Here is a 988,465-nt window from a genome sequence, read left to right on the forward strand (position 1 = left end):
AGGTTCTAACTAGTTAGCATCCCACCAGCAGGTGCAGGTCTGTGTTGTCTGTATTCTTGTCAGCATTGTTGTTGTCTTGATTGATAACTGCAGGGACTTCTTTTGAGAAACAGTCTATTCTGTTCATTGGTCCATTCATTGATGCCTGGGATAATTTTTGAAGTGTTTTGTGTATTCTAGATATTAATACCTATGTGTTGTATAGTTGAGGAAGATACTTTTTGATCCTGTACTCTGTTAACATAAGATATTGTTTAGTTAACTGTATGATACAAATGTTAATTTTATGTAATTTGTCACTTTGGGGAATAATTTCTATGTCATTATAGTTCTTTAGAGAAAAACTTTGCCTATGTATATCCTTAAATTTTATTTATTATTGAGGGTGCATGCCATAGCATATGAATGGGGTCAGAGGACAACTTTCAGTGTGGTTGAGGATAACTTTGAACTTTTGAGCCTCTTGTTCCACTCCTGCTGCCGAGGTGCAGACGTGCATCCCTGTGTCCAATGGGCATAGTGCTGGGGCTCAGATCCAGAGCTCCATGCACATCAGCAAGCACTCTCCAGTGAACTCCATCCCCAGCCCATGGAAACTGATTTTTAAATTCATGTGCATCAAGATCAGTCATCTATTCAGACTTCTACAGCCTTTGAGGTTCATATGTTGAGATAATCCTAAAGTCATCACTCTGCTAAGTGGGGTGGTCAGCTCTTATTTCTTACCTTACTGGACCCGTTAGCACTTCCTCCACCTGGTCTCCAGTGACCGACCACAGGCCTGGTCCTTCTCTTATGACACTGGTCCCTCGGCAGGTGCTCAGGCAATGAACTAATAGGTGAAGTGCTCTGGATTCAGGCATTAGCTCTCCCCCAGGCGCCTTTGTCTTTTAAAAAATCCTGTCCTAAAAAATCTGGTCACAGCCAGGCTCATTCTACTCATGCTGTCTGTGCACAGATGGCTTCTAGTTCTCTCCCTCAGTTCAATTAACTGTCAAGGCTCCGAGGATGCAGATCCAGTGCCTCGATTGTCTTTGTAGGTAGAAGCATGAACTATTTTTCCTCCAACCCACTAGAAGCAATGGCAACTGCCTTGACTCTGAGCAAACCCTGCAGTCGTCTTGACCAGCGCCTTCTCTGATATGTCACGTCCAGTCTGTCAGAAACTTTTCAGTCTGGTTTTTAAAAGATTATTATGTGTATGAATGTTTTGCCTACACATATGTGTGTGTACATGTATGCCTGGTGCCAGTGGAGACAAGAAGAAGGTATTAGATCCCCTGAGATTAGAGTTATAGATGAACCAGCACCTGGGTGCTGGCAACTGAACCTGGGTACTTTGGAAGAGCAGCCAATGCTTTTACCCAACAAGCCATCTCTCCACCTCCTCCATCCTTTTGTTCACTCCCCAACTCCCCCAGCCCCGCAGGATAAGGCCTTACTTTATGGCTTTGGCTAGCCTCAAATCCTTAATAATCCTGTCTCAGCTCCTACACTGTAAGGTTGTAGATGTGTGATGTCACATGCAGTTGACAGAAAACCTTAATGGCTTTTCAACATAAATGCAGGTTCTATCTTGATACCATATCAGGACCTGTTAAATTTATCTTCCAAATCCTCCAGTTACCAGATTGCTACAGGAGCCTCTGAAGTGATTTCTCTACTCATGCTCTAGCAAAAGACAGCTGTGAGGACTGACTTCCACTAATTTGTAAAATTTCTGACCATAATGTTACTGCCTTCTTTGTGGCTCTGACCTCAGCCACAAGGAATCCAAGTGGGTAGCCATCCACAAGGACTTCCATGGTTTGCACTGTGGCACTCCCCTGACCTCATCTCTTGTTGGTCTGTCCTTGCTCCTGATCCTGAATGTGCTGACCTTTGACCTTGTTTGTGATCACATCATCTGGTGCTTTAGCTTGTGTTTGTCCACTCTCAAGTCCTGCCCTTGCAGTCCCAGCCTCACAATGCTTTTCCCCACCCTCCACTCTGTTGGTTTATTTGGGTTCATCTGCATTTGGTTTTGAGACAGCCTTGCTCTGTCCAGGTTTCCTATGAGTTCTCATTCCTCCTGTCAATGCCCAGTGGAATTTCAGGTGTCTAGCACCATGTGTGACCAGCATTTTAATATACCATATACTTACAGTTTTTATTTATTGTTACTGCCTGTTTCTTTGTAGAATTCTATAATATTATGGAATTTTCTCTTTATTTTGTTGATTGTGCCAGAGCCCTAGAATGTTGCATTTTATGCAGTAAATACTAAACACATATTTGTTAAATGGATACATTTTGCACAAGGGGTACATGTGAAATATGTGCATGATGTATGCATAGTAAGTGTGCACACACGTGTATGTTTTCATGTCTGTGTAATCACATGAGAGACTAGAGGAGGATGTCGGATGTTCTGCTGTACACTCCCAGCTCTGTTCCACTGAGACAGGGTCTCTCCCTGAATCTGGAGCTAGTGGACTGATGACCATCCAACCCGGGTGCTCCTCTGGAGTTATAGACGCCCTTGTGCCGTGCCTGACTCTTTACATGGGTGTTGGAGCTCTCACCTCAGGTCCTTATGCCTGTGCAGTGAGAACTCTTACCTGGTGAGCCATACTCCCAGCCTGTTGACTTGGGATTTTATAGTTGTGTGGTCTAGCCCTGGCTAAGTTTAATTAAGACTCTGTCTTGCTATGCAACCTTGCCTGGAACCCAGTATGTAGACCAGCCAGGCTGCCTCTGTCTCTTAAGTGCTAGAAGTAAAGTTATGTGCTACCAAGCCTGTCCAAGTTTATAATTCTTATAATAGAAATGTAAGAAAAATATATTAAGCATAAATTCCAGATTGCAGCCTTTGTTTATTTCAAGACTCAGATATGCTTTCTATTTCTGAATTTTCAGCATCAGTTGTGGAGGGTCAAAAGGGTATCATTCCTCGAGCTATCCAAGAAATATTTCAGAGCATCTCTGAAAACCCTGGCACTGACTTTAAAATCAAAGTGTCGTATATAGAAGTGTATAAGGAAGACCTTCGAGATCTTCTCGAGTTGGAGACATCCATGAAGGACCTTCACATCCGAGAAGATGAGAAGGGGAACACAGGTGAAGTAGCCCAGTGGATCTAGAGAGCGCCTGCGTAAGGTCAGGGGCTGTCGGGACGCCGAGGATAAAGAGCCTGCGTCATGAATTTGGTTCTCCTGTGGGTCCATGTTCTTGTTCTGCCATGCTGGAATGCACTCAGGGCTAGAAAGTGCTGCACCACCAAATTCAGTATGCAGCTTCCTTTTTTGTTTGTAATATTAAAAGCTGTTGGGGCAGAGTCTCATTCTAAACTGCCTATACTGGCCTTTATCTCACTTCCCTAGGCTGGCTTTGAACTTTTGATCCTTCTGCCTCAGCCTGCTGAGTAGATTGGATCACAGGCTTGTGCCACTACCATGGCTCCTGTTTTCATAGAATAATTACAAATCAAAATACGGAAACAAAGTGTTCTCTCTGTTCTGTCTTGTTTTTCTTGATTGTGGAGCGTGAGCCAGGACCTCATAAGCTCTTTGCACACATCCTCCCTCTGAGCTGTGCAACTCCAGCCCCAGAGGTTTTGAATGTCATTCAGTCTAAAGAATTCATTATGATGTTTGACCAAAAGCAAGAATTGGATCTAAACAAATAAAATACATCTTTTAGTGTTAAATTTGAGCCCTTTTTTGTTTTTGTTTTTTTTGTTTTGTTTTTTTTTTTGTTGTTGTTGAGACAGGGTTTCTCTGTGTAGCCCTGGCTGTCCTGGAACTCACTCTGTAGACCAGGCTGTCCTGGAACTCAGAAATCTACCTGCCTCTGCCTCCCAAGTGCTGGGATTAAAGGCGTGCACCACTGCTGCCCAGCTTGAGCCCTATTTTTAAAAATAATTTCTGTTAGAGTTTTTCTGAAATTATTTAATGATATTCACTGTTATTACTGTTATTTGAAACATTACTGCTTTTTAAAAAGTTATCTTTTGGGGTTGCTTAGCAAAGGGTAACTTGTGTGATTCATTTAATTGTACTGGATTTTTATGAAAATTAGTTTTAAAACTTTGTGTTTTAAGTGATTGTTGGGGCCAAGGAATGCCAAGTAGAGAGCGTGGAGGACGTGATGAGTCTCCTGCAGGTAGGGAACGCGGCCAGGCACACGGGGACCACCCAGATGAATGAGCATTCCAGCAGATCACACGCCATCTTCACAATAACTGTGTGCCAAGTTGAGAAAAGTGCAGAGGCAGCTGAAGACGGAGAGTGGTACCCACGTCGGCATATTGTCTCCAAATTCCACTTTGTGGATTTGGCCGGATCAGAAAGAGTGACCAAGACTGGGAATACTGGTGAACGATTCAAAGAGTCCATTCAAATCAACAGTGGGCTACTTGCTCTAGGAAATGTAATAAGTGCCCTTGGGGACCCACGCAGGAAGAGCTCTCATATTCCATATAGGGATGCTAAGATTACCCGGCTTCTGAAAGACTCCCTGGGCGGCAGTGCCAAGACTGTCATGATCACGTGTGTCAGCCCATCTTCCTCGGATTTTGATGAGTCCTTAAATTCTCTCAAATACGCCAACAGAGCTCGGAACATTAGAAACAAACCTACTTTAAACTTCAGCCCCCAGGCAGACAGAATGGATGAAATGGAATTTGAGATTAAGTTGCTCCGAGAAGCTTTGCAGAGCCATCAGGCCAGTATCAGCCAAACTAGCCAGGCCTCTTCAGAGAATGTTCCTGACCAGAATCGAATCCATTCCCTGGAGGAACAGGTAGCTCAGCTCCAGGAAGAATGTCTGGGGTACCAGGACTGCATAGAGCAAGCATTCGCCTTCCTGGTGGACTTAAAAGATGCTGTCAGGCTAAATCAAAAACAGCAGCACAAGCTACAGGAGTGGCTTAGCAGGACTCAGGAAGTCAGGAAGGCTGTCCTCACCCCGTCGCCAGGAAACCAGGGCATTGGGAACCTGGAAGAAGGACCCCAGCATGTGACAGTTCTGCAGCTGAAGAGAGAACTTAAGAAATACCAGGTACTTAGACATTACTAATTAATTACTGCATTTTTAAGACTGTCTTGCTATGTAACTAGGCTAGAGCTCAGTGTGTAGACCAGCCAGGCTGGCCTGGACTCTTTGTTTCCTGTGTGCTGGGATTATAGGAGGGTATGCTCCAACCTGACCAAAAACCCCCATCCCACTCTGTTGACAATGGGATTAAGCACATAGCCTTCATATACTAGGAAATTACTCTGCTTTCTGAGATGTCCCCAATTTATTTTGTCTTCTTTGAAATAAGATTTTATTATATTGTTTAGGCTGGTCTGGAACTCATTATGTCCCCAGGCTGGCTTTGAACTCGGGAATTCTCTTGCCTCTATTTTCTAAGTGTTGAAGTTATGGGTGTGAGCTCTCATACCTGGCTTATAGATAGGACTTGTTTAAGGACTACGTTCATTTGGACAAGTACATTCTAAAAGTTATTTGAAAATTTCCAAAAATCTAAATTAAAAAAATGTTTATTTCCATCTGTATGGGTGGAGTGTGAGTGGCATATGAAATACAGGCATATCTGTGGAACTCAGAGGGCAGCTTTCGAGGCAGCTTTCTCTTTTAAGAATTATAGAAAAATTAGGTGGTGTGTTGGTACATTTCTTTAATTCCACCACTAGGGAGGCAGAAGCTGACTAGATCTCTATGAGATCTAGGCCATCCTGGTCTATACAGTGAGATCTAGGCCTGTCTTTAAAAAAACAGAAAAGGAAATAAGTATATGAAAATCTCACCTGCTTTTCTTCTTAGCACCTCTGTGTCTCATTTCCTATTTGTTCTCAGATTTCTTCTTTGTTTATTTCGTTTCTTCTTTGATGTGATCAAAGGACATTTTAAGATATATTTATTAAATAGAACCTTGTGAACTTTCATAGCAACTTAGAGGATCAAAGGAACATTTTTTTATGAACAAAATTAAGTTATATTGCACCAAGGTTTCTCCTTTTGCATGTGTGTGATTGCGAGCTGAAACCCAGGGCCTTGAGCATGCTGGGCACTCAGGCGTCACTGGATCCCTGAGTTATGCTATGCCCTCGTCTTTTTGTTGTTGTTCGTTCGTGTTCTCTCCCTATCCTTCTCCTTCCCCCTCCCTCTCCCTGCCTCCTTCCCTCCTTCCTTTCCTTTCTTCCTTCCTTTTTCCCTCCTTTCCTCCCTCCCTTCCCTCCTCCTTCCTCCTTTTCTCCTGCTTCCGTCTCTGTCCTTCTCTTTCTTCCTTACAGTCTCATAGTGTAGACTTGCTAGAACTTCGTCAACATTTTAGTTGTTTCTAGAACCTTGAATGGTCTTCTGCCTCAGTCTCCCAAGAGCTGGGATCACAGGTACAAGCCACTATGTCTGGCTTATGGGTCTGTGGTTGTTTTTGGTTTTGAAACAGGATTTTTTTTATTAAGATTTATTTATTTATTATATGTAAGTACACGGTAGCTGTCTTCAGACACCCCAGAAGAGGGAGTCAGATCTCGTTGCGGATGGTTGTGAGCCACCATGTGGTTGCTGGGATCTGAACTCAGGACCTTCGGAAGAACAGTCGGTGCTGTTAACCGCAGAGCCATCTCTCCAGCCCCAAGACAGGATTTCTTATAGCCCAGGTTGGTGTCTAACCTGTTATAAAGCTAAGGATGGCCTTCATCTTCTCATCTTTCTTTTTCTACCTCTCAGTGCTGAGATGATATGAGTACATCAACCACACCTGTCACCCCAGCACTCAGGAGGCTGAGGCAGGAGGATCTCAGGCTGCTAATGGAGCCCTCCAAAAATGAGCAAACAAGTGAGAGCTCTTCTTTTTAAATTCAGAGTGTGTTTTCACGTTTAAAGTTTGAAATTTCCCAGTTTCCTCCTTTCAAAACATGGACTGTGCTCCTCTGTTCACCTGTGGTGCTGCACGTGATGAAGCATTTCCTAGGCAGTTGTTTTCAGAAGGGAACCCCTTCAGCAATCCTAGTGTCAGCTCTCTTCTTGCCATTCCCAAAAGATGGAGGCTTTCTTAGGTAGAGTCGTGCCATCAAAGCACTTTGCTCTTGCCCCAGTGCCGAGCACTGTTGTCACCCATGGAGCTAATGTCCTTAACAGTTATAGCTGCCTTTCCTGCCAAGCAGTACAGTTTTCCAACAAGTGCATGCTCTGCTGGTAGCTTTCTCTCTCACTGCAGATCTAGATGAGAGTAAGGGGTAACTGTGCCATAGCCTGGATGCTATGCTGCTCTGAAGTTTTCTCCACTAAACATCTTAGTCCTTTGCTTTGCATCGTTGTCAACTTGTAACAGTTCCCGTTAGAGCCCCTGTCTCCCGTCAAAGCCTCGTAAGTGGGGTCTCCACTTGTCTGGGTTCACATTCCTTTGGCATTCTGGTCTACCAAACTGCTGCTGGGATGGCCCATTCCAGCTCTAAGTACAGCATTCTAGGGCTTTCTACATTAGATTTCCAAACTTTTCCGTAGCCCTCTGACAAACTAGGTCATGGGATGAGGTTCATTACAGCAATTGGTATTAAGATGTGTATCCTACTTCTTAGTACCAGTTACCTGTTAGGTAGTCTTCCTGTTGATGGGACAAAATGCCTGCAAAAGTAGCCCAAAGAGAAGAGGATTCATTTTGGTTTGAGGGTACATGGTGGCAGAGATGAGGCTATTGGTCAAAGGAAGAAGGCAGGTGAATGCCGCTGTTCTAGGCACTTCCTCGTTTCTGTTCTGATGGAATGGTACTATTTGCACTTGGAATTAATTCTCATGGAATCACAGTGATAGGCACCTCTCTTTCTGCCTGTCTCAAAAAGAATCTGGAAAAGGCCAAGTAAAAAGGATAAGAGAACCTTAAAACAGTGTTGTCAAGCTATCACTGGATTTTACACCGTTCTGTAATACCCCTGAATATCTGCTGAACTCTACCTTCTTTCCTTCCCAGTGCGCTCTGGCCGCTGATCAAGTGGTATTCACGCAGAAGGATCTGGAGCTGGAGGAGCTAAGGAGTCAAGTGCAGCTGATGGTGCAGGAGAACAAAGGGCATGCCGTGTCCTTGAAAGAAGCACAGAAAGTGAATAGATTGCAGGTAAGGCTGCGTGCACGCAGCTCTGTCCGTGTAGCCCGCTGAGCAGGCTGGCACTCAGACCAGGAACTGGGGCTTTACAATGGTGCACTGCAGACGGATGACTGTGGACATTGGCAGCTCAATTACTTGGCGGTTGGTTTGTATTTTCTCTGTCTGTGAAACAGAAGCCAAGCAAACAACAAAGATGGTTTCCCCTTAAGGTTTAGGTTTTTTTGTTTTGGGTTTTTTTTAAAAAAACAATATCTAGAAACTTAGTTTACAAATCGTGCATTAGTTGTCTTTCTCCAGACTTTTCCATGCATCTTTGCCAAGTGGTGTAGTGTTAGGCCTAGAGGCAGGGCTGGCACTGCAGGACAGGGATCAACGCCTCACTGGTATACACAAGGCCAGGGCTTCAGTCCCCAGTGACAGACCCCAAAAAAACTGGAAGGTAGCCAGGCAGTAGTGGCGCACGCTTTTAATCCCAGCGCTTGGGAGGTAGAGGCAGGCGGATTTCTGAGTTCAAGGCCAGCCTGGTCTAGAGAGTGAGTTCCAGGACAGCCAGGGCTAAACAGAGAAACCCTGTCTCAAAAAAAAAAAAAAAAAAAAAAAGAAAAAGAAAAAGAAAAAAAAGAAAAAAGAAAGGAAGAAAGAAAGGAAGGAAGAAAGAAAGAAAATTAGAAGGTACTCGCTGTTGTTCCTGGATTTCAGCACCAAATGTTGGGTTCATAAAAAGAGAGAGGTTTAGAGAATGGTATAAGTCACCGTGGGGAAGGGGGTGCCTAGGCCGGCCCATGCCCAGGCACCCCTTCCCCTTGAGGGACAAGACATGCACAAACATGGTATAGAATAGAGTTTATTCAGGGCAGAGGATGGGAGTTAATGGGGTAGTATAGGCAGAGAGAGAGAGAGAGAGAGAGAGAAGTGGAGGCCGGCCATGACCACATGGAGAGAGGGGGAGGGGAGGAGAGTCCAAGAGGGGCAGAGAGGAGCGAGTGCCAAGAGGCATGAGTGATAAGAGAGAGAGAGAGGAGGGGCTGAGCAGCTGTAGAGGCCAGCTCACACATCTTAATCGTGGGTTCTCTGGAAGGAGAGATGGGTAAGGAACAGGCTGCAAGAGAAATTACATGGAGAGACACAAAAACACATGGCTTCTGGTTTAAGTCTCCATCTTTAATGATGCCTCTCTCCCCAGAAACAAAGGCAGACCAAGCCCCTCCCCTGAAGGCTGGAAACCGGTTCTTCTTGTTCTTCAGGAGGTGGGTGGTCAGGCTGCTGGCTGCTATTCTTGAGAGCAGTGGGCAGGGGGAAGTCACAAGCAGCCCCTTTTATAGTGGACCAGGTCTACTTGACTTTTGCTGGCAACTATGGGGAGGAGCATACCTGGCTATTGCCAGGAAATTGTGGGATGGAGCTTAGACAGAATACTAACACTCACAGAATTTAAACTTCTTTTTTCTATTATTTAAGATAGGGTTTCTCTGTGTAACCCTAGCTGGTCTGGAACTGGATGTGCAGTCCAGCCTAGCCTTGAACTCACAGAGATCTGCAGGCCCCTGCCTACTGAGAGCTGGGATTAAAGGTGTGTACTACCCACCTCCTACCCCCTCTGGAAACATTTAAACTTTTATAATTTATTATTGATTATCCTCTTATACTATGTGAGTGATTTGCTCTTTGATTTTAGTTAAGTCTTTCAAATTTTCTGTTAGAATTCCTATGAGTAACATAGTTATATCTGCATTTAAAAATATTTTTGCCTAAGGCCAAGTATGGTGGTGCACACCTTCAATCCCAGCACTCAGGAGTCAAGAGACTGGTGATCCTTGTGAAATAGAGGCGAGCCTGGTCTACACAGGAAGTTCCAGGACAGCCTGGTCTACATAGGGAGTTCTGACCAGCCAGGGCTACACAGTAAGACTGTCTAAAAAATGAAACAAAATAATGTGTTCAGACAAGTGTCCTAATATTCTCCCCTGTTTTATTTTAAGTTGATTTTTATATAGAAAAGACAGAGGTCCAATTTCTTTCTTCTCTGTGTGAATATCCAGTTTATTGAAAATACTGTTCTTTCTCCAGTGTGTGTTTTTACTGTCTGTCTTAGTTAGAGTTTCTATTGCTGCAACAAAACATCACGACCAAGAAGCAAACTGAGGAAGAAAGGGATGATTTGACGTAACACTACCAGATTGCCATTCAGTATGGAGGTCAGGACAGGAACTCAAGCACAGCAGGACCCTGGAGGCAGAAGCCAATGCACAGGCCATGGAGGGCGCTGCTTACTGGCTTGCTCCCCATGGCTGCTCAGCCTGCTTTCCTATAACCCAGGACCACCGGCCCAGGGATGACACCGCCCACAGTGGGCTGGACCCTCCCCCAGCAATCCTAATTAGAAAATGCCCTATATGCTTGGCTCAGCCTGTCTCTTATGGAGGCATTTTCTTAGTTGAGGTTCCCTCCTCTCAGATGACTCTAGCTTGTGTCCAGTTGACATAGAGTAGGCAGCACACTGACTGTAAGTACTCTGTTCCATTGTCCTGGGTAACTTACCCTGCAGTTTAAGTAAACGTATTTTGTGTCTTCATACATTATAGCATGATGGTGATTTGAAATTGGGGTTTTTAAATGTCTATATCTTTGTTCCTGTGCTCAGAATTACTTTAGTTATTCAGTCTTTATAGTCACATACAGATTTTAGAAGTGTTTCTTCTGCCTTGTAAAGAATATCACTGCTGTTGGGACAGGAACTACATTGAATCTGTAGACTACTTTTGGCACTGTGGCATATTAACTATTTTCTTTCAGTGCAGGAAAATGGGAGGCCATTTCATTGTGGTTTTCCCCTCCAGGGTCTTTCATTTGGTTCATTTGGTTCTTATCATTTTCATTGTAGAGATTATTTATTCACTGTTTGGTGACATTTACATTTTTTGTAGTTACTGTGTATAAGATTATTTTCTTGATCTTTTTCAGGAATTTTGTTCTCATAAGTTGATTTTGACGAGTTTTTGGTTTTGGTTTTGGTGGAGTGTTTATCTGTTTGTTTAAAAAAAAAAAAAAAAAAGCCCACAGGGCTGGAGCAATGGCTCATCAGCTAAGAGTACTTCCTATTCTTGCAGAAGGCCTGGTTTGCTTCCCAGCACCCGAGTCAGGCAGCTCACAACTGCCTGTAACTCTAGTTCCAGGCAGGGGAGCTGATGCCTTTGAGTCTCCACAGGCACTGCCAGACCTAACTCACGCAGGCAAACATAGATGCCCATACATCTTTAAAAGCTAAACAGGGGGGCTGGAGAGATGGCTCAGCGGTTAAGAGCACTGACTGCTCTTCCAAAGGTCCTGAGTTCAAATCCCAGCAACCACATGGTGGCTCACAACCATCTGTAATGAGATCTGACTCCCTCTTCTGGTGTGTCTGAAGACAGCTACAGTGTACTTAGATATAATAATAAATAAATCTTTAAAAAAAAAAAGCTAAGCAGGAAGAATGTGATCTCCACCTTTACTTCTTCAAATTTTTATTTCTTTTATACCATTTATATAGGCTGTATCATGATCATATTCAATGGCCATGACTTCCTGACACCTGTTCTCTCAGCTAGCCTCCTTCCTATTCCCCAGACCCGTGTGTGTGTGTGTGTGTGTGTGTGTGTGTACACGTGTGAGCGTACACACACGCTGTTCTATGCTGGGGTTCCATGTGACACAGGATCCAGAATACATATGTCACAGAGCTGTTCTCCATTCTCTGGCTCTTAGTATCTTTCCAGCCTCTTGAGTGGTGTTCCCCAGGCCTAGTGGCTGTCACTTTAGGGCTGAAAACTCAGCAGTTACTATCTCTCAGCACGCTGACAGTTGTGAATCTCTGTACTGATCCTCATCCTCTGCAGAGAGAAGCTAATGTCTACAAGGTTGTTTGTCCATTTACAAAGCATCTGTAGTACACTCTCCTGAAGCCTCCGCCTCCTCAGCCATGGCTGTCGATCAAATTTACTAAGAACTAGTTCCTTCCTGTGAAGGAGGCCTCAAATCCAATTGTAAAGCAAATAGTTACCCCAAAACATAGTTGCCTGGAAGGTCAGTTTGTAGCACAGAGGGCTCAGAGCCAGGAAGGACACTGATGACTTTTCCTCCGTAGCAGCACACACAGAGCTTTGCATATACAGAGAGCACGGTGGGGGCTAGGCGCAGGGTGACGCATCCACTTCACATCTAGCTGGATTTCTCTCTGTTCTGCAAAGTGTGGTGCCTTCAGCATTAGGTTCCCATCTCATTTTTGGTGAATAGCCAAGAGCAGTAGCAATGAGTCCTATCTGGGCAATCACACACGGGGAATCTAGTATGTGCACAGTGATATTTGCTTACAAATCTGTGCTTGCTGGAGGCGGCATCATCAACTCTACCGCTTACTCCTCCATTCATGCTTTTTTTTAAAATTGGTTATTTTGTTTATTTACATTTTAAATGTTATTCCCCTTCCAGGTTTCCTCTCCTCAAACCCCCTATCCCATCCCCCCTGCTTCTATGAGGTTGCTCCCCCACCCACCCACTCCTGCCTCCCCACCCTAGCATTCCCCTACACTGGGGCATTGAGCCTCCCACAGGACCAATGGCCTTCCCTCCCTTTGATAAGGCATTATATGTTCCATATGCAGCTGGAGCCATGGGTCCCTCCATGTGTGCTCTGTGGTTAGTGGTTTAGTCCCTGGGAGCTCTGGGGGATCTGGTTGGTCAGCATTGTTGTTCTTTCTGTGGGGTTTCAAATTCCTTCAACAACTTCAGCCCTTTACCTAACTCCTCCATTTGGGTCCCCATACTTAGTCCAGTGGTTAGCTATGAGCATCCTCATCTGTATTGGTCAAGTTCTGGCAGAGCCTCTCAGGGGACAGCCATACCAGGCTCCTGTCAGCCAGTGTTCCTTGCCATCAGCAATAGTGTCTGGGTTTGGTGGCTACAAATGGGATGGATCCCCAGGTGAGGCAGTCTCTAGGTGGCCTTTCCTTCAGCCTCTGCTCCACTCTTTGTCCCTGCATTTCCTTTAGACAGGAGAAATTCAGGGTTAGTATTTTTGATATGGGTGGGTGCCCATCCCTCAACTGAGGGCCATGCCTATCCACTGGATATGGTCTCTATAGGTTCTCTCTCCCCTTTGTTGGTATTTCAGCTAATGTCATCCCTGTTAGGTCCTAGGAGCCTCTGGCTTTCCTGGCATCTGGGACTTTCTAGTGCCCCCCCCAGCTCCCCATCCCCTGCTGCTACACACCACCATTCAATTTCTCCATACTCCCCCTCGCCTCCTCCTATACCTGATCCTGCCCTCCTTTTTCCCCCTCCTCTCTCCCTCCTCTCTCCCTCTTCTCTCCCTCCCAGGTCCTTTCCTCCCTCTACCTCCTCTGATTATTTTATTCCTCCTTCTAAGTAGGACTGAAGCATCCATACTTTGGTCTTCCTTCGTAAGTTTCATATGGTTTGTTTGTTGTATCTTGGGTATTCTGAGCTTTTTGCCTAATACCCACTTATCAGGGAGTGAATACCATACGTGTTCTTTTGTGACTAGGTTACCACACTCAGGATGATATTTTCTAGTTCCATCCATTTGCCTGTGAATTTCATGAAGTCATGTTTTTAATAGCTGAGTAGTACTCCATTTGTAAATGTACCATATTTTCTGTATCTATTCCTCTGCTGAGGGACATCTGGGTTATTTCCAGCTTCTGGTTATTATGAATAAAGCTGGTATGAACATAGTGGAGCATGTGTCCTTGTTATATGTTGGAGCATCTTTTGGGTATATGCCCAGGAGTGGTATAGCTGGGTCCTCAGATAGAACTATTTCCAATTTTCTGAGGAGCTGCCAGACTGATTTCCAGAGTGGTTGCACCAACTTTACCAGCAGTGGAGGAGCGTTCCTCTTTCTCCACATCCTCGCCAGCATCTGCTGTCCCCTGAGTTTTTGATCTTAGGTATTCTGACTGGTATGAGGTAGAATCTCAGAGTTGTTTTGATTTGCATTTCCCTTATGACTAAGGATATTGAACATTTCTTTAGGTGTTTCTTGGCCATTTGAGATTTCTCAATTGAGAATTCTTTGTTTAGTTCTGCACTCCATTTTTAAAGAGGATTATTTGGTTCTCTGGAGTATGACTTCTTGAGTTATTTGTATATATTGGATATTAGCCCTCTATCAGATATAGGGTTGGTAAAGATCTTTTCCAAATCTGTAGGTTGCCATTTTGTACCATAGACAAGTGTTCTTTGCAATTTTATGAGGTCCCATTTGTCAATTGTTGATCTTAGAGCATGAGCCATTAATGTTCTATTCAAGAAAATTCCCCCTGTGCCGATGTGTTTGAGGCTCTTTCCCACTTTCTCCTCCTCTTCCTCCTCCTCTTATTTTTTTAAAAATGATTTATTTATTTATTTTATGTATATGAATACACTGTTGCTGTCTTAAGATGTTCCAGAAGAGAGCATCGAATCCCATTACAGATGGTTGTGAGCCACCATGTAGTTGCTGGGAATTGAACTCGGGACCTTTGGAAGAGCAGTCAGTGCTCTTAACTACTGAGCAATCTCTTCAGCTTCCCCACTTTTTCTTCTATTAGTTTCAGCATATCTGGTTTTGTGTGGAGGTCTTTGATTTGCTTGGACTTGAGCTTTATACAAGGAGATAAGAATGGATCGATTTGCATTCTTCTACATGCCGATTTCCAGTTGAACCAGCACCATTTGTCGAATATGCTGTCTGTCTTTTTTTCACTGGATGGTTTTGACTTCTTTGTCAAAGATGAAGTGACCATAGGTGTGTGAGTGTAATTCCGGGTCTTCAATTCTATTCCCTTGATCTACCTGTCTGTCTCTGTATCAATACCATGCAGTTTTTATCACTATTGCTCTGTTGTACAACATGGATTGGCAGGACCTTGACTTTCTGTCTCCACCTCCCAAGTGTTGGGATTGTAGGCATGAGCTACTCTACCCAGTTTATGTGATGCTGAGGACTGAATCCAGAGCTTTGTACGTGCTAGGAAAGTTCTGTCAACTGAGCCAAAGCTCCAGCCGTGGCTGATAGGTTTTGCTTACAAGCTTTTTGTGGTTTTGATGTTGTTTTTAAGGCAGGGTCTCACTGTGTAGCTCTGGATGACTTGGAATTTGCTATGTAGACCAGGCTAGCCTCAAACTCAGAGAGATCCAGCTACTTCTGCCTCCTGGGCGTGGTGACTAACACAGTGCCACACTGGTGCACCTTCTGTGCTTGTGAGACACATACTGAAGTTAGAGCTTTCTGAACTGGCGATACTTCTAACTCAGGCCAGCCATAGACCAGACACATCCTGTAAACAGCTCATCTGCTCCCAGGTTCCAAACCCATTTCCTAGCTCGGCCATTCACTGCCTCCTGTCTCTGGGCTCCAGTCTGTGCTTTGGGCTTCCTGTGTCACTTAAAGTTTCACTTTGCTAATTTACCACTTGCTGTCTCCTTTGCTCTGATCTCCTCAGTGTAATACTTGTGCTTTTTCAGCTTTGTCTGGGACATCTTTTATCTCAGCGAGAAAATTCAGACTTGTATAAAAACAGCTAACTAAGTAGATAAATTACAGTGTCAATTATCCAATCACAGTTAATGGGCCATTACTACTACTACTACTACTACTACTACTTACTATTCAGTAAGTTTCTGTGGGTTGGAGGTATAGCTCAGTGGTACAATCCTTGTTGAGTGTGCACTAGGCCCTGGGTCTCATGCTGGCACTGAAGAAGAATGTTCTTAGCTCCTAGAGCAGTACTAGTTACTTTTGGGCACCAAAGGGAAGAGATGAGGTTCTATTAGACAGTTGTGATTTTGGACAACTTAACTTGGATCTTTTTCATGACTGCATGTATGTGGAGGTTCTCTGCTTCTCAAACACCTCTCTTCTCCCCAGAATGAAAAGATAATAGAACAGCAACTCCTTGTGGACCAGCTGAGTGAGGAACTAGCAAAACGCAGCTCATCAGTGCCTACCTCAACTAAGGAAAGCTGTGGGGATGGGCCCGATGCCAGGGCCTCGGAAAAGAGACCTCACACAGCTCCGTTTGAGAGTCACTGGGGACATTATGTTTACATCCCATCACGACAGGACCTCAGGAAGGTGAGTTGAGCACTGGCTGCGTGCCATGAGATCTGAAAGCTGTTTGCAACACCAGAGTGCTTGCACGCCTTGGAGCAGAGCACTATCAGAGCACTCCACTCTGCACTGCCCAGCGCATGTGCGCACACTCACTATCGACGCCCCCCCCCCCCACGGTGTTCTGCATTCCCAAAAGAAAGGTACACATAAACAGCCTTATATTTTAAATACCTTAAACAACTCAATAGCTGGGCCACTCCCTAACTCCACATCGCTAGCACACACTCCGCTCTGATTCCTGAGTTAATACTTACTAAATCTATATAGATGTATCCTTGCTGCCCTGGACCCTGCTGGGCAGCCCTCCTGGGATCGCTCCCCCCCACCCCCGCCCCTGCCCCTACATTTCAGCTGTCTCTTCCTCCTGACCTTTCTGACATGACTAAGTTCAATGGCATCATGAGTTTGTCCTGTAACTTCTCAGAGTGAAGTGAGGCCAGGCAGGGAGGTTGCTTATCTAATTTGTCTTTGTTTTCAGGGTGAACCCTTGTGTGGTTTGGCATTCTGAGTGATAGTCAAGACAGATGGCATAAACATCACATGAAATGTAGAGATAGCTTTTTTCTGTGAATGTGCAGGGAGCAAATCCATGTCCATGCAGGTTTATCTTAGAGTGTTTATCTTGTGTGTGTGGATGCTTTGCCTGTGTGTGTCTGTGTGCATCGTGTGCTTGCCTAGTACCCTGTGGCTGGAGAGGGCATCAGATCCCCTAGACCTGGAGTTCAGTTGGTAGCTGCTGTGCAGGTGTTGGAACTAAACCCAGGTCCTCTGCAAGAGCAGCTGGTGCTCTTGACCACTGTACGTCTCTCCAGCACCAATGTAGGGTTTAGTGGAATAAAGCAAAAAAATATATTATAAAAAAGACCTCATATCAGATTGAATTTTGGTTTCTACTTACTAATGTTATAAACGGAAATAGTTTGAGATCTTTAGTAAGTTAGTCAGGATGAGAAGTGGGCAGGCAGCAGGTGTAGGGAGAGGTAGGCTCTGTCAGGCAGGTGTACATGTGACTGAACCCAAGCAAGTGCAGGCTTCTCAGAGCAAGTCTGGGGACCCCAGTGGGATGCAGAGTTCACAAGAGTGCTGAGTCCAACAGCACTGCCCACCGCATGCATGCTCAGCGTAAATCCACAGTACCTGCTATGTCCCGGGCTCAGGTGACAGTGCCCAGCATAGCACCACCCCGCAGTGTCCTCACCACACATCCACGGCTCCCCTATTATGTCCCAGGCTTGGGTTCTGCAAGGTCAGTGGGACAAATGCTATTGTTACTGGTATCTTTTCAGGTTTAAGTGTTTAAATGTTCATTAAATGTTTTAAACCATTGTAATCATTAATTTCAGTTTTGCTTTAGGAAGCTACTGACATTTTCTTTCTGGTTGAATACATAGTTAATTTCCATTGACTGTTAGGCCTTTGCATCACTGTGACCAAAAACTAAGAAAAACAAGTTAAAGGAGGAAAGCTTTATTTGGCTTGTGGGTTCCAGGGGTTTGGTCCTTGATCACTTGGCTCCTTGTTTCCAGCCCTTTGTGAGGCAGAATATCTTGGCCACGGGAGCATGTGGCAGGAAAGTTTTATTGCCTCAGTCCTGTGAGACAGAGAAGGGAAATACACAGAAAGGCCAGAGGCCTCTCCCTTGTACCTCAGTCCTCAGCACTAGGAGGCCACTTAGAAACCTTTACTCCCTGTCTACCTCATTGTTACCGGTCACTAGGTGACCAACCATAGGAACATCAAAATCAGATGTAAGGGGATTGATACCATGCACACACCTTTGGAATGAGAATGTGAGGGCTCAGTGGGCCGCTAATTGAATTTGTAAGTTTTCAGTTTTCTTTGAAATTTTCACACATGAGTATAATAATGTCCATCCCTTTCTCTCCCTCTCCAACTCCCCTCATCACCTTCCCAAGTACATGCCCTATAATTATTTACTTACTTAACCCACTAAGTCTGGTTAGTGCTGCCCATATGTGCATGGGCAGGAGGTCACCCACTAAGGCATATGGAACCTACCAGTCAGCTCACATCTGAAGAAAGGAATAGCATCTCCCTCTCTCAACATTCACAGCCTGCCAATGGCTCTTCAGTGAGGGGAAACTACTGTGATACCTGCGCCCTGCTATACTGACAGTTCTAGTAGCTTATGCAGTGAATGTCTTCTGAAGATTTCATTATTTACTTTGATTTTGAGAAGTCATCCTGTTATTTCCTTATTGAGAGGTGAGGGACAAGGAAATATTTGGAAATAGAATCTAGAACAAAAGTATAAAAGCAGTTTCTACCCCACTATTTCCAGAGTCATTTTGAGTACTTAAAATACATTTTTAGTAGAAACATTATATTATTAATATTCCTAGGTATCCCATACAATTTACTTATTGTATAATATATATTAAAGTATTATTTGGAACATTAATTTAGTAATGTCTGTCCTCCAAATGTATTAAGGATGAGTGAATGTCTCTGTCTTCCGGAGCTGGAATGTTGTCATAACGGAGAACAACGCAGATGTGAGATTTCCCATGTTGGGATTTGGGTAGAGGGGCTTCATACTGCAGTAGCCCTGTACTTCCTCACCGCTTTGATCTGGGACAGTTGAGTCATGCTGGGGACCACAAGCCATTCCAGAGAGTAGGGGTGTCTTCATACTTGTCCAGAGCTTTGTCTTGAATGCTGTCCTCCATAAAACTTCCACTGAAAATAGAAGACAAGGCGCTGCATGGTACCTAGAAGAAATGTGTGTCTGTGAAGAACAGTATTGTGGAATTAACTTTGGTATTTTACAGGGAACATATTTTCAGTGATAGAATACATCAGAGTATTTACCTATATCTCCCCTAAAACATTGTGCATCCTAAGATAAGAGCTGACATTAAAGAATCACCTCTATTGTTGGGTGGTCTGCTTGCAAGGTCTGCTCAAGTCCTCCCATATACTCTCTGGATCAAGTATTCGCTGGGTTCCGAACTCGCAGTCAGATGCTGATGGGTCACTTAGAGGACCAGGACGAAGTTCTCCACTGCCAGTTCTCTGACAACAGTGATGACGAGGACTCAGAGGGCCAGGAGAAGCCCAGAGTCAGGTATGTCTCAGGGCTCTCAGTAAGCATCGTCCTTATAATGGGTGGTTTCTCTGTTTCCATTTAATACACAGTGGGTAGTTTCTGCTAAATCTTCTGTCATCTTCACGTATTAAGAAAATAGTGTTTGAACAGAAGTCTTTTTTTTTTAACTTTTAAAAATTTATTAACTTGGGGGCTGGACAGATGGCTCAGCAGTTAAGAGCACTGACTGCTCTTCCAGAGGTCCTGAGTTCAATTCCCAACAACTGCATGGTGGCTCACAATCATCTGTAATGGGATCCGATGCCCTCTGCTGGTGAGTCTGAAGAGAGCTACAGTGTACCTATATACATAAAATGAATAAATAAATCTTTTTAAAATTTTTATTTACTTTATTGTATTTGAATGTGTGTTTCCTCCATGTGTATGTCTTCGTATTGCCTGCCTGCCTGGGGCCTGAGGAGCCAGAAGAGGGCTTCAGACTCTGGGCCTGGAGTTACAGTTGGTTGCTCGTGGCCATGCAGATGCTGGGAACTGAACCTGGCTTCTCTCTGAAAGAGCAGCGAGTGTGCTTAACCACTGAGCCACTAGACTGAAGCATTAGGAGAGGATATTTTGTTTGTTTGTTTTGCTTTGTTGTTTGATTTTTGTATTCTGCCACAAAACTACAAACATTGGATCCGAGTTGGAGGTAATCCCTTTATTTTAAAGAATATTAGTAAAAAATGCTTGTTCCATACAATTACCTTTTAAAATCATTCTGTTACCTTTTAGAGGATCTAATTTGAGAGCCTGGGAAATACTAATGAAGAAGTTGCCTTTAATCCTAATGTTCTAAAACTGTTCTTTTTTAGATCTAGAAGTCACTCATGGGCCAAAAAGCCAGGCTCTGTTTGCTCTCTGGTTGAACTGGGTGGCACTCAGGCTGAGCCTCAGAGGTCCTATCTGGGGAACGGAGGTAGGTGTCCTCGGATGGCCACAAGTGGGCCACAGAGCCTGCTGTGCTACTGAAGCACACCTCACAGCCTCACTTGGGCCTCCATTTTTCCAACTTATCCATTCCTTAGTAATCTTTTTGGTTTGGTTTGGTTTCTAAAACCTGCGTGTACTTCTTACCTGCAGTCTCAGCACTCAGGCACCCAAGGCAGTGAGAATTCAAAGTAACCCTAATTACTAATGAGCTCTTGCCTCAAAAGCAAAAGCAAAAAGATTTCCACCAGTCAGCTGTGTGGAGACAAACTTCAGGGACAGAAGTTTAGATGCAGCCTTGCTCTGATTTGCGCTGTATTGCTGATTACTGTGCATGCCTGCTAGGAGTCTGTCTCCTCAGGTCAGTGCTCCACCTTACTTGAAGCCTAATTAGTGTCCTATATGCTAGCAATGTTTTATTAAAAACATTATGTAATCAGTAGTAATAAAAAAAGAAGGAGCCATGAATCTGAGAGGCAGTGGCAGGGAGCGTGGAAGGAGCTGATGTGGAAAAGAAGGGAGGGCAGAGGGGAGGACGGCGGAGGCGGGCCATATCACTCTAATTACAGCTTTAAAAATGAAAAGATGAAATATTCTATAAGTATCAGTTAAATCCAATGAATTCATGAAATTCTTAGACAAATGGATGGAGCTGGTGAACATCATACTAAGTGAGGTAACCCAGTCTCAAAAGATCAGTCATGGTATGCACTCACTAATAAGTGGATATTAGCCTAGAAACTTGGAATACCCAAGACATAATCCACACATCAAATGATGTCCAAGAAGAAGGAAGGAGTGGCCCCTGGTTCTGGAAAGGCTCAGTGCAGCAGTGTAGGGGAATACCAGAACAGGGAAGTGGGAAGGGGTGGATGGGGGAACAGGGGGAGGGAAGAGGACTTATGGGACTTTCGGGGAGTAGGGAGCCAGAAAAGGGGAAATCATTTGAAATGTAAATAAAAAAATATATCGAATTTAAAAAAGGAAAAAAATGCAGATTCAGAGGCCCAACACCACCAAATTAAAATCAGTCTGGGAACTGACAAAAAAAAAAAAATGAAAAGAGCCGGGCAGTGGTGGCACACACCTTTAATCCCAGCACTTGGGAGGCAGAGGCAAGTGGATTTCTGAGTTTGAGGCTAGCCTGGTCTACAGAGTGAGTTCCAGGACAGCCAGGGCTACACAGGAAACCCTGTCTTGGAAAAACCAATAAATAAATAAATAAATAAATAAATAAATAAATAAATAAATAAATAGAAAAGTTTTTAAACTCATGTGTGTCTGTGTGGGGGATTGTACACATATGCACAAATACCTGCGGAGGCCAGGAGTGTTGATGTTACAGTTGTGAGCCAGTGGTGTACCAATGTGGGTACTGGGAATCTAACTCAGGTCCTCTGCAAGGGCAGCATGTGCTCTTAACTTCTGAGCCACTTTTCCACCAAACCTAATAAGATATTTTAACTTACACAGTTTGACCTGTAAGTGGGTTAATGCACAAAAGTAAGGTTATACAGAATTTACTGTCAAAAGTGTCAAATTATGAAAATAACATGCTTATAATATCTACCAAAATTAGACTAAAAGTAAAACTAATGGTAACTTTAGAATGCAGAATTAGTAAACTTAAGTGATAGTGAAGTGTCCTGAGTCATTTGTTACCAGTCTCCAGTCACAAAAGAAACTCAGGCCAGAACGCATGTGAGTGCCACACTAGTGCCTTCTGTGCAAGCCCGGGTAGGAAAGTAGAGTGAGCAGCCACAGCGGCAGGCTGTGCATACTTGGACCCTGACACCCTCTGCTGTAGCAGTCTTGAGGGGCAAGGAGGCTGCCTCCATATCTACCTCAGATAAGCACCTAAACGGAACTAAAGCTATTCTTTCAGCCAGATGAGGTATGATAAAACACATGCATAATATGTATAAAGATTATATTTTAAATTAAAAAACTTAAACTAAAAACTTCCGTAAGCTGAACGCTTAGGTGTCAATAACTGCACATACTTCCTGTTTTGATTCCACTCCTGTTCTTCTGCTACCCCCGTGTGTTGGTTAGACGAGAGCAGCCCCAGAGGCTTGTTCTAGTACCTGGTCTCCAGTTGGTAGACTGTGTGCGAAGGCTTAGGAGGGGGGGATCTTGTTGACGGAAGTGTGTCACTGGGGACAGGGGGACCGTGTTGACGGAAGTGTGTCACTGGGGACGGGGGACCGTGTTGACGGAAGTGTGTCACTGGGGACAGGGGGACCGTGTTGATGGAAGTGTGTCACTGGGGACAGGGGGACCGTGTTGACGGAAGTGTGTCACTGGGGACAGGGGGACCGTGTTGACGGAAGTGTGTCACTGGGGACAGGGGGACCGTGTTGACGGAAGTGTGTCACTGGGGACAGGGGGACTGTGTTGACGGAAGTGTGTCACTGGGGACAGGGGGACCGTGTTGATGGAAGTGTGTCACTGGGGACAGGGGGACCGTGTTGATGGAAGTGTGTCACTGGGGACAGGGGGACCGTGTTGACGGAAGTGTGTCACTGGGGACGGGGGACCGTGTTGACGGAAGTGTGTCACTGGGGACAGGGGGGACCGTGTTGATGGAAGTGTGTCACTGGGGACAGGGGGACCGTGTTGATGGAAGTGTGTCACTGGGGACAGGGGGACTGTGTTGATGGAAGTGTGTCACTGGGGACAGGGGGACTGTGTTGACGGAAGTGTGTCACTGGGGACAGGGGGACTGTGTTGATGGAAGTGTGTCACTGGGGACAGGGGGACTGTGTTGATGGAAGTGTGTCACTGGGGACAGGGGGACTGTGTTGACGGAAGTGTGTCACTGGGGACAGGGGGACTGTGTTGATGGAAGTGTGTCACTGGGGACAGGGGGACCGTGTTGACGGAAGTGTGTCACTGGGGACAGGGGGACTGTGTTGACGGAAGTGTGTCACTGGGGACAGGGGGACCGTGTTGATGGAAGTGTGTCACTGGGGACAGGGGGACTGTGTTGACGGAAGTGTGTCACTGGGGACAGGGGGACTGTGTTGATGGAAGTGTGTCACTGGGGACAGGGGGACCATGTTGACGGAAGTGTGTCACTGGGGACAGGGGGACTGTGTTGACGGAAGTGTGTCACTGGGGACAGGGGGACTGTGTTGATGGAAGTGTGTCACTGGGGACAGGGGGACTGTGTTGATGGAAGTGTGTCACTGGGGACAGGGGGACTGTGTTGACGGAAGTGTGTCACTGGGGACAGGGGGACTGTGTTGATGGAAGTGTGTCACTGGGGACAGGGGGACCATGTTGACGGAAGTGTGTCACTGGGGACAGGGGGACCGTGTTGACGGAAGTGTGTCACTGGGGACAGGGGGACTGTGTTGATGGAAGTGTGTCACTGGGGACAGGGGGACTGTGTTGACGGAAGTGTGTCACTGGGGACAGGGGGACTGTGTTGATGGAAGTGTGTCACTGGGGACAGGGGGACTGTGTTGATGGAAGTGTGTCACTGGGGACAGGGGGACTGTGTTGACGGAAGTGTGTCACTGGGGACAGGGGGACTGTGTTGATGGAAGTGTGTCACTGGGGACAGGGGGACCGTGTTGACGGAAGTGTGTCACTGGGGACAGGGGGACCGTGTTGACGGAAGTGTGTCACTGGGGACAGGGGGACTGTGTTGACGGAAGTGTGTCACTGGGGACAGGGGGACCGTGTTGACGGAAGTGTGTCACTGGGGACAGGTGGACTGTGTTGACGGAAGTGTGTCACTGGGGACAGGTTTAAAAACTCACACCATTCCCGCTGTGCTCTCTGCCCCATGGTTCTGGGTCAAGGTGCAAGCTCTCCGTGGTCCCTGCTGCCACGTCTTGACTCTGCCGCCAGCCCTCTCACTCTTTGAAGCTATGAGCCAAATCCAGTGGTGTGTTCTTTAAATTGCACAGCCATGATGGAATCTGCACGATTCCCACAGCAATAAAGAAGTGACTAAGACACTCTAGGCTGACTTTGTTCTGTTTTTAAACGTTTCAAAACTCTGCTTCAGTTGAATATTTTATACACTGAGACCTTTGTTTTTGATGTTAAAGATTCGAAGATGGAATCTCTCCAGGAGAGTCAAGAGATAAATTTACAAAAATTAAGGACTTCAGAACTCATACTTAACAAAGCTAAACAAAAAATGAGAGAACTTACAATTAACATCAGGATGAAAGAAGATCTGATCAAAGAGTTAATAAAAACAGGTAACAGTATCTTTCCTTGTGTGAGAAGGCAGAGCATCAGACTGCCTGTGATGTGGTGACATGCACCCCAGCTCCCAGCTGCTCTCTGCGCTCTCTCGGGTCAGGAGTCTGGGAAGCTGGGACCCACCATTGAACTGTTGTAGCTGCTGTGAGCTTTGTGCTGGACAAAGCTTCACGACCCTTTACGTGTGCACCTTAACGGAAGGCTTTGCTCCTTTCTCCTGTAGAGCAGGATTAAACCCAGGACCTTAGCTGAGCCTCCCCTCTATAATCCCAACACTTTAGAGCTTGAAAATGAGGATTTCTGTAAGTTCAAGGTCAGTTTGAGCCAGTAGTGAATTCCGGGATAGTCTGAGCTACAGAGTGACTTTCCCTCTGTAATATGACAGCAGTGATAGCAACACCAAGGCAGAGCAGCTCAGATGTGTGAAGTGCTGGTGACTGGGTGCAGCCAAGTAGGCCAGGGCTTAAGGACAACTCCTAATTGTGAGCCAGCGTTGGCTTAGTTCAGTTTTAATTAATTATCTTTTCCCTTTGGGGATTAAACCCAGAGTTTTGAGCACTCTACACAAGAACTCTACCAATGAGCTATATTCTCAGCCTGACAGTTTATTGATAATATTAAATATTGTATTTTGGTTGTAGATAATTTTTATTTCTCTGAAAATATAAAGTTTTGTCCTTAGGAGTTATTTTCTGTGGTGAAGCAAGCTTTTGTCAGGCTGGGAGTGGACACAGGCTCATTGATCTTTTTCCTTCCCAGTAGTCTCAGTTGTATATTGTTGTTACATAGGTAGAGAGTTTTAGAATAAGAAGGTAGTTTACTGTGTATTTAGGTTAAGAACTCCATTTAAAAGATTTTAATGTCTGTTGCATGCATAGGTTCTGCTAATTTAACCAACAGCTGGGATTTACTGAGAGAACAAGAAAGTAGTTCATGGAGCTGGGAAGGGCTGAAACACAGCTTAGGAGGCTCAGAAATTGAGTATCTTCATGGCCTGAGTTCAGATCCCAGGATCTACCTTATAGAAAGAAGAACTGACTCTTGAAAGTTATCCTCAGGCCTCTACTTGATACATTTGGGACATGGACACACACACACACACACACACACACACACACACACACACATAAGCAAATAAATTTAAAAAAATAACTACTTCAACTAAATGAAAAAAAAAGAATAGTTAGCTCTTTAAATATTTTAAATTGTATTTATTTGTTGTGTGTCTGTACATGCATGCCATGGTAGTGCTGGAGCATGTGTATACACCCCATGGAACTAGAGTTGGGAATGGTTATGAGCCCCATGTAGGTACTGGGAAGTGTGCTCAGGTTTTCTGAAGAGCAGCCAGTGCCCTTGACTGATGAGCCATCTCTCCAGCCTCCTCATATCTTAGCTGAAGTTTGATGCCTGCAAACCTCAGCTGCAATGTGAGAGGATATAAAGAACTCACTGGGCTGGAGAGATGGGTTTGGTTCTCAGCTCTCACACTGGGTGACTTAGAATCATTTGTAACTCTAAGCTCAGAGGACCAGACAGCCTCTTCTGGCCCCAGTGGGCACCACATACATGTGCATTGACATACACAGATATGCACATATACATACATAAAAATAGACCTTAACTATAACTTTAAGCACAAAAGACAAAGCAGTGAAGAGATAGCTGGAACCAGATGGAAACAGTCATTAAGAGGGCTGGTAGCAGGCAGGGTTTGACCTCCAGAGCCTGGAGGTCAAGCTGCCTGTGTAAAGATACCTCAGTTGTAACCACCACTAGTTTAGAGTACAGGGTTGGAGTTGGAGTTTGTAATTCTTCTTCCTGCTGTGTTTCGGTGAAGGTAACAATGCCAAGTCTGTGAGCAGACAGTATTCTTTGAAGGTAACAAAACTGGAACATGAAGCTGAGCAGGCAAAAGTGGAACTCACTGAAACCCGAAAGCAGCTGCAGGAACTGGAAAGCAAAGACCTTTCTGATGTTGCTTTGAAGGTAAAATTACAGAAAGAGTTCCGTAAAAAGATGGACGCTGCGAAGCTGAGAGTTCAGGTAACTTACAAAATACAACCCAGTAACCTCACAAGCCACCTTGCTCGCATTTGTTGTGTGTCGCGTTTTTGAGACAGTATTTCATTGTGTGTAGTAGCCCTGGCTGTCCTGTCCAGGCTGGCTGTGAACTCGCAGAGTTCAAGTTTGCAGAGTTCTGGCATTAAAGATGTGCTCCATCATTCCGGGCCAAGTCATCCTTTCTTAGTTCTCAATCCTGCTGGGCTAGGATGAAGCCAGTGGTACAGGACTTACCGTGTGTGTGTGTGTGTGTGTGTGTGTGTGTGACTGACCCTGGTTTTGATCCCTGGTACCACAAAAGGAAAACAAGTCTCCCAATTCTTGGATTGAGAGAAATGGAATTCAGTTTACTCATTGGAACTGTATGATATGAAATTTCCTTTTACCTAGAGTGCTTACTTAATGTATTTTACAGTCTGGGTAGTGTATTTATTTATTCAATAAGCATTTAATCTTGGCATAAAATCATGTATATAAGACATAAAGAGCAAAAATTGTGTCCTTTTCTGAAAGATAATAAACAGTTAATCAGTGCATATACAGCATCAGGAAACAGGTGACACTTTGTAGACACTCTGCTGCAGATGTGAATTGTTTTAGTTTTTGAAACCGTAATTGGTTGGTTTAAAAGGTTAGTCACTTTAAGTCACTTTAAGTACTACAACCCAGACTTTCCATATGCTTTGGGTTTAGCAGTAACTTCAGAAAGAGTTACAACTACTTCTTCTTCTTCTTCTTCTTCTTCTTCTTCTTCTTCTTCTTCTTCTTCTTCTTCTTCTTCTTCTTCTTCTTCTTCTTCTTCTTCTTCTTTTTTTGATTTTTTGGATTTGTTTTTTTGAGACAGGGTTTCTCTGTATAGCCCTGGCTGTCCTGGAACTTACTCTGTAGACCAGGCTAGCCTCGAACTCAGAAATTTGCCTGCCTCTGCCTCCCAGAGTGCTGGGATTACAGGTGTGCACCACCACCGCCTGGCTACAACTTCTTTTCTAGGGTTGAGCATGATGTTTAATGAGCGTGTGTAAGGCCCTAGGTTCAGGTCTGGAGGAAAACACACACATGCATATCCTATTCAGTAAGAATATTCTGTATAGGGCTGGAGAGACAGCTCAGTGGTTAAGAGCACTGACTGCTCTCCCAGAGGTCCTGAGTTCAATTCCCAGCAACCACATGGTGGCTCACAACCATCTGTAGTAGGATCCAATGCCTCTTCTGGTGTGTCTGAAGACAGCTATAGAGTATATATATATATATATATATATATATATATATATATATATATATATAAATCTTGGGAAAAGAATATTCTATACAAAAAGATTTTTGTGCAAGGAAGTCATTTCCAGGTATTTTGAAGACTCTAGAATGTGCTTGCAATTGTTTCTTTTGTTTTGTACTTTTTTAAAAGATTTATTTAGTTATTTTATGTATATGAGTACACTGTAGCTGTACCAATGGTTGTGAGCCTTCATGTGGTTGCTGGGAATTGAACTCAGGACCTCTGCTTGCTCCAGCCCCACTCGCTCCAGCCCTGCTCACTCAGGCTCCTTGTTTTGTATTTTTTGAGGCAGAATCTTAATATGTAGCCAAGCCTGTCTTCCTCACTGTCCTCTCTACTTCAGCCTCTTGAGAGCTCGGACTAAAGGGGATGCTGCCCTACCTGCCCCCATCCTATCTGCTGTTCCCTGCTGTCCCCATTGTATGTAGGGCTGAGCTATAACCACCTCTTCAGAACTTTATTGCTGCTTGGTTGTGTTCGGTGCTGTTTATGGCAGTCTTGGAAACATCATAGGGAGGGGCTCTATTGGCATGGGAGACCTCCATGTCTCCCAGCAGTGGGAGGTCCTGGCACACCAGAGAAGTAACAACAGATGTTCATCTTGTTACAAATAAAAACAATGATGCAGTTCCACTCAAACTAAAAAAGTAATAAAGCTCTGAAGAGGTAAGCAGTTCTGGCTTTTCCTGTTTCCTGCTATATGTGCTTTTTTGCTGATGGGGCAACAAAGAAAAGAAAACAAAGACACGAACTGAATGTCAGAGAAAACATCTAATTGAGCAGAGGGCTGAAATAAAGTGCACCCTTTCAGAAGTTCTCCTGTGGTGATGTGCGTCTGCACACCTGGTGTGCACTGAAAGTGGCACAGTAGTCTTCCCTAGGGAAGAGCCCCCAATCGGATATCCAATACCAGGCAGTCCACTCTGAAGTCACATGTGTACAAGTAACATTGGACAGACCAAGCAGGTTGTAGTTATATGTTTAGGAATGTGTGTGTGTGTGTGTGTGTGTGTGTGTGTGTGTGTGTAATATGTGCATATTTATGTAACGGCAATTACAGACCATTAGAGATCAAGTGGGAGTGCAAAGGAAGAATTGGAGGAGGAAAGGGAAGGGAGGAAATGTCATTATTTTAATTTTATGTATGTGTGTGTGTGTGTGTATGTGTGTGTGTGTATAATATTATATATATTATATATAATTATATATATAATATATATATATAATTAAAGAGCTGGTATGGTGGTATATTCTTATAGTTCCAGCATCCAAGACAGTTGAGGATTATGAGTTCAAGCCCAACCTGGATTATTCTCTGAAATTAACAAGATGTTTTGCATGGAAATAATACTACCTCAGTCTAATTGATGCTTTCAGTGCAGGCAATAGTGTGATTAATGCCAGTCCAAGATTTACTTTAAATAGAACTGCTGTAACCTTCAATATTTGCATGGATATTTAAATTATACAAATATATGTTTATCTTAGTAATCTATTTCCAAAATTAAGATGATTACTTATGACCTGCATAATGTGTTAAGAACTTCTTTAATTCTTTTTGCTTATTTATCAGAGAGAGTCTTGTTATGTAACCTTAGGTATCCTAGAACTTGTTACGTAAACCTGGCTGAACTTGAACTTGTGGTCATCTTCCTGGCTGTGCCTTCTAAAGCTAGGATAATCACCACACCCTATCCCTTACTTTCTCATGGTGCCACGATACAAGTCTGGGATGTGTCATTCATTTACCTGGGAGTAATTTGTTACACGCTGGTGTTTAATACTACTATAAACACTTGGAAAATGTGAGTGTGCTTTTAGTGCTACTAACAGATCATTTTGAATGTAATGGACTTTCAAGGAAAATGACCAGTTCTACTCAACTTCTTCAGAGGTTCACTGACTCAGGCTACAGTTGAAACAGAAAAATAGGACCCCCAAACAAGAGTGGAATTTTGTGTAGTTACCTCCAGGATCCATAGAAAATAAAAGGGAGTGGATTCTTTTATATGAACATGTCTTATAACTGATGAACATTTCATGAATAATTGTGTCATGGAACAGGAGATGTAGATTTAGAGTCTGGGATAACATAATTTTATATATAAACTCAGTTTTATGTTCTAGGTTTTATCATATACACCCGTATATTTTTCACCATATGTATAAATCATGCATGTGCATGTTTGAGACAGTGTCTCACTCTCAAGCCCAGGAACTCTCTGGCCTGTAACTTGTGATTATCCTGCCTCAACCTTTTCAGTGTGGAGATTGTAGGTGTGAGTCACTGTGTGTGTGTGTGCATGTGTGCGTGTGTGCGTGTGTGTGTGTGTGCGTGTGTGTGTGTGTGTGTGTGTGTGTGTGTGTGTGTGTGTGTGTTACAGAAGACACTGCAAGTGGACTGCAGATTAGACACTAACTAGAATACTTCATGCCACATATATTTTAAGTTAAAATCTTCATAAAAAAGCAAAAGTGGTTAAGTTTCCTGATTATTAACATAAGTTTCATCATTTTTGTTTATATATCTAGTGAACATGCAATGTTTTCAATTACAAAATTAGAAGCAAGAGATCCTATCTTAACGTTTAAAAAAAAAACTATAGAAAAGTAAGCATGTGTTAGTGAACCTGTCAAAAATAAATGTAAATGTGAGAAAATGGCTGCCCTTACTGCTGATTGAAAATATTGCACCATTAGGAAATGAGAAAACTATTCCTCCTTATTCTGGAGTATTCTGTGTGATCTCAGGTCTTACAAAAGAAGCAGCAAGATAGTAAGAAATTGGCATCGCTGTCCATCCAGAATGAGAAGCGGGCCAGTGAGCTGGAGCAGAACGTGGAGCACCTGAAATACCAGAAAGTGCAGCTGCAGAGCAGGCTCCGAGAAGAGAGCGAGAAGAAGAAGCAGCTGGACGCAGAAGTTAAGAGAGATCAGCAAAAAATCAAAGTAATCTTGTCCATAGTTCCTGCTAAGCATTGTGTGAAACCCTCGGGCCTCCGCTCGGCCGGCGTGTGCGGTGTCTCTTGCCTTGCCTGTTTCTCAGTACTGTCCTTACTCAAGGAAAGCTTGGCTTAGCACATAGTAAAAGCTGTTTACTCAATTCTGAGTACTGTCTTGAAGGTTTGACATCACAAATAAGTTACAATGATTAAAAACTCAGATCTTTAGTTAGGAGTATCAAAACTTAAGTTTATAAAGGAAGCGTGTAAACAATGTTGTTGGTAAAGGCCTGCTCATTTTCAGAGTGCTTTGGGACTCATTGCTCCTACCGCTGGATGGGAGGTTCGATGTAGGCACGGCCCTCTTCTGCATGCACACCCATGCATGCAGGTGGATAAAGGGAGGGAACCATGCGTCAGCCTGGGTCTGGAACAAGGCTGGCATTGTGTCCACCCCGACATTTCTATGCACACACGTATGCGGTGTGTGAGGAGAGCTGCTAGCCTCTCTGTGTCTCTCTGTTCCTGTCTAACTGGGCCTTCACCACACTTTGTTCCCAGGACTCTTTGGAAAAGGATGATCCTAAAAACACTTACTACTCTGTGCGCCAGGCTTTGATCTTTTCAAACAGCAAACAGCCCAAAGCTGCATAACTAGAAACTCCCTGGGACTTTTTAACTTAAGACTTCTTTCTAGAGTAGTTGGTTCTAGAGTCTTGGGAAAGAGGAAGATGTCATCTGTTCCTGCGACACAGCTCCCCCACTGTCAGCACCCTAGGGTAGATGGAGGCTTCCATTTGCTTTCCAGCTGCTTAAAGCACAGCACAGAACCCAGTTATGGGGCTTGAAAAGCATTTTTTCTTATTATAAAGATTTTATTGGGATATAGTTTCCTTACCATACAATAGGTTTAATATCATTAAATTTTATTTTTTTATAATTTTTAAATTTTCGCCTTTGCATTTATTTTTCTCTGTGTGAAAATGTGGGTGTGCATGGACCACAGAATGCATGTGTGGGGGTCAGAGGACTGGGTGCAGGGGTCTGCCTTTCCTTCCACTTTCCTCTCAGGCGTCTGCATCAGGCTTGGTGACAAGCATTGCATTTACTGAGACAGCTTGTATAACACCTCTGACCCTTTCCCTGCTTAATTCTGTGGTAATAATTATATTCACAGTGAGGTACAGCAGTCATACTTGTTTATAAAACTTTTCAGGACTTCAAAAGAAAACTGCAACTATTCTTATAATTTACTTATTTGTATTTTATGTACACTGGTGTTTTGCCTGCATGTTTATCTGTGTGAGGGTGTCAAATTCCATGGAACTGGCATCATAGACAGTTATGAGCTGCCATGTGGGTGCCGGGAATGGAGCCCAGGTCCCCTGGAAGAACAGCTGGTACTCTTAACCACTGAGCCATCTCTCTAGCCCCATGAAACTATAAGTACTAACAACTCTCTGTCAGCACCTTCCTCAAGCTTGTCTCTGTGGATTTCCATGTTCTCCGTGTGTCTTGTAAGTGGGAGAATGCATCATTGGGCGTCTGGGTCTTTTATTCACCTGTAGTGTTTCCAGGTCTCTCTGTGTTTAGGATTTGTCAGTCTTGAGCTCCTCACTGTAAAACTTGGTGCAGTAACATCTGTACTCCTAGCTCCTGAAGCTGAGAAAGGGCATTTCTTGCACCCAACAGTTTGGGTTGCAAGCCATCCTGGGCAGCATAGCAAGGCTATCTTCAAAACAAACAAACAAATGGCTCCTTTTTTATTTTTGAGACAAGGTTTCCCTGGCTGTCCTGGAACTCAGTGTAAACCAGGCTGGCCTCAAACTCTGAGATCTCCTGTCTCTACCTCCTGAGTGCTGGGACTTAAAGTGTGTACCCCATGCCAGGCTCTATTCATTTTAAAGATTTTACCCATGAGCATCAGTGGGTGCTCAGGTTGTAGTTTGTAGCGTTGAACATTGACATGGTCTTCACTGCCTTTTTAAGTTCTCTCGGCTGTCTGAGGAGCTGGCACAGGCTGGTTTCCATAGCAACAGCAGCAGCAGCATTTTGTATTCCTGCCAGTAATACAGGGCAGATTATGGCATTTTATTTACTTATCTTTATTCTCCCATGCATTACATCCCTCCCTCCACTCTTCCCAGTTCCCCTCCCCCACAGATCCACTCCTCCTCCATTTGCCTTCAGAAAAGAGCAGGGATATCAATGGGGCAGGAAATAATAACTTACAGTAAGACTAGGCACATGTCTCACTCAAATAAAGGGTGGACACCCCTCCTCTCCCACTCTGAGGAATCCCACAAGAAACCGAGCTACACAGTCATAGGTATGAGCAGAGGACCCCACTCAGCCACACCAGGACTGTGCGTGCCACTATGTCTCTGTGAGCCTCTAGGAGCCCTGCTTAGTTGATCTGGTGGTCTTGTGGTGTCCTCGACACCTCTGGCTCCTACAGTCCTTTCTTCTCCTCTTCCACAGGGTTTCCTGAGCTCTCCCTAATGTTGGTCGATGGCTCCCATCAGATGCTAGCGGAAGCCTCTCTGAGGATGACTGGGCTGGGCACTGATCTATGAGTACAGCACAGCACCATTAGGAGGCATTTCATTGGATTTTGCTTTTGTTTTTGTTTGTGCCAGTCCTGCCTGTTTGGTGCCAGGCATGGGCTCCCTTTTGTGGCATGGGTTGCTCAAGTTGAAATTTGAAATTAGTTGGCCACTCTGACAATTTCAAGCCTGCCCAGTTTATGTGGTGCTAGGGATTGAACCTGGGTCTTCCTGCATGCTGGGCAGGGCCTCTACCGATTGACACACATCCTCATTACATCCCTGTAATGTTTTTAATGCACGAAATCTTTCAATGTTGAAGTCTACTTTATCTGTTGCTTGTGATTTTGATGTCAAGCCTAAGGCTGTAAAACACTTAGCCTGTTTTTGTTCATGGAAGTTGTGTGGCTGTCGCTTATGTAGTCAGGCCTACTTGGTGTCCATTTTCTTTTTCTTTTTTTCTTTTTTGTTTTGTTTTCTTTTTTCTTTCTCCCGCCACTCCACTCCCCACCCCCAGACAGGGTTTCTCTGTGTAGCCCTGGCTGTCCTAGAACTCACTCTGTAGACCTGGCTGGCCTCGAACTCAGAGATCCGCCTGCTTCTGCCTCCCAAGTGCTGGGATTAAAGGTGTGCGCCACCACTGCCCAACCTCTGTGTCCAGTTTCATTTGTGATATGACCTATAGACCTGGCTTCACTGTTTTGCATGTTACACTGTCTGTTGAGGACACAACTCTTTCCTTCTAATGGAACGGACGAGGGTGTTGTCAAAACTGAGTTTGGGTTGGGAAATGCGGAAATGTTGTCCAAGGTGTGTGAAGCTGGATGAGTAAGTTGAGATAGCTAATGGACAGGCCACTGACAACAGTGGAAGGATATCCCAGTTAGCCTTCTGATAGCGCATGCTTGTAACTCCCGAATTCAAGGGGCTGAGGCAGAAGCATGGCAGGGTCAAGGCCAAAAACAGGCTCGTTGTTAAGATCCTGCCTCAAAAAGCTTGTCTCTTCAACTCCAGTAATTGGGAGGCATAAAGGAACAAGGGCCGCACTGAGGCACTGGGTCTTCTGGGGCTGGGGTGGCAGCAAAACTTCCTGTTAGTGTTAGGACCACAGCATAGAGGTGGAAATGACGAAAGGAGGGACAGGAGACAGCAGCAGCTAAAGGTGGGAAGGCCGAAGAGTCAGAACAGCCTGGCACGGGGTTTAGTGACGAGGGAGGCTGAGTGTGAAGGAGAGAAGTGTGCTGGGCCGCATCTGGGTGTGTTCCTTGCTGTTCACAAGTACTGGCCTGACTGTTTGATTCATGTGCGCATGGTTGCTGGGCCTCCCTCTGTGTGGTCCCTAGTGCGGCCTAGCATGCGTGCTATTCCTGAATCTGTGGGCTCACTGGGATCCCTATCTTACGTCAGATCCCCATCTCATGGAATACTGTGTGGTTCTCTTTAGTTACAGGTATTCTCCAGGTCAAATCTCGGAATACAGACCTGTGACATTTGCTTTGGGTTTTCAGAGTGAGGCATCCCAAGAAGGACCTTTACCTCTCAATGCTGCCAGCTCAGTGGGAGTCTTTAAAATGGCTGCTTGCCAGTGCCCTGAGTGTGGAGACCCTCGCGTCCCTGTCACTGTGGCGACTGCAAGAGCCTTTCTTTGGTGTTCACACCTGAGTTTGTCCTCCCTCCTTCCCTCTCTTCTCCCTCCTTTCCTTTGCTCCTCCTCCCTTCCCACCCTCTCTTTAGAACTATCTGTATACAGTTTCTGGGGCTTTCCCTTTGTCCTGCCTGCACTGCCCTGAGCTGCTGTTGTCTTAACCAGGAAGTGAGTGTGCCCAGTCAGGCAGGAGTCCTCCAGGACATGCTCTGTAGACTTTCTCCTTTGTTCTGTTCCACAGACTTCCCTTCTTGGTACTGATACTAGCCATTGCCCACCTTGTAAGGCAGCTGCTCCCAGCTGTCTAGAATGCAGACGCCAGTGGGTGTCATCCGCCGCCGGCTTCAGGAATGCCTGCTGCCGATTTGTAGTGTAGTGTTTCTTGTTCTGTCTCTGTTGCAAGCACCGCATGGTCTTGTCTACACTCGTCCATCAGTATAAGGATCAGACCTACCTGTTAGACTGTGGATTGGGGGTTTTGTGTGACACAGGCCATGACTTAGCTCAGATATGGTAGTCTTCCTCTGTGCTTGGAGCAAAGAAACCTCATTCAAAGGCTGTATAACCTGCTGACATGCAATCTACCTTTAATTTAGACTACACGCGATTGTTTAGTGTAAATATTCCAGAACAAGAAACAGATTGCTCCAAATGTAGTAACATTTTATGTATGATAACAAAACATAAGCTCAGTCTCAAAGGATACCTTGGCATGTTTGGAGATAGCTTTTAGACTGTGGCACGTCTACTTTACAGCTGTCTAAACCGTGTCCAGAGTGCAGAGTAGCTTGTTCCTGGGCTCTCCTTTCCGGTTGTGACTTGGCCACACTAGAGCTCAGATCTAGGGTCTTCCATGTGTGCAGTGTTCCCCGTGTGCCTGAGCCTCAACCCAGGCGCTAGCATTCCACTTGTGTCGTTAGGCTCTGAGAGTTTCTCTGTCACCCAGGCTGGCCTGGAGCATACACTCCTGCCTCGGTCTCCAGAGGGCTTTGATGACAGTCATATGCCATCCTCCCAGTGAGTCTCTAAAAGGATGGGTTGGGTCAGGATACTGGGCGTTTGACTTTGGAGTACCTGTTTCTTTACAACGTCACATTCTGTCACTTCAGCAATAAATGGTGCAGTTAGGTTCATGTGTTCATGTCTGGCACTGGCACCAACTTCACCTCTGTTTTTTGTTGTAACAGGAATTACACTATAAGGTAAAGGCAGTCGTCTCTGCAAGCACACCTAGGGGAAAGGGAGAGGCTCTGTAGACGTTCACTCCCAAGGTCAGGCATCCTGAAATTGCTGGGGTACAGCAGGATAAATCAGGACTGAACTAGAGTCGAAGGGGAGGTTCACTGATACAATGCAGCACGGCATAGAAAATGGACTGATTCTACAGATGGGTCTCTGTGAATTCAGCCTGGAACCACCATCCACACCACACTAGTGCTGCGAACAAGGGAGGGACTTAGAGTCACCTGTCCATTCAGAGCTTATGCGGAGACACAAACATTTCATTTATGTAATTTTTTTTTCTTTTTTGGTGTTTTGGATTTGGTTTTTTCGAGACAGGGTTTCTCTGTATAGCCCTGGCTGTCCTGGAACTCACTCTGTAGACCAGGCTGGCCTCAAACTTAGAAATCCCTGCCTCTGTCGCCCAGAGTGCTGGGATTATAGGGCATGCGCCACCACCTCCCGGCTCTTTTATATAATTCTTAATTCTCTTGGATGAGAATGAAGTTCATTAGACTTTCCCTACATTTCCCGCCCTAAGGTGGCATTTCTATATGTGGTCACTGAGTGTGTGGATTTCTTTTGCTACCTCCGGAGTGGAGGATGATGCTGGCTAGACTCTACTCACCTAACCTGTTTGACCCTTGACCCCTGGCGATGGAGCACTTGCTGGAATACCTTCCCTACTGGTTTCTCGTTCTGAGCATGGCAGTGCTTTTATTTCACCCCCCTACCCCAACTCTCACCCCCCATTCCCCATACCCCCCCCCGCCCCGTAGCATTATAAGCTTGTATTGACACCACAAGGAGGCCTTTTGTCTGGTTTGTTAGCCCAGTGGCCTGCCTGGCCTGCCATCTCATATCCTTGCCAGCCCCGATGATGGCTTGCCAGCATGCTCTTCTGCTCAGAATCCAGGCCACAGGAGACTTGAGAAGTTTGCCAGCATCTCTCCCCCAGTGCCTGGGTGCTACTTCCCAGAGCTGAGCGCCCCACGTGGATGGTGCTGTCATTCTGGCTTAGAGTTCCCTCTGCCCCCCCCCCCCCCCCCCCGTCCCGTCCCGCTCCTGCCCTGTCTGTGTCAGAGCTCAGGAGGACAGTCACATACAGCACAGATGTTTGCTACTTCCGTTTGATCATTTGGTTCCCAGAACTGGAAATGTTGATCTTTCCTTTGACTTCTGTCCTAAGAGCACTTCTGAAATGATCTCTGAGAAGCAGTCTTACTTCCTTCTACATTGGCACTGCTCAATGCTTTGGTAAAACATTAACTAACAGAAAAATGAAGTAAAATTATACTAATAAAACCCCCAAAACATACACACTTTCCATCTCTTTCTCAACTTGTTTTTATGACAGGAACTCACTGTGGAGTCCAGACTGGCCTCAAATTCATGATGGTCAGGGGGCAGGGTGTGCTGCCCCCTGCCTAGTGTTGTTCTTAGATAATCTCTCTCTCTCTCTCTCTCTCTCTCTCTCTCTCTCTCTCTCTCTCTCTCTCTCTCTCTCTCTTCTTCATTTCTACCTCATAACTGTAATTTTGCTGCTGTTATGAGTCATAGTGTAATATTTTTGTGGATAGAGGTTTGACAAAGGGGCCATGACCCATAAGTTGAGAACCACTGTTTTAACAGATCAAAATCTGTAGATACAAAATTATCAGATGGGATTGCTATCAAAGTATCTAAACACTTTCAACTTCTATATTTATCCATCATAGATCAGCAACAAATAAACCCATGTTTAACTAAATATCTATCCAGACCTTACTCTGAGAACTTAAATAATCCTTAGGTCTCTTGAATAAGAAGGTCAGGTCCCTTGGTCTCTTCCTCCCTGTATTTCTTTCCCCAAGTTACCATCTATGTGACCCATCTTATGCACGGACTCCTGTGCCCCATGCTCTCCTTCCTAATCCCAGGGTTAGTGGTGCGGACACCGTGAGCATCAGTGTAGTCCTTATGATGCAGAGGGGAGCCGATGGATCTGGAGACTGCTCAGGGAGCTGATGGAGCAGGAGACCGTTCTTGTCAAGGCCTTGCTGTCTGGTCCTGTAAGGCTCTGCAGGCTTCCATTTAAAAACAATATTTTTTTAATTTTGTATATGTGGGCGCGTGTCTTTGTGTGTGCATATGAGCACAAGTCCCCCAGTGTTCAGAACATCTGATCCCTGGAGCTGGAGTGACAGGTACTGTGACCTGACTGACTTGGCTTCTGGAACCAAACTCAGATCTGGAAGATCAGTACACATTCTTAACCACCAGGCCAATGGTTGAGCTAGAGTTATTCTGCACTGGGGACGTGCATTTCTACTAGAATAAGCTCAGACACACCCATGGCAGGTGGACAGCATGGGTGACTGTGAGAGTCACAATCTCAGAACATGGTCGTTCGTAACACAACATGGCAGGTGGACAGCATGGGTGACTGTGAGAGTCACAATCTCAGAACATGGTCGTTCGTAACACAAAGAATGAAAAAGGGCTCAGTTGAGTCAGCAAACCCTGATCATTGCCTCCAATGTGAGGTAACTCACTCTTGTAACAAGGCATGCGAAGAATGCCAAGAAAACCACTCCAGGCCTGTGGGTGTAAATTCAACAGAAGCACACTTGGCATGCCTGTGGCTCTGGGGTCTGATCCAGCACGGATAAGGAAAGGGAATGTGGGAGAGGGAAGAGGGGAAAACAGAGAAAGATGATTTATCTGCATATGTAGGGAGAGACCGGTAGCCAAGTGAATAAAGCACCTCATCTCTCTGTATCCAGGAGCTGCAGCTAAAAGCAGGACAGGGAGAAGGTCTGACCCCCAAGGCTGAGGACATGGACGGATTTAACTTGAACAGAAGAAAAGGTCCTTTTAGAAGTGTGGACCAATTCCAGGTCAGTCAGCTCAGTTCAGTGTTTCTAATTCTCTTCAGTACTGATGAGTGTCTATACATACATTAAAAATAGCAGATTCTGAGTAAACTCTTCAAACATTAGATTTTTTGCCTGTTATTTATCAAATGTCCTAGATTTCTTTCAAGACATTTTATTAAATTATTTCTCATCCAAAAATGTGTTATCTTTCTGTGTTGGCAAGCATGAGTTATTTAAATATTGTATAAAATCCATGTTCACTAGATTATATTTTTCCCATAGAGACAGGTGTATTTCTACAATCCAGAGCTCTACATCCAAGCAGAACCAAATTGTGTATGTGCTATAACATATTAAAGAGTATTTTCCTGTCATGTTTTAAAAAAGAAAACTATAACTCATAAACTAATTTCAAAGGTCAAAGAAATTGAAAATATTTGAGAAAAAGTATACTTAAAATTATAATTATATTCAGAATACACATCTATTTAACTTTTGAAAAATATTAAATTTTACATATTTTATTTGTGATAGTTAGATATGGGTATATTCCCACACACCATTTGCACTAAGAAATATTTTCAGTGATTGTAATTATCTTTTTTTCTACTGGGAACCCCACTCACAGTTGAGAAATGCTGTAAATATTAATTTAATTGTGAACTTTGTAAGGCTTCTTACGGGGTCTAAGGCTAAACTCAAGTATCTGAGCATTAACCATCCCAGTCCTGATAGCTGCAGAGTGCTGCCACTGTAGACTTCAGAGTGGCTTGGGTTGCTAGTCCTGACAGGATCACCATCACAAGGTCTGACGGGCTTTGCATCTCAAGCATAATTGCTAACCTTGCCTTTTTGTTGTTTTGTGATGGGGTCTCAGGTAAGCTCAGGATACTCTGAAATGTCTTGAACTTCTGGACATGTCTGGAGTGCTAGGACTGCAGGCTGGGATTCCATGTCTGCTTTCTCGTTGTCTTTTTTGTTTGTTTGTTTGTTTTTTGGTTTTTATTTTTTTATTTTTTATTTTTCAAGATAGGGTTTCTCTGTATATCCCTGGCTATCCTGGAGCTCACTCTGTAGGCCAGGCTGGCCCCGAACTCAGAAATCTGCCTGCTTCTGCCTCCCAGAGTGCTGGGATTACAGGCATGCATCACCACCGCCTGGCTTCTCGTTGTCTTAATAGACATTTCTAGGATTCTTTCATGGGGCCAATGGAGGACTGGAAATTAGTCCTAAGCTGACTTTATCTGAAAATTCAGTGGCTTTAATGACATTTCAGTGTACTTGTGACCAAATGCATGATAGTCGGGTTTTTATACTTGAACATACTTGTGGCATTTAAGTAACAGAATTCTAACATACATCCTTCCATCCTTGTACTTTACAGTATTTGAAATTGACAAGCTACAAGGTGGATTTGATTTTGCATGGCATATTTATTCCAGTGTTGATAGACTAGGGTATTTATTTACTTACTCATATGACCTTGTATAGATACTATCTGCGAGCTAGGCAGTAGATCAGAGATTAGTCACAGGGAGCTGAACAGTACTGCTCTTACAGGCTAGAGAGTGCCTCCAGTGGGATCCGGGGAAGCATGCCACCTCCACAAGTAGGGACACCAACCTGATTTAACAGACAGAGAGAAAGTGCTTTGTCGAAGTGTAACACAGTGGGGTCACATGCTTTAACCCCCTATGAAATAACGCAGCATGCTAAGCAGAATCACCAGTCGGATGGAAACATGAATGCTCTGATAGTTTTACTGTTTTAAAGATTTTAGCCACTTAAAATATGATTTTTATGGTAAGAGAAGAAATAAGTCCTAATATTTCTTTAAACATAGAAATTGGATGAGCAGAGGAAATGGTTAGATGAAGAGGTAGAGAAAGTCCTGAGCCAGCGCCAGGAACTAGAGATGCTGGAGGAAGATCTGAAGAAACGCGAGGCCATCGTCTCCAAGAAGGAAGCCCTGCTTCAGGAGAAGAGGCACCTGGAGACCAAGAAGCTGCGCTCTAGCCAGGTACCTTGTCTGCCACTTCATCCTCTCTCACAGGTCCACCTGGAGCTGGATAGATGGCTAAGTGACTCCAGCACACGCCTTCTTACAACCATTCCTCTACAACCCCTGTCCTCTCTGGCCTGGGCACCAAGCCTGCACATGGAACACAGGCATGCATCAGACAATACCTCTAAACATAGAAAACATAGGAAAATTAAAAGGCAAATTATAAACTTAGTAATATGCTTTCTATCTAAGGTGAGGGCCAGAGTTTGTATCTCAAGAACCCACATAAAAGTGGGATGCAGAAGCATATACTTATAATCTCTATACTAAGAAGACGGGTTGCTGGCTAGCTGGTCTAACCAAGGCTAGCTGGTCTAGCCAGATCACCGACTTCCAGATTTAGTGAGAGGCCCTGTCACAAAAAATATGTGAAAAAGCCATTGACTAAGACACCTGATATTGACTCCTGGCTTGAAACACATGGGCTCATGTACACACACACACACACACTCACACACACACACACACTCACACTCACATACACACACACACACACTCACACACTCACATACACACACACTTACACACACACACTCACACACACACACTCACACACTCACACACACACACACACACACTCACACTCACACACACATAGGTTGGAGGGCGGAGAATTGTAGATAGAAGCCAAAGGAAAATTGTTCTTACTGTGTACTGCTCCTTTATCAAATGACTGTCATCAGAGTGTTGCTGGGCTAAAGTAACATTTTCAGTCTTCTTTCAAATGTGACTTTTCACTAACTTTATATTGTGGTAAAATATATAGAACATAAAGTTTACCTTTTCTGTTTTGTTCTTTCCAAGTGTCTTTAGATAGCCTGGTCTGGCCATGGGCCTGAACCTCGGTGTCTGGTGCTAGGATTATAGGGATGTGCCTATGGTCATGGTCAGCTTTAACTTTACTTTTAAAACCATTCTTTTTTGAGTTTACAATTCAGTGGCATTAATACAGTGTTGTATGACTGCCACAACTATACATTTCCAAAACTCTATTTCACAGAGAGAAAGTCTATAACCTTACACAGTAACTCCACCTCCTACGTCAGCCTCTATTAGTACCTTTCATGAGATTTCAGATACGTTGTACTATGTGATATCTTCTAGTGGGCTTTGAACTGGAAAATGTTATCTATATGTCACCCCAAATCAAGGGGTTACAAGATTCATGTAAAAGAGAAAGGATTTTGTAAAATGAAGTTTTTTTAATTATAAAGACTGGAAAAGCATCATAAATATTTTTCTGCAGGACTTAGATCTTACAAGCCAGTTGATGAAGTAGTTTTGTGAACAGGTTTGTCTCCGTCTCAGTTTTTAAAAAAGGAATGATTGTAGAAGCAAAAGTAGCAGGAACTGTTTATTGACTTATGCATGTATTTTCACTAATTGCATCTAAAATTGAAGCTGACTTGCTCAGACTTTCCCTTAGAAACAGCATTGGGTCCAGGGTGAGGCACACCTGGGTCAGAGAACAAAAGCCCTGTGCCCATGTTAGCAGGCATCAGCCCTGAGGCTCTCAGTGGTGTGCTGTGCTCTTACCACTGTGCACTAGCAGCCGTACTTGACTCTGCTGTGCCACCCCCTTTCTCAACCCAGCAACTCCCTGAACTGGGTTTGGGTGGTCCCTCTGGCCTTGTGATCCCTGATGGCATATCCAGGTGACCTGCTTAAACTGTCAGGGTCCAGTTGTCAAAACTGTCCCAAAAAACACGGAGAATGTCAGCAAAAGATTATCAAATTTGAAGTGAATAATAGAAGAAGCAACCCAGCCCTTTAAAGTGCATTCCACATCACCAGAGGAAGAGGAAGATGAGCAGGTGTGCAGAGAAGCATCCTTATTTAGTTGATGAGCTGGGAAAGAGAAGGAAAGCATTAGAGCTGCCTGCTGACTTTAGATGGTTGAAGTTTTTAAAGATTGTTTTTGTTTGTTTTTTAAATCAGGTATATACATTTGTATGTCTGTGTGAGGGGTATGTGCAAGGGGTGTCCAGAAAAAGAGATGTTAGGTCCCCTGGAGCTAGAGGCCAGCCCCTGGATGTGGGTGCTCAGAACATGAGTGGTTTTAAGCACTGAGCATCTTTCCATCCTTGGGCAATATAATTTTAAGAAGCAAAAACACACTGAGATAGGTAGGAAGTATAAATGAATGAAAATCACTGTAACTCTCTGAGAATTTTAACAAAGTGCAGACTTTATCCCATTTGATTCTTTTTAGAAAATAGGGCATTAAAAGATTCCATTTTTTTCTAGTGTTTGAGGACTATTCATGAGACTTTGATTGTATACATTCAAACAAGGACCACCCCAGGTTGAATACCTCTCTAAAATGACAGAAAAGAAAAATACATGTGTACAGCTAACTGAAGCCAAGCCTGGTGTCCGTACTTGCAAACCCGAGATAAGGCAAGATGGGGAGCTCTGGGCCAACCTGCACGAGAGACTCTCCACAAAATAAAATAAAATAAGATAAAAATATATAAAGTCAATTAAAGTATATCTCAGACCTGCAAGTAAGAGCCTGGCTGCAACCATTTTATAGTGTAATTTTTAAAGATTTACTTTATGTGTGTGTGCTGCATATATACATGTATGTGCTGCATATATACATGTATGTGCTGCATATATACATGTATGTGCTGCATATATACATGTATGTGCTGCATATATACATGTATGTGCCCAGAGGCCAGAGGAGAGTGTTGACTCCCTTGGAGCTGGAGTTACAGATGCTTGAGAGCCACCTGATGTGGGTGCTGGGAACCAAACCTGGGCCTCCGTCCAGCAGGAACTGCTCGTAACTGCTGACTCCTCTCTCTGGCCCACTTTTAAGTCATGATCTCTTGACTATTATACCTAAAACACAGCAGAAAAAAGGGAAAGACAAATAAATAGGCATTGATAGTAAAGATATTAGAGATTTAGAAGACACAATCAGGAAAGTAAAAAAATATCTTATGAGGCGGAGGAGACTATGTGAAAACTATCTCACAAGAGACTGAGACTCTAGAGAGTTAACGTGTTACAACAAAAGGATAGCCACCTACTTCCCTAGCACTCAGAAGGTTAAAACAGAAAGATTCTATAGCACAGTTCTGTTTAAAAGAAAAACAAAATAATAGGGCCTAATTAAAGAGCAAAGGATCATCTGGGCAGTGGTGGCGTACTCTGGAGACTGAGGCAGCCAGATCTCTGAGTTGGAGACTAGCCAGCCTGGTCTACAGAACAAGTACCAGGACAGCCAGGGCTACACAGAGAGACCTTGTCTTGAAAAACAAAAACAAAAAAGTCATAAAGAGCAAATGATCTGAAAAGACTTTTCTCCAAAGAAGATATAAAAGTGACCAGTGACCATATAAGAAGACAATAAGTTAGCTATCAAGGTAATTAACACAAAGCAAAACCTTAGATGAACTCCTGCTCATTGCGATGGCTATAATTAGAAAGCCAGGTTAGCAGTGTTGCTGGGGGATGGGAATGGCGATTACCTTGGATGACCATCTTGGCATTCCTCTAGAGGGTAAATGTTCAGATGCATTGTTAGCCAGCTGTTCTTTAGGCATATATTCAAGAGAACTCAAAGTATATGCCCATATACACCACAAGTGTTCATCAGCTGATAAATCTGTGACATATTGAGAATTGGTATTAGAAAGCAATGGGACATTGCTATCTGCCACAATATGGGGAGGCTTGAAAATACATGCTAAGTGAAATAAGCTAGTCACAATACGCATTGTGTGCCACCATTCCGGAATAGGCAGTTCCAAAGGAGGCAGAAGAGCAGTTACCTAGGCTTGGGAAGGGGGTGAGGTTGAGAAAAGAGTGACTTACTAGGTTTTCAACGGGTAATAAAAAGATTCTAAAATTGATTATGGCAATGGTTACATAATTCTGAATATACTAAAACCCCTCACCATATTTTAAATAGGTGAATTATATCACAAATGAATTGTATCTTATTTAGAATAATTGTAAAGCCAAAACATGACACACAGAGGCTAAATGAGACCCAAAAATGCCTGAGCTGGAACCAAGCAGGTGAGTGGTGCTGACCGTTAAGGACACGCCTTTACAGGAAGGACAGCTGCGGTGACCTGCACGTCACTTAGAACCTCACAAGGCAATCGGAAAGCAGGCATGAGACACAGGATGAAAGCAGGACACGGTGGGCAAAGTCTTTTCTCACGGGATGCTTTATTTTCATGAGATAGAGGGATTAGTCAGAACACCACACATAAGGAATGCATGGAGCTCCACACGCACCTTCTGAGGCCTCTGTCTCCTCAGCCTGGCCTCACATATATCAACATGCTGTCAGCTGGCATGGTCCTTACAACAGACCAGCAACAACAGTGACAACACTTACATATAGGGTCCCACATGACTCCTGTCATCACATCTTACCAGCTTTTGTTTGGGCTTGGTTGCTTGTTTAGAGGACATGTTTTTTACAATGGAGCCCAGGCTGCCGTAGAACTTGGGATCCTCCTGCCTCACCCTCCCGGATCCTGAAGTGCTGGGATTCCTGCCATCATTCCCAGCAGCCGCATCATCTGTTAAATGCCTGACTCACTCCAGTGGGTTCAGGAGGGTGTGGAGGTGGCGCCATGGTATGCATCTGCAGGTCAGAGGGTGTGGAGGTGGCGCCATGGTATGCATCTGCAGGTCAGAGGCCCCAACCTCGGGGGTCAGTTTTTGCCTCCCAGCTTGTTTGAGTCACTGTGGGGACGATGAAGCTAGCCGACCTGCAAGCTTCTGGCAATTTCCATCTCCAGCTCCCACCTCCTGTGGGGTACACTAACATTAGAGCCTCTACATCCATCCTTTATAGGGTTCTGAGAATATACACTCTGGGCATCAGGCTTGTATGGCAACCGCTTTTCCCCCCAGCCATCTCTCTAGTCTAGCGCATGACTCTTAAATGCTGCCACCATTGCCTGGTGTGCTGCTTCACGCCTTTTACCCCAGCACCGGGGAAGCAGAGGCAGGCAGAGTTCTGTGAGTTTAAAGCCAGCTTGGTCTACATAATGAGTTCCAGGCCAGCATGGCTACAGAGTGAGACCCTTTCATAAAAATAAAGACAAAACAAAACAAAACAAAACAAAAAACCCACCAATGTTTAAGACAAAGACTTCAACTGAAGGAAAAGGGACTGGGAGATATGAGGACTAGAACAAGACACTGAAAAAAAATTCAATAAAGACTTATATCCTCAGTGTGGTTTAAAAAAAGTACTGTAGCCATAACACAGGAAGTACAGGTCATTAAAGACATGAAAGAACTATTAGGAATTGAAAGGGTAAGCAGAAAAAGTTTTAATATTTGAGAGTAAGTTTAAAGAAAAAGTACTAGAAAATAGAGAGAGAAATATCTCAAATAAATCTGAAAGCACTGTACACGAGTAATAAGAAATCCAGGAGGAGAAAGCGGAGAGAGCAAGCACACAGTGTAAGCCGTTCCGCGCCTGGGCAGACGCTCAGTGGTTGGCCCCTGATGCTCTTGCAGAGGACACAGGTTCCATTCCCAGCAGCCACGTGCTGCCTCACAGCCATCTGGAACTTAAGTCCCAGGGGATCTTCTGCCCTTATCTGACCTCCTCAGAGCATGAATTTCACACCTGTATATACACAGGCAAAATACTAATTCACATAAAATAAAATCTATCTTAAAAAGAGAAGCTTCTCAACAAGACAGAAGAATCTAGACTGAAAAATGCCATCAAGGGCACAGCCCAGTGAGAGTCCCAGGCAGAGCACTGGGAAGGTTTAGATGGAAAACCAGATCTTCAATACCTCCAGAGAGAAGGAACTAGTCATTTGTCAATCTAGGAGCCAGAGCAGCCCTAGGCTTATATGCTTTCTTCATTGAAAGTTAAAAGATCCAAAGCAGTCTTCAAATTTATGAGGCAAATCCTCCTCTTAGCCCAAATTCCTAGTTAGTGTGAAAGCAGAGCACTTCCTGTGGAACCTGCCTCAGGAGATTGCTGGAGCATGTGCTTCAGGGACGTGAGCACTATGCCTGAAGCCGTGACAGCACGGCATCTCTATGAACCCCCGGAGGAAGTTAGCTTAAGCAGGATCTGCAGCATGTCAGCTCTGGATAAAATGTTTCAAGAAAAGAGGATACTGAAAGGGCTCAGTGGGTGAGGGTGCTTGTCACCAAACTCAGTCTGCCCCTCCCCAGCTCACGTGGTGGAAGTAGAGAAGGGATTCCATTAGTTCTGACCTTCATACTTATGCTGAGGCGTGCACACTGATGCATGCACACACACTAAATAATGCAAAAATAAAAACATTATTGAAAACATTTATTGCTGACTTTGATTAAATGAACAAAGTATGAGATTTTACAGTTTTATTGGAGAAGAATTAGCTACCAGGTATAAAAAAGCAAGTAGAAGTATGATCATTTTTATAGATACCTCAGCAGTGAGATTAATGGTTACACATTCACAATGAGCTTAGCTCACAGTGGGAAGACAGGAGGGGAGGGGCTCCTGCAATCACAGTGTCTGAGATTGATCGCCTAGATACATGGCAGAACACTAGAAGGACCAACTAAAGCGGTTAGAGAGGCTTAGTTCTATTATACAATAAACTTTATGATAGTTTATATGTGTGTTAGAAACCATAGGGAAGTATATAACAATAGTTTAAGTTATAATGAACATCTCCATAAATCTGACCAGAATCTTGTATTTTCTGACCTTAATAAGAATAACAAACTTTACCGCAAAACTCCAAATCTTAACCTCTTAAGAAATTATAACAGCTTTACCATGTAATGAGTGAAGGAACAAAATAAGAGAAAAAAGAAAATTACCTCAAGGTTTTGGAAGAGTCTGAGTGTTTTACCTGCACCATGTGTGTGGTGCCCAAGATGACCAGAGCCTCTGGAACTGGACTTACAGACGATTGTGAGCTGCCATGTGAATGCTGGGGACTGAACCCGACCTCTGGGGAGTAGCTAGTGCTCTCAGCCACGAGCCACCTCTCTAGCCCCCATAACTCCAAAATAACTTTTAAGATTCTAGTTAGTGAACTTCTTTAGAAAGTTTTATAAAAGATAAAAATAGAAAAAGGGACTTTTTAGAGACCTTAAAACAGCAATAACAGCAATAAAATGCTAACTAGTTGTATTTTTTAGAAGCTTGAATTTCTTGTAACCATTTTCTATTTGGTGGGTTTTATCTTTCTAGGCCTTAAGCACAGACAGTCTCAAAATATCAGCTCGCCTTAACTTGCTGGACCAAGAGTTATCTGAGAAGAGCTCACAGCTTGAGAGCAGCCCGACTGAGGAGAAGATGAAGATCTCAGAACAAGTGCAAGCGCTTCAGAAAGAAAGGGATCAGCTGCAGAGACAGAGGAGCAGTGTGGATGAGAGGCTTAAGCTCGGGCGAGTGCTGTCCCCCAAAGTAAGTCAGTATTCCCTGGAGCTGGAGCTGCTGTACGAGGACGAATGAGGGTGAGGGCGGGCTCCATGGACGGGGCACACGCCCAAACCTGATAAACCTCATCATCCTCACGACCTGGTCAGCAAATGAGTTCCTCTGGCATCTGCCTGGTCCTATAAGCCTTGGTTGATTACCCAGATGTCTTCCCACAGTGCACCTGCAATGCACCCTTCCTGACAGTGCCAGGCAATCCAGGAACTAACACATCCCCTAAGTGTGGCCTCCTCGGCTGCCTCTCACCTAAAGTCACAGATCCCAGAAAGTAATCTGAAAGTTTCTCACAGCTTTCAAGGAGAGCACTTAACCTGTGCCTTCACATTTTGAGAGGGACACACACATGCGTGCACGCACGACCTCCCTTTCACCATTTTACCGTGTGGTACAGGGTCAGGTCTGTCCCTTCCCTGCTGAGCCAGCTCATCTGTCACCTTTGTATCTTTGGTAATGGGGCCAGGTGCATGCAACTTGCCTATCTTGTGAAAGAGCTGCTGTTTTCGGCAGAAATTCTCCACCATCCAAACAGAAATACAAATTCCAGTAAAATCCTTTTAGTTACAGTTTTCACTGAGAGGGAATCCAGCGCTTCTCAGCTGTCAGAGATGGCTCTGCCATTGGCTTTGCAGACTTGGTTTCTTGAAACCTGTTTACCTCAGTGCCAGATGATCCCAATGCCCTGTCCCATACAAGGTTCTGAGCCTGAGGTTTTTCTCCAGTATTTCTTACCAAAGAAAGAGAAGGAAGGGGAGCAGCTGCAGCCTTGGGCCTCGCCGAATCTTGTGTTTTATATTGGGCAAGAGGGAGGACATTAGAGGGGCCTGTGGAGAAACAGCAGAAAGATGCCACGTATGTCTCTTGTTGAACCAACTGATGAAGGGGACTGTCGGCTGAAGGGACATATCTGCTTCCCCAATTCATGGCTTAATTTGGGTAGCTGTGCAGAGGCTCCTAATGTGTTAATTTAGACCCCTGACCTTTTAGACCTGAAGGGATATGCACCTAATACACAGCACACTTAAGCAATAGGAATTCTCTCCACCCAGGACCGTTACTAGGTCAGGTAGGAAACAAACAAGCAAATAAAACTAAGTACTATGTTCCCCTTGAGAATTACAGGCAATGTAGTAAAGCTGTATTTATTACATTATTTACGCAAAGTAGTGCAAAGTCATCTGGGGAACGCTGTGGAAATGCTAGCACATGTACTGCAAGTGTAAGTTAGATGTGAAGGCATGGTAAAGCATGTGGATAGGGCATTATTAGATGAGCAGACGGATGCCCACGTGTATCTTAAGTCCTGAGGTGGGCAGATTGCTGCAAGTTCCAGGTAGGTTCTACGCCAGCCAGACCTCCATGGTGAGACCCTGTTGTAGAATACAGCTTGCATTTTATGTATTTTATGTGGAGTTCTGTGGCAGAGAACATTGACTATGACTTGTGAACAGCACCATGCATAGTACCTCCCTGGACAATACTGGATACAGGTGTCTTCTATTTAGTCCTGTGAGTGTCTCTTTGGCTTTCTTTCTGCTCCTACCAAGAATAAGAGTCTCAAACAGATCTGCCAGTAGCAAATTAATGGAAGTGCTTAAAATTATTTTTTACAGTAGTTTCTAATTATTTTTAAGAAGTGGGAGGCTTTAGATCATTTTAGTAGCAGATTGCCCAACAATCTACTGAAGACGGAACACTTCCACAATTAAAGATTACATATTTGAATTCTGATATTTGTAAATTTATTTATATTCAGATCTATTCCTGGAGTACAGTAATACAATTCAGCCTGTGTATATAGTATACAGTCTGTGTATACAACATACAGTCTGTGTATACAGTCTGTGTATACAACATACAGTCCATGTTTATAGTATGCAGTCTATACAGTATACTGTGAGCAAACCAGGGTAATCAGCATGTCTGTCTCTTCACATACTACTTCCATACAGTAGAAACACTAGGAGTTTTCTAGTTATTTTGAAATGGATAGTAAATTACTACATGCTAGCTTCCCTTCTGTTGCTGGGATAAAACACTGTTTAAAAGCAACTCAGAGGAGGAGAAAGTTTATTTCACCTCCCAGATCACAGGCAGGAACGCAAACAGAAAGTATGGTGCTGGCTCACCTTGGTTGGCTCTGACTCACTATCTTTCTCATACAGTTCAGGGTGCCCTGCCCACAGCATGACGCCCCTCACAGTGAGCTGGGCCCTTCTGCATCAGGTGACAATTGCCCACAGATACGCCTACAGGATCTAGACAGTGCCTAACTGAGACTCCCTTCTCAGGACGAGGCTGTATCACATTGACAATCAAAGCAAAACTCCAGCAGGCCATCCCTTAGCAGCTTGACACACAAACACACTACTTTTAATCTATGTCCCTTCATCCTCTGTCTCTAGAATATCATGTTAATATAAAACACACTCCAACTTTTAAAAGTCCAGTCTAAAAAATTCCAGTGCTTTAAAAGTACAAGGTCTCTTTTGAAGTTAAGCCTCATACGTAGGCTGGAGAGATGACTCAGTGGTTAGAGCACTTGTTGCCTTTTAGAGGGCTGGAGTTAGGTTCCCAACACCCACTTCAGGTGGCTCACAACCACTTTTGAGTCCAGGAGGACCAGAGTCATCTTCTGGCCTCTGTGAGCACTGTACATATGTGGCATACTTACACATAGACATACACATACCTATTAAAATTAAAATACAGCCGGGCAGTGGTGGCACACACCTGTAATCCCAGCACTTGGGAGGCAGAGGCAGGTGGATTTCTGAGTTCGAGGCCAGCCTGGTCTACAGAGTGAGTTCCAGGACAGCCAGGGCTACACAGAAAAACCCTGTCTCGAAAAACCAAAAAAAAAAAAAAAAATCCAGCATCTCTTAACTGTGGGCTCCTACAGAATAAAAGTTACACACTTTCTTACCCCAAAAAGGAGATCACAGGGCATATAAACAGTCAGCAATGTAAGTCCAGACCCTGTAGCTCAGCATTTGGCCCCTGGGACTCACTGAAAAAGGAGTTTTCCAGCTCCAGATAGCTGCAGTGGGCCCATTTCTTCATCTCTGCCATCCATGGTTCATGGCACCACTCTGCTCTCACCTGTGTCAGGCCTTGAGAACCACCCCACAGCCCTGACATCCTGGCGTTCTCCACTACCGCGGAGGATGCGCTTCGCCAGTGGTCTCTCGTGGTCTTTCTCCAGGCACTTAGTGTCCCTGCCACATAGCACCAGGCCTCACCCACTCTCCAAGGTTCCCACAGTCTTGCATCTTTTGTGCTTTCAAAACCAGCACTGTTGGTAACTTTGACAAATTGCCAAGTTTGGCTGCCAGCCCCGCTTTGGACCACAGCTTCTATGTGCTGACCCTGTGCAAATATGTCCTTATTGCCTCAGTAGAACACATTTCATTCAGTGGTATTGATCTCTCATTAATCATAACTGATTCTCAGCCCCAGTTGATCAGCATATTCTTATTCCATAATATCTCACAATGGCCCCATTCCAAGTCTTCACAGAATCTTGGCTTCCTGTGATCCTCACATCCCAGGCCTCTGCTGTCTGCATTTTGCTTGGCGTGCATGCCTTCCATGCTCCTACTCAGAGCACTCAACAGCCTTTCCAGGCCCCAGTGCCAAAGCCTTTACATTCTTCTCCAGACCCCACAGTGAGGCTCGGCACAGCTGAGCTTCCTGGTGCAGTGCCTGTCCTCGTCTCCTCTGCTGCTGTGATAACAATGATAGATCCTGAGGGAGAAATACACTTCAGCTTCCGGTCACAGTCCACACATCACTGAGGGAAGTCAGGACAGGAACTCCGCAAGAACAGACATCATGGAGGAACACTGTTGGAGTGTTTGCTGCCTCATACTTTGCTTGCTACTGTATCTATCCCAGAAAAACAGTTAGCCGGCCGATATCGGTGAACAGTCGAGACAGTACCACACAGATCTGTCCACAGGTCAGTCTCATCTGGGACCCCTGCCAGGGAGACACCCTCCTCAGGTGACTCTAGCTGTATCAGGTTGACACTTAAATCTAAATGGGTTGAGAACTGGATCCACCTGCCTAACTGTATTGGGTGCCTGCTAACCTCTCACTTGCCTGCTTCCTCTGACTGCTAGTCCACTCCTGCGTTAGATTGGCTTTTTGTTGTCGGCATCAGCATCAGCATTGTCATAGGCGTTGCTGCTGCTGCTGCTGCTGCTCAAGAGGATTGAAACGCTTCACATCCATTTTTCCGTGCTACACTCATTGCACTAACGTGATGTTCTCTCTCTCTCTACCCATGCTGCTGCAGACGATAGGATAAGCATCTTGTTTGCTAATAACTCAGAGTTGTTTATAGTAAGTGGTGTACAGGAAAAATTTAAGAACCTCTATTCTATCTTTTATATTTTACTTCCATCTTCTATATTTAAACATTTGTTTATCCAAAATGTACATATAATGCAATACTTGCTTGAAAGCTTTTGTTAGTCTTCTGTTTCACTTCATTATTGAAAGGAATGTGTGGATTCCTAAAACATCTAGGAACCACTGCCTTGCACCCCATTCTCTAGGAAGCCTATATATAGAAAAGCTGGTGCTCAGGACCTACCCATACCTGCCATCTCAGGGTTAAAAGTAATGGTAATATGCCGGAATCATGGCCACAGCCACGCATCCTGAATAAGAGGGACCCACAACCATGTGTAATGCTTCATTTTATTTTGAATTTTCACTCTTTTAAAATGTCATTGTGTGGAGTGTGTATATGTACCCGAGTACATTTGCATATGTATGCATGCACATGCACATATGCCACAGCACATGTATGGAGGTCAGTGTACAGCTTGGGGGTGTGTCTTCTTAGCTAGGGCTTCCACTGCTGTGAAGAGACAATCTCTTCACCAAGGCAACTCTTATAAAGGAGAACATTTAATTGGGGCAAACTTAGTTTCAGAGGTTCAGTCCATTGTCATCATGGCCAGAAAAATGACAGCATGCAAGCAGACATGTGCTGGAGAGGAAGCTGAGAGTTCTACCTCTGCATAGACAGGCAGCAGCAAGAGAGAGTGACACTGGGCTCCACTTGAACTTCTGAGACCTCAAGGCCCACCCCAGTGACACAGTTCCTCCAGCAGGGCCACACCTCCTAATAGGACCACTCCCTATGGGCCTGTGGGGACCATTTTCTTTTTCTTTTTCTTTTTTTTGTTTTTGTTTTTCGAGACAGGGTTTCTCTGTTTAGCCCTGGCTGTCCTGGAACTCACTCTGTAGACCAGGCTGGCCTTGAACTCAGAAATCCGCCTGCCTCTGCCTCTGCCTCCCAAGTGCTGGGACTGCAGGCCACCACATTCCACTCCTAGGCCCCCACAGGCTTATAGCAAGATCATAAGGCAGAAAGCATTCAGTCCAACTTCAACAGTCCCCATAGTCAATTAGTGCCAACACTTTTTAAAAGTCCCAAATTCAAAATCTATTCTGAGACTCACGGCAATCTCTTAACTGTAACCACCTGTAAAATCAAAATGAAAGGGCAGATCACATACTTGCAACATATAACAACACAGGATATAATCACCATTGGAGAGGGGAGTGAGGAAACACTGGACCAAAGCGAGATGGAAAACCAGCTGGGTAAACTCCAAACTCTGCATCTCCATGTCTGATGTCAACTCACTCCAGTTCTGCAGCTCCTCTCTGCTTTGTTGCCTGTAACACACTTCTCTCTCTCTCTAGGGCTGGTTTTGCTCCCTGTTAGCAGCTCTCCTCTGCAGGTGTCCCACGGCTCTGGCATCTCCAAGGTCTTGGGGTCTCTAAGGCAACCCAGGCGTCCTTGTCACAACCTCACACAGTGTCTGGCATCTCTGAGTCTCCATGCAGGGACCCCTGACACCCCTGGCCTCAGCAACTTTCCTTTGTCACAGAGGGAGATTCCATAACCCCTTTCCTGTATCCTTGACTTTAAATTCAGAACCATGTGTCCAAAGTTGCCAAGTTCTCCTGATGTGGGCCATGGCCCCCCAATCAAATGCAGTTTCACCAGCTTTCTGTTTTTTGATGGTCTACTTCACTGTCTCAGCTTGGCTGTCCTGGAACTCTATCTGTAGATCAGGCTGGCTTTGAACTCAGAGATTCACCACCCTTTGCCTTCAGAGTGCTGAGATGAAAGGCGTGCGCCACCATGCCTGGCCCTAAGCGTTTCTTTCATTCCTTTTCACTGATTGGAAGCGTAGCTGGCTGGGCCTTGCTGAGGTCACTGCTCCCTTTCTCCATCTGTTTACCCTTCCTGGTGCCCCTTTCCCCTCGGAGTGGACATTACAGATCTGCATAAGATGGCCACTGAGAGCCACAGTTTGTAGACAAATGCAGAAAGCAGCCAAAGGGCAAAATATCGAAAGAACAATATTTAGGCCATATATTTATATTCTTATCCTCTGAAACTTCTTGAGCCAGGAGACCCCATAGTTCAAATCACCCTCAGCACCACACTTCCATGCTCATACTAGAACAGCCCATTAAGGCCATTTACAGCACTCACTGCTTCTCTAGTCCAGAGTCCACATTCTCCTGAATAAAAGCACGGTCAGACTAATTACAGCACTACCTCAGTCCCAAGTATCAACTTGTGTCTTAGTTAGGGCTTCTATTGTTGTAAAGAGACTCTGTGACCATGGCAACTTCTGAAAGGAAAGCATTTAATGGGCTGGCTCACAGTTCAGAGGTTCAGTCCATTACAGTCACGGCAGCAAACATGGCAGCACACAGGCAAACATGGTGTCACACAGGCAGACATGGTGTCACACAGGCAAACATGGCAGCACACAGGCAGACATGGTGCTGGAGAGGTAGCTGAGAGTTCTGAATCTGCAGGAGCAGGCAGCTGGAAGAGAGAGTGACTCTGGGCCCAGCCTGAGCTTCTGACACACTTCCTTCAACAAGGCCACACCCACTTCAGCAAGGTCACACCTCATAATAGTGCCACTCCCTATGCTCAGGGTTCTATAATAATAATGCTTTCTATTTTCTCAGCTGTTTCTTAACTTACATTTGAAACTGCAGGAACTAAAATTATATTGAATTGTTCTCAACCGTGTTCTAAACTAGTCTCAGGAAACCTTTTATATTTATTTTTGATAAAATATAAGTGTATGAATTGAAAAGTCAGATGTAGTCTATTTAGATAACTCACTTCTATGTCTTAATTTCTTTTATTCACTCATGTAATTACCTTTCAAAAGTATTTAAAGTGGCTTTTTTCTCCTCCTCTTAAAAATATTATTAGTGCTGAAAAGATGGCGTTAATGGCTAGGGACCTGAGTTCACTTTCCAGCACCCATGTTGGCCACTCAGAAGCACCTGTAACTCCAGCTCCATGACAGTTAATATCCTTTTCTGGATTCTGCAAGGCACCTGTACTCACACACATAAATAATACACAATAATTTAAAATTATAAAACAATCTTTCAAAATATGATTGTTGGGTTTCTATTGGGACAATTATCATACAATCCAAGGATGGTTAGTTACTACACAGAGAAGTGGCTATTGAATGCTTTCACCACACTGTTCTTCCAGTAGATTTAATAAGATAGCTTTCTAAAATAATTATGTGACTTCCTGCTAGATGAAGTTATTACCTGTTTCTTGAAGAAAAGGAGGTCTGGAAGTCCTAACATCTCCTAGAAGTGGTGGGAAAATAACAGACATATGAAAATAGTTTTTGAATTTTTCATTAACTCATTCAACAAATAAGTTTAAATTATGCAGTAAAGCCCATGCTAAGCAGTAAGGAGTGCAGGCAAGGGTGTCCTCCTGCAGAAGCCTGCTCTGCACAGGCGCAGAGCACAGGCCAGCTCTCAGCCAGCCTTCTCCTGTCTTCACTAGTATAACCCTGGGCAGCTCAAAGAACTAGTTGGTTTTCTGACACAAACAGCATATTAGCTGATGTTATATTGCTACCATTTAAAATAACATTTCATAGAAATCTCCTTTTTTGAAGGAAGTTAAAAACAGGGTTTCAATATGGAACTTGAACTGATGATTCTCCTGCCTGAGACTTTTTTTTGGTTTTTTGTTTTTGTTTTTGTTTTTGTTTTTGTTTTTTGGATTTTGGTTTTTTTGAGACAGGGTTTCTCTGTATATCCCTGACTGTCCTGGAGCTCACACTCTGTAGACCAGGCTGGCCTCGAACTCAGAAATCCACCTGCCTCTTCCTCCCAGAGTGCTGGGATTACAGGCAGGAGCCACCACTGCCTGGCTTGCCTAAGACTTTCAAATACTGGAATTTTGGGCACATGCATCTTTGTCTGGCTCATTTCATAGAACTCTTAAGAAATGTTACAGCTCCCTAAGCCCTGGCTGCTTCTGTCCCCTCTGCTGCATTGTCCCACAGACTCTGTCCTTGTCACTAGTTCTTAGCTCTAAGCATCCCTTCCTTCTGTCCCATCCTGTGTTGTTTGGCTAGGTCCTTGGGGGTACAGCAGTTCTACAGGCTGCACCAGGACAGACTCTCCACAGTCTAGGACTACTGAGGGAGACAGCGGCTCTGCAGTCTATGAGCTGAGGCCTTGTTCACGTGTCTCCCTTAGATTAGGTCATCAGGGTTTGCTGCATAGCCTAGGAACATCATGGATCTCACCTAGCTTTTGCACCGTCTATTTTGATATGTAATATTACTGTGAAGACTTGATGATAGTGTATCAAGTGTAACACTTGATACATCGGCCACATCTCAAATACTGTGTCCTCTACATTTAGTGAGAATTTAAGGGTATTATCCCTTAAACTCAGTCGCATGGTGAGATCTGAGGTAAGCATATGACAGCATGCAGGTCATACCTTCTCTTTAAGATGAATGTTCTCCCTGATCTCTAGGAAGAACATCTTCTTTTCCAACTCGAAGAAGGAATAGAAGCTCTGGAAGCTGCAATTGAATTCAAGAATGAAAGCATCCAGAGTCGCCAGAACTCACTCAAGGCATCCTTCCAGAACCTCTCTCAAAGTGAAGCAAATGTTCTAGAAAAACTAGTTTGCCTGAATATTGCTGAGATTCGAGCTATTCTTTTCAAATATTTCAACAAGGTATGTTTCTAAGGAACACTACTTTTCTTAGAAAGGGTCAGGATGCCTTATTTATATTGAACTTTTAAAGGAAGTGACATTCTCAAAGATTTGGTGGCCAATTAAATGCAAGCACAGCTTCCCTTTATGGACCGAGTGTTACCAGAAAGTTTGTGAATCACCCAAATAAGCCTTACCTTTGAGGTGCTGAAAACTGAAGGTCCCCTTAGAGGAGGTCTAGACAGTTTGACTGATGCCCTTCCTTTTATTTCTTGATTCTAAATGTAAATGCTGTTTATGGAAAGTGGGGTCTACAGCCTTGGCTTTCCTTCCTCCATGCCTGTGAAGAGGAGGAGAGCGCGCCTCCCCATCCTCCCTCACCATGCTGAGTGGAGACAGCATGGCAGGCACATTGGTAGCAATGATAGTATGAGGTTTTATTAATTGAATGTGCTTAAATCAATCAAATTTTATTTTAAAATGGCAATTTACTGATATTTTGTAACATTGAGAACTACATTAATGTTTTTATGATATTTTTCCACTTCAAATTTATATTATGACGAATAGCTTTTCCCTAAAAATATATTGAGTTGAAGACAGTATCTGGCAATTGATACAAACTAAAACAAAGACGCTTTCAAAGTCAAACTGTGTGAAATACGTGGTGAATGGAAAGCTTAGCACAGTGCACACACCTTGAATCCCAACACCAGGGACAGAGTGGCAGGAGGGTCTCTGGGAGTTTGAGGACAGCCATATCTACATAGTGAGTTGCAAGACAACCAGAGTCTCAAAAAAAAGTGAATGAAAATAATAAGCAGTCTCCTGAGGCTTGAGTAATCCATCACTAGTCAGCAGCTATTACTGATAGACCGTATGTAGTGGGCGTGTGCCTGGGCTTGGAGACAGGCGGAGTCTCTGATGGTATCCTGAGGGTTCTTAGCCAAGGGATGTAGCTAAGGCCACATGCTGTTATTCTAATGGGAGTCCTGTCAGGTTCTACAGCACAGACTCTGACGACAGGGCTCTGCCTTCCTACCAACACAGCAGACCTCAACACACAAAACGCGATGGCCTGAAACAGAACTTTGGCATTTAAGGTTAAAATATTCTTTCACTTAAGACAGAGTATATGTAGATGTTGCAAGAATATAAACATTCCTCTATAGCTGTGTGGACTGGAGAAACAGTTATAGAACTATAACCAGCCATGGTGGCACATGTCTTCAGACCCCATGCACTTAGGAGGAAAGTCCAAAGCCAGCCAGGGATATAATAAGGAAAACCATGTCTCCAAAAGAAAAGGAACCAAGAAAGAGAACCATATAATCTTAACTACAGAAATCATATCTAAGAAGCTTTGGAGGGGTGACTATTAGTTCAATATTGTATTGAAAATGAAAGTATTACTGATTCAGAATTTTGACAAATTCAAAAGGTTGTTGGCTACTTTGTAGTTATATTTTAAAGCATTTGCCTGGTCATCTAACACTTGTTAAAAGGCACTTAAGATATTATTGAAGTTAAATAACTTCACCTTCATGTAATGCAAGAAAACTGGGTTACTCCATTGTATTAGGTACATAAGATACACTTAAAAGACAAAAATAAATGTCTTTGATAGGTAATCAATTTGCGAGAGACTGAACGTAAACAACAGTTGCAGAATAAAGAGATGAAAATGAAGGTTCTGGAACGGGACAATATGGTCCATGAGTTAGAATCTGCATTGGAGCATCTGAGACTGCAGTGTGACCGAAGACTGACCCTCCAGCAGAAGGAACATGAACAGAAGATGCAGTTGTTGTTACATCATTTCAAAGGTAGCCCTTCCCTCTGCTGTCAGTTACTGAAGGGGTGGGTAAGGGAAATGCTGAGGAAGAGAGCCAGACCACAGTATGCTCAGCCGTGTGCACACAGTCACAACTGAGCTATGTGCACAGTCACTACTGAGCCGTGTGCACAAGGTCACTACTCAGCCGTGTGCACACAGTCGCAACTGAGCTGTGTGCACAGTCACTACTGAGCCGTGTGCACAAAGTCACCACTCAGCTGTGTGCACACAGTCACAACTGAGCCGTGTGCACAGTCACTACTCAGCTGTGTGCACACAGTCACAACTGAGCCGTGTGCACAGTCACTACTGAGGTGTGTGCACACGGTCACTACTCAGCCGTGTGCACAGTCACTACTGAGGTGTGTGCACACGGTCACTCCTTAGCCGTGTGCACAGTCACTACTCAGCCGTGTGCACAGTCACTACTCAGCGGTGTGTACTCAGTCACTACTCATGTTTGAAGTGCCATTCCTTTGCCTGCTCCCAGACACCCAAGAACTCCTAAAATCCTCTTGGTTTGTTGTTGGTCTGGCTTTTATGTGGAAATGTAAGACAACTTCTGAGGTTTTCACATACAGATGAAGTGACAGGCTCTGTTGTAATTTTTTAGTTGACTATAAAATCTTATGCATTATAGGTCAAAATCGGTAGATATGTAGCATCATTAATGATCATCAGAAGCCCAACAATAGGTTCTAGTGTAGAAAGAAAGCTGCTGTCGGTCTCCTCACATTACCTGAGAACATGGCTGGCACCCAGACAGACAGCTCATCCCTGCTGGCGGAGGGCTTCAGCTTCAGGGTAGCCGCTCAGCCTCCACCTCAGGAGCACAGAGCTGCCGTGTGTCAGCTAAGCAGCTTAAAAGAAGCAACCTGAAGAAGCAAAACATTTGAAAATATGATTTTGGGTGTAGAGGAAATGACAATAAGTTACTTCTACAAAGTTAATTAGCAACTGCTTTGCCTCATGAGCAGAGTTTCCCTTGGTAGGTTTCCACACACCCCTGCATTCTGACAGGTCCTCTTCTTTCTGTGCTTGTGCTCAAAGGCTGAGAGTCGGACAGAGCTGTTGTGAGCTTTGAGGTGATATAACAGGAGGATCACATAACAGGAGCTCTCACGATGAGCTCAGCCAGCTAGCAGACTGCTCACAGCCTGTGTGCAGCCTGGGTCTGTTCTAGCATGCTCAACACCCATGATACTGTGTCTCAAAAAAGTCAATAAAAATTAAATTGTTTCTATAGCTATACATGAAGATAATACACACTAGTTAAAATTATTAACAATTTGTGAGTTTTATAATTTCAAGTGCTTTGGTATGGAAAATAAAGCTGTGTGCTGTGGTTGGTGGCCGCTTTGCTGTGCTTCCATTGGCCATTTTGGTTTGGGTGCTGAAAATCACACCCTGGGGCCTTGCACCAATAGTCGTGCACTCCTTTTCTGAAACGCGGCTGGTCCTAAATGGCATTTAAAGCAATAGGATGGGTTAAATAAGATAGAAGAAGAGCAACAGAGTGAAATCAATAGAGTCATTCTGTGTGGTCATACGAAGGTCTAAAAGTACCTGAGACCTGATCACTACAGAGCAAAGGTGCACACTCCTAAGTATTAACTACAAGTCCTGCATTACCTGGAGCAACAATCAGAGCACCCAACCCCACTCCATAGTGTTTTTTCTTTGTGATTTAATCTTTCTAGACTCATTATTAACAGCTTTTCACTTTGTGGGGTTTTGACTGTATATTTCTTGGGTCTCTAAACTCAGAGTTAAGCCTTTCCATATATTCACAGTCCTAACCCAATCTTAAGCTAATATATTAGCATGATGACTGGCAGAGGTCCACACAGATGAGTTGTTAGTTGAGAGGAAATGCCCATTTACGTAAGTCTCGTCAGTACTAAGGCAAACCCTTCCCTGAGTTGGGAAGAGGAAGTGTCTGTCAGAGAGTGGGCAGAGAAGTGGGAGGGGGGGCAATCCTATTAAAGGAATTTATAGGCCAAAGAATCCATACTGTGGCTGAAAAGATCCCTTCAGGTAACAGATGTGTAATATACTTGTGACCCTCTAAGGTGAGTCTGGAGCTATGATAAAGTGTAATTTTCAATAATTCATTTAGCCGGGCAGTGGTGGCACATGCCTGTAATCCCAGTACTCGGGAGGCAGAGGCAGGCGGATTTCTGAGTTCGAGGCCAGCCTGGTCTACAGAGTGAGTTCCAGGACAGCCAGGGCTACACAGAGAAACCCTGTCTTGAAAAAACAAAAAACAAAAAACAAAATCATTTATAGTCAAAGCTAATGTAAATGTTTGCTTTATAGACCAAGATGGAGACAGCATTATAGAAACCTTGAAAAAATATGAAGATAAAATCCAGCAGCTGGAAAAGGATCTCTACTTCTATAAGAAAACAAGCAGAGATCTCAAGAAGAGACTGAAAGACCCCGCACAAGGAACAGCGCAGTGGCCGCGCACACTGACCGAGCGTAAGGCTGCTGTGTCCCTAACGTTTGCCAAGACCCTCCCTGACTCTAGTGCAGCGCTTCCCAAGAGACAAGGTTGTGAGGGTGAGGTAGACAAACAATAGTTATGTAAGACAGCCCCCATGGGAAGTGACCGTGTGTGTGTGTGTGTGTGTGTGTGTGTGTGTGTGTGTGTGTAGAGTGCTCATGGCTTTCTGTTTTTCTTCTCTCTCTCTCTCTCTCTCTCTCTCTCTCTCTCTCTCTCTCTCTCTCTCTCTCTCTCTCTTTTGGGTGAAGGGGTGGGGTTCTGAGACAGGGTTTCCTCTGTGTAGCCCTAGCTGTCCTAGAACCTGCTCTATAGACCAGGCTGGCCTTAAACTCAGAGCCTGCCTCTGTGTCCTGAGTGCTAGGACTAAAAATATGCACCTCCACATGATCATTTTCTTTTCTCCTGGGGAAAGCTTTACTTATTATGGAAAATATTAAGACCAAATTTGAAAATGAAAGTATAAGATGGCTAAAGTATTGTTTCAAAAGAATCTATTAAAACCAAATAAAGAATCTTTGGGGGGGGGGTTGTTTGTTTCATTTTGGTTTTTGTTTTTTGGGTTTTTTTTTTTTTTTTTGGTTTTGGTTTTTTTGAGACAGGGTTTCTCTGTGTAACACTGGCTATCCTGGAACTCACTCTGAAGACCAGGCTGGCCTCAAATTCAGAAATCCACCTGCCTCTGCCTCCCAAGTGCTGGGATTAAAGGCATGTGCCACCACTGCCTTCCATAAAAATTGTTTCAAATAATATCTTGGGGTAGTATAAATGCCAGGCTTAATTCTGTGCAGTGAATTAAAAAACTGAACCTCTTGTGTCTCTTAGGAATTGGGCCTTACACCTTACACACACCGGCAGCTCTATGCTGTTGAGGTTTCCTCAGCTCAGACTTGTGAATCTGCCCTGAGTTTATCAATAGGAACCATAGCTATGGAACTGCTCATTACTTGTTAACCTTCTCTTATTAACAGTTCAGGAATATACTTGACTCAAATATTAAAAATATGTAAAATTTAAATATATAAGCTAAATTAAAGTAATTCATAAAACTATAGAAATTTATTATTTTTATTAATTGTCTATGTGCCAGTGGCTTTTGCTGTCTGTGACTCTCTTAACCTTTAAAGCCCTGTATATTATTTTTCTATATTATAGGAATTAAGCCTTTTTATTACCAAAGGCAATTTTATACAGGAGGTGCCTCAGTGGTTAGAAGCACTGGGACCCACATGACACTCACCTATAACTCACTCCAGACAGTCTTACACTCTATGGCCTCATACAGACACACACACATACACATACACATACACATACACATACACATACACATACACATACACATACACATACTACAGAAATAAATCTTTATTCAACAAGTTTTTAAAAAGCTGTATAAAGGAGAATAATACAATGAAAGTAAAAGTATGCATTTCTGAAATCAGTGCTAAGGCATGACCTCAAGAATTTAAAACACGTTATCAAATTCAGTAATTAACTGTGCATATATGAAATTAGTCCCTTAATAAGTGGAAAGATCGCCTTGACAAAATACTCTGCAAAAGTCAAAAGTTCCTGGAAGGTAATATATTATTATATTTTTATAAGACATTAAAATAGGGCAACAATCAATATTTCTAAAAATAACTTGACCCCAAATTTGAAAGTTAGAAAGATATATAAAAGAAATGCTTATTTCTAGCTGTTTTTAAAAATAATTTCTGGGGCTGGAGAGATGGCTCAGTGGTTATGAGCACTAGCAGTTCTTCCAGAGGACATGAGTTCAATTCCCAGCAACCACATGGTGGCTCATAACCATCTGTAATGGGGATCTAGTGCCCTCTTCTGGCCTACAGGCATATGCGCAGGTAGAGCATGAATAAATCTTTAAAATTTTTCTATAACTAGAGAAATTAACTTATAGACAAGCATATTCTAGTTTATAACCCAGGGCTTAAAGCAACTGAGTTTAATCCCTGGTACTGGGGAAACAAAGATGAAGTTATTGAAATCCCTCCAAACCAGAAAACCTGAACTAGCCGTGAATACAGATCTTCACCTGGAATTAGAACAGACACAAAGTTACCCATAGGTAGTGACTCCTAAAGGTTGCTGTGTGTTCTAGTCACTGGGAAGCTCAGCTTCTGAGCTCTCCTTGGTGCCTGGTGAAGGCAACCAGACCTCTCACTCTCAGCAACCATGTCAGAGACAGACGCACAGCCAAGGCTTGATAACCCCACTGGGCTTGCCCATTGTTACTTATTGTGTGCATTTATGTGTGGATGGGTGGTTCTCTCCTCCAGTGGTGTAGGTCACTTCAAAGCCAAGCTCCAGCTTAGAGTCTGGCTTCACAGGGCTCAGCGTATACTAAGTGCTTGGCGACTCGGGCGAAAGTTGGCAATTATTGTATCACTACTGACTCAGGTGGGTTTCCCTTAGGCAAGTTTTTGATATTAGATCCGTCCTGGTGGAAGACCTCTGAGGTTGGACCTTGATGAGCTCTAATCACTCATGGCAGGGGCTGTCTACCTGACAGCTGGGCTGTGGCGGCCACTCTGAGCATGGAAGTGTCACAGAATACAGATGGGCAGCAGAATACTGCTGTCACACTAGGAGGCAGCCAAGACTTTCATACGTGTGTGTGTGTGTGTGTGTGTGTGTGTGTGTGTGTGTGTGTGTGTGTGTGTAGGACAGAGCTGGTGTGGTCCAGAGCTGCCTTTACTCGGCCAGGAGTTGAAATTAACCAGTAACAAGCCAAGCAGAGGACAGAGGGTCTGGGAGGCAGCTCACGGGTAAGAGGTCCCACCCCTCCTGCAGAGATCCCAGGGTCAGATGCGTGTCAAGCACTTCAGAGCTGCCTGTGCGTCCAGCTGGAGGGAATCTGATGCCCCCTCCTCGCCCCTCAGACACTGCTCACACATGACACCCATCCAGAAAGTAAATGATTCTTCAGGCTAGAGAGGTGGCTTGGCAGCTAAAAGCAGTGCCCACTCTTTCAGAGAACCTAGGTTTGCTTCCCAGCACCAATGTGGCAGCTCCCAGCCACTTGTAGCTCTAGTCCCAAAGGATAGGACACGTTTGCCCTCCAGGCATCACGCATAGACAGTAGCTACACAGACATACATGCAGGCACACACCCATGCATAAAGTAAAATATTGAATTACATTAAACTTAAAAAGTAATGATTATTTCTTTAAAAAGAGTTCAGAGGCAGTGGTGGTGCACGCCTTTAATCTGAGCACTTAGGAGGCAGAGGCAGGCAGATTTCTGAGTTTAAGGCCAGCCTGGTGTACAGAGTGAGTTCCAGGACAGCTAGGGCTACACAGAGAAACCCTGTCTTGGAAAAAAAAAACAAAAAACAAAAAAGATTTCAGAGACACACAAGTGTTCATAGGTTAATAGAGTACCAAAATTACTAGATGATTTTTCAACTTTAATGGGTTAAAAAAAATCTGATATTCACATTGCAAGATGTTTATAAGTGAATCAAGACTGTCCCCGAGGTACACGTCTGTCTGTCTGAGGAAATCATTAAGCAGAAGTTTGCAAGTACTACATCTTTAGTGATAATGATATAGTTTGTAGGATGCTGTGGCAAAAATACCTGGTTTTCAGAAGATGGAGTTTGCTTGTTTTGCTTTGTGTTGTGTTCGCTTTAGATCATGATGCTGGAGATGGAGTTCTGAATCCAGAAGAGACTGCTGTGCTGTCTGAAGAACTAAAATGGGCATCTAGAACTGAAAATACAAAATTGAACGACAGAGAAAGAGAAGTAGACAATTCTTCAAGCGGCTTAAAGACTCAGCCCCTGACCCAGCAGATGTTAGAAGACGGCCCAGACTCACTTCCAGGCAGCGGCTCGTTACCGCCCTCCAGTGGCCAACTGCAGTGCGATGCCGATAAGACAGAGGCCCATCCCTTCATACAATCTCAGAGTCCACCACCATCCCAGTTTCAGCCCGTGAGAAGTATAGGACAGCTTCAGGGGGTCAAGCCTGTCAAACTGTGTCGCAGAGAATTACGCCAAATCTCTGCCGTGGAGCTATCGTTGCGGCGATCCAGTCTTGGAGCTGGGGTCCGGTCAGTGACTGCTGATTCCCTTGAAGAACCAGAGGAAAGCTAGTGACTTCACACAGGCCCTGACCAATAAAACTACTAATTTAGTAAATATGTGGAAAGATCCCTTTTCTGACTTACAGAATTAAAGCTCAGGGTAGCCAGCTCTGTCCTGGGACACAGGAAAGGGGTTGATGCCACTCCGTGCACTACGGTGCTTTGGGGGCTTTAGCATTTCATAAATGCATCCCTGAGTGCTTGCCACATGGAGTATGTGTAAGTTCCTCTCCGAACGTATTGGCTTTATTTTCATGTCCATTTAAAGAACAAAATTAAGACTAAAGCACCCTTCGGATGTATATTATTCTATAATATAAAGACATATATATAATAGAAGTATATTATAACCCATAGTATTTGAATGTTAAAATGCAAGTGTGTTGGTATTTTTAAGCTCCAGATAAGCCCCAACTGTGCCAGAGTTACCTACCTAATGAAAATGTTTGCCACAATTAAGCCTGTGGGCTGAGGTGCATTACAGGTGTTAGAACTTTGTGTGTCAGCCTTAACTCTTAACATGGTATCTTTCGTTTTTTATAGTTATTTTTATAGAATGCAGATTTTCACCTTTATCCTGCCATATGCATTCTGCATTACCTCTGGCAGACAATGCCAGAACTAAGAGAAATGTCTGCAGCTTCCTGGACAAGGAAGCTGATCAGAAAGAAACACAGCCATTCATCACTCCAAGGAAAGAAGCTGTTTGTGAGCAGTGTGACCATGTGGAGTGTGTGGATGTCACATCATCTGATCTCACACACACACACACACACACACACACAACAGGTCTCATGGCAAAACAGCAAGCAGTGCCTTCAGCAAAACTTGACAACTTCAGGTTTCCAGCCTTGCAGGCTCAAGGGCGTCAGGGTTTAAGTGTGTACATGAAGTCTTGCTAAAATTCCTCTTTAAGCTTTTCTGGTTCAATTAAATGAGAAATTAGTTCTTTCCTACCATATTTGTCTATGACAGGCATCTCATTATAATGCCCTGAAGTATTGTTTTGTTTCTTTTCCATACTTTGACGTGTACAGCAAAGCTGGTTCTTAGACCAGCTAGAGCCGGTGGCAAAACCACTGTCCAGATGCATGCTCAGCTCCCAGACGCCTTTCAATACCCACTTCCTCACTGAATCCATTGTTTAAAGTGTGCCTGTGTCTATACATGTATACACATACACATATCATGTGTGTGTCTCATGACAAAATGCCGGTGCCCTCAACAAAACCTAACAGACAATAGGTGAGTGTGGTGTCCCACGCCTTCAGTCTCAGCAGTCTGGAGGCAGAGGCAGATGGGTCTCTGTTCTCCTGGTCTACATAGCAAGGACAACCAGGACTATATATATAGAGAGAGAGACCCTGTCGCAAAAACAAAAAAAAGAAAGAAAGAAAAAGAAAACTATTATAAGTAAATATCTTTTTATTAATGAAGGTCCTAATATAAATTTAAGATTAAATAACATGCTATGCCTTAATAAGTAATTTATACAAGAATGTGTTTTGGTACTAGAATCCTTACCCGAGAAATTAAAACATTTATTTGTGGAAATAAACATGTTTTCACTAACAAAGCAATAGAAGTTCATAAAACTACAGCGATTTCATCAGATGATACAAATGTGAACTGACTGCCAAGTAACAAGGGTGTACTTTCCCCATTTTATTAAACATTTCATTTGTATCTTGTATATGCTTTGATAAATTCCATTCACATATTCAAAGATACATAAATAATGTCCCAAACAATATAATCTAGATGTAAACAAACAATTCATTCTAGTTAGGTCAGTATGCTTATAATCGAAATATAAGGTACCTCCTCCCCACTGCAACAACAGTTAGATTTTGTCATTCCTGTTTCCCATGGGGTCAAGTATGTGCTTGCTCGTGCATATTCATGATAGATGTGCATATTCATGATGCATGTGCCTATGCAAGTCAGAGTGAAACTGGGTGCCTTCTTTTCCCACATAAATTCTTAGAAAGGGTTTCCCACTGAACCTAGTCAATACTTAGACTAGGCTGGCCAGCTAGCAAGATCTAGATTCTCCCGACTCTGTGCCCCCACCCCCTTGCTGGGGTTATAGGCAGACACCACCAGCCCTGGCTGTTTTGTGGGCGCCAAAGGATCTGTCTGAACTCATATGCCCAGGCTTAAGCAGCAAGTCCTTTACCCCTGGGCCAGCTTAAAGCCTGACTTTCTGAATAAAATGGGGCAGGTTTTTGGTTTTTTTCAAGACAGGGATTCTCAGTGTAGCCCTGGCTGTCCTGGAGCTCTCTCTGTGGACCAGACTGTACCTGAATTCACTAGATGCCTGCCTCTGCCTTCCAAGGGCTGGGATTAAAGGCATGTGCCACCACTGCATGGTTTATATAACATGATTTTTCTGTTGTTCGTTATGTTTTCCACATGCAACAGAGTATTTGAAGGGAAAATGGTCTGCCTCTTTAAAGTGTTCTTTCCTTCCCTGACTCTGAGGGGTTACTTGGGAACCATGGGTATCAGGATCTTTTGCACCCTGACCCCTGGTGCTGGGGTTGGCTCAGGGCTGTGGGCATGCTCCGTAGCTCCTATGTGCCCTGCCTCTGCGTCGCACTCGTGCACTTTATGCTGCTTGAGTTTGATTTCTCTTCTAATGTCATGCTTTGAGTGCTTCAATGTTCTGTATCCTGTGAACTCAGAGTGCAGTCTGCAGAAAGAATTATGATTGTAATGCCTTGGGCCTTACTCTCGTTCACTATTGCCTTGTTTATACTAACCTACAGCAATAAACATATGCTTATTTAAGAACAAGTACCTTATGTGACTGGTTATAATGGAATCGAATTACCAGCAAGGGCAGTCCTGTGCTCCCCATGGGCTACACATTAGATGTGAATCAGAGGCAGAGCATCACAGCTGAGACCCAAGCGGAGGGACAGAGGGAGGGAGGGAGGGCTGCTCATATCAACAACTTGCTCAGCCTCTTTGGAATTGTAAAAATATTTATTATGTATATTTTACATTTAAAACTGTGACAAGCTGTAGACTGTCTTCATTTTCATAACATTTTCAAAACTCACAACATGTGAGAAAGACTGAGGTCTGCTGCAGTAACTGTCTCCAGCACACAGAGACTAGAATATGGGTGGGAGTTTACCAGGATGGTGGGCACTTCTACCCTTTATCACTGCAGCTGCTGCTGCTGCTACTGCTGCTGCTGCTGCTGCTGCTGACTGACTGACTTCTCACAGGACTGTTTGGAAGTTCTCTACAGAGATGCACAGCTTACCTGAACAGGGCCACTGCTCATTTCTGTCTCAGGATGAGCTGCCCACAGGCACCAAACCCCAGAAGTGGTGTTCAATGGTTATGATGTCCTTTGACTTGAATCCAGCTGGGGAGGAATCAGAACAAGAGACCTTATGTAAAGGAACCTCAGAAAACTCTGATGTTACAGTGTCTGTTTTACACGTTTACAGGAGTACTCATTTGCACCCCTACCCCACCCCTGACAGCTTTATTAGTTTAAAAGGAATGCCCAGGGCAGGCAAACCGTATGTTTCTTTTAATATATTTTAATATTTTTTATAGGAGGGTCCATGTGACAGGGCCCTGGAACCTCAGCATGATCACAGCATACCGAAATGCCAGTCAGGCTGTAAAAACTCAGCACATAGACAGCACCACCTACCAAAAAATAAATAAAAATGAAAACAAAGGTGAAACCCATCAAAGCCCACAGTTCCGGAAAGGTCTCTGAGTGTCCTAACCAGGCTTTTTGACCTCTGTGGCTCTGCTTCTGCCTAACTCTTCTGTTAACTGAAGTATGCCAACTCAGGATACAGTTTCTGTGTTCAAGAGCTCACTCTGAGAAAGACTCAGTGCACATTGGGATCCCAAACACCAGCATGGTCACTGACCAGCTTAATAAAGACTTCTCTTGGCTTAAACCCATGTCTGAGCAATCTGTAGTAGATACCCCAGTCATTAGGCACAGAATTGCCTTTATCTGGAGTGGTAGCAATGCAATCTTTTTTTTTTTTTTTTTTTTTTTTTTTTTTTTTTTTTTGAGACAGGGTTTCCTGGCTATTCTGGAACTCACTCTGTAGACCAGGCTGGCCTCGAACTCAGAAATCCGCCTGCCTCTGCCTCCCAGAGTGCTGGAATTACAGGCGTGCGCCACCACTGCCCGGCTTTGCAATGCAATCTTTGAACCCAAAGATATTAAATTAGACTTAAGTGTTCCACTGGCTAATTCTAACAGGGATCTCTCCTGAATTATGGCTCTATTGCTTTAAGAGACACAGCAGTTTTATAGTCTTCATTTCAATGTGTAAGATCCTTTATGCTCAAGGAATAAAGCCATTCAGAAAAAGTAAAAAGTTTAAAACCTTTTTTAAAATGCCTGTCATTAAAGTAAAAAAATGGAAATTAAAATTATTCATGTTTTATTACTATAGTATATACAAAACAAAGTAGGATTTTTCATACCTGATAGGTAAATATTGTTCATTTGATTTTATTTAAGCCGTCTATTTTTTACAGTGCTGGGGATCAAACCCAAGGCCTTATGTGTCACCTGACCCCATGTCCCAAATTCTCAGAAGCAAATTAGAGGCACATGATGTTTTGCCCATCTTTCTCCACTGGGACCCAGGTGACAGCTGAGATGTGTTACTAGGGGCAGGAGTAGAGGGGATAGCACAGGAAGGTTTACTAGAAAGTATTTAATAAACCAGCCCATTCTTTTACATATTTGGAGATTGATTTTATTTCTCTGACAAAAGGACTGAACCTTAACATCAACATCCGGGCATCTCAAGTCCTCCATTAGACTCCATGGAAGACAGACACGGAAACCCCGCCTACAGAAGACTCAGAGTGAGCACTAAACTAGCTATTCAAGAATACACAGCCCTTCAATCCTGGCACTCGGGAGGCAGAGGGAGGCAGATCTCAGAATTTGAGGCCAGCCTGGTCTACAGAGCCAGTTAGAGGTCAACCAGAGAAACCCTGTCTCAAAAAAGAACAAAAGAAAAAAGAAGAGAACACAGTCCAGTTTTTATACCAGTTCTTTTCCTGTGTTTACCATTTAATCAGGATTATGTAAAAGCCACCCCCATACCCCCACCCCCATAAGACAGCTGTGAGCAAAACTGGAATCCGACAGTGCTAGAAACAGTAATGTCAAAAGGGGTTAAGACGCAAGTGATTCTGCAGTGAGAACCAGAAGGGTCCATAAAGCAAATGATTGTAGACAAATTGATGATTCATTTCTACTAAACTGTATAATCTCAATTATTTTGCTTAATTTTCCTCCATGTGGAGAAAAGATTTTCATTTGTGATTACAAACCAGTAGCCATTGTCTGCCTTGAGAGGTAGAGTTTGTCCTGACTGAGGACTTAGCAGAATTGTTACTTTTTAGCATGCCTGTGGTCTCTGGTCAGAAAGAATGGGAAATTAGATCACTGTCATACCTGGGCCAGTCCCCTGAGGTGAGGTCCACCATCCCAAGGCTGGCAGCATCTCAACTAGCTCTAGGCCTTGGCCTAAGAGCATCTCCTCTCACTGGGCACATTCTTAGGCAGGTATAGGTATCAGCAGTTATAACAACCCCAGTTTTTCTAAACTACCAGTAAGCCTTGTTCAACATAAAAAAGCTTTTTATCTTTTTATTCTTAAAAAATGAAATATTTCAAATGTAACATTTTAATCATTTTCATGAGAAGGAAATAGCCATTTTATATATGGCAGTCTGACCCTTACCTAGAGAAAAGACAAACACACATTCAGAAGCAGTGCACTGTGTGTTTAGGATAGGATTTAGGTTCCCAAAGTTGCCTGTTTAAGTGAAATAACTTCCAGCACACATGTGATAGAGCAGTTTCTAAATGGGTTACTCTCCAGTTCAGTCATATGTCTTAACAGCAGAGGCTACCATATTCTCTGCATTTTCATGTGACTTCTGTCAGGAAAATATTTAAAATGTGCTAAATCCACCTCAACAGGCATAAGCCATACTTTATTACTATCCTTGATTTATGAGTGAAAAACGACATTTTTACTGGGATTTGGACCAGTATTGCGGGCTACTTGTTATTTCTTCCTCGGGCAATGGTTACTTCAGAACAACTGAACCATAGCTGGAATAATGACATTTCCTGAAGCTCAAGAGGCCTGCTATACTTGGTGGCTCATTTCACAGACAGGCAATCAGGCTGCCAGCACTCAGCCTTCATTTGGCATGTCCTGATCTACACTCAGATACAGAAGTAATCAGATCAAATTTGATGTTACCATGGTAGCTGTCCGCTGTGGGGTTTCAGAGGGGGCTCCTTCCCATTAGTTTGTGTCTCTATGATGTTAATACTCCACTTCCATAGCAGAGTACCCATGACCCGAGCAGGCAAACCATCAGGAGGCGACCTGGGGGTAGTAGAACCTACAGTCTGAAGAGTTCTGTGGGATTGTGAACCAATAAGGAAGGAGGAAGACTTCCATATACTTCCTGAGTGAGGGCTCAGTGTCAGAGTGATTGCCTAAGGTAAATTCCCAATTCTTTAAAGTAGAAAATGTGGTAGCTTCCATGAGCAAGGAACCTAGATAGTAAAGATCTGACCAATTTGGGTTGGCCAAGTTATGCCAAACCTGGACCCCTCAAGACCAAAGACCTTGACCTGTTTTAAGTTTTGGGTTTTGTTGCTACTGTTTGAAAGACACAAGTGTCACTATTTAGCCCTGGCTATCCTGGAACTCACTATGTAGACTGTGTTGGCTTTGAAACCCAGATATTGGCCTGCCTCTGCCTCCTGACTGTTGGTATTAAAGATGTGAGCCACCATGCCCAGCCTCTGCTTAAGTTCTTTTTGTTTCATTTTAAGTTTCTTTTTAAACATTTTACCTATTGCCCCCTTCCCAATACACACACCCAAGTGGGCAGTTGGGTGAGCTGTCACAACATACAGAATATGCCTGCCACTCAGGTTGAGTCTGCCTCAGCAGCTCTTCTAACTCTCCTCCCCCTGCAGCTGCTCCCTCTCGTCCTAGAGTATTCTGGAAGGGGGCAGTTGTCTCTATTGAGGTTTCCGCTTTTCCTTTTAAATGGATTATATTTTAAGAAGAGCATTCAGTTCGTAACAAAAAATGCAGCAGACAGTAGAGGTGTCACATAGCTGCCCAATTGCACACACACAGTTATCTCTAAAATATCAAGCCTATGGGCTGCCAAGCTCCCAATATGTAGCCCAGGCTAGCCTTGAATGTGCAGTCGTCAGCCTCCTGAATGCTGAGGTTGCAGGTGTGAGCCGCCATGTTCAGCTCATAGAGCTCTTTATTTCCCAGTGTTCACAGTTTGCATGAGGGTTTACTATCAGTGTTGTACACTCTACAGGTCTATACAACTGTAAACCACAGCGTTGTGGATAACAGTCTCGCTGCACTAAATAAAAACCCTGTGCTCTGCCTACTCTACCCTCTGGGCTAACTCCCATCAGTCCCCTGTTTTACGACTGTTCCCATAGTAGTTGGTCATCTCCTGCCCCCAAATATCACGCAGTCATGCTATGTAACAGGTAGTGTGTATATCCTCATGAGGCTGTCTTTTTCCATTATGTATGTTATATGAACATTTCCTATAGTGCTTCACACATCAGAAGTCGACTGCACCGCCCTGACAACCACAGAATCCCTCCCCAACTCCACTGTGTAACAGATTAGTTCTGCACAGTAAAGGATTCCTTCAGTTGTACCTCGTGCTCCGCAGTGGGGGCAGCAACAGTTCTGCTCTCTGCACTCCACAATCCCTTCCACCTCAGCTTCACTGGCTGACAGATGAAACTGGTACCCAACCACAGGGGATTTGCTAGGCACATGTTTTCCTTGGCATTCACAAACCCTTTCTTTCTTTCTTTCTTTCTTTCTTTCTTTCTTTCTTTCTTTCTTTCTTTCTTTCTTTTTCTTTCTTTCTTTCTTTCTTTTTCTTTCTTTCCTTTTTCTTTCTTCCTTTCTTTTCTTTCTTTCCTTTTTCTTCTTTCTTTCTTTCTTTTTAGGTTTATTTATTATATGTAAGTACATTCTAGCTGTCTTCAGACACTCCAGAAGAGGGCATCAGATCTTGTTATGTGGTTGCTGGGATTTGAACTCAGGACCTTTGGAAGAGCAGTCAGTGCTCTTAGCTGCTGAGACATCTCTCCAGTGCCCCCACAAACCCTTTCATAGTTTGCCTGGCTTTCTCTATACCTATCACCATGTCATCTGTGTGTCCCACTAGAGTTGGAATTTTTTTTGTTTTTTTGTTTGGTTTTTTTTTGTTTGTTTGTTTGTTTTGTTTTGTTTTGTTTTTTGGATTTTTGGTTTTTTTTCGAGACAGGGTTTCTCTGTATAGCCCTGGCTGTCCTGGAACTCACTCTGTAGACCAGGCTGGACTCGAACTCAGAAATCCGCCTGCCTCTGCCTCCCAGAATGCTGGGATTACAGGTGTGCGCCACCACCACCTGGCGAGTTAGGACGTTTTATTCCTGTGGCTCAAACACATCATTGCTACCACACGCTGGTGCATCAGGATGGACCAGTTGGTCTATAGTCCTGGCACAGTCTTCTTCCTGGAGCCCCTCCCCCCAGACAAAGGAGCTTCATTTCCTTCTCTTTAGCTTCCATTTACCCTGCCCTCGTGTGTTTTTGTTTCTTGATTTGTGCCCTTATTTGCATGGGGTACTTCTCTCTGAAAATTTCCTGGATAAAGCAGAAGGGAATCATAATATTTAAGATTTTGGCTGGAAAGATGGCTCAGCTGCTAAAAGAACTTACTTATACTGGTTAGTTTATGTCAGCCTGACTCGAGCTGTAGTCATGCTTCCAGTAAGATCAGCCTGTAGGGCATTTTCTTAGTGATTGATGGGAGAGGGCCCACCCCATTGTGGGTGCCGCCATCCCTGGGCTGGTGGTCCTGGGTTCTGTAAGAAAGCAAACTGAGCAATCTATGGGAAGCAAGCCAGTAAGCAGCACCCCTCCATGGCCACTGTGATAGCCTCTGCCTCCAGGTTCCTGTCCTGCTTGAGCTCCTGTTCTGAATTCCTTTGATGGTGAATAGTGACATGGAAGCATGAGCCGCCTTTCCTCTCCACGGTGCTCCTGGTCACGGTGTTTAATTACAGCAATAGTAACCCTAAGTAGGACACAGCTCTTCCAGAAGACGAGGGTTCAAGTCCTGGTACCCACATGGAAGCTCACAACCATCTCTAACTCCAGTTCTGGGAATCCGATACGCTCTTCTGGACTCTGAGGGTATTGCATGTGTAGATGTATCCAAACACCCATCCACATAAAATGATAAAAGTTAATTTAAGTTTTTTTTTAAAAAAATTAACATCTTGGTGCCAAAGAGATGGCTCAGTGGTCCTCTGGCTGCTCAGAGGTCCTGAGTTCAATTCCCAGCACCCATGGCAGTTACAACTGTCTGTGACTCCAGTTCCAGGGGATCTGATGCCCTCACACATACAGGCAGAACGCTCATGCATTTCAAATTTAAAAAAATAATAAAAACACCTGACATCTTGTTATGCCTATGTACTGGCTCTATATCCTATCTTATTCTCTTAACTTTCCTTGTTTGTCCATGTAGGCTGGTCTTCCAAGGCAAGGCAAGGCAAGGCAAGGGCCTTCTTCAGATAACATGCATATCCTCAAGAATTTATCTAGAGAGTGTACTAGCTGGTTTTGTGTCAACTTGACACAGGCTGGAGTTATCACAGAGAAAGGAGTCTCCCTTGAGGAAGTGCCCCCATGTGATCCAACTGTGGGGCATTTTCTCAACTAGTGATCAAGGGGGGGGGACCCCTTGTGGGTGGTGCCATCCCTGGGCTGGTGGCCCTGGGTTCTATAAGAAAGCAAGCTGAGCAAGCCAGTAAGGAACATCCTTCCATGGCCTCTGCATCAGCTCCTGCTTCCTGACCTGCTTGAGTTCCAGTCCTGACTTCCTTTAGTGATGAACAGCAATGTGGAAGTGTAAGCTCCATAAACCCTTTCCTCCCCAACTTGCATCCTGGTCGTGATATTTGTGCAGGAATAGAACCCTAAGAAAATGAGTGTCAGAAATCTAATGAAATCTCTGATAGTGTGGAAGCTTTGCTGTGAGAGACTGAAAGAAAAGTCACTCTCTCACTACCGGGAAACAAACGTCGTATTTAGAGGTCTCATCTTTTGGGGTAGCTGGTTCCCACTCTATGTTAATCAGCTTTGTGTTACAGTGAGAAGTGCCTAACTCAGACACTTTACAGGGAGTAAATACTAATTTTGGCCCAGTTCTGGAGGTCCCTGACTGACTGACTGACTGACTGGCCCCGTTGCACTTGGACAGGAGCATTTACCAAGTAAACCTTGCTTCACTGCCCAGGCTTAAGTAAGGGAAGGGAAGGGGTTCCATCACCCTCTTCAGGAGTTGCCACCATTGACCTAAGGACCTTCCAGCAGGCCCCATCTCTTTAAGTCACCTGCCGACAGCACCACCTTAACAACAGAACCTTTAACATGGAGGCTTTAGGGGACAAAGAGAAACTCACATAGACGCACGCTTGTGAGAATCTGACATTTCAAAGTGACCAGGATCTGTTCTGAAAGCCACATGGTGGGCAGAAATTGTCACTGTACAGCTCAGAGGCCACTAGCACAGACCAAGGCAGCTAGATGTCAATTAGACAACATTTCCTTGGTTGGCTGCTGTTTGGTTGGATTCTATTTCTCCTGAGACAGAGTCCTGATTGCCTCAGATTCTCTTTGTAGCTTAAACTGGCGGACAACTCATGATCCTACCGACGCTCATCCTCCTTCCCCATTCTACTCCTGACCAACTCCCCAGCCCGATCAGGGCCCAGGCTGTGTACTCAGCGCCAGCGCTTGGACTGGGAAAGAGTGCAGCCTGACCTGCAAGTCTGTCAGTTCCTGACCCTCCACTGAACGTTTCCTTGTGTTTGTCGGAAAGCCTGGTCCGCTCTCTCTTCACCACTCAGGCATGCCTTGTTCTCTCCTTACGACTTTTAGTTGGTACCATGTTAACTGGTGGAAGCCAAATGGCTGCAACCAATGGACCCCAGAGCCTTAAGACACTAAGCCAAGGCCAATCCACGTAGTTCACATAATCGAGGGTTCTGGGCCCAGAGGGGGATGCTCTTCCTCCAGGCACTTCCTTGTGGTTCTGCCAATTCCAGCTGCTCGAAGTAACCCAGATAACCAAAGCAGAATATGTCCGGGATCCGGGATCCGGGGTCCGGGATCCCGCTGGCAGAATGAAGAGACACCTGGAGGAGGTAAAGGTCCTACCCAGCGTCAGCGGCAGTGGCAGGCCTAGCTCCTGTTCATCTTCTGTGGGAAACAATGCATAGGAGCGCTAACCCAAAGAAGCTGAGAAAAGGAGTCTGTGTGACAGGCGATTAGTTGACCTTGCTTTAGGAACACTCTGTTCTTGATCAATCTGCCCACTTGCTTCAACATGCCCCAAGTGTGTGCAGGGCTAGGACTGTGTCTCTAGGCAACCCTGAGCCCAACAGGAAGAGTCTAAAGCCCTCAACGAAAACACGGCTGTTGTGTTGATCCTGGAAGCCAGTCACAACCCACACACATGGTTTCCCCTCACACTGTGATCTCCCACAGTGTGTGGTTCTGACCCACACTTCCCAGCCCAGCTTTGATGAGATTGCAGTCCCCTGTTTTGGTGTCTTGCCCAAGTCTTACCCTCTCTTCCTCCCAGCCTGCCCCCCACTCCTCTGTTGACTTTCCTCACCTAGAACTGAGCTTCCCAAAATCTGATGGGGTCACCTCCTGGAATTTCTTTGAGGTTGCAGATTCGAATGGACAAGTCTGTGTTGGGCCTGAGATCCACATGTTTCTAACAAACTTGCTGGTGACACACATGCAGCCATACTTGGGGTAACAAGACTCTAATGACCATGTATTTGGAGACCAGGTCTGCCCCCATCTCTCATAGCAACACACAGCTAGGCTGAGGAGTTTCCAATCTATAGTCTTTTATGGTATGTGTGCGTGTGTTGTTGTTGTTCATGCAGGGGGGGGTGTGGTTATCATTCCTCGATTGCTATCTTTTTGTAGGGAGTAGGAGGGTAGCTAACAAGACTGAAGGATCCACCTGTTTCTGCCTGCTAATCTTTGGGATAAGAGCTTGCTACCACTCTGGTAGTTTTTACATTTATTCTGGGGCTAGAACTCAAGCTATCGACTGAACTATTTATTCCCCAGCCCCAGGTGCACTGTCCACGTGCAGTTCTTTCAGCTGTTTTAGAACTGCTTTAACTTCTTATGGCCACATCTCTCTGGCTGCCTTCAACCCCTTCATGTCTAAATTGATCTTTTCTCAAAAAGTAGCAGTCTTCTCCTCTTACAAGCGTACAGTCTCAAGGCCTTATTTTCTCTCTTCCCGGTCAGATGTTCAAATCCTGTAGAATGCACCTCCATGTCACTTCTCAATCATTTAACATTCTTCCTGCCTTCTTTTATCTCAAGTCTCGCCCCATCCTCTTTCTGTGGAACCAGTGGCGTTGGACTCACTTTCTGATCCCAAGTGTTGGGGGCTCATAGACTCTTCGATAGCTCATCTGTTATTACTGTCTGCCTGGTCTCCGCAGGGCTGCCAGTTTCCCATCTCTAATATCTGCAGTAGTTACAAAGCAAAAGCCTTCATTTCTTCCTCCAAACTTCTAACCCACACCCCCCAAAAAATACTGCCTTAAACACCCATCCTCACACTTGGAACTTGTCCCTCCTATTTTCAGTCGTCTCTGCCACTTGTCAACACCACCAATCTCATTGTGGAACGCAGCGTCCAATGGCCTCCATCCAAGGCCCCGAGGTCTCCCCGCAAAACCCCACCTCTTCCCAGGCCAAGTCCAAACGCCTCCTCCCTCACGCTGCCCCACAGATGCTCGCAGTCCGCGGAACCGGCGTAGCGTTCTCTCTCTCCACAGGGCCCTAGGGTGGTCTGGCGTTTGCTGTGATTCTTTTGCTTCGCTCCTACTGTGTCCCTCCAACCCCCGCGTCCCGCCCGCGGAGGTGACTTGCGCGGGACAGCTACGGGCAGCCCGTACGGCTGGGCTCCAGCGGACGGGCTTGCCGGTAAGCCGCTTAACTTTGCAAAACTAAAGCGGCCCCGTAGGTGCTCCGGGCGGCAGGACCGGCCCGTCCCGTGCTCCCCGGGGAACCCGAGGAGGCCGTCCGGCTGTTTGCATCTCTGCGGCACCGCCCTCCCTCGCTGACTGGAGGTCCGCCTCCGCCCCCCGGGCCTCCCTACAGCCCGGCGATCCCGCCGCGCGGCGTCCGCGGCGGCCTAAGCCTCCTCCCGGAAGGCCTCCCACCTCCCCGGCTCCGCGACCCCGAGGACCGCGGAGCCGCCGCCTACGCGAGCCGTTTGGACCCTGCGCGGCCCCCGTAGCGCGGCTCCTCCAGCAGGTGGTTCTGGTCCTCCGCGGTCCGTCACCCGCGGACCTCTCCTCGGCGTCCGCGTCCGCCGCGCCGCGACCCTCAGGAAAGAAGTCCCGCGCGCCGGTCGGCCGCGGCGGGCGCCAGGCCTGCGGGTCCGCGCCGCCCCGCCCTCCGCGCGCCGCCGCCCTCCCTCCGCGGGCCCGTTACTGCGGACGCCCCGCGGCCCGCGCCCAACGCCCGGGGGCAGCGCGGGAGCGGCGGGGAGACGGGAGCGGCCGCGCCGCGGCGAGGCCCGGTGAGTCCGCGGAGCCCCGCAGCTCGCGGCTGAGGCGACGCGGCCGAGTGCGGCCTGAGGCGGGGAGCGGAGCGGGCCGGGCGGCGGGAGGGCCGCGGAGGCTGCGGGGGAGTGCGGGCCGCAGGCCTGGTCCGACGCGGCCGCGGGAGTGACAGGTGCGGCCGCCGGCTCGGGAACCCCCGGGGCGCCCACCCGACGCCGGTGTCGCTTGCAGGCTTGGACGCCGCGTCTCGGCAGCAGCTGGGGCTCGCCCACCCCGCACTCTTTCTCCGGGTACTTCGCGAACAAGTTTTGGAGCACCCGGAACGGCTGGTGCGTGAGATTTTGGCTTCGGTTCCCAAAGGAGGAGTGAGGGACCGCACGCCGCCCTCCCTCCCGGCAGCCCGAGGTAGTAGACGCGCAGGCTCTCGCTCAAGCCTCGGCTGTCGAGGCTTCTAACAGCTACGCGCGGTGGCGGCGGCGGTGGGGTGCCAGTGCGGCGGTGGGGTGTTCGTAGACGCGGAGCAGTCGGGGCAGAAGTTTATTCCATTGTCTGCCCCGCTCCCCCGCTTTGCCACATCTCCCAGTTGATGTCGGTGGAGAATTGTAGCAAGAGACCGAGACGCTTAAAAACACGCATTGTTCTGCAGACCCTCAGCCTCCGTCTGTTTCTACAAAGGCGCTTGCGCCTGTGACCAGCATGAAGTTAAGCTGTAGCTCCAAAAAAAATATTTGAGAAACTACTACAAGATCGTAATACTATATTGAGAATCTTCCTAGAAAGCCTGGGGTTTCCCTACACTAGTTTATGCTACTAAAATTGGTGAGTCTAAGCCTCTCCAATGAGAATTTCATTAAAGGTCGAAATACACTTGTATAATAGGGGCTTCTAGCAACCACTATAGAACAAGAACCTACCCGTGGAGCAGAGGGACGTTGTGTACAAGTGAAAATCACCTTTGCACTTGATGGCTTAATTCCTTAGAACATGTCTGCAGCTTGCTTTTTTTTTTTTTTAAGAGTTCCCAACCCACAGAAGTTGTAAGCTGCAGATTAGAGAAGGAAGACTGTACTTAGCCAGTGTGTGTGTTGCAGGGGGGTGGGCTTGGAACTTGGGTATACCTTTAAGTTCATGTCATTTGCAATCAGTGTATTAGAAGAAAGTTTCAGAATGCCGTTGGTCCTTGATCCCCATAACCTTAAGTTCTAAGAAGTCAAAATGACAGTCACAGAGATTAGGGAGACCTAGCCGTTTAATTTTATCCTCATTTTGTAATTTGTGGGGACAGTGCTTGGGAACCCAAAGCCTTTGGAGTCTTACGTCATCAGTCCATTGTATTTAATCTGCTAGGTCCCACCAAGGCCTCTCTAGATGGATGAAGTGATGTTTACCCATATTCCCAAGACTCTGGAGCCTTAGACAGGAGGGTTTGATCTCAGTGCAAGCTACATGGTGAGAGAGATCATCTCTCAAAGCATATGGCCATATTAACTGATGACATTTTCATTGCATAGTTTCTTTTTGGATCAAGCTAGGTGTTTGATAGTATTGATCAACAGTAACTACTAATCATTTTTAAAAGGGCTAAAATTGCTACTGAGTAAAAATTATGTACTTGAGTTGCCCTGGACTGAGTTCTTTCCCAAGATCTAGTGATCTCTTAGAAGAAGGAGCTCATGGTGACTGTGGCCCTTCATAGAGACCAAGGCCTCACAAGGACAGATGAATCTTGCTGGGTGTAGCTTAGCCTCTTCCTTACTAGCAACAGTTTATCTCACACCCTCACCTTTTAAAAATCAGCAGTTTGGCACAAAATCCAAAGCTTCCTATGAAAACAAGATTCCTCGAAAACAAAAATGAGTTGTGGGAACTCTTGGTTGTGACAGCACTGTTAGTGAGATGATTTTGAGCTGATTGTGTGCACTCTGCATCCTCAGTGTTCTACTTCAGAGCACAGATTCCAGTGCACACTTAGGTGTAGCGCTGTGTGCTTAGAGAGTGTAATTAGGCCCTAACCAGGAAGTTTGAGATTATTATTAACTTATTTAATGTTATTTCTTCATTTTTTGCTGAGTCAGTTTTCTACTGTGTAGCCTAGGCTAGCCTTGAATCTATGACCTTCCTGCCTTAGCCTTTCCAGTACTGAGACTGCAGATGTGCCCATTACAACTGGCTGATAAATTTATCTGTGCCAAGTCCTTGATTTTTTTGAACACAAAGAGACCTGTGTTGTTTAGCATTTTTTAAATGAGGACAGTAGGGAGCTAGATGCAGTGACAGCTGCTGAGAGGAGTTCACTGAAGAACAGAAGTAAACATAAATGCAGGGATAGTAAAGAGAGCCAGTGAGTGGTTAGCAGAAGGCAGATCAGAGTTGTCGTGCCGTGGGGCTAAATTTGAAGAATGGAGAAGTTTTAAGTGGAGGAGACAGACGTTCCAGACTCCAGGAACAGCATAGATCAAGCCAGGAACAAGTTAACACTCCGAGCGGTCTGTTTTCTCAAAAAACAGGGAAAGCGTGAGGAATCACTGTAGAATGCAAATGAATTATTCTTTAATATAAATGTAGCAGTGAATTAATCCAGCAGCTGTATATCTTTGCTTTATGCAGTCCCCAGTAATCACACAGAGTAACAATATTTATCTAAAGCTGTACCTCAATAGCTGAGCAGTCAAATGATCAACCTTTACTTCTTAAGCAGACCTGGCTCCCTCCCGGCCCTATCCCATGATGCTTGCATAGTATTATAGATCTGGCTCTTTGGGCTTCAGGTGTGTTTCCACGCTCTCTCCAGATCCCTTCCTTATGACTTCAGATCCTTCATCCTCCTTGAGCTAATCTGAATCTTTTTCTACCCTCTCTCCTTCCTCTGGTTGGCAGACTTCCTGCCCTGTTGTCTATTCTGCCCAGCCATTGGGTGATCAGCCTTTACTGACAATGGTAAAAGCTGATTACATAAACTTGAGACAGGAATTCTTGGTATAAGCATTACAATGTTGAGTCTGGATTGAAAGAAGACATGAGGGCAGAGACAGGGTTTCTCTGTGTAGCCCTGGCTGTCCTGCAACTCACTCTGTAGGCCCAGTGGGCCTAAAACTCAGAAAGATTCACCTGCCTCTGCCTCCAAGGACTAAGATTAAAGACATTCACTGCCACCACCACCGCCACCACTGCCACCACCACCGCCACCACTACCACCGCCACCACTACCACCACCACCACCACCACCACCACTACCACTACCGCCACTACCACCTGGCATGAATCCTGGTCTTAAAAAAGAACAGGGACCACATGAACCCAGTTATTTTAGCTTTGGAATACTGAGTAGAATAATGTTTTGTCTTTGATATATTTGCTATATTAAATATTTGACACACTGACTGTAATTTATTATATTGTACTATCCTGGCCTATTTTTTGCACACATGGGCATGTGCATACGCGTGCACAAACACACACACACACACACACTCTCTCTCTCTCTCTCTCACCCTGAGAAAAGAAGGAGTCATCGTTGCTCATGAATACCCCCTTGTGCTCTACTTTGAAACATGTTTAGCATTTGAACATTTGGGCTGCTGAGGTGATAGAACCTTCTTAGCCAGTGTGCTTTGTCTTATGAATGGTTATTGTGTTCTTTTCTCAGTTGAGAGATTTATCCTGTTTCCTTATGGTCTGCCTTTTCTAAGTTCACTCATTGTGGAAAACTTCTGTGTGTCCGGTGTGTCAGTCAGTCCCTGCTGCTGTTGCGGGTCTTGGGGAAACCCAGGTCTCTGCTGCAGTCCACTAGTGTGCTTGGCAGGCCTCTGGGAGGGGCTTTGCTGACTCTGCTACTACTTCCTGCCTACAAGCCTTTTCTTTCATTTCTAAGGTTAAAGCCTTAGTTTCTAGATGGGGAAAATGTTGGTTTGAATTTCAGAACATGTGTTACAGTGGAGCCATTGTGCTTAGTCACATTTTAAATAGTTGTGCCACATCCTAAGTCCTCTTCAAGAGTTGTTTTAGAATAATATTTGTAAACATTTGATTCACACAAGGCATTACAGGCAAAATAATACAGTAACTGCTGACATTTAAGAGCACACGCTGCTGCCATACACAGTGTAACACACTGACTACTGAGAGGCTGGCCAAGGCTGAGAGCAGCGCTGATCAGGTGGTTGGCATGCCTGTTCAATAACACACCAGTAGTCCGTACCTGCAGGGGCCAGGGACCTGTCAGCCATAGGCTTTCAACAACCTTGATAGTAACGGGCATGGAATCCATGGTTGAGGGAATTTAAGTCCTTTTTTTAAAAGTTAGTTATAAGCCTCAGTCTTTCTAATTCAATTGAACATTTCGATATAAGAGTGTTCTTTTCTGTTCTTGTCTTGTTTTCTTGAAGTTGAGGTGAGTGTGCTGCAGCTACAGGACGGTCTTTGTGTGTGCTGGTGGTGCTGCTGCTCCATTCCTGGCCGAGTATTGCGATGGAGCGTGTCCATGAGTGTGTAGACACCACAGAGGTGTTTAAAGAACAGTTAAGGATTTTTAAAACCAGGTGTCGACATGAGTATCATGTATTGTTACATGTGAAATAAATAAAACCCATATATTCTTTTGAATAACTTTATGTTATTTTCTTTAGTTAAAAAATATGTTAATGCCATGGGATTGTGGGTATAAATCCAAAAACTACCAAATCTGATGTCAGGAAAAATGTATTTTACATGTATGGCTGTAAATTTCTTCCTTGTGTTTTCTCCTCCTCCTCCTCCTCTTCTCCCTCCTCCCCTCCCTGCCCACAGGAGTCACTGTAGACTAGGCATTCGTGCTCCCCAGTCCTGAGCCATGGCCTCGGCAGTCCTGAGCTCTGTGCTCACAACTGCCTCTCGCTTTGCCCTGCTACAAGTGGACAGCGGCAGTGGCTCTGATTCTGAGCCTGGGAAAGGCAAAGGTCGGAGCAACAACGGGAAGTCTCAAACTTTGGGAAACAAATCAACCTCAAATGAGAAAAAACGGGAGAAGAGAAGAAAGAAGAAGGAGCAGCAGCAGAGTGAAGCAAACGAGGTAGCCTTGGCCGTTCCGTGTCCGGGGGCCGAGGGCACACTCACCAGCCGCACTGCAGGCACTGTGCCCGGCACAGGACACAGCTTCCTGATGAACATACACCCATCTGAGCCCACGTCAACCAACACTCAGATAGCTTTCGTGACTGGAGCAGCTTGTGTACGCATGCTGTAAAATTAAGACAGAGAAGTCTTTACAGGGTGGGGGGCAGCCCATACCTGTAGCCCCAGCTTCTCAGGAGACTAAGCAACGGGTTGCTTGAACAAGCCTGGGCAGGATAGTGAGACCTTGTGTGGTAAACAAGTTAATAAATTTAAAAGTAAAGATGAATAAACTCCACAAGTAATTTTCAGTTATGTAAGTTAATATAAGGAGTATTTAGACTAGAAATATTTTAAAATCAAAATCACTAGGATTGATGTGCTGAATTTAGTATATTTTGTGCTTATTTCTTAGCTCAGGAATCTTGCTTTCAAGAAAATTCCCCAGAAATCCTCCCATTCCGTTTGCAATGTTCAACATGAGCTTTCATTGCCAAACCCAGCACAGAAGGAATCACGGGAAGAAAACTGGCAAGAATGGAGACAGAGAGATGAGCAGGTAAAGCTGAGTACATACATCTATCTCCCCAGCTGTTTCTCCACTGGATGGGACGTTAAGATGGCAGCACGGCCCTGTGCTGCAGATGCTAGACTGCTCAGTGCAAAGCAGTTGATGGCTCTCTGTTTGTGGGTTCTGGGAATCAAACCTAGGGCCTTCGGCTCGCCAGGCATGCGCTCTTAGTCTTCACCACAACCCTAGCCCAGTTCATCTACTGTTTGTAAATGAAAGAATGTTAGGAATTTAGAGAATTATTATACTTATTTCAACTTTCCAAGAGCTGGAGAGAGTGGTTAAAAAATACTTGTTCAAATTTTTTAAAACTCAAATTTATAGGGCTACAAATCTCCTGTTAAAAATATCTAGTAACAGTTGTGATAAAACAGACTTTGGGGTAAAACTCCCTTTGTGACTGTGGAACTGCTGGTGGCATGCTGCTTCTGTCGGCCTATTTGTATGGAATCTTACTCTGCGTCTCTTAGATGGTCATTAAGAGCACACACGAGGGAAGGGAGGAGGCACAGGATGTGTGTGAGAATGTGAGTATGCACGTGTGTGCACAGACATTCATGGAAAGGAACACTGTTTATGTGTATGTTTATTAAACTGTGATTTGGTCCATTTAGTGGATCTTCCTATCATTCTGTGTTACCATTGTAAAGGAAGTAGACAGGTGTGCTGTGCACATGTGCCATCCAAACATCCAACCACTCAGAAAACTGAGGCCGGAAGCTCCTGAGTTCCAGCCCTGCCTGTGAAACAGAGCAAGATCCCATCTCTAAACCAAAGGAAACTCAGAAGCAGACGGCACCTGAGCACACTTCATATAAACTGTGTTCCATATATTCTCTTTAGGCTCTCACACTGGCCCAGAGCCAGTATTGTGGTGCCAGTTATTACTCAGGAGCCACACATCAATGCCGTTGACATTTCCTGATAGTGACGTGCTGTTAGGCAGTGACAGGAGTCACCATTGTCTTCACCAGATATCCAAAGGGAAACTGATGTCGGAAAACGACTCAGATTTATACCAAAAGCAGTGTGTGAACTTGAGCACAGCCTCTGGTGGTCTTTCTTTTTCCATGTTTGCTGTCACAGTGATCAGGTGGTTCTGAAAAGAAAACAGATCACATAGTTCAGGACCTTGAGGAATGTGTACTGTGTGTGTTGTTGAATCATGCAGAAAGACTCGGAACCTTAGAAGTTGTGCTTAGAAGGAAACAGTGAAGTCTTGCACTGTGTACCGGGATGGTCTTTAGTATTCTGTGAGTTGGAGCACTTTGTGACATTGTATGTCAGCCATTCCAGAATTCTATTCCTTTTTCTATATCCTCTAAATAGCAACTTAAAATTTATTTACAGAGAATACTCAGTATATTCCCAATTAAGGTTCTTTTTTGATTTAAAATTTTAAGTTTCCCTCATTTTTGTTTACTTGTATACTAGTTTATGTTAATAAAAAAGCAAACTTAAGGGCTAGGTCAGAGCTTTGCATGATGCTATCGCATACTTTATCTCTGCTTGCTTATTATTTAGGCCACTTGTCAGCACCACAATACAGGCAGGCAGGGAAGGCCGCCAGACTTTAGCCTGTTACAGTTAAAGGCAGATGCTGGGGAAAGCCATGGGGGCTTGGGGGCTTGGTTGGTTTTTGTTTTTTTCTACTTCAAACTTCATTTCTAGGCCAAGTGGATCTATGAATTTGCAACTCATATAGTCTATGTAGTGAGTTCCAGGACAGCTAAGGATATATAGTGAGACCTTCTCTCTTAAAAAACAAAACAAAATGCACACATACACTTTATTTTTTATTGTTTTATCAGAATGATTTGCCTTAACAATTTAATTCTGTGAGTTACTGGAAAATTTTCCTAATCTGTCCTGCTGTCTGACTCGCTTAGCCTCAGCCTGAGCCTGAATGTATGAATGCTACATGAGAAGTAATCACAAACTTTCTTCCCATAATTAAATGTTACAAATAGGATTATAATGGCAAATTAACCAGCTTTGTTTGAATAAATTTAGATTTATTACTTTTTTTTAAAGATCATCATCATATTTTAACTTATGAGCAAATATTTGGTTTAGATATAGAAATTGATTTATACTTTCTTTTTAATGTGGCAAATATACATAAATTTTTAGTTTATTATTTTTATTATCTATTTAGTATCTATATATTTTATTATCTATTTATTATAATGATTTGGGAGGTTAAAATATTTATGGCGATTTTACCTGCATGTACATAAGTATATCATATGTGTACCTAGTACTTACAGAAGCCAGAAGAGAGTATTGGATCCTCAGGAACTGGAATGAGCCACCATGTGGGTACTGGGAATGGGTCCTCTGCAAGAGCAGCCAGTGCTCATAACTACTGAGCCACCTCTCTAGGCTCCTAGGATTCAGTTGTAAAGTGGGGCTTTCCTGCTAATAGTTGGAATTGTGTTACTCCTCAGTCCCCTAAGGTTACTGTATAGATTGTAATATATTATGGGCTTACTTAGAGTCTTGCATGCAGTTTCCTTTACCAGTTTAATTCTCATTGAATTCAGTTAGTGTTTTTCTGTGTAAAGCTAACTTGTTTTACTGTTTTTGTCTTGGCAAAGGATTAAATGAGATGCTTTTTGTTTGGTTTTTGTTTAGTTTTGTTTTGGGTTTTTTGTTGGTTTGTTTGTTTGTTTGAGACAGGGTTTCTCTGTATAGCCCTGGCTGTCCTAGAACTCACTTTGTAGACCAGGCTGGCCTCGAACCCAGAAATTTGCCTTCCTCTACCTCCCAGAGTGCTGGGATTACAGGCGTGCACCTCCCCCCACCCCTGGCTTTAATGAGCTGCTATTTTAATGGGTGACTTTGCTTAGAAAGTTTAATTTGTAGAGTTTAATGTTAACAATTTTCTAATTTTTAAGATAGGCTTTACCCATTCCTTTTGACATTGGTTTCTATCTTAGTCTTTTTCTTAGTATATTTTTAAACATTAAACAGCTGGGTGGTGGTGGTGGTGCACGCCTGTAATCCCAGCACTCTGGGAGGCAGAGACAGGCAGATTTCTGAGTTTGAGGCTAGCCTGGTCTACAGAGTGAGTTCCAGGACAGCCAGGGCTACACAGAGAAACCCTGTCCCAAAAACCAAATCCAAAAAACAAAACAAACCCAAAAAACAAAAAAAAAAAAAATTAAACAACATAATTCTTGGGCAAAAAAATTATCGAGGAGTGATTAAAACCTAAAAACTTAGGCCGTAGGAAAGATGGAAACTAGCAAGTCCTGGGACACTCCAAGGCAAGAGTTAACAGCGTGTAGGGGTGACTGTTAGGCGGGTCTCCTTCCTTGCCATAGCTGTAGACGGTGCCTGGAAGACCGCAAAAGACCTGGCTCACGGTCCCTGTCTGGCGGTCCCATGCCTGTGCATGTGGCATTGGGTTACAGTGGTTGGGATGCTCAGCTCTCCTGTTGAATCATGGATATCGGGATATTTTATTCACAGTAATAAGGGATTTTGGATAGAAAAATATGAGATGTCTATAGCATATGTAGACCTGAATATGTACTCAAATTAACAACAAATGAGGAAATAGAAATTTCAAAAACAGGGTTTATGCTTTTATACAGTACATGGCTCCTAGATAGCATGGTTAAATAACTTTGGAAAAGTGATAAATGTTCATTTAAAGTACATTCATTTTCTTTTGCTGTCTGTATTATCATGTATCATGGTTATTTTGAGACTAAGCTATAAATGTATGTTTATTGTGAAACGTTGTTTCAGCTGACCTCTGAGATGTTTGAAGCTGATCTTGAGAAGGCCTTGCTGCTGAGTAAGCTGGAATATGAAGAGCACAAGCAGGTACTGGCGGGATGGATGGTCACTACTGCACGCTAGCGGTCAGTCGCAGGACTCATGTTTACAATAGGTGCTTGGTCAGAGCTCGCTCGGGGCAGGCCTGCCTGCACTCACAGAAAGTGTCTTCTTTAGGGCTGGGGCATAACATAGTGTTAGGCCCTGGATTTATCCCCTAAAACTACAAAAAAAAAGTTGCCCCCGCCCCCCAAATCCATGACAGGATCCGAGACAAGGTCCATAGCAGGATCCTCCTCACTCCTCAGATTTGAGGAGCAGAGACAAGGGAGCCGCGCTTTGTCTGATGACTTAGAAGGTTGAGTTTCTCAACCAAGATGAAGCAGACAAACACATGAGAACGACCGCCACGTACGTACCTTCATTCTAAATGGACAGCGCATGAGGACATTTAGGGGCTTTGAGTGGAGGTCAGTGGTCAGGTGTGGGCTTAGCATGTAGAAGACCTGGCTTAGCCGGTAGCTCTGCTCCCTCCCCAAAAGTGGATTCAAAAATGTGAGTCAGTGTCAGTGCTGCTGCAGCACTCCCTGCTGGGGAGGCCCAGCAGCCAGGACACAGAGCTCACCCCAGACTGCGTTCCTAAGCTCAGCATATGTTATGAGCACTAATTTTAGACATCCTGCAGCTCTGACTGAGGGATATTAAGTGAAAAGTGGTGTTGTTTTCCAGTTCTTGTATCTAAATTGTGTGAAATTTGACTTAATGCAACATGATACTTTAACATTTACTAGGATTTTGTTCCCTAGATTCATTCATGTTGATCAAAAATATCCCCCTCATGATTGAGGCCTTGTGGCCGCGCTACAGTCCACTAGTGTCTCTCTCCCAGGAGAAAGAAAGAGAGGAATTAAAGCACACAGCAAGTGATTTTGCTACCAAAAAACTCTTGCCAGTCAGGTGGTCTGTTGTATCCTGTCCAGTCAGGAGGTCTGTTATATCCCATTTGCTTTATTTTCCATGTCCTTATTCACTAAACGACTGAAATGATTGTGACCAAAATCAAAGCTGGCCAGATGGCTCAGTGCTTAAGAGCACTGGCTGCTCTTCCAGATGACCTGGGTCACTTTGCAGCATCTGTATGGCAACTTACAACCACCTGCACCTCCAGGCCTTCTTCTGGTCTCTAGAGGCACTACATGCACATAGTGTGCAGGCACACTTGTAGCCAGAACACCCATATGCAGAACAAGATGTAATTTCTTTTTAAAAAGAAGGGGGAAAAAAGAATGATTGTAACCTAAATGGTTAGGTGTCCACTGAGATAAAAATCAAGCTATTATAAAAGTGAATATAATGCTTTATCGTGATTTAACCGTTTAAGTGGACTTAGAGATTGTCCCTGAATTAGTGCATATGATTCTAGTTTTAATGATTAGCTGTTGTTGATGTCTGTCATTGTTCTGAACCTGAAGCAGTTAGGTGTTTTAGGAGTGGAGCAACTGGTGTGATAAAATGTCATGTTCTCAGCCAGTTTTCTTGCTAAAGTCATAGGCCTAGTGCTCTAGACCATTGATTTTTGTCAGACAGTAATGACTCTAAGAGAATGGAAGTGCTGCTTTTGTATGTGAAGACTAGCTTTATACAATTATGTTAATGTACTCATGGAGATTGCACGTCAGTATTTGAATCAGATAACTATAATAGTTTATGTTAGAGTGTGCACACCCATATACAAGTGTGCAGGAAGGCCAGAATCAGCATCTGTCTCTCTCCATCTTCTTGAGATGGAATCTCTGATAAAGCTGAGGCTAGCAGACTCAGACTGGCTGGCCAGCAAGCCCCAGGGGTCCTCCTTTCTACCTCCCCAGCTCTGGGATCACCAGCACTCACCACTACACCAGTTTTTATTTTTACATGAGACTAAGGATTGAACTCTGGTCTTCATGCTTGAAAAAACAATTACCATACCAACTGGTCCATCTCTCTTCTTCCCTCCCATGATTATTCTAGCCTGTGAATTTATATAACAAATAATGAAAGTTTGGGCCATCCACTGGCTGACACCTATAATCCCAGCACTGCTAAGGCAAAGGCAGGAAGACTGGGCTCATACACAGTGTGTCCTAGGCCACCTTGGGCTATAGAGTGAACCCTGTCTCAAAAACAGAAAAGAAAAGGGAAAAATCAGGAATGTTGTTTTCTCTCTTCTATTACTCACTGGCCAGGTGCTGGCATAGGATGTGAAGTTAAAGACTATCTCAGCCCTTGAGCTTAATGAAGAACACAGGCAAATGGTGCCCTGGACAGTTCCCTGTTCTTAGCACTGTGAAGACTCACAATAGACAGCTTCTTAGTGCCTTTGGTGGGGATGGGATTTTTCAAAAACAATTGTCTTAAAGTCTTACTAGACTTATTAGCTGTTCACAAAGCAGACCAGAAGGAAGCAGGCACTCTCAGGGAAGGTGTGTCGACTTGACAATAGCTAATGTGTGAAATACCACATAGGAAACACAAGAACTGAGTGAACCTAGAAAGCTTCAGTAGGCTAAAGACAGCGTTGAACACATGTGGTGGGTTTGCCTTCTCTTAGAAGATAGTGGATGTTTTTACCTTTTAGATTGATTTCAGGTTTTTATTTTAGAAACTCATTTCTATACTATAAGTATAGAAAGTGAATTGAGGGAGTAAATCAGAGATTTACTCTGTCAGTGTCCAAGCAAGAGAAGAGACCTAGTGACTAACAGAATGGTTCATTGGCATATAAGATGTGTAGGGAGAGTAGACAGGAAAAAATGAGACTCATAATTGACAGCTGTGAGGAGGTGGGGCCGTGGCTGAAAGGGAATACAATGTGGCCGAGTGTGCTGAGCCCTGCAGCTGATGTCTGTGCACGGACAGATCACAGATCGTGAGTGTGAAGAGCATAGAAGACCACGGGGAGGGGTTGGGAAAAGACAGACTCCAGCAGTGGAGACTTAGGAGTGTTAGAGCCATGGGAAGAAAACCATACGCCAGTGTTATGGAGTGGGGCTGCTCTCAGAGGCCAGTGTGTGTTCCCAGTGCTCACAGGCAGCTCACACCCACTCGTAAGTCTAGTGCCAGTGTAGGTCCGGTGTCATCTTCTGACCCACTTGGGTCAGACATACATTCAAGCAAAACAGCTATACACAGAAAATAAAACATTTAAAAAAAAAGAGTTTACTTTTTAAAATGTATAGTTTTAAGAGAAAACTGATCTTAATTTTAATGGTAGAAAAAAACAGAATCCCCATTTCAGGGGTATGAGATTGGAAATTATAGATTATTCTCATAAATTTGCTCCTGAAGTAAAGAATAAGAAGTTAGTTGACAGTGGTGGGATTTATAAACCAATCTATACTTTGGCTTTAATGTTTTCAGTTGAGAGGATGAGCAGTAGCTAAGCAGGCGTTCTCGGGCACTTTGGCTGGCCTACGCTTTTTTTGTTTGCCTTTACTCTTTCAGAAACATTGAAGAGCTGATATGCTTTATAAACCAGACTTAATTGCTGTTGGTAATTCTTTTTAGGATTATGAAAATGCTGAAAATGCTTCAACTCAGACAAAAGTTATAAATAAAAAAGATAAAAGAAAGAACCATCAGGGAAAGGACAAACCTCTCACGGTGTCACTCAAAGACTTCCAGTGCGAAGGTAATGTATGTGCACCCCTGCCACGCCAAAGCCACTTCTGCCTGTCGGCTTTGTCTTTTCCTTAAATATGGGCTCTTGTAACTCAGGCTGACTTCAAACCCAATGTGTAGCCGAGGGTCTTCCTGCCTCGGGTCACAGGCATATCTCATGTCTAACTTACGTGCTGCTGGGATCAGTCCCAGGAGCTTGCTCATGCTGGCCCAGAATCCACCACCTGAGTTACACACACACCCCGCTTTGAGTCTTTTTATAGCTGTATATATCCAGTACTTCTCTAATTTTGTTTTTGTCGTGTAGCATTTAGAGTATAAAGATGCAACCCTGTGCTTTAGCTCACTGTACAGCTGTGGTAGTGTAACTAATGGCAGGTCATTGCCAGCGAACAGCACACTGGTTCATAGTTCTGGAGGCGAGGAAGTTGAGTGTCAAGGTGCCAGTCTGTCAGGGTGATGCTTGCTGTGCAAAAGAGCAAGAGAGACAAAAGGTTCTGTGCAACTTCCTGGGGAGATGAGGACAAGTTTATTTACTCAGGAGAGGGCCCCAAGAGCAGACCAGAAAAAACGCTGCCTCCAAGTCTAGCCTGCTGAGTCGATCGATCAATCGACCGACTGGGTTTGCCAACAGAAGTGGGGAAGGGCCACCTGGAGGACAGCTGAATCCCCCCAGTTTGGGTAACAGCTCGCCCTGGACCTCTGCCCAAGCTGCAGCAGCTCTGCTGCTCATGTATCTTCTGGTAGGCTGTGTGGGGCTTGGAGAACTGTAGGAATCTCCTCCTCCCTAGAGAGGGAGTTTTATCTCTAGGTTAACAATCATTTCATTCTCCTTGTAACTTTCCTGACTAGCTCTTGAATTCATTTAATAATTTTCTTGTATAGGTCTTAAAGTTCTTATCCATTTGTTTGGATTTTTGGTGGTGGTTGACTTTTAAAAGTGTGGTTGTGAGGTATTTTTGGCAATTCGGGAACCTAGTCATCCTTGTTCTCCGTAGTGAGACGCCGTCAGCATGTGGCAGTTTCCAAGAGGAATCTTGAGTGTCTCTGTTGTGTCTGTGCCCCTTCTGGAGTGTATATGGCCCTGCGCGTTGTTTACATGTATTTTATGTGAGTCTTGTCATGGCTTATGGTGGGGAAGGTGAATGTGTGATGTCCTGACCTCCTCCTTGTGCTCCCTCTGTGCATGCGGCTGCTGCAGAGCTGCACCCCTTTGCTGGTGGACTACGGCGGGCTGAGCTCCAGTGCCCTAGTCTCTGGCTCTTGATCAGATCACCTGCCGCTCTGGGCACTGCAGGGAAGGTGAATTGTGCACTGTGGCCATTCCTCAGTCTTGGATCCCTGTCCCCAGGCTAGCACTGTGTGAAGTCTCCTGTGCTGTCATTTCTTCCTAGGCAGTTGGGCTCAGTCTCCTTTTGGGTTCTTGCAATGTACACATTCCTTTTGAAGCAGGGTTTCTCTGTATAGCCCTGCCTGTCCTGGAGCTCACTCTGTAGACCAGGCTGGTCTCAAACTCAGAAATCCACCTGCCTCTGCCTCCCAAGTGCTGGCATTAAATGCGTGTGTCATCACTGCCAGGCCAATAATTTTCTTTTTAAGATTTTTTTATTTATTACATGTGAGTACACTATAATTGTCTTCAGACACCACAAGAGGGTGTCAGATCTCTTATCAGATGGTTGTGAGCCACCATGTGGGTGCTAGGATTTGAACTCATGATTTTGGGAAGAGCAGTCAGTGCTCTTACCCACTTTGCCATCTCTCCAGCCCCAAAGAATAATTTTTCCCCCTTTCCCTTTCTTCCTCTTGCTCTGGCCCCACTTACTCTGGTGAGCACATGTTACCACATGTTTGCCTGGTCCCTGTGGAAGTTAGAACAGGGCATCAGATACCCTAGAACAGGAGATAAAGGAATCAGCTGCAAGCCACTCTTGGTGCTGGAAGTCAAACACAACATTCTCTGTAAGCACAACCAGTTCTCTCATTCACTAAGCCATCTCCTCAGCCCTAACTTTTTTAAAAAGGAAGAAACTTCTTTAAAATGTAGGCAGAGGCATGAAAGAATTCTTACTAGGGGCTGGAGTACAGGGCTCTTGTGGTGGGCTTGCCTACCATGTGGGATGCTCTGAATGTGAGTCCTGACAGCACAGGCCCCTGGCTTCATGGTATGTGCATGTGTTAGCATTGCAGAGATGGAGGCAGGCAGGTGGTGGTGGTTCACGCCTTTAATCCCTCTGGGAGGCAGAGGCAGGCGGATTTCTGAGTTTGAGGCCAGCCTGGTCTACAGAGTGAGTTCCAGGACAGCCAGGGCTACACAGAGAAACCCTGTCTCGGGGGGTGGGGGGTGGGGGAGTGGGGGGATGGAGGGGTGGGGGAATGGGAGAGTGGGGGGGGTGGGGAGATAAAAAAAAAAAAAAAGAGATGGAGGCAGGAGCATCAGAAGCTCGGCTTCATCCTCAAAAGTCAGCCCGGAACAATGAGGCAAAACACACGACAAAAAGACCTTTTAAACTCCTAGTTGTGAGCAGACTTCGTAGCTACATTGAGAGCATAGCAAAGGGAAGCTGCCTACTATTTACAGTTTGTGTTGTGACTTTGCATTGTGATCTTTTCCTTGGGTTATGGCATCATATTTTTATGTAGAACATACCAGAAAAATCAGTTTTTAACATTGACTATGTTTTGAACTGTTCTAATGAACAAATGATGTAGAAAATGAGGCAATCTTTCTAATTGTTGGTCATCAGAAAGGTATTCTGTCAGGTTCTTCTTTGAGAGGTAAGAATTGCTTGTACGTAAGAACATTGTTGAGTAGCTATCCCAATCACCTAACTTAAATGCAAGTATATATTATCCTGATCACCCTCACATTACAGGATTTGGCTGTGCCTTATGTTTTAGGTTGAGCTGTCCCTCCCTCCCACTCTGTTGTTCCTGCCTAGAAGAGCTTTGTAGTTTCTGCATGCATGGTTCACTTCATGTGTAATTGTTACTGTTCTGTTGTTGAATTCTATAAATACACATCTGTAAATATGTTGAGGGATTTTATTGCAGTACAATCAGACCACTTTGTGCATCTTAACACAGCTAACAGCTTTTAAGGCCATAAATTACTATAATATTTTTCATTTCATTCAACAGAGATAGTAATCTGAACGTTTTCAGTTAATAGCCCTCTGATTTTAGACATAGATGTAGCTCCTTCATTTTCTGTCCTCTGAAAAATACATGTAGCCGGGTGACTGAGCTATGTATAAACTCACATGCTTAAAATGTCACACTGTCCCTTGGTGCAGTGGCATCTACTAGGTTATAAAATATAGTCCCTAAACTGAATACAGCTAGCAAGTCTGTGCTAGGCTTTAACATCCTAAGCCTAAAACTCAGATGTGAATCTTAGAAAACTCTGTGTGTAACACTTTATAATTATAGCATTCTTTCAGCTACTTTTTTAACATGTTGAAATATTTGTATTTGTTAATTCTTTCCTGTAAAACTTTACTTTTCTTTTTTTCATTTACAGATCATATTAGTAAAAAGACAGAGGTAAGTTTTACTGTGATTGTCCTGTAGTCTAGAAAACACTGAAAAGCAGTACTTTAATGAATAGCAGTAAGTCTTTTTCTAGAGACATGACCACTTAAAGGTTTGTCTTCACTGAACTCATTATCCTTCTGGTATTATAAGGATATAAATACAGTAGAATGAAAGTGATTACTTGCATAAACTACAGTTTCATCTGACATTACTCTCCTAATCTTTATGAATATACAATCTTAAAAGTCAAAGCACTGACTTAATCTCCAAATCTGTATTTCAATTTTTGTATTTATATGTGTGTTTATTCTTTTGTATTGAGGAAAGCATGTGTGTTCACAAGTGTATGTGCAAAGCTGTTCATGTGTGTTTGTGAATGGCTGTGTGTGGAGGTTGGGGAGCACATGGTGATATCATTCTTAAGTGTTCTCCACTTTTGTGGACCCACGCAGAACAAGGAGGGAAGTGACCCTTACAGGGTGTCCTCCGACCCCTACATGTGTCGTGGCACACACGCCGCCACCCTACCTGTGGTTTATAGACTTGGTGACACATAGTTACAAATTTCACACCTGGGAGTCTGTAGTTTAAGGCTAGCCTGAGCTACATAGCAAGTCCCTGTAACAAAAAACTAAAATAACAAAAAATCCAGAATAAAAAAACAAAAACAACCCCTAAAAAGGCTAGCAATATGGCTCTGCACATAAAGGCGCTTACTGCTGAGCCTGACAGCCTGAGTTGGGTCCTTGAGACCTAGTTGGTGGAAGGAGAGAACTGACTAATATCACTGTTACAGATACTTGAATGGGGGAAGGGGGCTGGAGAGATGGCTCAGTGGTTAAGAGCATTGATTGCTTTTCCAGAGGTCCTGAGTTCAAATCCCAGCAACCACATGGTGGCTCACAACCATCTATAACAAGATCTGGCGCCCTCTTCTGGAGTGTCTGAAGACAGCTACAGTGTACTTACATATAATAAATAAATAAATCTTAAAAAACAAAAGTGGGTAAGGGAAAGCATGTGTAGATGGACTGTAGTGAAGATTGGGTATGTGACATGTTAAGAGGTCACATGTAGATGGACTGTAGTGAAGATTGGGTATGTGATGTGTTAAGAGGTCACGTGTAGATGGTCTGTAGTGAAGATTATGTATGTGATGTGTTAAGAGATCTTTACATTGTAGAGCTGGATGTCTGTCCAGAAAGAGGTTATATGATGGCACCCTTAGAATTGGGGGTAGCATGAGAAAATGTTAGGCTGGAGAGATGGCTCAGCAGAGCAGAGTGCGGCAGTGCATGAAGGCCAAAGTCAGATGTAAAGGAGAGTCCTGCATATGCCTGCAGTCCCAGCTCTGAGATGGCAGGAACAGGAGAACTGCTAGGCTGTGGCTTACAGCCCAGATGAGCTGGTACAAGTGTAGGTTCAGAGAGAGGTGAGGGAATAGGTGGAAAGTGGAATTTAAAAAAAAAAAAAAAAAAAAAAAAAAGACTGAGGTCCAATTCTGGCCTCTGCACACATGTGCAGAAACACATGCGAAATTGGCCGTAGGCTGCCACTGATCCACTGCTCTAGAGAAACATATGTATGTGACCACCTAGGAACATGCACACAGATGTTGGTATTTGTGTGTGTGATGACCAGGCCTACCCTTTACATCTTACCCAAGAGACGACTTGGAAAAAATCCAGATGTGTATCTTTAGTAGAGGTTTGTGAAGTAGTGAAGATACTTAAGGATAGCAAAACTTGCAAAGTATGCTCAAAACCAGTGCTTAACCTAAACCTAAGTCAACCCTCAAGAGGGGTGTCTGTGCTGCACGAGGCTCAGGGCTCAGTCCTATAAGTGACAGGATTCAGAGAAGAAGCAGTTGTGCAGCTGGATGTGTTGCTGATGGTGGAGCATTTGCCTTCTGTGCATAGGCCTGGGGCTGACTTCTGTGCATAGGCCTGGGGCTGATTCCCAGAACATCTAGGGAATACAAGTTGTCTGACAGCTCATCTGGTCTCTCCAACAAGAACATGTGAGGAGAAAAAGTGGATTGTGAAAGGCGGTGTGTTCTAGATTAGAAGAGACTGGAAAGCTTACCAGCCGTGATGCGCAGGAGGCCTTATTCAGATTATGCCATGGTGTCCCTATTGCAAAATCCCTAAGCCAAGCAAGTGAAAGCACACAAAATGAAAGTTATGTTTTAGTGCTGTTTGCATAATAAAAAAATGGAGGTGATAAACGGTAAACTTGGGGCCATGATCACTTTGTGGAGGCAAGATGTGTGGGAGAGTACAGAGTGCGCAGCACAAGTCGCCATGGTGCGGTCTGCCAGAGAAACGAGGTGTGGGTGGCTTTTTGCAAGCCGCTTTATATGCTAGTTATGTGCTCAGCAGGAAAATACTTGCTGCCAAGCCTGGTGACCCAAGTTTAAGTCCCTGGGACCCACATGACAGAAGAGTGTTCCCTTGCAGAGAACAAGTTCTTCTCTGGCCTCTATCCCCTTCAGTAAACAAAATACAATTTAAAATAGCAGTTTTATTGAATTGTATAATTTGCAATAAATTTACCATTGCATGTTAAGGCATGAAGACAGATAATCCAATCTACTGTCTTAGATATATTAAACAATTGCTCTGCCACTGAGCTAGACTCGCAGCCTCATTTATAGTACACTGAAGGAGTTGTATCATAGTCTAGATGTGGAATTGTCTACAATCCCCCAGGGTTCCCTTGTACTCCCCTCTTGAGTCTCCGGCAGTGACTATTCTGGTTTTGTTTTCTACAGATTTGTACTTTATGGGAACCTCTGAACACCCAGTGTAATCTTTTATGATTGATTATTTTCATTTGGCATAGTGTTGTTAGGTTGATCCATGTCGAATTATGTGTCAGTAGTTCATTCAGCTAGACATAGTTGCACACTGTATCCTAGCACAGAGGAGGTAAGGCCATCCTGGTCTACATAGTTCTGGGCCAGCCTGCACTACTGAGTGAGACCCTGTCTCAAACAAGCAAATAATAGTTCATTCAGCTTTATTGCTGAATTTATTCCATTGTGATAATGTTTTATGTTCAGTTAGTTTGTTCTAACTGAATAAAACAGAATGCAGTTCTGTTTTTATTTCTCTCAGGTGGCTATTTTGGATTAAGATTGCTAGATTGTATAGTGATCTTGACTTCCTTTTTTCAGAGGTAGGGTTGAAATTGTTTACCTGTTTGTACTGTTGTAGAGATGGAGCCCAGGGCCATAAGTATTTACTACTGAGTTACATCCAAAGACCTTTTAATTCTTTCAGACATGATCTCACTAAGTTATCTAGGTCGGCTTTGAACTCTGTATCTAGGCAGGCCTTGAACTGGTGATCATCCTGTCTCAGCCTCCCAACTAGCTGTGATTATAGCCCTATAACAGGAGACCTGGTTAAAATGTCTGTTTAAGAGCCTGTCAGATTGTTTTAGGAAGCAGACATGCCAGAAGCCTGTGACTGTTCATTCCTGGGCTCGCTGCCAGAAGAACACCTTTGCCTAACAGAGGGGCAGGCATGTGGGCATAGGGAAGAGGAAGGGTACCGCCAACGCTCGGATGCCCAAGAAGGTGACCTGAATGAGAAGGATGGGGATCCTGCGCTGGCTTCTCAGGAGATAGCGGGAATCTAAGCAGATTGACCACCATGTGTATCACAGCCTGTACCTGAAGGTCAGAGGGAAAATATTCAAAAACAAGCAATTCTCATGGAGTACATCCACAAGCTGAAGGCAGACAAGGCCCGCAAGACACTGATGGCTGACCAGGCTGGGGCTCACAGGTCTAAGACCAAGGAAGCACAGAAGCCGGGAGGAGCACCTCTAGGCCAAGAAGGAAGAGATTATCAAGACTCTGTCCAGAGAGGAAGAGACCAAGAAATAAAGCTTCCCCTGTCTGTACATAGTGGCCTGGCTGTGGCCTCATATGGACCAGTCATTGAAACAAGCCTTTGTCCATGAAAGAAAGAAAGGAAGGAAGGAAGGAAGGAAGAGACAGACAGATAGACAGAGAGAGAAAGGAAAAGAAAGAAAAGAATAAAAGAAAGCGGATGTGGTATTTACTAGTCTTACCAGTGGTGTATAAGAAGTAGTTTCTATACACCCTTGCCAGCCCCTAGCGGAGATGTAGTGGGCCTCTCTGAATTTCAAATGTATTTTCCTGATAACTGATAAGTATGTTTTCATGGGCTTGTCAAAAATCTTCTCAACAGTCTTCTCAAATCTTTTGCCAAATTTGAGTGTGTTTTATGTGTATGTCATTCAGAAGTACTAAGTGGCCAGGATTTTGGGGGGGATAGGAATACTGGTAAGAGGAGTAGAAATCAAAAGATGGTCGGCACGGTGGGCATGCTCTTGATCCCAGCACAGAGGTGTGGGTCTCTGTGCACTCAGGGCCAGTCAACATGAATAGTGAAGAGTGAGATCTGTCTCAAAAACTCAGCCGAGCAAACAAGGCCACTGAATCGTGTACATCCAGAAGCTGTTAGTATCACCAGCACACCGCTCCTGTCATGGAAGCTCAGCCTGTCTTAGCTTTAAAGTAAGATCTTGACAGAATATGGTAGTTTTACAAAGCAGTACTTGGAGTTACGTTTGTGCCATTTGGCCCGTGGCTCCTGGACATCACAAGCCTTGATTGCTTAGTGGGATACATGCTCTGTCCTGGTGCTTCTGAGACTCAAGCAAAACAGTGTCTGCATGCATGTAGAACATGAAGTTGTCTACAGGTCTCTAACTCTCTTGTATTGATATACAAATAAATTTCCATTCAGACATTTCCCTTTCTTGGGTGATGTGCATGTGGAAACACTGAGCAGCCATGGATTGAACTGTGTGTGACTGTTTACAGAGACAATGGACTTGATAAAACTCAGTACTGTAGCCAGAAGACCAGTGGGGACAGGAAGAGCATTTCATTTAGTCTCTGCTTGATAACAAGAAGAGGAGAAATCCTACTTGATTAGAGAATGTGTAAAATCACATCTCTTTAATACTGCCATAATACACACAGTTTATGTCAAAATTACTTGTAAATGCAGCACAAAACACTGCAAATATAAAGCTGTAGTAGACGAGTCCATTTGATACTGAGAATTGACAGTATTGAGAGAGGACATAGAGCTTGATAGAATTAAGAGTCCAGAAATAAAATTTGATATTTGTGTTTGCTTGATTTTTGACTTTGTATGCCAGGACAATTCCATATGGGAAAATAGTCTTCTCCATGAATAAATGTTGGATATCTCTGTGCAGAGGAATACATTTGGATGCCTTCTGCATATATAGAAAAACTAACTCAGTGTGAGTCACAGGAGCATATGTGAACCTAAAATGAAGCCAGCACCCAGCCACCAATACCAGTGAGGTCATGCCTATGTTTGAGCCCCACATGACAAGGGCAGGTCTATGTTGCAGTTTGCTAATGTAGGAGCTAGAACTCAGGAGAGAGCAGAAGTAAAGTGGTAAAGTGCTCGCCCAGCACACATATGATCCTGAGTTCAACCCTTCATTTAAAGAAAATGAAAATGAGTTGTATAGAGGACAACATGAAAAATTTGCTAAGGCAACCCTTATAATGAGAAAATATTTATAAATAATAGTTAATCTAGTTAATAATAGTTAATATGTGTGCATGTTCGTGCGTGTGCACATGTATGTATTTGTGGAGGCCAAAAGTCAATATCCAGTGTCTTCCTTAATTGTTCCTCATCTTCTTACTATATTGGGGGGGGGGGGGTGATGGCAAACCATTTTATTCACAGACGGGGAAGGGCATGAGAGACCCACAGAACCTGTCTTTGCAGGGCAGGTTTTTCTGGCCTCTCTCTCAGTCACTAACTGGATTATAGGCAACTGTTACTATGCTCAGCTTTTTACAATACATGCATTATTTTCTTTTATATCTATATTTCATATAAATATACATATATGCCTGGGGGGACAGGTAGGCATACATGAGGCCAGGAGATGCTGTCAGATGCCCCAGAGCTAGAGTTACAGGCTGTTGTGAGCCACCCAAAGTGGATGCTAGAATCTGAACTCGGGGCCTCTGCAAGAGCAGCACACACCTTAACCATGGGGCCATCTCTAGCCAAAAGTAAGTAGGCAAGTAACTCAGTTTAAAAATGAGCAAAGGTTCTAATCTCAAAAAAGATTGTACAGTATCCAGTAAACTCAGAAATCATAAAACTGTTCCACTAGCCATAGGGAAACACAGTTCAAAGCCCTGATGAAATAGGTGTTCATGTTCATGAGGGTGTCAGCAACAGCCACATAACAGCATAGTGCTGAGAATACAGACTTTAGAGCTGCCCAGTGTTGCTGACGGGCGGGGTTGTAAAATGGTGAGCTGCTTGGAGCTCCAGCTGGAACATCTCAGAAGGTTAAATGTAGACTGTGACACCACCCATTATGCTTACGCCCAGGCCTATGCCCAACAGAACTGAAAACAGCCATAAACATCTTGTGTGTGAGTGTTCATAGCAGTAGCATTCACAACAGACAAGAGCTGTCCATCTACCGGTGTCAAGAAAAAGCCAATGTAAAATGGGATACTACATGGCAGAAAATGAAGTACTAACCCATGCTGTCCCATGGACAAGGCTTGCAAACATATAGGTAGATCAAAGAAGTTTGGAGCAGAAAACAATATTCTGTTTATGTGAAATACGCAGAATAGATACATTTATAAAGACAAAATTAGTGCTGCCCAGGTCCAAGAAGAATATTTGAGAAAGAGTGACGGCTGGTGAGTCGGTCGGTGAGGAGAGTATAACGCTATCGTGGTGGCAGCTGTACGTCTCTAATACAGCGAACTATGTGCTGTCCAGCAGTAGCAGTGCCTGGGTGTGGTGTCCCAGAGCCATAGTTCAGTATGTGAGACGCTCAGCAGGAGAATCACAAATTCCAGACCAATCTGAGCTCTGCTATAAGACCCTGCCTCTAAAAGATGTCAGTCATAGGAAATGCCAAAATAGGAAGAAGTATGAAAGAGGCACTTGCCAAGCGTGCCACTCCTACTGGTCTTCTGGATGCAGGGTCAAGTGATGCCTTGTCTCCTAGCAACCTTTCTTATCCTTATCCTCCTGGTGACTCATAAGGTTTAGTGAATGTGTGTGTATATGCTTGTGTTGAGTGATAGTAACTCAGGATTTATTTTGACAGGAATCGAATTCTTCTCAGACTTTATCACACGATGGGGGATTCTTCAATAGACTGGAAGATGATGTTCATAAGATTCTTATTAGAGAAAAAAGGAGAGAGCAACTTACAGAACACAACGGAACAGATAACTGTCCTGCTGCAGAGCAGAACCAGGCATGTAACTTAACATTCTCTTAAAGTCACAGGGAAGCTGCAGACTTCAGTTCTCATTGTCTAAAGTAACAGTTTTAGGATAGTATGTTAGCCTTTATTCTGTAAAGAATTGTGTGGGTATGCAGTTAATTCACGAACTAATATGGAGCACATGCTGCCCTCCATGTACGGTTGGGAGCTGGTCCTGGAGAGAAGGAAGCGCTGTCTCAGGCACAGGGCAGGAAACACTCAGGTGCCCACTCTCTCAGTAGAACTGAGTTGAGTGTGTAAGTGTAATTATTAGATGATTACGTGGCATTAATGCTGTATAAGGTTGGACGGCAGCAAGATATAATAGAGAATAGATGTTGAAATCAAATATAATAAAAATATTAGCATTGCAACTCATCTGCAGTCTTGCACTGGGAACATAATTGTTTCCCTTTATGCATGATTTTTAGGAGAGTTAGAAATTGTAATTTAAAGTGCTTAGCACAGTATATTGTACACAGTATACATTTAATCGTTTTATAGATAGAGTTATGAATACAAAACTCAGCACATTAGTGTGATAGGAGTGGAACATCAAGATGGGCTTCTGCAGAGAAACTAGGAGAGCAGGACAGAGGTCTGAGCACAAGGAAGAAAACTACAGATACGTCGAACCAAAAAGACACGGTTTAATTCAAAACTGCTTGTTCAGATGGTGGGGTAGATTGGGAAGGCTTGTACAATACTTAAGGCCTAACTTATGTTTTAGTCTGTAGCCGGGAAAGAATTTTTGGGAAATTTTGAGCATAATAAACTTGGATTTAGTAATAGTAATTTTATTGCTGAGTCCAGGAAACATTGAAGAAAGATGAAGAGTGCGCATTGGGCTAGATAACAATGACCTGTGAGGACAGTGGATGGCACAGCGTACTCAGCAGAATGCAGGTTGCCATAGCCGACTGAGAGCAGGGCAGGGCCGGACTGCAGTGGCACACACCTTAAAGCCCAGCACTCGGAAGCAGAGGCACATGGATCTCTGTGAGTTCAAGGCCAGCCTGATCTAAATGAGAGTTCCAGGATATCTAGGGCTACACAGAAGAAATGCTGTCTTGAAAAACCAGAGAGAAGCCAGGTGGTAGTGGCACACACCTGTAATCCTAGCACTCTGGGAGTCAGGCAGGCAGATTTCTGAGTTTGAGGACAGCCTGGTCTACAGAGTGAGTTCGAGGACAGCCAGGGCTACACAGAGAAACCCTATCTTGAAAAAAAAAAAACAAATCAAAAAAAGAAGAAAAAAGAAAAAGAAAAACCAGAGAGAGCTGGGCGGTGGTGTCGCACGCCTTTAATCCCAGCATTTGGGAGGCAGAGGCAGGTGGATATCTGAGTTCGAAGCCAGCCTGGTCTACAGAGTGAGTTCCAGGACAGAGGGGGGGGGGGGGATACACAGAGAAATCATGTTTCAAAAAAACAAAAACAAAAAACCAGAGAGATGGATATGACTTGCGCCATAGTAATTCTACATGTGGTTGTTGCTGTTGTTGATTTGTATGTGGGGGGGGGGGGACACTGTTTGTTTGCTTTGGGTTTTTCAAGACACTTTCTCTGTATAGCTTCTGCTGTTCTGGAACTTACTCAATAGACCAAGCTAGCCTTGAACTCACAGAGGTCTTCCTGCTTCTGCTTCCTGAGTGCAGGCCCAGACAGAGAAATGAAAAGTGCCCTCTGTCTTGTTTGGGTTTAACTTGTGGTTTTAGCCTTGTAGGCATTGGGGCCACAGCATAGGTCACCAAACCCAGCTCAAAGCCGTCTTGTGCCATCTCCCCTCCCTGCAGCCAGCCTTGATGGCAGCCTCCTCTTCACCACACTGCCCAGCAGTTTGTCTCATGTTAAACCTTGGTTTATATGCGCTTGTTGATGTGAAGTCCCCATACTGCACTAGACATGATTCATATGACAAAAATGTTGCAGTCCTTTCCCCTGGCCCCTCGCGACGGCTCGTTGAGGGTCTGTACACATTACCCTTTAGGGAAATGGAACCGGTTTACACTCATCAAAACCCAGCCAGGCCTGATGGCATGCCTTTCATCCCAGCATTTGGGAGCCAGACACAGGAGGGTCTCTCAAATTCAAGGTCAGCCTGGTTTGTATCGTGAGTCCCAGGGCAGTGAGTTCTCAGACAACCAAGGCCACACAGAGAAACCTGTCTCAGAAAACAAAAAAAGTCACTTGCTTTCACTGTATGTAACTAGGAGCGTGTAATTGAGTGACGGTAGAGATGTAGTAATTTAAAGTTGCCAAAAAAAATTAAGTCTGTATTTTTCCTCTTAATCATTTTACAAAGGCTGTTGTAAACTATGCTGGGTACAACAATTTGGTCAAAAGCAGTGTTGTTGTTGGTTTTTTTTTTTTTCAGGAAGTGGGTCTAAAAGATGGAAGAATTGAAAGACTAAAGTTAGAACTTGAAAGGAAAGATGCAGAAATTCAGAAACTTAAAGCTGTGATCACTCAGTGGGAGGTGCGTATCCACTTATTCTGTAAAAGAAAAGAATTATGGATTTATGTTTTCTGGGGGTTTTTATATATGCTTATTATTTAGTTACCAGAAAGTCTATCAGGTTTTCTAGCAGATTACCCACAAAATCTGAATGATGGCATAAGTTTTGTTATAAGATATATATCATAGAATATATAATTTATTACATGTATTTAGATATATAAATCATTTTAAGCATGTGGTTCAGTAGCAGTGCTTATTTAATTAGTTTTTCTTTGTTTTGAGTCAGGATCTCTCTGTGTAGACCAGGTTGGCCTCAAATTCATAGAGGTCAGCCTGCTTCTGCCTCCCAGTGCTGGGATTAAAGGGTCAGTGATGTTCAGTACTTTCCCATTTCTGTGTGACCATTACTACTGTTTCCATGCAGAAACGGTAGTAATTAAACCACCCACAATTCCTCCCCCTTTCCCCTAACAACAATTCACCTCTGTGAATTGCCTTGTCTTGATCTTTCATTTTGGTAGAGTCACACATTTTTTGTACTTTTCTCCCTGTTTTTTATTTTTAAGATTTATTTATTTATTTATTATTTATATGAATACACTGTAGCTGTCTTCAGACACACCAGAAGAGGGCATCAGATCCCATAACAGATGGTTGTGAGCCACCATGTGGTTGCTGGGAATTGAACTCAGGACCTTTGGAAGAGCAATCAGTGCTCTTAACCACTGAACCATCTCTCCAGCCCAATTTATTTCTTTTAACAAAATGTTTTTAAGGTTCCTCCCTGTTACAGGATTGATCAGAATTTGCTCCATTGTCCTTTGTTCTCTTACATGTACAGACTACATTCTGTGTATGGGTGCACAGGTATCTGTGGTCCTGCTTTTGGGTCTTTGAGTATTTGGAATAACTTAAGAGTAGAATTGCTGATTATAATTGTTTTGGCTTTTTCTGTGGCTTCCAGGCTTTTCTAAAGCAGCTGTTATTTTACCAGAAATGCATAAGGATTCTAATTTCTCCATATCCTTGCTAATCCTTTATATACAATTGTGTTCTTTTAAAGATTGATTTAAAATTCTTATTTGTGTATATATATGCTTGTATGTATGCACATGTGTGTCCAGTTGCCATGGAATTCAGAAGAGGCTGTCAGATCCCCTGGAGCTGGAGTCACAAGTTGTTGTAAACCACCTGATGTGGGTGCTGGGAACCAAACCAGGGTCCTCTGAAAGAGTAGAAAGTGTTGTTGACGTGAGCTAGCTCTCAGCCCTACAGTTGTCTTTAACCTCAATTTACAGAGCATTCTCCTGCTACTCCCCTCTAGACTTTGACAAAGACATTCCTCCTCCTCAGGTATCATTTGTCTCCTAACACTGATGAAGTACACTGATTATTTACTGTGCTGGGTCAGGGTTCTGGGACTGGTGTGTGTGGCAGCTCTGTATCATCTGTTTCTTAAGTATTACTCAGTAAAAATTATCAGCAGTTTAATTGGATAGAATACTGTTTAGTAAAAGTCAGTTTCATAGAATTTAAAACATATTTAAAGCCAGGTGCATGCCTTTGATCCTAACACGTTGAGGGCAGAAACAAGGAGTTCTCTCTGAGTTCAAGGCTGGCCTGGTCTACAAAGCATTTCTAGGAGAGCAGGCACTACACAGGGAAACCTTGTCTCAAAATATAATAACAACAACAATAATATAGTAGTAGTAATAATAGTAGTAGATATTTGAATGCACTGGGTTCTGGCATCATTCAGTGGCATCTGCTTCCCTTTTTGTATTTGGTAAGACTCTAAGCAGTCGGGCGGTGGTGGCTCATGCCTTAGGCAGGCGAATTTCTGAGTCTGAGGCCACCCTGGTCTACAGAGTGAGTTCCAGGACAGCCAGGGCTACACAGAGAAACCCTGTCTCCAAAAAAAAAAAAAAAGAAAAAAAGAAAAAAAGAAAGAAAAAAAAAACCAAATTCAAAAAACTAAAAACAAACAAAAAAGACTCTAGGTTGGACCCCAGCACTGTGGAAATAAAGATGAAACTGGGAAATTTTGCACATGCCTAAAGAACAAGTTTTCACATTAATATTCTTAGGCTTTTATCTTTTTATAATTTAATATATTGTTTTCACTATTTATTACTTATTAGTATTTGAAAGTTTTTCAGACTACTAAAGGAAATGTTCAGTGAAGACTGGGAAGATAATTATCAAACACTCATGATCGTATAGGAGCACAGTTCCTGAATGTATGATATATCATTGGTGAGGATCGGAAGGAGGCAGCTGTGTGGAGAGGAGCAGAGGAGTCAGGCCCGCAGCCAAGAGCTCTGGGCCTGACAGTGGCAGCTGGAGAACAGCGCGGGCGGGGTTCTGATCAGACCGCAGCCAGCACTACCACAGCGGGCCGTTGTCTTTTTACTTTTATTGAAATTAGTTGGAATTATTTAAAGTTTTTAGTTTGGGAAGAACGAGAAAACCTTCAGGAAATCTTAATATTTTCCTGACTTTACTTTTAGCCTCTCTACTTTGAAATCTTTTACATTTAAATTTGTCCTTGTACCTTTGTGTTCCAGGGATCAAACTCGTGTCCTCAGGCCGTACACTCTAAGTCATCTTGCTTTAAGTTTTTAGAGGCTTAATTCAGTGTCTCTTTACATCCTACATTCTGTTTACTTCATAACTGATTTATGTTTTTAAGTAAGCATAGAATGCACAGGGCAATAAATATAAACCATGATGTATCATTTACTTTAAAAATTAAAATTTGGGGCTGGAGAGATGGCTCAGCGGTTAAGAGCACTGACTGCTCTTCTGAAGGTCCTGAGTTCAAATCCCAGCAACCGCATGGTGGTTCACAACCATCTGTAATGAGATCTGACTCCCTCTTCTGGTGTGTTTGAAGACAGCTACAGTGAACTTACATATAATAAATAAATAAATCTTTAAAAAATTAAAATTTATTTCCTTTGACTATTAGGCAAAATATAAAGAAGTAAAAGCAAGAAATGGACAATTACTGAAAATGCTTCAGGAGGGAGAGAGTAAGTGACACTCGTGACACATGTGTACATATATATATATAAAATGTGTGTGTGTAGTATATGTATATATGTGTGTATGCATACATAATACGTGTGTATATGTGTATACGTATATAATGCATATATGTATTGTGTAGATATATAAACGCATATGTACTTTGAACATGCCTGCTGCCAAAGACACCAGAAGAGGGCCGGATCTCCTTGAACTGGAACTGCAGCAGTAGTCAGCCACCATGTGGCTGGAGGCTGAGCCCAGGGTCTTAGTGAGAGCAGCCAGTGCTCTCAACTGCAGAGCCACCTCTCAAGCTCCCTTGATTTATTTCTTTGAGTTGGGGTCTCACTATGTAGCTCTGGCTGGCCTGAAACCTGCAGTGCAGATCATCTGCCTCTCCAGGGGTTCGTGAGAGGCGCGCACCACCATACTCAGCCTTTGTGTATTTTTTTTAGAATGAAAGCTAATCTTAATATCTGAAGACAAATCATAAAGTTAAAATTTTTATCAACACAACAAAATAAAAAGTTCCCCAGTGTGATATGTGTTGGATAGTTTGATATAATATTATCATTATAAGGCCTCTAAAAGACCCTGTCATTAAGCACTGTTGCCACTATTGACATAGAGGATTGAGGGCCAAGTTCTTACACTTTACTGCACCCAGCTGGGCCATGGAGACACACTCTTCAATCCAGCACTCTGGAGGCAGAGGTTGCTGGATCTCTTAGTTTTAGATCAGCCAAGGCTGCATAGTGAGACCACCATCTTAAAAAAAAAAGGAAAGCAAAATCTTGGTTTTAAGATTAGACAAGAAGCCAAGTGTAATGGTTTGTTTCTGCAATCCTAGCACTTTGGAGACTGAGGTAAGAGGATCAGATGTCCAAGGGCCAACCTGGGCTACAAAGTAGAAAGACAGCTGAGCAGGGGAAGCTAAGCTGTTCTATCAAACATGGTAAACTTGGTAAACTTGAGTTTGATTCTTGGAATACACATGATGGGTTGAAAGAACTGACTTTCAAGGTTATCCTGACACATGTGGACGGACTGTGGCATGTAAGACACACACACACACACACACACACACACAGAGTAAATAAGTATAACAAAAATACAAGAAGTAACATGACCTAATAAATAGATACTCAAGATATTTAATTTTTCCTATGTAATTTTTTCAATTTTCTTATATATCTGTCCCTAGTTACGGCATATTGAAAAATTAATCATCATATCTATGCAATTAATATTTCAATGGCACAAAAAAATTTAAATTACTTTTTAAAAACTGCCGCTGACCAGAAGTTGATGGTGAGCGGTAAAAGCAGTCAGGCTCCAGGAAGAAGCCATTGTCCTGCCGCCGGTGCTGTTCTGTCTGTCAGCCCTGCTGGGCTGAGGCCGTTACCAACAGTAACTAACGCTGCCCTTCTCCTGTGTCTCAGTGAAGGACAAGGCCGAGATCCTCCTGCAGGTCGACGAGTCCCAGAGCATCAAGAACGAGCTGACCGTCCAGGTGAGGCTGCGGGTTCTGCTGCCGAGCGCTCGTCTGGGGTCCTGATGGTTATGCCCGACTACACAGGCTGCAAAGGTTGATTAGTATTAGGCACTAGCAAGGTTTCTGCGTCATTTATTAAACATAGCAGGTGTGTCCTAAGAAGTGGGAAGAGGTAAGGGTGTGATTGGTGGACAGACATGAGGATAAACAGCTTCCCCTGTTCTTGGATGTGGTACCCCTTCACAGCAAGCGTGTCCTGGTCTAGCGCACACCTGCACAGTGTCTCCTGGGAATCATGGCAAGAGCATCTCTGATACTGCCAGTTGTCAGGTTTTATCACAGAGATAATTCAGAATTAATGTACTTTCCAAAAAAGGCAGAAAGATTGTTCTTACTGTTTATTTGCTTGTAGGTGTCTTCACTTCACGCCGCACTGGAACAAGAAAGATCTAAAGTGAAAGTATTACAGGCAGAATTAGCCAAATACCAGGTATGTTTTTATAATTTTGACATTTTCTTTATAGCCACATTTAGAGTAGATACAATAAAAGAATGAATGTGCTATTTTATTTTTAGGCCATAAACTATTCAATAGATAATATTGATGATTTTTGTAATAAAAAGAGGGGGAGAAAAAATTAGATGTGTGTGTGTGTGTGTGTGTGTGTGTGTGTTGGGGAGGGGCTGTGCCAGAGAGTATGTTTGATCTCCTGAAGCTAGGGTTGGAAACACTTGTGAACATCACAGCCTGGGCTGGGAACTGAACTCAGGGCCCTGTGGATCAACAAGTGTTCTTAACCAGTGAACGGCTCTCTAGTTCTTTGTCATTGCTTTTGTTATTGGCCAGATAATGAACATTTTTGAAAATATAAAGGTAATTCTAGATATTGGTATATACAACAATAGCTGAAGTGATTCAGGAAATACATTAGAGCTCTGTAGACCATGTGTGCCTCTAATCATATAGCAGGAAGGCAAAGGGACAGCACATACGCCTGCACTTGCTCACGGGTTAACCCTGCTGGTTATCCCCACTGTAGATGCCCACCCTTTTAACTGACAGGTAACATACAGTGGAGACTTGAGAGTGGGTGACCTTTCACCCATCGATGTTATCTGCATTTACTATTATTTCAATGATATTTTAGATTCTGCTAGGCTTAAGAGCTTATTTCAGCTCTTCTTTTCCTGTATGAAACAACTGAAAGCAGTTATCACTGTTTTCCATTAATAAATGTGTCATGTGTTTTTGCATACTTATACATTATATATATATATATATATATATATATATATATATATATATAAATCATCAATGTGAAATCTTGGACAAAAAGGCTTAAAAGCTACTGGTAGCATAGAGAATATAAAAAATCATTTAACCCAGCCTAGCATGGTGGCACATGTTGCTCTTGGGGGCAGTTTTCTGTGAGTTCAAGGACAACCTGATTATTATGAGATGCTGAAAGCAGTCCTTGTTTGTCTCTTAGTTGAATTGGTTTGGGGTGTTTGGTTCGATTCGGTTCAGTTTGGTTTTGGTTCCTTGAGACAGGGTTTATCTGTGTAACAGCTCTAGCCGTCTTGGAACTCACTCTGTAGACAAGACTGGCCTTGATCCCACAGAAGGTTTACCTGCCTTTGCCCAACCATGCTGGAAGTAAAGGCATCCCAGCTTGTTTTGTTTTTTAGTCTCATTGAATTTTTCACATAGGCAGTGTCATAATCAATGTTGTTTATCCCAGGTGTGTTATTGGTGATTCTTATCATTGAGAAGCATGATAAGAATTTTAGGATATACACTGGTAGTCCTCAGTAAGACATGCACTAGTAATCCTCAGCATAAGGTATTCAAGGACTGTTTTCTAATCTTTTTTTCCTACTAACAAGAAATAAATTCCTTTTGTTGTTGTTGTTTTGTTTTTTAGAGACAGGATTTCTCTGTATAGCCCTGGCTATCCTGGAACTCACTCTATAGACCAGGCTGGCCTCGAACTCAGAAATCCACCTGCCTCTGCCTCCCAGAGTGCTGGGATTACAGGCGTGTGCCACCACCACCCGGTGAATAAATTCCTTTTTAAAATGTTATTTTCACATTTAATTTCCCACAAAATCAGTACATTTTTTTCCCTAAATGAATAAATCTTCTTGGCCCTCTGCACCCTCAGGAGTGAATAACAGCATTTATGCATTTAAAAGAGGTTTTGGTTTTGCTTTAACTTAGAGGACTGGTGTATTTGACTCTGAAAGGGAAGCTGTAGGGTGGAAAGGGTGAAAGAAGATAAGGTAGCTCCTATGGATTCAAATGAGCCTGGGCCCGCCATGCCCCTAATGTGACTTAGAAGTATATTTAGTGTAGTCTTACCCTGTAAAGTACTCATTTTCATTTTATGTGTGTGAGTATTTTGCCCTTACTCCCAGCCTAAAAATCAAAGTTCTGTTGCTACAGCTCAAGAGATGACTCAGCAGTTAAGAGCACTGAGTATTCTTCCAGAGGACCTGGGTTCAATTCCCAGCACCCACATGGCAGCTCACACCTTTCTGTAACTTTAGCTCCAGAAGATCTGACAATCTCCTCTGGCATCCTTGGAAGCCAGGCATGAAAGTGGTATACAGACAAAACACCTATGCGTAGAAAATAAAATTATTGTTTTCAAAATTCTAATACTGTTTTAATTAAAAACAAAACTAGGGGCTAGAGAGATGGTTCAGTGGTTAAGAGCACTGACTGCTCTTCCAGAGGTCCCCAGTTCCATTCCCAGCAACCACATGGTGGCTCACAACCATCTGTAATAGGATCATCTGATGCCCTCTTCTGGTATGTCTGAAGACAGCTACAGTGTACTCACATACATAAAATAAATAAATCTTTAGAAGAATAAAACTATACAGAACGTGACATAAATTATCGCTGGGGCAGTGAGTTTCAGGACAGCCAAGGCTATACAGAGAAACCCTGTCTCCAAAACACCAAAAAATAAATAAAAAAATAAAAAAATAAAAATAAATAAATAAATAAAAAAGAATTATAAATTATCAAAAAGTTAAACAACTGAATGAAATTTGCTGATTATATGAAAAAAATAAATTATCTTGTTTGTTTTGTACTTTTTAAGGTCTTTAGGATAAAATGGGCTCTGAAGAAATGAGATATTTGTGATCTTATTGATTCATATTAAACAGATCTGTATAGAAATACTGTTACTTTCTGTTTCGTTTGTTAAAGTGACTCAGAGCTGCCAAGTGGAAGTAGCTATGCTTTGATTTTGTGTGCTCATGAACTGACACCCAGGGGGCACCTTCAGTCACATGCTGTTTCTTCTTACAGGGCGGCAGGAAGGGGAAAAGGAACTGCGAGCCTGACCAGTGTAGGTGATCGTGGCCTCGAAGGCCGGCACAGAATACTTTCACACTTTTGCAGAAATGTGTATATTTAATGCTGTGCAACTGCTAAACTGCAGTTTTTTGTTGAAGGAACTAAAAGCAACTAGTTCACTCATAGTCTACAGTTTTATGTTCTTTTGGCTTAAAGTTAAAAGAAAATACAGAATACCAGCAGAACTTGATTATTGTTTTCTGTCCAAACTTCTTATGACTTTAGTTTTTCATCAGTCAATAAAATTAATTTACTCTTCCATGAATCTGTGTGATCTCTAACACCTCCTGAACAGTGTGGTCCCTCTGTGTGCCAACCCCTATAGGACAGCAGCAGCAGCATGAGTGGAGAGAATGTAGCTAGTGCCCTCACCTCGGGTGGGCAAAGTAAGTGCAAACACTGGTTACACGTGTCCCCAAGAGTAACCACAGGGTTCCTCAGCGTAAAGTGGGAGAACTTAGGTGATGTTTAGAAGAAGTTTTCCTGTATGTTTGTTGAAAAGCATTCCCAGCAGAAGGAATACAATCTGGGTTAGAAGATTTGCTTAAACAGCAGGCTGGCCCTAGCACAGTGAGAAATAGGCCCAACAACCGTGAGGAGTCTCAGAGAGAGGAGCGCAATCAACAGTTAGCTGCTCAGGGCACTTCGTTTGCTTTAGTCTCTTCAGTTGTACACAACTATAATTCAGTAAAGTGTTGTCTTTGACCTTTGAGAAGATCGCTGAGTGGCAGGGGTACTGTGTGATAGCAGAAGTAAGTTGTGTGTGTGTGTGTGTGTGTGTGTGTGTGTGTGTACATGCGTGAGGTGTGTGTGTGTGTGTCTCTGTATGTGTGTGTATGCCTGGTGCCCATGGAGGCCAGAAGAGGGCATCAGATCCCCTGAAAGTGGAGTTAGGATGGTCGTGAGCCCCCATGTGGCTTCTGGGAACACAGCCCAGGCAGATCCTCTGCAAGAACAAGTGCTCTTTCCCACTGTGCCATCTCTCCAGCCCCAAGATTCCTGTTTTTGACAGGCTTTCCTGTTTCTTTTTGTTTTAATTTTCTGGGGTGGTGTATATCACAGCATGTGTAGAGGTCAGAGAGCCCTGAGCTGCCCTTCTCTCCTTCCACCATTTGGGCACTGCGTATCAGACTGGGGGGCGGGGATGATGGTAAGTGCCCTTACCCACTGAACCGTCTCACTTCACTTAACAGTTTTTGAGAAATAAAACATTCATAGAAATGTGCTGAATTGTCATTATTGCTTATCTCTTTCTGCCTTCTCCCATTAGGTTACATGAGCCTTGCAAGGAGCTGGGATTTATCATTTCCTGGATTCCCAGTGCTGGTCTGTCATACAGCATAGAGCAGATGCAACAATAGTTAATAAAGAGGGCATTCAGGGGAAAGGAAAATAAAAATGAAAATAAAAGAAGAAATGATAAGGAAAGTATTGTGAAAGAGTAGAAGCCTTGGAAGGCATTTTATGCCAGAAGTCTAACCTTGGCCTCACACACACGCACGCGCGCGCACACACACACACACACAGCAGTGAGCAGGAAGCACTCTGCTGAATCACACATGCAGCCCACATGACCTTCATTTTTACTAAGGCTTGGATGTTTTCACAGGATAACAATTAGAAAGGCAGTGTGCAGATAGTTGACAGTCCATCTAGAACTTCAAATTACAAAGTCAACATAATTTGATAAGTGAAAGAAAACCATGAGAAGCTACGTGGGAGCTGCTGTGATCAGGGTCCTTAAAGGAAATGGAGGGAGGCCAGGTGTGCAGAGGCACGGCTTTAATCTCAGCAGGCGAGAGACAGAGTCAGGTGATCTCAGTTTAAGGCCAGCCTGGTCTGCATATCGGTGGTGGGGGTAGGGGGATAGTGAGAAACTTAAAAAATTTCACAGATTTAAAACAAGATTTCAAACCCAAGTGCCTTTAATAAGTATTTAGAAGCAGAGTGGAAGAAAGCAGCTGTGGGCCAGTGAGGTGGTTCAGCAAGTAAAGATGCTTACTGTCAGATCTGCTGGGCTGAGTTCCATCCCCAGAACGCACACAGGGGAAAAAGCACAGAAAACTAACATACAGAAATCAGTAGCTTCCTATGTGCCGGTAACAACCACACAGTGAAAGAAATCAAGGAACGGGGTCTGTCTCTACACAATCGAGAAAGCAGACACCTTGGAATAAACCTAACCAAGAACAGGAGAGACTTGAAGGACTTCCTGTGTTCAAGAATTCAAATGGGAGTCTTCTGAAAAGGCAAAACTGCCACAGACAAACCTGCAGATCCAGTGTGAGCCCATTAAAACTGTAGCACCATTCTTCACCAAAGCAAAAGAGCCATCTCAAAATTCATAGGAAGCCCAGAAGACCCTGGGGTAGCTAACGCAGGCCTGACTCTGCAGGCCTTCAGCATCTTACCTTAGAACTCCAGGATCAAATTGCAAAACAGCCCAATGAGTGCAGAGAGGACCCAGACGCCAGCCCACAAGCAACAGCACCTGATTCTAAAACACTAGACAAAGGACAGCCTCTTTTCAGGACATGGCTGAGAAAGCTGGATAGCCACAGTGCCGCAAAACTAGGTCCCTCCCTCTCCCCCTGCCTAAAAAAGTCAACTTCAAATGCTTCAGAAAGAATGTAAGTGCTGAAGCTGAAATTGTTACAGGAAAAAAATGAACACTTCAAGACGGGATCATAGGCAAGAACCTTCTGAACAGCACGTCAGTTTGGGGAGCAAGATCAGCCACTGGTGTCTGCCTCGTGCAGTGAAACCTTCACAGAAAGGGAAACGGCCTTTCAGCCTGCTGAACATGTCCGGCTGTGTGACGGGATTGCTATCTAGAACTGAGACAGGGTAGGTGACTATGACAAGCTTCAGACCAGCAGTTCAGGAGACTAAATCTCTGTTTCTAAGAACTGGGCAAGTCCAGGCAAGCCCAGGCATTTCAATTACTGGAGAAAAAACAAAACAAAACAACAACAACCAGGCTTCAGGCAGCTAATCAGAAACTGCCTTGCCCTCAGAAGCTGCCCCACACCTGGTCTGAGGCAAGGGCAATGGGTCAGCAACAGTTCCCAGACTTCCCCAGCAACAGTTTCCAGCCCCCCACCCCATGCACCAGTAAGGATTCCGGAATGTCCTTAGAGGTAGAGTCAACAGATTAAGATAAAGGCCACGCACCCTGGCATTCCCCTAACATGCTTTAAATCAGGCCTTCGAGCTCACTTGGGCATCTCCGTCTTAGAAGATGGTAGACCCCAGCATGCTGGATGTGTGCAGAATAAAACACTCACTGCTTTTGCATACTATGATGCAAGTTTAATGAGTTCAAGGTATCATTCTTTGGTGGATCATGGACCCTTACAGAATATTCACAGAACTCAAAGGTCAATTGGCATAGTATAGAATAGAGGTTATTTAGGGCATGGGAAGGGGAGTTGAGAAGGGAGTAGAGACAGACAGAAGGGGTGAGTGAAGGAGGAGGGGGGTGAAGGGAGAGAAGAGAGTCAGAAGGGGCAGAGAGAGCAAGGAAGGGCCAAACAGTCTTATAGCAAGCCAGGCCTACCTAGTAACTGTTCGTCAGAGCCTAGAAGGAATGCCAACACACATAATTAAAACTAATTTTAAAATGTGAAGAAAAAATACTTTAAAGCAAACTAACCTACGTAGAATTTTCATTTCACCCCAGCCATTACAGCAGTATTTAAGAAATCAAAACCAAGAGGGGAGAACTCAGAAGGAGAAGGTATCATGTAAATGTCATGCTTCTGTGTGAGATTTTCAAACAGGAAAAACTCAATTAAAAAAATGCTGGTGTGCCGGGCAGTGGTGGCACACCTGTAATCCCAGCACTTTGGGAGGCAGAGGCAGGTGGATTTCTGAGTTCGAGGCCAGCCTGGTCTACAGAGTGAGTTCCAAGACAGCCAGGGCTACACAGAGAAACCCTGTCTCAAAAAAAAAAACCAAATTCAAAAAAAAAAAAAAAATGCTGGTGTGCTGGTGAGGATGTGGACAAAGGGAACCTTACACGCTGTGGCTGAGAACATGAACTAGTGCAGACACCACGGAAGTGATGGGTGGGGGGACCCTCAGAAACCTGAAGAGAGCCTGCATCTGACCCAGCTGATAGCTCCCCTGTGCCCCAAGTTGCTGTCTCAGAGAGTTACCTGAGGATCAATGTTTATCATAGTGCCAGTCACAGAGTCCAATTATGGAACCAACCTAGGTGCCCAACAGCAGAGGATGAGAGGTAGACGTGTGTGCTCAGCCACAAAGAAGGATGAAGTTACACTGTCTTCAGCAATGAATGCAAGCAGAAATATATCAATTAAGCCAGCCTCAGAATGGCAGATATTGTATGTTTCCCTTGTTTGTTGTTCCTAGACTTTAGATAGATGTATAAAACCATGTATGTGTGACCTGAACGGAGAGTGAAGAATGGGACAAAAGGGACTCAGAGGAGGACAGAGGAGAAACAGGAAGGTAAAGAGCTAGAGTGCGGACTGCTCAAAGCACATTGTGTCATTGTATGAAAATGTTCTTACTTAATACCATGTATACAATGAAAAAATTAAAGAAGAAAAACGGAAAAATGGGATTATTGTTCTCATGTGCATTGTGGTGCACTCAACATGCCCATAATAGTGTTAAAGTGGAATAGTATACTACTGTTAGAAGGGAATCTAGCGGCTCTCTGATTAGATTTGAGACCATGAGAGAGTCTATGCCTCAGTATTCTAAACCTACCCCAAAACCCATGGTGGAAGAAATTTTAGGCCCTAGGAGGGAACTGGATACCAGAGCTTGGCAAATCCACAAAGCATCACACTGTCTGTTTATTTATGTTTATGTTTGTTTATGTTTATTTGTGTTTGTTTGTGTCTGTTTATGCTTGTTTATGTTTGTTTATGTTTATGTCCATGGACAAATGCTACTCTCAACCTTTTTCCGAGACAGGGTTTCTCTGTGTAGCCCTGGCTGTCCCGGAACTCACTCTGCAGACCAGGCTGGCCTCAAACTCAGAAATCCGCCTGTCCCTGCCTCCTAAGTGCTGGGATTACAGGCATGCGCCACCACGCCCGGCCATTACTCTCAGCCTTAATTAGAAAGCTTTTTCTGGGGTTGGAAAGATAGCTCCATGGTTAAAAACACAGGCTGTTCTTCTAGAGGACCCAAGTTCAATTCCCAGCACCCACATGGCAGCTCACAACGTCTGAAATTCCAGTTTCAGGAGTGTCTGACATCTTCACACATACATACACATAGGAAATTGTCAAAGAATACTTTTTTAAGAAAATTCTACTTCCCATTTCAGAAGCCCTGAGTTACTAAACAACAATCCCAGCCCCGATTATGAGATATGTCTCCAGGAGTTGTTGGCCATTGCCCTTGCTTGCCCACCAGAACTGGGTGGTAAGACATCCCTTTTGTTGATGACAATCACACGCCTTGTTTGCAGAGCATGGAGAAGCCATGTTGGAACCAAGCAGGTGGCTTCCTCGATCCTGGCAGGCCTTTATAGTGCCAGAAGTTGCTGTGTAGGCAATTCAGAGGAGGATAGGGAAAGTCAGAAATGGTATGTCCCAGCTTTGGACTTTGCAAACTACAATATCAAGTTGTTAAGCAAAGCATGCTTACTGAAATAACAGTGGCACAGCTGTTATACGGGTTACCAATTGGTTTCTGATAGACTCTGAGGCCCATTCCACAGGAGGAAATTCATGCCTTCTTGTAGTGACAATTATGGAGTTTTGGTTTCTTTGAAGAAAACACAGATAATACGGGAATGTGTTTTTGTTTTAATCCCAGGTGTAGGAAAGTGGGGCCCCTTCAGACTGTCCACAGCAGCTGACTGTGATTTGCCTCATGCTCTAGCAGAGGTGTGGTTTTGCCAGCTGCAAATGGTTTCTATGGTTGTGTGACTTTTGGAATTCTGGGAACTTTTCAGAGGAAATATAAATGCTAGGATTGAGGTGGGTGGGTTGTTGGTTGTCATAGTTTATTAAGTAGTCAAGTGCAAAGAAAAAACAAGAAGGGGAAATTAGATATCCTGATCCCAAAGATTCCAACTTACTTCAAGGAACTCAATGCCCCTAATCAGCAGGAAGTAGGCCAATGATAATGTCTCTGCTTTCTTTTTTTTTTTTTTAAAGATTTATTTATTTATTATATGTAAGTACACTGTAGCTGTCTTCAAATATCCCAGAAGAAGGCATCGGATCTTGTTACGGATGGTTGTGAGCCACCATGTGGTTGCTGGGATTTGAACTAAGGACCTTCGGAAGAGCAGTCAGTGCTCTTAGCTGCTGAGCCATCTCTCCAGCACCATGTCTCTGCTTTCTGACCCCTGACTTTATTCAGGGATCTCTTCTCTCCCCTCTCCCATCATTTTTTTCACTCCTAACTGGTGTTGGGGGTGTGTGAAAAAAGTGGAAGTAAAAAGAACCCACAAAGTAGCAAAAGACAGCTATATCAGTACTGTGGACCTTGACACAGACCCATGGCTGGGATGCTCATAAGCACTTTTACTTTCTGAATGACTTGGTGCAGTACTCAGTTTTGATCAAGAAAGCTTTTTGTAGCAAATATAGTTAATGAAGACTCATGGTGACTGCTGCGCGTGCTCAACCTTAAGTGAGATTATTCACACCATACAAACCACATCAGGGCTCAAGGAACAGTGAAGGAGCAAGGTCAGAAGGAAGGTGAGAGCCAGATGACATGTCTGTGGCACACAGTAACTCAAAAGACTTGCAGTTGTCTTGAATGGAGCTTGTACAAGACTCTGCCTCTAAACATTCCATCCTAGGAGAGGGACTCCTGGTGTCCCATCCAGGGGACCTAATGGTGTCCTATCCAGGGGACATAATGGCAATCATGGGTTGCTGGGGGGAGGAGTTCATTGTCTTCAGTGATGTGAGCTTTGGTAAGTTATCCATGTTCCAGTGGATAGCCTTAAACCATGCCCATGGGAGTAACGCCCGTTAAACTGCTAAGTCACAAAGCAAAAACAAAGACACAAAAGTGGAATGGGAGCTTGAAGCAGGAAGTGCAGCTGAATGGGGAGGGGGGGTGTCAGCAGGGAGGAGTGTGAGATCAGCAGGGAGGAGTGTGAAGGAGTTGTATTATATACATGCACGAAGTGCAGCTGAATGGAGGATAACGGAGGGGGGAGGAGTATGATTGGGTTATATTGCACACACACACACACACACACACACACACACACACACACGAAGTTGTCACAGACTTAATTAAGTGACGTCTGCCATTGATAAAATTTCTTTCTTTCCAATCCTTTTGGCTTTCTCCCTAAAGCAAAGTCACTTGACAGTCTCTGTGTCCCTGGGCCTCACTTGGGGCTGGGCTGGGGTGGGGGGTTGGGGGTCAGCTTAGCTGAAGCCTTATGAAAATGCTGAGCTGCTGAGGCACTTTGGTCTCAGTGCTGACACATAATAAAAAAACACTCATTGTTGCACTTAGAACAGGACTGAAGGCTTACCTGTTACCTCTAACCAATCGTGCTAGCCAGTTTTCTGTCAGTGTGATACAGCTAGAATCGGTCATTTTGGAAAAGGGAACCTCAATTGAGAAAATGTCTCCACCAGGTTGGCCTGTGGTGCATTTTGTGGATTGAAGATTGATGTGGGAGGAGCCAGCTCACTGTGGGCGGTGCCACCCCTGGGCTGGTGGTCTTCGCTTTTTTTTTTTTTTTTTTTTAATTTTCAAAACAGGATTTCTCTGTGTAGCCCTGGCTGTCCTGGATAGACCAGGCTGGCCTCAGCCTCATAAATCTGCCTACCTCTGCCTCCCAAGTGCTGGAATTAAAGGCATGCACCACCACTGCCCGGCTCCTGGCCGCTTTCTAACCCCTGACTTTATTTAGGGATCTCTTCTCTCGAAGGCCGTGAAGAGCAAGTCAGTGAGCAATGCTCTTCCATGGCCTCTGCTTCTGTTCCTGCCTCCAGGTTCCTGCTATGCTTGAGTTTGTGCCAAGATTTCCTTAAGCAATGAATTATAATGTGGGGCTGTAAGCTGAAATAAAACTTTTCCTCTACAAGATGCTTTTGGTCACTGTAAGGCTTTGTCTAAGGCTTCAGTTCGGTATCTGTTCTCGCTCTTGGACTGTCACTGGACTGCACTCCGCGTACTAAGGACTGGTAGGCTGAAAACAGTTTTGTGACTGTGACTCATGAAAATGAATGATAGCTGCTGCCTCGGTTTCAAGACGTTTACGTTAAGAGCCAGTTCTCAGGTGGATCTGGACCGTGCGTGTGTCAAGCTGCCAATGCACTGCCAACAGACAAAACAGCTGCCTGTGTGTGTTATTGGACTTGGCACAATACCGTCCATCATCACAGACTGACCACAGAGCGATCACTCAGTGGATCTGCTGCAGCGGTTGTCACAGGCACCCCTCAGCTCCCAATGAAACTCACAGTCTACCTCAGTGAGTGGGACCATGTTCTTAGAATACCGAGCACCTCGGTCAGTGGCAGCCCCTCTAGGATACAGGTGCTTTCTTTTGTGACTGAGCTTTTTTTCAGCCTATGGTATTTCTAGTCCAATCAGTTGATTTTAGCCACATGTCACATGGTTGTGGTTCTTAAAGCCAATGTCTTTTTTTTCTTTTTCATTCTTTCTTTTCTTTTTTTTTCTTTTTTTTCTTTTTCCATTAAACTTTGTGAGATTTGTACAGTCTTGCAGTTGGAGTACCTTTCGTTGCAAAGGTCATTCTCCAGTGTGTCAACAGTCAGGGTACTTAGTGATCTTCTGGACTCCCTGTCAGGCATGTGATATTGTTGAGTACTGAAATACATGTGTCAGGATCACCACAGAACAACCTCGCACTGTGCCCTTCATTTTTACTCCAGCTGGAGTAATTTTGGTATTATTTTATTCACTAAATGTGGCTGCCCAGAAAAACAATAACCTCTTCTTGGCCACTTTCTAGGTGATGACAAGGACAGCAGAGGCAGCATGGAAGGTTGTAGATTTACTTTGAAAGTCCAGAACTGCCAGGGAAGTCCTGGGAACCTATGTTCCTTTCTTCTAATGGCAACCTCAGGCAGCTCACTCAAAGAAGGTGCAAGGAATTTGAATTTTATTCTGGCCTATCAGGCTCTTGCTGGATTGATATGGTCTCAGATCATAAATTAATAACCCCTTAGTTAGGAGCCTTGCTTCCTAAGTGTTTCGATAGCAGTCAGTGAAGGCCAAAATGAGGACATTATGGGTCTCCTTAAGTATTAGAAACGTGTAGGTTAAACTTTCCGGTGCTACAGGAATGGCACTTCTTGGGCCTTGGAACTCTCAGAAAAAGGAGCCTCTGATTTTTAGAGCTACTTTAGTATTTTAATTTTGGTGAGGCTTTCTGCTCTGGAACTGGCTCAGTCTGCCTTATGCCATCTGACAGCTCTGGTCACAGGTGATAGTCAGACCTCTCAGATTGTTCTTAAGAGTGAGACAAACTATAGCAAGTTTCATGAAAATGACTATCACCTAGAGATATATGACAGGCCTTGAGTCCAGCCCTTTAAGTTAACAGGGAAGCCTGGCGTTGGTGGTGCACGCCTGTAATCCCAGCACGCTGGGAGGCAGAGGCAGGTCTACAGAGTGAGTTCCAGGACAGCCAGAGCAATACAGAGAAACCCTGTCTCGAAAAAACCAAATCCAAAAACCAAAAAAAAAAAAAAAAAAAAAAAAAAGGAAAAAAGAAAAAAAAGAAAAAAAAGATACTAGGGAATGGGCTAACTGTCCCTCTTATGCAGAACATTTGCTGCCAGGCCATGACAAAGGAAGTGAAAACTCGGATACATCCAGTACCTGGACTAATGCTTTGGGAAAAGGCAATACAGATACAATAATTAGGAAGTAGTTTCTGATGGTTTGTGGTATTTGTTCAGAGACCCTGGGCTTGGGGCACTAAAGAATATGGTGGCTAATTCTGTAGGCTGTTCTTGCCCTACTAAGAGCCTGTAGACAGGACAGAAGCAGCCTTATTAATGCAGAGTAAAACTGGATTTGTTCCAGAGTCTGGAGTTCAAATTGTCAAGGACCAGAAGACTGTCACATTCATGGAAAGTGTACCTTTAGTCAAGACTGAAGCCACAGTGTGTGGTGGATGTTTTAAATACAATTTTTATGGGGTCCTCCTGCTTGCATGTTGCTGTGTGTTCAAAACCTTTCCTGGGAAGGCAACACAACACACACACACACACACACACACACACCTACTCCCCCCCAGATAGAGATCCCAGGACAGAACAAGTAGGGATTCCATTAAAGTACATTTTGGTGAACCAATGAGTTTTATTGGGGTTATTTGCAGGAATGTGGATGAGGAGTTACTTACAGGAGCAGAAATGACTCTAAAACAGTTGTATCACCAAAGCTCACCCTAGCAGGGTGACATCTGACAATGCTGGGAACATGGAGCACACCTTACAGACTGCACACAAACCAGCAGGTTAAAGAGTATCCTTTCCAGGCACATCAGTTGGTCTAAACGTCTTTCAGGCAGCTGGTCTGGTGTCAGTCTTCTTTGGAAACTTGACTTGTCTGAGAATTTTCTTTGCAACTTTGTTCCTATTGATTATTCTGGAAGGGAGGGAGACCTAAGGAATTCGGTAAGATTCAGAGATGTCCAGAAGCTCTTTGAATTGTTTACCTTCCTAATTAAAGCAGGATACAATGTTTCAATCTCAGAAGAAACTGTTTCACAGCAGCTGTCCAAGTCTAGTCTACAAAATCCTTGGCTACCGGGTTGCAGCAAAGGCCATCTACTTAACTGGGTGGCCAAACCTGCATAAAACGAAAGAAGGCAAGCTGGGAGCCCAAAGTGTCAGCAGGCTGGAAATGAAAAGACTTAACCACAGCCACAGAATGTGACTGTCCTCTAGAAACCAGGAAAGGCAAAAGATGGATTCCCCCTGAAGCGTGCCAGAGGGAAAAAGCCTTTCATCATCCACCTGATCAGTCCTGAAGACCTCAGAAGCTTTTATTATCCTAGATTTGCTTCATAAAAGAGTTTGAAATGTTCTTACTACAGAGCAGCTACCATTTCCATTCTGCTCACCTGCTTATGGCTTCTACAATAGAGTCTTTACATAGAGAAGTTCAGGAAACTTTTTAAATCCACTTGTTTGAAATAAATCTATCATCTGCAAAAAAAAAAAAAAAAGTTATTAGGCTTGCAATATTGAGAACCAATAGAATAGGTGTCAGAGCCTCCCTCCCAGGGTAGTTAGTTACATTGTGTTCCTGGCCTCCAGGAGAACCAGTCTTGCCACTTCAGTGAGATGAGCCTTGGGAGGTTATGTTCCCATAATCAGCAGCACTGGGCTTGGAGAAAATGCCACGGGAAGATACACTTGGGATATTTTTAGGCCTGTTCCCAAATCCCAAGTAAATCCCAGTTAGATAAAAAGCAAGAGTGTGAAATACTACTGAAATTAAATGTAAGTTTATAATGGAATCTTGGCAACACTACAGACTGGGGAAAACACACCAAGATTTATCTGGAGTATTACACAGACTTGGAACTAAACTTTCAATAAAATGTGGGTTTTATTTTTTGTTTTGTTTTTGCGGTAGGCCTCAAACTCTGTAGATGAGGATGACCTGGAACTTCTAATCCTCCTGCGTCTACTGAAGCTCAGACTTTTATACAGATTGTAGAGTAGGAAGTGTCCTAGTTAAGGTTTATTATTGTTGTGATGAAACATCATGACCATAAGCAACTCGGAGATGCATATGGTTTATTTTGCTTACACTTTGACATCACTGTTCACCATTGAAGGGTGTCAGGACAGGGATTCAAACAGGGCAGGGCCCCGGAAACAGGAACTGAAGCAGAGGCCATGGGGGTGCTGCTTACACTTGCTCCTCATGGTTTGCTTAGCCTGCTTCCTTCTAGAGTCCAGGACCACCAGCCTAGGGATCGCACCACTACAATGGGCTGGGCCCCCTCCCTCATCAATTACTAATTAAGAAAATGTCCACAGCTCAATCTTACAGAGGCATTCTTTCAATAGAGGCTCCCTCTTCTCTGGTAACTCTAGTCAGTCAAGCTGACATAAAACTATCCAGGACAGGGAATAACATGTAAGAGTTCATGTTTCTTTTATCATCTATTTGACATGTGTATGCCATTGTATTTCTTATATCAATTCTTACATACAGGCTTAGAATAAACTTGCTAAATGGTGCCCAGTGAATTCTTGTTAACTTATTCTGTCAAGGAATACTACCTGCACCCCTGCCACTCCATCCCATACACACAAGATTTCTCTGAATAAATGCCCCTCTCCAGCTGTCCTAGAACCCAGACTTGTTCTGTAGACCAGACTGCTCTTGAGATCAGAGATCTGCCGTTTCTACCTCCAAAGTGCAGGGACTAAAGTCCTGATCTGCTATCTATTTGGAGCTGGCTCAGACTAGCTTATGAGAGCTGAATGGTCAAATTTCAGGTTTTATGACCCAAGTAACCTCAAGTAGTTTAAATTGGACATTTGCAAGGAAATTGACAAATGCTACTCATCGATCTTGGATTCAGTATTTGGGAGTTGCATTCAACTAAATGTAGAACAATTGAAATATGTTTTTTTAATTTTTTATTTTTTGGTTTTTTTAAGACAGGGTTTCTCTGTATACCCCTGACTGTCCTGGAACTCACTCTGTAGACCAGGCTGGCCTCAAACTCAGAAATCCACCTGCCTCTGCCTCCCAAGTGCTGGAATTAAAGGCATGTGCCACCACTACATGGCTTGAAATGTTCTTATAATTGCCTCCAGAACAACCATTTAATAACCTCCCATTCCCACTGCCAAAGATTCAAATAAACATCCAGACCAAAGATCAGCAAATCTATGCCCGCTGAATATTTTGGACTGGGACCATATGGCCCACTGGACCCTTATCTTTGGAGAAAGTTAGAGATCCTTTATCTAGAAAATCCCTGTCCACATTGCCAAGGGTCCTTTATAATTTGATTCTGACAGGTTAACTTCATGGAGGTTAATTAATGGCACCCTACCTTCCTGTCGGCGATGGTTAATTTTGATTGTCAACCTGACTAAATGCGCCTAAGGCTCATCTTTGACTATACCTCCCTGTGAGATTTTTCCAGAGAGAAATGGTGGGAGGAATAGCTATCAGGAACGTAGGCAGCACTGTCCTAGTGGTCTGGGCTCCTGGGTTGAATACAAAGGCAAAGAAGAGAACATTAAGCGTTACTTCTTGGTTCACAGTCCTGCGACCACAGCAGCAAGCTGAACCATGCCAAGCTTCCCATACTATGATGGATTTTATGTCCTCAAACCCTGAGCCCAAATGACCCTTACTGGACTGCCTTACAGAGCATAGGTGAAGGGTACCTTACAGGGATGCGGGTACTTACTCCTGGATAGTTTTTATGCAGTGTCTATGTGGGAAAGGTCAAGTCTTCTTTGGCCTATTTACTCTAGGCCTTCCTTGGGGCTACTTGCAATTAAGGCAGCATTGTAAACAACAGGTGGTAGAGAAAGGCAGGATACTCCCATGAGGGTCTTGTGACCCTCCCTACAACTCCAAGAAGGGGTGTGGTAGTCAGTAAGGTCAGGTGGGAGAAGCCTACTCCAAGAAAGTGCAGCTAAACTACCCCAGAGGGCAATTGCTTCTTAGCTGGGAGAATTCTCATACACAACATGCCATATACGTTAGAGATTTTTAGAAAATAAATTTAGATTTTTAGAAATGAAATATAGACAATTACAAGGGTATTCTATACATACACCAGTAGATGTTATCTACAGCCAATTTATTAGAGCAGAACAGATCGGGTTTCTAAAGCACAACGGAGTGAAGACTTTCTGGGGAATATGATGTGAAAACTGGTAAAGTTAGACAGGGAAGGTGTGTGTGGGTGTGTGTATGTTGGGGGCTGGGGGGGGGGGAAGTCATCATGGAAGGCAACCTAGGGAAGTGCACAGGGAGAATACAGCATGGAGAAAAACCAGACAACAGGGGAACTAATAAAGTTGGAAAGGTTTTATATATGTAAATATACAAGGGAAAATTCCAAAATGCTTGCCTTGCCCAACGGTGGAACTTTCTACCCCAAGAAGTAACAATTTTCCCACACCTAGACATAAAGCTTATGACTTCTTTCTTTGATTGAACAATGCTGGCAGAAATTTAAGTGATATCAAGTGATACTTGTATCGCCATTTTATACTTCGAAACTCTGACCCAGATTTCAAAGGGCTCTGCTAAGAAGTGTTTATGCAACCGTAGTTAATCATAGAACTGGGTTCGATGGCCCAAGAGCAGAACTATGGAATGTCTTTGCATATTTAGGTCAAGTACGCTATCAAGAGTCCACATTTGTGCAATGCTGGCTAAAATGCCGGACTGTATCACACGTTATCTTTACAAATAAATGACGTGGAATTCACACGTGAAATAACTTATTTATGCCTTCCTTATGCTGAAAATACTTTTTCAACCATTATCCCTGATGTCACTTCAAGCCCGAGCTGCACAGTAACTTAATTAGACAGAATACAAAAGGCACACATCAGCTAGGCTAACTCCTACCCGTTGGGTAGACAGTCCCAGGCATTCTGTTTCTGTCCCCCACGCAGCTTTGAAGACAAACAATCTGGGTGGCCCTATCTTCTGACCAAACCGGTTTGACTCAGGGAGGGAAGCTCTGGCCTCACTGAAACAGTGAGTGCCTGCGGTTGCGTTGGTTGCTCACTGCCGTCTGTTCCTGTGTTCCTTTAAAGACCTTTCTCCATTGGCTTAGGTTCCAAGCCCTGAGCACAAGACAAGGCACTAGCAACTCCTTCCACCCGCGCACCAACACTATGCTTATTAAAAGAATGTAACTCGCCGCTATTTTATAAGCCGACGCCCATGGGGACCAGGTGGGGAGGATACCGGGACCGTGAGCTATGGGCCAGACGTTTCTAGCAAGTTCGCTGGCCGTGACGTCATCTTAGTGCACCATCATGGTGCCTTGCAGAAACCCCATTTAAATTTCTTTCAACGAAGAACGGGAGACGCGAAATGGGTTAAGTTCTCCCGCCGTGCCCAGCGCTCCTTCGATCTGGAGGAACCCCGCGCTTCGTCGGCCGGCTAAAGAAGAAACGAGCGCTGCCGTGCATGAGTCGGCTCCTTCGCCAACGCGCTCACTACCCGGCGTGCCTCGCGCACCCGGCCGCCAGGAGTCAGCGCGGCGGCCAGCGCGTTACCCAGCGTGCCCTGCGCGGCGCCGGCGACGAGCGTGGGGGAGGTGCGGGAGGAGGAAGCGGCGGCGACGCGGAGAGTCCCCGCGTCCACACGGCTGCCGATCGCCCACCGGGGCCTGCACCCGCAGCCCGCGTTTACGCACCCTCGGTGGCCCCCGCAACCTGTCGCGCCTTGCGGACCCGGCCGCAGCCTCCAGTGTCGCGCTCGCCTGAGTCACCGCCATGGCCGAGAGCGCAGAGAGCGGCGGCCCACCGGGTGCGCAGGACAGTGCGGCCGACGGAGGCCCCGCAGAGCCCAAGATCATGAAGGTCACGGTGAAGACGCCTAAAGAGAAGGAGGAGTTCGCTGTACCCGAGAACAGCTCGGTCCAGCAGGTGAGGGCGCGGGCCGGGCGGCCCCCGTGTCGCCGACGGGGCGGGAAGACCGGCGGAGGGGCGGCCTGGCCGGGCGGCGGCCCAGGCGAACTCCGGTCCGGGGTCGGGCCCCGCCGGGTTCCGCTGCGTGAGCTGTGCGGGGCTGGGCCGGGCGAGCCGCGCGGCCTGTGCTGCGCCGCGCCGCGGCCGCCTAGCTCCGGGCCTCGGGCTCCCACTTGTCACAAAGGAGCGGGGCGCTGCGGGGAGGCTGGGCGCGGGCGGCGCTCGGCCTTTGGCCGGGCTGGGTGGGGGTCATTGTTATACCTGCCTGCTAATTGGAGAGATTTGGGGGTGAGAAGCACGTGGAAGGTTGGTTCTCGGTTTTGAATGCTGAACTCTTTCCCACCTTTCAGCCTTTTATATAAAAACTATGACGTGGAACTTGTTTTCAGTCACATTGTAATAGCTCACGCCTGAGAGAAGTAAATGACTTTGATTCATAGGCGACTTGCTGTTTCTGTTACAATACTTTCGTCATCGTTGCCAGCCATTGGGTAGGTTATTATTTGATTTTTAGGGAGCCAAGACAGACACCTGGCTGGGTATTAGAGGTTGAAACGGACCGCAAGAAAACCCAATCGGTGATAAGGGGAATTCTTATCAAATAATTGCTTTAAAGTCTATTCAGGAAAACAAGTCTTGCAGTTAATTAAGAGCCTTGGTAGAACTTATCAAATGTATGTTTCAACACATTCTAGAGCACTTGAATTGTTGACAGTATCAAACATTGTAAACAGTTTTATGCGAGGAAGCAAGTACCCACCACAGGAGCGTACCTTTAAGTTCTCTCAAGGTCTATCTAGTTCCAAAGGTGAGATCGGTTTTTTTCTGAAGCAAGAGGCTGTGTGGCACCATTGAGAGAAACTCTTGTTGACTCTTGTTTGTTAACGTTGCTATAAGAACGTTTACCATCTTTATATTTTCCAGCAGGTGTGTACGTCACCCACAATTGACATTTTCCTGCGTTTTCTGTATGCATCTCCTATTTCTAAAATACACTTTAAAATTGTAAATATCAATATTACCCTTATAAGGAAGACAAGCTGCATGCATGTTAATGGCTTGAGAACAACTTTTTTGAAAATGGTATTCCATATAAATTTGAGGCGCAGTGATGGGACGTGGTTGCTTTTGCCAGTTCTTGAAGATCCTCTGCACCTGTGTCAGCCAAGTCCTCGATAGGTGAAATCTGTTATAGTTGACTGCACTCTTTTCGTCTTTTGTTCTCTCTTCACTCGCTCTTTTTGTCACCCCTGTGAGGATTTTTTTTTCCCCAAAAGAGTTTGAGTTCACATAAGCAGTCTTTAATGTCTTTTGGATAAGGCTTTTTTCTTTTCCTCACTCAGCGTATTTTTTGAGATTCATCCTTTGAGAAGGTCTGTACTCCTACCTCAGAGATTTGCATACTCTGGCTCCATTCTCCCACTGAACCATGTCCTCAGCTCTGTGCTTAACTGCTGAGTTGTTTTCCATACCATGAATGTGTCGTAATCTACTGCCCAGGGTCATCTTTTTTCCTCCGGTTGTAATTCTTGTGAACAGCCTCGTAGAAATCCTTTTGAGATGATATGCTTTTTATCTGTATTAGAATAGCTCTGTTTATGTTTTTAGTTTTAGGTTTTTCATTTTTTAAAAGACAGGTTTTCACCCTGTAACTTGGGCTGTCCTGGAATTCACAGTGTGTAGACAGGCTGGCTTCAAACTCATCAGGTGTGTGCTGTTCCTCTGTCTTCTTGTTAGTATTTGGTATGAACAGGGTTTTTGTTGTTGTTGTTTTGTTTTTAATTTTAATTGTAACAGTTTAGTGAATGTGAGGACATATTGTGAAGCTCTTGGGTCGTCCTCAGAGTCCCAGTTTAGATTTCTATCTTCCTGGCAGCTTCCACATTTTATTTCCAGACATTAGAAATAATGCTTTATAAATAGAAAAATTATTTAGGTGAGCATCTATAGGTTTCTGGGTTTTTTGTTTTTGTAAGATTAATTCTGTGGAAGCTTGTCTTTTACTATGCTGTAACTAAATATGACTTTAATGGATGAAAGTAAGGTTTCCCTAGGTAACTTATTCTAATGTTGGTTAATGTTTAAAATCTTACCTGTTTTCTTTGGGAGCAGAACATGTGATGAGTTGAAAGCATAGCCTGCACCACAAACTGACAGCACATGAAGCTGCTGGCGGTCGGGAGGACAAGCAGAAACGTGCACAGGTGCAGGACAACGCAGGCTTCAGGTGCCCGAGGCACAGTCCTGTTCTCAGCACGAGAAAGGGGCTGCCATTCTATAAGCTAGACTTTCCTTATAGAACTTACTAGGTTCGGTGTTTGCTGTAAAGTTTGTCACAGAGTAATATTTGAAGGCAGTAAGGTTTCCTTTTAAATGGTTAATTGTAATTGTGATTGGGGCTGAGTCATAGTTGAGCGTTGGATCCAGCATGTAGTTCAGAAGACCTTGGGTTGAATCCTCAGTGAGCCCACATCCTTTCAATGGTAGGCTGATGATGGCAAATATGTGATTCTGAAAATTCTTAATCTGGGAGGGGGAAAGGAGGAAAAAGATTGTATTGAAGACTTTATGCTGTTTGGCAAATCACATTTTAAAGTGTTCTTTAAGCTAGCACACAGAGTAATGGCTTCATTGTGGCAGGAAATCCTCTCTTTTTGAGAGAGAGAGAGAAAGAGAGGGAGGGAGGAGGGGGAGGGAAAGGGAGGGAGAAAGAGGAGAGAAGAGAGAGAGAGAGAGAGAGAGAGAGAGAGAGAGAGAGAGAGAGAGAGAGAGAGAGAGAGAGAGGAGAGACACCCCACCCCACCCCACCCCCACCCCCACCCCATGCAAGCACTTTAGTTACAGCCTGGCCTTTACATGGTCTGGGGCTTTGCGGTTAGGTGTTCCTTACATTTGTATGGCACTGAGCCATCTCCACAGGTTCAACCCCCTGGTTGATTTTCTAGTTAAAATCTCAGTGTGCCTGCATAGTGCAGGCTATTTAGCAATGGTATTAATGTGAGTATGTTATTAACTAGGTGAGATTATCTTAAACTTCCTTGGTAAGTTGTAAGTTAAGTTGGTGATATTTATTTTTATTTAATTTTGGGAAAGGGTTTCACTATGTAGAGCAGACTGGTCTGGAACTCAAGAGATCTGCCTGCTTCTGCCCTTGGGTGCTAGGATTAAAGGTGTGTGCCACCAGGCCCAGCTTAATTCTTGATTTCTTTTTGTAACCAACAAGTAGAACTAAGGTATTTTTTTACAGTTTATGTATAATGAGTATTACTTGTTTGATATATATTAATGAAGCCTGAAATTTTGCCCAAATTAGAGCAAAATGTTTTTCATAGAGTAACTAGAATGAACTGTATAATGTTTAATTTGCTATTTATGAGTAACTGGAACAGTTTGTATCGCACAGTGTTTTATTAATATGGGACTTTATAGCATAGTTTCAAAAAAGGCAAATGTGTAGTGGCTTTGCCTATGAGACTTTTTCTGCTCCCTGTTATGAACAGTTGCCGGCAGCTTGGAGAATCCAGAATTCTCTGTCAAAAGATCAGGTAGAGCAATGTGTGTATGAGTTGGTGTAGAGAGTGGAGGGGAGCTTGTGTGTAACTTTTGAATGTTTTGATGAGAGAAATTACAGTGTTTGAGGTCATCACAAATAACATTGACATTAAGCCATGCAGGATGAGTATAGACCACCCCCCGACCCCCCACCCCCCCAACCCTGTGCCCATCTTAACGCTAAGAGCCCTATGTAAGTGTTAGGTTTGTAAAAGTATCATTTCATGGAACTAAGATGTAGCTATAAAATATCAACCAGATTATAGAGATAGTATATGTTAAGATAAATTTCCTACACACTGCATTACATAATGTGTGAATGTGGATTGACTTCTCTCTTGCTGGAGATTGAATCCAGGGACTCTTGTGCTGTTCAGTCTCTCCTTTTCCACTATGTCTATTTGGGTAATTTCTGTGGCTTCTGTTGTATTTTTCTGGATAGCATCTTACCAAGAAGGCTGGGTTAAAGCAGTAATATAGGATATACTAAGGAAGAAATATGTCCCTGAGATTAGTGTTTTGCAAACTCTAAGGAATTGCCGAAGAACTGATTTAGTGATTTTAATTAGCAGATATTGCTTAACTTTTCTTTAAGACTTAAGAGACCATACAGTTGACTTCTTTAAGCCATAAATGATGTCATTTAGAAAGAACATTCCTAGGCTTATGTAACCATCACCCCCGAAAGAAACTCTGTTCTTCATTGTCTCAGTATTTGAAACAAGTTCTCCCTGTAGAGCCCGGGCCGGCCTTCAGGTTGCTGTCTCTGCCTCAGCCTTCCCAGAGTGGGTTTATGGTTTTGTCTTCTGTCCACCTTACAATGTTTTCATAGATTATCTGAATTGTAGTCTACAAGGACTTAAAACAAAACATTTATTTATTGCTCATATGTGTGTATTTGGTGTGGAGCTGTCAGAAGATAATTATGGGTCCTAAGGATTGAACTCACGGTGCCTGGTGTGACATCAAATGCCTTTACCCACTGACCCCCAAGTAGTTCCTATGTTGTGCCTAGTGATATGCCTCTATATGGATGTGTACCACCTTTTATTTCTTCCCCCACCTGCTGGACATACATGTAAGTGTATTTTTGTTATGACTAATATCTCCTTGAGCACTCGTGATTCATGTGCTTTTTTGTGGGCATATAGTTTCATTTTTCTTGGGTGTAGACCTAGAGTAGCATTGGTAGGTCACATGGTAACTGTATGTTTAATTCTGGAGAGAATTGCCAAAGTGTTTTTGTTGTTGTTGTTGTTGTTGTTGTTGTTTTCTCCGAGACAGGGTTTCTCTGTATAGCCCTGGCTGTCCTGGAACTCACTCTGTAGACCAGGCTGGCCTCAAACTCAGAAATTTGCCTGCCTCTGCCTCCCAGAGTGCTGGCACTACAGGCGTGCGCCACCACCGCCTGACTTGCCAGAGTATTTTCTAAATAGACTGTTCCAATACTTTCTCATTGACACTTGCTATTGACAGTCTTTGATTATAATTGTCCTAGTGACTGTTGAGTGTCACTAAGATACTGTTAAGTATTACCAATAGCCTTTTAAGACAGACATGTCAGTAATTCTGAGATAATGTGGTTTTGCTTTAAATGTCACAAATTATTTTTGGCAGAGATTTTGAGATATTTGCAACACATAGGAAAACTCAGCTGTCATCTATTAAAGTGATTTTGCAAACTGGGCTAGCTAGTTGGCTCAGTGGGTAAAGGGACTTGTTAGTCCTGACACCTGAGTTTTGAGTCCCAGCTACTCATGGTGGAAGAAAAGAACTGACTTTCAGAGGTTGTCCTTTGATCGCCACTGTGAATCATCACTCATGTGTCCTCCTCCTACCCACAACAATGGCAAGTATGAAAACAATTTAAAACAGTGCGATACTTTTTAAAAGCTTTTAAAAAATTATGTATATGAGTGTTTTGGCCTGCATGTATCTCTATGTACCGCATGTGCCTAGTATCTGTGGAGGCCCAAAAAAGTGTGTTAGATCCCTTGAGACTGGAGTTAGATAACTGTGAGCCACTAACTATGTGGATACTTAGGACCTGGGTCCCTTGGAAAAACAGCCAGTGCTCTTAACATTTAGCCATCTCTCTAATCCCTGGTACAACTTATCTTACTAAAAAATTAACAGCTGTCTTTCTGAAGACTAGGAATGTGGAAAGAGAATTTTTGAATTAACTTTTTGGGTTTTTTTGAGACAGGGTTTCTCTGTATAGCCCTGGCTGTCCTGGAACTCACTCTGTAGACCAGTCTGGCCTCGAACTCAGAAATCCACCTGCCTCTGCCTCCCAAGTGCTGGGATTAAAGGCGTGCGCCACCACCGCCCGGCTCAACATTTAAAATTTTTAAGGGTGGTTTTCTTAGTTTTGTTTTGGTTTTTTTGTTTTGTTTTGTTTTGGTTTTTTGTTTGTTTGTTTGTTTGTTTTTCTAGACAGGGTTTCTCTGTGTAGTCCTGGCTGTCCTGGAACTCACTCTGTAGACAGAAATCCGCCTGTCTCTGCCTCCCAAGTGCCATTTTTAAGTTTTAATTTCTAATATCAGGAGTTGAGATTTACATAATGGCTCTTCTTTGAAATGGTGTCGTAAGATACAGATTGCTGTAGTGATGTAATTAAGAGAAAGGTAGTTGCTGAAAAATGTTTGAGGATTGACCTCACCAAGTTGCTATTATTGCTTCTTGCCTGGAAATGACATTCTAGCTTACTGGTAGTCTCTGACTTCTGTATTTCTCCCCTCCCATTTATTCCTAGAGTAGTATTTGAAAATTGTTAATGAGATGATGGACACTAAAGGTCCATCTGAGCTAGTGTCAGGGCCCTCTGATGGCTTCTGCCTGCTGCTCCTTTGATGGCGTCCCTCTCCTTGGCCTCATCGGTTAGCCTCACTGTCTGCAATCCCGTGACCTGTTACTACGTTGACCTCTGCCTTAGGGCTTGTGTACAGCTTGTTCTGGCCTGCCTCCTACTCTCTGTTGGCTTCTACCAATCCTTTACATTGTAGAACAGAGGTCAGTTTCTCAAAGAAGTATGCCTGACTGCCCAGGCTTCCCTGGGGTCACCTGTTGCATTTTCTCACAACGCCATTAGTTGGTACATGTATGTGTGTGTCATTTATTATAGTTCAAAATTACATAGTTAGGATTATTTGATGCTTCTCTGCTAGGAAGGAGTGGTGATGTTATTTATCTAGGTTCCTAGAACCTAGTGGATAGTGTAGACTCCCTAAACAGTGTGTTTGTGAGTGAATTTTGAACATTTTGTGCAATATGTATTTAATATTAAAAACCCATTGTGGAACCTTACTGAGTGAAGCATATACAAATGGGTACAGTCCTCTGGAGACCTCATCTTAACCTTCTCTCCCTTCAGTCTCCTAGCTTAGAACTCTTTCTTTGAGACAGGGTCTCTATGGCTGTCCTGTAACTTTCTATATAGACTAGGCTGGCCTCAAACTCAAAGAGATCCTCCTGTCTCTGCTTCCCAAGGTCTGGGATTACAAATATGCACCAGCATACCCAGCCCAACTCAACTTTTTAAAAGATGTTTAACTCTGTGTGTGTGTGTGTGTGTGTGTGTGTGTGTGTGAGAGAGAGAGAGAGAGAGAGAGAGAGAGAGAGAGAGTTGGTTCTTCAGCTGTGGAACCAGGGTTGTCAGGCTTGGGTATCAAGTGCTTTTCACCAACCCTTTCTCAATGTCCTCAGGTTTTAAGCTGGAGAGTTCCTCTGACTCATAGAAAATGATTTAGTATTAGCCATTTTGTATCAAAGATGGCTTGTAACTGATAACAGTTATTTTATTCCACTTGTCTCTGGTATGTGTAGGTGTGTATGCCAGGGTACAGGTGTGGACTTCCTATGGGAATTGTTCTCTCCTTCTACCACATCAGGCCTGTTGAGCAAACTCAGTTCTTCAGGCCTGGCTGCAAGCACTTGTTGAGCCATTTCACTGACCCCTGACAAATTTTCAGATGTGCAGAGAAATCAGTTTTTTGAGGAGTCCATGTTAAACTAGTCAGTGATTGCCAATCAGTTCTCCAGGAAAAACAGCACTTATCTGTAGTGTTTACTTGTTTGTGTGTAGTAAATATTCTCACAGTGGTAGATTCAAGTAACCAGTATTAAACTGCTTCAAAAATTACTAAATATTAAGAAGCTATTACTTAATGTGGGTTTCTTAGACAGAGGGCAACTATGGCTGGGCAATTCCTGTCTGCCTTTCAGAGCCAATGAGACTGGCCTCTAGAAACAAGGTAGACTTTATGTATCCCTTTACTGAAACTGCAAGCTTCTGCAGCTTGTTGCAATGCTTACTAGAAATCTACTATGTAACAGTGTTTCCTGGTAGAATGGTGTGAGGGGGCTGAAAGACAGACTAAGCCATTAAAAGGGCTGTGGGTTGCTTTGCAGAGGACCTGGATTAGATTGTAAGCACCTACATGCTTTCTCACAGCCTTCCAGAACTAGTCTCAAAGGATCCAACACCCTTTTCTGACCTATGGGCAGCAGGCACACATGTTTTATGCAGACTTACATGCAGGCAAAACACCATGCACATAAAATAAAAATAAAATTTCTTTTTAAAAAACAACAACAAAACCAGCATCACTGGGGCTGGAGAGATGGCTCTGTGGTTAAGAACACTGACTGTTCTTCCCGAGGTCCTGAGTTAATTCCCAGCAATCACATGGTGGCTCACAACCATCTATAATGGAATCTAATGCCCTCTTCTAGTGTGTCTGAACACAGCTACAGTGTACTTATATAAATAAAGCAATTTTAAAAAAATCATAAACAATTTTTAGATTGAAGGGGTGGCTCAGAGGTTAAGAGCACTGACTGTCTTCCAGAGGTTCTTACTTCAAATTCCAGCAACCACACTGTGGCTCACAACCATCTGTAATAAGATCAGATGCCCTCTTCTGGTGTGTCTAAAGACAGTGACAGTGTACTCATAAATTAAGTAAATCTTAAAAAGAAAAAAACAAAACAAAACATAATTTTCTTGGCAAACAATAAAGCTGAATTTAACTTTAAATTTGTTACAGTAAATTAAATTTGTGTGTGTGTGTGTGTGTATACCATGGTGACACCAAAGTTTTGGGCTAGGTCTTTCCACCTTAATTAGCCAGTCTAAAAACACCTTCAGACTTGTGCACAGGTTTGTCTCCTAGTCTGTTTGTTGTTATCCTATCAGGGTGACAGTATTGACCACTATGTGACCCTTTCTAAGAATGAAGGCACAGGTGATCGAAAATATTTCAGGTTTGTATGTTTTGTTTTGTTTTTCTGTCAGAGGAGTAGCGTGCTTGTTCTCTCTGTCTCTCTCTCTCTCTCTCTCTCACACACACACACACACACACACACACACACACACATTCCAGGGTACACGTTTGGAGAATAATTAAGAGACTACTTTGGAGACTTGTTTCTCTCCTTATCCTGTGATTTCAGGAACTGAGCCCTGCACCAGCCCCAGGAATAGTTTTAATGCCTCTGTTAATTGGTATTGGTTGTTTGGCTTTCCCTTTACTCTCTTCAGTTCAGTATCTGGACTGAAACCAAGTTCACAGATAGATGTGTGTGTGTGTGCGCGCACACACACCATGCATGCAACAGGGCTTCTCTATATAGCTCTGGTTATCTTGAAACTTGCTCTATAGAGCAGGCTGGCCTTGGAACTCAGAAATCCACCTGGCTCTGCCTCCCAGGTGTTGTAATTAAAGGCATTCTCCACTACCACCCAGCTATGAGATTTTTCTTAAAGATGTATTATGCGTGTGTGTGTGTGTGTGTGTGTGTGTGTGTGTGTGTGTGTGTGTGTGAGAGAGAGAGAGAGAGAGAGAGAGAGAGAGAGAGAGAGAACATGGGGGAGTGCCCCCAGAAGCCCCAAGATGTCTGATGTTCCTGCAGCTGGAGCTGCTTGATGAGGGTGCTGAGGACTGCATTTGGCTCCTGCAAGAGCAGTAAGCTCTTAACCGCTGTGCGGTCGGTCTCTTCAGCCCCACATCTAAGTTCTTTCTGAGTGCTAAGTCATGAGTCAGCCAAGGCAGCTTCCCTTTGAGGAGGATGCAAGCATGTGCTCTTAGCAGCTGCACCCATCACTGCTTTCTGTCAGTATGAAGGAAGAGCCATGAACTCACATCTCAAACCTGAGATGAGGTTGGAGTCTGTTGTCTGTGACAGTAATTGTTAGCAGCCCTTTGCTTTATTATAGAGAAGGGGACTTCACGTGTGTCTAGCAAAACTCTGCTTGTGTTTTTGTGTTGGGTTTTAGAAATTTTCTAATAAACATCAAATGGGGTGATGTAGTACCAGAAAATTATATACTTGTACAATAAAAAGATAATTAACAAAGAATTGTGTGTTTGTGCAGGCCATTCACATGTGTGTACATGCATGTAGAAGCTGAGGTTGACTCTCTCCTTTGTTGCCTTCTGTGTTATTGTTTAGAGTACCAGGTCTCTTACCAAATCAGAAGTTCATGGTTTGTTGAGACTATCTAGCCTTGAACTCTGGGTAGCCAAGGATGACCCTAACTTTTAGTCCTCCTGTTTGATCTCCTGAGTACTGGGATTACAAGTAATGTGCCCAGTTTATGCAGTGTTAAGATTCAGTGTAGGGCATACAGATACGAGGCAAACACTCTACTGAACCACAGTCCCCAGTCCCACACTTCTCTTTAGAAAACAGATACTGAGCTGGGCGGTGGTGGCGCACGCCTGTAATCCCAGCACTCTGAGAGGCAGAGGCAGGTGGATTTCTGAGTTTGAGGCCAGCTTGGTCTACAGAGTGAGTTCCAGGACAGCCATGGCTGTACAGAGAAACCCTGTCTCGAAAAAAACCAAATCCAGAAAAACCCAAAAAAAGAAAAAGAAAACAGATACTGCCCTTCTGCCCCTTCTTCAATTTGATATATAATAAACCAGAGGTTCTCTTCACTTGTAAATGGTTTTCTTTGCTTTGAGTTATCTACAGTCACTTGTGGCTATTGTTTATTTGTTCTTGAGTGCTGGATTTGACTAAATAAATGTACCATTGAGGCACGTTTTAGTTGTTTTGTTTGGTTAAACCACAAATGTGTCCAGCCTATTAGACAAATAGTGGAACTGTAAGGTCTTGGTAATCAAATCCAGTGTCTACCTTGAAATGTGCTTTTAAAACTGACTAGCTTACACTTCAGGCTGCAGTCTATGTGGCAGCCAGTTACTGCAACTGCAACCCTGCAAACCCAGAGCCATCCAGAGAGGCTCTGTTGTAATTTATAGTCTCTGACATGGAAAAGGAAGAGCACCTTTATTGAAGTAAAGATCCTTCATCTGCATTGTGTTTCTTGCTAATTTGTAGGAAATCTTTGTGCTGTTTGTGCTGTTGTTTTTTTTTTTTAAAGATGTATTTATTATTTTGTGTACGTGTGTACACCAAGCGCATGCTCACGCAGATAGAAGCCAGGGCAGAGTGCTGAATCCTCTAGAACCAGAGTTAAGAGATGGCTGTGGGCCACCATATTGGTTATGAGGAGGAACCAGACTCATCCTCTACAAGAGCTTCTTTGTGCTCTCTCCAGCCCTCTACTGGTTATCTGTGTGCCGGCTGTTTTGTCTCTGGCTTCTTCACTCTTTATGGGGTGTGGGGCGGGGGCGGTGGGGGTGGGGGTGTGTGGGGGGTGTTAGTTAAATAGTTTTTGTTCACTTAGGAAGTAGTGTCTTGCTGGGCAGTGGTAGCACCTTTAATCCCAGCACTTGGGAGGCAGAGGCAGGTGGATTTGTGAGTTACAGGACAGCCAGGGCTACACAGAGAAACCCTGTCTTGAGCCCCCCTGCCCCCCCCAAAAGGAAGTGGTATATTTCTTGTGTTTGATCAGATGTCACTGGAGTACTATAAGATTCCAATTTTTGAAGTGTGTCAATGAATTTTGACCAAGTGTCAGCCTGTTTTGTTAAATGTGCTTCAAAAGATGCTTATGGTGGAAGTGGGTCAGCCACTTTGTTTTATTTTGAATTTTGTTTTTGTTTTTGTTTTTTTATAATTGTGTGTGCTTGTGCAGGCACATGTACATGTGTAGACCAGGCTTACTGTGTAGACCTCCATCCACCTGCCTCTACCTCCCAAGTGCTGAGCTCAAAGAGGATCACCACATCTGCCTAAGATGTCATATTATTACTCCCTCCCCTCCGAACCCCTGCTGGGGATCCTGAGGATTTAGCCCAGCATTACCTGAGGGGTAGGCAGGCACTTAACCAGGGATGAGCCACAGCCTTGTCCTAAGTTCCTCTCTTTGGCAGTTCGAAGAAGTCCTGCTTTAAATCCAGCACTGTGACCCTGGGGACACTGGTCTCTGTGTCCTGCTTGTGGTGTACACTTTCTCTCCGTTTGCTTTCAGATCAAGTTGTTTGCCTTACTCCAGTTGCCGCCTTTATTAGGTTGATAGGTATATACTATTTTTATGTCCTTTGGAGATTTCTCCATGAATTTTATAAATCGTCCCTGTCGGGAAGTACTTGCTACTTGTAGAATACTGCATAGATCCTAGAGCTCTTAACTCTGCATGCCCTGGATTCCACACCTTTCTCTTTTTTGGTCCCTGTCAAATGACACAAGATATATAAGAGCTTCGTAAAGTTGGCATTTTTGAAGAATTTTCTGTACAGTTTTTCATTTTTATTTCTTCATCTGGGATCATTTTCTTGTCCCTAAGGGACCCTAATACATTTCCTAAACTGTCTGCCTGCTAGGTGTCACCTTCTCTGTTTATGTGAGTAAGAAAAAGATCCTGTGAGCCGCTCTGTTTGTCTTTACATTTCAGTTTAATTCTGAGGGATTTTTACTGGATATAAAACTCTAGGTCACTATTTCTCCCTTTGGAAAAAAAAAGTTTATAATTAAGTACAAACAGGTTGAACCTGGGAAATGATGCTACTCAGTGGTAGAGAACTTGCCCAGCCAGCAGAAGATCCTGCCTTGGTCAGTGAGTTGGAGTCACATAGTAGGTCCTTTTCAGTTTGTCAGCTTTTGCTTAGTAATATACATTTAAAGTTCCTCCATATCCTTTCATGACCTTAGAGTACACTTCTTTTCAGTGCTTATTCGAATGCACCACAGATTATCTACTGAGGAATGTCTCAACTTCAAATTTTTGGCAATTATGAGTGAAACCTTTGTAGATCTACATGAAGGTTTTAAAGTGAATAGTTTGTAAATATAAAGGAGTGGTTGCTGAATTTCATTCTGAGATTGTGTATGGTTTCCTAAGAAACAGCCATTGACATATAATTTGTAGTCACACTTGTGTTTACAGATGTAGGTGCTTTTTTTTCCCTTACTTTGCTGACTTTTGCCGTGGAGGGATGCTGTGAACATGGCTGTCTGGCATTGCCTGTGGCCGTTCCCTGCCAGTTAACCCAGGTGACAATCGACTATACCCACGTGCTGAGTCAGCCTCCCATTTACAGATGAAGCCCCATCTGTCACTCAGACTTTCTAAAAGTCATCATTTGTGTTCTTTGAAAATGTGTGTGTGTTTCTATCTGTGATTAGATGTGGCCATCAGCCATTGCCTCCCCACTCCCCTAGTGCCCACATGGACAGCTGAGTAGAGCTGATGTTGTTAGTCTGTCGAGGAGCAATGCTGGGTCTCTTCACTACCTTTACTAGGTTTTGTCTCTGAGGGCCATGAGACAGGTGAGAAACAGCACTGTAAGAGATTGGGTGGGTTGCTCGTTTTCATCTTTCAAGAAAATGGGGATTCTTGGTCAAAGCTTGTTTGCAAGCATGAGGACCTGAGTTCAGCTCCCACGTGGACAGTGAGGACGTGGAAAGGTGCAAGCGCTATTGTGCTATCGGGAGGGGACAGATAAAAGCAGCACACCAACCATGATGACTGTGGGAGGTCTGATAGTTACAGCTGTTGGTGAGCCTGTGGGGAGCCTCTTTCCCTCCCATAGAGCTGAGGAGAGTAGGCTGGACTCTAGCAGTCACCAGGGATGAGGGGACTGTAGAGCTACAGACCTGTGCTACAGAGAGAAACGTTGATGCAAAGCACAGACCAAATATGAGTTGACTATGGCCCAGGAACATGTGCTGGTATCATGAAAGGCAAGTTCTGCTTTGTAGGTAGTTACAAGATGTTTCAGTATAAAATATTTTTGCCAGTTGTATTGGTGGAGATCAGAGATAGGTGGGTACTTCAAAGAGAGGAAATCGCTGTTTCAGATGGTTTCTTAGATATAATGGTTTCTTTTTTGATTTGTTTTTTTCTTTTTTGGCTTTTCAAGACACGGTTTTTCTGTGTGGTCCTGGAACTCCCTCTGTAGATTGTGCTGGCCTCAAACTCCCAAGATCCTCCTGCCAAAGCTTTCCAAGTGCTGGGATTAAAGACAGACACCACCACCACCCAGCAGCTTCTTAAGTTTTTTGGGTTTCAGGAGGATAGTAACCTACTAATAAATTTTAAAATTTTTTGATTCAGTGATATTAGATTAGACACAGAAGTGAGCAGTGAGTGAATGGCATTCAAAGAAACTGAGACTTTAAGACAATTTGTCTCTGGCTGCAATGGTCTTAGTGTCCATAATCATTAAGTACAGGTATGCTGTTTGTTTTTGTTTTTGTTGTTCTGGGAACTAGAGTGTGCAGTATCTTGAAGATACACTATCAAGTCAGTACCAAGGACCATGTCCTAGACGACTGAGTAAGTTAAGGATATGAATAAATGATAGCAAATAGGCAAACTTATAGGTATAAAATATAAGTTAGTGGGGCTTTTTGGGAATGGTGAAGGAATTAATGAGTGCATAGGAAAGTAATAGCAGGAAGGGTACAGATTTCTTTTGGAATGAATGAGTATGTTCTGAAGTTGATTCTTATTAATGCAGCTTATTTCTAAATATACTAAAGACTTTTGAATTATACACTAAATATTTTCTTAAGATTTATTTATTATTGTATGTAAGTACACTGTAACTGTCTTTAGACACACCAGAAGAGGGCTTCAGATCTCATCATGGAGGTTGTAGACCACCTGGTAGTTGCCAGGATTTGAAATCAAGACCTTGCGAAGAGCAGTCAGTGTTCTTAACCACTGAACCATCTCTCCAGCCCCGAATTATATGCTTTAAGTGGCCAAATTATATGGCATGTGAACTATATATATTTGGAGACACAGAGTTTGCTGTGTAGCTTTGGTTGTTGTGGAATTTCCTGGGTAGACCAGGATGGCCTCAAACTCACAGAGAGCTTCATACCTCTGCTTCCCTTATGGTGGGATTAAAGGTTTTTGTCACCATGCCTGGTGAGTGATAATTCAGCAAAGCTTAAAAACATCTTTAAGCCTGGTGCTGGTGGCACACACCTGTAATCCCAGCACTTGGGAGGCAGAGGCAGGTGGATTTCTGAGTTTGAGGACAGCCAGGGATATACAGAGAAACCCTGTCTCAAAAACAAACAAACAAAGAAACAAAAACATTCTTTTATATTAGTTAGAATTTGGAGGCAAAAGTAGGAGCATGCCTCAGATCTAGCATCTTACCTTCAAATCTTCAAACACTATAAAATGCTGTATAACTGTGTGTGTGTGTGTGTGTGTGTGTGTGTGTGTGTGTGTGTGTGTGTGTGTGTACCACAATACACATGTGGACGTCAAAGGCTATTTCTCTTCTACTACCATGAAGTTTCCAGGGATAGATCTCAATAGACCTCTGGTGTTGGGCTTGGCCACAAGCACGTTTGTGCACTGAGCCATCTGATGGCCCAGTGGTTATAGCTAGTTACTTACTTCAGAATGTGAGGGAGATCAGGGCCTTTCTGAGTTTGAGATTAAAACATTTGATCTAGATCAACTTTCTCATTTTATGTATTAAATGCATTTTATTATCAAACCTATAATAAAGGTTACACATTTAATTAATTCATTTTGAATTATTTTGCATATGAGGTGTATTGGTTTGGCCTTGAAATCAGATCTATTCTGGAAACCCAGCGCAGCAATTTATTATTAACACCATTTAGGGCCAAGTCTTAATCCCTTTTTTCTGTGTTTGAAAACAGATTCATCCTAATAACAGAGTTCCTGTGGATTAAGAGAGCAGCAAGAGTGGCCATCCACTGTGCTCGATGCTTGTACTCTGTGCATTATAATTTAAGCTTTAGAAAAATATTTTCTTATAACTACTGAAGGGAGGAGGTACCTAAGAGATGATTAAGTTGTGCTCTTTCCATGTAGAATACCATAGAATATAAATGGTGTTTGTGAAGTTTTTTTTAAGTCACTTGGAAATACCTAGGGAAAAAGATAATATATCACATAGGCATGTCTGTTGGCACACTCATCTAATTACCTACAGAAGCTGATGGATTTCTATGAGATCAAGGCCAGCCTAGTCTACATAATGAGTTCCAGGATAGCCAGGGCAATGTAGAGAGACTTTGTCTCAAAAAATCACCACCAACAAAAAGATTATATATCATATAGTTTCAAATAGAGGGGGAAAGCTCAGATGAGAAGGTTCCAGAGTGCTGACTGTGGTCAACTGTATATATATAATCTGCTTCTTACCCTTTCAGAAATTTGCTTGTGTGTATGAGTTGAGAAGGCAGATTAAAAAATCCACATTGTTTGGTGAGGTCTCAAGCCTGTGATGCCAGGACTGCGGAGGCACCACTGGGAGTTTGAGGTCACCTTCTGCAACAGAGTGACATCCTGTCTCAGAACCAAGCCAACCAAACAGAATGATAGGTTTATATGAAGTGTTGAGACTTACCTTGAGAGTTTTGTTCATAGATCCGTGTACAGAATGCTATACCATGCGGCTGTGCTTTCTGACTTCCTTTCCCGGATGCTGGGAGATTTGTAAGCCTTAGATATGCACCTGATGAGCTTTCCTCCCCAGTGTGGTCTCTGAGACCTGAGACCTTTGCGTGACAACAGGACACTGGAAAGGTCAGATTATCTTGGCATGTTTTTTTAGATTTGGGATTTTTTTAATTGGGTTGCTTACTGTTGTTAAAAACAATTTAGTGGCTTCCAGAAGAATTTCAGACCTGGGACACCGAGCCCTTCTCATTGGATTCATGTCTGTGTAACAGGTTTTGTTGTGGCAGTGCTGGCTTCCGTGTTGAAACTCACCTCTGTAATGTGGGTAGACTTGTGATGGAGAGATCCTTTAGGTTTCAACTGTGGTGCTCTGGTATAGTCTGTTACTGTGGGTTCCCAGGCCACTGAGGTTTTCTAATTTGAATAAAGCCTGTATAGTTTGGATGTTTTAGTAGAGACTTAAGAAATGGTGATCTTTTAAGTAAGCATTTGTCTGCAGTGTCTTGTTCTTTCTTTGCATTTGCAGGCTGTTCTGTTCTCCAGCAAGCAATTCTCCAGGTTTTCCTGATTTCTTCCTAATTTTTCTGCTTTTGGTTTTCAGTTCTGGAAAGCCTTCTTTAACTAACTCTCTTTGTGCTTTTTCTGTTTATAGTTTGAGTCTCTGGAAAAGATTTCCCTATTTACTATTTGCTTTTCAGTGGTACTGCTTGGTAATATACATTGAATGAAAGAAGTGATAAGGATAGTAAAAATAGCTGCAAATATGAGCTTGCCTGTCTGTGTATTGGAATTCAAAAGAAAGGGGGCTAATGATGGAGATTGGGGACACAGTTTCAATAAGCTTAGCAAAGCCCCTTGTGAGCCCAACTACATTTGGTCCTGTTGCAAAAGAAGGAAACAAATACCGTGTCATCTCCTCCATGTGCAGCAGCCCCATCCTTGACATCTGGAGTGAGTCCTTCCTGTTAGAGATGGGATGGTTGCACACTGAGGAGGAGATGCAGCGGTTGTAGTAGGGTCTTTGGAGGAACTTCTACAAACCAGTCTAGGTGGTACTGTACAAACTTCTGTGTTACTAAAATACATACGTCATTTATTTTTTTATCTTATTTAGTTCAAAGAAGAAATCTCTAAACGTTTCAAATCTCATATTGACCAACTTGTGTTGATATTTGCTGGAAAAATTTTAAAAGATCAAGATACTTTGAGTCAGCATGGGATTCATGATGGACTTACGGTTCACCTTGTCATCAAAACACAGAACAGGTATGTCTGTTTAAATAACCAGTTCAGGCTCCAAGGAGCTTTCCTTGTTAGTGTTTAAACAGCTAAAGTACCTTTCTTTGTTTCTCTTGAATGTTTGATGAAAAACAACATTGTGACTCCATGCCTTACTAGTATCTGCTTGTCTGTGGAGTGAATATTTCTGCAGGGAGGGCTGGGGTGCAGATACAGGGCAGGCCCCCACTTAATACTTTAGAAAATTCAACTGGTTATTAGGTAGAAATTTTTATCGGGGTTTTTTGGTTTTTTGGATTTAGTTTTTTGGAGACAGGGTTTCTCTATATAGCCCTGGCTGTCCTGAGCTCACTCTGTAGACCAGGCTGGCCTCGGACTCAGAAATCCGCCTGCCTCTGCCTCCCAGAGTGCTGGGATTACAGGTGTGCGCCACCACCGCCCGGCAGGTAGAAAATTTTTGAGTTAGGTGACAACTTAGTTTTTTAGCTGTTCTCTTTAGGGAAAGTTTTAGACATGATTTAGGTAACATGTTAGCAGAGTACAAGTCATTATTAATGTGTGATAAGTTTTTGAAAGAAATTTTATCATTATTGTTCTAGATATCATCTAGAACAATTTTTGTTTCATTAGTAAAAAAGCTTCATCGGACTTACTTGAATTTGGGATTTTCTTATCTCATTCCACTCTACAAATAATTTAAGATGATGTAATGGAGTGAATGATTGGGGCCTCCTAAAACTTACTGTTTTATTAGTATTAACTTTGTGGTTAGCCTTGATTTGCTGTGCAGCATGGCAACGGTTAGCCTGAGTTTCACTGTGTTGCCACACTAGGTATCTTTTAGAGACTGGCGGTCAGTCTAGTCCAGGCCAATGATAATTTGTTACTCCTGCCTCAGCCTCCTGAGTGCTGGATTACAGGCGCACCTCCCTGTGCGCAGCCAGTCTTAGGATTCTTCCCACTCTTCCTTTGCTGCAGTCTGCAGTTGAGAGCATGGCGTGGTGCATATTTTACAGGACTTGCTGTAGCATTTGCTCTAGGAGCAGCTTCTCAGGCATGCACACCCTGGCAGGCTTTTGTGCTGTCCCCGAGAACTTCCTGTGCTCTGTACTTGACAGCTTCTTGCATGACAGTGATGTAACACAGAGCACACGTACACGTACACGGTGATCCATGCTGGGCCGTCGTGAAGAACAGACCATGTAATCAGTAAATGATGCAGTAAGGTCCATGATCAGATTGATGTCAGATGAGAGAGAGTTCTAATAAAGTCTGCTGGTCTAAAGAACTCTAAAGATGGCACCCAGAGCTTAGTGTCAGAACCCCAGCCCTGGCCACCTGAGCAAGCTGGCTCCATTCCTTGTCCTCATTGAAACAGACAACTAATGGTGATGATGAGAGGGGACATCCATTGAATGTCATACTGAGAAGAACAAGATAGACCAGTGACAGCCTCCCCACCCCTATCTTCTGAGTCGTAACGTAAGACTAGGCTTAAATATATAGGATAAGAGGTGTACATAGCTAAGTAGTCCTGGTAAAAGTGAGGCCCTGCCTATTGACCTATCTTTGTCTTGACTTCAGCTTCTCCTATAAGGTGGTCTACCCAATTGTCAAAGGACTGTGATGAAATCCCTTTCCAACTGATAGGCTCTCCCTCTAGTTGGCACCAGGTCTCCAGCCTTTCTTGCTCCCAGCATAGAGTTGCAGACAAGTTCCAGCTCCTTGGATCATTATGTCAGTAGCCTGGCAGTCAAAGGGGGGAGATACATGGGACTCTTGTCTAGTTAGAGTGATGTCAGAACCAGCCCACTCAGCAGCTCTCCCTGTCACACCCAGTGCCTTGACAATCCCATCAGCTTTTAGGCCTACACTGTGTGTGTGTGTGTGTGTGTACACACAAGTGCCTTTGGAGGCATCTGACTCTCCTGGAGCTGTAGCAGTTACAAGTGGTTATGAGCCTCCTGGAGTGCGTGCTGGGACTGGGCACTCTGGAGGAGCAGCGGTGCTCTAAACGACTGAGCCATCTCTCCAGCCCCGTCATTGTATTACGTTTTTACCTTTAACAGTTTCAAGGATGTAAGTTAGACTACTCGTAGCTCTGTGAATAGTGGTGGCAACAACCATCTTGTATAAGGTGGTAACTAGTTGGCTCTCCTATGTAATCACTGTGCTTGAAAGCAGTGAGGCATTTCATGTGTTTGAGTTCAGAGAAGACAGACAGTAGTCACTTCTTAAAGTTCTATTTCCAATATTTGTTTGTGATGCTCAGTAATTTTAGGCAAAGTATTGATGACATTCTGTTGACAAGAGCTTACCCTTGGTTGTTCTGGCTATTCGAATTTAAATTCTTTTAAAAAATAATGAGTTCTGCGTCTTACATTGTGATTTAATTATTTACACTAGGCAGCAAGATAATTCAGCTCAGCAAACAAATACCACTGGAAGTAACGTGACCAGTTCTCCAACTCCTGATAATAATCCCACTTCTGGTTCTGCTGCTAACAACTCCTTTGGCCTAGGTAAGTTGTGTGTGCATGCATGTATGCATACATGTGTGCACAGAGTAAAATGTTCTGTTTCTCTAAGGACAGTTTAAACTTTGTGGTTTACTTCTGTAATCATGTTTTAAAAGTAGTTTGGGATACAAGTATGTTTGTTTAGCTTACATTTATATTTAGTAAGTGACAATCCTCTACTTTATAATAAAAGTTATGTAGCCTATGTATATGTAGTAATCTGACTAGCACATAATCGCATCTGAGGATATAGTTAATTGAGGCTGACTTGTGATGAATTCAGTAATAGTTTTTTAGTTATACAAGAAAGGAACCTAGTGACTATCCTAGTTGTTTTTGTTTTCTCTTGTGTTTTGTTTGAAAAAAAATAAATCTTGCAAATGTAGCCTGAGCTACCCTTGAACTTCCTACACTGACTTTCCTGGTGGAGATTGTAGGTATGCGGCATGACTCTGTCCTGGGGGGCTCATTGGTTAAGAGATGGTTCCGTGTTTGTTCTTGCAGAGGACCTGGTTCAGTTCCCAGCACTCATTCTGTGGCTTGTAACCATCTATAACTCAAGTTTCAAGGGATCTGGCACTGTCTTCTGGTCCTGGGAACACTGGGCATGCATGTGGTACCCACAACAAGCATGCACACAAAACACTCATACATAAAATAAAAAATAATTAAATCTAGTACTTAAAAAAAAAAAATCTCTTGGACCAGAGAGATGGCTCAGTGGTTAAGAGCACTGACTGCTCTTCCAGAGGTCCTGAGATTAATTCCCAGCCACCACATGGTGGCTCACAACCATCTGCAATGGGGTCTGATGCCCTTTCTGGTGTGTCTAAAGAGAGCAATGGTATACTTATATACATTAGATAGATAGATAGATAGATAGATAGATAGATAGATAGATAGATAGATCATTTAAAAAAGTTTCAAAGGCGTCCTAACCACATGAAAGCACTGTCTCCTGAGTACCGGGAGTGAAGCATCTTTTCTCTCAGACCAGACAGCTTTCCTCTCCTCCCCTGCATGCAGTGCAAGCACTTCACAGGAGCCTCTTCCACTACACTGCTATTCTTTATACAATTGCAAATGTTGAGATTTTGCAATTGTATAATTGAGGAAATCCTTCCAGATTGAGGAAAAATGTTGAGAAGGTGACAAAGGTTGGGCTGAAGATGAGCTTAAATGTCTTTACCAGCCCTTAAAGCTGGTAGTTTTCCTTAGATTTCACTTTCACATATTAGGAACCACACCTTTTGTCCTTTCCCTGAAAACTTTTGGGTGACTCAATTATAGTATGCTAATAGACAGTGCATGCATTTGAGAGCACGGCCTGGCCTTCTGTGCTGCACACAGCACTAACTTCACACAGAGATGAGCCTCTGGCTGCTGCTCTCCTCTCCTTCACGGCTGGTGGGTGGGGCTGAAAGTTCACCTCTATCCACTAGGCCATTTGATGACTGACTCTGTCATCTTCCTGTCCTTCCCAGGGCGTTTTTAGTCTTAGTCCTCATCAGGGTCTTGATCTGTGGGTCTGCTGTGTATAGCAGAAGACTCTCAAAGTTGAGAATTTGGCTGATTTTGATTATAGGGTGTGTTTGGGGCTGGGAGGCTTTCCCCTGTGACAAACACTGGGTAGAAGCAGTCGGAAGTGAGGCAGTTTGTTCTGGCATACAGTTCTCAGCTGGTGAACTGCTGCTGGATAAAGGCCTGTGTGTGGCAAGGAGGGTGTCTTCATTGTGCAGCCACTGTCTCACTTCTGCCTGGCACCCCAAAGGCAAATGAGAAGAGGCAGATTGAGCTAGAAATTGTGCTTTATTTCAGAGCTGGTAATCTGGGGCCACATCTAATCTTCTGCCAGCAAATTGTGTGGGGTTGGGGAGAACAGAAACAAGGTGGTTGATCCTTTCAGAGCTCAGGCTTGCCTCTGCTCAGATAGTCAGCAGTTGAGAGTGGACCAAGTATCTATGCCTCTCGTGTTATCCCTTTCAGTTGTCCCCTATTCTGTGGGTGTCTGGGTTCAAAAAAGTTCTTGAAACACAGAATAGTGTCTGCTCGTATCGGGGTTATGCCTCTGGTCTTCTGTGATTGAGGTTAACTCTGAACATTAGCAGTGTGTGTTGTAGGCTATTAGTAGGGTGTACATGCAGATTTCTTTGTCTAGTATGGGAGTACAAGTATGTCTTCCTAATACACATATAGAAATCCTCTATCTGTAGCAGCAAGAAATCCCTTCAGATGTACTCCATGGAATAGCCATTGAGCTACTAATGAGCTCTTAGCACCCTGGCCACCTACCTGCTTGTGTGTCAGCATGAGGAGGCAGGCTTTGGGGTGCATGCCATATGTAAGACGCAGCATGGGAATTAAAGCTGCATGGTGTCATAGTAAGTGTAACGTTACACAAATGAGTGATAGGAATTGTTTTAAATGGTTTTTAAAATAGAATTAGTGATTTCTTCATATTTTAGCACAAACTTCTGATTTTCATTTTAGTTTTTTCTTCTTTTAAGGTGGACTTGGAGGACTTGCAGGTCTTAGTAGCTTGGGTTTAAATACCACCAACTTCTCTGAACTACAGAGCCAAATGCAACGGCAGCTTCTGTCTAACCCTGAGATGATGGTCCAGATCATGGAGAACCCCTTCGTCCAGAGCATGCTCTCAAATCCTGACCTGATGCGGCAGCTGATTATGGCCAATCCACAGATGCAGCAACTGATACAGAGAAATCCAGAGATTAGTCATATGCTTAATAACCCAGATATAATGAGACAAGTATGTAAAAAAGTAGTTCTTTTCACTTCACTCAAGTGTGTGTGTGTGTGTGTGTGTGTGTGTGTGTGTGTGTGTGTGTGTGTGTAACATTAAAGAGAATCCCAATCATTGTTTAAGGAAAGTCAGCAAAACAGTATTAATTTGGTTTGTTTCAACTTTGGGTTTTCTGCCATGCTTAAATTCTTAGATGAGAGACTTTTCCTGCCAGTTTCTCCTCGGTGTGGGGGCCGGTGGGTGCAGGAGAGAGAAAGGTCCCAGAGTGCAGGGGAGAGAGGTGACATCAGTGCTCTGCTCCTCAGACATTTAAAACAAAACAGAAAACAGTTCTGAGGAGGGGAGAACCCATCAAAATATATTGTATGAAAAATGTTTTCAGTGAAAACATTTAAATTAGATAATTGTGGCGCACAGCTTTAAATCTCAGTACTTGGGAGGCAGATGCAGGAGGATCTCTTGAGTTTGATTAAGGTCAGCCTGGCCTAGTGAGTTCTAGAACAGCAGGGACTATGTAGAGAAATTCTGTTTCAAAAATTGGGAGTGGGGAGGAGGTGTCTAGGTCTAAGTGTGTTTTTGGAGATGGCCTGTTTACTTAAACTACTTTGTGATGGCCTATGAATATATGTTGCATTTAAAGATGAAATCCACCAGGAATTTTAAGTACTTTACTAATTTAAATATAGCAAAATTGGTTTAAAACTCTTAATTGGCCGTTTTGATTCTAGAATTGGACAATACTTCATCCTTTAAAATAGAATCAGTGTTTCCATGATCTGAGACAATGAGGTCAGGCTTTAACAGGTAGACAGCCGTGGAGGGTGCCAAGACAGGCAGTGCTGGGCAGTTGCCATCCTGATAGAGTGTGGTTGGTGCTGACTTTTTAAACATTCACTGTGGCTGCCTGGCCCTTAGCACAGGTGCCTCCCTTCAGTTTCCTGGGGCCCAGTGCAGAGCTTAGTCTAAGCCAGTAGCTTCCCACAAGCATTAACTGAACACAGAAGAAATTCCTTGAATATTTCAGTGCTTTTTTTTTTAACTGGAGATTTCCTTTTTAGACACTGGAACTTGCCAGAAATCCAGCAATGATGCAGGAAATGATGAGAAACCAGGACCGAGCCTTGAGCAACCTAGAAAGTATTCCTGGGGGCTATAATGCCTTACGGCGCATGTATACAGATATCCAGGAGCCTATGCTGAATGCCGCCCAAGAGCAGGTGATCACTCATTCCAAGACTCAGGCCTAAGAGTTCTTGTATAACATCGACTGTCATTGAGGGTATTGCTTTATGGAGAATGTGGCTTCACTGAAAAATAATTCCATAATTATTGTTTTTTTTTTATTACAGTTTGGTGGTAATCCATTTGCTTCTCTAGTGAGCAGTTCATCCTCAGCAGAAGGGACTCAGCCCTCTAGAACAGAAAATAGGGACCCACTCCCCAACCCATGGGCTCCACAGACTTCCCAAAGCTCACCAGCCTCGGGTAGCACTGGCAGCACCACTAACACCGTGAGCACCTCTGCTGGCACCGCCACCAGTACCCCCACTGGACAGAGCACCTCAGGGCCAGGCTTGGCACCTGGTACAGGAGGTATGTGTGCCTCGCTCGCATTGGTAATGAGACTGGTGTTGATACTATTCATGTATCTGTATATCCCTTTTATGGATACTCTTTGTTGTAAGCTTTTAGGATTGTTTAAGGGGTAGAATTAATATTTATTTAACATGTGTGTGTGTGTGTGCACACGCGCGCGCGCATGCATGCCATATGTGTACAGGAGCCCCCTAGAAATCCAAAAGGGGTGTCAGATACCTTAGAACTGAAGTTGTACATGATTATGAGCCATCACTTGGGTGCTGGGGTTGAACCAGGTTCTCTACAAGAGCAGTAAGCTCTCTTGACTGCTGCACTGTCTCTACCCCTACATGTCTTGATCTGTGTATTCATTGTGACATGGTCAAACGTAGTTACCGTGCTGTACAGAAGATTTCCAGAGCTCATTCCTGGGAAAATTTAAAAAGAGGAAAAACATATTTTAAGATGACAGTGAATGAAATTACCCTGGTTGCTAGTCAAAGAACATTTACTGGGAATTTTAGTTTGGACTGAAATATCCCTCCCAGATTTATGTGCCTCAGCTGTTGTCACTGTTAAGGAAGCTTTTGAAAACATAGGCGATGGGTGGGTCACCTGGGGAGGGCCCTTGCTGTGTCTCCACCCTTGCTCCTTTCTTGGTTGCTGTAGCGTGACCTGTCATTCTTTGCTTAAGATGTCCCTGCTGTTGTGGACTGGTGTCGCTGAAATCATGAGCCATAATAAATTCCTCTTTTAAGAAAAGAAGCAGAAGTAGAAGAATCTCATGGGTTCAAGGCCAGCCTGGTCTACAGAGTGAGTTCAAGAACAACCAAAGCTATACAGAAAAACCCAGTCTTAAAAAACCTACACAGCTGGGTGGTGGTGGTGCATGCCTATAATCCCAGCACTCTGTCTGGGAGGCAGAGGCAGGTAGATTTCTGAGTTCAAGGCCAGCCTGGTATACAGAGTGAGTTCCAGGACAGCCAGGGCTACACAGAGAAACCCTGTCTCGGAAAAAAATAAAACAAAACAAAACAAACAAACAAAAAAACCTACACAATAAAAAGGGCTGGAGAGATGGCTCAGTGGTTAAGAGCACTGACTGTTCTTCCAGAGGTCCTGAGTTCAAATCTCAGCAACCACATGATGGCTCACAACCATCTGTAATGGGATCCGATCCCCTCTTCTGGTGTATCTGAGGACAGGTACAGTGTACTCATACATGAAATAAATAATTCTTTAAAAAAGAAAAGAAAAATTATATCTACTATTTTGTCATAGTTACATAAATGTAACTAGTATATTGGGGGGGAGGGTCAAATTAATGAAAGGAACTTGATTCTGGAATCCTTTGAGTAACCCAGGATGCATGAGATGATGGTCGAGTGACCTAAAGATAGGAAGGTAAGCCACAGTCCACTCATTGATGAAGAAGTCAATGTGGTCTTCATTAGGACCATGAGTGTATTGTTAGATACATGCAGGATATATAACATGAAGAAATTCAGATTTAGTTGTCTAACATCTGAGTTGTTGCCATACTAATGCATCTCTTGAGTCATTCATTCTTTCTCTCAATCAATAAACGTTTTTTAGCTCTAGACATAGAGCTAGACATAGAAATAGATTACGTGGTGTATAGTTCTTTTGTGTCTGCACTGGTTTTGAAATCAGTTTTGTCTTTATCTCTAATTTGCTGAAAAGTGTTTCCTTCTAGGGGTATGCAGTGACTTCACCACCATATCATTACCACAAGTGCGGCTTTTTTTTTTTTAATCTGTACTTTGTAGAAATGTATAGGCACAGGAATTAAGCATGAAGCTTGGATAACAAAAATGAGTTTTGTTTTTTTTTTTTTCAAAATAAGGTGAAAGCACTATGTGTTGGATTTTAGCTGAGGCCAGAATGGACTTGGAAATTGTGATGACTGCTGAGATGGAAGGGGGTGCTAGTGATGTGTGTGAGTGGAGGCTCCTCTAGTGTTGGCATAGTCAGAGATAAGGGTATGTCGATATCTTTCTGGAAGGATTGGTCTTGATGTCACCCTTTGGTGATTGCTGTTGGTGGGATCCTGGTTGTTGCTGAATATGATTTGTTTTGCTTGCTTGCTTTTGCTCTGGCTTTTTGAACCAAATCTCAGTACTGTTTATGGATTTGGTCTATATGCTGGTGAGGGCGCACAAGGTAAGGCCAGAGCCTGTGATTGGGCAATGGATAAAGAAGGCGGGCTAAGAGTTTTAGAGACCAGACAGATAGGGACACACAGCGGGAAGGAAGGAAGCTGCAGGAAGAGAAAGACAAACCTGATCCATATGGTTTTAAATAGTCACAGGTAGCCGTGAATATCATAGAGGGGATGGACTAGTACAGGACTGTTTGTACAGTCTAGGTGGGCAGCGTGTATCAGCATCAGTTGGCTCTGAGTTCATGGTGCGGGTGTATTGTAGGTTGAGAAGTTACTGATATAAATCTGAGTTATAAATTACAAGCCTCTAGAGTTTTGATTTTACCGGATTACGGGATTTGTGACTGCTGACCACAGGGGGCAGATGGCCGGGGATGTGAGCAGGATCTGTAGCAGGAGAACCACCCAGGAGTTCAGTGCCTAGTGGGGACCTTGGGGGCAGGAGACCGAGGTACTAGAGTATAGCCCACGCTAGCCAGGGTTCCTTTTTAATAATCCATGCAACAGCTGTTGGTATGTGTGGTCATTTTTACACTGGCCAATAATTTTGTGAAGGCTGGAATCTGTGTATTGAGGTGCTCAGCTCTCCAGTTGCTTTTCAGTTAACAGTTGTGTTGTTTTGTTTTGTTTTCGGTGTTTGGGATTTTTTTTTTTTTTTTGGAGACAGGGTTTCTCTGTCCTGGAACTCACTCTGTAGACCAGGCTGGCCTTGAACTCAGAAATCCTCCTGCTTCTGCCTCCCAGACAGAGTACTGGGATTACAGGCCTGAGCCACCACTGTTGCCCGACAACAATTGTTTTTTAAAAAGTATATAGATATTTTATTTTAAGATTTATATGAGTACATTGTAGCTGTCTTCAGACACACCAGAAGAGGGCATCAGATCCCATTATAGATGGTTGTGAGCCATCATGTGGTTGCTGGGATTTGAACTCAGGACGTCTGGAAGAGCAGTCAGTTCTCTTAATCACTGAGCCATCTCTCCGGCCAAACAGTTTTGCTTGTGACTCTTCTAGTTAGATACTTCTTTCCTAGGTTCATTCCTGTTGTTACAGGAAAGATTTGTTTTTCTGAAAGAATTTTTACTTACATTGATGGTTAAGTATGTACAATATCAGTAAGAGTGTTTACTGAAGGTTTAAAAAGCAGTTTTGTGTTCACAAGTCCTAATAAGATAGTGAGTGTCAAGAGAAATGGTTTTCATTTCCTGAGTCGTAGTTGGTCCATTTGTATCTATGGATTCTCAAAGATCAGTTCTAAGGCCAGGGCCGGAGGGCTGAATCAGCCGCCGGCAGAAGGCTGGCTAGCCAGGCAGGCTGGGGACCGTCATGCAGCTACTAGGGGACTGCCTAACTCTGTGACTTCAAGACCATTGTAGGTAACAGTGACTGACTCCCATGCCCCAAAAAGCCAGGTTTCTTTCTCTTAATGTTAGACCTCATGAACTAAAATCTTTCATGGTGAGGTGTAGGATCCGTTGGGGAGGGGAGCTAATTTTTTTTTTTTTATTGAATATCATCTTCATTTACATTGCCATGGTAAAACCTTTCCCAATTTCCCCCCTCCCCAAAGACCCCCAACCTCCCCTGCCTCCACCTCCCCCCTCGATTTCCCTTTGTTGGGCCTCTGTTGAGCTTTAACCTGACTAAGGACCACTCCTCCCACTGATGCCCAACAAGGCCTTCCTCTGCCACATTTTTGGCAGGAACCACATGTTTCCCTTGGTTGATGGATCAGTCCCTGGGAGTCTTTGGGAGTCTGGGTGACGGAAATCATTGTTCTTCCCATGGGGCTGTAATTTATTATTTTTAATTATCATAAAAATCATTGGGTTTCACAGCAACATCTCTGTGTGTGAATCATTTTACATTTTCTTCCTTTCCTTCTGTCCTTCCTCATGTCATATCTTGCCAAACTGTTTTTTTTTTTTTTTTTTTTTGCTTCTCCCAGTTAATCCCAGTTTCTGCTTTTTTTTTATTGCATATATTCAGCTTTTCCTAACCCCATTAAGATCTCTTCTTCCCCTCTCTTGATCCCCTTTCTAGTTCCTTAGTTTAAACACTCTTAGATAGAACTAGACACACACAACTTTATATCTGATTCCACATGTGAGAGAAAGCCTTTAAGTCTGGCTCATTTCACTTAGCGAAAGGACTTCTTGTTACTTCCATACACATCCTACACATGTCATGGTCACAGTTTTCTTACAGCCTTTCTACTTGCACTGCACATAGACTGCATATGCTCTGTTTCAGCGAGTCTACCGGGGTGTGGAGCCTGGTCGTAGTTGAGCATTGAAGCACAGCAGCGTTGCTTACCCAGGAGTAGTGCAGCTGAGTCATACGACCGTTCTCTATTCGGTTCTTTAGGGTGCTCCATACAGGTTTCCATAGTAGCTGCACAAGTCTGTGCCCCCTTGTGTAATGACTAAGTGCGCTCCTGGCCCACATCCTCGCCAGTGTTTCTCTCAAGCATTCTAGCTGGAGTGAGCTGCAATCTCAAGCAGTCTTAATTTGCATTTCTCTGATACATAAGGATGCTGAACTTTTTCAAGTACTTGTATGTCTTTTGAGAATTGTCTACCCAGTTTATTATTGGATAGACTTACTGAGTGGGTGATTTGAGGTTTGTTGTTTAATTTTGCATATCTTGATGTAGTTTCAGTGTTAATCCTATACAGTATGTAGTTAGCAAAGACCCCCCACTCCACTCCCACCCTGTGATGTTTCGTTTGCTGAGCAAAAGTGTCTTAATCGCAGGTCGTCTCCTTGTCACCGCTTGTGATTATTCCCTGTGCTGCTGGAGTCCTGAGAATTCATGCCTGTGCCTATGTCTTAAAGTAGTTTTCTTAGCAACTTAAAAGGTTTCAGGTTAAACAAAGGTCTTGGTCATTTTGAATTAATTGTTGTTCAGGTTGCAGACACCAAATTCTGCAGGTTCATGTTTGGCTTTTGGGGATAGTGATGTAATTAATCATTTGGGTTCCTTGCCCCTGCCAGCTGTGCTACCTGCAGCATACATAACTCTCAGATCAGCCCTGCTCTGCCTTTGCAGCCTGCCCTGGTGGGCATCCTGGGACCTGAGTCTCCTCACCTATTTAGGCTTCACTGTGACTCCTCATGGTCTCTCAGAGCCTCCTTTCAGCCTTAGTTGTGTTCTCTCTAGAACCGTGATCAGATGCATGACCCTCTAACAAGTACCACGTGAGGGAAAGACCAGATTCTGATGACATTTACTGGTTTTCTTGGACGTGGCAGCAGTGACCTTCATTTGAGGGTCAGTGATGTTAGCATTCTGTTTTCAAATACATTTGGATTTTGATGTGGTGACCTTTAGGTGAGTGGGGTCTTGCCCTTGGACCTACCCCCACAATACAAAGCCCTAACTGTCCTGATTTCTTTAACAACGGCAGTTGCTTCTTTGTAACTGTAAACTCATTCTTTTTTGTGGCCAAGGCTGAATGTTGTCCTGTCTCAAGATTTCAGTTCACTCAATTCTCCAGAACAGGGCAGAGTACAACCAGCTCCTTTGCCATGAAGGAAAGACCTGTAGCCTGGTTTCCCTTGTGTCCTTGTTCTCCTGAAACCTTGTGAGCTGACTCCCACTGTGCACATTTCTTGGAGCGTTCTTGACCTCAGAACCCAGATGCCCTTGCCCTGTGGTGAGCATTGGCTCACAGCGCCTGGGCTTCTCCAACTGTAGCTCTGACCCCCACTCTCTTCCTCTGCCCGACAAGTGAGCGCTCACCCCTCTGTGGGTTTCCAATGCTTCCCCTTATCATTCTTTGGCATAAAATCTAGCATTTCTTTTCTAACACATGCTTCAGTGGTTCATGCAGAGCCTGATAGCATGTAGTATGCCGTGCTCTCTCCTCTCTCTCTCTCTCTCTCTCTCTCTCTCTCTCTCTCTCTCTCTCTCTCTCCCCCTCTCTCTCTCCTCTCTCTCTCTCTCTCTCTCTCTCTCTCTCTCTCTCTCTCTCTCTCTCTCTCTCTCTCTCTCTCTCTCTCAAGTCTCAATGTCTGGGCGTGAAGCGGCTGGGGTCTGAGGTGTTCCTGGGAACATTCCCCTGCCCACTGTGACTTCCTGTCCTTGGTTTCCATAGAATGAATTCAGACAGTGGTGTAGAATCCTCAGACAGTGGTTAAGAATCCTTAAGAGATGACAGTAAACAGTGGCTAAAGGGACCATTCGTGGTGAACTGCATGTTTGTGGAGATAAAGCCTCTAGGATATGAGTCTGTGCTGGTGGTGGATATTCTGTTGTTCATGGTACTGGCAGGATCACTAGATTAACTTTTTTTAAATTATTTTTATTTATTTAGTATATATGAGTACTCTATCTGTATGTATACCAGCATGACACAAGAGGCCATCAGATCCTATTATAGATGGTTGTGAGACACCATGTAGTTGCTGGGAATTGAACTCGGGACCTCTGGAAGAGCAGATAGTGAGTGCTCTTAACTGCTGAGCTCTCTCTCCAGTCCCTCACTTGAATTAAATCTTGAATTAATTCCTTAAGGAAGATAATAATTATATATCTTTATATATATATTTATTATATATAATATATGCTTGCTATATATAAATATGTAACAATTATATATCCAGAAAGTTATTGCCAAATGGTGATTGATGTCCTGTCTCTCCACCCAGGGCCAGAAGTACAACTCAGATTCTATTCCTTTAATCAAATGTCATGTGACAGAGTAGATTTAAAAGAGTTAAAGAAGGCCAGGTTTGGTGAAGATTAGCATTTGGGAGGCAAAGGGAGCAGATCAGGGTAGCCTGACCTACAGAGTGAGTTTCAGGACAGCCAGGACCAAACAGAGAAACTTTGGTGAGGTGGGAAATCAAAGAAAAATTAATCTAGAAGAGCAGGCGTGTTTTACACATCGAAGGGACAACTTCACCTTAATGGACCTCAAAAGAGCCTTGCTACCTCAGTGTCTTTTCATGAGGCATTTCTAGTTCTCTCTTCTACAATTACTGTATATCTAGAGATACAGGAGGTAAGGCCCAAGCTGGTTACAAACTGACTTTAAAGCCTGCTAATTTCTTACAGTAGTGCATGACTGAATATGGAGATTACTTTTATTAGATGAGACACTATAGTTACCTTTAAAAACTATATTTAAAATTTACTTCTCCTTCTATCTACCTCTCCTCTTCACACATGTGGGGGGGGGGTGGCCTCAGAGCCCATCAGATAGATCATCTGGAGTTACAGGCTGCCCAACTTAGGTGCTAAGAATCAACTGTTCCTTGAAAGAACAGAAATGCTCTTGACTGTTGAGCCGTCTCTCCAATCCCTCCCTATAGACATGGTGTTCTTAGCTATTGAGAGGACTGACAGTTCAGTACCTGTGCTTTTGACTTGGGACGAGGTCCCTGCCTACCCCTCAGCTCCTTCCTGCTCCTGTCAGCCCCAGTGACTCACCCTCCTGTGAAGCTCTGCCTTTTTGATGGTCTCAACAGTTTTCACAGGGCCATGTGCCAGGGACAAGCATCTCTCTCTCTCTCTCTCTCTCTCTCTCTCTCTCTCTCTCTCTCTCTCTCCTGCCTCTAGGGGCGCTTACCAAGTACTAGTACTTGGCATATAAATAGGAAGAAGTTGAATTGTAGAAGAAATGTCCTTAATTATGAGGGGAGGACCTGCAGTAAATAAAGGATTCTTGTATTTTAGCAGGGGAATATTATGATAAGAAATGATGTTCTGAGTGCAGAATTTAGTTCCAGACAGTGTTATGAGGTTTCTGAAGACAAGTCTGATAAAAATTGGAATAATGCCATCTTTAAATCAAGAAACTGCTCTGTGCTCTGCTTCTTATTTGATTTTTCTCTTGGGAGGGAGATGAAGTGTTCTTACTTCAATGGCTCAGGGCAGCAGCTCTACTCAGATGGCCTCACTGGAGACTGTTGGTTTTGTTTCTGTAACAGCATGCTGTCTGCAGTGACAACTTTGCAACTTGTAAGTTGGGTTTTTAATGTAACATCTTGATGCTTTTAACACTTAATGTTGAGATTGTCCATCAGAGGACATCAAACAGCAGAAAGCCTGACTTTCCCAGTACACAGGTGTGCACATCATGCAGAGGTAGTATTCCTGGCAACTGTGCCTGCGCACATTAGCTGTGAGAGTGAGGGAAACCTTAAAGCAGGAGTTGGCACATTTTTCATGTAAACAATGAAGTAATATTTTAAGGCTTTATACATGGAATGGCGGAATTAAGACTCACTGCAGCCTGGGCTGTGCCAACTCGATATCCTCAGCAGCCTTGAAAATAGTCTTGCCAGCTGGTGGTGGCACGCACCTTTAACCACAGCTCTCGGGAGTTTGAAGTCCGTCTGTTTTACAGTGGGTTCCATGACAGCCACGGCTGCTTAGAGACCTTGTCTCAAAATAAAGAAAGAGAAAATAGTTTTACCTAGTGATTCTGTGAAAAACTGAGACTTTTGTTTTAAGATTTTACTTTATGCGTAAGGATTGTGCCTGCATGCGTGAATGTGTACTGTGCATCTATCGGATGCCCTGGGGGCTTGAGCCTCTGTGCCAGTGTTAGGGGTGGAACCCGGGACATCCACAAGAGCATCAAGTACTCTTAACCCTGCGCAGTCTCCAGTCCAGAAGTTACATTTTTTTGTCTGTTCAACCTCTGCGATTCCCTTACAATCTAGAACAGGACTCTGTCAGCAATGTCTTTTAACTTTTAAGAACCAAAAAGTAACTACTCAGAATCAAACTGCTATTGTTTTTTTGTTTTTTTGTTTTTTTTTAGTTTAATTATTGGTGCTTTGTCCTTTTTTGGTGGTGGTGGGGGATTAGATTTGTTTTTTCGAGACAGGGTTTCTCTGTATAGCTCTGGCTGTCCTGGAACTCATCCTGTAGACCAGGCTGGCCTCGAACTCAGAAATCGGTCTGCCTCTGCCTCTGCCTCTGCCTCCCAGAGTGCTGGGATTACAGGCATGCACCACCACCACCCGGCAGGTGCTTTGTCCTTAATTCTATGAAAAACTAGATTGCGTGTTCAATCTAGATAAAATTAACTGCAAGTCGGGTACTGCTGATCCTTGCCTCCTTTCTGGCTGACATGCCTCTTGAAAACTACCTGGTAGTTAGACAGTGAAGAAATGGAGTTCTAATGAGATACATCACGTTAATTTTGTAAATTTTCTGATTGTTGCTCTCCTGTGAATGAGGAATGTTGGTTCGGGGTTGGGTTTTGGTTTTGTTGTTATTTTGTGTGTGTGTGTGTGTGTGTGTGTATGTATATGTATGTGTGTGTGTGTGTGTATATATATATAGTTTTTTTTTCTTTAGATTTATTTATTATATGTAAGTACACTGTAGCTGTTTTCAGACACCAGAAGAGGGCGTCAGATCTCTTTAGGGATGATTGTGAGCCACCATGTGGGTGCTGGGATCCGAACTTATGACCTTTGGAAGAGCTGTCGGTACTCTTACCTGCTGAGCCATCTCTCCAGTCCTATATATATGTTTTTAAAAGGTTATTTTGTGTGTGAGGATTTGCCTGCCATGTGTGTCTGTACCGTGTGCATGCAGTGCCTGCGGAGGCCCAAAAAAGAATTTGCATCTACCGCTGCAGTTAATGGGTGGTTGTGAGTTGTCATGTTGGGGTCCTCTGGAATAGTAACTAGCTACTGTGAGCCATTTTCTTGGGCCTGCTTTTATGTTCCAGACCAGCTTGGAAGTTGGCATTCTACCTCAGCCTTCTGAGTGGTGCCTAGCCGGGATGTCATGATGAGTGCTCAGGCAATGTGTCTACAGTGTTGTACTCTTTGATATGTTACAGAATTTTGCCATTTCATTTGGTAAAGTGATTCTCACTCTACTGTGCCCTGACCCCACAATGTTAACAGTTTGCTTCTCTTATTTTACTTCTTACATGACTAATTTGCATTTGTAATTAAGAAAAACAACATGCTAGAGAGACTGGTTTCTGGTGACACAGCACAGCCATTGAGGGAAGCAGGACGGCCCCACTGGTACCAGTTCAGTGCTGCTGCACTTTCCTAGTGTGAATCCTAGATCGCAGTACCGGGATCAGATTTCAGCAGTTTCCATATTTCTATAAGTATTTATTTGTAGACCTTTTTCTCTTAACTGTAAAAATGTAAAAACAATATTCACTTTGTGGGCTATATAAAAACAGACTGTGAAAACCAGATTGGTTTTGTAAGCTGAAGCTTGCCAAATTGTCTTAAGATAGATATTTTTGAACTTTAGAGTGTGGAAAAGCTAACTTGAAAGTTGAAAATATAGGAACACCACAAACACAGGAGTCACAGCAAATTAGAAAGTTGAGTGGAGATACTAAGGTGTTTAAAGCCAGATAAAGGGACATTAGTTCAAAAACCAGAATGAAAAGAAGAGTTTAACAGTTGGGTTAACATTATGCTGGCATTTCCCCTCAGTACTCCGTTAGAACTGTTCACCCTTTATTTGAAGGAAGCGTATTTGTTGGTTTTGGTGTCTCTGAAGTGCCACTGTCAGGATTCTTGTGCCTTGGAGCCATTATTGAGTACAGTAAAGGTTGATCTGAAAACAGAGCTTAGTAACTAGTTAGTACTGGGTAGCAACTTTGTTTAGGTAGCAACACTTATTAAGTGTGAGGAGGGGACATAAAGTACCAATATATACTGTGTCTTAAAACCTAAATTTGTGTCTTAATCTGTTTGTTTTTCTTTTTGTAAATAAAATTTTAGCTAGTATGTTCAACAGTCCAGGAATGCAGAGCCTGTTACAACAGATAACTGAGAACCCGCAGCTCATGCAGAACATGCTGTCCGCCCCGTACATGAGAGGCATGATGCAGTCGCTGAGCCAGAATCCGGACCTGGCTGCGCAGGTGAGCATGTGACTGTGTGCTTACGAGTACTCTGCAGCCAGGGCTACACAGAGAAACCCTGTCTCAAAAAAAAAACAAAAAAAAACAAGAGTACTCTGAACTGAGCGGCCTGGGACTTGCTCTGGTGAGCTCTCAGAGTGCTAGAGATGTCCCATGACACACTGCACCTTCATCTGGGGGCAGTTTTAGTTCAGATAACTTCAAACAACCTCATTTCTGCTATTTGTTGATGAGATGTGCTTTAAAAACAAAACCAGAGTCTGCTCTGATCACGGCTGCTCCTGCGTGTGTGTGTGTGTGTGTGTGTGTGTGTGTGTGTGTGTGTGTGTGTGTGTGTGTGTGTGTGTGTGTTTTGCTTGGTGCTAGCTGTCTGGGTGGTGGTGTACGTACATAGAGCAGCACCCTGGCTGGCCTGAACAGCTGGAGGGCGTGGAGTGACGGTGAGCACCCACCATCGTCACTGCTGCTAGGCGTCCTTTACAGCACTCTCATTTATGTTTAAAAGCGTCTCTTCTTTCATTACTATGAGTGAAATGGTTTTTATTTCAAAATCCTGCAGCCACACTGATACAAGGATAAAGCAGATGTCATTGAGGTAGGGTCCTTGGTGATGACTTACATAACAACGGTAATTAAAGAGTAACAATGGTGCTTCTGGATAATGTTAATCTTAAAACACGCATGGTATGGGTTGTTGTGTGTTTCTGAAAGCTGGCTTTGTGAGTTTGTTAATTAAGTGCTTGATGTTAACGTGTGCTAAGCATTTTTATCACTTGGTTCCTTGAGGTGTGGAAGTGTGTGAAGTGACCTGTATTTTCAAGTATGTGTATCATTTAACACTGAGTGTGTGCCTCCTCCTTACAGCTCCTCTGCAGGAAGCACACTGTCTGTAGAGGGCCCTGGTGCTCCACACCTGATGTCTGCTAGCTGTAAAGCAAGTCCTGGCAATGCGAAGTGACGCACGCCTCTTATGACAGAATACTCAGCAGCTCACAGTGTGCTCTGACATCAGCTGCTCACATTCTAGTGCTTATTCTTTTGAAACTTAAATATGTAAAATATTTTAAGTGTAAATACTTAATTCTGGGGGCTGGAGAGATGGCTCAGCAGTTAAGAGCACTGACTGCTCTTTCAAAGGACCCGAGTTCAAATCCCAGTAACCACGTGGTGGCTTACAACTGATCTGACACCCTCTTCTGGTGTGTCTGAAGACAGTGTGCTACAGTGTACTTAGATATATGAAATAAATGAATAAAAAGTAAATACAGACTTAATTCTGGAATGGAGGTTCAGGTAAGTTAGGAAAATATAATAAGTATGATAAATCAAAAGGTGTGTGTGTGTGTGTGTGTGTGTGTGTGTGTGTGTGTAGCTTTTCCTATATTAGGTGAGTAATTTAAGATGAAAGTAAATGTGGTAACTGGTTAATTACTCTCATAACAAAGGAGAGTTAAAAAGAGGCGTCTCTGACCTGGAGCACCTCCTGGTGATTTACTGCTTACTCTAAAGCGCGTGCTGTATCCATAAGACACCAACTGTTTCCCTCTTTGATGATGTTGAAATTAAATAATCCACTTTGAAGGAGGATTGGGAGAAATCTTTTTTTAAAAAACAAACAAACAAACAGGATTTACATACAGTTGTCATTTAGTAAGGTTGCCTAATTGAGGGCAAATATCATTTTCTCCCCAGACTTTGGACAGGTAAACAGGCCATCAGTAATCATCGGAAAGCAATATGTAGTTTGTCTTTTTTGAACCTTGTAGTTTCCGGTTAGCTTATTGTGTATGATGGTCTTACCTTCAGGCAGTCCCATTATGTTAACACTGGTCATACGTTGAAGGCTAGGCGTCCCATGTTTCTACTGTGGTGCTAGTGAAGTGGAGTAAGACGCTAGGTAATTTTGGTGCTCATTTACATCTCTGCGTCTTAGGTATCTAAGCGCTTTCCCAGAGGACTGCTGGTGCTAGGTGGGGCTGGCTGTCACCTAGCAGCTCCATTTATCTGGCAAGTTGGCGGCTGCTTTGTGGTTATTCTGGACCTAACATCAGCTGTTAGGAGTGGGCAGGTGGATACAGTGGGCCCAGACCTGGGCTTCTCTGTGCTTGCTGTTTGTGTGTTGAGGTTTCTAAGCAAGCCATGTTTAAGCTGTTACATGTTGATGTTTCTTTCCTGAGAGCCTGGCACTGCCAGGGTTTTTTTTTTTGTTTGTTTGTTTTTTGTTTTTTCCCTTTCAAAGGCAGGTATTCACCTTTGTTCAAGGAAAAAGGGACAAAACAATTGCTTTTATTTTTTAGGGCACTGCATGTCATCCATCACCCGCCATTCTCATTGAAAGAGAAGATGCCTAACTGCCTTCCTTCTTTCCTTCCTTCCTTCCTTTCTTCCTCCTTCCTTCCTTCTTCCTTCCTTCCCTCCTCCCCTCAGCTCCTTGTGGATAGAACTTCCCTGCCCTTTTGTATTTCTGTTCTCCCTCCCTTTTAAGTGCCAGTTCAGGCACTTGGAGGAAGGTAGAATATTAAACCAGGTACATTACTTGTTTCAGATATTTCCAGTTAAAATTGTTTGAATACTTGCCCCATAGATGATGCTGAATAATCCCCTATTTGCTGGAAATCCTCAGCTTCAAGAACAAATGAGACAACAGCTCCCAACTTTCCTCCAACAAGTGAGTAAGAGAAGACGCTGCTGTCTTTGTAATGATCTGCTTAAAAGGTTTGCTGGTGAACGTGGCCTCTGCCTGGCTGACAGCACGGCGCACAGGAGCGCGTGGTCCCACCCACTGTGGACACTGAGTCTGACCCTCTCTGCCCATGTCACTCCTCCTGTGAGGGGAGAGCTGTGTTGCTGTTGCTCATGAGGATTTAGGGTTCTGACACTTTGTTGATATCATAGGCCATTTCCCTTCACTGCACTAACTGTGAAGTGCATCTTTATATACACTGTACAGTTTGGACTGGTTTTGAGAATCAGGAAAGTGCTACCCTCAGGTTGGCTTTTGTTGTAATGTCTCACTTTCTTCCAAATTAGTAGAATGCTTGTTCTCTGGGAGTAGACCTCATTTCCTCACAATTAGAGTTAGTGAGGTTAAGACTGTCAGTGTTGTCACCTTACGAAGGTTTAAAAAAAACACTCCCCAAGATGTCACAGTGCTATTTAGAAACATAAAGTGGTGTTGGTGTTTGAAACTGGTAGTTGTCAGGGTTCCAACTTGATTGCAATCATTGTTAGGCAGCAAGTCATTACCCACGGTCAGTGACTGTCCTTGGTCTACTGCAGTGGCACAAGCTCCCTGCCAGCAAGTCATTACCCATGGTCAGTGACTGTCCTTGGCCTGCTGCTTAGTAGGAGCTCCTTGTCTGTCAGGTGTGGGGCTTTGAAAGCCTAGAAGCTAGGGACGCTGCATTGATTCAGGTTTGCAATGGCTGTTTCAGATGGCGACGAGTAAGACTGTTAGATTAGCAGTCGACAAGGCATGGTTACCAGGTTACCACCATCTAATACATTTGCGTTTGGAATTGCATAGAAAGGTTTTTCTTCTGTTGAAGAAAGGGGATCTGTGGCTTGTGGGATGGCTCCTCCTTGTCTTCGCCCTGGAAATGGCATTTCTGGTAGGCTTGCTAGTGAGTTGAGTAATAGTCTGTGTGTGGAACTCGCTTTCAGAGAGGAGGGTTTGTGTTCATTTTGGGAAGAAATATGGTGTCTGGGTGTAAGATTTTAGATTTTCCTCAGAGATGTTGCAGAGTTGGAAATATGTGCCTGACTTGCTTTCAGTTCTTGGTAATCACTGGGCTTTCTTCTCCTCAGATGCAGAACCCTGACACGCTCTCAGCAATGTCGAACCCAAGAGCCATGCAGGCGCTGCTGCAGATCCAGCAGGGCCTGCAGACACTGGCCACAGAAGCCCCCGGCCTCATCCCAGGGTAAGCTCATTGCAGTGTCAGTCTGCCTTTTATTTTAATTATTGCGTTGTTTTTAGTCACTTTTCAACGTTACATCTACTTGTTTTTAAGAAAATAACCTGGCCAATGCTATGTTAAAGTGTAACCTGATGGGGTTGCCTGTGCTTTCCCTAGGTTTACTCCTGGCTTGGCAGCAGGCAATTCTGGAGGCTCTTCAGGAACCAATGCACCTAGCACTGCACCTGGTGAGGACACGAACCCCCAAGGGGGCACTGCCGAGCCAGGCCACCAGCAGTTTATCCAGCAGATGCTGCAGGCCCTTGTCGGGGTGAATCCTCAGGTAAGGATGCTTTTCTCTACAAACTTTGCTCTTGTTTTCAAATTTTCAAAAAAAAAAAGGCAAAAAGAAAGCAGCAGCCGTTTCCTGTTCAGAGTAATGAAAAGTACTATTCAAGGATAATAAATCTAAAAGCCAAACATTACAGAAATTATTAATTTTGTTGCTATATCACATAGCAGAGGAAAGAATTCTTCAATCTGATGGAATAATATTTAGAAGTAGCCTTAAAAAATGGGTTTTGAAGTACTTTCTTCAAGGCCCTTTGAAATAAGTTTCATTGTATAAGAGTTTATCAGGGAGAATCTAAAAACATTGTCAATGTTTCAGAATAGCCCTATCTAGGCTTCCTGTTGGAGCCTGTCCATTACTCCAGCACTTCCTGTATGTGGTAGACCCCTTAGTAATATTTTTGCACTGTGATCATTTATTGTCTTTACTAAGAGTTTACCATTAAAGGGGCCTGGAGAGAAGGCTAGCTCAGATGTAAGAGCACTGGCCATGCTTCCAGAGCACTGGATACTACGCACACCCAGTGTGCATATGGCGGCTCAGAGCCACAGTTAGCTAGCTCATCTAATGTCTGTGCACAGCATACATGCTGTCAGGCCAGTTGGTGTTGTAATTGAAGCACACTTAGTATTAATACAAGAGAAAGCATCTAACTCTAAACTGTCTGTGCATGGTTTCTGCTACTTGCAAGATTCTGAAGTACTGAAATTTATTAAGCTTGTTTTACCCTTTGTGGAGAAGAGAGAAGGGGCTTCAGGGAACCAAATCCAAACCCTGTGTGCTCGCCACAGCCTGTAAGGTTAGTTTAAAGGCAGAGTTATATGATCTGTTTGTTATGGTTTAGGAATAAACTATTCCAAAGTAAACTGCTAATCAGCTTTTAAATATGGATATTTATACAATATTTTAAATCATATTTTGCTCATTTGAAGTAAATACATAATATAAAGTAAGGATATGGGCAGTGGTTACTCATACCTTTAATCCCGACTCTTGGGAGACAGAGGCAGGTGGATTTCTGAGTTGGAGACCAGCCTGGTCTACAGACTGAGTTCCAGGACAGCCAGGGCTAGAGAAACCCTGTCTCAAAACATAAATACATATATACATATATACATACATACATACATACATACATACATACATACATACATACATACATAAAATGTAAGAATAAATTATAGACTAACACCTGGAAATATTTTTTTTAAATCTTTGCCAATGGTCTTGTGTATTTTAGATGAATAAGTTGGTTCTATTTAATAAATAACCAAATATGGTGGCTATATCTCAAGAAACAGGTAACAATTTAAAGAAAGCTCAGCAGAGCAGCATACATTATTTAGAATGCAGGTGATGTTTTCAAAGGTGACTTGGGTATAGCATGGACTGGCTTTCCTTAGATTGTGCTTCGTTGTTCTTTTCAGCAGCTGCAGAGTCCAGAAGTCAGATTTCAGCAACAGCTGGAGCAGCTCAGTGCCATGGGGTTCTTGAACCGGGAAGCCAACCTGCAAGCGCTGATCGCCACAGGTGGAGACATCAACGCTGCGATTGAAAGGTTGCTGGGCTCCCAGCCATCATAGCAGCATTTCTGTATCCTGAAAAAAATGTAATTTATTTTTGATAACGGCTCTTAAATCTTTAAAATAACCTGCTTTATTTCATTGGGATTCTGTGCTGTTATAAGGAAACCAATAGGAAGTGTCTGGAGGTGGAGCGCAGTAAGATGCGCAGTTGCTGTGTCCTTCTGGACCTGTGGGAATCAATGTTTCTGGTTAAGGCTGCTGCATGCATCAAACACTTGGCATTTATTGTAATTTTTTTAAAAATATCACCTTTTCTAATTGGGTGAACAAATTTTTGTCTTGCATCTGTCCAACTAACTTGCTTTTTAAACATAACCCTATGGTAGTAATTTATGTAGAATAAAGGCATTAAAAAGCAGATCATGTGCGCGCTCCATGATTTCTGGTTCAATATTGCTTATTGTGACTTTGGCATGTACTTTGCAAATAATGCTGTAAGATTTATACTACTGACAATTTTGTTTATTTGTATACAATACAAATTATTGCACATTTCTAGGCCATCTAAACAAAAATTTCTGTAACCAAAAAAGTGCAATGAGGACTCCTAATTGTAGAATCCTACAGCATCTCTGATAAACATCTCAGCAGAAGTGCCATTTAGTCAGTGTGGGAATAAAAACTAATTCTGGTTATCTCTTTAGGGACATTTAATTGTACAGACAACATAATGTAACAATATCTCAGCATATAATGGCTGTAAATTACCTTTCTCTGTGCCGCCTGAAGGAGCGCTGTGACATACACTGGTGTGTTTGCTGGGCTCCCTGCTCCCCACAGGTATCTCCGCAGCACTAAGTTTTATTGAGATGTCGCCCTCGCTGGAAGTGCTGACGCTTCAGTATCACCATAAAAGAGTAGAGCTATCTTTGGGTGTATCAGCTTTCTCACTCTTCGGCGATAAATACCTGGTTTTTAATGGTAGTGAGCCACTTGTTTCTCTCGTGTTTGGCTAGTTCTGTTAAATAGTTGAATGTCGTGCTGTTCAGAGCCTCAGAAGGGGGTGGGGGAGGGGTGAGACAGAATCTGTTCTGGATTGGGCCAGCCTGAACTAGGGAACACTGGCAACTAAGATTCTGTGAAGATTCTATGCATATAGTAGTGTCAGTTGGGTGAAAAAGAGCCGTTTTAACAATTTTGAGTAAGTTTGGCTTTTCTATAGCCTCTTTCTTCCTTCCCCAAAGACGTTCTACTTGCCTAACTCTCAGACTGTTGGGGTGATATATTCCTTTGGGACCAATTAAAATATAATGTTAGGGTCGGTGATATATGTGACTGGCTCTGGTTCAGTGTTCTCGTAGGTCACTGTATTCTCTCTTGTATGGTTGCCCGAAATTATAATGTTAAATAATCTAAAATTAGTTCAGACAAGTAAAATCAAGGGAAATAGAAGGTGAATTCTATAACTTCTGTAAGTTGCTTAATTTTAAAAGGTTGAGAGGCAGGTTGGCCCCAGACTGTATACTTTTCTGACACTATGCCCAGGAAGAAAACATGTACAAAGGCTGGGGTGGCGGTGTGACTGAGGAGGGCAGCACGGTGTGCATGTGTCTGTGCTCTCTGCCTTATACCTCAGTCTGTCTGGTTGAAAGACTTTGTACTGGTGACTGGCAATATGCAGGTGGGGCAGTGTCGAAGCAGTTTGATTTATTAATCACCAAATAACAATAAATCTCCAGCTTTTACACTTGGTTGTCTCGCCTCTTTTGTAGAAAACTGTCTTTGTTTTTTCTCAGTATGTCTTAATGTAAAGTTATTAGGATATGGGGGAAAGTGGACCTGTTCAGCAGTTCTTTGGGGGTGATAAGCTCAATCTTCTTTGACAGCAGTTCAGTCCTGTAGCAAACACCAAATAGGACTAAGCAGCTGCAGACCAGTTCTGTCAACAAGCAGCTGTAGTTCAATCCTGAAGAAATGGAGAAGCTTGCCCAACCAGCCTGAGGAAGCAGCAGGCTGCCACAGGAATGTCATGAGCAGTTAGGCCTTGGGCGAATTTCTCTCAGCAGGGTGTTACCATAAGCTGAGCTCAACGATGCAAAGAATGGCAGAGAAAACCAAACCAAGGTCAGTTCTGTCTCCCACTCTCTGTGGGGTCATTTTATACTCCTTCTCCAAGTGTCCTTTCATGTGTTTGCTATATCAAAACATCTTCTCACCTGTGTGCCCCAGCAAAACATCATTTGACATAACTGTCTTTCCAAAGAACTAGAAGTTTCCACTTCACACATTCTTCACCAAAATATCACAAGAACAGTCTTTTTTTACCACATATTAAAATTCTCCTCTGAAACTTCTAGAACAATCTTTCACAATTCAAATCACCCTCAACAATGTCTTCTTTATTCCTGCTATGATGGAATAAACCCCACTTAAAGCATTCTACTGCTTTCCAAATCCAAAGTCCCCAAATCCACATCCTTCCAAACAAAAGCATGGTCAGCAATACCCCACTCCTGGTACCACCTTCTGTCTTAGTTAGGGTTTTACTACTGTGAACAGACACCATGACCAAGGCAAGCCTTATAAGGACATTTAATTGGAGCTGGTTTACAGGTTCAGAGGTTGAGTCCATTATCATTAAGGTGGGAGCATGGCAGTGTCCAAGCAGGCATGGGGCAGGAGGAGCTGAGAGTTCCTCTTTTTGTTCCTTAGGTAGCTAGGAGACTAGCTTCAAGCAGCTAGGAGGAAGGTCTTTCAAAACCCAGTGACACACTTCCTCCAAGGCCACACCTCCTAATAGTGCCACTTCCTGGACCAAGTATATTCAAACCACCACAATCTCTTTTTTTTTTGGATTTGGTTTTTTTCGAGACAGGGTTTTTCTGTGTAGCCCTGGCTGTCCTGGAACTCAGTCTGTAGACCAAGCTGACCTCGAACTCAGAAATCCACCTGCCTCTGCTTCCCAGAGTGCTGGGATTACAGGCGTGCGCCACCACTGCCCGGCTTCACCCCACTCTCTTACCTGAAATGTCTGGACCAAAAGTGATCAGTTGTTTTGGGTTTTAAAGTTACTAATGATATCTAACTGGCACATCCTGTCTAATACAAAATTCATTAATATTTCACACACCTTATACATGCAGCAGAAGGCAATTTTACACAGTATTTTAAATAATTTAGTGGATAAAGTTGGAGTCCACTGACTCATCAGAAAGCAGAGGTACGTCAGGCAGTGGTGGCGCACACGTTTAATCCCAGCACTTGGAAGGCAGAGGCAGGAAGATTTCTGAGTTGGAGGATAGCCAGGGCTACACAGAGAAACTCTGTCCCAGAAGAACGAAAGAAAGCAAGAAAGCAAAGGTATTGCTGTCTCTCTCTCTTCCCTGTGTGGACACCGACTGTCTGACATCACCCTAACTCCTGGCTGGATCCATTGCTGCTAGTGGGCAGTTAGGGGGCAATGGTTCCCAATACCTGTTCACAGTAAGTCATGAGACTGACGCACACGGTGTGGAGACCTCAGCTCAGCAGCTTCACCAGAGTCCCCACAGCCAGTGCTCTGTTTCTCACTCAAGTGCTATTGTCTAGAAATGCCAGCCACAGCCACATCGGAATTGGAGCTCCTAGAGATGTGGGGATACTGCTGGCCAGCCATTTCAAGTGTTCCTTCTAAAGCCATCTGCCTCACGAGCCACTATTTCTTGTCTCAGAAGTGTCTTTTTCATAGGCCAACGTGACTTCTGGTAAGGAATGCACACAGTTGAACCATGCTGTCTAGAGGCTGCCTAGAATTCCTTTTCTGAACTCAGTCACTGGGAGCGTGTGGTAGACATACATGCCTGCAGGCAAACTTGTATATAAAGTAGCAAAGTCTAAGCTAACCAGGATGATAAGAATCCATGAGATCTGACTGAAGGTTAGACCAGTGGGACTTAGTGACACAGATGTAATGTTAAAAGCAAGGTGACAGAGTAGAGAAGCAGAGATGGGAGCAGGGACGGAAGCTTGGTTTTGACACTCAACAAACTTCAGCAGTGCTGAAGTGACCAGATTGCTGCAAAGCAGGGAGGTAGGTGTGGCCACTGTGTTGTCTGTCCCTGCTTTGCAGTTCACCAGGGACTGATGCTAATCTTGAACTTAGTTTTAAAAAAAAAAAAAAAAAAGGTCTCCTTATGGCTACAATAAGGAGTTTAGCATGGTGGGGTTAGATTGTTGTTATGGGAAACGGAGGGGAAAGCATGATGATCAGAAATGATTAGGGCAAGGCGTGGTAGACGCACTTGGGATGACACCAGAGTCTTCAAGAAGGCTCGCTCATGTGTGGGTATTGATGGTGGTGCACACTTGTATCTGAAGGTGTGCTGGGCACCGTTCTTCTCACAGTGCTGCATGTAACCACTGAGCCATCTCTCCAGCCCAGGGGTATGGACTTCTACAGTAAGCAATAAACAGTCTGTTCCATGTAGATATGTTCCTAGATCATCTCACTGAAGAGCAGTCCCGTTTAGTTAAGGCATGAAGTCTTCATTTTGCCACAGCCTGCAGGCTCCACAAACCACCAATGTTTTTAGGACGGCCTCTGGGCGTTGAAGATTCTCATGTACCACACAGCCGGTCATAAGGTTTGAGGGCGGAGTTCCACTTGCACTACACTCAAGCTAAGTTGCCAGAGAACCTTCTGGAAGGATGCGAGATCAGGAGAGACAGCCTACATTTCCACCTGATTCTGAAGCTGATGGCGCCACGCCTGTGTTGATACCCGACTTTACAAACAGGCTGGCTGTCCAGTCGAGCTCTAACTTGGTAAAACGCGGCGCATCCCTAATGCTTACATACACTTGGTTGTGTCTTGGTTATGTTGGACGTAATGGCCCAGGGAAAACGAGCTAGGACGTGAGATCTAGAAACTCCTCTTCCTCCTCTCCTCTCCTCATCTCTCTGCTTCTTTCTCCTGCCATACAAAACTGGGCACCCTCGTCTCGTTCCTCGCTTTAGAGAAAATATCCTTTCGTTTTTCCCGTTTTTCATACTGCTGGCTTCATATTTATTACATATATCCTTAGTGTGGTGAGGATGTGTTGCAGTATTCTCGTTTTTTCTTCTGGGTCTTTTATCTTGAAGTGATATTTGACTTTGTCAAGACCGTCTTCACTTATGGAGGTGGTCATGTGATTTCTCTTTGGATGAAAAGCTTGACTCTTACATTCTTGGAATGGAACTAACTTAATTTTTTATTTTTGTAAGCAGGTTTTTGTTATTGTGTTTGTGCACCGGCTGGTTTTGTGTGCCAACTTGACACAGGCTGGAGTTATCACAGGAAAAGGAGCTTCAGTTGGGGAAGTGCCTCCATGAGATCCAGCTGTGAGGCATTTTCTCAATTAGTGATCAAGAGGGGAGGGCCCCTTGTGGGTAGTGCCATCCCTGGGCTGGTGGTCTTGGGTTCTATAAGAAAGCAAGCTGAGTGAGCCGGGGGAAGCAAGCCAGTAAGAAACATCCCTCCATGGCCTCTGCATCAGCTCCTGCTTCCTGACCTGCTTGAGTTCCAGTCCTGACTTCCTTTAGTGATGAACAACAATGTGGAAGTGTAAGCTGAATAAACCCTTTCCTCCCCAACTTGTGTCTTGGTCATGATGTTTGTGCAGGAATCAAAACCTGACTAAGACAGTTTGTTTGCTTGTTTGTTTTTCTGAGACTGGAACATGCTAGGTAGCTCTACATGGTCAAGAACTCAGAAATTCACCTAATTTTGCCTTAATAGTTCTGAGATTAGGGCTGAAAAGATGGCTCAGTGGTTAAGAGCACTGACTGCTCTTCCAGGAGTCCTGAGTTCAATTCCCAGCAACCATGTGGTGGCTCACAACCATATGCAATGGGGTCTGATGCCTTCTTCTGGTGTGTCTGCAGAGAGCAATGGTATACTCATATACATAAAATAAATCTTTAAAAACAATAGTGCGGCCGGGCAGTGGTGGCGCACGCCTGTAATCCCAGCACTCTAGGAGGCAGAGGCAGGCAGATTTCTGAGTTCGAGGCTAGCCTGGTCTACAGAGTGAGTTCCAGGACAGCCAGGGTTATACAGAGAAACCCTGTCTCGAAAAAACCAAATCCAAAAATCAAAAAAATAAAAAATAAATAAATAAAAACAATAGTGCTGAGGTCAAAGGCAAGCTCCTACTATACCCGGCTTCATTCTATATTAAAAATATTTTTATTTTTCATTTTATGTATGTGTGTATCTGTGTGCATCTCTCTGTTCACACGTGTGTCTATTGAGCCAGGAAAAGGTGTTTGGTCTCCTGGAGCTGCCATTGAAGAGATTGTTCTCCACCTGATGTGGGTCCTGGGAACTCAGCTGTATCCTCAGTAGGAGCAGTGTGGACCCTTAACCATTGAGCCATCATCATAGGCTATTGAATGTGATTTCTAAAATACATTGCTCAATTTGGTTAATATTTTATTGAGATTTTTGTGTCTATGTCTTCAGTGAAATTAGTTGTGTATCTGTCTGTCTTTTCTGGGTTTTCTACAGAGCTAACAGAATGGCTTTGTCGCGTTCTTTCCCTTTCTCTGTAAGCACTGCATACTAACCACTAGCTGTGCCTTGGTAGCCATTTCCCTTCCTATTCTAAGAAGTCATTTGAGAAACATGGATATTAATTCTTAAGGTATGGCAAGGGGCTGGAGAGAAGATTTAGCAGTTAAGACAACTGGGCTGCTCATGAAGAGGGCTCAAGTTGGTTCCCTGCACCCACGTGAAGGCTCACACCCATCTGTGACTACAATCCTACCCTCCTCTAACCTCCACCATGCATGTGGTATGCACACATATATATGATTATGTGCACACATGCAAGCACATAAAACAATCTTTAAAATCCAACATTGTATAAATGCTATTCAAAGATACACCAGTTTGATGCTTGCATGCTGAGGAGTGATGGTTGGGAGTAAGAGTGTACGTCATTAATTTCTTAGAAGAACAGAAAACTACGTGTGTGTATCAACACACGGAGTAACAACCCTAGTCCTTACGGTAATGTTGGCAAATCTGGTCCGAGGTATTTCAGAGGCAGTATACAAACATCTGTAACCCTGGCATGCTCCATGGGGAGACAGACAGAAGCAGGCAGAACCCTCAGAAGATTGCAGATGTGCAGTCTTCTACTCTAGTTGATGGCCCAAGCCTGAGAGAGCCAGCCGGGCCAAAAAACTGAGGTGGACTAAAGTCACGTGACGGCCAACTTTATTCAGCACATCAGACAACTTATATTCTTTGTTTGTTAGTTTTGGTTTTTTTTTTTTTTGAGACAAGGTTTCTCTGTATAGCTTTGGCTGCCCTGGAACTCACTCTGTAGACCAGGCTGGCCTCAGAAATCCACCTGCCTCTGCCTCCCAGAGTGCTGGGATTACAGGCGTGCAGCACCACCGCCTGGCTGACAATTTATATTCTAAGGATTAGGCAAAGTCACATGTGCAAAGTTCGCACATGTGCAAAGTTCGCTTGAGTCCAAGTTATAAGCAGTCACAGGGTGACCCGTGCTTGGAAACATGGGAATAACAAAACTAAGCAAGCAGATTGAAGTCTGAAGCAAACCCATTCCCATAAACCCCATGTGGGCGGGGCAGAGGAGCAACCCTTGACACAGAGAGCAGGCTACAGGATCTGTTTCCTTACAAGCTCCCAGAAACCTCACACAGCTTCGTCCATGGACTGTTCCATCGGGCTGCCACAGCGGGTTTGCTGCAGAGTGGAGGGAGGCTGCAGTGCTGTGTGCGCATGCACTCAGACACCAGCTTCTGGAACACGACGCAGCTACGCTCCGGAAATACCCAGAATTCTTGACATACTTGGTTGTAAATTGATCTGTGGATGTTGCATGGCAGAAACCCATTGCTGTCCTTGGACTCCTGGCAGGTGGGATTTCATTACCAAGACCAGAGAGTGGGGACAAATGGAGACCTTCCTTTCTTTTTTTCTTTTTTCTTTTTTTTGGTTTTTTGGATTTTGTTTTTTTCGAGACACAGTTTCTCTGTATAGCCCTGGCTGTCCTGGAACTCACTCTGTAGACCAGGCTGTCCTCAAACTCAGAAATCTGCCTGCCTCGCCTAGCTGAGACCTTTCATTTGCTTTTGAGATCAAGTCTCTGTGTAGCCTTTGTGGGTCTAGAATTTACAATGCAGAGAAAGCTGGCCTTGAACTCACAAAGACTCACCTGCCTCTGCCTCCTGGGGGTTAAGAGAAATGGTCTGTGCTGCCACACCTGGCTGAATCTTTAAATTCTGTATTCAGTGCCAGCAATTGTGGTGTGGTGGGGGCTGGAAAGATGGCTCAGTAGTTAAGAGCACTGACTGCTGTTCTGGAGGTCCTGAGTTCAAATCCAGAAGCCACATGGTGGCTCTCAACCATCCGTAAAAGAGATCTGACACCCTCTTCTGGTGCTGTCTAAAGACAGCTACAGTGTACTTAGATATAATAATAAATGTATCTTTAAACTTGTCCCTTTGGAGAAGGCCCAGCCAGATCTCTAAGACTTGTGACATCTGACTCTCATCATCTTAGGCCTTCTTGGCATGTCTGGGCTCAGGCAGTTCTTTAAACCCCAAGTCTGCCTCCTCTGCCAATACCAACGTTCTCCAGGGGCATCTGTGGTGTAGGCATGAGGTGGGATGAGTGCTAACAGAACGTAGATGGTGTGTACATAGACACTCAATCCTTCCAGCAGTGGGTGGGGTAGATATGTCTTTATTATACAGAACAGAGGTATGCCTTCCACCCTGTGGCTACCCTGGAACTCAGCCACCATCTCACTGAGCACCACTGCATCAGCCCTTGTCTATTTAGAGCCGGTCTGTCAGTAATTCTTTCTGTTAAGTTGATTTATTAAGTTTTGTGTTCCAAGCTTATTTTTATTAATTTTTAGAATCCTCTTTGCTGACTTTCTCATTGAAGTTGAATTTTCATCCAAATTATGAATTGACTTCACCCGAATGACCTTTGAGGTCATTCCTTACTAAGACAAACTATTTAATGCTGTGTATGTGCTTCGAATGTGTGATTATGTACCATGTGTGCAGAAGCCTGCAAAGATCAGGAGAGGAGTTGGAGCTTCTGGGATTGGAGATACAGGTGGTTATGAGCCACCATGTGGGCGCTGGGAACCAAATTTGGGCCTTTGTGAGGGCACTTGGCACCCGCTCACTCCTGAGTCATCTCTCCGGCCTCCATTTATCTTTTCTTTCAAGGGAATGGAATTGGGTTTCTAGTTGTTTTTTTTTAGATTTATTTATTTATTGTATGTAAGTACACTGTAGCTGTCTTCAGACACTCCAAAAGAGGGCGTCAGATCTTGTTACACATGGTTGTGAGCCATTATGTGGGAGCTGGGATTTGAACTCAGGACCTTCGGGAGAGCAGTCAGTGCTCTTAACCGCTGAGCCATCTCTCCCAACCCCCATTTATCTTTTCTTTTCTTTCCTTTTCTTTCTTTTTTTTTTTTTTTTAATGTAGCTCTAACTGACTGCCCTGGAACTCACTCCATAACTGAGCTCAGAGATCCACTGGCCTCCACCTCTCGAGTGCTGGGATTAAAGGTGCGACCTCCACTGCCCGACTTCCACTCTTTATTTGTTAAACCAGGCTTTCCCGTTCTTTATGTAGCAGTTCGACCATTTTAATATCAGTGAGTCCAGCAATTGGAGTGTTAAGAACTAAGACAAAATAATTTATAAAAGTATATAATAGTAAAATATAATAAATAGGTAAAATCTTGACGAGCATGTGTGCTCGCATGTGTGTGTGTGTGTGTGTGTGTGTGTGTGTGTGTGTGTGTGTGTGTGTGAAATGTGGCAGCAGCTTCTTTCAGGACCTCTAACCCTGGAGCCTGCAAGCCCTCTGGGTGAGAGTTACTCCATCTGAGGCCTGCAGGTCACTATTGAGTTACCAGGGTCAGTGCTGATTAACTTCAGAACTTCCTGGTGTCCATGTGTCAGGACCTGTTGCCGCTGGCTCCAGTGGGGTTTGTCGCCTGTAACCTGTTCTTTGTTTCCATGCTCCCCAGAGCACCCCTCCACCCTACTGTGCACCCAGAGGTAGTAAATGTCCTAACTGACATGTCAGAGAGTGGGGTCAGTGGGAGTTCTGCATGCAGGGAGAGAGAGGAGGGGACCTTACACTCTGCCTGCTGACACTTGCAGACCCACAGGCAGCAGACCGCCCTGTGGGAGAGGAGCAGACCTCTGCTCAGAGCTTTCTCTTTCCATGGCAATGTGCAAGCTAATAGAAGGCGCTGACAAGAACTCTGCATTCTTCAACCCAGGCTCCTCTCTCCGTGTGTGTGTGTGTGTGTGTGTGTGTGTGTGTGTGTGTGTGTGTGTGTGTGTGTGTGCACGTGCGCGCGCTAACCTCTAGCTGAGTCTACATCTGGCCCTCCCGTTTTCCATGCCTTTGTGGCCATCTCTGCAGCAACACAATGGCAGGGATTCCCCGGGATCCCTGATATTGATTGCTGCTTGTTTTCTGGTCCCTGCGGCTGGGTCTCAAACAATAGACCCTCCTCAATATGGTAGCTAAACTGTATAGCACTCTTGAGAGACTGGGCATCGCATCTTCAAAGCCTGCCTGTCACACAGGCTGAGTCGCCCCACACAGATTTAAGGCCCATGGGAAGTGTGGTTGTCAATGACTAGGACAACCCCCAATCCAAAAGGCTCAGGTTGGTACTGCAGGCTGTTTCTGACTATGCCTTCCATAGCCTTTCTGTTCTCTCATCTCTGCCTGGTTCCCAATGCACTTTCTCTCCTCGGACTACAGACTCCCTGTTGTTACCCTGCCTCTCAGCCTCACTGAATGGAGAGTGGCCCAAGGAAGGCCTCGTTAAAATGATATTAAACTAATAAAGCCAGCTCAGTCAGTCAACAGGGTCTCGAGGGAGGGAGTGAAAGAAGAGGGAGAAGAAAGAAAAGACAATTAGACAGCATTGTAATGTGACCCCAGCCAGTCCTGAGGCTGAAGCGGGTTTATTTTTTTCCAGTCTGCTTTGATGCCATTCTAGATACACACAAAGAATAGGGTCAGTTCTAGGTCAAAGATGAAGTCTTTGCTGTATCTAGGGGTTTATCAGGATGACCAAGATACAAGGAATATAAGACACTCCCCAGCTGTATTCATCTAGAGCCTGCTTCCTCATCCTAGCCCAGCGTCCAATCCCTGCCAAACTCCTAAAGGGCGGCACCAGAGCTCTTCACATTAAATAGAGGATCCTTTTCTGTACCAACCGTCTGTCTAAGCCCAATTCATCCCAACCCTTCCCCTTCCTTCCTTCCTTTTTTTTTTTTTAAGATTTATTCATTTATTTTATGTAAAGGAGTACACCATTGTTCTCTTCAGACACACTAGAAGAGGGCATCAGACTCCATCACAATTGGTTGTGAGCCACTATGTGGTTGCTGGGAATTGAACTCAGTACCTCTGGAAGAGTAGTCAGTGATGTTAACTGCTGAGCCAGCTCTCCAGCTCCCATCCCACCCCTTTCTATGCTCCATTCTCCTCTGATCTTGTCCAGAGAACAGCGACTCTGCAGATCCCACCTGGTTACCAGCCGGGATCATCATGGCAAAGGCTGCTTCCCATCCGTAATTTTATGGGTGGGTCTTTACTTCGTCAGAAGCTCACCAGCTCTGGACTTGACCATAATGAAGTCTCTCTGATGTTTTTTTCTAATGTTAGTGTATGCAAACTACATATCCAAATAGGGTTCCGGACCAGGCTGCTCTGCCAGTGCAAGGCTCTCAGGGCAGGTACCAGAACACCCTGGTCAAGGTGGTTCAGTACCTGGCTGTGAAGGCATCTGGTGGTGTTTGCAGTGCTGGGGTCAGACTTGGGGCCTTGCACACATTAGGCAAGTGCTCTACCCTGAGCGATGTCTGCCACCCTAACACATGTTTGTTTTTTTTTTTTTGGGGGGGGGGTTTGAAAAAAAAATTTTTTTTCCCGAGACAGTCCTGGAACTCACTCTGTAGACCAGGCTGGCCTCGAACTCAGAAATCTGCCTGCCTCTGCCTCCCAGAGTTCTGGGATTACAGGTGTGCGCCACCTGTGAGACATGGATTCTAAGGTGCATTAGAGGTTGGAAAATGCTGCCTTTCTTTTTCCATTTCCTGCTGTGGCACATCTGGGCTGGGCTGGCCAAGGCTAATCCAGGCCATGCTTCCAGTTCCGTCAGAGAGGGGAATAATCTACCAGGGACTCTCTTTCAACAGATCTGAACCCAAGTGTCAAGACTCCTCATGAGGGCTCCAGCCCGAGAATACAAGGTGACCCATGTCTCCCCTTCCTTTGAGTGGAGCCACCTAAGACCCACAGTTTTGTGTTGTCAGCCCTCTGGAGCACACACTTGCTTCTCTGGTTCCTTTCTCTACCACCCACTGTGGGGAACGCCTTTTTTGTTGTTGTTGTTTTCGTTTAGTATTTATTCTCCATAAATTGTGGGGATTAGGTACTTATCACCATAACACACAGCTGATTAGCACTGAGTGGGAACCAGCTACCCTAAAAGAAGAGACCTCTAAGCCGGGCGGTGGTGGCACACGCCTGTAATCCTAGCACTTGGGAGGCAGAGGCAGGCGGATTTCTGAGTTCAAGGCCAGCCTGGTCTACAGAGTGAGTTCCAGGACAGCCAGGACTACACAGAGAAACCCTGTCTCGAAAAACCAAAGGGGAAAAAAAAAGAGACCTCTAAATGCGAAGTTTGCTTCATTGTAGTGAGGAGAGTGACTGTTCTTTTAACCTCTCACAGTGAAACTTTCCACACTGTCAGAGATTTCATTAGATTTCTGTCACTGACTGTCTTAGTTGGGGCTTCTTTTTTTGTTTGTCTGTTTGTTTGTTTCAAGACAGAGTTTCTCTGTATAGCCCAAGATGTCCTGGAACTCAGAAATCTACCTGCCTCTGCCTCCCAAGTGCTGGGATTAAAGGTGTGCACCACCACTGTCCAGCAGAGAACTCTTATTTTTATTTATTTGCTGTCATCTTGAGACAAGGTCTCATTATGTAGCTCTAGGCTTGCCTGGAACTCAGTATGTACACCAGGCTGGCCTGAAACTCACAGAGATGCAGCTGTCTCTGGAATGCTGGGATTAAAGGTGAGCATCCCCACACCTTGCCCGCGTAGGGAAGTCTTTTATCCTCATCTGGGAATACAAGGTGGCCTGTCTCTGCCTTGACTGCATCACATCTGAAGCCAGGCAGCACATGTTCCGAATAACTCAGCCAGGGCAAGCCCGGGAAGACGAAGCTGTTTTATTATGGCTTTGCAATTTGACAGTATATAGTCAGTCCATCATGGCAAGAACTCCGAGTGGCCGGAGCCGGGGTGACTGGTCACATCGTATCCACGGACAGGAAGCACGGAGCCCTGAAGCCTGGGCTCCCCTCACTGACGCCTTTTCATTCAGTGTAGGACTGCGTCCATGGGATGGTGCTGCCCACTGGGTGGGTCCTCCCAAGTCCATTAAACTCAGTAGAGAGGGCTGGAGAGATGGCTCAGTGGGTAAGAGCACCGACTGTTCTTCCAAAGGTCATGAGTTCAAATCCCAGTACCCACATGGTGGCTTACAACCATCAAGAGATCTGACGCCCTCTTCTGGTGTCTGAAGACAGCTACAGTGTACTCACATATAATAAATAAATAAATCTTAAAAAAAAAAAAAGAAAGAAAACCACAGGGCAGTGGTGGCACATGCTTTCAATCCCAGCACTTGGGAGGCAGAGGCAGGCAGATTTCTAAGTTCAAGGTCAGCCTGGTCTACAGAATGAGTTCCAGGACAGCCAGGGCTGTACAGAGAAACCCTGTCTCAAATAACCAAAAACTTAAAAAAAAAGAAAGAAAGAAAGAAAGAAAGAAAGAAAGAAAGAAAGAAAAAGAAAAGAAAATCCCTCACTGTCTTTCCCTATGGTGATTCTAAGTCCCATCAGGGTGACATGATCTCTCTGTCACACTCACTGCTCAGTCAAACAGCCCTCAACCAAAGCTGTTTGTCACCCTGTCAGGAAATGGAGACAGCCTGAGATGTCCATCAAACGTGTGTATATACAGTGAAATTTTTTGTAGTTGTGAAAAGACCCACTCTCCGAAGCAGGTCTTAAAACTTATTGTGTGTGTGTCTGTAGGGAAAGGGCTAAAGAAAGGGTGGGAGCCAGGAGTGCAAAAAGATGGTCATCTGGGGACAGGAAGGGCGCCAGCCAGAGCAGAGCAGGAGACACAGGGTGGGGGAGGGCAGGGGGAGGGCTTAGAATAAAGTATAAAGACAGATGTATGAAAACAAAGTCCTGGACTGGAGAGATGGCTTAGCGGTTAAGAGTACCAGCTGCTCTTCCGAAGGTCCTAAGTTCAAATCCCAGCAACCACATGGTGGCTCACAACCATAGTGGGATCTGACACCCTCTTCTGGTGTGTCTGAAGACAACTACGGTGTGCTTACATATAATAAGTACACTTATTATTTATTTATTATTTATTATAACAATAAACCTTTAAGAAAGAAAGGAAGGAAGGAAGGAAGGAAGGAAGGAAGGAAGGAAGCCAGCCTTTCTGGGCTAGGATCTAAATTGTTTGATTTTTTTTTTTTTAACATCCTGGTTATAGCTTCTCTCCCTCCTCTCCTCCCAGTCCTTCCCCCTACCCCTGCCTCCCTGTCCAGTCCTCCTCTCTTCCCTCAGAGAAGGGCAGACCTCCCATGGATATCAACCCGCCTTTGCATGTCAAGCTGCAGTAGGACTAGGCACATCTCCTCCTATTGTAGCTAGACAAGGCAGTCCAGTTAGAGGGAAAGAACCACAGGCAGGCAACAGAGTCAGGCAGCTCCTGCTCCTGCTGTTAGGAGTCCCACATGAAGACCAAGCTGCACAACTGTTACATATGTGTAGAGAGGGGCTGGAGAGACGGCTCAGCGGTTAACAGCAGTGACTGCTCTTCCTGAGGTCCTGAGTTCAATTCCCAGCAACCACATGGTGGCTCACAACCATCTGTAATGAAATCCTCTTCTGGTGTGTCTGAAGACAGCTACAGTGTATTTATTTTATTAATAATAAATAAATCTTTGGGCCTGAGTGAGCCAAGTTAAACCGGAGTGAGCAGGGGTTGGGGTCAGCAAACAGAATGAGCAGTATTGACCAGAGAGAGCAGAGATCCTACATTCAATTCCAGCAACCACATGAAGGCTCACAACCATCTGTACAGTTACAGTGACATACAATAAATCTTTAAATTTAAAAAAAAAAGGCAAAAAAAACCCCAAAGTCGTTAATGGTGGGACAAGCCTTTAGTCCAGCACAACTGTCTGAGTCTGAGGCCGACCTGTCCCAGCAGCCCACTAATACAATGACGATAATAAATGAGAATATAGATAGCAAACGACAGAAGACGAAGCCTGTTATTTCGCAGGCTAACCTGAGACATTCGGAAGCAGTCGCCACTGTGCTCTGCAGTGTGGAGGGCGGGGCCGCTCCGCTCGGGTCTCCATCGCTGAAACCAGCTTCCCGGAGGAGAGCATATTCCATTCCTTTGTACGGATACAGCCATGACCCATTGTTCTTCTGAAAGATGGTGATTTCTAGCATTGATTATAGGATTTCCTCTGGTCATCTGGTTACATTATACGTGAATTTAAACTTCCGTTTTTAACTTTATTTATTTTTTTATTTATTGGTTTTTTTGGATTTGGTTTTTTTCGAGACAGGGATTCTCTGTATAGCCCTGGCTGTCCTGGAACTCACTCTGTAGAGCAGGCTGGCCTCAAACTCAGAAATCTTCCTGCCTCTGCCTCCCAGAGTGCTGGGATTACAGGCGTGCGCCACCACCACCCGGCTAAGTTTTTAACTTTATTAAAAAAAAAGATTTATTATGAGTACAGTGAAGCTGTCTTCAGACACAGCAGAAGAGGGCATTGGATCTCATTACAGATGGTTGTGAGCCACCATGTATCTTGGGAATTGAACTCAGGTACTCTGAAAGCGCAGTCAGTGCTCTTAACTTCTGAGCCATCTCTCCAGCCACAGTTTTTAATTTTTAACACCCTCCGCCTTGTCCTCCACAGCTGCACACTGCCAAGTACACGGCACACTCCTAATACAATCAAACAACAGCTTTGCTTCTGCCTCCATGCACAGCGGTTTGTCCCAATTAAGAATTACAATACAAGCCGGGCGTGGTGGGGCTACACTGAGAAACCCTGTCTCAAAAAACCAAATCCAAAAAAAAAGTAAATAAATAAAATAAAATAAAATAATTACTATACAACCGGGAATGGTGGGGCACGCCTTTAATCCCAGCCCTCGAGGGGAGGGTGTGGCAGAGGCAGGCAGACCTCCAAGTTCCAGACCATCTAGGTCTACACAGAGAAACCCTGTCTCTAAAAAATTTCGAAGCCACCATGGGCGAGGAGTTTGGGAGCAGGGTGCACTGAAACCACGGGTGTGAGCGAGCGCTTCATCTGAGGGCTTCCATGACGGCAGCCGTGATCTCTGGGAGACCTTGGTCCACACTGATTTGGATGAAGTTTTCGGGAGCTGTTGGGGGCTCCAGAATACTGAACTGGGACTGCAGTAACTCGGGCGGCATAAAATGTCCTTTTCTTTGGAGCAAGCGTCCGTAAATGAGGTCAAACGCCCCGCAGAGGTGGACCACCAGGAGCTTCCCGCCGGCCAGCACGGCCTCCTTTGCTGAGTCATCACTTCCTCCTCGGATCAAGATGTCTCTGTACATTTTCTTCAGAGCTGAACAGGCTAGAACGACGGGCTGTCCCAAAGCCGCATCTCTGTTTTCAAAATATAAGAAAAAACATACCCCGCCCCAACCCCCAAAAAGGATGAGGGCTAAAGAACGAGGCCTTGTAAAGGCCGACAATCACAGGTGGCGGGCCAGGCTTTGCCAATGTTAAGTGTTACTTGAAAATGGAGATTGAGCAGTGGGCCCTAAGCAATCTTAAATCGAGGGTCTTTCGTCCGTGAACCAAACAGTCTTGGGCGAGTGTTACATCCCTGGGCATCAGTTCCTCACCTGTAAAATGGGCCCATTCAGAGCTGTCCTGAGGACAGAGGTTGGCTGGGTACCTGGTATGTGTGAGCGCTAAGTGTCTCCACCCGGATGGATAGATGCATCCAGTTGTGGTTTCAGAAGGAATTTTTAACTTACTGGATTATACCACGGGTATGACGTCATACCTTAGTAAAATGTCGTGCAAGCTGCAAAGCCAAGGAATCCTGTCCTGAAATTAGAACAACTCAAAGTGGCTTTCCCCAGTATCGCTTGCTTGTACAGAAACGGCTGTAACATAGTCACAACAAAGAGATCTCAGTGGTTATGAGAACTGGGCACGAAGTGGCGGCGGCGGCGGTGGGGGTGGGGTGGGGTGGGGGGTGTAAGCCATAGACCTACAACCACAGAAACATTTTCTCCCTTCTGGTGTAGATGGCTCATTTCATAATGCTCTAAGTCCCCAGCTCTCCCACTGGTACAGACGCCCTCCTGCCTTTCACGCAAACCCCTCTTACTGTGGCTGACATATCCTTTCAATGTGTCTGATCACAATCTGCAGCTCACACTTATCTGCAGTTCTACCTTGAATTAATGTCTGGAGTTCCAGGCAGCTGTGAGCACCGTGTGGGTGCTGCACCGAGCCTCCTCTCCAGCCTCTCAAATGTATTCTCTAAAGCAGTTCCTGCAGCTGTGCAGCAGAAGGGGACTCAAGCTTGAAGGCCCAATGTCAGCCAAGAGAGTTCTACCTCCTTCCTGGGTTCTATAGAAGTATCATCATGCCACAACCCCACACCCAGCACCCTCACTCTCTCACACCCTGCTTCTTTTTTTGCATCTGTCTTTTGTTGTTTGTTTGGTTGGTTGGTTTTTTCGAGACAGGGTTTCTCTGTGTAGCCCTGGCTGTCCTGGAACTCACTCTGTAGACCAGGCTGGCCTCGAACTCAGAAGAAATCCGCCTGCCTCTGCCTCCCAAGTGCTGGGATTACAGGCGTGCGCCACCACCGCCCGGCTGCATCTGTCTTAGCTAGAGTTTACCACTGGGAACAGACACCATGACCAAGGCAACTCTTCTAAGGACATAATTTCATTGATGCTGGCTTACAGCTTCAGTCCAGGATCATGAGTGAGCACAACAATGCCCAGGCAGGCATGATGCAGGAGGAACTGAGAGATCTACATCTTGTTCTGAAGGCAAACAGGAAAAGACGGGCTTCCAGGGAGCTAGGATGAGGGTCTTAAAGCCCATGCCCACAGTGACACACCCACTCCAACAAGGCCAAATCTCCTAATAGTACCTGGGCCAAGCATATTCAAACCACCACAGCATCTAAATAGCTCAAATTCGCTGTCTTGGGAAGCCTTATTTATGGTGGATTATCAAGACTTTCAGCTCAACAGAGGAAGTATGGCCTCTGAGTAGCCTCTCCCAAGGAGTGGCCTGGAAACTGAGATATTAAGATGAACATGGGTGTGCCAGGTAGTGGTGGCGCTCGCCTGTAATCCCAGCACTTTGGGAGGCAGAGGCAGGCGGATTTCTGAGTTCGAGGCCAGCCTGGTCTACAGAGTGAGTTCCAGGACAGCCAGGGCTGTACAGAGAAACCCTGTCTCGAAAAAAACAAATCCAAAAAAAAAAAAAAAAAAAAGATGAACATGGATCAGTCATGCCGGAGGAAACACATTAAGAGAGCAGTGGGACAGTGGACACAAAAGTCCTATAAGAAGGAACACTGTCCTGGGAGAGACCAAGAGCTGAGGGACTCCAATGGGGATGGGAGGGACCAAGAGCTGAGCTGAGTGGCTCCAATATGGGGGTGGGAGGGACCAAAGGCTGAGTGGCTCCAATGGAGATGAAGGTGGGAGGGGCTAAGGGGCTGAGTGGCTCTGAAGAAGTAGCTGACATTTCTAAAAGACACTCAATGACCTTAAGATCAGTTACATGCCGGGAGAGTCTCAGATATGGTGGCATGTGTGGTGGTTTGAGCGAGAATGGTCCCATAGGCTCGGATGTTTGACTATTTAGTTTCCCGGTTAATGAAAGTTTTGGGGAAGGATTAAGAGGCGTGGCCTTCTTGGAGGAGGTGTGTCTTTGGGCAGAGGAGTTAGGGTTTTAGAATAAGCGTGCATTCCCAGCATGCTCTCTGCCTCAAGCCTCAGATCGCATGTAAAATCTCAGCTGTCCTTGGTGCCATGCACGATCGTCATAGGTTCCAACCCTCTGAAGCCATAAGCCCAACTAATGCTTGCTTTTTATAAGATGCCTTGGTCATGCTTTATAGCACAGCAACAGGAAAGTAAGACGCATGGTTTGCATGATCGCTGGCGTCTTGGAGTGGAATTCACCAGGACTTGTGGGGTTGGGGAGGTGAAAGGCCCCGGGAGGCGCTAACTTCCCAGTAGGAGCGCAAGGGAGGCCTTTGCCCACTCGAGGACTGCAAATTAAAAACCCTGCAAAAAGCTGTGGCAGGCTGCATCCAGGCAGGGCAGAGGAATTCACGGAGGAAGTTCAGGTTCTACCAAACGGATGTGGAGGGTGTTACAGCGATACTGGGCACCTGTAGCCAAGGTTACCTGGTCGCTCAGTGGCACCCCCTTTCCCATCTTTATCCGATTGTCCTCCGAGTGATAATCATCGGCATCATAGAATTTCCATCCCAGCTTTAGGAACAAAAGGAAAGATATATGTGGCGTCATCAGCAAGACCCTTGGGACAGTCACTGGGCGCTTACTGTCAGGCAGGTGTAGACATCACTGCTCTAAAGCTGCCCCGTCCCCCGCCCCCATCACTGATAACTGATTTATTACCACTAGGAAGAAACCTGGATTGCCATGTTGAGCTATCTGCACAAACACAGGCCAGAGGAAAGGGAGGAAGCCGTGGACTAGAACACAGTTGGGGAGGGGAGTTACCTTGGAGGCCAGCAGCGCACCCACAGTGGATCTGTGGAGAGAATACAGACGATGCTATTCCTGCCCAACAGGTGTGAGTGCCAGCTGTTCAGAGTGCCCGAGAGACGCACAGCTGTCACAGCTGGTACTAAGATGCAGGCCCGTCTGTGACCCTCGGCTATGGAGTCTAGAGACAGCCTTGACTGTCCTAAGGAATACCTGCGAAGGTGAACTAGCCAGAGAGCAAGGTATCGGATCTAAGCAAAGCTCTGAGCCAGGGGTGGCGGCGCATGCCCCAGACCCCTACACTAGGACGCAGAGGCAGGAGGATCTCTGTAAGGAGATCTCTGGCCTACACAGGCTGTCTTTTGTAGACACTGTCTTGAAAAACAATTTCCAATGAGAAGGGTTTAATAAAAAGTTTAAAGTCTGGGGGCCCATAAACACCTCAAAGCCCCGTTAGCTTCCCAGATACATACAATGCTGAGGAGGTGGCTGAGCAGTTAGAGCACTGGCTGCTCTTGCAGGGGCTTGGCTCTGGATTTGATTCCCAGAACCCACGAGGCAGCTTGCAACCATCTGTATGGGACGCCCATTGCATGGACTCTGGTGCCCTCTTCTGACCACCGTGTACACTGCACCCTTGTGGTACTCAGACAAAACAAAAACCCCCATAGACATACAGAGATGGATCCCGTGCCACCAACACCGTCCTCCATCACTCCCGCAGAGTTCCCCTTAGATTTTCATCCTGCAGTACCTGTCACTCAACTGAGTTCTCAGTCAGCGCCTCCATCGACTCCCCAGCCCCTGAACTCTGTTTCCAAATCAGCCCAGGCCAGCCACTCCATCAGAAAACAAACACCGGCCATGCTCTCAGGCCTGTGCTTTGGGTCTCTACCACAAAGACAATCTGAGCTCTTACTATGGGCTAGGTGCAGTTCTGGACAGAAGAGAAAGGGTTTCTGGGAAGAGACTGTGAACACAGGGGGCGGGCTTCCCAGAGGTACAACAGCGGGGTTTTCGCCGCTGGGGTTTGTTTGTTCATTCTGTGGTGCTGGGATTGAACCCCCGGCACGGCACTCAAACACTTCACCACCGAGTTACTCTATGTTCCATTTCACTTTCAGTTTCAAGAATCTTGCAGTCAGATGGCGTCTATCAAACCAAATACCCACGGCTTGCTTACTTCTGAACTTTCCAGCACTGGGCTGGGAAGAAACTGCTTATTTTGCAGAGTTTAGGCAGCACTTCCCACATGAGGCATTCCAGCCAAAGCAGGAAAGCGATCAAGGTTGGTCTTCACTTTTCAAAATCTATTTGGAAAAAAAATCCAGACGCTCACCTAGGAGGGAGACCATCCGCCCAAGCAAAGCTTTGTAAAGACCCAGAGCGAGGTTTGCCTCCTGGTTTGGGGTTCGCACCCTCCCACCTTGTTCTGCAAGAAGCCACCAGGCCCAGGTTTGTAAGGCTGAAGGCTAAGAAGGGTCGCTAGGCACCGCCCGTGGTGACCCCGGGGAGCTGCCAGCCGGGCAGGGCAGCAGGGGCAGCAAATGCATGGCCCCCCAGCGCTCAGCCCCCTCTCACACCCTCCCAGCGCCCGCCCGCCCCCAAGACCTACTTCCCGGAGCCGCTCACGCCCATCACCAGCAGCACCTGAGGTGCCTCCATGTCCCCGCTCCCAGGTCCTCAGCGCCCGCTTCCGGGGCAGGTCCCGCCCAGCCCCTGACGTCACGGGCCACGCCCCCGCCTCATGCGTGCTGACCGCTGGGTGCTGCAGCCAGAGGACACCTGCTGGCGTTTGCTGGTAATTGTGTCCTGTTGCGTGGAAGCCCCCGGGACGCAGGGGCGGTGGTAGAAACAGTTTACTAGCAAAGACAGCAATGAAGGACAAGGAGTGGGCCGGGGAGCGCTCTCTCTTCTCTCTCCTCTCTTTCCTCTCTCTTTTCTTTCCTTTTTTCTTTCTCCTCTCCTGTCTCTTCCCTTTCCTTTTCCTCTCTTCCTCTCTTCTCTTTTCCTTCCTCTTTGCTCTTTCCTATCTCACTCTCCGCCCACAGACCCCACCCCACTCTGGAAGCCAGTTCCTCTGGCTCCAGTTCCCCCTATGCAAACAGCAAATTTGTATCAGGAGACTTCAGTGGTTGCCCTCTGCCCTAGGGGACGGAACGCGGACACGACGGACTCTCGCTAAAACCAGCGGGCCGATCGATGCTCACAGCACTGAGCCCTCTCTGACTCTCCCAGAAGGAGCCCGCGAAGCAGGCTCAGGAAGGGCTCCCACCCATGACAGGGACAGGTTGCTCTTCCCGGCCGGGGCTTGTGTCAGTGACACAAGAAATGGCAACTGCGGCTCTCAGTAATGTTGACCATGAAAGCAGGTGCAACGCGGGAGCTAGAAGTGAGCTATTAAAAGTAAAAAATACCACATATATGTGGTATTATACATATACATATACACATACACATACATATACATATAATTTAATGGTGTGACTCTTTGGTCATATAGTACCTCTAGATTTGAGAAAAATACCAAAATGTTTCCCAAATTGGCTGTCCTATTTATGCCCATTAAGCAATGTGTGGGCCCTCTGGTTTCTCCACGTCACGATTGTTACTATCGTTTTCACTCTTAACAATCCTGACCATCTTTCTTTAAAACAAGAATTTTACTCTATGTATATGAGGTTCTTGCCTGCATATTGTGTACTGCATGCATGCAGTACCTGCAGAGGCCATAGGAGGGCGCTGGGTCTTATGAAGCTGGAGTTGTAGATGGCTGTGAGCTGTCGTGAGTGCTAGGAATCGACCCTGGGTCCTCTGCCAGAGCAGCCCGTGCTCTTCACTGCTGAGCAGTTACAACCACATCCTTCCTCTATTTCCGAGACTTCTAAACCATGACCCTCCTTCTCCTAGTGCTACCTCAGTGGCTGCTCTTTCTGAGTCCTTGTGTTATGTTTCCTCCTCCTCTTCTTCCTCCTTTTCTTTTTCTCAGGTTCTAAATATTGGAGTGACTTTGTCTTGAAACAGCCTCTCTAAACAGGGTCTTCCTATGCCGTGTTATCTCCAGTGTTTACATACTCCGTGCAAATTTCTTCCCAGTACAGATCCTTTTATCCCTGATCTCTGGATAGCCAACTGCTTAACTCTTAGTTTCTCTCATCGATATTGGAGACTTAATATCGACAAAACAAAATCCATAAGAATGCCTGTCTCCCCTCTCGGCCTTCCAGCCGGTGAATCTGCTTTCTGTGTGGCCGGTCAGCTGAGCCTTCTGTGATCTAGGTTCCCCTGCTTTGTCTTCAGCCCTGATCAAGACCGCCAGCCGATTTCTTTCAGCCCTCCCCGCCCCTGCCCCCATCCCGCCCCAGCCACGCCCCGACCCCGCCCCTGGCCACACCCCGCTGTGTTTGAAGCTGTCACTGCTTCACAGGTCTTCTACCACTAGCTTGGTTCTCAGCATCATCTTCTTTTCCCTGCACCACTGGGGGAGCCAACCACACAGTCTCACTTCTGTCAACTGTCCAGAAGCACAGAGAAGCCCTCATTCAAAACTTCAAATCTTTGATTATTTACTTATACATACAATTAATTTTTTAATTAGTAAAAAGTTAAATCTTGGGGCTGGAGAGATGGCTCGGTGGTTAAGAGCACTGACTGCTCTTCCAGAGGTCCTGAGTTCAAATCTCAGCAAGCACACCGTGGCTCATAACTATTTGTAATGAGATCTGATGCCCTCTTCTGGTGTGTCTGAAGAGAACTACAGTGTACTTACATATAATAATAAATAAATCTTTAAAAGAAGTTAAATCTTAATTCTAATTATTTACAATTAATTATTTAATTATTTAAAAGTTAAGTTTTTTTTTTTTTTTTTTTTTTTTTTTTTGTTTTTTTTTTGGCTTCTTGAGACAGGGTTTCTCTGTGTAGGCCTGGCTGTCCTGGAACTCACTCTGTAGACCAGGCTGGCCTCGAACTCAGAAATCCGCCTGTCTCTGCCTCCCAGAGTTCTGGGATTACCGGTGTGTGTCATCACTGCCCGGCTAATTTTTTTTTTTAAGTGGAAAAGGTTATTATTAAGTCTTGATCAGGGGGCTGGAGAGATGGCTCAAGGGTTAAGGGCCCTGGCTGCTCTTCCAGAAGTCCTGAGTTCAATTCCCAGCAACCACATGGTGACTCACAACCATCTGTAATGGGATCCGATGCCCTCTTCTGTGTCTGAAGACAGCGATAGTGTGCTCATATATATAAAATAAATAAATCCTAAAAAAAAATAAAATAAAAAAGAAGTCTTGACAAATAAGTATTGCACATAGCAGTTTCTTCCCCTCCTCTTCCCTTCCCTTCCTTTTCTCCTTGCCTTGAAATCCAGAAGCCGTTAGGTAGGGCTTTGCCAAGGAGACCTGTCATGGGCGAGAGGGGGATGGGTGGCCCAGCATGGGCGGCAGGAGAAATCCTGTGTGGCAGTAAGGTGATCTATAAAAGAAAAGATGGTAGTGTCACAGTATTAATCTAATTTGTGTGCATTATGATGTTAAAAAGGCCATGAAATGAGGGAAAGACAGGCACCTGTGTAGAGGTCTCAAGCTCAGACAAGCATGACATTTAAAGTTGCAAGGAGTTGCCTGTGTGCAGGAAGCGGAATGCGGGTTTGGGGCGTGGGTGGTAACCAAGGGAAAGGCACCTAGCACAGTAGTGCCCTGCGATGACGTATTAGTCACACGGTAACTCACTGCTGAGACCCTAAATCTGACTGGAAGGGCGGAGCATGAAGACAGACTTTTGTTTACCACCGCCCATGTGATGCTTTTGATCTCAGCGCTCAACCCAAGCTTCCCTAGAGACGTGTCTCTAGGGAGCGCGTCTCAGAAATGCAAGGATAGAAAGACCGGCCTGTGTCATATCTGTTTTCAAGATGAGGCATCTGCTCTGGAAACCTCTAAGAGTGATTTCTTAGACAAGGGAAGGCTCTCTGAAGGAGCAGGAACGAGGACCCCTCTGAGTGACTTAAGAGAAGTTGCCTGTCCTCTCTGTGGGGTAGCCTTGTGGGGCAGTGTGGAAGGTGTCTCTTTTGCCATGGGGTTTCTAGGGCTCAGAAGGTGGCACTGAACTTTGAAACGCTGAACAACTACCATGAGCTTTCTGACAAAGTAACCTGCAGTAACCAGTCAGAAACAACTTTCAGAGTATTCCTGAGTATTCTGTGCTGAGGGGTACTCATGAGAGAAGACTGCTCAGACGTTGGTTAAAGCCAATAGAACATCTTAGCCGGGCAGTGGTGGCACACGCCTTTAATTCCAGCACTTGGGAGGCAGAGGCAGGCAGATTTCTGAGTTCGAGGCCAGCCTGGTCTACAGAGTGAGTTCTAGGACAGCCAGGGCTACACAGAGAAACCCTGTCTCAAAAAAAGGAAGAAAGAAAGAAAGAAAGAAAGAAAGAAAGAAAGAAAGAAAGAAAGAAAGAAAGAAAGAAAGAGAGAAAGAAAGAAAGAAAGAAAAGAAAGTCTTTGTTAGCTGCCAGTGACTACATTGCACCGGGTGCTTGGGGTCCCAGTGTAGCGCTGGGTGAGATTTTAGGCACACATAAAGCATATCCTGGTTGCCATCCTTCAGATAGGAAGGACAGTTAGAGAACTACTGATGCCGGCAGGCAAGGTTCAGGTGGAGAGACATTCCCAGAACTGTGGGCTTTGGTGGGTTAGGTAGTTGTTTTCATTTTAGCAGGCGGTGCTGTCCCTGTGCGGAGTGTTTCAGCCTGAACCACTTCCATCACAGAGTCAGCAGCTGGGGCCTGTTACATTCTAGACTGGGGAAAGTCTAGGTCTAGACTGGGGAAAGTCTAGGTCTAGACTGGGGAAAGTCTGGGTAAAGTTCTTTGCCCTTGGGATGGACACAGTCCCAGAAATGACTGAGGTTGGAATTCCATTCACTTCCAGAAAGGCGTACTCAGTACTCAGAGGATTTCTTTTTCTTTTCTTTTCTTTTCTTTTCTTTTCTTTCTTTCTTCTTTCTTTTTTTCTTTCTTTTCTTTCTTCGGTTTTTGAGACAGGGTTTCTCTGTGTAGCCCTGGTTGTCCTGGAACTCACGCTGTAGACCAGACTGACCTCAAACTCAGAAATCCACCTGCCTCTGCCTCCTAAGTGCTGGGATTAAAGGTGTGCACCACCACTACCCCACCAGTCAGATGATTTGTATTCCTGTACAAACATCATGACCAAGAAGCAAGTTGGGGAGGAAAGGGTTTATTGAGCTTACATTTCCACATTGCTGTTCATCACTAAAGGAAGACAGGACTGGAACTCAAGTAGGTCAGGAAGCAGGAGCTGATGCAGAGGCCATGGAGGGATGTTCCTTACTGGCTTGCTTCCCCTGGCTTGCTCAGTCTGCTCTCTTATAGAAAGAACCCAGGACTACCAGCCCAGGGATGGCCCCACCCACAAGGGGCCCTCCTCCCTTGATCACTAATTGAGAAAATGCCCCACAGCTGGGTCTCATGGAGACATTTCCTCAAGGGAGGCTCCTTTCTCTGTGATAACTCCAGCCTGTGTCAAGGTGACACAGAACCAGCCAGGACAGTGGTTTAAGGTGAGACATGAAATGTGAGAACAGGGCTGGAGAGATGCAGCTCCACTCCGTGGTCTATCAGCACAGCGCCATGTAAAAAGGCTTCCAGGGATCTAGCTCTTACATGTTTTGTGTTTGTTTTGTTTTTTTGAGACATGGTTTCTCTCTGTGTCTCTCTGTCTCTCAGTCTCTGTCTCTCTTTCTCTGTACCTCTCTATCTCTTTGTCTCTCTGTTTCTCTCTCTCCCACTCTGTCTCTTCCTGAGCCAGGTTTATCTCTGGCTGTCCTTGTACTCACTATATAGACCAAGCTGGCCTTGAACTCAACAAAGATTTGCCTGGTTCTGCCTCCCTAGAGCATTAAGCCTGGACACACACACACACACACACACACACACACACAGTAAATGAACAACTGAACAAGGGCTGGTGACACGGTTCAGCGGTTAAGAACGCTGGTCTTCCAGAGGTTCTGAGTTTAATTCCCAGACCATCTCGAACGGGATCTGATACCCTCTTCTGGCACGCGGCTGTACATGCAGACAGAGCACTCATTAACGTAATTAAACAAGATGCATAAATAAATTTAAAAATAAATAAATAAATAATAAAACGCAAAAGGAGAACGAGGAGAGGAAGGTGAGCAAATTAGAATCCAAACGTGCGCCAGGATTTATTTCGGGGAATTAAATGCCTTTTACCCGATGGCTTAAACTCGAGTTAGCTTGGTTGAATTAAACTTGTTTCCTTGACTTTCCTGTCAGTCCCAGAATCATCTCTGTTCATTCTGCAACTCACTGTGTTCCGTCAGTTTCTCCAGCCTCGGGTGAAGCTGGCAGCAGTCTGGCCTCCCCATGCCCGCCCTCCTTCCCAAGCACGCACAGACGAGCAGAACTCGGCGCAGCGGGAGGTGCCGGAGCCCGGAGCCCGGAGCCCGGAGCCCGGAGCCCGGAGCCCGGACTCTGCTCCCCCCGATCCTGTTCCCCACCGCTCTGAAGCTATGGCGCGTGGTCTTCTCTGCCCCTCGGGTTCCTTCTTGACTCTGTGCCGGACGACACCTGCTTGCCTAGGCTCTTTGGGGACGCTGTAAAATCACATTGTGTGTGTGGCAGTGTTGAGACTCTCCGCCCCCAGAAGCTGTTATGTCAAATGCTGGATCTTGGTAACCAGGGCGTTGTGGGGCTGCGCTGTGAAAAGCCCTGATGCTGAACGCTAACGCGGTCCCCCATCCCACGCTCCGCCGTGTCCTCGGTCTTTCCCTCGGCTCCATCCCAGGAGTTTCTCTTTGCTGTTGTTTTATCTCTGCTGTTTGGTTTCAAACAGTTCTTTATTAGCTCCTTTTAAATCTATCTATGCTCGCCTCTATCTTTTGTCTTTTTTTTTTTTTTTTTGGTCTTTTCTTCTTCTTTTCCTCCCTCCCCCCGCCCCATTTCTTTGTTTTGTTTTAATGTTTTGAATTTTTTTAAACATTTATCCGGGGATGGGAGTTTGCACATGTCACAATTTGGGGACAGTTTGTGGAGGCCAGTAGCCTCCTTACATCTTGTGAGTTCAAGGATTGAACTACGGTTGTAAAGTTTGGAGGCAAGGACCTGTAGTGAGACGTTTGATGTCTTTAAAAATATAAATATGGGGGCTGGAGAGATGGCTGAGAGGTGAAGAACATTGTCTGCTCTTCCAGAAGAAGCCATCTGTGAGATCTGGCGCCATCTATGAGATCTGGCGCCCTCTTCTGGCATGCAGGCATACATGCAGGTATAGATGCAGGCCAAATGTGTATATATAATACACATAAATAAATAATATATGTAAAATATATAAATAAATGTGGGCTGGCGAGATGGCTCAGTGGTTAAGAGCACTGACTGCTCTTCCTGAGGTCCTCAGTTCAATTCCCAGCAACCACATGATGGCTCACAACCATCTGTAATGGTGTCTAATGCCACCTGGTGTGTCTGAAGACAGCAATGGTATATTCACCTAAAATAAATAAATCTTAAACCAAATATGTGAATATATTTTTGTTTTAGTCGCAGGTGTGGGACATGGGACTGCTTCTGATCGTCCACAGCAGCTGGCTGTGACTTGTCTCTTCGCCAGTTGCATTTAGAATTCTGGGGACTCTTGAGAGGGTAGAGATAGGCCAGAGCCCCTGGAGGTGACGGCTGCTGCTCTCCCTGCTGCTGCTGGATTGCTGGATTGCTGGATTGCTGGTTGGACATATGCTGACTATGAAGATTGAATTCGCTCCTAGGAACTTGATGCCCCTAATCAGCAGGAAGTAGTTAAATAGGATCAACACCCCATTCCCCCCCTAACCTTCTTTCTCTCCTAATGTTTGGGGCTTTGAAGGGGTTTCCGTGGAAAGAGCGGAAGGAAGGGGGACTTGATAAAGAGCCAAGGTCACAAGTCAAGGACTCCTACCTCCACCTTTACCTGCTGATCCATCTTGCTTGCTCTGTTTTCAGTATTCAAGAAGTGTTTCCCTGGGGGCTAGAGAGATGGCTCAGTGGATAAGGGCTTGGACTGCTCTTCCGGAGGTCCTGAGTTCAATGCCCAGCAACCACATGGTGGCTCACAAACATCCGTAATGGGATCCAATGACTTCTTCTGGTGTGTCTGAAGACAACGATAGTGTACTAACATACATAAAATAAGTAAATCTTAGAAGAAGAAGAAGAAGAAGAAGAAGAAGAAGAAGAAGAAGAAGAAGAAGAAACATTTCCCTAAGTTCCTGAGACTTCAACAGTACACAAAGAACTACAGGGCAAATGTTCCTAGGGAAGAGTCCACCAACTGGTTATCCAATATCAAGTGGTCAGCCCTGAAAACATGCACAAGTGACATACAGTCTGAGGAGGTTATCGTTAGGAATGTATGTATGTGTGTGTGTATGTATGTATGTATGTATGTGTGTGTGTATGTATGTATATGTATTATAATATACATATATGCATGCAATGGCAATAGTGACAAAGGAGATCATGACTTTGAAGGAGTGAGGGGTACTTGCGACTGTTTGGGGACGGAAAGGGATGGGAAAATGATGTAATTATATTATCTAAAAAAGTAAAAGAAATAATTAAAAAGTTTTCCTGTGGCTGCTTTTATTTCCTGTGTTACTGTGCACTTCTTGCATGATGTTTGGTGATTTCTTCCAGTGTCTGGTGATCCCCAGCCGTGTGCTCATAGTAAGGAGGGACACAAAGACACAGACAGACAATCAGTAGCTCCGCAGGAGAGAGGGGACTGACTCCCACCCCCACCTGACCCCACCTCAACCTCCCACGGTCTCCCCATCACGACTTCCCAGCTGTGTATATATCGTTTCCCTTGGCCCTGGCAGTTTTTTTCAGAAGAATCTTCCAAGTCCTAGCAGGTCTGGAGTTGATCCTGGTGCCAGGAATCTGATACCCTGACAGGTCGGTGTTCTAGTGGGTTTAACAGCTAACACTCACAAGTTCTGCTTTTATCCAGTTTACCACCACGACAACCCACACAAACTTCTACCAGATAAATCAGCCTGTCTGGAGGATAGGAGTTTTAAAGGTAAGTGATCTGCCGGACCTCTGGGTCAGGATCTAGGCTCCCAGCCCCACCCATCCCTGCCTGGCTGCCTTAGGTTCTGGCTGTGATGATCACAGACCCCAGCCTTTCGTGTTTTCTTGCCTTGGTCACAAAATCTTTTCACAGCAGTTGAAAAGTAACAAAGACACAGTGGTGCTGTCTTTAAGCCCAGCGCTAGGGAGGCAGAGGTGGGAGGATCTCTTGGGTTCAAGGCCAGCCTGGCCTACCGACTGAGTTCCAAGGCCGGCAGTCTTCACAAAGAAACCCTGTCTTGAAAAACTGAAAAACAACAAAAAGAAACAAAGAGAGCTTTCTCTTGTATGTATCTGTTAGTGTTAGAAATTCAAGCGGAGTTTGTCAATTTGGGACAGGGAGGGATGGTGAGCAGAGGACAGCGCGCACCTGCGCCTGGCTGCTCTTCCTGGCAGAACTCAGAAAGCCCTCGAGCCTCTGCTACAGGGAGTCAGAGACCTGCCCCGCACCGCACCTCATCCATTCTTTCCTTTTTCTTTTCTTTTTTCTCTCTCTCTCTTTCTTTCTTTCTTTCTTTCTTTCTTTCTTTCTTTCTTTCTTTCTTTCTTTCTTTCTTTCTTTCTTTCTTTTCTTTCCTTTTTTTTTTTTTTTTTTTTTTTGAGACAGAGTCTCCCTAGGTAGCCATGGCTGACCTGGAACTTGCTGTGTAGACTAGGCTGGCCTTGAGTTTACAGATATCTCCCTGCCCCTCCCTTCTGAGTGCTGTAATTACAGGCCAGAGCCACTGAACCAGACAACCGAGGATAAGATTTTAATCTATCCTTGGGCTGGAGAGATGGCTCAGTGGTTAGAGCACTGACTGCACTTCCAGAGGTCCTGAGTTCAATTCCCAGCAACCACATGGTGGTTCACAACCTCTGTAATGGGGATCTGATGCTCTCTTCTGGTGTGTCTGTAGACAGCTATAGTGTACTCATAAAATAAATAAATCTTTAAAAAAATATTTTAATCTACCCAACCCAGGAAACAGCCTGTTGGATGTTTGTGAGGGGGATGTTGTGGGGATTTGGGAGCTCTATGTGCTAAAACTGTAAAGTTTTTAGTAGCCTTCCTGCTTTGAAGGGTATCTGCACCTCTACCTTCGGAGCCGTTGGAAACCCACCAATTTCTTTTTTTTTTGTTTTTTTTTTTGTTTTTGTTTTTTGGAGACAGGGATTCTCTGTATAGCCCTGGCAGTCCTGGAACTCACTCTGTAGACCAGGCTAGCCTTGAACTCAGAAATCCGCCTGCCTCTGCCTCCCAGAGTGCTGGGATTATAGGCTTGCGCCACTTCCGCCCAGCGTCCACCATTTCTAAAATTGCCTGGTGTTTTGCAGAGCAAGCTAACTGCTTTCAGGACCTGGCATTTCTCTGGTTTGTTTTCAGTTACTGCCTGTTTATCGGTTCTAAAAGTGTGTTCACACTTTATTGTCCCATCCTCTGCCCAGAGGGCTGTATTGTTGTGTTGAGGCTGTGGTGACTGCGGCTCTTGGTGGTCAACTTGACTACTTCGGAGTGAACTAAAACCCAAGAGGCTGAGTACACCTTCGAGAGAGCTTTTTTTTTGTTTTTTGTTTGTTTGTTTTTTGTTTTTTGGATTTGTTTTTTTCGAGACAGGGTTTCTCTATGTAGCCCTGGCTGTCCTGGAACTCACTCTGTATACCAGGCTGGCCTTGAACTCAGAAATCCACCTGCCTCTGCCTCCCAGAGTGCTGGATTACAGGCGTGCACCACTGGCCGGCTGAGAGAGCTTTTCTTAATTAAACATTTGAAATGGGAAGATCTGCTTTTCATCCAGGTCTTTTCAGCAAAACACAAAACTGATGCTCCTCAAAAGGCATTGCCAAGTAAATACAGAGGCAATTGGGCGGTAGTGGCGCAAGCCTGTGATCCCAGCACTCTACGATCAAAGTCTTGGGCTGAGAATGTGGCAAGAGTTCTCACACGTTAATAGTGAGAAGGCAGAAATACAACCTTTAACCTTAGGCAAGGACTTTGTTTTTTTGGTTTTTTTTTGTTTTGTTTTGTTCTTTTTTTGTTTTTTGGATTTGGGTTTTTCGAGACAGGGTTTCTCTGTGTAGCCCTGGCTGTCCTGGAACTCACTCTGTAGACCAGGCTGGCCTTGAACTCAGAAATCCGCCTGCCTCTGCCTCCCAGAGTGCTGGGATTACAGGCGTGCGCCACCACCGCTGGCAGGCAAGGACTTTGATAGTGTAAATTCTTTACATTTGATGATAAAGAATGGCCCATAGGCACACGGAAAGTGCCAGATGTAATTAGAGTTCTTAAAAGGACAGGCTTAGTGAGAGTCAGGGGCATGACCATCTGGGCCACGCCCTCTGCAGCAGCCTACGTAAACAACATGGAAGAGAAGCCGGAAGCCTTCTCTCCTGCCTGCTTGCTCTCTCTGGCGAGTCCATTCCTTCACTGGCATTAGCACCGACTTCTCTGGATTACGTTGTATCCTGAAGACCCCGTGAGCCGTTCTAATAAACCCCCTTTATATATGGGGTGGTTTGAATATGCTTGGCCCAAGGTGGTGTAAAAAAGCAACTGGGCAAACTGCTGGGGGCAGCCAGGAAGCTGCGCCCTCCATGCCTCTTCTTCAGTTCCTGCCTCCAGGTTCCTCACTCGAGTTGCTGCCTCGACTTCCCTTTAGGGTGAATTATAATTAAGCCATGTGGTGAAATGACCCCTTTCTTTCTTTTTTCTTTATTTATTTTCTTTATTTTTTTATTTTTTGGTTTTTCGAGACAGGGTTTCTCTGTATAGCCCTGGCTGTCCTGGAACTCACTCTGTAGACCAGGCTGGCCTCGAACTCAGAAATTCACCCGCCTCTGCCTCCCAAGTGCCGGGATTAAAGGCGTGCGCCACCACCGCCTGGAAAAAGGAACCCTTTCTTACCTGTCTTAGTTACTTTCATTATTTTGTATGGCATTGAAGAGATGCCATGGCCAAGGTAACTTACAAAAGAAAATGTCTGGGGTGGGGACAGCTCAGCACTTAAGAGGCTGCTCTCCCAGAGGTCCTGAGTTCAAATCCCAGCAACCACATGGTGACTCACAACCATTTGTGATGGAATTCGATGCCCTCTTCTGCTGTGTATCTGAAGACAGTGACAGTGTACTCATATACATAAAAATGAATAAATAAATCTTTTAATAAAAAGATAATGTCTATTTGGATGAATCTGATAGTTAAGAGTTCAGGATGATCATGCAGCAGGCAGGCTGGCATGGTACTGGAGCAGAGGTGGGGAGCTTACATCCTGATCCAAAGTCATGAGGGAGGGATGGAGGGGGAGAGAGAGAGAGAGAGAGAGAGAGAGAGAGAGCGCTTGAGGTGATATGGGCTCCTGAAACCTCAAAGCCAGACCTCGGTGACACCCCTCCTCCAACAAGGCCACATCTCTTTTTTTTTTTTTTTTTTTACAAAAAAAATTGTACCATTTATTGACAGAGAAGTTGCCATATGATTATAGTGAAATGCATTGATTATAAAAGGCTTGAAGGGATGTCAGAAATAGCTGATTCAAATACTATTTATAGAACTTTAAAACAGTTGGTATGCTTATAAAGCAAATTTCATCTATTCTTGAAATGCCAGTGTTCATTAGTAGCATCTTGTTGGTCATCACTTACAGAACTTTAGAAATGGGCTGGAGAGGTGGCTCAGTGGATAAGAGCGTTGTCTGCTCTTCCAAAGGTCCTGAGTTCAAATCCCAGAAACCACATGGTGGCTCACAACCATCTGTAATGAGATTTGATGCCCTTTTCTGATGTGTCTGAAGACAGCTACAGTGTACTTACCTATAATAATAAATAAATCTTTAAAAAAAAAGAAATGGTGTGTTCATGAAGCAAACCCCACTCATCTCTGAGTTCTAGTGCTCATTAATAGTATTGGGATAGTTGATAATCACTTACAATTTCCTCCTCCAGTTCTGAATCAGCTCCTTCCAAATGTCCCTGGAGAAATAGAGCCTTTTGTGTGTCTGCTATTTCATATGCTGGAAGCATCTCATTTTCATTGCGGAGCATGTCTAATTTTTTATTAAAATGTGCTGTTTTCACATCTTGGCTTATATTTTCAATGATGTCAACAACATCTGCAGGACGCTTATCTAGTATCTTGGTCAACACTTTAGAAAGATGATCATGTAGGTTTAAGCCAGATTTGCTGCTGGTACTCAGCAGGTATGCTTTTGCATTCTGAATGGCCACCTCGAGCATTCTCGGGGCTTCTTCACTGAAGGCCACAGCTCCTAATCCTTCCCAAACAGTTCCATCAAGTGGGGACCAAGTGTTCAGACATGTGAGCCTTTGGGGGCCATTACCGTTCAAACCAGCACCAAGCTGCTTTCTGTCATGGTATTTATCACAGACATCAACAGGGAACAGTATCCTGGTGAGTGACACGGTTTCCGTGACCACAGTGCTTGTTTTACCGAGCTTCTGAGGCTGGACGATCTCCTGCACTGGGTGTACTCATTACCTGTTGCTGTGACGAGATACAAAAGCGATGTGATTGTAGCCTGTGGTTTGAGGGGATGAAGTCCATCATGGGTGGAGAGGGGTGGCTGGCAGCAGTGTATCTGCTGTCAGGAAGGAGTGAGGTGAAAACTCATCTTCTCCACTCCATCTCTCTTTTTTATTCAACCCAAGATCCTGGCCCATGAGTTTAGGGAGTTTGCTCACACCTCTGTAGGCTTAGATTAAAAAAAAAATACTTAAAAAAAAGATTTATTTTATGCCCGTGAGTACACCATCATTGTTCTCTTCAGAGACACCAGAAGAGGATGTCAGATCTCACTACAGATGGCTGTGAGCCACCATGTGGTTGCTGGGATTTGAACTCAGGACCTCTGGAAGAGGAGTTGGAGCCGAGCAATGGTGGCACATGCCTTTGATCCCAGTGCTTGGGAAGCAGAGCAATGGGGATTTCTGAGTTTAAGTTCCAGGACAGCCAGGGCTACACAGAGAAACCCTGTCTCCAAAAACCACCAAAAACCAAAAACCAAAAAAAAAAAAAAAAAAAAAAAAAAGGTGCAGTCGGTGATCTTAACCACTGAGCCACCTCTCCAGCTCCTAATAACATTCTTTTAATAAGGGTTCTCAAATGCTTCAAACTCCCCCACCCCCCACCCTTTGAGCTCACCATCCAAAGGTAGGGGAGAAAAGATGGTAAACAGGACAAGGGGATGTGGATCTGTTTAGACGTAGTTCTTTAGAATGAATCCAGTCTGTGCTGTTGGCAGGCTATCAGCAGTTCAGTTCACACAAATCAGCAGTGGTAACTCGGTCCACTCACAAACACCAATCTTGAATCAGCAGCAGCGGCTCCATCTAGAAGAATCCGAGAAGCTCTGCCAGTTGGCAGATTCCAGGGAAGGGACAAGAAGCCACTGGAACACCACCTGAAAGTTCTCTGGTGCATTTCTCTCTATGAGGTCGTGACAGACAATCGTCAGCTCAGAACGCAAGGTGAACCAATTCCAAGCAGCAACACCCACTGCCTGCTGGGTTATACTGATATCCTTTTCTTTATTTTTTTTAAAAAGATTTTATTTAAGTAGATGAGTACACTGTCATGTTTTCATGGCACACCAGAAGAGGGCACTGGATCCCATTACAGATGGTTGTGAGTCACCAGTGCTGGGCATTGAACTCAGGTCCTCTGGAAGAGCAGTCAGTGCTCTTAACCGCTGAGCCACCTCTCCAGCCCCCGCCTTATATCCTTTCCCAACATCATGAGTTCTCTCAAGCATCTGCTCCAGCAAAACATCACAATGCCCCTTTTCCAGGCAATTTCCAGAAAAACACCACCTGTCTGTTTTCAACAAAACTTCCCCTCACATGTCTGCTTCAGGAAAAGCACTTGTAAGACAGTTTTCCAAAAATATCACATGACACAACGGAGTCTCAAAAAACCCTCAAACATTTCCACTTCCTACCTCAGTTAACTTTTTTCTAGAAGCATCCTCACAGACATGCCCAGATAGTCTTACCTAGGTCCAGTCAAGTGCACGATAAACATTAGGCTTGTCCTGGTGGCACACACCTTTCGTGCCAGCACTGGAGAGGCAGAGGACAAAGGTCTCTGTGAGTTCAAGGCCAGCCTGGCTTGTGTAGAGAATAAGTAGAGCTGTGTAGAGAGACCCAGGCTGAAATATAAATAAGATTAACCATGGCAGCAGGTGACCTTGTGGCATCCTTGGGCAGAGTTGACTGTTTATGGGGCTTCATCTGACTGCAGGGATACCGTGTAGCAACAGAGATGAGAGAAGCAGACTCTGAGGAGTGTGATGTGAGCCTGGCTTTGACTCTCTGGAAATGTAGGGATAGAGGAAAGGGCTGGGGTAGACACTCTGCCTTCTGCCACTCCTGACAGTGAGCTTGCTAGGCTGTGCATTTTGATTTTTCCCTTACTGAATATGCAGACTCAACCTGGGGTCAGACAGTGTTTCCTCTGTTCAGGTGACATTTTGCAACTGCAGTCACACATTGCTAAGCCACAGGGATGTGTAACTTTCTAAGAAGTGCTCCATTAGGTGCGTTCAGTGTGCAAACATGACAGAATTACCTATACTAATTAACACTCAGCAACTCCAGTGTCACTAGAGGGTAAAATCTTACGGGACTGCTGTGGTATATGCTAATGAATGGCAGAAACACCTCAGATGCAGTTATCTAGGTACATTAATGATATCAAAGTGGCAGTATCTTCCTTGGATTTTTTTTTTTTTCTTTTTCAAGACAGGGTTTCTCTGTATAGCCCTAGCTGTCCTGTGGAACTCACTCTGTAGACAAGGCTGGCCTCAAACTCAGAAATCCGCCTGCCTCTGCCTCCCAAGTGCTGGGGTTAAAGGCGTGCACCACTACTGCCCGGCTCTTCCTTGGATTCTTAAATGTTTAAAAATTTTGAGTTAAGAAGCAAAGGGATTCTTTTTTTTGTTTGTTTGTTTTGTTTTTTGGAGACAGGGTTGCTCTGTATAGCCCTGACTGTCCTGGAACTCACTCTGTAGACCAGGCTGGCCTCGAACTCAGAAATCCGCCTGCCTCTGCCTCCTAGAGTGCTGGGATTACAGGCGTGTGCCACCACTACCCAGCCACAAAGGGATGCTTCCAGTCTGTTGTATTTCTTTAACTTGACTCTTTATGTACAGGAAGGTAGGACGGAATAGAAAACAGAGCTTGGGCAACTGGCTGTGGTGATAGCCTTGCTTCTTCATTTGATTTATCTGTTATGTGGGGCCATCCCTGAGAAAATGTCTACTCACTCTACACAAGGAGCTGACAACAGACCACAGTAAGAATACTACAAAGCTCCAACTTAGTGAGGTAGCGAGTTTTACTGGGGTTACTTATAGACGTGGAGTTGCCTCAAAGACAGCTACATCAGCACGATGCCTGCCCCAGAGTGGGTGGCAGCTCTGGGACACTGGGAACCTGGACCTCACCACGCAACTTGCAGGCAGCTGTGCAGGCCGTGTCTTCCAGGCAGTTCTGCTGACCTGAGAATTTTTCTCAGCAGCATTTATTCCTCAGAGGTCCTCGGATGAGGGAGGAGCTAGGTGAATCTGGTGAATTTCAGATGTCCCTGCAGGACAGGATGCTTTGCTGGTGTCTTAAGGAGCGTCCCTTGAAGTTGTAAGGTTTTTATCTCAGAGGAAATTGCTACCCAACAAAACTTTTTTGATCCTTGTAAAAATTCAGCAAGGGAAGTATTATACTTAGTCTAAGGCAATGGTTTTCAACCTTCCTAATGCTGAGACCCTTCAAGCAGTTCCTCATGTTGTAGTGACCCCCAACCCATAAAATTATTTTTGTTGCTACTTCATGACTGTAATGTTGGTAACGTTATGAATTGTGATGCTTTCTGATGGTCTTAGGTAACCCCCAAGTGGGTCATGACCCACATGCTGGTCTAAGGTGAGATTCCACTGGACATCTGCAAGACACAAGTAGAGACAGGGAATCATCTTGTACCCATTAGGATCTCCATGATAGACGATCTGGTCGATATGATAGCTCCTTTATCGTCTGGGTTTGTCTCCTTGCCTTTGATGCTAGCTTTGGTTACTGTAGTATGAAGCCCAGCTTTGACATACAGGGTTGTTGCTGGAGGATCTGCTCTGGCACCTTTGTCTAACTGGCTGGAGGGTCCTTCTGCGCAGGGAGTAGCTGAGGGGAAGCCAGGGCAGCATGAGGTGGGAGACACAGTGGGTGGCACCTTCCAGGGTCAGGCTCCTTGCAGGCCTCAGACATGGGGACCCTTGAGTGCTGCGGCTCTATGTGGTCTGAGGGTGTGGTATCCCTCAGCATTGACAGCACCGAGTTACAGCTGTGGGCCTGGGTGTCCCTAGAGACTTGCTAGTGCTGTGGAACTCTCCTGGTGACCAGAGCTTGCACTTCCCACTCTGTGGCTCTGGAGAGCCTTTTCTTCTCCATTCTCACCTTCTCTCCTTCTGCCCCACCCCACTGGCCACTCCTCACATCGCAGGTGCTCTAGCTCAGCTGTGACAGAGCTGGGAGGTTTGCTTGGCCTGCTAATTCCCGAGGTGTCCCTGCTGCTTGCTGCTCCTTCCGTCCTGTCACCCGGTCTGCTGCACTAGATGAGGGTGAGAACAGATCCCTAGGACGGAACTTTAGTGGGTCAAATGTCGCAACTCATGGGAGTGTCTCTCAGCTGACACAGCTTGTAAGCACTCTCCTTACTTTACCCTTTCTAGACCACAATGGGAAGGCAGGGCCTGCTGGTGTAGGAGGAAATCAGTTACTGAAGCATTGTAATAGAGAGTCAGGTATAATGCTCTCTAAGGCTCAGGAAACGTATGTGTGTGTGTGTGTGTGTGTGTGTGTAAAGCACTGTAAAGCACTGTAAAACACCATCTTCTAGTCCAGATACAGCTGTTGTGATCACAACTGACAGCTGCTATGGACGCCTGCGTGAGGTCTACCCAAGAATGGGCCCCTCACAGTGAGGCATGGGTGGCATAGGGACTCGTGGGTTCTTACCCTCACTTTTGACCTATTTGTCAATGACACGTTCAAGAATGGAGCCCCGCCAGGCTCCATGCCCGATACTCAAATGATAGCCCTGGTCAAACTAAATGGTTGCAAAATAAAGTTGTCGTGAATCTGAGGAGGGGATGGATAGGGAGAGCTGGGCTGGCAGGGATGGGAGAGAAAAATCACAAACTGTCAAAAACCAAAGTCAATAAAAAAATAAAGACCTGAGGCAGGAGAAATGACTCAGAAGTTAACAGCACTGGCTGCTCTTCCAGAGGTCCTGAGTTCAAATCCCAGCAGCCACATGGTGGCTCACAACCACCCATAGTGAGATCTGACATCCTCTTCTGGTGTGTCTGAGACAGCTACAGTGTACTTACATATAATAAATAATGTTTAAAAAAATTTACATGTAGGTGTGTGTGCCTGCACATGCATGAGTGCAGGTTCCTGTGAAGGCAGAGCTTCATTTAGACTGAAGTCCTGACCTGGGTGCTGGGAACTGATCAGAACTCAGGTCCTCTGGAAGCTGCAGGTGCTGCTAACCACTGATTCATCTCTTCAGCCATCTAGTTTATTTTAAAATGAAAAAACCAAACCCTAAATTTTCCTTGTTGTATGTACTGGCTGGTTTTGTGTGTCAACCTGATAGAAGGTAGGTAGATGATCAGAGAGAACAGAGCTTCAATTGAGGAAAGGCCATGAAATTCAGCTAGAGGGCATTTTCTCAGTGATCAGTGGGCAGGGCCTGGCTCATTGTGGGTGGGGGCCATCAAAGGTGGGGGCCATCCTTGATGGCCCCGTGTTCTTTAAGAAAGCAGGCCAAGCAAGGCATGTGAAGCAAGGCGGTGAGCATCACCTCCCACAGCCTCTGCATCAGCTCCTTCCTCCAGGGCCCAGTCCTGCTTGAGTTCATGTCCTGACTTCCTCCAGTGACAGATTATGATCTGGAAATGTAAACCAAATAGTCTTTCCTTCCCAGCTCTTTTTGTCACAGCGTTTTCGTTGCCGCAGTAGAGACCCTAAGACATTGTAGAAATCGAGATCTTGTCTGTGATCACTAAGCACCCGACAGCTTTTTCAATTTTTTTTTTAAAATCTAGTTATATGGGTAAGGTTGGCAAAATGATGGTTGTATGTATTCATGAAGCTGGCAGCCCAGTAGAAGCTGGCTGCAGGGCACAGGGGTGCCCTAGAATGAGGGATATGGGAAGTAACGCAGCAGGGGGATTGCATCGGGGGCACTGCTCCAACTCTAGTTAAGCCCCCTGGATTTAATTCCCAAACGACAATTCGGATGGCGGTGAGAACGTAATAAAAATATGAAATCCCATAGAACATGATTGCAATCTAGTGCTCGGGAGTTCGAGGTCAGCCCGGCTCAAAGCTTGCAGTGTGCGGACGGGGCTGACTAAACGCTGGCTGGCTCGCACGAACATGTCCGCAGGGCTTGCCGCAGAGTAACAGGGCGGAGCACCGCTAGCGGCTACCACGGGCCAGGCTCGGGCCTGTCTGGACCACCCGGTCTGACGGGCCTTGGAGTTGTTACTTCTCACGGGCTCGCTTCGGCGAGCAGAGTGGCACGGGGCAAGAGTCACATTAGTTGTATCGAGCCACCAGCCCACCGTAAACGGCCAATAACCGCCTTGGGGGGGGTCAGGCCTCTGCCCTCCATCTTTGTGCCGCCCGAGGGAAGCTGACGCCAGGTGCGAGCGGCCCCAACAGTCAAGTTTTTAAAAAGCCCGCGCGGGGCCCCCGGGCAGATCCGTTGGGAACGGCCAGAATTCCCGCGAGGGCGCGCGAGGACTAAGCGTGCGGGCGACAGCCGGCTCCGCACGCGAGGCGCCGGACCAGCGCTCGAGAAGAGCGCGCCCGTCCCGCAGCAGCGGAAAACGGAAGTGGGTTTGAGGAGCAGTCGCTGATTGGCTGGCGGGATACGTCCCTCAAGGGGCTGGCGCGAACGCCACTGCGGAGTTGGGCCTGAGGATCCGGCGAGGGGAGGGAGGGAAGGCTACGGGAACAGCCGCGCGGCTGACAGGAAACGCTCCGCGGATACGCGCGGAGGGTTCTAGTGGGCCGTCTCCGGTGTACTGCGGCCCCGCAGCGAGTGCGAGCGCGGAGGCGGAAGGAGCAGCGGACACCCAGGGGCCCGAGGCCCGGACGGAAACCGCGGAGGGCGGGGAGGCCGCGGCCTAGAGCGGCGCTGCGGCGCGGTGGGCGGGACCAAGGCGAGCGCGGAGGCGATTGGCTGGCGGTCCGGCGTCGCTGGTGACGCACCGCGCGGGGAGGGTGCGCGCGCCTTCAGCGGCCTCTTTGTGTGGTGTCCTGATAGGGGAGCGGAGGTGGCGGCCGCGGCGGCCCTGGTAGGGTTCCAGCGTCCTCGGCTCGCCCTCGGGCAGCAGCGCGCCCCTTCCCTCCCCCTCCCGCCTCTTCCCCGCCGGCGGCGGCGGCGGCCGGGCCCGGGCTCCGACGAGGCCTCGGCGACCGCTAACGGCGACGGCGACTCCGCGGAGTGCGCAGGGCGGGGGCAGGGCCCGGGCGGCCGACATGGAGAACTCGCAGCTCTGTAAGCTGTTCATCGGCGGCCTCAACGTCCAGACGAGTGAGTCGGGGCTGCGCGGCCACTTCGAGGCCTTCGGGACGCTGACGGACTGCGTGGTGGTGGTGAACCCCCAGACCAAGCGCTCCCGCTGCTTCGGCTTCGTGACCTACTCGAACGTGGAGGAGGCGGACGCCGCCATGGCCGCGTCGCCGCACGCGGTGGACGGCAACACGGTGGAGCTGAAGCGCGCCGTGTCGCGCGAGGATTCGGCGCGGCCCGGGGCGCACGCCAAGGTGAAGAAGCTGTTCGTGGGCGGCCTCAAGGGCGACGTGGCAGAGGGCGACCTGATCGAGCACTTCTCGCAGTTCGGCGCGGTGGAGAAGGCGGAGATCATCGCCGACAAGCAGTCGGGCAAGAAGCGCGGCTTCGGCTTCGTCTACTTCCAGAGCCACGACGCGGCCGACAAGGCGGCGGTGGTCAAGTTCCACCCGATCCAGGGCCACCGCGTGGAGGTGAAGAAGGCGGTGCCCAAGGAGGATATCCACGCGGGCGGCGGGGGCGCGCGGGCGGCCCGGGGCGGGCGCGGCGGCGGCCGGGGGGCGCGGCGGCGGCGGCCGCGACCAGAACGGGCTGGCCAAGGGCGGCGGCGGCGGCTACAACAGCTACGGCGGCTACGGGGGCTACGGCGCCTACGGGGGCGGCGGCGGCGGCTCGTATGGCGGCAGCGACTACGGCAACGGCTTCGGCGGCTTCGGCAGCTACAGCCAGCACCAGTCCTCGTACGGGCCGATGAAGAGCGGCGGCGGCGGCGGCGGCAGCTGGGGCGGCCGCAGCAACAGTGGACCGTACAGAGGCGGCTACGGCGGCGGCGGCTACGGCGGAGGCTCGTTCTAGAGGCCGGGTTCCGGATGCCGGCGGCGGGCGCGGCCATGCTCGCCCTCCGCGCCCGCCCCAGGTGCCCTCGGGGAGCCGCTCACCCTGGGGGGCACGACCCCCCCGCTTGCCTGCCCGTCCCCCCTCCCCCGAAGGTGGACTCGGCCCCACACACACATTTTTGTGTTACAGTCATTGATGGACTCTATTTTTTTATTATTACTTGGACCTTGGTCGTTTTTATACTAGCAAAAATGTCTTGTTTTAATTTGTGTTTTTTTGGGGCGGGCGGGCGGGAGTGAACTTGCTGATTCTGTAGCAAAACCTGGGTGGGGGTTGGGCGGGAGGGTAGTTTACTTTGTTGTAAGGACTTGATACCTGGCTACAGCGTTTTCTATGAAACCTACTTGGATCCCATGCCTGAAATTTGGAAGCATATGTACAAAAATCATTTTTACGTTTTATTTTTAATAAATCATTGTGTTTGACCGTACATGTCTAACATTTTTTTCCTAGGATCCACTCCTTACCGTTTTAAAGGATATTTTTGTTAGGTTTGATGTGTACTTGGAGAAGCTTAAAGGAGGTCTTGTGGGTTCTTTTTTTTTTTTTTTTCCCCTTCCTGTTTGCCCAGTTAGTGATGTGTTGAATTTACCTTTTACAGACAAAAAAATTTTTTTTGAAGTGGTGGATGTGGCTCTTTAGTTCTTGTGCATCCATCTCTTTGTAATAAGCGATTTGCTTATCTTGACATGGTTGGTTCTTATTTCTATGAGAATTTACTTCAAAATATGTACTGTGTAGTTTTAAAAGAAATAGTTTGTGTTTAAAGCATGTGTTCTCATTCATATAAACTGTTTAAAACTTTTTTAGATGACCTAGTTTCATCCTTATTGGTTTGTCTGTAATGAATGGTTACAAATAAGGGTTCTATTTTACCCTAACACTAAATGAGTTTTTTTAAATGTATTTTCAGAGCAGGTTTAAAAAAAAAAACGTTTCTTCCCTAAGTCTGAACTTTGTCCTAAGTCCAACGGATGTAGCGCCATCTGCTGGTAGAGTGGCCGCAGAGCTGCAAGACAGTGGTTTAGACATACCAACTTGTTCAGGACAATTTCATCAGATTTAGCAGTTTGCCGTCAGAAGTCTGCAGACTTGAGAGGTCCACATTTACTTGTGGCTGAGACGGGCTTCCCAGGAGTGTAGCAAACAGCCCGCACCAGTCACTTTTTCTACGTGAGATTCGAATATGTAAACTGCTATGCATAGCTTGGGCAGTAGCCCCAAACTGCTCTGATAGCTACTGAAGCAGCTGTGTGTACTGGGGTTTAGGTGCAAGTTGTAAAACAAAATATCTGTATTCTGCTTGGTTAACGTGTATTTGTAGCCCTTCATGCAATAGAATTCAAGTTGTTGTTTATAAAAAAAACAAAAACTGATAATAGGAGAAAATTGCCTTCCTGGATAGAAACATAGAATAGCAACGTTTATGGATATCACAAATAAAGAATTCAATTCTTACATGATTGAGTGAGAGTATGTATAACCTGGTGGGCGGGATCAGAGTACCAGTTAACTTACTGGACTTAATGGCATGGTAAGGATTTGACTGGGATTTTGGAAGCCTAAAGCCTTATGGCATCAAGCTTTTGGGGAAAGATTTTTTCTTTTAAAATATTTTAATGTTGGAACTGCCACATTTTAAGTTTTCATTGTATAATTTCTAAGATCTGATTCTTGCCAAAATACTGTAGTTACTAAGGTCTTAAAGAGGTAAGAGGATGAGTAGTTGGCCAGTTGGCTCAGTAGGCAACAGTGCAGGAGTGTGCTTGCTTACGGCAGGGGGGCCTGGGTGAGGGTCTTTGCTCATTGTTCTTGCTCCCTTAAATTCTGCTTGAAATCACACGGTCTAATGCGGGCTTCCTGGGGTCCCTCTAGGATACAGGAAAAGGCCCGTACATGTTACCTCTGACTTGCGGGTATTTAGGATGAAAAGACTGAGCTGGTAGGTACTGTGGGAGATCTCACACGTCAGGTGGTTTTTCAGTAATAGTGATTTTGTAAAAAGGTGGATGACCTAAAATTCCATTAGGTCCTACAGTTCGTGGTATATTAACAGCTCAGTGTTCACCCTTAGTGATGAATATCATTGAATTGTAGGAAAGGAAAAAACGGTAATATTTTTGTAAGCACTTCCTGTGTTTCCCCTAGCAACCTTTGGAGCTTTTTAAATGGGTGGACAACTGTTTGATGTCTTGATTGACCAGTGAGAATCTGAATAGAGTACTTGAAGCTTAGCTGACCGGAGGTGGTGATAAGAATCCACCACTCCTTTGAGAATAGCTTTTCATGCTTGGATATTTTCTGGTTTTTCAACATGAAATTGCCCCAGTGCACAGCTCTTTGTATTTCAAAGCTTGAATGTAAGTTCTAAAAGCTTTAGTTAAGAGTGTGGGAGATCCTTACATTGACTTTTGTGTGAGCATGAACCTTTCACAGAGCATCGGTGGAGGCCAGAGGATGCTTTGCAAGTCTGAACTGCCTTCTGGGTTTGGGGATCCACAAGTGTCTTTACCAGCTGAGCCAATTTTTGACAGACCTGGGACATCTTTAAAGATGGTAATAAATTTTTTTTTAAACTGTATTTTTGAGAAAAGGGAAACTGAGTTCAAGTTCCTGCAGAGTCCAGAAGAGGGTATTAAATCTCGGAGCTGGATTATAGGTGACTGAGTTTCCAGATGTGGGGTCCTCTTCCAAAGCTGAGTCGTCTCCAGACTTCAGAATTAAAGGTTAAACGTAATTTAGATTTGTAAGTGCTATCAAGCATGACTGAGTGTGATCATGGTTCTATCCTAATGCGGATTCTTGTTTTTTAGGAAAGATGATGGACGGAGGTTGGCTGGGAATTTGGAATTTAGGATTCCTTGCCTCAAGACCACAAGTGACAGGAGTGTTGAACTGTGGACCTTGTTACACTCGGTTTGGATTGCTTGCTTTTTAGGTTGTTTTCTGCGTGTCTGCTAACTGAAAGGACTTTGGAGAGTGGTGGGTTTGAGTATTGCTTCCATTTAGCTAGTGCATGGGTGTAACCTGTCTAATATCCACACTTGAAAGTTTCTTCCAATTCCAGTGTCAGTGTGATTGGGAAAACCTCTCAGCCTTACTTTGCCTGGTTTGCTCCCCACCCCCACTTCCTTTTCTTGCTGTGTGTCTGTCCCTGTCCCTTTCCTTTTCTTGCTGTGTGTCTGTCCCTGTCCCTTCCTTTTCTTGCTGTGTGTCTGTCCCTGTCCCTTCCTTTTCTTGCTGTGTGTCTGTCCCTGTCCCTTTCCTTTTCTTGCTGTGTGTCTGTCCCTGTCCCTTCCTTTTCTTGCTGTGTGTCTGTCCCTGTCCCTTTCCCCGGCCCTCGCTGGCTTGAAACGTGCCATGCAGACCAGGCTCCCCTGAATTCTTGGGCATCCTCCTGCATAGGATTACAAATATGTGCTCTGGGCTTTTTGAAGGACCAGCCAAGACTACCAGGCTAAGTGGGACTGTTTTCTTCTCAGGGTCCTGTTGCAAATGAGCATCAGGTACTTTTTTCGTTTGTTTTTTTTTTTTTTTTTTTGATTTGGTTTTGAGACAGGGTTTCTCTGTGTAGCCTTGGCTGGAACTCACTCTGTAGACCAGGCTGGCCTCGAATTCAGAAATCCGCCTGCCTCTGCCTCCCAGAGTGCTGGGATTACAGGCGTGCACCACCACCTTTCTTTTCCTTCCCTCTTAACAATGAAAAACCGACACCCCCCTCCCCCCCAAAAAGTTCCTTGATGGGAAGGAATCTCGCAGCTTTAAAAATATTTTTTGGGGGGAGGGCTGGCTCTCACACACAGTCCTAGCTGCCCTCAAACTCAGAGACTCACCTGTCTCTGCCTTCTGAGTGCTAGCTGAAGGTGTTACATAGTTCTGAGATCACAGCAGTAAATACTGTTTGTCCTACTTAAAAGGGCACAGTATTCCAGTGTGTTAAGAGATGTCAGTAGCAGCATTTGCCTTTGCTTGAAATGTAAATGATTTACCAAATATTTGTATCATGAAGCTTTCTTAAGAGGATGGAGAGTAACAAATTGGGACTGTTGGGTGATGTTTGCCCTGGGTCAGAGGGGCGAATTTGTAGATTGGGAAAGCCTCAGTTTGCTGTTTAACCTGGTAAGTCAACTCTATTTCCTAGACTATGTAATTGTTTAGATCTCTTATGATTTGATAGGATTTTCAAGTCATTCTTGGTAATTATTTGCCAAGTCTTTGAGAGAGACCCTTAGATTCATTATGATACATTCAAAAAAAGATTTACTGCTAAGATGAATATGGATCAGCCTTTTTCTCTTAAGACACCCATAGTTTTGTTTGGATGGTGAGAACTTAAAACAGTTATGAGAGTCCCAGCATTTGTGTTGGGCCTAGACAGGACTGCTGCAGGGAGATGTGACAGGTGTTTGAACTAGTTTCACTATTTGGATTAGGTAGACAAAGCCACAGAGGACATTCCCACTGCTCTGCTGAAATGCAAAGCAGGATAGATTGGGTTTCTTATGTCACTGGCCCTTTTGAATCTGAGGCCACCAAGACCTTTAAAAAAAAAAAACAACAGCCATTTAAATTTTATTGTTTTTGCCAAGACTAATAATAGCAAACCAGCTGTAGGAAGGATGCAGGCTCATTTATTTAGTTTTGGAAACAGCAGTCACCTGAGACTTAGTGAGCAGTGGTAGCAGGGGCTGGAGAGTCATGTAGGCTTCTGAAGAGTACTTGTCGCTGTTGTGGGGATTTCCAGCATTCACGGGGCAGCTCACATCTGTCAATAACCCCGGTCCTAGCAGTTCCAGCGCCCTCTCCTGACCTCTGACGGACACAGGCGTGCGCATGGCACACACGTGCTCAGGCAAGTACACACACACACACACACAAGGTCTAAAAAATGACAGTCATCACAGGTTGAGACCATTCCACAGTAACTGGTAGTTTGAGGTTTCCCGCGAAGAAATTTTGACTCTCTTCACTTGTTTCCGAGGAAAATGTGGGTCAGTTGTCCCTCAGGTTGGAGTCTAGTGCACCATGGGTGTTCTTGGCTTCTGAGTTCAGTTTCTAACTAACTTTCCACAGATTTTACTTTGGCGATTTACTAGGGTAGCTGAGGGAAGAGCAGCCCAGGAGGAGCCGGTGAGGCCAGAGCCCCAGATGATGGTTTGGGAAGTAGGTCCATTGTAAGATCTTGCCTCTGTGATGATTAATTTGGTTGTGGCAACTTGACACACCCGGGGAGAGGGAGCCTGCACCGGGAGAAGTGCCTCCGTGAGATTAGCCAGTGTGCAAATCTGGGTGGGATGTTGTGATGGGAACGGCCCTGCCCACCGTGGGCGGTGCCCTGGACAGGCGAGCCCGAAGCTAGCCAGGAGACAGTTTAGTGCCTGCCTGCAGTTGTGCTGCGGTGTCTTTTGGTGACAGACTGTAACTAGTAGGCCACGTAAGCCCTTTCTTCCCCAAGTTGCTTTTGGGCCATGGTGATTGCCACAGCCACAGAGAAGTAGACTCTTAACACCTCTGAATAAATAAGTAGTTTGAGGGCTTCTTGTTTTCGTTTTTGGGTTATTTTTGGGACAAGGTCTCACTTTGGCTGGCTGGCTGGGCGCTGCCTGTGCAGCCTGGGTGGCTTTGAACTCATGATAGGTCTTCCTCAGCCCCGAATGCTGAGATTACAGGGTGCTGCTGTCTAGCAACCCGAGGCTTTTGAGTAGGGGAATGGCATGATCTGAAGTTAAACAGCTGCTGTTCGGCTCTGTCAAGATGTCTATTCTTTCGGTATAACTGCCTTTAATGATAGTTTATGAGGAAAGCATTCGGAACTAGTTGGATCGAAGTGTAACAGTCAGGCTCTTCCATAGCTGTAAGGGTTTTGGCCAAAAAGAACCTTCCTTCGGTTGCAGAAGGTAAAATGTTAGCCTCTCTGGCTTGGTGCCGCCTTATAGACGGCCTGTTTGTGAGCTTGGCCTTTGTCCAGGCGCTTGAACTTCGGGAGTGTCCCACCATTCCCTTGTGTTTATTGTGCCCAGGCTTTGTAGCTGTGTGATTATTGCTAACTCCCTGCTTCTCCTTCTGGGAGCGCATACTTAACAGTGTCATTCCAATGAGCTTCAGCTCCGAGGTCAGCAAGTCCTGCCAGTAAACATCAGAGCGTAAGAATCGGCATTGGGGATCTCTGGTGCATAGGTGTGTGTGTGTGTGGTGTGAGTGTGGATGTGTGTGTGATGTGTGAGTGTGGGTGGTGAGTGTGTATTATGTGTGGTGTGTGTGCATATGTGTGTGTGTGGAGGTGGTGTGAGTGTATGTGTGTGTGGTGTGGGTTGTGTATAAGTGTGTGTGAGTATATGTGTGTATGTGTGTGAGAGAGAGAGACTGAGAGAAGAGAGAGAGAGAACTGGGGGAAAACCAGATTGTAGTTGAGAGCTTGGGGCAGGTTTAGGGGAGATCTCTTCCCTCCCCAGACATTCTCTCCAGTCTTGGTCCAATGCGTGTCCTCTCACAGCTGAAATCACTAATGCTAGCTTCCCCAAGCAGCAAGAAGCATCAGGCAAGGGCAGTGAGATACAGCGCAGATTCGTTTAATACTTAGTGAAGTGGAAAAAAAAATAGAGAAATACTGAAGCGTTCAGATCCTTTGTTTCTGTGGTGTCGTTTGGAACAACTCAACCCAAGGAGAAAACTCAAAGGAAAACAAACTTTGCTTATAGGCGACCATTATATGGTATCAAAAACCTGGAGGCCAGCTAAAGGTCAGCCTTAGGGAAACACCAGCTAGATCTTGCTCTACTCTAAGGGAAATACCAACCCAGTGACTACCAATAAGCAAATGTAATAAAATGGAGCTTTGCCGAGCTGTAAGAAATAAATCCTGGCACGGGTCATCACATGAAAATAAGGTCATCTGAGGGACAGAGGCAGGTAAAAAAGACAAAACACTTTGTATGGGATACCCTGGAGATAAGATGTCGCTGAGTCTGAGGTAGAGCTTTTTGGGAAGGGTGCACCTATATAACCTTCTGCTTAATCCACAACAATAAAACAGGCAGATGGCAGGACACTAGCTAGCCGGCTCTGCCGGGGAACAGGGTGTAGAGGTGTGAGGAGGGTGCTCTGGAAGTGGGAGGCAGCGGTGGGTGTAGTCAGTGCCATAGAACTGGGCTTTTATTTTATTTTATTTTATTTTATTTTTTGGTTTTTTTGGATTTGGTTTTTTCGAAACAGGGTTTCTCTGTGTAGCCCTGGCTGGCCTCGAACTCAGAAATCCGCCTGCCTCTGCCTCCCAGAGTGCTGAGATTACAGGCATGTGCCACTACTGCCTGGCTAGAACTGTGGATTTTTAAGTAGTTAAAATTATTAATTTTGTTCAAGGCCAGCCTAGTTTACAGAGTGAGTTCCAGGACAGCCAGGGCTACACAGAGAAACCAAAAAAAATTCACAAATTTTATTTTTTAAATATAAAGTGGATGCAATACATATATAAGTGTATTAAAATTATATCTTAAAATTACACATGTTAGTTATGAGGGGTCAAAATGACCTAGTTGCAGATAACAATGATAAATGTCCCCCTCCGGGATTTTTGAGATAGCACCTCACTACATAGACCTGGCTGACCTGGAAAACTCTATCTAGACCAGGCTAGCCTAAAATTCACAGAGAGCCTACTACCTCTGCCTCCTGAGTTAGCAGGATTAGAAGCATGTGCCACCATGCCTGAATGAAGATTTTTTTTTTTTCCTTTTCCTGCTTGATAAATGTCCTGTTTGAAATGTCACAGACAGGCACTCTGGAGGTGGGAGCAGGGTATCATCAGTTAGAGAGTAGCCTGGCCTACAAGGTAGATGGTAGCCTGGGCTACATGTGGGCATCTGCTGTAAAGACACGAGACTGGGGTCTGGAGAGCCGACTCAGCAGTGACGAACACGTCGCCCTTGCAGACCACCAGAGTCTCCCAGCACCACCCTGCGGCTCACGATTACCTATAACTCTAGCTCCAGAGGATCTGAGACCTACCTCTGTGGTCAGAATTATCCGCACTCACGTCCTCATGTATGCATACATATGAGTAATTAAAATCTTTAAAAAAAGACATAAGTTTTTGTTGCTGTGTTTTTGTTTTTGTTTTCCTCGACAGGATTTCTCTGTGTAACAGAGCCCTCGGGGTCTTGGACTCACCTTGTAGACCAGGCTGGCCTTGAACTCAGAGACCTTGCCTACCTATGTCTCCTGAGTGCTGGGTAGAATTAAAGGCCTGTGCTACCACACCTGACTTTTTTTTTTTTAATTTTTAAAATTTTTTATTTTTTGGTTTTTTGAGACAGAGTTTTTCTGTATAGCCTTGGCTGTCCTGGGACTCACTCTGTAGACCAGGCTGGCCTCAAACTCAGAAATCCGCCTGCCTCTGCCTCTCAAGTGTTGGGATTAAAGGCATGTGCCACCACTGCCTGGCTCTGGCCTTTTTATTTAAAAAAAAAAAAAAGATTTAATTTTCATGCATGTATGTCTGTGCATCACTGTATGCAGTGCCCTTGGAGGCCAGAAGAGGGCACTGGATCCTCTGGAGCTGGAGTTAAAGATGCTGAACTGGGAATTGGAACTCTGGTTCTCTGCAAGAGCAGCCAGTGCTCGTAACCACGGAGCCAGAAGAGTAACACCAAAACCTCGCCACAGTTTTAATATGATCTCAACTTTATTTTTATTTTTTAAAGTAGTTTTTAAAAATATTTAATTTATAAGTACACCATAGCTGTCTTCAGACACACCAGAAGAGGGCGTCAGATCCCATTACAGATGGTTGTGAGCCACCAAGTGGTTGCTGGGATTTGAACTCAGGACCTCCGGAAGAGTAGTGCTCTTAACCGCTGAGCCATCTCTCCAGCCCTCTAAACTTTATTTTTTGTTTCCACTTTCCCCAAACTGAAAATTGTCTTCTGCTGATTTTTGATGGGCTCTCAGTTATATCATTGTATGAGGAATCCTTTCAGCCAGCCCATTAACTCTTGGGCTTTCTAGCTGTACCTAGTGCATGGGAATTTATGCCATAGCCGCCTGCTGCAGCTCACGGCAGAGCTCAGTGGACCTTGGCTGGATTAAAAGCTTGCTATCGGCGACCAGAGAGATCGACCATTTCTTTAGTCCCCCTTCACCCGCTCACAGCAGGGACCGAATCACGGGCCTCACACGAACTGGATAAGCACCCATCTACTGAACTACAATATCTCCAGGCTTACCCCTAATTTCTTTTTTTTTTTGAGACCGAGTTTTACTAAGTTATCCAGATTGGCCTAGAACTCACTCTGTGGCTCAGGCAGGCCTTGAACGTGTCATCTGTATTTCACCTTTTTATGCAAAACAAATTTTCTTTGGATCAAGCAAAGGACTGAAGGGTGAGGCGAGGGAGAAGATAGATGTTGAAAGAATGCTCGCTCGTTCTGGAATCCGTGAAAAGAAGCCAGGCCGGGTTTTGTGAGAAGTGGTTTCACTTTCGCTATGAGAGACAAGCAGGCCTGCTTGCCAGCAGGGGGTACCAGTTGTCGGCTGCAGCATTGGGAAAGGAAAGAGTTCTTGGGAAAACCTCTAAAGGCTAAAAAGCCCTTAGGGTTGTGCCAGCTGCCTCCTGTGCCGTCCTCAGTCTGGCTTTGCGTTAACTCTTGAGGTCCGATGGTTTCCTCAGACAACCTTCCTAGAGGAGGTGTTTGGAGGCTTTGGATGCCAGGTCTATTATATAATGTCTTTGGGGTGGTGGTGGTGGTGGTGGTGGTGGTTCCGGTTTTTAAACCGGAAGTGGGGTAGAAAGTGTATCTGGACCAGGCACCGAGGGTGTGGTTTCCATGCTGGCCGCTTGGCTCTCAGTGCTCTTGAGAAAGTTCCTTTGTAGCTGCGTTTTGATGGCTCATTTCTAGACTAGAGGCGTGCTAGGAGGACATGAGCTCCAAGGTTGTGGGGGCCTAAGTTAAAACGTGGGCTTTGCTGTTTGCTGTCTGTCAGGTCTTGGTCAAGTTATTTGACCCTCAGACCCTCCGTTCTTTCATGTTTCCGTACTTTTTTTTTTAAGGATTTATTTAATGTATTTTTATTTATTTAATGAATATGAGTATACTGTAGCTGTACAGGTGGTTGTGAGCCTTCGTGTGGTTGCTGGGGATTGAATTTTTAGGAACTCTGCTCGCTCAGTCCCTGCTTGCTCCTGCCCAAAGATTTATTTATTATTATATATAAGTACAATGTCACTGTCTTCATACACACCTGAAGAAGGCGTCAGGTCTCATTACAGATGGTTGTGGGCTACCATGCAGTTTCTGGGATTTGAACTCAGGACCTTCAGGAGAGCAGTCAGTGCTCTTAGCCTCTGGGCCATCTCTCCAGCCGTCATGTCTCCATCCTTAGAGCAGAGGTTCCCAACCTTCCTAACACTGCACCCTCTCATCCAGCTTCCTCATGGTGTGGTGCCCCCCCTATAAGATCATCTCATTGCTACTTCATAACTGTCATTTTGCTACTGTTATGAATCATAATGTAAATATTTGACATGCAAGATGTCTGATATGGGACCCCCCCCCCCAAAGTCTATACGGATCAACAAAGCTCTGGAGTGAACAGTGACCACGGAAAGCCAGGTCTGGCTCTGACCGTAGAAGGAACAGGAGCCGCCGTGAGGAGCCGTCGTGATTACTCAGATGTTAACTGGAATCAGAGGAGATGTGGCATCACACAGGTATGTTTAACACAAACATCACGAACGACGGTGCCCAGGAGGGGCTTCTCTAGGACATGGATTTCTCTGTCCTCAGAGCAGTATGTCGAGGCCAAGGATTAGGCCCTGCTCTGCCGCCTTTTGACTGTTGGGGCTCCTAGGTTCTTTCTCAGTTTCTGCCCGATTTCCCAGGCACCTTTAAGTAGCTAGAGTCCACTCAACAAGGGTCCAGAATCCAGTGGGAAGTTTCGGGGTAGGGATGAGGGTGGGCCGTACTTTAGCTCCGGTCTTGTCTGGCCCTTGCTGACCTGTTGGCAGTAGTGGCCACTGGGGATGTATGGTGGACCCACAAAATGTCCTCCCTTGCTGAATATTTTTTTCTTTGTTCCATGTTGATCAATGGGTTAAGGATGTTTAACAGCCCTCAAGAAGATAAAGAGGATTATGGGGCTAGTTGCTGCTTGTGGTTAAATGCTTGTCCTGGGCTGGGCGTTCTGCGGCATGCTTCAATCCCATCTTTAGTCCTAAGACTGGGGCTGGAGAGATGGCTCAGTGGTTAAGAGCACAGACCGCTCTTCCGAAGGTCCTGAGTTCAAATCTCAGCAACCACACGATGGCTCACAATCATCTGTAATGAGATCTGACCCCCCTCTTCTGGGGTGTCTGAAGACAGCTACAGTGTACTTACATATAATAGATAAAACTTAACCTAAGACTCTTGGAGGTCGCTACTGATATTAACCTCTTTACATAGAAGGAGAAATGATGTCATGCTTCTGGTAAGCACTCCTGCACTGTACCCTGTTAGGATCTTGATGTCTATGCAGTCTTCTCATCTAGCTGTGTATTCCAATCACCCATGGGGTTCAGTAAAATTCCTCATCCTGGGCTCTGATGTCATAGGTGTTAGATAGAACCCTACTACCAGTATTTTTTTTGGCAATATATAAATCATGTAGAATTTCCACTTCTAGGAGTATAATTTTTAAAACAAAATAGTTTCTTTTTTTTTTTTTAATTTAATGTATTCACCATTGCTCTCTTCAGACACACCAGAAGAGGGCGTCAGATCCCATTACAGATGGTTGTGAGCCACCATGCGGTGGCTGGGAATTGAACTCAGGACCTCTGGAAGAGCAGTCAGTGCTCTTAACCTCTGAGCCATCTCTCTAGCCCCAAAAGGGGGTTATTTTTTAAAAAGGCTTTGTTTTTAATTATGTGTGTATGTGTAGTGGTATTTACATATGTGCATGGTTGAGTGCAGATTCCTGGGAGCTGGAGTCACAGGTAGCTGTGGGTACTAGGGTATTAGGAACCAAATTCTGGTCCTTGGCAAGAGCAATGAATACTTCTAACCACAGAGTCATTTCTCTGGCACCCCAAACCATCTTTCTCTTTCTCTGCCTCTGTCTCTCTCCCTTTCTCTCTCCCTTTCTCTCTCTCTCTCTCTCTCTCTCTCTCTCTCTCTCTCTCTCTCTCTCTCTCTCTCTTCTGAGACAGGGTTTCACTGTACAGCCCTGGCTGTTCTGGAAATTTGCTCTGTAGACCAGGCTGGCCTTAAACTCACAGAGATCCACCTGCCTCTGCCTCTGCCTCCTGAGTGCTTTTGATCCTCTGATGCCTACACTTTAGCCAGGTAAATGGTTCAGATATACAGTGTGGTTCGAGACATGGTGCTGTGTCATGGTGCGTGCAGATGGAAGAGACCAAAGTGCTGGAGACGTGGCGGGAAAACCAGGAAAGAAGAAAAAGGACGTTCATGGGAAGGCACTGTTGGCTCGAGTGTCTCCAGATGAAGTCCCAGTGCTGACAACTTTGTAGACCAAATCCAGACTGAAAACATTTTTCTTTCCAACCCTGGTTCTTCTCAAGCCAACTGAGAGCTGGAGGAATCTAAACAAGGTTGGCACAGACGTCTGGATGGAGATCTGGGCTTGCCATGCGCTTGGCCAACTGTGGATGTTGCCCGAGGCATCGAGAGGAACCTGGGTAGTGGGTAGTGGGCTTTGAGGTAAATTCAGGACAGGTCAAGCATGGGGACTTTTCCTCCAGGCAGGAACTACCTTGGCTTTTGATTCTCTCTGCTGGAACCCCAAGCAGGCCCCCTGGGGGCTGAAGCACAGGGAAGAGCACTAGCCTATTGAGGAGCACTAGCTTATTGAGGAGCACTAGCCTATTGAGGAGCACTAGCCTGTACTGAATAGGTCAGACTGTGCCCACAGAATGCTTGGATAATGTAGGAGATGTAAAATGTAGCGGAGACTAGAAAAATATTCCAGTAGCATAGAGAAGGGCCCTTGGCTCTGCTACCCTTAGCATGGGTGGATGGTTTTCCTGGATGGCCATTCTGCCTCATGGATAATGGGGCAGTGTGTGGTTCTTCTGGCCAAGATAGGTTGCAAGGGAATACCCGAGGCTTTATGTCGGCTCTAGTCATTCTGAGGCGCAAGTATATTCAGTCTGTAAGGATTTCCTTCTCAGATTTTTCCTCTCCCCGTTCCTGGATGGCAAAGACGTGAATGAAGGCACGCTCAAAGGGAAGTCGGTTTTCTATTCCTCCTGTGACTCACCCAGCCTCCTGCCTGCCTATCCTAGTGACCTGCCTGCACTCTGGCACGGATTCTGGGATTCCACTTCCTTACTTGTGATGCTCAGCCTCTTCTGGTCCCTGTGATTGATGTCCAGAGGAAATATCTGGAACAGAACCACGAAGCTGATTAGAAGAGGAAGGGAAACGGTGGGAGGAAGATAGGAGGGGTTTGGTTGTGAACAAGCAAAGACCTCAGGGCTGCTGGGTGTGAGCCGTGACTCGGCGTTCTTCTCAGACCGAGGGAGAACTCAGAGTTGTGGACCAGCTAAGAGGACACTGGTATGTCTGGGGACATAAATTTTGAGACTCACACCTCAGCTGGTTTGAGGTTAGAATGTTATGTCAAGTCCACATTTTTAACACCTGTAGTTTCTAGACCTGCATTCCTCTCGTTGATAACCTGAACTCTGTGCAACAACCGGAGAAACTTAGCGAGCTCAAATTGTATAAGTAACAGGTACCGTTTATGTCCTCTTAAAGTTCCCGCAAACATGAGAACCCCAGCAAGTGTCACCGCTAGGCACATGACTAGGGTACGCCGAGAAGGAGAATGGGACCTTCTCAACTTTTGTAGACTCCCAATTAGAGTGGAAAGGGACTCTAGGGAGTGTCTTGGGAGTGAAGGACTGAGCGTGAAGTCATAGGCTCAGCCGGGGCTGCTCCGAGCCTCCAGAGATGCCCGGGGTATTGGCAGGCGAGGAGTCCTAAAGCAGGGATGGGCACTCGCATCTGGCTTTTCTTTTCTGTACAACTGGGGAAGCTTCTGGGCCAATTTCACCACTAATGGTCCCAATTATCTCTAAGCCTGGTTAGTTCTAGAAGACATAAACTTAGCTTCTGGCAGCTTTCCACAAGATTGCCTTCTTTTAGCCCGAGAAACACGGCATGTAAAAAACAAACTCCCGAGACACTCGGGTGGGAAGAGGTAAGGGCAATAAATGCCCTTTGACCTGTACTTGGAGGCCACTGGCTGTCACTGGTGGGATTTGGGGAAAGTCTTCGGAGACCCGTGACTTACTGTGCTTCCATAAAGACTCAGGAGTTAGAGAATCGGAGTTAGAGGAGCCATTCCAGCTAGGGCCAAAATCTAGAGGTTCCGGGCACAAGGAGCTTTGGCTGGAGATGGGGGCTCAGTGGTAGCCATGCGAGTTGGAACCACAGCCTGTATAAGGTTCAGAACGGCAGACCTTAGCAGTTCTGTGGCAGTGTTCCTGTGGTGATCACTACAATGGTCTTTGGCATTTTGTAATACCGGGGCTTCGTTTCAGTCGCACGCTCCCCCTTCTCTTCTCCGCACATAAGGCATCTGGCCCCGGCTCTCATGCCTAATTCTCCTTATTCATTTCGGTTCTGTGACACCCACCCACTCCAACCCCCTTATCTTAATGTCACATCTCAGAACTACTGTGGGCTCAGGGAGGGAGAATCGGGCAGCGCTGATGTCACAAGTGAATTTCCCCAGGTGGGTAAGCTAGCTCCATTGCAGGCCACAGAGGGGCCTCCTCATTCCAGCAATCTGGCCAGGCCCACAGACTCAGCCTAGGCGGAGGAGGAGAGAAGGAGGGGTCAGCTTCTCTCTGTTAGCGAGGATCCCGCTGATCAGTTGTAGTGCAGCAGAGGAGGCAGGAGACAGTGGGGTGGGCTAGTCGCTAGGGCTGGGGATGCCTGAGCAGATGCGGAAGCAGCTGGAAAGGTGGCACAGCCCTTGGGTTGCCGCTGCCGCCGCCGCTGCCGCCGCTGAAGCTGTGGCTGTTCCTAGGAGACAGAGGAGAAGCCAGCCCGCGGGGGAGGGGAAGCGAGTGGGTTGCTGCTTTTAGCAGCTGAAAGGGCTGCAGGGAGCTCTGGGTAAGACATTTTCTAGCACCGCCGCTTTTGCGGTAGAAGCCTGCCGCGAGTAAGTCAGAGGAAGGAGGACTGGGAGGGAGGAGGTCTCAGTTGCAGCCATGCTGAATCACGGCTGCTGATCAGGGTCCCTCACGGGAGCCCAGAGAGCAGCGCCAGGTCCGGGTGCATGCACAGTCTGGTGACTACTAACCCTGCCGGGCCTCCCACAATGGAGAGTGAAAGGTAAGTATGTGTAAGTGTGGTGAGTGCAGTGTGCATGTGCTAGCAGACAGGAGCTGAAGGTGTAACCATCGACATTTGTTTGCATAAGCTAGGCAGGCTTGCAGACCCTGGCAACCGCAGAATCCCAAGGCAGAGCGAGAGCAGAAAAGTCTCTTTGGAAACCTACCTCTTCCAGGGCTCAAAGCTCCGGAGACTGGGCTCCTGCCAAGGAAAGTCTGGGTCTCCTGGGTGGTGGAGCACATGGAAAGAAAAACTTCCTGGCTTGTGCTGGGAATAGTCCTGTCTTGAACCGGGATTGCCCCTTTCAGGGAGGCGTTCCCGGTCCCCACGGTGTCTGTCTTTGGTGGGGGGATTTGATAGCATTGCAGGGCTGGCCTCAGAGAGGGCACTTGCCTCCTTCACACTTCGGTGGTCGAATCCTCAAGAACCATGCCAAGTGCCTGGCTGTCCTAACACCGGGTCTGTCGTGTGTACGTTCGTGGACACTGGTTTCTGTGCTGGTGTGGGCAAAGGAGAAACCCAGTCGGATGACATTCGCTCACAACCGGTCTTGTCTGTATCAAAAAGTTTGAGGGATGCTGCAAGGTCTGTGTCTTCCAGGCACTCTTGTCTCTTCCATCATGGACTTTTAACGAAATGGGAACCAAGTGAAGGCATTTAAATCCTCGGGTTGGGCAGGAGTGAGTGGGCCAGGGTTGGTCTCCCAGCAAGCTGGGAGCACAGACAGTTTTCACTTCCCGAGGAGCTGATCTTCCCACTGGGAAGGTGCTCAGTGCAGGGCCAAGTGTGGAGCAGACGTGCTACCACCTCCTCATCCGTGGGCTGTCGCTGGGGACGGCCTTTACCATTTCCCTTGAGAGAGGCCAGAAGGCTTCCCCTCTAAGTTGTGAGTGGCGGGTTACACAGGAGCAGGCGCCACTAAACCCGTGCATTGCAGAGTACTTTGACAAGCGTGCACAGCTTGTCCTGGGTCTCTTCCGTCTGAGAAAAGCCTAAGAACCCAGGGCTTTCTGATAGTCCCACTCACAAGAGGAGTCTAGAACAGTTGGTCCCAACCTTCCTGACACTGATACCGTTAATGCTGCTCCTCATGTTGTGGTGACCCCCAACCCCCAAAACATCGAATTATTTTTGTTACCTCATAACTGTAATTTTGCTACCATTAGGAAATGTATTTCGGGATGGTCTTAGGCAATCTCTGTGAAACGGTTGTTTGACCCCCCAGGCTGAGAACCATCGTGCTAGGACTTTATTAATTAATTAATTGTAAGTCCACTGTGGCTGTCCAGGGAGTCAGATCTCGTTAGGGATGGTCGTGAGTCACCATGTGGTTGCTGGGATTTGAACTCGGGACCTTCGGAAGAGCAGTGGGTGCTCTTAACCGCTGAGCCATCTCTCCAGCCCATGCTAGGGCTTTTTAGACCAGACTCCTTGCAGTCTCTTCCCAAGCTCTCTTCAAAACAGGATATCACTGAACAGCAGGCCATCCAGAGGCCTCGGGGCAGAGGTGGGCCATGCCCTTGCCTGATGGCTGGCAGCAGGAAGGAAGTGTAAGGCCCATGTCCGCCTGCACGACCCACAGCATATCTGGGCTGAGTGGCAGGCACCAGGCTAGCGCCATCTGAGCTTTGGGGGTGGGGACGGGGACTGGGGGGCAGCGGTCGCGCCTACAGCCCAGCGTTCCTACACTGAAGAGCTCTTCTTCACTTGCTCTGTGAGGGGGCTGATGTCCGTGGCTTCTGAGTACGAATTGCTTCTCATCTCGTGGAGTTGAGAATTTCTAGCATTCACCAGGGCGCTCAGGTCACTACTTTTTGTCCCTGTTCTAAGGACAGCTTACAAACCAATCAAACAAGTTGCCTTGATTTGTCTCCTGTCTCCCACCCCGTCTGTCTTTCCTACGCATCCCTCTCCACCCACCAAGAGTTACGCTGCCCATGCGCTCACACGCCTTCTCTCCCACTGCGAATCCTCCGTTCTCAGAGTTCTTTCTGCTCATCTCTTCCCATTTTGTTTCTGGAAAAACTCAGCCTTTTCAGTCCTCATTGATGTTCTTATAGAAAAACTTCTTTTTTGGAGGACCAGTTGGGGATACTGAGATAGGGGGGTCTCTGTAGCCCTGGCTGTTCTGGGACGTATTATGTAGACTAGGCTGGCCGGGAACTCACAGAGATCTGCCTACCTCTGCCTCCAGAATGCTGGGATCAAAGGCCTCACCTGGATAAACCTTGTGTTCGCATTTTAGACCCACCCGAGTGATGAGCCCAGCAGGTCTTTTTGTGTTTCTGTTTTGTATGACTTACAGGTCCTCAGACGTGGAGATGCGTCCTCACAGAAGGGTGGTGCCTTACACGGTTTTGGTCTTCTGCACTGACTACCAAACAGCCGGTGCTGGGCAGTGATTTTCTAGTTAATAGCATGAACATTTTTTATTAATTCTTTAAGAATTCTTACATTGTAGCTTGAGCATATTCATTTTCCTTAGCTCCTTCCAGACCCATTCCACCCACTTAACCCATCCAGCTCTGCTCTCTCTCTCTCTCTCTCTCTCTCTCTCTCTCGTGTGTGTGTGTGTGTCCCCACTTCTCTCTCCCTTTCCCCCTCCTCTCCTCCCTTTCTCAACCACCTGAGTCCAGTTTGTGCTTCCCAATTACTATTGGCGTGAGGCCTGCCCCAGCGCTATTACACCATTAAAACTGACTCCCTCTCTCCAGCAGTTATCAGATGCTAGCATCTCCCCAGCTATGGGTGGATTTTGTGCCCCGCCCCATACCCACGTTGGGATTTTGCCTGGCTTGGCCTTGCATAGATCTCGTGTATGCCATCATAACAGCTGTGAGTTCATGTGTGCAGCTGCCCTCTTATCTGGGAAATAGTTTCCTTGAAACCCTCCACCAGCTCTGCCCTTGTACCCCCACCCCACAAAGATTCCCGAGCTCTCGAGGAGAGGTTATGACACAGACACCCTGTTCTCTCTTATTCTCTGCATCTCTATCTTAACTGGTGGCTTCTGTGAGCAACTCAGCTAAAGAGGTGAGAGAAGAGATGGAAACCTTTGGCATCCTTGGCTCCCTGGACATCCTTGGCTACCAAGCGGGTTATCTCAGCCTCACTCGAAATGCTTCGAGATGGAGGAAGAGGTGGACGTAGCTTTGGTTTGTAAATTTCCTGGAAACCAAGGCTGAGTTGGCCCGGGTCACGAGTCCACCCTCCAGGGACGGGGGAGTCTCTGCATCTCGTGCTTGCTCCGCCAAACCGTAATCGGGGCTATTTTTAAGCATTAAGGCATTTCAGCTGAGAGGTTCCTATGAATTATTTTCTTTCTTTGTTATGAGGGCACACAAGTACTTTTTACCTTGCAATATTAATCGTAAGCACAGGTTTTGGAGGAACAGACTTAGTAAAGTGAGGTACGTACATCATAAGCCAGCTGAGCTTGTGTGTATCGTATCTTTACCGAACTATCTTGTGTGTGCAGTACCCACTATTTCTTCTTCCGGCCTGGACGGCAGCTGATGCCATTCCTGGATCTCCTGCTTCTGTGCTGTGCCCTGAGGGGCTAACCAAGACTTTAGGATTTTCCTGTGTTAGTTGTCCAAAGCAGATTATGTGCTCCTATGGGGACAGTGTAGGGAAAGTGTACCTGAGTATCTGCATTGTAAGGTGCCTCACAAGGCTTCACGCCTCTTGTGTTTATTATTATCATTGTTGTTGTTGTTGAAGACTCACAGGATTTCACATCTCTTGTATTTATTGCTGTTTTTGTTTTGTTTTCTTTCTCAGACAGGGCTTCTCTGTGTAGCCCTGGCTGTCCTGGAACTCACTCTGTACACCAGGCTGGCTCGAACTCAGAGCTCTGCCCGCTTCTGCTTCCTGAGTGCCTGGATTAAAGGCCTGCATCACCATGTCTGGCAATATTGTTATTTATTATTGTTATTTAGATTTACTTATGTATACAGTGTTCTGCTTGTATGTATGCCCGCAGGCCAGAAGAGGGCACCAGATCCCATTACAGATGGTTGTGAGCTACCATGTGGTTGCTGGGAATTGAACTCTGGACCTCTGGAAGAGCAGCCAGTGCTCTTAACTGCTGAACCATCTCTCCAGCCCTTATTACTATTATTTTTTAAGGTTTCCAAAAGATCTGCTTTTACCTTCCCTTGTAGATGCCGTGGGGCACACAGGTGGGCGGGAGCTGGTGCTTTTCACTGAGCCTGAGACCCCACCAGGAGCTGTAGAGTTGTACTTCCTCTGACTTCTTCCCAAGTTCTCCAGCCCTCTGTTGGTCTTCTAGATTTTGATTAGAAGATCTCCAGCCTTCTGATGCTTTCTGCATGGGGCAGTTGGCAGGGAAGTCTTCAGGAGTGAAGAAAAGCTCTTCGTGATTAATTTTCTCCCTTCCTTCCTGTCACCCCCTCCCTGCCCCCCTCAAACACCGAAAATGACAGTTGCCCTTGTTACTGGTATTTTATTTCAGATTTGAAAATCAACCTTGTGGATGGATTGAAATAAACTTTCCACTTGCAAGGTAAATCCAATTCATAGCAACAGAAAGTGAAATGGTTGCCAGTGGGGTAAAAAAAAGGGAGTAGGACGGCCTCACAGGTGCGCGATTTCCAAACTGGGAAGACACATAGTGACGATGTGTGTAGTTAGGCAGCAATGCAAATGGACGACTGCATGGTAAAAATGATAATTTCTGTGGAGTATGCTACACACACAGACAATCCAGGCAAAGACACACAGTGACACATACACAGACATACACAGGGCACACACACACACACACACACACACACACTCCTACCTTGAGGTCCAGACAGGCTGCGGTGGCAGAGAAAAGCATCTTTTGGAAGAGTTGTCATCAAAAGGAGGAGCTGTCTGCTCTTTTTATCATAGATTGTATGGCTTTCATCCCAGAAAGGGGAGGAGGGCTCCTGCTTGAGAAGGCTTTCAGGTACAACTCTGCTGTGACCGCCTGTGAGCTGTCTTCAAAGGATGGGTGTTCTCAGCTGGCTCTCGCGGCTGGGAGCCTGCGTCTGTGCTCTGGGAGCTGCTGTGTGTTTGCCCTTGATCTTAGAATAGCGCTAGACAAACACCGAGGTGGCACCTGGGAAACGGGAGTTGCTTCCCTAAATGCTGACTTTTGAACCAATAGGTAAAATGTCGGTGAGACCCAGCACAGTGCACATGTCCAGCAACATAACATTGCTTTCTATTCTGATTCCTGCTGAGAGTCACTGAGCCCTCTCCTGGACCCTAAAAGTCACGAGTAGGCACTCATGAAGAAAGGTTTGGGCTCCCATACCTCCCGAAACTCATCATTACAGCAGTGACAACGGAAATCAAATTTTCCATTTTGGATTTTATTTAGTTATTTTTTTATCTATTCATTTATTATATGTAAGTACACTGTAGTAGTCTTCAGATACAGCAGAAGAAGATGTCAGATCTCATTACGGATTGTTGTGAGCCACCATGTGATTGCTGGGATTTGAACTCAGGACCTCTGGAAGAACAGCCAGTGCTCTTAACTGCTGAGCCATCTCCCCAGATCCTGGATTTTTTTTTTTTTTTTAAATAAGGTCTTGAACTTTTCTTTTCAATGTGTAAAGAGAACACAGTCAGCTAAAGGGGCCTTTTCACTTCACACCCGGATTTTGGCTTTTTAGGGTTTCTTTGTTAAGTTTTAGATTGTTAAGGCCAGTTCAGGCAAGAACATTTTTCTGTGTGTGTTCCAGATCACCTGCTTTATTTGATGACATCTCTGCTATGGAAATGACCTATTTTTTTTTTTTAAGTTTCTAGATGATCCCTAAAAGTAGGTTAAATTGAACAGACCAGTGAGGAACTGTGTAAAAAGTAGTTTGAGGATGCTTTGTTCTAAGGTTTTTTTTATGTTGTTTTTGCTATATAAGTTCAGTGACTCTAAAGATGGAATGTATAACTTTCTATGGTTTGTGAAGATCTTAGTGAAGTGGAAACTTTTGGCTTTGTTGGAAAGTCAGTTATGTCAAATGATGTTTTTGCTGAAGTGGACACAGGTGAAAGGATGTTTTGCTAAAGCAGACATGTGGAAGGACACGTGATGTTCATGTTCAGAAGGACTAGAAATGTGACCCCACAGACAGTGGATGGCACTAGATGGTATTGGTGCACCTTACTGGTCATCGCTTGTTGTGACTTTGTAGAAAGAAACGCATCAGAAAACTTCTGGCTGTGTTCTGGAGGCTTCAGGCCGATTGGCAGAGTGATGTTCGCTGATACAATTCACATGGTGTTTTGCTGAGGCAAGATCTGTGGGAGGACACGCGATGTTTGGAGGGAGTATAAATAGGACTCAACAGACAGTGACGTATCTTACGTAGCTAGCTTACAACTACTTTGTTGGTCTCTCTTCTTTGCTGATCTTCACTTCTTTGAGAGGCATGACAGAGAACCTCTCCTGGCCTCTCTGCTGGTCCTGGTCTCTCCTGCTATCCTGACAATCGAAGATTAAAATGTCTCTAAGAAACTACTTGTTTTTTCCTTCCTCTTCCCTTTCTCCTCTTTGCTGTGGTCCCACTCGCTATGGTACACCATAGCTGTCTTCAGACACCAGAAGAGGACATCAGATCCCATCACAGATGGTTGTGAGCCACCATGTGGTTGCTGGGATTTGAACTCATGACCTCCAGAAGAGCAATTGGTGCTCTTAGCCCTGAGCCATCTTACCAGCCCCAAGAAACTACTTCTAAACAACATAACAACCAGAGCCTCGAGGCTTCTTCTGGATCGACATACTGACCTACTGTTGCTGATTCGTAAATGGTGTTTACACGTAGACTGAACTGAACTGCTGATTCACATGAACTGAACTGCTAGTATCCTAACAACACTGATGAGATTTATTCCAAAGAACTGTTTCTAAACAAGTCCAAGTCTGCCATATCCGAATAACCTTTCTTTCCCACTACCTCTGGGTTAGGGAGGTTAAAACATTTAAAAACCCATATCAAAAATAAGTTTAAAAAAAAAATCTAAGCCTAAAACTAGGCTAACTTTCCCTTTTGAAAAAAAAGATTTAATTTTAATGCGTATGTATGAATATTTGCTTGCGTGTTTGTTTGTGTATCAAGTGTCTCCCTGTTTCCCTTGACGCTCAGGAGAGAGTATCACATCCACAGGAACTGGCCTTATAGAGGTTGAAAGCCACCATGTGGGTGCTGGAAACTGAAACTGGGTCCTAACCACTGAGCCATCTCTCCAGCTCCCGGCTTTCTCTTTAACTTGTGAATACACACCCTGGCCTCTGTCATAACGGCACACACAGTGAGTTCAACTTTCCCCTTCAAGACTAATACAGGCTTGGCTTCCAAAAAGTTCCGGCAGAGGAGTGTGTCTCTTTTCTTGTCTGTATGAACTCAAGTGTTTTCTATCTTTATATAACTTGTTTGTTCCAGTCTAGTTGTAAGGGAAGTCATGAATTAGGCCTTCAGGAAGGTTGGTTTAGTAACACCCTCTCTCGAAGTTAGTCACAGAGGAGGGTGCAGTAGACACGGTGACAACTACCATCAGCCTTTATGACTCATGGCTGGCTTGAGTCCAAAAAAATTAGTATTATGTAGGATTTTCTGGACAATTTCATCTCAGAGTGTTGGGAGACAGTAGTTCCGGCTTCATGCCATAGCTCTGAGGGTGAAACTAGATAATGGATGTAAGATACTTTAGTGTAGGGGGCTGGTGAGATGGCTCAACAGGTAAGAGCACTGACTGCTCTTCTGGAGGTCCTGAGTTCAAATCCCAGCAACCACATGGTAGCTCACAACCATCCGTAATGAGATCTGACTCCTTCTTCTGGTGCATCTGAAGACAGCTACAGTGTACTTTCTTATAGTAATAATAAAGTCTTTTTTTAAAAAAAGATACTTTAGTGTAGTCAATGTGCCATTAATATCAGCTGGTTAACTGGCCCCTGGGAATCGTAGCTTTCCCGTGCATAACCAGTGTGTGCCTATATGGATTATTTAACATCATTGTCCTGACGCTGGGATCCGGGTGATCCTGCTGAAAGAGTGTGTAGCTCATGTGTAAATGGTAAGTGAGCCCGGCAGTGGTGGCACACACACCTTCAATCCCAGCACTTGGGAGACAGAGGCAGGTAGATTTCTGAGTTTGAGGCCAGCCTGGTCTACAGAGTGAGTTCCAGGGCAGCCAGGGTTACACAGAGAAACGCTGTCTTGGAAAAAAAATGGTGTTACTTGATAGCAGAGTTTCTGAAAAACTGGATTCTGGTGACTAGACATATCCAAGTGGCAAGTTCTTCATCGGCCAAGACCTAGACATCTCAAGTGGGTGTTTTCCATCTTGAACTTTAGGATTGGGATACTTCCTGCATTTGGCACCATGCCAAAGGTCTCATGCTTTCAGAAATCAGATATTTTTACTTTATTATGTCTGTGTGTGTTTTGCCCCATGTGTATGTCTATACATAAGTGTGTTTGGTACCCTCAAAGTTCAGAAGAGGTTGTTAGATGTCTTGGTTGTGAGCTGCCATGGGGATCTGGGAATTGAACCTGGGTCCTTGTCAGTGCTCTTAAGTGCTGAACCATCTCTCTATCTTGGAAACTTTGATCTTGTCAGTGTCCCAGACTTGGGAAAGCAGAATCTTGCTGATGACCTCACGAGAACCTAACGTACAACGGGCAGCGTGTCCGCCATTAACCAGTTTCAACTGGACCTAACTAACACACAACAGGCAGTGTGTCCATCATGAATCTGTAGTGAGACTGGCAGGGTATTACCGACAGTGGCCACTGTTTTCCTTCTCTCTGGAGGGGACCCTGCAGGAGGTACCAGAGGCCAACTTGGTCCAAAGACTATAATGAGTTGCACGTTCTGACCAAGGCTTAACCAAAGGACATCATCTGATGAATAAATCACGTTCTTTTCTATATAATGTGAAATGATTATAGGGACCTACGGGTAATTTCTACTGTTTGGATTTTCCAAAGGACGTTTACTTTGGCTGAGAGAACTCAATGGACGTAGCACGCTCTTCCTGGAGAGGGTCTGCCTTCCTGTCTTTATTGTCTCTTGTCTAGCTTGGATACGATGCTCTCAGGTCCCGTATGGAACCTGGTGTTGAACTGATTGCTTCTGAGCTTTGTCCTGTGGAGGGGAAATCATTTAAGCTGTGGCTGTCTTGCTCGGGCTCCTTATTCCCCCCCCCCCCCCCCCCCCCCCCCCCCCCCCCCCCCCCCCCCCGTGGGTTCCTCCACACCGGCCATGTTCTGGAGGTCCTCGCTCTCCCTAAACGCCTGCGGGCAGCCTGCTTGGAGGCGGGCTCTTCATAGGCCTCCTGCCTTTCCGTTTTACTCATTGCCTGGAGGTTTCCCACACAGGAACCCACAGGTAAGCCGTGATCTGTCGTTCTTCCCTCTTTCCTAGGCGCCAGCCTTTTCTCCTCTTTGATCCTCCTGATTTTCCATCACTTTTGCAGGGGTCTGGGCTGTGCCTTCTCCCTCCCTGGGGAAGAGAAAGGAGCACACAGAAGGAGAGGGAGCTATGCTCAGTTTTCGAGAGGGGACCGGGGAAGCGCACAGCTGTCGGTAGCTTTAGCTCACACAGCTTCCTGTGTGTATTCATGGCTCACTGCAGAGCACCTGTCATGTGCTAAGAGGATGGCACTAAGGGGCCACCTTGGTCCTTAAGGGGTAAAACTTCACAAAGCTGCTCGTTCAGGAAGTTTGTGACTCAGTTATTCTTTTGTTGTTGTTTGTTTGTTTTTTGAGACAGGGTTTCTCTGTGTAGCCCTGGATGTCCTGGAACTCACTCTGTAGTCCAGGCTGGTCTTGAACTCAGAAATCCGCCTGCCTCTGCCTCCCAGAGTGCTGGGATTAAAGGCGTGCGCCACTACTGCTCAGCAGACGATTCAGTTAGTCAACTTTGCTATTATGAAAATTAAGTAACATAAATAAATTACATTAGAATGTTCAGAGCTTCCAGCTCTCAGGTTTTACTCTCATGTAGCCCTTTGAATCAGTCTGTTGTGTCTCACAGGAAATGACTGTACGCCGTGCAATAGCGGGAAGTCTCATGGAGGGATGATTTATACTATGGCAAATAATAAATAACTGTGATAAATCAGAGTGCCTCCTCCCTCATCCGGCTGTAACACTGACCAGCACACGCTGTGTGGGGAAGACAGACAGGAAGAGCTCTTCAGAAGACAGCTGGCTAAGCTCCCACGTAGGGAAGGCTTCTAGCTAGTCACGGGACAGTCTGGGACCGGGCTAGACTTAGGAGAGAGGAGGTGGCGATAGATGTGAAGTCTGGGTGACACAGTTCACTGAGCCAAAGAGCATCGGGCCTTTAGGCCGAGGCAAATTTGTTAGTTATACGGTAATGAAGAGTCTCCAGGGTGACTGTGTGACTGTCAAAGACCATGGTTGTTCTCTGAGGTTCATTCTGAGCCCCGTGAAGTGTGAGGAGGAGGCCTCCTGTCACAATGCCCCGACCATGCTGCCACAGTGAAAGGGGACGGTGAGAAGGGAGTGGGTGAGGCGCGAGGGAGGTTGTGGCAACAGCAGCCAGGAGAAGGAGCTTGTCGATAGCAGAGATGACGAGGACACGGTTTTAGAACTGTGGTTGCACGTGTCAGGTGTGTGCATTAAACAAGTGGTGAAGGACACTGCCTGGTTCTGGCCTGGATAGCTGTGCTCCTATTGGTTATGTCTTGTGAGGCGGAGAATCCTGAAAAAAAACCCCAGCTCAGGAGAGGGTAGTTTGGGATATGTGTGGATTCACTTACAGCAGGGGAGAAGACAAACTGGCTGTGGGCCTTGGGATTTAGGGGGGCAGGGGAGGTGGTGGACTCCAGAGAGGCACAGTCGAAACATCTATCTTCTTTGTTTTCACTCTCTCTCTCTCTCTCTCTCTCTCTCTCTCTCTCTCTCTCTCTCTCGTTTGTTTTCAAGACAGGGTTTCTCTGTGTAGCCCTGGCTGTCCTGGAACTCACTCTGTAGACCAGGCTGGCCTCAAACTCAGAAATCTGCGTGCCTCTGCCTCCCAAGTGCTGGGATCAAAGACCTGCACCACCACTGCCTTAGTGAGCATGTATCTTTTATGTATACTTTCATAATAGTTTCTGTGGATTCACAATTGAGCCTTGAGGCCTCCTCCACTGTCAGCATCTGGAGTTGGTGCTGGTTCAGTCAGTGCTGTAGACCATTTTGCTTTACTAACAGTTATAAGGAAAATGAAAGATTTTTTTTTAGTTCCAAACCCACCCATTCCATGCAACAATGGCCTCCTGCATCACGATCCCATGCTGGGCAGGCTGGGTTGCAAGTCATACAGCGCTGTGGGGTACTCACCAGAGAAGCCTGCTCAGATGTGTTGTTAAGCCAATAGAAAGTCTTTATTTTTAACCTAATTTTTTAAAAGATTTATTTATTTATTATATGTAAGTACACTGTAACTGTCTTCAGACACACCAGAAGAGGGCATCAGATCTCATTACAGATGGTTGTGAGCCACCATGTGGTTGCTGGTATTTGAACTCAAGACCTTTGGAAGAGCAGTCAGTGCTCTTAACCACAGCCATCTCTCCAGCCCTAGAAAGTCTTTACTAGTCAGCTTATGACTATACCGGGTGTTTGGGATCCCAGGGTAGCTCTGAGCCTTTCTCAGGATGAGCTCTAGGCTCAAAAACCATGTCCTGTGTTGACAAGAACAGTTAGCTAGAAGCATAACTACAGAAGCTGAAAATCAAGGTAAGTACATTTAGTGACCTTTCTAGAACTGTGGACTTTGATGGATTGGGCCTTTGTTTTAGTGTTGGCAGGTGGTGGTGTTTCATGCTGGGTTTTATGGCCTGAATGCTACTTCCATCATAGAGTCATTCGTGCGAAAGTCCGGGCCCTGTTACAATAGACAGTCCTTGGACACATGGTCCTTACCTGCCAGTACGTTGAATCTGGTGTCAGGGAGGATGACTAGATAAGCAATAAAAAATAAGAAGTGATCACACACAGCCGTGCTATGTGTACCAGTTGGATTACATGCTAGAAATACGATAGGGATTTAGGAGCTCTAAGAAGAGGCCAGTTGGGGCTGATATTGCAAGGGCTACCTAGGGGAGGCAGAGCTAAGGTCATCACAGAACAGACATGTGGGTGGAGCTACTGGAAAGGGAGGGAGTTCTGTTTGCCTTGGGCAGTTCCTACTTAGGACATAACGGTACTCTGACTAGGGCAGGTCAGGATGGCCATTAGGACTGGTGTGTGTGCTGTGCCTGGAGACCAGGCAAGAATTGTGACTTTAGGCTGAGGATTTTTGAGATTATTTTGCTTCAGCAGTTTTTGTTTTTTTAGAAACATGCTTTATTTGTATTTCCCTAAAACAGGGAAATGAATCTAAAACACATACTGGTACTTTTTGAAAGATAGCAATTTAAAAGGGTGGTAGCAGCAGGCATTGGATATCTTTTTCTTTAAGAACTTTCAGGCACTGTGGTAGTTTTTGAAAGACAAAGTTTTTTGACACAAGGTTTCTCTGTGTAAACAACCACCCTGGCTGCCTGGTGTTCAATTTATAAACCAAAGACATCTGCCTGCCTCTGCCTCCCCGACTGCTGGGCTTAAAGGTGTGTGACACAACACCCAGCTCTTAAAAGACATTCTTACATGTCCAGAAATACGTAGAGCGAATGGCCACTGTAAAGACTCCCGTGGGCATAGAGGGTGTGACTGACACTCACCCTTCAGAAGAGCAGTCAGACAAGATAGCAGAAAACCCTTGTGAAGAAACATCCAAGGTAGGGAGGTCAGGTGGAGGCCAGAGCGCTGGTCCAAAACATGGGAGATAAGACACACAGAAAAATCAAGAGGGGAGGGGCAGCCAGGCCTGCCCCTTCTTGAGGCTTGGCTGTATTATCCTGCCTTTTTTTTTTTTTTTTTTAACATTTTATTTACTTATTCTATGTGAGTACAGTGTCTTCAGACACACCAGAAGAGGGCAGCGGAGCCCATTACAGATGGTTGTGAGCCATTATGTAATTGCTGGGAATTGAACTCAGAACTTCTGGAAGAGCAACAGTCAGTGCTCTTAACCACTGAGTCACCTCTCCAGCCCTTATCCTGACTTCTTGAATGGAGTTAGTGGACACCTGGGAGAGACACGTACAGCCAATTGTGATACTTCCTTTCTCTGAGCCCTTGATAGGTGCTTAGTCTGTGTATGTAAAAGATTTATCTATTTTTTTCATTTATGTGTATATGTGTGTGTGCATAAGCATATGCATTCTGCTGATTTTGGAGACCAGGAGAGGGCATGCAGTTCCCCGGAGCTAGAGTGTTGGGAGGTTGTGAGCTGTCTGGTGGGGGTGCTGGGAACAGAACTCTGGTCCTCTGCAAAATCAGCAAGAACTCTTCACCTCTGAGTGATCTCTCCAGCTTCGGTCCTTGGCCTTTTTACCATTTGGGCTAAAGGAATCATTCACTGCATACATGTTGGCTCACAACCAACATGGAGTTGACTAGTAACAGGACATGCGTGAAACTAATTGCTGGGTCAGATCCTCAGTCATTTGGTCACATGCAGTATTGGATGTGCTCTGAGTTGCTGGAAGCTTATGCAGTAGAGGCTTAGATGACTATTTCTTCTGAGTTCATTCACTAGTGGTTACTCAATTTACTCTTCACTATGGTCTGAGTCAATGTCATGAAACTTTGGATACTGGGGTATAGAGCCAGAGCTTCAGGTCTGCGGGGATGGGGACAGATAAACTGATTTTGGAGGGAATTTGAGAGGTGGTGTACCGCTGCCTCTTCATGAAACCTAGAAGGCTGAGTCTCTTTAGACTGGCTTTGATCAGGTTGGAAAGTGTGGCCATAGACTCTGGACTTGGATGACAGTCGTAGCACAACTCAATGTGGCCTTATGCTTCGTAGGTGACAAGAGAGGTTCCACCAGCTTTATTTAGGGTCACAAGTCAGAATGGTGCAGTGCTGTTGGGTGATGAACTATATCTGGGGAGAAAGGTCTAGGGGAGGAAATGGCAGGGTCTAGTAACTCTGTCCCTGGGCAAGTAGGCTGAGGTACTTGTGTGTGTGTGTGTGTGTGTATGCATATGTACAAGCATGGCCACATGTATATGTGCAATTATGTACACATGTATTGTGTGCAATTATGTACACATGTATGTGTGCACTTATGTACATGTGTGTTCACATATGTACATGTATGTGTGCAACTATGGCCACATGCATGTGTGCACTTATGTACATGTGTGTTCACACATGTGCATGCATGTGTGCACTTGTGTACATGTGTGTGCATGCATGGACATATGTGTGTGCTTATGTACACATGTATGTGTACACTTATGTACATCTGCATTCATGTATGTACATGCATATGTGCACTTATGTACATGAATACACAGTGTTGCTGAGAGTATAAGCAGCTGCTCAGAGTCTGAGGATGTTGGGAACCCACTTTGCTCTTGACTGTGGAATCTTGCATCAGATTCTAAACATCTCGGGGCCTCTGAGCACTCTTTCTTTAATGTTCTGCTCCCTGAATGATGGTCAGGTCACCAAGGAGCTTGTAGGAGAAACCAGATTGGCTTTGTCTTCATAGGGTTGTTGTCTGCAGGAGGAGACAGTGAGGTCCAGACTGAGGAGGGAAGGGTGTGGGGTGCCCTGGGGACCTCAACAAGTCACTGTTCTTTAGGGAGGCCCTGCGAAAACCTTATGTTGTTATTCTTCATAAGCAGACCACATTTGAGACCCCTTTGTGCAAACAGTGTTGCACGAACGGGCACTTATATAATTACTGGGCCATTTTGGAAGGCTGGACGTGAACGAGAGCACAGGAGAGTCTCTGTGGAGGGTGTGTCTGCTCCTGCGGACCGACTGCGTGGTCTCTCTATACCTTTCACAGTTTGTGAAGTGGAGCTAACGTGTATCAGAATTCTTATGAGTTCCCTGTCTAGGACCTTCAGTAGGGCCTTGGTTATTTCCATATTAGGTCTTCTTATTCTGGCCTTTAACTATCTTCAGACTGTGACTTCAATATTTATAATGGATATTTGTATGCTATTTTATAGTTTTGATATTTACTACAGTAATACAGATAGGGTTCTATATGAATATGATCCATATTGAAATATTAAAAATTATACATCATTTATTATATATGCATATATATAATTATCTGGTAAAATGCAGTATAAATATGATTTAAAAGACTAAATAAAAAATGGAAAAGAATCCCTCTCTCTCCTCCCCTGTCTACTCTTTTCCCCAACCCACTACTATCTTGTCTTTTCTTTTAATTTTGGGACAGGATTTCCCTATCTAGGCCAAGCTGGTTTGGCCACATGATACGTTATGAAGACGTTCTACCACATTCAATTTGGATGTTTTCTTAACTCTATAAAATGTATCTAACAAAATCCTATAATAAGCACACATAGTGGGAGGCACTGGAGTATCTGTGGAATGAGGCCTGTGATGAGGATGGCCGACTGGGTTACAGATGAGCCCCAAGCCAGCCTGGCCTTGTTTTGTCCTCTTAGCCAGTACAAAAGCTTTCTCAGTAAAGAGATGCGCAAAGATGAATAGAATTATGTAATACGAATTGGTCTAAAGAAAAAAAGAAACCTCAAAGTGCTGCAGGGAGGCCTGGCTCCGCAATCTCTCTGAGCACGGGCTGCTCTTCCTGAGGACCTGGCTGGGCTTTGGTTCTCAGACTCTGTAGGCAGTTCACAGCTGTTCCTAACTCCAGCTCTGGAGGACGAGATGCCCTCTTTTGGCCTCCACAGCTTCTAGGTACACACGTGTGCTACATGGACATACATGCAAACAAAATACCCATAAGAGTAAAATTATTTGAAAATATAGAAGCTAGGCTTGGTGGCACAGGCCTATCATCCATCCACTCAGGGAGCTGAGGCAGGAGAATCATACGCACAATGCCTACCTGGGACACACATATACACAAAGAGTGTAGTGTGCACGTGTGTGTGTGTGTGTGTGTATGTGTGTGTGTGTGAGAGAGAGAGATAGAGAGACAGAGAGACAGAGAGACAGAGACAGAGAGGAGCCCACAGAGGCCTGAAGAGGGTTTCGGGTCCCCAGAAGTAGTGTTACATGTGGTTGTAAGCTGCTGTGAAAGTTCTGGGAACTGAACTCTGGACGTCTGCAAGAGCAGTAAATGGTCTTAACTGCTGAGCTACCTCTCCAGACCTGGCATTATACACTGATAATATACAGTTTATCTCCAAAGAACATTTAATTGAACCGATGGTCAAATGATTTGATACAGTGAGATCATTTAGTATGGAGGCTGGCTAGAAGATCAGTTTGTAAATGTAGTTGCATTGCGTAAATTGCAACAGTCATCCAGTATACCTTAAAAAGAACAATTTCTATTATAAAATATCAAGAAAAGCTGTACTATACTTAGGAGAAAATCTAACAATTGTGTCTAAGATCCTCAGATAGAAATCCGCAGGAGCTGGAGAGACGTTAGGAAGGATCCGAGGAGCTGGAGAGCTGGCTCGGCGGTTGAGATCATTTACCTGTCCTGCAGACGCCAGAGTTCAGTTTCCAGCACTCTCACTGAAGCTCACAACTACTGCTAACACTAGTTTTAGGGACCTGAAATTCTCTTCTGGCCTCTGTGGGCACATGGGGTACACATATGTACACTCAGATATACACACACACATATACATACACACATACACACACATACACACACATACACATACACATACACACATACATACACACATACATACACACATACACACATATACACACACACATATACACACATATATACACACATACGTACACACATACACACACCCATACACACACACACATACATACACACACATACACACACATACACATACACATACACATACACACATACATACACACATACACACATACACACACACACACACACACACACATACACACACACAGACGTCCACACACACACTAAAAATTTTAGCCAGGCAGTGGTGGCACATGCCTTTAATCCCAGCACTCAGGAGGCAGAGGCAGGTGGATTTCTGAGTTCCAGGCCAGCCTGGTCTACAGAGTGAGTTCCAGGACAGCCAGGGCTACACAGAGAAACCCTGTTTCAACAACAACAACAACAACAACAACAAAGTTTTAAAGGATCTAAGTAAATAGAGGGTATCCCATATTCATGGATAGGAAGAAATAATTTAAAAGAGATACTGGTGCAATATAAATTGATCTGTAAAGTCAGTGTAGTTTCTATCAGAGGCCTCTCAGGGATTTTCATGGAACTTAACGAGATGAGACGAAAACTTGTAGAAAGAATAAAGGGACTAGAGAGAAGACACAAGGTATTTCTCAGGAATTATCAAAGGCTTGAGGACTTGACCTGTCTGAAATTAGACATTATTAAAGAACAGTATTTGTATACACTGACCTATGCAACTGGCTAGAAAGTTAAAAAAAAATCACTATGTGTTTGAAGCTTTGTGAACTAGGGAATGGGAAAAATAAGATCAATAAGTGGAACCTGTGGGAAAATTTGACCTTTTTGTTTGACACTGTGGAATAAAATTTAGTATCTAATAGAGAGCTTGCATATCAAAAGTTAGTATGAGTAGAACTTTACTAGGAAGTAGGAAATACTCTTCTGACATCGGGGTGCAAAGTTCTCATCTTTGCTGGGTGTGTCCTCTTTCTGACCACATGTTCTGGCTTGAGCTATTTTTTAAAAAAGATTTATTTATTTATTATGTGTAAGTACACTGTAGCTGTCTTCAGACGCACCAGGAGAGGCTATCAGATCTCATTATGAATGGTTGTGATCCACCATGTGGTTGCTGGGATTTGAACTCAGGACCTTCAGAAGAGCAATCTGTGTCCTTTTTTTTAATTTTTTATATTTATTTATTTATTTATTTATTTATTTATTTATTTATTTATTTATTTTTTGAGACAGGGTTTCTCTGTATAGCCCTGGCTGTCCTGGAACTCACTCTGTAGATCAGGCTGGCCTCGAACTCAGAAATCCACCTGCCTCTGCCTCCCAGAGTACTAGGATTACAGGTGTGCGCCACCACCACCCAGCTGCAATCAGTGTTGTTAACCGCTGAGCCAATCTCTCCAGCCCTTGAGCTATTTTTTAATATTTATTTATTATGTATACTGTGGTCTGTCTGCATGTACACATGCAGGCCAGAAGAGGGCGCCAGATCTCATTCTCGATGGTTGTAAGCTACCATGTGGTTTCTGGGAATTGAACTCAGGACCTCTAGAAGAGCAGCCAGTGCTCTTTTTGTGTTTTTTTTGTTTTTTGTTTTGTTTTGTTTTGTTTTTTGTTTTTGTTTTTTGGATTTTGTTTTTTCGAGACAGGGTTCTCTGTATAGCCCTGGCTGTCCTGGAACTCACTCTGTAGACCAGGCTGGCCTTGAACTTAGAAATCTGCCTGCCTCTGCCTCCCAGAGTGCTGGGATTACAGGTGTGCGCTACCACCACCTGTCGTAGCCAGTGCTCTTAACATCTGAGCCATCTCTAGTTCCTGGCTTGAGATTTTTAATTATATTTTTTTGTGTGTATGAGTGTTTTGAATGCATGCGTGTCTGCGTATCATACGCGTGCCTGATGCTGGCAGAGGCCAGAAAATGGTGTCAGAGCTCCTGGGTCTGAGTCGTACGGCTGCCGTGTGGGTGCAGGGAGCCAGCCTCTGGTCCTCTGAAAGAGCAGCCTCAAATACACAATCCTCGTCATTTTTGTGCATCTCGATATTTGCCTTTCTCTGTTCAGGTGTTTTCCTTGGGCAAGGACCCCAAACAGCCCCAGAGCTCATGGGCATGCGGAAGGGAAGGCTGGGGAGGGAGAAGTCAGACAAACTGTGGGCCTGGCATTTCAAAGAGGGATGAATCCTAGTGTGAAATCTCTAAAGACTCGTAGCCCTTCGGAATGCCCTCTTAACAAAGTATCTCTGTCGACAGCAGTTTGTGAGGGGAGGTGGCAACAGATGCAGGACCCTTGAGACCCGCCCAGTCAAGGAGACCCGCCCTCACGGGCCAGGAGCTGGGAGGAGCCGCAGGTCCTCAGTTCTGGTCTGAGCCACCTGCTATCCTTGAGCAGAATTATGGGTTCCTAAATGCCTTCACACGTGAGCCCTGTTCTCCACACTCTGGCCACTGTGGGTTTTCTAGGTTATGGATGCCCATTCCAGCCCTTTCTCTGGTTCAGGAGGACAATTCTCCCGACTAATAGGTCTCCTCTACTGTCTCTGAGTACTGTCTACTTTCCCCATAGGCTGTTCCCGTTGCCTAGGACACTGTCTGCCCTGTTTTTTTTTTTTTTTTTTGAACCTGGATGCACTGAGCCCCTCGGCTAGGTCTCTTCTTTTGGGAGGTTTTTCTCTAGCAAATCGATCCCTTGTGCTTCTGCAGCTCCTATGGAATTCTAATGGTTAAGATGCGATGTTGGACCGTTGCTTGGTTCTTCTTTTCCTTCACTGAACTCTGAGTTTTGAGATGAGAGGATCTGGGGACTGGGGTTTGGGGTCTGGGGACTGGTTTATCAGCATGTTTCCCAGTAACTGAAATACAGTGTCTGTTCCATATTGGTTCCCACTAAATGCTAAGTGAACCAGTATCCCTGTGTAGCGCATGTTAGTACTTATATCACTTCTTTTTTGGGGAGGGAGGGAAGTCTAGGTGGAGGATAAAGACCTGTCACAAAGTCACAGTGCTCGGTGGGAGAACCTGAGCTGGAGCCTGGGTCCCTCAAGAGAAATGTGCCACGGCACTGGCACTGGCACTGGAGGGTCCCACATCATTTCCTCCATGGCTGAGCCTCGGGTGGGTAGGACAGGCTGACAGAGAGGTCCCCTGCGGGTGCTGAACCCCATGAGGCTCAGGGAAGGTGCACAACTGGGATTACTAACATGCAACCTCTCTTTCCCTCCCTCTTCCTCTTGACAGCGTCAAGCCGAGCCCTCAGCCCGCAGCGCAGGCCGAGGATGACGAGAAGAACCGGAGGACTGTGACCGTCAACCCTGCCCACATGGGGAAGGCCTTCAAGGTCATGAATGAGCTGCGAAGGTGAGCTTCATCAGGGGCTGAGAACAGACGCTGGGACACACCACCCACTGAAGTCTGACTCTTCTTTACCCACTCTCCATCTTCCCCCATTTCAGACTCTGACACTGAATCCTCTCCCCTTGGTATTTGTTTAATACCAGTGGCTCATCCCAAGGGGTATTCATTCATGGTTAGAGCAGGCTGTGGGTAAACCTGAGGACTGATATTGGAATCACTGAGCACTGACACGCAGTTGCAGAACAGAGACTGTGGCTGGCATAGATTTGGCTTCCCTCCATGATTCCTGGGGCTGAGCTTGGCTCCGGAAGGGAGCAACACAATTTCCAGACTCCGCCTCTCCTGAAATGTTAACACTGTAAAGAAAGGCTGAGGTGAGAGGGCACCCGATCCCCTAAGCTGAGCGAGGAGGGCACGGGGGCCTTCGGAAGGCTGGTGTGCGTTTGGCAGGTGAGCTGCCAGTGGGTTCTGGCTCTGGAAGTGTTTTCCCCGCACGAAGCCAGCCAGCGAGCAGCGTTTCTTCCTGTCTCAGTTACTGGCCCAGCCCTGCAGGAGTGGGCGGTGGCCATAAGGTCAAGAATGTGAAGGGTTGTTGAAAACAGCCTTAATGCAAGTGTGTTACAAGAAGGGAAGCCAGGCACCGGCACACAGATTTATTTATTCTTAAAGGATGAAGCAGAAACATATTTAAACAGACATCCTATTTGACTCTTTTAAAAAATCCTCTGAACTTTATCATTGTTTGTATGCATCTATACATGTATGTATGCATGTTTGTATGCATCTATACATGTATGTATGCATGTTTGTTTGGATTATTTTTCATTTTCTTTTTCTTTTTTCTTTTTTTTCGAGACAGGGTTTCTCTGTGCAGCCCTGGCTGTCCTGGAACTCACTTTGTAGACCAGGCTTGTCTCGTACTCAAATCTGCCTGCCTCTGCCTCCTAAGTGCTGGGATTAAAGGCGTGCTCCACCACTGGCCTTTATAGACACACACACACATATGCTGGCACGTTACAGCATGCATCTGTGTGTATGGGCGTTTGTGTTACAGTACACATCTATGCGTTCATATGTGTATGTGTTTGTGTACGTGTGTGTCACAGCGTGCTCCTGGGAGTCAGAGTCCTCTCCTCACCCTTATGTGGGTTCTGGGCACCGCTCAAGCTGCCAGGCTCACGTGGCAAGTTCCTTTACTCATCAAGCCGCCTCGCCAGCCCTGAAGTTCTCCTTCTGCTATTTTCTCATTTCTCTTTTCTGCGTGGTCCAGAATTTACCACACACACACTCGTGCACACTCACACACTTACTTAATACATTCATGCACACTCACAAATGCATATAATATACACTCACGTGCATATACATTCACACATATATACACACTCATGCACACTCACACATACACACACATTCATGCATACTCACATATGCATAAACATAATACTCATATACACACATATACAACACACATACAAATACACATTCACACATATATACACACACTCTCACATACAACACATACATATTCATATATACACACACAACACATACACACATACATACATCACAACACATACACACACATTCATACTCACACATGCATAAACATACAGACTCACATACACACATACACACACATACAACACATATACTCACATACACAAGTATACACTTACACACATTCACACACACATATACACTCATACACTCTCACATACAACACATACACACTCACTTATACACACACAACACATATACTCACACACTCATCACACACACATTCATGCACACTCACACACATAAACATACACATTCACATATACACATGCACACACATATAACACATGTACACAAATACACAGTTACACATATATATACACACATACACTCACATATACCAATATACATGCACATATACACACACAACACATACACTCACATACATCATACACACATTCATATAAACTCACACATGCATAAACATACATATTCACATACACAGTATACACATATACACTCACATACACAAGTACACACTTATACACATGCACACACATACATACATACACATACACACACCTCATGTATACTTACATGCATACACACACTCATATATACACATATGCACTCACACACATACACACATACACCACACACATACACACTTGAATTCACACACACTCACACATGTATACACATACACACTTACATACACACACATGTATACACATACACACTCACACATACACATAACACATACACACAATGCACACTCACACAGACATACATCTCACACATACACACACACACACACATACACACACACACACATACACACTCACACATCCCAAATTAAAGTAAGCAACACATGACATGCTGTTGAATTTGTGAGGCCACCTGTTGGATTCCCTGGAAAGTCTGGAACTTGGCACTGGGGAGGGATGGAGGTCACACCCATGGACTCGGATCTTCTGTCACCCAAGAATCTCTGCGAGGTCCTAGACACGGTGGAGCTCCACACTTACCGCCTCAGTGTACAGATTATGTCAGTCATCCGACTGAAGAGTGGGCCTTCTCACCATGCCAGGGTTTGCCTGTCCAGCCAGCTGCAGACCTCAGAACAGACACACGGGTTTCTCTTGCCTCACCCTGGCCTACCACCGCCTCTTCACTTTAAAGTTAGAAGGCATCTGAGCCCCTTGGTTACTGACTCTCATTTTTTTCTTCAAGAGCATCTGCTTGACTTGGGTCTGACGTCCCAATAGCTGTACTGTTCCTTCTCCTTTAGGACTCAGCACGTCAGTGTCCGAGGAAGGCTAGCTCCTTCTAGACACCGGGAAAACGAAGGCTCACACTCAAACTCAGAAGGCCTGGAGAATGTACGTAGGCATATTAGATACTCCACCAGGGCGGACCAAGACTTCCCACACATGCCTGACGCAGACTCTCGTATAGTGTTTGGGGAAGCGCCCGTCTAAGTGCCACAGCCTTTGCTGAGATCAGATGAATACTATATCCTTTCTCTTTCTGTTTGGCTCAGATGAATCACACTGCTTATGTTTGACTGGGGACATTTTTAGTCCAGGTTTCAGCAGAGTCGCCCGCCCTCTGTCTTCGCCTTCCCTCCAGACTATATTTACTGCAGAGCTTGGAGGAAATGAGGATGACCAGTAAGTCACATACAGTCGTGGCTCAGCATTTTAGAGCACCTGTGGAGGATGTGTGTTCAATTCCCAGCACCCATCTGGCAGCTCACAACTGTTTGTGATCCCAGTCCAAACACCTCTCTATATACATAAAATAAAAATCAGGGTTTATCTCTTTAAAGCCCCGTATAATTGTGTTAGTGGCACCTGCGGATCGATCTTTAGGGAACTGCTTTCTCTTTAGCATGTCTCAGTTCTGACTTTTCTTTCTTAGTTCTGTTGATGAACATCATCCCCCACCCCCACCCCCACCCGCCACATTACTATTCTCTAATGTTGATCAGATACGGGTAGATGGCATTCCACATTTGGCTTATTTAAAATAAAAGCCAGCTCCCTGCTGATGGGTCTTGTCTATCGCCTCTTGTGAAACCCTCTTCTAGAAGTTACGTCCCATCAGGGTGTCCGTCTCACAGGCAGACTCTGGTTTAGCACATGCTAACCATGTGGCCCTGGGCAACTTAATCTCCTTGACCTGGCTCCATCAGTGGAGCTGGTCATAATACCGTGCTTACTGGGTTGTTAGGAGTTGTTAATATGTGTGCACCATAGCGAATATTTCTATAGAATCAATTCCCAGCAACAGAGTAGATTTCAACAGCCCGGAGGAGAATGGTAAGGATGCCTTAGCTACTGTCAAGGCCCATGAGCCCTCTGTCACTGTTAGTTTGATGGTAGGGTAACCACGCTGTGCAGTGTGCAGAGCGGGTAAGAGAATCAAAGCCTTGTCCCTCAGGGAAGCTTGTATTCTTGTGGTATTGAGAGGCAATATCAAGTCCCAAGACAGTCGAAGGCTGTTGAAGGCTGTCTCTTTAAAAAGCTGAGTAGCACAGGTTAGGCAGGGAGAAGGGAGACTGCATTATTGATCTGGATGACTTTAATGGCATTTACTGGAGAGCAGGTAGGCAGGCTTGGCTCCGCCGACTCCTCCAGAGTCCCCGGGGTCTGGGCAGCTCCTCATGCTGTCTCCATGGTCCCACCCTCACTTTGGAGCTATTTCAGTCCCAGCACACAGGCTCTTTGCAACTTATGAATCACACAACTCCCGAGTTTCCTATTCCTTTTACTTCTGTGGTAGAGAATGAGCTGTTGGCATGGCAACCACTCAGTCCTGCCCCTTCTTTGAAAGTCTGTGCTGGTTCTGGCTGTGCTGCTTTTGGGTGGCAGTCCCCTGGTGGCTGTGTCTCCTGACCTAGAGGCCAGCAGGTGGGTGCTGGAGACAAGTCCTTTTCAGAGCCCGAAAGAGGGGAGCGGGAAGGACGAGCGACCAGCCAGTGTTTACAATTCCCTCTGCCCCCACTCCTCCTTTTTCTCCTCTTCTCCCCCCTCTCTCTCCCTCTCTCTCCTGAAGCTTGCTTGTGCCTGATAAGCATGCATTATTTTACTAAGCAGTCCCCTGGCCCTCTGTTGGTTTTCATTGTCACCTGCTACAAGCAGTTCTATGGCCTCTTAAAAAAATTAGTACTATTTGTGCATGCATGTGTTGCATGGTGTGTGTGTGTGCGCGCGCGCACGTGCGTGAGCACAAGAGAAAGGGAGAGAGAGAGAGAGAGAGAGAGAGACAGAGACAGACAGACAGACAGACAGATAGACAGACAGACCTGGGCGCCCATGCCTCAATGCGTTTGTGAAGACCAGAGGACAGCTCTGTGGAGCTGAGCTCAGGTAGCCACTCTTGCTGGGCCAGCGCCTTTGCCTGCTGCTCCCTACTGAGCCAGCGTCTTTTCAGTCGTTGGGTACTGCGAACTCATGGCTTGTAAGGGACCATCTGAGCAGGCTACCTGGGCTTTCCTTTCCTTAGTAGCTTTACGAGGAGTTGACTAATGTGCTCTGCAGTTTCCCTGATTAAATTGTGAAATTTAAGGCACCGACAGTCACCGAACTGCTTTAATAGTCTCATCTTTCCCAAAAGAAAGTCTGCAGCAGCATACTTGGGACTTGCCTGCTCCCTCTGCAACCGCTGCCTTTATCCCCAGCAACCACTGGCCTGCCTCTTGTCTCTATACATTTGATTATTTTAGAATCATACATTGGGTCTCTTTCCTTCTTTCTTTCTTTCTTTCTTTCTTTCTTTCTTTCTTTCTTTCTTTCTTTCTTTCTTTCTTCCTTCCTTCCTTCCTTCCTTCCTTCCTTCCTTCCTTTCTTTCTTTCTTCCTTTCTTCCTTTCTTTCGGTCTCTGAAGTGTGTGTGCACAGGTTTCTGAAGTGTAAGGTGCACGCGCATATGCATGTGTGTACTTTAGAGCCAAAAGATATGGTCATTGTCAGTGGCATACCTCAGGGGTCATTCCATTGTTTCGAGACAGGGTCTCTCAGTGACTTGAAGTCACCTAGTAGGGCTAGGCCAGATGGTCTGTGGGCTCCAGAGGTTTGCCTGGCATTATAAACGTGCCCTCAGACTTAACTTATTGTGTGTGTGTGTGACTACACTGTCTTATGTCACAGTTTGTAGTTCATCTAAGCTGTAGCACATGGTAGTGTTTCATCTTTTTAATTGGAGAGTTGTATTTCATCCTGGGCAGGTAACAGATTAGGCCTTCGTCTATAGCAAGCACCACTTGCCTTTAATCCTCAAATTAGATACACTTCTAATCCTAAAATTAGGTACACGTCTCTGTGTTATGTGCGTCTTCCTTTCTTGCGTGTGGATATATGGGTAGGAGGATACAGGTCAGGAGGACGTAGGGGTGTGGGGGGATGTAGGGAGGACATAGGCATGGGGGGTGGGGTGTAGGGAGGATGTAGGGAAGGCATAGGGGTGTAGGGTGGGGTGTAGAGAGGACGTAGGGAGGGCATAGGCATGGGGGTTGGCGCATAGGGAGGACGTAGGGAGGGCATAGGGGTGTAGGGTGGGGTGTAGGGAGGATGTAGGGAGGACATAGGCATGGGGGTGGGGCATAGGGAGGACATAGGGAGGGCATAGGCATGGGGGTTGGCACATAGGGAGGACATAGGGGTGTAGGGTGGGGTGTAGGGAGGATGTAGGGAGGACATAAGCATGGGGGTGGGGCATAGGGAGGACGTAGGGAGGGCATAGGCATGGGGGTTGGCACATAGGGAGGACGTAGGGAGGACATAGGGGTGTAGGGTGGGGTGTAGGGAGGATGTAGGGAGGACATAGGCATGGGGGTGGGGCATAGGGAGGACGTAGGGAGGACATAGGGGTGTAGGGTGGGGTGTAGGGAGGATGTAGGGAGGACATAGGCATGGGGGGCAGGGTGTAGGGAGGACATAGTGAAAGCATAGGAGTGTAGGGTGGGGTGTAGGGAGGACATAGGGAGGGCATAGGCATGGGGGGTGGGGCATAGGGAGCATGTAGACATGAGGTTGTTCTTTTCCAGTTTCTCTAGTTCCTCTCTGATATTTGTTATCGAATGTGATTTTGTTCATAGGTATTGCAGTGGGCAAGGGGTGAAATGTGATGATTTTGAATTTCTCCAACACTTGTGAGCATTGCCTCTTGTGATTACTGTTTGTTTTGCAGTCTTATTTAGAAAGATGAGTTTTGAAAGATATGTTTTGACAATTCCTTGTCTCCACTTTAAAATTAGGTCATTTTCCTGTTGCTTATTCGGGTATAAGTTAGAGTTTTGGTTTTATATTCTAGGTAGATGCCCATTTAAATGTATAAATGTTTTGCCAAAAAATATCATTCTAAGGATTGGAAATCCATATTTCCCAATGATTCCTTTAAACTGCAAATGTTTGAAACACGGGCATCTTACTTGGTGGCCTCTTTTCTTTTGTGATTTATTCTTTTGGCGTGATAACTAGGAGGCCATTGCTTTATCCGAAGCTGTGACTTCTACTAGGCTGATATTTCTGAGTCTTATACTGAGGGGTTTGCTTTACTTTGGAGCCATTTTGTATACATTTGAGGCATCAGTCTAACCACGTCCTTATAGCCAGCTATCTTGTCACTATTTCTTGAAAAGACTGTTACTTCACAGGTGGCTGGTTGTGGAACACTTGTAAAAAGTTAAGGGGCTGGGGTGGTGGCTCACAGGGCAAAGTGCTTGCCAGGCATAAGGAACTTAGTTCAGGCCCGCAGCCCCCGGGGAACAAGGCAGGTACTGAGGGCGATGAGGGTGGAGGCTGAACGGAAGAGACTGGCGGACAGACCCCTGCAGCAAGGCAGCCTAGTCAGTCGGTGGTGAGTTACAGTGTCAGTAGGCGGCCCTGGCTCAGACGTGAGGTGGAGGGCTTGCAAATTGGCTCAACTGTTTGCCAAAGTTTATGACCCGGGTTTGAGCTCTAGGACTGTTACTGTGTAAGGAGAGAATTGGTTCCAGCCAGTTGTTCTCTGACCTTCACAGAAACACACACTTGCCATGTTTTGTCCTCCACCCCCAGCAAAATGAATACATGTAATTCAATCAAAAGAAGACAGCTGTCAGTAACCTCAGGCCTCCATACGCGTGTGCATACATGCACACCTCTACACACACGTACATACACACAGTCATGCACCCTCACAACTTAATTTGACCATAAGTATCATAAAATACATTTAAAAAGAACAAAGCCCACTTTTTTTTAAATGGGCTTCTAATTCTAATTCTTTTCTGTTGATTTACATAGCCATCTTAGTATTCCTGCTGGTGTGATTAAAATACTCTGACAAAAGCAGCTTACAGGATAAGAAGCCTATTTGGGGTCACAGTTTGAGGTTAGAGTGTACCAGTGTCGGGAGGTCACAGCTGCAGGAGCAGGAGGCAGATGGTCACACTATGTTCACAGTCAAGCATCAGGAGCAGTGAATGCTTGTGTTTAGTTCACTTTTTCTTCTTTATGTAGTTCAGAAGCCCAACCTAGGGAATGACGGCACCCATGGTGGACAGAGTTTTTCATCTCAAGTAACATCATCAAGTTAATCCCCTTAGGCATGCCTACAGCCATCTCCCCGGTAATCTTAGGTCTCATCGAGTTGACAATTGTGATACCATCACCATACCTGTTTTTATGTTAGTATCTGTTTTTGTTTGTTTGGAGAGGCTGGTTTTTGCGCTCTCTCGCTCTCTCTCTCTCTCGTTTTTGTTTTTTTTTTTGTTATTTTATTTTTTATTTTATGTGAGTACACTGTCTCTGTCTTCAGACACACTAGAAGAGGGCATCAGATCCCATTACAGATGGTTGTGAGCCACTATGTGGTTGCTGGGAATTGAACTCAGGACTCCTGGAAGATCAGTCAGTGCTCTTAGCTGCTGAGCCATTTCTCTAGCCCAGTTCTTGCTCTTTTTGATATTAAAAAAAATCTGTTTTAGACAAGAGTCTCACTGTGGCCTCACAGTTGGGCCCCACAATATTAGTCTCAGCTAAGGCAGCCAAGAAAAATGGGGGGAGCTTATCTGCTGATGTTCTTGTGGTGAGTTAGGGCAGAGTCAGCTCTGCTCCTGTGTGTGCCCTCTGCTGCAGAATGAGGTTCTAATAGTCCTGACGACTTAGTTCCCAAAGGTCTTACCCTTCTCAGAATTCCCTCCACCAGCGTACCGCTCCTTGTCTTTTCTCACCCTAAATGTCAGCTACTGATAAAGCCTTGGGATACTTTGAAGAGAACACTATATTTACAGTCTAGAGACCTGCATTCAGGATTTGGTCTTCTGGTTTGGGCTTCTCTTCCTTTCTTTGGATTTCACAGGCTGAATGCTGTTGAAGGCCAGCGAGCGCATCTGAAGATCCTGTTGTCTCAGGATTTATGATTCTGTTTCTCTAGAGAAGCTGAAACAGTGCCCTGGTGGCTGACAATGGCTAAATGTGCTGTTCCAGAGGCAGCAGATATAAAACTTCTCTTCCATCTCTCAGCCATAACAGACTCATTGACTTCATCATCCTCACATAGAGGCCAGACATGACAAAACCACCATCAAACCACAGTGGAGAGGCACCTGTCTCCATTGCCTCTGCTTCTGTCGCTAGTGCTTTAAGGAAGAGATTAGTGGTGGCCAGGGTGCCACAGACGGGGCTTGGGGACTCAGTTACTTGCTTTAAAAATCCCATTTCTACTTTCCTGTGTTCCTCTGAGAAATGTATTGATTTCTCTGGGCCTCAGTTCCTTCACTGAAGGATGCAGGAATAATCATTAGCTTTATCTGGGGAGTTGGTTGTAGAGAGGATTAAATGAGATTGTGCCTGGGGAGAAATGCCTAAATAAGATAGCTCAGCAAATGATATTACATCAATGACTTGGAAGGGTGATGGAAAAGATCTTGGATTGGCAGGGTCTTGGGGCACCTTTAGGTTCTCATATATCCATTTTTTTCTATTATGAGATGCTGGGGAGTGAACCCAGAATCTTAAATATGCCAGGCAGGCACCCCTCCACTCCTATACCCTAAGCGAGTGGTTCTCAACCTTCCTGACTCTGCAAACATTTAATACAGTTCTTCATGTTGTGGTGATCCACAACCATGAAATCACTTTTGTTGCTACTTCATAACTGTAACTTTTCTACTTTGGCAAATTGTAATATAAATGTTTTTGGAGATAGAGATTTGCCAAAGAGGTCATGACCCACAGGTTGAGAACCACTGCCCCAAGGCCTATTTTACTTTTTGTTTTGAGACACAGTCTCACAAGACCACTCACCTGTGGCCTTGAACTCCTGCCTCAGATCCCCCTGCCTCAGCCTTCTGAATAGCTAGGATTACAGCACGTGCCACCAAGCCCAGCTCTCCACCACCCATTCTGTCAGTGAACGTGGATTGAGTAATTTCATTTATTTGTTGATAAAGATGCAGGGCCTATCATGTGACAGGTATACAGCCTGATGTCCAGGATACAAGATTACATCTGCTAATTCCTCTTCCAAGTTCACGGTGAAGTACGGGTGACGGCCATATGAAAAGATAGAAAGTTCATGTGTGTGTGTATGTGTGTGTGTGTGTGTGTGTGTGTGTGTGTTATGTTTAGAGGCTCATGAATCATCACGTGTGTACATACATGTGGAGGCTAAGAGCTCAGTGTTGGGCATCTCCCTTAGTCACTCTCCATTTCATTTTAAATAGAATATCTTAACGGGTGGTGGTAGCGCACGCCTTTAATCCCAGTACTTGGGAGGCAGAGGCAGGCGGATTTCTGAGTTCGAGGCCAGCCTGGTCTACAGAGTGAGTTCCAGGACAGCCAGGGCTATACAGAGAAGCCCTGTCTCGAGGAAAAAAAAAAAAAGAATATCTTTAACTTTTGGATAATTTCATACATGCAAACAATGTTTCCTGATCATTTGTACACCCAAACTCCCCTCCCAGCTCCCAGGCGCCCCAACATACCCACAGCTCCCTTTTCCATCCTCTCCTTTGTTGGCTGGTAACCGCTTCTCGTCTGAGTGTTGACTTACCTTGCGTTTCAGCCTTGTGCGGCTAATTACAGCTGCAGAGCTCACGAGAACAGGGACCGTGTCCTGAAGACAGAGTGTCACAGCACGCCTCCCAGCCTCCAGCTCTTAGAGCCTTTCTACCTGTTTTCTATGACGTTCCCTGAGCCTTGGGCTGGAGACTGATACACATGTCTCTTTAAGGGGTCAACGTTCAGTAGACACTTATTCTTAGCATGACCAGCTTAGAGTCTCTGCAGTAAGTCCTTACCATTGTAGTGAAAAGGTTTTCTGGTCAAGACTGCTGGTAGCTCTAAATGGTAGTTATAAGTATGCACCTGGGCTGTGGGACTGCATGCTGTTTAGCAAGCCAATAACTGTAGATTCCCTCCTAAAGATTATGGCCTCTTGAGCCATGGGCTTTTGACCAGTTTGCAGCCCCAGGCCTGAATTATCTCTTGTGGTACAGGCCTCACATCCAGCTGGTTACCCCCTGTATTAGTCAGGGTTCTCTAGAGTCACAGACCTTATGGGTAGTCTCTATAGAGTAAGGGGATTTGTTGATGACTTACGGTCTGTAACTCCCCAACGATGGTCAGCAGCAGCTGTGGATGGAAGTCCAAGGATCCAGCAGTTGTTCAGTCCCACGAGGCAAGCAGGCTGAAGTGGGGAGAAAAGGAAGAGATAGAGATAGAGATAGAGATAGATAGATAGATAGAGAGAGAGAGAGAGAGAGAGAGAGAGAGAAGAGAGAGAGACAGAGAGAGACAGAGACAGAGAGACAGAGAGAGACAGAGACAGAGAGAGACAGAGAGACAGAGAGAGACAGAGGTGTGCCACTACACCTGGATCTGGGACATGCTTTGTCCCAGATGACTTTGAACTCAGAGATCTCCCTGTCTGAATCTTCTGGAATTCATAGCCACTGTGCCTTAAGATCTCCATGCCAAGATCCAGGTCAGAAACTTGTATCTCCCAGCCTCCAGATTAGGATCACAGGTGAGCCTTTCAATTCTGGATTATAGTTCATTGTAGTCAGGTTGACAACCAGGAATAGCCACTACATCCTCATACATATTGTGTCAGTCCTGTATCCATGGACACATCATGCCTTGCATGTTGGTATTGCAATATACATATCTGTTTTATTGTATGTTTTGTTTTTAGAGATGAAGCCTCTTGCAGAACTTGGAGCTTGCATATTTGACTGGACAGGCCAGCCAGCAAGCTGAGGGATAATATTTTTGTCTCTACCTTCCTAGCGCTGGGATTTAGAGGCCTGCATCACAGCTGGCGTCTGGCTTTTAAAAGTGGCTTCCTGCCGGGCGTGGTGGCGCACACCTATAATCCCAGCACTTGGGAGGCAGAGGCAGGCGGATTTCTGAGTTCAAGGCCAGCCTGGTCTACGGAGTGAGTTCCAGGACAGTCAGGGCTACACAGAGAAACCCTGTCTCAAAAAACCAAAAAAAAAAAAAAAAAAAAAAAAAAAAAAAAAAAGTGGCTTCCTGGGGGATTGAACTCAGGTCCTCTCAGGCTTTAATAGCAGATACTTTACCAACTGAGTCATATCCTCAGACCATAAGATTGTGTGTGTGTGTGTGTGTGTGTGTACATAAGTATATGAGGCTTTATTCAGAGGGCAGAGGAGGACATCGGGTATTCTACGTAATCCATGACACTACCAGTCTCTGATGCAGTGTTCTTTGGGACAGGGCCTCTTATTGAATTCAGACTAGACTGGTAGCCAGCAAGCCCCAGAGATCTTACTCTCTTTACCCTTCTCAAGCTCGGGAGCTGCAGGCATGCTAACAGTCGCACCTGACTTTTTGAATGTGGGAGCGGGGACTCCAAACTGAAATCCTCATGCCTGCACACCAAGCACTTTTACCTGCCGAGCTGTGTACTTGGCCCCAGACAGTGGTTCCTTTTCTTTTTAGCAGTACATGAAATTGAACTCGTGACTTTATGCTAGGCAAGTGTACTACCACAGAGCCTCAGCCCCTGGCAAGATTCTCAGAGATTGAAACAGTTGGAGTTTGCACAAGGTTGTTGGGAGCAGGGTGTGTAAGGGTGTCTTTAGGTGATTGTGTTAAATCTGGGAGAAACACCGGAGTCTGACTGGTTTCTGACTAGTGTTGCATATGCAATGGAGCCCCTAGGGGGCGGGTCTTGCTAATGGCACGCTCGTGTCATCCCTTGGTACTAAGTCAGTCCCTGAGCCACCCTTGTCCTTATTCGTCACTGCAGAACTTGGGGATCAGGGTCCTGAAGACAAACGAAGCAGCCTTGGGCTCAATAGACAGAGAGTAGTCGGGCTGTCCTTTGCCTCCATGCCAGTAGTGTGTGATCTGGTGGGATGGTGGGGTGTGCATGTGTGGCGTGGTGTCCATGCCATGACTCTGTCGCCTCACTGGTGTCTTACAGTAAGCGGCTGCTGTGTGACGTGATGATCGTGGCAGAGGACGTGGAGGTAGAAGCCCACCGCGTGGTCCTGGCAGCCTGCAGCCCTTACTTCTGTGCAATGTTCACAGGTATGGCGCGGGTGCCCAGCAGCCTGAGGCGCTGGGAAAATACCGAGGGTGGGCGCATGAGGTGGGGAGAAGGATGGGGCGGGCAGGGGGAAGGCAAAGCTATGCAGCCTGTTAGGAGGATCACCTGTGCTCTGTGCTTTGTGCGGTGGACAACTGGAGGGAACCGAAGCTTCAGCCGGCCGGCTGCACCCCACCGGGAACTGAGGCAGGGTTAAAGGGTTCATTAGTCTCAAGCTCCACCGTCACAGTCACGTGGGACGCTTGTTAACCGCGCGGACTTCCAGACCATCTACTGGGCCTGCTGAGGGCGGAGGTAGAGAAAAGAGATCTGATTACGCATATCCTCTGAGTAGGACAAGGATCCTTTTACCTGCCCTAGTACTTTCCCACGGAGTCTACACCTTGTTCTTCTCTGGTCACTTCTCCCAGACAGGAGCCAGGGGCTCCCTGTAGCACTGTAAAGGTGTAGACACGTGGAGGAGGGCAGAATTACCAATGTCCGCAGCACGAAGAAGTTGCCTTGCCTAAGGATCTCACATGTGCTATGCCTGGGCTGACTCCCTGAAACCTGTAGGCTGAGCTTCCCGATGTCAGCGTCTCTCTGTACCACGTGCATGGATCGCTTTTTCCTAATGATGGCCGCTGGAGATGCCAACTGGGCTTGTGAGTCACCAGGCCTGGTCAGGTGTCCCTGCCACATGGTTTCTAAGTGGCCTGTGCTTGCTCTGAGTGTGGTATCCTCTTGTGTCCTGGCCTGTCCCCCTGTGACTACAACACTCGTGGGCTGGCTCCCATGCTGCACATGCGCTCTCCTCAGAACAGCCCCTTGACCACTATCATAGTTCTGCACAAAGGCGCTTTCCATCCTATGTCAGAACTATTTTTGTTTTAAACCATAGCTGTCTGTTTTTTAATCTGTCTCCTCATTTCTTGTGAAAATGGGACTCTTGTTTGACCTCTTTGTTACCTTGTGTCATGGTTTGAATATATTAGGCCCAGGGAGTGGCACTATTTGGAGGTTTGGCCTAGTTGGAATAGGTGTGGCCTTGTTGGAGTGGATGTAGACTTGTTAGAGTAGGTGTGGCCTTGTTGGAGTAGGTGTGTCACTGTGGGTGAGGGCTTTAAGACCTAGCTGCTTGGAAGTCAGTCTTCCACCAGTAGCCTTCAGATGAAGATGTAGAACTCTCTGCTCCTCCTGCACCATGCCTGCCTGGATGCTGCCATGCTCCCACCTTGATGATAATGGACTGAACCTCTGAACCTGTAAGCCAGCCCCAGTTGAATGTCCTTATAAGAGTTGCTTTGGTCACGGTGTCTGTAACTAAGATACCATGTCTTAAATGCTCACAGTGGGATGCATGTATTTTGTTAACGTGGGGATGAAGTGTCCCCTGCTAGTTTGTGGGCTTTGGGAGCCTGGGAGACATGTCTTGTCTGTGGTGAGCACACGCTGCCCTTCACAGAGAATGAGTAAGGTTGGAGGAAGAGCTTGCGAAGAGCGGTGAATGCTAACATTTTTGCTCAGTAGAATCTAATTTTCCCTACTGTAGCGCACAGCTGGGCAGGAGTGACCTTGTTGGAAGGGCCTTGATACTGTGCTGTAAGGAACCCCCGGCTCATCCCGTGAAGGAGTGGTCTCAGCTTGGAGCTGTGCGTCTGCTGAAGTATCCCAGGCGCCGTTGGCTCCCTTGAGCCAGGACAGACTTCCTACCCTACAGCCTGGAAAGCCTGCCAAGCTCACCACCTGGGGATCTTGGGCCACCCTCCCTTCAGAGTGGTCTCAGACTCAAGCGGCAAGGGCTTTAGTTCCCTTCCGCCTCATTCCATCACCGGAACCTAGTTGTTTTAGAATAATTTATCTTGCCTCCAATAGTTATTCAAGCCACGGTTTCAGAGCACAGCTTAGCCAGTCTCTTTGTATGCATGATGTCTCGAGGTCAGCATTGACAGAGGAGTCTGCTTAGAGGTATAACGGTGTTGGCTTGAGGGAACGTGGCTGCAGGGCAGTAGAGATACCCTAGCAAACAGAACAGTGGAGGCAGGGGAGCACATGCTTTTGGGGCTGATCTCAGCTGAAGGGAGGAGAGAATCAGGAGAGGAAGGAGTTCTAATGCTCTGCACAGCCCAAGCCCTCCATGTGACTCTACATGGCCTGCCTACCCGCCAGCCCTCCTTTCTTCATCCATCAGAATACCTTTCGCACTTCTTGACGACAGAAAGAAAAATCAGAACACATGAGCAAGCAAAAGGCAAAGGAAAATCAAAACGGAAATAAACGCATGTACCACGGCGTTGAGGTGACTGCTCCTTCAGAGTCTCTACTTACAGATTTGTACATAGACAACATATCTTTGAGTACAAATGGGTTCACTTATGTTCGAATAGCCATGCTTTCATAAATGCGTATTTAAAAACTGCTGTTAACCTGGGATGTTTTCCCCTCCCATTTCTATTCTGCCTAGTTCCCCTTCATCCGTCATTACGATGTAAGCATCAGTGTCTTAGTTGAGTCTTGCTCGAGCATTAGTGGAATCTTGCTTAACGGTCCCTCCAAACTTCCTTGAATCCAGTTGCCACCTGCTCCCAGCATGCCTTACACTTCTCCTTAGTGTTATCACTTATCTGAACACTCCCCAATCTCTGATTTTCCTTGTCAGTCATTGATATATCTGCTTACTCATCACCTGCATCTAACAGGGGCTTGGTAAACTTCAATGGCCTCAGCGGTCCGCCTTTAACACGGTTCCATGTCCACAAAGACTTCATAAGATTCCCTCCTAACAGGACATGCATACCCCTACTTGCTGGGACAAAAGTAACATTTTCTGTCACAGCTAATGTTTTCGTGGGAATCTTTGCATCCTAATCATTATTTACATCTGTAATAATTTTCTTAGAATGGATCCCTATGACAGGAAGTACTTGGCTAAGGGCCATCCACATTAAAACAAGTCTACTTTTAGCTCTATCTATTTTAGATGTATCAGTGTTTTGCCTGCATGTATGTACGTGCGCCTTGTGCATGCCTGGTACCCACTGAGGTCACAAGATGGCCTTGCATCCCTTGGGACCGGAGTTAGGGATGCTTGTGAGCCACCATGTGAGGGCTGGGGACTGATCTGAGTCTGAACCTGGATCCTCTGCAAGTGCAACAAAAGTCCTGACTGCTGACCCGTCCTTCAGCCCCAGCCATGGACATTTTGAAGACAAAAATATTTTGCACACATCCATATCTATGAGTATGCAGTCGGAAGGGTATGATCCTGACTTGCCGAAGTACATTTAGGTTTTTTACTTTTTTGTTTGTTTACATTTTCTGATCTTTTCTTTTTTGAGACACACCATTTAGATCCTCAGTTGTCCCAGCTTGTCTGCCTATGAGCACTGCGTAAGACTTGTGTGTATTAGAGACCTCTTGGCTCTGCTTAAAACCTGTTAGAGGCCGGGCTGTGGTGGCGCATGCCTTTAATCCCAGCACTTGGGAGGCAGAGGCAGGCAGATTACTGAGTTCGAGGCCAGCCTGGTCTACAGAGTGAGTTCCAGGACAGCCAGGGCTACACAGAGAAACCCTGTCTCGAAAAAACAAAAACCAACCAACCAAACAAACAAACAAAAAAACCAACTAAACCAAACCAAACCAAACAACCCCCCGCCCCCCAAATCCCAAATAGCGTTGCAAAGTGTTCCTGATTATCAGATTTGGCTTTAAATGGCACAAATTCAACACAAAGCAGCCCAGGTGGTCTCCTGTCTGTCTGTCTCAGTGGCTCAAGGCCAAAGGAAAGGAAAGCATGCGTGGCTTTCTTCTGACTGAGGCCTGGGGTGCAGTCTTTCAGTCAGGCTTAAATACTGCAGTCTTTCCATTCCGCGCTTGTCCTGAATGTGACTCCACACCCCAGACCACAGTCACCCCACGATGCCAAGGGAGACATCCATGCTGCCTGCTAAAAGCTGCACATCCTGTCTGGCGTGGACATGTAGCTTAATTGCTTCCACTGCTTTTAGCAGAGATGGAGAAGGGAGGCCCGTGGGCTGTGCACTGTCCGCCCATCCATAAGGTCATGAGTATGGACCACGTAAGACTCTCTCATTCTGCCATCTTGCACTGCCACAGACGTGACTGGCAGCCTGTCCAACTCCTCTTTGTCTCCTTAAAAAGAGATTTATTATTTTTATTGTTATTTTAAACTACATGTCTCTGTGTGGGTATTTACACTTGAGTTCTGGTTCCCGCAGAGACCAGAGGTGTGGATCCCCTGGAGTTTGAGTTATAGACCATTGTAAGTTGCCCAATGTGGAGCTGGGAACTGAACCTGAGTTCTTTGCAAGAGCAATGTGTTTTTAACTGCTGGCCCACCTTTCTTTTCTTCCTTTTTTTTTTTTTTTAAGATTTATTTATTTATTATATGTAAGTACACTGTAGGTGTCTTCAGACACTCCAGAAGAGGGAGTCAGATCTCGTTATGGATGGTTGTGAGCCACCATGCGGTTGCTGGGATTTGAACTCAGGACCTTTGGGAGAACAGTCAGTGCTCTTAACCACTGAGCCATCTCCCCATCCCATGACCCACTGTTCGAGCCACCTTGTTCTCTTTTTACTATGCCCTTTATCCTGGGTTCTGCATCCTGCTGTGCTTTTATTCAGAGCTCTTGATATACATGTCTTCTGGTTACATTAAAAAACAAGCCTCATTTTATTGTAGTAAAGAAATTGAGGCCTAAGGGGTATGTGAGCTCAGGGCCTTAGTTCTATCATAATGGCTAAAATAAAATGTATTTGGGCTTATAATCCAAATAAAACCTTGGTAATACCCTGGTTCCATTTTTCTTGATCCTAGTGTATTATAGTCATTGATGGCGGTAGTGTCGTGATGGTGATGATGGTGGTGGTGATTGATGGTGGTGGTCATGATGTCAGTGGCGATGATGTCAGTGGTGATGATGGTCAAGGTTGCCATGATGATGGTAATGGTGATGCAAGCCATGGTGATGACAATGATGATGATGGTGGCCATGATAGTAATGATGGTGGTGGTGGTCATGATGGTGGTAATGATGGTGGTGGTGGTCATGATGATGGTAGTGATGGTGGTGGTGGTCATGATGATGGTAATGATGGTGGTGGTGGTCATGATGGTGGTAATGATGGTGGTGGTGGCCATGATAGTAATGATGGTGATGGTGGTCATGATGATGGTAATGATGGTGGTGGTGGTCATGATGATGGTAATGATGGTGGTGGTGGCCATGATAGTAATGATGGTGGTGGTGGTCATGGTGATGGTCATGATGATAGTAATGATGGTGGTGATGATCATGATGATGGTAATGATGATTCCAGTCATGGTGATGGTGGTGGTAGTGGTGATGATGGTGGTGGTGGTCATGATGGTGGTAATAATGATGCAAGCCATGGTGATGGCAATGATAATGATGGTGGCCATGATAGTAATGATGGTGGTGGTGGTGGTGATGATGGTGATGGTCATGATGATAGTAATGATGGTGGTGGTGGTCATGATGATAGTAATGATGATTCAGTCATGGTGATGCTAGTGATGGTGGTGGTGGTGGTGGTGGTGATGTTGTTGATGGTGGTAGTGGTGGTGGTAATGGTGGTTGGTAGTCATGGTGATTAGTGGCTGTTACAGTAATAGCAGGTGCCATTCTGACAGTGGAGGGAAAATGTTAAGTATCATTATGGCTCTCGGGAATTTCCTTCTGTTGCTACCTAAGCAGGTAGAGGAGGAATGAGGTTCCAGGGGTTCTGGATGCTGGGGTGTTCTTCCTCACTGTGGCCTTCACACTCTCACGGTCTTCTTTGCTTCTTAACCAGCCTAGGGATAAAGGCAGGACAGGAAATGTCTTTATTTCCTAAGAGATGGACGTTAGGCTTTGGCAGTGAAATCGTTCAGGCCACTGATTGTAGAAGCCTGGCTGGGATTCAAGGAGAAGATAGAATATGTCTTTTCCGCTGTGTGTGAGGTTAACAGCTGAAGTTAACAGCCTTCAGAGCTCAGCTCTAGCCCACTGATTTGGAAAGGCACATCTTAGAACTTGGGTGAGGGTTACAAACACCATCTTAACACTTGTAAGGGATCATTTAAGGGGTAAGTCTTTTTCTGTTTTCTTTCTGCCTAGTGCACAGGATTAAATTACGGTAGAGAGCATTTAAGACAGGAGGAAGGGAGAATTCTATAATACAAGGATTCTTGAACATAGCCTTTTCTTCCCTGCAAGGACATGCTCTTCAGAAGCCTTCTGCCAATATACTGTTTCTCATTGTCAAGCCTTTGTTTAGGCTTGAGAATAGGCTTAATAATGGGACAGGACTTGTCTGGAAGACAAGTCAGTGATTTTTCTAGTCTTCTTGAATCTTGTATGATAATTAAGAATTTTTATCTTCCTTGAGTCTCTGCCCACCTGTTCCTGTTTGGCAGTCTTTTTTTCTAAAAAGATCTCATTTGTACTTTCAGTGTGTTTGTAGAATCTAGAATGTGGACTCTTGTAATTGATCGGGGCATGGAATTAATTGTTCTTTGGGGTTTTCTATGGTTCTGAGAGAGGACTGAGTTCAAGGTTCAAATGCAGAGTCTTCAGAGACTTCAAATTCAAATTTATTGGTGTCCTTTAGTCCAGGACACCAGAGTCTCTCCCTTGCTGTCTACAGGGGCTTTCTCAGTGGGTAACCTGCTTCCAGGTTTGTTCTTCCCGCCCCCAAGCCACTTAACATGGTGTAGCTACAGCGATCTTCCCCAGATAAGCACCTGATGCATCCTCAGCTGCTGAAACTCTGCCAGCGCTTCCTACCACCTACACAGGAAAAGTCTGGACTCTTTAATGTCTGCTGGCATGTAGGCAGCCCAGATCCTGCATCCTGCATATGTGTGCATGTATGTATGTGTTTGTGTGTGTGTCCCCCCCACATGTATGCATGCCACACCACAGAATGTATGGGGAGGCCAGAGGACAGTTCTGAGGGTTGGTTCTCTCCTTGTCTCATGGGTTCCTGGTGGAGCCAGGTCAGCTTTTATTGGTCAGAGGTTTTTGTGCTGATCTACCTCATTAATCCTAGACTGAACTTTTTATGCTTCTATAAAGGTCACATTCTCCCTCACTTCTATTGCCTCTTCTGGAACACTGTCCCTTAGTCTCATGTCCTCTGAAAAGCCTGAAGACAGAGTTTGATCCCTGGAACCCACTGGAAAAAGAAGGAAGCTAATGTTGTCCTCAAACCTTTACATGTTCGAATAGTTAAGTCACCTCCAGATCAGTGGATTTCTGTTTTTTGTTTTTTTTTTCCGAGACAGGGTTTCTCTGTGTAGCCATGGCTGTCCTGGACTCTGCAGACCTGGCTTTTAAATATAAATCAATCCAATGGGAGCAGTGGACTCCATGACCAGGAAAGCAAAAGTATGCTCCCGTGTGTTCAGCGTCGGGGTGCAGGGATTCCTGGCTGACAGTCTTCTGAGTAGCATCCCCGTTTTTAGCATTTAATACCCTTTGCAGTTGTGTGTCTATACCTCCAACCCCCAGATCTGCTCAGTGAGGGCAGATGCATGGCTAGTTCACTTAGGTCCTAGGTCTAGCAGGTGGGGCATATTTGGCATGTACTAGCTGAATGAACAAATGTCTGTCCCTCATTGGATATGCATGATGATACACGACAAGCAGAGATACAGCCAAAGATATGTAAAATGAGTTTCTCTGGGGTGTCTGGCAGAGCGCCCTGGGAAAAGGCCAGCAGTGGTGGCCCTTGGGCCTCTCTCCTTGGGTTCATCTCAGAGGCGGGAAGTGTTACAGGGATTGACTTTCTATTTTCTGTAACTATTTTGTCAAACTATTAGAGGTTAGTGGAGAGTCAAGAAGGGCCAAGATCCTAGCTGGATGTGATGGCACCTGGGAGGCTGAGGCAGGAGAATTATGAATTTGAGGACAGCCTGGGACATAATAAGACTGTCTTACACTAGACAAAACAAAGCAAAGAATGAGCAGGCCCCTGGATGGCTTCTCCCCATCAGGAATGACTGCAGCTCACAGCAACATGGACTACCAAGAGAGAGCTTCCTCCTTTGGCCCCCACTCTGAAAAATACTTCCTCAGCGTTTGTTTCGAGCCAGGCCCTAAGTTATGCGCCCGAGGCGACAAGACCTTGGCCGCTTGGTTCTCAGTAGCTAGGTATCGGATGGTGACTTGCCCTTAGACTGTTGACCCATGTTTTAACTTTTGTCAAAGCGTTGGCTAGAGTCAGGGGTAAAAATATGGAGGGTTTATTAGACACGAATCTAGAGTAGGTCTAGAGTTGGGCCGACTTTAAGTCTTTCATCTGTGTATAAACACCTCTTGAAATGGCAATTCAATAATTTGTCAGATGGTAGTAAGGCCACTCAGCTCTGGGGACTGTGACAAGGGTTAAAGGGCATTCTGTGGATATCACTGAGCTGAGGGCCCAGTCTAGTGTGAGACTATTGTTACTGCCATTTTCAGGGCCAGTTTAAACTAAAATCTTAATGTGGTATAGTCATTTCTGCTGTTTCACAGGGGTTAATACAATTAGGGCCGGGAAGATGGCTCAGCGGGTTAAGGAAGGCCCTTGCTGCCAAGCTCCAAGATGGGAATTTGATCCCTGGGACCCACTGGCTAAAAAGGGAAGCTAATGTTGTCCTCCCTTTACATGTCTGCTGTGACAGACACATGTCAACACACAGTCATGCAAGCAACACACACACACACAGACAGAGAGAGAGAGAGAGAGAACACACACACAAGTGAACACAGAAAATTTTAGAAAATTATAAAATTGTTCTCTACAGTTATGTAACTACAGTTACCTCTCTCTCTCTCTTCTCTCTCTCTCTCTCTCTCTCTCTCTCTCTCTCTCTCTCTCTCTCTCTCTCTCTCTCTCTCTCCATATTTTATTTATATGAGTACACTGTAGCTGTCTTCAGACACACCATAAAAGGGCATCAGATCCCATTACAGATGGTTGTGAGCCACCGTGTCTTTGCTGGGACTTGAACTCTGGAAGAGCAGTCAGTGCTCTTAACCGCTCAGCCATCTCTCCAGCCCTCTAAACCCCCCAATTACATCTCTTAGTTCACTACAAGGGAACTCCTCTTTTGAACATTTATTTATTTTGTATGTTTGCGTGTGCGTGTGTTTGTGTGTGCGTACACATCACACTGGATATCAGGAGACACCCGTGAGCTCTGGATACTGAGCTCCAGTGGTCAGTCTGGGGGTCAGGAACCTCTGCTCACTGAGCTGCCTCACAGAACCCCCATGGAGCGCGCAGACACTAGCTGCTGCCTTGGACCCCAATGTTTTCTTTTTCATTTTATTTTCTTGTTTACTGAAATTTCACAGTTATCCAAAGAAGCAAGAAAAAAACTTCAGAATAGAGTTTCTTAAACTTTCTCTACTCATGATCATGGACCATATAAAAATATAAAACCAGATATTAATTGATAATGTCATAGAGGAATTCATTTTAAAGCAAATCTTTTATTTTTATTTTTTACTTTTTGGGAGAGGAAGGCCTGGCCAAGACACGCACTGTCTGGCCAAGGGTGATCCTCCTGCCTCCACCTCCCTGGATGTGCTGGAGTTAAGGAAACACATTATCAAATCTGGTTTGAGCACGCTGGGGTTGAACCCAGGGCTTCCTGCATTCTCGGTAAGCATGTTTCCAGAGGCGCTGATGCTCAGGCCTCCACAGGAGTTCTTAAAGATCTCAAAGTATTTCTACACTAATGAGATGAATGGACAGAAAGAGTTACATTTTGATGAGTATCTGATACCGCAGGGCACAGAACACCTTTGGTATTCTTCAGTTGGTTATTTTAATTTTAATTGTCAGTACCATGAATGCCACTGCATACACATGCATAGTGCTGCTGTACACACATGCATAGTACCACTGCACACACATCCATAGTGCCACTGCACATACATGCATAGTGCCACTGCACACACATCCATAGTGTCACTGCACACACATGCATAGTACCACTGCACACACATCCATAGTGTCACTGCACACACATGCATAGTGCCACTGCATACACATCCATAGTGCCACTGCACACATATCCATAGTGCCACTGCACACACATCCATAGTGTCACTGCACATACATGCATAGTGCCACTGCACACACATGCATAGTGCCACTGCATACACATGCATAGTGCCACTGCACATACATGCATAGTGCCACTGCACACACATGCATAGTGCCACTGCATACACATGCATAGTGCCACTGCATACACATGCATAGTGCCACTGCACACACATGCATAGTGCCACTGCACACACATGCATAGTGCCACTGCACACACATGCATAGTGCCACTGCACACACATGCATAGTGCCACTGCACACACATGCATAGTGCCACTGCACACACATGCATAGTACCACTGCACACACATGCATAGTGCCACTGCACACACATGCATAGTGCCACTGCACACACATGCATAGTGCCACTGCATACACATGCATAGTGCCACTGCACACACATGCATAGTGCCGCTGCACACACATGCATAGTACCACTGCACATACATCCATAGTGCCACTACACACACATGCATAGTACCACTGCACACACATGCATAGTACCACTGCACACACATGCATAGTGCCACTGCACACACATGGATAGTGCCACTGCATACACATGCATAGTGCCACTGCATACACATGCATAGTGCCACTGCACACACATGCATGGTGCCACTGCATACACATGCATAGTGCCACTGCACACACATGCATAGTGCCACTGCACACACATGCATAGTGCCACTGCACACACATGCATAGTGCCACTGCACACACATGCATAGTGCCACTGCATACACATGCATAGTGCCACTGCACACACATGCATAGTGCCACTGCACACACATGCATAGTGCCACTGCACACACATGCATAGTGCCACTGCACACACATGCATAGTGCCACTGCACACACATGCATAGTGCCACTGCATACACATGCATAGTGCCACTGCACACACATGCATAGTGCCACTGCACACACATGCATAGTACCACTGCACACACATGCATAGTGCCACTGCACACACATGCATAGTGCCACTGCATACACATGCATAGTGCCACTGCATACACATGCATAGTGCCACTGCACACACATGCATAGTGCCGCTGCACACACATGCATAGTACCACTGCACATACATCCATAGTGCCACTACACACACATGCATAGTACCACTGCACACACATGCATAGTACCACTGCACACACATGCATAGTGCCACTGCATACACATGCATAGTGCCACTGCATACACATGCATAGTGCCACTGCACACACATGCATAGTGCCACTGCACACACATGCATAGTGCCACTGCATACACATGCATAGTGCCACTGCACACACATGCATAGTGCCACTGCACACACATGCATAGTACCACTGCACACACATGCATAGTGCCACTGCACACACATGCATAGTGCCACTGCCCACACATGCATAGTGCCACTGCACACACATGCATAGTGCCACTGCATACACATGCATAGTGCCGCTGCACACACATGCATAGTACCACTGCACATACATCCATGGTGCCACTACACATACATGCATAGTGCCACTGCACACACATGCATAGTACCACTGCACACACATGCATAGTGCCACTGCATACACATGCATAGTGCCACTGCATACACATGCATAGTGCCACTGCACACACATCCATAGTGCCACTGCACACACATGCATAGTGCCACTGCACACACATGCATAGTACCACTGCACACACATGCATAGTGCCACTGCACACACATGCATAGTACCACTGCACACACATGCATAGTGCCACTGCATACACATGCTTAGTGCCACTGCACACACATGCATAGTGCCACTGCACACACATCCATAGTGCCACTGCATACACATGCATAGTGCCTCTGCACACACATGCGTAGTGCCACTGCACACACATCCATAGTGCCACTGCATACACATGCATAGTGCCACTGCATACACATGCATAGTGCCACTGCACACACATGCATAGTGCCACTGCACACACATCCATAGTACCACTGCACACATATGCATAGTGCCACTGCATACACATGCATAGTGCCACTGCACACACATGCATAGTGCCACTGCATACACATGCATAGTGCCGCTGCACACACATGCATAGTGCCGCTGCACACACATGCATAGTACCACTGCACATACATCCATAGTGCCACTACACACACATGCATAGTACCACTGCACACACATGCATAGTACCACTGCACACACATGCATAGTGCCACTGCACACACATGGATAGTGCCACTGCATACACATGCATAGTGCCACTGCATACACATGCATAGTGCCACTGCACACACATGCATGGTGCCACTGCATACACATGCATAGTGCCACTGCACACACATGCATAGTGCCACTGCACACACATGCATAGTGCCACTGCACACACATGCATAGTGCCACTGCACACACATGCATAGTGCCACTGCACACACATGCATAGTGCCACTGCATACACATGCATAGTGCCACTGCACACACATGCATAGTGCCACTGCACACACATGCATAGTGCCACTGCACACACATGCATAGTGCCACTGCACACACATGCATAGTGCCACTGCACACACATGCATAGTGCCACTGCACACACATGCATAGTACCACTGCACACCCATGCATAGTGCCACTGCACACACATGCATAGTGCCACTGCATACACATGCATAGTGCCACTGCATACACATGCATAGTGCCACTGCACACACATGCATAGTGCCGCTGCACACACATGCATAGTACCACTGCACATACATCCATAGTGCCACTACACACACATGCATAGTACCACTGCACACACATGCATAGTACCACTGCACACACATGCATAGTGCCACTGCACACACATGCATAGTGCCACTGCATACACATGCATAGTGCCACTGCATACACATGCATAGTGCCACTGCACACACATGCATAGTGCCACTGCACACACATGCATAGTGCCACTGCATACACATGCATAGTGCCACTGCACACACATGCATAGTGCCACTGCACACACATGCATAGTACCACTGCACACACATGCATAGTGCCACTGCACACACATGCATAGTGCCACTGCCCACACATGCATAGTGCCACTGCACACACATGCATAGTGCCACTGCATACACATGCATAGTGCCGCTGCACACACATGCATAGTACCACTGCACATACATCCATGGTGCCACTACACATACATGCATAGTGCCACTGCACACACATGCATAGTACCACTGCACACACATGCATAGTGCCACTGCATACACATGCATAGTGCCACTGCATACACATGCATAGTGCCACTGCACACACATCCATAGTGCCACTGCACACACATGCATAGTGCCACTGCACACACATGCATAGTACCACTGCACACACATGCATAGTGCCACTGCACACACATGCATAGTACCACTGCATACACATGCATAGTGCCACTGCATACACATGCTTAGTGCCACTGCACACACATGCATAGTGCCACTGCACACACATCCATAGTGCCACTGCATACACATGCATAGTGCCTCTGCACACACATGCGTAGTGCCACTGCACACACATCCATAGTGCCACTGCATACACATGCATAGTGCCACTGCATACACATGCATAGTGCCACTGCACACACATGCATAGTGCCACTGCACACACATCCATAGTACCACTGCACACATATGCATAGTGCCACTGCATACACATGCATAGTGCCACTGCACATACATGCATAGTGCCACTGCACACACATCCATAGTTCCACTGCACACACATGCATAGTGCCACTGCATACACATTCATAGTGCCACTGCACACACATGCATAGTACCACTACACACACATGCATAGTGCCATTGCACATACATGCATAGTGCCGTTGCACAAACATGCCTAGTACCACTGCACATACTTGCATAGTGCTGCTGTACACTCATGCATAGCACTGCTTCACACGTATCCATAATGCCAGTGCATATACATGCATAGTGCCACTGGACATACATGCAAAGTGCCACTGCACATAAATGCATAGTGACACTGCACATACATGCATAGTGACACTCCACACATATCCATAGAGCCACTGCACATACATACATAGTGACACTGGACATGCATGCATAGTGACACTGCACATACATGCATAGTGCCACTGCACACACATCCATACTGCCACTGCATACACATGCATAGTGCCACTGCATACACATGCATAGTGCCACTGCACACACATCCATAGTGCCACTGCACATACATGCATAGTGCCACTGCATACACATGCATAGTGCCACTGCACACACATGCATAGTGCCACTGCACACACATGCATAGTAACATTGCATACACATGCATAGTGCCACTGCACACACATGCATAGTGCCACTGCATACACATGCATAGTGCCACTGCATATACATGCATAGTGCCACTGCACACACATCCATAGTGCCACTGCACACACATGCATAGTGCCACTGCACACACATGCATAGTGCCACTGCATACACATGCATAGTACCACTGCATACACATGTATAGTGCCACTGCAATACATGCATAGTGCCGCTGCACACACATGCATAGCATTGCTTCACATGTATCCATAGTGCCACTGCATATACATGCATAGTGCCACTGCATATACATGCATAGTGCCACTGGACATACATGCAAAGTGCCACTGCACATAAATGCATAGTGACACTGCACATACATGCATAGTGACACTCCACACACATCCATAGAGCCACTGCACATACATACATAGTGACACTGGACATGCATGCATAGTGACACTGCACATACATGCATAGTGCCACTGCACACACATCCATAGTGCCACTGCATACACATGCATAGTGCCACTGCATACACATGCATAGTGCCACTGCACACACATGCATAGTGCCACTGCACACACATGCATAGTGCCACTGCACACACATGCATCATGCCACTGCACACACATGCATAGTGCCACTGCACACACATGCATAGTGCCACTGCACACACATGCATAGTGCCACTGCACATACATGCATAGTGCCGCTGCACACACATGCATAGCATCGCTTCACATGTATCCATAGTGCCACTGCATATACATGCATAGTGCCACTGCATATACATGCATAGTGCCACTGGACATACATGCAAAGTGCCACTGCACATAAATGCATAGTGACACTGCACATACATGCATAGTGACACTCCACACACATCCATAGAGCCACTGCACATACATACATAGTGACACTGGACATGCATGCATAGTGACACTGCACATACATGCATAGTGCCACTGCACACACATCCATAGTGCCACTGCATACACATGCATAGTGCCACTGCATACACATGCATAGTGCCACTGCATACACATGCATAGTGCCACTGCATACACATGCATAGTGCCACTGCACATACATGCATAGTGCCACTGCACACACATGCATAGTGCCACTGCACACACATGCATAGTGCCACTGCACACACATGCATAGTGCCACTGCACACACATGCATAGTGCCACTGCACACACATCCATAGTGCCACTGCATACACATGCATAGTGCTGCTGCACACACATGCATAGTACCACTGCACACACATCCATAGTGCCACTACACACACATGCATAGTGCCACTGCACACACATGCATAGTGCCTCTGCACACACATGCATAGTACCACTGCACACACATGCATAGTACCACTGCACACACATGCATAGTGCCACTGTACACACATGCATAGTGCCACTGCACACACATGCATATTGCCACTGCATACACATTCATAGTACCACTGCACACACATGCATAGTGCCACTGCATACACATGCATAGTGCCACTGCATACGCATGCATAGTACCACTGCATACATATGCATAGTGCCACTGCACATACATGCATAGTGCTGCTGCACACACATGCATAGTGCTGCTGTACATGCATTCATAGCACTGCTTCACACGTATCCATAGTGCCACTGCATATACATGCATAGTGCCACTGGACATACATGCAAAGTGCCACTGCATATAAATGCATAGTGACACTGCACATACATGCATAGTGACACTCCACACACATCCATAGAGCCACTGCACATACATACATAGTGACACTGGACATGCATGCATAGTGACACTGCACATACATGCATAGTGCCCCTGGACATACATGCATAGTGCCACTGGACATACATGCATAGTGACACCGCACACACATCCATAGTGCCACTGCACACACATGCATAGTGCCACTGCACATACATACATAGTGACACTGGACATGCATGCATAGTGCCACTGTACACACATCCATAGTGCCACTGCACATACATACATAGTGCCACTGGACATACATGCATAGTGCCACTGCACACACATGCACACATAGTGCACTGCACATACATGCATAGTACACTGCACATACATGCACACATAGTGCACTGCACATACATGCACACATAGTGCACTGCACATACATGCACACATAGTGCACTGCACATACATGCACACATAGTGCACTGCACATACATGCGTAGTACAGTGTGTATACATAACTAGTTCAAGGTGGCAAAAGTATGTTTAGAACCTTCTCAAAGTTGCTGTGCTAATCATAAGTCAGAATTTATAGAGAATATTAAAAACTGAAATTCAGGTCAGAAATTCAAACAGCAATTTTTAAAAGAGATGCGTTTTTTAGCCAGCATACAGAGTATTTTGGCATTTCAAACACAATAGTTATTGATTCCTGTCCCCACTGCCCCTCCCCCACCTCCTTTTTCGTGTCTGTAGCCCAGTGGCTCTTCCCTTCAGGTGGCCTATGTTCTGTTTCCCCACTCCTCACTCTCTGACATCTCTGTTCTTGCTCTTATGGTGACCATTTTGTGTTGTATGACCTCTGGCCCCAGCATACACACACATACACACAAAACCATTAAGAACTAAGAAGCTAAGCTCTACATACAATTCTCGTCTTCCTGAACCTGGGTTACCTTGCCTGATATAATGTTTTCTTGTAGACTTCATTTCACTTTACATTAGAATACAAGTCCATTGTGTATGCAGAGGACATGTTTATTTCCCGCTTGGCTGGTGGTCGATGCCTCCCTTCCTCCCCTCCTTGCTGTTGTGAATGGGGCATCGACAGATACCAACACACATGGATGTGTTTTGTGTTTAGTGTGTGTTCAGGACTGGCGTAGCTGGCTTACCGAGGAGTTCTCTGTCAAATTTTTTGGGAACTGGATTACCAAAATGGCTTTTCCAGTTCACACTCCCGCCAGCTGTGAATACACTTCTCTCTCCACACGTTCTCAAAAGCATTTATTGCCACTGATTTTCTTGGTGATAGCCCTGCCGACTGGGCTGCGATGGATGGCAAGTGATATTGGACAGTTTAAAGAACATTGGCCACTTTTGCTTCTGCTTTTGAGAAATAATTAGCTCACTTACTGACTCAGTGTCTGTTTTTAATTTTGTAGTTTGTGTGTGTGTTTGTGTGTGTGCATATGTTTGTGTGTATATGTGAGTGTAAGCACCCACGAGGAAGTCAGAGGTGTTGGTTCTTTCCTTCTCGCCGTGTTTGGAATAGAGTCCCTTCACCACTTAGTAGACCAGGCTAGCCTTCCAGCTTCCAGAGAGTCCTCTGTCTTCCCCTTACTGCCCCTCCCCCATCTCCTGTAGGAATGCCTTGTGTGGCAAACGCTTCTCGCTGACCTTCACTTGTGTTTTATGTATCTAACTGGTAGCCCTGTGTCTACAGCGTAGCTAGCAAATGATCTCTCTCATTCTGTGCATCCCTCTGCCTCTGTTCCCTTCGCATCAGACAGCAATTTCTAAAATCAAATATTCCAACACAACACGGGACAGAGATACGCTACTTTGGTGCAAGCTGAAGCAGGGAGTCAGGAAATTCTGAAAATTCATAGTTTTCCATATTTAAATGATTCTGTTCCTGTAGGTGCAGAACAACTTACATATGCTGTAAAAACGCTGCAGCCCTTAAAACATCCTGTTCTTGAGGCTGAGCCAACGTGTTGCAGGCAGTTTCTTGGCATTGCCCAGTGCATACGGTGTTCAGGGTGGTATAAAGCAGAACAACCATGCATTGGCGAACACTGCCGGAGAGACCGCAGACTCACGGTGAACACAGTACGGGATGCTAACACACAGTCTGGAGAAGCCTGCTCACCTCTTACAGGCCACAGAAACCTGAAAGAATTTGATAAATCTGTTGTCCCAGAAAATAGAACCCTTCTGACCTCCACACCCATGCATGTGTGAACACACACAGATTATTCACACGGTTTTAGTAATTTCTGATTGTTTATTTAAAGTTCAAAAACCTTGACTCCCACACAAATTCCACAGAGGGAAAGGCTGTGTGCCTGGGACCTGACCACATGCCTCTGGGTTCTTATAGCTGGCTGCTCTTTCAAAATCCCATTTCTAAAGTATGTGTTCTTTGACTTATTTCTGTGATACAATGAGCATTTGGACCCTCATTAGTGAACTTCTGAATAGCCATTTGGAGGAAAACAAAATAAACTTCTGATTTCTTTACCTGTACTTGTTTTTCTGTTTATGACTCAGCATAAACAGAAAGATTGGAACCCCTTCTTAGGGGGCAAGAGGATTGGGACCCCATCTTGGGGGGCAGGAGGAGTCTACCACTTTTCCCTCCTGCCTTCTCACCACAGCCTCCTGCCTCAGGATGCAGTGAATTCTAGTCATTGACCGTCATAGGACTCAGAGAAAGGAAAGAGTGGGAGCTCCTGGCCTCATTTGTCTGACAAGCAGGCAGGATTTGACAAATCCAACGCCACCCACTTTCCCTGTTCGAGTCACGTGACAGGAGTGGCAGGGTGGGTACTGTGGACTGATGGTGTGATTGTGTAGCTTGGGGGTGGGCGTCAGGAGCCCACATATTGCATTGCACCATATATTCTTGGGCGACGGGAACCCAGTGTCATACTGTACCGAATCTTCTAGGTGCTGGCATGAGTCCGAGAGAGAACAGCCAACAGGTTGTTTGCAGGCGGCTCACACCAGGGCTTCTCGCTGTGTCATCTCTTGGTGTCGCAGCATTGCCCTCTGATTGGTGCCTCTGCTGTGTGCTGCCTCGAGTCCCTGAGCTTGCTGAAGAGGCTTGGTTCTATGTTGGGGTCTTGTGACTGGGCATGCGGTGCTATTGCTGTCCTTGCTTCCTGGCTGTGTACTCTTCCTTGGTTATTACCAGGGACTCCCAGCAGCAACTCCCGCCTCCAGCTCAGCTCTCTCCCACCTCTGCGTTGAGGATTTCATTCAGAAATCTCTTCTGAAGACCATCAGAGAAATCCATATCTGGCCAAAACGCAGACAAGAGCTGACCATAGAGTGTCCATCCCCCTACCCACACCCTGTCAACACACCTATGACATAGCTCCTGTAATCAAAGGCTCAGGGAGTACTGGAGAAGAACAAACAGAAAGATAGTAAGGGCCAGAGGACCAGGACATGCCTGCTGAGAGTCAGTGTCTTCCTATGACAGGGCTGCACCTATGAAATCATAACAACAGGACCCCCAAATGACAATGGCCAGTCCGCACGTCATGTGGATGGGAAAATCTCATGCGATGTCATCCCTAGATGAAGATCTAAAGGCAGTTAATGATTACACACACACACACACACACACACACACACACACACACACACACAGAGCGAGAGGGTCCTTTCCAGAGAGGAGCCTCCCCACACCCTTAGTTTATCCGATCTTGAATGGTCAGCCCTAAACACATAGACATATTAGCGGCACTGCCTGGACTCCACAGGTTGTATTTATGTAGACGTGTGTGTGTGTGTGTGTGTGTGTGTGTGTGTGTGTAAGGAAAGGCCATGACTTCTAGAGGGAGTTGTAGGGCATGAGAGGGGTTGCATTGGGAGAGTGAAGGACGGAATGATGTAGATGGAGCACTCACGTATGAAGTCCTCGAGGAGGACACTCCACCTGTCCTTCTCCTGGGTAGGACCTCACCACTGTCACCCTTGCCATGAAGCTCCCTGGTGTGATGCGTACGGCTCCACCCTCCATGGCCATGTGTACCCACCTCTCCAGCTTTCTTCCGTGCCCTGTGCCCAGCCACGCCAGCCTCTCTCTGTCTCTCAGATACAGCGCCCTCTTGGATCCTTTCTTCTTTTCTCTTGGCCCACACCCGGCCCCTCCTGCTCTTTGCTGTCTCTTGAACTTCTTCTCTTCATCCTGTCACCCCAGAGAAGTGTACGCTCTCCTGGGAGGTCTCCTGTAGCTCCCAGGCGTGGCCTGTGTCCCTTCTCTGTCCTTCTCCCTGGGACTGTGCTCCATGGTGTTTAAGGCTGGGGCTCTGCAGTCAGACTCCCTTTCACACACCGTGGCAGTTAGATGTATGACCACAGGATGAATGAGCTCCCTTCCTGGGTTTTGCTTTTTTTGTTTGTTTGATTTGGTTTATTTTTTTCTCTATGTAAAATAAAGCTACTTTTTACAACCATCACACATTTCTGTGAAGTTTGCAAGAGGCAAGAATTTAAAGAGCTTCACCCAGTGTTTGGCGTAGTTAGCAATTAACAAATACTAATTTTTCATGTTGTCATGATAATGTGTGCATATTTAGATTCCTCGTACAAGACCTGCCCTCCTTCAGGGCTGGTTAAGAGCTTGCTCCGCCTGCCTGGCCCCCGAGACAGTTGTCGGTAAGCACAGTTCAAAGCCTGGTCCACAGAAACAGGTGGCAGAACACAGAATGCCTACAGGTGGTGTATGAGTGACCCAAGGTCATTATGACCTTGACATCCCTGTGCCTGACTCTCTCTAGTGGTTTCTGGGGGCATAGGCAAGCGCCCACACGTTTCCAAGACAACGACGCACGAGGCAAATTGACCACAGGTGCCACATTCCCATCCTTTTCTGTTTTGTTGTGGAATTGCAGGTGACATGTCTGAGAGCAAAGCCAAGAAGGTTGAAATCAAGGACGTGGACGGGCAGACGCTCAGCAAACTCATTGACTACATCTACACCGCAGAGATCGAGGTGACAGAAGAGAACGTGCAGGTAACCTCGCCAGGGGCCCACCTGGCACGCACTCAGGACCCACCATGTCAGCGGCACTCTTGCCAGTGGCCCATGTGGCATGCGCTCAGGACCTGCCACGTCATCGTCCTGCCCTTTAACCCTCCCGGCTCCTCAGGGCCATTAAACAGGAAACGAAGCTGCAGAGAGTGACGCCACTTTACCTGGGCACATGCCAGTCAGTGTAAGGGCAGAAGAATATAGCCTTGTCTGTTCAAAGTATGCCTGGTGTAAGCTGTGCTTTTCGCGCTCAGGTTACGTAATACCTCTGCATGAGCCCAACCCTGGGGTGTTGGGTTTTATAAAAAGATAGGAGAGACCAGAGATATGTTTGGTGGAGGCATGGTATGGTGTGGGGGAAGGGGTGTCTCTGCAGGTCTGTGCTGAGGCGTCCCTCCCTCCTGAGGGACCAGCCACACAACCATATAGTATAAAATAGAGATAATTCAGGGCAGGGCATGGGGAGGGGAGTTGAGAGGGTAGGGGAGAGAGAGAGAGAGAGAGAGAGAGAGAGAGAGAGAGGAAGAAGGAGGAAGAGGAGGAGGAGGGAGGAAGGGAGGAAGGGAGAGAGAAGAGGGAGGGGAGGGAGGGAGGGAGGGAGAGAGAGACAGAGAGAGAGAGACAGAGAGACAGAGAAAGACAGAGAGAGAGAGAGAGAGAGAGAGAGAGAAGAGAAGTAGAGGCCGGCCATGAGCCTGTGGAGAGAGGTAAGAGGGGAATAGGGAGAGAGAAAGAAGCAGGAGCAAGAGAGAGAGGAGGGGGCAGGCAGCCCTTTTTCTAGTGAGTCAGGCGTACCTGGTTGTTGCCAGGTAACTGTGGGGCAGAGCCTAGAGGAAACACCAACATGGAGTGAGGAGTCTTTAGCTCATGTTGTACTTAGCTTATGAAGGACTTGAAGCTCTGCGACTTCTCCTCAGGCTGCCCTCGTGTCTTGCGGTGAGAGGCTGTTCATGCTGTTTACCTTACAGCCTTGGTCACACAAAGACCCCGAGCATGTGGAGGGTGAGCGCGGGGACGAGTCTCACCGAGTCAGTGGTGATGACACACCGTGTGAACCTTTCCCCTTTTCTCAACCCTGCCTGGCCCTCCACCGTCCGTCCGTCTGGAGCTTGGAAAAGAGGAGCCAGGAAAGGCACAGGACCCAAGAGAGGACATACTCACAGTGCTTCCGTTGGGGAGATGACTGGGAGGGGCAGTCATGGGGCTGAACAGACAAGAGTACATTCTTCTGCCCTTACAAGAGTGATGGGATTTATGTGATTTGAAGGCCTTGCTCCCGCCCCTTCAGTGATCAAGATACCCGTTTCCTATCGAGACACCACACTTCCAGGTTGGAGCTGTCTGAGAGGCTGGCTTGATGATTGCCTGTCTGAGCCCCAATGTTCCAATTGCCTGCCACACCCTTCGCTGGCACTGTAGATGTAACAGCACTGGTCCCCTGGGGTCTGCAGTGTGGGGATGAGGATAGACATCCAGTAAAGAAACTCAGGAGTCACGTCTGTGCACAGTCCCGCAGTGAGAGAGGATCCCTTTGGATGGGACATCCAAAGGGACACTTTGGATGAAGGAAGGTTTTGGGAAGGATCTTTTTGAAGAGTTAAGCTTCAAGAGGTTGAGGACTGACTGGTGGGCAGAAGGGGGCTAAGGTGGGTCAAGTGCAGGCGGGCAGATGGAGCGAGGCACAGTGCATCGTCCCTGCATAGCCTACAGCGCCATAGTCACAGCTATTGTCTCCTGGTTTTATATAGTTACCACAGCACTTTTGGCTAACCTGCCATCTGCAGAAATATAGGTCTCCTAGAACTCCCAGGCTGGCCACAAACCTATAGAGATCTGCCTGCCTCTGCCTCCTGAATGTGAGACTAAAGGCACGCGCCACCATGCCTGGCTCAAATTATATACGTGCTAAAATGTATAATTTGGATAATTAGAAAGGGTTCTGTTTTGATTCTTCCTTCCTGACAGGGATAAGATGTTAAAAGATGGAGAGATGGTTCAGTGCTAAGAACACTGACTGCTCCTCCAGAGGTCCTGAGTTCAATTCCCAGCCAACCACATGGTAGCTCACAACCATCTGTAGTGGAATCTGATGCCCTCTTCTGGTGTGTCTGAAGACCCCGACAGAGTACTCATATGCATAAATAAATTTTTAAAAAAAGATGTTAAGAACAACAAAACAGTAATAAATAATAGTTTACTAAGGTATTAAGAAATTAAGGCATTAATTAATAAATAAAAGTAATAGGTATCTGTCAGTAAAAAGGTAATTTTTGCAACTCTGGTCTAACCCTGTGCTGATCTCTCTGGCTTATAAAATGTATTATTTCAAGGCGGTGACAGCAGATACCAGAGAGCTCTATAGAAAGTAACTCTGTCTTTACTTTAAAAAAAACGAATTTGTCTGAGAGGGAGGGGGAAGAACAGGGAGGGGGCGGAGTTAGTACAGTTATAGAACAAGTCGAGGAATTAGTGGGGAGAGCCCAGAGCCGCCTTCAGCATGGTGACCGGTTCTGCTGGAGAATCCGGAGAATCTGTTGAGTCTGTGTGCCTACCTCTTACCTCCCCCAGCTGCTAGAGCCTTTCCACTCCCCTGACATCCTCTGCTAAGTTCAGTCTTCTCCATACAGCAGAGGTCATAAGAGCAGCCCAGCTTACCTCATTATCTGGCTGTGATGCAGAAGCAAATCACGTGATCTCTCTTTGCCTCAAGGTTTTCATTTCATAGCCGTGGTCGTGATAACAGGGTTTACTCTGCCGGGGCTGGTGTGAGGGGTGAACTTACTGACAATGGCCTTAGAGCGGGGGGGAGAGGGGGGGACACACGGTGAATAGTGTTACCTAAACAGGGTGATGCCATCATACGTATATGTCCTGTGTCATATGTATATACTTAGAAGGTGTTGATGCTGACGGAGACTGGGGCTAGGTGTGTGGTGGGGAGTAAGAGTCGTGGTGAAGGGAGTGGGGCTGACCCCATCTGTTCTAGAAGTGGCTGGGGATTCTCCCAGACAGGAGCACACTTTACACCTCCTGGGGTATGCATATGGATGGAACCCAGGATCAGGCACCAGCTGTTCTTCTGAGGAGAGGGACCTTGGGGCTACCTGCTGAGTATCGAGGGGTGGAAAGTGCGATCGATCGAGAAGGCGCAGGGCCACGGGCTGTCCCTCCCGTGTGCTGGGCTGCACAGAAACTCATCAGGTCCCACATTTGTACAGGCATTCAGCACTTTTCTTCTGGAGCTGCGACCCTGCACCAGCGGACAGCGTCCACAGAGACGTTGCTGTCACAGGCTGCTTCCCCAAGGAACAGCTGCTCTGTAGGCAGGGACAGATGGAGGGCCCCGGTGGAGGTATCCAGGAGGAAGTAGAAGAGGAACAGACCACACTCAGGAAATGTTTGGGCCAGACTTTGGAGGAAGAGGGACTGGTTTGGCTTGCTTCTTCTTGCTTCTTCTGTCTTTGTGCCCATCCCCCTGACCCAGGCTGTGAGTCCCCTGAGGGGCCTACTGGAGAGTTAAATATTACCCCTTCCCAGGCGCAGGTCCCTGTCCCTTGGAGAACTGGCTCTTCTAGGGCGGAGGTGTCCACAGTTTGTCTGAGACTTACTGATGGGATTAGAACCCAGGCCCTGCAGTGTCTTCACCACATCCTCATTACCACCTAGGAGGGAGACTAACAGTCCCCCTGTCTGTAGCCGACGTTGAAATGGGCTTAGTAACCCAGGCCACACCCGGCAGCTCAAGTGGAGTGGGGACCCAAACCCTGCTCTTTTTGACTAAATGGCTGTGCTGAACTCATTTCTTAAGTGAATGATCTGAGCCTTGGTTTCTGCCCCTAGCGGTCCCGCGACCACGCCCACTGTACTGTTGAGACCCGAGGCGCACAGAGCTAAGGTCGTTGTCCTCCTCCACATGGCCAGCAAGTGGGAACGCCATCACTAAAAGTGACGCTTTGATCGCCCGCGGTCTGTCACTGCACCTTGCTCGAACTCTTCCGTCCCCCCCCCCCCATAAGCACTTCCGCTTAGCAAGCCGCGCTGAGTGCGGCCAGGGGGGCTCTGGGCCGCCACCTGGCACTCTGGCGTGCCCTCCCTTGCCTGGCCCTGCCCCCTCCCTCCTGCCCCCGGGATGGACTTCCAGGACGAGGTGTTTTCTGAGGCCGGGCATTTCCTCTTGTTTTTACAAAAGGAAGCAAAGCTTGTGACGGGATATCCTCCGCTGTGTTTTCTTGTGATACAGGGGCTGTTTGCAAGCCGAGGGGACCTGTAAACTCTGCTGGGGCCGTTCCAGGCTTTCTTAGCTAAGAGTGAGTTGCTGAAAGACAGGCCTGATGCTTTCGACCCCGCGGTGGGTAATTTTCCGCCTGGGTAGATCTTGCTAACTCCTCCTCAAGGCTCTACCCTCACAGTCTACTTCAAAGCTGGAGCTGGGCTCAGGAAGTAGAGAAGAGGAAATGCCCTTAAGTCCTGCAGAAGTGGAAGATGGGAGGGACCGTTACTTTCCCCTGCGGGTACCCCTATAGGGTATATATATATATAGGGTATATATATAGGGTGTATGGCCCTATCTGATGGGACCTCAGTCTATCCCGAGCAACAGCGCATCCTTTCCTTTAATATCATGGCCTCCTCCAATATCCTTCCTGTCCCGTAGAACTCAGCAAGTGCGGTCTACGAAGAAAAGGGCCTTTAAGTTTGAGTTCAAGGAGTCTAGGAGCCATTAGACCACAGTGGGGCTCATTGTGGGAAGCCAGGCCAGGGGGCCCGCCTCTCAGGTAGGAGGGGCCGCTCTCAGGTAGGAGGGGCCGCTCTCAGGTAGGAGGGGCCGCTCTCAGGTAGGAGGGGCCACTCTCGGGTAGGAGGGGCCAAGCAAGGGGAGGGTGGGAAGGGAAACTGTCATTAGTTCTTGTCTGCTAAGTGGGTTTTGTAGGGAACAGTAGGGAGCTTGAAAGCTATGTGGGTAGTTTGCCCACCCAGGTGTTAGATTAGAATGTAACCTAAGGCATGTGCTCAGGAAATAATTTGTTATTGTATTTCAAGCTGGCTGTCAGGAGCTTTAAAACTGAAGCTCTAAACTGCTGTCTTCCCGGAGGGAAGGAAGGAAGTGTGTGTCTCTGGCATGGTCTTGCTGGGGCTTGGCAGGGAACGCAGCCTGGGGATAGGCAGGAATCTCAGTCACCCAGAGTTACCGGCCAGAGATACCACCCTGCTCCCCCCACCCCCCATGCTAGCATACATAAATGTTCCAGGTTGCCTAGAACTGAGGGGCTCTCCTGAACATGTCCTAAAACTAGAGGAGTCAAACAGCGCTGGATGATTGGCCAGAGGCTCTGCAGGGTCACGTGGTGTGGAGCCTTCCATCTCTAGTGTGTACCCAGCAAGAGTGGCTAATGGACCTCCACCTCACTGGCAGGCAGGGACTAATCTGGTCTTGGGATCTGTATAGCCAGGCTGAGTGGCCCACAGGTTAATTGAGTTTCCGAGTTTATGGCTGCAGAGTGGGGTGGAGGCGGCCTGGTGGGGATAGAGCTCGGGCGGCCAGATTTGGGCTCTAGTTGGGTTCACCCACGTTTTACAACTCTGAAGCAAAGGCGATTTTTATCTCTTTCTTCTTCAGAAATGAATCAATGGGCCAGAAAACACCAAGGACATTGTGTTAACTTAACTCAGCCTTGCTGGGGACACGGCAAGAGGGAGGCGGGGTGTGGGGCGGGAGGAGCCGGGTGGACTTTCCAGGGAGAAGTCGAAGCTGGTAGATGGGCAGAGGCCTCCTGGGAGAGAGTAGACTCCTGGCTCAGTCTGACCCACGGTGAAGCTGTTGGGGTAGGAGTGGATGCACTTGGGCAAGGAGCACTGTAGGGCACACTGCCCTTCCACAGCACTGGAAGCTCTGCGTGTCCCTCGGTGCTGCCAGACCAGGGCAGTTCGCTACCCCTTGTAGAAGGACATGGACCAGTAGGGCAGGGTTTTAGGCCTAAGCACACAGAGGTGATGGAAGTCTATAGAGGGCTTGGAGATGTTTTGGGAGAAGATCAGCATCCAGCATTTAAATTATTAAAAAATTAAAAAAAGACACATATTATTCCCCGAGTAGAGAGGACAAATCGGCCATGTATTCCTGGGCAAGTCACTGTAGTTGGGAACAGCTAGAGTTGCTCTGGCCCAGCCTCTCTCCTTGAGAAGGGGGTGGGGGGGCGGGAGTGTGGGGGGAGGGGATAGCTGGGAGGAAAGACATCCGAACAGGGAATTGCTACGAGGAACTGGTGCCGGGTGGGTGGTTTTTGCCCAAGTTTCTTTTTTGGTAAATTATCCCCGCTGCCTGCCTCTTCCACAGAGGAGAGGGACAGCAGGGCCCAGGAGGGCAGGGCATTTGTCTTGTTTTTATGATCTAGAGGGCAGGCAGGGCAGCCGTGGGAAGTTTGACAAGGGCTGGTAGTGAGCGCCCAGCAGGCTTGCTCCAGCCAGTTTCCCCTGGTTCTTAGGAAAAACATGTGCGCACACACCCAAGCAAGAACTGATCTGTTTGTTTTCCATGGTGCAGAACAAGTGTCCTGTGACTTTTCAAAAGAGAACTTAGCTCTCCCCTCTGAGGTTGCACTCGGAGGACGTCTTTGCTTTTTAACCTGTTGGGAAGGAGGGCCACCCAAGCGCACAGTGGCTGGGGTGACTCTCCTCTTTCGGTCAGATGACAAGCGACATAAAAACAAGACGTAGTTTATTTTGCTTACTACTGGATCTTAGAGCCTTAGCCAGTGTCTGGCACATAGACACGCCACTGTTAGGTAGAGAGCAGGCTAGTGATCAACTCAGCAAGTGTGTTCTAAGTGAGAACGCTTGCTGAAGTCTTCAGGACGGTGGGTCCCAGAGTCAGCTGACTAGAGAAGCATGTGAAGGAACCTTAAATATCTCCCCACACCCAGGTAACACCTGTGCGTGACACTGCCTCTGGGGAGACGTAAACAAACATTTATTTGCGTAGATAGGGACCCAATGCTGGACCAAAGACCAGACGTCCCCAAAGGTTAACTTGGTAAAACCAATATGTTTTATTGGGGTCACTCACGGGAGCAGAAATGACTCAAAAGACAGCTATACCACCAAAGCCCACCCCATTAAGAAAGCTGGAAACCGGGAGCTCACTGCACGATCTACAGGCACTCGAGTTCTTAGAGATGAGTGGGCCTTCAGGCCTGCTGAACCCAAGCCTGCATTTTACTAACATCCTGGGACTGAGCGACCCTGGAAAGCTTTACAGGTGGGAATGATACCCAGGCTCCCCTGTGGGTGGGGCTCCGGGGCAAAGCCAGCTGGGAAGTTTGGACTCATCGAGAAAGCAGTGGAGAGCAGTGAGAAAAATCAGAAACATGAAGGGACAGTGATTTTGGGCATGTGCTCCTGCAGTGGGACCAGGTGTCTCAGAGGGTCACTCTTTCTCTTGCAGGTACTGCTCCCAGCAGCAAGCCTGCTGCAGCTCATGGACGTGCGTCAGAACTGCTGTGACTTCCTGCAGTCTCAGCTGCATCCCACCAACTGCCTGGGCATCCGTGCCTTCGCAGACGTGCACACCTGTACTGACCTCCTGCAGCAGGCTAACGCCTACGCAGGTAAGGCAGGGCGGCCCGCGCTCCTGTGACCTCATGGATTTAGTCACCTGGCCCGCTGGGGACTCTCAGAGATCCTGAGAAGTGGTTTCTGCTACAAAGCAGCTACGAGTTGGTTAGGGAGACAAAACATGGATAACTAATAGTGGGCAAGCCTAGCTCATCGTCAAGTGGAATATGGTTAACTTGCACGTGGCTGTGAGTTGTACATGGCTGACATAGAAAGAGCTGAGAAGGATTGGGAAGGCGTCCCTGTGTGCTTGTGAAAGCTTGTGAGCGGGTGAGCATGGCTGTGTATGTGAGTGTGCAAGTATGGATGTGTAAATTTGTGCATGTGAATTTGTATATATACAGGTGTGTGTGAAGTTGCATGTGAATGTGCATGCATTAGTGTGTGCATGTGTGTGCACATGTGTGTAGCATAAATTAAGCTTAGTGCTGAAACGGATCTTTTTCTTGTCGAGACAGCTTTTCTTGGCTTATTGCTCCATGTGGATGGTGCCGGAGGCTGAGCGCGCTCCAGGCTCCCCGTGATTAACGATGCCGGAGGCTGAGCGCGCTCCAGGCTCCCCGTGATTAACGAGTGCCCTCTGACTGGAAAGCACTTCTTGCTTTCCAGACTCACTGATTTTTTAAGTCTGAAAGGATTTAAAGTGCATGATCGGTATGGTGGCACAGACTTTTGACTCAGCACTACAGAGGCAGGAGGATGACTACAAGTTGAAGGCCAGTCTGGGTTATAGGATAAACCCCCACGTCAAAGCCCAAACCAAAGCAGACAAATCAACCAACCAATCCTCACCGAGGGCGAAGGTGCAGTCAGGTTCAGAGTGATGGAGCTGCATCTCATCAGCTGGGAGCACTCTCTGCCCTGCGAGGACCAGGCCTGGCTTCCCGGCAGCCATGTTGGCACCTCAATCACACTGTTTAAGGGATCTGGCCTCCATGCCAACCTGCACTCACGCGCACAGACCCACACAGACACACACAATTAGAAAGAAATATGAAACCTAAACAAAAGGCAACTTCACAAATCAACTTCCTCCATTCACCTCAGAAAACTGTGAACACTGTTAATTTTAAATTTATTTGTTTTAGATATCAGTGTTGACTTCTCCAGGAGGATAAGGTTGGGCCTTCGCAGACTTCCCTGACGCACACTGTCCTACCCGCTCTTCACCCTCACAATGGAGCCAATCATTGGGTTCTGATTAGATGTTTTAGTCAGAAAAAGATGTTCACAAACATCAGAAAGGTGGCAAACAACTGTCTTTTTCTTTAATATGTGTGTAACCACACTAGACGCAGCTAGAAGAGCCTCAGTCTGACAGCCAGTTTTCTGAGTAACACTGTACCTTGGAGAACTTACTGTCCTGGTATTTGAAGAGAGTCTTGGGAGGGAGACGAAATGGCGGTAACTATGCCGTCCAGCATGTTAGCAGGACACACTCCCTCAGCATTCATCCCAGGAAACGGAAGGATCCCAAGTTATGTAGGAAACGTGTCTGGCCATCTTAACTGCTAGGTTGGTGTGTAGCTGCCTCCTTGTCTACCAGGGGAAAGCGTTATCTCTTCCCACGCCCAGATAAACAGCGCCACGCCTGCCCCTCTTTTCAGCTTCTTGTCTAGTCAGGACCTAGGAAATGAGCTGCGGAGCTGCTGTCTGCCCTGCTGCAGCAGTCCCTGTGTCCATGAGGCGACAAGCGTGTGCCCTGTTGCTTTTGGTTCTCTAGACAACCCCTGTACAGACTGTCAGTCCTCCATGTGCAGAACACATGGCCAAGGGTCACAGACTGCTGGTTCTCCATGTGCAGGAACACATGACCAAGGGTCACAGGCTGCTGATGGTCCACAGGAAGGCACCCACGTGACCAAGGGTCACAGACTGTCAGTCTTCCATGGGAAAGCACACATGACCAATGGTCACAGGCTGTAACCTTCCATTGGAAGACACACATGTCTAATGGTTACAGACTGTCTGGATCCTCCATGGGAAGGCACACATGACCAATGGTCATAGACTGTGGGAAGACACACATAATCAAGGGTCACAGCCTGTAACCATCCATGGGAAGGCACACATGGCCAAGGGTCACAGACTGTCAGTCTTTCTTGCACAGGTACACACATGACCAACGGGCACAGGCTGTTGATCCTCCACACACAGGTACACCCATGACCGATGGTCACAGGTAACATGCTAATCCTCCATGTGGACACACACATGACCAACGGTGAAGCTGTCCTTGAAGCTGACCATTGGGAAGGACTTCTACCCTGGCTATCAATTCCGTTGACCTGGACTCTGCTGCTTGTCATCTGTCCCCCTGTGTCATCCGTCCTCCACCTTCTCTCTCCTAACAAGGGGCCCACATGGAAGAGGCCCCTTTCCTGAGGGATGTTGCTCAGGTTTGACATGCCGGGAGCTGAGTCAGGATGAGCGGCTGCATGTGTGGTCCCACTGTGAGCATTTGTCAGTGTGAGGAAGGTTCAATGCTGAGGTGCTTGGACTTCTGTTCCCCTCTTTCTTACCTCCTCCACTAGCCCTCTCTGCTAACCCACCCCGTGTGTACATCCATACAAGTACTGTGTTTTCCTCATCCCCTCTTCCCCATGCATGGTAAGCCAGATCTATGGGAGGCTGGAGATGATGTTTCGTTCTGGTGCTTCCTGGTCCTGATGCTGCCAAAGAGATTGGCTTCTGGCAGCAGCTTCTGCACACATATCTGTTGTAGGGAATGGTGAGCGGGGCCCACATACCTGTATAGGGATGGCGGGTGCCCGCGTACCTGTGGAGGAAGGCTGCCTGACTAGGGGGGAATGCGGCCCTTGTCCAGAATGTGGGGCCGTTCTGGCGCAGGCCTCATGTTCCTGTGGAGGAAGCCTGGCTGGGCGGGAGAGTCTTTGGTCTGGCCTGGCGGCTGGAGACCTGAGGCCTGTTCCATTCCTCCAGCATGGCGGGTTTAGAGAAGAAGAGACAGTCCATGGTTTAGAAGCTTTATTATAGAAAAGGAGGAAAAGGAAAAGAGAGAGAAGTAAAGACTGAAAGAAAAGATGGGGGATGAGAGCTGGCCATGACCGCGTGGAAAGAGGGGAGAGTGGAGAGATGCAGCTAGTAAGGGCAGGGGCGGGATTTGAACCCGGTGTCGGTGTCTGTGGCCATTACCTTCCATAGCTTCCATTTTGCACGTAAGTGTAGTGGGGAGCTTCTTCCACTGAAATGGTGTGCTTGGTCGCCTGTGTTGCCGGGTTGCCGAATCCTAGCACCAGACAGGGTAGACGGATGGACAGACAGCTGATGCTGGTACAGACTTACGGTCACCTTGGGGTTGGGGAAGCACAACGTGGATGGCTTCTCTTCTTGGTCGCACCCCACCTGGCCACACAGATTGTCCCCTCTCTGCACAGGTGGCCATGTCTATATTCCCTGGCTTACTTAGCACGCTTGACAGACATGGAGGCCCCTCTCTGTGGTGCAGGCCTGTGACCTTCCCACAGCCTGCCTTTTCGAAGCCTTGGCTTTGTAGAGCAGGGGCTTTAAGGTTCAGGGATAATGGAGAAGCTCCAACTCCGATGAACAGAGAGAAGGGAAATGGTGAAGATTGCTGTGTTTAGAGAGGGAGATTAGAACGGTGCCTTGTGTCCTTCCTCTTTGACTAATGTGGGCCTGCTTCCTTTTGTGTCATTTATCCCTGGCCTCAGGTGGGACCCCGTCCTCTGGGATACCTGTTTCTGGAGACAGATTTCTCACTTTACTTTGTTCTGCTGTCACATGCAAGAAGCGATGCTGGGCCACCTTGCTTTACAAAGTGTTTTTTGAGCCAACATAGCAAGGGAATCCTTTGCATCAGATCCAGAAGTCAGGCCTGACCACACATGGGGCTGAGTGACCCTGGTCTGTTTTTAAACAATCTTACTGGTTTCAGGAGGGTGGAAATGATGGAGGACGAGAGTCCAGCTGCTGTACCGAGGGCTGCAGAGCTGGGGCCAGGCTGTAGACTCCGGAGCTCATGGCTTCTGACTGCTGATGTTCAAACTATGCATGCCCGGGGAGGGGGCCAGTTCAAGGCTCCTGATTTTGGGTTTCCTTTATCTGGAAGTACAGGCGGGTGCATCTGTGGTCCCTCTCCTCCCCTCCCCAGTCTGTAGCCAACGGGGCTCTGCCTTCACTTGCCTGCCGCCCCCAGCTTGTCCCTGGATGCTTCTCCAACAACAGCTCTTGTTCTGACACATTGCAAGTATTTCAGCTTGAACACAAAACCCATCACGGATCATTCCAGGAAAAACAGATCGGCAGAATGACCATGAGCGGCAGAACAATCCCACCGGGAGTGAAACACCATGGCAATGTTGTCCCCTCCTGGATCCTTCAGGATCTCTTTCATTGAAAACATATTTATGGGCTGGAGAGATGGCTCAATGGTTAAGGATGCTGTCTGTCCTTCTGGGGGGATCCAGATTCTATTTCCAGCACCCACATGGTGGCTCGCAGCCATCTGTAATTCCAGTCAGGGCATCTGACACCCTCCTCTTTCTGACTTCTGAGGGTCCTAGAGCTGATGTGGTACACAGCTATACATGTGGCAAACACTCATGCACATAAAATAAAATGAAGGAGAAAATTCTCCCCAGGTTTAACAAAGCCTTCTTATTAGGTCCTGGGAAGTCTCCCACATCTACAGTTACATTCCCATACCATTGCACTAAACTTTATAAAATATAGACTATTGTACGAGGCTGGTTATCTTCTTGTCTGTCAGAAGTGAAGGTATAAACGTCCTTCAGTCTTCCGCCAGTCCCTCTGAAGGGGTCAGGGGGACAATATTAATTAGTCCTATAGAACATACGTATCATATATTTTGGTGGACACAGAGGCTCTCTGCACCTGTCATCCTTTCAACATATTATCATCTTATTTTATGTGTTTGGATGTATGTTTGTATATAGTATGTGTGCCCATAGAGGACAGAAGAGGGCATTGGATCTCCTGGAACTGGAGTTACGGGCAGTTGTGAACCAATGTGTGGTTTCTGGGTATTGACCCAGGTCCTCTGGAAGAGCAGTCAGTGCTCTTGACCTGTGAGCTACCATACCAGCCCCAATGCATTATGCTTTAATTTGCCCTAATACAAGATCTTAGAATCATGTCCAGACTCTTAAATAAGGCTATCCATTTTAGTGTGTGTGTGAGACAGAGACAGTGAGAGACAGAGACAGAGAGAAACAGAGACAGAGATGCTATACTAATACTCTGCTGATGGATATTAATCCTTCCAGTTTTATAGACTGTATTTCAGTGAGCATCAAATCTTTTTACATTTACTTCATATTGTGTGGGGGCTCCAGGGTTTCATGGTGCATGCAGAGGTCAGAGAAAAACTTTCAAGAGTCAGTTTTGTCCTTTTACCCTGTAGGTTCTGGGACTGAACTCAGGTCGCAGGCCTCAGCCACAAGCGCCCTTCCTGCTGGCCCTAAGTAGAGCGAGCATTCTTATGCATAATATTTTGGACTATAGTTGGCAGGGTATATTCCTGGTAGTGTAGCTGGATCAAAGAAAACGTACATTAAAATGTTGAGTCTGGAGATCAAGTATAGTCATAAATACTTGCCTAGTGCGTCTAAGCTCTAGTTCTATGTACACAGACAGATACTGTCAAATCTTTCTCTTTAGAAAGAGGAGCACTGGCTGGGGAGGACCCTCTTTTCCCAGTAGACTGCGTGGCTTCCTGTTTGGAACAACCCTGGCCCCTGCAGCTGCAGCAGCTCTTCCTGCTTCCTCTGCGTCCAGTTTTACTCGCAGGGTGATGTGTGAAATGTTTGTTCTGCTGCTGTCATGTGTTTTGTGTGTGTGTGTGTGTGTGTGTGTGTGAGGTCGGGGAGAGTGGGCCCTTCAGAAGCTGACTGCTCAGACCTCTGCCCTCAGCAGAGTGTCCCAGCCCTTCTGGGTAGCTGGAGGCTGGCAAGGGGACCCTGAAGTTTGCACAGCCCATTCCTTATCCCTTGTAATTGTTGCCCTGTTTAATCTTTAACCCGGAGACCTGGTTGTTTGGTAGTTAGAGGGCCAGGTGCCTGGGCCATCAGCAGGGCTGCTTAGGGGGTTTTAATGGGGCCTCATTAAAGCCACGGCAGTTAAAATTCTTTGGGTATGCTGTTTACATCAACCTGCCAAAGCTGAGCTGAAACCCTCCAGCCACACGATGGAAAAGCCATTTAATTTCATGTGCTCATAAAGAGAAATGTCCCCCGCCCCCACCTTTTGATTGATTAGGTCATTTGGTGGAATGAAGTAATTAAATCAGGAGTAGAAAAGTTTTGCGAAGCATTTAAACCATGAATCTCTGGCCCAGTGAGGTCCTTCTCATGACGGCTGCGTCCAAGTTGGCACAAAGAGAGGATGAAACCGAGGGTGGGAGTTTGTCACTATTTTGAAGACTTGCTGTGACCCGGGCATATTACCCAATAGCACTGATAACTAGGCAGTTCAAGGAGCACATGGCAGTGTGCGTGTGCGTGCATGCGTATACTTGAGAGAGTAGGAAGAGCATACACAGACAGGAAACACAGGCCATATGGAGGCTTCTTCCTACCTTCTGGGGCACATGGAAGAGATATTTGGAGCCTGAGGGCCAGTGGGCCTGACCCTTCTGGGAAGATATCAAGGTGGGCTCTGTTCATTCCCTGTGGAAGCCTAGCTTTCTCCCTAGAACAGAGAAACCCATGAGGCTGAGAAAAAAATCAAAACCTGGTTCAGGAAGGCTAACTTCTGCTCTTCAAAAATTGGAAATAAGGAATGGGGGGTGGGGAGCACCTAGGGGAGCACCTAAGGAGGAGCATCTTTGTCATTGAGAAGACCTGACTATGCTCCCAAAAGCCTTTCAACACTGAGATAAGCATATGTGTTGCATGCATGTTGCATACGTGTTACATATGTGTTACATACATGTTGTTTGGTATGGAAAGTTTAGAATGAATGAAACAGAGCTCAGGACCTCATGAGACTCTACTCAATGTTCTCTGAGGCATCTCTGAATTTTCCCAGGACGCTGCTGTCTTATACTGAGATGCATCTTCTAGAGGAGACATTTAGCCCAGAGTCCTGTGTTGGCAATTCTCAATGGGAGAAGGGGCAGGAGAGATGTCTCAGCTCATACCTCTCCGTGTGGACAGTGGGCCTGACGGACAGTGGGTCATCCACAGGGACAGAAATAATGCAAACGGTTTCATCAACTAGCACCCAGGATTCGAATGGTGTTTGTTATTGATATAACGGCTGGTTAGTTAGAATTGTAGCCAGGACCCTAGATTCTATTGGTTCCCTTTTACCAGTTGTTATTACTTTTAGGGAAGTAAGAAACAGGTAACACAGAAGGTTGTAACTCACTGTTAGAGGGTTACCTTCCCTATGCTGGGCCACGGTCTCTGCCTCTGTGTGAGGACCTCTCCTCCAAGCCAGGTTCTCCTGAGCATCTCCCATGGACAACACAAGGCCACACATGGAGTGTGGCACATAATACTTACTGGATGAATGAAGACTCTCGGCGCCTCACGAAACTGCCCTGTGTTCTCTGAACAGACTCTACATTTTCCCAGGACTCCGCTATTTTTATACTTGAGAGCCTCTTTTAGAGGAGACATTTAGCCCACTGTTAGCAACACTTCAGGAGAAGGGGGCTGGAGAGATGGTTCAGGAAAAATAACAGCCACAGCCATGGGCTTGCTGCCCAGATTACTGGTGTCAGCAAGCCTGTTGGTAGGCATTAGTTTGGTTCTCTTGATCACATTTGGCACATCACTTGCTAACTGTTCTGTAGTGCTCGGATATTCTCAATAAACACATGTTTTAAATATTTGCTTATTTTAATGCTTATAGGTCTTTATGAGACATTCTTTTAAGAGGTGAGAAAACAGTAGCCTCACGAGACTGGATAATCATGGCTAGAAAGTTTGTTGAGTACAATGGAATTAAGTTTGATGTCAGAGACTTGGCAAGACCCACAGTCCCAGATGGCGCCTCAAAGCTGTGGGCAGGCATCTCCATTGGAGCAGTGTTACCACAGCTGGACTGAAAAGGGAACAGGTTGTTGAGAGGCCTCACGCCTCATGAGCTTCATGAGGAGTCCAGAGTAAACTAACGCGTATCACCATTTTTTTTAAAGCGTTTAAATAGTTTAGCATCTAGTTTACTTCTTTATTGTGATTGTCATTTGGGGGCAGGAAACGCTCAAAATAAATCATTAGTTTTTGAAAATTTTGCTTTAGAAAGTCAAGAAAATTTAAAATCTACTGAGTGCAAGAAATGACTGTGTGTTTGTGTCCGTTGCCTGTTGTCAAGGCTTTGGTGATGGGACCTGCCTGGAGAGGGCCTGCCCTGTGTTTCTAGGGCTGATGGTCCCCTCTGTTCCTGCCTGTCCTCCTGATACAAGCTCTGGTAGCAGCGTTTCTGGCTTGCCACTTCTTGTGGCTTTTGGAATATGTCCTGTTTCCTTGAACAGATGGGACCTCAGGATGTGAGAATGACCAAGACTTTCCCTTTCAGCCTAGACCAAGTGATTAAAAATGTGTCCCTCCCTGCCCTCCTGAACCTGCTGGTCACAATGCACATTATCATTTTTGAGCCTTAAAAACGAGGCCTAGTTTAAGTGTTTGGATTACATTTTATCAACGAGGAGACCGAAGTCTGGAAAAAAAGTGGCTGTGAGATGAACCCAAGCTTTCTCATATCCAAGGCTCATGGCCACACCTTTCTGATGCATTGTGGGGGCTGCCGTAGCTGTGCATGCCTGCCTTTGAGAGCCTGAGACAGGAGGATGAGAGTTTGAGGTCAACCTGGATACATACAAAGAGCTGCATCAAAACAACAACATCAGAAAACCACCGGAGGCCACAACAAGGAGACCTACCCAGTGAAGCGAATACAGGAAGGATAGAAAACAAAACTAAACAAAAACTACCATAAAATACATTGAAGCAAGACAAACAAAAACCAGGCAATTAATTGTAGATGATTCTTGGGGAAATACCCCCGCAAGCAGAGTGGGTGCTTTTTAGAGAGCATATAGGGAAACGGTTAATGTGGGCCTAGTCTTCTTGAGTCAGGCTTCCTTCTTGGAAGCAGAGTTAAGAGCTGCATCTTGTTCTTGATTTGTTTATCCTGTTTGTTTTTTTTAAATGTGTGTGTGTGTGTGTGTGTGTGTGTCCATGGATGTCTGTGTGCCACTTGCATGTAGTGCCCACAAAGGGCAGAAGAGGGCATCGGATCCCTTGGAAGTGGAGTCACAGATGGTTGTGGGCGAGTTGCTATGTGGATGCTGGGAGCTGAACCTGAGTCCTTTGCAAGGGCAGCGTTCCTAACACGGAGCCATTGCTGCATACCCATTAATCCTGTCGCTTCGTATGTGTGGCTAACAGACAGGACAGAGGCTGGGCCTGATGTCTCCTCAGACGGAATAGAGAAGCACTCTGTCCCCACCTGTAACCTCTTCTGATTCCCATCCTTCTCCTGTCTGCTGTCTCTCCCCTCTCTTCCTTTCTCTCCTTCCCATCCCTTCCCTCTCCATTCCAAACTCACTTTTACTCCTTTCCTCTTCATCATTTCCTCAAGGTCTACAGCATCAGGGGAACGGCTCTTCAGTTCTTAGAAAAAAGTTGCTTCCAATTTTGGCACAAGACATGGCTGTTACCGTGGGCGGGGACCCCCTTCCCCTGGATTTCTCTAGCTTCCTTTGTTTGCTACAGAGTCGAAGGAGTCAGTGTTTCATTCTTTGCTTTGTCTGTGCCTTTGCTTTGACTTCCACCTCTTGCTCATCAAAACAACCCAGCTTCATCTTGGGCATGCGCATCTTCCGTTCTAAGTGGGGTGGGGGCTGAGGGGTGTCTGTGCCTACCAGCCTCTGAGACACGGCTTCTGTTATACGCAGGTGTGTTTGTCCTTTCAAAGTCCATGTCCCAGCCCCTTCGGACTCAGTAGTGGGGTGAGGAGCTCTTCTCCTCCCCATCACCTCTTCTCTCTCATTCTCTGCAGGGCTTGGCTCCCGTCCCCACCCTGGGTCCCTGTGTGAGAAACTGAAGCCCTCACTCCCCTTAGTGCCCCTCCCACTAGACACCACAATGAGGGCAGCCTTCGGGGAGGGAGTTTCAGTGGGCTGATCCTTCAGGGTTAAGGAGCAGTCCACCTTCACAGGAAGGGACTTAGGTTGAAATCACACCCTCTCTACAGGGCAGGAGTGGGCAGGAGGCAGGGTCAGGGGTCAGGGGTCGGGGGTAGGAGGCTGTTTTCTGCCTTGTTACCTCTGGGGTTTCAGGTTTGTTTTCCAATCCTCGAGGAACATGCAGCGTGGCACTCCCCAGGTGCTTTGCTCCATTTGCCATAAAGAGTTTTTTTTTCACGGCACAGATGGCACAGATGTCTGCATCTTACCTCCCGTTTTCTCCACACTGTTCTGTTTCCCGTTCACCATGTTTTGGCCAACTAAAGCTAGACATGGGAAGGCCAGAGGCTGGCTGTGGGGTTTGCAAGACTCCTGGGACCTAAAAACCAAAGGCTCACAGAGACAAAGGCCGAAAGGCCAACTCCTCATCCTTCATGACAGTCAGGAGTCCGACTTGCTGGTTTGTTCCTTTCGGGGGAGGTGATCTTGACTCCATCATCAGGCCCAACTAGAATTGCCTTTTATCCTGGAGGGGAGGTTTGGGGAGGGGAGAGAAAATGTTTACAATTCTATTATCTAGGAATAAAATATCAACATGTAGGCAATCCAGACAAAGGTAGGAATTCGTACAAAAACTCACTGTGTGAGAAAAATTTCAATCTAAAATTAAAAATGTGTTCTGTAAGAAATGGTTTGAAACTGGCTGGCACCTGTGCTGATAGCTTGAGGGTTAGAGTTAACTCTTAAGAGTATTAAGAGAGCCTACTCTTCCCGCAGAGGACCTGGGGTGGGCTACCAGCACCCACGTGGCAGCTTACAACACCTGCAAATCAGTTCCAAGGATCTGCTGCCCTCTTCTGACCTTTATGGCCTTCTGCATGCACGTGGTGCACAGATGTATAATCAGGCACATGCCAATACCGGTGTTTGTGCGCGCGCGCGCGCGCGCACACACACACACACACACACATATTTAATTTTTTAAAGATTTATTTAATATGTTTATATGAGTACACTGTAGCTGTCTCTAGACACACCAGAAGAGGGCGTCATATCCCATTACAGATAGCTGTGAGCCACCATGTGGTTGCTGGGAATTGAACTCAGGACCTCTGGAAGAGCAGTCAGTGCTCTTAACTGCTGAGTCATTTCTCCAGTCCCCCATACTTAATTTTTAAAAGTACTGATTTGAGTAAGTTCTTTTTAGTTTTTTTTTTTTTTTGAGACAGTGACGAGTATGGGAATGATTTGATATGTTCTGATTTTCCTTGGCCTCATGTAGCTTACTAGACCTGGTGTTTCGGGAGCCTCCTAGGGCTGGAGGTCTCTGCCATTTGCGAGATCAGCCAGATGGGGCAGAGCAACTCCAGTGGGAATTGAGAAGTGTGTCCCATCAAAGGGGCCACCAGGCAAGGGGCTGGTGAGAGAGCCAAAGTGGGGCGGCAGGAGGGTTTGTGAGCACCTGGGCCTGCCTATGCTGAGAAACGTCATCTAGGTGAATTTACACGGAAAAGCTAGCGAAACACCTTCAGGTCCACCCTCATCGTGAAACCCACAGAAACGATGGTGCTTGCAGGAGGGCGGACACAAGTTACGGATGGTGGTGCCAGGCTCAACCTAGGCCCTTCTTTCACAGTGGGTGGGAGGGTGGCATCTGGATGATGGCCCAGGGAGGATATCAGGGCTGGGGTACTCTCTCAGGCTGCTCTCCTGTGGACCTCAGGCTGTGTCTTCTGCTTGCTTTAGCTGTCCTCAGGTTTTCCTCCTTGTAATGGCTTCCAGCCAGGCCGCTGGGGTCATTTCCCTGGGTTCACGCAGCCAACCTGTTGTCACCTGGATGGACATTAAGTTGGACATCCCTGTCAAACTGGGACTCCCAGATAGGCTTGGTTTGGGGCTGAAAGAGTGATGCCCCCTTCTGACTTCCTAACGTTGAAGTCCCACAAGAACTCCAGGGACTTCCTGCCGCACAGCTATTCTGAACCACTTGTGTGTGGCTGAGCTTCAGGGGTGCTGTGCTCGCGCCCAGACAGCAAATGAGCTCAATTACGTAAGCAGGTCCCAGTGAGGCCTTACTGCAGTGCCTGGATCGACCTCACAGAGTGCGGACCAAATATAAACCCAGATCTCTCTGCTCCACTTTCGCCTCCGTTACTGTTCAGGACAAGGTAGCACAGGGTGACACATGCCTTCACTTGGGCATTAAGAGTCCGTCTCCCCCACAGCCAGGAGCCCGCCTTTGTCTCCTTTGCCCTCCAGCTCCTCCTCAGATCTCCGCCTTTCTCCTCAGCCTCTGCCCCCGAAGGTTGCCCGTGGTCACTCGCTGAGGCCTAACCTTGTTGTCTTAACTTCTTGTCTTGGAGCAGAGCAGCATTTCCCAGAGGTGATGCTGGGGGAAGAGTTTCTGAGCTTAAGTCTGGACCAGGTGTGCAGCTTGATATCCAGCGACAAGCTGACTGTCTCCTCAGAAGAGAAGGTACTGTGTAGCCCCCGGGGAAACACGAACCTTACTTAAACAAGCAAGCAAGCAAACACAAAAAGACCCTTTACACTGAAAACAAAAAAATGGGAGGCCTGTGACATTCTGAATCCCTTAAAGAGATGACAGAGATGGTAAGGATGCTTCTAGCGGCCAAGTGCTCGGACTGCCACGCCCTACGTTAAGTCCCTGTGTCCTTTAGTTCCTTCAGCCCTGGGTGTAGGCCTTGCCGCTCTCCCTGTGTCACAGAAGAGAAGCCCGTGCCAGATTCTTCCTGTGACAGGGAGGGTTTCTTTGCTCTAGGATCTGGAGTCTGGGGCAGTAAAACTTTCACAAATTCCAGGTATTATCCAGCCTGGTCCACACTTCTCCTCCAGTTTATGCAAATTAGTTGTGTGATCTTGACTAGGGTACTTCTGACTCTCCCGGACCTACTCCTCAAGCCTCCCTTCCATGAGGGTGGGGGCCGAGGGGTGGAATGGAGTCCTGTGCTGTATAAAATGACTGGCAGAGTTCCCGGTGGGGAGTCCACATTAGCCAAGGTCATCATCACCCTCCCTGTATGTGGGGTTAGTTGCTCCTCCCTGCATCCAGGACACTCACCCCGCCCTCCTGTCTGTCATGCTCTGAGATGGCTCTGCTTCCCACAATGCAGTGCTGAGCTGCTCCGTCCTGGGAAACACACCTTGGGTGTTTTCTTCATCCTTAGAGAGTCTAGAGTATCCCCCCTCCATCCCCAAATCCTTTTTGTCTACACAGTATTGAAGCTTCAGGTCCTTTCCTGAGGAAACATTCAAGGAAAAATATGCGCGAAGGACTTCATATGCAGACACCTCGTGTGTCCGGAGGGCTGGGTGAAACAAGTCACTGCTTTCCTGGGAAAGCTTGCTTGGGAAGAAAAGCAGTTGTGTTTAGACCTGTGGGTCCTGGGCCCCCAGGACACCCGTCAGGTGACTGTGCAGTGATGCAGGCTCTGCCCTGGGCTTGGGGGGGGGGTCTGCTGCCATTAGCACCACAGAAACACACCCTTCAGAGAGCGGTGTGGCCAGCCGGGCCGCAGGCTCCTTCCTGCTGTATCCCCAGAAGCGAGGTGGGCCCTCTTGCCTCCGGCTAAGCCCGTTTACTATCCTGCCTGGATTCGAGCCGCCGGATTGACACAACCAGAAGATATAAACTGTGCCGGGCGGTTTTTATAGCAATGTGGCCCAAGTTAGAGTTATCCGAAAGGAGGTAACCTCAGCTAAGGAAAGGTTTCCATAAGATCTGCCTGTAGGGCATTTCTCATTTTTAAAACTTTTTATTGATTCTTGGTGAATCTGACATCATGCACCCTAATCCCATTCATCTCCCTATCCCTTCATATCTGCCCTTACAATCTCCCCCACAAAAGAAAACCAACCCAAAAGAAACCTGTCACACCATGGAAGTGCCGCATGTCACGGTGCGTCCCACAGCACACCGCACACCTATCACACCATGGAAGCGCAGTATGTCACAGTATGTCACAGCACACCGCACACCCCTTTGCCCACACCTCTTTGCTTGCAAACGTTTATTGCAATGGGTCATCAGTCTGGTCTGAGGCCTTTGGGTTCTGCTACACTATCGATATTGGATCCCCAGAGGACTCCTCTTGTTGCCCGGTGTCATGGAGATCCTGCAGTTTGGAGCTGTAGGACCCGCCCCTTCATGTGCTTTAGCAGTTTATAGATAGGGGCAAATATTGGGGTGGGCCATCTCAAAGTGTAGTTCATTTTCTTAATTGATTGATGGAGGAGATTGTGGGCAGAGTCATCCCTGGGCTGGTGTCCGGGTTCTGTAAGAAAGCAGGCCGAGCAAGCCAGTGAGCAGCACCCCTCCATAGCCTCTGCATCAGCCCCTGCCTCCAGGGTCCTGCCCTGTGTGAGTTCCTGCCCGATTTCCTCAGTGGACTGTGACCCAGGAAAGATTAGCCTTTATTTACTTAAACCCTTTCCTTCCCAGCTTTCTTTTAGGGCACATCTTTCTGGAACCCACACCAGCATACCTGCTGAGAAAGCACCTTGAGTCTGTGTCTTCTCTGACAGGATGCGGGGTGGAGAAGGGGCACCCTCACTTCCTGAACACCACAGGGACTGGCATTCAGGCAAACTTGGCCGCAGTCTCTGCTTGCTCTCTCTGTGACCCTGTGAACTCATCCTAAATATAAAATAAGAATCCTAAGAGCACCTCCCTCTGAGAGCTGGCGTGAGGAATGGAAGGGACAGAGAAAACCCAGCGTTCCATAAATGCCAGCTGTTAGCACAGCTCTCATCTCAAAGGGAAGAAGGGCAGTTTATTCTGGAGCCAGACATGAGTGGCCCGGGAACATAAATCCAGGTCACCTGGTGCTGTGTTCTAGCAGCGATATATATATGTATGTGTATGTGTATGTGTGTGTGTGTGTGTGTGTGTGTGTGTATGTATATGTATGTATATGTATATATGTATATGTATATATATATATACACACACATATATATAAAATCTTACATCATACCAAACACACATACACACACACACACACGGATGTTGGGGGTGGGAATGTCAGGATGTCAGGTATGTTGCAGCAAAGTGGGACAAGGCTTGCTGTAGGTCTCAGATGCTGGCTGGCACTGTTAGCCTTTGGGCTGGTAGACACTAAAGGTTTGTTTCTACATCCCAGAAGAATTTACCCAAGAGCTGTGAGTTAGATTACACACAGACAGAGGTGGGCACAATGTGGCTGGTATTTTAAAGATCTGTTTCTTTAGTGTGTGAGTATGGGTGCTTTGCCTGCCTGAGTGTCTATGCACCATGCCCGGGCAATGCTCCTGGAGGCCAGCAGAGGGCAGCAGGACCACGGGAACCGCAGTTACAGGTGGTGGTGAGTGCTACAAATCTAACCAGAGTCCAGTGGACGAGCAGCCAGTGCTTTTAACTGCTGAATCATCTCTCCAGCTTCGGTGATGGCGTTTGAGAGGTCAAGAGAGCCCAGGACGGTTTGGCTCTGCATCTGCGACGTTTCAGTCTTTTCTTTCACTTCAGTCCTCGGCAGTGAGCTTAGCGATGTTCAGTGGTTGCTTCCAGGGCGGTAGCCTTTCAGGCAGTTCAGCTAACACCATGGTAACCCCAGTCCTGAGGTCAGAGGTACCGTTGCCAATGATAATGCAGCCAGTCTCCACAAGGTGGCGATAATGTTAGTGGAGAGAGATTCTTGTGGGCCAAGGTGGCTGAGTGGTTCAGGTGCTGCTAGACCATGCTCATAAGTAAACTGCTTCTCTCCCAGGCCAGGGAAACATGGGCTTATGTGGGGTGGCTCTCGTGACTGACTTCATGTACTTAGGGAGTGCATGCTCTTTTAAAGTAGGTCAGAGTGCATATACGCATGTTCACGCTGACGGAATGCTGCACATGTCATTCCTTGAAAGCGTGAATTAGGGGATCACCTTCCCTAAAGCTTAGACTCATGATGGTGGCTGCTGACTGTCTACTTGAGTAAACTATGAAACACCTAGGGTGTTAGTGAGCTCCGCTCTAGGGCATGCCTGTGAGGGCTTTTCCTGGGAGGACTGAGTCTTCCCCTCAGAGAGGGGAACCCACCCTGACTATGGGTGGTATAGTCCACATGGGCTGGGCCGAATAAAAAGAGTGAAAGACTCTATCTGAGTGTCTGCGTTCATCACTCTGCTTCCTGGACCCTGGAGCTGTGAGCCAGCAGCCTTCCCCACCACGGGAGCTGTACCCTCAAACTGTGGGCTGAAATGAACCTTTCCCCTCAAGTTCTTCTTGTCAGATATTTTGTTGCACAAGTGAAGAAAGTAGTTAGTATAGACAACTGGTAAGAAAGTTTGTCAGGCGCTTCAGTAGAGCTGAGCTGAGCACCGGGTGCTCAGGTCTGGGAACGTCAGCATGGGGATTGCAAGAGTTCACAGCTTCAGGGAGCATGTCTCAGAGTGCTGTGTGCTGGGCGCGGCCAGCCCCTCTCTCCAGGGTTCGGAAAACCAGAGCAATGACGAAAGTGTAGACAATAAAAACCGTGCATGTGAAATGTCAGAGACCAGGTGACACCATGAGCAGGCAGCAGACTTCACCATGCAAGATGTCAAAGGAAGGGAGGTTCCAGGAAAGCTACCAAGTCCTGCCTACCTGTGGCAGGATCAGATCCCCAGCACGGAGCTCCTGAGCAGACTGTATGAAACTGAGAAGCTCAAGCCCAAGTTGCAGTGCGGATCCCAGGATTGGAGATGCCAGAGAAGCAGGGCGTTTGCTGAGGGAAGCTGCAGATAACAGGTGGAGCTCATCCAGGAGAGAGGCCATGATTGTAGCAGGCAACAGTGTTGCAAGGTAGGGGGTTCTCATGTCTGAGCCCCAATGCCTGAGGAAGCTCAAGTGTTTGTGTCTGTCGTCCCCCCCGCCCCCCCCCCCGTTTGTGTCGTCCCCCCCAACTTGCTTTTTCTTTGGTCTCAGCCTCCTCCTCCTGCTCTTCCTCCTCCTCCTGTCTCTGTTTCTGTCTGTCTGTGTCTGTCTGTCTGTGTCTCTCTGTCTCTGTCTCTCTCTTTGTAGACCAGGCTGGCCTCAGACTCACAGAGACCCCCAGCTTCTTTACACACCTCCCTTGGGATGGCACTGTTTACTTTGTGACTTCATATATCGGACACTATGAGACTTTAGGGACCAGGATGGGAAGCCATGGTTTAAGGTACCGTGCTTGGGTGTCGGGTTGACAGGGTGGACAGGTGATGGTGAATTTGGGTTGTTGACGTGAGAAATGCATGGTCCTGACGCATTATGGTGGCAAGCCTTTGGGTGTGTCTGGGAGGGTTTTTCCCAGGGAGGATTAACCGGGTAAGGGAAGACACACCCTGAATGTGAGCAGGCTAGGGTCTCAGGCAGAATCAAAAGGGAAGAGGGGAACCCCCGAGGACCAGCATTCCTTTCTTTCTGCTTCCGGTCCACAGAGGTGAGCCCGGAGCTTCATGCCCCTGCCACGGCAACCCCAGGCTGCCCCTGCTGCTCTGCCTCCACAGCCATGAGAGACAGACTCTCAAACCGTGAGCCAGGTAATCATCCCCCCACGAAGCCATTTCTCTTCAGGGCACTGGTCACAGTGGCCTGGAAGGTCACTAACACAAACATCATCTGTGCCTTCGTGGCTTTAGTACGTTTAGGAGTGAGACTGAGAAAAACGTAGGGTTTGGGGGCCGGAGAGATGGCTCAGTGATTAAGAGCACTGGCTGTTTTCTCTGAGGACCAGGGTTTGGTTCCCAGGATCCACATGGAGGGGGCTCACAACCACCTGTAACTTCAGTTCCAAGGAGTATGATGTCCTCTTCTGGTCTCTGCAGGTGCCAGGCACACACACACATACACACACACACACACACACATTGTATACAGATATACATTCAGGTAAACACCCATGCAACATGGATGTTTTTAAACAAATAGTTGGGTTTCACTCATCAACTAAACCCACCGCTTACCCTTCCTTTCCCTCCCTCCCCTCCCCTCTCCTCCCTCTCCCTCCTCTTCCCTTCCCTCTCTTCCCCTTTCCTTCCCTTCACTCCCCTTCCCTTCAGACAAGATCTCACTGTGTGGCCCTTGGAGCCTGGAGCTAACCAGTCTGGCCTCTTAACTCAGAGATCTACATGTAGGTCTGCGTACCATGTGCATGCAGTGCCCATGGAAGCCAGAAGAGGGCATCAGATCCCCAGAAACTGCAGCTACAGATGGTCATGAGCTGCCACGAGGTGCTTAGAAACCAGCTCCTGTCTTCTGTGAGAGAAACAAGTGTTGTTAACCACTGAGCCATCCCTCCAGTCCCCATAGTTTTATTTTTCTTAATACATCAAATATTGCTAGTGGATAAAAAGCTCGAGAACTTCTGACAAGTGTTTGCCATTTTGAAAACTTTGTGTTTGGTGCCCCAGATTTTAGGATTCCTATTTCCTGTAATTATACAGGATGTGAAGTGACTGCTGGCACACACAACAGCTTTTCCTCTTTGTTTCTTAGTTGACTTTTTAAATTTTTAATGTATTTGAAGTAATCTTAGGAATTTCTTAAATAGAAATTCAACTGCATTTAGTACCAACAGCTGTAAGCATTTCAGTTTGGTTCATAATCACACGACCTGGGTTTACCCAGATCCACATTTAACAGTTACATTAGCTGTGCTTTAGACTTACTTTCCTTTGCCTGTAGCTCATAGCTTTCTTGCGAGTGTCTTATATCAGGTACAGGTTTCAAACATCAGAGTTGAAAAAATTATCCCCCCCCTTCGTAAATTCTAGGAGATGTGGTGCTGCACTGTAAATGGTCAGTGTGCTCAGCTGTGGCTGGGACCAAATAGCTTGCTTCTTCTGAGCCAGAAAGTTGCTAAAATAAGCAACTTATCTTCTGCCGGAATGTATCCACCAGGGGGTCAGAGGTGCGGCCTGTTTTCTATAGTGATATGAGGCTCAGGGGAGACCATGGAAAATATTTGCTGAGTGAGTGAACCCTTCCCAGGGCTCAGCATTTTCGTCTATTCAAGTCGGTAGCTGCGTAGGATTTACCCCATAGGGCTGTTCTAGGAGGGAATGATATGTGTGTGAATTTGCCTAGAACACAGGAAATACAGTTGACGGGAGGCTCTATCAGTGCTGTGGTTAGGCATCTGTTTGGCCACTGGAAGCGTTAGTGGCGATTCAGGCCCCCACGGGGGACACTGTTCTTCATCCACATTGCTGTAGAGCAGTGTCATGACCTAGAGTTCCAACTCCAAGGCCTGCCAAGGGCACCACAGTGATCTCTGTGCTGTGCACGGTTTTTGATACCGTGAGGATGCTCAGCTGAACACGCCTCACAGGAGTGAGGGACGCAGGCTGAGCGTGGCCCTGCCCTAGGTCAGCTGACCCGATTGATTTGAATACTTCTCCAGAGAAAAGAACAGTCACGTGGAGGTGTGTGTGCGTGTGTGTGTGTGTGTGTGTGTGTGTTTGTGTGTGTGTATGTATGGGTATGCACGCACGGGTGTGTGCTTGTGTGCGTGTGCGTGCACGCCCATGTGTGTGTGTGTGTGTGTGTGCATGTGTGTGTGAGTGAGAGAGAGAGAAAAGGGCAGATGGAACATTGGTTTCTTTCCCTTTTCTTTATTTGGTTTTTGTTTTAAAAATTACTGCCAATTGGACCTAGAAAGAAAGCTTAGCAGATAAAGTGCTCTCTCTGGTCCAGGTATACATTCAGACCGCTAAACACATGTGCCAGAACTGGCATAGCCATGTGTGTTGTACTGGCTGGTTTCGTGTGTCAACTTGACACAGGCTGGAGTTATCACAGAGAAAGGAGCTTCAGTTGGGGAAGTGCCTCCATGAGATCCAGCTGTGGGGCGTTTTCTCAATTAGTGATCAAGTAGGGAGGGCCAATTGTGGGTGGTGCCATCCCTGGGCTGGTAGTCTTGGGTTCTATAAGAGAGCAGGCTAAGCAAGCCAGGGGAAGCAAGCCAGTAAGGAACATCCCTTCATGGTCTCTGCATCAGCTCCTGCTTCCTGACCTGCTTGAGTTCCAGTCCTGACTTCCTTTAGTGGTGAACAGCAATGTGGAAGTGTAAGCTGAATAAACCCTTTCTTCTCCAACTTGCTTCTTTGTCATGATGTTTGTGCAGGAATAGAAACCCTGACTAAGACATGTGTCTATAACTGGAAGTGATGGGCAGAGGGGAGGCAGGACCTTCTTGGGGAACCTCCTGGCTGAGCGTTCTAGCCAAAGCTGGGAGTTTTTGGTTCAGTGAGATATCTATCTCCAAAATAGGGTGGAGAGTCCTAGAAGGAGATGTTTAACGTCACCCTTTCTCCTGTATAGGTGCATACACAGGTGAACACACTCTTACACACACACATACACAACCACACACACCAGTTGCTTGAGAGCAGGACACACACACACACCTGGCAGAATCATGCAGCATCACTGGTTCTTTGGGTAGATTCTCCACATCTCTCCACACCATGACTGAACCAATACAAAGACTCCCCTGGGTTCTTTAACACCTGCAGGCGATCAAATCGAAGCCTGTAAGGAATTGGTTTGCTGCATCCCTTTCTGGCTACAGGTAACCCTTGCAAAGCGAAGGCAGGATAGCAAACTCCCAGGGTACACACAGGAAGAAGAGAGATTTGGCAACATCTCCTGAGTTCTTGTGCAGTTTGCCAGGGCATTGCTGCCTAGGCCTGGCCTCCGTTGGGTGTCTCCAAGTCTTGGCTTTGTATAGCTCAATTATCCCATGCCATCTTATGAAACACGAATATGTTGGCTGGATTTATGTCAGCTTGGCACAAGCCAGAGACATTTGGGAAGAGGGACGCTCAGTTGAGAAAACGCCCCCATCGGATTTGCCTGTGGGCAAGTCTGTGGTAGATCATCTTGATTGATGATTGATTTGGGAGGGCCCAGCTCACTGTGGGTGGTGCCACCCCTTGCCAGCTTGTCCTGGGTGCTGTAAGAAATCTGGGCTACACAAGCTGTGGGGAGCAAGCCAGGATCCCACAGGGTCCTTCCGAGTCCCTTCCCTGGTCACTGGGTGGTGACCAGCTATAAGCTGCAGGAAACTCTTCCCTCCCCTGTTGCTCTTGGTTATGGTGATTTACTAGACAGTGGGAATCCTCCATAAGAGAAGGAGGCTTCTCACAGACAGCCCTGAATCGACACTGGATGGGGGATCGCTTGCCATTTAGAGATGGGTCAGAAAGAAATGGGCTAAGTCTCTTAAAACCTACATTTTCATGAGAACTTAAGTTAAATTTTTCTCTGTGTTGTAGCATGTGGTATAATATATCCTGGGACAATGTGAGGGACTCAGGCTGTAGAACCTTGATTGGCAGGCTGGGCTTGACTTCCATGAAGACATTATTTTATGGTGACTGAGCAGTGATCTGTTGGAAGCACTGGTGTACTCTGAGGTCTTTGCCCAGTGTCTTAGCCTGAGACAGCGGATTCATCTCCCTTAGTATTGTTTTTGTTGTTTGCATATGTTGGTTAACTTTAATAATGGCTTTTAGTATGACATTTTCATACACGTTTGTAACGTATTTCAATAATATTCACTGTCATCCTCTCTTGTCCCCCTCATGTTCCCAGCTTTTCAACTGGTGATTCTACTCTCTCTCTCACTCTGTCTCTGTCTCTCTCTCTCTCTCTGTGTGTGTGTGTGAGAGAGAGAGAGAGAGATAGAGAGAGAGATAGAGACAGAGACAGAGACAGAGAGGGCTATGAGTTTCATTAGCATTGTTTACAAGTGAATGGGAGAGGATTTCTTATTTGTTTATAGGGGTACAGGCTCCTTACCAATGGCTGATCCACTGAAGAAAATGCCCCACTGAACACTGACTGTCTATGAACCCCCAAAGAGGGATGTGTTCTCATGAGCCCCTCCCCCAAGACAAGCTGCCGATGGGCTCAGCCGTTCGCAGATCCCTTATGTGTAGTCACAGCAGCTCTGAGTTTAAGAGCAGGATAGCCGGGTCACACATGGAAGTCAGTCAGCATTCCCCACTACCCCCTTCCCCCACCCCTCGCTCTGGCTCTTACCTCCCTCTTCAACACTCATTATGCCTGGAAGGGAGTGAATCAGACACCCAGTTTATGGCTAAATATGCAACAGTCGTTTGTCATCATCGCCTTTACAGTTCAGTGTCTCTGTAGTTGCTGCTGACCATCGAATCAGAAAGGGGTCTCGATAATCCAAGCTGGCAGCAGCCCTGATCTACGGGCACAAACATAGTCATGTAGAAGTCAGCAAGATGGACAGACGCATGCCCACTTAGCAGATAACAGCAAGGCCCCTCCCCCCACCCCAGGCCAAGGCCTGTGACTTTCAAAACCATGGGCTATGACTGGCTTTATGGTGCCTGATATGACTCCCTCCCCAACCCGTCCCTGGAGAGTGGGCTTTGATTCCTGCCAGCAAGTGGTTGGTGATCCCTATAACAGACTTACCACTATTGCCTCAGTGGGCATACCTTGCCTGGCCAGTACTGTTGCATATGGGGTCCATGGACAAGTAAGACCTGGTGACAGACATTCTGACACCATCAGGGCTAGCCAACAGGGAGGAACCTTCCAGCCAGTTCCAACTAGATTTACCTATGTCCTGCAGCCAGGATGTGTGTGTTCTTCAACCGTAGAGTCTTACCAGTTAGTTCTGGTAGGCAAGCAACAGCAGTAGTAAGTGTCTATATTGTTTTAGGGACCTCAAGAGGCCTTCCCAACTCATAGGGAGGCAGACGGCACCTGAAGTTGGGGTTTTGATTTACTAATCCACGCTCTGGAAGCATCCCTCTCATCACTGTTATCCTTTGGGGAAAGTTCCCACAGTTCTTACTTAAGTTCCCACAGTTGAGCAGGGCACCACAGTGCTGTAAGCAGAGTCTTCCTTGGCCACCCACACTCTGCAGGCTGACTTTATGAATTTGCTTTCAATGTAGAGTCTGTATTGTGGCAGGTCAAGAAATACAGAAGCAGAGCCGGGCAGTGGTGGCGCACACCTGTAATCCCAGCACTCCAGGAGGCAGAGACAGGCAGATTTCTGAGTTCAAGGTCAGCCTGGTCTACAGAGTGAGTTCCAGGACAGCCAGGGCTATACAGAGAAACCTTGTCTCAAAAAAAGCAAAAAATCAAAAAAAAAAAAAGAAAGAAAAAGAAATACAGAAGCAGATAACACATGTGCAACTCAACATTTTACAAAGTAGACAGATCCGTCCCACTAGCACGCAGATGAAGAAACAGACTCCAGAATCCTCTTCTAGTCAATTCCCCTAGCTCAAAGGGCAGCTGGCATTTGACTTCCTATACCATACATCGGTTCTTATGAGTGTTTTAACTTGAAGATGTGATGTAAAGATCTACGTATACATTTGTGTTCGATGTTCCTTGGCCAGATAACAGTTCACGTCAACATTTTTCTTTTCTTGTTGTTGAGATAAGAGCTTATGTATTTCAAGTTGGCTTTGACCTTGCTATGTATCAGAGGATAGCCTTGAATTCTGGATCTCTGTCTCTGCCTCCAGGTGCTAAGATTACAGATACACCCCACACAGCCTCTGCCTTGCTGGGGATGGAATCTAGCTCGACCAATCAAGCCACAGTCTCCCATCCCCAACCACTGCTGGTTTAACTTCCTAGTGCTTGAAGCTGCTTGCACAACAGATAACCAGGACTCAGTGAGACAACTGAATGTGTGAGCAACGGAGCCCTGTGAACGGAGCTCGTTTCTGCTTCCCCTTGCTGTAGCACTCCGTCAGGGGACACAGAGATGAGCGGCCCTGGCCATTACCGTCCAAGAGTGTGGCAAGCAGATAGACTGAAAGCCTGTGCCCTGAACATCTGGATCTAAGAGGGAGCCCATGCTCACGGAAGACACCCAGGAGTACTTTCCTGGATCGTTGGATAGCAAAGGCATTGCAGAGTCCGTAGGCTATGGGCATCAGGATTTGTAGATACTTCTCATGCAGTTTGGGACAGCCCACTGTACTTGTGGAGGAGAGTGGGCAGCTTGCTGAGAACCAAGGATCTGTGGCGGACTGAGGTTTAGAATGAAGGAAAGTTCTGGAAAATTGGCTAAGGAGTGAGCATTTTTATTTTTTAGGGCAGAATTTAGCCAACTGTACCTCAAAAATTATAATATTACAATATATCTATATATCTATATCTATATATATGCATTAAAAGGAAAAGGAGTTTTCAGGGCAGGTACATTAGGGTTGTTCTTAACCTTTCTAACAGTGCGACCCTTAGTGTAGTTCCTCATGTTGTGGCGATTCCCAACCATATCTGTACTTTTGCTGTTGTTTTGATTTGTAAAGTCAGTATCTGATATGTGGGATATGTGATCTGTGACCCTCCCCCAGGGGTCACGACCCACACGTTGAGAACTGCTGCATTTGGGAGCGCTGTCTGGGAAGTGCTCGGAGCTGTGTCCTGTAGACTCCTGGGGGCTTAGACACTGAACAGCACGCACACTGATGGAGATTTGTCTGGTCTGTGGCATGCTGACCCTGAGCCCCGTGATTGTGGGATGTCTCCTGCATCTGCTACTCTTCCTCAAGGGAAAAGCTGTAGTCTGCATCAAGGTGTCTGAACGGGAAATGGCCCACACCAAAGTCAATTATAGAATTATTCTTAATGTAATCCTTAATGCAGTCTGAATTATCTGTGCTTCAGTGGAGACAACAAATGATCTGCTACCCCAAAAGGCTGGGAATGAAGTGCGGCAGAATTTAAACCAGCAGATATAAATGCAGTGTATCTCAATATTAAAAACAAAAATCAGATACAGGAAAAACCAAAGAGTGAGGAAGAGCCTTAACCAGGTCTACCTGAAACCCAAGCAGAGGTGGCCTGTGATTTTTAAAGCATTTTAAATTTATTGTATATATATATATATATGAATGTTAGGGCAAATTCAACGATAAAAGGGAACCTTTGATTAAAACTACAAAATAAACAGGCTTTCAGAAAACATCAGGAACATCTTCCAAATCATTTCACGGTGTCTAAATGACATGGTAACGTTAGGACAAACTTACCCAGTCTATGTGAAAATTAATCTTGAAATACCAATGGTACAAAATGACTTTTTAAAGGGTTACGTAATGACTTCATATCAAAAGAGTGTGAAGAAAAGCCAGAAAAACACTCGAGGGGGCAGCATGACCTCCCACACCAATTGAGCAGTGTGTGTGTGTGTGTGTGTTTATCTGTGGATTCAAGGGGATCTGGGTGGGGTGCTGGTAGCTTATCTGTTCCCGGAGCTTAGGCAGGATAGCAACAGCTAAGCGCAACACACACCCACTCAGGTACCGGCACTGACCACCACTGAGCAGAGGAGGGGCTAGAGCTCACTATGAGTAGATGTTTTGCAAAGTCATGAAAAACAAAACTCCCTGCACTGTCTGCTTGCACTCTACCTTGTGGTGGATTGCCAGGCAGCTCTGAAGGATGCCCAGGGATCCTGCTACCTTCTCTGGGATGCTTCAGGTCCACTCCCTTAAGAAAAAACATTAATCTATTGCTTAAAAAAGTCTTCAAAAATGGCTCACCGTGAATGAGAGATTTAGTTTCCACCAGGGATGAGCTCCTTAATAGGTTATCCAAAATCAAGTGGTCAGCCCTGAAATCATAGACATACCAGCAACAGTATATAGATGCAGTAGATTGTACATGTGTGTATATATATGTATGTATATATGTATACACATATAGGTGCATATATACTAACAAAAAGATGCTAGGAATTTAAGAGGGAGGAGAGGGATATGGAGGAGGTTGGAGGGAGGAACAGGTAGGGGAAATGATGTAAATGTATTTTAATTAAAAAATTAAGAAACAAAACGTGACCATTCTTGCATACAGAAACTCTCAATTTAAAAGTATGACAGCAGACATGGCAAATGCCCTTGTCCTCCCCTCCCCCGGGATGATGTCCTGGGACTGTGGGGAGAGCTATAATTAGTACTGCAGGCTTAAGGCCTTGGCTCCCAGCTCTGCAGCGGCACAGGGGTTCTGCCACTCAGGACTGAGATGCATTATGGCACAGCACTCAAACTTGGGGTTTGGGGTTTGAGGTGAGTTTGCATCTGCAGTTCCTCCTCCCTGGTAAGGTGGTGGCATCTGCTAACTTGTTACTCTCTGAAGCTATTTGGTCATTGCTAAGATATAAATCACAACACCTCTTTTGGAAGTTTGGTGTGGATTAAATGAGGTTATACATGTAAAATGTTATTGATCAAAATTCTCTCCAATCCTGATTAGCAAACCAGGTCCATGGGCAGGAACCTCATTTTTTTCTCTGATATTACTTAATTCGCTTCTCTTTCAGTTCCTGTGTGAGAATCACCTCACTAAGTTACACTCTTGCCAAATGGATCTCAAATCCTCCTCCTTGACTTTCAAATACATTTTGAAAGCTAGCATTGGTGCCCACTTCCCGGAGTCCCCTTTATTTGAGGTACTGAGGTCCAGCCTGGCTTGGTTGCCTGAGTAACCAGGCTGGGATGGGGTGGGGAGTTACCCAGTGTTTGATGGCCAGGGCTTATGCTTACACTTAAGGACTGAGAGCCTACAACAGTAAAGACTTTGCCTCAACTCATCTGCACATAGAGTGTCCAAGAAACTGGTTCAGCAGCTTAAGTCGGTGAGGGAATGACCCTGTTTCTTTGAAAGCAAAGAAGTGTAAGTAGCCAAGCATTTGCAGTGAGGCCACGGAGACACTGTAGCAGTCTAGGTGTTACTTGGTCCCTTGACTGAAGCCCTGGGATCTCTGCTTAGATTTCACAGAGTGTGAGCTTCGAACTTTCCCTGTAACTGGCAGATATTGAGTCTCTCAGGCATTGTGCTGTGGGATTCTCATCTCTGCTGCTGGGCATGGAGCACACTGGAGACTGAGTGAGTGTGGCACTGATCCAGCGAGGTTTTATTTACAAAACAGGTACAGGCTGGATTTGGCTTGTGTGTTCTACTTTGCCATGCCCAGCTAGCAGACACTTAAGAGGCAGTTGAGACTCATGGGGAACAGCAGCGCCACAGCTGGGTTTGAGGGGATTACACCTCTGCCTCTTTCTGGTTCTGGGTTGAATAAGTCAGTGAAGGTTCAGTGTTGACTCCGTTGGCTTATATGAGAAATCAGGATGGCTGCGGTGTCTGTGAGGCCTTCATGGGAAGAGCCACTGGGGACCATGTTTCTGCTCAGATGGATGGGTATCCTGGGACTTGGAAGCCTAGAACTACACAGCTCTGAGGGCAGAAGGAATCCAGAAGGAAGGGCATCCTGAGACACCGGAGCTCAGGAGGGGATCCCCAGCTGAGCTGAAGAGCTGAGGAACCTCTGCCCTTTCATTGTGTCTTTCATTGATTCTTGGCTTCTTCCAACGAGAGAGTCACACCAGGCAGCATATCTCGTGGAAGAATTTTATTGGAGGGCCCAGGGTATAGATGATCAACCTTCAGAGGGCTGCTCTCTGCAGAGATCAGGGACTTGAACAAAGGGGCAGGTGTTATATAGGATTTTTTAGGGGGCGGAGCTTTTCAGGGCAGAGATTTCCAGGGTGAGGATTGGTGGGATTTCAAGGGCTGAGCTCGACGAGCTCAGGGATTGGTGGATTTTCCTGTTCAGGGATTGGTGCTTTTTTTCACATCTTTCTCTACATCAGGCCCTTGGGCTAGAGTTCTTGGGAAGTCCTTCCTGGCTAAGGCCAACTTTTGCTGAGGCACCATCTCCGTCGGGTTGCTCAGGGAGGCTGCAGAGGAGGCGCTGCCACTGCCAACGACAACTCCCTACAGGACAGCTCCCGCCCAGGCTTCATGTTTTCCACCTTTAAAGCGGAGGCAGTGCTGCTTCTTGGGAAGAATGTGATCTGCGACTAAACTCTGCCCGCCCAAGGCTTTATTCCTCCGCATTTGTCACCACGCCACTTGGTATCATACTGTAAGGGATGTAGGCAGGAGACAGATGGTGAACTTCTCATTCCTGTAGAAGTTCATAGTCAGGTAGAAGGGAGGAAGAGGAGGTGTGGATGGCATTCAAAGCCCATCACCTCCCCCAGACAAGCCCTGCTTCTCCAGCAGTCTCTGACTCTCCGCTACCCAGCAAGGCCCCAGCCCTCCCAGCCGCGCTCCTCACTCCAGCCTGGCATGGAGTTCCTCTGAGCCCACTCACCCAGACGTTCACGACAAGAGCTTTTGAGAGAATATTACGCACCAAGAAGCCCTGCTGTGTCTGAGGGACAGAACTCTACTGAATTTGTGATTTTTTAAGACATGGAGGAGGATTGCAATATTTGTGTGCATAAGGTTAATTAATATACAGCTTGTTACATTCAGAAATGAGAAAAACTGAGCATATACTGTATACTGCTCATTTTCTTTAATTCTGTTCCATCCTTTTTTTAAAAAATTAGATTCTTGGCTGGAGAGATTTGTCAGTGGTTAAGAGCACTGGCTGCTCTAGTAGAGGACATGGGTTCGAATCCCATCTACCTCGTGGCTCACAACCATCTGTACCTTCAGTTCTAAGGAAGACAGTGCCCTCCCCTGGCCTCTGGGTCACCTGCACTTCTGTGAATGACATACAAGTAAAAATAAATCTTAAAAAACAGAAACAACAAAAAACCCAAACAAGTTTAATGGCCAGGTGTAGAAGTGCACACTTTGAATCCCAGCACTCTGGATGCAGATGTGGAAGGATCCCTGAAGCTCAAGGCTAGCTTGGTCTACGCAGGGCAGCCAGGTCTACACAGAGAGACCCTTTCTCAGAAAGCAAAACCAAAACAAAACCAAGCAAGCAAATAAATAAAAATTTGTCCTGTTACAGGTAATCAATTTCGTAACCTTGATCCCTTGTCTAATGTCGTCTGTCAGAGAGTGTGCCACTTGCTTGGTAAGAACTCTCATTCCTAGCCAACCTTTGACGTTAGCATCCACTGATGACGCTGGCTGAGTCAGTTACTACGATTCTGCCATTCTCTTACATGCACTAGGCGGCCGTTTCCTTTGCAGAAGGAGCCCTTTCTGTACTTCCCCGCAGAGCCCATGGGCTCCAGGATCTGATTTTATTCACTCTGCTAGGATCTGTTACTGTGGTTTGAAAAGCAAGACTGTTCCATGTTGAGGTAGAGTTTGCAAAAACAGTGAAATGTTACACATCAAGTATACAATTTGATCAGTCTTAAAGAGGGCGTCAGGTCCCCTGGAATAGAGTGATGGAGGTTGCGGGCCGCCCTGCTGGTGCTTCGTAAGAACAGGTGCCTTGAACTGCCGAGCCATCTCTGAAGCCCATGTCTTATTCTCTTTAACAGCAAAGACCAATTTCTCATCCTTGTTCTTTGTAATGATCCTACCACGATAGCACTACAGCAGACGCCGTGGACACGTGCCCCGCCCACTGACGTGAGCCGTTTGGCAAGCTTTCCCTGGAGAAAGGATATTTTTTTTTTAACCAAAGACTTTTCATATTTTCATTTTTCCCCCAAAGGTATATTTATCCATTTCTAGTAACACCTCTGGTTGGTTCTGCTCGTCAGCTCTGGACTTTGCCAGTCTGCGTGCACGGTCAGGTGGAATTTAAATTTAGCCACAGCCTCTCCTTTTGGGTTCAGGTTCCCTGGCTTTCGATTTGTGATTTGTGATTTGTGATATTTGTGTGGGCGTGGGATCTTTCCTTGTCCTTTGGCATTTGGTGTCACTTTCTGTCATCAGAGCCAGCCTTAGGCAGAGGGTAACCCTGTCACCATCCTACATTACCTGGGACATTTATGAGGGGAGGGAACCATGCCCCAGGGCTTCTGGTCCTTTTGAGCACTCTTCTTACCTAGTTTCCAGTGACCACTCTGCATTTCTATCCTTAAATGACTGTCAGAACACATTCAGTTTGAGCCATGACGTCTGCACATCTAGGACGGCAGGCTTATCATTCTACCCGTGTTTCTCTCTCTCTCTCTCTCTCTCTCTCTCTCTCTCTCTCTCTCTCAGATTTACTCATTATTATATGTAAGTACACTGTAGCTGTCTTCAGACACACCAGAAGAAGGCATCGGGTCTCATTACAGATGGTTGTGAGCCACCATGTGGTTGCTGGGATTTGAACTCAGGACCTTTGGAAGAGCAGTCGGTGCTCTTAACCGCTCAGCCATCTCTCCAGCCCAGTGCGTGTTCTCTAATAGGCCAGCTCATGTCCAAGGCCTTCCTACCCTTGTTTCGTCCTGAATATCAAGCCTCAGATTAAATGCCTGTGTGGCTGGCCAGCAACTTTTCCTCCTGGTTTACAAGTTGAGGCCGCTGTTTGTAAGCCTTCTGTTCTTTCTTCCCAGGTGTTTGAAGCCGTGATCTCATGGATCAATTACGAGAAGGAGTCTCGCCTCGACCACATGGCGAAGCTGATGGAGCACGTCCGGCTCCCTCTCCTGCCGAGGGATTACCTGGTCCAGGTCAGTGTTTGCGAGCTCACCCAGCCGGAGGAGCACAGACGGACCTCTGGCTGTACGGTGCGGCTGAGGTATTTCATGAGTTTCTGTGCGGATGGAGGGCACGGACTGCCTGGATCGAGAGTGAAGGACAGATGGGGAATGTGAGAGCACAGATCAGAGCCAGAGACGTGAGCTTTCACTCTGTCCTTCAGCCGTGACCTACCTCACTGTCTCCTGGTGCGCCTGATGTCCCGGACACTGCAGCGGGTCTTTGAACTGCAGCTGTTGCAAGGATTCAGGAACTCTTGAGTGTCCGGGAGGCGGTCAGCACACAGCCCAATCGGCGCTCAGTATGAGTTTGTTTTCCCTGGGAAGAACAGAGAAAGAAGAGTCATTTCCGTAATATCCCTGTGTTCCCTCTCTGTGGAGATCTTAGGCAACCTGGAGTCCAGGCCTGGAGTGTGAAAACCGGCTCTTCATAGGGACATCCAGGGTGTTTTATTTTTATTTATTTATTTTTTTTTGGTTTTTCGAGACAGGGTTTCTCTGTGTAGCCCTGGCTGTCCTGGAACTTACTCTGTAGACCAGGCTGGCCTCGAACTCAGAAATCCGCCTGCCTCTGCCTCCCAAGTGCTGGGATTAAAGGTGTGCACCACCACTGCCCGGCTTTTTTTTATTTTATTTTTTTTAAGATTTATGTATTTTTTATGAGTACACTGTAGCTGTCTTCAGACACACCAGAAGAGGGAGTCAGGTCTCATTACAGATAGTCGTGAGCCACCATGTGGTTGCTGGGATTTGAACTTAGGACCTCTGGAAGAGCAGTCAGTGCTCTTAACCACTGGGCCATCTCTCCAGCCCATGCAGTGTATAATCTACTCCCTCAGAGAAGGGAGAAAAATTAAGAATTCTGGGTGGGCCTGTGCTTTCTCATTTAATCCTTGCAGCAGCCCCTGAGGCAATGATTATGGGCCTCTTGACATCCACTCGTCTTTTTCTTTTCAATTTGGGGCCTTGAAGCTTGGAGACCGGGGTCAGTCTGTAGCCCGTAATTGGCGTGAAGGAATCCCAGTTGAGGTCTGCCCTCACATGGCCCTGAAGCACATGCTCCGTGAGCGGCCACCTCTGATAACATCTGTCACGTCTGTCTGTCTTGTTTATACGCGGGATGGTTCATTTTGTGCAGTAAATGGTGTCGGACGTCCTTGTAATCCTTCAGATGTGGGACTTTGATGAAATGCAGAGGCAAGTAGGCAGTCCTCAGCTGTTCCCGAGGGGCGGGGCGTTCAGACGCCACGGAGAGAGTGAGTGGTGCCACCCAGTCCTCGTCCCTCGTCCCTGTCACTCCCGGCTGCACTGACCCTAGAGCCTCAGTCTCTCTATGGCCAAAATCACACCAGCCCTGATAGGGCTGTGTGGGAACAGAAAGAGACAATCCACAAAGAAAGGCCTGTGACAGTGTCAGGAGGTGCTAGCTGCTGTTTTACCATCTGGGGCTACAGGTGATGTCTGTTCCACGAGTGCTTGTGAAGTCCCGTGTGCTTGTCCCCGTTGTTCGAAGGCCTATGGGTTCAGTGAAGTGCTCTCTTCGTGTGTCCCCTTGTGAGACCCCCTCTCAGGTGCTTAGCCGTGTGCTGGACTGGACGCTCCTTCAGTGCTACCCCCTGGTGGCCACACGTCGCCTCCCCTGACCTGCTGGAGTTACGTGGTCAACCCCACTCTGTCCCATGGAAATGGCCTCCAGCAGGGACTGTTTCACAGTGAGGGCGATTGCCCAAGGGACAGGGTTCCACAGAAAGCTAAGGCAGCTTCCAAGACCCCCACAACTGAAACTTGTCAAAGACACGGGCTTGTTTTGGTTACCACAGGAAATTCAGATTTGGTTATGGAAAGAGGGTGAGAGGCCAGAGAAAGGTTATATGGACCCAACTTTAACGGACTTTTATCAGGCCTCATGAGAAGCTCCTCTAGGAAAGGATGCTTTGTTAACATTTATCTGACCTTGAAACTTAAAGTAGTTTAACCTGAAGGTGGTGCAGGAGCTGGTGGGGAAACTCTGGGCAGCCCCTCCCCCACGCTGGTGGCCGTCAGGTTTCAGAGTTGCTAAGTTACCCAGCTCCTAACGGGCATTGAAAAACAGTGTCCAAATGTGTACCGGGCTGCCTGTGATACAGCACACGGCATAAGCGTCATAACTTCCATCGTTCCTGTTAAAGGTTTGCCTCATGAGTGCGAGTGTTTTCTCTGCATGTGTGTCTATACCAGGCATGTCTGGTGCTCCCGGGGGCCAGAAGAGGGCACTGGATTCCCAGGAGTGACAGGCAGTTGTGAGCCTCCTTGTGGGTGCTGGGAATGGAACCGGGTCTCCTGGGAGGGCAGCCAGTGCTCTAACTGCTGAGCCACCTCCCCAGCCCCCATCGTGATCTTCCTAAGTGGACAGCTCAGTGTCCCAGGTCCCCCTCTGTGCACCAGCACAATCTGTATGTCCAAACCTTGCTCATAACCCCGCGCTGTAGCTGGACCGTGAATAGTAACTCCCCGTGGGCTTCTCCCTCATGCCAAAGGCTTTTTGGGGCCAGCTGTCTGAGCCTGGAGACCCTCTCCTCACTTTTTCTCTAACCCTAGACAGTTATGATTTGTCCTAACCCAGTTCCATCCAACTGGGAGGGCGAGAGAAACCCAGAATTGTATGTCTGGGAAAAAGAGGGCTCCGGAGGCAAAGGCCTCGCTGCGTCAATCCGTCTTTCCTGCCAGCTCCAAGCTGCCAGAAGATGATAGCCCCAGCCGTATATTCATTCCTCACAACTGTTGGGCCAAGGACATGCTTGGCGAAGCCTTCTTTGTACATGGCTGGCTTGAGGGCTTAGTGAATCCAGTTTCTTGTTCTGCAGCTGGACTTGAGGGCTTAGTGAATCCAGTTTCTTGTTCTGCAGCTGGACTTGGGCAGCGCAGGATAGGGGCCTTGAAGTGTCCATCACTGTCTTCCTCAGGGCTAGCACCTCACAAACTACTGAGTCTCCATGTGATGTGCCCATTTTATAGATGAGGAAACTGAGGACCAGGAGTTCCATGTGGTGGAACAGGGCTGAGAGGTGGGACCCCGTGCGGTAGTTTGGAACTCTGTGAGCCTTTCTTGGAGTCTGAGGTGGTGTGAGATAGAAGGGATGAATGAGATTTGGGAATGCCTCAGCCTGGGGAACTGTGGTCCCACTCTGCTGGAGGCTCAGCTGTGCACTTTACCCCCAGACAGTCGAGGAGGAAGCTTTGATCAAGAACAACAGCACGTGTAAGGACTTCCTCATCGAAGCCATGAAGTACCACCTCCTGCCCCTCGACCAGAGACTCTTGATCAAGAACCCCAGGACCAAGCCGCGGACTCCAGTCAGCCTTCCCAAGGTAAGCCCCAGCCCGGCCTGGGCCTCGGCTCAGGACAGTCCAGGGAAAGTGGCTTCCACTCCAGCCTCAGTTCGTTCTGACTTTTGGTTGCATTTACGACCCAAGAGATGGTGTCTGCTGGCGCCTCTTGAATTTGCTAGCGCCCTGAAACCCAGCCGGGGAGCTTGCCTTGCTTAGAGTCTCAGGGTGGCCACAGCGGGGAGCTTCACGCACAGGAGGGACCCGGCCCCGCCTCTATTCCACAGCGCATGTGCTGTGCCAAGAGAGGCAGAGGACAGGGCATTCCTCGGGATTGTAGTCAGGACCCCCATCCGGTGCCATTCCTCACCTGGGAAGGGATGTGAAGGACAGCTGGGGCTGACAGTAGACATCAGGCCTCAGGAGGCTGTCAGACGCTGGAGCAGGTGGAAAGTCGGGGAAGGGAAGGGAGAGTCAGGAAAGTGAGGTGCTGGGGACCCCACGGTTCAGAGTAGTCCGAGGGTGCTGCCTGCTGCTGGGGCGCTCTCCCTGTGGTCTTCACAGGCGGGGCCCTAGAGTCCTCAGGCTAGGCAGTAATTCTTCCACTATCTTAACATTGAAGTGGGTGGGGCTAGTGGGTGAGGGTGGGGCTGGGGGAGGGTCTCAGTCAACCCAGCAGGGAAGAGAGGCAGGAATGACCTCCTGGACAGCACAGTAGGGTGTTCCCAGGCCACAGATGTGTCAGAGAGAGCAAGTTTTGGTCTTTACCAAGTTCTCATGTGTCAAACACCTGTACGATGTTGTCTTAGTTAAGGTTACAACTGATAGGGTGAACTGCCATGGCCAGCTACAACATGGGGGAGGAGAGGGTTTGTCGGGTTTACACTTCCACATCACTGTTCATCACTGAAGGAAGTCAGGACGGGAACTCAAACAGGCCAGGAACCTGGAGCAGGAGCTGATGCAGAGGCCACGAGGAGTGCTGCTTACTGGCTTGCTCCTTATGGAAGAGCTCAGCCTGCTTTCTTATAGAACCCAGGACCGCCAGCCCAGGGACGGCCCCACCCACACGGAACTGAGTCTTCCCCCACCAATCACAAATGAAGGAAATGCTCTACAAGCGCCCACAGCCCGATCTCATGGGGTATCTTCTCAGTTGAGGTTCCCTTCTCTCAGATGCCGCCAGATGTGTCAGGTGTGTGGCATAAACTAGCCAGCGCAGGTGTCATTTACTTAAAATCTGCAACCCCAAACACTGGTGCTAACAAGCCTTAGTTCTATAAAGAAAACTGAGGCTCACGGTTCAGTGATTTGCCCAAGTGTCAACACAGCCAGCGCCCACAACAGTGGGAACCTGGTCTCTGAATTTCACCTAATCCAGCGCAAACCAGAGCGAGCACTTGACAGCTGTTCCTGCCACCATGTCCACTTAGGGGCAGGAACAAGAACAGGCAGAGGGACGACTGGCTCGCTCCGCCGTTTGCCTCACTGTCCCTCGGTGTCTTTTGTTTTTGTTGAAATATTAAGATGAGACTTTTTAAAAATCTTATTACATTTCTCTCTGGGTGTCTCTCTGTCTCTGTCTCTCTCTGTCTCTCTGTCTCTGTCTCTCTCTGCCTCTCTGTCTCTCTCTGTCTCTCTGTCTCTCTGTCTCTCTGTCTCTCTCTCTCTCTCTCTCGTGTGTGTGTGTGTGCTCGCATGTATGTGGGAGTCTGTTCTCTTCTTCCATTCCATGGGACCCTGGGATTGAACTCCAGTTGTTAAAACTTGGTGGCAAATACCTTTACCCACTGAGCCATCATGTTTTTTTTTTTTTTCCTGAGACAGGGTTTCTCTGTGTAGCTCTGGCTGTCCTGGAACTCACTCTGTAGACCAGGCTGGCCTCGAACTCAGAAATCCGCCTGCCTCTGCCTCCCAAGTGCTGGGATGCCCAGCTCCCACTGAGCCATCTTGCTGGCCCATTCTCTCCCTGCATTTTAAAGTGAAGAAATTTATATTTAACTGTAGAAATACAAATGTATTGCATATTAAAAAAAACAAAACACACTGCAATCTTGAAGTAAAGAAGCAGTCACCCCGAGCCTTCCGCGCAGCCACTCCTGCCTTGATGAGTTTTTCTTTCAGCAGTATCTCTGCACATTCATTCTATGATAACTGAAGATGCACCTTTTCCTGTATGTGGGATCTACTGTGAAGACTGAACCCTGTCTCTCTCCAACTAAACCAAACGCTACAAACGGTGGCTACGGACCGAGTCAGCATCGGCGCTGTAGTGGGTCCGTGAGGCTTTGCTGTATGTCTGTACCATGGGCATTCACAGCCCTCAGTTCACCTGTACCACGGGCATTCACAGCCCTCAGTTCACCTGTACCACGGGCATTCACAGCCCTCAGTTCACCTGTACCACGGGCATTCACAGCCCTCAGGTCACCTGTACCACGGGCATTCACAGCCCTCAGTTCACCTGTACCACGGGCATTCACAGCCCTCAGGTCACCTGTACCACGGGCATTCACAGCCCTCAGGTCACCTGTACCACGGGCATTCACAGCCCTCAGTTCACCTGTACCACGGGCATTCACAGCCCTCAGTTTACCTGTACCACGGGCATTCACAACCCTCAGTTCACCTGTACCACGGGCATTCACAGCCCTCAGTTCACCTGTACCACGGGCATTCACAACCCTCAGTTCACCTGTACCACGGGCATTCACAGCCCTCAGTTCACCTGTACCATGGGCATTCACAGCCCTCAGTTCACCTGTACCACGGGCATTCACAGCCCTCAGTTCACCTGTACCATGGGCATTCACAACCCTCAGTTCACCTGTACCATGGGCATTCACAGCCCTCAGTTCACCTGTACCATGGGCATTCACAACCCTCAGTTCACCTGTACCACGGGCATTCAGAGCCCTCAGTTGATCTGTACCACGGGCATTCACAGCCCTCAGTTCACCAGTACCACGGGCATTCACAACCCTCAGTTCACCTGTACCACGGGCATTCACAACCCTCAGTTCACCTGTACCACGGGCATTCACAACCCTCAGTTCACCTGTACCACGGGCATTCACAACCCTCAGTTCACCTGTACCACGGGCATTCACAACCCTCAGTTGACCTGTACCACGGGCATTCAGAGCCCTCAGTTGACCTGTACCACGGGCATTCACAGCCCTCAGTTCACCTGTACCACGGGCATTCACAGCCCTCAGTTCACCTGTACCACGGGCATTCACAGCCCTCAGTTCACCTGTACCACGGGCATTCACAGCCCTCAGTTCACCTGTACCACGGGCATTCACAGCCCTCAGTTCACCTGTACCACGGGCATTCACAGCCCTCAGGTCACCTGTACCACGGGCATTCACAGCCCTCAGGTCACCTGTACCATGGGCATTCACAGCCCTCAGTTCACCTGTACCATGGGCATTCACAACCCTCAGTTCACCTGTACCATGGGCATTCACAACCCTCAGTTCACCTGTACCATGGGCATTCACAACCCCCAGTTCATGGTCTCTGGAATAATTCCATTTTTGTAGTTTGAGTATATCTCTGTCAAGTACTCTTTCCTGGTTTTTTTTTTTTTTTTTTTGGTTTTTTGGGATTTGATTTTTTTCGAGACAGGGTTTCTCTGTATAGTCCTGGCTGTCCTGGAACTCACTCTGTAGACCAGGCTGGCCTTGAACTCAGAAATCTGCCTGCCTCTGCCTCCCAGAGTGCTGGGATTACAGGTGTGTGCCACCACCGCCCGGTTTCAAGTACTCTTTATTAAATGACATATCTTCATTTGTGCCTCTGTAATCTCGAATGATACTGATCTTGGTTTCATGTTGTTATTTGTACTTCTTTTGGGGGAGATGTGCTTGTTTATGCCCTCTGCCCCTCCCTCCGGCGGAATGTGTGTTCTTACCAGCAGTTTTCAAGGGCCTTTTCTGTACTGAAGGCCTCAGGTCTTTGTGCACATTGTTTTAGTCTGTGGTTTTCCTTCTCAGCTGTTTACGAAATTCTCTCCCAGTGCCTGCTTACCGTTTTCTTTTCTCAGTAGCATCTTTGGAAGAGCAGAGTTTATAAAAATCAGTTACTTCAATTGACAAGAAAAATTGTGTATGTTTATCATGTACATTATGATTTAACAAATATTTTAAAGTATGTACATATAATAGGACGGCAAATCCAAGCAGTCCAGTATGTGGTTTCACCACATCCTCTTATTATTTTTTTATAGCCAGAACATTTATATTTTATTCTTAATGATTTTCAGCAATGTAGCATTTTTATCAACTGTGATCACCATTCTGTGGAGCAGAGCTCTTGAATTAGCCTTTCTGCATGTAACAGAAACTGTATCTTTTAACTAATGGCTCCCTAGGCTCCTTCCCTTCCTGCTACCTGTTGTAACTACTGTCCTGTCTGTCTGGGTGTTTACCTGTTGTAGACTCTGCATGCAGGGAGAGCTGTCTTCCCATGCCTGGGTTATTTTCCCTAGTGTTAACCCTTCAAACATCTTGCAAATGACAAGATTTCCTTTCTTTTTCTCAGGACAAATAATATCCTATCACATTGTGTGGTGGCTTCTCTGTCCTGTCATCACAGACACAGGCTGAGGCTGTAGCTTAGCTGTCATGGATGAGACTGCAGTCTCCATCCCTGTGATGGTGCCGTCTGACATAGCGATTTCATGGACTTTGGATATGTATGTGGCAGTGGGGTGGCTGGATCATATGTCAGAACTATTTTTAACTTTCTGAGGAGCCTCCATACTGTCTTCTCAAGTATCTGTGCTTGGAAGAGCAGATGCCTGAGCCCGGCAGTTTCATTGTTTTTCTTGTCATTTATTTTGAGTTTAAACCAAAAAAAAAAAAAAAAAAAAAAAAAAGCCCTTCACATAACTTATACTTTTTTTTCTGTAAGTTTGAAGCTTTAAAGTCTATGGATCATTTTCAGAAGAACTGATTTATTCTGTATATGAATATCTGGTTATAGCATATCACATATTGGAAGGACCCTCTCCTCAGTCCTTGCCTGACTGTGTACACCCTGGTCTGTCCCTGGCTTCTACCCTGTGTCTTGGCTTATCTGTCCGCCTTATGCCAACACTACACTGCCATGCTCACTGGCTTTGAGTCTGAGGTATTCCTGACACCTCATTTCTGTTCTTGGCCATGGCTTTGCTAACCCTGGAGTCTGCTCATTATTTCTGCAAGAAAAGCTGCAGGAGTCACCGGGGTTGGATACCATCTCTAGGTCGACGGGGGTGGGCTGGGCTGGGAGAGGCCTTATCTGACTGTCGGCCACAGTATGCTCCTGTTTATTTGGTCCACCGACTTCTCTCAGCAATGTTTTATCTTGTCTGTGTATGACCTTTGACTGCTTGCTGTCAGATTTATTGATGGGCATTTTTGATTTTGATTCAATTATCAATGTTCTTTTTCTATAGGCAGCACTAGGAATTGATCCTAGGGCCTCACACAAGTGCACTGCCAGTGACTTATGGGAAAATTGGTGCTGACCGTTCACACCACGATGGTTTCTTTCTAAATCTTGACCTTTACTAGTTTATTGCTCATGTGTGGAACTGTGATTGCTGGGGAAGTTTGTTTGGTGAAGGAAAGGTTGGTCTGGGAAGAACAGGGGTGGTGGTTTTAGGAACACATATGCACCCCAGCTTGAGGCTTTGACAACTATTGAGGGTTCTCTTCTGCAGTGTGCCCTCCTGCCCTGAGCTGTATGCTATGTGTCAGTAGGCATTATCTGCCAGTGTCCTTGGCACACAGCTGGCTTGGTCCTGGCTCAGGGGTGGGGCCAGGAGGATCTGATAACAGCATTCTCATGAGTGATAGATATCTTTTTATTTTAAGGATTTATTTATTTATTATATGTAAGTACACTGTAGCTGTCTTCAGATCCTCCAGAAGAGGGAGTCAGATCTTATTACAGATGGTTGTGAGCCATCATGTGGTTGCTGGGATTTGAACTCAGGACCTTCAGAAGAGCAGTCAGTGCTCTTAACTGCTAAGCCACCTCTTCAGCCCAAATGATAGATATCTTAAAAAAAGAAGCAATGATCTAGGACCCAGCGCTGACCCACTGCCTACCTCTCATTTGTTTTCTGCTGTCTTCAGCGCCCACGTGTGTGCTTTTGCATGCATGTTATAAGGACAGAAACCCTGCTTTATAGAAATGTTCTTCAGTTCAGCCTGCAAAAGTACCCAATGCCAAGTGAACCTAGCCACCATTCCAGGGAGACTACAAGACACTTGGATTACATAGACAAAGCTCCCCCCACCCCCGTACTTGGCTGCACTTGGCTGTACGCTGTCACCCAGGGACTCATTCACTGTGCCCCTCACAGTTGCCTAGCACCAGGGTAGGTTGTAGACATGCAAAGACTTGGAACCATCCACTCTTCAAGAGACTCAAGTGAAGGGAGGGGAATCAGACATACTGGGCAGTTCCATGACGTAGGGGTCATAACGGGGAATGCCCAAGACGCCCTTGCTCTGTGGAGGAGAGGAGAAGCTTTCTGCTGGGCTGGTGCCCAAGATGCGTGCTTAGGTAATGCACGCTGTCTGAGGAGCTCATCTCTGGGCACCGGGTCCCACTCTCTGATGGCACAGATCAGCTCAGGGTGATCTTCTTCTCCGGTCCCTGTCCTTGTCACCGGATGCATCTACAATAACACAGGATACTGCTCACAGAGCAGTAGCCTCTCATGTTTTATGCTGAGCGTTAGACACATGCTATCCGCCTTTGTGCGTCAGGAGGCTCTGCTTGTGGAGAACCCTGGGGTGTGGTAGGATTGAGGGATTCACCTAGGGCTTTCCAGCTAGTCCGTGCCCATGCAAGGGATGATGGTCGCCATGGTGATGACAGTCCTGGATCTCAGTTACCTAGCAATGGGCTAAGCTCCCTACAGTTGCTCCCTCAGAAAGTGCCTGCAGTTGCCCCGTTTTTGAAGATAGGGAATTGGTTCTCAGGATGCTGCTTACTCGCCATGGCCTATGCGTCGACTATTTCCATATTCCGAGTTCCTCTAACCTTGCTGGCTCAGCCCAACAAATATTGAGTGTCCTGAAGTTTCTGAGGGCAGGTGTCCCAGGTGGCTTAGCTGGATTGTGCCAGCTTTGGTTTCCCATGAAGCCAAGCTGGTGGTCATGCGGACAGTCTCCTGAAGGCTCATCTAGGGAAAACCTCACTCATGCGGTTGCCAGCAGACTCAGTTTCTCCCTCGTGGGTCTCCATGCAAGGTCACCGGCTTCTCCAGCGAGGGACTCTAATGTGTGAAAGTGAGGGTTCTCTCAAGGCAGCCCTTGCTGTGACCTCATCGCAGGACGTCCATCCCACGCCCTGTGCTGTTCTCTCTGATAGACACAATCACCAAGGCAGCACACACATGAAGGGTGGAGAATTAATTTGGTGCCTGAGTAGGAGGATCAGATGTCTGCCCTGTCTTTGAAGTGCAGCCAGAGAGTGGTTAGGCCAAGTTTTAAGCTGAAGGTGAGGAGGAGCCCTAGAGTCGAGCTCCGAACTGTTCTATGGCGATGGCCTCCAAATGCCACAGAAGCCTTTTATCTCAGACCTCGGTGGGAAAACAGAGTCCTGACTCCTAGGAAATCTCTCTGAGACAGCAAGAGGATTTGCAAATGGCCAAGGAAGGAACCCGTGGGGAATTCCAAGGGCAGACTGGTTTGGGCTGTCACAGTTTCAGCCCAGACAGGCTTTCAGACTTGGAGAACCAAAGGGAGGGGAGAGAGATTAGCACTGTCTCAGCGTTTCTCAGCAATGACTGTCTGCGAGCAAAGCCTTTCCCTGAAACGAACAGGCAGACCTCCCTGAGACAGCTTCAGAGGGTGCTGGGAATGTGTTCCCCAGCCGGGACGAGGCAGCTCATCCTGACACACTCCAGCAGGAGCGTCTAATACCATCTTGGCTCCTGCACCTTGGGCACCCAGCACTCTCCCTGAGGCTGGGTTGCTATGGACAACCAGAGGCTGCCTTTCAGTCTCAGAGCCTGCATTGCCCAGCTCCACAGATGGCAGCAAGAAAACAAACAAACAAACAAACATCAGGTTCCAGGAGGAGCAAAGGAGACCTTCGGGAATGTTCTGAGCACGGTGCTTTCCTGTGATTGCAGCTCCGTGGGCGCCTCTATCTCCCCTTCAGAAGTGATGCAAAAAGCCTTTTAGGATGGGCATGCAGGCCACGGCAGCCTGCTCCTGACTAGGACTGTCCTACTTTTAGAGAAAACCGTCAGAGGCAAAGGCTGCAGGCAGGTAAACAGGGTGACTTCACACCTGGCCCAAGCCCCTTGATGGGCACCGCCTCTCTTCCATCTCATTCCACGCCCCGTCAAACACCCTCCACCCTGACGACCCTCACCGTGGCCCCTTCTTACTCCTCTCTCTCATTCAAGGCTCACATATATTTCTCTTCTACATTCTAAATAGTTTCTTTCAGCAATCTATTTGAGCATCACCAATGACACCCAGAGCCTACCCAATGACACTGCTTGTGGTTTGCCAACGCTGGTAGCAAGTGCATCGTACTACGCCAGCCTGCAGTCACCGTGTGAGAAAGGCCCTGGGTGTCAGACAATGCAGGTGCTGAAAGGGAGGCCTAGGAAGGTTGGAAGGTGTGCCTGTGCTCAGCAGCTGACTAGTAATGCCTGTGCTCAGCAGCTGACTAGTAATGCCTGTGCTCAGCAGCTGACTAGTAATGCCTCTGCTCAGCAGCTGACTAGTAATGCCTGTGCTCAGCAGCTGACTAGTAGTGGGCTCATGGCTGAGCCAAGATGTGTCTGAGCCCAGTGCCCATGACCTTTCTAACCCTTACTCTTCTGTCTTTGGGCTTTGCCCTCATGATTTCTGGTTGTTAGACGCATGCTCCACCCCACTGTGGCCCCCAGTTGTTTCTGAATCTTGCTGTCAGCTCCTGCCAGGGGCACCTGTTGCTTAGGAGCCTGCCTGGACCAGTCTTCTACTCTACTGGACACACTTCCTTCGGATGAACTTTTTGGTGTTAGCCCTGCGGCCCCACGCACCAGGGTAAGAGAGACTCGCTTCCTGCCCTGGCCCGAGGGACCGACTGGCTGGGCCTGCTTTCTGCCCAGCTCACCTGTCATGGAAGAGAGTTTGGACACACTCTACTCTTACCCCATGAAGAGAGTGTGCACAGCAGCGTTGCCCCTCTGACCTGAGACTCTGAGCCCCTGTGGCCAGGGTTGGTGTCGCGATCCACGCTCTGCTCTGGTGTGTTTATTCTCACGGCTCTTCTCTGGGAAGCAGAGTAGTGGACACGAAAGAGCCTTGACTGTGCGCATTAAAGCTCAGTCTGCTGGCAGCTGCCATTCTAAAAACCCGGCAGCAGCCTCACCAAGATAAGCAGCTGTTTGACCTTCCACAGTGACAGTGCTCTCTCCTTGGGAGGTGCTCACGACCATCCTGTCGAGGTGGAGTTCATACTTGTCCATACTCAGGCAACCAGAAATCTCCAGCAAGCAGAACTGCAGCACCCAACACAGTACAACTGAGACCTGGGATCAGGACCCCAGGGCACCCGTAAGACTCTCAAGTACATTGTGGGTTTTAGGAAGATTACATGACAGTCAGTTAGCTATATTGTTATCCCAGAACCATCTCTTCTCTTCCTTAGGATCCCTGCATACCTACCTATCCTTACCCGGGGTCACCTCAGCGGACGGATCATTGTTGCTGGGCATGATAGGATAGCATGTGTCTGTAGTCCCATCAAGCTGAGGCAGGAGGATTCCTCTAGTCTAAGAGTTTGGGGCTAACCCAAATGACAGTGAGACATTTAGTGCAAGTTTTCTTCTTCTTCTTCTTTTTTTTTTAAAGGTTTGTTTATTTATTTATTTATTTATTTATTTATTCACTTAATGTGTATGAGTATACTGTAATTGTACTGATGGCTGTGAGCCATGGTTGCTGGGAATTTTGAATTCAGGACCTCTGCTTGCTCCAGTTGGCCCTACTTGCTATTTATTATTACAAATAGGTACACTGTAGATGTCTTTATATGCACCAGAAGAGGGTGTCATATCTCTTTACAGATGGCAGCGAGCCACCATGTGGTTGCTGGGATTTGAACTCGGGACCTTCAGAAGAGCAGTCAGTGCTCGTAACCACTGAGCCATTTCTCCAGCCCCATCTCAATGGGGGTTATATAGAGCTTTGTGGACACACTGAGAGGCTCCCGAGCTGTGGGTCTCAACCTTCCCAGTGCTGCGACCCTTGGACCTGGTTCTCTTGCTGTGGTGACCCTTCCCAACCATGGAATTGTTTTTGTTGCTACTTCATAACTGTAATCTTGCTACTGTTCTGAATTATAATGCAGAATTCTGTGTTCTCCAGTGGTCTTAGAGGACCCCCGTGAAAGGGTCCTTTGACCACCAAAGGGGTTGTCACCCACAGGTTGAGAACTACTTCTGTAGCGCTAGCCTAGAGGAGGGAGCTAGACCAATGCTCTAAAGTTTGTCAAGAAGCTGAACTCATTAGCGGCCCCTATCCCTCACTCCAAGGATGTGCCCATGGCTGACTTTAAACAAGATTTCTGGGTAGGGAGTGTATGAGCTGACTTTTCTAAACAAGATGTGGGGGAGGGAGCGTACGATCTGACTTTTCTTTGAGAATGATTCTGTTGACTGAGACCAAGAGCTCTGAGTTGAGGCTTGCAGGAAAGACACATGAAGACTGTGGGAGCACTGCAGTGAGGCCAGGCCTGTGCTCTGGGAGCACTGCAGTGAGGCCAGGCCTGTGTTCTGGGAGCACTGCAGCGATGTCAGACCTGTGATCTGGGAGCACTGCAGCAAGGTCAGGCCTGTGATCTGGGAGCACTGCAGCTAGGCTAGGCCTGTGGTCTGGGAGCATTGCAGCAAGGTCAGGCCTGTTGTCTGGGAGCACTGTAGCAAGGTCAGGCCTCTGTTCTGGGAGCACTATAGCCAGGTCAGGCCTGTGGTCTGGGAACACTGTAGTGAGGTCAGGCCTGTGGTCTGGGAGCACTGTAGCGAGGCCAGGCCTGTGGTCTGGGAGCACTGCAGCGAGGTCAGGTTTGTGGTCTGATAGCACTGCAGCGAGGCTAGGCCTGTGGTCTGGGAGCACTGCAGCAAGATCAGGTCTGTGGTCTGGGAGCACTGCATTGAGGTCAGGCCTGTGTTCTGATAGCATTGCAGCGAGGCCAGGCCTGTGGTCTGGGAGCACTGCAGTGAAGCCAGGCCTGTGGTCTGGGAGCACTGCATTGAGGTCAGGACTGTGGTTTGGGAGCACTGTAGCGAGGTCAGGCCTGTGGTCTGGGAGCACTGCATTGAGGTCAGGCCTGTGGTCTGGGAGCACTGTAGCGAGGTCAGGCCTGTGGTCTGGGAGCACTGCAGTGAGGTCAGGCCTGTATGTTTTGGTTTGCTTTGGAAAGGATTAGAGGTCAGAAGAGACTCTGAGCTTTGACTTTGTGACCTGCATTTGGATCTCGGACACTGTGGACCAATTCTAAAGAGCCTGTGACCAGTGATATGGGCAGCGGGGGAATCTGGCATCAGGCCGATGTTGTGTAGTAGTTGCCAGTTTGGGCTTTTTTTCTCCTGAGGTTTGTGCTCCTGCCAGCGCACACAGTACAGACAACCCCTCCTCTCTTGAACGACACACAGTGAAGAAGTAGAAAGCAGTATGGTAATTCAGCATGGAGGAAATTGTTAATGGCATACCATCCAGAAATCCCCACAGTCCAGGGGATAAAATATGGTTCTCAGCATCTACTGATGCAGAAGCAGAGGCCTGGCATCTCCCGGGGTATGTTAACAGAGTCTCAGCCGAGCTCTGGGCCTGCGGAATCAAAGGAAACTTGAGGCAGGGGCCCCACTATTTGTGTTTTTGCAACCTGAAGTTGAAGGGCTGCCGGGTGGATAAGGCGGGCGTTGGGGTAATGCTCAACCTCATGGTTTATGCTGGCCAGCTGGGACTTTCTCACTTCCCTGCCTCTTAAGAAGGGTGTTGAACTGCCAGGGAGGAGTACCAATGGGGGAGGAGGGGCAGTGTGAGTTTGCCCAAGTTTATTTAAATATGCAGACTGTTGTTATCTTTGGAACCTTTGTTCTTTTTTATTAATAGCATATAGGATAGTTCTGAGGTCATGGATGTCACAAGTAAGTAAGGCAGTTCATTAACATAGCCAGAAAAATGGCTTGGCTCTGATTTGGCCACACCCAGTGGTGGCAAGAAATACTCACGAACTGCTATCCAAAATATACACTTAAGTGTGTTTAACCAGGACAAGTATTTCATAAAATAATACCCAGACCTTGTGTTCCTGTGCTGTTCATTTTGATGCGTTCTGGTCACAACCCACCAAGTGGATGTCATGACTCCCTAGTGAAGCACAGCCTGCAGGGGCGCTGTTGACACGGACCCAGTTCCTGTCTAGAACAGGAAGAGGGGCCAAGGCAGCCTCACGTCTATGTCAGGGGGCCTGGGTTCCCTGTCTGCTCTGGCTCCCTTTGCTGAGTGAGCTCTGGGCCGTTTACATGAGGCTTCTGGACTTTACATTCCTCATCTGTCAGTCACGGTGACAAGCAGATGACAACCCAAATTGATGCCTGGCTGTGTCAGCCACAGCCCTACTTGTAGGAGAGAAACACACACACACACACACACACACACACACACACACACACACTTTATGTACCATTTTTTTTTCCAGAGCACTGCCAGTTAAATAACTCTGATAGTCCCCAAAACCACCACAGTGTTTAGAAATTATTTTTTCCTTACCATAGGCGATAGGTACCCTCTGCAGTCCTGATACTTAGAAATACTTATGTTCCATAATATTATCTTAAAAATGTATCTAAAAATCTGTGCTTTCCACTTCAAATATGTTTGTTTGCCTCAGTATAAAAACTGTGCCCCCCATCTTGTGGGTACTGAGCTTGTAGAAGATGTGTTTATTACCACAGTACCCCGAGCCGGGGTGTTCGGAAGGTGGGCGTCTATACTTGTAGTGTACCTGACGTGCAGACTTTTCTTGAATAGGTACTGTCACACACACACACACACACACACACACATACACACACACACATGCACACTGTGACTAGGGCTTTGTCTTAGGGTTTTACTGCTGTGAACAGACACCATAGTCAAAGGCAACTCTTGTAAGGACAGCATTTAATCAGGGCTGGCTACAGGTTCAGATCTTCAGTCCATTGTCATCCAGGCAGGCATGGTACAGGAGGAGCTGAGAGTTCTACATCTTCATCTGAAGGCTGCTAGCTGAATACTGACTTCAGGCAGCTAGGATAAGGGTCTTAAGTCCATGCCCACAGTGACACACCTACTCCAACAAGGCCACGCCCACTCCAACAAGGCCACACCACTTGGACAAGGTCACACCTTCTAATCGTGCCACTCCCGGGGCCAAGCATATACAAACCATCACAGGCTTCCTCTTCCTGTCTATAACTTGGCAAACTGTCAGGCAGCACATGGAAGGGCCACGGGTTGGCCCTCCATTCCAGTGCGTGTCAGTTACTGTGCACTTGTCTTTCCTGAGGTCATGATTGTGGTTGGTGGCCAGGCACCCAAGGCGATCCGCAGCGTGGAGTGCTATGATTTCGAGGAGGGCCGCTGGGACCAGATAGCCGAGCTTCCCTCCAGAAGATGCAGAGCAGGTAAGCAGCCCTGGCCAGCCCAGACTCACCTGGGGTCCCAGCAGTGCTTCCCCAGATGGCATCTGGCTCATGATGGCTGTCACGGCCACAAAGCCTTGCTCCTTATCTCTGCATACGCCCCGCTTCCCACCTGCACCACAGGGCAGCTTGCTTTGAGGCCAGTTCTTATGTACTTGTGAGTTTACGCCGATTCTGGAATCTGCTCAAATCAGGTGAAGTTAGACGCATATGGGCGAGCTGAGTCCCGTAGGCACCCGCAGTATTTATCTCCAGCCTGCTGCGGCCTGGACCTTGTCACCCATCAGGTTGGGCAGCCATCCCCATCCCCGACGCTCACGTCCTGTGTTCTTGTGTTACAGGTGTGGTATTCATGGCAGGCCACGTGTATGCAGTGGGTGGCTTTAATGGCTCTCTGCGGGTGCGGACAGTGGATGTGTACGACGGCGTGAAGGACCAGTGGACATCTATTGCCAGCATGCAGGAGCGCCGGAGCACGCTGGGTGCGGCTGTGCTCAACGACCTTCTCTACGCAGTCGGAGGCTTTGACGGCAGTACCGGTAGGTCCAGGCACGCTACCCTACCTTCTCTGATCAACCTTGTTTTTGCTTGGTCAGTTCTTGGGCTAGTCTCTGTGCCTTGTAGCGATGCCCCAGGAAGGAACCCATCAGATTTAGTGAGTTCTCTTTCCCCCACAGGAGACACTGATGTAATTAATCCGCACACATAGGAAAGGTATCCTGTGGCTTCCGGTTGTGTTGGTTTCAGTCCACAGCCTGTGTGGACGTGTGGTGAGATCTCTTGTCATGGTTCAGTGTGGCCACATGAAACTGCTCTCTCCTCACTAGCCAGGAAGCAAGAGGGAGAGGAGAGACTGAGATCTTAAGTCACCTCAAGGGCCACGCCCAGTGCTAAGGATCCTCTTCCAAAGGCCCCACCAATTCCCAGCACCACTACCTAAGAACAAGCCTTCAGTGTAAATGTGGCTTTCTGGGGCACTCAAGATCCAGGCCCTTAAGTGCTTTCCTCTTCAGTTACTTGGTTCTGGGGTTGGAAGCAAGATTTCTTGTGCCCTGCAGTCATAGCTGGTCTGTGACAGCTGCATCCTGAGGAGGCCCCACACGCAGAAGGGACCCTTCCTTACCTCTCCCATGTCTAGCTTGTATCCTCAGAGCATCATGTAGAGGAAGGGAGTTGCCCTGATGGGATCTGCCTCAGGATTCCAGTCTGAGCATTTTACAGAGCAGCCGAGGGACCTTAAGATCAGGGCTTAAGGTCCTTGGCTCATAGTACGCCCTGACCGGCCCTCATTCTTCCTACTGCCCCACAGAGTACGCCCTGCACCCTGACCGGCCCTCGTTCTTCCTACTGCCCCACAGAGTACGCCCTGCACCCTAACCGGCCATCATTCTTCCTACTGCCCCACAGAGGCCTGCAGGCTACGCCACTGCTCAGGGGCCCCTCACCCCCACATTTTATCTCACTTCAAATTTTCAACCTGGAGTCTGGAGAGGGAGAGGAAGAGAGAGGGAGAGGAAGAGGGGGGGGGGGGAGAGAGAGAGAGAGAGAGAGAGAGAGAGAGAGAGAGAGAGAGAGAGTGCGCGCACATCTCTGAGGCTGCTTACAAGCATCTGTAACTCAAGTTGCAGGGTGTCTGATGCCCTCCTCTGGCCTCTATGGACACTGCACACATGTAGTGTACAGACATACATGCAGGCCAAACACACACATAAAAAATAATTGAACTGTTAGTGGACATGAGTTTGGAGAGCAGTCATCTGTGCTCACATTATCAGACGGGCTACTGAAGACAGTGAGTCCACCTACAGAGGTAGTCTCTGGCTCTGAGGGAGGTAAACGCAGTGCTGTTTGAACGTTTCTCAGATGGCTCCTCGGTGAGCATGAGCTAGGAAGAGCACGAGAGAAAACTCGGCTGACTGCTGTATTTCTCCAGAGAAGAAGCATGGAGTTCAGGGGTCACTGTTCCCAGCGTGGTCTGACTGCACATGGTTCCTGTGGCCGAATTCCATAAGAGCTGCTTGGCTTCCCCGTGATAACAGTATAGTTGCCATGACTCCAGCCAGGACGCTGTGCCCCATAGCAAGAAGCAGGGAGGGGTCACTGCATCAGGAATGCCAGGGGCACCCCGGAGATCTCCGGCAGACTTCTGCTTAGGGCCAGCATCACCTACCTGCATGGGACCTTGGGACGTACACTTTTAGCCATCCAGCTTGGAAAGTAGAGAAAGACACGGGAAGGGGGGTCGGGGGATGCCAGTGGGGCATCCGCGGTATTTATTTGGGATCAAATGTTCCATTCTGTGAGTTTAATGACTCATATCTATAGGACATGCCCCTTGTTGTCTTACCAGGTTCCTTGCATGTCACAGAACCATTGGTAGTCTGTGGTCACCTTATGCAGACCGAGGAGTTACCTCAGGCTAGGCAGAGGTGTACCAAGCTGGGGTTGAGTCTGTAGTCCTGTCTTAGATGTAGAAATCCCTCGATTCTCTTCTCCCTAGGCCTGGCATCCGTGGAAGCCTACAGCTGCAAGACCAATGAATGGTTCTTCGTGGCCCCAATGAACACACGGCGGAGCAGCGTGGGAGTGGGTGTTGTGGAGGGTAAGGAGGCGGCGGAGGGTGGTGGCTGTGCCTGCCCTAGCCTGTGGGTCTTGTCCTGAGTCCAGCATTGTGCTTGATGCTCCACCCTTCAAGGCACTGGCTGGAGTTAAGTTCATTTTCTCTAGTAAACAGATGAGGGGGAAGCTTCTGACAGCCTGTCCCTTGGCCACCTGTAAGTGTCTCTGCTCTCAGTGGGGGATGGGAAGGACGTTGGAGGCCCAGAGTCAACATACAAACTGGGGTACACTGTAACAGGGAGGGGTGCTAATGATGCTTGGCTAATTCTCTGTTCACCTTCAGGCTAGCAGGACTGTGAGCAAGGCGGGCTTCTTTTTCTTGGGTGTGACGTGTCCCTGGATAGGCTAGGTGTGTGATATGGCTGAGGCAGGAGGGCGTGCTCGGAAGTTCATAAAACATCTTTTTCTCTCACTTATTCTTTCAAGCCCCCTGGAAGAACACAGGCGGGACTCTGATTTTTCTCAGTGGGAAAACCGAGCCCTTGTATTATGATAGTAAATAGCAGAGCAGTCCTCAAGGTCTTCTGACTCCTAATCTGGATTCAGAGTCAGGTCTCGATTCTGATAGGTAGGAGTTTGTCAGCTCAGTACAGGCGGGATGCAAAGGCCAGGATTCCATCCCTCTATCAGGATACATTGTATCATCTTGGAGAGATACCAGTTGATTTGTTAGCCAGAGCTTTGTCTAGCTAGCTTCTCGTTTTCCTTCTTGTTCCTCAGCCAGGAACAGCAAACAGACCAGGGCCTAAAAACAGCATGCACACTCAGGGAGAGACTGCTTGCTTTAGCTGATACAAGATTGGGATGGTTAATGGGGTTAGCGGAGGTGTCCTGATGTTAGAGATTGAAAATATTGACAAGGGCTGGGTCACTCTGCCTGCTTGCAGAAGCCCAGGCAAATGGCTTGCCCTGCAGGTATAGAAGAAAGCTGGTAGCTTGTTTCTCTTGCCCATCCTGCACCTGAGGCTCTGTGGGCTGTGGGCTGCCTCGAGACAGCAGATCGTGTTTCTAAGATTGTGCGGGAGGCATCGGAGTGGACCGTGTTTTACAATGGCTGAGGACTCCGCTTTCTACACGATCATTCTCCAGGAATGCCCTATCCCTGCCAAGGTTATGCAGTCTGGATGACCCTTAGCAATTACAGGGTAATTTGCTACTTGCTGTTTAGAAGAATCCCTCACAAGGGCAAGTTACGGTGTGGGCTGGAGCATAGACAGAAATGCCCAGAAGAGCAAAAGGACAGCAACAGAGATGGGACCACCTGAGCTGGCATACACGGAGAGAACGGCCTGGGTGAATTTGTTTGTCAGCTTTGACCTTGTGAGGAAGGAGCTGTGCATGAGTCCTTTTTCAGAAAGGTCAATTGAAAAAACTTGGAGAAAAACACAGCTCAGTGATATAGGATTTCTGGATCAGGAGCCTTGATGGCACAGTGCTATTTTGGGCCCAAGAAGCTAACAATGTAATCATGGATTTTCACATCCTGGTGGTACCCTCCATGTTAGGGACTCATATAATGCCCCCCAGAATTCTTGATTAAGTAATTGCAACCCTGTGCTTATTTAGCCTGCAGCTAGTGTCAGTTTGGCCTGTGGTATCATGGTATCCTGTAGATCTGATGTCCATAGGTGAAGGAGGGTTTCTTTCCCCACAGAAGGAACTCTCCTATCATGTCTAAGACTAAATGTTAAACCCCATATGTTTGAATCCTTGTCCTCATAGGCCAGGTAACTATTTCCCCCTCTTTGCTGCACCTAGCTCCCAGCTCCTGGCCCATGACTCTCCCACAGGACTTCAGTGCTGTTTTTTATTTAAGAATAGTTGATAATACTTCAGGGTTCTTGCATACGACTCAGAGAACAACGTTGGCATGCAGAAAAACCCCAGCTGCCTCAGCCCCGGTGCACACGGAACACTTCACTTACGACATGGGTGGGGCTCGGGTTTCCACCGAAGAATATTCTCTTCCCTCGTCAGTGTGAGCCTACAGACACACGGTGGTCATGGCGGAGAGCCTCGTAGCGTCCAGTTCTGGTGTCTTCTAGGTGTGCTTTAACCTAGGTGTGCTTTAACATTCCTTCTAAGCATCTCAGGGTTTCAGAGCAGATAGAAGGCAGATATGGGGGTGGGGGGAGATGTGCCCTGTGTGTGGAGAGCAAGCCCAGTCCTCCCGGAAGAAGGAGGCAGAGGTACCTCAGTGGGTTAAGCTCCTGCGCCATGCCAGACACCAGCCTCAGTCACGTGTTCTGTTCCAGGGAAGCTGTACGCCGTCGGGGGCTACGATGGGGCTTCCAGGCAGTGCCTGAGCACCGTGGAGCAGTACAACCCAGCCACCAATGAGTGGATATACGTGGCAGACATGAGCACCCGACGCAGTGGCGCTGGTACGTGAGAGGCTCGGGGTAGAGGAGAACATGGGGGCTGCAGGCTGAGACAAGGCACCAAACTGCGCCTTGTTTCTCCTTAGCCTGCCTGTCCTCCAGTTGTAAGTAACCCCACCACCACATGCCCAGCGGCACGCACACGAGGATCAGCTTTTCCTAGGGACTCCGTGCTCAGCATGGAAGGCGTGGCGTCTTCATTGTCCCATTTTGTGTTTGTCTGAGACAATCTCTCCGTGGCCCAGGCATTCCTTTCGTTTGTGCTTGAACCTGCATCTCTGGGGAGTACAGGCCTACTGTGCACCAGGTGATGTCTTGAAACAGATATTCTTCCCTCCCTACCTCCGAATACCACTTTGTAGCCCAGGCTGCCCTCAGACTCCTGGCCTCCCCCTTCAGCCTCTGGGATTACAAGCGTGCCTGGCCGATACCTCCACCCATCCACCCACCCACCCTCATCTCACCTCAGTTCACCAATCAATGCTGAGTCCTCTGATCAGAGTTTGAAAGTTAAGTCCTGGTCTGAGGTGGATCACTTTGCCCAAGGTTACAGAATTGGAGGCTTGTAGTTAGAATTCTCTTTCCAAGGTGATTGTTTTTAAGCCCTCTAATAATGAGCCCTATCCCTGAGGGAGGACAGGTGCTCCTGCTCTGTTTTTAGCTAAGAAGCCAAGCTGGCCTGCCTGAAACCAGGGTCTTGGGAGCAAAGACAGGCATAGTAGTGTTTATGGAATCCCCCTCTGCCATGTTTTCTTGCTTTTTCTCCATCATGGCAAGGTAATGATCTCCTAAGTGGTTTCCTGTTTCTGTCTCATGGGGAAGTCCAGGTCCTGAGGAGTTGTCACAACAGCCCCATCCTGTCTCTTCCACCTTCCCCATCATACCAGGAGCAGTGGTCTTCAAGAGCATGCCAGGGCCTTAGCTGGTTCCTGGGGCTTCTGATGAGTGATGCGATGATTCTCTGTTTGGGGCCAGTGGGAAGGCCCCACAACTCCTGAGAAGAGGCACTATGTGCCTTCCACGCTCTCCACATGCCCAACCCCTACCCCATCTGTTTTTGGAGACTGGATCATGACCACACATCCAGTCCCTGTCTGGATTTTGTGAAAAACAGGTTGTTTTAAATATTTTTTTAAAGATTTATTTCTTTATTATATATATATATGGGTACATTGTAGATGTCTTCAGACATACCAGAAGAGGGCATTAGACCCCATTACAGATGGTTGGGAGCCACCATGTGGTTGCTGGGAATTGAACTCAGGACCTCTGGAAGAGCAATCAGTGCTCTTAACCACTGAGCCATCTCACCTTAATATTTATTAAATATTAAATATTTTTTAAGAGAGAATTTTTTGTGTCCATGTCGGGTGGGCCATGACATTGATATTTCAGAAGCACACATTTGGAGTTCTTTGGGAGAGCCGTCACTGCTAATCCTGACAACTTGGCCCCTGGTGAATGCCTTGAAGTCTAGAGACCTGGGCTTTAGATCTGAGTGCGCTTGACCTTCCCACATCAACTGGGTAACCCCGTACCCCATCGTTGACACGTAATACCTCAGCTGTGCAATGCACGGGCTGCCCGTGTTCCCAAAGGGCCAGCTCCATTCCTAAATGCTGTGATTCCTCCTACTCCCGCCCTGATGTTTTAGTACTTAGAGCTTCTAGAACCTTCTATTTACTTTCTAAAAATCCATATGTGACTCGGACCAAATGCTAAAGGCCTGGAGTGCTGATACCCCTTCCCTGCTGGCTGCTCAGAAGGTGGTTGGGGTGGACGTCACCTGGCCCATCCTTGGCTGGAGACCCCAGACACCGCCATCCCTGCTGCTTCTATTTATGGGAGGCCCAGACCTTGGCTGGGAGGAGCTCTTTGTTCAGATTACTGTGGAACCCGGTCCTGGGGCGGAGCCCTGTCCCCAGGTCCCTTTCTTCCTTCAGGGCTTCACTCTGACAGAGTTAGGGATGTGTCATCGCTTGCACCAGGAGCCTGTGTACTTATCTCAGTGAGAGCCGGCGAGAGCCAAAGACCTAGAGGTGGAAGGCTCTGTGTTCCAGCTCCCTGAGCCCGGGGGGACTCTATGGGAGTCTATGAACAGGCTGCCAAGGGTTGTGGAGTTGCTGGGGTGATGTCTGGGTGGCTCTTAGCTCCCTCATTAGTGGACACCGAAAGCAGAGGGATGGACGTGGTGGTGGAAAGAGACCATCTCAGGGTTCCAGAAGTGTCAGCGCCTGCTCACCCTGGAAGGGAAGGCGGAGCAACTCCAGGCCTACTGAATTTTCTGAATTGCACAACCTGACACCAGACATTGTTGGTACAACAGCACCATCTGCTGCTAGTTCAGGGCAACTGCCAGGAACCACTGGCAACCTGCTATAACTCCTGGCCGGGATTTTGCATTATGCCCTGTCATTTAGATAGTATCTGTAGGAGCCAATCCCTAGCAGCCTCAGGGAAACAGACCAGAGCAAGACATGAGCAGTTCCTGACCTTAGAAATTCTGGAGCCTCCAGGTCCAGCCCCTGGTCCCACAGCCTGGCTCAGCATTCAGTTCACCGAGATACCCCTTTGGGCTTCTGACCAGCTGGGACTAAGGTTTTATTTTTTCAGAAAGTACCCATCAGAAAGGATGCAGCCTGTCCACAGAAGGCAATAGTCCATGGAATTATGGGTACATTTTCAACTCCCTCTCTCCATGAATGGGAAAGGGCCACCCAGAGGGGGTGTCGGAGAGGCCGTCTGGGTGTCCCAGCTGCCAGGCAAGCTGCCCTCACTGGCCCCCTCTCTTTCTGTGAGGCCTGTGTCTCCTTGCCTTGCAGCAAAGAACTGCTCAGCTCCTTCCCAGGACAGGTCTGATGCCTTCTGCCATCAAGGAGAAGAAGGACTGAAGGAACAGGCTGGCAGGGTGTCTCCCCAGCAATGACCTCAGTACCTGGCTCTGTCTCAGCAGATTCACGGCCGAATAATAAGACGTTGAGGAAAAACAAGACAATGTGAATACGCCAAAGGGGAACCAGGGCATGGTTTACTGTTGAGAATTAGCATCTTTTCACATGTTAGTGGATTTCTTTGAGCCTTTTTAAAAAATCCCTTTGATACCGCTGTATATGTACACACACATACATGTTTACATTTTAAAGGCAGAAACAGGGTTAGGTTGGCTTTGCACCTCATTGTTTGCAGGCTGCCTGTCTTAGGGGGACCTGGGCAGGGCATCTTGTTTTACAGATTAGGGCAATGAGGTCCAGGGAGACAGAACTTGCTCCCCAAGTCACTCAGCTGGCACTGGCTATCCAGGGGTGTGTATGAGGCCTCTTGGATTCTGGTTCTTGTGGTGAGCCTGAGGCCTGGACCCTGTGCTCTGCCTTTCAGGGGTTGGGGTGCTCAGCGGACAGCTGTATGCCACTGGGGGACATGATGGACCCTTGGTGAGGAAGAGTGTTGAAGTTTACGATCCTGGGACAAACACCTGGAAGCAGGTGGCAGACATGAACATGTGCCGGCGTAATGCAGGTAACGTGACCGCCCCCTCTCCTCTCCTCTCCTCTCCTCTCCTCTCCTCTCCTCTCCTCTCCTCTCCTCTCCTCTCCTTGGGGATCACAGTGCTTCCCTCCAGCTCTGAGTGATGGGAAGAGGGGCAGGATCACCAGAGGAGGTAGCTGAGCCCGTGTTCTGAACATAAGAGTGGCCATTTGTCCCATAGGCTCTGAGTTAGGGGGAGAGAGAACCTGGAACCCAAAATGGTGGCCACAAGGTCCCTGGCTGAGACTCAGCGCAGTCCCTTCTCTCTGGTGATGGCAGATGGCCGCATTCACCAGTGCTTTGCATGACGGCTCTGCTGGTAGCCATGCTCAGGACTGTGTGGGCCCAAGCCACACAGTGGTACTGCATTGTGTTTTTCTCTGCCAGTGTCTGGCTGAAAGGTCCTCATACTCCCACAGTGTCCAAGTCCTTTCAGGCAGGAGAGCCAGACCTCACCTGATCCTCCAGTGTTATCTCTTCTTATTTGTAGTCTTTTATTTCCCGTCCCGGAGTACTCGGAAGGGTGTCATGTTGTGGGGCCCCAACAGCCCTGTCAAGCTGTTTCCTATCTTGCTTCTTGGCTCTGGGAAAGGGTGGGCTAGCTTTGCCCATCACTTCAGGCTGGACTTCCTGAACAGTTGCCACCAAGGCAGATATTACCAGTTTGCTAAACTCACCATGACTGACTTGTTGGAAGTGTAAACAAGGGGCATCGGTAACTGGCTCACGGCCTGAGCCTGCTGGGATACCCACTGGCATTTGGCCATCAGCCGGGGTTACAGGGCCTGTGAGGCAGCTAAGCCTGCCTACCATCTATGAGTCAGGCAAGAAACAGGAATGTGTATACATATTCACATAGAGATACCACTTACTTAATAACAACTGGATCCTGCTGTGGCATTATTGTAAACCTTGCTTTCCTGTCTTCATGAAGGTCTAATTACTGTGTCTTCGTTCTCCCACTTAACATGGCTAGATCCTATTCACCCAGTTCGTTATTGAACACTTCACTTAAGACATCTTTTCTATCTACAGGCAATACTGTAGACCCTTAAGTCAGGGTACACATTGAAAGTGCCTTCTCTAGAAGAAAAGGCCCAAGGTAGACTCTTGAGGCAGAGGAAGGAGCCGTGTTTCAGGCGCCAGGAAGGGAGGCAGCAGGCAGTACCATCCGTGCTCTCACCAGTACTGAGGGTATTGATCATCATTGCTAGTTACCACTTCAAAGGCGTCATCAATCAGCTTCTGTCTGTAAAAAAACAGACCACGGCTGTCTGCCGGACTGTGAGTTTTAAGGTCTTCAACTAAAGTTACATTTCCCTGATCGTCCCTCCAGCTTTATGGAGGCCTTACCTTCAAACTCATAATGTTAATTAAGAATGGGAGAGGGACCCCAACTTGGGGTCCTGGGTGTGAATTCAGATGCCAGTCTTACGAGGGGGTTAGAGGTACAGCCATTAGCAGCTCATAGGCTGGACACAGCATCGTCTCAGCAGGGAAGAGCACAGACATGGACAAGTGGCAGCTCCCTGGAATCTTGTCTCTTTCCTGGCTTGGGCTGCAGGGGAGGTTTGTACGCTCCTCAGGAAATGTTCCCATGGGGAGACCTGTGCCTATAATGTTCTCTCCGTGCCGTTGGGGCACGTGGGAGTGGCCAGGGGACATCTATAGGACCACGTAGTGATGAAAACTCCCTGGTGGGAAAAACGGCCTCTCTAGGAAGGGGAACTCTCAGAGCCCGGAGGGAAGTCTTTGCTAGGCAACAGGAACTGGAGGAAAGAGCTTCCGGGACACGGAGATCAGCTTTCCATAAGGCCTGGTCTTAGGCTTTCCCGCCGATCCCGTGACTTCTGTTTGTTTCCCAGGGGTCTGTGCAGTGAATGGGCTCCTGTACGTGGTCGGAGGGGACGATGGATCGTGCAATCTGGCTTCAGTAGAGTACTACAACCCCGTCACAGACAAGTGGACCCTGCTGCCAACCAACATGAGCACTGGGAGGAGCTACGCAGGTCAGTGGATTTCAGTGTCAGGGACCAGAAGGGATGGGAGCTTGTTTAGCGGGGAACCTAAAGCCTCCTGCAGAGTTCAGTAATTGTCACATGGCCACGTGTCCTCCTCATCGTGTGCCCATGACAGTGGTGATGCCTTCCCCATGACCCTGAACGTAGCCCCGGGATACTTAATGCAGTGTTCCAGGGTTGTTTCTGCCTGACCTGAGCTGTGACGGCCTCGCCACTCCTGGTTCACTCTGAGACACACATGTAGGTGGGAGAGCGTAGGTCTGTCTGCACAGTGGAAACACCAGCTCTCGTGTAAGGCTAGCATGAGATGTGAATGGGGTGCTTTAAGACAGAACAGCTGGAAGGTGGCAGTTGGGCCTGTCTATGGGACATGGCTCTGTTGGATTCTGGGTAATCTCACACACATGCTACCTCTGGTTATGCACTTTAAAAAAAAAAAGATTTATTTATTATATGTAAGTACACTGTAGCTGTTTTCAGACACTCCAGAAGAGGGCATCTGATCTCCTTACATGAACCGACATGTGGTTGCTGGGATTTGAACTCAAGACCTCTGGAAGAGCAGTCAGTGCTCTTAACCGCTGAGCTATTTCTCCAGCCCTGGTTGTGCACTTCTTATGTTAGTTTTTTTCTTCTTGTCATGACAAGTTTCTGAGAGGAACTATGTGTGTGTGATAGAATGTATGTATGTGTTTGTGTGTGCATGTGTGTATATGTATATGTGTATATATAGGTGTGGTATGTATGGAATGTATATGTGTGTAAGTATGGTATGTATGGAATGTATGTATATATGTGTGTGTATGTAGTGCATGTGTTTGTGTATGTGCGTGTGTATGTATGGAATGTATGTATGTGTGTATGGGTATGTTTGTGTAAGTATGGTATGTATGGAATGTATGTATGTGTGTATATGTGTTTGTGTATTTATGTATAGCATGTATGTGTGTGTATATGTGTATGTGTGTATATGTATGTGTGTATGTGTGTATATGTGTTTGTGTCTATGTGTGTTTATGTGTGTGTCAGGAAGGACTTATTTTGTTGGGAATTTCAGTCCTTTGTCTCTTGGCTACTTTGTTTCTGGGTGGTTGTGAGACTCAGCCTGTGGACTGACCCTACAGGCAGCCTGTGGGAGAATGGATCCTGCCAGCCAGGCTGCAGAGGCCTGAGTGGGAAATCAGGTTCAAGTGCCTTTCCGTGGCACCTCCAGTGACTCCCTCCCTCCACCTCCTAAGGTTTCTTGCACCTCCCAGAATAGCATGGCCAACTGGGCTCCAAACCCTCAACATGTGTGCCTGTCATGGTTGTTCAGTATTCCAGCTGCAGCTCCCTGCCAGGGTGCGAGGTACAGTGTCTACAGCCCCTCTCATCTTCTCAGCAGCCCTCAGGCTGCACTGGACTGCACTCTTGCATCTCACAGCTGAATTCTGGAGACTCAGTAATCACCAAAGGCTAATAAGCATACATCAAAGACAGAGCTCAAACTGGTCTGACTTCTATCTAAGCCGTGCCCCCTTATGACGTCCCAGCCCAGGGCTGAGTGTAGAGACTGGGCAGTAATGCACAGACTGGGCAGTAATGCACGGCTGGGCAGTAATGCACGGCTGGGCAGTAATGCATGGACTGGGCAGTAATGCACGGCTGGGCAGTAATGCACAGACTGGTAGAGAGTGTGGTGCCAAGTTGAGTGTAGCTCCAGGCCAAGAGTTGATGTTGTCGAGGTAAGAGATGTCTCCTCTGAAGCGGAGACATCCAAGCCTAGCTTCTTAACATTTAGATACAAGTGGATTAAATATTTACTTACTGAGCACACACAATGTGTCCTCCGTTACCCCAAATATTTAAAAATCACGATCTGGTGTCACCAGCATCTTGGCTCCCGCGCTTCTCCTCTTACCCATTTCCCCTGAGAAAGGTCAGCCATTCCACCCTGCTTAGATGTCAGGATGGCCCCTCCCCCACAGCCATTCCATCCTGCTTAGACATCAGGATGGCCCCTCCCCCACCCCCACCCCCACCCCCACAATGCATTTCTTTTGCTTTCCAGTCCTCTAAGCATTTCTCGCACACTCCTACATTTCCTTCTTTAAGCCATTGACCCTTCTGCTATTTTCAGGAGAATCACCACCTTTATTCCAGAAGCCACAGAGGGAAGCACAGGGCTTTTTATAGGATGAGAAAGTGTGTGGGATCCTCAGGCCCCACCTCCATGTTAATGAGAAGTGGGTGGGATCCTCGGGCCCCACCTCTCTGTTAATGAGAAATGTTGTGGGGTCCTCAGGCCCCACCTCCGTGTTAATGAGAAGTGGGTGGGGTCCTCGGGCCCCACCTCTGTGTTAATGAGAAGTGTGTGGGGTCCTCAGGCCCCACCTCTGTGTTAATGAGAAATGTTGTGGGGTCCTCAGGCCCCACCTCTGTGTTAATGAGAAGTGGGTGGGATCCTCGGGCCCCACCTCTCTGTTAATGAGAAGTGTGTGGGGTCCTCAGGCCCCACCTCTGTGTTAATGAGAAGTGTGTGGGGTCCTTGGCCCCACCTCCATGTTAATGAGAAGTGTGTGGGGTCCTCGGGCCCCACCTCCATGTTAATGAGAAGTGGGTGGGGACCTCAGGCCCCACCTCCCCCTAATGAGAAGGTCTGGGTTGAGTTGGACCCATTAGGATTTTACATATATACTAAATATTTCAAAAGCCCATCTGCCCTTTCCAGAACTGGTGGGAAGGAGACAATCAAAATATTTTGTACACAAACCAGCCAACCAAGTGAATGCATCATCTTAAAACCCAGGGAATAGATCTGATATGCAAAGATTTAATGCCCGCATTACTAATCTGTGCATTGCTTATAACAATATCCTCTCTCTTTCCCCGAAAATCGTAATAATTAATGTTTGACATCGGGGAAATAGTTAAATATTCTATGGAATGTTTATTCAGTGGGCTTGGTTTTCTGTCTTTTTAAAAACTAAAAATAGACTCTTTTCGTACTGTATATTCTAATTCTCTGTCCTCCTCTGAACTCCTCCCCAACTCCTTTGATTGCCTGACATCTTGGGTTGAAGGAGGACTGAGGTAGTCTGTGCCTGGTGTGATGACTGCTCTGGTCTTATTGGAGGAGAGGGAATTCGAAGAATTGTCAGTTCTGAAAATGGATACTGAAGTCCCAGATCTGCCACTAGTCCTGGTCCCCAGGCAAGGCACTGAGTCTGATGGACCTCTGTGGTCTGATGTATAGGGATACAATTAGATTGCGCCTCTGAGGGCTTTAAAGAGAATGAAACGTGATACTGCGTATAAAGTTTGTAGAACAGTGCCTGCCTGGTATGAGCCACCACAGACCAATGCATTCTGGTTGTTATTAGAAGCTGGGAAGGACTACAGAGATAATGGTTGTTCTGTTTGTATGAAGAGATAAAATACCTTTCCCTTGTATTATTCTCAATTTTCCAAATTTTCCATAACGAGAGCGTATTTCTTTTCTAATAAAAAAAAAGCTTGTATAAAAATACTACCCGAAGACACTATGAGAGCCAGCTTTTGAAAAGTATTAGTGAGAGAGGTATCTGCTGTCCATGTGGGCTGCCGGGGCCAGGTGGCACCTTCTGGTCTGGAGTCAAGTTCTGCCGTTCCTCACAGGTCGCTCTTCCATCTGCATCTTTAGCCAAGAATTAGCAGGGAATGGCTGTCTTAGCAAAATGTCTCCAGTCCCTTCCTCTCATTAGGACGTGCATTCCCTCGATCCCATCTTCAGGATGTGTAGGAATATGTTAAGATAAAATTCCGCAAACGTTCACTTGAGGCAACTCTCTGAGTTAACGATTTTAGTAGCAGGCTCCAGAAACCCGCCTGGTAGTGCTTCCCACCAGGAAGAAGGCTCATGGTTCCAACCAGGAAGAAGCCGGCATGCCTTTATCACAGCACAGAAGGCTGGTCCTGCAGTCTCTCAGAGGCTAGGACTGGGCCACGGGCACCTGGAGGCCGAGCTAGCTGGCGTCTATAGTAGAACTGACTATGTAGATTTCGATGTGTAGAATTGACTGTCTTAGCCTCTAGTGTCTTCACATAGATTCAGTAGATTACAGTGAGACTTGTGTTATAAATGGGTTTACAGAGTCAGAAGCTCAATGTGGCTAAGTTTCCTTACAGCAGTGACACACAGTGTGTGTTTGGGAATTGAGCACTGGGTGAAGGTCTCAGCTCTATGATGGTGAGCAATCCTGGATATGGGAATTTGTGCACTCGTGGGGTGGTGTGGGAAGAGCCTGCCACATGCATTGTCAGAGATGTGCTTGTGGAAACAGTCCAAGGCTGGCCGCCGTAGCACATGACTCTTCAGGACCCTACTGGCTGTGACTTAGGGTGTGGCAGCTTCCTGGGACTCCTTTGGGGCTCTGAATAACTTGGGAGGCGCTACTATTGTAATTTTCCTTTTCATGTTAGGTGTTGCTGTGATTCACAAATCCTTGTGACCCAAATTCCCTCAGCCAGGAGGTGGAGGAAGAAGCCCCGCAGGGCACTGCCCGTGGCAACAGGACCACAACAAGTGAGGAGATGGACTGGGAGGCTCTGCCACTGTGGTTTAACAACCACCCTCATTGTCTTGGCGGACCAGCCTCATCCTTCTCCGTGTGGACACTGGTGGCCCGCCTTCTTTCTGCTCCAAGGTGCTTTGGATTCTGCCCTAAACAGTTGAGTTCCTGACAGCCCCAGCAGCACCCTAGGGCACGCACACTCGGGCACGTGTGTGTGTGTGTGTGTGTATGTGTGTGTGTGTGTGTAAAACATTTCATTCAGTGGGGCTGGACCTGTGTGAATGTCTACTGGATTTCCTTACTACTGATCTTTTTACTATGCTAAAACTCCTACAAACATCTTTTTGGACTCATCCAATGGGACCCTAGACTACTAAAGATGCTGCCTTCTGGAGGTCCGGAGAGAACTAGCCCAAAGCAGCATTCCGACCATGTCTGGGACCACAACTTGACTACTGCAGCTGTGGGAGAGCAGGAGCTTCCGCGAAGCTGCTCCGCCGCCTCTCCCTGGGCCACTGCCGCCTCTTTGACTGTACTCTAGGAGGCAGATGAGAGCTGTTTTGCCTTCATATTTTGGCCTCTTCTCCCTGATGTCATGAATTTCAGATTTGGAAGATTTTGTGTCTTCTCAGCAGGGAAAACAAACTCTTCAGATAAGCCCCAGGACAAAACACTGGAGAGAAATAGACAAGAAAAGCAAGAGAGCAAAGGAAAGCAAGAGCGAGCACGCAAGAGCGAGCACGCAAGAGCGAGCACGCAAGAGCGAGCACGCAAGAGCGAGCACGCAAGAGCGAGCACGCAAGAGCGAGCACGCAAGAGCGAGCACGCAAGAGCGAGCACGCAAGAGCGAGCACGCAAGAGCGAGCACGCAAGAGCGAGCACGCAAGAGCGAGCACGCAAGAGTGAAGAGCGAGCACGCAAGAGCGAGCACGTAAGAGCGAGCACGCAAGCGAAAGAAGGAAGTGATGGGGCTGGGAGACGGCTCAGCGGTTAAGAGCACCGACTGCTCTTCCAGAGGTCCTGAGTTCAAGTCCCAGCAAAGACACGGTGGCTCACAACCATTTGTAACGGGATCCGATGCCGTCTTCTGGTGTGTCTGAAGACAGCGACAGTGTGCCCATATACATAAAATAAGTGAATAAATAAATAAGTCTTTTTAAAAAGCAAGGAGGAGCAAGAGCAAGCAAGGAGGCAGGCAGGCAGAGGAACCGAAGATGCAGTTCCCGCCCGCCGCAGCCTCAGAGAGGGACCCCCTTTGACTGTTCTCAGGGCGCCTACTGTATTTATCAGGGTTATTATGTCGGCTTACTCATCCACGGTATCGGCTCTCACGTGGAGGGTATGTGAAAGGTCACCCTGCCACTCAACCCAGAGATAGACAGGTGCCCCTATGTCGGGAGTGGTCACATATAGCTCAGAGGGCCACGAGTGACTTCTAAGAAACACACTGGCTGCTCCTGGCCGCTGGCACTCTGTGAGGATGGTCAGGGCTGCCTGCATCCTTGTCTTCCCTCTCTCGTGCTTCCTTCCTAGCCCAGGCTCTTTACCCTTTCCCTTCCCCTGACACACCCCTAGTCCAGGCTCTGTACCCTCTCCCCGCCCCTGACACACCCCTTTTTATTCTCCTTTTGGGGTCTCTGGGCTGGAGAGCCTTCTCAAAGACACTTGTAATTTTTAAAAATGAAAGCATCTCAGGAAAGTTTTACTCAGCCACTGATGAAAATTATTAAAAATGTAACTTCAAGCACCTGGAGTGGTGTTTGGACGTCCGCAGAAGCAAGCACATTGAGGGTGGGGGGTGTGCTCACTGTTGGAACATGCGTTTGAGCTCTAGCACTGACATAAAAAAGATTCTGGGTATAGCCTCAGACGCTTCCTATCTCAGAGCTGGAAAGGCGGACACTGGAAGATACCTGAGGCTTTGTGGAGACAGCCAACCTATGCTAACCAGAAAGTCTCAGTCTCTAGCCTCAGGGAGAGACGTGCAAAACGAATTGTGTGGATCCCGCAGACCAGCATTAAAGGTTGTTGACCTTTGGCCTCTACGTATACTCTTCCCCCCAACACCCAGGAACCTCAATGCCAAACTCTTCTTAAGCTAACAAATTGCTTGTGTTGGAATCTTTGTCCTGGGAGGGGAGACTTTGTACCTGGAGAGCAGTCTCATACTCAGGAGTCAGAGTTTCAGCTTCCCTGACGTCAGAGTCCGTGGAGAGGAGACCAAGGGACTTTGCAAACTCTCACTTTGGGGTTCTGACACAAGTGGGTTCTTCGGAGCACATTCTATAGGAGGTTGGTGCCCACTGTCCTCTCTGCCTTTGGACGCCTCTCCCCAGCTAGGCAGCCACTGAGTATTTACTGAGCACCCCTCTGTGAGGGTGACTCTTTCTAAAGTTAAGCAGATGTTACCTTAACAGCCTAGATAGCTCCCAGCCCTAGGAAGGAGCTAGCACACCCAGGTTTGGGGGACCCAGAAGAAATGTCTCCCAAGGGATTGGAACATTTTCTTGGCGGGTGCTCTGGTTCCAGCTGTGAGCGGCCCAGCTGCTTGTGAAGCCTGGCCTGGTTCACGGACAGAGTGCATTCCCCCAGGCCCTTCCTCCCTTTCCAGGCAAGTCTGGGGACTTGTTTGAGGTGTGAGCGAGTGCTGAAGGTAAGGTTGAGGCAGAGTCTAATGAGCTATTTGCACAAGTGCTCTATTTCAGGTGAAAGGTAAGCCCACCCCTCTCCCACTCCCACCAAGAACCCAGACGTTTATACTTAGGGGTCACAATGTCTTCCTTTGTGTACTCTTCCTGAAGAGACCCCTCCTTCTGTGGAAGCTGGCCAGCCGCAGTTTCTGCTGGAGCCTTTGCTGTGGGTCCCACCTGGTGCCTCCCTCCCTGTGAAGCGTTGGTTCTGCAGGTGGAGCTGCTGAGGGCTTCACTCATTTCACACTCGTGTGTCCTTTTCGTGTGGGGACGAGAACACTGGCACGTCATCACCAAAAATGCTAGCCTGCCCTAGCTGCCCACAGATGCTCCCCAAGACCGGTGTTGCTGCATCATCAGGTAGAAGCCTCCCCATCACGGATACCTCAGACCCACTTTCAAGTCTGTGCTAGTCATATGGTGGGCGGAGCCTCCCCATCCCTCACCTGTCCGAGCTGATGCCACCACTCATGAACACTAGTGAATACCGCCCTGCCAAGGGGCACATATGAACTCTGACGGCGGCGGCGACAAAATGGAACTGAGGACCAAGGTTAGACCAAGGTTAGACCAAGGTTAGACCAAGGTTAGAAGCAGCTTAGACACCACTCGGATGCTGATTCCGACAACGGAAGTCAGCTTCTGAACTCCAAAGTTGTTATTTCTCCTAAGTACCCAACAGCATCACCATCTCAAAAAAGGAAAAAAAAAAAAAAACAGGCAGTATTATGCAAATGAAGTGACCTCATTTTCCTGCTATGCAATAAGGATTCTTTTTTTTTTTGGATTTGGTTTTTTCGAGATAGGGTTTCTCTGTATAGCCCTGGCTGTCCTGGAACTCACTCTGTAGACCAGGCTGGCCTTGAACTCAGAAATCCGCCTGCCTCTGCCTCCCAGAGTGCTGGGATTACAGGTGTGCGCCACCACCACCCCGCTGCAATAAGGATTCTTAATTGTCTCTCATGACAAGCCAGTTGTAGTATCCCCTCAGCAGTTTTGTTGTTGTTGTTGTTGAGCTGTCCCACTTTGATATCTGTTGTAAAATGTTTGTATATCTCTGAGCCAGATCCTTTCAAAGATTGCCTTTTTTTTTCTTTGTAAAATTGAAGCTATAGCGTTCAGGCTAACGTTTTAATGTAGATATTTTTTATAGATCGTTTTCCAGGACATTCGAATCGTTTTCTATCGTCCATGACAATGAAATGCTGTCTGTGTGTCACTCACTCTAGCAGTATGCGCCTCCCGCCTCTGTTTCTCACGTCTGTCTATCACAGAACCCTTCTGCACTCCAGGCCCTCAGTGGTCTAGGAAGACTGCTGAATTTCAAGACAGCATCACGGGGCTTCCTTTCTTAGTTACCAGGGACTAGCATTAAGGTTGACTCAGCACTTACCCATCTATATCCCTCATCGATGAGTCTGCTGTCTGCAGGGCTGGGTTGGCCCAAGTGGCAATGGTTCTTACTGCCTGGCAGTGAGCATGCCCTCCGGCCCACACTCCCCGGGTGGCCTGGGCCCTGCAGACCTTGTTCATTCTCCACTGTCTCCTTGCTTTTGGAGGTTTCTAGTATTCGGGGCCTCCTGTGCTGGGTCCTGTCTCTCTGGGGAGGGGAGCTTGCGCTCTCATTCCTTCGGGAGGGTGGTCCTTCATGACCTGTGGGAAGAATGTGCTTTCTTAATCTGTCTTCACTCCAGGTTCTGTTTTGTGTATTTATCATCTGCTGCAGGACTCTTCTCTTTTTAAATCTTAATTTATTATTTTGGGGACAGGTGCCATTTAAATCGCCTCCATGCCTCTTCCTGTCTGACCTGGGCTGGATCAGGTTGGGAGGCTGAGCAAACCCACTAAGTCCTACAAGAGTACTCAAGGCTCTGATGTGTGGAAGCCAGGAGATCAGAGTGCTTTTTGTAGGCTCTGTGTGTGTGTGTGTGTGTGTGTGTGTGCACGCGCTCGCGTGTGTGCGCGCGCCTCATGTTCAACTGCACTGTTATCTACTGAGCAAGCAGAAAGTCCAGCAGCACCTCCGATACATGGGGAAGGGAGAGGCTTCTGCTCTGCTGTGTGGGTAATCCAGCCCTGGAGGCTCCGTGCAGCCTTCACAGTGGGCCTCAGAAACTCCCGGCTGTAGCGTCAGGGAATGCATGGGGCTGCGCGGCATCTGCAGGAATAAATTGTTCTTGTGCTGTTTTTGCCTTTGGTTATAAGATTGTAAATTATTTGCCCCCCCCCCCTTTTGGTGGTAATAAAGGACCCTTGTTGGACTTCTTGTTTAATTTGTATATGATGTGTAAAATACCTTCTTTGAAAGAAAACTCAAGGCACGGAACGAGAATATCTCTGCGACTGCTCTGACTCTGTGCTTGGTATGGGCCGTCGGACTGGACACGGGCACAGGTAAAGTCCTTCGTCTGATATTCTCTGCCTGGATGTTAGGGACCATACACCATGTAAAAGAACACTTGCCCCAGGATCAATACAGTAAAAGCCCAGAACATTCCCCCCAAAAGTATTATTTTAATAGGGGTTCATTCCAGCTCTCTACACTGTACATGGCGTTTTAATAAAAGCCGGACTGTACAAACGTTCTGGACTTCATTTCCATCATACGGCGCCTCTTATGTCTCGAGTATGTAAAGGGCAGCCTGGCCCCTGCACAGAATCAGACGGGAATTGTTCTCTTCAGAATCTGTGGCACAGGGACTTGTCCCTCTGATTCCTGTCACCTGGCCCCAGCACGGTGCAGCCCCACAGAGGCTTCAGAGAGACCTAGTGGGGACAGTCCCGCTAAAGGCGTTAGGTAGTGTGGACAAGAGCTAGGTAGTCACTGGGATCTGGGCCCTGAGGGGAGAAGGCTAGCCCTTCTAATGTCACCCCTGGGGGCTGAGCTCCCAGGCCTGTCGAATGCTTAGCTTGGCAGCAATTTCCCAAAGTCTGCTGACGTGGACGTCCCTCTGGATGAAGGCCATGTGGTCTTAGGTCTCTTCAGATTGTCAGGGGCTCCATCTCATAAAAGGCAACAAAATAGACACCCAGGGACGAGCATTTCCCCGGCACCTGGAGATCGTGGAAGGATGGAGGGAAAGTCAGGAAGTCGGATTCGGGTGATGGCTGGCCCTCCGCACATTCCTCTCCCCCCTCCCCAAGTCTCTGCTCTGGCCTCTCTCTCTCTTTTTTTTTAACACTTTATTGTCAGGGTTACCTCACTTAGTATGACGTTCTCTAGCTCCATCCATTTGCCTAAGAATTTCATGAATTCATTGTTTCTAATGGCTGGTACTAGCTCGGGCAATTCGACAACATAAGGAGGTCAAAGGGATACAAATTGGAAAGGAAGAAGTCAAACTATCATTATTTGCAGACGACATGATACCTAAGTGACCCAAAAAACTCCACTAGAGAACTCCTACAGCTGATAAACAACTTCAGCAAAGTGGCAGGTTATAAAATCAACTCAAGCAAATCAGTGGCCTTCCTATACTCAAAGGATAAGCAGGCTGAGAAAGAAATTAGGGAACTGACCCCCTTCACAATAGCCAAAAACAGTATAAAGTATCTTGGGGTGACTCTTGCTCTGGCCTCTCTTATCCCTTGAGGATGAGTGGGAGTTGAGAGGTTGAGCCTTACCACAGCCCCTGGAGCGACAAGCAGGAATTTCTTTCTGTCCCTCTGGGACAGAGGCCCAAACAAGTGGATGCATTTGTCTGAAGGGGGACTGTGAGGGAGAGGTGAAGACTCACATAAAGAATAGTAGCCCTTGTTTGAGTTTGGGGCTCAGTCTGAGGAGAGGCCCCAGGATTCAGGTGTTTTGAACATAATATTGGGTATTCACCATGCTCCACACCCACCTCGAGGAGACCTGTGACTGTGGATTGCCCTGATAATTCACAGTACCACAAGGGCTAATAGACCCTTGAGAGGAGATCTAGGCTTCCTCATCTACTGAGCCTGCCTGCTGAGTTCTGCCTCTCACATCTGGGTGACTGCGTGCTGCAGGTGCTCTTTGGAAAAGAGGGTCATCAATGCCTGGACCTCAAACACTTCCCGAGATTCCCAGAGACCTTGCTTTCTCTTCCACTTCCCCCAAATGGAAGGAGGCACTGCCCATGGCTGTGCTACTCAGAGGACTCTCTGTGCCATCTCTGGTATCCTAACTGAGGGCTGTTGTGGCCTTTCCTGCAGACAGGAAACCAGAGAAGGCAAAAACCTTGGAAGATACAGAGAGCGAGACATATACACAGCCAGAGAGATGCCACCTACCTAAAAGTACAGGAGAAGGGAATCAGAAGGAGTTAGAACCATTTCTTTACACTGCAGAGATGAGCCAGTGTGGCGATGCAGGCAGAAGGTTTAGGAGTGGGAGAAGGTTCAAGGCCCGCTTTCCACAAAGGGGTCATATACCTTCGGGCCAGTCTCTTGCTTCTCGGCCAGTTCCCAATCTGTGAGATAATGGATGAAACACCTGCCGGTGACCCTGGAGAAATTGAAAATGGAGAGTCTCTAAAGTGGAGAAGACAGACTCTCGGGCCTCAGGAGCAGGTATGGTCTGGCAGCGTGGCCACTGGACTAGGAGGCTAAGTCTCCTGCAGGACGGTCAGGTATGATCATGCATGCCCATGCATGCTGTGCACAAGCCTGGGGTGCCGGAAGTGCGTGAGAGCATGGAGGGGTGTGATGCACACAAGAAGGGGACCAGCTGGGCCTCGCCTGGCCAGGCTCCATTTTTGCAGGAGGCCGAGCCATCTAGGTATTCTTCACAGCAATGTCCACCTGGAGCAAGGGTGCAGCGTTCTGTACCTCCCAACATGGCGCGTGCTGGGCTAGTCACCGGTCCTGACCTCGCCAGTATGCTGATGCAAACGGGCTTCCTGGAGATGCTGCCCTCGAGGCACCTGACAGCAGGCTGCCCCCTGACCCCACTAGGGTTCTCCATTTCACACTGCCCTATTGTAATCTGTAACTTGACTTTTTGCTATTTTGTTGGTTCCTTTTCTTCCACCATTTCAACCCCCTAACACTAGGTAGGAGAGGGAAAAGGGGGGACTATCATCATTTGACCACTTCCTGCTGATTAGGGGCATTAAGTTCTTTGGGGGTAAGTTCAGTTTACAATGTCAGGATATCTAGTTTCTTCTTTTCCTCTCTTCTTGCACAATTACTTGACAAACTTCAATAAACTGCAATCAACAGCATCCAGTCACCAATCGCCCAGCCAGCCCCTTCTATTCCAGTTCGAGCATTTCTATACCCTCTGAAGGCTCCTCAGAATCCCAAATGTCACACCCTCGCAGAAACTATCTACAGCTGTCGAAAACACGCACCTGCTAGTGCACGACGTAAATCACAGTCAGCTACTGTGGACCGTCTGAAGCAACCCCACATCCCTCACCTGGGATTGTAACAAAACCATTCTTATAGTTGTGTGTTTTTAAAGAAACCAAAATTCTCACTTCAGTAATCCACTTTTGTCTCCTGCCCTCTGAGTGGGCACATGAGGCGTGAGACTCTCAAAGATCCTCCCCTCAACAGACTGCTCACGGTTCCCGGTCCTTTTGGCTGAGATCAAGTATACATCTTGTATACACCGGGTATACATACTCATCTTCATCCGACCTTTGACTAGTGACTCAGAAACACAGCTTTGCAAACACACAAGCAATAGCTTACGGCATCCAGGCCTCACTCGGTCCTCACAGAAATCTCGTGAGGCAGTGGATGTAGATATTCTCATATACATCACGTCTCCGCTTGACATATGCGGCGGTCGCTTTCTCCATGCAGTGGAGGCTGAGTACTGGACGCTGGAGGCGACCTGTGACACTGCGAGTCTCAGCCTTTATTCTTTGTCATCTCCTTAATAGGAATGGAATACAGGTCTGAGAGGTAAAATTCAAGATTTTCTTGACTGGTCATAAGAGCCTTGAGTGTTGAGCAGGATTGTGTGTGCTCTGTGGGGCAGCACTCCGCTGGTTATGCTGCTCATATAAGCACAAGCCCAGAGGCTCAGCTGTGCGGCTGGGACGGTTGTTCCACACGGCATCACACCCCAGGTCCCTTTCTTTGCTCCTCCATTATTAGCATGTTGAAGGGTAGATGCCCCATGGCCATTTTCACATCAGCAAACAGGCAAAGAAGCTGTCCGAGTGTAAGGGACAGGGTCTGTAACAGGAAAGCTTCCTTAGAGACTCCCAGTGGCCTAGGGCAGAGAGCTCCTGCAGCGTCGCAGGTGTAGGCGAGGCAGGCGGCAGACTCAGCATTCGGGTTGAGAGAAAGAGAAACCTGGAATCAGGTGGCGTGATCGGCAGACCCTGCGAGCTGCGGCAGACCCTGCGAGCTGCGCGCTTTCCTCTCCTCAGGCCCTCCTGGGCTTTGCTGCCTCGGCCTCTGGTGTCCTCTCTGAAGGTTATTTTCTCTGGGCACCGAGTAAATCCTGGGCTCCTTGTCAGGGAGTGAGAAAACTGTTCCCTGTATTCTTGACATCTGCTGAGGGGACACAGCACAGGCAAAGTGGGGCGGGGAAGGCTCCTCCGAGCCTCGATTCTGCCATCTTGCTGGTCTTCCAGTCAAGAGTAGATGTCCCTCTTGCAGGATATATGAGAAACCCTAAGCAATGGAGACCTTTTGGAGCCCGAGGCTGGGGCTTCGAGACAGCTCATTTATCAGCCGTGGAAGTTTCCCTGAAGCACTGATTGAGGAGCTCTGTCGGCTGCAAGATCTACGACCTTTATCTCAAGAATGACCCGTCTGCACAGCACCATAAATCTTTCTGAGTCACAAGTGGAAAGCAGAGGTGGGCGAGGTTTGGTGCTGGACTCCTGGAGGCAATTTCCTCCAGTCATTTGTCCTCAGCCCTCCAGGATGTCCTTGCATTTACCGGTGGCCCCTGGTGGGCACCCTGCCCCAAAGGAGACAGTCATGATAGAGACTGGGACAGCTTCTTTCCACGGTGCTATCTACTGTGCTCTTACCAGGTGAGGCAGGGAGCAGGGAGGGTGGGCTTTGCTCTTCTGCTGTGAGGAGGACGGGAGAGTGTGGGGAGAGTGGCCGCTAAAAGATCGGTATTTTAGTGATGTGGACAGGTGACAAGGTGAGCGCAGGTTCTCATTCTGACTCGCCGAGATGTCTGTGAGACCTGGGCAGTGTACCCTAGGAGACAGCTCAGCTCAGCTCAGCGTCAGCCTGGGGTCCAGGGTGGGGCCACGTCAGGAGCTTACAGTTCCCTTGAGGGCCTCTCCACACCCCTAGGCCTGACCTTCATCTTCCGGCTGTGGCTTAGGTCTGAGATAAGGGGCTAGAGGGGAAGGCTGAGGCCCCACAGGAGATTCCAAATGCAGCATCTAGCCAAAGATCCATCATTTTAATGTGATCTGGTCTCCTCTTAGAATGATTAACTAAAGGGACGCTCTGCGTTGGTGCTGGTGGCTCCTGCGGAGTCGTGATAAGGAAGCCCATAAAATCATGTCCAAGCAGCCAAACGAGGCCATCTGCAAGCACGCACACACAGCGTGCAACGGTGGCTCGGCTTCCAGTGGCTTCTCCTGACATCCTACGCCCGAACCTGTCTAGTTCTAAGCACTGGGAGCCTGTGCATATAACAGCTGTTTCCAGGAAGACCACAGCAGTATGGGGTGAATGAGGGAACTGTCCTAGCTCTTCCTCACAAGTGGGGTGTCAAATGGGCACCAGAGCTCTGTGCTTTACTCTAGCAGAATTCACCTGCTGGGCCTGGGAGACCCCGGGCCACTCTGAAGGCCAGTGGAGAAACTGCTCAATGGCGAAGCTGTCTGCACTGAGTTGCGGCTTCTGTGATTTGCGCGTGCCGTGCAGTGCCTGCTCTGGAAATATAAATGGTAGGCCCCTTGTCATGAGTTCAGTGGAGCTGCGGGGACAAAGCTGTAAGGAAGGCACTGAAGCAGCAGGATGAGCTTGAGGATGTGGATGAAGGTGTCAGTGGAAGTATGCAGAAAGCGCCTGGCCAGGGGTGGGTGGGGGCGCATGGCAGGGCGCATGCGTAAGTGATGGTACTCTCCATCCTAGAGAGGAGCTGGGTGGAAGGCTGAGAAGTCGGAGGGAAGGACCGTGAATACAAAGGCCCAGAGGCCGGAGAGACGGCCTTTGTGAGAAATAAGAAATGGTCCGGCATGGCTGAGTCTTGATGTGTAATGAGGATATGTAGAGAAATGAAACTAGAAAAAATTACGTCATGGCAGGCTGTGAAACTACCAGGAGGAGGTGCCCTCTGACATGACCTTTGACATGAGGTTGGCGGGAAACACAGAAAGTGGCTAACGTTGAGTTCCTGAGATTCTGTAGATTTATATACATATAACACACACATGTTTTATATATTTATATATTTATGGAGATTTCTTAGAGTGGTGTTTAGGCTGTGGTTCTGCTAGTCCTACAATGGCTATCTAAGAATCCAGGAGTCGTTCAGTCCACAAGGCTGAATGTCCCAGTTGGTCTTCAGTATATACTGGGATCCTGAAGAAGTAGGCGAAGGAACAGACTTGCCGGTGCGATTGGGAGCATGCAAGCTTCCTCCTTCCATGTCCTTCGCCATGGCTGCCAGCAAAAGGTGTGGCTCAAAAATCTTCCCACCTCAAAGGATTTGGATTGGGTCTTCCCATTTCAAATGGGAATGAATGGCCACCACAGAGCTCGTCTGAGATGCTCAGATCGTGCCAGAGCTCCAGGAATAGCGGAAGAGGGAGAGGCAGAATCTGTGTGCCTCGGCCGTCCTTCAGGGAACCAGGGAGTCTGGTGACCTTTCAATAATTGTTTTGACACTCAGAACCAATAGTTTGTCTTCCTGAAAAAAATCAGTCATTGACACCAAAAGCATGGGCAACAAAAGAAAACTGGACTTTACTAGAATAAAAAAAAAAAAAAGCTGTGTGCTTCAAATGAGTCCCACAAGAAAACAGACAGCTCACGGAATGGGAGAAAATATTTGCAAAGCCTATCTGACAGGAGTTGAACATCGGAGCACGTGAAAAATGCACAAAGATAAATAACCGGATGCTTAAGATGGGCAACAGATTTGAGCAGATATCTTTCCAGAGAAAATACGGCCGATAAACACACTGAAACCAGCTCAGCGTCCTGAGTGACCAGAGACATGCAAAGGCAGGCACATCGGGGGCTCTTCACACACACACACACACACACACACACACACACACACACGCACGCACGCACGCACGCACACGCACACGCACACACACACACACACACGGACAGCTACAACCAGGACAAGAACAAGGACTGACAAAGGCGAGTGAGAGCAGAGTCCTCATCTGTAGCCAGCGCTGTGCATCTTTGATGGGACCAGACTGTTGGTTCCTCAGAAATTTAAGTGTAGTGCTATGATATTGATGGGAGGCAGAGGACAGAGGCTCCGAGAGTCTCACAGTCTGAGAGTCTCTGAGATCCCAAGGCTAGCCGGGTCTGCATAGTTAGTTCCTGTCCAGCTACTTTTCCGTGTCCAATCATGTTAGGGCAGTGGAAAGCCTCTAATTGGACAGGAAAGGGGAGGCGGAGCTAGGAGTTGGGGAGTGACAGAGGTCTTGGAGAGAAGGGTGGCAGGTCGGAAACCAGGACGTTTTTTCTGTGTGTTTTCATAAGGTTAGAAATATTGGGGTAAAGCTTTATCACTCTTAATTGGCTCTGGAATTACTGTATTCGTATCTTTTAATTGTGTTTACAATATACATAAATCTAATTGGTTAACTAATCAAGTGTTAAGAATCATGTTTCTACCGGGTATTTGAGGTGAGAGGTGGCAGACCATGGGATATGTGGGTAAGCAAGTGAGATGAACTCGAGGGCCCCTGCTGGAGATAAGGCTTGTAGGACTGCTGGGGAGCTGGGGTCACTCAGAGCGTGACCCCGCTTGGATATGGTGTTGCGCTATGGCGGGGCAGGAGTGTTGGCGGGTCCGTCTATTTTAATATTTCCCGCAACAAGACCCTGTCTCAAAACAAAACAAAACAAAACACCCCCCCCCAAACAAAAACCAAACCAAAACACCTCCAAAGCAAACCAAACCAAACCAACAAAATAAAACAACAAAAAACCCCAAAATAAAACAAGAACTCACATGTGCAAACTTGTATATGAATTTTAATAGCAACTTTCTTTTTTGTATTTGTTTTCTTTTTGAGACAGGGTCTCTTTGTACCCCTGGCTATTCTGGAGCTTGCTTTGTAGACCAGGCTGGTCCCGAACTTAGAGATCTGCCTGCCCCTGCCTCTGGAGTACTGGAATTAAAGGCATGTGCCACCCCACCCATGCAACATTATTTCTAATAGCTCAAAAGTATTATAAAAAACAACTGCCTACATGCCCATCAGCTGATGAATGAATAAGCAAAAGTTTGCCCAGCCATATGGACTATTTTGAAATACATTGAATAATATTGTGAAATACTATTCAATATAAAATCGAATGAAGTGGCGATACAATCTGTGATCTGGGCGCATCCGCAGCCTGTGTTGGAAATGTAATCCTCAGGGATTGGGCCTGTGCAAGCATGAACCCCCAGAACCCACATAAAAAAATCCACGTGCGACCATACAGGTCTGCGACCCCAGTGTGAAGGGGGGCAGGCAGAGACGGGATCTCTGGGGCTGGCTGCCAAAATGGTGAGCTGCAGGCTCAGCAAGAAACCCCGCCTCAGCTCGGCAAGAAACCCCGCCTTAGTTAGGAGGATGCATGAAGTAGGTCCTCTTTTTCCTGCAGCACACACATGCAGGGCAGGCGCAGGTATTCTCATACATGTACAGGTGCACATGTGGAAGAGGGTGGGAGTGAGGCCCATCAGGAAGGGCATTCCCGGTCCACCCTCATGGCTGCATTAATGTGGCAGCCATGAAAAGGCTGAAGACTCCATCTAATCTCCTGCCCCTGCTTACGCTCCTGTCCTCCCTGCTTCCACTGCAGAGGACCGGAGTGAAGGTCCTCCCCAGACGCCTGAGAGGAGACAGGCCCACTAAACTCTGTGGGTCCTTCTCGGTGGTGGGCGGGGCCATGGGCAATAGCTGGTGGGAGGGGCTGGCTGCAATAGCTTCCTTCACCTTAAAAGGAATGTCTCTGTGTGTCCCACACCACTGGAACTGTGAGAAGTTCACTGAGGTAGTTTTCAAGATTCCTTCAAACCAGGTATGACGCAGGGCTGGAGAGTTCATTCGTCCTTGAGGTAAAACTGTAAAGGTGTACTGCTGGCCTTGCCAACTGAAAGCGAATTGCTTCTGGTGGTCCTTATGGACAGGTACCGACGGAGAAGAAGGCATTTGCTGGATCTATAGCTGCATACCATGCACCAGGAGATGTGTTAATCTGCTCAAGTAAGGACACTATACTTGGCACAGCAGTGCTTTACAGTGTTTGGCTGTAATCAGAGTTACTACCTGATGTAGTTTTCCACAGTCAACTGTCATTCTCCACCATCCACCTGTCTTCTGCACTGGCCAGATAGGAGAGTTAAAGGGAGATGTGGTGGGAACCACCACCCCTGCATCTTTCAAGTCCTTGATGGCGGCACTAACCTCAATGCCTCCAGGGATGTGATACTGTTTTTGGTTAACTATTTCCCCTGGCAGAGGCAACTCTGAAGGCTCCCATTTAACCTTTCCAACCATAATAGCCCTCACTCCATAGGTCAGGGAGCCAATGTGAGAATTCTGCCAACTTCTAAGTATATCTTTTCCAATGATATATTCTGGGATTGGGGAAATTACCACAGGCTGGGATTGGGGATACACTTGATTTAACTGTAAATCAGATTTCAACTAAAACTTCATTAACCACCTGACCTCTATAAATTCCTACTTTAACTGGAGGGTCAATATTTTACTTGGGGTAAATCAGTATCAGCTCAGAACCAGTATCCAACAGACCCCAGGAAGTTTGACTGCTTCCTTTCTCCTAGTGTTCAGTTTCCTCTGGGGAAGGACTGGAGAATGCTAACAGTAAAACTCTAGGTTTTGTCATGAAGCTCTTTCCTCAAGGGAATCTGGCTTTCCCTTCATTCAGTGTGTCTGCAAACTGGCTCAAGTCTGGAAATGTATTCACTGACTGAGATTACCTTTTGCCATGATCCAATATAGCTTTTCTTTCATTTGTTTTGAGAATTTTTCTCCTTATAAAGATCAAACAAAAAATGCAGTAGGCTTCTTATCCACTTCATGCCCAGAAACACCAAGGTTGATCAGCCAGAACCAGAGGTCCATACGAGTCATGCTGCCCTAAAACTCACTTTGCCTGTGCTGCCTATTATGGGTAAGGTCATTACAGACATTGATTTGTCTATGATGCCCATTACAAAAACCATGATGACCCTGCCTTTGACCATTCAATGCCACCACCTGGCCCCAGCTATCTTGGGGCCCAACTAAACTATTGTACTTAGTTTATCCACTGAGCAGCAGTGCCTCCCACCGCAAGGGAAAGGACGTCAACAAGTCTCTTCAAATGTGCTGGTGCCCCTCTCACCATTTTGTGTTGTAGGATCTGTGAAGGGTATTTCTTCTTAGCCTTCTCATTGTGGAGGATTAGGTTTTACACAGTGTACCCGCTCTAGCATTGCAATTTCTCTGAGCCTTAAAATCCCACAGAACCAAGGGATATCAGGCATCTTGATATCCACGTCAGTAAGCCATCTTTTGATAAATGCTCAGCCAACCATTCAAATCAAACCAACTTGTTTTTAAAATTTTAAACTGTGAGAGCTTCTATCTTAAACCTAGAATCTCCACTCATTGGTACCATATCAATAAATTCAGCCCAAGCCAATTTTATGTTCCCCCACACCCTTAAAACCCATTCCCACACACATTCCCCAGACTTCTGCTTGAATGAATTATCACACTCATTAAGCTCTTTAGTAATATAGTGCAGTTCTTGTGGGCTGCACTTTCTACTTCTCCTCTAGGCGTCTGCTTAGCCTTAAGTCTAGTTATTGTTCTAGAGTCAAATATTGGTGAGCCCTGAGGGGCATCAGTCTTGTTTGGCCTTGAATCTCCTTCAGAACAAGTCACCTGCTGTTTTAGTAGACCATGAAGGATTTATTTTTTCCAGTCAAAGTGAAAAACCAGCGTTTCAGGAGTTGGGGTGTGAGTGCATCTTTTGCTGAGAGTGGAGAGAGTACTTCCTCACGTGAGATAGACCCTTGAGAATCTGAGGGTTCAAAGTCCTCAGCTTCAGTGGGGAGCTCCCACCAATTCCCATTCTGAATTACAGGATCCCATTGTTTACCAATTAATGCCCTTACTTTAACTGCTGACACCCTCTAAGTCTGGGACTTGAATTTTCTCTGTAATTCAGCCAACCTTATAATGAGGGCTTTGGTTTGATTTTCTGCAACTTGAGCTCTGTGGCTGCTGGAGAGAGGATTCTCTTTGAGGGCACACTTTGAAACCTTTCCACTGCTTATGTGCATCTCTGTGCCGGTCAAAACCACTAAGTCTTTGTTGTTCTTCACAGTGTTCTGACATTAGATAATTTATCAGCTTATCCAGAGATGTTAAGACCAACCAATCAGCACCATCATTTTCTGAACTTTCCCCCAAACTATCATTGGATCCACTGCCACTCATTGATATGTCAAGATAATCAAATGCATTTGTCTCCTCAAGTTTGTAAAATAGTTCACACCGTGGACTTTCAGTACTCTCCCAGGCTTCAGGACCTGGAGAGGTTTCAGTAACGATAGGTGTTGGCAAGTTAGAAACACTATCCCAGATACGACAAAACAAAACAAAACCCAAAACCAACCAACCAAACAACAAGCCTCTCAAAAAACAAAAACAAACCAAAACAACCCCCCAAGAAATGAACAACAAAAAACCCAACCAAAAACCATCCTTATATTTCTGTTGCTCTAGAACCAAGAGGAACAATATATATTTATATATGGGATTTATTAGAATGGACCCAGTTGGTGGTCCAGCTAGTCCAACAATAGCTGCTTACCAATGGGCAGCCCAAGCATGGAGTAGTTATTCAGTACATAAGTCAGGACATCTCAGCTGGCCTTTAGTATATGCCAGGATCCTGAATCCTGCCCATGAAGGGATGGACTTCCTTGATGCCAGCTGCCAGCAGAAGGCATGGTTTTCCCGCCTCAAAAGATCTGGATTAGAAGTGGGTCTTCTCTCTTCAGATGATTTAATGGGAAAAAAAGTCCCTCACAGGTGTGCCCAGCCACTTGGATTTTAATTGATTCCAGATATAGTCAAGTTGACAACTAAGATTAGCCAGAACAATCTCCTTATGTGCTGTTGGTTATAGCTACATAAATGGACTAAAACAATAGGTAAACTCCAGAACTGTGATAAGTGAAGGAGGCCACATTGTATGGCTCTGTTTACATGAAAAGTCTGTAGTGGGCGAGTCCATAGAGCCAAAGGGTAGACTAAAGGCTGCCAGGAGCAAGTGGTGGTGGAGGAGGAGAGGGTGATTCTTAATGAGTGTGGGGTATCTCTGCTGTCTTTTGGAGTTGCTTAAAATCATTATTTGGTAAGTCATTATGTGTCTCAGCCTGGCCTTGAACTTGCTATATACTGAAGATGACCTTGAATTTATGATCCTCCTGCCTCTACCTTCACAATTGCAGGGATCACAAGTGTGCACTGCTCTCTTAGTTTGGGTTTCTATTGCTGGGAAGAGACACCATGACCATGGCAATTCTTATAAAGGAAAACATTTAACGGGGGCTGCCTTACAGTTTCAGAGCCTTAGTTCATTGTTGCTCTTGGTGGGAAGCACAGTGATACGCAGGCAGACGTGGTGCTGGAGAAGGAGCTGAACGTTCTGTATCTGGGTCTGCAGGCCGCAGGAACAGAGTGAGCCATTGAGCCTGGGCTTGAGCTTCTGAGACCAAAAAACCCACCCCCACAGTGACACACTTCCTCCAAAAGGCCACACCTCCTCCAAAAGGCCACACCTCCTCCAAAAGGCCACACCTCCTCCAACAAGGCCACACCTCTTCCAACAAGGCCACACCTCCTCCAACAAGGCCATACCTCCTCCAAAAGGCCACACCTCCTCCAAAAGGCCATACCTCTTCCAACAAGGCCACACCTCCTCCAAAAGGCCACACCTCCTCCAAAAGGCCACACCTCCTCCAACAAGGCCACACCTCCTCCAACAAGGCCACACCTCCTCCAAAAGGCCACACTTCCTCCAAAAGGCCACACCTCCTCCAACAAGGCCACACCTCTTCCAACAAGGTCACACCTCCTGTAATGCCACTCCCTACGAGCTTATGGGGGCTATTTTTATTCAAACCTCTCCAATGGCCACGCCTGGTTTTCTGTGTTGTTGGAGTGAACCCAGGGCCTCATGCATGGCAGGCAAGCACTTTACCAGCTAAGCTGCACCTCTGCTCGTCCTGATGGAGATGTTCTGGAACTCCATAGAGATGATGGTTGTACAACCTTATGAGTCACCAAAAGCCCCTGAATTGTACTTTAATTCAATTAAAGAGCACTGGCTGCTCTTGCAAAGGACCTGGGTTTGATCTCAGCATCCACATGTGGCCCACAACTGTAAGTCCAGTTCTAGGGGATCTGGTGCCCTCTTCTGGCCTCTGTTGCCATTCTGCACACATGTGGGGCACCGGCATACGTGAGGCAAACATTCATGCTCAAAAAATAAAAATAAATAATTTTTTGGCTGTAGAGATGTCTCTGTGGTTAAAAGAGCAAAGCCCTGTCGACCATCTACCTCGAGTGGCTCCTCTTGTGAGCCACTAGCAGATCACACTCTAAGAAGAAGGAGGGCCTTTGGCAATCGAGTACCCATCTCAGCACTTACCACAGAAGCTACCACTGGGATGGCAGCAAAAACAGATAGCAACTGTCCTTGGTAACCTTCATGACCCCCAGGGACAGACATTATCAGCCTCTGCTTCAAATGTGTGAGCGGAAGCTCTGAGAGATGAGGTAACCTGCACAGAGCTCAGCAGACTGGGAATTTGAGCAGGAGGATGTGCTCATGCCCACCCAGAGCTGAAGTCATGTCTCCCAGCGTGAATCCATGCATGCCTGCACGTAGCCTCAGGAACAGCTGATGCTCAGACTCGATGGCTCAGTCCATAAAGTGCCTGCCGTACAAGCACTAGGATCTGAGTTCGGATCCCCAGAACACATGCGAAAAGCCAGGTGTGGCAGCTCACATCTGTAATCCCCAGACCTGGGGAGAGGTGGGGATAAGTGGATGATCAAATCAGTGAACTTCAGGTTTGGTTAGAGATCCTGTCTCAAAACCTAAAGGTGGAGAGTGGTTTAGGAAGACACCCAATAGCAACTTCACGCCTCCCCCAATACATGCACATATGTGCGTACAACACACTGACAAGCATATGTACCACACATGTATGCACACACACACCCACAGACAGACAAAGACAGACACAGACACACACAGACACACACACACACACACACCCTGCACAAATACAAAGAAAGAGAGTTGTCAACCCAAGGTGAGGAGTTCCCATTGCACTTACAGAAGGCGCCATAATACTGATAACTTTGGGCCATGAGCCATTCCCCCACAAACCATAGGGAACTAACGGATCAACAGAAGTTTGTTTCCAGACACATAGCTTTGCTTATGCTTTGACAACTCGTTTGTGCTGAAAATCTAGTATCAGAAGGCATTTTACTAATAAAAGAATGATAGACATCAATATTTCAGTTTCCTGTCAACTGCTCCCCCACCTAAACACACTCTCTTGATGGCAGGAGGAGTTATGGGTTTCAATAAAGGGAAGCCAGAGTTGACGGAGATACAGTCTGATGGCTGCTTTTCCCCGAGCGTCTGCACGAAGCAGCTTTGCTGCAAATGATGGGGAATCCAGCACCCCGTGGGTTCCCCAGATTCGACCAGTAGCAAATGTCGTCCACTCCCCAGGCTTGCTGTTCCCAAGGCCCCATGTCTGTGCTTTCTTGGTGCCCCATGCCTAAGTTGCCAGGTATATACGTCTTACTGCCTTCAGTAGCTTTTCCTTCGCATGGAAGATGGTGGGAGGTGCTTGGATTGGGGGATCATTTAGCAGGGGACAGAAAGAGTCCCAAGAAAGACACCGTGGCGTGTGTTTTCAGACTTGAGAAAAATCTGCCCGCCACATTACTCTGCTTACTTACTGCAGTCTGAAGTGCCATCCTCAGCTCTGCCAAAGAGGCTGTTAGTGCCAATCACACAGAAAGTCCCTGTCTGTCAAAGTCAACATCTCTAGCATCTGTACTTGTCCCAGCAAGAATACCCAGCAAGACCCAGACACGGCTCACAAAATGAGGAAGCAAAGGGTAGTGGAGCTTCATGGTGACCAGGAAGCAGCAGAAGGTAGCGGGGCAAGAACGGTGGACTAAGTGAGCAGGTAATGAAGAGCGGACTAAGTGTGCGGGCTCTGGGGATGCACGAACTGGTTGTAGCCCACAGCTGTACAGCGGAGCGTGGCTCTGGGCATGGCCTTTCCGCTTCCATTGCCTTACCTTTGAAAGGAGGCTGAAACAGTTTCTCACTCTCTGGGTTGTTGAGAATACGGAAAAGGTAAGACAGGTATGGCAGGCATGGGAACAGGGCAGAGCGTTCTGAGGAGAGAACAGTCTGGGTCTCTAACCACGTTTTCGCTTTTCGCTTTTCCTCGCAAGCATCCCACTTGCTGCCTAGCTGGAGGAAACACACTTCAATTGGAGTCATCTGGTAAATACAGTCATATTTAAAAGCTGAAGTAATCGTCTTAGGCAGTTCTCAGATACGGATGGTTGTGAGCCACCATCATGGACGCTGGGAACAGGAGCTGGGTCCTCCCCAAGAACAAGAAGCATTCTTATCTGAGCCTCCTTCCCGTCCCCCTCCCTGCCTCCAGCCCCCCGCCCCCACCTTTATTTTTCTTCAACCCCATCTGGTCTTGATTTTCTTGCAAGAATGACACAAAGTCAGGAGATCTGTCCGTTGTGCGTTGTTTTCTCCAGCATAATCTGCCGCTGCATTTGGTGGTTCTCAAAAGAATGCTCCCTGAAGGATGCCGTTTTCAAAGTAGTCCACTTTCATGGCGACTCTCCTGATGGCTCATGCTGTAGGTTTGTTTCCTTCTGAGCAGTCTAAGCACTGGGCAAGCTGACTCCTGCCGCAGAACCTCCCTCCAGAACGTCTATCCTTCTGTCTTTACTACAAAGCAGAATCTGGTTATTACTATTGGTCCTCCTAAGTATTAAAACCTTTAAGAGAGCGTCGTACAATATCCTGAGCCCAGTGCAGACATCACTAATCAACTGTAGCATTGGCTTACTGGCTTGCCTAAGGCAAGGCACAAGGCAACCCCTGCCGATCAGCTTGAACTGGCTTCAGAGACTAAACCGACTTGCTGCCTGGGTTTTACACATTTGCCCTTGGGTTCCTTGTCTGGTGCAAACAAGACCCAGTGTGCTTGTCTGGTGCTCCTGATGTGGTCAGCTGGGCAGAGAATTGTAGTATGAGGAATATTCTGTCAAAAGTGTGTGAAACTGCTTAAATAAAACAGCGAGATCATCTGTGCCGTCCCCTTAACAGTGTAAAATTTGCAATTTGTTCTCAAGCATGTAAAGTACCGGTGAGCATATCCCGTGAAGACTTAATGGCAAGCTGTCCCCTCCCCCTTCCCTCCCCCTGAGCATTTTCACATAAAAAGGTGTCCTTGCCTTTCCCAGATCTTAAGGAGATTCTAGAAGCCTCTCCTTCTGGATGCAAAGAGGATCTCAAAGATCTTCAATGTGAGTTCTGTCTTTGGGTTTAAGAACAGGTTTTACTTGTCCAGGGGAGCCAGCCCCGTGTGATTCACACATACAAAGCTCACAATCATCAATTCTTGCTTTCCAGTCCTGAGCCCACCACCCTCTGGATGATGACTTACTTATTTGCGTTAATGTGTTTGTTCCCACAGTGGTCCTAAGGACCAGGGATCACCCTCATCCAGGTGCAGATGAAATGGCCCACAGTGTCCAGGTAACCTTAGCAATTAGTCAATTTAGGATCTGAATCCGGGTCTGACTAGCACTAAAGCCTTATCTAGTCTCCTTCAAAGATCAAGAGGGTTGTGGTTAGGTAGATTAGTATATACTATGAAATAAGAAAACTAATGTCATGCTCAGTGCTTAGAGGAAGACATGCTTCTGAATCCGAAAGCTGGGCTCTTGCGGTTTGCTTTACCAGCCACACTGTCCGCAGCACTGGTTTGTCTCCTCTGCGGGAGAGGATGGGCCTGAATCGGTAGCCCCACCTAGGGGTGTCACCTCCTGAGGGTTTCAAGTTCCATACAGTGTGGTGTAGCTCAGTGGTAGAGCACTTGCTTTTGTATGTAGAGTTATAGATTTGTTCCCTAGCACCACACACACACACACACACACACACACACACACACGTGTAAGCATGCACACGTGCACACACACAAAAGCACCTACTGTGTGTCTCCTTGTTATACCTCAGGCCATCTCAAAATATCCTTAAGCAGAAAACAAAACAAGGGGGCTGGACAGGTGGCTCAGTGGTTAAGAGCACTGACTGCTTTTCTGTAGGCCCTGAGTTCAAATCCCAGCAACCACATGGTGGCTCACAACTATCTGTAATGAGATCTTATGCCCTCTTCTGGTGTGTCCAAAGACAGCTACAGTGTACTTATATAGAATAAATAAATAAATCTTAAAAAGAAAGAAAGAAAACCAAACCAAATCCAACCTTCCCAATTTGCTGATTTTAGAGAATTTGAGTTTTTTTGTGTGACCACTTAAAGATAGGCTCTGCTGGGTTCCATCTAGCTGAGGAGGGATCTGACACAAGGCCCTCTTGAGCCCTTGCTGTGGCAGATTTTGACCGTGGTGTTATTGGGCTGTATCTCTCTACCTCCCTAAGTCCAGCTTCTGCTCTAAGTTTTCTGGGGCTTAGTTGCACAGGGGTTGGCCTCTGGTCCCGCTTAGGTACAGACCACAGGACAAATGAAGAAGAGATCCGGTCTAAAGTAGAACCCAGCTGGGAGAACAGAAGAAGCACCAGCACTGTTTGTGACGCCGGATGTGTGGTTTCCACACATTCCACCATTCTTGGTACCCCAGAGATTAGTTTTGACTCTCTTGGCTTGGCAAGGTACGCCATTGTTATTAATATTAGACCTTTGCACACAATCATAGCACCTAATATTAGACCCGGACCCTGCAGCAAATGCCTGTGGTGGCCCACTTGTCTGGTACTTGACATCAGGCCTGTCCCCTGTGTCACCCTGTGTCAGCATCCCGGGGGCCTGCGGGCCCGGGGCCCCACCTTGGGTATATACGCACAGCACGGATCTTGCAGAAGTGCTGTCTAGGAGAGGCAGAGCGCTCCTGCTGCCTCTCAGAATAATTTGGTTTTATTACAAGGGTTTTCATTTCGGTGGCAACATTATTCTTTTCACGGAAGAAATTATCTTCAAATTATTTAATCTTTCTCTTTTATCTCTGGGGTGCTTTAGGGGTGTATTGCCGCAGCCTTTTCAGATTTCTGGAGAAAACCAACCTATCATTTTCATCCTCAGGGCCGCGTTGGGAGCAGGAGGAAGCATATTCTCGCTACGGAGTCATCCAGTCCCTGAAATAAGCCTGAGCTATTTGTGCTTTTCGAAAGAGAGGCTCTGGGCTACTTGACTCCTCCAAAGAGAAGAAGTGTTCTCAGCTGGGCAAGAGCTGAGCCGTCTTCCTGACAGACTGTGCTAGCTTGCGTGCGGTTACACGTGTACTGTTATGAGATGCAGATCCTGGGTACAAGAGCTGCTTTACCTACCTTGTGATCTGGGATTTTAATCTTGTAAGCGTGAAAAGTAGCTGCTGCTGATAACAAAGCAGTTGAACTGCCTCTGGTGAAGCCTGAGGAGGACCTGGAGCAGGAAGCTGCAAGCTGGGGTCTGGATAGGCGTGGGGGCGGGGTTTGTGGGGGGTGGGGCGGGGTTTGTAGGGTAGGGGCGGGGATTGGGGTGGCTCTCACGGACCAGAGCCATGGTTTAACCTGATTGATTTACCAGGTCCATCGTACCATGGTGCCCAGCCCAGACGGTGTCCTGAAGGGAGATACAAGGTCAAGGTTCAAGCTAATTTGGAAACATTCTACCTACACCCATTGGCCTTCCTAGGCCTGGAGCTGAGCACAGCCTGAGAAAGAAGCTAGGGACCAGTGCCAGGTAACAGGGGAGTAAGAGAGTAGACACCAAGGAGAGACAGCTCCCTATCACACCTTCCCACCTCTGCCCTCCGCTGGCTTGGTGAATTCCTTCCCATTATCAATGGTTCTGCTTCAACGTCCCCAGTCAGGCCTGCCATGACCCTAGCAAACTAAATCTAGCTGCATTATCACACACCCTGAAAGCTCACCTTCCCTTCAGGGTGTTGTGCAGTTGTTAGCTGCACGCATGTATTTTAGTTTCTTTGTTTCTGTAGCCTCAAGCCTCTTGGATGACAGACTGGCACAGAACAGGGCACACAGTAGGTGCTCAAAGCTGTTTGCTGAGTAGATGAACAGAAGTTTTTATCCCTTGGCTGGGACCAGCCCCATCTTTTGAAGGGCTTGTCTGGGGGAGTGTTTCCTTGTAATTCTTGAAAAGCAATAATATGATTGTGTGGTAAATTGACAGTCAGGGGGCTGGAGAGATGACTCAGCGGTTAAGGGCACTGACTGCCCTTCCAAAGGTTCTGAGTTCAAGTCCCAGCAACCACATGGTGGCTAAAACCATCCGTAATGAGATCTGACTTCCTCTTCTGGTGTGTCTGAAGACAGCTACAGTGTACTTATATATAACAATAAATAAATCTTTAAAAAAAAAATTGACAGTCAGGAAAAAGCAAACTGCAGGTGAAATAGCAGCTCCCCCTACCCTGTGTTTCCAGTCACCTGCAGCCCTTGCTAAGGGCCACGGCCCATTTCCCTGAAAGGTGGTCAGGACCTCCCTCCTCACCGCAGCCTGGCCGTAGGTACGTGCTTCTTTTCAAAGCTCAGTGTGATGAGCCAGTCTGCTCCTGAAGGGCTTCCTGTCCTTGTGCCATATGGACACACACTAACTTATCAACACACACGTAGCGAACACCAGGCACAGCGCCAGGCCCTGGGGGAAGCTCTTAACCGTGCAAGCTGTCAGATCAGAAAGACCCAGCGCTTCCGTCACTTACTATCCACGTGACATTAGGCCGGTCACTCAGCCTCAGAGTCTCAGTTTCCTAATCAGCAAAATCCGGACGGCATGATACCCCAAAGCAGAGTGCTATCGAGGGGATTGCATGGTACCCCAAAGAAGAGTTCAGCGGAGGGGGCCAACGTGGTATCCAAAAGCAGAATGCTGTCAAAGGGACTACAAGAGGCAGGGCCTGAGGGTGGGGCCCACATGCTGTAAGGTTCACAGCAGTTGGGAGGGGGCGGGGGTGCTGCTGTCCCTGCTAGTATTGCTGTCAGGGAAGGGAAATTAACATCGGTGGGGCCAGACACACCTCTAAATCCTCTGATTGGTCTCCAGCACTGAAGGCTAGGGGAGTGGAGGGCTGAAGTGGAGGACTTCCGGAGCAGCACAGACATTTGGTGGCAGTGGGGCCCTCAGGAAGTTTGTTCTGGATGCCTGTCTGGGGCTCCCACTTAGCATATGGGGCTGCTTGACTGGGTGCCGCCTTTCCATGGGAATCCACGGGCTGGTAGATCTGGGCTATGTGCAGGGAACTGTGGGTCACAGTATCTGGGGAGGGAGAAGAGAAACTTCCTTTGGGTCTCAGGCTTTTCAACAGTGGTGCTCCTCTCCTTCTTGTCATGGAGAAGCTCTGCCCATGTACACCAAGGAGACGCCGCTCCCCTGAAAGCCACAGAGAAGGCTGGCGGTGCTAGTGATGCTAGTGGAGGGAAATCATTGAATTAAATCTTAGATTAAAAAACAAGAGGAATATACTAATCAACTTTCTGTTACCAGGACCACAAAATACCCAATATAGATAGATTTCAGCCCATAGTTTCCAAGGACTTAGTCTATGATTGGCCTCTTCTGTTTGGGCGTGGAACATCATGGTAGCAGAAGCATTTTTTTTTTTTAAATCTCCGTCACCTCACTATGGACAAGAAGGGGAACAGGGACCAGCCTGTCCAAGGCTCCTCCTCAGTGGCCTACTTCATCCAGCTAGGTGCCTACTCTGGATGGTTCCAGAACTCCTGGAAGCAATAAGAGTGCCTGCAGATGCAGAGTTCAGATTATAAGTGTGCATGGAGCAATTCGGGTCAAAATCAAAATTAGGATGCTGATGTCCAAACCCACAGCTTGACTGGTGAGCTGGGACCCTTGGCTGTGAACCAGGGCCTCTAATGTCTTTGCAGGGCTGGTGTGAGGCCAGTGTCTGTACAGGGAATGGACCCTGCACAGCACCTGCTTATGGAGGGCCTCAGAAAGTTGAATCCCTCCTTACCCTCGGCACTTGGGCAAGGAGTTACAGCTGTACTGTGTTACATTAGGAACCACTCCAGAACCATAAACCTTGAGCAAGAGTCATTGTCCAGCCATTCTCCAATTCCGGGGCAAACTTTAGGGCTTTTGGGTAGCTGATTTCTTCTTCTTTAGCCCAGAATGCCTACCCGACCTCACGGGTATGAAGCTCCTGCAGAACGGTGTACTTCATGGCAAAGTATAAAAATCCCTTCTTTCCTCCTGTCTTTGTGGCTTCTTGTGTGCTCACCGGTAGATTTTCCTGCCGGAGGAGTGACCTTCGATGAGGCAGGGTGGGAGGCTCTCAGATGAGTCTCAGGGCATGGAGCGATGGGGTGGGGTGGGGGCCTGATTCCTCCCTATAGCTTCTCATTACCTCTGACTTGTGTAAAAGCCAGGCACTTCCACCCCATATTTTACTCTTTGTAAGGATTGTTTTTAAGCAAGAGCTTCTGAATTGGCTGGCTGTAATTCCAGACTTAATGACCGAGGGTTACAAACTGATCCTAATTTTTAAGTGCTGAAGGCCGATCACGTTACAGAGGAGACAAGCCTCTGGTTTATTCCCAGGCGGAAGGAAGGGCAGTCTAGCCTGGGACAAGGTTGTTTGTTTGTTTGTTTTTTAAAACCATCTCTTTCTTAGGTTCAGCTAATCACGCCTCTTAATACTTCCCCTTCAGAGCTTACACCATTCTCTTATTCCCCAGGCTTTCTCAGCAAAGGTGTCTCTTCTTTTATATGAATGTGTTCCTTAATCCTAAAACATTTATTGCACTTCATTAACCAGGTTAGAAGATTAATAAAAAGTGGTGGATTTTTACCAATTATAAGAATCAGGCAGGTTGGAACCTCAGGATGCATAATTCTTAGTGTGCTGATGGCTTCATTACCCAGCCTGGATTTCGTGGGTGACAGAAGTGTTCAGCTTCTTTCTGCGTGTCAGAGGTCTCATTCCAACACTAGAGCTCTGGCTGTGGGGGAAACGTACTTGCGCCAGTTTCCACACACATGCACCCCGAGGGCCACAAGGTCAGTGCCCACAGACATCCGAGCGAATATAACTGCTTTAGAATCTTGTCTTTCCAGGTTGTCCCGAAACTCTAACGCCCAGTTTCCTCCTAGGTGACATAGATATGTTGAGGTGATGCTACTGCCAAGGCACAGCGCTGGGCACATCATAGAAACCTCACTTTTGTGGACCCCCAAAGAGAGATAGCAGCCTTGTCCCTCTTCAGTACACGAGAAAACTGGAACACAGAGAAGGCAGTTAGCCCGTCGGAGCCCACACAGACACCGCCTGGGATAGCCGGGGCCATGAAGAGTGAGCACGGGGAGAGTGTGGGCATGCAGAACCAAACCACGGAGCCCACACAGACACCGCTTGGGATAGCTGGGGCTATTAAGAGTGAGCACGGGGAGAGTGTGGGCATGCAGAACCAAACCACGCCTGGATTGGGGCCAGAAACGGGTCCCTCCGCCTTGATTATCTCCCTAACCTCTCTGGGTTGTAGTTTTTTCTCAAAATTGTTCTGTTGTTCACTCGTAAATGAGAACACTTGAAAAGATGAACTTATTTTGACTCTCTTTCCAGCTCTGACATTCCAGAATCTGAGAAATGATACTGAGAAGAGAAAGAGGCGCCAAAACAGATTGAATGGCCTCATCTCCCATGCAGAACGCTGCCTCTGGCCTTCATTTCCAGCCCGACACCTCCACGCTTGTGTCTGTGATTACACTGCGGCCAGTCTCTCTGAGGCTCTGAGCGCTTCCCAGCCGCCCAGCGCTTCAAGCCCCTTGAACATTGCCCTCAATTTTGTGGCCTCTCCTCATGTGCCCCGAAGCTGCGTTGACACATAAACAACCAGACCAAGAACAATGGCTGCTTCTCAGTATTGAAGAGTGTATCAATTTTCTGTAATTCCTTGTTGCAGGCTGAGCATACATTATAGAGTTCAAGTGTTTTGAAAATAAGCTATGAAGAATTGTCATCTGCAGAGAGAACTGGCAGTTTATCAACTTGGAGAGTCTGAGTGTTTGGGTGTGTTCTGCAGAGTGTGTGAGATGACCTGGCCTCCAGCAAGCAGGCTCTGGGGAGGAGGAAGGGAGGGAGGGAGTGCCCCATGCCCCTCAGTCTCTGAAGAGAAAAATGATTTAGTCTTTGGAGTTGGAGTGAGGCATCACAGGGACCTGCAAGCGGCTATGTAAAATGTGACACAGAAGCCCACATTTGCATCAAAGTATGAAAGGGAAACCGGGGCAACTGGAGCTTTCAACCGCGCCTGCTCCTCCTGCCTGCTCCTCATCCCTCCTCAAGACGACTTGAACTTTGAGCTCATCTGAGCATTGAGGGGTGTGCATAGCATCCCTTTCTTCAGCCACCATGGGATTCACGTCTCACGCGTGATTAACTGTGGCTTCATGGTCGACATTGTCTGAACAACAAAACAAAATTAAAAAGTTTTATTCCCTCTTTGTTAAACTCTGGGTGCTCCTGGTTTCCTTTGTATTTCATTCTATCTCCTCTCCTCTCTCCTCTCTCCTCTCTCTCTCTCCATTCCCCTCATCTGTCTCTCTGCCTGCCTGCCTGTCTGTCTGTCTGTCTGCTTCTTTCTCTCTCTGCTTCCTCCCCCTTTCCTACACCCTATGCCCCCCCCCCCCCCATAATTCTCTTTTAGCATTCGTAAAGGTTGCTGATGATCAGGTTAGGAGAAAATGCCCACAAGCCATTTGTTGGGCTGGTCCAGCACCATGGACAGCGCCATAATCGTGCCTGCCTCCTGGGGCTTCTCAGGTTTGTTTAATTAAAAAGTTCTCATCTGCATCACAAGTAGGAAAAAATGAGAATCTGTGGAGAAACTCACACATTCGCTTAGAAGCCACAGAGCCCAGAGTGAATTACTGTACGTGTTCACCGCGGTTTTAGGAGCTAGGGGGTGTGGCATGAACATCATCTGTACCACCCGATGTCAGGGAGAAGACAGTGGGGCTAAGACCCCCCTAAATGTCCAGAATGGAGAGGATCCTGTCAGAGGCGATGGAGGCCAGAGGAATTGGTAAAGCAGAGAGAATGGGGGGTATTATGAGGACCCGGCAGCCTCAGAGATTAAAAATATAAATATAATGTATTTGGGTATACGAAGTACACACCTGCATGTTATAAAACTTACAGTGTGTGAAAGGTGGTATCATGTCTTTATTAACTATTTATAGAGTCTTTAAATGTTTGGCTATTTACATTTTCCAGGCTGTTCTTTTATGGCATTTTCATTTTGTGTTGGGTTTTAAAGAGGTATTAAGATAATAATAATAAAAAGTATAAAATTTCTCTCTAGAACTTTCATAGTTTTAGATTTTAAATCTTCTAAAAATTTTTTATGGTCTTTGTTTCATAGCCACAAACTCTTCTCTTCCCCAGGATTAATGGTTGTGACTAGTCTTTTTCGAATCCTTCTAAAGATAGTCTACACAAACAGAGCATGTACCTACAACATTTTCCCTACTTTGTATACAAACAACAGCTTACCTTGTACATGGGAGTGCCTCTTAGCCTTTCCGGGTCAAGCATAGCTCTGGGCGGGTTAATACAAGCTCTTTATTCCTGGCAGGAGTGAAGAAGGCCTTTCGTGCATACCCTGTCAGGGAAGTGGACAGACATCTCTGTGGTACAAGTGTTGAGAACGTAGTTACAGATAATTTATCCTATTCAGTGCTCATAGGCAAGCATGTGAATCTTCAGGCAAGAGAGAGAGAGAGAGAGAGAGAGAGAGAGAGAGAGAGAGAGAGAGAGACAGAGAGAGAGAGAGAGACAGAGACGGAGAGAGAGAGAGAGACAGAGAGAGAGACAGAGAGAGACAGAGAGAGAGACAGAGAGAGAGACAGAGAGAGAGACAGAGAGAGAGAGAGAGAGAGAGAGAGAGAGAGAGAGAGAGAGATGGCTTGGTGGCTAACGACACTGGCTGCTTTTGTAGAGGACCTAGGTTCAGTTCCCCGCACCCACATGACAGCTCACCAACCATTTCTAACTCCGGTTCCTGGTGATCTGAAGCTCTCTTCTGGCTTCTGCAGACACTGCATGCATGCGGCACACAGATGTACATGAGAAGAAAGATTCATACGCATAAAATAAATCTTAAAAAAAAAATCAGGCCTTGAGTTTGATGCCCAAGGTCTTCTTACAGAACACAAACATTTACTAGATTTCAAGAAGTTTCCTGCATCTTGTCCAATTACAGGGGAAAATCTCATTTTCATTTGTTTTTGGTTTTGTAGACCTAGACTGTAGCAATCGCCTTCAGTGTGTGCTTGGGGTCTCCTTACTCTGCTTACAGCTCAGCTGTTTATTTAATTTTTTTCTTTGCTATTTTACTTTGACAATTTTCATGGTTTTACTTCCCATCTTCAGTTTTGTGTGCTTTTACTAAATCATGACTCAAGGGGATTTGTTGGAGAACTTCTCCTTCTTGGGTTTGGTTGACATTCCTGAATCCATAGATTGAAAATGTATACAATCAGGAGAAAAAAATCCTCTCCAAGTTGGCCTCCGGCTGAATTTCTTGTCTCCTTTCCGGATTCTGATGACAATAGATATTCCCACCTTACTTCCCTTGTTTTCTTTTGTAGAAAATCTCACTGAAATATAATTGGCATAAAATACTGTCAACCAATTTAATGTGTGTCATTCAATGACTTTTTCATTTATCCAGCATTGAGAAAGTGTCTGTATGCTTACTCTCGGAAGTTTAATCCCTTCAGGAAGAACTCCTTGCCTATAAGCTATCTCACGTTATGGTTGGAATGAAAATGGCACCCATAGGGCCATATATTTGACTGTTTAGTGATCAGGGAGTGGAACTGCTTGAGAAGGGTTGGGGAGGAAATGTGTCATTAGGGGAAGAAGTGTGTCATTAGGGGAGGAAGTGTGTCATTAGGGGAGGAAGTGTGTCATTAGGGGAGGAAGTGTGTCATTAGGGGAGGAAGTGTGTCATTAGGGGAAGAAGTGTGTCATTAGGGGAGGAAGTGTGTCATTAGGGATGACCTTTGAGCTTTCAAAAGCCCACTCCCAGCGTCTCTATCTCAGTCTTCCTGTAGCCTGTGGATCAAATAAAGCTCTTTCCAGCACCCTGCCTGCCACCATACTTTCTGTCCTGATGATCATGGAATAACCCCTCCCCCTCCCATCAGGAGCCATCTAGGAAAGGCTATAGGGATGCAGATGACTTTTCTGGAGATGGCCCACTGTGTTTGCATGGCTGTGATGGGTAAATTCAGAATGACAGGGCCTTCAGAGATCTCATCTCAGGATTGATTCTTGTTGCTAAGATTCCTTTCCTGTCATTGTTACATATTCTAAAGATTCCTGGGCATTAGCTCACACAATATTGGACTTGTTTCCTGCAGATCGACGAAGATGTACTCTCTTGTAGTGATGCTATGTAGACAAACTGATGATTACATAATTCCTAGTAATGATTCTACAAAACTCCCTAATTTATACAAGTAGTTTTGAACCCTCTATATATGAAAGCTACAATTAGAGCTCTGTAAACCTTCCTGTGTCAGGGGCTAATCATGCTAGTATAGAAAGCAGGCTTGGAACAAATTTATGATCAGGGAAATCATTCCTTCTAGGCCAGCTGTGAGACCATTATCTGATAACTAAAGGTCCTAAACTGGAAATGGACAAATAACTGTAAATGCAAGGATAGAAAACAAAATATTGAATGGATTTATCTAGATAAAACTTCAATACTAATGAGAGACAACGCAAATGATTTGTCTCTTGACAAAACCATGCTAACTCATGACATGAGAATTTTGGTTTTAAACTTTTAGTGAACTTATGGATCTAGAAGATAGATAAAGAACGCTTAGACACTAGTCTTAATGGAAGCACATGCGAACATTTCTGCTGCAACTCCTTATTCACTTATTGACTTGAATTAGTGTCTTAAACTCACTCTGAACTTTTGGAATGTAAAGATGCTTGGAAAACCATGTGATCACTTTTCCTGAGAAAGTATAAGAACTAAGAATGACAATAAGGGAGAGGGTTTATATTTTTTCAATAAAGAGGAAGGGGCTTTTGGTCTTTCTTTTGCCAATAGAGAGACTAGACTCTTTTCTTACTTAGGGGCTTTTTTATTATGTTCATCAATAAAAAGATGGAAGCCTTTTCTTCCTCTGAGCAATACAAGATGGAGCTTCTTTTTCAACCAAATGAGTGAGTTTTTCCCACCCAATAGAACTTGCTTGTGGGGTCTTTTCCTCTACCCACCACACACACACACACACACACACACACACACACACACACACAAGTGTAGGTGTCTGTATGTAAGCTTGCATGAACACTTGTGGAATTGATGAGACAGGTGGTCGGGCCCGACCAGAATGTATGTGTGTATGAGTGTGTGTGTTTGTATGAGTGTGTGTGTGTGTTGTCTGTGCATATTGGCTGTGTAAAATGTTTTAATTCTTTTCCTTTCTTTTCTCTCTGGTTCACAAAGAGTTAATGAGCTCCTAGCCTCTCACCTGGCTGGTGAGATGTCCTTGAATGAGAGAGAGAGAGAGAGAGAGAGAGAGAGAGAGAGAGAGAGAGAGAGAAGAAATCAGCACGTATTAGCCCCAAATAGTAAGAAAGAGTTACAGAAAAAGAAGCCAGCACTGATTAAAGCACAGATAGTAAGATTATAAGGCCAGGAATCATCAGGTTTTAGCCTTTGTCCCACTTTGTCTTATGCCTCAGCTCAGTCCCTAGCTGGAGCAAATCTTCAGCAACCCTCTAAAACGGCAAGCAAGCCCCTAATTAAATGCTTCCCTTTGTAAGAGTTACCTTGGTCGTGGTTTTTCTTCACAGCAATAGAACAGTGACTAAGACACTCGCTAACACTTAGCAAACAGAAAGCACTTTCTGTTAGCACATGCCTGCATATTCTGGACATTTCGTACAATACATGTCTTTTTTTGTGTGGTTTCTTTCACTTAGCATAGTCTCATCTAGATTCGTCTTTGTATAAATGTAACAAATGCCATTCTACTTCACGACTGAATACTATTCCACTGACTAGATATACCACAGGTTATTTATGCACTCATCAGTTGATAGCTGTATAAGTTGCTTCTACACTTGGGAAATTATGGATAATGAAGCTGTAAAAATCCATCTATATGTCTTTGAGTGAACATATACTTTCATTTCTCTTGGGCAGATATGGAGAAATAGAGTTGTTAGCTCAAATGGTAACTTTTAGCACTTTGAGGAAGTTAGTTATTGATGATTTCCAAAGTAGCTGTGCCACATACCAGCCATGCACAAACCGTCTGATATTTACCCCTATGTTGATATTTATTACCTGAATTTTTGACTATAGGCATTTAGCACAAGATCCCACATGAGGTGGCATCTGATTTTGTCTCCAATGTGTAAATTCTTCATCTCTAATCATCTTTTAAAACATCACGGGCCACTTGTTTATCTTTTTTTAGTTTTTTTGTTTCTTTGTTCAGACCTTTTTAGTTTCTTTGATACAGGGTCTTACTTGTAGCCCAGGCTAGCCTGTAAATTACTATGTAGATCAGGCTGGCTTCAAAATCCACAGGGATCTTCATGTCTCAGAGAATTAAAGGTGTGCATCATCACACCCAGCTAGATCTCAGCTCTTTCCGAGATTACATTTTCTGGTGTTCGAGAACTGTAGCACAGCTTTATATATTTAAAATAGAAATCCTGCATGAAAAGAGGTTCACGAATATTTAATCCTATATTATAAAGTTGTCTTTCATGTCCTTTGGAGCAAAATGAATTTTATTGAGGTCCAAAATGGACTTTTTATTTTATTGCTTGCATATTTAATGTCACAATTTAATGACATTTAATGTCTTCAGTGACATAGTGCAATGTTGTGAACATTTATTCTTGTATATTCTAAGAGCTTTATAGTTTTGCCTCTTCTGTGTAGATATTTTATCCTTTTAAATTAATTTTTGCACATAGTGTGAAGCTAGAGTTAAGTTTCACTCTTTCACCAAGACCTGTGTTTCTCTGTGCCCCCGCACTAACGCACCATCAGTTAAAATGACTGCTTTTCTCCCCAATTGCGATGTTTTAGATTCTTCTCAAGAATTATTTTACCGTAAACGGGTGGATTTATTTTTGGATATCACATCTCCTCCAAATGACGCGTACATCCTGTGCACAGTGATCTCTCTTGATTGCACTGGTGGCAAGTTGTGGAATCAGGAAGTGTCTGCCCTCTAAATTAATCCTCCTGTTTCAAGTACTTAGGCGATTCTGGGTGTTTCCCTTTACGTAGGGATGTTTATGATGAGCCTGTCAGTTTCTAACACAAAACCAGCTGGAAATATGAAGAAATTGCATCAAAATCTGTAAGTTGTCAGGGGAAGTCTTACTGTTATAAAAATACCATTTCTGATTCATGAACAGGGGAAGTCTTTTGATGGAGTTAGATCTTTATTTCTTTCAGTTATGATTTATAATTTTCAGAGTGTAAGTTTTGTACATGTTAAACAGACCCCTCAGTGTTCTGTTCTTGGTGCTGCTTTTATCTATGTCAGTGCTTCCATACATGAACTTGTGCTCTGAAATTTTCAACCTTTGGATTGTTCGCTCCTAGTGTGTAGAATCAGAACCAGTCTTCTTCCGCCAATCTTATTTCCCGTAGCACGCTTGAATTTGCTCTCTAGTTTTTGTTGGTGGTGAAGCCTTAGGAATTTCTGTTCAGGAAGGTCATTCCCTGTGCAAACCCCAATTTAGCCTTTCCTTTACAATCCAGGCAAATCTTGCCTCCTTTCTTCCCTGTTTGTTTTGTTTGGCACATCTGATATAATACTGAATAAAACTGGCAAGAGAGGACATCTCCTGCTACTTCTCAGCTAAGGGGGAAAACTCCCACTTGGTGGACCACTAACTATGATGCTAGGTCGTTTCATTTTATGGAAGCTTTTTATTGCCACGCCCAGGAAGGTTTTTTTTTCTATTCCTAATTTCTTAAGTTTCTTTTCTTTTCCTTAAAGGTAATTTTGTGATGTTGTATTTTGCCAAGTCTAGGTTTTATATCTGTTGAAATAACCATGTGATATTTGCTCTTAAGTTTATTTCTAAAATTTATGTAATTTATAATTTAAATGTTATGCATTGAAGGCTTCAGGGACTAACTAGCCTTCTTGTCTTATCTTTGTATCTTATTTTTATATTTCACTTTGTACTGGCTGGTTCTGTGTGTCAACTTGACACAGGCTGGAGTTATCACAGAGAAAGGAGCTTCGGTTGGGGAAGTGCCTCCATGAGATCCAGCGGTGGGGCATTTTCTCAATTAGTGATGAAGAGGAGAGGGCCCATTGTGGGTGGGGTCATCCTGGGCTGGTGGTCTTGTGTTCTATAAGAGAGCAGGCTGAGCAAGCCAGGGGAAGCAAGCCAGTAAGGAACATCCCCCATGGCCTCTGCATCAGCTCCTGCTTCCTGACCTGCTTGAGTTCCAGTCCTGACTTCCTTTGGTGATGAACAGCAGTGTGGAAGTGTAAGCCGAATTAACCCTTTCCTCCCCAACTTGCTCCGTGGTCATGATGTTTGTGTAGGAATAGAAACCCTGACTGAGACACACTTGCTTGCATTTTATGACAGTTGCTGTCTCCCTACTAAAATGTGAGTCTGAGGAAGGCAGAGATTCCATTCTAAAGTCAATATATGGTGTGGATACAGAAATATAGGAGGGGCCGGAAATGAGAGGAGAGAGCAAGAAAATTAAGTGTGTGTCCTGAGTTGGACTTGGTCATCAGGGAGGTTTCGTTTTCTTATCTAGCTGTCTGTACAAGAAACTTATACCCGAGCCCCACAAACTTGCAAGTATGGACTTCATAGTCCCCCGGAGGGAAGTGAATGTCCAGGCTGCCTTCTCTAGGGCATGGACCACTGATGGTTACCTCTACAGTACCTATAATGCATTGCAAGGATGGAAAGTTCTTTTTTGGTTGGGACTGTGCTCCCTGAATGAGCACCCAGTTAGACTGTGAAGTCACAGAAATGGGCTCAACCTAGGCCAGGTATAAATTCCTGCGCACATAGGATCTTGTAACAATGTTAACCCCAAGTTGTTCTCACACATGTTTGGAACTAGACAGGACTCTCGGGGGACAGAGACGTGCTGGCTACTCTTCTCGCGTCTATGCCTAAACAACTCACAAAAGGAGTTAAGGAAAGGGGTGCTTATTTAGCCCATTGTTTCAGAGGATGCTGTCCATCACCATGGCAATGACAACACCAGCTGTTCAGACTGTATCTTCAGTCAGAGGGTGCTGTCCATCATGGTGGAGAGAGCACCAGGCAACTGCTCTCACTTTATCTACAGTTAAGAAGCAGAGAAAGCTCTTTCTCCTTTTAATTTATTCTAGATCCTGAGCCCATGGCCTGCTACAATATCCAGGATGGGTCAGTCTACCTCAGTTAAACATCTCTGGGAACAGCCTCACAGACACAGGCAGAAGTGTGTCGCCTAGGTGATTCACAATCTGAACCACAACAGCCATTTCACCAGGGGAAGCCATTGTCTAGCCTTCCAGCCAGAGTCACCACTAAGCCACTTTAAGGCAGGGGGATGCTCAGAACAAGACAAGATAAAGCTCTTGTGCTGTGTTACCGCTGTGCCCTTCCCCCAGTCTTGAGCAAGCTAAGCAGACCTTGAGGACTTGCCACAGTGAGTTTTATGACTTAGGTGGACTCCACCTCTGCACCTGTAATTTCCTACAGGAACTTAGAGGAACAGACTGACTGCTGAGCTTGGTTTGCAACCTAATCCAGGTGAAACAAAGAATGGGTTTTGTGGTCTTTCCTTTATAAGCTGGAGCTGCAGAGTTAAACTTTGAGTCTTGATCAGAACCTTTGTCTTGGCTTCATCCTTCTCTTACACCCTGAAAGAACCCAATTTGTTCTTGGCAGCTGGACAGCTGCATATCACCAAATTCAATAAAGGAGACAGGGCCAGCAAAGCGAGCATGGTGTCTTGGTGTCTGTTTCTGCTTCTTTTCTTTTATGCTGAGGCTGGGCAGGATGTTATGAAAACCCCAAGTTAATCAGCCAGCTCAGTCCCATTAGCTCTAGACAACCTGTGGAGGGGTAAATCTGTGTGTGCCTATATGTGTATGTACATATGTGTGTGCATATATGTGAGCATGTATGTGCATGTATACATGTATGTGTGCGTGTATGTGTGTGTGCATGTGTGCATGTATGTGTACATATGTGTGCATGTGTGTGTGTATATGTGTGTATGGGTGCATGTGTGTGTTTTGGAGGCAGTGGAAGGAACTGAGCTTAGCTCACAAACTCTGTGAGACCCCCCACTTTGCCTCCACATTGCTTACGCTCCCATTTGGGGAGTTTTGTTCTACTTCAGAGCTGCTCATTGTTAGGAGCCCTCCTCTTGCCAGCTACCCCTGGCAGGTGTCCACTCTTCCAGCTCGCTCTTCTCTTTATCGAGAGTGGGATTTGGCTCTTCCGTTTGCTGTCTTAGTTCTGTTCCCTGGGGTCTGAGGTTTCTTCCTTCGTCTGAGTTTTCTAACTGGCAGAGAAAGCATCACTAGATCCTGTAACAACTGCTTTCTGACTGCTTCATGTTCACATGTGTATACTAATGGGGGCTTCGTGGAGTAATGAAGCAATGCCTCATGCTCTGGAGGGGTCCGGAGCATGGATAGAAAGATCTGGTAGGAGGAGCCATGGGAACCAAAAGGAAGAAAGAGGAGAGTGTAGGTTAGGGGGAAGGTTCCCTCTTTTGTGTGGGAGCTGCGGAGATAACTAGAATAAATGTCATTGTGGGGGTGTGCTGGGTGCTGAGTATGTCTGTGTGGGCATGCTGGGTACTGTGTATGTATGTATGGGGTGTGCTGGGTGTGTGTGTGTGGGCATGCTGGGTGATGTGTATATATGCATGGGATATGCTGGGCACTGTATGTATGTGTGGGATGTACTGGATGATATGTATGTATGTGTGGGCATCATGGGCATTGTGTAAGTATGTATGGGGTGTGCTGGGTGTGTGTGTGTGGGCATGCTGGGTGATGTGTATGTATGTGTGGGGTGTACTGGGTGCTATGTATGTATGTATGTATGTGTGGGCACACTGGGAATTGTGTATGTATATATGGGGTGTGCTGTGTGTGTGGCATGCTGGGTGATGTGTATGTATCACAGCCAATTAGGAGAACAGCTTAAGCTGCTTTGGTGTCAAAATAGCTGTGGGGAAAACAGCCTTAATAGAAGATTGCAGATGAAAGGAAATGGAATGGGGAAAAAATGAGGAACATTTTAAAAGAAAACAATCAGGCCGGAGGGGCCTGGAAGAGACAAGCAGAGCACTGCAGAAGTATGAGACTCCAGCACAGGGCAGACTATGGACCTGAGGAGGCTCATGGTTTCTCCAGCCCTGGTGCTAGCCATGCACGAAGTCCCGTAGATTCCTGGAGATGGTAGTGAGAGGTCTGAGAGGGTGTTAGACAACCTGGGGGTTGTCAAAGAGCTCCTGGGGGCAGTCCTTGTCCTCGCCCCAGGTCCGCCCCTCATCCTCACCCAGATCTGCACCTTGCATAGCTTCTCTTTCTGCTTTTCCGAGTCCCCTGGTCCTTTTATCCTTCACCTGGCTCCCAATCCTTTACTGCATGTTTCTCAAATCTTCTCCAATCCAGAGGGGCTTCTTGGATTTACAGAGTGGCTCCCACCCTGCCCAGAACCACTCTAGCCAGCTGGGAGGACCTCATCTCCACTCCTCTCCTTCCTTGAGCTTTTCACGTCTCCCATTACCCTCTTCCGTTTTCGCTCTGGGTGCCATCTTCTCCGCCAGCTCAGTCAGGACACACCTCATGCCAACACCTTTACCATCACTCTCTCACCATGATCATTTCTTGGCCACCATACATCTATACGCAACCCAAAGAGTTGTGCTTGCTTCGCCCCACTTCCCAATTCATTCCCCACAGGGACACACTGGAACAGACAGGGTTATTACACATTTCTTCCTAAGAACCTTCACTGCCTTTGCTCTTCTATCTAGTGATGCACAAAAGAAGACCCTAAAGTGTGATGGCAGAAAGCAGCCATTTTAAATCCCATAATATGCAGATTGGAAATTCAGGCAAGCATGGGGATTCTCCTGTTTCCTGGGGCATCAGCAGGAGTCAGTTGGTTAGTGTGCAGCTGGCAACCACGTCACATGTTGGTCAGAAGGCTAGAGGCTGGGTTCTGTTGGGACTGTCTGCTTTAGCATCCTTTCTTCCCTACAACTTAGTAGTTTGAGGATAGTTAGTTTCCAGGAGCCATTCTCACATAGATCTCAAAATCTCCTCCTCATAGACCTCCTCCTTTCAGCTATCTTATATACTCAAGCCTGCCTTAGAAGGAAAAATAATAGTTTTCAGGTTAGCCAAATGGCGTTGGTTAGTACAAACAGAGAGAGCTCACCTGCAGTTAGGTTACCAGAGCAGTCTCTTTCCAGTTCACCTCCTCTTGACTATTTTATCTAGCTAATTTCCTGCAGTTGTAGCTAGCTTTCCCATGAGATTCTGAGAGACAATTCTGAGAGACAATTCTGAGAATCTACTCCCTAGAGACAATGTTTAGAGACAATGTTTGCCCCCTGAGAGACTGTTCCCTGGAGACAATGTTTGCCCCCTCATACCCCCTCCCTATATCCTGCGTCCTCTCCTTTATATTGCAGTGTGAGAAAACAAAATTTTGCAGCTTGATCAGAACTTCTGTCTTGCTGTCTGTCTCTTGTGTCTCTTATCCCCCATTCTCTCCTAGGGGCTCCAGGGAACCCTGTTGACTGTCCAGTGGGCCGGGACAGTTAGTCTTGTTACATGGTGACTCATGACACTTAAGAGAACTTCAAGGAAATTTCATGGTCTTATATGGCCTAGCATTAGAAGGCACAAGGCATCCTTTCTATAGAATGTCACCAGCTGATGCTGTTTCAGGGTGAGGAGATGCAGCCCCATCTGGAATGGCAGTATTATGATAGAATATTTAGCCATCCTTATAACCATCATCAGGGAGCAGGATAGTTGTTTTTAAACACAGTGTGTGGCCCTTCATGGCTGGCCTCTACTGATGTGCCTCTCAGACTCACTGCCTTTTTGTGGTCAAAGGTTCTATTCATTCTTGCCAGAGCATAGATCCTTGGGTATATTCAGTCCTTTCGCACTGTTCGATCCCTTGCTATGTCTACAATGGACCCTCTATCCTTCTTTCTGCTAACATATCTCAATCCCCTCAGCTCAAGTGCTGCTTCCTGCAGGCAGATTCATGTGAATCCCCTAGTCCATGTTAGGCGCTTTTCCATGTGGCTAAGCAGTAGTCAGTATTGTAACCAATGAACAACATGCATTCCCTGCTAAATTAAACATTGCTAGAGGGCAAGCCTATGTTTTACTCTGCATCTTGAGCCTCAGAACCTACACACAAAATGCCTTGCACATATTAGTTGTTCAACAGATTGTCATTGAGCCCCTTACCCCCTGCCTCAGTTTCTCCGTCCATAAATAGAGGATGTTGATTAGTGGGTCCGTTGCTCTTCTGTTGCTGTGACAAAGCACTAACTACACTGAGGCAATGTGTAGAAAGAATTATTTATGTTGGCTTGCAATTCCACAGAGTGGGGATCCCTAATGGTCTGGGGGGCATGGTGGCAGGAGGTGGAGCAGGAAGCTAAAAGCTCACACTTTAAACTGTAAGCACAAAACAGAGAGAAGGAGAAATAGAGAGATAGAGGGGGAGATGGGGACAGAGATAGAGAGATAGAGATAAAGAGAGATAGAGGTAGATAGATAGGTAGAGAGGTAGGCAGATAGGTAGGTAGATACATATGTGCATACATACATACAAATATAGATACATAGATAGGTAGGTAGAATGATAGGTAGATATATACATACATAGATAGGTAGATAGATAGGTAGATATATACATACATAGATACATAGATAGGTAGATAGGTAAGTAGGTAGGTAGATACATACATACATAGATACATAGATAGGTAGGTAGATAGGTAGATATATACATACATAGATACATAGGTAGATAGATAGGTAGATATATACATACATAGATACATAGATAGGTAGGTAGATAGGTAGATAGGTAAGTAGGTAGGTAGATACATACATACATAGATAGGTAGGTAGATAGGTAGATATATACATACATAGATACAAAGGTAGATAGATAGGTAGATATACATACATACATACATACATACATACATAGGTAGATAGATAGGTAGATAGGTAAGTAGGTAAGTAGATACATACATACATAGATACATAGGTAGGTAGATAGGTAGATATATACATACATAGATACATAGGTAGATAGATAGATATATACATACATACATACATAGGTAGATAGATAGGTAGATAAGTAAGTAGGTAGGTAGATACATACATATATAGATACACAGATACATAGATAGGTAGATAGGTAGATAGGTAAGTAGGTATATATATATATATATATATATATATATATATATATATATATATATCTGTGTGTGTAGGTAGGTAGAAAGGCATAGGTAGCTAGATAGACGAGAAATCATAGTAAGGCAAAACTATGAATTCTTAATGCCTGTGGCCAGTGATGGACTTCCTTTAGCCAGACTCTGCCACTTTTCCAAACAGCGTTACCAACTGGGTACCATGTGTACGGAGCCTGTGGGGACATTTCTCATTTACTTTAACACTGTTCATGCTGGGGCTGGGAAATGGGTCTGCCCCAGTGCTCCTGGCTCCTTCTGTCTCTTCCTTGCGCATGACTGTGATGTGTTGGGAAGCAATGAGTGTGTTCAGCAAGAGGACCCTGGCTCACTAGTGATGTGCACCGTGGGTCCAGCTGTGGAGGAGGCACCATGAACACAGTGGATTTTATGTACATTCTGGTTTTAAATCTCCATTTGTGCTAAAATATATAACACATATTTCTAAAATCCTGGACTGTAAGAGATGGGGGTTTCTATGTAGTAATCCAATTAACAACCTCGAGTGCCTGAATTAGAAATCCAAGAAGCAGAGGGAAATTGATTTACCCAAAGCCAGAACCTGTGTTCCGAGTCAGGTCTATGTAATGAAGGTAGACATTCATTGGAGATATGGTAGGCTCAATCAAACCACAGCTCAATGTTAATTTCCTCTCTTGTCCTCTCCAAGCTCCCCGACCATAGGATAGAATCCACGGGACTTGTGTCTTGGATAGCGTCATTTACCAGCTGTGTGTACTTTGAGAAAATTACTTTGCTTTTTTTAAATTTTAGTTGTCTGTAAATTGTGGGCAATGCTGTCTCAGAGGTGAGGTGATACTGGAAGAACATGTCGTGGTTGCCTCTGGGGTACAATAAGGAACCACAGCCTTAATGCTAAGATAACTCTACAGCTACTATTGGAGTTCTTACCTGACATGCCCCTTGGGGTCAGCACAGAGGCCCACGCTTGGTTAATGATAAGCGAATAGTCTCATTTTCCCAACCTGAAAACTTTAAAACTGAACTCAGTGGTGATTGTGTCTTGTTCATGAGCGATGTTTCCAATCGGGATTCCCATAGAGGGAAGAGTGACTCACTTAACAATCCAGAGGATTGATCGTGCCTGGGTAATTTTGTCTTTGATGGAGAGAGGGAGAGAGAGAGAGAGAGAGAGAGAGAGAGAGAGAGAGAGAGAGAGAGAGAAGGTGGCAGAAGCCAATATGAGGCAGTTGACTGCAGACTTGTGTGAGTCTTAAGGGAACAGTGTAAGGGAATAGCCCAGCCTATGGGGGTGGGTATAGTGTGAGTCCTCAGAATCTGATGTTCATCATGGACAGAATTACAATAGTGCATTAAATTGACTTGGGGAAAGTCAGCAGAGGGTAGCTACTGTACAGTACAGCAGTGCACTGAAGACTTGAGGAACAGCGGGGAATGAGGGGGTGTTAATCTGATTTCGGGAGGGCTAATGCATGAGGCTCTTCAAGCCACGGTGATGAGTACATCTCTAATCATCATGTATTAAATTTAGTACCAAGGAGAGAGACACTTCTCTCTCCTCAATTTTATGGAATGCAATTAACATGGATATGAAAAAAGTTAAAAGAAACAGAATTAGACTTGAACTTCATAGTCTATCTCGGAGCGAAGATTAAGATGCACTTGTGGGGTGCTCGCGGATGTTTCCCGGGGACTGAAGCAATCCCATCCTGTACATTTCTCCCCTCCTTGGCCCTTTCCTGGAGGCACAAGCTTACTGAGACAGCTGGGTATGGTGAGGACATTATACCTGGGACGAGGAGGAAAACCTCGATGCCAACATCTCAAAGAAGGATTTCAGGCTGATTGTACACAGCAGAAAGGAAGCCCTCGTGAGCTGTGAAGTCTTTGTCAGCATGACATTGAGAGTCTTTAACCTGATGGCTGGTGGTCGGCTGCAGTGCAGACATACAGCAAGTCCCACCCATAGTGCCCAGAGGAGGGACTCCTGATCTCCTCCCGACAGCCATGTTTCCTCAGCTTCTGAACAGAGAGTTTGCATCCCAACACTGAGAACTTCAAAAGCCCGTTTGGCCATCAGCATCTGTAAAGGTCCCTTCTTCCTGGTCTCTCCCCTTCCATTTTAACAGTATTTGAATCCAGGGGAAAAGAAACAAACAACAAAAACAAAATACCCTGGGCAGGGCGAGGGTCTGAGGGCACTTCCTGATGTTGGCAGTGAAGGCCCCTGCTGTGTTACTGTGTCCTGGTAAGTGGTTGTGCTTGCTCTCACAGCATTGTGTTTTGGACACATTCTTCCTTTTTTAGATTAAAAAAAATTATTTGTGCATGTATGAGTGTTTGCTTTACACAGTGTGTGTGTGCACCATGTTAGTTCCTGCTACCCACAGAGGTCAGAAGAGGGCATTGGATCCTCTGGAACTTGAGTTACAGCAGGTTATGAGCCACCATGTGGGTCCTGGGAACTGAACCCTAGTCTTCTGTAAGAGTAGCAAGACATCTTAACCACTGAGCGGTCTCCCCAACTATCAGATGCATTTTTAATAGAAGAGAAAAATTTTTTGATGTTATACACACAAATTTGTCTCCTTCATAGCATATGCTCTCTCTTCAGATAGGAGTTAGGAAGCAGAGCCCCTGGGTCAGGATAAACATTAGAAAACAGCATAATTAAAAGATGGGTTTAATTGGAAAATTGACCCAAAGCTCCATTTAGCATCCCTTCCCTGACCAGACAGGCCAGGCCTTCTTGAAGCCTGGCTCCGCTCAGGAGTTGGGGACAGAGCTTGCTTGATTAAGATGTTTCTTGGGAAATGGAATTAAGCCTAATGATTTCCAATGGAAAGGACTGCTAATTGGGGAGGCAATGTTGCTTAATTGGGACACCTGCGGGTAATTAAAAGCTCTCTCCCAGTGGCCTTTCCTGCTTCTGGCTCTGGGAGGCGAAGGCATTGCGAGGGATCCAGACATTGTCAGGGCTGGGTCTTAGTTTCTCCCTTGCTCTCTGTCCAAACCCAGTGAGTTTTCCCTGTCTGTCCTTTGGCGTGTGGCTCTTAGAGTGCTATCCTCCACAGACTGAAGCCTTGGGGAGTTAAGGTCTCTGGACCTCAGTGGCTCTTGGGAAAACTCATGAGCTCTCTGGAACGGGGAAAACCAGGCATCGGCAGTTGGGTGTGGTCACCTGTGATCTCGGAATTCAGAGGGGCGAAGATTCAAAGCTAACTCTAGTTATAGAGCAAGTGTGAGACTAGCCTGGGGATAAAAAGGTAAAGACAGTGAGGTCATGGGACAGTACCTAAGTTGTCCCAGCCCAGGGACCAAAGAGACCTGGCTGCCAAGGACTTGTTGCTGAGAGGTTCTCTGCTCCAGCATGGGAGACCGTGGAAGAGCCTGTGGATTAGCTGTCAATACGGATTTCTGCTTCAGATCTGGAGCTGGGATTGTGACCTCAGTTTCCTCAACTCCTTCCCCCAAATGGGAGTGACTGTACTTGATCACAAGATACTACGGGGATGACTGTACACAATTCCGAGACTCTATAAGGGCCTTTCCCCTGTAAGTGTTGGGGGAGGGTGAATGGTTTATTTTGGCAAAGTCTCGCTCAGGTTGGCTGTGAATTCAGCCCCCTTGTCTCAGTCCAGGGCAGCCGGGTCTGTAAACTGGAGCTTGGTGTTCTGCGCTCTGGGTCCTCCTGGCCAATGAAGAGGTGCTCTGACCACAGCAGGGCTCAGAGAAAGCACTAGAGAGTGGTGGCACCTAATGCAGCCTGTTGGGGAGGCATTGAGTGCTGCCTAGGCTGGGAGAGAAAGAGCCAGGTGGAGCGAACAGGGCACACAGGCCTCTGGAAAGTTCTGAGAGTTTCTGTTGGGCACTGTGGGGAAGGAGGAGAGTCTGGGGTCTGAAGTAGCAGAGGTTACCCAGGAGGGGTCTCAGAAGCCATGGGCATTCCTTCAGGGAGTGCTGTGGTGGCCCAGTGAAGTCTGTAAAAATGATATTTTACAGACAGAGGCAGAAAAAAAAATGTCTCCTGGGAATAATGGAACTCTCTGTAAATTTAGAAGCAGAAATCTCACCTGGCAATTTGCTATATTCTCTTACTTCCTAGCTATTTAAGATGGGTCCTTAGTTCTCAAGTAGCAGTTTGCCCTGACTTCCTCCTTTTCTCTCTTCATGGGGATTCCTATGGCCTGGCTGATAATCCAGTCTTTGAAGTTATTCACTTACCACCAAACTCCCATTTAAGAATTACAATGCTTTGCCTCATAGTTGTTTACATAATTACAACCTTCCAACCACATGCAGGTTTTTATGGCTGTGCGTATGTGTATGAGGATGGCTCAGGCACTCTGGTATTGAAAGCATTGATTAAGTCAAGAAGTTTTGTTTTACAAGGTAGAAGGCTAAATGTTAGATAAGGATTTCTCACAAGAACTTGTTAAGACCCAGGTGGTATAAGAAACTTCAAAGTCTTTGAAGGTTTACTGTAAACCATGAGTGACTCTGTATTCTAATCAGGACGTTTGATGGCATCTGTAAATTGATCTTCTGTATATGTTACTTGAGAAACTTTGTATCTGATTGATTTTGCATTTCCTTGTACCAAATGGCTATGATAATTGTGCCTGCTTCACTGGCTACATCTTTTGAAATGGTAATACCAACTCTTCCTGTATAAAAATCCTTGCCTTAGAGGTCCAAAATACATTCAGATTCAAACCTCCACTGTGTGTGTGTGGTTTGTTCTGTCTGTCATCTCAGCCGGACCTGTGCCTTCCTGGACCAGAGAATCCTGGTTATCTCGCAGCAGACCCACGGTCTGTAACAAGGGAGCTGGTTGGGTCTTTCTGTCGTGGGCAGGTGGACAACTGCTGAGGAGCAGCAGTGACGGGCAATGTGAGGAAAGCCTCTTGCCTGGAAGCAAAAGAGAAGGAAGGTGGCTGTTTGTATAGTCCCAGTGCCAAGTTCTCAAGCTCAGGCAAAGGCAGTGAGAGCCAGTGAGAGACTCTGTGGGTGTGTGTCAGGGCTTGCTGCTGTGACAGTGTTGGTTTCTGGGATGCTGTAACCAAGGCTTCGCCACCGAGCCTGTCTCTCTGGCAGCCGATGCCCCTTGCTCACACTTCCTCCCCTCCCCTCCTCTCTCATTGTGCAGGTGGACTCCACAGTTCCTGACATTTCAATGGAAACACTGAGGGGAATCCTGAGATCCCCACCCAATGTCCCCTAACAATAGGGGTGAGCAGGGACAAGGATTTGGGGGCTCCTGACGGGGAGCAAGCTCGGTGCTCCAGTTTCAGCCCTGAGAGGAGAGGAGGCAAGATTGGACAGCAGCCAGGCTGGGAGCACAAGGCGAGTTGGCACATGGGTAACTGCCGCTTTGCTTTCATGGTGGGTGGCTTGGGTGATAGCATTCATGTGCAATGGGTAAGGTGGGTCCCATTTACAGCATTTCCTGAAAAGCTGTTCCCAAGAGCTGGGTCACCTAAAAGGTTCAGTACCAGCTGCTGGGGCTGACGCATGGTCTCAGGATGCAATCTGTTCCCTTCTAGCCCCATCAAAACCAACGTCAGTGTTGAAGGCTGTTGAAGGGTTCGGCTGTGATTTTCTGTAAAGTGCTTCTGTGAACAGCCACTTTGTAGACGACCAGTTCACGTGGTTGAGGTCAGCTCTGGGGAAGAGCCTCTTTACTTTCTTCTTAAACCTTTAACTGGCCTAGGCTTCTTCTCCTAGCCCTCACGGCATTAACTAGCTGTGCAGTCCCTCAGCAGAGAATGCCTTAGACTGAGACTGAAATATGGTGGTGTTCTCACAGGGAGCTTCTGGGAATGGTTTCAGAATTCTCATCCTGAAGTTCGAGTTCGGTCCTTTCAAATCACTTGTTTTCCTCTTGAAGTCCTACTGGAGAAGAACAGGGGTCTGGAAAAGACCTTTTCTTGTGTAGGAGACCTGTTTTTCCCAAGCGGCCTCCAGGGCAGGACCTGTTTTCTCTCCTGGCCTCTGTGTCTCTGAGCAGTGAACACCGGCCATTCCCTGGTGCCAGCTTTATCGCTGACCATGGAGATGGATTTCCCTGGCATGTGCAAAGGTGTGCTGTTGCCTGGCACATCTGCTGAGTGAATGAGTTCATGGGCTTTATTTCAGTGAGGTATTCCCCCAAAGAGACAGAAGGGTGGTGCCACAAACCCCAGCTTTTAAATCTGTCACATAAGGGCTGTCACAATTGAGTGCCGGTATCATGAACATGTTGGCAAGTGGTAAAAAGGTTACTGAACATGAAATGGCCACAACTGAATTCACAATCAATCATGGCATGAATTCTGGGTGCTCCTGGAAGCATTCACCTCTGCTGCATTGTGCGACTTCACGGTAGCCTTGGTTCTGAACACGCAACACGTGTGCTTTAGCCTATACATGCCACCATGCTGTGCCTGAAACACCTCAGCTCAGATTCATGCCTACAGCTTATGACTTGTACTTACTTTTATTGCATGCATAAACATTTTTCTCTTCTGATAGAAGCATAATCGTTTAATTATGAAAAAAACCTTTTAATACATCTCTACTGTCATTCTTTATATGTAAATATCAAATTAGACCGTCTTGTGTTAAGACATTTGATTTTTTAAAAAAATTGCTGTTTGAGCTGCTGACTTGAGCTTCTTAGAAAATGTATATATGTACACATATGTGTATATGTGTGTATGTGAACATGTGTATGTGCACATGTTTGCATGTGTGTGTATATGTACATGTGTGCATATCTGTACATGTGTGCATGTGTGCACATGTGTGTAGGGTGCACCAGAGGCTGCAGTTGGGTGTCTTCAAGTGAATTTTGGCTTAAAATTAGGACAGAATTTCCAACAATTTCTGAACTGGTTGTGGAGGCATACATTTTTCTCAACCTACTTTAGTAAGGGTTCAACCTCCCCCTTGCCCACCTCCCACCAGAGGTAGTGGAAGAAAGCTATTAGAACATGGGGGAAGTAGACCTGTTTAGAAATAGTTCTTTGGGGGCAGGTCCAATCTTTGTTGTCAGGATATCCACAGTTCAGTTCTCTAGCAAAACACCAACATGAACCAGCAGTTGCAGTCCAGTCCACTCAGCAGACACCACACAGGAATCAGCAAGGGCTGATCAATCCAGAAGAAACTGAGGCTTGCCAACCAGGCTGACTTTTCCATGAAAGTGGCAAGAAGCCACAGGAACCTCATAAGAAGTTCTTGGGTGAGTTTCTCTCTATGACATCACCACAAGCAAAGCTCAACAATGCAATGTAAGGCGAACCAATACAGGCATGCCACCAGGGAGGACTAGTGAGGCAGAGCAAAGCGAACTAATGCTGGAGCTCTCACTGTCTGTGGGGTCATATTTATATTCCTTCTAAACATCACTTGTCCTTTCACATGCTTGCTATAGCAAAATATCCTTTCACCTGTGTCTGCTGCAGGAAAACAGTCTTTCACCTGTGTCTGTTTCAGGAGAACATTCTTTCACATGTTCTGCTTTAGCAAAACATCCCCAGCAAACCATCATTTGACATAACTGACTTTCCAAAGAAACCAGAAGTTTCCACTTAGTTTTTGATTCGTGTGACAATACACCATGATTAAGGCAACTTATCAAAGAAAGTGTTTAATTTGGGGCTCACTGTTGGGGTCTGGGAATCACTGCACAAACTACTCAGACACAAATCTCAGCCACATAGGGATAGTTTATTGAATGTCACACTCCAAGACTGATTGATCAGGGACACTAGTCAGATTCTGGAGCTGACTCTGACAGTGAGTCAAGATCCAATAGGGTTTTTAAATCTGAGATCTACCAACATTTGTGCCAAGTTATATCACCAATTAGAATTTAGGGACAGGGACTTTCTTAGGAACATCCCTGTGTTGCACGTGTATCCTGCTCCTATTAGTTGGGGTATTCAACTGTGGCAGGAGACTTGCCTTGTCTAATATTCATATCTTAACTTGCTAACCAGGATGTTAGGTACCCACATACAGGTCTCTTTCTGCCAAGTAGGATGTCAGTTCCCAGGGAGGTCTTGGGAACTTCAACTTTACTCAATCCTTACCCAAAATGGAAGTTTTATACCAAATAGTTTCTTATATTATGGCGCAGGCATCTCTCTTGTGTTATGGTTCGTCCCAGGGGCAGCATATAAAAACAAATACCATAAAAAGCTCATACACAGGTGCAAGAAGTGCTTTTGGGTGGTTGGTTTGGGTCTAAGCTTATTGTGACTAACTATACAAGACAGTTCTAACTGACTTCTGTTGTGAGAGCACAGAATCTAACAGAATGTACAATCATTTTGGGCATGAGAAACGTTTCTAGTAACAGCAGAAATAACATATGGGGAAAGTTTCCTTATGACATTAGTAACAGCACAAAATGGCAGGCTAGACAGGTAACAGTTATGTAGACCTAGGACTTAATATTCCATCTAGGCCTTAATATTTTACCTAGGCCGTAACACCCACAATTCCACAAGTCCATGACTATCAAAGTGGGGAGCATGGCAGCAGGCAAGCAGGCATGGTACTGGAGCAGCAATTGAGAGATTACATCTCAGTCACTAACATAAGGTAAAGAGGTAACTCAAAGCCCATCCCCAGTGTCACACCTTCTCCAACAAGGCCACACTTCCTGATTCTACATAAATGGTTCTACCAGCAGGGGACCAAACATTCAAATATATGAGCATATGGGGGCTGGTCCCATCCAAGATACCACACTGCTCCTAAACATATTTTTGTCATTTGATATCAGATGTGTATATGGAGTGACATTCCCAGCATTGACAACCACAGAATAAAAATGTCAGTCAGCTCTGAAAAACATTGACATTTTCCATGTCCTGTGGAATCAGATTTTCAGCTGGAATTTTATTCTTTAGGTAAAAATAAATAAGCATGTCCATCTCAATAATATGCAAATATGCTTTCATTTTTAATAAGTAATAAAATTATAGAACAGGTGTGGAGAGTTTAAAAATATCAATTTACATGCTTATTTGTTGTATTTATGTATATGTGGTACATGCCTGCACATGCATATGTGTATGTTCACATGTATACATGTATGCATACATGTGCATATGTGTATGTGCTCATGTGTGCATATGTGTATATGCACATTGTGTATGTGTGCATGTGTACACATGTATGTAGGGGTGCACCAGAGGTTGAAGTTGGGTGTCTTCCTCAGTTCTCCACTTTTTGAGACAATATCTCTCCCTGAAAACTTGAAGCTTATCATTTTGATTAGAGCCCTCAGAATCTGCCTGTCTCTGTTTGGCTATCTGGTGCTGGAATGTTGGACACTTTCTACCCTGCTTGGACTTTTATTGCACATGCTGGGGACCTGCACTGAGGTCTCCGTGCTTGTGCAACACTGTGGTGACCAAACCATCTCCCAAGCCCAAGGGTTGTTTTAGAATAAATGTCTTTATGAATTATTTTCATAAAATGATTCATGTTTCATAAAAAGAATCCATAAATTATTCTGTTTTATATCTCTATATCCTGGGTCACTTCCTTGGATGAGAAGTTCTGCTGTAAAGTGCATCCTGACCATGTTCTCCACCCATGGAAAGAGTTTTCCTGAATAGGTAGCCTCCACTGTGAGTAGCATAGAATTCAACTCTCTCACCATGGTCTACATGGTCTGGCATAGGCTTCTACCATAGCCCCATTGCTGGCTCTGGTTAACAACACTAACAGCTTGTCACAGACCCATCCCAAGGATGCAGCACCATCTGTGCGTTTGACTGGAATGCTCTTTTCTTCCCATCTGGCAAGTTCTTATTCGTCTCAAGCTGGTCTGGGGATCCTTCGCTGACCATTGCTTTACATTGGCAGCTGAAGAGGGAAGAAGTGGGCATTTCCTGCAGTTGTGATACACCCAAGTCTAGTCAGTCTCAGGAATAATGATGGCCACAATGCTTCTAGAATTTTATTGTTCCTGCTCTTGAGAAGCCATGCATCTGGGCAAAGACTCCTAGGTGTTAGGATCCTTGAATCTGTGGTTCTTCTTCTTCCTCGTCCTCTCAGAGTCATGAAAACACTATGGTGTTTTTCTTCTGTCCATGCAGGGCTGGTGGGCTGAAGCTGTCAAGACAGAAGAGTGAGGACCTGTGTGGCCAAATTGGAGGCTAGAGAGCAGTCTGCTCAGGAGGCTATCTGTGGATAAAAGAGCTGGGCCAACTGTGAGAGGTCATTAATCTCAATTAGACCCGATACTGACGTGATTTGATTTGGGCTGAGGCTGTCCACACCAAGCCTGGTCAACTTGCTGGTCTCTTCTATACTAGGATTGCATCCACAGGCTAAGTGTCCACACCTGACAGAAAATCCTCAGCCACCTCAGGAAAAGAGATGAGATACCATAGCTATTATGGGTCCCAGACCAAGGCGGTTTAAAGTGTCTAACTGCTCCTGATTGCTTAAGGAAGATGTGACATTCACTCTGGAGGAATTGTTAATCACTAAAATTATGGCATTATTACTCTGCACAGTGCTTCTTTTATCATATTCCCAGTGAGGTTGTGGTGGGAGAGAAGTTGGCTCTCAGTGTTGATCCAGGGGACAAGGCTAACAGACTGGCTTCCCAGCCCCTGTTGAGGGCCAGGTGGATTCCTCATCTGACAGAATTGGTCTGGCTTGGTGGGATGTTCAAGACTTCTGCTGTTGAAATTTATGACTTAGACAGTTGTTATGGTAGGGAAGAATGAAGGAACCTGTATTTGCGTGCCATGCCTGCCTGACTTCAGATGGCAAAGGGTGGGTAGCTATTAGTGATGTTGTGGCAGAAGATATAACAGGGGGATCACTGCTCTGAAACATAACATATGTCTGGAAGTTCAGGGGAGAGATGAATGGGTACACACTAGACAAGAAGTTTGTGAGTTCAGAACAGAGAACGTTACAAATGCTCAAAACAGCTAACCACTTTCAATATTTGTGATTTAAAAATAATGCCCTTGTATTTATAAATTATATCTTAATACTTCTTTTCTTCATTCATTTTTGGACATTATTATATTTCCCTATGAGCAGGTTTGGGTTGATTGCATACTACTTCCTGCTTCCTTTCCAACCTTACTTTCCTTTCCACCCTTAACTGTTTCATTTTCTAGTAAATTACATTCACAATGTGATTGGGTTGAATTATGACCCTATGGTTATTTAATTAAGATTGTGTAAATTTGGCTCACAGATAAGCCAAGTATCACCACTGTTTTCTTTCAGGATGCTTACTATGTTTCCCCCAGAGTATATATCTTTTTTGTCTCTTCATTTTCTACTAATTTATTTTGTTTTTATTACAGATATTCATAGTTTTATCAAATCTTTAAAAAAATGCACATATATAGTGTTCTAATTTGCTTTCCCATTGCTGTGATAAACACTATAACCAGAAGCAACTTGGAGAGGGAAGGGTTTATTTCATCTTACAAGTCATAGCTCTTCATTAAGGGAGCCAAGCCAAGAAATCAAGGAAGGAGCTTAAAGTAGAAAATACAGGGAAAACTGTTTATTGGCTTTTGCTCTGTCCCTGGCACATGTTCAGCTTTCTTATATAGCCCAGACACACCTGCCTAGGGATGATGTTGCCCACAGTGGGCTGGGCCTTCCTACATCAAATAGTAATCAGAAAAAAACAGTCTTATGGACATGATTATGGGCCAATCTGATTGAGGCAATTCTTTAGTTGCAGTTTTGTCTTCCCAACAGTGTAAAGTTTACAGCCACAATTAGCCATCACATGGATATCCTGTGCATTTGGTTATGTTGTCTTCTTTCCTAGACACTTTCATCTTCCTACTGCTGGTTTGGACTGGTTGTTCATTTTTCAGTCCTGCAACACAGAATCACTAGTGGGTAGTGCATCTTCTTCTGCTTTAGATTCTCTTTCTATTCTGTGGTTTTGAGTTCCTTCAAGTCTGAAATGTATTGATGCTCATTCAGATAATAATTTAGATGGCAATACAATTGAAGTACTCTGTTGGAACAGCTTTTACGTTGCACTGTCAATTCTTGCCACACAAATGAAAGCTTAGCTGGGTATAAAAGCTAAGTACTCTATTGAAGCCCTTTGCTTTGCATATTCAATTCTTGGAACACAAATGGTAGTTTAGCTGGCTAAAAAAAATCCATGTAATCCATTAAAACTCTTTACATCTTCAATTCACTGCATTTCTTTGTTCTATCTATAAAAGAGGAACATAAGGTAAAAAATATTTTCAGGATAAATTGTTTTCTTCAAATGATTTCCTTCGGCTTTTGATTCATATATACTTTTTTTTTTTCATTTTAAAGTTCTTTTTGAACACTGTTTTCTTAAAAATGTTGAAATCTTATTTTTATTTCCTGAATACAATATCATATATTTTATAAGTAAAATAAAATGTATGTCTTTTTCTATCTCTCTTCTCATATTGAAGGATTTTGTCAAATGTTAGTTGGTCATCCCTTGGTTGCTAAAAGGTGTTTGAAGTGAGTGAGTGTGTGTATGTGTGTTTGAGAGAGAGAGAGAGAGAGAGAGAGAGAGAGAGAGAGAGAGAGAGAGAGAGAGAGGAGAGCATGTTGGGATGGGGAGGGAATGGGAGAGAGTTATTGAGATTGATCAATTAGTTGGCTTTAATGCCATGACAACAGCAAATATAAGTGTCTGGCTGTCTGGTTATCTTGCCATCTTTGCTGTAGATAATAATTATCTCATCTCCAATCTGGGAAGAAAATGACTCATTTCTATCTTGAGACTGATGTAGAAGATGAGGCCAGCAGATACTAATTCCTTTATATTTGATGTACTAATATTGTCTCAATGCCAGAGTCTCCTTAGTCTCATTTGTTTGGAGAACAAACCTTTGGTTCCCTTGGAAATGAGTGGGTGGAGTGAGTTGCCTGGCTGTGTGGGCTGGAGAGAGAAGCTTGGGGCTTCATGGCAGCTCTCAGCAAATCTCGTTTTCAGTTTTCAGTCTTATGTTCCCTACCTTTTGCCTTTCACTGCATTGAAAACCTTAATTGAGCCTGCCTGGGACTCTCTCTCTCTCTCTCTCTCTCTCTCTCTCTCTCTCTCTCTCTCTCTCTTTGTGTGTGTGTGTGTGTGTGTGTGTGTGTGTGTGTAGTGAGGGGTGGGGAGAAAGGAATTAACTTAAACTGTAGTTTTCTTTCTCTTGAAGGTGTAGGGATGTTCTCCTCTGCTCTGCATTTTGACATTTTGACAATCCTTTACCCTTCATCTCTCTTCCAAAAGGTTGTAGAATTATTTTTAATTGCTGAGATACATTTTTCCATTAGGGGAAAATGCAAAAATCCTTAGTGATATTTAAGTAGGCCTTTCAGAGGGAGAAATGATAAGTTGTTATCAATCAGTTATATCTAGCGAGTGGCTAAATATAAACACAAAGACATGTTTATGTTTTCTGTTCTTTTAAAGAATTGAACACACACATGACTGGCCCAGGTCCATACCAGGATCCAGAATGTGTTTCACAAAATAAGTCACATATTTTTTATTTAAACTGTACATACCATATGCCTTTTCTACAATAATAGGCCTTTGTTCCTTTCTCTAGAATCTAATATTCAAGTGCTTGTTAAATTATGGAATTGCACATAAGCATTGCAAAGCTATTGAACCACCATTAGGTGAGGAAGGCGCACTCATGAAATATTTCCCCATCAGTTAAGAAAATACAGCTTTGAACTTTGAACTCTTTAAGTTTAATTCACCATTACATCCTTCCCTTCTGGAGACCAGTCTGGTGCCTTGACACAGCAGGTGTCCATCAGAGGACAAAACCGAGTAACAAAGAAGCACACTATACAATTTTACAGTCTGTAGAATTTTCAAGGGCCTCAATGCTTTAGCTCAATTTTTTAAAATTTTATTTATTTATTATATGTAAGTACACTGTCGCTGTCTTCAAACACACTAGAAGAGGGCATCAGATCTCAGTACAGGTGGTTGTGAGACACCATGTGGTTGCTGGGATTTGAACTCAGAACCTCTGGAAGAGCAATCGGTGCTCTTAACCACTGAGCACCTCTCCAGCTCCCCTCCCCCCATGCTTTAGCTCTTTAGTAAAAACAAACACTAGTAACCTTGGGAGCCACAAATCCCAAGGAGTTCACAGATCCATAGACTCTTGCAAACCACAAATCCCACAGAGTGTTGAATTCATGAACATTTTAGGACCACATGCATGAGAAATCTCATGTCTGTTTGATCCATGCGACTTTTCCTGGGGAAGAGTTTTCATGCCATTAAAAACTCAAGAGTCACTGAATTCAGTGAGTGTGGACTGTCTGTCGACAGACCCAACAAATGTGCACTGTAAGGAGGGAGGCGCTGTCTGAGCAGGGCTGGAGGGCAGTCCTGGGCCTTGGAAGGCCCAGCCTGGCTTTGTTGAGTTTGTCATCATCCTTTCCAGGTAACCTCACAGCTTTGTGTACCAGATTTCATTACCGAACAACATATTCTGAACTCAGTACATGAACCTGAAGCTCCAGTTCATCCAAAGACACATGCGCATTTATGATTAACTTGGTGGATTGAGAATCTTGCTCATAAACATGAAAAACCATTAGCTATATTTTAGTTGTATTTACTTGTAAATTATAACAATATCCAATAGGTTTTTTTTTTCTTTTAAAAACCAGGCTCTTGAAAACATTGCTTTAATGAAAATAAAACTCAGAGCAGATGTGGTAGTGGTATGTAAAGAGCGAACTGTAATTAAGAGTTTGCAATTATTTCTAATTAGGCATTTGGAATGCCAGAGTTGCAACCCCAGGCAAGTCAAGCCAGTCAAGGGAGGAGCAGAATGAAGACTAGAGTCAGCCATGGGGATAGACAACCATGAGGGGACAGACAGCCATGGGGGGGACAGACAGCCATGGAGGAACAGATGGGGGGGTGGGCAGACAGCCATGGAGGAACAGATAGGGGGGGGGGAGGGGGGACAGACAGCCATGGAGGAACAGATAGCCATGGGGGACAGCCAGTCATGTGGGTGCAGACAGCCATGGGGGGACAGCTAGCCATGGGGGGACAGACAGCCATGGGGGGGGACAGACAGCCATGGAGGGACAGACAGCCATGAGGGGGACAGACAGCCATGAGGGGGACAGACAGCCATGAGGGGGACAGACAGCCATGAGGGGGACAGACAGCCATGGAGGAACAGACAACCATGGGGTGGGGCAGACAGCCTTAGGGACAGTCATGAGTGAATAGACAGCCATAGGGGACAGACATCCATCAGGGGACAGACAGCCATCAGGGAGAAAGACAGTCACAGGAGGACAGCCAGCCATGGGAGGACAGACAGGGATTGGCTGAGGCATGATTCAGTTGGAGCATTCACCATAGGGCAGCACCGCTGGTGCCCGACGTTTACTTGTGGTTGGATTGCAGAGGGAAGGCCTTGACTTCTCAGCCTAGAGAGAAAAAAAGCTGATGAACAGGGAGCTGTTTCCAGGAAAACTTGCCCGGAAGAACAGATTCCTCATAAACATGGAGTCCACCTGAGAGCCAATCAGAGGCCTGTCCTTTCTGCTCTTAGGACACTCAGGAACTCAGGTTTCCAGTCTTCCCAAGTCCTACCAGTTTTCACATTTAGCATGACCAGGGCTCTATGTGCCTCACAAAGGAACTCAGACTAGCCTTTGCTACGGATTATCAATGCCTGTAAGTGTGGCATGTGGACTTGGTTCTCCTGGTCATATTGTTTCCTGCTGAGCCTTATGCCTGCAATTGAGTAACAGTGGTGCTTGGCTCAGTGGGAAATAGAAGTCCCACTGTGTACCTGGTAGACTTAGTGGCTGGAGGTATATTGCATGTGCAGAGCTACAGTAGAATATAGCTAGCATTCACAGCAATGGACCCTGACACTTGAAGTTTAGCTAGCAGTGTGGGTGCTGCTATGAGTCCACTGGAGGATTGTGAATGGAGAAGAAAAAAAAAGTCCTGGCCAGAGTTGGCCTTTTGAAGATGCATTAGGCATTCTTCTTGTGGGTGATGGCAGGCTGGGGAAGCCTGGGGACGGGAAGATGCCCTGGTGACCACACCTGCAGTTCAGCGCAGAGCCGTGATGACCTGGGACAGGCTGACCATGCCCAAGAGAATGATGATCAGCAGAGGGGCTGGTACCTACTGGGGTGGTATGGTACAGGGGAGTGAGGGGGATGGGGGGCAGGTGAGTGATGCTGGAGTTAGAAGATTTTGAAATTAGTTAACAGAGACTAGGAGAAGAGGAAAGAGTAATGTTTGAAAATTGAGAAAGAAAGAGAGAGAGAGACAGAGACAGAGACAGAGAGACAGAGCAAAGAGACAGAGAGGCACATAGTGTTCTTGCTGGGGATAAGTCTTAGTCTTTAGGAGAATATCTCTGTGGGAGTGTCCAGCATTTGGAATATCAGAGCCCTGTGGGGCACGGCTGGGAGGCTCTGGGCACAGAACCCTGCTCCACACATCATGGCTTACTTCGAACCTTTGTCGGTAGGAATAGGGTGAGGCTGTGTACACATCGGGGCTCTTGGCATTGTGAGTGGAAGCCCCTGTGCTGGAGCTGCGGCTCAGACCCTAGGATGAGGAAGATTCAATGCCATAGGCAGTACTGGCAGACTCACCTCACCTTTGCCCAGTCTCATCAGTAAACTCGGGGTTCACTGGTCGGTTCAGAAAACATTGAGACTTTCGGTGCTGGGCACAGTTGTTTTCTAAGACTTGATACATCATTGCCTTCAAGCCTCTTACCACCCAGCTGGGAGATAGACAGATTCAAAGTAACATCACAAAATATGGCAGGTGCTAGAGAGGCTGGGCGAGAGGATCAGGGACTTGGGGGACCATCCTGAGCATTGGGAATAGGGGAGGTTTTGGTTTTCTGGAGGGTCTGCAGCAGATGAATTCTGAGGTTGAGTAGGAGCATGTATGGGTTTCTTAGTTCTAGATGTACAGGAGAATCACTGGGGAGTCCTGGTTTACACTGAACAATTAAATCAGACTCTCAGCAGGGAGGGAATGTGGGGCATGGGCCCAGTAGAAGAAAAGGGAATTGGATACAGGAGAGCACGCTGTACGTATTAAATGTCCAAGTTTCTGGGAACAGGAAAGTATGTGTCCGGCGTCTCCCACCAGAGATTTTTATTGTCAGGGGCCCAGCTTAAGTATCTGAGAAATGTTAGCTCACGAGACTGCGTTCAGGGAGGTGATGGAGAGACAGTTGGCATGGGGCAGAGAAACACACTTGGGATGTGATACACTTAAAGGGTTTTCAATAGGGAGAGCAATGCGTTCCAGAGTGACCCTTCTCTCAGTTGTGGTATAGGTGGCCTGTGGCAGAGAGATCGCTGCTGCAGTGGGGGTCCCCATGGGAGGTGACACAGCTCAGGCAAAGGGTCAGGGGCATATGTGAGGGACACACCGGGGCTGGTCACTTCCCTTGGCCACTTCCCTTGGCTTTTATCTTACATGCTCTGTTTGTGACAGGTCTCTACAGAGGGCCACTGCAAGAACTAAGTCGTGGCCTTGGTAGCATCTCTCCTACCTCCTCGGTGTTTCCAGCCGGAAGCTCAGCATCACTTTAATGACTCAGGAAAGAGAAGCTTCCGGAATCTTTCTTAAATCAAGGCACCATTTGGGCTTCCTGATCCCTTAGATGCGGAAAAACAGCAGAACAGATGTGTCTAATCCTTTGAGAGAAAGATCTCCTTTTAGTTGATATCAAACGTAAATGCTGGGGCCCGGAGGGAAAGTTCAGAAAGTTGTAGCCTAGAAAACATTCCTTTAATGAGTGGATGGTGCATGCGGGCCGTACCGATGGGCCGGCTCACTTGATAAATTTTCACTTCTGATGTGCTTCTGGCTGGTTTTATCCTGCAGCGTTTGTGGACTCAGGGCTCTTGAGCGTTTTCCTCAGGGCTGACACTTTCTTCTCAGAAGGTTCCCTGCTCCTTTGGGGGCTGTCAGGTGGTCTGTAGTGGTTTGTTCTGGAGACTTAGAGGAGGGGCCCAGTGGCCGACTGATATCACTATGGGAATTACATCTGATAGCCACCAATGTTGCATAGCAGATATACACTATCAGGATGCATCCTACTTTCTACTTATGTGTTTGTAACGCATGCCTCCTATAGGTTCCCAAGTTCTCCTCCCCTGTGTGGAGGCTGAGAAACCTCCACCTCGTTTCTTTGCTTTCTGTCCGCTAGATTTGAGGCTGGAGGGAAGCTCGGGTCTCAAATTCTAAGGCGTAGCTTTCATCTGCTGCTTGCCCCCATTCCACCAGGGCGGTAGGTACCCAGGAACAATTGTTCTTCTCTCTTGCCTCCCTCACTTTGCTCGAGAAAGTACCAGGCACCAGGTTTCAGGCAACACCAAGGACTGGGGAAGGTTCTGGTCACTGGTCCACCCACCATTCCAGCTTTTCAGTCCTGCAGGCCTACTGCCTGCAGTTTCTTTACTACATTTGGAGTTCTAAAGTCAAACATGTCACCTGACACACCAGAGTGGTTGTTCCCAGTGATCACGGACCCCGTAGGCATTTATTTTATTTATTTATTTTTTTAATTTGGTTTTTTCGAGACAGGGTTTCCCTGTATAGCCCTGGCTGTCCTGGAGCTCACTCTGTAGACCAGGCTGGCCTCGAACTCAGAAATCCGCCTGCCTCTGCCTCCCAGAGTGCTGGGATTACAGGCGTGCGCCACCACCGCCCGGCTCCCGTAGGCATTTATAAAGAGAAACAGCATACTCGGTGTCTGCCCTGAGTGACCAGCTTGTCCAGCTGGCTTTGTCACAGGATTTTTGTGAAAAAGGGCAAACAATCTTCTCTATAAAGATCAAATGTCAGCTAGACCAGGAACTAAGAGAGGCCGGGGGTGGGGGGCATCTAGGGCAGAGGAGTTTGGTAAACCTGTGTGTGAAACGTGGGCTCATTCGAGTACTCGCTTTGGTGAGAAAATAACCCAGATTATACATAAAACCTAGGCAGTCAACTGGACAGCCACTAGGAAGTAGAACCACCGGAAGTCAACTGGACAGCCACTAGGAAGTAGAACCACCGGAAGTCAACTGGACAGCCAATAGGAAGTAGAACCACCAGAAGTCAACTGGACAGCCAATAGGAAGTAGAACCACCAGAAGTCAACTGGACAGCCAACAGGAAGTAGAATCACTGGAAGAAAGCACCAGTTTGAGCCGTTGAACTCTGAAGGACTTGGAAAACCATGCTAGGCTATTTCTGAAGCGCTGCTCACCCCCGCTGCGGCCCGGCTGGGTAGTGCGGCTGTAGCCCCCTTGGCGTCACTGCTCTTTGTAACAGTGAGTGGCTTTGAAGTATAATATAACAAGTTCACCTGTCACAGGCCCGAGCAGTTCCTCAGTTGTTGCTCCCAGCTCTGCTGCTCCTGCAAAGAGGCACATTAGAATCCAACCCCAGAGAAAAATGGATGTGGAGCCGAGTGGAGACGGCAGGTGCTTTTTATAGCGTTCAGTGGGTTGCCAGAAAGCGCAGAGCTGACAAAACACCTCCGAGGCAGCGGCTTCTCTGGACAGACTGTTTTGAAAGGGATTCAATTCCATTTAAATGATGATATTTTGAATATTTTTTTCCACATTCAGTACCCCCTGCCTTCCTTTTTATTTTCTATAGGAAAAACATAAATGTGCATTAAAATTGTCTGGGAAAGTCTAGGCATAAATATTAAAACAGTTGGCTGCTGGTTAAAGGAAATTTATGTCTGTAGTTTCTCTCCTGCTTTTTATTTTTGGTGGTGAAACATTGCCCCAGACTCCATAAGATATCCCTTTTGGTGTCCTCAGTCTTTCTTTAGCAATCCTTCTGCCGTCTGCCTCCTCTACTTCTGAGTCTGGTGCTCCTTAGAACAAAGTGTGTATAGTCTATAAAGCAGAGGGCTGAACTCTAAGGCCAGGTGGGCCCAGCAGGTGCACAAGCAGGTGAACTCTAGGGCCAGGTGGGCCCAGCAGGTGCACAAGCAGGTGAACTCTAGGGCCAGGTTGGCCCAGCAGGTGCACAAGCAGGTGAACTCTAGTGCCAGGTGGGCCTAGCAGGTGCACAAGCAGGTGAACTCTAGTGACAGGTGGGCCCAGCAGATGCACAATCAGGTGAACTCTAGGGCCAGGTGGGCCCAGCAGGTGCACAAGCAGGTGAACTCTAGGGCCAGGTTGGCCCAGCAGGTGCACAAGCAAGTGAACTCTAGGGCCAGGTGGGCATAGCAGGTGATCCAGGCTATGGGGTCTGGGGTGAGCAACTGGACACTTGTCTGTCAGGAAGGGCATCCAGATGCATGATGGGCAAGGCCTCTGAGATCTCAAGAGAAGCCTGCTCCAGATTTTAAGGTGAAAGCTATTGCTTTTTTTTTGTTTTGTTTTGTTTTTTTGTTCTTTTGGTTTTTTGTGAGACAGGGTTTCTCTGTGTAGCCCTGGCTGCCCTGGAACTTACTCTGTAGACCAGGCTGGTCTTGAACTCAGAAATCCACCTGCCTCTGCCTCCCAAGTTCTGGGATTAAAGGTGTGTGCCACCATAGCCCGGCTAAGTTATTGCTTCTTAAATGGACACAAGTAGAACCCAGGTCCACTGTGGGATGGAACCAAGCCCACCAAACTGTGCCGTGGGCTGACGGTGGCCTCTTCTGTGAATGCTCCAGGCTCTCCTGGTCATGAGGAGCTGGAGTTGTTGGTGGGAAGAGGTCTCCTCAGGCTTGAGGGCTGGTGCCAAGTGCCCTCCCTCAGGATTGTTTTAGTTAGAAATAGTGTTGTGGTCACACGGTAGGGACAGACTTATCAAGAGAGACGGGATCTGAGTAGGCTGGGGGAGCCCTTCAAGTCTTACTCTCCTCTGTGCCTTTCCTGCTCTCTCCTCATCTCCCTTCCATATAGACAAGTCTTTCTATGTAGCCCCTCTTTGCCTCAAACTCAAGCTCATTTTGCCTCAACCTTCTAAGTACTGGGATTACAGATGTGTGTTGCCATGTCAGTTCTCACCCTTTTTATTTTTAAGCCAACGTTAAGAGTGCAAAGTAAAGTGTTTCATCATGATGTTCTTATGTGTGCCATTAGAATGTGTACCCTTCTAGGCCTGCGTCCCACACATCCCTTCCCCCCTCCAATTCTGTTCTCCTGGGGGCAGGTACTCCGCCTCCTTCAAGATGTCTTCCTCCCTCTCACTACCCCCTTGCTACTTCCATGTATCACACACACACACACACACACACACACGGGTTTTTTTTTTAAACCAGGGACATTATCTCTGACCCACCTACTGGGTTGCTTGTTAGATAAAGGATGCTGTGAGTAAGTACGGATGCTGTGAGTAAGTACGGATGCTGTGAGTAAGTACGGAGCCTGCTGCTCTTCCTCACATGTTGTGAAAGAACGAGAGCTTGTTCATGTTGCAGCCTGCACCCACGGAAGTAAGGCTGGGGCTTTTGTCCACAGCCACCACGCCCTTGTGATGCTTGGAGTCCACCCAGGTGGACCTCTGAGACTGCCGAGGGTGAGGTAGGTGGCAGCTGGAACCTCTCTGCTCCCCATGCTCTCATGTCATACTCTGAGACATCGGTTTCTTTGAACAGAATATTTAAGCAGACATTCTCCTGAGTGGTGTTTCAAAGCCAGTGTACTAAGGAGTGCTGCTCTCTAGGATACCGGAAGGAACGAGGGATTTCCGGAAGGAGAGATTTCTGACTCAGGGTGGGAAACGTTGCCATAAACAGGCTCTGCTTTGTAGGGCTGGCTTCTCATCCTGCCTGCTTGTTTTAAGTGCGCTCATGTTCATTATGAAGTGAGTAGTGTCTTTCTGAAATCTTACATTTCCCAACAAGGTCGCGATTGCTATCTCTGTAGGCCTTGCGCATTGCTGCTGAGTGCCAACAGTAGGACAATAGTGAGTCAGAGCACATCTCATTTCAGCTCTTGCCTTGAGACCTTGAGTCTAGTGAGTCAGGGCTGGCAGTGCTAATGAAGAAAGTTCACACCCGGCAGAAGGCCAGACTGGAGAAAGCCAGGCAGGAAGGATGATTGTGCCCTGAGGATTTGGCATTCACAAGGGAGAGAGGGAAGGTCTAGGGGCGCTGTCAAGGTGGAGTGGCCTGAGATGTGCCAGGGACAAGATGAGATTCCTGATCTCTGAGTGCTTCTCAGAAGTGGAGTGAGGCCTGCATGAGCAGAGGCTGGCTATTGAGAGCTGGGACAGGTTGGTGAGGTGGGAGGGGTGAAGAGGTGGTCTGGCTGGTTATTCTTTCAGAAGCTGATCTCAAGAATTTTTTTTTGGACAGATCAAGGCCACATATTTTGTTACTTTTGTTTTGTTTTGTTGGCATGCAATTTTGCTTTGCAGCACAGCACAGCTTTGAAGTTTGTGAACCTCCTACCACCCTCAGTCCCCAGGATAACAGTCCTATACTACCATGCCCAACAAGAGGATCTAAAGGAGATTAGTGAGGGTGGTGGTGGTGGTGGAGGTGGTGGTGGTGATGGCCTTCTTAATTTGCATATTGGTACAATGTAGCCTGAGACCGTGGGGAATCTTCGGGTGGGCGGAAAGCCCTGTTATAATATTCCGGAAGTCAATGCTGTCTGTGAGAGTTTCTTGCTGCTGTGTCTCTCTCCCTGCCTCGCTATGTGCATACAGGCAGCTTTTTATGAAGATGCAATGCATTCTGGGAATGGTGTTATTGCTGGCTGTACCTCTGGTGCTGGGAGCCAATCACAGTGTGGTTCTTGTTCTTTTTTTTCCCCTCTGGAATCAGGAGTTTGATAGTTGTACCTCTGGTGAAGCAACAATTCCTGAATTCCATATTACTCAGTCAGGGACTTATCAAATGTCTACTGAGTTCAAACTTCACTCATAAATGTTTGTCGTAGACCTCTCGAGGTCTGGGAGATCCTGTGAACAAGGAGAAGAATCTTTCTCCATGGCAAGGAGCGGGCAGTAACACGGACGGACGGACTGAGTGGTGTGGGTTCTCACCTCATTCTCCAGCTTGAGGGAAGCATGCTGTTCCTGGTGAGGAGGAATTAGTTTCCCAGGGAGAGGTTAGGAAGGGTTCCAGAGATTGTTCCAGAGAAGATCTGGATGGAAACAGCATGGAGGGCAAGAACGGTTCTCATTGCTGTGGCCCATCCTGTGTGGTCGTGGCATGGGTACAGGTCCTGCTGAGGGGATTCGGAAGAGCTCCTCTTTCTCCACCACTACTGGAAGAGTTTTCAGTGGTGTATGGACATGATCCTAAACAGTTTTGGTGGTCACTCAGTACATTCACGTCATCTCTTTCTTCTGAGCAACAGGCAAGCCCATTTCATCCATTGCCCACATGAGGGGGTCATGGTGCCAGATGCCAGCCATCGCAGGAGATGATGAGCGTACCCCATTAGAGAATGCTTACGGCCGAAGAAGCTCTGCATGGTAACCCGAGCCCTGTGTCCGGTACCTTGACTAGAACTTCAGTGCAAGGGGGCAGCTTTCTTCATTTAACAAAAAGGATGGGGGTAGTGGGGACTTATCGGGTGCAGTGACCTTTCACGGCAGGCAGAGTGTGTGCCAACATTGAAACAATTATCACAAGAGCCTGTGGGCACTGACTTCCTGTTGACAACATGTGGAGCTAATTACCTTGAAGAATCTGTGGCAGAGGCCAGTGCCTGCAATTAATTGGCTCTCGGGAAGGTCACGCTTGGCACCAGTCTCCACCGGCACCAAGCCCCTGGGCAGTCCCACCTTCGAGCATCCTCCCACTACTGTGGACGTTGCTCCTGGGTCTGTTTGCCAGTGCTCTGCCGCAGTCTCTCAACCTTTTCAGAGAACCCAAGGCTGGATTGGCCAGCCGCTCACCACTCTTGCTGTTTATAGCCTCCTAGGCCTGCAGGGGAGGATCAGTAGCCAGTTAATAAAACATATTCTGTGTGGAAAAGGTCAGCACAGAGAGGCCTCTACAATATATTCCCCCAGAACAAGAAGACATTAGCATTCTGCTTGTGTGCTCCTTCTGGTTTGGTCCAAGTTGAGCCACTTGGCCTAGAAATTAATCAGTACTGTGGATTCTTGATGCCTGTGATTTCAATGAAAGAGGTCTGGTGTCTTGTCTCTTCACCCTTGTGGACGGATACATCCTGGGGAGGGAGGGGGAAGCTGGGAGGCGCTCTGTGACGGTGTCTCTGTGAGCGCCAGTCTTTGCTCCATGCACTTCAGCTTGTTACAGAGCTTGAATGCCTACGACAACATGGAATTAACCTTCACTCTGGGCGGTTGTGCTCCAGGCCCTGCACCAAGCATTTCATACATGTCACCTTGTTCTGTCCCCACACACTCTTCCGAGTGAATTGTGCCCCCTTGTCAGACAGGGAGACCGGAACCCGGCAAGGTTAACTACGTGCAGGTTTACCCACCTAGAACATGGAGAACCAGGATTTGAACTCACAAGGTTTGACCACAGAACCTCTGTTAGTCCCTCTGCCCTGCAGATCCCAAGTGGCACAGGACAGAGGTGTAATTACACCTGCCTTGTCATCCTCTAGGCACTGTCCCCTAAAGAAGGTGGGCATATAGTGGGTGGTTTTGAAGAGTCTAAGCAAATGTGTTGGGGGTTGGGCTTATGCACTGTGTATTCAGATGCTGATTTCCGTGTCCAGAGATCTGGTTATGGTCCCGATGCCAGGATTGACATGATTATTGAACCATCTCCTGTATGGGTATTGTGTAAGGAATGCTCCCCAATTGTCTCTGATTGGTTAATAAAGAGTTGATCAACCTATGGCCAGGCAGAGGAGATAGGAAGGCTGGACTTCAGAGCCCAGGGAAAGGTCCTGGGTATAGAGAGAAAGAAGGTAGAAGGACCATGAAGAGAGAAGAGGTGACCATGAGGCAGAGAGTCCAGGAGGAGCTGTCCTGAGCAGATCACCAAGGGAGTCTGCGGGGCAACATACGTGGAGCAGACAGAGCCAGGGCAAGACCAGATTGGAAAGTAATGGGGCGTTTGTCTGGGTCTTAGCGGCCTTGGAGGGCTGGACCAGGTCAGAACCCACCCGGTCTAGGCTTGCAGCTTGTTAATAAGCTTACTAGGTCTTTGTGTCAGTTATTTGGGAGCTAGAATGGGAACAGATAAGGCTATCATGGTTAAGTTACAGTCTACATGAATGAATGAAACGAAAACCCAGTCTCACATGGTTGTGAGCCCTGGACCATGTTCACTGTCTCTCGCCCCCTATGCTGTGCTGTGCAGTGTGAGGCATGGTGTGCATTCTGGGCATGCCACTGAGGCTGTACAGATTGCAGTAGCTGCCATGAATGGTTCCGGCTGCCTAGAGAAGCTTGGTCGTGAGCAGCAAGTCAGGCATTGTAGGTAACAAACACTGCATCTTTCTTCCGCTTTCCCATGTGTTCAGCCTGGTTCACAATTGCTAGGTAACCAGAAAGTGGGGGAGAGCCTAGACACGTGGCTCCCCCCTCCAGAAATCAGGGCAGAACCTGTTTTCCACGTGAGTGGGTGTGTGCCCGTGCCTGGGTGCGTGCACGTGGGGTCTCCACTCCCGAGTCCAACACGCTGAAGGTATGCTCCTTATTTTCACCATGGAAAGCTGATCCATTTTGAAAATTTTGTTTTATGTAAGCAAACTATAAAGGAGTGAAGGATACGGTGAAGTGTCCGAAAGCATCGTTGACTGGTAGGTAAGTCGGTGGACGTTCTTCCAGTATTTGTATGCGCACATGCAGTTTCCCGGAGAGGAAAGCCCTGTGAACATTCCTTTTGTAATATCACTGCCTTTTCCTATTTTGACACACTGTGGAGATCCTTTCCGTGTCAATGAATAGGGTGCTTCATCACCCTTTTTAATGGCTATATAGAACTCTATTGTATGCCATTCCATGATTAATTTAGCCTGTCCCTTATAATTCACATTTATCCGCATTCACTCAGCAGCATAATTATCCATTTAATCACCTGTCTCTCTCTCTAGGCCGTGTGCTCATTGAAGGCAGGGACATATCTAAAGCCTACAGGCAAACAATAGGCACCCAATAAGTGTTTACAATAAGTGTAACAATAAGTTGGATAGATGGATAAGTTAGGAGGGGTGGAAGGGCTTCTGCTTTATCGGTGCTGTGGATGCTCTCTGGCTATACCTACGCTTTGAATGACAGTCCATTAACCCGGGGCTGGTGAGGGCATTGTGGCGATTATACAGCTGACAGTGGCTGTGTTCTTAGCACTTTGACTTTAAATCCCAGTGCTACAAAGAAGAATTAGTTCTTGATCTTTCTGAAGGAAAGTCCTTGGTTTCTTGAGCCTGTGGGCTGCTGTTCATCTTCTTCAAAGCTACAAAGGTGCCAGAGAGAGGCCTTTTTTACAGTTAGGAAAATGGGGGTAGGATTTTTATGGGGGCATTTGTTGGGGGCGAGGGGGGACACCAGGGATAATGGCCTTGGCTTCTGTCTCTCAGAGTTCTAGGAGGAGGCCTCAGTCCTTTAGCAACCGTGAAGAATGTGAGCCAAAGAAGAGATGTAAGCAAAACTTAGCAGCCTTTAGGATCGATCACTAACTGAAAAGAAATTAAATACTGGGTAGCTGCCTTGGGGTAGAGATACTAGGCTTCTGTGCACAGCCTTCGGTGTGTCCTTACCCGCTGTCAACCTCTGTGCTGGCTAGCTTCATGTCAACTTGACACAAGGGAGGGTCATCTGGGAAAAAGGAATCTCAATGGAGAAAATGCTTCCATAGGATTGGCCTATGTAGGTCAATCTGTAGACCTAGGTAGGCAGTCTGTAGGGCATTTTATTGATTGACAATTAATGTGGGAAGGTCTGCCCTTTGTGGGAGGACCACTTGTGGGCTGGGTCCTGGGTTCTGCAAGAAAACAAACAGCAAGCCAGTAGTGAGCACTCCTCCATGGCTTCTGCTTTAGCTCCTGCCTCCAGGTTCCTGCCCCGCTTGAGTCCCTGCCCTGACTTCCCTCAGTGATGGTGTCTGACCTGAGAGTGAGCACCCTGAGGCAAACCCTTCCCTTCCCGAGCTGCCTCTCGTCATGGTGTTCCACTGCAGTGTTAGAAACCTCAGTGAAGACAGCCTCCGCATGCATCTCACCTCAGACCTCGCCATCTTTGGAAGAAATGTAATTGAAATGCTCAAGCCTGCATCTCCTTATCTGCAAAACGGAGCAATATTTGCGGCTTTGGGGAAGTGGCGTGGCTTGATAATTACTGTCTCTGCGCAGTGGTGTTACCTACTCTAGCGTTGCAGTGTTGAATATGTGTGGGGCATGAGATGGGGGAACAAAGACTTCTGCTGTGCCCAGAAAGTACCAAATTCACACAGTCTCATCCCAACACAGTGGTGTTGAGGAGTACATCTCTTATGGAGGCAAACAAGTCATGAGAGCAGAGTCCTCCTGAGAGCACCAAGGAGTGTATTTAGGACTACAGCCGGAGGACACAGAGCACACCACATACAGGAGCGAGACCCCACTGGACACCAGATCTACTTGTGTCTTGGATTTTCCAGTTTTCAGGACTCACCCAGTGGAAAGCGTTGTGCTTTCCTAGAGAGGACGAGGTAATTCTTGACAGATTGTTGGTACCGTGAACCAGAGAGAGGAAACCTGAAGAGTGGAGAGGGGCTGTCTCGTTGCCAGATGTGAGGATGAAGGAGGGAAAGGCTCCTGCTAGCTTGCCAGCTCAGAGTGAAGCTTTCAGATGGGATGAAGAAGGGCGTGGTGTCGGTGAGGGGGGAATCAGGTGCAGAGGACTCAGTTTGCCCATCTATGGATGTGGAGCTTAGCAATGGAATTCTGGTCTTGGATCTATGATCAGCGTGTGCCTTTAGCTCCTCCCTGACCTGAACTGAAGCTCATGAGGATTGGTGGAGACATTGTCAGAATGCTGCCCCTTGCTGATGCAGCTGATGCAGCTGATGCTGCAGATGCCGCTGCAGCATCCCCATGGCCTGTCTGCTGCTACTCTTAGTGATTCCTGCATCTCTGCATCTGCCAAGGCCAAGTAGGTCTCAGGCTATGCTGTGCCCTGTTGAAGCTGAGGCGTACTTCCACTAAACGTGCTTGTTACTTGTGGGCCCATTCCAGCTTTGTCCTCCTCCCAGCTGCTTTGGGGCTCGCTCACCCTCCTCTGTGTCATACATTTATATACGTTCTTTATATATTAAGGCTACTAACCCCTTGGCTTATACTTTTATACGTTCTTCCAAGTTTATAATTTTAGCTCCTATGGATAATATTTTAGTATAATTTTTATTGGTATATGTTTATTGCTTACAGTGCTGGAGTCCAAGAAGATATTTGAATGTGAATATGTTGTGTACTTTGACCATATCCACCCCTCCCCCACCGTTGCTCTCTACCTCTTAGCCTCATCCTGTTCATTCTACTTTTATGATGACGCACAGGAGCAGTAAAAAGGTGAATGGTTAGATCAGCTGAGTGTTAGATCCTTTCACAGTATCTCACTTCCTATTTGCAGTTTTCGATTCTGTAAACATGGGCGTTTTGAGACAGAGTCTCACTGTGTTGTCCGAGAATGACGTTGACCTCTCTGCCCTTTTGTGTGGATCCCTAGTACTGGGATTACAAGCATACAGGACTGTATCCAGAATAAAATTCCCCTTGAATCAAGAGTGAGCAAGGCTTAAGTATGGGTCTGTGGGATTTTTATGCCTCTGATGTTGTGGATTGGGTAACAGTTGTTCCAATCCTTCCACTATGATTTTTTCTAAGTTTATTATGATAAGGGAATTTTAATACCCTCCACATGATAGAAAATAATAGTTATCTACAGAGAATATATTATACTCAAAATTTCCCACACATTCAATTACAAAGAATTGACAATGTGTTTGTCATCATAGCATTTGCATGTTTTTTGAGAAATGGTCTACCCATGTGTAAAGTGTGTATTCTGTCTACATGACTGTGGATGCTTGACCCCATAGTAACTAGAAGGCCCCAGACCTGGGATCCCTTCTGAGAAGCTGACTCTTCAAGGCAGTGGGGAGACTTTATTCTGCCTAAGTTACCCCATCCTCTAAACTGCTTTCAGTTGGGAATTGCGGGGTGTGGACTTGTGGCTTCTCAGAAGTCTGGAACTGGGATAAATAAGGGTATTAGAAAGCTTTCAAAACTGTCTCTGTGGTGGTCTGAATGAGACCAGTCTCCATAGGTTCATAGATCTGAACACTTGGTCATCAGGTAGTGGTGCCACTTGAGTGTCACCTTGGGGTTGACTTTGAGGTTTCAAGAAGCCCAGAGTTTCTCTCTGCTGTCTCCTGATCTGGATGTAGAACTTCAGCTACCCCTCCATCTGTCTGCCTGCTTGTCAGTCATGCTCCCCACCATGATGAGAATGGACTAAACCTCAGAACCTGCAAGCCAGCCCCAATGAAATGCTTTCTTTAAATAATCGTTGCAGTGATCATGGTGTCTCTTCACAGTAACAAAACACTGACAAATGCAGTCTCTGACCGACACTTTGCAGTTTTGAAGGACTGTTTTGACTATGTTCTTTTCAATCACTTTCTTCCTAAAGGGAATGGTCTCCCCTCACATCCCCTACCCCCAGCATAATAGCTGTGGTTTTCCTGGGTCTCTTTGTCATTCCTCTTCGGAGTCTTGCAAAACGCCTTGTAAAGGAGATAACACACGTGAAGTACCTAGTATGGGAGTTGGCCTGCAGTCTGTGTTAAACAATGTCTTTTCTCCTCTTTCCTCTGTGTGGCTGCATATTCAACACGCTCTCACCAGGTATAGCATGGGATCACAGCAAATGAGGTCTGGCTCAGGAATGGATGCACTTAACAGAAGGGAGAGACCTGTTTAAGTTATTGAAATACCTTCCTCCATAAGCACCTGTGAATGTTGTTTTGAACTAATAGTCTTATGCACTTTGGTTCCCAAAGTGTTCCATCTTGTGGTGTGGTTAGTGTCCCTGGCTAAATCTCTCACTGTCACACACACTAAGAATACAGGCTTTTGAAAATTTCTTTTGTTTTAGACTTGCAATGGAGGATTAGATTGCTTGGTTCATTTTTTTTAAAGTCCTTTATCAAAATGTTAAGCTTGGTTAATTTGCATAAAATATTTCCTCTGCAATTTACTCTCTATTACTTTTGAAACGCAAATTGCCTCTGCTGCCTCTGGGTGGTTGAGACAGCACGCAAAACATTAGGGCTTTCCGTTCTAGGGATGAACACGCTTCAGGTTTGAAGCTCAGGGAAATAAATTGGAAACCTTTCCTTGCCCTGACTCTCTGGGTGATCTGTGTGAAGAGGGGGAAGAAAGAGAGGCAGACTGAGGTGGGGACAGTGGAAGCCTGTGGTTGGGAGATTGAGATGCTCAGAAAGTGGACGGGGAGTAGCATCTTGGGGTGTGTATGCAGGGGAACTCCTGACAGCGAACCTAATGGGTGCCCCAGGCAGATCCCTCTGCTCAGACAGCATCTACCCTTGCATGCCTCAGCTGCACAGCTTGCTGTCTCTTAACTCACCCAGGATCCACTCTCCATTTCAAAGAGGGAGTCAGAGTAGCTGGCGCACATCGACACTAACAGAAATAAATAGACAAGCTTTATCCTTCAAGCAAGCTGTTGAGGAAGCCTTGGAGATGTCCCTGGGGCCTAGCGACAGGGACCCTGATGATCTCGACTTTGCCCAGTGACTCCCATCTCAGACCCAGGCATCCAGGCTCTCGAGGGCTCAGGGCCACAGAGGGGAGCTGTCTGCACTTAACGACAGTCCCCCTTTAAGGCAAAGCTCTTTAGCCTGAAAAACACTGGCATTCACACATGGCAGACAGGCGGGCTGTAATTAGGCAGCTGCTGTCTCTTATACTCGACTTTTCTTAGAAAGGAGTAGACTCACAGAGAAGGTGGAGGGGCTCCTTGTTGGGGAGGGGTCTTCCCTTTGCAAGGCAGGACTCCCTTCTTGACTCACCCTGGGCTTTCTCTAAAACTCATGTTAGTGGGAACAGACGGATGTATTAGGCAACAAGGTGGGATTTGTATGCAGGGACCTCAGATTATATTTAGACTCATGTAATTAAAGAGCCATTTATGTCTGAGCATCCTTAAACAGGCAGATATAAAACTCATGAATATCAGATTCTATCTGGGTAGCTGGCTGGAATATCACACCCTGGAACACAGATACTCTGAGCCAGTGTCTCTCTGTTCATTTAGGGCTTGCATCTGCTAAGTCAAACCTCCCAGCTTGGAGCTGCGGTCATGATTGCTGCACCTGTACATTCCCACGGGGACCATGGCTGGTGGAGTGGCATGCTTCAGCGCACCCAGAGGGCAGTTGGGGAAACAGAATATGGGTCTCTCCTTGGGTTTTGGTGAGAACATCCCCATGTAGTCTGCTTGACCTAACCTTAGTGGTCTGCTGTCTCTGTGCTTGAAAGTTGGAGTCTTCATTGTGGTGTAGAACCTGAGGTTGATACTGAAATGATGTTAGTAGAGTGGATATTAAAAATCTTAAAAAAAAAGAACTTAATGATTTTCTCCTATTGACAAACAATTCGAGACCTGGGAGATCAGTGAGTAACACAGAGGTATGTTAGTTGGTAAAGTGCACGATGCACAAACAGGAGATCTGAAGATAGATCAGGCAGCATGCCCGTGAAAAGCTGGGCGACATATTTGTAATACCAGCTGGTGGTGGTGACAAATGGATTCCTGGAGCTCTCTGGCCATAGGGCATCACATAATTGGTGAGTCTCAGGTACTGTTGAGAGACTGTCTCAAACTGAGGTGGTTGGCTCCTCATGAGTGATACCTGAAGCTGTGTCACTTCAAACCCTATGTGGATGTGCACACACACAAGGACATGTACCCTGTCTCCCAATAAATCCACTAAAAAACCAATTTGCTTTCTGCCTAAAAATTTCTTCCAAAAGACAAAAAAAAAAAAAAAAAAAAAAAAAAAAAAAAAAAAAAAGTCTACAAACTCCCAGTTTCTTGAAAGCACAGCCAGTCTTGAAACTGGGAAGAATCTTCATTTTGTTGACTTAGTGGTGGTGACAAAAAAGGTTGACTTGTCACGGTGACCTTTGATCATCAACTTCGTGAGATCTAGAATTACCTGGGAGATGGGCTTCTGGGCATGTCTGTATAGGATCTTCTTTAATAGGTTATCTCAAGTAGGAAGATCTGCCCACTGTGGGTGGCACTATTCCCTAGGCTGCATACCCAGGAGGAAATGAGCTGAGGGTACGCATTCATTTCTGTCTTCCTCCTGACCAGGAACATAATGTGGTCAGCTGCTCCAACTTTCTACTGCCCGACTTCCCTGCTATAGTAGACTACAGCCGAAACTGACAGTCAAAATAAGTCCCTCCGATCTTTCTAAGTTGCTTTTGTCAGGGATTTGTCTCAGCATCGAGTGAGCACCCTTGGCGGTGAAAGGTGATGGGATCTATCTGCCCATTCATGGGATCTATCTGCCCATTCCATTTCCTTCACTCTGGAGTCCAACTTAGCTGTCAGATGTTCACCACACAGACTTAGTTGGGCTTTTCTCAGAATACTTTTTCAAGGCTGCAAGGGCCAAATGGAGAATTAGGGAATCCTCCTACCTGTAGGAAGCATCTAGCAGCACTCGGGCCTGCCCTATCTTATTTTCTAAAGTTTTGCCCTGAGGTGGTCTAGTAAATCCAGCAACTCCGGGGAGGGGGGGCACAGCACCGCCAGGAGAGAAGGGACGTGTGTGTGTGTGTGTGTGTGTGTGTGTGTGTGTGTGTGTGTGAGACTTTTGAGACGTTTACTTTGTGAGTTTTTAAAGCCAGGTAGGTCTTGATTTCCATAGGAGACAACTGGAGATCAAGCCCATTTCTCCAGCATCCACCTGGCCCTCTGAGGAGATTTTTGTGTATCTACTTGTGAGGTACAAGGAGGACTAGGTTGAGCATAAGGTGGCCAGATGCCTCTGTTTGAAAATGGACACATTTTAAAAGAGCAGTTCTGAGCTTACATCAACAGCGAACACGTTCCCTGCCCCTAGGCACGCCGCCCTCCCTACGTACTGACATTTGCTCCAGAGTACGGGTTTCTTACATTTGTTGAGTAGACTGTCATCCTATTGCCACCCTCCCCACCCCCACCGTCCCCCGCAACCCCAGTCTTTAGTCTGATTAGGGTTCATCAGTTCTACGAGTTTTCACAGATGAACAGTGATGTGGCTCCACCACAGTTGAACCTCGCGGTATAATTGCGCATGCGCACCACCGTCCTTTCTCTCCACTTCCCACTGATCTTCCTAGCATCCCCAGAATCTCTGTCTTCTCCATACTGTGCCACACTGAAGCCACTGTGCTGCCTTCTCATTTTGGCTTCTCTCTATGGTACCAGCAGAGGTTCTGTCACGTCTTAGAACTATTTCATAATACGCTTCTTTTCCAAATGCATTAAAGATTTAGACATTTCATTGACATTTAACATTTACGCTTACTTACGCATTAGAGTTATCATTTGACACGTGTATGGCAGGTAGCAATTAAATGGCTGTGGTTTGCATTTTCTTCTTTTTAAATATCGTTTTCGTTTGTTGAGAACCCTCAAGTTCTCCTATAGATGTTTGAGATGTGAAGTTAATTGTATGCTATAGGACATTAAAATTATCTCCACACAACTCTGCTTTGGTACTCACTGTCCATCACACACACATATATGCACACGCACAGGCATACACACACACACACACACACACTGCTTACTTTCTGTCTTTTTAAGATAGGTCTTGGGCTGGAGAGATGGCTCAGTGGTTAAGAGCACTGACTGCTCTTCTGAAAGTCCTGAGTTCAAATCCCAGCAGCCACATGGTGGCTCACAACCATCTGTAAAGAGATCTGACACCCTCTTCTGGAGTGTCTGAAGACAGCTATAGTGTACTTACATATAATAAACAGATGTTTAAAAAAAGAGATGGGTCTTCCTCTTAATCTTGGCTGGCTTGGAATCCAGGTTGGCCTCAGACTCCTAGCACCTTTTTTGAATGCTGGGATTGCTGGCACGGAACAGCCTGCTTATTTCTTCTTAGTGCCGAATAATGTTCCATTTTTTTGAGATCCCACAGTAGATTTGTCCATTTCCCTCCTGCAGACGTCTCAGCCTCCACGTTTTGGCAGAAACGGTACAGTTACGAGCGTTCCTGTGCATGGCTCTGTGTGGGTGTGAGTTTTGAACCTATCTAAGCAAATGCTGGCGATGCCGACGGCTGAGGCCGGACGCTCACTGGTGCTCTCTCTCAGCTCTTTGACCAGTTACGAGTCTCGCATTATCCACAGCCTACCGCAACAGGAAGCTTCCTCAACCACCATTGAGAGAAGCTCCCATCTATGACCATAAACATAAATATTCAAGATGCAGGTTGACAACATGACCACTTAGCAAAACAGCATCAGCAGGCTCTTTCTTTGTGTCTATGACTTACTCAGCCATGGTTTTTGAATGTATTTAAGGTATGAGGAATGGATTCCCTCTGTGGAACAGGCCTCAAATTCACTTAAGGTTTGATTACTCCACAAACAGTCCACTATTGCAGTCCACTACTGCACAAATGGACGCATCTCGCCTCAAAGGTCATCGGTATTGCAGCATTCAGATTCGATGCTGGGTAATATCACTGATGTCTTTCTTCTTATCCCCAGTAGACAAAGCCCCTTTGGCACCATAAAAGCTAAACCAGAAGGGAGAGAGTTTCTAAGTCAGTTCAAGATCAATTACTCTATGTCCCATGAACAAAGTCTGTGGCGTCTTGAAGTATATGGTCTTGTCATCTACTTATGGTGGGCTATCAAGCGGAATTCAGTAGTCTGTGTTGTTGAGGGGACCTCTGGGGGATCCATGACAGTAATTCATAGGGAGGTATCCCATGTCTGGCACTGAAATGTTCATTTAACAAGCTATGTCGCCTGGGAGTAACACTGTTCACTGTCTTAGTTAGGGTTCCTATTGCTGTGATGAAACACCATGACCAAAAAGCAAGCTGAGGAGGAAAGGGTTAATTCAGCTTACACTTCTGCATTAAAGTCCATTATGAAGGAAGCCAGAACAGGAACTCACAGGGAAGTTCCTGGGGGCAGGAGCTGATGTAGAGGCCGTGGAGGAGTGCTGCTTCCTGGCTGGTTTGTTTCTGGCTGGCTCAGTGTGCTTCCTCACAGAGCACAGGAGCAGCAGCCCAGGGACGGCACCACCTAGGATGGGCTGGGCCTCCTCTGTCAATCACTAGTTAAGAAAATGCCCTACAGGCTTCCAGCACTCCAATCTTCTGGAGGGATTTTCTTAACTGAGAGAGACTCCCTTCTTCAAATGACTTTAGCTTGTGTCAAGTTGGCAAAACCTACCCAACACATCCACCCATGCAGGGCACCCACCAACCCATCTCTCTAGCGCATTTAAACTCTCATTTGAATTTTCTTGCTTCTTCTCTTTGTTGGTTGTTTTAAAGACAGGGTCTTTTTAGGTACCCCTGGATGGCCTAGGTAGAACTTGTTACATAGACTAGGCTGACCTCAAACTTAAGGCAATGCCTCTGCCTCTTCCTGGCAAGCACTGTAACTATTATAGAAAGTCAGGAAAGAGCCTTGAATGCTGCACAGGGGATGTCCTGGGGGAAACCAGAGTTGGTCACCCTGATAGGGAGGCAAAAGTTTTGTCTTTTGGATGACTTACCTTGAGAGTAATGTTTGCTGTCTTAGAGCCTCAGTTTCCCCCGCTGTGAAGTGGGATGGAGCTGGCTTTGGGCTTCCCTCTGGTTATTTTTACGCTCACAAGACCTGATTTCTCTATGCTGGTGTTCTGGATTTGCACTAATGGGGTCTCCCTGATAGGAGACAAAACAGGAACTTTTTTGCTTCACATTCTTTTTCTTGACTTGAAATGATTTTGGTTTGGAAGGCACAGTGACCCTCGGCTCTGGAGAAGAGGCTCCCTGCTGCTCACCCCATCATAGCATCTGTCACACAGCAGGGAGGTTCCTCCTTTAACATCACCTTTTTGAAAATGGAGCAATTTTTGCTAAGGATGAACCAAGGCCCTTCTGTGGGCTTGGCTTGAGTTTGAAAGGACCCTAAGTAGAAGCAAGGTGTAGGGGGTGGCGTGAGGGTTGGCCCAGCCTCAGAGTTGATGACCTGTCTTCCGGGGTGGCCAGAAATTTCTTTCTTTCTCATTGTGTTCAGTCCCTGCTTTTCCAATTATTCTGAGGTCCCTGATTTGCCTGGCAACATAATCAGAAACATTAAGTTCGTCATTATCTTCCAAAGTCCACAGCAGAAAAAAAAAATAGCTTCTGAATTTCTTCTGAAATTGTAATGTGCCTACTTGAACAGCAGTTCTAATTTCCTGAAACCTAGCTCTTTTTTTTTTTTTTGGAAGAACCGTCTAGCTTCCCCCATTCCCTTAAATTGAATTTTGTCATCAGAGAAACTGCCGATACCTATTGCCAGTGTCGTTATTTTTCTTTACATATTTCTGACTGAGCTCTCGAATATGAAAAGCTCTCCCTTTCCTTCCTTTCCAAGAGTTGAGTCTCGGCTGCATGAACAGATTGTGCAATTTTGTGCAGGCTCCTGGCTTTGCTGTGGAGTGGAGCAGGCCACCCTTTGTCTCATTGTTCCTTCTTGCAAATGATGGATTTTCCCTGTGGCAAATAGACACGAGGCGAGGTCAAACAATTCTACCAAGTAAAAAGGGTTTTTTAGGAGGTCTCCTGTTTCAACCCTGCCCACTGACAGAATTATATTCAGGCCATTCCACACAGAAAGGGTATAACAATGTCTCTCTGCCTTTGTTTTTCCCTCAAGAGGGTCTTGAATAAGTCTTAAATTTCAAGGCTTATTTCAAGTCAACAAATTCAGAGGACTGAGCTCCGTGTTACATGCACTTTGAAGAACTGAGCAGACACAGTGAGGGAGGCCAGTGGACAAATAAGATCAACTATGGTCACTGTGAGAATGGGGACCAAGTCGTGTGGTGGGGATGCTGCTGGTGGGGGGGGGGGCAAGGAGCAGGGCACAGCTTGGAAGGGAACAGGTGGGAAGGGCTGGGATATGAATTTGTGGTATGTAAATGAGATCTGCCTGCCAGTCACTTAGATTCCATCCAGGACACAGAAGAGAAGCAACTGAAGTTCCACTGGTGGGGACACCCATATGCTGTGCTCACTAAGCCATCGTCACACACAGATGGACACGGGTGTCACTTCTATCCAGACTGTGACATGGCAGTTACCCCCATTTATGTATGAGGGCACGGGAAGGGTGATCCCAAGGCTTCTTGTGACTTCAGCCCTTGTTTGAAGAAACACATACTCCTTTTCCAAAAAGGCTAATTGCTAATTTTGAATTATGCATGCATCAATGTGTGTGTACGGGCAAGTGAGCACAGATGCCTGCAGTCGGACGCTATGGTTGGCCCTGGAGCTGGAGCGCCAAGCTGGTGTGAGCTGACTGATGTGGTTGTGGGAACTGAACGCTGCACACTCTTTTTGTTTTTGTTTTTCGAGACAGGGTTTCTCTGTGTAGCCCTGGCTGTTCTGGAACTCACTCTGTAGACCAGGCTGACCTCGAACTCAGAAATCCGCCTGCCTCTGCCACCCTAGTGCTGGGATTAAAGGCGTGTGCCACCACTGCCAGGCAGCAATGCACACTCTTAAACATGGAGCTGGAGCCCCCAAACCTTACTCTGTTTGATGACAACATTGCAGTTCTTTTCTCTTTGTTTGTTTCCTTATTTGTTTTGTTTCTTTGTTTTGTTTATTTGTCTATCCTTCCTTCCTTCCTCCCTCCTTCCCTCCCTCCTTCCCTCCCTCCTCCCCTTCCTCCTCCCCCCCCCTTTCTTTCCACAGTGCTGGTCTTTTTCTAAGGCTCTCTGGTCACGGCCTGCCTCTGCCTCTGGAGTGCTGGGATTAAAGGTGTGAGGCAAGTGGCACGGGCCTTTAATCCCAGCACTTGGGAGGCAGAGGCGGGTTGATTTCTGAGTTCCAGGCCAGCCTGGTCTACAGAGTGAGTTCTAGGACAGCCAGGGCTACACAGAGAAACCCTGTCTCGAAAACAAAAACAAAAAACAAAAAACCCCAAAACAACAACAACAACAAAAGAATAAAAGCCTGTTTAAAGGTGTAAGCCACCACTGCCCAGCTGAAGTGCTTTTCTTTTGCCCATTCTTTTCTTTTTCCCAAAGCTGCCCAGGCAGTCATTATTTCCACAGTCGTATTATCCACACAACTTTGGGTAATTCAGCTACATGCCACATTTAGCCCTCTGGGGACGAATGAGCTTCCCTTAAGTTGCTCAGACGTTAGAAATTTGAGTTTGAAATTCTCACAAAATTTATTTTAGGGGTATGGACAGTTTTCCTGCGTGTATATATGTGTACCATGGTGTCAGTGCCTACAGAAGGCTGACACAGGCGTCAGATCCCTTGAAACTGGAGTTATGGGCAGTTTTGAGCTGCCATGTGGGTACTGAAAATTGAATCCCGGTGCCCTGGAAGAGCAGCCAGTGTTCTTAACTGCTGAGCCATCTGTCCAGGTCCCTTGTCCCTCCTTAGGACCATGAGAAGCATGTGTGGGTGGAGCCTTGGGTCTCTCTTTATGAGTTGTCCTCGCCAGCTGAGTGAGCGTGAGCAGGTCCATTCGCTATCCCTGGAATCACAGATACATGAGGTTCTGCCAGACTCCCTAAAGCGACACCCCCCTCTCTAGAGGACGGGGCCTTCACCCAGTCCTCGTACTAAGTGAACACCCACATTTAGCGCCTCTGGTACCTCCATCCTTGTTACAGATGGCTTAGCATTGATATTAAGCTGTTTATTACAAAGCAATGATTTAAAAAGATGTCATTCTTTTTCAAAAACTAGGTCAAACATATCAAGTCTGCTATCATGTTATTTAATCTTCAGACATTAACGTCCACTTATTCTGCAGAATCCCCCTGGGGAGTCGGCAATGAGAAGGGTTGTTTCGCAGTCTGAGATGTGTGTTTCACGAGATTTGCTTTATTAAATTGGAGTGGAACCCATCATTTCTTCTTCTAATAGATATTTGAACAAAACACCATATATTAGCACTCTCCTGTTACAGCGTTTCTTGAGGCACCTAAGCAGACAGGGAGAAATCAAATTTCAAGCATCATCTTAATCTTGCTACCTGAACTGGTACTTACAGTCCATATGGATGGAGTCATTCCTCAGTCACAGGGAGTGGACTTCAGGATGCTTTTTTCTTTTGGGAGGGGGTTTGGGGTGAGATGGCTGCTGATGACTTAATAATTCTCTTCACATGGTAATATATGTGTATATATATGTATATATGCATGTGTGTATATATATATGTGTGTGTATATATGTATATATGTATGTATATAAATATGTGTATGTATATATATGTGTGTGTATATACATATGTGTGTATGTGTATATATATGTGTGTGTGTATGTATATATATGTGTGTGTATGTGTGTGTATTCTTGTAACTGCTTTCATGGTACAGTTCTGTGGGACTAGATACATTTGCATCATTGCGTAAACAACCACACTGGCTACCCATCTCCAGAACCCTTTCCTTTTGTAAAACTGGAACTTGTCCCCATGACACGCCTTTGCACCCGTCCTTCCTCAGCCCCTGTTCTTTTGTCTCTGCAAACTCTATGCCCCACACAACGGTTCTCATTTTGTTCCTGGCTTCTTTCATCCCACCTGTCCCCAGGGCTCATCCCAACCTCGGAGAGGATGTCCTTCCTCTCTGAGGTTGGATAATCACCTGTTGTGCAAAGCTCCTGTCTGCTTGCTGCTGTTGTGATGAACACAATGACCAAAAAGCAGCTTGGGGAGGAAGGGGCTAATTTGATCCTGCAGCTTCCAGCCCATCGCTGAGGGGAGCCAAGGCAGGAGCTCAAGGGAGAGGCTTGAAGCCAAAATCAGGGGAGAACACTGCCTTCTGGGGTACTCCCTGGTGTGCTCCCTGGGTCATGGGCAGCTAGCTTTCTTACACAACTCAGCCTTCCCAGCCTGGGGATGGTGCTGCCCACAGTGGGCTGGGCCTGCCCATGTCAATCATTAATGAAGAGACTCCCTTACAGATGTGACCACAGGCCAGCCCTATGTGAGCAGTTCCTTAGTTGAGGTTTCTTCTTCCTTCTAGGTGAGTCTAAGTTGTGTCAGGTTGACAAAAACCAAGGAGCTCACTGGTCATATGACCACTATATCTTTGATTTTTTAAAAGAAATCTCTATACTGCTTTTATTTATTTAATATTTTATTAGATATTTGCTTTATTTACTTACATTTCAAATGGTATCCTATTTCCTTGTTACCTCTCCGAAAAACCCCTATTCCACACCCTCTCTACTTTCCTGACCTGGCATTCCCCTACACTGGAGCATCGAGCCTTCATAGGACCAATGGCCTCTCCTCTTATTGATGTCTGAAATGAGCATCCTCTGCTGCATATGTAGCTGGAGCCATGGGTCCCTCCATGTGTACTCTTTGGTTGGTGCTTTAGTCCCTAGGAGCTCTGGGGGTACTGGTTGGTATATATTATTGTTCTTCCTGTGGGACTGCAAACCTCTTCAGGTCCTTGGGTCCTTTCTCTAGCTGCTCCATTGGGAACCTTGTGCTCAATCTATTGGGTAGGTGTGAGCTGTGGGTCTATATTGCTTTTTATAGTGACCACACAATTTTATTGAATGTCTATAATTATTTATAATGCTAAAATCTAATGGTATATAATTTATTATATATTAAAATATTTGCAGAATAAGTTTCTTCATTCAGCATGTTCTTTGTTTCTTTTTGATTCATGGCACTGAGTCTTCTGTGGAGACATCCTTGACATCCTCTCCCCCAATATTCAATATCTAAACCATAAGGAAGTTCTGCCAACACGTTCTTCAAAATATACCCAGAATCCAGGCTTGGGAGGTGGCTCAGTGGACACAGTGCTTGCTGTGCATGTGTGAGGGACAGGAGTTCGGGACCACCCAAAAGCCAGGTCGGCACTGCAGATGAGCAGGCTCATCACACGGGAGGCGACATTAGTGTGGGAGGCGATGTCAAAGTGTCTCTGGGGACAAGCTGGTGAGAGAGAGAGAGAGAGAGAGAGAGAGAGAGAGAGAGACACTGCCTTGATACATAAAATGGAGAGCCATTGAGAAAGACACTCAGTGTCAATTTCAGGCCTGGCACCCAGTACCTAGACAGACAGGTGCACTCACACACGTGCAAACAAGCACATACATACATACATACACGCATACATACATACATGTGCATACATATATAAATATCATTATATATGTATACTTTTTGATGTCTTCATTTTTTCTTTCCCTGAATCTTGATTCATGTCTGGAAAACAAATGCTAGTTTTTGAGGTTCATGATCTCCACCCTTATGTTTGTCAATGCGCACCCCCATTCCCACTTGTTGGCCTTTGACATATGTGCTCCCCATAGTAGCCAGAACACGCTGTCTAAATTTTATCCCATGCCGGCACCTTTCTGCTCCTACACTCGTAAGGTTTCTCTGGCTTTCTGAGATCCAGAGGCCTTGCCGCGATGGCGAAGCCTTCAGGATCTCGGCCTTCCTTCTGTCTGTCCCTCCCACCCTGTCACTCATCCCTTGTCTCCTCCACTCAGATGTTCCAGCTGCTCTGGGGACACACAGGCGCGACCTTCCCAGGTGCCTCTCCGTTTGGTGTGTGTGTCTTCTCCGGGCACACCCACACTCCCATCCCTACACCCACCCCAGCATCACGCAGTGGACTCCTCTACCTCAGAACCTTCGTTCCGTCCTCTGAGGATTGCCCACGTGCTGCTTTCTCAAAAAGACCTCCTCCTCGGACTCTGCCTCCCTCTTGTCCTCTTTTCTTTGGTCAGCATCTCCACCCGCCATGTTGATTTTTCAATCTGTTAAGGTAGAAAGCTCGCTCCCTGAGAAGCACGTGATCTCGTTGGCTCTATTCATGATGGTGGCCCAGAACCTGTGACTGAAGCTGCGCATTAATAAACCTACTTCTCCATTACTCTTGAATGTTGTATGTTGCATATACACATAGATACACATACAATACATATACACATACATATATATATAGTTGTATGTTCACATGGTGATTGTAAACTCTTAAAGGAAAAGGGTTTGAGGGAAATTTCCTACCTTCTGACACAGGTGCTGTAGAGACGGCTCAGTAGCTGAGAGTGTGCATTCCTTTCCCAGAGGTTCATATTTGGTTACCAGCAACTCTAGTTCCAGGGAACAGAAGTCTCTGGCTTCCAAAAGTAGGACACTGACACTCACAAGCATATACGCATATACCTACACACACACACACACACATACACACACACACACACACACAGGCTCACACATACACACACAGAGACACATGAACACACAGAGACACAACTACACACACCTAAAAACATGCACACACATGTACATACACATATACAGACACGCACAGACTACACACCTACACACACAAACAACTACACACACATATGCCTACACACATACCAACATGTACAGAATACACCCCCACATGCAAACAACCATGCACATATACACCTACACACACAGACACACACACACATATACACACGCACACATACATACACACATGCACTCAATATACACCTACACACATACATACTTACACATACACACATGTGCGCACGTGTGCATGTGCACACACACACACACACACACACACACACACAAACATACTTTAACAAAATCTACAAAATAAGCCCTGGTTTAGCTTCTTTGCTGTTGCACTTATCCCAGACTTCACTTTCCTCATCTGAATAATGGGGTGAGCAACAGACCACGCTTATTACACTGTAGTCCAGGGTCCAGGGGGCTCAGCTGGGAGTCTGTTGGTCAGACCTTGCATTCAGCAAGGGGTTGGAAAAGCCATTTTTCTGTCATTGAGACATTTTTTATTTATTCATTTTCTTCCTCCCAAGTCCTGTTTCATAAATAGAAAGAAAATGTCTATTTTTGAGTCTTCATGGTCTCCACCCTCAAAATGGGCCTCCTCAGGTGTAAAATCTATGGTGTTTTCTTCTTTGCAAATTATGCTATGACATGCCTCTTTGTGCACAATGCAAAGTGGTGTTTCCTTGGGGCAATGGTGGAGAGGCAGGGTGGGGTCTAGCCTTTCTCTGTGTGGCAGACCCAGTGTCCCCAGAGTCCTTCAGTGAGCCGAGTACCAGGTTCCTGCTTTTGCTTTTCTGGCTAATGTTGAAGCCGACCAAGAGCAAGGCATGAGCGAAGGGGACAAGGCCTGTGGCTGACAGACCCGGGAGAATAAAGGGGCCGCCCTTTCCCAGCTGGGAGACCCCAGCCAAGTTCTTTAAGCCTCTGGATTTCTGTGTTGGACAAGGAAGCCTCAGGTGTTGCTGCCAGGACTGGCCATGTTGGATGATAGCTGCCTTCTGCAGACTGAGGGGAAGGTGGGCGCTCTACTGAGGTCCAATCAGAACATGGCGCTTCCTCTTGGAGATATGAGTTTGTGTAAAGTCTGCAGGGCAGACAGGCTTCCTCCACACATCCCTGTCTTCTGGAAGATAATCGTGATCCAAATTCCATGGGGGTGGAAAAGCCTCCTTTCCCATGCAACATGGACCCTCAAAGAGGATGTGAGGATGATGTCCCAGAGGTCACTGAGCCCCAGGCTCCACAGTGGTTGGTACCAACACACAGGCCTCATCACTCCACCTCGGCTGCCAGTCCTGCTAGAATAAGTAAGTCTAACTTCAGATGAGGCAGGTTTTTCTCTTCTTTTTTTTCTCATCCTCTGGGATCCTTTAGTGAGAGACTGTCAGTGTGAGGAACACAGTTTCTGCTGTGATACCCGGGGAAGGGCCAGCTGGGAAACCTGCCTCGTCTAGGAAGAGGGAGATTTTGGGGGTCTGAAGTGAGGGGTGTGGGAAGGAGAGAGGAACTAACGGAATCACAGAGGTCGTATCTTTATGCCGGTTTAACAGAGTGCTCCAATTTAGAGACAAATGTGGGTATTCGAGACTTCAAATAAAAGTTTTGATTTGTTTTGTTTGGCGAGGACTCTTTACTTGAAATGTTTACTACAGTTTTAAGTGTTAAAAACCAAACTAAAGCTGGCTGAAAGGAAAAGGGAGAAAACAAGGGATGCTTGCAAGCGTTCCGACTGCTGCCCTCCTCCCCACTCTGGGCGGAGCTCAGCATCTCTTCCGCAAATGGTAGTGAAGCCTGCTGACTGCGGTGCCATCGATAGTGGGAACAGAATGATCATTTTGGGGGAGACAGTTATAACAGAGGTCTTACAATTGAACCCCAGGCTTACGCTGAACAGAAGACTGGCAAAAAAACCAACGAAACAACCAACCAAACCAAACCAAACCAAACCAAACCAAACCAAACCAAACCAAACCAAACCAAACCAAACCAAACCAAACCGTACCCCAGTTTCCCTGAGCATCCCGGAGTCCTTAGCTGAAGTGTCTTTTGGTATCTTGCATTTCTTATATAAAGTGGCACAAAGCATAGCCTCTTCTATACCTTCACCACCTACAGATTGTTTTAAAATGCTTAAGTCAGTTTAAGTCGTCTGTGTAAGTCAGCATCTTCTATTGTTTACAAAGTAACAATGTGCAGGATAAGTTCATAGACAAGGGGCCCTAAATCCCAGGGCCCAGAAGACTTGAAGACACCAGTGCCACAGGAGTGCTGAAGAACCTGAGAATCTGTGGGATGACAGGGGGCCTTTATGGCACACGGTTCACATGAATTCAGGATCACACTTTGTATGCAAATTTGGGTTTTACTTTTTTGGGGAAAAAAAGTGTCCTCTTCCCTTAGGTTTTTTTTTTTTTTTTCTTTTTTCTTTTTCTTTTTGAGGGACTGGAGAGATAGTTCATCATTAGGCAACAGATTCAGTTCCCAGCAATCACACAATGGCGCCCAACCATCCTTAACTCCAGTCAGAGGATCTGATGCCCTCTTCTGGCTTCTTTGGGTACTACATAAATGGTAAATAGCTGCACAGACTAATTACCCTTGTAATATTAAACAAGCACACTGCATTTTCATCATAAGTCTTCTCTCTCTTCCTCTAACTCCTCCCAAGCCCCCATAAGACCCCTCTCAAATTTTCGTCTTCTATAATTATCATCCCCCACACACATGCACAGGTGCACACACATGTACTTACTGAACCAAAGTAGTGTTGACTAAATGTACTTGAGCACAACACACTTTTCCTTTAGGATTTTGTTGTGCTCATAGATACAGAACCTACAGAAATGTGGCTGACTGTGTGCTCAGTTGGGCTCATGTGTCCAGCTCTAAAGGCACCTGTGTCCTGAGTCGGGGGGCTGAGGGAAGTTGGGGGAGGAAGATCCCCAGGGAAGCTCAAGTATGTATTTAGCTCAAATAAAAGAATTCTCGGCAGCAGGCGCTGTGCGTCCCCGTGCCATCTATTCTGCACGTCCGTTTACTCACCTAACAATTTCCTCTGTGACAGGAAAGGTGCCTCACAAAAGGCTTGCGTGTGGTGAAAACAGGCCTTCATAGGAATATAATTATAATGTATCACCCTGCACAATCCTCTACCACCTCTGTACACACCACAAATAGAGGAATTGAACACAACTATTGAATTTGAGTTCAATAAAAGATTTGTACCACTTGAATTACACCTCTACACAGAAGACAGGGTACGCTAACTTAATGACTGTTGGATTCAATATCATAGGCCATCACCCCTGGAATCCATCTGGTGCTGCACCCAGCGAGAGAGGAGCTGGTCATCATTTCTAAATGCAGTCGACGGCCAATTATCCGTGATAATAGAAGACCTCAGTATACGGAGGCTCTGAACACAGCTTTAGTTCGGCCTAAGGAGTGGCCGTGAATTGTTTATTTTCCAGCCTGAGTTATTTGTCCTGCTCAGCTTATGACTGCTAAAGGCACTCAGTGTTATTCAGAGCGGGCACAGACTTTCTGACTTCTCCTTCTTGGCTTTCAGAATGTGAAGTGAATTTTATTTCATTCCTAGATTTTAAAAACAATTAATTTTGAACTTGCAAAATGGAGGAACAGGATCTCCTCCCCTTCCTTGCTGTGTTTACTTTAATATTACCATCATAGGTAACAAGAGAGGGACCAACATTTGTACAGTACCAAGGCTATGCAATCTCAGGTGGTTCCTTTCTGTTCTTGTATCTACCAGTTGCTGTTTACCTGTAGATCTCTCTCTCTTTCTCTCTCTCTCATATATATATATAGTAGATGGTTGTGAGCCACCATGTGGTTGCTGGGAATTGAACTCAGGACCTCAGCAGTCAGCGCTCTTAACCGCAGAGCCATCTTTCCAGCCCCTGGATTTCTCTTTTTCAAAGTTGCTCCATTTTTCTTATTCTTCATGACTTTGACATTCCTGGGGGACATGGAGCAGTTGATAGTTGATCTCTCTCTCTCTCTCTCTCTCTCTCTCTCTCTCTCTCTCTCTCTCTCAGAACACTCCCAGTTTTAGTTTGACAACTTCCTATGCTTGGACTGAAGTTTTTGGCAAAAACACCAGAGATGTGAGTGACACCTTCCAGGTGCCACAGTGAAGCCTCCTGGCACCAGTGTGTGTCTTGCTAGAAGTGATGCAGGCCTGCAGTTTGGGCAGAGGTCCTCTCTACAGTCTGTCCACTCTGAGGCGTCTGTCTTTCCATAGTACATATCAAATATCCTGGGGGAGACACTTTGAGACCATGAAAATCCCTTGTCTCTTTAAACCGTACCTGCTAATTTTATGACTCGCCGACAGGCCATGTTGTAGCTGTTAGTGTTAGTCAGTCTGTCACTGAGTAATCTGCTGACTCGATGCTGACTCTGGTCATCTGGACCCACAATTAAGAAAACATGTCTGTCAGATTGGCCTGTCTGGGGGGCGCATTTTCTCCGTTGATGATTGATGTGGGAGGGTCCGGCTTACTGTAGGTGGTGGCATCCCTGGGCAGGGCCTGTATTGTATAAGAAAGCAGGCCAAGCAAGCCCTGGGAGTAAGCTGGTGAGCAGTCTTCCCCTGTGGTCACCATCAGGCCCTGCCCTGGCTTCCCTCAGGGATGAAGAGTGACCTGAAAGACTGAACCACATAAGCCCTCTCCTCCCCGAGTTGCTCTTAGCTGTGGTTTCATCACAGCAATAGACGCCAAACTACAGCACAATGTTGCCTGATGACGGCTTTTCTAGTCCATGTTCCTTTTACAGCGGTTAACTACCAGTCTACTGTCCGTCAAACCTTCCTACCTTGTTTGTTCACTTGCTGTGTCCATCCCCCACCCCCCACTGGTTACATGCAATGCTGTCATTATTTTGTTTCCAGACGCTCTTCTGGTCTTGACCCCAGGTTCCTCCCAGGTCAGACTGTCTTTTCTTTCATCGGGTAGGTTTTATTTTTAGAACAGCTTCATGTGAAGGGCAGAGGAGGGTGGGATGCAGAGAGAAGTCCCCCATTCCCCTCCACTACTTCCCTCACATGTGAACTGCCTGCCCCATATGAACATCCCCTGCCGGAGTGGTGCTCACAGCCATCGTGAACCTGAACTGACACCCAGCTATTTCTAAGCCCTGCTATTATAGGGCTCTCTTGAGGTGTCTTTTATGGGTTTGGGCAGATGTGTCTTGACACATTGCCTTACCAATGCTCCAGGGTATACCTGTTTATCTCTTCCTCCAAGTTCCTAGGAGCCACTGACTTTGGAAAAAGATTTATTAATTTTGTTGTACATGTATTGAAGTGTTTTACCTGCACATGGCTGTGCACTATGTGTGCACAGTACCCAAGGTGGCCAGAAGGGGGCATCGGACTCTTGTGATTGGAATTATAGAAGGTTGCCAGCCACAAGATGCATGCTTGGAACTGAACCTGGGTCCTCTGCAAGAGAAGTAGGTGCTCTTCACCACTGAGCCATCTCTCTAGATCACCCACTGACTTTGGGTTTTAAATCTCCATTGACTGATCTTTCTTAGAATGCCACGTAGTTGGAATCATGTAACAGACTGCCTTTTCAGATTGGCTTCTTTCGCTTCGTAATATTCGTTACGGCTCCCGTCTTTTTCGTGCTGTATAATATTCCACTGTCTGGCCACAATGCAGTTCATTGACCTAAGCCTCATTCTTTCGATGAGCCATATCTATCTTTAAGAATTTTCCCACTTTCTGACAAAACAAGATATCCCAAGTTCTTTTTGTATTCCCCCAACCCTCAGCACTGAATCAAAACCACCTTTTAGATGGTCTTAGATTTATTTATTTATTTTTTGAATAATTTCATTTAGAGCTCAAGCCTTTGGCACTAGGGATGCACATTGCTACCGGAGTGTGACAATTCTAGATGTTCCAAGGACATGCATCTACATGTACTAATCTGTGGGTCAAAGCCATCAGTTTCTTGTACAGTTGACCAATAAATAATGTAGCCACAGGGACAGAGGTAAGATCTGAGAGTGGTCCTGTTACTCACAGCTCCCTCTCTCTTTGGTAAAATGCTCCATCTGCATGAAACAGAGGCCATCATGAGACTTTTCTGTATCAAGGGCCTCACTAGGAATGGGTCATGCTATATTCTGACTGCTGTCAGCACACAGAACCTGACGTTCCTCAGGAAACTTCACAGCACAGCACAGAGGTCACAGGACAATCTTATCTCCTGGTGCGGGCTACCAACCACACGACCTCACCTTGGACCAAAGTCCATGTCGAGTGCACATATGTGACATTTGCTGGTCCTGCTTTAACTGGCACATTCCCATGCCTGATGCCAGCTGAAATAGCCTTTTGGAGACATAATGACCAGTTTGGGATGCTAGCTGTACCTGAGTCTGCACCTTGAAAACCTGTGGCTGCTGTGACCACAGCGGATGGAATGGTCAGATCTCCAGAGGAGAGGAGGGCACACTCCGGTTCATTCCTGCTCTGCTTGGTCAATCTGTGGTTCCATTCAGACCTCTCCAATCGCAGGAGCTCAAAGCTCCCAGGAGGATTCTTCCTCCAGGGTCCATGGCCTAGGCTCCTCTAAACCAATTGGTTACGGAAGTCCCCAGGTACAGGGACACTAGAGTGCAAGACTTACTTCTCCTCACTGCCATTATGTAGTGTCAGCCCTGCCTCCTCCTGACCATAAGAGTCAGATTGTTCCTCTCTACCTGCTAGTCTTCTAGCCTGAGGAGCCAAAGGTAACCAGAAAGCAGCCATAACTGTGTTTTTCCTGGGGAAGTGGATTTGGAGTAGGATCTCATTGTACAGCGGAGTGTGGTCTTGAACTCTACCCTCTTGTCTCAGTTCCCCATCGCTGGGATTGCAAGTGTGTGCCGCCATGTCCCGGGGTCTCTGCTTGTTTTTCTTCTCTCGTACCCTGTTCCCTCCTTTCCTTGGACCATTCTCTTCCTGGGTCACTTCTTCCTGCATTGCTGTGTCAGGCTCTGCTTCTAGAGAACCAACATAAGTACTGATCCGTCGTTTCTGCTCGATAAACGTCGTTTCCCTGAGCAGAGTGACCTCTGACCGCTACATGGTATTATAGAGCTGGAGTTTATTCAGCCGGTCTACAGCTTCTAGACATTTAGGTTGTTTCCACTGCTAGATGAGCTATGTAAAATTTCTTAATTGCATTTTAGGTTACATCCCTGTAGGGAGAAATCACAAAGCCAAAGGTTACACACATTTTATGTCTCTTAACACAATTGTCAAAAATCCGAGCTCTTGCTGGGTTGTGGCAAGGAAGGCCAGGGGCAGCGGGAGAGCATTCCATCTTCACATTGTCATCCAGGGCGTTAGGACTTTTTAAAACTATGATAATTCGGTAGATTACTTATTATTTTAATTGTTTATTATGGTTGCTAGGCAGCTGTCCCATTTATTTTCCTTTGGTAAATTACCTTTTCAGGGCATTTGGCTGTTTTCACATTGCTGTATTCTTTCTCCCATCAATTTGTTTGAGCTTTCTCTGCAGTTGATTCAAGGCACATAAGAACTTTCAATTGTAGGAGCAGCGTGTATGGCAGACCTGCACAGTGAGTAGAATTCTGGAGCACCAGTGCCTTGGCTCTCTCCTGTCCTCTTGAAGGAGAAGAAACCAAGCCAGGCATAACCAGGAAAGCAACAGCCTTAGGACTTTCGGATTCTGGCTCTCAACATAGTTCTTCCCCCCACTGTAATCAAAAGTGGGGCAGCTGAAAGACATGGCCCGGCTTAGGTGCTCACCCACAGACGAACCGATTGAGAAAATGGGACACGTGTGCACGATTGGACAGGAAGCTGAATGAAATTAGGGCACTTGCAGGAAAATGAATGAAACCAGAGATTATCACATTAAGCAAAACAAGCCAGACTCAGCAACGTGCACATCGCGTGCCTTCCGTCACCTGCAGAATCTAGACTTCAGGGGTGTGGTGATTGGTGTCAATTTAATGGAGTCTAGGTTATCCCATGAGATGGGCCTCTAGGCGTGTCTTTGGGCGCATTATCTTGAGTATATTAATCGAGATGGTAGGACCTGTCCACCATGGGCAGCACCATTCCCTGGCCGGGTCCTGAACAGTGTAATGGAGCTGAGCAGCAGCTGCACCCATCCCCCACTCTCCGCTTTACTGCCGGATGTAGTGCTCCTGGCTCTGTGACTTCCTCTCTAATGACAGATGTGGGACCTTGAAGGAACAGAAACAAACTCTGCCCCCCCTTCCCATCACAGTAAGAGAAAAACAAGAACAAAGGGCCTAAATTAAGAATAAAAAGATGTGAGGGCAAAGAAGATGTACCAAAATGGCCGCCGGTATTACCCAAGAAGCATGAGGAAGAGGCACGGGGTTCCCTTTCCTTCTGAGGATACTCAGCAGACAAAAAGTGCTGCCCGATCAGGACAAGCTCTTTCAAGGTCCACACAGTGCCTTGGTGATAGATCTGAGTCCCAGATGTGCCCCATCCTCAATCTAGAACCAGTATCTAAATCATGGAACCACGCTATGGAGCTGCCCTAAGAACTCAAACTCATCACTGGTGACCGAGTCCTGACCCAGCCACACTCAGTCCCCAAGGATTTTCTCACCACCCCCCAACCCTTGTTTTCAGAACTCTGAGTATTCAGTTCTCTTTTGTAATGTGATCATTTTATCTTTGACTTTCCCGTGTCGTCTCGTGGCGTTTATAGCCGTCATTTTAATGTTCTGCATAATATTCCTCTGTTGGGCAGATGCTAAATTCTTGGATGTAGTCTTCTCTCACTGAAGATGGTAGGAGAATTTCTAGGGACCCCCTGCTGTCTCCCCTGCAATTCTCCCTGGATGGATAATTCCATTCTCACTTTATGCTTTGAGTGAAACGGTACAGATTTAACTTGCAAATTGCCTAAGGATATCTTTCATAGTTGTAGGTGTCTGTAAATTATGTGAACATGTGTGTAACCAGACACGTTCTTCCTAACATTTTGACCTTAAAGAGAACTAATGGGGATGCTGTGTGCGTGGTTAAGAACCGTGTCCCCTGGGCCTCGGTGTCTCTGGCTGTCCAGGGATGAATTGGACTGCTATGGAAGCTTGAGAAACCTTAAACAAGAACAGCGCAGGCGATCCCCGCTCCCTGCACAGAGCTTCCGAGGCGAGGGTTACCGGCTCTGTGAGCTTTGCATAGCTCTTCAGGTCTCCCAAGGTCACAGGAAGAAGACATGTCACTGTCATCCTCATTCTAGGGAGAAACGGAAGGCAGAGGGCAGAGTGGCAACTCAAGTGGTCTCAGTCCATAGATAGTAGGAGACAGGTTCTGTGAGACCCCATGCTGATAGTTTGTATCTTCCTATGGGTCTCACAAGGCTATCCCAGATGCCTTTGCCCTGCAACATCCTTCCTGAATATATAAGTAGCTAAGTAACTCCTGTAACTCAACAATAACAACAACAACAACAACAACAACAACAACAACAACAACAACAACAACCACATAGTGATTTGAGTAAAGCACCAGCAGATGTTTCTCCAGATAATATATACGGATAACCAGAGAGCGTAAAAAGTGCTTGACATCAATTGTTATAGAAACAAACACAAAAACCATAATGAAAAATCACCTCCAGGATGACTGCTATCAATAGATCAATAAGCTAAGGACTGGTGGCCTGTGGCGACATAGGGATGGTGCAGGCACTGTGGAGTTGGTTTTTCTCAGTCTTAGGATGCTTGTAGACCTGGGGCTCCTTCAGGATGTTGTCTCTCAGGAGTTGGACGCGTTCTCTTGGCCCAGCACCAGGAGTCTCCAAGTCCCTATGTGTGAACCACTGTATATACAAATTGCAATTCTTCTTAAGGCAGCCATCTGGCATTGACCCTGAGAAGGAAGGAAGCCCCTCCCTCTTGTCTCGCAGCCTGGTCATGCATACAGAGGCTGGTGTTACTCCTCTTGAAATGAACACAAAGAATCAAAGAAACAAAGAAAAGGGATCTGGATCGCTTTTCTGAGGGAAAAAGAGAAAGCCGGTTCCAGTCAGCTGCAGAGTTGCGATGTCTTCATTGCCCATCTGAGGTTGTCCTGCAACAGGGAGTGAGCTTCCGGGCATGGGCCCAGGCTGGGGGATAATGCTGGTTTGAATTCTGACATTTTACAATATTGAACAGGACATTTAACCCCTCCAAACTTCAGGGCCCTTGCTCAGAAGGGGGCGATGGTGTCTCCTCTTCCCAAGTTTAGGTGAGGGACTTTGCATCCAACAGGGACCTCTCAGACAGCCTGTATTATGTGTGAGGCAGTTCTAAAGACAGTACGAATGTGCACTTGCTTAACCCTCTGAATGACCCTGTGATACAGGCTGTTTCAGACAATTTATGCCATTTTAGCTTCTCCAAGATGGTTATGCTTCTGACAACCAGCAGTGACTGCTTCAACCTTTGGGGAATTGGAGGGCAGAACATTCCAGAAACAAGGGTATTAGAATTTATTGAGAGCCTGCTGCAGCACAGAGGAGTCCAACCAAGATGAAGTTTTGCCTGCTGTGTGGAAGAGTCTTGCCTCAGCACCACAGACTGAGATGTTCTCTGTTGAAATATGCTTCATAAAGATAGGGTGTGTCTGACTCAGTTCCTGATGGGTCTGCAGCAGCAGCTGGCAAGATACAAAGAAGCAGCTTTGTAGCCGATGGTGAAGATTCCGAGGGTCCCTTCCCCAACACAGCCTGGGTCTTTCCTCCCCAGGGATAGGCACCGCTCACAAGCCATCAGGCCCAGGAAGGGCTTCGTCCAGGGTTTCGGGCCACCTTGTTAGCTTCCCAGAGGGCACAGAGACTATGGGCTGAGACGCAAGCTCACACCATTGCAACAGAAACCTTGCGGGAGCCATTGCTGTTAGAGGTGAGGAGAGGACCAGGAACGTTGTCCTGGATGCGAGACCCTGTATGACTTCTCCACGGTCTCCATGGAGTGTGAGTCCCCCGACGTCCTCTGACACTATTGCGCTTCGTGAGCCTCAGTTGCTAAAGCCTTTAGTTGTACATAGTCACAAAAGAGCTGGATCCCTTGCACAGTAGGTCATATACTCCACAGGAACAGACACACATGTGCACACACACACACAGATACACATATATACGTATGCATATGCGTTAGTAAAAGCTTGTGACTTCTCCCTATGCTGTTGATAAGCTGAGGGGCCTGAGGGAAGCCCCACAGGTCACAGCGAGCGATGGCTCTGATGTAGTTGAGCACTGTGGAAGCGCATAGTGGGAACTTTAAGAGCCTGAGGTGGTTCTTGGTTCAAATCCTGGCTCTTTTGTTTTTTGTTTGTTTGTTTGTTCTTCTTTGACCTGGTAACTTGGGATGAGTGATGTTACAGTTAGGATATGATTGCCTCCCCAGAGGTCTTCGTGCTGGAAGCCTCGTACCCTCTGTAGCAATTTTGGGAGAGGGCACAACTTCAAGAGGCAGGGCTACTGGGAGACTGCGCTGGCTGGTTCTGTGTGTCAACTTGACACAAGCTGCAGTTATCAAGGAGGAAGGAACTTCCCCTGAGAAGATGCCTCCATGAGATCCAACTGTAGGGCATTATCTCAATTAGTCATCCAGTGGGGGAGGGCCCATTGTGGGTGGGGCCATCCCTAGGCTGGTGGTCCTGGGTTCTCTAAGAAAGCAAGTTGAGCAAGCCAGTAAGAAACATCCCTCCATGGCCTCTGCATCAGCTCCTGCTTCCTGACCTGCTTGAGTTGCAGTCCTGACTTCCTTTAGTGATGAACAGCAATGTGGAAGTGTAAGCTGAATAAACCCTTTCCTCCCCAACTTGCTATTTGGTTATGATGTTTGTGCAGGAATAGAAACCCTGACTAAGATAGAGGCCTACTGGGGGGAGGGGTCCAAAAAATCCTTTTTCCCACTCTTGAGGGATGAATGGCACACTTGAGGAGTTTGTTCTCAGGAGAACTGACTGGAACAGTGAGGCCGATCTCTCTGCACACGGCCCTTTTGAACTTGTCTCCATCCCAGTCTCTCTGTCTGCCATATTTTGACACAGTTGGGTCCTCACCAGAAACCACACAGATGTAGGCCCTCAATCTTGGGCTTTCAGCCTCCAAAACTGAATTAAAAATCATGTTTTCTTTATGAGTTATTCTCAGGTAGCATGGGCTAATACAATGGTCACTACAACTCAGCACTCAATGCTTTTATCTGATCAAAGGGACTTTCTACCATGCCTCCTCCATGGTGGCTCAGCATGAGGGTGACATCAGAAAAGATGGGGGCTCTTTGACATGGGTACGTGTTCATGTAGTGTCAGCCATGCCATCAGTTGTTTGTACTGATCGCCAGGGTCATTTTTATCTTTGATTAGGGCTTTGCCTCCCTCTTCTTTGGCCTTGTGTAGTTAGTTGATTGACTGTTCAAGCTCTGGTATTTATTCTCTTCTCTTTGTGATATACACGTTTGCTGAAGATGAGTTGCTCCTGAGGTAGGTCACCCATTCACTGTGGCGCTGAGGAGGGGAAGAAGGCGGGAAACCACGTGCAGGAGGGAGAGATGGCTGCCAGGGACATTGAGATGGAGTGGACCTGACTCTGCTGCATACGTGTAATCAATGGGTGAGATCAATGTGTCCATAAAAGTTATGGGCCCTGCTGGGTGAGCTGTTTTCCATGACGACAAGAAACGCATCAATTTCCTTCCTGTTCTTCTTAGGGAAGGATTGACTACAGCATTATGTTTATGACAGGCTGGCCCAGAAGTGCAAGGTCACAGCTCTCTCATGGCCCTGTCCTCTACCCAAGAGGTGTTGGGGGTGGGGCTAAGATCTCTAACCCAAACCTGGGCGCTTCCTTCATCTCAGACGCAGAAGAAATGAAAACCCCTGGGCCTTGAGCCTTTGCTCACTCAGTCCGCATTGGCTGTTCACCTACTGTGTGCAGGGCTTTAGCATACCTTCTCCAATTAAGTGAGCATTTCTTGTGTACCTACTATGCGCATGTGTTTTTGTAAAGCGCTATGGACTCAGTAGTAAGTAGAACCGACCTGGATGAGGCCACACCTTATTCTGTTGAGCGTGTCTGGCGAAAGATGGGTAGGAAGTAGTTCTGAGGGCCTTGAGGTTGTGGGGACCAGGGAAGCTGTGTTTGAGGACTTGGAGTGAACAAGTAGACTGTAGGGAGCCCACAGGAAAGGCTCTGTAGAGGGTCGTGGTGGGTGTCTGTCCCCTGATAGAGGGGAAGGGGAAGCCAGTGGGCTCAGAGGCAGGCACAGGGCCTCAAGCTGAGGTGTTGGGTGTTTGTCAGCAAAAACAGTAAATATGGAGAAGAGGTCACATTTTCATGGAGAGAAGCCTCTATGCCTGTGAAGGGCTTCCTTCCCTCTCAGGGTCCACACAAGAATTTCCTGTAGTGATCCAAAAATGGAGACCCCTGCCAAGGGCCCTGTGCAGCGCTCGGGTGAGAGATTCAGGAGATTAGTCGTGAGGGAGGGGGATCTGGCAAGAATTCACGAGTTGAGTAGCCCTATGAGGTCATTGAAGGTGGGGGTCGAGAAGGGCAGAGTCGATGCCAGGATTGGGAGGTTGCTTTTCTGAGGTGAGGACATAGGTCAGGGAGCAGGCTTGACCAGGGATGAGACTCAAGCAGTCCACTGTCGACATTTTGAACTCAGAGCAGCTGAGGTACTGAAATGGAGATGGCATATGTCAGGAAGACATATGAGTTTGTAGCTAAAAATAAACCCAGGTGGGCAGCCAAACAATGCGCCCAGTCATTGGATAGAGCCCAGTAGGTGGCGCCCGGCCTGCCAGACTTCCAGGGCTAGACTGGGCTAGACCGTCTATGACCTTTACAGTTCTTCCTGCTATCCCCTCTCCACGGCAGAAAGTGGTGACGGTTCTGCCTGCTTCAGTCTGGCCAGGAGCACGTTTGAGGGTCCATTAAACCGGAAATAAAACACGTGGCCTCCTTGGAAATGAGAACTATGTTAAAACAAGGAGTTATTATACTTGTATGCAAGCCAATGAAGAACAGAAATACAGCCCCAAGGCACGGTATTGATTTGGTCCCGGGTGCTTCTTACAGCTGAATAAATCTGACACCCTCCTTGGGAGTGCCGGCTGCGCGGATGGCGGCTGTCCAGCTGCCAGCCTCTTCACCCTGCAACAAGGTTAAGTTCATCCTTGGCTCTGACACCGCCTCCAGCCTGTGAGGTGCTGGCTGCCCTTCCCATGAACAGTGGTTACAGGGACAGTTCCAGTTGTGAGGCTGGTGCCTGTCCAAGAGCAGATGCCCTCTGATTAAGCTAGGGACAGGTCTTCCCAGAAAAAAAAAAAATCAGAGATTTGCTCTGGAGGTTGGAGACGGGGTTTAAGACTTTGAGATACATCAGGGTTCTGCCGTTTGCTGGTTCTGCCCATCACTGGGTTTATTGAGTGTTCGATGTCAAGCAAGCCTGGGGATACAGGTGTGAAAAATGTATCAGGGCACCCTGAAGATGTTGAGTGTGTTGCTGGGAATACCTAGCTTGTAAACCATTGTGGGCTGCGGTTGCCTTATGGACACTCAGCAGGGGACCACAAGGAATGCAGATGCCTAGGGAAAGGCTGCTAAGGTGGGATAGCAAGCGAGCCTCAGCCATGATCCGTGATGACGAGAGACCAGGAGAGGCTTCAGCAGCCCATAGCCGGAGCCCCGGGTTGAGCAGCGGAAGCGGCTGGTGTGGCAAATCACTTAGTCAGCTCAAAGGTAGATTAAGATGGCTTGATGAAAGAACTGGTTATGAGGAGGCAAAAATGACATCGGGTGTGACCTCTTCAAAACAGGGCTGCTGACAAAACATGGCTGAGGAATGATGAGGTAATGCTCGCATAGGCCCGTTTCTGATCCAGAGCGCTGCGGGCTCACAACGCGGCGGCCGGACACGCGGCAGCGGCAGATGCGCAGGCGAAGGAGCCGGGCAGCAGCCTTCCCAGCCACCGCGGTACAGGAACCCAGCAACTCGGGCGCTGGACTCGGGCGGGCTCCCAAGGTACGTGTCCGAAGAACACTGAGCCCAAACTTGGCATGTATGTTTCTCTCGAAATGTAAAACGCATTCCTCTCATTATCCCAAGCCTCTCTCGCTCGGGCTATGACATCAGATACCCACTGTATTTATCCCTGTGATAAGACACTCCCTGGGCGAGGTGTTTCCCCAACATGAAAAAAGGACCCCGCTTCTCTCCTGCTAAGGCCTCCCAGAGTGCACAAGAACTGCAATCAATTCAGTCTATGCTTAAAATAAATCACAGTCCGACTTAAACCATGCCATCCAAAGCCAAATTATTACAGCACGACTCACAACCGGCCACATCCCTGTGGTGGCATACTGAAAAGTGGGGCTCAGAATTCCTGATCCTGACTGACTGTGGGGTGTCAGGAATGGTGCCCTGTGCACGGAGGAGCAGCTGACTTGCTTGTACTGTCATAGAGTTCCAGCCCACGAGAAGGTCACTCTTGGCCTAAGTGGCACAGTGAGCTTGCAGCTGGAGAAACACTGAGTTCTCAGGACAGTGTCACCGAGGTCCTGGCCCAGTCACTTGGACCACAAATCTCTTGAACACGTGGAGATGGCAGCTGCGGAATGGATTCAGAGGTTCCAGGAGCTCAAGTTTGCCAAGGGCCAAAGTGAGCCCAGTACTGGAGGAGCCCTCCCCACTGGGGTCTGAACCCAAGGCTAGCCTGCGTAGGACGCGAGGACAGAGGAGATAGCAGAGCAAAAGACAGAAGGGTAAGGGGGGCAAGGACCAGGTATGCAGGGGGAATAGGTATTTGGTGGGTGTTTGGTGTTTCTCAGAGAAGTGCCAGGAAGGGTTTTGATTTTGGTGTGTGTGTGTGTGTGTGTGTGTGTGTGTGTGTGTGTGTGTGGTCAGTTTGGCTCTAATAGAGTACTGGGCAACAGCTACACCTGTACCAATAGGGCTACAGCTGTACCAAGAAGCAGGCAGAGGATGCACCTGTTTTCAGGCAGGGCACCTGTGAAGTCCCTCCCAGCCCCATTAAAGCAAACATGCTGAGTATTTGGAAAGAGATGGCTGGGTCGAGGCCAGCCTTCTCCTTCTGTCCTGTGCTTGAAGCAGGAGGATGGTTCCACAGGACTCCCAGGGGTGGCTCTGGGTGGGGATCAGACTTAGAGATACTGGGTGTATGGCTTGGACCAGGGAGTAGAAAAGTTCAATCAAATATTGTCTGTGCACAAGACACACCAGGGACTCATTTTAAGAGCTCTTGGATACTCCGTTAAGCAATGCTGAATCAGAAAGTTGGGAGGCTCTCTCCCCTTCCACTTAAAGATTCTGAGCCGGGTGTCCTGAGTCCCTCAACACCGGTGGCTTCTTGGCCTTCCCTGCAGAGAGCAACGAATGAATCACGCTCCCTAATGGGACCGCTCGGCGCCGGGTAGCCGCCAGGGGGCGCCAGAGGCCTCGGCTACGAGCTCGGGCTTCTCCGCCCGCGGACGCCGCGCCCGAGACGAGCCAGAGCGCTGCGGGCTCACAAAGCGACCGGACGCGCGGCGGCGGCAGGTGCGCAGGGGAACGAGCCGGGCAGCAGCCTTCGCAGCCACCGCGGTACAGGAACCCAGCAACTCGGGCGCCGGGACTCGGGCGGGCTCCCAAGGTACGTGTCCGCAGAACACTGAGCCCCAACTTGGCATATTTGGCGTAGTTGGGACCTTCCCGAGGCCATCTCCGGGGCCGACAGGGTCAGGGCCTGGGGGCATCTCAGCGTGTCCCTGTTGCGCAGAAGCCACGGGCCGGGAGGAGGGAGAGCTTTGCCTTAGCTGGGAATGGGAAGCCCGGCTTGAGGGCACCCCGAAGCTCCCATCTGCCAGAGCCTGGGATGATGCTCAGAGCGCCGTTATCCCTGTCCCTACCCTAGAGCTGTGGGGCCCCGTCTGTGGGAGTGCGGCTGGCACATTGAGCATCCGGTTTTGGGTACATGTACTGGAGCCCCGCAACCGAGAGCGGGTGAGAGGGTCCTCTGTAGTTTGACGGCGGGCGGCCCCAATCCGCGACCTAGGCTCTGCGTTTGTAGCTGTTTCCATTCACAAGGGCTCTCCAGGTGCAGCCTCCGTCGTCCCAGGTGTGAGAGGGACCACCCTGTCCCCATTGTGATCCCAGGCGCTGCAGCTTGAGGCGCCCTGACACCCGGTGGGAGTGAGGGGCTCGAGGTAGCCCTGTTGTCACCGGCTCACGCCCGTGTTCCCTGCCCCCAGATGCCAGCGATCGCGGTGCTCGCAGCGGCCGCCGCGGCGTGGTGCTTCCTCCAAGTGGACAGCAGGCACCTGGACGCGCTGGCCGGTGGCGCGGCCCTCAACAACGCCAATTTCCTAGACAATGACCAGTGGCTGAGCACCGTCTCCCAGTATGACCGTGACAAGTACTGGAACCGCTTCCGAGATGTGAGTACTGCTGCCACCAGCCCCGGGGAAGGGGGGTGATGGGGGCAGCTCAGAGGCCGGCGTAGGGGTAGGGGTGGGGGTGGTAGGCTCAAGCCTCCCGTGGAGGTCCACAGTGCATACGTCTAGCCTGAGAGTAACTTTAAAGAGAACTTGGAAGGCTGGGTGCTCTTGCGTGTTACCAGGTGTGTGCACTTGTAGGATTGATGGAGCTGTCCGCACAGAAACAGGGCGCGAACCTTCAGCAGTTTGGGGAGAGGGGCTCTCCGAGTATCTGAGAGCTCCTGATGGCGGACTGACTTTACCAAGCCCTGGATGGAAGCTCCCAGGAGTGGCAGGATTTGGACATATTTAGGGTGCATCAGAAAAAAATATCCCTAGTGAATGAGCATAGCCCATCTATTAAGGAGTCAGATCCTGCAGGCATGAGGGCAGGTCTCGGGGTCTCCTGGCAATGAACTTGAGGGGATGTCAGGGAACAGTGCAGTGGCTTGGAGTCTTCCAGACTGTAGTGGAAGGGAAAAGGGACCAGGCAGCCCAGAGAATCAGACTCCTTCCCCGTGAGAGTGCAGGCAGGCATGTGGGGGAGAAACTCCCGGGCATCAGGGCACATCTGCTGTCTGTCTCCGCCACAGTCCTGGCTCCTACATACGTCTGTGCTCCCCAAAGATGGGGCAAGAAGTACCCTCCCAGTAGGATCTGCTTCCAGCCCCTTCAAAGACTTCCCAGAGTGGCAGGGATTAAGGGGACATTAGGATCCCTGCCCCCAAGATGCTTTCAATATTGTAAAAATACCCAAGACTTGCAATAAGTAAAGCTTTTCTATTTGAATGTTATTTTGTTTTTATGTAGTAATGTTAGAACATTTTAAAAAGCAATATATATGTATATGTGTATATATGCATATGCATACATATGTAGACATATATGTGTATATATAAATATACAATATATAATATGTATGTGTATATGCATATACATGTGTCTATATACATATGCATATATGTGCATATATACATATACATGTGTATAGATACATATATGTGTATATATGCACATATACATATACAACATATATGTGTGTATATATACACATATATACACATACATACACATATATGTATATATACATGTGCATACATACACATACATGCACACACACATACACACACACACATATATTAAAGGTGTGACCTGAGCCATACCATATATATATTTAAAGGGATGGCCTGAGCTATACCACCAAACCTTGTGCTCTCGCCACAGGGCATGGCTTATTTGTAGAGGCAGAGAAAGCACACCCCACGCTTCTCTCCACTGGATTTCTTAGAGTCCATTCTCAGTATCTCTAGGTCTTGCAGGGAGCAGGTCTCTGAGTTGCTGAATGACTCCAGATGGCTTCCTGTGCTTTCTAAATAGCACCTGTCCAGGTCTCGTTCCCTGAAGGAGAAGCAACTTTCATCTTGAGTGGGGATTTGCTGCTATGTTCTCTCAGACCCTCTCCTCCTGGAAGCAGCTCCTTCTGGGAAGAGCTTTTCAAACACACACTGGATCTCCTTGGTTATTTGGGTCTGTTTGTCACAGATCTGCCTGCTGGAGGCAACATAAAGAGACTCGAGCTGCATCTCATAGATCCTCTTAGCCATCTAGGGTGCGTTTAAGATCGTGAGGGCCAGATTGTGATGCTGCCACCCCTGGCCAGGTGTGTATGGGATGGGACGTGGAGGGGTAAAGACATAATTTTGTTTTTGCTTTAATTTATTGCATGTCAGTAAGGGTTGGGGATCCAGGCCTGTGATGAACCTTACACACCTGGACAAGTTGGGCTTGGTTTAGAGCAGTGGTTCTCAATCTGTGGATGGTAACCCCTTTGGGATACTGCATATCAGATATTTACATTATGATTTTGGGGGGTTGAATATCAGTTACCACACATATCAGATTTCTACACTATGGTGTAGAAATAAATCAAAGTTATGAAGTAGCAACAAAATAATTTTATGGTTGGAGGGTCACGACAACATGAGGAACTGTATTTAAGGGTCTCAGCACTAGGAAGGTAGAGAACGGCTGACTTAGAGGATGGTCCACCATTGCTGGGTGACTTGGAGCAGAGAATGCGTGGGTGGAAACACTTGAACCAGCTGGCTTGCATGAAGGTCTGCATCCTCAGTGTGCCTGGAGTTTAAAGTCCTAATTCCCAGTTAGCTTTGCATTTTAAGAAAATGAACAGTTTATTACTTATGTTTTCCTTGTGTGGTCTTGACTAAAAAATAGTAGACCAATATTTTGCCCCGGGTCTTGACTGATGGTGAGGCTCACGTTACTTGGTGAGCCACAGCACCAGGTTTTCCTCTGCGGGTCCCGACTCCTTTTTAGGAGGAGTGCTGTGTTTATGTTTCTTAGCACAGCTAGCAACACTGCCTTCAAGACTGTTTTGAAGAAGGGCCCAAGGTTTAACCATGAAGCAGGAAGCCTCCAGGACAGATTCAGTGTCAAACTAGTGCTCTTAGCAGCGCATAGTTTGTGAAAATGACAATTTGGTTCAGCAAGCCATTAAAAACATCCAAAGATGTTAAAATGTTTGCAAACATCATCAATCATCAACCATTTTCTATGCTTCATGGAGTCATGTGATCCCAGTAGTGGCTCAGATATAATTGAATGCCATTAACCCCTTTAAAATGGTGTGAACTCAAGATCAGGGGTCCTTTTAGAGCAAGGCCAACTATCTTTAGTTGCATCGTAGAAGTGGAGAAGCCCTTGGGAACCAAGGAGGAGGAGGCTGCTTTCTCCAGACACAGGCCACCCTAGGGATCTCAGGTAGCAGGGGTCTGGCCAGCCTGATCAGGTAGCAGGGGCCTGGCCAGCCTGATCCAGTAATCCAGGTCTTATTCCAGGTTAGCAAAACCTCAGCTTCTAGGCCTATTATTTTGGGGCTTCTTCTTTGTTTTGTTTTCTGAGGCAGGATTTCTCTGAATAGCCCTGGCTGTCCTGGAACTCATTCTGTAGCCTAGGCTGGCCTTGAACTCACAGAGATCACCTTACCTTCTGCCTCCTGAATGCCAGGATTAAAGGCGTGCACTACCAGGCCTGGTCAGGGCTTCCGGTTTTGAAGTCTCTGATCACTTTAAGAGACTATGATAAAGATGCACACCAGGTTTTTGAAACTCACTGTGAAAGAGAACTACCCATCTGTCACCACCAACTCATTGTTTTGTTGGACTTGGGTGAGAGACACTTAGAAGTGACTTTTGATCTTGGGAAACTAAAAGCCGAGGGTTACCTTATTTCATTTTGTCATATCTTGATGCTTTGAAACAGAGTCTCCTCTAGTCCAGCCTTGTCTTGAACTCATGTGTCCAAGATTGACCTTGAACTCCTGACCCTCTGACCAAGTTAATGCTGGGATTATAGGTGTGCAGCACCACTCTTGCATCTAAGAAGGCTTTTTTGAAGAAGTGATCATACCGACTGGATTAACTTGCAAATGGACATGATGGTGGGATGAGTTCTTTGCTTTCTTGACTGTTGAAATGTGCTGTGACATTGCTGAAGGTGACCTGGCAGCTCCTGAACTGCCACTTTTAAAAGTGTCTTGTCACTCTCTGCACATGAATATTCATTGTCTTCAGTTGAACCATTAAAATGACCTTATGACTAGCTGGCTGGAGTTAGGGATCCAATAATGACATAAAAACACCCAGATGGTGGGTCTTCCACACACCTGTGGTTCCTTCATGAGCTCGTGGTTGCTCCATGAGCTCATGGTTCCTCTGTGCACTTGTAGTTCCTCCATGAGCTTGTGGTTCCTCCATGTACTTGTAGTTCCTTGTAGTTCCTTCATGAGCTGTGGTTCCTCCATGAGCCTGTGGTTACTTCATGAGCTTTTGGTTCCACGATGGGCTTGTGGTTCTTCCATGGGCTTGTGGTTCCACCATGAATCTGTGGTTCTACCATGAACCTGTGGCTCCTCTATGGGCTTGTGGATTCTTCATGAGCCTGTGGTTCCTCCATGAATTTGTGGTTCCTCCATGAGCCTGTGGTTCCTCCATGAATTTGTGGTTCCTCCATGAGCTTGTGGTTCCTCCATAGGCTTGTGATTTCTCCATATGACTGTGGTTCCTCCATGAGCTTGTGGTTTCTCCATGTGCCTGTGGTTCCTCCATGAGCTTGTGGTTCCTCCATGAGCTTGTAGTTCCTCCATGAGCTTTTGGTTCCTCCATGGGCTTGTGGTTACTTAGCTTGTTTACTACTTTATAAAAACTAGAAATTAGGATGTTTTAGCCAGAGGGAGGCCTGGACTTTTTCACAAATACAATATCAAGAAGGAGGCTATAAGTAGGGCAGTGACCCATGTGAGCTCACAGTAGCATCTCCACCACCACCACCACCACCACCACCACCACCACCACCATCATCAGGGAGTACCGAAATCAAGCATTTGCACTAAGCTGCAAAGCACTTTCCCATCTGTAGTGGTCACATATCTGACTTCCCCTTGGTCTGCGTCTGAGACATCAAAATGTCTCAAATCTATTTTGACTTTGATCAAGTTCCTTCTGTTCATTCCTACATTTTATCAATCCTTGTAAATATTTGACAGCTTCCTAAGTACGGGGCTCTGAGCTATAAAAGGGAACAAGTCCAATGTACCCTTTGTCCCCGATAACTTAGGCTGTGGCTCAGTTCTTTCTTATTCTGTGCTCTATTTAAAAAAAAGTTTTTTCTCATGAAGATAATATGCACTGGTTGCAAGGAAATGATTTAACTGCAGAAATAGATAATTCAAACATTTATGGAGCTTACAGTGTGTCCCGCATTGTTCCAGACACTTCCTGTGTACCATTTGATATGACAAACCAATGGAAAAAGTACTACTGTCCTTGCCTGTTTATCAAGAGATTAGCCAGGATTCAGGACTACCTGAATGTGGAGGGGCCTGGGGCCTGCAACCAACAGGGCTGAGTGGATCTTTCGAACACCATGTCCATAGCTTTATCTGCATCACACCGCAGCGAGTCTTCCCCGTGTCGGTCAGCCCTGAGCCTGAACTGTGGGAAGGAAGCAAGGTGGACACAACTTATTGTCAGGTTATGTCAAGCTTTATTGTCTAATAATGAGTTTCTGATTTGATTAAAACAATATTGTAGCTTACGCTAAACATTATACTTCCTTTCTTTTGCACACGTGAAACCAGCCTTGACATTTTATGCCAAGATAATTACCTCCTGGTAAGCCTGAGGAGTCAGGAGCGCTGCCTTCGCTGGCATCTGTTTTGCTCCCCAGTGACCTGGGCTTAGAATGCGAGTGAGTGCACGGAGCATGCTCTGTGAGATGTAGCCATCTCTGTGGAAGAAATGTGTGGAAGCGACTCCCTGGTCCTAACGTCTCACTTAAAATGGGCTTCAGGGGCAAGCGGGGCTTCCTTTGGGAGGGCCAGCGTTGACTTTGCCTGTGGAGCTGACAACCAGAGATGGCGTGGCTTGGTAGATTGCTCATTAATTTGTTACCACGTGAGGTGGTTTTGTGGCAGTATGTGACAGTGGGTTATTTTGATTAAATAGGCTCAAGGAGACATACATGAGCTGTGATCTTAACTCTCTTTAATGAACCCTGTCTGCAATCTCTGAACCACATGTGATAGAAATAAGTACTTCCGTGGGACAGCTTAAGGGTTGACAGGCCCGAGAGCACCCTGTCTTCTTTGGCCTTCTTTTTGGCTGTCCTTGGCAGAGAGAGGTCTTGCTGGGCAGATGTGGTAGGGCTTCTTGTCTCTGCTGACCTTGTGAGCTGAGTTTCCCACCTTTCCCTGGTCTTTGCAGTCCCCCACTCCCCCATAGGGACAGGACTGGACTGAGCTTCTGGGAGACCAGGGACTTTGGGACGTGCTGGCAAAGCTATTTTACAAGCTAAGAAGTAGTTCCAAGCAGAGAACCTGACCGTGAGAATCCCCATGGGAAAAGACATGACCAACCACTAGTTCAGCGGTTATTTTGCTGGAGGAGACAGGGAAATTATTAATTAGGTATTTTATAAAAATTGTAATTCTTTACTCAGTACGGCATTTCAAACCAAACATAGTTTCTAAACTCATATACATTTAGGAAGGCTGAGTTTACGTTTTTTTTTTTAACATGTATGTGTATGCACCTATGTGCACTATGAGAATCTATGTGCACTGCACACACCCAAGAGCCTGGGAAGCCATAAGTGGGCAAGGAACCTTGGAGACTGGATGGAGTTACAGGTGGTAGTGCTTTGAGCCAAACCCAGGTCCTCTGCAAGAGCTCTCTGTGCTCGTGACGGCTGGGCCATCTCTACCGCTTCATCTGCCTTTCTTATTGTGTTTCTGTGCTCTATGTTAGATGGGAAGTTCCTTCGATGCTGACCCATGGTCCTTATTTCCCCATGTCAGATAATTATACTGAAGACATTTCTGTAAGAGATGAACTAATTTGCCAAGGTTGGTTTTATGGGTAGAGAGGTGATGGGGTTCCGAGGCAGATGGTCCAACCAGCCTGTGTGCTATCATGGCTTCCTTAGTCCCTCTGCACATCAGATACGCGCCATTTGGTCTCAGTTCCGAGTGAGACCATTCCTCTGGGAATGTGGGACTCACACAGTCTAGTGGTGGTTCCCACAGGCTTCAAGTCTACTTCCAATCTCCAGGTTTAGAACCTATTGACAGTCACCCTGGGATTGGTCAGACTGTTGCTCCTTCTCTCCCAATAACCAGTTATTCAGTTCCTGCTCATTAAAGGCAGCCAGAGGCCTCCAATTCACAGCGGTCAGAGCCCAGGGCATAGGGAGTCCCAAGCAATAACAAATAGTTGATCCAGAGATGGGTGTTTCATTGGTGTGGAACTGATTCTTAAATGCCAGTCATGTCACGTCTTTGCTAGGTGCTGGGAACAGGGGACAGACACAGTCTGTACTGTCCTGGGGCTTTGATCTTCTGTGTGAGACAGACCCCTTCATATAGTCACCCAGGTACGGCTGGGAGGAAGGCCGGGAGGCAGAGGCACCAGCTTCTGGAGCCTGGATGGGGAGGAGATGCCCTGGAAAGCTTTGTGTGGGGAAAGCCTCCATCTCTGGAGAAGGGACAGAGGTTGAGCCAGAAGAAGGTCTGAGTTATCTGGGGAGGAGAGGAGACAGCTGTGTCCCAGGCGGGGGCAGGGGCAGGGCTGAGAGTCCAGAAGTGAGAAAGCCTGTTTCATCAGGTGTGTTTGTCTAGGGTTCTCTCGCCTATGTGCTTACATGTCTTCAGTTTATCATACTACTTTTTGGGGACCAAAGAGTCAATTATAGCACTTGGGGTACAAAGATGGCCCAAGCACTGGTGGAATGGACCATTTCCCTTGCTCTCCTTCTCTCCCTGCTGTGTCTTTCTGTGCCATCCTCTACAGCCTTTGTGCCGTGTGGATATAGTACTACATACTTTCCAAGTGTCTTTGTCTCCAGTCACATGAGCTGGGCTTTAGAGCTGCGTTTCCCACTGCTTTTTAGAGATGAGGTGCCACAGAGTTTCCTGGATGCTTTGTGAAGTCAGAATCTTAAAACAAGACTGAAAGTCCTGAGGTGCTCCTGAGGTGCTCCTGATGTGCTCCTTGCTCTCTTTCCCATTCGCTCTCCCATTGCTGAGAACAAGTGGAGCCCAGACTTTGAGGTCACACAGGAAAGGCTTTGCTCTCTGAAGTCAGTTAGGGTAGGGTGAGAGAACGATATCCCAACACCATAGCGCCATGTTGCACCCGGGATATGTGCTTTGCAGCCTTGGGTATGGGCCCTTCCCTGTGTCCCTGTGGCAGGCATGAGAATAATGGTTTCTTAAGGGAGAGGAAGAACAATGTATCCATGTTTTCATGCCTGCGGTTGTTATCATTACCTAAGCTCACCTGGATTTATGTTGAAATATGTAAACAATTGCTACCATATTGCCTGACTCTGGGGTCCAATACACTGCCAACTGTGTGTGTGTGTGCGTGTGCGTGTGCATGTGTGTGTGTGTGTACAAGCACTATCCCTCTGTTGTGTCTGCTGTCCCTCTATTGTGTCTGCTGTCCCTCTGTTGTGTCTGCTGACCCTCTGTTGTGTCTGCTGTCCCTCTGTTGTGTCTGCTGTCCCTCTGTTGTGTCTGCTGTCCCTCTGTTGTGTCTGCTGTCCCTCTATTGTGTCTGCTGTCCCTCTGTTGTGTCTGCTGTCCCTCTGTTGTGTCTGCTGTCCCTCTGTTGTGTCTGCTGTCCCTCTGTTGTGTCTGCTGACCCTCTGTTGTGTCTGCTGTCCCTCTGTTGTGTCTGCTGTCCCTCTGTTGTGTCTGCTGTCCCTCTGTTGTGTCTGCTGACCCTCTGTTGTGTCTGCTGACCCTCTGTTGTGTCTGCTGTCCCTCTGTTGTGTCTGCTGTCCCTCTGTTGTGTCTGCTGACCCTCTGTTGTGTCTGCTGACCCTCTGTTGTGTCTGCTGTCCCTCTGTTGTGTCTGCTGACCCTCTGTTGTGTCTGCTGACCCTCTGTTGTGTCTGCTGTCCCTCTGTTGTGTCTGCTGTCCCTCTGTTGTGTCTGCTGTCCCTCTGTTGTGTTTGCTGTCCCTCTGTTATGACTGCCATCCCTCTGTTAGGCTGGTCATCTCTCTGTTATGTCTGTTTTTCATTCACTGAAGTTGAGTTTTGTTTTGATACATGTTATCTTTCCCCTTTCATTGTGTTATAAATACCTCAAACATGGCCAACTTGTTATCAAGGGGCACTTTTGAGTCATTGGGCTCTATTACATAAGCACACTGTGGTGGACATGTCTTTGGGTGGGCCTAGGTTCCCAGGAACACACCTAGTGTGGGATGCAGTGTTCACCATAAGACAAGGGCACATGCCGCTTTAAGAGAAGTGGTTGGACCGGTTCCCAAAGTGGTTAGGCCAATTTCGTTTGCTACTACTGAATCAAAATTCAGTGGTAGCAACACATGCAATTAAAAATAAAAACCAGAAGCAAACCTATAATCAAAACCACAGATCCAAGAACAAACTAGGCTGAGCAGCTATTGTTTCTCAGACGCTCTCCTAGCTGAATGGAGTGTGTGTGTGTGTGTGTGTGTGTGTGTGAGAGAGAGAGAGAGAGAGAGAGAGAGAGAGAGAGAGAGAGAGAGAGAGAGAAGAGAAGAGAGAGAGAGACAGACAGACAGAGAGACACACAGAGAGAGATAGATAGATAGAAACTGAGAGGGAGGGAGGGAGGGAGGGAGGGGAGAGAGAGAGAGAGAGAGAGAGAGAGAGAGAGAAGGGGAGGGAGAGAGAGAGAGGTGTGGGGAGAGGCAGCAGGACAGGGCCAAGCTGATGAATGAAGACAGTTAAGGACACAGTAGTTAAGGACACAGTAGTTAAGGACACAACAGTGTTTTGAATGTTACAAAAAAAAGTAGGTAAGGGGACTATAGAAAAAAATGTATATATACTCAAATGGGTGGATTCTGTTATTCTTTCGACCTTATGGGTTTTTTCTCAACTTAAAGAATAGATCATTTAAAAAAATAAAAGTTAGATGGCACAGAAAAAGAGAAGTAAATCACTCTCTTCTGTCCAGTATGCAGGTGATGATAACTCTCTGGGTGACTTCTGTATGTTCAGTAGGCTTCAACAGTTTTTTTTTTTTTTAAATCTTTATTTGTGGGATTGCCATGTTCACAAAGGTACATCTATAGAGGTCAGGGTACACCTTGAAGAAGTCAGTTCTTTCCTTCCCTTAAGTGGGTCCTGGGATAGAACTCATGTCATCAGCCTCGGCAGTGGCACCTTTACCTGAGAAGCCATCTCAGACCAGTTAGGCTTTTGAACGCCCAAGTTCCCTGTAATTTATAAGCTGTTTCTATGGTTTAACATACAGGTTCGTTTTCATTCAGTCAGCAGCATGGCGTAGACATTTAAATGTGGCATTGGGCTTCAAAAAGGACATTTTAATTTGTTAGATCACGCCAGTAAATATATGCATTCTGTCATGCGCCAAACCAGGGTTCTGGTGATGGCCAAGCAATTGTTTTTATTCTTCCTTATTTTGGAGCATGTGACTCTTCCTGCATCTAAAAAAGGGTTGGCTCTCACTCTCTCAAGAAGCAGAGATCCCTGGTATTCTTACACGCTCCTCTGTGTCGAGCGGGACCCCGCAGAATCTACAACCCTTACCTGTGCCGGGTGCTGGCGTTTCCTGGTAAAGGATGGTAACCCGGCATGCCCGCCAGGCCACACACGGGCAGTGGTCCTCCTCAGGGAAAGTGCATGGTCCTCAGCAGCCTGCTGGCAGGGCTGATTCTCACTCCCCTCTGGGCTCTGCCAAGGACACAGTCCTCGAGAAGCATCAGCTCAGTTGAGTGTGGGGCAAACCCTTTGCCCTTTCTCACATCTGCAGCTGGCTTTGGGAATGTCTGCAGAGCCAGTTCTCTGAGGATACTACTGGAATTGTGGCAGTATTAATGAACGCCAGCCTCACTTATAATTGGGAGCAGATGTTCCGAGCCGGGTTCTTAAGTGCAGTTGCGGCTGGCGAATCCCCTGCTGCTGGCAGATCCTACAGATACTTTAATGCCCTTGTGGTGGAAGATGCTGAGGGGAGATCATTAAAAATCAAGTCCATCTTCACCATGGCGGCAAAGTGGCTTCTTCTATAGAATATAGACAAGGCCTGGGCCCCAGCTCAGTCTTCGTGTGTGTGTGCGTGTGTGTGTGTGTGTGTGTGTGTGTGTGTGTGTGTCTCAGACATTTGCCGGCTTTTCATTACCGGATACTTCCTCCCGCCCACGGCTCGAGCCAGGCCTGCTGAGTGTACTCACTGTGGAGCAGGCAAGGAAAAACCATTCCCTCGGTGCTCTTTCAGTGTCCCCCCCCCCCCCTCCTGAGCTGGAAGCACGAAGCCACCTCTCTGGGCCTGGTCAGCTCTTTGGAAGTGTTTTATAAGCTGTTGATCCCGATCTGGAGAAGATGGCGTCCCTGAACACTCTGGCCCCCCCCCCCCCCCCGGCTGCATTTTGAGTTGCCGTAGTGCATGGGCAGGGGTACGTGGTGTCTTGTGGGAAGGGTGCTGTGTAAGAAACCTTCTATCCCTAGAAAGAAATCTACAGTCCGGTCAAGGTTGTAAAAATGATAGCCTGTGGGTAGGTCGTTCCTCTTATGATACTTAAAAACAATTAACCTCTTTGAGAATTCTCTGCACGTGTACAGTGTACCCTGCTCCTAGATTTCAAGTCCTTTCAGCTCCTCCTCTGGTATCCTCCTCCCAACTTCGTGATCTCTCCATGTTTTCCTTTTTCATACCTCACCAATTCCAATTGGTGCTGTCACTGTGCACAAGCATGTAGTTTTTGACACTCACTGGGGACAGGGGTCACCTACCAGGGTCCACACCCCTGGAGAGAACTGACTCTCTCTCCCTTCGAAGTCGGCAACTACCACGAGCTTCTCCGCTAATGATGATAAATGCAAAATATAGTTCTGAACTGGGGAAGATGAGGACACGGGTGTCTCTCCGTTGTTCACTTACATCAATGTGCAAATGGTCTCCTAGGTCCCGGGGCGGAGATGGGGGTGGGGGCTGGGTGGGAGGTGGGGGTAGGGGTGGGGCAGCTGAGAAACAAGCAGTGAAGCCCCTGCCCTCTGAGAGTTTATACTTTGAGACACACACCCTCTTGCAACTTTTGACTTCTCTAAGATTAAAGTCAGGATTAATTGAATAAATATATTTTGTTTCCTATCCTTGGAGGGGAATGTGGTAAGTCACTGTAGACAGCCCACTGTAATCAAGGCCTTATGATTTTTATTGTTTTTGTTGAGAGAAACAGTTACTGGGAGTTGGACAAGATGCCCAGCCCTTCCCTGTGAGTTATATGAACTGTCTTCGCTGTAAACCAGAGGCCCATTTGATTTTCTTACCTCAAAGAGTTGGGGAATACAGAGTAAAACATTTCCCTTCCTCCAGAGTTGGCAGTCTTCAGATGGACATGCTAGGGCCATCCCGTGGTCTTTGTCTTCCCACCAGCTTGTTAATATGCCTTCCTGTCAACCAGCTCACAGCCCATCCCAGTCCCTCACAGCGAGCTTCTGCGATCTGCTCTATGACCCCACAGCAGCATCAGCTGCGCCGTGTGGCCCAGCATGCTTCAAGCTCAGCCTGTTCCCGGCTGCCCTGATGGCGCTCCGGCATGAGCACCTCAGCTCTAATCTCCCCGATTCTGCGTGCCGAGGGTCCTTGTTGTCAGCCCAGCCCAGCATTCTTCCTTGAGGCAGGAAAGGAGTCCCAGCCCATGGCAGAGTCATCGAGCCCAGTAGCCTCACAGATGACATGGGGTCCTGTCATTAGTTTTGGTTCAAGTTGTCTACAAGTCTAGATAGTACAGGTGGGTGAACATCTGTTTGGGGGTTTTGGGCTTTATAATGGGTCTTAGGGTTATCGGGCTGTGGTGTGGTCTACCCTAGGCTGGTGGCAGAACGTAGTGTCAGCTCATCACTTCCTTCCTCCTCCTCCTCCTCCTCCTCCTCCTCCTCCTCCTCCTCCTCCAAGCCTCCCCACTGACTCTCCTGACATCCAGCCTGTGTTGTTCTCCCAGCCTGGCTGGCCTCAGTTGTAAGCAAGGTTGAATGCTATAGACGTGGGAAGGGGCATGGAAGGTGTGGACGGACACAGTTCATGTTTCTGGTCTGGCCTGAAAGGTTATTTATTTTTTTTCTTTTTAAGGATCCATTTCTTGCCTGTGTAACTCCTGTGCTATACCAGGCTGAAAGCATTCTTTCTCCTCCCTAGGCCTGGATTGATTTCAAAAGACCCATTTGGTTATTTGGCAAGCTCTAGGGTACCTGGGGAAATGCAGGACGCCCGTACTATAATACTCTGCCACGTTAGCCCAGTTCTGGGAGACTGCCTCCCCCCTTCACACAGGCTTGCAGTCACTAAACATCTGACCTGGGACTTGGTACCCAAATGGTCTACAGAAATGTCTTACACACGTTCTCTCAGTAGGTTTTAGAGTCTTACATTCTCTTTGCTACGCCCCTTCCCACTGTAGAGCTAGTCTTTATGTAAATGTTTTAGTAAGGCACAGAATGGACCAGGGGAAGAGTTGGGCCTCTGAACAAGCAACAGGGTTAGTACAGACACGAGCCGTTCAGTCTGTGGTGTGTGGACAAGGGGGCTGAGGACAGAAATGGGTCTCTCTTCCTATCATTCACCTTAGGTAAATTCTTCCCGCCATTTAGCTCATGGGAAAGCTTCAGTCTGAGAGACTCAGTGGTCTTCATTGTTGAAACTTTCTTTATCAGGCATGGCGCAGGCTTGGGTGTGTAAGTTCAGGCTTAAACCCTGTTTCCAAAGGCACGCACACTATTCAACTGAACAGCTAACTCGATGATAGGCATGCAAGGTGTTGGGGGTTGATCCAGGGAAGGCCATTCAGTCCCAGTGAAGAGGTTGGTCAAGCTTCCCAGGAGAAGGTGCTGGCTCTGAATTGTCAGGTGGCTTTTGGAGGAGAGAGGGTGGGCGAGGTGACAGGGAAGGATGCTGATCAGACGTGTGCCCAAGGAAGCATCGACACCCAGATGAGCCGTAGGGTCCCACACAGCCAAGGCTTTGCCCAACACCTCATTCACAGATGTGCTGTTTAGCAGCCAAAGGGATTCAGAGAGAATTTTAGTTTCTTCTCCTTGTAACTTTCAAAGTGCTGGAGAAGCCAAAGTCACAACCAGAACCACACTTCTGGAGGGCTCGCAGCTCTCCTCTGCCTTCCTCTGTTGGCCTTGGTGTTCTTCCAGGACAGACCTTCCCTAAGGCCCTTTGCTCAGTCTCTCCTGACCTCGACTTCCCGCTTTCCATGGAGTTCTTAGGCATTCTCCTGTTTTGCTTTTAGGCTGGAATACGGGCAGAGGCCTTCTTTAGAGGGGGCAGGGTAGGCGTGAGGATTGGCTGTAAGCTCAGAGCTCCACCATGTTAACACCCCCTTGGCTAGACATTGCTTTGCTATTCAGTGCTTGCCCCTTCTGTAGTGGGAGCTGGATGTAATCCACTTCTCCAGGAATCTGTAATCTCTCTCTGCAGGGCACACCCTCTCTCTCTGTGCAGAGTGATACAACTCTATCTCTAAGGGAAGCAGGAAGGCGCATAATGGGATTAGTGTAGGCACTCGCTCACTAGGGTTGATTAGCTCTGATTGTCTCAGGGCAGTATTGATTATCTTTTGGAAATTAGTGCAGTGTGTGTGTGTGTGTGTGTGTGTGTGTGTGTGTACACGCACACGCGCACGCTTGTGCCTTAAGGCGCGCAGAGGCGAGCAGCCGCTGCTTCCTGAGGCCAGTTGCCAAACACTTGGCCCTGTTTACTAAACACGGGGGAGTGATTTTGGCTTTTTGAGGAATTTCAGCTGGGGAATCAACAGAATGCAGTTTCATTTACTTTTGTTTCCTGTTTTCTCTTAACAACATGGATTCATTTCCTATCATTTTAGGATTTAAAGTCAAGCCCAGTTGAGTTTGGAGCCTCCATCTGATATCAGATTTGAGCCCTGTTCTCTGTTGCTTCCCACCGTCTAGACATGTGGGGCACTGAGGGATGCACACTTGGTTATTTAACCCTTCTCTCCCAGGCTAGAGGATGAGAGCCCTCTGGAGGACGGCTTCCTTGATGTGGTGGTTCACTCAGGGCCAACCTCTTCCTCTGGTTTATATGGAACATTTTGGCCTTAAGATTATAAAAGGCTATTTCTACACCACACTGGCTCATCTCTTATGGACAAGAAGGCACCAATATTTTATTCAGGACAGTGGCTGCTGAGGGCTCTAGGGCCTGTGGTTACAGACACGGTGGCAGGATTGCTGAGCTTAATATCTGGTGCGTCTTAAGATGTCAGTTTTGAGAGCATCCAAGGGGGCGATTCAGGATAATCCTACCACGTACCCAGAAAGCGGAGAACTTGCATACATGGCCAATGGTATTAAAACCATCCCAAGAGTGTCCTCCCTGGGGAGCAAACCCCACCCCATCTTGTGCAGGTGTCTTCACGGAGGGGTGCATTAGGTGGATCCTGGGCTTTTTGGGAGTTGGTCCTCTGCCTCCTCAGCTCTCTCCTCTTCTTAGCAAAGGGTGGAGGCACAGGCTTCCCTCAGGCTGTTCTTTCTCTAGATTAACCTAGTCCTCTCTGAGACTCTATCTCTTGTTCCATTGGCCATAGCAGAGATGAACAAGATGGCAGCCTAAGAAAATATCTGAATTGGGAGCTTGACATTTTTCTCAGCTGTAGATACATTTTTTTCCTCCCTTTAATAAAGCAGTTTACTTATAATGACTCTTGTGGCATTTGAGGGGAGATGGCCAATCTCACACGCCCCCAAGTGCTGGCGTCTGTCCCCTCTTCTTCTAGTCATGCAGTCACACAACTGGGAAGTGGAGAGGCATCGTCCCTGCAGAAGGAAGCTTCTCTCTAAGACTTGTTCTCTACCTTGCCACCAGTGGCCTCATCCCAATGTGTAAGAACCTGTAGGTTTGGTGCTGGGCATTGGCCATGGTGAGACCGTGGGGAAAGGGTGGGTAAAAAATCCCCCATGTTTAGTGTGCATGTGAAATAAGGGCCCTGACCTTCTGCGTGGCAGCATAGAAATTCCTTGTCAATATGAAAATGTACAGCCTGAACGCCGTGTATCCTGCTGACTGCACCCACACCCCACTCTGAATCTGTCCTGGGTTCTTTACACAGCTCATTTAGGAGCCCTGAAGTGGTTAAGTGGCCCAGGCAGAAGAACTAATGGGAAGGGGAGAAGCTTTAAATCGGATGTCCCTCCAGTTGCCCGTCCCCGAGCGTGACATAAACGCCATTCCTTTTGACAGGAGCCAGACTCACTCCTCTGTGTCTTGTGCCTCTCCTTCCCAGGGTCTCACGGATATTCTGAAGTGGGGGTGTCCACTGCCAGCTTTTAACAACAGTCCTTAGTGCCCAGTGCTGTCTGAGGTGACACGTGAAGCTTAATGCAGGGCTGTCCCTCTGTGGGAAGTAGGCTGTCTCCCCTTCAGATGCGATCCTTCCCCAGGGAGCAGGGAGCGGAAATGTTGTCATGGTCCAGTGGATACTGACCTGCTCCGATACTGAAGAGCTTTTAGGGACTGCTGACAGCTGAAGGGTTTGCTTTGACTGTCGGGCTCCTCCCTTCTTCCCTGCGAGTCACATCAGGCAGCATCACCAGAGCCAAAAGCGAGACGTGGTGATTCCCACTGCAGCTGGGACCTCCTGACAGCCAAACATTGGTGAGGAGGGTGTCCGACTCACCTCCCCCCAAGAGCTTTCTGCACAAGGTTCCCTCAGCCCAACCTGTAAAAATAGATTCACTACTTATAGAGAAACTACAAAATCTCCCGTTTTTAGAAAACAAAAGAAATAAACATGATGAGGAAAAAAAAAACATCTGTATGCGTTCCCTCCAAGAGAGCTGTATTGCTTTATGTCTTTATACGCACAGGCTTTGAAATGACACGGTGTGTTTTGTATGCCCCTTCCATTTAAAGAGCTACAGAAACACCCTTCTAGGCGGTCTTCTGGTGGATAGTCCAATAATTTATTTTAAAAGTTTTTGGGTTTTTTTTTTGTTTTTTGTTTTTGTTTGCAAAGAAAAATGTTTGGTTACATTTGTGTTACTTCCCACTTTCTCCTGTCATGAAGAACATCTTAGGGGGTTAATTAAGTCATCCGCCATTTCTAGAATAATTTCCTTAGGAAACATTTTTCAGAAAAAAATTATTTAGGGAATTTCTGTGAAATAAAAATAGGTTGAAATAACAGCCTTTAAATATTGTGGTGAGGATTTGGTCCCAGGGCCTCACACAAGCTGGGAGAATCCCCTTTACCGAGCTGTATCTGGCCACAGGACTTTCCCAAGGATGTTGTCAATACCTCTAGAAACCACCGAGGCCTCTCCTCCAGGACCCTAAATCCTTTCGAGGGCTTAGATATTTTCTTTTTAGGCCTTTACATTTCTTTATTATAAAAACAATCTCCCATGGTGTTTTTGAATCAGTATCTTTGTGTAGATCACAGTACTTTTTTTTTATTTAACATATAAAGTGCACTTGCTCCTGGTCCAGTGAGCTGGCTCATTGGGTAAAATCTTGGCTGCAAAAGGCTGGTGGTCTGAGTGTGAGCCCTGAACCCCACAGAGGAAGGATAGAACTGAGTCCTCAGAGTTATTCTCTGACTTCTATGTGCATGCTGGGACAGTATGGCATAATAATAATAATAATAATAATAATGTATTTGCTCTTGCCTCTAATCTACCATCTTGTTCTTTTATCCTCTTTGTTACCTCACACAGGCAGCCACTTTTATCACCATATTTATATATCCCTCTGTAAATTACATTTGTACAATAAAATAAAGTTATATAATGTACCTGACTATTTCTAACTTTTTAGATCAAGGTGTCAGGTCCAAGGGGGCTTTGGCCCCGGGTGGATGAACTGAGGCGTGACCGCTCCAAGCTGCATGTGTTTGAGGGGAAGGCTTTATTGTAGATAGGAGGGCGAGAAGGGCCAGAGGCATCCGCAGGAGCCCAGAGCAGAGAGAGAAAGTAGTAGACTGAACATGGCCAGCAGACTGGACAGGCCATGAGCGGAGGGGTTGGGGTGTGTGGGGAGAGAAAGGAAAAGGGAGGGCCGGGAGGAGAGTGGACCAAGGGACAGAACAGGGACGGGGACAGAACAGTGTGCTTCTATGGGACCGAGACGCTCGGAAGGAAAGCTTGTAAGAAGCTTTGGGTAAGCAGAAGACTGAGAAGAGCTGAGGAGAGCCAGCATGGACTCCAGCAGGCATTTGCCGCACGGAGAGAGCCTGAAGCCAGCGTGTGCTTTGGCGTACAGACAGGCACCGCTGGTAGCCATTCATCGAGTTCGTTTTGAACCTGACACAAGGTAGGATTCTCTGAATATTGTTTGTTTCTTATATTTCTTTAAATATCAATCTTACTGACAAAACTATTTAAAAATACCAAAACATAGAGAAGATTTTTGTGCCTTGTGTTTAAAGATGTTCTTAATGGACATATTTTTCTGAGACGCCTACATTTTCAATAATTAACAGATCTAAGAAATTGAGCATGAACACAATAATGGTATTCAGTCTATGGTAAAATTTCCATTTCCTCACAGGGTTGTCAATAGCCACTTCTCACCTCAGGAGCTAGTTGGATACTGAATGTTGACTCTGGTTCTCATGATTATCATTATCATCATCATTATTATTTTAAATCTAGAAAAGGAGGACACATGTCAGCTTCTTTTGGGAGGGAGGCATCTTTTGGGACATAGGAATGTTTGGAGCATGAGACCCATTGTTCCATCAGACATTACCTGAACCCCATATTTGATCCCTTCTTCACAGTGAGTCCCATAGACTTTTTGTCAAGATCACACATCTGCGTGAGGTATTCCCACTGAATCACACCAGGGCCCTAATGGCATTTGGTTTCACTGTTGGGCTTGATCACACAGTTAATGTAGTGACTACTACATCTTTCCTTTGGAAGTGCCTCAGCTCCTTTATATGCACACGATAAACCTGTGGGACAGGCCTCTGAGGCCCTGTGATTGTCCTGTTTTTAATAATTTCTTCCCCTATGGTTTTAGCATCCTTTGATGGGTTTGCCTACATTATAGGCATCACTGAGGGCTGTAATGTGATGGCATATGGTTCTACTGTCCTTCCTACGTTCAGAAATAGAATTTTTACAGGAAGGAGGAGGGTTGCCTCTCCCCTTTGGATGCCATGAACAGGGAGATGCCATTTCTGACCTCAGTGTTAGCATCCTTCCTGTGGTGATGACTGTCATTGTCTCTCCGAGGCTGTGGTTGTTTGACTTGGGGACCCTCTCAAGCTCATTGCTGTGTTTGTCTGGGCACTCTTGTTTCTTGGCTTAGGAAGGAACATCTCAGCTTATTCTTCATTCAGAAAGTCGTAGGTCCTTCTACTGAGAGCCGGTATCTGCAAGCTTGGCGTGGGTACCGGGGTGAACTCACTGCGGCTGGGACTTGTCAGTACACTGTGGTGCACTAAATGCCCAGGAGTAAGAAATCATCTGCTCGTACTGACATTTTCAACGCAACCCCGACACTATTCTGTTAGCTCACATACATTTCTATTTTTCCCAGAATGAGAACATTGATTCCCAATAACATCAATAACTGTACTTACATGTTTTAATCTGTAGCATAAAGAGGGCCTAGGAATAATATGCCAACACTCTTGAAACACCACCACCAAAGCTCCAGACCACACAGCAGCCCCTTCTGCTCAGACACTTAATACTTGTAGCCCAGTAGAGAAGGGCATTCCGAATTACCTGAGCAAGCTGTATTCCACATTCCTAAGCAAAGTGGTGCTGTTAACATCTTAATCCACGCGTAGACTCACTGCTGCTTGTATCCAACTTAGTTTACTGTCATTTAAAAAATTATTCCTTAGACATTTACATGGCCATAGGAGACAATATGAAGATGTAAGCTTAGACATCTTACTTGGATGTCTTAAGTCATTTGGAACACCCTGCCCTATTAACTTTGCATGCCAGAAGATGTTAAGCAACCAAAATGGTCGTCGATAGGAGTGACCACCTGAATAAACCACTTAGATCTACACAGAGAAAACACTTCTGTCAAAGAGGGAGAGAGGCCTCATTGAGCTGCTATAGAATGGCCCCATACATTTTTAAGTGAAGAAAGCAAGTTATATAGAGAGAAATGAGACATGTACAAACATTCACATGCACCCACATGTGCAAACATGCACCCACACAATAAAGAGATAGAAAGGAGACACTCACATATATGCAAACATGCACATGCACCCACATCCACACCCATCCACCCATGCATGTGTCATATAATGTTTTGATTGGTGAAGAACCATATTTGTGACACTAGAGATTATATCACTTGGTAACACCTTAACCTTCTTAGTTTATGTCACATGATGATGCTCACACAGCTAAGGAAAAGCACATTCTTTATGTGCTTCCATCATGGAGAAACAGATGACTGGGTCAAAGAGGAGACAAAAACATAGCCGCACTTGTTTGTAGGAGGAAACTCAGAAATGAAGGTCACGCGTCACGGGACGGCTGGGGCAGCGACTGGTCTGACGGAGAGTTCATTTTCTGTGTCACTAAGGGGTGAAGGTCTGGCTTGGTCAAAAAGCACACGTGTTTGTTATAATGAAGAGCACCAAATTCTAGTCCCTCTCCTGGCTCGCCTGGTTAGCACCCCTAGCAGTAAACAGGACTTTATTCTCAGTTTCCTCTAAACCCCAGAGCCAACTGGGTTTTCTCCGTTTGCCTGCTTGATTATTTTTAGAATCAGCACAAGAAGCGATGGGTTCCTTAAGGCTGTTTCATGTGTGCTCGCTCGTATACGTTCTCTTTTTCACTTTTGTTAAATTATTTTTTTACTTTTAAAGAATTTCCTACACGAGTATTATGTTTACATCATTTCCACTTCCGATGCCCTGTGCCAGTCCTCTAGTGCCTCCCCTCTCCATCTCTTCCTCCCTCCCAAATCGATGCCCCTTCCTCTGTAATTATTGTTACTACAAACACACACTGCTTCTCAATTCTTCTTCTTCCTGCACTGGCCTCCCCGGCTACTCCCCTCTTGTTGGTCTTCCATTACCTTCCAATTGGTCTGCTCTCTTGTTCCATATATTCCTTTGTCTCTGCAGTCCCCACACCTCTTCTCTCTCTTCCTGGTGCCCTTTCTACTTCTATGCCATAAACACACATATCACATACATGTACACCATACACATACTACACACATCACACACACATATATACCACACACACCATACACACATATTTACCACACACACCACACACACATACTCACCACGCACACCATATGCACACATCACACACACATCACACACATTTATACACCACTTATACACACACACATTCATAAATACATACTCATATGTGCACACACATACACATAGCACACTCCTACATATACAAACTCACACATACACTAATACACACATACCAATACATTCTCTCACATTAATACACAGTCATACACATACATACTCATATACCACATTCACATATACCACACATGCACTCACTGCACATACACATACACACAATTACATCCACACTCATACATACATACACACCACATAGCCACACTCATATACCACACATGCTCATACACACACATTTATACACTCATACATATACATACATACTCATATGCACACACACATACCCACATATAACACACTCATACAAACACACCATTCACCTATATACCCATACTCATACATGCACAAACTCACACATATGCTAACATATACACACTAATACAGACTCTTACATTAATATGCTCACAGTCATATACACACATACTCATACACACATACCCACTCATACATACATACTCATATGCACACACATACACATAACACAATTATATACACTCTTACACATACACTAATACACACATACTAATACATTAATACACTCACACAGTCACACACACATACACATATGCTCATATACACACACACACATCTTCTTCGTAGGCTAGCTTATTTCTCATAACACAATGATCATTGACCTGTTGGTGGGTACCTTGGCTGATCCCCTTACTTGATTGTCATGGAAAGTGCAGCAGTAGTCATGGATGTGGGGGTCCTTCAGACACAGGCGCCAAGGAGGGCTGTGCCTGGACTCTGTGCCAGTTCTAACGTTAGATTCCCAAGGAGCCTCCCGCTGCCTTCCATACTGGCGTGTCCATCCTTAGGGAGTGGGCAGACCTCCCATCCCACCTCAGCTGTTGCCAGGCTCCATCTTGTCGATGCCTTCCTGGCTGGGAGTTCACACTGATTTTTCTCCTGATGATAGAGAAAGGGCCATTCACTGGCACGTAAGTGTGCACTGTGCACCTTCTGTGTGTCTGTTTGAACATCTTTTCTTCCTTTATCACATCTATGGTTTGGGGATTTTTCTGTTTGTTTGATTGTTTCATATCTAGGTCTGCTGTGCCCTGCTGGAACCCCATTTTTCTAGATGAGGTAGTAAGGGGCCATCCAAGGAAGGATAGCATGGGAAGGACCTCAGTACCAAGGACCTTGGCCTCTGGGGCATGAGCGCCAGGGAAGCTCCATCCCATGGTCCTTGCTGGTGTGTCTCTCCATGAGCTCTGTCCATGGTTCTGGCGACTGGTGTGCTGTCCTGTAGACACCTCTGTAGCAGAGGAAGCTTAACTCTAGGCCCAGCTGTGCCCAGAAGAATGTCGTCACCTGTCGCATTTCTCTTCTCCTCTGTCACTGCTCCCTGTCTCTCTCCTGCCCAATCTACTGAAGTAAATCATGCTGCCCTGTTATTCTCCTGCCTGCAGGCCCTGTGGCAGGTGCTTACGTCTCCACTGATTGCAGCTGCAGCCTCCTTGATCGCCTAGCTCCCTCTCAGGCTGCTGCTGGGAGGTGGGGTCAGCACTGTCTTTCCAAGAGAGCTGCTCCTTTGCTTGCCGTTGGTTCACAGCCTCCTAGACAAAAGCTGGGCTGAGCTGCAGTTTTCCATGGGTCTGACCTGCTGGCTTCTGCACACCCCACATAGAGGACCACATACAGGTAATGATAGAACCACACCAGAGCCACGCCACAGCATGTGCATACCCTTCTCTTTATTCCATTCCTGGTGGGCTGCCCCACTCAGACAGTGATGGAGGCCACTCCCTCCATCAGGAGCTACCGTGTGCTGAGGGCTATGCCTTATCTGCCGAGCCTTTGTGAGAGTAAAGAAGGTTACATTGTTATCTGTTTTGTTTTAATGAGGAAGCTGGTGAAGTATTTTAAGAGGCACAGCAAGAACCTGCACACACTTATATATAACTCAGATCATACACACACACACACACACACACATCACACTATACATGTGCACAGGTACATACATATCACACCATGCACTTACATACACAGTAAATACGCACAGACACACCATTATGTGGAAAGATAGTAATTGACTCCTTGAGCATGTATTTTCTGAATAGACTGTTCTGGGATCATCCCATTTGGAGACCCCACAGAACAGATTGTGGTTAATTAAGATCAAGCTATTGCTGAATGATGCTAGTGTTTTATGAGCACTGACTCTGGGCTCTGGTCTGGTCTGAGGACTCTGTCTAGCTTTCCGTCTGCTTTTCAGCAGCCCTATGGGAAATTGCTGTTTTCATCCCTGTATTCACTCATGCGTGGGGAGGCTCAGAATGCCCATCACTAGATGGCATCACTAGAGAGCCAGAGTCCAGGCGCGGCTGTCTTGCCTCCTGCCACCCATTCTCTCAGCCAGCTGCATGGCCCACCATGAGGAGAGCCTCTGTGTAAGTGTGTTGTACTTTCATTTACATTTTCTTGGCAAACTGCAAATATTTGGGAGTCTATGTGCTTAGTGCCACAGGAAGTTGAAGAGCTTGGCTCTATATCTGGGCCTTGCTCATTTACCCACACGCAAGGGGTGTCCGCAGAGGGCGATAGTCAGAATAGGAGACACGGGAGGTGTTGTAGACAGTGTCTGGACAGGTGTCAAGGGCAAGGTGTGGCTTGCTGTGCCCTGTGTGGGTGGAAAGTCCTGTGGATGGAGGTACATCTACGGGAGCTGGAGCTTACAGAGTGGGGCGGCCCATCAGGCAGCCTTAAGATGCTAAACAAGAGAAAGATGTTTTCTGCACAGTAGCCCATCAGGGTCACTGAAGCCCTTGGAACACTACACCGGGCCAGTGGAGCACTAACGGGGAGGAACATATGGTGCGCTCTCCTCTGTTCTATGAGCTGACTCCCTCGGGGAAAGTCCCATGCCCCTGCATGCATGTACCTTGCTTGTTTTCAAAGGCTCAGAAAAGTCCTAGAGGTAATGAGTTATTTAGGACCATTGTCCCCCATGTGTGTTTGGCTGTGCCACCAGCCTGCTTTTTTCCTACACAAATTAATACACACCCGAACAGAACTGTATTCACTCTTGGACAAAGTGTAGATAGCTCATTCCTTCTGAACACTTTCTGCTTTAAGAGTACTTAACTGCTAGAACATTCTTCTGCTGAAAGCTGTAGCCCCTGCCTCCCAGGACTCTCCCGTAGGTTCAGAGAGCAGACCCCAGCCTTTCCCCTCCAGCCAACCCCAGCCTTTCCCCTCCAGCCGACCCCAGCCTTTCCCCTCCAGCCGACCCCAGCCTTTCCCCTCCAGCCAACCCCAGCCTTTCCCCTCCAGCCAACCCCAGCCTTTCCCCTACAGCCAAAGCCTTCCTCCTCCAGCCAACCCCCTTCCTCCTCCAGCCAACCCCAGCCTTCCTCCTCCAGCCAACCCCAGCCTTCCTCCTCCAGCCAACCCCAGCCTTCCTCCTCCAGCCAACCCCAGCCTTCCTCCTCCAGCCAACCCCAGCCTTCCTCCTCCAGCCAACCCCAGCCTTCCTCCTCCAGCCAACCCCAGCCTTCCCCCTCCAGCCAACCTCAGCCTTTCCCCTCCAGCAGACCCCAGCTTTTCCCCTCCAGCAGACCCCAGCCTTTCCCCTCCAGCTACACCTTAAGTCCCCTGAGGGTAAGCCATGCACCCTGGACCTCCTTTGTGCCGCCTGAGAGCATTTTCTCTGACCTAGATGAATAATAGATACTCAATAATCACTTGTTAATTAATTGACTGAAGATGTTTGTTAAAGGCCAGAAAGTTAATGAGTGGAGGCGGGGATCTGGCTCTTTCAGCAGGCTTGCCTTCCTGGCCCTGCTGCCTTCTGCAGCTTCCCAGGTTGACTTGGGGAGTGGGGAGCCAGAAAAGGGGAAATCATTTGAAATGTAAATAAAGAATATATTGAATAAGAAGAAAGAAAAAAATTCTCTTTGTATATAGACCGACTCTCATAAAACATTAGAAAATAAAGTAAATAAAACAGTGTGTAAAAAGTGGAAAATAAAAAAAGAAAGTGTCACAAGCTCCCCTGTTCAGTGCTCCCCTGAGCACTCCACTCCTGCCTCCCCTGCCTCCGTGTTATTTTGGACCTTAGCTGTGCTACAAGTAGGTGGTGGCAGCCTTGTGTGTGTGGGAGGCTCTTCTCCCTCAGTTTTATCTGACTCCAGCTTCTTGCCCTGGGAAAGCATGCAACTTTGATGGCTCCTGCTTTGTTCTGTCTGTAGGTTTTTACCTGGGGGGATCCATCCTAGGCTAGGAAGAGGAGCTGCGGGGCTGGAGGCATGCTGCTTCCAGAGCTGGTTCGTGGTTGAAGCTCCGGGTTTTTGTTTTTGTTTTTTTTTTTTTGAGCAAGCACTAAGCATTTTACCTTAGAGCCTTAATTGCATTATTATGTAAGTGTTTACCCCAGATAGAGTGTCGGAGGAATTACTAGGAAGGACATCCTCTGTTGACAGGATTACAGTGTGGGTGTGGGCCATTTGTCACAGGCATGCCAGCCCAGGCTAATGCTGCTGTAAGGACCACTGGTTTTCCATTATAGGCTGTAATAAACTTTCGTTGTACTGAAACGTGTCCTTTTGTGGTTGTTGGATAGTGGACCAGCAAGTGGACTTGCTGCTGAGCAGAAGGCACTAGGAAGGCTTGAAAGCTTCAGGGGAAGCTCCCCAGTTAAGTCCCCACTGGGCTGCATCTTCTTGGTCTAACCACGGGGATCAAAAGGAAAGCATCTTTATCCTGGATGGTTCTGTCTGGTTCCTGCCCTGGGTCTGTGCTCATTCTCCTGGAATTAGTTAGTGGCATTATTGATGTAAAAAATGATCGAGTTTATGGAATGGAATTAGATAAGAGTCTTTGTTATCCTAAGAAAGTGCCTTTTGCCAAGCAACAACCACCGGGGTGAGGTCTGACTTTGTTTGAGGCAATGCATGCTACCATTTAATAATGCCTATTGTTTAATAATTTATGTATATGTATTTATATATGTATGTATATATGTATATACACACAAATAAATACATATATTGTCCATGATATATATATATAATACACATACACACCTATATATACACACACACATATATATATACATATATATGTATATATATATATATATATATATATATATATATATATATCATCAAGTACATCTGTGGACAGTTAGAAGTGTCCTTACAGCCAGTTCCTAGACAAGAGAGACACATCATCTCTAGGAGGCAGCGCAGCTCCTGCATCCGTCGCCATGGCACCCGCTACGCGTCCCTTTGCGCATGCGTCACATGCGTGAAGGCCCGGATCCCTTGTTCTCTCTCATCCCCTCCCAGAGGCCGCCTTTGCCAGTAAAACCTCCCACATGAGACCTGCGGCTGAGTTGTGAGCATTAAGACCAAAGTGGATTGTATTAGCTCAACTTAATTGAGACTGTGTAGCCCAAACCACGGAGAACTTACGAGATCTCCATGAATTTAATTAGCCAACTTCCTATCTCCTTGCTTAATAGACAGCATCCCTTGCTTGCCCACAGAGTCCCGTACCCTTCTGTATTTGGAGTCATTGCCAGGTTTTAGATGCCTCCCTGTCTTCTAGTTCTTTGTGAACTTATCTGAACCCATGTCCTCTCTCCTGGCCCTGGCCTACCTCTGGTTAATTCTTCCTCATTCTTTGACGCATGCACAAAGGGATGTCAGGGGGAATTCTTCCATGGGGGGTGGGGTGGGGATCATTCTGTAGTTCTAATTTTATGATGTGGTTTTTCTTTATGGAACTCATCACTACTTTAATTAAATGGCTTAATTAAATAAACACGCCTTATTTCTTTACTATCGATCTCTTACTAGATTAGAGGCTTCACGTGAGCAGGAACTTACCTGTATTTCCCAGCTTACTGTGCCCTTTGTGTGGCGGTTAGCATGGGTTAGAGGAGCAGGGGAGGATATTCAAAAGGAAAAGCAACGGAATTGCGAGAAGCTCCCTGAAAAGAGGTTGCCTTTCCAGATTTCTCAGAGTCCCACCTCCTGCCGTCCATGCCGTCTAGTGTCACTCTTCCTCCCAACCCCCAGAGGGCTAGCTGAGCCTACGAGGCTCCGCATAAGTTGATTGCAGCAGAAATACAAGATGGTGCTTCTGCAATCAGAAGCCTCGGAAGATGTAGCACCTACCTTCCTCGTCCATGCTAGCTCCCGTGTCTGTTTGCTGTGAGGAATGCCAGCTGCCATGATACAGTGCTCAGGAGACACCCATGGGGTACAGTCAGTCAGGCACAGGGGAGATTGGGTTGTTGGGCAGGACGCCCCTGAGGCCTAGGCCCAGTTCCTCCAAGTGGCCGAGTGCTGCCTGTGATCATGGGGGTGAACTTTGAAGCACACCCAGCCTGTTTAGCTTCAGACAGGACCCTGCAGATGCTTTGCCTGCAGCCTCTGAGAGCCCTCAAGGCAGAGGCTTAGAGTTGAAATGCTCTTGGATTCTTGGTCGGCCGGAACTCAGATAACGCATGCTTACTTGTTTAAAGCCATCGAGACTGGGGGATAATTTGTGACATAGCCGTAGCTAACATACAGTTTTTTTCTCTCCTATATCGTAGGTGTCATAGTGGTGATCACGGAAACTTAATTTATGCCAAATCTCGTGCTGACCACTCATCAGTTGCACCCTTGCCTCCTGCTGACTGTAGTTTGGATTGTGTTCCTATGTCCACTTAGCAGATGAGGCTGGTTGCTTGTCTGAGGGTGCTCTGAGTCCACTCAGTGTGATCCTGGAGCAAGACTGTAATGGGGGAATTGTGGTCAGCTTCTCCCTTAAAGTCCCTGCATACTGACCCCGTGGATGACCAGAGCTCAGGGCAATGACTACAGAAGGGATTAGCATGAGCATTTGGGCAAAGGCTCAGCTTGGACCTTTAGGAGAGGTCCAGCCATTGTCTTGTTTGGGTGTGATCCCCTCAATGCACTGAATTTCAGCATGCTTAGCATAGAGCCCCAGGAGAAACTCCAAGTCAGCTGATAGCTTTTGTGGTCAAGAATAAAAGCCAATCAGGAACATAAAAGACAGTGGCTTGGGAGTAAAATGGGCAGTGTCCAATGTGACAGCAGCTCGTTTTCAATTTCTGCAGGATGAAAATAAATTAGCCATTGTTTGTTCATTTGACCACATGACTGATTCCTCTGAGGCAGATTGTACTGTGGTGAGTGTTTAAGCCAGTACCAGGGTGTGTTAACCAGTCCTTGGTGGTGGAGAACGTATTTCAGGACAAAATTTGGAAGAGCAAAGTTGTGTCGTGTGGTTTGTTTGCCTGCCTTCTGGCGCACTTGCCCGGCTCTTGCCTTAGAATCAATTGTTACCCATCTCTTGAGTCTTGTGGCGTTGCATCACCATGCTCACTGGGATAGGTTCATTTGGAGGGATGGACAGCCGGTCAAGAGGGGTCCCAATTACAAATGAGCATTGGCCATGAGCACATGAGTGTGTGACTACATGGAGTGTTGCTTCGGGCGTGATCTCATATTCTGGAACTGTGTTTCACAGGAAAGCTCCTTTCGGGCTTGGCAGAGCTTTCCCAGATAACCTGAATCCAATTTGGGTCCCTAGGAAAAGATGAGTGTATGCTTCAAAAGTATATATCTACACAGGAGTGTCTGTGTTGTTGAGAAGGTGTTTGGATGCAACTTGGATTTTATCTTCCAAGGCTCTGTGCGGTCTGTCCTGCTTAGCCATCGGATGTCCTTTCTCAGCCATCAGGATTTCAGGGAACCATAAATCACAGCACACATAAGTGTGTTAGGTCTGCGTTCACCTCATCAAGCAAAATTTGGAAAAATGGGATAGCGTCCATTCGTGTCTGTTTCTCTTGTGTTATGAGAATAACCAAAACAGATGGCCTGGTCTTGTTGTCTACCTTCTACTCACTCCCGAGTCCCCGAGTCTCGAGGCCTGCTTGCTCTCTGTAGACTTCAATACCACTGTGTTCTCGAGACTTCAGATGTCACCCTTCTGATGTCTCTAGCTCTGTCCCCCCAGGTGAGTTTTTTCCATCCTGTTCCTTAAATATTAGTGATTTCCGAGATACTGCCCTCAGATCTCTTTTCAGTCGTTTGTATTTTTTTCTGTGTATGAGTATTTTGCCTGTATGTATGTATATATGAATGTACCTACATACATATGTGCACCATGTGTGTACCTTGTGCCTGTGGAGATCAGAAGAGGGCACTGGGTCCCCTGGAGTTGCAGTTAGGGTGGTTGTGAGCCACCATGTGGGTGTTGGGAACTGACCCCACAAGTGTTTCTTAATCACTGGGACATTTCTCTGACTCCCTCTTCGTACTTTGTAAATCTTTTGGGGTGATTGAATTCATTACAGAAAAATTTAAATTTTAATTAATTTATGAATTAATTAACCTTTTAAACACACCAAGTCCAATTAGTGTTGCCCACGTGTGTGTGTGGGCGCCGGGCTGTCTACCTGCCGGGGCGTGGAGAAGGTTTAGCACTTTGCCTGTGTGTGTATACCTGCCGGGGCGTGGAGAAGGTTTAGCACTTTGCCTGTGTGTGTATTCTTGGGACATTGCCGGAGCCCTGTTGCTCTCCTGGGCTCCTCCCAGAGCCTGTTCAGCTTCCCAGAGGCCCCTCCATTGTCATTTCCTCTTCTCTGTGGCTCGTTAGCACATGTGGCTCTGGGTTCCTCCTGCTCCTACACCAGAACCTTTCCCCACTGCTTCTGTCTCTGTCCGTGACCCTGATCCACATCACTTGAGACACCCGGGGGCTGCAGGTGGCTGTTATCCCTGGCTTGCAGACTCCTCCCGAGCCAGGCCTGCTCGTGGTGACTCCTTAGTCTCTATCTTCCTCAGATCTTTCCTCTTTAAAGTCTTGTTGTCTCTTAGATCCTCACCACACGCTGCCATCCCCTACTCAGGCTGCCACCTTCCAAGACAGATCTTGCTTCCCGCTCCATGTTTCCAGAACCTAATCTTGTGACACTGCAGTGACCTGTGCCAGTGGCTCCACACGGTCTCCAGGGCTGTCACATTTCTCACTTTGAACTCTGAGGTTAACTATATCACTCAGTGACTCTTTCCTTCATTACCTCTGTCCCTTGTCATTCTTGGAATTATCCCCGAGGTATCAGCGACATCAAGCCTTGCTTTCCCCATTGCATTCTATTTCCTGTCAGGGCACCTCGATCATGTTGTGCAGTGACTGTCCCCCGGAGGGGACTTCCTCTCTAGTGGACATTTGGAAAAGAAACAAGACATTTGTGCCTGTCACCACAGGGATAAAGAGGGGAGGGATTGCTGCTAGTGTCCTGTGAGGAGACAGAACCTCGCTACAGTGTCCAGGGCAGTGGTGCTCAGGTGCACAGTTACTGACATTCTGCTTGCCACAATTTTGCTGGGTACAAGGCTAAGCCCAGTCATGCTCTTAGCCATTCACAAACTCTGCAGAACTCTTGCTTCTCAGTTTCCTCAGCTGAAACATACAGGTAATGAGATCCCTGTGTCCTGTGCTTGAGATCTGACTGGGCTACAGTGAGTACTCAGACATATTGCTGTGGCTACCATTTAAAGATTTATCTAACACACACACACATACACACACACACACACACACACACACACACACACAAGTACACTGCAGCTGTTTCCAGAAACACCAGAAGAGGGCATCGGATCCCATTACAGATTGTTGTGAGCCACCATGTGGTTGCTGGGAATTGAACTCAGGACCTCTGGAAGAGCAGTCAGTGTCTTTAACCACTGAGCCATCTTTCCAGAATGGCTGCTATTTTAATCACTACCATTTGACCTAATAGTTATTCTTTGATCATTTTCTTCCCATTCTCTTCTCATTCAAGTGGGACAGATCACCTCCTCTTAGGTCACATACAGACTGTGAGCAGGTTGTGATGGGTTTTCGAATTTAGGAACTTGTGAGCTAATGGGTGATTTCATTTTCATGTGTTTTTATATATAGCTTGAGGATTGGCCACTGATGCTAAGTCAACCAAAATTCTGTAGCATGTTGTCTGCTAATATAATTGTTAATTTTCAAACTTTCCCTTGCTGAGATATTTGGATGTCAAACCTTTTAAGACAAGTCAATTTTCCTCATGAAGCTGGGGCTATTGAAGAGATCCTGTAGCATACCATAAGCTCTGTGGAGTCTTGGGAGTCCATGCAGACAAGGCTGGATTTGATGCAGCTGACAAACGTATGTGACACTCTTCCTTAGGGTAGTAGATGAAGGCTGTTTTCTGGACTTGTTATAGCAGGCAGCCACCAGGTCCTGGAGAGTCCCGTGTCTGCTGTGGGGTGGTAATATGGCAGAGTTAGAGGCACAGAGGCAGGGAGTACAGAGGCCCACCCTAGGATGCTTTTCCAGCTTGTTGCACTTTTCAAGACATGCTTTGCTTTCCAGCCCGAGCGTCCCAACCCAGACTGGTTTGTAGATTCATGTTTGTTCTTCCTGTTACCTCAAAGGTGACTAATGGAGTGCTTCCAAAGATCACCCAATACCAACAAATCAAATTCATGCTGCTTAGCTTAGCTTTCAAGGTCCTTTGTAGCTTGGTCCTGCTGACTGTCCATCTTCTCTGTGACTCTGCTCACAAAGAGTGTGTTTACCTGAAGTCTCAGCACACAACGTGCGTTCTGCATTTGCACCTGTTCATTCTCTCAGCACCCTGTTCCTTCCTCCTTCCTCTCTTCCCTCCTCCCTTCCTCTCCTCCTCCCTCCCCTCCCTCCCTCTCCTTCTCCCTTCCCTCTTTCCTCCCCTCCTTCCTTCCCTCCTCCCACCCTCCCTCCTTCTCTTCCTCCCTTCTCTCCTTCCTTCCTCTCCTCCCTCCTGTCTTCTTCCCCCTCCTTCCTTCCATCTTCTCTTCCCTACTCTCCTCCCTCCCCTCCCTCCCTCTCCTTCTCCCTTCCCTCTTTCCTCCCCTCCTTCCTTCCCTCCTCCCACCCTCCCTCCTTCTCTTCCTCCCTTCTCTCCTTCCTTCCTCTCCTCCCTCCTGTCTTCTTCCCCCTCCTTCCTTCCATCTTCTCTTCCCTACTCTCCTCCCTCCCCTCCTTTCTTCCATCTTCCTCCCCTCCCCTCCTCCCTCCCTACCTCCTTCCCCTCTTCCCTTCCCTCCTTCCTTCCTCCTCCTTCCCTCTTCCCTTCATCCTCATCCTCCCTTCCCTCCTCCCTCTCTTTCTCCCTCCCTTCCATCCCTTCCTCCCTCCTGTTAAACCTTCCTTGGCTGCTATAGGTCTCCAGGCTCTCTGGTACACCCACGACTCTCTCTTTTTCCTCGTCTCTCCCAGATTGTCAGCAGCTCCTGGGGGAACATGGCCCCAGTCTTAGAGATAGCATAGATAACTATCTTAGGGACATAGGGATCTAGGAACAATGTGGAAACCATCCCCTCACCCATAACGTGGCCAGGCTGGGAAGTATTCAGGTGAGACTGTCCTGAGAGGCGTAGCATCTCTTCAGCTTCGAGCCCGTGCCTTAGATAATGCCACCGAGGATTAAATAACATCTACATAACATCCTGAAATAATTGTGTGTGAGCACAGGTGTGCTGGGGCTTGAACCTATGCCACCCATGTTAAGGGCTGGGCTTTGAACCCACGGCATGCACATTAATCTTTAGGGTGTGACTCCATCCCCAGCACGCTAATCTCCAGGGTTTGAACATATGTCAAACATGCTACTCTCTAGTCTTGAACCCAGAGCACACATGTTAATCTCTGGAGCTTGCACCTATGCTACACATGGCTAAGCTGTGCAGACTCAGAGGAGGATTTCACATCTTAAATGTAAGCTTTGAATTAGTCAAAAATTCCTTTGCTCTTGGAGCCACCCCTCACTGAAGGTAAACCCCCAAAGCCCTGGAGTTGGGAGGTGCCTGTGTGCCTCAGGAGGAATGTCGGTTCTTGAGATGCGTGACTCCAGCCACAGGGTCCTCTTGTGCTTCTGGCATTAGTTGATAAATGCTCATGTCTTAGCCTTTAAGGATCTCCCTTACCTTTAAATTCAGTAATGAGTCTTGCTTTTGATGCCTAAGAGACTGTATGTTCCATGTACCCACATCCACGCATGGGCAACAGGAAGCCCTTGCGTGGGTCAATACACAGTCACCAACAAAGTCATTTGGTAGGGAGTGTTTTACCAGGGTCTGGTTCACAGTGTGGCTCAGTCCACAGAGCTGCATGTGCAACCTCATTCAGGATCAGCAAGGTGAAGCCAGAAAGAAGGTGAGGCGCATGCTCTAGATTCTCCTTGGCATATTGGCCATTCTTCTCACATTAACACCGTGTACAATAATCACAACCAAGTTAGCAGTCCATTTTCATGGACTTAGAATATGCCCAGAGTGTCTGCCCCAGCGACTGCTAAAGTTCACTTTAATACATTGCTTCTGCAGCATTTTAAAATTAGCCCGGAGCTGAGCTGCTCTGGGTGTTTTTGCCTGGCGTTCACATCTCCCCTATACCCACAGGCCATCTGTGATTCCTCAAAGGGACAATATGACACACACATGAATCTTAAATGTGTTCTTGTCTTTGCTGGGGAAAGTCACCAATACTAGAAATGAAAAGCATTTCCCCAGAAGGGATTTGGATGTAAGAAAATGAGAAAACTGAAAAAAAAAAATCAAAATATCCTAAAATGCGTAAAATGAGTTCTTACTGTGTGTTAGGAAACTTGACCAGAAGCCAAGATTCACTCACATTTACAAGAACAGTAGATAATTTCTTCAAGATGGAGGCGCCCAGGACTGAACGATGTTGCCCCAAGCAACACTTAGAATTTTTTAATTAAAATTTGCTTAATTTTTAAATCACATACAGACACACACAGATATATGCACATCTAGATACACACACATACAGATACACACAGAGAGAGACATACTCTCTCACACACACAGAGACACACATTGTAGAATATTTAGAAAACAGAGTTAACTATTTTTGTTCAAGACTCCTCTGGTTTGGTCAAGAAAGTCACAGAGAGGACATAAAGCCACTTTTGGAAATGATTGATAAAGGTTGTCGCTTCTTCACGCATTCATTCAGGTTTCTAACCTTGCAAGGTAAGGACACTTGTGCGTCTTCATCTAACTTGCTTGTCTAGTCCTCTCACCCATGGCTGCTTTCTCTGACCTCAAAAAGAGAGCTCAGACTGATTTTAGGACACGGAGCAGTGGTGCTGTGTGTTGCCGATGCAAGCTCTGTCTAGGAGACACCTCCGCTGCTCTTGAAGTGCCTATTTGCATTTCTTGGCCACATATTGGCTATACTCTTTCTTTTTAGAAACCACCAAACAAGACTGAGTCACTTTCTTTGCATTTTCTCATTTTGTGCCTTTTTCTTTATTCCCCACATGTTTAAAACTGAAGGAGATTGATCTCATTTTTGAGGACAGATTCCTCTTTTCATTTCTCTGAGACAATCTGGAAGGCCAACATGCCCTTGTTGCAGATGGTAATGCTGTTAGTGTGGGCCACAGCCTTTTAAGCGGTTGCATTTCTGATGACTTTTGTATTCTTTAGCACATACTAGGTACTCAAACAACTTACAGTGCCACATTCTTACTGACTTACTTCTCAGAAGGAGTGTGACTCCCTTTCCCATGATCCACCCCTCTGTGGGGCTGAACATAGCAGCCTGCCTAGAAGCGGAAAGTCAATCTATAACATGGTTTGAATCATTCCTTGATTCTGGTATGCCTAAAAATACCTCCAAGAATGTCACTGAGTTAGGAAGTCTGGGAACATCCCGAGCTCTCCTGCCATCCCCTATGGAGAGAAACCATTTTATCTCAAGCCCAGCCTCACCCCATTCTTCTCAAGGGCACCCTGCCTAAGCAGACCATCTAAATTCTAATCCACACCAACTCTGCTTCTACTTCATGTCATTCTGCTCTGACCCATTCATGTCTATTTTTCCTTTGATCTTCCCTTAAAAGATTCATAAGGGCCTCTTCAGGTTGCTGCTTGTGAGTTTCCGCTCAGAAGCAGCCTGTGTGAAGCCTCATCCTAGTTAATTTCCTCCTCAGATGAATCATTCTCAAACTTGAAGTTATGTTCTCGTGGACATTTAGTTAAATCGAGAAGTCCCAAATTGTTAAATGGATGAGTATTTTGGCAGAATTATTGCAGTGCCTTCAAATATTATTGAAGTAGATGAGCATTAGTTAGTAGTATGCGTTGACAATGGATTTCCTGTGTTGCTGTCAGGTCTGCTGATGTTTAAAGCATGTCATTGCAGCACTTCTGTAGACAAGAGAATATGGCTACAACTTCTCATTAGCTTGAGGTGATTAATTATTGTTTGGGACCACTGTGGTCTCATTGCAGGCTCGCCAAAGTTTCTAGAGTGCATTGTTGTGCTGAATATGGGCGCTGCATGCCACCGTTTATCATTTGTTCTTAGAGGACAAAGACTTTCTCTCTTTGTAAATATTCCTAGTGGTGATAATTGTGGCACAACCATAGTACTATTTAGTAAGTGTTTGTTGATAGAATAAATAAATCAAAAATCTTAATTAAGTTAGTGGGTCGAAAACACTTTAAGATTGTGTCATACAAAGATACCATCTGGGATCTGAAGTTGTCTATATTTAGCATATAATACAGTTTGAGAATTATAGAGAAGGCATAGTGAGCATGATTATAAATTTTTCCAAAAGAAAAGAAATAATTGTATCTGTCAGGATTAAAAGTATGTGTAAGTGCTGGGCAGTGGTGGCGCACGCCTGTGATCCCAGCACTGTAGGAGGCAGAGGCAGGCGGATTTCTGAGTTTGAGGCCAGCCTGGTCTACAGGGTGAGTTCCAGGACAGCCAGGGCTATACAGAGAAACCTTGTCTCGAAAAATCAAAAAAAAAAAAAAAAGTATGTGTAAGCAGCAGCATCTGTGGTGATGCACAACCTGTTAGCTAGGTTAGTCCTGTGGCGCTGTAGTTTTGGTTGTGAACTTCGCCTTTAATGCCTGAGCCATCTCTCCAGCCTCCAACAGAATATAAAACCACATATTCTGTGCTATTGGGATGAGAGCTATGAGTTTCAAGTATGTTAAGAACCCCTTGGGCGGGGACAGGCTTCAGGACACATCAATGGCTAAGTACCACGGACAGCTCCCAAGAGCCTTCAGGTCATGACTGTGGCCTCTCTTACCCACTAATGCTTACTCAAGTGGACTGAGGAAGTAAATTAGTCTCTAACTCCTAAGCTGGGAAGAAAGCAGCTGGTTTCAGGATAGAACAGTGTGACTCAAAGAGTATATCCTTAGCTCTACTGTAGTGGAAGGGGAGGGGGTGGGCCCAAATTTCGGGGCTGCGTGTACAAGACAGAAGAAACTACTGGACATTGTGAGGAACATCAGCACTGAAACTCATGTGAATAGTTGCTATTGTTCTAGAACATCCCAAGGCTATGCCTCTGGTTGGCTGCTATATAGTTAATGCTCCTGCATTTATTTATTTATTTAGTTTCTATGGTGTAGCTTTTCCTCTTATATACAATACCATACTAGGCTATCGAAGCCTTGTAACCTAGGAAACCTGTACAATATCCCAATAACAACTACCCCAGTTTGATTCAGATGGCTCAGTGTTTACAGTGTTTCCCTGGAAACAATCTACCAAGAAGGCCTGGTTCTTCTTGCTGAGTGACCCTGGCACCCTGGGCGAGTCCCATTGCCAGGTCCAGGCACATGTGCTTTTCATTTGGAGAGGATTGTTCTCCATGGTTCTTATGGTTGGGTGGCCTATGTGACCAGACACACATCCTTTGAGGAAAGATGCTGTGGAGGATGCAAGCCAGGCAATGATGTTATACATTGATAAGCAGGTGAATTCTTGTATGCAAGGCCATCTGTTAAATCTCAAAGATTGGCCTCCTTGCTCTGTAGTTTCTTGCTCAGTGAGCTGATTGTACAGAGGTTAGAGAACAGAGCAGGTATGTATTTGAAGAATTATACTCTTTAAGGAAGGAAAATATGTTTTACCAGTGTGTTTAATTTAGAAAGCAGAGATCATTATTTTCTTCTGTATTTTTGTTTGTTTCAATAGAAAAAAATGGAATGGATAGATTAGTGCTTTACCTCAAGTGTTCCAAATTATGTGTGACAGCTTTTCAAAAAGCCAGTATCCAAAGGCAAAAGTCTATGGTATAGCTATGATGTAGCAGCATTGGTGGCCTGGGATCCTAAATCTGCTATTTACCACAGAATTTAGGAATTGTGATTTTAGTTGGTGTACTGGCTGGTTTTGTGTGTCAACTTGACATAGGCTGGAGTCATCACAGAGAAAGGAGCTTCACTTAGGAAAGTGCCTCCATCAGTGGGATCCAGCTGTGAGACGTTTTCTGAATTAGTGATCAAGGGTGGTGGGCCCCTTGTGGGTGGTGCCATCCCTGGACTGGTGTTCTTGGGTTCTATAAGAGAGCAGGCTGAGCAAGCCAGGGGAAACAAGCCAGTAAGGAACATCCCGCCATGGCCTCTGCTTCAGCTCCTGCTTCCTGACCTGCTTGAGTTCCAGTCCTGATTTCCTTTGGTGATGAACAGCAATGTGGACGTGTAAGCTATTCTGAATAAACCCTTTCCTCTCCAATTTGCTTCTTGGTCATGATGTTTGTGCAGGAATAGGAACCCTGACAAAGGCAGTTGGTTAAGGGCCTTAGTTGTCCTTGGCCAAAACAAAAATAAAGTTAAAATAACATTCTCATATAGAAAACGATGTAACTTTCATGTTTATTAAGCCTTCTGCAGAGAAATCAATATCCATTTTTGATTCAGAGTACTAATTGTGAGTCCCTCAGTCACTGCCGGGAGAACACACTTCTGACTTTCCTGGCAAGTACCCCTGAGTGCCTCCCCAGTTCAGTGGTGTTTTGCCAGCATTTTTCTTTCAGTAGGCTTTGGATGGTTTTTTTTCAGAACCATGCCATTTGTTTCAAGGTCAGAGATTTTTAAATGCTCCTACATGTAGATTCTAAGGGAAGCCCAGTGATGCTCTGATGATACTTTCCATTCTTAGGGGAATTTGGGAACATGGTGGGAAGGAATCTCTGCAGTTGGCCCAGACCTCATCTGAGTGCCGAATGCCTTGGGTCAGTATATTTGAGCATCTGTCTTCTTTAGCTTGGCTTCCTGCCTCTAGCCCATCTCATATCCCTAATGAGGCTTGGTTGTCATGTAACATGGGCAGAGCCATACCAAGGCATGCAATGATGACTTTAATTTGTCCTGTAAAGATGCATTTCCACCTGCTCTGAGATCTTGGGTCTCTTATACAATTTTTTTTAATCCTCAATAACTTGTCTTTTATTTTTGTTCATGGCATCCTTATGAGCTGCAATATCTGTTACTCACTTGCATGGTGGACATTTGCATGCATTCATGCACAAGCAGCTTAAAGTAGCTCAGAAAACCCAAGGGATGAGGAGAAAACCCAAGGGATGTGGAGAAAACCCAAGGGATGAGGAGAAAACCCAAGGGATGAGGAGAAAACCCAAGGGATGAGGAGAAAACCCAAGGGATGTGGAGAGTCTACTAGCATGAGTCTAGTAGTTGGAATAGAATTTGAGGTCTTGATTTTAACTTCAATGCTTTTTATGAGCCCCTTGCACTGAAATAATATAAAACAGCATTTTTACCCTTTCTGTTTCTTAAACTGTACCAGCAATGTAATACAGATACTTTCAGAACTATGATGACATCTCTAAAAATAATCCTTACTTGATCTGCCCATGGTGCTGATTGGCTTACAAGAAATTTTTTTCTTGAAGACACATGGTCTTGGATAGATGAGCACCCTTTTCTGCTGGTACTTACAGCTTCACCATGCGAAGATTTTATAACAGAGAAAATAGGGGACAATTGTTTTAATGGTTTGAACAAAAATGGCTGTAGCGTTCAGTGCTTTGATACTTTGAAACTGGGCTCTCTTGGTCTTACATGTAGAGAGAATTTCTCACCCATGGACTGTTTATGGGAAAGAAAGCTCATGTTTTTGTTTTTACTTTCTTGTAGATACCCATGAGAATCACAGAGAGCACGCAGGGATTTGACAGTTATTTTTAATGAGAGGTGTATGTGAGGCAGCTTGGCACTCTACGCTCTCTGAGTTACTCTTTAGCGGACTCAGGGAGGGTGGGTGTATCTTGTGGTGTTTATCTTGACAGTGGATCTATAATCTCTGGAAGGATGAAATGGGTTCTGGTCCTGAGCTTTATTTAGAGGCTTGTCTATTTTGCTTAGCAAACCCACTCTTTGTAATATGTAAGGAAACAGTGTATAGCTCTCTAACGTTTGTTGTTGCTTTGAATAAAGATAAAATGCATGCATCCTGGTAAAAGACTTCTAAATTTGACTTTTAAAAGTCACACAACCTCCACCCTCCAACATCTAAAGCTCAGACTTGTGGGCTTTCCTCCTGGATGTTTATTGCAACCTGAACATTTTCAGGAAACAAGGAAGGGTTTGCTTTTGGATTCTTGTAGCCACTTTCACGAAGACAAAGGCACTGAGAACAAATGTGGAGCTCGGATCAGCTGAGGGTTTACCCTGGGCTTTTGTAGAACTGACAGTGCTGTGGAGAGGACAAGCAGAGAATTAATCCTTGCTCGTGTGTACAAGGTCATAGGAACAGCCAGAACACAGGCAATAAAAACATGACCTCCACTGCAGGTCAAAGCCACATCCTGGACATTTATTGTATGGGACAGGCCATCCATAGCCATTCCAGTTCAGTCAGCAGGATGCCAGCTGGACACACAGCCACTTAAAGAGGGCGGTTCCTGGGACTGGAGGGCGGCTCCATGGTTGAAGACCACTTACTGCTCTTGCAAAGGACTTGGGCTCAGTTTTTACATGGTGGCTCAGCACTTAATGGTGGCTCACAACCTTCTGCAACTCCTCCTCTAGGGGATGTGATGCTCTCTTCTTGGCCTCCATGAGCACCAGACACACATGTGGTATGTATACATACCTGTAGGTAAAATACCCATAAACATATGATAAAAATAAATAAAAGAAAACACACCTTACAAAACCGTCTATAGGGTTGCTGGTATAAAACACAGAGAGTGAAATTGTCCTAATCTGTAGAACTAGAGAACTACAGGCATACTTAGCTAGAGGTGCTCACTGAAGGTAACCAACGTGAGCGACTGGGGCTGAGCAGTGGAGTCTGCCAGCAGCGCGACAGTCTGTATCAGAATTAATGTGCCGCAGCGGGATTAAGATTTCAAAAGGAGGCATAAAATGTCTGTGTGGGACTAAATACAGTCTGGATGAGCTAAATCCCTTATTATTTTTGTATAGATCAAGGGGGAAGATGTTTACTAAGATGAAATTTGTTAAATATTCAAATGAAGAGTGGATTTATGTGGGCGTTAAAAGGAGCGCACGTTAGCTGGATTAGCGTAGCTCTTCCATGCGATCTGGGGGAAGATTACAGGAGTCTGTTCATGCTTAGTGTAATTCTCCCGTTTGTGTTATTGTCTCAAAACACAATGGAAGATCACGGGAGATGATGGATGCCCCCTCAAAACCGAACTCAGAGTGGAAAGCACTGTGAAATGTGAGTTTGGGGCAACACTGAGCCTTTCTGTCACAACTAACTTCTACAACTTTACAGTGTGCAGGGATGCTTCAGGTGAGTAGAGTGGCCAAGCATGGGTTTCTGACTTTGGGAAACATGTACCATGTCACAAGGATGCTGTATAAATCAGAAATGTGTATATGTAGATTGGAGGATGCTCTTGTGTCTTAGATCAAGGATCAAGGGGGGGAATCGTCATAGCTCCTGAGAAGTCTAGGCAGTGTGCTCTCTCCCAAGGCTGGCAGGATCAGGGATCCGTGGCTTCAGAACCATGGAGTGTTACCCAGGGACTGGGGAGCTTTGAGAGGAAGAGACCTTTCATCACTTTTGGCTTGGCAACATTACTCTGGCATGGTTGAGCAAGATTGATGGACAATAGAGGTGTTGTGGGAGGGAAAGACAGATGCAGGCAGAGTAGGCAAGGAGGAGGGGGAGGAGCCTATGCAAGCATGATGGGGATGGATAGGAAGACAGAGCTGCCAGACACAAATGGGATTGATAGCACCTCACAGCTTTCAGATACAAAGCATTAATGGGGAAAGGATCTATGCTTTTAAGCCCAGGGAGAAAGTGGTGCCATTATCAGAAAGAGAGGGAGAGAAGATTGGAGAAAAGTTAGCTATTGAATGTGAAACAAAGGGGTATCTGAGTTATTGCTGTGGTTCAACGTAAGATTAAAGACCTCTTTTTAAAATTTTTTTTCTTAAAAAATATATATATTCCCATTCTTCTTTCAATAGATTTATTTACAATGTCCCAAGAACTAATTCAGGTGAAGTTGAGGCAATTTTTTCCCTCCATGGAATTGATATTTGGAGACTGATGGTATATCTCTCATATTTTTCTGAGGGTCAGATTCTGTCCTTGGGTCGATATGGGCAGCCTGCCTGGGTCTGAAGCTTGTGTGGGGAGCTGAGAACTCCCTGTGTGGCTGTGGACCTTGGTCTGGGTCAGATCCAGTCTCGATCTTGGGCACACAGCTTCCACTGACATATGTTATAGAACTATGTGTACCTGTGTGCCTTACCCTGCTTAGTGCAGGCCTGCTGCCAGTGTCTGAAACTGGTGGGAAGACTTGTGGAATTCTATGTGTGCCTTTGGACCTTTCTATCAGTCAGACCTGGTCCTATCCTGGTTCCAGAGCTCAAATACCCGTCAGGAAAGACAGACTAGCAGATTGGATTAGAAAACAGGATCCATCTTTTTCATCACCTAAGACAGATGACATCGTAGGGTCAAAGGATGGAAAAAGGCGTCCCAAAAATGGACCCAAGAAACAAGCAATTATAGCCATTCTAAGATCTGATAAAAATAGATTTCTAACAAAAAATAGAAAAGAAAAAAGGTCACTTAATACTCATCAAAAGACAACTGCACCAAGATGACAATTTCAAAACATATATGTACCAACACAAGTGCATCCAATTCAATGGAAGATATAGTTAGACCTGCAGCTGTAGATTGGCTCCACCTAATGATACTGGGTGAGTCCAGTCCCTCACTTATGCCATAGACAACTCATATAGACCAGAAACACGCAGAGAAACCCTGGATTTAGATGAAATCATGAAATGTATTACATCTGTAGAATATTCCCTTCAGACACCAAAGAATACACATTCTTCTTAGTAGCCCATGGAATGGTCTCCAAAATTGATCACATATTAGGTTACAAAGCAACTCTCAACAGATGTAAGGAGTTTGAAATAACATCCTGCAGTCTATCAGGACTGGCCTATCTACTGCACATTGGACTACAGCCAGATACCAATAGCAGTAGAAACTACAGGAAGTGTACCATCTCAGGGAGACTAAGCCACACACTACCGGACGATGCATGGTCCATTGAAGAACTTAAGATGGAAATTTTAAAAAAATTCTAGAGTTGAATGAAAACGAGTACACAATATATCAAAGCCTCTAATTCACAACTCCAGAACTTTCCAAGTTTCTCTTCCAGGCCAGTCCCCTAACCCTTTGAACCACGTAGTCCGGCAAAGTAATAGCAGTAGCCGTACTCTTAGTACTGACTTTCTTAAAGAGATTTTTTTAAATTAATCTCATTTTATGTGAATGAGTGTTTGCCTGCATGTGTGTATTGCTCACAGGGTGTCAGAGATGCTGGACCAGATATGTAGTGACAAATGGTTGTGAGATACCATGCGGGTGCTGGGCACTAAACCCTGATCCTTTGCAAGAGCAGCCAGTGCTCTAAACCACTGAGCTATTCTCTACCCCTGCTTAGTAACCGTGTGTGTGTGTGTATGTATGTGTGTGTGTGTGTGTTAGACCTTTTCACTCTCATGCCAAAACTCCTAATATATAAGCAACTAAAGGGGAACACCCCCAACCTGGCCTCAAAGGCTTGTTCATCATGGTGGAAGAAATGGGGACCTGTGTAACTTGGATGCCCCGGCTCATCTACATTGCCCTACATCTTAAAGCTTTGACCACCCCTCAGGATAGTGCTACCAGCTGGTGACAGGAAGAGTCAACACATGAGCCAAAGGGCAGTGATGGCATTTTATACTCAAACCATAACAGGCCCCTGTGATTGCAGTGGTTACACACTTAGCCCTAGCTAGTCAGGAAGTCCTGAAATGCCCAGCTTTCCTGAGTACCTTCTTTGTGCCTTGGAGTTCTCAGGTAACAATGGGGAACAACTTTATCTGCAGCCACAAAGGCTGCTGCAGAATCTTCAGAACAAGGCTGAAAGGAGCCACCCCCTCCCTGCAGTGGCTATTCTGCCCCAGCTGTTGGTGATTGGCTCACTGTCTCCTGCGATCAGTTCCTAAGCACAGGCGGGGACAGCAGAGGTTCTCCGACCTCTCTGACCCTCTCTCTTGGCATTCGAATGGGAACTATCAATCCAAGAAAGAGACTCAGTCTTCACGTCTGTTCTCGGCTGCAAATCACTCTTCATGAGGAGTAGTCATTTCTTATTGAGCAAAAAAGATACAGTTGCAGGGCAGAGTCTGCCGTGTGTGTGTGTGTGTGTGTGTGTGTGTGTGTGTGTGTGCGCGCGTGTGCGTGCGCGCGCATGTGTGAGTGTTAGAATGGATATAGTAGTCAGAGGGCAACTGTAAGAGCCAGCCCTTTCTCTCCACCATGAGGTACCAGGGCCTGACCTCAGAATAATCAGGTGGGAGATGATCCCCTTTGCTGGCTGAGCCATCCTGCCAGCCCTCCTAGAGAATTTTAGAGAATTCTAGGTTATTGAATTATTAGATGAACTCCTACCTCATTTTACCAAGTTTCCACAGGGCTGAGACAGCCTAGAGACTAATTCCTCATGGCCAGCAGCTGAAAAGTCTCTCTGAGGTGCCGCTTCCTCTTGTTGGCAATGAAAACACACACACACACACACACACACACACACACACACACACATGAACTCACATGTACACACTACACATATACACACATACATACATACTGCACACACACAAACACACATGCACACATATACACACACTACATACAGATACACACTACACACATGCAGACACATAAAAACATACATACACATGTGCATGCATTTGCACATGCACACACACACTTGCACACACATACTATACATATATACACACACACGGACACACGTGGACACACATGCACATACATTCTATATTCATACACATACACACTAAACATACTACACACACAAACACACTAATACATATTCACATACACACATATAATACATATTCTTAGATACTATATACACTGCACATACACACAAATACATGCATGCACATACATGTGTGCACATAACACTACACATATATACACAATACACACACTCAAACATGAGACACACATATACTACACACACTACACATATATACAAATGCCCACCTACACAGTCACACATGCATACATACTCACATGCATACATACATACTAGACTTACACATACACACACACACACACAAACACACTTGATAGAGAATTGAAGTTAAAACTTAGAAACAGGCTGGCCCTGTTCTCAGGGCCAGTGAAGAGGCCATCCATTGTGAACTTTCTGGGTATAACCCTGATACAGGTGACCTGCATTGCTGACATTGTGGCCTTGGAGTATCTGGAGGTGACAGTCCCTGTCTTACCCAGCAGAAGATAGGGACTCTCAGATGCATTGAAATCCTTCTCCGCTTGGGAGTGTTAGGGGCTGAAAGGCTGGAAAGGCCACCAGAGCCTCTGGTTCATGTCCTGGAGTAAAACCACTTCTTCCTTCTCAGCTGCTTGTCCCAGGGCCTAGGAGCAGCGGCCTGGCACAGGGCCTTTGGAAGGCTACAGCTGAGAGGAGGTGTGGGAAGGTGGCTGCCCGCTTTCATACTATCCTGTTTTGGGAGCACCAGAGCTTATCCTAGATGCCTTCTGTCCTGTTGACCTCTCCGGGAGGAATGTTGGATAGAATACTGTCCAACCTGAGGGAGGAAACTTAGGAGGGACAGAAAGAACTACAGTTGCCAACTAAGTGCAGGGTGCACTTGTGTACAAGTGCATCTTGTGCAAGTAACAGCACAGTGGGGAGAAGCCTCAGAATCTCAAATCTATCATTTGGTTCTAAATGAAAAGTTCAAACTTAAAAAATTTAAAAGTGTTCTTAAGTTGTTTGCTATTGGAAAAATTAAGTTCATGACACTTTACCTAGAAAATTACCTTTTTAGGTACATTTTCTATTTAAATTCTGTATTGAGGTCTGTTCCCAGGAGCTCAGGTAGATGGGAAGGCAGGTGGCAACCACAGGCAATTAGGAATCTCCTAGGGTATTTCGCACAGTAGGATTTTCCATCCAGCCCTCCTAGCCCCAGGGGGCCATAGAAGAAGCTGCCAGATTCCTAATCAAGGGATGTTTGTAAGAAGGGGGACGGGCCCAGCCTCAGAGCCTGTTCCTCTCAAGTAAGGTCTCAGATGTGGTTTTCAGCACAAGACCAGTATGTCTATGCTTGCTTCTAAATACCAGCCCAAAATGTCTGCTTGATGTTTGAGTGTGAACGTCACTGAGAAGCAGACCCAGCCCGTGGATGAGTGGACAGATTCACATCACCACAGAGACAGAGCGGCTGAATTCCCTTGGGGTTGTTCTTCCTTCTGGCTGGGCTCGAAGAAACGGGATCATTAGGCAAATCTTTGCTATGTTTGTAACTGACTTGAGAAGCGGTCACTTCTCATACTTAAGAAATTGAGCGTAAGCGTGGTACATACATACAACTCGGTCTCTAACAAAGGTCTTGCCTTGCACCTCGCATAACCTCCCTCCTGTGGGGGTCTCTCAAACTCCAGCTTAGACTTGTTCCTGGAATCTCTTGCCTGTGGGATCCTGCAGAGACCAAAGAGAGACTGTCTTCCCTGCAGCCCCTGCTGAGGGAGGCTTCCCTCCTGCATGGGCAGCTTCTAGGGTTTGTTTCTTCCTGGTCCAAGCGCTCTCTTGAGATCCTAATGTGGCGTCATTTTCTGCAGCTGCATTGATTAGTTGCATCATTAGGTCTGGTTTAATTGCAGTGCCTCTGCCGTTAACGGATTTGCACATGGTACGTCAGTAAAAAAATAAAAAGGCTGTGGGTACTTCCATCTCCCCCAAAGATGAAGCATAACCATTCTTAAGCATCATTTAAATTTTTACTGCTAGTAAATTCCTGGGACTGCTTTTTGATGTGATATTTAAGTCCAGAGGGAATTGTGGGGCCTGCATATACATAATTTAATGAGGAACATAGAATTTTCATGTTGGAAAGGATTTTTGAGAGATTTTATTTCAATCCCCCCTTTTTAATGGGCAAAAAACTTAAAGACTCTTGACTGGGAGCGTAGCTAACAGTGAAGACAAAACTAGGCGTGGCTCCTGGTGGGGCTGAGTTCCTTTTATTCTCTGATATACTTTCTTGGAGTTTATTGATCTCCACTTACTGCCATGGGTCTGAATGGCATTTATGTCCACATGTAATCTGTCATTAGCGTGAAGACGCTGCTTGCTGTCTGTCAGCTGCCGGTGGCTTTTCACTGTGTCCGAAGTCCCATGTGGGCGCCCTCTCTGAAGATGCCACTCCAGTGCTGGCACAATATCCAGCTGCTGGACTCTATGTTTCCAAGGAGCTGGTTGGTTTAAACCACCTTGAAAATGAAAAAGTTATTTTATAGCATAAACAAAATACTATTGAATAAACCGTTCTGGGGAAATACTGTTAGTGGTTGCGCCTGCCTTTCACACCTGTGTTAGTTTTCCCTTCTTGCCCTTGTGAAGTGTCCTCTGGGGCCTTTGAGGTGTCCTGAAGCTCTACTGTTTCCTCTAGCTCAGTCTTAGCACACAATAGGGCACATTTTCAGTGTACTGAATTTAAGTAGACCATTCCCAGGTCTGAAGAAAAAGTGGAAACTCCCCCAAATCTCCTTAACAGCATTCTTTGTGTAGCTTTGGCTGTCCTAGAACTAGCTCTGTAGACCAGGCTGGCCTTGAACTCAGAGATCAATCTGCCTCTGCTTCCCAAGGGCTGAGATTAAAGGTCTGCACCACCACTGCCTGCCTGAACAGTATTCTAACTGGCTGGAGTCAGCTCTCAAAACCCTGTGTGTACGAAACCTGATCTCAGTTTGGAAGAGTGGGCAGAGAATTTATAGAGAGAGTTCTTTTTGAGAGAAAGATTACTCCAGGGAAAGGGAGAGAGGGTGACCTGCTTGGGATCACTCCAGTGCTCCCACAGTGGTCCTTCCACCTCATCTCGACCATGTACAGTCTCCTCGGCCAGGGGCAGGCTCCTGAGCTGTTGAGCTAGTCAGTCTACATTTCTCTCCTTTCTGTGAGAGGGAGAGGGAAGCCCTGGAGTTGTGAAGGCTGTCTGTCCCTCTTGGGATGGCTTCAGCCACCTGGGAAGCATCATATCCTTGGAACTTGACAGTTGTAGACACAGGTCTAAATGAAGGCGCTGCACTACAGCCCCGGCTCCTTCCAGGCTCGCCTGCTGAGCACGCTATGGCGGTTGGACTCGAGGGCTGCTTCCGATGCAACACGGGAGCCAGTGGTTTAATTGCACTGCGAATTGTGGCCAAAAAATAACCCAACAAACTTATTTTCTGCTGGGCATAAGACACAGAGGATTAGCCACAATTAGTTCTGGCTTTGTTTTCCTTGGCAAAGGCCTGTTTTTCTTTTTCTTCCTCATTTCTCACCAAGGGCCGGCCCTAGGCTGGCAGTATTGGAGTTTGTCAGGGTCCTCAGTGTGTCAGATCTTGGGGACACACTGTGTCTAATGTTTATTGAGCACCTACTGTATGCACTTAAGCACTCTACATGTATTATCTTGGTACAGATGTGTGAATCTTAGGATTCTTTTTACCACTGTGACTTCCCTACTAATTGGGAAAGAAGTGTCTGGAGATCCCACAGCCAACAGACAGAATCTTAAACCCAGCCCTTTCCCACCTTCCCAGCTCTTTCCTGCATCTTTCAGGACTGCTTAGTCTCTTTGGCCTAACTCTGGGATTTTTTGTTGTTGTTGTTGTTCCCCCTAAGCTGTGATTGCCATTTAATAGATAGGTCTAATGGGTAACTGCTTGAATGCTCCCCAACGTGTAGAAAGAGCTCATGCAGAGAGAGGCTTGGGCTACAGCTAGAGCAGCTGAGGTCTGGGAGTTGGCTGGAGCCCCAGCACAGCAAGTTAGGATCTGCAGGAGTCAGGTGGGGAGTAGCTCAGTGGAAAAGAGCCTGCGCGGAGGTGTGAGGCCTTGGAGTTAGTCCTAGAAGGCTACCCAGTAAGGGAGTGCTCCAGCTCAGCCCCGTATACTCTGCTTCTTGCATGTGAACTGAGGCTGTTGCAGAGATACAGAAAACAGTGATGCTGTCTGTCAAGCACCTCATGGCCTTGACGGGCAACCCCGGAGCGCTTCATTCCTGGACTGCGCATGCTCCCTGGCTCTGCACAGCCCAGCTGTGGACACCTAACTGCTCAGCCTCCTCCGAGAGCAGATGCAAGTGTCCATTCAAAAGCCCGCCTGGTTTCACATACAGAGCAGTCCCTTTGTTTGAGGCTTCCAGCCTCCTGCTTCCTTTGTCCTTACAGTAGCTGGGGCTCATTTTCAAATGGATCACCTGGAAGGTAGTAGATTGATGGCTTTTATAGAACAGGAGACACAGCTGCCAGCCCCCAAGTGACCAGAACCTGAGGTCAGAGCTCTAAAATGATTACAAAGCGGGGCCATTAGCCATATTCCGACTCTGTTCCCACAAACTGGGCAGGGTGGGTCTGCAAACTCATTTGACCACTGGCCTGTGGTGAGCAGCGGCCAGCGCTTGGCAGAAGGCTGGTTTGATTTACTAACTAGTGTGAGTTTTTTTTTTATTGTTATTTTTTTTATTCGATATAATTTATTTACATTTCAAATGATTTCCCCTTTTCTAGCCCCCCCCTCCCCGAAAGTCCCGTAAGCCCCCTTCTCTTCCCCTGTCCTCCCTCCCACCCCTCCCCAGTTCCCCATTCTGGTTTTGCCAAATACTGTTTCACTGAGTCTTTCCAGAACCAGGGACCACTCCTGCTTTCTTCTTGTATCTCATTTGATGTGTGGATTATGTTTTGGGTATTCCAGTTTTCTAGGTTAATAACCACTTATTAGTGAGTGCATACCATGATTCACCTTTTGAGTCTGGGTTACCTCACTTAGTATGATGTTCTCTAGCTCTATCCATTTGCCTAAGAATTTCATGAATTCATTGTTTCTAATGGCTGAATAGTACTCCATTGTGTAGATATACCACATTTTTTGCATCCACTCTTCTGTTGAGGGATACCTGGGTTCTTTCCAGCATCTGGCAATTATAAATAGGGCTGCTATGAACATAGTAGAGCATGTATCCTTATTACATGGTGGGGAATCCTCTGGGTATATGCCCAGGAGTGGTATAGCAGGATCTTCTGGAAGTGAGGTGCCCAGTTTTCGGAGGAACCGCCAGACTGATTTCCAGAGTGGTTGTACCAATTTGCAACCCCACCAGCAGTGGAGGAGTGTTCCTCTTTCTCCACAAACTGCATGGTATTGGTACAGTGACAGGCAGGAGGATCAATGGAACAGGATTGAAGATCCAGAAATGAACCCACACACCTATGGCCACTTGATCCTCGACAAAGAGGCTGAAAACATCCAATGGAAAAAAGATAGCCTTTTCAACAAATGGTGCTGGTTCAACTGGAGGTCAGCATGCAGAAGAATGCAAATTGATCCATCCTTGTCTCCTTGTACTAAGCTCAAATCCAAATGGATCAAGGACCTCCACATAAAGCCAGACACTCTGAAGCTAATAGAAAAGAAACTGGGGAAGACCCTTGAGGACATCGGTACAGGGAGAAAGTTTCTGAACAGAACACCAATAGCATATGCTCTAAGAGCAAGAATTGACAAACGGGACCTCATAAGGTTACAGAGTTTCTGTAAGGCAAAGGACACCATCAAGAGGACAGATCGGCAACCAACAAATTGGGAAAAGATCTTCATCAATCCTACATCAGATAGAGGGCTAATATCCAATATATATAAAGAACTCAAGAAGTTAGACTCCAGAAAACCGAACAACCCTATTAAAAAATGGGGTACAGAGTTAAACAAAGAATTCTCACCTGAAGAACTTCGGATGGCGGAGAAGCATCTTAAAAAATGTTCAACTTCATTAGTCATTAGGGAAATGCAAATCAAAACAACCCTAAGATTTCATCTTACACCAGTCAGAATGGCTAAGATTAAAAATTCAGGAGACAGCAGGTGTTGGAGAGGGTGCGGAGAAAGAGGAACACTCCTCCACTGCTGGTGGGGTTGCAAATTGGTACAACCACTCTGGAAAGCAGTCTAGTGTGAGTTTTTTATTGAAATTTTTTTCATACAATATCTTCTGATTATCTTTCCCCTCCCCCACCTTTCCCAGTTCCTCCCCCACCTTCTCCCTAGCTGGATCCACATCCGTTCTGACTCTTCTTAGAAAACAAACAGGTGTCTAAGAAATAATAGCAAAACAAAATATAATAAGATAAAACAAAAAATAAACAAATTGGATCTGAAAAGAAAAAGAAAAGAAAAACAGCAGACAAGAAAAAGAACCAAAGAAAAAGTGGCACATAGACACAGAGACTGGTTTACAAACACATGATTTCCATAAAAACCCCAAACTGGAAGCCATAGTTGGTAGACAAAGAACCTCCAAAGATACCACTGAGTTTGGTTTGTGTCTACTGCTGAGGTTGGGCCTACCCTTAAGAGCAGTTTATTTCCCCAATGAGACTCCCTTGGAGAAAACTAATTTTCTATTTGCAACTGGCTATCAGTTAGACAGCTCTGGGTGAGGGATGAGGGCGTTTATCTACTTCTTTTAAATCTAGAAGTCCATCTGGTACAGACATATGCAGGGCCTGTGCATGCTGCCCACAGTCTCTGTGAGTTCATACATGTGTGCTAGCCTTGTATGTCTAAAACACCCTCCTTCCTTGGTGTCCTTCACCCCATCAGGCTCTTCCTCCCTCCTCTTCCACAGGGTTACCTGAACCCTGAAGGGAGGGGTTTGAGAGACCTCCCATTCAGAGCTGAGAGTTCCAAAGTCTCACACTCTGCATATTGTCTGGCTACAGGTCTCTGTTTTTGTCCCTATCTGCTGCAGGAGGGAGTTTCTCTGATGATGACTGAGCAAGAAACTGACCTATGAGCAGAACAGAAGGCCATTAAGAGTCATTTTATTGGTGCATCTTAAAAAAACAAAACAAAACAGCAGGATTTGGCTTTCTCCTATGTCCCTGTGTTACCTTGTGTCAGGTTCTTGGTCACCCAAGAAGAGTTGGGTATGGGTCCCATCTTGTGGAACCGGTCTTAACTCAAACCAGATGTTGGTTACATCTACAAGTTCAGTGCCACTATTGCCCCGGTGTGTCTTGAGGGCATGTCACCATTGTAGATTTGATGGTTCGTAGCTGGTGTTTACCTTTGGTGGCACACACAGTTCCATGAGTACTCACTCGGCTCTAGGTAGGCACTGGCATCACTTCTCAGTCTTCAGTGAGGTGTGTAGTTGTCTTCAGCAACAGGGCCTTGCTGTCTGTTTGTAGAGGGTTGTCGATAGCCTTGGCAGTAGCTGGTTGTTTGGGAGTTCCCATGGGACCCCGTTAGATCAAGAACTCATTAGATGTAATCCATTCCTAGTACTAGAAGCTTCATTTGGTGATGAGAGAGGTCCAGGTGTGGCTGTAACCCCTGTTATTCGTGGATTTCATTTAGATCATCTTTATAAATGTGTATATTTTAGGAAGCTTCTCTCTCCCCATACTCCCTCCCTCATCACCTTCATCCCTTGTCCTCCCTTTTGGATCCTCTCAGTCCAGCCCCTACCCCATCAATGACTACCTATTCTATTTCCCCTTCCTAGGGAGATCCATTGTTCCTGCAACAAGTCCCTTACTCTCTACATAACCTCTGTGGTTCTGTGGATTGTAGCTTGTGTATCATTGACTTAACAGCTAGCATCCACATATAAACAAATACACGTCACATTTATCCGTCTTGGCCAGAGTTACCTCATTTAGGATGATTATTTTGCCAGCTTCATCCATTTACCCGAAAATCTCACGATTTATTATTCCTTTTTAAATGGGGGAGTAGTATTTCCCCTGTGTAAATGTATCACATTTTCTTTAGTCAATCATCTGCTGATGAACATCCAGGGTTGTGATTTGATGAAAGTCAGAAACCCAGCCTCTGGGAGCTGGAAGGAACCTGTTCATTCCCTGTATCCTGCAAATGGAGAAAACAGTGGGAGAAGAAGGTAAGCGTTCTTAGTTTGGCCCCAAGGAGAGCAGGACAGAGCCGCCCAGCCCTCTCCCAGGCCCCTGTGAGCATCCTGTGACAGACACATGGGAGCCCAGGAGAAGATCAGGTTGAGGCTGGAGTGGCCTCATCAGTGGGCATGGGATGGCTCTTCCACAGGGTGGGGTCTTTTCAGACACATTGAAGCTTCCCTGGCAGAGAATCCTTTCCATCCAGCCTTACGCTGGTGGTGGTGATGAGCGTCGGGCACTTTCAGACATTTGAGCAAGGATCAGTTGTCACGTGAGCAAACTTCAGTGCTCTCTAGGTTATCAAAAGCCCATTAGTACCCTTCTGATAGCCAGGAAACAAATGAAGTCTCCGGAGGCGGAATAGCATCAATAAGAAGGAACCCCTGGGTTCTCTTGTTCACTCAGTAGGATCTGGGTCAATAGATACCATTTTTCTAAGACATCTATCTTTCTCTCTCCTTATGAGACAGGCTTAAAATACAGCTGTAAAACTAAAAGCTTGAATCCAACGTAGGTATAAGATGTAACTTGCTGGGAACCAGGTAGCAGTGACACCTTTTCATTTGTATCAGCAATTCCCGAGAATGTGGTTTTGACTGAGAATTCACTTCTGAGTTCCATTAGGATGACTGCACACAGCAAAGGTGCAGCTACATCTGCTAGGAGATTCTTGGGCAAGTTGAAATGTCCTTAAGGAAGATTGCCTCACTCTTCTGCATGCAGCTAAGTCAGCATCCAACCGAGATTGCTATACACCCATTTTATGACAGCATTGTTCCCCAGGACCCTGTTAGAGCTTGAGCCTGCGTGCCTATGAGCAGGTGAACAGAGAGAGAAAACATGGTGTCTACACACTATAGAGTACTATTAAGCCATAAAGAAGAACGAAATCCTCCCATTGACAGGAAAAGGTTGGATCAGGATCAATGTGTAACATGGGAAGCCAGCCCTGGACAGACATTACTGCATCTTGTCTCCTAATGTGCGTGAGTGGATGGGAGAGAAAGGAGAAGGGGCACCATGGAAGGATGATCTAGGTGGATGTGACGAGAATTAGTTATGTGCACATGAGGGTGCATCCTGGCTACACCTGTACTGGGTGATTGATGTGCATTATGTTAAAAGAATGTGACAGAAATTATCAATCAAGGCTTATAACAGAATCAGACTATTCATGTCACATGACTAGCCCTGTCATGTGACTATTCCTGTCATGTGACTGGTCCTGTCAAGGTGACCTTTCTTGCAGGTCTTGGTTTTACTCTTTAGTGGCTGGCATTGCATTACATCAGTGTGTATTCCTGCTCAGGAGAACTTTCTTGGGTGTGAAGAGCTTCCTTCTTGACTTTTCATGAGGATTTCCTGGAAACTGCATGAAATTTTCTATTTCTGTGAACAAATGCAAATATATAATTTTCATTTTCTAATTCTGCTTTTGGAGGGAGTTGTTTAGTCCATATTTCTTGTATTATACTAGTTTTATTCCCTGATTTTGGTATCTTTTTCTATTTCTGTCTAGCTTTCTTACTTTCCTTCCTCCTTTGAGTCAGACTGTTTTGCTTTGGAATGCTTTGCTTCAGTGTCTGGGAATGTTCAGCCTGTGTTTGTAGTCCTGGGGACAAAGTCATCCGAAGACTTCAGTGTGCAGGTGGGGTGGTGGATTCCACGCCTCACTGAAGGATGGCCTGGATGGTTTCTTCATGTGTGTCTTCTTGGACTCGCTCTCAGAGAATACCCTTAGAGTCTGGGTTGAGGGTATGGTGCCAGTGGTGCTGGGAGCCAGTGGGTGTGGGAGGCTCCACACCCCGTGGTGTGGAGCAGTGCTTTCTGCTCCTCTGTCTGCTTGGTTATTCTGCCCTACATTTGAGTTCCCTTGGTCATGAGACAGTTTGCTGCAGGTCTGTTCATAAACTTGGGTTTTGCAGGTATAGAGAAGGAGTAGACAGCTTAGCCACAGGACGCAGTGGGCCCATTTGACCCAGTAAGGCCAGTTAAAGACCCAAATGCTTCTTGTTCAGAAGTTCCGTGAGCCTCCTTTATCTTATCTTAGCTCCCATACCCCATATCCCAGGAAGAGACCGAGAGCTTGCGTTCTCCCCTCCTCAAGATTGGCAGTTGGTTGGCTTTTCACTGCCTATTGGTAGTTGACAGTTCAGTTCAGCTTTACTGAGTGAGGAAGCCTAGGGCAAAAGAAGAGATGTGGCCTGCCATATACAACTAGAATCCAGGTCTTCTGACTCTTGCTTCAGCACCGAAACTACCCAGAGAGCTTTGTCCTGCCCCCTCCCCACCTCAGTCCCGTTCCTTATTCCATCTCCATCTTCCCTCCTTGTTCTCCCATTCCCTGTTTCATGGTGCACCTCTTTCCCAGATCTTTGAGTTAGGCTTCATTCTCTTGATTTTACAAATAAGGAAACAGAAACTCTATTGGAAAAATTGGTCCCTACTACAATGCAGCCTGGTGGTAGAGCCACTGGCTGGCTTTCCATGCATCCTCTTAAGTCTCCTAAGGCACGTGTTAGGCCCTGCCTTTGTGCTTACTGTGTGTTACACTGGCTGTTTGCAGGTGCATTGACTCAGGAGACCTGAGTAGTAGCTATTTTTCCTGTTACTGGATGACCATCTGGTCTACCCCCTAACTGCTCTGAGCAGCACAGCCATCTACCCCTCAGCTTCCTTGTCTGGGAGAGCTTACATTTTTTGTTGTTATGATATATTGGTGAGAATCCAGACACCAGTCTGAGTTTGCTTTGTGGCTTTTATCTTTGTGTGTGCATACATGTAAGCATCTGAAAATATGATTTTGGAATGAAGTTTTTCTCATGAAGACAAGGATGCAAAGCTGGGGCACACATCCAAAAGAGGGTAAGTGCCCACGGATGCTCTTACTGATGTGGCTGGCTTCTCTTTCTTTGAATTACTTCAGAGTAGAAGCCAGAGGCCTGCTGAAGTCTCCCTTTGGCCTTTCGATAGCATGTACCCACTTATAAAGTGATGGACTTTGTTCTGACATTTTCATGTTATTTTCCATGTGGTTGGCTTATCTCCACCTTCCATGATGATCTCTTACCTCCATCTTCCTTGCACTAGTCCCTTCTTCCTGCTAACATTCCTCCTTCATCTGCCCACCCATTCTCTGTCCTCTGCCGGTGACAGCCAAGGTATTGTCCCTTATTCTGTGGTCAAGTCTATAAGCAAGTCCTGCCACTCTCTCTTTAATGATTCTTCCTCACAGCGAAACATCTCTCAAAGGCATTTGTGACTTCCTTCACAGCTTTGCTGGGAGTGTCACTGTCACTGTCACTGTCCTGCCTGGACCATTGTAGGAGTTTCTAACTGCAGGTCTCCCTCCTCCCTTTTTATCAGCTCCTCTTCCTTCTTCTGTCCCCACCCCTCTTCTCTGGGTGAAAGCTTGCAGTGTTTTTGCCCTTAAAGTGAGGGAGGGATACAGCAACTAGAGGTGTTGCTGGACCTCGGATGTTTGCAGTATCTCTGACACACAGACAACTAACTGATAGATGGTCTCATTTACACATTGTACTTAGAATAGTGAAAAAAATCACAGAGAAAGCAGAATGGTGAATGTCAGGCTATGGAGTGGGTAAGTGGGATCCTGTTGTGTAATAGATACAGTGTTGTGTGCCCAGGATAAAAAAGTTCTGGAGGTGGCTTATAAAATTGTGTGAACAGAAAATATATACACATAAACATATACACACATATATACATATATATGGTGGTTGTTTTAATATTCTTGGCACTATTGGGCACTATTAGGAGGTGCGGCCTTGTTGAAGGAGGTGTGTCACTGTGGGGGTTGGGCAGTGAGACCCTCACGCTAACTATGTGGAAGCCAGACCTCTCCTATTTGCCTTTGGGTGAAGATGTAGAATTCTCAGCTTCTCCAGCCCCACATCTGCCTGGATGCTTCCATGCTTCAACCTTGATGGTAATCAAGTGAATATTTGAACCTGTAAGCCAGCTCCAGTTAAATATTGTCCTTTATAAGAGTTGCCTTGGTCATGGTATCTGTCCATAGCAGTAAAACCCTAAGAAATGTGTGAGTGTGTATATGTGTATGTGCAGTATGTGTGTGTGTGTGTGTAGTGAATATAAAATTTTACCTGTGCATGATTAAAACATTCTCAAATTGTTACACAATTTTGCCCTAAGAGGTAGTGAACTATCCACTTCAGAAGTGTAAACTGTATTATATATGAATGATGTTGCAGCAAAATATAGAAACTCTAACTGCAAATGCTCCCTTTAGCACTTCCATTCTCCTGTGCATTTGGCAGGGACTCAGAGGTGACTTTCATAGGGAGAGATCTGGCTCAGTCCCAAAGCCAGTGTCAGCCTCTTCAAAACTGAAGCTCTCTGGAAAGACTTGAGCCTGCTTGCGCCCTGCCCCCCATCCATCTAGGGCAGAAGCCTCGGAAGGCTGAAGAGTGTTCTATGGTGTCAGAAGAATCAGAGGGCGTCATGGCATGATTTGCATGCCATGTTTTTATTTTTTAATATCATGTTAGCCCTGGGCATGAGAGAACAGACATGGATACCGCATGGTCTAGAAAACTCTGACCTGCATGGATGCAGGGCTTTGAGGTCTGTGCATCATCCAGACGATCTCTCATTCAGCAGATGGGGAACCGTTTCTCCCAGGCCCTAGAGAGTAAAGCTGTCTTTGATGCCGTAGCGTTGAAATGTGGATGTACCATCTCAGACCTTCTGTGCATGGAGTAGTTTCCCTGGGAGTAAAATATATATGAAGTGGACAGAAATAGTATAGCAAGAATGTGGCTGGATCCATATGAGGCAAATCACAAAAATTTACCGACTGACAGAAGAGAAAATGGGAACAAATAGAGACGCGTGATGCTGGGTTCTCACTAAGACGAGGATGTCAGTTCTCACTAAGGAAATGTATCATTTTGCGCCTTGCCTGATGAACATCGCAGCCAGGGTGTTCTCTCTTTCCCCTCTTTTTGGAATGTGTCAAGTTGTTCTCAAATACTTGAAGAATAAACTGGCTGAAATTGCCAAGAAAAATTTTGAAAATGATGTATAATGAGAGGAGATTTGCATTTCCAGATATAAATGTCCTCAGATGATGCTAATTGGGACCATGTGGTTTTCATTTTAGGAGTATAGACATGCACGGAATAGGTTGGTCCATAGCAGCCTAGCATAAGCAAGGGGAAAGGGCAAATTACTAAATGTATTCTAAATTACTCACTTGGAAAAATATGCTTGAACCCTTTTCTTATAAAATATACCAGAAAAAAATTTTAGTGGGATCTGTGCAAACCCAAAAGTTATTTTTTGTTGCACACAAAAATCTATAGTCATATAAAATTGAACCATCTCTCTGGTCCCTGGAAGTTTAATAACACTGTTAGGAAGAAAAATAAAAAAGGCGCCTCCCAGTTTGGCTATTCATTATACTGTTGGTAGAAATGTAACCTGTTATAACTTTGGGTTCAAGCAGCATTGAAGATGTTTCTGAGAAACTTAGCAATTGAGTCAGCATGGTCCCAGGAACATATGTCTGAGGACCTGTGTCCACAGTTAGCTTGGTGACAGTGTTTGATTTGTCCTGGGGACAGGAGTCAGTTTATTATAGAGAGCTCAGAAAACTGGGGACATAGTGTAAGTATAGCACTAGAAGACCATTTACAGAAAATATTTCAAATGTGATTGATTTCATATATGCTGTAGAATTTTAATGAGATAATCAGAGAAAATTATAAACATGATATATCTACATTGTGATGAAATGATTTATTCTTAGAAGTACATTGGAAGAAGAGAAGTTATAATGTATTTTGGGGGTTCCACATTGTTGTCAAGGTTCTAAGTAATCTTTACTTTCTTTATACTTTTTATGATTTTCTGTATTTTCTTCATCTTTGAGCATTTTCTTCCCTTTAATAACCAGAATCTTGTTTTCTGGGTTTTTATTAATATTTAATAAAAAATATCCACTGCGACTTCTGGAATTACACAGCTTCCCCCAGCTACTGATGTTTTACAGCTAACATTATAGAAATATTTATTTATTCTATGCATGAGTATTTTGCCTGTTCATATATCTGGGCACCATATGCATACAGTACCACTGAAAGGCAGAAGAGGGCGCTGTAGTTATGGAAGGCTGTGAGTTACCATGTGGATGCTGGAAACAGGAACCTGGGTTGTCAAGAAAAGCCAGTGCTCTTGGCAACTGAGCTGTCTCTCCAGCTCCAACGGTTCAGTCTTAAGAGACACAGGCCACCTTTTTCTTGGCACTTGGAGATTTGTCCCTGTTCTCCAGTCTGATGTGTCTGGATGGGAGACTTGTGTGGCAAACAGTATGAGAGCACGCATCTGTCTTAGAATGCACTAAAGACCATTACAATGAAAGATGTGATGTGCAGTTGAAGTTAACTCCATTGCTAGGAGCTGAGGAACAATACTGGGATGTCTCTGTTTTTTCCAAATGACAGTTGAGGAAGAAAGCTAAATTATCACCCTCTGCCTGTTTGGAGGCTATTCACGAACTGCTTTGAAATGGGGTCCCTGGCTTAGCCGCACCACCATTTCTTCAGCTGGTCACTTCTTTTGGATCTATTTAATTAGATTTCAACGTAGCATCTGTAGCCCCAGTAAATTTAAATAATTAAGCTCCATGATTTCTTGTATGTTATAAATGTCACTAAAATTGTTGTTGCGGAACTGATCATTTCTTTGGTAATTGCAATTTCTGTCATGAATTGTTTCCTCTCTTGGAGCAATTAGAACTTTGAAATAATTTCTTAAAATTGGTCTCAGTTGAATACATTTTTTGGAGGATTTGGTCTCCATGTGCATATTTTTCTCAATTGTACCGTTTGCTTGTCTTCCATATTGAGGGCACAAGCCTATACTTCCAAGGCTTGGGTTGATGTTGTGTTTTGAACACGGGCCCAGTGCTCCTGTCCATTATACACATGTTGGAGCATGCATGATTGCCACACCAACTCCAGTGTCGTCTGTGTGACATGACAGTGCATCATTAAGGCAGATGGGAGAAAAATGCCCCTTGGGGCTAGGCTCCCTGGAGGTCCCTGGCAGTGTGCCCACCTCTGGCCTAAGAAAGGGCCTTGATGTTGTGCTTCCTGGGTTATGGGTTCTACACTGTGTCTTTCTTCTTCCTATTCTTAATTCTTTATACAGCACGATCCCAGCCTACAAGTTGGTTAATTGATAAAGGAGAACTTGGTATTCGGGTGGAAGGAAAAAGAGGATGTGGCGATTACGCCTACCGCTTCCAGTTCTAAACTCAATGAACTCATGTTGAACCTTAGTGAAAGAAAGTCTTGGAATGCTTTTTAATAGGGTCCGTCTTTATCACTAGCCTTAGCAAAGGTAATGATGAATAGTTTGTAGCAGGAAGAAAAACAATATGAAAAAGTATAGGACTACTGATGAGCTATTGCTTTATACAGGTACTTATGATAAAAAGATAATAGATAAAAAACATTGAAGGTTAGAAGGTCCTATAATTTTCTTGAGATTATGGACATAGATTAGCTTGAGCCAGACCACCATGGAGTTTGTTGTCCAAGGCAGTAGAGAAGGCTCTTGTAATGTATATGTGTTCATTTTTAAAGCATTTTGACTTTTGATGACAGAAGAAGACTTTAAGCATACAAGTTGGTCTGAAGGCCCAAGTTCTCCTGTTGATTATTAACACAACTTTAATAAGTAACCACAAGTTAGAATCGAACACTTTAGGTCTGAGGTTCATGATCATAGTTTGCTTTTGATCACGGTTCATAGAGTAAGAGTTCCTGTGGGCATCATCTCATGTCTACTTGCTGTTCTAATTAAGATGGAAATGTACCTTGTTTAGCAATTGTTTGAGTGTTTCTGGAGGTGTGCCAACCTCGATCTGTTCCTCAATGTATTATAAATATGCCTGACTAAAAAGTAAAGTTGCAGCAGATTCAAACCGCTCTCTGGTGTGTCTGTCTGTCATCTCGCTGCACCTGTGCCTTCCTGAATACCAAAGCCCTAATTTTCCCTCGGTCGTGACTCCCCCCGGCTGGGTCAGTCCGTGGCACATGAAGGAGGCTTTATGGGTAGTTAGGACTTGTGTGTATGTATATGTGTGTATGTGTGCGTGTGCATATGTGTGTGCACACACATGTGCATGTGTGTATGTATACATGCAGGTGTGCAAGTGTGTGCTCATCAATAGCCTGAGGCCTTTTGAGCTGTTTGTGCATTTGCTGAGGTTGCCTGTATTCTTAGAAGAGGTACAGGTGACTGGTGACCTTTAGGCTCATCACTTCCAGACATTTGCTTCAGGCTGGAGGAGGTGCTACTTTCTGAGAATCTTAGATATGCTTACAGAAGAGTCTTAGTTGTTGTTGATGGCAACATATGTGGTCCTCTTCGCCCTATGGTTAGGATGTAGCTCCTTTGCCTATTGTATGCCACTTTACCTGCCCAATCTGGGTGCATCATTCTTTCTAGTCAAGCAAGCACTCATGCACGCGCATGCATGTATGCATGCACACACAGCTGCATGTGGGCATATACACAGCAATGTGCACACACACACACACATGCAGATGCACATGCATTCTTACTGTTTTCTGTAATGCCTGCACTGTTTTACATTTCTGGTAGGACATTTGGACTCTGATTTCTCCAGATCTCTGCAAAATATGTATGTGTGTATATAGGTATGTGTGTGCATGCATGTCTATATATGTGTGTGTGCATGTATGTGTGCATGTGTATTTGTATACATGCATGTGTGCATGTTGCCATCTCTCCTATTTTCTTTTTCTTCCTTAATGGCCATCCCAATGGGTAGGAACGGGCATATTGTCCCTGATGGTACATGGAGCCTCCTCCATGGGGCTACTGGTCAGTTTGTCCACAGAGCCATCAAGTCCACAAATGCTCTTTGCCCACTCACCGCCACTTCCTTCCCAGCCACAGTCTGTAACTTGGGCTTTATCTGTATTTTCATTGTGTGGGAGATATAACTGGAGCTTTGAGGAGTCAGGTTCTCCTTTGGGTTCAAACATCTAGTTAATAACCAAGGGCACTAACCTGGGTGTGTCTGCTTCACAGGCCACACACCCTTAATCATCCCCTAGGATAGACATTCCAGCACTGTTTGGCTTCGGGTGACAAAGGCACTTCATTTGTAGTTTATAAAGTCAGGCATGGCTTTTCTTGCTTATTAAGTGTCCAAAAGCAGTGAGCTGTTGTCAGCAGCTCAGTGGATCAATATTAGGGTTTGCATCCTCAATTCTGAGAAATTGTTTGCAGTGGCTTCTTGTCTTCAAGATGGCTGTTCTAGCTCCAGACCTCACGTGTCTGGTAAAGAAGGGAAGAAGGGCCGAGCCATGTAGGTTTTCTTTTCTTAACATCAAAGTAAAGATTCTTGTGGAAGTTTCAGAGAGATCCGTACTGGTAACCCGGTGGCTGGAGGTGGATTATGTTACGACTTGATTTGGTGTCTGACTTCTCAAGTTCTGGAGCAAAAGGTCTCAAGGGAAAAGGGGCTTTTAAAGACTTTGTGGTGTCTACACACGGGTCTACCATGGTGTGTGTAACGTGTGTCTAGAAGAACCCACGATACGTTCTTCTCATTTAAATTCTGAACAAAAATGGGGTACAGCAAGGTCTTCTCTAATTCTAACCAGGTGCCAATTTTATGCAACATCCTTCCTAGACCTGAGAAGGTATAAACAGTAATAACAACGATAACCTGAAAATACGGCTAAAGAGTTAAAAAGCTCCCAGTAGATTGTAAAGGCCTGCACAGATGTAGTTTGTCTGACTGGAAGCCTCGCGGGTACATGCTATCTGATCATTGCTAGAGTCATACAATCCAGCACTGGATCTGAAATGTTACAGACAAGATGGTAAGTGATTACAGGATTGGCTAGAGCATCATTTTAATATTCCAATGGGGCAACTTGTTCTAGAATGTCTGGCTTTGGACTAGGCAGGAAGATGCTGTCTGTGGATTGATAGTGATGTGAGCTGCAATGATTGATGACCTTCTTGCCCACATGTGAATGGAGCATTTGGTATATTCAATAATAATTCTAAAGGTACATTTAAATCAAATTTTAATCCCAGCAAATACACTGCTGGCAGAAATCAGTTAGCCAGCAATGCTATCTATTTAAGACGGATCACCTGCCGCTTGGGCTCTGTGTGCCAGGATGTTGAACACAGCCCTGTGCGGTACAACCAGTATCGTATGTTTATCACTCTTATCAAACATTGTTTGCTGGCAGCCTGGGGGAACAGTGACTTCCCACGACGGGATGCTCACCTGCCTTCTCACCACTTGGCTATTCCGGTGTCGTTGGAAGCAGGCACACAGGCGTTGGACAGAGAAGGGCTCAGAGGAGTGGACAGAGGGAGTGAGAAAAGAACAACTTAGGAAAACCAGGGGCCCTGCTGTGCTTTGGGAGTGAAAGACAGGGATCTGGGAGAACTGAATTGGAAGAAAAGTGGACCTGGGAGAAAGGTCAGAGCTATGCCATTATAGCATTGCAAAAACCATGGGGCATGGGGCACATGGAGGGGGTGCAGAGGGAAGGGGAACCTGATGTAATAATGCTATCATACTTATAATACTATAATAAATAATTTATGTAATATAATACTATAATAAAAACATCTATCCTGAGACTAAACACCACTCACCATAAGATGGAGACCACTGATTAGATGTGATTCTGCAGAGAAGGGTTTTGATTCCCTTAGAAGGCCCTCTAGGAAGCATCCAGGGAAGGCTGTCTGCGGAAGGGTATGTCAAAGACCCACATGAGGATGGATAGGGATGCTGAAGATGGGGGCAGCCAGGGAGATAAGGACAGAGAGAAGTAGAGGGTACCTGGGAGAGATTGGGGGGGGGTTGGCAGGATATGATGAGTGAGGGGAATCAGGTAGAGGAATCAGTAGAGGTAACTCATACCACTTTGGTCTTTGTCCTTGGGGGTTAGGTGTGCCAGTGAGTTATTAAGAGAATTAGAGTTTGGCACTAGGACATCAACATGTGGTCTCAATATCTGTGTTAATTACTGGTGCATTGCTCTGGCAGCTGACAGGGGGGAGTTATTTTGTGGTTGGCTGTAGAGGGTTCATTCCATGGTCACCAAAACATCATCCGGTGGGCACTGCATCTTAGGGTTCATTTTCATCGATTTGTTCCTTGCCCTGTGAGGCAACCTGTAGAGAGCCCTACTCTATCACACATTGCATTGCCTGGCCTCCTGGGCTCTCCTTTAAGTCCAGATGGATATTGCCACGGCACCGTGGCTCTGACATTCTGCATGTCGGCATTGTGGATGGCGACCAGCTCTGCCAAGACCTCAAACAACGGATGGGTTTGGAAGCCTCAGAATGCTCACATCCCCAGGCGTCCGTGTGGATGTATGTGGTACTGTGGCATCCTCAAGGCAAGGGCGTCTGGATGAGTTAAAAAACCTTTCCACCTTTCCTCTGAGGTATGCGTGGGCCAGCCAAATTCTGAGACGCTCTCAGATTTCGGTTTAGTGGAGCTAATATTGAAACAATGTCGACTCTTTGTCCACAACTTGAAAGGGTTTCATTTCTGGCCAAATTGTTCCCGTTCATATCTCAGAGCCTTGCTCCTAATCCTTACTACAAACCCGCTAAAAGCAGCCAGGGACATCGATGCCTTACTTCCAACATTATGCTGTCTTGAAATTTCCTCTGCCAAACTAATTAGCATATTACTTTAAAATCCAGCTCCACTTAAAGTCTCTGGGCAGAGCCAGAACAAGGGGAAAGGCTTGCTCATTTAGCATAAATGGCTCTTAGTCCTTGTGCCTCCTCCCCCATTCTCCAGTCTGTCTGAAATCTGTGCCCTGGAGTCAGTCTGGTATCTATCAGCACTATTGTCTTCTGGGAGTTTTCCAGGATCACCATGAAGCTCTGATTGCAGCATCTCAGGAGGTTTCTTCACTCTCCATGCTTGTCAAATTCCTCCCACAAACCTGTTTCAAAGGCATGATGGCCACATTTTCCTCTAGTCATGGAAGCAACTTTTTAGCTCTTTCTTTCTTTCTTTTTTCTTTTTTGGTAGTTATTTTTCTGTTGTTAGTTATTTTTGTGTTGCTGTGACAAATACCTGAGAAAAACAAGTATTTATCAAAGCAAAGAGGTCTTTACATTTGCTTGAATTTTTAGAGAGTTCCTGGGCTCCGGGCTTCACGGGCCACACTAAACTGGTGTGAGTCCACTGTGTGGACCAGGTGGTTGGTTATGTCATGGAGGATAAGAATCGGGAAGCCAGACAAGGATGGAAGGTTTAACCTTCCAAGGTGCAACAGCCCTAGTAACTGACTGCCTCTAGCTGAAGTCCTACCTACAAGCCTTTACACTACCATCCAATGATAAACACATTTCATACTCAAACCACAACACTGGTGTTACTGGGCAGAGAAAGTCCTTGGTAAAACTCATTTGAGGGAGAACGCAGAATTTCTGTCCGGTGATCCACTAGCAGAGCCTTGAGGGTTCTCCAGAAAGATGGAGGTGTGGATGAATGAGTGGTCAGTTGAGGAAATTTACATTCTGTGGTATCCTGGAATTCATTAGTAAACCGAGACGGCACCAGGAGAGTGACTTCTCCAGAGGGCAGTGGGACTGAATCTCTAATGGCCACCTCTGCAGGTTCCTCTTCGGGGGTGGCCTCCTACTGGGTTCCTTGCAGTTCAGTGTCTCTTACAGGACTCTGGTAGTGACACTTCAGCCCCAGCTACCCTTAGTTGCTTCTCCATCACCAACACTACTGGACTTCACGTAAACTAACCTGTCTGTAAGCTGAGCCCAGAAGGTTGATGCATGCACACTGTCATTTTGTCGTAAAATGTCCCCCACAAATTCATTTGTTTGAGCACTTGACCCATATCTGGTAGCACTATTTGAGAAGCCTTAGGAGATGGAACCTCAACGGAAGAAGTAGAGCATTGGAGGCGGGCCTTCAACTTGACCCCACTTCCTGTTAGCTGTCTGCTCCCTGACTTGCAGATGCAATGTAATGAGAACCCTCTACTGAAGCCATGCTGTTGCCTGTATGATGGGCTGTGTCACCCCTAGCTGTAAGTCAAAATATCCTCTTCCCTGAGTTGCTTCTACCTCAATAATAAGAGAACTAACCAACATAATGCTATGCTGGTATAATGTTGTGTTAACAGCTGTCCCTGATGTGGCTTGTGGCAAATTATGCCTTGGCCATCTCTTGCTTGGAAGTAGACAAGAATGGAAAGTCTAGCCCTACTGTGCAGGTATTATAGGTAAGGTGGATCCACCCCTCAGAAAGCAAGAACTGAAACCATGGGACTGGGATATTGTCCTATCTTTGGGCTGAGTTGTTTATGGGTTATGACAGGAGAGGTTGGAGTCAGGTCCCAGGTCTGAGATTCTTTCTGGTGTCGGGCATCACTTTGAGGCATTTTGTGATCACCAGGCTCTGAGTATGCTTTCATGGTGAAGCACTGACTGTCACCTGGATCTGTGGCTTCTTATAGCTGTGGCAGGGCTTAACTACACCCTCTCCAGCAGCCTTGCTTCTGTGGGACACTGGTGATATATGTGTGCATGGCCTATACTGCTTTGGGACCCAAGTGTCAAAACATCAGGAGACGGTGGGCTAGGACCTACCATCTCTAACATGTATCATTGGCAGATGCAGGAAAAGGCAGCAGGGAGAGAACATACACACTCCTTGCCCATTTGATCTGAAAGTGACACACATTATTCAAACCACCTGCTAGAAGGGATGAGTCCCACCCTGCCACCTGGATGTGAAGGGGACTAGAAATGAAGGCCTGGGCTTCATAGCTGCTTCCAGCAGCCCTTGTGCACTGCGGGAGAGGAACCCAAGTCTTTGATGAGCGATTCACTCTTCTCTGCACACAGAAATCTTGTGGATGCCTCCGGGGAGCTCTGTGGAGACTGTACCCTTGGCAGAGATGTCAGCATGCTCCTAGTGTTGCTTGGGTAGAATATAGCTGTCAGGGGTAGTCATACTTGGAAGATTATTTTTTTGTCAGCTCATGTATTTCCTTTCTAGGGACTTCTAGAAATAACACGATGGGATTTCTGGAAGCAGGAGGTCATATATAAACCTGGGCTCTGTGCAGTAAGCAGTTCTCAGTATTTTTGTTTGGGGAGACAAGCCAAATTCTTTTAATATAAATAGCCTCGAAATATGTCTGAGAGTAGCTCACCAGGTTGCCATTGTCATTTTTAGAAGTATTTTTGTGGTACATATCTTGGCTCTCATTCTGGACTTATAGACATACCCGTGAGCCCAACACAAAGGCACTTGCTTGGGTGACTTCTGGCTCTTAGATTCTCCTTTTGTGTATTAAGAAGAGGAGGCATCCTGGATTTCACGTGGGCTTTACATTTATTTGGTAAAAATGAATTTGTTCTTCAGCTCATCCCTACTACAAAGCTGAAGAGGTTACTTTTTGAAGCTCGGCCACAAACAATCCTTATTTATTTTGCCAATGTCGGTCAACAGCCAACAAGTATAAGATGTTTAAATAGGAGTTCCAAAGAAACTGTGCATTTGCTTTGAGTATTCAGAGTCGACGCTTGCCTCTATATTTGAGAACCAGAGATCAATAATCTGATTGCTGGATGGATGGAAGTGGATATCTTAAAGGCTGAGGAATCCATTCCTATGGAGTAGAAATACCAAGCATTAGTGACAATGTTAAATTTGGGTGGTGTGTTGGTCAAGGTTTTCTAGAGTCACATAACTTATAGAATGTCTCTCATATTGAGGGAATTTACTAGGATAACTTACTGTCTGTAGTCTAACTACCCCAACAATGGTCAGCTGTGGATGGGAAGTCCAAGGATGTAGTAGTTGCTCAGTCTCACCAGGCTAGTTGTTTCCCCTGGTCTTCTGTAGAAGTAGGCTCCTACAGATGTGCTGGTGAGTAAGTGCAAGCAGGGGAAGAAGAGTGAATCTTCCTTCTTCTGATGTCCTTATGTAGGTCTCCAGAAGAAGGTGTGGCCCAGATTAAAGGTGGGTACCACTAAACCTGAATCTGGGACTTGCTTTGTTCCAGGCTGACCTTGAACTCAGAGATCTCCTTGCCCTAATCTCCTGGGATTAAAGGCATGCACTGCCTTGCCTGGGCCTAAGATTTTCATGGCCACTATACCTCAAGATCTGGATCACAGGTGAAGCCTCCAATTCTGGATTGTAGTTCATTCCAGATACAGTCAAGTTGACAACTGAGAATAGCCATTACAGGCGGCATGCACTCTATAACCCGGGGACTGTTGGCATCTCTGCTCTCTGGATGCAGTGGGTGTGGCTGTTCTTCCAATTCTGAGGTATTGTACAAGATGGCTAAGCTTTGGTTTGAGTGCTGGGTCAGTACCGGTGATGGGCTACGAACATGTTCTTATAGAATTTAGCCTTACCAGTTGAGCGGGTCTTGTCTAACCTTGGTTGAACTCCACCCTCCCCACTTCTTCACCTTTCCCTCCTTGCCTCCCTTACCCCTTCTCAGAAAGAGCCCTTCATGATATGCAGAAGGAACATTCATCTCAAATTTCAAGGGCATTTTAGGGTGTTAAAAGTGAAACATCTGTTGGAGATATTCTTCGAGTTTTGCTTTGTAGCCTGTGACACAGAAATGCCCAATCTCTACCCTGTAGCATGTAGTTCTTTAAGCTCCAGGCTGACATGCTACCAGCCCCCCACCAGATTCCTTTGGATATGTGGATAAAACACACACACACACACACACACACACACACACACACACACACACATGCTTATTTTAAACCTGTGTTATGGCTTAGTGGCTAGGCTCTTCTAAGCCTCCCTTGGCTAGCATAACTTTTCTTTACCCCTTGTTCAACACCTCTGAATCTGCTCTCAATTTAGTTGCCTGGTTACCTGGTCAACATCATAAATCTGCTCCCAACTTAGTTGTGTTTCTAATCTCCTGCCTGTTACCTCATGCCCAGTGGGGAAGTGGCCAGTGGCCACTCCACCGGAGATTTCAAAATGCCTGGTGGTTCTCTCTCCCTCTGAAGCATGGCAAATTCCTTTCACTCCTTTTGCATCTCCTAGCCTGCCGATGGGAACCTGGAAATCCTACCCCTTCCAACCAGCCATTGGCCGCTAGCATCTTTATTGTTTGATCAAGAACCAATTGTTGAACAGGACCTTCAGCATTCACTTGCAGATTCCAGATCAAAGCATCAGAACCACCCCCTACACTTTCCTTTTAACTTTCTAAAACTGGTTTTACTCTTGGGTACACAGGGTGCTTGTCGGAGTGAGCAAGTGGAAGTTTGCTGTGCTAGAGGTTCTAGGCATGCTTCTGTGTCCCCCAAACCAGATTGCAAATGCAGATGTGGGTGGGCCTCAGTTCTCCCCAGGACACATTATTCTATTACCTGCTGGTGTTGAGTTGCTAGACCTGTTTCACAATTACATACTTTCTTTTGTTGGAGGTGAACTTGGCAGCAGTATTGCGGGTCATGGCCATTTGGAGGGAAGATTACAGACACTACATGGCGGCACAGAGGGGAAGATCCACAAGTGAGCAGGGGCATGCGCCAGGTGGAGCGGGTCTCGCATTCCGCTGCTTCTAGATCCACAGACCTGATGGGGGTCAGGAGAATGAACAGCTGGGAGAGATCGATAAGCATGTTAGTAATAAATGTGCACACAAGGCAGCCCATCCATTCCATTAGATCCAATCTCAAGTGTTAGTTTAAAATATTAGCTTTGCGAAAACATCTTAGAAATAGTCAATAGAAACAAGGGGCAGGATGACATTTTTATATCCAAAGTGTGTTTTCTTATACTTATCAATGTGGACAGAACCTTTGGTAGATTTTTTTTTTTTTAAGAATAAGAAGTCTAAAATAAAAACCCTGGAGAGATTTTTTTAAAACCCAGTTTCATTGAGAAATAATTTATATGCACTAAAACCCACCTAGTTAAAGGGTATGGTTTGAGATTCAGCAAATGCATGCCGCTTGTAAATCCCTCCATAATCAAGACCGAGAATATCTCCGTCACCATCCAGCTCCCTCGTGTCGTTTGCAATCAGTCCCTCAGCCCCAGGAGACTCGCCGCTCATCACCTTTTAGGCAGAGCAAGTTATACATATAAATAGGCATGTATGTGTATGATCTTTAACATCTGGCTTTTTTTTTTAGCATGATCAGGTTTTAGATTTTTCTGTGATTCTCTATGTATTTATATGTATGTATTTATATATAAGTATATATAATATATATTTAAATTATTGACTGCTTTCAACAGAATCTATTTTCTATTCATCTTTTGATGGCCATTTGGGTTGGTTCTCACTTGAGACCATCAGAAAGAGGTTATAAAACATTTTTATTGGGCAAATAAATAGGAATGAAATTGTAAGATCATATTTGTAGATCCATCGAACAAAGGAGAATCTCTAAATAGTTCCATACATTTGTGAACAGTTGAGTTCTTTTTAATGAAAACATCAAGATAATTCACTAGAGGAAGGCTGTTCTTAAAAGGCAGTACTATAACAACCATATACACATATATTACGTATCATATATAACATATACATATAGACATATATGCATACATACTCTCATATACATATGTATGTGTGTGCATATGTATATGCACAGATATAACAAAGACATAAAGAAATAATATAATTTATAATATGATTTAATAGGGAAGTGAATAAGATATATGAACAAGCACTTTGTAAAAGAAAATGGGTAGGTGACCTCAATACATGAAATTGTTAGTCTTCAGGGAAATGCAAATTTCACCTATTATGAGATACTGTTAACACCTCTCTGAAAGTGGGTAACATTAAAAAAAATACTCAGTACTGGTACAGATAGGAACATTCAAAACTCAGCTTGATAAACCCACTGCAGAATTTGGGCATTTCTTTCACCCTCCAATACTGGAGACAAAATTCAAGGCTGTGTATGTGTTAGGCAAGTGTTCTACCCTTAAGCTATGCTCCCAGCCAAGTACTTTCTTAATTGCAGTAATTCTGCCAGGGTTTTGATATTTTTTAATTATTGTGTGTATTAGTTAGGTTTCTGTTTCTCTGATGAAACACTATAACCAAGGCAACTTATAGAAGGAAAGGTTTCTTTGGGCAAATGGTTCAGGAAGGATGAGAGTCCATCACCATCATGGCAGGCAGGCATGGCAGTTTGAACAGGAAGCTAAGAGTCACATTTTTACCCTGAGCACAATGCAGAGAGGACATCCTAGAAATGGTATGAAGTCTTTAAATTCTCAGAGCCTGCCTTCAGTGACATAATTCTTCCCACATGGAACGCTCCCCAAACAGCGCCACCTACTGGGGACTAAGTGTTCAAGCAACTGAGTCTATGGGGGACATTCTCATTCAAACCACCACATTGAATTATTTCTTGATTTTTCTATTGTGTCTTTTATTTTCCCATCTGTTTCCCAGATGATGATTTTTGTAATCCTGTGTAGCCAACAAGCTTCCCATATCGTATATAAGTCCATATCTTATATAGATGCAAGTCTCTGTCTGATAACATTTTGTTTGTCTGAAGCATTAACTATTCTAATATAAGTTTGCCCATGGTCATTAACTTATGTTTTTGTAAGCCTGAGAAGGTCTTTCTACAGATTGCATTTCCAGCAGATATTTTTGCTAGGTATAGAATTCTAGGTTAGGTTGACATCTTATTTTTGACATTTTAAAGATCTCACTCCTCTATCTCCTCACTTGTGTTGTTTTGCCAAGAGATTTGTTTCTTCTCTTCTCAGTTCTCCCTCAGAGACAAGTCTCCTTTCCCCATAGCTGCTGTTGAGAGTTTCCACTTTTCCAGTGGTTTCAGCAATTTGCCTGTGGTGTGCTCAGTTTTGTTTGTGTTTCTTGTCTCAGTTCGATTTTTGGATATGCAGGTTTGAAGTTTTTGTATGTTTAGATTTCTGATTAATAAGGCAACATGTGAGATTTGGGAATATTTAGGCTTACATGAGATTGCTAGCTGATGGATTCTTGAGTCCCGCTGAGTTAGACTGGCGTCTAAGTGAATGTAGTTCAGGAAGAGATTTTCCTCATCCAAAAGCTGAACGCGGTTGGCTGCAGGACTCCAGATTAAGAGCACAAAGACCTTCATTTTAATTTTGATTAATCGGGTTAAGTGACTTCTTAGAGGTTCCTCACTGTTCTTTCTCAGTGCCCATTACAGATAAGCTTCTGCTATGGCTGAAGGAATAACTCGGACCAAAAAATACAAAGAATAATGGTCTGTTGGCACATTACAAGGATCCAGGCAGCTGCCACTGCTGTTTACATGAAGGGAGAAGAGAGGTCCTGGATTTCATTTTGAACCCATATGTGTCCTGCCCATATGTCTCTTAGCTGAGGCCTTTGACATCTTTGAAGTACCTGGTCTGGATTTACTCTCTGTTCACATCAATTCTACTTAAAGGTTAGCCCGGAGCACTAGAGGTAGAATTGATTCCACTATGTCTGCTTGAGAGAGACAGTGAATGATTGCTCTAACAAGAACCTTTCCTGGCCTCTTTGCTTCCTCCTTAGTTTGTGAAGTATTTACAAACCTCCGTTTACATTTTATCCCAAAATAATAGGTTCGTTTCCTGTGTACTCTGTGACTTATATGCTTCCGGCAGGACTCAGAGCTGTATTCTGTCTTCCTGCTCCGATTTGCTTGTAATTGCTCCGGTCTGCAGGACTTGAAGGCCTCCCTGGTTCTAAGCAAGTGCTCATTTGTTGATTCAGGCCAAACTCAGAATCAAGGTCATCTGTGATTTTTTTTTAGTCTGGTAAGCTAGGCAGGAGCACAGTGAGAACAAGACAGGATATTTCTTGTTAGTGTGGGAAAGTGAGGGTGTACTGGGGATTGCTGACAGCCTAACACCAGAGCACGCAGCATTTTGAAGCTGAGCATTATGGGTAAAATAGCAAGTGCTGGGGTATGTATTTTTAATGCTTCTCATGAACACTAAACATGGAGGAAATACTGAAAATGTAAATCTCTGGTGTTTTTTCCCCCTCCTTTTGCTGTGATGTAATTGATAGGTGAACACATGGTCACATCCCAATTTGCTACAATTTCTTTGGTAATAAATCATAGCCAGAAGGAAGTTTTCAGTGTTTTGCCATCAGCAGGCAAATGTCTTCCGCTTAATATAGGGAAATGTAAACAGAGCAAGCATTCCCTTTTCTTCGGGTTTTAAAATCATTAATAAAGATGTCTGTGCTCTCAGAGGGAAGGGGGACGAGCGAGCAGTCACAGTTTTATTATTCTACCAAATGAGTGAATTTACTCAGAATATAAATTAGCACATGCGTGTTCTCCCAGCAGCACATGTTGACATTTTCTTGCAGATGGCTTGGCAGAAGGGGAGGCATAGAAAAGTGGTTAAGTGACAAAGGACAGATGTGTGGTCACTGTCTCTCACCACCCAGAGACACTGACCTGCTGGTCTCTGTCAGTCACCAAGGCATGACTCTGTGAATGCAGGTGCTGTTGCCGATGGCAAGATGGGAACAAGATAGAGGTCGCATCTGTCTGACCCTTACAGTCACGGCTTGTTCTTTAGCCAGGCGGTGGTGGCGCACGCCTGTAATCCCAGCACTCTGGGAGGCAGAGGCAGGTGGATTTCTGAGTTTGAGGCCAGCCTGGTCTACAGAGTGAGTTCCAGGACAGCCAGGGTTATACAGAGAAACCTTGTCTCAAAAAAAAAAAAAAGAAAAGAAAAAGAAAAAAAAAAGGCAAGCTTGCTCTTTATGCCGCATGCTAACTCGGACAAGCGGACAAGCTTTTTTTTTTTTTTCTTTTCTTTTCCAGTTATAACTTATTATCATTTATAAATTCACACTTCAAAATCTTTCCCTGATTTGTCTGTCTACAGATGTGCTCTCTGGGGTGGTGAGTAGAGGGAAAGGTGTCCCACCTGCCAGTTTTGGAGTTTTGGGTTCGTCCCAAGTTGGATAATGGAAAGAGGTGATCTCTGAAGAAAAGGGAGTTGCAGAGTAGTGCAGAGCAGTGTCTCCTTTTCTAAGCCCTGTCAGTCCCTGTAGCCACAAGCTCCTTGTGGAGGAAACAGGGAGGGGCTTGGAAACAGGGAGGGGCTTGGAAATGGGGAGGGGCTTGGAAACAGGGAGGGGCTTGGTATGAATGGTTGGACATTTCAGAATGGCAGAGAAAGAGGCTCAACCAGACATTTGGTCTGGAGGTCTATGCACAGGCAAGATTGGTGCTTATATTATACCATCAAGGGATGGGCACCTTCCACAGGAGGTGAGGACTGGCTTCATAGAAGCCTGGTGTGTCTCTGGTGGGAGGGGCTGTGGCTCCTGCTGGGGTGGGTGGAGCTCTTTCTAGGCCCTACAAGGGTGTGAGTGCAGACAAGGAAATCCATTTGCAGGTAGTACAAGATCAGCTGGAAACTCGTCAGGTGAGTGAATAGATACCTCACCATCTGTCCGTCCTTCCGTCTCTCTCAAACCTTCCCTTCAGCATCAAGGAGAACTTTGAAGCAGAAGTGAGCAGTCTCAGACAGTGGCCTGTGAGCATGTGGTGATTGCTTTGCTTGTGGTTTCTTTCCTTGTCACCAGCAGAAGTGTCCGGGTGAGGGGTCATCTCTACATGGTAATATTTCTCTGAATTTATATATTTGGTATGCGGTATAATTCTGGAGAATACACTCAGGGTAAGCTGGTGGTGCTTGCACTGGCTAGTGAGAAGCTAAGTGTAGTCCTGCATTTAACAAAGCCCCAGGAAAAGAAAAGTTTGAGTTACCGACTTCATTTATAGCATGAGGTGACGGTAGTGCTTGTCCCAGGAGGATTAGGTGACCTGGTGACTGTGCCTACCCCACATCACACCTCTAACATTTACTCCTAAGATTTTTTTTTTTTATAAAAAATGTAGCATTACACTCTACATATTGTTTATAACTGCACCCTCCCTCCACTTAACTCTAGGTTCCAGACAACGTTTAAGTTAGAGCATGCACACATCGGAGCATTCCTAAACTCCAAGGCTCTAGTTGAAGGGGATTTAGAGCCCCTGCCCTTGCACTTCTTCATGTCACACATTTGTGCACTTGTCTTGCTATGTTTTAAGAAATGCAGCATCTTTACTGTGCGCACTGGCACCATGACGGGCAGTGCACATTGCTTGCCTGGGTCATTCAAACGGAGACTCTGTTGAGGTTCTAGGGCCTCTTCTGTTTTGGGGAATTAGACTCTATAAGGCTCTCTCTCTGTGAGAGATCTCATGCAAGCATCTTTCTGCCCATCACAGCCACTCTCTAGCCTGACTCTAGGTTCTCTTGGCCTGGACCATCTTGGTCCTAATCCAAATTAAATGGTTGGTCCAGTGGCTCACTCAGCACCTTCGCTGCTATGATCTGATTGGCCCAGTGGCTACAGTGCTTCTCTGCTGTGTCCTGATTGGCCTAGTAGCTCACAAAGTGCCCTCTCAGCTGTGTCCTGATTGGCCTAGTAGCTCACACAGGGCCCTCTCGGCTGTGCTCTGATTGGTCCAGTGGCACACACAGTGCCTCTATGTTGTGTCCTGATTGGTCCAATGTCTCACACGGCACAGTGTTCCCTCCCACTGTGTTCTGACACACAGTGGCAAGGCAGGGTGACAATTTCATTTTAGATTTCATTAATTCTGCCCTGGGTGACAAGGGCAGGGACTTCTTCTGTCCTGTTCTCTGCTGTCTTCAGTAGGTTCATGTAAGCCATATAAAGATGCTCCGATTGAGGATCTGGTGGGGGACCTGTGCTACCAATGGCTCCAAAGGGCTTGTGTTTGGGATCAGGATTTTTTCAATAGAGAGACACTAGGAAGCATTATTTTCTTCAGTCCCCAAAGTTTATCTGCTCTTCCTTGAGGCATGCCATTATTTTCAGTGTATGTGTGTGAGTGTATGTGTGTGTATGAGTGTGTGTGTGTGTGTGAGTGTGTGTGTGTTCCTTTTTGAACTTAGACACTCTACTTTCTCTTACTTCAGTATACCCTACCTCTCCCTTCTGATCTCCAACTAGAAAACAAACAAACCAGTTTTTTTTTTTTTTTTTTTTTTACACAGGACATCTGTCTGTACCTCTCTGGTGGTACTCAGGACAGAGCTGTGTGGTCCATCTGTCTCTTCATGGAGCAGATGCTTCGAAGGGTGAGCTCCAGTGCCCACACTCACCTTGCTTGCCTGTTCTCTGTGATGAGCCCTAGGAGAGCTGCCCAGATGTGGGTGAGGTCTCCATTTAATACTTGTTGACTCCATTAAAATGCAAAGATGTCTTCTGGGCCAATTATCCATTGGTCACAAAACGGAGCTCGTTTGGAATAATGAAACTAACAACAGAAACCCATGTTGATGATCCCTGCAACCATCACGATGGTTATCGCAAGACAGCCCTTCCCCGGATGCTCAGAACATCCTTTAAAAAGCCCTGCTGTCAGGCTGTGCCGACATGGCCATCAATTTCCAGAGGCTGGTCCCCCTCTAACATCTTGATCAGTTCTTAAAATTAATTACTGTTGGCAACAAGTGAAATGATACCTGGGAAAGATTTTAAACACTGGCACTCGCTGTGGTGGAGTTCCCAGATAAGGGGAAATACATCAGCTGGAAGATTCTGTAATAAACCAGCAGAGGACCGTGATTAAGTGCCTGTGAATGCCAGGGTATCGGGAGCATGGTAATGAGGGTGGAAAACGGGAAGACTTGAGAAGAGGTAATAATGTCTGTGATGATTCGGGATGTGGGGGGAGTCAAGGGAGGAAATGAAGCTTTCAAGGATCCAGGGCCAGAGACAGCCATGTCAGCTGCACGGTGGTACTGTGGGTGCTTGCCAGGATATCTGAGTCTCCTTTCCTCTCAGCTCAGCCCCAAGCCCTTGCCTGACCGTGGTGAATGCCAAGCCAAGCTGGAGTGAGTTCCCACGGGACCATAAACTCCCCGAGGGGCTGATGTCTTCTTTGCTCAGCATTTAGACTAAACCAAGAGTGACTTCCTCTTAGACACACTTAAGAGTGACTGAAGGAGCAGAGTCTCTGTACAGGTATCCCCACCACTCAGAGAAACAAAGAATGATAAAAGCAAAGAAGAACTGGCCTTCCCAGGGAAGAGGTGGGAGTTCGGTCCTGGTCCTCAGTGAACGGCTGTGCCTCTGACGCACGAGGCCTTTACTGTGGGATAAGTGCTATAGATTAATTGTGTGTTTTAACGATGCCGATGATGCCAATGTTAATTTCACCTAACACTTACGGACAAGCCTGTAAGGTGTGTATAACCACACCATTTTACAGAATGTATAGGAAGCTCACTAGAGACAATTTGTGTGTGCTCTCCTTTGGTCTAGCCCTCTCCAGCCCCATTTGGTGGGAACCATATGCCAGTGAGCTTGCTGCAGCCTCTGCCTCTGCATGCCTTTCCTCCAAACTGTGGCTTTTTCTCATTCAGCCTAGGGTTGTGAGGGGCATCACAAATAGGGTCTATATAAGCTATTTTGCTGCTTCCAACAGTACCTCCTCCTTCTGACTTCTAAAAGAAAGGGAATATACACACAGCTGGTGGAGAATAGGGCGTGTCCCTGGCATTTCCTGTAGGATTGAGAATAGGTTAAAGATGGTAGAGGCCTAGATTCCTTCAGAGTCAGGAATCCTTTCTCCGGAATCTGGAGGGTTGATTTCTAAGGCGTGGCACAGAGAACAGAAGGAGACAAGACAGACACAAACCTCTGCAGCAGGCGGAATGGGTGCTGAGAGCTATCTTCCCACTCCGTGAGATGGAATAGCCCATCTGTGTTCTTCAATTAAAGAAACCAGAGTTACAAGAGTCTAAGACACAAGGTCAGGACACGGTCAAGGCCACACTGTGAATAAGTGGCGCAGCTGTGACATCACTAGAGCCCATACTTGTCCCTTAGTTTCTTTGTGGCTTTCCTGGAAAGTCTGATTTTTGGTAGGACATGCTGTCCTTGGTCATTCATGACGCAATGTTTGAAATCTTTGAGCTACAACGGACCAGCCTTACAAGTTACAGAGAATACAAAATAAACCAAGAGGGATAAGAGCTGGTAATTAGTTTATTTTCTCATTGGCCATATCCAGGAACTTAAGGCTTTCCCCCTCTTCCCTGACTCTTATTTAAAGGACAAGTTGTGATTAAAGCTGGAGACAGGTGCTATGCCCTTCAAATAGAAGGTGAGGAGGAATAAGTTTCCAGATCAAGGGATTGGTTTTGCATCTTAGAGTTGGGGCTTATGAGGTTGCCATGGTCACAGCAACTAGGCGTGGTCTGTTTTCAACGTCAGTCAGCTAAGGATAAACATTGAGTCCAGAGAGCTCCCTGTGTGGCTGTCACCCTCCCCATGTGCATCTCCACAGCCTTGCATCTGACAGTCAGGCTGTAGAGCCACCATTTATGGTGGAGCCAAGGAAAACCTACCCCCTAAAGCCTGCTGTGACTCGCAGTGATTTCTGTAGTACAGTTGGGACCTTTGTCCTGGTGGGCCCACAGTTTAAGGAGCAGAAATCATAGACACAAAAGCCTCTTAAACAGTCCAGCAAGCCTGAGAACAAATAATGTCTTTACATACGGAAAACACTCTGAAGGATAGAAACCACACACACCATGCTCTAACAGCCAGCCAGAAGAATGAACTGTACCTGCAAAGGCTCCTGGGAGTTACAACACTCAGCCTGTCCTAGGAGGTCCTGACATGAGGAAGTCCCTGTGGCTGGAGCCAAGCAAAGTAGAGAGGGGGCTAAGTGGAATAGATACTGCAGGACCTGTGGCTTTGTAGAAGGATTTTTGGATTTCATCCTGCTCATGGGGCCCTACTGATGGACTTGGATGCAATGGGACCTGGTGGTGGTTTCAAGATGTTCTTATATTCTTATGACCTTATCCTGAAGGGGCACTGATGGTTTGTGATTTTTTACAGAGTAGTAAGATTTCCAATGTGTTTGGGCAGACTGAAGTCTTTTGCTCAAAGCTTTGGAGGTTGTCTCTGAAGTCTAGCATGGGCGACTGGTATTTTCTATTGGGGAATGGGCCCTCCAAGGCCCCTCATGGAAGAGGAAGGAGAATTGTCTAAGAGCCTGAGGATAAGAAGGAGCCTTGGTTAAAAACTGCCCCTGAGTTATGGCCACTGCATTCATGAACAGCAGCTATGGTTGGCAGCACATGACTTGTATAAGATTTAGCCAATCAACAGTCCATGGTGGATAGGGGAGGGGCTCATGGAGCCTCATCCCCAGCTGAAGAGCTGTTGGCAGGTAATGGTTGATGGCTAAAGAGGGAATCACGTTCCTCAGTTGTGTAGTGTGGTAAGTTGTTCTTGCTCAAGTGAATAACCCTCTACCATGCCCATATCAAATAACCCTAATTTAATGCTGTGGACGATGCAAACAAAAGTAGACATTAAAGTAGGAGAGAGGCTTGTTGAGAAGAAAGGGTTCAGTGGGCTGGGGAAGGAGATAATAGACGGTAATGGAAGGAATATGCTCAGAGAGCACATCATCCATCTGTCCATCCGTCCATCCAGTTGTCCATCATCCATCCATGTGTATGTCTGTCCATGTTTGTCTATCCAAACATCCATCTATCTCCATCCATCCATCTATCATCCATCCATCCATCCATCCATCCATCCATCCATCCATCTATCCATCATCTATCTGAGTCAAATTGTGAAAGAACACACAAAATTAGAAACAAAAATATTGTTTAATTTTTCTTTGTGTATATATTTCCATGGGGAGCTTGAGTAAGGATATACATCCGGGAAGAATGTAGATATCCCTTTGTGCACACTGTGGAATAGCACCTGTATTCCAGGCACACCCTGCTAAGAGTCCCCAAGTCCTGAGTCCTGGGGCAATGCATCTTTTCATGACATCCTGCCCTCTGGCATAATCCTGTCATTGCTGCCCTTTCTCTACTCCTTGTTTCTTCGCAAGTTTCTGTCCACTTGTCAAATATAGCTTAAAGTTTTAGAAAAAGGAAACATTGTCCCCTTTCCCTAGAGGAGAAAGAGATCAATTGCTCCGAAATTGCTCATTCTCTATGGACAACAGCTAGATAAAAGTGACAGGCATGGGGCTGAAGATCTTATGTCTGTTTTTCCAGACCATAAAATTATATCCTGCTTCAGTGTTCATGCCACTGGTATAATTAAGCTGTTAATTCTCTCCAAATTTATTTCGACCATATTTTAGCATCATTTTAGGATGCTATTAATGTCACACTGTTGCTGAGGGTAAGACCTCAGTCTAAGACCCAGATCTGTCACTTAGTTGCCTTTTGGTTTTAGGCAAATTTCTTTTTTCAACAAGTGTCAGGGCCCTCAGTGTAAAGCTGATGTCACAGCAGAAGCTGACAGAAGGGAGCATCCACAACAATGGCTGCTGGTGTGTTTGAAGTCCGTACTTGCTCTTCTTAGCTACCCTGTATGGTGGTTACTTGCTTCTTCCAAGATATAGATGTGAGTACCAAGGCCTGGTTCACATCTGTCCAAGCCTACTTACCCAGAGGGTAGAGGAACAGGCCCCCAAAGCCATGTGTGTGCTCTCAGCTCCTAACTGAGCCTGTTTCCAAGGTCGGAGTGAGACCGAAGTAGACAAACGTGTCCTGCTAGCACAGAGTGCTCCTTTTATCAGTCTGCTGGGAATTCTGAAGAGTTGCCCCGCTGGAGCCTTCAAGTACAAGGGCAGAACCTATGAGTCTAAATGCTGATAGTGATGGCCCTCTGGCCCCCAAGCCTTGGGCAGCATGCCTGTTAAATGTTTTAGGTGCTGACAAGCCGAACTGCTGGGGAAGTGGTGTCTGCTCTGACCCCAACCCTGTCTTCTTCACTGTCAAAGGTATGCATGCGCGCCTACTGAGCCCTGATGCTTTTGCTAAAGTCCTTGTTATCCCAGCCCCAACATTACCATTCTCCTTCAGTGATTTTGGCTTTTAGACGTTGATACCAGGCATGACACTGTTTTTATGTGCCACTAGGTGTGACTGTCCTTGTGGGAGGCTACCTTTGTCAGGGTGCTTGGCCTTGGCTTGTCTGGGCTACTTGAGTGAGCAAGGACCACAGGGCTTCTGATTTTGTCTCCTCAGGACTGAGGATGTCTTCTCATCTGGATTGTGACAGGACCTGGGTGGTGGCAGTTCCACTGGGGTGACAGATTAAAGGATGATAGGATCAGGTGATGACTGGTCACCAACTTTTCTGTTTTCTTTTTTCCCTCAAACATCTGGGCTACACTGGGGTCTTGGGTATTGCAGAAGTCTGCCATAAGCGGAGACCTCTTTTTCTAATGACCAACAAAGACACATCCTCTCCAGATAGGGCTTTCAATATCTGACTGCATTGAGGATGAGATCCACCAAGCTCTTCTCTTACCCTTGTTCTCTGTGGTCTAGATTTTGTTCATGAGCCGGATGTGTATGTTCAGATGGTCACAGGCTCTGGACAGAACCTGTGTTGGGATAGTGGGTATCAGGGTCGCTCAAGGCTTGTTTATTGCAGGGGCAAGGAGATCTGGAGACTACGGCTGTGCCTAGCTCTGGGGCTCAGGCTCCTCCTGGAGAATATTTGGAGAAGATACAGAAACACAGCTCCTAGGTTTGCCGCCGCCCCCTAGCCCTTCTCATGGGAAGGCCCACCTCAAGCTTCCCCTCAGTGACTTAGTAACTGGCAGTCCAGCTGATTTATGAGGCTAAGATGAGCTCATTATGTGAGTTGTCAGTAATTATATGAATTGATGAAGAGACTTCCCTGTTCCTTGCCTTAGATGCTTGCAAAATCATTTCAGGTTCACTTTACCTTCTTGACCTAAACAGTGATGAATGTAGACATTAGCTTTTTCCAGTTCAGGGTAACTTTTAATCTCTGCATCTGTTGCTTTGTAGAAACTCATCGTGGTGGTGGTGGTGGTGGTGGTGGTGGTGGTGGTGGTGGTGGTGGGGTGTTTCCAAAGGAAAAGTCCTAGCCCTGTGGGTGACCAGGACTCCTTGCATCTGTGAAAGGATCACATTGTTTTTATTTTGTTAATTATTAATTAAGACCATCATCTGAAGGTCCCTAGTCCTTGACTGGCAGCCAAATTCAAAGTGAATCTGGGAGTGTTCTTGAAGGTTCCTGAGGATGCCTGGAAGCATCAGTGAAGTGGTCTAGTTCTGTGTTGGAGTTATTTTGCCAGTCTGCATCCAAATAGCTGACAGAAACAACTGGAAGAGGGAAGAGTTCGCTCACAGGTGGCGTGTACTTTCAGAGGATCTGGCTGCTTGGCCCCGTGGACTTAGGCAGAGCACTGTGGTGGTAGAAGCATTAGAAACCATTCTTCACATTGTTGTGGATGGGTTGGAAACAGAGAGAGGCAGACTCGGCATCCTCCCCCGAAAGGAGGCTCATAAGATAGCTGTTGGTCAAATATTTGCCTTGCAGTCCTGAGCTTCTGAGTCTAGATCCAGAACCCACAGAAGAACTAAGCCTTGTGCAGGCCTTTCGTCTCAGCAGTGGTGATGTGGGTGGCAGAGACAGTGCATCTCTGGAAGTTTCCTGGCCTACTGGCCTAGCCTATTTGGTGAAGGTCTAGACCAACGAAAGACCCTGTCTCAAACAAAAGTAGAAGGCGCCTGAGACTTTTCTTTGGCCTCCACATGGTTACTGTGATCATCCATAACTGTATCCACATGTGTACCCAACAAGAACATGTGCATGTACACACACACACACATGCATGTACACATGCGTATGCATACATGTGCACACATATGCATGCACACACACATACACGTGTACCATCCTTCCCCCAGTGGCCTATGCCCTTCAGCTAGGTCTTCTTTCCTAAAGTTTCCAAGCCCTGCAAAACAGTGCCGCTAGGTGCACATGTTTCGTACAGGAGCTCTCACAAAGCACATGCTATGACCCACTCTGAACCATTCATGAGTGAGCAGGTCTGGCTTCAGTGGCTACCTAGACATTAGTTAAGGGATACCAATGGCAACATGAGGGGGCTAAAACTGTAGTGTAGTTTCTTTGGCTCATGTGGATGTGAAAAATAAAAACTATTTTAAACTTGTCATTAACATTAACAAATTAGAAAACTCCTTCTAATTTATACTCGTGAATTTCCTTCTTATCTGAGAAAATCCTCAGACGTGCACACCCTGCTGCTGTCTCTCACAGAGACACATGGCTGAGCCGGAGGAGCAGGTGCTCCTCCACAGTCTACCTCTCTGCTGTGCCTACCCCACTTTACTTTTTAAACTTACCAATTAGAACTCATGGGAGCACCTGATTTTGACACTCTCGTCCGAGGCTAGTGAGCGCAGCCATGCTAGGTGACTCTGAAGCTCCTTAACTCTAGGTCATTCTGGTGTCACTGAACCTCTCACCTGGATTGATGCAGGGACCTTCTGACAGTTCTATCCACTTCTACCTGTGTCCTTAGGCCCCCACCTCCAGTCTCTGCTCAGCATAGACGCCACATTGGTTTCCATAAACCATGTGGTACCCTGTTAGTTCCGTGCTTACCATATCGCTGTGCTTCCACTTGCTTTGGAGGCAAAGCCAAAGTACATGCTCACAGTGCCCATAGGCAGTCCTGATGGGCCCTATGACACACCTCTGACTGGCCCCCTTTACTTCTCCAGCCTAGCACCCCCTTGCTGTTCTTTGAGCATGCTAGACTTCAGGGTCTTTCCCTATTCTGCCTGAGGTGTTTTTTTCCACATACCTATTTGTCTCCCCTCTCCTTCAGATGTTGCCTCCTATCTCCCCCCACCCCCCCACCCCCCCACCACCTTTTTATTGCTGTGCCTACCCTGCTCCATTTCTCATCTCAATAGAAAACTCTATGCTTCCATATTTCCATAGTGTTCATTCCCTTCCAGCACACTGGATGCTTTCTCTTTTAAAAATCATGTCACATTTTGTCCCCTCTCCACTAGGATGTGGATTTGACAATGCCAACGGTCTTTGCCATGCTCACTGTCTCATCCCAGTGCATCAAGCAGTGGCTGGCACACAGTAGGCATTCAGAAGGTCTGGCCGTGGATGCTATTGAAGTCGCTGACTGAGTGATTTCAGAGAGCTTCATGGTGATTGATACTTGGTGTGATGGGACTCAGGAGATGTAGTGTGCTGCCCAGCAGGGAATCCCAGAGGGGGATGCCTAGGAATGAAGATGGGAGGCCTAGGGTCCTAGCAGTTTACCTCTGGATTCTTTCCCTGTGGTGATGCAGGTGGCAGGCCATGTGTGAAACAGAGCCACGATGAAGATGGTGGGGTGGGAGTGTGGTAGTCCTCCACTGGACTCACCTTGATACTCAGTAGAGGAATTTTAACCCAGCGACACGGCTACTCTAGCAAGGGGTAATATCTAAAGATCTTCAAGGTCTCTGTGATCCAACTGAAATGCTGACATTCTGGATTACAGTAGATGGGCCTGGAATACAGACACACCCTTAGTATATACCTTTAATCTATAACAATGAAGGTACGTTTCGTTTGTGTTTAAAAGTGCTGATGTCTAATTGAGGGAAAGACAAAGTGATGAATCAGAGAAAGATTTGACAGAATGAGTCAGAGATAGGATACGCTCAACTCTCAGGAGAACAGCCCAGGAAGGAGAGGCTACTTAGAGCAGGGCATGGAGAGAAGGGTGTGTGTGTGTGTGTGTGTGTGTGTGTGTGTGTGTGAGAGAGAGAGAGAGAGAGAGAGAGAGAGAGAGAGAGAGAGAGAGAGAGAGAGAATTCTAGTGGGATAGTTTTACAAAGACAGATTGCAGAGAGAACAAGCTAGATACAGGTGAAGACAGAAAGAGCTAGAGAATGAGAAGGAGCCAGGTTAGAATAGATTGTAAAAGTTAATATGAGAAGCACAACAATTCGGTCATAAGCTGAGAGAAGCCTGATCGAATCAGTCAGCTTGGAATATTTGTTTATATGGAGGATAGATGCTTCCCGACCTAGAGCTGGGGATAGTTAGAACAGGGAAAGAAACCTCTGGGCTTAGCCCAAGCCATGTAGTCTTGAAGCTTGGGTGTGACTCGTGTCTCATCCCTCCATCAGAGGAAATAAATTTACACACTCGTGGTCACCATGACCAAAAGCATGGTAGATCATTTACTTAGCTGTGGTTCTAGAGGGAGAGTGGGCTATCGTCCTGTTTGCATAATGTGTTTTCTCTAACAAGCTCCACCTCTCCAAAGTCCTCAGACCCCTCCTCTAGACAGCACCACCAACCAGGGACCAAGTGTTCAAGTACCTGATCCTGGGGGCATTTCTCATTCAAACCACCATACTATGGGGCTTAGGAACCGGTTTCACTGTAACCATCTGTGAGGTGAGCCTGCCATTCCAGATGATATTTGAGGCCATTCACACAGTCCTGCCGTGCTCTTGGTCTGGGGTTCTAATGTGGTCCAGAGCCACAGAGCTGGATTTTTACAGGAGTCAGAGCTGACATCTCTGCCTCTTACCTGCATATGCAGTTTGGCCTCTGTACCCCTTACCTGCATATGCAGTTTCCAACTTGTTCTGGAATCAGAATCAATGATGTTGCAAATGTTCTCTGTTCCCACCACCCCCTGATTTTTAGGTAGGTTTTCTTTTGACTAGCTCAAAGAGATTAACTTTCAAGCAGAATTTAGAGATTTACAGAAACCACTGTAGAAGACTGTACATGTACCGTATAACAGTGCAAGGTCAGGTGTCGTAAATTACATGAACAGCAGGAAGAGAAGACTCAAGAATGTTCTCGTTCTTTTACTTCTCAGGGTTCTGGTAAAAATTCCTTCTTGGGGTTGGATGCCTACCTCCATTCTGCGGAATATAACAGGATTTGGCGTGTTTCTGAGGCAGCCTTTGCCATGGCCGGAGAAGATGTGCAGGCTGAGGTCTGTCCCGGCAGCTGCTTCAGGAGGCAGCATCCACACTGAGCTGTGTGCTGTGGGGCAGTTCCCGCCTCCATTTCTTCTCACTAATGGGGAAGAAACTGCAGTCGAGTATGAAATAGCACAGGCTGAGCGGAGCCCCGGCCAAGGGGCATAATACTCTCACCTTGTTCCCAGTCCAGATGGCTGTCAATAAAAAGTGGCATTTAAAAATGCTGACTGACCTCAGGCTCTGAAAAGCTTTCTTGCACGATTTACATTTGTTTTATTGGGGGGGGGGAGATGTAAGTATGTTAGATCTAATGCGTCTAAGGCATATTACTCTCACGTGAACTAGAGTATCTAAGATGGTTGTACATTTTCCAAAAAAGCTTTCCTGAGGGAGCCTGACGGCTTCTCCAGAACAAATGAGAGCCCCTCTGACTTGGAAATGGAAATAAATGGGCCAGTTTCCTCCGGCGCATGGTGGCTCAGTGCTCAGAGCCCACCTTCCCTGGCTTTTTGCTGCTGGCCTCAAGGTACAATCTTGATGAACAGATGGGATTTCTCATGGCTCCTTTGGAAGCAGATAGAAATGTCTTTGAGATAACAGTAATAAATATGCCTTTTCCTCCTTCAGAAGCCCAAGGCTCAAATCTTCAGATTTGATATTTGAATTTGAATTTGATAGCTATTGAAACACCTTTAGCGTTCCCACTCAAGAAAGGAAGTTCTGAGCCCGGAGGGGTGTGGCAGCAGGCAAGAGAGTGGTGGTTAGGGAGTCTGTTTGCACATTTATAGACATTTTATCACAGACTCTCCTTGATGCCAACTCTGTGGTCCTGGAGAACCCAGAGAACCTTCCTGAACCTCTTTCTCCCAACTCCGGGAAGGAAACGTGGATGCTGCTTCTGTAGGGCCATTCTGAGGACCAGACAGGGTGATTTATTGAAAGTTGATCCTTGCTAAACACTAGCTTTTATCAGCTTCCTCTCTGCTGCCTTTCCTGCACCCTGGAACCTCTTGTTTGTGGTTGGCATGATGAAAGATACGTAGATGTTTCCTGGATGCCATCATTTTTCCTTCTGCTGAAGTGTTTCACCAATGGGACCACCTCTCCTCACTCCCAAGGCCATCCTTGAGCCCTTCCTGGTGGACACAGCAGGAAGGGCCTGGATTGTAGGTTGGCTTCAGGAAGAGGATGTTCTGTAGCCCCTGTTGGGAGACTATCCTTGCCTTTGAAAGACTATCCTTTCTACACTCATCTACTGCCTCTGCTCCTAGCAAAGACTTGACCTAAGAGATACCTGGTCGGTGCTGTATGGATGAATCTAGAGGTGGATGTGGAGGGCTCTTCCTGGGAGCAGAGGAAGCCACCCTCCATCTCTGTGGCAATGACCTCTGCAATATACTTGGCCTTCTCCCTGGGGACAGTTTGGAACACACATACTTGTTTGTTGGCCCATGACTCAACAAAGTTAAGTTCTGTGAGGAGTCTAGCTTCCACAGAGATGGGGTGAGGGTGTCATTTCTAGTGGTGAGGCCGAGATCTCAGATCTTTTTGCATTGTTGCTAATACTTGGAGGTAATGTTTGAGAGTGGCTATGGTCCCACAAGTATATCTTCCTTGCTGAGGCCATCAAGATGAATTTATTAAATATCTATCATTTTGATGTGTCCCTCCTACCCCACTGTGATCAGTGGTAGAAGCTAGTTGCCCATAGTCCAGACTGGGTTAGGGGTAGTGTTGAATAAATGGCTTCATGTTTGAAGGGGACTGCTGCATGCCATCGCTGGTCCTCGGTAGTACTCTTCCTGGTTACATTTCATAGTTTTCCCTTGATGTCTCCACTCTAGACACAGTTCTAATCTTTTTGCACATTGCTTTCAGTCCTTCGCATGGGCTATTGTGATTCAGAAAGATACAACTTGGAGGAAAGAGGGATCAACAAAAAATATGCCTGCGCACTGAGTCTTTGTCTGGTAGCACTGCCTCAACAGGCACTGTCTCCTTGCTTGTCTGTACTTTAGGGCCGTGTCATTTGCATGCGAATGAGCTTTCTCATCTCATTCTTTTGGCAAAGAAATTCTTGCCCTCTCCACTTCTCCCTAGTTACTTGCCTTGAGAGCTTTTTGGAAAATCCCAGCGGCTTGGTGCATTCTGTACCTGTGTGATTGGCATCTCTCCCTCAGTTGGACAGCTGGTCATTGCTGGCTGGTTTGTTTAGAATCTTTCGTGAAATATTTCTGTGCTACTTGTTCATTTGTAGAAGTAAACAAGAGCTATAGTATTAGATTCTTATTGATTGCCTAACTAGGGGAGAGATCATGGAAATATTATCCATAAACCCCTGTTAATGTGCCACACTTTCAAATTAGAAAATCAATTGAATTTGTTGAGTATTTGTTTAGCGTGATATCGTATGTCTTCCGAAGATTCGTTTCTGTCTTCCTGTGAGAAGAATGTGCTCTGGGTGCCCTATCAGAGGCAGCTTGAAGGGCTGGAGATAAATTAAGCAAATATTTCAGATTTGTTGCTGTATATTTGTGAGCCATATAAGTTAATGATCCAAGGCCAGACACATTGCTTAATGCCAGACACAGTCACATTACGTTCTCCTGTTCCTGGGGGACCGGGGGATGGATTGCACTCAGGTTCCTCTGGCTTGTCTCCTGGGGTGATGGGAACCTCATGCAGCTTTATTTTGAGCCAAACACTTCATTTCCAGGCACCAATTATTTCCAAAACATGAGTTAACTGTCACGGTGCCGTCATCTTGCTGTAACCCATCAGGTAATGAGGCTGCCTTGCTAAGGTTTGCACATGCTCAGAACCAGCATCAGGCTTAGGAAGGCAGAGTGGCTAGATGGCTGGCCAGCCTCATCCGAAGTCTTTGAAGTGAGTAGAATGCATTTTGGCATTGGTGTTTGGGGGCTGTCCACTAGGTGATGTGAGCTGATGGTGTGACTGGCCCACAGGTTTCTCCGGGCTTCGGAAGGGTGATCCTGTAGCTGCCCCTCCAGACTGTCACCCATTTTCTTCTAGGATCTCAGGATTCTCTCGTTTGGAAAGATCATCATTCCACATTCACTTGGTACATAAATATCGAGCATCTGCTGACTTCTGGGACTAGTGTTCTGCCTCTGTCGGCAAGACAGTGTGTAGAGCAATGAGCGGAATCTTCAAAGATAAAGAAAACCAGGTGAAAGGCATTGTGTAAATTGGCTAACTGGGCCACTCAGAGCCTGGGTGGGTTGCACTAGTGTTGTTCCAAATGAATGGAGACAGAATAGACTCTCAGAGTGGGTGCCCCAAGGTCAGATGCTACAACCTTAGGGAATTTCCAGAGACATGCTCAACTACTTAATCTTCAATAGACGGAAAGGCTGGATCCACAGTCTGACTTAATATTGGCTCAAGAGTAGAGAGACAGAGAACAAAGCTCATCTCCTTCAGGTCTGGCTCTGTGGCAGGAGTAGAGCTCAGCATAGACAGAAACTCTGTCATTGTCCTTAGAGAATAAACTGTACTGCTGCAAAAGCAGGACTGGGCAAGCTTTGATGTAGGTGTTGGCAACTCAGGACTATAGCTGCAGGTGTAACACAGACAGTGATCCTCCTGAGAGCATGGCAGGCAGGCTAGAACTGTTCCTCTTGGTCCACACTCCATGTTGGGGGCTGAGCCTAACCTGGGACAGGGCTAGGTATGGCTCCTTCAGCTCTAGTAGGAGTCCTTTCTGCTATAATGTCACTGCTGACCTATTGAATCATTTCCCATTGCAGTACCAACTTCCAAAGGACTCCTTGGAAAACAGTAGCTCCTTACCTTGGGCAATCAGAGCTGGGCTTTGAGTTTTGGGGACCAAAACTATTGAGACCTCATTTCTGATATTTCTTTTGTTCATTTCCTTGGATGGCTTGGACCTTTGGGTCTGTCTTCTTTCTTTCTTCCTTCCTTCCCTTCCTTCCCTTCCTTCCCTTCCTTCCCTTCCTTCCCTTCCTTCCCTTCCTTCCTTTCCTTCCCTTCCTTCCCTTCCTTCCCTCCCTCCCCTCCCCTTCCTTCCCTCCCTCCCTCCCTCCCTCCCTTCCTTCCTTCCTTCCTTCCTTCCTTCTTTCCCTCTTTCTCTCTTTCTTTCTTTTGGTTTTTCAAGACAGGGTTTCTTTGCGTAGCCCTGACTGTTCTGGAACTCACTCTGTAGACCAGGCTGGCCTCGAACTCAGAAATCTGCCTGCCTCTTCCTCCCAACTGTTGGAATTAAAGGCATGCACCACCACTGCCTGGCCTTCTTTTATTTTCACATGACGTTGGTGAATTAAGTATTTTGAAAGACTAGAAGCACAAAGCACTTTGCATGGAAGGGCTTTGAGGCTGCCGTACTTTCTCAGGCTGACAGAGGAAGAAGGGAGAGGGCATAGGCACTGGAAACTTCTCTGCAGAGGCAATGAATTAGTCTAGCCAAGTTGAAGCCAGATTAGTAAGTTTATAACCGGGATTCAAAAGTATGGTGATTTGGAAGATGCATAATGCTTCTGTACTTTTTACTGTCTGTGACAGGAAGGGGTGGAGGGGCATCTTGCAGGACTGTTGTGAGAATCAGAGGAGGTGCATGCATAGGCCTACTGCCCCAGAGTGTGTGTGTGTGTGTCCGCGTGCACAGACATAGACACAGACACACACAGGTCTCCTGTGCCAGAGAGTACATGCGCGCGCGCGCGCGCACACACACACACACACACACACAAAGCTAATTTTGATGTCTTGACTAGCTCAATGGCTGGGCATTTCTAATCCTCCCTGCGGCTAACAAACAGCCCCCCCTCTGGTATTCCTGAGTTAATATCTTTTAAAAATCTATATTTCATCTCTGCTATCCCAGACCCAACCAGGAAAGTGGCCGTTAGGGCTACTTCCCCAGATTCTCACATGCGGTCGGGCTTTAAAGCTTCATCTTTCTGCTTCTCAGTCATGGTCAGGGCAAATCTGTCTCTCCTCCCCGTCCTCTCACCTGAGCAATCTAACGTCCAGGCTCTGTCTTTCTGCCCAGCCATTGGCTGTATGGCAATTCCTTATTATCAGTCAAAGCTGGCTAGGAGCAGGGACCCTCGGGTCTGGGAACAAGGAGCAGGGACCCTCGGGTCTGGGAACGAGGAGCAGGGACTCTCAGGTCTGGGAATGAGGAGCAGGGACCCTCGGGTCTGAGAAAGAGGAGCAGGGACCCTCGGGTCTGGGAATGAGGAGCAGGGACCCTCGGGTCTGGGAATGAGGAGCAGGGACCCTCGGGTCTGGGAACGAGGAGCAGGGACCCTCGGGTCTGGGAACGAGGAGCAGGGACCCTCGGGTCTGGGAACGAGGAGCAGGGACTCTCAGGTCTGGGAATGAGGAGCAGGGACCCTCGGGTCTGGGAATGAGGCTTTTAGGAGCCGAAATAAAACAAAGCATTGGAACCGATCCCCATCAAAGGATGCTTTTAATAAAATCAGTTCTCTTTCCAATGTAAGCATTCACACGTCTGAACTCACCAGTGCAGTGCACACCATCGTGGATCATTTAAAGAAGCATATATGTGTATAAAGCATGTACGTGTGCTGCCTGAAACCCTCAGGAGCACATGCATCACCTGTTGAGACACGCCATGGTAACCAAGTCCCCGTGGAGATACTTCCACGGTTACAGATGCGCTTTCCCTGTTACTTCTCATGAAGAAGTGCTCTGGCATTGGGAGGAGTGGGCTATGGAGGGTGTGCTTCACAGCTGCAGGAAGCAGAAGACAGGCCAGGGGAAATCCTGGTGAGAACTCCCAGAGCCACTATGGCATCTGCATCCCAAATTTTGAAAGCATTGCCTCAACTCCTGCCTAGAGAGACGGCGTGGGCATGAAGTCCCTCCTAGCTAAGGAGTTACCCGCAACTGATCAGTTCTGGGATAGGGAGAGTCAGGGTGGTTTTTTCTTTCAAGGGTGTGGCTCCTAGCCCATTGACCATGCTCCTGTGGAAGGCCACACCTTCAAGAATATATGATCAGCGCAAACTGTATTTGATGGGTTAAAAAAAAGAATGCAAAGTTGAGTGGGTAAAGAGAAGGATGGATATAATAGAAATACATCAGCTTCCAATGGCTGCCTGCTTATGCCATTTATCTTCTTACTGCCGCGAATGCAGCTTCCAGGGCATACAAGGGCCGACTTAGAGATTTCTCTCCAACTGCACTGCGGGACCTCATTGCTGCTCCACCAGCCGCACCCCTCCCCCTCCCCGTGACCTCTGCACAGTACAGCAGCTCTGTGTGTGGCAGGTGGGTGAGTGATGGCTTTGGTTATTAAACACTTGGGAACGAGGCCCAGGTCTAAGTGCCGGGGTTGGTGTTGATAAGAGGCGAGGAAGGTGTGTGAGCCTGGGGTCATCTTCCTGTGTAACTGCTCCGTTTGATGATGGAGACCTCCTCACCCCAGACCAGGAAAAACACATCCCGGTTGTCAGGCCCACGGTTTCACTCTCTCTGGAAGAGAAATGTGCTTTTAATTCTGTGGATCGGACTGGATGACTGGTGTTCATGTGGCTGATATATCATTTTAGGGAAAATCACTCTGGCATCCTTGGCATTTGTATGGATAGCTGATGAGTTAAAGGAAGGGATCTGGGTTGTGTCAGAAATATTTTACCACCCCGGAACCCTGTGGTCCGCACAGAAACAAATCTGACAGAGCAGTAAAGCTGTCTGCCCGCCCTTCCGAGCTGCAGAGATGTGGTGTTCTAGGACCATGTCACAGACATAAATGTGATGGATAGGGGCAGACAGAAGAGAAGACGCCAGCACAGGAATGAGGAGGTCTGGGTTGAGCCTAAGCTCCACCCATTTGCCATCATTCGCCATTACATGGGGGTCATTTCATCTCACCCAGTTTCAGCGTTGCTGGGCCGTTCTACTTGAGTGTCTGATGAATGCTTGTTTCTCTCTCTAGAAAATACGTACACATCTAACTTAGTTAGGGTTTTGCCGTTGTGAACAGACACCATGACCAATGCAAGCCTTATAAATGACAACATTTCGCTGGGGCTGGCTTACAGGTTCAGAGGTTCCATTTTCAGCAAGGCAGAGCATGGCAGCATCCAGGCAGGCATGGTGCAGGAAGAGCTGGGGGTTCTACAACTTGATCCAAAGGAAGCCAGGAACAGACTGGGCATCCTCAGGCATCTAGGAAGAAGATCTCTAAGCCCAACCCCACAGTGACACACTTCCTCTAACAAGGCCACACCTTCTAATAGAGCCACTCCCCAGGATGAGCATATACAAACCACCACAACATCCAAAGAGCATTTTCTGTATAGTGAAGGCTTGGTGGAGCCCTCAGAGCCCACCCACAGGCCTCAGGACTGCTATCATCCCTTACAGCCTCGCCTTGATTTGAGATCATTTCAGTATCACACTTGATTTATAACATCCTTCTAGAGTGGAAGGGACAAGAACAGCTGGCCCCAGTCCTGGGTGCCTGCTTGCTGGTTAAGTTGAGTGGATATCTATCGATCAGCACAGCTGATCACCTCTGACTGGAAAGGCAGAGTGAGTGAGACACATATCTAGCCCATGGAGGGTCTTCTCTCTCTAACCCGTTCATCAGTGTCAGGGTTAGAGAAGGTCTCAGATGCCGCCTCAGCAGCAGAGAGTGAAGTATGGTTTGAAGTTTGATTCTAACTTCACATTGCTATAGTTCTGTCCCTTAGGGAATCTTAGACAATTTACTGAACCTTAATTACTGTTAACGTAAATGAGTAATAAAGTTACTGATCCTAGAACCTTCTCCCTTAGCAGATGATGAGAACTGGGTTTGCTAATCTATTAATAAAAAAATAAAGATTATTCTTGTGTAGTATCTATAGAAGATAAAGGCAAAACCTTTGTTCTAAGAGTGAGGTGGTTCTGTGAGTAGAGGTGAGGTCTTTGCCAATTAAAAGTAAATAAAACCCTAAGCATGAGGGACCACATGTGCCGTGTGTGGGAAGGAAAGTCTTTTTTAGCGTTTGTCTGATGGAGAGAATCTCTGCCCAAACCGAGTGTCTCCACCTTGACAAATATAGTCAAGTCATTACATTGCTATATATGTGATCCAACCTAGTTATAGAAAGACAGAAAATGCTGCATATTAAGATGGACCTGAAACACATCACATGGCATCTATAGCATCCAGAGATAGGCATTTTGGATCATTTGTGTGCCACTTTTACATTTCTGGATGCATGCACTCCTGGAGAAAAGTCTCCTGTTTATTCACGTAGTATTTGTCTAGAATATATAATGCTCCTGTCCTTGATTCAGACATGGAAGTCTGTGATGAAAGCAGCTGTTATAAAAAAAATACATTATTCTCAAGGCTGGGAAACAGGCATTAGATGAACATTATCATAATCCGTAAGTGTAACTATTGAAGGTAAAACATGCGGCTGGAACCATGTTCTGTGTCATTGTGTCATAGTCTGTCATTGTCCCGTGGAGTTTCCTCCATGGCCCCTACCATGTTTAACAGCTAGCTATGTGTTGTTTAACCCCATTGGTATACAGTGAATCTGTGTGTCTGTAGCTAGCTGGGGCTGACGCATCTGGTACCCACTGGCTCTCATTTGGTCTAAGATGCCAATATCTAACTCGAGGAGGTTCTTATGGTGGTGGTTAAGGCCCAAGAGGAGAGGCTGAGCTACCCTGATGCTTTCTCAAGCCTCAGGGCTGCTGGCAAGCCACACGGCCGTATCTAAGTAGACGTAGGTAAGGAGGAGGATGTGGTGGGTCTGCCACAGCATCATTTCTAGTCTGTGCTTTCAGACTTGAGACAGGTGTGTGTTGGCAGAGGTGTGATGCCCTAGAGGTTGTCCTGGGCCTGCCCAGTTGCCAGGAACAGACTGGAGAGTGGACTCCATTGTGTTCAAAGAGAAAGGGGTCAGGCTTGATCTAACCAGACATGAGTGATGGTGCAGGGTCTGGAGATGCAAACCTAGAAGTAGAATTTGGGATGCACTTAGGTAAAGGAGGCTGCAGGAAGGGAAGTGAGTCACTACTAGAATAATCACCTGTGGCACTGTCTGTGGAGCAGAAAGGAGAGATGACCAGGGCTGTCAGACTGATTTGTGTGGCTTTCAAGAATTGGGTTAAAATTGGGTGCTATCTGCTCCACCAAATACTTTATGCTGCTTTACACCCAGAAGAATCTCATTTTTCCTTTTGTACAGAGCAGGAAACTGAGGCATGGCTTGTCAGAGGGTACACAGCCAGTCCTAGGAGCAGGGCAGAGTTGTCAGTCCACATAGTCTGTCTCCAGAGATGCTTGCCTGTGACTTCAGGAGTCACCCCAGTAGCAGAAGGCATCCCTGAGGGAGTTTTCTGAGATCTGTTTGCAACTTACAGGAGGAGTTACATACATAGCTGAGCCCACTCATCATAGGAACAGTGCTGTTACAGGCGTGGGGGTTTGGGAGCATCATGTTGAGGGGGATGTGGGGTGAGTGTCAGACCCTTGGATGTCTGTGGATTGACTGACAAGAAAGACTGGCACAGAATTTATCACACTAAAGAAGATAAAGACAGAGATATGGTGCAGAGTGAGGGGTGGGAGAAGCCATTAGAAACAGCTGAGGAGATCTAGAGTGTTTGTCTGACCAGAGACTTCCCATGGCTGCTTCAGCGGTGCTGTCTGTGGAGGACATGCTGCAGAAGCATTTGGAAGAGGGAGGTGGGGACTGGTCCAGAGCCTGAGTTCAGGGAGCTGAGCTGGGCAGCCGAGGCCAGGAGGTCGGTGGGTAGACCGGGCCTCTGTGTACCCTCCATGCATTAGTGAGTGTGAGGAGAGATTGTCGGATATGTCTGAGTTCTGGGAAGGGCTAGTTAGAGGAACAGGTTCTGTGAGGCATGAAGTAATGGATACAGAACCAGTGGATGGAGTAGGACCTGTACATGGGCAGCCAGCGGGAGGGGCTGCTCAGGGAACTTGTGCGAAAGACACAGGTGAATGGGAGGCCGGGACAGGAGAATGGTCAGCGCCACAGCCCCCACAAGACAGGCTGTTCTCCTTTAAGGCAGCTGCCATTCCAGCCCCTGCCTTCTGGTGCTCCAGCTTTGTCCAGCTTCGTCTTCCTGAATACCCTAGCTCTCTCCATTTGGCCTGTAGAATTTTTGTCCTGTATCCCAAACCTGCCAGGTCCTCCCTCTTACCTGGCTAGCATTCAGAGCATCAAAAATCTGGCGTCTCTCTTGTGTATCCTGGAAAGTGCCATGGGCTCTACCGAATCCTACCCTGACATCATGCCCAGCACACAGTGGGTGCTCTGTGCAGGCCCAGCACACAGTAGGTGCTCTGTGTAGGCCGAGCACACAGTAGGTGCTCTGTGCAGGCCCAGCACACAGCAGGTGCTCTGTGCAGGCCCAGCACACAGTAGGTGCTCTGTGCAGGGCTTGAGCGGTGTTGCAAGCTGAGGGGAGCCCTACTGCAGAATAAATTTTCACATGTATTGTATGCTTGCATGTGTCCCTGGAAGCCCATCCTGCTCCTTGCCAGGACAACCATTGTGTGTTTTTCAAGCCCGACCACCTGTCCTCTGTCCCGATGTCCCCCTTATTCCCCTTTTAAAAATGGAAGTAGAGCAGACAAGGCAGACCTCACAAGGACCTCCTTCTCTTAGACAAATAGCTGGCCTTCCTATTAAAATGGTAATTTCCTTTGTTTAAAAAAGGCAGATGTGGTCAAATTAAGCTAATCTAATTTGCAGTTTTTCATTAAAAATATATAAGAGATAGGCTGGGAGGCTGCTCTGGTCCCCAGGGTTACTGTGTTCACAGGCACAGGAACAAATGTCTTTTATCGCCTTATAGATACACACACTTTTCAGGCAAGTATCACTTCCTCATACTGACTTCTTCTTGACCTTGTTTTCAACCACAGGGGACGTTTATCTGCTGACGTGTCTTGTATTATGCCCCCTTTATTAAATAGAAAAATCCCCAAGTACCTCCAGGTTGCCAAATCACATGCAGAGAGAAGAGAAAGGGTCCCCTTCACTGGGGAACACAGGGCAAAGATGTGAAAATTTTATATGAGACCAAGGACAGTGTAAGATGTGCCCAGGGCTAGATGGTGTGGAAGCCCTTGCTCCGTACACAAGCAGGGAGGTCCACACACGTGGGACACTAGGGTCAGTGTGGAAAGGGGCTGTAGGGGTTCTCAATGCTGAGGAGGCTTCCTAGATATTCCCACATCCCATGCTGTGCTAGCATTGGCATTGCTCAGACCTACAGATCCCCATGCAAACTTTCACAAAGATTCACACACCCTTGGCGATTAAGGCACCTGGTCCAAGCTGCCGGGCCCCCGCTATGCGGCCAACTGGCATTTTCGCTACTTTCCACCCACAAGGGACTTGGTTCGAGTACTTTTCCTCGGAAGGCTCAACATGCCAGAGACCTGGATTTCGACATTGTTTCCTACCTTTTCTGACTTTGTGGCTCTGAGCCCGTGAAGGGGGCGTGTTGCTTTGTTGAGCATGGATGAACCTGCGAGGACTTTGTGTAAGGCCCATTATGGTGTAGTCAGAAAACGCTGGCTTTAACCATCACTGCTAGCTTTTGGACTGCTTGTTACCTGTCGGGACCATATAATTCATACTTTGTTTTGGAGTTAGTTCTCTTAGCAATGGTGCCCTAAACCTTGGGGGAAAAAATCTATCATTCACTGTACTGTCAGATGAAGCCAGGGCCGTCTTAGACAGTGGGTGTAAGTGTTTGGGGTTCACAAAGGCAGAGGCTGCCCATCAAAGAACAGGGTATAGGAGCCTCTGAAGGACACAGAGGAGCCAAAGCTCATCTGTAGGCAACACACGTCTCCCAGGATGTGTGGCGTCTGCCACGCTTGCTCTTGTCACATCCTGTCTGGCTGGGCTTTGGGGTCGGCTCTGGAAGCTCCACTGTAGCTGTTCCATTTTCTTGCCCACCCAAATTATGCCAATTACTGTAAAGTGCTACATGAGATGGCAGGTGAATAGTCGGAGCTGGATTCTCTTCCCAGCCCTTCCTCATCAGTCAAAGCCGTGAGCATTGGCAAATCTTCTGGATGGATCTTCTTTATCTTTTAAATGCTTCTCTAAAATTAATTCTGACTGTTTTGAAGAGGTTGAGAGTAGCGACAGGATTTTGAAGAACAGAATCTGTAGTCTCTACAAGGTGTTGAAAGCTTCAAGTTCAGCGTGATGTGCGTTAGTGTTGTGCCCAGAAGGAAGAAAGAGTCCCATCTATGTAGAGCTGCAGCAGGAGAGTAGCCATCTATCCCAGTGAGCAGAGCTTGCCAGGGCTGTAAATGCCAACACACTCTTCACAAGCAGGAGCGGACACGGGCGCTGAGAGATGCACATACCCTGGGCAATTGGCTGTACATCAGAAAAAGTGTTTTTTATTGAAGGGTCTAGTGACCTTGATGTTATTGTACAACAGACACCTTGTGAAGTCAACAGCAGCTCGCCCCATGCCCTTTACCCCTAGAGATAGCATCAGAAAGTAAAGGGAGAATTTGGCGCTCTCTCAGAAAGACCACTGGTGCTGGGCAGTTTTTTCATGTACCACGTTATGTTGTCTGTGTGCTTTCCGTTGGCATCTGATAAGGCACTGTCATCAGAATGGGATTCTCATCACGCTAGGCTGTGTGTGCCCTGAGAGGCTGGGGCTTCTGTCCTTCATGCCATGTTCTTACTGCTTGGCTTCACAGGTGCCTGCTGCACATGTAAACAGACCTTCCCTGTATTGGGTTAAATGCCATGAGTATTCCTGGGTGCCATCTGGCAAATGCTTTGGGGGTCACAACTCCTTTCCTTTCCGTGCACGTTTTGTTGGTGCTGAGCAGACTGAGCAGGATACAACAGAATATAGTTTGGCCACCTAATGTGTGAGTTGCAGGCCTGGATTCTGTTCTCCAGGCTATCTTCATCTCTGTGTGAGTGTTGACCATCATTGAGAGAATATGAGTCCTACTTGTATCTCATCTTCAAAATTAGGGACTACAAACTTGCTAGGCCACCCCCTTCTCTCCCTCCTTCCCTCTCCCTTCCTTCCCGTATCCATCCACTCACCCGCTCACCCACCCATCTAGCCATTCATATCTGTCTGTCTGTCTTTCTATGTATGTATGTATGTATGTATGTATGTATGCATATATATGTAATGTATACATGCATGTATGTATCCATGTGTGCATGTATGTATGTATGTATGCATGTATGTATGTATCCATCCACCTATCTGTCATCTATCTATACACCCATCTATCATGCGAATGGGGGTCTCACCATGTAGCTCAGGCTGGACTCAAGAGTTCTCCCAGCTCAGCCTTCTGTAGAGATATTCTATAGGTGGCATCATCCTACCCAACTTGGACTATTTTTTAAAGCACTTTCAATTCTACAGCAAAATTGAGAAGTTAGAGAGACGTTTGTAGACACCAGATACCCACATGTATGCCCCCTCCTCCCCAGCAACACCCCCACAGAGTGCTGCAGTTATTAAGTGAAGGATTCCACACTCAGACCTTTCGTATCACCCAAGGCCCATAGTTCACAATTTCTTAGTAATTGTTTTGTGAGTTTGGATAAATGATGACGTAACCTCACAGCATCGTGCCAAGTCGCCTTATCTACCTCGTGATTTTCTGTTTTCCGCGTTCATCCCACTACACATCCCAACATCTGACAAATACTGACTATCTTGGTTTTGACTTCCAGAACATTATAGGCTAGAATAACACAGTGTGGGCTTTCCAGACCGGCACCCTCCGCTTACTAGTACAAACCTCTGTTTTCTTTGGGTCTTTTATTGGGTTCACGGCTGATTTTGTTTTAGTAATAAATAACACCCCATTGTCTTCCTCACTTTATACACCCTGAAAGGTGTATCGATTGCTTCCAAGTTCTGAGCACTACAAATGAAGCTCTCAGCATCCCTGTGCGGCTTTTACTGTGGCTATACGCTTTCAGCCCCTGTGCAAAAATCCCAAGGAAGGAAGGAAGCTGCTGTGAAGTAGACAAGAGTCTACTGAGCTTCCTTAGGAACTGCCGAGCTGTCTGCTAAAGCGGCTTCATGGGTGCTTCCACCAGCAATGGAGGAGAGTTGCTGTTTCCTCCCCAGAACTTGGTGACATCACAGTTTGGGACTGTGGTCATCCTTGTAGCTGCACAACACTATCTCATTAGAGTTTTAATCCATAATAAGCAGCTTCAGGGCATCTGATGTTTTCTTATTGGGTCGTCTACAAGAAGACGCCCCCCCCCCCCACTTGATACTTGTTTAGGGTCTTGGTCTATCTGTTTTAACTGGGTTATTTCTTACTGTTGAGTTTCAAGAATTCTTTGCATATTTTGAGTAATGCTTATTTGTTATATACGACTTTTTGTAAATATTTTTCCCATTCAGGGGCTCATCTTTTCATTTTATTGGCAGTTGTCTTTTACAGAGAAGAAATTTTTTAAATCAAGTCCAGTATATCAGATCTTTTCTTATGGGGCACAGCTCTAGAGCTTTATCTAAACAGTTCTCATTGAAGCCACGCCCACACAGTTCTCATGTTACTTCCTCCAAGGCTTTTTTTTTTTTTTTTTTTTTTTTTGGTTGTTTTGGTTTTTTGTTTTGTTTTTTTGGTTTGGTTTTTTCGAGACAGGGTTTCTCTGTGTAGCCCTGGCTGTCCTGGAACTCACTTTGTAGACCAGGCTGGCCTCGAACTCAGAAATCCACCTGCTTCTGCCTCCCAGAGTGCTGGGATTACAGGCGTGCGCCACCACCGCCTGGCTCCTCCAAGGCTTTAGTCTCTTCTCTAGTTAGTTTTCTGGCCTGTTTGAGTTCAGTTTTCCTAAGGATACAATGCCTTCACCTGGCTCTTCCTCCTCCTTTCTCTTCCCCCCACTTCCAGCTCTCTGCCACAGACATCTAATTGTTTTAATGCCATTTTTGGAAAGGGCTGGACTTTCCTCCTCTGCTTCTTTTTAAGTATGTTTGAGCCCACTCATGCCGTGCTCTGGGCTTCTGTTCTGTTTGTTGAGGACCATGGTTTCTCAGTTGACCTTTGTCTTAGGGTTTCCATGGCTGAGAAGAGACACCACGACTGTGGCAACTCCCATAAAGGGAAACATGTCATTTGGGCTGGCTTACAAGTTCGGAGGTTTAGTCCATTATCATCATAGCAGGAAGGAGGGCAGTGTGGAGAGGGAGCCGACAGCTCTACAACTGGATCCAAAGGCTGCTTTGGGAAGATGGAGAGACACTAGGCCTGGCTTAAGCTTCTGAGACCTCAAAGCCCACCCCAGTGACACACTTCCCCCAATAAGGCTACACCTACTGGTAGTGCTATTCTCCATGAGCCTACGGGGTCATTTTATTCAATCCACTGGTCTGGTATTTGGTTAGTGCTCTTGCACTTTGTCTTTTTTCTTGTAACATTGTTTCCTTTCTTGTAACATTGTTTAAACATGGCCTCTCTTTTGCCTGCTCACCCTCATGTGAACTGTAGATGCCAGTGTACATGAAAATATACGGTGATTTTGGCTGAGTTTACACTGAGACTTTAGGTCAAGGGAAGACTTGCCAACCTCTTCACAGCATTTACTTCCTATCTATGAACATGGAATGTCTCTTAGTTTACCAATTAATTTTTAAAGGCTGTATAGTTTTCTTCATAAAAACCTTATGCGTATATTTTGAGTTTTTTGTATTGGAAATGTCATTTTTAGATGCTGATATAAATGCTATTGTGTTTATAATTTCAGTTTCTATATGGTCATTGTTGGCACATGTGATTATGAGTGAGGTTTTTCTCTTTCTTTTTTCTTTCTTTTTTCTTTCTTTTTTTCTTTCTTCTTTCTTTCTTTCTTTTCTCTCTCTCTCTCTCTCTCTCTCTCTCTCTCTCTCTCTCTTTTAAGACAGGGTTGCTCTGTAACAGTCTTAGCTGTCCTGGGACTTACTTTGTAGAGTAAGTTGACCTCAAACTCACAGAGATCCATTTGTCTCTGCCTCCCAAGTGACAAGATTTAAGGTGTATGCCACCATGCCTGGCCTATGATTGAGTTTTATATGTTACTATCCTTATATTCTACAATTTCCCTATAATTGCTAATTAACTACCACCAGTTTTCCCAAATGGGATCGTATTAGAACATAGCCATGCTCACTTGCTTACATGTTTTGTGTGTGGCTCTAACAATGTGACAGAATTAAGTAACTGCAGCAGAAAGCCTAAACCACTTTCTATCCAGCCCTCTATGGAACGAACCATTTGCTTCTCTCTATTCACAGGCACACAGGAGGTTAGCACATGGTAGGCCCCTGGCACAATCTGTATTGTGTGACTGCATGGAAACTGGACGAAGAAAGTGATTTATTAGTTTTCACACAGAGTGTTTGTTCTGTAGGTTTTGGAGGAGATGAGATGGTAAAGTCAGATCCAGCTGAGCTTCTGAGGAATGTCAATGGCTTAGTGTGACCCAGTGCCCCCATGGAGTTAGGAGGAACAATGGTTGGTGATGCTGCTAGATTTACTCCTGAGACAATCAGCAAGCAGTTACTGAATAGCACCGAGAGCCAAAATTCTCTTTACATAATGTGTGCCCTTTTCTCTTTGGTGCTACATGTTGACTACCTGAACTGCTTATAATAATCCTTCAGAGATGGTCATGACTCTGTTCTTCACATTTGGTGTTGATACTGATCTGTTCGCATGAGTCATGTCATAAGAGAGAGGGAGAGCCAGCCTCCAAGCCACAGCTGACCAGATTCGGATAGCCCATGGTCTTGTCATAGAGACTCCATGTCTCTTCAGCCTAAGCAGGACTTAAGAAGTTGCTGTAGGAAACATGGTCTTCCCTCTGACCACAACATAGAGAAGTCTTGAGTTACAAAGAATTCCTTTGGGGATGAGGTATTCTAAAGGTCTCTTGGAGGAGGAGAAAGAGGAAGTAGAGAAAGAGGAGGAAGAGAAAGGGAAAAAGAGGAGGAAAAAGAGAAGGGGGAAGAAGAGGAGGAAGTGGAGGAAGAGGAGGAGGAAGAGAAGTTAATAATAGAATCATATTTAATAGAATAGTAATAGAATCATAGCACATGTATTGTTTACCATGTACTTGGTACTGTGCAAAGCACGCGGAAGGTTTTGTTTTGTTTTTTAATCTGACCAACCTCATGTGCTTTAGGCACTGCTGGCTGGATTGTGTCCCTCTATCCCATAGAAGTTACATTTGAACCCCAATCTCCCAGTAACTGTAAATGCGATCTTGTATAGAAAGAGGGTCTTTCAGATATCATTAAGACTTTTAGAATGAGGTCATTCTGGTTTTAGGGTGACTGGTGTTCTTATGAGAAAGGAATGTGGTTAATGACACACAGGGACACAGAATGGGTAGGTTGTGGAGGCAGAGACCAAGACCGGAAGTATGTCGCCAAGACCGGAAGTATGTCGCCAAAACCTGGAAGGAATTCCAGGTGCTATCAGAAGCCAGGAGAGCTAAGGATTAATTCTTCTCTAAGGTCTTTGGAGGGAGAGGATCGCTGCTGGATAGCTTAAACTTAAACTTCTCCAGAAAGATAATAAAAAATAAAGCAAAGTGTCCCGGCTGCTGGCAATTTAGGATATCAGTCACAAGAAACTGATATAGAAAAACCGTTATCCTGAGGTGGGCAGAGCCAGAAGGTGGCTGTGCTGTCAGTTCTGAGTGAATGTTTATGCTCCCCCTGGGGGCCCACAAAGCTCCTGTAGGTGGAATCCCTCACAGGGAGCTCGCTGGGCCAGTGTCCCCACCGGCCTCACAGACCTTGCTTAACCCTGTGCCCCAAGCAGAGCCTATTTGACTTGTTTCAGCCAAAACCTCAGAGACTGGTTCAAGAAAATGGGTGTGGTAATGCCGTGCTGTGGAGAGAGGGGCTTCAGCTGGTTGTAACTTAGATTTCTCCAGCAGATGTCATTTTTTATCTAGTTAATGACTACTCCCACTGTGTCAAGCTCTTGCTGTCACTTTCTTCATTCTTAGTCTATTGTGTGCCTTCTTGGGGAACACATGAGCAAGCGTCTCTTCATCTGAGCTAGGGTACTAATGACAGACCACAGACATCACTCCTTCTAGGACTGGTTTAGTGAATGAGCAGGTTCACTGGGACTCCTTTATAGGAGCATGGGGTGACTTGTAGGCGGTCGCTCTCTGAGCATCACCACAGTGTGTGTGCTGCATCCCTCCAGGTCCAGCAGAATTTGCAAGTCAGGAAATTCTATGGTTGACTCTCTTCTCACTGCTTCAGTAATCTTGGAGGAGGCGGGGAGTGGTGGGAGGGGGGAGGGGGCATGGGGATCGTATGGGTTTTTTATGTTTCAGAAACTTTTTAAGCCTTGTGAGTTTCCTTTACTTCCAAGACTCTTGAGAAATCCCTTTTCTATAGACAACGTTTCAGTGTAGAGGACATTGATACAGAGAACTACCTTTGAATCCATCCTTTCTAAGGAACAAAGGATAGTTGATTCACAGTCATCTAAACAGCTCCCAGAAGTGTTAGGACAGTGGTCAGGTTGGCTAGAGGAAAGGGGTTGGTGGACCATGGGGCAGGATGATGGAAGTTGCCCCTGAGAAGTCTGTCACACACCAGGCCATGAGGGAAGATTTTTAAAATGTTTTTATTAAACATTGCTGCACTCCTCCAAAGAAAGTTATCATGCTGCATGGGGAAAAAGAAGCTTACCTCAGACCTAAGGACTCACAGCAAGCAGGCAGTGTTGGAAATAGGATCTGGGATCATATGTATAATATATAATTATATATTATATATAATATAAATAATTATGTATAATATAAATAATTATATATAATATAAATAATTATATATAATATAATTATATGATATATAATGGTTCATATATAATATATAATCTTATATTACATATTACATATTATATATATTATATATTATAGTATGTGAACCACATGCATGCAGTTCCCCACAGATCCCAGAAGAGGGCATCAGATTTCCCCTGGAACTGGACCTGTGGGGGTTTTGAGCTCCCCCAAACCCCCAGGGTGTATTATGAGGCCCCCCAGATCCTCTGCAAGGCAGCAACTTCTCTTGGCTGCTAAACTAACTGTCCAGCTTCCCCTTTCGATTTCTACAGCACATGGTGTTTCTGGGCTTGACTCTCTGCCTGGGCGAGCTGAGTACAATGAGTTCATATTTGGATTTGCATATCCAACATGAGTGCAAAGCCAAACCCAGGCCAATAGGACACAAAGGAGCCCAGGAGCATTGCTACCTGCTGTGGGGATGGGGAGGTCAGGACTCCTGTTCTCTTTATGTGGTGTTCTCCCACATAAAGGCAACATGGGCGAGTTCCTTCAGGAGGGGTGTACAGGCCCACATAAGGGTGATTCCCAAGCATGCCTAGTTTTAAGGTGAAAATTGACAGAGAAAAAAATGTCAACATGTTGGTGGTGGGCGGTTGTGAGTGGGTTTAGCTCAAAGTGTCAGAGCGCTTGTGTGAAAGAGTGAAAGGAAGGACAGAGATGCCTTGGGGCTTACTCAGCTTGCACAGGGCAGTTTCAGCCGAGAACAAAGGAAGTGTGTTTCCAAGGTGCATTGAAACGAGAGTTTCCCCCTGAAGGTGCCTGTCTCCCTCAGTCAGGAACAGAAGGAAACTTAGTTATGTGAAGTCAATTGCCGATGGCACTGGCTCCACTAACCAGACTTCAGAGCCCTGCGCCTGCCTTGTGGGCTTTCTTAAGGTAGGTCCAGTGCGTTTCTCTCGGGGCAGTGTGACCTGCCCACCCTTCCAGGCTGCTCTTGGTTAAAAGCTCACCCAAGCCCAGATTAACACGGTCAACATCCCAGATCATTCCATCCCTGTTATCTTGATGGTGGTTAGAAAGTGAGCCTAGCAGATGTCATTTGAGGGTGACAGTTAGGCAGCTCATGAACGCACTTGCTGTGGAGTTAAAACTTCTTAGATTAGGGTGTTTCATCTCCCTCCCCTCCCCTCTCCCCCCAATCCCCACTAAGCCTCTGCTCTGCCTGAGTCCCTGTGGATACATTGTTCTTACCTGGAGCCTTTTGTTCCAGCTGGCTATGGGTCCGGTGACTTTATTTGCTGTGGGTCTGAGGTCTGTATTACGAATATCCTTAGAGGGAGAAATGAGAATGAGGATTGCTTGTAAAGCTCTTCCCTGACAGTCTAATTTGTCCCCGCTAAGTGGTAAAGTGGCAGTATTTATTCTGATGATTCAGTCTGTGCAGGGTTATTGTCACCAGTGGGGCTTGTGAACTGAGTCACCCCTGATCTCTGCATTACCCTGGAGACCAGTTTATTTGGACTTTAGGAAAAGAAGACACTCCTAAATACTGACCCCATAGTTTCTGCTGTCATCTCAGGCCCGGCTAGTGACCTGAGTACCACCACGGCCAGGCATGGCTTGGCTTATCCAGAGAGACTTGCATTTTCAAATGAGATGCTGATTTAATGTATAATTTATGGCCATTAAGATGATGAAATAGTAAAGTTTAAGATCACTGGCTTGGCTCAGATAGTTTTTAAGAAACACTGGAATCCTTCTGGTGGGTAGAGATACCCCAAAAAGAACGGTGTGTTGTGGTTGTGGGGACAGTGGTGGGGAGCATGAAGAAACGCTATCATTCAATCAGTGGTGGTTTCAACATGAAGCTTCCTTTTTTTTTTTTTTTTGTTAGAGCGACAAGATGCTTCGGATACATATCTGCATGTTACTCAGGATATTGGTTTTGGCAGTAAAGATAAATGTGTATGTGTTTGATCTCTCTTGTGTTTGAAGGAGATTAAAATAGATTAGCTATGATTAAACTGTTCAAACAGTGAGCCTGTCGGCCTTGCTGGAGAGCCAGGAGGCACTTCCATTCTGGTGGCTTCAAAACATGGTTCTAACATTTTCTGGTCCTGAGGCAGGGATAAAATGAAGGATGCTCTGGCTAACCCCACATCTACACAGCATCCTCCTAGCCCTGCGCCCATGCCTCTGGGATGTTCGGATCTCTTTTAGGCTCTTAGGCACAGGAACTTGCTTGAGCTACTACAGAAACCCAGCCTCTGCGGGAGAAGAATAGAGAGGCTTAGAAAATACCCCGGCTGTGGGAGGGCCACACTCTGCTACTAGTCAAGCCCTGTCAAAGAGTGGCATGGTCATTTTGTGGTATGAGGGTCCATGGGCATCTGAGAGGGTCACAGCTTGGCATCCTGGGGCTTCTCTGTCTCTGGTATTTCTCTCTCCCTTCTCAAAAATTGCTGAGTAACTTCCAGCTTCTTTAATCTGCCCAGTTACTCCTAGGGCTCAAGTTGCTGTCTAGTCTCTGAGGGCTGCTTTCACCTCAGGCTCTGAGTCCTGGCCTGGCTATTGTGTCTAAGAAGGACAGCCTGGTACAGAGATCCTGCTCTGTGGTACTGAACCCCACTGAGGTTACTTGCTCAGAAGAGGCTATCAAACTGGTTGTCTATAGTATGACAGGCTCCCCCTGGCTCAGGTGGGGCCTCTAACTTTATGTTCCTGAGGGGCTTTTGTGCACCTGAGTGTTTCCCCCTCAGAGATGGATGGTACCCATATACACATAAGGCAGATTACTGCCACGGACTCATTCTGTGGGCTACACTGGGATCCCCAGCTGCCCCCTGTGGGTTTATGGAGCTGGGTGGGGTTGATTGTGCTTCATTTCAGCTCTGTGGCCTGATTCGCACTTGGCCTTATTTCTTTTCAACCTTGACTGATTTCTCTTTAGGACCCAAACCTGCTTTCAGTACTGATTTTTTGGCTACTGTGTTGATGTTGGAATCCGTCCATGGTGGAGAATGTCAGGGGGGTTTGTCTGAACACACTGTAGGAGAATCCTAAATTCCGTTCCAGCTGGTGGTCATGCAGAGGCATAAAAGTATCCCTCCTCCCACGGCTGATCTGTCAGCTTAGTTAATTGCTTATGTCTTGTCTAGTTCCAAAAACTTAATTTATTATTCTGTAAGTAATCTACTTTCCTTGTAGAAAAAAAATTTTTTTTTAAAAAAATTGTAGTGGGAACAAATTGTTCCCTGATACTTGGGAAGTAAGACATCACACATTAAAATGTCTTCCCTGAAGTTAAACCAACTCTAAACATAACATGCTGGCATAGACAAGTTCTTCGGGGTCCATGCGGTTTGGAGGGGCCTGAAAGTTTCCGGCAGATGCAGGCTCGCCCCTACCCAGTTCTCCTACAAGCCTGGATGCAGTCTTTTCCTGATGGCTTGTGGCCCAGACCTTTCCCCTCTCCCTTTGGTGTGGCTGCTAAGGTTGGTTTTTCTTGTTGGGACTAAGGACTTGGAGGAAGACCTACCCTTACTCAGCCATCTCGCCTCTGATTCAGAACTCCATAAAGGCTCTGTTTGGTTTTTTGTGGTGCGAAGAGAACAAGGCCTTGAGAAGCTTAAAGCAGGTCCTAGGAGGGCTGTGGCAGGCTGCTGTGTGTGCCACGAAAGAAAGCACTGACAGATGGACGGACCGACAGGCGGACAGACTGACACACCGTACCAGGAAGACTCAATGGCCCTCTCAGCTATAGGTTCACAGAGAGAAAACACAGCCCTGCCACACACTTACAGCTGCTCACATCTTGTCTTGTCGGTGTCCCTTCAGAGGGGGACCAGTCAGGTGAGGGCAGTGCAAAGAGATCCGAGAAGCTGAAGGAGGTAGGGGAGTGTCTGATCTGCAGAAGGAAGGGGGCCTCAAAGACGGGGTTAAATAAAGACTCTTTCAAAGGGCATGAAAAGTGAAACCCACTCTCCTGGTGGGTCCAGTTTCCTTTTAAAAAGCCCACCATCCAGAGCCCTGGGAGCTCTACTGGCTGAGGGCTTTGTAACTGTTCAACCACTGTTCAAACCAGAGTGTGAATGTGATGAAGCCAAGTGACTCGCGACTCCTGTGCCTCTTGCATCAACACCTCTTGGTGATGGAGAGCAAAGCTATGAGCAGAGCCAAAGAAGCTGCCCCACGCCTGTGAGGCCAGAGCTGCCCCACGCCTGTGAGGCCGGAGTCGCTTTATTAGGAAGCAGAGGCCGGCGAGGCAGCTAGTGATGGCGCCAGCTAGGGTGACAGTGGCCCAGGGTCGCTTAGGTGCTTTTGGGAGGCTGCAGGTTGCTTCCTGGGGCTGTCACTGGGTGTGGGCCCCTGGACATTTTTTTTTTCTTTGAAGTGCAGCTTGTTCCTAAGCCTGGAAGTAATTAGAGGCAAGGGCACACAGTGGTACTTGGTGTTGTGAGAGACTGGCGGGCTGTTGATTTTCTGACATTTATACCCATTTCTCGTCATGAACTTGGTCACTGAGACAGCCGGCAGCTTTATCTCACCCTGTGCTTTCAAGATTGCTCTTTTGAGTTTCTTGTGCTGCTTTCTTAAAAGGCCCGATGCTCCTAGGCGCAGAGGAAGGGAATATTCCTCTAAGCCCCTCTGAAGTGGCAGGGGTGGCCGTGCTTTGTTCTTCATAGACATATTTTTCTGAACCAGACTGTGAGTCTCCCCAGCAGGGTGGCTGGGCTGGGCTGGCTGGAGGCCGTGCATGGCCCCTCTACACTGGGATCTTGCGACTGATACCATTGCTTGCGTGTTTTATTATGGTTTCTGAGTTTCTGGTTGGGTGTTTTAAAAGCCTCTGCTCTTTCTTTATTAAGCACACAGGCTATTTGGCCAAGGTTTTATCAGTTTTTCACTTGCAAAAAATTTCTTCTTATTTATAGTTCTGTTTATGCCCAAGATAGATCATTGCTCTCTTTATTTAAAGAATCTGAGGGGCCTGGAGAGATGGCTAAATGGTTGAGCTCAGTCATCAAGACCTGGGCTCATATACCACAGCCATGTTGGGTGCCTCTCAAACACCTGCTTACTCTAGCTCCTGGGGATCTGATGCTCTATTCTGCACGGCGTGGGCACCTGCGCACACCTCTGGTCATATAATCCACATAGGTCACACGCAAAGAGAGACACATACAAGTGTACTGTTAAATAGGATGTCTTAAATAATGCTGGGCCATGGTGGCACACGCCTGTAATCCCAGCACTTGGGAGGCAGAGGCAGGCGGATATCTGAGTTCAAGGCCAGCCTGGTCTATACTGTGAGTTCCAGGACAGCCAGGACTATACAGAAAAACCCAGCAATCTCAAAAAAACAAACAAGAACAAAACCCAACAATCTAAAAAAATAAACAACAACAACAACAACAACAAGTCATTAATAACTAAATAAGAATTTGGGCTTTTCTCACCTAAAAGTGGGAGCCTGGATCTGGTATATATGGAGGTACTTGTTTTTAAGATACTACTTTTTATTTTTATTGAGGAGTAATGTCCACGCAGATCTTTCGTAGACAGCCCGGTGACTGTTTGCCTCTGAGCCATTCTTTGTAACCTGAACTAGATCACCATCTTCCAGCTCCCCAGGGTCTCCCCTGCCCTCCACCAGTCCTCTCTTGCCAAGAACCAGTCTTCTAATGACGGCGCTGATCCTACAAAGGAACTCCCTGGCTCTCTTGAAACCCTTTTAGCCGGGTTTGTGGGTGTGGTTGCTTTGTTGTACTTGCCTCATTGTGATTTTTTGGGTTTAAAGCTTGGCATATGAGCTCTCTCTTGAGGTTGGCCATCATTTTCTCCATGGTTTTTGAAAGGTTAATGGGAAATTTCACATGGAATCCAGTGGTGGAAATCAGATCAAATAGGAAGGAGCTGGTACAACTTAACAGCGTTCTTCAGGTCACATGGAGAGTCCCAATTATTTGTCTTCCTTTCCCTGGACCTTGGTAAGGTGCTTTGGCTCACAGGTTCAGGCCTGGACTTGTGGAGCGAGTACCTGCCTAGTTTCTCCTTGTCCTTTACCCTCTCTTTCCTTGTCTATGAAACAGAGCACATACGTGTTTATATTCCATCTAGGCTTGTGTGAACGTTGATGGTGGGGTGGGGTAGGGGTGCGGGAGCAGGTGCTGTCTCTAGACCTCGTGTTCTGCCGATGCATGGTGAATGCTATGGTCCTCACTCACGGTGACAGCTGACTGCACTCCTCTCTCTGCAGACCTGGTACTCCCTGGAGTGCCCTAGGAAGGCACCGATTCATGCTAGTGGTTGGGATTGCTTCCCTGCTATCTCTCCAGTCCCTGTGAGGATGTGAGAGTCCACACACGGTTGGGAGGTCCCCAGGTTCTCCTTGCTAGTACATGAGCTCTGAAGGCAGGTGGGCCACTCGGCATGGCCAGAAAGCAAGCTCCCTGGCCGGAAGAACAGTCTCCCAAGAGCCCTCTTCTTGGGCCTAAGGGGACTGTTGAGTTTGCCAAAAAAGGGACTGTCTAGGGTCCATCGCATATAGGATGACTATATGGCATGAGTCCTGAATCTAGAAAGACATTGGGATACGAAGAATGATGGCCCCTTTGGGCTTTAACCTGGCTTCCAGCCAAATTAGACTTTTGGAAGTCGGCCCAGAGTAGACTCTTGAGTAACTGGACAGGTCCGGCATCAGTGTTGCTACTACCCACACCAACAGCAGATAGCACTGACTTGGTGCATTGGGTCCTTGCTGACATGCCATTGAATGTTCACAGACAGCTTTGAGAACAGGGCGTGGCTTTTATATTTGCTTGTGCTTGGTACCTCTGGGTGCTGGCTGCTCTGTCCTCCTTCTGGACTGAGCAAAGTTGTTCTTTTTCTGTTATTCTTCGTAGGTAGAGAGCTGTGGGCACAGTAACTATGTGTAACAGGAAGGAGGACTCTAAGAAGAAAAAGCTAGGGCTTCAAATGGTTAAAGGACTCACTCAGGGTCATACCATGTTTGGCAAGATAGCCAGGTCTAGTGGGTACCGAAGTCAGTGCCCTACTTTATAAGACTTGGCAGGGTCGCCTGTGGTAATGAGACTGGCATGTTGCAGGGAGTATATAGGACAGGTCACCTGTGACGCAGGGGAGCTCAGGCCTGAGCTCAGATCTCCCCTGTCCTCAGGTGGTCAGGTAGGGCAGAAGACTTGCTCTGGATTTCTCCACAGGTCTTTTGGAACTGGACAGGTATCTCTCCTTGGGACTCTGGCAGGGATGCAGGAAGGGTGGTAGCAGAATAGAAGGAGACCCTTCCTTGTGCACAGAGCCTTGGATCAGTTCTGCATGGAGAGTAGGGACTGTCCTGGCCCGGAGTCTTGATCTTCTTTCTTGTTGATCTCTGCCTGGTTTATTCCCATAGGAAACGCTGTGGATAGTGTCCATCTCGTGATGGTTTTCTAAACCGTCTTGATTCTGGAATATTCCTTTCCTTGTGGTGAAAATGGTACTAGGAAATCACCCTCATCCATCAGGAAGCAAACTACTAGTGCAAGGAGTTGTCCCCAGCCATTTTTATTCCTTCGAAGAGACAATACAAGACGGCAAGTGAGGGCTGGCCAGCCTGAAGCTGCTCCCTCCAGGCCTGCGGTGCCTGCTGCTTCCCAACCTATTGTCCTGACTCTAGACAAAGTGCATTTACTCATTTCTAGTGAAGGATATGTTACCTCTGTTCTCCTAGGGCTTAACTTTCCATTTTCTTTGTTTTAGGTTAAAATTCTTATCCAGTCATAACTAATCAATGAGACATCCAATCTCTGAAATTTCTGACAGAATTGGACTTCTTTTTTGGTGGCAGTTTCGAAACCATTTCTGACGTCAACTGGGTGCTGTTAAAAAACTATCCATTTTCTCTTCTTACCTGGTTTTCACTCCAGGGTCCCTTTTAGCAGGTTTTAGTGATGGTGTCTTGTCAGGATCTTATTTTTTAAAGTTAAATAGCAGATATCTCTTTGTGCCTCCTTAGCTTGCAGGATGGGGGCATACATTCAGTTCCTGTAGTGAGGGAGAAGCTCCCATTGTTTGCAAAAGACCTGGTCTGCAGGGTGTTGGGGTTAATGGATGCAGCAAACCACACAGCAGAAAGGGTAGTAGTGTGGACCTTGGCTCTGTACACAGCCTTCTGAGTCTGTGTGGGACCAAGTCAGGCTTCTTTCTTTAAAGCTCAGAATCTGATTCAGCTCCTGAACCCTTAAGTGAACCTGGCTGGCATACGCCGAAAGTCTCAATATGAAAGATCATTATGTTTAAAAATATTGGTGGCATGGTGAAATACACTTTGAGTATGTTGGGCTAGATAAAACATTGAAAGTCCCATTCATCTTTACTTTGTAGTATGATGGGCAGAGAATTTAATCACACGATATAGCTTAGATACTATTGGTCATGATGCACTGGCTTAGGATCCTGTGCTGTAGTGCTGGCCTCCATGGAGGGAACCCCCTTAGGTTATTGTGAGGACTCAGATCCTGCCCTCTCTAAAGCATCAGGCACCGTGGAATCCTCGCTTGTGTTACATGAAGCAAGTGGGTGAATGGTGGGCCGTGGCAGGTTGTAGGCGGTGTTGGCCCATCTTCCTGCGCATCTTGTTGAAGGTAGCAATTTAAGCTAAGAGGAAGAAAACTGGAGTGGTCGTGGTTGGGTTGTGCCTCTAAGGAGATTGATGTCCTTCCTCTGAGAGGTTGAATGTGATTGTGTGTGTGTGTGTGTGTGTGTGTGTGTGTAGGTGGGGGGTATTTTGGTGTCACACATAATCCTGTCTGTGTTTATATCCGGAAGTTTTCTGCCTAGTTTAGGTTAGATCCTGCGGCCCAAAGGGATATCTGCTCTCAGCAAAGTGCTCTGAGAAGGTATGACACTTCTTTATTTAGCCAGCTGTTTGGACTCTTACAATGGAGTGAACATTCAATTACTTTATGAAACCAGTTATAAACTGGTAAAGTTTGTCACATTTGCATTTCTACGTGTTATGTTATGGTCATGGTAGCCCTCCAGGGTAGTAAGCCCTGGCTTCCCCAGTCTCTACTGGAGTGGAATAATCATTTGAGCTTGACATGCGCTCGACACATGAGGGAGACTGACCTCACATCCATGGCCGTCGCACTACTAACTGGGCTTCATTAGAACTCAGAACAAGTTTCTTTTATTCAGGAAACTTCACGCAATGCAAAGTGGGTATCTTATAGGGCACGGTGCCCTGGAAAGGAGAGAGTGTGACAGACAAAGAGCCAGAAAATTGCTGAGCTTGTTGCGGGCCCAGAGTAAAGAACACCTCGGGGGCCATGTTCCAGGGCCTCAGCCAGGAAGACATAGAGAATCGCTCCCTTGGACCTAAGGTCTTGTCACTAGAAAGATGTTCTACAGCCCCGGTGATGTCAAGCTACTTGGTGAATGCAAGAACTTACCCAGAGCAGCTTATAGGGGGCATCCAAGGAAAGATTTCTAAAGCCCTGTCATTTCTCACGACAACAAACTTTAATGACGACGTGTGTCTATGAGGGACATTCTCCTCCATTCGGGCCTGATGCAAATGTGCTCGTGAACTTACCACGTTAGCTGAATGTCAGGAGAGATACATGTCACGAAGCTGGGTGTTCTGTTGCCGCGGGACACTGCCCGGCACATCCTTTAATGAGTGAGTGCCAGTGATTGGAGCAGGTGGTTTTCAGGGAGGCTGATGCTCTTGAATAACAGGTCTCTGTTTCGTGTTCCAGCTGTTTTCTCTTTGGCACCCCTTTCAAAACATACAAGGTGTATTCCTTACCCCTGACCTCTGATGGCTGTCAGAGCCTCGTTACCGTTTGTTCTCACTGATGTTCGCCGCATTTTAAGTCTGGCAGGGATGTGATTAAGAGGTGGGAAATTGCTGGACTTGGTCGGCATGAGGCTGCTAGATCCTGGCATGATGACCAGCTCAGCATTTATGCACTTCACTTCTGCTTTTATTTCCTCTCATAGCCCTAGAGGGGCAAAGGATCAATCCTAAATCATGCTCCTGCTTTCCAGGGAAAGGGGGAGGGGGAGGGAGGGGAGGGGGAGGAAGATAGGAAGAGAGGAGGAGGGGGAAGGGAGGGGAGGGGGAAGTGGGAGGGGAATGGAATGGAGGAGGGGAAGGGAGAAGGGGAAGGGGAAGGAAGAGGAGAGGGAAAGGGGGAGGAGAATGGAGGGAAGGGGGAGGGGGAGGGGGAAGGATTGGGAAGATGGAAGGGTAGGGAGGGGGATGGGGAAGAGGGGTGAGGGGGAAGGAGAATGAGGGATGGGAAAAGGGAGGGAGGAAAGGGGGAGAGGGGAGGGAAAGGGGAAGGGAGGGGGATGGGGATAGAATCAGATACCATGTGTGTTCTGGGAGGCAAGCTCTCCCTGCCATCCATTCATACCTGAGGCACTGGCCAGACATTTATACAACAGGGTAATGGGCTCAGCAGTGTACCCAAGGTGACAAGTCTTTACCCTCGTCCTGTGAGGCTCACAGGCAGTGAGTGAATCAACATCCCTCCCTTGAATGTGGAACTCCTAACGCACTGTGTGAGGGTGTTAGGATGGGCTTTCAGGAGGTGGTTCCTGTCAGCTGAGGTGATAAGGATATGTCCCTCTCAATGGGATGGATCATCCTCACAAAAAGAGATGTCAAAGGGGTCGCCTGCCTCCTTTCTTTTCCCGCCTATGTGAGGACATAGCAGGACCAAGCCCGTCAAGAGGGCTGTCCAAACTGTGCAGCCTCGTGGTGGCAGACTCTCGGTCTCAAGCTGTGAGGCGGGCCTTCCTGCTGCTTCAGCCATCTGTAACGTCTATGATACTTTCGTTGTGGCATCCCTGTGTCTAAATCAATGCCACTTTGAGAAACTGGCTAATGTGAAAGTTGATGTCTAGTCGTCCGGGCTACCAATGCCTCTGTTCTCTTCCCAGAGCCTTTCACCCCTAAGTGGACCTTGCCTGAGGGTTTCCACTTGCTTGTATTCTCCATGGGAAGAGCTCATGTGCTGCCAATTATCCATGGGTCCCTCACAAAGCCATTGTTTAAAGTAGACCCCAAATGCATATCCTAGACTGAGGGTGGCAATCTGGGATAGAAAATAAGACAGAGGGATGGGGGAGGCCACATCTATAGTTCCCATCACATGCCTTGTGAGTGAGTCGGTGTGTACAGGGCGTCCCGGAGAAATCTCCACTGCAGCTGACTGTTCTAAAGTCACACACCCACCACAGGCATGGCCCTGCCTCTCATCTGGAACAACCCAGGGCAGGTTGTATTGTGCCATTCCCTCCCCTGCATACCGACTTAGACCTTGACTGCTATCTGGGGGCCAGGCTGGATGGCAAAGGAAGAGCTACGGCTCGGAGGGCCAGTCTTCTGTAGACAGTGGCATCTAGGTCATTTCTCCAGCACAGAAGAAATGAGGTAGAGCTGGACCAGCCGCCAGGCAGGAGGCAGGCAATTCTAGTAAGACGACAGCAAGACGAATCAGGGAGCCAGCTGCACAGACCTCTGCAACCCTCTGTCCTGTGCTTAGCAGTGAAGGGAGCTGCAGAAACGTGGGGTCAAGATGAGGTGGCAGGGACCCCCGCTCCAGGTAGAGGCCAGCTAGGGAGTTTGCCAGGGTTGAGGAAAGGGCAACATTAGGGCAGGATCTCCCAGAGTCCCCGGCTTTCTAGCACTCTAGAGTCTCTTGCATTGTCATGACCCTGGGAACTGCTCTCTAGCCTAGCCAGCTCTGCTTGGGGTTACCCAGAGACGTTGCACAGTCCCTCCTCACTAGTTCATCCTCTCATCTCTGTGTAGTTAGCTCCTCTCTTCCCTTGGGTCTCTTGACCCCTTCCGTGACCCCCAGGTGTGGTAGCATGTGTCCCTTTGTTGGTGCTACTTTCTAATTGAATTTTGCCCCTTGGTTCACTCGCTAGGAATATTACAAACATCCTAGCAGACTACCACGTTGTGAATGTGAAGTATGAGTGGTCATTTTCTGTTTTTAGATCTGTTTATAGTTTATGTGCATGAGTATTTTGCCTGCATGCATGCCCGTCCACCATGTGCATGCAGTGCCTGTCAAGGCCAGAAGAGGGCAGCAGATCCCCTGGAACTGGTGTCAACAGATGGTGGTGAGTCTCCATGTTGATGCTGGGACTCAAGCAAGGGTCCTCTGAAAGAAAGAGCAGCCGCTGCTAACCACTGAGCCATTGCTGCACCCAGATTGGAGTCTGAGCAGGTATTTTATTGGTTTCTTTCCTTTTTAGGTCAGGTATTGCTCTCAATCAGAGCATGTTGTCAGGACCAGTGATGTGGCAGTGTATCTGACTGCAGGGTTCTAATAAGAGCTTGGAGGTAGCCCTGATGGTTGGAAAGAGATAGTTGGATGTACCACATGTCGGCATGAAGAGCTGTGGGCCTATTGAATGGAGGCTGTAGGATGCCAGATCCTAATGTGGGATGTGCCTGGTGATATTGCACACATGGATGGCGCCCTACTGTGTGCTGCTGTATTTGAATTCCAGGGGCATGTGCCTCGTGTACAGTTGCTTATCCTCTTCCGATTAAGCTGTAAGCTTTTCATCGGAGAGTGTCACCTAATTTCTCTCACCTCAGGCCATTATCCTCTGGGGCTGGCTGCCTTAGAAGGATCTAGAAATACCCAGTGATGTAATTTCTCCAGACCTCAGCTCTATTTTCTCCCATGCTCTTTTTGCTGACTGGGGCAGCTTCTTCCTCTTTCTGAACATTGCCTGTTTAGAATGCTCAGGCTTAAGAGGGTCTGAGAGGCCCGTGGACTCTTCCCGTGACTCCTGCATTTTTTTACAGGTAGATGCCTGGTGATCACCAGTGTTTCACTGTGGATAGCAAGGGAGGTAGAGCGCTCACTCACTCAGTGGGCTGCTGTCTGTGGTGGGAAAGTGGCTTCCTCCCCTCTGCTGCTTGTGGGGACAGTGGGGGAGGGTAGAACTCAGGTGATTCTAGCTCCCTGCCTTAACTGTGGATAGGTGTCCGGAGAGAGAGAGAGCACGGATGCACAGCGTGTTCTCATGCTTTCTTGGGTCTCCGTCTCCTTCTCTGTCCTTCCCTCCCCCCCTCTGCTCTCCCTGCCCTACCCCTCCCCTTCCTCAATGCACTGCCACACCTCCCCCCCCCCCCCCCTTGTTCATTGATGTCACCAGAACAAGGTCTGCTGTTTGGAAACTGTAGCGGTTCTCATTAGCTAGCTCATGCCTCCTCGGATGCTTTCTGCTTTGGCTGATGGTTGCCACCTGGCTGGCCACACAGCACCTGCCTGCTTCCCTCTCATCTTCTCTCCGAGCTCTGCTCTCTTCTCTCTGCCCTTGACTCTCTGGGCAGCAGCCTGGGATGAACTTCCCGCCCACCTGTTTCTAACTAGGCTCCTGCCCTGTCATTTGATCGATCACCTCTCAGTACTCCGCAGCTCTCCCATTCCGAGGCTTTCCACTGTTTTTGAAGAGCGTTGGGTTGGTGTCCAATAGATTGCCCCTCCCCCCTTTTACCAGAACCGAACCGAGCAAGAACTGGTGGATGGGGTGCATCTCAAGCTTTGATCTCCTAGGACAGCTGGAGGAGTGATTTAGGGGTGTCCGTATTGGCTTCCGCAGGTCCTGCTTCCTCTTGGTTCTGTCCCAGTCATGGACAAGCTTGCCCACATTTCTGTTCTACCTGAAGCAGGAAGGCGGTAGCCTCTCCCTCAGGCATGTGTTAAGGACAGAAGAGGACTGTGTCTCCCGTGCGCGGCCCATTGCCTGGTGCTGTGAGCTCAATGGTTGGAGTCATTCGAGATGTTATTCTCTAGCTTATAGATTTTAAGGTTTTATTTTGAAAGTGTCTAAATTGTCTCATTTTCCCTTGGGCATTTATAAGATTGAAAAATACTCCCTTGCCCCCAGAGCCTGGAAGAGAATTCCTAGTGGGGCTCCTGTGAAGTTCTTGATTGGTGTGCATGGCACTCGTGTCTCCTGCTCTGCATGCCTGCTTGGTCCCTTCAGCTCCGAGTTCCTGTGCAAACCTGTCCCTGGCCTCCCGTGGCACTACTGACTGGCATGGGGCCTCTTCTATTTCATCAGGGACAGCTCCTGAGGTTGTGCCTCTTCCAATGCGACCAGCAGCCTGGAGTTGTGCTTTTGTATGCTGACACGTGTAAAAGGCACTACAGAATATTTAATAAGGTCAGCTATAATACATGTTTGAAAACTGTATAAATTGAGTTAGGAAAACAGCTTTGATTGCATGAGTAATATTTAAAGTGGCTGCTTAAAATGCAGTAACTTTTCTGTCAATAATAGAAAACCTTCTGAGCTCTGGAGAGAGTTTTAAAGCAAGATCCAGTGGCTCTTGCCGGTCGTGGAGAAAGTTTTCATTAAACAGATGATTCATACCACGCGAACTGAATGATTAACATGAATCATGGGAAAAGAGTCTCAGACTCGGGTGTCTGATTTATGAATGGATTAGAAGGTGAATTTCTCAACAGTCAATTTCCTTTACAGGAGGAGTTTGATTTACCAAGACCCTCAAAATGTTTTGTTTTTTAACCCCTTACACTATTGTTTGTTCTAAGGTGACATCTCGACCTTTTTACAGGAAGGAACTTTTACTTTCTGAGTCAAGGAATTTACTCATGTAAATTCCTGATTATGTTCTAGACTTCCTCCCAAACTTGTCTTCATTAGAAAGGTTCGTGGGGTTAGAACCTTCCTTGTGCAGGTGGGTGTGGTGGGTGTGGTGGGTGTGCCCTGGCAAAGGAGATGGCTTAACTCTCCTCAACTATCTGCTTGACTGCATGGCACTGGTCCCGGGAGGGTCCCCACAGGCCTGGCCTGGGAACTGCAGTGCAGACTCCTCAAGCTGCTGAGTAAAGGAAGCTGTATGAAGGGTGCTCTCCTCATGGGCGCTTCAAGCTTGGGCTTGCTGATCGCCTCAGAGAATGGCACGACCCCTGCTGGGGGCTCAAGTAGGCTTCTTTCTCCCAGAGCTCTCCCGCCATCAGACTTACGGCAGGGGTCCATGCAGCCCAGAGAGCAGTCCGCGTGCATCTAGAGAGCAGTCCGCGTGCATCTAGAGAGCAGTCCGCGTGCATCTAGAGAGCAGTCCATGTGCATCTAGAGAGCAGTCCGCGTGCATCTAGAGAGCAGTCCTCGTGCATCTAGAGAGCAGTCCGCGTGCATCTAGCGCCCACCCCACCCCTCGTCTGAATGGCACCTTGCATCAGCCCCATGACAGACAAAAAGACTTGAGGCTGTACAGATAGCAGTAAGTGCTAGAACCACGCTTTGGAACCATGCATGGGGGTCATGGTTTGCGTCTTAAATTCTGCCTACTCCCACTTCATACTCTAGTGCTTGAGGACTACGTATTAGACATAGCTCAATAGCAGAGGAATTGGGAGGCGAGGGCTCAGATTTGGCCCGTTTATAACTGACTCTGTGGGCTTCGGTAGAGAGAGGGGGTGCTTTGTCCAATCGTCTTTAGGGAGGGGTATCTCTGGGCCTGTAAGACCTTCCAGAATGACTGCACTTTCCTTTAGCTTTGTGAGGGCTCTGTCCTGCAGGCCACTTGGGCAGTAAATGACAGATCACCAGTGTGTTAAGTCTAGACTGAGATGAATGGGGTTCAGCTGGAAGCCAGTTATATATTTTAATGCAAGGTTGGCAGAAGGAGTGAGTGGTAGTTTGTGATCTTGCTCTGGAAGTTTTACTATGGGTGGTAAATTCTCTTCCTCCCCCCTACTGTTTATGTGTGTGTGTTGGGGGTGTTGTGTGTTATGTGTGTATAATTAAGGCATATGATGAATTCTGGGACTGTTGGTGTTTACATGTCCTGAAATATCCAGGACCATGGGTGGTTATTTGTTTGTTCATATTCATTCATTCATTTTCATTCTGTAGGCAGAAGTGATCATCTGCCTGCCTCAAACCTAGTGGAAAACACTAGGGGCTGATTCGTGTGTGGAAGTTGTTCCTGATTTCAGAGAACTCACTGCCTAAATAATGTCTCTGAGCTGAAGTCATGCTTGAAAATGAAGATGGAGACACCTACCTCTCAGCATTGGTGTGAAGGTGATAGTTGTTTCATTCACTGTAGGCCCTGACGCCAATGCCATAGGTACCAGGTATGCCGCAGGTGCCTGATTCGCCGTTTCTCTAGGCCATTGCTTTAGCTTTGAAGGCACGGAAGCAGCCACAGGTGTGCAGGTGGTGGTTGGACCCTAGGGAAAACTGCCTGCAAATCCTGGCGTTTAATTGCAGTGTTCCTCCAATTAGCCATCTATGCCCCCGGAAGGCCTGTGGAGAGGAACAGGTGGAAGGGTGGGCTGGGTATTTACTCCTCTGCCGGAGTAAATACAATCAGAGTTTATTTACAGTCAGAAGCTGAAGCAAAGCTGCTTAGGGAAATAAACAGGCCTCTGGGGCTAGAGGCTCGGGTTTGGAGGTGGAGTTGCTGGGCCCAGGCGTTCTAGGTTGTTTGTGCTGAGATCTCCACAACTCCCCAGCTTACTGTGCTGCCATCAATACCTGCCTCTATTAGAACAAGGCCCTCCTCTCTCTAAAGATGTGTTTCTGTATCTTCAGGCTCTCCTAAGCTCAGAGAGACAGCTGTGCTGTGCTTCCAGCGTTTGCCGATTGTAATATGAGTCTATTTTTCTGCCGTCTTGGCTAATTTCAGAACGCCTCTGCTAGTAGTTACTTCTCTGCCCATTTCTTGGTGCCCACGCTGTCTGGTGCTTTAGATAAGGCGGCGAGCATAACAAATACATGCCCTACCCTGCCCCCATTCCCCGCTCCGCCCCCATTCCCCTGCTCCGCCCTGATTGCTTTCTACCAGCTCAGGGGAAACAATACCCTTGGTATACAGGCATAGGTGTGGGGCTTGGAGAAAGTTGGTCATTTACTCAGAGCCTAGCAGAGACAGGATTTCACCCCAGGTGCCCCTAAACCGGGACTTAGGACAACATGTTTCTAGTAGGGGCTTTTCACGCCACCGTTTATCCCTTGGCTTCTGTTCTCGGGACTGAGAATGTGTAAATCAATATTTACAGAGGCTCTGAGTAAGCTCGCTTCCTAGCAATATCCTTGTGTACAGCACTCCATCCATTTGTAAAGAGATCAGTGTGCACAGTGTGTGGTGTGTGCCTGCGCTGTGGGCTTTCACAGAGAGGACTATGCAGCTCTTCGTCAACCGTGCACCACCATCAGTCTATCTCAAGCCTGATGGTGGTGCTCGGACCACCTGATAGTGTGTGTCCGCCTGATAGGGAGGGGGAGTTTCTTGGTCTGTGGGGATCAAAGCCAAATAACCTTATGGCATCGTGTGGCTGCTTTTGAGTCAAAACCGACTTGGACTTGACTCACACCTTGCCACTTTCAGACTAAGGGTCTTGGGCATGAGATTGTCTCCTTGACTTTCTCTAGCCAGACGCAAGGGTGGCCAGAATGAGAGTATTATGCCGGCCATTGCTGGCTAACTGTGGCCCCTGGGCCAAATCTGACCGGCTGGCTGCTTTTGTGTGTGTAGTAGTCTTTGAATACGACCTGCTCATCCTTTTCCCTTGTCAGTGACTGCGTTTGTACTCTGCTGGCACGTTTTAGTTATGACAGAGACCAGACGGCTCACAAAGCCAAGAATATTTACTTCCTGTCCTTTTACAGCAAAAGGTTGCCACCTGCTGTGTTGAGCCCTGAGCAGATAGCAGGTGCGGTAGACATTGCAATTACTGTCATTGCCTATAACTTCCACCCTTGTGCTTTACCAGTAAGTCAGCCCTAAAGCCATGACCTTCTGGGCTTCAAGTCTTGGGAGGGACTTTTCAATTAGCTGGTATGTGAGTAGCTCTTGCCCCTGACCGAGTACTCAAGGGATGAAGGCTATTTGGGCTCACGGGGCGTTGCAGGCCACCATGGAAGAAGCCTTGGAGGTGGGAGTGCCTCAGTTAGCAGCAGGAGGTGCAGGTCAAGGGGATGCTGAACCAGGAAGCAGACAGTACAGACGCAGATATAGCCTTTAAGACCCTCTGCTAGTGACCCTCCTCTCCCAGCCAGGTCTTGCCTCATAAAGGCTCCACAGGCTTCAAAATAGTACCAGAAGCCAGACTGAGTGTTCTGAACACGAACCTGTGGGGTACATTTCAGCCATAACACCTGGTGACTGACCCTGGGATTCCTATGGGCCTGAAGGACTGGGTAGGGTTTCTTCTTAGCCTTTTGCTTCTGGTCTGATGGTGCCTCTAGGTTTGAGCTCTGTCTTTTGGGATGGGACCTGCCTCTCTTCCACACATCTGAAAAGCCACAGCTGGAAGTGGCTTTTGTTGTAATGTCATCTAGATGAAGGGGAAACAACCTGTTTATGAGTTTTCTTCCTGCTTCATAGATGTGGAGATAAGAACTCTGTGTCCAGGGACCCTGAGACCCTCACAGTCCTGGCTACATCCCTGAATCTCTCTGCCCTGCTTTTGAAGATTTTAAAAAAAGGGTCATATTTTTCCTTACTAATATTCTTTATAGGAGTGTAATCTTATTTTTGAGTTATATATGCAATATATACAATTTGTGGAGCATGCAGAAGGAAGAAAACCATAGCAGTCAGTCCAGATCTTAGACCCGAGATAACCGCTGTGGCAACCCCAGCCCCCTTCCTTCCAGATCCTAAGTGTGCATGCGTGCTTACACAATTAGAATCACATTTTTATTGTAATTTCATTCCCCACATTTTAACATATCATATCATAACCCTTCCCTCCAGTGCTGAATGTTCTTCAAAACCTTAATCTTTGTCTGTGCCCGAGCATGTTTATCTACCCGCCCATCCACCCACTCTATAACCCAATACATATTTCTAATGTTTCTTACATCCTAAACCCTGTGCTGTCCCTTCACTGCACTCACAGTCTAGCAGGGCAGGTGACCAGCAGGGCACAACCTTGCTTGGCTCAAACTTCTTTAATAAAGCACCATAGACATGGTGGCTTAAACTGCAGAGGTTTCTTTTCTCAGTTTGGGAGAGTGGAAAGTCAAGTTGCTGGCCCTCAGCGCTCAGTAAGTCCCTCTCTGTAACCTGCAGATGATGGTGGTCAGGCTCCTCATGAAGGAGGGAGGGGAGGAGACACACACACACACACACACACACACATACAGAGAGAGAGAGAGAGAGAGAGAGAGAGAGAGAGAGAGAGAGATTGATTGACTGACTCTGATATTTCTTCCTCCTCTTACAAGATTAGTAACCATACAACATGGCCTACTCCTGTAACTTCATCTAAACCCAGTAACTTTTCAAAGGCTTTCCCTCTAAACACCGTCATGCTGAGGGACAGGTTTCTTCCATAAGGATATGAGGAGGAGGGAGAGGGACATTTAGTCCTTAGCAAGTATCAGGCAGACCTGCTTTAATGTGAGGAAGACAAAGAAGCTAGGTGGGCAGGGCCTCATCACTGCTCTTGACATGGTTAAGACAGAACGATTTTCAGAGGCAGCCAGCTTCTCTTTGAGGTCCCCTCTTTAGAGGAAATTTGAGGAATCCTGATTGGTTAACTGTTTGGAAAGGTGGAACACCTTCTGGGCCATATACCTGAGTCAAACAGAATAATTGCTCCCTTTTCTGTTGCTGTGATAACATAGCATGACAGGAGGCAACTTGAGAAAGAAAAGTGTGTTTAGCTCACTGTCCCAGAGTGAGTCCTGAATGGGGAAAGGCATCGCATGCCCGCAGGAGCAGGAAGCTGGGAAGCTGCTGCTTGTCTGCACACAGGAACCAGAGAGAAAGAGAACAGGAAGTGGGTAGAGGTTAGGAACCTTTCAAAGTATACCCCTTCCTCTAGCAAGGCTGCATCTCCCAGAGTTTCTCTAACACCTCCAAACAGTGCCACCTACTGGAGACCAAGTATTGAAACACCTGTGCCTGTGGGGGACACTTGTTCCTGTTCTGCCCACCACCAGGAGGGAATCTGTGTGTACAGTCAGTGGTAGAACCACAGACACTGCTGTGCTGTGATCACCACGGTCTTCCTAGCAGGAAGCTCCTCTGGAGGAAAGCCAGGCACTGCAGAGATGAAAGCAGGCAGGCTTGCTGGGCAATGGTGGGTGTATTTTTGAAACAGGAGGCGGCTGTCTCCATGGAGAGTCCCCTCCCTAGATAAAGATGAATCTGAGAATAGGTTGGCTAAGATATTCTTTTGTCCTGGAGGTTCGCCAGTGTTGCTGTGACAGCATGGCTCCTGGCTGCCTCCTGAATACTTTCCCAGTCAGGTGGGGTCAGAAGGCTCTTGTGTAGAGATGGAACGTGTTGTGTCCCATGCCTTGTGAGGTAGGGAATGACCACCAGCTTCCCAGCATGTGTCACCTGTGGCATCTTTTTGGGGTCTTCCCAAGAAGTATTTTTTTTGGAGACAGACTTCCCTAGGGTGACCACACATTGACAGATCCCTGACAGGGTGATTACACATTGAGTCTTACATGCTACAGTTGACAGCAGAATAGGACTCTGGGAGTTCTGTGGTCCAGTTAACTCACAGGGCACCCCCTAGTGGAAACAGGTCCCTTTTGTTGGATGCCCATTAGACAGACTTGGTTAGGAACAACCCTGAGGAGACTCAGGAATACATGTGTCTGTGAACTTGCTGTGGGATAAATCTGTGAGCACAGACTCCTCCCAGCAGGGGACAGACAGTCACAGAATCATGGGACATAGAGAGCCCAGTGCTGCACACAACACAGGAAAAATACCCGGTTCAGGAAACATATGCATGTATGAACTCCTTCTTGAATTGTTATCTTTACCTAATTTGCATAAGCATATAAAAGCACAGGACTGAATTTGCTCTTTAGTATGGACTACAGTGCTTTATTTAAAAAAAAAAAAAAAGCAAAAATGGCTTTTCATTAGCAGAAGCCTGCAAGCAAGGCAGCAACTAACAAGATTTTCATGTCCTCACCTTCGTCTGTAAAATGTGGGAATTATCACTGCCCTGTGGGGTCTGCGGCTAGGATGAAATTAGAGAGCACGTGTCCTTAACCTACTGCCTGATATGTAGTAGGAACTCAATAAATGGGAGCTATTATTTTTATTGATATAATAGCTAATTTTGATTCAGGGTTCAAAGTGCTTTGCATATATTAACTCTCTTAATTGATTTTCCACGCTCTGTACTTTTGTAGTTCAGTCTTTCATTGGAGGCGGGGCTGCCCCTGAGAATGCATGCTTGTGCCTTGTTCATTACCTTGGGGGCAGCTGTCATCTCCATGGTGATAGTCAGAGGAGGGTTTTATAATCAGATGAGCATGTCTTCCCAGTGCAGCCTCCATTCTAATCCCTATAGGGACACTGCTGTCAAGTGACCCAAAGTTTTATTCTTCAGAGGGTCCTTTGCCCCAGTTAGAGGGAGACTTCTTGTTTTATATGGACACGATACTCAAAAGATTGTTACCAATGTAGGTCTTACACCATGGGCTCCCTGGTGGGTCTGATTTATTTAGACATCCTTTGAGGCAAGCTAACTGTGATAGACAATTTTTAGCCTTCATCCCAGAGATGTTGCCTTAAGTATCTGTCCTCTGTTCCGTCCTGAAGCCTTTGTGATAAGTTTATACTCCCTAAACTATCCAAAAGCAGCTATTAAATTGGAGTTCAGGGTACCAGGATTTTTTATTTGATCTTGTAAGTTTTGAAAGTTTGTCCAGGAGGCATAGAAAAACCCTTCAAAGTTTCTAGTGTTTAATCTGTTTGAACAGAAGTCTCAGAAAAGGTTTATCCAAGGAATATCAAACTCTGAGAAAAACAGCTTGTCAGAAAACCAACAGAGACTACTTCTTAAACACACAACCACCCAGAGTGTTCGCTTTCAGAAGAAACAGCTGAATATCCCTGGGAGGAATTTAATTCTTGATCATGGTGGGTGGAACATTAATGTTCTGTGGGAGGATATTATCAGGAAGACTGTCTCTCCCTCTCTGTCTGTTTGCCTATGTTTGTGGCATGAAAGTAACTAGAGTTAAATAAATTGTGTAGAGGACCCTGCAATACTGTATCAGTGTGAGTCCTCTTTGTTTCTATAGCAGGTATGAAGGATAGAGAGAGTTGGTTTTTGGCCTTGGGAAAGTGACTGGTCTTACCCAATCATCGCTTGGTGATCTCTCTCATGGATACACAGTATATAGTTGCAAAACATGATTTTTCCTTTCTGGTTTGTGGCAGAGTCTCCAGTGCCAGGCACAGTTTTTGGGAAGGACACCAGGCTTCAAGTGATCCTGTCAGAGGCAATAGTTCTATTCTTTTTTAAAATTCATATTTGTACCTCAGTGTGAAATGACTCCAACAATGATTTCCCGGTTCCCAGGAAGATCTGTAAGGTTCAAATGGAGTGGTACCTCAGGGTAATGATACTACATTCTGTTGGAAGTTGGATTATTAACAGAGTAAAGGAGAAGAGACCGGAAGGGTTCCAATTATCCTATTATGAAAGAATAAGAAAAATTCCATTTTCTTCTAGCTTCAAAAAGATTGTGTGACCTACATTAGTCACGGGTGAAGAAGAGCCACACAGATCTTCTCGAAGGAAATGTGTGATCAGCTGTGATGGCTAAGCTATGTTGTGCCCTAAAATCGATGTATGGTCCCGTGTGCATGGCTGACACGCACAGCCCAGGGCCTCTGGATGTTGTGACTCTTCCTTGTGATCCCCTTTCTTCTCAGCACTCTTCCTTCACGGCCTGTCTCAGTGCCATCTCTCCGTGCAGTCTGTTTTGAGTCTCTTACTCCACAAGTAGAGATGGTTGTACTACCTTGGCTTTCTACTGCTGTAATAAACATCATGGCCAAAAGCAGCACGGAGAGGAAGGGGCTGAGTTTACCTCAAATCTTAACAGTCCATCAGTGAGGGAAGTCAAGGCGGGAGTTCAAGGGAGGAATCTGGAGGTGGTACCTGAAGCAGATGCAGATGTCTGGCTCAGCCTGCTTCCTCATGCACCCCAGGACCACTGGGCCTCGGGGTGGCACTGTCCACATGGCTGGGCCCTCCCACACCAATCCTCAATGAAGAAAAAGATGTTTCACAGACTTACCTAGAGGCCAGTGGAATGGAGGTATTTCCTCAATTGAGATTCTCTCTTCCCAGATGACCCTAGCCTAACCAAGCTGACAAAACCTAACCAAAACTGACACAACTGAATGGATGGACTCAGTGTAACAACCTTAGGATGTCTTTTCTTTGGATGCCAGAGTCAGAGAGCAGTACTCTTGTTCCCACACAGAATTTATCCTCTGTTCAGAAAAACTTCCATCTGGGTGCTGGGCTGGATAAGTAGAAGTCAGTTCTTTTTTGTGGACTTCAGTGAAAGGGATACAAAGTTGGATAAAGATAACAGAAACAGATATAGAGATAGATCATACATATACATATATATGTATGAATGAATGAATGAATGAATGAATGAATGAATGACAAAGATAAGATAGGATAGAGAGACAGATAGAAAGCCTGAGGTAGAGAGAGTCTCCATTAGTTTCCAGGTAGGCTAGTGAGTGTTAGTGGTCTTAGCAGACATTCTGAACTCCTGTGGTTAGTATGGAAGTTGGCCTGAGATGGGATCCAGGGCAGAGGCAGGCAATAGGAAGATGGTCCCCACACAACTCTAAAGTGGTTTCAGTTGGAGGCACATGAAATCCATCTGCCGAGACCCATGGCCAAAAAGATGGCATTGACTACAGAAGTGATGCTCTTTGCCACTGATGAGCTGCTGGGCAGACATCCATCCACTCCCTTTTTAATGTCCCACCAAGTTCCATAAATGTCCAGATGGCAATTTGTGACTGAATAATTTATAGCAGCATCTTATGCATTATGCAGTGGAGATTTGGATTATAAATTGACCTCACTTGGCACTTTACCTTAGTTAATAGGTGTACTTTGGTGGTGCTTGCCTTGATCTGCTAAACTGGCGTTGAGCTGGGGTTCGTCAAAAGAAAAATAACATGCCACCTACGGTGGGGATGGTACACTGCAGGTCCTAAGGCTTGGGGTAACTTGAAACCGTTCTCTGAGGGTGATCCCAGGGCAGAAGACACTCTGGTACTCTCTTAGGTATGGAGGAAGGAATGGGAGAGAGGGGTAAGGGCTGGAGGTTTGAGTTCTCCTTCCTGTCTGTGACTTCCCAGGAGATTCCTGCTTCGGTCACAGCAGGATGCGTCCTAAGTAGGTATCAATTCCCCAAAGCTTCTGATCCCATGTGTACAGCAGCTGCCTGCTGCTGTGGACTCCAGGGACCAGTCTCGACTTCACAAGGGCAGGGCTCTCCTGGGTGGACTCTGACCCCAGCTAGGGAACAGAAGGGGTAAGGATAGTAAGGGCGGTAGGAGCTGTCAGATGAGAGGTTTGTCACATCCAGGGACAGTCTGCAGTGCTGACAGGTACAACTAGCCACTGGTCTTTAAAGCAAACAGATGAACAGGCAGTGGGCAGTTCCAGCTCAACTCCAAAACTTGCTGTCATGTCCAGCTCTGCGGGAGGCCCTCCTCCTCCTGAGCTGCTTACTGGCTCTCCATTAGAGCTGTCAGAGGTGCTTCTGTCCTGTTTTCTCATTTCTACCAAACTGCTAACTAAAATTTGAGGATAAGCTACCCACCAGAGGTGATGTGTATCAAATGAGACTTGAAAGAGGGTTATTTAGTTGATACAGTATTGATTGATTGCCTTATAGAAGCCAGATCCTCCCCTAGGTGCTAAGACTCAGCAGGGAACAAGAGGACAGGTGGTTGTCTGTCTTTGGGAATAGTATGTTCCGGTGGGCAGAGTGAATTTAGTCTCTTCACAGGAAAGGATGCCGTGTGTGTACTGATACTGAGGTGCTCACTTAAACCATGCTATATGATCTGGTAGATGGGCGGTTTAGCAGATACTGCTTGACCAGCCTAATACATCTTAAACCTGCAGCACGAGACATTGCCACGGAACTCGATACAAAGGCACTGCAGGCCTAACTTCTCAGAAATTAGAGTTGGGTTTGGGGAAGGATGTGGGGCAAGGCATGGCTCCGGTAGGACCTGATGAGCCGTTTGGAAGGTCAGAGGAAGGGCATTTATTTCCTCCTGGGGAGCCATGAAGAAGCCTTAGTGAGACCTCAGACTTGAGGTATCCTCGAGCAGCAGGGGAGTATACCAAAAGGGTAGAACCCCTTACCGGGTGCTCTGGAAAGCTTGGCCTGGCAAGACTCAAGGCTGTAATCAGGCAAGGAAGAAGCGCAGAAGGGCAGATTGGGGGTTTGCTTTGGGAGGGCAGGGGGTGGAGTGAGGACCCTGCTGTTGGTTTGACTGTAGCCGTGGGAATTCCTCGGTGTACCTTATGGTACCTTTAGGGATGCCGTTGGGGAGGGACGGTGCTGGCTCAGACAGCTTCAGAAGATGCTGGGGCAGAAGGTCACAGGCGGCAACTCCGAGGATGTTACAGGGAAAAATGGCAGTTTGCAAGACGCTCGGTAGACACGGGGAAGTCAGGCTGGGTGGTTTGGGGAAAGATGTGGTTTTGGGATTTGCCACGTGACTCTAGGGAGGCCAGCAAGCATCCTTAGGACGAAGATCAGGCATGAAATCGTGTGGAAGGAGATGGGCCTGCCCGACAGTGCGGCTTTGGAACTGAGTGAAGGTGATGCTTCTAAGTGTGTCTGCTACACGTACTCGGGGACAAATTTTCTGTTGGGACCTGCGCTAGCTGACTGTTCTGGGAACCTGCTGGTCAGATCCTGAAGTTAGCTCCAGGAAAGCTCTGGAAATAGAGTCTAAAGAGCTAGACTTATCTGCCCTTGTTAAAGGGGACTCCCTGTCACCTGACCAGGGGCATCGGCTTCTCACTAGAAGGCAGCCCCTCTGCGGAGGTGCAGGGAGGCAGGCGCAGGGCCAGCACAAGGGCACCAGGCATCTTATCGGCTTTGCTTTTCGCGTGGGCCCTTTGCATCTGTCTCTGCCAATCTCGTTTCTCTGACTTGACCTGTGCTGCAGGCGACTTGGTAAATCCCAAACGTCATGGTTGTTTGATGTATAACGTCTAAAAAGCTCCCCGAAGAACTGGTACACATTTTTTTTTTTTTTGCACATGCAGAAAATAACTGTGTGTGAAGAGAAAAAAAGAATAAGAAGTGTGTCGCTACAGCGCCCACTCCCCTCCGCCACACCCTCCCCTCCCCCTTGCATGTCTTGGATTAAAGTCACATCTCACTAACATTTACAAGAAATGGCACACTTCTCTTGGCTTCCCAGTGTCTCCGTGCATAGTTGTGGCTGCCTTCCCATTTTTAGTAACTCCTGACCTTTCCCCTCCTTGCCTCCTTTCTTCCCGGCTTTCTTGTCAGTGGCCCTCTTAGCCGTTGCCTCATATCTGGTTTCCACATCAGCTCTGCCACACCCCCATCTTCTGGGGGAGCCACTGGGTAATGCCAGGTGATGCCACACTGGTGCAGGAACACTGTCGAGTCGTGAATTCCTGACACACAGCTACAGTAGAGGGACAGTTTAGAGATGCTGAAATACATATGTGGTGTTATAACCCGGGGGGGGGGGGTGCCACCACGGGGACAGCATCCTTTTCCTTCACACCGCACCTCGCTTGTCCTTAGCCTGGCTTTCTCCTCTCTGGCAGTGGTTCCTCTGGCTATGATCCCTGGACTGCCAGGGTTCTGAGCTATCTCCTTCCTGATTGCCCTTGGAACCCCTGTGGCTTGTATGCGCATCTTCAGACTTTCTCAGGACCCCACCCCAAGGCAACACGTTCTATGTTCTGTGTCTGGGAAATGAAGCTGCATCTCTTTGTCTCTTGTCATACTTCCTTTCTGATCCCAGGACCCACGAATGCACAAGCGGCTGATCTTTTTCACCCTCCTGAGGGCCTCCCTGGGCCAAGCCTCCTCCCTTACCTCCGTGTCTGTATCTCACGGAAACCACATGCTGGAAAATGCATCCCCTGTATTTCACAAGGCCCTTTGAGAAACTAGGTTTTTAGAAGGACGCAGTCAAGCTGAGATGATTAGGGTAGGCTATGTAACCTAGGGTTACTATTTCTTTTCTTTTATATGATGAGACATTGGGGCACAGAGACAGGCATGCACCGATGGGAAACTATAAAGAGATGTAGCCAGAAGATGAAGATGATGAAGACAGAGACAGGGCATTGCACATATAACCAATGTGATGGATGGTCAGTTAGCCATGAGGAGTTTAGTACAGGGGCCTGGGGCAGATGCCACCTCACGGCTCTCAGAAGAACCCATCTACCTTCCTTCAAGTTAGACTTGAGCATCCAGAACTTAGAGACATCACTGGTGGGTAAGCTGCCGGTCTGTGGCTACTTTGAGATAGCAGCCCCCAGAAAGGAATCATGTACCCCCCCCCCCATCTACACTGCAAACTTTCTCTTTCTGCACAGTCCTGCGCCCAGCAATTCACCCGGTGATCATTCCTGTGGCTAAAGCATGAAGCCTGGCGTCTAGGCTCTGAGGACTGGGCTGGTTTGACGCTAGGCATGCATAACAGTGACTGTTTAAATAGAGGCTTTCAGGTCTTGAGGGCCTTTTGGCCATCGTAGACATTTTCTTGAGGAGGTGCAGAACTGGAATTTGAAAGAGATGCAAACCCAGACATCTTTTCTATCCATCCCGTCCCTCTGTACCCGAGGCTCCCAGAGAGGAGCTATTATTGATTTCTTCTTTCAGCCACGGGGCAGGCATACACTGGGAGTCACGTATGTAAATAAGGACTCCGCAGCCTGCAAGTTTTCTATTCTTCAGAGAACTATTGATTCTGACTCTGGAGCGCTACTACCTGCAACTTCTCCTTTCTCCAGTTTCTTCTTATTGTGAGCGAGCCGCGCCAGTGGCGCTGGCGTGTCGCGGGGTACAATGCGAGCTTTGTAGAGCGTCTTGCAGGTTTGGCGCAGCTCTTTGGAAGGTCGGGGGCGAGGAGGGCTGTGTTAGAGTTGTATTGATCTGCAGCAGGTTATTGAAGTTGTTGCAAATGCTCGCCTGCCTTTTTCCCATTCACTGATCACTGGTCTGCAGAATTAAGAGTCAGGGTTCCAAAGGGCGGTCGGGCTGTTTTCTCTTAAAGGAGATTAAAGCACATCCCATCACTGCATTCTTTCAGGGCACGTGGATTACCCTTGGCAACAGAGGCGCAATATAGTGGTTGAAATGTTATCTTATACTGAAACAACTTTAACACATTTCCTATACTTGGTCTATTCAAAGATTACGAAAAACAATTTTTGGACAGGAGAGGGAATTATAGTTGTATGAAGAAACCCTAAGCATGGCACAAAGACGCCGAAGCCCTCTGTACTCAAAAAAAGCACATGCAAATATTTTGCATTAATAATTCACAGTTGATTGCTGGCACTGTAGCCCTGACACAAGTGACAATTTCTTTAGCTTTGGTAAAGGGCACAGAGTTTCCAAGCTCACAGGTCCAGTTTTGAACTTATACTTACTTTACAGATTTGATTTAGGCAAATGCCCTAGGAGTACTTTTGGGTATCAGGAAGGCTTGATTTTTAAGGGAGTAGGGTAGTTTTGTGGATGTTGGCATCATTGACAGCTATAGTCTTGCTGAGACTGGTGTCTCATCCCCAGGGTTTGTCTCTACACTGCCACCCTTTCTCATTTATCCATTATCCATTGGCTGAGACACTCCGTATTCTGGGTTTGGACTTGCTGCTGATGGTACCTAAAGATATACCATCAGGACAGCCTTGGATCGCCAGGCTTCAACCCTGTGCGTGGAGCGGGTCGGGTCCACAGCCGAGAAGCTTCAGCTCTGCCTGGGAGTTGGTGAGAGATGGGGCCTCACAGTCCCCTCTGCAGCTCCACCCACTGCAGTCGCAGGTTAACGTGCTGGTCATGGGACTCCCACTCTGAGGCAGGAGGATACTTAGTGGGTGATCACAGTATGATGTGTGAATGCTCAAGTGGCTGGAGGGAGGAGAGCAGATGTGTAGACATCAGAGTGGGAATGGCTCCGAGAAGGTGTGGCCAGGGTGGGGCTGGTTCAGCTGAGGGGGAAAGTAGAAACAAACATGAAGAAGGCCAAGACTGGGAGCCGCGAGGTTAGTGCCAGTGTTAGGTGCAGGCAGGAATGTTGCTTAAACGTAGAGGTGACCGCCCCAGTGGAGGAACCGAGGTCAAGTGCTGGGTGTCTGGGGGAGGTTTGGGGGCTTCAAATGGGAAGCCTAGACTTTCCTCAGAAGTCACTGGAGCACTGAGGCCTTCACAAAGGATTTGGTTTGAAGACATGACCAGACTGCAAGCAATCCTCTAGGCTACTATTCGAGGAGGGTTAGTGCAGGGGAGGGTGGAGGATTATTTAGGCTCCATGTGCCAGGTCATCGCAGGAAGGTCAGCAGGTGCATGAGAGACCTGCTCTGCAGGGGAAGCTGAGAGAACCCGGGAGCAGAGGATGAAAGGGTGACTGGAAAAGGGTGTGTGGCAGATGCCCCGCAGACAGTCCTTCCTGGAGACGGTCCCTAGGGGCTGTACGTGTTTCTCAGTTCACTCTGAGCCTGCCATTGGCTTCTTTGGGGCAGATCTGTGCTTGTGTTCAGAGCATGTGTCCCAGCTAGGCACACAGTACCAGCCAGGATCTTCCTTTTGAGCTGTGACCCCCTTTTCGGGAGATGCCGACTTTTCTTTAACTTAAGAAGGTGAGCTTGGGAGAATTTGCTAGAAAAGCTATGTTTCCCGATTTGGTTCCCTTTATTTGAGTGCTAATTCCTGTTTGCTAGCGTTGCTGCTTTGTAGTTCCGGCAGACTTTTCCTACCCCGCATCTCATTTGCATTCCTTCCAGCCACTGAACAGGCTGCCTCAGAAAAGGCTGTGCAGCCCTGGCTCGGTGTTAATCAAGGGCTGATTATCCGCATCCTTCTCTCCTCCACATCGGCTTCCTGCCTTTGGGGACTCGGAGCTCCGGGAAAATAAATAGAAACTCTCGATTGGGGCGTGCCACTCAAGTCAGGCAGGGTTCTAGCGGAAGAGGCAGAAGAGGCAGAAGAGGCGAACAAGCGTTGAGGATCGCGGCTCCCTGGTCTCGGAGGAGACCACAGGGTTGCATACGCCAACATTCAGGGCTCATTCTTGCCAACCGTACCATTAAGCTTTAGCAGAGAAAGCCAAAAGGAATTTAGCCTAAGTGAAAGGGAAGGCTGGGTGCTCCTGAAATGACTGAGAGCGACAGACCGGAAAGCAGTGATGCATGGGGCGTGGGTGAGCATTTGAACCTGTTACCTTGAAGTCTATATCATATAGACCCCGAGAGCCAGACAGACTGCAGACGGAAGCTCGTTAGTGAGGTACACCCTAGCCTAGGAGGGCACCTGCAACAACAGTGCTGGTGAGGTTTGGCTGTCCCACAGAAGTTCCACAGCCTGAGCCTGAGGTCAGGCTCCTTCCTGCCAGGCAGAGATATTCCAGTACTGTATGGCGTTCACAAACAGGGAGCCCAGCTTTTGAGCTGTCGTGTGTAGCAGCCTTAACTAGGAATTTGTTTGATATTTCTGAGTTCTGCTCCCCATGCCCCATGTTTGGATTGGTCTGGAATGAGGTCAAGTTGATTTTTTTCAGGGTCTACATTCTGGGATAGTTGGGAACAGGGCCAGAATTTAAGAGCCTCTTGGCTAGGGGTGTGGTAGATGGGTCACCTGTCCTAGGTGGATTATTATAGAGACTTGGCAGACTCTGGGCCTTTACTTAAATTTATTTTGAGATTCTATTCAATTATTATTAGTAGTACTATTATTATTATTTTATGTGTGTGAATGTTTTGTCTGTATGTATATCTGTGCAATACATACATGCAGTACCTGCAGAAGCTAGAAGAGGGTGTCAGGTCCCCTGAGACTGGAGTTACAGACAGTTGTGATCTGTCACTTGGGTGCTGGTAATCAGAACTCCTGTTTTCTGGAAGAGCAGCTCTTAACTGCTGAACCATCTGCCTGGACACAGGGCCTGTGCTTTAAAGGACAAGCACCAGGCGAACCTTGAGATAAGATTAGTTGGGGGTACTAGGCTGCAGAATGCAGGCTATGTCCCTCTCTGTGTGGGTTACAGGTATAAAGACAAACTGTCAGGGACCATATCCAAAGGAAAATGTGGGCTCTGCCTTCAGGTGCAAGAGCCAGTCATGGAGGGGACTGGGGGCGGGCATAGCTTGACAAGGTTGTGATCCTTAGAAACCAGCTATATCCCCTAAACAGTCACTTCCTTTGTTGAACAGAGGCTGTGTGACTATGTGGCTCTCATTTTCAGCCCTGAAGGCACATAGCTCTAAAATAGGCAGTACGAATTCAAGCAAGCTGAGGGGACTTTTGTGAGGGGGCAACCATCCCCCCCCAGTGATGGCATTTGCATTTCTGTCAAATACTGGTAGATACTGTGTTTATTCAGGTTCTGTACTGAAACAAGCGCTGCATTCATTTAATTTGTGTTTGTGGGAAAGGAACGCACATGTAGTTCTTCCAGACTTTGCCTGAGAACCTTCTAGAAAACTTTTGTTACCCAAGCCAGCAGCACTGCCGCCTAGTGGCAGCTTTTGGAATTGCAAATCAGTGTTTGAGGAAATAGCAAACATTCCCTTTGAAGTGGCCACAGGGAAAGGTGTGCACACGCTGCGCAAGTGTGTGAGTGTTTGTGTGTGTGTGTGTGTGTGTGTGTGTTTCAAGGAAGCTTCACACCTGAGCAACTGAAACAGACCTCTTTGGGTAGGATTTATAACTTGTATTCTTAAAACTTTTATACCAGTCAGTGTTATTTGAAACCACGATTCTGAGCAGACCCCCAGCCTTGGCATTGCAGATGTTTTTCAAATTCCTTGCGTGGACAGCCATGAAGGGGACCCCAACACTAGATGATGTCAGCAGCACTTCTTTCTCCTTATTTGTGATGATCAGAATCGAATATCTTCAGACATTGCCTTTGCCCCGGGAGGCAAACCCATCCTTGTTAGAGAAGCTATGCTAGCTCACATTGTGAGCCTCCAGCCCATTTCGGTGACAGTGTGTAACACAGGGTCATTGCGAGCTAAGACATGAAAACAGTCTTCACAGCAGGCTAGCTATCGCCACCATGGAGAGACTTCTAATTTGGAAGTAGACAAAAGCATTCAGGTTTTGATTTTTTTTCAGACATCTAGAGAAAGCAGTGACGATGGACTGGCATTCACAGCCCCACACTTGGCCTGGTCATCCTCACTGGGGCCACTGTGGACCTTCCTCAGGTAGACAAGACTGCTGTAGACTGCTGGACTGCAGGAGCCTCTGAAAATGTGGCCACGGGGGGATGTGTAACATCTTTTCTCTTAGAGACTCTTTGAAATAAGCAAACCCAGTAAGATTTTGTAGTTTTGGGAAAGCGCTGTTAATTATGTGAAATAAGCTTCCATACAGCAAGTTCATATCCCAAAAATGCCAAGATGAGATTTGTTGTAGGGAAGAAGAGTCTCTGGCAAATTCTGTATGGCTTCCAGCCTGGTTGTAAATATTGCTGAGCCTGTTGTAGAAGGCAGAACTGACCTCTCCTTTGTCATACAAGGTCCAGCTCTCCCATGGTGACTGAGGTTATCCTTGCCTTAACCACTGCTTGGCTTCTCTCGCTTTCAGCTAGCTATGGTCATCCATGGCTGGCAGGCACTCAATGAAAACATTTAAACATAGTCCATAGATTTTAATTGTGTGCTTTCTGAGAAGTGCGATGACATAGCTCATTGTTCTTGGGATAAAAGTCATCTCTTTGGTTGGTATTTCCGTGCTGCCTAAACTACTTGCCTGTTGGTCAGATAGACAGACAGCTTGCTTAAGATACCTCATGTTTTATATCACCCCCACATGACCATATGTAATAGTGAAGGGTGGATATAGTACAGTACAGTATTCTCAGAGAGGTATAGAAGGAGACAAGAAAGCAAAGGCAGACAGCCCGCATCCATGTAACATTCATTATAGTACATCACCATGATTGTTCTGCTTTAAAGATAATTGACTGTCCTGTATATAAGCTGAACATTAAACTTTGTTATAGGTATGCACAAAGAAGGAAACAATGTAGAGAGTCCATGATTTCTGCTGTCTCCTGGGGCCCTTGGAATATGTCGTGTGAAGACAAGGGATATCCTGTGCTTACATTTAACTCTTTCACAAAGAGCATTAACTAGTTTGACCCTTAAGTCTTCCCATAGCACTGCCTGTGGTGCCTGCTTTGTATCTTACGGTGGGACAAAGGTTTTCACTGGAAGAATCGGGAACCAGAGAACCAGACTGAGGGTAAATGGACATTATAACAGGAAGTCATTCCTTTCTTAGCTTTATTTTATTTTTAGTTATGCATGTACATTTGTGTCCATGTGTACTGTGTGCATGTGAGTGTGTGTGCCTGCAGAGAATAAGGATGCTGGATCCCTGTGGTGTGTGCATGTGAGCGTGGGTGCCTGCAGAGGACAGAGGCATTGGATCTCCTTGGAGCTGAACTTAATGGAGATTACAGACCACGCCCTTGGGTGCTGGGAACTGAACGTGGGTTCTCTGCAAAGTGGCGTGTGCTTCTAACTGTGGGCCACCTCTTGGCCCCCAGGGAATGACTTGCTTTGTAAAGCGGGGGAGTTGGGATGACAAACAAAATCCTGTTCTCAACGCTCCTGACTGGTGTGGGGTTTACAGCAGGACTAAGTGTCTGGCACATAGTTACATTGTAACAGAGGTTGCAAGGAGGCTTGTTAGAGGCAGCGGAGTGGCCGGGAGCTCTATTCCTTAAGCCTCTTCTTCCGTTAATCCCCCAGGAGCCCAGAGGAAGCCCTGCCTTAAGAGGTTTCATCTCCTCCACAGTTGAATAGGAGCACTGACCTTCAGTCTCCCCAGTGCACTGGCAGTAGCCGTTGAGTGGATTTTCTACTTCTGCTCTGGGCGAGACTTGGGCAAGAGGGTCCAGAGCAGACAGACAGAGGAGATGCCTAGTCATGGACACTAGTCAGTGCAACGCTGGTCCTCTCCCTTAGGCAACGAGTGCCCTGAAATCCCTGTGGTGCCCTCAGAGTTGGGCAGCCATTGGGATATTCTTGCACTTGCACAAAGCTGCCACCACCAGCCCTCAGGCATATCTAGTATCAGACATTATATGTCGATGTGCATTGCTTCAGCTCATTTCTTGAAATTCAATTTTGCCTGGAGAGAACTCCCCACCCCTGTCTATTTTCCTACCTACCTATGTATCATCTCTCTCTATCTATCTATCTATCTATCTATCTATCTATCTATCTATCTATCTATCTATCTATCTATCTATCTTTTCATCTATCCACCTACCTACCCTGTCTGTCTGTCCATCTATCTGTCCATTCATCTATCCATCTATCCATTGTCCATCTATCCATCTGTCCATCCATCCATCCATCCATCCATCTATCCATCCACCCACCCACCTTTTCTGGCTGTCCATCCATCTGTCTGTCCGTCCATCCATCCATCCACCCACTTACCCCATCTGTCTGTCCATCTGCCCATCCATCTATCTGCCCATCCATCTATCCGCCCATCTATCCATCTGCCCATCCATCCATCATCCATCCATCCATCCATCTATCTATCTATCTATCTATCTATCTATCTATCTATCTATCTATCTATCTATCCTGTCTGTACATCTGTCTGTCTGTCCATCCATCCATCCACCCATCCATCCATCATCCATCCATCCATCCGTCTATCTATCTATCTATCTATCTATCTATCTATCTATCTATCTATCTATCTATCCATCCATCCATCCACCCACTTATCCTGTCTGTACATCTATCTGTCTGTCCATCTGTTCGTCCATCCATCTATCCATCCATCATCCATCCATCTATCTATCTATCTATCTATCTATCTATCTATCTATCTATCTATCTATCTATCTTTCTATCCATCTATCTATCCATCCACCCACTTATCCTGTCTGTACATCTGTCTGTCTGTCCATCTGTTCGTCCATCCATCCATCCATCATCCATCTATTTACCTATCTATCTATCTATCTATCTATCTATCTATCTATCTATCTATCCATCCACCCACCCACTTATCCTGTCTGTACATCTGTCTGTCTGTCTGTCCATCTGTTCGTCCATCCATCCATCATCCATCTATCATCTATCTATCTATCTATCTATCTATCTATCTAGTTATCTCTCTCTCTCTCCATATCTACCTACCTGTCCACCCATGTACCTGTCTATCTACCTATCTATCCATCTATCTCTACACTAAATTCCTGAGAGGGTCAGGCAGGAGCAAAGTAGAGCAAGGGGCACAGAACTTGGAGTCTGGAGCTGATGGAGCAGCCCAGTTCTGGAAAGTGCTCTGTCTCTCCCACCTGTCCCTGCCTCTTTTCTAATTCACTATCGTTTTCCAATCCAACCTCTCTCCTATTGGAGCCTGGAGCTCTGACCACATTCCTTCACTCTAAGTACTCTGCAAAGACTCCATTCCCTTCCAGAAAGCTCCTGCCCTTCATTCTTCATGATCAGCACTTCTGCCTGCCAATATTCTATTGGAAATATATCTTATTTGGTCCTGAATGGGTAAGAAGGAGGTCAAGAATCACCCCCTGGGGTTGCAGTTACTACCTCTTTTATTGGACAGGATAGAGATTGGCTGGGCTAACAAATGAATTTTTTATTTGTAATTTGAATTATTCATGGTGATCAATTCCATAGGGTGAGCCAAAAGAAGTGCCCAAGACAAGATATCTATGTTTTAGTGATGTAGGTATAAAATGCCTCTCAAGACTCTTCATTTTATTTTTTTCTATGGAAAGAAATACTTGTTACAAAACTATTCATTATCATACTGGAAAGAGGACATTCCTCAGTTAGGTGTAGTGAGGAGACACTGGACTTCCTTGTCTGTAGCCGGCTTACCTTAGATATTATCTCAAACTGAAGTGTTTGTGCGGAACACTCTCTCTGGAGTCCTATCCCTCAACGTTTAAGTCATTTTGGTGATATGAACTGTTGCAGGGACTGCTCTGTATGCCCTCCTGTCACTTAGGATGGTTCAAGGTGCAAAGAATCACAGAAGTCCTCTGGTGCCTAGTCTTGGGCACCAGTTTTAAAACCACCCACTTCCCGCTAGTGTAGCTGGTAAGCATTTGGTTTTCTGTGCGTGGAACTTTTGTAGACTCGTTGGCCTGTAGAATGATTTTTCTCCTGAGATTGGCTGTTATTGTGTTATGGAAAGCAGGGAATATTTTACAAACTCTGTGGGTCCTGGCAGTGGACATAGGGAGGTAGAGTCTCCCCTCTCACCAGGAGGGCCTGGGCTGTGTCTGGCGTGTTCAGGATATACTTTTCTGTCTGTCACCTGGTCCGGCATCATTAAAGTCAGTGGAACGGGAGGGCAAGAGGAGGTTTGTTCTGTTGTGATTGTTCTGTATAATTCTTCGCACACATGTCCTCTTTGTTAGCAGGTACGATTTCAAAGGCCAGAACCTCGACATTTCCGGCTCCTTCTTCGTTGGCTACAGTCGTTTCCAAGCTTGGGGGATGATCCTCCCTCCTGACTTGCTAGCATCTCTCCCGCAGTCCGTGCACTGGCTCCCTCTGTTTGCAGCACACTGGCTCCTTTGCTGGATGCGCCTCACACTTAGGATGAGTAAAGGTCTTGAGAACAGGTTTTACCGATTCAGAGGCCTCAGAACATGTAGTTTAATGTGCGTATGTCTGCCAGGCACCGTAAGCAAGCACACACAGTACACGGTAGAATGTGCATACGACGTGTTTCTGAGACATGTCTTACATTATACATAGAGCATAGCTTGACATCATGTCCCCGGGAGGAGATCATGGCCTGTGTGGTACAGAAAATGTGAGCAGAGGCAGTTAAGAGCTCATGAGTATAGTGTTGTATGTTAACTGGAAGAATTGCGGGGTGCCTGATGTCTAGGCTTATAACACAGCGTGTGGGTGAGGGAAGGGGAGGGTCCTCATTAGATCCGAATCTCCTATAATCAGCCCAAGGATCTGCAGTGTCATCTGCAGTGTCACAGCCCCATTGCGCTTTAGTCTCCTTACCTGTGAGACTGTGGTAAGGCCTGCTCCCTGCCCAGCATCTTTCTTTATTTGGTAAGGGTGTAACTCCTGATGGTACCTCACGGATACAGGGCTTAAAGCTCACAGAGGTAAATGGCTTGTTTCAGAATGGTCCTAGGAAGAGGCCAAGTCCAGGATTCAGTCAGATTGTGATGAATCTACAGACTGAGTTACAGACCAATCTCCCATGATGCCCTCTTGGTAAAGACCTGCTTGGACAAGCTGTGGACCAGGGCCAGAGGGACGGTGCAGATGACTAGTGTCGGCCACACTAGCCTGAGCCTATGCAGAGGAAGAGGGCAGCTCACCTTTCTTGTTAAAATCTCCTCAGGGGCAGTAGCTGGAGATCAAAAGTCCCTTAACTGTCCACCTTCTGTGGGTATTTTAACCACATTTTTTTCTTTCACTTAAGCAGCCAATAAAGTGGAATTCCTGAGCAGCTTCATGCTGTGCTCCAGAGAATGCCCCTTGTAAATGTCATGGCCCTGCCCACTGGAAGGAAGAGACAAACAGGAAGTCAGAAGCCCTTACACGCAGGGGCGCACTGCTTATCATGCCTGGACCGGTCTCCCAGGGCAGACCTATGCTCTCCCGGCTTGGAGAGTACAGCTTCATGCCAGGAGCACCATATCCCAGGGGTTCAGGTTTACCATCTGTCAGCTCAGCCGCTTCTTCAGGGCTGCTCCACAGACCAGTAGGACGCAAGCCTTGTGGCTTCAAGCCAGAGTTATGGCTCACTCAAAGCACAACTGTGAGTGGGCACCTCTGCTTCTATTATCCCCACCTCCAGCCAGCCCCAAACATCTCAATCTGTAGACCAGAGGGGACATCCCAGGTCTAGGGGAACTTTAAAATGCAACTGAAAACTCAACGGCATGCTCCAGCTTCTGTGTTAGCTGGAGGCAGGGGTATAGCTGCCTTCAGGACCAACTCCGACCTCTGACCTTTGACCTTGGTTCTCATCCGTGTGTTTAGTCCTATTTGGGGGCCATGCTGTGTCCTCAGCGGTTAGGCCACTCCCAGAAGCTTCCATGAAACAGCAATATCATTGTGTTTAGTACAGTCATTCTGGAAACATTTCTATTTAAATTCCCGGACTTTAATTGGGTTATGTAATCTTATGATAGCCTGGATCATATAATGCATTGGTTGGTGTTGGCTGTGAGCCATTGCTGTACCCCGAAGCTGAGGTGGAGTCAGGCACAAAAAGATGACCAAAGGAGGTGGGGAACTGGTTTCCTGAAGAACCCACAGAAGGAGAGGCAGACGCTGATGGTCACAGTGTAGAACATGTCGGATTTCTCAGGTCTGCTTTGGCCTTGGTGGACAGAAAATACATCTGTACATCTGTCTCTGTGTGTCCCAAGGCAGGATAGGTATTTGTGCCCTCGCCTTCTGCTTATGCCGGTATGACAGTGTATACTTAATAAAGGCAGCAGTTATGACTATACCGCCATTATAGTTCCTGCTGCATGGTATATACTGTTCAACACTGGGTCATATGGTCTTGGACTTAAAGCACCACCACCAGAGGCCGGCACCAGTCCAATTTAAAGATGAGGAGACACTCTGGAGGACCTGGGATGCCTTGAAAGATCACATTCTTAGTGGAGAGGCCTCAGTGTTGAGAAGTCTGGTCTCCTGGTTAGTAACTCTTACTTCTCAATCACTACCCCCAACTTGTGGGTATGTATTAATATTTCTTGGCAGACCAGAAGAAGCAGTAAAGTTTATTTATACAGAGACATCAGAATGTACTGCCATTACACACTAAATGTGTATGTGTGTGTATGTATATGTATGTGTGTGTATGCGTGTATGTGTGTATGTGTGTATGTCTGTATGTGTGTGTATGTGTGTGTATATGTATATATATGTGTATGTGTATGTATGTGTATGTATGTATGTGTGTGTATGTGTAGGTATGTGTATGTGTGCATATGTATATGTGTATGTGTATATGTGTATGTATGTGTGCATATGTATATACATGTGTATATGTGTGTATGTATGTATATGTGTATATGTGTATATATGTGTGTATATGTGTATGTATATGTATGTGTGTGTGTGAGAGAGAGAACAGACGTCTCTAATCATACTGCGGAATGCTGTTCAATTCTGGCTTTACTTGGATGATTGCCGGAGCCAGTGTTGCATGGATCCTTGTGATTAGAATGTATGGGAGTGGAGGATGCTGTGGAATCTAATGCCAGGGGCTCGAGAGACTTAGTATTTTCATGGTACATGATATAGAAAGTATGATTCGACGTCTCCCGCATCACTGGGGAGATGCTGAAGATGAATTCTACAAAACCGCAGTGCCTTTGTAGTCTTGAATGGCCTGAGCCACAGACAAGACTAACTCCTTAGCCTGGCCAAGGCTTCCTTTCCTTCGCCTATCCAACAGCTCTGCAAACAGGCTTGACCTGCCCATCAAACAGGGCTGCTCTCTGTTCCTAGACTGATGCTCTTCTCTTCAACCTCCACTACTATATATTTAACAACCTGAGCCTGTGCTCAGAATTAATTTCTGTAGAGAGCTAATGCTCAGAGAGTATTTGCCAAGTCACTAGTGAACCCAGCCTCTGCACACTTGGTGCTGTTATGGGTATGTGGGACACGTGGTCAGTGGGGCAGGTGTTGTCCCCTGACCTTTCACCCTGGAGGTCTTTCTGGGCCCTTGCATGAATGCTATTCCTCTCTTCCTTGTTGTGTGCTCAGCTCCCCTGCCCCCGCCCCAGTCTCTAGTCCTGGGGAGGAGCAGGTTCCCTTCTTCTGGGCATTCTTTTGTTAATGTCTCCAGGCAGAGAGCCCAGGGGAGTGTGTTCTCTTTCCAGAATGGGATTTTTGCAGGTTCCTTGTTCAAAGGTACTCTGAATGTGAATCACCAAAGGTCATTCATGCTGGAAGGATGGAGAATCAGAAGGCTGATTTGTATATCCTAAGAAGGACCCTCACAGAGACTGTTTCTCAGGTCATGAGACATATCGGCGGATGCAGAAAGCCACTACATTTCAAATGACTGGTGGAGAAAAAGGAGTTACACAGTCTAGTACCCAATCCTGGGGATGAGGGGATAAAAGATCACACTGTACCCATGGCCCCAGCAGCTGGGGGCTGAGAGATGGTGGGTTCACTGGTAGCCACCAGGCTGCAGACCCCATCTCTGCCAGGCAGAGCTCTGCTACCAGGTTTAGGGTTCTGCCTTCAAGCTTTCTAGCTGGGGCTCAGCAAGGAACATACCTTAGCCCCAGTTCAGGATACTTCCTGCCGGGAGACTGTACGACTGACCCCATTGGCCTTTGTTCTCGGACACAGAGAAAGGCCACGCTAGTACAGTACAAAGAAGCTCTAGTTCTGGAAGATTCTTTGTCATTGTGCTGCCTAAAGGATTGTGTGCCAAGTTAATGCTCTCATTAGTTGGGGTCAGTCCTCTCCTACAGCAATTCTGCATATTTCTAGAAAATAACTTTTCATTTTTTTTTTCCACAAGGGGAAAATCTTTTGTAGGAACCTGCTTCTCTAGGCTGGGGCTGAGCCCTCCAGACATACTTAACAGTGTGGTTCTTACCAGCTGTCTTAGTTAGGGTCTTACTGCTGTGAGCAGACACTATGATCAAGGTAAGTCTTATATATGACAACATTTAATTGGGGGCTGGCTTACAGGTTCAGAGGTTCAGTTCATTGTCAGCAAGGCAGAAGCATAGCAGCATCCAGGCAGGCATGGTGCAGGAGGAGCGGAGGGGTCTACATCTTTATCCCAAAGAAGCCAGAAACAGTCTGGGCATGCTCAGGTATCTAGGAGGAAGATCTCCAAGGCCATCCCCACAGTGACACACTTCCTCTAACAAGGCCACACCTTCTAATAGTGCCACTCCCTGGGATGAGACCAATGCACCAGCCTTGTCCATATTGACTCGAGCCTGTAGATATATCTGTTCAGGGAGCTGGTATGCCCATGCAGTGTGGGCATTTGCTTTCTCTAGTTCACATCCAGATAAGACTTCAGATAGGAAGACAATCACTGAGGAGAGGCTGTGCTCACTGAAGAGAGGCCTTCACCCCTTTCTGGGCCCCGAATTGCAGGAACGAGAAGGGTGATGAACTACCTCTTTGTGTCAGTGGCCAGAAGTGCCTCCTCTTGAATCACTGCTAGGTTTGTTTTCCTGTCCTGCTGTCTCTCCTTTGCTCTGGAGTGTCCTTTGCCAGTTGGTTTCAATTCTTGGTTGTGAAAACAATCCGTATCCATGTAGAGGTCTAGACTGCAGAGAGGGAAGAAATGCAGACGGCCGCTCTCGCCATTAGTGAAAACATCAGAGAGCTGGTGGTGTGCTTAATTCTCCTGTTTCTTCCCCAGCCGCGTGTGCCTGGATATGGACTTGAAACAGCTAGAAGCAAATGAAGTGAGGCTTTATGTTCTGTGTTGTTTTAAAACCTGCCTCCCCCATATCATTAGCTACTCAATGGATGCATTTCTTTTACAGTTTCACGGAGGCCTAATTTAATATTACAGCATTAAGCCTGTTCAAAAATGTGTGATTCGGCAAGTTCCAGTCAAATTTCCAGGTTGTACAACCATCGTACATTTTAATTGAGGAGCGTACATTTCCATCGACCTCCGGAATTCCAAGTTCCTGTTTCTCCCTGAGGGCAACTGCTGTGCAGCGCAGGGCCTCCTAAATATGGCCTGCAAATATTGTATGATTATTGCGGCTCCAGCACTGGTAGGGGTTCCCTGGGGGACAACAGTGAGGTGCTGGCTTCATGGTAGTGGCTGACTCAAATGTTACTAGAGCTGCACTTCTGCAGGGCATTTGCCATTACAGTGTAAGTACTGTGTGCATCTCTCTCTACAAGGAAGGGAAGGGCAACACAAAGTGTCCACAGGCAGGATCTGATTGGACCCAGCCAAGTGCTGAGAGGACGGAGTTTATAAATGTCACCATGGCTGGTGGGGGTGGGGGTTGGGGGGGTGGGGGTGGGGGTGGGGAATGAGACCTCATGTGTGGACATCTCATCGACCTCTGCAGAGGTTACTTCCCAGGGTCTGGGTTCTTGCTTCATTCAGAACCAAAGACTACTTTCTAGAGATTGATTGTTCTTACGAAGGTTATCTTTTAAATCAGAGGACCAGGAAACACATCACCTGATCTGCCAGATTATGGAACAGGACAAGAAGCACGGCCCTGAGTCCATGACATGTTCTCCTTTATGCCTGGCTTTTCTCGAAATGGTTTAAATTTTTACTTGGTGCTTAGAGGAACCCCTCCCCCAAACAGCCCACAACAAACCTCAGTGCCTACGGACAGGTGGAAATGATGTAGCTCCTGTTCGCTGGAACCTTGCTCATACATTTCAAAGAGCACTTTTTATAAAGTCTCCCACTCTATTTATCACAGTGGAGAAGATCTTGTTTGGATGCTTATACCTTCTCTTGCTGTTTTGAGGCAAGCCACTCTCCCAGAATTTGTTCTTGGGAAGATGGTGAATTCTATGGAACTTACTGCTTAAGTGTCACATGACCAACAGAAGGAGGGATGCGTGACTCTTCCGGCAGAGATCCCAGGGAGGGGGGGGGGGCTGTACCGGTTCCCAGTTGGGTATCATTTAAACTCCTTTATTTAATGTGCTTAGTTTTAATAATTGTGTTTTTTTTGGGGGGGGGTTGATGCTTCTACATCTTGCTGCTTTTGAGTCTTTTCTTTCTTTTCTTCTGTCGAGTGGTAGAGGCTGTTCAGATCCATCTCCCTACATACAGACACACAGTGTTCACTGAAGAGCTTGTCTATTTGAAGATGCACCATGTGTGTGCCTGTTGTTTTCAGAAGAGCCGCTTCTCAGCTTTGACCAGATTTGAGTGCCTGCCTCTGTGCTTCTAGGGGCTAGAGCATCTGATGTGTTGCATATATTACTGCCAAGTACCTTCAGAAGCATCTGCTCTGGCCTGCCTGAGAAATCCAGGCCTGGGGATGCTGACAAAAGGAGCACAGAGGGGCTCAAGGCACATTGGAGAAATGTCTTATTCATGGGCCAAGGGAATCCACCAGAGCTCAAGTGCTCGGGCATGGGGAGTCGGCAGGGATGCACGTGGTAAGTTAGTCACCCCAGTCTCTGGGATGCACTTGGTAAGTTAGACCCTCTAGTCTCAGGAAACAAAGACACAGTCTCTGTACTCTGGTGCCAAGAGCCTGCTTCTCTGCAAAAACCTGGTGCGTCAATGTTGCATCATGGCTTTGTCAAATATCTGTATTTAGCTCTGGAATCTGATGTTCAGATAGCGTTAAAGTCCACATGTCTGCCTTTCCCCTTTACTTCATATTCTCAGGTACTTGTCCTCCAGCAGAGCTGTGTGCACTCTGGCCCTTTTACCTTGTGTGTTTCACAGCATCAGTGTGGCCAGATCATGTGATAACCATGAAGCCTCCCATACTCAGCCCTCAGCCAGATGCTGTCCATCTGGGTGTTGCTTAGTTAGGCCGGTAGGGGCTGTGGTGTGCTAGCTAGCTATTGCCATCCACAAACCTGCGCCTCCTCTCAGACCTGACAGAGTCCTTCCTCCTGGGCAGCCTACCTCTCCCTCAGGTGTTCTTCTACTCCCAGTTTTGTAACCTGGTTTCTGCATGTCGCAGGGTCGGGTTTATAACATAGTTTCTGCATGTAGCTCAGTTAGATCAAGATCTCAGCAGACTCCAAGGAGGACTGTGGTTCTAGCAACAAAGGTTATGCTGCAGGGCGTGGAGTGAGTGTTACTGTTTTGATCTTGTGCTTGGCACTGTGTGAGGTCCTGGGTGGCCATGGGCAGAGAGATAAACAGTGAGCCTAAATAGCGAAGCTGCCAATTTTGATACTGATATGCGGCATGGAACAGAGACGGGCTGGTGAAGGAAGTGTGAGAGGAGAGGAAGGGGACAGGCTTGAGAGGGCGGGCATGCTATGTCACAGTCGGAAGGAAGGGCTGAGGCTTACGGAGGGAAGGAACGGGTGGAAGTGGGGACTCTGCAATAGTGAGCTGAGGGGTGGTGTGTTACTTTCAACGTAACCGAGTGGCATCATTTTAGTTGCAGAGAACCCTGATATATGCACAGATGAAATGGGGGAGGGGGCAGGAGGCAGGATGGGGGCCTGTCAGGGACAAGAAAGAGTCCGGGCTACTGGGACTAGCTTGTATCTTGTGTGGTCCTGTCAGCACCTGATTGTTGTACTTTATGCCTAGGGGATGAGCTAGGTTTTGCTGGCTGCACCAGGCGGAGATTTGGAAGACTCTGAAGTTGGAATGTGTCTTATAGATGCTGTCTTCAGCCTGCCCACTCTCCAGACAGTAGGGTACCCAGAGCAGGAACTGCTGCGCCTGGGACCAACAGTCACAGGCTCTCTAGTCCCCTCCTTAACACATTTCCCAGTCATGTGGACTCAGCTAGAGTGCTCTGAAGGTTATTTTATAACCAAGTGACAAGCAGGCCTCTTGGGAACCACTGGGTGTGATGCTTGGAATGACTGGAGCTTTGCCATTAGAATCACAGGGAATTTCTGTCTCAGACCACTGCCATTTAGAGATTATAAGACTTTGGGCAAGTCATCCAATCATTCTGGCTCTCATTTGTAAAATAGCCAGATGAGTGTCACCCTGCCTTGTGATGTCATGTGGATTTAATGGTATGGCAAACCCAGTGCCTGCCATGAAGCCAGGTCACAAAGTAGAGCAAAGAAAATCACCACAGTTAAGTGACCCTTGGCATGTAACTCCTTAGATAAAAACCACCTGAATGTGGGACTGGGCAGAATCACACAGTGTGCCTTGACGAACTGAGGCAGCTTTGAGGCTTTCAAACAGTCGTGAGTCCCTGTGGGCGTGGCCTCGTCTCTCCACTGCGTGGACTGCTGCCACTCCGTGTCTCTACCTCACCGTGTACTCACTGAGGGGTCGCATGGATGGGCATACTTAGTCTGCAGGGCTAAGAGCAGGTTACCTACTCATTAATGTTTGTATTCACTTGTGGGCTTTTTGCTGCCTGTAGATGTCAGGTTTAGAGCATTGTCCTTTCTTAAGATCTGAGAGAGAGGTGGCTTTGAAATAGACATTAATAGGAGGGAGTACCACTGGCTTCTGCTCACCTTACTAGAGACCAGCAGCTGTTTACATTGTGGCTGAAGCTACTATAAGGAGCTGGGAGGAGCAGGAAGACTCCAGGGCCAGAGCTCTTCCTTGAAGTCACCCTCCATTAAATGACTTCCCCACGGTGTCTGGGGTTCCGTGAGTTAGCCAGGGGTGCTGGGCAGAGAGAGAAGGCAGCGAAATAAATTAATATGAGTGGGGCCCACAGGTCATCTCTTAGCTCCTGAGCTCTGGGCACCTCATCATGATGAAAGAACCAATTTTCAGCAGCACGGTCTGGTGGAAGGCTTGATAGAACAGAGGTGAGGTCCCAGCTCAGCTCCCCGTGTGACACGCCGTAAAGGCTGGGCAAGCTCCGGCCACACAATGAGGAATCTCCACTGAGCCCCATGTGAGAGCCAGGGATGCCTGTCTTGTAAGATGGGGAGAGATGGGAATCGACATGTGCATGAAGTAGAAAAGTAACTTCCCTCAGCACTCTCTCAGGCTCTGCCAGACCTTCCGGCCAGCGCAAGGCAGCACACAGAGGACTGGTCTTCAAAGCCGTGCCGATGGTTATCACTTGCATGCAAGGGGATGGGGTGTGTTGGTTGGATTTCTGTGATGTGTCTGTGTTCATCAGTTTTCTCTAGAGAAACAAAACCAGCCAGAGATAGGTAGGTAGGTAGATTAGATAGATGAATGATAGATAGATGATAGCTAGGTAGGTAGATAGGTAGATTAGACAGGTAGGTGATAGATAGGTAAAAAATGATGTGTAGGTATATTATAGGTAAGTACGTAGATTAGATAGATAGATAGATAATAGATAAGTAGTTATATGATCAATAGGTAGATGATAGGTAGGTAGTTAGATGATAGGTAGGTAGATGATACACAGGTAGTTGATCAGTAGGTAGGTAGATGATAGGTAAATGATCACTAGGTAGATGATAGGTAGATATATAGGTTATATGTAGGTAGGTAAATGATCAGTAGGTAGATGGTAGATAATTGATCAGGTAGGTAGGGAAGCAGATGATCAGTAGGTAGGTAGGTGATATATAGAAAGGTAGATGATCAGTAGGTAGATGGTATAGATAGGTAGGTAGATAATAGGTAAATAGGTAGATTAGACAGGTAGTTAAATGTTATGTAGCTAGATGATAGGTAAGTAGATAGATAAGTAGATAATAGGCAGGTAGGTGATAGGTAGATGATCAGTAGGTATCTGATAGGTAGGTAATTGATCAGGTAGGTAGAGGAGCAGATGAACAGTAGGTAGGTAGGTGATATATAGAAAGGTAGATCATCATAGGTAGATGGTATAGATAGGTAGGTAGGTGGATGATAGGTAAATAGATAGATTAGACAGGTAGTTAAATGCTGTGTCTAGGAGGTAGATAGACAGACTAGACCACCAGGAACCACTGGTGAGTACAGTTGTGCCTAGGGATGTGTCCTGATCCATTAGTGAAGAGCAGTGCAGTGATCCGTTGGGTGTGGGGAACAGCAAATGCTGTGATGGCTGCTGCTTCTTAAATGAGGTCACAGCTGGCGGTGGATAATGGATGGTTAATCCCAGTGTGACTAGAAGCATCCACGAGAACAATGCAGTCATGTTCTTTTTTATTCTTGGTGAGACTTTTCCCTGTTGATTCTGTGGCTTGAGAACCTGCACGCTTTTGCGCATGATGAAAACCCACTCTGGAAAAGGAAGCTGGAGGTGCCTTGCCTGCACTCATGCTGGCAAGCACTCACGTGTGCGGCAGGACCTGTCGACCACGCGAGTTTGTTTTCTTCACAGCGACACTCAAACAGGTCCATCTATTATTGTCCACCTTAAAGGGGAAGAAATCGAAGCCTGGCTGGCTGTTTGCCCACAAACATAGCTTGTGTGTAAAAATGGAGACTTGTATTTAAAGGGTGTACCAGCTTATTGAGACAGGAAGCACCAAGGTATGATTTAAACAATCACAACAGGCTGGAACTGTCTCGGTTTCTTTTCCAGGGGTTGAGAGCAAGTGCCTTAGCCACTGGCGTCTCATGTTCCCTGGGCGAGAGGGATAGAGCTGTGTTGGCTTCTGTCATTATCACCAAGAGTTAACATGCTAGGATTTGATGCTGGCTATTTTTCTATTTCATGTGTGGGTTGTTCATAAGATTCTGAAAGCACATCTTTGCCGTTTCCTACCATCGAATTAAGGCACCATGATGAACTTGTAGTTCAGGGTTTTTTGACAATGTCAGTTCCATGATCAGGACACAGAAAAAAAAAACAGTATTAATCATTACTGGGTATATACGTGGTGTGGAGCTAGCACCCCTGGAGCCCTGAGTCTGCTCTGTGAGGAGTAGAGCTGGGTGGAGATTGGTGTTGGCCCTGGAGTCCACTCTTAGCCACAATGCTTGTCCCACCCCCACAGCAGAGAGCACAATGCTTGAGTATTTAAAAGTTCCATTTAAGTCTATGGTAAATGCAAATGACTTTTTTTTTTTTTTTTTGGATTTAAGTAAAGTGTATTCAGAGTGAGGCTCTTTTGGACACCAGCTCATCAGAGATAATGAGGTTTAATGTAACATGTATTAAAATGCACCCTGTTTGAGGATATCCCAAGAGGAATTACTCGGGATGGTTTCTACAGTGGGAATAGACACAATGGGAGGACAGCCAGTGTGAAGTCAGGTAATCTTCGGATTAGAATTCTGAGCAGAGAAGCAGCATCTTCCGTGAAAGGTTGAATCTCCTGATAAGCTTCAAATTGTATTCCCAACTTATTTAAGGATATGTGTTGGCAGGTTCAACAAGATCTTGGCACATTCTAATTTGAGATTTATTACAAGATGTGTGCCTGTTTAATAGGGGCTTAATTATTCATACCCACATCTTCCCGACAGTAACTTACTTGAGCTTTAGATAAATTCCTGGCACATTGGGGATCCAGGCTTCTGCTGTTAGAACTAGAGTCAGTGGAAGGGGAGTGAGTGCACATGCCAGACATCACCCAGGGCGGCTGCTCTGCCAGGCTGGGGACTGGGGCCTGGGGCCTGGACTGTCCCCACAGTCCTTCCACGCCTCAGGATGAGTGTAAGCCTGGCCCTGGGAAGGATCGTCCACCCTTGGGTCAGACTTCCCCGAGGTCAGCAGCAGTTCCCTCCTAAGAGTCGAGGGCTCCAACTGTGACTTCCCACTGTCTCTTGGCTTGATGGATTTTCTTTCTTGGTAACTCCTCCCTCCCATATTGCTGAGGATGAACAGAAACATCTGTCAAATGGTGTGCATTGGGGGTGTGATACGCAGTGTGTGTACACAAGACGTGCTGAGAGAGAGCCTCCATTTCCAGGAGTGGAGATTTTTTTAAATAGATAATAAAAGAAGCATGGGGAGTTGACATGGAATGGAATGTGTTGGGAAACCAGGCATTCCAGCTGCGGCTGGTCCAGCGTGAATGGGCACAACCCCTTTAGAGGTCAACTTGTAGGGAGTCTTTAAGCTGAGAGGCCCCATGACCACTGTATGCATGATTTCCCCCGCCTCTGCTTTCCCAACTGCATGTCCGTGTGAAATCTCTTGTGCTAGGCAGGAAAGCACTTCACCACGGAGCTGTCGTCTCCCAGGGTTCTCATTAGTCTCAACCTTTGTCTCTAAAGTAATTTTCTCAGAAAGGCCATAGCGAAGTGCTCTGCATACAATATTAGCATCCATCACTCTATGGACCATCACTCTTTGGCATAGTTAGACATGTAAACATGTAACGGTGAGTCTGTGGGCCATGTCCATTTTGCAGGTGAACTGCAAAGGGGAAGGGACTTCTTCTTCTGAACCCCTCGATGTATCCACGACACTGAGCAGGAGGGCTCTGCCTTGGATGGAAGGGTATGGAAGCAATTGCTAGATACTACATCAAGAGCGGCGGAAGTGGTTCTGGTCTGGTGAACAGCTCCTGAGAACCGGACTCTTGGGAACCATATATCCACAGACATAGAGACATACATGCTCTGAGAAACATGTCCGTGTACGGAGCTGGCTTCCTGGACCAGATGTGGGTGAGACGTCGCCCCTCACTGCACAAAGAGTTGACTGCCTAGGGGCAGAGTCCATGTTCTCATCACAGAAAGCTGACACCTCCCTGGTCTAAGAAAGGGTGTCCTAGAGGAGAGGGCTTGTGTGTGTGTGTTTTTTTACATATAGAAAAATGTGCTGAGAGATAGGACCGTACTGGGTGAGTAGGCTTTGGTTTAGTCAAAAGATCTTACCTTCATTATTTCAAAATCCCATCAGTAACACATTTTCTTTTAAAATATTTTATTAATCAAAATACTAAATTATTTTGACAGACTCTCACAGGACCCATACTCTCTCCCACCCCATACCTTGGCTTTTTCCTCCTCATAATACATAGTTCTCTCAGCTTATTGTATATATTTCCAGATACACTGTGTACTTAAATATGTATGTATATCAGAGTCTGGAGCTGGACTGAGAGGCACACCCTCCCATTGTGTGGAGGGTCAAGCCGTCTGACTGACTTACACAGTTTGATGTTTCTGGCACTCTACCCTCTGACCCTTAGGGTAGAGGAACATGGGTCAGTGTAGATATTTTAAGAGTCTGAACTCTTTTCGTTTACGGCTGACTGACACCTTCCGATTCTTTTATCTCTCTTCCTTCCAGCAACCAGGATAGCACTCATGTGCCATTACTTGCTTAGTCGAGCTCACTCCAAAGCGTTGTTTTGATGCTGTGTTGAGATTTCCCTCTCTAACTGGCCACTGTAGGAACATTCGGTACAGCTGACCTGTACTACAGGTTTGCACGAAACAAGGCTTTACCTTTCTGATACCTTGCCATTTTTTTTATCCGTTTCAAAAATCAGCTCATTCTACTGCTTTGGCTGCTCAGAAGCTGCTAGTAAGGTTGGCCTGCAAATTGCAGGCTTTGTGTGCACCAGCTGGTGCTTTCTCTGTGGTTGGCGGTGATACGCTGATCAGGGTGGGACTTGTCCTTATGACGCACGTGCCTGATGCTGATGAGGTTGGACCTGGAATATAGCTGAGGATGGCCCTGGAATTTAGTTGAGGATGGCCCTGAATTCAGCTGAGGATGGCCCTGGCATCCTTGTTGACAATAGCGTGGATGCAGAACATGGTAGGTACCGATGGCTAGATCTGCTTATCTTCCCATCTTACATGACTTAGGTACCTGCCAGTGCCCCAGTGCCCCAGGGTCCAGCTCCACACAGAGTCCATCATGGACTGTCCTGTTCTCCAGGCCTTTCCATCAGTTGGCTTCTTCATAAGGAAACTGGAAGGGCCAGCTCTACTCTTACTGAAGGCTGGAGTCAGGGCCGGGGCTTTCCAGCATGGGGGCCTTTTGTTGTAGGGATTGAAATAGAGGCACACACAGGCTGTGAAGTAAAAGCAGAGAAATAGTGCAGGGCCAGAAGGAACACACTGCTGAGGATGACAGATCGCATGGGTGGCAAGATGCTTAGGGGCCCCAGATATTTTGGGGGGCCTTCTGTTTATGGGATTCAAGAGGAGGAGGAAGAGGAGCTTGGTTGCTAAGGTGCACCATGGGTGTCTTTTTTTGATGGATAACTTTTAAGTTACATAATCATTTCCCTGTTGTACATGTCACTTTCTATAATGAATCAGAGTTTAATCCTATAAATACTAAGTTATGCATAGGCAAAAGATGGTCAGTAGGGGGTTCTCCCAACACTGCCTGGATAGCCAAGAACCAGAGACTTGATAACCCAGAAACTTAAGGTAGAACCAAAGATGACTACTTTCCCCTCAAAAATATCAAAGAAATAATCCCCAGTGATATTCTTCTGTACTCCCCGATCAGTTCCTTGTCTGACCATCATCAGACTTGCTTCAGCAGCAGATAGGAGTGAGTGCAGACAGCCACCACAGTCAGACATCATGGGGAGAGTGTCTAAATTGGAGGTCTCCATAGCCCCTCCACTTGGAGCTCAGGAACCTCATGGGGGCAGGGAGGAAAGATTGAGGGAGTCAGCGAGTGGAGGACACCCAGAGAACAGGTGCCTTGAGCCAACTAAGCAGGGTGCCCACGGGCTCACAGAGACTGGCATGGCAGGCGCAGGGCCTGCACGAGTCTGCACCAGGTCCTCTGCATGTGCCTTATGGCCGTTACCTTGGTGTTTCTGCGGGACCCCTAACAGTGAGAGCGGGTGTGTTTCTGATTCTTGTGCCTGCTCTTGGGACTCTTTTCCTCCTATTGGGTTGCCTTGTCCAGCTTCAATGAGAGGGCTTTTACCTTGTCTTATTATATCCCCTTTTTGTGTGTGTTCTGTTGGAGGCCTGCTTCTTTCTGAAGGGAAACGGAAGGGGAGTGAACCTGGGGGGAGAGGGGCTGGGGGGTTAGTGCGGTGGGGGGAGTGGAGGGAGGGAAAACTGTGGTCTGGATGTATTGTATGAAAGAAGAGTCTATTTTCAATTAAGAAAAAGTTCACTTAGAGAGGACAGATTGTGCTTTATTGGGGATGAAACCGATTCAGTGCATTGTTGGTTCTTATTTTTATTCTTTTCCTTTATCCATTTAGCCACTTCATCTTCTGTTGGAATAATTAGTCCTGTTACACCTAAAATAACTGCTGTTAGGAAAGTAGTTACATTATGTGTGGGGGCGGGGAGTGGGGTGTTACCGTAGAAGCTGATGTGAAAGTGAAATTGTCTGCATTTGCCATAATTCATTTTAAGCCAATAACCGCAGTCATAAACACAAATTTTATTCTTTGTTTTCTGCTTCATTATTGTTAGTAGCTCCACAAACTGTATCCTTTTGATTTCATATCCATTAAAATATTTCATAGGTGTTTTCTGTTACTTTTTTTTCCCTTCCACTGTAGAACTCATGACAGAACCAAAGACAGATTTCCTGTAGAGTGTGGCAGAGTTGTGGATGGGGCCGTGAGTCTGTTTTCACCATGGTCTTTGTGCCGTTGTCTAGATCTTTGTCTTCTCGACTTGACGGATGATGCCCCGTTCCTGTTCTTGTGATCAACACCCTCAGCTTCTTTCTTTAGGGAAGTCTTTATTGTGCTTTCAGTTTTGGAATATGTTCTTTGCTGACCATTTTCTCTCAGTTCTCTGAATCCACCATGTCTTGTCCACCAGTCCTTTGCTAAGAAATTCGCCTGTAGCCTCAGAGGCTCCCCTACCTACAACAGGTCTCTCTTTGTTGTTTTGAAATTCCTGCTCTGATGTTGACGATTTAATTATATGACGTTACAGATTCAATTTCTCTGGGTTTTCTAGGTTTGTGGTGGTTGGGGCACATTGGCCTTCTTCAAGCTAGTGATACATATTTCTCTTGCTTTTCCTGCCTTGTATGCTCTTCATTAGAATTTGTTCTCTTCTTTTATAATTTTTGTAAGGCATACCGGGCACACTCCATGTATCTCTTGAGATTTTTTTTTATTCTTTTTAATTCCTTTTTTCTCCTTTGGTTGGAGAATTTCAGATGACCGGTCTGTGGGTCAGCTTGGTATTTCCATTGTGAAATTCTGCCATTGGGCAGCTCCAGTGAAATCTGCAACTCCTCTAGCACCTTCTGGAACTCTGGTGCTTTTGCTCTTTACATTTTTCCAATTACTGTTGCTAATCTTGTTTGTTTGTCTCAGTTTTCTGACTTTATTTAGTGTCTTCATGATGCCCCTTTAAACTATTTTCCAGGAAATCCATGGACATCTGTCTCCTCAGGAACAGATCTGAGGTTTTGCTTAAGGCGATTCAATCGGATTGTATTCTCTGTTCCTCTGTGAGACTGGTAGCTTAGCTTCCTCTTTGCACCTGCACATTCGGGGGGAAAAAAAAGCTGTCTCATTGGTTTCTGTATTCCCTTCTATTCAGCCTTCTCCGGTGTCCAGCTAGCTATCCTGGCGGCTTCCTAAACCTTTTCTGGGGAGGTGTTTGCGATGGTTACGTAGCATACTTTCCAGATGAGGGAGTGGGGTATGTCGAATCAGTCTCTAGCTCTCTGCAGCCTCTCTGAAGCACCTCAGGCTTTCTGACAAAGGCGTGGTGTTTGAATTCTCTGCTGCTCTCTGGATCTCTCCTGGCGTACACAGTTTGTTGGATCTGCTGGTCTTCTGACTCTCACAAGACAGAACCCCTTGCTCAGAGGGCCTTCAAGAGACCAAATGTGGTAGCCACAGTCCTGCCTTCTCTTCCACCCCAGCAGAGGAGCCACTCGTCCAGTGCAGTTTTGAAGCTGCAGCAGGCTCGCTGGCTGCTGGCTTGGTCCTCCCTGCAACCCCACAGCCACATAACAGCTAAACTCATTTTGGATTTCTGTAGTCATAGTTTTGGTTAACTTGATAGAAACTTGGATACACCTGGGGAGAAGGAGCCTTCACCGAGGGATCGCTCCATGCCGCTGGCCGTGGACACATCCATGGGGCATTTTCTTGATTGCCACTCCTGGCTTGGTGCCTAGGTATCATGAGTTGTATGAGAAAGCGAGCGAGCTGAGGAGAGCAGGTCGGTAAGATTTCTGCTTCAGTTCCTGCTTTGGCTTCAACATGTGACACAGGAACCCTTTCGTCCCCCAAGCTGCTTTTGGTCACAGCATCAGAAAGCAAACCGGAGAATCCAGTACCCCACTGAAGGTTGCTAGTTCCTCTTCAGTGCCCTGAGCTGTTAGGATTTTGTCTAAGCTCCGCCCCACAGTTACCTGGCAATGGCCAGGTATGCCCGACTCACTATAGAAGGGGCTGCTCATCCCCTCTGCTTTCTTGCTCTTGCCCTCAAGCTCCTGCTCTGTCCTTCTGCCCCTTTCCCATCTCTCCCCATTCCTCACCCCCTCTCTCTTCCTGGTCATAAGCTGTTCTGTTTGGGAGAGAGGCTGATGTCATAGCAGGGGTGCCTTTGCCTCTCCTTGTGCTGTACTTGTTCTTGGTTCTGAGTGTCTGAGGTGCTGGGAATTCTTACCTGACTCCTGGAGTTCTCATAAGGCCTCACAGGCCTCGTGCCTTTGCTGAGTCAGCGTATCTGTGGGTGGGTGGCATGCAGGGCTTCCTGCCCTGCCATCTCTCAGTGTGCTCTTACTCGAACCTTGACATCAGTCTTGATGGCTGTACTGTCTGGTTTTGTGTGTCAACTTGACACAGGCTGGAGTTATCACAGATAAAGGAGCTTCAGTTGGGGAAGTGCCTCCATGAGATCCAGCTGTGGGGTATTTTCTCAATTAGTGATCAAGTGGGGAGGGCCCCTTATGGGTGGTACTACCTTTGGGCTGGTGGTCTTGGGTTCTTTAAGAGAGCAAGCTGAGCAAGCCAGGGGAAGCAAGCCAGTAAGTAACATCCCTCCGTAGCCTCTGCATCAGCTCCTGCTTCCTGACCTGCTTGAGTTCCAGTCCTGACTTCCTTTAGCGATGACCTACAATGTGGAAGTGTAAGCTCAATAAACCCTTTCCTCCCCAACTTGCTTCTTGGTCATGATGTTTGTGCAGGAATAGAAACCCTGACTAAGACAAATTGGTACCAGCATAGTGGGGTATTCCTGTGACAACCTGACCATGTTTTGGGGAGGATTGTGGAAGGACTTTGGAACTTTGGGCCAGATGATCCATTCAGTGTTAAGAGCTCTGTGGAATGTTCTGTAGGAGCTTGGAAGATAATGTTGAGAACAGTGCAGAAGATGGAGGCCTGGCTTGAGAAATTTCAGAGGTAAGATTAAAGACTCTTACAGTGGCCATGTTTTGATTGTGAAGATTCTGTGGTTTTGGTTAGCTGGGGCTGAAGAATCAGCTGTGAGTAACAAGATACCAGAACCACTAAAGCAAACCTTTGTGTTACTGGGACTATTGATGCTGGTTAGCTGGAGCTAAGAAATTAGCGGTGATTAAGAAGAGACCAGCATCACTGAGGTGAAATCTTCTGGGAAGTGTTTTCTGAGAGCACAGAGAGTGTGTTCCAGAGATAGCCACAGTTGTATTTTGTGCTGTGGCTGGACTTGGTACTGTGTAAGAGTCACCCAGATGGTACTGGTTTTGAAGGCATGAAGGGGTCATGAAGAGCAGCTGAGGCTCTTGGCACAGTGAGAGGCCATGGAAGGCTTTTGGTGAAGGTGCAGCCTCAGTTGCAATTGATGGCCCAGGACTTGAAGGAGTCATGCATAGGAGCAGAGGCTTGTCACCATGAAGAGAGCCTATGAGAGGCTATTGGTGAAGCCTAATTACAGTAGAAGTCAGCAGTGTTTTGGAGATGCCAGTACCATACGATGACCACCAAGAACAGCAGCAGTAGAGTACAGGCAGCTGGAGCCTAGAAGACAAGCTGTGTGCTACAAAGGGCAGAGCTGGAGAAGTGACCCAAGCCCTTGGAGGAGCCCGGAAGATTGTGAATTGGATCCCAGATATTGAACCATTGGAGTTTGAGTTTTGCTTTTGGTTGTGACTGTGCCCTGATGTGTTTCCCTCTTGAAGGAAGAAAGTATTTTAGTGGAGCCCACAGTTGAGAGACTTTGAATTTTTAAAAGACTTTGAATTTTAAAGATATTGGACATTTTAAGGTGATTGAACTTTTAATATGTAAAGACTGTGGGACTTTTAAAGTAATTTAGATCTTGGGGATGAATAAGAAAGTAAGGGTTGAGGCTTAATAGTGATGTGTTTGTGTGTCAAGTTGACAAGGGGTCAATTGTACTGGCTAGTTTTGTGTGTCAACTTGACACAGGCTGGAGTTATCACAGAGAAAGGAGCTTTAGTTGGGGAAGTGCCTCCATGAGATCCAGTTGTGGGGTTTTTCTCAATTAGTGATCAAGTGGGGAGGGCCCCTTGTGGGTGGTACCACCTTTGGGCTGGTGGTCTTGGGTTCTATAAGAGAGCAGGCTGAGCAAGTCAGGGGAAGCAAGCCAGTAAGTAACATCCCTCCATGGCCTCTGTGTCAGCTCCTGCTTCCTGACCTGCTTGAGTTCCAGTCCTGACTTCCTTTAGTGATGAACAGCAATGTGGAAGTGTAAGCTGAATAAACCCTTTCCTCCCCAACCTGCTTCTTGGTCATGATGTTTGTGCAGGAATAGAAACCCTGACTAAGCCGGGTGGTGGTGGCGCACGCCTGTAATCCCAGCACTCTGGGAGGCAGAGGCAGGTGGATTTCTGAGTTCGAGGCCAGCCTGGTCTACAGAGTGAGTTCCAGGACAGCCAGGGCTACACAGAGAAACCCTGTCTCGAAAAACCACATCCAAAAAACAACAACAAAAAAAAAAAAAGAAAGAAAGAAAGAAAAAGAAAAAAGAAAAAGAAACCCTGACTAAGTCAATGGCATATCCCAGCATTCCACACTGCGCTGTCAGCTGGCTCGTTATTGACGCTGTCTCTATATTAGAAGGACTACGGAATCAAGGGGTGTTTCATTCAAAAGTAGCTGTGGAGTGTTACTCCCAAATCAACTAAAGGACACAAGAGTCTGTCATTGAGTTCTCTGGGTTTTTCAACAGATACTGTCTTTTAAAAAACAAGTTTCCTGTGTTCTGTGTAGTTTCACTCTCAGGAGAGGCAGCTTAAAATTCAGCTGGGTAGTTTCTGTGGTGTCCCACCTAGGCTCCATAACCTTCATGATATACAGCCTTGGGATGTGTGTGTGTGTGTGTGTATGTGTGCGCTTGTGTGTGTACATGTATGTGTGTGTGTGTGTGTGTTCCTTTTTCTGAGGCAGAAATTGGACACATGTGAACCGTTGAGAAGGTGAGACCTTCTTGGCACAGGTTTTAACTCACAGCCATAGCAGCCTGCAGATCGTGGGGGCTAACATGAGGGGATGCCTGGCTAGAATGACTTCCTGGGCAAGATGCTCTCTCCTACCGGGCAAGCCTGAAGATTCCTTATGGGGAAGCAGGTGATTGATCAGCAAACCTCCATTGCAGGGTATTGCTATCCTTGGCAGCATTTTTAATATTTAAGAAAACTTTGTGACAACCAGGCAAAATGTGGAAGGCCAGTCTCTGAGTGTTATGTCATAGATGCTTGGGATCTGGACTTTGTACATTCTTCCCAAACACCTACTTGTTAAAGAAGAAGAGGAATTAGACCATGAGCCATAACTGACCGCCGTTTCACCAAGGGGCGACTTCTGCAAACACCTGGAATCTGTTCTCAGTTCCACTTCAGATACATCCAGGCAGCCAAAATATTATCTACCCACTGCACTGTTCACCAGAGACCTAGAGCGGGGGGAAGAACCTTGACTGAACTCCTGCCTCTTCTCAGAACACTGAGGCAGAGTCCTGTAGGAGGGAGCTGAGAAGACAGACCAAGCTTCTCACCACTGTCAGGCGGTCCTCCAGGTCTGCTGCCAGAAACAGGAATTGTGCTGGCCATTCTAGACAATAGAGCTGCACTATTTTTTTTTTAAAAGACAGCTTTTCCTTTCCTCTCAGGTAGTCCGCAGCTAGCAATTTAAATGAGCCAGGTTTATGGATGGCTGCAGAAATCCTCTCCTCCTGAAGTTGGTATCTATCCATCAGCCTCTATGTGGCACTTCATTGCGGAAACAGCAAGGCCACAGCTCATCAGAATCGCCCGGTGGAATGTTGTGATAGAAGAGGATTAGATGGCGTGTTTATGTAGTCTTTGAAAATGCAGTGGGACACTGAGATGGCTTGTAACATATGCAGCCACGTTAAATGATTAACCTTCCCTCGCTTGCAAATGTCGAGCACCTATACTGGTGCCCGCATGTGTTGCACGCTTGAAACATGAATGAGACTTTTAAACTAATCAAATTAAAAGAATTTGTTCTTGCAGGTTCTGGGGAGCTTCAGAACTAGCTTCGAAAATTAGAAGGAAAAGTATGAACGGAGAGAGCAGTAATAGCCGTGCTGGGCTTTAGCTGGTGGAGTAAAGTCAGCTTGCCCGTTATGATCTGGTTCCCGTGTAGAGTGGAGTGGGGGAATGAGCTCTCTTCTCCCAATGCATTCCACATTGCGGATGGAGGCGGCTTTGCAGCGATGTGTAATTTCTGTAGAAACTAGACCCTTCTCTATTCCTAGGGTTGGCTTCCAGACAAAGACTGCCCACTGAGCTGAGCCTTTGGTTCTTGAACCAGAATGTTTTCGAGAAGTTTTGTTGGCAAGGGCAGTGTGACTCTGCTCAGCCGCTGTCACACTGTCGAGCAGGCTTGTGTTCTTCCAAAGTCTTCCCTTCACTTTCTCCAAGCCACCTGCCATCTCTTCTTGACGCACACCCGAGCCTGGTTTAGTAAAGCCAGCATTTGACAGTGTCTTGAACTGTCTGAAAATACCAGGAATATAGGTCGAGAACCCCTCATAACCCGAGTGGGGGACCAGCGTCCTCTATGCTCTCATAGTGTGGTCGTGGAGACAAGGAGACAGGAGATTTCTCCAACTTCAGGGCTGGCAGAAGCTGGGAGCACAGGAACTTCATGCATTGTGATTCCACATGCTTTTCAAAGTCCTGGGCATTTGTCTAGCTGTAGTTGAAGGCGGGAGAGAGCTAAGAGCTGTGACTGGTAAGTGGAGGCTCACCTAGGATGCCTCTATGAGAGATCTATCTGTCTGTCTATCTATCTATCTTTCCTTTCTCTCTCCCTTACTCTTCCTCCTCCTTCTTTCTCTATTTCTTTCCTTTCTTTCTTTCTTTTCTTTCTTTCTTTCTTTCTTTCTTTCTTTCTTTCTTTCTTTCTTTCTTTCTTTCTTTCTTTCTTTCTTTCTTTCTTCCTTCCTTCCTTCCTTCCTTTCTTCCTTCCTTCCTTCCTTCCTTCCTTCCTTCCTTCCTTCCTTCCTTCCTTCCTTCCTTCCTTCCTTCCTTCTTTCCTTATTTTCTTCCTTTTTCTTCAGTCAAAGGTAGTTAGCCCTACAAAGGTCCATACTTCCTGAGGCCCCTCTTTTCCTTCTGTGCCTACCAACTGTTGTGACTTCGACACCAATCTTGTGATCATAAAAAGAGAAAGAGGTTTGGAGAATATGGTATATGGTGGTGTGGGGGAAGGGGTGCCTCAGTGGGCCCATGCCAAGGCATCCCTTCCCCCTGAGGGACCAGACACACATGGACATGGTATAGAATAGAGTTCATTCAGGGCAGAGGATGGGAGTTAGTGGGGTAGTGGAGGCAGAGAAAGGCAGAGAGAGGGAGAGAGTAGAGTTGCAGAAGCTGGCCATGACCACGTGGAGAGAGGGGAGGGGAGGAGAGCCCAAGAGGGGCAAGAGGTAAGAGAAAAAGAGAGCAAGAGGCAAGAGAGAGAGGAGGGGCTGAGCAGCCCTTTTTATAGTGGGCCAGGCCTACCTGGCTGTTGCCAGGTAACTGTGGGGAGGGGCATACCTTGCTGTTGCCAGGTAATTGTGGGATGGAGCTTAGAACCCTAACACCAACCAAGTGTGGCAGATTGTGAAGTTGAACTCCCACACATGGGATGATAAACAGTTATCACTTGCATCAGGGATAAAAGAGGAGGCCATCCTGGCTTGAGTGTACTTCCCAGCCTGACTGGGCACCCGTACACTGCTGTGACAAAACAAGATTGCCTTGGGAAGGTGCTTTCACTTTGGCCGTGTATTCTTGTAAAACAACAAGATTATTTTTTCCCAATGCTTGCAACCAGTTCTGCCAACAGTGAGCTGAAGGCGCTGTGGTGCCTGGGACCCGCGGGAGGGTCCTCTTTCACGCTCTGTCCATGTTGCCATGGAAGGTTCTTATCAGCTTGGGAAAAAGTCTGAGCCTCAGAACACTGTGGAGACCCCCCTCCCCTTTTAGAAAACATGACCCTGAATCTACAGAGCAGGTAGATTTGCTCTCCACTGTGCCCCTGGAGCCCACACCGAACTCAGAAATGGTGTTATTTTAATTGTTAAGTGAGGAAAAACGACAGGTTGTAAATTAGGCTAATTGAGCTGCAGAATTCTGGTTTCCTGCAATTTAAGACTCTATCCTGGGCATAAATGAAATATTCAGAAAGCAGAGGAGCTAGAGATGAAACCTGCAGGGGGAAAAGTTTAGTTTAGAATAAGGTCTTAAAATTCCAGGGATTTAAAGTACAGGCTTCTGTGTTGGCCTTGGCTGCAGGGACCAGGTTGCTAGTGAGGAACTGCTTAAGCTGTGAGCCTGGCAGTTGGCCTGGAGTGTAGAATAAAGGGTTTAATCTGGAAAGTTCTTCAGCCTTCGCTCTTTGAGATGGAGCTCCACTCTGGATGTCCTCATGCAGATGTCATCTAGTCTTTATGACAGTTGTTGTAGGTGAAAGACATGATAACAGTTGTTCCCCAGGAACGAAGAACAGAGGTTCCTTTCTGAGAACAGAAGATTGGCCGAGACCAGCCAGACCTCCTCTGGTGTGGCCCCTTCCTCTGAGTGAGTGCCCTTGCTTTCTCAAAGGTCTGAGACCACTGGGAACACCAGAAATGTTGACTCTCAGCCCCTTTGCACAGCACCTGGTAACAATCTGCATTTCAGCAGTTGTCTTGGGAGAATCCATACATCTAAGTAAATCTGAGATGCAAACAGTGGCCTGTATAATTTCAGTAAATCTTCACGCATGGAGTGTGTTTGTGTGGAGAGATGGACCCTGTGCCTAATCTAGGGGTGCTCACCATCTAGGGAAAAAACATGCATGGCATCACAAACGGAGAGTCTCCAGCTACCGGGACGCCGGTGAGCAGGAGCCGGGCTGTTCTTTGCTTTGGTGTGCCAGGCCCCTTCTATCCTCAATAAAGCAGAGCGGAGAGAAGCTGAAGTGGCTACCCAGCCTCTCCGGCTGCTGGCTCCTCAGGTGAGGCACTGGGAAGAAAGCCTTCAGGGGCTGGTAGCCTGTTTACTTAGTAAACGCATCCTCTGTACACCTCGACACCCCTGCTGCAGAGATAGAGTTGGGTCCCTGGAGCTCAAAGCCTCCTGGGACGTGAGATAAGAGGAGGCAGGAGCTACAGTCCAGTGGAATATGAATTGCAGAGTATAGAGGCTCAGCTTCGGCTCTGTGCAGGCTGGCTTTTGGAAGGCTTCTGATGGAAGGAGGTGGATTTTTAGCTGAGACACTACGGCTCTACGCCAGCATAGCACACAGCTCTAGCTGTCTGCTCCTCATTCCTGTCTGAGCTGCAGAGGTCGAAGATCAACACATGCAGAAGGGAGAAGGGGCCCCAGGGATTCGGTGGGATATGCAAGCAGGAGAAGGCTTTGGTCTGAAGGATGCAGTAAGATTGTGGCAGTAGTCATGGTCGGTACATAGTTTCAAGTGTTCCCAAAGACTGCTAATCACCACTGGGTGTTAGACCCAGTCACCCTCAGTGGTGGACAGAGAAAGCTTCTCAATGCTGCTGATCTCACCAGAGCCAATTAAAAGTGCAGCCCTGGGAGCTTAATTTATGGTGCAGAGTGCAGGGTGAGATGCTCGGGGGAGCAAAACGCCAGTGAAGAACACGGTCTAGGCACAGGCTCTTAAACATGGCGGGATCCTGTTGGTCTTTTTTGACAGAGCCCGGCTGTAAATTAGTCACTAGAGAGCCTAGCCTGGGATAAACCACAGACATGTGGCCAGCAATACTAACAACTTTTCTTAGAGAACAGAGCATGTTTCTGACGCCATGCTGGATATTTTATCTGTGACATTTCTAATTAATTTAAAAAAAGTCCCCAAGGCAGGTTCTATTATCTGTTTTGTACAGGTGAGGAGAATGAACCTTGAAAGCTCGTCTCCAGCGGAGCTAGGACTCCCGCACAGCCTCAGTAAAGGCTAAAGTCCGTCTTCTTTTGACTGAACTGTGTACTACCTTTAAAGCCAGGTCTGGGAAATCTGGTCAGGTTACTCTAGGACCAAAGGGCGTGGGGTTTGTGACTTTGGATTTCAGAGGTCTTGGAGACACTGTGGGAGACATCAGGGTTACTCCGGTGTTGAGGGGAAGCCAATGATGACTGTTTGTGCTCACCCACTGATGAGTAGTGGTGAGGTTGCCTACCTTGAGTGAAGCAAGCTAAGTGAGGAAATGGAGTAGACACACTGTGTGTTCTTTCAGGAAGGGGAATGGAGTAGACACACTGTGTGCTTTCTCAGGAGAGGGAATGGAGCAGACACACTGTGTTATCTCAGGAGAGGAAATGGAGCAGACACACGGTATGTTCTATCAGGAGGGGGAATGGAAGTAGACACACGGTGTGTTCTCTCAGGAGGGGGAATGGAAGTAGACACACTGTGTGTTCTCTCAGGAGGGGGAATGGAAGTATGTGTTCTCTCAGGCTGTTGGACTTTAAATAAAGTGTGAGCCCCTGTACAGAGGAGCCTCAGGGGATGGTTTCAGAGTCCAAGGCCAGGTTTTATTAGTATGTTCTAGGTCCAGGGAATTCAGAGAGGGAAAAATGAGAAGAAGAAAAGCAAGCCTGGCTCTGTGGAGGTCGGGGTCACCTGGGAGAGTGGGGGGGAGCAGCTAGAGGCCGTGAGGAGCTGTTGTCTATTCTGCTCCTGTCTCTGTGGGAAGGTTTTGTGGAAGCAGCTCGATTCCCCCAGGATGCGGAGCCTTCAGGCCATGCAGTAAATAATCCAAACATTCTGGAAAGTTCTTTCATTCTGTCCTTTACGTACACACCCTGTTGTATACGCCCTGGTCCGTGGAACCCATGGAGAGTCATAGGAAGCGTTCGCCAGGGAAGGTGGGCTCTTGGCCAAGTGATGGATAGATAGGGTGAGCTGGGGTCAGGCCATTTCAGGGGAGCTGTGTGAGCGAGGATAGAGCTGAGCCCTCCTAGGGTCCCCTCTGAGGCTGTCTGGAGGCTTTCGCAGGACAGTGGTCTCAGGTGCCAGGTTTGTGGAGAGTTTTCTAGGCAAGCACTATCAGCAGCGGGGTGGCCGGCTCTGCTCCTTCTCCATGACCTCTGCTCCCAGCAAAGCCTGACCCTTCTGCACGCACACACCTCGTCCCTGACGCTAAGCAGGTGAGCTGTGTACCTCACTCGCAGTTAGTCGCACCACATCAGGAACTAGTTTAGTGTTGCTCTGAAGTGTACGACTGACTGCATACTTATTAAGGAACTGTCTTGCTGAGCTCTGGGAGGAGACTCCTGGTGAGACTTTCAGAAGCCCCTGAAAATATCCGAGAGGGTACACTCTAGTTCAGGGCGCATAAACCACTCTTTGTTGTCCCCTAAAGATAGTGGTGCCATTCTGCATTCAGATGCTGATGATCTAGGGAGCTGCAAAGCCAAGACTAGTCAGGTTTAATAAATAGCAGGTGGCAGGAGAGTAGGTGCTCCTGTTCTTCTCTTCTCTGGAGAGAGCTTAGAGGCATGGAGGGCACAGACATGGGCATTAGTGCCCCAGGGGCATTTGCTCTTCAGAGACCTTCCCTGGAGACATCTCTTCTTGCTGAGATATTCACTAGCAGTGCAAGAGACAGAGGGTAGGAATAAGGAACAGAAAGGCATTTATTCCCAGAATTAGAAGCCTTTAGGCCTCACTGGGCTCCTGAGCTGACCACACATACCACTCGAAGGACGGATTGTTGTTTTGTAAAGAACCCAGAGTCCCAAATTACCATCATTTTGTGTGTGTGTGGTGGGGGGCAAGTCTAGATTTCAACTTGAGTCTGAATGTAGATTAAGAAAAATGGAGGCAAACTTGAAAACTCAAACCTTGCTACTTAGTTGTTGGTAGGTTAATAAGGATTTTGGGGCGCGTGCATGCATGTGTGTCTTTCTTGAGTGTTCCAGGGCCAGACCTCCTGAGATCCCAAGCTTAGATACAGACTCTCATGGCGGCGCCTGGAGCACCACGTAGTTTCACTACTCCAGGGGATTCTCTGTGGTTAAAAGTATGAGGAAGCTAAGTTTGAATGCCGAGCCAGCTCCTGAGGGTTTTCAGACACTTTTTGAAATGGAATGTGTCTAGGATCACTTTCTAAAGAAGTACCCTAAAGAATTGACATTTTCGGGTGGCTCTTCAGTACCCAACTGCCTGGCTGCTGCAATTTGGGGATAGAAAGAGAGACTTCTTGTCAGACAGTCAAGCCTAATTAATGCAGACAGGCTAAGTGAATGAGGGCAGAGGTATACTCTGCGGTACCAGACAGCCCCTGAGATGCTGCAGATTAGTGAAGGACACGGGGAGAGTTCATGCTTTCTTAACTAATAAAAAGCAGGCTACAAAGGAGTGGGTGCAGAACTATTGCATTCGCTCATGATTTAAAAGCAAATACAGACCAAGTCTGGCAAGGCAGACCTCAAATCTTTAACAATGACTTTCTGGAAATTCAGCTAGTGGGTGATTATTTTTTCATATTTTTATATGTTTGTGCTAACTTGAGGCAATAGTTATAGTTCTCAAGCCAAAGGAGAAAAGTCAATGTGTGTGTGTGTACATGCATTTGAAGATAAGATTCAAGAAAAAAATGAGTAAATACTTTGGAATTGTTTAGAATTATGCTACATAGTTTCAAATGATGGAACTGGGATGAGGATGACTACCATTTTCTCAGGCTTGTAACTATGTAATGAAATCTCCTAAAAAGAGCCTAAGACAGCGGTATTTGTAATATATACATAATTTCAAACTAAGCATTAAGCAACCAGCAAATAGTCCATGGGAACTAACAGGAACCTGGATTACCTGTTCTGCATACCACATGGTATTGATGGTAGGAGCTCACATATAGTAGGTGCTCAGAAAATGATTAGTTCATCCCCCTGCCTGCCTCCCAAGCAGTGTGTTGTGATCTCCGTGCTTTAAAATCATAACTCTTCGAATCAAACAACAAAGAAGCTACTTTGAATTCATTCCTCTTGGATTAGCTGTTTGTTAGACCAACACCAGTGGTTCTTGCCTCTTGGCCTGAGAGATTAGTACCCACTTTGAAGTGTGTGCTTTTAAAGATGAAAACAACATAGATTTCTAGCCTGGCCTGTGGGACCTTTGCTCTGAGGAGAGGAGGGTTTTGGCAGGCAGATCTTCCAGCTGGGGTGAGGGTACCTGTGTTTCGGAGCAGAGCGACCTTGCTACTTTGTAATACTAGCCAAATGGATTTGAAAGCATGTCTTGCCTGCCTCTGGGGAGGTAGTTTCTTTTTCACGTTCAGCATTGTAGCCTCTCATTTCCTGGGTTACTCTTGCCGTATTTCACGGACATTATTCAGTAGAAAACAGCCGCTAAATATTCCCTGAGTTATTAATTCATTAATAAGCCCATTAGGCGCCGGCTGCTTTGCCGTGACTAATGGCAAAGACCCCTCCTCCACCCAACTGCCATTTCAGTTGCACATGCCCATGCCAGGCAGAGCTGGGCCAGGCTGGGCAATGGCCAAGAGTTGTAGGCTGAAGTGACTCTAGATTTGTGGGTAAACTCTCCTGTTACTAAAGAAAGCTTTGCAGAAGCCATCATATCAGATGCATGTTGTGTTTGTGATTGATGATTCTAGCGCACCACTCTGCCCTGCTTTCTACAGAACAATTATTTTAACTGTACCCTCCTTCGGGGAATTGCTCCTTATGGTTAATAAATCAGCAAATGATGGAGACTCCTTAAATGAAGATAATGGTGGTGTGCCTCCACCTGGATGCCATTATGCTTTGGTGGTAAAAATGACAGGTTTGTTGCTTCTGCTGCCGCCTCTGCTTCCCTTCCCCCTCCCTCCTTCCCTCCCTTCTTCCCCCTCCTCCCCTTCCTCCTCCTCCTTCAGAATCCATGAAGTAAGGCGATGTTGGTTTCATGTTGTAGGACTGGCTAACTTGCTTGAGTTAGTCCAGTCACTTGCCTGGGACACACAGCCAATGAATGGTACCAGCCAATGGCGCATAGGACCTGGCTCCAAAATCTATGCTGGTTTTAGGTTTTTGGTTTTGGGGGTTTGCCTTATGTAGATCTAAACATCATGTGGTGGCTTCTCTGTGACTAGATTTTTGCAACATATGTGGGAGCAGAGACAGTAGTTAATATTTGCCTCATAAAAAATGTCTGTAGTATATCTGTTGTATGCCCTCTTGTGATGGTAGGACTGATGGATTGTGGGGAGACCCCAGTGTTTGAGGACCTTGGTGGGCATGACACTTTATGGGTGGCATCCGTTTTCTAGCTTAACTGTAGTGACATTTGTGTGTGATGTCTGTTGTCTGAGCATACTACAAAGTAGGCATAAGTTATCAGAAGTTATGTGCTCGAGGTCACTCAGATCTGAGGTGGGGAAACCAGGGTTCCCAGTAGTTGTTTTTTTTGTTTGTTTGTTTTTTGTTTTTTTTAGCATATCGTAAACAAATACTAGCAATGAGTGAGAGTCAGGCCATAGCCATGCCTGCATCAGTGTGTCTGAAAATCACTTGGGTTGCTCAAGAGGAAACAGGTGGGCACATGGGCAAGAATATCAGTGAGCCAAGGAGAAGCTCTGAGACACCTTCTGTTCTGGGGATAACGGTCTCCAAGGACCTTATGCTAAGGTGTGGTCTCCAGCCGGTGGTGACGCTGAAAACTGATTGAATCATGAAGGTTCCAACCTCATCAGTGATGGATTTCTGAATTGATGACTTTAGAGCTTAATTGGTTATTGGGAGCTGATTAGAGGAACAATTCTTTGGGCTATGAATGGGGTATGCCTTTAAGGCTGTGTCTGGTCTCTGGTCCTGCTCTCCCTCAGTGACTCTGCTTTCAGGCTGTCCTGAGGTGAACAGCTTTCATCCCGATATGTCTGCCCTGACACAGCCTCAAACACAGTGCAGCCCATCGTATGTGGACAGATGTGAGCCCTGATTAATCTTTTCTTCTTGAAGTTGATCATCTTAGGTACCTGCTGTAAGCTGAGTGGCCTGAGGTGCTGCATTTGCTCCCAGAAGGGGCCTAGAGTGAATGGCTGTGGTGGGGAGGGCTGGGTGTAAGCCCCCTGAGACATCAAGAGTGTGGTCAAGGGGCTTCAAGGGCTGGATGCCCTGAGTTTCTGGCGGTTCCTGTCCTCCACTCACCTCATGCAGCAACCTCTGCCTATGGGCTTCTGCTTCCTTCTCTCGTGCCAAGAGCATGATGGGAAAGTCTGGTAACCACCAGTGGATGTAAAGGAGAAGGACAGATGGCAGCCAAGTAGGTGCCTCTCGTGTCTTCCTGATGATCGGGCTCTTTCAAATGGCTTTCCCCCAGTGTAGAACTGGCTGTTTTCTTGATTCTAATATGAAAGTAATTCTTACTTTTCTCAGAATAATCAAATTCTTCAGAAAAGCATAAAGACATTTAAAAAAAATCTATAGTCTCATCAGTTGAAAATAAGCAAGTTAAACTTGTATGCAAATGTCTTCAGCCGCGGTGTTTATTGTATATATGCCTGCAGCTCCTGCTGTCTTTTTCTGAGTATAATATCACTTTGTGTTCTCGCCCGAGTCCTCCTTACATGCCAGCACATTGACACATGTCCCTTTGTTCTGAGAGCTGCTGAGTGCTCCTTGGATTGGTTGCATACACATTCTCATTTGGCTGGATACTGGTCAGGGTCTCTGGGTGGCACAGTTGCTACTTCAGGTGTTTTCAACAGAGAAAATGTAGCACAGGAAATGGGTCACAATGGTCAGTGGCCTGCGGCTGGCAACTCTAATACAGGGAAGCATTTAAGTGGAGCTGGCTTACAGTTCACAGGTTTTAGTCCACTGTCATCATGGCAAGAAGCATGGGGGCACACAGGCAGACACGGTGCTAGAGAGGTAGCTGAGAGTTCTACATTCAGATCAGCAGGCAGAAGAGACAGACCTTGAACCTCGCCTGAAGGTTTAGAACTTAAAAGCCCTCCCCAGTGACACACTTACTCCATCAAGGACACACCCACTTCATCAGGGCCACGCCCACTCCCTCAAGGCCACACCCACTCTGTCAAGGCCACGCCCACTCCATCAAGATCACACCTACTCCATCAGGGCCACGCCCACTCCATTAAGGCCACACCTGCTCTATTAAGGCCACACCTATTCCTTGAAGGCCACACCTACTCCATCAAGACCACTCCTCCAATCTCTGTTAAGCAGCTCCAGACCCCCTAACCATTCAAACACTGTGAGCCTATGGAGGTGGGGCATTCTTATTTGAAACAGAGCAGGGCCTGAGGTGAGAATGTCAGGAATTTGCTGCCATTCAAGGTGGAGCAGAGCAGAAGGTGATGTCAGAGGGTCAGGCTCTGGAGCTCTCTGGTGGGAAGCTAGAGCCACAGCAGGTCTTCCATGCCTGGGTTCTGAGTGCGGAATGAGACATCAGGAAGGACACGCCTACTATTGAGTAGCCACTCAAACTGGGCAGACAGAGTTACACCCACTTCCCCTTCAGCATTCTCCTTGCTTTCTGCGGGAAAACACCGCCTGTGGCATTAGAGGAAGAACAGGGACTCCCTCTGACAACAAATGACCAGCATGGGAGTAGGCAGCTTGGTAATGGGGTTTTTACATGTCTAAAACAATTCGGAAGGACACATGGTGTGGTTTCGCTGTGCCTCGACTATGCCGCGTGCTGGATTGGGCCCGCCTGGAGTGCCCGTGGGACACGTCCCACACTTGCTCCGTAGCATTGGTCAGCAGGCACATGGTTCTGACAGCCACTGCACTCGCGGCAAGCGTTTACTTACTGCTAAGCCTAAGCTTGGTTCTTTGCATTTTAGTCTCCATGGTTTGCGGCACCACGTCTCTTTTCTTTGTAACCACGGCCCCTTTCCTCATTACATAAATGCAGCCCGCGCACCGTGCAGCCCGCATTCCTGGAAATGAATGTGCTCGCTGACTCAGCTCTCAGAAGGCATGACACCTAGGCCTTCAACTTCAGCCGATGGCTGCCATCCTTCCCAGCATATTCCCCCAGGCCATGTGAGACATCTGTCTGCATCTCCCACTCCTCATTCGTAACAGCTGAGCACTTCTCTGATCTTGAGGCAGGGTCCTTCCTAAGTCACTATACTGCCACTGTTCCTTAAAGGTTGACTGGCCACTGTTTCCCGTGTCCTAAAAGTTTTCTTCTAGAAAATGGTCACTTTAGCATTATCTGCCTCATTTTTTTCCTTGCTGTACCCACCTCCTATAATCAACTGTCGGGGACAGCCCAGAGGGTAAAAGAGAATGAACAGGAGCAAACCAAATAGCAAGGGTAAACGGACACCACAGAGCAGAACCTGTCAAGAGAAAACCACAGAGACCCTCCCATCCTGGCCCCGCCCATCCTGGTCCCGCCCATCCTAGCCCCGCCCACCCTGAGGGGTTGTTGCCTGTTGCTGGATGGGATGAGGAGATACCTGGGAAAAGCAGTTGCACATTTATCGTGCAGTTATGGTTTGTATGGTCCATTCTTGGTTGTTAGGTAAATATGTTGGCATTTTAAGCAGGTGGTGTCTTCAGCTCAGCCTCCCCACCTCGACTTTAAGTCCCTGGAGAACAAGGACTGAGTTCTTTGCATTCGATTCTCTCAGTGCTCTCTGTAGTTCGCTCTTGCTGTAGAAATTTTTAATCTCAATCTGGGGTTTCTACCCCATTGAGATTTGACCATTGAGTTCCGGGATAAAAGACACGCACACCCTTTATATTTATAAAAAGCACAAGAGCTGAGCAGATATCTATGCCATGTGCTATTGATATCTATTTCCTATCGATCGAGTTATGACTTACTATGCTTCATCTGGGTTGCTCTTAACTCCAGTCAGCCAGCCCTCAGGGCCATGTTTTCAGGAACTCACCTAACCCACGGCAGCGCCTTCCTCCTCACCTTCCTGCTCTGTCCTCCTCCGACGAGGTCCCTCCAGTCAATTTTATCTAACCAGTAGTTTTAAATCAAGGAACAAGTTTTGCACAAGAAAAGCTTGTAAACAGAACTCATTGGTAGGCCTAGACCTTCCAGCATAGAATTTAGCATTTCAATACCTAGCTATGGACCAAACCTCAATAGCTTTTGCATAATGCTTAGAAATGGACCCACTTTTATTTGGTGCAAGATGCAAGATCGCACTTATTTTTTATGGTTGATGGGGAAAACGTTGCAGGAGTTCAAGCAAGCTACTCTATCGACCACCACAGACCTCCATAACCATCTTGGAGGGGATATTAAGATGGATATTAACCTGTTTTATAGCCTATGGAGGTGAGCCTCAAAGAGGCTGGATAAGTAACTGTGGAGAGATGGGGTTGTGCGAGGATTCTGTGGGTGTACAGTGTATCAGGAAATGTCTTAGGGTTTCTATTCCTGCACAAAACATCACGACCAAAAAGCAAGTCGGGGAGGAAAGGGTTTATTGAGCTTACACTTCCACATTGCTGTTCATCACTAAAGGAAGTCAGGACTGGAACTCAAGCAGGTCAGGAAGCAGGAGCTGATGCAGAGGCCATGGAGGGATGTTTCTTCCTGGCTTGCTTCCCCTGGCTTGCTCAGCTTGCTCTCTTATAGAACCCAAGACCATCAGCTCAAAGGTGGTACCACCCACAATGGGCCCTCACCCCTTGATCACTAATTGAGAAAATGCCTCACAGCTGGATCTCATGGAGGCACTTCCCCAACTGACTTGTTCCTTTCTCTGTGATAACTCCAGCCTGTGTCAAGTTGACACACAAAACCAACCAGTACAGGAAACCCCTGTTTTTTCCAGAGAGGACAATGAATTCTCCAAGATCACGGCCACTCATGTTTAGTGTGACTTGAAGCTTCTGGTGTGTGTGGACATTCTTTGCAGAAACTCCAAATAATTATTTATACATCGGTGTGTAAAATGGTTTGTTGTTTGGGCTGTGGAAATAGTCAAGGAATTATAAGTTTTCAAGAGTGTGTACATATTACAAACATAATATATTTTAGAAATGAACTACCCCACACACCTCTGCAATAAATTCTGCCCCACATGTTTTTGCAGCATGCTCCTTGATCATCTCTTTATGTGACATCAATTTTGTAATATTCTCTACAGAGAGATTAGAAAGATAATTCAGCCTTCCTCTAGTGGCTGAGCAAATTTGTTTTTATATTTGATAATTGGATGCACAAAGCATACAACTTCCAACGCAGATGTGCTCTGCTTGTTTGCGGTGTTATGCCCCTGGAGCACAGGGATTTGAATTATTTCTATGTCATGTGACTCCCATAAAAATAAAGGACGCAGCCTTGGTATTTGCAGTGGCATTTTCTGCATTATCAGGACACTTGCTGGCAGGGAGTGTCATGTCGCACTGCTCCAAGGTCTTCACTTCCGTTTTGTCTGCTCTGTTGCTGGGAAATTCCAGACATCTAGAAGCACAGTCTAGATTCTGGTTTGGCATGCTTCCAAACTAATTTCTTCTCCATGCTAGGTAATTCCAGTCCTGGCCACTTCCCTCTTGTCACATGATCCGTGGTACAACCATGATACCTGATGGGTAACAGCATTTCTGAAAGAGATTTCTGTACCGTCATGGCCAACAATAACTTTAAACTACATGGAGATAATGTGGACTAAGCTCTCTCCAAGTGACTTGGCTCTGATTGCAGGCTCGTTTGATCCCCCCTTCCTGGGTTCCAGTGTTTTCTGGGATAAGGTAGAATGAGGCAGAGAAGATGCAGGATGGAAGGAGGTCTTAACCATGCTTATGACAAAATCTTACCTTGTGTAGTTTGTGTGAACATGCATATGATATCTGAGCACATTACTAGGGCCTGATCTAGGGTCCTGGGGGAGCATGTACAAGGAAGGGTCTTCAGCTTTTCTGAAGTTCATGAAGTCATTGGATACCTTAGACTTGCCTCAGCTGAAATGGTTCTGGAAGAGACATAAGTGGGAGAACTTCACTTGAGCCAGATCTGAAGGCAGTGACATAGGGATCAGTGTTAGTGACCAAGGGCCGTGGACAGCCAGCCAGATGGAATCCAGCTAATGATTGTCTGAGTTAGGGTTTTCATTGCTGTGAAGAGGCACCATGACCAAGGCAACTCTTATAAAGGAAAGAATCTAGTTGGGGCTGCCTTATAGTTTCAGAGGTCCAGTCTATCATCTTGGTGGGAAGCATGACATCATGCCCCCAGACTCGGTGATGAAGAAGCCAAGAGTTCTACATTTTGATCTGAAGGTAGCCAGGGGTGGACTCTCCTCTGCAGACAGCCATGAGGAGGCTCTCTTTTGCACTGGGAGGAGCTTGAGCATGGGAGAGCACAAAGTCAACCTACACAGTGATGCACTTCTTCCAACAAGGCCACACCTATTCCAGCTGGGCCACAGCTCCTAATAGTGCCTTTTCCCATGGGCCAAGCATATTCAAACCACCACATAATGAGAGTAGCTATGCCAAATTCATCAGTGTTACCAGTGATCATGGTCAGTACTGAGTACTTCCTTGTGACAGGGTGCTGTGTTGAACATCTCTCTGATCTAATTAATCTCTTTTTTATTTATTTAGCATGATCACTGCAACCCCTTGACCCACCTTTTGAAGTTGGAATCTTAATATTCATGTTTGCAGTCTTAGTATTAGCAGATAAGTATAGCATTTAAGATAATGCCTTTAGGGTCTGGAGAGATGGCTCAGTGATTAAGAGCACCTACTGCCCTTAACAGAGGTCCTGGGATCCATTCCCATCACCCACATAGCGGCTCTATAATTCTCGTTTCAGGGATCTGATGTCGTCTTCTAGCTTCTGTGGACACTGAATCTACATGGTTCACAAACTCACAACACACACATACACATAAATGTAAGTGTGGAGGGAGGGGGCACAAAAAGGAGCAAGCTGTTGGAAGGGAGTTGGTAACTGCTGTAAATCTTGCCTAAATTAGATGATTCCTGGCCTCACATGAGTGGGATCTGCTTCTTAGCCAAAAGCAGCTCTGGAAGTCGGAAAGATCTGAGATGTTTCAGCTGCTATTCACTGCAAGAATTCCAGTCTAGCCAAAGTAACTGTTAGAACACACAATGAATGCTATTCAGTACAGGGGAAAGAGCCTAGAGACCCCACCATGTCTTGTCCACAGTTTCCATCACACAGAAAACACAACCAGACATTGGAAGACACAGGAATGTGAGCCATGTCTAAACAACAGTCCGGCCAGCTCTGCACTGAGATGATACAGATGTTGGGATTAGGAGATGAGCGTGTTGAAGCAACCACTGGAAATATGTGCAAAGATGAAGGAAAGGGGGATGCTAATAAATATAATTGAGATGTGAACAGAGAAGAGAAAACTGTTGAAAATGCACATTTTAACAATGAAAATATAGCACCTGAAGTGAAACAACTGTGGGCTGGGACTTGTAGCAGAATAGAACTGGGAAGTTTCTGAACCTAGAGTTCGATCAATAGATTCAATCTGATGATCGCAATGTCAAATCGACTGGGTCCGTGGTCACATTGTATGATTAGCTACACACATGATGGTGTCTTAGCTATGGTCTCTGTCACTGTAATAAAACGCCATGACCAAAAGCAACTCCAGGAGAAGGGTTGAATTGGCTTGCACTTCCTGATCATAGTCAGTCACCAAAGGAAGTCAGGACAGGAACTCAAGGCAGGGACCTAGAAACAGGAACTGAAGCAGAGGCCATGGAGGAGCACCGCTAACTGGCGTGAACACCGTAATTACCTATACACCCCAGGAGTACTCACCCAGGGGTGCCACTGCTGTCAGTGGACCCACCCACACAATTAATCACGGTACTGCCCCATAGACTTGCCTGTAGGCCAGTCTGATGGAGGCATTTTTCTCAATTGAGGTTAGAGAACTGCAGAGAAATCCTTGTCATGTGGACAGATGAAAACCAACCAGGACAAACATATTCTCGAAGGAGGGGAAAGTGGGGGAAATAGGACAGAAAAAGGCAATACCAAAACAATTCCTGAAACTGTTGGGTTAAAGATCCTGAGATACAGCGGCTCCAGAAACAGCTGCTCAGCATACAAAGTAGTCAAAGTGCTACAAAGAGAAACTTTGCAAGCAAATGGGAGTGGGGTGCAGCATGTTACTTGTAATGAGAGTGGTGATACTTTAAAACCCAACTTGTTAAGGCATAAACGAAGTCAGCTAAGAATGGCATGGTGTGTTTAGAACAGGAAAAGAACATTAGGAATCTGTTAACTGTTACATAAATTAAACAAAGTGTTCATTAATCAGGAAGGTGAAATAAGTCTTTTCAGATAAGTCAATGCAGTTTGTTTCCAGAAACCTCAGTGTATGAGAGAGGAAATGTTTCAGCTCCTAACTTTGTGTGGAGGACATGAGAGCCTGGAGGGGCGCTCAGCAGGGCAGAAGGCTTGCTGACCTTGCAGAGGCCCTGAGTTCCCGGCACCCATGTTGGAGCAGTCACAAGCCCCGTAATCCAGCTGGAGAGGGTCTGATGCCCTCCCTCTTCTGGCTTCTCCAGGCACTGTATACATCTGTATGTATGCGTGTGCGCGAGCGCACACACACACACATAACTTAAAATAAACCTTAAAAAGATATGTGTACATTTACATATAAAATATGCATATATTTATACATTTATATGTAAGTTATGCATACATTTCTGTATAAGATAGGCATAAATTTTCTTTCAACTTAATTTAATTAAAAATGACTTTGGGGGCCAGGAGGAAATTAGAAGAAGGAAAGTGGGTTAGATATGATCTGAATACGTTGTATAAATGTATGAAATTACCCAGAATGCGTACAAATTAGAAGGAAACATGCAAAAATTGTAAAAGCACCTTTGGGTTTACTATATATGTAGATCATGTGACGTAATGCTTAGGTGCTCATTCTGACATGTGAGCAGCCAGTGTGGCCCAGAGGGGTGGGGCAGAGGGAGTCAATAGGACCTTTGTGCCTCTCCCATTCAGTGCTCCATCTAAACCCAGGGGGCTGTTGCAAGTTAAAGTCACATACCAGTGTCTCAGTCACCCACCAAATGTGATAGTCGAGATGTAGGTAGCTTAAGCAAACAAACAAAAAGATGTAAAAGCCACGCTGAAATCTCAGTTGACTCAGGAAATGGGAGATAAAGAGAATGGGAGGAGCCAAGACCGAGACACACAGTGATGGGTGTGGTGGTTCATACCTGTAATGGTGGGCTGAGGCAGGGGGATTGCTTTGACTGCAGAGTTTGAAGTCAACTTGGATGACACAGAGAAACTCTCATCTTAAAAAACAAACAAGCAAACATGCATGTGTTAGATTTAAATTCCACCGCACTTGTGATTATATTGGGTGTGAATAAATAAAACGTTAAAGCAGAGACTGCTGGCCGTAGAAATAGATAACCCTAAACCTTGTCTGCAGAAGGCAGGCTTGAAATGTGCAGGGGTGAGAGGCTGCAGGTTGGTAGAGAAAGGGATTCTGTGCCAGGCAGTGGAATAAGCAAACTGGGGTGTAGAGATATTAATACTACAGAGCAGACCCCAAGCCAAGGAGTGTTGGCAGACCTGGGGACATTATACAAAAGCAATGGCCACCATAAGACCATGGGTATGTGGCTGAGAATGGAAACGCAACACAACTGGATAAAGAAAAGATCAACTAGAGGAAGTTTGTTCCTGGTTGTGCCTGGAGATTTCAGCGCTCTGGTCTCAGCAAGTAATGTTCCTTGTAGAATTAAGCTGATGTGACAAAGGTTTGTAAACTTCATGCCTTGTCTTGGTCTAATTATATTTAATTAGAAGTCATTATCAATACAATAGAAACAGACACCCCCCCCCCCAAACAGCTGGAAATTACATCACAGTGTGCCCACAGTCCCTCCAGGAGCTCTGGAACAACCTCATTCTGGTGTCTAGAACAGGATTGTACTCAGGATGGTGAATGGCTCAAGGATTCATCCAATGCCCTCCCTGCAACCCTCCCCAGTCCCCACCCAGTGTCACTTAAAGGTGCCTGAGATGCAGTGGATTGAGTAATAAATATAAGAGAGTCTTTGAAGCTCAACAAGCTAACAGACACGCTTTGCCCAGAGTGTCCCACCTCGGGACAGAGATGAGGTGGAGTTGGCTCTCTCTGAGACTAGACACAGGCCTTCCTGGGGTGCCTAAGTCACACACCTCTAAACGGATTTGCTTCAATGACGTTTCCATTCTTGAAGGGAATACTGTAGCTATATACAACCAAACTTTTGTTTTTTGATGAAAGTTTGTCCATTCTCTTTTCTGGTCATAATTTTTCTATTTAGTAAAATATTTCATTTTCTATTAAAGTTGTGCATTCATGAAATTCTTTGCTTATACCTCCATTGAAGATATCCACGGACCCACCGGGCAGGCAGGTCGGGATGCCACCAAACCTGGCTCTGCCTGAGCTGGTGCTACAGCTCCCAGAGCCTTCTCTCCTGCCGTCTTTCCTTCTCTGTGCCCTATTTCTGAAGGGCTCGAGTGCCCAGCACGTGCCACGCACTGCCCAAGGCCACAAGGACAACTCCCCTTCTGTATCAGCACAGTTCATACAAGAAGAAATGGCTCTCAGCTCTAAAACATTTTGTTATGAATTTGTTTCCTTTGTTTTTCCTATTAGATATCATAAATGGCCTGTTTCTTCTAACTCATAATTTCATAAAACTTTCTCATTATCTCAGCGTCTTTGGAAAGCACGTTTTAAATGGGTGTGTGATGTAGCATGGAATGAACGGACCATTTTACTCGGTTCTTACAAAGGACAGAGGTTCTTGGGGATCAACCCCCATTAAAGGGGGAAATGAAGATACACACGGCCTCCTCCCCCGCAGCTTCCTGGTTCTTCTCCTCTTCCTACACAAGTCTCTCATTTTCTGGCCTCTGGAAACAACCTAGATTCCATTTATGAGAGGAAACGGATCTTCATCCTAATGGTTCAAATGATAAATGTTGCTCATAGGCTCAGGTATTTAAACACCTGTTCCTGGCTTGGTGGTGCTGTTTGGGGAAGATTCTGAAACCTTTGGGAGTTGCAGCCCTGCTGGAAGAAGTATGTCATGGGGGTGGGCTTTGAGAGTTTATACCCTACCCCACTTCCTGTTCCCTCTCTGCACTGTCCTTGAAGTTGGAGATGTCATTTCTTAGCTTCCTGCTCTTTGCCTCCTGCGACATTGCCTCTCCTGCCATTGTGTACTCTCTCTGGAACCACAAGCCAAATAAATTGTCTTTTTCCTAAGTTTCTTCTGGTCACGCATCTGATCACGCGCAACAGAGTGTTCCTGAGTCTGGCGTGTGATAAATGATATTTCCCACCTGACTTTCCTGAAAATGGCATGATTTCTCTTCTTAAATGGCTGCCCTGTGGAGTTTCCACATTGTCTTTAGCCATTGCCCTGTTGTTGAGCACCTCAGCAGCTTTTATGACTTGGCTATCGTGCGGAGGACCACTGCTAAGCATTCTTATGCCGGCATCTCTGCCTGGACTGATTCTGTTTCGGGTGTGTACTGGAGTGGCATATAGCTGGGTCACGTGATAGCCCTTGAGTGACCCTCATACTCATTTCCACAGTGGCTGGGTTAACACACATCATCTACCAGCAGAGTGTGAAGAGTCTCCATATCCAGGGGCAGTTGTCTTTTGTCTGGGCCCAGTTTTCTGGGTGCTGGCCTTGTGATTCCTGGGCCCCCTCTGCTGGAGAGCGTGGGTGGGCTTCCTTGCTCCGTCCAGGAAGCCTGCTGTGGAGGTCTCTGCTCTTCAGGCTTTGTGCTGCTCAGATGCGGCCTAGCCACCCGTGGGAGCCTGCCTGCCTAATATTTGCATGCATTTCATCTTGTCTTCTTTGGATGATGAATCACACTGCTGGGGTGTTGTGACACCTCTGCTGACCCCTTCAGGGAACGACTCTAAACTGATTTATCTGGGTAGGAGAAGTGCGTGCTGTTTACTTGTGAGGCTTGTTCAGGTCAGTGGGTAAGACAGCCCTCCTTCCACCCTCCCCTGCGTCCCCCACCTCCCAACTCATCAGGAAACCCTTGTCAGCCAGTAGCATCATCAGGCAGAGCCAGCACCACAGTTCACAGGTTGGTTCCTTCTTCCTGCGCATGCTCTGTGGGGCCCACCCTAGCCCCACCCTAGCCCCTCTCTCTTACTGGATTCTTTTTGTTTGCGCACGCATGCATATGTGTGTGTGTGTGTGCGCGCGTATGTGTGTGTGTGTGTTGTAAGACCCGAAAAAACCAAGGGTGCCCCAGCGCCCCATGCCTTGGAAGGTGACACCCATATCACTCTCGAGAAATGGTCACGATGCAATAGCAAGAGGATTTTTTATTCCAGAATTCTGGGTTCCACAGGGGTAGAGTACTGTGGGACCCCAAGTGCAGAACTGCAACAGCTTTTATAAGTTTACAACAAAGCCCGAGAATCACAAACCAATCATTCCTTAGCATCGAGAGCCTGCGTAGTGCGAGCCAATCGATTTGTACCACTCCATAGTTTTTAGGCCAATGAGTTTAAATTATTGGAGCCCACGCTCTTTGGACCAATTAGTTTCCTATTTTCTTGGAGGTCTATAGCTGCCTCTTGAATGGGGGTAAGCAGTTTACAAAAGCAAGATAAGCAGATAATTAGCTCATTTCCAGTTACCTTACAGGGCCAGGATCACCTATTCAAGGCCTTTTTGCTTAGCTCTTAACAAAGGGCGGGCTCTGGAATGTGACCCTTTACCTAGTTTCTAACAAAGAGCACAAAGATCGGGCTCTGGAATATGAAGTGTTTGGGGCTCCTTAGAAGGCTGGAGTTAGAGCTTCTTTGTAGCAAGATAGCATTTTAAACTTCTGACATCTTGGGGGTCATTAGAGTTAGGCTGTATTATTTTCTATGCTTTCAGTGTGACTTTGCTCAGCTCTGCTGATGGAAATTGGGTTTTTTACCCCTGAAAAGGTATAGGTTTGAAATGTGAGCTTCATCCCCATGCGACCTGAGGTTCCTGGGGAATCGTGTTGTCTCTGTCTGCCTCTCACTGTTCCCAAGCTGCTATAAAACCCTTGGCTTATGAGTAGAAATGTATTGTCTTAGCTCTGGTGCCCAAAAGCTCTGAATACAGGCCCTAATAGATTGTGTGTCTGGTAAGAGCAGACACAGTGTGTCTTCCTCACCAATAAAGCTCCTTATTGTGTCAATGTGTGGCCAAGGGCTTGGAGGACTTCCTTGAGCCCTCTGGGCTTCGCTACTTTCAGAGACCCAAAGTGACTGCACACCCTTAAGGTAGGGACGGGGCTTGGGCTCATAAGCTGAGGTGGGGGGAGGGTGTGCCCACAAACAAGCCACACAGCTTCTTTTCTTTAAAAGACTTATTTTTATGATTTGTGTATGTATTTGTGTACCAGATTGTCTGTATATACACCACATATATGCAGGTGCCTATAGAGGCCAGAAAAGGGTGCTAGGTCCCCTCCCCTGGAGCTATCGTTACAGGCAGTTGTGAGCTGCCTAATATGGGTGCTGGGAACCAAAATCTGATCCTCTGCAAGAGTAGTCAGTGCTTTTAACCATTGAGCCGTCTCTCCAACCCCTGCACAGAAGCTTCTGAATGATAAGAACTATGGGTCTTCTTATTGGGTCATTGTGGAGTCAGCGATGTGACACAGGAGGGAAGGCGCTTTGTAGCGTGGTGGCAAGATAGACCTTAGGTGGTTGGTTGTATGTGTGGCAGTGACTCCACTGACTGCTGAAGGCCGCAGTCCGAGAGTAAATACGTGTTCATTTGCTTATTTATTTGAAGTAGAAAGTACCACTTTCCCATGCTATGTCACCTTAGAGCTGGCTTCCTCAGGTCTGTTCCCTCCCCTATAAAGTTCACCTGAGTGACTTTTTTGAGGCCCCAAGCTGCCATGCCTGTACATACTGACAAGAGAGATTACTAGCCTTGTCACATAGTTTCATTGAGTCTATGAACTTCTAATCTTTTTCTAGATGGTATTTTTTCATATCTAGCTATCTGGTTCCACACAGAAGCCAAATGCATATGGACATTTAAACGCAGCCTTACTGAAATTAGGTAAACATTAGACATCGGATCCATCCCTAAAGTCAGCTGTGTGGACGCCACATGTGGTTATGTGTGCTAGTCACTTTCTTCACTGCTGGGACCAAAGAAAGCCCAGGGGAGCACCTTGAGGGAGGAGGGTTTGTTTCTCTCACAGTTGTAGAGGAGGCTTCGGTTTCCATCTGCAGGCCTAGACGGAGGTAGAACAGCATGGCAGTTGGTGCACTCGGCAGAAGATGCTGACATTGTGGCCTCCAGGAAGCAGAGAAAAGGGGGTTCAGAGAGGACCAGAGTGAGAGATAGCCCAAGGACACTCCCCCAATGATGTACTTCCACTCACTACCCTCCAATACACACCGTTTACCACCTCTCATATGCCATCATGTTATGAATTTATCAAGAGATGAATCCATTCTCCCCGCAAAAGCCTCCAGAGCCAGGTGCCTCTAGCGATCTTCATAGATGCTCCCCAGAGGCATGCTGGGATATCTACTCCCTCAGCAGTCTCACTGAGAGTGAGGAGAAACCAGCAGTGTTCTGCTGGGCAGAGAAGGAGGTAGGCCATTTCAGCCACCAAGCAATTTTCCTTTGGAACATTATGTTCTAGAGCTGATGACACACTTGATTTATTCTGAACTCTGGTCTATGCCGGAAGGGAACGGAAAACCTTGTTAATGGTGGCATGTCATGGTATCATCTTGTCGATAATGGGATGCCCTTTCAGAGCCTGATTCCGAATCTCTGGCATGAGGCTCAGGCAGCTGTCTTAACCCTTTCCTCTGGGACTGTGGTGCAGGTTTCTGTTAGAGATTTGGGGCTCTAAGGGGCATAGGCAGAGTTAATTAGGGCGAGGGGCTTTCCTTCACATGTTGTGCTGATGTGAGATACAAAGTTGCAGACGGCTATTACAGCTGCACAGTGCTTTGGCAGGTCACTTCCTGGCAGTCAGTCTGAGATTAAACTAATTTGCTGGGCTCAGCTAACTCCCCCGCAGACAGCGTTTCCCATGCTCCACTAAAACCTGCTAACGTGGTGTATATACCTTCAAAACAGCCTTTAAATAAATGGTACTCTGTGTCGGTTTATTAGGTTTAAGTGAATGAACCCAGTCCCCACTGGCATATGGTAGAAACTGAGAGTCAACAGAGCAACCCCAAGATTGGATCAAATGACAGTGGCCACAGTTTTCTTGAGAGAGTGTGCCAGATGGGCTCTGGCCACAGGGGGTTACTAGACCAAGAAGATAAACAAGATTAAAATGAAATTATTTCTCATTCCGAATCAGGATTTTCCGCTGTGTTTGCAGCAGGGACTCTTGGGGAAACGCAGCCCAAACAGCATCGAGTGTGGCAGAGCCTGTGCGTGCGTCCAGTGATAAATCAAAGGATTTATGTATTTAATTTCCTCTTATTGCTGATTCTTTTCCTGTCTCGAAGATAGGAATTTAAAAGTTAGGGTGTGTATCTACAGGTAGTAAAATGCCATTTTGTCTTTCTCGCGGCTGGCTGAATCCTCTGTGGAATTAAAATCACAGGAAAATCTTGTTAAAGACGTGTCAGTTCATTATGCAGTGGAAATTCACATGGTGAAGACAGGCCCTGCTGTAGTTAGCTCTGCTGTGGGAAGGGATTCCTTTCAACATCTGTGTGCTGGAGGTGGGGGTGGGGGGTGGGGGGGATGATGAGGGGCTTGTCAGGTCACGTTTCCATCCAGGACATCTCCCTGGAATTCTGGGTCACCCCTCTGCCTCCTGGTTTTTGTTGCACATTGAAAACGACTACCCTCTAAGCTAAATGACCACCACCAGATTGTTGACATCTAATCACAGAAAGCAGGTCACCTGAGCATGCAGACACTGCACACCACCAGTTAATGAAACTCTGCTGTAATTGCATGTGGACCCTAGGAGAGATAGTGAAGGCCGGCGGAAGCCTGGTGCGTAGGGCTCCATCAGTGCAGTGGTGGGGAAACTCTCGCTCCCCCTGCTGGTTAAGGCTTGTCAGTGCAGCCTCTTTTGGTTGGGCTCATCCAAGCACGCCTCTGTGAGCAACCCCTCATTGCAGGCTCTGTAAGCAAGCCCTGTAAACTAATTGGTTCCCCAGAGTGAGCTTGTGTAAAATCACGCCTTGGTTTATTTTGGGGATCTTAGGTTGTGGTGTAGCTGTTGTTTGTGTCTCCCCTGGGGATACATCTCAGCGACACTGCCCCAATAGGTAGGGAATAGCATAAGCTTCTAACAAAGCCACTATGCTCTCCTACCTAGAAGACCAGCAAGGTTTTTGGGACTTGCCTAATGTGGTTTCCAATCAGAAGCTTTCTTGCAGTGGTTGGGACTGTTTTACCCATCCTATCAGCAAAAACTTGTTGTAGGTAAATATTCCTACATCAGCCCTTGGTCAGAAACCTTCACTATGTGACCACTAGCACATTCATGTTCTTGACACTGAATTTTGACCATAGCTCAAATACAAAGGCAAATTAACTCTCCCAGAAGCATAAAAGCCTCGCACTGGACTTCAGTAGGGCTGCATCCAGGCCTGTGGTAACTGTTCCAAAACATCTTGCCTGCAGCTCCTTGACTTGATAGTTTTAGGCTTTTTCCTCGAACATGTATTTCTCTAGCAACTGGGAGGTCTCCAGCAGCTCCAGTTAGCCCCTTCCTGTTAGGGTTCTGTGGAAAGAAAGCTGCTGCCTTTTGTGGTATCTGCACACCCAGGGGGCCTTGCACTTCCTGTAAGGGATCCGTATTCATTCCTAGATGAATCCTGGTACTAAAGAAAGAGAACTCCCATTGACAAACCTCGGGTGCCCTGTGTTGGTGGCCCATGCCTAAACATAGTAAAAGCAATATACAGCAAGCCGGTAGCCTACATCAAACTAAATGGAGAGAAACTTGAAGCAATCCCACTAAAATCAGGGACTAGACAAGGCTGCCCCCTCTCTGCATATCTTTTCAATATAGTACTTGAGGTATTAGCTAGGGCAATTAGACAACATAAGGAGGTCAAAGGGATACAAATTGGAAAGGAAGAAGTCAAACTATCACTATTTGCAGATGATATGATAGTCTACCTAAGTGACCCAAAAAAACTCCACTAGAGAACTCCTACAGCTGATAAACAACTTCAGCAAAGTGGCAGGTTATAAAATCAACTCAAGCAAATCAGTAGCCTTCCTATACTCAAAGGATAAGCAGGCTAAGAAATTAGGGAAATGACACCCTTCACAATAGCCACAAACAATATAAAGTACCTTGGTGTGACTCTGACCAAACAAGTGAAAGATCTGTATGACAAGAACTTCAAGTCTCTGAAGAAGGAAATGGAAGAAGACCTCAGAAAATGGAAAAAATCTGCCATGCTCATGGATTGCCAGGATTAATATAGTTAAAATGGCCATTTTGCCAAAAGCAGTCTACAGATTCAACGCAATACCCATCAAAATCCCAATTCAGTTCTTCATAGAGTTAGAAAGAGCAATTCTCAAATTCATCTGGAATAACAAAAAACCCAGGATAACTAAAACTATACTCACCAACAAAAGAAATTCTGGGGAATCAGTACCCCAGACCTCAAGCGATACTACAGAGCAATAGTGTTAAAAACTGCATGGTATTGGTACAGTGACAGGCAGGCGGATCAATGGAACAGGATTGAAGATCCAGAAATGAACCCACACACCTATGGCCACTTGATCCTCAACAAAGGAGCTGAAAACATCCAGTGGAAAAAAGATAGCCTTTTCAACAAATGGTGCTGGTTCAACTGGAGGTCAGCATGCAGAAGACTGCAAATTGATCCATCTTTATCTCCTTGTACTAAGCTCAACTCCAAGAGGATCAAGGTTCTTACTGTTTTAACATTGTCATACATTTGAATGGAACAGCTCAGCTTGGTGTTACCTATTCTGGTGTGTGGGCGCTGTTTATTTCTTTGTTTGTCATCTGCCCCCTTCACTCTGTGGCAATCTGGACTGTTTCAGGGAGGGCTATGTGAGCAGTTCTCTAGCTGGACCACTTTTCATTTATCCTTTGTATTCCTGTCTCATTTCTGAGGCTTGTCCCCATGGTGGTTGTGCTCATGGGTCTGAGCATCTTTACATCAACACAGATGCTAGTAGTGAACAGGATTCCAGTAGCCCAGCTTTTCCCGACTGTTAAGGTCAGAGCTCAGATCTTAGCTATCCTGGTATTTATATTAAGTATACTTATATAATGTAGGTATAATGTAGTTTGTGAGTATCTACTTTGTGTAATACAACTACTCATACCTCCTTTCCAATTCCTTTATAAATATACTTATTTTATTTTTAATTATGTGTATGTGCATCTGAGCACAGTTTCCTGTTGAAGAGGGTGTTGGATCTCTTGGAGCTAGAGTTACAGACAGTTGTGTGTCACCTAATGTGGGTGCTAGGAACTGAACTTGGCTCCTCTGGAAGAGCAGCAAGTGGCCTCAACTGCTGAGCCGTGTCTCCACCTCCCTCCTGCATGATTCTTAATGGAATCATAGATTTGTGTAAGTCTGATACAAGTTTTAACTGATGAAAGTCTTCTCATAGTGCTCTTCCACAGAGGAGAGGATACTTGCTTTTGTCCATGACATGTTTTAAAGAAGTATCTCTGAGAATGAGCCTTGTTGAGCATTGTGAATTCCCTCTGGCTTCAACTGGCACCTTTCCTGTGGGGGAACTTGTGGTCTTTTGCCCCAAGTTTCTGGTTCTTTGCGAAAGAGCCATTCTACATCTTAGCTCCTGGCTTGTTCAGGGCTGTCTCTTTCCTTTTTAACAGATATTCAGTTGGGCCCAGACCATACTTCAGACCACAGAGAGTGTGCTCTGTATTTTAAAGGCAAGGGACAGACAGTTCACCCAACTTCCCCTTCATCCTTTCTCCTCTGAAATGGTAATGTAATGGGCAGGCCTTGTTAAGAAGAGGAGTGACAGATTGACATGAACACAGATGAGAGCCAGACACTAAAGAGTTCCCACTCGAAACCCTTTGTTAGTTAGCACTTGGCAGAGGTTAAATTGCATGGACTTTACAAACTCTAGGGAGCTGAGTTAGAAAGAGATGCTTTCTGACACTGGAGTGGGGGGGTGTCATACACTTAATAAAATATAGAGTCTAGATCCATATGGAGTCCTGTTGGAGGCCCCAGGTTAGAACTCTGTAACCCTTCTCTTTGGGAGAAGGTAGATCCCTGTGTTTTCCAGTGTGGCTCCAGCCAGTCAAACAACACTGTGAGCCTTGTGCTATAAACAGCTCAATACTCACAAGAAACTGGAAAGATCCTGTAAGACCCTGGTGAGCCTTAGCTTACTGGAGACCCCCTGAGTCAACAAGGTGGAGCTGGGAATTGATGCAAAAAGCAAGAGGAATTTATTGTCCCAACTTGTTGGGGAGAGGTGGCAACCCCATGCAGCCCCTTTGGTGAGTTTTTATACAGTTTTCAGAGCAGCAGCCATTAGGCACAATGTGATTGGCAGAACAGTGTGACTTTTAAAGTGATTGGTTTTCAGGGAATAAGGTGGCAAGGACTTCCCTTTTCTGTAGATAGCCAACAGTCAGTCCATCCTGTGAAATGTTTCTACGGTGCTCTGGGCTTTCCCCACCTACATGTGGCTGATGGTTGGACCCTTCCACACCCTGTGGTCTGAGGAATGTTCACTAGCCTCTCCTTTCCAGAAGGGAAGGGTGCCTAAGTATTCCAAGACCTTTCTCTTCCAGGAGGGGAGGGGGCTGGTGGAATTTTCCAAAGTTCCTGTGTTGACCTCTTCACTCCCTGTTCTCTAATTCCCCATCCCAGAAGTACGTGGGTGACATTGACTATGCCCTTGGTGCCTTGTAAGGTTGTCTGTTGTCCGGGAAGACATTCCATCTCATCTTCCTGGGGTTAGACGGGGACCTAGGAGTTTTGGTAAAACATCATAGAACCCAACAGCTCAAAACAAGCTGGGCCAGAACTGTTCGTGTAAGGTCATCAGTTTCTGTTGAAAGGCAGCTTGACATCCAGGTATGACAGCAAGTTACTGAGGCCTCGGTAATCTTGGAGAAGCCTGTGGGTTAGTGTCTGTGGCTTCTAGACCCTTTCTCAGAGAAGATGCGGTGAGAAGAAACTGGACTCTGCTGCTTTATGTTATGGGTCTTTTATATCAAGCTCCCAGGAGAGCTGGAATCAATCCTTTCCAAGCTTTTCTGAGTCCCTTGGCTACTTGGTTTGTGGCTTCGAGAGAGTGATAGGTATGCCATTACTTCAAGGTGTCAGCAGCACTGTGCTGGGCAGTGTTGTCAACTTGACCCAGATTAGAGTTATCTGAGAAGAGTGAACCTTGATTGAGGAGTTGGCCTGTGTCTATCAGCATGGGACTTTTTTTGATTAGTGATTAATCAGGCAGGGCTCAGCCCCCTGTGGGTAGCATCACCCAAGGTAGGTGGTTCTGGGTTCTATAAAAAGGCTGAACAAGTCAGGAAGCAGCATTTACTCCATGTGCTGTTTCAGTTCCTGCCTCCAGGTTCCTGCTTCTGTCTTGACTTCCCTCCATGGTGGACTGTTGGCTGGCCGTGTAACCCTACGAGTAAACCCTTCTCTCTCCAGCTTGGTTCAAGTCATTGTTTTATCACAACAGTGAAGCCAACTAGTAAGGCATCATGTGCGGTGAGCCACATTTTATCTGAATCCATTTGGTGGGGTTCTGACGGTAGAGCAGAGTCAAGAGGATCTGAGGGGCTTGAACTCCCTTCTGCTGGGCCAGACACCATCAGGACTTGCAGCTGAGTCCCTCTTGGATTGTTACAGTTCAGTTCTTGTCTGTGATTTGTTGGTCTCTTTGAGAGGCTTCCTTCTTTCTATATTCAGAGAGTTCCATCTTTCCATGATCCATTCTGAGTATCGATCACTTTGTCAATGAGTTATCCCTTCAGTTTTACCTTGAAAACAGTATTTTCTCAATTTTATGCCTGTGGCTTCCACCCACCTATTGCTTTTCTCCCAGTGTAGGTACCGCCTCAAGCATAAACAGCTGTTTTTTGGGTAATTTTCCACACTGCTGTTTGAGCATTTTGCAGTAGTGAAGGGCTCTGGGGATGATTGCCCCGCCTGAACCAGCCATCCGTAGACACAAACACAATGGCAGTGTGAAGATGGGCTGTCTGAGAGTTCAGAGCGTAGTAATTGCAGTGTGCAATTTGCTCTCTCTCTCTCTCCTCACCAGTGTCTGTCTGGGGACAATCACAGGAATTTCCAGGGGCTTCTGAGGGGGAAAAAATCTCATCTCATCTTTGTGTTGGTGATGAGAACAAGAGCAAGAAAATAAATGTGGCCTCTTTTTTCTTTTTTTGGTTTGTGAGCTAAGTCCTGACAGTTTAACTCAGTCTTTACTGCTGAGGTCCAAGGAGGTGATGTTGTCTGGTGGGATGGACAGCCTTCCCACCAAAGATGGGAAGATGGGAGAGGGACAGCCTTTGTGAAGGCTAAGAACTCTTCTTGGCACTGTCACAGGACTGTGGCCCATGATAACAACTGCCTCAGTTTCCCTCTAATAGGTTAAGAACGGAATGTCTGATCTACAGGAGGTCTAGGCATGTACAATCAGGAGACAGGATTCTGTCTGGAAGCCTTGAGGCAGAAATTATTCATGTTTGGGAGAGCTCAGACTGTCCAGAAACCCTCAAGAAACCTAAACTTCTGTCATGCTGAGGGTCCTTCTTGGCTCAAGGACAGCACCCATAGAATAGAATTCAGGATGTGAGAGGGACATTTCTCGTATTTTGGCTGCCTTTTATGACTACATACTTCCTGACACCAGGCATCACTAAGTGTTGGCTGCTCTGAGTGGAATGTGTATAGCTCTTGCTTTACGGTGTCTGCTCCTTCCCTCCTCATCCAGGTTTAATGATGTCAGTTTGTATACTTGTGTGTAAGGCAGCCAGCAGTCTGAATGCTCAGGGCAAAATTCCTCTACATGATAGACTAAATCTGTATGCCTGTCTCTGGTTTCTTTCACCCCATCTCCTGTGCACTCTGTCATTACACGTATTTTGACTCTGTCTTGGCCCTTATCACTAAACAAAGCTTTTGGTGTGGCCACTTCCTCTTCTGCCTTCCTGAGAGATCCAGCTATCATGGGGCCTTAGTGAGAAACAAAAGGAGTAGAAGAGACACCATGACCAAGGCAACTCTTATAAGGGACAACATTTTATTGGGGATGACTCACAAGGTTCAGAGGTTCAGTCCATTATCGTCATGGTGGGAAGCATGGCACTGTCTAGGCAGGCACAGGTCTGGAGGAGCCGAGAGTTCTACATATTGAACCAAAGGCAAACAGGAGAAGACTGACTTCCAGGCAGCTAGGATGAGGGTCTCAACCCCCTCTCCTCCCCCCCCCCCCCCCAGTGATATATTTCTTCTAACAAGGCTACATCTCCTATTAGTGTCATTCCCTGGGCTAAGCATTTTCAAATTACCACATTCCACTCTCTGGCCCCTATAGACTTGTTCAAACACGAGTCTATGGGTGCCATACCTAGCCACTGCATAATACAAAATATACTTAGTTCAACTTCAAAAGTCCCAATAGTCTATAACAGTCTCAACAATGTTAACAGTCCAAAGTCTCTTCTGATATTCATGCAGTCTCCTAACTATAATCCCTCATAAAATAAAAATGCAGATCACATACTTTCAATATATCATTGCACAGCATATACATTACCATTCCAAAATGTCACAGTGAAGAAACGCTGGGCCAATGCAAGACATTAAACCAGCTAGGCAAACTCGAAATTCTGATGCCCACTCCTTTCAGCTTTGTTGACTGCAACAAACTTCTTTCTCCTGGGCTGGTTCCACTCCCTGTAAGCAGCGTTCCTCAGCAGGTATCCCATGGCTCTGGCATCTCAACATCTTGGGTGTATTGGGGTCCACATATGATTTTCTGGGTTCCTCCAAAGAATTTCTGGGTCCAAAGGATTTAGGTCACTTCTCTAGCTCTGCCCTCTGTAGCACTCTAGGCTCTGGTTGACTCCACTCTACTGCTGCTGCTGCTCTTGGTGGTCATCCCACGGTGCTGGCATCTCTAATATGTGTGAGTCTTCTGCTGCAACTAGGCTTCATCAATAGCTTCTCTTAGACTCCCTCATGGTGCCAAGCCTTTGCATGACCCCTTCAGTCCTGGGCTGTCAACTGCAACTGAGGCCACACCTTCACCAATGGCCTTCCATGGCGTCTCACAGTGCCGAGCCTCAGCAGCTCTTCATGACCCCTTCATGCCTTCAAATCCAATACCACCTGGATGATTCTTACACATTATCAAGTCCAGTTATCACCATGAGGTACAACCTTGGCCGCCTCAGTAACACAGCTTCTTTGTGCCCTCAAAAACTTCCCAGAAGATTTCACCACACTGATGCACTTCTCTTCTTAATCACCCCTAATTTCTTAGCTCCAGCTAACCAGCATCATTTGTCCCAGTAAAAGCCAGAGCCACATGACTGATGCTGCTGAGTTCTGCTGCTTGCTGGAGCTGCAACATGGCTAGCCTGATTACCACCAGCTTTCTGTTTTCCAACTCCTTCTCTGCCTAAGCTTGGCTGTCATGAAACTTGCTCTGTAGATCGAATTCAGGGATCTGAATGGTTCTTTCTTCTGAAAGCTGAGATTAAAGGTGTGGTCCACCACACCCGAACCTAAACTTTTCTATATTTGGAACTTGCTCTGTGCCAGGCTGACCTTGAACTCAGAGTTCTGCTTTCCTCTGTCTCTATATTAAAAGTCTAAATGAAAACAATAGCCAAGCAATAACATTTAACATAACACAATTATTCCTTGTTCAACTGAAAACACAAACAATAAACTTGGCTGGGAGGGGTCTTGCCCCAAGGTCATCACCCTCTTAATCTGTTATCTCCTTGAACCTAAGATTCAGCTCCATTCTACTTCTTGGTGCCCCTTTATTTTTTGAGCCATACGTTTTCTACGTTTTATACTTTTCCTTTTGAGGCTTGCTACACTTGATCAAAATGTGCTTCATGAGAGGAAACCAGAGGACAAAGTCTATTCTGGGCCTTTCTGAAACTTCCTTTTTTAATGCAGTTAAAATAAATCCTTGTACCTTAGCCTCAGGCAGACTCTTTGGACAAAGGCAGAAAGTAGCAACATTCTTCTTCACCAAATCATCTTAAAGATGATCTCCAGAATTCAAATCACCCTCAGCACTCATGTGGTTCATATTCCTACTAGGATGGCCCATTAAGTCCCATTTAAAGCATTCCACGACTTTCCAAATCCAAAATCCACATTCGTCCAAACAAAAGCATGGCTAGACCTACCACAACAATACCCTAGTCCCTGGTACCAACTTCTGTCTTAGGGTTCCATTGCTGTGAAGAGACAACATGACCAAGGCAACTCTTATAAGGGGCAACATTTAATTGGGGTTGGCTTACAGGTTCAGAGGTTCAGTCCATTATCATCACGGCAGGAAGCATGGCAGCGTCCAGGCAGACAGTGCTGGGGAAGGAGGCAAACATCCTACATCTTGATCTGAAAGCCGACATGAGAAGACAGTCTTCCAGGTAGCTAAGAGGAGGTTCTCAAAGCCCACCCCTACAGTTACACACTTTCTCTAACATGGCCACACCTACTACAACAAGGCCACACCTACTTGTGCCACTCCTTGGGCCAATCACATTCAAACCACCACAGGAGGAGAGCCTGGTGGGTGAAGCCTTGCTCCTTATGCTTGGTGACTATGTGGCAGTCAGTGGCAATCTGGCCCTCATAATTTTCCTAACCTAGTCTTTGACTGTCTAGCCTCATCATAGTCCCAAGGACAAAAGGTAAAGTCTCTGACAGAGGCAATATACAGATTTTTAAAGCAAGTCCCTTATATTATAATCTAAATGTGCTTTTAGTTGAGCAAAGAGTTTCCAGGTTTTGAATACTCAAATCCAGCCGAGACCTATGGATTAAATGGTCTTCCTGTTATTAAGGCACACAGTGGGGGTAGGGTGGAACTGTTAAAAGAAGAGCACAAGATTGTTGGCATACAGCCCACAAACTTAAAATAATTGCTCCCTGGCTCTTACAGAAAAAATTATTTATTTATTTGATATATTTTTTGATTTGCCCTTTTCTGGCTCCCTACTCCCCGAAAGTCCCATAAGCCCTCTCCCTCCCCCTATTCCCCCATCCACCCCTTCCCACTTCCCTGTTCTGGTATTCCCCTATACTGCTGCACTGAGCCTTTCCAGAACCAGGGGCCACTCCTTCCTTCTTCTTCTTAGACATTTAATATGTGGATTATGTCTTGGGTATTCCACATTTCCAGGCTAATATCCACTTATCAGTGAGTGTGTACCATGATTGATCTTTTGAGACTGGGTTGCCTCACTTAGGATGATGTTCTCCAGCTCTATCGATTTGTCTAAGAATTTCATGAATTCATTGTTTCTAATGGCTGAATAGTACTCCATTGTGTAAATATACCATATTTTTTGTATCCATTCCTCCACTGAGGGACACCTGTGTTCATTCCAGCTTCTGGATATTACAAGCAGGGCTGCTATGAACATAGTGGAGCATGTGTCCTTATTGCATGCCGGGGAATCCTCTGGGTATATGCCCAGGAGTGGTATAGCAGGGTCCTCTGGAAGTGTCATGCCCAGTTTTCTGAGGAACTGCCAGACTGATTTCCAAAGTGGTTGTACCATCTTGCAATCCAACAGATTGGGAAAGGATCTTCACCAACCCTAAATCCGACAGAGGGCTAATATCTAATATATACAAAGAACTCAAGAAGGTAGACTCCAGAGAGCCAAATAACCCTATTAAAAAGTGGGGTATAGAGCTAAACAAAGAATTTTTACATGAAGAACTGCAGATGGCTGAGAAGCACCTTAAGAAATGTTCAACATCATTTATCATTAGGGAAATGCAAATCAAAACAACCCTGAGATTTCACCTCACACCAGTCAGAATGGCTAAGGTTAAAAACTCAGGTGACAGCAGGTGTTGGTGAGGATGTGGAGAAAGAAGAACATTCCTCCATTACAGAGAAATTTTAAGAGCCCTACCTTGCAAGGACAAAGCTTTTGTATGATAGCTAGACATGGGGAACTGGTACCTGACATATAACTTTGCCTAGGGCTCTTACTTGCCTAGACATCTCGGGACAAGGGCATCTGTCACTGAGATCAGTCACCAAGACCTGTGTGAGCCTAATGTGGACCTGAGTCCCAAGTGGAAGGCCTGGGTCTCCTGCCATTTTCCACCTGACAGCATGAAGCCCCCAGAAGCTGGCTTCAGTTTTTCCCATGCTCCCCAGTCCTGCAGCAGTGAGTGGCTCTTGATATCCTTAATAAATAATCATGTTTAAGTAGAGTACTGGTGGAACATTTTTCTGAAGGTCTTTAAAACTGGCTATTTATTTTCTTGGAGAAATATAACCCAAAATGGCTTGGTAATGAATTGCTGCTGCTGTTATGGGACTGGAAGATTTATGCTTCCAGGTAGACGTTAGCCAGTTAAGTAGAAGAACGCTGGCCCGATGAGCCCCGAAGGTGCACGGCTGTGTCCTGCGTGTGCTCACTGCTCACCGTTTGTGCCATCCGGGCGTAACTATTCCAGGAGAATATAGGGATAGCCAGAAAGCAAATCATAATTAACTTACATTTGCGCCTGATATTAGTGAAGCATCCAGGGGCGTTTCTAGCACATGGTTCATTCATGTTGCCAGTGGCCTGCTTGTGCACTGCCCAGGGCAGAGCTGGGGAAGCTGCTGGGTGGGGTACACTCTCAAGCCAGGGCACACCAGGCTGCAGACTGATGGGCCCGTCACCCTTCACATGCTGCTGAACCTGCTGCCTCTCTAATCAGGGACACTCCTCTGTGCCTTCCCCTCAGTGCCGGCTCTGTCCCAGGGGGTGCACAGAGACCTTGTGCGACCTTATAACTGGCATGGGCATCATGCTCAGACCATGGCTCCTTCCTATCCAGCCAAGTCACAGAGTTGGCTGGATCTTTGAATATTCCTTCCCTTCCCCAAAGAGAAGACAGGTGTTCATTATCCTAGTTGGATGCTGCTCTGCATACATATGGACCCCTGAGGGTGAGTGTCCCCTGAGGGTGGGTGTCCCCTGAGGGTGGGTGTCTCCTGGTGCATTCCTCAGCAAGCAGCCTCAGAATTGCTAACTGATGCTAATGCATGTTTTCTTCCCTTATGAGGCCCCCAGCTCCTAGGCCCTTCCCTCTCACTGGCTTTCTCTGGATGCCACCCTGATGCAAAGCCAACCCCGGGATCCTGTTACCTTTCCTCCCCAGTACCTTTCTGGACAGTTCCTCCTCACTCCATCTCTAGGCTCCCCAGTCTTGGTTCTGGAGGCTCAGATTCCCAGCTTCACTGAGACTCTTGTCTTTCCTTCCATACTCTTGCTCACTCTAACATGATCAGCTCTGGCTCCACCCATAGCTGTTCGGAGTCACTGCTGGCTGTTTGAGCCAGAGTGGGGTCTGGCACAATTCACCCATCAGAAGCTTACAGTCTAGAACTTGGGAAGGTTCCAGGGACCTGGATTGGATACCAAGAACCTAGCCCTTAAGTCCTTCCTTGGAGTTTTCTTTCCTTTTTGGTTTTTCGAGACAGGGTTTCTCTGTGTAGCTCTGGCTGTCCTGGAACTCACTCTGTAGACCAGGCTGGCCTCAAACTCAGAAATCCACCTGCCTCTGCCTCCCAAGTGCTGGGATTAAAGGCGTGCGCCATCACTCCCCCACTTCCTTGGAGTTTTCTAGGCTCTTCTATAAATACACCCACATCTTCAGACTGTAGGCAGGTTCTGGAACCTTCTAGAAGGTCCACACTTATCCAAGCATATAAACATACAAATGTGTAAGAGAGTCTGGCAAAGAGACCCAGGGATCAGGGATCCTTCTTAGAAAGAGGCAGGTTTGAGTGTGGTAGTGCTAACTTCATTCCTTTGGCGATTGGTCTAGTGGTCCACACTATTAAGCCAAGTCTGATAATTCCTTGGCATCCAAATGGGATGCTCCACCCTTCCCATGCAGGGGCGAGAGAAGACAGCGGTCCACACTGTCCTGGGAGCCTCTGAGGGCTGAAGGTATCTATGTGACTTAGAACCTGGCAGCTCTCCCCCAGACAAGCTCTTCCCTTATTAAAGGCACTGCCTCCTTCCCCTGATTGCAGTCCCACTGATAGCAGGAGCTCTGGGCCACCAGGAGCTAAGCTAATGTAGATGTTCCCAGCCAGAATGCCTGAAGACGGTTGGATGGACTGGATTGGCAGCCAGCAGTTAATCCAAAAATCCATCCCAGGCACACACGCCCAGCTCAGATCATGCCCGCTAAGCTGAGTAATGTGATTACCTAAGCGGCACCTTATTTACACTCTCTCGAAGAGCTTAGATTGCTGCCTTTCTGACGCAGCCATCCCAGATTTGATTTCTCAAGAATCTCCTCCGTAGCATCATGAAAGCATCCATCCAGAGGAAGCCAGCAGTATGTTTTTAAAACTCCATTATCAGCTTAGAGCAGAGGATGAACAGGGATCATTTAAAACATAGTCACTACACACACACACACACACACACACACACACACACACACGCACGCACGCACGCACACGTGGTGCATGCTGGGCACCTGATATAGCCATCCCTGGTGAGGCTTCCTGGCACCCTGAAGGTGTTGACACTACAGCCATCATTACCCAGATGAGGAAGCTGAACATGGAGTGGTAAAGTCACATTGTGGCAGCAGAAATGATAGAAGTTGCAACTTTAAAAAACAAAAAACAAAAAACAAAAAAAACAACTGCCATTAGTACTTATGTATTTTAGGTTTCTGACTGGGAAGCAGACCCATTGATTTCAGTCCCAAGCTGGGCAGCTAAGAGCTGAGTTTTGTTTAAAAAAAAAAAAAAAAAAAAGGCAGGGGAGGGGGAGAGGGAGGCATGGGAAACGGCCTTTGGAGGCTTTGCTGGGCAATGGGAAAATAAGCCGAGTATTGCTGCCAAACAATTCCAGCAGGCGACCCTGACAAGGTGCCCCTGGTTCTAGCTGCGCTTGGTGTGTCCTGCTGCTAAGGTGGCTGAGGTCCCAGGCCCCGATGCCTTATTAAATAGAGGCCACAAACCAGGGTTTGCTGCAGATCTGTTACCGTGTCACAGGTAAATATATGATTGCTGGAGAAGGCTCCGAGCCTTTCTCCCTCATGGTTCTGGAAGGGGGCACAGGATGTGTGCTGGGAGAAGAGCTGAGGGCTGGCCTGGTGCCTTTCACGTCTTCCATTTCTGAGGGAGGAAGCAGAAATGCCTGGATCAAAGGATTAGTAGGACATTCTGCCACCAGAGAAGCCAGCAGAAGGAAAGCCAGCGGTGCCTTGCGTTGTCTAGAGATGTCTCTGGATTTATCTTTGGCTTGGTCCAGGGGCCACCTCATTCTTGCTTCCAAGCCTGGTGTGTGTGTGTGTGTGTGTGTGTATTTGTCACAGACTCAGGCGGTAGTGTACAGGGGTCTTGGAGGCAGCTTTGAATGAAGTGTGGATTTGGGCAGACATAGCTTTACCTTCCCGAGTCTGGAGGTTCCCTTGAGTGTGGTCTGACGGATCGGCTGCTTCTCTTCTCATTCCGAAGGCTTTAAATTAATTAAATGAGCAGGTAACATCCATACTAGTTTTGTAAAACTTAAAGAATGATCTTCAGCAGCAGGAGCAGGAACAGGGCTCCGTTCTCCCAGACAGAGAGCCACTGTCATCCTGCATTTTCTCCAGGCATTGCAAACACTTCTTCTCTTCTCACCATGGCCTGTGGACACGTCTATCTCCAGTAGAACCTGGAACATGGGACTTGATGAACAGGACTAGCAGTGCTCATAGGCTCTGGCAACAGCTAGCAGAGCCAGGTGGTCTTGGCCTCCAGCTGACTAGAGGTCCTGGCCGCCCTGGCCGCCCTGGCCACCCTGGCCGCCCTGGCCTTTTGCATCTGAAGGGCACTGAGCACTGTGAGGGTGACTTTAAGGAGGAGATGACATAGCTAGTCATGGTTTCATCTGATCTTGTTCTCTGCTTTGTCTGCCTATTCTTCTTCTTGCCAGAGAGGGTAACGTGCTGAACGATTTGCTCTTGAGAGTTTGTTTGCTCAGGAGTTTATGTCTTCCTAGTTCTGGGCATCATGTAGACAAACTGGCTCCGTTGCTTCTTTAAGGCTCATGAGTTATTTAATAAGAAAGGGACTTGAAGGGTCTCAGATATAATTACTATTTGTGTTCATGCTAGCGCCTTAAAATATGAATGTTAAAAATGGAGATCCAAGCAAGAGCAGAGCAATCGCTCTGGTCCGGCTTGAACCCTTCCTTATGCTCCAGCCATGTCAGTCTTGGGGAAAATGAAATGCTATGACTCTATTTACACTGAACTTTTGGGTGTATTTGGTTTTTCATTTCACATATTTAGACTCTGAGACAGAAGAGACTTGGATTGTCAGTTTTTGAATAACAAATAAAAACATCATATGATTCTGTGGCTTTTGCTGGCTAAGTGCCCCTCTACAAGCGATCCAGATCTTTGCCAGCGTGTCTTTTTTAGCACATAAATGACCCCACATGGCCATTTTAACGTGGGGGGGGGGCGTTGAATTTAAACGATGGAGGCCTGAGAACCCAGGCTGCACACCCTTCTTCAGCCTGGTCTGCTTCGCACACACTGGGTTCTCCCAATGTCTGAGGACAAGAGGGCGCTAACAGTTGTACTTGTTTGGGGCTTGGAAGTAGTCCTTTCAGGGTCTTGGCTTCCACAGCATGGTAATAATGTGGGCACTCACTCTTGGGGAGCTGCCCTGTGGAGGGAAAGATGCTTCATTGTCTGATGCATGGAGGTGCAGCTGGCTGGCAGTGGCCAGCTAGTAGGCTCTAATCCTATTTCATGATGACTCACACATGGTCTTCACAGGTGGCATGGGGACTCTTGCTGTCAGGCCAGAAAGGTTGGAGTCTGGGCTTGCTCTCACCCAGGGGTGGCAGGGATGGGTCCTTGTACATGGTAGGCACCGAGTCTGTGCTCTGCCTTGAATCGGAAGCAGCTGGTGGTAGTGTTCACCCCGTGTATTGTTCTTCGCCAGTCGCTACAGTAGCTACAGAGCTTTCTGGTTCTTGGGCAGGAGCAGGCTGGAGGGGCAGGGGACACTGAGCAGAACTGGCCAGAACCATTTGCTGTTACTGTCTCCAGGATCTGGAGACACTGGCTTTTTTTCTGACTCTCTAGAGCTGAGGGCACCCACAGCTAAGACTGTGAACATGGACTTAGGCTGGATCCAAACTATGGGCAAGCCACCTCTGTCCCTGCCTACTCTGCATCTGAAACCTCCCTTGACCTTCAAGATCCAGCTGGCTGTCTTCCTCAGTGTAAACTGCCCTGCTTCCCTGGTGTGTGTGTGTAGATGTGCATGTGTGTAGATGTGTGTGGATGTGTGTGGATGTGTGTAGATGTGCATGTGTGTAGATGTGTGTGTATATGAGAGAGAGGGAGGGAGGGAGGGAGAGAGAGAGAGAGAGAGAGAGAGAGAGAGAGAGTTATCAGTAGCCCCTCCCCTTAGCTCCTGTAGCTGTTTTCCTTTAATGTCTACATTTGTCAGGTAATCTATTCTTACATTTCTGGTTCTCTCTCCTCTTGATGCACCACAGGCTTCATAAAGCTATGGATTAGCTGTTCTTTACATCTGTTTTCTGGCCCAAAGTCAGGGCAGGCATACAGCATGATCATTGTGCATTTAGGATGAATTTTCCACTGGTCCCTGGGCTCTCATCAGACTCCCTAGACTTCACAGCACACAGAGAGGTGGGCATGGTTAGAGGATTGCAGCGGTGTGGGCCACTCCCCTGGGGGCTTCTCAGTGTCTGCTTAAATCCAGCACTGCCAGCCATAGCAATCCAGCTAAGGGAAATAGGATTGCTAGATATTGATGGGCTAGGCTGGTATGTGGATACTGAAGCCCACTCCTGCCGGGGAAATCATGCACAGTGTTTCTTTGCTGTGGTAACAGTTCTTCTCTTAGGAGTCTCTGGGCTCTTCTTCCATTCTCTGAAGGGGGCCAGATAAGAACACTCTCAGCTGTGGAGTCAGGGTGCCGGGTCCCTAAGTCCTGTCTATTGGCTCATTTTTCTCTCAAAGTTCCAGGCACGAAGGGCTGTGCTGCTCCCTTATGGCCTTGCTTGCACCGAACTTTTGGGGGGCAGGTTTCTGTGTTTCAAGCTTCACTGGTGGTTGTGTGGGTTCTGCCAATAAGAGTTAATCAGCCTCAGTGGGTGGCGGGCTCTGCTTTAGTGCTGGGGTGTGTATTCTCCTTCATGGGAACTCGTTGGAGTTGTGGAGGCAAAATTTGGTTCAGGAATGTGAGGCCATTTTTGGCAGGCTTGCTTCGTCTGGTCACCCCAGATGGAGAGAGTGTCACTGCAGATATTACAGTTTCACAGGAGAACTCACAATTCCTGGCTTTGACACAGCTTGGAGTGGACAAAAGGCTTCGATGGATCTATTAGGGTCTTTGTTGACTCGGCTAAGTCAGTGCTCCAGAGGCAGGGCCTCAGGACACAGTGTCACTGCCAGAGTAGCTTATAGGGAGGAGGACAGTTTAGGGATACAGTGAAGGGAGTCTTTATCACTACAATGCTTAGCCCACCTGTGGAAGCGGCAGGGCCAACCGAGGCCAGAGGGGGCGATGATGGAATGAGCTGGAATCAGGTGGGCAGGTCAGCGAATCTGCGGCTAGACGTTTCCAGACTTGTGTCACAGCTCTTGGTCAGCATTTTGAAGTTTGTGCTGCGTGAACCATTTCGAGCGGGGCTGCTGGGAAGGCTGATGGCAGGCGGGTGCCAGTGGCGGTGCAGGGCTCACAGGTGCAGGACATTTCCATGTACTTTACCCTTGCTGACTCTTGGAGCTCCTGTTCTTGGTCCCAGAGGCCATCCGTATGCCCAGGGAGGCTAAACTTGGGTAGGTGTTGCTCGGGAAGCGGTGGCTTGTTGTCCCCCTTCCCGGGGCCAGATTAATAAGTTGTGTTGTTATCTAGTCCCTCGAAGATCCAGTGAAGCTTATATTTCTATTTTCCTGCTTTACTGGGTGGGAAGCCTCTGGTACATGTGCTTGTCTCCCATCCCTTCCAATCTGCACGAAGCAAGAGCAGGCACGCCCATGCCCCTCTCACGTGTCTCCAGTGTTCACAGTCCTTCCTAACCGTCTCCTTACATGGTGCCACTGAAGGAGGCTGTGTTGTGGTGAGGACATGATATTTAAGTCAAGTGAACACTGAGTTCAAATCACATCTCTCCTTCTCACTAGCTATGTGACCTAAATAATAATAGCCTTCCTCCATACTGCTCGTTAGAATTCTCTGTTGCCATGATAAATACAGCCATGACCAAAACAATTCAAGGAAGAAAGTATTTATTTATTTTGACTTATGGTTCCAGAAGGAGAGAATCTGTCAAGGTGGGGAGTAGGAAGGTGGATGACAGCATTTCATTTCATCCATACACAAGGAGAGGTGATGGAGATGAGGGTAGAGATGGTAGGTAGATAGACAGATGATAGGCAGATAGATGACAGACAGATGATAGATAGATGATAGATAGATGATAGACAGCTAATAGATGATTGATAGATCATAGACAGTTGATAGATGATAGATGATAGACAGTTAATAGATAGATGATAGGTAGATAGATGATAGATAATAGATGATTGATATATAAGACAGTTCATAGATAAATGATGGATAGTAGATGATAGATGATAGCTAATAGATAAATAGATGGTTGATAAATAGATGATAGACAGCTAATAGATGATTGATAGATCATAGTTGATAGACAGATAGATGATAGACAGCTAATAGATGATAGACAGCTGATAGATGATAGGTAGATAGATGATAGATAATAGATAATTGATAGATAATAGACAGTTGATAGATAAATGATAGATGATAGATGATAGATTGATATAAATGATAATATATGTTAAATGGTAGATATAGATAGATGCTAGCTAATAGACAGATATAGTAAGCTATAGATGATAGATGTAGAAAGATAGACATCTGACAGAAAGATACTATATAGATAAAACTAGACAGATGCTAGATAATAGACATGATAATATATATATAAAAAGATGATAATACTCAATAGAAAGATAAATGATATAGGCAGATGAACGATGATACACAGATGATAGACAGACAGACAGACAGACAAAGAGACATATGATAGATGAAACAGGAGGCAGGAAGTGAGGCCGGGCTATAAACCCTCAAAGTTCCTGTCTTAGTCAGGGTTTCTATTCCTGCACAAACATCATGACCAAGAATCAAGTTGGGGAGGAAAGGGTTTATTCAGCTTATACTTCCACACTGCTGTTCATCACCAAAGGAGGTCAAGACTGGAACTCAAGCAGGTTCCATACATCAGCAGAGGCCATGGAGGGATGTTGCTTACTGGTTTGCTTCCCCTGGCTTGCTCAGTCTGCTCTCTTATAGATCCCAGGACTACCAGCCCAGGGATGGCCCCACCCACAAGGGGCCCTTCCCCTTGATCACTAATTGAGAAAATGCCTTACAGTTGGATCTCATGGAGGTATTTCCTCACCTGAAGCTCATTTCTCTGTGATAATCCCAGCTTGTGTCAAGTTGGCACAGAACCAGTCAGTAAAGCTCCCCTTCCCCCCGCTGCCCCAGTGACATACTTCTTCCTACCAGGCTGAATTTCTTACAGCGTCCATACTCTCCTCAGATGGTACTAACAAGTAAAGATCAAGTGATAAACATATGGAGGCTGTATCTCAGTTCACACATACCAGATTTCAATGTACCACAGGTTGTAAAGTCTGTGTAATCCTGGGATGATTTGGGGGTACTAGCAGTGAGGTAAGAATGCTACTCAAGGCACCCTAGTACACACACCTTGACCTCCAGGTTCTCATTGTGACATCGCCCACAGGGAGTGGCTCTATTGATGTGGAGAGTTGATACAGTAGAGGGAACCGTGTAAGAAAGTAAGGAGGAGGGCTTGCTTGTTAATGCTGAGCTAAGGTCGTGAAGCCAGAGAATATTTTCCTCTCAGTATTTGGGATTTAACCCATGGCCTCATGCACGAAGGGCCAACACTCTACCATGGAACCCCCTGAGCTGCAGCCGGCGCTCTTGCCTGAGGACATGAGAGGTCCGAGGGTCTGTATACCCAGATGAGAGTGTACACCCTCAGGGGCCGAGCTGAGGGTGGGAGGCCCTAGGAGCTGGAGCAGAGGACCTCTAGTGTTCTGTCTATAGTGGGTCTGATTGTCCCTTGGTCATTTGTCACTGAGTGAGTGAGTGTATGGCTTACTGTCTTTACACCACAGAGGACTAAACATTAGAATCCCCTAGGGTGCTGGGCGGTGGTGGTGCACGCCTTTAATCCCAGCACTTGGGAGGCAGAGGCCAGCCTGGTCTACAGAGTGAGTTCCAGGACAGCCAGGACCACACAGAGAAACCCTAGGGTGCTCTTTAAATATCCCATGCTGGATGCCATCATGATGGACACTGCACTCCAGGCCCCGCCTACTCAGTCTCCCAGGGGAGGATAGGGACCAGTGCTTAGAGAGTCCTGTGGCTCACCCAGTACTTAGTGAAGTACAGTTTCTCCTGAAATTAATGTAACCCAGAGAGGACTAGCAAGGAGGAGAAATGATGTGATGACTTCCAGCTAGTTCCCTTTTGTTCATATCTTTTTTAAAAATTACTTTTATTTCATACGTGAATGTGTGTGCATATTGCATGTATGTTAGCAGAGGCCAGAAGAGGGCACTGGATTTTCCTGGAACTAGAGTTACAGACTATGAGCTGCCTGTAGGAGCTGGGATCCAAACCTGAGTCCTCTGCAAGCAGCAGGTGCTCCTAGGTACTAAGCCATCTCTGCAGTGCACGGTGTCTTGTTCTTAAATGGAGACATGTTCACAGAGGCCTGATAGTCGGAGTTGGGGGGCACTATAAGAAAGATGGGGGACATAATTTGTCATGTGATCCCTCTGGGGAAGGACGTTGGGTGTACTAGCAGCATGGACACTTTCAGGGTCTGTTCACCTGTTCTCTTAACACAAATCACTGATTACATAAAAGTCTTGCCCACTGAAGCTCAGTGTCTTTGTTAGTATACAGTTACTCATAGTTGAAATGTTGTTACCTTAGCATTTATGTACTTTACAACAGAAAGCAGTCCAGTGTCATAGTATTGTCACCTTCTGCTAGGCAGGCTCTCTTCTCTAGATGAGGGTCACTGAACCTTAGAGTGGAGTGTGTCGTCTTCAGAAGCAAACATCCAACTCAAGTTTCCAAGTCATGCCAAATTATTATTATTATATCTTCATGCCAGTGACTACTTGAAGATATTTTGTAATTATTTTCTGTTACAATTGGGCTCTCTTCTCTCGTGTCACATTGGTAAAACTCAAATGTACAGAAATCACATCATAGAAACTTGAAGCATCCCATTTCCACTGAGCCTATTGATCACCTCTGTGTTCCTGGGGCATCCTGCTGACATTGAGCTCTGGAAGTGGGCTGAGAGCAAGTGTCTGTCACTTGTTAGTTCTGGATGTCAGCCATGTCAGGGATTGGATCGCTGTAAGGCTCTAAGAACTCCCTGTGAGGTAGGTACCAGTGATCTTGTTTTATGTCTCAGGAAACAGACTCAGAGAAGCCTAGTGTGTTAAGCAAGGCCACTCAACTGTTAAGCGCTGGGGTAGAAATTCAAACCCATGCCTGCCTGAAAGCCTGCCCTCACCCCTGCTGTCATCTGGTCCATGGGACTGATTTTATCATCTCTGTGGATATTAACGGAGACTGCTGCTGGTTAGCTCGGACACACTGGCTGCTTTGCTGATGAGGACAGGGTTTGGGTGGTTTGGGTCTTGGTTCCATATGAGCATGCACGAAGAATCCTTTCAGCTTTCCTGTTATCAGAAGACTCCAAGATTGGATGCAGAGCACAGTTTGGGGAAGGAACCACAGACTCCCCTTTTCTATTGGGGTGAGCACTGCCTGGATGACTTAACAGAGCTCACTGAGGCAGTTACCACTCTAATTGTCAGGATAGCAGGGTGGCAGGGTGGGGTTGGGGAGGAAGACCAGTCCTGCTCATCTCATACATTCTCAAGACCGTAGATCCATGACTGCCCTATGGTTGAGGTCCCCTCTGTCTATTCTGCAGCTTCAGGGCAAAGAATGCCTTTGCAGAAATACAGAAGCTCTATTCGTCTTGGGCTTTGATGTTGTCTTGGGGTTGTTATTGATTGGGCTGATGTTGCACGCAATGAGTCATTGACATTTCCGTATATGGGACTAGTGTCCGAATGTCTGGGTATCATGAGAGTTTTGCTAGATCTCCTGCAGAATGTGCAGGTAACTGAGATACCTCCTCCCCCAGTCATTACCCTCTTACCTAAGTCCCTTCCCATAGGCTCTGTGGGTGACAGACCTTAGCAAAGGAATGACGGTAGGTGGCTTAAAATAACTGGCTATGACCTTTATAATGTTTTGCAATTCTGATGCATTTATAAAAAAATGTGTATATTCCTTCTTGTTGTTGATATGATTCTTTTATTTTTTTCCCCATTCATTATGCTTTCGTTCTCAGGAAGTTGAGGTAGGTTTTGCCTTTTCAAACATACGTAGACATAGTATCAATCAAAATAGTTGCCAGATAAAATGTGAATTGTATCTCAGATCTTTAATCTCCATGATAAATATTTGCTTTACATTCAGCCAACCAGGAATATACACGTTTGTTCCTCGAGGGTATATGTGAGGGATGTAATTTATCAAATGTATATAAGCAGCCCATTGACTGCGTTATCTCTTCTCATTAGTGACTCCACAAGTATGATTGTCGGTTATTATCTGTATTTTACTGGTGGGTTATTTATTGAAAGAGCTGAGAAACCTGCATTGTTATTTTCTAAATCATTCTGTCTAAAGCCTGCAGGACTTTACACCAAATGTCAGACCAATTTATCAAAGAATAGCTCTATTCAGGGTGAAAGCGATTTAGAGCGTGTGTACAAACACCCCCCACCTGTGCTTACACACCAGCAATAGTTATGGGGATTTCTCAGGGGCTGCAACACTCCTCAAGCTAGATTTGCTCTCTTAGATTTGAAACAATTCAGCAAGAACTTATCATGGGCTGCTGAGTAACAGACACCTCAGGAAATACGCCGGTAAGACTATCCCTGTTCGAAAGTCACCTAGGCTCAGGTATATGTGTGTGTGTGTGTGTGTGTGTGTGTGTGTGTGTGGTGTGTGTGGTGTGTAGGGAGGATGGGATCATATGCACACCTTGAAATGCACTACAGCACGCAGCTACCATCCCTGGTCAACTAGAGTCCTAATGAGTGATGTTTAAGATGGTCCAATTCACTGCTCAACCTGGACTGGGTGGTCAGTTGACCATTTTGTTCAGCGTTGCCTCTGGAGCTATTCCCAGGTGATGGGTGAGGCAGGCTAGGCAGGGAATGCACCGACAAATAGCTTATTTCTGGTTTAGAGTTATGAAGGGACATAGCTCAGGGATGAGGTCGATGCGTGGGAGGCTATGTCCCTTTCCTAACAGACGAACTGCTTTGTACCAGATAGTGGGTCGATCAGCAAGCTTTTCCATTGCACACAAGTTAAAAATCACAGAAAGGTATCCTAGTCCACGCCAGATGTACGTGTAGAAGCCTGGTGTGGAACTCCTGTGAGCCATTTTAGGGAACCCCCCACCCTCCCACCCAATAACCCACCCCTTCCACTCCTCTGGAGCCAGTCAAACAGAATGAAGGGGGAGTAAGCTCGCTCCTTTGTGTTGAATTGCCTTTGGGAAGTTTGCCTCCAGGCCTCTATGGGTCTTCTCATGGGTTTGTGCTTGGCAGAGTCAGCCTCCCTCTGGGAAGCTACTGCACAGACATGCTGCTTCTGTACAGCAGAGAGACATACTTCTCTCTGTTGATTGACGGTGGCCCCACACAAGACCCCATCGGATTCTTTCCCCCTTCTCTCTAGCTTGCTTCTCTGCTCATGGCTTTCTTGTTCACCCCTGGTCAGAGCAAATGAAGCCCTCTTTTATTTTCCAGGCTGGTAATTTGTATTGTCTCAGGTAATCTTCAGATGGATCTGCAGGGTTCAAACAGTTTAGCTAAAATATGTATGAGGGAGAAATGATCTGTTTCATGTGCGCACAGCGGCTTTGATCCATGGCATCTGAAGCTGTTGTGTGCGATAAATTACGCCCTCATCTTCCCATTCAGCAGCCATGGTGCTTGAGTTTCCTGCTTGCCGTTTGCTTGCCTCTGCCCCTGGCTTTTCCTCAGTTGGCTTTCACAGACCTGGCAGCAGAAGTAGGAAGCGCCCGGGGAGATTCAGGCTAAGCTGTGTCAGCCATTTTGGGCCGTGACACAAGGGAAGAGCAGCCATGTTCGATTATGCCATTGGACAGGTCCATTCACGGTGAGGGGTCTTGGTCACATAGACTGTGCAGGTGTTCTGCCCTCATTTCTTGTTAGGCAGACTTCAAGCTTTTCTTAGAAGACATGTAGTAGAATACAATGCACTTGGTAGTCACCGTGAATGACTGGCTTCAGGACCCTGAGAAATCAAAGTCTGGAATATTAACATCCCTGAAGTAAATTCCATAGTGTTTGTATAGAACCTGCTCATGTCCTCCTCTTTATGTCACCCCTGGGTCACACATAATAATTAATATAGTGTATATGCTATGTAGATGATTATTAGACCACATGGTCTGGGGAAAAATTATAAGAAAATTGACTGTGTTCAGCACAAGACTTTTGATACTTGATTGAATCTAGAGGCATGGCACCTTTGGGTATGGAGAACTAACTGTATCAAGGTGTATCATCATGGACATTAATGTATTCACTTGTGGATATACACAGATTATCAATATAATTTATAACATGCACCATGTGATATAAAAATACACATGTGCATGCATTTACAGATAACTTGATATACATTTGTGCGTATTGTGTATGTGTACAATTGTGTGTGTATGGGTTTATATGTGTGTACTGTGTTTATACTCATGTGTATCTATGTGTGCCTATGTGTATGTGCATGTGTAATGTGTGTATGCATATATGCACACACATACAAATTTTCCTTTCACGGGTACTGATCAGAAAAGAGTCCTTCCAATACAAGTGAAAACTGTTAATTCCTTTGTAGCAGCTATTCATTTTATAACACAAGGGCTGTATTCCTGGGGAAATTCAGCTAATGAATGAATGGAGACACAGATATTTGTCCTGTTGATACCATAGCACGCATGGTGCAATAGCTCCACCCAGTCTCTGTTTCATCATTTGCTGTGAGCTTCATCTCAGACGTACAACAACCGATCCCTCTCGACCGACTATTCAGGTTCAGTCATCAGTCAGGACACTCACGCTTGAGGCTCTCTTAAGATGGATGGGTTCTTGGAGAGTCTTAACTGACTGGGGTTGGGGAGGTACCACTTATGGGATAGTACAGTAAAGTAGAATTTGCCTTTCTTCCTATGAATTGGCTGCACTCCAGAGCAGCCTGTGTGCTGTCTGTCCAGGAGAAGCCTGACGCCCTTAGACCCTGCAGGAGAGGTGAGAGCAAGGCTGCCACCCACGTCTCTCTGTCTGGGGAACACATTCATGGGTATTATTGATTCTAATAAATGATTGTATTTAGATGTTTACTTTTCTAGTTAGGCTTGTCTTAAAGGTGGCCATTCCTTGGCCCTTGCAAGTCTTTTCAAAGAACCCCATCATTAGATGACCGCATTTCTAGTCAAGAGGCCAGTTCAGACAGACTAGCCTGCCAAGCTTCTGTTTATTCAGTGGCCTTCATCTTCATGTGAGTTTGAACAGGCATCAATTTTCTTGGGGTTAGAAAAATGGTCAGAGGTGAAGGCTCTTAGAGTTCAGGTCTCTGCTGGCATTGTATGTGGCCACTCAGTTCCTAGTAGCAGGACTACGCTGTCACACAGTGCAGCATCAGAGTGTAGGTGCCCTGCGGGCCGTCAACAGCAAGACCTGTGTTTTCATTTAGACAGGAAATGAAGACCTGGCTTGTGCAAACTGGGTCTTGGTCCCTAGAGAAGACACCAGCCCCACTATTGGTGGCCTGACAGTTTGGGAGTCTAGAGGGCTGTCTCTGGAGGGTCCCAGAGGTTAGGTGGGTGGAACCTGAGGATGATGAGCAGACTCCCAGGTGAAGTCTGTAAACGGCAGTTTTCATCTCTGGCTCTCTGCACCTTGCTGGTGCTACCTCATCAAAATGTCTCCTAGAGGAAATTAATGGAAGCAGCTGAGCCTGTGTGGGCTTTTGAGGCACTTGTCCATGTTAGACTAGTGATGCCCTATGCTCTGACACATCATCTGCCACCCTGCTGCCCACTGCCCATTTCCCAAATGAGCTTTGTTGCATGGAGTTTCACAGTTCATGATCTTGGCTTCCGGTGCAGGCCTTTCCACCAGCTAGAGTCAAAACCATAATGCACAAAGCCTCAGGAGCGCTGAGCGCCTTGGCCTGTGTTGTGGTTGATTCTCCAGATGCAGGGTGTAATTTGCCATCCCACTCGGCCTTCCTGGTCCAGGAGGTATGTGAAGGACTTACTTTTCCATAATGAGTTTCCATCCAAGGTTCTCTTTCACATTTGCAGTAATTAGGTAGTGTTATTATAGTTGCAGAGGGTTTTAAAAATTCTAAGGCAGATACCAGCTTTTAGCGACCTTATATTTAAGAGTGTGCTTTCTTCCCAGAAGAAAAAATGTAAAAATAGCAATTAGAGTTAACCTGCAAAAGGACAAGGTCCTGAAGAATGGCTCAGATTCCATCCAGGTTCTCCAGTGTGCTAAAATCATTAGGGGGTAGTCTGTTCTTGGGACCTGTTCAACTCAGTCTAGGACATCAAAGAGAATGTAACGTGTGAGATTAAAGTAAAGCAACTCGTCCTAGGCTCTGGCCCTTCCCTGTTGGACATACATCTTTGGTTTCCAGAGCATCTATGAACCAGGACAGCATGTTCAAGTTAAAATATTTCTGCAGATCCTCCACAAAATCCTAGGACTTAACACCATCTTCCTTGCACAAGAAGAGTTCATTGTTTGGCAGCCTGAATTGTTTGTTATCTTTTTCCTCTATTGGCAAAAGCCAGTCGCTTTTGGGTAATCTCTTGCCTTACCCTTGTGAACCATAGACTTTTCTGTAAAAGGCTTGTCTAAGGCTAAGAGGACATTAACTGTCAGACAGAAATTTTCAGTGCCAAATATCTGATGTCCATACTTTACCTTAAAACCATTAGCACTGGCGATTGGTGCTAAGACAGCATAACCCCCAAATTTGGATTGTATTTGAGACAGTAAATTGTGTGTGTTTGGGGAGGGGGCGGTTGTTGCAAGTAGAGTATTCTAGACTTTCTTAATGGTGACTCTTGAGACAGATCTCAAGGCAAGTCAGAGGAATGGGACAGTTGCACCATATACTTCAAGCTGGAGCAGGGTGCATCAGTTCCTTAGAGTTAGAAATAGGGAGGTATGGAGTCTCAGGGCTCGAGGGAGGCTGCTTGTGTTTGCTTGCACTCTGCCAAATGGAACCACTGGCCATGAAGCAGTATGTCCTCGTTTAACTCTAGTTTCCTAAAGTCTCTTTGTGGGCTTGGGCGACCTCAACAAGGATCTAATATAGTCAGGTAATTGAATGAGGAGGAGGCTCCTGAAACCTCAGGAGATTGTGTGGGAGATGAAATGTAGCCTGGGGACAGTACGGACAATAATTTAATCCAATGGTATATTTTGGTGTAAATTAACTTCTCCAGAAGTGAAATCATTTCCGACAGCCTTTTGAAAGTGTCTGTGTTGGAGTACCTGGCCAAAACCACATCCCTCACAAACTGGCTATCAGCTGAAAAGGGCCCAATGTCCTACAAGTGGTGTGGTGTGGGGTGGGGTCCTGTGGAACAGTGTTATCTCGTCAGCCTGAAAGCATGGGTATGCAGGGGAGGGTGGGGCCAAAAGTGGTTGTTTGGAAGGGACAGGGCTATTGGAAGTAAGAAGAATTAACAGAACCCTGAAGAACTAGTTTCTTGTAGTTTCAAAGTAATGAAGTGCCCACCTTGGCACAAGCTTGATGCAGACTCCAGGCAGGAACTCCTCAGCTGTGCAGGGAGCAGGAAATCCTTTGCTTTCCACCTCCCTCCTTTCCTAAAACAAAAGACATTAAACTAAACATACACCCACTTTCCCCATAGCAAAAGACATTAAGCTAAATACACACTCAGGGTCCCTTTAGCATTTGCACGGCCCTCTGGTTTTAGACTCCATAGGTGTCTGGAAACTGGAAATGCACACCACAAGATATATGTCTCCTTGTAAAGGAAATGCTGACAGTTAAATTATCAGCTGTTACAAACCCAGGGCCTTAATCATAAGTGAGAGTAGCCAGGCATCGCCTACAGTATAATTGATAGCAAACACACCTCACACTTAGGAGATGTCTGGGTTTATATGTCAAACCAAGACGAGCAGAGCTGTTTCTGTATCAGGCTGAAGTGTTTTTGTAGCTCCTGGTGTTTAGGATATTCAATCTGAAAGGTGTGAACAGGAGAAGTAAATTGATATGTTTCATTGCATTTTAGTGCTCCTGGTGGGGGGAGATCTGTAAGTGGTGAGGATTTTTCTTTGTGTGTTGGAAACCAGGGACAAGTCCTTTTTTACGCAGTTCAGTGCGAGACATCTGACCCCTGACCTTTGTGTTTTTCTCCCCTAGGATGACTATTTCAGAAACTGGAATCCCAACAAGCCCTTCGACCAAGGTAAAGGACCTAGCTGGCCGCACCTCGGGAAATGTCAACTCGTTTTCCCGCCCTTGCGTGCAGAGTTGATTGTCTCCCTCTCTCAGAAGCTTACCTTGCTGTCTGATTTTATTGACTTTGGGGTCTGAACTAAGCGGGGTGGTGGAAATTATTTTATCAAATTGGGCATTTGTCTGAGGCTATTTCCAGTTGGGTTAAACATTCTTTAAAAAAAAACAAACTTGAACCAGCCAGTGCAATTATTGATTGGTTTTGTTTTTAAAAAAAATGGAAAAGTGATTATCAAGCTTGTGAATTATGAGGCCGGCTGTACACAGCAGTTTTATTCATAAAAGGTTCTGTGCTGAAAGATGTTCCCACAATTCAAAGATGGGAAAAGAAAACTTCTGGGATATTTTTCAAGGATGCTTGGAATCATTTGTTAAATGTGTCCTTTATGGTTCTTATTTTTAAAACCAATTTAGTTATTTTGGATGTGAGAGTGTGTGTGTATATGCGTGCAAGTGCACATGTGCGTCCGTGTGTGTGCATGTGTGTATACCTGTGCATGTAAGTGCACATGTGTATACATGTGTGACTGAGTGTGTGTCTGTGTATGTATGTGTGTTCACATGTGTGTGTGCATGTCTCTGAAAAGTCAGAGATGACTTTCAGGAGCTGGATCCCCTCCTTCCCCGTGTGGACTACAGAGGTCACACTCAGATCATCTGGACTGGTGGGAAGCACTTTGACGCTCTGAGCATCTGGCCAAGCACTATCCATCATGGCTTCCAAATAGAAGCCATTGCAGTGTCTAGTCATAGACAGGTAGAGGTTAGCCTTGTCCTCCTGGGTCCTTGCCGCTCATCCTAGCAGCCTTGGAGCTGTTGACATGGGGACAGATATAAGTCACTCTGTCCTTGTGTAAGCCACTGGGACACAATGAGGGCCCACTTTAAATTGCTGTTCTGTTTTTGCTATCCCGTCTGTGGCAGCTCACGGACATCACTGCAGAAATGACGCGAAGTGGTGTTACAGATACGCATGTACCATTAAGCCTGAAACCCAGAGGAGGCACAGTCTGCTGTGCATGATTCCAATGGTTCAGAACTCTGAGCCTCAGCTTCAGTCCGCTCATGTCCCCTGGACTCTCCTTCTTCTCACTGCAAAGCTCATGTTCAGAGTTCCACGTGTGTTTGACCCAGACCTTGAAGCAATGCAACATCTTCTTCGTTCCTGCCCTCGCGCCTTCACCTCTCCACCCACCTAGAACATTTTTGAGCTCTCACTTTTTGCACAAATGCCAAGCCAAAGGGTCAAGCAGAGAGCCACCGGACCATGGTTAGTGTCCCCCAGGGCCACTCAGAGTGAGGAGCAAACAGCAGAAATGGGCATGATATCAGTGGGCCGTGCTAATGGCCGCAGTGCGGGTCTGTGCAGGGGAGCGTACACAGTACTGGAGAGGACTGTGGCAGGGGCTTGTGGGTCCCTGTGCTGGAGGGAGTGGGTGGGGCGTGTGTGCAGACAGCATTCCTTTGGAGGCTTTGCCTGGGTTGCACATGCATTAGCCCTCCAGGGCCTTTTTACAGTCACCACATCTCAACAATTCTCGGTAGCCTGTATGAAGGTCCTTTATGCTATGCATTGCTTTAACTTTTCAAGTGTTTTGTAGAAGACTAACCCTTCATGTATGAAGAATTCTCATAGATGCAGAGTGACCCATCCCCTGCCTGTGTACGATGGGGAAGCCCATCTGGTGACCCCCCACTTCAGGCCCCCCACTGTGACTCAGCTCAGCTCTGAGGAACCCTGAGCTGACGCTGCTGTCTGCCCAGCCGCATCGATGGCTGCCTGCCCTCCAAGGATCTAGTAGCCATCAGAGTTTCTCCCTCCCAGGGCTTTCAGACTTGGGGATTCCATGGAAGGAAGGCACATCTGCTTTGTTAATGCACATTAGAGAAGGGAATATATAAAGAGAAGTGCCTATGCCATCTGGATAGATACATGATTACCCCCCTGCTCTGATGGCCGCACGGGGACCCTGAGTCCCAAGGGAAGCACGGCATTAAAGCGTAGGCAGAAACTCCAGACAAGGGCTTTGCCATTGTTCTGAACAGAGCTCTGACCTGCTCTGCATGGCTGGGAGCTAAGGTCTGCTGAGATGAGCCCTCATGATGCTCAGGGGTACAGCCGGGAGTCCTACTTGGGAGCTCTTCATGGCTGCTTTGGCTATTTATAATCGCAGTCAGGGGAGGGGGGTGAGTGGAGGGATCTTCCCTTAAAATATCAGTCCCAGCAAATGTCATCAATTGCCCGTGTGCTGCTTAACTGAAACGCATAGTTACTGATGGCACTGACACCAGCCAGTGAAACAAAAACCTCAGGCACTGACCGCATGGGGCATTTCATCTTCTGGAAAGTAGGAAAGTTACAGAATGCCACAGAAATTGTCAGAAGCACGAGGCCATTTCTATTCAGCCCTAGTGTGCTTTCAGCTGCTGTGATAAACACCACAACCAAAAGCAACTTGGGAGGACAGGGTTTATTTGACTTACAGGTTACAATCCATCATAGAGGAAAGTCAGGACAGGAATTCAAGCAGGATCCTAGAGGCAGGAACTGAAGCAGAGACCATGGAAGAACACTGCTTACTGGCTGGATCCTTCTGGATCCCCCTGGATCCCCCTGGATCCCTCTGGATCCCTCTGGATTGCTCAGCTAACTTTTTTTTTTTTTTTTTTTTGGTACAACCTGGACCACCAGTCCAGGAGCAATACTGTAACTCGCATTAACTCACTGTGGACTGGGCCCTCCCATATAAATCATTAATCAAGAAAATGCCCCACAGACATGCCCAAAGGGCAATCAGCTGGAGGCGATTCCTCAGTTGAGACTCCCTCTTCGCAGGCAACTTTGTGTCAAATTGATAAAAGCTAACCAGCACACTTTCCCAATCTGACAAAGGACTAAAGACAAGGTTGGGGTTGTGGCCGGTGGGTGTAGCACTCACCATGCAAATGTGGGGCCTGAGTCTGGATCCTTAGAACCCACAGGCGCAGAAGCAAACCTGCAGTCCCTGTGCTCTGAAGCTGACGGGAGGCGGGGCCGGGAGAGTCCTCAGAAGCTCATGGGCCAGCGAGCCTGGTGCACACAGGGCCAAAGGAGAAACGGCCTTAAGGACGGTGGGATGCAAAGACCATCATGGAGGCTGCCCTCTGACCTGTGCGTGCGCACACGCACACGCGCGCGCACACACACACACACACACACACACACACACTCTGAAGGTGGCAGACAGAAAAATGGGGAGAGGGGAGATCAGAGGCACATTTGTATCAACGAACAGCTGTTAAGCCGGGCCGGTGGTGGCGCAAGCCTTTAATCCCAGCACTTGGGAGGCAGAGGCAGGTGGATTTCTGAGTTTGAGGCCAGCCTGGTCTACAGAGTGAGTTCCAGGACAGCCAGGGCTACACAGAGAAACCCTGTCTCGAAAAAAACCAAACCAAACCAAACCAAACCAAACCAAACCAAAACAAAACAAACCAAACCAAACCAAACCAAACCAAACCAAACCAAACCAAACCAAAACAAAACCAAACAAAAATCAGAACAGCTGTCAAATGTCTAATATTGGTCATAGGAACAGGACCAAGGAAGGTCTCTCTTGTGGGCCATGCCCAGTTTCACAGGTGTGGCATGTGTGCACACTGCTGGGGACACGCCCTGGGTGGGCAGAAGGGTGAGGTCTGGCTCGGCCAGACACTCATAAGCTGGTTCTTGTTGACAGGAATGCCATGGCTCTGTCATCATTACTGTGACTTTGCTCAGCTTCAGCTTGGTCTCCCTCACACAATCTGTGCCTTTGGCCTGTGGCTCAGGCTCTCTGTCTGATCTTGCTAATAGTAACCACTTCTAGTGCTGAGGGAATGGGCTTCATGAAGACAGTTGTGCACTGTGCGGCCAGGGAGCTGTGGGGCTGTGGGGAACAGGCCTGCAGCAAGAGTGGGGTCAAAGCATGTCCAAACCCCAAAAATCTTGTCCTAAGGTCAGCAGGAGTAGGATTGACCCCTCCATTGCCCTGGGCCTGCATGTCCTGGCACACATAGACATGTGCCCTGACCTTTGCCCTATCACAGGAGGTCAGGTGGCCAGGATAATTACCTTTCCCCTTATAAGGTCATGTCCAGCAGTATCTGGAATTCCTTCTTGTGCAAATGAGGCATGCCCAGCACCCTGGCCTGGACCAATGATGTACACACCCCTTTCCCCTACTCATCCTCAAAGGTTTAAATAGCCTTTGTTTCCCCCTCCACAATTAAACGAGCTTCTCAGTGAAGCCTGCCTCCCAAGAAGTCTGCTCTTGTTTAGCTTACCCCACACCTGAGGACTCCATCAGCTGCAGCTACTCCCACCATTCAGGTGAAGGGGGCAGATCAGGAACTACAGTTCAGAGAGTCCAAAGGGGAAAGGCAGAATTTATGGAACTACAATACTGTCATTACGGAAATAAAAATGTGGCTTTTGGGGTTCAGAGTTAGGGATTAAAAGCCATGTAGCAAATTCCAATGAGTTATTTTGAAACTTTCCAATCGTCCTTTTAGAAAAAGAATACTGAAGCTCATTTGCAACATTGTTTATAAGATATCTGGTGTGCTGTTGTTGCAGGGGAGTGTAGGAAATCGTGAGTCTATGTGTGTGTGTCTGTATGTCTAGGTAAAGATGTGCTCACTTTAGCATGTTTAGAATGCTGTTCTGATGACATGAAGATGTCTCAGTGATGGAGCACAGATGGGCTTAGAACTCTCCTGTAGATCTCTCCTGTCCACTCCGGAATGAGCCTGCCAGGTGATGCAGGTAAGAAGTCCTATCTGATGGGCAAGCCGTGTTAGGTCTCAGACTCCGCGTGGGACCTGTTAGAGACGAGTGCACTTCTTTATAGAGAAACACAAGGAAGGTTCAGGGACAGCACTAGTCTTGGCTTTGGGGGTGATGATGCTTCTTGGGCAGGGAGTGGACATTGTCTAGCAGCCCAGCAGGGCCTCACCCCCAGTGGACTCAGATGACAATAGAACAATAGAAATGTCCAGATTTTTAAAAGGCCAGGGAGTCCGGATCCCTCTCCCCACCTCCAGCCCCATGTCCATGTGCTGTTGAGTCATGTCAGGAGAGAAGAAATCCCTGGCACTGAGGTAATCTGTTATGCCAACTTTCCAACAAACCTGGATGCTGACCAAAAGCCCAGAACATTCAAAGGGAAGTTTTACAACTAAGGGGGGAGGGGGTCTTCCATTCTCAAGCTCCCAGAGCCCAGTGGGTACCACCCTGTGCCATGTTGCTGGGCTGAAAGAGGGGTGAGGTCAAGAGGGTTCACTTATGAAATTGGAAGTTTTCCACTTAGATGACTCTGAAAACGTACATGCACAACCAGATGGAGATGCGGAGTCTCTGTGGTTTTCTTCTGGAGTCTCTGTGGCTTTCTTCTGGAGTCTCTGTGGTTTTCTTCTGGAGTCTCTGTGGCTTTCTTCTGGAGTCTCTGTGGCTTTCTTCTGGAGTCTCTGTGGTTTTCTTCTGGAGTCTCTGTGGCTTTCTTCTGGAGTCTCTGTGGTTTTCTTCTCGGTGTGTGGAATCGACCCCCCCCCTCCACAGAGCCTCTGACTTGCGTTCATTCAGCCTTGAAAACCACTTCTCAGGGCTTCCTTCACCTCCCCTGAGCCTGGGAACCGCTGTGTTTCAGACAGAGGCAGCTGGCCTGCCACCTTTGTGGGAAGCAACACATGAGTTTCCCCAGCTAGCTGCTCACATTTCCAAGAACAGTCATTTCTCTTTTGTCATATAACTTCAGGAAGCTGTCCCTCTCACCCAACACTCCTGATTCTCCCACACCCTATCCTGCTCTCTATACTTCGCTCTAGCTAAATTAAATCTCTCCTCATTTCTTGCATGTCTTAAATCCAACAATGAAATAGCTATCATTTTTTAAAAAAAAAAAAACATGGAGTATTGATTTTTAAATGTTGCAACTCGATTCTGGCAGGGAAGAGAACATTATTAATTCAAATATTGGTGTTCTTGGGTTTAACTCATCTCATGGCTTTGAAATTGGATCAGGTTAAAAATTTGGTCTTTCTTCTCTGACTTTGCCTGTTTCATCTGTCTGAAATAAACCATCAGATGTGTAATATTGAAATCACACAGGGAACCTCTCTCTCGGTCCTGTCTACCATTTTCATTTTTCTAAAGGTGACAGCTTTCCTTTTCCTGTCATCTGAGCACGTGCACAAGGCGTTCCATTAAACTATGTGTTTTGCAGAAGAAATCAGTGTCTTTGCTCTCAGCATAGTGGCTGACATTCTGTTTTTGTAGCTGAAGACTCCGTGGTTCCGTTACAATGTAGCATTCCTGCAGGTGCTACTGTTTACTCTGATTCTCCCCCACTGAAGGATGCCGCCATTGTCTCTCTCTTGTTTTGTTTTTTGGAGGTACTTTGCATTAGCTACCCAACAGGTTCTCAATGACTTTCCTGTCAAGCCTTTAGGTCTGCAGATAGTGGCATCTCCCAGAGGGGAGCCGAGGTGGGATGTTGTCCTGGCTAGTTTTACGTCAACTTGACAAAAGCTCGAGTTATTTTGGAAGAGAAAATCTCAGTTGAAAAATGTTCTCACCAGAGTGGCCTGTGGGCAAGCCTGTGGTGCATGTTCTTAATTAATGATTGATGGGGGAGGGTCTAACCTATGGTGGTGGGCTGGTAGTCCTGGGCTGTGTAAGAAAGGCTGGGTAAGCTAAGGGGCTCAGCAAGCCAGTGGTTAGTGCTTCTCCATCGCCTCTTGCTTCCAGGTGCCTGCCATGCTAGAGTTTCCACCCTAGTTTCTGCCGTAGTGGGGCTCTAAGCTGACATAAACCTTTCCTCCCCAAGTTATTTATTGTCATGGTGCTTGACCACAGAAATAGTAACCCAGACTAAGACAAGCACAACGATGCCAGTATTAAAATGGCTAGCTTTGGCAAATCCCTTAACTTGAGGGTGCCTGTCACCGATATAAAGGTTTCTCAGACCCTTGCAATCATGAGTGTTAGGTTCTGAGAGCATTCTTCTGTCTAAGTTTTCTCATAAAGGAAAGAAAAATGAAACATTCAAAACGTAATGCTCTTCTTTTTAAAGCTACAGGCTAACCAATGAGGTATGAATATAACTTCAATAAAACCAGTAGAATTAAATGGGCCTTTTAACCACCAGGGAGGGGAGATGCATTTAGTGTAAACAGAAAGAAAGGCCCAAGCAGGGGCTGGTTTCTTACCTCAGAGTCCTACGGGACCTTGCAGGGGTGTGAAGGATAGGGAAGGGGTGAAGGGCTCCTGGTTAGATCTTGGCGGTGCCATTATTCAGTGGTTCCATTGATACACCCTTTACTCCTTGTCTGTAGAGAGGCGCTAACGTGTGATTCCATCTACATAGTAGACATTTGTGAAAGTGATTATGCTTGGGGCTGGCTGGGTGTGGGATGTTCCTAATGCACCTGCGTTCCTCCCAGTCTAATAGGCTAGGTGCACTTGTACCGGATCTCCATCCCCCCCCCCCCCGCCCCCGCCAGGGACAACTGTGCATAGCATGCCCTCGGACCCTCTGGCCTCTTGGATATCTTACCCCCAAGTGGGGGAAGGATCCTGGGGTCACAAGGGGAGTAAAAGCTCATCTCGGGGTCATGGGCACTGTGGCCTCCTGTTTGCACAGAAGAGCCTCCTCGGCATGTCCAGTCATTCTAAAGTCATGCTTATGACGTCCCTCAGCCTGAACTGACATTAGTTTTCATCCAGGAGGGATGTGCTACGTACGTTTCTGCCTTGCAGGTGGGCCAGCAGCCTCTGGATTAATTACATTGTGTTTGTCGAGCCACAGAGAGCCAGCTTTGGCTTAGATGAATTCTCAACAGAGTAAAATATGTCATCTGAATTTAAAAGCCCATCCATATTCCTGGTTTACATTCCTTCTTGGAGAGTGTAGATTCGTGCTTTTCTCCATTTGCACAGAAGGGAGACGGCCGCCTAAGAACATTCTGGACCGTACTTCATGCCTGAATTCGAAGCAGTTTGCTTGTTAGTGCCCTCACCTGTATTATGCAGCTGTGATTGATGGAGGCGGAGCACTGTTCCTTTTACATAGTCACCTCGTGCACAGGAGCAGTCGTGAGGAAGGCTCTGGCTCTGCAGAATTGGAGGCAGGCGTCCATCCCTAACTCTGCCCTTCTGTAGCCCTGTGCAATAGGATAGGCAATGTCTTCTTGGGCCTTGGGTTCCTTGTCTTTCCAGAGCTTAGGAGGTTTATTATATTTATGATGTGAAAAATCTGCAAAACTTGTCCAACCTCACTCTAAAGAACACAGCAAGGGCCAGAAAGCTCTGCCAGAGGATGTGCGATTAATGTTTCCTTCTGGAGCCTCCAGCGAGGGAGGGTCTGTATACCTGAACGAGAGCTAGTTGTCCTGTCAATCATGGAGTCAAGCACGTAGCTTGTGGGTGCTGCTCTCATTGGGGTTTGTTATCCAGGCTGACACCCAGTAAATATGGTCAGCTGGAGGGTGCTGGAAGGAACCTCAAAGAAGCTTTTAAGGTCAGGGGAGCTCAGTTCAGAGGTCCTCAGTCTTTCCTGGGTGACGTCTGGGAGAAGATCCTAGAGGAAGTGTGTCATGCCTTCCTAAAGATGAGCATGCTTTTGGAGGAAGTCTACCATGGAAGAGAGGTCTCCATGGTAAGGAGAATTTTCTGATGGTGGCCAGTCATGGTGACCAGAGCAGAGTCACCAGTGTGAGGGACTTGGGGTTACAACCAACACGTGCCTCAGAGTGAGTCACAGAGAAGCAACTGACCCTTATTCCTCCTGCTTCTGGAGGCCAAGGCCTGAGCTCTAGGTGGCAGCATGGGGAAGGGGGCCGGTGAGGGCCTCTTTTCAGTTAAGAATGGCTAACTTTTCCTCCAGTTTTGTCAAGGAAGGCAGAGCCAGGGTATCTTCTGGGAACTCACGAGGACACCAGGCCACTGGACACCAATAGAATCTTACTCTATCTCTCAGAATCCCCACAACTGGAACCCTCCTACTGGACCTTAGGACATCAATATCAGAGCTTGTAGGGAACACAAACCTTCAGTCCCTCACAGGCAGGAAGTGTCTCTTAGAAACACTGTTCTTAGGAGACACAAGGCAAATATTCGCTGCTACTGGCCCTGATTCAGTTTCGCTTTCTTACCTGCTTATCTCTGAGCTCTCCTGCACCTTGAGCAGGTGACTAAACAGGCAGGTAGACCCCGTACCATGTGTGGGAAGTTGGGTCTCTGACAGCCTGTCCGGAGGGCTGGCAGGCTGCTGGGATTCCCAGGAGTAGTGAAAAAGGAAGGTGTCTGTGCACATGTGAAGCTTCTGTCTCTACAACTGGCAACATGGGTGTTGAAGACAACATTGGAGAGTCACAGCACTTGAGAACGAAGAGGATTTTCACAAAATTGAGGCCAGCCTGGGCTACACAGTGAGGTCTAGGCCAGCCTGGGTTGTAACATAAACCACTGCATCAAAACAAACGAAACAACAGCAAAGGAAATAGCACTAGATGAGGTCATTGTGTCTCTGGGCTGTTTGCACCTGCTGTCCTACTGGGAGCCAGTGGCTTTGGGTTAGACTTTGCCTTCTTGGTTTAGGGGTGTGTGTGTGTGTGTGTGTGTGTGTGTGTGTGTGTATGTGTATGCATGCATGTGCATGTGTATGTAGTAAGATATATATGTGAATGCATGTGTGGTGTGTGTGTGTGCTTGTGTGTGGTATGTGTGTATGTGTGCTTGTGTGTGGTATGTGTGTATGTGTGTGTGCTTGTATGTGGTATGTGTGTATGTGTGTGTGCTTGTATGTGGCATATGTGTATACATATGTGTGCATGTGTGTATGTTTGTGTATATGTGTAGTAAGGAGGTCATTAGGTCCTTTGGGATTCTCTCTAACCTGGAACCTCTGGGTCTCCAAGAGACAGACATAGTACCTGGCTGAGTTGGAGAGTTAACTGTGCTCAGAGAGCAGAAGGGACAAAGAAGCTCAAAACAAGATTGAACGCCTGAAGCCGGGCAGTGGAGGACTGGGACTGTTAGTCCCATGTGGCCTTTTGTGTCTCCTAGAGATCTGGGGATGAGTTGTTTAACACACACACACATACACACACACATACTTTCTCTTTCTGTTTCTCTCTCTCTCTCTCTCTCTCTCTCTCTCTCTCTCTCTCTCTATCACATACAACAAGAACATGTGTAGTTGGGACTGAGAAACCTTCGTGCCCCCAGGCATTAGGCAGAGCCAGCTTGAGCTGGTGAACCCTGGTGGAGGAACTGAGTTTTCTGGCTACCTGGGCACCAAAGCGCTGGTCAGTGCCCGGCCAGGAGGGGCCATGCGCCGTTGCCCAGCGCCTGTCCTTCGCTTCAGAGCAGGCCAAGAATATCAGAGGAAGCCTTTGTCAAGACAGAAAGACTCCAGTTAGGTGAAAAAATGATTGCTTTAGTTTTATTTCTGTTGCTGTTATAAAAATATCCCGACGAAAAGCAGCTTACAGGAAAAATGAGTTTGAGTTTACAGTTCCAGGTTCTATGGACTCTCATTTTGGGGAAGTCAAGGCGGGAACCTGAAACAGCTGGCTGAATCTTATATCCACTCAAGAGCAAAGAGAAATGAATGCCTGTGTGCCAAGTATAGGGCTAGCCTTCTCTTCCCTTAGTCTATCCCAGGGAAGGGTGCTGCCTATGCCAGGCTGGCTCTTCTACCATCAGGTAAAGCAGTGAAGGCTATCCCACACACACACACACACACACAGGAAAACCTCATCTAGACAAACCCCCTTGAGACTCATTTGCAGCTGATTCTGGATTGCATCAACTTTCTGATTTAAAGTCACCATCATCTTTGTCTGTGTATCTTTGGAAACATCCCAAGCCTGCCTGTGTTCTCCACTGTCTCTCTCTGTGGTCTGCTCTAGCCACGCCCACCTCCCTCCCCCCCCCCCCGCCTCCCTCCCCCCACCTCTAATGTACCCCTGCCTCCTCTTGTACCTGTGTCAGGGAATGTTCCATTTTCTGGCAGACACCTACTTAAAAACTCTTTTTTTAAGTTTACATCCCAGCCATTGTCCCATACCCTCCCACAGTTCCTTATCCCATTCCTCCTCCCCTTGCCTCTGAGAGGATGCCCCCCCCAACATACACACCAGGCCTCCCCTATCCCCTATCAAGTCTCTTGAGGATTAAGCGCATCTTCTCCCACTGAGGCCAGACCAGGCAGTCCTTTGCTATATATGTGCCAGGGACCTCAGACCAACCTGTGTGTACAGTTTGGTTGGTGGCTTGGTCTCTGGGAGCTCCCTGGGGTCTGAGTTAGTTGAGGGTGCTGGGCTTCCTATGCGGTTGCTCTCCCTTTCAGCTTCTTCAATCCTTCCTTTAATTCAGCCATAGGGACCCCTGACATCAGTCCAATGGGTGGGTATAAGTATCTGCTATAGTCTCGGTCAGGTGCTGGTAGAGCCTCTTTGAGGACAGCCATGCCAGGCTCCTGTCTGTAAGCCTGACATCATAGCCTAGTAGTGTCAGGCCTTGGTGCCTCCCGCAACCCCATGAGATGGATCCCAAATTGGGTACATCATTGGACCACCTTTCCTTCAGTCTCTTCTCCATTTTTGTCCCTGCAGTTCTTTTAGACAGAAACAATTCTGGGTCAGAAAGTTTGACTGTAGGTTGGTAACCCTGTCCCTCCACTGAGGCCCTTTCTCTCTACTAGGGACGGACTCTTCAAGTTCCCTTTCCCCAGTGTTGGGAATTTTGGCTAAGGTCACTTCCATTGAGACCTCCTGGGTCTCTGGTACTTTCTAGAGGGTCCCCTCTCCTGCCTTCCCTCCCAAGGCTGCATATTCCATTCATTCTCCTAGCCCCTGGGTGTCTCTCCTGCCACTCCCCACCATACCTGATTAAAATGTTCTTTTTAGCTGTGTAACCAAATGCTTGAAAGCCTGATATGTCTCTATTAATTTTTTAAATTTACTTCCTGTTTCATTCACTGAAAGGTAACGTGCAACCATACATAAGTATCTGCTTAAGAAAAAAAGATGACCCCCTGTGGTTTTTAGAAGTGGGCTTAGGAGGGAAGACCTTGTTCATGCTAGTATCTGACAGTGACAGAGATGTTACTTCAAGAACAGTCTCTGCAGCAAAGCTTTTAGGTCTATAATTAATCCAGCAGTACTGAGTACACAGTCTTCTGAAGGTCTGGCTTGACGCATGGTTAAAATTGCCGAGATGGAAAAGAATAGAAGGCCTGCAGCTCTGTGAGGGATCGCTCTGAGGGGGTTGATTCTGGTAAGTGTTTAGCCCCGGGAACAAAGACTGCCGGGCTCTTCCTGGCAGGAACAAGGCATTGAATGATCTCTGTTGCCAATTAATGGAAGCAAATGGATCTTCTGTCTTCAGCCAAGTGGCAGCTGAGCCAGACGCCTTTATTGAGATGTCCAGACAATCTGAATCTGATTCCCCAGTACACGGTCACCTTCCTGCAAGCTGAGGCAGGAGATGGGTCACACCATAGGAGAGAATGGTAGATGAAAAGAATCGCTTTCATAGACCTTAGATGCCTAGGCAACTACGTGGTGTCATCTGGATTAATAAAGTGACGTGTGCATTTTATGTACACCTCCCTTGCACTTGCGAATGCACACATACATGTAAACATATAGGTGCACATATGTAAACATACAGGACACACAGGCATGCAGATAAGCACACATGCATGCTCCTACATGCACACAAATACACACACATGCACACATACATGTATACATACGTTTACACAAATGCACTTCCAGGCACATGCCTATACATATGTACACACGTGCATACATGCACACAAGTACACACACATACAAATATATAAACAACCGTATATTTATACTCTCATTTTATAAATAGGTACACATTTAATGCCTATATAGATACTAAGGCCTTCATAAAACCTATGCTTTATTTAAGGACATCATCAAATTCCAGCTTGGCCATGAAATAAAGTTTTCAGCCAACCATGGGACTGTTAGCATGGTGGCCATGTTCAGAGAATAGCAGGAAGCTCATGAATAAAAACTAACCATTAAAAGAATTCCCTGAGAGGAATTTGGGCATGTTGAGAAGGGACATAAATATAGGAATGTTATTGTAGATTGTTTTAAAATAAAAACGAACACAAAAAATTCACTACAACTTAAGAGAATGCTTACTCCTCTTCTTGGTGATTCAGTTAAGACAGATTATTTATGCAAAAAATGCTCATGGGGGAAATATGATATTTGGATATAAACCATGCAAGTGTTGGCAGAACTATGCTAATAATTATGATTTTTGCCTTTAGTGAGGTTGATCCTGAGTCATTTTTTTTCCTGTCTATGATTAGGCAGGAGGAGAAATTCACACTTGGGAATGATCAAATTATATTGTCAGATTATGGGCAAACCTTTGTCATCCTGTTCTCATAGCTCAGCCAGGTTTCTCCACGCTTAATTGGTTTCATTTTATGTACAGTTTGTGAAGCAGGGGTGGGTGCCGGAACACAGAAAGGTGGGTAGGCCTCAGCTTCAGCCCTGTATTACATGTGCTGTGGTGTCCTCTGTAGACCAGACAACAGCTGGACTTGCAGGTACAGGGTCACCAGGGGTGGTTGGCTTTTGTGATAGTAAAACTGTCACATTGACCCAGCCTTGAACTACCTGTGAAGAGAGGCTTTGTGAGAAGATATTTACATCAGGTTGGTTTGTGGGTATGTCTATGCGGGAATCACCTTGGTTGTTAATTGATGTAGGGAAACCCAGCCCCATTGTGGGTGTTGACATTCCCTAGATAAGGGGTCCCAAACTGGGTAAGAGTTAAGAAACGGAGCTGAGCAGAAGCAAGCAAGGATGGGATATCACGATGATTTCAACTGCCTTGACTTCCTCCTAATGGTGCAGCATGAGGTAGTTTGAGTATGCTTGGCCCAATGGGAAATGGCACTATTAGGAGGTATAGCTTTGTTGGAGTAGGTGTGCCTTGTTGGAGGAAGTATGTCACTCTGTAGGCAGGTTTTGAGGGCTCCCAGTGCTCAAGCTCCACCCAGTGCAGCTCTACCCAGTGCAGAAGAGAATCTTCTCCCGGCTGCAATGGAATCAAGATGCAGAACTCTCGGCTCCATCTCCTGCGCCATGTCTACCTGCACACTGCCATGCTCTCTGCCTTGATGATAATGGACTCAACCTCTACAATTGTAAGCCAGCCCCCAATTAAATGTTGTCCCTTATAAGAGTTGCCTTGGTCATGGTGTCTCTTCTCAGCAATGGAAACTGTAACTAGGACACAGCATAATTTGGAATCATAAACCAAACAACCTCTTTCTTCTTGAGGTCACCGCTTTTCAGGATATTTTACCATAGCAGTAAATGGGCAGCTTCCAAGGGTAACTGGGTCTGGCAGGCAGGGGTTGTAAAAGGATGGATTTGAGCTTAGTCCAAATATCATAGTTTCATACCTTGAGCCCCCTACCCCAGGTAGACTGAACACTGGGTGGGGCCAGCGAGGGCCCTGGTGTTGCTTCTGACCTTGAGTCTATGAGGTTCTATGAGAGGAAGGCTATTGAGAGGGGAGGCTGGATGGAGTGTTTCTTTATAGGGTTCCCTGCTGCATTCAAGGTACACTTGGCTTACCAGGTCTTCTTCCAGATAGCTTGGAACGCTGACTACCGAGTGGGGCAGAAGGGCCCAATCAAATCAACATTCACTGGAGACACAGAGGACTGTTGAAGAAAAGTAGCTGGATAACTCTGATGTGGGGGAAGTAACAATCCTAACCAAGCTTAGGGCTTCAGTCTCAAAGGCAGCACCAACCTGCACTTGCTCCCTCAAATGGATCTGTGGTCCTCGGTAAGAACGCAGCAGAGCAAACGGCATAGCCTTAGTCATTTAGCAAAGCCATAGTCTTTCTTTCTTCCGTCCTCAGAATGTCCCCAAGGCCCCGAATGCTGTCCTACTTCTCATAGAATTCACATGTATTCACATACATTCTGCATCGATGTATTTATTCTGTCAAGAAGGACATGTGTTTGCCTGAGGTTCATATGCCTTGGGTAAAAGGTATGCCTAGAGAAGGGATTTAGGGAGCTATCATCTCCAATGAGTACCCTCTGAGTGCCTGGGGGGACAGATTAGCCTGTTCCCTAACCTCTTGTCCTACTCTGGAGGATGGAGTCATGTCCATGGCTCCCTGTGCTGCAGCACCAGCAGAAACTTCACTTCTTTCAGCTCTTGGCTCTACTGATGGAGAAAAGTGAAGTGCATGCTGGGATTAAATGTGACTTACACCTTTCTCTCTCAGGCACCACAGGAAATACACTCTGACTGTCAGATAGGGAGGACCACCACATAGGGAGGACCACCACATAGGGAGGATTGCCAGACAGAAAGGAGCGCCCTGTGTTTGGAGAGTTAGTTGCTCAAGTGGCCATATCTGGTCGACATTGACCTAAGATACCTTGCAAAGGAACAAGGGACAGCTTCTGCCTCCAGGGACAATCTGGCTCTGGGTGAAGGCCAGCCAGGAGAAGATGGCAGCTGTCTGACTAATGGTTCTGTAGGGACTTCTCTAGAATATTCCTGCTGGAGAGATGCTCATCTGTTAAGAGCATATACTGCTCTTGCAGAAGTCCCAGCTCCAGTTTTTAGTGCCCATGATAGGAGGCTCACAACCACCCCCATGGCTAATAACTTTGTTGGTTTTCACAAGCACCTGCAGGTATGTGGTGCGCACAAATGTAGGTACATACACATCCATTTTTAAAGAATTAAAGCAGTTTCTAAAACAAGAGTGTAGGGTTCTGTAGCTACATTCTAACAGCGGGTTCTCTGGAAGGAGAGATGGGAGTAGGAACAGGGTGGCAAGAGAAAACACATGGAGACAGACATGGCTTTTGGTTCAAGTCTCAACCTTTAATGAATCTCTCCCAAGATAAAAAGGCAGGCCAAGCCCCTCCCCCCAGACTCCAGGCTGAGTTCTGGGAAAGTCTTGGCTCTAATGCTCAAGCCGCTGGGCGGCTCACCTGCTTAATTCAGGAATTTGTAGACCTGGAGGACCAATGAGCTTCACCTTCACTCTGAGCACGCCACCCTAGGTGGAGCAGGATCCTGACTAGCACAGGATTTCCTGCTCAACAAAGATTAGGAGATGTTCACCTTGACCAATGTCAAGTTCACTCTGAGCACTCCACCCTAGGATAAAAATTCCTACTGTAACCTACTTCCCTATTATGCCCTAATGTCAGATTCCTGCCCAAAGCCCTTGTCCTTGGCCAATGTCAAGTTCCTACCATGTGGCATAACACCCCAATATGGCTCTGTACACAAGAGCACTCCTGCTGACTACTGTTTGTTTGTTTTAATTATTGTATCATCTGATTTTTCCCTTGGTTTTGTTTTTTTTTTTTTTTTTGATTCCTTAGCTTCTTACATATATTTAATTTATCAAATGTACTAAATGGAGGAGATTATCCTGACGTCATGATGGTCTAAATAGTAGAAACTGGAGACTTGGAATGCAGCAAGCAGATTATAGATCTCCCGTATCAGCTCTTGTGGGGTTCTTTTAAGATTTTATTATAGAATACAATTCAGTATTTACAGTGTCTTAAGTCAGGGTTTCTATTCCTGCACAAACATCAGGACCAAGAAACAAGTTGGGGAGGAAAGGGTTTATTCAGCTTACACTTCCATGTTGCAGTTCATCACTAAAGGAAGTCAGGACTGGAATTCAAGTAGGTCAGGAAGCAGGAGCTGATGCAGAGGCCATGGAGGGATGTTTCTTACTGGCTTGCTTCCCCTGGCTTGCTCAGCCTGCTCTCTTATAGAACCCAAGAGAACCAGCCCAAAGGTGGTACCACCCACAAGGGGCCCTCCCCACTTGATCACCAATTGAGAAAATGCCCCACAACTGGATCTCATGGAGGCACTTCCCCAAATGAAACTCCTTTCTCTGTGATAACTCCAACCTGTGTCAAGTTGACACACGAAACCAGCCAGTACACACAGTCTGTTACCACAGCTTAGCAAACCCCTGGTACTGGCTCACATCCTATCCAATTCATCCTCAATTCATCCTCGAGGTCTCAATTTATATGCCATTTACTGGAGGAAACCATTGTGCTGCCCTAGACCGGATCAGGTCACTCTCCCTCAATATACTATTAGATCACATTTGTACCATGTGTAATTTTGTTTTGTCACAGTAGGTTGTGAACTTACTACGTCACCTTTAAAGGCCTTTTGCTATTTGCTTCTGCTGTTTCCGTGTCCTGTAGGGTATGGGAGTAGGTCAAGCATTACTTTCTTACAAGCCAGAAACTGTAGAGTCAGAGAGGAGCCACTCTGATTTGGTGTTTAGAGATATGCTAAGCAGAAAAGAGAAAGGGTGCTCAGGAGATTTGGTGGAAGGAGACCTCCCTCTGAGTCAGAGTAGCCAGGGGAGCTGAGCCTTCTTTTGGGAGTGGCGGTATGGCCTGGACTCATTCTTAATATCTTCTGTTTAATGCTTAGCTAACTTACTTACTAGAAGCCTTGTGTCATACAAGCATCTAAAAGCCCACTGGGGACATCATTCCTCTGTCTTCTGCTTAATTAAGTCTCAACCAGGAAGCTCCCAGTGGCCCATTCATTATGAGAGGACCCTTCTAGCAATTGCCTGGATCTGCAATGAGTGCCCAGGGAAGGGAGGCTGTTGGGGGACACAGGTGCACTTGAGGTGATAGCTGGCAGCCCAAGAGTTAGAGACTATTACTTGACTATTACTTCACTGCTGGACATAAGGAGATGTGACCGGCTCCTAAACTCCCAGCTACTTATTAGCTAATCAGGACCAGGATGCTGAAGCCCTCTTGATCTTGTGATCAGCTCTGTGGAGACAAGAGGGTCTTCTCTCTTTTCAAATATGCTGTGTCCTGCTGTGCAGATGAGCTTGTGTGGTATGTGAACTGGGTGTATGGAGTACAAAAGGTAATCAGTGGGGGAGGTCTTTCCCATCCAGTGGCTCAGGAGTATAATGGCTGTTTTACAAAATGCCCTGGACAGGAGCATTAGTGTCTCTGGAGATCTTGATGGACATTTATTCTCTGGCCCCCTTCAGAGCTGGTGGATCAGAGGCCATAGGAGAGTGGTGAGCGATCTTTGTGAATAGTCCCCTGGGCCTGCTGGTGCTCACTTACATTTGAGGACTACTGACAAAATGGAAAGAGGATGGGACTCTTGCTACACCAGCTGATGCTGTGCTATCCTTAGGACTTAATCATGGCCTACAACTTTCCTGGGGCAATATTGTAGGAAGGCGGCGCCTCACTGTAGAACTGTGGGGGCGAATCCAAGAGAAGCTACTATAGGTGAATGATTTATATACTTAGCCAAGGAATCAACCTGGGTGCTTGCGGTGTTTCTGCTCCTTAGGAATGGGTCAGCATTGCTATTGATCAATCTCTGATATTGATATTCTGCAGGCTGCATTGTTTCTTCTGTTGGCTCTAAACACAGCCCTTTCCTGATCGCTGCAGGTGTTCTTTATGCTCTCCTAAGGTGTTAGGAAGGGAGTGTGGAGCTGAGGGAAGCCACCAGCAGGTTGTACAGTGGGACTCAGCCAGCTTCTGTGGCCGTGTGGAAAGACAGATCCGGCCCTTATCAACAGACTTGGCTGTAATCCGAGCAGGCTTAACAAATGGAGATTAATCAGAATCTTGACTATAGATAAAAAGCATCACTTGACCAGCAGTGGGAGGCTGGGCATGCTTTCCTCTAGGCTCACACCCCTTGACTGGCCAGGTTCTGTCTTCAGACTCTCGGTGGACTGAACCTGCCTTATAGAAAAGGAGAGACTCAACTAATTCAACAAAATCTTTTTTTAAAAAAAAGATTCAAATATAGATATTTTAGACTTTGAGGTCCATATAGTCTGTAGCAATGGCTAATTTCTAATTTATAGGCAAATGTTGATGTAGTCATATGCAAATGAGGGGGTGTGGCTGCTGTCCAGCCCAATTTCATTTGTGCAAAATGAACTTGAGCTTCATATGTTTTTGGTTTTTTTTTTTTTTTGGATTTGGTTTTTTTTCGAGACAGGGTTTCTCTGTATAGCCCTGGAACTCACTCTGTAGACCAGGCTGGCCTTGAACTCAGAAATCCGCCTGCCTCTGCCTCCCAGAGTGCTGGGATTACAGGCGTGCGCCACCACCGCCCGGCTATATATATATATATATTTTTTTTAAGGTTATGAAATAACGTTAAACTTTCCAAATATTTTAAGATGCAAGGAAATAGTCTTAGCTAATGGCTTGCACAGAACAGGAAGGAGATCATATTTGGCCCTGAGATACAGGTTGTTGAGCCCTGGGTTAGGGCGACCTGGAGGCCAGGGTCTCCACAGCCGGTGCTGTGCTGCACATCTTTGGGAGATCCTGCTTCCTCATCTCTAACAGCAGTCAGCAGAAAGCACCGCCTGCCTTGATGGGAAAGTCTGTCAAGGCTTTCATCAAAGCCCAGTTTTTATTTCCTCTGAACCTTTTCCTCCTTAGCTTGATGGTAATTATAATTTGGTTGGGGCATTCTGGCTTTTGAACTGACAGCCAGGAAATGCAAGGGTTGTTTGTTTTTGAATTAAAAAAAAATTATGTGCAAGGTAAAAAGAAACAATCAGTAAGGGTCCTTTACCTGCTCTCGTCCCATAGCCTGTCTTCTCTTGGGCCCACGGTCCGCAGGCTCTCAGGCACTCCTGGGATCTGACATGAGAAGAGTCCTAGTTCCCTTCATTTCAATTCATACTTGCTTTTTCAAGTCACACACCTTTCCTAGCCCTCCGCAAATGCTGTTTTAATATACAACATTCTGTGAGTTCTAGGCCCGAAATATACTTACTTATTTATTCATTCCTCATTGTTGTACCTGAGGTCTTCCCTGACTTTTAGTTGTTATTATTTAAAAAAAAGTTAATGGACTATTCTGAGATTAAATCTGCCATAGCTCTATACAACCTTCTGTAGGCTATGTTGCCGGAAGTGTCGCCCTGACATCAAAGGAGATGTGTAGCTTCGCTCCGTTCTTGTCTGTTTCCATTATTTACATATTTTTTTTCTTACCTGTCTTACATTAACTTCCAAGCAAGCTCTTTGCCTGAATGGGGGGGGGGGGATGGGTCTGGCAAGCACAGTGTGCAGGGAGGATGGATACTTTCTTGCCTCCTGTAACAATTCCCACAGCTTGTTGTTTCTTGTTTGCTCAGTTACAGGTCATGTTCATCTTTACAAGAGCTTCAGTATGGTTAGCACTTAGCAACACTGTGGTTCAAGGGTCTGGATTTCATAGTGATCTTTGACATCTACTTAAAGGACAACAACCTTTTCTAAAAAGAGAAAATAAAATATGTGGTAACTTTGCCTGGCTAGGATTCTCTGTTCCACCAACTACAGTGGCTTTTGAAAACTGTCCTTAATCCTTGTAAGTGTTTCTTGCAGCCTGCAAGTGAGTTGCTAGTGGCTTACATCCCAAATGCCACCTGCTTCCAGTGAGTGCTCTTGCATGAATCATCTTTGAATTTACAAAATGACCAGATAGGACTGGAACTACTCTCATCCCCACAGTAGAAGGGTCAGAGGGGCCCAGGCTGCACAGAAAGGAAAGAGCGGAGGCTGGCTGCATTCTGTGCTGAGTGTGAAATGCCCATTCTTGATTGCCAAAGATCCTGTCATTTGTCACTGGTCATCTCACCACTGGACACGGATTATCTAGTTCACGATGCAGGCCAGCCTGTCACTGTGAGGGAAAAGACCATGGTGAGAGTTGGTCCACCCTTCTCAGGTAGTTTTATAAACAGTTTTCTTCTAGACTGTGAGTTTTAAGGATAAGAGAGTGGTCACTCGCACCTCTGCACCTCCCTCAGAAAGACACTAAGCGAATAGGGATGAATCAATGAATGAATTTGACAAATGCACATAGATTAACTATAAAAGACATTGGGAAATACATAAAAATTAAGGTGTGGCAGATCTTGAGAGATGAGGAAGGAATGCAGTGTGAACTCTGTTTCCTCCTTTAGTCATGAGGTCAGAACAGTCATATATTTCATTTTAATGCATTAAAAATGCATGGCACTGGACTGGAGAGATAGCTCAGTGGTTAAGAGCACTGACTGCTCTTCTAGGGGTCCTGAGTTCAATTCCCAACAACCACATGGTGACTCAGAACTATCTGTAATGGGATCTGGTGCTCTCTTCTGGTGTGTCTGAAGATAGCTACAGTATACTCACATAAAATAAAATAAATCTTTAAAAAAAATACATGGCAGTTAATCTCTGACCTCCTAATCATAGGTGTGAAATGGTAAAAACAACTTGGATAAGGGCTCTTTGGCTAGCAAAGTAGTCACTGTTTTTCAAGTATTCTGTGAACTCAGTCTCCGGTGGGAAGGTCTGGGTCAGCTCTGCATAAGTCTGTTCAATGGTAGTTGTACATGAATAAGCCAAGAAAAATCTCCAGTTCTCATCAATTCTGCTGTCAGCCTGGGGTAGTTTCTGTAGAAATGGAGGCCCCTTACCCAAGAGGGAGCCTGAATTTTCCTTTGTCACCAACCTGCACAGGGTCTGAGCCCTTAAGCTCAACCTATGGGTAGCAACCCCTTTGGGGTATGGTGGTCAAACAATCTTCTTATGGAGGGCACTTTTCAGATACCCTGAATATCAGATATTTACATTATGATTTATAACAGTAAGGTTACAGTTATGAAATAGCAATGAAAATGATTTTATGGTTGTGGTTACCACCCATGAGCAGCTGTATTAAAGGATCATGGCATTAGGAAGGTTAAAAGTCACTGCCCTAAGGGATTCCTATAGGGCTCAGACTGAGCAGTGAATGTGTGCATGCAGGGTCCTGATCCACTGTCCCTTTGTGTCTATTTCCAGTTACCACATCCTCAAATGTTACAGTCCGTGGGTCTGTCTCGGGATTACCAGGATTCCTTGGTCCAGGAAGGCACGGGTCCGGTTGAGATGACAGACAGAACAAACCACACACACACAGAGGCAGTTTGAATCTGAATGTATTTTTCGGGTATCTCCCAAAGTCCAGTCAAGTTAACATCTCAAATTAAGCATCATATACATCTGTAAAAGGCTAGCTAGGCTTTCTCAGGAAATACAGGGTGTTTACCCAAAGTCCAGGGCCCTTGTGGCTAAACTGCTTCTTCATCTTGGTCTCGATGTGACGCTGGCCTGGGAGCTGAAGGATGGTTCTCGTGCCTAGCCTCCTGGCGAAAATGGCGGCATTGTAGAGCTTGGGAAGCTGCCTGGCTTGCGCTGTCTTTCAAGAGCACTTCTGCCTAGTCTGTCAGTTGTATTCTTCTCTATGCCATGCCTGGGGCCATTGTAGGCCCTCTGAGGCCCTGGGCGGTTAGCTGGATCTGCTCCAGCCTCTAGCCCTTAGCTTGATGAATTAACTAACTCATTCCTCCTCTGAGTCTCTCTCTCTCTCTGATTCCATTCAGTCTTCCTGAGTATTAAATATAAACTGTATCCTGATTCACACCTGGATAAGCTAAGAAGGGTTGTTTTTCTCAAGGGCTCCCTGCGTGAGGCCTGTAACACAAAAAGCCAGTTCCTCATAAAACTTCTTTTGCTCTTCAGGTGGGCCTGAGATAGCCTGTCTGTAAGCAAAACCAAGAGTTAAAGGCAGAACTAGATTAACTTGTGGGGAAAGGTAGCTAGGGAACCAACTCAAAAGTAAATTCTTTCTATCTTGCCCAATACTCATCTGTATGGCAGGGACCTCATAAGATTTTTCAGATGTAAATATCTTTAGTCTGGCCTATTGTTTGGAATACACCTGCCCTGAAAAGGCAGTGACTGGAATTTCTGGAATGCCTTTTCTACCATAATATCATAAGTGGTTGGAGCAAAGCAAAGCAGAATTTTTTGCTATAAGGTGAATTCTTACATCTCTATATTTGCTTGGTTATACCATGTCCTGGCCATCAGAATTGCCAATTGAGATTTTCATCTTTTAAATATACAGAGAGGTCTGTTATTCCCAGGAGACATTTTTTCTTTCGCCTCTGCCTGTAAAATATGTTTACAGACTTGACTGGGCCACCGCGGCACTCAAAGATGCTCAGTCTTGTTATTGACTGTGCCTCTTTTTTAACTTGGTTGGATCAGTCAGGGTTCTCTAGAGAAACAGAATAAGATGAATAAGTTGATTTTGAACACACACACAGACACACACACACACACACACATATATATATAGAGTGCACATTCACTAGATTGCCTTACATATGGTATAGGTACTCCAACAATGGCTGTCTGATGATTGACAGGCAGGGGATCTGGTGGTTGTTCAGTCCTTCAGACTGATGCCTCAGTGGTCCTCCTCCAGCCCTGAGAACTGGAGGATCCTGGAGAGCTGCTGGTCTTTAGTCTACACTGGAATCCTGAAGAAGCTGGATTTAATACCAGCTACAGCAACTGGACGACAGATGAACTTGCCAGCAAGAGTGGACACAGGCCACGGCCTTCTTTGTGGCTCAGATTTAGGGTGTCTCTTCCTGCTTCAAGTAATCTGATTGAGAAAAGACCTCCCAGAGGGGCCCAGCACTGGGTTTAGCTGATTGTAGACATGGTCAAGTTGACAAGTAAGATTAACTACCACAGTCTTTAATTCATGAGACACTTTGACAGGTTGTCTGTTGAGGGAGCTTAATTTTAGATCCCTCCTGACTGCAGCGTCATGGTCCTCCAACTTCAGTGCTGTGCTATGCTTGAGACAAAGGCTTGATACAATGCTCGCCGGCAGATCCATTCACAAGGACTGGGTCCAGTGGCGTGAAGCAGGCTCTGGAGCTAGGTGCTGCAGAGACCCGCCTCAAGGATCTGTGCAGCACAGTCTCTATTAATGCAGCTGAAGTTGTCAGAAACCCACCCGGCCACTTCATGCTTCTCCTTGGGTTATTCTTTATGCATTTGTTCCTTCATATGCCCCTCACGATGTCAGAGAAGACTGCTTGGGCAATTTCCGGCAGACTGTGTTTTCAGAGTAAGGTCTAGAGTAGTGGGTGGGAATGGTTTTGACGGCAGGCCCCAGGTGCAAAGATTCCCCTGGAAGCCCCCTATTCTTACAGAGTCAGGACTGAGTTTAGAGTTCAGTTACCAAAAAAGAAACAACACAGTTAGAGATGCGTGGACAGCTGAGGGCTTGGGAGCCCGAAAGAAGTGCTGAGAGAACAGGTATTGTTTGCTTTGGGGGAAGCCAGTATGTTGGTGGAGCAGGAATCAGACTGTTTTTTGAATGTGGAGCTAGTCTTAGGGTCGTAGGCTATAGGGACAGTGTATTAGTTTGGGTTCTCTAGAGTCACAGAACGTATGGGTAGTCTTTTTATAGTTAGGGAATTTGTCGATGACTTACAGTCTGTAGTCCAACTCCCCAACAATGGTCAGCAGCAGCTGTGGATGGAAGTCCAAGGATCTAGCAGTTGCTCAGTCCCACGAGGCAAGCAGGCAAGGAAGAGTGAGTCAATCTTCCTTCTTCCAATGTCCTTATATAGATCTCCAACAGAAGGTGTAGCCCAGATTAAAGGCTGTAGGTCTCCAGTAGAGGGTGTGGCCCAGATTAAAGGCCTGTGGGTCTCAGGTAGAGAATGTGGCCCAGATTAAAGGCGTGTGCCTCCATGCCTTTAATCCCAGATGATCTTGAACTCGGAGATCTCCTTGTCTTAATCTTCTGGAATTCATAGCCACTATGCTTCAAGATCTCCATGCCAAGATCCAGGTCAGAAACTTATATCTCTGAGCCTCCAGATTAGGATCATAGGTGAGCCTTCCAATTCTAGATTGTAGTTCATTCCGGATATAGTCAAGTTGACATCCAGGAATAGCCACTATTGACAGTAACCTTCATTCAACACATGGAGAGTTGGGATGAGAGCAGCAGAAACAGGCGTCAGGCAGTTCACCGGTTTCAGTGTGGCCATCACTGTAAATAACCCTGTGAGCCCACTTTGTACATGATGCAATTAAAGTTAAATAGAAGGTCCCTATGGTTACCTGGTGATTATACGTGGACAGTGCAAACTCAAATATTGATCCGTCTCACGTTAAGACCTGGATTGTGGCCACTTCTGCTCTTTTAATAACTAGAATTCTCTATGGCAGTGGGGGAGGGGCCTGCTTGCTGTGAGGATGGGAGAGGTATCCCGTAGCTAATTGTTCAAGTAGATCACGGAAACCAGAAAAGTCACTCTTCGTCCGAGTAATAGGTGCTAATAGTTACAAGTGCTAATAATGTTGCTAAGAGGAGTGGGACATTAGTTAAACATTGATTAGGCGTCTTATCCTTTGGCTTCTGCGAGCTTTTAATATGCTAATGCCGTTTTGGTTCTTCAAAGGCAGGCAGCATGCGTGTGATCCCACACGCATTTGAGCCTAGACCTCATTCCTAAGGAACATCTCCAGGCAGGCAACGCTCCTTAGTTGCATTCCTAAAGATGTCTTCTTGTGAGAGAGTTCAGGAGTGTCAAATTCTGCTGCATTCCGATGATTTACAGCTGGGTAATTTGTGAGAAAAGGAAAATGGCTATGACTGGTCATTCCGCAGTCCCAGGATGGACAGCCAAGACGTGTGCTGCCTCTCAATGGAGGGCTCAGTGGCGGGCGGGCGGGAGGGCAGACACCTGGACGAGGAAAGGGGATAGGTGGATAGGCGAACAATTCCCACAAAGAAACCAGAAGGCTGTGCCTGGGCACTCCACCTTCACCGAAGCCTCCACCACATGTCCGCACCAGCGCGGCCCTGTGGAGGAAATGGCTCTCTGCCTGCGTTCGGGCGGAGACAGGCTGGGTTCTAACCCTAGCCCGTTGTCTGGCCACCGCCCTCTCAAAGTTATCAATGTCTCTGTAGTTCTGGTTCCAGAACCACATCGGGTCCCTTCGCAAATCGAAAATCCCCATCTGAGGACCCTGTCACCTGGGCTGCTGTCACTTGGCGGTTTCTCATTCCTGCCAAGGTCCAACGCTTACATGGCCTTCAATTTCCCTCTTATTTATAAGGAGCAATATTAAATGTTTAATTATTTCCCTCTTCTGTTTCTATCCTTAAGTATTGATTAGAGCAAACAATTGGTATAATAATCATTAGGTATATAATTATTCCTTATAAATGTTATATGAGGCCTGGGAATGGCCTTGTAAAGCTACAGATGGTAACAGGGAGACACACTCATGTCTGAGCCTTTTACGTTTCTGAAACCAATTATTTTTCTAAAATTGCTTTCCAGATTGGCTATTAAGTTGAAAAGATCATTGATTTTTTTTAATGCAGGCATCAAGGAGAATTCTCGGTGAAATAGGATGTGTTTACTATTAATTGTGTTGGCTTTTACCTGGAGGCTGAACACGAGCCAGGTTTATTTCTGCTCCTAGTGTGGACACTGGTCATGTTCACTAGTCCTCAACCTTGTGCGAGGCCAGGGCGATGGAGAGAGCGGTTATCTTTCTCTTTGAGCCTGTGGAGGAATGGTATGAGTTACTAAGCTAAGAGTGGTACTTTTAAATGCTTTACCGATTTCACTGGGCGGGGTGGCACATAATCTCAGCACTTGATAGGCAGAGGTGGGTAGCATTTGAGGCTAGCCTGTTTTGTGTAGTGAGTTTCAGGATATATATATATATATATATATATATGTGTGTGTGTGTGTGTGTGTGTGTATATATATGTGTGTATGTATATGTATGTATATATGTGTGTATATGTGTATATGTGCATATGTATATAGTCATCATATACATATACACATACACATATGCATATACACTGCCTGGGGACAGAAAGCATCACATCTGACCTTGACATATATGTATATACACACACACACACACATATACATATATATATATACACATATACATACATATATATATGTGTGTGTATATGTGTATATATGTACACACATATATATGTGTGTATATGTGTATATATATGTGTGTATATGTGTCCACATATATGTATGTGTATGTGTGTATGTATGTGTATGTAAGATACAGATATAGATATAGATCTCTTATTCCCATGATATATTGCATTTTAAGTAGAAATAAACTGTACCATGAACATTGTTAAGTTATGAAAGAAAGAAACCAAACAACAAACAAACAAACAAACAAAACCCTAGTACTTAAAAATAGAGTATCAGAAGTCTGTTTGAATAAAACCCACTTGTCCTCTCTGGTGTATAGGGTTGATCTTTAGTATCCAAATGGAGAACATTAGGCCAAGGTCAGACTAGTGTGGCTGGAAACTACTGGGGGCAGGGTGGGGTGGGGACAAGGCTGCCCAGATAACAGCAGGCTAGAGCTTTCCCCAGAGGGGATGTGCAGTTGCAGATGGGGGTCTAGAAGCATGAGAGGAGCTTTCCCAGAGGGCAGAGCTAAGCCTAGGTCACCAGGGTCAGGAGCGTTGCTCTCTGTCCCCAGGCAGGACACCCCTCACTGGACTTGGTACCCACCCCAGCTCATTCCTGTTTTATTTGTCTCATAACAAGAATTTTCATTTCCACTTTAGCGCTTTAGAAAAGAACATCTAGACTCCCCCTCTAGTTTATACACATCATAGCTATAAAACCAGGGCTCTAGATAGCCTGGAAACTTATGTTCAATTTTGGGTTCATTTTTCCTTCTGGAGTCTTTGACTTGGCAAACCACAGAGTGGAAGGGACAGGTTTGCAGGGTCCCGAAGCACAGTGCACTCCCAGGTACCATCTCTCCAACCTCCGGCTCACATCCGAATTTTGCAGATGTTGAAATTTAGGGGTTTGTTCTTATAGACGCCTCTACTGCCAACAGACTCCTCAGCGCTTCCCCCAGGCCTCTGTATCAATAGCAGGCACAACAGTCTCTTTATAGGCAACATGTTATTTTTATGTGTCTGACTTTATTACACATGGTAGGAAACTGTCTCTGACATTTTCTATACTCGCTGAATTTTTATTAGCATCCTATCTTTCATCAATAATAACATAAGCCGAGACACCCTTCTCCAGGATGTTTGCTAAGATTGCTGCCAGTGTCAGGACAGAGAGCTGTTACCACCTTATTAGAAATAGTTTGGCCCTCATTGCTTTTTTATCTCGTTAGATAATCCTTTAATCCCTGTTCATTGCCCATAAATTCTGCCTCTCCTTGCCAAGACTGTTAACACGCGCCTGCGGAATCCGGTGTGGTGGGTGAGGCTGGTCCGATGCTCTATCGGTTTTGAGTTATTACAGGATCATTAGTTCTGGTGGCTGCTGTGTGGAGAGCGGGAGGCCTCTCACCTGAGGCCAGCCGTGCCCATTCATAATAAGGGATTTAGCAGGCATTTATGCAAGCAGAAAATTGAATCAGCAATGCCATCAGCACATTAAATTACGGCATTTTTTTTCCTGCAGAATTCCTATAAAAATGTAATCGTGGATTGGGGCCGAGCCATTATTTCTTACATTGAGGGCTAGTTTAGGGTTCTTTGGTAAGGCAGGGAGATAGGAGGCTTTTCTGCATGATTAAGTCTTCCATTTTCTTAGAGACGTTGAAACAGCTGGTCCTGGTTGTACCCACATGTGGATTTGGCTCTTCACATTCAGATACCAGCCTCTTAGTGATGCTGGAAAATGACCTAAAAATGCTGCCTTTGGATAACGAGACTGAAACACACCCAAATCAAAAGGCTCCACGTTGTATTTAAAGTGTAAAGTGCTAGTGGCCTACCTTTGTCAGCAGTGGTTCATTGTCACTTGAGAGGATTCAAAAATAGCTGCCTCATATGAGACCTCCAGAATCCCTCCTAGGGGATCTCCAGAATCCCTCCTAGGGGACCTCCAGAATCCCTCCTAGGGGACCTCCAGAATCCCTCCTAGGGGACCTCCAGAATCCCTCCTAGGAGACATCCAGAATCCCCAGTGTGCTCTCTCCCAAGCACTAGCTATTATCCCCCCAAAATGTGGGGTTCCAAAGGGGTCAGGGCCCAGTTGCACCTGGGTGAGGTACCTCCCAGGGTGTATTTGATAACAGTTTCCAAATAGCCAGGCCACAACAGATGTTTATATTGCTTTGATGTCTTTAAGATGCAGTTTTTTAACTAGGCAATGAATATATTGTTTGTTCAGAAATGAGAATAAATAGGAGAGAGGCTAGTAAAATGTCTCCTGAGCCCCCTTTTTGCACTCCGTAACCACAGTTATTAGTTTCCTGCGTTTCCTTCTGGAGGTGATTTAATAACACCCACTAGCACATGTGCCTATCTGTCCCCATTCCCTCTAAAGGCAGAAATGATAGCCTTGTTATGCGCAATGTTCCCTGCCCTACTCTTTTGGTAAGGCACAATCGAGCTTCGAGACACTTGCATATTTATTTATTGAGATCATCACTGGTGGCTTTCCCTATGGCGCAGCGTGGTGCTGCAGCCTGCAAGGGCAGCTGCATTTACTGAATGTGCTCCTGTCAATGGCATTTGTGTGCTTTCCAGTATCGTGATGCGGTCAACAAGACTGCAGTGATGGACATCCTTCCATATATTAAGTGCCAACTCTTCAATGTGCCAGGTTCTCAGAAGAGGAGTTACTGGGTCAGAGGATGCATATATTTATAACTTTCATGGCCATTGTCAAATTTTTATCATTTTATTTAAAAATCCAATATCCAGAAATAAGTTTCTAAACAGCCTTACTAACACAAACACACACACACACACACACACACACACATCTTTCTTTCATCCAATTTTGTTTGTTTGTTTTCTTGTTTTTCAAGACAGGGTTTCTCTGTGTAGCCCTGGCTGTCCTGGAACTCACTCTGTAGACCAGGCTGGCCTCGAACTCAGAAATCCGCCTGCCTCTGCCTCCCAAGTGCTGGGATTACAGGCCTGCGCCACCACTGCCTGACTCTTTCATCCGATTTTTAACAGGTCCTAAATCCTTGTTAATTCACAGAAACTTTCTACATAGACAGGCAAACCTTTTGAATATAATTTAAATGCTAAAGTGAAAGAAAGGAAGGAAGGAAGGAAAAAAGAAGCTTCTTACTGAGAGTGTTTACCTTCTGATTTCGCAAGGTGTGCTGTCAGAGGAAATTTCCACCTTGATGTGTCCGTGTGTATTGATTCTTATTGGCTTCGGGATGCATGGCTTTGAAAGCCTTCTCCCACAGTGGGTTACTAGGGAACACTTCCATTCCCGCCATAACTTTTGATACAATTGAAATCTCCCTCACCAGATGACGAGGTTTGTGAAGCAGGGTTCTTGGGTATCACCCTTCTGTCCAGTGGGTAACCAGCTGCACGTCCCCGCCTGCCCGCCCAGCTGGGTGACGCCCCCTCTACTCCACACTGCCTTCCCTGCTGTGCTCTGGTTTGTTTCTGTACTTGACCTTCTGAGCCTCTTTTTTGCCCTATGCCTGTATTGTAGAAGCACCTGTACCAGGCTCCTTTAACGGTTGTTCCACAATGTATATCGTTATAGACAGGGCTGTGCAGCGTCTCATCATCTGTCCCAGCATTCATAGTCTTACGTATGTATTTATCTAATGTGCCTAAGAGGCTACATGCTCATAATTCTCAAACTAAAGACATGGTTTTCATGAGGATCACATTGGTGTTTACAAATTTCCTCAGGAATTAATGTCTGGGTGATGACGTCACAAGTTTGTCTTTCTGAGAACGTGGTGTGTGCCTTGTGGTCTTTAAACAGGTTTTTGTTGTTGTTGTTGGTGGTGGTGGTTGATATTCCTTAGAACAGTTGTAAATTTTCTTCTGATGGGTCTTAGAAATTCCTTAGTTACCTCCTTGGTGCTTAACTTTCTGTTTGTTGAGTTAAGTGGTATTTCCTTGTACGAGCCCACAATTATCCACAGGTTCAGGTCAGGAAGCTAGGGTATCTGCAGATCACACTTGTATTGTGTCTGTTTACTAATGTAAACTTGGTTTTGTTTATTTATTGACTTGATTCCTTAAAACTTTCTGGATATACAGTTAACTTTTTTCAACAGTCTTGATGAAATCTGTTTCTTTAAGTGTTTATACTTTTCATATTTTCTTTAGTTAATTTCATTAATTTTCTTTATATAATATGAGATATGAGCGGTTATAATGAATCTCTTGTTTGGGTTCTGATTCCTGTTGGAAAAGAGAAACACCTTTTCTCCATACAAAGAGTGAGGTAGATAGTAAATTCTGGGTTCTGTTTGTTTGTTTGTGTTTTTCCCTGCACCACTCACTCACTCGGGTACCTTGCGGCTGACTTCAGCTCTGAGGCTGACCAGGGCTCAGGTCAGGTTCCTGGTCTGCTTCTGTTTCAGATGTCAATATCAAGTCCCAGGTTAGCACCCGTGCGTCTGACAACCAGGCTGTCCATTCAGAGACTTCGACACTCTCTTCCCGAGACTTTCGTTTGCCATAAAGGCTTACGATATCTGGGGCAATGTCTCGTGTACTTTACACATATATTATAAAAGACTACGCGTGCGTAACTCATGCTTGGAGCAGCCTGTCCCTGTGAAGTTGAGGAACATTGGCTTCCTGGTACATGGATGCCTTAACCTAGGAGACCCCAGAAGCTTCATTACATGGGCAGTGGTAATTGATTAAGTCCTAGGCCATTGGTGATTAAGTCCATCTCTAGCCCTATACCTATCCCTGAAAGTAAGGGCTAGGACTGAAAGTTCTAGCTTCTAGTCCTGTATCAATCATGTAGTTATTTCCTCTGGCAAACCAGGCCATTATTCCTAAGTCACCTTATTAGCATAAACTGGAGTGAGAGAAAGCACCTTAGTGTGAAGACCTGAAGACTTCCTTTCACTGTGACCTTCGGAAAGTGCACGGTTTTGTTACCTCTGCGCCAGAAACCAGAAATTAATGCACACCCCTTTTTATAGTGAACTGCTGTGTTTATTTGAGTGTTACAGTAGGTATAATCCTAGCTTTGAGGTTGAGATAAATACATTTTCTCATTTCAAGGAAGAATATATTCTTTCTGTTTCACTGAGTAGCTTCTGTTAATGTTATCAGGAATGCCGTAGAACTTAATACTTCTTCAGTGATTCTGGGATGATTATATGCTTTTACAACCAGAAAGAAAAAAAACATAATCTAGTTTTTAGAATTACTAGTGTAGGGAAATCTTTGTGTTATTATAGAAACTCTACTTGGTTGTAATATTTTATTACACCCTGGATTCTATGTGGTCATGGTTTTGCTGTGATGTTCACTAATTAGATTCATTGAGGTTTCCTCTGCATATAATAGTTGTGAGGTTTTGCTCTTAATTTGAACAACTTACACTTGCTTTTTCCTATGAAGGGCAGTTTTCTAAATAACTCAGCCTGTGAATAAGATTATTCAGGGTGTGCTTGGCATAATAAGTGGTTTTTGCGGACTGTTGTGTATTCCTCTTTTTGAGTACAAACTTAATAATGAAATAATGAAGATAAGGTTTACCTCTCTTGGGAAGCCAAGGATGGGAAATAATTTAACATCACTACTAGTAAGAAAAATTATTAGTTAAGTGAATGAATTGGTTTAATCTATAGTAGGTTGTCTTTACATGTACTAGCTTATTTTAATCCCCTGTACAGCCCCGTGGGGAGATTTTTTTTTTCAATTATTGAAGATAAAAATAGGTTGGAGGAGGTAAGCAGGTTATAAGGCCACAGAGCTAGCAGGGCTTGAGAGGCCACGGAAAGCTTAGTTCTGTCCAACCCCACCCTTTGTTTACTCACCGTGACACCCTTATTAAGTAAATGTAAGTTTTTATGGGAAGTCGGAAATATGAAAAGTATTTCCTGAAGCAGAGGCCTCCAAGTGAAGCCCTCCGACCATCTGCTCAGATATCCCCTCAGTCTGTTCTCAGGCTTCACCCACTTCTACTAAAGTGGGAAATGCAGGGAGACCCCACAGTACGAGCTCCGAGGAGCCCCGCAGGCAGTTCCCGTGTGCACAGCAGTCCGGAAATAACATATTTCTTCCCCGCTGCAACCTGGATTCTAGGAGTTATTAACTTGTTGACTCTGAATAAGGGAAAAATCTGACTTGTTTCTCTGCTTACCTCCCCCCCTGAAGTAAAGGCTAATCATTCTGTTGACACTATATAGTTTGTTCACAAAAGGGGAGTTTTTGTTAAGCCTGCCTCCCTGGGAGGCTTGAGGCTTGTGAGATTTAAAGCACCTGCGAAATGTCAGCTGAGCACTGCTGCTCGGAGGCTCAGTCAGGGCAGAGGTCTCAAACAAGCTAATGAGACTTTATCATGGCAGTGAAAGTGGTTCATGACGTGCCTGGCCTCTTTGTGTGATGCACACACGGCTTCCTTGGATGAAGTGGGGCGGGGGGGGAGTGAGAGGGACTCTGGAGGCAAGCCCAGTGATCTCAGCCCTCTGGGGAGTGCATGCTAGGAAGGAGGTGCTGTCACAGCGCGCTGCCCACTTGACTTCATAGCCATATGATGTCACCCACATGAGCAATAGAGAATTGGTTTAACCTAAGTGCTTAGCCCAATTAATGATGTCCCTGCATTCGCCAGGTGCCTGTCCTTCCCTCTGGACACTGACTTCATCTCTCTGGCCTTACGGCTTTACAAGGCCAAGTGTACTCATTAGGTCAAGGCATTACCCAGGGCAGCATGGCCACGGGCTGGAGCTCATGCTAACATGGCCTTCAGTAGTGTCCCTCTCCTGTCTTCCTTATTTGTCATAGGCAGGCAGGCAGATCTGATGCCACCTGTTTGAGGCTGGTGAGGATTCTGTGGCTTTTCTGGTAAGCAAAGACATAATCGGCTGAGACTAGGTCTTAGCTACACTGAGAAATCTCATCTAGTTCTAGAAATTACCAGACTTGATGGTTTTTTTTTCTTGGTACAGGTTTTATCTGGGGTGTGAACATCCGTGTTTGGCTCTGGGTGATATGACAAATGAGCCCATTGCTGGGGACTGCAGAGTGGGAACTGGGGCAAGGGACTCAAGAGCATCGTGCGTCCCCCGTCCAGGGCACCGATATGATAATCCTTTCCCTGCATATTAGAGAAGTACTCAGAGAAGTTCAAGAGACCTTCAAGTATGGATGTGTGCACAGCCCAACTCAAACATCTGTAAGATTCACCACCTACGGCTGAATCATAAAACCAAGCCACTTTTTCCATAAGCTCCATCCTCCTGCCTTGTCCTCTCTTCATCCCAGGCTTCCTCTTCCTCCCAGGATCTGGCACGCGCCCCTGGGCAGCAACCAGATTTCTGTCCAGGTTCTGACGATAGCTTTCTCTTCATACCAAGCTGTTGTCAGGCCACCTTGAAAGGATGATCTAGGCCAGTGGTTTTCCACCATCCTAATGACATCACACGACCCTTTAACACCTTGTGTTGTGGTGACACCCCAACCACAGAATTATTTAAATTGCTACTTTGTAACTGTAATGTTGCTACTGTTATGTATCGTCATGTAAATATCATGTAAATGTATTTCCTTGGTCTTAGGTGGCCCCTGTGAAAGGAAAGAATAGAAAGTACTGCCTAACTCCAGCCTTCTAAGGAGCCCCAAACACTTCATATTCCAGAGCCCACTCTTTGTGCTCTTTGTTAGAAACTAGGTAAAAGGTCACATTCCAGAGTCCGCCCTTTAAGACCTAGGCAAAAAGGCCTTGAATAGGTGATCCTGACCCCACAAGGTTACTGGAAATGAGCTAAGCTTATCTTGCTTCTGTAAACTGCTTACTCCATTACCTATCCAGGAGTTCACCCAGCTATAGACTCCAAGAAAATAGGAAACTAATTGGTCCACTGAGCAGGGGCTCCGATAATTTAAACTGATTGGCCTAAAAACTATGGAGTGGTACAAATCGATTGGTTGGTGATTCGAGGGCTCTTGATGCTAAGGAATGATTTTTGGTGATTCGCGGGCTTTGTTGTGAACTTATAAAAGCTGTCCCAATTCTGCATGTTATTGCATCGAGACCATTTCTCGCAAGTGATCTGGGTATCTCCTTCCGAGGCGTGGGGTGCTAGGGCACCCTTGGTTTTGGGGGGGTCTTACAAAAGGAGTCCAGCCCCCAAAGGGTCATGGCCCACAAGTTGAGAACGACTAGACTAGACTTAAGGCCCAGTTGGGCCAGAATTGGCTCAGGACCGTCTGGGCAGAAATTCCAAGGTTCAGGGACAAAAGGCCTCATAGAAGCCCCATTGCATTTGGAGGGGTTCATAAGGTGCCATCCAATAGGACCCTCCCTGCCTGTCTGCATACAGTGCTAGCTGGTAACAGGCTTCATTCACCCAGGGTTTAGTCAAAGGAGAAACCAGAAATAGTCTTGTATATACATGCGCATATCCTATACAGATGCTCATCATTCTATACAGGTGCTGTACAGATGTTCACCATTCTATACAGGTGCTTACCATTTTATACAGATGCTCACCATGCTATACAGATGCTCACCATGCTATACAGATGCTTACCATGCTATATAGATGCTGTACAGGTACTCACCGTTCTATACAGGTGCTCACCATTCTATACAGATGCTCACCATTCTATACAGATGCTCACCATGCTATACAAATGCTTACCATGCTATATAGATGCTGTACAGGTATTCACCGTTCTATACAGATGCTCACCATGCTATACAGATACCATCACCAGTGGTGGTCACCAGCTAAGTCTTACTGTGAGTTTCTCTTTATGTGCTGCACTTGCTGCAGTCTTCATACTACCGAGCATGTACATCATACTTCTAGCATTTGTATCTGCCTAGCTCTGTTACATAAATACAGACCTGCAATTTTTGTGTATTTATCTCACTGTGGCACAAATCTTCATATTGTTGTACGGATGGTTTCCTTTTGAATCTTTTATGCATGTAGGAGGATGTGTGTGTGTGTGTGTGTGTGTGTGTAGGAGGAGGATGTCTGTGAGAGTGTGTGTGTATGTGTAAGACCCATGCTGCATGTTAACATACAGATATATACAGTTTTTCACAGATATACACATGCATCTATATTTTGCCTGTTTATGTATATTCAAACCTAGGCATCACTTGAATATCCTCATCTCTCTGACACATACCCAGCCTTGCTGTATTATTGGGCATGTTTTTCTTGTCACTAACACCCAGCTGATATTATTAGGAATGAAATTGTGGCAGGAATGAGGCTTTGGATTTGGGGTCTGTGTTGCATCTTAAAATCAATGTGTAGTTGTACCTATGTCTACAGGAAGCACTGTAATGATACACTGTAACATTTTGATATACTGTAACACTTTGATACACTGTAACACTTTGATATACATCATGGTTAAAGCCGGTGTAATTATCATACCCCCTGTTAGCTCTTTTGACCCAATTACTAGAACCCTCTGTGTGACTGTGTCCTGTTCCCCGTCATCTCCCCATTGTCCTCTAGCGTCCTTATCTTGCCTGAGTTCTGCTCATTGACTATGAGTGGATAATAAAACGTAGTTAACTCACATTTACTGACAACTGTAATGCAATCTGTGTTTAAACAGCAGACATATGTTATGTCTTTATAAGTGCCATGCCCCCTCTAAGTGTTGATAGTTCATCACTCAGGGATGAGCAGCTGACCATGGTTCCCACGTCTAGATGATTCAGGAGTAACCTTTAGAACATTTAAACCACATTCCCACAGGGAGCCCACACAGAGAACCGTAAGTATTTCTGGAGTCTTCTGAGAGCTTCTCTCTCCCTGTACTAGTAAATCAGCCCCAGGTTCCTGATCTCAGGGCAGCCCCAACTAGAAGGAGGGTAACTTGCTCTTCTTGGTGAAGATGCTGTTTTGGCACAGAATGCCATGTGGTTAGTAAGACATTGCCAGGCCGCAGCTTTTGGGAAAAGGCCATTTGACAAGAGTCTTCTTCTCTTTGAATCTAAAGGTATCCCATTTTGTAAAGAGCATTTTCATTGGCATGTTTGGTGTTTCCTGGTGTGTTTGTCAAAGACAAAACCTGATATGACCGTATTACTACATACTGGGACTCTTGTCACTCTTACTTGGCTGATACACTAGTTACTTTCCCCTGGCTACCCTCTCTTGGGAAGAAAGCTTCCAAGTCTGACACATACACAATTTGGAATTCTACTGAGACAATTTCTCACCCTAACAGTTAAGCAGACAGACAGGTATTTCGTGACTTCTGGTCTAGACAAGGTGGCAGGTGTATCCTCCTCCCTGCTCAGTGTGACCATGTCCCCTGCTGCTTGCAGAGGAGGCAGAAGTAGAACTCTGGAGATGGGATCCAGAGACTTGAGGAAGAGCTTGGGGTCAAAGCAGCCACATCTTCCCCTCACCCATCAGACCTGGCTTTCTCTGACCCATGACCTAGCAATAGGACGGAGCCCAGGCAAGCCCAGCCTTCTTTGGTACCTTGGTACACCTTGATATCACTGCATGAATCCACCCAACCCTGGCAGCTGAGGGAAGTGTTGTGCTTGCCACTGGGTCACAGGTCCCTTCGTCCTCTGAGTGATCCCATGGTGGCCAAAGATCCTCATCCCACACGTGGGCACCATCTTGTGGTGCCCATTCCCCCTGTAAACTGGGAATTCCTTTCCTTACCCACTAAGGCCACACACTCAGAAATGCCTTCTCATCCCCAGGGGCCACAGACTCCCTCCTTCCTAACCAAGTGATACCAGGTAGCCTGATCTGGAAAAATCCTCTGTCTTGAGAAGTCAGACTTAATTTCAGATGGTGAGATTGTGAAGAAGGTTCCAGGTCAAACTGTCTGATAATAAAGTGACAGGAATCCTCTTGGGCCAATAAATAAGCTCAACAAGGTCGCAGGATATGAGATCAACACAGGAAATCAGCTGTGTGTCTCCACTAACAGGGGACAGAAAAGCAAAATTAACAAAGAAAACAGAATATTTAGATACACACTTAAGGCATGTAAAGTCTATATACTATCATAAAAGACAAATGAAAGAAATATCCTAAGCAAATAAAAGGCACACACCGCTCATGGGTTGGGAAACTGAACAAAGATGATTGACAGACGTCCCAGCAAGGGCATCAGTAAGGATATTGTATAACTTATCTGGAAAGATTCAGGTTCTAGACTAGACAAGATGATGGCATCCAGCAGGAGGCACTGCTACAGGGCTGCATCTGGATGCTCAGCAATGCAAGTGTATCTGGCCCTGGGATCAGCGGGAACGAGTGGCGACCAAACAGATCCCCGTAAGTAAGCTCAGCTGATTGTGATAAAGTTGCTACAGAGGACCCGTGTCCCTTATATATTAGAAAAGCAGGAAGGAGTGGGGAGGGAGGGAGGGAAGGAGGAAGGAGAGAGGGAAGAAGAAAGGAAGTAATGGAGGGAGGGAGGGAAGGAGGGAGAAAGGAAGGGAAAGGAGAGGCATAAGGGTCGCATATGAACCTCACCTCAACCGTCTTTGTATCTTAGGTACAGATTCACTCAGAGCAGATCATAGGTAAGGTCATTTTTAACATTTCAAAGTTATTCTTTTATATGAGTGTTTTGCCTGAATTTATGTCCATGTGCCATATGCATGCTTGGCGTCCGCAGAGGGCAGAGGAGAGCATTGGATCTCCCAGACATGGCACTGCAAAGGGTTTTTACCTGCGGTGTGGGTGCTGGGAAAAGAACCTGGCTCCTGCAGAAGAACAGCAAGTGTTCTCAATCTTGGGTCCGCTCCTCCAGCCCCTTAAGGGAAGTTGTAAGTGAGCAACAGCCACAGAGACCTTTGCTGGGGAGGAGTCACAGGTGACAGAGGAGAGGGGAGTGACATTCAGTTAGACATTGAGAGGATGCAAGTGAAAGTGTGGCAATGACACCCCCCCCCCCCACACACACACACACGTACCTTCCAGTGCAGATACAAAGACTGGCTGTGATGCTGGCAAGGTAGTGGTGTTGCCGGGTCACCTATGTATTGCTGGTGAAGTCACCGGAATACAAGTCTGGTGCAGGCCCACTCTTACCGTTATCCCAGAGAAACGCAAACCTCTGCCCAGATAAGACCGTGCATACAAACATTTGTACCTACCTAGGTTATCTGCAAGAACTAAACCTACAATCATTGTGTGGGTGTGGTCAGGAATATATGGTGTGCTCACACCCAGGAAACCATACTTGGCAATTAAAACAGAACACGCAGAGCACCCTACCAATTGGTGCAGTGACCTGAGGGGATTTCCAGGGAATGTTGTTGAGTAAAAAAGACTTTAAAAGGTTAGATGCTGTGGTTCCATTTATATAACATTTCCTGGGTGCTGAAAATTTAAAAAGAGGTTAGGAGTTGCCAGGGATTCTGGGTGGTAGGAATCAAGAAGCAGGCTCAGGAGACAGACGTGTCAGGGTAAAAATGGCAATACCAGGGTTCTGCACACTGAGGTGACTGGTTTTTTTACATGTTGCTCTAACAGATACAGAAATCAATTGACACTTGTGCTAAAATGCAAAGGAACTGGCCACACGCATGTACATCCACACTGTCCTGAGGAAATCTGAGTAACATTGGCAGACTGTCTCCCTCCCTGTCAGCTTTGCTAAGCTTGTTACCTTTGGAGACTGAGTAAAGGGTCACAAAGCACCTGGATTGCTCCTTTTGTCCTTGAGTTTTTCTTACAAAGGCGCGTAAATGTTCAGTGTTCCCAATGCAACTTTCAATGAATACAATCATATTATGGAGCAATATCATATTTAGCTATTTAGCATTCTTTGAAGGTATTAAAAATGGCCAGTGAGAGCTGGAGAGTTCAGCCAACTATTAAAAGCACTTGCTGCTCTTATCGTGGACTTGAGTTCAGTGTCTGGCACTCAAGTGACAGTCTGTCACCATCTGCCACTCCGGTTCCAGAGGACCTGACTCCCTTTTCCAGATTCCATGGGCCCACAAACCGTGCACACCCACATGTGAGGACTGTGTATGTAACACACACATAAGTAAATCTGTGTTTAAATTTGGCTGTGGGGGCGGGACATACCCCTGGAAGTGTAGCTCTTGCTTGTTTGTTTTCTTCTCCTGTCAATCAGTTTGCAGTGGGTTGCCAGGGTGACCTTCCCTCCAAGCCTCTGGGTGTACCACTCTTCCTGTAACGGAATTACGCTTGCATGTTTATGGATAGGTTTGGGATGTGCCTCTTGTACAGAATTTCAGAAGTTAGATGCTTGAGAGACATGAGCCAAACAAGTTTCCTGTGTATTCTCATCAGCTATTAGTTGGTCCTGGGAGGTGACCCCTGGGAGTGTGAGAGGTTGTTTGCAGATAAAGAAAGATGGCGGTGCACTCAGAGACCACACTACCCAATCTTGTCTTTGATAGGTAGAATACTAAGATGACTTGGGCCATCCATCTTTCTACAGAGGCCAGGATGGCTCTTCATTTTCTAGCTACTCTACAGTATAGGGACAAGGATGACATCAGTCTGATACACTTGTTCTTCCTTGAAGTTCCCTTTCATGGACATCCTACTGTCTGTCTTTCCCTGAGATGTGCCTTTCCTCTGTAGCCTTGTGATTGAAATATTATGACATTTTCCAACAGAATCTGCCTCACTGATTCTGGAGAGTAAAACTTGTTGGCAGAGAGTATTTGTGCCTAGACCTTGGTATGGGGCCATCTCTTATACCTGTTGTCCTGAAGTCCAACAACCCATTTAGCCATTTGTTTTTTATGTGTTATTAGAACACATCTAATGGGATGTGTTCCTTGGCTAACTGAGTTCCTCTTGAGTGGCCTTCCCATTCACTCAAGGGTTCTGCCCATGCTCTTCTCAAGGACAATGTTTCTGGACTCGCCCATCTGACTGACTGTTTTTAGCTCTAGGGAATGTCAAACAAGTACAACAGCTCTCTCTCCTCTCCTTTCTACTCCCTGCTGAGCCCCAGGAGGGAGGGCTCAGTTTCATAGTCCTTACTGTGTCCAGGGAGGATCTTCTGCTGTCCCATGAGCTCCTAGTGTGTCCAGCTCCACTTGAACCAAATCAGAACCCAGAGAGGCCCAGAGGCTCCGTAGGCTTGGGTGTGCAGTGTCTCTGTGTGAGCTCATCTCGCTGCTGGGGAGACTGACGTAATCGCAGGGCCCAAATCCTAATGAGCTCATGGATCATGACCAGTCTGTGATGACAGGGGTCTATTTAGATCACCCTTAACTTGTCACACTGCATTCAGGTTGAGGCATCCTCTTGGTTAGAGCCACCATGCAGTAATTACAATGAAAATATTATACATGCTTTTTTCTGATCCTCAGCAAAATACACTTAAAGTGTTCTCAAAGTCTTGACACGTTGATACTGCAATTTTATGCAACCAACATCAAACATTATCCCGAAGGCGGCGGTGGGCTTGTCTGTGTTGGGTAGGGTCTTGAATGAAGGTATTTCTCTGGCTGATTTTGTCTGAGATCTCACTTGTGTTAGCATTCTGTCTAAACTCCACCCCCACAGTTACCTGGCAATAGCCAGGTATGCTCCTCCCCACAGTTACCTGGCAACAGTCAGGTAGGCCTGACCTCACTATAAAAGGGGCTGCTCCCCCCTCCTCTCTCCTTAGCCTCTTGCTCTCTTGTTTCCTTTCTCTCCTCCTGGTCATGGCCGGCCTCTCTTTCTCTACTCTCTCTCCCTCTCTCTGCCTTTCTCTGCCTCTACTACCCTCCTAACTCCCCTCTCATTCCCTGAATAAACTCTAGTCTATACTATACCGTTGTGTAGCTGGTCCCTCGGGGGGGGGGGGGGGGAGGGATGCCTCAGCATGGGCCCGCTTCCCCCAAACCTCACCACACCCCCATAGAACATATTCTTACACCTCTTTATTTTTTATAAACACATCGACCTGCATGTTCCAGGTTGATACTATGCCTTACACTTAGAACCTTCTTGGTCAATGGTTTGGGTCCAAGTCTTCCCAGAGGATATACCATTTGTAACTCCAAGGTCTTGTTTCATCCAGGGATGCCCACAGCAACTAGTGTTGATCACTGAGGAGGAAGAAAGAAAGAAACGGGGCTTGATTTGCTCCTCATCGGGCTGGGTCTCAGCTTTCTCAGGAAGCAGGCTTTGGGCTTTGTCCGCACTGACTGTAGCTGGGGAAAGGTTCAGGTCACAGACTTTGTGTCTCTCTGTAGGCTTGTGAATCTCACCACAAGCTCTGAGGAGGAGGACAGAAGGAAGGACGATCTGAGGGGCTGGACCCAGCAGCCCACATCTGCTACCCTTGCCTGTGCTGTAAGCGTTGCTGTGCTAGCTGCTGCTCTGTCCCTGAGAGATTAGAGATAGCTCTTCCTCATCTGTGCCTCAGAGCCAATGGTCTAACGCAAAACCCCGGCCTTCTGAGTCTCTGGGTACAGGTTTCTGTCTGAGTTTCCTCCCTGTCCTTCACTGCTCTCTGTGTATATCTAGGTTTCCTCGCTGTCCTTCACTGCTCTGTGTATATCTGGTTTCCTCTCTGTACTTGTGCTGTTGTGTATACAGGTTTGCTGCTTTCCCCAGAACAGAAGGTTGGTTGGTAGGACCCTCTTCACTCCTTAAGCCTTGCCCCAAATTGTGCCACAAATGTCATCTTCTCAAGGATTCTTAGTGTTTATTTCCTGGTGTTACCAGAGTCAGAAGATCACCGGGGTTGGAGGCCCTATGACACTATCTGGCTTTGTCTATCCCCAAGGTTTTCCTTTATGAGGCAAGGCCAGGTGAAAGACCTGGGGGAACTGGGCTGTCATGAAATATCCATGGCTTCCAACTTCTCAGTTCTCTTTTGTAAGCAGTTAACACCCCCTTTTCTACCTTGAATCAGAATGTAAGATCAGTTAAATCAGGATTCCTACACATCCCTGAACATCTCTCTACCTAGTGACAGTAAATTTTCAGGTAGTTTCTGGGAGCCCTGGAAATCTTCTGACTTGCTGTATGCTTTGAACCTTGCCTCTTACAGCTGCCCAGAACCCGCTGTGTGGCCCCTGATCGCCACCCTTGTTAAAAACTCCTAACTCTATATCCCTCATCTGGTGGATAGGGAAGACTTTGAAATAGGACAGGAACTGTCCAGGGTCAAATGCCCATTTATTCTTTGAAAATTGTCAAGAGCCTGTCACATTGAATATTTTGTCAAGTGCTTCATTAGATGTGATTCCTGGCCTTAGAAATCTTCCACAGTCTGGAGGCAAATACTGACTGGCAGGAAGACCACTGAGAGGTGAAGCATCAGGATATCACTGGGACTCACAGTAGCAAGGTATAAATTGACATCTGCTACCTTATAGCAGGTGAACATCTGGATTCACAGGGACAGCTGCCCTCCAGACAGGGGCACCAACCTATTTGAAGGTCCTGAGAAACTGAAGCCTTGAGCTCTGGATGAGATGCCTAGAGCAGAGAGAAGGAGCTTGTAGGAGAAAGGAACTGTGGGAGCAGAAGAATCTGATCCTGCAGCAGTCATCCATCTTATTAAGTCATTTGGACTTCACTGCAAAGTGTGGGGGCGGGAGGGGGTGGGCGAGTGTAAAGCTCTGCTGGGGGAGCCAAGCCCTGAAGACCCAGTCTGTGTGAGCGACCCTTTCCTGAGCCTGAATGTGGATGCCTTGGCGGCCTGGCACGTGAGCCTCCAGGGCAGGAAGATCAAGCCACAGTATGTGTGGTTAAACAGATGAATCCGGTCATAGCTTAATTCTGGCAGCCTCTGGATATTCCAAAGAAGCAATGTTATTGCCTTTGGAAATGTCGGCCATCATTTTCTTTCTGACAGGAGGGAAACAAAGGCTTCCCAACAGTAGCAAGAATTAGCATGAAATGTACCCATCAATCTCTCAGCAAAGAGTCATGTGCTGCAAAACTGTTAACAGAGAGAAACCGATGGTAGTCAAGCAGGAGCGTGTGACCCACGGCGTGGATGACCCTCTTTCGAATCCCATATCGCTATAGGCTCCAGACTGGCCCTGGATATTCATGTTAGGTTGTGACATTAGGTCAGCTAACTGTAAGGTTCAAGGTCATGCTGTAGCTAGTTCATGCTGTAATAGTTGATTAAAGCATTGGCCACTGGTGATGGCCAACAGGTCAATCTTTAGCCCTGAAAGTAAGGGCTGGAGTGGAACGTTCTAGTTTCTAATCACATAGTATGTGATTGGTTTTTCTGGCAACAAAGCCACTGTCCCACAGCCACCTCATTAGTATAAACTCAGGAGTGACTGAAGGCACCTTAGTATGCAGACCTGGAAATGTGAGGGCACGCATGTGCCACAGCGGGTGCGCGCAGGTCAGAGGGCAGCCTGCGCAGGTCAGAGGGCAGCCTCCATGATGGTCTTTGCATCCCACCGTCCTTAAGGCCGTTTCTCCTTTGGCCCTGTGTGCGCCAGGCTCGCTGGCCCATGAGCTTCTGAGGACTCTCCCGGCCCCGCCTCCCGTCAGCTTCAGAGCACAGGGACTGCAGGTTTGCTTCTGCGCCTGTGGGTTCTAAGGATCCAGACTCAGGCCCCACATTTGCATGGCGAGTGCTACACCCACCAGCCACAACCCCAGCCTTGTCTTAGTCCTTTGTCAGAACGGGAAAGTGTGCTGGTTAGCTTTTATCAATTTGACACAAAGTTGCCTGCGAAGAGGGAGTCTCAACTGAGGAATCGCCTCCAGCAGATTGGCCTTGGTTTGTAGCAAGTTTGTGCTCTAGTCTGTAAGAGTGTAGGAGAGTTAAAGATCATTTTGAATGGGGGTACACATGTTTAGCAGAGGAGCTGTGAAGGGAAGTGATTCTAGGGAATGGGGTGTGGGGGCCTAGTGATGCTTGGGGATTCCTAGTACCTGGTGGTACCTAACGATGCTATAGATGATGATGATGGACAGCTTTTGAGGATGCTCTGTGTACCGGTCATATTGTGAAGCATTTTGGACTTCCTGTCAGGCTCCTACAGAAAACACTTTCTGATGGCAACATGTCCTATCTCTCTGAAGAGCACCTAACTACTAGGTTCACCGTCATGCAGCCAGGAGTGGAAGATATGGAACCCAAGCAGGGGCATGCCCGGGACCTTGCAGCTAAACCACTGCAGATCACCTGGGGTTCCTGTGCGGTTTCAGGCTTGCTTGTTGATGGACTTTCGGGCTCTGGTGTGCTTGCTCTTCCCTTCATGAGCAGCTGCTTCACAAGCACAAGTGTGAACTAAGGGAATGAGGCGAGCCGGTGAAGGAGCCACATAGCAAATACACCATGCACGCCCGTGAAACTGGGCGGGGACCACCCCTCTCACTGGTGAGGCAGGCCACCTGCACACAGCACCAAACTCTGAAGGAAGGAGAGGGTCACAGTCTTCCTAGGTCAGTACCGTAGTCTGCGGAAGGACTGGAATCTGTTGTTCCTCCATGTCCACGGGGTTTCCTTGTGTTCTTGAGCAGACAGTAGTAGCACTTCTGTTTATTTTAGAGGTGAGGGGGCCTTTCTGAAATCATATCTGTGAGCATCTCCCATCATCTTAGCAAAGAGCTTCTATATTTCAGCACAATGTTTCCAGACTGCTTATGATTCTTTTTCAAGTCTCTAGTTGGTTCTGAGACCTGCGGGTTGGTGAAGATCTGGGGACCCCAGTGTGAACTTGCCTTTTGAGTCTACACTAGCTTCTTCCTCAGCTAACATGATTCAAGGATTTTTATTTGACTACTTCCCCCTCGTGGACTTTAACTTCACAGCCTGTATCTTGAGAGCATGGCATTTCCTCCAAGAAGAATCTGTGCCCACCTGTGGGAGCTGCCTGCGCCTCCCTGCCTCTGTGGGCAGCTGGCCTGTGATTTCTCACTGATTTTCAGATTTGTATTGGAGCCATGCAGCCACAGTCTACCCTCCCTAAGATTTCTCTCTCCCAATTAGCTTGTAGCCAAGTTCCAATAATACATTAAGCCCAGAGATCGTCTTGTTAATTTCCCTGTAGAAAAGATGCGGCAGAGCTGCAGGGAGACTGAACATAGCCTCCGTACAGTGCTGAGCTCGGCCGTTCTTGCTCTCAGATAATCAGCTGCTCCCTTGGAGAATAGCTTTGTTTAGCATCTGTAACAACGCCGGGGCTTCTCAGGGAGCTCGGAACGCCACAGCATTATTAGTCAGAGAAAAGCCACCCCAAGAGTCAACTTCTGCTTCTCTCCCTACCACACAGATGAGATCCTAAGGGGCCCCAACTTTCTCACATTCATCTTCTGCACAGACCTGACATTATGATGAGTCCAGGCTTGTGTTGGGCCTCTCTACCGCTAGCTTTATCTTACTGTCCAGATGGCCAAGGTGTCTCACTCTTGACCTAACAGCAAGAAGATCGTCCCCACGGCTTGTACAAATCTTCTGTGACCGAGTTATTCCTTAAGATACTGGCCCACTCCTCTTTCATAAACATGTGATCACTTAAGAACTATGGTGTTGTGTACTTAGGCCTCATGAAAGTGGAGACAGCATTGGGAGTCATCTCATTACGTTTGCCCAAGGCGATTGCTCATTTGTCTCAAATGGGCAGATCTTGGAATTCACTTGCTGAATTGGGAAGAGAGAGGAAAGTTAAAGACATAGAAAAAATGCTGAAGGTATATAAAAATGGTATATTAATTCTTACTGCGCTTCCGATGCTTGGGGACTACGCCGCCGCTTTAGAGCATACACCTGTGTTGTCCATCACACCTTTTGCCCGCCCTCCCCCGTGGACGCGGATGCAGAGCTGCACCCAAGCATGCAGTTGCATCCTGTTGCACGTGGATGCAGAGCTGCACCAAAGCATGCAGTTGCATCCTGTTGCTCAGGAGCAGGGTTACCCTGGGTTATAGCTTTTACTTTATTAAACTTGTCATCACAATCTCATTTCTCTTATGTGGATGTCAAAGCAGCCACAAAAATATAAAAATGTTTGCTCCCATGTCCAAACTCTCCACTTTCCTGGCCTGTTTTTTTTTTTCTTATGTTTTTTTTTCCTTCCTGTAGCACTGATGCTTAATAAATTACACAGTTTCCTTCTTGTTCATCCTGCGTATCTACCAGTAGAATGCTAGCCCTGTGGCCTAACTGCTCTTGCAGGGGACCTGGTTCAGGTCCCAGCATCCATATCAGGTGGCTCAAAACACCTATAACCTCAGTTTCAGGGACTTCTACAGTCACCTGCTCATATATGGAGCATACACACACACACACACACGGACGGACGGACAGACATATGTATATGCACGGAAGTCTTAAATGTAAGACTGCTGTGCCCCCAGAGCCACAGTGTTACCCCTGTGAGACTTTTGCCCCCCAGACCTGGGCTTGGAGGAGGTGCTATGAACACTCAACAGATTGGTGTGGAGTGAACTTGACACTCCAGGACCTCTTTCTTCAGGAACATTTTTATGCCATCACATACAAACATTTGTGTTTTGACAGATGTGGTGGCACGTGCCTTTAATTCCAGCACTAGGGAGGTAGAGGCAGGGGGGGATCTCTGAGGCCACAGAGTATACTTAAAGAAAAAGTTCGCTGTGTACTCAGTTTTGGAATTTCAGTGTTTTCATTTGTTTTACAGTGAGACTTTCATTCAGAGTCTTGTTTAAACCTCTGTACTGGTCTGCATTGACCAGCACACACAGACAACCAAATACACATGTGCTAAATGCTTCTTTGAGCTGCAGGCCTCATCCTTTGTCCCATACAGGCTCGGATACTGACACGGGAGCTGCCAGCAGCTTGTCTTTGTCTGCGTCACAGTTTATATCAACATCAGCAACGACCTTACCTGGAATCAGTCCCCCTGTGTTCTCTAGAGTGAGGCTGGGAACCAAATGGACACACATAAGCATATATCCTTGGCATGCCTCTGGATTTGATCAGGTCGTTCTTAGGAAACTCTGTCCCAGCAACCTATGTAGATGTCATGATGAAAGCATAGAGTTTAAAACACTCAATGGAACAAGAAAACCAGTGACCTTGAAAACCACAGTCCCATGTGGTAGGAACAGTAAACAATAGATAGCCCTTAAGATGCCTGTCTGACAGGTGCCTGCCCACAGCCCAGGTTTGGTGCCTGCAGCCCAGAACATGTGCTGCTGTTTGCTTGATAACTTATGAGGAAACCTGACTGTGGGCATCCCCAGAGAGGATGCTGCTCCTTCTTCCTTGCAGGAAAGTGATTGCTCCGCTGAAATGCTTCAGATGCTAATTTCTTAGAGAGAGAAGATTGATGTTCACCCCTCACTTCCATACCAACCACTAAAGAAAATATGAATATTCATACGAAGTGAATTTAATTACAGCCCGAGCAAACGTCATAATGATGGTTCTAATAGTTCAGCCCACCCCTCATGGCTGTAGCAAACTTAGTTGTAAAAAATTGGAATCTGATGTTGTACTGGCTGGTTTTGTGTGTCATCTTGACACAGGCTGAAGTTATCACAGAGAAAGGAGCTTTAGTTGGAGAAATGCCTCCATGAGATTCAGTTGTGGGGCATTTTCTCAATTAGTGATCAAGTAGGGAGGGCCCCTTGTGGGTGGTACCACCTTTGGGCTGGTGCTCTTGGGTTCTATAAGAGCAGGCTGAGCAAGCCAGGGGAAGCAAGCCAGTAGGAAACATGCCTCCATGGCCTCTGCATCAGCTCCTGCTTCCTGACCTGCTTGAGTTCCAGTCCTGACTTCCTTTAGTGATGAACTGCAACGTGGAAGTGTAAGCTGAATAAACCCTTTCCTCCCCAACTTGCTTCTTGGTTTGTTTGTGCAGGAATAGAAACCCTGACTAAGACAGATGTCCTCTCAGTTAGGGACTAAATGAGTCAACACTTTGAGGTTTTTATTTTTTTATCCATTGGAACATATTCCTGAGACAAGAAACCCTGTCACATACCTTACATGGTAGCCTACTCTTAGTGGCCTGAGAGACTGTCACATGGAGAGTGTGACATGGCCAGAACTCCTGCAAGCATCAGGCACTGGCCTGGGTTTTAATAACAGTGTGCTCTGTGTTCTACATGGTGTCTCTATGTACGAGATATTTGCCTTAGGAAAGAGAGAAACTTAAAAGTTTTTTTTTTTTTAGACTATATTTTTAAAATATTCCCAAGTCAGACATTTAACGTTTGAAATGTTCAAGGTATTGAGCTATTTAGAGGAAACTTAGTGTAGCTTCCCTTTAGAAACATCAAATACTTTATAGTTTCATGTGGACATTTTCTCAATGGAAAACATACTTTTCTCTTTTTTAAAGAAGATGTGGCTTTGATGTGTTTTTTGTTGGTGTTTTAAGGAGATGTGTTTCTGGGCTGCTGTGTTTACCAGGTGGGGGATGAAGTTGTTTTAAGAGAATAATTCTAAAAATACTTTTAAAATGTGGACATTAAGGCAAGCATCTTGATAAAGCAGTTGAGCTGCCTGTTCACTGGTATCGCTCTGGAATGTAACTCCTGTCTAAGCGACACTATCTTAGTCACCAGGAAGCCTGCGGACTCTGATGGAGCAGCAGGTGTCTCCTTTCAGATTCTCCTGGGTTCTCTTTCACCACATGAGAGCCATAGCCTTAGTGTCTCCTGGGCTGCAGTCCCTCACTGAGGTACTCGGGGAGACTGACGAATGGGACTCATCGTGGCTTCCTCAGAGTACAGTTCAGTAATAACACTGGAGAGTCGTGGAGTTCACAGCATTCAGAGGCTAAATTAAATGTCAGCCCCATGTGATACTAGCCACACTGCTCTGTGGTGGTAATTTGACTTATCTGCAAAGTAGGATTAAAATGGTGACAACCGTTCTTTGATAAGTAATCTAAAGTCCATGCCAAGCAAGGTGCTTACCTCCTGGTGCTACTTAGCAAAAGCTGCAGTTCGGGCAGATATGCAGATAGGCTAACAGCACATACCTGGGACCCTGCCAGGCAGGACAGTGCCAACACATCACTGCAAGCGTGCAGAGGGAGGTGGGAAGGGGCCTTGCCCTGACACAGAGCCCACCAGCAGCAGGCCTTTAGGGTGACACAGAGCCTGCCAGCAGCAGGCCTTTAGGGTTTGTCAGTAAGGTGCAGCTTTGAAGTTGATTCATTTTGCTCAGAGGCTCTGCTTCTGCACCTTCTACTTCTGCTCCCAGGTCACTGGTTCTTGTTACTAGTGCTCTAGAGTCGGGAGCAGTGGGTGGGCAGCCCCCTGGAGGGAGCAGGGGCACTTAGATCCTCTGGGTTCACTGTCCAGGATGGTTTGCAAAAAGGGATGAGCCATTCAGAGTGTGTGGGTGTCCTGGGGTTGGACATTAGGACTCAGGACAGGAGTCTCTTAGCCGATGTGATGCCGTGAAGGTCTGGGATCTGTTGACTCTTGAAGGGCAGAGCAACTCAAAATCATAGTCCCAGGGGCCCACGTACCTGGCACATCTCTAGAAATAAGGCTGTCCTGGGTTATCGTCAATAATCTAGGCTGCAAGCTCGTTAGGGACTAAGATCCGGGCTTGCCATCTAGTCACCAAGGGTCTATTCTTTGAATGAATGAATGAATGAATGAATGAATGAGAGAACGAGTGGGTCAGTGGATGGCCAAGGAAAGGGGGATAATGTCAGTCCCTGGGGTCTGAAGAACACTGGTAGAGGCGCTTCGCCAGTTACTGTGTTTGCACATCTTCCTGGTTGGCAATGAGGTAAACTTTCCCAAGGAATTCCACCTGAGATTGTGTTTGTTTGGCAGTATTTTGAGCTTCCATTCATTTAAGGGAAGAAAAGGCATGATTCTTAATTGGCGTAATTTTGCCTTCATGAATTCGGAAACACAACTCCTGGAATAATGAGTTCCTCTTTTAGAAAGAAACATATTTTCGCCAATGCCACCCCTTGGCTCATTAGGCCCATCCTGCAGAGAGACATGGCTTTCCCGGGGGCAGGCCCCGCAAGGCTTTGGGTGCTCTGTGCCCCCAATCAGCTTCACCTCATATAACTAAGAGTTAATATGAAATAAAAGGACCTTTGAGACCCCACTGCCCGGATTCTGCTTACTTGCCACTCTGCAAATGACTCTAACTGAGTGGTTTTTATCATCTCGGCATCATTATTCCTGCCTCCACAAAGATCCCAGCGCGCGCGCTATGTAAATAGGCCACTGGACAGGTTGATGGGAGGGAGACTGTTGTCTTTCCTGGGCACAAATTTGCCTATCATCACTCTGGAGAGACTCTAGGTTAGTTCCCAGGCAGAAAGCTGAGGACAGGACAGACTGCTTGTGGTGTACCTAAGGTCCAGCCAGGACTTGTGATGGTGGAGCACCCTGCCGAGAGCCCTCATCTTTGAGTGTGGCTGGCTACTGCATGCTTTGGGGTTGTTCATTTTAGTCCATCTTCTGCTGCTGCTTAACAAATTGTGTGAGGTTTATAACCAATATGGAGGCATTTACCTCACAGATGAGGAAAGAGCCCAGCATTGGGATTTGTTGAGAAAAGCTTGTTTTTGTTCTTGCTTTGTTTTATTTTTGAGATAGGGTTTACTCTAAGTAGCCTGCCTAGGCTGTAAATTCAAAATCTCCCTGCCTTGACCTCCCGAACATGGGATTGTAAGCATGTGCTGCTCTAGACAGAGAAGAGCAAGCAGGTTAAATCAGGCTTCTCATCTTCTTCTGAAGCTGCCAATGCCATTCTGGGGACCCCTCCCTGTACCCTCAGCTAATCCTAATCAGTCCGCACCAGTGCCACAGCTAAAAGCTACATGTCATTAACGTATACATTTAAGGAGTATATTCCCAGTGCTGCAGACGCAGCAGGCCACATGCAAACCGTGATCTTGACCAGCTCTGTGTCTGCCTGGCAGCTGGGTGCTCAGTCCTGCCCTGGGTGGTATCTGCACTTCTCCACCTTCCTCGCATGGCGGCCTGAGGAGCCCCTCCCTTCTCAGGAAGCTCTTGGACCAGCTGACTTCATCTGCTTCGCGTAAGGGATGAGTCTGGCTTCAGTTGCAAGAGCTGGTCTCTGCCGTGTCTCAGGGATGAGACTGATGGCTTACCCTCCAGATGCAGCTAAGATCTGCAACCCGCCAATTCCCCCACAAAGCTTAAAGAACGCTGGCTCCTGCAGAAGGAATTAAATGAATGGCGTTATTGTTCTTTTGTTTAATGCATGAGTTTTCTGTTATTCCCAGTCCAAATATCTGTTACCCTGACAAAAAGGAAAAGTTAATTTTTCAGCTTTACGAATTATTCACTTCTTTATGAAGGAGGCAGAAATGCCATTTTATAGAGGCCCATTAATTGGGTGATGGGTAATATCCAAGGACCATATGTCAGGGCGTGATTTGGAACAGCCCCTCCCCTCCTGGCACCTGATGCAGTCATCTTTAGTCCATTTGTCTGAGTCAATTAGAAAAGGTGCAGTTCTTCACATGAGACAAGCTCGCCACAAGTGTGCAAGGCCCAAGATCAAGAGAACAAGAGCCTAGGTTCTCTGTCACTGGCACGCCGTGTTAAACACATTACATCTCCTCTGATGGCGTAGTCTCCCCAGGCAAAAGTGAATATAAAAGATCAGGTTTTACCTTGAACTCTGATTACTTAAGAAACAGCTCTCTGGTCACAGATGGGAAAGGACTCTGCCATGTATTAGTTATGTCTGCTTCAGGTAGAGAAGGAGTAAGTACATGGCTGACCCAGATAATGTCAATGGTGCCTCTCCCGACCTACTTCTAAACAGCGGGCTTTTCAGGTGAAGTAGAATGTGAAAGAGGAGAGGAGAGGAGAGGAGAGGAGAGGAGAGGAGAAGCCATTCATTCTGGTTGGGAATTGAGTAAGTTACCTAATCTCCATGGTCTTTATTTCCTTATCAAGTAGGAGAGTGAAATTGTTTCATGATGGAGGAAGATATTTTAAGTACTCGGCATAGCAGATGATCAATAAAAATGCTACCCAGCCATTCTAATTAATCCCAGAAATTCAGTTTATACTTCCTCCAGGAATAAGAGCTGACTTTGCAACCTAATTTTGGTTCCAAACCATGTTGTGATGTGCTGACATTATGGGTATGAAGGACAACCTCAGAACAGTAGAGAGATACAGCACAGCCCACCTCTGACAAGGAAACGCCGTCCCCTGGTGCATGGACCATCTAAACTAGAAGATGCCCTAGGGTCCCTCTTTTGTGGATGGGAAGCCTTGGTGTGGTCAGTGGAGGTATCTGTCCAATGGTGGAGGTATCTGTCCAATGGTGGAGGTATCTGTCCAATGGTGGAGGTATCTGTCCAATGGAGTTAGGTGGAATGGAAGTGAGACAGGACCAATTGCCAAACTCCAGCGTATTCTGGATCTCTGTCTCTTTATCACTGGCTCCATGCCCAGTTGCTGTGAACACAGCAAACTAGCAGGGATTCCACGTGATGGTGCTCACGCGCTCCTCCTCTAACTGCTGGCCCTGGAGACCTGTGTAGGCAGAAGCAAAGTGCTGCTCACTGTGGCTGGGCATAGATTTATTTATTCATTATGTTTGGGTAGTGCCTCTGGTACCATCAAAAAATTCTTGCCTCAACCGAGCTTCTCTTTCTTTGTTGGTTTGTCTTGATTCCCCGTGGCCTCCCATGGGCCTCTGTGACATTTTTCTCTTCCTGGTGTCATCTAAACTCTTTTCTGCCACCCCTCCTCCCCTTAGCAGGCTTTCAGAATTCTACCTCAGAACTGTCTCCTGTTCTCCCACTAGACTCGCTGCCCCTAGGCTTCTGAAGCCTTACCCAGAGCCTATCCTGTCAGTACATCTGCTTCACACTGGGTTCCTGGCCCCAGGCCCTCTGATGAAGGGCTTGCTGCCCTAGAGTTTTCATACCGGGCTGCTTTCTCCAAGCTCCCAATCTCTCTCCTCAGTGTGCTTCCCACTAATTCTTTCTATTCATAGTTCTATTTATCCCCAAAGATGGCCAGTGCCTTCTCTTAGAAGCCTTTCTCAGTGACAGCTTTGCAACACAACCCTAGGGGAAGAGCTTGTACTTTTGATTGCCTTTACCTTCTGCTCGCATTCCCTGCTTAGTTTAATAATGTGGCACGTGATCCTTGGGCAAGCATCCCATGCTGCACACAAATCTTTGTCAGAAGCAAATAGTTCATGTCTTGGAGAATGGGTGACAGTTGTTGATGCTCACTGGATACTTGCTCTGCACTCAGCACTGTGTTGGATCCGCTAGAAACATCATGGTTGGGTATTTTGAGGTCCTTGTACAGACGTGTCGTTTAGGGTCACCAGTCAAGATCTGAGAAAAATGAGATCTAGAGGAGTGTTTGAGGCCCAGCCAGCAGGTGATAAAATGGGGACTTGGATGCAGGCTCTGAGATTCAAGGTCTCCTTTTTCTGGTGGAATAAGAGACAGTCAGAGATGGCTAGCAGTCTTAGCCCAAGACAATCTTTACCTGTTGAATCTGCCAGCTTTCTCCTACCCTACATCAGAGCCAGCCTCCCTTCCTGATACATACAGCCCACTCAGTGCCCACTTTGTACCTTGGCTTGGTTATCATCATATCCTCCTGACCACGCACCATTTTGATCAGAGCCCTTTTGTGATGAGATGATTTTTAAAGTTAAATTGGAAAGGAAATATACTTTGCCTATGTATCAGGGGTAAGAAAAGAGCTTCTTCACAGTCTCAGATAGGAGCATCCTTTGCATGACCACAGTGCGTAGTCATGTTTAGCATGGCATGCTTTTAGTATGTGTCCAGTGAAAGCATGACAATTGACTTTCCCCTTGAAACAAATATGTACAACCTTAAAAGAGACCTTTGAGGTAATATTTGCTGATTAAAACACAGATGCATGTAAGATGGTGTCCTGTAGCAAAATGATCATGGGTGAATTAGCTGTGTCGTCTGCCCCACATTCTCTACCTTTCTGCAGAATCCAGTTCCCGTGTACCTTTAGAGCACCCGAGGCCCTCTAGCGTCTCCTCAGACCCCTTTATGCCTGGTTATTTGTGTCCTGGCATTGGAACGCCATCGATGAGCTGTTGGTTGCTTCTGTTTATCCTTGTGCTTCGCTGATGTGCTTTTGTCTTATTATCTTAACAGGTTTGAGGGGTAGACCACATCAGTAAATACAGATGTCAGTGACTTGGTGACATCATCTCTGGTGAGCAACTGTGATGTCAGAGTGCGCTAGGATGCAGGGAAGTGATGGTGAGCCAGTAAGCATTGCTGCCTCATTCTGAGTGAAGAATGAGGCCACATTCTTCTACAAGGGCACATCCGAACTGTGGTGTAGCGGTAAATCTCTAACCCATATTACCTGGTTAAAGAAATCACAACTCAATCAATATGAATACAAGCTATCTGTCTGGATTGGGCAGATCTCCCACTACACTACTCTATTCCCATCTGCGAGATCCCACAGAACTTGCGGCTTCTGTAAGCCATGTGCTTCTCTCCACTCTCCTTCCTTCCCCCTCCTCTGTCCATCCTCCCTCTTCCCCCTCTCTCTTCTTCTCCCAAAACCTTACAGCTCCACCCTCCCTTCTCCTGCCCAGTCATCAGCTTTAGCCTTCATTTGAAAAGTTAAGGCAGGGAGAAGGTTCACAAGGAGCCTGTATACTTGACTAACTCCTAATCTGCAGCCCCTCCCAGGAGTGGGAATTAGCATCAAAATACAAGACTAACACTGTGGCAGTGACTGAACTTTCTGGTGTCTGTGTGGCTTTGATGTATTTGGGGTGGGGTTAAAGGGGTGGCTGCTCTGTAAAAGACTCTCAATCTGGTTTGTACAGACCAGAGAGGTTCAGTTCTGGTTCTAGCCCTGTGACCTTGACCAACTCCTTCTCCTTCTCCTCAGAATTTCAGTCTTCTTCATTTGTAAAACAGGGATGAAAATAAACCCTTTAAGTAGATTTGGATGACAAACTGAGATAATATGGTGCCTGGTTATACTAGTCCATAATAGCAATTTATTAACTATTTGCTAATATTTGTTAATATTTGTGTTCCAATTGTGTGATCAGTGGTCAACTAAGTGTTATGGTAGGGTTTGGGAAATATAATGGTGGCAAAGGCCATTGACTTACAAGTATTTTAGTTGTAGATGTCTTCTGTCGAGGTCTCTTGGTGCCCATCTGACTGAATGCAGACATGAACATAGGGCAGTCTTGGTTGTTGGGCTGCAGTGATTCCATTTACCCTGCACTTGTATTGATGACAGAGCATAATGATATATAGTTATCATGGCAGAATTTGGGTCTTGGGTGCTGCTATATCCAACACCAACCATAGTACTGTGAATTACCACCATGGGAATCCTGTGTGACTGTTAATGAAATTCCTTCCCCGGGGAGATGTAAGCAATACTTCTCCTTCCTCCTGATAACAAACTGAGCAGATCCTGCTAAAGTTCACTCTGCAGAACCAATGAATTCACTATGCTTCCTTATAGAGCACAGAGAAAGAGCTGTAGAGCATAGGGAAGCGCTACAGAGTATAGGGGAGGGGCTACAGGGTATAGGGGTGGGGCTACAGAGCATAGAGAGGGGCTACAGGGCATAGGGGAGGGACTACAGGGTATAGGGGTGGGGCTACAAAGCATAGGGAGGGGCTACAGGGCATAGGGGAGGGGCTACAGAGCACAGATGAAGTGTTATCTACAGAGGTATGAGTGTTCCTCCCTCCAACAGGCTGTAACTGTTGGATGTACCCAACAAGGATGATTCCTTCCCCACAAGCACAGAGCTGGAAGCCCACTCCTCACTTTGTCTTCCCTGGCCTATACTCTCCAGACTCTCCCCCAGACTACATGTAATGAAGGCATATATACATCAGGTGGTAGGAAATAGCTACTCAGGTGAAGGAGGCATAGGTGAGCTCCCGGGGATGGTGGTTGTATGCCTCGGAGGGTAGTCATGACCCACAGTGACACTGTTCTATTGAAGCCTCACTCAGCATCACAGAGTTGACAAATGGGGGGGGGCAATCAAGACTGTTCACCATTTTGAGGACCTGTGTCTAGTGACTGGCAAAGACAGGATCAAAGCTAGGTTTCCAGACTCTTGACCCAATATTACCAGGACTGTGGAGGTTAGAGGCAGATGACAGCCCTGTTACCCATATGGCATGGTTTTCCCTTCTGTAAATCAATAGCAATAGTTCTTGAGGTTGATGGAAGGAAATCAGAAGAATGTGATTGCTCTGGACAGAACCCCACTCACATGTGGTGATAGGAGCCATCAGTAGTAGTGTGGTCAGCATGGAAACTGTTTGGATGCTTACTGTGTGGCTGTGTGTTAAAGACTTACCTTCTCCTAGCCTGGGTTTCCTCATGAGTCAGAGGAAAGGGTCTCAGTGAATATATGTTGTTTAATGGTGCAGCTCAGGCAGGGCCAGCCGGCTTAGTGATAGGTGGATGGCTGTGTTTGGCCTCTGCACTTCCCTCTTGGACAAGAACACAGGCTGGAGTGATGGCTCAGTGCTTAGGACAGCTTTCTGTTTTCACAGGACTTGAGCGGGTTTTTGAATACATGTACACACACACACACACACACACACACACACACACACACACACACACACACAGGTCAACCTTTTTAAAAAGAGGGAACCAGGTAGCACTGGCCTTTGGTTTACCCTTCTGCACTCTTAGCTACTCTTTAACTGCCCATCTCCTTCCTGGAATGATCCCTTGGTCTTCAGTGATCCGCAGAGTCCACCAAACCCAGGCCTCATTACCTGGACTCTGGGGCTCAGGGCCCAGGACATCTTGATTAGCCATGATCTAAACATCGGGTTCTCACCTACCAAGATGGCATTGTTAACTAGACACTATGCATAGTCTTAGAAAGACCCCTGGTTTACTCTACACTGAGTACTCAGTTCAGTGACTTTGGTCACTGTGGTTGTTTGAATGAGAATGGCCCCCATAGTCTCATATATTTCAATGCTTTGTCTCCAGTTGGTGGAACTGTTAGGGAAGGATTAGGAGGTGTGGCCTTGTTGGAGGAGGTGTGTCGCTTGGGGGTGGACTTGAAGTTTCAAAAGCCCACACTATTCCCAGTTAGCTCTCTCTGGCTCATGCTTCTGATTCAAGATGTACACTCTCAACTACTGCTCCAGCTCCATGTCTGCCTGCCTGTTGCTTCTCAACATGATGAGCAGAGACTCCTCTTCTGCAAGTCCAAATAATCTTTCTTCTATGCGTTGCTTTGGTCATGGTATCTTATCAAGAAATAGAACAATAACCAGTATAGTCACCAAACTGTGAATATTTCTCCTTACCGACTAGTTCCCAGTGAATACTGACTCTATTTTCGACAATTTAACTCAATCTGGAATTTAACTTTACATGGAATTACAGTCACATCCTACAGGCTCAGGTTCCAGTTCCTCACTTCAGTTGCCATTCGTTAAACCCTGGGTTGAGACTTCTAGTTTTTACTAGTCAGTTATAGATTGAGGTTTCCCTGAAATCCCTATCTCCTATTTAATAAATTTGCTATAGAAGTTCACAGAACTCAGGGAACTTCTCTTTAACTCAGCAAAATCTTGTAGCATATAATTAAAAGCTTGCAGATGAAACAGAAAAGATGTATAAGGCAAGACATGTTCCAGGAGCTGGGAGCCTTAGTGAACTTCCATGCATTTAATAGCGTTGAAGGTGGGTCTTTGGTTTTTTATGATGTTACATTATGTAGCCACAATTGGTCATAGCTTTGGCCATTGGTAAGGCCATATTGTGAATATATGGCTAAAAGTTCCAACCCCCTAATTGTGCTTGGGTTCTTCTGGTCCACCAACTCCCATCTTAAATCACCCTTTATGCGCTCACCCAGGTCATCTCAGTAAGTATTCAGACGCTTAGTTCTCAGAAGTTCCCAAAGATTCTAAGCCCTATATTCTGGGAACTAGGGTCAACAATCCAACGGAATATAAGATCTTCCCTTAGCTGTGTCTATGACAGTTGTTAGGAGTGCTGGCTCAGAAACCAAGCCCAGAAAACTATTGCAGCATCATGGGCACTGCCCCTACTCCCTAAGGAGTTCCTTTCGATTTCCAGGGTGGACCAGAACCTCAGAGGTGCTTATATATCCAAAAGTTACACCGATAGCTGACAGAGGAGGTAACCCTCAGAGGCAGTTATGTCATGCTTTAAAAGCCTGTGGTCAGAGATTAAAGCGTATGGCTGTAATGTCCTTACATCTTTGAGCTTCCATTTTCTTTCTCTTCAAGGAGATGGAGGAGTAGAGACTTTGCAGTTGCTTTCTGCTGCTTCCCCGGTCCGTCTTCTTTCTCTGTGGGCTCTGGGGATGTGCTGGATCAACGGCTACCATGTGTATGTCTCCCAGCTATGCGTTGGCTGCTGAGACAGAGGAACATTGAGCTTCCATGTTGATGCTTTGGCTCGACAGAGGAAAGCACAATTAACTGGCTTTTGGATAGTGTACTGGGCGATGAACAACCTTAGAATTAAAGCCCTCAGCCTCCAATCATATCATGCCAAGCTACTATCATTGGCAGTCTGAGGTCTAGTTACCTCTCCTTTATCTCCAGCATAAAAATGGACTAGGAGAATCCAAACATCAAATTACACGATGAAAGCTATAACAGAGGATGTCAGGAGAGCCTTCCCCTCCCCATGGCCACCCCTGCCTGCCTTGCCTGGGTCATCTATGGGATAGAAGCTCAGATTGCCAGTGCTGACTCATTGGTAAAGTCTCTCCTGTACCTCTCCAGGTGCCTCCCTTTCCAGACTTGAGTGACTGATTGGTCTGACTGCAAATGGGCCTTTTGTTTTATTCTCCCTACTTCTTTATTTTCCCCACTTTACTTTCTTGAGTTAATGGAAGGGCTGTTGGGAATCTCTAAAGAACAGAAACAAAGAGCTGGATAGATGGCTCAGTAGTTAAGAGTATTGACTGCTCTTCCAGAGGTCCCTGGGTTCAATTCCCAGCTCTTACATGGCAGCTCCCAACTGTCAGCAACTTCAATATCTGACCCCCTCACACAAACATTCATGCAGGCAAAACACCAATGCACATAAAATGAAAACAAATAAACTATTTTAAAAAGAAATAAGCAACAGATCTTTTAAAAACATATTGTATATAATTTATTGTTAATTCCCCAGCAACTTAGTTAAGGTTGCTCTAGGTATAAAGCCTAAATCCCTGTATAAACAATTTATTAGGTTCTAGAAAAACAGATCTTTCTAAAACATTAAAAAATAGCATAAATGATTTATCATTAATGCCCTAGGAACTAAGGTAAGATTGCTTTAGGTGTGCCCTGGATAAACAGTTTGTCAGGTTCTAGATGGGGAGGTATTGAGATAACATGCAAGCTCTCTGCTTGCTTCTTTATGCTGTCACACTTCAGAGTTTCTCTGAGATGAAGTCATAAAATTTGGCCCGAGTCTTGGCCCTATTGTGTAAGAATGAAGGATACATACAAACCCATCTGTGGAAAAAAGAAGGCTGACTCTAACTGGCACTACACAACTGTCTGCCCACCTCATTGCTCAATTATCCTATATATAATGGGGTGAAAGTGTCACCCTAAAACTCTATAGAATTGGAAATACACGGAGAAAATAATAGCCGCTGTGGATCATACATCGGCTTCCAAGTCTCTCAGTCCCCGGCTTTGTAACAAAAAAATCAATATCAAATCTAGTTGTGTTGGCAAATACACGAGTTTGAAAAGACTATATTGGCACACTGAGAGTCCTGAAAGTGCTGGAATCTTAATGCCCAGGAATATAAATATGGAGTCCTCGCGTTTAGAGTTCAGAGAAAGTTAGTTTTCCCCCGGGTTTTCTGTGGCTTTGTATTTGTACATGGAGCATTTTACACGCACATTTTAAAACCTCTTAGAGACCGTACACAAATCGATGGTGTGGGTTGGTGTTTCACATTCCCACACAGGTAACCTCCATGGCCATTTTGGGCTGAAAGGTTAGCTTCTTATGCTGTATCTCGTTTGACGGATACAGAGACTGACGTTGCAGCAGGCCTGTAATGGAGGCAAGATGCAGTCAAGCAGTATGTGCGGAGTCCGATTCAACAAGCCCCGGTGCCTTCTCATCTGTCACAAGCGACTCTGAGGTTCTTGGCTCAAGAAATGATTATGAAAACGGTCTCGCATTGGCTGCCAATGGTAATGGTAGCAACCTCCAGCTTTAGGAAGGGTGTTTACAGTGTTTCAATCAGTCTGAGCTACATCAGAGCAAAATCAAGCTACCTCCACATCTAAATGGCGCTTAGAAGTCATTCATTTTCAGAGTATGCATCGTGCAGTGCTGGCTCTGACGTGGCCTGGCTATTTGGGGCTTTGGCAGCCTTAATAGCTTTGAATTACCTGATGGAAAATATATTTTGGAAATAGGAAATTGTAAACACTCTACGAGTAATTCCTAGTATGGTGCTGGATTTGATCCCGAAGGGGGGGGATGTGCCACTGCTCTGTATTTGGGGAAATATAGAGGAGCTTTTCATAGTTGTTATTTTAAAGATGGCTCATCTGGGGAAAGGAAAGAAATAACATCTGTTGAGAGCCCCTTCTCTCAAGGATTTTGTGAGACAAACATTAGTATCTCAGCTTTACAAATAAGGATATGGAGGTCAAAAGAAGATTCGCTGGCTGGGTGCATTAGAAGGACCAACGCAGAGCTTCACTCTGCGTCAGATGGCACCAGCCTGTGCTCCTTCCTCCATACAACAAGCTAGAATTCTGCCACCTTTTATTCCAGATGCAGAAAGGATGTTTGGGATCAATTAGATCCTTGGGGGAGGCAGAGACAGTCTGGCAGCCTTTCTTAACCTTTCTTGGGTTTCATCTGCCTATCTGTGAAAACACAAGACAATACACCACACTCAAGTTCCCTAGGTCACAAGCACCACCTCTGCCTGGGGAAAGAGGGTGAAATTTCTCAACTCAGCAAGTCTGCAGAGGTCACTAGGCATGTCTGCTTGCCTACCACCAGGAGGAGTCCTGGAAATGCTGACCTCTTCTTCCCTATAAAGAGTAGGTTGTTGTTGTTGTTTCTTTGTTGACAGAGATACTAAACCATTCAAAACAGTTATGGGTAAAGGGAAAATAACCTTTAGATTGGGGGCAAAGAAGAGATTTCTTAGGAAGAGCAGATATGGAGTTGTAGCACAAGATAGCCCCTGCCTGCTACCTCTGCCTGTTTCTGTTCCTTGGCCGTGGGGCCAATGGTGGCCTAGCAGGAGGTTTGCTGCAATCTAGACGTGAACCAAAGCCAAGCCTGCCTCCAGGCCTGAATGAGGCACCGCAGTGGACAGCAGCACCTCACGGCTGGCAGTTAACGCTGAAAGAGTCACGAAAGACACCTCAGTACTGGGCTGTGCATTTACTACACTTTGTAGATAGCACAGAATCAGGAGTGAGTGTTGGTATGCTGGGTTCAACCTATAGTGACCTACATTGGGAAGTCCTTCCCACTGAGCAGACCTGAAAGGTCTAATCCTGGGCACTCATATTTGCCAACATTCTGACATGGTGACAGAGATGCTGGCTGGTGACAGGCATGCAAGGGATCCTTCAAACAGGCTACTCAGGGTCCCTCAAGAACTGGGCCTGGAGGAGACGCCTGAATGCAAGGTTGTATGGAGATCTGTGTTACTGAGGAGAGGGGCTGCCATTCTAAGTGTATTTACACTTAGGGCCCACTACACCATGCTTGTCTTCCTGAAAGGCTCCTGATGTCTGATTCCGCATGGGGCCCATGGAGTATCCTAGCCCAGCGCAGCTATGGGCTTTCTCATGAGTTACTCTGAGTGAGTCTGCATGATCTCCCTTGTCTTTCTTTCCTTGATCGTAAAGGGGGCCAATAAGTGTCCTCTCTTGATTGGGCAGCTGAGGGTTGAATCAAGCAAGCCCACTGTATTGCATAAGACATTGGCATGCCATTATCGCTAAATAAACGTCAGCTCTGGTGATATTTATGGGATGTTTCTCCCGCTCATGTTAATTATGCTGGTTGTAACATATTAAAAGCAACTGTAGCTTGTAGGATTGTATTAGCATTTCCTTAATACACCTATTACCTTACATCTCATAACACTCAGGAGAGGCAGCTGAGTAATAATGCAGTTAGGGAGACAGACCCAGCATGGCCAATCACTTACTTCATGTGTCCCAGGCAGTGTAGACCAGCTGAGTCACAGCAAGGGATGGGTGGAGTAGGGTGGTGGTAGGGTGTGGAGGACCTCCCTTCTTCCTCCCTTAGCTGAGAACCTCTCTGGAATAATCTCTGTTATTATGCCTCTGTGTGGCAGGAAGGTTTACCATTTCTCTGTGTAGTTGGAGGTATGATTCCTACTGAAGTCCGTGCCGGTGGTGGGTGGGGATGGTAACCTGGGAACCACCGCTGAGGCCAGCAGCGCCACGGTGCTGCCTCTGCACTTGTGGGTGAGGTGAGATGAGGACAGATTACACAAGGGCCCGTTTCCTTCACTCACCTCTAAACACACTCTGATTTAGGGGTTGTGGTTGATTTTGAGTTGGGGGAGGGGAATCCAGCCCAGCCTTGGCAGCCTTCACAAGGACATTATATTTTTGAACATGATCTGTGATTCTGAAGAGAAATCAGAGGATGCCACCTTCAGCATCCTTCATCTAAAGTCCCTTTGTGTGTCAGTGTGGGTGTGTTACCTGTGTGCTTCCTGGTCTGCCTGCCCCTAATTGCTGTGCCCCATGACCTCTCAGTGTTCTCATCCATCTCTGCAATCGTAGTCAGGCAGGGTTCTGACCTTTCTCATAGGGCTGTGTGAAGACTAGAAAAGACAATGCCTGTAAAGCCCTCAGGGCTGGAGCAGGCACTCCTGTGTGTTAAGAACAGTGTAGCCTAGCATCATGATGACAGGATGAAGGGAGCTCAGCGAGGAATAGAGGGAATTAGCTTCTATCCCGTGTGTGTGGTCTTCATGTGGAAACAGCGAGGAGCGTGTTTGAAGAGTAGAGTGTGTTGCGTGAGGGAAAGGTAGGATGAGAGATTGCAGGAATCAGCTGGTGTGTGCTGGGATTTGGGCTTTGCCCTACACTTCCAGAGGTATCCATTAAGTGGATTTAAACAGCCAAATCTGGATGACTGGAGTCAGTGGGTAAGAGAATGTCACAGGCTGGATTTGAAGCACTGTGCAAGGCTGGTTGCAGTGCTGAGCAGATGAGAATTTGGAGGTTTATGGAACAGGATGGCTAAAACTTGCTCTGAGGACGGAGTTTGTGATGCAGGGTGCTGAGTTCAACAAGAGGTGAGTGGCACTGGCTTGTCCATTCTGCTGCGTCTAGAAGGAGAGGGTCCGTGCCGTTTATGGACTTCTTCCCGCTGCACCACAGAGCCATTTTCAACAGGATACCAACCAGGTCACAAAGTCGGCATGCATGGAATTCTGGAGGTTTTATCTAGTCCACTCAATAAGGCTGTGTTGATTTATAAGCTTGGAAGCAGACATCATTACTGATGTTAAGGGTAAAATTAAAACTAACATCTAATACTAGATGTTAATTAGATGTTAATACTAACATCTAATGCTTAGCAAACCAATATGACTTGCTGGGTGTACTGGCTGGTTCTGCATGTCAACTTGACACAACAGACTTATCACAGAGAAAGGAGCCTCCCTTGAGGAAGAGGCATTTTCTCCATTAGTGATCAAGGGGGGAGGGCCCATTGTGGGTGGTGCCATCTGTGGGCTGTTAGTCTTGGGTTCTATAAGAAAGCAAGCTGAGCAAGCCAGGGGAAGCAAGCCAATAGGTAATATCCCTCCATGGCCTCTGCATCAGCTCCTGCTTCCTGACCTGCTTGAGTTCCAGTCCTGACTTCCTTTGGTGGTGAACATCAATGTGGAAGTGTAAGCTGAATAAACCCTTTCCTCCCCAACTGGCTTCTTGGTCATGATGTTCGTGCAGGACTAGAACCCCTGACTAAGATACTTGGTATTGTGTTTTGAGTATCTATGTGTACAGATGTGTGTGTCTGCATGTGTGCATGTGAAGGGCAGTGGTTAAATGCAGATGTCTTCCTCATTTTCTACCTTATTGCTTTGAGACAAGGTCTTTCCCTGAACCTGGAGCCTGGAGTTCACTGATTCAGCAAGACTGTCTATCCAGAGAGTTCCCAAATAGCTGCCTCCCTATCTCAAGGGCTATAGACACTCACTGAAGCACCAGGCGTTAAAATATGCAAGTGCCAGGGATTTAACTCGGGGCCATACACTTGTGTGACAAGTGCTACCTTCGAAGTCCCATAGGACTTAACTGATGTGTCCCATGAACTATGAGTAAGACATTGCTATTTCTATTTCATAGAGGGGGAAAAAATCCACAAGACCTGAGCCGGTTAAGTAACGGGGTTGCTAACAAATGCATAGCATAGGATTTAAGTCCAAATCTTTCAGAATCTAGACCAGACTTTCTTTTCCTCTAGCCTTGTCTAAATCTCACCAGCTTCTAGGCTTCAGAAGAATTGTGATTTTTCCTTCCCTCTGCAAGTGGCAGACATCCCCAGTCTGCATCCTTTAAGAGATCTTGGAGAGCGTCCCTGCAGCCAGCCTGATGAATTGATGGAAGAGAGGCTGCTGTGCAGTCGCTTCTGACATGAGCAGTTTCTGGCTTGTATGACTGGGAGTCTGAAAGACCTTACAAATCGTAACGTTGTGGGCCAGGTAGAGTGAATAACTTCTGCCGGTGATGACAGGCTGGGACAGGCTGGGATGCTGTCAACTCATTTGCACAGCATCCTGTGCTAAATTCTCAGGGATTAGAGAGAGAGGGGATTTTCTCATTTAACTGAAGCATGCAGGTAAACATGGTAATGCTCTCCTAAGGGGAGAAAGGAGTGTAAATTGTGGTAATGATAAGCAAACCAACATGGTAAACATCAGTAATTAGCTGTGGCTTCCAAGACTTCCCTGACTGATGGCAGCAAGATGCTTGGGCCTGGGTAATGTCCCTTGTGAGTAGTTCCTCAGGGTGAGTGTCCTGCCTTTGGCCTGGCCTCCTTGCCTTTGAGAAATGTTCTCACCACATCTAGGTGGTGAAAGTATATCTGTCACCCAGCCATCCATGAATACCTCTCTCTTCTGAGTCCATGAATACCTCTCTCTTCTGAGAGGTGGATCTATCTCTTCCAGGAATGTGGGGTGGCTCCGTGACGGCCAAAGGCTGTACCTTAGATGTGATGAAGGTTGGTCTACCATGCCCACGGTGTCTGTTGTCCCATCCGAGACTTTAAAAGCCATCATCAGTTAGTTATTTGTTCAACCAAGGTGATCGTTAGCCTAAATGAAGTTGCTGGAAGAGTAATGTACTCATTAAGGAGAAGGAAGCTGGAAGAAGCTTAGCTCTCATCATTTCTTAGAATAACTCGAACCTTGGCTAGAGGGTTGACTTTCACCTTTGTGCAACGGCAATCAACATTTAATGAGCTGAAGCACTTTGATTTGTGATTAGAGTACATCAAGGCCGTGAATATGCATGACGTTCTTAAAGCCCCACGTTGGATCTGCCTCGGTGGCAGGCAGGCGTTGCTGCAGAAGCCGCCTGTCCGGAGCGTCTGGAGGCTCACAATGAATATGGATACGGCTGATTATTTATAGAACCACTTCTATTCCCATCCTTGGTCTTTACAAAGTTATTTTTGAATTTACTGTGACCTGATTTTTAATTCTGGGGAAGAATGCCTTGCCTCCCTGCTCCCTCTTAGAGTCTGAGTTCTGTCAGGGAAGGAGCCCTTTTCAGCCCGGGAACATCTCAATCACCCTTTCACTGGCTGAGGAAATGACTTTTGAACTCCAACAAGCCTCTGAGCATTGTCCCATGCCTATCAGTTCTCCTGGCAGCATTTATGCATCAAGCACCAAGAAACTGATGGAGACTGCACCGGTGTATCTGCACTGCTGCACAGGCCTGTCCAGAATAAAGCCTCCTCGCAGACGGGGTTGACCGTTAGCTTATGCTGCCTTCAGTCTGCCTTCTCTGGCTCGTCACGTTGCATGGAGCCCTTTGGAATCCTCTTTATTCCCCATGATTAGAGCATTTTTAAAAATCAAATTTGTGTCACCTAAAGACTCCAGAGTGGCAAGTGTTTTGTTCAGATGGCGAGAGCCTCGAGCTACTGCGCGTGCCTTCCCCCCCCCCCCCCCCCCCCGCTCTCTTTTCTCTCTCCGGATTTCACCTTCTCTCACCAGCTGGTGTTGGAAGTCAGGAGGGTTTGCGCGGTGCCCAGAGTCTTGGCCGTCAAGAGGCTGAGTCATAAGACCAGGCTCTGTATCTCATGGAGAATGATAGCATCCTGGGCTCGCAGCCCTTGCTCTGCCCAGATGGTCGGTAGGAGATTGTTCTCCTGCATACCAGCTTGTCCTTGTGTAGCAGTGATTTCAGGGCTGGAGTATCTGTCCACACCGCTGCCTCTGTGACACTGACGCCTGTGTATCCTGCTGTGATATACTTTCAATGTGAATTTTAGTCCCAGACTCTTTCTTGTCATGACTGTCTCCATGCAATGGTACTGGTTAGGTTGTCAGGGAGGTTCTTTGGTTCTAAGGGAGAGGGATGCTATTCGCAAGGCTGGGAGAGACAGCCTGTCTGGAAGGAGACAACATACCCTGTACATGTAGTACATGTAGTACAGCTTACCCAAATCAGGACTAAGCCACCTTTCTCGGTAGGTGCAGATAATCATTTGGCTTCCCTTTCCATTTTTCTAGAGATTTCCATCTCCTTGCTTGCCACATGTGCCTGTGAAGCATTTCCAAGAGTTAACACAGGATTTGGCACCAGGGCCTGGATTATATCCCAAATGTGGCATCTCTGGGACTTAGTTAATAAGGTTATGTTTATATTACCAGGAAGAATATTAAAATCCTCCTCCCACCCCCAACAGCTTGGAATGTTACAGTAGCATTGGACCCGAGGCCTAACAGGAATGAAGCACATTATTAATTTCGAAACATCTAGGTAGAACGGTCCTTCCTCCCCTTTAGAATTTAATGATGAGAATGGGCATTTGTGAAATTGACTGAGTACTCTTTGGGGATTGCTTATTAAAACCCTAACATCATCTCGAGTTCTGTAACACTTTCATTATCAGCTGTAATCTTATTAGGGCTGTTTTGTTTTGTAATCTCCACTCCATGCAGGGGCCCCCAGGCACGCGCCATGGCTCCACACAGGCAAGGCCTTGCTGCTTCTTTTGTTCTGATGAAATAATTCTTTCCCTTGTCTGTCAATCAGACCCTAGCTCATGTCACTCAGCATTGCCCATTGTCTTGCTGGTGGCTTTCTCCCTTCCTGGGCCAACTCAATTGGACAGCTGCTTTGATGTTTATCTTGTTGTTTTGTTTTGTTTGTTTGTTTGTTTTTTGTTTTTTTTTCTCTCCCTGCAAAACTACACCCTAAAAGCACCAATGGACAATTTTGCATTGTGAAACAGAGGTCGACCTTCCACAAAATGCATCCAATTTTAAAGCTGATGTTCCCATCTTGGTGCCTCGTTTCACAGAGTTCACAGAGACAGAGGTACAGAACCATTTCTAGGTACATAGTCAAGCCTTGGGGAGACTTTCTAACCATGCTTAGCCCCCATTTCCTAATTTCCAGAGGAGCTGCTTGTCTGTCCATCCTCAGATTCCTGCTCTATACTTAGTGACTAGGATTAGGTGCAAGGCCCAGGCCTTGCTCCAAAAGGAACAAGTGTTTATTCTGAGCCAACTGTGACCCACCATGCTGTGCACTTGGGTTCACTATGACAGCAACCACACAGCCGTTTATTGGCCAGAGAACAAAAGGAATCTATACATCAGTGCATTTATTGTCATTGCTAGAGACATGGTAGGGGGTGGTTGAAGAAAAATGGCACCTTCTGCTCTGGGGGGGAACCACTGGCTGTCTGCCGATGTTCTGTCTGATAGCAGCAATTGGTTAACTTAGTGCTTTTCAAAAGGATGTAGCTGAGAGTCACAGGTGTGTACATTAGACACAGAGGTGTGCATTGAGTAGCCAGACATTGCAACAATCTCAAGCACTGTGCTAGCTGTCGATGAGGCAGCAAAGAGACTGAACGCCTGCTCTGGAGGAGTTTAGAATTGGATGAGAAGGGAACAGCACTCAAGGTTAAAACAAAAAAGTAAAATGTGGGGGTGTCAGGTCCAGTGCCTTGAAAATGTAAGGTTGGGAAGAGAGGAGATAGGAAGAGCAGGGAAGTAAAGTTCTGTTTCATTTCTCTTTGGGCGTGGCGTGTTAGACTTGGCTAGGGAAGATCCCACCGAGAAGGTGACAATTGCAAAGACCAACACAGAAGAAAGGAGCCTGTCCTGGTTAGGGTCACTCTTGCTGTGATGAAACACAATGACCAAAAGCAAATTGGGGAGCGTATAATTTATTTGACTTATGCTTCCACATTGCTGTTCATCATTGGAGAAAGTCAGGACAGGAACTTAAGCGGAGCAGGAACCAAAAGGCAGGAGTTGATGCAGAGGCCCTAGAAGAGGGCTGCTTATTGGCTTGCTCTTCATAGCAGGCCTGCATTTTTATAGAACCCAGAACCACCAGCCCAGCAGCGTGATACCCACCCACAATGGGCTTGGCCTTCCCCATCAATCACTAACTACAAAACTGCCTTACAGGCTTGCCTAAATGGAGCCATTCTCTCAATTCAGACTCTAATCTCAGAGGACTCTGGCTTACAGCAAGTTGACATAGAATTGGTAGCTCCAAATCTAAGTGGGGTAGAAAGAGTTGACTGTGTCTGGTGTGTGTGAGGAACACCTGGCTCATCTAGAGAAAATGGAACAGAAAGGAGGGTGACCAGTTACAAAAACACAGGTCACATGGCTGACACACAAGGGAGGAGTTTTGACTCTGAGAGAGATGTGAGATCATTCTGCATGCTGCTAAGAAGTTTCTAGAAGGAAACCAAGGGAAGAGGCAGGATGACCATTCAGATATCACAAGACTTCTTCCAGGAACAGACCCAGAGGGTGGCAATGAGGGCCAGGAGATGCTTTTGTCTGGTAGCTTGGTTGGTGTGTCCCTGAGGAGCTCTGATGGGGTTAAGCCTAGAAGCAGGCTGTGAGGGAAAGGCTTGCAGTTCATCTGCTTTAGGTCCAAACCTGATGGTGGGGTATATCGGTGTACCAATCAGAAGGAAAGTCTCGGTTGAGCCTCAGTCCTAGTTAGCCTCAGTTCAACTTGTTGTCGATGGGGGAGTCATCTGAGGGGGTCCCAGTTGGGGGACTGCCTAGATCAGATTGGCCCTAGGCAACGCTGTCTCTGTGAGAGTTCCTTCATTGATGACTGATGTGGGAACGAACTATGATGGGCATGGGCTGTATAAGAAAGGTAGCTCCCCTTCTCCTCTCTCAGAGAGAGAGAGAGAGAGAGAGAGAGAGAGAGAGAGAGAGAGAGAGACAGAGACAGGCAGATAGACAGACCTGTGGATGGATGGACAGACAGACAAGAGGACAGAGACAGAACATGAAGCAGAACCAGATGACAAGCTAGCAAACAGCATTCCTCCATGGTTTATGCTTCCAGTTCCTGACTGAGTTCCCTGGGTTCCTGCCCTGGCTTCCTTCCTTGATGAACTGTAATGTGTAAGGTGAAGTAAACCTTTTCTTCCTTAACGTTGCTTTTGGTCAGGGTTTTATTATAGCAACAGAATGAGATCTGACACACCAGGGTCATTAGAACTAAGAGGCCAGATATGATTGCCTTGGGAGTGGGTGTGGGTAGAGAAGCAGGGGCCTTACGACTGAGAATTGGGGTGCTCTGGCTTCAGACATTTGGGAACTGAGGCAGCAACCAACTGGAAATGAACAGGGAAAGCCAAGATGACAGGGAACCCTGGAATCACAGCTAACAGAAGTTTCCCAACCCAGCAGTGATAAATGGAGAGGGGCCTGAGGGCTGTGAAGTGCTCAGTGGTGGCTGCAAACAGCAATAGCTGCGGGTGTGTTACTGGCCATTGCAGTTCAACAGACTGACCTCATGTGGACTAAGGGGCTCTTTTCAACCCAGTTCAGACACCAGGGAACATAGAAACACAGAGACTGAAAGCCCTGTCAAAGAAGAGAATATACAGGGGAAGAGGAGAGTCACTGGCCTGAAGCCATGACCAGCACCGTGTAGACTGCCAAGGCCCTGTTTGTACTGATGGGCTGCTTCTGTGGTGGGCCTCTGTCACCTGCAGGCAAGTGGAAACTCTCTGGCTCCCCCTGACAGGGTGACAGGATCTGCTGATTAATACTTGGAGGAAAGTGTTCACCTCTGAGATGCTCCGGAGGAATGGTGAGAAGCCACTGGGCAAAGAGCGCCTAGAATCCCCTCATCCGATGTAAACCCTGAGGGTCCCTGGAAAGTGTTGGGCACTCACCTGTGGTGGCACCTGGGAAAGAAGGCTTTATAGATGGTGATGGGAGGCTGCCAAATGCCTCACGGTAGACAACAACCCATGCCAACCACACGGATGCATGCATTTAGTCGCTGAATGTTCAGAAAAATCACACAAACTGAACATTCAGGCTGGGGAGAAGGCTCAGTGGTTAAGAGCACTGACTGCTCGTCCAGAGGTCCTGAGTTCAATTCCCATCAACCACATGGTGGCTCACAAACCATCTGTAATGGGTTCTGATGCCCTCTTCTGGTGTGTCTGAAGATGGTGCCAATGTATCCACATATATATAACAAATAGCTAATTAAAGAGAGAGAGAGGGAGAAAGAGAGAGAGAGAGAGGGAGAGAGAGACAGACAGACAGACAGACAGACCTGAACATTCAACAAAGAACATGGTTTGGGTTTTTCTCTATCCCAAAGATAGTGCGTCAGAAAACTATATAATCTGAATACACAACAAGTAAAATGATATAAAAAATAGGAAAAATAACGTCACAAGTAAAGTCAAATTATTATTACTAAGCATGCTCTCTCTCACATTTAGGCTGACAGTTTCCATTGACAAAATTGGGTTCACACCACGTAAATCATCATATTCTGACTTGATAGCAGCTATAGTACAGAGAAAGTATTTACAGTCAGTAAAACTGAGGCCAGGGACAAACCCATCAGAACAGACCGGAGCACAGGAAAAGCTGCTTAGTTACATTGGCTTTCAGAGAAGCCTCAGAGGAGGAGGGATGAGCACTTCCTATTACTAGCCAGGGCTTATAACATAACCGTACAGACCGTCCCAGCTGCCTCCGATGTCCCTGTATCCTCCCCAGTATGCCAGGTGTGGTGCCAGGTTCAGGGGTTGCATGGATTCTGGAAAACATTCTCTGATCATTAAAAAGTCCATAACCAAGAATCTCTGCATTCTGTGAGTTCAGTTTCTCCTTCTGGGGTCTATTCTAAGCAAATAGCTTAAAATTAGGGCAGGAACATATATAGAAACACACCTATCAACATCATTTATAAAACAACATTTAGTGCAAATTTAGCCAGTGAGCTATTGTGGATTCATTTTGGTGTTACAAGAGAATGGGACATTGCGGAACCTTTTACATTATGTCTCTAATATTGGAAGAAAACGGAAGAAGTCAGAATATGATGGTTTACGTAGCATCACAATTTTGTCAATGGAAACCATCAGCGAGATGTGAGAGCGAGCATGCTTACTTTACAGTGCTGGTTTGGGTGGCCTTACCTCCGTGTTGGGCGATGTAAAGACCTCAGATGATCTCACTGGAATTCTGCTCCCTGGCTGGCTGACCTTGCTTCCAGGTTTTATGGATACCTTGGGCAGACACACACCTTTGGGGGCTAACCTAAGGTCATGGAGTTGCTGGGAGTTAAACCCAGTTAACGGGGATCCTACATCCTGCTCTGTATTACCTTTCAATAAAAACATGATAATTGGAAGAAAAGAAACTTTATAATATCTTTCCTTTCTCTTCCCATGGTGCTAGGGATCAAACCAAGGGTCTGATATACACTGCACATGGACTCCACCACTAACCTATAATCTAAGACCCAGGATGTCCTTTAAAATATAACACTATTGAAAAGCCACAGTCCTGTGAGTGGGTCTGTTGAGAGCCTGGTGCATCACCTGATACCTGTATCAAAGCAGTTGTATGGGTGTTGCCAAGTGGGAGCTGACATGGGCTCTGAATGAACTGGGGACCCTGAAAGGGGTGGTGGGAACAGTGCGGAGAAGAGCTATCGAAGCCCTGCAGGTTGGTGCTGTGCTGTCCCTGACAGGTACGTGAGGACAGGCTGCCAGAGAGTATTTAGTTCAGCTAACCAAGGTCATTCTACATGAAGAATAAAACACAGAATTGATGGATGAGCCCTTGGCTCTGTGGCTGGCACTTCTGACTCCCTCCCTCATGTTAGATGCAGAGGAGCTCGTTAAATGAAGTTGCAGTTTGTATAGCTCCATTGACTGCATTTCGCAAACTGAGCCAAGTCTGACAAGAAGACCTGGCTTCCCTGTAGTGTCCAGTATCTTGTGTCTTTCGTTCAATGGCTCTGACCAGCGACAAGGGTGGGGGCTGTTGCAGGTCCAGGTGATCCTTGTGGAGGGATCGTATGAGATCTTTTGCAAAATGCTGGTTCTGTTTTGGGACTGGGAGGATAGTATAGGAAAGGGAGGAAGTATGGAATGACAACTGCCATCTTAGGGGAGTGTCACATAGGCCTGGAGCTGGGGGTGTCACATAGGCCTGGGGCTGGGGGTGTCACATGGGCTTGGAGATGGGGTGTCACATAGGCCTGGAACTGGGGGTGTCACATGGGCCTGGAGATGGGGTGTCACATGGGACTGGAGTTAGGAGTGTCACATAGGCCTGGGGCTGGGGTATCACATAGTCCTGGAGTTGGGGTGTCCCATAGGCCTGGAGCTGGGGGTGTCACATAGGCCTGGGACTTGGGGTGTCACATAGGCCTGGAGCTGGGGGTGTCACATAGGCCTGGAGCTGGAGGTGTCACATAGGCCTGGAGCTGGGGGTATCCCATAAGCTTGGGGCTGGGGTGTCCCATAGGCCTGGGGCTGGGGTGTCCCATAGGCCTGGAGCTTGGAGTATCCCATTGGCCGAGCTTGGAGTATCCCATGGGCCTGGAGTTGAGGTATCCCATGGGCCTCCAGTGGGGAGTTGGGAGATTCCGGAAGGGTGTTAGAGGACTTGGATGTGCTTCACCACTTCCTAAAAACTAGTTGTACCTTACATCTGTGTGCCACGCATGAGGCAGCGCGGGTTGAGTTCAGAGAAAGCCGTCAACACCCTTGCCCTCAGCCCGCCACACTTACTGGCCGCTCCTTGGGTTGTGCCTGGACTACGGAAAGGCCTCACGTTCTTTTTCTCCTGCCTCTTGAACAAGAGACACTTCCATTCCATAGTCTAACTGATGCCCTGGCACAGTTGGCCGGCATAATCCATCATTAGCAAATAGCAGTGATTGAGCCTCCTTGATGTGGACAGGAGAGACGCCATCTCTGCAGCTGTAGCTTGTTCCCGTCTGTGCTGAAGCTGTGTGAAGTGGCTGGCCCAGAAACGTTGCCTGCTTCTGGAAAAACTCCGTCTAAAACAGGCCAGTTGGCATATCAGGAACACGAAAACCAAACTCCCCTGCCTCCCATGAGCTAAATTAGCAGACCTAGGGAACAGACTAGCAGACCTTTCCCGTTTGCCCAAGAGTAAGCTGTGTGCTTTTATTACGACAGGGGGAACGTTGTTCAGGGCTCTTAGTGCTGTTTTTAGGGGTGGAGAATAAATATGGTGCTGGAGACTGGAGCCCATCTGGGGGTTGGAGGAGCACAATGGGTTATCTATAGTTTGTGATGTCATCTCTTACCCTGTCTAATTTCCACACTATTAAACCTCCCTCCCCTTCCTAACATATCCTTAAAGGGGAAATAAATTACCTGCACTCTGTACCTATGGCCCTCGGTATTACACTAATGGAACTTCTCAGGGGCAGGTAGGCACTGTACATATTTCATAGTTTTTTGCCCCCCAAAGCTATGTTGAGCCATCAAGTATTCATGGGTACTATCCAGACCTCATTTTTTCCTCTCTGTTGGCTGTACCCAAAGGTTTGAGGGCAGAATTAAGCATAGGCCACATGACTATTTGGGGCTTCCTCTCTACCCCATTCTGCCACTTGGTTAATTGGCCTTTTCATCAAAAGAAGGCACCAAGCATGACCTCCAAACGAATTCCGAGGATAGTCTATGACGACAGCCCATTGTGGGTGTAGGGGGATGCCTGTGCCTTGCTTCATTTGTTATAGAATGATGTTGGAATGCTTGGCCCTTGATGCATCTCTGGAGTGGTTGAAAGTTTCCCCTCTTTTGCTTTCTCCACTCAAGGGCTCCACCTCCCAGTTACGGACATCAGGAAACTCGATACCGATGTGGTGCCTCACTTCCATCAGTGTATATCTGTCAACACCCTAGGTCTAGCATCAGTACTAAGGCCTGTAGCAAGTCTGTCTTCTTGAAGCATGTCCACTACCACTCTCCTCTGCATCCTGATTGGTCCACCTGTTCCCATTCTTTCATGGAGCTCATCTGAGAAGTCAGTTCTTTGATAAGAAACAGTGCTGTGCAGAATAACTATGATGATGATGGGTGAGGCACTCCCTAAGTCCACCAGTAGCTTTAGAAAACACACGACATGCAGAGAAGCCAGATGTACTTCCAGAACTGGCTTCTGGTATAACAAGGATTAAATGTCAGGCCCTCTGTGATGGGAGCAATGTTGTCAACTGTCTAGTGTAGCCAAAGAGATCTCACAGAGTGTTTTTTCAACCCCAACACCCAGCCTCTGTCCTTCTGCTCTTGTCTTGTGAGGCTGGAGGAGCACTACTTGCTTTATCTTGTCTGGTTTGGTCTAAGACATTGAAGGCAGTTTCTTGAATCTTTACAAGAAGATACTGATGGCAGCAAGTGCATCCCAAGACAGATATTTGGAGCAATAGCCATGGAGTCCCTGTCCAGCCATGGAGTCCCTGTCTAACCTTGGAGTCCCTGTCTAGCCATGGAGTCTCTGTCTAGCCATGGAGTCTCTGTCTAGCCATGGAGTCTCTGTCTAGCCATGGAGTCCCTGTCTAACCTTGGAGTCTCTGTCTAGCCATGGAGTCTCTGTCTAGCCATGGAGTCTCTGTCTAGCCATGGAGTCCCTGTCTAACCATGGAGTCCCTGTCTAACCTTGGAGTCCCTGTCTAACCATGGAGTCCCTGTCTAGCCATGGAGTCTCTGTCCAGCCATGGAGTCCCTGTCTAGCCATGGAGTCCCTGTCTAGCCATGGAGTCTCTGTCTAGCCATGGAGTCCCTGTCTAACCTTGGAGTCTCTGTCTAGCCATGGAGTCCCTGTCTAGCCATGGAGTCTCTGTCTAGCCATGGAGTCCCTGTCTAGCCATGGAGTCCCTGTCTAGCCATGGAGTCTCTGTCCAGCCATGGAGTCCCTGTCTAGCCATGGAGTCCCTGTCTAGCCATGGAGTCCCTGTCTAGCCATGGAGTCCCTGTCTAGCCATGGAGTCTCTGTCTAACCATGGAGTCCCTGTCTAGCCATGGAGTCTCTGTCTAGCCATGGAGTCCCTGTCTAGCCATGGAGTCCCTGTCTAGCCATGGAGTCCCTGTCTAGCCATGGAGTCTCTGTCTAGCCATGGACTCTCTGTCTAACCATGGAGTCTCTGTCTAGCCATGGAGTCTCTGTCTAGCCATGGAGTCTCTGTCTAGCCATGGAGTCTCTGTCTAGCCATGGAGTCTCTGTCTAACCATGGAGTCTCTGTCTAGCCATGGAGTCTCTATCTAGCCATGGAGTCTCTGTCTAGCCATAGAGCTGTTGTCCAGCTACAGTCACTCTATAGCAAACATCCTGGAGCATGAGTCCCCAATGAGAGTGTTCTGTGATTGTGGAGGGGCATAAGTGTGGTTTCTCTACAAACTTTTCCAAGAAGGTGTGGTGATGAGGGACAAAAGGAGCTAGATAGATGGCTGAGGGTGGGGAGAGAGCCACAGTTGTCTCAGCAAGGATGAGGTGACTCAACTAGGGGTCTGGGTCAAGGAGCAGTCCATTCTGGTGGGGACAGTAGATTCCCGGTGATTGCTAGCAATCACCTTCATTCTGTGATGCAGATAAATTGGGGCTCCCGGGGGACTTGCTTGCACATGCTGCCATCCCCACACGTGCCTCTTCAGAAGACTTCGTCCCTTGGGACTTATCAGGATGGAACACTGTATATTTTTACCGCCTATCTTGTCACAATACGGCATTCGTTTTGTTTTCAATTACTGGGATGCACATTGAAAGGCCTTATCTAGCAAAGACAGAGCTTGCACCCCCTCCCCTGTGAGCTACTGCTCTGCCATCCTGCAGGGACTCCCCAGGTGCCAGCCTCGCACACCTATTTCCTGCCGCTCAGATGTGGCCTCCTCGGGTCAGCCTGACTTCATTGTGCTCCATCGCTTAATCACACCCTGACCCCCACTGTGGTCACATTACAGCTCTGGAAGACTTTCTTTATTTTTGTGTTCTATTAAGACATAGGAGCCTCGGAGGCCTCTACACGGAATGGTGATTGCTGCAGAGCTGTGAGGTACTAAAGCCATACAAGCTAATTTGTCTGCTCTGTTTCCTGAGTTTAAAAGAGAAACTCGATAATTAAAATAATCTCTGAGACACCTTGTCTGCTAGAGACAAGGCGATCAATGAGGAGGATTTCCAGGTCCTGCCATGGGTTTCCCTGTGGCAATGGAACTAAGGGTCCCCCCGGCTTGGCAGTGAGACTATAGAGTTGCTATGACCACCCAACAGAAAGCATGGCTCTTGATAATACAGCCCTGCCACGGAGAGAGTGAGTTAAAAGGGATAGAGTCATGGTTTCATAGGCTTTCAAGCCAAAGAAACAGGAAGTAAAATGTCCTGGGCCACCCATGATACCAGGGCAGATGCTCTTGTCTTGCCCTGTCTGTCTTTCCTCCTTCTTCCAGCAGAGGACGCCCATTCCTTCCTCCTTTATCTGGGTTTTACCACTGACCTCCTGTTTGTGCCTCCTGCATTGTTTTGATATCATCTGCTGTGTTGCATGCTGAGATGCGATGGCCAACAAGACACAGGATGACGACACACCATGTGCCCTATGATTCTTCTCTACAAGGGAATGAACAGGTGTCCAAGATAGAGAAGCAAGATGGCACAGGGAAGGAGTGATGCTTTGGCATATAAGGTGGCCCCTGGGGCACACAAAGGAGCCAAGCAGAAGATAACTGGGCTGGGGTTGGGGTGCAGGGTTTGGAGCTCAGAGGGTCCCTGCTTCCAAACCTCCTAAGACCCAGGGTCTCTAGTTAATATAGGAAGAGTGGGGCTGAAAGGCTGTAAAAGACAAGCAGGCACACAGGCCAGGGATCTTGATTCTCAAGCAGATTGGAGCTGGAGAGATGATTAAAAGTGCTGTGCTTACAGAGGACCTGGGTTCAATCCCCAGTCATAACTGTAACTCCAGTTCCAGGAGATCAATCTAAGGGGTCTTCTGGTCTCCAAGGGCAATAGGCACCTATGTGGTATACAAATATACATGCAGGTTAAACCCATACAAGCTGAGAGAGAGAGAGAGAGAGAGAGAGAGAGAGAGAGAGAGACAGACAGACAGACAGACAGGTTGTATTGTTAGGGGTCTGTGCCTTTTGTTTTGGATTTGTTTTCTTCGAGACAGGGTTTCTCTGTGTAGCCCTGGCTGTCTGGAACTCACTCTGTAGACCAGGCTGGCCTCGAACTCAGAAATCCACCTACCTCTGCCTCCCAGAGTGCTGGGATTACAGGCGTGCGCCACCACTGCCCAGCTGGGGTCTGTGCCTTTAATACATTTTTTTTTTCAGAAATGCATTTTTAGCATAGCTTCCTTATTGGTTTTAACACTGGTTTGAGAAAAGGCTCCATAGGTGGTGTCATCCACTCACGGACCAAGGCATTGATTTCATTGGAAAGCCTGAAGTTCCCTAGTGGGGGCCGTATGGCTTGTCCCACAACTTATAGAACAAATTCTTCATCTCCTGTTGATGAGCATGGACCACACCCAGTGGCATGTGCAAGGAGCAGGCAGAAGGGTCAGCCCAGCTGGACTTGTGTGGAACTGTGGCAAAAGCAGATTTCCTATGTCAGGAGCGTGGTCAGCACATGAGGGCTACTGCAGCAGTCCTGCACCAGGCGGGGATGCCTGGCTGGCTCCTCTGGCTATGTGATGAAACTCCCGTCTACCACGAGCTTACTTGGCTTGTGTCCTAAACACAGCTGTGTGCCCTTGGGAGCGAGCCAAAGCCCAGATGCTCAATGGAGACTGTCTACTTTATGTAATAATTAAGGAAAGCAAAACTGTGTTTTAAAATCGGCAGCATCTGTTCTTGTCCTGGGACTCGAGTTTACTGGTAGCCACTGAGGTCACACTGCTCACTCCCCACACACCCAAGGCCTGTGGCCATCTGCATCAATTATAGTAGAAGCTTAACAGCAGCAGGGATCACATTCTGTCAATCAGGCGGACTTTTATGAGGTAAGCAGTACTCAGGGCTCCTTGCTTTACACAAGGGAAGCTGAGGTACAGCTGGGGGAGGTGACATGGTCCAAACCCCCAGCTGGGAGCAAATAGACTGTGATTTAGTTTAGACATTCTCACTGTCAGCTGCATGGAGACCTTAGTACCTACAGTATTAACCACCCAGCCTATACCCCCCACACACATACAGACACACACAAACACACACACAGAAACACATATTACCACTACCACCTCCACCAAACACTCATTGAGGACAGCCTCTCGGCAGGGGGGAAGGCAAAAGCTCATGTTTTTAAAGTTCAAAGACTTGGTCAGTGAGGGAGCAGAGGGAGCCCATGGGGAATGGTGGCCCAGGAGTGCCAGTCCAGCTAGCTTTGGAACTGTGGGTGCTTGGCTGGCACATGGCTGCAGTGGTGGCCCTTGGGGTCCCAAGATTAGTGCCCATTGTAGTATTCATTGGCCTGGGGCCTCGAGAGGCAGTGGCATCCTGGGATCTAGAGGGGAGATCCTGTGTCCCTCCAGTAGAGGGGTGGGATGAACCTGCTGGCTGCAGGATGCACCTGGAGCACACACAACATACAAGGCTGCATGGCAGAAACAGGCATGTACAGCTGGCCCTGACCCTGGCCAGAGCTGCTAATGGAGCTCTGAGTCTCAGAGGCAGGCCAGCTGAGGGAGGCCTGTGAACTCTGTGGAAGCCTGTACTTACCCTGGCCACCGAGAGAGGCCTAGGCAGTGACCTGCTATTCAGTCCTGCCCACAGTGGACAGCTGGTCGAGACTGTGAGGGGCTGCAAGCCACAGAGGGCAGATGTTTTTAAAATCTTCTTATTTGTAGTCTCTGGAACATTCTCACATGCTGAGTCCGCAGCCAAGATTCCTGAGAAGAATGTCTAAAGTGATCTAGGTAACAATATTGTGTGTTTACATAAGGTATTGTCTGTTCTTTCAACAGGGGAGGCTAAAGAAGATTTTTATGGCACTCTTATACTCAATTTAAAGCCACTGACATAGAGAACGCCATGCAGATACCTTAATCTGTATACTAAGAGTTGTTCTTCAGACAACTCTCCTGAGTAGCTCTCTACTACTCTGTTTACATCCATCTGTGGATCTTCATGGTTGCTAGTTAATGATAGTCAAGAAAATCCGATTGAGGAAGATGCATTGAATTTGTCAGCTCATCCTGCTGATGCCGTGGTCACCTCTGCAGACCAGATAGGGTCCTATAGCTCAGGGCCTTTTGGTTGAGGTCTTGAACTAGGCCAACATGCCACACTGGTCAGAGAGCTGGGTCCAACCATCCAGGACTTCATAACAGAAGACTGACCCAGAGGCTGGGGTGAGGAGGGTGGCCACCAAGACAGGGTTCAGAAACCCGGATGGTGAGCAGGACAGATCTTGCCATGCTATGGACTCGTCATCTAGTCAGGTTTCATTCATCAGGTGTGGTAGTGCCACTTAGCATGTCCCAACTTGAAGGAAGCTTTGAGGATTGGAAACACTGACTACATACGCTTCCTTGAATAACTGATAGCTGAGACGTTGTCCAGGAAGAGTTTCCCAGACAAGGAGACGTATATTTTCATTCATAAGAGCAAAGAGAATTTAGCTGGTAGAGGGCATTTCAGATAGAAGGACAGGCGTGAGTGGAAGTGTGCTGTGCGGGCAAAGATCCTGGTGGCTCGTTTATTATGGGGGCGTGAAGTGTTAGGTGATGGAGGGCCACAGAGGTTAGGACTGGAGAGTTTTGCTTTTAAAACCTGACAGTACAGTTGATGGTGTCCCTTGAAGGATGTTCAACACCGACGAGGTCTGTGCTTTGCACATCTTCTCTGTACATAGAGAGGCTCTGGTCTTGCCAGTTGGGCATTGATGAAGCTAGCATCTGTTTGTCTGAGCCCAGTGCTGCAACATCATTTTCAGATTATTGTCCTCAGCAGAGGCAGACTCAGCACCAATGATGTTCAGCAGATGAGTACCTTGGGGCCTGGACCACTTAGGGGGCACGTCAACTTCATGGCCTGGCCCTGTCTGCCATACCCTGAGGTCTCCTGGGGGATAAAAGGGAACCATCAAGCAAATCCTAATCAGATTTCCCAGGCAAGCATCTGCCCAGCCTGATTTAGATTATCATATATTATCCTCAGCTCAGAGAACTTGTGATGGTGGCAAGATTAGCTCATACTTTGCATTTGCCCTGGGAGTTTACACAGCAGCAAGCCTGTTTGTCAGCTAATGCTCCAAAGTTTCCAGCTCCCATGGGGACCATGCTTCAAAGTCTGCTTAATGTTTTATTCAAATATTGTGAAGTGGGGGTGTCAAGCCAATGGTAAACTGGAAGCTTTGGGGATTGAGAAGTTGCCACTGGGACCCTCCTCAGTTTTCCATCATTCTCTGAATAAAATCCCACATTTTAAATCCTGAAGTGGGAATTTGAGAGAATCCTACATAATGGGTATAAGAATTGTCTCGTTCCTATGACAAAATGCCTATTGAAAGAACTTAAGGAAGAAAAGGTTCAATGGGCTCATGACTTGAGAAGATGTACTGAGGCAGCTGGTTACATTGTATTCCCAGTCTGGTTACATTGTATTCAATGCAGGGTGTAGAAATAGAAAGAAAAAAGATGGGACAGGCTTTAAAAAAAACCCAAGTCCCACTCCAACAGACTCATTTCCTCCAATGAAGATCTTCCTCTAGAGATTTCAAAACCTCCCAATCAGCATGCCCAGTGGGACCAAGTGTCTAAGCACATGACCCTCCAGGGGATGTTTTGTATCCTAACCAGACCCTGCCACTGCTTGCATAGACTCATATCTATCTCATCTTGCAAAACAGATTCAGTCCCCCTTCCAATGTCTCCAGTCTTTAACAGTCCCAACATTATCAAAAAGTTCAGTCTCAGAAGACTGAGTCTTCTGAGTTCTATAGTTCGGTCATCTTCAAGAGCCTCACATTTCCACTGTAACTGAAGCTGCACGTTCACAGCTTCGTACAATGGCCTCTTTGGGCCTCAATGGCCTCCTTGCTGGGACGCTAACCTCGTCACATGGCCTGACTTTCAGGAACCTTGTCTAAAGCTTCCAAGATCCCTTTACTCTTAGATCCTTCATGTCTGCCACATCAGTACATGGGAATGGCACTGTTGAGTTCTTCTGATAGATTAAGAAGTTAGTTTCCTGTGCCTTTAAACCAGGGTTTGTGTACCTTTTAGGTTGAGTCTGAGAAAATATTTACCCAAGCAACTGCTTTTGAGCCATGGGTCCTTTCTGTGGCATTGTTATTTCAGGTTCTTTCTTTTGAAATGAATCTGAGTTTGCACTAGCTGGAGGCTTTGATAGGAAGTGTCTTATCCTTGGTAATCTTCCTGACTTCTCAGTGTAAAGTACACTGTTTCTCTTCAGATGCGCTAATTTTTTTTAACAATTGCAATAACGTCCTGACCTACCTTGTCTGTACTTTAACTTGTTCCTGTTCTTTTCCTCACCAAACTGAACATTTCCCAACTTTGTACAATGCTTGATTCTCTCTCACTGTAAACATGGAGAAGAGTAATGAGCAGTAACCTTGCCAAAGCTGGAATGCTATGTGTCTTGAATACTTCTGCCGAATGAATTCGTCCATTGCTTCTGAATTCATCCTCATGCAGGTTTTCAGGACACGTGAACAAAATGCATCTAGGTTCTTTGCCACCATGTAACACAAATGGCTACCAGCTCAGTTCCTAATAGTGTCTTCGTTCCCCTCTAAAACCGCATCTATCTTTCTAATCCAGTATTTCAAATTCCAACTAGATGGTCCAGTTACTGCTTGGAACACCCTATAATTTATCTGGCTTGTAGCTCTAAGCTCTTTTACATTTCTCCTCAAGCCAGTTCCAAAGTCTATGAGTCATATGGTCAGGCTTATTACAGCAACAACCCCACTCCCAGTACCAATTTATATATTACTTACTTTTCTCATTGCCATGACAAAATACCTGAGGAAAGAAAGCAACTTAAGGAAGAAAGGGTTTATTTGAGCATATGACTTAAGGAAGTATAGAGCCCATCATGGAAGAGAAGGCATGGTAGCAAGAACATGAGAGAGAATTGACTTATTGTATTTATTGTGAGGATGCAAATGTGATGGGTATGTTAACATAGAACATAGAACTTGTGTGTGTGTGTGTGTGTGTGCATGTACATGTGTGTGTGTGTGTGTGCATGTACATGTGTGTGTGTGTGTGTGTATGTTATCACCTCTCTCTTTCATCTCTCCTCTGTGCCAAGCTCAAGACCTCACATGCAGGAAGTGCATGAGGTTAGAGTCAAGTCTAGCTAAACTTGTGGGACTGTCTACCTGATCACATGCTCTTCACTTTTGCAATGTGAAGGCCAAGAAATGAACAATTCATTGCTGGTTTGTCTGCATTTTCCATCATCCTGGAAACCCAACACTGGAGGCTTCTATTTTGAGACTGTGTTCATCAGATAGTGGGGGGGAAAAGATAGCTCAGGAGGGGAAAGGAGGCTCCTCTCAATTCTGACATGAATATTCTGGAACTGATGACTTTCTTGGTTTTCTTTAAGACAAGAAGAATGTGAGCATCTTGACCACCACTGGGAGAATGGCAAAGGGACATTGTACCAGGAGTTGACATCCTCAGGGGTGTGACTGAAAGCTCTAGAAGTCTTGGTAGCAGGCTCATTGGGAAATATAACTCAATGTTTTAAAATTGAAGTTGCCTTTGAGTTAGGCATTCTTCCTTATACGATGATGGTAATAACCTCATAGCCACTGAGGAAGAGAGAATTGAGCTATTGAGGTAATGTGCCTATTATTTTAAAGGGTAAAAATGTCCTTCTCATATTTACCTACCCATCATCATCATCTTATTTAAAGTGACTGAGGACAGACACAAACATTACTATTGGAAAGGGTAATAGTAACCAATAGTTTCATCTTAAGTGCACATCTTCCTTTCCTGTACGCATATACTGCATTCAGCTTGGCAGGCATTAGCATGTGCTGTTTGCCCAATGGGCTCCGTTAAACAAAGCTTGTGGGACAGCTCAAAAATGAGTAAGAGGCCAGCTGCAGAGCTGCGCTCTCACCTCTGTCATGTCTAAGCAGGCGACTGTTCAGCCACTTGACAGTGTTTCCAAGTCAGTTCAGTCACTACACAATAGCGATATGAACAGTTACTTTGTAGAATTCTTCTGAACACAAAAAGAGTTACTTTGTAGCATCCTTCTCAGCACCAAAAGCAGGGTCCTGTGATGTTTTCTTGCTTTAGACTAGTGATGGCTCAAGAAGTATCAACCAGTGACAGGTAGGACAGAGTGGGGGCTTAGCCTGTAAGGAGCATGCAGCCCAAGGGTGAGGTGGCCCTGCCTCTGTTTGGCACTCACAAAAGCCCTGTGAAGTTAGTAAGCGGTCCCCCCTCTTTGGCCTGCCCAAAGTTCAGCGGTGGCAAGCTATTATAATTGCAGTCCACTTTAAATTCTTGCTACTGGATCTTGGGAACAAACTTCAGTCAGTTTCTGTGAGGCAGTCTGCCTGTCCTTTGCCCTGTCTAGGCTGCTCTACACTGGATGGGGCGGTGGGGGTGCAGTTTCCTGAGTGGCTGGAGAAACAGATGTCATGAGGAGGTAATGGGACCCAGGACTCCAGAATGCTCTGATGAAATGGAGGATTACAGATGACTCCTGCAGCTCAGGCCTCCCAGCAAGCATGGAAGTCACCCTGTGGGGGTGTCTGTGTAAGTTAACTAAATGGCACTTGAGACCTTCCAAGGGGGAGCAAAGTCTGTGCCTTTTCTGCAATGAAATTGGAGTATAAATCAGGCACTCTCCAAGGAACTCAGAATGGCGCCTTTATTTTTAGATCAAATGGGGAAGAGGGGCAGAGCAGCCATGTGCTTTGTTTTTATGCTGCATGTGGCTGGCAACTGATCCCTTCCTTTCTTCAAAGCGCATGGATCTGTATCTGAGAAAGCTGGGGCTGGATTCTGCCTTTTTGCATGGTCCCATTTTTATAATAAAATCTATTTTTAATATAGGAAGAAAATAATGCTGGAGCTTACATAGCTCAAACAGCCTTAGAAACACCCCCCCCCCCCCAGTCTCTTCCTAACCAGTCTGGAAACAGAAGTCCCTATTCACTACTCGATTCATCATTATTTTCTGAGGAACTGCTCTTTCGAGCCGGGCGTAGTCCCTAGAGATGCAGGTCAGATGCTGGCTGAAGTTATACTCATACTGTCCCATTAGGCCAGAGACAAGATTACCATTCTCTCAGATGTATTTCACACTGGAAGAAAAACAGAATCAAGAAAATGTGTCAACCAGGATAGAGGTGGGGCAGAGGTGAGGAGGAGATGGGAAGGGGTGGGGCAGAGGGGAGGCAGAGGTGCTCACCCTAAACAAAATGAAGCCCTTTCCCCTTTCATCCCAAGAGAGCATAGAAGTGGCATGGTGGGGTCCCAACCCCATATGTCAATTGTTGGCCATGTTTTAGATGGACCCTGTCAGTCACATCCTAGCAGGCAATGATGGTGGACAGCCGAGCACCGGGCGTCTTTGCAGTGAAGAAGCTGTGAGGTGGTAGAGGCCCCTTGCAGCCAACAAGCCCTCACAGTGAGGAACGCAGAGAGAAAGGTGGCTCAGGGCGATCCTGGGGGACCGACCCCATCTCTGTTCTCTGCCTGGCTTCAGGTGGGATTTCCGGATGGATGCTCTGTCAGAATCTCTCCATCTGCGGGCCTCTCTTGCTACATACAGGATGCTACAACAATAGTTCTTTCTTCTCTCTTTTTTTTTCTCTATTTTGAAGGAATCACAGATTTTTCCCAAGGTCTTGTGCGTACTAGTCCAACCTCCAGGGCCTTCTTTTTACTTTTTATTATGAGAAAAGATCCCATTTAAGTTATCCAGGCTGGCCTTGAACTTCCTCCATAGCCCAAGCCTCTTTGAAAACCACTGTTGTCCTGTGTTGGTGGGACCAACTTAGGACTGTTCTTCCAAAGAATTTTCAGTCAGTGCTGGGGGCCCGCTCTTCCTCTCAGCTCAGAATCGATCGACATTTCTGTGCGAAGTCAGTTGATCTACTGCGTCTCCATTTCAATGGGGGGTTATTTTCAATGTGTAAATTTCAAATAATGCCCCCAGCCCTGAGATTTCCCCTCCCTGGCCTTCTTGAGCCCCAGACCACCTAACCCTTCCTTGCCTGCTTTCTCCTCAAGTCTCTCTGGACTGTCAGTCCTCCTGGCTGTTCCTTCCTCCTCAACTTTCTTACTCTTTTTTCTTCCCCCCGTTTCTGCCCACACTGAATGCTTGGAGTCCTTAACTCAGCTGTGGCCAGGAGCTGTTTCCAGGGAAGGATCCCTCTGGTCTCCCACCAGACCTCTTTGAAGATGTCTTTGATAGTGTGGGATGCCTCCGGCAGACCTGGACTGTGGGATGGTCATTTGCCCACTGGCTGAAATCGCCCTGATTTCAAAGAAAACGAATGTCATCTTTTAATACCACATGGTCGATTTTCTCTGGGAGAAATCTCTGCAGGTTCTAAAGCACAACCAGCATTCATTCAGTTACTCAGGGCAGCTGCTGCTCCCAGAGGCCACGGGTCCATTTCTGCTCCCAGAGTGCTCTCCACCCAGGCTTCTGCCAATTAATTCTGTCTTCCAGCCTCTCAGTTTACTCTTTCATAAGTTACTTCTTTACAAGTTCATCTCAGCATTCCGGCGCTGCTGCCTTAAAAGTTCCTGGTAGAAAGGCCAGGGTCTGAAATGGAAAAGGGAGGAGGAGGGGAGGAAGGGGAGGAGGAAGAGGAGGAGGACAAGGAAGAAGAGGAGGAGTATGAGGAAGAAGAGGAGGAACGGAAGAAGCAGAAAAGGGGGGAAGAGGAGGAGAGGGAGGAGGGGAGGAAGGGGGAGGAAGAGGAGGAGGAGGAAGAAGAGGGAGAGGGGAGGAGGAGCAGGAAGAGGAGGGTGAGGAGGAAAGATGGAAGTGTGGAAGCATTGTGACCATTCTTGGGTTAACAGATGTGGTCACTAGAACATTACCCATCCTACCCACCATAAATGTCCTCTTGAAAGAATACTGTACGAAGGGTGAAAGGTCACTGGGTGGCTTTGCTTCAGTTATTGTTGGCTTCATGAGCTATCAGCCATCAATTAGCTACACTTCCTTCCCTTCCCTTCCCTTCCCTTCCCCCTTCCTTCCCCCTTCCCCCTTCCTTCCCCCTTCCTCCTTCCTTCCCCCTTCCTCCTTCCTTCCCCCTTCCTTTCCCTTTCCCCCTTCCCTCTTCCCCCTTCCCCCTTCCCCCTTCCCCCTTCCCTTTTTCCTTTCCTTCCCTTCCCTTTTTCCTTCCCTTCCCTTCCCTTTTTCCTTCCCTTCCCTTTTTCCTTTCCTTTCCTTCCCTTTTTCCTTTCCTTTTTCCTTTCCTTTCCTTTCCTTTCCTTTCCTTTCCTTTCCTTTCCTTTCCTTTCCTTTCCTTTCCTTTCCTTTCCTTTCCTTTCCTTTCCTTTCCTTTCCTTTCCTTTCCTTTCCTTTCCTTTCCTTTCCTTTCCTTTCCCTTCCCTTCCTTTCCTTTCCTTTCCTCATTAAGCAGAGTTTCTTTTTCTCTGTGGTGCTTTTGCTGTGACCTCTCCCAGTAGCTGATATACATTGACAAGAGAATCATGCTAGGTTATTACCTTTTCTAATGAGGGATTTATATTTCTAAAGGCAGTGATGCTTGCACGCATTATTCATTGATGAGCACGAGCCTTTCTGATAAGCAAATACTTGTATATGTATATGCATGCATGCACGGGGACTGGTGTCAGAGCAGGTTTTGCAATCCCTGCAGCCTGTCAAGAGGCTAAGCCTTTCAAGTTCACACTGACAGGATGCACACAGCCATCAATGGCGGTCCCTGCCTTTCCAGCCTCTAGGAAATACGATAATTCCCATCTCTTCCTGCTTGTCCTGTTTTCACTGCCAAGGGGAGCAGGTGTTCCTCCTCTGGTTGTTTCTAGATATGCAAGGAGGACACCTGTCTCACAGCCTGGCCAGACGACCTTGATGGCAGATGCTGGAGGGAATTGAGGGCATCTTGGCCATTTGTCTGATTAAGTAGTGGGATCCTCCTCATTGAGGATAAATGGGACCCTGCCATGGACTTCCTGGAGGCCGTTCATTTTAGAGTCTCCTATAGAGCAATGGGCTGGTGCTGGAATGGCTGCTGCCTTAGATTCATTTAACCATTAGGAAGATTTGGTGGAGGCGTTATGCAGCAGCCACTCTCTGTTTGATACCCAGGTATGGACATGTCCATAGCACTAAAGTGAGCATAAACATAGTTGAAAACAGATCTATGGGGCTGGAAGTAACTCAGCAGTAGAGTACTTGTCTAATATATGTGAGGCCCTGAGTTCAATTCCCAGGAACACACACACGCATATATATATACAGACACACACACACACATGCACCACAGACAGACACACACAAACACACAAATACACATACACATATATCCAGACACATGCACTAACACAAATGCAGACATACAAACATACATCCATACACATATAGATATACACACAAACACACCAAAACATACACATATACATGAATACATACATATAAACACACACATACATAAACACACATACAGACAAACACACACTCATATAGATACACATACACAAATACAGAAACACATATGTACAGACACACATATACAAACACATATGAATACACACACATATATACACTCAGACACACATACACAAACATATAGACACACACAAACAAATACACATGCAGGCACATAAACACGCACAGGTAGACACACACAAAAACACACACATACACAAACACATGTATAGGCACCCACAAGTACACATACACACAGAGAGACACACCTGGCGATACACACAAACACACATACAGACACACACATATACAGACACACCTAGAAACACACAACAGAGAAACACATAGAGATACACACAAACACACACATACACACACATACACACAGACAGATGATACACATACATACGTACACTGATGTAGGGGAGTGAAATCCTCGTGTTTTTATTATTATTGCTGATAAATTTAAATGTTGTATAAGCTTTGAAAAAACTATAAACAGCCCCTAAATAAGTTGTGTTTTCACTCTTGTGCTCTTTCTCCTCTCCCTGTGCTCCCCTCCCCCTGTGCGCGCATGCTCAGGGGGGGCGGGGGGAGCTGTGCTCATCCAACTGCATGAGGAGCTAAGGGGTCATCTGGGAATGTCAGGTGCACTGCAAAGCACCCTACATAGACTGCCAGTAAGACAGCTGGATACGTCCAACTGAAACAGGTCGAGAAGAGTTAAGTAACCTACCCAGAGTCACACTGCTCAACAGTGAAGCTGGGATTACAACCTGGAGCAGCAGCCTCTTAATTGCTACACCAACAATAACACTCAAGAGAACAATCCAGCAGTTCCCAGTGTCGTGGGAAGAAAGGTCAAGCCACAGCAAACACTTACAAAAACCTGACCATACCATTCCCTACAGTTTAGGATTTGAATGTGAAGTGTGAGCCTCCCCTAGAGGCTCCTGTGTTGAAGGCTTGGTCTTGAGACAAAGGGTGTTCAGATCTGGGGATCTGGGGACAGACAACATGAAGGCTCTGCCTTCGTCCTGGATTAATCTGTGGATGGAGTCACAGTTTGATGGCATGATTAGGAAATGATGGAAGCTTTTGGAAGTGGAGCTTGGGTGGAGGAAGCGGTCCTGGGGGCCATGTTCGTGGGGACTGTATCTGTCCTGAGCCTTTACCTGCCTGCCTTTCCATTTCCTGACTGTCTTCAGCCTCTGCCACACACTCTGACTGCCATGGTAGTCTGGCCTGCCCGACACCGTAAACTAAGAGTATTTCATCCCTTAAGATAATTGAACGAGGCTTTTTGTCACAGCACTGGTTAAGTCTGACTGATACACTGGAGAGATGGCTCAGTGGTTAAGAGCGTTGACTGTTCTTTCAGAGGTCCTGAGTTCAAATCCCAGCAACCACATGATGGATCCGATCTGTAATGGGATCTGATGTCCTCTTCTTGTGTATCTGAAGACAGCAACAGTGTACTCACATACATAAATCAGGAAAACAACATCTGACTGATACATTAGCACAGTCACACACTCTGTCCCTAAACAGCTTACTATAGAGACAGAATGTTTACATCTACAAAGGGTAGAATCCCGTAGAAATCTAGCCTTATAATTGTACATGTGTGTAGGGAAATTCTTGATTTTCCCTTCCTGGTATAACATACCAGTATGTCCTCTGGTCACATGATTTCCCTACATACAACTTCTATATGTTTCATTCTTCCTGTTTTTGGAATATTTCTGAGTTTCCACTCCCAGCTCCCACTTTCTTTCAAGGTCCTTATGCCTGGTGTGAAAAAATTTCACAAGGAGCAATTTCTCCTTTGCAGCTCAGATTTCAACATTAGCTTGTCATCTTTCTCCTGTGATTTCTGGCAATTTCCTCTGAATCATCTTAGAAGCTCCTTGAGGGCAAGACTAAATTTTAGAGCTGGGAAGGATGAGTGAAAAATAGAAAATTAGCTCTGAAAAGTCTGTAGCAGAGGTGGCTGCCAACAGTTGGGCATCTGGAGAACCCAGGAGACTGAGGTGGAAGAAGGTGGCCTGGAACTTGGAAATGTAGCATTTCTTTCCCATGTCTTTTGTCTTGCTTTTGGTTGTTGATTGTTTGTTTAATAAAACAAAATATTTTGTAACTTAGTTTCTGTATGGGTCTTGAGAGGAAGAGGACATCAGAACCCCTGTAGTTGGAATTCAAGGCGGTGATGAGTGGTAGCACCTAATGGGTACTCGGAATCAGACCTGGGTCCTTTTAAATACAGGATCTTAACCACCGATCCATCGCTAACCCCAACACAAGGTGCATTTAAGACAAGGTTTGCTATGTAGCCTTGAGCTTGCAATCCTCCTGCCTCTTAGCCTTCTGAGTACTGAGATTACAGATCACTACACCTGTCCGTTCACTCTTCAGAATTTCTCCTTAAAGAATGTGGAGTCTGACGAGAGACCGTAAAATGTAAGGTGCCAAGTCATGTGCTCCTTAATGGACCAAAAGCAGCTTGAACATGCTTGGGCCAACATCTTAGCATGAATCCCTGAGGAAGAGAACTGCTCACTATATGAACCGTAGCAGTGCCCCACATTCTAGAATTATCTTTTTGACTTCTGTCCCCACCCCCACGACAAGATGCCTGAGTCAGGCATGAAAAGGTGATTGAAAACAGGTCCATGACTTTAAAGGGCAGCTGGGACATGGACAAAAGGAGAGCAACAGATTTGATTATGGAACTGGGAATTAAGGCACATATGAAAGATAATTAGGAACTGCTGCCCCAGGCAAAGCACCCTGCAGGGAGATGTTGCAATTGTCTTGATGCATGTGAAATCCAATTTACCACCGAGTTAAGTCAGCCTGACTTTTCCCTGTGGAGAGCAGAGAAGTGTGGTCAAACTTGGAGAAGAAGGGTCTGAGATGTGGGTAGTTGTTCCCTTCTGGCAAGCTGTTGGGGGGATTAAAGATTTCCCTCAGTAGAAGGAGTGCTTGAACAGAAGGAAAGTCATTTCAGCTGTGCCTCTGGGTGGGGAATTGACAACAGGTATTCATAGAATTGTGTAACTTTTTAACACTCTGAGAATCCTAGATATATCGTAGTTAGATATTTAAGATTGGAAATGTCTCCTGTATCCAAAAGAATGGGTACCCTGGTGGAAGAAATGTAATAAATGCACATTTACTCACAGAGTAGGGGGAGGTAGAAGTGTCGTGATCTGTCCACTTGAATCTCATGTGCAATTCAGAAGGTCAGCAGCACTAAGCCATGAACACTGGGGCGGAATATCCTGGCCTGCAACGTAAGTATCAGTTTAGTTTTGTTTTCAAAATATCAGTCCTGGGAAAATGCTTTCAGTACCCTAATCACATTCCCAGCTGTTGGCCAAGAAATGGGGGAGGGGCAGTTCATTCCTGTCTTTAGCAAGCAGCTCTGGCTTGTTTGATCAGTGTCTTCTTCATCACCAGATCTTCTTTGGATGTCGGGGACTTGCAGAGGTATGAGCTGGGTGTGGACAGAGCAGAAACCAAGGGCCCTGCTGAAGATACTTATGTTGCACGTGGCTCAAGTCTGGGTGCTGCCATCTTGGCCTTAGTGTATCTGATGTTCAGATTTTTTTCTGAAGCTCTCCCTGAAGACATAGTAATCCCGGAAACCTAGCCATAGCTATGCTGTGTGGCTTAGGTAAAGGAGTATCTGGTCCCTTCACATGTAAATGAGAGGCTAGCATCTTCAAGAACAACATTCCTACTAACACCTCACATCAGATGTCAGACACTGGGTGGAGATGAAAACAGATGGATGCCCTTTCTAAGCTTCTTACCATCCAGGCCCTGTGCATCCTGTGAGTAGCCATTAATCACATGTGTAGCTGGAGTGTAGTTACATTGTTTATCTGTCCAACATTTTCCTCTTGCCTCTGAATTCTCCAGGACAGGGATCTGGCTCATAAGCCTTACATCCCCAGAGTGTCACTCGGTGACTGTCTGGTGATCAATTACGTCACCACTTATTGAAGTCTGAAGTGAGTTTGCCTCCATCAGCACAAATAAGAGCAGTTAGGACGTCCCTGGGGAAGGTGTGTGTATTAGAAACTGAGTGTGTGGTTAAGCCCTGGAATAGCCTAGGGCTTCAGAAACGGAGCCGCACTGTCTCTAACTGCTGACTTCCTGTTGTGTACAGTCCTGGGGTCTCCGGTGGGAAGGTTGAGAAAGAAAATAAGCTCGTTCTCTCAATTGCTTTATTAAATAATGCACGGATGACAATGCATGAAATATTCATGGGCAGAGAGCTTGCCCTCCTGCGGGGGAGAGGGGCCTCTGTATAATTGGTTTTTCTACAGGGCAGTAGAGATAGCTTGGAAATACTGTTACCATTTGTACTAGCACATCATCAAGCCAGGTCTATGCACGGAGCATGAGCCCAAGTGCCTTTTGTTTTTCTAAACCCTTATCGCCCTGCCACTGCCAAAGTGCCAAAATGAATGGAAGGGCACAGGGAAGGGTAGAGGTATGCGCACGCTAATCAGCTTACAGAGTCAGGTACTTCCTGTGGGTTGAGTATGGGAGGTGCGGCTGCTCTGAGCATATATTTTTTTTTAAGACCTGGTAGACTGTTGTATATCTCTTTATCTTCCTGGAAGATTTAGGAATTCGTGTGCCATAGGCCAGGGCCGAACACCTGGTTGTTAGTGTATCATCCCTAGGACTATTGACTTCCTAGAGAGCCACTTTACTGTGTGGGCAAAGTATGGAAACCTGCAAGCCAAACGCCAGGGAACTCAGGCCACTCGCTAGCTTATTTTGAATGCTGTTGGTTCCATTAACAAAATTTAATCTGGAAAAAAGAAAGGCCAATTGCACACGGCTTTTTTTTTTTTTTTCTTTTTTACTCTGCCAGGAAGGCAGGACAGAAGCAACTGATCTGGTACTCTTAATGGCACTTCTAAGTCACAGCAGCCTGTATAACTGAAGGCACACGGATAGCCTATGTTTACTGGAAAGGCACGGCAGGAGCCGCACCGCCCTCTCAGATGTGGATGGGGATTCAAACTCTAGTGCAAGCTTCGCTCTGTGCAGTTGTTAGGTCAGGGAACACTCATTGAATGTCTACTGTGGGTCCCCACGAGGTTTTCCTCTCTTGTCTTCATTTCCCTTAGATTTTGCCATTGGTAGTATTTTTCTAACAAATGCTTCGGGTTGAGAATGAGTGGAAACCGCCTGGGTGTAAATACAGCCAGCTCTTTATTGCTTACAGCGGATGAGTAGACGTCTCTTTATTCAGCCACCATTTTATGGGACACCTGTTAGGAGCCGGATCCTGACCCTTTTCATTGACAGCTTGTTCACTGTTTCACGAGAAGTGGGGGTGGGGGCTTCTGGAAGGGGCTTCCACATTCAGTGAATGTGGGCTGATGTTTGTCCAAATTCAGGAGCAGTGTCTGTGTGTACAAGAATAAATAAGACCTATTAGGTTCCCCCCAGTAGCCACAGCTAGGAAGGAAGTCAAGCAAATATGGAGAAGCTCTGCCCACATGGCTTACCCTGTGTGTGTGGAGTGGTTTACGGACCCTAGGCTATCATCCACACCTAAGACTGGATTCAGAAGTGGGCGTGCAATATACCAGGGTATTACCAGGCCACGGGCAGGTAATATCCAGCCACCCTGAGTGTGTTGTTACCTGCTGCTGGCTCTCTGTATAGGTCTCCTGAGTTTGAGTTTCATTGAGGCTTCATAGGACCTGCCCCTAGATACTATGGATTTATATCCTCACTACAGAGACTGTCTGTGTCACTAAGGATGTCGTGAGTTGTGGTTTTGGTGGTGTCACTCGTGTGACCCTCTGGGTCACAGTTTTTGGCTGTGCACATACATGAGTTTCTTGGTGTCTCTGGACTTTGTTTCCCTTATTGTCAGTTAATAGTGTTTTTCATTTTTTACAAATCGAGTCTCAGTAGCAAGCAATCCTCTGGGTAGCCTAGACAACAAAGGCATGGTCCATCTTTCATGAGGTCCCTCTTCCTGGCTTGCAAATGGCTGCCTTCTTACTGTCTAATTCATGACCTTTTCTCTGTGAAGAGAAGGAAGAGGGACAGGGGGATGGGCAGGCTTCCTGGCTTCCCTTTATATGGACAGTCTAACCACAAGACTCCACTCTCCTCAGTTCTCCTCACTGTAGATTCCCAGAGGAATCTCTGGGAATGATGGGCTCTGAACACCATCATGTTGTATCTGGTATTCAGCATACAAACCCTTGCTGGGGTCCGATTCTATCCATAGCAGCACCTGTGCCATCTGGTTCTCCCCGATGACATTTCTCCAGGCATCCTGCCCATTGCCCAATACAGGGGAGAGTCTGTAAATGCCCCCATCTGTAGTTGCCTGGCGTCTCTCTACTCTAGATAGCTATGCACTCTTCTAGGCCAGGACCACCCTTCTGAAATGAAGAGAGTGCTAGATAAATGATAAAGAGCAGAGAACTTGGATTGAGAACAGGAGCCATGAATTTTGGCCTGGCAGTGTCTTTGCTGTATGTCCTAGGATGAGGATGGAGACTCTCTGAGCCTCACTATCTCCTCACAAGGGGGTGGGGGGGGTGGAAAGATGGAAATAGTCACTCTTCCTTCTCAGGTTGTCCTGGTACCAAATTCTTAGTTAGGTAAAAATACCCTACCTGCCTTAGTTAGGGTCTTACTGCTGTGAACAGATACCATGACCAAGGCAACTCTTATAAGGACAGCATTTAATTGTGTCTGACTTACAGGTTCAGAGGTTCAGTCCATTATCGTCAAGGTGGGAGCATGGCAGCATCCAGGCAGGCATGGTACAGGAGCTGAGAGTTCTACATCTTCATTTGAAGGCTGCTAGCAGATGCTGGCTTCCAGGGAGCTAGGATGAGAGCCTTAAAGCCCACACCTAGTGCCACACCTACTCCAACAAGGCCAGACCTCCAAACAGTGCCACCCCCGGGCCAAGCATATTCAAACCACCACAGGCAGAGTGGACTCACTTGTCCTCGCTTCCAGTTTGCCTATGTCCGCCTTCATGTGGATTTCCAGGCCCCCAGTAAGTGAGTGCCAGAGCAAGACCATATTGATGAGAACTGAAAAACTAAACTAGAGAAACTCAGTTTTGTAGAGGAGTGATGACTTAGATCAAATGGTCACACAGAAAACACGGCTTATTTTGAATGTTATTGGTCCCATTAGCTGAATTTAATACAGTGCAGAGGATTTACGGGGGCTGCTACGGCCTGTCTCACCTGGCACTCAGCAGCACACATGGGGCCTTCATAGAACCTCCCAGCCTTTCAGTCTTCAACAGCCTGTGACCATTTACACAGCAAACAACGTGGCCTTCACGTGTTCATCTTGTTGTGCTTGGTGTAGGATGTGCACATTTTTCAATACATCACCCACCAACCACCTAACTTTTCTTAAACGTCTCTTAGAACTGTGACATACTGTTTGGTGTGAGGAAAGTCACATCATGCATTAGAACAGGGAGAAAACAACCTCGTCCGGGCTGTATTTGGCATGCAGACTAGGCTGTGGCAGAGAATCAGCCTCCATGCTGAGAGGCTGGGCCCTGAGGGACTTAATGCCATCCAGCCTACCGACTAAAGCATAGCCTGTGGAGTTATTTCATGTGATGAAACCCAAGTCTGCGCACCTGACAGCTGGTGCAATGCTGTCCTCAGAACAGGGTTGTTTCAGAGGTGTAGTGAGATGGTTCTCAGCCGGTGCACAGCACAGCACTCTACACACCTTTCTGTGCTCAGAGTCCTTGGCCCATATCCCTGCTGTTACAGTTACTGTTGCCTTGCTTAGTCCTACAGTAGTTTGCTATTTAAAAAATTAGGGCCTGGACCACCCTTTGTAAGGATACCTCTGGATGCTTTTACATGGCAGGGTCTTCTTGTGGTGCTGGAAGACAGCTCAGGTTGCCAGTCATACCCCTGACTGCAGTTTGCCTCTGCTGCTTTTCTGTGCTGGTTATCTCCACACGGCTACTCTGGCGTGCATCACTAGATTAGACAGCAAGTTCCAGGACAGCAGAGTAGTTTCCTTCCAATCCATAGCTCTAGCTGATGAACTTGTAATTGGCTTATAGTAAGTGCTGATTCCACGTCTGCCATTAATGCCTCCGTCGGCTTCACATCATGGCTGCAACTCCTGTTCCAGCAGGAGCTGATGGCTCTAAAGGTCAACGGGCACTCTGGAGCTGATCACTGGGATCGGTGTGATGCGGTAAGAGTAGTAACCAGGCTGGGGTGTGAGCCCAGCTCTGCAGCCAGCTTGTCTTACAACCTTGGACAGAGCAGGTTCCTCAGCTCAACAGTTTATCCACAGGAGGAAACAAGAAAGACCCTTCCCGGGCTGGGCTGAATCATGGGTGGTCTCTGGTGTTCTTGAGGGGCATTCTGGCCTTGGCCCTCATCTCTCCAACTCAGCTCCATCTAGGACCAAGTGTTATTACCCACCTTGCCCTTGCCCCTGACCTGTCAATCCCCATGAAGGTTAAGATCCCTAAATTTGGCACTGTTGATGTTTGCCTGCAGAGCTCTTTGCTATGGAGGAAGGCACCACTGGAGTCCACACCCTCATTGCCTCTTCCTCCTAATGCCAGAAGCATCACCCTCATTCAAACACACAGCAGCTGTGATGATTCTCCGGGTCCCCGGAAGTTACCAAACATCTTCTGAGGCCACAGCATCATTGATGGAAGCAGTTCCTCTCATAACCTCCTTGCAGTTAGCATGACAGGAGGAAGGGATTTTCTTAGGTGCCCAGATGGGAGCAGTACATTGATCATAGGATTCTTTTCCCTTAGGGATGGGGATTAAAAAGAAAAAAAAGAAAAAAGAAAAAAAAAAAGACAACTTTTCACCAGCTTGAAAGTAAAAATATAAAATTAACTCCCCAATGTATTTTGCTGGGGACCTGAATTTTCACTGAGATAATCCTGCCTGTTGTACGTCACCAGAGACGAGAAGTGTGGGTGACAGTTCTCAGCTCTCTCGGAATATGACAGCCATTGAATCTTATTCTTATATCATGGAAATCGAGAGGCTGTGGCACTGAATAATTGATTTAAAGAAAAGATAGGTTTAAGCGGCCCTCCATCACGCCACATCTTAGACGTAGCCAAACCTTGCAATGTGTTTTCATTGCTGTCAGGAGATCATAAACAAGGCATTTATTATGAACGTGTTGATCATATTTGGTATCAACCAAACTATGTAGCTGGTTGGCTTCTCTGAGAGGAGTGAACAGCACAAGACAGGAGCTCACAGTTGGGTGAGTGACAGCCAAAGCCTAGTAGAATCAGGAATAAAAATGACAATCATGACTAGCACGGTACATTAAAGCAATGTTGATTTGGTAATATACATGTAATAATTGTCTTTAGAACCCAACGAAATGGGGGCTAGAGGCCTGACAGCACACTTAGGGCTAAGGCAGCAGGTTGATTATCGTTCTAAATACTCTAATTTGGAGCCTGCAAGGCAACATGCATTTGACATTAATAGCTATCTCTGGGGGTATTTAATCCATTGGTTTAAATTATTCAAAGTAGAGGTGATTCCGAGTTAAAAGATAGTTATTTATTTATTTATTTATTTATTTATTTATTTATTTAGCTTCTTCAACTCCTTTTGAAGTTGATGTGCTTTGAATTTTTATGTGTAGGTTTTAGGTCTGTCGGCAAATGCCTCTCCTGTGATGGGACTTCCACTCTTCATAGTGTAGAGGTTAGTGCTCAGGGCTGGGCTGAGACCCAGAAATTAGCAGAAAAGTCCACAGGACTGACCCACAGAGATGATGCCCTTACTTGTGCTCATGAGTACCTAGTGACAGGGGCTCAGCCCGGGGGCAGCATCAGGAACAAGAGGTCTCCCCTGCTTAGAGTCACCTCCTCTGGGATCTGACAGTTAAGACTGCAAAAGAGAGGCACAGAGAAGAGACCAGCGTGAATCCTACAGCCTGTGAGGGGGGAGAACACACCCCAGGTAGAGGATTACTCCAGTGATTGTGTGTGTGTGGGGGAGGTGGGGAGGGCAGGCTCAGGTACCAGCCATAGAGAAAGCAGGCTGAGAGGAGGCTGCCCAGCTATAGCTGCCATGCTCTGCATGGCCTTGCATAGGGGAAAAAGGGCCTGCACACCGCATCTGGGTAGGGACGGCAGGCGCCCAAGTACCTGTAGAGAGAACAGTTGCCTAGGCGGGGAGTCCTGGGTCCCTTCCTGGGGCTAGAGATGCTGAGGCCTGTTCCATGCTCCTACATGGCAGGTTTTGATAAAAAAGACAGTCCATAGTTTCAAAGCTTTATTATAAAAAGGTAGGAAGAGAAAAGGAGATAGGGAAGTAAAGAGAGAAAGAAAAGATAGAGAGATAGAACTGGCCATGACCACGTGGAAAGAGGGGGAAAGAAAGGGGAGAGAGGGGAAAGAGGGGGACATGAGCAACTGCAAGAAAGAAGAAAGAGAGAGCTAGGAGGGGCCAAGAAGCCTCCTTTTAAAGTGGGCGGAGTTAACTGGCCTGGGGCCTGGGACTTGGCCCTATGTGACTGAAGGCCACAGGATGATGGAGTTGAGGAGTCAGGAGTCTGGGAGCATGGCTCAAGGTTCCGTCCCTGGTAGAATGCTCTACTGGGTCTCCGGAGTAAGCCTTGCTCAACCAGGCCACAGACTGCCTTACACGGTCCCACAATTACTCAAAATTTAACAAAACGCAGAGTGGAATAGTTAGCCTGATAAAGCAAAAAATGAAGCTATTCTGTTGTCAGCTGAACAAGGAAGCACCGGGCCTTGGGAACTGCTGTGAAGTTCGAGGGGACCAAGTCTCCCCGGAACAGCCTCGCCCAGCCACTCTGGAGCTCTGCTGGGGGAAGGAAGACCAAAAGGAGCGGCCTGCGTGCTTGTTTATTTTGTGAAGAGAAGCTGTGTTCTTATGGAGCCTCAGTATAGACACGCTGGGGCCTTTGGGGCCAGACAGCCAGTTAATGTACAGAGGAGAGAAGGAGATGAATGGAAGGGTGAGGTAGCAACAGCCACAGTGGGAAGAAGGAGAGAAAGGAGGGAAGGGAGGCCGCCTTGTGGGACTGCCGGATCTCAGTTAAGTCAAGCTGAGGCCTGAGGAAGGCCTCACTTCACTGTTAGAGACTGGCTCGGAATGCATTGCATAAGCCGGGCGTCCTGAGGGATCTGTACCTGGTGCAGGCATCTCTATGTCCACTTGTGGTTGAATTCTTCCTTGGATCCTTGAAACTCAGCACACACTTGAATACATTCTGCATCTCTGTTATCTGTGGCATGGGAGTGGGAACAAGTCCTGTCACGGAGAGTTCTTGGCAGGATTCTGTGACGTCAGCTATGCTGGGTGCCCTTAACTTTCTCGGGCTGGTATGCTTGGACAGAGATTGGCCTCCCGTGGCATCTGGAATCGAAGCTGCATGAAGTAGATGCTCCATGAACATCTGTGCTTAGGCAATAATGAACTACTGGGCATCACTACTTCAGAGTGAACCCAGTGAACCCGGTTCCCTTGTTGATGGCCCCCATTGGAGTCAAGAGGATGGGTTGCCATGGGAACTGTGCTCCAGGATGACTCTGCAAACCCTGCAAGCTAAGCTTCACAGGACCAGGAGAGGATGGATAGTCACACATTATGGCTGAAACCATTTTTAGGGCAAAAGCCCAGGCCTCTGTAGCCCCGGTGGGCAAAGCTGTACTCGTCCCAGTGTTCCAGTTAAGGAGATGAACAGTGGTCAAATGCAGGGAGAAGAGGTTTAATCAGTCTATTCCAGGAAGGGGAACAGATAAAAGGGTCCTAAGCCAAATGTGAAGTTCAGGTTTAAACAAAGAGCTCGGACCAGGAAGCCAGAGGGATTTTAATACACACATGGGAAGTCCGGGCCAAGGCATGCTCTGCCCACCTGCTTTCTCAGTTCTGACTCTACCTGGTGAACAAGTCTCTGTAGCCTGAGAAGACAAGGCCTCTTGGGAGATGATTACTCCTGCTTCAGGTGCAGCCTCACCAAGGGGAGAGAATTGCCTTTGTCCTGAAGTGTTTTATTTCTCCAAGATTTGCTGTTCCTGGAATCTGAGGTTTGGGACAACTGGAAGCCCTTAGACCTTCTTTAGGAGTTCTAGAACAAGAGAGCAAGTCGCCTCGGTTAACTTGGATCTCTGTGCCCGTTTCTAGACACGCTTCTTAAGTGATTGACAGACCCTTGGGCAGGGGTAATCACAGGACCTAAGGTAAAGGGAAGGAAGTGCAGATAGATACACCAGACTTTGGTGTTGCTTTTGGTTATTGTTGGACCCAAGTGCATTTTGGAGTAGGTGCTTTTTGGAACAAAAAGTCTTAGGTAGTTGTTACAAGGCACAACGAAGGGGTCCCTTCATGACTGTCTACCACTTGGAGGGATTCTACCGTAGACCCACCTCTTCTCAGCATGCAAGGGCAGGTATGCTTTGGCTGCTGCTTAGGGAAACAGAAAACAGAAATAGATTCCAGAGGCATGTGGTGCCTAGAATTTCTACCCTATTTGATAACTCAGTCAATCTTGGTTGTACTGTATCCATGCCTGTGGCTGACTGAAACAGTGACATCAGGTGAGATATTGTCATTGTGCTCTTTAGGAACTAGTTTTTTTAAAAAAACAAAAAAACAAACAAAAAAACCTCAGCCATGTATATCATCAGCCAGCCGACTTTTGCAATTTCTGGTTAGACAGAGCTACCAATGCGGGAACCTTGTTAGGCTGGATCAGAGGGCATGGGAGGCCCTGGCATTGTGATGGGGACATTGAATTAGCATCCTTTGGGCCTCTTGCTCTTGTTGATTGGGCAGAGCCCACAAAGAGCCCAGACAGAGCTTTTGTTTGTCAGAGAAAGAAACACACCAGGGAGATTTGTTGCCCATTTAAAAAACGATTGGGCACGAAATAGATACTGTTTGGATTACACAGCAACACATACCCTCATTAGCTTGTTCAGGATCACAAAAGGCCTGATGGCTGCTTTAGTCCTAGCCAGTGGGGGCTGGTGCCAGGAGTGTCTGCCAGACATTTACAAGTGGGAAGAAGTGTTTGGGGAAAGTGTCCTCTATTATTCCACCGTTTTTCTTCCCCTTTGTCTTTTTCTTTATGTTCATCGAGTGCCAGGTATCGGTTTAGAAGTTGGACTCCAATGAATAGAGGCACATATCTGTCAATTCACATTTCTCCCACTGGACACTCAAACAATGGTGAAGGTAGTGGATGATCAGGCTTCCAGGGTAGGGACTCCAGTGGGTGGAGCCAGGCCTCTTCAAGGCAGACTCACCAGATATCAGGGTTCTCACTGATGTGGTAGAAGCTGTTCTTGGATCTCTTGGGAAGCAGATATTAGAGGCAAGGTGATTCTAGGACAGTGCTTTGGCCTCAGTGTAACCTAGAGGAGAAAGCACCCAGCCTGTGCAGCTGCAGGTGTAAAGGACATTTCAGAGGCATCCTGTGAGAAAGAGGTGAACTAACACTTACTGAGGACCGCTAAGGCCAGAGCTGTCCTGCAACGTAAGGCTCTTGACTGCTGTTGACTACCCTGACCAAGCCAACTGACTCCAATCTTACACTTCCTTCTCTATGACCTTGCCATCTTGGATCTTGAAGATGACCCAGATTTAGAGCAGGGTCAGCATGCTTTTGCCAACACCCATTAGGTATCCACCTGTTAGCCAGCTGCCTGGAGCCTCGCTGCTCCAAGGAGACACCTCTGAGAATAGGATGTCCTAAGAGAAGTCTTTAGTGTCAGTAGTGGGGAGGGGAAGAGGCACAGCTTCACACCCTCACCTCCAGCAGCCTGGAGTAAGCAGATGCCCTAAATCTTTTAGGGACTGCAACTAGGGCCAAGCTAAGATACGTGGCTTCAATGAAGAAAAGAATTTCAGGACTAAGCAGGGTGACAGAGATTGGGGGTTTTATTAAAGATCCTCCAATGGGAAAGGCACTGGAGAAAATGACAGAAGCATAGGTAAGGGTGGGGATGTAGGCTTCTCTAAGACAGATGTGCAGAAAATCCAATATCGCCACATATGTGACCCAGGGAGTGTCCCAATGTCATATATATATATATATATATATATATATATATATAAAATTTGGGCCATTAAATTTGCTAAGAGACTAATTACCTTCTTCTTTGTCTCTTTTGGAGCCAGATCCTAGGGTGTCTCTGAGGATGGCTTTGATGGAATTATAAACTTCTAAGATAAACTAGAGGCCACTGGCATTGCATCAGGTATTTCACACACTGAAAGTCTCTGCCCTTTAGGTGAGAATGGAGTTTCTGAACAGAGTTTTGGAGAGTTGCAGTTTACAGTAGAGAAAGAAGAAATGAGTTGTGCCGGAATCCCTGAGTCTCCAGCGTCAGTGGAGTCTTTGGCTCCTTGCAGGGCGAGAGCTCTTGCATCGCCTCTCCAAGAGGCTCCCATCTTTCTCTCCTTCCACGTTTATCAACTCTGATGTCTCTTCTCCTTAGCTCTTTCCAGGCTCCATTTCTCCTGGCCCTCTCCTTTGCTTGGTTCTTCCCTGGCCATCACTGTTGGTTTCTGAGCTCCTGAAGAGCAGGAGCTTGGTCTCAGCCATCTCTCGATGCCTACTTTTATAACAGCACTTGGTATACAACGTGCTTCCATAATCACATGGTGCACAAAGGATTGTAGCCTTCCTTATGATGTCAGTGAAGAGGCTGGACTGGAGATGCCAGAGGCTCTCATGGCCCTCGGTCTTTGTGACCTACAGATATTAGGTTATTCAAGCAAGTGATGCCACTTTCACAGTGATTTGAACCAGCATTCACCAAGAGTATCCTTTGAAACACACATGTCAGATCACCCATGGTTCAGAAATGGTACACAAGTATGATACCTGACCTCTCAAAGCAGACTAGAAGATTAGAAAAGCCCAGGTACCTGAGTGTAACCACCATAGTGAACTTCTTTGGTACTCTAGACACCAGGGATAGGGTCAGGAAGTAGTTCAAAGACAAAGCAGTGTCTTTGTTCTTAGAAGGCTTCTACAACAGATGTATGTGTACAGATTCTAGACAGACATGGAGTCATATACAGAGTGATCATTTAGTTGAGTCACGTGGGGCCAGGTCTAGTTGTATTTCTTTGGTTTCTAGGCATAATTTATTTCTGCATGTCTTCCATGCACAGTAAGACCCGACACGTGCTTTGTATTCAGGGAACAGCAAAGAGCACATTCGCAGAGCTGCAGGCAGGACACAGTTGGCTGTGTTGTAGGCAGCCCTGGCACTGTTTGTCTTCTGATGTCCTCAAGAGGGGCTGCCCCCGGAAGGAGTGAATCATGTACTCGGGTGATTTCATGTGACCCTTCTCCCCATCCTAACAGGTCAGATAGAGGCTAGAGCCTAGGATTGGGCAGAGAAAGGGAAAGGAGACGGAGGAGGAAGAGGAGGAAGGAAGATGGAGGAGAACCACATGGCCTGGAGAAGCCATAGCTGGGGAACAGATTAGTGCAGTGGGAGACCGGCTCAATCTAGGCACACAGCTTATAAATATAATAACTGAGTTGTGTGGTTTTTTGCATGGGCTTATTGGAGTTGTAGATTTACTGTAACAGTTGTGGGCAGGTTTGGAACGTGAACCGCAAGGCTTAGTAAATGCTCGGTGAGACACGCTAGCAGTGATGCTATTTGGCACAACGAGCAGTGGAAGGGGCAAGAAGAAGACACAAGACTGAAATGATACAGCGCTTTTCAAGCCCTGCAGTGGGACCGGCAACTGCACTCTCTGCTTGACATGTTTTCCAAGCACTTCAGATGCTGCCCCCGAGCAACCCCGGCTCCACTCAGTGCTAACTTTGTGATGACTGCTTCAGCATTCTCGGTTCAGGAATGAAATTTAATGACCTTGGGAACTTTCCGGAAGAAGGAGAAATGAATCTGCTCTAATTGGGGAAAGAAAGAGCTGGAAATGAATAGTCTCTGATTACCCATTTATAAATCTGTGGCCTGGAGTATCTGGGAAATTAACACTGGGAGGGACAAAAGCAATAACAGCTTTAATTAGAATATTAAGTTTGATACCTAGGGAACCACAAATGCTTACGTACCTCACCTAGTTTTGGTACATGGAAAGAGTTAGCCCCCAAATACTTTAAACTGTACAGTCTGCTTTTTGAAAAGCCCTGGGTTCTTTGGTTGGTGGAACTGAGGTCTCTAGGAAGAGGTAGCCTGGACTCTTGCTAGACGGACGTGGATAAAGTCTTGATGAATTGCCCTTAATGGGGCTTGCTTTATGATCCAGACAGAATGAACAGTTTGCTACCAAGGGTTCTCTGGATGCTCTTTTCCCCTCTATCGATTTCCCATCGTACACAGCAGACTCTGGAGAGCTCTCTGCTTCTTTCCAGGACCCTCTAAACTCTGTAAACACTTTCAACACTTTTCAAACTTTCTCCCAGCCTCTCAGGTCCAGCAAGAGCAGATACCTACCCTGAGCCTCGGGGCTGAGAATGCACTGCCTGTCTACTCTTGGAGCCTCCTCTCTGCCAGTTTGCATGAATTTTGGGTTGATTAGTAGACTAGTGGCGGCGGGGATGTAAGTTTTAGATTCCCACGGTAGGGAGATTTGCCATAGGTTTGCGTTCCCCGTGGCCTGCCAAGCAGACTGAGAAGGCTTACACTGGATTGTAGAGACAAGAAAAGGAGGGCAGGAAAGGCCGTCCTGGGCACACAAAGCATGCACTCCTGCTTCTCTCTCCTCAGCTGGGTTTGATGCTTCCTTGGAAGGCAGCCAGCAAATGGGTTCTGTGAGCCTCAGCAGAGCTCCACAGTGATGTTCTGCTCAGAGGAGGTCATGTGTCATCAGAGGAGCTCTGGAGGGGTCATTCAGAGCAAGCACCCTTCCCTCCACTCTGAGGCAGGCTTACCCTGGATCTTACTTGTCATGTATTCCCCTTCCGACAAGCTCTGCAGAACAGGATAGACACATCAGGTAGGCAGTGGGCGGTTCTGACAGGAGACCCGAGAACATCAGCCATCCACAGCAGTTTGCATTGCTGTTTTCTGCCCACTGGAGTGTCCCCAGCCTGCCCCACTTAGAACCGCCTCAGATCCAGGCCTCCTTATGCTAACGGCATTTCCCTAATCCTGTTTCCTTACCCAAGCTCTTCTGTTTGGACTTGAATGTGAGCTCTGAGGATGCCTCCACCCTCCAACTCCCTTCTCTTCAGCACAACTGTTTCAAAGCTCACAAAACGCCCCTCAAACGTCATAAATAAGTTATGCATACAGCCACGGCAGTGTGGTGGTATAGTTTTCTGGATGTGGCTTTGTTGTACGATCCTACAACACAGAACTTAGGAACGTGATTTTTGGTCTTCATTCCCAACCTCTTTGGGGGAGGAGGCTAGGAGAACACTCTCGTTGCTGACGTGGGGGCCTTGTCTGACATTATTAGCAAGATGTACTTCTGCTTGCTCTGCAGAATGTTTCTGGACAAGGCTTTTGAACATCTGAACTCGATGCTCAAGTTTTAATATTTCTTCATGTAGAAATGAGTGTGGAGCTGAGCCTAGGAAGGACAAATACAGTCATAGCCCCAGGGCTTTCGGCATCAGAAATGTCCAGGGCTCCCTGCTGCTCTCTGGACCATGGGAGAAATCTGAGAGGAGCTGGAGGAGTCGGGTGGCAGCTGTTCCATCCTGTGTTTTCCCAGCATTCTCCCCCAACCTCCAGACCTCAGAAGGGAGTGGGGGGAGGGGCTGCTTCTCTGTACCTGCTTGTAAGAGCCCCCAGGTCCCACAGGGTAGGTTGCATAGCTCACTCCTCCTCTTTAACCTCCTCTCCTCCAGACCCTGTAGCCCATAACTTCTTGGTGCACAGAAAGGGTGGGGGTGGAGTCTTTATGCGGTCAATAACCTCGCTGCTGATAACAGTTGGAAAATCAGCATCGGAAGAATTAGTTCTGTGCATGTCTTTGTTCTGGGGTAGGATCTGTGTTTTATGTGGTTTTTAATTGCGTTAAAATGATATACAGATGCAGAAGATAGACTTTCTACGCAGCAGTGATCTTTTAAGTCCGCCACTATTTTTTTCTGTAAATATTTTATTTTTCTTGTGCTTGTTACATTCTCTGATCCTCCTAGGTTATGAATTGGTTCTTTTGTATTTTAAATAATTCTCTCTTTTGCTCACTTGTGTCTTATGAATAATTTATGTCAATTATAGTGAAAAGGGACTGGGACCTTTTTACTATTAAAACATTTTGATTAAATTCTGGCCATCTTGACGGATGGGAGGCTGCGACTTCTCTGTGGAAGGGTCCTGTCGTCGTCTTTGAAGTCTAGCCTTCCTTGGGTTTCTTCTTCATCTGCTCCATCTTTACTGCTGCCAGGCTTGGTGTACTCTCCCTCTGTGTGTCATAGGAGCAGGCTTGGGAGAGTTGTGTAAACAAGACTCCCCGAGTTCATTCTTTAGGCAGTTCTTTCGAAATAGCCCTTGGCTTAGAAAAATATGTATTGTAACAGCAACACGAGCTTATCCAAACACCCTAAAACTTAGCTTTTTGCTTGCTTGCTTGTTGAGAAAGTGCTCAGGTAGCCCAGGCCGGCCTTGAACCCCCTGTCCGTCTTCTGAGTACTGGCATCATGGTGGCAGGTACCACCCTCAGCACCAGGTGGTTCATTGTGAGGATGCTTGGTGCTGTGTTCACCCATTGATCCCCATTGTGGGGTGCTACATTAGTGTTCTGGTGGCTCTGGGCATCCCCTATGGTGTGACACTCATCAGAACTGAAGCCAGCCTCATGGACTGCATGACCATAAATAGGTCTTTCAATGTCTTGTGTCCGTTACCAGTTGATCAGTTAAGAGTACACTGATGTCTGCACGGGCTTCCTCATGGCTGAGATAGAATGTGTGACTGCTAACATCACCAGTCCCCTGACTACTGAGACCTCATAATAATAAGATGTTCCTGTTTCCCTTTCTTCTCACTGAGACCAATCCAATGCAGCCTTATTCTGTTTGACGCCCTTTGCCCCTTGGGATACTTTCCAAGGGAAATCAGTTTCTTGTTGTAATCACTGGGGGAAAGGTGCTCCCTCCCTCTCTCTGGAGCGTATAGGAAGAAGTGGGAGGCTGAGGCTAGAGCCTTGGAATGGAGAACAGCTGACCAGGCTGATACAGCTCTCTACCCACTGACATACATTTCCATAGCCGTTCAAGCACACATCTCTCAATGCTTTGTCTTCTAATGATTAGGTAACTGACCATGTTGGCCTTGTGATGATTAGGGCGTGTAAATGACCATGCTGGCCTTAGCAGTGGTTGCTCATAATGTCCTGTTCTGTATGTGAGCCAAAGGCCCATTCTCTTGCTAGTGGATGTCATTAGTTCCAGCCAATCATGGGTAGTCCTTAACTCTTTCCTCTCGGAGGCAAACGGCAAAATGTCTCAGGAATGGACAAGAACCTGTTCCAGTCCTAGGTCACGACACTAACTTCTGTTGTCTCTGTGTTACAAAAACAACTCTCCAGGCAGCAGAAGGGACCAGATCCTCCATTGGCGGTCCTGGAGCTGGTGTCTGCAGGCACCAGCCATGTTAATGTTAATCTGCAGTCTGTGGGCATCTGAATTATACTGAGTATTCCAGAGGTGCCACAGATGTAAAGCAACCAGCCAGGAGAAGCTGGATGAGGAAGAGACTCGGGCTTGTGTGGGAGGTGAGGCTTCAGGAGAGGCAGAGTATGGAAAGGAGAAGATGCCTCTTTAGAAAAAGACAAATCTGGTTTGTAAGTCTTGGCTTGGCCGTGAAGACTTTCTGGTAACAAGAAGGTATTTTGTTCCTGACAGTTAATCTTCTTTATTTTCAAATTATGTTTTAACCTAATTTATCCTGAATATTTACCTATGCTAGCTAGTACATACAAATGTATATATGCCTTTAGCATACTGCCTGCTATGACACAAATGATTAGTAATTATGTCATTTGCCTGCAGATTATGTTAAGGACTGAATGTTACTTCATCTCTTCCAGATTAGCATGTTGGACTCTCCACACACAGGTTGGCCATATTTGGAGACAAGGTTTTTAGGAATCAACTAAGGTTAAATTATATATATATATAACTTTTATAAATGTTACAGGGTGGGGCACTAACTCTAGAGTTGGCATCCTTCCTCATCAGAACATACTAGGTAACCTACTATGTGGCTTTCTAAAGTAACACAGCCAAAAGAAGGCCAATGGGGACAGGGCAAAAAGCCAGCGGCTATCTTATGGCTAGAGAGAGGCTTTCAAAGAATCCCACCATGCCGAGAAGCATCCAGGTTCTTTCCATTCTCTAGAGCTTCCAGAAAATAACCTGGCTGCTATGTGTGCTGTGCGTGGTCTATGGTATTCTTTTCTAGCTGCCTCGTCCAGTCTGGCTTCCATTGCTGTGACAAACACCATGACTGAAAGCAGCTTTAGATGGAAAGGGTGTTGTCTTAGACAGGGTTTCTATTCCTGCACAAAAATCATGACCAAGAAGCCAGTTGGGGAAGAAAGGGTTTATTCAGCTTACACTTCAACACTGTTGTTCATCACTAAAGGAAGTCAGGACTGGAACTCAAGTAGGTCAGGAAGCAGGAGCTGATGCAGTGGCCATGGAGAGATGTTCCTTACTGGCTTGCTTCCCCTGGCTTGCTCAGCCTGCTCTCTTATAGAACCCAAGAATACAAGCCCAGAGATGGTACAATACACAAGGGGCCCTCCCCCCTTGATCGGTAATTGAGAAAATGCCCCACAGCTGGATCTCATGGAGGCACTTCCCCAACTGAAGCTCCTTTCTCTATGATAACTCCAGCCTGGGTCTAGTTGACACACAAAACCAGCCTGTACAGGTGTGTTCCATCATTACACCCCAGTCCATCTGCTAAGGAAGGACACTGCAGGAATCTGGAGGAGGGGGCTGAACTGGAAAGCTTTCTGCTTTCTCCTGGCTCGTGGTCAGCTACCTTTCTTATACAGCCAGGCCTGCCTGCCTGCCTACAGATGGAGCCACACACACAGAGGCCCGGGCCCTCCTACATCAGTTTGCAATCAAGAAAATACCCTCACAGGCACGCTCACAGGCCCACCTGATGGAGGCAACTGTTTAATTTTGGTTTCCCCTTCCCAGGTGAGCCAAGGGGCAGCCAGGATTAGCCGTCACGTGGTGCAGACACCTAATGCCGATGAACGTTCCAATTGTTCGTAGTTTTCCTGTTTAAACCATTGAGACGATTGTGTTTTCCTTTTGCTTAGTCTTGGCGCATCATTGGATCATAAGCTATTAATTCCCCGCTTTAAATTAAAATGTCTTCTATTGTTAATTTTATGCACCTCATAAAGTCAAGAGTAATAAATGCCTTAAACCATGCAACGGCTTTCAGCACTGGACCTGGTGCCCGCCCACGCCTTCAGTAACTAGGAAGGTGCTGTCATAGAGAGAACTGGGCATCTTCAGGCTCTGGCTTTAGGGGAAAGGAAAGGAGCAGGGCTATCTTTGACTAGCTGTGTGCTTTTGTCCTCTGCCTCTGTGTCATTATCTGTCCTGTGTCATCTTCTGTGGCCTTCTCCAGTCCTTGGATACTCAGGGTCAGTCTTCTGTGTGTCTGAAATTAACTCTGTGTGCTACCTAACCACGTGGCCGACAAGTCTTTGTTCATCCTCAGAGAACTTGGGAAGCCCTTGACTGTGAAAGCCGAGAGTAATGAAGGAGACTTTCCAAGCTGCCGTCCTTCCCAGCTTCCAGCCAGACCCAATGAGCGCAATTTGTATTCCGCGAAGCTCTGTCGTCAGCTAGTAAACAGGCGCCTTGGCGAGGGGGGGGGGGCAAGATGCACACGCGGGTTACCATGGGGACAGACAAGCTATAAAAATGTTCAGGATCCTAGCTTGAGGAGATATTCACAGTTTGGAGTAATTTCTCTGTCAGTCATCTGTGAAGTCACTCCTAATGAATCACTGGGCATGTCTGCTCTTCAGATGACTGTTGTCCATGGGCGTTCCAGGGAAAGCCCAATCTGAAAGGCAAGAATGAGAAGGTGGACCATCATTAATTTGTACATATTTTTTAAATTGAGTGGCCTGGGCATGAGAGAGCTTCTGGGACTCAGCACAGCAGGCCACAGCGCACCCAACATTTAGATAAGCTGTTGACTTCCTGGACTCAGAGGGTAGCCTTTGCTTCCCAGAATTCTGTGCGGCTTGATGACCAGAGGGAGAGGGAACAAGGCAGTGAGTTCAGTGAAGGCAGAAAGTGTGTTTCGGAGAGCCTTCAACACTACTCTATCTTAATGGAGAGGTGTCTCTTGCTTGTGTGAAGTCTGTCTATGCTATTCTGCCACACACCACACACACACACACACACACACACACACACACACACACACGCGCGCACATGCACGCGCACCCCCCCCCCACACACACACACACGGCTCCCTTTTCCAGCTCCAGTGGACTTAAAAATGAAAGAGCATCTCAGGAGTCACCAGGACCTACCATGTTGACAGTTGTTCTGGAACTTGGAGGTTGTGGCTTCCCTGCAGTTTTCAAGGCTCTCCACGAGTGTGTCTACTCGCCGGATGCAGGGCGCTTGCCAACCCTACCAGCCAGCCCAAGCCTGATGAGGCGCTGGGTCCTAAGTGGACCAGACCCCTCCTGTTCCAGGAAAGAGACTCTCTTTTCCTCTGGTACATTACAGCCTCATTCAAACCCACTTTTCCACCTGTGCCAGCCTCTCCAGGGAGTTCACCAGCCCTCTGCAAGGTCAGAGTCCCCCATCTGCATCTTCTGTTCAGCTCTGAACTCCCAGGAGGAGATGCTGGCCTCTGGCCTGCCAAAAGATGCTTCACGTGGAGTGAAACTCTGCTGATGTTGGCTGAATAGGCACAGACAGGCATGTGTGCTTGCCCAGGTGACTGGGGGATCTTTTGTGTCAAATTCAGAACCCCCCCTCAGTGGCTGGGAAGTACCCTAAGGCTTTGCTATCACAGGTATTTTGACCCTGACCCTTTGTCAGTTAAGTCAGTCGAATATGCCCAAGGACAGCGAAAAGGCTTGATCCTGGATTTCAAAAATCAATGTAGCTAATTAAAAAATAAACTCATTGAACTCAAAAACAAGTTCAGAAACAATTACGATAATTAAAATATCACCACCTTAATTGAGACCATGCAATGAGCTTAAAAAATAAAATTAATTATAAAAAAAACCCACATGAAGCTTGTAATTAACTGGCTTCTGAATTCAGTGTGCTAGAGCTCAACAAATCTCACTGTAAATTAGTTCGTTCTTTTTTGTCCCCCCCCCCCTTGAAGAAAGATTTGTGGAAGTTATTTTGGAGAATTAATTGGATATGTGTCCTCTGCCAGTTGGCTCTGCCCTAGCTTCTTCTGGAAGGTGAGCTGGAGAGGTGACATGACCTTCCCAGGCCCTGTTGTGTCCTCAATGGATACATCATCTGTTCAGTTCACCATGAGTCCTGCAGGCATGGTGACACAAACTGTAGCAGGCGTACAGGATTTAGACATTTTCAGAGGATTTTTGTTTCTGTCACCAAGCATGTGCTGAGAGTACACTTTGGAGAGTCTCACCAAGAAATCTTTAGTACCTGACACCAAAGGTTCAAATCTGTGTAGGGCTGTGACTGACACCTGGTAACCACACACACACACACACACACACACACATGCACACACCCCCCCACACACACACATGCACACACACACACACACACACACACACACACGCACACACACTCACCTAGTGGCAGGGCCACTTCTCTTTTTAAAAATATTTATATTAGTTTTAACCATCATTACTTTCTAAGAAGACTTACTTCTTTCTCTTTTCTGTATGTGGGTGTTTTGCATGCATGAGTATCTATGCAGCATGTGTGTGCAGTGCCCACAGAGACAGGAGTTACAGGTGGTCGTGAGCTGCATTGTGGGTGCTGGAAATCAAACCTGGGTTCTCTAAGAGAGCAGCCAGTGCTCCTAACTGCTGATCCATCTCTCCATCCCCTGATTATTATATTTGAGGATTCCATACAGAAATGCACTAAGCATGCATTTTCACTTCCTTTCTCTGTTCCTTCTCCTCCCATGTTCCTTCAAACTCCCTATCTCAAACATACATACATACTCACACACACACACATGTGTACACACACACACACTGTGTACACATACACAGACATGCATACATGTACACACATGCACACACACATGCATATACACACAAGTGCACGCACACACACATGCCCATACACAAGCAGACACATTCACACATGCACACCCACACTCACATAGTGCATGCACACATGCATATACACACAGACAGATGCACACACTCCCTACTGAGTCCATCTGGTATTGTCCTAGTTTATATATGTTTGGGTTTGACCCCTTACAATTGAGATCTTGTCTCTAAATCAAAACTGTTTCTCCTTTCAGCAGTTATGATACAGCAGTGGGACTTGTAGGTTGGAGGTAATTAACAAGGTCTAATTGAACCTAAAGGCCATTCTGTAGGAGGGAATTCAGGCTTGGTACTACAGACTCAGCCAAGAGCCCATGGCTGGAGAAGTCGTAGGCCCCAGAGGATAACCTAGTACCAGCATGTTATTAAAACCGGAAAGTCCATCTTTATGCCCATGGACATGCACAGACCTCGCATGTCATCAAAGAACTTTTCTTTCTTCAGAAAAAAAAAAAAAAAAAAAACCTCTCTAACTGGTCAAAGTGCAGAGGATCAATGACCATGGGGTGTCCAGTCCAAAATTGGACATCTCTAATACAACCCCTACACCTGAGGCTCAGGGAACATTGCGGAAGTAAGGGTAGAAAGATGGTCAGGGCTGGGCATCCAGGGCAACCACTGAGAAACAGCGTGAACGCTCAACAATATGGCTGCCTGTATGAGATGTGCAAAGACCATAGTCATCAGGCCAACATGAAAGGAGGAAAGCTTCACGAGGCTCCACCCTGGGATGAAACCCTCTTCTAGGTTGATCTCTTATCAGTCATCCCCTTTGTAAAGAGGACACAGGCAGCCCCATGCTGTATCAATGCCAGAGCCTTGTGGCTGCTGTTCGGAGCGTGGGAGACTGGCCTCCTCGCCCTCTTGGCTGCCATCAAGCTAAGCATTGCTGATTTTCCAGGCAAAGCATCTGCTGGTGATGAAGCTGACGACTGACAGCTTGATTCGCGTCTGTTCTGTTGTGCTGTGAGGTTCATTTGCTCTAAACAATTCATAAGTGTGTTGGGAGTACTCAGGCCCTCATAATTACTGTAGAGAAGATTTGATTTCTCGGTCAGACTTTTCAGTGCACGTGTGGAGTCAAGTAATGGATGGATAGGTGGGTAAGTGGTAGGTTGGTTGTTTTGTGTGGTGCTAAGGATTGAACCTAGGGCCTCATCAATGCTAGGCAAGAGCTCTACCCCAGGTCCCCTGTTTCCATTCTATTTAGAAAAGGGGTCATGGGCAGTTGCCCTGGCAGGCCTTGAACTTGAGATTCTCTCAAGTAGTTGAACTATATATAGGCTTGCACCAATAGGACTGGGAATTGACATTTTAAAAGTATTAGTATTTGCAGCAGATGTTTTCTTTGTCAAGAATGTTGGCTTCTCAGAGAGGAAGGATTATCTATCATAGTTATTGTGCTAGTAGGATAGCAGACTATGAGAATACAGAAACACTTGAATGAATGTGGACCAATGACTACTGGGGGTGGGGCATGGTCATTGCCCTGTCTAGAGCAAGTAGGCCTGAGATCCTCTCTTCTATTCTTTGTATCCTGTTGGTGATGGTTTCATCTGTTGTTCCTCTTTCCCTAGGTTGTCCATCTCCAGGATTCCCTCAGTTTGTGTTTTCTTTATTGCTTCTATTTCCATTTTCAGGTCTTGCACAGTTTTATTCATTTTCTTCACCTGTTTTATTGTATTTTCCTGTATTTCTTTAAAGGATTTATTCGTTTCCTCTTTAAAGGCCTCTAAAGTCTCCATAAGATTGGATTTAAGATCATTTTCTAGTGCTTCGGCTGTGTTAGGCTGTCTAGAGCTTTCCGTAGTAGTAGAGCTGGGTCCAGGTGGTGCCATATTGCCTTGACTCTAGCTGATTGCATTCTTACAATGGCCTTAGCCATCTTGTTGTGCATGGCCTGGGGCCAGGGCTCCTACTGCACTTCTTACTCTCCTGGAAGGCATCAGGAAAATGGTGAGATTTGGGCTGTATGCTTGGATGAGGTTTGGCCTCACAATCAACTTTCTGGATGAAAGTAGTTCCTGGGTGATTCTTAGACTGTAGTATGTAACAGGACGTAGTGTGGGTTTATAGACCAGTGGGTAAATTCCCATTGTACTTCCCACCTGCTATTTGTCTTTAAGGCCAATTTAATGTGATGTGCAGTTTGACCAAGGCCTCATCTTTGGATGCTGTGAGGGCTGAATGAGTGAGCTGGGAGGAGGGACCCTTCGTTAAGAGATCACCTCCATCAGGCCGGCCTGTGGGTCTGTCTGAGCAGCTTTTTCTTGATCTCCAAACCATGAAGGATGGAAGTATGGACCGTTCTGCTGTGGGCAGCACCTCCCCAGACAGGCAGTCCTAACTTGTATAAGAAGGGTTGTTAAACACGGGCTGGTTGGAAGCGAGCCAGGAAGTGGTGCTTCTCCTTGGTTCTGGACTCTGTTCCAGCTTGAGGTCCTGTCTCAACTTCCCTCAGTGGTAGACTGCGATTGGGGGAATGTAAGCAGAAATGAAGCCTTTCCTCCCTAAGTTGTTTTTAGTTGTATTCATTACAGCAACAGAACACAAACTAGGATAATAAGCTAATCCAATTTGAGGGCTTAGTTCATTGCCTGCCTGTCAGACACACTCGATTGAGTGCCAGCCATTGTTCTTGTAATTATGAAGCCTTGTTATGCACTTTGAGGACAAAATACAAACCTCCAAACCCAACAAGTACAACGTACGTACTTACCATTCTAGATCTGCTGTAAGCACGCCTACGTGTATTATTAACCAATGATGGCCAACAGGCCGTAAAAGACATGGAAGTATGTTCAGGTTGGAAAGCAGCTGAACAGAACTCAGTCCCAGAAGTCCTTGAGCTGAGGTCTGTGCCCTTTCCTACCTTGTACAGCTGATTTGCTCTCCATGTGACAATGGCATTGTTCAGCCTACCTGGGCATTGTAGACATTGTTTATGAGAAGTCACCCACAGAAGCAAAAAGAGTTCAGATTCTACCCTCCATCACCTAGCATTATGGGTTTCAACCCACCAAGGAGGCCAGCCTGAGATCTTCCATCTCTGAAAGCCAATGAGGCAGGAATTCCAAGTCTCAGCAACATTAGCATCTACTGGTGGAAATGCCTTACTGGTCACTGTGGTGGAGTTGCTGGTGGTCTAGTTGTCTTAGTCAGGGTTTTACTGCTGTGGACAGACACCATGGCCAAGGCAACTCTTATAAGGACAGCATTTAATTGGGGCTGGCTTACAGGTTCAGAGGTTCAGTCCATTATCATCAAGGCGGGACCATGGCAGCATCCAGGCAGGCATGGTACAGCTGAGAGTTCTACATGTTCACTGAAGGCTGCTAGGAGAAGACTGGCTTCCAGGCAGCTAGGAGGAGGGTCTTAAAGCCCTCACCCGCAGTGACACACCTACTCCAACAAGGTCACACCCACTCCAACAAGGCCATACCCACCCTGACAAGGCCACACCTCATAATAGTGCCATGCTCTGGGTAGAGCATATACAAACCATCACACTAGTCTCTGGGTTTCCTGAGATCACAAGTGGTGAGCGGAAGTGAGAGAGGAGACAAGATAGGACCGCCATGGTCCTCCTGAATGACCAGGGCTTGTCCTACATGGATGCCTCAGTTTTGAAGGCACTGAGAGCTTTCTCTGCTGCTTGTCTCCTCGAGGCCCTTGTCAGCTTAAGAGCTAGTAGCAAGCCTATTCCCTGGGCTCAGAGCAGCCTCTCTCTTATGGGAGCCCTTTTCTCTGTTGAGCTCCAGGCACCAGAGAGTATCCCCTGGGAAGTAGGCTCTACCAGGACCCCACTGGGATGGGAACCAGGGCCTCCTTGCTGCCAAGACTGACTAAAGAGAATAGCCTGGCTGCTCACAGCTGCCACCCCTGCCACAGGGCAGAGCCACCCCGAGGTATTCAGCAGTAATGTATTGCAATATTGTGCATTCAGGACCCTTGAGAAATTAGCAACAACCTAAAGAAAGTAGTGTGTGGTTTCCAAGGCCTGGGGTGGAGTGGGTGGTGGGGATTGCGACTGTCTATGTGATCGCTAGATCCTCATTGGTGGGGTCAACAGTTCTGCAGATCCTGCTTGGAATGTCAATCTGATTAACCAAATGTTTCTGTGGGGATGGCATGGGGAGCATGCCTCCCCTGGCTGGGTGAGAAGTTATGAAAGATTTACTGCCTAATAGGCTTTCAGCCTGGAAGCCAGGAGATGGCTCAGTCGCTTTTGTTTTGCAGAGAATTCCCTGGGGCCTCCTCTGTGCCCGTGATGAGCACACATAGGCCAGCATGCAGAGTACTGATTAGCCTGGGGCCTGCTGCTCAGCTTATTCTAGAAAATGCTGCTGTACGTGACCCTGTGCCCTTGGGAATCCTTTCTGGCATCATGTGTTCGAACCAGCCTTCGCCCTCTCATTATTCAGACCCGCAAACCCAGGGAACAGACTGGCTTTCTCGTGGTTGCCCTAAACCCATCGCCCCCAGTCTGCTCCTGCCGCTCTTCTGGCCTGGCTTGTCGTTTCCATCTCTGCTTTGCAAAAATCCTGCCCATTCTTCAAGATCCAATTCAAATATTAATGCTTCACTAATCCTTGCCCTAGAAATTGATCTCTGTTTTTTTCTCTCGGGCTCCCGTTATCATTTTCCATGCCCATCACGGACCTTATCAAATTCTGCCTTGCACAATAAATATTTATGTGCAGGCTTTTCCCTATCCCACTTACATCATAAGTTTGTGTTGTACAAATTTCTTGCCTGTCCTGAAGTTTTCAAAAAAAAAACCCAAACCAACCTTAAAATGAACTATTCGTGCATGAGGTCCATTTTTTATTGAACAGGAGCAAACAATGTCTTCAGCAAGGATTTGGGGTGTATGTAATAGAAAATAATTTAAATTAAGTATGGAAGAACTCACACAAGCCAATCTCAGACAATAACAAACACAAGACCAAATAAAATCTTGGTCCCTGGATCATGTACAACTGTGAAGGGTTTTTTTTTTTTAAAGAGTAATTCCTGCTTGAAATCATGGTGCCGAAATGCCCATACGCATGGGAGTTGCTATCTAGATTCTTGAGAGGCCTGGGTGACAGCTGCAGAGCTCTGCCTGGCTTGGGTGTCCTCTCTGTCCCCACCAGCCTCAGGAAACGGCACACACATGCACAGCTGGTTTATTTCCCACTTGTTTATCAGAGTGGTGATGGAGATTAAATTTCCCTGGAGGTGCTAACCCAGTTCTCCTTGTTATTTTTATCTCAGCCCTGGACCCATCCAAGGACCCCTGCCTGAAGGTGAAATGCAGCCCGCACAAAGTATGTGTGACCCAGGATTACCAGACAGCCCTGTGTGTCAGCCGCAAGCACCTGTTGCCCAGGTAAGGCAGGGAAGGGGGCGGCTCGAAGTTAGGGGTGTTCTGCAGCTGGTGGAAGTGAAGCAATTGGGCTCGACTGGGCTCAGGTTGGACGAAACAGGGAGCAGTGCGTTTACCATCATTTTAAATGATACTCAGGTGATAGTGTGGATCACAGATTCCAAGCTCAGGTTTACAAAAAACAGCAAAATTTTTAAATTATTGTTATCCAGTGCTCTTAACTGATGAGCCACCTCTCCAGCTCTAAGAACAGCAACTTCAAGTTTTCAAAATTCTTAACTTTGACTCCTGAGTCCTCAACCTAACAGAAAAATCCCCTTTTTGTCATCACTTCCTGTTCTTCCCCAAGCAACCCTGTAGTCCAGGAAGCTCACACCCAAGGAAGCAGGAGGAGGCACTTTCTTCACTATCCCGGCTGAGCACGGACAAGCAGCCTTTCTGAAACCGGAGCCTCCTGCAGCTTGCCTCTGCTTGGTTAGCTCCAGTGGGATACGCTAGACTGTGCCGCATGGTGCTTCCCCTCGATAGTTCTTCATGGAGGCCTTTGGAGTTGGTCCCTTTGGTTCTTCCTCCTGGGGTGCACTGTAATTGTCTTTTACCTCTCAGTGGCTTCCTCTGAATAGTGTCCTGTCCCTCCCTGGAAATCAGTGCTGGCATCAAAACAGAACTTCTCCCATCCAGTGACCCTCTGTCTTCTCTACATCTGGTGCCTGTGACCAGACTCCCCCAGGACCCTGTGTTCTGATCGCTTTCAATGTGGTTTTATGTGCAATCAGCATTTGTGTCTGTAAGACCCAGATCAAAAGTGCTGAGATGTGTGTGACTTCTTCCTGGGAGTCAGATGGGTCCTGCCCTTAAGTGTAGTAACCTTAAGTCATCACTCCATTGAAGAAAACTGCTTTTCCTGTCCCTGCAGCTACCAATGGCAAATAGCTTCTTGGCGAAGGGTGTGTCTTGAGCCTGCTTCCTCTCTCTGTGCTGGGGCTTTACCTTAACCCTGTGCTGGTCATTACTGTCTGCACTTTAGGATAGGTAATCAGACGTCCAGGTTTGTACATGGTGTTTTCCTAGGCACACCTCACTCTGAGCCTCACTCTCAGCTTATGTGGAAAGTAGTCTCCACCCCCTGTATCCAAGACATTATAATAGCTTTGTGCGTGGATATAAGGATGAGACAAGTGTGGATACAATTCTGTTAGGTCCTCCATGCCTGTGTAAATTTGAGAAGTAAACTTTGTGAGTCTAAATTTGTCTTTCTTTCCTCTGCCAAATGGGTTTACTGTGAAGACACCGCACATTTCATATGAAAGCTCAGAGAAGGTGATGGTGTGTCCTGGTGCTTTGCCATCAACGCCAGCCATTACAGCAGTTAGTGAAACAATTCTAATAGTTAGCATTGTCTGAACACATCTGGAAGCTCAGCCCGAGCCCTCCTTCCCAACTGCATCTGCTCCTGAGAAAGGGCAACTTCCCCTTGGGTTTTCTCTCTCTTTCCCAGTCTGAGTGTGCTGCCTTCAAGCCCTTGAGCGGGGTCTCAAGGACTGTAGTAACATTTCTGCTGCCGCACTTGTGACTTGCAGCAGGGAAGTTAGAGATAATGGCTGCATCTCTGATAATAGGCCTGTTCGTTCCTAGAAAACAACTCCAGAATGTGCTTTGGCTAAGATGGTGCACCCTTTTCCTTGGCGGGACTGGGGAGGTGGCCTGGCCCTAGGGGGGCTGTGTGTGGTCACTGTGGTCATTTTACCAAATCTCTCTCTCAGAAGTGGGGATTCACAGCCTTCGATAGTAGCCAATCGTGTAACTCCTCGGAGAGCCTTGGGTGCCTTCCCAGGTGGAGTATCTGTCCTTCCACATTAAACCTCAGGCTCCCCAGAGTCGGGGCAGATTATTGACAACTGCATTCCTCAATCAGGGAAGAGCTTTTTTTTTATTCTGCAAAACATCTATAGACAAGGCTGCTAGCCAAGCTGGCCCCGGCAGCTCAAGGGGAAAATCTTACCTCTAGACACTGAGAAGCGCTGACAGACTAGGAGGCAGCTTGGAGGCCCCAGTTGATGAGGAGAAGCCAGATGTAGGCTGGCTTGCAAGTGGATTAGGGGACAAGGTGAGGGAGATGCCTTGGACCTGGATGACCTGTGGCGCTCAAGTGGACAGAGAAGCTTCTGGGAGCGCAGATCTGTGGTTACAGTATTTCAGGGCTGACCAAACGGTTTTGTTGGGTGGTAGAAAGTGAGTGGCCCATCAGGCCTCCGTCTTCTGGATTCTTCCCCAAACTGCTGAGGTGTTCTGGAGGGGACCCTAATGCTCTATTCATGACCTTCTCAGAGAATTCTGTAAATTCTTTCACTTCTCCCTGCTCTTAAGCAGTCAGTGCCTTAGTTGTGGGAGGAGGTTGGTTCAGGGCCACGTGCTCCTGCTTCCCTGCTTCCGTCTCCATGGGATCACAAGGGCACCACAGAGTGCTGCATGCGCTCTGGATGGCTTCTCTTTGATGACTTAAAAATTCTCAAACTGCTTTTGGGATGTTAATTCTAGAAAATATTAAAAATAAATAGGAAGTAGGTCATGGCCACATTGTTGAAATACAAACTACTAAAATATTTCAATATGTTTTGTTTAGTCTTCTGGTTTTTCTTTTCTTGTTTGTTTTTTTTTTATTGTTGTTGTTAAAGTTTGTTTATTTTATGCATATTAGCATTTTGCCTCTATGTACATGCACCACATGTGTGCCTAATGTCCTGAGAAGTGAGAAGAGGACATCGGCTCCACTGGTACAGCTGACATGTGGGTGCTGGGAACCAAATGGGCCCTGAGCAAGAGCAGCAGTGCTAGTGACTGCCCAGCTACCCTGCAGCCCTGCTCTGGCTTAGTGACTTGTTTTTGTCAAGACTTTTTAGCCAATAGTCCATATACTTTATACATTTCCTGTTGATATTTATGCATAAACCCCTTATGGTACTGCACACCATGCTTAGAATTTTTAATTACACAAATGCTGTGTTAAAATTTAACTTGAGATGTGGGTCACACACATGCTACATCTAGAAAACTTTCAAAAGAAAATAATGTGAGATTTCTGTCCTTGGCTTTAAGACTTCCCAAGTATGACCTAGCAAATGAGATTGGACCCAAATTGAAGATGTCTGATGTCTGATGTTCTATACATATATCGTGTGTGTGTGTGTGTGTGTGTGTGTGTGTGTGTGTGTTAAAGTCCAGACATGCTGGGAGAAAATATTTCAGAGGATTTGCTTTACATATGTACATGTAAAAGTACCCTTATGCATGCCTATATCAGCTTCTTTTGGCGCCACAGATATTTGTAAGAACTTAAGGTAAGGTTATCAACCAGTTATGGCAGTTCCGTTATAATTAATACTATTCAGCAATAAACACACATAGGCTATTAATATATCAAATGACCCCATGATAATCAAATAGCAAAAAGGATCACACTCAAGCAGATAGTGTAGCATCTCCATCTCCTCTCTTCTGGAGCCAAGGGAATGATAAGGGACATAGACTACCTACCTGGGGTGACAGAAAGCACACTAGTTGCCCCGGGACTAGGACAATCTGAGAGTGTAGGCAATGACTACAGGTTTTATAGCTCGTGGTCATAAAGCAGATCCCTTGGGAAACAGAGAAGTCAGACTCCATCCTTGTGTGCCAGAGACTCCATTTGTAACTGAGTTTACTAGCAATGGGGAGGGGTGTGTTAGAACAACATCTCATTATTCATTCTTGTCATAGTTTTTCTTTTAAATCCCTTGGGTATTTTTAAGTAGAATATTGTCAAGGGGACAGAGCCAGCAGAGGGCTTCGGCAGCAGGGTGTCTCTGTTGGTGGGGATCATTGTTTCAGATCTGCTGCTCTGTGGAGTTGGGAGGAGGTGGGGGGGATGGAGAGGAGGTGGGGGAAGGGGAAGGAGGAGGGGGGCTCCCTGCCGAGGGCTGAGCATTGATTTTTACCTCTCTCTTACCATTGATTTTCATTTGGAGAATGGAAAATTGAAAGCATTTGTTTGGGCCCTTCCAGACAAACCACATTCTCTGATTCTGCAGGAGTGCAGCAAATGGGGGAGCAGACACTGGAAGGGAACTTGCAGTATCTAAGTGGACCCTTCAAAGCCTTGGGGAGCGGTGGGAACTCATCTATTTTTAAGTAAGGAGCGAGACGGCCCAACTTCCCAGAGGGCTGGGCTCCTCTAATATAATGGCCCTTCATCTCCGCTTCCTCACTATCTGGAATAACAACTAATTCTCTGTGCCAGCAAAAGAATGTAGATGCCATCTAGGCTTTGGGTACAGTAGACCAATCTCAGAGTTTTCTCTCTTTTATGTGAACTTGAATAAAAAGAATCAAAGTGTTTGGGGTCAGAGAGAAACACATCACAGGATGTGCCTCAAATACCAAACTCTCAGAGGATATTTGAAAGGATGAGGTTATTTCATCTCAGTTTTGTTTTACAACAAAGCACTGCCTCCTGCTACAGGGGCTTTGAACCGGTTGATTATACATACACATAGCTGTGGAGGCTCAGAAGGCACATGACCACGTGGAAGGTACTAGGCTCCCGGGTGCCTGGCTGCCTCTCTGATGCTTCCCTCATCAAGGCATATTGCCGTGTCTTGGAGACCACCTTCATTACTAGAAAACTGCACTGATGTGGCTTGGGTCCCTTCTGTGAGGAACCACATGGTGCCTTGGGTTCTGTTTTAAGCCTAGAGGATCTTCATGTGTGGTTTCTGGTCTGGGAAGATCTTGGTATTATTCCTCTACTGGTTATGAAACCATCACAGCTAAGTTTGGGTTCACCCTCTTGGGGGTTCATCACTTTGGTAAACAGAAAAGACTCCACTGTGGTCTGTCATCTGGTAAAGGCACTCAGTTTGTATATTCAGACCTCATACCAAGCACAAACCATGGAAGAAAAGGAGAGGGAAGCACAATGTTTCAACCCAGGGCACAGGCTGCTTACTGTGTTTCAAAGCAGGTTACATGGATGGATCTCACAGCTGTCTGGTGGGACTGTGTTATGTACCCCCAGGTGACCGAAGCAGCCACTCAGGTTCCATAAATAACTGCCCCAATTGCACATGGCCACTGAGGGGCAGATTTTCATCTGTGTGCAATTTCTCACCCTGTACCTATGTCACACAGCAGGGATTGGGCATGTAGTCAGGAGAGGATACCCGAAGATGATCTTCAAGGGGACAGACATTCTTCTCCTGGCCCCTGAAGTCCCACCATGCAGAATCCTTGACCCCTTTCTCCTAGTACCTGCCCTTATCAAGCAAACTGGTCTTGGCACTAGTATTTAACCTATTTCCTCTCTTCTATGCCCACACCCATTGGTCCAGCTCTTTTCTTTTCCTTCTCGATTTTTCTAAAAGTATTCACTTAAAGCACATGTCCCCTAAGTGTAGAGATGCTGAGTTAATTTATACCCGTGAGATCTTACAACAGAAACGCTGTCCATTGGTGCCCAGGATGCAGCCGTGCCTGCTCCTGCAATCCTCCCTGGGCACAGATTTGTACTCAAGCCCATTGTTTTCCTTCCTCTACAAAATTGGAGGCCCTGATTGGCTGATCTTGTTGACAGGGGCAGCAGAGAGTAAAAAGCAATTTATGTCAAAAATGTGAATAATTGCCTGGAATTTTTCGTCCCTTGGAGCAAGGGACAGCAAGTAAGGCAGACACTGCACTGTAAGGTATGTGTCACACTGCAAGGCAGATTCGCAAAAATCCAATGGTTTTATTGAAATTCTTTGTTTCTTGAGAATTTCATGCAGGAGTAATATATTTACATCATTTCTCCCCCTCCTCCCTTCCTTCAACCCTCTCACATCTCCCTCTTAAATTCAAGACTTCTTCAGTTTCTATTGTTTTACACACACACACACACACACACACACACACACGCACATCCTGCGGAGTTTATTTTATGTTCTGTGTATGTATTTGTGTGTAGGATGGCCACTTTGGATGGGGTAACCTTTCAGGAGTCATTTCTAGAGAAAATGGATTCTCCCCTTCTCAGCACCTGCAGGGTGGGGAGTGTAACTTTCCCTCATCACACTGTCCTAATGTCCCATCAACTGGTGTTGTCCCTATACAGGTGCTGCTAAGTTCACTACTGCATTGAGGTTTCATGGATTCCGCTTCCCTGCCATGTATAGAATGTTCTATCTCCCGGTAGGCATCCTGGTCCTGGGATTCTGATAATCTTCCCCCCTTTTTCTTTGATTTTCCTGGAGCCTGGTTAGAAGTTGCATTGTAGATTATCACTTGAGCACCCTATGTTGGCCAGTTGGGCAACTTTGTAACAGTCACCATCTGCTGCAGAAAGATGTATCCAGAGCTACAAAGATGCTCTTAATTAGCCGAAGCGTATTTTCTAGTACAATGTAGCACCCTTGTATTGTCTTTCCTCTTCTCTCTTCCTCTTAAAAGCCATACTCTCAATGCCACCCGGCTGCACAGGACAGGCTCAGCTGTCACAGGCTTCTAGTGAGTCTCATAGCTTGGTGAGGCAGCTCTGGGGTGTGGCCCTCGTCGGCAAGAACTCTGCCTCATTGTTAGCCCCTTTCTAGGTTCCCAGACATTCACTGCCTGCAGAAGTGTGTTCATCTCTCCCGTTGACTCTAAAGCACTGGCTCCGTGTCATTCTTTCTTTGAGCCGTTTCCTGTCTATAGGAGATGAAGAATGTTTTATGGTTGGCTTCCTAGGATGTGCATGTGCCCAGATGTTAAGCCCAGCATCTGTGGTGCTGAGAGGACTGGTTTCTTTGTGGAGCACAGGGTTGTTTAAGGACACCCTCCCATTTCCTGCCTCCATGTCTGTCTGATTGTGGTGTTCAGTGAGCTCTGGCTCTGAATGCTGCTTCAGATGTTGGGAGTATAGGTGGTGTTTCTGTGTCTGCTTATTAAGCAATGTACCCAGTGGCAAATCTCTAGCTTCAGAATTCAGTGTGTGAGAAAAAAAGGGGGCTGAGGTGGGTGTGCCATTTTGAATAGATAATCACTGGGTATGGGTTCCTTGTGGGATCATGTCATTGCTGAGGGCACGCAGGTGTGGATCACATGACCACGCTTACACATCTGTTCCTGCTCATTGTGAAATAAACAAGTTTGAGCACCCTGTGGTAAACTGAAGTTAATGCTCATCACCCATCCTGAGGACACGGGTTATGGGGACAGATTAGCAGTCAGATAAGCATGATACATGTAGTCACCCAAAAGACATGAACAAAAATTATAAGGTTGAAGTTTCTCATTGTTCCTCCTTTCTATTTTAGTTTCCTTAAATGCGCTCTTTTTCCTGTATTATCATGAATCTATTTTGGCCTGCTGATCCTCATCAGAGTCCCCACTCCTCTGCTTTCAGTTCCAACTGTTTCAAACCAGCTTAATCCAAGCAGTGGATCACAAAAGACAATTCTTTATGGGCATCAGGCACTGTGGTAGAACCCATTCTGAGCACTGACCTTACAGATCCTTAGGCCAGAAAATGGGATCAGGATGAGTTAGATGGATTTTAAAATTATCTTTAGAAGGACTTCATGTTTTAAATAGAATGTTCCCAAGCTAATGTTCTGTCTTTAATGTTCTCCTTGGAGAGGGCAGGCAGAGGGAGACGGCCCTCGTGCACAAAGAGACAAGAGCGATGATGTTAATTAGTTTGAGGACCTTGGTTCTGTTCCGGTGCTTCTCGTGAGCAATGCTTTTCACAGATCCACGTTGAACCTGTGTGCTTCCATTATCAGGTGGGAAAAGGACTCTGGCAACCTGCCTCACCTCTCATCAGAGGCTTTCATGGCTCTGATGCTTTCCTGTGAGCTGTAGGGCGAACAACAGTGGGCGGTGGTCAGATTCCCCAAGAGCAGCGAGATGGGTCAGTCGTAACTGTCATCCTCAGAGATGCTCAGGATTGCGTAAGTTCAGATGCGCAGTGTTCTAGATCATGTCATTGTCGCCTTCATCTCTTTGACTGCTGTAACAGAATGCCAGAGGCTGGGTAACTTACAAACAAAAGATTTTTATCTCTCAGATTCTTTTTTTTTAAATTATTTATTTATTTTATGTATATGAGTACACTGTAGCTGTCTTCAGGCACACCAGAAGAGGGCATTGGATCTCATTGCAGATGGTTGTGAGCCACCATGTGCTTGCTGGGAATTGAACTCAGGACCTCTGAAAGAGCAGTCACTGCTCTTAACTGCTGAGCCATCTCTCCAGCCCCTGTTTCTCAGATTCTTCGAGCTGTAAAGTCCACAGCAGGTGCCATGCCTGGCGTGATCCATTTCCTAGTTTTTAGAGGTTCTTTTTTTTTTTTTTTTTAGTCAGACTCTTATGTGGCAGGAGAAGCCACCGATACTTCCTCAGCCTCTTTTTGAAGTTACTAATCCAGAGCTGGAGAAACACTCAGTGGTGAACACCAGTTGCGGCTCTTGGAGAGAGCTTGGTTTTAGTTGCTAGTACCCACCTTGGACAGCTCAGGACCACCACCACTCCAGCTCTGGAGGATCATCTGGCATCTGTGGGCATTGGGCATGCTGCGCATACATCCATGTCACTCACACACATAAACTAAAAATAAAAACATGAATAAAGAACAATAAAGCTATTAGTCCTGCTCTCCATACCCCACCACCTCCCAGACACCCCACATTCAAATACTTTAGCATTGGGAAATTCAGTTTCAAGATGGAGAGGCAGCAAAAACATTTACTCTCTGTTTTCCATTCTAACCCTGGCTCTCCCTAGTTCCTGTCTTCACTCGTTTCAACTCATTTCGAGATCAACTTTAAAGTCGAATTCCATACTGTCTAGAAAATGCAACTGGATTCAGTAAGGCCCTGGGTCCCGCTCCCCCCCCCCCCCCCCCCCCCCCGTGACTGCTCACCACTCCTGAGCCTGTGAATGAACATAGGCACTCCTGAGAAGGCGCTGGGACAGAGCTAAGGCACTTGATAAGCATTCTTTTCCAAAGAGAAGAAACCATATAAAAGGGACAACAGAGCCCACACCTACACAGCAAACTAGATGTTGAGCACATGCTTTTAACCCTAACCCCGAGTTAGGTGGATGTGGGAAAACTTTTGCTAATTACATCCAAAGTCCACCATGACCAGATGGCCTCTGAGCTCAGCAGCGGTATGGAGGGCTTCCTTCATTGCCAGGGCTTCTCTGCTGACCTTGTCTGTGGAATTATAAGGACCTTGTCTGGGGGATTCTAAACCCCTATGCATGCCTCTACCTGAGGCACGTCATTCGACCTTACTTAGATTACAGGATCAATTTCCTTTCTCCTGATAAGAGCCCCCTCAGCTAGCACCTGAGATTACTGAATGCATCCCCATGTTAATGAGGCATTCCAGTCCCCCAAGCCCCCAGCCAATGACTTTTGCCATCCTGGATATTCCTACACTCAGTTCTCCAAAACTTTGTAAGCCTTGAGTCACCTCCAAGTAATGTTGATCTGCCTCCCTATAGAAGGTCCCAGTGTGGTTCATTCACCTTACAGACTCACAGGGCTTCTGAGTCCCTGCCCCCCACCCACCCAACTCATCATCTCTGCTTCCATTGCCCTAGTGGACTATATCAGCTGGCCGATGATGATCCGTGAGAACAGGCAGAACCACAGGTGGACGTGGGACGATCTCTGAGGCCTGCTGGCTTCTAGCCTAGGCAAGTAAACATCAATTCCAAATTCAGAGAAAGACCTGCTTCAAATGACAAGATAGAGAATTCTAGAGGAGACCCTGAGGCCCTCTTGTAGTTTCAACTGCATAGCCGCATACCTGTGTGCATGTACACAAGTACACACACACACACACACACACACACACACACAATGATGATGATAATAATAATAATAATAATAATAATAATAATAATAAACTTTAAAAAAAACAATATCATTTTGAACTCATTGCTCTGACTTTAAGGCCCACTTGGACAGAGGTCCTTCAGAGATTCTCCAGGGTAGGCACCTCACCTCCTGGACTCACATGGTTATAGTATTGCCCCCTTCAATCTTTGCTGGGAAAGGGTTGAGCCCTGAGAGCCAGGTACCACCCCTTTCCCAGAATGACCCTGTCTGTAGGGTTCCTGCCTTTGGCTCCCTGGCCTGGCAGTTCACACCTCTGGAGCTGCTGTATAGGTTTATGGGACATGTGTTAACAAACACTGATCTAATGAAGGTTCTTGGTGGTCCCATAAGGCCTACGGGGGCTTCCGCACCTTGAGCTGGCATGGGAACATAGCTATAATGCTTTCTTAGAGGATGTTTTGGTTAGCAACTCTTGGCTTCTGTTATCATAGCTAGCTAATCTCATTTCCTTCACAGTGCTTGGTTTCTTTTAGCATGCTAACCCACACGCTCTCCTTAACCAGGAGCTGCTTGGCCAGACCTTTAGCTTTTTGTCTTTACATGAGCCAAGAAAGTTGCAAATCTTCAAGTTCAGATGCCTTTCAATGAACATTTCAGACTTTAAATCAAGGTACATAGAGCAGTCAGGAAGACGTGGCTAATTCCACGGGGCTTGGCTTTTGTATTTCACCAGCCAAATATCCACTGTCAGTGTGTTTTCAAATTCTACCTTCCAGAAGGATTAAGACATAAACACTGTCAGCCAAGCTCTTTGCCACTTTAGAAGGACTGTGACCTTTCCTCCAGTTTCTGGTAGCATGTTTTCCATTTCTACCTGAACCCTCGTCAGGACAGTGTGCACGTCTGGATTCCACCAAAGTTTTGTCTGGGTAACTGAGGTTTTCTCTGAAAAGACCAGGGCTTTCTGTGAAGCTGTCTTCTTTTCCTTTTGCCTTGTCAGAGTTTCCCATAACAACCCAGGTCTGGTAATAGGACTTTTCCTGGCTCGAAGGCTTCCAGACCTCGTCTACAGTATTAGGTCTCATTACAGAGATACCACACTTCTTTACACCAACTCTCTGTCATAAACAAAGCACCATAAGCGAGGTGGCTTATAAACAGTAGAGAAAAGACACTTCCAGTTTAAAGACTGGGAAGTCCATGGTGCAGGTTCCAGAACACTGGGGGCCTGGTAAGAGTCCGTTCCTCCTAGACAATACCTTCTCGTTGGGATGTCATGTGGTGGAAGGGCTCCCTGTGTTTTCTTTTGCAAAGTTTTTAGTCCCATTTGGGAAGATGGAACATCCTTTGATCTAATCACCCCTCCAAAAGGTCTTATCCTGGTGGGAGTTAGAACTTTCATATATGGTTTAAAGGAGGGCACACATTTGGTCTATAGTGCTTGTCACTCACACTAAGATCTACTCTGATTACAGTTTCCTCTTTGCTAGGTGTGGGAGTTTAAATAAGACTGTCCCCCATAGGTCCCTATGTCTGAATGCTTGACTCCCAGTTGGTAAAATTGGAAAGGATTAGCAGGTATGGCCTTACTGGAGGAGGTGTGTCACTGGAGGTGGGCTTTGTGGTTTCAAAAGCCCATGCTAAGCCCCATGTCTCCTTTTCTGCCTGCTGCTTTTGCATTAGGATGTAAAGCTCTCAGCCCCTGCTCCAGCACAGTACCTGCTTGCCACCACAGACCCTGTCATGGTGATAATGGACTCATCTCAGAATCTTCAAGGGAGCCCCCCCCCCCCCCCATCATAGTGTTTCTTCACAGCAATGGAACAGTAGCTAAGACACCATGTTTCTCTCAGTGGCAGAGCCCAGATCATCTCTGTGCATCAACTCTATGAGGACACAATCTACTTGCTTCATTGTCCCCTGTGCCTGACTCAGGATGAGGCAGGTGATAGGTGTTCACATATATTTTGTAGGTAAATAGGTCAGTTAAGGTAGAAGCTAGAGAACTGAAATCAGGATAATTTGCTCAATTAGGAACTGGAAAATCAGCTGTGTTATAAAATGGTGCCCGAGGGGAAGATTACTGTGATGTGAGAACAGAGCCACTCTCCCATGTTTTCTGTACAGAACTCACCACATATCAGTGATGATTTGTTCTCTGAGAAGAGCTTGATTCCAGGGTACTGCCCCTGTCTGATCTGTGACCAACTTCTCTCCAGGGCTCTGCCCCTCTCTGACCTGTGATCTATTTCTCTTTAGGGCTTTGTCCTTGTCTGACCTATTACCTACTTCTCTTTAGGGCACTGCCCCTGTCTGACCTGTGACCTACTTCTCTCTAGGGCTCTGCCCCTCTCTGACCTATGATCTACTTCTCTCCAGGGCTCTGCCCCTGTCTGACCTATGACCTTCTTCTCTAGGTTCTTGTCTCATTGTCCATCCTGTCTCTGTGTCTAGTGATGAGACACAATTGAAGGTCAACTTCCCTCTGGAGCTGTGGGACAAGATGTCATTCGTCTCTTAGAGCTGCTCTTTTGCATTCCTCCCGGTGCTGAGGAATGACCTTTGTACCCACCTTAAGAGAGGAGGCAAGGAAAGGACCTGGCACTGAATATTCTCCATTCCAGTTGTCTGTGCCAAGGCCTGCGTGGTTCTACCAACTCCTGAGCCCTCATAAATGTCCAACTTTCATTCTTAAGGACTGTGCGACCAGGAAGATTGTAGACTCCAGACTCTCCTATTTCTTTTTTCTTTTTTCTTTTTTTATTCGATATATTTTCTATTTACATTTCAAATGATTTCCCCTTTTCTAGTCCCCCCACTCCCCAAAAGTCCCATAAGCCCCCTTCTCTACCCCTGTCCTCCCACCCACCCCTTCCCACTTCCCCGTTCTGGTTTTGCCGAATACTGCTTCACTGAGTCTTTCCAAAACAAGGGGCCACTCCTCCTTTCTTCTTGTACCTCATTTGATGTATGGATTATGTTTTGGGTATTCCAGTTTTCTAGGTTAATATCCACTTATTAGTGAGTGTATACCATGATTCACCTTTTGAGTCTGGGTTATCTCACTTAGTATGATGTTCTCTAGCTCCATCCATTTGCCTAAGAATTTCATGAATTCATTGTTTCTAATGGCTGAATAGTACTCCATTGTGTAGATATACCACATTTTTTTGCATCCACTCTTCTGTTGGACTCTCCTATTTCTAATGTTGGACTCTATCCCTTGGCCTGTGTTCTTTGCCTTTCTAGCTCCTAGAACAGCAGTGAGGCCATGCCACCTACCTAGCAGCAGACAAGCTGGGAGTAGGGTTAGTAGCATTTCATCAGTCTGAGATAAAAGCCTAGAACATTCCATCTGTTGAGGGATGACAGATGGAATGCCCACCTCCCCAAGGGACCTGAGGACTGTGACCTCCACTCTCTACTGTCCTTGAGTCCAACATATACCTGTAAACCAAATGGACTGGGCCATGGTGGGGCAGGGTTGCTGCCTATGCCTGTTCTCCAATTGAGCAGTTTCATCAGGTGCCAGTTTCCTCCCCTTATGTTATGAGGGAAAGTGGTCTCATTGCGATGACCTTTGTGGTAGTCTTGGGTGGCCCTTTGATGGTATATGCAAATGCTTTGCTTCAGTTGGTTCTCAGAGTGGTAGGAGGTAAAGACTGCTCTAGCATAGTGTGGGGTAACGGACAAGCACTCCACCCAGTGTGCTTTTGCAGCCATTACTAGGTGTCCGTCCCCGCAAGACTGCCAAGAAGAACCACTTTGGAGATGGTTTCAGGGAACAGCATCTGCTTTATTGAACTATGCAATCACTTACATGAAACAGTTTTGAGGTAGCAGCAACATAATTTTATGGCTGGGGGTCACCACAACATGAACTGTAGTGAAGGGTCACAGCATTAGGAAGGTTAAGAACCATGGACACTTACCTAGTAGAAGCCTATCAACTGTGACTGCTCAGCACATTCTCTTGGGTTAGACACCACCAGGGTCTCTGCAGAAGAAGAAGCACATCAAGAGGGACTTGGAGAGTGCAGACTCATCAGCAGGCCAGCCGCGGGCTACTCGGAGTCTAGTGTTCTGACATCTGGGCATGCTCAGACGCATGGTGTGCCATACTTCTCATTTAGAAGAACAGTGTGGCAAGCTGGCTGGCTCCTGGGGTCTGGCCTGCGTTTTCTCCTACACGGTGCCTTACTACTGGAGGATAGACTGGCCATTGCTGACCAGCATTTCAGCCTCACCGACCGTTCTGATTCCATCTTGTCAATCCCTTTCATGGAGAAGAGTCAACTTAAAGATTCACACATCAGAACGCTTGATGTACTTGATCTCAGCATTGAAGAAATAAAGACATCCCTTCTTCAAGTGACCTCTGAATTACGCAGAGCTAGAAGCCTTCCTACTCAACCTTTGCAAGGCAGCATGAATGCCTTTAGCTCCTCTGGTAGAGCATATAGGTTATCGTTTTCGTGGTAACTTCTTGGCATTAGTCTAGTTTCTACTCTGAAACATGGAGACACACAGGCACAGCAGTGCTAACATATGCTGGAGTAGCCAGTCTCTCCTTGTGAAACAACTGGGAAAAGGTGTATGTGGTGTGTGTGGTGTGTGTGTGGTGTGTAGTTAGGTATGGGGCATGTGGTATGTGGTATGTGTGTTGTGTGTGTTGTGTATGTGGTATGTGTGTGGTGTGGTGTGTGCTGTATGTGTGGTTTGGTGTATGTGTTGTGTATGTGCTGTATGTGGTGTATGGTAGGGTATGTGGTATATGGTGTGTGATATGTGTGGTGTGGTATGTGGTATGTGGTATGTGGTATGTGGTATGTGTATGTGTGTGTGTGTGTGTGTGTCTGTGTATATGTATGAGTGCATGAGCATGTCTGTTCATGCACAGGCAGCCAGGAACACCAGGGAGACATGCTTAAAGGGAAATGAAGAGGTACCAGAGGCATTCTGTGAGAGGAATGCAAGTGAGCTGTCCCTAGGAATAGATAGGGAGATTCTGAAAGAAGCTACATCTAAAACAAGGGAGCTGAGCTTCGTTTCAGAAAACTTCAACCAGGAAATTCTCTCCAGTAAGGACCGCAGAGATGAGAAATACTATTATGTGTCTTTATCCTCTCCCATCTAACACCAGCTGTAAAGAAAGCTCTCAGATCCAGGGCTGCTGTGTGCAGATGACAGAATACATGTTTTTAATGGTGTACTTCTGGAGAATGACCCAGTGGTGATGGTTTGTGGGTAATAGTGTGCAGCTGCTGAGTGCTACTCAAACACCTTGTCACAACCAGACTCAATTGTTCTTAAACATGTCGTGTGTGTTCTGTCTCATGGAGTGGGCTTTGAATACAGTTAGACAATTGGTTGGTTATTCTCATAACATTTACACCACCTCTGTACCAATGGGTATATCTTGTCATCAGTCAGTGCTCTGTCTCACAGGGTTTGTGACTGGGGAAGATGGCGTGTGACTCTTCTTCCCTAGTGGTGTGCACAGACCCTTTCTTTCCTCACTCTGAGCGCCAGCCAAAGGGGATGAAGCTCTCAGTTGACTTCTTCACAACCTTTCACTTATCTCTACACTGGCCTTTCCTGCCAAGCTCTTGGGGTTACGAGGAAGAATGGAAATAGTAGTGCTCTGGGGGAGTCTATGGGACCCCACTGACCAAGAACTTGAAATGAGGTAGTTCATCCCTAGTACTGGTCTTTGTATTCAATGACCTATCGTGTTTGGGTGAGGGGCTGCCCCCCTATTATAGGATAATGTCATTAAAACTTCTTTGTGTATATATTTTGGGGAGATTCCACAGTTCTAATTTTCTATAGAGTATTTTCAAGTGTCTTTAGTGCTGATCTCTTTCTTCAGATCCCTACTCTACCCTGCCTTTTCCATTTCAACTTATTTAAACATTACCTGGACCCCAAATGCAGGATTGTCTAGGTCCTAGGCCCTACAAGAGAACCTAGTCCTAGTATTCTGTGAAATGGGCAGTATGCTTGTGCTGGCTGATTCTATGTCAATTTGACACAAGCTAGAGTCGTCAGGGAGGAAGGGGCCTCAACTGAGGAAATGTCTCCCTTCATAAGACCAAGCCCGTAGGACATTTTCTTAATTACTGATTGATATGGGAAGGCCCAGCTTATTGTGGGTGGGGCCATCCCTGGGCTGCTGGTCATGGGTTCTATAGGAGAGCAGGCTGAGCAAGCCAGTAAGTAGCACCCCACCATGGCCTCTGCATCAGCTCCTGCCTCTAGGGTCCTGCTCTACTTGAGTTCCTGCCCTGACTTTCCTCAGTCATGGGCTGGAAGTGAAAGAATGACGGTTTATCACAGCACTAGTAGCCCTAACAGGACAGTAGTAAACATTATTATTCCTATAGATTAGGGCATTTCTCTACCTTCACTAGAAGGGCGTCTGATTGCATTAAGTGGTGATTAATACAGAGACCCACAACTTGTCAAAGCGCAGAGACTCAGCCCTGAATGTCACGTCGGTATCATATTCCTTCCTTGCAAGGGGTCAGGGGTCATCATGGATGAGTTGGAAGAAAGACTGTAAGAGCCTCGGGAGTTAGATGTCTGTAGCAAACCAGTATCAGCCGGGCTTGACTGGTTAGCTGTATGCGTGATACTCACTGTGTCTAGGATTGGATGTGTAAGACCATCACAAGACAAAGCCAGATAGAATTCCATTGTGAATAGGGGGAAGGACTCTTGAAGTCCTACCCTATCTGAGGAGCAATTGTTAGCTGCTGAGGAGAGATAGGAGATGGTCCCACCCTTCTTCATGTGCAGGGAACACACTAAATGGACACAGGAGGCATTAAACAAACCAACCAAAACCAAAACCACATGAGTTTGAGAGGAAAAAATAGGAATAAGGAATAGGAAAAGGGTAGATTTCATTAAAAACCCATTAAGGTGTGGATATTAAATAAATATCTTTAATTGACCCGTTATGTCTAATGCACCCCTCGCTTTGGCTGATTGTCTCCATATTAAGGCAGATCACAAGCAGCCCCTACCAGGGCAGGGTGCTCCACCCCTGGTGACCGAGAAACAAACATAGACATTCGTTTCTTGCACACGATCCTCTCATAATTAATTGGTTTCAAGAAATGCAAGCCAATGTTTTCTAAGATTGTAACAGCGAAGCCCAGTGTGGAAATGCACACGCCTTGGCAATCCCGGTGCTCAGACCTCTGCTTGCAAGCACTTAGCTGGAGTTGTGTCAGCAAAACCCTCCCGGTCTTCCTGGCCAGGAGAAGGCGTATCCGGGAAAGTCACGACATCGCAGGCCCTGGGCTGCTTGTTCCATTTGCCTTTTTATGTGTCCAATGCCAAGACTTCTTCTAGAGTCCCAAGGCTTAAGGATGGGCTACTCTTAGATCAAGAAAGAAGAACCAGCGGCAACATTAACAGTTTCTTTTCTGTCCACAGTTGAGAAGTAGTGGATTTTTAAAACCCCTTTTCCTATGGGAATAAGGAAATGTCAACTCTGTTTATACTTTTTTCCCCTAGTAGCTTTGATTTAATTTTTTTTCAATTTTACTCTTTTTTAATTTTATGTGTATGGGAGTGTGCCTGCATGTATGTCTATGAACCACATGTGTGCTGTATATATGGAGGCCAGAGGAAGGTGTCAAGTGGTTGTACGTCACCACGTGACAAAGCCTTGACCCCCTAATCCTCTGGAATTGCAGCCAGCACTCTCAGGTCTGAGCCAGCTGTCTCTCCCACCCCACCAGAGAGCTTGTATTCTGCTGACTTGGCAGTTTTTCCTGATCAAAAACAATTTTACTTGGGGCCTGTAACTGTGTGTGTGGCAGGGGGTAGGGGGAGGGCAGGTAGAGAACAAATGTACATTTAAGTTTTTCATGTTCGCTCTGACAGCCAGGTTTAGGAGCCAGTTGATTTTTTAACTGACAGCTGTACTAGTCTCTGCTTCCCAGAGCCCTGTGGCCATTGGCTATGATCTGTCACACTCTTAGGCTGTCTCCAGAAGACTGGTGGCATTTATATAACCAGTCAGGCTGATGATCTTCTTCATCTGGTTTGGAAATACTGAAGAGTACTGAGTCTAGAGGCTGTCACCCTGGCCAAATCTCAGGACAAATATATTTGATTTGCAAGTCTAAAGAGATCTTGATTCAGGTAATGTCCCAAAGTGTGAATCACCAGAGGTCTGGGTATAATCAAGCATCCTGCCTTTTGTGTTTCTCTCTCTCTCTTTCTCTCTCTCTCTCTCTCTCTCTTGTGTGTGTGTGCATTTTGAGGTAGCTTATACTATCACAGTACTTACCGCATTGCTGAGGAAAGTTGCTAACTCACAATCCTCCTGCCTCCGCCCCTGAGCATTAGGAATACAGACATCAGGCACTATGCCTAGCTAGGCTAACAATCTTTTTCTTAACACACATACAAATTGTTTTAAAGCTAGTGTTCTGTGTGTCTCTGGTGTTTTTTGAAATATATATATAAAAACATTCAGAGAGGTAGCTAGCGCCCCTTGTGAGCGAACTCCCTTCTCAGAGAGATTAAGCTGCTCTGTGCACGATACTAAAATTGTTCTGAGCAGGGGCCGCAGAGAACGTGTTACTACACTGCCGGCTTTAGCTCACCATTTCCTGCTTAGTGCTTGACACACACTCATGTTTGTTGAAAAGGCAGACTGTCTCTGGATTCCTGGGTTGGGGTGCTTGGGCCTTCACTGTTGAGATCTTAGCTTTAAAGGAGTCAAAATATTAAGGTGAGCTCCCAGTAGCCAGGTAGGATGGTCTGCTTCTCGCTTTCCCCCCTGTGCCAGTGAGCACTTTGCTCTGCCTTCCCTCCACCTACCTTCCTCTAACGGGCAGATTTTCCTTCTGTTTTGACAGTCTGGGTTTAAAAAAAACATTTTCAGAAATAAGAAGAAACCAGGAGGGGGTGAGCCCAGTTTCTTTAATAACTCTCTAATAAATGCATTTCTCTTTTAGGCTTTAGGCCGATTAAGCGAACAGTATACAGTCCTAAGAATTTAAACAATGCATAGGTACAAAGACCTGCAAAGCTCAGTGTCTGATTTCTGTGCCCTCCACCCGCCCTCTGTCCTTTCAAGGATGTGTCGTGGACTTGACATGTCTTCTCACTCGTTTTCAGTTTGCTTGTACAAGTACAGCTTGAGTGGTGGTTTCACAAATTCTAGTCTAAGCTGTTGATTCCTCTTGTCCACAAAGGCTGGCGGTATCCTCAGCTGCCTTGGCCATCCTGCAGCCCAGGGGAAGGGCAGATCGGAAAGGCTCATGCTGAAGTGAGTCACAGTTGGGTTCCATCGCTGTGAAGAGACACCATGACCAAGGCAACCTTGGTAAAGGCCATGGGGCCGTGGGAAGGGCTCAGAGCCATCACACTGTGCCCGGCCAGCATGGAGGAGGAGGAAGCTATCCACTTAGTCATCTGGAAGGTCTTGTATGGATTCATCCTACCCAGGATGGTCTAGATGAGGAGAGTGACATCCTCTTCTGAAGGCAAACAGGAAAAGACTGGCTTCCAGGCAGTTAAGGAGAAGAGTTTCAAAGCCAATACCCACAGTGACACACTTCCTCCAACAAGGCCACACCTCCCTAATAGTGCCACTCTCTGGACCAAGTATATTCAAACCACCACATATTCCAAGATGCAAAACTTTTGGTTGGTCCCAAATCTACTTAAGACTTTTAGAGTAAAGGCCATTTGTGTTTGTGTTTGTAAGTATTACAGGCTCCAACTGGGGCTGGCTTGTCCGGAGGGTAGAGCTGGAGGGTGGCTGTCTGCTCAGTCTGGACCGCCCCCCCCCCCCCATCCCTCTGTCATGCCCAAGCCTTGATCTGAGATGCTTCATGAACCTCACCCTCATCATCTAGACCATCCAGGTTGGGATAAAGCCATACAAGACCTTCTAGATGACTAAGTGGATACCTTCTACCTCAAAGCTGGGCGGGTACAGCGTATTAGGTCTGAGTCTTCCCTGTTGCCACAGGTCTGCTTTGCCTAGGAAGTCTCCCTGCTCCTTGTCCCTCCAGATTTCCCTTGTTCTATCACAATTGTCTCCCTCTTGTTGCTGTTGTGAGGAGTAAATGTGACAGTGCATAAAGAATGCCTGGAGCAATGACTGTCACTTCTCAGAACCCTTCTTGGGCCATGCTATTTATTAGCAGTAGGAATGGGTCATATCCTTATCAAGGGTGGCATATTGAAAGACCTCAGTGAATGTTTAACAGCTCTTCTCATTATCACAATCTTGTCCCTTTACATTTCCAGCTTCCCTAAATGGCTTCTCTTTCATACCATTGAATACCTAGTGTCATAGGGTGCCACCTAATATGGAGACACTGAGAACCTAGTACCACAGGGTACCAGCTAGTCTGGAGCCACTGCCTAGTACCATAGGGAACCACCTAACATGGAGACACTGAGTACCTAGTACCTTAGGGTATCACCTAGCCTAGAGAAATAGTCTTTTTCTATAGCTCTGTTGCCTCATTAATAAATCTGGACTTGTTTGGACAGAATCTCATATCTGGAACCTTCTTGACTTGGAAGGGGGCAGCTCTTAAGCTCGTGCATGCTGGGATGAAGAATCTGTCATGTGGGAACCTTTCATAAAGGACAAAAGCCATTATGCTGTTCCCATGTAATTTTATAACACAGGATAATGACGGAAATAACCCTAACAACCAAGAAATCACAGCATCATTGTACATGACAGATTATTTCAATGGTTAACATGTTTTCATTTCAATTAGCATTCATTATTTTGTCTCTGGTTCAAAATAGCCACCGTGTCAACAATCTGGGTATCTCCCATCCCTGTTTTAGAACCAATTAGTTTTGATTTTGCAAACAAATTCAATTTTATTCTTGAATGGGCAGTCTGATATTAACATGAGAACAGAATGCATGCAGTCCTTTGACAGCAAACAAACACTGTTATTACCGGGGAGATATTGTCCATTGATGGCTTCTCGAACCTCTGAGCTGACAGGCTGGTCTCAGATAGGCAAGCAGAGGACAAAGAGAAGCCAAGGAATAAGCCTGCTGCTGATGGAGACTGATTATGTAACTTGGGTTTCTCCTGCTGTGAACGGTTCTAATGGTGGCCACACTGTGGGTGCCTAAGCCGGGAGCTGCATTTGCACCTCTAGATCGATCAATCAATCGATCAATCAACCGATTGATCGATCGGTATGTGCTCTGCCTCTTATTTCTGCTCTGGAGTTGCTTTATCCCTTCAGCAGCTGTTCACATGCAGAGGGAAGCCGTTCTACCACAGACACCCCACGTGGTTGCATGACAGGAAGAAAAGGGAACATGTCTACTGTATGTTCACTTATCTGCCACCCAGTCCCAGCCCTCCTTTCCTCCCTCCCTCCCCCTTGCCACTAAAATATTTTGACAGAAACTGTTGAAGTTCATACAGCAGGGTTATGTTCCTAAATTTATTTATTGCTGAGAAGCCAATGGCTCTGCCACCTTCATGCTGTGGGCCCTGACCACTCCGCAACAGCAAGTGAATTGCTAGGTCGTAGCTGATGTCCTCAGAATGCCTGGCTGCAGGTGTGTGGTGATGGCAGCAGGGAAGGTGGCATAGCTGAGGCCAAAGCAGGAACAGGAAATACATGGGAAGCCAACCGTGAAAGGTGACCTTTATGAGGACCTGGATAGGAACAACCCGGAAGAGAGTTGCCAGGATCTGGCCAGCCCATCCTAGTGGTCTCTCATCCAAGTGTGTGATTTGTACCTCTAGATTGAACTGTTCACACACATACAATAAGTATGGGTAGATGGGCTTGCTAGTGCATTCTATAGAAGTCTTCTGATGGGTGAGCCAAAGACCATTTTTAGAGCAAAGTAAATTCAACACAACATCCACATGCGGTGCTGTGTAGCCCTCTGAGCTTGTTATAAGTGGTTTCTGTCTGGGTGTAGCCCAGTAGCCTTCATTGACGAATTACATGCACTCTTTATATTTCTTTTTCTAGCTTACCTTTCTTTACCGATGGCACTAAACTTAGTATTTCTCACGTATTTAAAAGACTGTGTGTAACAAACGATGAAAATACAGAAAAGCCAGCCATTGTTCCTCTCAGAAACAGGCAAAGGAGGAAGGATTAATGAAAGTGGGCTTCTCAGAAACAGAAACCAGAAAGAAAGAACCAGTCACTGTCCTTCTGGAGTGTACGGTATCCTGAGGAAGACAGACATGAAAACACCACTTTGAGCTGCATTCACTCTCATCACTGGGTTTGATTAAGATGCAGTGTTGGAAAAACCTTGCTATGATTGACTACGTGTGTGATAGTCACAGGGCTGGGGAAGGGTTATGAGAAGTCACTGGATTAAAAGCTTGAATTAGAATAGGCATTTGTTGTGGAGTAGTCAGGGCCCACAGCATGAAGGTGGCACAGCCATCAGAAGCCACTGTCAAACTTAAAGCTGAATGCAACATAGACCAGACATGGATACTGCCAATGGCTGGCTGGACACGGAACCCACAGGCCCAGAGAGGAAGGCAGTGTGGGCGGGGCAGAGGGAGCGCATGGTGGCGCTCACACTTTCATCCTCTTACCCATGTGCTCTTTTGGAACAGACGCAGACTTTACTATTTGGCCAGGTGGAGTCAAAGTGCTTGTCTGGGGACTCTGACCTGGAAATGACTACTAACCATGGTGAAAGCTATCTGTGAAGGAGCCTCAGGAGGCTGCCTGGTGAGCTGACATGTGAGCTAGCCTTTGAAGAAAGGAGTATGGGGGTGGGAGAGAAATGTAGATAGGAATAAAGATATGTCCGGAGAAGGGTGAGGCGTCTTGAGCCAGAACCATCAATGATAGGTTCCAGAAACAGGTGAGTATGGGCAGAACAAAACCTGGTGGGAGTCCTAGTCAGTATGTGCATGTCTGTGTATACATGCATGCGTGTGTGTGTGTGTGTGTGTGTGTGTGCGCGCGCGCGCACGCGCGCATGTGGATGTGTGGACATACAGGAGAGAGTCCTAGTCAATGTGAGTGTGTGTGTGTGTGTGTGTGTGCACGCCTGTGTGTTTGCATATGTGGATGTGTGGACATACAGGTGGGAGCCCTAGACAGTGTGTGTGTGTGTGTACACATGTGGATGTGTGGACATACAGGTGGGAACCCTAGTCAGTATGTGTGTGTATGTGTGTGTGTGTGTGTGTGTGTGTGTGTGTGTACATGTGGATGTGTACATATCCAGGCTGGTGACTAGGTCTAAGCAAACAGTAAGACTATTAAGACAGGCTGTGGCAATTTACCACCAAACTCAGTCTTTAGGGTGACCAAGGAGACAGGAAACGAAGGGTCTCGCCCATGAGAACCACGTGATCATGTATGTAGTTAGGAAGCATTCTTGTCTTTCAGAAACATAAATGCTGAGGAATGTGGTAGACTTACTACAGGAACACTGAGGGAAAGCAGTTCAATAAACAGCAGGAGTGCTAGTGGTGGGTGTCCTGCTTGTCTGTCTATAGGGGACGCATAGGCCATGGTGGTGGGTGTCCTGCTTGTCTGTCTATAGGGGACGCATAGGCCATGGTGGTGGATGTCCTGCTTGTCTGTCTATAGGGGGCACATAGGCCATGGTGGCAGATGTCCTGCTTGTCTGTCTATAGGGGGCGCATAGGCCATGGTGGCAGGTGTCCTGCTTGTCTGTCTATAGGAGGTGCATAGGCCATGGTGGTGGGTGTCCTGCTTGTCTATCTATAGGGGGCGCATAGGCCATGGTGGTGGGTGTCCTGCTTGTCTGTCTATAGGAGGTGCATAGGCCATGGTGGCGGGTGTCTTGCTTGTCTATCTATAGGGGGTGCATAGGCCATGGTGGTAGATGTCCTGTTTGTCTGTCTATAGGGGGTGCATAGGCCATGGTGGTGGGTGTCCTGCTTGTCTATCTATAGGGGGCGCATAGGCCATGGTGGTGGGTGTCCTGCTTGTCTGTCTATAGGGGACGCATAGGCCATGGTGGCAGGTGTCCTGCTTGTCTGTCTATAGGTGTCTCAGAGGGCTGTGGTGGTGGATGATCTGCTTGTCTGTCTCTGAGGGTTCATAGGCCAAGGTTCTCTTTGTAGTGTTATCAAGCTGGAGGAGGTGAGGCTACCTCTCTGTCCTCCTAGGTAGAGATGAGTCAGCCCAGTGGCCAAGGAAAGGTTGACAGATCCTCCCTCCAGACCAAAGACTGTGCCACCGGTGCTGGTAACTGTCTGTGACACAGGGCATCGTGTTTCTATCAAGACTGCTTTACTGGATCTCACTCTTTATTGTTTCAGAAATTGAAATATTTGAGTAAGAATTCCTAGTCACTTGCCTTGATTGAGTCAGTCATCTTTTTGTGATTTGTACTGGATTGGAGTGATCCAAATGTACACAGACATCAGGAAAGCTAGCCCCCTTGGCTTACATCAGTGGCACATAGCTTGCCATTCTTGGCTTCTGGAGCAATACCACAGGTTGAGTCCCATTTCCATTACTGGGCTAAAATAAGGAACACCCAGGATTGCCCCCATCTTGCAGGGCTGTCAGAGTCTCTGGAATCAGCAGAAGTTGGAATGGTATAGGCTTTGTATTAAAAGTCTCCCTGGCATCTGAGTCAAGGTCTAAAGGTTCTACCTAGACTGATCTATGACCATCTGGAGAGAAGAATACTCTCTTCTGCGGGAAGAGAGTTAGTGTGCTGTGTTTCCAAAAAAGCTGTTTATGTAACTGAGCCCTCCCAATGAGCATTCTGATCCCCAATAGGAGACTTGAGTCATTCTGGATCATTGTCATGGTTTCCTGGGACAATAAATACGATGCTCTCCTTGATCTCTTTCAATTTAATGGCTTCTCTTTATTAACTGTTGTTACATACATACACACACGCATATTTGCAGACATACACACAAACACACACACATACACATACGCACACACACACAAACACACAAACACACAAACACACAGCCCTAAATATAACCTGCTCGGTCTGTGTAACAGAAAACTTCAATCAATCAAAGTGTAGAGTCATGCAGTCCATTAACAATGAATGCAAGCACAAAACCCTCTCACACCCAGGGCTCGGGGAACATTGGAGACAGAGGTGGAAAGACTTTAACAGCCAAAGGATCAGGGAGGTTTTTGTGACTCTGTGTCTCCCACTAGTGTAAAAATGACACCCATAAAGCCTCACTAATATGGCTGTGTAAACCAAGCTGGACAAGGGCAACAACAAAAACACTCTGTACTGAACATGGGCCCTAAGCATCAACCCTTAGGAGTTGCTGAGGGTGGGATAAATCACCTTCCCCAGGGACGTGGGCAGCAGTCAGCTGTTCATTACCAAGCAGTCAGCTCTGGACATATGCATGCAAGTAACGTTATCAATATCAGTTTTAAGGCACTTGATCTATCATTCAGTAAGCTTGTGGCTAGCTGCACAGTGACAGCTACATGCCAAGCACGTACAAAACCTCCACCCAGTAGTGATACCTTAAACATCACGAGGTGCCATAACTCTAGTAGGTACCAGCCACACTCCCCTCCTTGCCTCCCTTCAGGACTTTAATTTAATAGTGAAGTTCAGGTTCAGAGACAGAGAACACTTGTCATTAGCTGGTGATTGATTGCTGGCTCCATCTTTGTAGTGGTCACTCCCCTCCCTCCCCTGCCTTTGGCTAAACTCCCTAAGACTTCTTTCTCCTGAAGCATCACTGCACCCAGGCATGCTCACTCCAGGGAAATCCTGATGACTTTATAGCTCCTTCTGGAAGCTCAGAACAGGAATTATTTCAGCCTTGTGGGGCCTAAACCTAAGAGAAGGGCTACCAACTGTAAGCATATATCCTTGTTTTTGCTGACTCTCGGTCAGCGACAGACAGTGTGCTGTGTGAATGATGATAAATGGGAGGTGCTCTGTTGAAGGAATTGTGGACTCTAATGTTAACCCTGTGCTGTAAGCCTGCCCTCGCCATGGTCTCACAGGAGTATATGTGCTGGTTGACTGAATCAGGCCTTGAATAAGTTAGACATGTCCTGCTGAAGAATGATAGCAGCCCTCAAATCCTTGTGATTCACAAGTTCAAGTGATGAGTGTCTTCCATCCACGATAGAGAGATAAAGTCAATATAGGTAGCTTGGGGACGCAGGCAGACCTCCAACAGCATAGACAACAGTGTCCTCAAAGAATTTTAAAGCTACTTCTCTAGGTTGGACTGAGATGGGCTGTGGTGGTTTGAACACAAATGGCCTCCATAGGTTCATATATTTGAAGATTTGGCCCCCAGTTGGTAGAACTGTTTGGAAAGGATTGGTGGTGTGGCCTTGTTGGAGAAGATGAGTGGCTGGAGGCAGGCTTTTAGGTTTCAAAAGACTAGCACCATTCCCATTACACTCTGCTTCCTGCTTGAGGGTGAAGATGTGAGCTCTCAACTCTAACCCTATGAAATGTCTGTCTTGGTTAGGACTACTACTATGAAGAGACACTATGACTAAGGCAACTTAGAAAGTATGTGCCTTGAAAACTCACAGTTTCTGGGTGCTATCATCCACATTCATCATAGTAGCTAGCATAGCAGCAGATATAATGCTGATGCAGCACCTAATAGCTTATATCTTGATCTGAAAGTTGGAGACAGATAGGTAGATGATAGACAGACAGACAGACAGACAGATAGATGATAGATAGTTTGGTAGGAAGATAAGTAGATGATAGATCGATGATAGGTAGATAGATAATAGAGGACTGATGATAGATCAATAAGTAGATAAGTAGATGATTGCTAGGTAGATAGATAATTGATGATTAATAGATCAATAAGTAGATAGGTAGATGATAGATCAGTAGGCAGATAGGTAGATAATATATAGATGACAGGTAAATAGATGATAGGTGATTTGTTGATGATAGATAGATAGACAAACAGACAGAGAGACAAACAGAGAGTGTGAGTGCCCATTAACTGGGATTCATGGGTTGAGAAACCTTAAAGCACATTCCTCAATGGCACTCCACCTTCTACACATCCTAATCCTTCCTAAACAATTCCACCAACTGGGGACCAAGCATTCAAACCTGGGAGTCTATGGTGGGGGCAGCGTTCTCGTCCAAAACCACAATCTATAGGCCAAATTAAATGTCTTTTCTAAGTTAGCGTGGTCATGGTGTTTTGTGGCAGCAATAGACTAGTAACTAAGGCATTGTCCAAGGCAAAGCTTCAACCTTGGACACTCTCTGAGGCCTAACCACCAATCAAATCCATGACTTCAGACAGGACTCTGCCTCTCTCAGAGTTTCCAGTTTCCTCTTCAGTAAAACAAACAAGGTGAATCCTGGGTGATAAAGACCCACCTAGAACTTTGTTCTCTGAGTCTTTGGTCGAAAGGTTCAGAAGTATTTTCTCTCCAGCCTGAATCTCTGGTAGCCTCAGGCAGCTGTGCTGTGGGTATGAACTGATTCCCTTTGATGTTGCTCTCAGGGAATTCTCCAAACACACACCCCTCACCTCCCTTAAATTACTAATGGATGTGTGAGGTAGTAGAAGAACCAGTTAGTGTTTGCTGTGCTTCTCTCCCTCCCCTCCCTCCCCCATTCCCTCCCTCTTCTCACTTGTAAGAGGGCAGCTCACCTCAGACACCACAGGAATGGGGGGCTGGGCCTAGCAGAGCTGATTCCTTCTAGCTTCATGGTTCTTAGTGGTTAAAGAACCTCCTGATTAAGGTCCCAATAACTTATCTTGTTTCCATGCAATGGTAACATCTTTCTTTAGAGTCTCATCTATTTGTAAAGCAATTGCAGTATCTGCCACTTGTATGGCTTCTTGTTTTGAGGGTTGCACTAGTTATAGCTGTCACTGTAAAAATAAGTACCCAAGAAAAGCAACTTGAAGGAGGAGTTGCATACTTTTAGCTTCAGGACACAGAGGTTTTAGTCCACAGTCTTTGACTCTAGTGATGCCAACCCTGTGGTGGGATAGAGCATTAGGGCAGTGGAAACAGGTGTTTGTAACAGGGTAGCCTCAGATTGGAAATGAAGGCGACAAGCATGGAAAGAGACCAGAGCATGTAGTTCCTGAGGACAGGCCTCTTCCCTACAGATCTTTGCCCTATTAGATCTTGCCTGCAACTTGTGATTTTATCATCATTTAAATCCTTTAAGAGCTTACTTGGTTGTATCAAAGCCCTTAGGAGCCAATAATTTCCTAAAAGCACATCAACTAGCAAACAGGCTCCCGGTATATCAGCCTGTTGGGGGCATTTCTTCAAACACCCCCCACCCCGTACATCAGCCTGTTGGAGCACTTTGAATCCAAACCATAACACATTGTGATTTTAATAACAGCCACCAGAAGTAGTTTCTGTTTCCTTCACTTCTAGATGAGAGATTGGGACTTTAGCATTGACTATCGTGTCAAGGTCACTCCATGCTTATGTGCAGAGCTGAGCATCCACTGTGTTTCCTGGCTGCAGATACACATACTACTACTTACCGTGCAGGGCTGATTGGCAAAGCCAAACCCCTCAAGGGAATCATAACTGTACCACTAATGGGCAGTGCAGGGTGCCCTGGTTGGTAGGCACTGCAAAGGTGTTCGCCATTGGCCAGAGGGAGTCATAGCAAGTGAACTCTGTAGAGATAAGCTTCAGCTCAGGGAGAAAGGGTAGCAGTAATTGCAGGCTTCTTTCTCTCAGTGGGGTCAGAGTTTGGGCCCTTTCCATGGACACAGCCATCACTGACGTACCACTTATTGTGATAAATGTGAGACAGGGAACCTGGAGCTGGAGCAGAAGAGGAGACTCGTGGTGATGTTATCAGCAGAAGTGACATCATCACAGAGCCTTTATTAAGTGGCAAGTTGGACTATCTACTGACATTGCATTAGATGGTCACATACCCAGAGATGGTGTTCTGCAGCTGTGGAAGAGTCTTCTGGTGGTGTTTGGAGTAAATCTGTATAGAGGCCCCCATAGTAGCACCTTCTGTCAATATGGAAGCTGCCTGGCAGCCCCCATGAGTGTATAAGGCTGTTGGAGGGGATCTGGGACACGTGTGCTGTGCTGAACCAGGTACTGGGCTCACTGTGATGTTCTTTTGGGCATGTGATGTTTTGCAATGCCTTAATTTTGTTGGTTCAGCTATTGGGTAGGTTTTATGCTTTAGAGAGAAGGCCTCCTGACACCCCTCAATGATTTGGAATAAATGGGGGTGCTGGCTAGCATCCCTGGGCCTCTTACTGTTTTTCAGATTTTTTTTTTTTAAATCTGTGCTTTGCTGTGTTCTTTGGGAACAACCTAGGAGAAACACCAACGAGGGCAGAATTTTTATTTAACTTATCCTCTCCCTTCTTCTTCTTCAGGCAAAAGAAGGGGAATGTGGCTTACAAGCACTGGGTTGGACCTTCAAATCTGGTCAAGTGCAAGCCTTGCCCCGCGGCACAGTCACTGATGGTCTGCGGATCTGACGGCCACACGTACACGTCCAAGGTTGGTCTTGCCCTTCACTCACCTCATTATAAAAATCGCTGCAGGTCCGTTTGTCATCGAGTCTCTGTGCTCTGTGGGCAGCCTGGTTTTTCTGGGACTTGCCCTGGGGAAGGCACAGACTCTGAACTAGATGCCTTCTGGCCAAGGAGAGAAAACACAGGGGGATGTGATGGCGGTGACTGAAGACCAAGGGTGGGGGACAGTGAGATGCGCAATGTCCAAACAACACACAATCCGTAGTTTGACCCAGTGGAGAAGCAGCCTAGGAGTTGGTGTTACTGATGGAGAAGCAGAGATCTGCTACTTCCCACCTCTGCTGCCTCGTTGACTTTCAGTGATGTTTTATAAGGAGAGCCTACACTAGTGAGCTCTTATAGAGGATACCTACGTCATCCTGGGTCACATTGCTGTGTGGATCTCAAGTGTTTCTGCCCCTGCCCCATCCCTGGTTCCTTTCCTGCAGTGCACACAATTGTGTTATCTGTGCTGTCCAGACTGATCTTCACAGTGCAGAGTGCACGGGCCTGGGACAAACCCTCCCTGCTGCTCTCTTCAGTCCTAGTGGCGTCATGGAGCCCATGGCTGCTTTTCCCCAGGGCTTTCTGTGGCACACAGGCCAGCTAGTGTGTGCTCATCATGTTTTGCATTTTAGTGCTCCAGCAGCATAGCCATGGCATGGTCCGTTCATTTATTTGCTCAGTGGGTACCATTGGCAGCCTTGCTGTGTCCCAGCTAGTATGCTAGGAGCTGGGACAGTCTCTATCTATCTAGTAGAGATAAAGCAGATGGCTTTTATCTTGGACAGAGTTATCCTCCCCTCTCCAATTGCAGGCCTACTCTGTGAGTTAGAACCACTCTGTCCATGGTCAGGGCTGGATAGTGCATCCTACCCACAAAGCACCAGCCCACCTCAGTTTCTCCTTCCTCCTGTCCCCCTGATCTCAGAGAGAATTGATTAGAGATAGATGTTAGATGTTAGTAATGGTTTGATTCTGATACCTCCAACATGTGTAGGTTAGTGGGTTTGCAGGCATTACCGAAAATTTATTCTTGTCCCTCCTTCACCCCTGCCCCATTCTCAAAGTCAGGTCCTTCTTTTATCCTCTTTCACCAAGACCCAGATGCCAGACACATGGACAGTTGCCAAGAGGGCAAGGTAAAATGCAGAGTTGACCTAGCAGGTCCTGGGTGGGCCTCAGCTGCAGAGCCATGGTGACCTGTCTCATGCACTGACCCGAAGAGCTGTCAGTTGCCCAAGAACTGTGTCAGAAGCTTTGCTGACCATAGCTCTCCTACAGTCCAGGAAGTCGGCTTGCATATGGAATATGTGCTGCCTTCAGGTGCAGGTGGATAACTTGGTTACAATGCAGTGTTTATACTGGGAAAGTTCTACCACAATGACTCCTTGTTTTCAGAAGAGAACCGGCCTCTACCCAGAGCTGAGCGAAGCAGTCAGAGGCCTTCCCCATCCCCAGAACCACTATGCCAGCAGGTAGAGTCAGTGAGAACAGTCTATGTCTCCCAGTCTCCATCAACTATTCCCCTGGAGCAAAAGAAAAAGAAGTAAGGTAGCTCATCAAACACTGATGTTAGCATATAATATGTTCATCTTCCAGTGCTGTCATAAAACGCCTGAGATGATCAGCTTTCAAAGATGAAGCTTGTCTTGGCTGATGGCCTCAGAGGTCTCATTGCATCATTGGCTCCATTGCTTTGGGCTTGCACAGGCACAGTTCAGCCTGTAGGTATTTGCCACGAGACAGAAGAATCCTGTTCTGAAAGGAAAGACCATCTAGAGACTGCCGCATCTGGGGATCCATCCCATATACAATCATCAAACCCAGACACTATTGTGGATGCCAACAAGCGCTTGCTGATAGGAAGTCTCCTGAGAGGCTCTGCCAGTGCCTGACAAATACAGAGGGGGAGGCTCTCAGCCAACCATTGAACTGAGCACAGGGTCCCCAGTGGAGGAGCTAGAGAGAAGACACAAGGAGCTGAACGGGTTTGTAGCCCCATAGGAGGAACAACAATATGAACCAATCACTACCCCTAGAGCTCTCAGGGATTAAATCACCAACCAAAGAGTACACATGGAGGGACCTGTGGCTCTAGATGCATATGAAGCAGAGGATGGCCTTGTTGGACATCCAAGGAAGGAGAGGCCCTTGGTCCTGAGAAGGCTCGATGCCTCAGTATAGGGGAATGCCACAAAAGAGAAGCCGGAGTGGGTAGGTTGGTGAGTGGGGGTGGGGTGGGTGAGGGGGGTTTCAGAGGGAAAACCAGGGAAGGATATAACATTTGAAATGTAAATAAAGAAAATATCTAATAAAAATTTCACTTATGAAATACTTATGAATCTGTTAAAGAGTAACAAGAAAATAGATGATATTTTTTAAAAAAGAAAACAGAGTCCTGTTCACCTTAGTGTGGCCATGAAAAGGAAAGAAAGAAATTGAAGGGATCTGAGACCTGATATCTCCCACCATGGACATATTCTCAGTGATCTAACCTCTTTCTTCTGGGCTCTACCTTCTGAAGGTCCTACTGTCTTCAGTAGTACCATGGACTGGGGTCAAGCCTTTGGTACCTAGGCTGCTGTTGGGTATTCCAGATCCAAACTATAGTAAGGTTCCTTGGGACAAGGCACATGGCAGGTTATGATGCTCATGACCTTCTGCCTGGGTGTATATGGTATGCCCACTTCAGTGACATTAAAACAAGGAAGCAGAGTTGTGGAACCAGGAAGCTGTGGGACTAGGAGGATCAGGCCTGGAGCAAGAGTGGGGATGAGACCTGTCCAAACCCTGGAAATCTCATCCTGAGAAGGCAGGACAAAGGATCCAACTTCTCAGGCTGGCTGTGAAGCAAGTGACTTTCCTGGGGACACATTGGCCAAGCTTTGCTCCTGTGTCTGCCCAGGATAGTTGGAGGTTTCAAGAACTGGTAAAGGGGGATTATACTCAGGAGTAGCATCCTACAGCAGGGATTTTCCAATATTTCAACCCTCTACTTCTACCATGTAGAGGTCTGACTCCCTAGAACCTAAGATCGGGACCCAAGCTTGCAGTCTCGAGATGACAGATGATGTCTCATGGAAAGCAAATCCAACACTGCCACTCACTGCAGAGTGTGAAGCAGACTCTGACCCTTAGCCTCTAGGAGGGAAGTGTCATGTCATTTTCTTAGTTTTCTATCATATTCTTCTATCCACAAAAAAAAAAAATGAATGTATTACAGAAGCTCAGTGGTTATTGAATTCCTTCTTCCTCCGTGTTAAACAGGGTATTGAAGAGCAGAGCCATTGTACAGGTCAAAAAGGGATAATCTCCATTTGTGTGGAACTTGTAAGGAAGGCAGACACATTGAAAAGCAACCTCCTGTGATTATAGCAGGTTGTTTGTCTCCTACACGTTTATGTGCTTGGTGACTCATCTCTATTGTGACAGTGATGAAGTTGTTGGTACCTTTAACAGACCAGCCCCGCAGGAGGGAATTGGGGTATTAGGTATACTGATCTTTGGCGGGATTAATGTTAACCATGTGAATTAAGTTCTCCCAAAAATGAGCTGTTCTGTAAATAGTGAGACCAGTTCTCATCTTGGGCCCTGGGTTCCTGTGTTATAATGTCTTAATCATCTTACATGTGTTCCCACTGTGATGCTATCACCATGACAATTACGGGGCATGTGGTTACCAAGGGACTCTGTGAGCTAAACAACCTTTTTTTCTTCATACATTACTCAACCTCAGGCATTTTGTCATAGCAATAACAATTAAGACAATTGTTGCTTAGATAAGGGGCACTGAAGGTACTATGGGAACACTGAGCAGGGTCACTCCCACTAGTTTGAAGGAATAGTCACTTGTCTCAGAGAAAGCCATGAGCCTAGAAAGATCTTATGGCTGGAAAGAACCATACATTGAAAGGAACAGAATCTAGTTCAGCAAAAAGGGAGAAGGGCTTGAAGAGTCCAAGAAAGCAAGGAACACACAGGCAGTGTCAGTGTGGTGGGTCACCCGTCAGAGAGTTGGGCTGATACAGAAACTCCAGGCCTATAAAGGACACACTCCCTTGCCTTGCCATGTGCAATCTCTAAAGGGGTAGGGGATATTTTCTTCCACAGCAGATCTTAAAACCACATCTCTTTCTTGCATCCAGATATAAGTGAGTCATCTGCTGATTATAGATTATTCAGCCATGTCCAGCAATTTGAAGGCCACAAAGAAGTTTGAACTTCAGCTTGTAAGATTTTGGCATATCCCATGAAAGAGACACAGTTTAGAATTCAGCTGCCTTCATGTAGGCTGGGAGTGTGTGGGATGGGGCCTAATGCTGGTGACAAAGGGACCTACTGGCATCCTTCAAGACTGCCACAGTGGTTTTTTGACATGTGTAGAAAACAGGGAGGTTAACTTGGTCTTAGTGACTGGTAGATTTTAAACTCATAAAGTCATCCCAGCTGTGGGCTCAGCATAAGGATACATCTTCCTAGCTGAGCTTGCAAATCCTTTGGTCCACAGAGTCTGGCCTATTTTATTTGGAGCACATCATTTGCAAACCTCCAGATGCTGGACTTTGGCTCCGTTCAGCAGGGTCTTTTGTGATCATCTTCCATTCAGAGTGGTCAGCCTAGGTTTATACTTCTAGAAGGGAAAGCTATTCTAGAAACAGCAGCATATCTGGAGTGATGCTCAGGTGTTGGGAGCTCAGAGAGGGGCAGGGGGAGGGCCTGGCTGAGACTACTTCTCAAACAGGAAAATGATACTCAGTATGGCTTCCCATGTACCTGACGTCCATGACTCTTCCCCTTTCCAGTACATGATATCTAGGACTGCAGCCCATGATGATCCCTAAAATACAGGAGCCCTTCCAATGAAGGGCAGTTCTTTCAATTCAGATACCTGGACCAATGAGACCCTGCCCCTTCAGATGCCTGGACCAATGAGGCCCTGCCCCTTCAGATGCATGCACCAATGAGGCCCTGCCCCTTCAGATGCCTGGACCAAGGAGGCCCTGCCCCTTCAGATGCCTGGACCAATGAGGCCCTGCCCCTGGAGGGAGTTTCATTGCCTGGATCTTTCCCTGGGAGTTTGTTGGCCATGCCAGCTGAAGCTCTCATAAGCACAATGGCGCCTTTCTAAGCCAGGATCTGGGACTGGCCTCTCAAAAGAGGGGTGGCACAGGTTTCAGGAGAGGTAGCACTATTTTCTGGCACCTGCCTGGCTTTTGATAATTGGGAAACAAGCAAGCAAACACCCATCTGCTCTCCGCCTTTCCCCCCACATCTCCTCCCTTAAAAGCTGTTAAACAATTAGCAAATGGCTCATTTATGTCTAGACAGTGAAGAAAGATGCAGAGTTAAGAACAGCTATGAGAGCAAATGGGTTCTTTAGGTTCTGAAAGCGCGAGGGAGTGCGAGGGGTGTGTGTGGGGAGCTGATGCTTTCCAGAGCTGGCATTTCTTCCGGCGAATTGTCACCATGGGTCTTATTATCTTTGCTGGGGCATCTTAAGGGTTTCTAACAATCGCTACCAAGTAAAGGTCGCGTTTGAAGTTCTTGGCAAGTGTATTCTCTGTTGGCCGGTTTTCCAAGAATAGGTAACTCAGTGGATTGAAGCCGACTCAGGGGTGTTGGTGTGTGAGACTCCTCCAGAAAGCTTTAGATGTTGTCTTCAGCATCTAGGATGTCTGACCTGGGAGTGTTCCAGCCATGAGAGAGTTGTTATCCTGCTTTGCTTGTCATTAATTTAGGCTGGGAGTAGAGGCGTTTGGGGTAGGTCTGTTCCCTGCAGATCTGTGCCACATGAATGGTCTTCACGTGCAAACGGCTCCTGAGAAATGAGAAAGCTTTGTGGTTGATGAAGAAGAAAACCAATGGATTGGGAGCTGTAGGTAGAACCCATGCATGCACCTGCCTGCAGATGCTCCTGCTCCCTTCACAGTGCTGTGAGGATAAGTGAGAGTCGGCTGCTCTGTCCATGAAGGAGAGGTAGAGGGGAGGGGAGGCAGGAGGGGGGGAGAGGGAGAGACTGACTGACTCTAGTGGAGAGAAGCAGTCTGGGAAGTGGCTCTGGAGTCAGATCCAGGACTTTGCACAGTAAAGGCCAACAGAAGAGGCTTTGTAATCCTGGAGAGTTCCTTGGCGGTTTCTAGCCAACTCTAAGCGATTCAGAAAATTTGAGATTTCGGGAGAAATCCGCTATAGATGGCAGATGCCCCAATTTGCCTTCCCCCCCTCGGGCCGTGTTCATTTACAGCTTCCTGTCCTAGTCTGGGGGAGTCAGATATCATTTGGTAATGAGAACTCACTTCTGTGGGAACCTTCAGCTATTTTAAATACTTTCTGCTCTAGTTTTATCATCCTTGCCCCCTTTAAAGGCCTTCCACAAAGAGTCGGTGTAAACAATATTTATAATATTAGCTGTATATTCACAAGGATATTGACTCTAGCCTCTGTGACAAAACCTTACATAAAATAGAGGTATAAGTGCATCAGCTTTGGCTTCCAGTGCTCCCAGAAGCAACACAGAACTGAGGTGCTGCCTCCCGACTGGGGCTGCCCAGGATCCATTTAGTTTGGTATTCTGTCATCCGTAATACTAGAATAGTGACGTTTTGTCTATGGGTGAGGCATGGCTATGCCCAGCCAGTCCAGTTGAAACCAGTGAGTTAAGTGGGAACCATTTATAAGTCACCTGCCTCCTCTTCATGGCCTGTTAGCCAGAATTACCTCATAGCCCCAGCAAGCTGCAAAGGAGGCTGGGAATGTAGGTTACTATTAGGCAGCTCTGTGCCTTTCTGAAATTTGACAACTAGTTGAAGCATAGATGAATGTGTTATCTTGCAGCTGCTCCCATGGCGTCATTTCAGCCCTACTAAGGAGGAAGGCAGTGCTTGCTAAGTCCCTGTTAGATACTGTGCATTGAGTTTCTGTGCCAAGTGTTGTCTTATTCCTTGTTATCTCAATAGGTTTTCAAAACACAGTGAGCCGGTTAATCTCTGTGCACAAGCTCAGGTCATCTGGAGACAAGGATCCTTGATTGAGAAAACGCCTCCTTCAGGTTGGCCTTTGGGCAAGTCTGCAGGGCCTCGATTAATGACTGATGTGGGATGGCCCTGCCCACTGTGGGTGGGGCCACCATTGAGTAATTGATCCTGGGTTTTATTAAAAAATAGAACCCCCCCCCCAAAAAAACCCCACAAAACAAAACAACACAAAACAAGGTGAAAAAACCACAGGAACAAGTCAGTAAGCGGAGTTTGTTCCGCTCCGCCTCTGTTCCTGCTGCCAGGTTCCCGCTGTGGATAAGTCCTTCTCCCAGGTGACTTTTGGTCATCATTTTTACCATGGCAATAAAAGCCAACTAGGACACACACTCATGAGTAAATACTGTTGTGGATTCCAACATACTAAAGGGGAGGAGTGGGGAGACAGCAAAAAGATCAGTAGGGCTGGGAAGTGTCAAAGTCGATGTTTGGATCCGTCTGACTGGGGTCACGGCTTTTAATTTGCAAATAAAACATTGGAAAAGCTTTAGAATACCAGTTCTATTATTATAATACTTCTGACTTTAAGTGACAGGACTATGTACCTCAATTTAGCTTAAACCATTCTCTCTCTCCAAAAACATAGAAGGATATATATGTATATACACATACCTCCCAACCATGTTGGTCTTTTTGATGTTTTTTTTCCTTCCCTATTAATACTTTGGAACCAACAATGGTATTTACTCATGAGTGTGTGTCCCGATTGACTTTCTATTGCCATGATAAAATGATGACCAAAAGTCACTTAGTCACTTGGGAGAAAGAGAGCTTATCCAAGGCAGGAACTTATCTATCTATCTATCTATCTATCTATCTATCTATCTATCTATCTATCTATCTATCTATCTATCTTTATACCTATACCTATAGATAGATAGATAAAGAGATTGATTGATAGATGTAGATGTATAGATATGTAGATTGATAGAGTGATATATAATGTTTGTCTTCTGGGACAGCCAGGCTTTAGTGGGGGCTTGGGACACTTTCTGTGAATGACAGTGTGTTTCCCACCCTTTGGCCCACAGTCTCTGCCTACCTTCTGCAGATAGGCTCTTTCTCTTTGCTAACAATATGGGTTTGAAAGCTTCAAACACCTTGTTTTCACATTAGCAACTCTAAGGAAATCTACCAAGCCTGTGCTTGGACCTCAGGGAAGGTCTCTAATTGGCTCATTCTGAATCATAAGACATCTCTTATTCTAGTCCTTGTCCGGGCTAATGAGGCTCTGTGAGTGGCCTGCTTTGGCCCTGTGAGCCCCACTTCACTGTGATGAAGAAAAAGACTCTTCTAATGAAAGAAAAAGTGGATGGGCACATTTTAACTGTACATTTAAAAAGCACCCTTTCCGGTATCAGATGTGGTAACTTCCTTGAGGCCATCATCTAAGTAGCAGTAGTTTGAGCCAGTGTGAGAGTGCTGTAAGATCGTGTGTGTGTGTGTGTGTGTGTGTGTGTGTCTGCATACATATGTGTGTGTATGTCTGTGTGTGTATGTGAGTGTGCATATGTGTGTGTATGTGTGTGCACCATGCTACAAAATGTTACATGCTTGAAGAGGCCAGATGAGAAGGAGGCCGGATGAAAATGTCTGATCTTCTCCTTTATCCCCTTCTGCCTCTTTTTTGTGAAACCGCGTCTCTCACTAAGCCCGGTGCATGCTGGCTCAGCTAGACTGACTGGCTGGTGAGCTCCCGGGATCTGACCGTCTCTGCCTGCCCTGTAATGTTGGGCACAGGCCCAGGAGACGGTGCCTGGATTTAATTTGGGTCTTGTGTGGTAAGCATTCCTAGCCATTCGGCCAACTCCCCAGCGGGAGCAGTGTCTGTATAGGGGCATGTGAGCAGAAGAGACAATTCTTTATACTGATGATGCCATCTAGTTAAAGGAGGAAATACCTAATAAAGCAGAGTGTTCCCTGAGTGCAGAAGACATTGAAGCCTTTGGCTTAATCCTTAAGACTTTCTTCAGAACGTGGGACCGGGGAATTGTCAGTTTTCTTCGTCCCTTTTCTTTTAAGACATTCAAAAATAACACTGTCTTTTGGCTCTTGAGGGTAAACTACTGGGCAAAACGGTTGTTGTGACATTTTCAGGAAGCACAGATGTTCACACTCCATCCATAATGAAAAGGATTTACCCAGACTTCCTCAGCATGCAGATTCATCACAGAAGTCGGAGAAGGAAGCAACTCGATTAATTATTACACCACTTATTTCTAAGTTCTTTATGCAAAAAAATATGTTTAACTGAGATATGAAGAATAGATTTTTATTTCTTCTTTGTAGATGCCCCCAAGTAAAACATCATGTAATTAGTTAATGCCTTTGTTAAAAACACATTAGTAAAAGGAGCTTTCGTGCTGTCAGTTCTGCTGAGTGCACAGGTAAGCTATTGATAAAGCCCTTACCTGAACACGATGGGGCTTGGTGTCCCCTTCTCAGGAGAGGAGAAGATGGATGAGGTAAACTTCAAAGCAAAACACCTGAGGCCTCTACCTACCAACTGCTTAAAAGATGGAAAGGTCCCTAGGCAGAATGAGTATGCACAGCACTATCAATCCAGTTAAGTCATTACAAACAATGTTAATTAAGTTATTATATTGTTGTTTTCTTTAAGAGGAACAAACAAAACCTTCCCTTTGGACATATTGTTCACAGGGCACAGCCATACATGTTTCACAGTGTTTTCTAGGAGAGCAGCTCAGCCTGTCAGTACGGAAGGAACTCAGCTCATTTCCAGGCCTTGGGTTAGGGCCTGTACACCATGTGAAGGGATTAAGGAATTCCTCATTCTTTATTAGGTTTGGTTAGAACTTACCTGGACGGGGCCACACTTGACCATTGAGGGCAATAGTTCCAGCGTTGCCCTCACATCTACCAAAGTATTTCCCCCTTTTCTGAAATTGGTGAAAAATCAGGACATTTTCATATTGTCTTGTTCAGAGCAGATGGCTGAACTCAGAGTCTCTGGCATGCTTTCTACCACAAGCTTAGAAACTTTAAACTACATGTACAATAAGGAAAATTGCCTTCTAGGATCAGGAGACTTCACAAGGCTTCTAGGTCCAGGTCAGTGAGATACTCAGAGAGCACACTCCAGCTATTAGGAAAGTTCTCAAGCTTAAAGAATGACTTCACTTAAGTTCTTCTCCAAACCCACTAGGGACTGCTTTGGCACTGAGCCCTCTTCCCAAAGATGGGCTGTGCGCTAGCAGCCAGGAAGCTAGGCCCTGCAACACCCTGAGACCTCAATACAATGGAGCTCACTTGGAGGGCTTCTTGACTTTGTCTCTAACCTCACCATAACCATAACTTCTCTCCAGTAGAGAGAATGAAGATAATGGTATCTATCAGTCAAGGTAGGGTGTGCAAGGTGTATGTATCAGTCAAGGTAGGGTGTGCAAGGTTGTATGTATCAGTCAAGGTAGGGTGTTCAAGGGTGTATGTATCAGTCAAGGTAGGGTATGCAAGGGTGTCCGTGTGTAGGATTAGGCAAATATCTCTCCTACTGGTTAACCTTTTCCTGATGAAAGCTGTCCAGGTCAGCCATTTGGACCCCCTGGAGAGAACAATACACACCCTGACTGATGCTATATGAATTACAGATAAAGATAGGATAGAGCCTGCACATTTTCATGATGATATTTTCACATTTATTTATTTGTGCCAGAGTTTGAACCCATGGCTCTGTGAATATAACAAGCAACTGTCACTCAGCTGCTTCTCCAGCCAACTCCCCAGGTCTTCGCACTTAGTTCACAATGATGGGAGAAAATAAACTCAGCCTCCTCTCAGTGAAAGGAGACACCGTGTTCTTGGAATCCCAACCATAAGGCTCAACCTGAGAGCTGTGTCCTCAGTCAATCCCCTTGGACCCTTCATGCCAACTAAGGTTACCCCTTTCTTCTGAATGCCAATACCACCCTGTGCTTCCCTCTTGCTGTATGTTGATGGTCTTGCAAAGATGCCTGTGAACTTATCCAAGTGTATGGTAGCCAGAGGGTATCTAAACCCTCTGATAGAAAGTCCTAGCCCTAACGTACAAATCATTTTCAAATGTTTAATCTTATAAAACTCAAGACAAATCCTGGTTCAGAAGACAAGGGCTGGGTAGGATACTGACCCCTATAGGCCTTTCAGTGTTGGGAGGTAGAATTCTAAAGTGATCCAAAGCACTGGAAAGATAACAGTATGCAGAGTGGAGACAATTCCTTAAGTCCTAAGTGGGAGTAGAGCTGAAAGACCATAAATAAGTCTAGTATCGTCTGTGGATTCGCTTTCAATTCGAGGTGGTTTTGATATTAAGGTAGTTTTTTTTTTTTTAAATTCTTCCTTGCTTGTTTACTTTTTTGTTTGTTTATCTGCTTGGTAAACAAATAAACAGGTAAAAGTGAGCTAAAGGAACACTTGTGAGTCTCAGCTTAGACTCCAGAAAGAGAATTAAGGCAAATCTGTAATACTGCAACAAAGAGCTCGCATGCACCCAGGAATGGCGAACATGGCACAGAAAACATCTAAAGACATACACAGGACCGAAGAGAGGAGAGTTAATGGCTGGCAAACCGTCCTGTGGCTCACACACCGCAGGCATTTCAGCCTGCACTGGTAGTCCGTATTTATATTCTTGGCATGCTGCAGGAGATAGATTGACTTCAAATGGTCCTGAGGAGCAAGGCACAAGGGTGCCTGGAAGAAGCTAACACAAATCCTCTCTGCAGTATTGGATCCATACCTGACGGTTTCACAGGACTCCCCCGGGCCCCGCCAGACAGATAGTGATTCTTCAGAAGCAAGTGAGCTGCCGTGAGAGGTGGCCTCAGCCATGAAGAATTAGACCCCTCAATGGAGCGACAGACTTTTCAGATCCAGACCATAAAGTTCAAATGCTCAACGTGTTTAAATACAAAAGGCAATTTAGGACTTAGACAATGAGTTATACACTTATCAGAGAGTGTTAGGCTAATTCAAAATGTCTGAGGTTGAGAAATAAAATCATGGAAAGCACTCTCAATGAGAAAACACACAGCTGAACTCCTGCACAGGACCCAAGCCCTTTATCCCAAATACTCATAGCTAAGCTATCTGCTCAAGAAAGTCTTATATCAGCCCTTGAAAGGTTAGCCTCGGAACCGGAGTTCCTCCTGCTGGTCTGGATGGAGTGTCTTCCAGCGGACAGTGCCAATGGCCTGATCTTCAGCTGAGGTGCTGTCCAGAGGCCATGGAGCCCTTCGGAGGGGACAATAATGATGTCATGGAGGTATGCTCCTGAAGGCTCCTTCATGCTTCTGTCCCTGTGCTTCCTGGTCACTCTGAGCTGAGAAACTGAGTGATCACTTGCCATACCCCTTGATGTCCTCTCTATGGTTCCAAAGCAACGAATCCAGCCAGCCGTGGGCTGGACCCTCTGAGAACATGTGCCTACGTTGATCTTTTCTCCTCTTTTGAATGTTTTGGGAATTCGTCACAGCCACAGAAAGCTGGCTCAACATGAGACCTTTACTCTCTACTACTGCTGCATTGAGAAATTACATTTTTGGCATCTGAACTTCTCAGAAACCCATTCAAGTCAGAATGCCATATGATTTAAAAAAAAAAATAGCCAGAAACAGAAAGCCATTCATTATCAATACACATAACAACATACTGTGTATTAAATTAATTATGCAATGAAAAACCAGGCTCAGGATAATATACATTGATTACATTAATAAAAACTTCATAAAATATAAGCTACTGATCTTTGCTGGAAGGATGAATCAATGGTTAGCTATTGTGGGGAGGAAGATAATGAGAAGGGGGATTTCAAAGGGCGTGAGGACAGCTTGAAGTCTGACGTATGATAAATAACTGGATTATGGCCATGATTCTGCAAGTGTATGCAGATATTTATACTTAACCAGAGCTCTTTGAAGTATAGATTTAAAAAATGTAGGTTTTTTTCATATTTTGATTATACATCAATACAAGTGTTTAAATACTTGTTTAAGCATTCAGGTCACACCTTTTGGGTGTATCCAGGGAGTGGCCCATTCTTGCAGTTGCTTCCATGTCTCTCAGATCTCAGTTCAGTTGATGACACTCCCCATCTGCTAGAAAGACTTTGTTCTTCCATCTTATCTGCTAACGGAAGGATGGAATTGATGCTTTCTGATTGTGTTGTTTCCCTCATTCCAACTTTGAAAGATATAAAAAGGTATGAGCTTCCATCAGAGTCTCCTTTCATGGAGAAACTGCTTCTGAAGCCGCCTCGGGTTTTAGCCTCCTTCTGGGCAGATACCTGCTTTCCATGTGGCAAGAATGGCATTTTTCTCCTTCTTTTGGAGGAAGAGGTCTTGACAACTGAACATCAACCACAAGAGCCAACTGGAGAGTGGCAGATGTCGTAGAGGAAACCTCCTGGTGATCCTTACATCTAGTGGGCTTTCAGACTTAGGTGAAGGTCCAACTGGGTCTGAGAGGAGAACCAGTGGCTGGCACAGGAGGGCAGCCTCCCAGAGTAGTGTGACACAGCCATTCATGCTGTAGGTGACAGAGGAGCAAGGGCAATGGAGAGTTGCTGATTTGTCCTCTTACTCTGTAGGGTTCCAGCTCCGTCCATCTAGGCTCCAAGTCCTTATACATGCAAAGGGCGACGAACTCAGCTAGAGCTCACCTTGGGTCTTCTAAGGTTGTCCTTCAGAGTCACAATCACACTTCTTATGTGCTAGGCCCCTGCCTGTCACTGGTTCTATTCCAAGACTGCACTCTATATCTGGAGACGGCAGATATGGAAACAGATTGTGATTTAGGTATAAAGCAGTAGACAGACAGACAGACCGGAGAAAGTTGATGCATCTGTCACAGGGCAGAACTTGTCCAGAGCTGCAGCTCTCTGTGTTTCGGTTTCCTTCTCTGCAAAGGAGGCTGAAGGGTTTTTTATGAGAAACTAAGTTAATTCATACTAAGTTCTCAGAACCTTTTAAGTCGCATCGATATGCCTGTAGTGGATTTTACTAATTAATTAATTAGTTAATTAACTAACTTCATATCTCAATCACAGCTCCCTCTCCTCTTCTCCTCCATCCTGGCTCCTCTCTTTCTCCTCAGAGAAGTGGAGGCCTCCCATGGGTATCAACCACCTTAGCTTGTCAAATCATGGTAAGACTAGGCATATCTTCTACTAAGGCTATGCAAGGCAGCCCAGTTAGGGGACAGGGATCCAAAGGCAGTCAACAGAGTCAAAGACAGCCCCAGCTCCTGCTGTAAGGAGTCCCACATAAAGACCAAGCTGCACAACTGTTATATATGTTCAGAGGGCCCAGGTCTGCCGCATACATGATCTCTGGTTGGTGGTTCATTCTCTGTGGGCCCCTGTGGGTTGAGGTTAGTTGATTCTGCAAATTTTCTTGTGGTGTCCTTGATCTCTCTGGTTCCTTCAGTCCTTTCTTCCCTCTTCCCTAGTATTTCCTAAGCTCTGCCTAATGTCTGGCTGGGGGTCTCTACATCTTCCAACAGTTACTGGGTGGAGCCTCTCAGATGACAGTTACGCCAGGGCCCAGTCTACAAGTAGAGCAGAATGTGATTGATAGCGTCTGGGGTGGGCACTCTCTCTCACGGCATATGTCTCAAGCTGGCCCAGGCATTAAATGGCCATTTCCTCAATTTCTGCTCCATCTTTAACCCTGAAAATCTTATAGGTAAGACAAATTGTAGGACAAAGGCTTTGTGGCTGAGTTGGTGTCCTAGTCTGTCGTTGGAAGTCTTGCCTGGTTACAAGAGCTGGCTGGCTCAGGTTCCATGTCCCCCACTGCTAGGAGTCTTACCTATGAGTCCCCATCATAGATTCCTGGGAGTTTCCTTTGTCCTAGGTTTCTAGCTCCAGAGATGATCCCCCTGCAATCCCCAACAACCTCCCCCCAACTGATTCCAGTTCTCTCTCCCAGTACTCTCCTTCTCTGTCTTCCCCAACTGTATCCCTCCTCTTCCCCTCCCCTTCCTTCCCCTCCTCTACCTGGTTCTATCCATCCATCCATCCATCCATCCATCCATCCATCCATCCACCCCCTATGTTTATTCTCTTTCCTCTACTTAAGCTCCTCCCCGGTCTCCCCTCCGGTGCTAGGGGCCTCAGGTTTCACTTCATTCTCAGTATTTTCTTCTGCCTTCAGTTCCCACATACATGAAGTTGTACCATAGTCTTTGAACAATGGAGGGAGCAGTGGTGTTAAAGACAGCGAGGACCTCTTGTTGAAACCATCTCTGGAGCAGTCCTTGGCTGGGGCAAGAATAATTTACTCATTGGTGGTTACACACACACACACACACACACACACACACACACACACACACACACACCACTTTGACTCCAACATGGACGACAATCACACTTTTCTCTGTAACAATGCTCAGGCTTGTAGTTCATCTCTCTCACATGTAGTAAGCAAGGTCAGGTATGGGGGTTCATGTGTGAAGTCAAGGTGGGCCTGAGTTTAGAACTGCCTTGCCTAGGTGGTGGCAGGGAGTGGACAAAGACCCACCCACCCAGCTCTGGAGGTGTGGGTGTCTGCCTGTCTGTCTGCAGGCTCAGCACCTCATCACCTTGTCCCAGCCCGCCCTCACTCGGGTGCTGGCTCCGTCAGTCCCCTGGCGGCACTTTTCAGAGCTTGCCCATGACAAGGAGTTGTGTGGGCTTTGCTGGGGTCTTTGAGCCAAGGTTAAAAAGTGTCTGTGGCAGCAGCCTGTTTTGTTTCTGTGTTAGCTATTCCCATGATGGATTCATGTCTGCCAGATGTATAGGGAGAACCCACTTAGTGGAGGACTCTTTGGGGGTCCCCAGGAATTGAAAAAAGACAACTCTGTCTGCTGGATCACAGACCAGGGTCTGCTCCAGAGCCACCACTTTTTACCACATTTGATCTGAGCATTCCACCTCAGATCCTCCCTGTTGACCAAGTAGACATGGCTCATGAGTATCAGGAACAGAGTCACACAGCCTGCCCTGTGCCACCGCCTTGCTTCACTGGTTACGACACCAGTCCTGGGGGATGAGCACTGTCCTGTCCTCAAATCCCTTCTTCAGATAATGCAGAGGAAGAGAGATGACAAAAAGGCAACAAAGAGAGCAGGTAGGAGGAAGAGACTCAGAATCACTTCCATAGTTCCTTAGTCTGAGACGGAAGATCCAGGTTATGGTACAGTATCACCCTGACTCCCAAAGCAGATAGCAAGACAATCTCAATTCAGAGTCATCTATGAGGATTCTGTCAATGATAAGAAGAAAGTGTGTGTGTGTGTGTGTGTGTGTGGTGTGTGTGTGTGTGGTGTGTGTGGTGTGTGTGTGTGTGTGTGTATGGTGTGTGTGTGTGTGGTGTGTGTGTGTGTGTGTGTGTGTGTGTGTGGTGTGTGTGTGTGTGTGTGTGGTGTGTGTGTGTGTGTGTGTGTGTGTGTGTAAATACACACATCTTACAAGGAATATTGCTGCAGACTGAAGCTGTTAATCCCATCTAGGCAAAGGGGTACAAATGACAATACAGGCCAGCCTGGCAGTTCTTAGATTCAGTTTTGCTGCCCTGGTGTGTTTTCCGGGGCCACCCACAGATTGTTTCTCAGTGGTAAGGGCTCTCTAGCTAACACCTCCCTGCTTCCCTTCCTTGACATGTGAGATTGGATCTCCCAGTTTTGAGCAGATCACGGAGATGTGGGAAATGGAGATCTACAACTCTGAAGACAGTAACTCCTCCAGTCATGCCCACTTACCTGACTTGCAGGTGGTTGTCATGGAAACATGTTTTGTTTTTATTTTGGTCTTGGGCCATGGTCATTGTCTTATTACAGCTTCCTGGAGAGAGAGAGAGAGAGAGAGAGAGAGAGAGAGAGAGAGAGAGAGAGAGAGAGAGAGAGAGAGAGAGAGAAATGAGGAAAGTGCTTTACCCAGCAGTCTCAGGGGCCACTGCAGACAGACAGGTTGAAGATGAGAGGGCTGCAGGAACTCTCTGGGGAGGCCCCTAGGCATCCCGCCCCCATTACCCTATCACAGAAGCAGAGGACTTGTGTAAGGGATCCTCAGTGCTGTCTGACAGTCACCCAGACTGTAGTCCCTGAGTGATTCCACCCCCCTGGCAAGGGAGGCTGCCCTCACTCCCGCCTGCCCACCGCCCACCCGGGTTCTTCCACTTTGTTGATACAGAATAGTTCATCTGTGGGCGGGAATGAAGGTTCCTGAGGTTGCTTGGCTTTCAGAGCTCACAGCCTTCCTTGATTGCATGTCTTGTAGCCCACGTCTTTATCACTGTATCTGTCATTTTTCTTGGCTTGCCACTTCAGTCACTCAAAACAGTGTTGCTGTATTGCTTTGGGATCTCTTGGGCTTTTTTTTCCTTTTTCTTTCTTTCTTCCAATGTGGTTTGCATCAACTCCAGGGTAATAATGGCAGGAGTGGAGAGTAGCACCCACTGCAGTGCACCCCACAATCAGGGCCTGTCTCCCAAGGGAAGAATAGCACCCACTGCAGTGTACCCCCAATCAGGGCCTGTCTCCCAAGGAGAGCAGAGAGTTAGCCCCGAGTCGCTTCACCCTGTGCCGGGGGCTGCTCATCAGCAGACTCCATCCTCACAGCCACCCAGGGTTGCAGGCTTCTGCCTGTGTCTCAATGGGTAAAACCATTGCAGGATTCTGTGGATAAGTGGGTAGAGTCCTTAACATTCATGTAGAGGTTTGTCTTTGCCTAAGTATGAAGACAGTGCGGGTCTGGAATGGAGATTTAACTGAATGGTTTGGTCTTCTATAACCTGTTGCAGCTTGTAAAGGGTTGCCTTTCCTGGTTTAATCTCAGGGAAGCATAGTATTCTGGGGCTTGTTTGAAGTGGCCCTAGATGGCCTATTAGAGTCATTCGCTTAGGTATTGATTGGTATCTCAAGTTTACTGTAGCCAAAGAGCGTTCTTGAATCTCCTTGGCCCTGGTGACTTCACAAGTTTGCGGTTGACTCCATACCCTGGCACTGTGACTCAGGTCAAGCACCTTGGGGTCATCTTGACTCTTTGTTTTCCCGTTGTTCCCTGTAGCCAATCCTAGCCAACTTCATCATTATTGCCTCTGTCCCATTAGTGGTATAAGCCATCATCTTCTCTCGCCCAAGCCATCGCATGGCATCCTTGATGGTCTCTGTGTCCATCAATATTAGATTGCAGGTATTCTTCACAGGAAGTTAGAGAACAATGTCCTTATCCTGCTGCCTACGTTCTGACCCCTGTATCTTACTGTGTCTTCTCCATGGCTCTGGTCCAGCGAGCATGCATGCTTCCTTCATACATGTTGAACTTGGCTCAGACGAGGGCTACACACACACACACACACACACACACACACACACACATCCATCATCATCAACACTCTTCCTCTGGAACTTCCAGTATCTGGCTCCGACTTCCTATCCTGGTCTTAGCTGGAAGTTTGTCTCTACTGAGTTCTTACAGCATAACTAGCTCCTCTCAGATCCTTTCATCCCCACTGCCTTCCTTTCTCATTCAAGAGGGAATAGTAGGAGGGAATGTGGTCCCACCAGGGCAGTTATGGGAGGCTCCATGAGGACCTGCGTGAAGGAAGGGCTTCCGGGAGGGATCATGCAGAAGCACAGAGGAAGGGTGTGGCCCGGGGACCACACCCTTCCCTCCACACACCTGCAACCCTGCTTAGCTCTGTTGAGCAGAATTCTATCTCCAGTACCTACTAGAGTGTGTAGCAGCTAACAGAGCTCATTGAATGTTTGTGGAAGGATGGGGTGGAGTAGAGGGGAGTTAGTCTTCGGGAAGATGAAGGAAGGGACATGAAAGCTGAGTCCTGCATCACTTGCATCTGCGTATCTCATGTTCCTTATCTGGCCAGCTCCCCGAGGCCCCACGCCCATCCCCTCCCCAGTCCCTTGTCCCTGCTTGACTCTTGACTGCGGTGTGCAGGACACCCCAGGACCCGAGGTCCCAGTTGCATTGTGCGGCTTCTACCTTTATTTTCTGCTCCTGGCTAAGTTCCGTGGTCGGATTAGTATGTAGAGCTGTGGGCAGGGAGGGAGTTAGACTGGAATCTGAACCAGAGCCAGAGAGTAGGATAAGAAGGAGAGAGTGTTTCATGAGCACAGGTGCCTGGCAGTCTCAGGAGACTCGCCTTGCATCTTGTCAAAGCTCTTTGCTTAAAAGCCCGAGGGAACAAAGACATTTTCCTTTAAAAGAAATCTGCCTATTCACTATATGCCATGGTCTCTCCTCCCTCGGCCTGGGGACTATGGAATATTTGAGAGGTGTCTCACGCTTTCAAGATGAAACTACACATCGACCGGACTTGACTGGCTTCTGCTATCTGCTGCTGCCGCCAGCAGAAAGCCTGCCCACCAAGCTCTGCTGAGTGCCTGGGAAGGGATTAGACTTGGTACCTGTGCTGGATGAGGGGCTCCAGCTTAGCTTCCACTTTGCCTCTGTTGGCAGGATACTGAGCATCACTACAATACAAGGTCAGGTGCCCCCGGGCAGTCTGTGCTTGTGTGCTAGACATGGTGTGATTCACAGAGGAAGAGAGGTCAGGAGATGGCCCAGGCACAGCCCAGGGTGCTGTTCTTCCCCACACAGACATATTAAAGCGAGGTGCCCTGGGCCTCAGAGATGTGTCTGCTGGCTAATTACGTCTCTGCAAGAAGTTTAGAAATTGCACAGCAATTTCGTTGACAACAGGATGGACTCGAGATTGCCTTCCCGCAGACCGCGGCTTGTTTGCTCCACAGGCAAGCTCAGTCCTCTGCCATTGAAATGGAACCTTAAACCGACAGCCTGTCTGGAGTGGGATTTATGTGTTTGGTTAGAGAACGTATTGTTTTCCTTTGTGTTGTTTTAAGTGACAGATCATCTCCAGGTGGTTATGCATCTTCATGGGATCAAGACCAAGTCAGGGAGAAAAAAAAACAAAAAACAAAAAACAAAAAACAAAAAACAAAAAACCTGCCAAGGCTCCTCATGTGAGACCCAGTGCTCCACCCCACTATCTACCAGTGAGCACTGATTTGGGGCAAGACTATGTTTTTTGTTTGTTTGTGTTTTGTTCTATGTATATGACTATACTGTCACTCTCTTCATACACACTGGAGGGAGGGCATGGGACTACATTACAGATGGTTATGAGCCACCATGTGGTTGCTGGGAATTGAACTCAGGACCTCTGGAAGAGCAGTCAAAGCTCTTAACCAGTGAGCCACCTCTCCAGCCTGACTACGGGTTTTTAAATTCTCCCAGGGGCAGAAACGTCTGTCCTCTTCTCCTACAGGCTGGAAATTGCACCCCTCCCAACCCCACCTCTCATTTGCCTAGAACACAAAGCTTTTCCCAGAAAATAATTTAGGGCTTGAAGCTCTCCCTTACTTCAGTCAGTAGAACCTTTCTGATCCCAGAAGTTCTGAAGCAAGCAGTGCCGGGCATCAGTGAAGGGAGGGAAGAGCCTGTCACCTCCAGGAATTCCCATGACTACAAGCACATCTCGTATTGAAAATGGACAACAGGGATTTATTTCTCACAAAATCAAAATGTGAAACCGTTTTAGAGCCATAAAGCCTTTCGAACCAAGGCTTCGCAGTGTGTGTGTGTGTGTATGTGTGTGTGCATAGAAACTTACATTTCAAAGGGGCTATCCTCAACATCTATACTGATCATTATCATTCAAATACCCAGTATTTCCCCACCCCACTCCCCAAATCATGACCATATCTCTATATGATCCGTAGGTATCCCCCAAAGTTCTCATGCTGGCAACTGTAAGAGATGAGGACTACTAAATGCAATTGACTGATAAAGACGCCATCTTGAAAAGGGATTGGTACTGGTCACACAGAGCTCGCTAGGCCTTGCAAGGCCACCCATTTAGTCAACCCTTCCTCTTCATGGCCTGGTTCCCTTTCTGTTTCACCAGAAACCAAACCAGCAGGGCTACTGATCTTGCTACATATACCTTTTCTTATTAGGCAGTGCTGAGCATGGGGTATTTGTTAAGAACAACAGAACATGAACAAATACAAAAATTCCTACTGCAAACCAGAGGCAGTTGCTGACACTGCCCTGCCCCCATATTTGTCAGAACTGGGTTTGGTAAGGGCAGAGTTTGGAGGAGTTAACTAGAAAATGCCTGCAAATAGAGCATTGTGGGTAATTCTTCTGGGGCTCTGAAGAGACTAGGAAGGAGCTAAAATGTCTCACAGGCAAGCTGAGTGCCTGTGACCAGAATGCTAATGAGTTTCAGATAGAGAGAGAGGATGCACTTTTGGAAATCGGAGCAAAGGCTATCCTTATTACACATTGCAAAGAGCTTGGGTGAATGACATTCACTCCTAGGCCTAGGGGTTTATGGGAAGTGGAATTTACCAAGTCCATGACCTTGGGTGTCTTGCAGAAGCATCTTCTAAGGAAGACGTTGGATGAAGTCTTGAATAGTTTTAATGGATACAGGAGGATTTGGGAGCCCTGGTAAAACCTAAAGGTGGGATTTGCAATGGAAAAGAATATAAGATCTGATCCATTCACAGCCAGACCTGGGAAAGAACATAGAAAGAAACACGCACACACACAGACATGGAAAAACAAAGGAAACCGTTGATGAGTCCAACACACATCACTGAAGATTCTGAGAAGCCGTTATTTTTAATCTGAGCAATAGAGGGAAGACCTCAAAACTGGTTCAGAAACCTACTAGCTTAGGCCAGAGACTGCACAGCAGTCCCAGGGAACAGGCCAAGGGCATCCTTACAGCCTCCCTGTATGTCTCTGCCTCAGCAATCTGCTTTGCTCCCTGCCTGCCCCACCCATGGTTCACGATGGCCCGACCATGGCTCATGTCACTGTCCCTGAGGCACCATTAGTCACATGGTGCTAATTCTACAGGTGTGCCAAATGTTAGAGCTGTGGGGCTATGGCAGCTTCCACTCAGACTTTAGAGGAGAGCCTGCGACACCAGGCAGAGGGGCAGGAGGTAGCCACTGCAGATATTATCCAATATTGTACTCGCTCAGCTGCTGGGAGTGATGCCTTCACTCTTTGAGCGCTAAGAAAGCAACATGTCATGCCAGGCTGGTGGCACTGCAGGCATTAGCTTGCAAAGCAAATCCCAGAGAGTAGCTGTGCAGGGCAGAGCTGCCTGAAGCTCTGGAGGCCCACTGTAGCCATATTGAGCACAGGATGCCGGACTCTGAGCTGTAAGATTTAATGTCTGTTCTGATGGGTCTGTGCCTTGCCCAGAGCCTGGATTCTGTTTTGTTTGCTCACTTTGTCCTCTGGGATAGAGATGTCGCCTTGTGGACACTGTTTATTCTGTGTCGCTGGATCTTGGAGGTGCATGCACGAGGCTTCTGTTTGATTTTACAGGCTCACAGCTGGGAAGAGTTTTCCTTGAGGCGCAGATGAGACTTTGAACTTGTTTTAAGCAATACTGGAACAAAATAAGACTTTGGACTTTGGGAGATGGAATGATTATATTTCGTATTGTAAGAACAGTGCGTGAGGAGGTTTTTAATTTCTGGGACAAAAATCGACTGAAGAGAGGAAAGACTTGGGCTAATGATTCTGGGAGGTTTGGAGTTTCCGTGCCTCCTCACTTGAATATATTATTGGGTCAGAGGTTAAGGCAAAATGTCATAGTGACAGGGGCATATAGCTGAGAAAGCTGCTGATCCCATCACAGCCAGGAAGCAGAGATGTATAGAGAAAACAATGTATAGAGAAAAAGGCCAGAGACAAGGAAGGCGGGCTTGCCATGGCCCACCTCCTCGGATTAGATGGCACTTGTCACAGTTTCTGCCACCTTTCAAAAGGCCATTCAGTTACGAATCATTAACCTGCCCATTTATTAATGGAAGAATTAGTACAAGCCTCAGCCCATGGGAGGCATTTCGTCTCTAAACCATAACAGACACAAACCTTTAAACTCTTTGGTGAAATGCTATGGTTTGGGTGTGTCTACTTCTGCTCCTGTGGAAGAAGCTTGTGGTGGATCTGAAGTCATGGAACCATGAAGAAGTGGAATAAAACACTTTGAAACATGCCTCCCCACCCCCTGCCCTGGGTCCTCATGCCCTTATAAGTGAGCCTCTCCTTTAGGCTCTAAGTCTTCTCAAACTCCCCTCAGGAGATTGGGTTCTTCTTGAGCTGTTGGGTATGCACAGCTCTGGGAGCCTTCGTGACTAGAAAATGTCACACACTGCCACTATACTTGCATAATGTCCAGCCCCTGCCTCAGGGAGCAATAGCCAGGCAAGATGGTCCTTTACTTCTTATATAGTAGAGGCAGGTTTTATCCACGGGAAATCTAGTGATTGGGCAGAGTGAAGGAGGCAGGGGGATGAAGAAACCAGAAAGTTCCGACAGCCACTGTCGGGCTCCTTTCTGGAATTCAGATATGCTTTGCCATTGGGTGTCCGATTAACCCAGGAGGTGGCATAGGAAAACATGGGGTTCTTTTCGGTGAGAAAGGATGAGGCAGGCTACCTAGGGAGTCGCTGTGCTAAATGCTTTATGAGCATTTTTATTTCATTGGCCTTCAATTTAACAGCCTTTAATTTAGACACTGTTACTTGGAGTGGGCAGAAGGGAGAACCAGGCTCAACTAGTGTGTGGCACAGTTGCGACCAAGCTGAGGTCTGCCCTGCCACAGAGCCCATTTCTCCAGCCCAGAGTGACGTGCCTCCTGGGGCCAGGAGGGGCAGTTTTCAGAGGGTTGGGAGGTAAAGGGAGACATCGCCAGCATACAGCTTCCTGCCTCGCCCGCCATCAGTCTGACAGAGTGAGGGCCTTATGAGGGTCGCAGGAGCTGATTTGTCCAAGCCACTACCTACTGTTTCTGTTATCCCCCTTGCAACTGAGTGTTGCGTGTGGAAGGTGAGGAGGGAGTCTTCCTTGCATGGGGAAGCAAGTGTTCTTTCTTTTCTACCAGGACCTGTTCCCTCAGAGACACAAGTCTCTCTCTCTCTCTCTCTCTCTCTCTCTCTCTCTGTTAAGCCAAGTTCCCCAAGTCTCTCTAGCACACTGAGGACCAGGACACCATCCTGCTGTGGCTGAGTGCTGTGGCTAAGTGCTGGCTGAGTGCTGGCTGAGTGCTGGCTGAGTGCTGGCTGAGTGCTGTGGCTGAGTGCTGGCTGAGTGCTGGCTGAATGCTAGCTGAGTGCTGGCTGAGTGCTGGCTGAGTGCTGGCTGAGTGCTGGCTGAGTGCTAGCTGAGTGCTGGCTGAGTGCTGGCTGAGTGCTGGCTGAGTGCTGGCTGAATGCTAGCTGAGTGCTGGCTGAGTGCTGGCTGAGTGCTGGCTGAGTGCTGGCTGAGTGCTGGCTGAGTGCTGGCAGATGAAACGGCAGCACCTGCTCTCCTCTCGCCTCTCAAATGCCTTGGAGCCGTGCCGGATGCTGCCTCCAAACGTCAACTTTGCCCTGTTTTCTTTCCAGCACCCTCCAGGCCCTTGTTCACACTTGCCCTTGTTCACACTTGCCCTTGTTCACGCTTGCCCTTGTTCACGCTTGCCCTTCTTCACACTTGCCCTTGTTCACACTTGCCCTTCTTCACACTTGCCCTTCTTCACACTTGCCCTTCTTCATGCTTGCCCTTCTTCACACTTGCCCTTCTTCACACTTGCCCTTCTTCACACTTGCCCTTCTTCATGCTTGCCCTTCTTCACACTTGCCCTTCTTCACACTTGCCCTTCTTCACACTTGCCCTTCTTCACGCTTGCCCTTCTTCACACTTGCCCTTGTTCACACTTGCCCTTGTTCACACTTGCCCTTCTTCACACTTGCCCTTGTTCACACTTGCCCTTGTTCACACTTGCCCTTCTTCACACTTGCCCTTCTTCACGCTTGCCCTTCTTCACACTTGCCCTTGTTCACGCTTGCCCTTCACACTTGCCCTTGTTCACACTTGCCCTTGTTCACACTTGTCCTTGTTCACACTTGCCCATGTTCACACTTGCCCATGTTCACACTTGCCCTTGTTCACGCTTGCCCTCAGGTCTGTTTCCTGTACTACTGTTCTGTCTTGGGAGCAGGTGAGGCAGCCCCCGAGGGAGCCCTTGAACCCCAAGACCCTCACAGCCTCCCTCACTACCTGTTATTTGATGTGATGGTGGTCACTTCTGGTAGGATGACATAATTGGTAATGCTTTATGCAAATGGGCTTCATCCTTTTAAGTCTTGTTTTGTTCTGGTTATAAGTGCAGAAGTGAGAGATGGTAGAAGTGAGGGGAGACCTCTGTCCTGTGTAGAGCTCCTGACTTCTGCAGATGGCAGGCCCCTTGGAGAGGCCTTTCCTTCCTTCAGGGCTGTGTAAATGACAGCCTATGGAAGGAACTGGTGATATGGACTTAACATAGGGCACTGGGGCACTGAGGCACCTGACAATTTAAAGGATCTTTTGGTGGAAACAAGAATCAAGTATAGATTAATTCTCTCTCTCTCTGTCTCCCTCTGTGCCTCTAGACTTGTCTCTGCTTCTGTTTCTCTCTCTTTGTGTCTCTCTGTGTCTCTGTTTCTGTTTCTCTCTCTTTGTGTCTCCCTGTGTCTCTGTCTCTGTGTTTCTCTGTTTCTCTCTCTTTGTGTCTCTCTGTCTTGTCTCTCTGTGTGTCTCTGTCTCTCTCCTTGTGATATGTCTTTCTCCTACAGATCCTTTAATGAATCGGTAATTTTACTCTATACTCTTACAGGAGGTTTCTTCGGGAGGTCACGGGTTATTTGACACATCTCTGTCTATCGGGGCTTTCCAGTGACCTCATTTCTTGTGCCCTTTCAGGTAGATCCTGTGTCCTATCAAAATACCTCATCTTGGTGCTAAGGGCTCCATGAGGAGCCTTTGTCCTCTCGGAGTCTGCAGTCTCTGTGGCCCTGGGTGGAGTAGGAAGCTCTGAGTGATGCTATGCTGCCCCAGGCTTGAAGTCCTGCATCATGCTACAGCTTCTGCATTTGCAGAGGCAAAGCATCTCTCGGGAATGGAATTAGGGTATCCTTGTGACACCATACTCAAGAACACTGAGTGCCATCTCAGAAGTGGAATGGAGACGCTATAGCAGCCGTGGCTTCCTGAGTCTGTAGGGATGGAAGGGGCCAGAGTCGGGATAAGCACACAAGCTAAGCCAGGCCCTGAGATGCGTCCTCATCCCCATCCTAGGTAACTGCCCCGCCTCCACACAGGGATTTACCTAGAGAGGCGTGGCAGCCGAGCATCAGGGCTATAGGCTTTGGGAAGACACAGAATAAGGGAGGACTGTGTGCTGTCCCGAGAGCCTGGCGCACAGTTTCAATTGTGCCCTTGGTGTCCTTCCTTCACTCTCCTGGCACATAGTAGGCATTCATCAAATATTAGCTGAGTCCATGCCTTCTGTATGGCATCCACACAAGCAGTTATTTTTATTTCCCTTGGGCACTGGGTTAAATTTCCCACAGTGAATAAGAATCGATCCTGGGAAGATCTGAACTCAGGTTGGTATGTCCTAGAGCTCTGGCTGGAGGCTTTACCCCTCCACTGGTCTAAGGAACAGGAAGTACAAAGACTGCAGTGCCTGACATATTGCTTCTCTGGGAGGTTCCCAGTGACATCCTTCTCCTGAAACACAGGGACGAAAGTAATTGATGAGCTTAATTATCTGTGGAAAGGATATGATGGGGGTGCCATGCTGTCTGCAACACAGAATTCCCCAAACCAGAGGCACATATGTTACAGCACAGAGCAGCTCCACAAGGCAGGGTTTTATCCACACCAGTCATGAGCGTTTCTTCTCACGGAGTGTGACGTTATGGTGTTTGAAAAATCACTCGGTAGGAAACACAAATCACACTAGATAGAGAGCAGCTAGCTTCCTGTGGATCACGGTTGCCCTTCCTTGATGGATTTTGGCCTGATTAATCAAGTTCCAGATTGACATCAAAATAAGTAAGTAGAGACTGGGCAGGGCTGGGGTATGTGGGTGTTGGGGGTCAGGGAGTGGAGGGGATTAGTTTGAACTTTCTAACTTTGAAATTGGGGAAGAGAAGCTCATGGCCGAGGGCAGAATCTGTAACAAGCATCTAGGGCTTTGAAGCTTCTTTCTTTGCTCAGACCTTGGTAGGCTAAGGCCTGGGCCAGGCTCTGAGGCTGTCCTGGCCATGCTACACCCAAGCACACAGCTAGCAGGGAGAGCTAAGACTGACGAAACCTCAAAAGCCGTAGGGTCCATTTTCCTCTGGACTCATTTCTTCAGGACCTGCACACCTGTCTTGTGTCCTCATCCAAATATTTCAAGCGTTCTTTACCACTACTTCCAGGGTATTCTTGTCATGAACATCTCTCCTCCTGTCACTGCTTCCCACCTCTCTCTTCCTGTGCTGGTTGCTGACCGATGGATAGGTTGACATATGTTTTTAACATCTTACCCCAAGACTGAGCTTTCTGCAAATAGTAACTGGTCCCTCGGTCTTTATATCCCAAGACATTACTCAGATCATATTGCAAAATCAGATGCTTCTCTCCGCCTGGCTTCTTCAGGTCACCTTCAGGGGTCTCTGGGCTATAGCTACAGCCTCAGAAGATGTAGTAACAAAACTCTACCTGAAGACATTTCTGGCCTCCTAACGAGCAGTGAGACCCATTAGCCTTTGGCTTTCGTCACAGGGCAGATGTTTAACAGGGTCAGCCTCCAGGGACACCTAGTCTGTCTGGCTCTGCTCTCCTCAGCTTCTGATAATGAAGACAAGAACAGACCCGCTGGGGGAAGACCTGTTGAAGAAAGGGAGAGACAGTCGAGCCTGTCTGCCCTCACCAGTTTCACACCTCAGCCCTGTCATCAGAGAATGGACTCTCACAAGGACATTTTATTACTTAAATGTATTTTTCGCAGAGATGACGCCAAGCACAGAAAAGCCTCTTTGAGTTATATGCCTTTTTCTGTTCAGCCCCACAGGTCTTTCATCTCTAAGCAGTAAAATCAGACAGTAATTCAAAGTTTAAGCTACTGTTTCATTTTAAAAATATCACCTCAATCTTGCTGCATTTGGTCAAAAGTCTTCTTTGGCATTTTTTTGGGTCACTTTTATCTCTGGTTTTATTTCTGCTGGCTCTGATGAACATATACAGGGCTTTATTCAGCAAGACATCTGGGGTGTGTTTTCTCCAGAAGGTTAGAGGAGGAATGGGGTGGAGACAGAACACTGAAGGGAGCTGTAAATAATCCAAGCCTGAATAGTAGGCGATAGTTATCTTGCAAAGGCCCAAGGTGAGATTTTAATGGCTGGTTTGACCTTGGTGAATGCTAGCTCAGGCCAGGAGTTAGGGGATATTCGTAGTGGGCATCTGTTTTCTCATTCTTCAGAGTACATTGAGGACAACTGGGATGGAAGCCATCCAGACTATCAGGTGAAAAGAAAAACTTCCATTGTATTTCTTCTCTCTAGCCTGTGAAGGCTCAAAAGGCGAGAAAAGGAGTCTTTAACTCAGGGTCAAGGTTCTAGTACTGAGACTAAGCCAGGGGCTTTGTGCTCTGTGTTACCTGATAACATGGTTTATAGGCTATGGGACAGACAAGACCCCGGTGCTGCCGTTCTGAAGGTGCCCCGAGCCTGGAGTACAAATCACCCTGCTGAGCTTGTCAGCCATGCACAGGGGCTTCAGTCACTGGGACTGGGCTCCCAATGACAAAGTGTCCCTGTCACCTGTCTTCCCCCAGTTCAGAACCATGAAACAGTGAGTTTGGAGTCACAAAGGACCTATTACGGGGCATCCTGTCACAGTTATCAAGTCTAATGCAGACTCTGCCCTTTCTTGTCACTCCGATGCGGTCATCCCGCCCGCCCTGCCTTTGATGGCTGCTGCAGCAGGAAGAATGGTCCTCTCTTCCATCATCTGTTTAGTGTACTCAGTTTCTCTGGTGATGGATCTGGTAGGTCTTTGGTGGATTCTCTTCCTTTAGTCCCTGGGATGGTTTGTATAAGCTTGGCTATTAGAAGGTGTGGCCCTGTTGGAGTAGGTGTGGCTTTGTCGGGGTGGGTGTGGCATTGTTGGAGTAGGTGCACCACTGTGGGTGTGGGCTTTAAGAGCCTCATCCTAGCTGCCTGGAAATGAGTATTCTGCTATCATCCTTCAGATGAAGATGTAGAACTCTCAGCTCTGCCTGCATCATGCCTGTCTGTATGCTGCCTTGTTCCCACCTTGCTGATAATAGACTGAACCTCTGAACCTGTAAGCCAGCCCCAATTAAATGTTGTCCTTATAAGAGTTCCCTTGGTCGTGGTATCTGTTTACAGCAGTAAAACTCTAAGACAGTTACTCTTTCAACTCATCTAACAATTAAAGGGTTTGCACCATGGCTGCATAGTGTTCTAAGAGCTTGGTATGTGCAAGGGAAACAAAAGACCACGAACTTTGATCACAAGCAACCTGCAAATAGGGGGGCCATGACTGAGGCCCCCCCAGAAACACCCAGGAGAGGCTACATCTCTGTGTCTTTCCTGATTTAGAAATGACATAACCCTGGCCCAATGCATGTCCCCTTAGCAGAGATGTCGCAGCAGCGCACCATTGGGCTTGGTCCTTTCTTCCTCCACTGGGGTTGCGAGGATAGACGACTCAGCAATGACACACCTTGACCCTAGAGCACAATGAAGCACCCTAGGCACACAGACGGGAGCTTGACACAACAGAGCAGGCTGTACCTTCTGCCTCCCCCCAGAGTGGCTTCCAGTAAGCAAGTGGTTCTGAACCTCAGTTTATCTGTGTGTTAGGTGGGTGTTCCAGTTCTTCCCGTGCCGGGACAGGGGTGAACACCGCAGGAAAAAGTGGAGGTAACATTTATTTTTTTAGCACAAATGCCATGAAAATGATTGGCTGTTCAAATTGATGATTCACGATGACTTTAGAAGCCATTCCTGCCAGTGTTGTGAAAGATGGTGCAGCTGTGAAAGGAAAATCCTGAAATCCCAGTGCCAGGTTATCACAGAGAAACAATGTCAGGAAGACAGGGAGAAGGGAGAGGAGCAGGAAGGGGACTGCATCGATGAGGGAGGGTGGCCTAGAAACAGGGCTGGTGTTGGCATGTCTTCTAGGCTCCGCCCCACAGTTACCTGGCAACAGCCACATATGCCTGACTCACTATAAAATAAGGATGCTTGCCCCCGCCTCATTATCTTGCTCTCTTGTTCTCTTACCTTCTTCCCTCTCTGTCCCTTCTCTCCTCATTCCCCTCCCTCCTCTCACTACATATGGCCAGGCCCTAGTCCCCCCCCCCCCCCTCTCTCTCTCTCTCTCTCTATATATATATATATATATATATATATATATATATATACACACACACACACACACTCTATATGTACACACACACACACACACACTACCTATTCAACTCCACTCCCCATGGCTTAAATAAATTCTATTCTATACTGTCATGTGGATGGTACCTCAGGGGAAGGGATGCCTCAGCATGGGCCCACAGAGGCACCCCCTTCCCCCATACCATACTGCACCTCTATCAAACATAGGCAGTTTGACTGGTGAAGACAGCAGAAAACCCATGTGCGATTGCTTAAGCTGGCAGTTAGATACAGTATGATAGCATCCGTCTGTCCATCCCATTCTTATATAGTACTGTGTGAATTAAAAGGCGATCTCACGGAGCTTAGAAGAACATGAGTAAGAACCAGAATGCAGAGAACAAGGAACTCAGAGATGGCCATGGGCTCTGGAGCTTGGGGATCCTTCCTGGGAGTTAGGAGGGAAGGCATCAGAGGGAGGCTCCAGGGACTTGGCCAAGGGATCTTAGGTGGGCTATAGGAGGCCTGAATGGGGACAGATGGATAAATGCTGTAGCAGGGACAGAACAAAGGTGGGGCTGGTGAGAGAGAGAGGAAGGGAGTAAGTTAAGTTGTTCTCCAGTGCCAGGAGTGCTGCCAGTCATGAGACATCTGTCAGCCTTCCGTTCTGCCTTCTAGGCTGCAGGCTGTGAGGTTATCTTCATTTCCTGATAAGGAAGGAGGCTTGGAAGGGTTATGCAAATGCCTTGGATTCTGGATTCTCACCCCTGGTGATTCCCTGGAGCTCCAGGTGTCAGATTCCCTTCTAGGGTCACTCGAAGAGGTGCAGGCAAAGACCTGGCAGACAACAGCCCCCGTGCCAGCTCCACCCCAGCCTGTGCAACATCTCCCTGGACTTCTGACTGTGGAGGAAGGATGCTTGCCTGCAGTCCACTGGCAATGCATGAGAGCACTGCAGGCTGGGAGAGGAGCATCTCCATGCTTCTCTACACTGTTAGAAAATGAGGACAGGTATAAGACTCTTTGCTTACCAGGCACCCCTAAGTGAACAGTGCAGAGCCGGGAATCGATGCAAAAAGCAAGAGGAATTTATTGTTCCAACGCACCGGGGTCATCCTACACCAGAAGGAGAGGTGGTGGCCTCATGCAGCCTGTTTGGTCAGTTTTTATACAGTTTTCAGAGCAACAGCTATTAGGCACAATGTGATTGGCAGAACAGTGTGACGTTTAAACTGATTGGTCTTTAGGGGATGAGGTGGCAAGGACTTCCCTTGTCCGTGGGTGTCCAATAGTTGGCCTGTCCTGTAGAATGTGTCTACGGTGTTCTAGGCCTCCCCAACCCACAGGTAGAGGGTTGGTTCCTCATCCTCTGGTCTGAGGAATGTTAATTATCCTCTTTCTTCAAGGAGGGGTCTGGTGGAATTTTCCCAAGTTCCTGAGCTGACTGACCTCTTCACAGACAGGAAAGAGATGAGTTTATTTTAAGTATCATGGGTACCCTAGAACATTGTCTTCCTTTTCTCCTAGATCCCTTACACCCGGAGAGATGAGAGACAGGATGTCCTGGTTTCCACTCTGCCTCTTGCAGCTCTGGGGTGTTCTCTGCTCCCCCTATGGAAATATCTTCCCTCTTTTGCATTTATTCTCACTTTTTTCCCTTCCTTACCTCAAGACCCAGGACTCCTCTTCCTGTTCGGTTCTTGCCTTTGTCCTCCTCTCTTTTGAGACATGGAAATGTTAATCTTAACCATCTGCAGTTTCTGGTTTGATGATTAATGAATGAATTTCCAGCAAGCCCACTTTTCTCCAGGTACAGACATATGCCAATCACCAGGGTTTACCAGCAAGCACAGTTTTCCGAGGAGAGTCTATTGGGTCAACTTCAGAGGCCTTGTCCTACAAACCCAACTGTGTTTTGAGGCCCTGGCTGGGCTTCTCTCCATTGCAGACTCCTGAAAATTATCTTCCAGAGGGCTCCCCTGGGAATATCAAAGTTTATCTGTTCCCCTGCAACAGCTGTGGGACCTTCTGCCTCAGTTTGAGTCTTTAGTGGGGACCCTGAACCTCTTTCTCTTTCACCATTTTGATGTCATTTCTCCATGCTCACATCTCCTTCTGCCTCCTCACTGAGCATTCCAGACGCCCTGACTTTGACAAAACTCTGACCATCGTAGAAGCCTCAGCATCATAGAATACCCTGAAGCACCATATCTGGCCTTCTCATTCTATACCATGGATATAGTGCCACATGGGGTTATATGATGCACATCCCACAGATTTGGACTATATATTTGTGCTGTGTGCCAAGGTCTCAGAGGATCTGCTTGCTTCCTCCTGGAAGCAGATAGATACACAGATAGGCCGGGTGGGGGCGATATAAGGGATTGACCCTGCGCTCAGAGGCAGGGCCCTGGAAGAGGAAACTGGAGCAGGTGGGAAAGTGAGATGCTCGAGCAGATCTGCCTGTCCCTGGGCTGCTGGCTTTCTTTATTTCTGTGCCAGTCAAGTTTCTTCTTGGTGCTCTTGTCCATTGGGGCTGGGAGAAAACCAGCCCTGATCAGTCTGTGAGTTTGCTTCGGCTGCAGGGCCCCATCCTGGTTTGAACTGAGAGCTGAAGCAGGCTCGGGTACCAGCTCTGGGCACCGCCTTCTCTTCTGCTTGTTCTTCAGTTGGCATCTCCATCAAGTCCTCACCATGCCTGGGTGCTATTCTTGGCACTAAGAGGAAGCAGGCCTGGGAACCAGAAGCCCTTCCTCATCTGTTCTGTCCCCAAAAATCCTAGACGGAGGAGACATGCCATATAAATTTAGAACTATGAATTATCTGCAGCCCTCAGAGGTGTCCTGACAGAACAGACAGCGAAGAAGGAAGTGGCATCAAGCATCTAAAGAGAGGAAGTTCCCGGAATGGGGAGCCAGCAATGGAGCTCAGAACGGGGCTGTCTGGGGAGCTGGAGCGTGTGCTGGACAGGGAAGACCTCTGGAACCTCTCTTTCCCCAAGTATATTGCGGGGGAGGGGGTGCAGGATGGGGGGAGGGAAGCTGTGGTTGTTGATCACAGCTGCAACCTGTTACAGTGTCTCAGCTGCAACAGGCTCTGGGTGGGGAGTGGCAAAGCACTTTCTTTTTTCCAAGCCCCTTTTACCAAGGGAGTTGTTCAGTATTGCAAACTGTTACAGTATCTTTGCCCTCCCTGCTCTCTCTCTCTCTCTCTCTCTCTCTCTCTGTCTGTCTCTGTCTCTCTCTCTGTTTCTCCCTCTCTTTCTCTCCCCCCTCTGTGTTTGAACAAAGCACCATTTTTTTTTTCTAAAATTCCTGCCCCTCATGTGGAGTTTTGCATCTGTCTTTGGTATTTTGTTGTGAGACTCCGAATTGTTTATATATATATATATATAATTATATATATATAATATATATACACATACATACATACAATTTACAGTAACTTCATCCAGTTTTTCATCCCAAAGCAAAACAATTTGTGTATGAATTGGATGAACATTGTCCCCTCTCTTATAGAAAGGTTTTGGTAAGTCATTGACAGGATCCAGGAGAGGGAGAGAGGTAAGGAAGTTTCTTAAGAGAGCAACAGCAGACAGGGTTTTTTTTAGCCTCAGTTTCCTGCCTCAGAACTGGAGGAAGCGGTACCCCTGCAAGGTCTGAAATCTGTGAGTTCACATACATGCATGCAGCCTTCCACTGAATCCTGCTTGCTTTTATCCTAAAGATTTTATGTCTAGGAGAACCTCAATTATTGCCTCTTTAACAACTTATTGAAGGCCTGCTCTTTCCTGAGGGTTAGGCAGGTCTCAGCCAGCAGGATCCAGCTACAGCTCATAAAAAGCCCGCCCCCTACTGGAGAACAGGAGCAAGGACCGTGCTTGCTGGTTAACGTGGCTGTGGACTGTGCTGAGGGCAGGAAACCCCGAATTTTGGGAAGTCTTCAGGAACCACCAGGCAAAGCAAGTCAAACTTCCTTGCCAAGTTATTGCTTTTGTAACCATTGAGTATATGAAGAGCTTCAGGTAGAATGAGTAAACTCTGTACACTATCACCAAATACATTAACTGTTAACATCCTCATCTGTATCTGTTTTCCATATATACCTGTATCCTTTCCCCTGAAGCGTTTAGCAGTTTACAGACATCCTGATGAGTAACCCCTGTCAGAAGATAGGGGTGTCTTTCTATGTAACCATTATCTTAGAAAGCATTTACCATCGTGCACATGGAAAAATAATTTCAAAGCATCACCTAAAATGTAATTCATATTAAAATCATGATGCGTTCTCTCCAAAAAAGTCTTTTATAGCTTTGCACAGTTATTATCACCTAAGCGCCAAGGAGGCTCAACTATCATGTTTGCTTTTAGTCTTCTAACTGGACAGTGACTGTCCACCCCACCCCACCCCACCCCACCCCACCTCACCTCACTCCACCCCAAGGTATGGTTTTTTAGCCAGCTCTCTTGTCAGAGGTCCTCTGGTTGGGGATTTTTGGTTTCCCTCCAACTTGGTTCAAGTCCCACAATTGTGGCTGCAGTATTTAAAATAAATAGTTTTGGATTTATGTATTTTATGTGTATGAGTGTATTTTGCCTCCAAGTATGTACTCGAACCACACGTGTGCCTAGTGCAGGAGGAGGCAGGTCAGAAGAGCACGCTAGTCAGAGCCCCAGGGACTGGAGTCGCAGGTAGTCATGAGCTGCCATAAGGGTGATGGGAACCAAACTGGGCTCTTTGCTTTCACAATAAGTGCTCTTAACCAGGGGGCCATCTCTCCAGCCCCAGCTGGCTGCAGCATTTTATAGAGCCGCTCTGTTTTTCTGTTGGTGGCATATCAGCAGATCATACCAGGCTGTTCTATCATGCTACTGATGTAGTGTCTTGCTCCCTCTATTAAGAGAAAATGTACCTTCTCTGGTATAATGAAACATTCTATGTTATAACTAAACACTTGGAAATAACAACTTTCTGTATGCTTTCTTCCCCATTCATTTTTCCCCACAACATTTTGGGTTGCAAAAATGGCAACTTTCTAATTGTAGCTTTCTTTTAAATTTGGGGGTATTTTTTTTTAAAAAAAATAATAGAGATGGGCTTTTTTATTAGCAGCTTGGTTTAAAGTTTAATGTTCTGCCTTCCTTTGAAACTCTTCAATCTCATAAGAGACACAGATGTGCGGAAGGTACTAGGCTGAGTAAACCAACAAGACCCCATCCTGGGTCACAAACAGGTCAATTGTCAGTTTAATGTAGACTGTCCCTGGGTGATAGAAAGATGGCCAGCCTCCTAGCAGTGCCCAGGGCTCAAACGGCTGGGGACTCTCTGGAAGGGGTCAGGTGGAAAAACAAGGAACAGACCTTTGGCTCGATTCAGAACCTTCCCAACCATGCAGACAGGTGCACCCTCTACTACTAGCCATTAAAAGACACTAATTCAACATCTGTTCTAGGCTCTAAGCCAGCTGGGCAAAGGCCTGTCTCCTTGGTATAGCTTTGTCAGGGAGAGGGAGGCAGGGATGTACCTCTCACATCCTGACACTGCTGCTTTGTGACTGCTTGGTTTGGTTTGGTTTGGTTTGGTTTTGTCTCACATCTTTCCAAGAGACCTGAGACATCTTGCCATAAAGACTCATATTCTTAATTCTAAGCCAGAGCATTGAGGAATATTGAGTAGATGGTCAGGAACTAAGTGGAGAAACAAAGTGAGTGGGGAGAGAGCTACAGAAGAAGGTGCCAAGGCAGAGGTAGAGGGATCTGGCTCCAGCTGAGGAAAATCCTGGGGGCTGGCACAGCAGGAAGGGAGAACTGGAGGGACAGCGGCCGTTCACTCGGTTCACGCCCAATTATTAGAGCCACCAAAGCCCAGGGATTATTTCCCTCCCTCTACTGCAACATGATTTTGGGCAAATGAAAACAAATCAGAATTCATCAACTGTGAACAAAATTGTCAACTGTGAACTGTCAACAGTCTGGTCTAAAAATAGAAGACGATTGGTGAAACACAGCGGAGAAAGCAATTTAAATAAAACGTTAAAAATAATACCCCGCGTATGCAAGGCCCCGGGACGAGTGTGGAGACCTGCATGAGCAGTGAACTAGAGAGAAGTTATTAGCTCTGCTTTATGAATCACAGGAGAGAAGGATTCACCGGCCATTTGCAGGAGACATTCACGCACGCTGACAGGTCGGTATGTTTTGCAAAACAGAAGCAAGGATTGGCTGGGAAATCTGCTAGCACATGTGTTTTTAAATAGGTCAGTGTTTTGAGCACCTGTACACGCTTAGGCAGCGTTTCCTTTCTCTGCTTCTCAGGTCGTTTGGGAAGGCTCTTTTGTTACAGCAGGTTCAGGGTCTAGAAGCTTCCAGGGTTGGTTGTATTTATATCTGTGTTAGCATGACTATGGAGGCTAGCCTGTGCTTAGATGCCCTTACTTGATTTCCTAGTTTCTCAACTCTATTTCTTTATAGAATTGTGGCTAATGATTAAGATAACCACTTTATCATAAGGTCAGTATAAGGCTTGACTATTTCACATGTCCACCCCTCCATCACAGAGCGTGAGTCACAAGGGACACAGCGTAGCAGACCTCTCACATCCTGACACTGCTGCTCTGTGACTGTTTGGTTTTGGTTTGGTTTTGTCTCACATCTTCCCAAGAGACTGGAGACATCTTGGCATAAAGACTTATATTTCTAATTCTAAACCAAAGCATATCCTTGTTCTGGAGTCAGACTCACTCTCTCTCTCTCTCTCTCTTTCTCTCTCTCTCTCTCTCATTCTCTCTCTCTCTCTCCTCTTAAAACTCTAGCTATAAAGTGTATCAGTCAGCTTGGCTGTCAGGCAAAGAACTAAAAACTGAGCTGTGTAAAGGACAGAGTCCCCCTGTCATCGCCCAGGAGGCTGGGCGGTTGAGATCAAACAACTAACAATGGCTGACTCATTTCAAGACAGAGGAGCTGTTCTCTTGGTCTTTGGTGCCTTTGGGGAAGGGAGTGTCTCTGGAGGTCCTTGGCTTAGAGATAGTTCTCTCCTGTGTCTTAACACATCACCATCCTTACCTGGGTACTTCTGTGTCCACATGTCCTTTCCTTATATGGACACCCAAAATCCTGGCTTCAAGCCCCAGTGAACCTGTTTTCCCTCACCTGCCCCCATGAAGCCCCACTGTTACAGAGGTCCAGGTCTGAGACTCACTTGGGCCTAGTTTCCATGTGAGATGTAGTTGGGCCCTAGTGGGAGGTGTATAGCTTCCAGAGGGCTGACTAGGGTCTACTACAGACAGCAGCAGAGGGTCTGCTCTGCTATGCTCGCGTCAGGGTGGGTAGTGAAAGGACTTTTGGCACCAAGATGAAAGGGCTTAAAAGGGAGGAGTATAGGGGGTTAGGTAAGTGTGGCTCGGCGGCCTGGGGGAAGGTGTCCAGGCAGGCCCTTGCCTGGGCACCTCTGCCCCTGAGGGACCACACATACACAGACATGGTATAGAATAGAGTTTATTCAGAGTAGGGGATGGGAGTGAGTGGTAGAGAGAGGTAGAGAGAGAGGGAAAGAGAGAGAATAGAGAGAGTGGAGGCCAGCCATGACCACGTGGAGGGGGGAAAATCCCCAGGGGCAGAGAGGTGATAGTATGTGGGAGAGCGGAGAGCAAAGAGAGAGAGGAGGAGCAAGTAGCCCCTCTTATAGTGGGCCAGATCTCTGGGCGGGGCATACCTGGCTATTGCCAGGTAGGTGTGGGGTGGAGCTTAGACAACACCCCAACATACCCCAATGTTTGGTTAATTAATAAAAGAAAAAGAAAAAGAAAAAAGAAAAGAAGTGACGGCGCATACGGCGAAGCAGGAATAGGGTCGTTGTTGTGATCTGGCTGCTTCATGCTGACATTGGGGTGGTGTGTCTCTGGGGAACCTAGAGAAAGGGGTATGGGGGGTGATTGTCCAGTCTCAGGAGGACTGGCTGCTTCTTTGCTGTCCAGGGTTTGTAGAGCCATTTGAAGATAGGTCAGGAGAACAGGTTCAGTAGAAGCTGTCTGCGTCTGGAGAAGCTGAGAGATTGGAGCATCTGAAGGTTGCTTCTCTGGAGCTGTCCTGGATATGGCAAGGGCCTGGACTTAACAAGATGTTGGAACACATTAGTATAGGTAGGGAATAAGACTAAGTACATTTGGGAGAGAGGAAAATTTTCTTAAGATGTACAATTGAAACCCAGAGGAATCCCACCCTTTGGAAAGGTAGTAAAGTGGGAACTTGGGCAGATGTACTTATCTGGATGGAGCCTACTTGGTCCATGAGCAGTAGATCTGGGTAGGTTTCCTGTAGCTAACAAGTTTATTAAAGAGATAACAACATGAGTTAACCACATGGACAGTCTTTAAGATGAGCCTTTGTGGATCAGAAGGAATAGAATTGAAGGTTGGGACAGTGACAGAGCAAGAAGAGGAAATATGAAGCATTTAATGGAAACAGAGTTTAGGTAAGGAGATAACTGTCTAGCTGTCAGTGTAGTCAGAAGTCTGAGGAATAAACAATAACTTAGTAGTTATATTATTAAAGAATGACAGATTCCAGTAGCCAGCAGTTCTTTGTGGTCTCTGGTCTCCATGCGGCTTTGGCTGTCAGTCTGGCTTTCAAGCACAGAAGATGCACGACTTTTTCTCTGTGGAATGGATACCCATGACATGAGAAATGGTCTACCTTTGTTTAGCTAAGTCATTTGACTCAAGGTATCCTGTTTTGTCCACTGTACTCTTTTAGGCAGCATCCTATGGCAGTGTCCATCTTTCTTCTGAGACCTCCTGGGAGAAGCTATCAGGCCTTTGGGAATTCTGTCTGTCTTAAATCTAATAACAAACTTCTGACAAGATTGAGCGCAAGATAGGAGAGCAATAGTTAAAGAGAGACTAGGAATGGAAATCTTAAATAGCTTTAACAGGTTGCATAGGTAGAGGAAAGTATATTGCCTTGGTTAGTAAAGATGCTAGGATCAAAGTAAGAAATCTGGCAGCAATGGATTAAATTGTGGTACAGAAAATGAGTTTGTCTAGGCAGATTTAGGCTTGTTAACATCAACTTGAGCACGCAGGCTATAGGAGCAAATGAGTTAAGGGTGTGGGAACACAGAATAGGTGAGGTTCAGATTCTTTATCGTTTACCAGACTGTTAATTTTAAAAGTATACAGTCGAAGACAAGTAGCACCCACTGGGTAGGGGAGGGAGTTGTTAACAGCAAACTCAGCGTCCTGAAGAGTGCAGAAACAACTGAAAGGCAGCTAAGCCAAAGAGCCCAGACCTTTGTGAGGACCCTTGGGAGCCAGGGCTAGAAAAGCTGGAGGAAGCGTCCCGCCTGGATCAGGATTTTCAAGGGCAGCTGTAAAAGCCAAAGGGAGACTCAGGATCACTTCTGGATTAGGATACACACCCGAGGGTGGGTCTAGAAGTCCTAAGCAGGAGTGTGGGCTAGGCATGAGAGGAAACCCTTCGTTCCAAAAGAGGTTGGCCAGACTTCATTTGAAAGCTAAGGGTTATTTACTATTATGGTTAATGTTTATTTAAATTTCTAATCTGGTAGAGGGAAGAACCTGACATGTAGCACACATACTTGTGGAAGCCAGTGTGGACCGCTTGGCTGTGGAACCCGGCTCCCCAACCTTGCTTCTCCTGCCTGTGTGTGGCTGCAAGACCAGTCATGGCCTGCTGTATTAACAGTAGAGGACATTGAAAGTGGTGGGAAGGAGACCGCACAGTGAAGAAGAGGGAAGACAGGGTGGTAGGGAGAAGTGGTAGATCTGTGAGAGAATCGGGTAGTAGAATTGGTGGAGCATCCCAGCAGCCATTGTGGAGCTGGGCATGGGCTGTGGCTAGGCTTTTGCAGGTAAAGGCCCTAGAAATCTGTGCTGTAGCCAGCAGAGCTGGACAATATGGTGGTTGGGGGTGGGGCACAGCAACGGGAAAGGAGTGCAGGCTTGCTGCAGCGGGGAGGCGGCATCGCTCGGTAGGGATGGAGCACAGCCGATTCTGAAAGCCTGGAGAGACCGCGCCATGGGTAACAGTTGTACTACCAGAACCTGTGGCAGTTCTGATGGTACAGACTGTCAGCGAGAAAAGCTGTAGCGGGGAAAGTTAGTGATTGCCCATGTGCAGGGTGGAACTTCCTGTCAGCAGAGGAAGTTGGAAGTTAGGTAGCCTGCAGTGACTGGGGAGTAGCTTGTTTCCTATCTTAGCAAAGGCATGGGAGGGGCGGAGCTGCCGTGGCAGCGGTGGTGGCAGCTTCGGCGGCAGTTCTGGCGAGTGAGGGGGTCTGGCGTGGGCAGCGGTGGCTGCTCTGGCAACCACAGCCAAGGCCAGGGCTTGGTGGCGGGGAACAGGAAAGTATCAGTTGTGTGAGGCACTGGGAGCAACCGCAACCATGGCCAGCGCGCCATGAGCCCCGAGGGCCGCCAAGCCACCATGGAAAACCAGGGGAACCAGTAGAATAAATGCTGTGGTTTAGCTTGTTTTGTATCCTAGCAATAAGACGCAGGGGTGAATTAGATAGCCACACCTGGTGGCACTCACAGCACAGGACATTGCCACAGGTGCTGCTGAGTTCCACGGAGGGACGGAACAGCAGTGGTCCTGCGGGAAACGCGGGAAGTGCAGAGACTATTGCTCTGACCAGTGGGGGGGTGTAAGACTTACCCATTGGTGGAAGAGGTTTAATATCCCATGGTGTTTCTCGTTCCGGCCAACGCACCAAATGAAAGGACTTTCAGCACCAAGATGAAAGGGCTTAAAAGGGGGGAATATAGAGGGTTAGGTGAGTGTGGCTAGGTGGCGTGGGGGAAGGTGTCCAGGCGGGCCCTTGCCTGGGCACCTCTGCCCCTGAGGGACCACACACACACAGACATGGTATAGAATAGAGTTTATTCAGAGTAGGGGATGGGAGTTAGTGGTAGAGAGAGGTAGAGAGAGAGAGAGAGGGGGGGGGGAGGAGTCTGGCCATGACCATGTGGAGGGGGGAAGAGCCCCAGGGGCAGAGAGGTGAGAGAGTGTGGGAGAGCGGAGAGCAAAGAGGGAGAGGAGGAGCAAGTAGCCCCTCTTCTAGTGGGCCAGATCTCTGGGGCGGGGCATACCTGGCTATTTCCAGGTAGGTGTGGGGTGGAGCTTAGACAGAACCCCAACAGGTAGGTCTAGAGGAATGGTTTTCCTGTAGGAAGTACCAACGCAATCATCATCCCAGTGGGTGTCTTTCAGTCTGTCTCATGGAGGTCTCCCAGGCCCACCTCCAGCTTTGGCTATTGTGCGCTCTATAAGGAGCTGAGAGGAGAGGTGCTCTCCAGACCAGAGGATTTGCTTCTACCAATTTCCTTTGTTTTACACTTTCAAAGATACTCTTCCTAGCCCCCAAGAAGGCCATGCCTTCTACCCTTGTTTGGTTTTTACCCGCCTCTCTGTGAAAGTCAAAATTGGCACACCCTGTTATGACTGCCTAGAACCTCTCCCCTCAGGGCTGGCGTAGAAGGAACAAACGCAGAGGCTACTTTGCCCAATTCCTCACGGCACAGCAATCAACAGCCAGTTATATCCGAGTGTGGCTCCTGCTTTGCACATACCGTAGGAAAGGTTTTCAATCCCTGTCGTTTGGTCCTAATGTCAGGAGGGAGCTTCTGGGACCCTGTGGTGCTAGGAGGATCAGCATCTCTCTTGCTCACATCTCCCTTGTAGAATCTTCCGTTCTCTCCACTGGGTCCTCTACTGCCTCTTTCCCAAAGAGAAATCTCGCACTGCTCTGTATGCTTTGTTATTGTTTCAGCTCATTTGGGAGCTGGGTAAGCCGAGGCCATGTCTGCTTAGTCGGAGGAAGCCTTCTCTAAGTCATCTCTTGGGCTGTTTATCGGTTTCTAGTGGGAAGCAGCAGAAAGGCTCTGCAGCAACATTGTTTCCCCAGCTCCCATTTTCTTAGCAGGCCTGGACTAAGGGCGTGGCATATGTGCCTTGTGATTATCTCTAAACACATACACTTCGAGCGGTGGCTGACGGGCTCTGTGCAGCCAGCGAGGTCCAGCGTGGGGCCCGGAACCTAAAGCTTGAGAGAGGAAGACGAGCGAACGAACGCCTGTCTGGTGAAGGAGCCTCACTCAGCAGGAAGTCCTTCTCCCAGAGAGACACTTGGCCACCTCTGGGTAAGGCTGGTGTGCACATTGTTTCAGCCTTTCTGTTGCCTCTATCCTGGCAAACAACCTGGTGCCGGAAAAGGACCATATTGTATCTGTGAGGCTTACTTAGGAGAGATGGGTTAGAGCCTCCAGGGGGAACACTATGAGATGCCCAGTTTCAAGTGTTCTGCCCAGAGAACACATCTGCCCAGTTGTGATTTGGGACTCGAATTCAGAGCTTCCCACAGCCTTCCACACGTTCCCTGAGGGCTCCCCACAGGTGAGCATCCTTTCCTGGAAGAATTGGGGTTCTGGCTTGGTTATTACCTCGAGTGTACATTTTGTTTACATTTCATTATAAAATGTTTGACACATAAAAATATGTGTATTATTTATAGAAGTTGTCAAGTCCAGGAGCAAGGTTTAAAAAAAAAAAGCTGCATTAAGATGTAAAGCACCACTGATTTTTGTGGTGCTTCGATGCACCCTACCCCGCTGCCTCCCCTGGGGGTCACCTGATGTTGATGGCACCTGTCAAACACCTGATATGAGTTTTTACAATCTCTGTCTGTCTGCCTGTCTGTCTGTCGAGCCTGCTTTGAATTTTTAAAAGATTCAAATAGAACAGTAGGATTATACCCATCTACATTTTTAAAATTTTATTATTTTTTTACTTTCTGCATGTAACTAATTCACATAAGCCTATGTGAATTATTTTGCTTATATGTATGCATGTGTATCATGAGACTACCTGGTGCCTGTGGAAGACAGAAGAGGGCATCAAATGCTCTATGGGTGCTGGGAAGCAAACCCAGGTCCTCTAAGATGACAGCGAGGACTCTTAACTGCGGAGCCACCTCACCTGGTGTAGAATGAAGCCTTGGGTGCTTCATTCAATGTTACACATCTTCCAGGAAGATAAAAACAACAACAACAAAACAAACAAACAGACAAACAGACATCCTGGAACCTTGCATTTGCCTGGTGCAGCTGGATACTGCTTCCTCAGTGGCTCCTCTCTGGAATATAGAGCTGTCATGGACATGTCAGGGGAACTTGGGAGGGGCTGCTGCTACCTGGCCTACCAGGCTGAGTCGCAAGAGGTCTTGTCTGGGGCTCCCGTTCAGGCAGGGTCATATAGGAAACAGGTGTGTGCCTGCGGGGTGGTGGGTGGAGAAGGCCGACTCTGTCAGCAGCCCGAGGCAAGGCTGAGACCGAGTGGCAGGTGCTAAATGAAACTCCAGGGGAGAGACAGTGGGTAGAGACACAAGGGGTGGGGTAAGTGGCCGAGATGGAGTGCTAAGCTAACACCCTAACTTCGTTGTGCCAGCTGGCTGGGAAGCTCTCTGATAGAACAGAGGTTTGGGGTTTGCTGAACGCGCATTATTACCCTTCTTTCTGCCTTTAGCTCATTTGTTCTATTTCTTTACCAACAATGTGCTGGAAACATCACGTCAGATAAAAGAAAGAAAGTGAAACTTTCCTTGCCACACTTTGTGGTCTAGAAGGAAGCCAGTGGCAGTCTCGCCCACACAGGCTTACCCCTGTGGGGTAAGAGGGGCTCCAGTTCTGCCCCTCTGCCTTCTGAATCTCTGCAGAGAGCTCTTCTGTGGCATGTGACATCTGCAAAGCTTGATGGGAAATCCAGGTGAAGTACTAAACCTGGTGTCCCTTGAAGTGTCTACTGGAACCAGCTCCTTCACTGTCGGTGCTGACCTGTCTCCCTGTCGGTCGGTCCTGTGGCAGTTCTGGAACCAGGAGTGCAGGGAAGGCAGGAGCTGGGTCACAGGGCAGGAGCAACACGCAGATTCTCCCCTCAAGGAGAGCGGAGTTTGGTGAGGGGAAATGTTTGAGTCTGTAAAGAGGCAGTTGCATGGTAGTATGCAAAGGCCCCATGATGAAGTCAGGTGATAATTTAAACTTTTCAAAACAAATGTATACATAAAAGAATATTTTTGCCTAAATTAGATTCAGAAAGTCTCTTTAAAACTTAGTTTGTAAGTCTCCAGTCTGAAACTGAGGGTCATTCTAGAGAGCCAGCCCAGAGGAAGAGGAGGCAGCTGGCTGGTCATGGTTGTCTCTGCTCTAGCTGTACATACTGGTGTGTATGTGTGTGTGTGTGTGTGTATGTGTGTGTGTATGTGTGTGTGTGTGAGTGTGTGTGTGAGTGTGTGTGTGAGTGAGTGTGTGTGAGAGTGTGTGTGAGTGTGTGTGTGAAAGTGTGTGTGAGTGTGAGTGTGTGTATGTGTGTGTGTGTGAGTGTGAGCTTGACAAAGCCAGAGTCACCCCAGGGAAGAACGAATTTCAAGAGAGGAATTGTTCTCACCAGACTGGCCTATGGGCCTGTCTGTGCAGCATTTTCTTGATTGATGGTTGATGTAGGACTGTCCAGTCCACTTTGAGTGGTGCCACCTGTGGGCAGGGGTGCTGTTTTCTATAAAAAGGCAAGCTGAGCAAGCCACGAAGAGCAGAGCAAGCCACGGAGAGCGGAGCAGGCCACGGAGAGCGGAGCAGGCCACGGAGAGCGGAGCAGGAGGCAGTTTCCTGCGCGGTCTCTGCCTCTCTTCCTCTCTCCAGGTTGCTACCTTGGCTTCCCTTTATAACAGACTGAACTCTGTAAGCCAAACAAGCCTTTCCTTGCCGGGTTACCAGGTGTCAGTGTTTATCACAGCAACAGAGATCAAACTAGGGCCCAGTGCTATTTGAAGTGAGAGTTGACACAGTGACCTTTCGGCTTTCTGTCAGCTCATCCTGCTGCCTGCAGGCACATCCCATACCCAGAGGTCTTTTAGCTCCGGCTGCATGTTATCACACAGCCCGACTCACCACACAGTCCTGTCCACACAGCTTTAGATGAATACACACTCTAATGTACTCCAAAGTCAGGGCAAGGGATGTTTGAGGCCCGGGCCTGGCTTCCCTTCACAAAGCGCCTCTGACTCCTGGGAGCAGGCTGGTCACACGCTGGCCATTTCAGGAGCACTCATAAAGGGAACTCGGGCTGGAGAGGGAGCGCGCTCTCTGTATTCTTGCTCTGCCATTGCCCTTGGATGGGTGACAGCTGGAGTTATACCCAGTGATTGCAGAGCCTTTAGAGCCAGCTATAAAGCACTTTTCCTGGGTTTGTAGTTAGTGTGGGAACAGAACATCTCATTCTCTCACAGTGAGCCCACGTCCACCTGTATTCCAGAGAGTTGCTTTGCAAACGTTGGTGGTTTCTCAAAGGATGATTTGTGTTTTCTAAGGCAGGGACTGTGTCTACTCTTTCCCTTCCATTAAATGGTTTCTGCCCGTGGTGCTCGATAAGAGATGCGGGCCGAGCAGGTGCATTGTCAGGTCTGTCTCTCTCCTTCCTTTGAACCTCCACCAGGTTCCCAGGCCCTAGGCCTTTGCAGGAGACTGATTATATGCAAGCCTTGATCCCGAGAATTTGACAGGCAGAAAAGGAGGAAACTCAGATAACACATCTGGGCCAAAGGCAAAGGTGCAGAATCAACCACACTCTGCATAGGTTCAGAGCTCTGAACCCTCAGCCACGTGACAGAAACTATCTCAGGACCCTTACGGGCCCAGCTCTGAAGTGAGACATGCATTTGACTGAGTGCTAAGGTCGTTTATGAGTTGCTTAACCTTCAAGAGCCTCAATTTCTTTTTCCATATTACACAAGTAATAAGAAAGCTGGTGCCCACTGTGGTCTAGGATGCCCGTAAATACCTCCACTATCCCCTACTTGTGTTTTGAGGCTGTTGAGACTTTAACGTTAAGAGACAGGGGCCTAAAAGCTACCATTGTTGGTGACAAAAAAAAAAATGACAGGAAGTTGCAGCTTGCGGACTTCTGACATTGACCCCCAAACTGGATATTCCCATTATATCCCAGGCGAGTTATAGGAGGGCTCCAGGCCCCAAGACTCCAGAGGGCTTGGGGGCACAAACGTTCATTGCACACTGCTCCCAGAGGAAGGGGCAGGCAGCGCACCTCAGATGCGCCATCCAGAAAAGAGGTGGCTGTGTTTTGCTCTGGTCCGAATATGGAGTGTCCCCCATAGGCTCACACACTGGACTGTCCCTTATAGTGCCCGAGGTGTCAGATGGGTTGAATGTTTGGCTTCCAACTGACAATTCTATTTCAGACAGTCTGGAGAATGAAAGCTAGCTGGGGGAAGCCAGCAGCCTGTGTCCTGCCCCAGGCTCCCCTCTCTTCTGCTCTGCTTCCTGTCCACCATGATGCCAGCAGTTCCACCACAGTGTCCCATCGCTGTGGGCTAAAGCCATGAGCAAATCAAATCTTTCTTCCTTTTAAGTTGTTTATGACCAGCATCTGTCACAGTAATGAGAGAGTACGTTACTAAGACTGTCCTCAAGCACTTGCTGTGTGTGGGAGGACTTGTTGGGGAGCCCTCAAGTGGGAGGGCTTCACGGGTCACATAGAACTCCGCATGCATCCACTTTCAGACAATCATCATATTTTATAAATGGTGACAGTTGAAACTGGTGTTAATTTAAGATTTGCTTTCCAGTTCTTCTGCTGTGTTTCAGGAGTTGTTTGGAAAAACACAAAGGGCCAGTCCCAAGTTAGAGTTCTGACTGCAGACCGCTAGCATCTTCATCCCCTTAAAGAAAGGCTACCAGCCGCTCCTTGGGAAGCTGAGCATGCGTCTGGCCTGGCTGAGTGCTAACAGTCTGTCCTCTCTCTCTCTTGCAGTGCAAGTTGGAATTCCATGCTTGTTCTACAGGCAAAAGCCTCAGCTCCCTCTGTGATGGACCCTGTCCATGTCTGCCTGAGCCTGAGCCACTGAAGCCCAAGCCTGAGAAGAGTGGTGAGTGGAAGATAGTTCAGAGGTCAGGGCGGGCAAGGGTTCAGAGGTCAGGGTAGTGCAGCTTGCATGGTTAAGGCCGGCTCACCTGCTTGGAGCCAGGCTAGGACAGAGCTGTTCAGCCTGTGAAGGGAATATGGGCTTACTTGGCTAGTAAGCTCTCCAGCCTGGCCAGGGACTCTGAGCTGAATCACTGTCTACCATTGAAGAGAGAAAAGAGAGCAGAGAGGTTTTTAAAAGAAATCTGTTAGAGCAAGGTGTGTGCCGGCCTCCTTTAGATGGTAGTTTAGCTCTGGCATGGGAGGGGCAGGTTTTCATGGCCTGCCCTTGGGCTAATCTTTCTCCAGTTGTAAACGGCTCACCTGCTTGGAGCCAGGCTAGGACAGAGCTGTTCAGCCTGTGAAGGGAATATGGGCTTACTTGGCTAGTAAGCTCTCCAGCCTGGCCAGGGACTCTGAGCTGAATCACTGTCTACCATTGAAGAGAGAAAAGAGAGCAGAGAGGTTTTTAAAAGAAATCTGTTAGAGCAAGGTGTGTGCCGGCCTCCTTTAGATGGTAGTTTAGCTCTGGCATGGGAGGGGCAGGTTTTCATGGCCTGCCCTTGGGCTAATCTTTCTCCAGTTGTAAACTCTAGAATCCTTTGAACCTCTCAAGACTGGACATCACAGAAACTGCAGAGCTAGATACTGTGGCAGAGGAGAGCTTCCTCCCCTAAGCATTTCTTCATCAATACATCCCACTGGAGCCCAGTCTTAAGCCAAGGGACAGATGAAAGTAGACACCCCTGGGGACCGCTGTTTCCAGTCCAGGATTGAGAGGGCATGTCTTCTAATGGAGAAATAATGTGGTCCCATTGGCCACTGCGCAATTCTGAAATCCAAGTTCAAATTTGTCTTCAGTGGCCATGAGCATTCTTAGCTGTGACTGGCTGGTTCAAAGAAAGCACTGCGTCCACCTGCATGGCAATGTATTCTTATACGTGTATATATGCCAGTGCATGCAAGTGTGTGTATGTAAGAACTCATGTCTCCTAATGCAAGAAGCTTCTTATGATTGAGAAAATGAGCAGAGTGAGGAACGATATCATTTTTACTAGCCATGTGGGCAAGTGGATGAAGACTTTAAGTCAAAGAAGAGCAATGTAGAACAGGAAATATTGTGATCATAAGTAACCCACAAAGATTACTTTGATTTCCTTACAGCAAATCTCATTGCATTTGAGGACCGTTTCTTTATATGATTATACTAAGAAAACTTATATATGATGTACAGTACCTCTTTGTATTTTGACCATGAGGTGTTGAAGTTGTCGTTGTCAATGAGGTCAGCTGTGCAAGTCCAGGTTCTCAGTGCCATCAACAAAAGAACTCAGAGGAAAGCCCAGCAAAAAAAAGTGAGAGGATGCTCATGGAGGACTGTCTCTAGGGTGGGGTGCCTTGATTATTTCCTTCTTTGATTTATAGCCTAAGATTCCACTCAAGTTGTATCAGGAAAAATCATGCACAGCTGGTGCCTGAAGTCAGACATAGCACCCAATGGGGACAGTTTTCATTAGTTTGTCCTTACTGAAGGAGTGTCAGTTACTGGCGTTTACATCCTGGTCATGTGATAGAAACTCCTGTCTGTTCTAGATTTCTGTGGCTGGTAGTACTTTTGAAGATCTGGAGAACATCAACAAACTAAGCCCTCCTATCTCTGCCTTAGATCCATTCTCTTTTACTACATAGTCCAGAAAATTCTACCTAAAATTTTCTGGAGTCTTATTAGGAAGTTATGATAGCCCATGTTACTCTAGATTCTGTGCTGTTCTTCATTCCATGCTATTATAGATCCCATTTTATTCTAGATCCTATGCTATTATAGAGTGTATGCTATTCTAGATTCCATGCTGCTCTAGATTCCATGCTGTTCTAAATTCCATGTTATTCTAGATTCTGTGCTATTCTAGATTCTATGCTTGTTGAGTTTGGTCTTTTGCTATGTACTATAATTCTAAATATTGGTCCCCAAGATCTGGTTACCCCCCCCCCCCCCAGGGATAACCAGACACAAGCAGATCCAAGTGATACTATGTAACCTTGTCCCTCAAGTTATCACTAATTGGTTAATACAAATGCTTACAGCCTATAGCTGGACATAAGATAGAGAGGTGGGGGTTTTGGTTCCCAGGATTATTGGGCTCAGAGGCAGAACCATGAGGAGGAAGAGGAGGAGGAGGAAGAGGAAGGGGAGGAGGGAAAAGACAACATATGGTAAGGGATACAACTTCCTAATAAGACTTCAGAAAATTTTAGGTAGAATTTTCTGGACTATGTGGTAAAAGAGAACAGATTCCAAGAAAGAGACAGGAAGGACTTAGTTTTTTGGGATATTCTCCAGATCTTCAAAAAATACTACCAGCCACAAAAACCCAGAGCAGAGACAGTTTCTATGTTCCTGTCATAAGAACTGGGGATATGGGCTGGTTAGTCAGAGTAAAAGTGGCCCACGTGGAACATGGCAAGTTACAGTTGGGCGTTATTGATAGGAAGGTAAAAACTAATAGCTTAGAGGTAGATACTTGTCCAGTTATAATGCTGATTAAGGCTCATTATAAAATTTGTGTGTTTTTTTTTTTAATCTGAGAACCAAATGATCAGAGGTAGGGTTGAAACCTTAGATTGAGGTTGTTGAAAATTACATATTTTCTACAACACATGCTATTCTGCATTCCACACTGTTCTAGATTCCACAATATGCTACTCTAGATTCTGAGGTATTCTGATATTCTATGCTATTCTGCACTCCATACTATTCTAGATTCCACACTATTCTATGTAATGGAATTTTCCCCTAATTGATTAAAATATTAAATACAAGAAGCCAATCACTGGGCAAGAAGGAGGCAAACCTTGCGGGTCTAAGAGAGGAACAGGGAAGGCAGGAGGAGAGAACTTCCTTCTGGTCAGTGGGAGCAAAGTGGTCATGATATAGAGTGGGAACTGTTAGTTTGGTGGTGGAATCCACCAGGATCCACCACAAGAAGATTTCTAAAATAGAATACTTGGTGAATTTAGGATGCTGGATTCTGCACCCAACAATTGTGTTATCTGTTGAGTCTAAACTAAGATTGCCTGGTGTTTTCTATCTCACTGTGACTCAACTGAGTTCCAGGGAAAGGTAACCACAGAAGAGTGTGGACTTGTGAGAGTGCGCCCCAGCTAGTCATGGAAACTTGGGAGTGCTGAGTGAGTTTGGCAGCAGTCAGCTGCATGGAGGAGAGATCTATCTCAGAGATCTGGAGAGCCCTTGGCAAGGAAAGACATGTGGCCATGGACTTGGTACCAGGCGGTGAGAAGACCAGAACCGCTGGCCGGTGCTTGGCCGGTGTCTAGCTGGTGATAGTGTGTGGATTGTTTCTTAAAAAAATTTTTTTTTTGGATTTGTTTTTTTGGTTTTTTTTTTTGGTTTTTTTTTTTTTTTTGGTTTTTGTTTTTTGTTTTTTTTTGAGACAGGGTTTCTCTGTGTAGCCCTGGCTGTCCTGGAACTCACTCTGTAGACCAGGCTGGCCTCGAACTCAGAGATCCGCCTGCCTCTGCCTCCCAGGTGCTGGGATTAAAGGCGTGCACCACCACGCCCGGCTGCGTGGATTGTTTCTTAATATTACACACTACAATTCTAGATTCCATATGCTTCTAGATTTCCTGTTTATTTCTTTTCTTTGCTCCTCTATTCTGAGGAAACTAAACCAAAAAGTCCTGCGTTGTGTAGCCTGTGGCATCCACAAATGAGATGAAAACATTGCTCTCAAAGGCCCTCAGACTTGTCAAGGTTTACACATTCCTCATATTGAAGCAACACAGCCCTTTTAGGGCAGACATTTCATCTCTCCAATGAAGAAAACCTGTGTTCTTCATAACGGTCATCACACCTGAAGACAGGAGGCTTTCTTAAGCATGACCTCCAGGTATGGCTGTATCATCAACTTAGGTAAATACTCACTGATAAAAAGTAAGACATGTTCTTCATGAACCTATGCAAGTGCATCCATCACCATTAAACATAAAGAGATCAGGGACAAAGAATGTCATGCCTGCATTCTGGAAGGTTGGCGAGGACGAGGCTGTTGTTTAAGTGAGGATGAGATTTGGGGAAGTTTGTCAATGGTAAGAGACAGTTCAGAAAAACACGAAGTTCATCCTAGCACAACAGACAAGTGAACATTAAAAACGATATCAATGGTATTCCCAAACAACCAGCATCCCATACCCACATCAGTGTCTTGCAGATGACATGCCTGTTGCTCCTCAAAACTTTGCCACTGGGCTGACATGGCTCTTGAAAAATATTTACTCAGTCCCTGAGTCCATTTGGAAGTTGTCTAAGAAACATCACCTTCGAAGCCCCGAATGTTCCTGTTACTATCAGTAGCTCACACTTGGGGCAAGCTCTTCCTCTGGGACTCTGCAGTCTGACTTTCTATGCTAACAATCCCATTTCTAATCTCTGAGTTGCGTCAGAATTTTCATTGAAGCATGAGGTGAAGCAGAAACCAGCTGCAAACAGCAAGGCTGGAGACTGGATACTGTGTTTGATTACTGCATCTAACATTGTCTTAATGGAGAGGAGTATAACCCCTTTCTCTAATAGAATGATTAATGTCTTAATAAAGATTTGGTTGGTATTTCCTCAAAAGATAGCATCACATATGGGTGAAAAGAGCTTTGACAACCCCAGGGCCATCACATTACATCAACAGTAACAATACTTGACCCACGTCTGATCAAGGAAGGATTGTCTTTCCCTTGGACTGGTGGTTCTTTCTATGAAGCTCTCAGCATGACTTGTAACAGGTGACACAAGCTGGGCTGAGAATGAAGAAGAAGGATGATTGTCAGGGAGAGGTCAGAAGTGAAGAGCAGTTCCCAGGTGACAACTGAACTGCAGGGAAGGGACAGAGGAGAAAGGCTGAGCCCCAGCCACCTTCTGTTACCTGTCATGGCGCCTGTCAGAAGCAGTAGGCAGTGGATGTAGCATCTACAGGAAGTCTTTGCCTGTAAAGGACCTTGTGGCTCTAGCCTGAGGCAACAGTGCTCTTGATCCTCTCAGAAATCATGTTTTATGGTCTCACAGATACCAGTGAGTCCAAGATATGGTAGCATTATCAAGGGGCATTGCTAACAGTCTGTTTTCAACACTATTACTCTTTTGAACCTCCGTGTCTTCTGAGAGAGAACATACTGGGGTCACTGCCAGGTATATTTAGTTCAGGCAGCCTTGACTCTAAACTATAGGAAGTAAGGAGAAGAGGGGCCTTCTGAACTGCAGTATTGCTGGAGGAACTTCTGGATATTTCTTGTCATTCTTTGGCATTAACCCAACTGTCCGGAGTTCCTCAGTTAGCTGGTGACCAATGTTTATTCCTGCCATGCCTAGTGAGAGCTAGCTGAGATTGCATCCATGACCCCTCTGTGCCATATTGACTAATGTCATATGGAATCCTCTCTTCTCTAGCAGATACATCTGTGTTTACTAGTTCTGTGGCCCTACTCAAGGGTACAGAGAATGTCAGGCAGCCTTTGAAGGCACTATAGCATCAAGGAGGCCATGATGAAGACCAGAGCCTCATGTCTCTCTATGGACCTTCCCACAGGCTTTTCCATCCCATGCAGAGGACATGTGTGTGATTCCTGACGCACACTGGGAACAAACCACAAGTGTCTGTCTCTGTAGGGCTCTCCCACTATCTTGGTTTTTCAGAATTGCCTCCTTCCAACACAGGACAAGAACTAGATCCGAGGTGGGGAGTACAGGGTGAACAGCATCAGCCTTGAGTGTTCAGTCAACTCCTCCTTCCCTTCTTCCCAGAATCTCACTGCTTGGGACCCCAACACTGATCAGTATTGGGTGCAGGCTTAGGAGAGTAGGGGGGCATGCCCACTCAGTCCCTTTTAATTTAAGAGCCCCGTGTTTGTCCCAGTTTGGTTTTTTAGTTTGTTTGTTTTCTGGGGTTTTTTTTTGAGATAATATGTATCTGACTTATAAACTGGAAGCCTCTGTGTGTCCTTCAGCCCCTTTTTGAAGTCAAAACAAAAGTTAGGTTTTCATTCTTTTAACTTACCTGGTGCCTTGCTTTTGACATGACCCCTGAAGAGCTGGTAGGGGACAAAGTCATCCTTTGACACCTCTGAGTACTTCTTATTACATTTCTCAATTACCTTATGACCAGGGGCAAGTTACCTCTCTGATCTCATAAAGCAAGGCCAGCCTCAAAATTATAGGCTAACAATTGTTCAACAAAACAACAACAGAAACTAGAAGAAGGAGAAATGTTTAAATAAGAGAATTTGAGAGGCCAGGTATATAGCATAGTGGTAGAGCACCTGTGTAGGCCTAGAATTTGATCTTGAGCAAAAAGACAAAAAGAGGGGGGAAGGTTCTGGAAATCTTTTAAGCCTAAGTTTAGTGTCTGGAATTTGCCAAGACCAATAGCCAGAAAGTCCCTTCTTAGATGGAGTATCCTGCCTTAGCTGCAGGGTGTTGTAGATGCCCTTTCTTCAGTCCCCAGCAAAGGTGTAAGGAAGTCTTTAGTGCTAGGTGCATGGGTCCTCACAGTGGAGAAAATCGAGAGACAGTAGCAGGAAGGGTCTCAGTTACTGCTGTCACACTTGCCTCCACAACATCCATGTTTTAGGAAGCAGAAGTCCCCATCTCCACTTGCACATCTCTAGTAGATAAAACTGTCGAGTGATCAACGCATGTGCTTTGAATGTGTGTGAGCATGGAAGCACATGGGCACACATGCACTTGAGGATACATGCATGTAGAGGCCAGAGGTCAACTTTAGGTATTGCCTTTAACTGTTCCTCTCTCATATATTTTTTGAGACAGTCTGTCACTGACTCTGAAGCTCAGTCAGCTGCACGGGCTGGCCAGCAAGCCCTTAGGATCTTCCTGTTTCTACCCTCCTTCCCAGTGCTAGGGTTCCAGATGCACACCATAGCAGCACCATTTATATGGGTATCAGGGATATTAACTCAGCTCTTCAAGTTTTGTACAGCAAGTATTACCCAGTGAGCCATCACCCTAGTCCGCATACATCTTTACTTAGTTCCTATATTCCAGAGGAAAACCCTGGAGGTTCCCCAAAGAAGGGACTTGTCTAGATTTAGACATACATCCCTGGACCTCACATCTCTGTTTCTAATTGGGTCCCCGTTAGCTCTCCTCAGCCTGGATGAGGCAGACACTCTGCATGCTAGAATCTCCCTTGGGTTTCAAGTCATCCGCTGAATCTCACCATGCCAACCACCAGGCAGACAATGCCCCCATACTCTTGGAACCAGTAGGATTTGAATGGCACCTTACAGCAGTGACTTTCTCTGCCCTCTCTGTAGCAGGAGATGAAGAGATCAGGGGTATTCACTAAGAGTAGCTCTGCCTCCTTCTGGAAGCTCAGCCCAGGCTTTGGAGACACCCTGAGAAGTGCTGGGGAAGGCTAGAGGGTACACTGTGGGTCTGCCATGAGCTGGAGAGGGGGTGGGGGGCGTGCTGGGTTCAGGGAGTGGAGAAGTTCAGCTCTGGACAGCAACAGCCAGGCTTGCTAAGGGGGAAAGAACAACTTCCCTCCAGCTGAGCTATTTCGAACAGTAGAAAAAAAATCATCCACAGCTATTTTCTTTTCTCAAAAGGTGTTTTCCACCTGAGAGAGATTCTGAGGGGGAAAGAGCCCTGGGTTTGACAGACGGTTGTCTAATTCCACTGCTTATCATAAGTGGATCCAAGGAAGTGTGTTTAAATGGGAACAGGAGAGAGTCGAGTTCTGCTTAGCTCTAATGTCTCAATGGAAAACTCCTTCAAAAAAAAAAAAAAAAAAAAAAACCTGCTGCTTAGATTCCTAGAGCATCATTTCTCAACCTGTGGGTCACAACCCTTTTGGGGTTCAAATGACCTTTTCACAGAGGTTGCCTAAGGCCATCGGAAAACAGAGACCCTTACTTCACAGTTCATAATAGTGCCAAAGTTACAGTTATGAAGTAGCAACAAAATATTTTGTGGTTGTGGGGTCACCACGACATGAGGAACTGTATTAAAGGGCTGCAAGGTTAGGAAGGTTGAGAACCACTGACCTAGACACTTGGAGATTGTCTTGCACCCTGGAGAGAATGCTTGCTTTTAAAGCCTGTGGTGTAAGAGAGTGAAGGCCCCAGGCTCCCAAGGGTGTGATTTAAAAGCAGTTTACAGTAACCTTTCCCTATCCATCCAGCTCACATTGCGTATTGTTCTCTGATGGAGTGTAGTCAGAAATTAAATGTACAAGGGAACATTTAAGTTTCAGGAACCAGCTATGCTAAATGTCATGATTTAAAAAAAAAAACACGAAAGAAAAGGAAAGAAAAAAAAAAGAAGAAAAAGAAAACCTTGAGAATTAAATTGGCAACTGCTTAAAGAATTTAAATTCACTAATCAGAACTCTGAGGTAAGTCCACATTAAGCTTGGTCTCTGATCCTTCCTGTGCTGTAGGACCGACTCTGGGGTGCTAGACCACAGGTGTCCCTGCTCCCTCTAATGCCTGTTTGATATTAATTGATTAGAGAAAGCTGCGAGGGAAAAGAGAAAGTGGGGTAAACTGAGGCATGACGAGTTTGTAGTAGGATGGAAGCATGTTCTAGAAGGTAAAGGCTCTGATAATTTGTTCAACGCGTGCTCTTAAGCTCTTTACACGTTACCTGCCGCGGCGGGAGAGAGGTCTCAGCTAATCAGAATGCTTCCTGCTCATCCAGAGTGCCTGCTTACGGTCCCCTGCACTGGTATTGGGTGGGTGGCTCACTAGGCCTGGAATTACAGCTTCAGCTCTAGTTACAGCGCCCCCTCTGGCCTCCATGAGCATCTGCACTCAAAATCACATACAGAGACATAAAAATGCATAACTAAAAATAAAATAAATATCTAAAATAATAATTACTCAGTAACATACAATCTTATATAAAACCTAAATGCTAGGAAGAACATGTTAATTATTCCCAGATCTAACCTGCTTTCTGAAAATGCTTCCAACTATATATGTGTGTATATATGTACATATATGTAGAGATATATATAAACATATATATGATATATATATGTTTATATATGTACAGATGCACATTCTTTTCCTCCTTTTTAAAAAAGATTTTTATTTATATGAGTACATGGTAGCTGTCCCCAGACACACCATAAGAAGGCATCAGATCCCATCACATGGGGCTGTCAGCCACCAAGTACTTGCCAGGACTTGAACCTAGGACCTCCAGAAGAGCAGTCAGCACTCCCAACTGCTGAGATCTCTCCAGTCACACACTCTATTTCTTAAGCTTAAGTCAAATTGGGATGTTTTACATCCTGGCTTTTGTGCATCATGGATGTTTTCTTATATAATCACAGGTGTTTCCACGTGTCTCTGTGCATATATGTTTCTGTGTTCCTACCAGTGAATCACAGCAATGCTGCCTCTGCTCCTACCTGGAACTCCAGACTTAAATACACACTGGCCATCCATCATCTGTGCATGGATTCTCACAGGCCCAGCAAGTGTGATATGTCCCAAACAAACCTCTTTCTCCTGAGCCACCTTAAATCATTAACCCTGCTTTTCCCCTGACAATAGTAAGATCCCTTCCCTCCTCCTATTTTACATATAATCCACCAGCCAATCACATCAGCACAGCTCCTACCTGCATTTCTAATATACCTCTTCCCACTACTACTACTGTGAACTCTGATGGAGATTTGAGGCATCCTTGGGTTTTATTTTAAGCTCTTCCAATTGGTCTCTTGAGCCCTATGTCCTCTCTGAACATGGTAGCCCAACTGATGTATAACACGTGAGCAAGTGTGTGCCATCCCTATCCAGGACACACCAACAACAGATTGTGTGTGCCATCCCTATCCAGGACACACCAACAACAGATTGTGTGTGCCATCCCTATCCAGGACACACCAACAACAGGTAGTGTGTGCCATCCCTATCCAGGACACACCAACAACAGGTTGTGTGTGCCATCCCTATCCAGGACACACCAACAACAGATTGTGTGTGCCATCCCTATCCAGGACACACCAACAACAGGTTGCACATCTGGTTCAGATTAACCGACAACTGAGGACATCTTGGTGATGCTCAAAGGCCTACATGAATTGGTTGATGTCCCTGTCGTCTGCTTCCACCCCTCTTACTTACTCAGCTTTATGGTCACAGGCCTCCATTACAGACATGCATGTCACACAACTGTGCCTGAGACCCTGCCTTTCCCGGGCAACCCTCTATCTTTCTCTGCCTTTAACAGATGTCACTTTCTTAGCAAGTTTTTCTCCAGTTCACTTTGCTCCTTCTCTACTTAATTTTTCTCTGTAGCATTTATCACCCTCTAATAAATTCCATTTACTACCTGTCCTGGGCATTGTCTTGCCTAGCCAGAAGAGAAGTTCCACAAGGCATGTTGTCTAGAGTCTGAATAACGGTCAAATGTTGGATGAATCTGGTTCTTCTTCAGTGTGTGTGTGTGTGTATGCATATATGTGTGTATATATGTATATGAGTGTGTGTGTGTGTGTGTGTGTGTGTGTGTGTATACCATCAATTTCAATGTTTAAAATAGTTCTTAAAAGAGGCTTTATTGTAGTATAGGATAGCCTGTATTAGGTATTTAATATGAGAATCATGTTCCTCTGCTCAATTCTTCTAGCAAATGATGTTATTTCTACTGCTGATGAGAAAATGTGAGATTTGGATAGATGGTAGATGATAGAGCAGAGGGTAAGTCTTTTCTGGAATTTGCATTCTTCCCATTAAACTGTTCTTTATGTAAAATGTCCATGAATGGTGGGCTTCCTCTAGAGAGTGAAAAAGGTTGATATTCTATAATATGCATGCCCTAACACATGCATGTCCATGCATGTTCATGACCACATATGTCAATGACCCCATATACCCATACACATGCATGCCCACACACATACATGTCCATGCCCACATATGTCCATGACCACACATGCCCATTATATGCATGACCACGCGCATGCATGTCCACATACATGAACAGCATGCACATCTACGTATGTTAAGCTCATTTCCCTGTGGTTCTGGTACTCAGAGGATTTGTGCCTTTCCTGGTATGACTCTCATTCCTCATTGACAGGCTTTTTCCAAGGTGAGAGACACACCATCCTCACCTATTTTCTCCTCTGTCTCTCAGCATGTGTGCAAGGCTCTCTGGAGTTTATCAGTGTCCCCGCCACACTGTGCTTTTCTGATAGTCTCAAGTTTCCGACCTAGCTTCTTGAAGATAAAAAATCATTTGTAATCTGTCCTGAAGTCAACTGTTCTTCCATGGCTCTGCTATCTGCTGCTGTGCGAAAAAGATAGCACTGCACAATATGAAATAAATCGGAATTCAAACCGTAGGAGAGCATGTGGCTGCCACACCACCAAGTGGGCTGCTATGCAAATGCCACCTGCTTCCTGGGTAAGCCAGGTAGAGCTGGGAGCCGGGCCTTTGACAGGGTGGGGAACAGGGAAGGTGCAGGTCCACTCTTAACAGGTGAGATTAAGTGAGCTGTATTTTACCTAAAAATTTCCACAAGGCACAACAGCTCCTCAATCAGCTGCCACAGCATGGTATCTCCCTCCTCATCCTGTGCCATGTTATAATTAGAATGACATCAGCATCTTCTGCTTGAGTGCCCATCCTCAGGATGATACCACTGTCTGTTACCTGATATTATCATTATCATCAGGATGACATCACTGTCCTCTGCTGTAGTGATGTCATTGTCCTTTGCCAAGATATCATCACCATCAGTATCGTGTCAGCACTTTCTACCTGTCATCGTCAGGATGACATCACTGTTGTCTGCTCTCTGCCCACATCATGCCGACAGGACAAACATGGTCATGATGCTAATGATTCTTTGTTGAAAAACCCAAAGTAACTATTCAATATGAGGTGTATAGGGATGCCACTTTGACAGGACATGAAGCGGGCAGGGGTGCCACTTTGGTTGTTCTACTAAAGGAACATACAACAAGGCAAGATCAAGGCCAGGGTCACTGTTTTCCTAAATAAACAGTGAGAGATACCCAGATCCATGAGACTATAGGCAAAACCAACACCAAATAGAAACCTGGTTGGTTCCAGGCTGCACAAAACAGGGAGCAGAGGTCTCTGAGAGCCACGTCCTAACCATGATGGTAATTCTCCTCCTAGTCCTGCGGGTAGCTTCCAGCAGCTCTTCTGTTTGAAGAGGGTCTCACAGCAAGACAAGGTGGATATTCTACTTAATTATTTCAAGACCTTGAAAGACCTAGAAGGCAAAGTGGCTTCAGAACATGTCAGGGAACTGCATGAGTAAGCAGCCTGGTAGTAAGAAGCCAGGTCTCTGCAGAAAGTGCAGCGCCTGCTTTCCAGACATCCATAGAACAATTGCAAGCATGGTGGGGAAGAGTTCTTCATTTCTCACCATCTTTTACCTTGTGGAAGACCGTGTAAGGAGCTATCTAACTCATCCCATTGGGTATCAGCCGAGGGGGTCCTGGGAAGGTAGCTGTGAGTCTTTTTCTTTTCCTCCCCAACCCAGAGAGTGTTGAGAGTCAGTATCTCCATGGCCCATCTGTGCTCTGCCTGCTTGAGTCTCCTACAGTCCCTTGCCTTCAGATCATATACAGAGGCAGGGTGAGGCTGGCATCTGCCTAAGCCCTCTGGATCCGTCTTGAGATGGGGTGTTAGTGCAACCCTGGCACCAGAAGTCATATGGGCAGGGAGTGCTGATCCTGTGAAAAACAGATTTAAAAGCTGAATGTCAAAGACCAGAAAATTAGTGTTGCAGGGAGTTTGATTGGAATACCAATTGTGTCCAAAGCACAGGGCCAGTATAACAAAAGTGTCTTAAAATTGATTTAAGCTAAGTTTAAAGAGAGAGAAGAAGTCATTTGTGTGGGGCCATGAAACGATTATTTTAAGGGGGTTCCTGAGGCCAAAAAGGGCTGGAGCCATAGCCCTGTATATTTCCAAATTTTAGAGTGGACTGGTTCTAGGCTAGGCTTACTGAACAGGTTTCTGAGCTCCAAGACAGAAGTCCAGCTTTCTTGGTGGGCGCTGCGTCTGGACCCCAGCCTCCAGGACTTCCTGGCATTTGTACTTCCGTAGGCCTGAGCCTCAGCCTCCATATTAAGTAGTGACTTTTCCGAGTCCTGTTGCTTACCATGGGCTGTACATAGTCCACACCTGCCAGTCTGGCCTCTCTGCCTAGGCCTGCAGCCCCAGTTTTCCACACACCTCCCTTGCCTGTGTGCACACGGCTTGCACGATGGATTAGATTAGACTGCCTCTAGGCCCTCGTGGGGTGAATTCACTAATGGAATACACAGGCTCTGAGTGCTTTCTTTTCTTTTTTTGGTTTTTTAAATTTTTTTTTATGTTTTTTATTTTTATTTTTTGGTTTTTTGTATTTGTTTTTTTCCAGACAGGGTCTCTCTATCTAGCCCTGGCTGTCCTGGAACTCACTCTGTAGACCAGGCTGGCCTTGAATTCAGAAATCCACCTGCCTCTGCCTCCCAGAGTGCTGGGATTACAGGTGTGCGCCACCACCGCCCGGCTGATTGCTTTCGTTTATTTAATAAAACTTTTGTCTCTTGTGATGCATGTGATCTAACCATCCCTGTTTCCCTCCTCCTCCTCCTCCTCCTCCTCCTCCTCCTCCTCCTCCTCCTCCCTCCCTCCCTCCCTCCCTCCCTCCCTCCCTCCCTCCCTCTAAATACCCCTCCACAAATCCCACTACAATCTCTGTTTCCTTTTTAAAGCACATTTATCTGAAATCCCTGTAGGCAAATGGGTCCATGGGTTAGGAGTCAGACCCTTTGATCAAGGACACTCATCTCTGAGTTCTCTGAGCACATCACTTTGGCCTTGGTCTAGCCATCCATGCAGAGTGTGTTTTAATGGCTTTTCTGGTTGAAGCTGGCTGTCCCTTTTCATCCATGGTTGGTATGGATGGGTCTTCCCACTCCCTGCATCTGAGGAAACACATATTCTTGCTTTGGATTTTGCCTTGGTAGACAAAGGCATTCTTTGGGATGGCACTTGGTGTTCGGGGCTCCATTGGGCTCTTGTGGGAAGAGGGCACATTTCTAGGCAAAGTGAAGGGTGGAGCTGGTGATTGTAAGAGGATTTTTGTCGTTGTTGTTGTTGTTGTTGTTGTCGTCATTTTGTTTGTTCACTCAAACTGGGAGTTTCTAGCACAAGAATTATACATGGTCCTATGTCATAACATGCTTGTGTTAAAACCTAACTAACACTGGGCCCAGCAGGAAACCAATCTGCCTATTCAGGAAAATACAGTCAACTAGAGCCACCTTGATCTGTTACTTCACATAACTTGCTTCTAAAGACCTCTGAGCTCCATTTAAAAATTTAAAGTTTAAGGCAAAATTCCAAACACCTTTTTCTTCTTGTTTCTCAAAATCGAGGTCAGTGGTTGAGTCTGCTGGTAGGAGTAATGTGTTTTCTTCCTCTCATCCATCCATCATCCAGCTATCCAGCCTTAATCATGTGCTCATTCTGTGCCAAGATCCATGACCACATCTCCCCTCAGAGGGACAGCAAGCACTGTCTACAGTGGATAATCAGTAATGCATCCTGCACACAGAATCACTTGTGTCCTGAGGTTATAGTTATCTGGGCCTGAGCAGCTAGCATCTCTTTATGGAGTTGGGTTTATGAGTCCTGGACCCAACGAGATTTTTTTTTATTGATTTCTGAGGAGTTTGCTAGAATTTCGACCTACTTCTATTGCGGTCTCTGTGGCCAGGCTTCATTACATGTGGTGAAGACATGGAAACTGACTTCAAGATGTAGACAGCACTCAAGCTATTGAATGCTCAAAGGACATTTGGTTTTCTAGTATGGGGATTAGTAGGCTCTGCCTATGAAACTGAGTCTAATTTGTCCTTGCATCCAAATGTAGGGCTGTTCTTTATATGGATGCAACCAAGTGTGATTTGTATTATTGATTCGTAGTGTATCTGGTATGCATTTAATGATAGTAATATCTTGATACACAGATATCTAGGTTAAAGGTACCGTCTGGGTACTTCCTGTGTTTAATCATTGGTTCTGCTCTCACTGGAGACTGATGGAGGCTTGTTCTGAGCCTTCTGGTTCACGTTGTCATCTTAAGTCTAGGGTTGCTTTCCTTGGTTGCTCCCTGGGCCAGCTGTAAGGGAACATTCACTCTCTAATTTCCACAGAGGCACATGGTTTCTCCTCTGACTTCCTGTGAGTCTCTGCATAACCTCAGGTTTCAGGAAAACACACACAGGGTTCTCGTTATCTGACTCTGGTGGCCCACAGTGGTACCTGGAGAGATGCCGTGTTATTGTCTAGGAATGGTGTGGGCTGTGGAATCAGGCAGTTGTGGAATTGAAGTTTGCTCTTGAATAACAGCTGTGTGATTTGAAACAAATCTCTCTGAGACTGTGTTCCTCATCAGTAAAACACAGTGATCTGGCTTATCTCAAGGAATCAGTATTAAGATGGAAGGAGTCCAGGGAGGTAATTATGCACAGCTGATTCTGAAGGGTATTCAATGATTGTTTGTTGTCTGTTGTTGTTGTTGATAATATAGGCACGTGCGCAGGCCTCTGATTTGGGTCTATTTTAAATGCATGTTGGTGATGCACTGCCTTCTAGATGTTTGAACTCCAAGGTCAGCCTTGTTGACTTATAGCAGACACAGTCAGCTCTCTACCTGTTGCCCATTCAATCCTGGTTGTTTTTGTTGTTGTTGTTGTTGTTGTTGTTGTTGTTAAGAAAGAATCTACTAAGCTATATTCTTATTTCTCCAGGTTTTCCCAGCTGAGGCTGGCCCATTAAAGTGAAGTGTTCTAGAGCTTTTTGAGGGGCTTGGTGACAGTCTGGTTAGACATGGCATTGGGTCCTCCTCACTCCTGAGGTGTGCATGCAGCAGCTGAAACACATAAGAAACCAAGCCCCAAGGAGGCAGCCTACACAAAATAGCAAAACACAGTAGAACTAGGAGCAGCCCAGGTCCATGGTGAGAGTACAGGGAAGCCGGACCAGTGCCGTGACTCCATTTCCCTTAGCTTGTGCCACAGAGTCATGCCATGTGACTGAATGCCGCTGTTGGCATGATTATGTACAGTTAACTGCACACCCTAGTGGAAACAGAGCATGTCCACTAAAGACCATGTTTGTAGAGGCATGCAGCAGCATTGGCCTGAGGCCAGCGCTCCCAGAGAGTCAGGATTTAGGGATAGAGGACACCAAAGAGAGCTGCAGTGCCATCTTCCAGAGCGGCAAGGGGGTTCCCTGTGGGTCTTGGGCACAGAGAACTCACTAAATGTCCTTTTGGGGATGATAGGGGGTTAGAGCTGGTGACCTGTATGTGTGCCGTGCCAGCTGTTGCCCCTTCTACAAAGAAAGACTGGGCATGACACTTCCGGAGGACCCTGCTATACCACTCCTGGGCACATACCCAGAGGTTCCCCAGCATGTGATAAGGATACTGCTCCACTATGTTCATAGCAGCCCTATTTATAATACCCAGAAGCTGGAAAGAACCCAGATGTCCCTCAATGGAGGAATGGATACAAAAAAAATGTGGTATATATATATACACAATGGAGTACTATTCAGCCATTAGAAACAATGAATTCATGAAATTCTTAGACAAATGGATGGAGCTGGAGAACATCATCCTAAGTGAGGTAACCCAGTCTCAAAAGATCAATCATGGTATGTACTCACTAATAAGTGGATATTAGCCTAGAAGGTTGGAATACCCAAGACACAATCCACATAGCAAATGAGGTCCAAGAAGAAGGAAGGCGTGGCCCCTGGTTATGGAAAGGCTCAGTGCAGCAGTGTAGGGGAATACCAGAACAGGGAAGTGGGAAGGGGTGGATGGGGGAACAGGGGGAGGGAAGAGGGCTTATGGGATTTGCATGGAGGGGGGATCCAGGAAAGGGGAAACAATTTGAAATGTAAATAAAGAATATATTGAAGAAAAAAAGAAAAAACAAACAAAACAAAGAAAAAGGAGCAGTGTGGTGTACACCAACCAGGCATGCTGACCTTTACTCTGTGCGGGGAGGAGTGCGGAGTCATTGTCCAGCTCTGTGCGGGGAGGAGTGCGGAGTCACTGTCCAGCTCTGTGCGGGGAAGAGTGCGGAGTCACTGTCCAGCTCTGTGTAGAGAGGAGTACGGAGTCACTGTCCAGCTCTGTGTAGGGAGGAGTGCGGAGTCACTGTCCAGCTCTGTGTAGGGAGGAGTGCGGAGTCACTGTCCAGCTCTGTGTGGGGAGGAGTGCGGAGTCACTGTCCAGCTCTGTGTAGAGAGGAGTACGGAGTCACTGTCCAGCTCTGTGTAGGGAGGAGTGCGGAGTCACTGTCCAGCTCTGTGTAGGGAGGAATGCGGAGTCACTGTCCAGCTCTGTGTAGGGAGGAGTGCGGAGTCACTGTCCAGCTCTGTGTAGGGAGGAGTGCGGAGTCACTGTCCAGCTCTGTGCGGGGAGGAGTGTGGAGTCACTGTCCAGCTCTGTGTAGGGAGGAGTGCGGAGTCACTGTCCAGCTCTGTGTGGGGAGGAGTGCGGAGTCACTGTCCAGCTCTGTGTGGGGAGGAGTGCGGAGTCACTGCCCAGCTCTGTGTGGGGAGGAGTGCGGAGTCACTGTCCAGCTCTGTGTAGGGAGGAGTGCGGAGTCACTGTCCAGCTCTGTGTGGGGAGGAGTACGGAGTCACTGTCCAGCTCTGTGTGAGGAGGAGTGCAGAGTCACTGTCCAGCTCTGTGCGGGGAGGAGTGCGGAGTCACTGTCCAGCTCTGTGTAGGGAGGAGTGCGGAGTCACTGTCCAGCTCTGTGTGGGGAGGAGTACGGAGTCACTGTCCAGCTCTGTGTGAGGAGGAGTGCGGAGTCACTGTCCAGCTCTGTGTGGGGAGGAGTACGGAGTCACTGTCCAGCTCTGTGCGGGGAGGAGTGCGGAGTCACTGTCCAGCTCTGTGCGGGGAGGAGTGCGGAGTCACTGTCCAGTTCTGTGCGGGGAGGAGTGCGGAGTCACTGTCCAGCTCTGTGCGGGGAGGAGTGCGGAGTCACTGTCCAGCTCTGTGTGGGGAGGAGTGCAGAGTCACTGCCCAGCTCTGTGTGGGGAGGAGTGTGGAGTCACTGCCCAGCTCTGTGTAGGGAGGAGTGCGGAGTCACTGTCCAGCTCTGTGTGGGGAGGAGTGCAGAGTCACTGCCCAGCTCTGTGTGGGGAGGAGTGTGGAGTCACTGTCCAGCTCTGTGAGGGGAGGAGTGTGGAGTCACTGACCATCTGGAGAGAAGAGCACATGACGGGAGACGGCAGGCACAGACAACACCTAGGATTAAAGAGAGGCCTTAATCATGTTTGTTATAGAACATCATTAAAATACTGCAAACGATAACGAATACATTTTTAAAAATGACTCAGTCTCCCAAACTGAATGTAATCACACACTATTTAAAAATCTTTACTATGAGCTTAATAGTGTTTAATAATAACCCCCATGCCATCAATTATTCTCTTAAAACTTTGCTTTTAATGTCTGCATGGTATTTGATTACATAAGTGTAATGTAATTTTTCTAACTAGTCCTGTATTATTGAACATTTAAGCTTCTTTCTAATTCACTATTATAAACTCTGCTTTTATGAACACCATCGCGTATTAATTTTGCAGACATCTTAATTATTTGCATGAGATTCATTCCTGGAGGGAGATCCTGTGTGTTGGGGAGTATACACACTGGAAGGCTGTGGTTACACCACACTGGCAGGTTTTCCTTCAGAGGAGGCCGCACACGCCTATTCAGAGACCTTTGTACACTTAAAAGTTCACAGGTTTTTCAGAGATTCTTCTATTTTTGAGTTAAGAAAGTAGCTTAATAGCTAAGATTTGGTTCATGCTATATGTCTGAGAAAAAAATAGGACTTTGAACAAAAAAGGGTCTCTTTTATTTTCATGTTACCAAATTGCCCCAGTTTCCTTTCTGTTACTGTAATAAGCGCCATGACCAAACGCAACTTGGGAGAAAAAGGTTTATTTCACTTTACAGCTTACAGTCCACCATTAAGGAAATCCAGGGCAGGAGTCTAGACTCAAAAATTAAGTAGAGGCCATGGAGGAATGTTACTTTCTCACAGCCTCAAGTCCTTGAGATAGCCCAAAGTGCTTAGATTTGGTACTGCCCACAGTGGGCGGAGCCTGTCTGCATCAATGAACAATTGACAAAATGCCCTGCAGCTATAGACAGGACAGTCTGATGAAGTAATCTCTCCTCCCAGGTGACTCCAGTTTGTGTCAAGCTGACGATAAATCTAACCAGGACACAAGTTAACTGGTAGGAAGCTAGACTCATATGGGCAGCGTCCATCATGAGGGACCCAGGCTTCTTCCTGTTGTTTCTCTGAAACGTACACTCCATGGTTGCCTGCACCGTCTGCTAGAGTGGCCGTTCCACTACAGTCCCTGCCCTCAACAGGAGAAACCAAAAGGCAAAGGAAGCTCTGCTGCTTTCTTTCACGTGTTTATCTGTGAACTTGGATGCAATTCCACCCACAATCAAAAGTCAACTCAGTTTAAATTTAGTCTGAATCTAGTCAAAAGGTCCCATTGCTGGGAAATACAGAGCTTTAGGCTTGGAAGCTAGAAGGTAGCTGGAAATCCAACTTCTTATTGTCATGGAAGGCAGGACAGTGCATCCTGCCACTCCATCTGGTTTTTTATTTTTCTGTTTTTGGTTATGTTAAAGTTTGGACGTGTGTCTGTCAGGGGGTACACTATGTGTATGCTATTTGTAATTACTCTTCAAATTGCCCAAATGCCCTAGAATTTCATACTTAAGGCACCAACAGTATCAATATTCACAATAAAATAGGGATCCTTCCCTTTTACACTTCACTTTTTCCAAACATTTGTTTTAAAGTATTGTTTATTTGTTTGCTTTTGTTTTGTTTTGGCTTTGATATAAGGTCTCCAGATGTTGTAGCCTAGGCTGGCTTCAAACCCTTGATATTCCTGCCTCAGCCTCCTGAGTGCCCAAGTGCTGGGTTTCAGGAATTTTCTGAGGTCTATTTCCCCCCTTTCTAACATCCTTGTCTTTCAGAGTTTCTGGCTTTGATGGACACGGAGCCTTCTCTCCCCCATGCTGAGAACAGGTGCCTCTTTTCCTCCTCTCTTTTATTCTGTGCCTTGTGTTGAAAGCATTGGGCCTGTGTCATTCAGGCAGGAAACCCCAGGGAGGCTGCTTTCATCCTGCAACCCTTTAGTCTGCTATGAGGAGCACTCATTTTATTTCCATGGGTATGCCTCAGGTTACAGAGTCAGTAAGGTCTGAAACACGCTCAGGGATTGGAACCTATACTTGGAAAATTTTTAATCAGTACTTCTTGGGACACAATATGAGAAACGCATCTACAGAACATTTCCCGTTTGCTTTGAATAGGCAGTTTTAAGAATTAACTTTTACTCTGTAATGTATCTCCTCACCCATCAGCATTCAGACCTTTCACGGTTATTCTTCCCCATTCATTTGCCTGGATGATATTCAAAAAATCCCTTCCTCAGACCTTGAAAAATGAGGTTTAGATTAGGTCTACAAAGTAGCCTGACAAGGTCTGATCTGTTCGCACTGGGCTACGGCTGTGCCATCTGCAAGCGTGACGTTACCCATGTCTCCTCTGCCAACATCTGCGACTGTCTGTGCTGTCTGCGAGTAGAGCTGATGATGGTGACTGCTTTCTTAAAGGAAATATGTTCTTCGTGCTCTCTACAGATGATTATTTCAGATAGTCTATCATGATTCCGGTAGATTCTTTTTTTTTCTTTTTTTTGGTTTATCATTTGGCATTTCATGTAGAAAATTATATCATCTGCAGATAATGGCCATTTTCATCCTTCTAGCCAATCAAAACTTGGAGAAATAGCTGCCCTTTATTCAGAACAACCATTGTTAGATTCTGGGCGCCTGATCTAGCCTCTTAGTCATCCCGAGTGCCCAGTAGGGGAGGCAGGCACCATTCTCTCCATTTTAAAGATGAGAGAGAGAGGGTGAGTCTTTTACATTTCCAAGTGGGCCAGTCACACAGCCAGCAAATGACAGAGCCGAGTTTGAACCCAGATCATTCCAACCCCTTTGTCTCGAGCTATAAGTGACAGCTCTCTGGGCAAGCTCTCTTCCTCTGTTATGCCTTATATCTTTGATTGAAACTTCTAGAATAAAGTGGATAATTAACTGTTTTGAAAAGAAGCCGTGGTATGGGGCATTTTCATCGGAGGCATGACTTGGGACTCAAGGCCACTGCCCAGTCTGTCCCTCTGAGAATGGGCTGGCCCCTCCTCCCCCTGGGCTTGATCATTTCTCTGTCATTCTTTTCCTGTTTAGCCCTTGGTCTTCAAGAAAGCTGGGCTGTTTCCTGAAGCTGTTCCTTCATAACTTGTCTCTCCAACAGCTTTTATTTTAAGAAAGGTGCTTTTCTTCTCAGAAATATCCGAATAGAACAGAGAGTCCCCTGATACAAACCTGCACCCATTTCTCTCTATTGTTAGCAAGTTGGATGTGTAGGATACATTTCTACAATTAGCAAACCAATAACAGCGGATTAATTAAGCTCATACTTAATGAAAAGTTTGCATTCATCTGTCTGGTTTTTTGTTGTTGTTTTGTTTTGTTTTTTGTATATGGCAGGACAGGAGGTACATGCATACACCACAATGTTATCATGGATTTCAGAAGACAACTTGAAGACGCTTATTATCTCCTCCTGCCACGTGGGTGGGTTCTGGGGGATTGAACTCTGGTCCTCAGGCTTGGTGGCAGGTGTTTTGCTGCCGATCCATCTCGCCAGCCTTCAGTCCATATTTTAACTCACATTTCTTTTCAGAGTTGCCTTTCCCTGTTTCAGAGACTTGTGTCTCCTTAAGGTGTGTCATACTTTCCTGAAGTGAAAGCATCACAGAAAAGCATGTGTTGTTGGCATGGCTGTGACAGCTGCCGTGGCCCTGGCGAACCCAACAGACGCAAGGTCTGTTGGGTTCCCCCACAGTAACTTGTTACTGCACACGCCTATATCTAAATCAAGGGTGATGCCTCACTTCCTGCTGTGTGCACTCAAGGGAGGAATGCCTGTGGAAATCTTGGGGAATTTTTCTACAGAGGTAATGACTCGCCTCTTTTTATTTTTAATCACGTATTTAGAAAATATTGACTTAAGAATTTTTTTACGCTTTATATCACTATATATCATTTTTATGCTCACAGTCTACTAATCCAATATTAAGATTTTGTTTAAAATATATTGGCTATCAAGGGCTTTCTCTCTTGGTCCCATGACCCTTCGACATAGCTCTCATTATAGTTATTTGCATATTTTTTGCCACTTTTAAAATGGTTGGCACTGCAAGATGTTCCAAACTCAACTAGTATGTCACCTAACACAGCCTTCTGGTTTATTTATTTGTTCGTTTATTCATTTTATGTATCAGAGGCTTCACTTGCATGTACGTATGTGCACCGCTCAAGTATGCGCCTTGTGCCTATGACGAACAGAGAGGGTATCAGGTCCCTCTAAATGGGAGTCATAGGTAGTTGTGAGCCACCATGTGGGTGCCAGGAAACAAACTCTGTCCTCTTCAAGGATAACAAGTGCTTGCTCTTAGCCACTGAGCCATTGCTCCAGCCCCAGAGTCAGGTTTTTCACTTTTGTGTCCTTTATGCTATTATGATCTGGACATCAAATGTCATTGCAAAGCAAGGAAATATATGTGTATACTGATGAGTTTCTTTATCTTTCTATCCATTTTCTATCTACCTATCCATCCATCCATCTCTATCTACCTATCTACCCATCTATCCATCTATCTATCTATCTCTCATGTATTTATCCGTCTATCGTCTATCTAACTGTCCTTGTATCTACCTATTATCTGTGTATGTATCTATTATCTCTCTCTATCATCTACCTATTATCTAAGCTATCATCTATCTATCTATTTCATCTCACTATCTTGCTATCTTTTTCTCCCTCCCTCCTTTCTCCCATCCTCATATCTTTATTTATAGATATTGATTTATCCATGTCCTATTTTGCCATATGTTTTGAAGTCAGTTGGATAAATTGCTAGGAAAACTTTTGAGCATGAATGTTTAGCTTTTCCAGAGCGTGCAGAAGTTGCTGTATTCTTTTACATCTCTATGTGGGTAATCATACATATATGTATGTGCTTGGGGTGTGGTACAGGGGGTGGATAGAGAGGGAGAGATAAATCTCACATACCCATATATTCTCAAACATGGACCTACTTACATCTATATGAAGTTGAATCTGGGTTCCTCACTAGGTCTCCAGCACTGACACGTGACTGCATGGATTGTTATGGCAGCCACGTGGCCAACCCTACGCTCACAGTGAGGAGGTTGGTTCCGACCACCTTCCACCCTACGCTCACACTGAGGAGGTTGGCTCCGACCACCTTCCCCCATTTCCTTCACTCTTGTGTTCTGCAGTGAGTGTCTTTGGTAGCAGTGTATTTACCCCCACTTCCCTGGGCAGAGTGCTCTCAGCTAGAGCACTGTGCTTATGCATGGACCTTTTGTCTTTGGCCTCAAAGTCACCGTTCATTTCCTGCTGTTCAGCCCGGGCCAGCAGCTGTGGCACACCAAGGCTGTTTGTCACACTCCACACTTCATCCTAGCAGGCTTTGGCATCCTAATTGCTGTTTCAAATTTTCTCATATAATAATGTTCATGTATTGAACTATGAACCTTCACTGTGAAGAATGCACAGTGCCACATGCCTGTCCTGTCAATATCAGAATCACATCTCTTAAGACATTCTTTCCAATTACTCTTCCTTTCCCACCTCAACCCCTTGGGAACCAGTGGTCTGTTTACATTATCTAATGCTTTTTCTTTTCTAGAAGAATGGCTAATGATGCACCTACATCTCTGTGTAGCACATCTATAATGGCTTCCATCACTAATTCATATTTAAGAGTCACTGATATGATTTTGGAGTTTGATAATGGGATGGTTTGAATATACTTGGCCCAGGGAGTAGCACTATTAGGAGGCATGGCCCTGTTGGAGTAGGTGTGGCCTTGTTGGAGGAAGTGTGTCATTCTGGGCATGGGCTTTGAGACCCTCATCCTAGCTCCCTGGAAGTCAGTCTTCTCCTAGCAGCCTTCAGATGAAGATGTAGAACTCTCAGCTCCTCCTGCACCATGCCTGCCTGGATGCTGCCCTCTTCCCACCTTGATGATAGTGGACTGAACCTCTGAACCTGTAAGTCAGCCCCAATTAAATGCTGCCCTTATGAGAGTTGCCTTGGTCATGGTGTCTGTTCACAGCAGTGAAATACTAAGGCAGATAGTTTGCATCTCTTTATCACTTAAAGGCATACCATTGTATGCTTGTTTTATAGCCTATTGGCCTACTGAAGGACATCTTGGTAATGTCTAGTTTGTGTGCTCCTTGACAGAGCTGTCATAAACCCTTGATTTCAACTGTTAGTGTTGCCTTAGTTTTAAACTTAGTTGGATAGGGGCTTCAACATGCTATGGTTGGGCTCTGTGATGTATTGCTTAGGTTTGGAGTCTGCCAGAGTGAGTGAACCCTTTTATACTTCCATAAACATAGTCAGAGTTTTGTTGCTTTGTGTGGTCAGAAGCAACTGGGAATGTCAGGATATCCTGGAAAGGTGTGTGTGTGTGTGTGTGTGTGTGTGTGTGTGTGCGTACATGTTCATGGCATCTTGTGTTCTCTTATATTTTCCTAATATCAAGTCATATGTATTTTGTGACTATTTTCTTCCAACATTTGCAGTATTTTCTTGTGTTTTCATCTTTAACAATGTCATCCACAGAGCATACGGTTTTGACTTTAATAAGGTTCAACTCTTCATTTTTTTTTTCTTCATGGTTTGTGCTATGGCTGTGTATTTATGAATTCATTGCCAACCTCAAGGCCACACAAGTTTCTCTCCTTGGTTTTCTTCTATGCATTTTATGTTGTGATGTTCATTGAAGGGATGATGCATTTTGAGAAACTGTTGGTGTAAGATCTCTGACTAGGTCATTCTCTTTCATTTGTTTATCTAACCATTTATTGAACAGTCAACTCTCTCTTTCCTGCCTCAGAAATCTATTTTCCTCAGTGGTACCTCATTGTTACACTCATAGAATAATTATATTGTCCTTAGACATGTGGTAACTTAAACTTTTTCTTCCTTTGGTATAATAATACTCATAAAATGTGATATATATATATATATATATATATGAAAAATGCTTTAGCCCTGGCCTTTATGTATGAACTGTGTATTTTAGTTGATCATGTGTTGACCCAACACATAGGAGACCCTGGCTTATCACATGTTGACTTTGTTGAAGGAGAACAGTCATGGCTCTAGTGGATCAGCAGGTATCTATGCATGGCTATACCACAAGGGCAACTGTGACCACATAGCTCTCACGAGTGCTTCTCAGGTAAAACCTGGTATTGTTAATTAATCTCCAGAGATATTGTAATGTCTGAGAAATGGATGATTTTTTTTTTAACAACAAAAAGAGACCAGAGACTTGGGGCAAAACTCAGAGCTTATGGTTCAATGAAGATGAGATCAGAATTAGTTCTCACTTTACAAAGAGATGAGATAGCTTTCCCCAAGACACCAGTCATGCAGGACTCCTATGGGCCATATGTTTACTATCATATGGGCTGCAGCATCAAGGACTGAGAAATGTCTCTGTGGTATTGAACCCCCTGTGTTTGGGGGATTGCCATTTGCAGAACGTTCTGCCTGCCTGCCCTCATTCCTAGGTTTGCTAAAGAGTCTCTACAGCACCGTCTCCTCTCTGCAAGGCATATGCATGTTTTGTAATGAGTTACCAGTCATAATGGGGTGCTGAGGTGAGGAGCCATGTCCAGGGTGGATTGGCACCAGATGGCATGCATCAGGATGTGTTAGAACAGCAGTCCAAGTACTTATGAAGCTGGAAGCCTGCTGTTTGCTATCCTGCCTCCCTCATAGATCATGGGTGGGCTCATTCAACTGGACGCCAATCAGCAGCAAAGGTTCTTTCAGCCAGGCTCAAAGCCCAGTCTCTGTTGGCATCTCCATCCAATGGGCACTGGGCAGCTGATGGACAGAGCCACAGCAGGCGACAGAGTGCAAAAGAATGACAGAGACCCCAGTGAGCATCTGACTGTGCATGGCAGCTTCACAGTGACCTTCAGCAAATTCCCCACAGAAGGCGATCTTGGCAGGCTCATGCCTGCAGCTGCTTGCACTGCTCTTCAAAGTACAGGAACAACAAATGGGTCGCTTGTGGGGATATTTGGTCCTAGCTCCTACAAAGGAAGGCTGGCATGGCAGCAAAGCTTTGTGGCAGGTAGAGTGCGGCCACCTGTACAGTTGCGGATTCCCAGCCTTGCTTTTTAACGAGGCTGCTTCATCCTTTCCCTGGTGAGGTGGTTTAGCAGACGCTACCAGCAACTGAAGAGTTTATAGGTAGACTAAAGCATACTTAGGATCCTGGTGGTAGCGGCCACTCCTCCCTGTGGGCTCTGACCACAGGCTTGGTTATTGAAGCCTCTGGCTTTGGTAGTGAGCTAGAGTAGTAGTCTAGGAGAGTCTCGTGATAATTTTCATCTCCCAGTTTGGGCCTTTTGCAAACGCCAGCAAGCAAGGTGGAATTGTGAGGCGAATTAGTAAGTGATGGTAAAGTACCCAATGGACCATTGAGAAGATGACTATTGGGGTGAGAAGACTCCCCGTTCTTCTAGGTTCCCAGTGGAGACAGAATGTTCATGTTGATGAAAACAGTGTATGGCAGGGCTGGGGAGATGGCTCAGCAGGCAAAGAGCTTTCTGTGCTGGGGTGAGGACCAGAGTTCAGGTCCTGAACACCCACATATGCCAGGTTGGTGCCGTGGCCCACCTGTAATCCCAGTGCTCTGGAGGCAGAGAGACAGGGACCTCAGGGCATGCTGGCCAGCTGCGCTAGCTGAACCCATGAGCTCTGGGTTGTAGTGAACAGAAACCCTGCCTCAGTGTATAAGGAAGACATACATGAACTCCTGACCCACACATGCATAAACATATACATGTACCCACATCATGTATATACATATGCGCACATGTGCACGCGCGCACACACACACACAAGTCTGTAAAAGAAAGGAATATGGATACCAGGGGAAACTGGAGCAATGAGGAGGTTTCCTTCGAGATTCAGGTAGGTCTGTGTTGCAAAGCCTCCTGGATGGATGACTTGTATAAGAAGCTTTACATGTTTGTAATTGTGCCTTCATCCTTTAACAGGGATAATACTAACTTATCACTAATGCCTCAAACTGTAACAGACAAAGGAAGCCTATGGGAATGTGCCTTGCTATGTAGACTCACGCCCACCACTGCCTTCCTTTACATCATTAATGAGAGAAAGGACCGTGTATCAACTTCCCCTCCCAGGTCTGTCATGAGTCCCTGTATTAACTCTAAACCAGAATGTCATTCCTGAATCCTACACTATGCAGAGCACATTTAAGATCTAGAGCTACCTACACCATGTTTGTTCCCATCGAACTTACACCTTTCAGTAATAAAAAAATAGAAAGACATCACACATTTTTAAAATTTTGATAATTCTTCAAAAAGCAAAGCAACATCCGCTTATTGGTTGTGAGGGAAAACAAAGTAGCTCAACTGAGGGGAGCCAGAGAAGACGGGGACCCTTCATGGCAGTCACGCCATACCTTTGTCTAGCCTTGGGTAGGGGCTCTCCTCTTTGCTACCACACCCCTTGTGTATTGCTCAACCCTCTCCTCCCCACCCCAACTCCATTCCACCCTTTCCTCCCTTCTGACCAGATGGTTTACCTGTGCGGGTGAAACTTTGCCGTTCAGACACTTTCCGGAGGACGAGATAGAAGTGAGTAGAATCCTTCTCTTGCACTCGTCCCCCCAGCCAGGCCTGGTGCTGGGCACTGCTCCCCCCTGCTTCATTGCCAGCTGCCTGAAGCCTGTCTCCAGGGTTGAGATTTCCCCCAAGCCAAGTAGCTTAGTGGCTTCCTGAATCCCAGACTGTAATGACCTGGAGTGTGAATCTCTGGTACTGTGGTACACTACCCTTCCATGCCAAGATGGTAGAAAGCTCAGTTGATTTCATCGGCAGACATACCTTGAGGACTTATTCCTCCACAAAAGCCCACAGGAGAGATGGTTCCATACATCTCAACTCACTGTTTCACTTAAATGGAAAAGTCGCTTTTCCTTAATACCTAGCTTTCCAAAGGCATCTTCCATTCTGACAGGACCGGTGTGGCCCAGTCTACCGATCTTCGCTTCTATGATCATTAAAATATGTAAATGTAGGAACTCACCTACAGAAACGTGGTCCGAACCTCAGGGTCACTTCTCCCTTCTTTCCTCGCCTCCCCACTGTCAGCTATAGCTGACTGCAGTTTCGCAAGTCTCATCTCTAATGCACATTTACAGTCAGAGACACTTACAGGCAGACGTCACAACCCTCCACAGGAGGAAAACAGCAGTGCTTGAGGCCCAGGCAGAGCCTGTGTTGGTTTCACATTTGCTTGTTTTAAGAGTGGGGACTGTGTTTCTTTCTTTTTTTTATTCGATATAATTTATTTACATTTCAAATGATTTCCCCTTTTCTAGCCCCCCCCACTCCCCGAAAGTCCCGTAAGCCCCCTTCTCTTCCCCTGTCCTCCCTCCCACCCCTTCCCAGTTCCCCGTTCTGGTTTTGCCAAATACTGTTTCACTGAGTCTTTCCAGAACCAGGGACCACTCCTGCTTTCTTCTTGTATCTCATTTGATGTGTGGATTATGTTTTGGGTATTCCAGTTTTCTAGGTTAATAACCACTTATTAGTGAGTGCATACCATGATTCACCTTTTGAGTCTGGGTTACCTCACTTAGTATGATGTTCTCTAGCTCCATCCATTTGCCTAAGAATTTCATGAATTCATTGTTTCTAATGGCTGAATAGTACTCCATTGTGTAGATATACCACATTTTTTGTATCCACTCTTCTGTTGAGGGATACCTGGGTTCTTTCCAGCATCTGGCAATTATAAATAGGGCTGCTATGAACATAGTAGAGCATGTATCCTTATTACATGGTGGGGAATCCTCTGGGTATATGCCCAGGAGTGGTATAGCAGGATCTTCTGGAAGTGAGGTGCCCAGTTTTCGGAGGAACCGCCAAAAAAAAAAAAAAAAAAAAATTCAGGAGACAGCAGGTGTTGGAGAGGGTGTGGAGAAAGAGTAACACTCCTCCACTGCTGGTGGGGTTGCAAATTGGTACAACCACTCTGGAAAGCAGTCTGGCGGTTCCTCCGAAAACTGGACATGTCACTTCCAGAAGATCCTGCTGTACCACTCCTGGGCATATACCCAGAGGATTCCCCACCATGTAATAAGGATACATGCTCTACTATGTTCATAGCAGCCCTATTTATAATTGCCAGATGCTGGAAAGAACCCAGGTATCCCTCAACAGAAGAGTGGATGCAAAAAATGTGGTATATCTACACAATGGAGTACTATTCAGCCATTAGAAACAATGAATTCATGAAATTCTTAGGCAAATGGATGGAGCTAGAGAACATCATACTAAGTGAGGTAACCCAGACTCAAAAGGTGAATCATGGTATGCACTCACTAATAAGTGGATATTAACCTAGAAAACTGGAATACCCAAAACATAATCCACACATCAAATGAGGTACAAGAAGAAAGGAGGAGTGGCCCCTGGTTCTGGAAAGACTCAGTGAAGCAGTATTCGGCAAAACCAGAACGGGGAAGTGGGAAGGGGTGGGTGGGAGGACAGGGGAAGAGAAGGGGGCTTCCGGGACTTTCGGGAAGTGGGGGGCTAGAAAAGGGGAAATCATTTGAAATGTAAATAAATTATATCGAATAAAAAAATTAAAAAAAAAAAAAAAGAGTGGGGACTGTGGAACTTTCTTGTACTTAAGCACTGTGGTGCTGGGAAGTGGCTGCTGAGACCCTAACAAATTAATTAAAAGAGTATTGACTGAGCACCTGACACAGGACAGCTGGTGTGCCTGCTGTGTGCTGGGGCTGTAAGGACATTCTAGGCAGAGGGAAGCTTGCTCCAGGGAGGCTGCCCTCACCCATCACCTAGTGTGCACCTCAGTGCTCTGCATTCAGCGGCTGCCACAGAGGAGAAAGCCCACGCTCACATCTGCTTCCATTGCCCCTGGTATTGACTTCCATGTCTAGCATCTAGAAGTGACCATGGTGGATGGTGCCCTGATGTGGGTCCCTCAAATCCTGGCCCCTGGAGACTTGGCATCCTGTCTTTTCTCCTAAACAGAGCAGAAGATGATTTGCAAGCCAGCACACCTTTGGAAATCGGCTTTATTTTGTCTTTGTCTTCCAGAAAAGGGAGTTAAAGCCTCTGATTGCTACTATCTGAGCCAGAGCGCCTACAGTTTCCAGCAGCTGCCTCCAGTAGTGAGCCGCCCCTCTCCGGGGCTGTGGGGCTGGGGCTACAACAGGGAAATGGCTTTCAGTTGGTTGTGGATGGAACTCATTTGCTCACTGCTCACCATGTCTCACCCCTCCTGAGGAGGAAAATGAATAGCATTTTAAATGTCTTGCTAATGAAGCAGATTCCCTGGAGGGTGGGGATGGGGATGGGGGGTTCAGCCCCTAAAGAAGGCTTTCTGATGGGAGAAAAGATGACACAGATTTCTTGGCCTCAACACCTGTCCATGAGCTGCAAACTGTGTGTGTGTGTGTGTGTGTGTGCATGTGCGTGTGCATGTGTGTGTGTGTGTGTAGGGGTGTAGAATGGGGGTCAGGCAGACAATGGTCAAGGCACCAGCAACCCCCAATCTTGCTCAGAGTAACTTGATGGGTAATATGGACCCGAGATGTTAGTTGGCCTCCTGTGTTGAAAACAGGCATACCGTCCCCAGCCTCCCCGCTGCTCCAGTGTGACTCAGCCTGTTCTGCTGCCAGAGTCCATCTCCTACCTCCCTTGCCAGGTTCTCAAAGACCTTTCTTCTTCTCTGGCCCTCCAGTCTTGTCCTACCGAGGCATTCAGGATAATGGCTTCCCGTGGACTTGTTCGCAGCTCGGTACACAGGAGGCGATCCAGGCAGCCAGAAAATGCAGCCTAGGCTTGGCCGCTCCTGCCTTCCCTGAGCCTGGGGGAAGGTGACTTTGTTCCTGGCACGGGGAGGTGAAGAGCTTCAGCTCACACTGAGTATTTGAAGATTGTTCATGTGTCGGGGAGGATTGTGCACAGGATGCGGCACCGAGACCACTGGCACCAGAAACCTCATGCTAAGAGGGTGCTCAGCCACACAGGACAGACCTGAGGGCATCTGCCTTGTCCCTCCAGTCATGGCTGCTGCCCCACAGCTGTCCCTGCATACACCCTTTTCCCGGTGTGCACCCTTTCTCCCGACCTGTCTTCTTTCTGTAGAAGTGGTTCTCTCCCGAGATCTGGCTTCTTAGAAGGAGGGACATCCCGGACCTCCCTCCATGGTTTTCCATGGGGGGCTGACAGCCCCCGAGGCTGGGAGCAGTGCAAGCTTGACAGGCTGTACCGTGTTCCTCGTGTGGCATGCGTCTGAGCTATGCTTTCCCCTTCTCTTCCAGCAGAAGAAGCCACAGCTCAGGCACCTGCAGAAATGGCACCGCAGCAGCCTGATTTAGATTCAGGTGCTAATGTGCAGCAGATCCGTGCTTGCCACACTCTGGGCCAGAGGAGTTGCTTGTGGCTTCAGTGATCGGGAATCAGCATTGGTTCTGGAGGAGGGAAACAGAAAGCTCAGGCAGTGCCAATCCCAGGCACAGAGGGAAACCACTGGCAGGTGTCCGTCTGTCCCTCCCATGCCTGCCAAGGCTTTGCAGGCCTGCACCTGGGGCCCTCTGGGCCTCGGGCACATGGCCTTTCTGCTCTCTGACTTTTCAAAGCTGGGACAGGCTTTGTCAGCCAGAGAAGGCAGCTGCTGTTACACAGCCTCGCTCACGCCAGCCCCGGCCGCGGCACCAGCTCTTTCTCGGTGCCTTTCTCGGCCATTGATCGGCCATCACCAGACGGGGCTTTTGTGGGCTGATTACTCCCCTAGCCACAGCCTCATAACTTCTCCGCAGCACCACAAACCTGCCCTTCAACTCTGTTACCTACCTAGTGTTGTGACTGTGAATCATTTAGCTTCCCTGACCCTGCTCCAGTTCTCTCGGCTCTGAAGTAGGCGTAATGGCAATGCTCAGCTCATGAACTATAGTGACGGGGAGGCCTGTGTGGGAGGCCATCCAGAACTTGGAGATGAGCAACAGTGCAACCATTTCACCTACCACGGTAGCGGTCACTGTTAACTCTTGGTCACAGCGCCAGCTCTGGGTCAGAATGCTTGCTGGAATTGAGAGAAAATGAAGATGTACAATACACACAGAACTAGAGAGACAGACAGACAGACAGACAGAGACAAGTAGAGACAGACAGACAGACAGAAACAGTCAGACAAAGACAGACAAAGATAGACAGAGACAGACAGACAGAGAAGAGAGAAGAGAAGAGAAATTCTCAGTGTGCCTTTGTCTTACCCACAGTATCACTGTTATCTATAGAAACACAAGTGAAGCAAAAACCAGGCAACATCAGTTCCCAGACTTGCAGCTAGCCCTGCCCCTGGATGATAAGCCAAGGCTCTGGAGTAAGCCATTTTCACATCAGCATGGTATTTCCTGATGGAGTCCTAAGCTCTAGGTGCCATCTGTGTGGGCCAATGGATCCACACCAATAGCTACTCATGGAGCCTGGCTGCCCTGCCACACTGAGTACCCATACTTGCCCTTCACTTTAAGGGCATCCATGAGGCCATTGCTGAAACATCCATTCTGGGTTTGGCCCTGCTAAGGACTCATCACTGATATCAGTCCTGGTAGAGATCACATCTTGCATTGTCCAAGGTACCTTCGTGCCTTAGGTTTTACTGCTGTGAAAAGACATCATGAGCACTGCGGTGCTTATGAAGGCAAACATTTAATTGGGGCTGGCTTAGTTTCAGAGGTTCAGTCCATGATCCTCATGTGGGAAGCATGACAGCATGCAGGCAGGCATGGTGCTGAAGAGGAAGCTGAGAGTTCTACAGCTGCATAAGCAGGCAGCAGCAAGAGAGTTACACTGGGCCTGACGAGCTTACGAAACCTCACAGCCCACACCCACTGACGTGTTTTCTCCAATAAGACCACACCAACTCCAACAAGGCCATAGTTCCTAATACTGTCATTACTGTCATATTCAAACCAGCACACTCCACTCCCTGTCTCCCATAGGCTTGCAGCCAGATCATAAAGCAGAAAGCATTCAGTCCAACTTCAAAAGTCCTTATAGTCTATCACGGTCCGAACAATGTTTAAAAGCCTGAAGTTCAAGGTCTTTTGTGAACCTCACACAGGCTCTTAACTATAACCACCTGTGTAATCAACATGAAAGGGCAGATCACATACTTGCAACATACAACAACACAGGATATAATCACCATTGCAAAGGGGAGGAACAGGAGGACAGTGAGAAAACACTGGACCAAGGTGAGATGGAAAACCAGCTGGGCAAACTCCAAACGCTGCATCTCCATGTCTGATGTCAAAGGGTTCTTCAGATCTCCAACTCCTTTCAGCTTGCAGCACACTTCTTTCCCTTGTCTTGGCTCCGCTGCCTGTCAGCAACTTTCCTTGGTTTCTTCAGCAGGTGTCCCACAGCTCTGGCATCTCCAGCATCTCAGGGTCTCCATGGCAACCCAGGTTCCCCTTCACAGCTTCACAATGGCTTCTCTTGGCCTCCATGCAAGGACTTCTCTGCCCCATGCCTGCCTCAGTGGCATCCTCAGCCCTGGAGGGAGATTCCATAACCCTTTCTTGTATCCTTGACTATAAAGCCAGAACTACGTGGCCCAAGCTGCCAAGTTCTCCTGCTGCTGGGGCTGGGCCATGGCCCCTCAATCAAATGCAGTTTCACCAGCTTTCTGGTTTTTGATGGTCTCCTTCACTGTCCAAGCTTGGCTGTCCTGGAACTCTATCTGTAGATCAGACTGGCCTTGAACTCAGAGATTCACCACCCTTTGCCTTCAGAGTGCTGAGATGAAAGGTGTGTGCCACCATGCCCGGCCCTAAGCGTTTCTTTCATTCTGTTTCACCAATTGGAAGTGTAGCTGGCTGGGTCTTGCTCTGAGGTCACCACTGCCTTTATTCAGTTTAGCATCAGAATTTTCTTTAAACCTCTCCCTGGTGCTCTTTTTCTCCTCAAACTGCACATTTTATGTTTTTCCTTGCTCAGCTTGCTCCTTTTCATCACAGAGTTGCATAATACTGACCGCTAACAACCAAGAAGCACAGCCAATGCCAGGTTGTTTTGAAATGTCCTCTGCCAAAGCTGTTAATCCATAACTTTCAATTAGTTTCAGCCAGATTTTTAGGACAAGGACAGCAAACAGCCTTGCCTTTTGCCAAGATATTGACAGGGCAGTCTCTAGGCCGCATACAAATACTCCTCTTCTCTGAAACCTCTTGATCTAGGCCCCCACAGTTCAAATCACCCTCATCACCACTGTCTTCCATACTTCTACTAGGATGGCCCATTGAGTCCCACATAAAGTGTCCGATTGCTTTTCTAGTCCAAAGTCTCAAAGTGTTCTCTATTTCTACAAACAAAAGTACGATCCAGCTTAGCACAGCAATACCCCACCAGGTTCTCTCTTAGTCGGGGTTTTGTTGCTGTGAAGAGACATCATGATCACGGCAAATCTTTCAAAGGAAAACATTGACTTGGGGGTGGATTACAGTTCAGAGGGTCAGTCCATTATCATCCTGGCAGGAAGCATGGCAGCAGGCAGGCAGACATGTTCTGGAAAGGTAGCTGTGAGTTCTACATCTGGATCTGCAGGCAGCGGGAGGACAGAGTGACACTTGGCCTGGTCTTGAGCATTTGAAACCTCAAAGTCCAGCCCCAGTGACACACTTCCTCCAATAAGGCCACACCCACTCCATCAAGGCCCCTCCTTCCAATAGTGCCACTCCCTGTGAGTCTAATGGATGGGGGCATTTTTATTCAAACCACTGCACCTCGCCATATTCTTTGCCTCATTTTAAAAAGCCTTATGTCCCTCCATGTTCCTTGGTGGCAGAGACCTACGGTGTGCTAGCTTGAGCATGGGTGTCTGAGACAGCCTCCTTCTGGAAGCCTGTTTCCCATGCAGTGCGGAGCACAGCATGTAAATGGTAGCCGCCAATGTGTTTACCTGCTGTGCACTTGTTGAATTCAGCCTGTGTGCTTACTTGGGACTTGCCACCATGATCAGAGAGATGAACAGAGAGAAAATTAACTATCTGTGTCCTGTGGCACTTATAAGGACAGGCATGGGTGGTCCTCTAAGGTTCAGTGAGGCAAGAGGATGAAGGGATTGTCATATGAGAGAAAGCCTCAAGGCTGGATCATTGCTGACACTCATGCTACACAACCCTCACACTAAGGGTGGGGTCTCCACACCAGGAGCCCCAACCTTGCCTTTCCCTTGGCTTCTTGGGCTCTACACATATTTTCAACCTCTGATGTGACGTTCCTTCCCACCAGAAGCCCTCCATCCTTGACAAGGTCAAAGTCAACCATCCTTCTCCCTCTAGGTGTGCCTTAGGGTTTTATTGCTGTGACCAAGACAAATCTTCAAAGGACAACATTTAATTGGGGCTGGCTTACAGGTTCAGAGGTTCAGTTCTTTATCATCAAGGCAGGAGCATGGCAGCATCCAGGCAGGCGTGATGCTGGAGGAGCTGAGAGTTCTACATCTTCATCTGAAGACTGCTATCAGAATACTAGCTTCCAGGCAGCTAGGATGAGGGTCTTAAAGCCCACACCCACAGTGACACACCCACTCCAACAAGGCCACACCTACTCCAAGGCCAGACCTTCTAATAGTGCCACTCCCTGGGCTGAGCATATACAAACCATCACCAGGTGCCTTGCACTCATTCTATTTATTATTTATTTATTTATTTATTTATTCCTTCATTTATTAATTCATTCATTCCATTTTGTTGAAATTACTCTTTTCCCATACAATATATTCTGATTTGTTTCCACTCCCTGCCTCCTACTCCTCCCAGTTCCTCACCATCTATCACCCATCCCATCCCCAATCAGGATCCATTCCCTTTCTGTCATTAGAAAATAACAGGGTCCTAAGAGATAACCACCAAACATAATAGAATAAAATATAGTAAGATAAAACAAAACCCATCACATTGACATTGGACAAGCCAAGCCAACAAAAAGAAAAGATCTCAAAAGAAGGTCCAAGAATCAGAGACCCACTCATTCTCACACCTAGGACTGCTCTGAAAATGCTCAGCTGGGAGCCATAACGCATACACAGAAGACCTGGTACAGAACAGTGCAGGTCCTGTGTGTGCTGCTCAGTCAGCCGTGTGAGTTCAGGAGACGTTTACTCAGTTGATTTAGAAGCCTTGTTTTCTTGGTGTCCTCCATTTCCTCCGGCTCTTACACTTTTCGTGGGCTCTCTGTGCTCTGACTTGGGACTTGATAGAGATGACTCTGGGGTTTGATGGTCACCCGGCAGGGCTGAGTATTTCAAGGTCTCTGCTCAGCGTCTGGCTGTGTGCCTCTGGGTTTACTCCTAGTGGCTGTAGAAACCTCACTGCTGTGGATCCTGTTTTATAATTGAAGTAAAGCCATCTTAAGTGTTTTGCTTTTGGGGGGACTGTTGACACTAGTTTTTATGTTTACATTACTACATAAGAAAAATAAATTTAAATATTTTCCAAAAGATGAGTTGTATAACTTTTATTTTAAGATGGATTTATTTTAAAAAAAAAAAAAAGCCAGGTGGTGGTGGCGCACACCTTTAATCCCAGCACTTGGGAGGCAGAGGCAGGCAGATTTCTGAGTTGGAGGCCAGCCTGGTCTACAAAGTGAGTTCCAGGACAGCCAGGGCTACCCCCCCCCTAAAAAAAAACCAAAAAAGATTTATTTGTTTATTATATGTAAGTACACTGTAGTTGTCTTCAGACACCCCATAAGAGGGCATCAGATCTTGTTACGGATAGCTGTGAGTCACCATGTGTCTGCTGGGATCTGAACTCAGGACCTTTGGAAGAGCAGTCAGTGCTCTTAACTGCTGAGCCATCTCTCCAGCCCAAGTTGTATAACTTTATAAACAGTAATTTCTCAAAAGAAGAAGTACAAATGCCCAGGAAGTTTATATATTTAAAAATGCTAGGCCCGCAGAAATGGCTCAGTGGTTAAGAACACTCATTGATCTTGCAGAGGACCTGAGTTTGGTTCCCAGCACCTACACGGCAGGTTCACTTCAGGGGATCTGATGCCTTCTTTGGGCCTCCATGGACACAAGACACACACAAGGTACAAGACATGCACATGGATAGAACCTCCTACACATAAAATACAACATAGGTTAATCAGATTCACTGTCAAATACAAACTGAAACCACAGGGAACTTTCATGTCCAGTCAGTTATGAGGGCTGCGTTCAAGCAAACAAAAGACAACAGAAGATCAGTTAGCAGGCTCAGAAAAAGGACCTCGCGTGCACACACCTGTACCAGAAAAGTTTGCTTTTAAAGAGGTCAGGGCCTTTCTTGTTTTTTCTCTTCTGCTCAGCAAATGTGCATGGGCTTCAACCACGTGCCGTGGTTCTGGAGTCTTCAGGGCGTCGAAAGAGTGAAAGCTGGAAACAGTAATCATCTCCTTTGCTGGAGCGTACCACAGCCTGTCCCGATGATCTGAACTCTCCTCTGCTTGTTAATTGTCCTTTCTACTGTCATTGACACAACCTTCTTAGCTTTCAATATCATAAAAGAGAGGTTCTCTCTCTCTCTCTAATCTCTCTCTTTAATAAAATGTAGGTTTTGTGAACTTGATATTAGCCTCCCAAGTGCTGTCTTCTATTTCAAAATAAATAAGGTCTGAAATTCCTGAGTGTCCACAGGGGGGGCTGCGGCCGCATGCTTACCGCAGGGAATGCCTTAAATGGACTCACAAGGAAGCAAGAGGCGGACACAGCCCTTCCTGTTGTAACTGAATGTGCCTTTGGGGTTCGCTGGGAAAACGTTTGTGAAACAAGCTCTTCATTACTGAGGCATATTATAAATTTTTGAGAAACTCTCCAGGAAGAATTAGAATTACAAACATATCAAGCAGCTGCTATGCTTTCCCAGTGCGGTGGATTCGCATCCAGAGCAACGGCTTAATTACACTCGCTGAATTCCACATCTGCTGTGCTCCCCAGCAAAGGTCACAGAATGTCCAGTTTATGTAGAAGCAAAAAACAAACAAACAAACAAAAAAAAAAACCCCACAACCCTGAGGCTGTCTCCAAGCAGGTCCAGCTGCAGCAGAAGGAGAGTCAAGGTGTGGGGTGTATGATCTGCACCCCACAATTAGCTCTTATACAGCCCTGGAAATCTTGCTTCCCTGTCCATGTCAGGGCAACCGTGTAGAGTGGTAGAGCATCCAACATGGGTCCAAGAGGTTACTGGCAATTTAGTTTAGTGAGATTTATGCTGTTTTCAAGATAAAAATGATAAAATATTAATTATCAAGCATTTGGGAAGTGCAGATTGAGCTCAGAGGGGAAAAATACAGAAGCCATGGGTATTTTAGTTTCTTGAGACGGGTTCTCCCCATGTAGGCTGGTCTGGCCTTGAATTCTCAAGCCCTCTGCCATCCTTAGCTCTCTGAATAGGAGGGTTCAGAGTGTGATGCTTACGTTTTAATGACAGGCTTAAGTTGAAGAGGTAGAAAGAGCTTGAGGGAACAGAATCTCACATAGGTGAAGCAGGTTCCCATTGCTTTAGCCACCCTCATCCACAATCTAAATCTAGTGACTAGGGCTGGGTTTCCCAGAAGATACAGCAATCATGAAAGGGAGTATGAGTTTAATTTCTTTAGAATGAAGATTGTATTCATCCGATACATCCAATCGATATTTATTGAATGCCCACTGTGTGCCAGGCAGGGCCTAGACTCTGATACAGAGCCAGATGTACAACAGTCACTCTGTAAACTTCTGTGTAATGAAAGAAGAGCTAAGTCACTGTTTAACAGCACACAGGCCCATCTGTCTGGTCACACACACACCCCTTTGTTTTCCAGGCCTCTCAGAAGCCTGCCCAGAATACCAGGAGGCAGCTACAGATAGACTAAGACCTGCTGGATGTCCTGTAGACTCTGGGCCATTTGGGGCTGCTTTATAGTTCAGTATAGGAGTATAGTCCTAATGGTGAGGACTCCTGGGAGAACTAGGCATTACGGAAAAGAGGAAATCAGAAGAAGTGGAAAGGGGGGCACTGGGGAAATGGCTCCTGAGGTTGTGGAGGCAAGTGCCTGGAGACCACCTGTGGCTGAACAAAAGTCCAAAATCAGTCCTCAGGGAAGCAGGCTGCCCAGATCCCCACCCACCATCCTATTCACAAAAGATTTTAAACTGATTAGCTAAGACCTACCTATATCATAGAAGGTAATCTTCTTTACGTAATCAATTAGTTTAGATGTTAATCTAACCTAAAACCTTTGCAGAAGCATCTAGAATAACATTTGACCAATTAATCTGAGTGCTACAGCTTTAGCCATATTGACAAATAAAACTGAATAGAGTCTTACCTCCCTCATTTGAGTTCAGTTTCCTTGGCCATGGAGTCCCCTGCAGGGAGCCACACCCCCAGTTTCCTTCCCTAGTGCATGCCTTCTAGACTCAGGAGGGCACCAGAGAAGGAAAAGTCCTACAAGGTTGGAGTTAGACATGCAAATGGCTCTATCACCAGCCAATGCTAACCTCTCTGGAATGCAGTTTCTTCCTCAGTAGAATGGAAAGGGCAGTGTCTCACAGCACCCTCTGTAGTTAGACTTGTAAATGGCAGCCCTGGCTTTCTTTTCTTTCTTTCTTTTTTTTTTTCCTTTTTTTTATTCGATATATTTTTTATTTACATTTCAAATGATTTCCCCTTTTCTAGACCCCCACTCCCAGAAAGTCCCATCAGCCCCCTTCCCTCCCCCTGTTTTCTCACCCAACCCTTCCCACTTCCCTGTTCTGGTTTTGCCCTATACTGCTTCACTGAGTCTTTTCAGAACCAGGGGCCACTCCTCCGTTCTTCTTGTACCTCATTTGATGTGTGGATTATGTTTTGGGTATTCCAGTTTTCTAGGTTAATATCCACTTATTAGTGAGTGCATACCATGATTCACCTTTTGAGTCAGGGTTACCTCACTTAGTATGATGTTCTCCAGCTCCATCCATTTGCCTAAGAATTTCATGAATTAATTGTTTCTAATGGCTGAATAGTACTCCATTGTGTAGATATACCACATTTTTTGCATCCACTCTTCTGTTGAGGGATACCTGGGTTCTTTCCAGCTTCTGGCAATTATAAATAGGGCTGCTATGAACGTAGTGGAACATGTATCCTTATTACATGCTGGGGAATCTTCTCGGTATATGCCCAGGAGTGGTATAGCAGGATCTTCTGGAAGTGAGGTGGCCTGTTTTCGGAGGAACCGCCAGACTGATTTCCAGAGTGGTTGTACCAATTTGCAACCCCACCAGCAGCGGAGGAGTGTTCCTCTTTCTCCACATCCTCGCCAACATCTGCTGTCTCCTGAATTTTTAATCTTAGCCATTCTGATTGGTGTGAGGTGAAATCTCAGCCCTGGCTTTCTTAACAGCCAATACTAACCTCTCTGGAATGCAGAGTTCCTTTCTCGGTAGAATCGAACGGGCAGTGTCTCACGGCGACCTCTAGTGTAGGCTACTCCAGTTTGACAGTTTCTCCTCATCCCTGTTCCTCTTTGTTTTTAAGGACAGATTCTGTTGTTTCCTTTACCACTCTGTAAACTTAACAGTCCTTAGGGGAGAACAGATGGCTATGGGATATCTGTTGATTAAATATTGAAACGATTAATTCATAGGGAGAGACGTAAGCAGAGGTGGCCGTGTGCAGCAGGTGTTTTAAGCACAGAAGCACAAGCTTCTTACCCCCTCCCCCCATGGTTGTCAAACTTTCTGTGCCCTTTGCAGACCTTAATCTCACTTGGGATGTCTCCAGTAGTGTGCGTGAGTGTGTGTGTGTGTGTGTGTGTGTGTGTGTATGTGTCTGTGTATCTGTGTGTGTGCATGTGTAGATCACGATTCTCAACATCCTTTTTATAATAATATAATGATTCCATTGCACATGAACTGTGCAATATGTCTAATTATGAGAGCTATGATGCTTTGTAACAGACCTCTAAAGCTTAACTATATTATCTTGTTCGAATATAAAGGTTTATTTATGTATTTATTATCGTATAAGTATGCACCTGCATGAGTTTATGTGCACCAAGTGTACCGCTCACATGCAGGATCACATGGAGATCGGAAGAGGGCACCTGATCCTCTGGAACTGGATTGGATAGTTGTGAGCTTCCATGTGGTATTGGGAACGAAACCTGGGCATTCCGGAAAAGCATCCAGTGCTCTTAACCACTGAGCTGGCTCTCTAGCCTCTTACCCTACTATAATTTTATGTTACAGCTTTCTCTCCTTCCTTCTACACCTGGAAAGCCACCACTATGCCCTATGATTATTTAAATATTTTTCGATACTTCCTAGAAGTGGGTTCATATCTTAGTTCTATTTCTAGCTTTGGTTTATGTCACATAGCATAATGTCAATGAGATTTGCCCATGTTGTTGCTATGTGGCAGAAGGTTCACACTTTTAAAGATTAAATAGTGTTCTACTGTGTGGAGAGCACATTTTTTGTATCCATCCTTTAGTGGACACATTAGGCAGCTACCATGTGGAATTTGGACAGCATCGATCATGAGAGGGTTGTCATGGTTTGGATTCTGATTTCAGGTTTTGGGCTAACTGCCCATGAGGGGAATTGGGAGCTGTCTCTAGTCTTATCCCAATGGCCAGTAGAGGAGTTTGACAAATCACAAACTCAGGGCTAGCCAGTTGCCTTGCATCCTGCCTGCTTCCTAGATCTCCTATTTTTCTTGTGTATTCAGTGGTTTCTTGGCTTGGAATTGTGCTCCACAGCCGTAAAAGACTTTCCACCATTAAGTGTCCAAACTGCTGGGCGGTGGTTTGGAGAGTGAGCAGGGCGCTTTGTTCCCTGTTCTGCCTGGGTCCTTGAACACTGTGATGATCCAAAAATTGATGCCTCTTTTATTCCAAAAGCCAGGAAGCCTTCACTAATCGCACTGAAGTTCTCAGATCCTAGTTTTAAATCAATTCTGTATTTAACAAGAAATGAGCAGTCCGTTGTAACTTTTTTTTCAGTAAACTGATGCAATTTAGAGCTTATGGGATTTATCTGTCTAGCAGATCAGCAGCTGAACATAATTTTAATTACACCTGTCACCCCCGGCCGCACTCTCTCATTCTGAGCTAACCTTATCAGGGTAGTGGTGCCTACCACAGCCCTGTTTTGCTGTTTAAAAAGCCAAGGTTCCCTTCTTTGCCATTCAGGCAGCTCATTGGCATTTTAATTTCAGGGAGAAGCAGCCTTATTCATGTAAAGTGACTTCATGAAGCTCTCAGGTTGCACCCGTGACTTAAAAACAAAAATTTCTATAGACTTTATGAACTATCAAAGAGGTATGCGTCAGCAAGCAACACTGCATTGACAATTGCTAATTAGATACAATTTCAATGCGTAGCCTCCATGTTCGGGTGAGTTTATTACCTTTATCTCCCTTGTGCCATTGATTCATTGATTACTAAAGATACTCAGCATATCTGGGGAAATGCTCATAAAGAGAACTCAATGGACTCCATTTTCCTTCATTCCCAGGGGAGCAGACAGGTTAAGGGGCAGGACCTTTGCACCACTTAGGGTGACAGAATATTGGCAGATTTCCCCTGTGACATGAGAGTATTGAATGTGTCTGCAGGCTGCACTGCTGCCAAAAGGATGCCCCTTGTGTGGTGCAATCAGATTATCATCTTATAGATGCTGCCTTCTAGCTGCTGTCTGGTTTATAAGTCACTTGCATCCAAATCCTTTTGGAACATGGCTTTTGGATTGCAGGCTTCTAAAACTACAGCAAGAGTTAGTCTGTCACACCCTGCCTTCAAATCTCTCCCTAGTAGCTGTCAACAACAACCTGGATCATTTTAATGGACTGTCACGGTACAGGCATGCGGAGTGCTGACAGCGGAGCAGGCCCTTCTGTTTCTATTGATATCATCTTTCCCCGTCACTCAGATGAGTCCATTCCCTCCTTTTAACCTGTTGACCAAGCCTTCACCATGCTTAGGGAGGTTTTTTGAGTCCATCAAGGTTCTAAGAATGATATGTGTCAAGACATTAATTCAATACTCATAGCAGCCCTGGGAGTAAGATACTCATTTCACTCCTAAGGGGAGGAGCTAAGTCATAAGGAACAGCCCTCTGCCTAGGTCACATGCTGGTAAGGGGCAGAGCCTAGATTTGGACATAGTTCTACATTCCAAGCTCTGCTCTCAGCCCTAGCCTTGGTGCTAGCCTCCAGCTGGCCAGGTTTTGCTGCCATGAACCAGAAATAATTTCAAGAGTTGAAGAAAATAGAAAAGTCTGAGAGGAAAGACAAAGCCGATGGTTCTCTCGTGTGTGTGTGTGTGTGTGTGTGTGTGTGTGTGTGTGTGTGTGAGAGAGAGAGAGAGAGAGAGAGAGAGAGAGAGAGAGAGAGCTATGGTCATAACTCTCAGCCAGCATGTGCTGAATCTTACCTGGGTCTCATAGAAGAAGGGAGGGGACCTGGAGAGAACCCGGCCAGCCAGATGTTGGCCTAGCAACACAGATTGCAACATGGACCTGAGGCTGTGTGTCACTTCCAGATGAGATGAGCCAAAGGGCTTTCAAGTGATATACCCCATGTCTGAAAAGCAGACAATAGTAACCCACAATTTTTCCCTTAGAGAACTTCAAGTTCACAGTAGTTGACAAGCCATAGCTTTTTAGTAGTATTGGGACTGCACTTACATACAGTGTGTCTGATAGGAGCCTGACATCATATGCTGTCTTTGCTTTAGTTGCTGGAAGCGAGGTCAAAGCCACATTTTTTTGTATTTAGCACAGTTGTAACAGACTGCCCCCAGTCACACCAGGGTGACATTAGTGTTGTTACCTCCCTCCGTGGGCCTGGCCAGGATTTGCTTTGTAGATTGCTACAAAGGTCCTATAGGTGGGTACAGTCAGTAGCTAAAGTATTGTTGAAATCCTTCTTAGGCACTGGTTTGCCATTGATCCTAGTGGTCAGCTAGGGCTGTTGGCTGGAGTGCCTACTTTTGATCCCTCTAGAGATTTCTCACAGCTTGGCAGGTGGAGTCGGAGAAGATGGAGGTAGACCCCAAAATCACAGAGTATCATGTCTCCTACCACAAAGCCCCGTGCAAGCTCATTGGAAGGAAACGGACTCAACCCTAGGCAAGGTGTACTAAGGTCATACTACAGAATGGTTAGGTCTGGAGCAGGCAATCTGTCACATCTGTGTATCCCAAGAATGATTTTGTTTCTGGAGCTGACACATCTGCAAGAAGCATTTCTGCTGTTACCAAGATCAGCTGTTCCCTTCTTGGGACATCTGGCATAGAACAAAGAACAATTCTACATCTTGATACAGAAGACATTTTTCTTATTTGTCCCATGTAAACCATGAGCAGTTGAGGCTAATTCCAGAGATGTTGAGCATCAGCTCAGAGGTTTATAGCTTACTTGCATTCTGCTTTAAGGCTTTTATAGTTCATATAGTTCATATATAGGTCATTCCCTCACCCCAGCCACAGCACTGTGAACAGTAATAGCCAGACCTACCTAATGAATAAACATTTCAGACTAGAGCATTTATTATTTTTACATTGTTAGAACTGTTTCCCATAGGATCGCTACCTTTATTTTTACATTTTGATTAATTAATTAATTGGTGGGGGTGGAGGTGGGAGATAGGGTGGGGATGGAGCAGAAATTTGACAGGATGGGGAGGAGGATTCCTGCAGGAGTCTGTTCTTCCCTTCTACTGTGTGGGTCCCAGGAACAGAACTCAGGTCATCAGGCTTGGTGGCAAGCACCTTTATCTGCAGAGCCATGGAAGTGGCCCCTTTTCTTCTTAACTTGTATAAGGATTGGACAGCAACAATGTGAAGAAGTCCAGCAACATAAAAGGATGGCCATGGGCTTTGGAGCTGATTTCATCTTCCTGGCCACACTGGCTTTCCCCTGCTTCACGGCAGCCATTATCCTGACCTGTTTGTTTATTGGTGCATTAATTTTCTTTATCGTGTGATGTGTGTTTTCACCCCTTTGTGTCTTAGACCATTTGCATAGTTGGAGCCACGCTGTATCTATCTTTCTCTCGGGGAGGTTGTCCCAAGACTTGCAGGTATAACATCAGCATGGATCTCAGTCATGTTCGCCGTTAGAGCGGAGTCAAGATTGAAATCATAACACAGACTGTTTCTGGTGAATTTCCTTCACCTTTCCCAAAGATCATCCATGTCAGAATTCTCCCATCTCCTCTACTGCACACATGCAGACTTGTGTTATGACGTAGCACATTCTTAGAAATGGAACTGTGGACATGCTGGCTTCCAGCCTGTCACAGCGGTGAATCATGGCCCACGGTGATTTTGTTATTTGTTTTCTATGCTAACACATAAAACTTCTGGTCATTTCTCATTCTCCTTTCACTTAGATTTTGGTTGTCTGTCTTTGAGCCCTGTTATCATTCTTTTTTTTAAAAAAGATTTATTTATTTATTATATGTGAGGACACTGTAGCTATCTTCAGTCATACCAGAAGAGGACATCAGATACCATTTCAGATGGCTGTGAACCACCATGTGATTGATGGGATTTGAACTCAGGACCTCTGGAGGAGCAGTCAGTACTCTTAACCACTGAGCCATCTCTAATGTTAGTTTTGAAATGAAACTTGTCACCTCATTTTGGACGCTGTGGGTGGGTTTCTTACATTTGCTGGATTTTTTTTTTGTCTGTTTGTTCTTTGTTTTTGTTTTGCTTATTTTTTTGTTTGGTTTGGTTGGCTGGCATTTTTTGTTCGTTCTTTGTTTGTTTGTTTGTTTTTTAATTGAACTTTTGGCCAATGTGCTCATTGGTTCATGTATTGACCTATCTTTTTTCTCATTCATCTGTAGGATTTATCCTCCTCCTACCATGACCCCAGCCTTCATCAGCTCTGTCCACTGTCTTTGCTGGTGCCTCATAGTCCCTTCAAGTTATCATTTGCTGCACAGAACTTGTTAGTTTTACCTGATCATATTTCAGCCTCTGCGAGTTGAAATGTCTTCTCTAGCTCCAGGTCAAAGGTCATCCTTGGTTCATTTTTCTTCTCCAGGCTCCTATGATATTTTGCTTAACATGTGGCTTACCTGGTGTACTGGCTGGTTTTGTGTGTCAATTTGACACAGGCTGGAGTTATCACAGAGAAAGGAGCCTCCCTTGAGGAAATGCCTCCATGAGATCCAGCTGTAAGACATTTTCTCATTTAGTGATCAAGGTGGGAGGGCCCATTGTGGGTGGTGTCATCCCTGGGTTGGTGTTCTTGGGTTCTATAAGAAAGCAAGCTGAGCAAGCCAGGGGAGGCAAGCCAGTAAAGAACATCCCTCCATGGCCTCTGCATCAGCTCCTGCTTCCTGACCTGCCTGAGTTCCAGTCCTGACTTCCTTTAGTGATGAACAACAACATGGAAGGTGAAAACTGAATAAACTCTTTCCTTCCCAACTTGCTTCTTGGTCATGATGTTTGTGCAGGAATAGAAACCCTGACTAAGACACCTGGGTTGACCTTTGTTAGTGTGCAGTGTTGAGAAATGCTTTGCAGTGGTTTGAATCTCTTATTTTTCTCCTTATTTACATGAGATTTTAATTATTAGGAATCCTGATGCTGAAAGTGTGCTGCTCTCTTCATGTATCCATAGCAACTCTCTTAGTATGTGCCCAGTGTTTTAATTTCCATCCCTTTGCTTTCTCTAGTTTATCCGCTGGTAGCGAATAACGGGACCTTGCTGTCCATTTTTTTCAAGATCGTAGTATTAACTAAACATTCACCCTGCAGATATTTATCAGAATTCTACTGTTTGATGAATAGTTTCTGCTTTTTATTTGCCTTGCATTTTCCCGTGAGTCCTTTCCTTGCCCCTCTTACTCATGTCTGATTATCTCTTCCTGTTCATCTACTTCCAAGTTTGTCATCCTGTAATCACTTGACTTATACCTAGCGTCAGCCGTGCAGGTGTGAGCCAGAGGTTGCCCTTCTCCCCCAAGGCTCCTTCCTTGTTTAATAGAGTTTGGGGTTTGGGGTTTTCCTTTGATGACTCTTTACTTTTTAACCCTTTGTTAAACTGCCATTAATTCCCTTTATGTTAACTCTCTGCCGGTCCTTTGCCTTCTGTCTGGAAGTGTATCCTATGGAAATCCTTATAACAAGGGCCCAGCAAGCACAGTATCTGGTTCTGGTCCTGTGACCATCTCCTCTTTGTCCCAGTCACTCTAACTATAGTCACAATCATTAGAGTTGTGGGAGATATTGGAACATACTGATGATCTCCTGTGTGGCAGGAAAGAGACCAAACCCAGAGGAGTAAAAATGTAGACAGGTAATAGTAAGGTTGTAGCTGTACAAACGCATCTGCATAGCACTATAACACAATTATTGTGATTTCAGAAGTGACACTGGCTAGGAGCAAGCGCCTGAGTCCTGAGTGTGGAGAGCAAGATGCCCCTCTTAGTACACACCATAATGTGTCCTCTTGTGCACAGGCCTCGAGGTTCACGGGAAGGCACAATAAGAAACTCAAATTCCTCCCCAGATTTTGAAATCATAGGTTAAATTTGTTCTTCTATATTGGAGTGTGAACTTCATGCAAACAATATAATCAATATTATAATTAGAAACCAGCTTTTGCTTCATAAATGACTTGAAGTGGAATTTGATTTTCAAGAGGGTTACATTATTTAGACTCACAGCATGTGAATAGCCATTATATTTTACTGTCTGCTAACTTTATACGTGTACTGAATTATTTTATTATTATATCCATTCCCATTTGTAGTTACTACTGAAGTCAATCACTTTTCTAATGTCCGTGTTACTAACCATTTATAATTCTTCTTGCTTTAGAGCACTTGGACCTATCTACTGTCGATTTTTCAATTATATTCTTAATGGTTTTCTTATTGATTTGAAATAGCTCTTTATATATTAAGAATATTGACCCTGCCTTTTTGTTTTACATTGTTTTTCTACTTGTCTTTGACTATCATTCACAATAACTTAATAGTTAATTTTTTCCTATTAAAAATTGATTTCACATGCATGTTGAAAAAGGACATGGATAGATATAAATAAGGTAAAACACACATTCCAAAAACACTCTCATGTAAGTCATGGTGACTCTGAGGCAAAGAAGAAATAAAATATCATTCTAAATTAAGTTTTTCATGAACATGAGATTAAGAAGAGGCAGAGAGCTTCAGGATTTATAATTTATAGGAGTGTGTTGCTGGTTTATCTCATCTGGCACTCGTGTGGAGTACAGATAGATACCTTTGCATATGTGTTTCTGGCTAGAATGTCATTTTACCTACATGAGGCTGTAATTTTTCATTCTCTTGTCTGACATGCTTGGGACAGAAGGGCCAAGTGGAGGGAAGGGGAAGCATAGCCCTTCTATCCACAGGGTGCAGATTTGCAGATCTCACCCTGGGAAACAACTCCCATGGCAGTTGAGATCAGACTCTATCCATTCTGCATTTCCTGCCGTCTTAGTGAGCATCACCCAGTCAGTCAGAGAAAGAATGCCATTTCTCTGAGCCTAGGGGTTGCCAGTTTGGACATTCCTGACACAATAGGTTAAACGTGTTTGTCTCATGTTTTCCCTCTGCTCTGTGAGAGGTTTAGCAGTGTCCCTGGCCTCCCCCAGTCAGAGGCCATAGGATTATTTCATTTGTGACAACCAAACGTCCCTCTTAGTGACCCTCCCCCCCCCCCAGTGTCTACTTGGCCTTGGATGTCCCAGGGAAGCAGGAGCCAAAGGCTGCTGTTGGACTTTGGGGACGTGACTGTATTACAGTTTAAGTACATTTCAGACTCTGTTTTGGCAGGATGGCAGCTGATTGCCATAATTCCATGGTAAGTCTGACCCAAGGCTTTCCAAAAACACAAACCTTTTAGTTTTAGAGGTCATTTTACTGATACTACTTATTCTTATAACATGTGTTCCTTGGTAATTTCCTTCATGTACACAATGTGTCTTGATCATGTTAGCCCCTCCTCAGCCCCACAACATCCCCCATGAGTCCTCAATAAATCTTCCCAATTTAATGCTTTCTTTTAATATTCTTTGTATTATTATTATTATTATTATTATATTTTCTAACCCAATGATTCTAGTTTTGTGAACCCTATATGCTCATGGCTGTGGACTCATCCACTGTGAAATAGGTATCTTATCAGTTGCCAGTCCCCAAAGAAAAGTGACCCTCTCTCTCCAGTACCCATTTTGTGCCCCTGGCTCCTCAGACAGGGGTGGGTCTTAGCAGACCCTCCCCCACCCATGCTGGTCTTTGTAACTGGCTTGATCTTGCATGGGTCTTGTATAGGTGACCACAGCTGCTTTGATTTGTGTGTGCAGCAGCCAGATCATTTCAGATAATTTGTTTTCAGTAGTCTCCCTCAAGTAAGCCTAGGCTAACCTCCAAGCCCTGGCCATCCTTCCACCACAGCCACTCAAGTGTGGGGATATCACAGGCTTGGGCCACTCTTCCTGCCTTTGAGATACATGTTGTCTTTTTCTATCTTCAACTAATGTGTTTGTTAACTATTTGTGCCCTAACCTCTAAATCCCTATGACACATTTGATACTTTGTCTTTTTTTGCGATCTTTCTTTGAAAATAACAAATGTGTTGATACTTTGTCTTTTTGCAATCTTTCTTTGAAAGCAACAAATGTAATGATGAGATTTGTGGGATGATTCCATTATGATGCTCCTGGATGCACTCATTACATCTTTACTTTTATGAAGTCATATTTTCTCTCTTTTGGTTCTCTCTGAAGATGTTTATGACAACGTCTTATATCCTTTAAATTCTGAGAGCAGAGACGCTCCCCACACATTTGCTCACACATGCATATAATGTATTGGGACTCACATGCTCCAGAACACACCATGAGCAAAGCTGTTTGCCTCACGGCATCCAGAGAGTAACAAAGTCTTCAAGCTCATCAGGTGATAAATGTGTCAGTGGATCAGTCCATTGGAAACATGAGAGCTCAGCTTATGAGCAGCACACTTAGGAAGCCAGGCCTTTAATATATGAGCTGCTGGGCGACAGTCTATAGAAGAGCAGAACGCCAGCCGCAGGAAGTGAAAGCGGGGCGGCTGCAATGGCTCACTGGAAGAGTGGATGCCAGGAAAGGATGAGGAGGGTCCACGTCTAACCCTCAGCTTCCCCTGTAAAGGCAGGGTGGAGTGGCACACATCTGGAGTCCCAGCATTGGCAGTTGTAGCAGAGACAGTAGATCCTTGGAGTGTTCTAGCTGAAATGGTAGACTCCAGGTTCAGGGCAAGACCCTGTCTCCAAAGACAAGGTGAAGGGTAGGAAATCCCAGCACCCACATGGCAGTTCATAACCTTCTGTAAGTCCAGTCCAAGGGATCCAACATCCTCTTCTGACCCGAGAGGTATCCAGACACACATGCAGACAAAATACCCATACATAATTTTAAATGAATGAATGAATAAACACATAAATAAAAAATACCAAGATAGAAAGTGACAGAGGAAGTGTCTTAAGTAGGGTTTTACTACTGTGAACAGACACCATGACCAAGGCAACTCAACTGGGGCTGGCTTACAGGTTCAGAGTTTCAGTCCATGATCATCAAGGCAGGAACATGGCAGCATCCAGGCAGGCATGGTGCAGAAGGAGCTGAGAGTTCTACATCTTCATCTGCAGACTACTAGCAGGCAGTAGTAGTCTGGCTCCCAGGCCGTTTAGGACTAAGGTATTAAAGACCACACCCACAAGGCCATACCTACTCCAACAAGGCCACATCTCTCATCAGTGCCACTCCCTGAGGCAAGCATATACAAACCGTCACGGGAAGATACCTGGCATTGACCTCTCGCCTCCACATGTATGTACATTCATGTGTTACCAACTCTGTGAGACGATGCTTCCAGGCGATGCCTTTGTGTTTGTAGTTGGCAGGCACCCGATGGTACACAGGTGACCTATCTGATTTTTTCAAGCCCTGGAATCTCATTTCTACTTTGGGTAGGAGATATTTTCTGTATTTCTGGTCTGTTTAATGCAAGGTTATTTTTTGGAGGACTTACAGATGTGTTTGTCCCACCGGTTGTTCCAGAGGACAGGGTCGTAGCAGCCTCTGACTGACTGCTCCTGTTGGAGGTGCTGTGCGGCTTTCAGTGCTCTGTCTGGTGGTATAGCAGGCAGGGGTGTTTTGGGATGTATCTGCACAAGCTCCAGGAAGAGAACAGCGGGCTGGGAGTGATGGTCACATTCACAAACGTCCAGGGGTAGGAAGGCATGGATTCACTGCTGCTCTGGTCTAGCGATGAGGGCAGCCTCATTGCAGAGAAGCATTTGTGTCCCACTCTGTCAGCCTGTCAGTCCAAGGGCCTTTTCCTTACAGAAACAAAACTGACCCAGCAGGCCTGAGCCATTTCAGTGGGCCTATCCTTTTAGACTCTGAACTGTGAGCCCAAAGCACAGACTGTAGTCTTTGGGCTCGTGACACTACCTTTAAAGCTATCACTAGGTCACTGTCCAATATTTAACTGTCCAGGCCTTTGGAAATGGTGCCCTGACAAACCATTCTGTGTGTCTCTGTACCTTTGTCCTCTGCTTCCAGGATATGCAATGACAGCTATGGTCCAGAGCAGCCTGTCATCTTCCAGGAGATCTAAGTGCTCCTGAGGGGGGGTGTCAAGAATCCCATCTATGGGATATTTTATTGTGTGAGGGGACATAACAGACCCCATTTTCTTCAATGTAGAGATCAGGCAAGGAGTTACATCATCAGGTGCTGGCTTCTAGGGGCAGGAGGGCTCTCTTCATTGCAGACTTGGGATGCCCTAGCCAGTTCTTTGGGAGACGAGAGTTGTACAGGAAAAGAGCTCTCTGCATGAATGTGAATGTCTGTATCCCAGCTCTGCCCTGTAAAAGGCGGACCGATTTTTCTTTCCCAACACTAATGCAATAACCATGCTGTAAATTCTTCTCATGGCTGCTTTAGCCACCTCTGGTGACAGAAAAAAAAAAGGCTCTCAGAAGCTATTTTTACTTAGAGACATTTGAATTTGCTCCAGCCTCATTCTTCAGGCGTAAATCTGTCACCTGCTGATGAACTTGGCCTCTTCGCCTGCTAGCCTCTCTCCCAAGACCCTCACTGCATGCACAGTGACAACCAGCTGATAAGCGATCATTTCTGTTGGAATCATTGGGCTTTTTACATCATTACACAGGATTACAAACACAAAATAAACTAAATAAAAGATGATGTATTCTGACCCTCTTAGGAATGTGCACCTGTCAGGATTCTAATACCCCTTGAGATATAAAATTGGATTAGTAAGTCTCAGCTATGTACATATCCTATTACCGGTGATAAGCTCGGGCATATTGACACAGAAAGTCCCTGTTCCTCGCTGATCTTGCAGATGGGAAGCTCTCCTTGCATGTTTTGAACAATTTACAGTCAGGGCAGAGCAGTCTTAGCTATCTCTTTACGTAGTTATATCTCAGGCAATGCTTCCAGGAAGACATTGAATTGTGATGTACCAAGATCTCTCATTCATGAATTAGCAAGGATGCATTTGTGAATCCGAATGACTTTAAATTACATTCCTGATTGGCAAACAACCATGAAATAAAGGGTTAACAGGAACTAATGTAAGAGCCCTCGCTAACTGGTCACAGTACCGGGCCATGTCTGTCCCAGTCACCTGAATGATAGTCAGCCATGATGATATAACTACTGAGAAAACTCTCAAGGAAAAATACAGGTCTGAGAAATAACACTCTCGGTTATATTGGCAGCAGTCACAGTGAAAAGAACTATATTTTATATGCTACATACATTTTAACTGTAATCTAGTGATCCCATGTCCAAAAGGGTTAACAAGTGCTTCGCTGACTTATAATCTGGAAACATTTACATACAGAAATGGGGTCTGCGTTGGGGAGGTGGACTATGTGTGTGTCATTTGTTTCATTGGCATTTGCAAAAACAAATTCCTGGATAGAGAGGTCAGAATTCTACCATAGATTGCAGAATGAATAATATTCTTTAGGTTCCCACTACCCTGACTGTTTTCTTTGGGACAGCAGGAGATCATCCATGTCTATCACTAAAGACTGCTCCTGTGGCTATATAGTCAGAAAAGCTTCAGGTTAGAGCGAGTTTGAACCTGTGGTAGTTTGAATGAGAATGGCCTCTGTGGACTCTCATGTTTAAATACTTGGCTCCCAGTTGGTGGAACTGTTTAGAAAGGATTAGGAGGTGTGGCAGTGTGGAAGGGGTATGTCAGGGGTTGAGTTTTGAGGTTTCCAAAAACTTCTGTGATTCATGGAGTTTCTCTCTCTCTCTCTCTCTCTCTCTCTCTCTCTCTCTCTCTCTCTCTCCTCTCTCTCTCTGTGTATGTGTGTGTGTCCCTCCCTTCTCTCCCACCTCTCCCTCCCTCCCTCCATCCCTCCCTCCCTCCTTCTCTCCACCCCTCTCTCTCTCACTCCCTCCCCCACTATCTGCCTCCAGCCTCCTAGTTGTGATCAGGATGTGAGCTCCCAGATGTTCCTTCTTGGCCATCATGGACTCTAACCCTGGGAATCATAGGCAACACCATTTTTCTAAGTTGCTGTTGCCAAAGTTTTTCATCACAGCAACAGACAATTCACTAAACCAATCCCTCTAACAAGAGCTTACACAGTGATTTACTGAAACAATGTAGAAAATTCTCCATTGGACTTTTACTGTGAAATGCTTTGCTGGAAACTTCCACCCATTCCACACTCTCCGAAATTCCATTCCCATCTCTGGCCACCATTTCTTTCTTCTTGGGCTATTTCCTTTCTTGCTCCAAGTTGTCAAAGCTAAAAATGGAATTTTTCTGTGAACTCTCCACCCTCCCTCAGGTTCTGCCTCTTACATATACATCTGCCCTGTCCACTTCATGTGGGTCAGACCACAAACATTTTCTAAACCGTTTCCTCACTGTCTACTTTATTTCAAACACTTCCCATGCCATAGCATCTTTTTTAAATCATACTCTTTATTGCTGCTATTCCTTCCCAATGTCTCTGCAAATTCTTATCTAAGTTTCTGGGTGGTGTTTGTCCCTGCTGCATGCAATGTAATTATAAGAGTTCAGCTAATTCTCCTCATCCATTTACACTTCTTCTGTGTAAGGTCTGTGTGAAATCTATAAATGGCTTACCTGTATGTGGTATCTCTTGGGCTAACTGGTATCTATCCTGCTGTCTGTCTCAGAGAGTCAGAGGGTCTTGTTGCCAACCTCAGTCTGATACTTTATATCTTTTGAATCTCCCATTGTCAGTCTGCACAGCCTTAAAATGGGGATGAGAACAGCGGTGGCTTCCTTCCATTATGAAGTGGATGAATAAGTATCTCTTGGAATCACACACACACACACACACACACACACACACACACACACACACACACACAAAGGCACACATGCATGCATGGCAAGCATGGCACACACTTGTGAGATCTTGGGAGGAGGAGTGGGGAGGAGGTACCTTAAAAAAGCGTCTCAAGGTCAGCATGACCTCTGACTTCACAAAGAACTTCTCCCTGATGCCCTCTCATTTGTTGGCTTGGGGACTATGCTGAGTAGTTTTATGTCAACTAGACACAAGCCAAAGTCATTTAGGAAGAAGCATTTTCAACTTAGAAAGGACTCCATTAGAATAGACTGTAGGCAAGTCTATGTGGACATCTTCTTGATTTGTGATTGATATGGGAGGGTTCAGTTCACCGTGGGCAGTTCCATCCCCTACGCCCGTAGTCCTGAGTTGTATAAGAAAGCAGGCTGAGCAAGGCATGGGGAGCCAGTAAGCAGCACTCCTCCATGGCTTCTGCTTCAATTCCTGCCTCTAGGTTCCTGCCTTGAGTTATTCTTACCCTGACCTCCTTCAGTGACTGAGTGTGACCTGAGAGTTGTTTGCAGAAATGAAGTCTTTCTTCCTCAAGTTGCTTTTGGTTGTAGTGTTTTATTATGTCAACAGAAACCCTAGCTAAGAGAGAAACCCCTTCTTAAATGGGGCAATGCAGGATGCAGCAGAACAGACACCCCCATGTCCTGGCCTTGAGTGTGATGCCTGGCTCTCTCAATGTCAGCCCCTTGACTTCAGCGTGTTGTGTGACTTCCTGGAACAGATATATTAAAGCTCCTACCTCTTGGAGAGCTCGTCTAATGATTCGATGAAGTTGTGTCTCTGTGTTTAGTGCCTGTCATTCAATAAGCACTCAGTGGCATCTGGAAAGAACCTCACTTAACCTCCTTCAGCCTAGTGCCCACATCTGTAAAACAGATAGTGAGGACTCCGAGGGAATGTCATAGCATCAAGTGGAGAGACCAAAGTGCTAGCACGGGCATTGCTGGCAGTAGGTGTTCCATGCGTACCAGCTCTTGGGGTAGCTTGGCCTTTGCGGTATCAGTCCTAGAAGATAAGACAAGCCACGCTGCCTTGATTCCATCCAGATCCCTAAAATGAGGAGCTGGCTGGAGGCTGATCACTGCCAGCCAGCCAGTCCTCTCCATGTAATTCTGCAAACAGACAAGCTACCACCCCAGCAGTCTGCGGATGCACAGTCCCTCCAGCAGGCTTCCCCTCCTACCTGACCTGCCTGGGAATCTTGGAGAGTACAGGGTTGACTATTAAAGGTTACTTTTATAAGAGTAAGCTTTTAATTACATTTCCAGATGTAATGTGCTGATGACGAGGTAGGAGAAGGGGCTGAGACAACAGGCCTTGGTGGAAAGGGTAAGCAGAGCTTGGCAGATTGCAGGGGCTGCTCGTCTGTCCTATCAAAATGCTTTTTTAGCTCAGGACAAGCCTAGAATTTTCTCTCCAGGCCCAAGGAGAAAAACACAGACTGGGAAATTGTGTGAAGCGCGAGGAGTCGCCTCAGTGGAATTGAGTCTGAAGTGTACAACCTCTTCCCACTGTGAATTCAATCTCAAAACACGTCCGATCTGTAATTCCTGGGAGCCCTTAGACTTGCCATAAAACCACTTAAAATTAGACCTGTTCCAATTCTTGTTTCTGCCCATGCTTCACGCTATAAACTCTTATTTCCCATTCCCAGCCGAACTCCACTCCGACAAGCCAATAATTCTGCATCCCTTTTGGAACAGCTTCTATTGCGCTAAGTTGCCTTTGAAGGCACCTTTGTTTTCCTCAATGCTCTGAAGTGTGAAGTCTACGTAATTTGCTAAATGCATCATGTTTACATATGCGTAAGCCAGTTATCTCCAAATCACCATCCCCTGCCTGCTCCGTTGGCTGGATGCTTAAAGAAAATGAAGCTTAATTTTCCGTAAGCAGTCTTCCATGGTTTTCAAATAAACTTGCAGAGACACCGACAAACTAAATTACACAGTGGTAACTACCCAGGCAGCAATGAGAAGCCAGGGCTGAAAGAAGCCAGGTGTGTTCTAGCATCCTGCAATCACAGTAGACAAAGCAGCAATTGTTGGGGTCCCCAAGGCTGCTGCCAGGGAGGAATGAGGGCAGAAGTGTCAGCAGTAGGTATAAGATGAGTCTGTAAAACAATAGATCTAGTTTCAGTGTGAGAGACCCTGAACTCATTGAGGGAGTTCTGGTCTTTCCTTGTCTAGTGACTAGGGAGTCTAGTGTGACAGTGTGGTCAAATGGTCAGAACGCCTCCTTCCTCAGTGGGTTCAAGGCACATTGGTGTGAATCCTTTGGTCCTGGGTTCCAGTGGGTAGGCTTAGATGGACAGAATAGGAGGTTTGCTTTTCTCAAATACGCAGTGGAGACAAAAGTCCACCCCTGAGGCTGGACTGAGATGAAGTATTTTCATCCATGCTATTTATCTCTGCTCTCAAAGATTGTTCCCCACCACCACCACCAATTTTAGCTCTCCATTTTGATCTTGAAGGGACTGCTGGTCACTTGATGCTTTGGCTGGGCCACTGTGTTTACTCTTGGTACTTTCACAGTGGTGGGAACTTTCTCTCCACTAAACACGCTCCAGTTTTCTCCTTTCACACCTTCTGTAAGCCTACTGATGTCTACCTGTGCCCAGGCAGTCTGCTGGGACCCAGGGGTCCGTCAGGGACAATGACCACAGCATCCTTCCTGCTCTGATGGCACTCCATGGGGGGGGAGCACTGTAATGAAGTTAAGCGAAGTGGGACTCCATGTACTGGGCTGTGGGGTTCACCCAACCTCCTCCAATGTGGGTGGAGATACCTCAGGTAACCTGATCTGAGCCTTGGGTCACTATCAAGGAGCATTCTGGGAAAGCACTTTTGACTCCCTTGTTAAAATGCCACAAACTTGGCATGAGGAGAGCACAAGCATCTCTCCTCTACAAATCAGAAGAGGGGAGAGTGAATTCCAGGTACCCAGCAAGGGCCATGTCTTAATCATCTCTGTCTTCCCCAGAGGGTCTAACTTACGGAACTGGAATTGAATCTAGTCTTGCCCCAAGGTCGCAGGGAACCATGGGGAACAGCACACAGATGGTTTTGATTAAAAATTCCTGCATTGGTGGAGTATTTCCCCCCTCAGGCTTTAAAGGAAGCAAATTAACAGAGGGATGGGTGCAAACTGCCTTGAGTTGCAGGTGACAATCCCCCTGTAGTTGTGACCCGACCTACCTCCTTCCCGTGGTCTGGTGCTGCACTGGTTCATGCGTTTACTTCCTTTTCAGTAAAGTCCAGCCAGCCACAGTTGTTCTTTCAGATCATGAGTTCAGTTTGAAGAGGGGACTGAACAAGTGTGACAGACAGTCCCTTAACTCAGGGAACAGGTGGCTTATGAGGGAAACAGACAAGGACGGTGGCTTGGTTTTGAAACTGTGTGTATACACACAAAAGTCACTTGAAGGAATGAATGCAGGCATTCTCCCAGTGGTCCGGCTCTGGATCCTCCCCTCAAAGAAACTGTCCTTCACTAATTTTCATGTGTCCTAGAATACTTTATTTTTTTTTAAGAGTTATTTAATTTAAAAAAAGTGAAATTAAAATACAGTTGCTTCATTTCTCCCTTCCCTTTCTCCCCTCTATCCCCTCCCCTCTCCTCTTGTACTGGATGGTTTTGTGTGAACTTGACACAAGCTGGAGTTATCACAGAGAAAGGAGCCTCCCTTGAGGAAATGCCTCCATGAGGTCCAGCTGTAAGGCATTTTCTCAATTAGTGATCAAGGGGGCGGGGGGCTTGTGGGTGGGGCCATCCCTGAGCTGGTAGTCCTGGGTTCTATAAGAAAGTAAGCAGAGCAAGCCAGTAAGTAACATCCCTCCATGGCCTCTGCATCAGCTCCTGACTCCAGGGTCCTGCCCTCTGTGAGTTCCTGTCCTGACTTCCTTTGGTGATGGACAGCAATGTGGAAGTGTAAGCTGAATAAACCCTTTCCTCCACAGCTTGCTTCTTGATCATGTTTTGTGCAGGAATAGAAACCCTGACTAAGACAAACCAGTACCTCTGTCTTACCCCTTCTTGTTCCTTCTCAAATCTATGGTCTTTTTCATGTGTGTGTGTGTGTGTGTGTGTGTGTGTGTGTGTGTGTGTGTCCTTCTTAGTCTACTTAGTCATGCTTGTGTGTACATGATTTCAGGGTTGATCAGGGTTGATGAGTTGGTATCAGAAAACCACCTAGGGGGCTGGTCCCTGGAAGGACTAACTTTTCATAGTGCAGTAGTCTTTAGCAGCCTGAGATTCTCTGTCTGTTGCTGAGACCCTGTAAAATTATCTCCCTCCACTGTAGAATATCTATCAGTGTTGTCATTTACCCAGTCATTTAGGCAGCTGTGCCATTGGGGGTCACGGGTGAGGCATCCCAGTTATTTCTAGGAGACACGCCCATTTAGCGGTTTTTGTCATCAGTCAGCTCTTCCGGTCTTTCCGCTCCCTCTTCTGCAATGTTCCTTGAGCTTTAGATGCAGAAGTTGCATTGTAGATGTGTCCAGGGGCTGCACATCCCACACACAGCAGGCTGCCCTCTGCATTTTTTACCAGCTGTGTTTTCTTTCATGGTTTCTGCCTGTTACAAAGAGGAGCCTCTTTGCTGAGAGGTGAGAGCTTCCTGTCTGTGAGTGTAAGGATACAGATTTAAAACACCATTAGAATTACGTGGTTTAGTTAAAGCGTCGGTAGTAGGTTCTCCTTTCTGATCCACGACTTCACTAGGCCAGGTAGTTGGCTAAGTTTCTAGCACCAGCCATGATTTCACTCCTGCTAGATGGGCCTTAAGTCCAATTAGACAGCTTTGTTTACTGCTAGGATAGGTGTGCCACTTTTTGTGTCCTGAGGGATAGCTCCCTGTTCTGTCTTTTTGGTTTCTAGGCGTCAGCTGCACAGGGACTATTATTGGTTGCTTCCCTCCAAAGGAAGATTGCATAGCAACTTCTGGTACTAGGATGCTAGTCCTCGGGGAAGATGGTTTTCAGGTCACATCTAGCTCAGATCCTTGAGTCCTGTGTTTGAAGTGCATGGTGTCTTCAGCAAGAAGGACTTAACCCTCAGCCTCCAGAGGGCAACCAAGGCCAAGAACAACAGGCTATACTGTTCTTGGATTCCCATGACTGACAGCTCAAAAGGAGATTTCTTAGGCCTGGTCCAGGGGGTTTTCATAGCTGATCTATGGTGCTTGTGAGGAGCACAAGCGCTATAACTTCATTTAGACTGGATCTATACTTACATGTATTATTTATAATTGTAGGCTAAATAATATTATTCTTTATGGCTTTCCCAAACATCCTTAGTGTTAATTTTCTCCTACCTCCTTCTATGGTATTGATCTTTCATACTTTCACAAATCAAAGCTCCACACCCTGTATAACCATTTCTCTCCTTATCACTTGAATCCTGCAATTGTCAAATTTTTATTTTTATGTGAGTGGATGTTTTGCCCATATATATGCATATATCAATATATATCACATATATACATACACATATATATACACATATACACATATATACATATATATACATATACATACATACATACACACACACAGATGGTTGGAAGCCACTGTATAGGCTCTGATAACTGGTCCCCTTCAAGAACATTAAGTTCCCTTAACTGGTCAACCATCTCTCTAAACCATAAGAGATGCTTGATGTATGTATGTAGAAGCAAAGCCAGACAGAAATCCCATATGATACATAAGAAATGGGGTTTTTTAAAGCCTTATATTTTAAAGAGTCTTGCACACTACACAACTAACTGAACTGACTACAGTGGGTAGGTGTGTTATAACCAAGTCACACTGAAGTATTAGAATTGTTTGCTGATGTTTGCTGTTTCTGACAGTACTGCATAGAGCCTTGTATGCTTGATCACAGATGAGCTATAAGTTCCACAGCAGATTTTTATAATGAAAACATCTGGCAGTCTTTCTGAATCCCTTCAGTTCTGTTAAATCTTTTGTAGCCAATGTCTAGTTAGATTTTTCTTTGTGACATGGTTAGGAATATAATGCTATCCTTTTGGAAAATGAATTTAGCTCATTTACATTTATTGTTTTAGAAGTTAAGTTTGATCCTGTTGGTGCTGTAGTTTGGCTGCTTGTTTTCTTAAGCTGCTAAAGCTGCTCTTAAAATTCCTATTTGGCCTCATTGGGTCTTAAACTTGTGATTCTCATGAGTAACTGGAATTTTAGGCACATACTACCATTTCCCACAGGGGTGTTAAGCATTTTAAACAATGATAAAAACCCAGGTGATTTTTCTTCCTCTTTCTCTACCCTCCAATTTTTTAAAGCTCCCCTCCTTCCTATCTGCTACTTGGCAGTACATTCATCCTCCTAGACTTTGCCTTTGTTATAAAAAAAAACCCTTATACTATTTGATTTGTTATCTCTCAATAATTTTATCTGTGCCTCCGCTGTTACTCACAGGCCTTGCTTACACATCATGAATGCTGCTATGCTGAAATCTGGGGTGCGGGGGCAGCTTTGTACTTTTCTCTCTCAGAAGTCACTAGGATGCATCTTTTGCTGCCACATTGACTTTCTTTACTTGGAAAACCCAGTGCTTTGATTAGGATGGATCTTCATATTGACCATTCTAAGGCCAATTCTTTGGCTCACACTGTGCCTTCGGTACATAGGTGCAGCAGAAATGGGATTTCCTTAAAGAATTGGAATTGCAGATGCTCTCTGGTTTCCATGGTCTCCCCAGAGCTATCAGTTATCCACAGGAAGAGCACCCTTTGCATGGGGGCAGCTGCTAGCTTGCTGATGTGCACTGACTCCTCCCCCTTGTCCTCCTGGCTCCAGTGCTCACCCTGGCACCCTCCCACCTGCTTTGGTTTCTGTCAGTTCTTCCTCCAGTTCTGACATTGTCTTTGTTGTATCCTCCTTTCTCTGGCTTTGCTCTGTGTGGCTTTCTTTTTAGTTTATTACTATTATTTTTAATCCAAAGGCAAATATCCCATCTGGATTTGTTGTTGTTTGCTTGTTCCACATTTTCATGTTTCCTGCTCAGTGTTCTCTGGCCTCTTCATCTGCCTTTCCTTCCAAAATGTATTCCTATGGATTCTTTAAACCAACAGGGCTATATTCTTTAGAAAGAAAGTCAATATTATTGTGGGAATAAGTTAGGTTTGACTATTCTGCATAATCAAAATGGAGTCTTAGAAGAAGAGTAACCAGGACATCTGTAGATGTCACAATTCCAAAAAGCATCCAACTTACCAGCACAAACAGATTGCTCCCTTTAAAAATGGTCCCTCTGTGTGGGCCTATCTTCCCTGTTTCTGTGAAACAGATCAGGCCCAAGAGGGCTTTCTCCATTACTCTGTTCAGCCTACTTCCTCTTCTCCTGTTACACTCTAGTTGTATTTTGCAATGAGCCTCTTGTCTGCACAAACCACAAACAACTATCTCGTGTGTGTTTTCTCAGCTCTGCTGCCTCTGGGGTACCCGCCCCCCCTTTCTTCATGGTTTTTCTTCCTCTGTGGCTTCTATTTAATCTGTTCCCTGCCCTTCCCTCTATATTGCTTAGTTCTTGCTGAGCAGAACTTCGAGTCACTCTAGGGAGGAGCCCTTTGCTTCTGAGAGACATATTCATGTTATTTTATTGTGTTTGTTACCATTTTATAGACTCTCATCAATGTTTCCCTTTTCACTTCCATCTGGAAGATTTCTGGCTTCCAATCAACTTTCTCTCTCTCTCTCTCTGTCTCTCTGTCTCTCTCTCTGTCTCTCCCTCCCTCTCTTATTCCCTCTCCCTTCCTTTCTCTTTCCTTCCCTCCCTCCCATTCTCCTTCCCTTTCTCTCTCATTCTCACTCCCTTCCTCTATTTCTCTTTCCTTTCCTCTTTCCCTCCCTTCTTCCCCCTCCCTCCCTCCCTCCCTCTGTCACCTCTAGTATGCTATCTTTTCCTGTATACCATATTTCTTATCTATGGAGAGGAGGCTAGAAGTTGCAGCATTTCCCACTTAAATACCAACTCTCTAGACAGGCAGTCTGATCTACAGATAGACGCAGTGCTGGCTAATGCCATAACTCTGTGTCCATTACTGTCTAGGGGAGTTTGGTGGGGGCTTGGATGCCAGCTGCTTCTCTTGTCAACACACTGGGGGAGGGGACAGACTGTGAGAGTTGCTGTCCTGAAGGAAGAGAGAATCGCTGAGTCAGACACTCTTCTGTCCCCATGGAAGGTGCATATGACAGTGTGTAGTGTCCCCGTCCCAAGGAGGCCATGCATAGGTCCCAGGTATCTCCGGGTTCCTTATTCATCTCAGATATTGCTTTAGGCGTTGAAAACATAGAATATAAAACTACACTTTGTAATACCTAGAGTTGGATGTCGAATTTGAGCAGGTTCAACCGGTTCTTAGAAATGGAGCTTCTTTATAAATCAGCCCACAAAACAGAGTTCCGTCACTAAAGTGACTTATAGGTTCACATTTATCTTAAAACTGTCCATTTATATCATAAGTCACTCTGTAGTCGGGATATGTGCTTACGTAGCATGCAGTACAGCAGAGCGTGTCATGCTCCAGCATCCTCAGTCATCTGGGTTGAACTCTTTACAGCCTGACAGAGAGCACCTTATTGCCTGTGTTCAAAGGGACAGCAGATAGCTTTTCCTCAGCTGAGTTTGCAGCCTCTGGAGGCGCTGAACACCTCTGGATGTCCACGAATCCTTCGTTACAACTGAACTGCTTTCTGTGGCCACTGCCTGTCTATGCCAGGTCACCTCTTCAGGCAAATGCTGACCCACTGGCTAGAAACACAATTCAACCCAGAGCTGGCATTTATAGCCAATATTCTGCAGCTTCAATAATATGTTTTTGCCTCAGAGTATAAGAAAGGCTGTGGATTTTATCCGAAGTTTCCAAAGCTTATTTTATCTGGCTAACCTCCCTGCTAGATAATTCAAGGGAAAAATGAATGTCACTCTGCTAATGTGCATTTACACATGTTGGGCAAACTCTAAACATATTTCCCTTTCCAGAAGAGGGATTATCATTAGAATCAAGGGAACACGGAGCCTCCTCAAATCAGGTTACTGAAGATAGTTTTAATGGCTCTAATAGGGAATGTATCTATCTCTGCTTGCGAGTTGTACCATTAGCTAAACCCTCTTCCAAGCTTAATCAAGTCAGTATTTTAAGCTCTTCCAAAGACTGCTTTTTAAAAAGGATTTTATTAGCAAGCCCCTGGATAACAGAGTCTTAATTCTTTCCCTGTTCCTTTTTTTTTCTTTTTTTGCATAAAACAATACCTTCTCTAAGGGTGAGAGAACATGCATATATATTGATATTTTAGGACCAGAAAGTAAAAGCTAGAATCAGTAAAAGCTGTAACACGGTTTAACTTAAACACAGCCTGGTCTGTCAAGTGAGTTCCAGTTATGAGTTCGGGTCATTGTGTGTGCTTTAGAGTGGTCTTCGTGGAGCTGCATTTTCTATCACATGTACCTCAAAGTGTCCATCTTAGCCTCTCACGGGTGGGTACTATTAGCTCCCAAAGTTCCCCAGCTCAGAAGCTGATGGTAGCTTCCCGTTTGTTTTGAGAGCTTTGTTCCCTCAGCGGTCTGTATCACATCTTCAGCTGAGATTAAGACCCACACTGGCACTGTCCCATTTACAAGCGGGGGCTCCTGAAGAGTTGCCGGATGGTTGAGAATGACTGGTCTGCTGCGGATGGTGTTCATAAGAATAAAGGGAGCATGGGTCCAAGCCTGCTGAGCCTGCGCACAACCGTTATCATGTGTTAGAGGGGGCTGTGTGGAAGGGCAGAGTAGGCGCATTGGGTCGTGGGTTGTGACTTTGAAGCAGATGAACTGTTATTTTGGAGATCTGAGTGTGTGCCTCAGTGTCTCCATTCACTATCTGTAGGACCCTGGAGGGAATGGAACATCTCTGAACAGCAGCAGAGAATCGGGTCTCGCTGGCGAGCACGGTGGGATGACTCATGTGTTAGTAGCATGCGTTGGCTCAGGCCTTTGTAGCCTTTACAATTTTTCTATTTGGTCAGTCACAGGGTCACACTGTGTCCACAAACGCACACACACAAAAAGCAGGGAATCCTGCTGGCTGTGGCGGACTAGGTGTCGCGTGTGGCGCAGAGGGCTGAAGTTTGCTCTGCTTTTTAAATTCTTCCCAGAATCCTGCCAGCTAGTTCTGTGTGTGCCTCTGTTGCATCAGTGAGGAGACCCATGCCCGCAGTCTCATCTGGAAGCCACATTCATTTGGTCCCTTGTGTTTCTGCATTCCTGGAAGCCCTGGAAGGCAGAATGGTGTTGGTTATTGCTGTAAAAACAATAGAATAAGCAGAACCAGACTTTCACTTTTGTTTGCACCTCAGTTTATGAGATCCAGGCCCCTAAGGGGACTGTGGCACCACCATGCCTTCCCCCTGGCTCACAGCATCATGACTCCTGCTCACTACCAGATGTGCGACAACTGGAAGAATTCAGTTCCCATGGAGGAGGCAGAGTCTAGAGCCCCTTGGGGAACCAGCCTCATGATGAGATGGTAATGGTGCCAGGGAGAGGCCTGCCCAGGGTGGAGGGCAGGGGAGGCGAGTTGAGAAGGAACCTTGCCTCTGTCAGACCCTCGCCCTGGGATCTTATTCCAGTGCCTAATCGGCACTAGTAGGGAAGGCTCAGCTGGACCTTCTGCAGAAGCTGCTAATTACAAACACTCTGAACTCATTGATCCAGAGCCACTCTGATGAAGTAATTATTCACAACAGCACCTAGGAGGGCTGAGGGAGATTAGTGGGAAGGGGCCGTGGCAAGCCAGGTCTCCATCGCGGAGAGGCCTCTCGGCTTGCTCCCAGAAAGAGTTTGAGTCTGGCCCAACTCTTTAATTACCTTCTGAGGCACTAAAGTTTAAATTAAATCCGGATTGTTTTCATATTAGCCTCTGCAGAGCCCCGAGCCAAGCATCCGTGAGGCTCACTGGCATGGGAGGAGGAAGGGCGGTGGCAGGTAGAGTGTTTTGTAACTTGGGCTCTTCAACTGGAGATGTTTCATGCATTCGAGAGCAGAACTGGCTCCCTGGCAGAGGTGCAAAGGTATCCTGGGATGCTTGTATAAAGTCAGACTTGACACTTTCAGACATTCCTCAGTGGGCGTTCAACTGCAGCTTCCATTAGGGTCGCTGACACAGGGACCCAGTCTCAGGCCCCTCGGGTAGGTGTTAGCACTAGGTTTGGATAAGAACATGTATCCAGTCCCCACTTGGACGTTTTGTACACCTCTGTGCTTGTCTTCTCGGAAGTCTGGCCTTGTGGAGTAGCTGTCAGTCATCCAGCTGCTACGCTCACGGACAACCCAACGGAAGACCATGTTAGGCTATGTGTTAAGCTGCTGGGAGTCGTTTTGAGTTTTATAATGCCACCTTCTTTGTCAAGACTGTGCCATACTTCAAAGCTTCCTCATCTGCTCCTCATTGGGTCTTGGTATTGTCTGGGGGAGCGTAGAGGGAAGGACCCAGGGGCCAACAGCCAGGCGGGAGATGCCAATTTAGGGCAGACATCATGGCTACTTCTTCCCGGTAGCTGCTTCCTCTGGCAGTCTAACTACCGCACAAGGGAAGACTGATAGATCAGCTGTCTCCCTCCTTCCTTGTTGCCACAGGCTGCCGCATAGCAGAAAGGCCTCGTTCCTGGTTTTGGCAACAGCACGCCCATCTCTCACTACCATCTGAGTCACCTGAGCTGCACCTCCCTTGGAAAGCCTTCCCCTCCAGCACATTCCACGCCCATTAGCCTCTGTGCCTCAGGTGGGGAGGTGAGGAGGTGTCATTGCATTGGCTTCCGGGCTGCTTAGTGTCTGCAGAGGCAGCCCCAGCTCATTGCAGTTTGGTCATATTTTGCAAACCATCAGAAGCCCACTGGGAGCGCACCACATTACCTGGGCCCGTCCATGCCTATGTGCTGCGGTTCCTGGGGGAGTGCGCTGTCTTCCCTGCATTGTAGAATAATGTGCAAGGTACTATTCTTTTCCCTAATGAAGCCCCAGTGGTTGTGCATGTGACACGAGGCAGGCTGTTCTGCAGTCCTCCCGGATGGCCGCTGTGCTCACACCAAAGCTAATGAAGGCGAGAACCCCGCTTGCTGCCTCCTCCATCCTAAACTGCTGGGCCAGCTGCCGTCCGTGTCGCTGGAGAGGCTTCCATTACAGATGAAGGCCTGACGGAGTTTATTAATTGCACTCATTAGTGCTGGCTACCCACAAACCTCTTCTATCCAAGGAGGCAGCTTCTTCCAACCCTCCCTGCATGGATTCCAGTCTGCAACATAGCTGCTCTCTTCAACCCCCAACCCTAGCACTTAGGGTACCATTTGGCTTGGGACTTTGTAACCAAGCTGCTCGATCAATCATTCATGTTTTCCTCCCATAAATATATCTCAAACAATTTCTGTGTACCACCTATGTAAGGCTAGGAATGAGGGTAGGGGACTATCAGACAACCGATTGCCCATCATGCAGCGAATCCAACTGGGAGAAGGCAGGCAGAAATGGAAGCCCCAGCCTCTTGGTCTTCTATTGGCGCAGCTATAAAGTAAATGAGGAAGATGTTATTCTTTATATCATCAGTATCTCCTCAGGCTAAAAAAATATAAAGCGCAACAGTAAAACCCCAACATATCATACAGACAGTTGGGATATGAGTCCCTGCTACATGCCAGTAGCTATGAGCTACGCTTTATTGATATCTTATCCCATGCAATGATGCTGGGAGCTGAGCTTTATTTTGCCGTCTTGCAGATGGAGAAACTACAGTTTACAAAAGGCAGCGAGAAGGTTATGAGAGTCCGTCAATAGCCCCATAATGAGAGCATTCTTCAAGCAGGTAACAGGCTGCATTCCATGCCAAGGGCTTTCAGTGCCGGTTTATGCTCTAATGATCAAGGAGGACATGACACTGGACTGGGAGTCCTTAGGAAGGAAATCCCTTCAATGTTGAGATGCCAGAGAGATGTGGTCAAGGCCACAGGGCTAGGGACACTAAGGCAGGAGAGTGGGAGGGGTAGCAAGGCCAGAGCACGGAGACCATAGATTGATCCTGCAAGCCACTTAAACCACAAACTTAGGCTCAGCCAACAGAGCAAACAGGAGCCTTGGAAGTGGCCAGACAGGAGAGTGACTTGACTCGGTGTCTGATTCAGAATGATCAAGGCAGTTGCTGGACTGTGAGGTGGTAGAGAGTGAGACTGGGTGGCATCAGCCTGCTGAGGTGACCCTAGTGGGGAGCACCGGTGGCTGGTAACATGGACCAGAAAAGGCAGTGTAGAGAGTGAGAGAAACAAACCTATTGTGGTCAACTGCTTGGGGACTTGAGGAATGCAGAGATATCCAAGGTAACTTCCAAATGGCTGCTCTGAGGGCAAGTATCTGGAGGCATTGCTTTCTGCCTCCTGGACATGACGTTGCTGGCCTGTGGGGCTGGGGTGCTGTCAGGGATTTTGCCAAGTCCCTGTTGGAGCAGAGTCATGTCAGAAAGATTTGCAGTGTCCTGAGGAAAGATGAAGTTACTCAGGGAAATAGGGCGACAGTGGAGGACTCTTGAGTAGAGACATCTTGGGGGAGGAAAGCAACAGGAAGCAAGCAAAAGCCCAGCATGGGGGGAGGAGTAGGGAGGAAACAGAACCCAATATGGCGGACCTCAGTGATGCTCAACCACTCTGGGAGACAATGTAGCAAAACAGACCATGGTCCTGGTTGCCATGGTTTAGACAGGAGATGCTATGATGCCGGCAGAACAACATAGTTGCTTTGTAGACTGAGTCTCAATTCCCCTCACCTGACAGGAGGGGTGGGAGTGGGGGCAGAACTCCTCTCCCCTCTGGGATAAGAATTGTCCCACTTCCTGGCAGAGCACAGGAACAACAGGTGGGCGTGGTTTGCAGTGGTTTGCAGGGTTCACTCAGGAAAAATTACTTTTCCCTAGGAAGTATCCCCTGGCTTACCAGTTCCTAAATTGTCTTTTCCAGTTAGTCCCACGATCTGGGGTAGCAACAGACACCTTATGAGGCATCCAGTCTGTGCTGTGGCGAGTATCAAACCGGAACAAACAGTTCTCTGCAGGCCCCCCTTCTTTATTACTCCTCCCGAGCATCTCGTGTGCCCTGCAGACTGTGCTTGGCTTTCTCCTCACAAAGACCACTCAGTTGAAGATGCCACGAGTGAGCTGGCCTCAGTAATTGAGTGGCCTCTATCTGTTTCTGCTCTCCAATCTCGCCCCAGCCACGCCATGGCTCCCTGCTTCCTGACTTCTTGTTGAGTGGCACATTTACTCTTTCAAGATCGAACTGCCAGATTCCTTCAGCTGTCCCTGGCTGGGAAGCCTGGTGGAAATCTGGCACCAGCAGGCTTGTAAATAAACAGCTTACCTGCCCATCTCAGGATTTACTTAAACGTGACTGACTAATTTATCTTGCCGTGCGATTTCCTCACAAGTTGACTTGCCAATTTTCTCTGCTCAAAGAACATTCTAAAGAGATGGTGTGGGATGGAGGGGAAAGGAAATCTAAAGAGATGGTGTGGCTCAGAGGGGAAATAGGTGCTCTTACTTTCCTATTTCCCAATGTGAGGCCTGACTGGAGAGTCCGCATCCTGATTTTGGATGATCACACATTACTGTTAAGAGCTGAGCAGGGTCAGAAAGGTGCCAGTTTGGTCCCTAGAGGCTCGGAGTTGGGTTAGTGTGAACAGGCTCCTGGAGTCTGACTTGGTACCTGGGCAAAAGCAAGACTCTCTGCCTTTAGCAATAGCTGCTTCTCTTTCTGTGGAGAGGTGGCTTGTGGGAGCTTGTTATCTTGCTTCTCGGCCATCTTAAAAGGCCGAAGGGAAGGAGAAAAGACACGCATGTGGCTAGCCAGTTATCTTGGTGGTCCTTTGTAAAGTTAGGGATGGATCAGAGAATGAGATTCACCTTTACCCAGTTCTAACCAGGGCGGCAGCCTGCTCTGATGCAAAGATCTGGAACCTGTGCTACCCCTCCAAGGGTGATGAGCAACTTGGGACAATACATATACCAGAAGAATTAGTTTGTACATTTATCCAATATTAATTCACTTATGTAGAATTACTCAAGTATCCACTTATACATGTTTGTAGGTAGCCAAAGCCAGTTTTGATTATTTGCATTTGACTTCATTTTTGTTTTTTTTTTAATGGGCAGTACTTGCTTGTACTAAGCCTACCTCTAAATAACCTATTTAGAATAATAATTATGGAAAGAGCTAAAACCCTATCTGGCATATTCTTCAAATGACTGTTGATCCCGTATCTTGTTAAGAGCTTGAAATACACTGTCAGGTTTGTCATGAACTTGTTATCCTGGGTCCACAGATAAGGAAACAGGTCCCAGGAAAGTTAAGGGTAGGTCTATGGCAGGTGATAAATCTGAGATTCACTGTAGGCAGAGTGACCCCACAGTGTGACCTTCTGCTATCAACAAGAAACTCAGATCCTTGTCCTTGCCTGTGTCTTACACCATAGTCAGGTCTCTGTGTTCAAGGTCCTTAGCAGTTGGTATCCATAGCTAGGCACATTCCCTGGTTGCCATGCAGAGCCTGAAGCTTGCATTCCTGATGAAATACAGCTAAATGTGAAAACTGGCAGGTTGCATGGCTGAAGCGTAGACATGAGCTGTAAAACAAGGAAAGACATCTGCAGAGCATCACAGGCCTTCTGCATTCTCCCCAGTGGCAACACGGCTGTCGGGTGGGGCTGGGCGCCATGGTGATTCAGTCAAGGGCTGTGCTTCCTGGAGGTGAACGTGGAGTTGGGATGGCACTTTGTCTTTATCATTATTGCCCTGTGAGGGCGTGGGGCACTGTGAGAGGGTCAGGTTGAGCTCTGCATTGCAATGGGGGTGCGCTCACTCAGCTCCTTAGGTGTCTTGCTTCCCTCCAGCTTTAGGCTCTGAAGAGGCTAACAGTTGTTAGCTCCCGGTTCCCTCTCAGCAGCATGGTTTTACAATTTTTTCTCTAATTGCTGAAGGACACAAAACATTGCTTCTTTTTCAGTATCCTCCCAGTGTCCCACAGACCTCACCCCTTCGCCAAGATGTTCTCATTCAGAATGACCTCCTTTTGGAATTCCCATCTCAAGTCACAAGCTCCACACACTGTCAGATAGTTTGCCCCCACTTCCTTACCTGCTTTCCCTCCTTTCCCTCCATTGGATGGAGTCCTGTCAGTATCCATATCTGCCTGTCCCCACCCCTGCCCGTCACACACTGAAACAGTGTAGCAGGGCCGGGGTGGAAAGGGCTCTGTCACAGTGTAGACCTTCACTTGTCAGTAGTGGAGATGTGGAGTCAGTATGTAGGAAGGCTAACAAATGGGGCCAAATTCACGAGTCCACCTTGTCCTCATACAAAATGGGGAATCTTCTGCTGGGCTCTGTGGTGGCCCAGACATCTCTCCCTGGGAGCATGAGCTGGTTAATCTCTTAGCGTGAGTACAGAGGAGATGTCATGGTCTCTGGCAAAGCTGCAATAACAAGTTTTATGTACTTAGCAGAGGGACGTCAGTCAGACTTTGAGAATGCTGTGCCAACATAAGGTGTCGGCAGCCTGCTTTATCTGAGACAGTCCAGGGCTGAACAGCCTGCCTATCCTAGAAACCCAGACTTTCTCCTTGTCCCGTGTTTGAATTGCAACAGGAGCACCCGTGGGTGTTTTCAGAGTGTCTGGACAAGAAGGATTGTCTGGACGGCAGCTTGGCCAATGAACTTGTACCCTGGGCAGAAAGCCCAGGTGCTCACTGTCTGCTCTGTTCCCCGCAGCCTGCACAGACAAGGAGCTGAGGAACCTGGCTTCCCGGCTGAAGGACTGGTTTGGGGCTCTTCATGAGGACGCTAACAGAGTCATCAAGCCTACCAGCTCTGATCCAGCCCAAGGCAGTAAGACCACTCTATTCTTGCTATTTCACTATAAATACCACTTCTCAAATGCCATGTGTTTAGCAGTAGAATATTTTGGCTAAAGAATAAGATTTAAAATATATACCAACTTTAGAACATTGAATGATCAAAGAAGGGTGATGTTTTAGAATCAAGAGAAATATGACTTTTGGAAAAAATGTGATTTCAAAGAGATCATGTTTTATATAGACATTTTAGAAAAAATAAAGAAAAAAAGTAGTGTGTATGTAAATATATACACATATATAATACTACCCATTTAACAACTTAAGCATTCTACATACCTTGAGGTAATTTTTCTTGCTGTATAAGGAAAATGTATGTATGTTAGAAGTGTTTGCACACTTTATAAGCTGGTATACCATTTGGAAAATTAAACATGTAGAAATATCATTATACTTTAATGTTACCGAGTGGTGTCTCTAGCAGGAGCCAAATAGGATCCTAATCATTGCTGTAACAACTTAAGAAGCCTTTAATTGGGATATTTGGGTTGTTGCTAATAGAAGCAACAGTGTAGCAAGCATCTCCAAGATCATTGTGCTTTTCCATATACTGGGTATTTCCCAGAGACCACAAGGTGGGTGCCCCTCCCCCACCCTTCCCACTAACACTCAAGGTCCTGAAGGAGCCCCCAGGCTCTGGGATGAGCATAGATCAGTCTCTCTCACACACACACACACACACACACACACACACACACTCCACCTCTCCATACTTTAGGCTGAGGTAGTTGTGCTAACTGGTAGAACAGAGTTTGCTGATCCACCAGTCCCTCAAATACAGGCAGTTTCGCTGTGCGTGCATTTGAGATGGCGGTATTCACACAGCCTCCTACCCTCCGACCATGTGGATGGAACTGTGAAAGCAGTGTTATTGGCTTCGGGTGGGGGGGGGTAGGAGATGAGAAGTTACAAAGTCAACTTGGCCTCTCAGCTGGCCCAGTATGGATCACCAGCCCAGTATGGTGGTGCCCATGTTTGCTGGAGTATGTGGGGAGCTGAAGCAGGAGGATCCTCTGAAGACAGGATCTAGAGCGGCCTGAGCTACACTGATAGATGCGGTCTCAAAATAATGATCTCACCTTTTGGTAATTCTTTGATACGCATAGCTTTCTGGAGAGATCAATGAGGAGTACTGATGATTAGTGTAACAGCTTCTGTCTTTCGATTTAATGGCAAGATGGCGCTCGTTTCTGAGACCATGTTTTACAGGCAGGAGCTCCTGAAAGCTGGGTCTGTAGATTGGCGAAGTGAGCTAGGAGTTTTTTTGTTTGTTTGTTTGTTTTGTCTGTTTGTTTGTTTTTCCATTTCTGCCAGAGGTTCCTTGGGAGTCTACGAGCACTCATTTCCATCTAAAAAAACTTGTCAGTAAAGCCTCCCTACCCCAAGTTCAGCCCAACCCTGGGCTTTTGGAATAACTTCTCCATGGAAAATAGCTTTTGGGAAGAGAAGGTCTTAGAGCTTCTCTGTAGACAGGTGGGGGAGCCTTGGAAATCCTAATGTACCTAGGAGTAACCTGAGTTCCCAGAGTCATTGTTTGTTTGATGTCCTGAAGCCACTGGGGCAGGAGAGGTGTACAACAAGGGTGAGTTTTCCTCTGAGGCCAGAGAAAAGAGTAACACATTTGTTGGTCCTGAAGGGGCAGCCACAGAGCCTTGCTCCAAGCTCCATCCTGTCCGCAAGGCTGCAGATGGCGGGCACACATGCCCTTTTCAGAAACTGGAAATGAGGCAGAGCAGGCTTGACCTTTTGGCTAAGCCACGCAGCTTGGCATTTCTTCCAGTTGATAATCATGACAGTCACTAAAGAAGAGTCCATGTTATATCCCATTGTCTCATCTGGAAAAAGAAATTAAAAGATGTTTATCCTTTTGATAGCAAAATGAATAATTTAAATATGCAAAAAATTATGTGAAAGGGTAAAAAACTTAAAGCTGGTAGAAAACTCCTATAGCTAGGAAACAACTGCTTTTACTGATACAATAGGACAATAGTGCTGAGGTCATTAAAGAAAATATGGAGGTCTCCCGGGGCCTCAATAGTAAGTGGAAGCCCCGCATCGCCTAAGAGCTCACAGGAAGTCGATGCAATCTTTGTGTAGAATTTTGTACAGATTTGCCATGTTGCTTCATCCTATCAGGCTCTATACAAAGGTTTCCAAGATGCACACAGAAGTCAGGAGACACTAGAGTGTGCAGTCTGTCTCATCAGGACCCTATGAAGACACCGTATCCCAGATGTGACACCCTAAGCCAGCTGGATGCTTTCAAGACAGATGTGTTAAAGAAGGCAGAGGGGGACCTGGGAGAGACAGTGTGGATACTATAGATCCGGACTGGGCTGTCTGTGTTTCAATCCTGATTCTGAACCATAAAATCTTGCTATTTTTTCCATCTATAAGGTAGAGATGATGACATATCATGTGACCGCCTTTAGGGTTGAGTGAGATACTTAAGAGTATAGTGCTTAGGATCACTTTTATCTGTACAATTCTAGGAAAATTAAGCTAGTCCTAGAGACTCCGTTTTCAGGAGAAGCTAGGACTTTTGTCATCCCTTAGCTTTGAAGGCAAGCATGGCTTGAGGTCTGTCTACAAGGCTGTGGCATCCAGAGGGTGGATCTAAGAGTGAGCCTTCCTCCCTTGTGGAAACAAAGACTTTCCTTTCCCTGGAGAAATAAGAAAAAAGTTATTGTCTGAGTTGATTTGGATTCCATCTCCTGTGGCTCTTAGGGGATTGCAGTGAAGAAGGAAGGGACCGAAAAGGGGCCTGGGTGCTCGCTCGCCCCTCCAGCCTCGGCCAAAGGGTCCTCTGGGATAGAATGGAACCTTGAGTCTCACTTGCTGTCATTGTCTCTCCCCCACCCCACTCCTTTCTCCAACATTTTGTTTTGCATTTTCATCCCCCCCCCTCAAAATGATAAAGCCCGGTTTCAGTGTTATGCATCTTACGTTTCAGCGTGTTCCTGGTTTACCTTTCAGTTCTGCAAGTAGGTTTATAGACAGTGGGACTCATTTATACAGCAGACGTTCTCTCCCAGGGAATTATTTCTCTTCTGAAGATATTTCCCTCAAAGTTGGCTCTTGCCTGTAGGATGCTTATGCCTCATAGATAAAGGGCACATGGTGGGGGTGAGTCTGGTGCTGATGTGTCTTCAGATGCTAGATTCTGTATTCTGAGATCCCCCCAAGACAAGCAAATCCCCACATACACCAGCCTTAGTTGTTCAAACCTTGCTCTCCAGTGTAAAAGTATTGGTTAAATAAAAAGGGCTATAGCCAATTACTGGGGAGAATAGAGGAGAGGTGGAGGTTGAGTTAGCAGGCTGGGTATTTCAGGTAGGAACCACGAGGAAGAAAGAGAAAGGGGAGAGAGAGAGAGAGAGAGAGAGAGAGAGAGAGAGAGAGAGAGAGAGAGAGAAGAAGAAGAAGAAGGAGGAGGAGGAGGAGGAGGAGGAGGAGGAGGAGGAGGAGGGGGAGGAAGAATATGAAAGAGGAGGAGGGAGGAGGAGGAGGGAGGAGGAGGAGCTCTCCATTAGTCATTAAGTGCCAGCAGCACATGGCCCAAGTGAAATGCCTCTCCAGAACACCAGACTTCTGGAGCATACATGGCTCAGGAAGATTCAAACAGCAAGTATTTGGGGAGCACACTTGGGGGTGTAGCCAGCCTAGGGTTAGAGAATTAGAATAGGGAACATCCTGCAGTCATTGTGCAACCTAATAAAGCAATCATAGTGTGAGTCTCACTCACTTGAAGCTAGACAGGAATAAGTGTAGTTCATATTGGATGCACCCTGACCCCTCTGGGAAACCAAGTTAGGGAGCGGCAGGTGTGCTCCATGCCTGGCATAGCTGAAATGTCCCTTCCTCTCACAGGGTTTGACACCAGCATCCTGCCCATTTGCAAGGACTCCTTGGGCTGGATGTTCAACAAGTTGGACATGAACTATGACCTGCTGCTGGACCACTCGGAGATCAATGCCATCTACCTAGACAAATATGAGCCCTGCATCAAGCCTCTCTTCAACTCGTGTGACTCCTTCAAGGACGGCAAACTCTCCAATAATGAGTGGTGTTACTGCTTCCAGAAGCCAGGAGGTAAGGAGATTGGCTCCGAAAGCCAGGCAGCCACCCACCAGCAGGGAGCACAGCAGAGATCTGTGCACAGAGAGACACAGCTTTCAATCGCCCTGTGAAACAGCAAACCCGAAGGCTCCTCCTGCCTGCTTTAAACATGCTATTTCAGGAAACCACGGGTAAAAAGATGGTGCCTTTAAACCGAGGGATTCCTTCCTTTAGGAAAGCATCCTTACCACGCTTAGCATTCTCATCTACAAAATGGGTGTAGGAGCCTCCCCTGCGTGCTTCTCAAGGCCGCAAGGAGCTTCTCAATATGAAAATAGTATACAATGTAAGAGAATCCTATTTCCCATTTCCTGTAAATTCTTAATTACTTTTTGTTTACAAACAAATGACAGATAATGAAATACATAGAACTAATGAATATAGGAAGAAAGGATCCCAGAGTGGCTCCTGTCACCCAAAGTCAGGAACAGGGGCCACCCTGCCCCAGCATTCCATCCGGTGGCCATACTCTGCCTTCCTGTGGGTGGGTCACCTTTCCTGTCTGGATTTTACTTCTGACTCTGCCCCCTAGGGAGCATACCCAGTGGACCAGAAATCTGGCTGTCTTTCTACTAATGGTATTCAAATTGTACAATATCTATGCATGCGCACAAAGATGCCAGGACACCCATCAAAAATGTAGACACTCCTAAGAACATTCGGGGAAGAGTAATTCATGTGCACATTCATGGGGTTATCAGCTGTATCCCCAGTGGCCCAGCGTGCATCTTTACATCTCAGCACAGTTGCCAATCTGCCTTCCAAAAGAAGTTACATTAGATATTTTTGGTGTGAAAAACATTCAGAATATCGTTTCTTTGTGTCAGTATCAAACCCAATCACTGTTGCCAAACTGGGGCAAAGTGGTGCTGCCTCCCCACCAGCTCTGTTCTCTCTGGAATGAACTGCTTGCCTCTGGCACATTCTTAGGTTTCTATTTCCTTGAAATAATTTTCTGTTGTTTTTTTATTTTTCTGCAGGAACATGTATATCTATGGACTTAGAACTTTGCTAGTGATGGGTATTATATATATTCCCCCCCCCCCAAACTTTGTGCATTTTCTTATTGGGGGAAATTTTAACTTTTGATGTATTTGCATGCCTTCGTTTTCTTGTCCTATGCCTTGTTAAACCATAGACCTTGCAATAGGCTTCGAAGGGTATTTTCACTTGACTCTAGTCAGGAACCTCTCTCATGGTTTTGTTAACGTTGGTGGGTTTGTGTTTGTTCACATTTTGCCTTACTCTGTGTATGTGCGCACAGCCGGGGAGACTCCTGCTTCAAGCCTGGGGATAGCAACGACGAATCTTTCTTCTACCAATATCATGTCTTACTACACACACACACACACACACACATATATATATATATATGTGTGTGTGTGTGTACATGTGTGTATGTATGTGTGTGTGTATGTATGTATATATATATATATATATATATATATATATATGTTTGTGTATCTTTGATTTATTCCTAAACACTCAGACCCACTAACCTAACTGTCCATAAATCAATTCTATCCAACTTAATTCACAGTTAAAAAAAAACCAATTTCAATCACAGTGGATTGACCTTTTGTCTTGGTAGATTGTAGGTCTCTCCTCTCTTGCCATACATTTTTATTTCAGGATTTCTAGATAGTCATGTTTTTCTTCCGTCCTGAACTTTAGAATCATTTGACCAATTTATTTAAAATCCCCTTCCGCTACGTAATATAGACTCCTTCTAGCTTAGAGGCTTCTCGTGCATGGCTAGTGGAGTGACAATTCTGTCTTGTCCCCATTGTGGTTCCCCTTGGCACTACAGCAAGGCATCTGCTTTCCTTCCCCTCCTCACAGAACTCAGTTTCCAGATGTCCTGCTTGTCTGGATGTTTCCAGGTGTACACTGTATCATGTGTAAACAGAGATAACTTTCCCTTAAATATTAAAATATAATTGCATTGTTTCGCCTTTTCCTTCTGCTCCCTAACTGCAACAGCTGACACAAACTGAAGCTAAATAACAATGATTGTTTACTTTGGTCTCAAATGCTGGTGGCACAGAGCCTGACCCACTGTTGAGGGTGGAGGGCCAGGCTGAGTTTATTCATGGCTATACTGAGGGATTGGCCACAGGCCTATCTCTGGACAGGCTGCCCTTTCGCATGTGCAGGGAGATCTGGGGTGTGTCTTGGAAGGATGAGGCATTCCCAATTAGTTCAGAGAGAAGTTATTTCTCATTTTGCACCCTTCTCTCTACTTCATCTTCATGGTGTTACATCACACTGTTTGATTTGCTGCTTTATTTCTATAAAGAAGCTTCAAGATGGTGGGATGTCATACTTAGAACTGTAAGTTGATGCTAGGACATTCGAGTCTGGGTTGACGATGCTGTTTGGGGAGGCTGTGGAACCTCTGCAGATCAGACCCTCTCGACTCTTGTTGATTCCCGTGCACAGAGGCAACAGCATCAAACATCTCTTGCTCCCCAGGGCCCCAATGGACTCTAGCCTCCCGGATCTGTAAGTTAAAATAGACCCATTTTTCCTTCAGTTGCATCGATGAAACACCATGGCCAGAAGCAACAGGAAATTAACTATGCAGGATTCTTTTTCCACATTTCGAGGACCTTGATTTCCTAGAAGCCACCGAGCCCTGCTCAGTGTGTGCCACTTCAAGGAGATGTGACGTGTTATGCTTCTTTGAATGCTAGAGTTAGAATCTTTCTAATCTTCAGGACACTTTTCTTCTTTGACGTGTATCTTGAGAACTTTTCTCTCTATCTGGTTAGTCTTTCTCAGCTGCAACACAGTTATATCCCATGAGATCCATGGCTCTGGAAGTGACTTTCTCTCTGTAATTGTTTCTCTCTGTCATAGCTACCCTTGAGCCTCCACATCACTCCCTGAACCCTGCTCTTCTAAGGTCCACATTTGTTATTAGAATCCTCGGCTTCTTAGAGAAACTTCTACTGTTGTCATCTTCTCAGCAGCAAAGTTTTCCAGGATGAATTTTTCATTTTAAAAATGACAAAAAAATTGTTTGTGTGTGTCTTGTTCTTGTCTGCATTTCAGTTGATTTCCCACTAGTTTAAGTTTCCCTTTAAACAAGTGGGTTTTAAAACTATTGTATTAAAAAAAATTAAAGAAAGTGTTATAAAATTAGCCCCACTCCATTGGAACAGTCAGATTATCCTTCTGTGTACCAACTGTTACTGCTCTGACGCAGATGAGAATTTCCATTTACAAGTTAGTGACAATGTCACCACCTATTTTGTACAGTGGTTGTAAAGATTTTTAGAAAGTCCTAGAACATTCTAACAGCTCGGTCAAGCATAGCTATTAATCATAGTAAACGCTGCCTTTCTTACTCACAGTGGGGTTTGCTTCAGTCTTCCTCCTTACCCTTGACTGCAGTAAGAAGCATGCATCTTGCAGCCTGTCTTTCTCATCTGGCAGAAGTAACACCAGGTTGGGTTGTAAAACCTGTACAGTAATAGACAGAAGCTGGAGCTACAGAGAAAAATGTTCAGAGTGCAGAGGCATGGAACCCCTTACCCATGGCACAAAGACCCTGATCAGTGGCAGGACATGCCAGAGACATAAGACTGACAAAGGCACACAGTGGGCAAACCCTAAAATACTAGTGAGGTCCCCTGTCACTTTGCCTAGTAGTAAATTCCTCTCTTGGGAGAGCGCCCAAGTCCGCACTCTGCCCTCCACATGCCGAGCAGTGTGTATCCTACATAGCACTTTCCCCAAGGTTGTCCACACATGCATTTTCTACCAGTGAGGGCTAAGTGGTTGACAGCAGGGAAGATGTTGGGGGTCCCCGGTCTGCAGGAGGCAGAGAGAAGAACCTTGCTGTGTCTCACTCTGGGTGCCTTTGCCTCTTGCCTTTCCTGTGGCTGTCATGTCCACACAGGCATGGCTGAGCACTCCTAACCTCACTCCCACCAAGACAGGAGCACGCAGCAGATCAAGCGTGGGTAGCCCGGGCTAGCTGGTCTACATATTCAGAGTTCTCCTTCTCTAGTAAGCTTGAGCCTCAGTTTTCAGCTCCCAGAAGCCTTTGCTGGATGCTTCCCTTGCTGGGAAAATGAAAAAGTCTATGAGCTGATTGCATGGTCGTTTCTTGGTCTGGTGTAGGAAGGAAATGTCCTATGTTATGTAAGTAGCCTCCGCGAGCTATTCTAAGTAAGTGCCTTGTGATATGGAGCTCTTCTTAAAATTAGTAACACTAATGGCCTGAGTTTGTTTTGTTGCACAGTCAACAACATATGGAGCAATTCCACACCCAGGTGTGTCGTAGCCCACATTTCGCATCAAGAGTGGAGTCCATCATTAGAGATTATAGTCTGTACCATCTGGAAACTGACTTTCGTAAATTATTTTTCTAGGTCTCCCTTGCCAGAACGAAATGAACAGAATTCAGAAGCTGAGCAAAGGGAAGAGCCTATTGGGTGAGTATCCTTCCTTGCCACGCATTAGAGCCACTAATTAAACCATCCCCGTCTCTTGTAACACTCAGCTTTGCAGAGTTTATCTAATTAGGGGCCGTGGAGGCAATGCTTCATCTTCGACCAGCCTGAGCCCTTGTGGCCCCTGGATCCCCCCTACCAGCAAGCAAAGCCAGAGGCTGGGCCAGGGTGGAGCAGGCAGCCCTGGCCACGCTCAGCTTTCCTCTCTGTCGCATGAAGTCCTTGAATGGAGCTTACAAGCGTCTTTTCCAGGGTCTCAAAATGAGAGGCTTGTAAGTTAAGAGATACCTTCTCTTCCCCAGGGCTACTTATCCATTTAAGGAACAAGACAAGCTGCGACCCCTGCCAGAATGGATCAGACAGGGTCAGAGGGCATGCGCCTCTCTGGATGGAAGACTCTGGCCTATTTAGAGGCTGGTCTTTCTTAGTTCTGGGATGGGCGGGGGAGGGGCAGCGCATGGTGGCCATCACCTGGCATACTGGTAAACCTCCTTTGAGGAAAAGCAACCCTGCTTTCTTTCCCTGTTAAAAGGAGCAGACGGCTGCAGCCTAGACATTCAGATGCCCTCCTTAAGTGTTCAGAGGCAGGGGCGTTCCCCATGCAGCTTCAGAAGTTAATTTATCTTTAAGGAGATGGGCACATTTTTTTTTCCCTAAAGATTGCCAAATGCAAGCATTCTGTGAATGCTGGTGACTTGTCTTCCAAATGTTGGGGTCACCTCACAATCCACACCTCCCCCCTTCTACCTTTGAGAATAACTCATCTCCATGGCTTGCCTCATACTTTAGGTTTTTGTGAGAACTTGAAAGCTGTGCCTCTGAACTTTTGCCATCTTGGTTTGTTGGTGTAAAAAGGCGTCTTTCTGGCTGAAGGCGGAGCATCTGGATCCCTCCTCCCTCCCTTCGACTGCCAGACTTCCGGTGGCTATCCGCAATGTTCTGCACAGGGCAGTGTTTTAGGGTTTGAGAATATACCCAGGTCCATGGATATGGTGATTTTATCCTTTATTAATGACACCCATAGGGTATGCCATGTGACATGTCTAATTTTCATGATCCTCGCTGGCACACATGACCCAGCTGCCGCCCACCTTTCCCCTGATGTAATCTCACCTGTGTCTTATCTCAAATCTCCCACATTCTGGGCTCACCCCAATTAACTCATGAAAACGCCATCTACATTGCGTACAAATTATTTTCTGTGTGCAGAAGAATCTCCTAATAACTACTGTGTGTATTCAGGGACATTCAGATCCAAATAAATAAAGGAAACAAGCAACAACAAATCATAATCAGTTATAATTACTACCTACTTAGAAAAAGAAGTAATCTTATTAAATTACAGACTTAGTACAACACCTGCTTCTCTCCAACCCGAGGGCTCAGCCCAATCTTAATGCATTCTGTGGTCTGTTAGGTACTGTGGTTTCTAACTGCTACTCGGGGAGTGGGGAAACCTGCATTTCTCACATTCTCCACCTCTTCTCCTCCCTCTCAGCAGTCCTTGACTAAAAATCCCTTCACAGAGCTCCCTGGCTTCTTATTGCATGAACAACTGGAAGAATCTAATCCCTACTTCCCTCCATGCTCCCTGAAAACTAAGGATCCTGGGTACTGGCTGGAATGCCCAGGGAAGAGGTTGCAGCGCTGGGTACCAGCTCTGACATGTATATAAGCTATGCCTTAGATAGTTGTCATTAATGTCCTCAGCGGTGACTACAGTGTTAGGATCCTTACCTCACTTGGTATCTTGGAGTCTGGGCATCGTGCAATAGCCTGGTGAGAAGCATGCTCAGGGATAGATTCTGGGGGCCCGGAGAGATGACTCCAGAGTTAAGTACCCCCTGCTGGCCTCATGGGCACCAGACATGCATGGGGTGTGCAGACATGCATGCATGGGGTGTGCAGACATGCATGCATGCAGTGCTCATGCATAAAATGAATACAGCTAAAGAAAAGCATTTAGTTAGATCCTATACCCATTGATGTCTAAATTTGCTGGTCCAAAGACAGCCTGACCCTCCAATGTTACAGTTGGGTCGAGTATCATCGTATGAAATAAAAATTAAGTTTGAAAACACGATTATGCAAAAAGACAACAGAAATAAAATTAGTGAGTCGAGAGACTCAGCAGTAACCAGAGGCCGGTTGAGTCACTGACATAAGGACGAGGGTCTGTCTCATGGAGAATTCACCCAGAGAAGATAAAATTGTAATCATGAGTGAAGATTACCTACTATCAAATGAAAATAAGTTTGACATCTGATTCCCAATGGTAACACTATTTTAGAAAGAGAAAATAGCATCTCTCAAGCGAAGGTAACTTTGAACCTAGAATTTTAAGCTTACTCCAATATATTGAAGGTTAGATTTTATTTGACTTCCTTAGCATTTCATGCAGATTCTCAAGCCATGTAAGATAATGTCTGAGCATATTCCATACGAAATATGCAGAAGAGACTACATAGTACTAAATCTAAATGAACAACAGCTTATATAGAACAGTTTGGCTGCCAGTACTATAGAGACAGAGACAGGAAGACCTCTGTGAGTTCAGGGTCAGACTCGTCTATATAACAAGTTCCAGGCCAGCCAGGACCACACAGTGAGACCGTATTTCAAAATGGAGACTTTTTGATGGCAAGCTAGAATTAAAATTCTAAACTGTTTCAGGCAATGAAAATAGAGGGGACTGGCCTCTGCTACAGTTCTGATTTAGCCAGTAAGAAAAGAAAATACTGGTTGACTTTAGCTCTCACTTGCATAAACTATACTGTGTTGTAGGAATTATTAGGGAATTTTCCAAAACATCAGAAATAAAAGAGTTTTTTAAATATATATTTTTATTTTCTATATTCTTTGTTTACAATCCAAAAGCTTTCCTCTTTCCCAGTTCCCCCCATCCCCATATGTCCCATAAGTCCTCTTCTCTCCATCCATTCTCCTATCTTTCCCCCTCCCTTTTCTCTGTCCTGGTACTCCCCTACAATGCTGGATCAAGCCTTTCCAGGATTAGGGCCCTCTTCTTCCTTCTTCATGGGAATCATTTGATATGCTAATTGTATCTTCAGTATTCAGAGCTTCAAGGCTAATTAATATCCACTTATCAATGATTGCATTCCATGTGTATTCTTTTGTGATTGCGTTACCTCGCTTAGGATGATATTTTCCAGTTCCATCCATTTGCCTAAAAAAATTCATGAATTCATTGTTTTTAATTGCTGAATAGTACTCCATTGTGTATATATACCACATTTTCTGTATCCATTCCTCCATTGAGGGATATCTGGGTTCTTTCCAGCTTCTGGCTATTATAAATAATGATGCTATGAACATAGTAGAGCATGTGTCCTTATTACATGCTGGGTATCCTCTGGGTATATGCCCAGGAGAGGTATAGCAGGGTCCTCCGCAAGTGTCATGTCCAGTTTTCTTAGGAACCACCAGACTGATTTCCATAGTGGTTGTACCATCTTACAATCCCACCAGCAGTGAAGGAGTGTTCCTCTTTCTCCACATACTTGCCAACACCTGCTGTCTCCTGAGTTTTTAACCTTAGCCATTCCGACTGGTATGAGGTAAAATCTCAGGGTTGTTTTGATTTGCATTTCCCTAATGGCTAATGATGTTGAGCATTTCTTAAGATGCTTCCCGGCCATCCAAATTTCTTCAGATGAAAATTCTTTGTTTAGGTCTGTACCCCATTTTTAATAGGGTTATTTGGTTCCCTGGGATCTAACTTCTTGAGTTCTTTGTATATATTGGATATTAGCCCTCTATTGGATGAAGGATTGGTGAAGATCTTTTCCCAATTTGTTGGTTGCCGTTTTGTCCTTTTGATGGTGTCCTTTGCCTTACAGAAACTTTGTAATTTTATGAGATCCCATTTGCCAATTCTTGATCTTAGAGCACAAGCTATTGGTGTTCTGTTCAGGAACTTTTCCCCTGTGCCTATGTCCTCAAGGGTTTCCCCCAGTTTCTTTTCTATTAGTTTCAGTGTGACTGGTTTTATGTGGAGGTACTTGATCCACTTGAGGTTGAGCTTAGTACAAGGAGATACGAATGGATCAATTTGCATTCTCCTGCATGCTGACCTCCAGTTGAACCAATATCATTTGTTGAAAAGGCTATCTTTTTTCCACTGGATGTTTTCAGCTCCTTTGTTGAAGATCAAGTGACCATAAGTGTGTGGATTCATTTCTGGGTCTTCAATTCTATTCCATTGGTCCACTTGCCTGTCACTGTGCCAATACCATGTAGTTTTTAACACGATTGCTCTGTAGTATTGCTTGAGGTCTGGGATACTAATTCCCCCAGAAGTTCTTTTACTGTGGAGAATAGTTTTAGCTGTCCTGGGTTTTTTGTTATTCCAGATAAATTTGAGAATTGCTTTTTCTAACTCTGTGAAGAACCGAGTTGGGATTTTGATGGGGATTACATTAAATCTATATATTGCTTTTGGCAAGATGGCCATTTTAACTATATTAATCCTGCCAATCCACGAGCATGGAAGATTTTTGCGTTTTCTGAGGTTTTCTTCAATTTCCTTCTTCAGTGACCTGAAGTTCTTGTCATATAGATCTTTCACTTGTTTGGTTAGAATCACACCAAGATACTTCATATTGTTTGTGGCTATTGGGAAGGGTGTCATTTCCCTAACTTCTTTCTCAGCTTGCCTATCCTTTGAGTATAGGAAGGCAACTGATTTGCTTGAGTTGATTTTATAACCTGCCACTTTGCTGAAGTTGTTTATCAGCTGTAGGAGTTCTCTGGTGGAGTTTTTTGGGTCACTTAGGTAGACTATCCTGTCATCTGCAAATAATGATAGTTTGACTTCTTCCTTTCCAATTTGTATCCCTTTGACCTCCTTATGTTGTCTAATTGCCCCAGCTAATACCTCAAGAACTATATTGAAAAGATATGGAAAGAGGGGGCAGCCTTGTCTAGTCCCTGATTTTAGTGGGATTGCTTCAAGTTTCTCTCCATTTAGTTTGATGTTGGCTACCGTTTTGCTGTATATTGCTTTAACTATGTTTAGGTATAGGCCTTGAATTCCTGTTCTTTCCAAGACTTTTAGCATGAAAAAATGCTGAATTTTGTCAAATGCTTTTTCAGCATCTAATGAAATGATCATATGGTTTTTTTCTTTGAGTTTGTTTATGTAGTGGATTGCATTGATGGATTTCCTTATATTGAACCATCCCTGCATCCCTGGGATGAAGCCCACTTGATCATGGTGGATGATTGTTTTGATGTGTTCTTGGATTCGGTTGGCAAGAATTTTATTGAGTATTTTTGCATCGATATTCATAAGGGAAATTGGCCTGAAGTTCTCTTTCTTTGTTGGATCTTTGTATGGTTTTGGTATCAGTGTAATTTTGGCTTCGTAGAACGAGTTGGGTAATGTTCCTTCTGTTTCTATTTTGTGGAACAGTTTGAAGCGTATTGGTGTTAGGTCTTCTTTGAAGGTCTGATAGAATTCTGCACTGAAGCCATCTGGTCCCGTGCTTTTTTTGGTTGGGAGACTTTCTATGACCCCTTTTATTTCTTTAGGGATTAGGGGCCTGTTTAGATGATCTATTTGATCCTGATTTAATTTTGGTGTTTGGTATCTGTCTAGGAAATTGTCCATTTCCTCCAGATTCTCCAGTTGTGTTGAGAATAGGCTTTGGTAGTAAGATCTGATGATTTTTTGAATTTCCTCAGTTTCTGTTGTTATATCTCCATTTTCACTTCTAATTTTGTTAATCTGGATACTGTCTCTGTGCCCTTTGGTTAGTCTGGCTAAGGGTTTATTTATCTTGTTGATTTTCTCAAAGAACAAGCTCCTGGTTTTGTTGATTCTTTGTATGGTTCTCTTAGTTTCTACTTGATTGATTTCAGCCCTGAGTTTGATGATTTCCTGCCTTCTACTCCTCCTGGGTGAATTTGCTTCTTTTTGCTCCAGGGCTTTCAGGTGTGTCATTAAGCTGCTAGTGTTTGCTCTCTCTATGTTCTTTTTGGAGGCACTCAGGGCTAGGAGTTTTCCTCTTAGCACTGCTTTCATTGTGTCCCATAGATTTGGGTATGTTGTGTCTTTATTTTCATTAAATTCTAAAAAGTCTTTGATTTCTTTCTTTATTTCTTCCTTGACCACGGTATCATTGAGTAGAGTATTGTTCAGTTTCCATGTGTATGTGGGCTTTCTATTGTTTTTGTTGCTATTGAAGACCACTTTTACTCCATAGTGATCTGATAGGAGGCATGGGATTATTTCGATCTTCTTATATTTGTTGAGGCCTGTCTTGTGACCAATTATATGGTCAATTTTGGAGAAGGTACCATAAGGTGCTGAGAAAAGGGTATATTCTTTTGCTTTAGGGTAACATGTTTAATATATATCTGTTAAATCTAATTGGTTCAAAGCTTCAATTAGTTTCACTGTGTCCGTGTTTAGTTTCTGTTTTCCTGATTGGTCCATTGAGAAAAGTGCAGTGTTGAAGTCACCCACAATTATTGTGTTAGGTGCAATGCGTGCTTTGAGCTTTAGTAAAGTTTCTTTTATGAATGAGGGTGCCTTTGCATTTGGAGCATAGATGTTCAGGATTGAGAGTTCTTCTTGGTGTGTTTTTCCTTTGACCAGCAAGAAGTGTCCCTCAATGTCTCTTTTGATGACTTTAGGTTGAAAGTCAATTTTATCTGATATTAGAATGGCTACTCCAGCTTGTTTCCTGAGACCATTTGCTTGTAAAATTGTCTTCTAGCCTTTTACTTTAAGGTTGTGTTTGTCTTTGACACTGAGGTGTATTTCCTGTATGCAGCAAAATGTAGGATCCTGTTTACATATCCAGTCCGTTATTGTGTCTTTTTACTGGGAAACTGAGTCCATTGATGTTAAGAGATATTAAGGAATAGTGATATAAAAGAGTTTTTAAACATGAAAGAAATGGAGGAAAGAGAATGTGGTGATTTCCCAACAGGAGTCAGGAGATAGACCCCATGACAGACAGGATCCACTGATGTGGTGGCAGAAATATGGACAAGCAGGCCACAGTCACAGCCCACACACATGGACAGACTGATCTGTTCTAAGACAGGAAGTCTTTATTGTAACATTAAAGTATCTACAAAGTTACACCTAACACATGTATGCTGAAACTGGAACATGGAAAATGCTCCCTTTTATAACACGATAATGTCAAGGAAGCAAATTCTCCACCTTCTAAAAAGTAAGACATGTTACAGGCTGTCAGTGTACTTAAGCTTTGGGAATTACTACAATGGACTTGCACCAATAACACAGCTCAAGTAGTCAGTGTGGATCTAGAACAGTTGAACAACCTGTTTAATCCACATTTATATTTACATGAAATGCCTGTCACACATGGGGCAGCCGGCAGCCACACAGATAAAACACATTCCCAACAAACACGTCTCAGACTCAACCCAAAGAGTGAGAAAAAGAGATGTCAAGGAAGTCAAATAAAATCTAGAGAGGATTTTCAATGGAATGAAAATCTAAAGGGGCTGTTCCACCAAACTCCACAGAAGCAAAGAAAAGCCCATAAAAGCATGACCTCAAACACATTACCAAAAATAATAAACAGAGCTAGAACTGCCCCTCAGAACCCCGAGAACACAATAACCAGAAGTGATTAAAGAAGGAATCAAGTCAAGAGGGAATGCCAACACCAGCACATTACAAAGGGTCGCTGCTTTCTTTTACTGAACTAATGAAATGGCTTGACAGTGTGGGGCCAAACATTCCTAATGTAAAAGTGAGTGGTCCAAACTCAATAGAGAGGGGAGGTATTTCTGGCCCTCAAAATTGACTCCGGCAGTGAAGGAGTTGAAAAGAGGACCCCAGAGTCAGGAGTACTGGCTGCTCTTGCAGAGGACCCAGATCAATTTGCAGTTCCCGCATGGCAGCTCACAACTGTCTGTGACTCCAGATCCAGGGCATCTGATGCCCCCTTCTGGCCTCCATGAGAATAGCATACACACAGAGAGTACATAAACATATGCACCCACAGCACACAGGTAAACACAAATGCATTCCTTTAAGAAAATACAAAAGAAAGAAAACTAAAATTGACTTTTTATTAAGAACCATAAAGAAACAATTGTTTCTAATGGGGCTCTAGGTTATGTTGCTGGTACAGGGACCAAACTGTGAAACAATAAAGTAATTTAAAGAAATAGTAACATTTCATCACTGTGACAGAACACCTGGGAGTTCTGCTTATTATAGCTCACAGTATTGGGGTGTCAGCCCTTAATGGCAGCGCAGTTTAATGCTCTAGGTGACATACTTCCTCTAATGAGGCCCCATCTCCTGCCTTTCGTGTGTTCCTCTCAGCATAGGTATGGTAACAGAGACAGCCCAGCATGGCTGCCGCGACCCCAAGGCTTTGTCATTCCCTTTAGGTGCCTCCACTTAGGTAATGCCAGACCCCTGATCTCACCACAGAATGGACTCTCAGGACCAGCAGGATAAGCCTAATCTAGAGCTTATTTAAAAGAGCTTTTAAAGATAGATTTAAGGACGAGGGTCCACCGGGAAAGAATGACACACCTAATATAGACATGGGCTTCCCCAAGGAGGGTAGCACTTAGCTGTCTTTACAGCAGCCATAGTTACAGTTTTGGTGGGTTCAGAAGTTACATCTTCAAAAGGTTGCTAGGAATCTAAATGAGATCCCAAGGTGGCTCCTGAGGTATACCAGAAGGTCTCCAGCTGATAAGATAAAACCCTACGCCACAAGAAGCACACGAGAAACCTAGAGACTTTTCTATGAGAATTAAAAAAAAACCTGAAAGGGGAGTCACGTGGGCTCGGGTCTTAAGCATGGCTCGCTGTTCCTTTAACATTCAGATTTGAAAATTTCTATATAGACGGAGTCTTGTTGGTCTGTTGGCAGTCTTTACAGAAAACGCTAATTGTGGCGGAATCTGTTATTCTCAGCCGTCAGAGGTTTCAGGCAGCCTCAGGAGACAAGGGCTGCTGTGCCATCCCGAGCCCCCGTAATTGCCCGGCTCTTCCTGTGCTGCTGTACTTCCAATAACGCCACCCTGGTATGAATCCATACAGGGATTAACCCATTGATTAGGTCATACCCTCAGAGATACCTCTCAAAGATGGGCTTTGCTAATGTCAACCAATCAGGTTGATAATTAAGATTAATGAACACGCTCTACACATTTTTATCACATGCTGAGAGCATGCTGCTTGAGCAAAGGCATGGATCTCATCAAAGGCCCCAGCTGTATATTTATTCATAAAAATAGCTGTGGAACACCTTCAATTTAAAATGTGCATGATTTAGATCAGTACCCAGAATATATATATATATATATATATATATATATATATATTATTCAATAGCATTAGGTACTATTAACTGAAAACTGAGCTTCTTAAGAGTCCAGTGTATGCCTCCTCTTAAAGGATAGGACCCTGTAATATTAATAAAGTAGTAACCAACCAGCCCACTCCTTTCCTGCCAGCCCTACAGTAGAGCTTCCGCTGACATGTGAGCCCTCCTCCCTGGCTTGAATGGCATTAACCCCAAGCCCCTGTGCTTGTTTCTCTGACTTTAAGCTCGCTCTTTCCTCCCCCTACAGGGGCATTCATCCCCCGGTGTAATGAGGAGGGCTACTACAAGGCCACACAGTGCCACGGCAGCACGGGCCAGTGCTGGTGTGTGGATAAATATGGGAACGAGCTGGCCGGCTCCAGGAAACAGGGCACTGTAAGCTGCGGTGAGTAAGGCCTCCGGCCCCAGTCCCACAACACCCCACATGGCCCAGGGGGCCTCACTGTGTAGGGATCGGGACAGAATTTCAAGAGCCAACTCCAGCTGTGGTTGAGTCTGGGGCAAAAATAGAAGTACTGGAATTTCTTAACCTCACACAATGCTGATTCTGCTAGCAGCAGGTACCATATTACCACTGGGTGGATGGGTTTTGCGTCAACAGGCTGGCCCTGGCACAGCAGGTAGGACTGTAGCCTTCAGACAAGGCTGATGCACCTGGGATACCTTAGGTCCCCTTAGTAGCTTGCTTTCTAGTGCTGTGATAAAGACCATATTCAAAAGTAACTTGAGCAGAAAGAATTTATTGGGAAGTCAGGGCAGGAACCTGGAGGCAGGAGCTGATGCAGAGACCATGAGGGGTGCTGCGGTCTAATTTGCTCCCCGTGATTCGCTCAGCCTGCTTTCTTATGCAGCCCAGGATCACCAACCCAGGGGGCGGCACCACCCACAATGCACTGCGCCATCCCACATCAATTGTTGATCTAAGAAATGTCCCACAAGCTTGACTAACCTGAGGGAGACATTTTCTCAATTGAGGTTCCCTTTCCAAAATATGTTGACAAAAGATTAACCCAGGACAGGTGGCGGTCAGAGCAGCTCAGAGCCAAGCCTGAGACATTGTTTCAAACGGAACTCCTACACTGCAGAAGCAAATGCCCTGGGTTTGCCCTAGAAATCAAGTCACAAGCGCAGGAAGCCCCAGCATGGGTCACGGGGGACAGTAGGAACTAACCCCAGGTCTTTCCTTTCTGTGCCAGAAGAGGAGCAGGAAACCTCTGGGGACTTTGGCAGCGGCGGCTCCGTGGTCCTGCTGGATGACCTAGAGGACGAGCGGGAGCTGGGACCAAAGGACAAAGAGGGAAAGCTGAGGGCGCACACCCGGGCTGTGAGGGAAGATGATGAGGATGAAGATGACGACAAAGAAGACGAGGTCGGGTACATATGGTAGTGCCCACGAGGAAGAGGACACGCTTTTGGCACAGATCTGCAAATCGTTTCCTTTGCCTGCGTTTGTATCTAAGACTCCGAGGCACGGGGTCTCTTCTCCACTGTTGCTCTCTGTACCGGGGCCTAAGGTTTGGAAGACCCTCTTCCCAGAGCGTCTGAATTTGCATACAGTTGTGTGGGAGAAAGGATGCTATTTTTGTTCCTTGTTTTTGTTTTCAGTGGATGAGAGGATGGCTGGCTTAATTAAAGCCTCCTTCTCTCCCTATGAGGTTTTTGCAACTAGCATGTGATTTTACGTGGAATCCAACAGTGCGGGGAGCCCCACCCTCTCAAGCGTCAAAGACCCTCTCTCTGATTACCCACGTTGGTGGTTCTTCCAGCATGGTTCCCAGCCTTATGGTGTCTACGTGCTTTTCTTGTGTCCTGTAGATGTTGTGGAAAACACACCAGGCTGTCCCTTTTCCCTGTCTCGACCACCTCTGGTGTTTATTATTAAAAATTAATTTTCATGTCACTGTATCTGGCTTCCTACAAATGACAGCCTTAATTCAGTCAAAGTCCCTTTGGAGAATTCATTTCCTTTCTTAAAATTACCATCTCGATGCTTTCCCCCCCCTCCCGCCCCCACCGCCACCCTTGCCCATGCACAGATAGGTGACTGTGTTTGCATGGCGTGCATACACATGCCTTTCAGCTGAGTGTCTGGTTGAATACACACCTTAGATAAACAATGGCTTTCAGTCAACAGCTCTAGACCCAGAACTCAAATCACAGTATCAAATTACTCTTGGAGCCCCCCTTGCAGCCCGGGGGGTGGGGGTGGGGGTGGGGGGGTGGGGGTGTCTCCGAGTGACTGGAAGCCTTTTTGATTTGGATGAGCCTCTGTTTGCCTAAATTGTTTTTTACCCACAGAAGCCATGCAACTCCCAAGTGGGCAGCCTCACAAGCCATGTCTTCACTTCTGCTCAAAGCTCCCCTCAGCCCTCAGGATACAATGTATCTACCTGCGGCAGCTTCCCTCCCTGTCCTCCCCAGGGCTTTTTCCTAGGGCTTTTTCCTACCGTGTTCCCCACTGAGCCCCTGCTCCCCAAGAAGACAGCATCATTATAATGCTTAGAAGAAAATTTAGGGTTCTTCATTGTTTCCTTTGGCGCCCTTTCTATCCACAAATCATGACCAGGGTATAGAGGCTTTAAAGGTTTCTCTTCCTCCCCATTATTTAATAGGAGCCCATTCCTAGTAGCACAAAAAGCTGATCTGCAAGTCAGCAGCCGTCTTTCCAACACACGCTGACGTTCGTTGGCACACTGCTGAAGCAATCTTACTGTCTGTTCCCTGAGCCCGTTATTGGCATCTGGTTTCAGTAGTGATATCATTTCAATATTTTTCAGATTTCTTTCACACAAGTACCAAAGAGCAGTCTTCAGTGCGGCCCCGTTCAGGTCTGCGCCCAACCCCAAGCTCTGCCTGCTTGCCCTAACCAGCCACAGCCTGCCAGACTCTATCGTCCTTGCCTTCCCCCGTGAGTTTTAGCCAGGCCACAAGACAGATCCTCAGGCAAAAAGGGTATTTGGCTAAACGGAGATCATGGAGGCAGAGCCAGCCCCCCACCCTAAACTGGCTCTGCATTTCAGAAGCCGCCTTCAATTAGCATTCCCGTTGTTGAACAGGACCAGCAAAGTGACATCAGCCCTTGTAGGAAATGAATACACATGGTGCCCTTCAGCCCTGCCTGGTAAACACTGCAGGGCCAGGGTGCTGGGAAGCTCTGCTTCCTCCCTATGGAGATGCGAACCCGCTCAGTTTTTGGGATCTCAACACCACCCCTCCCCCAGTTTGTTTTTTCTTCCCATTCTCAAAACTGATCATAATTTAGAAAACAGGTGCTTAATCACAGCTAAATTGTAATAGAATACATTAAAAAGACACATTAGAAATCTCAGCGTAGGCCATCCGTATAAGCCATTGTTGTTATTTCCTATGAGCTCGGAAAAAAATGCACAAGAGAACAAATTAACAATCGGCAAATTGATTTCTCTTTGAGAAACTTCTAGGAACCCAATGAGCCACTTACTTTGTCTAATTATCTTATGACAAGTGTCACATTAAGATGACACTCAGAAGTCCTTAACATTATCTTAATGGTGAAGAAGAGTACTTAGTAGGCAATTCCCAGGAAGGTAATGAGATGTCATTTTCAGAGACATTCCAAGAAGATATTTTGATTCATTAAAATATTAAATCAAAAGCCCTCCTACGTCTGGAGCCCACATCAACAGACAGCCAGTCCGCTTCTCATGCCCCACTTCGGGGTTTAAAGATGGCTACTTATAATGATACTTAAAGTTAGACTTTTGTCATGTTCTCCTGAGAAACAGTGCTTCCGCTGGCCTCTTTTTGGAAGGACCCTTTCATTCTAACAATCAGGTGAGCATATGAGACTCTCTGAGCATGTGTGGCTGTGATGACGAAGCCACCTGTTTAGGTAGGTACTGAGCTGAGTCCTTACTTAGTTTTAGAAAACCTTCAGTTGATTCTGTTACTCTAATTCTACAAGCAGTTATTTACTATCCTTACTGTGACATCAAGTTTAAAGCCGCGAATTCCACCAGGTTTCATTGCCTGCCACATTAATGTGTTTCTACAGATATTCTCAGCATGACGATGGCGTTACATGGCTTTCTCAGAGTTCTTCCTTTATGCCCACGTCCCTATGTATACAGGAAATGATGATTTGTCTGTCCAGGTCTACCCTCTGCTTGTCCCACAACACTATTGACATTGACTTTGGTTTGGTTTTATCTTGACCACACTGTACAGTAACATCCAAGAGCCCTTCCTACAGTGGGTGGTTTCGGTCTTTTTACACCTTTTCTCAGTCACTGATGTTTGTCCCTGTTCAACGTGTAGCCCTGTGACAAAAGCCCATCAAATTCAGAGTGTCAGTCTGTTGTCCCTATTGTAGGTGAAATAGTGACGTAGAAAATCTAGTATTCTGAATGCTTTTCCATGTAGACTTTTCTGGAATGTGAACATGACTCTTCGGTTAATAGCAAGCGCTTCCCGTAGTCCTGAGTAGGCATAGCTCTGTCTGTCTCAATAAATTTTACTTTGTCCGCAGCATGTGAATGCTTGTGTTTTCTCAGCCTGGATGTGAACTTGGCTCACCCTGTCCCCATATAACCCCTGCACAACAGTCTTGGTTGTCAAGTGATTGCTTCTGGGGCCCTCAGGCCCGGCTGCCTGTCACCTGGCCTGGTTCTGAGGATGGACCAGCTTATGTGTACCTGCTCAGACACAATCCACTCGAGCCTCACATTTGGCTGCTTCGAGTCCCTCTAGCCCCAGCTTCTCCCTCGTCTGCTATCTTTCATTCTTGCAATCCCTAACATCTCTCAATCTTGCTGCTGATTGGGAGTAAAATGTTCTCCTTTTCTTCAGGGACCCCCCCTCAAATTAGCATATCAGATGCTAGTCAAGCTTGCAAGCATCCAAACTGGGGCACAACATCCTCAGTTGTCCCAGGGTGCCTATGACTCCCCTCCATCAAACCACTGCTGCTCGGTCCCATTGACATAACACAGTCTCTGGGCATTCTGAAACCTCTGCCTGCAAATCTCCCCTCTACTCTGGGAACTCCAGTCTGTATCTCCATTGTAGGGTTCGAATTAAGCTCATTCAGAAATACCCACTGGCTGCTGAGCTTATGTTGGATGAATTTCCCACTGACACTTCAACCCCAAACCTCACAAACTACACATGACAGGACATCTAGTCACTGTGCCTGGGGAAAGCAGAGCCAATAAGGCGTTCCTGGAACCCTAACAAACATCACCTGTGAAGGGGAAAATTGACAAACATGACAAATGTGAACCCATAAAAGATAATAGCACACCATAAAGAAAGCCCAAACAAGAGACTGAAGGAGATGTTCATGGCATAAAGCAAAGGAATGATTAGGGTATAAAATAGGTTTTAACTCCTAGAAATGCACAAGATGAACAAAGCACAGCAGACTAGCAAGGGAGAGATTAAAAGCCGCTCACAGGAGCACAGAAGGCAATGACGCTTCAGGTCTGCCCAGTATTAGACAATAGCAGATACGAGCTATCATAGGAGCAAAGAATCCTGACACAACTGAGGGTTGATGATCAAGAGGACTCCTGTACCGGGTGGTGTTGCGACCTGAGTACCAGAGAGTACGGACACAGGATGGATATATGCACAGGGAGCAGAAAGTCCACTTCCCAGAGACCACCCTCAATGAAAAAAGGATATATGTGAAGGCATTTCCTTTGCAACATTGTTTTCTAGAAAAATGAATTCAGGGATAATAAGACTAAATATCCATTAAAGGAGACACAGAGGCACCTATACTTTGGAAGGTATCTCACTATATACTTAGAAAACTTCTAAAATATTGTTTATGCTGAACATGTTAGGTAGATGGTATCAAATATGTAAATTATGTATCTAAAACTTGATAGTATCTGTTGTTCAGAGTACACAGGACACAAAACCAAGACACAAAGGGATGCATTTCAGAACAGCAGAAGCGTGCCCTGGGAGGGAAAGCAAGGGCACGGGGCAGGTGGGGGATGCCGGCACAGACTTCATCTTTAAGCCTCCCTATCTGTGTACATACCAATGCATCACATTGTCTTACGCAATTTAAGAAGTAAAATAACAAAGTGTGGTGGCTCATGATAATCTCAGTACTCAGGGGGATGAGGCAAGAAGTTACCCAGGTTACCCAATGAATGTGAGGCTGGCCTTGGCAAATGGAAGAGAAGGGAGAAGGGAAAAGATGCCAGGAAACAGGGAAACAAAATATAGTCCAGCAGTTTCTTCAAGCGCCCTTGATGTAAGGACTGCTCTGCCACACAAGGTACCCCCCTTCATCGTAGCTCCTCCTCCTCCTCCCCACCATCACTGTCCTGTCCTAGACACACCCCCTAACTATCCCAGGATCCTGCATTTGTTGGCTTCATTCAACCACACATTTGGTGCTGGGCATCGAAACCAGGCTTTGCCCAAGCTAGACAAGCACCCCATCACTGGGGTACAAACCCAGCCCTTGGTTCTTGGGTTGGAGTCTCTGGCCTTGAACTTGCAGCCTTCCTGCCTCAGCCCCCCAAGCGCTAGCATTAAAGACCCACTCTATCACAGGCAGCTTCAGGCGCTTCCAAACTGCTGGCGCCTTTGCTATTGTTTAGCCCTTATAGCCTATTTGAAACATGGTCACCACAGTAACTGATTCAAAACACCAAAGCTTATTAGGTCACTTCCCCTATTTAATAGCAAGTTTTCTTATCAAATTATAAATCACAGTGCCCCTTCCTTATATGCAGAAAATACATTTTGAGTCTATCTCTGGATGCCTTAACCTCATACTGGACCCTATATGTTGCTATGTTTTTCCACAGCTGACAAATTTATGATGATGTTTATGTTACTCACAGGAGAATATTTAGCTGATGTATCTGATGACAGAATACAACATATGATGGAGTTTATGAGGATATCATTCCCCTTCTCTCTAAACATCTGATACTTGCTACACAATTACTCAGCAATCATAAGGTGATTTGTCACAATGTAACCTGATGACCTGGAACAAGTGATCTATGTTGTTACTCCATGTAAGGTCATAACCTGTTAGGATATGAGAAGGGAAATACTTATTTGGTTTTGGTTGATCCATGATTGAACTGAAACAGTGGTGATGGCTAGATACCCAGAAGGCACAATGTCAACGGTCTGAGGTCCTGATTCATAGATGCCTATCCTAAGCCTCTTAGAAACGTTAGACTGGAAGCTGGCACAGGTTCATCACAAGCTTTGAGGGTTGTAAGCCTCCATTCTTTGGGTGAGCTTGGTTTTGTACACTAGGGAGGATCACATTCGTCCATTTTGTCCTTCTCTAAGAATGCAACAGGAAGAGCTTTGGAAGATGGGACCAGGCCCACATGACTGGGTCTGCATCGATTTCTCCCCCCTCTGTGGAGTCTGTGGGTTCTTCCCATCCATCACCACTGAGGATTAACTCTCAGTGGCGGCTGGTATGCCCATCAACATCTTCATTAGGCACATCTGCAAAGCCTTCACCAACTCTTCTGGCCATGTGAAAGATTTTTCTCATTTTTCCATCAATCTCTAGGAAAACCATAAATTCATCCACGACTTAACTCCTTACATCTTCCCCAAGGCATTTACAGTTTCAGCTTTGATGGATAGTACTGCATCAGCAGTAGTGAGTGGTTCCAGCCCTGCATTACATCCAGATTAGGGTCTGCATCAGCAGCAAGTCAAATAAAACAGAATACCAGGTAAGAGTAGTGCCATTCACCACCCAAGTGCTTCCCTGGCCTAGTGGCTCCAAGTTGCTCTTGGTGGTAAAAAATACACTCATAGCACTTTCCTCTTCATAGAAAACTGGTCCAGGATGGCTGACAGACACTTATTAACAGGACTTTAAATCATAAAACTTTTCTCTTTGAAGTACTGTCTCAGTTTTAACGGTAAAGCACTTGCAGAACCTTTGCAAAAACAAGATGGCTGATGCCCGTGCTTTCTGATCTTGGGCTAGAACAAGAGCAGATGACTTTTATTTTTGTTTTGGGGGTCTTGGGATCCTTTGCTGTAGTAATTGCAATTACATTTTTAATATATTCTGTGGTATTGCCACACAGCAGCAGAGTTAACCTGTCCTTTATGTTTTGTGTCATGGTACCACCTTTATACTTATAAAAAGAGAGAGGGGGTTTTATTTTATATGCATGAATGTTCCTCCTGTACATATAACTGTGTACAGGATGCATGTACATATAGCATGCATGCCTTGTGCCCATCAAGGCCAGAAGAGGGCATCAGATGCCCTAGGCCTGGAGTTACGGATGGTTGCGAGCCACCCTGTGGGTGCTGGGAAATCACACCTCTGCAGGAACAGTTAACATGTTTAACCACTGAGCCATCTTTCCGGCCCCAACACCTCTGTATTATTCAGGATGGACTTTCAGCTGAGTGTCTGCTTCAGAAAGTGCCCAGCTGCAGCACAACTGGAGATTAGCTGTAGTCCCTGTTCTTTCTCCTGAATTAACTCATCAGTTCTGCTTGGAAACAGTCAACATATTCTTTTAGCAAGCACCGCCTCTCTTGAAATTTTTATACCTTTTGGTTCCAGACTTATCTCTGAATCAGTGTAACGATTCCTTACCTAAAAGGCTCAGTGCCACTTGCTCCAGGGGATGCTACACAGACAACTAGGTAGGTTCTGTACCTCCTAGAAACACAATGGAATCATACTGAGCCTGCTTCAGTTCACATCTCCCATCCCAGTCATTTAGCACCTCTGACAGAACTATCACATACGAGGTCCATAAATTTTTCAATTTAAGATGACAGCAAAACTAGCTTGATTTCATTTCCGTGTGATTTCACGCATAAAAGATTTGCTGCACAGATGAACAGTGCTCATCTTTCCTTTCTTCGGTCCTCATCAAGAGCATCCACTTTTTCAATTACAGGAGGCCCTTTCCAGTAGCGCTCCACGTATCATTGAAGTTATTGTTTCAAAATACAGTCTGATAACATTTGGACAGAACATATAAGTTTCATAGCAGTTAAGACTCCATGAATGTGCATAATGGAAACAGAAAGATAACCAAACTATTTTGTTATGAGAAATCAAGTAACCAGAAAAGAAAATGATTGCGGGGAAAACTTGAAGCAAAGAAAGCATGTGTGAGAAACGGCCAAACGTTTTTCTGCTTAGCTACTCATTTAAATCTAACACCTCGGTCATAAGCAGAGTGGCAGAGTGAATTAAACCATCTACAGTCGTCTTTCTGTAGGAGAGCAGAGCTTTGCAACCTGCCAACTAACTACTTTCTGCCTATTTGAGATGGGGTCAAAGGTCCCCAAGTATAAATTAAAACATTGGAAAAATGATTCCGTATCAATAGCAACCCAAAGAGAGCAGAACTTGCTGTTGTGATGTGAGACCAACAGGCTTTAAGTTATAAATTATAAATGGTTACAAGGCGCGGAAAGAGACAGGCATGATGCTGAAATGTGATAATTATAAGGAAGGCACAGCCAATACAAATGTATATACTAAATGCTCACACCTGCAAAGATATACGAAGCACACGCTGGCACACTTGAAATGAGGAATAGTCAGCTCCACAGTACTAATTGGAGTCTTTACTACTTGACTCTCAATGATGGATAGAACGACAGACAGAAAATCAATAAGGAAGCAGAGGACTTTAGCAACAACATAAACCAATTAGGCTCACAGACATTCATGGAACCCCTGCACAGCAACAACAGAATATATTGATTTTCCCCTCAGTATATGTGGAATATTCTCCTAGAGAGATCATGAGAAGCCTCAAGTAAGTCTTGATATCTCAAGACATTCAGTTGCACACTTTTTTTAAAAAAATAATACAGCTATATGAAATACTTTTTACACACAGTGGACACTGTAAAAAATGGTTGAGTAATTGAAAAATTTCAAAGGTAAGAGAATTAAGCAACTCACTTCTAAACAATCATAGAATCAAAAAAAGAAACCACAAAGAAAATCAAGGAACATCTTGATTTAAATGAAATAAGATTTAAAAAAAAAAAGCAAAGAAAGAAAAGCATAAAAACAGTGAAACAACTCATGCTAAGAGAAATCCATAACACTGAAGCCTCACCTCAGAAGTCTCAGATCGGTAACTTAATATTTCACTTCAAGGAACAAGAAAAGCAACAAACCTGGAGCTAGCAGAAGTTATAACTATCAAAAAGTCAAGTAGAGAAAATTAACCACACCACACCAAAAACAAAAATAGATTTTAGAAAATAACAAAATTTTTACATTGACAAAAATAAGTAATTCAAGTTATTAAAATATAGAGATGAAAAAAATAAAATAAAATATAGAGATGATGACCTTTTGTGGAACAAAATAATGGCATTGGCTTAGGGTTTCGATTGTTGCAAGGAAACACCATGGCCAAAATGCAAGTGGGGGAGGAAGGGTTAATTTGCTTCTACATTGCTGTGCATCATGGAAGGAAGTCCGGACAGGAACTCAAGCAGGGCTGGAACCTGGAGGTCAGAGGTCAGACGCCATGGAGGGGTGTTAGTTACTGGCTTGCTCAGCTTGCTTTCTTATAGAAGCCTTGGCTACTGTCCCAGGGGTGGCCCCACCCACAAGGGGCTAGACCCTCCCCCACCAATCACTAATTAATAAAATGCCTTACAGCTGGATCTTATGGAGATATCTTCTCAATGGAGTTCCCTCCTTCCAGATAATGCAAGTTTGTGTAACAAGTTGACATAGATTAGCCTGCACAACTGACCCCTTGCTTACCTGACACACAAATACATCACTATTAAGCCAAGACCTTTCCTTTTTGGTTTTTTTTTCTTTTTTTTTTCTTTTTCTTTTTTGTTTTTTTTCCGAGACAGGGTTTCTCTGTGTAGCCCTGGCTGTCCTGGAACTCACTCTGTAGACCAGGCTGGCCTCGAACTCAGAAATCCTCCTGCCTCTGCCTCCCAAGTGCTGGGATTACAGGCGTGCGCCACCACACCCAGCTGACCTTTCCTTTCTTATTCATCCCCAATTAATCTCACATTAAAACCATAAATACATTAAAAATACCACAATCTTTACTAATTCAGACACATGGACATTTTAGTCTCTTTAAAATATCTGCTCTCTAAAAACACAAAATCTCTTTTAAAACTTCAAAGTCTTTCAGCAGCAGGCTTCCGTAAACATAAAAATTAAATTAAATACTTTCTTACTTCAAGAGAAAAGAATCAGGGAACAGTCACAAATCAAACCAAAGCAAAACCAAACTCCATCTGTGTAAAGAACACTATGCCCAATGTCTGGGATCCACTCCAGCTGTGTAAAGAACACTATACCCAATGTCTGGGATCCACTCCAGCTGTGTAAAGAACACTATACCCAATGTCTGGGATCCACTCCACCTCTGTAAAGAACACTATACCCAATGTCTGGGATCCACTCCAGCTGTGTAAAGAACACTATACCCAATATCTGGGATCCACTCCAGCTGTGTAAAGAACACTATACCCAATATCTGGGATCCACTCCACCTGTGTAAAGAACACTATACCCAATGTCTGGGATCCACTCCAGCTGTGTAAAGAACACTATACCCAATGTCTGGGATCCACTCCACCTGTGTAAAGAACACTATACCCAATGTCTGGGATCCACTCCATCTGTGTAAAGAACACTATACCCAATGTCTGGGATCCACTCATGATTTTTGGGCTCCTCCAAGGGGCTTGGGCCACTTCTAATGTTGTCCTCTGTAGCACACAGCTTGTCTTCTAGGGTCCAGCTGGCTCCACTCCACTGCTGCTGCTGTTCTTGGTGGTCATTCCATGGTACTGGCATCTCCAGAATGCTGGGGTCTTCTGCAGCTGGGCTGCACTTTCACTCTCACAGGCTCTCTTCATGGTGCCAAGCTCCAAGTTTTCTTCATGACCCCGTCATTCCTGTGGCTTCAACTGCCACTGAGGCTGCACCTTCACCAGTGGCCTTTCCTGGCCTGTCATGGTACCTCAACTGCTCTCCATGACCCCTTCATGCCTGCAAAACCAACACCACCTAGGTGACTCTTACACTACTACCAAGTTCTGTTGCCAGTGTGAGGTACAACTTTGACCACCTCTAAAATACAGCTTCTGTGTACTGACTCTTAGGAAACACTTTCCAGGAGGTTTTATCCCAGTGATACAGATCTCTTCTTAATCAGTACTAAATTCTTAGCTCCAGACAGACAGCATCAAGTATCCCAGCAAAGCAAAGGTTTCACTTTAGCAGATCTGGTATCTTGTTAATCACAGCTGATTCTTCAGCCCCAGCTAACCAGAACCTTAATTCTGAATAGCAAACAGCTCTGATGGAGTCCTCAGACTTCCCTCTGAGACTTCACAAGCCAGGCCTCCAATCCCTGCATTGCTTTTCGTGTTGTCTTCCAAGTCAGCACGAGAGGAGCCAGCACAGGCGAGGTGTCAGAAACTGTTGGCCAATGGTTCAGGAGGCCCACGTGAAATGAACAAAGTCCTAGAATGTAGAACCTACCGAGCAAGAGGGAATCATGGAAAGGGAGAGAACCTGCAAAGATCTGTAGTCAGTGCTGACAGAGTTGAGAATCACAGCCTCCTAAGAGGGAAAAAGCTCGGAACCAAAGCCACCAGCTGTCAACTGTGTCAAACACTGAGGAAGCATAGATCGAGTAGAACAGTGGCTCAGTGGTTGAGTCCCGACTGACAGGGGACCTGGGCTCAGTTCCCAGCACCCCATGGAAACTCATAGCCATCTGTAAGTCCAGAGGATCTGAGACCTCTTCTGACCTCCACAGGCACCAGCCACACGCGTGGTACATCTACATATAGGCAGGAAATGCCCTCACAGAATGTAAAAATAGGTTATTTTTTTTTTAAAAATAATTAACACAGTTCTGTTAAATGCTGAGGAAGAATGGATGCTGTCTAACTCTATTCAATTAGGTTGACACCACCTTCAAACCAAAGCCACTACACAGAAACTACAGGGCTTGTTAAGACATTTACAAACCATGCTGAAGTTGGGTTTATTCCTGGAATGGAAGATGGTTCAACAAACACCACAAAATCCATGTGGCTTATGCCACACCACCAGAATGAAGGGGGGGGGAAACATGTGCTTGTCTCAATTGCTGCAGAAAATTATTTGACAGAATTCAACAGTCCTTCATGGATAGACACACCCAAAAAGAATAGAAGGGAAGCAACCTCCAATACAATAGGAGACAAAATAAAAAGTCCACAGCTGCCTCTGACTCTACTGCCTGCCTTTGGTCCCTTTGCCCTAGCTGGGCTGCCTTGTCTATTCACAACAGGAGAAGATGCACCTAGTCCTATGCAACTCGGCATGTGAAGGCAGACTGAGATCCATGGGAGGCCTCCCCATTTCTGAGGAGAAAGGGAGGGCTGGAGAATGGGGTGATGAGGGGGAACTGGAAGGAGAAGAAGTAAGGGAAACTGCAATTGGGATGTAAAGTAAATTAATTTAAAAAAAACTAAACAGAAAAAAAATCCCATAGTTGCATTGTGCTTAATGATAGTAGACCATTCCTATGAAGAAGAAACCATGCCACTTGGACCACACTCATTCAATCTGGGTTAAAAAAAAAAAGAAAAAGGAATTAAAAGTATCCATTTGCAATGGCACAGTTGTGGAGAAAAATCCTAATAGCACGCAAGGAAAGAAATTCCGAGCTAGTAAATCATTTGATAAAGCTGAAAGGTGTAACAGTGACCACACAAGCATCCATGTTAATTCTATACATTCACAAAGAACTAATAAAAGTGGGTTACATTAACAACCCAAGGTATAATTATTCCCAACAAGAATGCCCAGGATGAAACTCCTGACCAGACATAGGACCTGTGTGTTGTATGTTAAAATTCCCAAAATACTATTGAAATAAATCAGAGGATATACAGGTGGGCAGATTCTATGGTCATAGAAGTCTTAGCATTAATAAAGTCTTAATCCAATGAAAGCCCTAATTATAGATTCTACAGATTCCTTATCAATGTTCTAAAAAAATGTTTTTTTTTTTTTTTTGCAGAAATAGAAAAACATTTAAAAGTCTGTAAAGAACCTCACAAGGTCCTGGATACCCAAACCCACTTGGGAATGAACCAAGGCAGAGGGGTTGTGGCTTTGTCAACCCAAAACGTACACCAGATCTGTGACGATGGCCCAGGGTGGGGCTACTCCACACAGATAAAAAGAAGGGACCCCAGAAATCAACTTACATCTATAGCCAAATGGTTTTCAGTAAGGGAGCCAGCAGAATTCAGGGAGGGAAGGCGTCTGCAATGACCTGAACTGCAAAATGGGGAAAAGCCCCGCAAAGTGACCATGGCGGTGACGCTTCCCTCACAGTGTTTGTAAAACAGCCACTCAAACAGTCCAGAGATCTGCATACAAAGCTAAAACTATGACACTCTTCAAAGAAAAGTTTGTCACGACCTTGGACTTTTCACAAGCGATAGAAAAGGAAAACTAAAGTTAAAAAATGTAAAAAAATGTTCGTGTATCATAGCACATAATTAACAAGATGAAAATGCAATCTAGGAAATGGAAAAAAATATTTGAGAACCTTTTATCTGGCAAGGAATTAATATCCAGGCTATGTAAGAACTTTCACAAGTCAATACAATGGTAGTCTGATGTTTAAAATTAGGCAAAATATTTGACTGGAGTATCTGCCAGATTTGTACAAATGTTTCAGAACACATAAAAGGAAACGAAAATTCAGACTGCAGTGAGGCCTCACTACCCACCACTGTAACAGTTTCTTTTTCCTCAGAACAGTTAATAATGAAACAATGCTGCCCATCGAGTCTATGGCAATAATGTAACAAATGTCGCCCTATGGGAAGATGGCTACCCTGAGTCCTAGGCTGGAGGGGAAGGGATGTGCTCAGTGCCTAAGGCAGCATGGATTGTTCCTCACAAAACTCAGAAATTTGCTCCTCTCTATCTACACAGAAGGCCTGAAAGCAGGGACTTGAACATACATGCCAACATTTATGGTGGCATCACCTGCAAAGCTATATGATGATGGCAAGGCAAATGGCTATTAGCAGATTTACGTGAGGAGCAAAATGTCATCTTCTGGATACAGCGAGGGAGGGAATTGATGTTCCATGCTAAACCACGGAGCCATAGCGCAAACAAAATGCTCAGTGAGATCAGTCAACCCCAAAGGACGCACTGTGTGACGCCTTTTACCTGAGGTAGCAAGAGTCATCAAGCTCGGACTAAAGGAAGCATAATTTCTAGAGGATGGCATTATGGGAAATGGTAACTTCCTATATAAAGTTTCAATTTGTCATGATAATATTCTGATGGGCAGCAAAGACAGTTCTATACACATATGTGCACACAAACACACACACTCACATACATACAATTGGCCCCATACTTTCTTGCTTTTGAGGCATCTGCCAATGGTAAAGGACCAGTTAGCCTGTCAAGTGCATACCAACACGCAAATGATAACAGGACTGAAGAGGCTGACCAACTGAGTCTCTTACAAGGGCATTGAAGAGGAAGGGGAGGCGGATCAGAATGAAGAGGAGTACAGGAGGGAGGGAGGAGGGGGGCTGTTGAGGAGGGGGAGTCATGATGGTGAAGGATAGGAAGGGCGGAGAAGAGGAGGTCAGAGATGGGGTAGCCTCACAGACAGATGGCATTTAATCAATACCTTTACATGGGTGGAACTAAAGTTATATCTATGAATGCTTGCCTGTGTGTATGTATGTGCACACCATTTTTGTGCAGTTCCCATGGAGGCCAGAGGAGGGCATCAGGACCCCTGGAACTGCAGTTAGTGATAGTCATGACCCACATGTGGGTGCTGGGAACCTGACACAGTTCCTTTACAAGAGCAGTCAGTGCTCCAAGCCATCTAGCCAACCAGCCATCCTTGAACATATATAATTATAAATTATATATTATTAATTCCTTAAGAATCTATTCGATGAATTTTTATCATATTCATCTTCTCCTCCTCCCCTGACTCCTCCTTCCCCAATTCTAACCTCGAACCTTATTTCTGCTCTTATGCTGTTTGTTTTTTTTTAAAATAACCCACCAGGTCCCATTGGTACTGCTTCTGTATTTATACTGGAGCAGGGTGGACCAGCCAGAGGCCACCTCCGTAACAAAAACTGACCCTCCCTTCTCCAGACGCCACCAACCGTCCGTCCATTGCCCCTTGAGGTGGAGACCCCACCATTCTTCAAGACTGCTAGGATGCCGGCAGTCTTGAGTCTGTGCAGGCCACAGCTTCCTGAAGCTCATGAGTACAGTTCCTGTGGCATGCAGAAGACACCGTTTCACCCCAGTGCCCTCCTACGACGTCTGTCCATTACCATATTTCTGCTCCTTTTCCACAATGGTCCCTGAGGTGGGGGTGGGAGAGGGGAGGATTATACAATGACCACACCAACCTGGATGTTCAAGAGTCCGTGTTTCCATTCTGGGGCTGGCAGAGGACAGAGCTGTGCAGCAGACACTCTCTGCTGTGTGGCTTGGTGAGTGGCCTCTTAGCCTATAGCTTGCCTGGCTCTCCCCCATTCTGAAATGACCCGGCTGGCAGGCAGGTCCCTGAAGTTCTATAATTCTGACCTCTCTGTTATCTGGCCGTCTTGGCTTCCGGGGCAATAAGCCTTTGCTCATCAAGATGTCACCCCTGGGCTTCCCTGACTGTCATAGCTTCCAGGACCACAAAGTGCCTTCAACATGGCCGTATACAGTGGGGCAGAGATTTCTCTTACAAATGGAGCTGAATTAAGATGAATATTGTTGAGGAAATACTACTTCCATCACAGGCTGCCCTCCGCTCCCCCACTTGATCTTAGCTCGCCGGAGGCTCGGCAAAGCCCAGGTCTCCACCGTTCCATGGCACACGGCCTCATTTCCCAGAAACGGCTGCATTTCACTTGCGGCTGAGTGGAGAATTCATTTCATTTCACTTCACTGTTCAGTCTCAATCGCGCAAACATATATTCAGGGCTGACATATTTTCATTATGAAAAAGCAAAGCCCTCAGACAGACGCTGCCCGTGGGGATTAATGAGGGGGAATGGTTATTTATTCTGCCACTTGACATTTTGTGTGGAATAATTCCCAAGTCATTTTCTTTCTTTCTTAACAAATAGCTCATGAGGAGAGGAACTTAACGCTTTGGATGAACACACTGGACCAGATTTAGGCAGCAGGTAAAGTTAACCACTAAATGATGCTGCTTTCCCGGGTTAGCATGAATGCAAGCTACCTGCATGTCACTGGAGCCAGCAGCCACCTGTTCCGGTCATTCATGGGCTACACTAAGGATGTTCCCAGGTCCCCGTCACTAACATTCTCACCCTTCTTATGGAGATGCCAGTCACCTTTGTTAATATGACAACATGTCTGGCTATTTTTGGTCAAAAGCCTGTGGCTCACTCTTGATATATAAAGGATACACAAAGCCCTGTCTTACTTCCCATCCGCTGTGACCACCTCCATTTTAATCTTTTCTCCCAAACATCATTACTTTTATCCACTTATTTGGCACTCAAGTCAATATAACCCAAAAATAAAGGCTATTCAGCAAGGAGTCTAGGTGGCATTAAGGGGTTCATCCTCAGAGTATTGGATAATTCAGGTGATCTTAACTGTGGGTATCTGGACGGCAAACTCTGTTTACAGAATTTTAGAATATCTCAGATGAAGTTAATGAACATTTGTGATAGCTCACCCATCACAAGATGGTTGTAGGAATATTTAATTGTTCAGCTAATGTGAAAAAGCAAAACGCCACAAGGCTCTGTTCATGTTAGACCTGGTTGGGCTCATTTCTGCCCAGAGTATGCTGTTTTGTGGTCTCTATGTCCTAATCTTCTGTGAGCTTGGGAAAAAGCAAAATGCCTGCACCTCAGGAGGATGGAAGTGGGTAGCAAATGCCAGGGGAGGCAGCGGCCTTGGGAATGAGCGCATTGATAAACAAAAGAGAAGTAGAGCAGGGTTGTGCCCATGGCTTTGCAGCTAGAAGTGCTTGCCGCCCATGCACAGTGCCCTGACTTCAACCCCTTGGAACTCAGATAGAAGCTATTCACATAGTGTAAGCATTCATAGTTCTAGAGCTCCTGGGAGATAGAGACAGAGACAGGACAACCCCAGAAACTCACACTCCATGTACCCAGAAGAAAAACAACAGAGAGGCCCTGTCTCCAACAAGGCAGAGGGCAAGGGTCTACATCTAAGGTTATTCTCTGACCTCTACATGGACCATAGAGCTGTCATGTACACAGACATACACACATGTGTGCATGCATGCACATGTACACACACACTAGAAACAGAGACGTGTATGAGCTGAAAACTGAATTCATATTACCTGTGTGGTGTGGTCTGGGAACTCGAGAAGAAAAATATAAATTAATATGTTGCTATTAGAAGCAAATACAAATCTTCCTATTTATCACAAAGAGCTTTGTGGAAGTGATGGTAGCACAGATATAGAAAATATAAGGAATTAACTTAAAATATTCAATCGATAGTGGGCAGGTCCAACATAAATCTAAAGGGTATTCAGAATAATACTGTATGTGGGGGTGGGACAAAATGTCCAAAACAGTCAATAGTCACACTTTTCCAAAATTAATGGAAATCATCAATTGTTAAATTTAGAGAATCAAAGAAAAAAGATTTCAAAGTAAATAAAACTCAATCAATTGTTAGAATTATCCTAGTCTACAGACACCAGAGCTAACATGCTCAAAGCAGCCAGAATGCAAGATGGCTCACGCTCTCTTTCCACAGTGGGCTTCTAAAGACTGACCACTAGCCATCAAACCTCCGTGGCTGGTAGACAGTCCTGTCTGCCCAACCGCAGAGTGGGGTCAGGAACTGTAGAATAAAGTTTTAGGACTCTACTGAGCTACAAGGTGGTTCTGATGCTGCTGGTCTGGGGTTAGCCTGTAGAAACGCTTGCTTAGGTTGATAACAGCATTGTGAGGAGCTGCAGGGGGTGGGACATGCTCCTGTGGATACATACAAGGGAGCACAGCCAGCCTGGGTCGCTAGCCTCCAGGAACAAGGGCAAAGCAAATCTGCTTTGGACAGAGCGTGAGGGGCAATGACAGACTCCCACTGTAGTCAATTCGAGAGTATGCGCTTCGCTCTGGGAAGGGGAAAGTGTTGGAAAAGAAGGCGTGAGAACCGAGAAGGGCTGAGGAGAAAAGAGCACATCTGATGTGGGTGGATTTAAATCAGCGTTGAGTGTGGAAACCGCAAACATGATTCTCACTTGTCGAGCTTCAAAATTAATCCAGAATTAAAATTGGAGTAAAGAGAAGCAGAGAACAAGATTAGAATATCCAGATTTAAATAGTGTATGACCAGGGGCTGGAGAGATGGCTCAGAGGTTAAGAGCACTGACTGCTCTTCTGGAGGCCATGAGTTCAATTCCCAGCAGCCTCATGGTAGCTCACAACCATCTGTAATGGGATCTGGCGCCTTCTTCTGGCCTGCAAGCATACATGCAGGCAGAACACTGTATAGATAATAAATAAATAAATAAATCTTTAAAATATAATATATACTCTTGATATTGTGGGGATAACTAAAACAGGCTTATTAAATTTATAGCTAGAATATTTAGATATAGATAGAATATATATGCATACATATAAATACACATATATAAATGTTTAATGCATTCACTATAAGAAGAGCAACAAATATGCAATACCAAAGTATTGGTAACAATAGAGGGGGAGCAAACAAAATGAGAGAACAACAAAATCGTCCAAAAGAAATTCAGACTGTACTGTAAAGGGACCAATGACCTCAGTCAGTGCTTAGTGGTTAAGTTCTCCAGTTAAAACCTAGACTATCCAACTTGATTGTTTTACAAAGCATAATCTAGTAAATGATGTGTCTGTGACATAAGAATAGACAAGAGTTGGGAAGACAAAGAATGTTACACAAATATAATTAAAACATTGTGGCAGGCTTGGTTTTAATGTCAACTGCCACAATTTAGAGTCGCCTGAGTAGGAAGTCCGCCCTGGAGACCTGTCCCCATTGCCCTGATTGACATGGGAAAGTCTTCCCTGCCTGCGGCAGCACCTGCAGATAGCAGCAGAGGTAGAAAAGGGTGTGTCAGAAGGATGCAAGTCTTGCCTTCTGCTTGGTAGCCCTTCCCTTTGACTGCAAAGATGATATTCCCTGATGTTGTTGCCGTGACTGGTTCTTCCACTGACAGCAGTGTTTCCAAGCTTTCACTGTAAAATAAGGACCAGCAGTTCTCCTGGGCCCTTCCTGGCTTCAGGGGCCAGATTTAGACTCCAAAAGCACTCTGCCTTTCAGACCAAATGAGACATCCCCTCCCCATCAAAGTGAAGAACAGTTACTCCCAGTGAGGAACAGCTACTCCCACCAGCAACAGCTACTCCTGGTAAACAACAGCTGCTCCCAGTGAACAACAGCTACTCCCAGTGAGCAACAGCTACTCTCAGTGAACAACAGCTACTCCCACCAGCAACAGCTACTCCTGGTAAACAACAGCTGCTCCCAGTGAACAACAGCTACTTCCAGGGAACAACAGCTACTCCAGCCAGCAACAGCTACTCCTGGTAAACAACAGTGACTCCCAGTGAGCAACAGCTACTCCCAGTGAGCAACAGCTACTCCCAGTGAGCAATAGCTACTCCTGGTAAACAACAGCTGCTCCCAGTGAACAACAGCTACTTCCAGGGAACAACAGCTACTCCAGCCAGCAACAGCTACTCCTGGTAAACAACAGTGACTCCCAGTGAGCAACAGCTACTCCCAGTGAGCAACAGCTACTCCCAGTGAGCAATAGCTACTCCTGGTAAACAACAGCTGCTCCCAGTGAACAACAGCTACTTCCAGGGAACAACAGCTACTCCAGCCAGCAACAGCTACTCCTGGTAAACAACAGTGACTCCCAGTGAGCAACAGCTACTCCCAGTGAGCAACAGCTACTCCCAGTGAGCAATAGCTACTCCTGGTAAACAACAGCTACTCCCTGTGAGCAACAGCTACTCCCAGTGAGCAATAGCTACTCTGGGACAGCTCTGAGTGTCAGGCTCAGCCTCTAGGATGGGTACCAGGCGCGCAGCAGCTCAGAGGTGCCTTGGCCATCATCATTTTAAAGCTCATTTTCAAGACTTTGATGCAATGTATTCATCCTCTTGGTTCTGTTCCTCCAGAGAAGCTGATGGAAACAGAATGTGTCAGAGTTGTTATTTGCAGGGCATGCTCTGAGAAGATGAAATTACTGAGGTATAGTCACTATACATACAAAAAATATACTTCAATTATTTTCAAGACTCTGCTGTGTAGTAATTACAGCTTTGCACACTAGGAAGATACTGGAGAACAAAAACAGAAAAATCCAAAAACACAAGATTGAAATTGTTTATGTGTATCTAATAATGCATTTCAAGCCCTAACAAGCAAAATCTGAATGAGCTACAGTGATTTAAAAAGACTTCTCAATGACAGATCAAACGGGGCGTGGGGAGTAAGGCTGTAAAGGAACCTGCTAATTTTAACAGCTCAGCATCAGGCACTTATAGAATGAACGCCTCCATCAGCACACAGCATCCCAGAAAGTCGAGTTCAAGTAAGAAGATCACATAGACACCATTCTCTGATCTCAAAGTTAGGAACCAATAACTGAAACGTAAATTAAAATATATTTATACTGTGGGAATAACGAATGAGAAACATTTACTAGAAAAGATGAGTGAAGATTGGCCATCTTTGATTCTTCTCAAATATAAACATGTGACAGGACATGAAGAAATCAAGCTTTTCCTATTTGCAGACTTCGCAGTGATGTGCTTAAAAGGCAAACACCACCAGGAAACTCTCAGTTCTGATAAAAACCATACACAATTTTTTTTTTTTAGTAAAGTTGGTTACAAGAAACAAAATCAATTCACAAAAAGTTCAGTAGCTTCTTTACATGCTGATAACAAACTTGTTGAGGGGATTTCACAAAACAAAACAGTAGGAATACCTTATTCTGCAACCCACCCCATACTTAAGCCAAAGCCTAGAGATGCGCTACTTCTGCAATGCAACCGGTAATCCACTGAGCAAAAATCTAAGATGACACTAGGTGTTGGAACTAGTCTTTATGCTCCGGGACTGGAGGAATTACATTACCAAAGAGGTCTACAGACTCAATGCAATCTCCATTGATATCACAATGGCGCTCTACACAAAGTAAAAACAAAATCCTAAAATTTATAAGGAAATGCAAATGGGATTCTAAGCAGAGAGAGGCCTGCTGGTGATGTCACAGAACACCACTGTGAATTGTGCTACAGAACCATAGTGAGAGTCAGCATGATATCTTATGGAAACGGAGCAGGCCACTGGGACAGAATGGAGGGGCCAACTATACACCAGAGAGTTATGACCACTGAATACTTACTCTCTGACAGAAGGTGTCAGAAATATATACCAGATAAAAGACAGTGTGTCAGATAAATTGTGCTGGTGAAATAGGTTTCTGTCTTTCATCCTGCGTGGACATCAACCCAAAATATATACAAAAATGTTAATCAAAAACCTGAAGAACTGAAATCACTGATGGAGGGAAAACAACCCAAAATACAGACTTAACAATTCCATGAATAGGACCCAATAACATGGGAAATAACCCCAAGAATCGAAAAATAGCATTCCACTAAATTAAAAAAGCTTCTGCACAGCAAAGAATGCTGTCAATAAAGTGGGCAGAAGGCTATAGTATGGGAGAAAATATTCCCCAGTGTCTTAGTCAGGGTTTCTATTCCTGCACAAACATCATGACCAAGAAGCAAGTTGGAGAGGAAAGAATTTATTGACCTTACACTTCCATGTTACAGTTCATCACTAAAGGAAGTCAGGACTGGAACTCAAGCAGGCCAGGAAGCAGGAGCTGATGTAGAGGCCATGGAGGGATGTTTCTTACTGGCTTGCTTCCCTGGCTTGCTCAGCCTGCTCTCTTATAGAACCCAGGACTACCAGCCCAAGGATGGCACCACCCACAAGGGGCCCTCCCCCCTTGATCACTAATTGAGAAAATTAGTGGATCTCATGGAAGCACTTCCCCAACTGAAGCTCCTTTCTCTGTGATAACTCTAGCCTGTGTCAAGCTGACACACAGAACCAGCCAGTACACCCAGCCATACTTAAGAAAACGGGCTAATATCAACCGTATATAAAGAACTGTAAAAATTAAACACAACCCCCTCCCCCAATTCTGACAATCAATAAACAGGCTAATGAGCACAAGTGGCTAATAAATACTTTTAAAATACTTTACAAACTTAGGCACCAGGAAAATGCAAATTAAGACTACACTGAGAATCCATCTCATTCCAATCAGAATGATTATAATAAAGAAAAAATGCTGGAAAAGATGAGGGGGAGGAAGAGAAATTCTTTTCTGCTGCAGGTGGGAGTGTAAGCCAGTGTAAGCCCTATGGACATCTGTATGGTTTCTCTAAAAGCTAAATTTAGAAGTCCCATGTTACCCAGTGACGGGCACTCCTGGGCACACACCCAGAGGTCTCAGGATTCTTCTACCAGGACACCTGCTTACTCAGTGTTTATTGCTGTTCTAGACACAGCAGCAAGACGTGAAAGTCAGTCCAGGGGGACACTGCTAAACGAAGGGATAATGAAAACACGGCACAATACACGGTGAACTTGTATTCAGCCTTAGTTAGGGTTTTACTGTTATGAACAGACACCATGATCAAGGCAGCTCTTATAAAGACAACATTTAATTGGAGCTGGCTTACAGGTTCAGAGGTTCAGTCCATTATCTTCAAGATGGGAGCATGGCAGCATCCAGGAAGGCATGGTGCAGGAGGAGCTTAGAGTTCTACATCTTCCTCTGAAGGCTGCTAGCAGAATACTGACCTCCAGGCAGCTAGGATAAGGCTCTTAAAGCCCACACCCACAATGACACACCTACTCCAACGAGGCCACACCTCCAAATTGTACCGCTCCCTGGGCCAATACAAACTATCACACAGCCATAAAGAAAAATGAACTCTTCAGGGGAAAAAAATGGCTCAAACTGGAGATCACTGTGCTGAATAAGCTGGAGTCATAAAGATGAGGATGACATGGTCTCTTTCATATGCACATCCCAGTTTTGAATATTTATGTGTGTAGATATAGGTACAGGCCTTGAGCCTAAAAGGGGACCATGAGAGGGGAAACCCTTTAAGGAAGTAGGAAGGTGGTAATGGAATGCACAGGGTGGGCATGGGGGGGGGGGAAGGGAGCTGCTGAGGGGGAAAGGGCAAGTGGAGGGGAGAGAGGGGGGAAGGGGAATGGGAGAGGGAGGGAGAGAAGAGAGGGGGCGGGGAAGGAGATAGGGGAGAGGAGGGAGGGGGAAGGAGGCAAGAAGGATATGAATCAACCAGAGTATGTATGAAATGTCTTAATGGAGCCCATTACTTTGTATGCTAATTAAAAAACAAATATAAAAGTTAAGCGTTAAATGCGCAAACTATCAGATTATTCAGCAAGAACAAAGAAAGAAAATGCAAACGAGTAAGGTCACAAATGAAAGGGGTATAATCAGAGATTGAGTCGAGGTTTAACGCATAATAAAATGATTAATAACTTTACGCCAAGCAATCTCAGAACCTTGATGAAATGGGGGGTTTCAGAAATGCCAACTATTAAACTTGCCATAAAAGGGAAACTATTTAAAAATTAAATTAACTTTAAAACTAAATATCAACTTCTTCAACACACGTGCAGTGCAGGTGATTTGCAGAAGACGTTTTGTGAAACAATGTAGAAACGGGACTTAACCCTAAGCTTTCTCCACGCTGCAAATCTTTTGATAAACTTGGACTGGCCGTCCGTTCTACCTGACTCCACCGACCAAGGAACACATTTTAGAGGTAACAAAACTCATACGACCATCTTACCCAGGAACAGAGCAATGAAATTCCCAGAAACACCGACCAGCCAAGTAAAGTAACATAAGGAGAAAAAGATCAGCGCTAACGCAGCTTTATCCCGAGAATACTTTAGCTTAATGTCAGCATGCCAATGGTAATGTGTAGTTTCTGAACCAGAGATGGCTCTGTCGGCAAAGGTATACAATTGTTGCCAACCTGATGCCCTGAGCTCCATCCTTCGAAGCCACATGGTAGGAAAGGATGGACTATCACATGTGGTCCTCTGACCTCTACGGGTGATATTGCATAAGACCAATCCCCTGCCCCAGCTGCCTGTGCCCTGGACGACTCAAGGCTGGACCCGACATGCCCTTGGGGGGTGAGGTAGAGAGGACTCAAGCAGCAGGTGAGAAACACTGCAGCGAGCTCATCTGAACGCTGCTGGGAACGCCTTTCATACCCTCCACCGGCGCCCCATTGGTCCCAAGAAAGAGTCTCTTCTAAACGGCAGTTCCCGATTGGCTGGCATTGTCTGTCTGCGCCAGCAATCCTTGGTCTCTCAGGCAGTTTTCAATTAGGTCCTCCTGCAGGAGATGCCTTTGTGGCTGCCCCGCCCCCTGTTTACATAGAGGTGGCTGCCACCTTTCCTCCTACATAACCCCATAGTTAGTAATCCAGTCCGTCAATCCAATGCTTAAAATATATGGTTTCTAATTGAAGATAAAAAGGTAGATGGTTATCCTTACACATAGGCCGCCGCATCAAATAGCTTCCTCTGCAATATTTTTAAAACGGCAAACTAGGACTAAAGGAAAGTCTGTGGGGTTGCACTAACACCCACATCAGGTGGTTGGTTCTCAACTGCTGGTAACTCCGGCTCCCAGGGATCTGATGTTGGATTAAAACCTGTGCATCATAACTTCTGTTCCAGGGAAGAAGAACACATTGGAAATAAAGGGAAACTGTGTTCTGTATCAGAAAGAGCTAAGAACAGGGACGATAAACGGGGTGGCGGTGGGACACCACAGGCAGAGTGCTGAGCAACCTACCTCCCTTTCCTCTGGATGACACCAAACTCTTTAAAAAATACAATAATTGCATCTTTTATTATTAGCCCACATGAATTGAGTAATAAAAATAACTGAAACTCTACTGGAAAACATGCAAAGGAAAAACAGAACTGATGGATGACTATTTCTCAATAGACAACTATAAAACATCACATAAATACTTAAAGAGAAAGAATCTGTGAGCTGAAAGATATTTTCAAGGAATTGTTCCAGGCTATAACCAAAGGGTCATAAGCTTTAAAGAGGGAGAAAAATAAATGCAAAATATTGAGCTCATGCTGTCTGGCTTTGTGTCAACTTGATACAAACTAAAGTCATCAGAGAGAAAGGAGCCACACTTGAGGAAATGCCTCCATGACAGCCAGCTTAGGGCATTTTCTCAATTAGTGATCAATGGGAGAGAACTTGGCCCATCATGGGTGGTGCCAGTCCTGGGCTGGTGGTCCTGAGTTCTGTAAAAAAGCAAGCTGAGCAAGGCATGGAAGCAAGCCAGTAAGCAGCACCCTCCATGGCCTCTGCATCAGCTCCTGCCTCCAGGTTCCCGCCCTGTGTGAGCTCCTGTCCTGACTTCCTTCGGTGATGAACTGTGGAAGTGTGGAAGACAAACCCTTTACTCCCCAGCTTGCTTCTTGGTCATGGTGTTTTGTTGCAGCAATTAAAACACTAAGACAGGGCTGGAGAGTGCGCAGTGGTTTAGAGATCCTGCCACCCACATGGCGGCTCTCAACTGGATCTAACTCAGTCACAGGGAATGCTGTGTCCTATTTTGACCTCCTCAATGAGAAAATTCATTTTACCTGTTATGTTGGGCATGAGTTCCTGTTTTGTGTTGTCTAAACATATTACTTGGGGAAAGAAGGAGAATCAGGGTGGGATACAGGCGATGCCCTGGAATCCTGGGAGTTAACATCACGAACCAGTGAGTTTTCAGTTCTCACTAGATGAGTGTCAATGGAGAAACTGGAGAAACGTATCTATGGGTCACCAACAAAACCAAGCGAGGGGATCTTTCCAACCTCTTGCTGTGCCCTGAGAGCTTAGCTTTGTTAAACCGAGTCAGTTTTGGCCTTCCATCTCAAGTGTACTCAGAGGCAGTGAGACATGAGGTGGGAGCCTCGGAAGCACCTCAGCAGCACACGCTGACCACCACAGCCCTAAGGGCTCTGCTAAACCAAAACCTTGTTCGGGGCCTGGACAAACCCAGCCTTTTTGCATACATCCTGATCACAACCTATTTCTCATGCCAGCCTTTCTCAAAGGCATGCTACAGCATGAACTTCTTAGACCATCAGTGCCACACATCAGGATGTTAGACTTGAATCAAGTAGTTCATTTGGAAGGTACCTGAGAAAAGAAAGAGAACACAATTGTATAAACCACATGGGCAGGGGGTTTGATAGTATACAGAGGCTTCTGAGAAAATTTCCGAATCTGAAACTGCACCGATAGAATACCATTTGGCTAAATCTGAAGATCAGTCTGATAAGTAAAAGCAAGTGAAATCCCCAAGCAAATGCCTCTTCTTGTCCTCAAGATGCCTCTTTGGGGCTGTTGCTGGTTTACCTTAGTGATCCATCATCTTTTGCACCTCTGTTTTCTCTGTTTGACTCCCTATTAACTTCAACCAGCCAAATGGCAGTGTCCACAAGGAGTCACCACATCAGCGAGGTGCACAGATAACTGCAGAAACCCAGAAATGACCTCAAGTAAGATGCTGTAATTTCTAAAGTCCTCACACCAAAGGAAGATGCATATTTCATGCAATATTTATGAAAACATTTAGAATTCTTTTCAGTCACACATGGCCAATTTATATATCAGTCTTTGTAAACTTCAGACGCTAAAAGCTAACTGGATTGGCCAGGAAGGGACCATGAAAGCATCTTACCACACCAAGCCCAGTGGCCAAAAACGGGCTCCCAAATATACCAAATGCATGGCCTCCAAAACGGTGTGATTTCTAGAAAAATTTGATGGAAGTCTCATTCACTTGTTTATTCATTCATTCATTCATGCATGCATGCATGCAAACAAACACACACACACTCACTTTGGCTGGCCCATCACTTTGGAGAGTTAGTCATGTAATAATAACTAACTCACCCTTTTGAGTGATTTTCCCCCCCAGTGGTATTAAATGTGAACTTCAAAAGTGGAAACCAGGAGAGAAAGGGGTCCTTTAATTAAATTACGCTCCCCCCCCCTCAGTATGGCATCTTATGAACTATAGTAAACTAGCTGTCTACAGTGCACATCTGATGAGCTCCTCTCCAATCAGCTCTGCAGAGATGATGGTACTCCTGCATATATAAACCGAAGAAACAGTGAAGGAGTTATCCCCCCTCACAGAGGGACAAAAGCAAGGTTTTCTCCATCTAAATAGAGTGGGAAGCTATTTCCCTTCAAGGGAAGGGAAATCTTAAGATCCTGCCATCCCTTAAGCAGTCAAGGTGAATTAAGGACAAGCAGCTGTCCTCATGCCAGAGTCCAGTACTCTATACCAAATCCTGTCATCCACACTTGGCCTCTACTGGCCACACAGGTGTTGTAAATGTCCTATGGGTTTCTTGGCTCTCAGCCCTTACCTCAACTCTCAGGTCACCTGAACAGTGATTTACCATGCTGTTGCCCCACCAGGCGTACCAACTGAACTGGGAGATGGGTGTTCTGAATGTGGAACCGAACTATCAAATGCACATGGGGGGGGGGGGCTACTTCGTGCAGTTCCTGGGAACCTCTGTGCTCAGAGTCAGCTGGGCCCTGCTGGGAGGCAGATTTCATTGGTGCACACAAAAGCCTACACTGATCCTGCAAGCCATTACTAATTGTACCGTAGGATTCCTTAGAGTCAAGGGTAAAGGAAGGAATCAAACCCATAGCTCAAAGCCCCTCTCTCAGCTTCTTCCCTCTCTCCTGTCTCTTTTATAACACTCTGGTCCTGAGAATAAGATCCTAAAGGAAGGACGGTGTGAATGTGCTCAGGACTTTGGAGTATCAAACTGTCACACTTTGTTTGGAAAAACACTCAACCTTCATACTGTAGTCTTGTGATCAGTTTCTTCGCAAGGTGCTGGCTTTATGGGATGGGTCTGTGCTCTGACTTTTCCCTCTAGACCAGCCAGGTCCTTCCAGCTTCTCCCGGAAGACCACAAACCATTTTGAGAGAGTGACCCAGCATTTACTGGTATCCTCGACTTCCCCCAACCATCCACGGGAATTACAAAATCTAAATTTCCCTGCTGCTTCAGTCTGAAGGCTGTATGTGAGTGACCTTCGTTAAGAAAACGGGGAAGCATTTAAAATGGATATCAGACACTTCCTCCTTGTCTTGGTACAATGGGAATATAAAGTTCTCAGTGATAATAAATTACAGTCCTATTAGAAAATTTAGGAATTCGGCACATGGAAAGAAGAGAGCTGGGGATAGACAGCTACTAAAATATTCCATCTCTCTCTCTTAAAGGACAAGCGAAGGGACTTCTAGTTACCTGGATATTACAGGCAAGGTTTCAGTTATTTTATGTATGTATGTATGCATGCATGCATGCATGTATGCATATGTATGCTAAATATATAAATAGAATATGCTGAGTTTGTGTTTGTGTGTGTGTGCCGGGAGCTACTGACCTTTCCATTGAGACCCGTTGTGGTTTTCTGTGATGGTCTCTGTTTACTGTAGAGAGAGGCTTCTCCCATGAGGGGCAGTATCTACACTTTTCTGGGTGTGGGGAAAGCATTTAGAACATAGTAAAGAATTATGCTGCTCTAATAAAGCTCTCAGTAGTTTTCTAAACCCATGGACACAAGGAAGCTGGCTGGGTTGCCAGTATCAGGCATGATTTCCCTCCTGTTGAGTGGGCCTTGAGTCCAGTCAGACAGCTGCTGGTGGCCACGGGCATGTGAGCCTTGCTCTCATTTCCTGGCTAGTGTGAAGAGTTGTTGAGTCTTTGGACATATGCCAAGCAATGGACTGCTGGCTCCTGTGATAGAATAATTCTTCTCCTTTTCCTTCTTCCTCCTCCTCCTCCTCTTCTTTTGAGTCCCCCATATTGATTGACAGGCAGCTGAATTGTGCATTCAGTCTTTCTCATAACATCAAGTCTTCAGTGAACACAAGATGCTCTTCTACTTTCTCCTGTCTTTCTTAATCCCTTTCTTCAGAGGTTTGTGGGTTTTCACTGTAGAGGTTTTTCACCCCCTTAGCTAAATTTATTCCAAGATATCTTATTGGTTTTGTGTTATTGTAAAATAGACTGTATCCACGATCTCCTTCTCTGTATATTTGCTGGTGGCGTATGGAAGGTTACAGACTCTTGTAAGTGAATTCTATACCCTGCCAGTCTGCTGAAGCTGTTGATCATATCTAGAATTTTCCTTCTGGAATCTTTGGGATTGCTCGTGCATAATTTCATCTCATCTGAAAATGGGGATCATTCGATCTTATCCAGGAAGTGCTTATGGCACTCTTGAAAAGAAGTGGGAATGGTGGGAGTTCTGGCATTCCTGATCTTAAGGGGCTGCCTGGGACTCCTCATTCAGGATGCTGTTGGCCATGGGTTTGTCACACACAGCTTGCCTTGGTTCATGGATGTCTCCTTCTCTCTCTAGGGCGTTTGTCGTGAAAGTGTGCTTGATTCTATCAAAGATTTCTTTCTGTGGCTACCGAAACGATCATGTGATTTTTGTCTCTAAGTACACTGCTATGACTTATTATATTTGTTGACTTGCATAGGTTGAGCTAAAAGCCTGCATTTCAAGAGAAAAGCCCACTCCATCATAGGAATGGTCTTCCTGATATGATCCAGTACTTGGCTCATTAGCATTTTGTTGAGAATGTTTGCATCTATGTTCATCAAGGATATCTGTCTATTGGATTTGTTGCTTTTTCGTGTGTGTGTGTGTGTGTGTGTGTGTGTGTGTGTGTGTTTACCTGCTTTGGGTATTTAAATAATACTGGCCTCCTAGAATGAGTTTGGGAGTATCCTTCCATTTTTTTTTTAAAGTTAAAGAAAGATCAGTTATAATTCTTTTTTGAAAGTCTAATAGAATTTGGCTATGAATCTATCTGGGCCTGAACTGTCTTTAGTTAAAAGACTTTTTATTATAATTTCAATCCCCTCCTTTGTCCTGAGTCTGTTTAGGCTCTAGGACTCTACTTGGTTTAACTTAAGTAGTTTGGATGAATAAAGGAATTCTTTTTTTTTTTTTTTTAAGATTTTTCCAAATTAATGGAGTACAGGTTTTTAAAGTATTCCCTTATGACTTTCTGAGTTTCTTTGGTGTCTGCTGTAATGGCTCCCTGTTCATTTCTGATTCTGTTCATTTGAGTCTCATTGTCTCTTCCTTTCTTTTTGTTAACTGGGCCAAGTGTCTGTAAATCTTGTCTTCTCAAAGAATCAGCTTTTAGAATTGCTGATTCCATTCTCGGTGCTGTTTTCTTTGTTTCTGTGTCATTGATTTCTACTTTTAGTTTTGTTATATCTTGTCTGCTGTGCTCCAGTTTGGTTTGTTATTATCTCCTGAAATTCTAGAGTGGCATTATTAAGTCATTTATTTGTAATCATTGTGAATTTGTAATGTCACACTTGCTGCCGCAAGCTTCTCTTCGAGCTTATTTAACATGTCCCAGTGGTCCCTGTTGTGGTTCCATTTTATTTCCAGTAATATTTTGATATCTTTCTTGATTTTTTTTAAAAAAAATTCGCTTATCATTCAGCAATGTGCCATTTCATCTCCATAAGTTTATACTCTTACCAGATATATGCTTGCAGTCCTTTTTAGTCCATGAGATAGGATACATGAGATTATTTCAATTTTTCTCTTTGTTTAATCTTGCTTTGTGTCCCAGCATGTGGTTCATAGTGAAGCTTCCATGTACTGCTGAAGAGAATCTATATTCTTTGGTGTTTGAGTGGAATATTCTACAGACAAAATTCAAAAATTTGACACCAATTAAATAACAGCTCGCAAGGATCTACCTCTGTCTGGATGCGGATGGATTTGCCAAAGGGTTTGTCTCAGGCTCTGCTCCTGCTAGCATTGCACCTCTTGCTGAGGCTCCGCTCCCCAGTGAAACTGCCTCACTGTCTATAGACCACGCATGCTCTTTCGGGGTGGGTTGGGGGGCGGCGGAACAGGGAGCCTAATATCCTCTGGCTCTGCGACTGAGGACAGCGTGGGCAGGCATGCGCATCTAACGTGGGTGAACTGTACCGGGGCTTCACTTGCACCAAGCCTTCAGTCTGGGCTGAATCTGCCTTCGGAAGTTAGCCTTTTGCCTTACAACAGAGACCAGTCTCTGTAAAGTAACAACAGAGCTGATTCCTCAGGATCCTCAGGAGGCGACTGCACCTGTGAGAGCCCGGGACCCCGCATGTCAGCCCCCAGACTGAAGTGTTCTTCCGCCTTCCCAGCCGTTTCTCCTATGTCTGGAGGTCTATACCAGGTCACCTACTGGTTCCTGTTTGTTGTTGCTGCTGTTGTTTCCTTATACATTCCTGTGTTTCATAAATGACAATATTCACCTTTACCTAAGCTTTATGCATCTAGGACAGAGTGACCCGTAAGAAATCTCCACACAATTTTGTGTTCCAGGAAAGGGCTCAAGTTAGCCTCCCTTTTCCACACCGTTAAATAAACCCACGAGGTCATGAGACTCCGCGCTCGTCTGTGACCTCTCTTTTTTCCTCTCTTTCTTTCTTCTTCCCCACTTCTATTTCCTTCCCTCCTTCTCTCCCTCACCCCACACTTGATACTCTCCTGCCTTCGCTTCTGCCTGCTGTCACAACTGCGGAATCTGCCGTTCTTAACTGAAAACAGTATTGCAGATCATGCTCTGTGCCCGGGTAGTGTTTTAACTTCTAATATGGAAAAAAAATGCACTCATTTATTTATTTCCTTAACTAAAATGTGGGTATAACAAATAAATAGTATTGCCTATCGTGTTATATTAATTATAGGACGCAAAGGTCAAACAACCAAGAATTTTTCAAACATGAGCTTATAACGGTGTCTAAAGATGCTTTATTTGGTTCATGTTTTGAGTAAGGAATGTTCTAGGCTGTGAGGACCGGGCAGCAAGAAACAATTAAGAAAATAAAAATAGGGTCAGGGGTCTAGATACAGCTCAGTTAGTGAATTACTTATCTCATAAGAATTAGGACCTGAATTGCCAGAACCCCTGTTCTTAAAAAAAAAGTCTAGGTGTGTGCTCACAAGCACAATGCTAGGAAGATGTAGGCTGGAGCTTTCTGGCCAGCTGAGCTGACCTACTTAGCAAGCTCTGAGCTAGTGAGGGAACCGGTCTCAGACAATGGTAGGTAGTGCCTGAGGCATGACATCTTAGTTTGTTCTCTGGACTCCATATATGTGTATACACATGAACAAGCCCACATATGCACACTCACACACACACATACATACACACAAATGTACTTGTAAAAGGCTTACATTAGCATGGAAAAAGGCAAACCATAAACAAACAATAAAACAAGTTTTATATCAAGCAATAACTGTTAGGGAGAAGACCGAAGCAGGGAAAGGAAATAGGAAATACTGTTCTTATCTTTAATAATACTAAGAGTCGAAATCCTCCACACAGATGATAAACCCTAAGCAGTACAGCTGGGCAGGGCAATATAGTTTATGGGATGGAAGTGTATTCCTAATGTCCTGTTGCTTTTCGATAAGTAGTCCTGGGGAAAATAAAACCTTTAGAAGGAAAGGCTCAGGGGACTTTAGTGCTTGTTGGACTGGGACAAGATCTAGCCCAGGCTACCCTTGAATACTGTCCTTCTATCTCAGTCTCCTACATGTTGGTGTTACTGGTGCAGGGCAACACCTGGCTGTAGTATTGGGTCTTTGATGGGTGGGGGTGACTCTCTCAAGGGGCTCGTGGGAACCCAGGCAGCCCTTTCCCCTTCTGCTTCCTCAACAGTGAAGTGAGCAACACTGCTGAGCCGCACTCTCCCCCCATGCCCTATTGCCTGATACAGCAGACCAGTCAACTATTGACTAAAACCTTCAAAGCTATGAGCCAAAACTCAACCTTGTTTCTATGCAAGGGCAGAAGACACAGGTGATGTATCTCCTTAGTGTCTGTGTATCACCCCCCCCCCCCCATACAGGGCAGGTGAGGCTATCGCAGACTGTATTTGTTTGACACTTGTATAGTGTTGGTTGTGGAGACAAGG

The 988,465-nt window shown here is 46.3% G+C and overlaps 7 protein-coding genes and 2 long non-coding RNA genes across 29 annotated transcripts in view; 6 read left to right on the top strand and 3 right to left on the bottom strand.

Moving 5' to 3' along the window:
* Positions 1 to 66,378, top strand: part of Kif27 (kinesin family member 27) — a 68,478-nt gene extending 2,100 nt beyond the window's left edge. The window contains exons 2-17 of the mRNA XM_052157358.1: positions 2,899 to 3,099; positions 4,082 to 5,040; positions 7,958 to 8,101; positions 16,002 to 16,208; positions 19,166 to 19,335; positions 20,169 to 20,272; positions 24,348 to 24,503; positions 26,348 to 26,553; positions 30,599 to 30,796; positions 38,967 to 39,080; positions 40,903 to 41,079; positions 48,320 to 48,535; positions 57,429 to 57,635; positions 59,242 to 59,440; positions 61,771 to 61,935; positions 65,618 to 66,378. Of these exons, the coding sequence (XP_052013318.1) occupies positions 2,899 to 3,099; positions 4,082 to 5,040; positions 7,958 to 8,101; positions 16,002 to 16,208; positions 19,166 to 19,335; positions 20,169 to 20,272; positions 24,348 to 24,503; positions 26,348 to 26,553; positions 30,599 to 30,796; positions 38,967 to 39,080; positions 40,903 to 41,079; positions 48,320 to 48,535; positions 57,429 to 57,635; positions 59,242 to 59,440; positions 61,771 to 61,935; positions 65,618 to 66,081 (3,887 nt within the window). The 3' untranslated portion in view covers positions 66,082 to 66,378. The remainder of the gene's footprint in view (positions 1 to 2,898; positions 3,100 to 4,081; positions 5,041 to 7,957; positions 8,102 to 16,001; positions 16,209 to 19,165; positions 19,336 to 20,168; positions 20,273 to 24,347; positions 24,504 to 26,347; positions 26,554 to 30,598; positions 30,797 to 38,966; positions 39,081 to 40,902; positions 41,080 to 48,319; positions 48,536 to 57,428; positions 57,636 to 59,241; positions 59,441 to 61,770; positions 61,936 to 65,617) is intronic.
* Positions 66,379 to 79,086: 12,708 nt separating this feature from the next.
* On the top strand, positions 79,087 to 114,364 carry Gkap1 (G kinase anchoring protein 1). 6 transcript variants are annotated; one of them, XM_052157345.1, is made up of 13 exons: positions 79,118 to 79,180; positions 79,996 to 80,093; positions 84,550 to 84,811; positions 85,268 to 85,411; positions 89,183 to 89,260; positions 92,759 to 92,882; positions 96,396 to 96,418; positions 103,586 to 103,742; positions 106,126 to 106,223; positions 109,177 to 109,240; positions 110,678 to 110,748; positions 111,143 to 111,220; positions 114,056 to 114,364. In XM_052157345.1, the coding sequence occupies exons 3-13, from the start codon at positions 84,593 to 84,595 to the stop codon at positions 114,101 to 114,103; spliced, it is 1,104 nt and encodes a 367-aa protein (XP_052013305.1). In that variant the 5' UTR covers positions 79,118 to 79,180; positions 79,996 to 80,093; positions 84,550 to 84,592; the 3' UTR covers positions 114,104 to 114,364. The 6 variants fall into 6 exon arrangements, with proteins under 6 accessions (XP_052013309.1, XP_052013305.1, XP_052013304.1 ...); XM_052157344.1 differs by lacking the exon at positions 79,118 to 79,180 and adding an exon at positions 79,620 to 79,781; XM_052157349.1 differs by lacking the exon at positions 79,996 to 80,093 and having other exon boundaries at positions 79,087 to 79,180.
* A 10,024-nt stretch (positions 114,365 to 124,388) lies between these two features.
* On the bottom strand, positions 124,389 to 126,447 carry LOC127665010 (uncharacterized). The gene is made up of 3 exons (XR_007973300.1): positions 125,351 to 126,447; positions 125,175 to 125,259; positions 124,389 to 124,713 (listed from the first exon to the last, which is right to left on the bottom strand). It is a non-coding gene; the product is annotated as an uncharacterized LOC127665010 (long non-coding RNA).
* A 2,890-nt stretch (positions 126,448 to 129,337) lies between these two features.
* Ubqln1 (ubiquilin 1) lies at positions 129,338 to 172,789 on the top strand. Of its 4 annotated transcripts, none has more exons than XM_052157330.1 (11): positions 129,338 to 129,705; positions 147,225 to 147,376; positions 149,756 to 149,871; positions 152,376 to 152,638; positions 153,691 to 153,849; positions 153,982 to 154,225; positions 165,123 to 165,265; positions 167,850 to 167,933; positions 169,073 to 169,188; positions 169,342 to 169,507; positions 170,947 to 172,789. In XM_052157330.1, exons 1-11 carry the CDS (start codon positions 129,553 to 129,555, stop codon positions 171,097 to 171,099), a joined length of 1,749 nt encoding a protein of 582 aa, XP_052013290.1. In that variant the 5' UTR covers positions 129,338 to 129,552; the 3' UTR covers positions 171,100 to 172,789. The 4 variants fall into 4 exon arrangements, with proteins under 4 accessions (XP_052013290.1, XP_052013292.1, XP_052013289.1 ...); XM_052157329.1 differs by having other exon boundaries at positions 129,339 to 129,705; positions 170,944 to 172,789; XM_052157332.1 differs by lacking the exon at positions 167,850 to 167,933.
* A 14,555-nt stretch (positions 172,790 to 187,344) lies between these two features.
* Idnk (IDNK gluconokinase) lies at positions 187,345 to 192,673 on the bottom strand. Of its 6 annotated transcripts, XM_052157351.1 has the most exons (6): positions 192,583 to 192,667; positions 192,151 to 192,277; positions 190,983 to 191,013; positions 190,644 to 190,730; positions 188,261 to 188,304; positions 187,345 to 187,854 (listed from the first exon to the last, which is right to left on the bottom strand). In XM_052157351.1, exons 2-6 carry the CDS (start codon positions 192,219 to 192,221, stop codon positions 187,527 to 187,529), a joined length of 561 nt encoding a protein of 186 aa, XP_052013311.1. In that variant the 5' UTR covers positions 192,222 to 192,277; positions 192,583 to 192,667; the 3' UTR covers positions 187,345 to 187,526. The 6 variants fall into 6 exon arrangements, with proteins under 6 accessions (XP_052013311.1, XP_052013312.1, XP_052013315.1 ...); XM_052157352.1 differs by lacking the exon at positions 192,151 to 192,277 and having other exon boundaries at positions 192,583 to 192,673; XM_052157355.1 differs by lacking the exon at positions 192,151 to 192,277 and having other exon boundaries at positions 192,618 to 192,668.
* Positions 192,674 to 212,127: 19,454 nt separating this feature from the next.
* Positions 212,128 to 213,585, top strand: Hnrnpa0 (heterogeneous nuclear ribonucleoprotein A0). Its single transcript, XM_052157350.1, is given in 2 exon segments — positions 212,128 to 213,247; positions 213,249 to 213,585. Coding segments are annotated over 2 exon segments (888 nt in total). The 5' UTR covers positions 212,128 to 212,660; the 3' UTR covers positions 213,550 to 213,585.
* Positions 213,586 to 224,118: 10,533 nt separating this feature from the next.
* Positions 224,119 to 354,489, top strand: Klhl3 (kelch like family member 3). Of its 6 annotated transcripts, none has more exons than XM_052157324.1 (15): positions 224,119 to 224,296; positions 248,917 to 249,036; positions 261,975 to 262,081; positions 283,155 to 283,276; positions 290,736 to 290,898; positions 303,410 to 303,519; positions 321,363 to 321,479; positions 324,705 to 324,854; positions 338,379 to 338,496; positions 338,856 to 339,053; positions 341,015 to 341,116; positions 343,389 to 343,517; positions 346,890 to 347,030; positions 348,905 to 349,048; positions 353,501 to 354,489. In XM_052157324.1, exons 1-15 carry the CDS (start codon positions 224,259 to 224,261, stop codon positions 353,527 to 353,529), a joined length of 1,788 nt encoding a protein of 595 aa, XP_052013284.1. In that variant the 5' UTR covers positions 224,119 to 224,258; the 3' UTR covers positions 353,530 to 354,489. The 6 variants fall into 6 exon arrangements, with proteins under 6 accessions (XP_052013284.1, XP_052013288.1, XP_052013283.1 ...); XM_052157328.1 differs by lacking the exon at positions 224,119 to 224,296 and adding an exon at positions 228,639 to 228,710; XM_052157323.1 differs by lacking the exon at positions 224,119 to 224,296 and adding an exon at positions 228,719 to 228,932.
* On the bottom strand, positions 326,896 to 328,349 carry LOC127665011 (uncharacterized). Of its 2 annotated transcripts, XR_007973302.1 has the most exons (4): positions 328,267 to 328,341; positions 328,201 to 328,233; positions 327,607 to 327,705; positions 326,896 to 327,111 (listed from the first exon to the last, which is right to left on the bottom strand). It is a non-coding gene; the product is annotated as an uncharacterized LOC127665011 (long non-coding RNA). The 2 variants fall into 2 exon arrangements; XR_007973301.1 differs by having other exon boundaries at positions 328,201 to 328,349.
* Positions 354,490 to 452,780: 98,291 nt separating the features above from the next.
* Positions 452,781 to 956,184, top strand: Spock1 (SPARC (osteonectin), cwcv and kazal like domains proteoglycan 1). Of its 2 annotated transcripts, none has more exons than XM_052157287.1 (11): positions 452,781 to 452,794; positions 455,020 to 455,205; positions 669,186 to 669,231; positions 787,879 to 787,993; positions 817,195 to 817,321; positions 864,467 to 864,581; positions 936,199 to 936,315; positions 940,212 to 940,433; positions 944,843 to 944,905; positions 954,527 to 954,664; positions 955,476 to 956,184. In XM_052157287.1, exons 2-11 carry the CDS (start codon positions 455,020 to 455,022, stop codon positions 955,664 to 955,666), a joined length of 1,320 nt encoding a protein of 439 aa, XP_052013247.1. In that variant the 5' UTR covers positions 452,781 to 452,794; the 3' UTR covers positions 955,667 to 956,184. The 2 variants fall into 2 exon arrangements, with proteins under 2 accessions (XP_052013247.1, XP_052013246.1); XM_052157286.1 differs by lacking the exon at positions 452,781 to 452,794 and adding an exon at positions 454,291 to 454,421.
* Positions 956,185 to 988,465: the final 32,281 nt, after the last annotated feature.

Source organism: Apodemus sylvaticus, chromosome 14, assembly GCF_947179515.1.
Source record: "Apodemus sylvaticus chromosome 14, mApoSyl1.1, whole genome shotgun sequence".
Lineage (NCBI taxonomy): Eukaryota > Metazoa > Chordata > Mammalia > Rodentia > Muridae > Apodemus > Apodemus sylvaticus.

What these genes read in the sequence shown, in the direction of transcription:
- Gkap1 (XM_052157349.1), top strand. Translation starts at nt 84,593, where the DNA reads ATGGCCTCGGCAGTCCTGAGCTCTGTGCTCACAACTGCCTCTCGCTTT. An exon ending in AATATGAAGAGCACAAGCAG is followed by an intron (nt 89,261 to 92,758) that starts GTACTGGCGGGA and finishes AATTCTTTTTAG; the next exon opens with GATTATGAAAATGCTGAAAA. An exon ending in CAAAGACTTCCAGTGCGAAG is followed by an intron (nt 92,883 to 96,395) that starts GTAATGTATGTG and finishes TTTCATTTACAG; the next exon opens with ATCATATTAGTAAAAAGACA.
- Ubqln1 (XM_052157329.1), top strand. Translation starts at nt 129,553, where the DNA reads ATGGCCGAGAGCGCAGAGAGCGGCGGCCCACCGGGTGCGCAGGACAGT. An exon ending in TAACAACTCCTTTGGCCTAG is followed by an intron (nt 149,872 to 152,375) that starts GTAAGTTGTGTG and finishes TCTTCTTTTAAG; the next exon opens with GTGGACTTGGAGGACTTGCA. An exon ending in ATCCGGACCTGGCTGCGCAG is followed by an intron (nt 165,266 to 167,849) that starts GTGAGCATGTGA and finishes CTTGCCCCATAG; the next exon opens with ATGATGCTGAATAATCCCCT.
- Idnk (XM_052157351.1), bottom strand. Translation starts at nt 192,221, where the DNA reads ATGTGGGAAGTGCTGCCTAAACTCTGCAAAATAAGCAGTTTCTTCCCA. An exon ending in CAGTGCTGGAAAGTTCAGAA is followed by an intron (nt 191,014 to 192,150) that starts GTAAGCAAGCCG and finishes TTCTCTCCACAG; the next exon opens with ATCCACTGTGGGTGCGCTGC. An exon ending in GTGCGCTGCTGGCCTCCAAG is followed by an intron (nt 190,731 to 190,982) that starts GTAACTCCCCTC and finishes TTGTTCCTAAAG; the next exon opens with CTGGGATGGAAATTCTATGA.
- Klhl3 (XM_052157323.1), top strand. Translation starts at nt 228,877, where the DNA reads ATGCACAGTCTGGTGACTACTAACCCTGCCGGGCCTCCCACAATGGAG. An exon ending in GGGAGTGGGTGTTGTGGAGG is followed by an intron (nt 341,117 to 343,388) that starts GTAAGGAGGCGG and finishes GTTCTGTTCCAG; the next exon opens with GGAAGCTGTACGCCGTCGGG. An exon ending in CATGTGCCGGCGTAATGCAG is followed by an intron (nt 347,031 to 348,904) that starts GTAACGTGACCG and finishes TTTGTTTCCCAG; the next exon opens with GGGTCTGTGCAGTGAATGGG.
- Spock1 (XM_052157287.1), top strand. Translation starts at nt 455,020, where the DNA reads ATGCCAGCGATCGCGGTGCTCGCAGCGGCCGCCGCGGCGTGGTGCTTC. An exon ending in CAACAAGCCCTTCGACCAAG is followed by an intron (nt 669,232 to 787,878) that starts GTAAAGGACCTA and finishes TTTTTATCTCAG; the next exon opens with CCCTGGACCCATCCAAGGAC. An exon ending in CTCTGATCCAGCCCAAGGCA is followed by an intron (nt 936,316 to 940,211) that starts GTAAGACCACTC and finishes TTCCTCTCACAG; the next exon opens with GGTTTGACACCAGCATCCTG.